This window comes from Lontra canadensis, unplaced genomic scaffold (assembly GCF_010015895.1).
Source record: "Lontra canadensis isolate GAN:19392208 unplaced genomic scaffold, GSC_riverotter_1.0 scaffold44, whole genome shotgun sequence".
In the NCBI taxonomy this organism is placed as follows: Eukaryota; Metazoa; Chordata; class Mammalia; order Carnivora; family Mustelidae; genus Lontra; species Lontra canadensis.
The window spans coordinates 9,313,749-10,467,181 of NW_022631038.1; the positions used below are offsets into that span (position 1 = coordinate 9,313,749).

Consider the following 1,153,433-nt stretch of genomic DNA (forward strand, 5'->3'; position numbering starts at 1 on the left):
AGGCTCTTCCGAAGACCTATCATCTGGATGATGGTAGGTGTGAATTACAATAGGGCAGATAATGACAAGGTTATAAAATTGGGAAAAACAAGTTACACATTTGAGTTTATAAAATTGGTAATTAAGTGGGTTTTAAAATACCTCTTTTAGGAAGACAATAAAAGAGGCACCTGTATAAAGATGTATTGTGTAACATGTATATTAAACACAGCTACAAACTCAAGTTGATTTAATTCTGAACATATTTTTCTGCATAGTTTTAATATCATATCATTCATGTTCTCTCCCATTCCTGTCCAAATCTTACTACATGTGTTTTATTTGTTTGTTTTTTACATTTTTAATACTGAATTATAATAGTTAATAACCATAGTAGTGACCAGAACTTAGTACAGAATTTAGCCTCAAAGTATATCAGATTCTATACTTACTGGTAAAGTTTAATCAAATTATATACAAATAAATGCAGAGAGTAAAAATTAGACAATATCAGCATAGTAAAATTTTAAAATTAAGTACTAACCAGAGTTGAAACATGGTGAGTGCTGGTTGAGAATTTCAGGTTTATACCAATCCAACCAATATCAAGTTGGTAAAATATTGGTGTATTTTCAGACAATGTAGCCAATTGTTGGAATCTTTCAAAGTGCTGTCCCAGAACATCACCAGTGTCTCCACAATTGATTACCACATAGGACACGCCTGTAAATGGGGCTGACTGCAGGAGACATATGGCACCTTTGAGGTATTCTAGAGATAAAAGAACCTGAGTCTGTACAGGGTCTTTTTTTCATTCCCTCTGTTACATTTCACTCTCACTTCATATTACCAATTAATCATAATTCACAGATTGGGTGATTATGAACAGCAACTAAAAAAATATTAGTTTTACCTACCAGTGCCATTAATTTATTTGTAAAAATAAGAACTAAGTATTATATATTGTGCCAAGTAACTTTTAAATTATATGTCAATTTGTACAAGTAAAGCTAGTACTTAGCTAACCAAGAGGATAGATTTCAGAGACATATTTCATGATCTTAGTTAGGAAATGTGGTGAATATCTGAAGTATGGCAACTTGAAGGGAATCATAAAATGTATACTAGCGGTACTTAAAACACTTGTAAACCTTCCAAAATCTATTAATGCACCTAATGTTTATTGATTAAGTAGCTAAGAACTGTGCACAGCCAGATTTATTGGATAATAAATAAATCAAATTATTTTTAATAGGGGGGTTGCCCATTGACTATTTCTTCCCAGTGTGATTTTCAGAGCCCAGTGCATATATATCAGCAATGACACACATAATTTAATAGGACTGTCATATTTTGTGCAGGACTGACCCTAAGGACAGAAGTGGGCACTGAGGGTTTGCATATCAACATAAAATCAAGGCTACCTGAAGGTAACTTTCCTGGATAGCTTCTCATGCCCGAGTTTCCAATAAATCCTTAATATTTAGGAAAAATAAATATGAATTTTGGAAAGTCCCAATTGAATTAGATATGTGTTCCCTGGGAGCATTTTCAGCAATATTATTTTCATTTTCCACATTATTTACAGAGCCCCTGGGCATGGAAGAAATTAAATACCAGGCAAATAAGTTTAAGAATAGATTTAGGGTACAGCAATACTAAAGCCTCCTAAAGGTTCGGAGCTAGTAGCAGTTTTATAAGGAGAAAGGAATCTTGGGGGGGGCACTTGGATTTTTGGAAGGTCATTAAGGAAAAGTTTTATGTTGATTAGGCACATAGAGTACATTTCAGAGAGACCTGATAAACTGCAAAATGCACTGAATCCTCACAAAACAGATACATAAATGATAAAATCAAGCATATTATCCTAACCTGAACAGTGACATACTTGTAATCAACTTGTGTGTTGATTTTATTTATGAATTATGCATAAAATTATGAAAGTTTTATTTAATAGAATCTAGTTTGAGTCACTGATTTGTAAACCAATGATATTTCCCCAAATTTGAAAATGTTATAAGCAGGTATTATTTCAGAGTAGCTGAAGATTTTTAAGTTCATTATGCATCTGGATCGCATGATATAGTTTTGAGAAATTCATAGGTCTTTCTTTAATTGATTCTTTAATACACTCACATTTTTTTCTTTCTCTATAGATAGAAAAGCTTACAAACAAGTATTCTTCATCAGAAAAACATGATGCCTTGATTTTGTCTTTATCAGTCTAGATCATAAATCTTAAAGGGTAGATGTGGTTCTCTCAGGTGGGTTTGCTGTGCTTAAGCCTATTTGTAAAAGAGACATTTTAGTTAGGGGTGAAGTGGTTATTTTAGACAGAATGTTACGATTGTTGATAAAACTTTACAATGTATTATTTTGTCGTTAAAATATATATGATATATTATTTTATGTGTGCTTGATATGTAACTGTGATTCAAAAAGCAAATCCAGTAGTCTATACTACTCCAATCAATTTCTACTGTGCTCAAAATTTATTTCAGTCATGATTCTTTTTTTAGACAACACAAATTGTCCAGTAAACAGCCATTTTCAAATGAGTTTAAGTGTTCTTGGAGTTTTGAGGAGACTTTTTTTTTTGATGAGAAATATGATATGTAATGAACAATATTCCAAAAAGAGCAAAACTGAACAAATACATTAGGCGATCTTTGGGATGGACAGAACATACCTACTTGCATCTTATTTTATCTTCTAGTTAAGAAATTGTACATTGTAGAAAATAGGACCAAAGTTGGTTTTAATTCTAATGGGACTGGTTTTTCCATTTGCTCTTTTCCTTTGGCTTATCTTTGTTTTTCAAAGTTCTTTATTCTGATGGATTTTCTTGTCAACCAGCCGGTAAGCAGAGAGCTAGATGCTTATTTATTCCCAGCCCACCCCTCCCATGTCTAAATTCCTCCTGTACTGTAGGCATGCCTGACCTGTTCACAGGATGTTCTCAGACTCCACTGAAGCTAGCATTCTAGATATGCATTAACTTTTACTATCGATGTGTTCTCATTGACATTTACAACACTGACGACACATTAATGAGCAAGGGCCCCAGAAAAGAGAATGTTTGCAGCTAATGCATGCCATGTTCCACCATCTAACCATCAGTGCTTTGATTGTGGGTTGCTTTGAGAAGTGGTAGTAGAGACATCAGAAGTGCCAACATCTGGATCCAGCCACTACGATGTCTTCAGTGTCGAAAGTCCACAGGTGGGCTCCTGTACTTTCTACTTCTCCCGCCAATACAGAAATCCCATATCCACTATTTGACTATCATAATTAACTATTTGACTCTATTTTCTTTATCTGTGTTTTTCTTCTGCTGAGTTACATTAAAGCAAAATCCTAGATCATTTTATCCCTGAATAGTTTAGCTTTAGATCTATAAAATTAGAATATTTTCTGACATAAGTAAATGAACATTACTGCTCCTAAAAAATTGAAATTGCTTAATATTATCAAATACTTCATCCTTATAGAAATGTCCATGATGTTTATCTTAATTGGAGTATTTTTACATTTGATTTGTTCAAATCAGCATCCAAGAAGATGTAAGCCTTGTAATTTTTTAAGGTCTCTTAAATGTTCTTCAGTCTAGAATAGTATCCACTCTTTATTTTTCCTGTCATTAATATGTTGAAGACCCAGATGGTCTTCTGTTAATGCCTTCCTGTCTCAGTGTGCCTGCTTAGTCTCTTATGTTGTCATCTGAGTTGTTCCTCTATCCCTTTGTCTTCTGTAAACTGGAGATTCAAACTAGATGCCCAATTACATTTAGATTTAACTTAGAATATTTAATTGTTGATGCTTTATCTTTTGTATGGCTTAATATCAGCAGACACATAGTATGATTCCATATCTACTGATGCTAAAATTTGTCACAAAATTTATGTGGTAAAAGCCCATACCCTCCTTTGTAAATATACTTTTTATTTTACTTTATTAATTTAATTTGATTTGATTTTAATTTTTTCCTTTGGTCTTTTAGCTGGCAAGTAATCTGTAGGATGATAATTTGGCACCTGGCAAATATCCAGTTACCCATTTTACTTAATGAAATTAAGCCCATTGCTAATAGTTACCTGAATTGATTACTTTTTAAAATGCATTTAATAGGTTAGAGTATTCTGTAAAAAATAACCATGCCTCATTATATTCTGGGACAATTTGGCTCAGATGAAAAAGACAGATTAAGTTCTTAATCTTTCACCATAATAATCAGTATTAATTGTAAGGATTGGTTCATTAATTTGTCAGTTAGTTATGTATTCGTGTTGCAGTTGATGCTGGTCATGATGAAGGGGTTTTATTTTACTTTCTCCTCTTTTTGAATATCATTATGAGCTCCTAAAATTTTATTCATTTAACACTTAGTAAATCTCTGCCTTAATTCTTTGTGATGCTGAAGAGATATTCCAAGCACAAATAACAGGGCTCTTATAAGCTACCCTGAGTCTGAATATCCCATGGACAATTATGGAAAGAGTTAAATAAGAAAGAGACTCTCTGGAGCTCTTGGTTGGCTCAGTGGGTTAAGCCTCTGCCTTCAGCTCAGGTCATGATCTCAGGGTCCTGGGATCGAGCCCCACGTTGGGCTCTCTGCTTGGCGGGGAGCCTGCTTCCCCTTCTCTCTCTGCCTACTTGTGATCTCTCTCTCTGTGTGTCAAATAAATAAATAAAATCTTAAAAAAATAAAACAAAAAAGAAAGAGACCTCTGACTTTTTATTTCACAAAATATCTTTCTGGTTGTAAAATGTGAAATGAAATAATATAGGCCAAATTCAGTTTCAGAGAGATTAAGCAGAGACTACTGTAGAAATCTTGGCTAAAAATTATTATGTCTTAAATTAGGGTGGTGTGACTAGACATATGATTGGATGAGTAGAGAAACATGACATATTAGGAGGTATAAAGACAATTTTGCAATAATCTGGGTACAGGCTTAAGAGGGGAAATAAAACATAGTTCTTTATCACACATAATGATATAGGATAAAAATGAATAATAACTTGCTTTGGGGATATGGTAATAAGCTTTACTCTATGTATGTATATGTATATAAAGCACATAATATACTTATGTGTGTATAACACATATGTACATAATTATATAAAATATATATATACTACATATAGAACATATTACATGTGTGTATGGAAAGAAATTTATTACTATTTCTTTGAGATGATCAAGTGGAAGCATTAATTTGACAATTGTCTATTGGTCTTATGGGTCTGGGATTCAGGACAAGTGTTATCAGCATAAAATAAAAGTTGAATCCATTCAGTAGAGCCAATTCCTTAGAAGAACATGTAGATAAAGAACTGCAAAGGTGCAGGGAAACTCTCCATTGTTTAAACTTAAGAGAGAAAAGAGATAATGTAAAGGATATTCTGAAGATGTAAAAGATAAAGAAAATGTGGAGAATATCTCCACGGACCACCTGAACTGGTGAATACTGATGCTGCTTCATGGTGCTACACGGTGCTACATGGTTAGTTCAAGATCTGGACAAAAAAGTATACTTTAGGCAAAGCAACATAGAGATCACTGTTTCCCAGGATGATACCTGTTTCAGGAGGAGAGAAGCAAATAGAACAGATTGAGGTTGTGTGATCTGAGAAAATAAAGTGAAAACAACTACTTCAAAAATCTTAGCTCTGATTAGGGAGGGTAATGGGTGAAGAACTTATGGGAGATATATATATATATATATATATATATATATATATATATATACATACACATATATATATATATATGAAGATTAATCATATATAAATAGTGTGGTTGGGAAGGATTTATTAGATAAGACATTGACTATTCAGAAGTAATGGCTGAGAATTTCTTTTGAAAGATTCTTAAAGTAGTTCTATAAGAGATGATGGGCTCTTAACCACAGGTAGAGGATAATAGCTCTAAACAGAGCCATAGAAATAAGGAGAATGAAGAGAGGAAGGTAAATAGGCACAAATGACCCTCATGAGAATAAACTGAATAATGGAAACATACATACAGTAGTGTTCTAATATTTTATATGTCATCTTTTTTTTAAGATTTTATTTATTTGAGACAGAGATAGAGAGTACAAGTAGGCAGAGCAGCAGGCAGAGGGAGAGGGAGAAGCAGGCTCTCTGCTGAGCAGGGAGCCTGATGTGGGGCTCTATCCCAGGACCCTGAGATCACGACTTGAGCAGAAGGCAGCCGCTTAACTGACTGAGCCACCCAGGCTCCCCTATATATCATCTTTTATAGGGAATTTAAATACTTCCTGTATTTTACACATACGGGAACTAAGGCCTAGAAGAAGTAAACTAGTGTTGTGTAAAGAAAGAATTTAAAGCCAGGTCAATCCAGCTTTATTACCTATTTTTGCAACAATGACAATGGGCTCTACATTTGTAGATTTGAAGATCTGTGTGACAATGATTTATGATAATCTGTTTGTCTCCTGAGGTAGACGAGTCCATTTTCTGACAGAATGAGATGGAGGCTGGTTTTAAAAAGAGTGGAAATGGTGGAAAATGGGAACATGAACTTTCTAAGTACACATACTCATCACACTGGAAGTTTGGTGGTCATGAATTTATAATATGATTTTATTTTTTAAGGAGTGGCTGAAATAAAAGAATGGGGAGGGTAGTAGTTGGGAATCATCTTATTTTTCATTACCATAGTGAATGGAAAAAAAAAATGGGACCAGTAAATTAAGAGTGTTGGCAAGACAGCAATTGGAAATAGGAGCCATGTGATTTACATTTACAAGATTTATGTGTCTGGGCCGCGTAGGGAAAGAAATCAAGACTAGAAGAGTCTAATGGAGAAAAAGAGACAATTTTTAAAAAGGGCTCAAAGGATTTCATTTCCTGATCAGAGTGAAGAATCGTGTGGCTGACCCAGCAGGCTAAAACAACAGAACAAAGGGAAGGAAAAGAAGAATGAAATGATAATAGTAACAATAGAGGTGTTAAATAATAATATACATCGCTGACATTTATTTCTTACTCAATGCGAAATTGTCAGACAAGGTGATCAATATTAAATCATTTCACAGAGAGAGAAAATTCAGGGTATGGTCATGAGGGACGTTCACTGAAACGAGTTGATGGGAAAGACCAGTATGGGACAAAAAGACCTGGATGTGAATGGTCAAGTATGATCCGTACTGAAGGCTGCTAGAATTGTGGTAGATTTGTTGAGAAAAGGACAACTTACGGCCATTGTCTGTGAAGACTGGAGATGGGAGGATGTGAACAGAACCACTGAGTCATCATTCTGTAAGACATGCTGACTCCATGCTTGTCAATTCCCAGCATGTATCCCTCCCCCCAATATCAGTTTGGGGCCATATAATTCTGGCAAAACTTATTATATGGCAGGACTTAAACCTTTCTTCTTCTTGTTCTCAAAATTTTGAAATTTAGAATAACAATGAGAATTTGAAAATAATTAAACTTTGTATGGAATAAAAATGCTTTGGTAAGTTAATTTATGCTTGAATGAAAAACAGTGAACTACAAATGGCATATGGAATGACATATTTGATATCTCCAGTCTCATCTCCCTGAGGAATTAATGACGTACTTGACTATGTGTGACCAAGAGTATTATCACTGTCCTGATAATATTTATAGTCTCTTTCATTATTGGTCTTCATTATTCATTGATCTTTCTCTGTCTTCAACAGTCTGTGTCTGCAGTTAGTTAATTGTTTTAAGGCAATTTTAGTAGCTTCAGAACATGTGGAGTTTGTAGTTCAAAAAGAAACTTGAAGTTCATAGCCCTTATCCACTCACTGCACAGCTTTAGCTAACGTTGTTTCTAATGGCTCATTGTTACAGAATACAATGTAAAACCTTATGGTGGTTTACTACCCTCCATTTATTCTACAGACAATTCTTGCTACAACTGACTTTTAACTAGGAATGCCACCCAACCAGTTAGACAAGATTATACATACTTCTGAGTAGTTTGTTTTTTTTTTTTTAATTTAAGAGAACAGCCTGAACTCTAACCTGAAACTATCTCTCCCATCGCAAAGTCATTTACTCTGTATCACCTTATATTATCAACCTTCTTACCTGTACGCAACTACACTTTTTTTTTTTTTTTTTTTTTTTTTTTTTGACAGAGAGAGATCACAAGCAGGCAGAGAGGCAGGGAGAGACAGAGGGGGAAGCAGGCTCCCTGCCAAGCAGAGAGCCCGATGTGGGGCTCGATCCCAGGACTCTGAGATCATGACCTGAGCCGAAGGCAGAGGCTTAACCCACTGAGCCACCCAGGCACCCCGCAACTACACATTTTATGACCACTTGAAGCACATCACTTCAATTCCAAACTCCAAACTCAGTAGAACCAAAATAAAACCCTCATCACCTACACAGGCCACTTCAACATCCCTCCTAAGAGCTTTTACTAGCTCTTGAAACCAGGCAGCACCTTCACAATGCATATCAGATCCCATATTAACATCTTCAAACCCTCAAGGGTCTTCTTTCTGCAGTTGCTTCTATCATGGTAGATGAAGTTGGCTCAGGCTTACCTTTTTGATATCTTCTGAATTGGTATTTGGTCTCTCCCTTAAGCATGCTATGTTGCCAATTCTTTTTTTGTTTGTTTGTTTGTTTTTAAGATTTTTTATTTATTTGACAGATATCACAAGTAGGCAGAGGCAGCAGAGAGAGAAGGGGAAGCAGGCTCCCTGCCGACCAGAAAGCCCAATGCGGGGCTCAATCCCAGGACACTGGGATCATGACCTGAGCTGAAGGCAGAGGCTTTAACCCACTGAGCCACCCAGGCGCCCCTATGCTGCCAATTCTTAAAGGCTTACAAAAATTTGTTCTACCCTTTGGAAGTCTTTTTACCACAGATCTCATGCCTGGCTCATTTTCATTATTCAAATCACAAAATAAATGATACCTTCATTTAGGTGATGCTTTCCCTAACACATAGAAATTAACTCACCCACGCTACCTTTAAGCCTCTTTCCTTTGACCCCATTTTATTTCTCTTCATAGAATTTATATGAGTAAATGTAATATTATTGATATCTCTTTGACTACCTATTCTAGTCATTGACTTTTTCTGTTTTATTCTGATCTTCCAAAAGCATATAATAGAGGTTATCACACAGTATGTGTTTAATAAATACTTGAATGAATGAGTGGAGGACCAGTACATGTGGATTGCTTTGTGATTTGCAAGCTATATAGTTTAAAATAAACTTGAAATCACAAAAATTTCTTTTACAATAAATTTACATATTTTTGCTGTTTTACAACTGAATAGAGGATGTATGCCGGATATAATAGTGTCATAATTAATATGAAATTTGATAGCATTATAATCACTCCTCTAAACTAAAAAAAAAAATCCATCTATATATAAGTAAAGTGATAATAGAATGTATTAAATGCTTTCAAAATTGTTACCGATTTCCATTTAAATTACATACTGGAACTTTACAATCATGTGTGTTTTGGTGCAAAAAACTATAGGTTTATAGAAATATGGGCGTTCAGGCATGTGCACAATCCTTTTTCCCTATATGGTTGTGACAAAGAGCTAGGCTTATTTCCAAATGGACATATCTGAGTTATAAAGCACTCTACAGTCTATTTTGAAAAATATCACTTAAATATTTATGAAACCACACAGGATTTTAAAAATAGTGGTTAAGGATTTTAACCTATTCTCTTTATTATGAAATATTTCAGACATAAAAGGTATGATGCATAGCATTAAAAAAATCCATGCATCTAACTCCCAACTTGAGAAAGCAAAAATTATAAATAGAACAAAAGTCCTATGCATACTACTTTACAATCACAACCTTTCTCTAACCCCTAAAATGTAGGCATTATTCTGAATTTGGTACATTTCATTCCCATGCTACTCTTTAAAATTTTACTATCTATTTATCTCTAAACTACTCATGGATATTGTTTTACATTCTTTTAGATTCTTGATGTGTTCTTCAAATTGCTTTTGTTATTTTGCTCAAAAATGTCAAAGTTCCTATATATTGATAAATGGAGCTGTACCCCATTCATTTTTATTAAAGCTTAGAGCTTCAGGCATGCATTTACAGGTATCTCCCACTTTTCAACCATTTTGCTTTTATGCTTTCTGCCATTTTGCTTTTATGAGAGACCTACATAGGTTTCTGTTTTGACTTACAGAACAAAACCCGAAGATTTTCACTATTTTACCCCCCAGAAAAGTGAAAAACAAAAATAAGATCCAGCATTTGTTTTGCAGGGAACCATTACAGAGGCAGAGCATCCCAAAGCAAGAGTGGTATATTATCCTTCCCCGGATAATACACTCTCATCTCAGCTTTAAGAGGCCAGAGCTTTGAACTGTCCGTGAACATTTATGCTTTATCTCGATTGATTTTGTACATCTCTTGGCAAGATGTGTCCGAAAGTATCAGAAAAACCGAAAAGAGTTGATGTTTTGGGCTTGGGAACACACAAATTTATCCAAGCAAATTAAGTGCTTCTTTGCTTCACACCATTCTAGTTCCTGAAAGGTTTCATAGGAACTCTCCACTGTCAGATAGTGGGGGAAACTTGTAGCAAATTTTACCTAATTTTATAATGAAATATTAATGAACTTCTAGATTGTTCCCAATTTTCTCTGTTACTACAATGCTGCTATTTTCCAATCCTTTCCAATCGTATGCCCAAGAGTTTCTCTTGGATACACATCTACTGATGGGATTGTCACTTACTTGACATTGCTAAGTTGTTCTCTGAACTGATTGTCTAATTTACATCTTCATCAAAAATGCAATAGATTTTCTGTTCCTCCACACTCCTGGGAAAAGTGTTATTTTAAAGTGTTTTTAATTTTTTCCTATCTGAAGGGTTTCAAATGTATCTCTTTAAGTTTAATTCTTCCTATCCTTATTACCAGTGAAGATATTTTTTCATGTTTATTGGCATGTTTCTTCCACTATAAATTGCACATTTATATATTGTACTTAATTCTATATTGGATTATATATCTTTTATATTAGTATATAGAAGTTTTATACATATACAATCATATATAATAGATATATGTGTATGTATATAATAAATACACACAAATATATGTATATATAATATATATGTTTATATAAATATACAAATTGTATATATAAAAGGAGAGGGAGGGAGAGAGTCTAAACCAGGCTCCACACCCAGCACAGAGCCCAATGTGGGACTCCATTTCACAACCCTAAGATCATGACCTGAGTTGAAATCAAGAGTCCCACTTTTAACCAACTGAGCCATCCAGGTGTCCCAGAACTTTTTAATATTTTCCAATAGGCAATGTTTTGTTCAGTAGTATTTTATGTATCACCTCAGCTGTGATTATCTTTATTTTTAAGGTGTTTTTGAATGAACAGAGTTTTGTTCCAATATAATGGAATTCAATTTAGCCATGTTTTTCTTTATTTTGAATGTACTGATTAAGAGACTCTTCTCTGAGGGGAAGCATACCATAAGAGAATTTTAACCATAGAGAACAAACAGCGTTGCTGGAGGGGAGGTGGGCAGGGCATGAGCTAAATGGGTGATGGGGATTAAGGAGGCACTTGTGTTGAGCACTGGGTATTGTATGTGAGTGATGAGTCTCCAAATTCCATGCCTCAGACCAATATTACACTATATGTTAATTAACTAGAATTTGAATAAAAATTTGAGAAAAAAAGGGGGAAAAGAATATTAATAAAAAAGCAACTCTTCTCTATTTTGTCACAAAGACAAGCATATGGTAATATAATTGAAATTGACTATGAGGAGTGCGAGATAAGAATCCAGCACTTGGGGTGCCTCGGTGGCTCAGTGGGTTAAAGCCTCTGCCTTCAGCTCGGGTCATGATCCTGGGATCCTGGGATCAAGCCCCCGCATCGGGCTCTCTGCTCAGCAGGGAGCCCACTTCCTCCCTCTCTCTCTCTGCCTGCCTCTCTGCCTACTTGTGATCTATCAAATAAATAAATAAAATCTTCTAAAAAAAAAAGAAGAAGAATCCAGCACTTCTTCATATTTCAACAAATTCACTCACCTTGTTTTCCCACCTATCTGCAATGCCTCTTCTTCATGTTTCATCCAAGTATCTATACATGTGTTCATGGTCTACTTTGATGTCCTTTATTGTTTCTATTTGTCTGTTTACTTACCCCTGCACAAACCAATGCTTTGCTTACCGCAGTTTTACAGTGAGTCTTGATATTTAGTTTTGATATCATGTAGCATTAAATTCTTTTCAAACAGTCTTTCGTATTTTGAGTTCTTTGCTCTCTCATATAAATTTAAAAGTCAACTTACTGAATTCCACTAAAACACAACAAAACAAAAGCAAAAATTCTCCCTAGTAGGGATTTGATTGAAAATATATTAACTTGAGAAGCAGTGAAATTTGTGGGGTTGTGTTAAACATTTGTCTGCATTTAGATATATTTAAAAATGTGTTTCAATAGTTTTATATGTTTTTGATACATTTATTCATATGAAATGTATTAATACTAAACAGTTGCACTTTGTTTTTATATTTGTTTTATATTGATATTTGCATATGGGTCTATACAGTGTCTTCACTGTACTATCTTGTTATTTTCAATTGTATGTCCGTATATTCTCTTCAGTTTTCTGTCAATGACCTTATTTTATGTCACTAATTGTTGCTCATTTGTAATTTCCTAAACTTGACATTCAAAATTTGTTGTTTATTCTCACTCTGAGCACTTGTGACATTAACACACTTTTGCAGAGTAATTGTGATATTAGGTTTTCAGGACTGCTTACTGACTTTTAAGGTCAGTTTCCAACACAATATAGTAAGTTATGGTACAATGCAATTAAATACAATATTTGTATATGGTTTGATAGGTCTCTGCATTAATCAAATGATTTTCTTATAGTACTACTTTGCTTTGAATGTTTTCTGTTTCTTTCTCTCTCTCTTTTTTTTTAATCATGAGTTGCAGTGGAATTTTATTAAATTTTTTCCCCCTGTAGTTATTATCATGGTCACAGAGATGTTCCTTTTTTGTCATATTACTATGTTGAATAATGTTAATAGATTAATAATGAATCATCCTTAAATTTATATATTTTTGTCACTTTTATCTTTTTCTTTTTTCTTTTTTAAGTTTTTAAAATTTATGTGAGATACAAAGAGAGAGAGAAAGAAAGAGAGAGGGAGAACATGTGCACACAAGTGGAGGGGAGGGATAGAGGGAGAGGAAGAAACAGACTTCCCACTGAGCAGAGAGCCTGATGTGGGCCTCCATCCCAGAACCCTGAGATCCTGACCTGAGCCAAAGGAAGACCCTTAAGGACTGAGTAACCAGGTGCCCCTCCTTATATATTTTTAAAAATACAACTTATAAGATTCACTTGTGATTATTATTATTATTCATTAGAATTATGGCTTCTGAGTTATTGAATGAAATTAGCCTTCAGTTTTCTTTCATTAGAATCTTTTCATATAGTTTTTGTATTAATATTGTTTGAGACATTGAAGTGTTGGGAAGTATTCCCTTTTTATATTCAACTGTAGAATATGTAATAGTTTGGATTTATCTTTTCCCTAATGGTTAGTAGAATTTTCCTGTTTTAAGATAAAGACGTGATGTGGTGGATGATTATTTTAATTTTGGTAGATTTTAAATTTCTTTTTTTAAAATATTTTTTAAAGATTTTATTTATTTATTTGAGACAGAGACACAGCGAGAGAGGGAAAACAAGCAGGGGGAGTTTGAGAGAGAGAAGTAGGTGTCCTGCTAAGCAGAGAACCCAATGCGGGGCTCCATTCCAGGACCCTGGGACCATGACCAGAGCTGAAGACAGATGCTTAATGACTGAGCTGCCCAGACGCCCAGATTTTAAATTTCTGATTTAATTTATTTCTTTTTGAGTCATTTTATTGAGTTAGATTGTTTAATAATTATTTTCATGTTGGAGTGCCTGGTGGCTCAGTCATTTCAGCATGTGCCTTGGCTCAGGTCATGATCCTGTCTTGCCGGGATTGAGCCCCTGCTGCTCTCTAAATAAATAAATAAATAAATAAATAAATAATGTGTTCATGCCATCATAGGATATGCACATTTTGCCATAAATTTGATCACAAAATTATTGTTTTCATCTCCACTATTATTGTACCTGTACCCATTTTCTTCCTTAAAATGATTTTAGTGCCTTCGCTCTGGCTCTCTTTTCTGAAGATAAATCTTAAGGGGTATTTCAATTATATTTGTTTCAAAGAATCTCATTTTGGTTTTATGAAGGTTGGTTTTATTGGGCTGTAAAGTAATTGAGTTTATTTTTTATCCGTGGGAATATTCTAGGACTTGTTTTAAGGTGTGTCCTTGGAGAAATAATATCTAAAAATGTATTATTTTTGAATAATATATATTTTGAAGTTCATATTAATTATTCAGTTCTATATAAAACTTTATAAAACTATAAAACTTTAGGCTTTAGTTTTCCTGACTGAGCTCATGTGTGTGTGTGTAAACTTAACGTGCTTCAGGGCAGACACAGATTTTTTTCCTTTATATTAGAGCACAGACCTCATCAAAGTAATTCTCTTTTTAGTGATTAGATTTAGTCTATCTTTTTACTAGAAAGGGAGCCCTCAAAGGTTTCTGGCTTATCCAGGCATTGATTATATTGTAATGTAGGATTGTAATGCCTCATCCTCTATCTTCTGGCAGACATTAAACCTTAAACTATAAGTTATAGAGATCAAGAAATGTCCAAAGAGCAGTTGGAGAGTGAAATTATTCTGCATATGTGGTTTTTAACTTATTTTTTGGATTTCAGCTATTTCATACACTTTGTAACCTCCCTTGTTCATTTAAAAGAAAAGTTTTTATATCTTCCCCACATTTGTGTGCCTTGTAGGAGAATACTTACATCAAATTGTTGGCCGCATTGCTAAAAATTGTACTCACCCTACCCTTAAATATTAGATTCTTTTTTCGTGGATAAGTAAATATGAAATACCAAACATCAATAACTCTCAAAATTTATATTTCAACTAGCTATTCTAAAAAATAATGAGCATTATTCCCCAGTGTGCATTTATTCTATTTTATTTTTTTATGACTTTTGCCTTCAGATAATGTTTTAATTTTCAACCAATCTGTGATTTTCAACTTTTAAAGAAAGATTTATTTATTTATTTTTGAGAGAGAGATGGAGACAGAAAGAGCAGGTGAGCTGGAGGAGGGGCAGAGGGAGAGAAAATCCTCAAGCAGAGTCCATGCTGAGCAGGGACACTACCCAGGGCTGGATCCCAGTGCCCTGAGATGATGACCTGAGCTGAAATCAAGAGTCAGACACTTAACCGACTGAGCCACCCAGTTATGCCTCAACTTTTCATATTAAACTTTATACTTAAATTTAGGTTCAGTTTATATATTTAAGGTATTTTTGCTACTTTAGCATATTTTATATTATGTGACACACACATAAATACACAAGCACACTCACTCAGGATTTCATTTTCACACACTACCAGGTTATGCAGCACAGGGATGTCTCTGAGAATTTGATAGCCCGTCATCCAGCTGGTTCATTTTGTGCTATGCACTTATTGCATATGTTTGTAGCATGACCTCTATTTTGAGTTAGTTTACAATTGAAACTTTTATGCATATGATATTCTACTTTAAATGCCAGAACCACTCAGAACACCGATCTCCCGTGGCCTAGAGCTGTCATGTTTTAGGTGACTACAGACAGTTGTTATATGTAACTTCTGTTTATTAACGTTTCATCCATGCAGATTTTCGGGTTTTTTAGAAGTCTGGAGTTTGATCATGGCTTACATATTTTCAGCATCACAAGTACAATAGAATACTTTCATTATAAACTGTCTTACACATGATATTAGAAAATTCCTAAATTTGCATCCATTTTTTTTGATTCATGCCAAGTTTTCTTCTTACATACATCTATAATTACCAGTGTGAAACTCACCTTGTCTATGCACAAACTTACTTTTCTAAAGTAATACATTATTCATTTAACATTTCATACTTATTTCCAAATTTTTGGTGAGATTCCAGATTTACTCACATACTAATATGATATCAGGCTTTGCTTTCTTTATTATTACTCCAGGAGTTTTCAATCTTTATTATGCTTGGGTATATCTAAGTTGTTTAAAAATGCCAACTGTAGCTCTATCACCAAAGATTCTTCTTCAGTATGCTGAAGTGAGACATTTCTTCATCTTTAATAAACCTTGAGATTTTTCAGCTGATGATTTTTTCATGCTAACACAACACTATAGGAAAATGGAGCAGAAATCTTATAGTGGGTAAGAATTTTAGTTGAAATTTAACAAAGGCTGCTAAAGCAAGTTAACCCAGGCAACATTGGAAAAACTCATGGAATAACTCATACTTGCTGGTAGTTTATAAATCTGACATTTCTCTGACTTAATTTGAAATATTATAGATTAGCACAGACAAAAGGAGATCATTTACTCAGCTTTCTTAGTGTTATTTTGTTTTCTCAGTGATTATTCTCATTTAAACAACAATATTGCAGGAATGAACTTCATAAAAGCAAATACAACTTTTCAACTAGGCTAAAATTAAATATTTTGAATAAACATCCAACTTAGCACTTAAAAGTATAATAACCCATTTTAAAGAGATAGATTTTTTTTTGTTTTATTTTCAGTATTTTTAAAAGTTGTCAATGTATACTTTAAATGATATAATTATAGACAATAAATTTGAATCTATGAAATCAATTTTCCATTTGCTTTCAGAAAACCTGGGTATAAGACAAAAATGAGAAAAAAAAATCAATCTATTATGTAAAACAATCAGAGAATGAGCTCTAATAGTCTTCCACCTGGAAACTGTTATTTCCAAAATGGCTTTACAGACTTCTCCCAAATTTCTTTCCTCTTCTTTTTTTTTTTTTAATAGATTTCATTTATTTATTTGAGACAGAGCACAAGCAGGGGAGCGGCAGACAGAGGCAGAGGGAGAAGCAGACTCACCGCTAAGCAGGGAGCCTGATGTGGACTTGATCCCAGGACCGGGGGATCATGACCTGAACCAAAGGCAGACACTTAACCACCTGAGCCACCCAGACACTCTTTTCTTTCCTCTTCTTAAATATACTACGGGAATTTGGAAATAAAGACTTTATCCAGTCTATGCTGTGATGCTTTTTAAAAATGCTACTGTAGACTGAATATTTAGGCCCCTCCAAAATTTCACATGTTGAAATTTAATGCTCAGTGTGATAGTATTAGGAGGTGGATCCTTTGGGAGGTGATCAGGTCATGAAGGTGGAGCCCTCATGAGTGGGATTAATGTCTTAGAGACCCCAGAGAGCTCCATCATGAGGACACAGCCAAAGGCAGCATCTATGAATCAAGAGGTGGGTTTCCCCAGGCACCCATTGTGCCTGTGCCTCGATCTTGGACAGCTCATCCCTCAGAACTGTGAAAAATAAATTTATATGATAAGCCACCAGTCAACAGTATTCTAACTAATCCCAGTTTAGTGCTAGTTCCACAAAAATAGACAAGATTTTTACATTAATTAGATGTTAACCTGTCAAGCTACCCCACCCCATTTAACTGTCATCTATTGAGTATGAGGGTCTGTAGGTTCTCAGGTATTTTAGCTGATTCAAACAAACACACACAACCAAAAAACAAACCAAAAAAAAATCTACCAAAAATCAAAACAGCATTCTTTTTCTTCCTTTTGATAACTGCACTCATTTTATTATTATTATTTTATTTATTTTATTTATTTGATGGACAGAGATCACAAGCAGGCAGAGAGGCAGACAGAGGAGGTGGGGGAAGGAGCAAGGAGCTGAGCAAGGAGCAGATGCGGGGCTCGATCCCACAACCCTGAGATCATGACCTGAGCCAAAGGCAGAGGCTTAAATCACTGAGCCACCCAGGCGCCCCTCGTTTTATTATGTTTTAAAACTGATCTTAAATGGATGTAAAGATATGTATACAAGCATTTATGACATGCACCTAAAACCATGAGAATGTGTTTTTGTTGAGAGAAACGTATTATTTCACATTGTCTAACACTGAACCTATGGGGAGTTGCTATCTTAGACCTGCTTTGGTCTTCACATACTACAGTGAAAGGCATTTTAGGACTATAAATTAATAGACTGTAATAACCCTTAAGATATGCCTGCAATCTTCATGTGTAATTCAGCTAAGCCAAATTCAAAGTCAGAAAACATTGTATATGTATATTCTCCACCCTTTTGATTCTCTTTACCCGCCTTGCTGTCAGGCTTAATTCTTTTCAATCATCCTCAGCTCACCTTATGTCTCAGGGAGAAAAAAATGTGTAAAAAATAACATTTCATTAGGGAAAGAAGAGAAGAGAAAACCCATGCAGTGATAACACCATCATGTTGATTTCCTGACATATGCGTGAGTATCCTCTGTGGCATTATGGTTGAGGTCAGTGTTGGGAAGAACAGACTTCAAATCTTTATTAATTAATTTCTTTGGAGTATTTCAAATTCTGCACTCTCAGGTCTGAAACATAGGTTGGTACATCTATTTCTCCCTGTGTTTGTAAACCTTATCATTAATTCAAACCATAGAAAGGCATCAAATGGTAATGTCTACATGTTTGTCATCTTATTGGCCTCTTTTCTGTGAAAGCCCATCTTTACCTTGATGAGAGAATACATTTTCTTCCAGAAGCTAACATGTTGCCTCATGTTCGTAGATGCAATCTCTACTGTAAATGGTGACAGTGCACACATTTTGATTTAACAGAATAAAACCTTATGTCTCAAATATATCATATTAAAATTGGGGGTACAAATAATTGAAGTTAGTACCTAATTATGTATCTTTAAAATTTTTTCACATATGCTTATAAAAACGTTTTTAAAAGATTTTATTTATCTATTTGAGAGAGAGAGAGTGTGTATGAGTGGGAGGGGAGGGGGATAGACAGAGAATCTTAAGCAGACTCTGCTAAGCATGGAGTCTGATGTGGAGCTTGATCCCAGGACCCTGAGGTCACCACCCAAACCGAAATTAAGAGTCAGATGCTTAACCGACTGAGACACCCAGGTGCCCCACTTATAAAAACTTTATAACAACACAAATAACCCTATATCTTTTAAATACTCATGGAAATTCTAGTAGCAAAATGATATGAATAGTAGAACTACAAGGAAATACAATTAAAAATTAGTTTTATTATACTTTATAGTTATATTATTACTGTTATTTATAAGACTATATTTCCTTAAGAATATAGATTGTTCTGGGAGTCAAGATGGCGGAGAAGTAGCAGCTGAGACCACTTCAGGTAGCAGGAGATCAGCTAGATAGCTTATCTAAAGATTGCAAACACCTACAAATCCAATGGGAGATTGAAGAGAAGAACAGCAATTCTAGAAACAGAAAATCAACCACTTGCTGAAAGGTAGGACTGGCGGAGAAGTGAATCCAAAGTGACGGGAAGATAGACCGCGGGGGGAGGGGCCGGCTCCCAGCAAGCGGCGGAGCAACGGAGCACAAAATCGGGACTTTTAAAAGTCTGTTCCCTGAGGAACATATGGCTCCAGAGGCTAAACCAGGGTGAAGCCCACGTGGGGTCAGCGTGACCTCAGGTCCCGCAGGGTCACAGAAGGATCAGGGGTGTCTGAGTGTCATAGAGCTCGCAGGTATTAGAACAGGGAAGCCGGCTACAGAGACGGAGCCGAGGAGTGACTCTCAGCTCGGGGTTACCTTGAACCGGTCGCAGGCTCGGTGAGCTCGGAGCGCGGCCGGAGGCCAGGGTGACGGGAGTAATTGGACGCTGTTCTCTGAGGGCGCTCTGAGTAGTGGGGCCCCGAGCTCTCGGCTCCTCTGGGCCAGAGACTGGGAGGCCGCCATCTTCATTCCCGCCCTCCAGAACTCTACGGAAAGTGCTCAGGGAACAAAAGCTCCCGAAAGTAAACCCTAGCAGATTACTCAGCCTGGTCCCTGGTAAGGGCGGTGCAACTCCGGCTGGGGCAAAGACGCTTGAAAATCACTACAACAGGCCCCTCCCCCAGAAGATCAACAAGAAATCCAGCCAGGACCAAGTTCACCTACCAAGGAGAGCAGGTTCAATACCAAGGAAAGCGGCGGAATTCCAGAGGAGGAGAAAACAAAGCATGGAACTCATGGCTTTCTCCCCATGATTTTTTAGTCTTGCAGTTAATTTATTTTTTTTTCTTTTTCAATTTTTTTCCTTCTTCTGCTAAATTTGTTTTTAACTTTTACCCTTTTCTTTTTTAACGTTTTTTAACTAGTTTATCTAATATATATATATATTTTTTTTTCTTTTTTATATTTTTTCTTTATTCATTTTCTTTTTTTAATTGATTCTTTTTTTTTTTTTTCTGAGCCTCTTTTTATCCCCTTTCTCCTCCCCATGATTTGGGATCTCTTCTGATTTGGTTAAAGCATATTTTCCTGGGGTCTTTGCCACCCTTTTAGTATTTTACTTGCTCATTCATATACTCTTATCTGGACAAAATGACAAGGCGGAAAAATTCACCACAAAAAAAAAAAAAAAAAAAAAAAAAAGAACAAGAGGCAGTACCAAAGGCTAGGGACCTAATCAATACAGACATTGGTAATATGTCAGATCTTGAGTTCAGAATGACATTCTCAAGGTTCTAGCCGGGCTCAAAAAAGGCATGAAAGATATTAGAGAAACCCTCTCCGGAGATATAAAAGCCCTTTCTGGAGAAATAAAAGAACTAAAATCTAACCAAGTTGAAATTAAAAAAGCTATTAATGAGGTGCAATAAAAAATGGAGGCTCTTACTGCTAGGATAAATGAGGCAGAAGAAAGAATTAGTGATATAGAAGACCAAATGACAGAGAATAGAGAAGCTGAGCAAAAGAGGGACAAACAGCTAATGGACCATGAGGGGAGAATTTGAGAGATAAGTGACACCATAAGATGAAACAACATTAGAATAATTGGGATTCCAGAAGAAGAAGAAAGAGAGAGGGAAGCAGAAGGTAAATTGGAGAGAATTATTGGAGAGAATTTCCCTAATATGGCAAAGGGAACAAGCATCAAAATCCAGGAGGTGCAGAGAAGCCCCCTCAAAATCAATAAGAATAGGTCCACACCCCATCACCTAAAGTAAAATTTACAAGTCTTAGTGACAAAGAGAAAATCCTGAAAGCAGCCTGGGAAAAGAAGTCTGTAACATACAATGGTAAAAATATTAGATTGGCAGTGTACTTATCCTCAGAGACCTGGCAGGCCAGAAAGAGCTGGCATGATATATTCAGAGCACTAAACAAGAAGAACATGCAGCCAAGAATACTATATCCAGCTAGGCTATCATTGAAAATAGAAGGAGAGATTAAAAGCTTCCAGGACAAACAAAAACTGAAGGAATTGCAAACACCAAACCAGCTCTACAGGAAATATTGAAGGGGTCTCTCTCTAAGCAAAGAGGGATGCTAAAAGTAGTAGATCAGAAAGGAACAGAGACAATATACAGTAATAGTCACCTTACAGGCAATACAATGGCACTAAATTCATATCTCTCAATAGTTACTCTGAATGTGAATGGGCTAAATGCCCCAATCAAAAGACACAGGGTATCAGAATGGATAACAAAACAAAACCCATCTATATGTTGTCTACAAGAAACTCATTTTAGACCCGAAGACACCTCCAGATTTAAAGTGAGGGGGTGGAAAACAATTTACCGTGCTAATGGACATCAGAAGAAAGCAGGAGTGGCAATCCTTATATCAGATCAATTAGATTTTAAGCCAAAGACTATAATAAGAGATGAGGAAGGACACTATATCATACTCAAAGGATCTGTCCAACAAGAAGATCTAACAATTTTAAATATCTATGCCCCTAACATATGCCCCTAACAAAATCAAAGAAACACATCAACAATAATACAATAATAGTAGGGGACTTTAACACTCCCTCACTGAAATGGACGGATCATCCAAACAAAAGATCAACAAGGAGATAAAGGCCTTAAATGACACACTGGACCAGATGGACATCACCGATATATTCAGAACATTTCATCCCAAAGCAACAGAATACACATTCTCCTCTAGTGCACATGGAACATTCTCCAGAATAGATCACATCCTCGGTCCTAAATCAGGTCTCAACTGGTATCAAAAGATTGGGATCATTCTCTGCATATTTTCAGACCACAATGCTCTGAAGCTAGAACTCAATCACAAGAGGAAATTTGGAAAGAATCCAAATACATGGAGACTAAACAGCATCCTTCTAAAGAATGAATGGGTCAACCAGGAAATTAAAGAAGAATTGAAAAAATTCATGGAAACAAATGATAATGAAAACACAACGGTTCAAAATCTGTGGAACACAACAAAGGCAGTCCTGAGAGGAAAATATATAGCAGTACAAGCCTTTCTCAAGAAACAAGAAAGGTCTCAAGTACACAACCTAACCCTACACCTAAAGGAGCTGGAGAAAAAACAAGAAAGAAACCCTAAACCCAGCAGGAGAAGAGAAATCATAAAGATCAGAGCAGAAATCAATGAAATAGAAACCAAAAAAACAATAGAACAAATCAATGAAACTAGTAGCTGGTTCTTTGAAAGAATTAATAAGATTGATAAACCCCTGGCCAGACTTATCAAAAAGAAAAGAGAAAGGACCCAAATAAATAAAATCATGAATGAAAGAGGAGAGATCACAACTAACACCAAAGAAATACAGACAATTATAAGAACATACTCTGAGCAACTCTACGCCTACAAATTTGACAATCTGGAAGTAATGGACGCATTCCTAGAGACATATAAACTACCACTACTGAACCAAGAAGAAATAGAAAACCCGAACAGACCCATAACCAGTAAGGAGATTGAAACAGTCATCAAAAATCTCCAAGCAAACAAAAGCCCAGGGCCAGACGGCTTCCCGGGGGAATTCTACCAAACATTTAAAGAAGAACTAATTCCTATTCTCCTGAAACTGTTCCAAAAAATAGAAATGGAAGGAAAACTTCCAAACTCATTTTATGAGGCCAGCATCACCTTGATCCCAAAACCAGACAAGGATCCCATCAAAAAAGAGAATTACAGACCAATATCCTTGATAAACACAGATGCGAAAATTCTCACCAAAATACTAGCCAATAGGATTCAACAGTACATTAAAGGGATTATTCACCACGACCAAGGGGTTTATTCCAGGGCTGCAAGGTTGGTTCAACATCCGCAAATCAATCAATGTGATACAAACATTAATAAAAGAAAGAACAAGAACCATATGATACTCTCAATAGATGCTGAAAAAGCATTTGACAAAGTACAGCATCCCTTCCTGATCAAAACTCTTCAAAGTGTTGGGATAGAGGGCACATACCTCAATATTATCAAAGCCATCTATGAAAAACTCACCGCAAATATCATTCTCAATGGAGAAAAACTGAAAGCTTCTCCGCTAAGGTCAGGAACATGGCAGGGATGTCCGTTATCACCACTGCTATTCAACATAGTACTAGAAATCCTAGCCTCAGCAATTAGAAAACAAAAGGAAATTAAAGGCATCCAAATCCACAAAGAAGAAGTCAAACTATCACTCTTCGCAGATGATATGATACTATATGTGGAAAACCCAAAAGACTCCCCTCCAAAACTGCTAGAACTTGTACAGGAATTCAGTAAAGTGTCAGGATATAAAATCAATGCACAGAAATCAGTTGCATTTCTCTTGTCAACAACAAGACAAAAGAAATAGAAATTAAGGAGTCAATCCCATTTATAATTGCACCCAAAACTATAAGATACCTAGGAATAAACCTAACCAAAGAGGCTAAGAATCTATACTCAGAAAACTATAAAGTATTCATGAAAGAAATTGAGGAAGACACAAAGAAATGCAAAAATGTTCCATGCTCCTGGATTGGAAGAATAAATATTGTGAAAATGTCTATGCTACCTAAAGCAATTTACACATTTAATGCAATTCCTATCAAAATCCAATCCATTTTTTTCAAAGAAATGGAACAAATAATCCTAAAATTTATATGGAACCAGAAAAGACCTCGAATAGCCAAAGGACTATTGAAAAAGAAAGCCAAAGTTGGTGGCATCACAATTCCGGACTTCAAGCTCTATTACAAAGCTGTCATCATCAAGACAGCATGGTACTGGCACAAAACAGACACATAGATCAATGGAACAGAATAGAGAGCCCAGAAATAGACCCTCAACTCTAGGGTCAACTAATCTTTGACAAAGCAGGAAAGAATGTCCAATGGAAAAACGACAGCCTCTTCAATAAATGGTGTTGGGAAAACTGGACGGCCACATGCAGAAAAATGAAATTGGACCATTTCCTTATACCACACACGAAAATAGATGGATGAAGGACCTCAATATGTGAAAGGAATCCATCAAAATCCTTGAGGACATCACAGGTAGCAACCTCTTCGACCTCAGCCGCAGCAACATCTTCCTAGGAACATCGCCAAAGGCAAGGGAAGCAAGGGCAAAAATGAACTATTGGGATTTTATCAAGATCAAAAACTTTTACACAGCAAAGGAAACAGTTAACAAAACCAAAAGACATCTGACAGAATGGGAGAAGATATTTGCAAATGACATATCAGATAAAGGGCTAGTGTCCAAAATCTATAAAGAACTTAGCAAACTCAACACCCAAAGAACAAATAATCCAATCAAGAAATGGGCAGAAGACATGAACAGACATTTCTGCAAAGAAGACATCCAGATAGCCAACAGACACATGAAAAAGTGCTCCACATCACTCGGCATCAGGGAAATACAAATCAAAACCACAATGAGATATCACCTCACACCAGTCAGAATGGCTAAAATTAACAAGTCGTGATACGACAGATGCTGGCGAGGATGCAGAGAAAGGGGAACCCTCCTACACTGTTGGTGGGAATGCAAGCTGGTGCAACCACTCTGGAAAACTGCATGGAGGTTCCTCAAAATGTTGAAAATGAACTACCCTATGACCCAGCAATTGCACTACTGGGTATTTACCCGAAAGATACAAATGTAGTGATCTGAAGGGGCATGTGCACCCGAATGTTTATAGCAGCAATGTTCTTTCCAAACTATGGAAAGAACCTAGATGTCCATCAACAGATGAATAGATAAAGAAGATGTGGTGTATATACACAATGGAATACTATGCAGCCATCAAAAGAAATGAAATCTTGCCATTTGCGATGACGTGGATGGAACTAGAGGGTATCATGCTTAGCGAAATAAGTCAATCGGAGAAAGACAACTATCATATGATCTCCCTGATATGAGGAAGTGGAGATGCAATATGGTGGGTTAAGGAGGTAAGAGAATAATAAATGAAACAAGATGGGATTGGGAGGGAGGCAAACCATAAGTGACTCTTAATCTCACAAAACAAACTGAGGGTTGCTGGGGGGAGGGGCTTTGGAAAAGGGGGGTGTTATGGACATTGGGGAGGGTATGTGCTATGGTGAGTGCTGTGAAGTGTGTAAACCTGGCGATTCACAGACCTGTACCCCTGGGGTTAAAAATATATTATATGTTTATAAAAAATAAAAATTAAAAAAAAAGAATATAGATTGTTTTGAATTATAATTGATTACATTAGGCTGTAAAATTAGTTCCTTAATGAACAGAATAAATAATTTAATTTGATAAATAATTTATCAAATTAGTTTATCTAATATGCTTATCAGACCTCAAATCCCATGATATTGAACTTTACAGTGTTGTTTCCTTGACTTCACTCTTGCCTGCTTTTCTTCTGATAGATCAAGAATAACCTATTCGTTTTTCAGGTAGAATCATCTACACTTTCAGCCAAGTAGAAGAATCGGCAAAACTATGGAGTAAACATTTCTTCCTGACAATCACTACTTTATAATACTACTTAGGGAATCAGGGTGGGGGTTTTGTTTGCCTAATTGCATAAAATTTGCATGAAATAAAGTAAAAATTTGCATATTTGCATAAAATGTAGTAGGATATCATAATATAGGCCTCTTTTTAAAAAAATATATTTATTTATTTAATTTTGAAGACTTATTATTTGAGAGAGATTGTGATCACGTGGCAAGGGGAGAGGTAGAGAGAGAAGAAGAGAGAGAGAATCCTCAAGCCGACTCCCCACTGAGCTCTGAGCCCGACATGGGGCTGGATCCCAGGACCCTGAGACCATGACATGAGCTGATTTCAAGAGTCAGCTTCTTAATCTACAGAATTACCCAGGCACCTCAATAAATCTATTCTTAAATGGGCAGCGGGGTGCAGTTGTTGAGCATCAGACTCATGATTTCTGTTCAGGGCATGCTTTCAGGGTTTTGCAATCGAGTCCTGCTTCAGGCTCCCGGGCTCTGTGCTCAGCACATAGTCTGCTTAAGATTGTCTCTCTCCCTTGTCCTCTGCCTCTGCCTCATGCTCTCTCTCTAAATAAACTTTTTTTTTTTAATAAATACATTTGTTTTTATAGAAGAATCAATATTAGCAATAATATATTTCTAGTTGAGGGAGATACAATACTCTTCTTTATACAATAGTTAGGACTTTTGCTCTTTATTCTTGCATTCAGACCTAAAAAACTATAGAAAATACATTTTAGAGATCAATGCTGTAATATACTTAATGTAAATTCATCAGTATAATGAAGTGTATAAAACATTATTTTGTGAGAAGAGATTATAGCCGGAGTCTTAATATTAAATATTAGGGAAAAAAGTGACAGGATACACTTCACAGTCTGCAACAGTTGAATGAGTCATTCTGTCTTAGTAAACAGATGTGTCCTTCATCAGTAACCCTGAAAACCTAATTTGGGAGAATGTTCTGAGCTTTTGTGATTATAAAAGCATCACCTTGAGCTTTAAAATTATCTTTATTTTTTTAATTCATCATTGAAAGTTTAAACAAAACAAATCTTATCTGATTTCTATTTTATGATTTTATATCAGAGCAGACAAGCAGAGGATAGCTTTTTAAAGTTCCCACAGAAGGAGATTATCAGGCTACACGGAAGACAGTGCTGCTAAGGAGAACAAATGTCATCCTTTCGAATAGTATATACTTAAAAAAAAAAAAAAGAACCCCAAAACAAAAGCAAAAAAAAAAAAATCCCAGTTGAGTTCAATATGCATAATTTTCATTAATATACATGAGGACGCTGTTTAAAACTGCAAAGGCAATCAAAGCATTAACAAATCTCTAAGTAGGAGAGAGGACTAGAGATGGGACATGTGAACAGGTACATCGCAGAACCCAATTCCAGAATGGGAAGGCAGAGAAGAGGTGTTTTTAATGTGAGTCTTGAAAGTAGCCTGTCATCTAGCAGGACTGCAATGTCCAGCGCCCTGAGCCATTCTGTTGTCACTTACAGAGCCTAACAGAGTCGAGGGCAGTCCGTGTGAGTATTTTTGATATACCAAGAACTTTTGGCCTTCAGAGTACAGTATGACCTTACCTTAAAACAAACTATAGGAGGAGAAATACGTAACTTTAAAGTTAAATATAGAAGAAAAAAGGGCTAAGGCCTGGATGAGCTGAATGGAGTCTCGGTGTGTTCTTGTCAATTTTCCTAAAAGTATTTGAGAAACAGTATTTTGGAGGAAATATTTTTGATCTTCACCTTTTCATTGTCAGATGTTAAATTCTGCCTCTCCACACATAAAAATTATGTGCATTTCAGTTTTATATCTGTGCTTCCCTGATTGCCATTTAGGTTTGGTTATGAATGTTTTTGCTATATTTCTAGTAGAAATCCCTACCATTTTCTCCTTGATTGGAGCATTTCTTTCTATATTCTAGGTACTAATACTGTCTTGCTTATATGTGCTGCAAACATAGTATCTCAGTTCCTGGCTTACCTCTAATTGTTTTATGCTAAATTTAGATGGACAGAAGCCTCTAATTATAATATATTTATTATTTTATTTATCTTTTCTTTTATAATTTTGGTGTTTCAGCTTGAGAAAATTCCCCCTATTCAAATTTGAGAACAGCAGTCTCTTGTATATGCTTCTAAATGCTTTAAAGTTTTGCTTTCATATTTAGTGACCTAGAAGTTTTTTGTGTTTTTTTTTGTTTGTTTGTTTTTTTGGTATGGTTTAAAGCAGTAACAAAAAACAAATTATTTTTTGCAGGGAAAATTAGCTATTCTACTATCCTAGAATAAGTGGTCCCCTGTTTCATATATCAAATTTCCATTTACATATTGGTCTGTTTCTGTACTCTCTAAGCTGTTCCAATGTTCAATTTGTTTATCTTCTAATAACACTCTTCTCTCTTGTGGCAACACTAAGATTCTGGAATCTTGGTGTCTGGCAGAAAATGACACATTTGCTCGAAGGTCACATAAATGATAAAAACCAAAATTGTCATCAAGGAAAACTATAAGAGAGGCTCAGTATTAATTTGTTTGATCTCCAAATTCATTGAAAAACCCCTCCTTTCATCTAAACAGTGCATTTTTCATAAAAGGCTAGTGTAAGGCTATTACCAGATGGAGGAGAATTCTTTAGTCAGGGAAGCAAAGAGCACAATTCTCTGTGATAGTCAAGATCCTTCTTGGCAGGAAATGCAGCTCTTTAGCTCTGACGTGTGCATTCGAAGCAGGGAGGGTCAGAGGCATGTTAGGGTCATGTAGGCGCTCAGAAAAAGTGCTTCTTGGAGCACATTTTGGCTTCTGGTCCAAGAGCAGAAGACGACTTAGGGCACCAAAGTAAATAAAGGTTTCATGCCATGCAAAATGTGCAGGAGGCAATATTTACCTCTCTACTTTCTAGATGACACCTAGCATGATACAGAATGCCTCTTATTCTCTAAAGGTAGAAAAAGTAAGGATCATGAAAAAGACTTGGAAAATGTTTCTGACTGGGGATGTGGCTATATCTTCCCTGCTAAATTATACCATAAATCAGATTATCCTCTTCAGTGTGCCATAATATCTCCCTTATTAAAATAAACACAAAACAAAAAATCAGTAAACCAACCAAATACACAAATAAATAAACAATGATACAAAAAAAGCCCCCAAACTTTTCTTGACAACATCAACCTCCACCCACTGCCCCAATTTCTCTCTCCCTCTTTCTAGGAAAAGTTTCACAATGTTCCAGACCGGCTATCTCCTCCTCTTTCCATTCTCCCTTAGATGAATTTGAATCAGGCTTTTCCCCAACACTTCAGTGAAAATCCCATATTTGAGGTCACTAATGACCACCTTGTCATACCTAATATCTGACCCTCAGTCTTCATGTTGTTCCAACTGTAAGTTCATAAAGCTGATCTTCCCCTCTTTCCTGAACTAGTTTCTTTACCTGGCTTCTGGGACACCATATTCCCATGATTCTACTTGTCTTGCTTCTCCCTTCTTTTCAATCCTCATTGTAAGATCCTCCTCCTTTCAGAAGTTTTCCTTTCTTTTTTCCCATATGATTTGCTACTGGTTGTATCAGCCAGTCCCATGACCTTGAATGGAATCTTTCCTAGTGGGGGCATAAGTGCTGCTCAGCATGTGTCCAGGGCCTCAGGCAGGAATTTCCATTCCCATATTCGTGCCCTCCTTTTCCTCCTTTAACCATCATATTCCTTCACATTCAGTAAAACCCTTTAAACATTTCTGTTCAATGCGTCACTAGAATATAGATGACTTCTCTTGTTGTTAATTTATCCTGCATTCATTAGATTCCAATGAGGTAACTTACTACTTATTGTAAAATTAGATTTATGGAAATACTAGATGTAGATAAGAAAAAATGTATATGAGAAATGTATATGAGAAAATACATATATATGAGATGTGATGGGTATTACATAAATACAATTTGAAATTTTGACAAAAAAGAATAATTGAGTCAAACTATTTTAATAATCACATTGCTCTTAATATTAAAAAAACTCTTTAAAGATAATCATTCAGTATATGGTAAACTTAGTTTGTGATTAATAGACACTGTGAATGTGTAGTAATCTCACGTGTAAACTTTGCAGATGCAAGCCCAATGCTTCCATTACCCATGGCTCTTTTTTGAACATAACATCCAGTGCTTCTTGAATAGCTTTCTAAACTGCTCAGCGAATCACCAATAAAAGGATAGAAGGTAACTTCATAGACATAAACTATAAATTTATGATATTTCCAATATGTACTGGTTACCTTCTATGGGAAACATTAATGTTCATACATTTAAACAGAAATAGAGTTACTTCTGTGCATATAAATTGACAAATTACTTTTTGGCACTTCTAATTTACAGCAGTCTTGGTATAAAAGTCAGAAATGTGCATGTCTCTTCCTACTTTCAAATCTACATACAGATTAATCTCCTTGCTAAGTAAAGTGGAGTTATCAATCATTCATGCCTCTAAGTGTCTAATGCTAAGAGCACAGCATACAATACGATTTTATTCTTTTGTTGCTCAAAAGAAAATGAATTTTATCTTTGAAGAAAAGAAAAGAAAATATTTTAAAATGGCATTTCTCAGTTTAAGGAATCTCTTAGGAGTAGGATTATTCCTAACACAATGAAGTGATTATTTCTCCAAAAAATAGATTTACAGGAAGATTTAAACAGAGATTAATTATATTTAGATGATGTTTTCTTATGTAAAATAAAGTTTGCCTGTTGATACTGAGGAGGTTACTTGGCACATCTTGGTTGATCATTCTCTTAAATCTTCATTTACTTTTGTTTATATTATCATAACACACACACATATGTATGTGCATAGTTCTTTGTTCTTTCCTGTGAATCAAATTTGGCAAGCATTTTACTGTTTCTGCAACTAATGATGCTGACTAGTCTTATTTGGATGTTTTAAGTAACTAAGCAGGAGCTCAGCAGGGGTTTAGCATTTTACCCATGTGTCAGATCAAACAATTGCATTTTCCCTGGCCTTGAAGAGTTCTGTTAATGGGGAACTATATTTTTATGAGACAAAATAACAAGCTCTTGATTATTTGTGGCTCCTAAAGAGGCCACAACACTTCTCACTAGGGAAGAATAATTTGCTAAGTTTGACAACTTAGCTTTAACATAAATAATTATATTCCCGGGGCACATGGGTGGCTCAGTGGGTTAAAGCCTTTGCCTTCGGCTCAGGTCATGGTCCCAGGGTCCTGGGGTTTGAGCCCCACATCGGGCTTTCTGCTCAGCAGGGAGCCTGCTTCCTCCTCTCTCTCTGCCTGCCTCTCTGCCTACTTGTGATCTCTGTCTCTGTCAAATAAATAAATAAATGAATATTTAAAAAATAATAATAATTATATTCTCTTTTAATTCCTTTTTTTTTTTTTTTTGCCTCAGTGTTACACTATTACTTAACACCGGTTTTCATATAGGGACAGTCTTATATAACCTATGCCTAATGATGTCTATATTTTCAAAACAGATGGATGAAATTATTATTTTTATGGCTATCTAGACTGAAAAATAGAGTTCAGTCATATTATAACCTTTTTTTTGTTTCTGTATTTCTTGATGAATAGAAAACATCTGAATATAGCATAGTCTTGTACCTCAAGATGGCTCATGTCTAGATTCCATCTCAAATGGGAAAAATCTTGATCAACAGCTTGGAAACTTTCTGATTTATGGTTTGAGGTGGGTGGGTTGCTTGTGGGTTGACACTCTGGCATCAGAGCTGGGTGTGACACTGGAGCAATAAACGCCTAAATCCTGCAAGGATGGACAGCTGGTGCGGTCACGTAACAGGAATAAATTGTTAATCTGGAAGAAAAATGTGACCGCAATGAATGTCCTTATCTGATGATACTGGCTTGGTTTTTTTAGATAAACTCTCATTGTCAGGCATGCAAATAAAATACGATTGTCTGTCCTGAAAAGACAAATCATACCTCTGTACTTCAGACTTTGCTTATGATTGCCATTATTTTACCTACTTGGTCGTCTTCACAGACATCTTGGGTTAAGGTTTTAAATTATTAAAGTAATATTTTAAGAGCAGGGAAGCTATCTGTAACAATGCCCATAGTTAAAAGCTATGATTTGGCTTTGTCACTGGTTGCTCAGCAATAATTTACTGAAATCTGCTTCAGGACATACTCCCCTAAGTTTCCCCCTTCGTGATCTCACTGCAGCCTCCTAAGAACTCACAGAGACAGACTGTGATAGTTAACGCTTTTCGGATAAGAAACTGTATGATGTTCCGTTAAATAACTTTCTCTCTAAATCTGAACATTCCTGAAGCAATGGTCCAAATGGTTATCAGCAAGGTCATTATTAACATCACCTTCATTACAAACAGAAAACGTCAGAGAAGATGCGCCTCCCAGGCCTGCTTCTCTCTCCTGCCACCGGGCATCAAGCCGAGGCTGGCTGGCTTGTTCCATCTCTCTGCAAGACACACGTTGCCTACGCCACAAGCTTTTCAGTCAACTTGAAGACTTGGAATCGCCAACCATTCCTCTCTGTACCTGGACATGATTCCAGGCTTCATGGACATCTTGCTGTCTGTCGGAGCTTCTCCCTTATTAACAGGACAGCAGAACCCCTTATCCAGACTTCCTATCACTATCGAACAGGAACGAGAACCCAGAACAGATACAGACCCATGTTTTGCTGCATTTCTCAATGGTTTTAATCCATGCTGTACTACTCAAGATTTTTGTTGGACTTTAGTCTGTGTATTCATTTACACAGGGAGTTACTGGGCATTTATTTACATCAAACACTGTGCTATAGAATGATGAAGCAAAAATAGCTATGTTTCCTTTCTTATGAAGCTTACAATTTAGGAGGGAAGAAAGTCTTTTTATTGTGAATCACACTTTTCATTATAAAACAGCTTCAAATATAAAAGCAATTCAGAATGTTTTCGCTTTTCAAGAGCAAAAGAAGAAAAAAAAGTTACAATATTGAATAGGAGGTTTTGTCTTGCTATTTTCTATGCACAGATCTTTGTCTTTTGCTCCCTTCATGAAACATAACTGACATGCTACTTACTTATTTTTTTAAAGACTCTATTTATTTATTTGACACAGAGAGAGAGCACAAGCAGGCAGAGAGAGAGGAGGAAGCAGGTTCCCTGCAGAGCAGAGAGCCCCATAGGGGCTCGATCCTATGACCCTGAGATCATGACCTGAGCCGAAGGCAGAGGCTTAACCTACTGAGCCACCCAGGCACCCCTGACACGCTACTTCAGAGAAGCACTACTGTTAGGCTATGAGGTCTCCCAGGCAAAGGGTCGCACTTAACCACTTTTCTACACACCATTGCTTCAGTTACTGGAAAATCGTTGCTTAGAGTTTCTTTCAAGTTTGTAGTGTTCACTCTACAGAAACATCATGTATTACTGACTGTGATAAATTCTGCGACATATCCTTCCATCACTAAATAGCCTTAGTTTTCACAGATAGCCTATATCTATTTCAGTATTTCATACGTGACTGCCAGGTAAGTAACACCTATTGTTGATCTCCACACTCCATAAAAGGTTATAGTGACAGATAGGGACGGGGTATTACTTGTTATCTCTGAATTAGGATATTTTCTATAATCTCCTCACATGTTTTGTGTTTGTTAAATGCATGGAATGAAGATATATTATGTATGAATGCAAATCAACGTATGTGAAAGAAAACATTCTGATAGAACTAATTGCACATGGATAATGTTGAATTGAAATTATATTAAAAGTTTCTTAAGCTAAAAAATAATCGATATCATGTACACATAAAACCAAAACCTAAACACTGATGATCTGCAGTTAGCACTAAGCATGAATAGGAAAAGTGTAGTGAGAAATTAATTTTGAAAACTCAACTTTCAGTCACTCCAAACTGATGGTACCATAGCTCATTTTTATAAAGTTGACAGAGCAAACTTTTATTTATTGTGTAATACTCAAAATGTGTGTTTCTAGGACCCTGCAGCTTAAAATTGCAGTTACATGTTGAAACTCTGGCTCTACTGTTTAATCATTGTGTGACATTGAGATACCTTGAGATAATACATAGTAATTAATTTGAAATTTAAGTAAATATATTAAAATATAGATTGTAGGGAAAAAACAAATCCAACTTGAGAAGGTATACAAGAGACACAGCAAAAAGAAACTGATATAGAAAGGGTTAAGTTAAATGATTAAACAATACAGTAGACAGATACAAAATCAAACCAGAGTTCATTTTGAACAGAGTGTATCTTAAGTAAAAAAAGAAATATATGAGCAGAGGGACTCTCTGATCTTTATTTCCAATGTAGAAGGAGTTTATTCATAATAGTGCTACAGTTTTTACATTCACTTATTAACCATGTGATGTGGCTTCGACATAGAGAATGGTACTGTTAGAAAAATAGACATGAGCTCAAAATAATTATGAGAAAATTTTGCATATCTTTGGTCTTTGACAGAGCAAACAGCAAAGAAATGATAAAATGTACTCAAATAAAATGAATTGTTTGCAGATAAGGGAAATATTTATCATAGTCTGTGTCCCCCCCATGCCTTGTTTTGGAGCATCACTTTTTTAAAATAAAAAAGATTATGAAGAAAACTTGAAATTCTGCAAACCAGAAATAGTCAAGCTGCAATGTTCTTATAAAAATTCAGTGAAGCTTGATTCCAACTTATAATATATAAAGAACAAATAAGAGCAACAAAAATATCAAGAAATACCTCGGGATGCCTGGGTGGCTCAGTGGGTTAAAGCCTCTGCCTTCAGCTCAGGCCATGATCCCAGTGTCCTTGGATCAAGCCCCACATCGGGCTCTCTGCTTTGCGGGGAGCCTGCTTCCTCCTCTCTCTCTGCCTGCCTCTCTGCCTAGTTGTGATTTCTCTCTGTCAAATAAATAAAATATTAAAAAAAAATACCTCAAACATGAAAAAAATTTTAAATCATTATTTTGGATTAAAGAGAAAGCGAAAATATAAATATACAATATTTTGCAACTAACAATAATTAGAGCACTACTACAAATAAAAACTGATAAAGTCCATCTAACAAAGATACACGCTTAGTGTTAATTTAATATAAAATTAGTGTACCCATTAATAATAATCCATTAAATGGTGATTTAAGTATGTGAAACTCAAAACTCATATCATGCCACCAAATGTCTTCTAGGTTTGTTTTGTTCTTGTAAGTAAAAAAAGTAACTTTTTCAAGTTTTAAGACATGTTTTATAAACCTAAGAGTTAATTTGATTATAGGAAGTAAAAAAGCAGAATATGTTTGGTGCCTGCTTAGAATGTTTTAATTCATATTCTCAATGCATAACTTCAGATATTACTAATGATATACACAAGTGATTTAAGACTGGTTCAAGGGCTCCTAGATGTCCCAGTTGGCTAAGGGTCCATCTTGATTTAGGCTCAGGTCAGGATCTCAGGATGGTGAGACTGAGCCCCAGGTCGGGCTCCATGGTGGGTGTAGAGCCTGCTTGGAGTTCTTCCTCTCCCTCTTCCTCTGCCCCTACATGCCCTCTATACCCTCTCTCTCTCCTTCTCTCTCTCAAAAAACAAAAACAAAAACAAAAAAGAAAAAACAGAACTACTTCAAAGTTCACTTTGATTTAAAATGTTGAAAAATTGTTCAGCTGAAAATAAGTAAATTGAAAAATTCAGCTGAAGGTGTCTTCTGTTCTGAGGGGGAGATCTCAGGGACTCAGGACTCTGTAGACCTACTATTACAGGAAAAAGAAAGCTATGACTCAAGCGAAACCATTTTGTATTTCAATACATAGAGAAATGCATTCTGCCATTTCACTTAAATACAGTTCTCCATCTCATCCACAAAAATATTAGGATTTACTTATTAAATGCTTTCAGAAGTCAAGATTGAGAATATTAGGTTCATTTTAGTATTTCAACCTTAACAAAAGAAACATTAATTTTGTTATGCATGGCTTAATCAGTGAAATAGCCATTAATATACCATCATCATTTAATTATTGATGTCTAATGGTTTATTAATATATGGCCATCATTTAATTACTGACTCATCTATGGGAATCACCAAATATTGGGGAATTTCATGACTATTTATAATTCACATATATTAGGCTGGAATTAGACATCCACGTTCCTTCCAAAATGCTGAATCATTAGTGACTGAGGGAACTCACTCGTTTCACATAGTCAATCTTAAGGAAAAGAAAAATATTAAAATACAGGGAAAGTCATGTATAAATCTCAGGGAAACCAAGGCTGATGTGAATTAGAGTGTTGGTATGAACTATGCCTTTCTTTAGGCTTTGCCATAGCCTTCTTTTTAAGAGAGAGAGAGAGAGAGAGAGTTCACAAGTGGGGTGTGGTGGAAAGAGGCAGAGGGAGAGACCATCTTAAGCAGGCTCCACAGCCAGCATGGAGCCATTCACGGGCTTGATTTCATGACCCTGAGATGATCACCTAAGTTGAAGTCAAGAGTCAGAGGCTTAACTGGCTGTGCCAACCAGGTGCCCATGCCTCAGCCATCTTGATCAGAGTATTGGGGTGAGTGCCCTTAATAGTAAAAGCATGGAAGTGGTGGACAGATATGAGGGAAAAAAGAAGGTCATTGTCCACCTGTTTCTCCTGATCCCAGACAGACTATAATGCCAAGACTCTAAATCATGGTTTACAGTAGAGTTACCTGGGAGAACAGTTATAAATTCCAAAGTCCAAAGCACATCCCCAACCAATTAAGTCAGAATCTTTAATTATTAAATATTCTTCCTGTATTGCATTTCCTAGGATATACAAAATTGAAAAAAAAATGGTATTGATTTTAAAGGGAAGTGGATGTTATTTTGTTAAGAAATATGACAAACCAAAGACTTCCTTTGTCTCCCTTATTCTAGATAATTTCATTCAGCTATATTTATGGTATTTCAAAATTATATTGAAATTATATAGCTATTTTTGTTGTAGTGAAATCTCATTCTTCACAAACATATCAGTGTCAAATTATAACTCACAAAAAAATTGCAAGTGATATATGTAGCATTTTCAAAATTAAGTAAACCAGAGTGATAATTTTCAATCTAAGTGGATTATTATGGATCAAAATGATTGAAATTTAAAGATTAAAAAGTCTAATTAAAGGTAATTTAACTTGCAATGGCTTACCTACAACTTGAGAAGAAAACTAATTAAAACAAGAAATATTAGCATTAAGATGTTTTTATAGAAGATTAATTTGTTCTAGTTGTTTTGATCTGTTTATTTTAACTTTGCGTGGTATTATCTAAAAACAGCAGTTATCTTCAAGCTGTTTGATAATAACAGATGCTTAAGTGTTTAAACCCTCAGATAAAAAATACCAGATGATTAAATGTCACAATAAATTTATTAGAAATGAATAAATTTTAGTTCCATAGCTAAGAAAATCATTTAAGGTGATTCGAATAATTGTGCTTCCATTCTGGAAACATTGGTAGAAGAACATTGGTAATTTTAAAATGCTCATTTATAATGAAGCTTACATAAGCTGAATTTCTATTTATTTCAAGGAAAGAAGAGACCATCAGAGGACTTCTCTGAAGAATCAGGGCTTCCCTTTATGAGATGCCCCTTGGACCCTGGTATTATTGAATCATGAGACTTTAAGGAGTTGGGTTAATATGGGAAGGTAATTCTCCTATCTGGAAGTGCTACATTAAAAAAAAATGTAATGAGTTAACTCTTCCATGATGCAGCTAAATAGTTTGAATCTTAGCAACAACCTCTGATTTCATTTTTCATGCTACTAAATACACCCTCCTGGGAATTACCTTCTTCCCAGTCAGACTCAAGGAGTTGGGGTTGTTTCCTGTCTGTTCACTGGGTCTTAAAGTTGATATAAACACATATCATCAGAACACTTTAGGTGTTAAGAACAACTTGTGCCATGGTATTCATGGTTTAAATAACTTAATTACTAATTAAGTTAAATTGTTTTAAAGAATGCCTTTTCACTTAAAAAAAATCTGATAATGTATAGATTACAAAACAAAAGGAAAGACCCAAATCAAGAGCCAAGTGAGCAGTAATTAATACACTTCAGTAAATCACTTAGTGACTTAAATAATGATTGTTGAATTAATATAAATCAGACGCAGGTTACATTATCATTTTTTATGAACCTATGTGCCATTACCTTTGGAGTTTCCAAAATGTGTTGCTAGTGTAACAACAGAAAGAAGTAAATAAAAATGTCTAAGCTTGGGTGAATCCAGGCATCTCAGTGGGTCCGGGATGATAATCCTGTATGGGCAGGGGAAAAAGGATCAAATAACCCATTTAATTCAATCATAAGCTTGGTGATGGAAGCAGATCCTGAATACTAAGCATTTAATCTGCAGTTAGCGTGTCCTTGGTATTGATACACTGTTTCTAGTCCACCGATTAACCGATCAACATAACACCAATTACCTTGGGGTAATTTCCACTTGTCTGTGCCATTGTCTCTTGGGCTCTCGTGCATCCCAGCTTGAACATGCAGTCGGGCCAACATCGTCCTACCCTTCTTTCCTGTTTTCTGCATCCACTCTGATCAAAGTGTATAATAAGGACCAGCAACACCAGCATCATGTAAGTGCTTCTTAGAAATGCAGATTAAGCCTGCCTCCGGTCTAATGTGTCAGAATCTATATTTTAAATCAAGATCCTCCCAAACTGAGAATCAACAATGTGTATCTAAATGAATGGCAGGAACATCATCCAACTATAAAAGCCAGAAATTTTGGTTTGTCTGGTCCTTGACACTGCCTCCTGGTTTCCTACTTTGTCAAATCAACCACCTCATTCTGTTAATTCTATGTATTAAATCCATTATCTTACTTATTTCTCCACAATGGACAAAATCTTCTCTTCCCTGCTTCACTTTTCATCTCCACTACCAAAACTCTAATTGAAGACAATCACATTTGCCAGATAAACAAGTTCCTACTGGTTTTCTTAATTCCACGATTCCCATTCTCTCAACTTTTTCTATGCACGTTAATCACAATGGTCTTCTTCAAATGTATATCACCTGTTGTCTCCTCCAGATCAAAATATGCCAGTGGCAAACCATTGCTCTTAGGCTCATGCAAACAGTTCACAATATGGCCTCTGAGCTCCTACTGGATCTGGGGCTTGCAGGCCACCCCACTGCCCTCTCTAATCCAGCCTCATCATTTTTGCTTCTTAGTGGCTTTCCTCCCTGTGCCTTGCAAGTACAAACCTATTTCCCACATCAGGACGAGTGTCTGTGCCCCCCCCTTTTTTTAAAGATTTTTATTTATTTATTTATTTATCAGAGAGAGAGAGAGAGAGAGAGAGAGAGCACAAGCAGGCAGAGAGGCAGGCAGAGGCAGAGAGGGAAGCAGGATCCCCACCGAGCAAGGAGCCCCATGCGGGACTCAATCCCATGACCCTGGGACCATGACCGTAGCCGAAGGCAGAGGCCCAACCAACCCAGCCACCCAGGTGCCCTTTGTTTCCCTTTTTACCACACTCTTCTCTTCTGGTTTTATCTGAATGACTCATATTCATTTCTTCTGTCCCAGTAACATTTAAGATTTTCAGAAAAGTTTTCTCTGGCCCCAAGTACAAAACCAACAAATACACAGCAAGAAAAAAAAATCACTCCAATATACTGTGTAACAACATGCTGGAATTTCATTTTAGTATATGTTAAAAGATTCATGATTAAACATTTGTCTCTAGACGAAGGTCAACTCTCTGATGATGTTATCTGTATTTCTTGTGTCACCATTGTCTTCCCCATGCCTAGTACAGTGCCTTTAATAGAACACTCTCTGTCTACAGTTTAGATATAAGAACTGTATCTTTTCTGTATTCTCTTTTATTTAATTTCAATTATTTTATTTTTCAAAATCAGATGTAGAACCTAGATATTGATTCCTTGTAACCCAACTCTCCTACCCATGTTTCTTAGGGTTCCATTTTAGTTCTGGAAGGAATGCATGGTTCCAAAGCATTTTAGGAAGAAACAGTTATTTTCTTCTCCTTAGGTGACCACTGTGTTCTAAGAAACCTGGTCTTTTTAGTCAGTGATCCACATTCAGAATCATTTGTTACTTTGTTTCCAGGCCAAAGCATGGATCTATCTCTGAGCACATGTAGCACTTCATCCTTGGGCTCACTCTGCCCTGTACTCTCTAGTTACTTGCTAAGTTACCCTCAGAACCTACACCTGGGTCACTGGTTTTGAGACAAGAGTAGACTAGAATCAGGGATCAGAGGCATCAGGGAACAGAGAGCTCCTGGACCAATGAAACTCCATCTTCTACCCTTCTTTTCTTTCCCGCAGAGCAGCAGGGAATCTTAACGTTCTCTCTGATCTCAGAAATGAGTAGAAATTGCCGTTCTGAACTATTTCTTTTATGTCTCTCCATTCCCCTTACTATGTTAAATTTTAGAAAACAAATATCAGTAATAGACTTTTTCTCAGTTATATTCTTCCACCATTTAAAATAAAATTAAACATAACCAAAATAAACTGGGAAGACTTTCTCTGTCTTTCCAAATTAAAAAAAAAAAAAATATTACTAACTCCGTGAAATATTAAATAACTTGTCTTAACCTCTGAGGAGGTTCTAAAGGACATAGGGAGTTACATATTTTGATGGCCATCTTTCACTTTTCCATGTTGATGAGCTATAGGAGAAATCTCCTCTTATAATTTTATTTTTTAATTTAAATTCATTTAGCCAACATAGAGCACATCATTAGTTTGAGATGTAGAGTTCAGTGATTCATCAGTTGCATGTAACACCCAGTGCTCATCATATCTCATGCCCTCCTTAATGCCCATCACCCAGTTACCCCATCCCCCCACCCACCAAATCACCTTTTATTATGGAAAGTTCATTCTCTGTTAGTTGGGATGTTGCCTGTATCAACAACTGATTTAAAGGGCAAAGGATAGAACTAGCAGCACAACTTTCCTTTACGTTATATGTGACATTTATTAAGATTGTGTCCTGGTTTTTAACGGACATGTTCTATTCGTTCAGGTCTGTTAACTTGAGACCACTCTAATTTTCATGGTCACTCTAAAATGACCTCTTAAAACTGGGACACATTTAATAAATTAACGCAATATATGGAAGCGAAATGGTCACAACCATAATTGTTCACAGTGAAAAGAAATATCCCAGAGTGGTAAAATAACACTGTTTCCTTTAATGGGAACTATATAGATAAATTACTGTAGCCTTCTAGGTACACAAATATCTACAGGTAGTATATAGGGATGTATGTATCGTGTGTTTCTATGGTAATGTACAAGTCAGAAGGGGAAAATGATAATGCTTAATTCGAATGGATAAATAGTAAGTGAATATTCATAACTTGAAATATAGGTTCTCACTTAAATATTTTATTCTCTTTTCTCTTTCATTTTAAAGGTTATTTTAAATTCTGTCCCCTATGTACTTGACTTTCTCCTGAATGGATAATGTTAAGAAAACGTTCTAACTGATGTAATTAGCATCCAGCGCCCAGTGTACTGCAATAAAACGCTGCTCTAAATTAGTCATCAGGGTCATACATTGTCCCCTTGAGTGCACAGCATAAAAATTCAACCCTTTAATCTCTTTATTCAAAGATTCTCTGGGGTTAGAGAAACATATTACAAATTACGTTATTAAAGATGTTTTTAGTCTGCCTAATGCATTTTGCCAATCGAAAATATAAAGAAAAAATAAAAATTAAAAAAAAAACTGTTTCATGTATTCTTAGATGCACTAGAAGCACAATAAAATATGATTCCAGTGAATATTTATTGAGCAACTATTATACAATAAGAGATTCTTTTGGGCACTGAATAGACTTTCAAAACTTAATATTTTGTTTCTCATCTTGAAAGCCTTATAATCTAACAGTGAAAAAAGACAAATATTTGCTTCCAGGAATGTGGGCATGCCATGGTGTAGGTAAAGGCAAAAAGCCATGGAGACCCAAGAAAATAAAATATATTCCCACAGGCACACAGGAATGCATTTCTGCTTTAGAATGAGTTCTTTTCATGCATTTGTTTATTTCTCTGTTTTTCTAATTTCTAAGAGTTATTATTTATACCTCACGAGAAACTTTATAACAAGTCATTATGTTGTTTAAAAATCTAAAAGATAGGGGTGCCTGGCAGGCTCAGTCAGTTAAACCTCTGCCTCAAACAGTTATTCACTGTTTGTCTCCCAGCTGCCCCTATCACTGTCCATCCCATCTCAGGTCATGATCCCAGGGTCCTGGGATGAGCGAGCCCCCCATCATGCTCCCGGCTCAGTAGGGAGCCTGCTTCTACCTCTTCTTCTGCTGCTCCCTCTGCTTGTGCTCTCTCTCTCTGTTTCTGACAAATAAATAAATACAATCTTTTAAAAAATTAAAATAAAAATATAAAAGATAGTAGACCTCTCTGTTCTCTTAGAAAAAGTAACACCATATGCTCCTTGCAAGTTTAGTAATGTGTTTGGTTATGATCTGCTTAACACACGGTAGCGGGATTGCCTCTGCAATGCCATGTGTCAGAGCAATGCTGTGAAGTTCTGCAGGAACTTGGTGGACAGTTCCTTCTTGACACATGTAATATACACACATGCATGTTTGTGCTTCTAAGTTATGTTGTAAAATTTGTAGAATTGTGAAAAATACACTTATATTAAGCCCTCCAAAATAATAATGTACCTTAATATCTTTCACACTCATTTTGCTAGACTTACACATGCCAAAATACTTCCAAAGTCATGTGTGTATATGTGCGTGCACATGCGTGTGTGACTAAAGCATGGAATTTTCTAGAGCATAAATGCAAACTGTAGATACAAAATAGATATAACATCTTTTAAGAAATAAATGGATATAACTTTGATTATTATTAATAGATCTACTTTCTTTCAAAGTTCACAAATTTTCAACTTAATGCCTTTCTAATTTCAAGGTATACTATTATTACTAGTACTTTTTATTTATTCATTTTAAAGATTTTATTTACTTATTTGACAGAGAGAGAGAGTGAGCAAGCACGAGTGGGGGGAGGGACAAAGGGAAAAGGAGAAGCAGACCCCCCCTGCTGAGCAGGGAGCTTGATGCAGGACCCTGAGATTATGACCTGAGCCAAAATTAAGAATCTGATGCTTGATCAGCTGAGCTACCCAGGACCCCAAGATTTGCCTTTTAGAAAATTATTTGACACATAATTATTTTAAAAGTGTTGGTCTGCCAAAGTGAGGGATTTTTTTTAACAGTCACCGAATCACACAATCTTGGTGCAGAAAAGAAACTTAAAATGCACTTACATTAACACAAACACTGTTGAAAACCAGATGTAGAAACATACCTATGACATCATGGCTAATGAATTGATCAGCTTATTCTTATATAGTTATTCACTGTTTGTCTCCCAGCTGCCCCTGTCACTGTCCATCCCATCTTGGGCAGCTTTTATCAATCTGTTTTATCATCTTTGCATCAAATTAAAGTTGGTCTTCCTCTAATTTTCATGTATGGGTCTGTCTTTATTATTTTTGTTTGTTGATAAACTAAATATTGCAAAAATATAGTTCATTTTTTATTTAATAGTTCTTCGTGAATACTTGGATTTTTCTCTCTACTAAATTTATCTTCAGTTTCGTATACTTTCATCAGAATTCTGAGGCAAACAATATTTTTATTCTGGAGTCATGGAAACAAATACCTTAGGAAGTTGCTATAATGAAATGTGAAGAGATGACTGTTGCATTATGTTTAGAAATCAATATATAGAACTGTAAATTATTTATCAACATGTGAAATACCTTTGTGTCTATCATCTTAATGTTTATATAATAACATAGACACAGACACAAATTACTGCTCTGATGGAAAGGTGAATTGCCAACCAGCACCCATCGTGTTATCATAAATGTAATCTATAAACTGATTTGCTGACACATTACCAGTGATGTGTCCATGGATGTTGTGATACGTACATTATTGATAGCCTCTTGTTCTGCAAAAGTGTGACAAGAAATCACACTGCAATAGACCGTTCAAGCTTTAGGTTCCTTTGAGACCAGTCTACTAAAATGGTGTCCAAAGACGTTATTGAAAGAATGAAAAGGGGGACGCCTAGTTGGCTCAGCCTTTAAGTGTCTGCCTTCGCCTCAGGTCATGATCCCAGCATCCTGGGATCGAGTTCTGCATCAGGCCCTTCCTTGGCAGGAAGTCTGCTTCTTCCTCTCCCACTCCTCCTCCTTGTGTTCCCTCTCTCTCTGTTAACTAAATAAATTAAATCTTTTAAAAAATAAAAGAATGAAAAGGGAGGTCACATAGTAAGTAAAGGAATTTTAATACATGTATCTGACAAAATATTTATATCCATAATATATAAAATCTTCTACACTACATTTATACAGTAGACAACTCAGAAAAATAGGCAAAAAGCTTGAGAAATTACTTCCCAAAAGAAGGTATGGAAATAACCAATAAATAAATAAATCTGAAACCTCTCAGTTTCATTAGTCATTAGAGAAATGTATATTGTAACAACACGACTTCAACTGACAAAAAAAGGCATAAAGTACAAAGTATCGACAAGTGTCTTAAACGATTGGATCTTACATACATGGCTGGTGGAGTATAATGATTTGGGGAAATTATTTGGCAGTAGCTACTGACGTTTAACAAATCTATGTCCCATGACCAACGATGCCACTCCTGAGCATTTGGCCAGGAAAAATGCTTATAGATTTTCACCAGTGACATGTACAAGCATGCCCATTAACAACAGAATGGGAGATAAATGAGGGTGCTTTAGATCAGAGAAATATGGTACAACCTACGCATGAATGAAATACTGATTCATGGAACAATACAGATGAAACTCAGAATCATGTGGTAGAAAGAAAGAAGTCAGACACAAAAAAGCAACATGCTGTATGATTACTTTTTTATAAAATTAATGAACAGCAGAACTTTAATTTGTTGTCAGAAATATGGCCTGTGAGTAACCTTGGAAGAGGGCCGTTGTTGTGATACGTACATTATTGATAGCCTCTTGTTCTGCAAAAGTGTGACAAGAAATCACACTGCAATAGACCGTTCAAGCTTTAGGTTCCTTTGAGACCAGTCTACTAAAATGGTGTCCAAAGACGTTATTGAAAGAATGAAAAGGGGGGCGCCTAGTTGGCTCAGCCTTTAAGTGTCTGCCTTCGCCTCAGGTCATGATCTACTTTCTCTAGTACTGCCAGTATTCTATGTCATCTACCTGGGTTCTAGGTACATAGGTATGTTACTATTACAAAACTTCATCAAGCCGAGTTCTGCATTTTTTTATGTACTGTAGTCGAATACATTACATATTATACTATATTAGTATATATTTAATGTAGTTTGATGGAAGGGGGCTAAAGAAAGAATTGAGGTTGATATGGGAATCCAAACGAAACGAATATTGGAGAGAGTTGTATGATATGCATTCCAGAGTCAAGAGGCCGTGGGCGGTGTATGACTTCCCACGGAGTGCTGCTGTGATCCACAGCTGTGACAGGCACATATCAGGGAAAACATGACTTCATGGGGGCAACTTGCATGTAAGTCTGACATTAGCACTTAAGAGAATAGGGTGATCTTTAATTCATAAGACATTTATTATCTGTTCTGACTTATCACAGTCACTGTAGCCATGTGCAGACAGAGGCAGAGGGAGAAGCAGGCTCCCCACCGAGCAAGGAGCCCGATGTGGGACTCGATCCCAGGACGCCGTGACCACGACCCGAGCCGAAGGCAGCCACCCAACCAACTGAGCCACCCAGGCGTCCCTGTAGCCATGTTTTCTATACCAGTGAATGTGGGCAAGCTAAGAGAATGGAAATAACCTCAGTGAAATAGGCCAAATTAAACACTGAAAATCACAGCAGAAATTATTCTTGAGTCCAAAGGTGCTTTTTAAGAAGGCTTTGTAGACTTGGGGTTTGGAGGAGGGACTTATAAAAATTGCTTAAAAATTAAAAAACAAAAAACAAAAAACAAAAAACAAAAACCAGCCACCTTAAATCTTTCTGAAACATGGTTCATGTTGGGTTGAAATAGTTAAAATTAGAAGAAACCATGTGATGTTCGAGAAAGAGAATAGACTTTCAGATTGCTCAAACGTGGGTGGGAGCTCTAGATGCGTCTCTTCTTCACATGGTGGATTTGATGTAATGTTTAAATGTGTATAAAATGTGTATAAAAATACTGTTTAAAGGTGAAGTGCTTGGTGCAGTGCCTGGCCCGTAACTAGCGTCCAGTGAAAGGGAGCTGTCAGGCAGATGAAGCTCTTGGTGGAGTACTGGTCACCTTGCCTCTAGTTGGCCAATCTTAACTATCATTCTTCTTCCAAGAGTTTCAGCCAACATCCTGGCATGCGTGGTGGCCCTATATCATTTTTTATTACTTGGGAGACAAGAAAAATATTGATAATAGTGATCACTAACCTGTTCATTTTTCACCTGATTTTAAGTATAAGATATTTAAAATGCAGACTTTTTGTTTAAATTATCGATTTAACATGTAACTTACATCTTGAGAGGTAAAAGTGTTCTTGATATATTTGGATGATTACATGACTGTTTGCTGATCTAATACTCATTGATGACATATGGATTTTCTCAACTGGGGTACAAAAAATCTGTGAGAAATTGTTATAGGGATAAAATAGCCTTGTATATGTGAGAACTTCATGAATTCTCTATTTTATGTAACAATGAATGAGCTTTGCTCACTTAGGATCTCCCGTTGTCATCACAGTGTTGTCTCAGAGATGGGACGCTGGGAAGTTTCCTGTATCTTTCTATTTGTCCTGCAGAGCCAGCCCTCTTTAGGATATAAAGATGAAGAGACTGCTGAGCCTGAAATCCATTTTGAGCTATAAAAGTCGACAGGTCTCCTTAAACAGCAATTTTTTTCTTCTTCTTGTCAGTCTACAAAACCATGGAAGATTGCAGTTAAACATCCTTCTTGGTCATCTTAAAAGATGTCATGGTGTCTTGCATTATAAATCGTTCTAGTCAACTCACTGCAGTTGTTTCTGTCCCTCTAGAGCTCACCCTTGGAAGAGAAAAATGTCAGTCAAACCTGCTTGTATTATATACACAATGGGTTTCTTTAGATGTGTATTGCACATCTAGAATGAATGAGATGCCAATCTCACAGAATATGCAGGGATAAATGTGCCTCATTTCCTCCCTTTATCTCTTCGATAGGGGAGATCACTTTCAGAATAAGGATGAGCACAGATCAGACCATTTGAAGACCAAATGGCAGCACTGTTTATCCTTTTAACATAATTCCAAGAATAATATATCAATATTGAATCTCTTAAGCATGTGACTCTTGACAAATATGTTTATTTTCTTTTTATAGTTGAACAGAAACAGATGGATCATAATAGGCCGATGAGATAGTGTGTGCTTTCCTTCTGATGTTATGATTGTATTTCTATTATATGAGTCTATGTTTTCAAGAGAGTAGGCACCAAATACAATCAGACATAAAGCATAAGCCTTAAGTTATGCAAACCTATAATAAAAAGTATGTGTGATTGGTCTCACTAAGAAATTTGATTCCTTTTTCAGTCTATTGCCAGCATGATAGGAGTAAAAGCAGTAAATGTACTTTCTGCCTTGCTCCTAGAGCAATAGAAAAGGACTGTAAACACCTAATTATTTTTTGAGCCAAACCTTTACTCCAAATGTTTGCTCTTTTCACATTTAAATTTCCACAGAGCTTAAATATGCTATTTTCATATGTATATATATATATATATATATATGCACATATATATTAAAAAAAATATATAAGGCTGTGTACCTTGACAGAATTTTTATAGATAATGCATGCATAATTCTACATTCATATTCTACATGAATAAGCTGCATGTATGCATTAAACAATTCCTGCCAAAGAAAAACGTTTAAGAGTTAAATGATCCAGCAACATCAGTTGCCCAATCAGGAGACAGAGTAGGATCACAAAATTTGACATGTGAATGTGAGTAAAATATGAGGAAATCTGTGTACTTTTAAAAATTGGAGTTCTAACACCAGGGAGAGCATTTTCTATCATAATAGGTTCGCTGTAGTTAAGGAAAAGTTTATCTTTCAAATAGATATCTTTTTGCACTCATAAATTACCTCATAAATTAAATAACTTCTATAGACTGAACTGTGGAAGTAAATAGAGAACTAAGATATTCTTAGGTTCTTTACATTTAAGACCTTTACAAAAACATCAATATTATTTAGGAATGAGACTATGAGAAGGAGTTGTGATTTTTCTTTGTTCTTATATGCAGAAGATATGTAAATAAGCTATGATAAATTATTCGATTGAGGCATTAATATAAATAATGGAGCGTGAAAACCATAAATAGAGCACAGGATCACATGAGCTCAAATTTCAAATCCTTTTATTGGTTATAGCTGAAAAACAAAACAATGGCTGTTATAGATTTCCATCCCCTGATATTTGTTAGGTCAGACCATTAAGCCCTCCATTTGTTTTGTTTTACTTTAAAATGCAGGGGCTTACAAGTTTGATGATACCTTTTTTTTTTTTTTTTTGCATTAAAGGATGTAAGGATAAAACAAATAAATTTGACTTCCAGAAGCTAATCAGTTTTTAGGAACCTGAACTACATACCTACTGGTCTTAGATTTCTTATTCTTCCCAATAAATTTGTAGGTGGTAGACTGTCTATAAACCTTTCTCTGTTCTCCAGATATATCTTTGACTCTAGAGACTCAAGTTTTGAAACTATTTTTTAAGCCACTAGAGTATCTATTTAGGACATCCAACATTATGATTCTGGTTTTTTATATTGTAAATCACAATGTAAGATTTATGGCACTTATTTTATTACCTCCTTCCATGATGGGATATATTCTCCTGGGTTTTATATAGTGTTGGACTCAGATGTGAAATAAATAAATAAGTTCTATAAAAAAGACCTGTCACTTTTAGAAGAAGATTATACGTTACTAAGAAAATGAGAAGCCATAATTATGTTTCTAATGGCTTACAACATTTATAATATTTCAATAGAAAAAAGGGGAAATGGAAGGGCACCAGAAGTTTCCTTTTCCTTTTTTTTTTTTTTTTTTTTTTTTGCTGTGTACTCATTTGCTGATTGTGGTAAATTTTACCCCATCTTCTATGTACTTCCTAACTCAAGAATATTGCACTTTGTCACCATCTCCAGTGAACTGAGGACCAAATATATCCATATTTGAATAGGACACAGGCAAAAACTTGTCTGACCCTCCAATTAATACACTGAAAAACATAGATATCTAAATTAGTGAAGAGATGTACCATGTGTATAGATAGGAAAACTCAATAAAATGAAGTTATGAATTCCCTCCAAACTGACTTGTCAGTTCAATGATATCTAGCAAAAATTTCCTATAGAACTTTGTATAAAAACTGACTAACCTAGTATGAAACTCATATAAGAGACCAAAGGATCAAGAAGAACATTAAAGATAGTTTTGCATGGGAGCAAAGCAGAATGACTCACCCTGACAAATACCAAGATTAATTATAAAACTATAGTCATCGAGACAATATGTTAAAATGTTTAAGAAGAAAGGAAGTGAATTTATTAGTATTTGCATTGTGGAAGAAGACAAAGGGAAACATCTGTGACTCTCAAAGCACAATAAATTTCCTCTAAACCATCTGCCACTTTTTAAATGATTTGTTGTTTTAATTTATTTTATTTTACTTATTTATTTCCAAAATGTTATTTATTTATTTTGTCACAGACTCACAATTGTAATTCCATCCTCTGGCCACTGTGTATGTCAATTAATCTTGGTGTTTGTCTAGCAACAGTCAGAGAGCTGCCTTTGTTTTCAACTATAGGAGACCAGGCTCTCTGTCTGTTCTCATCCCTGCTCTGTACCCATCACCCGATACAATCTTGTCCATATGTTCCGGCAAAATACTTGGTTTTGAGCATGTATCCTTAATACTACTAAGCAAAAAGTGTGTTTAATGGACATAATGATCGAGATGCTGAAAAACACAGATTGCTTTAGTCACAGAAAGTAGAGGATGTGCATTTTCTCATCGAGGAGGGTGCATCTGCTCCCATAGAATAACATGGTCTTTATAACTACTGAGATTTTGGAGTGTGGTGGAAACAAACAAACAAAGAAAAAAACTCTTTCCCATTACAGGGGAATATATTGTATATACATACATGCATACATACATGCATACAAATTTATATACAGATATGTATTATCTCTAGATATGTGTGTTATGTATACCTTTATCTATATCTGTATTTATATCTATATTATGGCTCATTGCCACCATGTCGCTTGCTTTATTTCCCTTAAAAATGGTTGTTTTATTTCCTTAATACGGATGCAGTGAGTGTCTGGAAAAATATTTATGTTTCTAAGGATATTAAGTGGAAGACATCTGGGCTCCTGGTTATAGCCTGTTTCTGACCTGGGTTTTGTTCACTTCGTATTTCATGGAACTTTACCTTTGAGATTTGTGCACATTTTGGTTTGTCTGATATTCTTTAATAAACACATTCTAAAAACTGAGCTTGTTCCTACAGAAGGAAATGTAAGTTACAAACTCCAGTCTATGTATAGAAGGGGAGTCCTCCAGAGAAGAAATAAAGAGAAACAGAATAAAATATGTTATTTGTCTTATTTTTAATTGACCTATGAAGATGATGAGGCATCCAGCTCTGCCCTGTAATCTTAGGAGTGGAGTTTCAGTCCTGACCATGGGCAATTACAAAGCTCTCCCTGACCTGATGGGGGAAGCTGCCTTCGCCAGCACACTTGGCGCACATCCCGGCACTGCACGCTCTGAGACGAGGGGTGGAGGACCAGAGTCTCTGGCGGTCCAGGGATGTACACACACCTGCATTTCTAGCCGAGGTGTCTCCACGCAGAGGCCTCTTTCTGGGGAGGGCTCTCACCTGAAGCCTTTCCCAGGCCTCTCTGCTGAGACTTTCTTGTCTGGGGCCTTCAAGACATTTTCATCCATTTGACTCACTACTCATTACTTTTCCTCTCCTAATTTTTCCCCCTCCCTTCCCTGACCCCCAGGCCCATATGTTGCAGAAGCTTTCTGCGGGGAGTTCTCTTGGCAATGTGCAAGACCCCCTCCTATCTGCACTGACCCATCTTATCCTCCCTTGTTGCCATTTTGTGCAGAAACATGGAACGTGGCAGAAGCCACGTCTTTCCTGCTCAGTCTTTTCTTTGCATTATTGCAGTGAGTGAATAAAAAATTCGCTTACAGTTTGGTTCATTGTCTTGATGGACCAGCACAACACCGGGACGCTCAGAACTCTTGAAAAATAGCTGTCAGAATAATAATAGTAATGTATCAGGTGATCGTAGCATATGGAGAGTGAATGAATGACCTCGATATCCTGCGAAACAAGCGTTAGGAACTGGAAATTCTCTGCTGTAAGTGACCTGCTTTCCTTGCAAAACAGAATGTTTTTACCCAAAGGTGGATTTAGACTGGTTTCAAAGAGTATGTTGTAAATGCTAGGGCAACCACTATTTTTTTTTTTAAAGAAGTGTATAATCGACACCCTAAGAGAAGAGACAGAAGGGAATCATATAATTCTCAACAGAAACCACAGGATGCAAGATAAGGGAAGAGACACCCAAAAGACAAGTTCAAGAAATTGAAAGCAGTTTCAGATGTGATTTATGGGACCATATCAATAACCACTTTAAATGTGGATATCTGGTATACCAAATAAAACACTGAGATTGCCGAAGTGTGGAAAAAAGACAATACCCAGTTGCTTGTTGTCTACAAAATACATTTTAAATAAAGACACAGTTTCAAAGTGAAGGAATGGAGAAAGGTGTGCTATGTTAACACTAGTGCAGTGGAAGACTGAATACCCATACTAATTTCAGACAAAGTCGGCTTCAGAGCTGGGAGGATTATCAGAGATAATGAGGAGCGCAGCATGAATAAAGGTGTCAGTTTTCCAAGAAGATACAACAATCCTATATCTATGTGAACCTCATATAAACATCAAAATAATAAAAAAATGAGTATAAAAATAAATGGGGGAAATATAGAACTAAAACGAGAGATATACAAATGCGATCTTCTAGTTCAGGACTTCCACACCCCCTGTCAGCTATTTATAAATCAAACAGGCAGAAAATCAGTAAGGATATAGTTGACCTGAACAACAGTATCCATCAGCGTAATCTAATTGACATTTAGAGGTCCGTCCTTCTAACACCAGCAAAATATATATTCTTTTTAAGTTCACATGTTTGTTGACAAGTTTAATGCGTGGAGACTTTGGGAATATTGGGATGAAGTGAATACATTTCGCATGAGAAACTGACATAAATTTTTGGAAGAGAGGAGGCAGAGTGTGGTAGGCGGAGCAATGACTCCCCTATAAGGTCTAATATCTAATGCCTGAAACCTGTGAATATGTTATCTTTACGTGGAAAAAGATACTTTGTAGATGTGGTTAAATTAACAAGCTTGATATAGAAGGATTATCTATCCTAGAATATCCAAAGATACAAAAGACCAAAATTCACATAAGGAAAGGTACATAAACTGAATAGTCCTGTATTTATTTAAAAATTAATTAAAAATTAAGAGCCTTCCAACAAGGAAAGTTCTAATCCTAGACGAATTTACTAGTGAATTATACCAAATATTTAATGAAGGAATGATACCAAGTTTCCACAATCTTTCGTAGAAAATAGAATCTGAGATCATACTTCCTAACCATTCAATGAAGAAACATCACCCTAATACCACAACTACACAAAGATATTACAAAATAGGAAAACCACAGACTGGCATCTCTCATAAACACAGCTTCAAAATCCTCAACAATATATGAGCAAATGAATTTCATGGAGGTATAAAAAAATTGTACACCACGGTTAAGTGGAATTTATTCCAGGTATGCAAAACTGGTTAAACATTGAAAATCAGTTAATGCAATCCATCATATCAATAAATTAAATAACACAAATCATATGATCATATAAACACAGTAAAAGCAGTTGGTAAAATGCAACGTCCATTCATGATAAAAACTTTCAACAAACTAGGAATAGAGGGGAGCATCTTCAACTTGAGAAAAAAAAAAAACTATATAAAAAGTTACAGCAGAAATCATCATTAAGAGTGAGAAACCAAACACTCACCCTCTAAGATTAGGAATAAAATAAGAAGACTCTCTCTGTAGTTATTGAATATCATACAGGAAATCTTAATGCAGTTGGACAAGAAAAGAAAATGTGTACAGTTTTGGAAGAAATAAATACAGTTTATGTACAACATCAAAATACATTGAAAAAAAAAATCTTCTGGAACAGATGAGCAGGTACAGTATGGTTGCAAGATGCAAGGCGTATTAGCTCCCATAACAAAATATCAAACATTGGATGGCTTAAAACAACAGACATTTATTACTGCATAATTCTGGAGACCAAAAGCCTGAAATCAATGTGCCAGTAGAGCCATGCTTTTTCTGACAGCTCTGGGGGAGAATCATTCTCTGCCTCTTCTAGCTTCTGACACTTGCAAGCAATACTTGGGCTTCCTTGGCTTGTGGAGGCATCATTGCAGTCATATGGGCATCTTCTGTGTGTGTTTTGTCGTCTTCCATCTGTTTGTGACGGTGAATCCAAATTCCTCCTTTTTATAAAGACACCAGTCCTGTAGGATTAAGGCAGACCTAATCTCATTTTAACTTTATTAACTCTGTAAAGATGCTGTTTCCAAATAAGATCACATTCTGAGGTCCTGGGGGTATTTTTGGAGGAGCACAATTTAACTCCTGACACAAAGTTAATGTTCAAATTCAATATTATTCAATGCCAGCAATGAAAAATTTGAATTTGAAATTAAAAATACCATTTACAGCAACAGCAAAAATGAAACATATAGATGTTGAATATTAGAAGAATATGTAGGCTTATACTATATGCCTCTGAAAACTAGAAAAAAAATTAATAAATGGAAGGGATAGTCTATGTTCATGGATTGGAAGATGCAATATTATAAAATTATCATCTCTTCCTATCTTGATCTATAGATCTGGTACAATCCACTCAAAATCATAGCAAGCTGTTTTGTAGATACTGATTCTGTGTTCACGTGCAAAAGCAAAGACAGAAGATAGTAAACCTAATCCTGAAAAGAGAACAAAGTTGGAAGGCCCACAGTACCTGATTTCTGAGATTCCAAGCCATAGAGTGTGGGCAAAATATAAACATCTAGATCAATGGGACAGCATAGAGGGCCTACCAGTAGATCCACAGCAATATGATCAACTGATCTTTAACAAAGGAGCAAAAGCAATTCGATGAAGACAGGAGATAGTCTTACCAGCAAGACTGGAAGTAACTAAGTCGCCCTTCGATATGTGAATTGAGAAGCAAACAATAGTAGATCCATACAATAGACTATTATTCAGCGATAAAAATGAATGAGGTATCAAACCATGAAAAGCTAAATTTGAGTTTTAACTGCACATTGATGAGTCTGAACAGCTTTTGAATACTGTCTGATTCCGATTCCATGGCATTTTGGAAACAGCAGATCTACAGAGACAGTAAGACAGATGAGAATTTCAGAGATGCAGGAGAGGGTAAAGAGGTGAAATAAGAGATTTTTTTAGGCTAGTGAAACTATTCAGTGTGATATCGTAGTTGTGGATTCATGACAGTATGCATTTGTCAAAACCCACTGAACTTTTCATCACCAAATATGAAATGGAATATTGACAAATAAAAAAAATCATTTAGGATGTCAGGAGAATCTCAAGACAGTGTGCAATGTGGTGGGATATGTTGTATTATGAATACATGAACCGATCTCCCTGGAGGAAGGTGGGGGGAGCTGCTGAACTAAGTAATTTTAAAATAAGTGAAGCCAGGTGCATCTGGGTGGCTCAGTGGTTAATCTCAGGGTCCTGGGATTGAGGCCCCCATTGGGCTCTCTGCACAGCCAGGAGCCTGCTTCCCTTCCTCTCTCTCTGCCTTTCTCTATGCCTACCCATGATCTCTACCTGTCAAATAAATAAATAAAATCTTTAAAAAAATAAGTAAAATAAAATAAGTGAAGTTAGTAAGACTACAGGCAATATAAACAAAAATCTTTACTTCAACACCATACTCAAGTTTGTAAAGTTGTTTCCTAAGACAGTACTGGTTAACGAGGTCTAATTGGTAATGCTATATCTACACATGGAATTGGATTGTATGGCAAATGGTAGGAGCCAAGTTTCTCACTGTTAGAGTGGGAACTACACACACGTGAGGGGAAGAAGCTAGAGTAACCCACATGGTAATGGCTTGGAGTCTGAGCTCATGTTTAGCTTAATAAAGCTATGAATAGGGGCGCCTGGGTGGCTCAGTGGGTTAAGCCTCTGCCTTGGGCTCCGGTCATGATCTCAGGGTCCTGGGATCGAGCCCCATATTGGGATCTCTGCTCAGCAGGGAGCCTGCTTCCACCTTTCTCTCTGCCTGCCTCTCTGCCTAATTGTGGTCTCTGTCTCTCTCTATCAAATAAATAAAATCTTTAAAAAAATTAAAAAATAAGCTATGAATATTTTCTTATAGAAATACATGTTTATATTAAACATGGGATGGTATACACACATGTACATTTTCTTGCTCTGTCAGGTGAGAGAAAAAGAAACAATGACAGTTCTTTAATAGCAACCAAATTTCCTAGCCCACCTTGTGGCTTCTAATATTATTAGAGAATATCTACTAACTCTTGAAAAATAATAGAGCCTTGACTGATTCTAGAATCAGTCATAGATAAATAAATGACAGAATAAATAAATACATGCACATAGTGACTTCCTTTCAAAGAGCACAGTATGGAAAGAGGGAAGTCAACTTCCTAGTACGAAACCTGGCTAACACTATATCGGACATGTGATCAAGATCATTATTAACAGTGATGAGTCATGTTGATGTTTATTTTCTTGGTTTTATGGGATGAGAACAGCACTCTCTGTGTGGTCTTTTTAGCAGAAACCCACACTCCAGTATAATTATGAGGAAAATATCAGACAAATCCCAATAGGGGGGCATTCTAAAAAATACCTGACCAATACTCCTCAAAGCTGGCAAGGTCGTCGATACAAGGAAAGCCTGAAAAACTGTCACAACCCAGAGGATCCTAAGAAGACATGATACCTAATTGTAATATATTGTCTTAGATGAGATTATAAAACAGAAAAAGAGCATTAGATAAAAACTAGGAAAATATGAATAAAGTACCAACTTTAGTTAATGCAAATGTACCAAAATGAGTTCATCAGTTGTCTAAAAAAAAAAAAAAAGTGTACCATAGTAATGTAAAAGTTTTACAAGAGGGAAATTTGAGAGGGGCATATGAGGCTCTGTAACGTTTTTGCAGAGATTTTGTAAATCTAAAACTATTCTAAAATAAAATATTTATTTAAATGCATAAAAAATAATGAAAAACAATGATATATCTTTACAGACATATAAAATCAACAGTGTCCATTTTGATGCATATGCCGTGGTTCTAATTCTTCTGTAATAAAGATTCCAAAGTCTTCAGGAAGATAGGAAAACAACAAAAGAGAAACGGAGGGCTGTATCATGGAGAGAAACACAACGACAACCACACAGCAGCGATCGAGCTCCCGCCCAGCCCATCACTGTTTTCTATCCACTCAGCTGAGTCTCACTTTCCCATAAATGCTTTAAGTATTTCTTCCTTCTAAACACAGTCATTAGCATGATGCGAACAAAGCCCTCACCCAGAGTAAATGAGCAATATGTAGTAGCAATTATAATTATTAAAGGGACTAAAATTACTCTACCAGATGCTAGTTCCTATGGCTGCCTCATGATGATGACGTCCCATAATCACAAGGCAGGATGTAAAATTCAGAGTAAATATCGGTCTCAGTGAATTTCATAATGTAAGTGACTTGAACAAGCTTTACATTTTGGAAGCCCACCCCTTTGTGACATTACCTGGAAAACTTGTTGATGGTAAATTTACTCTCCTATTTCTCAATCCTGGAGATGCTTCAGGACATTTTCTTTCAAGAGGAGATGCTGAACGTAAGGTATTGGCAATGTCATGTGACATGCAGACGGCAAAAAGATGTGAATCCAGCAAAATGAAGGTTGATGACGGTACTGGCAAGCTTCAGGGGGTGCCCCTTGGAGACAACACCGTGGAGAAGGAATCATACCCTTGGGAAGGACAGCAGCAGGAGCTCAGCAGGCAGGCAGAACCCGTGTGGGGAGATGGATGATTCTGGAGTGGAAGGACCTGAAAGGATACTTGGGAACATCTGTGCACTTACAGGGCGGTGCTATGGTCTGAATGTTTGTGTGTGTCATCCCCCATCCACCTCAAGTTCATATGCTAAGATTCTAATGCCCAATGTGATGGGTTTTGGAGCTGGGCCTTTGGGAGGTGCTTAGGTCTTGAGGGTGGAGGCTTTATGAATGGAATCAGCACTCATGTAAGAGAGACCCCAGAGATCTCCCTCATCCCTGCCCCCCTGTGAGAACCCGGTGAGAAGCTAGTAGTCTGCAACCCAGAAGAAGGCCTTCGGCAGAAACTGGTCATGCTGACATCCTGATCTTGGACTTCCAGCCTCCAAAACTAGAGAAATAAATTTCTATTTAAAAGCTACTGAGTCTGTGGTATTTGTCTGAATAGACAAAGACAAATTTAGAAATTGTTCAAAAAACAGACAACCAACACTTGCAAGTAGGCTGTATTGAGGGGAGCTTAATATGAAGAAATATGCAGAGGAGTGGAAAAGGTGAATAAATTTGAGTTACTACTTTTAATACAGCCATATTTTTACTTCCAAGTACGACTAATGACAAAGATGGCGGGAAGTGTCTTCTCAGCTGCACTAAGCACTAGCCAGGCTTCATCCTGACTCTGGGCTTTCAATCTCCCTTTTCTTGGATAATTGACTGTAGAAAACTCCTAATTGTACATTCTCTCCACGCACCTTTGAGATGAAAAATTTTCAAGCCTCTTGCTAGTTTGACTTCCCAGGGTTGTCTTTCTCTTTGAAATGGAAGTCATCAAGGGAAAGGATTCCCCTATCTCCCAGTCTCTGCGGGGGGGTGGGGGGTGGGGGGTGGGATGGAGTCTGACCTCAGCCAATGCCTGCTCCAGGTTGTAAAACCAATTAGCTAACACAAATGGCTTACTACCTCCCCCTTACCCTGACTTCGTAAACACTTACCGCTTCTCATTTCCACAGAGTAGAGCTGACACTCAGTTCTGGCCTTTCTGCCTATGATAACAGCCTTAAGTCAAATCTTCTTTGCTTGTTTAATTTGATCTGGTATAATTTTTTCTTTGACCCTGGGAATATTTTGATGATGGATATCATAAAGGGCATAATATAGTATTGCTGAATGCATTTTGGAACAGAAATCAAAAGATCTGCATTCCAATTCCAAGTGTGTCATTTTCTAACTATTTGGCCCACGGCGATTGACATACTTTCTGGGAGCTTCAGGAATTTTTGGTGTAAAATGGATTGTGGGCCAATAAACTATATTGCCTCTTGTACTTTTCAATGCTTTTTACTCCTTGGAAAAAACATTGGATTATGTAGTTTCTGTATTTTTTCCTCATCCATTACTCTTTTGGGCAGAGCAGAAATTATTACTAATACTTTGAATTCTTCTTTTAATAAAGGTATTATGTGCCATAAGAAAAATGATTCCTTGCTTTCTGACCACTAAATTCGTGAGTTAGTGTTTAGCAGACATTTGTGGAATGTGTTTGCTTGTCACTAAAGGATGATACTGAAGTACCCTTAACTCTTTTCTGGGAGGGACTACCCTTAAGAGCAAAAAGCTGCCTTTGGCCTCAGAACACATTTCTCTTCTGTTGCAGCAACACAAGCTAAAGAAACAAAATAGGAAAATGTTTCTGTCCCCCAGACTAGATTAGAACACCCTACAATGGAAAGGAGAAATTCCAGATGCAGGTTTTAGGACGTGTGAGCCTCTGTGGTTGTTACTCCCAAGATAAGGGGCCTTGTTTTCATGACAATGTTCAATATTCATCAGGAAAACTTATGTTCTAGAAGGTTTGAGAAAAATGAAGTAAAGGTAAGACAGAAGAAAGGAGGAGTGAGAGGAAGGAAGAAAGGAAGGGCGAGAGAACACAAAAAGAACAAAAAAACAATAGAATCAGTTTATTGAAGGAGGATACTTCCTCATCCACGAATTATTGGAGCACATGTATTGAGGTGTGCACAAAGAACATTTTAATTAGAAAGAGAGTTAATTACATTTGGTAGGGTCCTAAAAGTAATATTTGATAGCCTGACATAAAAGATTTACCGAGGTGAAAAGGAAAATCACAGCCCTGTGAGTGTTGATTGGCAAGGGAATTCTCTCGGTTGGCACATAAAAAGTTAGCCGTCCATATAAAACCTCTGGGCACATTAGCACAATGCTTGAATTCTTCGAAAAGTGTAGCTTTCCTTCATTTTGCACTTTTTATTACTATGTATATTTCACTACAGGGTATTCGTGGGCTTTTTAAGGAATGAAATTTAAATTAAAGAATATACTAGAGAAGAAATTGCATCATTCTCTCCACTAATAAAATGCTTTAAGATCCTTTCCTTTCTTTTTCTAAGCAATGAGCCAGATTTAGAGCACCTGGTCTTATCATCAGGAACCTAGGATAATATCAAGAGTGAGAGGGTAATCATGAAAAACGCTTCTATTTCTTTTTTCAAGCTTACTTTTGGTAAAGGTATAAAAAAAGAAAAGAAAGGAGAAAACAGTATTTTGATTCACAGGGCCTATTCTTTCAGAAACAATTTTGTGTATTTGCCTGTATATTCAACTTATTTTTTTCCAGCAGACAACTTTGCGAAATAGGTTATTTCAAAAGAAAAAAAAAAATTGGCTTATTATCATTATTTTTAAATAGAATGCCTTTTTCATTGTATGAGATCATCAATAGTAATAGGAGTTCTGGAAAAGTGTGGTCTTGTGATAATGAACAATATATTCTAGTGGGGAGTTGAATTGTCTCCTGGAGCCACAATTGTTCCCTTTCCAATTTTATATTGTAAATTAATTTTGATGCTTTTCTCAGCTTGGATTTAGCCAACACGTTTATTTTGAGGGTGCCTAATGCACTATCCTAGAAATATGTAAAATATTTACACTATTTGCCAAGGATAGAACAATGGGGAAAAGATGGTGAATTTCCCCAATTTTATTTGTACTTAGGAAGTCATGTATGAGCAATTAGTCATACTTCGCATACATAAGTGTAAAGAACCCGTTTTAGTTACTTTGTTGCCCATAGACCCAGAATGGTTTGTTGGTCTTGTTATCTCAAAAAAGGAAAGTTTAATGAGCCAGTAAATTCATTAAGTTCATTCGTTGTGCTTGTGTGTATCAAATAGTATTAGTGTGTGTGCACTAAGTTCCTTATTTTCCTCAAGGATTTACATTTTGTCAAGTTTCTATTGTTTATATGATTGGTTATAAAGAATGTCCTATTTACCCAGAATTGTCCATTGGAACTGATTTCTAGAGGACAATTTTCTTTGAAAATCTTTGAAAATTAGATGGAGAATAATTGATCATGATATTATACACCCCCTGGCCCAAATAAGGTCTTAAAAGTGTATGTTTGTCTTTTTTTTAATTCTATTATATGTTGTTTATTTTATTGGTTTTAAATTGAGTATATTCTAAACATAACAAAATTCTGTTGCTGAAATTATTTTACTTCCTAAGTATTTTTCTATTGAAAGTTTATTTATGGAAATTAATATGTCACCATCAAAATAATAGCTTTATTTTTTTGCAGCACAATATAACTTATGATAACTCAGAATCATTTCTATTTTCTTTCCTTGATATTTAAATACAATTTAGTAACACTTGAATATTTATGTGAACTTTTAAAAGCTGAAGAATTAATCAGAGATGAAATATAATATTTAAACAGCATTTCAAAATGCTTATATTAATGCTGACAAGAAATATCTTTCATATGGAAAAATGTCCTAAAACATAATTTTTGGCAAATATGGATAATAAAAAAATAAAATATCATCTTGCTCAAAGCTTCATGTTAGGACTATGTGGACCAACCAAGCAGAGTGGGGAGTAAATTATTTATGTCTTGCATATATTAAATTTCTGCTACCCAAAATGAAATTTTAATTATTTTTCTACTATTTTTTCAGGGAAAGGAGTACTGTTTGTTTTTTTTTTTTAAGTTTTTATTTACTTATTTATTTGAGAGAGAGAGCAAGCTGGAGGCAAGGCAGAGGGAGAGGGAGAAGCAGACTCCCCACTGGGCAGACAGCCCCATGCAGGGCTCAATCCGAAGACTCTGGAATCATGACCCAAGCTGAGGGCAGACACTTAACCAACTGAGCCACCCAGGCACCCAGAGTGCTGGCAGTTTTAAATGTAGAAATTCATATGGAGAAGTGTCTCTCTAATCTCAGAACATTTTGTACTTCACCTCTGACAGGAAAATAAGTAAATAATTACTGATGGTAATCTATTCTAATGGACTAGAACATTCGGATAAAATACTAGGTTTTCCTAAATTCTCTCCACTGTGCGTTTAGAGAACTAAACTATTCCGGTATTATATAGAATGTGAAGGAACAATGATGGAGAGTATGCAAGTAGGAAAAACAAAGGCAGATTCCAAAGTTGTGGCAAGGAGAAACCACTGTGGTGGGACAGAACAGGGTCTGAATTGTGCCGAGGCTCGCCAGGTCTTAATGCATTGCCTCAACATCATACTAAAATGTTGTAGAGATGAAGCTGCTATTAGGGTGATTTGGAGCAAAAGCCCCAGGGGTGTTTGAATCTTTGGGGAACCATCACCACTACCACCACCCACCACAGTCATAATTATTATTATTGTAAGTGCCTTTGTAGCACTGTATAGCTTTTTTCTATGGCTCATGAGAACCCATGACTTTGTTCTATTTTTATGTCCTTTTGTAATGAAAAACAAAACAAAACAAAACAAAACAAAACAAAACAAAATGGAGGTAAAAGGTGTAAAGCCACAAGGACCTTAACTTGTGATAGACTCACAATTTGGTGCCAGCTGGAAGAGTGCTATATTCCATGTTCATAAGCTTCATGCATCTCATAATTACAGACACCTGAGAAGCTCTCGATGGAAATACGTGTACAGAAAACAATAGTAAAGTGAGGCAAATTAACACATTATTTCCATAAGATGCTTTGTTCTAATCCCCGGTAAGAATGCCAATAATGTGCTTCAATTCTATGACCTATAGGTTTGCTTGACTGACTTAGCTCAAATGCAAAGTCTATTTTACTCATTTGTCCCCAAATCAAGTTAAATTTGCCATTATGATGAAAGGAAAGACTCCATCACTGAGAATTGAGACAAGAGGAGCCTTGCCCCCTACTAGCCACTGGGATTTTGAAATTTCACATGACCATTGTATTAGTTTCTACAAAACGTTTTAGATAAAATACACTAAAAGCCAACAGCAATTACCATTTCCAAGATAAGAATCTACATTTTTCAATCACTTTACATGTTAAAGTATAATAACAAACCACAGCTAAAGGTTAAAACTGTTTTTTCTCTTGGCACGGTATTGTTAGCTAAAAAACACTTTTGGGGTGCCTGGATGGCACAGTTGGTTAAGTGTCTGGCTCTTGATTTCAGTTCAGGTCATGAGCTCAGGGTTCTGAGATCAAGCCCTACATGGGGTTCCTGACTGAGTGTGGAGTGTGCTTAAGATTCTCTCTCTCCCTCTGCCCCTCCCTTCCACTCATGTGCTCTCTCTTTCTCCCTTAAAAAAAAAAAAAAAATTTACTTGGAAATAAGTTAATTATTTTTTCTGTGAGGCTAATAATAAAATAATCAATTATGAGGCAGACTAAATGTTATAAATTATTAAGATCACTCGTTTGCATCAACTATAAGAATAGTGGAACGAAAACAAAAATAAAATCCAAAATATTGGCACATTATTCATAAGAATTATAGACACACTTTTCTATAACATTCAGATATTTCCAACAGTGACCTTAATTTAAAAAAAATTAATTCCTTCAGGCCCAAGTCAACATTTGTACACAGGGAGAGCTTTCCAAAGAATTTATTTGATCTGTTCAATAAGTGAATGTTGATAATATTATGGAAGTACAAGCTACTTGTTCAGTTTTTGCTGCATCTTAAAGTTTAGGTCCAATCTTCTCTGTAATAAAATAATTACACTGAGAGGAGCTCACTGTATTATTGTGTTGCAAATATTCATAATGAACACTTTTTAGAAAAAAAGCAAAGAGTGAGAGATTTATGACATGGATCTTTATGGTTTTTCATTTTCCTGAATTTGTACATTGGATTTATTTCATGGGGAAGCCAATTTATTTGCTCCTGATTGAACTTCTTTGTCTTTCTAAAATTTAAATTTATCCAGAAATAAAGGTGATTCAATGTTATTTTTTCTCACTATTTCAGTTCAAAGATTGTGTTTTTATTTTACACATAAAATCACAACAAACTCCAAATATTTATTGGCTTACCAGGGAAAAGCAATTTACAAAGTTGGAAAGATACACAACAAAAATGTGTAAAATATTCAACAAAGACATATAGAAAATTGTTCATAAGATGAATATTTGTAGTAAGTAAAATGAGAAATTCTCTTCTAATATCCTTTCACCCTAGGCTAAATTTAAAAAAATAATATTGTAATGGAGTACTATTATAGTAGTGAAACTAATCGGAGCAACATGTTAACTTTTTGATTTAAAAAATATTAAGGGAAACAAGGCAGAATCAAAAGAGAATTACTTTATAATTCCATATATATATGCTCAAAGCAGGAGTCACTTGGGAAGCAGTTGAGGGTGAGTATTTAACTAAGACAAGGATAACATTCCAATTCTTGAGTTGGAATCTCATTACTCAGATGTATACAGAATGGCAAAAAAACCTGTGTCTACACTTATATTTTGTTAAAATGTGTCTAATACTTATATTTATATAAGTATTATATAAAATGTGTCTTATATAAATACTTAGATAAAATGTGTCTATACTTATATTTTGTTTATTTTCCTGTATGTATGTTTTGAAAAACTGACAGTAGAGAGCTGCATTATTTGATTATTTAAATTTTACCATTAAACAGTCTATTAAACCGTTATTTAAACTTTTTGAATCATGATAAATTCATTGAAAGCCATGAGTTGTCATCTTCTAAGACAAAGACATAGCAGTTTTAGGGGAAAATAATTCATTTATTTGTAAGACATCATTATCCCAGATGATGATGGTCAGAAGACAGCTTTGGGAGACAGAGAAAGTAGCTAAGAAATACTAAACGATGCTGGGGAATTTGCTGAAAAACACAAGAGAATTCAGAATATTCCAAGAAAATGTGCAATATTCTCACTACTTCTGAATAATTCCATTTTGGCCTTCTAACCACCATAGTAGCTGCCCACTGCTTTTTTAGGGGTTTTGGGGAATCTAAGTTTGAAAGGAGTGGTTGCTTTCTGTAATGTGCCTTACCCAAATTCTAAAAACATAAGGAGGATTTTTGTATAGTAATGGTACGTATTTCATTGTAGCAATTACACGTTCATCTTTCCTACAATATGAAAATCATTGTTATCTAATAAAAAGATATATGAGAAAAACAATTATTTCATTAGTTTAATGTAGTTTGCAGTAGCATTTTCCATATCACTTGAACATATACCAGCAAAAGTTTGTTTAAAAATAAATCGGGAAGTACATAGATACATCTGAGATTTAAAGCCATACTACCTGAGTATGAGTTTCCAGCATCATGTAGCTCAGTCCTCTCCCAACCAGACTTTTCCCTTTTCAGTGAAATCTGATCACTAACAAATTCTCCTTTGTGCTCATACTCAGTTCTGAAGTTTGCTACCTCCCCAAATCTAATTTCCTTTTCACGTGAAGGTCTTTTAAGTATTTAGAGACATTTGTAGTTTCTTCTACTTATTAAATATTCCTAGTCTATTCAGTTAAAAAAAATAAACTCAATTACTTTTCTCTGAATTCATTTGCCATGTATTGTAAAAAGCAGTCCAATAGTCATCTTGTAGCTGTACACTTACTTGTATTCTTTCCTTTGCTCTGAGTCCGTCTCTCACTGAAAAACTCCAATCTGTAAACACCAAGGTCAAATAACTACCTCTAATGACACTGACAATCCTGTCCTTATCTCCCCAGTGAGATTTGGTTGCTAGCTTTGTGTTTCCATTATTTTACTTACTTAAGTGTAATGACTTTCATCAAATTATATGTAATTAATTTTGACATATTTTCCTCCTGGTATAATGAAGTCTCCAGTGCCTTGCAAATATTAGGCTCTCTATAAATGTTTGTTTATGATTGCTATAATGATACGTGTTAAAGTAGACTTTTTTTTCCCCTCAATGCATGTACAGAATAGCAACCATGGGATAAAACAATGATATCCAGTGAATTTAAAGCCTAGACCACATTTCAGGTGGTGTCAATTTCACCAACCCACATTGTTCACTTTGAGTAACTATTACCATGATCAGTGAGATCAGTAGGCTAAATTTTATGTGAAAATGGATAAAAAAAATACAGCTTTCATTTTTTAGCACTCTGAAACATTAGGAGCTTTTGGACAAATGCCAGAACCTCCAGAAATAAGTCAATTAGAAAGTTCCACTTTTCTATTTCCACTCTCAAGCATGTGTGTCCACGTCGAATGAAAACTAGAGGCGAAAAAATCGACTTGAGTGTCATACCCATTAATTGCAATGACAACACTTCCATTGCAAAGGCTATGACTATCCTTTACTATTGCTGGCCTGATTTTTGGTGTCTGTTCTGGATGATTCTTATTTGTTTAAAATTCAGCATAAGTGAAATCGAGTAACTAGCTAAGAAACCCTGTAACTATTTTTAGCATATTGTTAAATTCATTTCTTGAAATTTTCATTGAATTGCAATTTAAGAGAAAATGTAAATAATAAATACTAAATAGGAAAATGAAACCAAAAAAAGAGTCTTTATTTTGGATACAATAATCTAAAACTGGTCATCTTTTAACACTCTGGCAACAGAAATAACTTAGAAGTGAGCCATATTCTTGTATTGTCAGTACATTATATTGCCAGTTAAATCTAAATGTTGCCAGACTCATTATTATGCATAAATCTCTGGTTCATACTTTCTCATACGTTAGTCCAACCATCAAAGCAATAAAGCCTAGTTTTTGACAATTATGTTTAGGGTTATGTATCTGGTGACCTTTTTCTGCCAGAAAATATGAAGAAAAGGGTCATTACATATAACTGTGCCTAAAATAATAAAAATAAAAGAGTCTATCTAATGAAGTTTCCAAGTACAGTGACAATTGTTTTAGTGCAGTTCATTTTATACAGAGATAATTTTCTGCTTCCCAATTTATATACATTTGGGGAAAATATTCATTGCATGGTCTTTTTCAGAAGTTGCATTCATCTATTTATTTATTTATGACTTTATCTATATCTCCCTGAAAATTCTTATTTTTACATTACTATAGTTGAATTATTTAGTTGTACTCTCATTCACCATCACATCATTAGTGAGGATTTTTGTATTAATGCCCTGTACTAAAGCTATTTTGAATAATTTGTTCCTTATGCAAATAATCACTTTAGCTTGGAAAAATTTAAGGAATTATAGGTATTTATCAAAATGATGGTGGTAATTTGTGGTAATAGCTAGCAATTAAAAAGATAATATAGCACAGAATGGAGCTGGCCCATTTGCTTATTATTCATCTACAAATGAATACATTCTCTTGAATTAAAGCCCATGTACATCTTGAAATTTCCAGACCTAAGCTCCCAAAATATGAAATATTGTATTAAAAGAGACCAAATTTATGAGGAGTAATGAAATGCTTATATACATCCCTAAGAAAATTTAATCTAACAGACACAGCCCCTTTAAACCTACATTAGCTAATATAAGATGATAAAATTTATTGAAGTTTACAGTACAAAAGTCTAGTGTGACATAAATAGAAAGTGAGAAACAGAGATCAGTCTATGGAGGAAGCCCTAATGGCAGTGTCTTATATCCAGCATTAATGTAGAAAATAAAGGGCATCAATGAACTGTTTCAGTGATATAAATATTCATGCGTCTATCCCCACTCAGTCATTTAATTTTAGCACATTCAGAGAAGAGAACGAAACATTTTAACGATTAACATATGATCAGTAGAACTTGTTATGAAAGAAGAAGCATAGGTGATGTATTAAAAACTGGACCTCGCCAGAAAATATCTCAAGTGTCTAAGTATTGGGAGGTCCAAAGAAAAATAATCATGGGCACCTGGGTGGCTCAGTTGGTTAAGCAGCCCACTCTTGATTTCAACTCAGGTCATGATCTCAGGGTTGTGAGTTCCAGTCTTTGTTGGGCTCCACATTGAATGTAGAATCTACTTGAGATTCTCTCTCTCCTCCCATTTCTGCCCCACCACCATGCATGCTCTTTCTCTAAAAAAAAAAGAAAGAAAGAAAGAAAAGAGTTCACCACCATATTTAAATTAGACAATGCAGCATATCAACAAATGAGCTTATTACAATGGATTGGATTTTGAAAAATGAGTAATGTTGTGAATTTTAACAATTCAAAGTGAATAATACATGTTCATCTTTCTTTCTTCAGTAAATCCCAACAAAATGACAGAAAAAAAAAGTAAAAAGGCAGGGACCCCCTTCCCCCCAAATTTTAAAAATAAAAGAAAGAGAAGACAGAAGTCAAGTAATGCAAACAAAATTTGAAGCCAGGAAGTAGATGGATGTATGACATCTGATTTAATAGAGGGACAAAGATGAAAATCTAAGCCATTAGAGAAGTTTTAGGAAGCCTCTCCACTTCAGATCCCTGAAGTATCTCAGGAATTAACGACAGATATCTATAATTTATGGATGTGATGAGATTTAAAAAGTGAATGAATGAGTATTTAAATAAGCTCAAAAATGGTAATAACAAACTCAGATCTACATCATTTCACCTTTATTTCAAGCCAATAACACATACTTTTATTCCTAACAACAACAACAACAAAAAAGTTAAATTTGCTCTTTGGATACGATGAAGCCAACAGCTTGGGATTTAAGAAACCAGCTGAGGGTCAGATAAGGTATCTATTAAAAATAAGAGTATTGAATAAAAGTGAATAGACTCAATGTTGAAATTCTTTGGCCCTCTGCTGCTTCTTGCTCTCAGAATATTGCCATCGGGTTTTAAAATAATCCACCCAGCACTCCAGGAAGAAGTATGGATGATTCCTTTGGAGGGAAACTCACAGCCCCGAAAGGAAAACCATGTGACAACTAATTGGGATTTTCTCCATGAAAATGCAACAGCAACCTTTATATGAGACATGAAATGAAAACCCAAGTGCATAAATGCAAGCATTGACTAAGTTATTTTTCAGTGTGTAGACACAGAAAATAAACATACATGAGCAGTTCAATGAATAATTTTGAAGTTATCACCTGGGTAATCTCCATTCTAGTTTGTACCCAAGTCTCACGTGGGCCAATACTCTGAGTGCAATTAGCTTTATTCACTTTAGCATTTACTTCTTTGTATTAAAGTAATATATCTAAATTTTGCCTGATTTTGAACTTTTAAAAAAATGCGGTTCTGTGCCTTTTTGTTCCAACATTTTGTGTGTCTGTGTGTAGATGTGTATGCTCATGTGTCCTATTCATTATGTTGCCACATGTAAATAATCTTTCATTTTCATTGGGGAACTATTCCATGGTATGAAAATACAATGATCTATTTTATTTAATTTCATCATCTTCAGTTATTCTATTTCAAACAATGCTACTATGAACGTTTATTATGTGTCTCCTAATGCATTTGAACAAAAATTTCCCTAGAGTATTTGTGGAAGAGCAGAACTACTATGATGGGGAAACATTTCTCCAAATTTACTACATAATGAAAAACTATTTCTGAATTCTGTGTACATGTCTGAATTCTACTAAAAGAGTGTGTGAATAACATAAGAATTATTTGCCTCCAAACTCTAACCATCACTTATTTTGACAAGGTTTTTCAGTTTGTTGTTTTTTTGCCAAACTTAATATGCGTGCGGCATTATTGCTTGCGATTTTAGTTTGCATTTTCCGGATCACTAATTAGGGTGGGCATATTTGTATATGTTTTAGTGGTCATTTAGATAACTTATTTTGTGATGCTCCTAATAAAGTATTTCAGTTTTCTAGAGTTTTCTGGTTTTTGCATACCAATTAACGGAATCCTTCACATAATTTGAGTAAGAACTTTGAGGTTGGCAACTTTTTTCTGTAAAGGTCCAAACAGTAAATATTTTAGGCTTTGTGGCCAAGATGCAAAATCAAGAATTGTATGTGGGCCCTTAAAGATTGAAATCAACATTTCCCAAAGTTTCTGTTGATGAAATTTAAATATAGAAAATAATAGTTTAGCGGTACTTAGGTGGCTCAGTGGCTTAAGCACCTGACTTCTGGTTTTGGCTCAGGTCATGATCTCAGGATCCTGGGATCGAGCCCAGCCCCGGACTCTATGCTTATTGTGGAGTCTATTTCAGATTCTCTCTCCCTCTCCCTCTGCCCCTCCTGCTTGTGCTGTTTCTCTCTCTCTCTCAAATAAGTAAATAAATAAAATATTTTAAAAAGAGAAAAAATAGAAAATAATACTTGAGTACTATATTTTATAATACAGTTTATTAATGAGAAAAAATTAGCTTTTCCTTAAGATAACATTACAATTTTTATGTCAAAGTTTGGATATTGAGGATACAGTGAGGACACTAAAAAGTCCTCAGAGTTTCTCTGACATGAATTCCTAAAAATGAGTGATTTTTGTGATTGTGATTTTTGCAGTTTGAAAATGGATACCCACATGCTCATCTCAAATAGTGAAACCTATTTTCCATTAATTAGTTTCTCTTTTAGTAGTCAGAACCATCATTCTCCAATTTACCCAAGTTACAAACTTGGTAGTCAACTTTGAAACTGCCCTGTCAGTCATCTCCTGCATTCCGTCAATCATTAACTCGAGCAAAGTTCTCAGGAATTTCTCAAGGCAGTTCTTCCTTCTTTATCCTTATTCTAATTTGCCATCACGGTCATTCATGCAGTACCACAGTAATGAATTTGTGGGCTTCCCAGCTCCTTGTCTCAGACCCTTTCAGTCCACCTTTTACTCAGGGTGCATGATGATTCTGAATAAACTGTAAGTCTGACACCGCTGTGCCCTTGCTTTCATATTTACATGTGAGAAGCCATACTTCATGGCAGATCACGTAAGCCACACAAAAGGCTGGCCCTTGTTGACTTATCTACCACAATACCACCCTATATGTATTCCAACGCTACCAGACTCCTTGAATACAATTCACAAAGCTCAATCTTCATTCTCAGCTTTGCTTATGTTACCCAGGAAGTTAGGAATGCCTGACTCTGGCACATCTTCCTGTCATTTGTCCATCTTCTCGGCACTCTTTAGAACTCAAATTATAGGGACTTCTGGGTGGCTCAGTCCTTAAGCGCCTGCCTTCAGCTCACATCATGATCCCAGGGTCCTGCAGTCAAGCCCACACTGGCTATATATTACCATAACCACGTGTACCTGGTACATTGTCTGTCTCCCTCTCACACAGTGAAAACTGTAAGGACAGACCAATGTAATTTGTGGCTGTATTCATAGAGCCCTTTATAGAGTCTTGGACATAGTTAAGCTTAACAAATATTTATTGAACTAAATGAACTGGATTGTGACAAGTATAAATATTTATTAAAATGATTTATAGATTCAGTCTCAACCTAAACTTTATGAAACAGACCTACTTTAAAATTTTTGCATTATAAAACAAATTTAGTTACACTACATATTATCTGAAGCTTCTTATTTCTCCAGGAATTTCTCCAGTTCTCTAGATCTCCCCCCGAGATTTTTTTCTTATTAGATAAAAGAGAATGTTTTCTTCTCCTTAGGTCATGTAGGTTAAAGAACTGGAGACCTCAATTCAATCACCAGCTTTTTCTAAGAAAATTAAGTTTTGCAATGCATTGGCATTCCTTCTTTTCCTATCAAAGTGCTTCTAGATACTATGCGAACTTTTGCAATACTTCTAAGCAGTAAACTTTGCTTATAAAAGTGAAGGGGCAGAATCTTGTCCAAGTTATAATCGTCTCTTTAGGAAAACAAAAACTAACAAAACTTCCCACTTTATATTGATCAATTCATTTTATTAATTCAATTCAAAATCACTTGATGTTGATTCCTACTTACGTACATATTCAAAAGAGGAGCTAGACAATGGGACAAGACCAAAACTGGCCCAAAGTGACTTGTTATGTCCAGAAAAGCAGCTCAAAGACATCTAACTAAACACTTTAAATTAAAACTTCCTTCATAAATGTGTTAACATAAAATTGACCCCCCAAAAATGTTGCTTAGTTTATTATAATGTGAATGCCATTGTTTTCCCTTTGAATTATTTACTATTCATTATCACCAACATCGATAAAAAAATAACAGTCGTAAGAGCTAATATTCATTCAGCATTTGCTCAATTAATGTACTTAACATACATTCATTCATCATATCATTATTGAGGCCAAAGAAAACAAGAGCTATTATTAACTCAGCTTTAAAGAACAAGAAGACTTATGCAAATACAGTAAATTTCCCAAGATTTCACAACAAGTAGCAAATCTTAACTATTTTCTTTTATATGTCAAGATAGTATCTTCTAGAAAAATACATACCACAGGGATCTCTCTAACCTGTCTATGATTTTATTTGCAAGGCTTAGCAGAATGCTAAGTACACAGTCATTGCTAAATACGTATTTGTTCAATGTATCTAACATTTGAAATTCTTTTTGAATGGGCCTTAGGCTTTAGGAGCTAATTTAATATGATGAATATGTTTGGAGTTAGGACAAGAACAAAAACAATGCATCTTATATAGATAAAAAGAGTTCTGAAAAACACAGGAAATGAATCAAGTATTTTAGCAGTGAGAGACATGTGGTAAAAAATTCCATTCAGTTCAACAAACATTTAATGAATACTTGTTATGGGTCTGACATTGCACCCAGTGCTTTGGATTAGGAGAAGGAGAAGTCCACAAAGGCTTACTTTCTATCAGGGAAGACAAACATGCAAATGTATGAGTATGATACAATATCATAACTGCCATCACTATGACTTAAAAATGTTACAGAATTACAAATAAGGTAGAATTCTTTTTTTAAAGTATCTTTTCTTTAAAAATTTTATTTTATTTTTTCAGTGTTCTAAGATTCATTGTTTATGTAACATACCCAGGGCTCCATGCAATATGTGTCCTCCTTACTACCCACCACCAGGCTCACCCATCCCCCCACCCCTCCCTCTCCTCCAAAACTCTCAGTTTGTTTCTTGGAGTCTACAGTCTCTGGTGGTTTGTCTCCCCCTCTGATTTCCCCCAACTCACTTTTCCTTTCCTTCTCCTAATGTCCTCCATGTTATTCCTTATGCCCCAAGTAAGTGAAACCATATGATTGTTGACTTCCTCTGCTTAACTTATTTCACTCAGCATAATCTCACCCAGTCCCATCCATGTTGATACAAAAGTTGGGTATTCATCTTTTCTGATGGAGGCATAATACTCCATTGTATAATGGACCATATCTTCTTTATCCATTCATCTGTTGAAGGGTATCTTGTCTCTTTCCAAGGTAGAATTCATTTGATCAGAATAGGTAAGATGATGTGCAAAGCCACAGAATGGAGTAACCATTAAATAGGAAGATATGAAATAGACAAGAGGATTTGGGATGATATTGCACTTAAAAAGAACAGCATGAGTTTGTTTCCAAAAAGATTTAAAAGTTCATGGTTTGGCTATGGAGCACAGAATGGTGTGGCAAGAGCTCGCTATAGAGTATCTGTTTTAGTATTGCAAATGGAATCCTGCGAACACACTACAAGTATTCAAGATTTAAATACTATAATTTGTGTATAATTTGTGTATTAGGAAGTCAGCAGTGGAAGGCATGGGCAGGTCAAATGGGGAGAGGGAGGTTACAGATAAAAGACCACTTGCCAATATCAGTAGGGTGGGCTGCATGAGAGGGGCTAGGAAAGGTGAGCAAAATTGATGCATCTTAGCTAAAAAAAGAGAAAGAGGGAAGATTCAAATAAAATTAGAAATGAAAGAAGAAACATTACAACTGGTGCCACAAAAATACAAAAATCCTGAGAATACTATCATACATCAACAAAATGAATGACCCGAAAGATGTGTTCATTTATATTCATTTATACATTGTGTGGGGCTGTTTACACACTACAGTGATAGACTTCAGTAGTTGCAACAGAGACCATATGGCCCATAATGCTTAAAATATTTAATATCTGCTCTTACTAGAAAAAAAGTTGTCAAACTTTGCTGTAAAGAATTATTATAACTGAGGGGGGAAACTTCTGTAATTAATAAAGGCTTAATTTAGTTTTTATTTGTCCTCCAGGAGGACATTATAAATTGTTTCCCAATGTACATGAGAATCATTGTGCCAAATTTTAAAATGTCACTTGTAAATAAATATGGCAGGTCTTAGATGTTTGGTCTATTTGTAAACTATAAAGTTAACCTGACACAGTTTCATGGATGCTGGCAGAAAACATGAGATTCTTGGGTCAGAGACAAAGGACTTCATTTTACAGCAGAGAACGTTGTTTGTGCTGGTCCTTCTTGCTCCTCAAGTTCCATGAAGTACTGTGGATTCCCCAGGTGGATACTGTGTACAAAGAGTTTGTATTACAGCTGAAGATCCCAAGCTTAGGGAATCCCAATCATTTATAATGGGCTACAACTTACCTAGATCCTCTTTAAGATGGGAGATCTTTATTACTCTGGAAAGCAAAACAACTCTCCCCCTGCTATCCAGGATGGCACATTTCTGTCTTATCTTTGCAGGCTCACTGCTATGTAAACATTGTCAAAAGATTATCTGGAGCAAAACTGCAGCTGTCAGTGCCTCTGTTCTTAAGACATGTGGAAACATGACAGACTTGTGGAGAATTGTCTCCTGAGAGCAATCAAATAAAAAATATATTAATTGCATTTCTAAGCAAGTTGGTTTTGGTAGGCACACAAATCACATTTTATATTTTTCTCCCAAAGTTTTATATTACCCTGTGTGTTGATGAGTGGACTTAAGTGCTTATATAACTTTACACAGGTACTAACATGTTTGACTGAAGTCTTTTCTTTGATGATTCTTTGTGAAAAGAACTTCCTAGAATGTTATTGAAGGCAAAAATACAAAGAGAACATTTCATAGAAGAAAAGCCCATTGAAATAAAAGATTCATTCTTAATTTATTAAAGCAATTCAAGCAAAATTCAACATTGAAAAAGATGTAAGTGCCTCACAGGCTAAAAGATGTTGCCATCAAGTCGATGCAGATTTTTCCAGACCTTACCACCTACATTGGGATCACAGTGGTCTCCTCCATGCATCTTGGCGAACCCCCAACACAGCCTGCTTATCAATGTAGCTATTTGCTTCTACATATATTTTGTCTCAGTGGTGATGCTGGAAGAAATACACACTGTGACATCATGCCATTCTTCCTGATAAAAACATTATTTTTGAAACATAGATTTTGACATCTCTAATAATCTTTTATGTTGCTTACAAGACCTTAATAACAAGTTATGACAGTCAGACACTTACTGCCCATTCAGGGGAAATTTCCACTTTAGTTGCCATAGCAAATAGAGGCTTTGATATTCATGACTATGCTGTGAATTTGTCATGCTTTTGATTCTTTTTTTATTTTAGCAATGCTTGTTATGTTTCAAGTATTCTACAGATGATACACAATTATCGTTAACTGTGTGTAGGAGACAATAAAAGTGAAAACATAATAAAATGTCAAATACATTCATCTGCCTCTAATAATTACTTATGCTCTGCCTACACAAGCAAATATCAAAGTAAAAGTAATGTTCCATTTCAGTTGGGAAGAAACAAATTAATTTCTAAGAAAAGTTTATCTGGAGTTATACCTGTGAATAATGTAAAAATAAAGATACTTCTAAATCTGTTTCATCACTGTACCCAATGACTAGAAAAATGCTCATCATTCAGTAACAGTCAACAAACTTTTTTTTTTTTTTTTTTTTTTTTAACTAATGAATACAAACAGAAGTGTTATCAAAGGTCTAGGACCCAGGGTTACATAGCAACAATTATTTCTATTTTTTTCCTTCTGAATACTTTTGCAATAAGGCAACTATATACTTTGTGAAATGGGATGAAGAAAACATATTCAAAGGGATTTATTCACAATGGTGTATATACAGCTTACACATATGTATAGTTAACATATGACGAAACTAATTTTCTTTAAACTAAAGATACACACATACACACACACACACACAAATTCAAAGTAAAAAAAAACATAATCTACTTTCCAATTTGTGCTGAGAAGTTAGACTTGGTCTACTTTTTCTTAAGTTTCTTTTGTTCTTTTAATCTTGTACTCTCATGCTCATTGATGCTTTAATAATCAGCTATTTAAATTTTTTCTCTATTTCATTATTTTACTTTAATAAAGATTAAATGTTTTTTAAATTTTCCCATGATAAGGGCACCTGGGTGGCTGAGTGGGTTAAACCTCTGCCTTCAACTTAGGTCATGATCTCAGGGTCCTGGGATTGAGCCCCGCATAGGGCTCTCTGCTCAGAAGGGAGCCTGCTTCCCCCTCTCTCTGCCTGCCACTCTGCCTACTTGTGATCTTTCTCTGTGTGTCAAATAAATAAATAAAATCTTTAAAAACAATTTTCCCCATGATAATTTTTATATCTTTCTAGTAAAAGTAAAAATTATTTTAAACTCTAATTGAATTTCTGCTAATAACTTACCCTGGACATTACAAAGTGAGTGATAAACGTACTTATGTCATAAGTGTTAGTGTAAAACTAAGGTCTTAAGTTTCTCAATGTATTACTTTGATTAGAATATATGTGAAAGAGAGAGAGTTGGGAGGACCTGTATTTCCTCCCTCAGAATTCTGCATTTGTTTTTCATTCTTAACTTATAGAATTAAAATATTTTAAAATTTAGCATGATATCTAAATCAAAATGCTTTATCTTTTTACACTTAGGACTATTTGCACAATTTTTATAATTGTTAACATAAGTAATATTGCAATGGACATCATTGAAAAACACATTTTTTTCTCCGTGTATTTTTTCAGGGTATTTCTTGCAATGAGCACCTGTAATTTCCTGCCTCTTTTGCTATTTTAGTCATTCACTGTTATGTTCCTTTGTTTGTTTTTTATCTAGAAATTATGTCCTTCTTGCCTAGAGCTTTTTCTTGTATTATTTTTGTGATGATTTTCTTCAATCTGTTTTTGCATTCCAGAAATTCTACAATAAGATAGTGAATATTCTAGACTAATTCTTTATTTTTCCTCTTATTTCCCATGTTGACTTTTTCTCTCCAACTTTTCACTTTAAATAACACCCTCTGATGAATTTTAATATTTTTGGTACCAACTTTCTATTTACACTACTTTCTGTGGAGTTTTTCTTTTATACATATTGCTTTTATTTCATGGAGTCAGTGTCTTGTCTTCTTTTTTAAAGAATATACATTGGAACTTGTTAATTTTTTTTTTTTTAGAAATCCTCCTTTGTTTTCTTAATTGCCTTGGTCTTTTGTACATTCTCTTTTCTTTCTGCATTTGTTTTGGCCTGCATTTTTCACCAATGGCCACATACAATGGTAGATTACCTGTGGCTTCCGCTTAATGCATAAGAGAGAAAACCAAAATCCTCTTTATGTTACTCCTTGTGCATGTTTGACATCTAATGATCTTCATCTAGTGAATGCTATGTGGTATTGATCTAGATGTCATTATCAGTTAGTCTGTTCTTCCTAGTCATCCCTTTCCCACAAAGAAACTTTCCAACATCCTATGGTGGTGGTTATAACCTGGCTACTATGATTTTGGAAACTGTGTTGAAGAAAGTTTTGCGGTTTCCCTAGCCAGAACACGTGGTTTGGGTTAATCCTTCCATTTTCAGTAGACAAACTTTCAAGCCATTGTGTTGAGTGTTCAGAATTTACATCCTGATTTTACTCCAGTCTTATTTTGTGATGAAAAAGTATGACTTTTATGGCTAGCGAAATATGATAAAACAACCTGGATGGGTAACTGATGTGAGAGTGTGTACACATGCCATTTCTTATTGGATTTCTGCCCTTCTATTTTTTATTACTGTTTACATAGAATTGCAGAGATATCCATATATGTACATGTATTCTTTTCATTGAGTTTAACTAAAATATACTTGTTTTGGTCTACAAATATATTTGTGTTGACCCAACATAGCAAGACCCAAGAGACAGTTGTACATTTTGATGTTAAGAGGAGACAGTGTTACAATAAACATTTAGACAATTACTGGTTTTAGGGATCATCACAATTTTCCAAGTCCTTTCTTTGTGCTTCATTATCAATCCATAAGCAATCTGGAGGAAAGCCTTTAAAGAATGTCCCAAACCTCTGCTTAGAAACAGTTGTGTAAAATGACAGAAATACATATTTCTGTACCAGTATTAGATGATGAGATTTTAGGAGAAATGATTTTTTTAAAAAGTCAGTGGGTTGTATTCTTTAGTAAGTTTTAGGAATATAGAAAGTATTATTGCATTAGAAAATCCATACAAAGTGAAGCAATATTCTTCAAAATTATTTGTATTTCTCGAAACACTAATAAAAAACAGAACCAAAATATGAAAACGAGGAAGAAACCATGCCCAAGGGTTGAAAAAAAATCAATAGAAAGACAGAAAGAGACCATGTAATCTGCTGAATATGATATTGAACTAGCAAAGGATCCCCTTACCTATAAATAAATAAATAAGATTTGAAAATCACTGCTCAAACAGGAGTTGGTAAATGGCTTGGAAAGGGAACACAATGATACCAGTTTAACATTTTAAAATTATTTTGGACGTGAAATATGTGCTTTCAAATTATTTTCAAAACTAACATGTTTGAACAGATTGCATATTCAGGCCAAATAAAACTGAAATTATATGTCTGTGAATAAAAACTTGATGAAAACAATTACATTTTCCTGGATTTTTATAAAACAGCAGTTTTACATTTGGGGGACATAAAGCTTGATTTCCCTATCTATACAGTAGAGAAATTGCACAACTATCAGGTTAAAGAGTAATTAAATAAGAATTTTATTTGCAGAGAAACAGCTCACAGAATGAGAAGAGTACTAATTGCTAAATCCATGATATAAGAAATTAATTAAATGAAGATATGTCCCAAGAACAAAAATAACATATCAGATGTGCAGAAGAAGCCCTTCAGGGCTTAAACTCTACTATTTACTACATAGCTGTTGGTAATAATAGATGAGTTTGAAGTTGCTCTATTGCAAGTGGACCACAACAGACTCCATTGGTTTTGTGTGTTATTCCTTCCTCTTTACTCAAGTGAGAATTCAGCAATGTCTTCAAGGAATATAGGTAGGTACCAAAAATCAACAGAACTGAGCAGATAAACCTGTTGTAGGAACAAAATGGACCTGTTTTAACAGCTCCCTAGAGTTTCTGAACAATTTTCAGCAACATAATTTTGACAGTGTGGTAATTGAATCCCCACATATGAGAAATATAGCTCTGGAGAGAGTATTTTAAAAAGTTAAAGGCATATGATCATGTTGTGTTTGTAGATTATTCCATGCTGCTTATATTCAATAAAGCAAGATTCTGGATTCACCAGGCCATATAAGAGTAGAAAACGGTTTTTGGTGAAAGATTAGTACTCTGCTGAAGTATATAATGAAAATATTAAAGAAAATTTTTTTCTATAGAAACAGACTCTGATTCTCTAGGTATTTATAATAATCTCAACCAAATAGAACTGAAATTGCCTGGAACATGTCAGTAAATATTAATAATAATAAATATTTTCTTATTATCAGGCAAGGCACGATGCCTTCAAAATTTTCGTATTCCATTCTCCCAGCATCTCAATGAAGAGGGTGCTATAATCATGCCTAAGTTCTTCATGAGGGTTGTTTGTGGTTACGAAACTAAGTGTCAGCTCTTTGATCTAAACTTGAGTTGACTGATTCTAGAACAAATGGCTTTAAATCATGCAGGTATTGGGAAACCTTTACTGTAAAGGGTCAAAGAGTAACTCTCTTAACATGAGCTGGCCAGATGGTCTATGTCACAAATACTCTGCAATTGTAGTGAGAAACAGCCATAGATAACACAATGGAATTAACCTAGCCCTTCAATATCCAATACAGAAAAAATATTCTGGTTTTGAGTAGGGGCAGATTTGACCTGATGGCCATAGTTTGTCAACTTCTATACAGTATCGTTACTCTTCTTCTGGTTCTAAGTCATACATGTGCATAATGATATCTTCTTATAGTATCTCTACATAGAAGAGTGAAATTAAAAATTATTACCTGGCAACATCAAGATATGTAGAAAAGCAAACTTGGTAATTTGAGACAAAATGGATTTTGATATTTAAAACAAATAAATAAGCAAATACACAAACCTGGGTTTAATCCAAGCTCTGTAGTTCCTTCATGTTACTTAAGTTCTCTAAGCCTCAAATTTCCTATACATTGGAGGTTAATCTACCTTGGAGAATTGTTGTGAATAACAAATTATTCTGTAAAATTCATTCTCTGCATTACTCATTCAACAAATGTGACACTTTGCCCCATCTAAAGGGTTAATAAAATCTATTATCACTATATTTGTTTCCAGTATGTTTTAATTGTTAATACAGATAGTGGTTTTTCATACTAAAAAGTTTGTTTCTATCAGTAAACTTTAAAATTTATTTCTCCACCTAGAATGACATGATACAAAATACATTTCAGGTGTTACACAACAGTTATCTTGTAAAGAAATGTTTGTATAATCAGATAAATTGTAAATGTGTACATAGAATGCAAATTTTTTATTCAGATTCAACTATCAGTGTTCAGACACCAAATCAAAGATTCCATAATCATATTGTTATCATATATGAATAATAGCACACTTTACATACATACTACTATAAGTGCAATATAAATACCTTGTAGACCACATAGAATATTGCAAAAGTTATAAAGAAAAGTAATTGTAGGGGCATCGGTGTGGCTCAGTGGGTTAAAGCCTCTGCCTTGGGCTCAGGTCATGATCCCAGGGTCCTGGGATCAAGCCCCACATAGGGATCTCTGCTCTGAGGAAAGTCTGCTTCCTCCTCTCTCTCTCTGCCTGCCTCTCTGCCTACTTGTGACCTCTGTCTGTCAAATAAATAATTAAATATTTAAGAAGAAAGTAATTGTATAAAGGCCACATCTAGAAAGAACATTAGTTTTTTAATTTATTTTCAAAATTTCCATATATGTATATTTGTATACACAAGCATGTGTGCATGTATTTGTGTTTTGTGTGAGATCTATGAATATATGTGTGTGCTTAAATACAGCCAGGCATAGGCTTATATCCATTTTAAGATGTATTTTACATATTTTAATACAAATTGCTAAAAGTTTTAACTTATCTTCTTTTAACATCATTAATATTTTTGGACATCGAAGGAACATGTAAACTAAAGAAATGCTGAAAGGCAATACATAAAATTCTCCCTCAAAGATCAAGGCTGCAGAATAATTAAACTCAGAGATAAGAAAGAAGGAGTTTTAAAACTAAGTGACAAAAACACCAGCTGCTTATGTTAAAGGCTCTCACTCTGGGTGTCGCGAAGAAAACATGTACATCTCTAAGTAGGAAATGGGAATGCACAGGATTTCACTGACTTTGGAAATGTTTTGACTCAGTTGGGAATGAGATTAATGACTCTGTGAAATCAAAGCATGCCACAGAATCCAGCTGGGTACTGACTCAGCTGATTAACCAACAGAGCCGAAGAAATGGCATATAGTTGAGTTATGATTGCTTGCCTTCACGGCCATAAAAAATAACAAGAACAAATGTTCAAACTCATACACTGGCAAAAGGATTTGAGGTGAAAAAAAAAATGGTGTCTGAATGCATGGATGTATGAATCGAGCTCAGACAATATTACATGTTCATTTGTAAGACTGTGTGTGTGCATGTGTACATGTGTTTGTGTGTGTGTGTGTGTGTGTGTGAGAGAGAGAGAGAGAGAGAGAGAACATGAAGTTGTGTAGATTTGAGTATCTACATGGGGTATTGTGTACATAGAAATGAAGTATTTTCTATGTAATAAAGGTTTCTCTCAATGGGCATACTTTTTTTCCTCTAAACTATTACTGGATGTTAAAAGAGAGTGAAAAAAAATTTGACTTCCATTGATTGGAAGTTAGTCTTTCAAAATCAGATCACTTTCTAATATAACCAAATTGGAATTACAAAATAATAAAAAGACTTAGAGAACCTTTCATTCAATAAACAGAAGACATATCATTGGCCATGTTATATGATTTTTAGAAAATCGATAGCTGTTCTATTCCTTTTGCTGAGGATAGCATTGTGGGGACACTTGTAATCTGTTCATTCTCTTCTCTAGGGAAAGAAGGAATGACTTGGGCAAATTCTCTCAATCACATTCTTATAACCAGGCCTGTGGTAAGCACATAAACATTATTTCCAATCAGAATGGCAATGGGAAGTTTTTATGTGACATGATCTTAGCTATTCATGCAGAATTCTGTAGGTATGCTCAGAGAAGAATATTCAGTTTACTCTGTAAATAATGTAATTAGTGACATATAAAAAGGATGTTCTATAAAATTACTCATTCTGTGTCCTATATCCTCAGGTGTTGCTCAAAATAAACCCAATATGGTTCATCTTAATGTGAGAGAAGAAAGATTTCATGGTCTCAGACCACTCCAAAGGAAAAAATACTTAGTCTTTGCCATCCAGTTTCCTGTATCATTGAAATCACTAATAAAATTTGTGACTGTATACAACTTCCAATTTGCATGAGTCTGATTTGATCATTGAACCTTTATTTGCTATGAAAAATCAGCACTGTGTGCACGAGTGTCTTTTCAACTCATGATTCCTAATGGTTAAGACACTTTTTTTTTTTTTACAAGAAAATACAGAGGATGGAAAAACGTGATGAAAAATTGATGCCTGGACGGTCCCTACCCATTCTTTGTGGGAGGCGCTGAAAGGGGACAAGGCTTACCCAAGGAATTTGGAAAAACGTCAGTTTCCCCTTGAGAAGCGGCTATCTGGATTGAAACGGAATGTAGAGCACACGGAAAGTGAGCAAAAACTCTTACCCTCTGTCTGTTGCTGCAGCCCAGGTATAAGCTTGAAGTTCAGTTTCTAAACATAAATTTGGCGTAATGAGAGAGAGAAAAAATAAGCCATGTTTTCCTGGTTAATGGAAAGAAGTCCCATGCTTCCTTAGCCACCATGGAAGACAGTATATGAAATCACAAAGTGGGTCAGTTAAGATCATTGATTACCTGAAAGATTATGCATGTGAAGGTTATGGCTCATTAACTAAAATAAACAAAATGAAACAAAACAAAACAAAAAAAACCTTCAAAGTATTCTGTTCCTAGCCGGAACTTTTACAGAGAAATGCCCATAGAAGCTTGTGATGATTTGTTTCCAAGCATTGATCAGAATATAGGTCAGAAAATCAAATCTGAACCAGGAAATTCACATGTAAATATCTCACCAAATTCATGATAGTGATTTAATCATCCACACCATTCGTGCTTTGGTCCCTCTTTCATATTCCCAGCCCAGGAAGCACAGAGTCAAGTTGAAAGACGCTTCACTGATCAAAACCCTTTAGCAGCTCCCACTTATATGCCTGTAACCTACTAAGTAACTTATTTATTCCATTGATTTACTTATCTGTTTCCTTTCTGGAATGTAAGCTTCAAGATAGATAAGTTTAGTTTCTTTAGTTTGTTATTATGTTTCAAACGTCTCAAATGGTAGTTGAAACTTAGTAGTTATCCAATATTTGCCGAATAAGTTTATACATTAATGACTGATGATTCCAGCTAAGGTGTTTAGAATAAATTTGGTTAATAAAAGTGTAATCAATAGTAAAGAGACTATAGTACCTTATGTAATACAAATATTTACAGCTTATTCATTGTTCAATCTTACAGTAAATAATTAAATGTTTGAGAAAGATTTGCAAACATATTCTATTATCCTTGTATGTGCTAACCATTTTTTTGACATCTTAAAGTAAGTATTGATTGCATCAAGTAAAATTAAAGTATGTACATATTTTTAATATTTAATTATACTAAATTATTAATTAATTGTTTAATATTTAATAGCTTTAAAGTAAGAAAAACATAATCTATTATTCCATGTGCTTTCTATTATATCAATTAACTGACATATGATGCAAACATAATTTGTGAATTATTTTTTAATTGTAATTAAAGCTCTCTGGGAATGATTTTACAATGGGTTTGATGCCAGAGGGTTGTTTATTTTCTCAGCAGCATATATTAAATTTGAAGTTAATCATGAAGTTTATACTGATTAATTTATTTTAAGAAAGAGATTCATAGGCACAAATTGTCTTGAAATTCAATTTATTTAGCATAGATTAAATATCTTTAGCATATTGTCTTTGGTTGGAATTCTTATATGATTCATGGGGGTATATTAGTAGAAAACACTGAGTAAATTTCATTTGAGTCACACTTTTTTACAAGAATGGTCTGTATAATTTTAAGACAATATTCCTCTCATTCCATGCAGTTCTGTGACCACCTATTAGATGGGATGGAGAAGTCTACCATGTCACATTGCAAACAATGTTAATAAAAAGAGATAGCAGATGGCATGAATAAATATTATGTCAGCCACATTCACTTCAAGGTTACATATTTTGTGGTAGACATTTAAGGTTTTCTTCTATTTACAAATATATCCGAAAACCAAAATTCTAATCTGAAAGGGGCAGGAAAGGGCTAGAATAGAAATTTTTACATTTGTGTTTGCCTTTTGCTGATTTTGTGCCTTTATCCATTAAGGACTATTATTATTAATCCCTTTGCAATTATTGATCAGTGATGATTCCTCCGGTTCCAGGTGAGTAGAACAAGTAAAACCTTTTTTTAATGTTTGGCACCACCTTTTCCTTTGCCATAATAGTCACTAATTCGAACTGTCTCTGATTGTGTTTGGTATTTTGTGCAGGACTATATTCCTCCGTGGTCTTAGCATTGTTTTGAAAATGTTTTTTCCCACCCTTTCCTATCATGCAAAGGCTTGTCTTCCTTCAATCCTAGGTTATCAGTTATGCTCTAAGTTCCTGGATCAGTAATGGAGTTTGGCGCTAAAACTAAGGATTTGCTGCCTTATTGAACCGAACAGGATCACAACTGGTAAAATGTAATTATCTTCTCAATTTTCAATCATTTCCTAATTTGTCTAAACAAAGAAAAGATGAATTTACAATCCCATTCTCCAATGTTTCTTAAATAAGTAGGCATAGATTAGTGCTGTTATCTTCAATATTGAATATATGAATGGAATGTTTTGTTTTGTTTTATTTATTAAAACCATTTCAGTTTTTAAAGGTATCTTCTACATGTCGTGGTGTGCACCTACAAAATGGTCCTGGGCTAGAAAAGGAATTTTTAGGAGGAGAAAAATTTGATATTTATAGGAACATATCTAGTGGCCACTTATTAATAAGTAATGGAGCCTGAAAAAAAATCAGGGGTGACTTTTTTTTGATTTAAAAAAAAAGGTAAAACTTGTGTTTGAGAAAAAAACTAATTCATTAGAGCCACAATGGAATAGCTGAAGCCATATCTGCAATAAGTTGCTATAGTAAATTTGAGGAGGAAGTTTGAAGTATATGCTGTCGTTTGCTAGGGCTGACATAGAATATAAGAGACTGCGTCATTTAAGCAACAAAAATTTATTTTCTCACAGTTCTGGAGACTTCAAATCCCAAATCAGTGTTCCAACAGGGCTGGTTTCCTCTGGCATCTCTCTACTGGCTTGAGATAATCACCTTCTTGCTGCTTCTTCAGGTGGCTGTCTGTCCCTCTGTGTCTGGGCGTCTTGCGCCTCTCAATGTGTCCTGATGGCCTCGTCTTCCTTAGGCACCAGTCTGATTGGATTAGGGTCTCTGAGTGTCATCTTAGCTTAATCACCTCTTGAAAGGTCCTATCTCTAAGGCAGTCACATTCTAAGGTGCAGGAGGGATAGGGCTTCAACATGGGAATTTGGTGGGGGGCTCATTTCAACCCGTAACACAGAGGGGAGCCCGTGATCACTTCCATGAGTGTCTCTTCTTTAATTATGCCTTCTTTTCTTCTTTTCCTGTTGCAGTTTGGAAAATACTGAAGTTATGTTGGTTTTTTGCATGTGTCTCCTTCTCAGTTGTTTTCTATTGGCTTCCTATGATGAGCAACAGGGAATTTAGTCAGTAACTTCTCTTTCATATTATTTTCCCTCTTTACCTAATAGTAATTTGAAATACAGCCTTTTCACATCTGGTGAGTAATAATCCACAAACATATTTGACTTTTCAGATACTCCACCTATGACCCCCTTGGTTTCTGGGAAGTTGTTCTATACCCAGATTGTCATATGTAGCCATGAAATACTAATATTTTCTCCTTAAAAATCATCACTTGATGCTTTAGTCACCTTCATTTAATTTCACAAATAACCCTGATGTGAAGGCTTGTCTCTATTCATTCTTGTTTGATGTTCAATCTCTACCAGCTTCCTCCGGAAAGAACCATACAAGGGGTTCTTAGAGTTTTTGTGTCAACCTAACAGTTCATCTGTAGCCTTTATACATGGAAATAGTTTCTCCAACACTTAATATATCTTCTCTCCTGTCTTTTAACTATTACTCCATTACTTACTCTCCTGACACTGCTGTTGAAAGTCAGATGACAATCTAATTTTTATTTCTTTTGGGGTGAATTAATCATTCTATATGAATACCTCAAGGAATTATGATTTTGTTTTCTTAAATTGTAGGATATTTGCAAAAGATATGTATTTATATTATTTGGTTTTCATCATTTTCTCCAATGTATGCTGTATGCTTCTTTCAATAAGTAGTTTCTAGTTGTTTTTTTTCTAAAATATTTTTATTGAATTAAAATATACATAGTTTACTCTTTCCTGTATTTTTTGTTTTCTTCTTTAGAAACTTTTATCTTACATATGTTCTTTCTTCTTACATATATTCATGTTCTACATCTGTTATGTCCTTTTGAGCATTTTTAATTAATTGTCATCCCCCTAATTTTTAAAATACTCCTCTTTTACCTTATATTTTTTAAGTCAATATATGTGATGCTATCCTTCCATGTAGTTTAGTCTTCATTTCTAAAATAGTTTATTTTGTTTCTATTTTTTTACTTCAACCATTTATCCATTTTTTCTGACTCCAATTTGTGTTGTTTATAATTATTATAATTATTATTTTCCCTTATTTTTTGTTTTTTTCTCCTTTTCTTTACATTTTTATTTAATTCCAGTTAATTAACATACAGTATAATATTGGTTTCTGGAATCAAATTTGCAATGAGTACAGCGTGTTGTATGTAAGTGTTTTGTTTACTTTCAGGTTATACTGAATTTACTGGTGGTGGCCACAATAGCTTTTCTAATATTAGGGCTCTAGAACTCACTTTCTCTTCTTTAATATTTGTGAAATGATTTTTTTTTTTTTTTTTTTTTTTTTAGTGCTCACCTTCTCTTTGAGATCCACCAGGTCTTTTGCTGTCCTCACCTGCTAGAGACCAAGCTGGTCCTCTCAAAATTCATGTTGAAATCCTGACCTTCAGTGGAACCATATTGGGAGGTAATCAGGTTTATTTAAATGAAGTCAGAAAGGTGTGGTCATCACGATAGGATAAGTGCAATCAGAGCAAGAGGAAAAGGGAGAGGTCACCGGGAAAGTTCACGGGAAGACACAGTAAGAAAATGGCCATCAGAAAACCAGGAATAGAGCTCTCCAGAAGGTGACCATATTGGCACTCTGATCTCAGCCTCCAGAACTGTGAGAAAATAAATTCCTGTTGTTTAAGCCTGTCAGTCTATGGTATTTTGTGATGGCAGCCCAAGCAGGTGAAGACATCGGGCTGACCTGGGCCTTCTGTTTTCATTGCTTTTATTTTCTTTGTCCTGCTCTATTTGGAATCCATTCTCCGAGACCCTGGAGGTAATATTCTGTTTGTTATTTTCTAAAGTTCATAAGGCTTAGGTAGTATGAAACCTTCATGCTTATTTATGAATTCGAATGTACAAAAAAAAAATCTTATTTCAAAAATGAAGAAAACTGTTTGTTTCAACTGTTATTTGTACATTGGTCAGCCACATGTGACAGGAATTAGTACTGGTGATTGGGGGGTTCCCCTATTCCTAGTGCTACTTTATATTATTTTTATGGGTATAAATTAGCAGGTTTCCTCACAAATTTACCATACTTAGGAAAGTTTTTACATAGTTGTAGGGATTACCATTGCAAAAGTCATATATAAAGTTGTTTTTCCATCAGAGGATCTTTGACTTAAAAAATGAAGTCAAAGTCTTCTGAGTGTCTAGCACTAGTTCTATGCATATATTCCCAGTCGGATTATTTTATGGGCTTTATAAATGGAGATTTTTCTGTCAAGAGTATTGAGTGACCTTAAAGTGTGTAGACTACTGGACTTGCCTAATTATTTCTAGTATCCATCACCAGGAGTTACATATAATGTATAGATTCTTAGGTGAGAAAGTGAGCTGTGGTGTTAGCCAGTGGTCCAAGAAATGGAAAAGATGGTGTGAAGCTAAAAAACACTTTGAATGATTTATTTTTATGGATTTAGTTCCTAATTTCAAAGACTTTGAACCCTGATAGAAGAGTTTTAAGTAAGAATCTAGGCTTTGAAAAACATGAGTTATCCATACCTTTGACTGTATCGTTAACCAAAGTAAATATACTCTCAAACAGTTATAATGGGTGACTTCATAATATATATTAGAAAATTTAGCTTATTCAGAAATGAGAGTTTCTTTATTGTTCTGGTTTTCTCTCTCTCTCTCTTTTTTTATTGATTGAAGTATCCAAAAAAGAAGCACAAGCTGTTAATGGGCTCTCTTGGGAAAGAGCCTTGGCTATTTAGGCAGAATAAACAGAAGACATATTTTACTGCCTCTTATTAGTGCAGACTGTGTAGTCTTAGAACAGTTTCCATCCAAAATATTAATTCTCTCCTCTTTGTGATTTGTAAGATTCTTTGATTTGACAAATTTAATAGGCCCTTATGCATATTTGAAAACACACTTGCAGGACACTTGGATGGCAAAGTCGGTTAAGTGTCTGAATCTTGGTTTTGGCTCAGGTCATGATCTGAAGGTCTTGAGATGGAGCATCACATTGGGCTCCAAACGGGCTCTGTCTGAAATTCTCTTTCCCTCTTCCCCAGCCACTCCCCCAAGTAAGTAAATCTTTAAAAAAAATTTAAAAATGCATTTGCAATTTTATAGCAGATGACAATTTCATTTAAAATTTTTAATGTCAACATTAAAACATAATCTTACTAGCATATTATAAGCATTTCATATATCAAATTGAACTTGCCATCTTAATTTTTATTTTACTGAATGCTAATCTATTTTTTACAAAGAAGAATGTATGAATACAAACCAGTATTTTGTGACCTGGTATATTTGCACAATTTATTTTTATTAAGTATCATCTACTTAGAAATAATCTAAGTAACCAAAATTGCCCATTAATTCACTTAGTATTAAGTTAGTCAATAAAAGATCTTACAAAGACTATTTAGTTGACATTATAGAACATCACAATTTCTGTTGATACTAGAATTTCGTCATAGAAATGACATTCAAAAATTTACCTAGAAAGTTTAAGTTCTGTTAAGTAAAAGTGATTTGCAGGTAGTATAGTCCAAAAGAACCTATCTTTTATAATAATAGAATGTTCTTAAGCACCTAAGTTTTTATTATTGTAACCTGGAATATTTTGAGGGAAAAAAGGTAACCATAAACTCAGGGTATAAATTTTTTTTTTTTTTCTCAAAAGAAAACACAGCGTTCAGAAGTGTTAAGTGACTTTTCAGAGCCAGCCTCCAAATAGGGACCAGAGCTAAGATTCAAAGCCCAGCTAACTGATTCCAACCTGAAATTTCTTTGGGCTGCACTGCAGGGCCCCTACCGTGCCCATTCTCTGGTCATCTCTGTGTTATGGGTATGAGAGCTGCAATCAGAAGGCTGAGAGTCACCTGCTCGCCCTTAGCTGGGAACATGCATGTTGAGCACATCAAACTTTTTGGCCACTCAAAGCATCTCCAGGAATGTCCATGGAAGTGCTCTAAGTATTAATTTTGGGATTAAAAACAACTTTAACAAGTAGGTATATTTAAAAATAGGGAATCTGTGAACAATGTGGATGGGTAATAGAATAGTAGACTGATACATAGAAACATGGATATAGTTATGAAACAATACATTACTTTCTCTTTCAAGTGTATTGTACTACTTTGTATATAAATTAAATCAATTACAAAAAGGTATTTTCATTGTCTTCAATACACAGTTTATCCTATTTTTATTATATATTTTACTTTCATGCTTAACTGAGTATATTTTCTTCTTCTAATTATTGCTTAATTATGGATTTGGAGAAATGCAAGCGAATAATGGTAGTCATGATGGTTAAGAGCCACAACTGACCACTGGCTACTTCCCAGGACTTGTCATTAGTGGTTTACATGCATTTGGTAAGTCCACACAACAACTCATGAAGTAATGCCCTTACCATATTCATTTTCCAGATAGAGACACCATAGCACAGAAAGGCAAGCACATTTTTCATGGATGCGTACTTTGTAAATGGCGGGCATGGAATACAAACCCAGGAAAGGCTCCAAAGCAGTTTTCTTTTCTTTCTTTCTTTCTTTCTTTCTTTCTTTCTTTCTTTCTTTCTTTCTTTCTTTCTTTCTTTCTTTCTTTCTTCTTTCTTCCTTTCTCCTTTCTTCCTTCCTCTCTCTCTCCCTTTCTTCCTCCCTCCCTCACTCCTTTCTTTCTTTTCTTTTCTGAGACTGAGTGTAGTTGACACACAATGTTGTATTAGTTAGAGGTGTGCAACACAGTGGTTCAACATCTCTGTACATTCTATTACGCTCACCACAAGTATAGCTATTATCGTCTGTCACCATACAATGCCATTATAATATCAATGACTATATTCCCTGTGCTGTACCCTTTATCCTCAGGACTCATTCCATAACTGGAAGCCTGTTTCTCCCTGTCCCCTGGTCCTATGTTGCCCCTCCCACACCCACACCCCCGCCACAACCATCGGTTCCTGCTCTGTATTTATGGGTCTGTTTCTGCTTTTTGTTTGTTTCTTTGTTTATTCATTTGTTTTGTTTTTCACGTTCTGCACATAAGTAAAATCATTCAGTATTTATCTTTCTCTGACTTATTTCATTTGATATAATACTCTGAGCCAAGGCAAGCTTTTAACTGTTCACCCTGATACATCACAAGCAGTGAAGCCTGTGGTAACTCAGCCAGCAACAGTCACTGGTGGGGGGGTCTGGCCTTCCAACCCTGAGACTTTGGATCTGTCATTTGCCTTTTTAGACCTTAGTTTTCTCATGTAAATTTTTATAACTGGTATGGTCTGAGTGAACTTTAAGTTCCTGTCTAGCTGTAGTATTCTATGCATGTGTATCCCTGTTACAGTGCCGGTTCTTTAATTTAGACCTTCTCAAACCTACCTTGAATATTTGGAGTCATGTAAGAAAAAAAAAGTCCTAAATAACTGAACGTCTAAGGGTGAGAGGAGTAGTTATCACTACTCATAATTCCTAACAAACTAATAAAGTTTCCAAAATGCAAAAAATGCAAACAATATAGAGCTGCAACCCGATGAAAGAAGATTGGGATGAAAACAAATCACGTAGTAGTCTCTCCTTTAGTGATACAAGAGGACTTTGCTTCTTTGTCTTTTCCTTTTTTTTTTTTTTTTTGGTCCTTCTCATCTCCCTCTCTCTCCTCTTCCCTACCCCTCCACCCCCGCTCCTTCTTCCCCTTCCTCTTCTCTTCCTTTCCTTCTCCTTCTGCTTCTCCCTCCTCTTCCCCTTCTCATGAGAGAAATTCTGATGAAAATTACAGGGATATATCTAGAACTGAGAAGTCAGGCCAACAATTCACTTGATACAGGTGAAATCAGAAGTAGATGAGTAGAATATAAGAAAGAACCTAAGAAACTAATTTAACCTGGAGCAAAATCTACCACATGCTATAGTTGTTTCTTTTTACATCCCCAATGGTTTCATGTAACAAAGTGAAGTTTTTGACACATTAATTTTGGGGTTTATTGAATCAGATTTATTTATATGTTCAATTATTTATTTATAGCTTCCCATCCTTTTCCTGAATTTGCCAATAATACTGAAACTAAGTGTTTTTTAATACCTAGAAATAAAGTATATTTTTGAAGAGTTTTTTTTAAAATAGAACTTAGAAACTGGGAATAACTTATTTTCTCCTAATTATTTACATATCATTATAACTGCATTGGACATTTTAACTTACCTAACATTTGTACACAGATGAACGATTCCAATCCAATATGTTTTATATAACATGTTTAAATTTTAATATTTTCAAAAAAAATAACATAAATACAAGTCTAGAAAGTAGAAAATTTGTTTTCTTCCTCACAGTTAAGTGAATTAGAATGTAATGTAGAATGTAAATGTTTAATGCTAGTAGCTCCTGAATTAATATTATCCTTTGATTAATTTTTAAAGATTTATTTATTTGGGAGAGAGAGCATGTGCAAGCAAGGGGAGGGTCAGAAGGAGAGGGAGAGAATCCCAAGCAGACTCCCCACTGAACCTGATGTGGGCCTCTATCTCATAACCCTAAAACATGAACCAAAATTAAGAGTCAGATGCTTAATTGACTGAGCCACCCAGGTACCCCCTATTATTATTTGATTATTCATAATTTTGAGTATTTCACACATTATCCTAATCTTTTCTATTGTTTATTTATATTCTTTGATATCTATTTCATAGCCAATATGCAATAAACAAGAAAATGTAGATTGTTATCTAAATGAACATTGCATGATTTTGGTTTCCATAAGAAGCATAAGCATTTTAATCACAAATGAAATAATGTGGCTTATCAATTCTGTTTTCCATTTAGTTTCTGAAATCAAAATATGAGAGGAAACAAGCAAGCTTGAGTATCAGGAATTTTCCTTAAACAGCTGTATATAATGACTAAAAGTTACTCGCAGGGTTTTAAAGCAATTTATCAACCACTAAAATGTCCCTAAGCAGTTAATTATCGAGGACAGTTATTTCTCTAACAAAAGATGCCTCATTAGACTGACAAGAGATGGATGGTCTCATTAGACATGTCCTTGTTTTGAGCGCTACCTGCCAACTTTTGTCTCCTTTGTCAGAAATGTTAATGGCAAGTAGAAATTTTGCAAAATAAGGACTGTCTCTGTTATTTTATTTAGGATTTGGACTATCACAGTTTAGAGAATAAAACTGTATACTGTCTAAAGAAAGAACATTTATTTGAAAATTCACACTGATTAGAAGAGAAGGACAAATTGTATTTAAGGCTTTAAAAAAAATCACCTATAAATACTTTGTTGTTGTTGTTAACACAACAAAATTGTTACAGTCTTCTTTGTCCTCTTGCCTTCTTCAGAGCCATGCTGAAGGTTTTGGGGGAGAGTTTAATTACTGCCGGTGTCTTGTTCTAGTCATTTCTCAGAGGAACTAGGATTCTTTCTGGGAATCTTATAAATGTTGGATATGTTGCTATTTCTCACAGGTCTCTCAGGCTTTGTCCATTTTTTTTTTCATTCTGTTTTCTTGCTGTTAGATTGGATGGAGTCTATTGATTTCTCTTCAAATTTACTGCTTCCATCCTTTATTATCTCTACTTTACTATTGAGCCCATCCAGTGAGTTTTTGATCTTGTTATTGTATTTTTTAGTTTTACAATCTCCATTAAGTTTTCTTAATCACTTCCGTTTCTTTGTTGAAAATTTAGAATTTTCATTTTTTATAGAAATTATTTTTTTTAATAGAAATTATTTCCATGGTAGTTCCTTTAAAATCCTGTTCAGAATATTGCAACATCTGATTCATCTCACTGTTATTAGTTGATTGTCTTTTCTTGTTCGACCTGTAATATTATTGGTTACTCCTATCTTTTATTTAACGGAGAGTCACATGGTTTAGGTTTGGCATGTAGATACCGGCCTACACTTTGGGGTTCTAGCTCTCATGGCAATTTAATTTTTACAGCATTTGTGGTAATATTTTGGTTTGATTTTTTCTATTCTCATGCTGCCTGAACTCTCTGTCCTCTCCTGGTGCTATTGTACAGGGAAGAACAGTTTCCCCGGCCAGACCACCCAGTGCCTCCAAATGTCTGAAGAAGCTCTTTCCTGTGGAGATGAGGCATGCTTCCTGGGCTGGTTCTTCCTGTGTGGGGCTCTCCTTGGCATTGCCATCCACTGCCGTGTATCTTTGTATTGGGGAGGCAAATCTCAGGCCTATGGCAACTAAGGGGTTTCTGCCCCTGAGGGCTAATTGAACTAAGATACCCCTTTCCACAGTGCTAAGACACACAGTATCCCTGGGTGGAAGAGAGTACTCTAGTACTCAGTACTGCAACCTTGGTGATGAAAGCTTCCTAGCCAAGTGATTTTTGCGGTGGGATGCTCCTTGGGGATGCTCCCTATCCTGTGATGCCCCTTAATGGGGAAGTAGAGGTTGGGACCTCAGGCTGGATGGGAAGCCATGCGCCCCCTGGCGGCTCGTCATCAGTGGTGTTTCCCATTGCTTTCCCTTTCCTGTTCTAAAGCACCCAGCTAATGGTGTTGACTGGACTCCCATTTATTCTAGAAAAGAAATGAAATTACGTAGTCTTCTTTTGCTAAATTGAGATTCAGGAAATACCAGGACAGAGTCTCCTTCTTCTTTTGTGAGGAAGGGTTTATAGTTGTGCTCAGGGAGAGAGAGGTGAGTTCATGGGATCTTGTCTGGATCAAAAGAACTTTATTTTTACAAGATTTAAAATATGAATAGATGTTTTTAGGTAACCCACTAGCACCCTTCCTAAAATCATGCCAATACCCTCTATAGAGAGAGTGAAAATAACATAGAATGAGGACTAACATTTTATGAGTTTATAAACATCAGTTTATTCCTTAACCATGGATCTCAATATTTTTCCTTGAGCATCTCACTAAATTCAAAGCTGCACCCCAATAGACTCAGGGGTGGCACCCAAACGTCAGTGTACTTATAAGGGTAGCATGAGGAACTGTCTTCTAACTCATGACAGCAAGCCTGTGTTTCACCAGTTATGCAGTAAAATCTAAGGATAACAAAAGGGATAACAATAAGGGAATAATTTACAACTGGTTCTTTTTCAGTAAGTTCTAGAAGCTCATAGGATCCAATCCATATTTTTAGAAAGCTGCTTTCTAGTAGTCCCAGAAATCCTCCTGATTTACTATTTAATCTATGTAGTTTAAACAGTAACCACCTTTTCTCCTATTGGAAGGTATTATAATAAAATACTATTACATTTTTATATTTATTTTCTCATTGAGCTATGATAAATGTAAATTAAGTAAATAGAAGGCAGTAACTTTTTTTGACTTGATGATTGTGTGTGTGTGTGTGTGTGTGTGTTTCTGTGTGTGTATGTGTGTGTGTGTATGCTATCTCTGGTAGCTCAAGACAAATGTAGCATTCCCTGTTCCCTCATGCCCCTTTCATTCTATACTGACTCCCACCAAAGTGGCCTTTATTCTGACTCTAAAAGAAGTCTTATATAAATGAAATCATACAATTCACACTAGTTGTGTCTTGTTTGTTTCACTCAACTTGATATATGCAGAGTAATCCATATTTTTGCTCACGTTAACAATTCTTTTTATCTGAGTAGTTATCTATTGTAAGAATAAGAAATGATTCAAAGATCCATACTCTATTTTTTTTTGTTTGTTTTTTAATCCATATCCTATGTTCTGGACATTTGAGTTCGTTCTGATTTTAGCTATGATGACCCATGAATATTACTTACAATGGGTAAGAACATAGTCAATGAGGCTCTGAAATTCAGTGCACCACCTGTGTAATAGCTGTAAGGATTATTCTATAATGTATTATGTATGTGTGTGCACGCACGTGCACACACACACACACACACATATTCTACACGGTGCTTAAAAAATAATATACTGCCAAAAAATATCTTACTTTTTTTTCTTCTTTTTCTGTTTACTTCAAAGGTTTCTAAAATAAAAGTTCTAAGTATTATGTATCTTAGGGGTTCCAAGAACAGCTTGTATGTACCATACCAGAAATAATGCTATTCTACATTTATGTGTGGAATGTATAATCTGCAAGATTTTATTAAAAATCAAATGATTATTTCTTATAAAGCTGAACATAGTCCTATGAAACAATCCAGCAGTCCCACGTCTAGCGTTTTTACTCAACTGAGATGAAAACTTATGTCCATACATCAGCCTGAACATGAATGTTTATTGCAGCTTTATTCATAATTGCCAAGAACCAGAAGCATGTATGGTGTCTGTGAATAGGTGAGCTGATAAACCAACTGGGGCAAAGCCATACAATGGAATAATTTTCAGCGATCAAAAAAAAATTAGCTCTCAAGCCATGGAAGATAAAGGGGCACCTTAAATGCATATTGTGAAGTAAAATAAGCTGGTCTGAGTAGACTACATACTATATAACTCCAGTAGTACAGCAAAATTAGAGAGCTAGTAAAAGGTCAGTGGTCGCTGGGGGCTCAGGAGAAGGTGAGGAGGGATGAGCACTGGGAATTTTTAAGGCAGTAAAACTATTTTTATGACATTGTAGTGGTGGAAACAGGACATTATGCATCTGTTAGAACCCGTAGAACTTTATAACACAAAGAGTGAACTCTCCTGTAAATTAAGGACTTTTGTCAGTAACAACACTGTAGTATTGGTTACTCAATTGCAATAAATGTATCACGCTAAGGAAAGATAGAGAAAACTGGTGGAGAGAGAAGTATGAGATCTCTCTATACTATTCCTGGTCAGCTTTTCCAAAACTAAAAGCTTAAAACTGCTTTTAAAGTGTCTATTAGTACAAATATGAAATGACTGTGTAGACATGCATGGTTGCCCTTCACTGTGGGAATGAGGACTTAAATCATTGACAATCTCTCTCTAGGCATGGAGAATGAAATGTTACTTAAAATGTCTATAAGGAAAATACTGTTTGGGCCCAAATGCAATTTGGTATAGAAAATGTTGTCAACCTCAGAGCATACTATTTGTAAATGTGTAGTACGAACGTACTACATACCATTTAATTGTCAACACATTTATGCTTTTAACTACATAAAAATGCTGGGGGTTATCTTTTCTTTTTTTTTTTTTCTTGTAGTAATCAAGATCACTTTACAATTATTAGAGCTCCTTGAGCCCATAGCTACTTATTAGGGATGGAGTGATAATATCAACTTCTTACAATTTAATTTCACCTTTTATGTAAAGATTTTGCTTGTCTTATCTAAAATTACCTCTTTTTTTTCCAAGCAAATGCACGCTTTGCGGAACAAAAACTTTATATCATGACATCGTTATTGTTCACGTAGTATTTTAGGATGCCTAGATTAAAGTGTTTTTTAGCGTATTGGTCATTACTATTATTAACATTTACTTGATGATTCCTAAGTTTTCATGATGACACATGACAATAACTTTCTTGTTTACCTTATCTAGACAGTCAGGCTGTGACAGGACGGGAAGGGATAGGTGACAGAGCTGGCTGGCACTAACATTCCTGATAACTGGATGGCCCTAAGTAATAATCAGTTTTTTAAGTAAAGCTATAAGGAAAGTATCCCTGAAACAATTAAAAAACTTATTTTTTATAACTTACTGTATCTTTAACACTCTTCAAAGTGTATGGGGGACACAAAAGAAGTGTTGCTTTGAGAGGAGAAGCTTATGAGTCTCACATACATGTGAAATTGAGAAAATTTACTGAACAATAATTAGCACCTATAACGTGCATCATAAAGGGAGTCAATTTTGTGAAACGTGAAGTACTGTCTCTAACAAATCCTAAGAGAAACCAAAGAACAGAGAAATGTGTGTGACCCAGAAACAATTCTGGAAGATTTGTGTTATGCCTGAGGTGAATGTGAGAGCCATAGGTGTCCTCACCTTTCCCTTAATATTCAACAATTTCGTCCTTCTGGGGGAATTCCATGCTACTGATGTGTCTTTATTCAAGACCTGTCTTTATCTTCTCCACACATTAATGTTTTTCTCCTCTCTCTCTCCCTCTCTCTTTCTCTCCCTCCTTCGGTCCCTTCTTCCTTCTTTAAATAAATAAATAAATTAATTAATTAATAAAATATCTTATTCCTGTGAAAGCAAATAGATTTCCAAGTAATTAGGATCGCTATTCCTCCTTTTTTTTTTTTTTAGCATTTCACATCTTAAAATATCTGCTCTTCTATGATACCGTAGTTCATGTGTTCATCTACTCTTACCCGTGGCGGTGTTCGTAGACATGGAAACCAAAGGATAATACGTCAAAATGCATCAGGCTCTACTCCCAATTAATGCTGTTTGCATTTATTTCTACCACTCATCAAGGATTCACAGTTCCCAAACTTTTTGACAATAGTCCACATGATGCCAAACATCCAGAGGTCCAACCCAGTTGCATTGTCTATTGGTGGAAAATAAGTGAAAATTAAGTATTGTGGAATAAGCAATATTGTTGAGTTCTGAATGTATGTGCTTTAATTTCTGTTTGAATTTTAAATCAGATTTATTAGAAAAAGTATCCTAAAAATAGTAGTTTAAACATTTATCAATACATAGGTTTAAACAGATTTAAATGAATCAACCTAAGTTTGATAAAATCATCAGTATATCATATAGCAAAAAAAAAAAAAAATCACAAAAATTCAAAACTATGGCAAAACCAAGAGAAAAGTTACTCAACACTATAGCAACTCTTTCCCAAGTGTATGAGAATCATTGCTATCCTTCCTATATTTGTGTTTGTGTCCATAGTTTTGATGTGGTTTTCTGATATGGCTAGATATTGCATGGCAGTGAGTTATCTTTGAAACAGCCATTTTGAATATCTAATTTTAATATTGTGTTTTGACAACTCATTGACCATCTTTAGTTATATTTAAATTTAGGGGGGGAAATTACATAAACATTCACTCATTCATAAGAATTGAAACAGTCACTTCTTTTTTTTTTTTTTTTTTTCAAATAATTTATTTATTTGAGAGAGAGAGCACAGAGAGGGAGAAGCAGGCTCTCCACTGAGCAGGGATCCTGACATGGGGCTCCATTCCAGGACTGCAGGATCGTGACCTGAGCCAAAGTCAGACACCTAACCGACTGAGCCACCCAGGTGCCCCGAAACAGTCACTTTGGATGCCATAACTAAGTTGGCCATGATATACAGAGACCATTGGGTCTTTTTAGAAATAATACATTGAAGGCAAGATTAAATGTGGCATGGGGAAACTTTCCATGATTTGACAATTTGACTCTGCTCTATATCAATTTTCTCAGAACTAAAACCAGTTAGTTTTTTCTATACATTATTCTATTTGTACTCTTTTAAAGTTGTTTGTGCTATTTCCTGTTCCTTGAATATCTCTCCCAACTTTCTTTACAAGAATAACTCAAACTTTAATACTTGTCTATCCAACTCTGTTTTGTCTAACAGCCTTTCATGTTCTCTTTCTTTGAACTATATGAAACTTTGCAGTTCACCACAGTTCCCTGTAGATAACATTTGGGATCTTAGTATATTCAAATGTTTTGGTCACTTTGTTTGAAAAGAGTCCACAATCTTCTTTGCTTTTACTCTAATTTCTCATCCCACTCTGTCCCTGCCAATGTGTCTTAGATATATTTTTGAAGCTCAAATATACAGAGACTAATGAAAAGTAAATTCAAGGACTTGGAGGTTCTAGTGATTTTTAAAAATTAGATATTATTTAAATGTGGCTTAAATGTAACCTTGTAGTAAATTATAAATTATTTCATCTGCTCTAAGAAATAAAAAGTAGTTTTCAAACCTTTACCATTTTTGTTCTTATACTTGCTGTTGAATTTTTGAATCAATGCAAGGATTTTTTTTAATCTGTATTCGTTTTACACAATTTCATTTTGCTTCATTGCAAGGGGAATTTCAACACTTAGTTTCACCACACTAGATGACTTGAAACTTTTACTCTTTAATACAGAAACAGGATAGAAAAGATACTTGAGAAATCAGAAAAGCTATCCTTATTGTTTCAAAGACAGTCAACTTTCATCTCATTTAATGGTGTTCCATGACTATTTTTGCAGAAAAATGATTTTAGAAGGGCATTCCCTTTGAAATATGAGATTACAGTTTACTTAATGTTATTTTGCTGGGATATCAAACACCAATCATTCTTCCTTTATTAATTCGCATCTTTTTTTTCCTAATTGATAGCATGTAAACTTATGTTGAGAAAAAAGATAATTATGGATCTTCTCTCCTATGAAACAATGACTCTGAAAATGTTTCTCTCACTTCTATTTTGTAAGGGATTGAAAGGATCTGTTAACATTGGTTGAAGAGTTGAAGGAGTATGAGAAATGTCACTAACAATCCCAAACCTGAGCCAGGAGCATTGTGTTTCATATCATAGAAGCTACTGGATTATCCTAAATCTGGTGGGGCATGCTCATTGCAATCCTAGGAAGCTGTAACAATCCAAAGGAAATAATTTTTAGGTAAGGCATACAACTACAAGGGCTTTCAAACTCCAATGTTATCAGAGTCAGGTCTGGTTACACTTTCCATCCAAATTGACTGCAGTTTTCATTGATGATATTGGTCATGATTCAGGCTCACGCAAGACAAAGAAAGTTTAGTGGTGGCAAAGAGCATTCCTTTTGCAGCCAGGATTATCTTATTTATTTTTTGATTTACCTTTGTAATTAAAATAAAACTTCTCAATCATAGTTTGGTCTAATTCTAGAACAGCTTGAGAAGAAGAGCCCTCATTCCCTGTCCCCCGCCCTCAACCAAAGATCATGATGGGTTTACCTTAACGCAGAGATGGTTTAGCCTTCCCTCTGAGCGTGAAGGTTTAACTCCACCATCTGTCAGACTTTTTGCAGTTAGAATAAAGAAATGTTTTTACTTGTAGAAAGTATTCAGCATAATTATTCCAAGTGATTTTCCTTTTGGAATCATTGTTTAGTATGCATTAACAGATGTATTTCTTCCTCTTTATTTTAGAAGTAATATTTGAACCATTATTAGTGACAGAGGCAAGAGCGTATTTTCAAGTTACTACTCTAAGATCAATAATAATACAGAATTTCTCTCAAAATATACAAAGGTGGTTATTTAAGCAGTTAATGGTTTTATTATTTTTTTCTCACTATAACTGTTTACTCTCTCATCTGCCTCTTTGAACATTGACTTTTCTTGTTCAATTTCTATAATCGTGTTTTAGTATCATTTGCTTTCAAGGATGATTAAAAAGTTAAATGAATACTATACAGTTTTTTTGTTTCTTGTGGGGTTTCTTGGCAGTGAAGGGTGTAAAGATGTGTATAACTGTGAAGCTAATTTCTGCTCCTTGTCATATGTTGGCCAGCTAGAGAGATTTCTCCTGAGTAAATGTAACAAAGAAATGGAAGAAAAGAAAATTTCATCATCATTAAGGAAAAATAGTGTCGCTTCCTATCTTTTCTCTGACTCATTAAGAATGCCCTTCTCCCATTCATTTTTAAATCTTCCTAGTTTAAATCCCTTAAAGTCTTTACTGGGTACACTACTAAAAACTAATATATCCAGGTTGCTTATTTAGTCAAGCTTGAGGGGATAAAGGGATTTGCATTTCCCAAGTCTATATTATTTGCCAATAAGAATTTTTTTGTCATCACGGGAGAGTCTATGGCTAGATCTTAGACGACTGGTATCAATTGCGTAGGCACATTTAAACTGGAAAAGAGTGACAGAATTTTTATTTCAAAGGTGTGCTTGAGGGATGTCTGGGTGGCTCAATCAGTTAAGCTCCTGCCTCTGGCTCAGGTCATGATCCCAGAGTCCTGGGATGGAGTCCCGCCTCGGGCTTCTTGCTCAGTGAGGAGCCCACTTTGCCCTCTGCCTACTGCTCCCCCTGCTTGTGCTCTCTGTCTCCTACAAATAAATATGTAAAATCTTTAAAAAGAAAAAAACATGAGCTTGATTATTTTCAATGGTACCTTTAAACTGTGCTAAACCATGGTAACTTAATAGAAATCAACAATTTGATTAAGTATAATATTTTGCATATTATAAAATACTTAAATTACATTATATATTATATAGAATTCTTTATTATGTAGAATTCACAAAAATGATTCTAAGAGTTCCACACCATGGCATAACATTTTCATTGTAAATGTTTTAAATGATTTTCTTTTAAAGGTTATTTATTTATTTATTTGAGAGAGAGAGTGTGCATGTGCCCATCATGAGTGTGCCTGCAAGCAGGAAGAGTGGGAGAAAGGAAGGGAAAGGAAGATGGAAAGAATCCCAAGCAGACTCCCGTGCTGAGCACAGAACCCTCCCACTCAATCCCAGGACCATGAGATCATGGCCTGAGATGAAATCAAGAGTCCACCTCTTAACCCACTGAGCCACACAGGTACCCCTAAATGATTTTTCTTTGTAAGGCATTTAAAGCTTTGTAGACACTTTCTAAAAAAATTTATGCTAACCCAATATATTAAGGTCAATAGAATGATGAAATAGAATATCAACTCCTATTAATTCCCATATTCCATGATTGATATTAATATTTATCTATCTAATTTATCTAATAATTTATCTATTTATCTAATTTATCTATTTATCTAATTTATCTAATTTTTATCTAGCTTGCTAGTTGAAAATATTTATATTTCGGGGAGCCTGGGTGTCTCAGTGGGTTAAAGCCTCTGTGTTGGGCTCAGGTCATGATCCCAGGGCATGGGATCGAGCCCCACATTGAGCTCTCTGCTCAGCAGGGAGCCTGCTTCCCCATTTCTCTCTCTGCCTGCCTCTCTGCCTACTTGTGATCTCTGTCTGTCAAATAAATAAATAAAATCTTTAAGAAAAAAAAATACTTATATTTCAAGGTAGCATTTATAGAAATAAGGACAGAAGGAGTTTTCTGCATTTTTTACCTCAGTCACTTATAGACAAAAAAATTATAATTAACCAAAAAATGTGAAAATTGAATACTTAACAAAATACAATATATTTTCACCACAAAACATAGACCTAGTTGTTGGAGAGACTATTTCTTGGGCCTTTTTAGAATTTTTTAAAAAGATTTTATTTATTTATTTGACAGAGAGAGAAAGCAGAAGCAGGAAGAGTGACAGGCTCCTCACCGAGCAAGGCGCCTAATGAGGTACCCGATCCCAGAACCCTGGGATCATGACCTGAGCCAAAGGCAAATGCTTAACAACTGAGCCACCCAGGCATCCCTAGAATCTCATTTTTAAACAATGTAATGAATAGGACCCTACCCAAAAGCAATACAAAAATGTGCTATTAAGTAGCAGATTGAATATATCTATGATGAATATTAAGAAAATAAATTTTAAACATGTATTCAAGTGTTTGTTAAACTATTTGAAAGGGAAATGTTTTCCTTGAGAGTAAATATTTTCTGTAGGCAAAATATAAAGCAAATCATTTGAATTTGTGCATGTAGTTAATGAATTTTGATAGGGTTTTCTAAAGAGCAGTTTTTAATTTAAATGCCAAGATGTTTTTCCTTAATACCGGTGGAGTCATTTAGCATGCATTAATTAAATATTCATATATAAAGCACTTATCATTTTCAAGGCATGCTCATGACTACAGAAATTGATACTTAATATAGGACTATTGTCTATAAGTGTAAGAGAAAGTTGGTTGTAAAATGGTTATTACATTAATTATAAAATTATTATTATATTAATAAGAAGCAATGTGTAGCATGAAGAATTAGGGAAACGTTAGCTCAGGGGAATAACAAAAAGCTCCAGAAGTGAAGAGATTTGGCGGAGTCCTGGGGGATGAATGAGAGTTCACCGATAGAAAAGCCCTCCATGGTGGTGGTGGGTTGGGAAGAGGTTGCTACTGCTGCAAAATAAATCACCACAAAGATCATTAAGCAGCACTTACTTATTATGTCAGAGTTCTATAGAACAGAGGTCTGGGCAGGCTCTGATGGATTCTCTGTTTAAGGTCACACAAGACTGATGTCAAATATCAGCCAGGCAGAACTCTTTTCTGGAAGGACTTTTATTGTTGTTGTTGTTTTTTGTTTGTTTGTTTGTTTGAAGATTTTATTTATTTATTTGACAGAGAGAGACACAGAGGGAGAGGGAACACAGCAGAGGGAGTGGGAAGTGAGAAGGGGGAGTGGGAAGTGAGAAGGAGAAGCAGGCTTCCCATGGAGCAGGGAGTCAGATGCAGCGCTTCATCCCAGGGATCATGACCTGAGCCAAAGGCAAATTCTTAATGACTGAGTCACCCAGGAACCCCTGGAAGTTTGGAGAAGAATCTGCTTTCAGGCTTTTTGGGTTGTTGGCTGCACCTAGGTCCTTGTGACTCTAAGGCTGAGGTTGCTCACAACTCCTAGATGCCATAATTCAGTTCTTGAACGTGTTCTCTCCATCTTCAAGCCAGTTGTGCTGCATTGATTTTTTTTTTTTTTTAATGCTTTGAATATCCCTGACTTTCCTTACTATGGCCAGTTGGGGGGGGAAATTATCTGCTTTTAAAGAACATATGCAATTAGATTAAGTTCACCTGACAATCCCTCTTTGACCAATTCAATGTCAACTGATTAATAACTTTAAGTTATTTAAAGAATCTTTTTGGCCATGTTCCATAATCACAGGCATTACAGGTAAAAGTCATGGGGGCCATCTTAAAATTCTACTTAACACACATGAGAAACACAGAGAGTACAAAGATTAAAAGACCAACATTGCAAGTTTATTTGAATAGCTATAAATAACTTGTCGAGCATCCTTCAGAATTTATTCGGTAGGAAAGATTAGGCTGTGGAGAGACAAAAGAAAAATCTAAATTTGGAAAGAAGTCAACAATTCTTGAGCGCTCTCCATACTTTATACCGGGCCACAGGTTAACCTGCAGACGGACTTGAACTGTAAGCACCGATCAGTGAGTGAGACCATCAAAACCTAAGGGTCTAAAACAACTCTGCCTTTTTTTTTTTTTTAGATTTTATTTATTTATTTATTTATTTGAAAGAGAGAGAGAGAGAGAGGGAGAGGGAGTGCACACCAGTGCTGGGAGAGGCAGAGGAAGAGGTAGAAACAGGCTCTCCACTGAGCAGGGAACCCCCTGTGGGGCTCAATCTGAAGACCCCAGGATCATGACCTGAGCCAAAGGCAGATGCTTAACTGACTGAGCCACTAAGGCGTCCCTAAAACAGCTCCACTTTTGTTGGTGAATGTCAAGCTTGAGATCAAAGAAGAGAAGCACACAATCTGTTTTGTTTATCTCTTCTAATCAATTTTTAAAATATTGAATTAATATAAACAGAACAATACATTGGTTTAAGATAGTCAAAGCATCCAGTTAATTTAAGGGAATTAAACATTAAGAAAGCATGCCACTTTGCAGGACGCTGAAAACAGGTGTATGTGATATAGTATTGGCAAATGTATGAATTAATTAATAAAAAACATGAATTAATCAATCAATGAATAGATTAAGCTAGCAAGAACATAAGCGAATAAGAAATTCATTAATCATTAATAATTCCAATTAGAATGTAGAGGTTTTTTCCCATACCACCAAAGTAATTCTGAAATACCAGCTGAGTGTTCTACAATTCAATCCAGTCTAACACTGTCTACCTGGAGATCACAGCGGATCTCACAGGTTGAGATGGCACCAGAGTGCCCTTCCTCCCACTTTAAATGACATTTTAATTTCAGGTTGACACCTGTGCTACTGACTGATTAGCTATAGATCAGAGGTTCTGGTGACCCATTCTTGGGCTTAATTTTCTAAAGAGGCAGAGAACTCAGAGAAATGTTTTACTTGCTAGATTACTGGTTTACTACAAAATGTTATCACTCAGAACAGCCAAAAAGAACAGATGCCTGGGGCACAGTATGGGGGAGGCCAGAGATCTTCCATCATCTCTAAGCAGAACAGCCTCTGGATCTCCATGTGTTCACCAACACAGAGCTCTCTGAACCCCATCCTTTTGGGGCTTCTGGAGGTGTCATTGCATAGGCATTATTTATTCAGTTATTAGCCACTGGTGATTGATTCAACCAGTTCCTCTCCCCTCCCTAGAAGTGAGAAGGGTAGGACTGAAAGTTCTAACGCTCTAATCATTGGTTAGCTTTGGCAGCCAACCCCCATCCAAAAGTGACCTCATTGACATAAAACAGGTGCTTATGTAGGTTTTATCACTTCTAAAATTCCAAAGGTTTTAGGATCTCAGCCAGGAAGTGGGATGGAGACCAACATACTTTGTTGTTGTTGTTGTTGTTGTTATAAATCATGATAACACAGTCATGAAGAATGGAAGTGGTCCCAGAGTAGAATGAGCAAATAAACTGAGTGTGGAATCTTATGCAGCGGCTCCATCCCAGAACCCTGAGATCATGGCCTGAGGGGAAATCAAGAATCAGATGCTCAGCTTACTGAGTCACCCAGGTGCCCCTTGACAACAGAGTTCTAATTAAAGTTATATAGACAAATTACAATTATGATCTCAATCACTAAAATATGTTAATGGGGATAAGTGCAAATTCCAGTACTGTGGTTTAGAAAATGTAAATTCATAAGAGTATGAAAATAACATACGCAAATTGCATTATTTTTGATTTGTTGAAAATCATGAAAATTTTTTAGGTTTCCATATGGTTCATTGCTTCATCATCCGTCTTCAAGTTTCTCTAAATGACTCTCAGGGCATTACCTGTCCATCCTTCATAAAATCACAGATGTTTCTTTCCCCCTTCCAATACAAGTTTCCATCCACCTTCTCTGGATAATTTTTTCAATAAGTTTATCACCTTCTTAAATAATTATAAAGTGCATATATTAATCACTTTTATCACCCACCTCACTCACATCAACAAACCAGAACATATTTCATTAGTGCAGAAATTTGTGTTTTGGTTTACATTAACAGGCACATAGTGGAAATTATTAACTGAGTGATAAAGAATGAATTAATTAAAAAAATATTTGGTTGCATTTGCCATAAAGTAAGACATTCATAAATAGTATAAGCCAAAAAGAGAGAGAAATATTATATAATGAACAACTCAAAGAAGTGGTTCTGTTTATATTTGAGATCTGATTTGGCAGAAAACATATATTATACCTTATTTTAAGCACTCTGTCATAAGAAATATGACAGAGTCATTAAATTATTATAGCTGGTTAGAGGCCAAAATTATAGAAATCAAGTAGAAATGTTCACATTGTGTGTTTTGCCATTATACAAGAAATCTTTAGAGTTTTAGAGATTTTTGGAAATGGGAAGAATTGCTTTAGGACAGTTACTATCTCTTTTCACTGATATTGTTTGGAAAATCATTTATTTGACATATTTCAATGGGCTTCATGTACAAATCTACCTGTGCTTTCAAACCTTAAGATTCTCTAGGACAAAAAAAGTCTATAGCTAAGAATAAAGTGTAAACATCATGATCAAGTCTCAGAATATACAGTATAAATGTCTGTTTAAGCATTACAATGGAATTGTTGTAATAACACTAATGTGATTATAATTTTCAAGTGTAAGAAAATAACATTTAACAATATAATAAAAAATGAATAGCTACTTACCATAGATGTTTTCTGAAATAACTATTTGAGCACTCTCAGAAACACGTTAAAAGAAATGAGCAGTATACATACTGTTACCCAATGATCCAAAAACAAAATAGCAACAGGGCTAAACAGGTTTTTTTCTTGCTAAAATGGCTTCTATCTTCATTTATAAAACATACACATTTTGTTCTAATTTGCTAAATTTTTCATAAAATTACGCTATGTTCAATAAAAATGAGAACATGGTAGGAAGAGACATAAAAATGGGAATTAAGACAGTAGGTTTCTAGTCAAGATTTAATTTTTAGTGTAAGACCGTGAAAAATTAACTTCCATGGAATTCATAATCTTACTTGGTAAAGTGAAAAGTTCAGGCTATATATGTCTAGGATTCCTCCCACCTATTGGAAGATTTGCATAATAAACATAATAAAATTAAGTATACAGCTATAATATTGTGACTTATAGAAATATGTATATAGTCTTCATCCAAGGTTCCTAGCTCACAGCTCCCCAAACCTTGGAATTTCCTGAGTGAGAGGAGTGAGGAGAACTTCTTTTGTCATGATATTTGGTCTCTTGTGCTCAGTTCCTGAAGTTGATTCAGAGCCACAACTATGAAATGGGTGTCTTGTTATTCCCTACATGCCCTTTCCACCGTAACTGGATATATGACAATGAAATGACTTTTGGATAAGGATAGGGGCTGGTCGCCAGGAGAATCAGCCAAGAAGAGAGGGTTGGAACTTTCAAGGCCACCATCTGATTTGTGAAGATAAGAAGGGGCTTAGAAATCAAATCAATCACCAATGGCCAATGAATTAAACAATCATGCCTATTTAATTTAACGAAGCCTCTATAAAAAATCCAAAAGGTGGGGTTTCTTTTTTTTTTTTTTTAAGATTTTATTGATTTATTTGACAGACAGAGGTCACAAGTAGGCAGAGAAGCAGGCAGAGAGAGAGGAGGAAGCAGGCTCCCTGCTGAGCAGAGAGCCCAATGCGGGGCTCCTTCCCAGGACCCTGGGATCATGACCTGAGCCGAAGGCAGAGGCTTTAACCCACTGAGCCACCCAGACGCCCCAACAGGTGGGGTTTCAAAGATCTTCTGTGTTGGGGAACCATACCCTTCCACAGACCACTGTATTGGGTCCTGAAATCCATAGGACAAAAAGCTCCTTTGTTCGGTACCTTAACCTAGGTATCGCTTCAAGTGGCTATTCATTCCTTTCCTTTAATATCCTTTATAATAAACTGGTAATCTAGTGAGTAAGTAGGTTTCCTGATTTTTGTGATCTGCTCTGGAGAATTAATTAAACCCAAGGAGGGGGTTGTGGAAACTTCAGATTTATAGCCAAAGAATCAACAGTAGAGGTAACAACCAAGTTTGCATTTGGCACATTAGACAGAGGAGAGGACAGTCTTTGTGGGACAGAGCACTTTACCTGTCTACTCCTGTGCTACCTCTGGGTAGATAGTGTCAGGATTGACTTGAATTGTAGGACACCCAGTTGGTATTTCTAGCATTTTTGGTGGTGTGTGTATGTGGGTGTGTGTATAGGGGGTCCTCTGTTTATATTGGAATTGGGTACAGAGCCCAAAATAACAGCCAACATTTCTGAACCTCATTTTATAAATCTATAAATTTATGGGGTTGGAGGAAAATAATCCCTGAAGTATGTATCAATTCCATAGCTGAGAAAGCAACTGGTTCTTTCCAATATTTACACACTTTGGGTTTTGACAGTGGATTATCAATCATTTTGAAGGCTTTTATAATTTGATTCTTATAAAGTGACGCAATTTTGGAGTGCTAATGACACACTCATAACTTCAAACACTGTTATTTAATTCGTATGATCTATAAGAAAATAGTCTTAATAGGAGATGCAGTTATGGGGCACCTGGGTGGCTTGGCAGGTTAAGTTGCCGACTCTTGTTTCAGCTCAGGTCATGATCTCAGGGTCCCAAGGTCAAGCCCGGGTTGGGGCTCTGCACCCAACAGGGAGTCTGCTTGAGATTCTCTCTCGCTCTCACTTGGCCCTTTCCTGTCCCGTCCTCAGCTCACGCGCACTCTTTCTTTCTCTAAATAAATACACAAACCTTACAAATAAAAAAATAAAATAAATGAAGGATAAAAAATAAAGATGTGGTTGTTTGATCATAAATTATGCAAATTGGGAAAACAAATTTTATTCAGTGTCTGTTACAGATAAAATTCCATGCTAAGTGCTTTCCATTCTTTGTACTGTCTTCTGGACTGCGTAGTGAGGTGGGCGTACATACGGCACACTTACTAGAGGAGGAAACCTAGATCATCAAACCTAATCACTTGATTTCATACAAAATGTGAGCATATTATAAATGGAAATTAAATCTAAACTTTAGATTCCGAAACCGATTGAAGAGAATTGATCTACTCTAATCTTTCTTTAATTGGAATAGAGTAAAAAGTTGATTTTATGGGCGTCTGGGTGGTTCAGTCATTAAGTGTCTGCCTTTGGCTCAGGTCATGATCCCAGGGTCTTGGGATCGAGCCCCTCATCGGGTTCCCTGCTCTGCAGGAAGCCTGCTTCTCCTTCTCCTACTCCTTTTGCTTGTGTTCCCTCTCTTGCTGTGTCTCTGTCAAATAAATAATCAAAATCTTTAAAGGAAAAATGTGGATTTTAAAGAAATGTCTATTTCCATTAGAAAAAAAAAAGCATTATGTAAAAAGTAAGTTAAAATTGTTATTTAAAAAAAAAGGTCAGGGGCACCTGGATGGCTCAGTGGGTTAAGCCTCTGCCTTCTGCTCAGGTCATGATCTCAGGGTCCTGTGACTGAGCCCCCGCATTGGGCTCTCTGCTCAGCAGGGAGCCTGCTTACCCCCACCCCTGCCTTCCTCTCTGCCTGCTTGTGATCTCTGTCAAATAAATAAATAAAATATTAAAAAAAAAAAGAAGGTCAATTTGTGCCCTTAGTTACATTTGAAGGTGAGGGGATAGAATAAAAAATAATTTCAAGGTAGTATGTGGGAGAGATTCAAGAGGCTGGTAAGCTTGAAGTTAATTGGCCTAGCCAAATTCCTGATGAATGATAAATATATGTCATTTACACATTCTTCCAAATCTATAGACTATACAGACCTCTAAGATAACATACAGACTTTGAGTGATTATGATGTGTCAAAGCAGGTTCATCTTTGTTAATTTAAAAAAATAAAATAATACAGTACCATCTAGGGGAGCCCGAGTGGCTTGGTCAGTCAAGCTTCTGCCTTTGGCTTAGGTCATGATCCCAGGGTCCAGATCCGGGCTCTTGGCTCTGCAGGGATTCTGCATCTCCCTCTTCTTCTGCCTGCCACTCTGTCTGCTTGGGCTCTTTCTCTCTCTAAACCAAGTAAAATCTTTAAAAGAAAATACCATCTATTGAATGATGTGTTAATGGGAGAGATTATGCATGTGTTGGGGAGAACAGGGCTATATGGGAAGTCTCTCAATCTTATTGTGAACCTAAAAATGCTTTAAAGTATATAAAGCGTTTGTTTAAAAAAATAATTCCTGATGAACTTATGACCAAAAAATAGAACATATTTTTGAAATATGTTAAAAAATATATAAAACCTACCTTAAACATGCCTATGAGGTATACATTTATTTTTATAACAGAAAGTAAAACAGTTAATTCAGAACTAAGCAAAATAAAACAGAACAAATTTTTTCTCTTGATTCATTCAAGATTAAAAACAAATCATCCACCTACAAAGTATTTATTGACTACTGGTCTGTCATTCACCAACAGCAACAGAGAAATTGCAGGACATAAACGTGCTTTGAATTTTTGCTCGTGTCACATTTGCAAGGTTCTCATTGACCAACCCAGGGCCCCAGGCAGAGCCTGTAATTTGTGTTGTGGATATTCACCTATGGGTGTGGATAAAGGGAGGAAATTAATGGCAAGCAGTTTGCAAACAACTTATCACAGTTGCCTACAAAACCTGAAGAGGGCTACAGAATTCTATACATTTTGAAAAGTGTTTTTATGTGGACTTTAAGAAACCTCACAGATGTTTGAGGCTCAGGAACCTTCAGGAGTTTAAATCCTTGCATTCATCTGCTTTCATTGTCTTTTTTTTTTCTTTCCTGGGTCTCCAGAACACTTAACCATTATCTGTTCGCCAGGTTCAGATTAGCATATCGCCAATGCCATAGGTCAATGTGACGTTTCATAAAATGGAAATATGTTATCGAGGAAAGCAGAAGAGTCAACATTGCCTTGAGGCGAGACAGTGAAGCTATTGCTAGCCTGACCAGAAGTCGGCAAAGCTGTATTAAATTCTCCTGACTGATGAAAGGAAACATTCGTCAAATCATTGCCACACACTGAGGCTTTTTCTTTGCTCCAAGTGTCCAGCATCTGCCATCGTCCCTTTGTTTTCTGCAGAGGTAGGTGGGTGGACCACAGAAAGTTTGGCCTTTTCATGCCATTTCTGTATTTAAGTGAAATACAGGAGAGGCCAGACAGTGCAACCTAAGTCTCGGGGGGTTAACTCCCCTGGGAGTGATCTTTGACCATGAGAAATAAAAGATGGTGGGGAACTCAGAGGTTAAGTTCTGTCCCCTTTCTCCTTCCTATCACTCTTCTGAGAGGCGGTATATGGATGGAGCGTGTCGGAAGACATCCTTTGAGGCAAAAAGACACATCTGTGTTTCTGTTCACACCTTGAGAAGCGGTAGACTCCATGGTAACAAATCACCTTGCATTTCTTCCGTCATTCCCTGCCTCATTTTTCTTTGTCCTCATTCTCATTGACCTGAATTTTCATCTCTCAAATAAAGCATTAGTGATTTATCTTCGCCTCAGGCTGCGTTTCCTGGATCCTTGGGATATTGTCAATTTAAAAAATGTGAAAGCTGAGAAGAGACCAAAGGTTGCCCAATAATTATGTCTCCATGTCACGGCATGGCATGTTTTTGGTTCAAAATGGATTTCCTTTTTGTCTTCCACAGAGTTCAAGAACTGGCCATCTGTTTTGTGAGTCACTTTCCTTTACCACAAATATGTTATTGATACTCAACTCCTTAAGCCCATTTCACCTACTCCTGCTCTGTACTGAATCCTCTCACTTCACCATTCCAGACTTTCCTCTTTGCAGTCCAGAAAAGCCTTGCATGCCTTCAAAATTTTTTTCTGAGTCAGTGGAAGTAACAATTGATATGAATTAGTCAGACAGGTTAAGTAAGAAAAAAGTTCAAAATGGGTTCAAAGACCTTATAGGCAGGTGGGGTTTGATTGCTTACAAGACACACATATATTAATGAACAACTTGAAACTGGATAATTTAATATTTATTTTCATTATTAATAATCCAAAATTGTGTTTTTTATTTTCTGACTTGGGTGGCACTTAATAGGATAGAGAACATCTGTTATTTACTATATGAGTAGAAAGAAAAAAAAAACAGGTTATTCAACTATATAATGTATTATTGGATCTGATTTTGGTCTAAGTTAGTGGAACCACAGTTGTATCTATTGCCCAGACTATCTCTTAGTCATGAATTATCAAATACTTTCTTGTATATACAGTTGATCCTTGAACAACATGGGGGGTTAGGGATGCTATTCCCACACAATAAAAATATAGGAGTATAACTTTTGAGTCTCCCAGAAACTCAGCCACTAGTAGCCTACTGTTGACGGAAACCTTATCAATACCAGAGTCAATTAACACGCATTTTGTGTGTTACATGCATTATATACTGTATTCTTCAAAGAAAGTAAACGAGAGAAAAAAGTCAAAAATATCATTTTCAAGAGAAAATATATTACAGTACTCTGTGGATTAAAAAAAAAATCCACAGATAAATGGACACATGCAGTCCAAGTCCATGTTGTTCAAGGGTGAACTGTGCCGTGAAATATGAATAAAAACTGATGAAACAAATTGTGTCAGACCACTCTGCTGTGCAAACTGCCACTTTTAAACAGCTTTATTGATGAGTAATTGACATATAATAAACTATATATGTTCAAAGTAATCAATTTGATAAATTTTACATATGTATGCACCTGAAAACCATCATCACAATCAAAATAGTGAATTTAGTACTCAACGCCCCAAGTTTTCTAATGCCACTCCCTGAGATTCATAATTAATCCTCCCAATAGGAAACCAATGAGGTACCTTATAGCCATAAATTAGTTTGCATTTTCTAGAATTTTCTATAAATGAAAAAACAGCCTATATACTCTTTTTGCCTGGAGTCTTTCCCAAAGTAAAATTATTTTCAGATTTATCCATATTGTTGCCTATACCAGTCGTTCATTTTTCAAAGTCTGAATAGCGTTCCATTGTATGAATACACCATACATTTTTTTATCCATTCCTAGGTTACAGAATTTCAGAGTAATTCCATCTCTTTCTAGTATAACAAACGAAACTGCGATGAATGTTTGTTTGCAGATGTGTGTATGGAAATATTTTATTTCCCTTGGGTAAAGACCTAGGAGTGGAATTGCCAGATCGTATGGTAGATGGTCTTGCCTTTTCTAAGAAACTAACAAATGTTTTCCAAATTGGTGTAACAATTTACCTTTCTGCCACCAGCCTTTACTGAACATAAACAGTTAACCCATATTTTGTATATTATATGTATTATATGCTGCATTCTCAAAATAAGATAAGCTGGAGAAAATAAAGTATTAATTAAAAAATTATAGAAAGTTATTTTCAAGAGAAAATACATTTCCAGTACTGTACTGTATTTATCAGAAAACATCTGTGTATAAGTGGACCAGGAGGGTTCAAGCCCGTGTAGAGGGACCAGCTGTAAGCTCTGTTACATTTTCAACACTGCACTTGGGGGATACTTTCTTGTTTTTTGTTGTTGTTGTTGTTGTTTTTTTTTTTTTAGAGTAGGGAGGAAGAATGTTAGCTCTAACTACTTCACATAGTATAAGTGATTATTGTGTTCCAAAGGTGACAAGGTTATCCTGTTCTGAGTGATGGCTCTCTTGATTCTCTTTAAATTCAGTTATTCCCACTCTGGGCAAATTCTTAACTCTGGCAGAAGGAAGGAAGAAGGAAGAACAATTCCGCAGCTGAGTCCAACAGAATTGCCCAGTCAGCAAGGCGATTCACAGAAGGACAAGGATTATGACCACCCACAGTAGCTCATTCCCAGTTTGCCTTTTGGGCAGAAGTACCAGAAAATATGAGGGAAAACAGATGAACGGCCACATGCTTTATTCCCTACACCGATGTCAATACACATTGGGAAAAGTGACACGTGCCTGCTCTGTAAGGACTCTGAAGCATGTGACCATCCTTTCTTGACATTTTTTCTTTTTTTTTTCCTATCGATTTGGATATTAGAAGGACAATCTACCCTAATTTCTTCCTAAATTTTTCACTAAATTTTGACCCAGTTAGTTATGAATAGCTCTGTTTTTAATAATGCTTTGCTCAATTTAACATTTTCTCATTATACAGTGGGGTCCATCCTCAGAGAAATCAGGAGGTCTTCATGGCAGTTTCAGCTTTCTTTAAAAATCCTAACATCAGGAGTGCCTGGGTGGCTCAGTGGGTTAAAGCCTCTGCCTTCGGCTCAGGTCATGATCCCAGGATCCTGGGATCGAGCCCCGCATCAGGCTTTCTGCTCAGCGGGGAGCCTGCTTCCTCCTCTCTCTGTCTCTGCCTGCCTCTCTGACTACTTGTCTGTCAAATAAGTAAATAAAATCTATAAAAAAATAATCCTAACATCGTCTGGGCCAGGTGGTGACCGTCTTTTGCTTATCTCATTTTTTTATAAAAGACAGAATGCAAGGTTATTTGTTTTCCCTTATTTTAGAGACATGAAAAATGAAAGCCAATGAATACCATCGGCTCTTTCCTGCCCTTCATTTTATATTTATCTTCCATGATTGTAGGAAGTCATAATTGTAGAAAGTCATAATGATGGTGCTTGAAAAGACTTCTGCTGTTAAATTTAACCAAACAGAAATGTCGCACCCCAGTAAAGGACAGGGAAGAAAGAATTTATGTAACAGAAATTTTGGCAAAAACAGGTGGAACAATTCTCTCCTTTCTAAGGCAGAACCCTATCAGGCAGAGCCCTATGTCATTCTCGTTAGGAGGCTTTCCACTAGAGGATTATTAGTTCTGACAAGGGTTTTTCCTTCTATTTCAGAGACAGAATCAAACCTGCGGAAAGCATATATATATATTCTTTCTGTGCACAGAGGAGAAAAAAATAATTTCTACCAAAAATTCAGTTTGTGACATGCTTTCAATGCACAATTTGAAGAATGTGAGAATGTAGTGGTCATTGACGATGTGTCTGTTCCAAGCTGCCTGCCACCATCTGTGTATCGTGTTACGGATCCTTATTCTTCACACTTTATATGCCATTTTGTATTTCTTAAATCCCTCGAGAAGTACGGTATGTATCACTTTCGAACAAGATTTTTTTTTTTTTTTTCTGTTTGTTCCTTCTGGACACTTTCTTCCAAAGTGCTGCTGACTCTTTACTCATAGAATATCAGATTTATTTTATGAAGACTCAAAAATCAACATTTGGACCTTGCAAAGTTTAGCTGTGCCATACTGAAGCAAACACTCTTAGATCCTTTATTCTGATTCCTTATCTTGAGCTAAAGGTGGGTGGTTATGTGCGGCGGAAAAAGAAGGGTGAGGAGGACAGCAGTTGGAGAGAAAATTAGTTGGAGAAATAAATGGTATTAATTGAATAACTTTGAAGTAACTTAAGTGGTTTGTGCCCCACTGTATATTTTATTTAATCAACCCAGCGACTCTATGAGCAAGATAAATGTCGGACACCAAATCTTACCAAGAAGAAAAGAGAAGCTCCATTCAGTCTGGTGACGGACCCAGAGTCATCAACAAGTTAATAACAGAATGGAGATTTGCACATAGCTTAATTTGTGCAAACTACCTCCCACCATGCACCACCATATCAAGTGTTGCTATAGTTCTCCAAGATTTACATTAGTTACCTCCTGCTATCACATTTAATTTGGCCCCTCCCCACCATCAACCTCCCAAACTAAAGAGCTGAAGAGTGGTTGAGTATAAATTTATAGTAAACTCCATTTTGTACCAATTTCTTAATTTTGCTTTTCATGCATACCACCAGAATTCTAAGAAATTTCTTTTAACAGTGCAATTCCTGTGCTCATCCAAAATATGGGATATGAAATATTATATAACAGTAGAAGATCAGTAGAGTTTCAACCAGCTTGAGAAAACAGAAGTGGATTTCCTCATATTATAGGCTATGTAGTTAAGTTTTGGAACAAGCTTTTGATAATGGAAAAGTACTTATAGATATGATTTCTATAATACGCTAGAATAGTTTAGTCTGGGAACACTGCCTTATTAAATCTTTGGCTCATAGCTAACATTTTTACATCTTTTTTTCCTTCTTCTTCTTCTTCTTCCTTTTTTTATTTTTCTCTGTAGAATGCCCTGTGCTATGGCCCAGATTCTCTGAGCCTGGTATTGTAGAGAAGGCGTAGGGAGAAATATATCTCCCCTTGTACACAACAGGACTCCAGTCCCAGCCAGGCTCCTGCAAGCACCGGCACCCAGCACCTAAGCTGCTCTAGAACTGGGAGGGCCAAGAGAACTAGTGATGAGTGAAAACAGAGCCTAATCTGCCTGACCTGTCGAGAAAGTGCAAGAACCTGCTGTACTGGGGAGATGGCAGGCTTATCATGTAGGATTATAACACCAGTGTGTCTGGGAGTTTTCATAATTCAATAGGTCATTATTTAAGCAGTTCGTGTAGTAATAAGATAGGTGTAGACTGAGCCAACTCCAGTCTTCTAGTTATTCTGACCCAAATTCTTAAAAGTCATTCTAATTCTCTAACACTTCAAATGACCCAAGAGCAAATCTTGGCATGCTTCCTTTAAACTATACCCAGTATTTAACTACCTATCACTACTCCCAACATACCAATCTACCCCAAGACTTATTTTCTAGCCAAAGCAATCACAATAATCTTTTTACTACTCCAATGCTTGACATGAATGCAGATTAGAGTTTATTTACTTATTTTTAATATGTCAAACATGACCCTCTGTGCTTCTCTGGTCTTTTTCTGTTCCACTATAATGAATTTAAAGTAAGTCACCTTAGAAGATGTTATGCCGTAATTTGTCCAAGTTGTTGGGATATGGAGATTTGCATTTCATGAAAGAAGAAACTTTTTAAAAAGCTTCCCTAAAAGGCACAAAACTCAAGGCACTGAAAGTACATTACGTAATAATTCCCTGTTTAAAATAAAGTTTCCCCAACCTATTTACAGTTATGTTAACCTTTGTTGATTCAAAAAACACGTTTCCCGCTTCACCGAATAGTATCAAGTATTCTTTATTCCTGAAAACTTTTACAGTATACACTCTTTCTCATAATTTATTAACATTTCAAAGAATCACTTAGATAATTATTTTGCAACCAATTAATAGAAATTATTTATTTTCCTTTAGGTCGGGACCAGTTTTCTCTTGTTTATGAGTGAAGAAACATGTAATACGCATCAGAAAGTTAATTCAGATTGAGATTAGTGACTCCTTGTAGTGTTTAAGAGGAGAAAAAGTGAAAAAAAAAACTAAAAACTGGCTAAATAATATAAATGGACTAACAAAGTTTTAATGAAAGCAGGTGAGACCAAAATTTTTCCACAGTTCAGAAATTAGAAGAATGTGTAAAGGCAGGAGAGAGGAGCTGAGATTTATGTGTAAGTTAAGACTCCGGCAGACGGTGACATTCTGTCACTGCAGTAGAGCCGAGGGTAGTATAATATAGAAAGGAACAGATTAACATGGCACACCGTAGTATCACATAGCAGAAACTGGTAGAGATGTGTTTATAGATACAGCAGCTTAGGGAAAATCCTTGGGTGCCTGAAATTCTCTGAAATGAAAAATAGGAAGCAAGTTATAGAAGGACAGAATACAGAACAAAGACCTCTCCAGGGACCAGCAACTTTCCGAGAATTTTTGAAAAATTCTTGTTTTGGTCACGTGAAGAGTCTAGTTTCTGGATGGAAATATTCACCAGCATTTACCGGGTAGCAAAATGAATATTCTGTGCTGGGTAGATACTGGTTAAGAGTTTCCTCAGTTCTGGGCACCCAGGTGGCTCCATTGGTTAAGCGTCTGACTCTTGGAGATTTCAGCCAAGCTCATGATCTCAGGATTGTGAGATGGAGCCCCACGTCAGTCTCTGCACTCTGCTTGAGATTCTGTCTTTCCCTTTACCCCTCCCCCACTTCATTCTCTTAAAAAAATGAGTTTCCTCTCTTTTTCACTATCTAGGCGGAGCCTGGTCCAAGTCCCAATGTTCTCCATCCACTGTGCCCAGCAACACAAGTAGCCCCAAGTGCTGGCCTTGTTTCAGTCCCCCTGACAGCAGTAATGGGAGGATCATGCCTAAGACATAAGGGTAAGCTTTCAAAATTTAAGACAATCATAATGATTCACCATAAATTATTTGATATTCAGTGTTAGAACTTAAAAAACCTCTGATCTCAGATGCATTTTTAGTATTTTATATTCAAGTGACTAGAATTTTAAACAAGAGGCAGGACCTGTGTTTCCTGTTTCCTGTTTGTTTATTTGTTTTTTTTCCTCATGGAAAATTCAACCACTATGATTTTCTGTCAGCTGTCTCTTATGGATGCAGCATGACGTTCTTGCCAATCAGCAGGGAATGAGAAGTAAAGTATTAATTTTATAAAGTACTCCATAATCTTTGCATGGTACTTTGGAGGAGATTATAAATATCATTAGCACTATTAAATTCGATGCTTCATTTTACAGTTGTAGTTAATTACATATTGACAAAATTATCATGGCTGGATATTTTAAACATCACTCCTGATGTACAGTTCATATAATTTTATGCAGCTTATTAGCCTTTCAAAACAGTTTCCCCTCCGTATTAACATTACTAATATTAGTTACAAATACTTGAAAGTGTTTAAAAAAAACTATTATAGCCTCCTGCTGTTAAAGAAAAACCAGTCACAATATTTGGGAGAGCCAGTAAACTTTGGTTCATGTTGCTTTGATTGCTCAGATGCACATAGATAAAACTTCCGAGAGCAAAAACAATTCTAGAAATGTCTCACCTTGAAAAATCTTCAAATATATCAAATATAGATATAAATGTGTGTGTGAGTGTGATTTCCCCCGAATACAGCCCACAGTTCATTAAATATTTGCCATATTATGAGTATGACCTGTTCATAATAATCCAAAATAACTAGATTATTGCAAATCTTATAGTCTCATAGATAGTGCTATATATGCCCACTTATGGAAATGTCATGGTTTTATTACATATACATGAACTGGGAACTAAATGTAGTTTTTGCAGGGTTTTTTTGGTTGTTTTTTAAAGTAGCTTTCCAAGGACGCAGTGTGTCTTACAGAGAACTCTCTGAACAGGATGGCAATGTACAGACATGTTCTTCTGAGCCAAAATAAATTAAAAAGAAAACCAGAAAATTAGAAAGATGAATGTTTGTGTATACGATATGCCATATGCGATGTGCCTGTGTTAAGACTTATTTGTTTCCAGCAGAAACTTATGCATGATTTGTGTTTGGTACCTAGATTTTTCTAAGTGGAGTTTGCTGAGTTCAGCTGGTCGGTGCGTTGAGTCTCCGGGGCCTGAGTTAACAACAAAACAATTTTAGGTCTCTCTTGGATTTGAATAAATCTAAGAACGAATTAACCCTTTGTGTATACATTTACTGGAAAGCAAATTTAAACTAGGGAACAAGGGGCGGTTGCAAGTTGACTACCAAATGCTCAAACACGTGTGTACTTGAGTATGATCGAATGTGTGCCACCAAAGGCAATCCCATGTCCAGAAGTAGGGGGATTTCTCACCAGGGACCCGATGACAGCGTGGAGCTGGGCTGGGAGGTGAGCCCGGGCACTGGAATTCCTTTTGCAACTGTACATTCTGTTAGCTGCGTGCCAAACACAATGAGAACACTAACTTTCTTCATAAGCAAACATCACCATTCCACATTTTACATATTTTTTAGGTCACCACGTAAATCTGTGACATGAGATGCAAGAGCTCCCTGCCTAATTCAAAATTCTGCCCAATCACTTCACCTTAACTCTATGACTAGCTGTGGTCCATTTTTCTTTAACTTGACTCAAGTCTCCTGGGTCCATTTTCAGGGCCTTATAGTTCAACTTTACTTTCTGTTTACCCTTTCCATTGTTTTTAAAGCAACTGTCCTGCATTTATCATCTAGTTTATGCATTTCATGCTGACCATCTACTGTGTTATTCTAACATCAGGCGTCGGCATCGTGCTCCTGGGGCTGATCAAGGGCCTGGCAGGTCTTTGTCGCTTTATAGTCAGGTGAGCATGTGAACAGATTCGTACTGCTTTCAGGTTTCAGCTCGGCTTGTTGGCTTTGTGGAGTTGGAGCTTGGGTGTTTGCCCGCCTGCCGGGTCTTGTGCGTGAAGCAGGAGCTCCGGATGGGGTTCTGTCCCCTGAGTACCCAAAGACTGAAAGAGATCTCACTCCACCTTTTATAAACTCAGGTAAGTTCTCAGAACTCAGGGAATGACTGTCTCTTAGAGAAAAACATCACTATGTTGGGGGTCCTTTAATTTCCTGTCTGAAGCTCCTTGTGCACAAGACACCTGAACACTTTGCTCGTTTCCCTTCGCTCCAGCTTTATTTTATTTTTTTTTAATTTCTTTTCAACGTAACAGAATTCATTGTTTATGCACCACACCCAGTGCTCCATGCAATATGTGCCCTCCATAATACCCACCACCTGGTTCCCCCAGCCTCCCACCCCTACCCCTCCAAAACCCTCAGGTTGTTTTTCAGAGTCCACAGTCTCTCATGGTTCATCTCCCCTTCCAATTTCCCTCAACTCCCTTCTCCTAACTCCCCATGTCCTCCATGTTATTTGTTATGCTCCAAAAATAAGTGAAACCATATGATAATTGACTCTCTCTGCTTGACTTATTTCACTCAGCATAATCTCTTCCAGTCCCGTCCATGTTGCTACAAAAGTTGGGTATTCATCCTTTCTGATGGAGGCATAATACTCCATAGTGTATATGGACCACATCTTCCTTATCCATTCGTCCGTTGAAGGGCATCTTGGTTCTTTCCACAGTTTGGCGACCGTGGCCATTTCTGCTATAAGCATTGGGGTACAGATGGGCCTTCTTTTCACTACATCTGTATCTTTGGGGTAAATACCTAGTAGTGCAATTGCAGGGTCATAGGGAAGCTCTATTTTTAATTTCTTAAGGAATCTCCACATCTTAAAATAGCTTCCCCACTGTAAAATTTTAAGTCCATTGAGTCCTCATGGTTTTGATGACTCTCTATTGCTTTTCAACACATGCTCTTTGCAATTTGTCCTGGTTGAGTTAATATAGTGGAGACATGGGCCTCCAGCAACTACCTGGTCTCCTTCTCAAAAGTGGAACTCCTCTCTTTCTGCTTTTCATTATAATAATGTAATTTCAAAGGTAAGATAATATATTTATCAGAAAGTTGCTTTCATGTACACTCTTAGATGATAGATAGAATTTAAATCTGCTCATATAATAAAGTTGAAAGCTCCACCAAAAAGTAAATAAGTATGAAACCACTGAACAGTCCAGGTCTGCTTCCTTTAGAAGGACTGTGTGTATTTAAACCAAAGGAAAGAGCTGGCCATTTGGTAGAACTAGTAAGGATCTGAGAATGGTTTGTCAGTTGATCTGGGAACACCTGTGTAGATGTGTTCCTTTAACCACCAATCATTTCACCGATGTGAAACTTACACATATTTTTAAAGAGCAGGGAAATGAAAAAGTGATCACTTTACATAGACCATCTAAATGGTAATTATGACAGGGTAATACTTATCAAATGAAGAGAATCAAGAGAAGATCATTTCAACAATTGCACATTCATGAAAATATATTCTGTTCCCATGAAAATATGTATGAACTATAAGGGAACAGCATTAATTTTCTTGCATGCACACACAAGTAGAATATGCCAGATAATACTGTCTGTTAAAAATAAATTCCTCATGCTTCATTTATGAATCAGTAAGTATTTTCACTGAAGTTAAATAATCAGACTCTTTTTGACTTTTAAAAAGTGCATGCAAGGTACGGAATATTCATGGAAGGGAAAACCATGAATACAGGTAACAAGAGAAAAGAGGCTATTCAGAAAATACAGATTATAAGGAGCTAAATTGAGGGAACCTGGTAGCTCAGTAGATTAAGTGTCCACTTCATGATTTCGGCTCAGATCACGATCTCTGGGTTATGAGATCAAGCCCCGTGTTGGGCTCAGCCATGGGTTTGGAGCCTGCTTAGGATTCTCTATCTCCCTTTCTGTCTGCTCCCCCCATCCCGCCTTCCTTTTTAAACAAACAAACAAGCAAAAAGTAACTAAATTGAATCTTCTGATTATCTCTGATTTTAAGAAGAGTAATAGTTTTAAGTGAAATAAATTAATTTATGTCTTTCAAAATGATCTCTGAAATATCAGATGTTTGTTGCTATTGAATATCTGGGTAAATTAGCAAGACTACTTCTAAACATTTATTTAAAATAGATCAAAAGCAAGTTGTACAGGCACGTAGTTCATGGAGCACTGGGTGTTATGCATAAACTATAAATCTTGGAACCTACATCAAAAACTAATGATGAGGGTATGTGCTATGGTGAGTGCTGTGAAGTGTGTAAACCTGGCGATTCACAGACCTGTACCCCTGGGGAAAAAATATATGTTTATTAAAAAATAAAATTTAAAAAATAACTAATGATGTATTATATGGTGACTAACATAACATAATTGAAAAATAAGCAAACTGTAATATGCCTTAAACACTATGAAGCAAACATATCAACTTTCATCTCCAACTTAATATTTAATAAAGTTCAAAGACCAAAGACAATCATTTTAGTTGACTATAAGGATATTTATAAGAAATTGGAAGCAGCAAAATCACTTATTACGAAAGATGCATTTTACAAATATCATCCGAAGAATGCAGAGGAACTGTGTGGAAATAGTATGTTTTTTAAACTGAAAACCATCTGCTATAAAACCCTGCAGTTTTAATCTGTGTGCAGGTGCAAGAGAAGCCCTTTGTCTTGTCAGTTTAGCACAGAATTTCTTTCTTTGAAGTTTTGTATGTAAATGAATTGAGAAAAAAAATCAGGTGATAATTATTCTGAAAAAGTAGGCTGTTATTTCATTTAAAGACTTAAAAAACTCTACTTTTATTAAAGTACTTGCTAAAGAAACTTTTCCACTATAGGGGCACCTGGGTGGTTCAGTTGGTTAAGTGTCTGGCTCTTGATTTTGTCTCCAGTCATGATCTCGGGGTTGTGGGATGGACCCCAGAGTCAGCTCCTCACCGAGCATTGAACCTGGTTGGGATGCCCTCTCTCCCCAGCCTCTCTCTCTCTCTTTCTCTCTTTAAAAAAAATTAAAAAAAAAGAAATCTCTCCATTGTATTCTGATGTTGTTTAGATATTTATATGATGGAAAGAAGAAACTATAATAATCTGAAATAGTAGGTTCTATAATTTTTATACAAGAAAGATCTTTGTAAATTATAGGATATTTTGCTAATTTTATTTTTCTGATAGCTCTTTTCAAAGGAGTACAGAATTTGGAAAAACTCATGCTTTACAAAACAGATTAAAAGGTTTGCCAACAAAGTAGGTGATACATAGCTTCCTTTGAGGAAACATAAAGGACTTGAAATAATCATTATCGACCTTGTGTGATTGCTGGAATTCTCACCGAAAAAAAAAAAAAAAAAAACACTATTTGGTGCCTGTTTATTTATTTGCTTACTAAAGGTAACAAAAGATTGTTGCCTAGGAGAATTAGCATGCAAAGTTAATATAAATTCAAAGCAAATCCAATAGCCATTCATTTATTAAATGATTTATTTGTCTATTATGTATATGCCATTGAGCTGGATGCTGAGTTGAGAATGTTTTCATTTTAAGTTTTTTATTTTAATTCCAGTATAGTTGACTCACAGTGTTATATTAGTTTTGGGTGTACAATATAGCCATCCAACAATTTTATATATTAGTCAGCGTTCATCACGCTAAGAGCACTCTTTAATCTCCTTCACCTGCTTCACCTGTCTCCCCAGCCACCTCTCCTCTGGTGACCACCAGTTTGTTCTCTATAGTTATGAGTCTGTTTCTCATTTTGTGTCTCTCTTTCTCTTTCTCTATCTCTCTCTCTCTTTCTTTTTTTCCTTCCTTTACTCCTGTTTTGTTTCTTAAATTCCATGAGTTAAATCATATGGTATTCCTTGTCTTCTGACTGGCTTATCTCACTTAGCATTATCCTCTCTGGTTCCACCCATGATTATGCAAATGGCAAGATTTTATTTCTCCTTATGGTTGAAAAATGTTCCATTGTGTATATGTATAAATATATATATATATATATATATACACACACACACATATACACAGACACAGACACACACGCACATGCACACACACACATCATCTCTTCTTCATCCATTCATCAGTCAATAAACACTTGGGCTGCTTCCATAATTTGGCCATTGTAAATCATGCTGTAATAAACATACGGGTGCACATGACACTCTGAATTAATGTTTTTGTATTGGAGGGTTAAATACGCAGTAGCAGGATTACTGGATCATAGAATAGTCCTATTTTTAACTTTTTGAGGTAACTCCATACTGTTTTCCACAATGACTACACCAGTTTGCATTCCCACCAACAGGCCCGAGTGTTCCTTTTTCTCCACATCTCGCCAACACTTGATGTTTCTTGTGTTTTTGATTTTAGCCATTCTGACAGGTGTTACATGGTATCTCATCAGGGTTTTGACTTGCATTACCCTGATGATGAGTGATGTTGAGCATTTTTTCATGTGTCTTTTGGCCATCTGTATGTCTTTGGAGAATGTCCATGTCTTTCCCATTTTTTAATTGGATTTTTGGGGTGCTGAATTGTATCACTTTTTTAAATGATACTAATCCTTTATTTTGGATACTAATTTTGGATACTAATCCTTTATTGGATATGTCATTTACAAATATCTTCTCCCATTCTGTAGGTTGACTTTTAGTTTTGTTGATTGATTCCTTTGCTGTGCAAAAGGATTTATTTTTATTTTTATTTTTCAATGTAGTCCCAATAGTTTATTTTTGCTTTCATTTCCCTTGTCTCAGGAGACATATCTAGAAAAATGTTCCTGTGGCAGATGTCAGAAAAATTACTGCCTATGCTCTTTTCTAGGCTTTTTATGGTTTTAGGTCTCACATACAGGTCTTTAATCCATTTTGAGTTTATTTTTGGGTATGGTGTAAGAAAGTGGTCTCTGTTCATTCTTTGGCATGCAGCTGTCCAGTTTTTCTAACACCATTTGTTGAAGAGATTTTTCTTATTGTATATTCTTTTTTCCTCTGTTGAAGATTAATCAACCATATAGTTACAGGTTTATTTCTTGGTTTTCTATTCTGTTCTATTGATCCATGTGTCTATTTTTGTGCTAGTACCATACAGTCTTGATTACTACAGCTTAGTAATATAACTAGATGTCTAGAACTGTGATACCTCCAGTTTTGCTTTTTTTTTTTTTTTCCCTTAAGATTTCTCTGGCTATCAATGTCTTTTGTGATTCCATACAGCTTTTAGGAGTGGTTGTTCTAATTCTATGAAAAATACTATTGGTATTTTGATAGGTATTGCATTAAATCTGTAGATTGCTTTGAGTAGTATAGATGTGTTAACAATATTTATTCTTCCAACCCATGAGCATGCAATATCTCTCCATTTCTTTGTGTCATCTTCAATTACTTTCTTCAATGTTTTATAGTTTTCAGAGTACAGGTCTTTCACCTCTTTGGCCAAGTTTATTGCTAGGTATTTTATTATTTTTGGTGCAATTGTAAATGAGATTGTTTCCTTAATTTCCCTTTCTGCTATTCATTATTAGTGTATAGAAATGCAACAGATTTCTGTACCTTGATTTTACATCCTGTGATGTCCAAATTTACTTACCAATTCTAAAATATATATATATATATTTTTTGGCAGAGTCCTTAGGGTTTTCTCTGTATAGCATCATGTCTTCTGCAAAGAGTGAAAGTCCGACTTCTTTCTTGCCAATTTGGATGCCCTTATTTCTTTTTGTTGTCTGATTACAGTGGCTAGAGCTTCTGGTACTATGTTGAATAAAAGTCAGGGAGAGCAGATATCCTTGTCTTGTTCCTGCTCTTAGGGGAAAAACTAAAAGTTGATGTTTGCTGTGGGTTTTTCATAAAAGGCTTTTACTATGTTGACATATGTTCAAAAGCAGCCCTTTTCATACTTTAATCAAAGTAGCCCAGGTAGATTGACTTCGGCGTTATAATCCATGGTTGCTCTGTGATATTAACAATCTGTCTGCATCTTAGAGCCCCACTGGCCTCCATCTTAGTTGTGTTTTCAGGTATGTTTCACCTGAGAGCAAAATGACCACAGAGGACCACCGCTCATCTTGTTCTACCAGCCTGACAAGCCAGTATGTATTAGTTTCCTAGAAATGTCACAACAAATTATACACATTCAACATCTTAAAACTATAGAAATTTATTCTCTTATGGTTCTGCAGGATGGAAATCTGAAAACAAGGGGAAGCTGGGTTGGTTCCTTCTAAGGCTCTGCAGGAGAATCTGTTCTGAACCTCTGTCCTTGTCTGGTGACTAGTAGAAATCCTTGGGACTCTTGACTTGTAGTTATATCACATCCATCTCTACCCCGGTTTCCATATGTCCTCTTCTGGGTGTGTGTCTCAAGTTTCCCCTTCTTTTCTCTTCTAAGGATACCAGCCACTGGATTTAGGGCCCACTCTAAATTCAGGACCAGTCATATCAAGGTCTTTAATCATGTCTGCAAAGACTCTGTCTTCAAGTAAAAGCACACGAACAGGTACCAGGACTTAGAATTTAAGCATCCTTCTGTAGGACACTATTCAACCTATTACATAGTTAGACAGAAATGCTTTTTTATCTCAGTGGTTCTGCAAACATGCAGGGGATGCATGTCATTTGTTACCTAACTTGTCTGGGTCAAAAGCTTAGCCAGGAATCAATCATAGTGGCCAGGGCAAAAAGTGTATTTATTGGCCTGGCTTGGGTTTCTGCCCACCCCTGAGGCCAGAATGCAGGCTCTGCCTCTTCTTCATACCTTGTGAACTGAGGAGAGAGGAGTCATTCATCAAACAGAACTGGATTGTTACCACAATAAAGAACACTTGGCTAAGTCACAAAAGCCAGTATATTACTCCTATCTTCAGATAAATAGTATTTGCTAGATAAATGAATTGTTGCAAATTATAATAAGTCAGGAAAATATAATTTTATTATAGAACAACTTGGGCACAACAACATAGAAAGAGTTACATTTGCTCCCACATTTGCAGCATTGTGTCCTTGGTACTTTAAACATGACTTCATTGCATGCTATAATTATATCTTAGTTTTAAAATAATGTTCAGTCTTATTTTTATAGCATTATTATATGAGCATACTAATAATGAAAATCCTCAAGTCATTCCAAAATAATTAGAACTAAAGGTACAAATCACATTTTTATAGCTGATACTTTACATTTTAAATATATGTTAAAAGCAGTAAGTCAAATTTACTTTCTGAAAACACAGCTGAGAAATCATAGAGAAAAAGTGAATGTACTAAAAAAAACCACTCAATTTTCTTTGGTTGTATTTTTGTAAAAAGATGAACCATTAAATTAAAAAGAGTAGATAGACTTGCATGTTTTGTCATCCATGTCCAACATATTTTGTGTAATTCTTTTTGGAATATTTCCTTGACTCTGTGTTCTTAGTAATACTAGTGTTATTCTGAATAATATACAAAGGGATGATCATCATTGGCAACTTAAAATCTCCACAAGCAGTCTTTAGGGATGTATGGTTGGCACAATGGCTGCTGAAAGTCCTGAAGATGATGGTAGTCAGAATTCTAAGATGGTCTCTAAAACTCTCACTTCCTGGCACACACTTCCAATCCCTCTCCATCTTCAGGGAAGAAGAACCTGTGATTGATGAACAGTCACGCCTGTGATGAGGTCACTCCTTATATGGCAAAGCAGATATAATAAAGGCCTCAAATCAGTTGATTTGAGTTAATCCAAAGGAAGATTTCCCTAGGTGGGCCTGGTGTAATCAGGTAAAAACACAAGAAAGACTCAACTCTTCTTAAAGAGGCAGGATTGAAAGCAGCACAGACTCTGTCGTTGGCCCTGGAGAAGCAGGCTGCCATGGATTCTAGAGTCACAAGAACATGATCCCTGCCAACCATCTGTACAAACTTGGAAGCTCATTATTTCCTAAGCTTCTATATGGCACAGGAGTCCAGCTTTGATTTCAGCCTCGTGCAACACTGAGCAGATGACCCAGTTATGCAATACCCACATCCATGCCATGTAGAAACTGAAATAATAAATGTGTGTTGTTTTAAGCCACTAAATTTTTGGTAATTTGTCATGTTCCAATCGAAAATTAATTCAAAGATAAAATAACAGAAACTATGAATAGCATTTTCTGTTTAAGTTACATTTTCTAGATGCACTAAATCCAGAGGACATTTATTTCTGCATTAAAGTCAGAGGGGAATGTTTTGATAATAAATAACATTCCAATACGCTTGATGCCATTCTCACAAACCAGGCAGACTAGAGCCATTTTAGCTGCCGTGGTGAGGAAAAAACACGACTGCAGAAACTGGTCTGGGCTATAAATGATCCATGTGGCTCTTGAATGATCTCTAATTCTAATTAGAGAATAAGTTTTCCATGAAGATGTTACCATGTGAATACTCAAAGATAGCTTTCTCACTTTTAACTTTCTATTCCTATTCGATTTTCCATTCATTAAAAAAAAATGTTGCATTTGAAAGGAACAGTTTCTTCTTTTTCCTAAATTAAGTAACCAAAATTTTTATAGCTTTGAGCATTTATAGTTTTAAGCCTTCTATAAAAAAGTCTCAAATTTGTGTGTGTGTATATATATATATATATATATATATATACCCTCAGAAAAATATTCTAATATGGCTCATACGTACAGAGACTTTTGTATCTCTCTCCTGGTAAAAGCAAATTTATAAACCAATTGATCCAAAGACCCTTCTTTTGTTTCTTATCTCAGGGCCATTATCTTCCCCAATTCTTGATCCACGGCCACTTTGCTCCTGGAAAATGACTCCAAATGTACTCTTCCCTACTCCTCAAACATAACTTAGCTTTTCAAGGGGTATGTCCCTCGTGGCCTGGAAAGTAATTGCTTTCTTAATCTCTGTCAATCTCATGAAGATAAAATGTTACTGCTTGAATAATTCATTCTCTTAAGATTATTTACAATTTAAAAAGGTATTTCAAGAAGTGTCTCTTTACCCAAAGGAAAAAATCCTTTAACCGTGGAAATTTTAGAACTGACAGGCTGGTTTTTAGGATTGTTGCTTCAAACCACATCCCTCAGACTGACGCCTATGAAGTTCAAGTTCATGTAATACTCGTCCTTTCCTTATCCAAGGAGGTTTCTATTCAATACAGGTTTGCTTTTTTAAATTTCTAAATGTCCCTCCTTTTAAGTTTCATCACGGAAGTCCACAGTATTCCTTAGGAACTTTTTTTTTTTTTTAATTGCATTTTCAGTCACTTTGAACACTTTCTTCATCATTCCCAAGGTTGAGAAGCCCATTCTTGGAACCTCATTAGTTTGATTTCCAATCCTGTCATTATTTTTAATGGCTCCCTGAAATTGTCTCTAAATTGCACATGTTTTCTCATAGTCATGAATCACAGACTTTGGCATACATTTTCGAAATGTAATGATATTGTGTATAAGGAATTTTGCATAGTAGATTACAGTTTACATGGTAATTACTAACAAATGCATACCTCCAATGGGGACTTCTTGTATCTACTCAATATCCATGTATCCGACTGTCTATTCAACACCTGTTTAGACATTTGGCAGGCATCTCAAACCCACGGTGCCCAAGCCAGAATGTTCCTTGCCACACCCTGGCCTGCTTCTCCACAGCCAGCAAACCCTCTTGCCACAGAAGTCTGCATACCAGCAAAGGAAGATTCTATTCTTACCACTGCAAAAATGCAAATCAATAGCACTCTTTACTTTGTTCTTTCCCTGACCTCTCACTGTGAGTCAGAAATTCTGCCATTTTACCTTCCAAAGACACCCTCAATTTTGTTTCCTCTCCTCATTGCTTCAGCGGGAATCAGCACCTGCTTCTGCTCAGATTTATGCATGTGGCTTCCGATTGCCTCCCTGCACCCTCTCTTCCTGCCTTTCCATCTCTTGTCACAAAACAATTTTTTTTTAAACATTCCCCACCCCCAAGCCTGCCAGTGGCTTTGCTTTAAAGTCACTGATTCAGGGGCCCGTGGGTGGCTCAGTTGTTAAGTGTCTGCCTTTAGCTCAGGTCATGATTCCAGGGTCCTGGGATCAGGTTGCCTGCTCAGTGGGGAGTCTGCTTCCCTGTCTGTCCTTCCCCCTGCTTTTGTGCCCTCTCTGGCTGTGTCTCTCTCTGTCAAATAAATAAATAAAATCCTAAAAAAAAAAAAAAATCACTGATTTTAAAGTCTTGCCTATGAATTCTATGATCTGTGTCATTTTGTTTTCTCTTGATGTGTGGCCTTGCCCTGTTTTTTTTTTTTTCCTATTGTTGCTTTTTGCATATCTATTTTGTATCACATTCCAGACATTGCAACTTTTACTTTGTTGGATGCTCGATTTTAGTTTTTAATTCCTCTAACTAGATGGGGGCTTTGCTCTGGGATGTGATTAAGCTACTTGAAAATTGTTTGATCATTTTGAGATTTGCTTTTAAGCTCTGTTAAGTGGATGCAGAACAGCCTTTAATCTCGGGATATTTTTCACCTATGACTCAGAGACGTCCCTTTTTCTTCTCCTTGAGGGACTTAACTCCCCCTGCATACAGATTCTTTACCATGATTGAGGGTACAGAAACCATTCTCGGCACCGCGTGAGCTCCCAGAATTGTCCTTCCTGCCTCCATTTGGTGGCTCCTTTTCTGGCTGTTGTGATTTCTTTTCTCATGTCACTGAAACCCTCAGTTAGGGATTCTGTGGAAGCCTACTCTCCCCAGGGTTCCTCCTCCCCTGCGTTCCAGGCAGTGACTATAACACCTGAACTCTGAACTCTGACCCTTCAACTTAGAAGGATTCTGGAGTCTGTTGGGTTACCCCCCTCTGCTCTATGTTCTGAAAACTTTTTCCAGGAAATAAGGAGGACACTTGTGGGGTCAGTCACATGATTACTTTCTCTCTGGGATCACTGTCCTGTACTGCTTATTGTTCAGTCTAAAAATTGTTGCTGTCATATATTCTGTCTGGTTGTATAAAGATCGTTTAAGGCAGAGGGTAAATCTGTTCCACTTTGGTTGATGGTGGAAGTCCAGAGGTTTTTTGTTTTTTTTTTTTAATAGAATCAATGTTTGCAGTCTTTTGTTGTTGTTTGTCTTCTTGTTTTTACAGGCAGAACTTGTGTCAATAAATCCAGTGAATAAACAGAATTATCTAAAATTAATCTCATTGCCCCAAATCAATTATATTACCTGATTTTTAGAAAGTTTGAGCATAAGAACAATTACCAACTTTACCTTGATTTTTCTTATTTTCAGAAGATCATCTGTGTGTGTGTGTGTGTGAATGACAGAGACAGAGAGAGACAGAGAGAGACAGAGGGAGAGATTGTTGTCTGTTCTCTGTGGTTGCCTTTAGGGAACTGCCTGACCGGAGTGGAGTGACATCTAGCTATAAAGCTTTCTCTGCTTCGGTGACGTATCTATCATCTGCGGCTAAAACAGTCATGTGTGGCCTTTCATGTAACTTCTCTGCATATGCTTTCAGCTCCCTGGTTCAAGTCATTTCCTTGGTCCACTTCAACGGCTATGTATTAAGTCCCTCTCTACCCCAAGGTGTCAATCTCCTTGCTATGTAATTTTTCCTTGTCCTGATGCCTCTGCTGGCACCAATCCAGGAACATTCTGGTGTCTACATATTAGCTTCTGTCCATCGAAGTTAGGACAAATATCAAACCAAAGTCAAGAAACTGAGATTTAAAAAAAAGAATGAAGGACTCCTGGCTGGGTCATTTGGAAAACCAGGGGACTATTGATGTCCTAGTGAGTTGGAAGTTCAAGTCTCTCATTGGATGTAGAGATTACTTGAAAATAAAATCTTAAAAAAAATTTTTTTAATGTCAAAAAAAAGAATGAGGCAAATTTACATTTTCAATATCAAGTTTTTTTGTATTTTTTTCTATTTAATTGTTTTCTAGGCATTTGTGGAACACTGAAGAAGAGAAAATACTTGTAAAATATTATTCTTCATAATAAGCCTAAAGGAAATATTTTCTATCCAAGTAGAATTTTTTTTTTCACAAGAAAACACTTTATAAAGAAAAGCAATAATAATTTTGGCAGTACTTTAATTTTTTCTATTAAAAAATCAATGTTTGTAATACATTTTCTATATTCTTTTGGGGGAAAAAAAAAGATTTGAAAAGTTTCGACAAGGCACCAAAGTATTTTTAAAAGGACTTTAAGTAATAGTATTACAAAATTGTTCATTTTTAAAATAAATCATTACTTTTCATTTAATACCTGTTTTTCTCTAAATGTAGCCTTCTCGATGTCTACTTTCTCTTTTCTCTTAATGAAATGTTCATGTTACTTCACATAAAGCTACTTCTGCAATTAGTATTAATTTTTTCCCATGTATATATCTTAGAACATCTTTACTTATACTAGAAGCCAACTTTTCACATTTTCCCAATAAGTTTTTAACTTGTATATTCTTTTAACACTTCACAAAGACATCCACAGTTTTTAGAATAGCAACAAATAGCAACAAAGAAGCAGAATGTTTTCATTATCTGTTCTTTATAGACATGAAAAAATATGTCTTATTACCCTACAGCAACCTAATCACGGTAACTATAACAACGGGAACACTGTCGCACGCACACACGCACACATGCACACACAAACAGAAACCTCCAAAGCCTGTAAAGGAACTAAAATTACCTTCTGCCCTGAGACATTCCTACCAGTGGCTTAGTTAGGCTCATTCTCTAAGTAAAGTTAGGTTTTAGAAATTACAGAATCCGTAGTTCTTTCTCTAGTAATAGGGAAGTATAGTATTTTTTTTTTCTTTTTGTTCTCTACTGAATAGGCCTCAATGCATATCAGTTGTTTATGTCAAGGTAGAGTGAAGTAATCATGGATTTAATAAAGCTTTGGCTATACGGGCACTGACAGCAAAGAGACTATGTACCTTACCCGTTCCTTTCTTAATAGAGAATTGTTTCTTTTCTTTAACCAGGAATCAAGTGCATTTCCAAGGCTGTGGGACAGGTCTTATTTTATCTCTTTTTTTTTTTTTTTGGTCATGATTTTTTTATATTGTCTGAATTTTATTTTTTTTTAAATCTCTGTTTCTGCCCTTATTCTAGAAATATAATTACTTGTGGTTCTTGTCTAGGTTATAGGTGTAGATTATATTCCCAACATTGTATACTACAACTGGCAGAATTTTCCTTCTGAAAATCCCTTATTTACTACCATTTGTTTCTCCCACACATTTTTAAAAAATGCTTCTTTATACATATTCTTTGTTTCCTGTGTTTTTAATAATTACTCGTACTTGAATAAGATGATTTATTTCTGGAATAGTCATTTGCAAGGGATTCATCTGGGAGGGACCATAGTTTAGGCAGCCGGATTTCTTCTTACAACAACAGTTTCTTCAGCTTCTACGTCTGTGAAACCAGCTGAATTCAGCGCCATCAGGCTGGGCCGGATTCAATGTCATGTCTTCTCGGTCTATGTGGAAGACCGTGATTTTTTCATTCAGACCAAATTGTGATTTTTTTTTTTCCTTGAAACCAGCTGGGGCAACTTTGCCATCCAGCTAGATGCCTCATTTCTGTGTTTTCTTTGTGGGAAGCTAATAACTAGCATTTTTCACCTTAAAATATCCCACTTACTAGGGACGAGGGTATATTTGGAGCTTTGTCTGAGATCTGCAGCCGTGGATGTTAGCTCGTTCTCCTGTATAATTGTTTTATCTTAATTGTTGTTTAGAAGCCTCTTATTTTTAATTCAGGGTTTCTAATATCTCCTTCCTCAGTTTTAACTGTGGGTAAGGATTTCAGCATCCTGTTTTTAGTTCTACTTGTGGGTGATTTAACAGAAAAATTTAAAAAGGAGACACAATCCATTTACTCATCCAGAATTCTCCACCAGTGCTTTAAAAAAAACAAAAACAAAAACACAGTGTTTGTCCTTTGCATCACACCCTCCTAACTCTAAGGCTGATCTCTGAGCTCTTTCGTGATGAAGACATTGGTTCCCATCCTCTGCAGATATGGAAAACCAGTTCCTGGCATTTCTTCTTCATTCAAACACGATGTACAACTGGTTACCCAAAGATATCCAGTGACCATTTTCTGGAACGCAGTTCTTTGGGGCAGACATACGTATATCATTGTTCAAAGTACTTCGAGGAATAATGGAGTCATAATCACTAATTTAAAGGCCAAAAAGTTAAGATGGCATTTCAGAAAGGTCCTGCCACATCTATCACTAAGACATTACATTTTCTTTCTACCTTACCTTTTAATACAGCTAGTAAAATTGAAACCTTTTTAAGGCTCAGATCGTTTTGCCTAAAAATATTTCTTTTTCGGCCTATATTTCTTTTTCATACAGAACAGGAAAGAATGAATACAAAATACTCTGTCCTTGAGGTTATTTAGTGCTGAACTTTTGGCTTTTTCCCAGCATGAATCTGTGAATCTTGTTAGACGAAAAAAACTCAACCTTTGAAGTGATGAAAGCTCAGCAGTGAACCCCACACAACCCAGGGTGACCCTGCAACCCCTCAGCTGCCAGCAACTTCTCTAAGTTTCCATATAATTATTCAAGACCACTGACTCACCTCTTCCAAGGGCTGATGCGGCGTCTTCTCTCTTCTCTCGGAGACTGTGCTTCTGATGGAGCCACAGAGGTTAAAGGGAGTTCACAGAGTGTGGACACCTGTCAGACTTCCTTAGGAGCCCAGTTTCTCTAATTGTGTCTGCTCACGGTAACCTGCACAGTCCTCTGCTAAGAGGGGATACAGAATGTTTCTAGACTTCCTATTCCTTCACATTGCTGGCTGAGAGCAACCATAAATGCCATATTTCTTGAGATACCGTGGCACCCACATCATCTTCTCTGTGGTGCTGAGATTTTTCCTACGTAGTAACCATATCCCTCTACCAATGAGAGAATTGTTGTTTAATTAATTCAAGGTATGAGATGAATACATTCTGGAGATTTATGTGCAGCACGACACTTACAACTACTAATACTGCATTGTGTACTTAAATTTTGCTGAGGGAATAATCTTAAGTCTTCTCCTGTAGGGTGTCCCCTCCCCCGAACTGATGGTAGCTATGTGAGGAGATTAACTTGACCGTGTTAATCATTTCACAATATGGCTGGCTATACATGAAATCATCATGCTGTATACCTTAAAAAGATTCATGCTTTCCAACCTACACATATACGACTTTTATTTCCTCCATCATATCTCAATACAGCTGGGGAAAATGTAATTTTTAAATATTTCAAAAATAAGGTATTTTTGAAATAGGTTATTACGGTTTCATAATTTCATCTGCTGTTATTTATATGTAGGCTTCTGCTACAATTTATCTCAAGAGCATTTTGAATGAGACATTAGAGGCAATAGTGTGTATCATTCCTTTTTTCCTCAATTGTTTTTAAAAGACTTTTAACAGCATGCTTGTTTCGCAGAAAATGAAGACAGCAGTTAGTTTAAAATTTACCATGTATCTTCACCAATAGTAAGGAAAGAGAGGAGGTTCAAGGCTTTTCAAATGTGTTTATTATTATTATATTATTATTATTATTATTTTATTATTCATGTATTCCCAATGCTAGAGCAGTCATGCGGCTTCATTGTGCGAGTTTTTTTCTCACTTCTTTTCTTCTTCCTTTCATCTTAATTTACAATTAATTATTTATGATAGCCCCAGAATGTATACATATAATTATTTTCATCAAGAGCCCCCTTGGTTTTTCTTTCCCCTCCTTATGAGTTTTCAGCCACCCTTCATGAGCACATGAGCACAGAGACCAGGTAGTTCTGTCTTCTAACTGCTTGGGTAAGGGCCGGGGAAAGTGTATTGAAAAACGCAAGAGCAGGTTGGACAAGCACAGAACAACATGTATGATCGTAATGTATATGATCAAATGTTCCTCGAGGCATGAAAGGAAACAGCACGTCTCCTAACTTAAGTACTGAGTAAAGTAGTACAATGTACACAGGAATATAAAGTAAAGGACTACAATACACAGGCTATAATGGAGATAATGAACACAGCTACAGAATTATTTAGGAGGAGGCTATTTTCTTGTGCCTCTTCAACAGTTTCGATGAATCCTTTTTTTGGTGGGTGAACTCGATGGCTCTTAAATATTCCCCTGAGCGGCATGATTTCATAAACTCTTACACAGCTGATACATGGGAAGTAGTGGTTGGAACAGGTAGATTATGATCTCGATATTTCTCCAATCTTTAATCACTCTTAGAAGAAAAAAAAATGTTTTCTGTTTCTTCACAGTTGTTTTTAAACTGTTACACGCCTAAATAAAATAAAGTTCTTAGCACTGACACTGCTTCCTTTCTGTACCAAATAATGAATTTTCCAGAGAAATTAGGAAATGTGTATATATAAATGTGTATATATATATATATACACACACACACACACACACCATGGAGCTTATAGTCACGCTACTTAAGTACCTGAGGAGAATATCTAATAGATATATTGAATTGTCACAAAATAACATAAGCCTTTTTAAGACCTAGCTATATATATCAATAGCAAACACTGCTGAATAGACCAATTGCTAGTTTTAAAAATATAATAGAAGGACTACAGAGCTTAAAATTATTACGAAAATAGGACTATTTAAAAAGTTCTTGTTCAGATACAAAAGTGTTTTTTTTTTAGAACTTGAGTATCTAGGGGCACCTGGGTGGCTCAGTGGGTTAAACCTCTGCCTTCAGCTCAGGTCATGGTCCCAGGGTCCTGGGATTGAGCCCTGCATCAGGCTCTCTGCTCATCAGGGAGCCTGCTTCCTTCCCCCTTTCTCTCTGCTTGCCTTTCTGCTTACTTGTGATCTCTCTCTATGTCAAATAAATAATAAAATCTTAAAAAAAAAAAAAAGAACTTGAGTATCTAAAATATTATGATGGTTATTATTATATAAAAACCCCCAATAGTTAAAGACTTCCTCAAGTGGCATACCGTAATTCTTTCACTTACTTTAGTGAGGGAATTTATCTTTTAAATGTCCTAATAATAAAATCAAGTATATAATTGTTACAAGCGAGCTTGAGATTGGTTCAAAAAACAAATACACTTTTTTTCTGTGAAAGATAATTTGCATTGTAGATTGGCATTAAAATAGCCACGTCCTTATTAGGACTTAACAGAGAAATAAAGAATGAGTTTAATTTTTTTTTAATATTCAGAATATATATGCCTATTATATCTAGGTAAGTCCAATTACAATTTTATCCTAAATGAATTGTTCATTTCTTTCGCTGAGCTAGTCACTACGTGCTTGAAATATTTTACAATATTTACGAATATTTTACGAACCTTTAAAAAAATACATTTGACAATTCCTTTATTTTTGTTTCTTTTTGGCCAACACAACCACATAAGCCAATATTTAGACTGTTAGAATTTAATGACTAAATCAAAAGCTTTGCTATCTGACCCTTAACAGGTCTATGTTTTTTGGTTGAGTTTCCTCTGTTTATAGGTTTCCTACATTTGGCAGAGAAACATTTACATGTCCATAGGTTTTAGGTTCCTTGGCTCTGATGCTCGTCCTCCCTGTGAATGGCGTCCATGCCCTTTCACTTGATTGGTGCAAACAGAAGTTACCAGAAGACTGTGGTGAATCAATCAGACTCATTACTTCAAGTAACACATTAGCCTTTTCACAATTTTTCTGTCTGAAAATGTGATTTGAACCTTTAAAAAAATATATTAGCTTCAAAACTTGCAGTACAAGGATATAAACGGAGAATGTGCTGGTTTTGCAATTATGTATTTGAGCATTATACATACATAAAGTTTCCTTTATTGACATTCTAAATATATCTAGCTTACTTTCTAAAATTGTAATAGGACACAAACAAGTATACAACCCTTTGATAGGGTGTTTATATTAATACTTAAAAATTACTAGAAACAATTTAATTTACCTTTAATTTTATGTAAAATGATGCAATTTCATGTAAAATGTTAGATTTGAGGAAGAGACACAAAAGTTACATAATATATAGTATATTAATTACTGAAGTTTCTATAACCTACAGTGAGAGAGATAAGAATTTGAGTATTGTGAATTTTTAAGCTGGTTACTTGCATGTCCTATATCCATAGATATACAAAAAATATTCTGTGACCCTGAAGAATCTAATTTTTAATCAACTACAAAATGGATCTACTTTGATATTTATGTGGCATTCTGGATAGTGATCAAACTATAATGTATTAAAATATTTGGGGGAAGATTTACCCTTAATTTACCATAACATCATTCAGGAAGAGGTGATCAGTAATATATTTTAAATGAAACAAACTAAGGCTAAATTCTCATGTCCATATTAAGTATATTCTAGGGCTATGGTGGGCTGATCACTTTGGTTGTTAATACCTAGAATCTAAAATATTAAATGTTTGCACTAAGGGGCGACGGTGACAGGTAGCGATCTTGCTTGATTTTCTCCCAGTGATTTTGAGAACATTTCACCAAAACTTTCTCTTCACTTTCTGGCATTCCATTTACTTAGAACATTTGTTTGTGAGTAGAGGCTCTCAAACTTGAACATGCATTAGAAATACCTGGAGAAAAGAAAAAAGAACCACCTGGAGGAGTTGTTAAAAACATATTGTTGGAACCCCCCACCCAGTACCCAGTTTAGTAGTTGTAGAACAGAGCCCAAGAATTTGCATTTTTATCAATTCCCAGGTCTTTTTTTTTTTTTTTTTAAGATCTTATTTAATTATTTGACATAGAGAGACACAGCGAGAGGGAACACAAGCAGAGAGAGTAGGAGAGGGAGAAGCAGGCTTCCCACTAAACAGGGGGCCTGATATGGGGCTCGATCCCAGGACCCTGGGATCATGACCTGAGCCTAAGGCAGATGCTTAACAACTAAGCCAACCAGGAGCTCCCAAGTCCCAGGTCTTCTTGATGTTGCTGATCCAGGGACCACGCTTTGTAAAACACTGGTCTGGAGAAGAAAAGGAACTCCATTGACTAAAAGCATAGCTGCAATATAACGGATGCTTGCTATTTTTTTTTTAAGTTTTTATTTATTTAAGTAATCTCTACACCCAACAAGGTGCGCAAACTCATGCTCCGAAATCAAGAGTTGCACACCCTTCTGACTGAGTCAGCCAGGCACCCCACTTGTTATTTATTTTTATTAAGTAAATAATGTATCTGTTAGACATTTGCTTCTTCTAACAACTCGTGTGTGGTGTTTATGCTTTGGGCTCCCTATATGATTGCTTTTAGTAATATATTTAAGCATCACTGTTTTTCCTAATGCTTCCCTAGAAAAATAATTGTGAGCTCCCTCCTATTAGATACACTAATATTATAACAGTATAAACATGTTATACAAGTATTACACACAGTGTAGGAAATAAAGAAAAAGGAAAGAGAGAAAGAAACTAAGAAAAGGAAAAAAAAAAAAAGACTCCTATGATCTAACAAGGAAACACAAAGATTGTAATCATGATCGATTTTTGACTTTTTTATATCTCCCTTCGGAATTCTTGAAAGGAAATATTTCGTGATGTCATGGTAGCTCAGATCCATGAGTTGGTGGTGTCCACGTCACAGAGACTGGTGAATGCTCTTTCTGCTCGGAGACTCATTTTACCAGCCTGCCAAGATTGTTACTGTTGCCTTTGTTGCTTTGCTGTGTGTAAATTTGGTTTTATTACAGCCCTTCCCTTCCATTGGAAAACATGAGGAAGACAGAAAATTGGAGTTACTGACCCTTTACTGCACCTAAAAAATTTCCCTTCCCCTAACAGTTGTGATGTTATTATTGACCCAAATTTATGTTCAAATCTATTGAGTCTTGCATGCGGTTTGTCACAGCTGATATCTCACCAGTCTGAAAGCAACTTCTGAAATTCGAAAGTCAACGTACCATCTTATATTCTAAATAATGATCCCGAGCTGAATACCAAAGCCTTTAATACCCCCTTGGCTAATGAAAACAATAAACCCAACTTTAGGTAAATGACAGGTGCACAGCTAGCACGACTTTGCCTTCTGATAGAACCAGGCTGCCTTCTGATCGTTGAGGCTCTCCAGTCTTTTTCATAAAATGATAGGTTATCTTATTTCCATGGTTTTATTCAAGGTGCTTACTTGCCTGATTCAGTTGTTCTGCAAACAAGCCTCAGCATCACAGAAACTTATCCAGAGCTGAAGTCATTTACTCTCAAAACACATCCCAAGGTGGTGAAGTTTCTACAAAATCAGTTTTTGCGGTATGACTTTGAGACTCAGGAATCATATCGTACCACGGCAGACTACAGTTTGAAGTGATTAAAAGAAAAAAAAAAAAAAAACTATGTCTTACATGTGGCTTCTATTCTTTTATACCCATTATAAAAACAAAACTGAAAAACCTTGATGTGGCACTTAGATGTACAAACAGTTGTCCTGCCGTAGCAAATAACAAGAATAGTCAGTCAGGGAATCATTTTTTCTTATGCTAAAGCTCCAATTTCCCAAGAACCAAGAACTGACTCACGAAGGTTTTTCCAGCTGTTGGAGAGAAGTACTTTTGCAGAAATTCTCTGAGGGTCAGAAAGTCAACACTCCAAACTCCATCCAGCAGACCTTTTGTCCTACCAGGTAAAGAGATATTTTCAGGATGATTTATCCACAAATGAGTCAGGAACCATTCGCTGCTGAGGTCCACGTACTCATGGGAGCAAAATCAGGTCCGTAATGGCTCTCGCGGACCACGTTTCCCTCTGAACTTTGAGTTTAAAAAAAATACCATGTCAAGGTGCCTGGGGGGTCACTTAAGCGTCTGCCTTCAGCTCAAGTCACCATCTCAGGGTCCTGGGATCAGGTCCAGCATTGGGCTCCCTGCTTCTCCCTACCCTTCTCGTTTTCTCTCTCACAATCCCTCTCTCTCAATCCCTCTCTCTCAATCACAAATAAATAAATAAATCTTTTTTAAAAATCTTAAAAAAATAAATAAATCTTTAAAAAAATGAATCTTTAAAAAAAAAAGTCTTCCATGTTATGTGATATGTTGGGATGCTAGGAACATTAAAAATCTTGGTTGCTATAAAACCAATACCTGAAGAATATACAAACCTTATTTTTTTAGACAGTCCCACTTTCGAATTTACATGTAGTTGCCTCATATAAGATTATCTCTTTCATTAATTACAGAGAATTATAAGCTCTAAAGTTTTCGGCCTGAGAGTTTTACCTTGAAAGGGCTGCTAATAATTTCTTTTTGAAAAAAACATAAGGACGTTAAAAAAGGCAGCTAAAAATCAATATTTATTTTATAGATATTTTGAATTAAATCCTTTTACATGATTAGGTCTATAAGAAGTTACAGACTTGGCCCTTATTAATTTATTCTTTCTTTTCCTCCTCCTACTTAAATAAATGACTCTTCTGAGTTTTAAACTAACTCTCTACCTTGAAATTTTATTGAGCATTCAGTCATAAAGTTCTACAGCTATGTTAGGTATATTTTCTATATGTGGTTTGTTGATGAAATAGTTTAATATTCTTATATACCTTTTGATAAAAGTAATTCTTAAACTACATTTGGAATTAGTAAAAGGGGAACATTGCTTTTATGAAATTATGTAATTATTTTCTATTCTGTCTTTATTGTCAGGTATTCAGTGGTCACTAATAGTAGTTATGCTAACCAAATGTATTAAATTATTTAACTATTTGCTTTTCCTTTGCTCTCTCTCCACACACACACACAAACACATACAAACATGTTCTATGTTCCTAAGATTACCTTTGGATATATAAATATCAGCTCTTTGTGCCTATATGTATGATTTTAAGAGTTTTATTTACATTATTATCGTAAGAGTTTTTTAGTGTACATATCTCATTATACGTTGCCTTAAGTTGCTTTGGGAGCAGTACTAATATGTTAATTGTGAATATAAACACCTTGAACTTATGATATTTTTATCACATACATTGGAAACCATAACGGTATAATATATGTGCTTACATGCATAACTTGGAAGAAACATTCTTTAACTTCTGTTAGTTCTTTTCACCAAGAACTGTGTCCTTTACATATAGGACAAGTTGTGTAACTTGCATTCCAACGTCGCGAAAGTTTGGTTAAGTTAGGTGGGCTACTAGATGGTGGATAAGTCTTCTGAACTTTAATTTCACTTGAGAAATTCTAAAGAGACATTACTAAGAAAGAAAAGAACTCTAAAAGGTGAGAGCTGACCTGTATCTCACTTTAAGTGTTGGCTTTGCCAGCAGTTGGCTTGGCACTTAATGGTTAGGCTGTTAGGTCTTCATATCTTCCTAATGAACATGGACAGTTTCACTGAACACTGGGGTTGGACAAGACCCTTCTGTGGCAATGATGAGCAGCATAATCAAGACACGCCCTTATCGTGACCTACATGAGTGACCATTGCTTCTTTAGCACATAGAGTTTTCACTTCACTTCACTCCACCCCCATTCTAGATAAAGTTATTAAGATAAGAATTGCCCTAGTTGCTGAAAACATCCAATCCTGGCAAAGCCCAAAAGCATCTGTTACCCAATCCATATCCAAAATATATCCTTTCTAACAGGCTTTGAAGAACTGCTCTTGTGTTTTGTGCGAAGAGGTATAAAACAGTGGATGCTGTGGTGACAAAATGAAGTTTCTATGGAAATAAGACATCCCCCCACAGAGGGGGACCCTCAGATCATTAACAGGGTGACCTCTGCCATTTCCTATCTCTGTCAGTTGATTGAGCGCTTTGACCTCAGCTGGGAGATGAGCTCATGCTAGACTGAGTTTGGTTCTTTACACGAAATCTTCATTTTTCGTCTTGTTTTGTTTGGCTTGATTTCCTAGGAACAGGGTTCCTTGGATTGGTTGTTGTGATTATCCGAACAGATTTATATTATTCCTGGTGAAATTGTTTTCTCACATTCTGGCACCTGATCCTACAGTCCACTTACATATTTAGAGTCATTAGGATTGGCTGGAAAGAGGATGAAGAGTCCACACATAATGAAAGGATGGGCATAGACCAATTAAGTCTTCACTCGAGACGAGTTGAGGGCGGAGTCCTTCAGAAGTTCCATCCATATTTTGAAAAGCTTTGCCTCATATCATCATTTTAAAACTACATGAGGACTTTTGTTAATATGAATAAATCTCTTTTTCCCCCCCATGCTTTACAAGCTAAAAGAAGCATAATCACATTTAAAGAAAAAAACAAAAACAAACAAACAAACAAAAAAACACACAAAAAACCCCTGAATCTGCCTATTTGTGTCCAACATTCTGGATTCCAAATTTATTTTTTTTTGCTTGTTTTATTGCACCCAGTATCCACATTTCCTCCTTGTTTAAGATATAGGGTAGTGGTAGTAAAAACTTCTGGACGCTTCAGGTAATTTAGTTCCATGGTGTACACCACGCTTAACGATTCCCCATGCTGTATAGACGCTTCTATTGACAACAAACACTTGACACTTCTCAGATAATTGCTTTACTGCTGCTGAAATATCTGTTGCTTTCCTCTTATGAATCATTACCTATCACTTCAACACTGAACTCAGAACCTCATTCTCTCCCCTGAGGAAGCCCATGATCACCTAAGGAAAGCTTCATATCTCCGTGCTCCTTAGATAATTGACTGGAGATGTCCAGTGGGGCAAGCATTATGTAAATATGCAAATATTTGAATTTGACCGGCTTTGGGGCATAGCTCAACGTTAGAAAGGAGTAGGTTCAAAGGGTTAGGAACATTTCCAGTGAATGATTTTCATGATACAGCACAAAACGTAGGTCAGGTAGTAAAGGAAGTGAGAACCCGAAGGGAGTAATAATTAGAGAAATCAAGTTTGTGTCAGTGAATTGGGAGTCTTAAAGTGGACTAATTACTATGTAAGCAGACCAAACTAAATTAACTGGGAGGAGATCAGGTAGAATTTAGAGAAAGGAATCCTTGAAGTTGAGATTTTTAAAAAATTATAGTTATGGGATGCCTGGGTGGCTCAGTCAGTGAAGTGTCTCCCTTCAGCTCCGGTCATGATCTCAGCGCCCTGGGATTGAGCCCCTGCATCAGGCTCCCTGCTCAGCAGGGAGTCTATTTCTCCCTCTCCCTTTGCTCCTTCCCCTCTCATTCTCTCTTTCTCTCTTGTGTTCTCTCAAATAAATAAATAAAATCTTTAAAAAAAAATTCTAGTTATTAGAAATAGCAAGCCCAAGTGTTACCTTTGGGAAAATGTAAGATGTAGGCAATAAGCAAATGGTGGTGAGGACTTCAAGGGTTAAGAGAGCTGATTCATCTTCTACAGAGATGTGGAAATTGAAGTTCTAGGAGAGGCAGTGTTCTCCTGGGTCCAGTCAGCCTTCCATTTGAAAACATAGGTCAACTCTTGAGATTGAGAATTTATGGCAATTTCTTGGTAACTTGATTGACTACCATTGGAAATATCAATGTTGACTTAGTTAAGCTAGATAACAGAGTCACTTTCCAAACTTCTTTTAAAATTCTTATGATTCCTAGGGAGAGGAAAAAAAATCAGAAAGTCAGGTTGCCTTTAATAAACTGAAACAGATTTCTAAGGGTCTGGGAAAAAAAAAAATCACAAATGTCCTCTTTCCAATCTCAATCCTTCCATTCTGCTTTGCAGACAGAGGTAGGTAATTGAGATAACAAAGACTTTACACTTTAGATTGTTCCTACTTTGAATTTCACTCAGATGTGAAATTGGACAAATCTTTCTGATAATCAGTTTCTCTTTTGTAAAATTAAAGCAATAATTTAGGACTCCCTTGCAGAGTCAGTGTCCAGATTAAATAAGATATGTAGGAAGATGCCGTATGACTATCCCATACATGCATCCCTTCTTTCTGTAGAAAACCCCAAAAGCAGTTTTTACAACATCAAGTATGCTATAGAACCTGTTTTATTCTTTTACTCTGATTGTTAGGTTCTAAAATTTAGAAATGAACTTGTATGCTGTTACATCATGGTGTTTGCCATTTTTAATAGGTCTCATTTGTAAATGGCAACAATGTCTTGTCTAAGTGTAAATGTTTTATGCAAATGTAACTTCATCACTGTACATAGTTGGCACAAATTATTCATCGTTTTGGTACGCAGTTCTACATTGCCATAGGGTCTTCAAGATATGGGGTATTGATGTTATGGGATCCAGCTGTTTTTAATAATGGAATGTGATTATATTCTTACTATTCAAAATAATACCGGCTTACTTCATTACTAGGAAAATACAATCCTGTCCTCCTATTTCATTTTCCACTTACATAATTTATTATTCTTTGAATATAAAACTTTTGCTTCATTTATCTGAACTTTTAAAAATACTTGGAAGTATGTTAAATCAGCAGAATATAAATTTGAATAACTTGTACTAGGAAATTAGATATGTAGAAGAAAATATTTCTCCAAACATTTACATTTTCCAATGAATTTCAGGAATTCTGAGTTAGATCTGTAAATAGACAAACGCTCTATTGCAGACTGAAATTCTGCTCTGTAATGAGGGCCAACTATGAGTTAAGATTCTTCCTATTTGTAGTAAACATACTTTGTTCCAATATGTTCTTTTATGTTTTCTTTTATTTTTAATTTTTTTTATTTTTTCTTTTATTTTCGCTATTTTAGTCTAAACCTGTGTCTAAAACCTGTTTACATCCTTCTAAATTACTGAAACTAACACCTTTTGATTGCATTGCAGTGTTGTGCTCTTTTGATTTGTACGTCTGGCACTAGATGTGTGAGTGGTCAATGCACAGAGAATAATTGAACACATTTCTACTTAAAGAATTAAACACGGGAATCACTTAACAATGCGATCCGATTTACTATGAATAGTACAAATCTATCAGTAACTCCTGACACTGGCCAGTAAGTACTTTATGTTAATGGTCACCTTGTGGACTATTTCCCTGAGGTTGGAGATAGGCAGGTTGACTGAAGTCACAAACTCACACCAAATAAGCTCATATATTAATAATTTAGAGAATAGAACATTGTGAAATTATGTCCCTAAATATATTTTCTCTGTCTTTTACGGAAAGCTTTAGTTACATAAGCACTTGATAAAAATATTTGACATATATTGTAAATAAATAAATAATTGTGGACATCAGCAAGTATCTATTCGAATTTAGTGTACTTTAAACTTTGTATTTGAAGCATGTAAAGTCTATTTTCCCTTGAATCCAGATGTCCCTTTATATTTTGGTTGTGTTTCCGAGTTTCAGCTCTCTCCATTGTCTCCCGAAGCAATTTTTGCTACAGACCTTAAATCCTAGTATCGGGAAATCTATTCGACATTCAGCCGTCGAATTGCAGTCCCACGTTTGGAGTATCATAGAGAGTCCCACATATCTTAATTCCAGAAACACAAAACAAATGTTTTAAAGAACATGCAAATGATTTTTTCATTCAAAAGTAAATACATCGACATGAGAAAAGCTATTATTCCAAATATCCACCCTCATCACCACATTTGTCAGCCTTATCTTCTCTAAATAAAAGACAACTGCGTCAGAAAATGTGGCAAAGATTTATGTTTCCCATTGTTCCAAAGTCATAAATATTCTTTGCTTTGTTATATAGTGTCTACTAGCAGTAGAAGCGTTTAAGTGAGAAAAATGACAAATTATTTGATTTGTCAAGTCTTCACTCCCAGCATAAACATCAAACTATATCCTATAAAACATATTGTTTCTTGTGTTGCTGAGCAACTTTTGCTTTTCTTCAATTTCTAATACATGGTTCTTGAGGTTTCCACAAATCAAGATGTTTTTGCACACAATATTTTGCAAATGGTAGCTGAACTATATTTTGTTATATTGAATAATTCATATTTTGAAATATATATGCATTTAGCTTAATGCTTAAAGAGACAGAAAATCAAAATTTCTATCATTTATTTGTATGATGACATGAAATTATTTTATAATAAGCCTCTGCCTTCGGCTCAGGTCATGATCTCAGGGTCCTGTGATCAAGCCCCGCATTGGGCTCTTTGCTCAGCAGGGAGCCTGCTTCCCCCCTCTTTCTCTGCCTCCCTCTCTGCCTACATGGGATCTCTCTCTCTCTCTCTCTCTCTGTCAAATAAATAAATAAAATCTTTTTAAAAGAAGAGTTGAATACAATATATAAACCATTTACTTCTACATCAAAATTTTTTTACCCCAAAACTGAGATTGACAGTGACTCAGAAAACATGAACTAGTATAGCATTACTCTCAATGGAATATGAATTATGGAAAAACTTTGATGACAGTACAATTATTGCTTTTGCTAAACTAAAAGCAGTAAAATACTTTTAAAATTTTATGTATTTATTTGAGAGAGAGTATGAGTGGAGGCAGAGGCAGAGGAACAAACAGACTCCCCACAGAGCTGGCATCCCAGGACCCAGGGGACGTGACCCGAGTCTGAGGCAGACGCTTAACTGACTGAGCCACCTAGACGCCCTGAGAGCAGTAAAATAGTTTTGCATAAAAATATAGAATTTGTCACAACTGATGAACATACATTGATACAGTATTACCACCCAAAGTCTATAGATGACATTATGGTTCACTCTTGGTAATGTAAATTCTACAGATTTGGAAAAATGCATAAAGACATAGATCCATCATTGTAGGATCATACAGAGTATCACCTTTGACTTAGTCCTGAGAACATCTTCTTATTTCCCTAAATAATCTCATTCATAGCCACAACCTCAAAACAATGTAGAAAGCCTGAATTCCAAACATTTCTCCAGCTCCAAACTCTTCATTAAATCTGGACTTTATATATTAAATTATGTTCTTAACATATCCAGGTACCTTCTTAAAATATCTCTTCAAACTCACATATATATCAAACATTAAATTCATGATGTCCTCCCACAATCTTCTTTCCCACTGCTTCCCATCTCCAAATGTAAGCAGAGTCTGTCTGTGAAAGACACAGACTTACCACCGTACTTGATGCCACACTTTTATTTTTCCCAGTAATGACTACCTCATCAACAATTGATATCATTCTTCAATATCTCCAGAGGTTGTCTATTCACGCACTCTACTTTAACCATCCCAAGGTCATACTACCTGGTCCTCTTAACTGAATTTTCTGCATACGTTTTTATCCTACTCTAATCTTTATCTGTGGGGCAGCCAGAGTGGGACCTTCTCAATGTAAATACATGTCATTCTCTTTTTTAAAAACTGTTCCGTGGCTTTTCACTACTCTTAGAATCAAAATCCAAATCCTCAGTATGGTTCCCTTGGATCTGAACTTCTAGTCATTGTCTTTCTGTCCAGCTTCATCAGTTACCAAACATTCTCTATTTCCCACCCAACAGCTACATTTGCATTCTGTCAATTCTTGGAAATGGAAAGCTGTGACAACCCACTGTTCCCACTGCCTCAAATACATTTTCTCCTTCCTTGCAGAGGAAACACCCCATTCTTTAGATCTCAAATATAATTTCCCCAGAGAAGACGTCTCTGAACTCTTAAGCTGGTTGTATTCTTCTGCTGTGCTCTCACCAACTGCTCTACAGTTTTTCTTCCTAACAACAATCACAGTTTTATTCATATATCCATTTAAGTGTTTACAAATTCTATCTGTATAGATGGACAGCACATATTTTTGTCCTTACTTTAGTACATAAAATATCTACTTACTTAATAAAATTTCTTATAAACTGGCTTCTTACTTCTACAAGTACTTGATTATGGCCAAAATATTTCAAAAATATTTCCAAACAACTCAGTTAAATTTAATAACCTAGCAAATACCAAGATTCCAACATTCTGGTTATTCTAGACTTTGGGGTTTTTATTTTTTTTTAAACCAATTTCATTAATGTATCTCTTCCCTGTGAATTTATAGAGTTTTTAGGTAAACTTAATGTTGATAGTCTTGAATAACACGTTGCGCCATTGATTTAAGGAGCTGCTTCAATGAGGGCACCATATCTAGAAATGAGAAGTTCTCAGGTTTTATTTGCAGAGCATAGAGTTATCATAGTGCTATCTAGTTTGATACTTTTATCAACACCTTAGTCTTTATCTTTTTGCTCATCTCTTTGTAAGTACAACTGAAGATGCATAAAATATGAGCAAATACATTGTTAGTAAAGTCAATGTTCACTAGTTTCCCACTATTTATTTCCTGTCCTTTAGGCTGTAAGCTCTATTGATCCTTACTCTTAGCTGGCATCTAATCTCATAACTAAGACACCAAAAGTGGAGACACGCAAAATCTATATTGAATTTCAATTCCTTTCAAAAGATTTTCTAAAGAGAACAGCATGAATTAGCACTTCTATCTCGAGGACTGATAATCGGTTTCTAGCCCAAGTTCCTGGCAACTCCATGATCCTAAGTCATTCAACAATTCTGTTCTCTAATTTCCTCGTGCACAAAATATTAAGTTTAATTAATTGATTTCTTGGATATCTCCCATTTCAACAAGTCATCACTAGAGTCAAGGTAGAAGTCATTACACTGGTATTTCATTCATACACTGAGATTATTATATGATATTGAAAAATAAATATAAAACTATCACATGAACATTTAACTTAGATATTCATATATTTAGGTATGTATGCATATAAGTATACAATGAATAATGTATGTAATAGTAAGGGAATTATTTCCATCTCATCAAGTGGTAAAAGAAGAGAGAATTAGATCAAATCATTTCATCTGTAAGTAATATTAATGGCAAAAATCATGCTTGATTTGAATAATTTTATTTGAATTATTTAACTATGCCATTCTGTTTAGAATTAGATTTTACTAAGTTATATTTTCTTAGCATCACTTGAATAAGTAATTTAAACTCATCATTGTATTGAGAGAATCAATAATTTCTAATGAGATTTGGCAGAGGAGGCCAATTTTACAATATCCAAATAGTAAAATGAATTCAACAACAACAAAAAACATATAGTAGTTAATACTGTGCTTTGTTTATAGCTTCAGGATAATGTTCTCTATCTCTATGGTCTATATTGCATATTTTCCATAAACTTGGAAATTAGAGTTAGTTCTTCTTATCCTTAAAAAATCTGAAATTGTCCTCAAAGGAGAGCCTAGAGGCAAAGCCAGCCAAATATTTTCTGCGGCTAGTGCAGAGTTACAAATGTGGATCCTGGCAAGAATGAAATATATACACAAGTACAATCTACAAAATACAAATTGTATAATTTTGGTGATTTGGGATCTTAGTTAAATGTACATATTTGTACTTGAAATTGTTCATTCCTAATGTAAGGATGAACATAAAAATTATTTTAATCCTTAAAAATTTTTCTGTACTCTAAATGAATTAAGAAGCAAATTAAAAACAAAAACTGCTGAATCAGTTATAAAATTTTATAACTTGCAGTTGATAAAAACTGCAAGACTAATTAACTCTTACGTAAAAACAAGGAGTTATGTAAAACAAATGAACTGAAACTATAAGGAAACTTTTCTCTCTTCCTTTCTCCCCCACTCTCCCTCTGAATAAATGACTAAATCCTGTTCCAGATTTACTAAGAATAATTGTATGGAAACATTTATGTGCCTTTTTCTGGGAAGACCCATTTGCCTTCACAGATTTTCTGGGTAACAGAGTATCCCTTTCTCTGCAGAGAGCAATGAATGAGGACAACATTTTCAAGATGATTTGTCAAACCTTCAAGGCATACTGCCTCAATTTGTGGAACTAAATCTTTTGCTAGCAGAAAAGCAGTAGAGGGAGTCAAGTAGGCCAGATTTAAGGAATCCATGGAATTGAACTGTAGAAATTTAGTAGTTTCTAAATGTCACAAGGCGCTTTAGTACTTTGTGTTTCAGAAGGGAAATTGGATTAAATAGTAGTTTTGCTGGAGACCTCTGATGTGTTCCCCATAAGCTGTGGTCCTTGAGCTACTTTAATCAAACGTTTGGAGAAGTGTGAGAGTGGGTTAAATGCCCAAGACCCTCAGGGACCACTGGGAATCTCACTTCTGTGGTTTGGGAAGTCCTGCTGAATTATTCAAATTTTATTCCAAAGCAGATTTCCCAGCAGTGATAGGACATCTCGTGGGTGTTAGTGTTTTTTCACCGGTAGACTCAGATTCTGTTTCTTAAATAAACTAATTTCTTTCTACTTGAAAAAAAAAAAAGAGAAAGAAAGAAAAGAAAACTTTGGAGTCATATAAGCTTGGAGGGTAGCATCATTTTTGGAAATAGCTGAATGTTTAACTTGGCTATATTAATTAATCAGCAAAAAATGGAATTTGTTTTTCAAACCTCTTAGTAATTAAATCCTACCACCCCCACTGCCACCATCACTGTCACTCTATATCATAGTTGGGAGAATTTAAAGAAGTCAAGTATAAATAGCCTGGAGACAGAATAGGTTTTAATTTTAGCCCAAGTCTTACTCATTGGAGAAGTGTTTTGACTGTCTAACTTCCATTTTTCTCCATTTAAAAAATTCCTAGCATTTTACCACGCTTATTCTATTTGTTTTGCTGAACAACTTTTAGAAAAATGTTTCCACAGAGAAAAGACAGCCTGAAAGTGCAGTGTAAAAACATGGGCATAAGCTTGGGGAATTTGGAATATTCAAGGCACCCATCAGTCCTATTCTTTCCAAGAGCAACGTCTGTGCTAACGCCATCTCTTTCATTCATCCATAGGCTTCACGCACACTCAGTTCATCTTTGGATGGAGAGCTAGACTGTCCTAGGAGGGAAGAGGAAAAAACATATTTTGCCTAAACTATTATTTTGTCTTTTTGTTGTTTTTACACTAGCTTAGTGCACTCTTATTTATATGTGCTTCTTTTCCAGGTAAAGAGAAAAATGTAGCTATAATGTAGTTAGGATAAGTTTATATAATTTTTTGGTGCTCCTTTAATGACATAAACAAAAGACAAAAGTCTATAATGCCTTTTTTTTTGGTGATTCATTATTTTATTTATTTTTTATGAGAAATAGTCCCTTAGCCATTTCAGTTAGTAGTGTTGGATAAGAATTTTGTTTTTTTAAGATTTTATTTATTTGTTTGAGAGAGAGAGAGAATGAGAGAGAGAGCATTAAGTGGAGAAGGTCAGCAGAATGAACAGACTCCCTGTCAAGCAGGGAGCCCGACGCGGGACTCGATCCTGAGACTCCAGGATCATGACCTGAGCTGAAGGCAGTCGCTTAACCAACTGAGCCATCCAGGCGTCCCGGATAAGAATTTTTTATGATACTAAAAGTCAAAGAAAAATCAAAGCCAATTAAGATTCTTTTTTTTTTTTTTTTCCCAGTGTTCCAAGATTCATTGTTTATGCACCACACGCAGGGCTCCATGAAATACATGCCCTCCTCAATACCCACCACCAGGCTCACCCATCCCCTCCTCTTCCTCCCCTCCAAAACCCATTTAACCAAAAAAGAGACTGAGTTTTTAAAAAAGATTTTATTTATTTGACACAAAGAGAGCGAGAGCACAAGCAGGTGGAGGGAGAGGGAGAAGCAAGCTCCCCACTGAGCTGAGAGCCAGATGTAATGTGGTTTGATGCCAGGACCCTGAGATGGTGACCTGATAAAGGCAGTTGCTTAACCAACTGAGCCACCCAGGCGCCCCAAAGAGACTGATATTTAAAATAATCTTGGAGTTATTATTCATGTTTTGAGATATCTGCAGTCAGGTTTTGGTGACTTCCTTCTAGATGGACATTTAGCACATTAAGTTACAAAATTATACTTGAGTTTAATGAAAAGATGATAACTTTATTATTACAATATCATAGTTCTGGACATTTGCTATTTTTGGTATTAAAAAATTAGAAAGATAGGGGCACCTGGGTGGCTCAGTGGGCTAAGCCTCTGCCTTCATCTCAGGTCATGGTCTCAGGGTCCTGGGATGGAGACCTGCATCGGGCTATCTGCTCAATGGGGAGTCTGTTTCCCCACCGCCCCCTGCCTGACTCTCTGCATACTTGTGATCTCTCTCTGTGTCAAATAAATAAGTAAATCTTTAACAACAAAAAAACCTAGAAAAATGGAATATGAAGTTACTTTCCTATGTATGTAACTATATTTCTGTTGAATTTCTAATAATTGATATTCTTTTGTATATCTGTTTCCATATTTTCACCTTTTTCCTATGCAAAAGAAGTTCAGTTGCTTATGTTCTTTTTTAAAGAAATAATTTATCTGCATTGAAATTCTTAGCCAATGGGGAAAATCTTTTTATTTTCATGTTTTTATACTCAAATTGCTAAAACCAACTAACATTCTAAAAACCAGTGCTTATTGATTTTTTCCAACTTAAATCATTTAAATTTCTCCCAGTCTTAAATAATATATAATGAGCATATATCTCTGCTAAAATTCAAGTGTACTCTTTAACATCACTGATATTAAAAATATTATCTCTGATTTTCATAAGTTTTTGTTTAATAATTGGTTTTGAAATTAAGCACACTAAGCACACTATTTTTTATTTTTTATTATTTTTTAAAGATTTTATTTATTTATTTGACACACAGAGAGAGATCAGAAGTAGGCAGAGAGGCAGGCAGAGAGAGAGGGGGAAGCAAGCTCCCTGCTGAGCAGAGAGCCTGATGCAGGACTTGATCCCAGGACCCTGACTGAGATCATGACCTGAGCCGAAGGCAGAGGCTTAACCCACTGAGCCACCCAGGCACCTTAAGCATGCTATTTTTTAAATGCTACATTTGTCTTATCTGTGTCTAACAATGTATGTACTTATGTATATTTGTATGTACACACATACCTATGCATGTATCTACCCATCTGTCTACCCTTCTACCTATCTACTTCTCTGCTACACTATTTGCGACCACACCTACATTTTGCCCTTATTGCTTCAGCAGACATCTACTAGGAACAAGTTTTACAAAACAACAATGAAATTACTACAGTCAGAATTTTAAATCAATAACACTTTAATAGTGTAGATATCTGTCTTGATTTGTTTCTCTTTTGTGACATTGACATCATTGATAATCTAGCCCATGTTCTGCAAAATTTGATTTGTCTTATTTTTGTTTTTCATAAATATAATCAGACTAAAATAATTTTTTCTTGGCAGAAATACTGTGATATCCTCAGCTTATCTTTCCACAGGAATACAATACCAAGTGGATGATATTATATTTAATCACATGGCTAGGCTAGTGACTACCAGCTTTCTCCATCAGGATGATAACTTTTCCTTTTCAGGTAAATAAGTAAGGGTTTTCATCAGTTGATGTTTCCCACTAAAATCAATTACTAAAATGATTTTTTAAATGGAAGATTTCTAATTTTTTCAACATTTTATAATAAATGACTTATATTCTTCTCTAAAATAAAATATATTCTTCTCCACCCTCTGATCACTGGATTGAGGTAGCTATCTTTCAAGTAAATGTTTTACTTCTCAAAAATTAACTTTAAGCTTCTAACCATGAGGATTTCAATTTAAACTCCTTTTTATCCCTTCAAAAGAAATGGCCACTATCAACAAGAAAAAGGGATTTCTACACATCTCCCAATGATTTTTAGATTGGGGAATAGGTACCTGTATAGTATGATTTAGATTTTTATAAGGAATCTGAAAGAGTTGACTTGCATTTATATGGGATGAGATTGCCATTCCAGAAAACTCTATGGGGACTCTCTCAGATTGAGAGCATCACAAACCTCATTTGAAAAGTGAAATGCATAGAATTTATTATCTTGTTATTATGCATATGAATTATTATCTCTTATCTGTGAAGACATAAATATGGATGATACGAAAATACATAAGAAAAGAATTTTGCCATGAGTTTCATATATGTGCATATGTAGTTCCTTTTTCTCAAGGAATTTTGCCCATTTACTACCCTACTACTTCTTAGTATGTAGAAAACATCTCCCAAATTATAAAACTGAACACTCTACAAAGATATATGCAATTTTAAGATTATAATGCCTAAGAATTAAAAGGACAAAGGTACATAGTGAATATTTATCTCTATGAGCATAAATGTTTGCATATTTAAACATGTAGCTAAACTAACAAAAAATTGGGGAAAATGACAGGAAAAACAGCTTCATAGTGCAAAAGACTACAGTGTGAAAAACAATATTCATTTTGTGCTCATTCTTCTCATGTTTCAGCAAAGTCAAGCGAATTGTCCACCAAACTTAGGTGAGAAATATGAGTGTGTCTAAAGTCGTACATTTTGTGTAACAATGGATTTAAAATAATCACATGAAAAGTCATGAAATTTTTGCTGTTATTTCTGTTGTTGGTTGATGATGTCCATGGTAGTTGAATGAATTAGGGCATTGAATAAAAACTTAATGCAACCATTAATTTGTTCCTGTGTGCAAATGGTTTCTTCATATACAACTTGGCTTTTCAGTTTTGCAACTGTAATTAAGAATCTAAATATAATTACAGGCCTTTTCATGGCTGTATTAGCCAATGAGATCAACTACTTTCATTCGTTGAGTTAGTTTACATTCTGTAAAATTCATACTTTTTAGATGTACAGTTCAGTTTTGACAAATGTATGTAGTCATTTGTCCATAGTCATAATTAAATATAGAACATTTCCATCACCTCTAAAGCTTCCCTTGTGTACTCTGTAATCCGTTCTAACCTTACTTCTTGGTAGTCTCTAATATGATTTGAGTTTATAGAAATGAAATCAGAGTGTGTGGCCTATTGTAGCTGTCTTCTCTTACTTAACAACACTTCAGAGCATGATCTATGTTGTGACATAGATCATAGTTTATTTCTTTTCATTTGTTGAGAACCATTACTTTTTATGGTTTACCAAAATTTATTTATCCATTCGACAGTTAGTATTACAGAAAAATCAGTGTGAAGTATGTATTTTTGCCTACTTTGGATTTCAGCTGATTGGCAGCAACAGCTGAAGATGTTTCACACTTGGCAAAATCAGTCTCCTACACAGTCTTTGACCTCTGCTTGACCACAAGAGAATGAGCCATGGACTGAATACTTTCCTACCAAGAGATCAAGAGTTCATACAACCTGTGCCGGGCTGATCATGGTGTGCGGGAATATCTTCCCTTGTTTCAGACTCAAGGTTTACTCCTTCATTCTACTTAAGTATGTGTTTGATGGCCCTTAGGCATGCCCCCAGTAGCATCCTTAAATAATAATGCTTTGAAATGTGTAGGAGCATGGACAGTTTCTACAGTATGCTTTGTGAATAATTTGTTATTCACCAAAACATGTGTTCTTATGTAGGACATTTACAAATATTTATTAAATACCTAGAATGTACCAGATATTGTTTTTTATTTTGGGAAGAGAGGTGTGAACAGAACAAAGAAGGTCCCTGTTGTCACCCAGGAGGTTAAAGTGGTAACAGATATAATTAATAAAATAAAGACGGGAAACTGAGATTTGATTAATGAGAAACACTAAGCCACTTAAAAGTCTTGAGAAGAGTATACCAGGCAGAGAAAAGCAGAAAGGTGGTGCTTGATAAGAAAGAACTAATGTGACTAGGATTAGTAAACCAGGGATTAGAGATGGACCAATTCGTGTACAGTTTTATAAGCCAAGTTAAAGTGAGATCTTTTGGACCAAATTAGTCCTTAATTCGATGCATATTGAATGCATACAAAGTACCAAGTATTTTTTGAAATTCTATGTATATATTAACAGACAAAATACGCTTGGTGCTTATCTTCTTTTGTGGGCTTTATGCGGAATTACAAACCCAGGTATTTGACGACAACATAAAAGAAAAATCCATAAAAACTGTTAAATCAATGAGGAAGTAGATAATTCAATAATTCCATCAAGATCCTAGGTACAGTTTCAACATTAGGCATTTGTTTTGATTTTTCCTCTCTTTAATTAAACCAAGTTACCAAACTCATTTCCAATATACAAGGGCTTAACTCATTTATAGAAATTTTTAGGTAAAATTAATTATAAGTAATTTTCTAAACAAAGTGCTAAGTAATACGGGGACTAAAAAAAAAAAAAAGACTCACTGTACAAATTGCTCAGAAGCTAAATTAAGTTACAAATAACTTTGGTGATCTTGCTACGTAGGGCAAGAGAAAAAACCAGAAAGCATTAAAATAGTGTGTATAAAATATTAAATTCAACTTTATAGCATGTCAAAAATACAGAAGAAAATTTAATGCAGTATAAATGACCCATAAACGTACATGTCTGCATTTAGAAAATCCCGGTGATCTCAAAGCCTAAAATCCCTGTCAGCCCATTTAAACTGAATTGACTTGAGATATTGCCACCAAGAGCACCTGGGGACATAAGGTCATAAAAAAGGAGATTACTCCAGTTTAAATCATGGAGCAATTGCATAGTATATCAGACTGAAACTTTTAAAATTAATTTTTGGTTTATTTATGTATTTGCTTACATTTAGAAAGTAAGAAAAATGGACCAGGATATTATTTTTTTCTCATTTCATGTGGATAGTGATCCATTATCTTCTCTTTTCTGTTTAAACAGATTTATTGAACATAAACCTTATATGATGGCATTGTGGAATTGGGTATTATATGAGGATTTGTTCTGACGTGCACATTAAGTTGAATGAATACACCCATCATGAAAAAAAATTCTAATGGCCATCACTGCCAAGTTAACCACAGGCTCTGAAAATCCATCTCTGTTCTTTGAGGCCTGTAATAAATATTCTGCATCAATTAATTGTACAGAGAATCCAGCTTTCTTTCAATGAGCTGTATTAGTCATACTACTATGGATTAGAGAAAAGACTAAGATTTATTGAAGAATATAAGCAGATTTCATTCAGATTCATTGGCTTTCTTTACATTTAATGGAAATGTATTACAACAGATCCCTATCAAAACATGCCACATGTTGATGGATTCAGATAAAAAAAAATTGGTTACATTATGCTTTCTAAAACACAACTATAAATATGTTGTAAACTATTTGCTATGCTTGCTTGTTTTGATTGGTACCGGGAAAGATGAGTGGTATGAAATCAGGTAAAAGAAATCTAAGTCTAGAGGTCTAGAAGCAGAAGTGTCTCTAATGGTCTAAATCCCCAGGAATTTTTGGGCATCACAGGTAGGACTTTGGACGCGGACAGTGTCCATGAATGGGGATGTGAATCAATGTATCTAAATTTCCAGCTAAATTCTTGCTAACTCCTCTCTCATCCTTTTTCTTGTTTAGTTTCTGCTGCAGTATTTTTCCTCCCTCACCTTTTCTGGAGAGCACTATGTGATTACTTCTCTAGTAATGATGTGTATCATACTATCCCAAATTATTAATGCATATTCTCCTCTGTGACTTCTGAACTCTGAAAAATCTCATCCAAACAAAATATGCACACATTCTCCCTCTAGGATAGGGACTGAATGTATTCCTCTCTGTATTTCCAGATGCTTATCTGACACAATGCACAGTATCTATCTCTTAGGATGTACCATAATGTGCTAGTGATATTTATGTGCTGTATTGTAATCACTAAATTGTGTACCAAATGACTACAGGATGGATGGCCAATGGATGTGTGGGTCGTGTATTTATTTTTAACTATCATAGATTTGATGTTTACATTCTTATAATTTGAATTATAATGCTCACATTTGTTGAAAATATGTTGAAGACCATCTTAAAGTCTAAAGGGCAAACAACTTGGTAAGACCAAAACAAAATTAATTTACATATGTATTTTATTGTTTATTTTATATGTATATATTGCTTATTTTATTACTTTGGCACAATGACTACTGCAAAATGCACAAAGAATGATCAGCTATGGTTTAATTTCCAAAGTTACAAGGGGTTTCTGTTCATAGCTTATATTATTTGGGGAGCGGGAATTAAGGAAAAAAAACACAATTACATGAGTCATATAAGAGCATTTGATTCACTCTTAAATTAGCTAATTATGACTTTTATCTTTTCCCATACATTTTTTATTGTGTTATGTTAGTCACCATTGACTTTTTTTAAATAGCTAGTGCAGAAATAAAAATAATACAATTTACATATATGTTGATGTCTGGTATAGGTAAATTGTATTTTTAGAGCTGACATTGAGAGGAATAGTACCAAAATTAGTATTTAATTATTGAGTACCCACTACACCTTGCATTGTCCCAGGTAATTTAAATACTTAATTTAAATAACATATCAATTGTGTGTGCTAGATAGTAATATTAATGTCAAAGTCAAATATTTTCAGGAAAATTAAATCAGCTTCTCAAAGTCTCTAAGCTGGTAAGCTACAGAGGGACAATCTCACCCTTGCGCGTTGACCACTCAGCCAGGAAGCAGTTCAAATTCACCTGCTACCAACAGCAAAACCCAGCTAAGGAAAGGACAGTGCAGGAGTTTCTTTGTTCAGATCTGTTGGATTAACTAAAACAAAATCGTCTGTTTTAGTTGTTGCACTGGAATTGCTCTTGAAATGTATTGCCAGTAAAATTTATCTCGCATAATACTGGGAAATAAATAAAAACATACTATTAAAAAATATTACACTTGTCAGGAGAAAATTCTGGAAAACTTTGATAAGGTTATACCCTCCTTGGAGGTACTGTCCATGTCCATCTGTATCCCATCATGATCATGCCATTGGACCTCAGATAATACCATCTTGATCTGTCTTGAGGTTAAGCTGTGCCTTTTCATTATTTCATACCTTTGGTAATCTATTATTACAGAGGCTTATGTGTTTTATTTGCTCAGTGGTCTGTGGATTTACTGAGCTTATGCATTATTACTGTTGTATCTCCATACATATTTGACACCCAGCAAGCTATTATTAAATGTTTACTAAATAGAAAAGGAAGAACAGTTTCTAAATGATTTCAAATAGTTATCATATGCTGATATCCATAGACAGAAGAGTTGGAAGCAGTCTCAGGTATTTATAAAGCTATCTCTTAACGATATGGAGCAGTAATTTAGGAAATCTATAGGAAACATTTTATTAAATGAGTTCTGGCCTATGACAATATGGATATGACCTATGCAAGCAAATCTTTGCTTACTAAGATACTTGTAATGGTAGCAATCATTGTGGGATAATTTTTAGGAATCTCTTTTAAGGTTTCTGGATTTGTACTTCAACTGTCACCTTCTACCAATATAGACCATCTATGAAAATTCAATGACCCTTTTACTTGGAGAAAAAACATTGCAGAAATTTTTACCATATGATTATATTTTATAAAATATAAGATTAATATATGTGTAAATGTACTTTCACATCTACAGAATACATTTATGACCTTGCTCAAAGTATTTATATATATATATTTTTTTTTTTTTTAATTTTTTTAGAGAAGGAGAGATTCCGAGTGCAAGGAGGGGAGGGGTAGAGGGAGAGAGAAACCCAAGCAGACTCTATGCCCAGTGCAGAGCCCAGAACAGGGCTGGATCACACGACCCTGAGATCATGACCCGAGCTGAAATCAAGAGTTGGGAGCTTAACCGACTGAGCCACCCAGGTGCCCCTTTAATCTATTTTTAACATGGAAAATGAGACAATGACACCTTTCTTGAAATATTTTGAAAATTAATCAGTTAAACAATAAAAAGGGATTAGAAAGTAATTGAAACATGGCAAAACTTCAGTAAGTGTTAGCTATTATGAATATTATTCATGTAAAGGAAACCTATCAGAGAATATAAGAGAAGGCTTACTCAAACAAATTATATTGGAATATAAAAAATTTGTGTAAGTGGAACACTTGACTTTTAATTTGGGATTTTAATTAAAAACATACAAAGCTATCATGTGGTCAATTAGCTTTTATGGTTTGAAATTAGTTAAGTAATAACAAGTATTTAGATTTGTAATATAACCATTCCCTGAAGACTCATTTCTCAAATTCAGCCTGGCTTGGTTTTAAATACTGAATTAATTTATTAAAAATAAATACAAATGCAAAACTATAGTTACGAATTCAAACTTTTGTATTAAAAGGAAAGCATCCATTTGTGCAAACTCCAAGTCTGAGAATTCTTGTCAATAGTCACTCACTGGTTCTTAGATTCTTAGTACAGGAAACTAATTCAAATCTGAAAGATAAATGTTAAATGGAGAATCAGGAATTGTACACTCTGTCTTTAGCAAACCAACGAGCCATAAGTAAATGCTTCATAGTCACAAGCTTTTGAAAATTTCTACTTATCAAACCTACCAAAAGAATAATATATTCAATATATTCCTAGAATATATGCTAACTTCTCACTCTAAAAATATTGCAACAGAGAATATCTGTTCCTACTTTCTATTCACAGATTACTACAAGCATAATATGTCTGTCTGAAAAGTTGCCGAAGTAATGAAAGAATGTACGAAAATATATAAGAAGAAAGATGTTCTTAAATGCTGCCTTTTGAAAGGATTAATCTTCCTTGAGTGATTTATTCTATTAAAGTAGTTTACTCAAGATAAGATAGCAGTTATTAAAAAGTGTTATACTGACTGAGGACACTTTTCCTCACATACTTTCCCTTCCTTTCTCAGATAATTAAACACTATCTTGCGAACACTATATTCTCCTTCGCCGTTAAGCATGTATGAGTAAATTACATTTTCAAGAAACTCTGGCTTCATCCATCTTCTTCTCAAAGTGCTGTTTTGTCACTATGATCCCTGTCATATTGAAACCCTGGAAATGCATTGTTTCTCAAATGAAATCACTTGTGTGTCTTTCTACACCTGTGCAGTACCTGTTAACCAATAACAAATAATGCTCCTGAGGGTTGGAACCTGGTGCCCTTATTCTTCTTGGTCATCTACTCATATGATTTCAAATATCAGGGGTACCAGGACAACTTTGATTTATATTTCTAGACTTGACCCCTTGCCCTCTCTTTCCCTGTGTGTAATGTGGCTGCTAGACTTTTATTGATCATAAACGGGACCAAATTTTCACCTTCCTTTCCCATTTCTCCCTTCTTTCCAATAAGTTCTGAAATAATTCGGCTAAACCCCAAACCTCAGAGGCTATGAATCATCTTTTACTCTTCCCGGGTCTTGTTCACTCCGTGGAATCACATACTAAAATGTATTCTCCTCTGAATCCAGCTTTTTTTTTTTTCCTCTCGTTTTACTATCAGGTGCTTTATCCAGGTGTGTAGAGACTCGAGCAAACATCAAAATATGTCAATGATGACTTTGTTTGGAAGTAACATTAATGGTAAATATTAGGGGTGCCTGAGGAGCTCAGTCAGCTCAGAGTCTGACTCTTGGTTCCAGCTCATTTCATGATCTCAGGGTGGTGAGATCCAGTCCTGCATCGAGCCCCTGGGGGTAGAGTCTGCTTAAGATTCTCTCTCTTCCTCTGCCTCTTCCTCCCCAACTCCCACACTCTCTCTCAAAAAACAAAAATAAATAAATAAATAAAAGAAATATTAGAAATATGAATATCTTGCTCAGGCCATATTATCTACCTTCCTCAAATTATTCCACTGCTTCATTTTTACCTCCTTAAATGAAACTCACGTGTGAGATCCAAGAACCTTTGGAAAAAAGCTTCAATTCATGTCATATGTTTATTACCTATTGAATCATTTTATCTATTCAGACTCAAGAGCTGCTCTTTTTTTCCTCTCTGATAGCTTTCTTTTTTATCTGAAGATGAATTATTCATTCAGTGCTATTTTTAGCGTCTGCTGTCTTCCAGGTTCTGGATTAGGCACCAGAAATTACAGACAAAAAAGTTATAGTTACTATTCTCAAGGAATCTGGTTTTCCTTGGGTGGAGGGGGGTACAGATAAGTGGACAGTTCAGTTTTGTTCACTGTGGTAAAGAGCAGAAATGAATAGATACGTACGGAGCCAGGACATGGGTAGCTAGGGTACAGTGAGGTCATGGGAATACACATTCCCTGAAGAAAAGTTCGAGAAGGATTCTCCAGGTAGGAGAAAACCAGTGCACATGGAGAGGCAGAAAGTAGAGCAAGGTATTTTGAGAACTGTGATGATTTCAGTAACACCAGAATCAACCCCCTACGGGGGGCACTCTCTATGGAATAAGTCTTTAAAGTAATGTTTCAAATTTTTACTGGAATGAGTCTGAGTGTAATCAAAATTTAATAACGATTATTTTCTCCAATTTGTATATAGATTGTTCATTCTCAAGCATGTGTTTACATTATTAAACGAGATTGTTCCATGTTAAACATGACCTTTATCCAAGCCAGCATTCTTACATTTCTTTTGTGATTATAAAGTTTTAAGGGTCAGATTTTGTATTTGGATTAGGTAAAGGATTCAACAGTATCTAAATTGGCTGTCTGCATTCCTAAGGGTCAGTCAAAAAGGTTAGCTTATTCATTGCTAAGAAAAGTGAAAGACAGGAAAACTGTGCCCAGGCGGTTCCCTCTGTGTGACTCAGCCTTTCAACACACTTTCCTTTGACCGAGCTAACCCTTCTCCCCCTTTAAAGTCTCAGGTCACTGATTACCTCCTGAAGCTATTTACAAAGTTTTCTGCTGTGCTAAGTGTTCTTTCTCTGTGACCTGAGCTGAATCTTTCTTTAACCATATCATTGTCTTTACACGATAATCTTAAAACAATCTTTATTAAAATTTACCTCTCATACTACATTATAAGATTCTTAGGGTATTATCTTCTCAAGAGTTTTATTTTCAGAGCCAAGTGCACGGTCTGGTTTATAGCAAGGTCACTTCACCCATGACCTTGTATATTCCCAACAATCCGTGTTTCTGCAGCCACACATTTCATAAATGATGCTAAAAAGTAGAATAGCTTCATGGAAATGAAAACATACTTAGTGTAAATAGCTGTCAGACAGACAGACAGACAGACACACAGAAACACAAGGAGCAAGTAAGGAGGTTAAGGATTGATTGTATTCAGGGGGTTGGAAATAGGCAGAATACCCCAGATTTAAAGATTCGGGTGTCTCAGCCCTGGGGTTTTGCTGTGCACTTTTCAGGAGGCAGCAAACATCTTGGAGATGGGTTGATTGATATTTGGGTTGTTCTGAAGCAGGGAGAATCTCAAAAAGTTATCTGAACAGGAAAACTTTTTCTCTATGGTTACCTAGCTTTGGCGGAATAGGCAATTCCAATCTCAGCTAATTACTCAGGAGACAAAGAATGACAAGTTGTAGTCTGTGTCTGCCCTTGACAACAGGTTCAGGCAAAAGAGGAAGGTCTAAGACTTTCCACAGGCAAACAAGCAAGTCTTATGGGAATCATACAAGAGAGTGGACAAGAGTCTTCTCTAAGCCAAGTGGCGATGGGTCCTTCTTTGTAGTAAGCCATTTTCCAGAAGACATTAAGTTAGTGAATTTTGGAAAAAATAAACTAGGGATGTTTCTACACTGTCACTGTTCTCTGAAAGTAAGAATTCAGGAATAGTTAATATTATGTTAAGCTAATTAAACAAGGAGGCCATTGGATGAGGTGGCTCAAATGTTACAGTGGCCTACCAAAATATAAGCCTATTTGTTAAAAAAGAGAATAGGCCCAAAATGGAGTCACTTGAGCGAAGCTTATTTCACCAAACCAAGACTTAATATCTAACATAATTGCAGTTTCAGCCTTTCCCTGGAATGTAATCTTAGTGAATCAGTCTGCAATTTCTTGGTCAGCACCAGAGAGATAATTCACCTCATAGACTCCTGATAGTCCTCCAAAAGAAGGTGATCTTGTCTAAAACAATTCACTCTTTACTAGTAACTTTTGTGGAGAACAAAGACAAATGAAATACAGAAAAAATTTTTAAAGCTTCCTTAGAACTTAAAGCCCATTGACAAGTACTTGAGACAGAGTAACCTCTCTCAAGGAGCTTGGCTGTCTCAATGTTAATACTTTGCTAGAGACAAAAGACAATCTAAGCTTGACATGAGCCTGCCCTCCAGGATCCTATAAAAAATCCCTCTGGAAACTTCCTTGATCTCTACCCCCCCCAATATATATGTTAGCAATCCTTTTCTAAACATATGGCCCATTGATACACATCTGAAGGGTCTCATGACTCAGGTTTTGCTAGACAGTGGTGAATGACCTTTTTCTAACAACAGCTAGACCCCCAAGGTCCTGGACACCTTGTTTCCAAATTCCTTACATTATCCCTAACCCCCTTCCAACTTGAAAGTATATAATCATTCACTCCTCACAACCTCAGTGTAGTTCTTTCTGCCTGTGGGTCCTGTCCCCGTGCTTTAATAAAACCAACTTTTGCATCAAAGTTGTCTCAAGAATTATTTTTTGATGGTTCGCTCCCAGACCCCAACATTTCACATCAGTAAGTTCCTTGTTCTGCCTTCCTCTGCCTCTATCAGTCTTTATTTTCACTTTTTAGAACTCCTTTCTATTTGTTAGATGGGTTGCCACCTGAGTCATCATTTGTTGAATAAAGCCAATTAGAAATTTAAATGTACTCAGTTAATTTTTTTAACACTATAAATACCTCAACCTTAGAAAATCAAAACACTAAGGACAACCAAAAACAAATAATCACTAGGTTTTCAGCTGTAACCAATCCAACCATTTCCTTTCTTACTTCCCCACTCTATAGAAGTCTCCCCACCGCCCCTTCGGACAGCACTCTTAACTACATCTGGTGGGTGTTGCCCAGTTGGAATTGATTTTTGCTCCAATAAATTCTTAAAATTTTTAATATGTCTTAGTTTATCTTTAACAACTGCCACAGCTTACAGAATATGTACAATGAGAGAGTTTCTGGTATTCATACTTAATGATGTTTATTATCAGTTACTCTATTTATTTTTATCAAAATTCATAACTTTAAATATATTCAGGTTTTTTCTTCGCTAGAAGTCTTGTTTTTCCCACAGAAACACTTTAGTAGTCCTAATTCCGTTGCCACCTTTGTTTTTTGGGTTTTTTTGTCCCAAAATGCCTCTAAATTATAGTAATATATCATTACTTCCAACAGTTGTGAACTAATTTTTAAGGTCAGAAATACGACTCCAAAAATCTGCTAATATAGGGGGGAAAGTTGACGCTTTTGTTTAATTTCATTAGTAAGCAAATTTTTTTGTGTTCTACATAGAAACTAGGTTAAGTTTTCAGTTTCAAAAGTCTTATAAAATAAATGACCATGTGTTTGATTTATATAGGCAACATAGAAACCATGCACTTTAGAACTGAGGAAAAATGGGACTTGGATTTAATGCTAGAATTTATGCTTCATGTAATTTGTTAGATGTGGGTCAAATTAATGAAATATTTCATTGATATTGTCCTGCTAGAATTCATAAGTATGCTATAATTTTGCACTGGTTACTGTTCTTGAATCTATATTAAAATAACAAAGATACAGTGCTGTGATAGATGGTGCTATAATATTGATTGTTTATAGGCCTACTTTTTCTTTATCGTGTAACCCCAGGGAGTCCTGCTTCCTTTCAAATGCATTATTCTTACCAGTTGGGCAATGGAGATTAACATGAAACAACAGCTGATTTCTTCTTAACCTCTCTAACAAAATGTAGCATTGTTAATAAGACTGAGTTGTGAATTAGGAAAAAACAATTATTTCTTCTTTATAATAAATTTTCAGAAAAAAAAAATCTATTGTAATCAATGTAAGATAGCCCAATCCTTTGAACTACATACATGGTAAGAAAGAATGGACAAATTTATGTCTAAAAGTTAATATTTTGTGGATAGAATATTGTTCTTGTTTAGATATTTTTTCAGCATCATTAAAAATCAGTCATAGCAAGAAAAATCTATGCCAAAAAAATTATATTATTTTCTTCTTGCTATAGAAATACAAACAGAGAGGGGCCTGTTGAAAGTCTGACTCTTAATTTTGTCTTAGGTCATGATTCAGGGTCCTGAGATGGAGTCCTGTGTTGGGCTTTGTGCTCAGTGCAGAGTTTGCTTGAGATTATCACTTTCCCTCTTCCTCTGCCCCTATTCCTCTCTCTCTCTCAGATAGATAGATAGATAGATAGATAGATGGATAAAATCTTTAAAAAAAATATGGAGTAACGAAATATGGAAAAAAGTACAAAGGAAGTTTTTCCAGTTTTTTCACCTGCCTAATTCCAAGACAGGCCTATGTAAAGAAGATTTAACTCTAATCTCTGTGACTGATGACAATTTTTCAAGATCCACAACCCCAAAGACATAAGCAACAAACTCAACTCTTAAAAATATAACCAGCTTGGGTGCCTGGATGGCTCAGCCAGTTAAGTGTCTGCCCTTGGCTCAGGTCATGATCCCAGGGTCCTGGGATCAAGCCCCACATCAGGTTCCCTGGTCAGGGGGGAGACTGCTTCCCCACTCTCTTCTTCTGCCTGCTGTTCCCCCTACTTGTACTTTCTCCCTCTCTCTGTCAAATAAATTTTTAAAAATCTTAAAAAAAATATGTATATATATATACATATATATATGTATGTGTATATATATATATATATATATGTATATATATATATATGAATATAACCAGCTTTCTTCTCCATAATGCTAATTCTAAAAGATGTTTCACTAAAGGATGCTTTGTATATCTCCAACAGAAATTTTAGAAATATTAAACTTCTATTACTATTCCATATCTTTGTTAAACTCTTGTAAAATCAGAAGTGATGATTGTGAAATTGTTTAAAAACACATGCCTCCTTGCAGGAGTAGGGGAAAAGTGACCATTTTGAAATATGCCCTGAGCATTCTCCAAAACAAAGACCTACTGTCCAGGTGAAAAACTATGCCAGAGTCTTATCCCACCCAGAAAGGAGTCTGTTTACCCAATTGCATGATCTCTAGCCCACCTCTCTCATCTGAGAGGGGAATTGGGAACTAAGTAACACTTGTCAAAGTCATAGCCCAGGCCATAGACCCACTAAGAACTTAGATTTAATCATAGTATTATAGAATACTTACTCTTACCACCACAGTAACAGAGATCCAGAATTATAAAAGCAGATTAAAGTTTAAATAAATACAAGACTCAGGATCTACTTAGGAAGGAGCTGTTAGGGAAACTCAGAGAAAAGAAGGAAAATAAAAACAAGAACACTGGAGGAAGGTGATAACTCTGGCATATACAGCTACAGAAATATTTAAATATAGCTTCACTCCTTATCAGAAAAACCATAAAACTTTCAAAAAATTATTTTACTTTGGTTTATATTTCCTGATACATCATATCTAGATTTTATTTTATTTTTTTAAGATTTTATTTATTTATTTGACAGACAGAGATCACAAGTAGGCAGAGAGGCAGGCAGAGAGAGAGGGGAGGAAGCAGGCTCCCTGCTGAGCAAAGAGCCTGAAGTGGGGCTTAATCCCAAGACCTGGGACCATGACCTGAGCTGAAGGCAGAGGCTTTAACCCACTAAGCCACCCAGGCACCCCTCATATCTAGATTTTAACCAAAAATTAGAAGGCATGTGAAAAGACTATAGAAAACATGGTTCAAAGGGACAAAACAAGCATCAGAACCAACACAGATTTGGAATTATGAAACAAAGAATTTAAAATAAAAATTTAAATGAATTAAAATAATTGATTAAGAATTGATAAAAAATAAAATTTTTAATGTGTTAAGGTCTCTAATGAAAAATGTAAGAACCATGAAAGAACAGATGGGTAAGGTAAATAGAGAGTTAAAAACTCTAAAAATCAAAATGAAATGCTTAAAATAAAACACACTGTAACAAAAATGAAGAACTTTTATGAGCTCATCAGAGATTGGAAACAGTGTAGAAAGAATCAGTGAGCTTATCTAGCAATATTGATAGTAGCATTATTCACCATAGCCAAAAGATGAAAACAACCCAGGTTCATCAATAAATGCATAGATAAGGAAAATGTGCTAGATACATATGCAATGGAATATTATTCAGCCATAAAAAGAATGAAATTTTGATATATATTACAATGTGAGTGGACCTTGAAAACATTATGTTAAATGAAATAAGCCAGACATGAAAGAACAAATATTATATGATCCAGTTTATATAAGACACCTAGATTAGGCAAATTCATAAAGATAGAAAGTAGAATGGAGATTAACAGGGGTTGGAGGGAATGGGGAGTTTTTTGTAATAGGTACAGAGTTTGTACTAAGGATGGTGAAAAACTTTTTAGGTATATTGCTCAGCATAATTCCCTCTAGTTCCATCCACATCATTGCAAATGGCAAGATTTCACTTTTTGATGGCTGCATAGTATTCCATTGTATATATACACCACATCTTCTTTATCCATTCATCTGTTGGTGGACATCTAGGTTCTTTCCATAGTTTGGCTATTGTGGACATTGCTGCTATAAACATTTGGGTGCACGTGCTCCTTCAGATCCTTACATTTGTATCTTTAGGGTAAATACCCAGTAGTGTATTTGCTCAGTCATAGGGTAGCTCTATTTTCAACTTTTTGAAGAACATCCATGCTGTTTTCCAGAATGGCTGCACCAGCTTGCATTCCCACCAACAGTGTAGGAGGGTTCCCATTTCTCTGCATCCTCAAAAGCTTTTGCACAACAGAGGAGACAGTCAACAAAACCAAAAGACAACTGACAGAATGGGAGAAGATATTCACAAATGACATATCAGATAAAGGACTAATATCCAAAATCTATAAAGAACTTATCAAATTCAACACCAAAAGAACAAATAATCCAATCAAGAAATGGACAGAAGCCATGAACAGGAATTTCTGCAAATAGACATCCAGATGGCCAACAGACACATGAAAAAGTGCTCAACATCACTCAGCATCAGGGAAATACAGATCAGAACCACAATGAGACATCACCTCACACCTGTCAGAATGGCTAAAATTAACAAGTCAGGAAACAAAGACAATTATCATATGATCTCTCTGATATGAGGAATTTGAGAGGCAGGGTGAGGGGTTTGGCAGGTAGGGAAGGAAACAATGAAACAAGATGGGATTGGGAGGGAGACAAACCTTTTGTGAGATTCTTAATCTCACAAAACAAACTGAGGGTTGCTGGGGGGTAGGGAGAGCGTGGTTGAGTTATGGACATTGGGGAGGGTATGTGCTATGGTGAGTGCACTGAAATATGTAAGCCTGATGATTCATTGACCTATATCCCTGGGGCAAATAATACATTATATGTTAATAAAAATAATTTTAAAAAAACTTTTTAGGTATAGATAGTGGTGCTGTTAGATCACTTTTTGAATGTATTTACTGAGATATACACCTACAAATGGCTAGAATGATAAAAAACAAGCTTTTTTTTAATATTTTACCACAATAAAAAAAAAGAACCATAAACTTGAAATTATTTCAATAGAAACTCGCTAAAATGAAAGGGAAACAGGAAATGATTTTTTAAAAAGTACTTAATATCCAAAAACCATGTAAGACCCTCAGATGGTTTTCCATACATGTAACTGGAACACCAGGAGAAGTAAGAGACTAGAGCAGGAGAAATATTTGCATTTGGAATATTCAAATAATGGCTGGGTTGTTTCCAAAATTAATGACAAACACAAAGCTTCATTTCTAGGAATCTTGGAGAATGCCAAGCAGGGTAAACATCAAATAGTGTATGCCTGGACATACCATATTCAACTGAAGAAAACCATGGGCATCTTGAACATCTTGAAGAAGACAGAGGGGAGAAATATACCTTGCCTATAGCAGAACTAGAACAGGAATTGCATAGGACATCTCTTTATAAACAATGCAAACAAGAAAAGAAGAAAATAGAGTAAAAATATTTTAAAGTATTGAAGGAAAAAACACCAGCCTGACTCCTTCACGAAAGCTTATCACCAGAAAATGAAGACTCACCTTCAAGAGGTATTTCCTTCCATTTCCTTTCTCTTCCTTCTGAGATTTAGTATCTCTGGAACATTCAGGAACTTTGTATGCTTTTTCCTCTGTGTCAGTAGCGGGTTTGTCCTGCTGTAGTCAGTCATTTTCATGACAATTCCTAGTCAAAGGAAGCCTCTTCTGGCATTAAAGTTGGGTTCTGATTCCTGACACCTACCACTGCAAGGTCCTCTCCACCTTTGGCGATCCCTATGACTTTCCTTTAGTTGTTCTCAGTTGATTTAGCAAATGGAAAGATACAAATTTAAATAGTTCTCTGTCTTCAGGTTTAACTGAAGATACTTGTTGTAGATGTTTCTTTTGTGATTCTGTTCTTTGTGCTGCTTACAATGATATCATAAGAACTGGGAAGCATTGTAAGTCACCTCCATATTTCTAGTGGGACCAGAATGTCTATGTGGGGGCCAAGAGGGATACCTCGTGACGGATTTTGGGCACTCTCAGAGCCACATGACTAGCCAGTTGAGTGGATCACTACTTCCACCTTCCCCAAATGTGAAGGGTTTTGCCTTCTTAAGTGCTCAGCACTCCCTTCCTTCCAGTGAGAAAGAGTATACATGCCTGAACTCAGTTCCCATGGCATCATAGACTCTTGTCCTCCAGGTTCTGGGCTCTAAGGTTTCAGTACTTATCTAATAGTAATTGAGTTAAAGTCACGTTCAGAGTGCTGCCTGTTTTTTTCTGGGCTACAATGTTACTCTTATGGAGGAAGGAGTGGTTACCCTGGTAAAACACAGCCATATCATGTATCCATGTGAGCAGGAGCCCAAGCTCACCTCCATGCAGAACCCTGAGAAAACAGGGACTTGTATACCTGCTGACATGTGGACTTCTGATTTCCAGGCTTTGCCCAGCGATGCCAATGGTATTTACCACAATCCCTGTGCAAAATTACTCAAAAGTAGCATGTTTCTATTATATTAATAAATTTATAAAAGGTGTAGCAATCTAAGGCACAATTAATCATTTAAAGCAACACTAATAAAGCAATAAATCACAATGGGAAATGTATTTCTGGGCACCTTCAGCATAAATTCCGGATTTTATAAAGGGAGAAAACCAGAGGCCAAAAATTACATTGAATTTCTCCTACTTATATTAACAGCTTTGTCACAGGAAAGCCAGGCCATTATTATTTCTCAGTCTTAAAAATTTTTTCATAACTTTCCCCCCGAATTAGAAATTTAGAACCCCTAAGCAATAGAAAACCATCTAAATAAAAAAGGAAAATTATTAATTTTCTCAAATGATGATCTCCTTCAGTCTTCATCTTATATATGTCAGCTTAGCATGACTTAGTATTGAATAAGACAGTAACACTGGAATCAAACAAGTTCAGCTGTGTGCTCCAAAACTTAGCAATAAGGTAGGGGAAGCCTAAAAGAAATAAAGTAAGTAAGGATGACATGGCTTTGACATGAATACAGATTAAGAAGACTGATACGATGATAGCAAAGTGAAGGTATATGATTACTTTCCAAATCTCCAAATATTTCAAATTATCAAAGTCTTTTTAAACTTTGCAGGCTATGAACTACCTAGGAATTAACCAAATATTATAGAGAGCTCTATTTTGAGACAAGTGACAGTTGGAATATCTCCAAGAAACTTAACTTAGATCAGGTTTTGTATTTCTCAGGAAGGTAAATTTTATCTAGATACAGTTAAACACATTTTCATAAATATTTCTGGCAATAACCAAATGCACAGTTTTTGAAAAGTGAGTTTCTGTTTTGATTGATTTTGTTCTTTTTTTTTTTTTTTCCTGCGAATACTCAGAGTCTAGAGAACTACTGATTTTGATATGAGAGTATGCTTCCTGTTTTGGCCTGGGAATAGTTCTATATCCTATGGTTATGTAAATGGATGATCTCAGAAGAGACTTTTAATAATAGAAATAAAGGAGTGTTTTTCTAAAATCAAACAGTATTGGTACTCTTAAAATCAAACAATGTGCTCTCATTATTACATATGTAATATGTAGAACACCAATAAAACCAATCTTTACCTTTGGAGAATGCATTCAGAGACAAAATTGAGCACAATGTGTTCTTTTGCAAATTCGCATAACTGCAAAGTAGTGTGTGGATTTTAAGATCTGCTGAAAGCTTATTCATGGGCACCTGGAAGGCCAGCCCTCACAGATGAGAAGGTAAAGGCATTGGTGGGGGCAGCACACTGCTGTGCCAGTGGGCTACTCTCCGTGTATTTTCCCACCTAAATACCGGATGGAAGGATTTTTGCCCTTCCCTCTTTTTTTCTTCCCTGTCTCAGAGCAAAAAGGCAATTGGAACTAGCCCCTTTGGTGGGCTTCCACAGCGACATTCTTCTGATACTGGTCCTACCCAGTGCGCTTTGTTTACATCTTGTATTCCAGAACGTAAGAATGGGTTCTTACCATCAGTCATTGATTAATGCTATTGGAAACTTTCTAATCACCTAGGTATCATACTAAAGGTGGAACTAATACTAGTTTTCAGAGCTAGGATATTGTTCATAGGACTCAGAGGTCGTCCTACTCGTAGTCTCAGGGAAAAGCACATCTGCTCTCGTGAACAAATCTGATACAACTTCCCAGAGAGACTGTGTCACCCGCTCCTTCACTGGTCCCAACTTTGCATTTCTCGGCCCATGTTAGCTTCATCCCCTGACCACATCTTCCCCGTGGCATGTCAGCCCTAACATGCATCACACTATGAAAAGAACTTTTTTCCTGACTAGTGGACCCATGTCTTTAGAGTCACAATCATCATGTCATGAATTGTGACAATGCCGAGGGGAACCAGAAAGAAGTCTTGTCCTCAAGAGCTACTTCCCTATTCTCTCTGTTGTGAAGATGGGCTGGGTTGCTGGGGCGTTCCTGGAAGGTTCTGTATTCCAGATCTCAGTGATTGCTGGATGTAGTCTTCAGTTTCTCCTTCTACAGCCCGAGACCAACATTACAGCAGCTGAGTAATTCCTTAAGTCCTTTTCATACAAATAGAAATTTCCCTTTATAAAAACCAATGACTTAGCTTGACTTTTCCACTAGTACATATACAATATATATTATATAAATATTATAATATATACATATGCATGGATATATACATATATCCATACGTATGTGTATACATATGTATATATTTACCCTTCTCAGTGTGTTTTCAGCTCCCAGGATTCCAAAGAATTCATCTTATATGTATTCATTTCCAATACTCATTACCATGGTGTTACCATGGCAACCTCTTATGTGATTACTTTCTGATCAGGCTAACTTTTTTATAGCTATTGTACAGTGATACAGCCCTCTCCAACAAAAGGAGTGTGACATTCTATCTTTGTAGGTGCAAACTGCTCCCCATTACCTTCATTCCCCATTAACTTACCCAGTGACACGAATAAACCATATTTCACAGGAGTGGAGACAAAGTGCACAGCTCAGAACTCACCTGGAAACTCTAATCTCTCATCCCCAAATTCCTTTTCCAATCACTTTCTTATGTATAAATCAGGACATATCGAGTTTTCCAATGTAATCTTGTAAATATCACAAATGTGTCAAGATCTGTTTTTCACTATTTTTCCTTATAGCATTTTAAGAAAATTTTCTGCAGCAACTCAGGGGTGCCTGGGTGGCTCAATGGATTAAAACCTCTGCCTTCGGCTTTGGTCATGATCTGAGGATGCTTGGATGGAGGCTGCATCAGGCTTTCTGCTCCGCAGGGAGCCTGCTTCCCCTTCTTTCTCTCTGCCTGCCTCTCTGCCTACTTGTGATCTCTGTCTGTCAAATAAATAAATAAAATCTTAAAAAAAAATTTCTTCAGGGATTCAGACAGAAACAAAAAAGATCTCAATTCATTTTCCACGTTTTCCATGTCACTTTTGGTCTCCATGAGCCTTGATAGAACAAGTATCACAGAGCTGGTCTCCCACTGTTGTGCTGAAAACAGGGGATAGATTCCTTCACTGTCATCTCCTCATTCCTTTGGCGGCTTTGTTTTTTCCCCAACCCCATCTGTCTGCAGCCGCTCAGCTGAATTTTTATTCACATTTTTGGCTCTCAAAATGAGTAATTAAAAGGTTTTGTGTTGCTGTTAGATTAAACTTCAAGCCCAAAACTCTAGTGACCCATCTCTTTCCATCTGCCCCACCCCCAGATGTCCTACTGAAAATAATCTGAGATCCATAAAATCGTGATAACATTTTAAAACTCATAGTGCTAAAAGTTTGCTGCATTTATCCATTTATAAATATAAATATAAAATTATTATGCCTGTACATTTGAGAAAGTAAGTCTATATATACACCTTTAAATTTCATCCAGGAAGAACATATAAATAGAAGTACGCAGCTATTATTTATGTGAATAATTATGACTCAGGTTATGAAGATTGTGACATAGTTATTAAATTGATCTCAGAATTGTACCAATCTCAAAAACAACATGAGCATATACATAATTTTTCTGTTCATTATTCATGAAGAAAATACTCCACTTGGGGCCAGCACAGAAAGTTAAAAGGTGACCTAACCAAGGAGCAGTTTCAGAAGAGGAAGTACCTGTGAATGCGTGCACCAACGAACCTCACGGTCCCCGGAAATGCAAATGCCTTTGCAGACACTGGATATATACAAAAAGTGGCCAGGGATTTCCCATACTAATGAAAGACAACACACTGCTCTGAAGACCTTAAAGTGTTTGTGCATGAAAAGTGGTTGGAGGCTTGTGGACACATATCTGAACAATAAATGTATCACCGGTTTGGAAATTTAACTGGCGCTTTTTTTGTTGTTGTTGTTGCTATTTTATCTGCAAATTCCAAACGCCTTGAGATACAACACTAGAGGGGATATGTCATATTAAGTGATTTAGAAGTTCTGTATTTAAGGAGGAGTTGCAATCAAAAGCAAAACGGGAAGAAATTAATTCAAAGCCAACATATGACCCCAAAAAGCCGCAAGAGCCAGGATTGCAAGAGGCCGCCAGAGTCGGAGGAAGCAATCACCACGTGTCCGCTAAGTACCACACCTCCCATAAGGTGGCTGCGTGCATGGCCCAGACTGCCGACCCGCACAGCTACCACTGGACCCCTGCTTCCCGTGATGATGCTCCCAGGCGATGGAAGGAAGCTGATGACGCGGGATCGCTGTAGTTCAATAAGACTGAATTGCATATTGGATGTTACTGAGAGTAAAATCTTCGAAGTTCTTATCACCGGAAACAGAATCTGTAACTATATATGGGGACAGATGTTAACTCGACTTCTTGTGCTTATCATTTCACGATATGTACAAATCATTACACTGTACAATTGAAATTAATATCGTGCTGCAGGTAAATTATACTTTGACAAAAGGCTCCCCAAATTTAGTGCCCAACTGAAGACACACCCACACCTAATTTCTCAAATGCAGTCTCTTTCCTATATAAAATACAATAAGATGGATTTTGCAAGCTGACATTTTTTCTTATAATCCAATGTATTTATAGCTCTATCATTTGCAGAATTTTCTAGAATTATTTGAATTGCTGCACTCCCTCATTTCTATGAAGCTATTATTCTTTATGAAATGGTTCTGTTATTTTCTCTAATACATTACAAGTACTCTGGAGGATTAAAATGAGTACATGTTACATAATACACAGATTATTGAGCTGGGGTTCACCTTATCTTGTTGCTAATAAGGTTAAATGAAATATCCTCAGTTTTGATGTTATTTGGTATAAGTAGCTCTATTGCACATTAAATTTGAAAAGGTGGCATACTAAAAATTGAGGTAAAAAGATTTCTCTTTCAATGTAAATGTATTCATAGACATGTAAATTAGACTTCAAACAGGGATAATAGCATTTCAAACAATGCTAGGCTGACTGTATTGAATACACCCACAGAAGAACAGTTGGCCAATCTTCGTTATTTGTATTATAACATCTCATGAGAACCCCAATAAAGGAAGTTGCTTTAATAGATATTTACATTAATAAATATCCAGTCAGTGGCTCTCCGCCATCCGTGCTTTGTCAGTACATTTCTAATTACTTCATTTTCTTCTCCTTGCTGTTGTTTTGTTAGCCATTTTACCGTGCTAATGATCCCTCTTAAAGTTGCCATATGTCAAGGCCTTTTGTGTATTTCAGAAACAAATCAGGTTTAGCATTATCAGTAAAATAATGCAAGCAATTTTATTCTGTATGAAGCATACTCTGATATTATTAAGATGGCAATGAAACATTTTTGTAAATTCAGGATTTTGAAATATTTCTTTTAAAGAAATAAGTTCTCAAAGTCAGCTGAAGAATGAAAAATGGAATCATGACGTTTCAACCCCAGAATGGGTGCTCATTAGGTATCTGGGGCTTTTCCGGGAACCAAGGTTATAAACTGACTCTTCTTTGAAACTCTTGATCACAAATAAGTAACTATCATTCTTTTCAATATTACTAAGGGGACAGAGTGACAGACCAAAATCAGAGGCTTTCTTCGCTTCCTCATATTTTGAGGGGTGGGATCAAGGAGAAATCTACTCACCTTTTTAAAAATCTACGCTTTGTCTTTCTTAAACTCACTGTCCATTCGGATATAAGTTTTACCTTTTTCTTTTTGTCCTTGATCTTGTTTGTCTTCTCATTCGTTATTTTCCCTTTTCTCTGGGTGTCAGCACAGAACAGATTCAGAGAAGAGCCTCTGCGTGTAGGGCCAAGGCCAGCTTTGTTGGGGGAACCCAGAGGAAGACACTGGTTCTGAATGAGACACCAGGTCAGCCTGCCAATCAATTCCTGTTCTGGCTACACAGGTCACAGACCCAGCAGCATGGTAAACCAGGCTGTCAGAAGGCATTAGAGTAAATGTATTTGCAGCAATAAACATGACACAGAGTAAGACCCTGGGACAAAGTTGAAAAGGAAAAAAAAACGTTAATGCTGTTATCTGAAAATCTAATGTTTTCACAGAGAATAAAAAGGGCAAAAACGACAAATTTCCACCTCTAACTGGTTAACTGTCTAGGCAACTTATGAAGTAACCAAAAATGACTTACAATCAAGGTTTTTCTAAGTACCTTTTTCTATTACCTTTCAAAAAATATTAAATGAGCTTTTTTATTTGCCTGTTTTTCTGATAAATTATGGCTTCCGAGAGTCATGGATTTAACTGAGAAGGAGAGCTCAGTAATTTAATCCCATGGAATAAGAGAGATTAAGCCCAGGAAATGGACAGTGCCCTTTACCTGAAAGTGTTACGTTATCCCTGATGGGGGACAGGAGCAGTCTGTTCTTTACTTGAAAGGGATTGGTTTGTCTTCTGAATTCCAATTTAGATAAACATTCATCAATAATAAGAGAAATATTTGTGTTCTGTATTGATGACTCATTTTATATTTTCTGTGGTTTGTTGTATATGTTTTAATATACAAATGTTGTTTTGACCTTTATATATTCCCAAAAGATCAATATGAAAGAAAACCTACCTGTCAAGAGGATGTGAGTTTTAAAGCAAATTTACTCAGAGGACTAATATTAGATTCAACTCCCTGTAAAAGGTTTAGAACCAGGCAATATTATTAAATTTTGTCTTTAAATTCAGTTTTGGTGCCTTGCAAACAGCAATAAATCATAGTCTCTAAATGTTATTAAATGGAAGTAACTGAAACTAGACAACACTATCTTGATAAAAAAGCTAAAATTCTTAAATGCCCTGATTTCTAATAAAAATGCAGATAAAATTATCTTTAGTAGATCTGTTGTCAAGTAGGAGTAGCATCAGAGATAATAAGTTATTAAACGAATCTGAGCAGTAATTAAGGCTCAGATTTCTCCCAAAATTGAAATTAAATACGAAATTTTTTGGAGAACTTCTTTATTTTCAAAGCAGTTTTAAAATTTAGTTTATAAAAATTCGTGGTTTACTAATTTTCTTACTAAGTGTTTTGAGGCATACAATAAATATTGGAAAGTCTTCAAATTTCTTAAGGCATTCAATTATTTTATGCAGCACCAAAGATCAGGAAGTGTTTATTAAAAATACAATCTATCTTTCAAAGAGTTATTTATTTATTTATTTGGGGGTGGCAGGGAGAGATAGCAGGAGAGAGAGAATCCCAAGCAGACTCCACAGGGATGGCAGAGCCGCATTGGGCTTGATCTCACGTCCCTGAGATCATGACCTGAGTAGAAACCAAGAGTTGGTTGCTTAACTGACTGAGCCACCAAGGTGTCCTCGAAAGTGCAATATTTTTTAAACCATAATGGAATATCTAGCAAATACTTATGATGTAAGTTAAACAGGTAGCTGTCGCTAAGAGATTTAACATTAATTTTTGAGTATATTCTATGTAAATTATTTATATAATTGTTCATGTCTATTTTGATAAGCATAGATCTCAAATAATCACATTTTGCAGTAGTAATTATAATTAAAAATGATTGGTCAGAGGTAACATTGGTCAAAGAATATACTTGCAAATATTTTTAGATATGATATCATTGAAGAATTTTAATTTTCCTCTTCCCTTAATTATTTTTAATTTCCAATCATCCATTTTTTTAAGATTTTATTTATTTATTTGACAGACAGAGATCACAAGTAGGCAGAGAGGCAGGCAGAGAGAGAGGAAGGGAAGCAGGCTCACCACCAAGCATAGAGCCTGACATGGGGCTTGATCCCAAGACACTGGGATCATGACCTGAGCCGAAGGCAGAGGCTTTAACCCACTGAGCCACCCAGGTGCCCGCAATCATCCATTTTTTAATGCATTCCTTAAGCATGAAAACATATAGATAAATTCAGGAACTACACAAAGGCACCTATCTCTCAGCTAATGCACATTATTCTCTGTACATGGTGGTAATTTCTTAAATTCTTTTGTCGATAGAAAAATGTGAAAGAGCCAGTACCCTTGCAAGAGATAATGCAGTGTTAAGATAGTGTTGACATAATTTTAATATAGTTGGAAACATTCTCAAGCTAAGTTACAAACATTTGTTTTTATAATTTTTGAAATCAGATTTTGGGAAAATAAATGACAGAGGAGTACAAGACATTAAGCATAAGTGAAGATGGAGTTTGTTCATTTATTCTCTTACTCAACAAAGTTTTTACAGCACTCACCTTGTAGTAATATAGGTAAGGTAGGTAATGCCGAAGTGCAAAAAAAAAAAAAAAAAAAAAAAAAAGCAAGATTTTCCTTCAAGGAATTTATATTCTTGTGAGTGATGACAGAATAAAAATATCTATAAAAGTATGCGAAGGAAATAAATGTCTGAGTAAACTTCACTTGATGCAATAAATAGCATATTTATAGTCTTATCTATTTAAATCTACATATTGTTTGAGAGATGATTCTCAACTGTAAGATATGCGATGATAATAAAAGCAAGACAGTTTAGAATCTTGGGAAAGTATGATACAAACACAATTACTCTGAGTCATAGACCTGCTTTGAAGATCAGTGAGGACCCCTGACGTCCCAGCTTAATGAGAAGGTGCTTGAATCCGTAGATAAGCTCCTGGAAGTTGTGATTAGAAAGAAGCATGCATGCAACCAATTGGCTTTTTACAAAGGAATTTATTTCAAAACCTAGATTCTGAGTTTAGTGTTGACTTTTATGCATATTGCACATCAGATTGAGAGACTTTGATTGTAGTTCACATAAAAGTATTTCTGACCAAATTCAAGGCTTATGGGTAGTAAATGTTTAGGAATTCAAATCCAATCTCACATTTGTATCTCTCACTTCAATTGCATAGTGAATAAGACATCATAAGAAAGTCACTGTCTTTGGAATAATTGCTGAATTTTCATTAAATTTCACATATGGAATAGTGAATTATAGAACTTATTAAGAGTTCAAAAATTGATAGGCACTATTCTAACTACATTTTCATTTTCTGTAAAGAAGGTGAAATAAAAGAAACAACAATAAGTCACAGCCAATGGACAACAAAGAAAGCTGTGAATATTGTACTTGATGTCCAAAAGACAAATCACTGAGCTAACTTCTTCCCTAAGCAAGCTGAGTTCTACTTTTACCAAGAGCATTGTGAGATTTGGGTATGACTCTGTTGTATTTCCTTTTAGAAATGTCATTGTTTCAGGCAGTCCAAAATATGCACATGAAATCAGGAATTCACTAAAAATGAACGGGATCAGCTAGGTTCATGGATGCCATTTGTCATGTCTCCTTGGCCTATTAGATCTGTCTCCAATATAATACATCAGTTTCATGTAAAGCAATTTCTTATACTCCTGAAAAAGGCTTTTCCTCACTATTGTCATCGGTCATAGATGAAAACTGTGCGTGGTATGCAGTGAGGGCCACTTGATACTGGAGCATAAAGTGCTTTAAAAATATGATTGGATTTAGTGGTCATAACAATGATGGACTGTGTGTACTGAACCAAATAAATGGTGTGTTGCCTTATACTGCCTGGCCGAGACGCTCATCTATACTCTGTCTCTACTTCAACTCTTGAATTTTTCAGCAAGGCACAGTAAAACTACATGGTGTTAAACAGTAATAGGGTTCCTTTGAAATACACACAAGCAGTGAGTTATAGTAACAACCATTTGGATATATAACTAGAGCATTGAAGAGTAGTAGTTGTTTCTATAGCAATGATATTCCCTTAAAATTTTACTGGAAGAAGAAAAAAAGACAAATGTTTGTATTCTACTTCTGAAGTTTGTATATGCTTTCAATGTTAAAAAAAAGTGTTAAATATAAATGAAAGTGATAGTTCACATTCCTACAGAAGTTTATATTTTCCAAATTGTCTTAGCATTGCTACTTTGTCTTACAATTTTATTATCTCTTAGATTGCTTAAAAAAAAAAAAAAAAAAAAACTAATGACCTAAGAATGCTTCAAACAATTCAATTATAAAGAAAAATATTTTCTTCAATCACTTCCAAACCATATTTGTGTGCATAGGGCTGCAAGTTTTCTACTCCTGTTTGATCTTGAAGTCTCTCACAGTTAGCATCACTGCTTGTGACTCTTACAACATGGATAGAGCAGATAAGATTATTGTCATTTTGTGTAGTGAAGGTACCTGAGGTTCAAGAAGGGTAGATGACCCGTCCAGCATAACTAGCCAAGCTGAGACAAGAGCAACGTCTATGGCATTTACTTTTTACCATACTGTCTGACAAAATCTATGAACTGAATATCTAGAGACTGAAGAGTTACTGTTTCCATGTTACAGGCTGGGTTTCCACGGCACCCAAATCAGTTACTTTGATAAGTCCCACCAAAGTGATGGAGTCATTCCCAGCCATAATAATCACTGACATTTTGTTATTACAATTAAATACCTATACCCATACAGACAGAGCAGTACAGAAAGTGTTAACGATGATAAACTGGAGAAGCCATTATTTTCCAATTAATCAAGGAAATTCTTATCACCACTGCCTGGAGAAATGGCCCAAAGTTATCCTTGTGGATTTTACAGAGAAGGTATTATGTTTTGACTTTACAAAAGTGCAATTACACATTTGCCATTTGATTCCCTTCTCAAGTTTTGGCAAAACAAACTGAATAAGCAATCATAAAAACAAATAAAAGGTAATGGCATGATATGATGTTAGAAAATGTTTCAGGAGTGCCTGGGTGGCTCAGTCAGTTAAGTCTCTCTGATTCTTGATGTTGGTTTAGGTCATGATCTCAGGGTCATGAGATCGAGCCTGGCAAGGGGCTCTGAGCTGGGCGTGGAGCCTGCTTAAGATACACTCTCTCCCTCCCCCACTGCCTCTCCCTCCTTCATTCTCCCATCCTTCTACCCCAGCAAGTTTGCGGGTGCATGTGGGCTGTCACATGCACTCTCCCTCTCTCAATAATTAAATAAATAAATAATGAATAAAAGAAAATTTTCAATTGGTGTTTAATTATCAAAAGGGAAAGTCTAAGTGGCAAACATTTTAAAAAATCTACTTTCAGTAGTGGAAATAAATTAGACGACTATGATACATTTCAGTGGGTGTGGATCCATTTCTAGTAGATGTAAAATTTCTAGTGTCACAGTATCAACTTACATTTACAACGAAGAATTTCCAAAGGTGGTCACAAAGTCCTTTCTGAAGGATACTCAATGGGTTTGTAATTGGGAGTTGTGCAACAAAGCTTAAATAAGAGAGATAAAAACAGAAGGAAATAGATAAAATACTACCTGGTGACCTGGTTGAAGGAAAAAAAAAAAACAGGAAAAATATGCATTATATCAAAAGAAAGCCTAACGTATTTGAGAAAAGTATATTTTGTATATTCAATCTAATATCAATATCTGTTTGTTTCTGGGAAGCGTAAAATAATTAGAAGACAAATTCAGAAGTACATTTTTCTGTTCATTAAGTCATCACAGGAAGCCAGGTTTATTATTGTTTAGCAAAAGATAGTTCTATGAAGATATTGTGATTGCACTGGGAGATTGAAAGGTCAGACTGAAATAGATGAGAAAACTCTGTTCTCACATTTGTATTCTTAATGTATTCGGATCAATAGATTCAGGTGAATGGTTTGTAGAGGGTTCAAATTAGCAAATGCTGTCAGGGACCCATCAGCATTATTTTAGCAATTTAAAGAATGGAGAAAATTATAAGCGGAAACCTGAGACATATTATGTCCCATTTAACAGATTAATGAAAGGTGATGTCCAGACGATGGTGTTGCTGTTGGCAACACTAATAAAAACATTCACAAATTGTTTCTTTTATGAAGCACTTTGGCAGAAAGCATTTTCTTTTAACCTCACCACAACCAAACTGTCTTGACAAGAAATTCTTTCCTTCTTCCACCTCTCTCACTAAGTGCGTGTCATTCCCTTTGCCCATTATTAAGTGAAAAGATAGTTTCCTAAAAATCATCTGTTGGTCTCTTTACGTGCTTACAGAAGATTTGATTTTGAGTTGTCACCAGCATTTCTTTCAGAGAAGCAAACTACTTCTGAGCAATTTTAACTACCTCCTGAGAGGACTTACAAACTAACGGAAGGTGTTAGTACGATACCATATATTGGTTTCTGGAAACCAAGAAAGTTTGTCTCCAAATACTAACAGCCAAGTAGAAACAGATGGTTTAAATATCTCCATACACAATGACTGAACGAGTGTAAATGTCGTTGAGAGGAACACCCAGTGTTAGTGCTTGATACACTGCTCAGCAGGCTGGGTACAGAAGGGTCAAGCGTTAACCACACCAACGACATCACTCCGTCAAAATACCGTAGAATGAGCTATTGACGATGTGTTGTTCACCTTCTTCGCATGTTGAAGATCCCAGCTTTGAACTCCTCAACAACTTGCTGTCCATACTGTGGCATTAGAATATGTCTCCTCATCATTGCAGCAATGTTTGGTTAAAGGGTATTTTAAAGAACTTGCAAAACCCGGTCCCTAAATGAGAGTGCCAGGAAATCATGTAGAAAAAATATTTACATTTTTCAATGATAAACATAGCAGATATTTCAGCATTTTACAAAGTAAACAAACTTCTGTACTGTACTATGAGCTCAGACATCCAGCCTGGCATTTAATAAAAAATCATAGTTAATATTTACTAATGCATTCTTAATGTCGGCCATACTACACAGTACTTTATAATGATTATTTCCTTTTACATGCACATAAAACCTAACCTAAACTATGCATGACTTCATATGCCCATTGTACAAATAACTTAAATCATTTATACTTCTCCAGGATTATGGTGCTAGGTAGTAGACTATCCAACATTTGAATCCATAGTTCTTTGGATATCACTCAGAATAAAACCATATAATCTACTTACCTACTACAGGTATCTCAAACTACACATTTTTGCTTCTGTGTTTATGTATCTCAGAAATTTTAGGACCACTTTAAATTCCACTTTCAGTAGTAATGCCATATAACTTGGAAATGTGTGCTCTCAATCTTATTATCCAAACCCTAAAATTATAAATGCACAGACAGGTTGGAAAAACATCAATTTTGTCTAAAAACACTTTCCATCAGTAAACTTTTTTCTACCATCTTCCTGCCAAGTAGCTACCTGGCCTCTCTTGAACAGGGTCAGTAAATTATCATCTGAGACAGCGATTGCTCCTTCAAAAATTGTTGCAATTACTGTGGTCATGTTAAATTGGAATGTCTGTATGAACATCTCCTACAGATGCCCTTATTGGAACCTCATTAAAAAAATCTTATTTCTTTTGCTGTAAGAGTATTTTAAGTAACTGAAAAAAATATTTTTCCAATTGTAACACATTGGGTCTCTTTAATTTCACTCATCTTAGGCTGTTTTATATCCCTTGGCCACTGTGATCATTTTCTAACGTGCTTTTTGCAGTGTGAGCAGTGTGCAGAGAAGTGAACAGTGTTTGGACCAAGATAGTTCCTTGATCTTAAACTATGATGTCAAAAAAGGACATGTACTTCATCCCCCGTGCTGCCAGGGAGCATGGATTGTGCTGCCAGGCAGCATGGATTGTGAAATGAATAGATTTGCCATCAGAAAATCTGATTCAAATTTCTCTCCGCTTCTTATTAGACGTGTGACCTTATTAGATGTGTGATCTTCTCTGAGTTTTATGATTTTTGCCCTGAATCGCTTTGAATTTTATACATGGACTATTTCACAGTGTTGCTAGTATTTCCTTTTAAAAATTATTCATATATTACACTTAAGCAGAATATCTTACGTAATATTTCTCTTTTGACAAAAGGTTTGGGTGAGACAGTGTATCAGATGACAGTTTGGCGGGATGATCCTGTCATCTCAACTTTTATTTATTTATTTATTTATTTTTCTGTTAGTACTTTGAAATCCGATGGACTACCTCATGTGAACTTTCTGGAGAACAATCTTAGTGTGGGTATTCAAGTTTAAGCCGGCGTCAAGGTGCTGCAGCCAAACACATTTGAGTTTACTGACATGGGAAGATCAAGCCAGCTGGTGCCTCCGTCAGAGGATGTTGGAAAAACTTGCCTACAGGATTTGGTCATCTAGGAAGTGTTCACAGATGCAAGGATTTGTGCTCAGGAATTGGGGTTAATTTTATGATTGAATGTCTTAATAATTTCATCTTAATGGTTGGAAGAAGAAAAAGGGACGGAGGCTGTGATTCTTCAACAAAGCACTCTCACTCACATTAGTAAGGGAAAAATTTCATTGCCTACATTCAAACACAGATACGGAAGTAATCTTGTCCTTGTTTTGTTTCATCATGCTCACATAGTAGTTTTGTCCGTGCTGATAGTCTGTGAAATTGCTTATGTTCCACAGAAGAACACCAAGGTCTTGTTCTGGGTGTGAGTCTAGCTCCTGGATGAAAGGTCTTTCACATGTTATGTTACCCTTTGGGGACAAAAGTGTACAAATTAGATTGAAACACCTAGACCCCCTAGATCATTTTGAAAGATTTTGCTGACCATGCTTTTTAAAAAATTTGATTTTGTTTTTTGTATTTAAGCAACTTTATTATAATGTTTTAATTGTACCTACTTCTAGATATTCTAAAGTTATGGAAAAATGATCTGATTACGTATCTGATTACATATCAATGTCAAGTATTAGGGATTATTTTGTGAGGTTCTCACTTGGGAATAGTTCCACACTACTTATTTTTATAATTTTATATTATGCAATATTAAAAGAACATTATCCAGAGTTTAGAGGTTTTATATACTTTTTAAATTTCAAGTTCATATTTAAATTCTAGTTCATTAACAGATATGGTAGTTAGTTAATGTATATGGTAAAACTGGTTTCAGATGTAGAATTAGTGGTTCATCACTTACATATATAGAGAATCCTTCTTACAGTTGAAAAAAACAAGTCCTTTCTTTTCCTTTTCCTTTCTTTTTTTTTTCAAAATGAGTTACTGAATCATCTGACATGATAATAACTATGCAAAATCATTTATGAGTTTGAAAAAGATAAGTCAGTCAACTTCAACACAGTGATTACCAGAAACAAAATGGCCATTCATCTTTGAAATAGACTCCTAAAGCTAAGAGCTTAGATTACTTAATTCTCCCAAGGAAATTCCCAGCTGGGTCTTTTTGTTGGTTGGTTGGTTTTTGTTTTGTTTGTTTAGCTTCCTCATGAGCTGTGTTCCACTTAGCTTATAGTATTTAAATAGTTAAAAAAATATATTACTATGACTGAAATTTCCCTTTGGGTAGCTGAGAGGAATCCAAAGCTTTTATGAATGTTCAAGACCAACTGATCAGCTGAGATTTGGAAGGAGTTGTGTTTTCATATGAAACAGAGACTTTTGTCTCCAAGCACAGACTCCATAGGAAATGGAAGCATAATTCATTTCAACTGAAATAATTCCCTTCAGGTGAGAAAAATGTTTGAATGCAGATAAACAATTCCAGCATAGAAGACTGGAGTGCCTTTGAATAGAACAAACTGTTTACTGGAGCAAGAAAAGCCCTAATACAGTTCTCATTCCTGATGGGCTGAATTTCGCTGGCAGTGTTTTAATGACATCTGAAGCCTTCTGAAATATTTCTAAGAATTCTCAGCTTTAAATCTCTTGATGGAATGGATCTCTTGGAGTCAGGAGGAAGTTATACTTTTCTTTGGATGTGACAAATATGAATCTTTGAATCACCTCTTCAGAATTTTACTCTACCTGATAAGGTCCTTTTCAATGGTGTCCATTGAAGGAGAGTTTCTCTCTGGTGTCATTTCTGGAAGTCCAATATCCCTTTGTCAGTTAAGTTTTTTTTAAAAAAATTCATTTTAAGTCTGTTAGTGATATTGTGATATTTACCTCTTGTGGTATTTAGTCATATTAGCCCAAATGAGATAGAACATAAGATTCAGGGAGTAAAATTTCCAAATACATGGAGCATCCTCTTGTTAACTTATAAAAAACTAACTTATTAAAAAAACTTATTAACTTAAAAAAAAAGATAGCTTGTGGATCCTTAATGGGATGATCTTAACATAATTTAATGCAATGACAGTGATTGAGACTCAGGAAGCTTAAGGGTTTCTGAAAATTTCGTACTTAATTGTAGCTTTATTATCTGATTAGCTATATTTACTTTTTGTAATGTTTGTGGATGATAAGGTTGGTGGACTTCCTAAATAAAGAATATAGCTCTAGAGACCTATTTGAAAATAGTAGTAGTAAGATTTGGGTCCCTGTTATTGTTCTAAAACTAGGCAAATACTTCTCCATCATTATTGTTACAGCTCTCCATAAAGACAAAGCCTTAACCCATCCTGAAAAGAAGCGACAATAACCAGAATATACTGTTGATTTATTTAGAGGGTTAGAGTAGGGCTTCACATTTTAGATTTCTACCCATGTCCTCCCTTTGTAGCAGAAGGAAGAGAAAATTATATTAGTGAGAGAAAAGAGCATACTATATAAGAGAATATCTATTCTTAATCTCAAGTTATATTTATTCATAAACTCATTCTTAATCTCAAGTTTTATTTATTCATAAACTCATCACCAAAATAGGATACTTTTCATATGAAAGATTTTCAGGTGTCTACTCCAACTCTAGCATTCTCTGATTTCAGGAAAATATTGGTTCTGCCAGGATCAGAGAGAGAAATAGGTCATTTGATGTTACATTTGATAGGAATGCTTCTATTCTATGCAGTTATTATACTCCAAATACTTTTCTACTGAAATTCAGAATATTAAATCAGATATTTAAAAGACCCTATAGTTTATTTTACTTCCTATACTGCTGTTTTGCTTTATTTCCCCCATGAATCAATAGGCCAATCATCCAGTGATTTTGTGAATTAATATTCTATGACATCAATGGTTGGGGAAAAAAAAATTTGAGGAATCTAAAATGTTCATTTACGTACACAAAATTTAATTTTACTACTAACATTTTATTGTAAGAGACCACATAAAAGTAATTATTACTTTTTACTTCAAATATAAATATATAGCCCATTTTCCTTGGAAAACAATGGCATATATTTTTAAACTAGTCTTGTTGCTGTCGAGAATAAGAACATTTTAAGGTTAGTATATCACACAAACACTAATGCTCTGAATCTTAGTGGGTTTCATTAATTGGATACTAAAAATAAAGTAACATTTTGCTGAAGAGAGTAAATCAAATAAGTTTTTTTGGTTTCCCTCCTCTCTACTACAAGCTTGAAGAATATCCCAATTAGTTTCAGTAGGTAACTGTATGGACTGTATTTGCCCCTCCTGGAATTTGTATGTTTAAGCTCCAACCCTCAGTGGGACTTGACTTGGAGACAGGGCCTTTAAGAAGTTAATTAAGAGATAAATAAGGTCATCAAAGTAGGGTCTGATCCAATAGAATTGGTGTCCTTATAGGATGTGGAAGAGACACCAGGGAGGTGTGGGCATAGAGGAAAGGACACGTGAGGGCACATGGCCATCCACAAATCATGGACAGAAGACTCGGAAGAAACCAACACTGCCAATACCTGCATCTTAGATATACCAGCCACCACAACTGTGAGAAATGAATTTTGTTGTTTAAGCCAACCATTCTGTTGTGTTTTGTTATGAAACCCCTTGCAACTGATACAATGTGTACGTTAAATTGTATAGAAACTCTCTATGTGCCGTATGTGTAATAGAATGAATGATTTTCTTGCAATTTTGAAGTTTTTTCTCACTTTGATTTTTCATTCATCTATAAGCTCATGAAGTTTAAAATGATGTAATAGGCCCATCACAAGTCTGCTGAAAAATGAGCATGTATCACTCTCGGACGCTAGTAATAGGAATACTTTTGTCAAAATATTAATTATGTACATATTAAGCACTTTTGCAGGTGGACAAAATATTGAATGCTAGATGGACAAAATGGCCAAGATAAATTATTAAGACAATGCTTTTCCTGCCTTTGCTCCCAGAGAAGTACCTTAAAATCCTTGTTTTAAAGAAAGCAACAGCCTGCAGTATTCCCATAATTCCATATTAATTCCCATAAATGCAGTCTTTGCTATTGCCAAATGGTTCAACATTTGTGCTGGGCCAACTAGGCCAGGGAGAACCCTGAAAATATCACAACTATATGATTTAACAGGGTAAAAACAGTAAGTAGTTAGGCTCAATTTATTAGAAGTACATTAATATTATATAGTAAAGGTGTATATGTGCACAACAAAAACACTTCTTAGCATGTGCTCCATGTTCCAATTTTTGTTTTTTTTGTACTTTACAGTGGCAGGATATGGGCTCAAATACTGAATGAAGGATGGCAACCACATTTTTGCATCTATAGGCTTTAGTCCAAAATAATAAAAAATAGGCTTATCGCATATTTCTCAATTATCTTGCATACTTCTCCCCTCCAAATCCCAATGATCCCATAAAGATACAATAGTGAGGGCTTCAAAACAGGACACATACACACACAAGTATTGGTATCTCCTGAGTATTAGGTCATGCAAAGTTTATTCAAGAAATCAGACATGTTCACCTTTAAAGAGAGTTTGGTTAGAAATGTGAATAAAATATAAATTATTTCAATTCACTATAGAAAAATGAGAATAGAGAATGTCATAGACCAATATTAGCATAGATGACCATGTTATATGCAGTAAGACTGTTTTGTTTTTTTTTAACTTTTATTACAAAAAAGAACTGCTGGTATGGGAGTGTGTGGGAGAAAATACCATTCATTTGTATGGATTTTTGTACTAAAAAGATGGAAAACAGCAACCTGTAACTTATTCCTATTTGCACAAAGCTGGATAGCCTGAAGGCCAAAAGGCATGTTAGGAAGAACAAGGTGTCAAAAATTTAAAAATTCAAGCAGAGACAGTCAATTATTATATGGTTTCACTTACTTGTGGAGCATGAAGAATAACATGGAGCACATTAGGTGAAGGAAAGGATAAGTGAGTTGGGGGAAGTCAGAGGGGGAGAGGAACCATGAGAAACTGTGGACTCTGAGAAACAAACTGAGGGTTTTGGAGGGGAGAGGGGTAGGGGGTTGAGTGAGCCTGGTGGTGGGTATTAAGGAGGACATGTAATGCATGGAGCACTGGGTGTGGGGCATAAACAATGAATCTTGGAACACTGAATAAATAAAATTAAAAAAAATAATAAATAAAAGGTGATTTTTATAAAAAAAAGAAATTTAAAAATGCGAATTAAAAAAAATAGTGTTGCCATAATGAAACCATTTCCAGGAGAAAGTGTTTATTTCTAAAGTTTACCTTGATACAAAGATAAAGACTCTACCCTTGAAGTTTTAGACTTTGAAGGACAAAATTACCTTTAAATCTTATTTAGAAGCCATGAGAAGACCTAGCGAAGAATTTTACCATCATCATAACCTTTTGGTACGTAAGCAAAAGCAAGAAAGTGCCAGGAGATACTACCTGTAAGAAGGCACTAAAGTCTTCCGCTATGATTAAATTTAGTTATTCCTGCTACTTGGAAAAGAGAAGTGTTTCTCCCCATTAATTTTAACAACAAGAAAGAACATTCCATGACATATTTGTCACATTCTGAAGTAAAAATAGATCCACACCATTGCATTCTACACCTGCCAGGACCCAGCCCTGACAGGTTTGACTGTGCTGGTGCCTCCTCACCACGGAGCACCGGCTATGTTGGATCACAAACAGAAACAAGGCCTCTTTTTCTCAGTAGGGTGCTTCAGTGCTTGGCAATTAACTGACTGAATCTGGAAGAGCTAATAGACCAAATTATTGTTCATTGTTTTCTGCTGCTTTATTAATCACTGCTCATCAAATCTAAGATCCAGGTCTCTGGTTTGTTGGTATTGATTTCCTTTATGTGAGAAGACCAGTCCAGGCTAAATGTTTTTAGTGATGGGAAGAAAAGAGGAACTTCCTCTTGGCTTTCTGGAGCTTTTCCTCTGCCAAATTAGAAGGCCAGTGCTTTGGCCCCAAGATATAAATAGAGTGGCAAGGAACAGATTCATAAAAAATTAAGCTACGAAAACAGGACATTTTTGCTGGGAGAGTTGTCAAGATATACGTGCTGTTATGACCACATGTTGTGTCTCTCGTGCCTCTGGTACACCACAGTAATGTGTAATAAGTTGGCATAAAGCAGACAAATGCAGAATTCTCTGCATTTTGACTGCAGAGAAAAGTTCTTCAATCTGACCATCCACTGTGGCATTTCGTATACTTTCTGCTCCTTGACTTGGATGCATATAAAGTGCTTATTCATTAAGCACGTATCTTGAGTCTTTAGTTTGGAATTATTCCTGCCCTCGAGTAGGCCAGGGTATCTGGTGGGGAAAATAAGCAAGTCTATACATATTTATTATGAGGCTTATAAAGATTATAGAAGAGGATATATTAGGAAGAAAATAAGGAACAAGACAGATGCAGAAGGCTCATAGTCCTCTGTGTATCGGCTCTTGTGAGGTCACGTAACAGAAGTAACTCCCTGCTCTTAGGTGCACACAGAACGGGTAGGGACGGGGAAGTACATGCCGCTCAGGGAAGACAGTTCCTTCATTCAGTGCATCAAAAATATTTAATCGAGGGTCAACTTTCTGCTAGAAACTGCAGTTTTCAACGTGATGTATCTTACAATAAGGATCGAAAAGGGAGATTTGTGCGAGGCTCCAGCGCACACCGCTTGCACAGGGGAGGGCTGCGGCTGCTGTGCTGTCACACTGCTAAGCCCCTTTCTCTGCATCCGCTCCTTCCATCCGACATGTACTCTGCCTCCGTATCACACTCAGCCTCATACTTTATAGTCTTCATAAAATATTAGAGTTCTTATAAAGAGCCTTGGAGATAACTCTCTTCATTTTTAAATTTTATTTTCTTAAGTTTTAATTTTTTGATAGAAAAAAACCCCTGCACATATTTAATGCATTTGATTTAAATTCAGACATATGCATAGACCAGTAATATCAAAACTGCAGTCAAGGTCATAAACGTATCCGTTATCTCCAGAAGTTTCCTTGGGTCCTGTGTGTGTGTGTGTGTGTGTGTGTGCTTGTGTGCGTGGTGAGAATACTTAACATGAGATCTACTCTCCTGTATTTTTAAGTGCACATATAGTATTGTGAACTACAGGCACCATGCTGTGCAGATAATTCAGTCTTAGTAAAGAAGGACATCCTATGGTTTGTGACAACATGGGTGAACTTAGAGGACATTATGCTAAGTGACATAAGCCAGTCTCAGAACAGACACTGAAAAATTATATTTTTATGTGGGATCTAAAATTTCAAACACACAGAAACTAGTCAGGTATTGTTAGCAGGTTACAGTCATACAAAATTCCGCTCATCTACTTGAATTATTTTATTCAGCTTTATTTAATACATACTGAAATGAGGTTTGATGATACTCAGAAGAATTTCTTAATGAAATATCTAAATAAAAAATGGGTTAGAAAGCAACTAATTACATTTTAAAAAGCTTATTTACTCAAATGGTAAATGTCATTCAAAGAGAAAGAATTTAATACCATTTTATTATTTTTTATTTTTTCTAATACCATTTTAATTAAAATCATAAGCAAAATAAGGATGGAAGAAATTAAACAAATATAAATATGTAAAACAATTGTAATAAGAAAACAAATGCAAAATTTCAGAGAGTAGGCAAATTTATTTTGTTGATCTTGTACTAATACAGACAGCACAATTGGAAAAAAAAGAAGACTTTTTACAAACCCAATAAGATTTGATAAAATGTTGGTGAGAAAACTGAATACAAAATAAATATTTTAAAAAATCAGTTTTCTCAATAATAATAATAGTAATGACAACAATGATAACAACAAACATTCAATTCACAATAACAAATAAAAATATAAGAGTAAATCTGGGATTTTTTCTCAGACCATATACATTGAAATTCTAACATATTACAGACAGAGAATTCTATATCATAAAAAACAAAATCTTGGATGTAAATGTAAGAAACTGAAACTAAAATCAGGGGTTAAAAAGATCTCTTTAACTGAAGTTACATTAAATCACTTCATATAACAAAAATGACTATAAAAAGTTAATAGACAAATGGCTGACTTGGGAGAAAATAATCGATGGTTACTATATTTAATATACAAAGAGCTCCGAAAAACACAAAACTGTGTAAATAATGTTAATAAGGGCGCCTGAGTGGCTCAGTGGGTTAAGCCTCTGCCTTCAGCTCAGGTCATGATCTCAGGGTCCTGGGTTTGAGCCCTGCATCGGGCTCTCTGCTCAGCAGGAAGCCTGCTTCCCCCTCTCTCTCCCTGCCTCTCTGCCTACTTGTGATCTCTGTCAAATAAGTAAATAAAATCTTTAAAAAAAATAAATAATGTTAATAAAAAAATTCAAGATAGAAAACAAATTATGAGTAAATATGTGGAAAATGATCATAATAATTAATAACCAATGAATGCAAAATGAATGGCCATAAGTGCCTTCGCTTTTGCCCCATCAGATCAACAAAATTATGTACAATAATGTTAATGTTTCAGGGAAATTTTAGTTTTTCATTGCTGAAGAAAAAGTGAAATAGAGTTTTTATAGGAAACAGTCTGTAAGTTACCTTAATCTTCAATATGTACTCGCCCTTTGATTTACAAATTTCACTTTTCACTTTAAAATAAAAATATTAATATATTAGAACATATATAAAAGGATGTTATTGGGTAGCAACAAAAACCCAAGTAAATTTAATATCAATGAGCTGTAAAGTGGATAAATTATTATAAACTTATATTAAGCTATTTGAAAATGAATTTTATCTCCAAAGTTGTCTTGTAGGGATTTCCATGGTGTACAATGGAGTATTAAATTATAATAATGTGATCTATTTTTCTAAAACAATGAAAACAATCATATATATGTTTTCATTTGTTTTTATATTATCATAAAAAAACAAAAGAATTTTTCTTAAGATTTAATTTATTTGAGAGAGAGGGCATATGCGGGGAGTGGAGGGGAAGGGGAGGGGCAGAGGGAGAGGGAGAAGCAGACCCCTCACTGAGCGCAGAGCCCAATGTGGGGCTCAATCCCTGAGATCATGACCTGAGTCGAAGGCAGACATTTAACTGACTAAACCACCCAGGCATCCCAATTTTTAATTTTTAATAAAATTAAAACAATTTTTAATAAAATCCCGAAATAATGGTGAGAGTTTTATGTAAGGAGAAAGGGAAGGAAAGGAGGAGAACAAGAAATGATCATAAGTAAAAAGGATGCTTAATCTCCTTCTTCCTATCTTGGTGTAGAATGAATGCTATGTCAGCCACCTTGAGAATTAGAAAATGCCAAGAGAACAAGAGATCTACTACTCTGATACCACGCACTCTGTACATCACCACCACCTGCTGCTAGTGCCCTGTGTGCTAGTTATGTGAGGAAAAAATTACATCGCCCCCAATTTAATTAAATATTCCTGGCTGATGTACATCCAAAGTTAAATCACTGAATCAACAATGAGATTTAAATATAAATTTATAGCAAATATTGACTTTAATTTTCCTTTCTGGTAATATCCTTACATGGTTTTGGTATCAGTGTCATGCAGACCTCACAGAACTAGTTGGACATTGTACAATTTTGGTTTTCAATTCTCTGGAATTGTTTCTAAGATGCATAATTTTTCTTCTTCCAGTGTTTGAAGAAATTGAGAAATCTTTTGAGCTTTGTATTTTCACATGAAAGTTTATTCAATATGGATTCAGTTCCTGGAAGATGTGTCATAATTATGTCAGTTGAATCAATTCTTGAGTTAAACTGGGTATTATATTTTTCAGGGAATTTTTCAACTTCAAACTTTTTAAAACTTTGTTATCAACTTATCAGATTGTTCTCTTTTTGCCTTTTGTTATCTCCAGGATTACTACTAATGACAATTTTTTAATTCATGATGCTTATGACTTCTACTTTCCTCTATTTATTTATTTCTCACTTATGATGTTGTACTATGAACTTTATTAATCTTGTGAAATTATCTTAACTTGGCTTTGTTGTTCCTCTGTTGGTTATTGCTTTCTATTTCATTGCATTGAATTTAAGTTGGTCTTCCTTTTCTGCCTTCTCAAGATTGTTGCTTGGTCTTTGACTGGAAGACTTCCTTTCCCATCCACCATATATATTTGAGGCTATAGATTTCCTTCTTAACATGACTCAAATTTCACCCACACATTTTAGTAAGTTATCAGATAGCATGACATGTACAAATTTGATTCACTGGAATTTGTTGAGAGTGACAAATTTCTGGTATTCATAAATCCTATATTTTGGCTGCTTCTATCAATATATGAGATACACATGCAAAATATCCCAACAGTAAAAATAAATAAATAAATAAATAAATAATATCCCAATGGTGAGTATGGTTTGACTATTGTTCCTTTCATTCTGTCAAATCCTGTTTTAATATACCTTAAGTTTACGTCATTAGCCTCATGCACATGTAGAATATACATTTAAGCTAATTTGGGGGGAGTCGCTCTATTTGTGGTTCACCTTTTACTGTAAATGAGTAGTCTTTCAAGGATCCAGCCTTTAGTTCTAGCATGTTTCTCATGTTTTTCTCTTTTTCACTGGGTCCTGAAGTCAACTGTTGACTACAGACCCAGGAGACTGCCAAATACTGAGTGTAGTTTTGTCAGCCTTCTCTCCACAGTTTTTGGATAAACAAGATTTTTCAGTGGCAAAAGCAGCATTAAACATTGCTCTCCCATATCTGGTCCTTCCTTAATCTCTGGATCTTGACCCCTCATATCATCACTGCTTGCCAAGTCCAATGATTTTCTCATAATATTTTGTTTGACTTATCTAGTTTTTTACATTAGGGGGTTGATTTCGGTCACAGTAAGGTATTCTCATAGTATGTGTCAGTCAGAGGTTGATTTTAAGGTTGTTTCCAGATTGAAATGAGAAGTTGTCTTTCTAAAGTCTGAAAAAATAATTTAATAGAAAACTGTTGTTTTTTAAATCCCCAAAGTGGGGGGGGGCATTAAAATTCAATGTGTTGTACAAAACAAACAAACAAAACCTCCAAATAAACAAAAACTATTCTTTTCTTTTTAGAAACTCAGATTTTCTTCTGCACTTTTTTTTTTTTTAAGATTTTATTTATTTATTTGACAGATGGAGATCACAAGTAGGCAGAGAGGCAGGCAGAGAGAGAACGGGAAGCAGGCTCCCTGCTGAGCAGAGAGCCCAATGCAGGGGCGGGGGGAGGGTGTCTTCAATACCAGAACCCTGGGATCATGACCTAAGCCAAAGGCAGAGGCTTTAACCCACTGAGCCACCCAAGCACCCCTCTTCTGCACTGTTTTAAAGGAAACTTGGCATTTGCTATATAAGTTTCTTCAAGTTATTTGCATGCTTTGTTTAAAATACTCAGTGAAAATTTATTACACTATACAAGTCTGCTTCGAATTTTTCTTTATCATCAAGTATGAATTTTTGAGAGAGTTAATAAGAATTACTATTACAGAGGCATTGAATCAACAAGAGTTGAGATCATTTTTAAAATGAGCTCATCTTCTCCTGATATGTAAGTTCTGAATACCTTATCTGAGTGTGCTCTTTCATGTTAATGCCTTTATTACAACTGGACAGAAACTGTATTTTCCCCTAAAACCTGTTGCCTCACATTCTTCACAGCAGCTGAAAACAGCATATGTTAAAACAATGAGGCCTGAGCAACTCGGGGCTTTCATATGCTGGCATAAAGAAAAGGAATGTTAATGTCCAAAATAAAGAAACATTAAAAATCCAGATACTTTGGAATAATATTCCTCACTACTTCATGGTTTAAAGTCATCATTTGATGTTGTTTATGCATCTCAGACTTGAATAATAGGTGTGATTTCTCTGCATTTTTGCAAGAAAAACACATGCCCAAATTTGTTAGAAGCATTTGTTTTTTTATTTACACATTAACTTCATTCTACATATAATTTGAGTACCAAGCATGTGTTAGCATGCCATTGCCAGATATGGAAACTGCAACATTTGGTTAAAAAAACTGTGCATTTATAGATTCAACTGCTAAAATAAATTATCACTTTATTTCAAATTACTTTTTAAAGTACATTAGATATTTATATTTACATTGCTTATCACATATTTGTCACCTAAACATTATGTCTTTATGGTAAATGCTTTTCAGAATACAAATTTCTAGAGGCAAAAACAAAATTTAATATATATATGTATATATATAGATAATCTTATGCCATGTAGATTTCTCAAAAGTTGGTAGTTTTTTAGGGATAAATTGATGATATCAATGAAGTTTAAGACAGAAGAAATTATGGAAGTTATATTTTAAGATGCTATTTAAATAATGTGATTAAATGAGTGTTATTTAAATAATAAGATTAAATAAAAACATTATAGATAATACCATACATTAGTCATCAAGGAATTGGCACCTTTATTTGTCCCAGGTGGAAAAAAAAAAATCCTTCACAAGTGTAGGTTCATTCGCATTCTTAGAGTTGAGATGCACAAAAAAATAAAGGAAGCGCAATAATCCTCTGGGAAGTTTTTTAAAATACAGGGAAAACTTTTTAGGAAGTATGCTTGGAATAATAAGCAGCTTTGACAGATAGCCATTCTTCATTAATTAAAATAATCTCAACCTTAGTCCTCCAGTCTACTGATCAATCATTTAATTTCATATGAGTAAGGCCACTAATTCAAGAATATGCTCTGTGGGGTGCCTGGGTGGTTCAGTGGGTTAAGCCTTTGCCTTCCACTCAGGTCATGATCTCAGGGTCTTGGGATCAAGCCCGGCATTGGCTCTCTGCTCAGCAGGGAGCCTGCTTCTCCCCACACTCTCTCTCTGCCTGCCTCTCTGCCTACTTGTGATCTGTCTGTCAAATAAATAAATAACATCTTTAAAAAATAAACAAAAAAAAAAACAAAAAAAACAAGAATATGCTCTGTATGCATGAACATAAGCAATATAGATTTAAAGCTAGAATATTTTAACCCAAATATTTTAGTTATTTTCCCTGAAAAAAGGAAGATAGGATTTAGACTGTTACTTAGAAATGAAATGAATATAGCATGGAAATGTATTTTTAAGCAGTGATCAAACAAGGCCAGATTCCTAAGTCAGAGGTGTACTTAGAAGTCTCTCTGTAGTAATTATTTCAGAAATCATTCTCAAAGAGTGTGCACGTGTGTGTGTGTGTGTATGTGTGTGTGTGTACTTGGATGTTAATATTTAATGCTGCTCATTTGGCTTTCTCTTTTTATATATACTCTCTTCCCTTGTTATTTTCTCCTTGTTTCAATAACCATATCTGTTATCTTTTGTTGATTGTTTATAAAATAAATCATTCACAATGTAAAAAGTTACATATTTGGAAATCACAATTTAAATAAAAGCATGCATTTTTTTCTGTATAAACTACAAGAAAGTAATTGCCTTTCCTTTTTTTGCCAACCACATAATAGGACGATTTGTTTAAATTTAAGTTTTGCTTTAGATAATAGCAGTGGTAATATACACATTTATATAGTTAAGCAGAATATATGTACATTATTCTATACCTGAAAATGTTTATGGATTTTTCTAGTGATAATTGTTATTATTTTATATTATTATGTACATCACAGAAACTGTGTTCCTTCTTTTTTGTATTTAAGGGACTGAACAATATTAAAAGACTGTCATTCAGGAAACTCTTTTTTGCTTTTGACTTTAGAAGAATATATCCCTGTTAACTAAAAATAACATGAGTTTATTTCCTTATGCTGAAGGAAATCCGTGTTGGCAAACCTTAATGTTTCATAATTAATTTATCTATTTTCCCTATCCACTTAAAGATTATTAACACATTTAAAAAGATTGCATTCAATCCGCTTAGATAATCCATAAATCTGGTGGCAATTTTCAAGTTAATACCTGGCAATATACTTACAATTTTTTTTACTTCAGGTATGAGTCATTAATATGATTACTGTAGCACTCATGAATTATACATTATTTTGATGATTCAGTCATGTTTAAGCTTAGTGACAAATGTCAGCTTCAGATAGTGTTGTCCTACATTTTTCTTCCTGTCCAAGGTTTCTTAAGAAAAAAAAAATAAACCTTATAAAACCATGGCAATGAAAGTGCAACTCTGAAACTAATTTAAAAAATGTACAGGTTACTTTGCTGAATTTTATGTGTACAGCTTATAGTCATTTGGGGGGAAATGGGGAATTTATTTATTTTTAGGTGTATTTAGATGTATAGGCATTATTTTTCCAATATCTGTTATTGAGCATCTGTATATCAATATCTTTTATTATAATTAAGTTATTTATTATAATATAATTATAATTTACTCTTAAAATTCCTATTTCTCTAAGGTTTACACTATAAAGTCCATCCTGCAAGACTCCGTGATTTCAGGCTGACACCCCCTAACTTTTCATCCTAATCATATCTACTTTCCTTGACACATCTTTGCTTTTGACATTCCAAGTCACTTTTGATTTTTTAAGCCAGCTATATTTTTTTAATATTGTTGTAGCTCTTGCTCATGTTTCCTTTACAATAGTTAAAAATTTCCTTTATCACCTTAAATTATAGTTCAAATGCCACTTCCACTCCAATCTCTTTCATACTAACAAGTCCTTTCCCCATTCCTTTCTAAAAAAAATTCATCACACTTCTAATGTTTAGACATGCTCTGTAATCATACAGATAATAAAACCCCATCACATATATATTCTTATAGTTATATGTCCAACTACCTCTCTGAAGACATAAACCAATGTTTTATATAATAACATAGTTAGGGTATAAAACATAATAAAGATAGAGAAAATGTCTTATCAATATGCATGTACACATTTATACGTACATAGCCAGGGTTTATCAATGTAGTATTCCCTCAGCAGTACTAAATCAAACACTTCCAGGAAGTCAGGAAGCATAACATCTTTTCTAAACCAAAGTTATATCTATTTCACTGCAATATTTTCAGGTATAATATGTGATCTGTAGAGCATGGCTGTTTACACTTGAGAAATGTTACCTCCCTCAGTATATGATGGGAACTTTTTCAGTCCCAGAAATATACAAGACAGCAAAGACTAATACAGAAGGGTACATTTTGTTTTTGAGTATTCCTGTGTAAGTTTACAAATTACCATTTTATTTTTTCCAGTTTTATTGAAATATAATTGACAACATATGCAAATTTAAGGTGCATAACATGATTCGATACTCATATACACTGAGAAATGATCTAGCATACAGCACAGTGACTATAGTAAACAAAAACAGTATTATATACTTAAAGATGCTAACAAATAGATCTTAAATGTTATTACTACACACATACAAAATGAATATAATATGAAGTGAGGGAAGTATTAACTAACCTGACCATAGTAACCATCGTACTTACTGTCACACTGTTCTCCTTATGCTTTTTGGGGAGAATGCACCAGACAAGTTCATAGAAATGAGAAGCTGATGGAAATATTCAAGTTCATCTTCAATATAAACTTTTTTTTTATTTTGTCAAATATGTATCTTTTAATTTCAAAATAATAGCTCTATCAGTTTCCTCTGGAGACACTGGAAACACATTCAATTTTTATTACATGTAAATGTCTTGCAAATATTTATCATCCATAATGGCATTTTTTTCTCTAACCCAAATGTCCTCAGTTCCTTCTCCAATGTTCTTTTTTATATAAGAATTTTGAATCGTCCCACATGATGATTATTCTCTGGATGTGGTGTTGAGTCTCTAAGCACCTCTTAAAATGCAGTTTTCTGAACAAACAAAAATAGAATACTTGAGTTTTAGTTTGAAGTGGTCTAGAACTTCTGCCTCTCCACTGACCGTAATCTATCCTCTGCTTTCTGCCACTTCACTAAAAGTGTTTTTGTTTTCATCTTTAGTGCCCCCATCTAATACAAAATCTAATGGATTTTTTCCCAGAGCAACAACGATTATGTTACTTCACTTTCCTGGGGCAATGACAAGGTTAGTTACCCTTATATTTTTGCTTCCCTATCATTCTGATAATGACACTCTCTTGGTCTTCCTGCTGTTATAATTTCTTTGTGTTTTTCTTCACATGCTTCTGTTTCTTTTTTTGCCCTCTCTTTAACGGTGCTCTTTGGGTTTCATTCTATATTCCTTTTGGTTATTTATCTGCATACTTTTATACACTATTTCTTAAAGGAAATTCAACCATGTCAATGGTTTCACTTCATATACCAGTCCTAGACTGGTCTTTCAGAACCCTATTTTCAACCATTTATCAACTATTTCCTACTGATTCTTCAAAGAATGTTAAATCATATATAATTTTCCCCTGAATGATTGTAATTTATTCCAAAACAGAAAATGTGTGCAGCCTTGGGGCAGAAAGGATCTTTTCACTCAGAAATGTAAAGGTCAAGAGAAGGAATATTTTCCCCAGATACAGTGTGTGAACAAATGTGAATCCCTTTAAAAATAAACTAGCATAATGTATCCAGGGTAACCATTCGATATGGGAAACCCGGCAGACTCAAGAAAGAGAAGACCTGTTACCGTAGGAGACTGGGTCCATGGTGCATGCCTCTTGGGGGTACAGGAGAGAGAACCATCAACAATTGACCGGATAGCCTTCCAATCCTGGGTGGTTTCTGCGTTTGGCATTTCACTTATATAATAGTTCACTTGCATATTCTTTTTCTGTGATTTTTTTTTTTGTGATTTTGTTTTTAACATTTACATTGTTAAACTGTGTTGAAAATTTAAGTAAAAACATCTACCCTTTTCTAATACCAATTTCAAAAATTCTATCCTTAACCATTAATATAAATTTTACAATGTAATAAATTCATATATGTATATATTATAATGCATAGAGATAGATAGCATGTGTATGTATTGTGTTATAAATGAAGTGCCCTCACTTTTACATTCTGTTTAATTGTTTAAATTTCCAACTGACCATGCAATCAAGGATTTATTATTATTAACTTCTCCATTATCCTTTACTGCAATACTTAATAAAATGGGAGTTTTATTCAGAGCAGAGAAATTGGTCACACTTTGCAATTCTAGCAGGCATTAGCTTCTGGAAGTCTGAACTATCAGATGAGAGATTTGACTTGCTATTGCTTCTGCTTTTACTACTGTTGCCCTTAACAGTCTAATCCTTTCTAGAAGGAGCAGTGATGCTTGAAACATGGGCTCCCAAATTTAAGTCTCTTGTTTTATTATTTTTTTCAGAATTTATTTGTTTATTTATTTATGTATTTTTATTTATTTAAGAGCAAGAGGGTGGATGCAAGGAGGGCAGAGTGTGGGGAGAGAGGGACAAGCAGATGCCCTCTGAATGCAGAGTCTGATGCGGGCCTCAGTCTCAGGACGCCAGGACCAGGACATGAGCTGAAACCAAGAGTTGGACACTTAACCGGCTGAGCCACCCAGGCACCCCTCCTTCTCTTTTTAAAGTATAAGTTCAATCATCTCCTCATAATTGTTCCTACCCAAACATCAGCCAACAGGGAGCATGCGATCCATACTTTTTTTTCTTTTTTTAATGATTTTATCCATCCATTTGACACAAAGAGAGAGAGACCACAAGTAGGCAGAGAAGCAGGCAGAGAGCCAGAAGCAGGCTCCCTGCTGAGCAGAGTCCAATGCGCTTCTCGATCCCAGGACCCTGAGATCATGACCCCGGCCCAAGGCAGAGGCTTAACCCACTGAGCCACTTAGGCGCCCCACGATCCATATTATGGTGAGGAGAAATGGTAAATTTTGGACTCATCTAAATCAGAATCCTACTAAAAAAGAACACGGGGAAATCTGGTTTATCCATGGCTGTAAAAGCACTGTTGGATTAGATTTAGGTATATATCTCCCTTCCTACTCACGTCGATAAACTTCTAACAGAATGAGGTCAAGTTGTTGAGATGAATACATGGATTGCATTGTTAGTGGTGAAGATAACTGCCAGTCTCCGTTATAAATAGAACACAGAAAAGAGAAGAAAAGTTTGAAAGATATGATTCTGATACATGATCAATTGAACATTTAAATTTAATTTTGTTCTTTCCTGAAGATTTCGATAAAATAAGAACAATGTGACAAAGAGACATAAATTCATAAAATCAAACTAGATTAGTTCTGCATCTCTAACAAGGTCAAGTTCTGATACAAGTTGAGAGACCCAAGTCAGGTATCTGTTTACCAAACTTTTTTTTTCTCTTTTCTTTCCACTCAAAAGTTTATAATGAAGAGAAAACATTTGAGATTTATTGATTTGGTCAAATTTACTGCATGTCATTGTGCATATGGGTATGCTCTTACATATACACACACACTTTCCCTAGAGCAAGGAAATTTTTAACCCTCCTACCAGATAAGATTCTGACAACTGTCCCATAGGATTAGAAGCTACTCTTGCAGAAGGCAGTGGCATTTACAGTGCTGAGACTAAGGAGAGAATGGTAATCACAATTCAGTGTTGTATGTCAGTGTACATAAAATATTTCCTTCTTTATGACACTAGATCTATGAGATTAAGAACAGAACTAATAGCCCATTTCTTCCTTAATGGAAATATTAAATATTATTTTCATTAAAAATAAAATCTAGTGGTCCCTCCTAACATATTTTAAATGTTTTCTAATATTCAGTACAAGGAATATACCCTTGAGAATATAAAGCCAAAAGTATACTTGATATTAAAGTTGATATAATGGTCATGATATTTTCATTTCCTTTTGTTACCAGATTTAAAATAGGGTATTATACTTATTAGTTAATGAAGTAATTGATTAATGTAATTTCATGCTAGACATTACTTACATTTAAGTAATGTCTTTTAGCAGGGAATTATGTAATATGCTTTCATGTAACATATTGTAATACTTTGATATATTGTATATTATAGGTTGTAATTATTTTAATCATAGTCATTTCAATGTAGGCATTTCACATTTTTATATCGTATATTTCACCTAATATTAATTAATATTCAAGCTCAGAATAGGCAGTAAACATTTGTGGGATGAAAGGAAGTGAAAGCATATAGAATCTAGTTGATATACTCAAGAGGGGAAAAGAAAAATCTATAAATTTGGATTTACATTTTCTTTTCTTTTCCACTCAGTTCTGGAGAGCACGTTTGCCCTTTTCTTATACAAAACCATGAGCTAGTTTGTGTTTACTTCATAAGCAACAGTATTTTAATAGAGAAAATAAAAAAATAATCTTATCAGATATTAGAATATTTTTGAATTGGAAATTGTCAACATTTGTATTTTTCTGCCAATACTATTTATAAAATACAATTATAAAATGTTTTCTGTATCTGACTCATACATTTACTTAAATGTGCTTTGCCCAACACCCTCTCATCTGGGCCCATACAAATAAGGCAGTAGAGAATATGGAATTCATATGCAAACATTTAAAGTTGATAAGCCAGTGAATAAAGAATCAACAATGACCAAACCATAGCCATATTTAATGCACCAATGTAAAAAAACACTTGGCCAGACATTATCTTCATAGACCCTCATAACCACACGATGAGTTAGGGAGTTCTAGTCCCTCATTTTACAAATGAAGAAATTTCATTTTACAAATGAAGAAATGAACAACGGTAACGGAAGTAACTTAAAAATGGTGACATGGGTTTTAGAAGGTCACTCAATCTGATATCCTGACTTTTCTGCTATTCTCTCACATTGCTTTCCCACAGTAACCAATTTCATCCATGAGGAAACACACCACACACATAGACACACATTTAACCCTAACAGTATACATGCGATGTGGCTTCAACAAAGATCGATAAAACAAACAGCAAATAGATTTTCATTGTGTGTTGTAGTTTGTTTTATTGATCTCATGTCTCAAGCTTGATTGGGCCACTTTGCCATTGTAGCGCACCACTGTTCCCAATCCATTTCACTGGAGGCCTTTTCTTCTCCAGGACAGTAGGAGACTGAAGCCCTACGCAGTAAACTGAGCCTTCTGAGGACATTGGTAGGGTTAATTAATAATTAAAAATAAAATTTTAAATAAATAAAAATATTTAAATAAAAATATTTATTTTTATATTTATTTATATATATGTTTTATTTTATTTCATTTCGTTTATTTTATTTTATTTTATTAAATTTTTAATATTTATTTATATTTATATATTTATTTATTTTATATGCATTTATTTTATATTTATAAAAATATTTAAATAAAAAGTAATAATTAAAAATAAATCACCAACAGGGGCACCTGGGTGGCCCCGTGGGTTAAGCCTCTCCCTTCCGCTCAGGGCATGATCTCAGGGTCCTCCGATCAAGCCTCGCATTGGGCTCTCTGTTCCACGGGGAGCCTGCTTCCCCCTCTCTCTCTGCCTGCCTCCCTGCCTACCTGTGATCTCTCTCTGTGTCAAATAAATAAATAAAATCTTTAAAAATCAATCAATCAATCACTAACAATCATAAATGTTTCTAGACTAGTCAGAGAAGAACAGTTCTGTAACTTCTGTACGTCTCAAGAAACTGAGACTGAAGTTCAAGTTCTGCTTTCTTTCATGTGGTCCCTTCAAGAATAGTGACAGAATTCAGAATTCAGATTTCCAGACAAAGATCAAATTTGCTTTTCTTCCCGTGGCATCATCTGTATTTCTTTAAATTTGAGAAAACATGTATTTGAGACTGAAACACACGGTCCAAAATATACCTTCGCCACGTGAGAACAATGCTGTCTAAAAACAGCTGGAAGTCGGTAGCCTGGGTGGGACTGAGCAGTTCCTGAGCAGGTGCACCGCAGACGGGCAGCGCTGATGGCTCCGTGGCGCCCAAGCGAGCCCAACTCACTGAAACTGCAGAGTTCCATCATATGTTAATTGGCTCTGCCTCACTAAGCTTGCAGTTATCCGAACCTGGCAGGCTGATTAATGTCTTATTTCTCGCTGGTTATATTTAATTCAGGTGAATGTGCACATTAGATTTAATCAAGATAGTCTAAATATATGATGATAACAGGAAAGAAATGACACAAGTCAACTTTGTAAATCTATTCACATTGTAGTAATGTGAGTGTGTGTCTCTGTTTTCAAAAACCCTCAGGTTTTCCTGGTAGTAATGGGCAGCCCAAAAGGTAGGAAGCTTCATTCAGCTCAGATTTATCATCTCAAATGATAATGGTTTACTTATGGTAGTTTTACGAAACCTCCTAGGTATTCAAGACGTGAGAATCTCTCAATGGTAGATCTCAATTCCCTCGTCCGGACTCCCCAACACAGGAACTGTTCTGAAAGAAAAATATGTCTTCTTATTTTCCATCGTCGGCAATGCTCACAAGTAAATATTAAGGAGTAAACACTCTGATCAAAATGGAACTGCAGACGAATTAGTTCCCAAAGAGTTCTTAGTCTTAGTTAACCATCCGTTTTGCCCTTTAGAGCAATCACTGAAATACCTTATACAATCCTAGGAGTCTTCGGTCATAAGAGAGAGAATAAATAGTTCTTAGTACAAAAATGATACACCTGTAGTACATCTCTAGATAAGACTGTAAAGTATATAACCTGGGTACCTAACAGAATTCTAAAGCATGAGTGATTCCTCTACTACCTAACCAAAATTTAAAAAAAAAAAAAATACCCTGGCCATTTAAAAATGAACTATAAGACAATAATACTGTCATATATTTTCTCAATAACAACCCCCTCAGTCACACTTTGACTGAGACCCCTGTTTATGGCTGAAATTTTCCCTCCAAACCCCATTTTCTTACCTCCCAGTTTCCTTGTAGGAAAATATACCATTTTTCACTATAAAACTAAAAAGGTTTGAAAATACATGCTGCTCTTTAAGAGGGCAAACCTGATTTGGGCAGAAAAACAGAAAAGAATGTGAATTTAATGGAGGGAAATTTTACACTTAATTTCAGCCATAAAATAGACAAACAGGTAAATATATAACATATTACCACCACCACAGAAGGCTTATTTTTGTGCTTTCCCAGTTAACGTACCCCTTGAAAGGCAAACAGTAAGGACTCTATCTGCTAGTTTATTGAACATCCTATTAATAAAATAAGAGTAAATGTTCTATTCTGTACCTGGCTTCTCCAGCTCAATATTATGTTAATGAGATTTATCCATGTGACTGTTTATTTCAGTACTTTATTTCTCTTTTGGTGCAATATTCAATTATACCAGTAAGTACAATTGTATTCTTTTTTTTTTTAAGATTTTTTTTTTTTTTAATTTATTTGACAGACAGATTACAAGTAGGCAGAGAGGCAGGCAGAGAGAGACAGGAGGAGGAGGCAGGCTCCCTGCTGAGCAGAGAGCCCGATGCGGGACTCGATCCCAGGACCCTGAGATCATGACCTGAGCCAAAGGCAGAGGCTTTAATCACTGAGCCACCCAGGTGCCCCTGAATTCTTTTTACATTTCTTTTCCTTGACTTTTTGTTTGGGAGATGACCTCCAGTATCACGCCAAATAGAAAAGGTGACTGTGATCATCAGAATTTTCCCAGCCAGAGGGAACATAATTATTATTTTAGCATTGGTAATAACTCTTAGCTATTATTTTGATATTTTAGGCCAGTTTAATAAAGTTCATTTTTATTTGGTAGTAGATGAAAAATTTAGTATGGAGTGTTGAATATCCGTAAATTCTTTTTCTGCTTTTACTGACATGATCAGATATCTTTTCCTATATATAGAATGATTTTTTCTGTAAAAGCAAGAGTATGTTCCTGAAACAAACTTAATGGATCATAATAGATTCATTATCTATACACTGTATGAATTTTTTTCCTAAGAACTTTTGGTTTAAAAATTTAGAAGTATAGACCTATAGTTTTCTCTTTTTTTCCTGTTTTTTTTTCTTTTTCTTTTTTTTTTTTTCCCCAGCTAACTTTTCCTGTATTATTTCACTGAATCTGCACAAGTGTCCTCAGGGAAAGATCTTGTTCTTACTTCTTCTTTACTGTAATTCCCTGGCAGCTCTTCCTATCAATATTCTGCTATATTCCTTATAAAATAAGTGGGAAAATCCTATCTCTTTACTTATTCTCTGAAAATCTGTTTTCAAGTTTGGGATTTTTTTTTTTTTTTAAGTTTTAGAAAAATTCATCTGTGATATCAGCTTGACTTAGAGTTTTTTCGAGGGCATGGAAAAATTACTAAATCAATTTACACAATATCTTAAGCTATTCATGTAACACATTTTTCATTTTCATTGAGTTAGATCTTCTCCCTTTAGTTTGTTTTTCCATTTGTCCCATTTATCCTCTTATTCCTATTATTTCTCCTTTAAAATAACTTTTTAAAAAATAAATCACATATTTTTTTATTATTTCGTATTTCTCTTTTATTATCATCTTAATTATACAGGCTGTAGTAAGAGAATCATGCCCTCCCTCCAAAATGTTCCCATGCTCAGCTCAGAAACTGTGACTATATGCTCTTACATGTCAAGAGACTTTAAAAGTGAGGGCTGCCTCAATGGCTCAGTCAGTTAAAGGCCCAGCTCTTGGTTTTGGCTCAGGTCTTTTTAAGGGTCATCATCTCAGGGTCCTGGGATAGACCCCTCCGGTGAGCACTGCTTTGAGCCTGCCCTGGGCTCTGTGCTTAGCACAAGAGTCTGTTTTGGATTCTCTCTGTCCCTCTCCTGCTGCCCCTCATCGTGCTCACCCACATGGTCTCTCTCTCTCTCTGTCTCTCTCAAATAAATCAATAAAAGTCTTTAAACCTGTGATTAAGGCAGCAGACTTGGAGACAGGAAGATCATCTTGAATTCTCTAGGTGGGCCCAATCTAATCATATAATTTCTTAAAAGCGGTAGAGGGAGGCAGGTAAATGTTTCAGAGGGAAATGACTAGAGAAGGCATCGACCCCCAGTTGCAGGCTGGCAGATGGAGGAAGGCAGGCATGGGCCAAGGTTTAGATTTAGATCTAAGTATTTTGTTGTTGGGAGTGCTGAGGTAGATGGTATTGGTTTTTCATAAATTCTACTTGTTCGTTGTTGGTATGTAGGAAAGCAATTGACTTCTGCATGGTAACCTCATTATCTTGCAACATTATTGTAATGTTTTATTTTCCTAGAGTTTCTTTGTTCATAGCCTATGTAGCTAATCATGTCATCTGAAAACAAAGACAGCTTTGTATCTTCCTCTCCAATCAGCATACATTTCCATTTCTTGCCCTGTTGCATTAGCAAGGACTTCCAGTACAGTGTTTATAAAGAGGGAAGAGAGGGGATCTTAGTGGAAAGCTTTGTTTACTATTTAGTATTACAGCTATGTACTCATAGCTACATACAATTTAGTTGCTTTATTTAGGACAGAAGGGCAAGCCAAACCATCCCCTTTTGTAATTAGTGAAATATAAATGAAGTTTAGAAATATTCTGAGGGTCCTTTAAGAAGAAAGATTAATAGAAGAATAACTGAAGTTTGGACAGTCTTTTGGCTTAAGTCCTTTTAAGGTGGTATAACCACAGGGCGCCTGGGTGGCTCAGTGGGTTAAAGCCTCTGCCTTCAGCTCAGGTCATGATCCCAGGGTGCTGGGATGGAGCCCCGCATCGGGCTCTCTGCTCGGCAGGGAGCCTGCTTCCTCCTCTCTCTCTCTGCCTGCCTTTCTGCTTACTTGTAATCTCTGTCTGTCAAATAAATAAATAAAATCTTAAAAAAAAAATAAAGTGGTATAACCATGATTATAGATCTTCATTATAAATAATTAAAAAGAACCTGTTTACCTAAAATTATCACTACTTATGTTAATAATGTTAATTTGAGAGACTCTGTATATATATTATAGATCATTAATTTGCCATACTTCATACTGTATCTGATATTCCCCTCTACTCCTTAGTAGAGAAGTATGTATCTGAGTGCATCATTGTATCTGATAGATACTGTCTCACTGTAAAAAGTTTTCAGTTAAGCTTTAGAGGAATAATTCTGAGAGCATACAGACCTATATACCTAGTAAGGAATTCTTTACTATTATTTTTGAAATTATAAATAGTGTTGAAAAAGTAAGAAATTATTAATAAGCCATATCAAATAATCTATTATCCATTGTTGAGTAAAATTAGAAATTTCAAAAGGTAAGACTGGCTTCGATCATCTTAATATTGTGAAATGCATGCTACAAAATGGGTAGAACGGGTGCCTGGGTGGCTCAGTGGGTTAAGCCGCTGCCTTCAGCTCAGGTCATGATCTCAGGATCCTGGGATCGAGTCCCGCATCAGGCTCTCTGCTCAGCAGGGAGCCTGCTTCCCTCTCTCTCTCTCTGCCTGCCTTTCTGCCTCCTTGTGATCTCTGTCTGGCAAATAAATAAATAAATAAATCTTAAAAAAAAAATGTGTAGAACATGACACGATTATGAAACAAGAGTCAAAGCATGAAATATTAATGAAATTGGGGATATTTGAGAAATATAGCACAAGTTTTAAGAAAACAGAATAAAAATCGGGGCACCTGAGTGGCTCAGTGGGTTAAGTATCTGCCTTAGCCTCCAGTCATGATCCCAGGGTCCTGAGATGGAGCCCCACGTCGGGCTCCCTGCTCAGCGGAAACCCTGTTTCTCCCTCTGCCCCTGCTGCTCCCCCCTGCCAGTGTTCTCTCTCTTGCTCATTCTCTCTCAAATAAATAAATAAATCTCTTAAGAAAAAAAAAAGAGTAAAAATTAAATGCAAAATAAAATATATATACAAGCACACATTGATTTGGGGGCAAGTAAACTGAGAAAAAGTCACTTTCTCTTAATATCAACATGATTTAAACAGACATTTAAGAGAAACTTCAGACATGATAACAAATGGGAAACAAACAGCACTGCAGGGAGATGTTTAATGTTATGTAGAAAATGTTTTGATATGCAAGACTCTGCTGAGTGAGAGATGTCCTTTTGAAGGGCAGGCTCAATAGGAAAGATTCTCTCCTGCAGGATAGGAGTCCACAGAAAGCTCTCCACAGTCCTGCAGTGCAAACAGAATGCAGGGACAGCTGGGCCTCATGGTTGGGGGGGAGCGTGTAGAGGTAGAGTCAGAAAGTCGCAAGACTGGGCAAACCGAGCCATAGAGATTTCCTGATTTTCAGTGATAGACAGCGAGCATCTAGCTGAGAACCTTGAAAAAATAATTACCCTGCTAAGAAAGAATGGAGAATGTCCTGGAATGAATAATAATGACTGATTCAATCTGTAAGAAATAAAGTAACAAACTCTCCTCAAAATTTCACAAATTATGGAAAAATAAGAGAAAAAGTTAGAACCAGAACAAGGCAGAACAGTGGCAATGTCCTTAATCCCAGCTACATGGGGTCTTTTTTTCTCATTAAAACTTAAGAAATAACTGGAAATTACCCAAACATCATAGACTGCCAATAACGGGTTGCCATGTGCAAAATTACCTCAATGAAAAGACTGTGTGTTTCATTTCATAGTTGAGTTAAATCATCCTCAACTAATCCTTTTGTTGATTTCGTAAAGTCCAAATGTGGAAATAAGATCTCCTACTGAGATTGTTTCGGATAAGCTGCACTCAAACTGTGAACCAGCATCCTAGGGGCCAACTCCTTGAAAGATGGAGAAAAAGACAAAAGACATCAGGTGTTCAGGTTTCCACTGCAATTCAGCTAGAGTCACATGTGTTGGACTGGACTGGTAGTTGAAATCGGAGCAAAAATTTCCCTCTTCAAAAAACTTCCAAATGAGAAGAATACATTGAAAACCGGTATGACAATTCATATCCGTATTGTATTATGTGAAGATTATATGAGTCTCACGGTGAAAGTCTGGGTTTCAGACTGGTCATGCCAGAAACATCAGCTAATTTACTACCCTTTTTTATTTTCCGGGGTCTCCACTAGTCATTTTGAGATGCCACATAACAGGCAAACAGAACAAACCAACTTATTTTGCACTTATTTTATGGACCTAACGCTAGATTGATATATCTAAACACATATTCCATAATTTTTGCTATTATATAAGTTGCATATGGTTCCAAACTCTCATTAGGTCAGTTTTCCCCTCCTCTTATGGATGGCATATATATGCATCATTTGTTATGGTCTTTATTTCTTAGGTCAAACAGCATGACAATCTTACCAGGCTTTGCAGTTACTGAAGTTGGCAAAAATGCTTTTTTACAAATATCTACATTTTATTTCAAAATAATGTGATACATTAGTTTTTAAATGTATAATCTTTACATAAAAGTGATACAAATTTACATTAAAATCACTTTTAAATAAGATACAACTTGCATACAATTACTCAATCCATTTTAAGTGTACAATTTGTTATTGTGGCTCTCTCTAAACATTCACATACACACACACACACACACACACACACACACATCAAATGACAATAGAATTAAAATATAAAAAAGAACCATTTATAGTTTTATAGATGACCATTTCCCCATCCACAGCCCAGATTTCTGTCACTCTAGAGTTGGCTTTTCCTGAATATATATATATTATGTAGCATGTCATCTTTCGTGTCTGACTTCTTTTCCTTGTTGTTGCATGTATCTATGATTCATTCTGTTTATTGCTGGGTAGCATTCCATCATATGGAAATGCCATAGTTTGTTTATCTGCTGATATAATAGACATCTGGACGGTTTCCAGTTTTAGCAGTGATGAGTACACATACTGTGAACATTTGCGTTCAAGTTTTTGGGGACATATGCTTTAATTTCTCTTGAGTAAATACCTAGGAATACAATTACTGGGATGTATGGTAAGCATATGGTAACTTTACAAGAAACTGCCAAATATATTCTAACATGGCTGTACTACTTTGCATTCCCATGAGCAATCTATGATATTTCCATTTGCCTCACATTCTTGTCTACACTTGGTATTGCCAGGGTATTTAATTTAGCCATTCTGGTGGGTATACAGTAGTATCTTGGTGAGGGTTTTATTTGCATCCTTGTAATAATTCTTTATGAAAAGCATCATTTCATGTGCTTAATTGGAATTTATGTGTCTTCTTTGATGAATCTGTACAAGCCTTTTATCCAAATTTTTCATCAGTTTGTTTCCTTATTATTGAGTTGTAAGAATTCTTCGCTTTCCAAATGCAAGATATTCATCATATATATTTTGCAAATGTTTTCTCCCAGGCAAATGTTTTCTCCCTTTATATTTTCTTTCTCTTTTTTTTAAGGCTTTATTTACTTGAGAGAGAGAGAGAGAGAGCACGAGCGAGGGAGCACAAGCAGGGGGAACTGCAGGCAGAGGGAGAAGCAGATTCCTCGCTGAGCAGGGAGCCTGATGCAGGACTCAGTCCCAGGACCCCGGGCTCGACCTGAATCAGAGCATATTTTTAACCAACTGAGCCACCTAGGTGCCTATCCTTATATTTTCTAAATAGAATCTTTCAAAATATTTATGTAAGTTTTTAGTTTTGATGGAGTCTCATTTATTTTTAGTTCTATAGTTCCTCTTTTCTCTTTTAAAGAAATCTTTGCCTCACTCAACCTCACAAGTATTTGTTCTTTTTAATTCTAGAATTTTTAAAGTTTTAACATTAAACAACAGGAGATTATATGCAAATGTAAAGGTAGTGAATAGAGGAGTTGTAGGTCACACTGTCTGGGATAAATCCTCTTCGGCCACATCAATCACCCTACATTGTCTGTCCTGTAAATGGTTATGCTTTCTAAATTTCAGTGCTCTCATTGGTAAAATAGAGATGATACTAGCTAGCACTGAAAACATGTAATTGTTTTATGATTATATAATGTTATATGAAAAACTTGGCATGATGACTGAGTCATACCTTAGTACATTTTAACACTGTCACCTGTTACTATTTTTTCATTATTAGTATTAATTCCTTAATAATAAAAATGCTTTTTAGAAAAATGCCTTTGTGGGAGGCACCTGGCAGGCACAGTCAGGATAACATGCAACTCTTGATCTTGGAGTTGTAAATTCAAACCCCACATTGGGTGGAGAGATTACTTAAAAATAATATTTTTTTAAAAAGGTGTCTTCACTGAACATGAAAAAAGAAGGAATTAAGACTTCACCAAACATGTTATAATGTGTCCATCAAAATCATCAACCGCCCCAAAGGTAAACAAATATAAATGCTTATTCCACAACAATTGATGTAGAGAAGGTATTTTCCAAAAAATTATATATGAATCAACATTTGGTCTATTCAACTACATCTAATATCTTCTGATAGAAACGCAGATGTTATTATGGTTCACATGCGCGTTAACAAAAGACTAGACTAGAAACTTCTACTATATGATTCTAAAGAACACCCAATAAACACTAGGTACTCTTTTAAACACTTCACGTGCTCATTGATTTAATCCTCACAAGAATCCTGTGAGGTGGACAGACATTAGTACCCACAGTTTGCTAAAGGGACAAATGGGGCAGAAAGGTTATCTAAATTGACCCAGGATTCTTTAATGTGAAACTGGTAGGTGAGTTTAAGAGATACAGTTCCAGAGCGCATGTTCTTAATACCTACATCATGCCAACTAACAGTTGCCATGACGAGGCATGGACCCTGTGGGTATATGCCCCAAAGACTTGTGGGAGGATCCTTCAGGAACCTGGACAAGAAGGGAGACCAACTGAGAAATTTTGAGGATCAGATACTAAGTAACCTAAAGGTAGATCTGCATTTCCTTTTACAAAAGGACTTACACATGCAATATTGTGGTGGTTTGTGCTGACGTCTGTAACACATTATTGTTGAGCAGTAAGTGCTGGCATTATAGGAAGTGAGGGTGCTATTCCTTGCCCTAGTGGTGTCAGGCAACTTAAGCAAAGGGATGGATGTCTCTTGTAAGCAGAAACCTTAAGGACTGGTATGTGCTTTGCCGTGTTTAGTTTTGCCCCTTCTCTGAGCTAGAGTCCGCTTTCTCAGGCTGCTTCTGGAGTGAATAAAACATGGGAGTGTAACCACAGCTGAGGCATAAAGTGGGCACACTGTGAACTAGAAATTAACTCTATTTTTCTTTTTCTTTTCTTTTTTTTTATTTATTTGTTTGACAGACAGGTAGACACAGGTAGACAGGTCTACACAGGTAGACAGACAGGTAGATCGCAAGTAGGCAGAGAGGCAGGCAGAGAGGAGGAAGCAGGCTCTCCGCAGAGCAGAGAGCCAGATGTGGGGCTCGATCCCAGGACCCTGGGATCATGACCTGAGCTGAAGGCAGAGACTTTAACCCACTGAGCCACCCAGGTGCCCCTAGTTCTATTTTTCTAAGCTGGCTGTAATTTGTCATTTGTTACCACAGCATAATCTAGTCTATCCAAATTGACACAGAGTCCCCCCTTTTAACATTTTTAATTTAAAGTAAGATTTAACTCACTAAACGAGTACTTGTCATGTTCTCTGAATGATGTTCTCTAAGCTGGCCCAGCAAAGAGGTTTGATAGTGAATGCAGCTGCATAGTTAAGATGGGGGTTGGCATTCCACAGCTGTGAATGAACAGGTAAAGAAAATATGCATATAGAGACAACGGAATGTTATTTGGCCCTAAAAAAGAAGGAAATCTTGCCATTTGAGACAAGACAGGCGAATCTAGAGATAGATAAGGGAACAAAATCAGTTACAGAAAGACAAATTCTGAGTGATTTAACTTCTTTGAGGTACCTAAAATAGTTAAGTTCATGGAATTGGAGAATAGAATGGTGGTTGCCAGGGGCTTGGGGAAGGGGGAAATGGGGAATTGTTTTTCAAAGAATATAGAGTTTATATTATGCAAGTTGAATAAATTCTAGAGACCTGCTGTCCAGATAGCACCAGTGGTTCACAACATGTTTAGATTTTGTGCACTTAAAAATATCATGTACCAGGTTGCCTGGGTGGCTCATTTGTTAAGTGCCTGCCTTCTGCTCAGGTCATGATCCCAGGGTCCTGGGATCAAGTCCCACATCAGGCTCCCTGCTCCACAGGAAGCCTGCTTCTCCCTCTTCCACTCCCCCTGCTTGTGCTACCTCTCTTGCTATCTCTCTCCTTCTGTCAAATAAATAAATAAATAATCTTTTTTAAAAAATCATGCACCTTAAGATATAGCAAGATGATAGATCTCATGCTAAGTCTGCCTACTAAAAAAATAGGTGAAGAGCTACAAACTTCAAGTTATGTACAAAGTTCAAGGTACAAAGGTACAAAGTTCAAGGTACAAAGGTACAAAGTTCAAGTTATGAAATAAATAAATCATAGAGATAAAAAGTACAGCCTAAGAAATATAGTAAATAGTATTATGATAATGTTGCATGGTGATAGTTAAAATTTTGAGCATTGCCTAATGCATAGAATTGTCAAGTCTCTATGTTATAGATCTTAAACTAATAGAACACTGCATGCTAATGTACTTTAATAATAATTGGAAAAACAAAAAGGAAAGCAAGGAAATCTTTGGAGGTGATAGATAATACTTTGATTGTGGTGATGAGATCATGATGTATCCATATGTCAAAACTCATCATGATATATGTGTTCATTCTTATATATTGATTATACATCAGTAAAGCTAAAAAAAGAAAAAAGAAAAAGAAAAAGGCCGATCTTGAATATTCTGAGATTTCCTGGAGTTGAGCCAGTAATCCAACATATAACCTTTCATGGTTAGCTCATCTTTTCACTGAGGGAAAACAAACTAGAAATGTTTCTGGAAGCACTTCTGATTTTTATTATATTCCCCAAATCAAAATTATATATGATTGACAGCCTCAATGTTAATGGCCATTTTGTCTCAAAATCCATAAAGATGCATGCATATTAGACCGGAGATTTTATAAGTCTTGTTAGCACTGTTACAGGGAACGAGTTTTATATTTCAGGTATTTTCTTGTCCTTTTAGTACATCAAGAAGAACTTACATATTTATGACAAAACATTGCAAAGAACTCCTGAAATGCACTTTTTCAGTTAAGAGAATAAAATCAGTAAAATCCATGAAACCAGAAACAAGTTCAAGAATTAACCTTATAAATATTTCCATCTTAGCTCTTACTCAGTAAACATGTAATGTGGCATCATTTCCCTTGCCGAATGCTACTGCAAACCATGATCAATATATAAAAACAAAGGAACTTGTGGTTATCGTTCCAAAGTTAAGGGTAATCTGAGTCATCATATACTTATCAGTGAAAATAAGCAAAATGAGACACCACGCTGTGCTTATTATCAATCTACTTCACAGATTAAATTTTTAAAGCACAGGTTGAAAGATCACTTGGGGAGTATGGCTATCTGTAATGTTCACTGTCAGTATGATCCCAATTCGTAGAGAAAACCGTGGCACAGAGTTCATTTAGAAATGAGCCAGTCTATGGTGCTGTAAAATTAGCTACATGCAACGTAGCCAGAGGGAGAATGTCCTCGCATTCTCTTAGAAAATGTTTCTGCAGATTAATTATCAAAGAAAGTCTGAGTAGAGATGCTGAAGCATGAGCCTTCTGCCAAGTTCAGGTGACAGTAATAAGGGACAGTGTCAAAAACTTAGGATTAGTTGCATTAGAGGAACTGGTTTATACTCATCAATATTTCCATGCTTATGATCTCAGTCTTTAAATTGAAGGACAAAGAAATAACAGTTTACTTCCCCCATGAACATCAAATAGACATAAGCAGCGCTCAAAAAATTAAGTATAAATTTATCACAACTTTGAAGTAAAATGTTTTCTTTACTCTTAGGACAGGAAAGGTACACATGCACAAGACTGGTCTTTACATTCAAACCCTTTAACCAGAGGAGTTTCATGTCGGAGCTCTGAATTGTTCCCTCAACTGTAATACTAACCCTAACTTTAGCATCACACAAAACCCTGTTCATTTCATTTTCAAGAAATAAGGACATTATCTACTGCTATTCATTGCACACAAACATTTACAAATTGTATTTTTGTTTTCAAATACACACTCTCTCCTTTCCTAAGTCTCTTACCAATAATTTGACTGTGAAGAGGTAGATATACGAAAGTGCATTTTCATTTCAGTTTAAATTAGTGTATAGTTTGTTTACTGTTTTCCATTCACCTTTTATCTCCCAATACAGATTGTAATACCAGTGCTTGAAAAGAACTGTAAAAACCATTTCACTATATTTTTATACTGTAAACGTTTCATTTGAAATGTATTGGCCCAATGAATTTAACAGTTATGTGCCAGCAGGTGGAATGTTTGTTTGAAAATGATTTCCAGTTTCTAATTCTCTGCTCAGCCAGGAGGAGTATCTACAGTGATGTTCTGAGCCTAAGCAGAAAGAACACTAGGTTTCCTTTTATGAATCATTTGAAAACACATTCATAGTCCTCTCTATTTACACTAAAAATGTTTCCCAGCTAGGGTTACCAAGGAGACTCTGGTGGGTACTTCTCACCTGGTCTCCTCTAATTGGTGTCCGGATTGTGATTTATAGCTTAGGAATGAGATGCACAAAAAACACCAAAAAATGCACAATGAATCCTTTCTGCCTGTGGTACACAGGGAGGAGACTATGTATCGTGCTTTGGTCTCTGTTTATAAGAAACAAAATTGGATCTCTTCCCTTCTCCTTACTTCTTCATCACCCACAAATCTTCTAATTCATGTTCTGCTTTTGCATTTATTTTACAAATGTGGAACTGAAAATATTTTCATGAAAACATCACAAAAATTTTTCATTTTCCATGTGGAATTAATTGTCATTGAACAAGGTTTCCTGTGAAGGGCCAAGAATTAGCCTGGAGCAATTAATTTTCAGTCTCAACCACATATTATAAGTCAATCTTTACAAGTTATGTTGAATCTGAATGACACCACAATGCCTAGTGGACATGGGGGGCATGTTTGTAAGAGTGCCAAGAATAACATTCTTGGCAAGAATGACATCTCTCAGGTTGTACTCTTTTTTTTTTTTTTTAAGATTTATTTATTTATTTGACACAGAGAGAGAAATCACAAGTAGGCAGAGAGGTGGGCAGAGAGAGAGGAGGAAGCAGGTTCCCTGCTGAGCAGAGACACCAATGGGGGCTCGATCCCAAGACCCTGAGACCATGACCCGAGCCGAAAGCAGAGGCTTAACCCACTGAGCCACCCAGGTACCCCTCAGGTTATACTCTTAACTGTAATTATACTTAGAATTATTTCAAAAGGTAGAGAATGAATGGGCTTCTAATACAGGTTCTTTTAATTCAAGAAAGATTTAGAATCTGCACTTGAAATCTTCTTATAAATTCAGAATCATGCTACTGTTCACAGAGGAATTCATTTGGAAGATCATTCAGAAATGTAAGCTGGTGATGGATTTGGGGTACTTCTCACTGACTCATTATGAGAAAAGGTGGTCTGAAATACCAGAATCCAGCAAGGGTCTTGATTTCCAATATTTTATTCTAATTGCAAGAGCCATAGTGATTTGTAAACTTTGGCTACCTTGCGATTTATAATAAATGTGCTACTGAGAAGTATTTAATGCAAATCAAATTTTGAGAACTTAAATAACATTTTAGATGCACTCAACAATTCTCTATTTAGTGGAAATGTGCACTGATTAGTTTTGAAAGTGATCACTCATTACCTACTTCATATTTTCAGGAAATCCAGGTTTAAATTTGTTGTGATTTGAATAACTTTCTATCTTACTTTGTATTTGTAATCATTCATTCATCCACCTAGACATTCAAATGACTTAAGAACATCTACTCTTTGTTAGGTGACAAATTAGAAATAGGAGAGATGACTGATCATCCATTATAGTCCCCCTATATCATAATACTTCATTCATTTCAGTAACTGTTTGATGTCATTTTAAATAAACAAACAAGCATTCACTTCTGTGAAGATCATCTAAAAGTGAATTATAAAAGAACTTTATTCTTTTATCATTTATTAATGGTTAAAAATAAAATAATAATTTTTAAAAATCTATGCTCATCCAGACTTAGCGATCACTTTAAACATCATTTACGTTATTGCTGGAAAAAGTTGTCACTGCAATTTTCTAGATAAAACAAAGCCAAAGATAAAAGGAGAATAATCCCAACTTGTTCAAAGCTGTACTTTCCAGACAATGGCCCTGAAGACTCACAGTAGGGAAAAGTTGTCTACAACTTGTTTTCTGAAACATGGCAAAAGGAAGGAAAACATCAAAGGTACCGTTCAAGGACTCGTTTTATTTATTCTGTGTGTTGCAGTTGGTAAACTATGTACTATACTGTATGTGTCAACACTTTCTCATTTCCTAAAGGTGGAGGAAATGTCCCTGATTTGTATAAAATGACAAAATTCCTCCATGTCCTTGGCTTAAAGCCTTAATAATGTTTTTCTCTCTTCAGTAAGTTCAATACATACCTGTCATGGTGTAGAGGTCTGGAGCTTTTCTTTTTGTTTGTCTAATAACATTAATTTACCAGCAAGGGGAAAAATGTGCTTTGACCTGCCAAGGGATAGATGAGAGATGGATGAATGAAAGAGAGCAAGAGAGAGAGATTATCCTTAAGTAAAGAGACACAATCGTATATATTCTATCTTCAAATATATTGTAGTCTTAGGCAATATCCAACATCATCAATATTGAACTAGTTATTTCCTTATTTTTAAATATTAAGCTTTTATTATAGCAACAATATCTTTAAAAGATATAATAGCAATAACTGGTTGTTCATACTCTTTTTCACAAGGACTTAGAGAATTAGAATGTAATTATTTTCCAATACTAATGCCTAAACTGAAATTTTACTCCTTCCCATTCTAAAATGATTACATGTGTTCTTGCATATATAAGCATGATTTATTGTGTTTTAAAGAGAGAGACCGTGCTCACGTTGGAGGGGAAGGAGCAGAGAGAGAGAGAGACAGAGAGGGAGAACATTAAGTAGACTCCATGCCCAGGGATGAACCTGATATGGGGCTTGATCCCAGTACCCTGAGATCATGACCTGAGCCAAAATCAAAAGTCAGACATTTAACTGACTGAGCCATCAGGAATCCGTTAACCATGAATATTTTTGAAAACAGTAATACATCTACACACATAGAGAAAAATATTTACAGAGTTTAAGCCAGTGATTTCCATAAGAATATAGAGAGCATGTTGGCAACTGGCTCTAATACTGCTTTATCCAGGTCTAGCAAATATGGAAGTATCATAATTTTTCTCTTTCCTATCGATCCTCAAAGTCCTGCACATTTTAGCACAGTTCATTGGAGAGGGAAGATTCAATATAGTGTTAATTATGGAAATTTTTCTCTTAAAAACAGACTCAGAAGTAATGCAAACTAGAGTTTAACACTAAACATTTTACACTAAAACTTAAAGGATAATCATATTTATTTTTCTATATAACCTATAGCTTCTCAGAGCTTTTTTCCCCTACTTTATCTTCCAGGTAAGAAAATTTGTTCTTTCTGAAAATTTTCTTCAAAAATCAACAATAGAATTTTAGATCATTTTGCACCCAAACTATGATCTGAAATGCACATTCAGTGATTTTTCTCTTATTTCTTTATTTTATCTTTTGCAGAATAGCCATCAGCTATTAAGAAAAGCTGACTTTTTGGAGAATAAAATGTGTTTTAATGCCTGTAGTTCAATTGTGTTTTTATAGATGATATCTAAGTCACGTAAAGAATAGAATATATTCTCTCTCATATGCAATCCAGTGATCTCTTATTTTTAGTATACCAGCATAATTACATTCAGTTTCCTTTACTAGTAGTTTAATTTAAGATAAACTGAAATTTTAAATCCAATACTTATAGAAAAGCCTAAGAAAGACATACATCTCTCATCAAGATGGCTGTTACAATGACTTCAACGTTACAAACTTTCGAGCAGATTTTCCCTGAAACATGAAATACAGCGTTATCAGTTGTAATCATTGATTCAAAGTGAGCTGGAATTGCAGGTAAGCTATTCTGTATTCACAAGGGACAATATAATTTAAATTCCATGTAGATAGAAAGATAAATCTGAAACATTACTCTATAGCAAAATTAATTATTATTCCATTGGGAGCTTTCAGGGCCCATATTTCTACATTACATTAATTTAGCTATAAATATAAATATTTCAAACTACTGAAAATTAGATTTAAAATTATGGAATATCTTATGGCCAAACTATAAACCAAGAAGAAAAATGAGAGAGGCAGATGTGCTGTTTTGAAATGTATCCATTGAGTTTCTGCCCATGTCCCTCTCTGCCCTACACCTTCTCCTCCTCCTCCCTCCCCCTGTGCCCTCTCTACCCAAGCAAACAGGGTAGAGAATACTGTATCCACATGCTCTTTTGGGAAAAAAAAGCACACGAAAAAATAAACATTTTTTGGATAACTTTATGTACTTAATTTTAACAATGATCTAATAAAATAACCATAATAACCATTTGGCTTCCCAGTATAATATTTTTTAAGATTTTTTTTTTTTTTTGACAGAGATCACAAGTAGGCAGAGAGGCAGGCAGAGAGAGAGAGAGAGAGGAGGAAGCAGGCCCCCTGATGAGCAGAGAGCCCGACGCGGAGCTCGATCCCAGGACTTTGGGATCATGATCTGAGCCGAAGGCAGAGGCTTTATTAACCCACTGAGCCACCCAGACGCCCCCCCCCAGTATAATATTTTTTAATACTTCTCTAAAAATATATAATGCAGTATAAAGATTAGAAGGCACCTCAGAAATCAATGAAAAGAAGAGTAGTAATTTTCTATAAGTAGTGTTATAAATGTCAGTTCATGAATATCGAAGCTTCAGATTTATAACTAGGAAAATTATATTATCTGTATAACCCTAATTAAACTACTTTAAGCATATATACACATATACCATGAATATACATAATTTTGTCATATCTTGTCAAAATTAAAAATAATTCTATTTTTGATGAAGTTATAAACTTTAATTCATAAATAATATATCTGACCTCAAAGCCTTATGGTGACGACTTTTTTTTTCCTGGGAAAATACTGAATATAATTTCTTTGTACAGTAGAATAAAATATCATATCAGGCTAAATTTCACTTGCTCTAATTCATTAAATTATTTATAATTCTGGAAGGAATTATTGTTCACCTATCTTGTACCAGAAATTTTTCTAGGTTCTGGGACTATTGCAGGAAACAAAGCAGTCACAGATCCCCCTCATGGGGTTTCTCTTCTAATGTAGGACGAGAAAATAAACATGGTAAAGTAGTTTTATGTTCTCTTAGAAGGTGATAAGATTTCAGGAGGAAAACAAGGCATTGTGACAAAGAATGTAGTGGGAACTGCTGGGGCGGTGGGATTGTTACCATTTTAAAGAAAGCAGTAGGAGTTGGTCTCACTGGACAGGTGATATTTGAACAAAGACTGGATTGAGTGTGTGAGCAAACTATTTGGAGTTGGGAATATAGTTTTCAGGGCAGACAGGCTAATATGTGCAAAACCTTGAAAAGAGAGCCCACTTGCTATGTCCTACAGAATAGAATGGGGGGAGAGGTGGAAGTAAAAGTGGGGAAGGTGACAGACTTTAGTCCAGAGAGATAGGAAAGTATTGAAGGGTTAGAGGGAAGGAGTGACATCATCATCTATCCTTCATTTTAGTAAGGTGATGCTGGATTCTGGTTTAAGTAGATACTGTAGGCTTGGTGGTTTGGTGGTTGCAAGGAAGTCAGATTCTAAATGTGTTGAAGGTTGAGCCAAGAGGATTTATTGATCAAATACATTTGGATGCAAAAGAGAAAAGCTAGGAATGACCTCATTTTGCTTTTCCTTGTGAAGAATGGGAAGCATACAACTACATCAAGTCAGAGCAAGGAGACTGGGAACTTAGCTGTGGTATAGTAAGATTAGGATGCCCATAGGATGAACAGGGGGTGATCTCACATTAGCAGCAGACACAGGATACTGGAGGTAACAGGACTGACACAAACTTGGGTTATATTTCAAGTCATATTCCTAGATGACATCCTCAAGATGATACACGTAGATACAGAAGAGAAGTGACCAAGGCTGAGCTTGGGAAATCTCCCAAAGTTAGTGAATTAGGAGAAAGCAGAGGAAGCAGCAAAGAATGAGTGTGAACAATGGTGACATAAGAAGGTCACCAAGAAAGCACGGTCTAGGAAGTGTCTTTAGGAGAATGAAATGATCAATGATCGTGGTTCAAAAATGCTGATAAGTTTGTAAGGGGAAAAATCACTTTCTTCCCAGAGTGGAGTGATACCATTGGGAGGGCAGGGTGGGACCGTCTGAGTGCATGTGTGACACACGCATTTTTTGCAGAGGAAGATCCCCAGCACACATAAATGAATGGAAAAGAAGTACTTAGCTGTTCAGGGAAAAAGCGTCCTGGAGCCTTTATAAATGTGTGTTTTAATTAGTTCAATACCTGAAGTCTTTTACACTAAATAACATCCATAGTTTGTCCTGTTCTGTCCTTGTATATGTACCCTGCCTGCCCCCACTTCCCCTCCCTGCACCGCCTTCTTCTGGGAAGAGCAGACGTTATATGGGCACGGATGCAGGAACATGGGGAGCTGTGGGTTTGGAACGCTGTGGATGTTTTTGTGTGATAACTGGAATTGTCTTAGTGAAATGAGAAACAAGGTTATCACCCGGTGATGGGGGACGGTGAGGAAGGGGGAAGGGCTATGAGCAAGGGGGAAGGATGAGGAAGGCGGAAGGGATGTGGGAACACTGGGGGAGAGGAGAATTGGTGAAGCAGTCATTTAGGAAATGGGAAAGCAAATACAACTGGGAATCATAAAGGCAATGTCAGTACAGCAAGTAGCAGCAACCTGATGTTTCTGGGTGTTATTTTTCTCTAGCCAAGTATGGGTAGAGATGCAGAAAAGCAGAATGGGCACAGAATTGGAATATAATGAGAGATGTTTCTCCCTAAGACAGTAGGAGGAAATCATAGGAGGACAAACCTGTTAACTATTGTTAAGCAAATAAGTGAACATCAGCTTTGTCTATGATGTTCTTTTATTTTGAAAGTTATTATGTTATCTGGCTCAACTTTTTAAATCATATTACCTATAGGTTTATTTAAAAAACATTTTATCTTTATAATATTCAATGTAGGAGAGAAAATTTTTCAGAATACATAATTAAAATTTTTTAAATATTTTGTTATTTAGGAAAAATATGGGATCCCGATAAAGATGGTGCTTTACTTTGATCAAGGTGAAGTCATTTAGAATTTTGGAACACTGAAAAAAGAAAAAGATAAAGTCATTTACAGTGAATCAATATTTTGATATTTTGTTCTTTTATATGGGTGCAGGTGAGAATACATAACAAGGTTGTTTCTTTTTCTATTCTCAGCTGTTGAGAAAATACAAATTTGAGTAAGAGTAAATACAGTAAATCCCCTCTTATAATTATGCCAACATTATTAGAAACAGAGTAAATAAATTATAACAAATGACATTACATAAAAGAAGTATTTCTGGAGCAAGTTTCAGAAAAGCAGAGGTACTTGGATTTAAAATCTGAGCATATTGACTGAAAATTAGTTTCTGAGTCCATAGGTAAGGAGGGGAACTGGGTCCCTGGAAAAAACTGCCATATTCATTTCCTAGAACTACTTGAAGAAACAAGGAATTGGATTCGAATTACAAAATGGTACCTGTGTACCTTTTAGTGGCATTAAATATACATTGCATCCTTCTTGGCCATTCCCATTTTCCTTTCAAATTTTACACAGTTCTGATGTTTTCTGCATTTAAGATCATTTCTTTATGCAAAACTAACTCTATCCCCATACTTTCTTAACTTTTTAAAAAAGTTTTTATTTATTTGTTTGAGAGAGAGTGTGCAAGAGAAAGAACATGGGGTGGGGCAGAGGAAGAGGGAGAAGCAGACTCCCCACTGAGCAGATCCCAGGACCCTGGGATCATGACTTGAGCTGAAGGCAGACACTTTGCCAACTGTGCCACGTAGGTGCCCCTCTACACTTTCTTTCATTGCCTGCATCCATTGCATTTGTAGCAAGCAGGGAAAGTGAGGTTACTTTCTAATAGTTCTGGAGTGAGTACTAGTATATGGTGTTCTTTAAAGTGAAAAGAAAATTGTTATTTTTATTGTTACTAAAAACAAGTAAGGCTGAAAAATTATAACCTCATAATCTTAAGGAAAATTAATTAAGCGTGTTAAATAGAAGTTAAATGTGGAAGGAAAATTGTCTCTGTCTACCACATTTACATCATAAATATCCTGGCCTCAATTTGTTTCTTAGGTTATGTCTGCACAAAGAAAGATTAGGATATTATTTGGGAAAAATTGACATATCAAATTTCAATGAATATTACTGCAACAAAAATTTTTACAGAATAATATGCATTTACTGTTGGTAAATGATTGCCATGATGTTTCCACTGAATAATTGAGTGCAGCAACACCAAGTATTCCAACAATAATATTAATGTCAAAAAAAATGATAGAATCTGTTTATATTCATTTTTTATACATATTTTACTGATTTATACATTGCACACTAATTAAAATATAATTCATGTTTTAGCTAATTTTTTTTATTTGTTGGTAGGAACAAATATAGTGTGTGTGTGTACATATCTATCTGTATATATACATATATATACATATATATGTATGTACATATATATCTGTATATATACGTATACACACCTATACACACGCACACACACACTTTGAGTACTATACATACTACATGCATGGTATGGAACTTAATTCTCAAAGATTTCGTTGCTTGTTTTTTCTGAACCAATGTTCACTGATAATAATATATTTAAACTATGCAGTTTAAGCTTATTTTTATAGTTAATAGTCTTGCTGCTTATTTATTATTCATGATTCTCTTTTGTGTTCAGAATAAAATATGTCTGTTTTAAGTGTTCAACTAATGTTTCCTTCCACAAAGAAAATTTAAATCACTTTTAATACTAGTAAGTGGAAAATCTCTTTTAAAACATTTCCTTTTAGAATTGAGATATCCTGGGGCACCTAGTTGGCTCAGTGGGTTAAAGCCTTTGCCTTCAGCTCAGGTCATGATCCCTGGGTCCCGGAATCGAGCCCCGCTTCGGGCTCTCTGCTCTGCAGGGAGCCTGCCTTCCACTTCACCCCGCCTGCCTCTATGTGTGATCTCTGTCTGTCAAATAAATAAATAAAATAAATAAAATCTTAAAAATAAATAAATAAATAAATAAATGAAATTGAGATGTCCTATAAACTTGCATCTTGTAAACATTTATACTTCTCATATACCAGCATAAACAACTTTTAGAAGATTTATAAATGAAATCAATACACAGCAAATATTCTTTCTTCTTTCTAAGACATCTACGGTGTGATATGGAATATTGAAAAGTGAGAACAAGCTGAATGAACATTAGCTTTTCTTATAGAGGAAAATACATTATATATCACGGTCTTAGAATGTTTTAAAGATGAACTATTTCAGAAACTGCCAAACTACTTTTAAGAAAGAAAAAGAACATTCACTGGGTGCAAATAAGTACGGGGTAAGGTTCACCATTATCTAATGGGCCTATTTATTTAATAATTTAATGACTAATTAACAAAGTTTATGGGCACCTGGGTGGCTCAGTGGGTTAAGCATCTGCCTTTGTCTTGGGTCATGGTCCCAGGGTCCTGGTACTGAGCCTCACATCAGGCTCTCTGCTCAGCAGGGAGCCTACTTTTCCCTTTCCCTAAGCCGGCTGCCTCCCCTGCTTATGCTCTCTCTCTGTGAAAAAATAAATAAAACATTAAAAAAAAAAGTTTACATAAGCTGTAGGTTAAAATTTCACCACAAAGCACAAAATCACTAATTGCAAAGTCAAATACCTTTCCCCTCAGCTGAAATAAAATCTGCAGGAAATGTTGGTTTTAAAGGTAAGGTTTTCTTTAACAATATAGACACTGCTATAGTCTGCTTTGACCTAAAGATCTGTGTCCCCCCAAATTCATCAGGCATCACCTGATGCCCAAGGTGATTGTTATTAAGACATGGGACCTTTAGGAGGTGCATAGGTGGTGAAGGTGAGATTATTGCCATTTTGAAAGGCACCGGCAGAGATCCTTGTTCTTTCCACTCCGCGGACATATCAAGAAGTTGAAGTCAGCAGTCTGCAACCCAGAAAAGGGACTTCATAGAACCAAGCCATGCTGGCACCTTGATCTTGGACTTCCCAGCCTCCAGAACTGTGAGCAATAAATTCCTGCTGTTTATAAATCATACAGTTTGTGGTTATTTTGTTATACCAGCCGAATGGACCATCTTTGGTTTTGCTTATCCGATCTCATTTAGGGATTAAGATTATTTAGTAAGAATTTTAAATAATCTTAATCTAACACTACAGTAAAACCATCATTTCCATACTGCACATTTTAAAAAGTACATTTCAAAGTTTTTTGCTAGGGGCGCCTGGGTGGCTCAGTCAGTAAAGCACCTGCCTTCAGCTCAGGTCATGATCCCAGGGTCCTGGGACTGAGCCCGGCACAGGGGTCCCTACTCAGCAGGAAGCCTGCTTCTCCCTCTCCTTCTGCCTGCCACCCCACTGCCATGTGCGCTCTCTTTCCGTCAAATAAACAAAATCTTTAAAAAATATATTTTCAACCAAATATTAGTAATAACCCAATGAAAATATCATGTGTGAATATTGAGAAGAATTTAGGTACATGCGTGTACATATTATACAATCTAAAACTACATGAAGGCATCTTCTGTTTTTATTCTTTAAAGAACACAATTGATTTCCTAGCTTTCCAAAATTGTAGATGTCAATTTGTACTGCTTGTTCTCATATAATCGGGAAGAGAGTCCTCTTTCTTCACAGATATTGGACTTCTTTGTAACCTTTTAGGGCTCTAGAACTGAAGTCCCTGTAATTGCTACCAGACAAGAGGAGAGACTCTGGAAATTGTGCAACTAGTGAATTTCTTCATGTTGCCATCAACATAGGTAGGAGAGGTTATTAAACTGAGCCATGGATGCTGCCCCCTGATTGATACCATGTGTCAGATTTTAAATTCTTTCTTATCCAGCCTTGTAATGCATGCATTTCCCAGTCACTGGCTTGTGGGATATTAGGTGAGTTATATTCATCTGGGGTTATTTTATCATTGCTCAGAGGCTCCATTCTTTACTTTTTGCTTCCTGTTTTATTTTAAATCTCACAAATAAAACTAAGCATTTTTACTTACCATGAAATATTAATCACTGGTGTTTCCAATAAAGCCTTTATCAAACGTGATGTTCACATGAACATGAGTGAAAATGCTTCTTAAATAACATTTGTTTTTCAAATTATAATTATTTTATTTAAAGAAATAAGCTTTAATTATTTTTTATCAAATTAAAAAAAATCCTATTGGCTTTTTAGGAATCAAAGAGTCAATTTTTAAGGTAGCTTCTAATATTAGGGCTATTTAGCAACCCATATATATTTGAGACTCTAGTACAGAGAAGTAGAGAAGGAAGATATGCCACATTCCAAAAGAAATGGACAGCGGAGTTTTGCAAAAAGCATTTTAGAGAGATTTATTCCTGGTATAGTCACTCTTCAACAGTTTGGGGAATTCTGCAGGAGTGTACTTTAATTCAAAGACCAATTGCTGTCAAAATTGTAGTGAAATTAAATTGTATTAGGTGTTCTTTCCCTATTCCCTATTCTTCCTCACATTAACATATGCAAATTATCTCCCCACCCCAGGTCCCCTCCACTTACACCTGAGAAACCAGTAAGAGTCCATGCCAGGTGATTTGTAGGGTGCCAATTCCAAGGCTTTAGGAAACATTTTGTTGCAAGGTGTAATTCACAGCCTCCCAATTCCACATCTTTATACAAAAGCAGTTCTCATTTTCAAACAAAATAACAGTTGTACTCTGAATGCTTTTGAAACAGCACACCAGGTGAACTGAAACAATTCATGAAAAGAGAAGTGGAAAAGGGAAAAACTTTATAGAATAGCTTTAACATGTCTCAATATTTTAGAAGTAATAGGGGTTAACTGGCAAGCATGCCAACATTATACAGACGATATGAGGTCTCCACCTTAACATTTAATCCATCCCCTTAATTACCTGGGAAAGATTTAAACCCATTGTCTTTCTTTTTTTGGCTAGAACTCCTCTGTGCTATTATATTTCTTCTCTGCTCATCTCTTTCTACTTTTTTGGTATCTCCTCATGGTAGCATTTGTTTGCACCAAGGATACACCTTCATTTCACAGATGACCTTTGCTGTTTTGTTTGTTTGTTTGTTTATCTGTTTTTTATTTTTATGAAATAATTTATTTCTTTATTTGAGAGAGAGGGAGCTTGAGCACGGTGAGGGGCAGAGGGAGCAGCAGGCTCCCCACTGAGCAGGAAGCCCAGTTGTGGGGCTCAATCCTGGGACTCTGGGATCATGACCTGAGCCGAAGGCAGATGAGTAGCCTACTGAGCCACCTAGGCACCCTACAGATGACTTTTTTTATGTTAGCACAATTATGTTATTTAAAACACTGTAAATTCAATTAAAGACTAGGTTATTTTTAAAGTTAGATATGCATTTACAGACTCGTTCATAAATACATATATGTGTGATTGTATTCATACAAAAAAATGTGAAAGGTTATATTTCAGTTGCCAGTAGGTATCTTAGGACAGTGGGTATACAATTTTGTATATAAGCTTGATGCAACAAATTTTAGATGGCCCTGACTTATGATGGTGCTAAGGTAACGAGCACTCAGTGGAAACCACACCTGGAATTCTGAATGTAAACCTTTTCTCCAGCTACCCATGTGTGGTATGATCTTTTTTGTGATGGTGGGCAGGAGCCACAGGGCCCACTCAGTCAGCAACCATAAGAGTCAACAACCAATACACTGACAACCATATTCACTCATACAACCATTATTTCTTGCTCTCTGTACAATGTTCAATAAATTACGTGAGATAATCAACATTTTATCACCAAACGGGCTTTGTGCAAGATGACTGGGTCCAACTCTAGGCTACTGTGAGTGTTCTGAGTATATATTTAAGGTAAGCTAGGCTAAGCTCTGACGTTTGGTAGATTATATGTATTGAAGTGTTTTTGCTTTAGATATTTTCCACTTATGATAGGTCTACCAGAACATAACCCCATCATAACTCAAGGAAGACCTATACCACAAACTAGGCAGCTGAAGACAACAGAAATGTGTTTTCTCACAGTTCTGGAGGTCAGATGTTCAAAATCAAAGATGGCAGCAGGGACCCACTCCCTAGATGGTTTTAAGGGAGAATCCTTTTTTGCCTCTTCTAGCTCGTGATGGCTCCTGGCAGTCATCAGCTTATAGCAGTGTAACTTTTATCTCTGCCTGCCTCTCTACATGGCCTTCTCTTTGTGTCTCTGTGTCCTCTCTTCCTCTTCTAGGGGCACCAGTCATCAGATTTAAAGGCCACTCTACTACTGGATGACTTCTTCTAGAGATCTTTGTCTTAATTCTGTCTTCAAAGGCCCTATCTCCTAATAAGGTGGCATCCAGAGGGTTCTGGTGAATTTGAATTAGGAGAGGGGGACATTCATTAACCCAGTATGGTGAGATTACTTTTGCCTTTAGTTTTCTTATTTGTGTGCTAAGGTATTTCTTTTTTCTATGTATATGTATTGTCTTTATAATCAGAAATTTGAAAATTTGTAATTTTTTTTGGAATAATTTATCATCACTTGTGGGTATTAAAAGAATAGATGCAGATGGACATTGGAACTGAAGAGACCAATTGGTATTATATGGAGCTCTGGATGATTGAGTCATTTTCACGGATGTTATTTCTCTTTTCCTGGGGTGCTGTATCCTAGGACATTGAGACCAGCCTATTACTGATCATGAAGAGTGTTACCTGTTCAAATTACTTGCTCTCAAAAATCCCCTAGATGGTAGTCTCTGAAGTCAGGATGATATTTAATTAGTTCATGACCATGTTTACAGTACGAAACATGTGTACTGGACAAATATTTAGTGAATAACTTAATGAATAAATGCCTTTGAAAGGACATTTTGCCTAAACTTTTCTGTAATTTCCTAACTCATTTTGGCAACTTCAAACTTTCTGCCTTTCTGTATATTTCAGTCAATTACTCACCTGCTTCCTGCATGCCTTCTGCTGTTTCTTATTTCTGATTTCTCCCCTAATAGTTCTTACACTTTTTGAGGGTACTTTGTAATTCAGTATAGCAATTTATCTTAGTTTCCTAGTCACACAGATTTGTTTTTAATGTGTATTGAATATAATTAATAAATTCTATTCCTTAACCCACAGTCTGCACCAGGATGCGCTGAAAACTTTCAAAAATTTAACTGGTAAACCGAGGGTGATTTCAGAAAGAGAAAAAAAAAAACAAAACACCAGAACAACATGTATGTTGTCTTATAATAATACAAGTAGCCATTATGGGTTTCTAAATTATTTGGTCAAAGGAAATTTTACAAGACAGAATTTTGACACCAAAACTTCTACTGATCAACTGTGGTCTGACTATTACATCCGAATTATTTCATCCTATAAAAATTCTTACTGTGATAATCTCTGGGGTACTTTAAAAATTACTCTTATGGGGGCGCCTGGGTGGCTCAGTGGGTTAAGCCTCTGCCTTCAGCTCAGGTCATGATCCCAGGATCCTGGGATCGAGCCCCACATCGGGCTCTCTGCTCAGCGGGGAGCCTGCTTCCTCCTCTCTCTCTGCCTGCCTCTCTGACTACTTCTAATTTGTGTTGGGTAAATTAAAAAAAAAATTACTCTTATGTTTACAGGTAAAAAAACAAAAACAAAAACAAAAACTTTCCATCTTTTCAAAGAAACCAATGGGCTAGAGAGAAAGGTACCCAAGGAATAAGTAAAGAAATTAACTAGAAATTGTGGCCCTTGTCCAAATTTTATTAACCCGCAATCACTTACTGAAACATTATCCTTTTACAATCCCACAGGTTCAACACTTAAGTTAATATTCGACTTCTCTTTCTTTCCACCTTCCATATCTTAAAGCGCTAAGACTCATTAAACCTTAAAATGCTTTTGTATCCAGGAAACCTTAAGAAATAGAACAATCAAAGCAGGCTCCTCAGAAGTTAATTTCAAAAGACATTAACATATTTCAGAAAAGTGTGCATGAGGTTGAATTTGTTCGAACTCTTCTTGTGTATCCCCTCAGATCTCTTCCTTCTCCTTCTTTTCTTTGTTTTGTAATAACATTGCTAAGTTTGGGTATGAGTTTTACTGTAGGCTCATGAAACAAATGAGACCCTTCTTCTACCTTCTTCATTCACTGACAGAGTTTATGTAGTATTGGTGCCATATTTACTTTAAATGTCTGAACCTGGAGTTTTCTTTCTGGAGGGAATTTGAAAAACATTTCTCTGTGTGTGTGTGTATAAGGTTACTAATATTTTCTATCTTATGTTATGTCAAATTGGAAAATATGTATTTCAAAAAATTGTCTGTATGATCTAAGATGTCCATTTAATCTAATAATTGGTGGCATCAAGTTTTTCATAATATCCCCTTTCATAGCTTTAAAATCTGCCGTAATCACCACACTTTCCTGTCTATTTGCTTATGTATCCAGCGTATAATTGATTTTGCTTTTTTAAATTCATTATGGCAATATTTAATTGTAGTATTTGATATTTGATGTAATTATCAGTATAGTTAGATTTACATCTACCATTTAACTATTTATGTTTCTCTTGCTAATCTATTTTCTGTTCCTCTTTTCGTGCTTTGTTTTAGATTAAGTGAATATTTAAAAAAATTTTTTTGAAGACTTTATTAATTTATTTGACAGAGAGAGAGAGAGAGAGAACACAAGCCAGGGGAGTAGGAGAGGGAGAAGCAGGCTTCCCACCAAGCAGGGAGCCTGATGTGGAGCTCAATCCCAGGACCCTGGGATCATGGCCTGAGCAGAAGGCAGATGCATAACAACTGAGCCACCCAGGCACTCCAAATCTTTAAAATTTTAAATAATGTATCTATTGACTTTCAGCTCTACATTTGTGTTTTATATCATGGTGGTTACTCTACAGATTAAAATATACATCCTTGATTTTGCATAATCAATTTACAGTTAACATTGTGTCAGTTAATAGGAAATGTAGAAACCTTATAACCATATAGGGTTATCTACTCATTCTTCTATGAAAAATTTCATACATATTACATCTATATACTTTATCATTATTAGACAATGCTACAGTTTTCATTTTAAACAATTTTAAGAACGGAGGTTCATAAAACCTGGTAAAGTCAAATGGTCTCCTTGGGAGCACCAGATAATCTTAATTAGGTGATTACCGAAATTTTCTGTGGGACAATATTTAGGACAAGTTGGTTGTAATTTTGAGCAAGTGTCAGTGGGGGAACTTTTCTTAGCTAACAGTGTTTACTATTGTTCCATGTCTTCTTCTTCTTCTTCTTCTTTTTCTTTTTTTTTAAAGATTTTATTTATTTATTTGACAGAGAGAGAGAGATCACAAGCAGGCAGGCATGGGGAGGGGGAACAGACTCCCTGCTGAGCAGAGAGCCCGATGCGGGGCTGGAACCCAGGACCCTGAGATCATGACCTGAGCTGAAGGCAGAGGCTTAACCCTCTGAGCCACCCAGGTGCCCCGCATGTCTTCTTTTTAAACAAAGTAATCCTGGGGAGTTTGGAAAAGTGAAATGAGAGAACCTGTGAGTACCTCTAGATGGATTTTTAACAACTGTTTCACACCACAGATTTTGATTATGTACTAGTGACAGTATGTCTATTTTTGTTTGGTCTGAAGCATTCAACAATCAGAATGCTATGGCATTCAGATTCTGAAAACTATTTTTTTTTTTTTTTTCCTCTAACTGGGGTATTCCAATTTGTCTATCCAGTGATAGGGAAACCCAATTTACTGGGACACTTTTTCTTGAATTATGCATATGCCAGCCTTACTCCTTACTCAAAGACTGTACTCTCCTTATTAACCCCCTCTCCCAAATGCTGGTAGGTCAGTATGGCTGCCTGTTTGGTTTGGTTTCAGCCAAGTTCATCTACAAGTGCAGATGCAGTGAGAAGGGCTGGATTTATCTACAAGACAGGTTTTTTATGACTAGTACTACAATGAAAGGTATATATATATATATATATACTTGTTCTGTTTTTGAATCATATATATCACATATATATATATCACATATATAATCGATATATATATATCACATATATAATCACATATATGATTCAAAAACAGAACAATTCCTAGAAAATTTAAAAAATGATACATTAGGGGCGCCTGGGTGGCTCAGTGGGTTAAGCCTCTGCCTTCCACTCAGGTCATGATCTCAGAATTCTGGGATCGAGTCCCACATCGGGCTCTCTGCTCGGCAGGGAGTCTGCTTCCTCCTCTCTCTCTCTACTCTCTCTCTCTGTGCCTACTTGTGATCTCTCTCTGTCAAATAAATAAAATCTTTAAAAAAAAAGATACATTATATTCAGTGAATTATCTTGTGATAAATGGAATATTATTTGGAGCATGAAACACTAACTCTTCCACAATCTGAAAGTCAAATTAGATCTTTTTATTTTCCCCCAAATTATTTGGGATGTCATTTTGAGATTCTGCATATTTTAAAGCAATAGGATGTAAAATTACAAGCTCACATTGTTACCCCATAGGAAACATTAACAAAACCTAGTTTGCTGTTTACTGTTAGCTTAGCTCACTTTTTCCATTCTAGCAGAGTTTTGTTTTGTTTTGTTGTTCCATGATATATTCCACAAAATCTTACAGGTTCTTCCAGGAGCATTTTCTTAGAAAGGCCACCTCCGGAAATTGACTTCTTTATGATCCTGATCTCTGCTCAGTTATAAGGTAATACCTTTGCCAAGGCAGTAACGCCACCCTAACATATTTCTTGCCCACTTACTCTGCAACCAGCTAACCTTCCCCAGCCATATGAAAATAAGCTGTTTAGAATACCACATGCATTCATTATTGCTCTAGCAGAAGAGAAATTGTAAATAAGATTAGTCCTATTATATGGAGAATGTTGTAAATGGATTCGTTTTACAGCAGATGGTTCAAATTGTATCCATTCAATTAGCATATGCAGAAACTATTCCTTCAGAAAATTAGCAAACAAAAAGATATAAATGTGATTGCCTTTTAAGTCTTTAGGTAATTGTCCTTATATTTTAAGTAATCTACAAAAAAATAAGCCATAGTATTTGGAGGATTTATTAAGACAAAAAGAAATCTCAGTAAAAAATGACTCATTGTTGCAGTCCAACATTTACAAAGTGTTCACATATTTCCTCAGACTCTTATTCAATATTTATTGACTTAATTAAATTCTAGAAGAGGTTTGAAAGCAGCTTAATTATTCAATAATTAATTCTTTCAACCAATAAATATTTACTTTGTAACTTGTATATGTAGGCACCATGCTCCCACTAAGGATGCCATGGTGAACCAGACCTATACTGAGTTATGCAAATGACAGAGCAAAACAAAATAAACACGGCCTGAAAGAGATAAACAGGCCACACATCAGGGAATTAAGATGAGTCTGAGATTAAATGTAACACCTTTAAGTGAATGACAAACTCTACACCTTTACTAGACAATAAGTAGATAAGTAGAGGCTTCATCAGTAATTAATTTGAAAATTTCTATAAAGAAAATATAAATCAACATTTTAGTATACATCATGACTAACATTCATAAGGAAACAAAAGTGATACTATAAATTACATTCAATAAAACAGTGATACATATGTCTATTTCTTTTTTTTTTTAATATTTTATTTTAACAGACAGAGATCACAGGTAGGCAGAGAAGCAGGCAGACAGAGAGGAAGGGAAGCAGGCTCCCTGCTGAGCAGAGAGCCCGACGTGGGGCTCGATCCCATGACCCTGAGATCATGACCCAAGCCAAAGGCAGAGACTTTAACCCACTGAGCCACCCAGCCGCCACACATATGCCTATTTCTAAAACTTATAAATAACAACCTGTTCTTATGACACACAATGAAGAAAAGAAATCAAAGAATATACTGATGCAGGCAGGCTGGGTCTGAAAACCCAAGGGAGGGTCCCACAGGGCAGACCAAGAGGGTCCCTGGCTTCACACAGGATGGAAATCAAATGTGAGCCATAGAAAATGAAACAGTTTATTGAATAGCGTGAGCGACAGAGACTCCATCCTCCAGATGGAGTGTCTTGAAGACTCAGAAAAGAGAAAAAAAAATGAGTTTCGTTGTTGCTGGGGTATAGGGGTTTATTAAGAAAAGGGTTTGGGGTAAGTGTTCCACCAGGAATCCAGGGTAGGGTCCAATCGAAGGCAAGTGTCAGATGGACAATGAGTGTTATTACATAAATGACAGAAGGTCGGGGTATGGATGCCGGCATTAGCAAAGGTTGGTTTGAAGCTAATATCCTAGAATGTGTTTGATATCTAGCTCTTCCTAGGTGTTATCAGGCGTTTGGGGCCTGGGACAAAGCTCAGAGAATGATGAACTTTCCTGCTTCCCCCTTGAAGTAGTGGAATATGGATGGTGAGTCAATGGGGCTTATTAGAAAAACAGGTGAGATGAAGTCTTTCTAAAATAAAGTCCCTTGGACTTCCATCATTCAGGATCACTTGGGGTATTTCTTCCTGTTTGGTAGCTAATGGTAGCTATTAGCCGTGGGTGGTTATTTAAATTTAAGTTAATTATTTAAAATTAAAAATAGAAACTCATCTGCTCAATTGTATTAAACACATTTCAGGTGTTAGGTAAACTGTTCCTTTATCTCGGAATGTTCTGTTCACTATTCTGATTGAGGCAATCTCTTTAAACGTGCACTTACAATGTCAAAACTTATGAAGCACACTAAAAGTTCTAAAAGTGAAACATTTTGGAAATTCTTGTGACTACTGCTGCATCTTTTTCTATTCCTATTTGATTGTTTCCTTTTGTGATCTTTACTTTTCCCTATGGTCTCTGTATTCATTCACTCTTTCCCCTCATTGAGGTTAATCTTTGGTTTTTCTCTTCTTTGAATCAAACCTTCTGGTTCCGGGTTATTGTCATTTAATGATTAACTAATACCTTCTCCTCCACATCAGAAAAACTCTCTCCTGCGCATGACTGACCCCAGGGACGTGTATTTTCAGACACATCAAACCCAACATTTGTCATAGCTTCCTATAGAACTAAGGTAAATATTAAAATCACATACATTATTAAGACAAATTAGGGAGAGGATTTTAGCTCTTCATAAATTGTACTTCAGTCTCAAAAAAAAAACCTATAAAAATTGTTCTAAGAAAAACAAAAGGGATTTAACCCTGTGATCCTGCAATTGTCCTGCCATTGTAAATACGCATAAGAAATGAATGGATATACTCACCTAAAGTCTTACACAAGAATATTCATTGTGGCGTTAATTCACAAGGGTTCAAAATTAATCACAATCCAAATTTTACCTATAGTGAAACGCATGTTGTTTTCATTTTAAGATTTTATTTATTTATGAGAGAGAGAAAGTATGGAAGCAGGAGCAGGAGTGGGGGGGGAAGGGGAGGGGCAAGAGGACAAGCAGACTCCCGCTGAGCAGGGACTCCCTCCCACCTCCCCAGGCAAGCGGTTTGTCCCAGGACCCTGAGATCATGACCCGGACCAAAGTCAGACACTTAACCAACTGAGCCACCCAGGTGACCCTTTAAGTGTATGTTAAGAACATAGTACGTTCATACAACGAGGCACTACAAAAGCCACAACTAGATGCAAAAATATAGTTAAATTTCCTAATCATAGTGATGACTGAAGAAACTATCCATTAAAAATGCCTGCCAAAGCACTTATATAGATAAGATTCAGAGCAGGCATAGCTAATCCCTGTACTACAAGTCAAGGAAATGGTCACATTTAAAAAGATGTGCCTGGGTAGCTCATGGGTTAAGCATCTGCCTTAGGCTCAGGTCATGATCCCACCCTGCAGTGGGATCCTGCTTCTTACTCTCCCACTCCCCTTGCTTGTGCTCTCTTTGTCAGAAAAAAAAAAAAAAAAAAAAAAAGGATGGAGTATGGACAAAGGCAAGAAAGACTTGGAATTTTCTTGAGTTTGTGCTTACTAACATGTATATTCCTGTTGAAATAACTCAATGACACATATGATGTGGAAAACAAAGGCAGAAAGAAATGTAGGTAAAATTAAATTTCCTTATAACCTGCAGCCCATTGACAAGTACTTAAAGCAGGCAGAGTGTAACATTCCTCCAGGAATTCCCAACTATCTTAATGTTAATTTTTGCTAGAGGGAAAACAACCTTAGCTTGACAACAGCTGGGCCTCCAGGATCCCATGAGTCTTCTCTCCCACAAGAAAGTTATTTTGGAAACCTCTTTTTGTCTTTGCTTCTCCCCAACTCCAAAGTATAGAATCTGCCATTCTTCTTAACTCCAGGGCAGCCCTTTCTGCCAACAAGGTCCTATCCCTGTGCTTTAATAAAACCGCCTTTTTGGCACCAAAGACATTTCAAGAATTCTTTCTTGGCCCTCTGCTCCAGACCTCAACACTTCAAACCACATCACATATACTTCAATTTAAGCATAATTCTTCACTTAAAGCAGAAAGGGGATGGAAAAAAGTGCTATGTCATGAGGTTGAAGAAACGACAGACATGTACATGAAAGACTCTAGATACATTTTTCTTCATCCTAGAAACTTCCTCGACAAAGTGAAAAAAATCCCAATTAAATATATTAACCATGAAGAATTTGTTGACTTTGGATATGTATCAGTGAATTGAGTAAATGATGTCAGACTGAAACATGCAACGGTGTTTTCTGAAAGGACATTTGGGAGAATATACAAAACTGAATATGTCCTCTTTGCAAAACTCTTCCCATAAGCTGTGTGAATCCGAGAGGGTGTTCTGATTCCAAGTGAATCAGAACTCCATGTTTTGCACTGAAGTTGCAACTCCAATGAGGGAAGAACTCCATGTGTGCATATCCTCTTTAGCATCTTAAAGAAGTCAGTTATGATGTTTCAAAGATTAATAGAAAGTAATGAAATGAGACTAATGGCATTTACTCTGCAGCTGAAGCAAAAGAAAGAGGCAAAAGACTCTGGGACTCAAGAAGAGATTGAGCAAACAGAGTCAAGACAACTTTCTGTTCTTTGCTTTGCTGAAAAGCCATGATTCTGGTAGTTAGAGGAGAAATATATTAGACATGACCTGCAACTAGTTTGAGACTTGGGTTGAGTATAGAAAAGTAGGCTGAGTCCAGGCTATGAAGGGCTATTCATCTCGTGCAAAAATGTGTGTAATCTATTCCATTTTCTCCTAGGCGTGTTTTAGAGAGTTAATTCTGGTAACAGAAATTCCTTCCTGATTTGAGATGGTGAGATGATGCCTCTGGTTGGTTCTTCTTTAAATAGCAAAATTGATTGATTTGTAAAACTCTTCCCAACTGCTGATTTTCGGAGAAACAAAAAAATATATTGGGAAGAAGTTCTCTGAAATATATCTACTAATTGTTGCTTAATTAATGGGCTTAAAGGGTGTGCAAATCCTCTGCTAAAAAAAAGGTAAGCCATTTCTGTTGCTCCATCCATGTGCCCAGTGACATTTCTGCAGACATATCACATGCCAAAGACCCCAAACCACTTAGCTCAAATTCACAAAGTCAGCAGCTACATGAGCCTAGGGACAGAATCCATGCCCAAATAATGCAAGAAAATTATAAGGTATTTAACAAAGAATAAACACTTAAATCTATGATGTATTTCATAGTGAAAAAAAAAAAACGCTAAACTATTTGAATATATTCGTTTAAAAATATTAAATTACTTGGTTCAATGCAGTGAGCCAGGGACACAGGATACTTACCATAGAGGACATTTAAGATTGTAAGAAATCTCAAATGACAAAATTCAAACAATTTAACAATGACTCTGATATCTTTTATCCACGGAAAACAATGCATGGCTCAGGGGAGTACAGTGTTTCATAAGCAATGGAGTACTCTTCCCAAGGGATTTTGGGCAAGTGTGAGTTTTATAATGCATTGGAAAAGGAAAATGGAAATATCACCTGATTCCCGAGGAGGTGTAAGATGTCCTTGGAAGGTGGACAGGTTCTGTTTTTGTTTGTTTGTTTGTTTGTTTTAAAGATTTTATTTATTCATTTGTCAGAGAGAGATAGAAGGAGAGCACAAGCAGGGGGAGTGACAGGCAGATAGAGAAGCAGGGTCCCCGCTGAGCAGAGAGCCTCATGTGGGGCTCTAGTCCCAGCATCCTGGGATCAGGACCTGAGCCTAACAATCAACTGAGTCACCCAAGCATCCCTGGCAAGTTCTCTTTTCTAGGCAAGGTAGCAGTTGAAGTGGAGGGATTGTCTGTGTTAGCTTTCCTTGACGGGCACTTCCCATTAGAGCAGCTGACTTCAGTTTACATTTGTGTTGTGGACCAGGCCACTGGGGCGGCCTCCATTTTGTGCCTCCATTTTGTCTTGTTATACAAATTAACATTATGAGAAAACAAAACAAAACAAAACAAACAAAACATGTATCCAAAGGGCCAAATAACCAAACTTCAGATATCCAGCTATGCCATTTTGCACCCATACACCTGCTGTGGTAAGTGGATACTGGAAGGCAGAGTGAGTTTTCTGAAATATTTCTTCTCACTCTGACAGATGTTTCCTATCTTAAGCATATGATTACTTTTGTAAAGCTCCGTCAAATATTCTAAGGAAAGAATGGCTAGCATTGCAGAGCTAAAATATGTAATGTTTGATACTAACACTAGTTAGATGGTTTAACAGTACAATTTTATTTCTATTGAATAGGCTCTTCTTAATTCTACTATAAATTAAATACATTAATCTAAACAATGTAAATTTCATGACAATTTATGTCCTCACTTGAGAATTCCTAACTCATCATTTCCTAAAATTTTTATATTTATCATGCTTTTTTTTTTTTTGGTTTTCCTCTGTTTCCTGCTCATAGAAATGAAAAGTTAATTAATCACTGATTTTTTTTTTTTTACAGGAATTGTATATGATGTTATTCCAGGATGTACTGGTTTTGTTTTCTCTTGTTATTTTGTGCCTTCATTTCAATGGAGATTAAGTTTGATTATTTAAAACTCTATAGCTTAATTTATTCTCTGAATCTGATTCTGATGAGAAATTCTAACAAAACAAAATACTTACATTTCAATAGTCATTTCTAGTTTTATGATGTGCTATTTTCAAGTGAATAAAATTTACATTTTAAGTCACAGTAATTATTAAAAATGTTTTGTTTGTCTATTATGGGATAAAATTGTACATTAACAACTTCTTGTCAGTGCCTATTTAAATTGTCTGAAATGACTATGGAAAAAAGAAAGCCTATTTGATTTTGAGAAAGAAAAAACAATAAGGCAAGAAGAGGAAAATGAAAGAATATTTTATCTTTGTGGAAGTTAATTCCAAATACATATCGTGTTTTCTCTGTGGTTTTCAGACAAAACTAAAATACCTTGTATAAACTAAACTTCAGCCAATCCGTGATGTTTGGTATGTCAAAATTTGAAGCAGGTTAATTGAAAGGAATATAAAATAATTTTAACAAAGAGATTTCTCAGGTGTTAACCAGTATAAAATTAATGCAAATTAATTTTAAGAAAATAAATGGTTCATGCATCTGGATGGTATCAGGCCAAGGACTTAAAGGCTTATCATGTAGACATTCTCTTTCCTCATCTGCCTCTAATTTTCCTCAACTGGCATTATTCTTTGATAGTTTTGCCCTCATAGTGGTTATCAGTGGCTTTAGTCTTTAAGTAATTTTAGTTTTAATCTTCAGTGTTAAATAATTTTATAGTTAAGAATCTTAGAATAAAGAGCAAGTCTCTTTCTGTGTAACTCCAGTGAACTTTCTGGAGCTAATTTTAAATGGCCTAGCAGTGATTATGTTACCTTGTATAAAGCATTGAAATAAAATGGAATAATTGGATTAGCGTGGACCTAGCACTTTGTTATTTTAGGGTTTTTTTGTTTTGTTTTGTTTTTTAAGATTTTTTTATTTATTTGAGAGAGAGCGTGAGCCTGAGAGGGAGGGGCAAAAGGAGAGGGAGAGATAATCCAAAGCAGACTCTGTCCTGGGTGCGGAGCCTGAGGTAAGGCTCCATCTCATGACCCTGAGATCACAACATGAGCTAAAGCAAAAGTCATCATTTAACCTACTGCACCACCAAGGCACCCAATATTTTAGTCTTAAATATTATTGGTGAATTAGTGAAGCCACTATGGAAAACACTTTGGTCCTTAAAACGTTACAAAAAGACCTGCCACATGATCCAGCATATCCCGAGAAAATGAAAACAGGATATCAAAGAGATATCTGTATTCCCACGTCCTTACGATACTATGCTAAGTGGGAAATAAGTAAGACAGAGGAAGACAAATACTATACGGTTATTGCTTATATACAGAAACTAAACAAAAACAAAAAGAAAAAAAACAACAAAAAGTCAAGCTCATAGAAATGGAGGCTAGGAAAGTGGCTGTCCAAAGCTAAGATGTGGGACAATAGGGAGATGTTGGTGCCAGGGAACAAACTTTCAGCCTTAATATGAATAAGGTGTGAGGACGACTCTAGCGGATAGCACTGTATTGTGCATTTGAAATACATTAAAAGAGTAGAAATTAAGTGTTCTCACACACACACACACTCTAAATATGTAAGGTGACAGATGGTTTAAGTGACTTGATGGAAGAACATATATATTATTATTATTATTCCTCCACCTGGGTGAGTAAGGTTGTACATAAACTACATAGACCAGAAAGAAGACACGGTCATTAGCAAAAGAAACAAATAATATTTTTATTATTAGGATAAGAGTGGTCCAAGACTGCAGAGCAACACACTGCTTCAATCTTATCTAAATATATCTTGTAAGAATTATAATATTCAAAAGCATTAATGTTAGTGGCAATTCCTGTTCACTGGCCTGGGTTCTTGAGTTCCACCAGGAAAGAATTCAGAGCCAAACTCTCAAGTAAGCAAGCATTTAATGGTGGTCAGAGTGAAAGTGCACTCAGGTTGGGGGGAGAGAGGGCAGGCCCAGAGGGGCTGCTGCCCAGTGGGTCAGGCTTGCTTTCTCCTATCTTGGCATTGGTTATGGGTCATAACTAGTGTGGTGTCTGTGTGAGATTCTTTCCAATCGTCGAAGTGACTCCTCCTACTGGTGTTTGTCCTATCTGGTCCTTGTCAGAACTGTCATGGCTTTACTGTTCCAGGTTGTGTGTGTGGGGGGGAGTGGTTTGCTGGGAAACCAAACTGCTAACTATTATAACAAAGCTGTAGGTTAGTGGGGGGAAGCAGTTACAGCAAAGAACGCATGCTTACCCTCAGGGGTCTTTCCTACTTGTTTGGAACTTGGTTTCTACCCTTTTTATCAGTTGGAAAGCATTCGTTCCCTGCTCCTACCCAACTAACTGCTTACTCTATCAATTACACATGTGTGTACATATTTAAAAACAGAGGAAAAGAATTCTCTATTTATCACTTTTGTTCCCTAGGCAGGGAAGACATTTTACCTTCAAAATCACCAGAACACTCTACAGTGGCCATTTGTGCTTGAAAAACTCTGCAGCAATACTCAGCGAACTACGTAGCAATTTTAACGATGATGTCCCTTTCTGAGCAATACAATTATAATTCACACAGGCTACTTACTGTCTCTGCTCAGAGAGAAAGGTGGCCAGTGGTCACAGACTGCTCCCTGACCTCTGTCAACAGCAATCTATGCATGACTGCCTCTAAGTCAAAGTTGATAAGCTAATGTGTTGGTGAGCAGCCCACAGTCACTACAGGCAGGTATGGGTGAGTGCCAAAGTTAAACGGATATGATCTCTTACTAGCATTTTCAAAAATAATGTAGTAAAATGCACATGTGTAAAATATATTAGAGATTGAAAACCAGTTCACTAAACTAACATTTATTGATAAACTATGTGCTCAGAATGTTAGATATAATTCTGTACATCCTTTGTCATTTTCAAGAATGCAGGCTTCTGGTTTGATGAGAAATATTAATGCAATTAAATTGAGACTTATTTTAAGACTTATTTTAAACACAGTTAAAAAAACTACCTTACTACTAAAACACCTCATCTTCTACACTTATCCATTATGTTGTATAAAGAACCCACAAGGAAATCATAAATTATAATGAGACAATATTTTTTGTTATTTGTACAATTTAGATCATAGGAACTCAATGATAAACTATATAAAGGTATAAAAAATCATATTGGAGTGCTAATAAGTTTTCAAGTAAATAGAATGATGTATTCTGGAAAAATTATATTTATAAAAATCATTTGTCCTCGCAAAAGCAAATTCTATATGCAATAATATTGCAATCATGCTATATATAACAGAAAACATTGTAACAAACATAAGAGCTAAAGAAATTTACAAAATATTAACAGTGTTTATTTTCAAGATATATTGGTTGTTTGTTTTTGTTTTTGTTTTTCCCTTTAAGGCAGAGAATATGGGCATACACGCGCATCTTGACATTGAGTGTGGTAGACCAGTAATCTAGCAAGCCAGCAAACTAGGGAGCAAGGCCATTCCGTTGAAAATAAGAATCTCTAAAATTATCTGAAGTCTGAGGACAAAGGTTTGCAATAGAAATCAGGGAACGCAGAAGAGCAAGTTCAAAACAGAGGTGTGGTTATCCCCTTGGGGGTAGTTATTATGCATTTGAAATGGTAGCACCATCAGGACCTTGGGATTCTTTTCAGCTACTTCTAGCTGCAAGAGCACAGACAGAAAATAGCATTTGCGTCAGGGACTTGTGTGTATAGTTTTGAGGAATCATGTTAAACACACAATGTGGGATGGTCGTGACCTCACTGAAACAAAGACATCAACTAACTGTGGAAGAAATTTTGCCTTCATTGGCGAAAATGCAGGAAAAGAAATAGACGTTTTCCTCCCCGCTATCCAAAGTAGTATGTTTTTAAGAAAGCCTGTGTTAAGCCCACATGGCTTAAAGCAAAGAAGCAATTACCATTAATTTATATGGAAATTTCTTTTTTAGCATTTCAGACCCCCAAAATAACCTCTCTGAGGCTTTTCTGATGTCTGTGAACGGATGCATAAAATAAACTGAGATAAAGCCCAGATGCTCACAGATATAGTTCAAAGCTCCTAGCGGCTGGATGTTGAGATGCTGTGTAGTTCTGGGAAAGGGACTGGAGAGCGGCACCCCGCTCCCGGGAGCACTGCTTCAAACCTGGATGACTGCGGAACAGACACTGAAGATATTTGTGCTTTTTACCTTTTGTTTGTAAAAAGTCCTCGAGTTTCAGTTAGCGAAAACAGTACAGACTTTACTAATGTAGGTCTTTTGTAAACTTGACCGGGCACCACGCAGATGTTGGGAGAGCGAGATCTCCAATCATCTCTGGTGAACTCCAAGCATTCTTCTATTACTACAGAGTTTGATAAGATGTAAAAGTTAAACTAAAGGTTTTCTCTAAAGTAGCAGTGAAAGGCAAAACTTGCTTAAAACAAGCAATTTTTGCTTTCTATCTAAATTACCCTACTATTGACTCTTCTAACGCATTGTCCACCAAATGCTAGAATATCTTTTTACCTTTAAAGAGAAAAAATTGTTGTCGACATATAAATACATTGCTATTAATTCTCAAATGTAAGTGTAAAATGCACTTTCAAAGAGCATCTTCAATAATGTGTATGTGAATAATTATTTTTATGAAAGTACAATCTGAGACATAATATTTGATTGTTCAATCTATAATTGCATAAAAGATGTAAGTAAAGCCTTTTGGGGTTGTGCAACTCATGTTATAGGCTTGCCTTATTCACACACATGAAGTCTGTAAAGTGCAGAATTAATCCCTAAGGCATGTTAATATGCTTCTTTGACAACTCTTATTAACTGTAACAAGGTATTTAAATTGCAGATACCCTGCTGAGTGAATATTCAAAAGGCACTTGACAGCTCTACACCTGAATGCCAGATGCTCCTTAACATAGCATTACTTGTTTTATTTTGTGATTTATAAAAGGTTGATTTTGTTTCATATTTTTCTGACATTAGAAAGAGGAAAAACAGGAAGAAGAAAAGAAGGGAGGGAGGAAGGAAAGGAGGGAGGAAAGGAAGGCACTCGTATTTCAAGACGCAAATGGTAGCTCCCATCGTAGTTACGTTGAGCTGCAAATCTACAGACCAATGTATATCTAAAATATTTAGTGGCAGTTACTTGTAATAATGAATATTGTTTAAACATTGATTGAAAATAGTTTCATATAATACATATTATTTAATGACCAGCATCTGTCTTCTAAAATTAGGGAAGAGATTAAAGAGGAAATAAAGTTTCTATATGTGACAATTATGAATTTTAGTACTCTCAAATACAGCATAAAAATTTGCAGTGGAAACACTTATGAATATGAAAACTACTTTCCCCAGGATTCAACAATGGGTTCCTAAAGAGCTTCCTCCAGTTGTAATGAATGTGGAGATCAGAGGGTACCAATATTGTGTCTCTTGACTAGAAATGAGATAAAGGTCATTCTATTCTTGACCTTTTTGTTTACAGAAATTAGAATGGCAAAGAATTAAACATTAGGCTATTTTGCATTTTCATCTCATTTTTATTTCATGTTTATAGCTATATTTTCAATGTCAATTTTCAGGGCAGCAGCAATTAGTGTAGATATTGTACTTCTTTTTTTCATTTTTAAATACAATATATCATAGACATACATCTCATTTTCAATAGCCCAGCTGTTTACAAATGTTTTAAAAATAACTCACTCTAGAATTATAAACTATATTTCAGATAAACCTCACAAGCATTATCTTCAATAAGTGGACTGTCAAGATTGATATGAAACATAGATGTTGCTTTGAAAATGCATGGAGTGAAAAAAAAAAAAATAGAAAATCAAAAACCCGGGCCAAGGACAAGTTGTGTGGTCATTGTGTGCAGTGACTAGGAGTATAAGGAAAACTACTCTGGTTTATCCAACAAAATATCACTCTGAAACAAGTTCTAAGTTGAATTGATCATGAAGAAATACATTGCAATAACCATTTCCATTTTTACTCTCATCTCATTGATGAGTCTTGTCATATTTAAAGGAAAAAGCCTGAATGCAGGGAAGCTCAAGTTTGCCTTGCTAAAATGTCTGGTTTATTCCTTTCTAAAATGTCTGGTTTATTCCTTTCTAAAATGTCTGGTTTATTCCTTATATCTCGTTTATTCCTTAAAATTATTCCTTAATTTTGCATTCTGTATCTATTAAGTGGTTACCATGTGTCAGGTGCCAAACAAAGCAAACAAACAAACAAACAAAAAACAAATAGTGGGGATAAAGTAGAAAGTAACTGCCACTATTAAGCCCAGTTCCGGTTAGTGAATATTGAGAACGATGTTTCCTACCATGCATCACAAAAAATAATTCGAAACACATATAATGTGTTGTCAGAGGATGGATGTCTGTCACTTATAAGATATTAGATTTTATGTAAGCTGTTGTAGTTTTGTTTGTTTTTTTAAGTAATCGTTCTAAGCTTCTTCATGAACTATCCCCCTTCATCCTACTGGGAATTGGGGAAGGGAAGCAGTACAAATGTTATAATCACCCATCATTTGATCTCAGCGTCTTTCTGTTCAATATGACCTCTTTTGGACAATCAGTTATTCGTCGAAAATGTCCTTGTCTCATATCCTCTCCATCGTCTGTAAGATGGTATGTTTCTATATCAGGGAGCTTGTGTGCTCTAATAGAGGAAGGCTATGGGGTTTCGGCTTCATGCGGTGGAATCTGGATTTTGTATGATCACCACAGGATTGCTCATATGCTCGCCAGAATGATAACTTCACAGAGCCTATTCCCCGTGGGATCAGCATGGACAAGGCGAACAGCCACGCTGAATTCCTTGTGGCTGCAGCGTCTTTATGGTAAGTTTCCTCTCCGTCCCTTGCATCCCTTGTTGGCACATCTACGTTTCCTCGCAAGCACGTGGAAGAACTCTTGGACAGATGTGTCCGTTAGTGGAATGGACTAATTTAGGCACCGTATTAAACCCTGCCACTGTGAAGTCAGCGTACATCCATATCCACAACGTTAGAACAGGCTCCTCAAGCCCAGAATTCGCTCTTCAGAATTCCAAACTCAAAAAGGGCAAACCCTCTCTGAATTAAAGGATTTCCGGGGCACCTGCCTAGCTCAGTCAGTTAAGCATCTGCCTTCTGCTCAGGTCATGATCCTGGGCTCCTGGGATGGAGCCTGACGTTGGGCTCTGCTCAGCGGGGAGCCTTGTTCTCCCTCTCCCTCTGACCGCGTTCCTCCTGCTCTCTCTCTCAAATAAATAAATAAATAAATAACATCTTAAAAAAAAAATTTCCTTCTTTCTCCCTACTATGACCTCCACAGCAGTACAGAGATGCTACACACACCTGACATATTTCTTTATCTAATTCTCCCACCTTATGCCTCTCCACAATTCCCCTAGGGAAAGATCATATTTTGTAAGAGAATGATTCAGGAAGGTTGAATGGTAAAAAAAGAAAACATATTCCATTTATATAACTTAATCTATGCTTCAATCTCTTTCCCTGGGGGAAAAAAATAGGATTGTAATACTATCCAAATCAAATGGTTGTAATAAGCATTCAATGACACTGTATGTTTAAAGCAAGCAAATGTTTTGTGTTTTTTACTTTTATGTTCTTCTCAATAGTGCTATTATTTTGATAGAGAAAGATAATAGCTTCTGCATAATTCTTCGCTAGATGCATCTGACACTATTATCACCTGATATGTATAGGATTTATCTTAAATGATGTTATTGATTACCTTTAGGTCACTTTTATTCAGCAAAACTCTCTAGAATATCCACCATGTAATAAAAACAGTGAACAACAGAGAGACAAATAATGTGGGCAAAAATAAATTATATATGGTTGAAAATGAGAAATCAGCACAAACAAAATTTACAAGTCATTGTAAACTGGCTCCTTAAATCTAATACCTTGGATATTATTCTTAGAGACAAATATGATTATGCTGAGTGTAATAGCACAGGGCAGACACAAAATACAAAACAGATGCCCATCCTTGCTCAACTTTGCCTGTCATATTTTGCACATAGATCCTAGCCCAATACATAAAGGATGTGATAGTACTTCAGAAGATGTAAAGAAGGATGACTGACATAATCAGTTAGGTTCAAGGCCAAGTGCCAGGGAAAACAAAAGCAAATAATTAGTGCAGGGAAATTTCAAATAGACGTGAGAGTGTGCTTGTAGTATTAGATATACTCCCTCAATTTTCCATTTGGGGATGTGCAAAAGATATACAGGCACATATTTTCAGTGATCCTGGATCCTAGGATTCTATCAAGAGCATAAACGGGTGCTTGAGGGAAATTTTCATAGTGGTATCCTTGGTATTCAACAAAGTAATATGATTTGGAATTATTTAAACCATTATTTTGATGGCAGTGATTTTCAAGGAAAACTCAGCAAGATTTTTGAAAGGCTCTAATTTTTGCTTCTAGCTCAGAGTGGTAGAAATTTACCCACTAAAATAACAGTACAAACAGAATAACATTATTTAGCCTCATCTTATTTTCACAGAATTTTCTGAAGTGGCAGGCAGCATTGGTCCTGGTTCTTTCTTCCACCTACTGTGGTACCAGGACACTCCTTCTGCCCCCCTTCTGTTTCTCTTCTCTTTTTCCATATTTTTTAAAAACCTACAAATCTTAGTAAGACATGTGAAAATGGGTTTAAAGGACTGAGGACTATCTCACTGAAACCTGTAGTCACTTCAGGGAAAGCACTAGAAATTGCTTCCATCAAAGAAAAAGACCTAGTGGTAATTCCTGCTGGTAACATGGAATTACTGTGGAAGGACGGGCAGTGACCCTGTCAGGACGACAGACGTGACCGGGAAGAAAATGGGTGCATTCAGTCTTACAGGTTTTATCCCAGGATAGTCACAGACCCAAGACATGAGGAAAGGCCAGATCCATAAGAGCAACTTGCAAGAACAGCAGCTGGGTCTTAGAATTTGGAATGGAGGGGTGCCTGGCTGGCTCCATCAGTAGAGCATGCAACGCTTGATCTCAAGTTTGTGGGTTCGACCCCATGTTGGGTGGAGAGATTACTTAAAAATAAAAACCTTAAGAAAAAGTTGGGGATGGACAAGATTTGAAAGGAAAGCGATTCTAGAGGTCATGAGTCACGCAACAGTATTCCTCCATGTTTCTACCAAAGTTAGATCTTAAAAGTTTTATCCTTTTTAAACAATGATTAAACAGGATTAATCTTTTGGAGGAAACACTCCCAAAACACCGATAAATGGATCAAGAGACAAACTGATGGGATCGAGGATAAATAGAAATGAAGAACCAGGAGGTGGTGGGGATGAGGGTATGGGCGTGGGTTTGGGAGTGGGTGGGTGTGGGGGTGGTCAAAAAAAAAAAAAAAAAAAGGAACAGAAGTGTATAATGCACACTCCTTGAATTAAAAAGTGACAATGATCTGGAGATAAAACAAGCTCATCCATGTTTTGAAAAAACAACATGGACAAGTCATATACATAGAGAAAGCGCTGATAACATACGACATTTGTAAGTCCAAGAAACCCGCACAAGATTTAAGTAGAGACATCGGATTGCTTTTATTTTTAAAATTTTTAAAAGATTTTTATTTATTTATTTGACAGACAAAGATCACAAGTAGGCAGAGAGACAGGCAGAGAGAGAGGAGGAAGCAGGCTCCCCGTGAGCAGGGAGCCCGATGCGGAGCTCCATTCCAGGACCCTGGGATCATGACCTGAGCTGAAGGCAGAGGCTTTACTCCACTGAGCCACCCAGGTGCCCCATCAGATTGCTTTTAAAAAAAGGCATTACAGTGAGGTTTGCCTCAGAATTTCTCTTCGCAATGCTAAACAAGGAGATAAGGGAGATGTCCCCGGAGCTCTTAAAAAGGTTTGGTGGGGATCAGAGAGTCTATGTCAAACCAGTTCACTGAAATGCATTCCAGTGTGTGCGTATAATCAGAAATTACACACTCGTGGTTCTTCTTAGAAGAAATTAAATATGTACTCAGTTGATAAAAGCACAGAGCACTTACAGATCAGCATCTGAACATTTTGTTGATTTCAGTCCAGAGATTTTTTTTTTGTTCTCTTAAAAAATATATTATTACCTATTGTTCATAATGTATTCATATTTCCTTCATGTTCATTTGATGACCCTTTTCTCTCCCAGAACCCCGTCCAGGATGCTATAGTACATTTAGTTGTTCTGTCTCCTTAAGCTCCTGTGGCCTATGACATTTTCTTAAACTTCCTTTGCTTTTGATGACCTTGACAGTTTTGAGGAGTACAGCTCAGATGTGTTATAAGATGTCTCTGTATTGAAATTTGTCTGTTTTCCTCATGATTAGTCTGGGTGATAGGTTGGGGTTATAGGACTGGGTCTCATGAGTTTGAAATGGAATGTTGCTAATTTATTGATGATGTATTTTTTAAGTAACATGATTATTTTCCCCCTTAGCCTGTTAATGATGTAAGGGGCTGTTCAGTCGAGATGCACTAGTTTATTTTGCACTAACAAATTACACAAAACTTTAATATGTCAAGCAATAATTGTTTACTTGTCCACATACCATATGTGTGTTATTGTCTGCCCGGAACTTTCCCCCACATAATATTTATCTCAACTCTGGGATTAGACTGATGTACATTTATTTCTGGTATCCAAAGGAGAGGGAAAAGAGAGCAGAGGTAATCAGGATCAACCTTTTAAAACTTCTACCCAGAAAGATACATGTCACATCTCACATTTCGTTGGCCAAAGAAAACCACATAGCTAAGCTTTACTATAAGTGACAGGATAATATAATCACCACCAGGAAGGAAAAAATGGATATTTTGACCAGTGATAAAAACTACTAGGTGTTTGAGTTTTATCATTTAAGTAAAGAAAGATACATCATGCTATCGTATGTAATAAAAACAACTTTATGGAAAGCAAGATGGGAATAATTAATATAAAATAGAAATACTTTTAAACAAAATAAAGAAATATAAATTAGAAAAAAAAGAGACTGAGGGAAATATACTGACCATACCTACAATACTTATAGTTAAGCAAGATAAAAATATACAGGTATTTAAAAGAAGAACAAGTAGACAAACCAACAAATGTAGACACTTAAGAGACAATAGCCTGAAATTTTCTAAACTAATAATTTAAAAAATCTTTGTAAAATTGGAATTCGTTTAAAGGTAGCATTGACAAATTTACAGATGAAGAATTCAAAATGTGAAGAATTCAAATTATGAATTCAATAATTTTAGAAGAAATTGAAAGTCATCAGAGAATGATTATATTTTCCCTTTTACACTTCTTGTGTACGACAGCATATGATCTTTCCAGAATAAAACTAATTTAACTTTCAATGATTTTTTTTTTTTTTTGCATAGAAAAATAAAGTTAAACAAAGTCAGCTTTAAAGGAGCAATTTTGTCCTTTATAATGAAATAGAAGACAGCACACTACCTCAAGCACTGTTTATTACAAAGCTATATGACACTAAATAGGTACTTTTTCAAAGCAATCAAATGGCAAAGCCAATTTGTGTTGATATATCTCGATAAGCAAAGCAATTTAGTGTTCTTGAAATAAAATATATTTCATACTTATTTAATGAGATCCACATATTCAAGGGCACAAACAATGATTATGCTACTGCTGGCTAGTTATTTGCCTGTTCCTGAGAACATTTTTTAAACCTGCTTTAATAAAAGCTTTGTATTATAATGAATAACAAAAGGGAGGCATATATATAACACAGGAGGTTATAATACACATTAAAAAAATTCCAAACACAAATCAATTCCAAGTGCCAGTCCTTATGTCGCCAACTTCAAACGAGGATGAATACTGTGTCCAATTAAATATAAAATGAATTTTTCTTTTCATCAAAATTATTCACCTGTAAGACTTATTAATTAGTAATTACACATTTTACCTTTCACCTACATTATTTTGAATAATAAAGTAGATTTGGGACTTAATTCTTCAATATGACGTCTTGAGATCTCAGTCAAAAACAAGTTTAAAAGGTTAAGTAATTGTCTCAAAAGACAAAACATGAAATTACCATATGATCCAGCAATTTCACTCCTGGGTATATACCCATAATAGTTGAAAGGAGGGATTAGAATAGGTATTCGTACACCAAGTTCACAGCAACATTCTTCACAAAATCCAAAAGATGGAAGCAGCTCTAATGTCCATTAACACATAAATGGACAAACAAAATGTGATATATACACACAACGGAATATTATTAGCCTTAAAAAGGAAGGATATTGTGACACACACTACACCACAGATGAACCTTAAAGACCTTATGCTCAGTGAAAGTAATCAGTCACAAAAAGATAAATATGATAGGAATCCTCTTCTGTGAAGTTCCTGGAGTAAAGTCATACAGGCAGAAAGGAAAATGGTGGTTGCCATGGACTCCAGGCATCAGAGAATAGGGGGCTAGCATTCAGTGGGTACAGAGATTCAGTTAGGGAAGATGAAAAAAATTCTGGAGATGGATGGTGGTGGTGGTGGGACAACAATGTAAGAAGACTGAAAGCCATGGAACCGCACACTTACAAGTGATTAAAATGGTAAATTTTATGTTATGCATATATTCCTACAATTTACAAACAAACACCTAATTACCAGACCAAAAAATGAAAAAAACAATTTAAGGGGCTTATGAAATTTACATGGTAGAAGAGATAAAGAAGGAGGAAAAGACTTTCAGTGGATATAGATCTAGAACAAATTCCCAAATAATAGTCTCGAGTTTAGCAAGAGCTTTAGGTGGCTGTATCAGTCTTTATAGATCACACCTGCACCCATACGCGCACTCACACACAGCAACATGGTAAAAGCTTGTGGTAAGGAGATCATGACTATCCACCATGAGGTTAAGTAATCCTGTAATTGGGTGCCAGGAGGTTAAGCAAGCATCTTGACGACAGTATCACGTGTAGATTTAAAGCATTCATGATTTCAAACAACTGAGACCAAAGGGGCATTGTTGGACTCTGAGCAACTGAGTTAGTGACTTAAAATGTGGATCTGCCCATGGTACCCTTCAACTGATCTTGAAGACACGTTTGAAGGGTTTGAATATATATTTTTTTAAGATTTTATTTATTTATTTGACAGAGAGAGGCACAGTGAGAGAGGGAACACAAGCAGGGAGAGTGGGAGAGGGAGAAGCAGGCTTCCCGCTGAGCAGAGAGCTTAGTGTAGGGCTTGATCCCAGGACCCCGGGATCATGACCTGAGCCACCCAGGTGCCCCTGAATATGTTTTTATATAAAATACAAAAGAGGAAAACATATATTTTCCAAGTATATGTAATTTTATATATATGACACTTGAAAAATGCATGTAACCCAGTAGCTTAAGTAGATACCTGGTACATCAGGAACATCTCTAAAATGTATTATCTTATAGGAGACCAAGAAATTTGTAGATCTCAGCAGAAAGCAGGATACCGCCTTTTGTTTGGAACTTACCTTATATTAGAGCAAATATACATGTATATTTATTTAGTATGCCTTTTATTTGTATTAACCTCAAATATTCATGGTTTCTCTATAATATTGGACCAAACTTGCATGGCATAATATCATTTTTATTTACTTACACTCACTGTGCCTCAAAGAGCTCATCTGGCAAACAGAAGTAATGAGTCAGGGTTTCATGGTTACAGAAACAATCTCAGCCTCAGAACAATGCCTTGTGCATAGTAAATGCCTTATGAGTGTTGGTGATTATCATTTACTGCAATTCCCTTTGTACTTTTCATTCTAAAATATCTCTGAAAAAACTCAATTTGTGAGTTTAGTTTTCTGACTTCAATTACTTTTCACTTTACATTTACATTGAAGCACAAAACAGTAAATATGGAAGCTTTGAATATACCATGAATAATCAAATATGTCACATTACATACGATATATTAAAAATTTAAGTTTTAAAAGTCTTCCCTATATCTACACTAAATCAAGTTAACAAGTGCTTTTCAAAAAATTGTCCAATTATCCCTTTTTTAGAAAAAGCCAATTTGGAGTCTAGCCTATATTTTCTGTTTTCCTTTTTGCTCATATATCTTTCCTAATATAGATTAATACTATAAGAAAAATGACAATAACATCCAGGATTGTAATACTCCTTTCCTATATGAAATTAGAAACTATTTCATATAGGAACTACTTCATATAAACTACATGAAAAATCCTTTCATTCCCAAAGGATAAAAAACATTTAATCTAGATAAAGCCTTCAAATTGAAGCTGTTTTTTCTCACCACTGTAAATAATTTGACCTACTTTCTATTCTCATTTTTTCCTTAGGATTTCAACAGTATATTGTTTTATTTTTGTTTGTTTGTTTTTATGTTGTTTTGTTTTTATGTATGTTATTTACTCATTTGTGTTTGTGAGAGCGAGAGAAAGAGAGATAGCATGAGTACACAACAGGCAGAGGAAGAGGGAAGAAGCAGGCTCCCCAGAGAGCAGGGAGCCCCATGTGGGGCTCAATTTCAGAACCTGCAATCATGACCTTGGCTGAAGGCAGATACTTAACCAAATGAGACACCCAAGCACCCCAATACATTGTTTTAAATACTTACACTTAAAATTAAACCTTCACACCATATGGCATTAAAAGGCAAATTTGCTTGTTCCTATTTAATTTTAACATCCTGTGCAAACTTTATAGTATAGTTCAAACAAAGTATTCTGCAAGGTCCTAGACTTCCAAAAATACACACTAAAACTGCAGCATCGGTACTTATCACTTTTCACAATTCTTTTAAAAGGCACTGAAATTTCCTTTTGTCACATGGCTAATTTCCTTCACAAAGAGCTACTTGAATTTACCCTCAATTGGGAACTCAGATTACGCATATACCTTTACAAGAAGAAATTGTCCTGAACATCCCTTCAGATGGTAAAATTTACAGGTCACAGGATGCAGAAAGTTCATTAGTATTATGACATGATGCACTTAACAGAGAAAAAAATAAAGATAGGCTTAAACCGAATATAAATTTATTTCTCTCTCATGGCCTGGCTCATAGAGAACACAAGCTCCCATATGGCCTTCCAATCTCAAAGTTACCTCATGCGCTGAGATGGCTGCTGGTGCTCCAGCTATTATAACTATTTTGCAGATAAGGAGAAAAAACTATGTGAAAAACAACAAGAAAAGCACAATCAACTACAGAGTTATGCCTCTTTAAATGTCTTCTCTGAAATCCTTCATAACACTTCGACTGACATTTTTTTTTTTTTAGATTTTTATTTTATTTATTTGACAGAGATCACAAGTAGGCAGAGAGGCAGGCAGAGAGAGAGGGGGAAGCGGGCTCCCTGCTGAGCAGAGAGCCCGATGTGGGGCTTGATCCCAGGACCCTGAGATCATGACCTGAGCTGAAGACAGAGGCTTTAACCACTGAGCCACCCAGGCATCCCTCGACTGACATTTTAACATCTAGAACTTAATTATGTGGCCCCACATAGTCGCAAGAAAACTGAAAATGTGGTGTTTTAGTTGAATCATTTTTTTAAATACCCTGATCCTAAGGAAAATCTTTATTTTCAAGAGTGTTTTTTTTTTCTTTAATTGAGGTAAAGTTCACAACGCATAAAATAAAGTTATAAAAGTGTACAGCTCATTGGTATTTATTACATCTAAAATGCTGTGCAATCATCACCTCTATATAGTTCCAAGATATTTTCATCACTAGTTTCCTTCTCACTCTCCTTTTCCTCCTTTACCACCACCAGCCCCTGTTAATTTCTAACCTGTTTTCTGTCTCTCTAGATTTACCTATTCTAGATAGTTCACATAAATTGAATCATACCGTATGCAACCTTTTAGTTATGGCTTCTTTTGCTTAACATAATGTTTTCAAGATTCATGTATGTATCAGTAATTTACTACTCTTATCGATGAGTATTATTAAATTGTACTTACTATGCTTTGTTTATTCATCTGTGGATGGCTAGTTAGGCTGTTTCTACCTTTGGCTCCCTCAAATAATGCTGCTATTAGCATTCATGTGTTATACAAGTACTTGAACACGTTTTCAATCCTTATGGGTATATATCCAGCAGTAAAATTGCTGGTTGATTTGTTAATTCTATGTTTAGCTGGTTTATTCTTTCTCAATAAAATTGGACTCTGGTACTAGAAATGAAGAGCAGAGCAGACACCATGGTGACCAGCAATGTCTGCCACGGCAGATGTCCCCAGTTCGTTTCTCTGGGGGCACTTGCTCTGCATTTCTTCTTAATCTCTCAGTAGAGAGAGAACATGAGTTCTCTTTCCCATCAATGGGCAAAATAATACCCATTGATCTGACTTTTGTATTCAGAACTCTAGAGCATATCACCCTCTGACCCAGTTATTTATAATGGTGATTTGGTTCCAGAAAACCGTATCATTTAAAACTACTGCTGAGCATGAACCACCGTTTAGCTGTAACTCCTTAGTGGCAAAAAACATGGCAGGAAGCAGACACATTTCCCAAAAAACTGCAATCAGCTAAGGCTAAAAGTTTGATCTTGGTTGATTTATAATCTAAATAAGTGATCTTTTTATGAATTGCAGTGAATAATAAGAAACAATTAAAAACTTTACAAGCTATTTTTTTTTGGCGTTTGAGTTAAAAAAAAAAAACTCCTTCATAAAATTGTCTTAAGCTGTGCACAAAATATAAACTGTATACATTCACATGTACGAACGACGAAGTCATATTATTCTTAATGGTTATAAGTAGATACAAATAAGCAGTGTTCTTACTTTCTAGATAGCCAGTGAAAAATTCATCTTAATCAGTTATGATGTGGTATCAGAGAATAGCCACCTTAAATCTTCAGAAGAAGTTTGTTCTTCACTTCCTTGTAGTGTATTTTAAAAGCTTGAGCTCTGAGGTCAGGCAATCTGTTGTCTCTTTTGCATCATGGGGTGCCTGGATGGCTCAGTCAGGTAAGTGTCTACCTTTGGCTCAGGTCAGGATCCTGGAGTCTTGGGATCCAGCTGCAGTTGGGCTCCCTGCTCAGTGAAGAGTTTGTCTCTCCCTCTCCCTCTGCTCCTCCCTACCCCCATTTGTGCTCTCTTTCTCTCAAATAAATAAATAAAATCTTTTTTAAAAATCTGTTGCCCCTTTGCATCAAACATAAATTCCTACTCTGAGTATTGGCACTGATTTTTAGGCAATTCATGAATCCTTTGAAACTGTAGAAAAGTGTGTGTGGACATACACATTTTTCCACTGAGAATATCCAAAAGTTTTGCTATGCATATCTTCCCTCACCTCGAGACATTGGTTTAAAAATTCTGATATTAGGAAATTTATTTAACCTCATAGAACTCCAGGAAATTATTATAAAGTAGGAAAATCCTCAGGGTACAGAAAGAAAATATGAGGCTACACTCTCCTGAAACAAGAATGCTTGGCAAAAGATAGAAAAAAAAAAAAAAAGTAAAATCCCTTTCCTTTTCTTTTCCCTCTTCACACTTTTGTATATTCTGCTTCAAAAAATTTTTTGAAGATTTCTTTCTTTTTTTTTTTTAAGATTTTGTTTATTTATTTGACAGACAGAGATCACAAGCAGGCAGAGAGGCAGGCAGAGAGAGAGGGGGAAGCAGGCTCCCCGCTGAGCAGAGAGCCCGATGCGGGGCTCGATCCCAGGACCCCGGGATCATGACCTGAGCCGAAGGCAGAGGCTTTAACCCACTGAGCCACCCAGGCACCCCTGAAGATTTATTTCTTATTTGAGGTGGGGAGGGGCAGAGGGCGCAGACTCCCCTCTAAGCACGCAGTTCTTTGCAGGGCTAGATAACCACTCAACCCTCTGAGCCACCCAAGTGCCCCATCCTGCTTCCAAATATAAGATCAAGGTACCCTCCTTCCCTGAAGGCTTTTACTGTCATTCCACTTATTCTTGATGAAGAGTTGACGGAGTGGTTGAAGGAGGAGGTCCAATCCTCTTCCCTGGATTCTTACAATACTCACAATCAGACTGACACAAAATAGAACTTCTCTTTACTGCCTACTATTTTTCTCATTCTCAGTGGAATATAAAATTCATGATGGTCAGGAAATTTGTCTTTCTTGGTTTTTTTTTTTTTTTTTTTTGGTATCCCAGGAACATAAATTGTTTCCCATTTGCTGTTAGGTGCATAATAAATATTTTCTGTTAATTTGAATGAATAGTTATAGATTTCGGAGCCACATTACCACTGTTTTCAGGAGTAGAATTTGCATTTGCTCCTTACCTTGTTCCATAAAGTCGTTGTCAATAGTTGCCTATAAATACCTTGGTTAAATGCTCTTCACAAAAGTACTGAAGTTAACTCAAAACCAGAGCCGATATTTCTATGGCTCCAGAACTCAGAAATTCTGATTTAAAACTCTGGCCATTGTAGAAAGAAAAAATGAGAGAATCAGCTTTAATGTTTAATTTAATGCTTTGGTAAAAGGCGGCTAGTCAGCAAGCCCAGAGGTCAAGAAGCTGTATTAATCTCCACAAATAAATGTTAAAAAATAGATGAAAATAGTAAATATGACCAATTAACCAAGGAAAATATTATTATTTTTTCCAGGGTTATATTAACTATCTAAAAATTTGAATGATGCAGTGCTAATATATATGTGTGTGTGCGCGCACATGCACACACACACACACACACACACATTTCGTTTGGGGAAATCCAGGTTTTGATTTCTTTTTTTTTTTTTTTAAGATTTTTATTTATTCACTTGAGAGAGAGAGACAGACAGAGACAGAGAGAACACTGGCAGGGTGGAGAATGAGAAACAGACTCCCCACTGAGCCAGGAGCCCAATATGGGGTTCAATCCCAGGACTGGAGATTACAACCTGAGCAGAAGGCAGATGCTTAACCATCTGACACACCCAGGGACCTCTTGATTATGTTTCCTTCACTAGTAAGCCATGTGATTTTTGACAAGCTAGTCAATCTATAGACATGCCAATTATCTTCCTTCTAAGATGGGCTTAAATATTCGTATTTTCCCAGGTTACTGGGATGATTGGATATGTATTTTTCAAGTAATGTTGCTATTTATCTAATGAACATTTCCAAGAAAAACTGGTCCATGTGCTTTGTTATTATTTGTTGATTTGATAAGTCAATATACTAACTCAGAAGCCACTTTTCCTATACTTTTCCTAGTTCTCCTGACATATTCCTTACAAATGATGAATTAGATTAATAGGTACACATTTGTTCATGGTTCTGCTGTTGAATAAAGTGTGTGTTTTTTTCATTTTTCAGGCAACTGTTTCTGTCCATTACCCCTGCAAAAGGATTTTCTGTAATAAGTATAATCTCTAATAGGAGAAGCGATTGTGTAAATACTGTCTTAATTATTGCTACTTTCATCCACAAGGTGTCATTACCGTCAATAAAGTACATCCCACAGATCAATCCAGTCTCAGCAAGTCTTAATTTCACTGGAACCCATCCTAGACCCTCTTCTTCAAATATAGGACATTTCAGGAGGCAAAGAGTTTCACTCCATCAGTGGCTGTGGACATAGCTCTTAACACTTCAGGAGATATCAATGTAATGTTTGCATTTCCTTTTTGCACCAACCATGTCTTAGCCCTCTTCTTTCTGCAATCACTTGCCATTTTCCCATTTATCATTAATTTTTTTTTCCTAAAGCCTCTGGTTCAGCCAAAGGGCTTACCCCATATAACTGTCATCAATATGTTTCTTGCCAATGCTTCCCTCTTTGTCCCTTCCCAGTTATGTGAAGTAGGTTTAGATGATCACCAGTTGATAGCACAATCTCCTCCACTGGGTAGGAAAGAAGCTGTACCTATTACATCAATATAGGATTGAGGAGTTAAAAACAACCACTTCAAACTTCCATTAGGAATTTGGGCAGTTATTTTGAAAGTTATCGTCCCTGTGTCATATTAGAAATCAATCCCTTTTCTGGAACTAGTAAATGCAAGCAGGTCCCAGAACTACTATAGGATCAGTCAGAGAAAATGAAATATTATAGAAGTCAGAAAGAAGTTCCACCACAACCCCCACACTCTCTCCTCTATTTTTATCAACAGTATATGCAGTGATGATATTCCTTTACTTCTGTGCTGATTAAGTTTTAACACACATGCATGCAGTTCCTCAAGTCATCATTTTAGAGACGTATTATCCCTCAATCTTGTAAGTATGGTTTTAGTCACTCTCATTTTCAAATAATCCACTACTTTGCACCTGGTAAGGTATACGATAGCCTGTACTGGATACTTTTATAGACTATTATACTCCTGCACCTGCAGTGAAATGAGTTTCTTTACCTGATGATACTGAAACAGGGACAACAAATTAAAATAAGAGTTTCTGCTTCAATGATGTAGTAATGTTAGAGACATTGGCTTATGTTGCAGAGGATGCAAATCCAAATCCAGAATGAGTCTCTATTCTAGGTAAGACCCATAGGTATCCATGAAAAGCTTTGCATAACAAATTGATACAGTCCACCCCTGCATTGGACTTGTTCACGTCTTTATGGCTTGGCCCATGATGGAGTTTAGTGTCTGCTAGGTCTTTTTTTTTCCTAGTGAGAAACATAATGATTTGGTAAATTTTCTTGCTTTTGAGGGACATGATACGAAATGTACATTGCTTAAGTTCCTCTTCAGTGCTCATTTTATGTACCCAAAATGCTACTTTGAAAGAGCAGATGATGATACCCTTGTTGCTTCCAGACCTTGTTCCATTCAGATGATGGAGAATTTTCTCCTTATAGGCCCCACTCCCAAATGTTTCTTCTATAATGGTTTCCAAACTGTAACATCTTTAATAAATATGTCATTTATCCTTTCATCATTCAAGGACCATTGTCCAAACCATAGGGCCAGTACAATTCCTACTGAAAAATAATCAGTATTAGTCAACACTATAATGTTACTATTATTATAATAATTTATTTCCTCTGAGACTGGAAGAACACCACTAATAATTCTGCCCTTTGAGGAAATTTATCTTTTCTTTTTAAAATTTTGTCAGAATGTGATCACCACCTGGACACAATGCAGTAGCATTCCAGAACAAGTATTGTCCAGCAACCTCCAAACTACTATAAGTAAAATACAATGTCTTTTAAGGATCCCCAAGCAATTAAATGAGAATAGTAGAACCCCTAATTTGGTATATCATTCTTCAAAAATAAAGAAACCCAGTCAGTGTCTGTACCGCTTTTTAATATTTTGGTGCTGACCAAAATAAGTTATTTCTCTTTGAGAAATGTCTCCACGGCAACTTGTGCCCAGATTCTTCCTAAAAGATTTACCACACCTTATATGTGCACCACATCTTGCATGTTAGCAAAGTGAAGCAACCATCCCCAGGTAGTGAGTCATATGGTTACTCCACATTTTTAATTCAGTCTTAACTTGATTGTAAGATTGAGATATCATCATTATAGCATCAGAATGTTTCTAGTACTTTTCCTTTACCAGGTTATAACAACAAGCAAGAGAATATAAATAGCTTTGTAGAAACACAGTAAAAAATGTATTTCTGGCCATACTACATGAATGCAAATTTGCTTTGACTTTCTTCTGAGGTAGGAGTTGAAAGCCAGCATGAGCCAAATGGGTAACAACCAGAACACCAGTATTCTTGTTTGTGACATACGTTGATTTAATACCATTTCTAGTGTAGTTGACACCTTTGGAAACATCCCAAGATCTGTCACATTTTACATTACAGGCTATACTAGACTAGTGAGGAAACTCTTCAAGTATCTGCTATAACATATCCTGAGTAAGAGCTGAAAACCCCTTAATCGCCCCATTCCTCTTCAGATAATCTGTATTGTTTCAAATTATCTACTTGAGTGGCCCTTGCTAATTCTAAAGGTTCCCACCAGAAATATCCAACTAAAAAGATATAAACAACAGATATGAAGGAAGGCACTTTTCCCAGTGATTTGTATAAAGGAAACGACATTCATATATCAAAAGCTTTCAATGAGGAGTTCAGGAAGGAGTATCAAAATGATCATGCATAAATATCTTTCACAAATTCCTACTTTGAGCCATACTTTCCCTTTAAACTTTCCAGTCAGGGGTGCCTGGGTGCTCAGTGGGTTAAATCTCTGATTCTTGATTTCAGCTTGAGGTCATGCTCTCAGGGTTATGAGATTGATCCCCAAGTTAGGTTCCGTGGAGCTTGCTTAAGATTCTCTCTCTCTCTCTCTCTCTGTCCCTCCTCCACTTACATCCGCCCACCACTCCCAGCATGTGTGCTCTCTCCCTCCCTCAAAATAAAAAAAAAAACAAACCAAAACGAAAGAGAACAACAAAACAACAACAAAAAAGTCTTTCACAGTGAAATCACTACAACCTTCAAACTTCATCACATTATCCTTTAAACCCCATTACAAATTTAGGGAATGTACATTGGGATAGTACATTACTGTCCAGTAATGATGATTCTTTATGCTCCCATGCCATTTTCCACACTAATGTGAATGGTTTTGTACTGAGAAATCTTGGCCACCTCATTGTTCAGAATGGAAGCCCTCTATATAATCCTCTACCATCTTCACTGGTTTTGCCTCAAAGAATCCAAATTTACTGTTAACATTTTTCTGAGATTTCTTAGCTAGCAGAATTAATAGGGGACGTTTGCCATTTGGGCACCTTATCTTGGATACTGGGCCATTAGCACATCAGTAGCCACATCATTGACGTCCTCCTTTTTCATTCAATTTTCAATCAAACTTCTAAAGATTTCTGCTGGGTTTAATCTTCCTGATGCATTTCCTTCTTTTTTAACTTGAAAGATTTTTTTTTTTTAACAACTCAAAAATGTTTATATCAGTCTCCAGATTTTGCCATATGTCCCTGGGGAAAAAAGTCATCTCCGTTTAAGAATCATTGACATAACCAATCTGAAACGGCTTATATTCTCACCATTTTTACATATTAAGAAAGAATAAAGCAGTTTTCCTTCTTCTTATACTTTATTCCAACTCTTTCTTTAATATAGGTTAATAAATTAAGGGGAAAATTAAGGGAATCATTTATCCTACACACATAGTATGAATGTGGTTGCCTTCTGAGGATCCTGTATTAAGTAAAATCCCCTCACCTTTCAATTGTGAGTAGAATCAGTAAAATTTGCCTTGGTTAAAAATATGTAAAATTTATTGTATCAAAAGTCCTTTGGGAGCTGTTTATATCTGTCCTCGTAATGAGTCAGTTCCTTGAGAGAATAATCCCTAGTCTCAGGACTTATCTATTCAGATCTCTTATCTTGGTAAGATTTTGAATAATGAGGGGGCAGAGTGAGTCACATCTAATATGACCTGAGGGGTTTACAAATTCCTATTAGAATAATATTTTTAACTCCTAACTGGAATTATAATCTATCCCCCACTAGGCAGATTCAAGCACTTGGGGTAACTGGCTCCATATTGACTTTCACATTAGCCCAAAGCAGCCAAGGAACCAAGTTTTTTGATAGTTTTGTCCTTGGCTTACATCTTGGTTTTCATCCATTTTACTATTTCCCCAAACAGGAGATTTATCATTTCTATATTCCCTTTTCCTTAATTGATCATAACGCTTGGGCAACCTTAAATCAGGGATGGCTCAAGGGTCAATCTGGCATTAGACATGATTTGTTCTCCCTTTTCTTCCCTTTCTTCCTCCCAAACAAAGCTTTAGCCATATTTAAATTAAATCTGGAGTTGTTTCAAAAATCCTGCCAACTACACTAGTTGCAACAATTATTCCTGTATACTCATACAGGCTCTAACCAAGGCAAAGGATTCAACACAGCAGAAGAATGAAAGCACTGGCAAATATCAGAACAGTCAGAGATATCCAAGCAAAGCTTCCAATATCCTCTCATACTCACCAAGTACATAATTCATTTCTGTTTGTGAACCTCCGATCTAGTCATAAAATATATTAGTCTCCAGGAAACTCTAGTCTCATTTAGAGGTGGTCTTTTATACCCCTCTGAAGTCAAAGATTTACATTTAAGGTGACTATATTTTACGAGTTCACAACTGTGACCAAAAATTAAAAAAAAAAAAAAATCTGGTTGTTAGAGGAGCAGGCAGTATCTAGGAAAACATTATTTTCGATACATCTAAGCATGAACAGTTGAACAAATCTCACAGATTAAGAGAAATTGCAATGAGCTGGTAACTCTGTTGCTTGTGTTCCTGAAGCACAGGACCTCAAGGACATAGTACTCAACTAAATTACCCTAAGTAACTATTCTGGTCCACGTTTCTGATAGATAACCAGTGCACCATGCAGGAATAGCTAGTATTTCATCTTTCCTACATGGATAAATAGGATATGCATAGATCCATAAACAAATTGTATGGGATAGAAACACCAGGGAAAAGCTACTGACTCATACCAGGAAGAGAAAACACTGCCAAAGGATGAATATCACAAACCGAATTTTTTTTAAAGATTTATTTATTTATTTATTTGACAGACAGAGATCACAAGCAGGCAGAGAGGAAGGCAGAGAGAGAGGGGGAAGCAGATTCCCCGCCAAGCAGAGAGCCCTATGTGCGGCTCGATCCCAGGACTCTGGGATCGTGACCTGAGCTGAAGGCAGAGGTTAACCCAGTGAGCCACCCAGGTGCCCCGCAAACCGAATTTTGAATAGACGATATATCTACTACATTAATGAATAGTGATTCAATAAGAAATGACATTTTCCATTTGTATTCATAAGAAACAATAGCATGTATTTAATCTCCTTAAGAATTTGGAAATCTGAAGATGTTGACAGAATTAGGAGATGTCTGTTCTGGCAAGTTTAAAATTTTACTTGAGGTTGATACTTTTATTTTTCAAAAAATTACTAACTGCTATGATAAATACTCTTTAAAAACTAAGTACAATTCAGGCAAGTTGGCTAAAAATGTGTATCTAACCTGTTAAAGTCATAAAGAAGTTTCCATTCTAAGAGTTATATATTAAGTATTGACAATTGGACTACATAGTACACATATGTGTATACATATATATGCAGTTTTTGATCAATGTATTACGTTATAATGTTTCTTTTCTTCCAAGATAAAGATTTGAGTCATATAAGTGAGATTCCAAAGAACTTTCCACCACGATCAATCAACTTACATTTATAGCACAACCTAACTACATACAATAGATATGAATTATTTGGGACTTTTAGTCTTAATAACATACAGGTATTAAAGTATATCACAATAAAACAAATTGACATGTTTATTGGAAACTTGTGGACCAGTTGGACATATAAGGGAATTTTTCTTATCACTGTATTGTCTGCAGCCCAGTTAGAACATGAGGTATATTTTCATATGTTGAAAGAAGGGTTAAATATAAATTTAACAAATAATTACTTTACATGTTGACTTTCTTATCCTGACAAAGGAGGATATTTTTATCTAAAAGATTGTTATCTAATAGAAAAGAAAGACTTGATATTCAGTAGACAAGGGATACCACCTAAGAAGGGCATTCATAGATGACAGGAAGGGAACACCAGTAAAACCATGGTGTAAAAAGCCTAGGGTGAAACATGAAGACGAGAGTAATTTAAAAAATGGAAATGAATACCAAACTTTTGTATCGACATGGACGGGACTGAAGGAGATTATGCTGAGGGAAATAAGTCAAGCAGAGAAAGTCAATTATCATATGGTTTCACTTACTTGTGGAACATAAAGAATAACAAGGAGGACATTAGAAGAAGGAAAGGAAAAATGAAGAGGGGAAATCAGAGGGTGAGATGAACCATGAGAGACTGTGGACTCTGAGAAACAAACTGAAGATTTTAGAGGGGAGGGTAGTTGCGGAATGGGTGAGCCTGGTGATGGGTATTAAGGAAGGCAGGGATTGCGTGGAGCACTGGGTGTTATATGCAAACAATGAATCATGGAACACTACACCAAAAACTAATGATGTACTCTACGGTGACTAAAATAGCACAATTTAAAAAAAAAAAAAAAAAAAACTGCTTAAAAAAAAAAAAAAGGAAGTGAAGGAGAACCTACTTTACTCAAACAAATTAGACTGTTATAACTCTGTCTGCTTTTTGAGGGGATGGAAGATTGAAAGGACCACAGGAAATGACAGAAGGAAAAATGAGATAGTTATTAATTCCAGAGATAACAACAAAGTTGCTCAGGATGGCAAACACAGTATACTATGTGGCTCAGCAGTCAACTATGTTTTCCTAACATGTTCACTTAAATATGAAATACTAAAAAATGACCTGTCATGATTACCTAGAAAACTGAAATAGAGCAATTGCAGCCATGAGCAAAATCAATGATCCCATACAAGGGATATATGGTAGAAACACATAAATGCTGAGTGCCTAGCATTTTTGATTGTTAATATATTCAGAATTTCAAAGATTTAGAATGTGTAAAGAACATCCTGAACACAATACTCAAAATGTTATAGGGATGAAAATATTTAAAAATGATTTTGTGTATATGTAACTGGGCACCTGTGTCTACATAAGGACAAACAGAGATAATTTAAGAACCCACTATAAAATAAGTGACTTTTATTTAAGTCTCTCTTTGCTCCTTTAATTTCTTGAAGGCCAAATCTCCTACCCTTCGAGCACCAGTGATTTACTGCTTCTCAATGTGCTCCCCTTTGCAGGAAGGCATCTGATTTTGTCAATTACATAGTAAGTCAGGTTCAGACTTTATAATTTATTAACTTCTTCAGAGATTTGCATACTGTGGGTTTTATCTCTAATTAAGGAATGCCTTAATATATCATTTGACATTTCAAGCCATACAATTAGTGCAGAGAGTTTTGAGAAAGTGTCCAGTGATTATCCCGTGCCTGACAATCTAAGGATGGCTGATGGAACTAATAGGGCTTAGAGATGAAGGAGAGATGGAATGTGAGAGGAAAGGTTGTAAGGACTGACCTCATACCATCCAGTGCCTCTTCTAAATCTGTCCTTTGTCCATCTAGATTTCCTCTTTACCCTGTTAAGAGAGTAGGACAATGTAATGATCCCTTAGAGATATGACAGGTGTAGGAGGCAACCACTAATATGAAATGAGCACAGAGAAACTTACAGTCATGTGTTAAATAAATCTATACCCAAAGATGGTAAAATCCCACCACAATGTCTGCATCAGTCTTGCCTCACAAGGATATTGAGGAGAGTCAAATAATCCTAGTGAGAATGTCTATTAGAGGTATCAGCAAATTAAATATGTAATCTGGTTTTCCACCTACATGAGTATAATTAGTATTACTTGGAAATGGCATTTCACTTACATCTGCATTATTAGTGTGTAGCACAAAGACAATTATGCATGTCATTAGAAATACATCCAATTAAAATTGCTCTGAGGTTTATTTGATTGAAGCAATAAACCCAATATATGTGTTTAGTACACTTATTTTATTAGCCATGTAGCCAAGTTGATTGTTCAAAGTAAAGCACTTTGGAAGAATTATTGTGCACAATATATGAAAGAATGTGTAAACTTCAGTATAGAATGTTGTGTATGATTATTTACAAATGCTGTTAGTTATTATTCTTTTCAGGTATAAATGTGCTCAAACAAGCTTCTTTCTTTAGTGTCTTCACACATGGCATTTCTTTGGCTTGGAGCACCTTTGACAGTTTCCCACCAGCACTAGTTCTTTCTTTCCTCCTTTAGTAGTAAAATCTCCAAGACTTATCCAGCTCTTCCTTATATCAGATGACTTTGGATGGGGCAGTAGATGTGAGAAGTGATAGGTGCATCCTTCACACCAAGCTCTTCAAAGCAATATGCTTGCTTGCTCTTTCCTCATTCCTGCTGCCTGGGATGATACTGGTGGCAGGATCTGGATCAGCCACTTTGGACATAGAGGTGGAGACTGTGATTAGAAGGGCAGAGGCGCCCTACCAGTGCTGGCTGGCTCATTTACCTTCAGAGAGTTACAAAGGAGAAAAACAAAGTTCTGTCTTGCTTGATACAATGTATATCAGGGCCTCTGTGTTACCAGACTACACCAAACTAAAATGTCAATGTCCTGGATATCCTCCTTGTGCTGTCAGATTATCTCCACTTTGCTCCATTTCCTGGGTGGTTGACCATCATGACAACAAAGGGAATTTACTCTCTGGCTTTAGTTTAAATTCAGCCATTGGGAATCACTAGCTGGAGAGTAGGGGTGGAAGGACAGTGAGAATGGTGTTTGTCCCCTGGGTCTCTGGCTGGCAAGGCTAAGTGTTGTCAGTGACTCCATTCCCTTCCTGGAGACCATAGCTCCTGTCAGATCATCTCTCCCATTGCTGAAGCAAGAGCTGGGGCTCTCACTCCACATGTTGGTAATTGTTCCCTCTCCTTGTCCCTCAGGCTGGTTACAGGGTACATTTCATCACCGCTTGATTTCTTTTTTTTTTAAATTTAATTTAATTTAATTTAATTTTATTATTGCAGTGTTCCAAAATTCATTGTTTATACAACAACCCAGTGCTCCATGCAATACTGCCCTCCTTAATACCCACCACCAGGCTCACCCAACTCCCCACTCCCCTCCCCTCCAAAACCCTCAGTTCGTTTCTCAGAGTCCACAGTCTCTCATGCTTCGTCCCCCCCCTCCGATTTCCCCCAACTCCCTTCTTCTCTCCTTTTCCCAATGTCCTCTGTGTTATTCCTTATGCTCCACAAGTAAGTGAAACCATATGATAATTGACTCTCTCTGCTTGACTTATTTCACTCAGCATAATCTCCTCCAGTCCTGTCCATGTTGATACAAACATTGGGTATTCATCCTTTCTGATGGAGGCATAATACTCCATAGTATTTATGCACCATATCTTCCTTAGCCATTCGTCTACTGAAGGGCATCTTGGCTTTTTCTACAGTTTGGCGACTGTGGCCATTGTTGCTATGAACATGGGGGTACAGATGGCCCTTCTCTTCACCACATCTGTATCTTTGGGGTAAATACCCAGTAGTGCAATTGCAAGGTCATAGCGCCATCACCACTTGATTTCATTTGTAATTTGTCCCTCTATCACTTTTCTTAATTCCTCTGTCAAATATGTAAATTTTCTTTTGGAGACCTTAATTAATACAGCCATTGGGCCTGCTAATTTCTACACTTCATTCATATCTTAAATGTCATGACAGATAAAGTATTTAAAAATTAAAATAATAATCCTTATAAAGCACCATTTATCTCATGTAGTTCTATAGGTATTGAGAGATATACAAAAGTAGAATTCCTAGGACATCAACCTCATGTTCAAAGTTTTGGCAAGGAAGCAGAGAAAAACATATGGATAATTATTTAATGATATGTTATGGATGGCAAGTGATGTAGAAATTGATAGGAAGAAATGTGTTTGAGACATCCTGTTAGATTTTATGAAGCATCTGAACATGGTTTGAATTTTAAAAGAATGAATAAAATATAGAATGGGTAGAGGGAAAAATAGTATTTCTGATAAAAAGATTCATGTATTCAGACTTGTGCAAAGATTAATAAACACATGGTATACATGAAGAGACCTTGAAATATGCCTTTCTCAAGCTTCTTCATCTATTATTGAGGACCTGGAGTGTGTTGGACCCTTGTCATAAAATAAGTAGCTAGAGGTCCTTTTCTTATAGTGTTTGGTTATATTCTAGCTGGGGAAAATACACTTTAAATATACAAATACACAAATAAATGCATAATTAGACATTACAACAATGATTGTTATCAAAGAAAATTTAAGGTATCATGAGGGAGCATCACATAGATTGAACAGAGCGAGGGAAAGTGTCTCAAGGATATGTGAGCTGAGACCTGAAAGATAAACATGGCTTTCCTAAGGAAAGAGGATTCATGTGGGGGCTCTGGGGGTAGCTTGAAAAGACTGATCAGTTCCTGGGGGCTGGGAACAAACTTCATATATATGAAGAAGTGAAAAATATTATGATTTCAGCCTCATCACCTTGGAGAGAAGAAAGACTTAGGGACTGAGGACACAATTCATGCAAGATCAGTTGATCAAGGGCACCAGAGACAAACATATTACCCTAAAATAATAAGAATCCATGATATCTTCTGTTGGTCAAACCATGTCAAATGGCATGGTTAAGGATATGGAATTGGCGGATGAAGAAAAGTTAAAATTAAAAGTGAGTTGGCTGTTTCCATTTAATTATGTAGACATGAGATAAGATATGAGATTTAGATCCTGGATCAGAATTTTAACAGTAGAAATATTTGTGAAAAACATCATTTCAAGAAAGACAGAATTATTGTCTTTATCCTCTTTTCCTCTCCAATGCTTAGTGAAGGGCACCACTGCCTGCAAAGTTAAGTGTGAAAGGAAAATACCAGGGAATCATTCTTCAGAATTCTTTCCATCTTAATCAACTAAAGACAGACTCACATGCACATACACATGCACACACGGGCACATATATCTACGCAATGGTGTCCCACAACACACATGTCCACACCCAGGCCACACACACATGTATACACTCATACACCACACTCACACATGCACACATATGCACACACACGCTGTCCTCCACTGTACATGCACACACAGAGACCACATACACACATACACACTGACATGCATGCACACACACACACACACATACACACACGCGTGCCGTCCTTCACCGAATCCACCGAATTGTAGTCATCACCCAAGTCTCTGCTTAGAAGTCACTGCCTTGAGATATGTTGCCTGATACCTTTTAATATTTTTCCTTATTAAAGTCTCCTTGTTGTCCCATTTAACAAGAATGTGAAATTTTCATGGCGGTTGTATTAAGTTTGAATTATGCAGATATTTGTGTATTTGCATGTCCAGAATCTATTTCTCCAGCTAAGGCATAATTAAGCCCCAGGAAAGCAAGAACTTTGCCTGGCACATACTGTGAACTCAATCACAGCAGTAAACCCAGTGTTCATACTCTGTATCTCTTTCTACCTTAACCAACTTGAAAGCATACAGAGATTTTTAAGCCTCTATGGCCTTGATAAAGATTAAAAAATGAACAGAAAATACTGCACTGCATTGGGAGAAATGTGTTTGATCTGAAGCATGTTCACTTTGAGACAATGGTCAGTCATCCACACGATGATGTGATTTGGACGCATGAATCTAAGAGCAGACAGACTACAATTCAAGAGAGGGGTCTCCAATGGTTTGGGTGAAATCCGAAGAGAATGGTATGGATAGACTCTTTCAGAAATAAGAGTGGAAAGAGAAATGTAGAGTGATAAATGCCTACTTGTGGGAAAACAGTACTGGGATTTGGGAATTAATGAAGAAACCAGGTTGCTTAATGATGCAAAGCAGTATTTAAGATCCTAGTGTTTAGCCTTGGACTTGAGTTTGAATTTGCACTGCACAAATTAACTGCTGTGTACTTTGCCAAATGTTATAACTGCCTGATCTCTTTTAAAAAAATGGGGGTGGTGGTGGAGGGAAGTGTGTATATGTGTTGAACTCTGGGTCAAATGTGGGCACATAATAAATGCTCTATAAATGCCCATCATTGCTACTAGATGATGGAGGACCTGGACAGTAAAAAGTCAAAAAACAGCCTTTTCCTTTAATTTAAAGAATCACTCTCTGGGTGCCTGGGTGGCTCAGTTGATTAAACATTCGCCTTGCGCTCAGGTCATGATCCTTCGGTCCCAGGATCACGCCCCAAGTCAGGCTCCCCGCTCAGCGGGGAATCTGCTTCTCCCTTTCCCTCTGCCCCTCTGCCCTGATTCTGCGTTCTCTCTCCCCAACCCTCTCTCAAATAAATAAATAAAATCTTAAAGAAAAAAAAGAATGGCTCTCAATACCTGGTCTAAAATATGCAGTGAGTTATAAACGAGAAGATTATATTACCAAAATAACTCATTTGGAAAGATATACAAAAATTATAAAGTAAAATAGTTGAACATTTATGTTCAGAAGCTAAAATATATTTGGAGGTGTATCCTAAGTAATGCTAAAACTCTGACAGTTTGTGGAATTAAACTTTACTACGCTCTGCCTTCTAAAGGTCATTTTCTAATTTCCTCTAGGTTCTGGAGAACCAGCTACCATTAACTCAGTTAAAATTCTTGGCTCATAACACCTTTTACCATTATTCCATTACTTCTACAAAAAGAGCCTATGGCAGACTCAGTATTGATCAAAATGACCCCTCTAGAGGAAACTATTTGTATTCATATATTTGAGAACAAATCAGTATTCAGTTAGGATAACATTTTAGCTCTTAAGCTAATAAAGTGACCCTATTAAAAATGATCTGCTTTTCCATGCATATTGATTTCAGAAGCTAATAGAAGGTAAACAGCAAAGAAGCACCATTCCACACTGCAGAAAAACAGGAAATTGCTTGCTACAGTTTTCTGGTTCCAAGATCCATTTAAAGTCTCACAGTGTTCTGTTACACAGATGTCATTAATGCATGTGGAGCATTATCAGGGCTTTCCAGACACAATGAGTCTCATCATTATCATTACTCTGGCTCTCTTCTGATTCCGGAAGTCTTACAGATTAGAGGGAAGGACTATATGCAAACACAAGGGGCCATGTCTACTAAGGTTGAAATGATAAAAGAAAAATAATAGTGTTCTACCTGCAGTTATTTTGGTAGAACTGGTCTGCAAAGTACATGTATACTATTATAAAGTTCTGTTGAAAATGTAATACTTATTATTTTGTTTAAATTTTTGATAATTATATTTCTAATGTATGAAAATGATTTATATATAAGAAAATACATAATATATTTACTTACAAGGCAAACAAAATGAAAATAAAATAGTTCATTTTAAATTATACCTTGTATTTAAAAAGTGAAATTGCGGGCGCCTGGGTGGCTCAGTTGGTTAAACCTCTGCCTTCAGCTGAAGTCATGATCTCAGGGTCCTGGGATGGAGCCCCGAGTCAGGATCTCTGCTCAGCAGGGGGCCTGCTTCCCACCCCTCCTCTGCCTGCCTCTCTGCCTACTTGTGCTCTGTCAAATAAATAAATAAAATATCTAAAAAATAAATAAATAAAAAAGAAAAAAGTAAAATTGTATAGGAGTGCCTGGGTAGCTCAGTTGGTTAAGTGACTCTTGGTTTCGGCTCAGGTCATGATCTCAGGGTCATGGGATCAAGTCCCATGTCAGGCTCTGCACTCAGTGCAGTCTGCTTAAGTTTCTTTCTCCCTCTCCCTCTGTTCCCCTCTCTCTAAAAGAAATAAATAAATCTTTAAACAAAGTAAAATTGCACATGTTAAAGAAAAGTCATCATTTGTAGTTTTTATTATTGTACACATTCCTTATTATACTGAGAATTTTTGAAAACAGATGCAAGCAGAGAGAGTAACTAAAATTTTCTAAAGTAACACCACATTCTCATAACCTAGAATTTATAATAGTTGAGATTTTGTCATATTTACTTTTGTCTTCTTTTAAAATAAAAGCAACATATATTACAGATGAAATCAGATCATATTTTTCCCTGTCTGTTCTCATCCCAAAAGTCCTGTAGGAGCAATCACTTATCTGAATTAAACATAAGTCCTCTCTGTCCTTTGCAATATTGATAAGTAAGCCATTATTTTATAGGAAAACTAATCATCTGCATTTATATTGACAGTTACATGTATTTACCTATCTTTAGGGTCAAGCTTCAGGAAAGGATAGAATGATACAATAGTAGCCTAAGTCATCAAATCTGTGGGAAAATATAATCATGATCATGTTAAAAGTGAACCAATTAATCATTGCAGCAAGGAAGAGGTGTAGCAAAGCAGTATACTCATTTTCCCCAGACCCAAGGAATGTGCAGGTCAGCTTGTGTAGAAAATGAAGTATTTGTCTTTGTCCTTTAATGTTTAAAAAAATGTAAATTGATTTATGACAATATTACTAAATATATACTAGTAGGAACTTCATGTGTCAGATTGTCCTTTCCAAAGATGGTTGAAACAGTATCTCTCTTTACACATGCTAATCAATAATGAGAACTTGGGCATTCGACCCATTGAGAACTGTGGTCTATGTCCCGTCTTCTTGAACCTGGGTGGATTTTTTGCACCAATGGGGTATGGAAGAAGTGATACTACACGACTTCTGAGATGTGAACAATTTAACTACAGCAACACTGCCACATTGGAAAGGCCATGTGTAGGTGATGGGGTCAACAGCCCAGCTAAGCTTTCAGCAGATGGCCAACATCAACAGCCACATTTGAATGGCCCTTTTTGAGGGCAAAGTTGAACCAGCAATCATTGTTGTCCAAGATGACATGTGATTATAGCTGTCGGAGACACTCCAGGCAGAAATACGCAGTTCGGGACTTTTCAATTTCTGAGGTTATAAATATCATGAACAAAATAAAGTGGTTGTTTTAAGCTGCTAAATTATGCAACAATTTGTCATGTGGCAAATAAATACTAGACAATTTTAAAATCAAACAAAATGTTGAAAATGTAAATAATTTAACATAATAAAAATGTAGTCAATATTTATTGTCTAAATTTGCATAAAATTACTATTTGCTATAATGACTTAATACAAGTTTTACTAAAAATTTATCATCCAAATGGAAAATTTTCTATGCTCTGAATTGGATTACAACATTTAAAAATGTTTTGCACAACTACCATCATCTTGCCACATCATTCACTGAAAAAGTCATCTACAAAAGAGGAAAATTTTAAAGAAAATAAGTGAGCCTCATGAGCCTAGAAAAGTGCTTATGTTAGAAATAGAAATTGGGGCAAAAAATAGTGAATTCAAATACACGAAAAGATAAATTACTTAAGCATGAAGAGCTTAATTTTTTAATGCACACGAGTAAAATTCATTGGCAGATTCTTTTAAAATTATGATAGGGGGTGCCTGGGTGGCTCAGTGGGTTAAAGCCTCTGCCTTGGGCTCAGGTCCTTTCCCCTCTGTCTCTGCTCCTGTTCTTTCTCTTACTCACTCTCTCAAATAAAAGAATCTTAAAAAAAAAAAAAAAAAAAAAAAAAAAGAAAGAAAGAAAAAAAAGCATGATTAATTTTTTTCTATGAATAAAAATTTTCAGAAAAGGAAAATAAAAAGTCCCAGGTCATAAAGCATTCAAAGACAACCAAATATTACTTTAAGTGGATATTGAAAAAGTTATGTTATGCTAACATTTTCTTTGGAAAATTGCTATAAAAATTTCAAAAGCTTTTAAGATAATTCTTAGAGCATGACTTCTGAATCATAAAACCTGAAGACAATTAGGCAACAATTGTGTCACAAGTGAGCAATCACCATTGTTTACATACACGGAGAAGGAAAAACTCTAGAAAATGATTCTGGATAAAATCAACCAAAAGAGAAAGGATGAGGCAAATATGGTAAAATATTAACAACTATCAAATAGAAATAACAGGTGCAAGGATATTCATTTTATTATCCTCTCTATTTTACTGTTTGAAATATTCCTAATAAAAGTTTGAGCAGCAAAAGATTGTAAAATACAGAATTTAAGAAGTCACACCTTTTGGAGAGTTGCATAATTGAAGCAAAATGAATTCAAGGGAATAGTTATTTTGCTTTCTTTTGTTTTTCTGTGGCTTTGCATCTGGCGTCAGATGAAAAATCACAGCTACCTGCTGCCTTAGCCCCTGGTGCCCGACAGAGACCAAATCTTGCCTCCCTGTGCGCAGCGTCCCAAGCCTCAAGCCTTGGCTCTCATTCCTGCCTGTGGCGGTTCTTTCTTGTTCACATGTCTCCTGTCAGAGCTTCCAGACCCTTTCCTCCTCTCACCTGCCTCGCTCTGGAAAGACCGCAATCTGTTAGCAGCCATCATTTTTAATTGCTTTATATACTTGATTTAACGAATGATGCTTGTGCCCGTGATCTACTAAAATTATATTTCAATCTTTATTTTAAAAACACTTGTTGAGTGCCGTTTAGGAAAAAAAAAATAAATGTAATCCATATGTGATGCTGTGTTATGTTGCTCTGTTCTGAAAAATTTTGTTTAGTACTAAGTCAGTGGATAATTACTGTAAATGCTTCCTAGGAGGCAGAGATCCTCTTTGCCAAATGAGTTTTCATGATATTTGCTGAGATTGGAGTTTGCATTTGTCTCTCATTTTTTTAGTCGTTTCTCTCATTTAAAACCACAGAATAGGGCTTGCAATGCCTAGAAAGTGGAAAAGATGAAATGGAAAGAATATGAGAAGAATTTAGGAAATGTGGGGAAATGTGATTTTTTCCCCCCTAGTCATCGTCAGAAAGTGTAAATCCGCAATATAGTTCACAGACACAGATGTATACAGTTTTATATGCCAGTGTACCAAGAAAATCCATCTATAGGCTGACTATTTCTGTATTCAGTGTGCTCCCTGCATCAGATATCTTCCTCTTCAATGACCTATCCTACTGTTTTTGCACCCATTCCGCTCTAGGATTTTATTAAGGAAATAATGGTTTTCATACATACATATAAAATACACTTTTTCTTTGATTTCACTTGGGTAACTATATTTCAACTTTTTTTGTCATTTTTTTCACACTGTGCAGTAATAAACTGGCACTGAATTCAAATGATGCGATTTAACATGCTCGATCTTCCATTCCCAGTCTGGTCGTTGCTAGACAGAAAATTAGAAACTTAAGCTATCTAAAAATGATTTTTATTAATAGTTTCGCATAGTCTCGGGACTTTCTCCAAGAACGAACAATTGCTGCTTTGGGAAATTGTATTTTATAAAATGAACACAATGTATTTCCTTATACTCATTTGTTCTTCATGTCCTCCCAGAAAACATCAGTTTACCCTAAACAGATACCATATGAAAGAAAACAAAACCAAATTGACAGAATTGCAAGCACCTTTCAGAATTCCTCCTGCTGTCATCTGATAATGGCAGCCGTCAACGTTAGTCCTGCGCCCTCATGAGTACCCTTATTTCCTCCGGTCCCACTGCATTTCTCATGAGGGCTATGCTCCCAAGCCTGGAGGCCGCTGTGACCCATGCGTTTTCAGTACCAAATATACATGGTCTATCAATTTGACCTTTTAGGCCAATATTTCTGCTTACGGTATGTAGTTCTCTTTCTCATTCTGGGGAGTTGGATAGTGCACTTATGTGTTCCAGAGATAAAATATACTATCAAAATCTCATGTAGATTGAAGCAAATAATTTTTACTTCCTTAATACATTTCCACCAGAGCAGAAAGTCCCAATATTTACTTAGAGGAAATGCAAGTTATTACCCTTATGCATCTTTGTGGTTTGTTTGTTTTTCAGAGAAATAAGTTGAGCAAGTCCAAACTAAGTTGGAATTTTTTTTTTCATTTTTTCATAATTTAATTTCATGGAATATATTTATTTAAAAAGATAAGGAAATGGAGCACCTGGGTGGCTCCATTGGTTAAGCAACCGATTCTGATTTCAGCTCTGGTCATGGTCTCTGGTCATGATCTCAGGGTCCTGAGATCCAGCCCACGCCCAGCATGGAGCTTGCTTAGGATTCTCTTTTCTCTACCTCTCCCCCAACTTGTGTGCTCTCTTTCTTTCTCTCTCTGTAAAATAAATAAATAAATCTTAAAAAAAAAAAAAAAAAAAGATAAGGAAACTGCTAATTTAGAATTGACTGATTTTCCTGTCCTGGCAAGTAACAAGAGACACAAACTCACTGTTCAGTGTTAAAGTGAAATAGCTCCAGGGATATTATTATTTCAGTTCTCTCATTGCAAACATTGATTTGAGATCACAGTTGGTTTTCATTTTTCCAGAAATGTCCAAATATTGCTATCAAATTTCTTATTCTATTTTACTTTGAGTAGGATCGATCATAGATCACAGCGCTAAGTGCTTATTCTGTGCCTGGTGGTATTCTAAGCACTGTATTTATATTACTTTATTTAATTTGCACATGAACCTTCAAGGGGAGTGATATTACACTACTTTTCAGTTGGAGAGACAAAGGGCAAAATGAGTATGTTAAGTGGTGGTGGAGTTAGGGTTTCAATCTTACAAGGGAATTCCAGTTCCCATTTATCTGTTTTATCATAAACCACATTGATTTGTTATTATCATTACTGCTTCCCCTGACCCCAAATAAAAGAAATAAATACATTTTTAAGCAAGTTCTAATTCTTCTTTTTTTTTTTTTAAGATTTTATTTATTTATTTGACAGACAGAGATCACAAGTAGGCAGAGAGGCAGGCAGAGAGAGAGAGAGGAGGAAGCAGGCTCCCCACGGAGCAGAAAGCCCAATGCGGGACTCGATCCCAGGACCCTAAGATCATGACCTGAGCTGAAGACAGAGGCTTTAACCCTCTGAGCTACCTAGGCACCCAGGTTCTAATTATTCTTAAAGCTTGAGTAGCTCCCCTTTTTCTCCCTTTAGGAATAGCTTTTTTTAGTTTATTTCCATTCAGATAGTCTTTGCTATTTTCTAGAAAAAAGTCTACATAGCAAAATAGAGTGGTTCGGTTACTAATTGTGCACTTTAAAGGAGACTAAACTATAAATGTCCAGGACAAAGATGTCAAAACCTATGATGTGTAAGCATTAAAGAAGAATTAACTTAGATGTTTTTATTATGTTAGTCTAACTAAGGCTTCATATTTATAGCAAGAGTAAGGGATTTGCTGTGTTCTTGTTTGTGTCCCCCCAGATTCAAGCATTGAGACCCTAATGCCTTGTGTGACGTCATTAGCAGGAGGATGGGACCTTTGGAAGGTGCCGAGTTTATGACTCTGGAGCCTTCATGAACAGTGTTAATGCTCTTGTAAGAGACCCCACAGTTGACTTTGAATGGACAGTTTAAGCTTATTTAAGCTAAGGAAAATGTCATTGTTAATCAGAGGGACAGTCACTTATACTCTAATATTCATTACCACAGAGTTTCTTAATGTCTTTTAGGAAATGTGCAATGTGTGTTTATATATATTTCACATCTACATAGTTGCTATTTTTACTTTCCCTTCAAGTCTCAACTGATTTGTTTTGGTATCTACAAACCTTTTCCATCCCCAAATGCTCAGAGCTCTAATTTTCTGTTCTTCTATTGTACAGTAAGAATTAAAATACAGTAGTATAGCAATAAGAATTAGATCCTCCAAAATGAAGAAAAGTCACCATTTATTGTCTTTAAACTTTCACATAAGAAAAATAAACAACAAATATCACAATATAATCTTAGGCTAGAAATATGTTTAAGTATGCATGCTATAAAATATACTTATATATTTGTGGGGGCACCTGGGTGGCCCAGTTGAGTAAGCCTCTGACTCTTGGTTTTCTCTCAGGTCATGATCTTGGGGTCCCAGATGGAGTCCCGCACTGGGCGCTGGGCTCTGCTCTCAGCGGGGAGTCTGCTTAGGACTCTCTCTCTCCCTCCGCCCCTCCCTCACACTCTCTTTCTCAAATAAATAAAGGAATCCTTAAAAAAAAAAATATATATATATATATATACTTATATATTTGTGTACTTTATGTTACAATAGTCTAATACTATCATATTATTTTTGGAAAAAATGAGATTATAGAAAGATGTAAAATACAAAGGGTAGGTATACTATAGATTTGAAAATCAAAAATATTTAAGTATGCAGACTAGTGAATGGGTAATCCAAGGATATTCTAATGGAGGTGACGGGTGTGGGGAGGTCTGTGAGCTCTGATTCTTTTTCAGTTCAAACTCTAACAGGCCACTTGCCCCTTCTCTCTCTCCCTTGCTATCATAAAGATTTGCCTGTTGGAGAACTGAGCCATAAAACTTACGTGTCAGCTATCCCACCGAGAAACGTAAAAGGGTCACATTTTTCCTTCTTTGCTTTTGTGAAAATAACTATTTGTCAACAAAAAATCCATCCCTTCTCCTACAGGAATAAGATTGCGGCTGGATATCCCAGCCTTCCTTGCAGGTAAGTTGATACCCTATGACCAAGTTCTCCTGGTGTGTGTGAGTGGAGGTCAAGTGTACCGCCTCCCATGGTTGTGTGCTCCTGGATGCTCTTTTCCCAATCTGCAGCCTGGAAAAGGGGCGAGTCTGTGACCCAGTTCCTCTCATGCAGAGGATGATGTTCCCTAAGCCAGAGCAAAGCTGTGGACGGAAGCAATTCGAATTCTCTGAAGGGCAGTGTGGAAAAGTGCTAGCATCAACCTGTACCACTCACCCGGGGGCTGTAGAAGATCTGAGGGAAAGGGCTTCCGTGTTCTGGAAGCTGCTTCGTCTTGGGTGGTCTTGGTTACAGCAGCTGAAGGTTCACCCTGTATAATCCTTTTTGCACAGAGACTCCTGTCTGTGTTTTCTGTGTTGCCTTGTCCCAGCTGCAACCTTTAAAAGGCAGGAAGATAAGGAAAACAAGAGGACACAAAATAACTTTTCTCCCCAAATATCGCTCTGTTCAGGTTTAAAATGAATTCAGCATCCGATTACTCAGCGGGCATCCCTGGTTTCCATACACGTAGGCAAACAGAGGCGAACTACAAAATCTCTCCAGTTGTCTCATCTATAAAATGACAATAGTAACAGTATTTATCTTTTGTCATAAGCATTAATTGTGACTATGTATGTAGATTGCTCAGATGCTGGTCCACGCCAAGCTCTCGATACCTACACTCACATGCCAACCCCTTGGCATTTCTCCTGGCCTGAATCCACTTCAAGTCGTGACTGGTTAGAGTGACTGTCAGGACAGACAGGCCACTCCTGTCACTGAGGGGCTGTCGGAGGTCAGCCAACTTCTCTTGTGAAGGACCAGGTAGTCCACCCTTTATGCTCGGCAGGCCCTCAAATTCTCAACTAGTGAACTCTGCCGTATTAGAGCGAAAGGACCCACAGACAACAAGTAAACAAATAGTGTGGCTACACTGCAATAAAATTTCATTTCAAAAACAGGTGGTAACATAGACTCACCCAGGAGACTGAGTTTATCTGCCCCTGAGTTACACTGTTGGATCACAGACAGGTGACAAATGCAAGTATTAATTTCATCATTCCTTAAGTAGGTTTTTACACAAAGTCACAGAAAAATGTACTCTGTAGATCTGAAGATTCTTACTGTTACGTTTGCTAGATGTACTGACAGTCGTGCAGATGCTTTTTATTATTCAATTCACTCTAACATTCATTGATGCACCTGTTGCCTCTCACACATTTTCATTTCTGTAAACTGTAAAATGGGCAGACATAATATACGGTCTTTATCTGTACTTAGATTCTTCAATGAAACAGCCAAACAGCATTTGGTTAAGACTCTAGCACTGTTACTCTCTGAATAGCGGAGAGGTGGGGAGAGGCACGAAGCGCCATTGTAATTAGAATTACTAGATGATTAGGTTAAAACCGAGAAGATAATATACATAATAAATTGATGCTGTAGGAAAATTCACGTCAGAGTAAAAGGAAATAAGAGTAATAATAGATTCTTATGAACAGCTCATAGCTCACAGATAATTTCCTTTGCCTTTAGCAATTTTTGTAATTTACTAAGATATATTACTTCTCACCCTCTTGTCTCGCCTGCCTCTATCCCTTCTTCCCATTCTTGCACTCTTTGGATGGCTGCGTTTTTTTCCCCCATCTCTGCCTTAGCAGCAACCTCTGACTTTCCAGCCTCTACTCTGGTCTGCAAGTAGAATTGTCTTGCATCTTCTCTGTCCCTTACTTCAGCTTTAACATTCAGACATATTAATACTCACAGGTAGAGTTCAGGCTTTTGCAGAATGCTAACTGGAAATGACAAAGAATTTTGTTTAGTTCGATCACTACATAAAGGGTTCATCTTAAATTCAGGGGTTTATCATAAAATGACATAGATTTTTTTAACCCAGACTTAACATTTTTTTCACGTCTTCTAATGAAATCATATTGAATTTATATAGGAAACATGGCACACTGTGTACATATTAATCTATCGGGACTCAATCCATTTATATCTTCTACCATCTGTGTACAGCTCTGGATGTTAGACAGAGATTAGTTTTAACCTCAGACACTAACTGGTGACAAGAAGGTAGGACTCGAGGAAATGATTTCCACCAGTTGGAGGTTAAAAGCCCTGAAATGATACTTATTCCTCCCATTACTGCCACTAACAGCATCAAAGCAAAAGAGAACACCATCATAACCCTCTTTCAAATAAATCCTTTAGGGGTGCCTGGGTGGCTCAGTGGGTTAAAGCCTCTGCCTTCGGCTCAGGTCATGATCTCAGGTTCCTGGGATCGAGCCCTGCATCGGGCTCTCTACTTGGCAGGGAGCCTGCTTCCCTCCCTCTCTCTGCCTGCCTCTCTGCCTACTTGTGATCTGTCTGTCAAATAAATAAATAAAAAATCATTAAAAAAAGATCTTTCAAATTAGTCCTTTATGGTTTTCTTTATCTTATTAATTCAACACAGAGTTTTGAATAGGATAAATTTTGGAAAAGTTGGAAAAAGAAGTTTCTGATATTCAAACCTTCCCAGTTTAAAGTCTTAAAATATTTCCAAACTGGAAGTGACTTAGAGATATCACCCTTTCTGCTCGTTTTACCAATGAGAAACTAAAGCACATGGTGACCGTTCTGCTCACTGCCGCAAGCTGGTTGATTACAGAGCTGTGATTAAAGCCCAGTTTCCCGTCTTTACCCAGAATAGCAAAAACTGGCTACTTCACTTTTCTGAGAGACTATGTTAGCACTTGTTTTCCCTGACTGAAGGAAATCCAAAGAGGGTTTCCACTTTTACCAAAAGGTAATCACTTCCTTGCTCTACACCATTTCAGTTTAGGAAGGGTTCCCAGGAATATTCGATTTTTGGATGGTGGCAGAAACAAGTAGAACAGGGAGAAGTTCTGAAAGTAAGCTGATGTGAAGAGTTTCTGCACTAACATTACTGAAGGGAGGCGTTCATTCCAATGTGGTTGGATGAGATAAAAAATACCCAGCTTACTTTTCAAGGACATCTTCTGATGAAACTAAGGAAGAACTGCCCACACAATATGAAGCCATCTTCTTCATGAATGCAAAGTCCAGTGACCCGAAAGCCACGTTCATGTCATTCTTGGTGATAGGCTCCTTGGAAAATGTGAACCTTGAAAGGCCAGGAACTGCCATTTCCATCACAATTTTAAGATTTTTACCTGCCAGTTCCCCTCCATATTCTTAGCAACTCAGCTCAGAGTTGATCATGATAGTGTTTAGGGGCACCTAGAAATAAAATCTGTTGCTAATGAGAATTCACAGGTAAACAATGAGAAATTGTAGTGCTTAGATATTCCCAACATGGGAAATTACTTTGAAAACCTGTGTATATAATAACAGGAAAGCCAAAATATAATAAATATTATATAGGTCAGAAGAACAGTATTTGACTATTGATATATTGGGCATTTGTTGTTAAGGTTGAAATTGCCACTCATTTCTTTCTAAGCTCTGTGATTTCAATGTTCTTGCTTCCTCCCACTTTTTAAACTATATTTAAATCAACAAAATTAAACATAAAAACTTCTTTGTAAATAGTTAAACTAAGTTAACATTTTCAGTAAAAGAGACAAATTATCTAATTACACTTATAATGTCAGACTATTTTTAAAAGAGCTTGTTTTATAGCAATTACATTTGTCAAAATAAGAAAAAAAAAAGGAACATTGAGTTAAAAACTGGACTATTCAAATGGAGGAGTAATTTTCCAAGCAGCATTCATTCCCTAAACTAAACTAGCAAAATATTCTCCGTCTTGTCCTGAAAATGGTATAAGAATGCTTTGTACATCTCAGTGTGGTTTCTGGTTTCTTTGTTTGCATGTTTGTCTCACCTTGGAATAGTACAAGAACGGCCCATTTATTTATATTTTATTGCAAAACTCAGAGATTTTTTTTCTTTTGTGAAAGGTAGATGCTTGCTTGATAAAATAAAAATGTCTATATCTATTTACTTATCCTGGTCCTGGAGCTAGAGTGGTATAATCTTATTCTTTGCTCAGATTACTTACTCTCACATTAGTCCTGGCTCTGAGGCTCTGGCAGTGAATTTGGTGTTACTGACTACAAAATAGATGATAATCCCATTTGTTGGATAAACAAACAATAGTATCAGTTGCGGCAGAAGGGATTTGAAATCACTTAGAATACAATTAAAATTGGTTTTGTTCTATTTTTGCATAAAACCTTGTGATTTCCAAAACTTGAGTTGTTTTGCCCTGTTTCATTTTTTTCCCTAACCTCATGTGGATTCAGGAGGAGAAGGTCAGCAATGCGATTGTTCTAAGTGTACTGTGATGGGGGAAGAGGTAGGTTAGTAGCACTACTGGTGGGCTTGGGAACATTTACTAACCCGGGCACATCTTTCTTTAGTCTTTCTGCTCCTCTTTCCTATAAATTTATGTAATTTTAAGGACGATGGGTGAAATGGATCAGAAAATAAAATATTTAATTAAAAATATGTATCCCCGGACATGCAAATTTACTCCGTAAGTTTTATCTGAATATTATCCTTCATAGAATACCTGGAATGTTTTCTCTCTCAGCTTTCTAGAACTCTTGTGACTTTTTCTTTTTCAACAATTAAAGGACATTTTTAAACATTTAATACTTTATGACCATATTTCATGAAATCAAGCTTTTTCTTAACAGGTACATTGAGGGAGAAATGTTTTTATAAATAGCTCAACAGCTGTTCTTTGTTTTTTTTTTTTTTAAGATTTTATTTATTTGACAGATCACAAGTAGGCAGAGAGGCAGGCAGAGGGAGAGGAAGAAGCAAGCTCCCCACTGAGCAGAGAGCTCGATGCAGGGCTCAATCCCAAGACCCTGAGATCATAACCTGAGCCAAAGGCAGAGGCTTAGCCCACTGAGCCACCCAGGCGCCCCTGAATTTTGATCTAAGAAGAAGATACTGCTCATTTGAAGTGAATGTTCCTAAGTTGACTTCAAATCATTATTCTTGTAGCACCAGAAGCTGAGTGGGAACAGGGAGAATCCCACTGTAGGAAACTCTTGATCAATGCAGCCAAAGTTATTGAAAACGCATCATCATTCTTAATATGCATCGAAATTATACTTTCTATGAAACAAATTAGTTTGCAATCTCTCTCAAAAATTATGAGATGTGCTCAAGGACATATTTGAAAAACCTGACAGTACAGTGAAATTTCTTTAATGAGGCAAATCATGGATATTTAACTGAAAACCATGCCAGCTTTATTGTTGTTGGCAGCGATATTTGCCTGATGTTTTCCTATTAATTCCTTAATAAAGCCAGCATCCTAAAAGAAGAAAGAATGTTACAGACTCTGAGAAACATCTCTGATGATATGCTTATGAATCCGCTGAATCAATTTATTTAAGGTACGTTTATTATATTTTCTCTTTCGAATCCGTTCAGTCTATAGAATTGCTCAGAAGAAATGGTTTCTGCTTACCTGCCACACTTTCTCTTAGATAAGCTGGTGAAAGAATCACCAGATACACCGCATCGAATTGATTTCCATAGAGCAGTTCCTGATTCCTACCGCATAGCCAAGAGCCCACGGATCGTTCTCTGATCCGCAAACACTCCTACACTCAACAGCTGGTCAGTCTAAGCAAACATCTGACCTCCAATTTGATCATAAAAACAAAGAAATCTAACCTTGAAAATAAACCAAAGGGAGTAGTGTGAAAATAAACACATGTGAAGACTGGATACACTGAATATTTGCTATTCAAATACACCTCCGTTATTTTTCACACAACTTGTGTTGTTTTTAATGCCCATTTCTTGATGATCAATGTTTTATTTTGTTTCTCCCCCCAAAGAACTGGATTTTTTAACCCCACCTAAAGGGGAAAAAATTACTCATAGCATCCTAAAATTTGGGGAGGAAGTTAAAATGTCAGTTTCACAGTTTGATTTTCTGAATGAAGTTAGTTTCCAGCTCTAATAAATAAAGACACCTGGCGTTGAGGTGCCTGCAAACAATGGCCAGCCCTGCTCTGTCTCCTGGTTACACATGACTGTGTGATGATTAAGGGCAGGGTATTCGTAGAGGCACAGAAGGGGTCTGCTATCATATCCATCTCTTGCTCCATGATCTTTCAGGCTGTCTAACCATTCTCTATCGCACTGAATAAGACTACAAAGTGAGATAATAGCGGTCCATGACCTACAGGGAAGCTGTAAAAATTAAATGAGGAAACACAAATTAAAATGCTTACTGTAGAGCTTTGCGTTATAGATGCTCATTATTAATAATGGTTTGAATAGAGGTAAACATGCAACAAGAAATAAAAAGAATATTAATGTCGTTTGAATCTGGAATATATATGCCAGAAACAGTTTGGAAAGAGAATGTTCACAAAAACCCATTTTCCCATTGCCAAAAATGAATAATTAGGGATTTTTAAAAACACAACAGTTTACACTCTCAATCTTTCTGAGGATCCTCCTCTCCGTCCTGTGTGACGAAATGACAGAAGAGGTTAGCAGAAGCTAGAGAAAGTTGGGACAGGGAAAGAACGTTAAAGGTTTAGTTAGTTTCACTCAGCAGAAACAAACTAAATCCGAAGACTTCCAGGACCCTCTTGCTGGGAGCCACATTAATGTCCAGACGTCCAAAACCTGAGCTCTAATTTCACTCTGCAGATTTGTCTTCTGTCTTTTCAATTATTATTATTAATTCAGTCAAGAAATAAGGTCTTGTAGGTATCAAGAAAGAGGAAAATGGGAGGAATTATTTGCTGTTCTGATTCAGTTGTGAGACGCGGAGGCAGGGGGCTGTGTTAGTGTGCACCATAGCAGTATTAAGGAGGAAACAACAATAAGCATGCTGTGTCCCCACAGGCATATTCTGAAAACAAACAAACAAACAAACAAACAAAAACAAAGAAGAACAAGGGGAGCCAGAACTTTTCTTGGACTGAGAAGGTGCCTTGATACCTAATTTGAAAAAGCATATGCAGATTTCCGGAACAGCCATGTCCTTCACCTCTAGACACAGAGCACAGAGACAGGGGTTCTCCCCGGGAACCATGGCTGCAGATGGACTGCAGACTCTCCTGGACAGATGGCCTGTCTGAAATGAAATGCAAAACCTGTGCAGGCATTCCTATGAGCATTCTGTAAGTGATAAATCTACAGGTGAGAATGGAAAACTTTGAGGACATCACAACACACACACACACACACACACACACACGCACACACAGAGCCATCCAAAAGGTCTTTAGTGTCTGTAAGCCATTATGTAGCGGACGTGGAATATTCATAGAATCAGAGGCTGATAGAACTGGAAGAAACATTCCTGGTTAATGAGTTACTCACCTTTTTGACTTCAGAGATAAGGATACTGCGAATCAAAGAAGCTAAATGTCTGGGTGACTACAGTGAGTAAACTTGTAATTGGTAGGTTCACATACAGAAACCAGTTTTTCTTTCCCCATTTGGTGATCTTTACATTATATCTTTATATCAATAATGATTGTCATCAGACCACAATATGTACATAAATCCTACCAGGCACTATCCTACATACTAAATGTGCTCTATAATCCAATTTCTTAGTGCTGAGGAACCAGTTTGATTTTATTAATTGGGTTAGTTTGACTAAACAGCTTGCTGGAAGCAGATCAGTAATTCAAAAATTCTCTGACTCCAAACCTCTAATTGCATAATGGTGTAATGTTCTTCGCCACGTTGATTACTCTCTTCTGAAGACTATAATACCATTTTTCAGTTTTTATTAGTTTGTCTTCTAAAGCAATTTTCACAGTGCTGAGCATGAAGCAGGCTCTCAGGAGACTCCCGGTTGAGGGATGATGGAGCTTCTGATGGTATTAGTGACTGTGTAGCCACCCAGACTCCCGAGTATAGGAAGTGAAAGCAAATGTACCCTGGAAATATTGATCTCTCATTAAAAAGGGTATCTTGAATAAAGAGAGCCAACAGGATCCTGGAAGAGCACACAGAATTTCCATCAACTTATCACTCAGAATCAGATTGCGAGAAGGAATCATTGACTTCTAAAAGCAGCGGACTTTGGGAAGATCCAAATTGACCCTCGGAGTTATTAACACAAGAATGCACAGACCTAATCATACTGTAAAGGGACTGTTCTCTGAATGCTCTTTGCCATTAATCTCACTATTTTTAGGTTCATTCATTGATTTTCTTTTAAAAAGAACATTTTATATTTACTTACTTTCTTAATTACTTGTAAAGGAATAATTAAAATGTAATCATCAATGTTGGGCAACAGCCCTAGGACTAAACACAGGATAGAATGAAGTGACAAAATGGGAACTGGTTGGGCACTGCCAGGTGGGCAGACTTTTCTTAGTTTTTTTTTTTTTTAATTTTATTTATTTATTTGACAGACAGAAATCACAAGTAGGCAAGAAGCAGGCAGAGAGAGAGGGGGCAGCAGACTCCCTGCTGAGCAGAGATCCCGATGTGGGGCTCGATCCCAGGACCCTGGGATCATGACCCGAGCCGAAGGCAGAGGCTTTAACCCACTGAGCCACCCAGGCGCCCCGACTTTTCTTAGTTTTAGTCACTATTATTGAAATGAAGATTCTTCTTTAAGATTTAAAACTATTTTAATTGTCATGGAATACTTTCTTTTTTTCCTAAGTCTTTTTAAGAAACCCCTTAGCATCAAGCTACTTGATGAGAAGGACAGGAGACCTATACCGGAGTTTCACAGTGGGTACAGATGAAAAGCAAGGATATTGAAAGGAACACTTAGATACTAACATCTGAAAATACTAACACAAAGAGTAAGTCCTAAGTATTTCAAGAGCTGAATAACCTTGAGACCTTATTTCAATAAAACATTTCTAATTAATTGCCTTCAAGAGAAACTTGAATGGCAATATTTAGATATCGTCCTTCACCCTCTCTGAATCCTAATTTGCGTGAGGCCGAACACTTGGGCTCAAATAAGGCCTTAATTGGTAAAACATCTTGTTTTGTACGTCCCTGGTTTTGAGCCTCCTTGGTGATACGTGCTCCTTCAAACTGAGCTGGCTGGATGCCAATTTCATTTTGAGGAACTTTTTTGATATTTAGTAGTGCAAGAAATTATAGACAGCTTTGCTCTCAAATCAGAATTGCACTGGCTTTTCATTCCCTGACCTCAAGGACATAATTGATAAAAATCAACTGGGGGGTTAAAACGTCATTCCACTTCACTCTAAAATATCATTATTATACAGCACTTTTATTATAATATGTGTCTATTTAGGCCCTCCTAGGAGGAAGCATGCAACCAGAGTAGCTTTGGAGGTTGGGTTAGGATCCTCAGATTTTTTCCTGAACCGCTGGTGTTCCCTATTTTAATGTCTGATCCTAATATCCAGGATCCTAAATTTTACTAATTCGTGTTCTGCCTTCAGGATGTGAGTTAGCTTTGGCAGGTCAGCAGGATACATGATTACCTGATCCACTCTTCTTCCAGTTATTTGGATACAGAAAGAAAGGACTTCCCCTAGCGAAGTTATATACTTGCTGTATTATCTTTTACATTTTTTTTAAGGATTTTATTTATTTATTTGCGCGCAAGAGAGAGAACATGAGTGGTGGGAGGGTTTAAACGAGAGGGAGAAGCAGGTTCCCTGCTGAGCAGGAAACCCAATGTGGGACTGGATCCTAGGACCCAGGGATCATGACCTAAGCCAAAAGCAGACGCTTAACCAACTGAGTCACCCAGGTGCCCCATATTTCTTACATGTTTAAGTGTGCTGGCCAGGACTGGGATCTAGCCCCTTTGTGGTACCATTTTGAAGGGAACAAAAAATGACTGACGCATGGATTCTTGGGAGGCAGTGAGCAAAAATGTCATCCTTTGTAAACAGTCTTCTCCCTCCTATAACAAGTTGTCCTATAACAGGACATCTCCCTCCCCCCCATATATATACACACACATATCAGGACATGTCCTATAACAAGGTGTCCTAATATCTCCTATATCAGCTGTCACATTAGGAGTAGGATGTTCTTACCCTGCACACTTCACCTTCCTCACCTTGTCGTGAATGTCTTGGTAGATGTTTGATAATCAACTCCCCTCCCAAGTCCCCAGTGTATAGCAGTTGTGTGTTTCCAAGCTATAAACTACATGATCAGTAATTTCAAACTACTAATGTGGTGGAGATTTGGAAAGAGAGGTGCAAAATCAACAGCACACCACTGTCCTCATGCCAATATGTGGTAAAAGTACAATGTGGTTTGAGCATAGTCACACTGTTACTCAAAGGTCTACCCATATTCATGTAAGAAAATCTTGCTTAGCTAATGTTACATATATCTCTGCTCTACATTCTACTCTAACTCTGAACCATGGATTTAAAGGTGTCTTAGTCCCTTGTAAGTTCTGTTCTCATGGTCAATCTCTATCAGCTTTATAAGACAACATGGAACTTGAATAGAAAATAGCTTTTATAAAAATTCCAGGGTGATCAGTGTTTGCAATGACAGTATCAAAGGCTCACATCCATGCAATTAATTATCTTTATGCTATTAGTCATGACCTTCCCCTTTGAAATGATTGCCTACCATCTGTTATTTCATTAAATATTAAATCTTCGTCACTGAGCAGCAAGCCAATCTGCCTTAGTGAATTTACCAAAATTTACCAAAAGCATTTAAAATCTCTTTATGAGAGATGTAATTCTTTAAACTGAGTGTTCTTTTAAATTCCGGATAAAGGGGCGCCTGGGTGGCTCAGTGGGTTAAGCCGCTGCCTTCAGCTCAGGTCATGATCCCAGGGTCCTGGGATCGAGCCCCGCATCGGGCTCTCTGCACAGCAGGAAGCCTGCTTCCCTTCCTCTCTCTGCCTGCTTCTCTGCCTACTTGTGATCTCTGTCTGTCAAATAAATAAATAAAATCTTTAAAAAAAATAAATAAATTCCAGATAAAAAAGTGAATATATGCAGGTAGGGTACACTGCTACCAAGTTATCGAAGTCATTAGCTGTGCAGTCATACAACCTTTTCTAAAAGTCTATTCATAGCTTAAACCCTACATTATCACGGTATGTATCTATTGCAAACGTTGCCCATTAAAAATGAGGCTGTGTGCATGATAACTATACAGGAGCTTTATTAATAACTCCACAAGGAAACAGAATGCTGCCATTTACAGCTGTCACAGAACTGCCTTTGGACTGTACTTCTGGATGCGTGTTTTGTGTACGACTGATGCCTCTGTGTTCCTTCACCTGATCACTCTATTTGCATTCCCTAATTGATTTCATAATCTACATTAAGAACAACTTAACTTGGAGCACATGGGGACATGATTTTGATAAAGCCATGACAACACGCAGGGCAAATAATATATACTGCATTAAACTTCTCCTAATGTATTCATAGTTTTCAGTGAGGCATTGATGTGTGCTCTCAGAAAAAGCTAGTGAGTAGTGTTAACCTCACCTTCTGGCCAAAGACGAGATTTCCTAATCAAGGGTAACTCACAACAAAATTGTCCAAGTGGTCAAGGTCGAATACCTGAGACTTCAACCTAAACTAACCAGTTCAGGCAGTATTCACCGTGGGTGTCCAATACAAAGCACTCAGTGTCACAAATGTATGCTGAATAGGACTATGGGAACTCAAGCAACAGTCTCTAAGGCCAGGCAGACAGGCCAGCTCTAGACAAAAACCCAGTGACTAGTAACAGAATCACACTATTATCAGAGATAAGGTCTGAGAATAGAAAGTGACACGAGCACGTCAAAGATTCGATACTTGAAGAGGTACTGGGAGTTGCGTGTGTCTTAGACCAGAAACTCAGAATGCAAATCAGCAGGAACAGAACACTTCAAACAGAAGCACATGGATTTGAAATAAGGTTTTGCAAATCAGGCTCGGAGAGTGGGGTGTCCCTGCTCGGAATGTAAGTTTTCAGGAGAATGAACTGAAAGTTGGGGAATGGACATAAAATCTCAGTGTCAGCACTGGAATACAGAATCTGGCAGCCGTTTGACGGAGGAGATTGCCTGGTACCTGAGGAGCCCTCCAAGTCAAGGGCAGAGATGAGCTAAAGAAGGTCCTTGAGTTATCGACCACCTGCCTCACACCTGGAGGGACCTTATCCCCACAGGCACAGCTGAGAGTGTAGGGACATCAGTTGCTGGCCCTGCAGTGGTTTGTTGCAGAAGCAAAGACTGGGGGAATGAGAGAGGACATTGGTCCAAACAATGCTAGTTTTTACTACTGGTGATGTTGATTATTGCATCTTATCTATTATGCGTCCTCTTGTTGCCAAAAAGTCATACACTGAAAAACCAACCTTCTTCTCTAGCTGTAATTCCTAAATTCATGTTCCTGGAATGGAGACCGACTGTCTCCTTCGTTGTGATTAACAGAGCTTTCTTAAGAACAGACACCACTAGGTCTCAAGCCACTCCTACGGTATTATTCAGAAAACCGTATTTTCTTAAGATTCCTGGATGATTCTGGTATCTATCCAGCTTTGAAAGAAAAAAATGCGATAAGGAAGAATGCAGATAGAAAGATTAAAAGGGTAAAACTGTCAGGATCTGAGTCATAAGGAATGCATTTCCAAAATATAAAACATCTGACTTCAGAAGGTGACCTCTAACAAGGGAAAGAAAGGCACGCAGTGTAAAAGGAAGAAAGAAAAAAGTCAAGAGAGCTTTAAAACCAGAGCACCATTTGATTTATATTCACCTAAGGAGATGGAAAATGATTTCACTTTTTCAAGTGAATCAGCCCACAGCTTTCTGGTGCTCTGGTGTTGGGGGATTTTAAGTCATGTAATTACAAAAATAAGAATGAAAAATTCTTAAAACACAAAAAGGGTAAAGGAGACAGCTGCTGTGTGTGGTCTCTACTACAAGATATCTGATTGTAGTCAGACTTGACAAGCAAAGGGCAGAAGTAAACAAATGAAGAGAACAATTTTATATAGGCATCACCTCCAAGGCTTGACATGTGAGGGGCAATTCTTGAGTTTAATGACAGCGAAGTCAGATAGCTTGTGGTAATAGGGAGCCTTCATTCAGTAAAAATGAATCGTTGGTTAGGTAGGTAATGACATGAGAGATTCATGGAAATGTGTGAAAAGTTTAGAAGGGTCATACTCTAGAAACATGGATTGTGTTCTGAAAGTGTATAGGAAGTGGGTTTTTTTTAGAGAAAAGGAGAACTGTAACGATAATTTCATTTTGAGGACTGTTCTCAATAAAGAAATAGTACGTTTAGCAGGTGTTTGAATGCGTTTAATGGGATTTGTCACAGGGATCCCTTAAATCTCTCTGTTCTTCTAGTAAAGCTATTTGTACTTCTCTGAGTATTGAGATTACCTGAGGTGATGGGCTCATGCTGAGTCTCATAGAAATGCTGGCAACTCACTTTTACTAGTTTCAAATGTGATTTGAAAAATTCCACAGGTGATTCTAACATTTTGTTTTCTACCACATTTCTTATCAAGCGACGACTTCGGTGAAAACGTAACAAAAATCAAACATTATTCTTGATGGAGATGCTGTTTGTACATGGCTGAAAATCATAATAGGCATGGCTAAAAGTCATAACAGAACTCATTTGAGGAGCATTTTGGTTGGATATTAATTTTATTTTTATTTTTAAAGATTTATTTGTTTGACAGCGAGAGAGAGAGAGAAAGCACGAGCAAGGAAAATGGCAGGCAGAGGGAGAGGGAGAGGCAGGCTCCCCACTGAGCAAGGACCCTGATGTGGGGCTGGATCCCAGGACCCTGGGATCCTGACCTGAGATGAAGGCAAGTGCTTAACCCATTAAGCCACCCAGGTTACCCTGGATATTTGCTTTAAAGAGTTGAAAAATGTAAAAACCGTTGTTTGGATGACCTCTGGGAAAGGAGATAACAGTTGAGGAAAAATATATAACTATGTATAAAGTTTTTTTTTTTAAGTCATTCATCCTGAATTAATTAATTAATTAATTAATTAATTTATTTATTTTTAATTTCTTTTCAGCGTAACAGTATTCATTGCTTTTGCACCACACCCGGTGCTCCATGCAATCCGTGCCCTCCCTAATACCCACCACCTGGTTCCCCCAACCTCCCACCCCCTGCCCCTTCAAAACCCTCAGACTGTTTTTCAGAGTCCATAGTCTCTCATGGTTCATTTCCCCTTCCAAGTTCCCTCAACTCCCTTCTCCTCTCTATCTCCCCATGTCCTCCATGTTATTTGTTATGCTCCACAAATAAGTGAAACCATATAATTGACTCTCTCTGCTTGACTTATTTCACTCAGCATAATCTCTTCCAGTCCCGTCCATGTTGCTACAAAAGTTGGGTGTTCATCCTTTCTGATGGAGGCGTCGTACTCCATAGTGTATATGGACCACATCTTCCTTATCCATTCGTCCGTTGAAGGGCATCTTGGTTCTTTCCACAGTTTGGCGACCGTGGCCATTGCTGCTATAAACATTGGGGTACAGATGGCCCTTCTTTTCATTACATCTGTATCTTTGGGGTAAATACCCAGTAGTGCAATGGCAGGGTCATAGGGAAACTCTATTTTTAATTTCTTGAGGAATCTCCACACTGTTCTCCAAAGTGGCTGTACCAACTTGCATTCCCACCAACAGTGTAAGAGGGTTCCCCTTTCTCCACATCCTCTCCAACACACGTTGTTTCCTGTCTTGCTGATTTTGGCCATTCTAACTGGTATAAGGTGGTATCTCAATGTGGTTTTAATGTATAAAGTTTTAAAGTAATTTTATAATTAGGAACTGGCAAGAGTAATTCCATCCATCAAAAAAAAATCATAGAAGAATCTTCTAGAAAGGAGTCTGGAACTAAAGAACTGTGGGAGAAACTGACAGCAGAAAGCAAGCTTTTCAAGGGAGGATGGGCACATTGAGGTTTAGGACGGCCTGCAAAAAAGAAAACAAAACTGAAAGAAAATTCAGGGAACACCTTTTAAGTGTCTGTGTGGCCTGAAGCATTTCAAGGGTGATAGAGGTGAGTGAAAGAGAAGTAGATAAGGAGATGTGCAAGCAGGCGGGGAAGGAACACAGTGATCCTAGAATGCACTGATAGTTCATTTAATAGCAATTGGAGAAGGAAAGCAGAAGGATTGGAAGAAATATTACAGTGTGTAATACAGAGAATTTTTTTAATTGGCCCCTATGCTTATTTTGGGGATGTCATGTCTGTGAATGTGGTGAATGTGTTTCCAGTTCCTACGCATTACAATAGCGTGTTGGGAGTCACCGTGAGCTGCAGATTTTGTTGACTATTTATTTCTTAATCTCTGTGCCATGAGTATTATCTCCCTATCCCCCTCCAACAGGTAGGTGTTGTTGTTAAGGATAATGAAAGCTGTGTGAAAGAGGCATTATGATTAATAGTCAAATCCGGGGGGTTCTTTCTGTAGGACCCCTTGGATCCATGAGGGCAGCGATGAAGCTGACCTGGCCTGGCCATTTCTGTGATGGGGACGTGTCCAGTCATCCATGGGGGTGGGGGAATGGCGTATCGGAGAGTGGGGACAATGACCCAGAAGCACACTCTCTACCAGTGCTGAAGAAGTCAGTAACCAAGCAAAGAAAGAAGCTGATCACTTTCCTATGTCCTCTGTGAAAAGAAGTTAGAATATATTTCTTAGCATTTCCCATAGTGCTTTAAAGCATACGTTTCTGAAGGACAAAAGGACGTGTTTTTTTTTTTTTTTTTTTTTTTTTTTAATAATTTACTCTTTGCCACATACACTGTCCCTTTCTCCCCAGGGCTCATCCTGCAGTTTTTATAGCTCTGATTTCAAGGGGAAGTAAAGACAGTATGACAGGAAATAAACCACATTCAAGTAATATAATAACTGGACTCTTGCTCTAAGCCACAAAATTGGAGCAAATGTCCTGCCAAAAAGGAAGAGAATGCTTTCATGCAGCCCTTCTCAGCATGAAGGACAGGGCTACTCAAGAAGACAATAGAAAAATGTTACACACACACATCTTTTCTATCATTTTCAAAAGAGTGACTAACACTTAATACAAGAAATTCTTATATGAATCTAAATGTGACTTTGATGAAAGTCATATTTGGACATTCTCTTAGGGAGCATGGTATGAAGCCATAACTAGAGTGATTTTTAAACGTTTTTTCTCTGTTTAATCGGTTTAATTAGATTATCCAAATTTATTATGTAATCGTGAAACTTAAAGTTTTGTGTTGCCTATTACTAACATTTTCACTCTAAAATCGATACATAATTTCTTCGACTCTCAAAGGACTTGGGATAAATTTGAAAGAAGTTTTTTATTTTATGAGATGTATATTAGGAAAAAAGGTAGAGTGCAGAGCTATTTTCTGTGAATTTACTTCACACTTTCCCTTAGAGATCTAACCAAAAACCCTGAAATTAAATCATCAGGAACCTTCTTCCAGTCTCTCAAGACCTCTAATTCCTTTTATTATATCTTTTTAGTAAATGGGAAATCTGCTTTTATTAACTAAATTATCTTCTTTTGTAAAATAAAAATGTCAATGCATTAAAATTAATTTAAGTTAGTGAGAAAATAATTATGTTTTTCTGTGTTATAGTTAGAATACTCTGAACCCCACTTTAAAGGTTAATTTCAGAATTATTTCTTTTTTTTAAACTCAAACTTGGAGTTTAATATTTAAACCATGCCTTATAGTTATTTTTCTTGAGGCAATGTTTATTTCTACGAGTTCTGTATAGTGGATTTTTCTGTCAGGCAGGGAGAATGAAAAAAATACTTTCAATAACTTCATTTAAAGACAAAATACCTTGGGGGACAATTTAGATTTCATAAACCCATACTCAATGAAGAAAAAATACCATCAAATCTATGAAAAGCCAAATTCCATAAAATCTCATGGAGACCCTGAAAAATTGACCTTTAAAACATTTAGAAATAGCAAGGAGAAACCAAAAAATTGTTATTGTTTATGTTCTTTAGAAAAACTCATTGTGCTGTTTTCTTCAAGGTTGAATTTTTTGTGGATATTCTTAAGTATGCTTAAATGTTTATAATTTTACTGTACTATAACACATATGCTTTCTATAATCTGCTTGGAGCACTATTTTCTGGGTATATTATTAATGCAAGTTATTTAATGGTATGCATATTTGTACTTTGTAAAATAATATTTTCTTAATTTTATTTAAAATATTAGCATATTTAATTTATAAGAGTTATAATCCCTGATAATTACACTTAATTTAAATACAGAATGTATAGTAAATACATCCTGTAAATACAGGAAGTATAAATTCAGGATGTTTATCAAGAATTTGTTTTGGAAGGTAAGATGTATCAGGATTTCATTTTATCTACCAAATCTACATATTAATAAACTTCTTTATTTGCAAACCATTGTTATCAATCATGCATGTCTTATATGTATTTATCAGAATATATTGTCATGTTCAAAGGCACTATAAAATGATATCTACCCCTATTAAAGAAACATTTTATGGCAAGTCTAATCAACCATATTTATAATCAACAAATATAACCAATACTAATTTCTACTTCCCAATCTTATAACATTTCACTGCCATTTCCTACATTTATATATGCCATATACACACAAATGTATACAAACACATGTATATGTTCTATATCTGTTTGTGATTGTGTTTTTGCATACATGTGCGTATATATAAATAAAATTCCATGTGACTCCTGAAGTTGAGAGAAAACAAGTTTAATTATTCTTGGCAAATCCTTACAATAAATAGAATACAAAATAGATAGAAAATAATTTGTTAAATGTGATCTTTAAGATAAAAATAAATAATAACATTAATAAAACAATTCCACAAAATGGAAGAAAAATACATTTTAAAAAATTAAAAACATGAAAACATAGTCCAAATAAAATTTAGGAGAAGGTGACAGAAAGCTCTAGCATAATGATATTCACACTAAGTGTTAATGAACACTATTTCCCTACTAAAAGGTGAATATTGTAAGATTTAGCTCAAATAATAACAACACAGAGCTGGCCACAAGCTACATAAGTTCTGGTTCCCTATTTATCATTTTCCGACAACACCTTGGCATGTATTTTCCCCACAGCCTGTTGCTGCCCAGACAGGGTAGAAGTCTGGCGGTCGTTTGGCCTCTGCCTGAGTGAGTGGAATGGGGCCACAGTTCTGTCTTCGGAGGATTGCTTAACTAAAGCTATTACTTTCCAAAAAGTTTATTGTCCTGCCAAGCTCCATCTTTCTTGCTTCTTTAGCTAGAGAGCAAAGGCATTTGGGAGCTTTTTGAGTCTGAACCTTCTGACATCTCAGGGTTGTTACCTTCTGTAGATCCATGTTCAGATTATATGAGGTTAAAAGAAAATCCAGACAAACCATCCCCCATCATTTGAAGTCCTAGCATCCATAGTTTGCTTTCTCTCCACCTTTGAGAGGTGGATCGTAGACAAGGGTGAATGAGACTAGCGTCTAATAATTGTGACCAGAGACAGACAATGAATGAATGGTAGCTTGCAAAAATGGGATATATTCTTTCTCTCCCTGCATTCTTATCCTTTCAAGGCAACATTGCAGATTCTCTCATCTTTATGTAGAATCTCTTTTCCTTCCTTTTGAAGCCAGGTTGACCACATGACTCTGTGTGGCCAGATGGGTTGCTAGAGTACATGAAGCAAGAGGAAATGAGCAGCCATTTTTGCACATCAGGGCTTGTCCCTCTTTGCTCCACTCAAGACCTTGTGGCTGCCAGGTTCATGGGCTGAAGCTAGTCTGCTAGGGAATGAGAGGACACTTGAAGAACTGAGGTGACAAGCTAATAGTGAGTGAGTCCCAAGCTTGCCACTGACGCATGCATGATGCCAATCATGATCACCGGAGCCTGCCTCAGTCCAGAGTGACAATCCAGCGGACTCCAGCCAAAGATTGATAATAGGCTAGATTGGTGATTCTTTCTTAAACTGCAGGTTTTGGTGTCATTTGTTAGGCATTAAAAAGGAACAAATTTAGACACCATGACGAAAGAGACAAGATTATCAACAAAGAAGAAAATAGTAGCAATACACATATCCGCCAATACAGTGGGTCCAGAATATAATGAAGAACTTCGTTAAAAGAGAAAGAAAGAAAGAAAGAAAGAAAGAAAGAAAGAAAGACAGCTCAAAGAAAAATAGTCACATACTTGAACAAACATTTCACAAAGAATACCCAAATATCTAATAACTAGAGTTAAAGATCCTCAGCGTCACTGGTCATAAGAGAAATGCAAACTAAAGTCAGCGCACATTTATCAGATTTACTAAAAGAAAAGCATTAGAAAATTTGAAGAATCAAGGAAGATGTTGCTGAGCAACCACATTCTCATAAACTGCTGGTGGGAGTGTAAACTGGCATTTTTAAAAACTGCTAGTCAGCATCAACAAAAGTTAAAAATACACTTACCCTGTTACCAAGCATTGTCACTCCTAGATATAAATCCAAAAGAAATGTGTCCATATGCTTATGAAAAAACATATTCATAGTAGCATTGTGCAAATGGCCCAATTCTCTCCAAACTAGACACAAATATCCATCAAAAGAGGAACAGATGGGGGCGCCTGGTTGGCTCAGTCACGTAAGCAACCGACTCTTTGAAATCTAAATGGTGGTTTTCCATGGGGAAAGAATGATTATGAGGAAGCATAAAGGAAACCTTTGTGGTTCCAGTGATATTCTATTTCTTGATCTGGGTGTTGGTTACACAGGTGTGAACAATTTGGGAAAATATATTTATTAAAAGGATAGATATCACTTTATTAAATGTTAATAAAATGATAAAATTAATAGCTGACTTAACACATTTAAATATTAACCAATATCTTCCTAAATAACAATAAAACAGCAAAAATATCTGAAAATGTTTTAAATCAAAGTAATTCCCTTCCATCTTGCAAGGCATTTTGCATGTTATTTTTGCCTGGTACTTAGTCCAACTTTATTTAATATCCCTTCAAGTTAGACTTTATGATTTTCTTGCAATTCACAATCAATGCACTTTACATTTATTCAAATGTTTAACAATGTCTTTGCTACCATTCTTTGTACACATATTTGTGTGACTTTTGATAGCTCTCATTTTGAATATATAATTCAATTGTTCTTTCCACACTGGTATTTTAGCTGTGATTTCTGTCTGAAAATGTCTTTGTTTTTAATTGTTAGATGTTGTAACAGCTTATTCTGTTTGTTTTTTGTTTCTGTTAAAATGTTTAATTATTTATTTGCATATAATCTGTATTTTTAAGGGTGTTTTTATGATGTACTTTTTGTCTTTGGTGTTCTGAAATTTCCCTTAATTTCTCATACTTAAGATTGTGGGCTTATTAAAGTTAAAGCTTCATATGAATACTGGAAGATTTCTTAGACACCTTTTTTTTAAATATTACTTTTCCCATTCACTGTCTTCTCTCTGGGATTGCCAGTGGAAATATGTCGGGATTTTTCATCCTTTTATACTGTCTTTTAAGTTGTCTTTCAGACTTTCATTTTTTTCCCCAAATCAATACAGCTTTTACTGCATCTTCAAAATATCACAAATAAGTCAGAAAAATCATCTGGCATCTTGCTGTTTCTGTAGCTGGACAACTTGGATCTTCTCATCAGGCTGCTGAACTGTTCCTTTTCAGAAGCATGGATACCACCCCCAAATTTTCTGATATTCTTGTTTTTAACTGTTGTGACTTGCTGAATCAAAGCAGCTGAGTTTAATACAAGTTCAAGGTCATTCCCTTCAAGAATTAACTCATCTTTCTGGGCTTGAGACACTGAACAAGTAGCACCTGGTCTCATCTGAGCCCTGCAGATATATTTTTCACCCCACAAATTTCAGATTTCAACAAGAGAACCACTCTCCTGAATAACAACGTTGATGGGGCAGTGAGCATGATAGACTCATCTTGTAAGGGAAGCCCAGTGTAATGCCCTTGACCGTGTTCCTTACATGATTGCAGATCCTATGGACAGTAGCCAGTGCTTTTCTATTTCCCACCATATCAACTCAGAGCCTCTTCTTTTTCTTTCGAAGGACACTGAGTTCTGCACTGATGTGATTGACATCACTCCTCTGGGGCCCTTCACAGTAACAGTGTGTCCTTTCGGAGTGATGTCGACATTTTCTGGAATGTCAACAATCTGATTGCTGAGAATGGTCTTCATTCGCATAGTAGATATGGCAAAGGGAGCCATGCTGTCATCTTTTAATCCTTTTTCGTTGCATCAGTACAAATTCCAATGTATATGCCTTGAGTTAACTATTTTTCTTAAATGCATGTATTCTCCAGCTTTATACATAATTGAATATTTTTCTTTTTATTCTTTTTATTTCAGATTCTGTTTCATTTTCAAAAATGACTTTTTGCACTATGTATATTTTTGTTGTTTTTCCTCCTGCTTTTATATCTTTAATCATTTTAAACTTATTTTTATATAAAGACCAACAATTCCTTGATTTACTTTATCTGCTTGCAGTATCTTCTGTCTCTTGCTTATGGTATGTTGTTTCCTTCTGAGGTGTGTAATCTCAAATTGTGAGTTCACATTTGTTAAGACTTTATCTGTGGAACAATACAAAGTCTAGTGAGATGGTATAATCTGCTATCTTGCTGAAGGAACATCACAATACTGTACCCATATTTTATGTTACTATTTAAGGTAAGGGATTCCAAGACCATGAGCTTCTCCCTATTTGAAGATGTATTAGTTTGCTAGGGTGATCATGACAAAGTACCATAAACTGTGGCTCAAACAAGAGATTAGCACCTCAACATCTTAATTAGGGGAAGAGACATAAGTCACCTCATAACAACCAGATGTTATTTATCCATTTTTTTAGTTTGCTACCTTTTTTTTTTAAGATTTTATTTACTTGTCAGAGAGAGAGAGAGCACAAGCAGAGGGAGCAGTGAACAAAGGGAGAAGCAGACTCCCTGCTGAGCAGGGATCGTAATGCAGGGTTTGATCCCAGGACCCTGGGATCATGACCTGAGCTGATCATTAGGCTTAACCACCTAAGTAAACCAGGCATCCCTATCATTTAGCATTTATAAAGGAAGGTCCACATATTTAGAATAAACTTGTGAACTTTCAACACATTTTGATAATCTCCAATGAAAATTGAATGGGTAAAAGTGATCAAAAAAACTTTCCTCAATTTTGGTAGATTAGGTAACACTGAGATGAGTTAATAAAAAAGTTAATTTTTCTGTTTTAAGATTATGGTAACTATAAATCTAATATGGAGAACTTAATGTAATTATTTAGTAAAATACATAATAAAATAACCAGAAACCAATTGAAGCATAAAAAAATCAGAGTAGAAAAAATGAAAATTATGTGTTGTGTTTTTAAAAATATCTCATATGTTAAAATGCTTGTTTTCTTTCTCTTTTCATGTGAGGCATAGCTAGCTAAAAATACGCAGCTGTCTCAGATCCTCACGGACTGCCACACGTCAGGACATGTGTTCCATTTGACATTTATCAGGCTGCTCTGCAATCCCAGGTGGTTTTTTTTCCACATCTTATCCTTTTATATGAATTATATTCATTCCCTCTACAGTCATTCTCACTGTTCTTCTCTGAACCCCAATGATCCCTTCTTGCTCTAAATTCCCAGGTTTTAATTATATTGTTCTCTATTATTTTCCATATTAAATTATCTGTAAAACCAGATCATAAAGGACATGATGTATAAGTTATTCACTCAGTGAAATTATCTCTTGTTATATATTAGATATCAATGCTTTAAGATGAATTGGATTCTTTTGAATTATACACATGCTTCCAGAGTAACAGTATCACTGAATGGCTTGATGATTTCTAAGCAAAAGGATGTATGGATGTTTGAGCCTTGGACTACCCAGAATATTACCTCAAACAATTGCTTAGAAACTTATATTCACTGAATTATACTGTATTCTATTCAAAGTTCCTCCAGGGAGATTATTTTGTATATTTAAATTTATATATACGATTTTTGCCATAATTAATGCTTAGTTATGCTAATGATTTTACAGGCATGGAAAAGTTCTTGTATTGATGAATAAGTAAACAATTTCTTACCTAGATGATGTCAGATAGATTATCAACACTTTTGTATTAACAGAGTATGTAGAGTAATGATTCGAACATGTGTTAATATGTGTAGACTTTTAACAGTGCCGGACACATTGGGCATTCTCTATGTGTTCACCATTATTATTAGGCTCCCATTTTTGCAATACCCAACTAGATCTATCGCAGCCCCTCATGTCAGTCAAATTAAAAAGACCTGTGGCCAACCAATGAAAAATTCACTGGACCTGAAGCCGAATTCTGGAGAAATTCCACATTGGATCAAGTCTGCCATGTAAATTCTGAGTCAGATTTGGATTCAGGCTTGAGATCAAAGAAGGAAAGTGACAGAAATTATTTAATGTTGGAAGTGTTAATTGGCATCAGTGTTTTTCCAACCTGCCGCTTTTCTGAAGCAGAGTGATCAGCAATATGCCACCTATATTCCCGTATCCACGAATGATGTTGATGTGCAGTGTTTCTTGCAATTAGTCTCCAGTTTCAACTAAGATAAAGATAGATAGCTTGGTCAAGGTGAGCAGTACTATAAACTATAAATGTTATAAAAGTATGGTTATTGGAAACCCAAACTATTTCTCAATTTTTTTCAACTTTTCTGATTCCATATTTATAGAACCTGAAAGATATTGCTGTATCTTAATCTTTTCTAGAAACAGGTATTCATTAGTTTCCTAAGTAAAATTTCTAGCTTTGAAATAAAGTAAAATTGATATTCATCTGTGGGATTAAAAAAATAAGAAAAACTTATTCACAAAAGTAATTGGCTTCAAATTTATCTGGAATTCAGATTCTAGGCTTCCTGAAGAATAAACTTCTATTTGCTAACAAACAATTTAGGTGTAACCCATAGAATTTATAAGGTCCATAACCTCTCTAGATTTCAAATGCTTATTGGTGGTGTGAAAATATTACTGAATATACATTATAATGTGGTTGATTCCTGCTTGGCAGTTTTCCAAAGAATCATAGGTTTCTTTGACTTTTTTCTTTTCTTTCCTTTTCTTTCTTTCTTTTTTAATTTTTTTTACAAATTAGTTTTTGTTTTAACTATCTTCAAATTTGAGACTGTATGAGTTTGACATATACATTCTATTTAGAATGGCTTAAAAAAAGAAGATAAAGTCTGGTGGTCGTGTTTTCATCCACAAATATTTCAACAATCCCTGGAAAAATCTACTACATATGTCATAATTAAAATTAAAGCAACTTATTGTGATGTACTTTAAGTTTTAGCTAAAGAATTAATAAAACCCATTTAAAAGTGTACATTTGGAATATAGAAATATTTTAATATTGTTTTTTTTTAATTTTTTATTATTTTATTTTTATTTTTTATTAACATGTAATGTATTATTTGTCCCAGGGGTACAGGTCTGTGAATCATCAAGCTTACACATTTCACAGCACTCAGAATAGCATACACCCTCCCCAATGTCCATAACCTAGCCACTCTATCCTTACCCCCACACCCTAAGCAACCCTGGGTGGGGAGTTGTTTTGTGAGACTTGATTTTGTTTGTTTTGTGAGATTAAGAGTCTCTTATGATTTGTCTCCCTCCTGATCCCCTCTTGTTTCATTTCTGCAAAGAAAACATACAGATGGCCAACAGACACATGAAAAAGTATTCCACATCACTCAACATCAGGGAAATACAAATCAAAACCACAGTGAGGTATCATCTCACCAGTCAGAATGGCTAAAATTAACAAGTCAGGAAACAACAGATGTTGGTGAGGAGGCAGAGAAAGGGAATCCTCCTGCACTGTTGGTGGGAATGCAAGCTGATGAGGCCACTCTGGAAAACAGTATGGAGGTTCCTCAAAAAGTAGAAAATAGAGCTACCCTACAACCCAGCAATCACACTACTGGGTATTTACCCTAAAGATACAAATGTAGTAGGTGCACAAAGGGGCATGTGAACCCTCAATGTTTATAGCAGCAATGTCCACAATAGCCAAACTATGGAAAGAACCTAGACATTCATCAACAGATGAATGGATAAAGAAGATGTGAGATAGGGGCGCCTGGGTGGCTCAGTAGGTTAAGCCTCTGCCTTCAGCTCAGGTCATGATCCTGGGGTCCTGGGATCGAGCCCTGCATCGTGCTCTCTGCTCAGCAGGGAGCCTGCTTCCCTTCCCCTCTCTCTGCCTACTTGTGATCTCTCTCTGTCAAATAAATAAATAAAAATCTTTATTAAAAAAAAGATGTGAGAGATATATACATATACACATACAATGGAATACAATGCAGCCATCAAAAGAAATGAAATCTTGCCATTTGCAATGATGTGATTAGAACAAGAGGGTATTAGGCTGAGTGAAGTAAGTCAATCAGAGAAAGACAATTATCATATGATTTCTCTGATATGAGGAATTTGAGAGGCAGGGCAGGGGGTTGTGGGGGGTAGGGAAAGAAAAAAATAATATTGGCTTTTTGAAATTAGGTTTTATTCCATATATATCTGCTATTCTTATACTCAATTGTGTCAATAGATATTATTTGGAAACATAAAGGAAATGAAATTCAGTTATGCAGTACCCTTATTAGGTCATCCAATTTCATAATCTTGGTAACATTGAAAAAGAATGACCCAGTTGAAATCTTGGTTAGGTGATGGACATTTTCAACACTCTGATGTCTTAATACATTTTATAACATTTCTTCTCTCTTCTAAATCAATTTCAAATTCAATACTATATAATTATCTTAAAATTTAAAATTTCAGACTACTATTAATGTTTTAACTTAGTTTAATAGAATTAGGATTCTTTGCACTGGCATATATTTAATATGTGTTTTATAGTCTATCTACAATCAAATATCAGTGCATCAAAGTTCAAGCTTTCCAATTAATCTACTACAAATACTTCTAGAAATATAACCTAATAAAATAGAGTTACGGAAGACAGCACATAAAGCAAGGAGACATTTTACTTCTTGTAATGATGGTGTGGACTTGAGTATCAATCCTACTACTGAGTAAAATGAAATGTCTTTAGAACCAATAAAATAGAAAACAATTACCAGGAAAAAAATCCAAGAGAAAGCAAGGGCCCCAAAACTGGAAACCCAGAATTCAAACCCAATTTACCTTGAGAACACTGACCAATTAAGAAGAAGAAAACAAAACAAAACTATGAAATTGAGATGTTTCATTCATGTGGAAAGAGAAATAAAAATACATATCAGGGACCATACTCATTTTGAGTTGATAATGAAATTGACACCTACTGTTATCAACTGTGTTTCAGGTCAGACAATAAAGCTTAAAATCTTAGCTGAAATATAGAAAAGCTTGCATCCATTGATTTGGGGAAAAATAAAAATCTTCTTATAGTAACAACTAAACTTAATAAAATTAAGAATTCAATTAATAAAATTTATAGCTTTCACTAAGACAGCTAAAGAGTAAATTAGTTAACTGTGAAATAGTTGAGAAGGAATTTTTCAGACTGCATGAAGTAGAACCACAGAGATAGAAAATGTCAAAGTGAGTGTGACACCCAAAACAATTCAATGAGGAGGCCTAATATCATGTGATCAGTGCTGCAGAAGAAAAGTAGCAGAGGAAGTATTTGTAGGGATAATGGCTGAACAATCATCCGATGGGATAAAAGCTAGTAATCCAGAGATTCAAAAGTACCCGTGAATTCCAAAGGGGCTAAACAGGAAGAAATCTTTACCTGGACAGATTCAAACTGTGAAGTAAAGAAACACCGTGGTTAAATTCTGGATGGAAAAAAAGGAATGATGGCTATATCTGTCAAGACACTGGTCATGGACAGACCAGTTGGAAAGGTACTTTGAGGTTTCTGAAGCTTTACGCATTATTTCCTAATTTTGGTAACTGGTCTACAAGCATTTTCATGATAATTGTATATCATGTAATTTATGTGGTTTTTAAAAAGAATTTATTCTTTTGGGCAGTTTTTGATTCGCAGCAAAATTGAGAAGATATAGATAGACATTTCTCACATACTCCTGACATCACACATATTGCTTCCCCCACTATCAACATCCCCCTTAGAGTGGTACACTTATTATAACTGATGAACCTACACCGATACATCGTTAACACCGAGAGTCCATAGTTTTACTCTTAGTTGTACATTTCATGGGTTTGGACATATATATGGGTAGATACATATTGTTATACATTATAGTATTACATAGAGCATTCTCACTGAAAATCCTCTGTATTTTACCTGCTTATCCCACCCTCTCTCCTAAATGCTGTCAAACCACTGATCTTTTACTTTCTCTATAATATTTCTCTATAATATAATATAATATAATATTAATATTATAATATAATATTTCCAGAATATTATATAGTTGGAATCATATAGTATGTAGCAGATTGGCTTATTTCATTTACTAATATTCATTTAAAATTCCTGTGTCTCTTTATGTTTGAAAGCTCATTTCTTTTTATCACTGAATACTATTACATTGTCTGGAGTACCACAGTTTATTTATCCACTCACCTGCTGAAAGACATCTTGGCTGCTTTCAAGTTTTGACAATTATGAATAAATGTCCATGTGCAGATTTTTGTGTGAACATGTTTTCAGCTCATTTGGATAAATACCAAGGAATGAAATTGCAAGATCATAAGGTAAAACTATTTACTTTTGTGAGAAACTACCAAAAAGTGTTCCAAAGTGTCTTGTTATTTTTCATTCCCGCCAGCAATGAATGAGAGTTTCTGTTGCTCCACACCATCTCCAGGATTTGGTGTTGTCAGTATTTTGGATTTTGGCCATTTAAGTAAGTGTTCAGTAGTATGTCATTGTTCTTTTAATTTGCATTTACTTGATGACATATGATGAGAACATCTTTTCATATGCTTGCTTGTCATCAGTATGTCTTTTCTGTGACTGTTAAGATTTTTGGCCAATTTTTAAAAATTTGGATTGTTCATTTTTTTTCCTTGAGGTTTATGTGTTCTTTGAATATTTTGAGTAACAGTCTTTTATCAGATATATTTTTTGCAAATATTTGATTCTAGTTTACAGTTTTGTTTTCTTTTTTGACAATGTCTTTCACAAAGCAGAAAAGTTTAATTTTTATGAAGTTGTTTTTTGGACTTCAATTTTTTCTTTCATGGATCATGCTTTTGATGTTGTGTATAAAAAGTCACCAGGAGTCCAAGCCCATCTAGATTTTCTCCTATGTTATCTTCTGGGAGCTTTATAATTTGGCATTTTACATTTAGGTTTGTGATCATATGAGTAAATTTCTGTGGAAGCCATAAAGACTTCGTTTAGATTCTTTCTTTTTTTCTTTCTTCCTTCCTTCCTTCCTTCCTTTCTTTCTTTCTTTCTTTCTTTCTTTCTTTCTTTCTGTTTCTTTCTTTCTTATTTCTTTCTTTCCATTGAGGAAGTCCAGGCATTGCAGCATCATTTGTTGAAAAGGCTATTTTGCTCCACTGTATTCTCTTTGCCTCTTTGTGAAAGATCAGTTAACTATGTATTTGGGGGTCTATTTCTGAGCTCTCTATTCTCTTTCATTGGTTTATTTATGTGTTCGTTTACTGTCAGTACGACACTGCCTTAATTACTGCCTTCATAGTCCATTATATGCATAATTTATATTACACACACATCCCACACACAAATCTTCACAAAAACAAAGAAACAAAACTGAAATGGGAGATTCTGAGAACATGGCAATCTGCAGAGTTTCCTTCTTCTGTAGTTTCAGTTCTGATCTCCAGGATTTTTTGCTTGTTTATTTGTTCGTTTGTTTTCAGACAAACATCAGCCAGGCTCTTTGAGATAGCTAAGTGAAAAACTGCATTTAACTGTTGATTTCCTTATGGAGTAACTGAACATATCTTAGCCTTGTGCCATGAATGAAAGAAAATCTTGAAGTTTTTTTCATAAAGATACTAAGGTGGCATATCCAAAAAATATCTAAATGGTCAGCACCCAAAGAAAGGAAAATCATCAATCATTCAAAAATAAACACAAAGGAGATCAATGAATAAAATTTAACAAAAAATTAAGGAGGTCTGAGATCAGCAGAAAATTATTTTCTGAACCTAAATGAAAGATGATTTTCTAAATAAATAATTCAGTAAGTAAATGAAGCCTAAGTTCAAGGAAGAGACTGGACTAAGTGATTTGGAAGAAATATTGGAAGATATTTGTCATAAGGAAGCCATCAGGGAAAAGATAAGGGATTTGCCTACAAATATATCCAGAAAACCCAACATGCAATAATCGGAATTCCAGGAGGAAAAAAGAAAACAGATGGAAGACTGGTAATAATTAAATAAATAAAGCATAGAGTATTTCCTTAGCTGAAAAAAATGCCTTTATGTACAGATTGAATTCAGGGAAAGATTAATGTGAAATGTTATGCTCTTTCATCTATTCTTGTAAAATTTTCAAAATCTAAGAAAAAATAGAATAATTTATAAAATACAAAATAAAAAGGGAAGAATACACACACTAGTCTTTTTTCCTGCTTTATTGGAAACTAATTGACATACATCACTACTTAAGTTTAAGACGCTTCAACACTGGCGTTAAGAGATTACTTGGAAGTAAATCAAGTAGGACAGAAGCAAGTTAGTGTAATCTGCAGAATAAATGATTGAGAATCTTCCAAAAGTTAAAAAAAATAGAGATTTGAAACAAAATCTACAAACTAAGAAGAGAAAAAAATGCAAACAAAACCTCAATTAAATATATCTCAGGAAAACTGCTTAAAGAAACAGAGTAACAAAAGAAAATCACTAATGCAGAAGAGGATAAAGAGATATTCGTTTAAATAGAGCAATAAGATGTTTCTGCCCATCTCTCAAGAGCAACAATAATAGACATCAAGAAATAATGGAATACCTTTAAATTACAGAAAGAAAATTACTATGGGCACAGAATTCTATAGCCAGAAAATAACATTTCTCAGCATCAAAAATGAATGTCATGGAGACAAGGACAACTATCCAAGCGGCACCACTAGAGTATGCCCAACAGGAAATATGGCAGAGAAAGAGCCACTAGCAGGGACACATTCCTTGTTGCCTTACCACACTGGGGAAATGAACAGTGTCCAACAGAGGTGATGTCAAAGCCTAGAGAGACCATTTCAACCCTTGGGCTTGAGGCTTTGTGTTGCATGATAAAGAAAACATCGCCCCCTTCCTGGTGAGGATTCAAGAGGAATGTGTTGATTGCAACTCTATCCTTGAAGCTTGGTTTTTGTATGTAGGGCTAACCACAAGTGCCTCCCTGGCTATCATCAGAAGCTTTTGTTTCCAAGATTGATGCATGCAACTCTGTGACATAACAGCATCAGGACTGACATCAGCATTCATGGTTAATAAAGCCCCCCTCACCCCCCACCCAGCTTGCTGGGGAGGCTTGGGTCTGAGACTGAGTCTGACAAAGATTGACTCCCTCACACTGGGGCCTTGGCCAGTTTCCATGGAACTGTGTAGAAGTTAATTCCTTTTCTGGGACTCAAGCCTCCCTGACATCTGTGTTAGACCAAAAAGATAAGTTAATTAATTAATTAAAAAATAAATAAAATAAAAAACAAAAAATCACATACCTCTCAGTAAAATAAATACATTTTCAGAAGAAAATACCTGAGAGAATGTGTCACTAGAAGAACTGCAATAAAGAAGGAAATAAAACAAAACATAATCAACACTAAAGGATATTATTGGTAAAGAAGGAAAATTATTTTAAGTGCTTCTTCAGAAATGCAGAAAGGGATAAAGAGAAATAAAAAAGGGTAAAATCTGTTATTCTAATTAATATTTACCTAATAAAAGATTAATGATAAAAACTTGTGAGTTGTGAAGTACACATAAAATTAAAATAGCCAACCAAAATAACAAGTAAGTCAGGTAGAGTACTCTGGTAAAAATGTTTTTTAGGCGTATCGATCCATAAATTGATTTGGTGGCATAACATACAAATTCATTAGTGGTGCAATTGTAATATCTAAATTTATCACTAAAGAAAATAAAATAATGTATGACCGGTAAGGAAACAGATGCAAAAATAGATGAAAATAATCAATGCTAAAGGTGGTTAAGAAAAGTAAGAAAAATAATGTAAAGTAGTGAAGATGGATAGATAAGAGATAATAAACAAATGGTATCATCTGAACCCTAAATGACCCAATGGTTCAATTAAAAGACAAAAGTTGGCAGACTGTCTTAAGAACCAAAGTCATACTGTACACTTACAAAAAAGTGGGGAGGGTGTTCAAAATGTTCAAAGTAAAAAGACAGAAAATAGCAATTAAGAGAAAATTGAGGAATAAAGTTAATATTTTGCCCCACTGAATTGAATTTAAATAAAACATTTTAAAAAAGGACAACACTTTAAACTTCAAAAAAGAAGGAAGTTGATATAGCTTTATAAATATTAACTACATTAGACAAGGAACATCATTAGAGATAAACAGGAAGCCTTTTATGTAAAATGGTCAATTCAACAGGAAGATAGAACAACTTTTAATGGGTATGAACCTGGCAATATAATCTCAAAAGTTACATAGCAAAAAGTAAGAAACTACATATGAAAATAAAATAGCCACAATCATAATGGGATCTAAATATAGGAATAAAATACCCACATTCTTAATTGTGGATTTAATAATATAATCTCTCTATTGGCAGATGAAACAAAACCAATTATATGCAGTAAACATGTAAAAAACTTGGACAACACAATTCAACATGAATGTCTTGGTCTTTATAGCAGGGTGAACTCAAGAACTAGGGAATGCACAATATTTTGCAAGTTTAGATGGAAAGTTTATAAAAGTTGATTTTATCTTAGACCACAAAAGTCAGTGCATTTCCAAGTAGTGAAATAATACAGAGTCATTTATTTACTTACAGAAGAATTAAGCTATAAATCAATTTAAAACACCAATGAAAAAGTATATAAGCTCCATATGCTGGGAATTAAGCAACCCACAGGTCAGAAGGGAGTGCATTTGGAATTAGAACATGTATTGAAAGTGATTAATAAAAATAGAGTATGTGAAAACATGTCCGAGATATCTACAGCAGTGTTTGGAGTTTCTGGAGGTCTCTACTAGAGAAGGACTGCAAAAATGTTCAAGTCTTGGATATCAGTACAAAGATTTTTTTGGAAATAGCAAGGAATCACTTCTCCTCCCATCTACTGAAAAGGTCTAACTTCTGTCACCAAGATTGTTTGGGTACACATCCTTCACATGAGTGGTGCAGATCAAGCAAATGTCATAGGAAAAAAGAGAACACTGTTGGAAACTACTCAGCATAAATGAAAAGAAAACGAGCAGTTTTCTTTTTTTAAATCAGTCTAAATGTGATGATTCACATATCACAAACCTTGTCATGCTGTAGGTGCAGAGACATCCTGAAGGCAAGGACGGATCCCAATGCTACCTTCAGGGAGCTTAGAGTTGATGATAGAACACAAACAATCAATAAGCAATTTTCAACCACATTAGCCAATGTGGGCCTCATGGGATCACTATGAGCATAATAATCAGAATTTTTTAGAACAAGCTCTTTTAGTCTATAATGTACCCCTTTTCCAGACAACAGAAGAAATGGTTTCACAGTTAGAGATGGTCCCATGTTTGTGTTTCTTGTTTGGTTTGGTTTAGGGTTTTCCATAGAAGAATCTATTTATAAGTATTGAGAAACAGGTTGTCTACTTGCAATAAAAGTGAGCCAATTAAATATGAAGATTCTCCATGTTTGCCAAAGAGGAAGACCAGGGAGACTCTATGGAAGAATGTGGCTAAAAGTTAATACGAACAAGCTTTCCTTCTAGGGAGAGTTGGGCAGTGCTCATGATAGAAAGCATCCAAGAGAAACACTGAATATAGCAGGGAAAAATCCCATCCCCCAGGGCAATCCTTAGAAATGACGGAGTATATCCTCTCACACTGGAAAGTTAATCCATGGGTTGGAAACTGCTACAACACACCTGGATTATAGAGAGCATCTCACAAATGACAACAGTGCAAGGAAGTGTGTGCAAGAGCTGGAGTGTGTATGAGAGCCAAGGAAGGTGAGGGAGAGACAGAGATCCCCACAGCCCTGACTTTATTCTGCTTAAGAATGAAGAAAGATGACAGGGCAACTCATCTGAACAGATCATTATTAAACAGTAACTAAAGTCCACTCAATTTCTGGTAAAATGATGTGTTTGAAAAGGTAAAAATAGAAAAGGGCATTTTTGGTTCAAACTGCCCAAGAAAAGGAAATGATCTGATAATCAGCTATGAGTGTCTATAGATTTCTGGGAAATCAGAACCTACAAACCAATATTAGCCTGCCTTAAGAAACTTGACAGGAATGTTCACAACACCATTCTTTACAACAGCCATAAACTGGGGAAAATCTGATGCCCATCAACTGGGAAATGGGTAAGTACTACCTGTTACATCCACACAATAGGGTATTACTCAGCTGTACAAATGAAGGAGTGCCGACACAGGCTACAACATGGATAAATCTTGAAAACATTTTGCTAAGTGGATGAAGCTAGTCACAGGAGACCACGTACTATATGATTCCACATACCTTAAATTTCCAGTACAGGTAAATCTGTAAGGACAGCCAGTAAGTTAGTGATTGCCAGGGCCTGGGAGCAGAGGAGAATGAGGTTTAACAGCCAATGGACCTGGAATTTTACACATTTGTAGCAGGATGTGTATGTGTGTGTGTAATATTCCCCCCAAAAATAGCAGTGATGTTTATACAATTCAATGAATATACTAAAACCACTGAATTATATACCTTAAGTGGATGAATTTTGTGGTATATGAATTATATCTCAACAAATCGGTTATGAAAAATAATGTAAGAAAGATTTAAAAACACTTGCCATGCATGTGAAATAGAAGATTCCAGGAAAGTGTACAACTTGACAATTATACCACCTCCAATGAGTAAAGAAAAATTGTTGTGAAAAATAAAGACCCACCCTTCTATTTCTAGCAATGGCAAAGAGGTAATTTCGATGAAACTTCGAATGGATATAGTTTAGAAAATCTGATAAGAGTGTTTCAAAATACCAGCTCCTGAAAATCTTTGAAGAATACTAAAATATGAAGACACTACCAAGCTAAGAAACAAAAATATAATGAAGAACGAGAATCAAAATTGCTAAATGAGCAACCAGGACACTGAAACTGCTTTTGCCCCGTGATAATACTTAATCCAGACAGCATTGGGTTTAATTTTTCTCTTTTCTATAAATAGAAGGGAACGTACATGAAAATCAAAAAAGTCTGATAATGTCAAGTGTTGGTCGGGATATGGAGCCACAATATTTCTCTGGTGGGAGTGAAAACTGGTAAAGCCAATTTGTAAAAGAATTATAATTAAAAAGTGAGAGCTATATACAGCAATATTTATAAACATAATTATGAGAAAAGAAATAAAAAAACTGCCTACCTGTGTAGCGTTAGGTACAAAGTTGGTGAAACAATTAAAAAAAAAAAAAAGCAAACAAAAAAACCAAGCAAATATTTAAACAGTTTAAGATAAGGTTGCTTCTGTCCCAAGAAAATTCAGAGAGCTTTACTTGACAGGAATATTTTATAACGCAGGAAGCAAAAAACGTTCACAACAGGAAAATGTCAAAACCGGAAGTGGTGGCGAAACATGGCCGTCGGCAGTTCCAGCGCCATAAGCAAGGCTCGAGCGAGGCAGCACGTGGTTGCGTGAACTTCCGGGAAACTTGCGTCCCCCGTGGTGCAGGAACCCAGCAGCACGCTGACTTGACTGTAGCTGATTGGCTGGGAAACCGGAAGGTCCTGTTGACATGAAGAAGGCTAGAACTCTGTGTGGGATCAGAGTCAGCGTGGCAGGGAAATTGGGACGGTTCACATTTCAGTCACAGGGCTATGGATGGTCAGTCTAGAGGCATGTTGAAAGCCGTGGCCTCTTTCGGGGATTTTTAACGCTCTTAGGGTAGAGGAAGAGTCTAGATGTTCAAATTGTTGACTTCCGTGGTGGGTCATTAATATTCACTTTAATAATTAACAGTATGTGTAAACTCATGCACACATTACACATATGTGCACATTTTTCTCTCTATGTTATAATTTCCACTAAGAAATTGAAGCCATCTCCGTATATATTGGAGCATCTGCCAAGTTTCTTGAATCTTGCGATGGCTGTGTTTCCGCACAGGGTGGAGCCTTGGGCAGGTGATTCAGCTTTGGCTATTGTCCCAAGCTGAGTCACACAGCGCTACGAGCTGGGACATGAGTCCTGTAAACACCAGACAGCTGTCCAGGAGGGGAGGTGAATTAATTCTGATCAATAAGATGAGAGGTGTTACTTACCTTGCGTTTCACCTTTGCCTTATTCAGGTGTTTCCGCCGGCTCCTACTTGGAGTCTGTGAACCATCTTAAATTTCATGTTTTCTTCATACACAAAAATTTTAAATATAAGAACAATCCACCAACCCCACCCAAAAAAATCTTAAAGGATCTGTATGCAGTTAATTGTTTAGAGGGAAATCGTTTTACTGATATTTGTATGTTCAACTACAGTATGTGATTGTATTAACACTACATACTCCTTCCTCTTCTGTTTATTTTATTTTTAAAAAAGGTTTTATTTATTTATTTACTTACTTATTTAGTGGGGAAGGGGGCAAAGGGAGAGAGATAATGTCAGGCAGACTCTGAGCTGAGTTCAGAGCCCAACACAGGGATAGATCTCATGAGCCTTGGTCATGTCCTGAATCAAAGTCAAGCGTCAGTCACTCAGCCAGCTGAGACACCCAGGCACTCCAACATACTCCTCTTTTAGTATAAGTAACCATTTCAACAATTATAATTATGTATTGACATTAAAATCTGAATGTGCTGTAGGCATTATTTATCACTTTATCCTCATTTAGCCAAGATTAGTGTGTTATTTATTTTGGAAAAATTACCTTGGATGTTAGTAAACTTTTAATAAAAATTAATGAACATAGATGTTAAACCCACATGCACCAGATTTCTGTTCTTTATATGCATTATAACATTTCATAAGGGAGATCTAACATGTTGATTCTATTACTCTAGAATACTTAGATATGATATACACACATGAATTATCAGGAAGTTTACCTAGTATAATTTGGGGTTTTATTCAGACTAAACTTTATTAACCACTTTTATTCTCAAAAGAACATATTGAATTTCTAATACAGACAGCATGCTGAATTGCACATGACTGGAGTCTGTTGGTCGCTGACCAAGAAGATTCAAGGGTAAATAACACGCTGAATCAGAGCATTTAGTTGAATCATGTAGTTTAGTTCTCAAAGCATTGCATTATTCAAGAGAAGAATATACTACAGAAAATGATGAGTGACATGTTAGATTAAATTGTAATTACATAAATATTCCATCATGGTCAATATAACATAATGATCAGTGCTCATAAGCAAAATACCTTTTAAAAATTTGATTAGTCAGAACTGATGACTTAATGAGTTGGGGTTGAGAGCAATTACCATCTGTCCTGTTGTTGATGGACGTTTCAATGATCAAAGGTTATCTTAAAATTGCATTGCAAGAAAACACAGCAGGAAATTCCACTGTGTTTCCAGTACAATAAAATGACTTTAAAATGTTTTACTCCTCAATGATTTGTCCCAGGAGATAAGACTCTATCCTTAATATACTTACATAACAAAATAAGGTCTATTAAAACATACAGTTATTAGCGTTGGAGACAAATAGGGTACCAATTGATAATGTAGTCATAAAGACTTCAACACTTTCTTATTTTATTTGAAAAGTACATCAGCAAATTTAAATCTTGCTTTTCATTCCATGGTTAACAGTAACAAGTGCCTGTCCAACCTCAATTAATACAGTGATGAAATTCTAAGACATTCTTTTTAATTTTTATGCAATTTACTTCAGAAAATTTTCTTTATATTGAATCAAAATACATATCCTCCCAATTTCAAGTTTATATATTTTGTTCTGTTTCACTGGACTACATGGCAAAATGCATTCTTTCATGCATATGACTTTTCTGTTATCTTTTTAATTATTTTTTCACATGCTATGCAGTACTGTTAATTTATTAGGTTTTATGTATGCTTCACTTTTTAATTCTCTTTTTATCCTCATTATTCTTCACTTAATAGGTTTTAATATGCTGGCATTATTTATTATTTTTTAAGTTTCTTTACACTTATTTTTCTCCATCTCTCTGAGACACTGCACAAGGCTTAACCGTGTTTATGTAGCCTAATCATAGGGAAAGGTTAATTTTCCTAGGTTGCAGAAAACCTATCTAAACCTAATTCTTCCCTTATACTTCATTTCTCCCATACCTCCTTAACAGAAATGCTCAATATCCTAAGCATCCTTAATTAAAAGCCAGGAAAAGAAATCTGCATGCCCCATTCCATAACACCCTTTTGAACTTATGATTCATGTTATGTGGCTTTTTGCACTGTTGCCATCACACCCACTCCATGGGTTTTTTTTTTTTTTTTGAGATTTTTATTTATTTATTTGACACAGAGAGAGAGAGAGAGAGATCACAAGTAGGCAGAGCAGCAGGCAGAGACAGAGAGGGGGAAACAGGCTCCCCGCTGAGCAGAGAGTCCCATGTGGGGCTCGATCCCAGGACCATGAGACCATGACTTGAGCCGAAGGCAGAGGCTTAACCCACTGAGCCACCCAGGAACCCCTCCATCGTTCTTTTATCAAAATTTTGGTGCCTGTTTTTCCCTCATTCTCTACCATGAGTTTTGTTGATATTTAAAACACATCATGGTTTAGGTAGACTATCATCTTCTAATCGACACTGCAGATGCCTGCAATGCTTAATCCCTAAGATATTTCTCTGCATTTGATTTTAATTAATTGTTTATTTCCAAGATGTCACTCCAACCCTAGAAATTGTGCATACAAAGAAATTTTAATCTAAAATATCTCAACTGGCGTGCTTGTCTCTATGTCCACAATTTCTGTCCATTGGGTTTTCTCCGGTCTTCTCTACCAATTCATTTGCCTTTTAACCTTGTCTTTTGCCTAATCTTTTCACGTTTCTATTTTCTTCTCAATCTCTAAGCAACTTCTCCTTTCTTTCACTTTTTAAAAATTTTATTATTGAAGTACAATTGACATACAATGTTGTATTAGTTTCCGCTGTACAACTTAATGATAATTCTATCCTTGCTCAGTGCTCACCACACGAGCGTAGCCACTATCTGTCACCATGCAATGTTATCACAATATTATTGATTATATTCCTTATGTTGGACTCTGGTCTCCACGATTTCTTTATTTTACAGCTGGAAGTTGGTATCTCTTAACCCTCTTGGCCCACTCCACTCTCCCCACCCACCTCCCCTCCAGCAGCTACCAGTTTTTTCTCTGTATTTATCTCTTACATTTTTCTCCCTACATGGTACACTATAGTAGTCTTACATAATTTTCTTTCACCTAAATCTTCTTTTCCTGTGTGTTACTATTATTCCAAAATATCACCCCAGCAAACGCATAGAATTAATTACAGGACTGGGGAATGCTATTATCTAATGTCTTCTTTTTACACTAAGATTACTGAAAGCTCCTGAGGATAGTACACATCATGTCCATTAATGGCTAAACAATTGCAGGGACTCCAAATTCAGCTAGATAATCTGTACTGTGAACCATCTTAAATTTGTTTTTTGTTAATATTTTCAGGGAGCTGAGATAACAGGGTAACAAGTTAGCCTGAAAATAAAAATAGCTACCTCCAAGAAGAGGTGGGGACATCGACCCTGATTCACATGGGGGTGAACAGGAGGAGGACAGACTGTTATTTTAGGCAACTGGGAAGATTTTAGTTACTTAAACAAAACAAAACAAAAAAACAAAAGCTGAGTGTGAGTGACCAGGAAAGTATGAACCCTCAGGGAGTTGCAGGAGAAAGTGGTGTTTGCATCTGTTTATAGACTCTTCTGCATGGACCTTCACAGCATACTTACAACAAAATATTGGAGAAAGACTGGAGGAAGCTTCCCTAAATGGTGAAAGTCTAAGAAGAAAGAGCACATACACTAGTGAGAAAAGTAATACATCTCATTTGTATTCTTCTTGTGTATGGATTAAAAGTCTTAATTTTCAGGGGAAGAGAAAACAAACCTATCACTCCCAGAAATAAAGGGAGTAGGAAAACAAACAGCAAAACCACCTCTACCTCTGGGTGAGGAAAAGAACATGACACCGCATTGAACATGTACCAGGAGAGCTCCCCCAATCACTAGAGAAAGGTCAGGATTATTGAAAAAAATCCCTCTTCCAAGACTTAGAGCCCTCCTAAGCCTGAGGCTGAACCTTGACAACAGACAGCCTTTTGGTCCCTCCCTCTACCCTGCTAGAAGCCCTGAGAAGTAAGCAACACAATTTCACTACTAAGAGAGGGGTAAGGGCATGGAGAGAGACCACGTCGGAGCTTTAAGCACAGAGGGATGATCTAACCGGGCGTGAAGGAGACAGTAAGAAAAATCCTGTGATAAACAGACCCTGCACTAAGACCAAGTTAATGCTAGAAGAATTCAAAGCCAGTAGTTCGTTGTAGGAAACCAATACAACAATGAAACAAACCCAGTTCAACTTCTAATTAGATAGTCTCAAATGTCCACTCCCGCTCCCTTGAGGGTATAACAAAAGAAAAGACATGCTCATTTTCAGAAATAAACACACACTACCTGTATTTCAACCAAAAATTTTCAGAAAGACCTAAGAGCAAGGAGGAAAATGAAAAGAAAATCTACCATCAAAAGATAAAATAATCAATAGGGTTTGACTCAGATATGATGTTGGAACTACCAGCCAAGGAGTTTAAGAATTGCTATGAGTAGTATGTTAAAGATACGAGTGCAAAAGGTAGAAAATCTGTATCAATGCACGGAAAATTGCACCAGAGAGAGGGAAAGATATCCCTGAAAGTGCCGGATTAAAAACAAATTGCTAATACAGATGAGGAATACCCTGGCCATGTTCATCAATAGACTTTTACCGGATGGAAAGAGTTTAGGTCAATAAGAATTCTTGGTCACATTCAGGTCTAAAGTTGTTAGCATAGTGCTTGGTATAAAGTATACACTAAATAAATCAGTTTGATGAATAGATTTATTAATTTTTAAATTTCTGTATCCATTGCAAGATTTCAAGTGATCTTTTAAAAACAGATTTATTGAGGGATAATTTGCATACCACAAAAGGCAGCCACGCATTTTAAGTATATACTCAGCCTTTTTATCAATTTAAAGAGCTGTGCAAATATCACAAAAATCTACTTTATAGCATTTCTATTACCCAACAAAAATACTTTATACTCATTTGCCGTTAACCCTCTATCTATCTCTTATCTATCCTTCTGCCTGTGTATCTGTATGTTTTTACAAACTATTGATTTTTATTTATTTTACTGTGTACGTACTATGTAAAAGGTACTTAACATCTCATTCTTATCGTTCTTCATCTTAATACCACTTCCCTGGGTCTATTCTTGCTCTAATGTGAATGCACACACATGCACACACACTCCAGATAGATGGGTTCTAAGTACATTACAGATAGATCAGATGGAGTTAATCAAGAAACGATGTGCTTTATACCTAAGTATGCTGTGGAAGTTAGGATTCAGGCAGAATAACTCAAATGAGTTATATTTAGAGAGTCAGAGGTAGAGGAAAAGTGAATCTTAAAAAATAAAAGCTAAATCTAGTTGAAGACTGTTTCATGTACAAAAAACTTTATAAGCTACTGCATCAAGGATGAAAAACTCAGTATAAACACAACAGATATTAAACCAATGAATAAGAGGGCTCAGCATCTAAATAATAAAGTCATGTCACCTGGGATTATTCCATTCAAGGACACTAGTTTCCTGAAAAGGTGAGCATTCCAACTTATTTTTAGGTGTGACAGATGGAAACAAGGCTTCAGGATAAACAAAGCACATTTGCGATCATGTTAACTTTGTAAACCAGCAACAGATGTGCTCTGTTGGGGTATGCTAACTCCACCAAAGATAAAACTTGTTGGCAGAGAATTTCTTATTTGCATAGCTTCCACCTGCTGTCCCTTACGCAGAAGTACATTTGCTGTGAGAGGGGCAAATCTAGAGAACTAGTCATTTTCCTGAATCTGCAATAAAAAGGCAGAAACAGAATCACAAAATCTTAGCCTGCACTTTGAATAGAGAAGAGACATTAAAATAATAAAATGTGGAAATATTTGCCTTTGCTTAAGAAGTTTCAGTGTAGAGAAGATTGCTTTTCAGAATATCCCATGAATTCAGGTTAGTCTTTTTCTTGCTACTAATTATCTAAACTGGCAATAAAAACGTACTTAATACAGTCTTCAGATTTCAGCACTAAGGAATAGATTTTTATATCACCTGTAGAAAGTGGAGTAATCTAAATAAAAGATGCCTACAATATTTTTGAGAAAGTGTAGGCAGAAATGTATTTGCCACAGTCCAAAACAAACAAAAGAAAACATGAAGCTAAGAGAATCTATGAAGTACAAAAACGGCAAAAATAGCATTAAGGATAAAGCACTTCTTCCTAAAATTTTTTTTTTCTGAACAGAATAAATTGTATGCAGCATTTAGAGGACTTCCAAAGTAAATGAAAAGTGCATTTTATATGATATGTGATTCAAAACTGAGATGACTAAAAGTTGAAAGTACAATGAAGCAATCCATTAAGAAATAATTTAGGAAAATTTTAGAATCTGTGTCCCAATAAATATTTTTAGTGGCAGAAGACACATCTGATACCAAGTCACTAAATTACGGATACTTCCTTTAGTAGAACGTCACAATATTCACACAGTAAATTGCAATAAGCAACCAAAATCCATCAGTGTTTTGAGAAATAGCAGACGCCGTAAAATGAGGTGTGACATCACCAATTAGAAGACTCGACACCGAAGGGGAGAATTACTAGAGCGCACAAATGACTTTTCAGTACCATCCAATGTACTTCACAAGAGCTGTTTAATTCCCACAGGAATTATATGTAAAATACCACGAAAGGCAAGAGAAATATGTAAACAAACGGAGAGTTATGGATATTTCCAAATAGGAAGACTTTGTACTGTAAAGAGGACAATTATCTCCAGATAGAGTAATCAAAATGAACCAAAGAGTTTTTGCAAGTAACTATGGAGGCTTCTACTAAAATTCACAAGGAAGATAGAATGAGTGTGAATAATGACAGAACGTCGTAAAACAAAATTAATGAGCTTTGTTACTTATGAGATAACCACAGACCTTTACTAACCAAAACATTATTTTGCTCATCCATACCTAAATAAATCAATAAGACACAACACAGAATCCATGGGATTCGGTATGTGATAAAGGTATCTTTACATTTACTGGTAAGAGGATACATTTTTCAATAATGGCATCTGGGACGACGGGCTAATAAGTCACTCTTTCTTCAGCAACCCAAACCATGATTTCAAAATAGGTTGAATATTTAAAGATGAAACCTGAAGTGGATGAACATAGAAATTATGGCATAATGGCTCCATAATTCTCAAGTTGAGGAACTTTTCCTGTTAAAGACATAAAAATCATAACATATACAGAAAAGAGCTTTTTCAGAATATATGTAAATACACAGAACACGGATTTATATCAATAAAAAGAAAAATCGGAGTTTTAACCATATTTCATGAAATATGAAATACAGATAATCAACAAATTTGGAAAGCTGTAAATGCTTAACTTCACTAATAATTAGGCAGAAAGCAGATTAAAGCATCCCTCATAATCATTTTCTCCTGGATGGTCAACATGAAAATATACTGGTGAAATGAGCAGTGCTGTGCTTTTGCAAGACTGTGGACTGCTCCTAACTTTTTGAGAACACAGACATAGCTATTAAAGTTAAAAGATAAATACCATTGGGATTAGCTATTCTATTTCTAGAAGTCTGTACTAGAGAAATGCTTACACTTTGCTCAAAGATATATGCTTAAAGATAACTAAGAAGCAAACTTTCCATGCATCTTTATGAAAGTGCTTAAATAAACTATGTTACACAGTATTCTATATAAATATATAGATGCCCAGGCACATATGACACATTAAAAATAAACATGGTGTTGACATGAAAGCTTCTCAAGATATATATTTCAGGAAGACTGTTGTCACCAAACTCGGAACACTTGTTTACAAAATGTACTACAACAGTATCTGTTTACATAGCCCTATATTTATAAAAATGCAGATGAAGTCAGAGATACTGAGTATCTCCCAAGCTGATAGGCATGGGAAGTCCCCTGTTGTACAAACTATTAGCTATTGCATCTGGCAAGGGCAAGAAAATAAGAGATGCCTGTATCCCTACAGAGAACATGAATTGTATTCAGTATATGTAGGTGACTAAACAAGTAGCTGCAAACAATTTTAAAGGAAATGATTCATATTGTACTTTTGTAAATGTCTAAGAAATAACATTTTAAGTATAGTCGTCTAGTGAAGTCTGTTTTATTTTCTAGAGAATAGAGAGTTCAGAGAGGTTCTTAAGAAATGTAATCATAGGGGGCGCCTGAGTGGCTCAGTGGGTTAAAGCCTCTGCCTTCGGCTCGGGTCATGATCTCAGGGTCCTGGGATCGAGTCCCACGTTGGGCTCTCTGCTCGGCAGGGAGCCTGCTTCCTTTCCTCTCTCTCTCTGCCTGCCTCTCTTCCTACTTATGATCTTTATCTGTCAAATAAATAAATAACATCTTAAAAAAAAAAAAGAAATGTAATCATAACTATTAGACCAAAACTTGATCTGTTAAACCTTTCTGCCCTGAGACAAAGACAGCATGTTCCCCTTATTATTAGGGTTACTTGGATTTCTGTGTTCCAGGAAGGGGATGGAGGGCATTTCTAGAAAATGAATGAATGAATGAATGAATGAATTGAAGGAAGGACCATGTTTTGCTTTCAATATCTACCTTTTTTTCAGACCCTTTTGTTTTGCTTCCAGAAACTCTCTATTCTTTTGCTGCCTATAAAGTTCATTTTCTACCCAGTTAACCAGGAACAATGTTGCAGTGTTCTCCAAGGACACACCTAGTGTTTCACACCCTATAAAGACTTTTTTTTAAATTTACAATTAAGCTCTTAATCTTGCTAGGTCACCAGATCCCTAACATGAAATTTAACACAGTTAATTAACTAATTTCTTGACAATCACCAGGAAAATATCCTGATAAAGATTAAGTGAGATAGCTTAAGTGGAAATTACAAACTATAAATGATGAGGACGATGCTGATTTTACCTTTATCATGTGCTCACTATGCACTCTAATTCTCACAACAACCTAATAATTAGCTAGAGCTACTTTATAGGTAAGAAAACCAATGCCCAGAAATATTAACAAAAGTGAACATGGTATGTGCTGAAACAAATGCCATACATTTGACTCTAAGATCTAATAATCCGGATGGAATACATTAGGATAAATATTCAGACGTTTTGGCTAGTGAAAAAGATATTTGGAGTTAAGTAAGATTTCTTCTTACATCCCACAAGCAGTGAAAAAACTCCCAGATCCAGAAGTGAGGAACAAAAGAAAAGTGAAACAACCCAGGGAAAGGAGAGTCATTACTATTTTCATAATATTAGGAATAATGCTATGTTTAATTGTCATTTACCTCTTGCTTTCTCATATGAACTTACTCCCTTGAATTGTTACGTGTTAATTAAAAAATTAAAAACTTTGGGGCAATATATTCTACAAATGCTCGACAACGATTAAAACTTTATTGCATCAAGTTCATTAAGCAAATCCTATCGGACTGTGAGTTTATTGTCAATTTTAACTTGTTCTAGTGTTTCAATTACAATTCCATTTTGAACTGTAATAAGGTAGCTGATAAATGACAATGGTTAACAACTGCTATTAAAAGTACCCAGGGCAGAACTCCATAAATGTAGAACAATTAGAGTAACAAATGAGAGTAGCAATATGCTATTATTTTTACATTATTCAGTTGATTTATTGCAGCATTTTAATTGTTGTATCTGAAAAAAATGTTCCACTTGTTTTCACTGGTTTTGGTCATTGTTTTTGAAAGGATTTTGTATCTGTTTTATTTATAAAACAGAATAATCAGAGTCAAGATTTTGAGGAGCAAAGATCAAGTAATGTGGGGAAAGTAGTCGTGAGTCACTGACTTTGCTATGTCTACCAGGACACAGAGGTTAAGATTTATAAGGAGAGGGCAGCCGAAAAACAGGACTAACAATGATTTTGCATTTTTTTTTTCTTTCAACTTCCAAATATGTGACTAGGAAAAGATCACTTACATGCTTAATCGTTTTAATTCTCTGTCTTAAGATTACCTATTTTATTTATTTATTTGATTTTTTAGCTGGGAAGGGACAGAGAGAGAGGGGCAGAGAATATTAAACAGACTACACCGGGCTCAATCTCACCACCCTGTGATCTTGACCCAAGTGGACGCTCAACCCACTGAGCCACCCAGGTCCCCTCATTTTAATGTATTTTAATGTAACTTTACGCTCAGTGGAAAAGATGTCACAGTGTTTTCGATATCTCAGAACTACAATTTGTCATGTCTTGCTCATCCAAAGAATTAGGTAAAAACATGAACAAAGCTACAGCACCCTGAATATTTGTGATTAACAAATAAAATGGGATTTAGATAATGCAAATACATTCCTTTTGTTCCTAGAGTCTTCCCTGACAATTCATTTCTTTTTATAATGTACAGAGGGAGAAGCAGAGAGCCCAATGCAGGGCTTAATCCCAGAACCCAAGGATCATGACCTGAACTGAAGACAGATGCTTAACCAACTCAGCCAGCCATCCAGGCACCCCACTAACAATTTGTTTTATGAATATTCATACATTGTTCAAAAATTATTCAGTATTCTCCACACAGTTATATTCACTTAGAATCTACCCAGTTGAATCATTAAAATGGTTTTAAAGAGTCTGATTTTTTTTTAAGACAAATTGCTCACACTTCAATATATGTCTGCTGTGTTGAAGAATGACTTAAAATGTAGCCACTTATAGAATCCTCATTTTGAAAATAGTGATAAAAATTCAAGAATGGCTTTTAAGAAAACATTCCTGAGACAGGACAGAACCCTGGGTATCAAACAGTAACTATTTAATTAAGCAAATTTCCTATGTTATCTCTTCTGCTGTGAAAACTCTTCCATAATATTTAAGTTTGAAATGAAAAGTTTTAAAAATATGCTGCATTTGTTACTAATTTTCCTTAAAAATATATACTTTGGAGAATACCTTGTCACAGAAGGACAGCAACATTGAATTATTATTATTTTTTAAGATTTTATTTGTTTGACAGAGAGAGAGAGATCACAAGTAGGCAGAGAGGCAGGCAGAGAGAGAGAGAAAGAGGAAGCAGGCTCCCCGCTGAGCAGAGAGCCCGATGCAGGGCTCGATCCCAGGACCCTGAGATCATGACCCGAGCCGAAGGCAGAGACTTTAACCCACTGACCCACCCAGGTGCCCCAACACTGAATTATTTTTAAGAAGATTTAATAGAAAAATACCTTCTCAGAATAATGGAAACAAATTTAAAATACATTTTAAGAATCTTAGGGGTGCCTATGTGGCTCTGTTTGTTACCCATTTGAGTCTTGATTTCAGATCAGGTCTTGATCTCAGGGTAGTAGGATCAAGTCCTGCATTGGGCTCTGTGCTCAGCCCAGAGTCTGCTTGTCCCTTTCCCTCCGCTCCTCCCCCAACTTGTGTGTTGTCTCCTTCTCTCTCTCTCAAATAAGTAAAATCTTTAAAAAACAAAAGAATCTTCATAAAATTCTCCACCTTCTAATATCATAGAGTCTTCTTATAGTTGCTAAAACCAGAATAATGTTTAAAATTACTCAAAATCTAAGAGTTATTTTGTGGGATGAGGTTATAAAACTTTATTTACTTTAAATCATATTGTGGCTTTTAATGTCTTAAATAACTCACAAGCTCAGTACTTTTGCACCTCAACTCATAAACCATCTGAGGAGTCTGAAAGCTTTATGGAACTTAAATTGTCTGGGATTTATCATCCTGAGATAAAATAAAAACAGCTTTGGTTTAAACTATATACAAATTCTTATTCATCTGTTTGTTTTCTTTTGTTTAGTGTGCTATACATATGCTATCCACGTGACTTCTAAATTTCTCATGGTAACAGCATTATCTATATTATTTTACTAATGCTTATTCTATATATTTACATCAAAAAAAGTGAAAAAAAAAGCTGTGTCTAATTTAAAAATAAATAACATCAGAACACAGACAAAATAATGGAACATTATGAAGACCATCGGCATACTAAATGATAAATTACCAATACCAGCTTCATCAAAATCAAAAATAAAACTCACCGGAGATTTTCAGTATTATCTTAGGGATTCTATTTAATTCAACAAGGTAAGGAAATTAACGTTTAACAGAGTAAATTTAGCTGCATTTTATGATATAAATTTAGAAAAGACGTTGCAACAAACATTATCATGATGGATGAGATTTTTAACATGACTGAAGACTAGATGCGTGATAAAAATCAAAAGTTTTAATAGTTTAGCAAGAATCACTTTGGATTCCTGATGAAACACACATTTTAACTCTTTTACTTTTATTTTTTTAAGATTTTCTTTATGTGTTTATTTATTAGTGAAAGAGAGAGAGAGAGAAAGTGAGTGGGGCAGGGGGAGCAGAGGGAGAGGGACAACAGATTCTGCACTGAGCGCAGAGTGTGAGGCAGAGCTTGATCCCATGACCCTGAGATCATGACCTGAGCTGAAATCCAGAATCTGCGGCTTAACCCTGAGGTGCCCTGAAACCCACATTTTAATGAAAATGGAAATACATAAAATGTCCTGCACAAACTAAATGAGAAAACTATAGGACGTATATGAAGAAAAGACAGGTATCAAATCTTGTTCAATGAACATAGAATAAGTGGTCCTTAACAGAGATACTAGTCATGACTTTAACAATTTAAGAGCCCATATAAATTTATTACAGTTTTCATTTTTTTTTTTTTTAAGATTTTTATTTGACACGCAGAGAGAGCACAAGCAAGGGGAGCAGCAGGCAGAGGGAGAGGGAGAAGCAGCAGGAGCTCTGAAGCTCTTCTCGGGGCTCTAACGCAGAACACCAGGATCATGACCTGACCTGAAGGCGGACGTTTAACCGACTGAGCCACCCAGGAACATCAATTTATTATAATTCTGATCAGAATGCAGTAACATAATTTAAATTAAAAGAAAATTGCAAGGATGCTTACTTTAAAAGATGCTAAAGTATATTATGAGTGACTTATAAAAATGATACAATGTTAAGAAAAAATGGATGGACTGCTTGAATGAGATGAAACTGAATATAATCCAAATTCCATATGTCGATATTATGTAGGTTAAGGTATCATTTCAATTCAGTGATACATAAAAATTTATTAAATACAGAAAGTGGTTAAGACAGTAGTTGCTCAAAGAAAAGCAAGAGAAATATCACTTCACCTTAAAAAAATACATTTCATGCGGATTATAGATTAAATGTAAGAAACAAAACCTATGGTCACTGGAGGGGAGGTGGGTTGGGGGATGGGCTAGATAGGTGAGGGCATTAAGGAGTGCATTTGTGATGAGTATGAGGTCTTATCTGGAAGGGTTGAATCACTATATTGTACACCTGAAACTAATGTTACACTGTATGTTAACTAACTAGAATTTAAATAAAAACATAAATAGCAAAAAAAAATATTTAGAATGTTACTCTAACATTGCAAGCTTGGGAGTTTCAAATCTAGTCGGAGAATAATGGTGGTCCTAGAGGGGGAAGATAGACTTTACATACAAATTATCATACAGTATTTGCATGGAGAAATACACAATAAAGTGGAAGAGAACTAAAAGATAAATATAAAAGAAAAACAGAACTTTTAAATGCACATTATACTATAGCATAAATATACTATAAATAAAGTGAAAGAGAAAATATATATGTAATGCATTAAACTAGATAATGGTATGTATTCCTTGTTAGAAAGAGTTTGTACAAAATGATACCAAAAATAAACTAAAATAAAATTTAAATTAAGCCCATGACTAGGTAAATCTCCAAAGAGTTGACCTAAGTAGATAATACATATATAAATATAGGCTTAGCTCCTTTGGCTAATACACACACTTCAATTTAAGTAACAATGATACTATACCTTTGCCTACCAACTTGGCAAAACTAAAAAAACAATTGACCATTCTCAGCAAGGATGGGGGAACTATAGAAAGCAATCAGAAAACTGGACTTGGGAAAACTTTACAAAAGAAATAGAAGTTTTAGAATGTGGAAGTATGAGCTGAAAAAATGTACGTTACAAATCAATTACATGGAATGCGACAAAAACAAGTAAAAATTTTTCAATAAGTAAAAAAAATATTTTTCAATAGAGAAATTACTATATATAAAACAACTATGCAGTGGGCTTCATGCAGAGCTTACAAAAGCTACTTAAGCCTGTATCTTTTTTTTTTTTTTAAGTTTTTATTTATTTATTTGACATAGAGATCACAAGTAGGCAGAGAGGCAGGCAGAGGGGGAAGCAGGCTCCCCACTGAGCAGAGAGCCCGATGCAGGGCTCAATCCCAGGATCCTGAGATCATAACCTGAACCCAAGGCAGAGGCTTAACCCACTGAGCCACCCAGGTGCCCCTATTTTTTTTATTTTATTTTTTATTTTTTCTGTACCTTTTTTCCCCTCACAGGAACTGACAGGCTATATTTGCATTTATAAAAACCATATTGATGTGAATGGAATAATTCTATTTAATGTAAACATACTTTTATAAAGGGACAAATGTTCAAAATATTTTTCTGCTGTAATGCTAAAATAAGTTAGTAGATAAATAAATACAGTCTCTAATTCACAATATAAACTAGAAGTTAGTTATAAAATTGCTTGCAAAATACTAGGTATAAATTTTAATGTGAAGCATTCATAATCCATCCCAACATTTCTTACATAATTTACCAAATTTTAGGAACAGTCATTCTTGTTTTCCTTCAATGCGATTGTTAGTAACTAAATGGTGTCCCTCTCTGAGCCCTGACTGACAGACAGAACTGCACCAAATCTTTTAGCAGTTTCCTGCTTATTATCCATCATGAGGTACGTGACAGCAGGAGCTTTATTGCTTCAGAACAGCTGGGCCTGCTGTCTGTGCGTCCCACAGGCCAACTCTCACACACACGAAGTCCTCTGTTTTCCTGTGTTCTGCTTCTGTAGAGCCTGAGCTACGAATCCCCTGTGGGTGCCTGGGCTGTGGTAGACTCCAGAGCCGCCAAAGGCTCACGAGTCCAAGCTGGCATCACTGCCAGCCCGTCACCTGCCTATGAGGCCAACGACAGATGCCACCATTAGGCAACCCATAGTCTCAGGAAGGAAAAAATTATCTTAACACCTACAATATGGTTTATGGTGACAAATCCTCTCCCCATCTCTCCTGAGTTAAATACAGCAATTACATTTAAAACCTGCTTATCTTTGTAATGCCTGGGTCTGTATCAAGTAGGTCATGACAAGGCAGGAAGAAAAGTTAGCAGGGGTTATGAAGTCATCTTCTGACAATGATAACGAGTTTATGTTAGAATTTTAATGTACTATTTAATACTGTTGCTTACTATATATCAACGGATGGAGAATTTTGAGAATGTTTCTTCACGATCGCCCATTCAACAAAAACAAGATGATATACATTAGTATGAGATTTTTCTTTTTTTAAGTTATGAAATATGATCCAAGTGTCCTTGCCATGGTCTGTTGAGCAACACAGTACTAAGAGCTTTGGGGGTGTTCTCTATACCAGAAGTTTCCATTTAGGCTTCTGAAATGTTGTCTAGTGCAAACCCCAAGGCAGTTAGGTGAGACTCACAGGGATAGGAAAGCCATGCCATTTATATCAGGATGCCAAGAAAAAAATACGATCATCTTCTCTGTGCGCCATGAGGCAATGAACCACAGCCTTTGCCCTGTACTTGATCACGGGACCCATTATGATGTTACAAAAGAAATTACGTAGCTGGATGGCATGTCTCCTTTTTGTATTGCAGTTGTTTCTGCTTCTTTTAATGACTTAATTGATTTTGCTGCATTGTGATTTAATCTTTGATTAGCAACATTTCAGCAAAAATTAATCATCTTTTAATCATGCAATTGTACCCCATGATTAGAGGTAACTTCTAATACCTCCAGAATCCACTTAAGTTCATAATCGCATCGAAGGATTATAAACGGCTCTTAAATCACTGATTTTCTCTTTGAAAAATAAAAATAAGAAGCTCTGGATAATTCAGTTACATTTAGAGACTATTACCAACTGCCTCAATCTTTGTTGTTAAGCAGAGAAGGATGAAGAAATCTTCTTGCCTTCAAAAACCTGATAATTGAATTACAAAGAAAAGACATAAACTCAAGAAACATAATTACATCACTTTGTCTTTGGGTAAAATAAACAAAAAGTAGATATTAAAAATGCAATATTTATTCACTCAGTAAATTTTTAAAGAAAGTCATCTCCAAAGTGTATAGTGAAAATGAAATGTATTGATTATAATTTGCATCATTTTTTTCCCCTCTAAACATGTTTATTCTTTTGGTTATGAAAAAAGTGTTTAAAGAGGCTCATAAGGACTTCTCAGAAATATTTTCAGAAGCTGCTTTCTATCAAAATCATTTTCTCCTCTTCCTTGAATGCACGACGAGACTACCTTCTTTCCAGGCATTGACATTGATATAACTATGTTTTCAACCTTGGGAAGATCATTACTTCCAGACAAAACCCGCACACTCTCTCAAACACTCTCCACTGTGCTCTTTTTCTGCTTTGTGCAGGCTGGAACTGTGATGAATCTAGAAGCCTTAGAAATAACCGGTTGAGGGGCGCCTGGGTGGCTCAGTGGGTTAAAACCTCTGCCTTCGGCTCAGGTCATGGTCTCAGGGTCCTGGAATCGAGCCCCACATTGGTCTCTCTGCTCAGCGGCGAGCCTGCCTCCTCCTCTCTCTCTCTGCCTGCCTCTCTGCCTATTTGTGATCTCTGTCTGTCAAATAAGTAAATAAAATCTTAAAAAAAAAAAAAAAAGGAAGAAAGAAATAACCAGTTGAGGATAGCAGAGACCATGGGCCTGGGTGCCTGAATAAAGGGAAGGACAAGACTCTCCCTCAATTAGCAGTACCTAACTGGGACTGGTATAGGAACAAGAAATAACCTTCTATTTTATTTGGGCTTTTGGGTTTTGAGGCCTATTTATTATTGTTTTATAAGAGCCTATAGCTATATAGACTACCCTAAATAATCTAGACATCCACACAGACACTGATCGTTTAATCCAGTTCTGTTGAATTATTCAGGTCCCCTAAATGAGTGTGGGCCTGCGCGCAGAGCAAAGCAGCTGCTGTGCAGATTATCACCAGGAGGGGCAGTCTTGAGCTTGAACAGGATCGCTGGAGGCGCGGTACTCCGAGCAGGACCCTGATACTCAGTAGGGATCCCTAAAGCCGTGGGAACTGGAGCTCTTCTACCAAGCTCTGACCGCAGGAGTCAACGCGCGGGGGCGGGGGAGGGGGCCTCCAAAACTTCTGCCCGGGCACCCCCCGCCACCCCTTCCACGCCATCACAGCCTCTGTTCTTTTATCTTCTATAGGAGCATCAGGACAGATTTTATTTATTTTTATTTATTTATTTTTAAAGATTGTACTTATTTATTTGAAAGGGAGAGAGAGCAGGAGCAGGGGAAGGGGCAGGGACAGAAAGAGAAGCAGACTCCCCACTGAGCAGGGAGCCCGATGTGGGAATTGATGCCAGGACCCTAGACCTGAGCCCAAGACTTAATCGACTGAGCAACCAGGTGCCCCAGGATATATTTTAAAATGCTCTTTACCCATGTTCATTTCAGTTCCCCAAAGAAGCCGGGGTACTCTAATATTCCTGACTCCACACGCCACTTTTGCTGGGAACCCTTTGGCACCTTCCCTCCCTTCTTGAAAGCCTGTTTAGTGTATGAGCTCTTCTTGAGGCAGTGCTCTTGCCCTCCCCACCAGGGTCCTCTCCATGATTTTCCCGTGGTTTGCTGGGTGCTAGGATTTTTGCAACTTGGTAGGAAGGAGGAGGCTTGTGGTGTGAGGAGGCTGGATGTGGACTTGAGGGTCATGCGTCAGCAACTTCAAAACAGAGATTTAAAAATTCATTGACATGCATGATAGTCGTCTAGAAAAAAAAAAAAGACATATAGGAATTACAGTATGTGTTCAGGGAAATGAAAATTAAAGATCTATAAAGATGTTACAACTTCTGTGCAAAGGATTAAAGCCTGATGCAGCTTTTTGCGAAGGATGACTTTGAGCTTTATATATATATACATATATATATATATATGTATATATATATAAGAGAAGGGCTTGAGGGACTCAGGGTCCTGGATCTTGGGAAATCCTCTACGTGGATATTAAGATTAAAATGCTCAATATAAAATAAATTCTCTTAAAAATATTAAGCAAAATTCAGTTGCTTTTCAAAAACTATCAGCATAATATTCTAGGACTTTGTAATTGTGTGTACTTACATTTAAAACTACATTTGTAAATGCTTATTAATGCACCTTATCATTTGTATTGTAATGTTTTAAATAGCTGAATTATAAAAGGCATTTCCAAATTTATGGAATCATTTTTAACTAAAAATGTTCAAACTCAATAGAACTTTCAAAAATGTATGTCGCTTATTTTTATTATGATCTCACTTATTTTTTCAAGATCAGCTTCTTGTTGGCTTATTGAACCATTGACTTTTTTCATGTGTTTTGAACCTGTCAAATATTTTACTGGACTCTCCTCTTGGTTTTAAGGAAAATTTTCAATTGATTCCTTTGATTTTTTTGTCAGTTAGACAATCATGTCTTTCCAAATAACAGGTTATCTTTCCTTCCTATAGCTGTAAATATTTTCCGTTACTTTCTTCCTATAATTTAAAATGTCCAATGGTAACAAGCAAATATTCTTGCCTTGATTCAGTTTTTCTGAAAATGCTGTGGTTGCTTCAGTTTAACTCTTTTATTTCTTGTTAACACAAAAGAATGCACTTTTTAAAATATTTTGCCATACTACTGTATTTGTATTTGTACAGAGTTATAACAAATGAATCTTGAATTCTATCAAATACATTTCCAATGTCACACATTCCTTTGACAATGTAACAAGAAGAATTCCAGTCGTTCTCTTTCTAGTTTTTCACTGAATTTTAATTCTAGAATAAAAACTAAGGTATATGGTTACACATCTACGTTAACTTTGCTAGAACTTAATTGCATTGTTTTCATCTGTGTTAAATCACTAGTAAGTTTTGTAACTGTTCTCTCATTTTCACATTAAAGATTGTACTCTCTTCATAAAATTAACTGGGAGAGGAGGATTCTGGGAATATGGAGGAGTAGGAAGCCCAAGAATCTGTCTCCCACCTAGACAACAATTGCACTGGCAGAATCTCTTCTATAACTATTTTGGAAGTCTAGAATCTACTGATGTCTCGCAACTTCCAGAGGAAGGTCCCAGGGCAAATGCTGGCAAATTTTGGTCAATTTCAGCTCTTAGAGCACAGCTCTTCCCCCTCCCCCAGCCATATGGGAGGCAGCTGTGCACATGTTCTTGGAGGAGCTCGCATGCAGTTTGTTGGAGGCAGTGTGGGAAAAACAAAAAAAAACAAAAACGAAAAAAAACCCTGTTCTCCAAATATTGGGAATCTGTGCTCTGATTGCTGTTTTACATTTTGCCTATCATATGTATAAAAATAAAGAGAGTATGTGAAAAAAGCTGATGGCACTATTGCTTTTTCCCCATTCCTCTATGCATTTCAAACAACACATTGTCTAAATTTTCAGATTATTTTAATCGATGGCAGACTTGTCAGGAAAAGTATGAAGAATGCCTAATTTCTGAGCCTTTGCTCTTTTGAAAACACGTTTGTCTGCTGCTGACACACATAAATAAAAATGTGAGTAGCATTTGGGAATCACACGCTGGTTTTTTTTGTTTGTTTGTTTGTTTTTTCCTCTGCACCTTGAAGAAACCGATTTATCTCCATTGGCATTTACTACGGAGAAGTCTAGTCCAGATGCCAGTAAGGCTTCAGTGAAATTCAAATATTTTACCTAAGTATATCTAAGTGTTGACCATTTAAAATAATAATAATAATAATAATAATAAAAATTTGGCTTGCTATATGTTAAGTCTTCAGGTTTGGATATAAATTCTTTTTGTCAGCTCGAAGTTGTTTTCTTCAATTAATCTTTGATTAGAGTTCTGGTTTTTCATTCAGAAACACCAACAAATAATCTGAAATGTTTCTGTCCATGTGTAATTCTCTTTCTTTTTTCCGCGTGTAATTCTTTCTTTTTTCCACTGCTATTCATTTTGTGATCTCTTGTGATCTTTCACTTTGCCTAAAATTTAGAGAGATTCTGAACTTTGCTAGAACAGTAATGCCAAGGGGTCTGGCGTTCTTCACATTGTGTTCTTATTTATATGGTCTCCATTCTGGGTATAGATTTCTGATGTGCCTGGCCTTCTTTCTCTGCAACCCTTGGATTTAGGGTAATTGTCTTAAAAGCCTAAAATTTCTTAGAGCAGCTTTCAGAAAATATACACTGGATAACAGAGTTCCACTAGATGCTGTTCTCATTTCCTACTACTCTACACTGTTTTCTCAGAAGATGGATGAGACCATCCAAAATTGAGTTTATAAAAATTCTCATGTCTGTAGGAAACAAATATTCAGTATTCCTATGAACACCAAGTGCTTCTGGATTTAAAGCCACATAATTTATGAATTTCAATGAACAATAACAACATGTTTAATCTATTAGGTTAAAAGTACTGGATTATTTTTTTCTCCTTATAATAAGTTATATTTTTAAAATGATTCATAAGAAGTGGCAATCAAAGTACATGCAGTATAAAAATTAAAGAAAAATGTTCCACAGAGGTATATTTAACCAAATATGTATATATTAGGAATTTTATGATGGCTGAGCTAGGTGTTTCTGCTTTTATATATATTTTTTTCTTAATTTCTTCTCTATTTTAAACACAGACTCACTTTTGTGTTTAATTTTATCTCCATGTGTTGTATTGTTTTTCTTAAAGAGGGACACTGATTCGTATGTGCTTGAGATCTCACAAAATCCAGATCTATCCTTGGATTTTACACCTTTTTTTGCTGATGTCAAAATTTAACCGTGTTAATGCCTTATTTTAGTTTTTTTTTTTTTCTTCATATCCAAATATGATCATCGCTTTAAATCCTTGTTGAAAGAGATGTAAAGCCCCAGAGAAAGAAAAACAGCCTATAAGTGCATTGGAAAAATCGTTTCTTTTTACTTTCCTTGAATTTCAAAAGTAATAAGAAAAATCTTAGTGGTCATCACACTTCTGACTTTGGATACCTGAAAGGTAAAAGGCATTTTGTTTTTCTTCAGGTAAATCTACCTGGTCCAGATGAATTATTTTATTCACATTATATACAATACATTTTATGGACATGGGAATCTTTTCCATAATAAGAAACACATGATTTTTTTATTAACATATAATGTATTATTTGCCCCAGGGGTACAGTTCTGTGACTCATCAGGCTTACACATTTCACAGCACTCACGATAGCATATGCCCTCCCCAGTGTCCATAACCCAGCCACTCTATCTCTACCCCCACACCCCACACCCCCGCAACCCTCGGTTTGTTTTGTGAGATTAAGAATCTCTTATTGTTTGTCTCCCTCCCAATCCCATCTTGTTTCATTTTTTCCTTCCCTTCCCCCTACAACTCCCTGCCCTGCCTCTCAAATTCCTCATATCAGAGAAAGCGTATGATAATTGTCTTTCTCTGATTGGCTTATTTCACTTAGCATAATACCCTGTAGTTCCATCCATGTCGTTGCAAATGGCAAGATTTCATTTTTGATGGTTGCATAGTATTCTGGTGTGTGTGTGTGTGTGTGTGTGTGTGTGTGTGTGTGTGTATCACATCTTCTTTCTCCATTCATCTAGTTTCTTTCCATAGTTTGACTATTGTGGACATTGCTGTTATAAACATTTGGGTGCATGTGACCCTTCAGATCACTACATTTTTATCTTTAGGATAAACACCTAGTAGTGCGATTGCTGGGTCATAGGGTAGCTCTATTTTCATCTTTTGAGGAACCTCCATGCAGTTCTCCAGAGTGGTTGCACCAGCTTGCATTCCCACCAACAGCATTGGAGGGTTCCCCTTTCTCCACATCTTTGCCAGAATCTGTCATTTCCTGACTAGTTAATTTTAGCCTTTCTGATTGGTGTGTGGTGGTATCTCACTGTGGTTTTGATTTGTATTTCCCTGATGGCAAGTGAGGTTAAACACTATTTCATGTGTCTATTGGCCATTTGGATGTCTTCTTTGCAGAAATGTGTGTTTATGTTTTCTGCACATTTCTTGATTGGATTATTTGTTCTTTGGGTGTTGAGTTTGATAAGTTCTTTATAGATTTTGGATACTAGCCCTTTATCTGATATGTCATTTGCAAATACCTTCTCCTATTCTGTCAGTTGTTTTTTGGCTTTGTTGACTGTTTCCTTTGCTGAGCATAAGCTCTGTCCCAAGTCCCAATAGTTCATTTTTGCCCTTGCTTCCCTTGCCTTTGGCGATGTTTCTAGGAAGAAGTTGCTGTGGCTGAAGTCAAAGAGGTAGCTGCCTGTGTTCTCCTCAAGGATGTTGATGGATTCCTGTCTAATACTGAGGTCTTTCATCCATTTTGAGTCTATTTTTGTGTGTGGTGTAAGGAAATGGTCCAGAGAAATGCATGATATTTTTGGATTTTTTTCCTATCCTTTTATTCAGAAGCTCTCACTAATTCACTGTTCACATTCATTCTCTCTCTATGGCACTGGAGACACAGTTGTATTTTCCAGATGGCTTTTTTTTTTCCCTCTGAAGATAAAAGCTACCCTCTCCCTTTTTTTCAAGATGTTCAAATTGCTATGCCTATTGTTTAAAAAAAAAAAAACAAAAAACAGCTTGAAGTGTTAATGTTGCAGTATCTGTAACTCAGAAATAGGATAATGTAGAAGGGATAAATCTTGAAAAAAAATAAAAAATCAACACAGCGTACAACACAGTGTGGGTCTATGATGCCCAGCTGAAGTAGGGGAGATCAGGAGACACAGTAAGTGCCATGACAAAAGAGGGTGTAAAGATAACAGAAATCAACAATACCTCTCATGAGCACATATTCTGTTTAGAAAAAAGTAAAGTAAGATTTTTTTTAATTTTTAAACTTTTTAAAAAGATTTTATTTATTTGAGAGAGAGAGCATGAGCAGGGGGAGATGCAGAGAGAGAAGCAGACTCCCACTAAGCGGGAAGCCTGATGCAAGGGCTAGATTGATCCCAGGACCCTGGGACCATGACTAAACGTGAAGGGAGATGCTTAACAAACTGAGCCACCCACATGCCCCAAAATAGGATATTTTCTTTGTGCCTATTTTTTCTAAAATATTTTGTTTGAAAAAAAAAAAAAAGAGAGAGAAAAATAGGTAAGAAAAAGATTAGAAATGCCTTTCAGAGCTACTTGGGTTTTATAACCTCAGTAAGTGTATTTACATCAAGTGAAATAGAAAAGAATTTTTCTAGGTCATTAAGAATGCCTCTAAGACAAGTTCCATTCTTGCTATTAGTTATAAAAATCATAGGGTCTGCCCACACCACCACACATACGAAGTCCTTTAAAAAAGGTATTAAATCATATGGTAATATGCTCAATTTAAAAACTACTGTGAAAAGGTTCAACATTTTCAGCTACTGATTAAAGGATGAGGCTGCATATACTTCATTAGCATTATTTTCTTAACTGTAATACCAAAGTTGGGTGATAATGAGTAGAATATTAATAAAAGAAGCAGTGCATTGCCACATTTTACCCCCATGGAGAAGAGAAGATGTAACAGTATGACAGCAATGTCCTTAATACTTAGTCTGTCCTACCCATGGCTCATTTGTGCTCCCCATAACGACACTGGCAGAACTTGGCCGATGGAATGATTGAAATTGCACCAGAACAGCCAAAGAAGTATCTAAGTTTTAATAATAGTGAAGACATTTTTATACACTGTGATGAGTTGACCTTTCATTTAGTTTGCTGGTAATCAATAATAGCCTGGAAAACATGTCTTTTTTCTCTCACTTAGTATTTTGTAACAATAAATTGCCCCCCCTTGATGGTAGTATGTATTAGTCTGTTGAAAGATATATATAATTTCTGAACATTTACATATAAAACTTAAATGCATTTGCAAGATATGTCTGTATATACAGCTCTCAGTGATCTATCTAAAAGCATTAAAATATTGAATTGATGAAATCCACAGTCAAACCATCAAAGCTCATTTAGCTATTGGTTTCAATCACCTCCTATACCTGAAATTTACAAGAAACCATAAAAAATATATATAATAATATTACTGAGCCGTAGATCATCCCACGTCCCTTCCTAACCTATTAGTAAACAGTAGCAGAAACCAAAGGTGAACAACCAATCATACACAAAAGACTGCTGATGAATCATAAAAATATTGATGAATCATAAAAATATAAAAATATTATAAATCTTTTTTGACAGATTGTATCAAATGAGGAACTATTTAAACTGTGAGTAGGAAGGAACGTGATGTTTTAAGACAGTTAAGATAAATTAGCAATAGCTTTTAAAAGTAAATGCCTTTGGATACTGTTTATTTATTTCAAGGGCTCTTAACCCAGAATCAGTGCACATCCTGATATACTCTGGAAGATCTCTGCGTGTGGACCCATGGCGACCAGTTATTAATGGCAGAGTGTGACTCAAAAAAAAAAAAAAAAAAAAAACCTTAGAATCAATGACAGTGCTATTCAAAATGTGTTAAAAGTTTTTGACTTTGGACATTATTTCAAAACTAATTCAAGACCCATGAAACAAACTATTGTACTGTATCATATTCAAACATTGTCTTTGACAAAAATATAATTTTCACTTGCCTGACATCAGATTACTTTTTTTTTCCTATGAAACATTATGGCATAACAGAAAGTGCATGAACTTTACAGACAACCAGGGTTTTGATTTCCTGTTCTGCTTCATGAATTAGAGCAGAGGCTATTTAAAATCTCCAAGCCTTGGTTTCATCATCTGAGAAAAAGTAAATAATATGTACATTAAACATTTGCCATGAGGAACATATTAGACTTAATGTAATAAGAATGTACTTGGCACATAATAATCATTTCATAAAAATTAGTTTTCCTTATTCACTTCCAACAATGAAATCTACATTTAAATAGAAAAGCACTCCATCACTAAGTGTATTAAGTGAACATAAGGAGATAATTAGGAAAAATATTTGATGAACTATTCTAGGGAATGGCAATATTTTTTTAATAAATCTACATAGCAACACCCTTAACCGCCATAAATCAGCAAGACACTCATTTTCTTGTATATGTTTAGCTAGTTTAGAGATTATGTGGTTTCAGGGAACAGTATGGTAATACCACAGCTGGTAAGCTTCTAGGCATTCGTGCCTTGGTGTTTAAGGATGACCATAAAGGGATCCAGATTTTCCCTCTGTCATAGAAAGCTGTGGGACTCACCTACCCTTTCCTTACTTATACCCTATAACAGCAGAACAGCTAGAGCTACGAGTGCATGTTGGTTGAGAACATTATATATTTTCACTTTCACTAGAGGCATTATTATCATATCTTATTCATGCCATTATTTGTCAAATTACTTATCTGTGTTAGGTATATGTACCACAGAGTAAGCTAAGCTATCATAATGTAGAGGAAAGACAAGATACAGATTTATCAAACTTTTAGAAAGTTCCTGAATTTAAATTTGACAACTGTATATTGTTGAATTTGGGAAATAAAGGAAAAGGAAAGCCTACACTTAGCCAGATTCATTCTCAGACATAGTTTGGAGGTATGGGGGGAATCTGAGTCTGAAACCCACAGAAAAGAAAGAAACAGAGGTAAGTCACAGCCAAAATATAATTAGAGCCAGCTTGGAAAATCCTTTCCATTCAGCACTTCTACTGTTCTATCTACCCTTTGGGTTGTAATTTGAAAGATTTTCTTTTAGTTGTTATTTTGTCTTTTTTCCTAATTCATTTTACTTTGGTTTAAAAAAAAAAAAAAAGGTAAAGGAAGAACAAGTGAAATGAAAAATGAGAAATATCTCTTCGTGCTCTCTGCAATGTAATTTGTTCTGGGATTTCACTTCCCTTAGAAATACCCCTTTAGTCAAGGATCCGTTCATTCTTCTCAGCTAACTCTAAGTCATTTTCTGCATTTCACCGAGACAGATCTGAAAATGTAAGCATTTCTTCACACCGACTAACTTAGCATGTCTGCCGACTCAGGTTTGCCCTCCACCATTTAAATCTCCTACTAAATGTAAGAGGCTCAAGGTCATCAATTAGCATGCCTGAGGCCCAGGTTCACCTGATGGGACTGTATTCCATGATTTCAACTAATTAAGTTAGGGAAGCTATTTAAAAAAAATCTGTTATTTAAAAAAAAAAATTGATAAACGTTAAAGCCACTTTCCCATGACATGGTCTTGATTTTAAATTCTGGAGAGCGTTTAGAGTTAAAATGATTTGTAAATGAGGAATAAAGTCTATTTTCTGTTTGATTGCCTCTGTATATCCTTTTTCTGGTAGGTGATGTCCTATATATGAGGTTGAGATTTTATCTTAAAACTGAACTCCAGCTAAATGTTAAAGATGAAAAAAAACCTTTTTGTTCCTATTCTTTGATCACCTCAGATGAGAGTAAGCACGTACTCACCACAGAGAAATGCCACGGATCGTAAACAGACAACGTGGCCGCGGTAGCAGTGGCCTCGTTTCGAATCTTCCACAAACGTAGGTCGAGCAACCAGAACAGAAAACAAGATGGTACCGAACTCCCAGCCCACACACCACACGAAATGGCCTTACCAGGTATCCGCAGACTTCGAACTGAGGGGCATGTGTTTGGAAGGGAGAGGCGAGGAGTGTCAACCTTCAAACTAGTGTCACACAGCAAGACCACATCATTTTGGCAACAAGGTTAGGAGAAGTGGACAGCAGACAAATGGGTTCATGAGCTGGAAAACCAAGAAAACAAATAAGCAGATCAAGTACCCCACACTGGGGAGAGCCTACATCAGCCTGAAAGCAGTGCGGGGTGTTCTGGGAATAACAGGTGAGAGCTGGAGAGGATTTCACTACCTTTGGCTGGGAGTTACGAGACCTTGGACAGTTTAAAGGGTGTGTGTTCACTGTGAGCCCTGTGCATCTCGTATGCTGGGGATTCAAGTTTCCAAAGGCAAAGCTTGAAAGAAAAGCATAGGCGTGCACATGCAAGTGTAGGCGTGCACATGCACACGCGCGCACACACACACGCACACTCACACGCACACACACCCCAGAGAGACTGTGTGCCAGGAAAACGGATTGCCTTTTTAAAGGTGAAGTGAAAAGCTGGAGAGGCATGACTCAAAAAGCGAAGGGCATTTCTTCAACGTTTAATTGATTGCTTTCCCTGATCCACATTCTGGCTCAGCATTCTTGTAAAGTTAGAGTTGACAACACAAGAAACCCTTTTGTCTCGAGCAATATTTGGCTGCGTATCCTCTAATGGGAGAACTTATAGTGTTGCTCCTTGCTTTTTTTTTTTTTTAATTATTCCTTTATTTGTCAGAGAAGGGGCGGGGGGGGGCATAAGCAGGGGGAGCAGTGGCAGAGGGAGAAGCAGGCTTCTGGCTGTGGGATGCGGGACTGGATCCCAGGACTCTTGGATCATGACCCCAGTCAGACGCAGACGCTTGACCCACTGAGCCACCTAGGTGCCCCCCCTTTTTTAACTAACGTCTTTCTTTTGAGATAATTGTAAATTCACATGCAGTTGTACGAGATAATACAGAGAGATTCCTTGTCAGCTTTATCTAGTTTTTCCCAATAGCAATAACTTGTGAATCTATAGTACAATATCACAGGATACCGACATGGATATAGTAAGTACAAGGAAGAATTCCATCAACATAGATTCCTTATGTGGCCTTTTTAGAGTGATATCTACTCCGATCCCACCCCAACCTCTCAGGAACTCCTAGCTGTGACTAACTCTTTCCCCATTTTGTAATTTTATAATTCTGTCATTTCAAGGACGGTTTATAAATGAAATCATATAGGTTATGAAATTATCTTTTTCCACTGAATATAATTAGCTACAAGTCGTTGGGGTTGTTGTGTGCACCAATAGTCCATTACTGCCCATTGTTACCATTTGTTTAACCATTCAGCCATTAAAGGACATCTGGGGTGTTTCCAGGTTGGGGACTTCTAGAAATATTTGTTTTTCAAAGTCTTGTTCTTGACTGAAGTCTTGATTTCTCTGGGATACGCACAAGAGTACAATGGCTGCATCATGTGATTGTTTCAAGTTCAGTTTTTTTATGAAACTGACAAACTTTTTTGGACGGGTTGTATTTCTTTACATTCCAGCAACATGAAACATGAATGATCTAGTTCCTTGTCAACATGTGATTTTTTCAGCCATTCTAATAGTTATGTATTAGATATACCTATTGCAATATCTTTTTTTTTAAAGATTTATTTATTATTTGACAGACAGAGATCACAAGCAGGCAGAGAGGCAGGCAGAGAGAGAAGGGGAAGCAGGCTCCCTCCTGAGCAGAGAGCCCGACACGGGGCTCGATCCCAGGACCCTGGGATCATGACCTGAGCCGAAGGCAGATGCATAACAACTGAGCCACCCAGGTGCCACTATTGCAATATCTTAATTGTGGTTTTGATTTGCATTTATCTACCGGTTCATGGTGGTAAAAATATTTTCATGTGTTTATTTGCCATCTATATATCCTTTTTGGTAAAATGTCCTTTTCTGTTTTCTGGCCATTTTATAATTGGAATATTGGGGATATTTTACACTTGAGTTTGAGAGTTTAAATACATTTTATATGCTACAAGTGTATTTTATGTATTCTAAATGGTAGAGATTTGTCAGAGATGAGGGTTCAAAAATGTTAAGCTCATGTCCAGTTTCGTTTCTCACCCTCTTACTAGGGTATTTTGCTGAGCAAAACATTTAAATTTTGAAGTCCTATTCATTAGTTCTCCCTTTTATGATTGCAATTTGGTATAAAGTCTCAAAACTCCTTTCCCAGTCTTAGATCCCAAAGATTTTCTCCTATTTTTTTTTCTAAAAGTTTTATAGTTTTTACATTTTACCTTTAAGCCTATAACCCATCTTGAGTAAGATATGTATAAAGTTTGAGGTTTGGGGGAAGGCTCACATTTTGCCTATAGATGACCGAGTGCTTCAACATGATTTGTTGAAAAGACTGTTTCCCTCCATTAAATTGTGTTTGCGCTTTTGTCAAGGTGTGGGTCTATTTCTAGGTTCTCCGTTCCATTCCGTTATTCTGTGTTTCTATCCCTCCACCAATACCATGAGGTACTGTACAGTACCAGGTACTGTGATTACTATAGCTATATACGGTAACTTCAGTTTGGCTAGACTGATTTCTCCCACTTTATTCTTTGCAAAATCATTTTAGTTATTCTACTTTATTAACCTTTCCATATAATTTTAAATGAATGTTTTCTGTATCTAGAAAATTTGATGGGATTGCCATTGGTATTAAGCTAAACCTGTCTATCGGTTTGGGGAGAACTGACATCTATACTATGTTAAGGTTTAAAATCCATAAAGATAGTATAATTGTCCATTTATTGAGAATTTAATTTCTTTCAACATTGTGTCATTTTCAACATATAAGTTCTGTACATTTTTATTAGATTTACATCTAAATATTTCTTTTTTTAAATTATTGCAAATGATATACTTTAGTTGTAGTACATCTGCTTATTGCTAATATAGAGAAATACAATGCTTTTTGAAGGTTTTATTTTACAACTGTAGTACAGAAGCCAGAGAGTACATCCTGGCCCACTCTCTTCTCTTAATATAGAAAACCTGGTTCACAGAAATTAGAACAAGACAAGAAATTGCAGTTCAGTCTTACACATTGCTGTTATATGACCAAGAAATAATAAACAGAAAATAATTCTGCTGAAAATTAAAGAGTGCTATATAATAGTATATAAAAAAAACAAATGAAAATGTTATTTTAATACCTAAAAACAAGCAATAAGAATTTAAGAAAATGGAAAAAGTATAAATTAGAAAAAATATAAATGTTTGGACTAAATAAATACTGAGTAGAGCTTTCACACACTGTAGAATAATTTTACATGTAACATTAATTTCAGAAATAAAAATTAAATTAAGAAAAGAGAAAAGCAATAAAAACTAAAGGAGAAAAAACTGAGAAAAATGATGAGGTTAAGAAAAGGCAATAGGAGTCCCTGAAGAAAAACAAAATAAAACAGAGCAATGGAGCAAAGCAAAATTTAGAAAGTATCACTTAAAAAGTGTTTTGCAGTTAAAGAATATTTGAGTCTTCTAAGGTATTGAAAGGCCACACCACATCAATAATAGCCAACAATTAATCAATAGTGGCCAACAGCATGACATAGTCAGCTAAAACTATTTGATTTTAAAGGGGTTGAGAGACCCTCTGGGCATCCAGGGAAATGAACAGTTCATTCATCTTGGAAGGAGAATCCGATTGTCATCCATGTTCCATAGCAGTGTTTTATGCCAGAAAATAGCAGGCACACATTTAAAATATTCAAGTAACGAATGTGTAGGCCAAAATTGTATATCCAGACAAACTTAGTTTTAATCGTAACGGCCAGACAAAATGTGTGATGAATATTAAGGAATACAGAAAATAAGTCTCTTCTGAAAGTTTCCTGAGGAATACACCAGAAAATGTCTCAGACGTCCAAATCAGCTCCAGAGAGATCAGCATAAAGAATGTTGTTGATCGCTGAGTACATATTTTCCGGTAAAATTAAGCTATAATTATGTCGATAAAGGAGAGAGCAGAGTGTGTAAAGGTCACATGCTCTGACATGTAGATACAGTAGAACTACCAAAATAATGAAAGGCTGCAAAGGAGAATAAATGGAAATGAAATGTGCTGGCTGCTTTAATGGAATTAACCAAGAGAAAAAGGCAATAACTTCCCGTGAGAATCTGGGTGATGGGGAGGAAAATGTGGGAAAAATTTTTTAACTTCAGTATTGTTCATCAAAGGGAACTTCTGAATTAGCCTCCCTCCCCACCCACACACACGAAAATGTAAACAAGAGAAAAGAGAGGATAATGAGAATTATATGATGGTATATTTCTCTTAAGTGAAAGAAAGCATCATTAAAAACAGAAAAGAACAAAGAGAAACTTGAGGGCCACCATTGGATGGTTGCAAACTCATCTAACTCAAGTCTCATGAGGAGCAGAAGGAGAGAACACAGATTCAAAATGTGATCTTACAATCGCTGAGATTTTTCCAAAACTCATCAGCTGCTAGACTCTGTCTATAGCTTAATCTTCATGGGTGTAATATGTGAAAGTCATTGAGCTGTATGCTTAAGGTCAGCCCTTTTTAAAGATTTTACTGTGCAAATGTTATTCTTTGATTTAAAAAAATACAAATTGACAATGATAAATAAAATGAGCTCTGAAAATCAACTGTTTTAGCTTGTTGTTCAGAAGCAGATCTGACATTAAGACTCTAGTGCCAGTGGCTTATTTGAGAGGTACAGATAGGGAAGTTAAACGCAGAGACAAAAAAAAGGAAAGGAATTCAGTAATTTACATTTTTTAAGTCCTCAGCTCCTGTATGCAAAATGGAGCTCAATTCCACTGGGAACATTCTGACAGTTAGCAAAAAAGTGTCACTGTTAGTCTAACAAATTCCTGTCACTATTTGAGAGACAATCCCTGGGAGAACCTTAATTCCCTGGCATTTCTGCTTTGCCAAATGAGCTGCAAAAAGGACTCCAGTGACAAGAAAAAGCCCCCAAGAAATCAGCGGGAGGGGAGTTACATATCAGGCTACTGTACACTGAAGCCGAAGGCCGTAACTGCAACAGCATCTGACATGTGGACCAATCAGAATGGATGAGTCCAAAAAATAGAATTAAAAAAAAAAAAAAAAAAAAGAATGGATGAGTCCTAGTTACATCCTGATTCAAATAATCAAAACATTTTCAAGAAACTGGATGTTTGGTGTTATTAAGGAATTCATGCTAATTTTATGTGACACAAGTTACTAGGTAATGGTATACAGAAAATGTATTTAAGGTACACCTGATGAAATATTACATGTGTGGTGTTACCTCAAAATGAGGTAGGGAGATGGGGGACAGTTGGTAGAAGTATGGATGACATACCATGCCATGAGTTGGTAACTGCTTAAGCTAGGTGATGCGTATAGAGGTTTATGATATGGTTCTCTCTACCCCTGAAATGTCCCAGAATACAATTTACCATTTTTTAATAAGAGAGAAATACAAGTGGCTCACTACTATCTAATAATTTAGGGCAGTAAAATATAACTAGTTATAGTTTTAGAACCTTCTAGAAGTTAACTTAGTGACCAAATTTAATAATGCTCCATACAACATCATTTATAACTAAGGTAAATTTGAAGTAAGTCTTAATTATCAATATTAACACACACTAATTTAAATTTCAATAGGATTAATTCATAGTGTTTTTACTTTGAATGAGTACGAGGAAATACTGGGAAGGCATATGTAAACCATATATAGGAATGACATACACTTTTGTAAACAGTAGGAGTTTCCCTTAAAAATTCCAACATTAGGGTGCCTGGGTGGCTCAGTGGGTTAAGCCTCTGCCTTCGGCTCAGGTGATGATCCCAGGGTCCTGGGATCGAGCCCCACATCGGGCTCTCTGCTCAGCAGGGAGCCTGCTTTCCTCTCTCTCTGCCTGCCTCTCTGCCTACTTGTGATTTCTCTGTCAAATTAACAAATAATATCTTTAAAAAAATTCCAACATTATTAGATGACATACAACTGAACAGTTGTCTTCTTCGATTCTTGTTTCCAAGAGGCTTATTCTTAAATTGTTTATCTCTGAACCATGCATGGTTAATAAAGTAGAACCTAGCAGGGAAGATAGTAACGTGATCATTTCAACTGGGAATCAATGAGTAAATGTTCTCAGCTGCCTAATAATTTCACACAGTTCAGTCTTGTCAATCAGAACATGTTGCAGAGTATTTTTCATACTTCTTTTCAGAAATGTACAGCTAGACTGCACCATCTATTAGTTCTGGCTAATTTATATGGTTCTGTGATTATTTATTACAAAGAAGGATGTGATTTCTAGAGTGGAGACACATTTGACATTACTAAGTCCCTGGAGCCAGTGTATAAATAAAAATTTATATAAAATGAAATAGAAATTACCCATATAATCCCTTAAATCACTGTAAATTAAGAATCATCTGTTAGGAAGCCAAGTAAAATCAGGTTTGTCTTCATCAATGTATAGGTATTTGTGTTTGTTCAAATTTCTGAAGCTATATATTTTTCAAAGTGAAATTTTGAGAAGAGAGGTATTGGAGACAAATAATTCAGACAAGAAACTTTGTATTTTCATTGTGGTCATCACTGATAAAACATACAGTCTTCATAATACCAACATCTTACAAAAGTGGAAACAAAATATTCTGTGCTAGAAAATAGTTTTAAGAAATAAATGCATTTTAGCTATCTACATTTTCAAAATGAAAGTTGTTCCTCTTCCAGACAGTTCACCACCTGACAATAGGTCAGTCGTTGACATTTTATAACAATAAAAACTGGTTGGCTTATCTGGGTAGAAATGAAATCAGTGCTCTTTATTTCTAATATTACAATTTTAAAAATCAGATCTCTCAGATTTTTATTCCACTAACTAAACAATAAATCAGTTTTAAATCAAACCTTTTCATTTAATTGCATTAACATATAAATAGATGCTGTGAATAACAAAAAAATTGTTGAAAGGTATTGATTCTGTCAAGATAGCTATTTTTAAATATTTTATTGCTATTTTTAAAAAAATTTTACTTATTTATTTGACAGAGAGAGAGAGATCACAAGTAGGCAGAGAGGCAGGCAGAGAGAGGGGGGAAGCAGGCTCCCTGCTGAGCAGGGAGCCCAATGTGGGGCTTGATCCCAGGACCCTGAGATCATGACCTGAGCCAAAGGCAGAGGCTTAACCCACTGAGCCACCCAGGCACCCCCTGTCAAGATAGTTAAAATATTTTATGCCATTCTATACGATTCTTAGGATTAATATGAAAAAGCAGGCCATATATGTATTCAAAAAAACCCGAATTGTATACATAGACTGTGATGCATAAGGCTAAAAGAGTTTTGAGATCAAACATACACAATAAAGGATGTATATTATGTTTTCAAAATGCTGAAAAATAATTTAAAGAAGAAAACTAAGCCATTGTTTTGTTTACAAAGTGACAGAGAACAGACTTGACTGTCTTTTTCTCTTGTATCATTAAAATACAGACTTCCATCTCAGCATCACCTAGACATTATCACAATACTGAATGCTACACAATAATATAAATTTGGCACAATATAAAAGCTTACTTAGTATCCATTTGAAACAAACAAAAACACAATTCTTTGCAATTATGGCTATTGCAGCCATTGAGAAATTAAATAGCAATTTGGAATTCTACAACGTAAGGTATATGTTGACAACCCCTGCCCTGTATCTTATTGTACCATTTAGATGACTAGCAGTCAGAGAACAAGTAAAATCTGCAGATATCCAAATGGTCGAGGTAGATGGGGGAGCTGATTTGTGGGAGCCACAGTAATTCAGATCGTTTCTGAAAGAATAAGGAGACAACATCAGATCACATGAGCAAAGGATGTAGTATTTTACTAATCAACAAAAGAAGCCTTACCGAGATAGTGACTCTAAAACCCAGAGACCGTACACTCTCATTCCTCGCTGTGTGTGTCCAAATCCACCAGTGTGAATGATCATGACTAGTTTATACCTAGAATCAAACATTCACAGGGGATAATAGTCACACATCACAGAAGACACAGTGTTTGATGGTTGGTTTCCAAAACTGACTGTTCATCAGAATCTGCTCAGCTGTTTCTTAAACTTTCTGAGTTGGAATATCTAGAGAAGGAGCTAGAATTAATATTAAAACAAACAGCAGACAAAACTCTGGATGATTTGCATGTATGGCCAAATTTCAGAAACATTAATATAAATTTCTTTTATGTGTCATGTGTGGGTGGTCACCCTCAGATGTAGACTTTTGTGCACAAATACCCATAATACGGGAGTGTCTTAGATTTAGGATTATGCTTTCATCAGTTTTATGGGAAATAATGACGATGATGAGGAGGAGTCTGTGACCACATTCTGCTCCTTCTTTTTTAGCTTAAGCAGATGACATTTAGAAATATTCTAAAGTACTTCCCAGTAGCATCACCCAGCTACAATAGATTGGAATTGTGGGGTTACAGTAACTATTCTTTGACATTTAATATTTAATGCAATCCTCAAAGAATTTATAATTCAATTAGCATTGCTAAATTGAGAAATATCAAGTGATAGCTGGAAAACCACTAATTCTTTTGAAAATACTGAAAGGGTTGGGGGGCTCAAAATCATTTAAGAGTACAGCTGTAGTAAATTGCTCTTATCTGAAAAAATATTGGTATTATTTTTAATTTGTTTCTGCCACTCAAGATTTGTCATTTATTCATTTCATTTTGATCAGAAAATTAATTTAAAAGGTATTTGCTCATTGATAGTTATTCTTCACACTTAAAATTTTACACTTAAAATGCAAAAGGCAAAGCTTGTCCCTGTAAGGCAGGAGTGTTAAAATGCTCAGACCAATAATACCTACACTACTAAAGAGAAGGCCAATAGAGGAATTAATTCTAACTACCACAGAAAAGCCTCCTAAAAGAATGACATAGTTCAAATCTGGGTAAGTGCTCTGAATTATATATTAAAGTTATAGCCAAAATCCTGCCTTTGAACTGATTCATAGTTAATCAAATTCATCTGACGTGAATTCACAAGCTGCTCACCTTTTTAGAAGGGTGGGCAGTCAGCCTGTATATTGAGGCCAGATCAAAAGGTAAGTAACAGTGAATCAAATTGTATTATCTTCGAAAAGACCTTGGGAGCAGGGTGTTGGTGATTCAACAAAATTATATAATACAGAATTCATGCTACTAGAAAATCCATTTAGTCCCCACAATTTTTAAAACTTACCATGGTTCATGCATTACTCACCAGTCAGTCGGATGCCATCCCCACACTTGGCCGTGACTCACATCCCACATTACTGGGAACGTGGAGATGGTCCAAGGTGCCTTCATTCCCACTTCATAATTAGTTTTCTCTGAATCTTTCAGGAATGTACTTATGTGATGGTTGTTCATTAGTTACATAGTTTATTGTATAATTTGTACTATTTTTGTTCGGTTTACAATTCATGCACTTTGACTTTATTAAATTTCAACTTTTGACACTGTTAGAGTATTTTCCATTAAACATGATCAGTTATTAATAGAAAAAGAGGTCAAATTTTGGACCACTACATTGTTTTTGTTTTGAGGTAATATTTAGATTTTTTTCCTGTTTATTTTAAAATTATTTATCTATTCTGATTACCGCTTCCTGTTCATTTTAGACAGTGTTGTAAGGAATTTGGAAATGACAAAATCACTGCCTTCACAAAGCTTCTATTGATGTAGAAGTAGGCAAAAAAGCAAATAAATAAATTGAGAGTAGACAAGGTTAGGTTTAAATAGGATGGCCAGGGAAGGACTCAACCAAAATTTAAACAGAGGCCAGGTAGCAGAAGTTTCTGGATTGTCATCCCTACACCCATTTCCTTTCCACGTACATGGCTGTCTAGATACCGGCTACCTTTTCTAATCACCCTGGTAACTGTATGTGACTATTTGTAGTGAAATATCGCTGGAAGTAATGTATGTGATTTCCAACTTTGACTTAGATCTCTTTCTGCTGCTCATTCATGTGGGTAGCAACAATGACCACAAGGAATAGACAGGATGGAAATGGAAGAAACATGCATCCCTCAACAATGATGTGTAACAATGATGTGCTTACAGTTGGGAGAATGTAAATGAGACAGATATATAAACATCTACTCATTTACCGTTTTACTTAGGAATTCTCGGTCATAAAACCTTAGCTTTTACCCAAATAACACAGGTTAGTAAGAAGTAAAGCTGGAAGATGGGGATATTTGGGAGCAAGCTCTTTAGAAGGGACTAACCTCATTATGAAATCCCTACCTCATGGCCTCATCCAAACCTAATCACTGCCCATCTCCAAACACCATTACACTGGGAGCTAGGGCTTCAACATATGAATTTTAGGGAGACATTCAGTTCATAGCATCACATGTTATTTAACATAGTGTTCTGTACATAGTAGTTTCTCAATAAATACTTGTTGAACTGAATTATGATAGAAAAACTTTCAAAAAAGAAATTGGAGATAATGATGGTAATGACAATTTTTCTGACTTTCAGCTTCCTTCTTTTATACCAGCTATACAGAGAGAGAAAGAGAGAGAGAGAGAGAGAGAAGAAATTTTAGTCTAAGGATTCTCTAGTAGGTAGGCATAAAGAAAGGAGCCTAGCAAAGCAATTTAAAAGTCATGTTTGAAGGGCGCCTGAGTGGCTCTCAGTTGGTTGGATGTTTCCCTTCAGGTCATGGTCTCGAGGTCCTGGGATCTGGCCCCACATTGGGCTCCCCTCCCTGCTCAACAGGGAGCCTGCTTCTCCCTCTACCTCTGCCTGCTGTTCCCCCTGCTTCTTCTTTTTCTCTCTCTCCCTCTATTGAATAAATAAATAGAAACTTAAAATATAATAAAAAATAAAAATCATGTTTGAATAAGTTATAATACTTTGCAGAACAATTTAATGATTTTAGAAATCTAGCCCTTACATTTGGAAAGATGGCTATGGTAAAAAAAATATACTTCCAACAGAAAGTAAGAGAAGTTAAATAATAACCATTTTGAAACAAATCTTATATTAAATCTATGTAAATAAGCTCAAGTTTTGTCTACTCTGGCAAAATGCCATTCAGACTTAAGTAATTTGCAATTATAAGTCATATCATCACTTGTGTTATTCAATATCGAAAGCCCTTTCTCTTTCCTAATTTTATAGATCATTATTCTGTTCCATTCTTCATTGTATTCTCAAATAAATTTATGCAACATAAGAGCTTATTATTTTGTAGTACAAATTTAAATATTAAAAAAGTTACAACATTGTGTGATAAGTATTTAGAGAGAAAAAGGAAAACATAACTCTCCCAGAAGAATTAGAGAGGTTATTATATGCCAAGTCCTGTGACAGCCAGAGATCTACCAGTTTTCTTCAAAACATAGGGGTTACAGTTTAATAACCTTACTAAACTGTATACCTGCAAACACCTTATTAAGTTCATCATGATATTGCAAAGGATCCTATGCTATCCAGGCTATAGGTACATAAAAGCTACCTTGGAAGTAACCATATATTAAACATAAAGCAGGAAAGAACAAGGATATGGGCTCAGATGGAAGGAGATCGTATAAATATGAATAGTACTGTGTTCAAACTATAAACCATGTTGAAATGTTATTCAATGTCTGCTCTGTTTAAAAGATAAGATAGAAAGGACCACTGTATATAAGTATAGCTAGAAAAAATGATTGCAATCAAGAAGATGGGGGTATTTGCTGAAAAACATCTGACTGGGCTTCTTTTCCATGTCCTGTCCCCAGTGGGTTGGCTTGTGCTGCCAAATGAGAGCTGAGTCATTGGATACTAATAGCGTTGATAGGGGATTCTACAAATTTGGCTTTTGGTATAAGCCTTCCAGTGTCTCTTGATTCCCAGAAAAGAAGGTAAATTATTACAAATCTCAAAAACTTAATGGTTATTCCGTACTGCTGTGCTCTGACTCAGAGACTGTTGACACATACATGTCAGACTTATGAAACACTGATGTATAAACCATTATGGCAAATCATAACCTTGTAGCATGAATTCAGTACTTCAGGATGGTGATGGAAGTATAAGCTCTAGAGGCAGACTGGGTTGAGGCTCCAGCTGGACATTTACTAGCAAGTTATTTAAGACTCTGTTTCAGTTTCCAAATTTGTAACCAATGGAAATAATAGCACCTACGTCATGTCTTGCTGTATGAATGAGCTAACATTTATAAAACACTACGTACAGTGTTTGTCCCTGAGTATACATATAGTAGGTTGGCACATGTGATTTTAGAATTGTGAGAAATGAAATTATTAGTGTTAATAATTAACTAATAATGTAAATTATTAGTGTTGATAATATAGCAATGCCCAGAAAACTAAAATTAGGTAATCTGATTCATCTGCTTTCTGTAGTCAAATTTACTGGGAAAGGTTTGAAAATTGTCATGTTTTTACTTATTGAATAAAGGCTTATAAAACAAACTGTGTTTTTTCTCATATTTTTTTGAATAAAGTCATATAAACCACTTGAGCTAACTTCCTTTACTATAAAGACAATGCCTCTACATAAACCGGCATTTTCGTTTCTAATTATAGAAAAAAACATCAGTTTTTCCAGATATTGAAAAAATAAAACTGATATCATTCCTTCCATTTTAAAGAAGAGTTCCTAAGAAACCCTATTATCTTTACATATTGCTACATGTTTAAAAATTCTAAGCCTGGGGTTTCTATAGACTGGCGGGCTTTGTAGTACTGGGTCTGTATTACAGAAAGGCTTTGGTGAGGATGAGTAAGGTATTACTATTCCATCTACTCCATACGTTGCACACTGTTTGCTGTTTATTGTCATGTTTATGTAAAGTACTTACCAAAATATAAATGGCTAATGCACGGTGCAGGCTTAGTCACGCTGAACAAATCCTTTATAGCTCTTAAAGATTCCTTAGTTAAAGAACCCTTCACGCATTGCTTAATGTAGGTATCTGAATTGATGAGCCATTAATTAATGATCCCATCCAAAATTCTTGCACCTGGGTAATCAAAGATCTTCTTTTTGGCCATCCGGCTTCTGTGCACCCCTCCTATGTTGGAGACCCCCACCTTCAAGGCGATTGCAGAGCGTGAAGAGAATATGAACCTGTCCCTGGCTTCCCCAGCCTTCCTTACACGAGGCTGCAGGCACAAGACTCGGATTCTGTAGCTCAGAAACCACTCCTTGATTTGGCTAAACGGAACGGCCGGGGGAGGGATGGTGCAGTACCCACTTTGGCCAGGGGGAGGGGGGGCAGGTCCAATAGTGGTGGCTTTCTCCAGGGGCAACAAAGACCGCAATTCCCACAGGAGCACCGAGCTCCTGCCAGCGTGCACGGGGCCAGCCCCTGGGACAGTGCTATTTGGTCACAGGAGCATGAAGACACCCGTTCAGTACTGTGACATTGAACATGGTTTCTCACTCTTCCTCGAGGCTTGGCTTGCCTACCCTCCCAGATTCTGTGAACTATGCAAAATACTGATAGCTAATCTCATTTCTTCCCTAAAATCATGAGGCTTGGCTTGCACTGCTGCCCATCAAGAACCCTCTCGAATGCATGAGCTGAAGAATGTGCGTTACAGAAAGCCTCGTGAGTGCAATCTGTTCTCACCTGGGCTAGTGATTCATTGTACTCTCTTCATCATGACTCACCTCAACCGTATGGGAAATGTATACTTTTCCACATTTTAGTATTTATCAAAGTTATGCATTCTTGTCTCAGACCTCGTTCTGCTAGGAGACTTATTATTAATTAAGCTTTCTGGTTATTCTCACACAAGAAAGGAATTCTCTAGATACATGCACTCTTTCATAATATCCAACTGCCTATAGAGAATCGTGTAAATCGGTCTCCCCAGAATAAATCCAGCCCAAGATACTTAAAAGACTTAAGGGCCCTAGGACATCCCGCTTGTCCAGGAAGTAATCCTTCTGGGGTCAGCCTGCCTATCAATGGCTCCTTGCAAACCTCACTAGAACTATTCCCTGTCTCTGATTTGCCTTATCCTTCTGGTCTGTTCTACACAAATATTGAAATTTATGACTGTTGCTATAGCTAATAGTCACTATGATATCATGATTTTCAGTTTATCAGATAGGTGGGTGGCTTCGATGGATATGAGTCCCTTCTGAGAGATGATGGAATATTTTCTCTCAGAACATACCAAGCCCACAGCTGAAGCCTTCTCTGCTGGGAGCAGGGCCCGGTGTCCTGTGTCTCCTCTGGAAAGGCCTTATAAGCATTCAGCACAGTGGATGAACCATATCACATTATACAATGTCAGAATACTGTAAGTAATGGAAAGAATTTGCAAGCTTCCCCAGACAAGGAAAGAAAAAGTATTAAGGAAAAGTTTAAAGAATGAGAATAGATTCAACATTCTAAGTACAGAAATTTCTGTATTTCTTTCTTCCAAGACAGAAATCTAATGGCAAATTATTTCTAGCCAAAGTTGTCCAACAAGCCAATAAGCAGAGCTGGAGAATCTGGGAAAGCTTTCTTATGCAAAATGAAATAGAGTATTTAATTCATGTGAACAAATTAAAAGATTTTCACAAGTGAAGTTAATTCTGATCCTGAACTAACAAAAAATAAACAGAAAACTAAATGTGCAAACAGGCTACTATCATCAGAGAGCAAGACAAGAATTAGTTTCAGGCAAAATACATGCTTGTTTGGGATCGAAGAAGCAGAAAGAGACTTCTGTCCAGCAAAGGTGGAACTATTTCAGAGAAAGAAACTACTTCATACCGTATGTAGGTAGGTGGGACCTTCTATAGTTACACTGAATTTCCTCTACGTCCTTGGCCCAGAAGAAGCCAGATGAACTGTGTGTGCATCAAAGTGACACAGAGTAGCAGAAGACACCACCACTCTGAGGTGGATGTGCGGTGGGGGCATGAGAAGAGTTTGTAGGGGTCTATGTGGAGTGTTGGAAGAGCCATCTTGACAAGATGGCGGATGGACAGATGCCAGATGAACCCGTCACCAGATGTCTACAGCTTCTGTATTCGTCATGCTGCCGTGGTGCTTGAGGACTTGTTTGAAATCCTTAGAAAATGGGAACTAAGATGAAGTTTATGCTTATCCAGAAAAGAAGACTTAGTGTATAAATTAATGGGCTTATTGAAGCTAGTTAGATTTATATTTGTAACATGCCTACTGTGTGTGTATTTATATACATACACACACATTATATATACTATATATGTATGCATGTATTATGTATGATATATATACACACTATGTATATACATAATGCATATATATGTGTTTGAAGGAAGACATATGTATAGGTGTATAGGTATTTGAACATGTATATACATTGTTATGGACTCAATGTCTGTACCCCCGTCTGCCAATGTGATGGTGTTATGAAGTGGGGCCTTTGTAGATGATCAGGTCATGACGAGGGAGACCTCATGGATGGGATTAGTGCTCTTAGGAAAGCGGCCTCAGAGAATCTCTCACATCTGTCATCATGTGAGAACACAGCGAGAAGAGGGCCATCGGTGCAGCAGGAAGAAGACCCTCGCCAGACCTCAGATTTGTGACATTTCGATGTTGGACTTCCAGGTCTCCAGAACTGAGGGAAATAAATCCCATAGACTGCCTCCCAGTCTATGGCATTTTTGTTCCAGCCACCCGATGGACTAAGACATGTGTATTCAATACTCCTTTGCTTTTGTTATTATATATTTAAAGACTAAATGTCAAAAGATGTGAGATCAATTTATTTTAATCTCCAAAAGACTACTAGCACAAATTAAAAATAAATGGTGGTAATTACATTTCACAATCAGAAAATATAGATGAGTCATGGAAATATGTCCCTATTTAAGCAGAAAATAGATGAAATTGCTAAAATAATACTCAAAATGTCCAGGGAAACAAATCCTATAATAAATTTGCTTAGCTATTTGTAAAGATATTTTAAAGAGACCTCCAGGACATATTTCTTTTAGAGCAAACTGCAATGATTTTAAAATAGTATGTTTATAATTGGACCCTAAAATGTTTTTCTAAAATATTAGTATTAGGAAGACGAATGCAAAAAGGCATCAAGTCTGAACTTCTCACTTTGTTATGTGTTTTTTCTCAGAGCTATAATAATTTGCTTGTAACACAAGTATTAGCCTGCATCAGCTCTGCCTTGATCTTGTCATTGTCCATTTGCCAAGTGATCCCATGGTCACTGGGCTTCACTGTGACCCTCACTAAAATGCCACTGTTCACTTGTGTGTATCTAAAATCTCTCTGGCACAAATTGGAATCACTAGCTCCTCGCCCCTTTGGAACCCAGGGTTCTTGTAAATTCTTGAATCCATGTTTAAATCACAAATATAAACTAATCAATAAAACAATACTATCATGCTAGAAGAATGTGACAGGACCCTCCATAGTGCAGTACCGGACTTAAAGTCAAAGCTTTTCAGCGTGTGATGTATGGGCTTCCATCAAGCCTCTGACTGAAGAGTGTGGTATAGCCTCTATGAGTCCAGAAAGACAAAAAATAGAGACGCCTGAATATTTAGGAGTAGGAGTGGCCATATTTACCTGATTCTAAGCCTTTTCTTCACATGATTCTAAAACTTCATATTGAATGAGTATGGGAGAGTTTTCTTTCTGCTTTCCAAAAGGTACCAAAATTTCCATTTTCCTTCTATTTTTTCTTAATCCATTTACTCTCTGGTTTTTTGGATGATGACTTTGTACTTTGTCTTCTCTATCCAAACACCTAACTCCTCTCACGTAAGTCCATTCTCACACCTGACTGTTTCCTGCTTCACTGAGAAAGCAGGAGCAACGAGAAGAGAAAATCTACAGGCTCCTGACATCACCATGCACAACCATGAGGCTCCCTCTCTGTGGATTCTGCCCTCAATCCTCTTCATCAAGCTGCATTTTTCTGCCACTGTCTACAGTTAAGCTTGTACACTAAATACCGTTGCCTCCCACTTTCCAAGCAGAAAAGTCCAGAAACTCCCCCCCCCATTATCTCATGCATAATCACATTTTCTTCGTCAGCTGAATCATTTTCTTCAGCAACAACAACAAAATTTCTCATCTTGGAAAAAACCTCTTTTGCTTCCCATGTCTCCCTTCAGAAACCTCCCCTCTTTTCCACCCTCATTCACTGTAAAACTTCTGAAAGGGTGGGCTTACTGCCTGCAATTCCTCTCCTTCCGTTTTCTCTTTAATCCATTTAAACCAACTTTTGTTCCTACCATTTCACCAAAACTTATCATGGAAAGATCTATGACTTCCATCTTACAAAATCTAAAGGTAGATTCTGAGCTCTTACATTAATTGACCTGTAAGTAGCATTTGAAGCCACGAATCCCTTCTTCCTTACCCTGTTCCAAAATGCCACACTCTTCTGATCTTCCTCCTCCATCTCCATTGATCCGTCCGTGTGTTCTTCACTTGTTCTTTCTTTATCCTTCTCCACTGGATATTGGGATGTCCCGGATCTAGTTCCTTTCCCTCACACACTCTATTTCTTCTCTTCTGCAATCTGAGGGTTTTAATTAATATGCCAACAACTTCTAAATGTACATATAGTACCTGGGTTTCTCCCTTAAACTCCAGGCTCAACTATGCAAGAGAATGCACAACATCACTACTGGGATAGGCATAACACACATCTGAAAACTTTTTAAATTGAATTAATTATCCCAATTCCCTGTCTCTCCAGTTAACAGCACCTCTAGACCAAAATCAAAGGTGATTGCATTCTCTTATGGCTATAAAAACTATATCAATATTTACCTTCTAGCCTTCTCCATGTTACTACTCTGGACCAAACTACAAATAACTCTTGCCTATTTTTATTTTAATAGCTTTCTAGCAAAGATCCTTGCTTCCTTCTTAACTCTCCTATAATCTATTCTTAATACTGAAGTTAGAGCTATCTTTTAAAACACATGTCAGACTACGCTCCTTTGCTCAAAACCCTCCCATGGTTTTTCATCTCATTAAGAGTAAAAGTCAAGTCTGCGATGCCTCCTAAACCCCTCACAGCTGAGCGTCCACGGTCTCTCTGACTCATCCGCTACTGTTCACCCCTTGCTGTCTTCACTGCAGCTACACAGAATTCTTGGCTCTTTTGTGGCTGGATACTTGCCCGCGGATAATCTGAAGGACCGTTCTCTCACCCTCTTTAGGTTTTTGCCCACAAGCTACCATTTCAATGAAACCTAATTTTCCAACCTGTTCACATCAACACACACACAAACACACCCCAACACACACACGCACAGAGCCTCTGTACTTCTTATATTCCTTTTCATTTTGTATTTCTCGATAGAAATTTTCATCACCTGAAACATATCATAATTACTTACTTCATTGGCAACCTTCCCACCTCCGTGGAACACAAACTCGATAAGGTTATAAAACATTTGTTGTACGAGTGAATGAAAAGGAGTCGGTAAAATGATGGTGCATTTTAGAGTCGAGAGCACTTCAGAATAGAGGAAATACAGAAAATCCTACATTTTAAGTGCAGGCTTTGGAGATTATTTTTGAACGAGTTAGGGACATAATTGCAAATATTCACATTACAGTGGAAGTGCATCTTATTATAGACAACTGCCGCTAATCTCAGCTCAGCCCTCAATGGCATTCGAACATATCTCTTATAACCTTGGTCACATCTCGATTCTTTTCTCTGGAGCAGCTATTTTTAATACTAGTCCTGTTAATTCACTTACATTTCCTAAATCACCTCATTCTCACCAGATAATCCCAGCTTTTACTTCAAAAAGTTATTAAAAGTGAAAACGCCCCAGCAGCCTGAGATGCTGCCTTCTACAAAAGCCGGTTTGAGATACAAAGTCTACAGAGTGGAAGGGGAGTGTGGACAAAAGACAGAGAAGGAGTTCTGATTATATTTTTGTTTTCTTTCTTTCTGATTATATTTTTCTTTTCTTTCTATGCAAGCCAAGTACCATACACCTGTTGTCCCTAGTGTTTCAACCAAAAATTTCTTCCCTCATCGTACCACTATCGATTCATGCACATTTATTCCATATTCTGGGTTATAATCCAATTATACTTCATTTTCTGGTCAAATTGTGCCTGCTTTGGCCACTAGTAATGCTTTTGTTTGTCTCCTGCGTGCCACTGATATTATTGTGGGTTGGTGATTTTTGTTGTTGTCATTTGGTTGGTTGTTGGTTGGTTTTAGGACTTCCTTACTTTGGGGCACTATAATATGTTCCAGACTTATATATCCTTTGCCCCGTCTTGGAATCACTCATTTCTCCAAAGACTCTTAATTCCTATTCTGCAAGATGGTATGACAAACCAAAATCTGGGTGATCTCAGCTGACAGAGAAGGGAAATATATATGTGTATACTGCTCTGTGTGTATATCAGTATCTATAAATGTGTCTGTAAGTAACTGTTTCTTTATATATTAAGCTTACAGTGAGGTTATTCTGCTGTGTCTGACTCTAATCCATAACCGCAGGGATCATTCCAGCCATCTTTCTGGTTTACCTGTTATCTTCCATTCCAACACTGAGAAATCTGGTTCCTATCATCCTTCATCCGTTTATATATCGTTCAGGTCCAGAATACATGTATAGCAATTTAAGAATTGCTTCCCAGACTCCAGTGGAAAACAACTTTGCTAACCAGAGTTATTAGAGTAATTCTGTGTCTTAGGGTTATTCTCTGTAAAACAGAATAACAACCATATCTACTGCACATGAAAACCGCAAGTATTACAGAATAAATACATATAAACTACTCAGTAAAGAGCCTTTCATATACCTTGTATCCTGTAGTTTTTGGCATTTGTTGTTTTATTACTATTAATTAGTAGGACATGTGTTTTCTAGCCCTGACTCTTCTGTATACTAGGTGGGTCACCTTGACTAAATCATTAACTTCTTAAAAATATAAGTATCTTTATTGTTAAAAATGTGAGCAATACAAAAAGGTCTTTCAGAGTTGGTATAAAATAAGCCAGAGCTTATTTAAAAGGGGTACCTGGGTGGTTCAGTCTGCTAAGCATTTGACTATTGGGTTGGGTCATGGTCCTTTTCATGGGTTCATGGGATCAAGCCCCACATTGGAACCTGCCCTTGGCATCCCCACTGCTTCTCTCCCTCTCCCACTGTCTTTCCCACTGCTTGTGCTCTCTCTCATAAATGGAAAAATATTTTTTTAAAAAAGAAAACTGTATATTCTACATGTTAATTATAAAATTGTATACATATGTCTCTACTTATCAACCTATACTTCTCTTTTTTTTTTTTTTAAGATTTTATTTATTTATTTGACACTCAGAGATCACAAGTAGGCAGAGAGGCAGGCAGAGAGAGAGGAAGAAGCAGGCTCCCTGTGGAGCTCAATCCCAGGACCCTGGGATCATGACCTGAGCTGAAGGCAGAGGCTTTAACCCACTGAGCCACTGAGGCGCCCCCCCTATACTTCTCTTTATGTCTATATCAATACAATGGTTTTCAGATATTTTAGCAACTGATAAAGTTGCCACATTTTGGAGGGTGATGAATTCACAGCCTATTTTTTAAGAACTTCTTTGTTCATTTGAAATCAATGACACATTTTCGGGGGTCATGAATTCACAGCCTGTTTTGTAAGAAATTTCTTTGTTTATTTGAAATCAACTAAATACACTTAGTATAGTTATGCGTTAATCTTCCATTCCTTTGTCTTAGTTTTCCTCCAGTTTTTCTATTTATTTTAACCATGCTATTGATATTTCTAACATTAAACATGTGATATTTGTAGGTAGAAACACTTTCACCCCATCCCAATATTTCTGGTCTGAGGAGGGTTGTTTCTTAAGCCTTTGTAAGTTCCCATCACAGCCTTTGTTCCTCCCATGGATATATCATATGTGACCTGGTTGCTTGATCGGAGTCAGTGATCCTCCCTCTTGAGTGAGTGGAGTGAATTTCCCCATAATCCTCCGCACCCAGGGGCAGTAACTAATCTGTTTCTCCACCTCCTTCTACAAAAGCCATATGTGGCTGGGTGAGAAGCAGGTGCTTTGTGAACTTTCTCCAGGCGGTTTGCCTTTACTTGACTTTTCTGTGGGGGAGGAGAGAGCAAAGTCATTCAGAACACCCCACTCAGGGCTGGGGTTCTGCAGGTGGCCTTGCCGTTGTCATGTTTAGATGTCACCATTCTAAATGGTCTAAGGCTTGGCCACATGGTTAACTATGTCCAATATCAACTCTGCCTTAAGTTATATCCTCTGTCTCATCCTTGAGAAGTTACAAGACTGATCCTTTTTATTCTCTACTTACTGAGGATTTAATTACTTCGTTTCTTATTTAGCAAATGGTTTGTAACTCCGAGAAAAGAAGTGCTATGTTTTGCATCCACTGGAAACGTCAGGGTGCCATGTTACACTAATCCAGGGATTACCACTCACAGTGTCTTTCATGATAAATGTACCCCACCCCGAGCACAAGTATGCAGCATCCCAACAAATATGTCAAGTGAAAAATTACCTGTCTTTTAGTAAAAATGAGTATATTGAATCCCTCTTTAGAGATTCAAGAATTATTTCATAAATCCACAACTAATTCTGAACATTGATATCAATTCTTTTTGTCCATGTTTTTGTCTTAAGTTAAATTATGTTAAATAGAAATAAGTAACTGAGGTAGTAACACACACATATATGCATACACACGCATACATGCTGTGTGCCCGCGCGCGCACACACATACACACACACACACACACACACCTGTATCTTCTCATACTACAATTATTCACTTCAAGGCAGCATGCATTAGAGACACTGGAATATGATAAATCAGGGCTATTCTTCCCTGAGTTCTATAGCATCTTGAGTTGCTGGCATTTGAGAAAGGGAAGGAAATAGTTAATTTGGATCTTGCTTCCTATTAAACTTGGATCTGTTCTACACCACAAATACCATCATCCCAATTGACAAAGGCGAGGGGCTTGTGAACTTAACAGATGGCCTTTTCATAATTCCCCCTCCTCCCAATTTTTAAAACTGGTTCTGCTTGTCCTCAAAGCTGTCTTGGACACCTGTTTTAGTTCAGCACAATATCTACAAAAGTATCAGGAATTGTGAAGTATGTCTATGGAGAATTCAGAATGCACATGGTGTGAATTTCCCCAGGTTCTGTACGCTATAAGGAAGACTCTTGCTATGGAAAGCACAGACACACCCAAAAGTACAGGGCACACTCTCTGCCCTCAGAAATCTGCTGTCCAGCTGCAATTACCGAGCACACAACCACAACATGGTTAATATGCCATATTCAATGGAGAAAGTAGGGAAAGAACTGAGAAGTAATTCCCTTTAAGGGAGTGTTAACTACTTCGGCTTTGCTAATTGTGCATGTCGACTTTGTAGATCCATAGGACCAGAGTAAAAGTGGCCAGGCTGAACACCCGAAGGAAGGTTTAAGAAGTAATTGATTCAATAAGGATAATTTAATAGCCTGTCCATGAAGTTTAGGTTAGGAATAAGTGCATGCGCATGTGTGTTCTTGTCTGTGTATCTAATCCGTCCATCAGTTCATACCAGATTAGTCCTCACAGCCCTAGTTGTAGAGAGCAATAAAGCAGTAGACAGATACATAGTGTGTAAGTGAAAAACCTGAAAGATTCCACTGACTGGGATGAAAAGAAACACCTATAATCTCTTTTGTTTGTGATATGAAGGATTGTAATTAAACTCCCGCTAAGAGGCTATAAAAGAAAACTGATCAGTAACTTGAGTCATGTGGTAAATAATAACCGTTCTTAAGGTTAAATAAAGCCCCTAATCTTCCTGTGGTCAGCTGCTGTGTGGGGCCTCACACAGGGGCGCTGAGAATCGGAGTACAGTCAGGACTGGAACACTGGTCAACCTTTCTACGTGGAACCAAACAGAAGGTAGAGAATGTAGTGATAATTTACATTCCCCGAGAGTGGTGCCAGGTTTTTCCACCAGCAGCATCTGGTTTTCCCAGAGCTTCTACAACTTAAAGGTGAATCACTTGAGAATCTTGTTACAATGCAGGTTCCAATTCACCTTTGTCTACAATGGAGTCAGATAACTTCATTCCAGCAAAATCTCGGGAGATTGCGAATGCCATTTGGGAAGTTTGAGTAGCAACGCTCAGGGAGCTTTCTGTCCCAGGTCCTGGAATGAAATAATCAGCTCAGTGCTTCTACCACTGGAGGCTCTTTAAGAGAACCAGTGAGGGGATACACCATCTCCATTCCAACTGTATTCAAATCCAAACAAAAACCTTTACTGATGGGGCAACCAAATCCAAAAACTGAAGTATAGTATAAAAGAAAAGAAGTTAGAATTTTCATTAACTGAGTAGTTTCCCAACCCAAGAAAAAATACAGACCTTGTGCTTTTAGAAATGTGTCTCATGATCTCTCTCCTTGGATTCTTACTCTCTTGCTCCTTTTCTCTCTCTGTCCCCCCTTCCTTCCCCACCCCCATTTTGTTCCCCTACCTGTCTTTACTTTGAAGTTCCAATCTATGGACTCCCTGTGGGTCATACAAATTACAAGGGTTCAGACCATTCCTATTTTTGTAATTTTTCAGTAACTTTGAAATTATTTCCAAACAAAATGTTCAGAAAAGGTTTCATGCAAAAAGAATGAAAAGAACAAAGTTACGTAATCACAACCCAAAACCATTTCTGCTGAATCACATTATTTCTTCATCATCTGATTTTGCATTTCACACACACACACACACACACACACGCACATTCATATATATACATTCTTATACACACACATATACACATATACGTGTATGCATATGTGTATGCTTAGGCTTACTTTTTGTGTATGTATATATACTTTCTATATATGTCTACATGCCTAGATTTACTTTTGGTGAGTAAAAACAGTGTTATATATCAAAGGATTGTTCTATGTACTGTTGGCAATATTTCATACAGGGAGGAACTGATTAGTTAAGTTTATAATCAGTACTGCTTTCATAGAAATAGTTGTGCCCCATTTTTCTCTTCTCTGGGACATGTTGACAATTATTAGTGCAGATGTTTTGGAAAGTAGGTTAATTTCTTGAAGTCATGCTTTGCTTATATTTCTATTGCAGTTTTTTATAAAATATTATTTTGCCTATCTTTGATCTTTCCAAGGATTATTCCTTTAATATTTCATGATGTAAAGAAAATAATCACTTCATTTATGCCACTCTCTTTTTCTTAGACTACTTTCAATGTAAAGATAAGCCGACTACAGTTTTTTAAGTGCCAAATCGTCCGTTGTCAGCAATTTTATCTTAAATGCACCTTAGATTCAAACCTATTCTTTTGGGTTTGGAATTAAAAATAGATTCTGGCTTAATAATCCAGTTTTTCTAAAATTCTTCAATTTAACATATCAAGTCATCTTGGTTCTAATTATTATAAAAGCCTAAGCTAGCGTTGATGCTTTGTTGGCAATAAAGTTGAACGTAAAACATTTTTTTTCCAAAGGAAGCGTAAAAGTAAATCACTTTAGAGGGAGAGATTTGAAAGGATTGTTAATAGCTTTATAAACACCTCCACAATGTTAGAAGAACTGTGAGGAGTGTTTTTTAATAGTTGGGCTGGGAAAGAGTAAAACAGAGGAGATGTTACAATGCAAAAGGGAATTGTTAAATTTGTTTCCAATGACAGCACAGGCGCTTCTCGAAAATAAGCAAATCCATCTCCAGATGTGCCCCCTCCCGCCCCACCCCCACCCCTCCTGCGGAGCCACGAAAATGGAGATGCATTTGAAAGTGCGGTGGAAGCTTGCAGGTTTGCTCATGTATATTGGCTTTTTAAAAATAGGCACTTAAAAATTTCAGATGAGCTCTGTTACAGAATTTAGTCCCAGTGGCAATGGCTTATTCCTTCCTCTACTTGTTTGCTCCTATGGCATCGACTGACAGTTCTAATCACTCTCTCCATGGAAATGAACATTATAATGACATTTGTTCTAAGAAATTCATGGAAACAAGTCAGTGACTTTATTCACATATTATAAAATGAGCGATTTGGAATATTCAGTTTTACATCGGCTTCTAAATCATTCGTCTTTTTTTTTTAGATGAATGTGAGTTCAAGTTGAAAATGAGCTTACATTGTTATTTGAATTAATTATAGATAAGGGATATTAAGTAGACTTATGTTGGTTTATTGTCATGGTACTAAATTATAGTGGGCTTAAATGGTTATTAGCTATATAGATTTTCCAAAATTATATTAGAAATTGTGGTTTAAACCTTAATTTCATGGCAATAAATTGTATAATAATCATATTAATAAATTTATAATGAGTTCTTATTATATGATAGGTATTTTTTATATGTTATAGCTAATCCTTATAGGAAACTATAAAAGAAAGATATTTCTCTTCAATTCAATAAATTCGCATCTTTTAAAAAAAATTCTGGAGAGCGACTAAACTGAGTATTTTCACTACCCCTATTTTTCCTCAACCTCCCATACTTGGTATTCCTTAAATTGAGACATTATCTCCTACTCAGACTTCCAATTTCCTGATTATCATTTTCATCCTTTGAAGTCTCCGGTTTAATATGTATTTTTTGTGGAAATACTCCTTTTCCTCAACAAACTAGGTCACTTGCCCTGCTCAAAGTTCCCACAGGACTTTCTCAGTTTTCCCATTTTGTTTATTTGGTTGTCTGAACCTTCTTCTCTTCCTGATTCTGGGCTGGCTGAGGTCCGAACTCTTCTGCTTGGGAACGCACCCACAGGTTTAACGTGGTGTCTGCTGCACAATCATGGCTCTTGAAGCATCAGTTTGTGCATCCATGGTAGAATTCCCATTTAGATTAAAAACTAAAGTTCAAGCCAAAAAAGTGTGCATGAGAAGTCCAACAGTCAAGAAGTGACATAAATGGGATCCCAAGTAAGGTGGTTTTCATATAAATCTTACGTTGTCTTCAACAACACAGGTCCCCTTAACATGGACGTGTGGTTAGTTCATGAACACAGAAGTAACCTCTGGTCTAGTTTCTGGAAAGATAGAATTCAGAAGAATGTTAGCATCCAGTGCATTCAGATTTAAATATCTTGGGCTAAGCACGTGCTCTTTATCAGTAATAACAGAAAGACAGGACATTAAGAGTTCACTTGATGTTGGATTAGACAGGAACCACCTAACCAGAATCTTTGGGAATATATACGATGGCTTTCATTTGACAAATAAAATGCAATAGTAATCAATACAGAATAAAGAAAGAATGAGACAGAATGTGTTAAACACATATTAAAATACACTTGCCCTATATTAAAATATGCTTTTTTGACCTTGTACCTTGTAGGCACTACCCTGTTACTTTTTTAAGGTGATTTCTTTTACAACTAGAAACAGACTGCAAAAAATCCAGATTTTTACCTTTTGCAATAGTAAATTCTTAGCCAGACCAAAGTAATAAATGTATATGGAATTACTTTCAAGTCTCAGCTAAGGTATCTGTTTTCCTATTTCCATAAACAGATCTCAACCACTTACACAGCCTCAAAATGGTCAGAATAAGAACAGATTTAAAGAAAATTTCATCACCTTCCTCCATGTGCTGGTTTACTAACATTGAATTCACTTTTTGCCTGATAAACTTTGATTTTCCACATAGAATATTAATACAATGGGCTATTATAATAGAAGTGCTTTGTATTTCTCTTGACTCTTTTCTTGGCAACCAGTAAAGAAACTGACCAGACCTTCACCTGTTTTGTGTCTTGTTATATATTAAGTTCTGAATCTCATTGCTTGTGAGTTCTATAGCCTTTGAGATGTTGTTTTTAATTTTTCTCGATGATGATGATGATGATGATGTCCAAGGCAAATGATACGTAGCATCCTCTTGTGACCTCCTAGGTATCATACATACTGCATCCTCTTTGACTCTGAGGGTGTCTCTTTCAGGTGAAGGCGGAAGGTGATATGATACTGTATCACTGGAACACGACTGCACTTGGCCACTCTACCTTCTTTGTGTTGGCTCTAGCATAGGTTCTCTTCTTGCAGGGACATAAAAGAAACTTGTCACTTAACATTTCACCAGAAAAGCACTGTTCAAGCACTTTTTGTCCAACTAGGATTGGACACTGCTCTCAAATTCCACAGACCCCGGGTAGGCGTCTTTCAAAAGTTCAGTTAGACTCACCATCATTTTCTGTCCAATTCCATTTACACACGTATATACCAACCAAAACACCTCTCTTTACGCAACGCCATTTAAGAGAGAGAGGGAAAGAGCAGAGGGAGGCAAATCTCCAAGGTGAAAACAGCCTTGTAGTTTGAAAAATCTTCTCCAAATGAGCTTTTGATTTGCTTGGAGGGCGATGTGGGGGTGGTGAGGTATGATCGGTCAACCCATCCCATCCCAAAATATCAATCATCAGCAGATGATATAAAGTAAAATAACGTATAAGCATAGAATTTACTAGTCTTTCCTGCCCAAATCCTTCAGCAAGTAATTACTTCTGATCTTACATAGCCTGATCTTTGTGTCTGTCTTCAGAACACCTTGCTATGCGAGGTGCATGCAAATTGCAATCGGGTTAACAATCACACGCTGTTCACGGTTCCCTTCTGCCGTCTGCAGGGCTATTAGGCGATCTCTTGAACAGTGTGTCTGGGTGATGCAATCTGTCAGTCTCCCTAGCAGAGCTTGCTGGAGGGGATGATGCGCTGATCTCAAAGAAACAAAAGACTTTGTTTTGATCGCTGAAAGGAGGACACCTGCAACTGCCTGTATTGTAATCTTAGCCTCGCACCTGGCAAATCCAGATATTACAGAGATCTGTTGTTCAGCAAAGCAGAGGAAGAAAAAGTCATGTGATTCTGTCTTTTTATATTTTTCCTCTGAGACCCAGTTAAGTCGAAGGCTGTGATTCAGGAGAATTTGTTAATTTGCCATATGTGATTCTAAAACAATTATTATTTTCTTTCAAAACGTGAAACTTTATGGACTACGGAGGACTCCCTTTTGTTTTTGACAACTGTAATTACTTGCAGGCATCATATTAAGGAAATCAGGAGTTGGTTTCACAATCTTATTTTTAATCCAGATCAACATAGCAGTAAAAGCAGCATAATAGCAACAGAGCTAGATGGAGGGTCTGCAGAACTGCATTTGTATGACTGCACCATTGACTGTTGGTGACCTTGACCAAGTCATTTCTGCTCCCTGGGTCTCCTTTTTTTTTTTTTTTTTCATTTTTTTTAAAAGATTTATTTATTTGCCAGAGAGAGACACTGTGAGAGAGAAAACACAAGCAGGAGGAGTGGGAGAGGGAGAAGCAGGCTTCCCGCTGAGCAGGAAGCCGTATGCGGGGCTTGATCCCAGGACCCCAGCATCATGACCTTAGCTGAAGGCAGATGGTTAACGACTGAGCCACTCAGGCACCCCATTGGTCTCCATCTTCTTATTTGTAAGACGCAAATGGCAGGAAAACTCATTTTGTAAGAGTAGTTTTTCACTGACAGAGCAGAATTACTTGGGGATCTTGTTAACAATATAGGCTCTGAGGCAAACCCATGGGGACTCTAATTTAGTAACTGAAATGAAGTGAGAGAGAACATATTCTGTAGTGTGCTTCCCAAGTGATTCCGATGCCCAAGCCAACAGACTGGCCTCTGACAACAATGATGGGGATGATCCCTGTGATCCCTAACCCTTTAAGTTCTAGATGAAATTCTTTCCTGAGGTAGATCCCGGCTGCACGTTGGAAGTACCTAGCATTCCTGTGAAAACTTACCGATGCCAGGAGCCATGTTCCAGTCTTACGTTATCATCTGTCTTGGGTAGATCCTGGGCAGAAACATGCTTATAATGCCCCCCAGTGACTCTAAGGTGATTCCAAGGAGGAGACCCCCTACTTCAGCGGGCTTGGTTGGATTTGACCTCCAACTAACGGAGGGCCTATTACCTGTTCCATGTGTGCCACATGGTACACGCTTTCTGGACAAATATTGTCATCTCCACTGCACACAAGTGGAAGTGGGGCTGCAGGTGAGTAACTTGCCAGAGGTCAAATAGTTACTGAGAGGAAGAGAGGGGAGATAGTTACGATCATCAGTCCCCTGTGTTCCTTCCAGCACACCATACTGCCTTTCATTGGCTTACGGAATAGATACACTGTACTGACATCAGAATTGGACTAACTAATCAGATTTGGCCAGATTCCCAGTTTTCCTAATTCCTAGAATGATCAAAAGAGTTTCCTTATGGGAACTAAAACTACTACACACTATCAGGGGACTCGGTTTTATGAACTATCCCGGGTCAAATTCAACAGACATAATTATGGAAATAAATCTCAGCACACTTCTTTAGAGTCACGACCCATAGCCAGATTTAGTACTAGTACAAAATCCCTGCATTAGGGATCAGTCTTTGAATCCCAAACCAATTAAGAAATTGCCAAAATTTTTTGGAATAGATCATGCTGGTTCTGTTTTAGGAAGCACCCTCGTTAGACATTTTAATTAACTCCGACTGTAGGTCAATAAGGCACTTGTAGAAAAGCCAACAATCAGGTTGAGGTTTTCAAAAATGTTAATTTTCTTTTTCTGGAATAAATATTTCTAGTTCAAAGTATTATAAGATAACCAGGTGGTAAAGTCATAATGTCTCTGAACTATTTCTTGCATTTTCTTGGTAAGTTATTCCATAAATGGGGTAAACATTTCACATGTAGAGAATTCAAATTACTAAGACTTACCATAGTCACTGAAAATAATCTAAGAATTTTGCTAAATATACCTCTTAGGATACTTATTCTGGAGGCATTTGGCTTACTTATTCAATTTTATGATCAGTGTCAAACATTGGGTTTATAATATTATGCCTTTAAGATATGGAGGATGAGTATCTGTGGTGATGACATTACAGATTCCTAATGGAGTTCACGTATCAGCAAGACTGTATTCATAAGTCTTTGACTGAATTTAAGGATATGTTTACTCCTCTTTTGGGTTTTTTACTTGTTTATTTATTTAAACTTGTAAATATTTGTTTCAGTCTTCAGATTCTGGCTTCTTCCTCCCATCTGGTTTGTTCCCATGTGCTAAGTCACTAACCTCAACCTACTGTTGACTCTTTCTCCACATCAGGCTCTGTTAATCCACCAACAGCTTTTTTAGTGTCTAACCCCAGCTTGCTTTCAATAATTCTAACTCATGATAGGTGCTAAAATGACTAACAGAAACTCTGTTCAATATTATTTATAGGAACCATGAAGATAGCATATGTCTGAGTGACCCAAGACAGGTTCTAACTTTAATGAACTGGTCCACCATCAGTGATTCCTACAAAAGGTCTTCCAAGCCATCCCAAAACAGGGTTTCACAAGCCTTGGCAGTCATAAGATTGACTACGACTTATGACTGTATGGCTATGCTGACTCGACTTGTGATTTCTTGATTCCTATTTATTGAAAATTTCCTTCCACTCCTATTTCATTGTTTTCATCAGGCACGCCACAGCACCATCATTTTAACTGCATTCTGGCTGACTGTCCCCTTGCTTCATAGAGGTGATTTTCTGCCCAGAGACTTAATAGAGAATGCTGAATAGTAGTCTACTGTGTATCTTAAATTGCACTCAAGGAATTTGGGTTTTATCTGTTACATAAGTTCTGCAAAATTATCTTGTTTATTGACTGGAAAAACTATAAATAGAGTAAAATAAACTTGGAATTATTTCATTTGTCAAAGTACATTATCCTTTAGAACACAGATAATGTTATCAGTGTCTTTGAAGTTAATTAGCACTTTTCATTTGTTTTGCTAATCTAATGGGACATAGGAAGGGAAAAGTTCTATTATGAATGCACTTTTGTTCAGAGTAACTTCATCCTACAAATATATAATTTTAAAATGTTTATCCTGAAACCTGGGGGGGAGGGTAATGGAAGTGGGTTATAAGGTATTTTGCTTGATTATTATTAATCTACACATTACACGACACATTATACTATATAGACTAATAAAGGCTGAATTAGATATCTCTAGCTGAGTAGTTTTAAGAGTTTATGATACAGTCTTAAAGACTATTTCATCAGAAGGACACATCTCTGAAGGAAAAACAAAACAAAACACATAATTGGTTTGACTCTTATGGCTGTTGACTGGCACTTTTGATCCAGCTGTTCCATTTGGTAAAAAAGCAAGTCTTTGGGCTTGTGTAATAATGCAACAGACCCAGTAAAATATAGAACTAAGTGGGACACCTGGGTTGCTCAGTCAGTTAAGCCATTGCCTTCGGCTTGCATCATGATCTGAGGGTTTTGGGATCAAGTCCCACACCGGGCTTTCAGCTCAGCAGGGAGCCTGCCTCTCCCCCTGCCTCTCCCCCTACCTTTCCCCTGTCTCCTCCCCTGCTTTCCCCCTGTATCTCCCCTGATTGTGCTTTCTCTCCATCTCAAATAGATAAATTATATATATATGAAACTAAGCAAAAAGCGTGCTGTGTGTGTACACATCTTCCCACTGTAGGAATGAAAATCTGCAATAGTTGTCAATTGCTGCACACTTTAGCATAGCTGAAAGAGTCTCTGATTTGGGATTTAATGAAGGAAACAGAAAAGGTAACTGGAATCATACTATACATAAATATATATGACTATATATTGACTATGTATATTCTATGAATCAATCAACTTATAAAATCATATACAAGCTAAGAAAATAATGTGTGCATATATATGTACATATATATATATGAAGTCTGAATGAGTATAATTACATGTTTATTGTAATAAAAAAAAAATTGGATAACGGATAACCAGGAAACAGCCCTCACCAGAGGCCAAATCTGCCAGCACCGTAGATCTTGAACTTGCAGCCTCCAGAAGAAATAAGTTTGTATTATTCATAAACCACCCAGACTAAAGGACTTCATTACAGCAGCCAGAAAAGGCTAAGACACAACCCAAACAAAGGCAGACAGCACACGCACCAGGTCAACTGGATCACATTTGGTCATCAGTGTTCCCTGGCAGAAATTCATGGAGAGTCCGGTCATACAGCTGACTAGGGTGCTTGCCTAAAACACTGGGCTGGAGAGGCTTTCCACAGAGAGTAGCAGAAGACCTTGTGTTCTGGGACACCTGGATGGAGGAGCTCAGTCTCAATCAAGCTAACTCTAGCAGTGTTTAAAATTCATTTCCTCTTTAAATCATCTTAACAACCTAATAAGTTAGGTACTATCTCTACAGTGGAAATTATTTTATAAGGTATTTCAGACGTTCAACCACACATTTGAATCTTGAACCAAATTTTGTGATACAGTACGACCCACATGCTAGGCTTCTTAGGTCAATTATAATTTTGGTAGATACTACATTTCTATAGTAACAAACATTCAGGAAACAAACGTGTTTGAACCATTTATAATTGGTTCCATTTGGCTGGAGATTTTGTTTGCATAATTGTAACTCCAGCTCTCTCTTTCCCACATTTTGTTTTAAAATAAAGATAAATAGGGGCGCCTGGGTGGTTCAGTGGGTTAAGCCTCTGCCTTCTGCTCAGGTCATGGTCTCAGGGTCCTGGGATTGAGCCCCACATCAGGCTCTCTGCTTGGCAGGGACCCTGCTAGCCTCTCTCTCTCTGCCTGCCTCTCAGCCTACTTGTGATCTCTCTCTCTCTCTGTGTCAAATAAATTAAAAAAATGAATAATTATAGGTATAGCTGCAAATACAGAGATACATAGACCTAGCTCACAGGTACTTCTAAAACCTATAGTATATATTTGTTTCTGGGAGAGACACATAAATGATAATTTGATGAGTTATGTCCTTATCACAAATTAATGATTTCTAGATAAAAATAATTCCAGATTATAATTAAAAGATTAATAATTAAAAGATTATAAACGAGTTTGCACTAGTCTCGCATTATTTCCATTCGCCTGGCATTCCCTGTAATCCTTAATGTTACATTGTGATATTTCTTCCTAATACATGCACACTGTGACATTGTTTCTATGACAAACATCTTTTCTCAGGTGAGTTTCTTATGGAAGATAGCTGTCTCTGTCTCCCTCTGTCCCTATCTCTCTGTCTGTTTCTCTCTATATCTAGTGTCTCTCTTTTCTTTGTCTCTGGCTCTCCCTTCCCCCTCCCTTCCCCTTCCTTGGTAAAAACTGTATATAGTAGCTAGAAGACTTGAGGAGGAGTTTAAAAAGCATTAGAAAGCAATTCCAACTTTCACCTTGCAAGTCTTCATTGAAAACAACTCTCCCAACTGAGGCCAAGAAATGGTCAAACATAAAAACTCTACTGATTAATTCATGATTTTGGTGCTGTTTCCTTATTGCTGAACCATCCTGAGCTGTGACACAGATGTTAAATTCTCAAAGTAAAGATTTCAGTTGTACTGAATTATGTTTGCCTTGTTTTGTCATGTTTTCAGAAAGTGTTTTTTATCTGCTTTGTCAACTTCAGGTGGCAGTTTCCATTAACGCCACTTGCTTGACATCAGAAGAAAGAGGCTTCTACTAGCTTCCATATGAATGCCGCACCTGCTGCCATGACCAGGCTAGGTAGAGAAAGCTGCCTACATATTTTCTTCCTGCAGTTTGGGGTTTACTGACACTCTTTCCTGGAAGCATGGTTAGCAAAGATTAGCTCAACCAACCAAGGGAAAATAGCTCCAGTCCCCCACCCCTTCCTCTACTTACGAGATGGAGAAATACAACCGTCACCTTTACCCATTTGCGTTAGGTTTCTGATACTAGGGGACCAAAACGCACTCCCCAGGCTTTCAATAGTGTGGAAATGACTATCCCCCACATTCTCCGCCCCCCCCCATTGCCTGAAATTTCCAGGGACACTTTACAAATCATTTGAGTTCATTTCGTCACAAGCATCACTCTCACCTGAGTGCAGTCTTTCCAGGGTACACCCATCTGCTGGGGTCACACACACCTGTTCCACTAGTCAGTTAGCCCATCACACATCAACTTCATTAATGTAAGAATCTTCATCATATGTGAAAGTGGCCTCTGACTTCCTTAACTTCTTCATCATTGGACTGCTTACAAGAAGGTCATGCACGTAACACGAGTACATTACTTCACGTCACGGATGAGGAAACTGCATGCAGAGCCATCTGAAGCCAGGGGACCATAGGACTGGAGTCCAGCTAATCTCCACGTTCAATTTGCTGTATTAAATGTTCATTTCTCTCCTTGAAATTAACTTCTTAGAAACCTGTATTTTTAGCCTCAAAGTGTTCAGTGTTACTAAGAAGTAGTCAATTACCTGGCCATTTTTCTGTTCCATGTATTTGGATTTATTTTAAATGACCTGCGTTCTCTTTTCACACTGATACCATTCTCTTCAAAAATGACTTCAAATATTGTGTTTGCTCCTTTTAATGCTAAATCTCGGCAAAATACATCATCATTCAGCTGAAATCAGCTTTTTGACAATGTCCTTCCCATTTTGACTGTCACTGTGACTTAGCTGGATAATTCCAAACCACAGTCCTTATCTCTTTGTTCAAGTTTTTCTGCCTTCTTATTGGTCTTGTCAGTAGAATGAGATTCTTTTGCATAAATCTCTTTTGTGTTTTACCTGATTGCAACCTATACTTCATATTTAAACCCTGTCAGCTTCCTAGTCAGTGTGTCCTTTCTTGTCAATAGGGGGATTATATATCATCCAGAACAATAATTTTATATTTTGTCAAGTTTTCTGTCTTATTCAGTGAGCTTGTCCAATGTTTCCTACCTAAAAAAAAAAAAAAAAATGTTTTAATGCATGGCACTGCTGCTTTTTCACACAAAATGTTTGAATAGTACAAGTGCATTTTATTTTATCAAATATCAAAATCTATGACTATAAGTTGTTCAATATTTTGATATTTCAAATTTACAAACTTTCTTCCTAAATGTATCACATTTATGTAATGGTTATCTTTTCAGAGGACGTTCACATACATTACTTTACTTGTCCTCACAGTATCCCATGAGTTAAGCAGACAGAGCCGGTGGTATTAAAACAACCATTATGGATGTGAAAAACAACCATTATGACTCTGAGAGGTTGCAAGTGACAAAGTCATACAGTTAGCGAACAAAGAAACCTAAAGGAGATGGTACAATTTTTTTATTAGTGGCAAAGTGATTTTTCCAAGGGATCACACTTCATGCATATCAGGCCTGTGAAATGCTTTGAATTTCATTTTTAAGAATCCTCTCTCATTATTCTCTCTGCATTCATGCATTTTTTTTCAACAAGGAGTGATTCATTTGCCTACTACTTGCGCAGGTTCTGGTGACATACAGTCATGACCACGACCCCATAGTGATGGCACTGACCTTGTAGAAGGATGACAAAAACAAAATTTCCCCTCTGTCAGTGAGTGCTAAGTGCAGTAAAAGGGGGAAAGAGGGAAAGAAACAGGAGACAGAGATGGACTGTAGAGGGTTATTAGTGAAATATTCCTGAAAGGTAGATTGGAAATGGAGACCTAAAGAAAAAAGGGAGCAGGTCACGTGGATGTCTGATGAGAAAGATTTCAAGACTTCCTTCTTTCACTCAAAGACCTTCTACCTGTTTGGAATACCGCCATAGTGTCATCCTTTCCCAAAGCTGTGAAAATACCTTAGGAAGAGGTAGGGATTATGTTTTAAATAACTATCCCAGCTAGAGTTCTTTATGTAGAGCTCACATCTTCTTTTGCACAGTTTGTATTAAATGAGACTTTTGTAACTAAAAATTGAGTTATACAGAACACTTTGAAGTCCTTACTGTGTACTAGGTAAAATATATCTTTTTCCAAGTTAATCCTCAGCAACCCACTTGAAGAAAGTATTATCCTGCAGATGAAGCCGTCGTGGCTCAGGGATGATAGGCAATGTGCTCACCAGCATGTGACTGAGGGACCAGGGCTTGTGGATTGTTGGACGGCTGTGTGGTGGTAAAGACACTGACACTTGGACTCCGTTTCCTCCAGTTGTTTCTGCATAGACTAAGATAAAGATAGGGTGAGTCTTAAGTTCTCAAACACCAAGAATAAGTAATATTCTGCTATTTAAAGGAAGTTTTGAGTTATCTTGTCCAAGGGTTGGTCAGTGTGAGATAGATCTAGAAGCTGAGCACTTCGAGTACTGAGGCAATGACCACTTCTAAAAGGCTGGCTTTTTTGCTGAGTAATTTATGAGTTTGCTAATGCCCATTACTCCCCAAATGCTTATAGGAATTGTATTTCCTTTTTTTTTACATTAATAATTTGTGACCTTTAGAAAAAAACTAACAAACTTAAAATTACAATTATTAAAATTATAATTTTATCAGCTAAAAATAATTTTTATGAAAAAAACAAAACAAAGTAACCTGTATTTCCTACAGAACACATTTTTTGTGAAAGCATATAAATATAAAATAAATGAATGTTTATTAACTTAGTTTCAGCTTATATACTTTAATTATATTGAGACTGATTTTTAACTAATTGACAGACCTTTATTATTACTGACTACATTGCTTATATTGTGTAATATTATATTAAATTAATATTTATTAATTATACATATTAATTATCTCCAAATTTATTAGACATATTATTTAGACATATTAATTCTTTCCAAATTTTGTTTTTATAAAGAAAATGGCTACCCATTTTCATGTATAATATTCTTCACTTATCAAATTACTTTTCTCAATTACATATTTCTTAGATATTGCTGTAATCATTCTTTCCTTACAATTACATTCCATAATGCCATAAAACACGTAAGACAGCCCTACTTCCCAATTTATGCAGAATACAGTTACATTTTTCGCCTGGCTGGTGAACACAGGTGTTCCTAATAGTCATGGAATTAGTATTCTTTTCTCTGCAAAGATACATTCATATGTATAATGCATTTTTCAATCACTGTTTTCATTCAAACTTCAAATTTCTAGCAAATATAATTGGAAAGGAAGTGTAGTTTTGTTCTTTATTTTTATTTTATTTTTTTATTTTTTAATAAACATATAATGTATTTTTAGCCCCAGGGGTACAGGTCTGTGAATCGCCAGGTTTACACACTTCACAGCACTCACCATAGCACATACCGTCCCCCAATGTCCATAACCCCACTACCTTCTCCCGACCCCTCTCCCCCCAGCAACCCTCAGTTTGTTTTGTGAGATTGTCTCTTATGGTCTATCTCCCTCCCGATCCCATCTTGTTTCATTTACCCTTTTCCTACCCCCCAGCCCCACCACATTGCCTCTCCACTTTCTCGTATCAGGTAGATCATAGGATAGTTGTCTTTCTCCGATTGACTTATTTCGCTAAGCATGATACCCTCTAGTTCCATCCACGTAGTCACAAATGGCAAGATTTCATTTCTTTTGATGGCTGCATAGTATTCCATTGTATATATATATGACTTCTTCTTTATCCATTCATCTGTTGATGGACATCTAGGTTCTTTCCATAGTTTGGCTATTGTGGACATTGCTGCTATAAACATTCGGGTGCACATGTCCCTTTGGATCATTACATTTGTATCTTTAGGGTAAATACCCAGTAGTGCATTTGCTCAGTCATAGGGTAGCTCTATTTTCTACTTTTTGAGGAACATCCATGCTGTTTTCCAGATTGGTTGCACCAGCTTGCATTCCCACCAACAGTGTAGGAGGGTTCCCTTTTCTCTGCATCCTTGCCAGCATCTGTCATTTCCTGACTTGTTAATTTTAGCCATTCTGACTGGTGTGAGGTGGTATCTCATTGTGGTTTTGATCTGTATTTCCCTGATGTCAAGTGATGTGGAGCATTTTTTTCATTGTCTGTTGGCCATCTGGATATCTTCTTTGCAGAAATGTCTGTTTATGTCCTCTGCCCATTTCTTGATTGGATTATTTGTTCTTTGGGTGTTGAGTTTGCTAAGCTCTTTATAGATTTTAGATACTAACCCTTTATCTGATATGTCGTTTGCAAATATCTTCTCCCATTCTGTCAGTTGTCTTTTGGTTTTATTAACTGTTTCCTTTGCTGTGCAAAAGCTTTTGATCTTGATGAAATCCCAATAGTTCATTTTTTGTAGTTTTGTTCTTAAAACAATCAAAAATATTCCTTAATTTTGTTCCTTTCATGACTTTCTCTTTGTCTATGGAGCCTTTCTCCCTCTACTTTAGATTCCTCCCAGGCCTCACTTGCATTGTCTATGGGACTTATTACCCTCTCTAATCACCTTCAGCATCTATTTATTCATCACCATCAATAAGTTTCTGTCTCTTCCAATGGGATTCAAGCCAAAGGTTCTGGATATGTCTCGTTTCTCTTTACACACAACTGAGACCCAAGGGACCAGATGGCAAAGACAAAATTCTTCTTAATGAGTAAAGAGCAGAAGAAGCTGAAAATCTCACATGTTAAATCTGTATTTCTCTTTCATGTAACATTTAAAATACCCTCAAAATGATAGCATGTTATGGAGGCTGAAAAATGTGATATTTTCAGGAAATAGAGAGAAAGCTGATGTAGTGGTTTGAGGTGGATAGTGGGAGCTAAAACTGTGTGCAAATTGTAGACTGCCTTGAATGTACTAGAATAAATTCTAACAACCAACCAAAACAATTTTGTAGTTGGAGAAACATCTTTCTTTAGATATACAACTGGAGAGTATCAAAGATAAAAAAAATTTATAAACCTTTTGGGGTTTTATTAGAAAAAAACGAGGGGAAGTAAAAGCAATACAAAAGAAAGCATGGGAAAATTCTCTTGAGAAAATGTTTATATTTCCCATATTCTCCTCTCTGCCCTCACCTGGAACTTTCTTTCTTTCTTTTTTTTTTTTAAAGATTGTATTTATTTATTTGACAGAGGTCACAAGTAGGCAGAGAGGCAGGCAGAGAGTGAGGAAGGGAAGCAGGCTCCCCACTGAGCAGAGAGCCCAATGCAGGACTAGATCCCAGGACCCTGAGATCATGACCTGAGCCGAAGGCAGAGGCTTTAACCCACTGAGCCACCCACGTGCCCACTCACCTGGAACTTTCTAAGAAATATTTTACACATGCAATCTGTTAAAAAATCAATGATTAATCAATTAAGGATAATTATAAATTGGAGATTTCTTGAATTTAATTACTATTTGAGTGTCACTTAAAAATACAAACCATTGAAATGCATTCTTTGAAGAGTTAAAAAAAAGTAGAATATTATGTTTCTAATTATGATAGAGTTGAAAAGATAAAACGTGTCAAAAGAGGTTATGAGTAATAATATGAAACTATTTGCAATTTGGCTGTCCTGAAATCAGATGTATCTTGAGTTTAGCTAAAAATTGGGAGATAAATATCTATAGAGATCTTTCACAAAAAAGCAAGTAATATGTTCCAAAAGTTAAGTACCAAATCTCAAGGACTTTGTACACATATTTTTGGTAGGCATTTAATTAATGTAGCTGTCTTATTATCAAGTTCTTAGCAAATCAGTAGTGATGAGAGAAACTGCTATAAGAGAGAAAAACTATCAATAAAAATCTTTAATGGAAAAAATAAATAAAGCTGTAAATCAGACAAATATTGCTTAGTAAGAATTGTAGTTTTAGGCAACTATGGTATTATCTTGGAGAAACCCTAGATACACTAATAAAATTAATAAAACACTAGAAAAACATATCAATAGTGATTATACTAAGCCACTAAGAAAACCAATGTATTATTTTTTTATTCCCAGAAAAGTCTATTTTATTCCCCTAAAACTATATTCTATATTTTTAAATGTTTTGTCCACAAGGGCTAAGATAGTAATAATAATAAAAAGGTTAAGCCAAAAGGAGTAAATCTCCACTTAACCAGAAAACTTATTTTATGGAATAAATTATTTTTCAAAGGAGGTTTTGAAAAGCTGAGTTTTGATTCAATGGAAATGAATCCAAATAACTATAAAATAATGACATGCCATAAGGTAAAGCATGATTAAATACATAGGAAATTGCTCGAGGAGCTCAGAAAAGCATCTGTGTGATGGGAAGTTGACACTTATGAACATTTTCAACTAGGTATTGAAAACCGGAGAAGATTTGGACAGGCAAATAAAAAAGAAAAAAGTTGATAAGAGGTTAAGATTGCAAGTGCCTTATCAAGAATTTCAATAAATGCATTGTATATTCAAGAGACTAAGAGTAAAAAGAAGTAGCTGACACTGGGTGTTCATGTATAGGAATAATGAAATATTACAATGTCAGGGAAGAGTTTTTGAAATGTGGAGTTGATATCCTTTGTAGTTCAACACTTGGGAATGCAAAGTTATTAAAAGGTTTCGTTCAGTAGGGAGACTATACACTCAAAATAGTACTGAGAATGGAATGGGACACCACTATTTGAGATAGAAAGAAATTTAATCGGGATGAAGTGGAGATGAAAAGAATTGCAAAGAAAAAGTGATTAGTAAAGATGTTAATAGTAATCCAGGCATGAAGCTGACAGTTCCAGTGGGGATGGAAGGCAAGGAAATTTTTCAACTCATAGGCTATCCGAGGTGATACCATGTGTCTTATAGATGAGGACTCTCAGAGAAGAAAAGATGGATAATTTGTCCAAGGTCATACCTCTGGTTAATGTTGAAACCAGAGCTAGAGTCCTGCTTCTCAGCCTCAGGATATTTTCTATCATGATACCTACATAAATTATATTTTCTTCATTTTTTTCCCTCAAAAGCATTAGTCTTCAGAAACTGGGCTAAAAGCCAAGCATTTGATATTTTATTTCCCAGTGTATCCAGAATTCTTTTTCTTATTGTCACTTAACCTAACTGTGTCTTTCTTCTACACTTCTTAAAATAAAAGCATAAGAACTTTCCTACCAGTAATATTCGTGGAGGAGAAACACCATTCTTCTAAGAATGAGGCTGTATAAATGTGACTTGTCGCAAATGTAGCCTATTGTAAAAGACACAGGTGTCAGCCAACGTTCTTCATACTGTGATAGATTTTGCTACGAGTATCACGAGAAGGGATGTGCATTATTTACAGAAATGTATGTAATTTCAAATTAATCTCTATAGAAATTTAGATTTCCACTGAGCTAGCCATAAATCTTCATTAAAAAAAATTAGAAGAATACATATAATCAAAAAGGATAAAAGGGGACTTTTTGCAGACCGTTTCCACCTTTTATTATCTAGTAACTCATTCTCTTGGCTTCCTTTCTGCGCTTGCCTATCCATTCGGTTCAGTGCTGAGTCGGCAATGACCTTTCTGTGAAAGCCCAACCGAGTCTGCCTCCTTCCCCCGAGTTAACTTATCTTTAACCTGCTATCTGGCAGCACCAACACGTCTTACTCTCTTTAGCAGTGTGTTCTGGTTTTTTATTTTGATCAGATTTTATTTGTGTCAACATAACACATTCTTCTAGAGGCCCAGAGTTTGTGTTTCCCTTCAGTGTAGCCTCAAGATCCTTTCCTGGAGTTCCCTGTGGGATTATATCCCATTTTATGTTTATGGTTTCATTTGGTAATACTGTTAGGTTTTGTGACTGATTTTGTACCCCCAAATTCCCAAAGTCACCACTGCAAAGTGGATGTTTCTTTTGTATCCTCAAGATGGCCCTCAAACCAATTGCACCACTGATCATCTAGGAGGGGTCAGCGAGGTGGACTTCAGTGGCCTTTTCTCTGTTCTTTTAAAGCCGTGTTTTTCCCCCAGGTGCTGTGTTTCTTTAATGGAGTTTTCAATTTATTTTATGCTCCTGTCTTTTGGATCTGGGAGCAGGGAGTAGGAAATAAACAAGGGCAGAGATTCCTCATCGAGCAGTACTTCGAGACGCTGCTGTTGGTATTGAACTTGCTATGGTTTTATGTCTTCACCTTTATTATTTTTGCCACATTTGTGGGTTTGGTACTTAATTATCTCGAGAAGTTCAATACAAGGGAAAGGATGACTTGACAGGTAGACAGAGCAGAGCGATAGGGAATCTTAGAGCCTTCGGAGGTGGAGAGACAAGCCAGCAAGCAAATGGTTGTGACTGGGTGATCTGTCAGCAGGTAACAGGGCCCAGGGCATCTGTCTGGGGGATTGAAAACAGAAAACTGCACAGTCCTGCAAAAAGAGACTACTAACAAGACAGGCGCACACACGGTAACTAATCAAAGACAAAGACAAACGAAACAAGACAAGAATCCAGTCACCAGAAGTAGAATAGAAGTTACAGTGGATCTTGTGACTATTAAGGTTTCTCAGGTGTGGAATTTGAGTCCAATATTATCAATAGTTTGCAACCCTGGACACCTGACCGTGAGGTCCTCCGTGCAGAACTGTTCATTATTCTCTCCTTCCCTGAGGTCAGTGTTGGTCTCGGGTCTGGAGCCAGCCTATGTCCTCTGGTGGGCTGAAAAGGTCCCTAACATAATCAGAAAAGACTGGAGAAGTGACTGCCGGCGCACAGCTTGAGAAAAGCATTCAATTGAAATTCAAAGTTAGAGACGAAACAGACAGGGCTAAACCACAAGATGAACTCAGAGAGTAAACAAGTACCCACGGTCAAATTAAAATATGGAAATCATTCTAGGGTTTCTCTGATGAAAAATCACCATCATTTTTTAATTAGTCTCTCTATTGTAAAAGGCTGTGTTCTGTTGAAAACATATTATTCCTTTCAACGTAACAGAACTTCAAAACAGCTTGCCACGTAACAGAGCAGTGTGGTCAGTGCAGGGGTGGACAGATATGGCCCCCATCTTGGAACCAGTCTTCTTCCCTGTACTTCAGACAGAACACAGGAGGTGTGTCACAAACAGACCTTGGGTTGCTCCAGTTCCATGTCCAGCTGGTAGAGCCCTCCAGCTCTCACGGATGATGTCATGAGAAACTGGGAGGATTGAGGCAAACAGGTGGTGGGCATTCCCATAAGACACGGGTTTAACCTGGAGATAGTCTTTCCACTGGCCATATGACCTTAACACTTGGAACCTCAAATTCCTGATCTGTAAACCGAGAAGTGTGTCATCTCCCTTGCGAGGATGAAGTGAGGGGAGGCTAGCACAGTGCCTGAGGCATAGTAGATACAAAGTCAAGGGCAGCCCTCCTTACTCTGAGTCACTGTGGAGTATATGGAAGGATTAAATATCTGTGCTCTCCCTCTGAATGACGAATGGAACTGCTTTTGAATGCTGGGACTTCCTGGAAAACCCCCAAATTCAACACTACCCAGCCTTACATGAAAAGATGCTCCTGTGGAAAACTGCATCGCCAGCCCCTCCTTCTGGTACATCGTATTGGTAGTAGACCGTTTCTTGTGGGTTCTGTCAATGACAGTGATCCCCCAAGGTGACAGCCGTTGTTCCAATTTGCAGAAGCTGTGTCCCTCCACTGTCACTGATTGTTGCCAGTGACCAGTCTCCGTGAGAGGATGCTCGTTTCCGTGGCCGCCGCCATTCACACTCACACGTCCATTCATGTGTTCCAAGTGTCGCTGAGTAATGACTCAGCATGGCATTGTGTTAGACTCTGAGGAGACATTGGTCACAAAAACGACGAGACAGTACTAACTACTCACAGTCAAGGAAAGGAGACAGAGATCATCTGTCTCTAGAGACATGCCTAAATTGTTACTTTTTTTTTTTTTTAAACATCATGGATAGTCAGGAAGAGAGCAGACTAGACCTCTACATCAGCTCTACCCTGTTGTCAATGTCACACATCCTTAGCCCTTCATCTGTGTCTTTCTTTCGGGTGGCCTTCATCGTGTTTTCTCCAGCTAGCTCTTCCATCTTCGGTCGTACTTTCACGTTTCAGGTAGGGAGAAAAGATGAAGCAACTGAACATAGATCCAGAAAGCAAAGCTTACTGAGAAATGCCCAGCGCATAGATTGAGTTCTCACTGGCCACAATGTGTCCCATGGCCCCCCACGCTGCCAAAGAAACTGGGCTAAACAGTTTCTGCCTAATACACTGTCCCTCTCCTCCCCCCCCCCCCCCCCCAGAGCAACCCCAGTTTCTCAAGTGAGACAATGGATAGGATGAAGCAGCCGGCCATCTCTGCCACATTATGCACCGCCCTGTGCAGATAGGACTTACTGGAACCTGTTGGCCCAACCCATCAACAACTCTCCGTGTCAGCTAACTCAATATTGAGTGGTCAGAAGTGCAGATTCTAGAATCTGACTCATGGATCCACACACCCTAGCTCTACCATTTACAGGCTCTGTGACTTAACAAGGTATTTAACAAGGCACCTTAACGTCCTCGTTTTTAGGGATGACAATGGTCCCTTACCTCAGACTGTCAGTATGGAAATTGGTTATACAGACATAGACTGAGCCTTTAAACACTGAATGGGACCAGTAAGCATTTCTTATATTAGCTGTATTTTATATTAATCAAGCAATCTTTTTGTCTTGCTTTGCTTTCCTGCATAGATTTCCCTGCTGGACAAAAATGAATGGACCATTGATGTGATTAATTCCAATTGGCTTGGTAGCTGTGTCTCCATCGTACTTTAATCCATTTACTCTTCGGGCATTTATCTGTTTTGTGTGAATGGAATAATGGCGCATTTGAGGAAACCAAATCAATCTGCGCTACATAAAATTTCTGCGCCTGCAGAGCTACAAAACAAGATTCGCCTCAGTGGGGCGGAAGCAACCTATAAGGTGTGGCCCCTTAAATGGCGATGATAATGCCCTGCGTATTGTTCCTCTCTCTTACCCCTCCGAGGATCTCATATTCATTTTATTACTTTATTATTAAAAACGTATGAGGTCTTAGTTAATACTCTCTTTGAAAGGCTCCTTAAGACCAAAGACCTACAATAAGCATGATGGGGGGCCAGTTGTGGATTCTGAGTCTGGTTCTACCGCTGACCCTCTGTTGGGCAATCTACGCTCTATTCTCCAGGTCATTAACTTTGCTGACAGCTGCAGAGTACCCCGTAGGAACACTCAGCTGCCAGGCACTTTGCCCTGATCAAACTCATAGCTATTTCTTTATTGCATTACAGTTGCACAACACTAAACCCATGTGTCTTCATAAGTCCAAATTACTACTGGCAAGTGAGTTAGTCCTGAGAACAACAGAGAAATGTGTGCAATTTTTTTTCTTTGAAGACTGGCCTGAGCTTTGGGATAATTGAGTTATTTAAGTGTCCTTTGGTTTGAAAAATCTCAGTTACTAATTCCTAAGCAAAGATCACTATGTGCAAACTGCAAATTATGTGTCTTATGAAGTTCAAGTGTAAACGGCTATCACGGAGCCCCTACATTCCTTTTCACCCCTCTTTCATAGAGTCTTTCCCTGTTTCTCATGGGTGCTAATCATATGTATGTGGGGAAATTCTTCATCATTAGAAATAACTGGTCTCTACCTTCTGAGTGCCCGTTGCCCTTGTATGTGGTAGCCATCGTTGTGAAAACAACGGGTCCAAAATACAGTGGAGTAACATGATAATTATTCATTTCTCAGGCATTTGCAGGTTGGTGCTGGTAGCTCTATTGATCTCAGATGGGATCAGTCTTCTCCCTGAGAGTAGCATGAATCTTTGCTCCAGTGACTTTGCCCACTCTTTTCCATGTGGATCTCATCCTCTTCCTAGAACCAGAATGCTAAACAAGGCATGTCCCTCCCTTAAAAATGGCAGAAGTACTAAAGTCATCAAAATCAGGCAAGTTCTTAAACCCCAGGCTGGGAGGAGCTGATGAGTGAAACTTCCTCACTTCGTGGGCTGGAAAGTCAGTTACATTTTTGAGCCCAAATTCCAGGGATGGGGAAATAAACCCAAATTTTTTTGGAAAGAGGAAATACAAAGTTAAAGGTGGCAAATCAAAAGCTTTTGTATCCATTTCCTTTGACTACTAAAACAAATTGCTACACAACACATTTATTCATTTATAGGTCTTAGAGTGGGGGGCATCAGAAATCCAAAATGAGTTTCAACTGGCAGAAATCAAGGTATAGAGAGGCCATTTTCCCCTCTGAGGCTCTAGGGAAGACTGTTTTCTTGCCTTTTCCAGGTTCTAGAGAAGCATCTATCACACATCTTGGCTCACGCCCCCTCCCCACCCCATCTCCCCTGGTGGCATTATAGCATCTTGCTTTGGTGATCACATGCCTCTTTCTATGTCAAACATCCTTTCACCTCCCTCCTATAAGGACATCTGTGAGTTACATCGAAGGCCCACTAGAATATTCCTGGATAATTCTCCAAAACATTCACAGTTTCCAGGAATTAACACCTGGATATCTCTGGGGGGCCATTGTAAAGCTTACTGCAAACTTGGAGATAGGGAGAGATGACGCATTGGGGTCACTACTGCGATCTATCACACACCCACTCAGATACCCTAAAACATGTTCCCATGTTTCTTAAAGTTTCTGTGGAAGGCAGTGTCCCCCTCAGTAAAGAGCCCTGTTTAACATTTAGTACTTTAAGAATTAGATGCAAAACGAAAAAGAAAGGAAAAATGCTACAGGGTCAGCAACATAAGTACTAATATTCTGTCATGTAAAATTCAGGTTGTAAGGAAGAAATCACATAGCAGAATCATCCAGAGACGTGTGGTTCCCTTGCCCAGGAATGAGCTCATAGGACTGAAAATAAGGTAATACATCAGTAAATTACTTTTCACTCATCAAATATAAAATAGAAACTAGGGCAGTGAAGAAAACCAATAGAAACCCCTGTCTTCGTGGGTTCATAGATGCGTATTTTGACTGGGAACAGCAGAGCCTGAGAACAGAAAGAAGGTGGGGGGTGGAGGGACCGGGCAGGGCGGCGAGCCTATGTTGGAGAGCGTGCGCACAGCCAGCTCCCACAGGCCCGGAGGTCAGCATGGACATCGGCTCTTCCTCTCTATCAGGCTCTCAGTGGAAGGGTTTTGGTAAAGCCTTGTGATGAGGTGACTTCTTTCAGAACGTGAACGCCTCTGGTGGTGGGAGAGGAGCAGGGCACGGCAAAGACCCTGGGACGGATAGTGGTGTAGACTAGGATGGCAGTGGTGGGCTTGGACGGAGAGGAATGACTCTTGTTTGAGCACCAAGGTCCCTTCCTTTTTTTTTTTTCTTTTTTGTACTCCAGAAGTAAATGTTCAAACATCTGCATGTGTATGAGCTCGTTGAAAGTGACCCTTCGATCATGCTGACTTCCCCTCATCCGTGTGTCCTACCTTGTTCCCAAGGAGCCCAGAAAGTCTATGTGTGTATATAAGATGATGGGACACATACATACACACACGTATAGGTGTTGTATATACTTATGTATATTTGACAGAAATAGGATCACACTGCATATACTCTGCCACAACTTGGACTTTTTATTTTATTCTTTTCATGTTCTAATTAGTAACAACTGCATGTATTTCAACTATCTGGGTTCAAACCTGGCTTTTCAGACTCTTTCCTTTGTGATTTGGGCCAACTTTTATAAACCTCAATATTTTTGTCAATTAAAAGTGGGCAGTTGTACAATAAAATAATACACTGCATCCCAACCCTTGGCACAAAAGCTGGTTTCAATAAATGTTATTGATAATGCTATTGCTGCTGATAAACTTGCCTTAAAGGATGTTTAGCTAAAGGAAAATGTATTACTTTCAATGTTTCAGTATGAGTTTTACTGTCGGCTTAGGTTTCTGAAAGATACCTTTTATCAAATTAAGGGACTTCCTCTCCCAGATTAATAATAACTATGGTCTGTCTGCTTATTTATTAAAGTCTGAAATTACTTTGGTATTTTAGAAGGATTTTATTGTTTTTCTGATTCTTGGCATTATTATTTTTTTTTTTCCTGAGCAAACCCTGCTTTCCCTTTTCACAATGCAAGGTCTGTTCTGCCTTCTTTTTGGGTTGGAAGGTGGAATATTGTATCTGTATTAGTGACTAAAGCTGTACTACATTTTAATTGTAGGTGCATATGTGTATATATAGTCTCTGTTGGAATTTGATGAACAGAGTAGGAAATTGTGTGCTTTCTATTTATTTTTATGTTCTGGAATAGCATGAGTCTAATCTTTTTCTAAAATATCTCCTTAAGGTCTATATGAGACCATCGATGCTGGTTTCATTTTGGGAGAAAATTTGTGAAATTTATCTATACCTTAAATTTATTCAATATGTATGTAAAGGTTTTCTGTTTTTTCTGTATCAGTCTTGGAATGTATAATTACCTATAAAGTCTGCTAACATTCGAGAAGTATTAGATGAGAGTATACATACCTTGATGTCTTTTCTTAGTATGATGAGTATTATGATGCCTTTCTGTAATAAAGACAACAATTAACAAAGCTTACTGAGGTTGTGTTTGGTGGCCCACCAGAGACCTACACCCCAGCAACCTGACCCCAAAGTCACACTCTCATCAACACAAAATCATTACCCCATAAGATAGGTTATCCAAGTTTCACACTGTGGTCTACACAGCCTACACATTCAATTATTATTTCTTTAACTCAAGCATAATTTATGTAAGAAAACGTTAAGAATATTTTATGTGTACATTACTCTTTGACAATGCCTCTTTGTAGTGCTTTATAGTCAGAATATAAGGCTGGTATTAATTGTACATTGAGGTATTTATCAAGTTTTCATTTTGGAATAATACCTTTTAGGGTAAAATGTTTACTAACTGTCTAAAAAATGTATGATTTTAGTATTAATTAATTACCCTAAAGTTTCACTTATTTTTGGCCCCTGGGTCTGCCTGCAGGAGATCTGTAACTCCAGCCAACGTTACTGGATATTACCATTTTCTTCTCACTTTTCTCTTGATGTGTTTTTTTTTGTGTGTGTGTGCTATACTGTGGAGGCATATGACTTTTTAAAATGCCTTTTGTTATTTGTATTTTCCATCAACATAATATACACCATCTGGTTACAATTAATGGTTTTGATTTGAAATCTATTTTAACTGGTACTGCTATTTCTCTACCAGCTGTTTTTTGTATGAGTGTGATGTTAACATTTCTCAGCATATCTTTATTACTTTCAATCCTTCCTCAGATTATTTTAGAATATTTAAAAAAACATGTTTTTAGAAACAACATGATGTGGACTTCCCTTCTGCATCCCGAACCCCATACTCTTAACAAGATGAGTCTAGAAGGAGATTAACAAATACACATTTGTTGTCATACATTGACTTTTCTATTTTTTTCTGACAATTTTGTCTGTTCTCTTCTGTTATCTTTGTATTTATCCATTTCCAAGAGATCTACTTGTTTCTCTTTTATTATGATTTTGATACTTATTGGTAATATATCTGCTACTTTTTGTATTCCCTATATTACCTGTGGGGTTAACTGTTGCTTAGTGTTGTTGTCATTCCTGTTGTATTTAGAATATTGTTAGATTTGCAGAAAGGCTTGGTTTTCTGTTTACAGTCATGGATGACCATTCTAATTGATCAAAATTAATATGTAGACTCTACTGCCTTAGCCAAGGTAAAATTCCTTTACATGGACAATGAGTTTGTATTTTACTAGGAAAGGGAGAATGAAACGAGACATGGGAGACATGACCTGTGGCATGGTTTTCTTCCAGGAGTGCAGTGTCTGTCTTCCAGGTGCCAATATCATGGCCCATGGCAAGGGTGGGGTTTGGAAGAAAAATCACTTCAAGGATTAATCTGGGAATTTCCTATGAATAAATGTCCACTTAGATAGTTGTCTTTATGTTTCATTAACCTTGTAAAAATGAGGAGTCTGGGGCATTTGGGAGGCTCAGTTGGTTAAATATCTGACTTGGGCTCAGGTCATGATCTCATGGTCCTGGGATCAAGCCCTGAGTTGGGCTCTCTACTCAGTGGGGAGGCTGCTTGCCCCTCTCCCTCTGTTCCTCCCCCTGCTCATGCTCTCTCTGTCTCTCTCTCACAAGTAAGTAAATAAAATTGTTTAAAAAAATAGGGAGTCATCTTTTCTCAAGAAGAGGTAGAGAGAGCTTCCCCCCAAAGTCTTTTATTTACTGTACGGCTAAGCACCTGACAGTAGAAGGCTACTACCTGTCCCTGGGGATTCTAATCCTGGGGAACCTCCCAAGATATTCTGCGAAAATCTCATATTTCAAAAGTTCTCTCCACTTACAGAGGATAAGAACTTCTGTGAGTCTCAAGGTTTTGCCAGCAGTCTGATTCCACTAGACATGTTTTTGAGAAGCTTCTTTCTCTCTTTCTTTCTCTCTTTTTTTCAGTTGATGGCACTGTTCCCAGATTTCCACTGCTGTGATGGTTTTATTTTATTTTACTTCATTTCATAGATATTTGGCAAGGAAGGAAAAATAAACTCATATTTTCCATCAAATATTCTTAAATTCCTCACTTATTAAACTTTTAATTTTGTAATGTTATTTGAAAATTTATACCTTATTGAAAATCAAAAAAAGTACTTTATATCAATGAGTTTTAATCTAAGACTACCAGATAGACTTTTGAACTTGGATTCTATGCCCTTTTCATTTGAAATTGGTCTGCTTGTAAAAGACGGGTTATTCTGAAATAAGTTTTTTCCCCCAAAGTTGATGTAAACAAAGATGAAAGAACTTTGGAAATTTACAGTTTTCCTATGTGTCTATGTGTTACTGAATGACATCATAAAGTATTTAAATGTATTAATTGAAAATGCATTTTATTGTGACATTAGGTTATTAGTAATCATTTTTAACCTACATTTTCAAAGAATTACAGTACGTTAACCACAATGTGGTTATTAGAGATTCTCATAGTAATACTTCCAATAAGCCGATGAACTCAAATGCCTCATGGTTAAAGAAACACTTTACTCATTGATAGAGACACTCTTCTAAGCTAATATGCTATCAATTCTACAGAAAAGAAAAATTCTGAGGTAATTTAGTGGAGTGATAGAAAGATGTTTTTTCTACTAATCAATGTAACCCAAATTAATCCTATAATAAGTTAATCTAATTACAACTTTAAAAATATTTTCAAAAAGTGCAACTAACACAGTTATGTAAAGCCCTTATTTTCTGAAGTTTCTATTCTAGGGACTTTAGTATTAGAACCTCCTTGCTCCTTTACCTGATGTTATGAACTGAAGTGTGTTTTCTGAATTCGTATGCCAAGGCTGTTAACCCCACAAGCACCTCAGAATGTGACTGTATTTGGAGATAAAACCTTTGAAGATATAATTAAACTAAACGGAGCCATGGGAGGTGCACTTTAATACAATGGACTAGTGTCCTTATAAGAAAGAAGGAGAGACATAGGAATGACCATTCGAAAAGCAGAGGAAGGAGGCTGGGGTGGTATCTGCAAGTCTGAGAGAGGCCTCAGTGGAAACCCACCTTAAGGACATCTGTGGGGTTGGAACGCAGAGGACCAGTCTTCAGAACCGAGAGAAAATAAAGTTCTCCAGTTTAAGCCACCCAGTCTGTGGTATTTTGTTATGGAAGTCCAAGCTGGCTAATACACGTGAGGACATCATATAATTAGAACAGGTACACCTGTTTTACAGTTTCTCGGGAAAGAACAGTAGACGAATGGGTCGCATAAGACCATGTTTAGCTTAAATTGTGACATTTTTCTCTTACTGTTCTTTAAGAGGTAATGCAATCTTATTTTACCCATTTAAAAATCAGCTGTACAGCAATTCACTGTAGTGCAACACTCTTCTTAAACTGAAAATTCAAGAACAGACAGAAGTGGACCAAAAACTTCCAGCAATATGTCTCAAAATATCTAGGCGAAAGTGTGATTGTTCTACTCATGAAAGAATCTCTGAAGGACTCTATTATTTGCTCTTATATTAAACACAATTCAAGATATTTTGGTTACATGGTTTCTGAATTGACTGAACTCTGTAACATTAAATTAGCTATAGGGAGATTGACAAATACAGAGAGACATGCTAGCATTCGTGCAATATAGTAGCTTACATTATCACATTAATTTTAAAAAGCAGATATCTTAAGTCATCAACCTCAGGAATTATAGTAATACATTTTGATGGGTGTACAATGAATCTTTATATGGATTAATAATTGATGTCCATAAGCATCACCCAAGATTATTAAGAAGAAATATTATATTGTGTACTGTTAATGATAACAGACTTTTAGAATGGTTCCATTCAAATTAACATAATTTTTTTGTCAAAAGAGTAAACCTTCAACCATGTAGAAATATATGTTCTGAGTCTTTAAAATAATTTATTTTCAAAGATTTACTATTTACTTAAAGTTCTATTTTATATGTACTGTATATACATTTTGAGGAATTAAACAGTGAATATACAATACTACAAATCATAAGTTAGCATTAATCTCATGTAACAAGTTTTGAAAGCACTAATATATTAAATTTTAAATATAGTGTTTGAGAAAAAAAATAGAGTTAGAATATATACAAGATTCTGAAGTGTCCTATTCTGAAGAAGCAGGAAAACAATCACCTGCAAAAACATAATGTCCACTAATGAAATATCCTATAAATTATTATATTAAAATATCCAAATGATATTAAGTAAATTATATACTGTTTACTTTGGAAGGTATTTTAATTTAATTTAATTTAATTTTTTAAAGATTTCATTAATTTGACAGGGAGATACAGTGAGAGAGGAAACACAAGGGGGAGTGGGAGAAGGAGAACCAGGCTTCCCACTAAGCAGGGAGCCCAATGCAAGGTTTGATCCCAGGACCCTGGGCTCATGACCTGAACCGAAGGCAGATGCTTAACAACTGAGCCACCCAGGTGTCCCTGGAAGATATTTTATTTACTTATTTATTTTTAAATATTTTACTTATTTATTTGAGAGAGAGAGAATGAGAGAGAGAGAGAGAGCATGAGAGGGAAGAGGTTGGAGGGAGAAGCAGACCCTCCACCAAACAGAGAGCCCGATGTGGAACTAGATCCTGGGACTTCAGGATCATGAACTGAGCTGAAGGCAGCTGCCTAACCAACTGAGCCACCCAGGCACCCCATCCTTGAAGGTATGTTAGGTGAATCACATAATCCAAACTCCTCAACATACATCCTGGACCTCACTTTATAACACACACACATACACACACACACACGACTCTTGGGTGGGGGTTAACAGTTCATGGAGAAAACTAAGACAGCAGAGTTCACCAAAGGAGCACTAAATAAACAGAACTTCTCAGCTGAGAATGAAAAATACAAGAGCTGGAAGACATTTTAGTGATCATCTTTTTGATTCTGTCATCTGAAAAAAAGATGCTAATGTTAAGTGATCTATCCAGATTCACAGTTAGACATGCTACGTACTAAATTAAAAACAAATAAAGTAAAAAGAAAGACAATTTCATTGCATTAAAAAAAAATTACACCTTTCCCATATTGTCTGAAATTGCACCTACCCTTATTAAATTATTTCATGTTCTACAATTATCAAGTTCCCAAGTTGCTATTTGCTAACCTGGAGGAAAGTAGTTGCGTTGTTTGGAGTGGCTAGAATGCAAGGAAGAACGAGCAAGTGCTTAAAAACTAAGCATGATTGTGGAGAACAGAAGAGGACGAGGTTGGGGTCAGGCCAGTTACAAGGGAAAACCCAGAGTCTCTGCCAGCTGGCCTGGGTAGAACACAAGTGAGAGGAGGCACAAAAGGAAAGTCAACACCTGTTAAAGATTAAGTTTCACAAATCTACAATTCGATCTAGGTCTAGAAAATTCTTCCCCCAACATGAGCTTATAATTTTATCTCCTTCTTATGTCTTTTCATATATTGCTATCTTTTTCACACACACAACACACACACACGCACACACACACCCCTTTTATCTGTTCTTTCATGAGGCTCCTTAATTTTATTTCTGATTCTGAGATTCTGGATTAAGGACAGCCAACATTCATAACCCTGAAATATTTAATAATAAGTCAGAAAGACAAAACAATACTTGAGGCAGAAGTTTTTCATTAGCTTCAATAAAAACATGGGTAATAATTTCACCCTAACCTGAAATGCCCTAAACTCTTTAAATGGACAAAGTAGGCGCACTAAAAATTTTGAGCATCTGTTCAGGCTCACAAATTCACTGCAGCACAAAACAGACATATGAAACATTTTCTAGCTCAGAAATACAACAAACATGTATGGAAATGATATGAACAATTTCACAAGGGCTCTCGCCTGCCTGGACCAGGCGATCATCTCCAGCTACTGCTTTCTGTCCTCATCCTCCTGTGCAAGGGACAAGTTGGGTTTTGTTTGTTTGTTTGTTTTGTTCTGCTTTTTTGTTTGTTTGTTTTTTGAACCAAGAAATAGGATTTAAATAACCCAGAATGGCTTTAAGTAAGTGTTTCAATGCAAGTTTGGCAAAACACACTTAAAATCAAGGAAATGCTGCTGGATATCTTTCCTTCATCTTTAATCTTAGGCCATTTTGATTAGAGAAAAGAAAGTTCTTGGGAAGCCTGAGGTCTGCTTTTAACCCTATTCTGTTCATGTTGATCTATTGCTGGTAAAAATGTTATAAAACATAATTGGGAGAAAGAAATAAAGATGAATCAAATTTCAATATGGGATCTGTGAACTGCAGCCATACAGAGATCAAAGGTGTGTGTGCATGTGTGTAATGCAAATCGGGCCTTTTCACTCTCAGTTCACTCTGGCCTCCCACTGCTCCTTGGTTTGCTCTTCCTTTGCCCTTGCTATGACCACAAAGCTCAGCGTGAACGGCTCCTGTCAGCTTTCTGAGCCTAAGTCACAACCTCCTCTCAGTTACTCAAAATCCCTGGGATCCCTCTGGCCCAAGGGCCTCTGTCTGGGATTCCCCCTTCCTGGAATGCATTTTCTCCTACCCTCACCTACTTAATTCCCAACCATCCTTTACAACACATTTCAAGCATCCGTTAGTACATCTCTTATACTCTCTCTCCGAAGTTCTCCCTGCCATCCCCCATTTCATTGTGGCAATAATATTCCAATTGGAGTTGAATAATGCACCATGTGATTTCTGTTAAAGATCATGACCGCCCACAAGAATATATTGCTGCAAGAGCAAGGACTGTGTTTTTCTTGCTTACCGCTGGGACGTGGCTCCTATTATACTACCTCATTCAGTGAGGGCAATCAATAAGTGCATCTTAATTTAATAAATGAAGCAATGGAACAAAAAGCAAAAAGCAACAAGTTTATAGATAATAAGGGTGCATCTAATATAGAAATCAGCTGCCTTAACAATGGATAGAGAACACTATTTTTCCAGCAGTCACTGTTTAACTGACCTTGGGTCTAGAGAATTCTACTGTGCCAACACAATTGAGCTAATAGTCCTATTCCAGTCTTACTGTCGGTATCACACTTGGAATAGCATATTGTAGGGGAGGAGAAAATTCTCCTTCTTTCTAGGTTCTTTGGCTGACCTAATAATTAGATTGACATAAGACAGATTAAAACTAGAAAACAAATTTAATTTCACATGTACGGGAGCCCCATAAAATCTGAGACTCAAAGGCTGTCAGGCAATTAAAATGCCATCTTGAGCTAAGGAGAAGGGGGAAGGAGTCTGGGGCTTCAAAGGGGGAGAAGACAATTGACAGGAAGATGTGAAGAGTAACTGTTTGGTAAGCAAAGTTTTGTCATGCCCTGTAGATGATATCTTCCTGATATACAAAGCTTTATACCTTCCTGGTACAGATCCCCCATCTAAATTCCTTTAAGCAGTTCAGGGAGAGGCAAAAAGGATTTCCTGAGTCTTCTGGGTTTTAATGGCCTTCAGGTCAGAACAACACCCATGCCATTGTGGCACCTTTTGAGTCCCCTCTCAATATTCAATTCTAAACCTCAGGATTAAGGAAAATATTAAAACCTGAGAAGAAGCGGAGGGTGGTGCTATACATTATAAGGTAGTAGCAGGAGACTTTGATAGATGTCTGAATAGCTATCAAGATAAAGGGATTTAGATTTATTCTTTATAACTCCAGAGAAAAAAATAGGGTAAATTTTTGGCTCAAAAGAAAAACAAGAGGGGCATCTGGGAGGCTCAGTCAAGCAGCTGCCTTCAGCTCAGTCATGATCCCAGAAGCCTGGGATCCAGCCCCATGTCAGGCTCCCGGCTCAGTGAGGAGTTTGCTTCTCTCTCTCCTCCTTGTTTGTGCTCTCTGTCACTCTCTGTCTCTCACTCAAACAAATAAATCAAATCTTAAAAAAAAAAAAAAAAAGGTAAAAAGAACACCAAGAAACAATCTAATTTATCTATTATTTTCTGTGGCATTGAGCTCCTGTCCCAGGAATTCTAGAAGCACAGTTTGGTTTGGATGACTGGAGCATGGGCCAAGAATTAAGGGTGGAATGAATGCTCTAGGAGAAGAGCTTTTTTAAATTTTGTTTTTAATTTTATTTTTTTTCTAACAGTTATTTTAATTTGATATGAAATATGTCAATAATTCTCCCAAGCCCTAAGATCATGATAAAAGTCTTAACAGCATGCTAAATCATTACACATATCAATTATTTTCACCTACCTTTCCTGCCATGAGATATTAGGAAGAAAGCAAATTAATAATTTAAACAAACACCAGTGTTAAAAATTAGTTTGCAGAGATAAGGTATTTGAGTACCATCACAGAGTTTGTACTATATTTGGATTGATGTCTTCTCAAATTTGTCATTTAAAAAAGGTAACTGTACTAGTTTTGCTTGAAGAAACTTCTGGAAATTTTACTAATATAGGAACACTGTTTTGAACTAAGTCAGTTGATTCCATATGCTCCTAGAGAATCACCCATCATTACCATATGTCAATGTCTAGAAATTACTGTTGGAGTAGATTTCTTAACAAAATTTACAAGATGCTTCAGAGTCTGGAATACCCAATTGGCTGATTTATTAATCTCACACTGAAGTATATTAATAGATATATCAGGGAATTTCTACTTCTGCAAGTTAAATTAAATTATGTATGCGTGTTTCTGTAAACGTGTATATATGTGATTTAACACAATGGAGGGTTGAGTTTGAGATAAATCTGCGGTGAACAAGAAACTTCCAGTTTTAAAAACTTTTAATGACATGTCATCTTTATTCTCTTATATGCATAATTCTCCTGAGAGCTCTGTTCATAATTCCCAAAAGTGGGCTGCTCTGGCTAAAAGGGATATGAGTGCCGTAGTTCATTATAAATGTTTATCAACGGGTATAAAGTGTGAGTTACTTCCATAGGTTTTTGGGTGGAATATAACAGGATTGTGAAGGACTTTTCAGTCTGACATATGACATATTAGTACCTAGACCCATCATCTAATCTGCTGGTGTGTTTTGAATAGATGTCAATTCTGATCTTTTTGTCTTCAAGAATTTATACAAACCTTTTAAAAGTAGGTCTACCTGCCAATTTATTCCATCCAAAAGAAAGCGTGGCTAAATTTAATTTTTTTTATGGATCCTTTCTCACCCACTGCTGTAATTATTTCTCATACTGATATTTTATTTCTTTTTTAAATGAATCCATTCTTATATATTTCTTCTTTGTCATACTATTATTATAAAGACAATTACCATCGCCATGAGCCACATACTGCTATCGTCTTCTAATTATCTCAGATTTTCATCTGACATGTTTATAACTATCTGCATGACATCCCACATCCTTTTTGTTATTTTCTCAGTTCTATGTCCAGATCTAGTATTGGTTTGATCAAGATAAAGCTTTGAGGTTTTGTTTTTCTTTCATTTCCCCAAGGTTTTTGAACGGGATTTCTTCCCTCTGTGCTGTTCTCTGACCATGGCTTACAAAGTTAGCTCACTGGGGTGGGGGGGGGGTTGTTTTTGTTTTTTGGTTTTTTTCTCACCTATCTCGCTCTAGGCAACTAGTAAACATATTGGCTTAAAATTCCAGAATTGTAAGGGACCAGAGGCATGGGAAAATTCCAACCAAAAATGAGGACAGACTTCCAAAATACACCTTATAGAAAGTATGCACAAGGATAAGGCCTGCATTTGATTTGCTGCTTTGGAAGGTGTTTTGTTTATACAAAGGAAGTCCTTTGTATAAAGTAAATGTCCTTTTTAAATGATACCTGACATTTAAGAAAGGGCTGCTGGTAGCCAGTAGAAGATTCTCCATACTCAAAGCAAAGGGCAAAAGTCTGTGGACTTTGAACTTGGAAAACACCCCTCCTCCACCCCCCCGCCCACCTATTCCTGGAGACTATTTGATATTCTCACTATCTTATGGCGGCTTCAAAAGAATATCAGTCCTTTTATCAAGAAGGAAAAAAAGAATGGCTTAGAACAGTACTTTTCAAACAGTGTTCTATGGAGCCCTAGGATTTCAGATCTCCATATCAATGTGGATGAGGACGAGGAGGAGGATTTGTGTTTACTGGGGGAGGAAAGTCAGCGGGTGCCAATTAGTGAACACAGGCGGCTTCATCAGAAAGAAAAACTTTTGCAAACTCAGGAATCACTTGGTGTGCTTGACGCGTTTCCTTGTTCAAGAGCTCTCCAGCTCACACTGGCATCTCCGAGCCTCACTTCTTCTGCCTCTTCTACTTTTAAGGACCTATGATTGAATCGGGCTTACGTACACAATCCAGGATAACGTTCCCACCTTCATTTCATCTGTAACAATTATTATCTTTTGCTGTGTAACATATCGTATTTATAGATTCTGGGAATTTGAATATGGACATCTTGAGGCGCGGGGTTGGGGGGAGGGGAAGACATGCTATTTCCTACCACCACATTCTATGGGGTTTCTTTCTTCACTTTGAGTAATTCTAGATTAGCAAAATCAAAATTTCATGGCACACATCTTTTGTCCTTACCAATTTAAACATTTTGTTGATAAATGATTTTTAAAGAACAAAAGAATGCATTAATACAAAATGTGCAAATTTGTGTATATTTATACATGTGTGAGTGTTCAGAATTATTATATAGTTTATATAACAGAAATATATATATATATATACATATACCATTAAACTCAATGAATCCACTGGGCACATATAATGGGCAAAGCACAGTAATTGTGAGTATAAATAGCATAGACACAACCTCCACACTGAAATTGCAGTCCAGTGCAAACGAAGCATCAAAAATGCACAAATAAAGAATTATATTTTAAACATCTGAAATTTTTGAGTGTATTAAAACAAAAAGTGTTCAAAATCTGTAATGATCGTTTAGCTTATAATTGGAGAACTATGATGTTTGACTTTTCTATTTTTTCTCCTCTTATTTCAAGCCTGGGCTGAATACAAGTTTGATTTTGCATATTTAAAGGAAAATAATATTGAGTGAGAGAAGTGTGTTATGACTATTTGGACAATATCTCAATATAAGATTTGGCAATTCTCTTAAGGTTAAGTGAATAGTCTTTGAGATAATATCCAATCTCACTACTTTTATAAATTTATGTGGTTTATGTTTGCTCTTTAAGAAACTAGATAATAACATTGTCATATATTTAAGAAAATTATGAGACAGCGATATGGGTGCACTAAATTTTTCAAAATAAGTTTTAGAAACATATTAATATAAAATAAATATTAGAATTAGTTTCTAAGACCAGAAGATGCTGGTAGTGTTTGCATAGAATTTTGTAATTATTCTAAACGAGGAAAAAGCAGAAATATGCAAAGCCTCACCCGAGTTTAAGGCTGATAGTCAAGTATTTTCCAGGTAAAGAGAACTACCTGTCTCTCAGTAATTCAACATGGACACTGATTCCTATTCACTTCCCATGAGCATTAAATGTTATATTGGCATAAATGCTATTTGGACAAAATAAACATATGACTATATGTTGACCATATGTTGGCTTATAAAAAGCTCCCAATTTCTTAAGATCTTACCAATTAAATTTTTGAAACATAATTTAAAGCAGCTATTAAAATATACAATTTTATTTTTTCTGGTTGTAATTACACATATTTTAAACATTAAAATACTGATAATACTACTATAGTTTTTCCATCATCAGCAGAAAGTTTGATATATAGTCTTCCAGATCTTCTCTTTGTAGACACTAAAAAAGAAAGCAATATAAAAATCATGTTAAAATCATAGATCTCTGACTTTGTACTGATAGCCTTCTGCCTAGAATGCCTTCATTTCCAGAACATCTTCCTAAAAACATGTTCTGTTAATCACCTTTCATTAATACTTTCTTCCATGAGATCCCTTATATCCCAATTATTAATGGAGACTTCTTTCTTTCTCTAGAAATACACTTTAGCTTAAAGCTTCTCAATAATGTTTATTTCCGTGGTGAAAGTCTATTGTAGGCATTTCTGAATCTAAAAGAAGTCAGTGAGAAAAATATTTCATGTTACATAAAATCATTAATCTTTCCAATTTTACACAACCAAAATGAGAAATTAGTAAGGTCGATCCTTAATGAGATCTCCAGTTGCACAGAGTTTAAAGCTATTTGAACCCTGTTCCTTTGTGCTCTTGGCACAAGTGGGCATGCATACCCACACCCACAACAAGAAAAATGAAATCCAAAACAAACTTTAGAATGCAAAACTCCTAGGAAAATTTAATTCCATTTCCCAAAAAGTTGTCGTTCTCAATTACAGCTTAATCTGTTGGATCATTATTTGTTGTGTTAAATTTCATTGACTTAAACTGAACCGAGTACCCCTAATTCTGGAAGTAGGACAGCATCACATATAAGGTAGGAAGCATCTGTGTTTTTTTTTTTTTGTTGTTGTTGTTGTTTGTTTTTTTTTTTTTTAGCTAGTAAGTCAGTCTGAACCTTCTAGGGAACCATTCTCTGGTGAGATTATCTGTATTTTTCTGTGTGTAAGCTTGTGGAAGGTAAGAATTTTATAGTTTTCATCTTTAAAACCCCTTCTTTTTAGCAGAGATTCTGGTACCTAGAAACTCAAAAAATATTTGTGAATTAAATGTGGAACACAGAATCACAATTTATTTTAGTTGTCCCCAGATTTTATTAATTGGAGTCTAGAATTGTTATCATTGAGAAGGTTGAGGAATTTCACATTTTATCAAATTCTTAAGCACAGTTCTAAAGCTTTTTATGCTCTTTTTACTTTGCCCCTAGCCTAGAAAAAAGTCAACCAATGCTGCAAATCTGAAGACAAATGCTTGACATTTTAGTTTAAAACTTCTGACTTCGGTACATTATCAGACTAATGTGGGGAAAAATGCTTAATTGGTTTTACTGGCAGGATCAAGACTCCAAATGTAAATTTCACGAGTCAAAATGGTCTGTGAAAGATTTTCTGTAACCACAGTTGTAATTAGCATTTGGTTATGAGGAACCAATCTTGGATTTATGTGCGGTTAAAAAAAAAAAAAAGATAGTAAAAGAAAAAAAAGACGATCAGTTGTAGCTGAATTCACTATGGGTAGGTTTGTCATGAGTTGGTAATCCTAGGCCTAGGATAGAAATAACAGGGCGCCTGGGTGGCTCAGTGGTTAAAGCCTCTGCCTTCAGCTCAGGTCATGGTCCCGGGGTCCTGGGATTGAGCCTCACGTGGGGCTCTCTGCTTGGCAGGGAGCCTGCCTCCTCCTCTCGCTCTGTCTGCCTCTCTGCCTGCTTGTGATCTGTCTGTCAAATAAATAAAAATCTTAAAAAAAAAAAAAAAAGAACAGGTGATACGGTAGTAATTAAATGTAGTGGAAATAGCATATTGATTAAAGGAGGACCTGGGTTGCCTAGAAACAAATAATAAAAAGGTAAACATAATATTTTATCAAGAGTTATTTAAGTTTTTCAACCGTCTTCAACATTATACAAAAATAATGTAGCAAGCCATAGTTCATATATAGAGATTGAGGAACAATTTCCAAAAGTCAGAAACAATAAGTAATTTAAGATTGTCCATAAAAACAATCTGACACAAAACTTTAAAGGACAATATGCCAATTTCTCAGGTGTAACTCTTCTAAGGTTTTAGATTGTTGTTTATTCTTTTAGTTTGACCCTTAGTGCTGATATCAGGCATCCTCGTATCTACTCACGCAGAGCTATAGCTTTGGTGTATTTAATTATGAGTGTAGAAAGACCTAGGAGGAAGGGACAAAAAAAGAAAGAGAAAACGTGGGACAAAGAGAAAGAAAGAAAGAGATTTTTAGTGTTTCAACAATCCAAATACATGAGTCATTTGGATCGCTTGCAAATTGTGTTACATCCAACAAAAGCATAGACTTGGAGACTGTGTAGCTTAGAGACATTTTCCTTTCTCTATTTTGTCTACAGTTCTTAAAATACAAGGTTACTCCTCTAACCAAAACACTGCATTCTGATAGGTAAGTACAAGTCTGACAGTCAATACAAGGTAAGGTAATATGATTAAAAACTAAAATAAAATTAGATGCACAAGTCTTCATTCCAGTACATTTTGAGTTTTTTAACCATTTGCAAAGAAGGAAGAAAAAACAGCAAAATTGTCTCATCTTACATTCTGAAATTTGCTGCCATCTACAAAATATTCACTTTCTGACTTATCGGACGTTTTCTTACTAGTTTTCCAAGTTGTTGGTATTAGTTAAAAGATATGGAATTCTACTAGAAATAGAACTATTAAGGCATTTTAAGATTCCAGGCAGAGTTTTCTCTTCAATAAATCAATAAGAAATGTCCTCTCCACTTTAAAAGAAATGGACATAACCTCAGAATGGCAAACAATAATAAATTACAGGGGAATCTCTATTTTGATCCCTATGTAACACAAGTAAGCATGAGTGGTAAAATACAATAATACCATAGATTGTGAATTTTTCTGTTTATTTTCTTAAAATAAAATAGTCTCATAGTCATGTAAATAAAATTTTCAATTTCAGCTTCTCCTAAGGATCCAAACATTTTCACAGAGAAAAGACAGCTGTCCCAGGCACTAAATGATTGGTACAGTTAGCTACAAGTCAATGCACCATAAACCCCTATGGAGGAAAGCAATCTTGTAAATGCTTCCTGATTAAGATACTTTGAACTATGCATGAGTATGTTTTTCCCTTTTATCATACCTCTGCCTGTCCCTTCTGGAGTGGTTCCCTTAACAATCCACCATTATGTTCCACCTGACTCCCTGGCACTAATCAATTCATTAACTAATTTATTAATTTATTTATACTATCATCTCTAAACATTGGGGAACACAAGCAAATACACAGACACACCCCCGCCCACACACAGGGCTAACATATAATTTTACCTATGAATACTGTTAAGTAGCAATCCGTAATCGGGGCACTGAGTAAACTGAGATGCCAAAGCAACATACGGTCAGACCTTTCCCTTTCTTGATAGGTATAGTCCCTCCTTCTCTCTGTCTCTGAGTCTCTGTGTCTCTTTCCCCTGCCTAGGTTTCTTTTGGTGTCTCTCTCACCTATATACGAGTGCAAAATTACATGCCTCTGATAGGTAAGTGAATATCTCTACATTTTAGGAGATTGTATCTGCCTCTGTGGTTCAATAATACCACATACAATTCTTTCACTTTTAATTTCTTTGAACTGTTGCCGCAGTGATCCTAGTCTACAGCAGGATACCAATTAATGCTATTAACCTGAATGGTTCTAGACACAAAAGGATGCTTATTGAGGTCCAGGAAAATATGAAGTACAGAACAGAAAAAGAGAAGTATTAGTTTTTAATAACAACTGTATTCTAGATGTTGTACTAGAGATGCTTTATGTATTTATTTTAAGCCTTAGCATGTGACGACAGGGTGTGCCTTAATTTTACCGTTTGACAAATAAAGAAATAGGCTCACTGTGTGAAAATAAACAAGCCATCCAAGTCAACCTCATTCTGGGTGGTAGGGTCAGAATTTTAATTCACAATGCTTTGCCACAAGAGCTGTTTTATTTCTATTAATGGGAACGAGGATCACCCTTACTCAATTTCCACAGAATAGCTCTATTCAACAAGAAAAATTGCATATTCTGGGTGCCTGGGAGGCTCCGTTGGTTAAGTGTCTGACTTCTGTTCAGGTCATGATCTCAGGGTCCGGGGATCAAGCCTTGTGGCAGGGCTCTGTCAGTAGGTGGTGTGTTTCTCTCTCTTCCTCTGTCCCTCCCCGTGCTCGAGGGCACTCTCTCTCAAGTAAATAAATAAAATTTCAAAAAGAAAGAAAGAAAGAAAGAAAGAAAGAAAGAAAGAAAGAAAGAAAGAAGAAAGAAAGAAAGAAAAAGAAAAAAGTTCATATTCTATGTGACTGTAGCTTGATAACTATTTTTCTAGATTTTTTTTCAGATAATAAAGTTCCCAAATTACAGGACAAATGGATGAAACCATATATTTAGTGGTTGCCCTTTCTTACTTATATCCACCTAGTTATTCTGCACCTATTTCTATAGATTGTCCTTCATGTCATGCTAATATGTATATACAAATTTACTACTTAAAAGTCAGGGTAGAGTTGGTCTGAAAGCTTCCTAGGTGAAATCTGAAGCCAGCCCTTCTACAAGGAGTGCAAGGAGAGACCAACACTCCAGATCGGTAGATGGCAATCTTCATAAGGAAAGGAACTTACTTACAAGGCTCATTTTGGGTGGCCACAAGATGAGTAGGTCCCAACACCAGAGTCTCAAACATTCATAGAGAGGCTCAGTGGGCTCCATCATATAATCAGTCCAGATGGTCTCAACAGCATGTTGCTTTTTTGGGGCTATGCCTTTGAAAACAGCTCCTACTATGGGAATGGTGGGTGAAATGTACATTCCAAGAACAGGGGACGGGGTGGAACCCTCTGACTGTCTGGGTACTGCTCATGAGTTAACCAGAAGTCACATCCTCTGGATGACCTCCTCCAACATGCCACCCCATAGGACTGACTCTTGCAAACTTACCCTCCCCACTCTTCCACAGTGAGGCCTGGGCCATCAGCAAAGTTAGCGTGTTTCATTAGCATGGAAGTGGTTCGTTTTGGAGCTATCTGGCCACACTGGAGGCCAGTTACCACTGGAGGCAGATCTGGCCACACTGGAGGTCAGTTACCACACTGGAGGCAGATACCACAAAACCAATAGTGGTACATGCAAGAGAAAACATAGATAAAGATAATAATTCCCCAAATAAGTAACATTCCTTTTTTCCATCTAGTGCCCTGTGATCTGAACCATTGATTTAGTAAGTCCCCTAGGCTAGGAGTTGGATTGTTCAGGGCACTCACTTATATCTTCATGTGATTTAATAAAGATGACACATTTGCAGACTCAGCTATAAACACAACGTTCTGCTTAGACAATGGCACAGATGCCTCCTTGCAAGGCAGTAATAATGTCTAAGTCCATCCTACTTTTGGAAGACAATTTTCTCTTTAGAGACATCTTAGGGTTCAGTAAAGACAGGTTTTGCCTGCTGCCATTTAGGGTTTGTTGGGTGAATTTAGAAAGTTCTCCTACATGTGCTTTACCATCCTCCAGGCAAATGGAGGGGACAAATGTTTATACCAGTGAAAGCAGAGCATACCCATCTGGCCTTGAGGAATGGTGGTTGGCAACTTTTTTTTATAGAGGGACAGATTATCCTCAATGCCCAGGAAAAACCCAGGGTACTGTGGCCCAACCACCCCAGGGGAAGCCATGGCCAAAGATTGTGCCACACAACCATTGGGTCTCATCCAAGACTATCTAATAAATACCTGGATGTATCAGTGCCAAACCATTGCTATATTTTAGTATGACAGAATGACTGTGTAGTTCTGGTGATATGCATTCCATATCCCTAGTACAATTGGGTGGGTTTTGTTTAGAATAATTTTTCTGTTCCCAACATAGGGGTACCTGGGTGATCAAATGCCTATAACCTGAGAGGGGCCACATTAACCAATCCCAAATCTGAGTCCAGGAACCCATGGCTCTGATGGTGGTAGTTTTAAGACTCTTCTGGTCAGGAGTTTGATGGGCTGCCTTTGAAGTTTGATTAACAGGAAAAGAATACTCATGCCAAGTGTTATTGATAGGGTGTGCCATAGGCCAAGTTTTGGAATCACTACTAGTAGTATCAAATGAATTAAGAGTGCTAGTCCAAGTTTGTTTTCCTTAATATATTGTTCTAGGGCCTTCCAGTGGATATCTACTCCCTGGATATCCACCATGGCAATCTTGATAAGCTAGAGCAGGGCAGGTGCCAACATAACCATCCTGTGACTGGATGTCTAAAGTCAAAAAGATATATTTAGTGGGAACTTCTTCCCGCTGAAGTTCTTCCTCTTTTATAAGAATTCTATGGCCTGATCCTTAGAAGTTAAAGTGGCTTCAGCTTTTAGGAGTTTAGGAATTCAACTTGATTGTGCACACCATACAGGTTGGCCGGGGAAGCCAGTACTAACAGATATGAGGAGACATGGTGTGGACAGAGTATGCCAGATCAGGACTCCCATCTTTTCCTTCTTTCAGTGGTATAGGTTTCCTTCCAGGTATAGTGTGTTTCCACAGGTCCAGCTTGCAGCAGGACAATGGGATTCTAGTGGAGACTGAGTAGTTCCCTCTCACACAGGAGTACAAAGTAACTCACCCATCCCGGTGGGACATCCCATTGGGAATTCCAGTATATTGACACCTTTCCCAGGCATGATGGGGCCTGGTGTTCTCTCCAGCACAGACTGTTGATCCACAGTGAGAATCAGACCACTTTCTGTCTTCTGTGACTTCCATACCTTTAAGGTGTTGGATGACTTGGTTGGGGTTCCCAATCTGGCATAGGAGGCAACAGGCCTTACTGGTTGATCATTCAAATGTATTAAAGCCCGGGACAGTACTTTATTCCATGTGGCCAACATGGTTTTAACTGTTAATAATTGGACCTGCTGTTTTACTATTCTATTTTTACTTCTATTATTTAATATTCTATTTTACTCCCAAGCACTGTGTAAGAGCTGACATAGGGCAGGGTGTGTGGTGATATTGCTCATTTTCTCTGCCTCCTGCCCATTGCTACCACACTAACCACACCTGCATACTGCTCTGGACTTTCTCTGAAACTTGGCAGCTATATCAATAAGCTCAGGGGATATATATTCTCTCCTCATGAGTCTTTCCTGGATGGGGTACTGCCCTGCTGGCTGGGGTTGCTATGGTTCCTTTGCATTAAGGGTCAGACAGCATGCAACTTTTCATCTGTGTTACTGTCAATCACCACAATATCCTCCTCCTCACTCCTCTCGCTTGCCCAGGGATTCCCAATGAGGCTTTGCCCCAAGTGCTGGGACCTTAACTCACAGAGTTTGCAGCCTCCTACCTTTGCAAAATGGCACGCTGACCTCTCAACTGTTGATCCTGCTCTCCTATCTTGTTTGCCAGCCCCGAAGCCAGTAGAGTGGTGGGCACCACACCTCCTGCTCTGATCTCAGCCCTTCTTCTAACTTCCTAACTTGAACTTCAGCCTCCATGAGGGAGGGTTCAACCACCCACACTCAAGGCAGCTCCCTGCACAGCCCCAAGATTCCCTTCCTCACTGCACTGTGTCTGTGCAGATCCTCAGGCAAATGTATCAGGCCACGGGGTGTTTTCAAGGTCTCCCCATACTCATACAGTGGTCTCTAAGCATCTCAGATATGGGCCACCCCTTCCACATAAAGGTCAGTGGCCACCCCAGGATTTCCCTGTAGGTGCCTCTTTCCCTAGCACCATTTATTCCACCTTCTGGCTGACTCAGCAATTATTGCAACTGCAACCTTTGGAGTTCCCTGGGTGAAGTTTGATCCTGGTCCCATAAATGGAAAGCAGGGAGACATTGGAGAAAGAGGCAGATCACTCTAGACAGTAGGTGGCAGGTTTAATAACCAAAGGAATTTATTAATGAGCCTTGTCTTGGGCAGATAAAAGATAATTAGATCTCTGCACCTGCCTGACAGAATCTGGATAGTTCATGGAGAGGCCTTAATCAGGTTTAATCATGTATTCTGTGGAGAATACTGAATCTGAGACCAGATGGTCTCAAAAACACCTTATCCCTTAAAGCTGTATCCTTGAAATGGCTGCTAGCATGGGAATAGTAGGTGGGATCTACATCCAAAGGATAGGAGATGGGCTGAGGAGCTATCAACTGCCTGGGTCCAGCTTGTAGGCCAATCAAGGGTCACACCCTCTTGATGACCTCCCTCAATTGATAAGGCATTGGGTAACTTTTTGGAATGTAAAAATCTGTATATGCCTGCCTTTCAGTTCCCTCTTCTGGAGATATTGTCAATAATAATAAATACATCACAGTTCTATGAACTGTCAGAAACAAGAGATTTCGGCATGCGATATAAAAAAAGACATGGGGGCCCTTGGATAAAACTCCCTTGACTATTTTGAGCATTGAGGTTAAATCAAATGTTGAGGGCTCCAAGAATGGGACCACTGGCAATTTTTGAAAATATACTCCATTCTAGATGTTTTAATTGGTCATTCAATCTCTTCTTCTTTGCTTTTTTTTTGTAGAAGGTAGTAGGCCATTTTTAATGCTTTCAGGGTAGGCTTCTGGGAGAGAAATTAGCTTCTCTTGATTCATTGTGTTTTGATTCTGGGAGCTGCGAAGGCATTCTGAGCTTTCCAGAAAACTATTGATGTATCTGGGTATGCATGATTTCTTAGTCACTGTTGATAATACTTGAGCAATTATACCTTGGGTGGTGGGGAAGCTGCATAGCTCTGGAAATTGAGGGGATAAAGGTTATATCTGATCACCCATAACTCTACAGCAGGGAGTCATAGTCCCAGAGATTTATCAGTATGTTTATCTGAACAGGGGGAGACATAGAAAAGATATGTTGGAAACAATCTTCTCAGGCAGACCACACCTTGTGACATCTCACTGTGAAACTTTCAGCTATTGTTGGAATGATGAAAGAGAAACTTATTTCTTGTACCTACATGAAGAAGTCAGTTTTCCTTTCCTCTCATACACATGACCACAGTCTATCTTTCTCTCTCTCACACACACATACATACACACACACCCTTCCCCCAAATCTCTCAAAATGAATGATATTTAGAGTAAACAATTACCAAGAAGATTCATTTTCCTTGGGAATTACTACTTATCAAAAATTATGTATAGAGAAGCTTTGATAGTTAGGTGAGCATAGTTTAATACCGAGAATTCACCAGAGGCTTTAAAAAGATTATCCTGGATTTGTTTTTTTTTTAACCTTAGAGGTATATGGCTTAGCCACCTTTGTAGAAATACCTTATGGACAAACAGGATAATTTTTAAATTCACCAAGAATAAAAAGACTTTTTGTCACTGGATGCTTGTGAAATGTTTGACTGTTCCTCCTTTTTTTTTACTAGAGGACAAAAAACAAGGAAAAATGATCTGTATGACTTTTCCAGAATTTTAGAGTAGTTTCTTCCACAGATGAGATCATCCCTTAGTGGTATTTCCATTCAGAAAAACCACAAACATTTTAAGTCTTTTTCCTCATATGAATTTTAATGGAAAACAGTGTCAAAATAAAAAGAAGCTCATATGTAAGCTGTTTTAGTTTGCCGTGAGATCCATTTCATGGTATTTGTAAGTCTTTGAAACTGCTCTTTGAATTTGGCCTAAAGAATAGTAACTTCTCATTGATTATTAATAACTTCTAGTTAGAGGAGTGTGGCAATAAATTGCCTCTCCACCAAATATATTACAATTCATGTGACTTCCTGTAGCCACATGTGCCTGCCCCATAGCCATGTCTGGTTCTTATGCAGGAGATAGGACACTTGTGTATGGAACATGGAGAGGCAAATAAAAGCGGTGTCTATGCTCCTATCATGCTAAGCTTCCTCCTCTCTCAAGGCTTTGTATTCTACCTTAATGCTGTCACTGAGACAAAAATAACCAAGTGACTTGTCTGCATCCCAACTGATCCACTTTGGTCTAAGGCTTTTCAAATCTCAAACTGTTGTCATCAACTTTCCCACTGTAGACATGGTTGGTTTGATCTCTGAAGATATCAGTGTTTTCTATCCTAAATGTGTAATAAGCCCACAGTCAAAAGCATTTACATATTGTACGCTTATTACAAATTTTTCACACATTTTTATGCTTTTTACTAAAGCCTATTTCATTTGGAAAAGCAAGATAAGAACACTTTGTGCATTTCTCAGCAAGTTAAACTAAGATCAATCAGCAGGTAGTACAATGGTCAGATAGAATCAAGATTGACATGGTAGCTGGTTAACCCACCTCTCACAGACTATAGCCACAGAAAGGGGATCCCAACTCAGCTTTGTTTTCCTGAAAAATATGTAGCTGCAATGACGCTATATAATTTTGAATACTACTTTACAATATCATTCACTTTCTATATAAAAATGAATTAAATGTTTTATTGTTTATAAATACACATCTGGCAAGTTCCGGAACCCAAGGACTTATTTCATTGTAGGGTGTTCAAAAAGTAACATCCTTTCATGCCATATCAAAATGTAACTGGGACAATGCTCTGTGTGCCAAACCAGACCACTAAGAACATTTGAACTATGTTCACAGCAGAAAGTGCCTGGGTAATCTTCATTATCAGTTGGAAAGAGTTGTGTCAGTGGTTAAAACTGGGAACTCGGAAGTCGAGGATTAGTTTTGCAGCCCATACTGAAATCGAGCTGAACGTAGAGATAAACATAGGTCAAGCACATCACAGATTCATAAATCAGGAACAGATGAGGGAACCATGAGCTATAGAGAATGGCTGATCTGCTGAATTTGACTTTTTAAATACTCAGAATGAAATGCAGTGAAATTCACTTTGTCTCTGAGGCAAACTGGTAAACATTTTGCTTTCTGCTAACTTTGCAGTAGAAGGGAACTTAAAATTTATTTTACAGGTATTTTTCACAGAAATTTTCAACATCGAAGCAACAAAATAAAACAGCTCAGTTTCTCTTTATAGACTAATCTAGGTGTTTCCTTAATAAAAGAAGGATATTATCCTTTGTCAGATAATATAAGTATTTCCAAGCTGAAAGGAAGTCCTAGGCTCATCCAACCTCCCCCCCCCATTTTTCTAAACTAAGAAAGCTGAGGTCAAAAGGGCAAATGACTCACTTTATACAACAGAGAGTAGTGTTAGAACGTAAAACCTCAGATACCAGTTTTTATGCAGATCTGTCCTGGCTCTGAGGCCACTGACAGTCCTGATATGCTACAAAAGATAACTTTGACTCAACCTATTAAGTGTTTAAGGTTTTACAGCAAACTTGGACTACAGAGGAAATAAAAGTGTTATGGACTGAATGTGTTTCTCCAGATTCATACTCTGAAGCCCAATGTGGTGACCTTAGAAGGTGGAGACTTTTGGGGATAGTTAGGTTTAGAGGAAGACACAGAGGCAGTACTCTCATGATAGGGCTAGTGCCCGTCTCAGAAGAGGAACAGACACCAGGGCTTCCTCGGTCCACTGTGTGAGTAAGAGGGCCCTCACTACTGACATCCTGACCTCAGCCTTCCAGCCTCCAGAACTATGAGAAATAAATAGCTGTCATTTAAGTCACCCCAGTCTACGGCATTTTGTTATGGCAGCCCAAGAAGACTAAGACAAACAATGATCCCAGAAAAGTCTGTGGTGGCCTAAGAGCAGCATGAAAAGTCTCCTGCAAGTATCTACCCAGGTCTCTCCCATCCTCCCCGTCCCAGGTGTCTCCACGGTGACTGGCACCGTATTCAGGGTGGTGTATCTGATCACACTGCCTGATTGGATGCCCTAAAGCATTTGTGCTCGGCATAGCTCAGTTTCCTGGTGAATACTGCAAAACCGTTGAGTGCCAGTAAATTTCTGTCCTGAGAAGTGGCAGACTGAATCTCAAGACACCATCTACTTGGGGTACTTCCAATAAGAAAATATTTTATTTTTGAAATAATTTTGTTGACCCAAACATTTTTTTTTTTTAACAAATCAAGGTCCTTGTTAAGTAACTTGGATTTGAAAATACTCTACTTTTAAATTATTTATGGGAAGCACATTCTCCTGACATAGAAATAAATGTAAGACTATTCTAGCTTTATGCATTATAACCTGTAGTTCAGTACCACTGGGATTTGGGAAAAAAAAAAAAAAAAGAGAGAGAGAGAGTTTTGAATCAATATTAGTTAAATCTTGAGCATAGTGGAAATGATTTTAAAATTGTTTTTTATTTGGATTTCTTATTTCAGATCTTGTATATTTACATGTCACAAATATTTCTAGGACAAGTGTTGTGTATGAAACACTACAGTAGACAAAGTGGATTTAAGATCAAGATTTAAAATAAACATAGAGACAGTGAAATTAAATAATAAATATTATGTAATCTAACACAGAGAAGTACATATATAAATGACTCTAATTCAAAGTATGCTGTCACACATGTTATATAATGGATGCAGAATAACTACCATCGTAATAAAGGGGGAGGTGAGAATATTTCCAAAGAATGATTGGTGGAGGAAATATTGAGCATTGTGGTGACTGTTTGACAAGAAAAAATATAAGTGGAAAGAAAGAAAAATGACCCAAGTCTGAATAAGCCCAGATATGTTTATGCACAGATGTGTAAAAATATGTGTGTACTGGATACAGAAACAGAGGTAAACCTGGAAAATTAAATGCATGTTTTACAGATTTATAAAATTATTCTTTCTCCAGGCTGAATTTAGACATTATTCCTAGTTGCCAGGAAGAGAGAAATTTGATTAAATTGTTTATTTAAACAAATGTAGGGTAGAAGAAAAATGATAATCTGAGTTTTAGAGATAATAGTGATGGGACATAGCTTTGTTATTCTATTTACTCATTTCTTTTAAACAGTTATTTATTTAGTACCAACTGTATGCCAGGGAATGTTCTAGGCCTTGTCAATATAACGAAGAACAAAATATACAAAATATCATCTGAGAGCTTATATTTCGGTAGAGATAGTCAATAAAATAATACTAAAAGAGATAAATTATATATTAGTAACTTATAATAACACATATGTAAGAGGTTAGTATAACAAGTAATAAAGCAGTAATGATAAAGGGATACATTGCATTAGAATGTTAGAAATACTCTTAAAAAATAAATCAAGGAAGAAATTTGAGTTCCAGGATTGAGGGTACAAATTTAGGGTATAGTGAATGCTGTCAGAGACAGATACATAACTTAGCTTGAGTAATTGGAAGGATGGAATTGTCATGAACTTGAAATTGAGAAGGCTACAGTTAGCACAGATTTGGGGTGCAGAGATCAGGAGCTGGTTTTGGCCACATTATTGATATAAGTCTATTCGAATTTCAGGTTAAGATGTTGAGTAAGCAGGACTTTAGAGGAGAAGGACAGGCTGGAGATTTAAATTTAAGATTAATTAACTTAATTATGTCATTTAAAGCCATGGGACCAGAAGAAATCCCCAAGGAGAACGAATGTAGATAAAAATGAAAGAAGTTTCAAAGACTGCACCATGATGTATTCCAAGACTAAAGTGGTCAGGAAGATAAAGACAAGGGCAGTGAGGGAGAGAGAGAAGCAGTGACCAACCTGTGAGGAGGGAGACCAAGTGAGTCGCTGCAAGTATAGTGAAGAAACTGAGTAGGGAAGAGTCGTGCAATGTGGCAGATGCTGCTGATAGGTCAAGTAGGGTGACAACTGAGCATCAGTCATTATATTCAGCAGAACAGTTTTCTGTTGACTCGGACAAGAGCAGTTCGGGGGAGTAAGGGAGATTAAGGATCACTGGATTAAGAAAGGATTCAGTGTGTCTCATTTCCCTGAAACAATCCAAGTTTGCACTAAATTTCAATAATTATTAATAGCATTTCCTTTCATTCTCAATAATATTCTGCTTACTATGGGGGAAGAAAAGTAGGATGGGGAAATGCAGGAACAGTGGTGGATAGTGATGTGAATTGTTGGGGTCTGGGAGTGAATGCTTAAGAAAGAATTCTTGAGACATATTTGGTACAAAAAGGAAGGTTTTATTAAAGCACAGGACCATACCCACGGGCAGAAAGAGGATTGTGAGAAGTGACTGATTATATACCTTCAAGTTGGGAGGGGGTTAGGGATAGCATAAATCTCTAGGGAATTTGGAAGCATGGTTTCCAGGACCTTGAGGGTCTAGCTGTTGTTCAGATAAAGTCATTTACTACTGTCTACTAAAACATTAGTCATGAGACCCTTCACATGTATATCAGTGGGCCATATGTTTGAAGGATGATTGCTAACAAATGTCTTGGAGGGGATAGAGATAAAGGAGGTTTCCAGAGGGATTTTCCTATGTTAAAGTAGACTTGTAGGATCCTGGAGGTTGGGCTAATGTCAAGCTAAGGTTGCCTTTTGAGTCTAGGAAGGCATTAACATTGAGGCTGCTAAGCTTCTTGTAGAAAGTCATTCTGCCTGTCTCCAGTACTTGTCAATGGGCTGCAAGTTGTATGGAAGTGTGATATATATATATATATATTTTTTTTTTGCTTTTGCTTTTGTTCCCCACATCAGAGAACAGTAAAGGATACTTTGGTCCAAGTCAGAAATTCCTTAGAGAATTATCACTATGCAAAATAACATGCATGCAAATAACAAAGAATGAGACAGAAGAGTTAAAAATGTAGAAAGGAATCCAACCCCCTTTACAGAGTAGATTTTGTGGGTGATGAAGTGTGAGAATCAAAATCCCTTCAGTGCTATCCATGATGGAAAAAGATGGACCCTTCCTCTTAAACTTATGGAAGAAGTCTTAGGCGAGATGCTAAATTAAGTGTGAAAAGCACTTACGTTGTAGTGCTCTTCATATTGTGGAAAGTATTAATTCTTGTAAATGCAGCTTTGAATACTTAAGTTATAGCTAACATCTAGGATAAAGTCTGACAAACAATAGACATCCAGTAAATACGGAGTGTGCAGAGTTCAAGGTCAGACTGCCCCAAAATGTGCCATTTTGGCATTTTGATTATTTTAAATAAAAGTCACTTAGAACATAACCTGGGTAAAAAGGACACTCAGACCCTCCTCTGTTCTCCTGAAAACAGGAAATAAATCTCACACGTGAAGGGTACCCTCCCTGGACCAGGAGCTAAAGACAAATCCTTACCACCAAAGTCAGGAACTTGGAAGCCTAGAAGGCCATGTAAATACCTGCTGTTACTTTTTAGTAATTTACTACCACAGCCCAATTCTGTTCAGAATTCCTTACTAATTGAAGCTCCCAAAGTTAACTTGTCTTTGTCCTATAAATTCCTCTTAGATTTATTGTCTCTTTGTCTAAAAAGTATGAAAACTGCCTGCTGTGGTGGTTTCTTTAGGCCTCAACATCATTTTGATCTTCTATGTGCACACAATACAATTTTGGCTTTTTTCTCCTGTTAATTTGTTTCAGGTAAATTTAAATCTTAGTTCTGCTGGAAAAACTTGATTGAGAGAGGAATAATTTTCCTTCACAATAATTGAATAAAATAATAAACAAGTATATATATATATCTATATATCTATGTAGAAGAAAGAGCCTTTTGTTTTTCAAGATGTTTGCTGCCCAAATGAAGTAAAGAAATAAGTATTGAAACTAAAACAAAATGAACACTTTTTATTAGTGCATTTTTAGAAAGAAGAATATATATTTTTAATACAGCTGCCTGTCTACCTTTGCCTTAATTTCATTCAATCCTGTCTTTTGTGATACCTTCAGTGGATATATTATAAACATAGCTTTCTGAATACAATAAATGATTCCAAATGTGGAAAAAAGGTATACAGATTATTCTAAATAAATAAAATCATTTGATGTGATTTTTAAATAATTTCAGTAATACAGAGATCACACTACAAATCTTGCAAATGTCATATTAGACATTATTATTTATAATTAAATTTATATACGGAATTGGAAAAAAAAACTAAGTTGTATCATAGTAATACTACATTACACAATTACACAATACACATTACACAGTACATTGGTGTATTTATAATTATGTTCAAAATATATATCTGTGATCTGTAAACATGAGCTGATTGTTAGAGCAAAAGTGACCAATTACAATTTTTCATCATGGCAACTTCTAACAGCTCCTTAAAATGGGTTTAACACTTCACAAACTTTAGCCAGTTACTGCTGGCCCTCTGTACAGAATGCATTGCCACTAGAAGCCCAGCTCTGACTGACAAGAATGATTGAAAAGCTTTAATTACACCCCTCTAAGCCCGACTGGTTCCATAACCACAACTCAAGAAGAACATATTCCTTTATCCCCCAAGGACATGCTTAAGACCTCACAGAGGTTGATGAGGCTTTTGTATAAGGAGTTGCAAGAGGCAAATTTTATCTTATTTTTAAGCAAAAGAGTCTTTGGTTTGCTACACTTCACTGTTCCATGGCTATTTCCATGCAAATAAATAACTGAACCTCGCTCACCACAGCTTTCTCCTAATACTACATAAGAACATGAAGATTCTTCAGAGAAAGACGTGCCCGAAAAGCCTTTATGAAGTCATTTTTGGCTTTAAGAACTGGAGGATTAGCTTTAAGAATTCCCCAAAGAGAAGAAAAGACACTTCTGCTAGCCAACCCAGCCTCCCCTGAGGATCTAAAACTCTTCAAGGAAATACCACCCAGAGGACCCGTCTGGCAGACAAGGAAGGACAGCTTCTTCTGAACTATGTTCGGCCTGTTGGGAAGTTGTATTGTTCTTGTCACTGTTTTCTTCCCTGACCTCTTATCCTGTATATTATGTAATTTTTTTTTTAATCTTACTACCACAACTAGGTGAAATGTACTTTAATATGTCTTTGACTCTAAAGGATTAAAAGGCAAAGGAGTGACAAAAAAATACTTCTTTGATATATTTTTTTATATTTCTCAAGGCAAAATACAGTGAAGCTGAAATGGATTACTTACTCTTCAGTCCTAATCTCTGACATGCAGTCTTTTTCAGTACAACTTAAATATGGAATTAAAACAATGACAGGGTGCAGAGAGTATGGTAATGGTTTTCAGAATCTTTGTCTTCTCCATTGATGCTGGAAGCCTTGGTTGACCTACTCACAACAGGTGCTGGCTGGCAATATTTGTTAACAGGCTTTGAAACAATACAAATTATAAACGTGTGAATGGATTTTTAAGTAACTATTTTTTTAAATTTCAAAAAATATGAAATGTTATTGTTAAAACACAGTTTTAATCAAGCCTTACAGAGCCTATCTATGCATTCTTATGGCTTTTCAAAGCTGGAAGCAATCAGTTTAAACTGTGGCAAAGTTGAAAAATAGCTCTTTATTTGTGTTCTATTAGGCCCAATTGAAATGGTTTCATTAAATAGCCTTTTTTATTCAACCTCTGGTGCTTGGTTTATTTTAGAGATGAGGTATGTAGTTCCTAAAACACCTGCTTTCAGAAATGAATGAATGTCAAGTGCACCTGAATCAAAATAACTCACACACAAACACACCCTGGCAAAATAAAATATAAAATAAAATAAAATAGTTTCCTGATCTGTGATCCAGAACCAGCAGGCCACTGGACTAGTGTTGAGCCATCAGAGCACAAAGCCAGGTGTTGCATCAAGAGATAGAGACCCCAACCAACTGCATTGCTCAGATTCCCCTTATGCCAGTTCTTCAAAAACAATGCTGGCAACTGACTCGTTGGGTTTGATCTCGTTCCCTTTCCTTGGTCTTCTTCGGAGAGGTGTTAATGAACTGGCAGTGGTAGTCCAAACAGAGGAAGTGCTAAATGTCAACAAAAAAGCTATGTGTGGGCAAAGTGTAATACCGAAGGTGAAAAGACTCATGAGTTTGCTAAATGTTCCTAAATAGTTAGGAACTTACTGACTTGCATAATGAACCTCAGATGTTAGCACCAAAATGAACAGAAAATGAATTACAACAGTAGCATTATTATAGTCAACTCTATGGCCATTTAAAGACAAAAAAGAAAATGTCAATCCAATGTCCTCACTGATAATGAAATGCTGCAAAAATACATTATTATTAATTATAATTATTAAGTATTATTACTAGTTTAGTAATAATACTGGCCCATAGGCCAGGCACTATGCTAAAATCATTTCATGTGTTATCTCATTTGATTATCAGAACAACTTGAAATTAGGTACTATTATAATTCTACATTTTTTAGACCTAATTTTATAGAGCTACAAGAATTTCAAGTTCAGTAGCACAACCAAGTTTTAAATTTGCGCCAAAGTCAAACAGGCAAAGAAGACTTTATTCAAAGCTATTGCAATAGGAGAGAGAGGTAAAAATCGAGGCTAAACTCAGTTCCACGAAAACAGAAGGGCAGGAGGGTTTTCAGAACTGGGGTAGGAAAAATACCTTAGTTCGGTGTGTTTGAAAATTGGTTCTTCCCAAAGGAACAGTACACTTTTTTATAGCTTTATGATAAGATGCAGTTTTACAGTTTAGAGCAAGGAGTTCTCTCAATTAAGCTCCTCCCCCTATTTCTACCCCACCCTGGAGACAAAGAGGTTGGGGCACTATCTTCTTTGATGATGACATTTCAAAGGGATGGTTCCCAGGTTCTTGAGAAAGACATTCTGGTTATAAAACTGGGAAGAAGCTTTAAAAAGATTTACATCTCAAGGGGGCAGAGAAAGGATTTACAATTATGAGTTTTCTAAAGTAACTGCTCTAAAGACAGGGAGGTCAGAGGTGTAGAATCAGAAAGAAGTCTATCTAAAGTTTCCTCCAGCTGAGCAGAACTTTAGGGCTGTTTAAGTCAGTGATTGGAGTCAAATTTAATCCTTCCCTCAAGATTCCCAACCCTGCATATATAAGAATCTGTAGCAGGTGGAAAAAAAATAAACAAAGAAAAGATGTTTTTAAACCCCCTACGTATTCCTTTGCTTCACTGAGTTTCAGCTTCTGCATTCCTAGAATGAGATTTCTCTAGATCTGTGAATCATACCTTGTAAGACCCTGGAGTGGGGGATGTGGAGGAGCTAGGCGATGCCCAAAACTGGTGGGGAAGTTAGAGGATGGGCAGGCACATCCACAGGGTCCTTGCTTCAAGGAGAACAGGTCTGTGTGTCAGTTTTATGAAGTGGACTTTTGCTTATGGCTTCATTTGAGAAATAAAAACAGGGAAGGGAATTGTCTTAGCAAGATAAAGTGTGATAACCGCTGGACAAGATCATCTTTTATATACCTTATACACATAACCTATTCTATATTATTTTCTAGACCAGCAGAGATTTCAGAACCTCCAAAGATCAAAAACATCCAAGGAGGAATAAGAAAAATTAGCGCTTTCTTCTCCTTTATAGAAATTGCCCCATAGGAATGTATGGCTACTACATTGTCACAAACAATTCATAAAGGCACAATCCATTCTCAATCATACATGTAATCTGAAAACATTAGTTACCTCATGCCTACCCTATCCCCATCTCCTCCACAAATGCATGTGACCTATATACCTCAGGGTATGCTAACCATTGATCACAAAATAAGATGCAGATTCATAGGCCCTGGCTTCTGTCTACACAGTGTTTTAAGTGAATGTACCTCATACCTTAAATGCAACATAACATTCTGCATGGTGGCAGCAGTTAATGAGTGTTTGCCAGATCTTGATAGTATAAAAGTTTGATTTATAAAATATGAGGAAGGGTAGTGTGGTTCATGAACTCTTCCAATTTAATTCATTTCTATTCCAAAGTTTTATTCATTGTGGATTAAAAAAAATACACACAATACCTTCTAAAATAATTAATTTAGTTTAACTCAGCATTTCCTCTTCCTTTCAACACTCCTCAAGACTCATAATCTGTGGAACATACACTTAACAAATACACTAGATATTTTTTTATGGAGTTGTCCCCATGAAAAATTGGGGTTGTCCCCAATTTTTTAATCTCCTAATTTACAGATTTAACTCAGAAGCATTTTCTCATAAGAATCAAGATTATATTTGGTTAAAGCTCTAGATCAGGTCACCGATGTCCACATTTGAGCTTGTTTTGTTCAGAATACATTTCCTAGGGCTGCAGAAAAAGTCCATTTTTGTGTGTGTGTGATTTTGTCATGGTCTGAGGCAAGCACTTCAGCATGTGGGAAATAAAAAAGATTAAGTTATAGAAAAAAGGACCAATTCAAGGTGAGGAGAGTAGCTGAACTCAAGGAGTTTGTAAAAATGTAGTGCTATTGGGAATGCAACCTTAACCTTGGCCACCCTCATGGTTACCATATTCATTGTTCACCGCTGCCTGTGGGGATGCCTGCTGAATGTACTTTTCCAGGGCTACAGCTTTGCTTTAAAACAGACGTACTCTCTCCACTGTCCCATTATGGAAGAGAACAATTTCATATATCTTCCTTGCTTGTAGCTCCTAACAACAAGAAATAGCTGTAAAATGATTTTTTAAGAGCTTGTAATTATATTGTGCTTTACAATGTGTAGAATTGTACGTGGTCCATCCTCTCCACAGAGAGGGGAGTAACTTCCAGCAAGAAAATGTACTTGTAGATGAGAATATAGCTTTATAAATTAATTGTGTTCTGATAAACTTGCTGTCAGGGGAAGAAAAGAAAACCCCACTATTTATAGCATTTGACGATTTCCATGCTGCAAACTTACCCACTCTGGATGGCTTCATCAATATATTGTGAATGAGTGCAGACCTGGGCAGGAAGTGCTAGAAGCCTGAACCAGCCCACTCTCCAGTGGGATTAATGATATGTGAAAGACAGGAGCCCAAATGTATTTATTTTTTCTTACAGTTCAACTAAGACCACACTATTTCAAGAAAAAAGTGGTTAATATATGGGAATTTAACCTTCAATCTTTAACTTCCCCTTTAAATAAACTTCCCTCAAAGTTTATGTTCAATTATGGAAGAACATCTTTATGTTGTTGGCTTTTTCATATAGAAATGACTTTAATACTTGATGGTATTGGCAACATGGACAGATTAGATCTGGAAATAGAATAATGAGTAAAATTTCAGCCAGAACATAGCACAGCCTTTGAGTTAATACGCATTTTGTATACTTAATATACCCTGCACCCACCCGTTTCAGATCTTTCTGTGAGCAAAATCTAATCATCCACCCAATATCGTAGAAAGAGAAATTTTGATGGATCTGCCTCATCAAAGATAGGATCAGGACTGCCTTTGACCTACCAGCAATTTCCAACCATGAGGGACAAGCCATCTCCTGGAAGACGTTAGATCAATAATTAAATCCAGTAGCTTAAGGCTAAGGAAACATATGGCTGGTGTGTGTGTTTTCTCAGTGGGCTCCTTCCTTACCCTTTCAAGTCTTGAAGTTGAGGTGCCACCAATAGGGTAACACTCCCATTAGAGTTAGCCAACCCTGTTCTCTGGACGCAGACTTCACCTTTCCCTCCAGAAGAGAATGCTATTTATCTGATGAGAGTGCCTGGCTCAGCCCCTTCCTTCTGGCTGCGGAGACAACATGCATGGTCTCCTGATGACCTGTAGGTGTCCTGGAGCAGACTGCCCTCTAAGTGAAGCCTGCAATCTGGGAGCCCCAGTCAGCCCAGTGGAGACTGAGCAGGCTCACATTTATACTGTTGATGAGGGAGCAGAAGGCTGGCTGAAGACAAAACATAAGCTGACACCCTTCAACCTCCTCCTACCCCCACTCTTGTGTGGAACACAAGACATTCTTCCAGGGCTTTCACAACTGTCATCATGTTAATGCATTGCTAGAGGAGAAAACAACCTTAACTTGGTAATGACAAGGCTTCCATTATCCTGTAGGACCTCTTTAGCATATGAAAGTTCTTTTGAAACCTTCCTTTTCCTTACTTCTCCTAACTCCCACCACTCCTCAAGACCCCAGGGCCGCAACTCTTTCTGCCCCTGGGTCCTATCCCCTTGTTTTAATAAACCACCATTTTTTACCAAAGACATCTCAAGAATTCTTTCTCATTCATTAGCTCTGGACCTCACTGTAAGGACCTATTTAGCCAGAGCGCTTCCATCCAGTTAAACTATGACATTGAATGACTTTGTTGTTTATACAGTAAAACTTAAACTGTCCCTGTCCTCTCCTCCCCCCAGAGGACTTACCTAAAAACAAGTCGCGGAAACCAGTCCCAGGTAACAAAGCCCAAATATAAGGGTGGGTCAGGCCAGGTGGAGGTATCTGATCAGTGGGGGGCGCATACTGTCTCCCTAGCTACCAAGGAGTATGCGCCCCACCCTTCGGGCACCTTTTGGGCGCCAATTCTGACCAAGATGATAGGCTAGTTCAAATATCTACTATAGGGTAAATTGTAATTCAATTGATTCAATTGGTCACTTATGTGTGACCTAGCATGATTGTGTAGCTTTCTCTGTGTGTTACAATCTCATTGGCTACCTGCACATGGCCAGGCTTAACCACATGGCCTTTGCCCTTAAAAGCTAGTATGTAAGGCAGAGAGAGGTCGCCTCTTTGCAAGAGATGGCCCTGGTCGGTCAGTTTGATTCTTGATGCTTGGCGCAAAATAAAGCTTTGCTTGACCTTTGCTTTGTATCAGTCTTGCTCCTTCGACTATGGACCCGACACTCACCCCACTGAATCTCACCTACATTCCAAAACCACATTACTGTGAACCCCCCTCCTCCAACATGTTTTCTGTTTGTTTGTTTTCTTTTGTTTTTCCCTGGGTAACAAAGTTGATCCCCACCCTGTCACTATCTCTCAATTGTTCTGAACTGCATTTGTTGAGAGAGAGATACAAAGCACAGCTCAGAGATACTGTGGGTTCCATTCCAGACAGCCCCCATAAAGTGAATATCTCAATAAAGTGAGTCAAACAAATTTTATGGTTTCCCAGCTCATATAGAAGTTATGCTTCCATTATACTATAGTCTATTCACTGTGCAATGACATGATGTCTAAAAAACCCCACAATATACATACCTGAATTTAAAAATGCCTTATTGGTTAAGAAAGAAAAAAAAAATGCTAACCATCATTTGCTTTCAGCAAGTCATAATCTTTTCCCTGGTGGATGATCCTGCCTCGAAGCTCATGGCTGCTGCCTCAGGGTGGTGGTTGCTGAAGGTTAGGGTGGCTGTGGCTATTTCTTAAAATAAGACAACATTTTCAGCATAGATTGACTCTTCCTTTCACAATTTCTCTGTAGCATGTGATTCTATTTGACAGCATTTTACCCACAGTAGACCTTCTTTCAAAATTGGAGTTAATCTGGAGACCCTGGATGGTTCAGTCAGTGAAGTGTCTGACTCTTGCTTTTGGCTTGGGTCATAATCTCAGAGTGGTGAGTTCAAGCCCCCACATTGAGTTCTGTACTTGGCGGGGAGTTGGCTTGAAGATTCTCTCCCTCTGTCCCTCCTCCCACTGTCTCTCTCTCTCTCTCTCCCTCAATAAATCTTTAAAAAAAAATTGGAGTCAATTCTCTCAAACTCTGTCTCTGCTTTATCAACTAAGTTTATGTAATAATGTTCTAAATCCTTTGTTGTCATTTCAACAGTCTTCACAGCCGCTTTACCAGGAGTGGATTCTATCTTAAGAAATCACCTTTGTTCCTCATCCATGAAAAGCAACTCCTCATCTGTTCAAGTTTTATCATGAGATTGCAGCAATTCAGTCCCATGTTCAGGCTCTACTTATGATTCTCGTTCTTTTGCTTTTCACACCACATCTGTAGTGACTTCCTCCACTGACCTCTGGAACCTCCAATTTGTTAGGAAAAAAAAAAAAAAAGAAGAAGAAGAATATCCGCAAAGCACCAAAGAGCAGAGTGCGATAAAAGGAGGTAGGCTTGTGATTGATACTGTAACACCCAACAGTCTGCTTTTTTATTCCCCTTGTTATAGGGGATTATGTTTCCATCGTTCACTCACCTTTGTTTCAGTGGAGTTTGAAGAGGAAGGAAAAACAATAGCTTTGTTCATGCTACAATGTTTAACCTACTAATCTTGTCACCGAGAATTTAAATACTGATGGAACAAACGTATTCACTAAAACTAGGATTTGATTAAACATTGATGAATAACAGCGGGTTAAGTTGTATCTGTAGACTTGTACTTTTTAAGACACTACTCTATTAACTGCATGACTCAAATTGTGGTACAGAAATGGCTTCATGGTAATCAGTGTAGGCGTTCTTGTTAAAGATTCCTATTCATATATGGACTATTTTTTTTCAGAGTGCTTTCACACTCTTTAACTCATCAAGTTGTCCAAAGACTGTGAGGTTAATAACAAGTTATAATTATTCCCATTTCACAAATTAATAAAAAAAACTAAATTGAAGATAAATGAGTCTATGGTTTTCCCAGTTCACAAGACTCGTCAATCCCAGAGATGGAGTCATTATTTAGATTTCCTACTCCCACTTCTGTGTTCTTTCTACAGCATCACTACAGTTTTTATTTTTTTTTATATTTTATTTATTTGACAGAGATCACAAGTGGGCAGAGAGGCAGGCAGAGAGAGAGGAGGAAGCAGGCTCCCCGCTGAGCAGAGAGCCCGATGCAGGGTTCAATCCCAGAACCCTGGGATCATGACCTGAGTCGAAGGCAGATGCTTAACTCACTGAGCCACTCAGGCACCCCAGCATCACTACGGTTTTTAAATAAGGCAAACATCAGAAGTCATGGCTACTCATACAGAAAACTCAAGGAATGTCAGTACATAAGATTGATGATCCCTTGTGGAAGAGCTAACATTGACGTGAGAGAATGAGACACTCCTCTCAGACACAACATTTTAGGAAAAACACAGTAGTCAAGGAAATAATAATTTAATGTTCATTTTTTTAAAGACTTTATTTTTTTATTTATTTGAGAGAGAGAGAATGAGATTTATTTGAGAGAGAGAGAATGAAAGATAAAGCATGAGAGGAGAGAGGTCAGTGGGAGAAGCAAGCAGACTCCCTGGTGAGTAGGGAGCCTGATGTGGGACTTGATCCTGGGACTCCAGGATCATGACCTGAGCCAAAAGCAGTTGCTTAGTCAACTAAGCCACCCAGGCACCCAATGTTATATACATTTTTTTAATTTATTTTTTATTTATTTTATTTATTTATTTGTTTATTTATTTAATTTGAGAGAGAGACAGAGATAGCAACAGAGGTAGTGAGGGAGAGAGAGTAAGAGCAGGGAGGAGAGGGAGAAGCAGGCTCCCCCTGAGCAGGCAGCCTGATGTGGGGCTGGATCCCAGAACCCTGGGATCATGACTGAGCTGAAGGCAGATGCTTAACTGACTGAGCCACCCAGGCACCCTTATGTTATATTTTTAAAGTCAAAATTAATGTAAAAAATGAATGAATGCATAAAACGTAAAAAAATGTAAATAAAAACAAATCATGCACTTGTTTTACAGTTGGCATAATGGTACAGTGGAAACACTCATTTGGCCTTGTGTTATTGGAACATTTCCAATTAGCTCCCTGGACCCAGTCAGGCAGGGTTACGTGTGTCATGTCAACCATGATATTCCAAACAAATTAGACGACGTGGGTCTCATGTCTGTTGATTGTAGTGCTTATATTATCCTTTCTTACCGGGTTTAAAATATGGGAGGGTATTCTGATAAATGCCTGGGGGGCATACACTTTTCCATTTGCTTTCCCCCCAATGTGTCTCAGCAAGGCAGTGCTTAGTGGGTTAATTCTTCATACACACAGAACTTTGGAGTTTCTCGTTAGATCTGAACAACAAAGAAAAGGCAGATGGAAAAAGGATTAATCTCTAATGTGAAAGAAAGACATCAGTTACATATCCACTTCAATAATGTCAGTCTCAGGGTAAAGTAATGGCTTTGAAAGCGGATTTGACTTCTGAGCTCAGCAGTGGCAATTTGGCCAGTCGGGCTCCCAGTTCCAGGGAGCTCACGGGAGAAAAGGAGTGGCTAAGGGGAAACATTTCAAGCACCGAGGATGTGAGATATAAAATCCTTTTAAAATATGTTAATTTGGCTCACGTAGTCCAACCCAGGCTGTAAACTGAAAGTGATTTATTGATTCCTTATGGAGTTGACATGTAGACATTTTTTTAAATTTTAACATCCATGATTTTGATAGAGGATCTTGCCTAAGTTTTTTTTTTAATTCTCTAGACATCCCTCTTCCAATTATTCAATTTTATGTCTAATCAAAGTAATTACAACTGCCATTGTTAGTTCCACTGTAATGAGAAAAAAATAATTTCTGGGGTGCTTTTTAATCATGCAGTTTCCCAGCCTCCACTCATGGCTATTCTGATTCCAGAGGCCTGGGATCAAAACCCGTCATTTGCATTTTTAACAAGCACGCTGATGATTGCAATATAGGTGGTGACTCACAGGTCAAGCTCCCTGAGAAGCCAACTCTGCGTCAAAGATTTGCTTGCAGAGAATTTGTTGGAAATTGCTCTCAGGATCAGCTCCTCTGGTGAAAGAACAAGTGAACAGAGAGGGAAGACGCCCAATGGCCCCAGCTTCCCAAGCTGTGGAGCACAATGGTTCTCTGGAGATAATGGAATCATAGTCAAAGGCAGGGACCTTCTTCTTTCCCCACCACCAAGCAGTCGTTCTTTGGAAGCCGTTGTTGAGAAGAAGGCCTGACACTGTATAAAGCTACGTGATACCTTTCCTGAAAGGGGGCTGGAGAGAGACCAGCCAGCACTCAGATGGGGCCATGTGGCAAGTGCTAGCCAGAGGACCTGAGCCAAAACCAAGAGTTGGAAGCTTAACCAACTGAGCCACCCAGATGCCCTGAGATGCACTTTCTCTTAAGCTAGATAGTTGAAAAGCGGGCCTGTGATCCTTTAGCTGTCTCTTCTGGCCCACAAATAGGAAGCTACATAATCCAGTGCAAAAAAAGCGGGCCTGTGATCCTTTAGCTGTCTCTTCTGGCCCACAAATAGGAAGCTACATAATCCAGTGCATAATCCAATGTTGTTGGATTTCCATCATACCAGTATAGAACTGATCGCCTGAGCTAACCTACAACAAGAATGTAACATGAATTAGAAAAAACTTGGTGGCCTCAAGCTCCTGGGATTTCAGTATTATCTAGACTAACCTTATTAAAAACAAAGGCCAGATTTAAGTTATACTATAAATTGCATTGCATTGGTATTATGTAGTGTGATACTTAGTTTGACTGAAACTAAATCTTAAAGCTCTAAGCAAGTTCAAATACAGAATTTGTTGTAAAATATGTGGAATTTTGAAAAATAAATGTAGCGCAATAGGGCAGCTTCTACTGACAATTAACCTTAATGCAAATGTAATAAGTTTTCTTTGCATTCAAAAATTTTAGGACATTTTAAGAGTGAGAAATAAGCAAATATTGTATGTTGGGTTTTAGGAAAATTTTGCTAAGATTCCACTAAAAAAAAATGAGAACAAATTAAATAATTTATCTTTTTGATAGAAATTTTCCTCTCTGTACCTGTAATCATGGGAACACTTATTCTGTAATACACAAAATATAAGTTGAGTTAACCAAGCATACTCTTAGAAAACAATATGTTAAATTTGTAGCAAAGGCCTGAGCTCAATTAGAGGAAAAGTTATTTTTTCTTTTTTTCTGACAGAACAAAAACTGTGTAGATAATTTAAGAAAAAAAAAGTAAAAGGAAAAGTGAATATGAAACCACAAAAGGAAATTATGTTATAAAAAGAGGCTAAAGATCTTGGTCATACTAGTCAAATTCCAGCATGATGATATATTCATTTTGGCAATCATAACATCATTTGGTTTCATATGTGAGGGTTAGAGTCTCCTTGCTTATGTTTTCAAGAGCTAGGAAAGGAGTTGGAATTGAAACAAATTGTATTAGGAAATCCAGTGTAACTGGCATCTTATAAGAATAATAAAAGCTTAAACAAAAAATAAGAAAAATACATTAATATGAATAACATAAAATATTAACCATTGTAGAGAATCATAAATTTATGACTAAATATAAATAAGAATGAGGTAAAACAATATCAAATTAAATATGGATAATGCAATGATAGACCTTGGACTAAGTGGTAGTCCTCTTCCAATTGAAAGGTCATTTTACTTCAGATACATCCCAGTTTGTGAGAAGCCTGTGGTGACAACTAGAGAAAGACCTGTTCTCAGGGTCTAATCACTGTGAACAGTGGGTGGCAAAGGACATAAGCAGGAGAGTCCCAACACCCTCTGATGTGATATGTGGATTCTGGGACTATTTTTCACTAAAAACCAAAAGGTAAAGAAAGTTGAGTTAGAGTAGGAAGGGGAAAATATATTTAATTTTGGACCAAAAGACCAACTTCAAAGTTAGCACCTAGGTAATCAATCTCCTTTTTAAAAAATCATAGAAACTGACAAAGAAGCAGAGATTTCTCAGAAGTCTTATTCATTACAGGGCAAAATTTCTTCTAAGTTAATACCAATGTCAGCATCTGACCATTTCAGAAATCAAAATACAAGATTCTAATGTACATTTTTAATGGCACAATTCTACCCAGGATCCTCTGTAATTTGAAATAAATTTAAGGATGTGCTATTATCAATGGCAACACACCTTTTTAAACGAGAAAACCGTTGTTATCATAGCTGATTTGTTATAATGCACTTTGCAATTTTTATTTTATTTATTTTTAGAGAGAGAGAATTGTATCATATTTTATTTTATCTTATTTTTAGAGAGAGAGCAAAAGAGAGAGCAGCGGGGGAGTGGGGGTAGGGAGGAGGAAGTGGGGCAGAGGGAGAGAGAGGATCCCAAGCAGGCACCACATCTTGCTGGGCTAGATCTCACAAACCTGAGGTCATGACCTCAGTCAAAATCAAGAGTCAGTCACTTAACTGAGCCACCCAGGCGCCCCAAAGATACATCATTTTAAAATATAGTTGACCATGAGAATATCAGTTGCAAATTCAGCTCTTATCTGATGATGTTATTAGCAAGATCTTCTACTTAGATTGTATATAGCTTATACACACACACACAGAGCACACATAATATCCACATAAATGAAACTACATATATATATAGAAGTATGTGACTCCATATCTGCATATGTGTCTATGAGTATATACACCTAAATGGTAGATATTATGTGCATATATATACATTCCAAATATCATATATATAGTTAGAAAGATAGATAGTATGTAGAAAGAAAAACAGATTGATCAATTGATAGATAATAGGCCTCCCAAATGTTCCTAATGTAATCTAATGTAATCTCAGCTAGAAAGAAACCAAGGGCTCTTACATTGTCCTATTGTTTTCCTTTGATAAATAAGCTCAAGCCCTTAGGGACTGTGTCTGAGACACCAGCATCATCAGATGCCAGCAGCCTAATTGTAACTTATTTTCACCAGGTAATTACCTGGTATGTTATTTTTCCCTTTCAGGGTATCTATTTTTTAAACCAAACGGTATCTTTTTCATTTTATGTTCCACACAACCAGAAAAGCACCAGATGTATATGAGGAGAACCCAAATTTGAGTTGATGGAAAGAAGGAAGAGCGAGAGGGAAGAGGATGGGAGTGGGCCGGGAGGCTGTCAGAGATCTGCCTGTACCATCCAGGGCCCACAGGATACCCATCTTCACTAGTCTCCAGACTAGGATAAAACTGAAGAAGAGCAACAGTACTCTGTGAAGTTTCTAATAATTCCAGAACTCTGTTCAGTCTCTCATGATGCAGGGGAAGGAGAAAAACAACATAATATCAGAGCCAATAATTTCCTCATTGATTAAAAAATAACCTAAGCTATTTAGGAAGAAAAATTATCTCTCTTCAAGGTTACATCCTTCTGCCACAATCTACATGTCCTTATTTCGTATTATTAATCTTCCAAATGCTCATCTTTCTTTATGTACAGTTCTTGCCTCACTGTGAGGTTTGGAGAATCAATGGTGTAAATGGATACTGCAAACTCTAAAAGAAAGCCTCACATTTTCCAGTTCAAAATTAATCACTTATTGTCTAAGTTGAAATACATACATACATACAAACAAACAAAAAACAGAAAATAGTCCCACAGGTACCAAACCCAGGCAGCAATAGGGGTCAGTGTATGCAAAGATGAATTTGATTAAGCCATAGTGGATCTGCGGATTGGATTCAAGAACATCAGACATTGCCGCCATGACAGCCTCCAGCATGGGTGTGCCCATCCATCAGGAAGCACTCCAGTCAACCTGGGAATGTGGTTGTGCACTTCTGCCAGGCAGCAAAGGGCTGAGCTGGAAACTCTCAGGTCTTTATTAGGATCATTCTTCCAGGGCCAATGATCAGTCAGTCTAGTGGAATTATGGCACAGTGGACTTCTGTGTTTTGCCGGCTGTATAAAAGCTTGTGCAAATTGGATTTCCTTGCACGTCATTCAACTATTTGACAGACGGACCAGAGAAGTTACAGGAGGTATGTCCTCCTGCTTGATATTCAATTTCTCACCAAATATTGGTGGATTATTGGCACAAGTAATTTTGCTGGTGATTCTAAGGGATACAGGAATCAAGCACATATGTGAATTGTATTGTCTTAAGCTGATAATATATAAACATAAAAAATGTTATATTTCTAAATAATATACATAGACATAGATACTAATCATAATGAAAGCTAGATCTATGTACTATAATGAGTCCGGATTAAGGCACATGGGAAATCAAATGAGGATTCCATAGTTTTCAGTTTAGAAATATAACTTTAAGTTTGTGGTAAATATGAAATTTGAATTAGAGAGAGAACAGAGTCTGCATTACAGTTTAAGGAAAAAAGGCATTTTTGACAAAGAGAACATCAAGGGGAAAAGCACACAGAAAAATTTCACATTTCACTTTTGATTCAAAATAACTTATAGTTCAGTATGACTAAAGTCTGTGCTTAATATAATGACAAATGATGAGAAAACCACTTACACAGGTTGTTGGGTTCAAAGCATGGAAAAATGATGAATATATATGGGCATCATTCTATAGGCAATGGGGAGACATTAAATAATCTGAACAAGAGAGTTATCTTCAGGAAGTCAATCGGCAGCCAGCTCTGGGCAAGTATTCTCAGAACAAGGAAAAATGAGAGATAGACAGAACAGTTGGGAGGATACTATAGCTCCTTGGGGTTTCTGGAAGGAAGCAGGAGAGTGGTAGGCAGATGAATGAGACACACTTAAATTGTAGAATAAATGATATCTTGCAAGTGAGCACAGGGGGGACCAAAAAACAAAACAAAACAAAACAAAAGTCAAAATGATAACAAACAAATAACTGAATTGTGGTGCAAAAGGTATGTTTTCAGAAGCAACAGATTCTGTCTAAAGAAGTGGGATGTTCCTGAGAGATAAAAGAGATCCATTATGCCACCAAAAAACTCAATACAAGGGTTACATCTGATTTTTTTGAAACTAATTATTGCTTTTGATCAAGAAATTAAGAGTTCCATTTGCAACATTGCTGTCATGGGCTTTCTGCCATTGGAAATAGACATCATTTTGTATGAACTTCCTTAAGATTGGATGGAGTGAGTAGGTGAAGAAAAAGTTTGATTTTCTTCTTCATGTAGAAATTCTAAAGCTTAAAATGTAACAACAGTACTCCTGGATAAAGATACCAGCCAGTTTCATCAGTTTTGTGGTTCGCGTTTGGGTCTATCGATTTGGTTGTATTACAGTGGTGAAGACTGAATCTGAGCAAAGTGAGGGCTGATCTTTGGAAAACATGCAGAATTATTGTCTAGACTTTGCTTATCTATGATCCCTTTTCTCCCACATGTTGGTGTCTAGCTGCCCACCAATACCCTATGCTCTCATGCAGTCTTCACTCTCTTGGGTCCCTTCCCTACAGGATGCTCATAGGCTGTGTTTCCCTGGAAGCACCTAATCCTTGGACTCTTCCTAAGTTGTACATCTCCACCATGTGTCTGTTGTTCTTCCAGACTTCCTGGGCCTGCCTTCCTGTGACGTAAGAGCTAGTTACAAAGAGGCCAATCAACTCTAAACACCTTTATTAATAAGAAAACAAAAAGAGAGAGAGAGAATGAAAGAATATGTCCTAAAATGCTGAGACCAGTTATTGCTGGGTGTGAGAAAGAAGGTTGTAGAATATACAATGTGTGTGTGGGGTGTGTGTGGGGGGGGTGTGCACGCCATGTGCACTGTGGGAGCTATAGGAAAATTTAAAGGCATAAACTTCAAAACCAAGCTATTTTAAGAAAATGCAAAAGCTACTTAAAAGATATAGGAAAGGGACAGGGGCAGTACTGATGGAACATGATGGCTAAATCCACAGATTTTTGCTTCAAAAGTTTGGGAACCCTGTTCTAGATCTTACTGATTTTGTTGAAGTATAGCAAGTTATTTAAACTGAATAGTTCTGTTTCCTCATCTGCAAAATAAGTAAGATAAAGTGCATTAATTCACACTTTCATTTGAGAATATGATTAAATTAGATAATACACAGTTTTCTCTTAAAGACACTGGCTGGTACATATTCAGTAGTTAGCCAGTAGCTTTTATCCTTACCATGGTGGATAGCTTTGATACTTCTTTTGCTTTCTCTCTTTCCTTCTCCTCCTTCTCTTTTTTGGTCTCAGAGGTGAAGGATTAGTTTTGAGTTGTTTGCTCTCACAAATTCCCCCCTGTGCCAAATGGCAGTGAGATTGTCAGGACTGTCCCAGTCTTCTGATAAAATTTTCCACCATAGAACAGAACAAAGCTAATTGGTTCCTATGGGACTTCTTTTCCACAACTAAATTATCGGCCTGAGTATTGTGATATTTGTTATTTTTAGAAAATGATTCATTATACATATTCATTTGAAATAGCCAAGCTATAAAAATATGTTTTATACAATTTATGTTTTTAAAATCAAATTAGTTTACATTTATCTTTGCCATCACCCAGTCCTTCTCTATGGGCATACTCAATATGCATACATTTATAATATTGTGGCTGAAATTTTCCACTCTACAGTTAACCTAAGAACTATACCATGGATACTTTATCCATTTTTCTGTATGTTAGATGCTGCAGGAACTATAAGAGGAGCCTAAAATTTGTACCTCCTCCTTTCAAATGCCCCAACACCACCTGCTTCTCTGTTTACAGCTGCCTGCTTCCTGCCAAACACCCAATCAATTTCAAAAACCATATTTTCCAGTAACATTCAAACCCATAAGCAAACACTGGCTTGTACATAAGGTTATTTTTTTGTCACTGTTTTATAACTGGGACACTGTGCTGCCTATATACTTCCCCACCTCTCCTTTTCCCCTGGGTCAGCTGGTATGGTTCGAACGCATTGTTTGTGATGACTGATGAATTTCCCATTGTCTGAATGGACCATATTTATTCAACAGATGTATTAATGTAAAATTAATTACCATTTTAAATTTTTTTGCCTCTTCGAATAATGCTGTGATAAACATTCTCATTGTTATTACCCACATGTCTTGGACTTAAGTTTCTAGAAGAAGTAGAATCTGGATAAAATAATATGATTGCCTCAAGAAAAATGTAATTGAACTTAAAAGAAGAGTTTATGGAAAAATACTTTGAATGACCTGGTAGATGTACAGAGTAAAGGAAGATACCTTTACAAGGTAAATAGCGGTCAGTTTCAGGAGCAGAAATGCTCGCAGAGGCAGAGGGAGGAATGGACCTTTATGCTATTTTAGCTCGGTCAGAACCGTGATGATACTCAACTCAAAGACAAAGGAAACATCAAGCAGTGAGAGCAACACTAAGAAAGGCAGGGAAAGTGCATATTTAGAGTGTGACTTATAGCTCATGAGAGCAGGAATAAGTGAAAAACACAAATAAACAGATATTGTTGGGTTTATACAGAGATTGTTTGAATAGAAAAGTAAGGAATTTGGACCTTCTACTGCTGCAAAAGGGAAATGAAACATAGGATGTGATTTTTGTTTTTTAAGATGAGGCTATCATTTGAACAAACATTTCCCATAAAAGAAACCCAACTAAATGTTCTTATCAGTTGTCAGAGAAATGCAGAGTACACCGTGAGCATGGTTTCTGTTTCTCATGATAAAATATTATAAAGGTATAAGAAAGTAATGAATTTCATGCTGTTAGAAAATGAGTTGCTGTCTTTCTGTAATGCAGATTAGCAACTCAAACCAATAGCATGAAAATTTTACAAACTCTTTAAGCCATTAATCCCCTTCTAGGAATGTGTCTTAATTTAATAATTACAGCTCTATATAAAGATTTAGCTGTAAGTTGTCTGTCACATTTTTTAATAATAAAAAATAAGAGCAAACCAAACACTTCAAAATGGTGAAGTGGTAAAATAAATTATGGTATATTCAAGTAATGGAATATTAAGCAGTCATTTAAATGGTGTTATAGAAGATTTAATTGTACAAAATAAATATTCTCTAAAGTGGAAAATGAATTCCCCCAAGTTTTAGCATTAACATTTAGAATATAAACCTATGTAAAATAAATAAACAAATGTAGGAAATATACATATGCATCTGTACTTGAACACATGTATGTATGTGGCTATTTATGTTTACCTCTCTCTATTATATATACATATATACATGTATACATTATATGTATATGATATTTGTAGAGAAAAACTTGGAAACATATACATCAAATCAACTTCTTTTTCTTCTAACATATGCTGCTTTCAAAATCATATAGAACCAATGACTGCTAACTTTAAATGCATTTTTAAAAGTAGAAATACAAATACCACCCTGTCCTCCGTGGAAACTTGTATTGGAAAGAAACTAAAGGTGAGGGACCATTTAGTATACTCTCCACATGACAAATACTGATAACCTGAATTAAATCCCATTAGGGAAGTTGAAAAGGAGAAGGTAGTAAAAGGTATGGTAAGACGGTGCCCTAAAAATAAGTTTAATTTAAAATTAGTAATAATGTTGCATGGTGACAGACGATGGCAACACGTCAAGGACCAGAACATAGTCTATAAAGTTGTTGAATCACTATATTGTGCACCTAAAACCAATGTAGCATTGTGTGTCAACTATACTCAAACAAAAATTTTTAAAAATAAAATTATAAACTTGAGAATTAAGAAAAATAAAAAATTGCTTTAAGTTGTAGGATACTGGGAACAAAGAATTTTCCATCCAATTTTGTCAAAATATCATATTCTGCGACTCCTATACCTTAGCTCACTTTTGGTATCTACACTTGTATTTCCATTTTGGTTAAATGGTGGCCTTTGTCATTTCTGGGAACATCTTAGTGTTCACTGACTTTGCCCTTATGCCTGAGAACATGTCATTGAATTCAGACCGGTCTATGCTGATGGGTACTCACTCTCAGCTCTCTACCCTGGCTCCTATTGTGCCAAACTCAATAAGCTTTCATATATTTTATTTCCTAAAAAAAATTGACCCATATTTTATGGATTTCATTGTATCTCTCAAAAAGACATGTTCAAGTTCTAACCTCTAGTACCTATGAATGTGACCTTATTTGGAAATAAGGTCTTTGCAGATGTCATCAGTTTAAGATGAGGCTTCCCCTAATCCAGTGTGACTGGCTTCTGTATAAGGAGAGGAAAACACTGTGTGAGGACAGAGAAATGTTTGGTGAGGACAGAGGCAGAGATTAGAATGGTGCAGCTATGAGCCTAGCAACACTAGGGATTACCAGAAGCCACCAGAAAGGACAAGAGGAGTAAGGAACTGACTCGCCCTCAAAGCTCCCAGAAGGATCAAAGTGTGCTGATGACCTGATGTTGGGTTTCTAGCCTCCTGCCCTGGGAGAGAATACATTTCTGTTGTTTTAAGCTGCCTTGCTTATGGTAATCGGTTAAGGAAGCCTGAGAAAACTAATACACAGCTATAAAAATTCTAAAGTTAGAGAACAAAAGAAAAATAAACACCCCAAATTCCATGAGGAAAAGAATGGTATCTGTCTTGCTTATTGCTATTCTTAGTGCCTGTTATACAGCATACGATAAATAAATGCATTGAGGGAGAAAAATATGAATATATGTTCTGTATGTTCCTCTTGTTAGACCTAAGTTGGAGAGAAAAGAAAAAAATGTCCTCAAAGTTGACATGCAAACAAACTAAAGAGTAGCTAGCAAAATATATATAATAATGCTAATAATTATTTTATAAAGCAGTCAATGTGTTGAGTCAGAGGAAGCACCTTGGAAGAAATTAAATTTCAATTTGTATTGAAGAAATTTTATTTGTGTTTTTTTTTCAACAAATTATTATTTGCCCTCTCTGTGTAATGTAATGCTAAACATGGCTCGAGAACAGATAGGGAAAAATCACCATGAACTGAAAATTGGTTAAAGAACAATATGAATCCCAACACAATACAATAGTGGGTACTGGAAGGGAATCTTTGGAAACAAGTTGATACTGGCCTCGAATATGAAACAGATGTAGGAAAACGAGACATGAATTTTAGCAGAGTCATTTGTGTTCTCTGTTCCCAAATGTTGGAGTCGGGAATATGAAATGAGAAAGAGAAAACATGAATATCACTCTGATAGAGTAGTGCCATTGATGATGCCAATAATTATCTTGACATGATCAACCTGCAAATGTTGTTGATATAAAGTGGTAGTAGATAGGAAGGGCAGGTGCGAAGTCTAGTTTCACATGGCTAAGTGCATGAACTAACAAGTTAAAGATGTAGAGGAGCCTATATTGGTTTCCCATGGCTGCTCACAAATTACCACTAATTTAGCAGATTAAAACAATACAAGTGTATAATCTTATAGGTCAGAAGTCTTAATTAGTTTTTTGGGGAAAAATCAAGGGGTCAGCAGGGCTAGCTCCTTGAGGCTCTGGGGGAGAACCTGTCCCATGTCCCTTTCAGCTTCTAGAGGCCACCTGCATTCCCTGGCCCTTGACCTTTCCCTGCATCAATCCTACCTTTTGCTTCTGTGTCATGCCACATGTTCAACTACTGACTGAATTTTTGCTCTTATAAGGAGACTTGTGATTGTATTGGGGACATTTGATGAACTAGATTAATCCAATGATTCCAAGATCTTTAATTTAATCACATTTGCGAAGTCTCTTTTATCATGGAAAATAATACTTTCCAGGTGCCAGGGATTGGGATATGGACATTTGGGGGCCATTATTCAGCCTACTACATAGCCCAGTAGACAGCTGTTAAGTATGAGACTTGGAAAGAGAAAAAAGGAGCAGCTGATAAAACACCAGGAGTACTAGAAAAAGTTAAATTTGCAGCCTATAGTAGAAAATACAGGAAAATGTTCATTCCTTGCTTGCCATTAAGCAGAAAAATATATTTAAATCCTGTTTAAACCACTTCCTAGTGTTACCGGTAGAAAGTCACTGGTATACATATCAAACTCCAAAGCTAGAGTCCCTAACTTTTATTTCTAATCTCCTCTCTGATATAAGTGGTAAGTATTTCTTGGACGATGACAAATTGTAAGACATCATGCTGCATCCAGTTATAGGACCTTAATCTCAATACTCACAAAGGCACAGCCTTAATAAAATTAGAGTTAAATAATCACCAAGTGGATGGTCACACATTCCCTGAAGCCCAGAGGAAGAACTGATTTGGTCCTGCTCTTGGTCCTCTTCCCCAGGCCCTGCCATAATGGATGGCCTTCATTGGGCTGGGAACTGGGGAGTTTACTTTCACCTCCACCACTTACTGTCTTTGGATAACGAGTCTAACACCAAGTCCTGTAAAATTCATTTCCTGATGATTTCTACAACATCTGCATACAGCCGTGTACACTTCCACTGTTCTAGTCAAACTGCCATATTTATCCCTGGGAACTGGAAAATACTCACACATTTATTTTAACTCAGTGAGTTAAAGTATCATCAAGTGCCTCCCTACTTCATCACTTCCTTTGCTCTGAAAGACCCCAATATTGACCACATCCTGCCAGGTTCCCCAGAGTCTGATCCCAGATGACATTAGTGGCATCAAGACCTGCAAAACTGTCCTTACCCTCTGTGAGCCAACCAGATGAGATATTTTCAAGTCCTTGACCTTCTAGTCTCCACTTCTTCCTTCTGGAGTGACTTTCCCCGCTCCTTTTCTAGTACATTCCTCTTCTTCCTTTAAAATTCAGCTTAGTTATCACTCCTCAGGGATCTAGTATTTGACCTCCCCAGAGTAGATTACATAGCCCCACAGTACCTGCTCATTTCTCAATCATAGCATTATTGACGATTGTTCTTAAATAGACCTAATGTGTAATGAATGGTTTAATTAATCACAGAAATATTAGGCCATAACCTCCATAGTTGTAAAAACTATTGCTGTCATATTTCATAATGTTGTCTCTAGTGCCTCAAACATATTTAATGATTAATAAATACTTCTGAAAAACTGAATAACTCAAAGGATAATTCAAACTTTTCTAAGTAGATAGGTAAGTAAACCATTTCTAGTCCGAGTAGGAACTCTCATTTGAAGTTTACAGGTGAAGTCAATAACCTTAGTTAAAAATAACGAAAAGAGAACTATTGCTCAAAGAGGTATCACACACTGGGAAAAGTGTGGCCTGAAGAGAATGGTGAAAGGGAAAAGGTCGGGAAACATAACTTTTAGTCAAGATTGTCAATGTGTCGATGTATGACTTTGAGTTCTCCACCTGAGAAAGTCACCTAGTCTCTGCTCCCAAGATTTCTTTATTTATTAGCCCAACTTGTTCTAGTGGAATTCAAAAGGATGAAAAATACAATCAATCAATCAATCAATTTCTAATCTTTCATTCAAGATAAAGGATTGAGAATCAAAAACATGACATGAAGGAAAGTAGCTGTGTAAGTGGCAGAGGTGAGATCAGATAAAGCATAAATGCAGTGTTAACAGCTCTTTAAAATCTTTGTACATCTTGTAAGACTTGATTGAAATATAAAATTAATGGTTTATAAACCTATTATTGAGTTAAATGAAACATCTACTAGCACATTTAAAGCAGTTATTTCCTAATCTCTTCTGATCTTATTCACAAATGGAACAGTTGAATGCATTTCTAATCAACTACAAATTCAAATGTGAAATGATCATTTGGTTCATTAAAAAAAAGAAGGAAAAAAAAAAGTAGTAGGCTTTCCAATGCACCATTATTGTTACACTTAGATTCCAGAGAGGAAAATACTACTAAGACTTGCTACTGAGTTTCCTTTGTTTATCTATCTATCTATCTATCTATCTATTTTTTTTAAGATTTTGCTTATTTATTTGTGATAGAAAATGGTGCTCAGGGGGATCTGAAGAGGGAAGGAGAAGCTAAGCAGGGAACCCGATGTGGGACTCAATCCCAGAACCCTGAGCTGAAGGCAGACACTTAACGATCTGAGACACCCAGGCACCCCTTCCTTTGCTTATATTTTTGATGACTTTATTTAAAGGTATAAAATCAAATACATTTATATGTTTCACAGAGTTGTGCCTTTGAAAAAGAATAGATTCTCTAAAGCTTAGCAAGATAGATTGATCAGAAAATTAAAGACAAACTTTGTTTTTCCTTAATCACCTTTTTTTTTTCTTAATATATTTCCAGAAGCATAGTTTGGGGGGAATATTGAATAATAAGTCAGTCGTAATACCCATTCTGCAGTACACGTAAAGAAGTGTTTAAGAACACTTGTGGTATTAAGGAGGGCACGTATTGGATGGAGCACTGGGCGTGGTGCATAAACAATGAATTTTGGAACACTAAAAAAAAAATTAAATTTAAAAAAGAAGTTTCTGGGGCGCCTGGGTGGCTCAGTGGGTTAAAGCCTCTGCCTTCGGCTCAGGTCATGATCCCAGGATCCTGGGATCGAGCCCCGCATTAGGCTCTGTGCTCAGCGGGGAGCCTGCTTCCTCCTCTCTCTCTGCTTGCCTCTCTGCCTACCTGTGATCTCTGTCTGTCAGATAGATAAATAAAATCTTAAAAAAAAAAAAGAAGTTTCTAAGAATAATTTTAAAATGTTCATTGTCAATGATTTTTTTGAGTCTGTTTGCTGATCTACAAAGGAATCACTGAAACCAAAAAGGAGAGAGAGACAGACAGAGAAAGAAAGGAAGGAAGTAAGGAAGGAAACTTACCAATATTTAGAGCTGATTAGCATAAATCATGAAGTACTAAAAGTATCAAAAGGAAAAATAAAATATAATAGTAGGGTTTCTGTATATAAATGTATAAACTTAGGACAAGCTGTAATTTTACAATCTGAACTCCAATCTCAAACTGTGATCACAGATTTTATGATAATAATTATAACGATCCCTCTGCCCTTTCATAACTTTAAAAATATTAATTTTTTGGTGAAAAATTATGGTCTTTTTTATTTTTATGTTTCTAAGATAGTGAAAATATAAATCAAATGTAAAAAATAAAAATTAAAAATTAATGAGAAATAAATATAGTAAATTATTAAAAATGAAAACAATCATTTTGTATACCTTATATTTTGTTTGTAATGAAGAGCCAAAAGTTGGACAGCTAGTGCATGAAGTTGCTACTTCTTGTAGTAGCTCATCTACCTAGGATGCATATTATAAATGACAGATACACGTAGAGTTGCAACTTAAGTTTTGAAGTTAGTACATTTTGACATGAAAAACGTGCACATCAAAGTTGATAACATACGCCCCCTATTAAGTTGAAGAATTTCTGCTAACATGAACAGATTTATCCTTAGTGAAGGAAGCAGCAATTCAATAGTAATTAAAAGGAATAAATCATTTGCACAAGATATGCATTCAGTATAATGTATAAAAGCAGACACCCTCTAATGAAACTGTCAAATGAAGCAGATTTGAAAGACCTGTGATCTCTATGTTTAATGCGTTCATAATTACTACATAGCAAGATCTGTGCTAAATTTAAGTGTAGGTGCTAAAAGTGGGCTTGGTTTTAGAATTTTATCATAAACTTGACTCTGTAGCAGTTATTTTATTCTTAATTAAGTCTGGCCTTAACAATACCTCTCTCTGTATATGGTATCTGTACAGCAGCTGTATACATACATATATACATATACATACACCTACACACACACATATACATATAAATACAAATATACAAGAGGGAGAGGGTTTGCAGGATGTGAAGTGTTACCAACTATGAAGGATGGAAGTTTGTCTAGATTGTAAGATAAAAATCTATAGATAATTATTTGTTAAGGGACAAGTAACTTTCACTAAATCTTGGAATTTTCTATAGCATAGCATATTTATTCCTGATGTGATATATAATATTTTTGTAATTTTTACTTTATTTCTCCCAATACTCTGTGGGTCCTTTGTGAGCCATAACAGTCTGCCTCCCAGAGCTAAGCACAAAGCGTGGCGTATGTTAGATGCACTAAAATGTGTATTAAATCGAATCAAATCAGATCAAATCGAGTTGAATTGGAAGTACTGGTAACTTTAAAGCCTTATCCTAACAGAAAACTTCATGAAGATCTAGGACTAGGGACAAACAATGATCTAAAAAGGAGTTGGGTATCAGATCTGGCATGCATAGTGGAAAAATGTGTGGGGAAGATCTGTAGGTTAGGAGAAGACTTGTATCAGAAACATGAAAGACGTAAAGATGAAGCTGAAATGGAACTAGGACTTGACACAGACATCAGTTTTATTAGTCTTCAAGGAGACTATTTCAGTCCCTAAATCCTGGACAGAATCAATGCCACAAGCTGTAGATTCGCTGAGCCTGACTTAAAATTTGTATGGTTCCATCTTGATCCATCTTAGTAAGGGACACAAAGTAGGATAAAAAAAATCAGAAAGACATGTGAGGAAACGTGTCTTTCTGATGAAGGGTAGTTGGAAGAAGGGCAGGCAGGGCAAGAGGCCTCCACCCTAAAAGGAAACCACCCTTTTTTGTGAGGAGCCCTCCACCCTTTCCCACGTGATAGGTAGATGACAAAAACCTGATTGGGTGACAGGCGCAGGGATATTTAATCAGATTAAATCAACCTTCCAACGAGCCCCTAAACACTGCTAGACTTAGAAGCTCCGATGGCAACCCTATAGGGTCCCCCTACCTCTTCGGGAGCTTTGTACTATCGCTCAATAACTTTATTATCACTCAATAAACCTCGTTTTGCTACCCACCACACTTCATCTGGTCTACCTCTTCATGTTTTGAAGCAGGGTGACCAAGAACCATGGGCACTATAGGAGAAGAGATCCTATAACATTTCTAGCTCAACCCTTTGATTTCACTGCTAGCAGGTCAGCATGATGAGGAAATAAGAAAAGACCACTCTGAATTCTCAAGCAGAAGGATTTCAAAATAAGGTATTGCTTAGATAGGTCATGAAAAGGCTAAAACTCTAAAATAGGGACAAGGAGGTGACTTAACGATTAACAAAAGCAAAAAGCTGCTGTTGGTTTTGGGCTGAAAAGCTATTACTGGAACTAAGAGAATAGTTTCAGTGCTACCAGAACCAAGAAGTTGGAATCAGAGCACTCCTGCTCATCAAGCCCTGGAACATAAAGGAGATAGAATGGCTGCCAGAGCTGCCTCCAAGGACTGAGTGGGAGCTGGTCCTTTCTCACCATCTTACGGTTTTCTGTTGTTGACTTTGATGATACCTAGCCATAGGAGTCTGGGAGACACAGCTGCTAAGCCTCAACTCTGCTGCAATACAAAAAAAATTAACAACAATAATAATAAATAATAAAATTAAAATAATAATAAATAGTAATGATCATATTAATAAATAGGGAAGAGGAAAGGATCTGGGAACAAAAAAAAACAAGATTATGCACAGCCATTTTTACATTTTCTACTTAGCTTCTCTTCTCACTATTCTCCACATATAAACATAGAAGAGTCTTAAATTTCATCTATCATGCTGCAATTATCAGTTCAATAAGGAATGTGAACAGGCTTTTAAAAAATGCTGCTGAGATAATGGGATAGCCACGAGCAAAAGAATCAAGATGGATCCCTGTCACATGAACATGAGAGTTAACTCAAAATGGGTCACTGATTTAAAGGTAATGTCTAAAGTGATATGATTCTCAGTAAAAAACAGAGGAGCATATCTTTGCTGTCTTGAGTTAGACATTGATTTCTTAGAAACAATACCAAAAGGCAGAGGCAACAAAAGAAAAACATAATTTGGGTTCGTCAAAAATCAAAAACTTTTTGATTCAAAGAATACCATCAAGAAAGTGCAGTGACAGTATGCAGAATGAGGGAAAATTTTTGCAACTGTGTATCTGATAAGGGACTTATATCTAGAATATACAAAGGAGCCTTACAATTCAGCAACAGAAAGATAAAAAACCTAACTCAAAAATGGGCAAAACATTTGAAGATATAGTCATCTGAAGTTATGCAAATAAGCACAATATACAGTGTATAAGGACGATATACAATAAGCACATGGAAAGATGCTCGGTATCATTAGTCAGTAGGGAAATCAAATTAAAACCACAAGGAGTAACCACTTCATACCCACTAGGATGGCTAAAATCCAAGACAGTCGATAACTTGTGTTAGTGAGGATGTGGAGAAATTGGAAGGCTCACATATTGTGGGTGAAAATACAGAACAGTGAAGAGGCTTTTGAAAAAAAGAAAAAATGGCATTTCCTCAAACTTTTAAACTGGAGTTACCGTAAGACCCAGCAATTCTACTTCTAGCTGTATATCCAAGACAATTTGAAATGTATGACCACACAAATACTTGTACACTAATATTCATAGCAATCCTATTCATAATAGCCAAAACTGTCCATCAGCTAAGGAATAGATAAAATTTGGTTTATCTATTCAAGGCCACATTGTTCAGCCATAAAAATAAGTGAGGCATTGATACATGCTATAACATGGATGAGCCTTAAAAAATACGCTAAGTGAAAGTAGTTAGCCAAAAAAGAGCAATATTATATGATTCCATTTATATGCAATACCTAAAATGGGCAAATTGATGGAACAGAAAGTATACGGTTGCTTCTCTAAAACTGGGAGGGGAGAAGTGTGGAGTGGGCATGAGGGCTTGAGAAGTGGCTACTAATGCATAAAAGGTTTATTTTGGGATATCGAAATGACAGGCAGGAATGATGGTTGCGCAACACTGTGGGTATAAAACCACTAAAAAACACTGAATTGGACACTTTCAATAGTGAAATTTATGGTATATGACTTATATCTCCATACTGTTAATGGGGCACCCAGGTGGCTCAGTTGGTTAACCTGCTGCCTTTGGCATCATCTCAGAGCCCTGCATCGGGCTCCCTGCTCAGCGAGGAGCCTGCTTCTCCCTTTCCCTTTGCCTGCCACTTCCCCAGCTTGTGCTCTTACTCTCTGTCAAATAAATACATAAGAGCTTAAAAAGAAAAAAAAAAAAGCAAGCTATTAAAAAGAGGGCATTTAAGGGGCGCTTGGTGGCTCAGTTAGTTGAGCGACAGCTACTTGATTTTGCTGTAGGTCACAATCCCAGAGTCATGAGATCAACCCCAGGTTGAGCTCCATGCACAGCAGGGAGTCTGCTTGAGAGTCTGCCTCTCTCTGCCCCTCCCCCCACCTGAGTACATGCTCTCTTTCTCTCTCTCTCTCTCAAATAAATAAATAAATGTTTAACACAATACAAAAAATAAGAAAGCAGGCATTTGACTTTTCCTCATAAACAAAACAAGTATCTTTTGAGTCCCTTCCATCAAAAAGGTATTGCTCACTTTGGTAACCTAAATAACCTAAAAGAGCTAAGATCATATTTGTAACTGTAAGAAGCAGATTAAAACAAAATATTGGATATTCACAGTACATATTGCATATGATGACAGATACAATCAGGAGAGGTTTGTTTAAATTGTTACCTGTGATGTTGCTATGCAAATCAGCCAAGTTTATGAGAGGAGGGGTGGAAATGAATGTTTATTTGTGTTTGACTCATCATATCGCTCTGCACTGTCCTGTAATCAGATGCCTATTTTCATAGATTTTTATAACCCTTCTCTTCATTTTCTTCATGGTTAAATTGTATGATATGTGTTGTTCTGCTTCAGGAAGAACCATCTGTTGTGTAATTATCACCAGGGGCTAACCATTATCTCAAGGTGCAGAAATTCAGCATTATAGGTAATATGAATACATAATTTATTATGCCTATATACTTAATTGAAAGCTCAAATGTATTCTGTAAGAACTCTATTTGATCAAGAATTCTCCACCTTGAGAAATGGCATGTTTCTCTCAAACTTGTGAACAAAACAACTTCTAAACCTCATAATATACTGAGCAATTTTTTTTAAATGGGGATTTTTTTGGCTTTGAAACAATTGCACTCAATTCAGAATAACTAACAATAGAAAATTAATGTCTGTGAAAAAAGAGGAAATATTATATTTGTTGGCAAACAGTCATTTCTGACTTTGAAGCCTTATTACTGCTTAGGAAGTAGGAAGGGCCATTATAATAATATGTGATAATGCCAATCAAAACACAGGCAGCAATCCTCACCATAATGGGTTGTTTTCCTCTTTCTGAACTGCATAAGCTAGAGGGGAAAAAATAATAATAAAGATAATAGTTAACTACTATTCTGTTATATCATAGCCTCATTGTAGTCCCTAGACACAGATTTCTGTGTCTATTAGGCAAGAATATGTGTCAATTGGAATGTTTCATTTTCATTAGAGAATCTCAGATAGATATATGAGCTTTTATTTACAAAATATAACAGTGAAAATAAAGCATATTCATTTCCATCTGGTGCATTGTCTTTTTTTTTTAAAACAAGATTTATTTATTTACTTTAGAGAAAGAGCATGAGTGGGAAGGGCAGAGAGAGGGAGAGAATATATCAAGCAGACTCCATGTTGACCATGGAGCCCAGTGTGGGGCTCTATCTCTCAACCGTGAGATTATGACCTGAGGTGAAACCAGGAGTTGGACGCTTAGCTGACTGTACCACCCAGGCGCCCCTGGTGCATTGTCTTTAAGTATTCCTTCTCCCCCCATAATATGGTTTCCAAATTCATAAGATCTATAAAATCAACACTTGGGCCGGCTTGTTCCAATTTCTCTTATGATTTATCAAAACCTACACTAAATAACAAATTATTTTACAGTTTTATATTATGATATTTAATGTACTCAATAGAAATATGTACCTGGTCTGCTTTGTTATGCTTCTGAATTCTGGAAGCTACGGTCAAGTTGGACACATCAAGTTCAGATGTATACATTTAACATTCCTTGAAACACTTCTCTAAACCTAGAATACACATAGATAGCAAAAGGTTTAACTGAAAAATGATACATGGTTCACATCATGCCATCAGGAAATGCAAATTAACACAGCAATGGGATACCTCTATACACCTGTTAGAATGGCCAAAATCTGGGACATGGACAACACCAAATGCTGACAAGGATGTGCAGCAATAGGAACTCTCATTTGTGTTGGTGGGAATGCAAAATTCTGTAGCCGATTTTGAGGACCTATCAGCGCTTCCTTGCAAAATTAAACATATTCTCATTTGATCCAAAAATCATACTCCTTGACATTTACACAAATGTGAAAACCTATGTCGACACAACAATCTGCACATGAATGTTTATTACAGCTTTATCCATAATTGTCAAAACTAAGATGTCTTTCAGTAGGCAGATAAATATTCTGTGGTACATCCAGATAGCAGAATATTATTCAGCACTAACAAGAAAAAAAAAAAAAGGTGTCAAGCCATGAAAAGACATGGAGAAAACTTAAATGTATATTAAGTGAAGTCAGTCAACCTGAAAAGGGTACATACTATATGATTCTTATATGACAGTTTGGAAAAGGAAAACTATGGAAACAGTAAAAAGATCATTGTTGGGGCACCTGGGTGGCTTGGTGAGTTAAAGCCTCTGCCTTTGGCTCAGGTCATGATCCCCGGGTCCTGGGATCAAGCCCCACATCGGGCTTTCTGCCTGCCTCTCTGCCTACTTGTGATCTCTGTCTGTCAAATAAATAAATAAAATTTAAAAAAAAAATTTTCCATTAAAAAAAAAAAAGATCATTGTTGCTGTGTTTGAGGTGGAGGGATAAGCAGGTGAAGCACACAGGGTGTTTGGGCAGCAGAACTACTAGGAATGACACTATCGCGATGGATACATGTCATCATACATTTGTCAAAACCCATAGACTATGCAACACCAAGAGTGAACCCTAAGGTAAATCAATGTGGGCTTATCCACCATAACAAATGTGGCACTCTGGTGACCGATGCTGGTAACGGGAGAGGCTGTGCATATGTGGAGGGAAGGGATCACTGGGAAAATCTCTACACTTTTATTTCAGTTTTTCTGTGAACCTAGAACTGCTCTAAAAAAGTCTTGAAAAATATGTACACCTTTAAGTATATTTATTTTAAAAACATAAAATTACTAATAAGTCATATTGTGCTTTTACTATTAAGACTGAATTTGTGTAAATGTTAACCAGGTGTTACTGAAGGAAATAATTATGATCTAGAAGTCCAGTGTTCTCAGAGTGTTGTCCTGGGATGATCATTATCAAGGTACCTGGGAGTCTGTCCAACTGTAGAATCTCCCCTCACATCCCAGTCCTCTGAAGCAGAGACCATGGGCTGGGGCTGAGCCACCTGTGAGTTAACGAGCCCTCCAGGTGATTTCCATGTAGACTGAATCTGAGGATCTCTGGTCTAGTATGTGTTGGCTTCTGCCATTGATCACATCTAGTTGACGTCTGTCTTTTTGGTGTAACTTTCACAAGAATGATCCTTTTCCTGTGTCAAGGACAAGGCTGTCATATGTTATACTTGACTGTCCAGCATTTGTTGAACCTTCCCTCAATATTTTCTTTTATATAATAGTTTCATACATTGTGTGTCCCACCCTCCCAAGTATTAAATTTGCACACTTCCTTGCAGGGAGAAGGCATGTTGTCTATGTTATCCCAATTAGATGCACTCAGAGGAACGGGGTCTGAGAGGGGGCAGCCTGAAGGATGGCCACCAATAGGTCAGGTTCTGTGTGCGCAAGCACAGTGGTGCAACGTCTTGTTCTTTGGAAGCTGGTCTGTAGCCTTGTCAATGCCCAGTGGTAGTGACAGTGTCTTGCTAGAAGAGCCTCATTATGCATAGCTTTTGGTCCACTGCTCTGGACTGAGTAGCACGAAGACTGGTTCTCTGCCTTCTCCGAAATTCTGCGAACTCACCAATTTCCTTTCACAAAAACTTGCTTTTTAAACTTGCTAGAGTCGATTTTGTTCTTCCCAACTAAGAATACCAAGTGAGGAGAATATTCACTATTATTTATAGAAAATTCAATCTTTGGCTGTAATTGGCAGATGCACTTTACAGTTGGCATCAGCTCTATTTTTTTCTTGAAGTGGAGTTGACATGTTATATTAGTTTCAGGTGTACAACATAATGATTCAACATCAGCTATATTTTTAAGTCCTAAGTGCCTCTTTTCTTTAAAGCACAGTGTAAGTGGAATCCTCATCCTGGAGTGATTGTTGCCAGTTACTCCTGACTGGGGAATAGCTTCTGTGTACTTGGAGTGTGCTTTGGATTTCTGTTCCATATCTTCGTCAGCAGTCTGTCACTCCCTGAACACCTCGATTTGTTTCTTCACATTGTTTATTGTCCTTGCTTCAGTTACCTCAAAATTGTCCTTGAGTGGTTCTTTGTGGGTGGGATGATTTTATGGCTCCTGGTTTTTTGTCAGGAACAGCTTCTAAAATGGGCCTGACCTTGACTCTGCACCGAGCGAAAGCCCACGCACGCTGGATTATTTCCTACATATCCACATGGCTCATTCCCCCTCCATCCTTGCCTGAAGCTACTGGGAATTTATTGTTCTATCATTTCATATGCATTTTGTGGTCGTGAGTGATTCCTGGATTGAACCTATTTTACTGAAAAAACTGGAAAGATATGGCAGGTGGTAGGTTGTATTATGAATTAGCTTTTAGAAATATTAAATTTCATGTTAGAAAATAATTGGTTAGTCTTCTCTTTGACCCTGATTTTGAGAACATAAGGAATATTCAAATATGCCAACATCAAGAAATCAAAAAGTAATAGGAGGATAGATATGACAAAATCAGGGAGAGATGATTTCATGTTACCCAGGAGAGGAGAATTTAAATGACTTAATTTAATACAACAGAACCATTTTACAAGACTGTTGGAAGATAAATTTATATTTCAAAGGCCTATCGCATGGATGGGGAAAAGCAGAGTCAGTGGATATAGAACACTGACTTTAAGAATTTGTGTGTGTGTGTGAGCCAATAAATAGCGAAAAAAGGATGATTCTAAGATGAGTCAAATGCAAGAACTGAAAGTCCAAATATACCTCTGACACTGAAGCAGCTATTATGAAAGATACACCTTCAAGGTAAATTAAATTTTTCTTTACAACAGAACTACTAATAAGGTCATAATTTATTCATCTGTTTATTCATCTTCCTCTGGTGAATGCTGGCCATTTTTGGTCTTCACCAGTATATGCTATGGTGAAGAGTTACGGAAGCATATTTTGTTCACAATTAAATGGCCTGTTTGTGAAATGAATAAATATTATTTAAGGCAGAAAAACAGAAATAGTATAAATATTGCTGGTTCTAAGGGCAGATTCCATTAAGATGTTCGGAAGCACCACGTCCCAGTAATGAAGAGTACTATCAGACCATCCATGCTTGTCTCCTGGTTTATTAAATAAACAATTAAGAGGGAATGATTTCCAGTACTTGAGGCTGCCATCATATTTCTTTTTTTCAAAATGATAGAAGGTCGACAAAACTTGTAATATAGGGGCGCCTGGGTGGCTCAGTGGGTTAAAGCCTCTGCCTTCCGCTCAGGTAGTGATCTCGGGGTCCTGGGATCGAGCTCCGTGTCGGGCTCTCTGCTCGGTGGGGAACCTGCTTCCTTCTCTCTCTCTCTCTCTCTGTCTCTCTGCCTACTTGTGATCTCTGTCAAATAAATAAATAAAATATTTTAAAAAAAACTTGTAATATAAAGTGCTAACTTTTTAATTATAAATTAAATCTACATCATTGTAGGTGTGTATGGCCATATATTCATTTTCTTATGACTCTTTTACTAAATTATATATTTCTTTAGGATAAAATTGCACTTCTATTTCAAATGCTCTTGGCCTAGACTTAGGTGAGAGAAAATAAAAGCAGGAGTTAGAGCAGTGACCTAGAGCAGAGAGGATTTGTTTTAGAAATGAGTGGTAAAATCAGTTGGACTTCGTGGTAGATTGGGTGAAGCCAGTAAATATAATCTCTTCACAGATGGGAATAAAAGGAACAACTTAAGGCAGTGTCCAAATAAAAAAGGAAAAGCAAAGTGACATCATTTTTAGTGTGAAAGAAACCTCCATGTGTATGTATTTAGGTCATAGATCTGGTAGAGAGGAACAGGTCAAGGATAGAATGATAGCCAAGATTTATTGATGCCTCCTTCTTAGTACTTTAGAAGTCTCTCGTTTAATGTTCACCAAATGCCATATGAGGGAAGTTATATTTTTATCATATTTTACAGCTGAGGAAACAGAATTCTAAATAATATGCCCAAGTTCACACAGCTAGTGGTGGAGACTGACTTTGAATCTGGGTCCTTAACAAACTCACCACTGTGTCCCACTAGAGAAAGAAGAAATAACCAATGAAATCCCAGAGATGTGATTGAGCAAAAGCACAGATAATGATTTGTCCTGACAGAAGTTGCTCTGGGACCAGAGGAAACAACATAAAGATAGGACAGATGCAGATAGGGTTTTAAAAGAGGCTAGACAAGAAGTTAAAGTACTTGGCGGCTAGCTTTTTTTTACTCAATAAAGAAGAAAGCAAAACCGTCCCCCCAGTTTTTTTTTAAAGGATTTTATTTATTTATTTGACAGAGAGAGATACAGTGAGAGAGGGAACACACAAGCAGGGGGAGTGGGAGAGGGAGAAGCAGGCTGCCCGCTGAGCAGGGACCCTGATGCGGGGCTCGATCCCAGGACCCCGGGATCATGACCTGAGCTGAAGGCAGATGATAACAACTGGGCCACCAGGTGCCCCTGTCCCCCCAGTCCTAAGGCAGGGTAAATATTGAAGGGTTACTCTTAAAACATGTGCTGAAGGAATAAGTTACTTGATTTCTGAGGACAGAAGAGAAACTATCATCATATTTCTATTGATTTCATTGTGTAAGGAACTTGAAGAGATCATTACAAAATGGCCATATAACAGCATTACTCTATATAAAAAGTAGGAAAAATGAAGACTCTTTTTTTTTTTTAATTCAGGCTAGCTCCAAATAACACAGAACAGATGGATTACCTACTTCTGAGCTACATTATATAAATTTGATTTTTTTAATTTTATAAAACAAAATTCAGTTTTAAAGAATACAAAACATAAGAATTAAATTATATCTTCATATTCTAAGAAGTAAATCCAAGTAACTATAAAGAGATGTATATGTATTACTAATAAATATAATTCCATAAAGATAAAAGAGACTTTGGCATCAGATGACCCAAATGGTTCCCTTCTCAGAAGAGGAAACTAAGAACCTATGAAATATATGACTTGCCAAAACAGATACAGCTCACTAGGAAAATCAAGACTTCATATCCAGTATCCCTTTTGTATTCAGGATACAAAAAATATCCAAAAAATATCCTCATCCTTGTGTATAGTGTATTCTTTCACTCATATATTCTTTACATCTTATCATTCATTCTAATTAATCTACTGCATAGATGTGGTAACTACTAACTGATCCTAAGGAGTATGATAAGGGATGGGCATTTACAGATTGCACACTGTTTGCTAGGGTCATTGCTAAGCACTTCTATTTATACTTTACCATACATAGTCACCTTAAGTGTTTATAGATAGATCCATTTATTTTCATGGTTGAGAGAAGTGTGGCTTAGGGACATTAAATAACTCACTTGGGGTCAGGTGTGGTCATTTCCCTCCCATACACTGTGAAATACCATGATGTTTGCATCTGTTAAATATCTAAATTTTATTCTTCCCAATGTGATTTCAGATATTTTTTTTCACTTTTAAATAATATCAACATGGTTCCAGAAAGTTTAATCTTCAATTTCGATAGTATGGACTACACAGAAGAGTTAGAATGTAAGTATTAAAGAGAAATTAAGCTTAACTGATCTTAGCCTTGAGCATTTCTAGAAGGGACCAGGGAAGCACAATTTATGGGAACGAAGCCCACAGTGGAATGAGCAGCTACCACCTTCTCACGGGGCATGCTGCCCCCAAAACCGCTCACACCAGAAGGATGTCACATGTCCTATTTCCTCATAAACTTGCTAGCAAATCTCACTTTCTTAGGGAATGCAGGTTTGGCATTTCCTAAGTCACATGTGTAAACTCGAGTGCCAAGGGAAACTGAGAAATGCAGTTTATTAAGTTCTCTGCAGGACATGTATGGAAATCTCAAAACACAAGGAAGGGTCTCAACATACTTTACATAGCCCAAACTTAAAAAATGTTGGGTATCGTCCACCCATAAATTTCCCAGTATAAGAAAACAACTTCTTTTATAATCAAACAATGGAGAAGCGCCTGGGTGGCTCAGTTACTTGAGCACCCAGCTCTTGATTTTGACTCAGGTGGTAATCTCAGGGTCCTGGGATGGAGCCCAGCATGGAACCTGCTTAAGATTCTCTCTCTCCCCACTGAATCTTACAAAACAAACTAAGGGCTACCAGGGGGTGGGGTTATGGACACTGGGGAGGGTATGTGCTGTGGTGAGTGCTGTGAAGTGTGTAAACCTGGCGATTCACAGACCTGTACCCCTGGGGCTAATAATACATTATATGCTTAAAAAAAAAAAAAAAGATTCTCTCTCTCTCCCTCTGCCTTTCCCCCAACTCTCATTCTCTCTCTCAAAGTAAAAAAAAATAATAATAATTATATTCAAACAATGGAAATAATAGGTTCTAGTCCCCAACCTAGGAAAATACAATTTCACTTACAAGAATGAAAATGTGCATTTTCTTATCAAAATGAAGATCCTCCCATCTCATCAGCCTGTGAATTTGCTTCAAATTCAGATTTCTGATAATTATTTCTTCCTCACCTAGTTCTATCGTATTAGCACTTTGATATTCTGGAACATGAAAGAAATTTGAAATTTTAACCAGTCTGCAAATGTCCTGCATGTAGTAATTCAGGGAAGAGAGTGGGGAGGATATTAGTCTATGTGCATATGTACATATAACACACAGCAAAGAAAGCAGGGAAAACACGGGCAAGAAGTGTCATTGTTATTTCTTTGGTGGGTTTATCAGAAAAACATTGTTGTTATCTGTAATTTAATTCTTCCACCAGCTATTTCATGTTTCCATTTCCTGGACTCTTTATCCCTAGTGGATCTGAGTGCAAGGCTGTCCTGCAGTGTCTGCTGAACTCTTGCATTACCTTTACCATTGAACATGGCAAAAATAACAGGCATCCCTAGAGCCTCTGATTTTGACATCATCGTTTCTAGCCCTATAGCATAGCAGCAAACCTATTACTTTGTCACAGGCTCCATATAGCATGCCGAGCAGCGACAGATACTCCAAGAAACATTGGGTCTGCTGGTGTGAGGGGACCAAGTGTCCCAGCTGCTTGCACTGCAGCCTGCACTGGCTAACGAGCCTTCCGTTCCTTTCTCTTACTTTCATTCACAGACAAGCCTTTATAAATGCCTTGATAAAGGGATTGAAGCAGTTCATCCAAATGGTAATATAATGTTTCTCCAAGATTTAGTGTGAGCTACCAATCTTCATGCATGATTATGAGTGCTAGGGATTATAAGAATTTGTATCCCGTCTTTAACTCTGGAGGCTAGACATCCCGAAATTTCAGATTTTATGCACTCCAGGTCAAGATGATATACTGTAGTGGATCAGTATAAGGTTCTGTGGGGTGCTGAGAACACCAGAATCCCTGCAGACTCAATTATGGCAAAGCTAGTGAGGCATATCCATTTTCCACGGGGGCAAAACCGCTATCAAACTGACATAAAGAACATGTAATTTCCTTACCGAAGGCATCAGAGTATCAACAAGCATGTTGGAACCAATAATCACTGCTAGCTATCGGGTTTTTGTATTTTCAAAACTCATTCTTTTTTTTTTTTCCTGATTAAGAATTTGGCAGATCACAAGAGTTGTAAAAAAGTGTTTTCATCAGAAATATTTTAGATCAATGCCTTCAATATTATTGAGATATGCAAGATTAATTTTTTGCAAACTCTCTCCCATTCAAATTCTATGGAGTATATATTGTGTTTAAGTAATACATATGCCTCTTGATTTTGATATTCTTAATTTAATAATTATGATTATAATAGTGAAGTGTCATTATAAAGTACAGTTGATTGATGAAATAATTTTATATATAATAGAAGTATGTATTTTAAATATAAAACTGGCTAATCTGATTTCCAAAGATAGTTTTCAAATTAAATCTGTTGTGTAATTCAAAATTGGCCATATTTTCTCATTCAATCCATTGAATTCATATTTAAATATTGTTAAACCAATATAAAAAGCCATTTGGCCATATTGAATAATCAGTAATGCAATATTCCAGTTGGGTAGTGTCATAATGGCCATTCCAAAATAAGTACATATATGTAATATGTATTATATAGATAGTAAATATAACCTAATTTATATTGCTTGGTATATGTAACTGAATGATTAGAACTATTTAATCCAAAGTCTGCTCCATTCAACAGTGAAAAATATTCAGTCAGATTGTTAGTTTAAATTAATGAGTCAATTTAGTCAAAGTTAGTGAAGCTTATCTAGAATAAAATTAGAATATTCGGTTTCCCATGAAACTTTATAGGTGTTTTTTATCAAGTGATTCTGCACTTCACATCTTATAACTTTAAACATGGGTCATTTTATACTTCAGCCTGACACAAAACACATGGGTTAGATGCACAGTTGATACAGATCGACATGATAGCTAATAACTCTATTTCTTACTTTACTATTCCATAGTCAGAAGAAATTTCACAGAGCATCCAATAGCATTTGGCTATATTTTTATGGGTAGAAAAAGGAAATATTATGCAAAAGTGTTACAGAACATTTAAACAGATATAAGAAGGATTCTCCAGGAAAACCTCCTTCTCTAATATATGAATTATTATTTCCTCTCAGACATCATTAATTCCAATGATGCTCAAAGACTTATGTACAAATACATTTAAGCTTTATTTTGAAGATATAAGTTAAGAATAAATATTAACATTTTAATATTTCTTTCTATATAAATTTCTGTGGAAATTACATGCAGAAAAACACTGCCAGGGGAATTAAAATTGTAAACTGTGTTATAGTTAAAGAGAGACAAGATAGAAATTTTATCTAGAGAGAGCAGCTGGCTGTGGTCCCGAGTCTTGTCAGCTTTGCAGATCCAAAAAACCAATGTGCCAGAAGAAAGAATTCAGGAAAATGGAATCACACTCTTTCAGGAATCTTTTTGGTAAGACTCACATTGTGTGCACACACACACACACACACACACACACACAGAATTACTCCACCCCAACAATAGTTATGCAAATTTAATTTTTTAAAGATCAGAAATTGAAGATATAAAAAAATTAACTTGTTAACAGTTGTATAAGCAAAGACATTAAATATGTATTTTTAAATACTTCAGAATCTATAACTTCTTCTCTTTCTTTATCATACAGTAGAAGGGGAGGTCAAGGCCATGGAAAGACAGAGACACAGAGAGACAGAAAAACAGATTCCTGAGCCTCAGGAATGTTTCTTTCTTCCAGTGTCAACAGGGGACTGATGCCCTTCATGTTTCCACAGCTTGATGCATTTTGTAGGGAACAAATAACAGAGGTGTTGCCCTATAACTGAGTAAACAAAAGAACCAAAGCTGCTTTGGGCAATATTTGTCTCCCTGCTTTACCGAACTGCTTAGATCCGCTTGGGATCTAATGGTAACTTCTGGCAATTCCTCCCAAGAGGAACAAAAAAGTCAAACTTAAAGAGTATGAATGCTTTTTTCTTATAGAGACAGCAAATCTAGATATTTTATCCATTCTTTGAAATTACAGAAATATTTGGATGAGCATGATAGATATGTATATATACATAAATATTTTCATAGTTACCACCAAACTGGTTTTATTTTTTTTTTTTTCCCAGAAACCAACTCTCCCACTAACATTATCATCTTCACTTAGTATGCATTATGTTTTGCCTTCTTTTCTTTGTCAGAGTCCTAGGATTTTGATTTGTATCATCCCTTTCCCTGTGGGAGAATCCCATGTCTTAATTTTTTCATTCAATATATGCTGTCCCCTTCCCTGCTAATAATAAGATACTAGTTCTCCTTATGTGTCTTGGGCCTTCTAAAATCCCCTGTTCGGTACACTCTTTTTTTCATCAACACTGATCTCCACCCTGAAGCCAGAGAGAAATATCTAAAATATTAATAGGCTGAAAATCATTCCATGTCTGGCATCCTGAATGTAGCAATGGTTCTCAAAGTATGTTTCTGATATCAGCAGTATCAGGATCACCCATGAACCCGCTAGCAACGCAAATTATCCAGCCCCACCTCAGATTCAAAACAGAAACCCTAAGAATTGCGCCCAGCAATACGAGTTTCAGGAAGCCCACCGGCCATTGTGATGTGTGTCCAGTTTGAGAACCACTGATCTACGGGACAAAGTCTCTGTTTCTTAGCATGATGTAAAATTGTGTTGTCCAAGGCAGCATGTGGGACAGTTGGTGGCTTGTAAGAAGTCCCTCCTGGGCCAATCAGAAACAACTATACAGTGTATTTACCTGGAATTGCATGCAGGTCTGGCTGGGTCAGGCCTGTGTTCTAGGAAGCTCTTCAAGTGATGGCGATGCGTACTGAAGTTTGAGAAGCACTGGCGGGCAGATCCTGCATGCCTCTGCCTGTTTCTACCATTTTAGCCCTCTGACTAGCTCTTCTCATGTATGGAAATCCAGCCTCAGCAAGCGACCTGTGTTTCCTCAGAAGTACAAGTAGCTTCAGGGCTCACAAAGCCTTGTCCACATGTGACCCTCTATCTGCATTGCCCTCCCCAATCCTCCTGGCTAAATCCTGCACATTCCCCCAGACTCAGTGGTCCTCTCTCCTCCTCCAGGAGGCCACCTCTGACTTCCCCACACTACTGTGTTTTTCTTCTCCAGGGCTCCACTGCAATCACTATGTTGGGCATGTATCTCCCTACCAAAATCTAAGCATAAGGAGCAAATTTTAGAGATTTCTCTAAAGATAGTATACTTTCCATATGTGAAGAGAGAAAAGGCGACATTCACCATTCAAGGGTTATATAACAAGGCGGTGCTAAGTAGTGTAAAGGTCAAGGAGTCCTGGTCCTGTTTTGCACGGTAGGTGTGACTTTGTCACTCAGTCCTGGAGTCTCAGGTTCGCCATCTGTGAAATGGGAAGAAAAATTCCTGCCCTTTTTACCTTAGGACATTGTTGTGTGACTCAAACAAGATCCATGATGTCAAAGTGCTTAGCAGATACAAAATTTTACACAAATATGCAGAAGACATTTTCACATGGTGTTTTGATTAGACAAAACTAGCCTATATCTTCCTCTTGAAGTATAAAATTTCAGACCAACCATAAAATTAATTGATACTAGATATATCAATTTCAGAATCTTAGTATTTTTATCTTCAAAATTAAGACACATTACCACAAGCATGCACGTGTCACATGGAAACAGAATGCCTACTAAATGCTAGAGTTATGTTTAACCTGCTCCAACATTCTATTTGGAGATAAAGTATTTGCATAGATGTCACCTCTATACATACAAACCGCACAGATAGAATAAACAAACACCTTCTTCAGCTCTGTTTGGGTTTCTGACTGCAGAATACAAACGCTTGATCTGGGATCCAAAAGCCTTCTCAATCATAAGCCAATCTATCTTTGCATGAATGCAAAAGAAATTCATCCAGAATCCAATTAGTAATACATGTACAATTGTTGAAACTTTAACAAATTATAAAAGTGGCCTATAATAGTCTTAGAAAGGTGTATGTTAGGGACATATTAAAATACAAAATATTTTTACTTACTTAATTGTCATTAGTTGTTTTGTCTTCATTGGAGCCAAAGGACAGTCTGATTCCCTGTAGAACTAAATTAACTGGGTTTTGTTCTATTATGTAAAAGTCTCTTCTTACAAATGCAAATTCCTTGTTGGCTGAGGTAATTTGCTGAACATAGTTTCAACTAACCCTTTCTTAAACAGCTAACCAACATCTCAAACAAGGAATCCTCCTCATGCTGAAACCCTTACTTCTATACCTTCAGATACCTGTGCCTCAGATTCTCGGTATTTTTTTTTTCCTATTTTATTTTATTTTACTTCTTTTCAGGATCCCCAAATTCATTGTTTATGCACCACACTCAGTGCTCCATGCAATACATGCCCTCCATAATACCCACCCCCAGGCTCACCCATCCCTCCACTCCCACCCCTCCCAAACCCTCAGTTTGTTTCTCAGAGTCCACAGTCTCTCATGGTTTGTCTCCCTGTCTGATTTCCCCCAACTCACTTCTCTTCTCCATCTCCCAATGTCTTCCGTGTTATTCCTTATGCTCCACAAGTAAGTGAAACCATATGATAATTGACTCTCTCTGCTTGACTTATTTCACTCAGAATAATCTCTACTAGTCCCATCCATGTTGATACAAAAGTTGGGTATTCATCCTTTCTGATGGAGGCACAATACTCCTTTGTATATATAGACCTTATCTTCTTTATCCATTTGTCCATTGAAGGGCATCTTGGTTCTTTCCCAGTTTGGCAACTGTGGTCATTGCTGCTATGAACATTGGGGTACAGATGGCCCTTCTTTTCACCATATCTGTATCTTTGGGGTAAATACCCAGGAGTGCAATTGCAGGGTCATAGGGTAGCTTTATTTTTAATTTCTTAAGGAATCTCCACACTGTTTTCCAAAGTGGCTGCACCAACTTGCATTCCCATAACCGTGTAAGAGGGTTCCTCTTTCGCCACATCCTCTCCAACACCTGTTTTTTACTGTCTTGTTAATTTTGGCCATTCTAACTGGTGTAAGGTGATATCTCAATGTGGTTTTGATTTGAATCTCCCCGATGGCTAATGATGATAAACACTTTTTCATGTGTCTGTTAGTCATTTGTATGTCTTCTTTGGAGAAGTGTCTGTTCATATCTTCTGCTCCTTTTTTGACATAACGGCACAGGGTTGCAGATTGGATAAAAAGACAGGACCTGTCCCTATGTTGTCTACAAGAGACACATTTTGAACCTAAGGCTACATCCAGACTGAAAGTGAAGGGATGGAGAAGCATCTTTCATGTCAATGGGCCTCAAAAGAAAGATGGGGTAATGATTCTCATATCAGATAAATTAGATTTTAAATTAAAGACTGTAGTCAGAGATAAAGAAGGACATTACATCCTTCTTACAGGGTCTATCCACCAAGAAGATCTAACAATTGTAAATATTTATGCCCCCAACAAGGGAGGAGCCAACTACATAAGACAACTGTTAATCAAGATAAAGAGTCATATTGATATGAATACATTAATAGTAGGGGATCTTAACATGCCACTCTCAGTAATAGACAGATCATCCAAGCAGAAAATCAATAAAGAAACAAGAGCTTTGGATGACACATTGGACCAGATGGACCTCATAGATATATACAAACCATTCCACCCTAAAACAAAAGAATACTCATTCTTCTTGAGGGCACATGGAACTTTCTCCAGAATAGACCACATATTGGGTCACAAATCCGGGCTCAACTGATACCAAAAGACTGACATTATTCCCTGCATATTCTCAGACCACAGTGCTTTGAAACTGGAACTTAACCACAAGAAAAAGTTTGGGAGGAATTCAAACACTTGGAAGATAAAGACCACCCTGCTTAAGAATGTTTGGATCAATCAGGAAATCAAAGAAGAACTTAAACGATTCATGGAAACCAATGAAAATGAAGACACTTTGGTTCAAAACCTATGGGATACAGCAAAGGTGGCCCTAAAGGGAAAATACATAGGCATCTAAGCCTCCCTCAAAAAAAATTGAAAAAAATCCAGAATACACCAGTTCTCTTTACACCTTAAAGAACTGGAGAATCAACAATAAATTAGGCCAACCCCACACACAAGAAGGAAAATAAAGATCAGAGCAGAGATCAATGAGATAGAAACTAGAGATACAGTAGAACACATCAACAAATTTAGAAGCTAGTTTTTTGAAAGAATATATAAGATCGATAAACCATTGGCCAAACTAATCCAAAAGAAAAGAGAGAGGACACAAATTAATAAAATTATGAATGAAAAAGGAGAGATCGCGACTAAGGAAATAGAAACAATCATCAGAAATTGTTATCAACAGTTACATGCCAATAAGTTAAGCAACATAGAAGAAATGCATGCATTTCTGGAAACCTATAAATTTTCAAAACCGAATCAGGAAGAAATTGACAACCTGAATAGATCAATATCTAGTAACGAGATTGAAGCAGTGATCAAAAACTTCCCAAAAAACAAGAGCCCAGGACCTAACGGATTCCCTGGAGAATTCTACCAAACATTCAAAGAAGAAATAATACCTATTCTTCCTGAAGCTGTTTCAAAAAGTAGAAACAGAAGGAAAACTTCCAGACTCTTTTTATGAAGCCAGCATTACCCTGATCCCCAAACAAGGCAAAGACCCCACCAAAAAGGAGAATTTCAGACCGATATCCCTGATGAATATGGATGCTAAGATTCTCAACAAGATCCTAGCTAATAGGATCCAACAGTACATTAAAAAGATTATCCACCATGACCAGGTGGGATTTATCCATGGGATGCAAGCATGGTTCAATATTCACAAATCAATCAATATGATAGAACAAATTAATAAGAGAAGAGAGAAGAACCACATGGTCCTCTCAGTTGATGCAGAAAAAGCATTTGACAAGATAAAGCATCCATTCCTGATTAAACAATTCAAAGTATAGGGATAGAGGGAATGTTTCTCAACATCATAAAATCGATCTATAAAAAACCCACAGCGAATATCACCCTCAATGGGGAAAAACTGACAGCCTTCCCTTTGAGATCAGGAACAGGACACCTGTCAGGTGACAGGCCCACTGTCACCACTCTTGTTTAACATAGTACTAGAAGTCCTAGCAACAGCAACCAGACAACAAAAAGTAATAAAATGCATTCAAATTGGCACAGAAGTCAAACTCTCTCTCTTTGCAGATGACATGATACTTTATATGGAAAACCCAAAAGACTCTACCCCCAAACTACTAGAACTCATACAGCAATTCAGTGATGTGGCAGGATACAAAATCAATGTACAGAAATCCGTTGCTTTCTTATACACTAACAATGAAAATATAGAAAGGGAAATTAGAGAATTGATTCCATTTACTATAGCACCAAGAACCATAAGATACCTGGGAATAAACCTAACCAAAGAGGTAAAAGATCTGTACTTGAGGAACTACAGAACACTCATGAAAGCAGTTGAAGAAGACACAAAAAGATGGATGAGCATTCCCTGCTCATGGATTGGAAGAATAAACATTGTTAAAATGTCTATACTGCCTAGAGAAATCTATACTTTCAATGCCGTCCTGGTCAAAATTCCACCAGCATTTTTCAAAGAGCTGGAACAAATGATCCTAAAATTTTTTTGGAACCAGAAGAGATCCCACATTGCTAAGGAAATGTTGAAAAAGAAAAAACTGGGAGCATCATGTTGCCTGATTTCTAGCTATACTACAAAGCTGTGATCAGCAAGACAGCATGGTACTGGTACAAAAACAGACACATAGACCAGTAGAACAGAGTAGAGAGCCCAGATATAGACCCACAACTCTATGGTCAAATAATCTTCAACAAAGCAGGGAAAAAAATACACAGTGGGGTAAAGACAGTCTCTTCAACAAATGGTGCTGGGAAAATTGGACAAGTGTAGAAGAGTGAAACTCAACCATTCTCTTACACCATACACATAAACTCAAAATGGAGAAAAGTCCTTAACGTGAGGCAGGAATCTATCAAAATCCTAGAGGAGAACACATGCAGTAACCTCTTTGACATTGGCCACAGCAACTTCTTTGAAGATATATCTCCAAAGGCAAAGGAAACAAGGTAAAAATGAGCTTTTGGGACTTTATCAAGATCAAAAGCTGCACAGCAAAGGAAACAGTCAACAAAACAGAGACAACCCACAGAATGGGAGAAGATACTCGCAAATGACACTACAGACAAAAGGCTGATATCCAAGATCTAGAAAGAACTCCTCAAACTCAACACACACAAAACAGATTCTTGGTATTTTAGGATTCGGCCATGGAAACATGATTTGTTCTCAGGTCGTCCACTACCAATTAAGTGACAGCTTTCTCAGATATGGTAAGTCTTCTATTTTTTCCAGATTTCAGAACTGTATTTTTCTTATCTTTTCTTTAGTTCTCTGATCTTGTGTTTTTAAAAATTCTCATTTCTAAACTTTAATAAAGCACCAAGAGGAAGTGAGTTAGACATTTGTACTTCATCTCATACTCTTACCATGACAGATTTCAACACACCATCTGACACCACTGGAACCATGCATACGAACACATTTGATTTCCACTTTTTCTTTCCACTTTTTCTAAAATTCCTTATGCTCCCCAATACAATGCTTTCCCTTTATTTATTGTTATTAATAAAACAAGTAGAATCATTGTGTATGACCTTGTTAGATTTCCTTTTTTATAACATTTATATTATTTAACTTTCTAGATTATGTATCTAAGGACAAAAATTATCTGCCCACTGGTCAAATACTGCCTATCCTATTCTGTTCGGCCAGCAGAGTATTTGAAAAGGAATACAATTGTATGAAATACGTGTTCTTATGACTTAGAACACTTAATTATTTGACCCTTGAAAATATGTAGGTTCTATAAAGTACTTTATCAACATTAAATGAATGAAAACGGAATAAATAAATAAGTAAATGTCATACTTGTTCAATTTCTTTCTTTCCAAAATGATAACTTTTCATTATTTTTTCCTTTATCTATAAATTTCTTTGAATGATCCATACTTTGCCATTAAGAATGATTTTCAATTTGGGGCTTTTTTTTTTTAAATTTCTTTGACAGCAATTATAGATTTTATTCATGAACTTGCCATTTGGTAAATGACATTATTGTGCTTATAAATGCTGAAAAGCTGCTCCTAATTTCAGTGTTTGTATTTACTATCTTTGCATCCTTCCTCCTTATATATAATACATAAATTAAATCCCAAAACACCATGGTTAACTTAGTACTTTGGGTCTAGCTTGGTAACATACACTATTTCCACATACTGTTTTTATTTGTTTGTATTTCTTTTTCTTGAATAAGTTGTAACTTTTTCAAGGACAACAACCATGACTAACAGAATCTCTAAGACTATTGATAACAAATCTACTCCATTGTTTGGAACATCTTAGCCAAGCAATAAATATTTGTTAAATTAACTTAGCCACTGTTCTCTTACCACTACTTCAGACATCTGATCAGACTGTCATTTTGTTTGAACTGATCTGATCGTTTATATTGCTATATAGACAATTTCCCTAGAATACCAAAAAAAAAAAAAAAATCCAGATCTGGTCAATTTGGTGGGGAAAAAAATGAAACAAAACCAACAAACAAAAACACAAGTTAACATTGTTAATGCAAAGTTGTCAATATGTTCTTCATTCTTTTTCTTCTTCCAAAAGGATGTTCTGGCATTATTTAGAAGAAAGAAAGAAAGAAATAGCACATATGTAAATCAGATGGCAATTCATCTCTTTTCCCATTCCTTCTTCAATCTCACTCAGAAATTGATTTGCCTTGCTAAGAAATGGATCTACTGTGAAAAAAAATTACCATCTTCACAATGATTGTAGGATCTCATAAATCATAATAATTAGCATGCCTTTCCTTTCTAATTCAATTAGCTGCAAAGAAACAATTTCCTATAACAGATTCACCTCTATTATCCCTAACACCATTAATCGGGCAAACTATATCTAGCATTTTGAGAAGTCCAGTGTTTTGTCTAGAAGCACACTTGCCTTAAGCTGAATCTGATGGTTTCTTTCCAAGGGTTTGAGTCCTTCCTCGCTTTGCTGCTACTCTTACTGAATGCTAACTGTGAGGGAATGTTTCCATCTTTTATGTACTGATTCCTCTTAATCTCTTAAAACTGCTTAGTTAAAAATTTACTGTTGCTATTATTCCTGAAGTTCTCTATATGTCATGATCTTTTTTTTTTTTTATTGTTTACATTGCAAGGGTTGTATTTGGAATAATAATAGTTTAGAATTTTGAAATTCTCTAAAATAGTAGGATAAGAAAGGGGAACAGTGATCATTTCTCCTGTATAAAACAAGAGGTGAGCTTGTATTATCACAAAGCCCCCTTCCTGTTCAACAATTTTAGGATCAAAACTCAGGAAAAGTGCTAGAACTAGTGTATGGTACACATCTTAAAAGAAGCTTGCGTATCCAGGCCCTTTCCCAGAAAGTTCTCAAACAAGTCATGGTTTTGACCACAAAACTCTGCCCATTTGGTCATAGCGAACTGGCCAGCAAGATCACAACAGGACTTTGAGAGCACTGTACAGAATAAGTCAGTGAAATCCAGAGGTTGGGGAGTTCAGTATGAACCATTGTAGAGGGTCTGAGTTAGTTGCTAGTATCAAGAGCCATAGAAGAATACTATCAGAAAACCAGTATATGGAGTTGAATTGTCAATATATCTAAGTTCTAGGCCTTCAAAGAGTCTTGAATAAAATTCCAATTTCCTGTGGAGCTTATAAAATAATTTCCTTTTTTTTTTTTTTTGTAAAATACTATCCTTACTTCTTTATTTTCATATATCCTACAACTAAAGCCTTAACCTTTGAGGTAACTTGAATATGTCAATTTTTTTTAATAAAGAAAAAGATTCTAAATAACAGTGATATAAAACTATTTATTTAAAAAATATCCTTATATCATCTAACAATAGTTTAAATACAAAATATTTATAGAAATTTTATTCTTGATTAGGTAAGTTATAACATATACATGATTCTTATTTTGTAAAGTTTATTTTAAACTATTTTCTTTTCAAGCTCATTTTGTGTGCAAAGTGGAGGACAATAGTCATATAATACCAGCCAAGTGGTGGAGTTCTATGGAAGCACTTTTTAAAAACTAAATTTATTTACACAAAGTTCTTTCCTTTAGCTTCTAAATAATCTATATAGTTTCAGCATAAGCCGATAGTCTTAAAAGTAAAGAGTTTTATTTAATTAAAAAAAATATGTTATGGGTGAAATTTTCTTCAAGGGTCTCTGAAGAATTATTTGATTGGTTGCTTAACACCCTCGACTTTTTCAAGGTATTTAACTCCACGATATCTAAAACTCTTAATACCTCACAAAAGCAAAGTGTTTGTAACTAGGGGCACCTGGTTGGCTCAGTCCTTAAGCATCTGCCTTAGACTCAGGTCATGATACCGGGGTCCTGGGATCGAGCCCTGCATCAGGTTTCCTGTTCAGCAGGAAGCCCGCTTTTCCCTCTCCCACCCCACCCCCGCTTGTGTTCTCTCTCTTGCTGTCTCTCTCTCTCTCTCTCTATGTTAAATAAGTAAATAAATTTTTTTAAAAAAGTGTTTGTAATTAAATCAACAATATATAGATCATCTGATTCAGTTAGACTACAAATTGTTTTGTTTTGTTTTATTTTGTCTTTTGTAGATTTTATTTATTTGACAGAGACAGAGAGAGAGAACAAGCAGTGAGGAGCAGAGGGAGAGGGAGAAGCAGGCTTCCTGAGGAGCACAGAGCCTGTTGTGGGGCTCGATCCCAGGACTCGATCCCAGGACTCTGGGATCATGACCTAAGCTGAAGGCAGAGGCCTAACCAACTGAGCCACCCAGGTTCCCCACAAATTAAGTATTTTATGTAGAAAAGCAAGAGTACTTGCTTCAGCAGCCCATATACTATATAGAAAAACAAGAATATATTTGTAGAAAATGAGAAAATTATGTTTTTTTTTTCCTTTACTGCAACTTTTTTTTTTCAGTCTTTTGATTAGACAATACAAAAGGCTTTAAAAATTTAAACAGTAATGTAGCACCTGGGTGTCAATCAGTTAAGTGGCTGACTCTTGCTCAGCTCAGGTCATGATCTCAAAGTTATGAGATCAATTCCCTCACTGACTTGTGTGGAGCCTGCCTAAGATTCTCTCTCTCCCTCTTCTGCAGCACCCCTCTCCCTCTGTGCACATATGCTCTCTCCTTCTCTTTCAAAAGAAAAATTAAACAGTAACTTAAAAAAACTAGAATGATATATTTGAAGTTACTGAAGAATATTGGGTTTCACACCTTAAAAAATAATACATACCTAGGAGTAAAAATAAGTCCAAATTAAATGCACATTGAATAACATTATTCATAGCACAAATATGAAATGCAAGGATAATGGAATCTGGAAAGAATAATAGAAATTAAGTTAATTAAATGAATGGAAAAATGGTAGCCATTTGGATCCATTTTTAAAATTCTCTAAGGCTGACATGTTTTGTGTGTGTGTTTTTTTTTTTTTTTAAGTGGTCTACACCCAGCATGGAACCCAATGCAGGGCTTAAACTCACGACCCTGAGACCAAGAGTCAGCCACCTAACCAACGAGCTACTCAGTGCCCCAAGACTTGCATTTTAAATTATACATTTAAGAAGTTTTTAAAGCCTGATTTTAAATTGCTTTTTTAACACAGAAGAGCAGTTCAAAGATAGAAGGAGAAGAATATATCTTCAGTTCAAGAAGTGCATTGCTTTTCATGAGATGTAGGAAGTCTGTTACAGCACAGTTCAAAAGAAATGGTTTTCTGTTAGCATAAAGTACTTGCCATGGTGAAAGTTCTTTGTACTTTCACTAAAAATACAAACAAGAGATATGTGAAAAATAATTTCAAAATTTAGAATTTACACATGACCTTTCGTTCCATCCCGTTCACCTCCCCATGGAGAAACTCTCATTATCATGCTCTCTGAGTCAGGATCCTGATCGGCTCTCAGAACATGAGTTACTAGGTTCTGGCAGTGACTCTAATGATAATTTACAGCAGAGCAAAGCAACTTCCTTTACACAAGTTAAGAAAACTTGGGTGGTCTTCAAATCTTTCTGTTAAATTGGTATTTCTATCTGTTTACATGATATACTAATTAATGACAGAAGAGAAAATAGTACATGCACAAATAGTATAAATGCTGACTGTAAATGATGTTAAAGATGGTATTAAAACTGACTTTAAAGGAAATAATAAAAGCTAATCTCCATAAAGGTGAACTTCTTTTTCTCTTTTCTTTCTCTCTCTTTTTTTTTTTTCTTTCTAATTTTATTTGTCAGAGAGGGAGACAGCAAGCACAAGCAAGGGGAGTGGCAGGCAGAGGGAGAAGCAGACTCCGCTGCTGAGCAGGGATGCCAGACTCAATCCCAAGACCCTGGGATCAGACCTGAGCCAAAGGCAGATGCTTAACCAGCTGAGCCACCTGGGTGCCCCAAACTTCATTTTCTGTAAGTAATATTATTTACAGAACAGTTACTAAGCTAAATGTTTCTCTTCTTTAGAGAAAACAGCTAAACTAATTTTTTGATGTTCTAAGTCTAATGTTTTATTAATATTTCCAAAATCTTTTATCAGGGATCCTTTTATGTAAGGATTTTTTTTTCCTTTTTAAAGAAAAAAAAATAACATAAAATTTAATCTAATTTAAATAGACATGTGATTTACATGTGATGTAAAAATTTAGCAAATGCACTTAATAAAACTTAATAAAACAGTAACATAACTGGAATTATTTTGAACCTGTGACTCGGTCCTTAGCATCTAAATAAATGGTCCCACCTCTGTCTCTTCTTCCACCCCAGGAAGTGTATATTCTAAAAAGACTATACTCTTATTTCAACATTGTTCATTATTTAAATCTCCCCCACCCCCACCCCACCCCCCCTTTTTTTTTCCAATCTGGAAATGCCATTGCTGAGTGTGCCTCCCATCTCGTGGCACAACTTCATGCAAAATCTATCATTGGATCTATGATGATACCCTCTGTTCTTGAAAAACACCTTTCCCCGTGAAATGTGCTGTCCGGTGCTATCACATTTTTTCCCTCCTATTGTCCTCGAGGACCTCACAGTGATTCTTCCTCATCTGCGGGATATCCAACCCAGTTCCTGCACACGTCCACATGGACGAAACTTCCACGGCCTCTCTGCTCCTTGAGGGTCACATCCCAGTGAACGTCTCTTCTTATCTTCTCTGCCTACAGCCATGCTTGGGAGCTTTGTCTCACACAAAGTTACTAATTTCTACAGGCTGCACTGGCTTTCCTGATGTTGATCTTGTTTCATTCTAACTTATTTCCTGTCAGAGAAATTCTTTGGAAACGCAGTTCAGGACTTTCTAGTCCCTGCTCAAAATTGCCTCATAGCTACACATCGCACCAAGAATATAATCCTGTGTCCCTCCCAGCGGCCACAAACCATGCCCTGTGTGGTGCTTGGTTATGTCCTCAAGTCCTCATGCCCCACAGCCTCCCAATGCACCCCAGCTCCACAGGTCCCCTGCGGTGTCTCAGCCCACTCAGCATGGGCCTGTCTCTGGCCCCGTGCACTAGCTGATCCCGTAGCCTGACATTCTCTTGCCTGGTTCTTTAACTTCTTTTTGTTTCTGCTCAAATATCACCCCTGAAAAAGGTCTATGAGTTAGCATTCAAGGGCTTCTCTTGCTCCCTGATTGGCTTTATTTTCTTAGGATTTCTTCCCATGTAACATTATATGCTTATTTGTACATGTGTTTATTGTACATTTGAAGGTACAGTAAGCCTCCATGGGAACCGGGGCTTTATTTGCTTGGTTCCTTCACCTATCTTGAGCACTAAACCTAGCTAGAATTAATAAAAAAATTGTCAATGCAAAAAGGAAAAAAAGAAGGAAGAAGAGGTAAGAGTGACGGAGGAGGAAGAGAGAAAAGGAAAGAATCTTGTTTTCTGGAAACACTTCCTCTTCTTCCAGCTCACATGTACAGCTATTTCTCTAAGGCCATTTTTTTTTTAAATCTACACCAGAACATCAGTATATGAGTGTGCCACGTTCCCAACTCCTTCTGGATGCAGCTCGGTTAATGACGTATGTAGAACTGTTGCAAATACCAGTCTCTTTGTGCTGTGTTCAAGGCACCAGCTGACCTTAGATTGACTTTATGGTCTGCTTTGTCTGTGATTGTATCCACACAACTCATTACTTCTGTAGGGAATAAGAAAATAAAGCAAATGCTATTATCTTAAATATTCAGGGGATAGAATTGACAGAACTGGGTGCCAGACAAACTATGGGAGGTGGAGGCATGTGAGATAAGTGTCATTCTGACTTATGTGACTATATGTTGGGACCCTCTCTAGAAAAAAGTGATGGAAGATGACCAGGTTGGGGTAGGAAGCATTCACAAATTTGAGCTTGGCTTTGTGAATTTTGGTTCAATTTTGAGACATTCAACTGGTACTTATATTAAGAAAACATAGGGGTGCCTGGGTGGCTCAGTGGATTGAGACCTCTGCCTTCGGCTCAGGTCGTGATCTCAGGGTCCTGGAATCGAGTCCCACATCAGGCTCTCTGCTCAACAGGGAGTCTGCTTCCCTCCCTCTCTCTCTGCCTACCTCTCTGCCTGCTTGTGATCTCTCTCTCTGTAAAATAAATAAATAAATATTAAAAAAAAAGAAAACATTTAGTTACTTTGATCTGACTGCAAATGTGGGAAATTAATAATCTATGGGTGGCTATTAAAGATACAACCATGTACAAGACTGTATGAGTGGGAAGGGTAGAGTAAGAAGAGTAGATGGTCCAGGAGCTTGGAGGACCTCTGCATATAATGGCTACTAAAGAGGTAGAGGGGCTAGATGGACAGTTGACCATGTAAGTGATTGTTCCAAGAAGAGAGCACACAACAATATCAAATGCCACTGAGAGGTCAGGTAAGATGTGACCTGGAAAAGGTCTATTGGATTTAGCGACATAGTATGAACGGGATCCTCGGAGTGAGCCCTTTCAGGGAATGGCAAGAGAAGAAACCAGAATGGATTGGAATAACAAGTGAGTGAGAGGTGAGAAAACTGACATTAATTGCTAGGCCAGGAGAGAGAATAATTCGCAGGACCCCAAGCAGAAGCGGACCCCGCCCCCACTGTAATCTGAGAGAAGACAACGGTAGATTATAAATCTTGCTGCTAACCAGTCAGGGAGTTCCAGTGTATTGGTTTTAACTTTCAAGGAAGAGGGAATAACTTGTGCTGAGGGTAAGGAGGAAGATGTCTAGAAGGGGGAGTGGAGTCCCAGTCTAGGGTCCCTCCTGAGGGAGAGGAAGAAGCAGGATCCCCACTGCAGAGGGAGCTCAAAGCAGGGCTCAATCTCACAATCCCGGGATTCTGACACCTTACCTTACCTGACTGAGCCACCCAGGAGCCTCTAGGACCTTTAGATTAATAAAAAGTTTATAAATGGGACAAGGGAGTAAAATATTGAAGATCTTCCAAAGGTAATATTATTGTCTGAGATAGTAAACCACTGCAGATCTCCTGGTTAATGGAGATAACTTAACTTTTAAAACATACGATGGAAAGTTCAACTGATTATGAATGGTCTGATTTCCTCACTGCCTTCACAGCTCCTTGTTCAGAATCCAGCCCAAAGAGTAATGGCCATTTTCTCCAGAAAGTCACTTCTTCTATAACTGTTGTTCTGTATTCTTTGTCCACTTTCACAGTACCATGCAAATGTTTCCTTGTAATTCAGTTCTAAATTTTATTCACATTAACCCTAATATTTCAATGGAGTTTTTTTCTCATCACTAGAATGTATACTCAGTGACAGCTAGGACTATGTCTCTCTTCTTCCTATTATGCAGCAATGCTTACTGCAGGGCTTGGCACATGATAGGAACTCTACTAACACTTGCTGAATAAGTGAATGAATAAATCTGAAAATGTGCTTGGGAAAATCAGTATACATATTGGGTTATTTTTATTTTTTATGGTCGTCTTGATATAAGGGCAAGCCACAGTGTTCTAGAATTTACTGTATGATCACGTAAAAAAATTATGAAAAGAAATGACCTTTCTTTTTTTTCTGTAACCATGACTTTTATACCGAAGCCCTCAAAACGAAACCAAAAAACAAATGGAATCATAATACTGAGAAATCACATAATTCCTTTCTCCTCTCATTCTTGACTCCCTTCTCCTGGGGGACTTTAGCTGCCATGTTGTTCAGAAAATCAAGCGACCTCATGGAGAAGTCCATGCAATGAGGAGCTAAGCCTTCTGGCCACCCACCAGTGAAGGGCAGAAACTCTATGCCAATGGCCACGTGTGTGAGCCTTCTGAAGAACGGCACCCGGAGCCCCATTCAAGCCCTCCGAAGACTGTCAGGCCGGGCCCACTGTAATATCATTTTTAAACATGTTGCCTTGAGTCAGTTTTGAGGTCCTGGCTTAAGGCCAGTCAGTCCTTTTGGTGTGTGGCTATGTCTACACCCCAACTACCCCCTTATATCACACTCCGGAACAATATACACCGCCTTATCACCCCAGGGTCAGGTACCAGACTTCCGGGCTCCGATGCCCAGAACCCAGGGAAGTTATTTAAACTGCCCAGTCTTAAACTGGCTAACCCTGTGTCATTCCTCCCTTCCCTCAAAAACACAGTGAAGGCCTTTGCCTAAGTTCTGTCTCCCTCTGCCCTGTGACTCACCCTGGTGCCTTCCCTAAGTGGCCTTGCTTGGCACACTGCTCTCCCCAGGGAGCTGGGAGCAACAAAAGTCTCAAACCCTTTCCAGCTCCTCTCTCTTGATCTGAGCTGGGCCTCACGCTACCTCACTCAGTGTAACATGGTTAAAATACAGACATCTTGACTGCGGCCGCTTGAGAAACCCTGGCTAGAACCTTCTCGTTAAACTGTTCCCAGTTGTTAATCCTCAGAAGTTGTCTGAGAAAAGAAACGTTTGTTTTCAGCTGCCAAGTTTTGGGATAATTTGTTATGCAGCAATAGATAGCGATATCCAAGCTAACATTCTTCAAAACTGGCCTGATATTTGGGCTTTAACGCCCTCTCTGTTAAACCAGATTCCATTTGTCTGAAGGCTAATTTTCTCCAATGTCTCTCTCTCTCTCATATATATATTCTCCAGAAAGAGGAATGTATCTGGCAAGAGAACTATGTTTCTAATTCAGATAAAATTTTATAAATGATATCTTTGGAAATGATTCACCCATACATGTGCTTCCCAGATTTTTATATAATCAAAACATTTTGCCATAATTTGATTTCACCACAGTTCAATTCAATAAGAGTTAACTGAGTGAAAAGTGGCTGCCTGAAATTCTGGCTGGAACAGATGGAAATACAAAAAAAAAAAAAAAAAGTTTTTGGTCTCAAGGACATAATAGTTTAATCAGCTAGTTCTCAAATATTATTGGTAAACTTGATAAAAATACAAATTCTCATACCTCACCAAGATTCTGAGTCCAAAAGGATCTCCAATGGACACAGAAATTGAGGTTTTTAAAAGGTTTCTGAAAGAATTTTGGTACATATGTAAACCAGATAATTCCACGAAATACTGCTTTATTTTAAGAAGCATATAGGATAGTTTTTTTTAGAAGTTAATTTAATATCAGCAGAAACAAATCTAAAATATGTTTCATTGGAGTTATTTGAAGATAAATCACATTTTCAAACACGCAGTGGCAGGACTGCAGATCTGCATTAAAAATCTTGAGTTCTTGTTGGTCTGTCTCTCTCTCACACATTGAACAAAATTATTTTACTTCACTGGGCCTCAGATTCTTTACCTGTAAAATGAGAGAAGTGGATTAGCTGTGTCCTTAAAATACTCTTGGTTTTTAAAATTAGACAAATTCAGAAAGCAAGTTGCTAGACACCAGTGCACTATTTTTGTCACATTTTCCTAAGAGATGATATTTTCCATCCGGAATTTTTCTTAATCTGTTTTTTAATACAGTCAGATCTCAGAGATATTGAGGGTTGGGGTCCAGACCCCCAATAAAGCAAATATCTCAGTAAAGTCAATCAAGTGAATTTTGTGATTTCCTAGTGCATATAGAAGTTATGTTTACATCCTACCATAGTCTACTAAGTGTGCAATAACAGGATGTCTAAAAAAATGTACACAACTTAATTAAAAAATACTTTGTTATTAGAGAATGCTGCAATCAACTGAGCTTTCAGCAAGTCAAGATCATTTGCTGATGGAGGGTCCTGCCTTGATGCTCATGGCCACTGGCCGGTCAGGGCGGTGCTTGAAGTTCAGGATGGCTGTGGCGGTTTCTTCAAATCACCCAGCAAGGAAGCTGGCCCCGTCCATTAACTCGTCCTTTCATGAACAATTTCTCTGCAGCACACGATGCTGTTTGATCGCACATTACCCACAGTAGAACTTTTGAAATTGGGGCCAATCCTCTCCAAGCCTGGCTCTGCTTTATCAACTAAGTTTAGAGACTATCCTAAGTCCTTTGTTGTCATTTCACCCATCTTCAAAGCGTCTTCATCAAGAGTGGTTTCTATCTCAGGAAACTCCTTTCTTTGCTCATCCATAAGAAGCAACTCCTTGTCCTTTCAGGTTTTGTCACGAGGTTATAGCAATCCCGTCCCGTGTTCAGGCTCCACTTCTGCTTCTCGCTCTCTTGCTGTTCCCGCCCCATCGTCAGTGACTTCCCCCACTGACGTCTTGAACCTCCAATTTGTAAAAAATGCACATTTGTGAAGCACAATAAGCAAAAGAGTAGTAAAAGGAGGGATGCCTGCATATAAAACGGAGTGAATCGGGTATCATTCAGATGATTGTTAGAAGAATTAAATGAGACAAATTATGAAAAATTGCTTTTTAACCATAGAGAGCCTTTGCAGAGTACTCCCGGAGCTCTGTACTGACTGCCTGCCTCTTCTCGCTTAAACGTCACAACTGTCCTTTGCAGTTAGTAAATTTCACAACTGTCCTTTGCAGTTAGTAAATTTCCAACCCCATTTCTGCAGATGAGGACATCTATATTCAGAAAAGTTATATAACTAGCCCAGTGCCTCCGAGTGTGGACTCCAACCCAGGACCACTTCGCTCAAAAGTCTAGGCCATTATAGGAGAGAATCACTTTCTAGCCTACCTGTCTGCTGGTAACAATCACTCGATGTAGCGACCACGAACACCAAATTTCGGATTTCCTCCCAGCCCCTGAATCAGCATTTCCAGCACAAGCAATGACCAAGTGCCTTCAGTGGCTCTTATCATCAAGGTCTTAGGAAAACATGGTTCTGTCCATCTCTGTTTTCAATTTTTTTTTTTTTTAAGTTTAAAATGATCACTAACAAGAGAGATGATTTTCGTCTGGCTTTCTGGGGTTGACTGCATCCTCTGATAGAAAGCTCTGACCCAGGATGACGCCTGTGTCAGCGGGATGACCCCGCTCTTTCCTCCTGAGCCTTCTCGATGGCCAGCTGCCGGGAAATGGCTCAGTCTCATCCCCAACAGTCCCTAGATAAATGGCTGAACCACCACATGCGCTGTTTTTGAATTCCCTCATTGTCTATGGGAAACCTCTGGCTAGCTGTGACGGAAAGTCTGGAAACAGGTCAGCAAGAGAGGATCCAGGATTCCTTTCTGCAGTAGTCAGCCAGCTTGCTCCGGGCCTGGCTGGGCTCCAGGGATTCTAACGGAAGGGGTGCAGTTCTCTGAAAAAGTGCAAACGTCCTAGAGATTTCTCCCCACGTTTCGATTTTTATCCATGTTCCCATTTCCTGAATCACTACTAATATCTCCACTCTCATCAGTTTAAATGTGCTTTTGAAAATAAATATATCTCACTAGTGAGATACAGAGAATCCTTCAAAGATATTTAAACCCTATGAAGTAACGATTAAAATACAGAAAATAATTGAAGTAATAATTCCTAACTCTTAGACCTTTTCATTATGACTTTTCTTTGCATAAGGCTAGGTAAGCTCCATTTGGCTGGTAATTTTTTTTTTTTCCCACCTGTAGAGGTTTCCCCCAAACAGTGCCTGGCCCAGGGCATTCTTGATCGCTTAGTGAATATTTATTGAATACATGAAGGAAATAAAGTGTAGCACATTTCTGCTGATGTAAACATTATTATTTGAATATATCATCAATCTTTGACTGTTCCAGACTGAGCAGGGTCATAGCAGTAGATAACTTAAGAGAAAGAATAGTATTTTTCTCTCTCACATTAAAATGAAAGTTGATTTCCTGGGATAGAATTGGTCTAACAAAGATAAAATCAGGAAATTAATTTTCAGGGCATCCAGCTTCTAAATCAAAAGTTCAAGCCTTCCCTTGTATGATCCAAATTCAACCCACATTCTTATTTTATTTGGCCTTCATGGTGTTTAAAAAAAAAAAAAAAAGTAAGCCACTAAAAAAAAAAATCTCGCTATTTCACATATAAATCCAGATTTCTGGCTTTCTTTGCAAAAATCAGGCTATCTGGCTACTTGGGGCTCTGAATTCCACATACATTACCCAGTAGGAAGACAGTGTGGTGCCATGGTTGGTATGTAGGTTGTTTGAAGGATCACACGCTACATGCTCAGTAAGTGTCACTGTTACCACAAGCATTAGTACGTCAACATCATCTTCAATCTTATGATCACTATGTACTAACTCTGCACAGCCGGGGGACTTCCGCTATGAATATTATAACGTCTTTCTCCTTCCCTTCTCTATAGCGTTATCCAAGAGAACTTCTGCAACAAAGGAAGTGCTCTAATCTGTGGTATTCAAAATTATAGCTACTAATCACAAGTGTCATTAAATGTCCAAAATGTGTGCAGTGAAATTAGGAGACCACATTTTTTATTTTATTTCATTTTAATGAATTTTAATTTAAGTAACCGCTACTCTGGACAACACAGCTCTCTAACTTCACTCACATATATACCTTTTATCCTCCATCAAACTGCTCTCAGGATCAAAAACTAATTTATGTTCTATTGTAAGTGGCTGGCAATATTTTAAAAAGGTTCGCTCTCTAAGGGTAATTTGCCAGTTTTGCTTGATCAAAATGGCATTTAGAAATATGAATCCCTTGTATCCCCTTCCCCACCCATCATTCTAAGGTAGGATTTCATATTGTGTATTTTTAATAAGCACTTCTAGGTGATTTTTATAACCAGGCAAATTTAATAAATCCTGCCAAAGAAATAATTTTCAAAGAGGGATAAGAAAGAGGAGTCAGCTTGCATTATGCCATTTGTAGACATTTTTGAACAACTTACACTAACCTCCCACCCTTCTTCCTGCTATCCCAGCCCTACCTCAACCTCTCCCACCTCTACCTCCCACTACCAAATCCACTGCTTTCACTATGCCTCTCAGGGGAAGCATGACCCTCTGATATGTTAGTTTACAGTGGATTTTTTTTTAATATGAGCCTGCTCTGTTTTCTGATGATGATTGATACCCCAAACCCACAAATGTCATCCCCTATAGCAAGGTTCGAGCTACTTAACCCTGAACCTCTTTCCATCACTGTGTGAGTCAGGATGCAACCCTGACCATGCTGTGCAATCATCTTTTCTCTCCTGAGACTTTGAATCTGGAGTTCAAAAAGGATAATTTATTTCTGCCTGGTGGTAGAATGGAGGGGATATAAACTTGTGCAGAGGAATGGCCATATTTAGTCCTACCCCATGACAGGTCTGGTAAAGCTGATCCTCAAAAGCTAAAGAAGGAAGCAGAGGCTCAAAAGCAGAGAGAGGAGTCTCCAGGGCTTAGATGGGTGGAGAGAAAAGCCTTACTTCCTGGTGGCTTTCCAGTGAGGACGTCTACTGGCGCACATGGCAGCTGGATCTGACAAGCTGACAGCTACCAGGGAAGGTTGCAGGCTGAGATTATACAAGAACAGCCTGTTCTTCTGCTCACAGCTAACCTCACTATTTTCTGGGCAATCTGTAAAGAATTGCAAGTTGGCCCCTCACAGACCCAAGATGAACGTCTCTGCTACCTTTCATTTCATCAATTTGCCCCCAAAATGTGCAAAACAAGTCCCACTGTTCCCACATTGTCTTAGTTTTTCCTTTCTTCCCCATATTATACCTTCTATTTACCTCACTCATGTGTGAATAAACAATTAGCATGTAAAATAATCAAGTCAGCTAGAGAATAACTACCTCCCTACAAGTGTCCGGGCTGTTATGCAACACGGACTCTTATCCCTCATTAGACCCTGTGCTCCTGTCAGCCTGTGGATGGCTTGGTTACACACCCAGATACACCCTCAGACACATTGCCCCGGGTGTGTGGGCAAGAAAAGAATGAGAATTCTCGTCTTAGAACAGCGACTCTCAAAATTTGGGTGTGCACCTCAGCCACATCTGAAAAGTGCAGCTTACCCGATCATACACCCAGAGATTCTTAATCCATTAGGGCTGGGACAGATTTGAAAAACTGGCATTTTAACCAACACACTGATCTTTCTGATCTGTAGGGACTCAAGACTTTTCATTTGGAAGCGCTGTCCTAGAAGAAACATTTCAGAGAATAAGAAAGGTGCCCGGGGTGTGCATGGACGCATGCGTGTGTGCCCGTGTGCGTGAAGGGATAGGATTGTTTTAACATCAGAAGGGCATTTCTCACAACCCTAAAGCCACATCTTCCCTTTATTGTTTGGGGGAACTTACTGACTTACTGCCATTTGTGCCTGGAAATTCAGCCCTGGCTCTTATTTGAGGAGGCATAGCTGGGCTTAGGGGTGTCTTGGGTTGAGCAAAGAGAGACAGACCCAGTACTGGTAAACAGAAAGACATGTATGAACCAACTGGGTGATGGCTGGCTCTGGAACTAATAGCCAAGAGGTGATGGAAAGTCCGGGGTATAATTTAAGACTCGATTTGAACAACTACCAACAATATGAACATACTTTTTAGAGTCGGTGGACCAGGATGAGGTTTCTCAGACTCAGCAGTGTCAACATTCTAGGCAGGATAGTGTTTTATCTGGGGTCAGGGGCAGGCTGTTCTGTCTTTCGTAAGATGTCTAATCGCAACCCTGCCTTCTCCCCACTGGATGTCCACAGTCTTTCATCCCCCAGCAGGGACAATCAGAAATTTCCCCAGACACTTTCAGATCTGCCCCCGGTTGAGAACCACTAGTCTATGAGAGGGGGAAGGGAGAGGGGAAACAGCCCCATCTTGTGCTCCCCTTGTAAGTTTCACTTTGCCTAAAATTTTCTTTCATAGTGAAAGCAAAACTGTATGTTATGCAGATGTGGGAGCAAGGAACCCTCCCATTTATGAGCCCAGGGTTTTAGTAGACTTCTGGGGAAACTTCTTTCTCCAGAATTTGGCTGTGGTATTTTTAAATTTTTATAAATCCAGTTGCTGTCATACAGACTCTTGCTAGCCTGATAAACAAACTCAGGGCACACACAGCCACATCTTCATTAGCAACTCTGCAGGCAAATTCCCTGTCATTTTGAGATGTTTTGTATTCAAAGCAATTGCAGAAAGAGTATTTCTAGATTCTACTGCCTGCTTTAAATCTGTGGTTTTGTCTTTATTATTGGTGTGGCCTATTACTGCTGGCCAATTGTGCAATAAAATTTGCAGCTTAAGTTTAGTGTCGGTTTCTGTACACTCGCAGCTGCTATCTCTCCCAACTCTGGGGAAAACACTAGTTCTAACAGTCCTCATGGATCAATATAATATACATCTGGCCTTGGTAAGTGGTTCAGGAAATCTGCATCTGAGCTCTCACAGCCAAAACCACCTTAAGGAAGAGCTATGCTAAAGAAGAATAACAAAGTCACCCCCTGATCGGAATGCCTGCTTTTGGAGCAAGCCCATGCATTGGGGATCTGTGTGTGGTCAGCTGCTGAACGCACAGCAATTGCTTCTTGCATATCTTTTCCCCGATTGTTAAGAGTCCACCAGAATAACAGATCATGGACAAATAAGATTTCCGTCAAGGGACTTTACGTAGTGTTTTGGCTTGTATTACTGCTTCCATTTTATCTTCCTGTAAAGCCATATTGTATTTACCTTATGTTCTAAGGCTCAGGACTTGGAATTTACCTTTGGATCCACAGAATGAAAGACATAAAATTCTTGCAGAAATTCTCCTTAAAATGTTGGCCAACTTCCCAGTCTTAGTTTTCATTTGAATTAAGTCACCCCAAGAAAGCTCCAACTACTGATTGTGTGGTAACAAGCTTCTCAGCACAGTTGGAGTAGAAGAGTACCTGATTCTGCTTAGAACTCAGCAACCCACTTTAGACATTTATGACTTTTTCCTCTTCCACCATAAAATGAAGGTGATAATCCATGTTCAACATTCAACACACACTCAAGACAAAGTGCTGGGCTCTGGGTTAGGTGATGAGAAATTAAAAAAAAAAAAAATGAAAGACAGAAAAGAAATAGGAAGGGAGGAAAGAAGGAAGGAAGAAGACAGGCAGGCTCCTGGCTTGGGGAATCTAGTCCAGAAAACATCATCTCTGTTTTAAGTAGGATGGCTGAGGATAGGGCTGGAAGACTTTCAAATAAAGAAAACAAATTTTCATAAATTCTTTGAAATCACGAGCAAAAGTTCACATAGATTTAAGAAACTTTTATATAGTGGGAAATTCCTAGAGTGATAGACTGTACTGTTCTCCACTTATATTAAAATAAGATATCGCTCCAGGATTCTGAATTTAGCAATTCAGTTGGCATACGTGTCTCTTGCCACACTCATAAAGGTTTTTAATGTGCAATAACATAACATATAGCTCATCTCTTCTATGGTTGGATGCGTTATTTATAATAACTAACTTTGTACCATCTTCATGTGTGGAAGAAGCAATAATAGGAGCTATCCATTTTTTTGTCCACAAGAAACAAGACTGTATTTATTCTGCATAGTGCCATTTACATATCACCCCTTCTGCCAATGATTTGAATTGTTTAGCAATAGTTCTTATTTATCTCAACACACTCCCAACTGGGAGATGATGCCTGTTCAAAATGAATTAACCTGAAAGCTCATCTGGAAATACTGAGAAGTTAGGTGCATCCTGCTTCAGTGAAGATATGTGGGGTAAAACGGAAAGACCACAATGTCTGTCCCTAATTCATTCATCTACAAAGTGGAAATGATCATACTGATGTGAATAAACCTGAAAAAAAAATCGGAGGTAAGTTTAACTATTTGCCTAGTAGATGGTAAAGCTCATAAAAATTCATGATTCACTTTGCCCTGGCATCATGAGGAACTTTGGATCCACAGAATGAAAGAACCCTCACCCCGTGTTTTGTTCTGAGAAAGGGTCTGCATATTTACTCACTGTGTTTACTAACACTAATTCCTTGGCAGTTTCCAAAGCTCCTTTATGAAAAAATAACAGGAATCTCTGCATTTGGGCTCCTCTTTCCCCCAACCATCATGAGGCTGGAAGCCACACTGAGTCACATAAGGGACAATCCAGACACTTCTGGAGGAATTTCTGTACTTGGAGTTCAAAGGAGAACCCTTGCTTGAGAATGAACCTCAGTGGCAGAGGGAATGTTCTGTGGGAACCCAACTGTTAAAGGTCCAGCTCATTTCAAACGCAGATGTAGTGCTTACAGAAGGGATTGAGAAACTGCTAAGGACTTGAGGAACTTCGAGGAGAGCGCAGGAGTCAGGTGAAATATTAAGCACAAAACAAATGATCTGAATACTGAATATAGATACAAATCATAGAGTATTGGAATAATTCGTTCTTGCTAGGGAAACCTACAGAGACGTTTAAGCATCTGCGCTGAGACAAGGATGATGAAAGAACTGGGGTTCGCTGGGCAGAGGACACCACAGGGAAAAGAATGAGATAAGCATAGTTACAGGGGGACCAAAACAAAAGCAAGTTTGGCCATTTGGGTGAGGGGTAGGGTTCCGAAGAGGTCAAAGTGGAAGAGTAATGAGGTAAAAGCCACATTTCACCTCCAAGATAAGTTACTTGAAATTTCTTCTGCTAGTTATGGTCACCATTTAGTTCTACCAAGAAGTGATCTAAGCAAGGTTGCTCCTTTCTTAAGGGACGGATTTTACCAAATGGAATGGAGTTGGAGGGAAATGAAGCTATGACCAACCCCCAACCGAGGATGGGCTTGTTCATTTGTGAGGTTTGATGTTTCACTGGATTCCTGTGATTACGAAATCACTGTGATAGTTGACGTCAGACCCTGTAGGCTCAAGAGGAAGCGGAATTTCAGATTATCTGCGAGAAATTCCAAATGTCCAGTACAACAGGATTCACAGCTGCTCTAGCAAATCCGAACCCTGGAACTGCACACCGGCATCACAGTAACTGAGACACTGTCTCCCGTTTGTGGGTCTTCACCGAATTTCGCTTCTCATTTCTTTAATGAGAAAAAGATTCCTTCCACTTGTTTGTCTCACACCGTTTCAGATTTATACTGCCAGATAAATTATTTCAATCAATAAAACGGATCATCCTTTTTGTTTTCCTCTGATCTTTAGCATCTGAGCTCTGAAGTCATCCCATATTAACCTGGTATATCGATTTTGTCCTTCTAAGTGACAGCCTGTCTTTCCTTCTGTCCTCACCCGCTGCTCGTCCTAAGGGTAAGTCCCGACATCCCACAGCGTTACCCCGCCTGTTCCCGCTTCTCCCCGTACTTGTATCACGCCCAGAAACTCTCTCCGCGCCCCCCCCCCGCCCCAGCCCACCCGTCCGCCCTCCGATGACCAAAGGATAAATATCTGCAGGACCCAGGCAGTAGGGCGAGGTCTTCAGACAACTGCGCTTCTAAACGTCCCCCTCCCCACTGAGCCGCCAGAATTCGCGCTGCTCGAGACACCCACAGACTCGCTTTGGGATCCGGGGATGGGGCGTTTGGCGCGTCCGTGGCCCCGCCCTCCCTCCCGGCTTCCTGAATCGCAGTCTCTGTTCTCCCTAGAGCCCCCCGGGCCTAAGGCCCCGCCCACACCTCGTTCCCGCCCCGCCTTCGCCTCGCGTCACAGTCTCTCGCGCTCCCAGGTCCCGAGGCCCCGCCCCTGACCCCGCCTCCGTCTTGCTCCCGCCCCGCCCCCGTCCTGCTCCCGCCCCGCCCATTCCTCGCCTCCCCACCCATCCCCTTCCCGGGCCTGAGGCCCCGCCCCGGCCCCGCCCCCTTCTCGTTCCCGCCCCGCCCCCGGCCCGCATCGCTGTCTCTCGCCCTCCCCGGGCCGCACGGCCGGAGCTGGCACGGAGGAGCTGCGGCCGCAGCGGCATCGCGGCAGCGTCGCGGCCTGGGGACTCCAGCGCTCCGCTGGACTCAGCGCCCGCGAAAGCGCCCATCGCGCGCGGATCTGCCTTCCGCGGTGCGGGGCTGCCTGGAGCGTCCGGCGATCCCCGAGGGCAGGCGTGTCCTCGCGGCGCGGGGCGGGGGACAAGCGTGGGGCCGCAGCCTGTTGGAGCGCGGGGGGTGCCGTGCCCGGGGCGCGGGGAGCCCTGCGGGGGCGGCGCGGCCAGGCTTCCTGTGCGGAGCAGTTTTCTGCAACTCTGCACCTCCTCCTCCCTGGGCCCAGCGCAGCCGGGAGACCCTGCCCACATCTGCGGAAGGTAAGCGGACTTGGCCATTTAGGGGTCGTTGTCCCCAAACCACAGCCAGAGGTCGAGGCTGGGGAGCGAAGGCGGGGGGCGGTACGTTCGTAGGTTCGAGGAGGCGAACGAAAAAAAATGCAACAGGCGGGGCGGTTCAGGAAACTCCAGCGTTGATGTTTCCTACGGAGAGGAGACTTGTCCAAGACTGAAACTTGGTTAGGCTCTTCAAAACCGAAGACGGGCAAGGCGACGCTGCACCGTAGTCTGGGTCTGAGCTCCCTCTGGTGGCCTCTTGTGAGGATGGAAGCCGAGGCCGCAGGTGAGGTCGGAGCGCCGCTTGCTTGCTCCCACGCGTGGCCATCATTTCTCCTTTGAGAAACGTGACTGGTCGCAGTAGTTTCCCATACAAGGTGCCTTTTGATCCCATAAAGCGAATCCCTTAACCGGAATCAGAAAAGGTCTTTTCAACCTCTGCTCTTTGTCCCTGATTTCTTTGCGACCAAATCAACAAGAATGATAGCAGGAATCTCATCTTTGTTTAACCGCCCTTGAATAAAAACACGTTAAACGAGTAAAACAAGCCACAGTTAAAATAAATGCTGCAGGAAAGTTGCATTTGTAGCTACTTGTCATCTGCCACCATTCATTGTTATCCTAATCTGTCCATTTAAAAGTGTAAGGAAAAAAAAAGGATCACTTGAGGTAACTTAGATTGTATTCAATTACAGATTTTCTTGTGATTCTAAAATTTCTGTCAAGAGATTGTAGAACCTGTAAGTCATCAGTTCATGTCCACTCCCGGCATATCCGTAGCCTCAGAGAATTTCTTTTTGTTTTTCCTCCAGAAAGGAGTGTCATGAAAAAGGAACAGAAAAGAACCGTCTCTCTTGGTGAATTGGGAGTTTTCTCTCCCAGTTGGTGGCTACTTCATGATTGGAAAAGAAGTACCTAGGTGGCTGAAGAGATTAGATTTTTGTAGTTGTACAGATGAAGCTGATAAAAGAAGACATGAAAATGCTTTCTCTGGGTCGTAATGGGTGATGAGTAAGTAAGCCTGAACGAGACAGATTTGGAGTGAGGGCAGAAATTTTAATTTTTTTAAAGCCAAGTAGGACTTCGAACACTTGTTGAGGATGTTCTTTTCCCAAAAATGGAAGAAGAAAAAATTTTCAAAGCAAAAGTGTAAAAAGTGGAAGGAGATAAGAACCAAGTCGACTTCAAGAATTTCAGTACATCATCAGCTCCTTTGGGCAGACGGGCACAAGCATCGTACATGTGGGTGATTTTATCACTAGAGATGGTTTCCTACCCTAGGAACGACTTTTTAATTCGGATTCTGGAGTGTTTACTCTTTTTCTTTCTTTTTTTTTTTTTTTTTTAACACTGTGTGTTTTGACTCTTCATGTTAGATAGATTTGTGTAAATGAAGTAAATCCTGAATTTATAGTATGTTTGACTATACCACTGTTTGCTATGTGATACAGAAACATTATACAGGTTTTAACGTTCCTTGAAGTTTTATTGGAAGTAGATCTGTGTCAGGGACACAGACAGTATAAGTTTTCTCTTTTTGGCAACCCAGCTTGCTTTGAATGAACCGAGCGTCAGCTGGATTTCACAGTATATATGATTTATAGTCTTTGTGTTATCAAGGCCTTAAATGTATGTTTTATTCCAGGCAGAGGGAAATACATTGAGCACTGTTTTTGACATGTCTGCCTAAGGAAGGAACTCCCCAATGGATCATGGCGTTAATGTTTACAGGACATTTCTTATTTTTAGCATTAGTGATGTTTGCTTTCTCTACTTTTGAGGAATCTGTGAGCAATTACTCTGACTGGGCAGTTTTCACAGATGATATAGATCAGTTTAAGACACAGAAAGTGCAAGATTTCGAACCCCATCAAAAGCTGAAAAAAAGTGTGCTTCATCCAAGTTTGTATTTCGATGCTGGAGAAATCCGGGCAATGAAACAGAAGTCCCGTACCAGCCATTTGCATCTCTTTAGAGCTATCAGAAGTGCAGTCACAGTTATGCTGTCCAACCCCACATACTACCTACCTCCACCCAAGCATGCTGATTTTGCTTCCAAGTGGAATGAGATTTATGGTAACAATCTGCCTCCTTTAGCATTGTACTGTTTGTTATGTCCAGAAGACAAAGTTGCCTTTGAGTTTGTCTTGGAATATATGGACAGGATGGTTGGCTACAAAGACTGGCTAGTTGAAAATGCACCAGGGGACGAGGTTCCCGTTGGCCATTCCTTAACAGGTTTTGCCACTGCCTTTGACTTTTTGTATAACCTACTGGATGATCATCGAAGACACAAATACCTGGAAAAAATATGGGCCGTTACAGAGGAAATGTATGAGTATTCCAAGGTCCGTTCATGGGGCAAACAACTTCTCCATAATCACCAGGCTACTAACATGATAGCGTTACTCACCGGGGCTTTGGTGACTGGGGTAGATAAAGGATCTAAAGCAAATATATGGAAACAGGTTGTAGTAGATGTGATGGAAAAGACGATGTTTCTGTTGAATCACATTGTCGATGGTTCTTTGGATGAAGGTGTGGCCTATGGAAGCTACACGGCTAAATCAGTCACACAGTATGTTTTTTTAGCCCAGCGTCATTTCAACATCAACAACTTGGATAATAACTGGTTAAAAATGCACTTTTGGTTCTATTATGCCACCCTTTTACCAGGCTTCCAAAGAACTGTGGGTATAGCAGATTCTAATTATAATTGGTTTTATGGTCCAGAGAGCCAGTTAGTGTTTTTGGATAAGTTTATCTTAAAGAATGGAGCTGGGAATTGGTTAGCTCAGCAAATTAGAAGGCACCGACCTAAAGATGGACCAATGGTCCCCTCCACTGCCCAGAGGTGGAGTACTCTTCACACCGAGTTCATCTGGTATGATCCCCAGCTCACCCCACAGCCTCCTGCTGAATATGGTACTGCGAAAATGCACACATTCCCTAACTGGGGTGTTGTCACCTATGGGGCTGGGTTGCCAAATACACAGACCAATACCTTTGTGTCTTTTAAATCTGGGAAGCTAGGGGGGCGAGCCGTGTATGACATAGTTCACTTTCAGCCGTACTCCTGGATTGATGGGTGGAGAAGCTTTAACCCAGGACACGAACATCCAGATCAGAACTCATTTACTTTCGCCCCCAATGGGCAAGTATTTGTTTCTGAAGCTCTCTATGGACCCAAACTGAGCCACCTTAACAACGTACTGGTGTTTGCTCCGTCCCCCACAAGCCAGTGTAATAAGCCCTGGGAAGGTCAGCTGGGAGAATGTGCGCAGTGGCTTAAGTGGACTGGTGAGGAGGCTGGTGATGCGGCAGGGGAGATCATTACTGCCTCTCAACATGGAGAAATGATATTTGTGAGTGGGGAAGCAGTGTCTGCTTACTCTTCAGCAATGAAGCTGAAAAGTGTCTATCGTGCTTTGCTCCTCTTAAATTCTCAAACTTTGCTAGTTGTCGATCACGTTGAGAGGCAAGACAGTTCCCCAATAAAATCTGTCAGTGCCTTCTTCCATAATCTGGACATTGATTTTAAGTACATCCCGTATAGGTTTCTGAACAGGTACAATGGCGCCATGATGGATGTGTGGGACGCACACTACAGAATGTTCTGGTTTGATCATCGTGGCAGCAGTCCCACTGCTAGCATCCAGGAAGCCGAGCAAGCTGCTGAATTTAAGAAACGGTGGACTCAGTTTGTTAATGTCACATTTCAGATGGAATCCACAATCACAAGGATTGCATATGTCTTTTATGGACCATATGTCAATGTTTCCAGCTGCAGATTTATTGATAATTCCAATTCTGGACTTCAGATTTCTCTCAATGTCAATAATACTGAGCACGTTGTGTCCATTGTAACTGACTACCGTAACTTGAAGACGAGATTCGATTACTTGGGTTTTGGTGGCTTTGCCAATGTGGCTGATCAGGGCCAAATAACCCGATTTGGTTTGGGCACTCAAGCAAGAGCAAAGCCCGTAAGACAAGATAGGGCTATTTTCCCCTTTGGATTTAAATTTAATATAGCAGTTGGGTTGATTTTGTGCATTAGCTTGGTGATTTTGACCTTTCAATGGCGGTTTTACCTTTCTTTTAGAAAGCTAATGCGGTGGATCTTAATTCTTGTCATTGCCTTGTGGTTTATTGAGCTGCTGGACGTGTGGAGCACTTGCACTCAGCCCCTCTGTGCAAAGTGGGCAAGGACGGAGGCCGAGGCAAGCTCGAAGTCTTCGTCTTCCCAGGGGCATCGCCTCGATCTTCCTGACGTTGTCATTACCTCACTTCCTGGTTCAGGAGCTGAAATTCTCAAACAACTTTTTTTCAACAGTAGTGATTTTCTCTACATCAGAGTTCCTACAACCTACATTGAAATTCCTGAAACTGAATTTGAAATGGACTCATTTGTAGATGCCTGTGAATGGAAGGCATCAGATATCCACAGTGTGCATTTCCGTTTACTCCGAGGCTGGTTGCAGTCCTTAGTTCGAGACACAAAACTGCATTTACAAAATATCCATCTGCATGAACCCAGTAGGGGTAAACTGGCCCAATATTTTACAGCAAATAAGGACAAAAAAAGAAAATTGAAAAGGAGAGAATCTTTGCTCGAACAAAGAAGTAGAATGAAAGGCACCTTTGATAGAGATGCTGAATATATTAGGGCTTTGAGGAGACACCTGGTCTATTACCCAAGCGCACGTCCTGTGCTCAGCTTAAGCAGCGGGAGCTGGACCTTAAAGCTTCATTTTTTTCAAGAAGTTTTAGGAGCTTCTATGAGGGCATTGTACATAGTAAGGGACCCGCGGGCATGGATTTATTCAATGCTGTACAGTAGTAAACCAAGTCTCTACTCTTTGAAAAATGTACCAGAGCACTTAACTAAGTTGTTTAAAATAGAGGGAGGTAAAGGCAAATGCAACTTAAATTCAGGCTATGCTTTCGAGTATGAATCGTTGAGGAGAGAATTATCAAAACCCAAGTCAGATGCAGTCTCCCTGTTGTCCCATTTGTGGCTGGCAAACACAGCCGCAGCCCTGAGAATAAATACAGATTTGCTGCCCACCAGCTACCAGCTGATCAAGTTTGAAGATATCGTACATTTTCCTCAGAAAACCACTGAAAGGATTTTTGCCTTTCTTGGAATACCTTTGTCTCCTGCTAGTTTAAACCAAATATTATTCGCCACCTCCACAAACCTTTTCTATCTTCCCTATGAAGGGGAAATATCGCCAACTAATACTAATGTTTGGAAACAAAACTTGCCTAGAGATGAAATTAAGCTGATTGAGAACATCTGCTGGACACTGATGGAGCGTCTAGGATACCCAAAGTTTATGGACTAAATGCTGCAGGTCAGCAGAAATTTGCACTAATCCTTTGCAGCCCGGTTTGTGGATGTGAAGAGTTTGTTTATTCTTGTACTTTGTGTGTGTGTGCGCGTGCGCGAGCGTGTTCGGTTTGTTACTTGCACAGAGATTATTTTAAAACTAGGCACCGTATTTGGCCTAGGAGGATTTATTTTTATGTCACTACTTTCCTTGCCTTTGTTTCTGAATTTTTTTTTTTTTTTTTTTTTCTGCTGCAATGTTCCTGCTAGAGGCATGGATGAGGTTATATGATGGTGGTCAGGGGACGTAAGAAGATTTTACAGGTCTTTGTCCAGCCGTCTCCCTCATCTGTAACTGTGCTGATCTATCGTGGAACCTCAAATACTGCTAAAGGCCTTTCAATTGCTGCTTTGCCCAAGCATCTCTTGCTTTCAAGATGGACTACAAAAGTTCCTTATCTTTTTTAAAAGATCTTCTAACACATTTATCTTGCACAAAAAAAAAAAAAAAATGTTTTTTTTTTTCCTGTGTATAATGTTCAGTGATATCACTGGGGAAATGGTGAGAGCTCCTATCAGAACTATAGAATTCCTTCTGGGAAATACAGATAAAAATACAGAATGAACATTTTTTTCAGGTCCGAAACAGTGATCTGAAAAGCCTCAAGTTTTTTACTTAGAAATAATAAGGAGTCAGTCTGAACAGTCTGGGTGCCAAGGGCTGGTAGAGTATTTTCAACTTGCTTGTCTGTTTAAAACTCTTCTCTTTCTTGCCTCCTTGAAGCTACAGCTGGTCCCATCACACCACTCACACCCTGTCCTTTCCATCACTGTCATGCAAAACAATCCATTATTACTAATTGTTGAAGTCCCGACATTTGTGGGAACTTTTTTTTTTTCCTGACGATTAATTTTGCATTAAAGCCTGACACTTAGAATCCGATTTCTTTTTGTGGAATTACCACTGTATGACTCAGAAAAAGCAACGCTGCTGCCGCCAGTGTTTTTTTAGACTGGAAACAGAATTGGAATACTGCCCGACTTATCCTGCATCCCTTTGAATGAGTTTACAGACTGCCAGTGTCTGCAAAAGTTAAAGGCAAATGGGAGATGATGTCAGAGGCATCTGTTTCCTTTACCATCTGCATCTTATTATAAATGTAGTCGTCATAAAATGTGGTTCATTTTTTTGGTAGGCTCTGAAATCAAAATGTCATGCCATTAGAAGCCAGTGGAGTAATTAGAATGCATTGGACGAAAACCATGAGGCAATGTCGAGACCTGATGAAAATCTCTGTACAGATTGCAGTCTTCCTGACGTTTCAAACTGTAGTTTCCCCAAGCTCTCCAACACGTGGGAGTCTGTCATTCTGACCTAGATAAAGGTGGTTCTTTCTCGGTAGTTTGTTATTATGTCAAAATGTGCCTCCAGAGTGATAAAGCTGTGGCTACGTTACGTTCCAGCGACACCTAACTTGGCTGTCATTTTTCTTCTGTGCTAGTGTGAATGCAGACTTCTCCTCCTCCCCTAGATCTACTTCCTTCCCACCACTCTCCCTGCCTTGTCTCTGCAATGTCAAAATGAATGAAATCCTGTTGTATTAATATAGGTTGAGAGAGCAGCTGGAGACCGGATTCTACACAGGTATTCTCAAGGAAGGTTATTCTAACCTATCTCAGGGTTATCAACAAGCAGGTAAAATTGCTACATGGATGGTAACACTCTTTCCATTATTGGTCATAGTATCAGCATTTGCTTTCAATGCCCACGATGTGTGATCTCAAATCAGATCAAATAGAAAGGCTTTGAGTTGGCAGTAATAGCAGGTTTGATGAAGGTAGGAATTGCACAGGTGTGCAGAACCTGTGCCACTGCCTTTTAATATTGCAGGAACACCCAGCAACCCCCCCCCCCCACCTGCCCTGGGGAAGGAGAGAACCAGGTGGAGTATGTGGAGGGGTTGGAGGAGAGGTGGAGAAAACGAAGAAGAGTATTCGTGTGAATGAGCATGGGAACGTTTACTGAGAGCTAAAGGAAGGGGCATATTTATCAAAGTGATCATCACAGGGAGTCCTAACTTTCAGCCCCACATGGCAATGCCAACATGAATTCCCCTGGCACTGGGCACCCACCCCCACCCCAAAGGAAAGTCTGCTGCAAGAGACCCCTATTTGCAGATTCCCCCGTGAGGAAACATTATGAGTGAGGGATGACCCAGCCATTGGATCTGTACGCAGATGTTCATGCTTGGGACCCTTTGCTTTATCATCATTTCCTGAGGTGACTTAACTCCCAGACCATCCGGGTCCTCTGTCCTTCGACTGTCAGCTTCAGAAAAATTGAAATAGCCTCCACACTTAATATTCTTCTTACCATCTTTAAGGGGATGATTGTCACTATGTGACACTTCTAAAGGAAACACCTGTCCTCTCTAAAATTAACTGCTTTATTAACTTCCTCAAGCCTAGGCCTAATTGGGATTAAAAACTGTTATTAAAATAATAGAATTTAAGTCTTGAAATTTAAAAAAAAGGTTTTGCTGACAGGAGTAACAGATGCAGTGGTAATAATATGGTTCTCAGTAGTTTGAAAGAATGCAAATTACTCACTTAGGATGAAAGAATAAGGCCATATCCAGAATTGAGTTGACGGTCCTGAAATACTGGAGAGGCTAGGAAGTGGGAAACTCTCTTCAGGAAAAGCAAGATGAATTTATGAATATGCTTAAATTTAATTGATAGAAACCTAGAGAGGCACAAGTTTTAAGCAAATGACAAGAAAATGTACATATTAGGCAAGGTCTTAAAAAAAAATACTAGATCTAGACCCCAAATATTAGTCCTCTGATTGACTGTCTTTTTAAGCCAATAGAGAAGTGTGAGTAAATGCCTGACAAGAATGGGATGTTAAACTCCCAGGCAATGGCGGAAGACTCACCACAAAATCTTCAGTTCCGTTCTACCCACACGAGTGCATCTTAAAAATTTTCCTTTTGTGGCAGTGTTACCCCTCTGCCACTTACTTTTGATTAACATTATCAGCACTTTTGGGTGTATCCTTGAAGATCCAGCCAATCTTGCTATGTAAAGGATATCCAGTTATCTGTGAGTAGACATTAGCAATGGTTTTAAAATCACTGCATTTGATCGGCTTGATTAGCTGATCATAATTAGATAACAATCCACTGATTAATTTAGGAAAAATGTAAATAGAAGGCAATACATAAATACCATTTCCAGAGGTAAAGATGCCTAATATAGGATATGTCAAGGAATTTAATATGTGGGCTATTTACTGCTTATTTAAGTATTAGCTAAAGCATGTCTAATATATATAAAAATGTCTGCTAAGGCAGTTTCTTCCATTATCTGACTAGTGTCATTATTCCCTTCATGTTGGCAGAAAAATTCAAGAACTAAATGACTGAATATTCTAAGAACTAAATGACTGAATTCTTGCACAAATGGTGATAGGAACTTCAAACAATACATTCTGACATTCTCTAACTTGTAGATGTTTGAGCTATAATTTACATGAGCTTGTGTTATATTTAGTCCACATGATGTATACGTATTAATTCCGTTTCCAAAGATCGGTTCAGCTAAGGCTTCCAAACTGGAGAGAGTTTCGTTTTCGTTTTTGTTTTTCTTCCACACTTACTCCATTCTTCAGTGAAGAAAAGATAGAGTGAGAATCATAAACTAGCTTATTGCAACTGTATGTATAACGAGACTCCATATTAATAAATAAAAAGCTAAAAGCAACTTGGCTATGGTTGGGATAATTTTGTAATAGCTCTTTTCAGATCTCTGGGCAACCCTGAGGATTTTATGTGCGGCGGAGAAGGCAGGGACTTGAAATGGGGTGGGGGGCTGCGCACTGAATACTGACATTCAGCCTCAGAACTTCAGCCACAAAACTTGATCCGTTAAGTGATGAGCTACCCTCTTTCCCCCTTACTTAATCCCAGTTCTGTCTCTGACTTGGACTCATTTCAGTCTTCTGCGTACATCATCCCACTTACTAAATGGCAAGAGCTTCCCTGTACTATGCACCTGTGCTTGGCGTCTGCCCCTTCTGCCATTGTAAGACCTTCATGCTGCGTGATGTGTTGCTCATGAGGAAGGTTACTTGAGACATTCTCAGTTTGGTGCATGGGACTGGCACAATGAAGGCTTGCTTCATTTTATTTATTTATTTTTTTTAAAGAGAAGGATCTATAGAGAATTAGTCTCCATGTGCTGCACATTGAACCATAAGGTTTTTCTATGGCTCGTTACAATCCTCACAACAACTCTCTACAGTACTTATTTTACCAATAGATTTGAAACTCCTATTACCGCTATAGGAAATGCATTTTTGTAAGGGAATTTTTAGTGCATTTACAATTCATCAGTTCATTTATTCACTCTACTTTTTGGGTATCTACTGTTGAGATACTAGTGTGAGGGAAGAACAGAAAAACCAGTTGACTGACCCTGCTGTGTGAGGAATTAACAGTCTTCCCAGACTTCAAAGCTAATAGGAATTCAACAAGAAGCAGAGAAGGGGGGGCATACCAGTTAGTGATTACCACCCAAGGAGGGGCACCAAACACTGTTGTCTTTCTCAGTAGACCTGGTTTGTTTATTTCTGAAATGGTGGTTGTGAAGGAAGAGAGTCATTTATTGAGTTAGAGGAAGTTATGCTTGGTAAACTTGGATGGAGATCACCACCTCTTTTTTTCTTGATTAGGTTTTGGCTCTCGTTGTCATAGGACATCCCATTAATGAGTAGCTTTTCCGAAAGAGCACTGCAAATAGAACAACACCAACATTCCCACTCACTCAGCTGCCCCAACACTACTCACAACAAAGAAATCTGGTTGTAGTTGAGTATCAAGAAATGCTCTGAAGAGAAAAGAATCCATGAGTATGGTCTGACTCGTGTGTTTACAGGTCATTGCTAGTAATGACAGAAAGAGAACACACGTCTTACATCCAGAGTCCAGCTGGCCAATAGCATCTTTTCCTGTCCCTCCTCTCTGAGTGCTTCCAGGTCCGTGGTGTCGGGCACAGATATCAATACTGGGAATGCAGGAGGGAACAGAGTCTATGAAGATGACAGTCTGGAGGGGACTAGAAAGAAACACATTTTGCATTTCATAGTGTTTCTAGCTCATAGGAGTCTACACCAAATGGAAGTGCCCACTCGTGTCACATCTGTGACTAACAAACAGATATATTCAAGTACAAATCATTTTAGGGGGAAAAAATCTGGTCTTTTCTTCTACCAAGTAAATAATACCAGCAGGAAGGGAGGGAAAGAGAAAAAAGGAAAGAAGGAAGAAAGGGAGGAAGGGAGGGAGGGAGGAATGGACTTAGGACACAGAAAGAAATGTGCACAAGGAGAATCACTCATAACAATTGTGTTAATTATTGCATGAACTATTTAAAAATCTCTTTGAAACCTTACTGCAGTTAAAACAAGAAAAAATATAATTTGAGCAAATGTTTTTCCTAATACACTGCGATTGTTGTTTCTGTTTTATTTCTTTATACTATTTTTGTATTGCACTCTCTCAAGATCAAACGTAATTTTTCTTTGCAGTGTATTAACACTGATGTTGAATTTTACTTACATGTCTCAGGTTTTCAAATGTCTGAGATAGGTGATGTTTTCCCTCTCTGTGTTGTCTTCCTATTTTGAATATATACATCGTTCTTAATGGTTTAAAGAAGCAAACTTTCTTTTACAATATCTGTGGTGCTTTCATTCTTTTTTTTTCTTTTTTTTGGAGACCGATTTAGATCCCAGTCACTGTACTTTTCTCATTTAGAACATTAGCAATGTCCCTGCATTAAAATCTAGCACCCCTTTATGCACGATGCATAACACACTTCTTATTTATTGCATGATGCAAATAAGGCTCTAAAACCTTATTGTACTACAGTGAAAGAATATTCTCCAGTTTTTCTGGTATTTATTTATTGTTTTAATTATGTATTCATATAATCCTTCACTTCGTTCCAAAAGACTGATTTTATTGTAGATGTGCTTAAAGTACATGAGATTTAAAAATATGGTTATTTTAAGTATATTAAGTCTTTTGATTTGATACCTTAATGTCATAACTTCACAAAACTTTGAAGGGGGGATTTATTTATATGTAAAAGAACACAGTGATACAACCAAGAAGTAATGAAATTGCTTTCGTAAGATACCCATAAAAAGAGAAATACGTACAAAGAATGCAGTAAAAGGTAGTTTTACTTTTCATTATCAGATGTTAACCTGAGCCCTATAGCTAATTCAGTGCTAACAGTTTACAGTGAGCTTATGAGCACCAACAAACTCATGGTTATTTGTCCAGATTTACCAAAATAAACTGAATTGCACACACATTCATTCATGACTTTGTCTTCTATCCAACACTAATTATAAAACTTAAAAATATCCCATTGTTGAACACATGAATAGAAAGGAACATGCTTGTATACACACATAACTTGGCAGAATTCCATGACCATAGAAGGCATAAGGTTTTTTCTGAATAACTAATGGACAACCCCTGGGCGTCTCCCACAGACCTTGTTTGTACCTTCCCACATTTCCTTGCTTAATTTGAAGAGGGCCATTTCTGTTAAAATGTTATATTTATATAACACTTTTATATATTATATAAATATATATATATATATATTTGGAAGTGGGAAAAAAAAATACAAAGCCCTAGGTCAGTAAATACTGACCAGGTGTGAGGTTTTGGGCAACTTTTTAAATTTTAAATCTCCATTTACTCTGTCAAACTTTCCTAGAGTCGATGCATGGATTAAATAAAATCACATGTAAAAAATGGTGGAACAGTACTTGTTTCCTCTTTGTGATCACCTAAAATTCTCTGGCCTTTTGTATTTTGCTTTAGCATTTAAAGTAGCATCCGTTTTAGTGTAGTATTTAATATATCAATTGAGTTGCACAAACATGTAAAATCCCAATCATACATTTAATACATGAATTGGAAACAGTGTTTTCTTTACGTTCACATTTCAAGAAAAAAATTTTGTTGCAGCTTTCACTTACTTCAGCTTCCATGTCTTTGTCATTTCCAGAGCCATGCCCCCCACTCTCCGAGCATATCATATTTGGAGTTTCATTGAGATCGAGACCATTTTTAATTTAGGTATGATGCAGTGGAAACTGTGTTCCATATTACAAGTGCCTTTTATATAACTTCAAGCATAACCTTCAGCCTATACCTTCATTCAATAGATACATAATTGTGATCTACATTGTAACCATTATATTTTTTCTATTTTATTTTCCCCACTTATTTATTATGAAATGAGCATGAAATCTGAGGTGTTTAAGAGTATATGTGAACATTCCATTTACTCCATGAACTATGATGACATAGGGAGAAGCCAATTGGAGGTAGCATATCCAAATTACATATATAATGATTGTTCACCTTAATACCATACTTAACAAAGATTGCATCAATATACAATTATCTGATCTGTGTAGAATATTTTTCTGTTAAATCACATGTGATTTAACACATATTCTTGGGTCAAGGTAAAATTCTACAATACCTTGTCCTATAGTTGATGTTTTCTAAGTTCAGATGCTTTCTTGCTTCCATGAATTTATAATAGAATCCAGGAACAAATTCTAGAGCCTCCAGCCAGAAACTCAGCCTTCCAGCAATGAATGAAAAAGAGAATGCCCATCTGTATTGGGTCCAACTGCCGCAGACCTATGGTAATAGGGTTCTTACCATTGATGGACAGGAATTCCATTTCTGTGAGTGGCTTTCCTTGGGTATTGCTGTCTACGCCATTACTAAGCATGGTTCAATGCATGCAAATTAGAAATCACTCTTGTGTTGACTCGTGCATATGCCAACTCCACTTCCCCCACTTACCAAACTATAAGTACTATGATTACTCAAAATAGGTTACAGTAATATGTTGACACTGAAAAGTTGAGTTGACCCTATCTGAGAAGTCAGAAGCCCTCGTCTGTGATATTGATGAGTTTCTGTGGCCAGACCTGGAACTTAAGAGTAAGAACTTACATACTTGCATACTCTATATATAGTACAAAACATATTTGATACAAAAGAAACTAATAAAATGAGTAAGAGTGTACCTGTCACCCACAAATTACACGAGTAGTTAAGCCTTCCCTTGGACATTCCATTATCACATTTTGGTGCTCCCAACAGTGATCCCAGAGGAAACATCTGTCCTGGTTTTGTGTTGACTGTTTCCTTGCTTTTCTTTATAGCTCTGCATATGTGTCTGTCCTTGTCAACATAACGTATATTTTTGTGTGGTTTCAAACATTATGTAAACAGTAAGATACTGCATACATTTTTATGCAACTTGCTTTTCCTTACTCAAAATTGTGTGTGTTTAATGCATATGGATGTTCATAGGTATAGATCACTTATTTTCAACATGGTAATATCCCATTATATGAATATGCCATTATCTGAACATGCCGTACTTTATCTTTTATCTAGCTGGATTTGGGAAATAAACATAACATATTTACAACAGGAAGTATTCAGACATTGCACGTAAAAATTGTATATGTTCTACGATACACCTATGTCAGAATTTTGTTATTGTGTTTTGTTTGTACCCAGAACCACCTTTCCACCCACCCCCTACTCCAACCTCCAACATTCTTCCTGGTGTGTGTGTGTGTGTGTGTGTGTGACTGAAAGCACATCCTGAACTATTCTAGGTGGTGCCAAGTTAGTGTTTTTCTAGATTGTACGAATTGACACTCCAGTCATTATAAGAACATTTCTGTTGCTCCAAGTTTTCTCCTATATTTGACATTTTCAGACCTTTTAAAGATTTTCCTGTCTGGTGGGGTAAAAAGGAGTCATGTTTTTAGTTTTGTTTTTCTGGATATGGAAGGACAAAGATGGGATTGCAGGGTGTCACATTTTTGTTTTTATTAGCAGTCCTCTGATTATTAATGACATTCAGCACATACACCTGATGTGTGTGTGCATATGTAATACTCCTTCCTATTTCCATTTGTTTCTTCTTTTGTGAAATGAAATCCATGCTCATGTCTTCCATCCATTTTTCTATTGAGTTCATTCTTTTCTCTTATTGACTCATTGGAGTTTACCATATATTAATAATACTAATCCTTTTTTGGCTGTCTGTCTTGTGAATAATTTTCAGTTTGTATTCTCATGATGCTTGTACTGTATGTAACTTTTGGGATGTATTTTGATGCACAAGTCATTTGAATGTAAGAAAATTTGTCAGTGTTTTTTATCTCTTATATATACTTTTTTTGCATTGTATTAAAGAATCTTCTCCAAGGTCTTAGCATAGAGAATGTTCTCCTCTATTTTATTTTGAGCATTTTAAATTTTTAATCATTATCTATTGCTGAAAAACAACATTACCACAAACATAATGGTTTAAAATAACCTATTTACTGTCTCACAGTTTCTGTGGGCCGGGAATCAGGCATGGCTTACCTGGGTCTTTGTTCAGGGTGTCTTACAGAGCTGCAAGCGAGGTGCTGCCCAGGATGGGGCTCTTACCTGAGACTCACTTGGAGAAGCGAGAGCTTTGGAGCTTTTATGGGCCTTGGCAGGAATCACTTCCTTGTGGGTTGTTGGACTAAAAGCCTCAGTTCTTTTCTGGCTTGGCTGGAAACCGTCCTCAGTCATTTACCATATGGGGTTATCCATATGTCAGTTTCCTTCACAAAAGACAGGATGAGAGAGAATCAGTAGAAAAAGTGCCAACCATGTAGCACATTCACCGAAGTGACACCTAGTCCGTTTTGGTTAGACGCCAAGTCACAGGTCCCAACCACCGCCAAAGGGAAAGAGTACACAGGGACATGAATACCGGGAGCTGTGGTAATTGGGGGCAATTTTAGACTCCATTTAACACAGATTTTGTTTTTTATATTTATTTAATCTGCTTTACATTAATGGTGTTGATTCTGAGATTTTTATTTATTTTTTCTGTATGAGTAATCTGCCATCCTAGACTGAAAAGATTAAATAACCTTTCCTTTCCCACCATCTTTTGGTGCCATCTCTACCACATATCAGGTCCTTATGTCTTGTGTGAGTCTCTTCTGAGCTCTCTGTTTCATTCTGCTGGCAAATTTGATTACGCCAATGATAGTACCACACTGTCTTAATTACTATTGTCTTCCTGTTAGCCTGAAATCTGGCAAGACAAGTCTTTTTATTTTCTCTTCCCTCCATATGCATTTTAGAATTAATTTGCACAGTTCCTCAAAATAAACAAACAAAGAACAATACATGTTAATTGTAAACGCATTACATCAATGTTAGAGAATTCACCTCTTAATTCACCTCTCCAGGAGCATGTTATTTCTCCTTTATATAATGCTACATTTGTTACTCTTTTGATAGATTTCAGTCTGAGCACTTTATATATTGTAATTACAGCAGATGCTATTTATTTTTAAGTATAAATGCTATTCGATGCTAGTATATAGAAAATGCAATTGATTTTTGTGTATTTCTGTTGTATCTGGGAACTTATTATATCCTCTTACTAATTTAATAATTTACCTGTAATTTTTTTCAGAATACTTACATGGAGGTTTGTGTAATGTGTAATTAATGAGAATTATATCCCCTTCCTTCTTACTACTTTTTAATGTCCTTAGTGCATTTGTTAGGGCCTCCTATGAAATACTAAATGGGTTTAGTCCTAGTGAATGTTCTTGTACCGCTCCTGATGTGAATGGAGTGCTTTTGCATTGCCATTGCATTGACTGAGCAAATGGATGCTGCGTGTGTCCATAGTTTCCCCTTCTCACCATGTGGTGTTCCCTTCTATTTCTAGTTTGAGAAATAACTTTTTATCATCAGGGCATGATGAGATTTATTCAGTGCTCTTCTCGGCATTTCTTTTGATAGCCACATGTTTCTTTGCCTTTATCTGTTACTGTAGTACAAATATATGAAAATATTTTTTTCTTTTGAGATTAAACCAAACTTGATTTGCAAGGATAAAACCAGGCTGGGAATGATTCATTATATCTCTGTATGTTGCCGGATTGTGTTTGCTAATATTTATGATGTTGACATCAACATTTGTAATTGTGATTTTCTCATACTGTACTTATCTAATTTTGAAGTCAGCTTACCTACATAGAATAAATTGAGGACACTCTATTTTTATATTCTCTGGAAGAGTTTGCATAAGATTGAAATGATCTAAAATTAAGAATGTTAGAACTTATTTGTAAAACCAACTGGTCATTGTGGTTTTTTTGTGGAAACATTTTGACTATGTATACAATCGTATTTGATGCTTATAGGCTTATTTTATTGAGGTCAGGTGTTAATTCTGAAGCCCATTTTGAACAAAGGAATTTGTTCTTTTAATGTTCACATATACTGTCCTAAATATGCTCAAAATGCATTCTACTACCTCTCTCTAATTATCCAACCCCAACAAATTTTTTTCATCCCTAGTATGTGTGCCTTCTTTCTTTTTGGTCCTTTATCAGGTCTTGCCTTTTATCTAAGTCTCTTCAAAGACTAACTTTTGGCTGTTTTTGTTCATCTTACTATTTTGTACTTATTTGATATCTCATAATTTTGGCTCTTGATCTTATATATTCCCTTCAAACTATTTTTATTTATTTTCTCTAATTTGCTGCTGTTGTTTTGTTTTGTGTCTTTAATCATATGGCTTTTTTTTTTTTTTTTTTTTTGTCAATGCCCACCACCCAAAAACCACCAGGAGAAAGAGGATTTATTGTTTATTACAGTAAAAGGGATGGAAATAGTACAACTTTGCTCTAAATGACCTGTTGTTAGGAAGTGGGGTAATTCTATGATTGAGTATCTGAATAAATTCTATCTAGAATTCTATCTAGAATAAATTCTATCTAGAAGGAGGGAAAATGAGAGGCAAACTTTGTAATTGGTTAAGAAGTAGCCGTAACTCCTATGAGCTAGAAGAGAGGGATGTGTATAGTGTTCTGTGGTTTGGAAAATATTCATGTTTTTTCTGTGTCCAGACAGACAGACAGTTATGGAGTGGCCTTGCTTTTGTCTTGACCCGTCTTAGTCACAGAGTTGCTCTGTTCTTGGAAATAGTTTATGGTCAATGGGAGGACACCAGACCTCCCCGATGACAGCCAGCCAGCTTCTAGAGGTCCAGAGCTGTTTTGTTTTGTTTTGTATTCTCATTGAAATATATTTATTCTCTTTATTATGTTAATCTAAGGCTACCAATTTACCTGTAAAATCCTGTTGGTTGTATTCACAAATTTTAATGTGTAGTTTTCCCACTATCCCTTCTAAGTATTTTCTCAATCCCAGCGTGATCTCTTATACAACCCTGCATATTCACATATTTATAGAGTTTCTCTGACTTATCTCTTGCTGTCACTTTTTATCTTCAGTGCATTGTAGTCAGAAACTCTGAGCTATATGGCACTAGTTTTGTTAGATGTAAGGCTCTCTGCCTGGATATGGACTGGTATCTGGTAAATTTTTATATAAATGCTCTATGTGTTGTGTAAAAATAGTGGATATTCTCCTCTTGTTGGGTAAGATACTCTGAAAATCTGCTGGGTCCAACTCGACAATTTTCTTATTCAAACATGTGTATCTGTATGAGTTTTTTCCTAATCTTCCAATTATATAAAAGCTTAATGTCATTAAAGGCATATGCATGTTATATTTAGTATTTATAAGACATTTTATGAATAAGCCTTAATATAGTGATTCTCTTTTCTCTAAAATTGCTTTGGGTTTAAACAGTGTTTTTTGGATGATACTAGATAACAAGTTTCCCCATCGTTTAGTATTAGCCTATCATGTAATTTTCATCTTAATGTCTTAAAACATTTATGGCCATTTATTTATTTAATTATGTGTTGAGAGAGAGCTGGGGGGAAGGGCAAAGGAAGAAAGATGATCTTAAGCAGGCTCCATGCCCACATCCGAGGCAGGGCTTGATCTCCCCATCTTGAGATCATGACCTGAGCTGAAACCAAGAGTCAGATGTTTAGCCAACTGAGCCACCCAGACCTCTGGCCTTATATTTTTAATATACAGTTTGTAAATACAATTAATTAGGTTTTTATTCCCATTCTAAAAATCATTATTTTTTTTTATCTCACGTGTTTAATCTTTTGATTTCATTGTGATTATTCATCTGCTTGGATTTATTTATAATAATTAGTATGTACTTTCTGTTTATACTTCTCTTTACTATATTCCTTTTTAATTTTCTTCTGTTTTGAATTATTTTGAAATAATTGTCCCTCCTTCCCTTTTGCAGGTTTAGAAGCAATGTATATTATGTCTGTTATTTTGAGGCTTATAGCAAAATGAAAAGCAAATACCCAATACTTGTTTATACTTATTCATGTGTTTACTATCTTTCCTTTCTATGCCATCTAACTGTCAGAGTTTTTCATCTGTATCTCTTTTTTTCCTATTTGAAGTGTATTTTAATATTTCTCTCAATTTTTTTTGGCCTAAAATTTGTTTTTGTCACTCACTCACAGAGGATTGTGGTTACAGTTGTAGGTTAACAGCACTTTGAATCCATTATCCCGGTAAGCACTTTGGCTACTTCTGTTTTCTTTGTGAGATAAGTAGCAAGATCGGGGTCAGAGGTATCGGAAATGGGAGCCGTAAGAGAAGGTATAGAATAGTCCTGTGGGAGATGAGAGTGTAAAGAGGGTGGGAGCAGAAGTGTTGCACCATGGCCCGCAGCACTCAGGACCCCCTCGATGGGAATGGCTCTGCATTTAGGCCCACAGTTTCTCCCAGCCTTGTTCAGCTTCACCCATGCAAGTGTGAAAAACAAAAACAAAAACAAAAACTGACAAGTTGGATCGACCAGAAAGTGGCAATGTCAGAGTGAGATGACAGGATAAAAGAATGTGAGATGAGGTTGTGAGTCGGGGGAGGGATTGTAGGGAGAGAGACTTAAGAGACAATAAGGTTTAGGACATAGAGTTATAAAGGACCCTAGATTCTGGTGGTACCAGAGACTTTTGTCAGAAACACATTGGGAAGGCAGGAAAAAATGCTTTAAGAGTAAGCTCTTGGAACTGAGATTACTGAAACCTAGAAATTACTGCTTACATTCAATCTAGGACACCTTCAAACCACGCAGGAGGAGAGCCCAAGAGAGCATAGCCAACCCTTGAATGAAGTTCAAAGAACAAATGCCTTCTGGGGTGAGCCAAATTAGAGTGGGGACAAGAAAGGAAAAGGCATGTGCAGAGGAGACATGGGGATGTGGAAGATTTTACTGGCTGAGTTCCCCAAGGCACAACGCGGAAGTTTCAGGAGCTGGAGAAGGGCGGGAAATAGTTTTGAACAGTATCACTTGGTTTTAGAGTGTAGCCGAAGAGAAGAATGCCACGCTCTTGGGATTGTTGGCTGAACGTCAGTAGCACACGTGTTTACCGTCCGCGAGCCGAACCAAGACAGCCCCACCAGGAGAACCTCAGCTGGGCGCACCTGGGGCCAGCGACTCAGGTTTTTTGCCCCTCTGTGCACATCCGCATAGGACACGTGTCTTGATCATTGATTTGGGGCTACCAAGTGTTAGAAAGTAAGCAAGTTTGCCAAGACAATCTGCAAATACCAAGGGTCCACTGTATCTCAGGTTTTTTTCTCTCCTAATCTGACTCTTTGGTCTTTCAAGGATCTCTGCCCGGAAAACAGCTTCCAAGCTACCCCCCTTCTGGGTGCCTGAGCGCTCCCTGACTCACTTGAACGTCACCAGAGGTTCTGCCCGGCTCTTTCTTTCTGTAACTTATGAAAATGTTTGTCTTGATCTTACCCTTTCCTTCATTTTTCAGCCCTTTTTAAGAGTGATATTCTTTATTCTCAATAAGCCATTGAGAGGGGACTTCTGATTTTTTTTTTAAGTGTTCTTTGCAGAAAGTCTTGAAAGTGCAGTCAAATTTGAAGATCACTCAAAAATCCCTCACTGAGAAACAGCTTCTATTAACATCTGACCATGTCCTTTTACTTTCAGGTTTATAAAGATGCAGTGTTCTGAACTGGGATCTAACTTGAATTCAATTTTCAATTAATAGGGTAAATATAGGCCCAGTGATATTAATTCTAACTATGGACCTAATTGCTCATTTCTTTAGGTATATTTTAAGTTTATCATTCTCAATGGCTTTCAAAAGTCATTGTTGTCAGTGAGTCCAGTTCAGTAATTAGAGGGTGAGGCATACTGTCCAGAGTAGGAACCAATTTTATTTTTCCCCCAAGTACCCTAAAATGTTTCAGATGCATTAACGATAGCAGTGTAAACACAGGCATTTCAAATGACAAAGAGGGAATAATTGTTCATACAATATCATGGGCGAAGAGGGCAGGACTAACTAATCATGGTATCAAAGACAGAAACCAGAAAAGACAGGACCAAGAGATTTGCACGAATATTTTTAAAATCTTCTCTATGTCAAAAACAAACTAATAACAATAAGAGCATTAAAAAAGATTAGAAAACACAATTTCACCATAAACAAGTAAAGATTTAAAGTCTTAGTGTAGAAAAATCTGTGTATTTGTAGACAAAAAATGATTATTGCAACTTTAAATGACAGAACTTAAAAGCGATAAAACATACATAAAGCGAATAATCTGTTTCACCAATTGCTAGTACAAATACTGTTACTTTCCTTTTAGTTTACAATTCATAGTTTAAACTTCAAATTATTTCTTCTTAAGACCAATCCTCCCACTACTAAGTAATGGGGGAAAAAAGAAATACAGGAAAAAATGTCTTAAAGTTCCTTGGGATTTAATTAAAAGATTTCAGAACTACTTCCAAACATAAAATGAAGAAAGAGCTATAATCCCTTGTGGCCAAAACTTTCCCTGCTTCTCACCGGTATAAAGTGTCGTTTAGTTGACTGGTCCTGCCGAACTCAACAAGTGACTCGTCTACAGGGGCTAGAATCGCGTGCTTACACTGTTTCTGTGCAGCTCATATTACTGACCCATGCACAAAAGCCTAATTCATTTCAGCTTTCACTCTCTTTCTTTCTTTCTTAATTATATTCTCTAAAGCACAACCTACTAGGCATTGCTATTGGGTCTAGAAAAGCTGTCTACATTAGGTACACGTCATGCAGAAACCACCATCCATCCCTCCCCAACCTTGAAAAAAAAAACAAAAACCAAAAACCCAGGTACTTCTGTTGAGCCTGAATCACCAGCCTCAAATCCCCTCCCATGGTAATCTGATTTCTGGTATTTTCTTGTCCTTTTCTACACATACAATAGTTTTTGGGGTCATGCTGAACGAAATGTCAAGGTCTCCCTACTTCCAAGTTTTGAAAAAGAAAGATTGATATAGGTCACTGCATTTTCACAAATGTCCTGGATCCTTCAATAAAGAAATCAGTAGTCATCATAGTGACTAGCTTGGTGTCCCAAAGCATGGGTGAGGGAATTTTCTCAACCCACAGAAGTTTCCTTGTCTCAAGCAAACAGGCTCCAATTTATGTTAACACACAGTTATGTTGAAACTGTGTTTCTGTTGCTTATTTCTTGATTTACACAGTATGAGAATAGAATGCATCCTCTGCCTGCATAAAGAGCAACTTGGAAAGTCAAAAGATACAACTGACCAGGAAATATTAACACCATCAATGCCATTATTAAGTACATAAATTCAAATTAAGAAGACACCAATATTACATCTTAGCTTATAGAGCAAGAAAAGACCACCCATTTTGCTGGATGTAGCAAAAAAGTAAATTATCAACTAAAGCTTTGGAAATATAAGTATAGATTATTTATTAAAACAAGTTGGCTGTATGCCAGGCATTTTAAAGTTCCTCTCTTTCACCACCATACATTGCCTTTTGGCCCAGAATTCTCATTTCAAGCATCTTATTCCATAGGAAAACAAAAAAGAAACATGAAAGATGTATATATAAGGATGTTCATCACAAGTGTCCTTCATCACATCAGGACATTGAAACGTCCTAAAGACACAAGAAAATCAATGAAGATACATAGTATCTGACTAGAAAAATCCATCTGATAACTTTTATTAATTAATTATGAGAAACAGCTATAAAAGAATATTATTTTAATATTGGATAAATTTATAGATTACACTGAAGTATGTCAATGTCATTCTAATAGGTCAACAATGATTAAATATCAGTAATTTCCAATTATTCAATCTAATATTATATGCGTCGATATCTGAATTATCTATACAGTCATATTTTATATACACATACTTATGGTTATTATAGGTCAAATGTTAGCATGGTTATCTTTGGGTATTGAAATTTCAGATGAGTGTTTTTAATTTTCTTTATGCTCATCTGTGATGCTATTAGAATAATTGTTTTAAAATGATGGGAGAAACTAATTGAAAACTTAAAGAAAAACATACCAAAGTATTTCCCCCCAAAATAGTATCCTCAGAGGATTGAATATAAAATTTAAAAACTGAGTTAAAAGGGCTATTAAGCAAATGAATAACTGTTCAATCTCAAAAGTTCTGAAAACAACTTGAAATCAGACCTTTTGCCCCAAAACAAAAAATTATTTTTAAAAATACAATGAAGACATACAAATGGCTATCAGACACATGAAAAAATGTCCATCATCACTAGCCATTAGGGAGATTCAAATTAAAACTACATTGAGATACCACCTTACACCAGTTAGAATGGCCAAAATTAGCAAGACAGGAAACAACATGTGTTGGAGGGGATGTGGAGAAAGGGGAACCCTCTTCCACTGTTGGTGGGAATGCAAGTTGTTGCAGCCACTTTGGAGAAGTGTGGAGATTCCTCAAGAAATTAAAAATAGAGCTACCCTATGACCCTGCAATTGCACTACTGGGTATTTACCCCAAAGATACAGATGTAGTGAAAAGAAGGGCCATCTGTACCCCAGTGTTTATAGCAGCTAAGGCCACGGTCGCCAAATGGTGGAAAGAACCAAGATGCCCTTCAAGGGATGAATGGATAAGGAAGATGTGGTCCATATACACTATGGAGTATTATGCCTCCATCAGAAAGGATGAATACCCAACTTTTGTAGCAACATGGATGGGACTGGAAGAGATTATGCTGAGTGAAATAAGTCAAGCAGAGAGTCAATTATCATATGGTTTCACTTATTTGTGGAGCATAACAAATAGCATGGAGGACAAGGGGAGTTAGGAGAAGGGAGTTGGGGAAATTGGAAGGGGAGGTGAACCATGAGAGACTATGGACTCTGAAAAACAATCTGAGGGGTTTGAAGGGGCGGGGGGTGGGAGGTTGGGGGAACCAGGTGGTGGGTATTGGAGAGGGCACGGATTGCATGGAGCACGGGGTGTGGTGCAAAAACAATGAATACTGTTATGCTGAAAATAAATGTAAAAAAATTTTTAAAAATATCAAAATCAAAAAAATAATAGATGACTTCATTTTTTAAATAAAGTAAGTGCTTTTACATAGTGCTGCTGTTCACAGAATTTTCATGAATAATAAATGGCAATAGATAGGAAAAGCCTAAAAGATGTGAATAGCCTTTCATTCAACACTTCCAGCTCAAATTAAATTACAAATAAATCTACTTCATTAATTTAAAACATACTTCAGAGGACATAATTTAAAGCTTGATTAGACTTATTTTGTGAAGTTTTCTTTTTATAATTTATAGAAATAGGAACATATTTAATTTCTTTTTTCCCTTTTTTTCTTTCCTTTTTCTTCCTCTTTTCCTTTAATGACCATTTAAGAAATGACAACTATGACCGGGTAAAGTGAAAGATTCATAAGGACATGATCTAGATTATTCCAGGAAACAGCTAAAAAATAAAAATGGCCAGAGAACAATCAAACCCAATCCCAGCCCATCTAATGGTCAGTAGTAAACAGAGTTTGAAGTCAGCACCAAACTTTGAAAATGAACTGGGTGACTGTTGTTTTAAGGTATTGTGAATGAAAAAGAAATGGATCAAAAATATCATTGTCAACCACGTCACTCCTGATTTATTACTTCGTATTCTGTTCTTATGGTAGGATTCTCCTAGAGTCCTAACTTTTCTCTTAGACCAGATGGTGAGGACAATGAATGTGATGGCGGTGAATTCTCTTCAGAGACACTTTTTAATTCTTGGTATTCTGAGTCACTCCTGCTTTTAAGAGGGGTACCCTGCAGCAGAACCAGACATGGCTAGGAGTAAATGATTATAGGTCCTTAGAACTTCTCTTTCTTTCATTATTACTTATTATCTAATTGTTAGATAGTCGGAAGTGTGTGTTTAGTTTTCAAATATTTAGAGGTTTCCTTTCATTTCTTTCTTTTATTATACATCTTATTTTATTGTGGGTAGATAAGATGCTTAGTACCATTTCAAGCCTAGAATGTGGTCTATCTTGTTAACTGTACTTTGTGCACTTGGAAAGAATGACTGTGCTGATATTATTAGGTGAAATATTTTATAGCTGTCAATTCCATCGAGTTTATTTATATAATGTATATCTTTACTATTCCCTTCAGCCTGAAGGACTTCCTTAAAACTCGTAGTACAAAGCTGCTGAGAAAGCATTCTCTCCCTCTTTTGCTCTCTCATTGGAAAATATTGTCATTTTCCTTTAATTTTTGAAAGATATTTTGAAAGAAATTTTGAAACATATCTTCTGGTTTCTGTTGATTTTGATGAAAGGTCATCAATCACTCCTATCACTGCCCCCATGTATTTTTAAAGTGTTAGTTTTAAATCTACACTTTGAAATTTTTCTTTCAGCTTGATTGGCAAAAGCTTAATATGATTTGCCTGTGGGTTATTTTCTTTGTATTTATGGTGCTTGACATTGACGAACCTCTTAAATATGTAAATGTGTGCCTTTCATCAAACAGAGAAATTTTGTCCACTGATTCTTCAGATATATTTCCCTTCCTATTCTAGGATTAAATTCACTTGCGTATTTAAACCTTTATTTTAAAAGGTTAGCTTGACTAAACTGAAACCACAAAGTCTGTCTTCCTGTTGTCAACAACCGCTGAAACATGCTTACAGTTCTTTTGTCCTTATCTGGTGTGCTCAAATTCTGTTATGTACCATCCTAGCTTTGGCTCTGCCAGAAATCTGGCTAGAGTTTATATGCAGAATTTGGTCTTGCTATCCCATGGTTTTCTTTCCTGTACTTTCACTTTCACTTTTTCACTTTGACTTTTTCACTTTCATTTTCACTTTCATTTTCTCTTTCTCTTTCTCTTCCTCTTTCCTCTGTCTCTCTCTCTTTCTCTCTCTCATTTTCTCAATTCAGGCATAGGCATGACATCTATTTTGTCATTCATCAAAAGGGTAAGCATGCAGTTTTCTGGCTAAGTCTTATTCACTGAATGTAAAGCTACCTTTCTTAGAGGTACACAGGGGTCTCCAAATATAAAATAATGTTTGTTTTCTTTAGTTGGTTGATGAGTACACGTTTATTCACATTTCCATTTATATTATTTTGTGTATATTTATGAGTTAGTGTATCTTAAGGCTACTTTATCAGGTTGCGAGTTTTTAATTTCTAGACAACAGTAAATAATAGTGTTCAACTGGAAAGAAATAATTTTAGAGTTGGAAGGAATCTTGGCAATCACCTCGTCTGACTATACAAAAAATAATACCTAGGTTACATAGGTGATCTTTCCAAATGGTACATTGTCATTTATAAAATTGGTATGTAAAAACATCCTGAAAATTACCCAAATACTTACTATTAAATAAAAATCCATGGATATCTTACATAGTCTTAAATCTATTTTATTTTATATTATTTTAGGCAATAAATCTGTGTTTTAAAGACAAAATATCTCCTGAATGTGACAGTTTATTACTGCAAGATGATAAGTATTCATTGTGAATTGAAAGGTTACAAATTTACAATTTATAGTTAAACTTGGATAAAAAAGTTGGTTTTCTGTCAAAATATATTTTTATTCTCACTAGCAACAAACTAGATTTAAAATGTTTCCTTATCATTATTTTTCAAGTGTCTTGAAACTATGGGGTTATCTTCTAGCAATGCCCTCTGGATATTATTCATCAGTTTTCCATTTGGCTGCACTCCTGTGATTCTTCAGTAACCTTGAAATAAAACTCATATCCCAGGATACGCTCCTTACTAGCCCCTTCCAGAGAAAATCTGCAATAAAAGAAAAAAAAAATCTTCCGAACGATTTGGAAGATTTTTGATATGCTAACGATATGCACTCTGCAGTTTATAAGGAACATTCAGTGTGGATTCACAAACCTATTCAAACAGACTCCGCTTACACAAGCATCCTGGGTATTCATGTTCTCACTTTCAGTAAAGAACTGGGACAATTAATGCAAAAAGAGGATAAATCCCAGGTCTCATCAACTTTGCCGCTTCTGTTCCTAGTTCTTTATTACCTTTCATAGAAATGATAGAGTAACTTCCAAATTGAATAATTTAGAGGATTCATGTTGTATATATCTCTTCCTGAGCCCAGATCGTTATTGATCAAATATTATTTTACCCCAGTTTTTTCAGCAGAGATGAACCTAGGTTACTTGCTATTGTAATTACGATACCTCTCCTAGTCACTGAAATATTATTTTATAATGCATTGTTGTAGGTAACTTACTTTGAAATATTAACAGGAGACTGATTGCACTTCTGCAACTAGCAGCAAAAGTATTTTTTATTTTTAACTGAGTGATATTGGTTTTGTGCTAAAAGTTCATGAAAGACTATGGTAGCTTTTGCTTGCAGCTGCAATATCAAAAAGAGATGTTCTGGCTCTGGCTCCAGCTTTGGCTCTGACAGCAGAGCTGCCCCCAGCCTCTCCTTCAGGAAATTCAGCTCCTTCGTATGCAGCACAGCACTAAGGCAGCAGGCTGCAGAGGACAAGATGACCGTTACCCAGATTTGTGTCCACAGTCTCTACTACAGTACATCACACATCGGTCCTCAAGGCAGATGGTGACCTAGGTCATTCCTGACTTCAGTCCCTCTCACAAGAAGAACAACCAGCAATGATTTGTAGAAAGGATACCATTATGAAGCTGTCAGAACATGGAGATGAAGCCACGACACCTCTCTGGACTCCAGGGTCTGAGAAGAAAAGCATTAGACATGTGCAAGAAGAGAAGCTACATTCTGACTGCATCCCCATCCCAAGGCTGGTGCATTGCCTCACTGAGTGGGGCCCCCGAGGCCTGTAGGTTGTCCACTGGGCCTAAAATGCATATTCAGTTTCCCCACATTGTACGCTGCTTCTCAGGATGTCACTCAGGTCTTGCCTCAAAGAGATCCCAGAAAAATCTGTGGGGCTCAATGAATGGGAATCAGGAAAAGACACAGAACAAGGGTGGGACTTCAGAGAAACCAGTAATCAGATCATGGTGGACTGCATTCCTGCTTGTCATAGTACCAGCCAGGGACTCTGCCCACCTATTGATTTCTAGAGAAATCAGGAACAGGAGGAAAGCTGGGAAATTCACAAATACATGGAAATCAAACAACACAATACTGAAATACCAATTCATCAAAGAAGAAATTTAAGAAAGGTATAAAAATATATCTTGAGAAAAATGAAGTGGAACACAACATACAAAAACCTGATAGATGCATCAAAAGCAGTTGTAAGAGGAAGGATTATAGCTATAAATAATTGCATTAAGAAAACAAAAGAGAAAGATCCTAAGTAAACAATCAACATTATATCTCAAGGAACTAGAGAAAGAACAAATTATGCCCAAATTTAGTAGATGGAAGAAAATAATAAAGATTTGTATAGAAATAAATGAGAGAATGGGAAACAATAGAAAAGATTAACAATGCTAAGTTACTAGTACACTAATACTAATGCTGTCTTTGAAAGACAAGCAAAATTGACAAACCTTTAGCTAAACTTACCAAGAAAAAAGCACTCAAATAAACAAAAGCAGATATGAAAGATAAGAAATCACCATCGCTGCCACAGAAATACAAAGGATTATGAGACACTACTGTAAACATCGATAGACCAGCAAATTGATCAACCTAGAAGAAAGAGATATATTTCTAAAAATATACAACCTACTTTATAAAGAAATATAAAATCTGAGTAGACCAATAATAACTAAGAAGTTTGCATTAGTAATCAAAAGACTCCTAATAAAGAAAAGCCTGACACCAGATGGTTTGTTTCACTGGTGAATTCCATCAAACATTTAAAGAGGAATTAACACTAGTCTTTCTCAAACTCTTCCAAAAAAAAAAAAAAAAAAAGAGGAGGGAACACTCCTGAACTCATTTTACCAGACCAGCATAACCCTGATACCAAAGTCAGACAAGGACACTGTAAGAAAGGAAAACTATAGGTCAATATCCTCAATATAAATGCAAAAATTCTCAATAAAACGCTAGCAAACAAATTCAACAGCATATTAAAAAGATCACACACCATGATCAATTGGATTCACCCTTGGGATACAGGAATGGTCAAATATGCAAAAATCCATAATCAGATACACCACATTAATAGAATGAATAAAAATCACATGATTATCTCAATAGATACAGAAAAAGCCTTTGACAAATGCAATTTCTTTCCAGATTAAAAACTCTGAACAAACTGGGTATGGAAATAAACATAATATAAAAATAAAATATAAAAATATAGAAATCAACATAATAAAGTCTGTATATGACAAGCCCACAGCTAACCTCATACCCACTGATGAACGATTGAGAGCTTTACTTCTAAGAGCAGGGACAAGACAAAGGGTGTCCACTCTCACCAAGTCTATTCATCGTAGTATTAGAAGCAATTCGGCAAAAATAAGAAGTTGAATGAAGGAGTAAAACTGTCTCTGTTTGTAGATGAAATTATTTTACATACCGAAAACCTTAAAGACTCCAGTAAAAACTGTTGGAAATAATCAATGAATTCAATAAAGTTGCAGGATATAAAATCAACATACAGAAATCTGTTGCATTTCTCTACATTAACAATGACATTTCTGAAAAAAGAAATAAAGGAAACAATCCCCTCACAATAGCCTTGAAAATGGTAAAATACTTAGGAGTAAATTTAACCAAGGAGGTGAAAGATCCATACACTGAAAACCACAAAACTCTTATGAAAGAAATATTACCATAAATGATAAGATTTATCATACTCATGGATTGGGAGAACTAATATTGTTTAAAATGTCCATACTCCCCAATCTCAGTCATACCTCAATAAACCTGGGGAAAAAAATAAAAACACAAACTGTAGATTATTAAAAAGGCAATGAAAGCTTGAAGAAAATAAATATGTGAGAGAGCATTAAGATAAATCTCTTTTAGTTAGAACGATGTGATTACTTTGAAATCTTGTCTTTATCCTGGATATCCATGCTTGAGTTCACTTCTCATAAAAGCCAAGTAAGCTCTGGTTTTATCAACCCACTTACAGATAGCAGCTATAAACTCCAGAGAAATTACAAAAATAAATGGTAAGTAAACAAGCACACAACCACTGGAAGACACTGGAGAACGATCCAAAGGTATCAGAACTTTCAAAGAGATTCTTCATTGGAAGGGGGAATGGACCTGGTGAGTTGGTTGGTCTCACCACTTCTAGCCAAGATGGTGGGACTCCCCTGTACTGCACATGGCCGCTACAAGGCCAAGAAAAAACTTCACTGGAGAGTGAACAAGGAAACTGGGAAAGGGGAGTATCAGAGATTGGGGCACAGATTCTGTGCATTAACTCTGCCTAAATATCTGGCTGAGCCTAAACACAAATGCCAAGGACAGAGTCTTAGTAGTTTACACGAAGACATAATAGCGGAGCAAAGTTGGCTGCTACTCAAAAGTCTGACTTTCAATCTGAGAACAACCAAATTAAACTACTAAAAACAAACAAAACAGAAAGTTTCTGTGGGGTAAAATAACAGAATCAGATTCCTACAAAATAAATTTCCCAAAGTTTAAGATACAACCTAAAATTCTAATACCTGAAGAAATATGGAGATGGAAACTATATTCAGTACAGAAGACGATTATGTGAGACTGACTATGAAAAGACCCAGATTTTGGAATTAGGAGACCAAGATTTAGAGATTGATTTATTTGAGAGAGAGAGAAAGAAATCGAGAGTGTGTGTGGGAGCCATGGGAGGGGCAAAGGAAGACAGAGAAAGCTGACTCCCCACTGAGCATGAAGCCCAGTGAGGGCTAGATCTCACAACCCTGAGCTCATTACCTGAGGTGAAGTCAAGAGTCAGATGCTTGACTGACTGAGCTACCCAGATGCCCTGAGACCCCCAAGGATTTTATTTTATTTTTAAATTTTTAAAAAAGATTTATTTATTTATTTAACAGACAGAGATCACAAGTAGGCAGAGAGGCAGGCAGAGAGAGGGGAGGGGGAAGAAGGCTCCCTGCTGAGCAGAGAGCCCGAGGCAGGGCTTGATCCCAGGACCCCCGGATCATGACCTGAGCCAAAGGCAGAGGCTTTAACCCACTGAGCCACCCAGGTGCTCCCCCCTGACCAAGGGTTTTATAAAGTAGTTATTATAATCATGTTTTGTGACATAAAAGAAAATTATTCTGGAATATCTGAAAAATGGATATCTCAATCAATAAATAAAACTAAAAAAAAGGCGATATTTGAATTTAAAAAGACCAAATAAAATTGTCTAATATTGTTATAGTAGAATGGGGAGAACAAAAGTTGTGAACTTGAAGACACATACATAGAAATGACTGAAAAAGTGAACAGAACATTAATAATATTTAGGGGCAATGACAGGCATATATTTGGAGTCCCTGAGGGGAAAAAAAAAGAAGAATGGGACCGAAAAGATATTAGAAAAATAATCACTGAAATTTTCTCAAATTTATTGCAAGTTAAATTTTTATTCAATGACTTCAGGAAACCTCAATCAGATTAAAAAGGGAAGAAAACTATGACTAGACCCACCATAGTCAAAACGAAGTAAATCAAAGAAAGATAACATCTAAATGCAGTGAGAGGAAAATGACACTACATATCAATGGAACAATATTTCAGAGGATTCATGGCTTCAAAAATAATGAATTTTAGAGGATATAGGACCAACATCTTTACAGTGATGAAAAAAAGAAAAAAAAAAGATACACCCACAAAAACAAAAAACCCAAACTGTCAACCTGGAATTCTATAAACCACTTCTAGCCTGAGGGTTGTCAAAGGAAAAAGAAAGAGTTGTCTCACAGTTGTCTCAGGAAAAAGGAAATAAAGACATTGTATCATAAATAAAACCTGAGAAAATGCTCTCCAACTCATTTGAGCTACGAGAAATGTTAAGGATGTACTTTAGGTTGAAAGTCAATGAAACAGATGGAAACATGTATTCAGGAAGGTATGAAAACCATCAAAAACAGCTAGTGCCTTTTGCCACATCTACTGTGAGAATGAAGCCCGTTCTCAGCAATCAGACTGTCGACATTCTGGAAAATGTCAACGTCACGCTGAAGGGACGCACTGTCATTGTGAAGGGCTCCAGAGGAACCCTCTGGAGGGACTTTAATCACATCAGCAGAGTATCCGGTCTCCTTGGGGGGGAAAAAAAAAGAGGCTCAGAATTGACAAATGGTGGGAAATAGAAAAGCACTGGCTACTGTCCATAGGATCTGTAATCATGTACACAACACAGTCAAGGGCGTTACACTGGGCCTCCCTTACAAGATGAGTCTGTCTAGGCTCACTGCCCCATCCACGTTGTTATTCAGGAGAGTGGTTCTCTTGTTGAAATCTGAAATTTGTGGCATGAAAAACATACCTGCAGGGCTCGGCTGAGGCCAGGTGTTAACTGTTCAGTGCCTGAAGTCCAGAAAGATGAGTTAATTCTTGAAGAAAATGATCTTAAACTTGTATCAAACTCAGCTGCTTTGATTCAGTAAGTCACACCGTTAAAAACAAGGATATAGAAAATGTTCAGATGGTATGTGTTTCTGGAAAAGGAATAGTTCACAGGCCGATGAATAAGATCTAAATTGTCCAGCTACAGAAAAACACAAGATTTCAGATGATTTTTCAGACTCATTTGTAATATTTCAAAGATGCAGTTAAAGCTATTGATTTGGGGTTTTTTCTTAAACAACATATATATATATATATATATATATATATATATATATATATATATAAATAAAGTAAAATGCTATTGCATCTGCCTTCTTAATCTATTGGAATTCATGTATAATAAAATAAAAATGTGATATATTTAACCACATACAACTAAAAAAAATGCATACCAAAACCATCAAAACAATACACAAAGAAAAATGGGAAATGAGGATATAAGTTACTATATCATTCATAAAGGACTAATACCCAGTAACAGGGAACTTATAAAAATGTGAGAAAAATTTACAAAAAACCTCCACCCTCTATAACAATGGATAAAAAACATAGATAATTTACTAAAAACATTTAAAAGTGATCTGAAAATACGGAAGTATGTTAAAAATCGCTCATACTCAAAAGATGCACAAAAACGATCATACCTATCAGAATGGCAAAAATTAAGAACTATAATAACACACTCTGCTAGCAAGAGTGTAGAGAAATGCGAAATTGTACATATCAAATAGGAAAAGCTTATTGGTAAAATCCATGGTAAGGAGAATTTGGAAATTTCTAACCAAACTAGATGTATGTTAACCTTTTGATCCTGCAATCCAAATTCTCGGAATTTGCCCTCGAGACACATCTCATTCAGTGGAAAAACAGGGGCTCCTGGGTGGCTCAGTTGGTTAAGCGACTCCTTTACCTCAGGTCATACTCCCAGGATCCTAGACCAGTCCTGCACCAGGCTCCTTGCTCAGCCCAGAGCCTGCTTCTCCCTCTCCCTCTGCCACTCCCCCTACTTATACTCTTCTGCTCTCTCTCTGTCAAATAAATGAAAGAAAAATACATGTGTGTTTTTTAAACATGTCGTACATTCTTTTCTATTTTATTTTATTTTATTTTATTTTATTTTATTTTATTTTATTTATTTGACAGATCACAAGTAGGCAGAGAGAGAGGGGAAAGCAGGCACCCTGCTGAGCAGAAAGCCTGATGCGGGGCTCAATCCCAAGACCCGGAGATCATATCCTGAGTCGAAGGCCGAGGCTTAACCCACTGAGCCACCCAGGCGCTCCTCTATTTTCTATTTATCAGAATTTCATCACTATTTTACATTCTGTATCTTTGTATGTGAAAGTAAAAACAAATCCCTACCCAGAAATTTGAAAATAGATCTGAATGAAGGAGAGTAGCCCTTGGAAGGAAACATCTGGTTGTGACACTAGCCTATGTTGATAACCAGCCTGGGATTTACTGTCTGTCAGCAGAATGGTCACAATGTAAGTTATTTCTTTTTGATATTTCTTTTTCTAAAACTTCCTTTACTCACTTCTGTTTCTACATACTTTCCCGCGTTTTCATACAGGTCTTAGGTGATGCGGAGTTTGGGTCTCTGGGAAAAGGCACACCTGAGGATTTCACCAGCGTCCATTACAGCTGTGTTGTCACAACCTTACGCGGTCGTGTTTCAGGGCCTGGGGCTTCTCCATTCTACGAGGTGTTGCGGGGAAGCCGTCCGCTCCAGGGAGTGCTTGTTTCCATTCTAATCACCCTGGCCCACCCAGGTCCCCGCTGCAGAGTTGCAGGCTCACCGGGGCTTCAAGTGCGGGCACCAGGGTCCCACGCCATAGACGTGGTCCCTCCCCCGCACAGCGTCACCGCGGAGGGGATGGTGGCAGCAGGAAGAACTTGAGCCGAGGACCCCTGAGAGCACCCAAAGCGGCCTTCTGCGGAGCTCTCGGACTTTGCTGGTAACCTCTTGGAGGTGGAGGTCAGTTTCGGGCGGTCGAACCATCGCATGTGAATAAAACCGAAATATGGATATAAAACCACGGCGTGATGCTCTTATTGTCCACCTTTGAGGAATGGGGAGATGGAGTCATGGAGAGAATCACTTGGGGCTGCCTACTGGGAACCCCCAAATTTCCTTAAAGTCTGATAAAACAAGTAAGTGCCGTATATGTATGCCATAATATAACAGATTTTTAACAGTGAGATTGTGAATTATTATTAATCTTAACATAGTCATGAGACATTTCTGTGGGGGGAAAATCAGTTAAATTTGAGAAGCCAAGAGGGGTGGCCGGTGCCCTGTGGCTTCATGCGTGGTCCCCTCCCCTCGCATCACGCACGCTGCTGCGCACCTGTGCGGAGAGCGTTCGGTATGAGTCCTGTTTCGTTAGCTGATGGAGAGGAGAGAGGAAAAGAGAAGAGGTGGAGAGTCCAAGGGGGAAAAAAAAAAAAAATGGAGAGCCGAGCTCCCGAGCGGGGAAGGCTGACTGACCTTCAGGCACAACAGAGGGGAGAGACGTGGAAGAGGACTGGGCACCAGGCTGTCATTCTCGCTGTCCTCCTGGAGAGCCACTAGCATCCAGAGTCAGCCTGTCCTCTGTCTAGCGTCATGCTGGCACAGGCAGGCTCTCATCCGTGCCCCAAACACGCTGCCCTGCTCTCCTCTTGCACCTAGAATCCGGTGGCCTTTCTTGACTGAGGGAAGCAGGACTGGAGATCCGGGTCACACGTGTGGCCTCCTGCCATTAGGTTTAGGACTTGGACAAATTGACTGCCTTTTGTGATGGCATGAAACATCCTTTACATCTGACAAAGGCAGAAATAAAAATAGAGTTTGAAGATGTTCATTGAGCCAGGAGAGTAGTAAAACAGAACACCCATAAACTTATTTTGCAAACTGCGTGTCTTTCTAATGGAATTTTTAGGACCTCCTGCTGCTAATTACAATGTCCACATAAGTCCAATTCAAATCTATAGGAGTGTGTGTGTGGTTTTTTTTTTTTTTAAGGTTTCCTTTTTCTCTGAAATGACACCACCAAGTTTTTAAAAAGTACCAGACTTCCGTTAGATTTCTATAAAATGTTGTCTGGGTTTTTACATAGCATGCCAGATGGTCAAAACCATTTTTTCTCTTAATTTTGTTTCTAATGCTTTAGTTATCACTCCCAGCTTGCTGCCATCTACAAATCTTAGAGCCATGCCCTTATCTGTCTTCCTCCTGGTTATTAATTAAATTTTTAACAAGACAGGGCTCAACGCCAACATACTGTGGGACTTCTCTAAAGACTACTCCGCTTTGTAGATTGATACTTATTAACATTCTTAGGGCATCTCACTACAATACAAGTTGATTTTTTTCTGTGAAAAACTATTAATCTTTCTATGGCTTTTTTCCCCTTTAATATGGAATGGATTTTATACTCTATTTCTTAAGCCATCTGTGGTACAGGACAGTTTACTTTTTCAATTTTTAAATGTCCGTGATCTACATATTTGTAAAACACAATGAAATATGAGATATAAAAAATGAAGTTTCTAGAAAAATTAAATATAAAAGAAAAATGAAAAAGAAACAATTTTATTATTGACCCAACAGACATAAAATCACATTCCAGGGGTGTCTGGGGCTCAGATGGTTAAGCATCTGCCTTCAGCTCAGGTCATGATCTCTAGGTCTGGGGATTGAGCTGCACCTTGGGCTCCCAGCTCAGCAGGGAGTCTCGTTCTCCCTCTCCCCCACCCCTCCTCTTGCTTGTGCTCTCTCGCTCTCTCTCTCTCTCAAATGAATAAATAAAATCTTTCAAAAATCACACTCCAAAAATCTCTCAAATGAATAAATAATATCTTTCAAAAAATCACACTCCAATAATCAGATCAAACACACAATATGGGAAAAAAAGGATTGCAAAATCTAGGCACATTATTCATTGAAATCATGGATGGAGACAATTAGTATTGGAAATACTATTACAGTTCTAACTTTTTTGTTGTTCTCCAACCTTGACCAAAGTCTCTGAGTCAAGTGACAATCCTCATATTAAACTCCCATGAGCACATTTTAAATCAGCTTCATGTATATTGATAATGTTTTTAATGTGACAGAGGAATTTGCATTTTGTTTGTTGATTCATCTAATTTCGATGGGATAAAAGACAGTGCCCTTTGTAGAAGTTAATGTCCACCCTAACCTTTGTGCTCTGATTTTATACCACTCATAGGGGAGAAGTCAGTCTTAAAGCAGCACCCAGACAGGACTGAAAGAGAAGAATTTGAGGTAAATCAATAACCTTAAAGAATTCCTTTTTAACTACCAAAAAGTGATTTTTTTTTTTTTTTGAGAGAAAGTGTGCATGTGTGTGAGTGGCAGGCAAAGATTGGGGGGTGGTTGACTGGGCAGAGGGCAAGGGAGAATCTTAAGTGACCTCTCTGCTTAACACGGAGCCCAACCCAGGGCTCCATCTCACAACCCTAAGATCATGACCTGAGCCAAAATCAAGAGTCTGATGCTCAACGGACTGAGCTACCTAGATGCCCCAGTGATCTTGTATTTTTATAATTTATCTTCAATCCTTCATTGGTAGTGATTTCCAAATATTAATCTTGTATATTTCAAATTATACTTCAATAAAAGAAATTGATTTTCTGTTTTTCTGGTGTGGCTCTTTGTTGGGAAAATAAAATTTAAAATATCTTATTAAATTTGTGTTTGGTGATAATTTTTCACAAGTGTGCAGAATCAAGATTTATTGCAGTAAGTGTGTGTGTGTGTGTGTGTGTGTGTGTGTGTGTTTCCTTCCAGGCATGGAAATATTAAGGTGATTTAAAAAATTCAAACGTTCTGGTACAGAGCAAAACTGTATCTGGTGCCCTGATCAGTTGGCAATACTGAACAGGGGATTCAAAAGTAAAATAGCATTCCTTTTTACATTATCTTAACAAATTTGAAAATATGGCTACATATCTGCGAAGGAATACTATTGTCGTATCTATATGCAGACATTTAGGTTGAAACCCTCACAAACATATCATTAATTTTCTCAGTGTGTTTCTGCACACCGTTATTTGAAGATAGTCTCCAGGGCGCTGGCTATCTCAGCGCTGAGTCACTAACGTATTAGACTCCATGTGACGAGGAGCTACTTCACATCAGGTATTAGAAAGTGTTCGTGTTTCTTGCTTCTTTTGACAGCGCTTAGCAGAAGTTGTTAAATCATAATGTTTATTTAAACATTTTTTAAAAAGTGTGCTCAAATTGCTTTTATTTTCATGGAGTTTATTCATAAAATCATCTCTTGTGGAAAACCAGAGGCTACATGAATTATACAAATTACCCATCTATAAATTGTTGCCACTTGAATTTAAATCTTTTGATATGTGATGAAAGATGAAGCTTATAATTGTGAAAATAATCACAACATCATGCCTAAATAATAGAACATTTCTGCTCATGAATGACTTTTGATTCTGGCCAGTCTTCATTAGGCATCCAAGCAGAACTCGGTACTTCCGTTTCTGTGCTTTCATAGAATTTTGGTCATACATGTATGTATAAGGTTATTATTGCTGCTGTAACATATTATACCATAAACTTGGTGTCCTAAAGCAACACATACTTGCTGTTTTTCAATTATAGAGAAGTCTGAAATGAGTCTCACTGGGCTAAAATAGAGGTGGTAGGAGTCTTCTATTTCTTTCTGGAGTGTCTAGGGGAGAATCTGTTTTCTTGCATTTTTAGGTTTCTAGAGGCCACCCATATCCTTTGGCTCATATCCCCACTTCCTCATTTTCAAAGCCATCAACAATGGGTCATGTCTTTTTCACACTGCCATCTCTTTACTTCTCCCTCCTCGTCAGTCTTTTCTACTTTTAAGGATCCCGTGAGAGAAATCTCACCTCTCCTGCTTCTCTGGGTAACAGTCGCCAATCTTATCTGCATGTCCAAGCTTGATATTTTTTCTGCTAGATTTCTCCTAAACTTATACAGAATCTTCCTTCAATTTTCTTGTACACCATTCATGAAAGATCATAATATCATGTAATATTTTCTTAACTTTCTGGGTTTACTTCAGGAGAATTTTAGCATTGTGCGGAATACTTAGTAAAGTTAAAAGTTAGTATAAGTTAAAAGTGAATAAGAGATTCTTTTTTGTCCCCCAGCTGTTGTCTCCTTACAGAAAATCTCTTCCATCTCCTCCTTCCCTGGATACCCGAGAAATCAAATTTCCAGTCTCTTTTGCATACCAAACAGAAGCTAGCATTAGCTACTGACACTTCACATCAAGGTCAGCTGAGAAAATAATTTATAACGTCATATTAATTAACTAATTAACTTAGATATTGGGACCATGAAAACAATCATGATACACACAGTCTCTATTCCCTAGGAAGCAAATTTTGAAATTTATATTATTTTTACTAGTTATGGATTTTTGTAGTTATTGACCACTTAGCTATCTAGTTTCTGAATAATATGAAGCAATCAAATCTTCATAGTATGATAGGACACAGATAAAAAGAAACTAATATTTATTAAACATTAATTTTTTAGCAGTTTGACTTTTTTCCAAGAGAATAAAGTTTTATGTACAGAAAAATACTATCTGCAACTCCTTGAGAGATAGATTGCTATTATTTTATTAAAGTGACACATAAAAATACTTCAGTTTACCTTTAAATTCAACTCAAAATCTCACTCGATTCATTTCATTTATAACGGTAATTATATTCCTTCATATATTTTAAATTGTATTTTCAGACCTAATATATATTATAGTTGCATTGCACTGTGTATGGATATAATATTGCTTAGGTGTAGCCAAAGATTCTTATAGATATTTTCATGTAATATAAGTAGTTTTGCATACCTCAGGTCTCTTTCTGGCTCTGTGGATGACAGTGCTCAAGTTCTGCGCATGCTGTAATTATGCGCATGATGGTGGGCATACATTAGATGATTTAAGTTCTGTATGTTCGGTGAAGTATGTACTGTCATTCCGTTTTCAAAAATTAGGAAAATGCCCTTGAAAATCTGAACAGCTTATACCATATCCTATGGCCCATGGATGGTAGGCAGGTATAGAAGCCCAGGCTGATCTGGTACAAAGTCAAAATCCTCTCCAGTAAAACATGGGGCTTTGTTCTTCTAATAGACATCAACAGAATATTGATTGAGATGCTATAGCCTAAGCCCAGATTTTCAGGAAGACAGAAAAAGATTTATCATCTGGTGGGAGGCTCCTTGGATACAGGGGAGCTTATAATACCATAATGGCTCTAGGGCAGAAAGACTGTGGTTAAACAGAGGAATGATGAAATTCATGTCCGTGTGGGTAACACTTGAGCCGCATTGTGTAGAGGAAAGTTCTGGATCTTAAGAGTTAGGCATTCTTAAAATAAAATACTTGCTTTATTTATTTGTAGTATGACTTGGGAAAGTTACTTAACTATTTTGAGCCATACTTTCCTCATCAGTAAAGTGAGAATCCTAGTATCTACTACTCAGTTTTATTGTAAGCAAAGGGACACAAAGGACACATTAAATGATGTGGGTGTATGTTTCCATGTGTTTGAAATGTGTACTTTTATAATTTTAATGAAGTCCACAAATTATCTTAATTATCTTTTCAATATGTGTATTTTTTCTGCACACTTCAATAAAACAATTATTATTATGCTTATTTTTTAAACATAATTTTGCCAGTTCTAGCCCTCTTAGAAAAAGTGACAAGTTCCCTGTACATGTATTTGGAGAAATTATGATGGAAAGCCAGTCTAAGTCACTTAGAAAATAAAAATATAAAATATGTCAAATAAGCTTAATATTATTAATTTCAAGTACAGAATAAGTCACATCTTTTTAAGACTTAGTCTTTATTCAAGAACGAAGTCGCTTTTGAATGTCCAACATACCCATTCTCTCTTTTCCATAAATACATGTATTTTTCTTACTGGTTCTCTCCATTTCTGAGTGTCTAAAAAATTAGTGTAGCTTGTATTGAAGTTCTTAATCCAAAGCACATTTGGGTAACACAAATTTTTATTCATATTTTATTTTTTAATGTGTGCTGATTTTTTTTTTCCTCTTCAAGGCAAGTATTTAAAAGCATGGTAATTTTCCTCTAAGATAATGGCAGTTGCAGAGCAGGACAGTTTTGACTGATAGAGAAAATAACTTCTTCCATGCCAGATGTATTTATGTAAACACGCAGTTTACTGTCCACCTAATCCACTCGCTGGTTGTGGTGTCCATGGGTCCTCCAAACCTCTTTTTATCCCTAAAGGACCACCATCTGGTAGCACCCAACAGTAAAATCAAACTTCGCAGAGCACGTGCAGAAAGCACTCCCTCATCCTCCCTCCTCCCAGTCAACATCTGCTTTTCTCCGCTCTGTGGAGTGACATTTTGAAGGGAAAAGCAAAAACCAGTAGTAATTTGAACTAGGTTAAGCAATTTTGATGCTTGATGAAGGCATCTGTAATGAGGATTTCAAATCACCAGTATAATCAGTGTTTTCTTATGTTAAAATTCTATGTCTTAGGCACTGAATATAGTTCCTAAAAATCATTTTCTTAATGTTTGTCACTAGTGCAGTAAATGCCTCTTGTGTACTGGTAGTTGTGAGTTTCAATGTTGGCTGGCTACGGCTTGTTTGCATTACATTTCTGAAGAAGTTGAGTTTTCTGAGCTATTAGAATTTCCTTCTTTATAAGTAAGAATACTCTTGGGCACGAGTAGTCACATACATCATCAAATATCTAGTATAGAACCACAAGTGAAAGTGATAACCTTTTACAATGAAATAAATACTCTGTAATTCTCTTTATTTAACTCATATCAGGTAACTCCTAAAATGCTAATTGTATTCCTCTTAAAATCTATTTTTTCTCTGGGTTAATTCTTAAAGTTTCCGAATTTATAGTTTCGCAAATCAAATAAAAATCAAATATAGTAACAATTTATTAAGGATGGAAGATTAGGGTTTTTTGTAAATGCATATTTTTGAGAATCTAAGACCTAAATTTCTGGAGTTGGAGGGATGTGTATCTGTGCATCTGCATCTGCTCTAGAGATGCTGAACATATTGGTACTAGTTTGGGGCAGGTATATACATGCTGTTTGGTGGCCAGATGTTTAGCAATTCGATTTCCTTTCTCAGATCAGACCACATCTCCCAACATCCCCAACTTCCATCAGAATAAAGTACGAGCAATGTGACTTGTGATTGAGTTTTGGACTACGAAGTATAGAGAGAAATAATCGTGGGGCCCTAAAATGGCCTGCAGGATCCTCATGGCTTCCCTCTCTCTTTCTTTATCCTTGTAACTGTTAAGTGAAGAACTTCAAAATGGCAGAGCCACAGAACTGAGAAAACACGGAATCCCTGCCCCTTGGGGAGAGCTAAGACTTTGTTCTGTGTCACGAGCTGGAAAAACCACTGATCTGGGGTGTTTGTTACAACAGCAGGCGTTACATATGCTGCTTGGTATAACAGGCACGTTCTTCGGTTTCATCTCTTCTGAATGTCGAGATGACTGAGTGATTGCTTGCTGTTTAGTGAATATTATCAGCAAGATGACAGAGAAGAAATATCTGCTGATGTGGTGAAAATTGAATCCAACTTCTCATGACATAATTAATGACTTTCTAAGGACTCCTCAGGAGATTACAACATAAGAGGTAGGCAGGCAACCCTCTTAAATAACTTAGTAACAGTCACGATTAGACAGATTCTTTTTAAATTATAGAAGGAAGTACAAATCTCTCCTTAAAAACACTAGACACAATATACCAGAATGTCAGGTAATTGCAGATAGATTTAACAAGACAGTCCTGACATAATCAAAAAGTAAATATCATTAAAATCCTGTTGATCAAATAAAAAGTCAGTCTATCATTAGAGGTAGTGCATTCCTAAGAGAAGTTGAGTCCCTCCCTGGCCAACTAATTCTATCAGGGGTACTTCAATCCTGATAAAAGATGAATTTTTCCATGGCACATATTTTCTACCTTTAAGTCATAACCTGAGCTTTCCAGATTGCTTGCTTGTTCATCTTTTCTTCTTGAATTTTGTTAAAAGGATAAGTGTTCCATGCCCTCTTTTATCACCTGGAGGTTTTCTAATTATCCTCCAAGTCCCAAAGTAACTACCCTCTTCTGCACGAAGCACTTCTGATTTCTGATCTCTAAGTAGTGCTCTGTGCTCTCTCCACCGTGCCATTAAAACAAATCATAAGTGCCTTCTCAGCACTTAATCCTTGCTGATATGATTTACGCCTGCCTTTCAGCCAAAGGTGTCTCCATTTATCCCTGGAACATGGAATATAGAAAGAAGTAAATTTATTTGCTCTATTTATTTGTCACCCAAATAAAGGTTTGCACCTTTCGTACTCCCATGATGGTACAGGACAACATTCAAGTAAAGTATAGAAGAAGAAACCCTCTCTCTCTCTCTCTCTCTCTGTATATATATATATATATATATATATATATATATATATATAGACATGTCTCATACATAGGTAAAAATATATGTGGGTGTAAATGCATGTAATCTTTTTTTTTTTTAGATTTTACTTATTTATTTGACAGAGAGAGAGAGAGATCACAAGTAGGCAGAGAGAGGAGGAAGCAGGCTCCCCACTGAGCAGAGAGCCCAATGCAGGCCTCGATCCCAGGACCCTGAGATCATGACCCAAGCCGAAGGCAGAGGCTTTAACCCACTGAGCCACCCAGGCGCCCCACATGTAGTCTTTAAACAAACATTCATATTCATATTCTCCCCACCTAAAGTTTAAAAAATTAAACTTTTGTATATCCTCTTCTGATTTTTAAGATAAACTTACAAACTAATGTCTTTCTTAAATATTACACCAGTTTCATTTTCTGACTCTTCTCCATCTTTCCAGAGGCAATGACTACTGTGAATTGATATATACCTTTTCCTTCCTTCCTTCCTTCCTTCCTTCCTTCCTTCCTTCCTTCCCTCCTTCTTTCCTTCCTTTTTTTTTTTTTTTCCTAGAGAGTGAAAGATTGCATCTTAAGCAGGTTCCATGCATGGCACAGAGCCGCATGCGGGGACTCAACCTCACAACCCTGAGCTCAGGACCTGAGCCAAAACCAAGTCAGTCACATTTTTAAAAGTATTTTCCATTTCTGGTTATTTAAAAAAAAGAAATACATGTGTTCATTCATACATTAAAAATGTGATGTGTATTTTATATTAAAACATGTGTAAGGGTGCCTGAGTGGCTCAGTTGGTTAAGTGACTGCCTTTGGCTCAGGTCATGATCCTGGGGTCCTGGGATTTAGTCCCCTATCAGGCTCCCTGCTGCGCGGGGAGCCTGCTTCTCCTGCTCCTTCTGCCCCTCCCCCTGCTTGTACTCTCCCCCTCTCTCTCTGCCAAATAAATTAATAAAATCTTTTTTTTTAAAGTACAAAATAAGCATACATTATATATTTTCAACCCCGAAGTAGGAAATATGTGTAACGGCTGCGTAGAATAAAATACAGAACACAGTAGTATGTCAGCTGCCTCATTACACCACTGTCTAAAAACAGGCATACCGACCATGAAACATACAACCATTATCTTGATTTGTGTTAAATTTTTCCTTTACCCCATTTTTTTTTTTACTTTACCTTATATTATTTTCTGCATTTTTCCGCATATGCATCCTTATTAACAATGAGGAATATATCACTTCCTGTTTCATAAGATTACTTTAAGGACTAACGACTTTTATAATCCACTTAAAATTAGCTTCTGCATATATTAAGCTTTTACGAGTATTATTTGTGATCTTGTTGTTGATCTTATTATTACTATTATTTAACATGATTCTCTGTGCACGGCATGGAATTTCTCAAGGGCATATATGTAGGCGTGCGATATTTGGGTTGTAGGACAGACGTTAAACATATTCAGCTATACCACCCAACGCAAAACCATTTACCGAAGGTACATACAGTAATTTCTGTTCTCATGAGCAGCAAAGAAAAGGATGTCTTAAAGCGATATGTCTTGTTCCATTTCCTCACAATACTTGATATTGTCAGACATTTTTGTATTTGTCGAACTGAAGAGTATTGAAATATATCTTGTGCGTTTAATTTGGACTCTCCTGGTGAGATGTTTAACCACCTTCTCTTTCATATGTTCATGGGTTCTCTGGGTTTTTGCTCTTTTGTGAAGAACCTCTTTAAGACTTTGGACAATTCAGTTGTGTTATTAGTATTGAGGCATGAAACTTCCATATATATTTTGTATATGCATCTTGTGTCAGTTTAAATATTGTGAATAATTTTTCTGAGGTTTTGTCAACTATTTTTGTACTCTTTATGGTGATATTTCATAAATATAAAATTTTACATTTCAGTACAGTTGAATTTATCATTCTTTCATTTTCCGTGTTTTGTATAAAAAGTACTTTACTAACCTCTTGCATTTTTCAATATTTTTAGAATTAGATACAAACAAAAGGGGAAATCACAAGAGAAAATTAATTATATGATGTAAGTAATATTTTCAATAGCCATACTTACACATAATTTAACCATATAATCTTTTGCATTATTATTTCTATTGGATTTTCTGATAGGAGAGTACACTACTCTAATGGATCACAGTAATTGCCACACCTAGATACATTGTTCTAGCATATTTTCATCCTAATAATACAAACAAAGATAAGAAATAGGGAATTCTGGGGTGAGGGAAGTGTTGCAGATAACAAAAATGTACATTTTTACAAAGGACTTTTTGTTAGGATTTCAATGGTTTTTCTAATGCATCTTATTTAGAGGACAATTTGGGTCAATAAAACCAGGTTGGCTAATTAAAAATAAACTCAAGTTAATTGACCAGGTAAGTATGGATTTATTTCTGGGCTGTCTATTCTAGTCCACTGATATGTGTATGACCTATATATCAAGACATAACTGTTGTGCTTGCTTCTTTTGAGAGCTTTGGGAGTTAACTTTTACCTTGAGTTTTATAAATTCCTCAATGTTAAGAGATTTTGACCTCTTTGGATTTTCAGCCAAGACTAGATGCCTAAAAATGACAAAATACTACAAGGAAACAGTCTTGTAATTTTCTGGCAGTTGCCCAGGATGTATATAATATAGGAAGCAAGACTCAAAAGTGCATTCTATGAAGAGCCACTGAAGTGATAATTTTTCAGATGTTGCTAAGTGGACTGAAAGACATGATGCAGGCTCAAAAGAAAGGCAAAAGAGAAAAATACTCACTTGCACCCAGGGAGTAACTTGCCAAGTGATGTATCAGTTTGGGAATACAGCAGAAAAAGAAATAGATTCAATCTGTGGAACTCTAAGAGATCTAGAGGTCATTTAGTATAGGCATTTCCTTTTGGTCTCCTGTTATAAGAGCTCAAAAACACATTTTATTAACACAAATATATTCTTATATATTACAAACTCAACCCATAAAGCATAAAATAAATATTCAGACTTGTGTACTGCTCTACATGTTAACCTACATGACAGGGTCAATTTATTTCCTACAACTTCTGAATTTATGTCAAGGCTTACTTTAAATTTTTAAGTTTTGAATTTACATATTCCTTTCAGTTTCATTTTCTCACAGAGTTCCAGGATAAATTTGATTATATTATGAAATCTACTTATTGGAAATGACTAATTTTTTAGCACTTAGTGATTTCTGCCTTGAATTTTATTTGCATTTACCTGGTATGATTTGCCTATAATGTTCCTTCTGCAAATTAGTGACCCTCTGTTTAAGGGATCTCACGAACTAGGATTTTGTTTAACCCCATCAGAGTCAGAGTTTCTTATTTGTCTCTTGTGTCTTGTTTGATTAGAAGGTTTATCTTACTTAACAACCATTGTTGTCACAGGGCTACTTGTCACAGATCTGTAACCTACAATTTCTTTATGTTTCCTTTGTTTTTATCTCTCGTCGTAGACAATTTCTTTTTATTAGTGTTTGTCTCCCCAATGTTTCAGAGGGTGAATATTCTGTTTTAAATTCTACTGTGGTTCTCTTTTATTTTTTCAAAGTGATTCTCTTTTCTTATTTATCAATGATAGGATTCAAAAGTAAGATTATAATTCCAGCAATGTCTGATAAACAGTATAGTCTTAACATCTGAAAACTTCTTCAAAAGCAACATTCCTTTCATTTCTCCAACCTGTCATTATAATTTCAAATATGGAATCTTGATTATTATTTTTGAATTATTATTTGACTAGCATGTGTTTTTACAGAAAAAAATTGGCACTTTACAATGTTTAGAAATCCTGTTTCCCTGCAGTTATTTTCAATCACACCCATTTTAATTGATTTCAAAGCCTATAATATGTCCATTTGATTAGAACACATTTTTAAGTATTTTTTAAAGGATGAACACATTGATGGTATATTTTGTGATCCCTCTTATGTCTAAATCCCTATAATCACAAAATCTGTCACTCACTTTCACATAAGAATAATTTATTGGCTCCTTGAAATTTTTCTTAGGTCATATTTTTCATGCAGTTCAAGAGTTTTCTTAATTTTGTATCAACCAACTGATTTCTTCTTTGCTAACGTCCTACCCAGTATCTATTGACTTCTTTTCTCCCAATTTTACTGAGACCATTTTGTATTCAAAATTATTTGCTCTCCCATTATTTGTCTGGGTTTCTGCAAGAAACAAGTATCAGTCACAAAAGGACTAGGTAAAGAAATAAAGGAACTATTTACAAAGGATTAAGGGAACCTGATGAGAGGAGCCAAAGACAAGAAGGGGTGGTGATTGCCCTACATCTCTGTGAGAGCTGAAGCTGAGGGAGAGAGCCAGGTGATGTGAGCTGTGGCCTTTGCAGGCAGGAGTCATCACTGCCAGACTGGGGCCACCCCAGGAGAGTCAGGGTAATGAGTGCTTCAGTCTCTCAGTCTCCTGCTGGCCCTTGCCTGGCCCCATATTCAGATGCCAAGAGGCAAGGGAGCTTGCGGAGATGGTCATTGTGCTCCCAGAGGTCAGCCATCAGTGGATATGTGGTGTACTTCTAATGAATGAAAGAGAAATCTAGGAGAAAATCAGGGAGGACAAAAGACGCTTGTGCAATTGTTTTCCTTTGCTGATAAATGGCACCAATGCTTCTCGTTTCAGCTCTTTTTGCGTCCCTCTTCTTCCTGTCTGGAAAGCAGCTATGAACCAAGGTCCCCAGCAGCAACATTGTGCAACTGTACCAGGCCCAGGTTGACTCTATTTGAATTTTTTTATATAAGAAAAAAAAACAAACTGGAACTTTATATTTAATATCCCTTGCTATTCTGCAACTCCAATGTATGACAATTTGCCTAATTCTGTTTTCTATCGTTGGAATAGTTTTTCTCATTTCCACTCCTATCTGACTTTCATTTTTCATCGTGTATAATGATAATTAGTTATTAACTTTTTTTAAGACTCTCCATTTTAAAATACCCTTTAAACTCTCTCCAATTTTTTATACTCTCCATTTTACCATTTAACTATGGATTAAATTAATCTTCCTGAAACACCATTTCCACCATACAATCCTCCTGACAAAAATCTCGGTAAATATTCTTGTCCTATAGAATTAATTACTATGCACTATAAGGACTTACATTATTTGGTTCTGACCTACCTGTTGGATCTTATCTCTTCACACTTCCTACATGTATTTGATATTCTGACACAGCCATTTTAATACCAAGCACATTTTGACATAATGGAGAGAGAATTTGGATAGATAAAATCAGGGAATAGATAGCTGTATTTATATTCCTTTCTAGCCTTTAAAGTTACTAGAAGCAAAAGACACATTGTCACTCTACTCATAACACCCTGAGCCGTATACACCAATTTACCCCCTTTCCTTTAGGGACATCACAGAAGAACAGAGTAAAAACCCATTGACATGACTCTGTCAATTGTTAAAATGCTGAAATAAATCCATACCTGTGCTTAAAAACAGTAACAGTAACAGTAACCTGTATTAAGCTGGAAAATTAATGAAATAAGCTCTCAGATGAACACATAGTTTATGGTAACAGATGTGGATGTCACAGGGACCCCATAAAGGTCCTCTGTCACAGCTAGATCAGAGTGTGTGCTCTGTTCTGCATTACAAGAGAGTTTGCGGGGTTACTATGGGAAGTATTGTTTTGGTGCTCATTCTCTAGGGACACTGCTTTAGAACTGTCGGTGTATTACTAGTCACAAAACACGTCACTGCTCCCACACTTCCAAATTGTTGAAAATGGGGCAATCCTTGTGTAAAAGCAATGTATACATCCTGAATGTATCAATTCAAGAATTCTAATAAAATATTAAAAACTAAAATCCAAAATAAAAAGACAATAAAGTTTGGATAAGATTGTGAGCATTTCTTTAAAGTATCATAAAAATAAATCTTTTGAATCTATGGAAGAACAGAAACTGTATTTATTTTTATTCAACTTCTATGCCCGGAACAGACAATAACCAAAATAATATATGAAACTGTATTGTTAGTACTGAAGACAAGTATTTCAATATGAAACATTCATATAAAGCCCTTATGACATTTTTATAATTTGTGCTGATGTAATGACAGAAGAAAGCCTGTCTTTTAGGGAAAAAAATGGATCTTTTAATTTGGCATTAACTCCCATACAATGATCAATTAAGTATGGATCATTCAATAAAAGATGTAAATCAGAAAAATTACCCAAAATCCTATCTTGACCAATTGTACATTTTTTCTATTATACACCAAGTAAATATCAGAGATTATTAAATAATAAATCTAAAGAGTTGACAGTTGAAATAATAAATTTGAAGATTATATCTCAAAAAGAGTTATGTAATGAAGAGATGCAAAAAGAGTTTCAGACATTCTTTTACCTTACGTTTTAATAGAAAATGTGAAATCAGAGTAATAAGCTTTCCAGAAATACGTGAGTATATAAGTAAGTATATATTATACATATAGTTAAGAAAGCTTAATTTCTAAGATTATATATTTAAAATTTTAGAAATTAACTACTGTCCAAAAAACGATATTAACAACTGTCATTCAAAAAAGTCAGTTAACTATTTTACTTAGAAAGGTAATGTTTCACTTATTCAAAATCAACTTAACCCAATAAATAATTGGTTATATATACAACTAAATAAAAGAAAAGCAGAAGTTGTAAAAATGGGGAAATGAGATATGTTTGAAAAAAAAAGCAAAAAGAAAACAGTTTTGAAAGAAAAAGCTATTAAATTGGCTAATATTATATGAAATGCATTCATTGTCTGATGAGAAGCATGTACAATTTAATAAATATTAAGGTCTTTCATTTTACTTAGTCCTAAAACTAGCAAAATGTTTATGAGATCCTGTGTATAATGTGAAAAAATTTATTAAAACTAAGAATCATTTACAAAAGGTTCTCATGAATAATTTTTGTGACTTAGTAAATGATAGAAATATTAAACACTCAAGTATATTTACACACAGTATACACATTGTGTGTTCTTGCTGTTATTTCAGAAGAATCTAAAAACAGACTCAGGTCTTAATAATATAATAAAATACAATATTTATACAACACTAACTCCATAATAATGTATGTGTCATATTTATAAAATGTAAAATGATTCTATGATAAAATACAATATCACAGATAATGAGGGGATTATCCTTTGGATTAAGACATCTTGTTTTCTAACCATTATAAATATAATGCAGAAATCTTGGGAAAAAAATTTAATATGTTTACCTACACCAACCTATACCTCAGATAGGATCATCCTTTGCTAGTGACAGCTAAGTCATACAAAAGATTACATTCACAAAAAAAAATTACTAAATGACTTAAGAGTTAATGATAGACAATTCTTGTTTTAACTTACCACTTAGTAAGATGCTTAATAATATGTGTGTATTTATACATATACACGTATATGTACATATGCGTGTATATGTATATATGTATATATACAGACAAATATGTATGTGTGTGTGTGTGTGTGTGTGTATATTTACAAGCCTATATGACTTATATATTGAATATTACCCACTGGGTATGAGCCAGTAAAGGATCACCTATGGGATGTAGATGGAACACTAAGTGTTATGAGTTTTGGCAATTTCTGTCAGGTAATCAGATGTAATCATGACTTATCTACTTCTTCTGATTATCTAAAAAAGAAATGCTCATTCTCTGAGCATATAAATGTTTCCAATAACCCATATTTTCTGATTTGTTGTTTTGTTGCAATCTGCTATGCTAATGCTCTTTTAATTAATAATGCATGTGGTGGATTAGTAATGGAATTTAGGTGAAAGAGGAATGAAAAACTTCATAACTGGGTCTTTTGTAATTATACAAGCAACATCTTCATAAAAGCAAAAAGATTAAAATGAATTTTGTGGGAAGCGAAGTCTGTTGTAATGGGAGAAATTAGTGTGAAATAAGGATCAAAATGTCTTTTTCATACATGATTTTGCGTTAAATCCCTGAATGACTTCATTTTGCCAGGGTCTTTTTGACCCAGCTGTATCCAAATAACAACATAAATATTTTGCCTGGGTCAAAAGTCTGGGTTCTCCCCAGTAGCACGTAGACTCACTCTATCAAACAAATGGTACCTTTGCCCAGGTCTTAACAGCTCTCCTTTGGTTGTTTAATATACCCAGTTCACTTTTTACATTCTCCTTATTATCCTACTTTAACCACTTACTTAACCTCTAAGAAAATAATGCCATTTATAACTTGTACCATTAATATTTACATTGAATTTTTAAACTGGTCTATATCTATATATATATGTTAGAGGGTAAACTGAGGCACATTAAAACTTTGAGTGGCTTATTAGCAAACATTGAAACAGGCAGCACCAAATGGAAAATGACGAGGGGCACTCCGGGGACTGGAGCTAGGGCGGACGTTTTCACAGAAATGAACAGATGCAAAGCAAGGACACTATCTGGCTAGAGCTCAGGCATTTGTCTTATTTGGGAAATTCTAAAATCCTTGAGGGAATGAATGAATGAATGAATCAATCAATCAAATGCTTGAGAGTTTTTAACTTGTTCATATGTCTAAACAATTCAGGTCATTCTAATTTTTAATTTAGTATTCTTGCCCTCACTACATAGAATAAATTTTGAGGAATTGTTTATTCATAGTACATATTTTTACCAAACAATATGCATGCATAGAGATAATAAGAAATGATTAACAATCCCATATATATATGAAGTGTAGGAGAGTCCATGCTTGTAATTCATGCACACACAATGCACTTATATGTGTACAATTATATTTGTACTTTTACATATTATACAATGTTGATCCTACTTAAAATTAGTGATCTATGATATCCTTTTGCAGATGTACTGATGTACCTGATTACAACCTTAGACCTTCCTGGGGTGGTAACAAAATAACAATATATGCTCGGATTACTTTCCTAAGGGTGAAACATTTACACTTCTGAGGTAGATCTGGCTGCAATGTATTTGGATAAGGATTGTAAACTGTGTCCATCTTTTACTGCAAGGATAGTACTGCTGATCTCATTTGTATGTCTTTGTGTCGCTTTATTTATTTATTTATTTATTTATTTATTTATTTATATTTTGATTTATTGGAGAGACAGAGCAGGCACAAGCCAGAGGGAGGGACAGAGGGAGAGGGAGAAGCAGTCTCCTGCTTAGCGGGGAGCCTGACATGGGGCTTGATCCAGGATCCCGGGATCATGACCTGAGCTGAAGACAGATGCTTTACCTATTGAGCCACCCAGCTGCCCCTTTTGCGTTGCTTTTAAAAGAGGTCTTCCGTTCTTCCTTTCCTCTCTTCTTTCTTCCCTCTATCTCTCCATTCCTCCCCTCCTCTCCATCTCAAAGGATTCTGTTGTGCAAAGTAAGAAGTAATACATGATCTCATAGTGGATTGCAGAACAAACGCAGTTATAAAAATTTAACATGTATATATTGTTTATAAGATCAGGGAAATAGCATAAAGAATGTAGTGGTCAAAAACACTTGAACTTATAAATAACTAGGCAATTACAGGAACCTGTAATTAATTATACAAATTGCTACCTGATATTTACTTGAACAGGTGTTAATAAGTAATGGGTAATGAAAGGTTGGAAAACTATTCCTTAAAACATAGCTGAGGACATTTTTTTTTCTTTTATAGGAAAAGTTCCAAAGAAATTACATATTAAAATTTAGATTCTGTTAAAGTGGAAATATACATGGTTTCTAAATGGAATTCATTCACTCATTCTATACATATGAAGGGAACACTTACTACCTATGAGAAGTTCAAATACTTGGAATATATTAGTAATCAGACAAAGATTTCTCCCTTCATTCTAGAGGATTGAGAAATTAGCAATTGGCCAAGTAAGTAAATTACATCGTATGTTAGTGGGTGATGAAAATCAAAGTCAAGAGTGTTTGAAAGTAAGGGATGGGATTTACTTCAAGTTTCAATGAAGTTCATACCAATGTCATTCAGAGATCACGCCAATGAATTGTTTCCAACATACACTAATAAACATCAATGAGAAAAGAAGAAAATGAGGTATATATATTTTCTCTCAATTTCATTCAATATTCATGAATAAGGAAAGAACTGATAAATTTAAATATCTCTTAACCTAGCTGGGTACTACATGCCATTACCTCAAGAGTGAATTCCATCCTAAAGAAGATTCAAGTTAGGAAAAGCCTTAAAGATATCATTATTTCTAGGTGAGGCTAGCAAATGCCAGGCTGACAATCAGGGAAGGTTTAAACTCTCTTTTCACTAATATTTTCATATTAGTTAGTCACACAAGGCCAAATAATCTACACCCCCATGAGGTGTAGAAATTTAGAAGTGGTAAGGGTAATATTATCACAGCTGGAAGAGATCTTTAAAAAGACCCATCCTAGACCCAGAAAATTAAATTACTTGTCAGCTCTCACTTCTCAGGCTCACACTCTCTGATTAGTACTTGCCCAGAAAGAAATGAGTGTGGAGAAAAGAAACACACCCTTTTCTGCCTTCCCATGTCTCCTCTGTCCATTCCCTTCCTTGTTTTGACTTGATTTTACTTCTTTTTCCCTCTTCACCTGCCCAGTTCATCCTCATCCTTTACTTTTTCAAATTTAGCATTGGATATTTGCCATCTCTTCTCTTTAGTTAATCCCCAAATATTAAGGAGTAAAAGAATGAGAGAAAAGAGGAAACTAGATATAATTTAATTTTAATGTTCTAATATTGGGCAAGGTCATGGGTTTCAGATGGTCAGCATATTAATTTTGGGAAAAAAAGAAGGAACTAGGGAGTATGAGAGGGAAGAGGAGAGAGACAGAAGGATGGAAGGAAGGAAGGAAGGAAGGAAGGAAGGAAGGAAAAAAAAGGAAGGAAGGAAAGAGGCTTTGTGTGTACTAATAATGACAGTTTGTCATAAAATAAGAATTGTTATTGTCATTAATAATATGCATTCAAGGTTATTTATAAGAAGGAGGAGAAAGAATAATGAAGAGGAAGACGAAGAACCCAGTCTCCTGAAATACAAGAGTAATTTCATCTTAAGAAAAAGGCAGCAACAACATTGTTAATGATACTGAGTGATCAATAACAATTTTAAAGTTCAGTAAGAAATATATCAAGGTTAGAACTAAAGATGTCTGGATGATCTAACTTGAAAGTTTTTACTGTTTTCTCACATTGGTATGCAAATTTAGTGGGCGATTACAGGAAGCAGCTATGGAGTTTCACAAAACAGTAGAATACATTTGAAAGGCTTTCAAAACCTCTTTTGCCAACTGAATCAAAGAGCTTTAATCATTTTTCTTAACTGCAATACAGAACAAATCATTCTGTCAAATGAAATGACTCTCCTAACATTTCTGCTTAATTAAGGCATAAGCCCCGTAGATTAGACTAACTAAAGTCTTATTTTTAGTGTTTTTTTTTAAATAAAAAATGTTAGTATTTGCATTAACCACCAGTGAATTTAATATATTATTAAATTTATTCCAGATTATCCAAATATTTTGTGTCTTGGCAATCATTTTCAGAATCTCCATCAAGCAATCATAATCATCAGAGGAAAAAAGTTGAAACAATATCTCCCTCTTTATTTTGTACCATTTATGATCAGCATTTTAATGCAGAACCTTACAGATTGCAGATTATATATCTCATTTTTAATTGTCCAATTTTACAATACAAATATTGTACTATCCCTTAGGCTTTGCAGTTTATACTAAGTTTCTTACATAAAGCTTTTGGACCATCTCCAAAATTCTGATTTTCTTTTATCATGTCAACGAAAGAAATAATCCCCATTTTCATTAGTTACCCCTTGACCTCAAGAAAAAGTGGTTAGACTTAACAGACTAAAGACAGAAATTTGTACTTATAATTTTATGGAGAAACTACTATAGTTTTTAAAACTTTATATATATTCTGCTTAAATACACTCATTATTTTGCCATTTTAATTTCAAAAAGAAATGTGTTAAGAAGTCTATAAAATCATTATGAATCCAAGAGTTCTGTTAATTAAAAAGTATGTATGATGGTGAAACTTATGGTGGCCTGATCATTTGAATCAGGATTAGTAAAGACAAATTATTTTGTCTTGAACCTACCAAAACAAAACAAAGCAACAACAACAAAAAGGAAGCATACTATTTGATAGGCTTCTTTGTGTTCTAGAGACATCATGTTTCACATTTAAATGTGTGCCCTGACTTAACATGGTGGATGATGTGAAAGGCTGCCAGCTTTCCATGGAACGAGACCTGGGTGTACTCCACATCAGGTCTACACAGCAGCTTGGGCCATATGGTAGACCTATGTTATCAATGTTATCACTGATGGGAAAAGATGCATGTAGTAAGACCTAAGGGAACAAATCACATCACTGACTGTGAGACTTTTTGATTTAGAACATGCCATCCACAATAGAGAATTGTACACCTTCTGAAGAAAACAGTTCCTGGCATTCTACTGGGCTTGGAAAGAATCAGAGATTTTGGGCTCTGTGACATACTCCAAATTTCAAAATACATTACTGAGTTTCATTAAAGGACAAATTGCAAACCATATCAAAGATATTTGAAGGCATTTTCCATAGAAGAAAAAGAGAAACAATCTCTTTTCCATTTCTTTAACCTTTATTTTATAGGTAATCCTGATGCAGTCAATGGTTTCTGAGCCCTTATATCTAAGCTCCTCATATTTCCATGAAGCCCTACAGTGAATGTCACAATTGAATATTAAACATGCATTGATGGCCATGGATGTATAATTGATACCATTGAAATAGTGACCCTTCTGTTCCTCCAAAGCTCTTTCTTGTTATAAAACATATAGAAGGATATTACAGTTTATTAGCAATCATTTTCCACTTTAAAAGTTTAACACTATCTAGAGGAAATTTCATGTGAAACTAGTAACAGTGAAATCCTTCCACAGAGATAACTAAATTTTCTTTCATTATAATTGCCTTTTTTTTTCCCACACATAAAAATCATGATCAGCAAACTATGCCAGGAGAAAACTTTAGAATACATTAAATAGCATCTGCTATTTAAGTATTTAAACTATCAAATTTGATAGGAAGTAATTAAACTATTTTCTTTTCCCAGTGACATTCTGACTCTCTGTAAAAGTGAAACTTGCAGGTTCTTACTTGCGATGACTTCATTTTGTTCCCACAAAAACAACTCTTAAAAGTCTAATGCAAGGCCAGAAGCAAGATTTGTTTGGTAAGTCAGGAGCCCACCTGGATAAGTGTTATAAAGAGAATAAGAAAAATCCAGTTTAGGGCAAATAATTGAATTTGAAGAGCACTGTGTCAATCAGGCAGGCTCTAGGACACAGGCAGGTGCTCTGATGGGTAAAAAGATCTGGTCAGCAATTAGAAGTCAAGGAATTCCCATTTCCTAAAAATACAATCTGTGATATGGATGCAGGATGTCTATACCCTAAGCCCCCAGAATCAGGTCTGGTCCATGGAGCACTTGGTCTATGAGTCTTAATATAATAACAATTTTTAGAAAAACAAGTTCTTTCCTCTCATCCTCAGAGATGGTTCTAGTAATTTCACTTTCCTGAGCTACTGCTAGGCACCAATATAAAAAATAATATAAAGTCAAGTTTCATTAATTTTACAAATAATGATACTTGTGAGTTAACACACAAAGAAACGGTTGGTTCTCGGTTTTGCACTCATTCATATACTCCATTTTCCTTTATGTTTGATGTCCCATGGTCATTAATATGGATAAAATTGATATTCTTAGAAATTGTTTCCACCAATTATTATTTCATTAAAAATGTTTATCTCTTTGGATTTCTTGCGAGGGTGCTGGAGTGTTCTAGCAACTAGCTCCACAAAACAACTTCTCTTAATCCCTCATATGCATTGAAGAATCTAATCTCCCATGTAGACAATCTAGAAGTTGCAAAGAGACGCATTTAACTTTAGGAGCTGTAATATATTGTTTCTTGATGTCATCATGACAGTCATGGCAACAACCCAAGAATTAGTGTATTCCCTTCATATAGAGCAAGAACGTTTCTTTGTGTGTTAACTAAAAAATATCATTGTTTGTAAAGTTAATGAAACTTTTTATTCTTTCTAATCTTGGTGCCTAGCAATAGCTCAAGGAAGTGAAATTACTATAGTGATTTTCCCTAGTGAACTTAAACCTAAGGAAGAATTAGTAATAATGTGAAAAAAAAGGGAAAGTCAGAAGTCTATAATCTTAAAACAGTAAAGAGAAAATGTATGACTAAACGTATGATTTTCTTCCCATGTAGAGTAGATGAGGGTGTGGCATAGAGGAGAATATTTTTCCATTGGTCTGGGGGAAACTCTATTCGGTGCTCCTGCGGATTTTCCAAATATCTTGGGTTAGTATTTCACTTCTCTGTACCAATTACTTCTGAAACTTCTCGAAACAAGTTTAAGATGTGGAATAAGTGCAAATTCCAATTCTTGTTGGATCTGTGGTCATTTTAGTTGAGAAACAGGTGTCCAAGGAAAAACTTCTCATTATTTAACTTCTGTGTTGGAGATAAGAGTCTTTGATAAGGGCTTTTTCAGCAGGTTTCAATTAACCTCTCTCCGGTGTCTTCTAAAGGATATTAGTTCACCCGATCTTAGGTAATGTGAGGGGCTGATTAGGTGATTTTTTTTTAAAGATTTTATTTATTTATTTGACAGAGACAGATCACAAGTAGGCAGAGAGGCAGGCAGAGAGAGAGAGAGAGGGAAGCAGGACCCCGCTGAGCAGAGAGCCCGATTCGGGCTCTGAGATCATGACCTGAGCTGAGGCAGTGGCTTAACCCACTGAGTCACCCAGGTGCCCCTGGTTAGGTGATTTTTGAGGAAAGGCAACGTATACCTGTTAATGGTAGAACCAATTATATTTAATTATCCCTCTACAATGATTAACAAGATGAATATTTAAGTTGTTGGAATCCAATATGAGTGGCAATATTTCTAGATATCTTTTGACTGACTTATGAAGATATAATCTATGAATGCTTGAAAGTCAAGACCGCAGGGTCGTATGAGCTAAGGGTAGTATTTAAACCATAGAAATTCAATGGTATCTGATCAATTAGGTAATTTTAGTTTAAATGTTTATTTTTTCCACTTTTCCCAAGTTTTGGGATTGATAGGACAATAAATCTTTTCATAGTTCATAAACAACTGTCACAGTAAAATATATTCCTCTATCACTAGGTAGATAAATTTGAATGTCCCAGCTAGGAAATGCAAAATCAAAATCTTTTTTTGCCAGGGAGAGAGGGGTTAGACCTACAGAATTGTGAGCATTGTAGCCCTACAGAAAAATGGACCAACCAATCCAGATAATAAACTATTATTAGGATATTGCCATAACCATAAAGGAAAGAAATTATATAAAATCTATTTGAGGAGGCTGAAAGGATCCTTTAGGACACGGCCCAGTACAGTCTCACCTTTACTTTTTCCTGAACTATGTCAGTCACAGTAAAGTCATGAACTCCCATGCTCTGCTCTTTTAGAAAAGTAATATTTCCCAGTGTTTAGAGTTTACAATTAGTCTACTGTGTTGCTTCAAGGAGGGTTTCAGCAAATGTCAGTTTGAGGTTTAACCTGGGACAATCAAATGGCTATTCTGTCATTGCCCGTTCTTATCTTAATGGATTTGCAACAAAATCATTTCAAATTTGGGGTCACATTTCATAAATTTATGATGGAATTTGTGATCCCTTCCATGCATTAGCATTTATATTCATAAAAGTTTCTTGCATAAAGACTTAGCCAAAGTACCCTAGTTAGGATGATAATCTGCTAAAAATATTGTGTCTAGACTCCATTTTCTCTTTTTCACTATTGACTTTTACCTTAATGACAAAAAGCATCATCACATAGTTATTACTCCAAATGTTTACTTTTAGTGTATATAGTTATCCTTTTATTTACAGAAAATGGACATACTGTAGAAAGGGCAAACTTTTGAACACTCAAACCTATTTTGTTCCTGCTTAGGAATGGAACTCTACATGAGACTAATTATGTGTAGCCAGGCTGGTATCAACTCATTTTATTTTTAAGATAATTGCTGGGGAAGAGGGGCACCTGGGTGGCTCAGTTGGTTAAGCCTCTGCCTTCGGCCTGGGTCATGATCTTGGGGTCCTGGGATCGAGCCCCACATTAGGCTCTCCGCTCAGCAGGGAGCCTGCTTCCCCCCCTCTCTGCCTACTTGTGATCTCTCTCTCTCTGTCAAATAAATAAAAAAAGACTTAAGAATAAAAAAGATATTTGCCATGAAGAAAAACTGTAAGACTTATTTTGTCTTGCTGATGAACATGTCTTTTCCTAGCACAGGTAGCCCTCTGCAAAATCACAACCATGAGATTCTTATTCATTGTATACGATTTACAGGGTTGCTTGATTTAAGAGTGTCACACTAGAGAATGGCAATAGGAGAAAAATATAATAATCATATCATTAATTAATTAGAAAAAGAAGTTGTGCATGTTTCAATAGCCAGAGAAATTCATTAAATATAGAAGCTCTGGATCTAAAGATGATTCTAGTACGAGACATGAAAATGCTTTGACTAATTTAGCGGAGGACTGTAATTGCTCTGAGGCAGGAGGTAGAAGTTTTGGCTATTGGATCAGGGATCAGTTTTCATAGAAAATGGGTCTTTGATGTGGGCCCGGAGTTAATACCCTAAGAGCATAATCTAAACCTCCTTATATTCATACAAAAATAAAGATTTACATTAATCTAAGAAGAATCAATCTGGATTCTTTTTTTTTTTTTTCCAATTATTCTGTCTATGCCCCATTAGCTTTTCTCCTCCCATAAGGATTCTGGGATTTTGGGTAATTTTTTGTTCATTATTTTTTGTCTCATACATAATGTAGGCATTCTAATTCCTAGATCAGCTATAATTTGATTACATGCAGATAAATTAAAGGAAGTTCTAATGTATTTTATCTGGCAGTTCTATTTGCAGAGTAAATCCTGCTTATTAAATTTTTACAGGTTATATCAAAAAAAGAAAGACATATTCTTTTGATAATAGTCCTCAAATTGAAGGGCCATGTTAAAAATTGAAAAGATTTTAGGGCTGTTAGAAAGTTCCATTACTTGAGTGATTCTAGTAAACTAGAGAAAGTAAAGTTAGTCTCTACAGGTTCATTCTCCCCATACTTTCTATACACAAAAATTTGTCACTTGCTATTTTTCTACATATCCTGGGACAAAGAGATATTTTACTTTAAAACAAACTTACTCTCTTTTCTCCTTTTATACTTATTACAATTTGTCTTCATTCTTAGTTTTTCCAAACAATCTTAACATATTCTTTAAATAATACACTGTTCTATGGAATGCGTATTAATTATGAACAGTGTAAACTCTAAATTCATGAGTATATTGTCATATACCTATATTTGTAGACAATGCCATTTGGAAATTAAGGAAAATGACAAAAAGCTCTCAAAGCGATGTAACTGAATAGTTTTTGATGGTCATTCAAATGTTTTTTTTTTTATCAATATCGGAAAAGGATCTTCTAATAGCCCTTTGCTTGCAATAAATTTACATGTAACCTCATCTGTTGGCTCTTAATTCTTAGAAAACAGAGGAAATTTGGCCTTACATTTCATTCATAAACTGGTTGTTTTCTCCAGAGTTAAATTTACTTTTTAATAAGGATCTCCAAAATTTTGATTATTTTCCAAATTGTAAATTGCATTTCGATTTTGATTTTTCTGACTAAATTTCTTTTTTCACACTTGAGTTCATTTTTGAAAGAAGCACCCATTTTTCCTTTATGTAAGCTGCTCAATCTACCTGAGCTTTGAGTCTACCGAAAGTCATTTTTAATCTTTATTGAGTTTATTTTTGAGTCATTGGTTGGTCTTTGCAAAACAAGCAAACAAAAAACACTTCTTAAATTGCATCATAAAGTGACTTACTGGCCTTTAAAGGCAACAAATAATTTTACCATTTAGATTATTTAAACCTTACTTTTACTGTGCTTTTTTTTTTACATTTTTTCCTTGAGTCTCATTAATTAGACTAGTTGCTATATATCTGTAATGCAAAATGATACATATCCAATAAATCCTGAATTCTGCAGCAAAATTCTGTATTTCTTCTTGCAGTTTAGGAAAATTTTAATTATAGTCCTCAAGTTGGCTTGTGAGCCAAATACTAAAGATATCGGAGGAGAAAAATACAAAAGTCATTGGTTAACAACTTCACAGAGTACCCTGCAATACCAACCTTTGAACAGTTACCTCTGGTCTCCTTTACATGAAAGAATAAATGTGATTTCTGAAGTCAATATAATTGGGCCATCCACTAACAACTGATTCTGAATTCCAACTAATACAAAATTTTAAAGTAAATACAAGTGAATCTTAAATAAATACAAGCAAGAATGGCAGGTTAATAAAAGGCAGGTTAATAGGTTTAAAACAAAATAAGACAGCGACAGCAACTAGACAGAAATACTTTGGACAGCATACATGAAAAAGAAGAGAGAAATTGTTCAGGTTGCTTCATACCCAGTGATGGAGTTGCATGAGGGGGTGAGGAAAAATCTATCCTAACAAAATACACAGAAAGATTCCACATTTGGATATAGTCCAGCGATGCTCCTCTTTCTGTGAGTGAGATCATTGTTCCAAAATATAAGCAGAAGTGAAGACATGAATCTCTGCTTTCCCTAATGAAATAAGGACCTCTTTTCTAAAGGAAGTGTCTCTCTCCTTTCTTCCTTTCCTCCTTTCTCTCTCTCTCTTTCTTTCTTCTCTTCTTTCTTTCTTTCTTTCTTTCTTTCTTTAAGATTAAGAATGTGGTACATCTGAATATTTTTGAAAACCTTATTCAGTGTTCTCTGATAGTTGAAAAATCAGAAGAACTTATCATACACTTCTGTGAAGTGTAGCATGGAACAGCCACAAATGAAAACCAAAATTTTCTCTTTTTTCTTCCTGCTCCTTTTCCCTCATTTTTATTACTAATGTTTATCTTAGTTATGTGATTTCCTTTTAGGTTGATAACTATTTCTTAATTGTAGATTACAGATTTGGACAAATTGATATTTGTGAACTCTTCTAGTTCTGACCTTTTATAATGTTACGTTCCACATCTACAACTGTGAGAAAATAGGATAATATTTTCATAAGTAATAATTAGAAAAAAAAGACTTCTTTAAAATTTATAGGAAATAATGGAAACTGTAACCCCACCTCTTATTCATTACTAAATTATAATGAGTGGGGGTAAGGTACTTTTTCAGATGGGACAGTTCTTTATAGAGATTTTGCCATAAACCTAATTTAAATAGATTTGTTTTAAATAAGACTGCTTGGCATACTTTTTAAATACTACATATATGCTATATATTTTTATACATACAAATACATATACTTTATGTAAAGTATTTTAAATGCTACATATGTCATATAATAATATGTTGTGCATATGAATATATGTACTATATATTATATATAATTTAGTATATATATTTAGTATATATTTATTAATCATTTATTCATTCATTAACAAATCTAATTAAATCTAAATTAAACTCTTCCTGTACACTAGACACTATTCTATGCATATTAGTCACTTTTGCACTTCTCTTTGCCCAGACACACACATCTCTGTGACCTCTTCTCCAGCTTTGAGACAATTCCTGCCCTCCTGTTGGGGTGAAGAATACATCCTCTATTTTATAAACAAAGAATGTCAGTCTGTTAAGAATAATCCGAAGTGGTCTCACCCACACCGTTCAATTATCTGAGGTGAAGAGTATTAGTGTTCTGCTCAGTTACTTTTATTTTAATCACCACAGTCACATCATTAGTGTACAGCTTTTTCATGAAGTCAATCTTATGCCATGAAAGAAGAGCCAAGTTTTGACACATTCCTGGTACATATTCAGTATTTTTAAGGAAATTAATTTTACCAAAAACTAAAATCTTTTTCCTATTCTAATTTGTTCTTGAAAGTATTCTTTCTTAGTTCTATTTCCTGACCAAAATGCACAGATAAAAAAGGAATCAGTGTCTGGGGTGTGTGTGTGTGTGTGCGTGTGTGTGTGTCTATGCACATTTGTATGAAAGTTGTGTTTTTGTTTTGTTTACATTTTCATTTCTTTTTTTTTAAAGATTTATTTATTTATTTGACAGACAGAGACCACAAGCAGGCAGAGAGAGAGAAGGAAGCAGGCTCCCTGCTGAGCAGTGAGCCCAATACGGGGGCTCGATCCCAGGACCCCGAGACCATGACCCGAGCCGAAGGCAGAGGCCTCAACATTTTCTACACACAGACTTTTCCAGTCTCTTTAGATGCACACCCTTTTTCAGGTCGTTTCTATAATTCCTGACTTTTGAGAACTTAGAAAAGAAGGGAAAAAATGAGTATACTTTAAAGGTGGTTTATTTCTTTACGAAGGACCTTTTTGATGCCTAAGTTCTCTGATCATACTTCTTGCTAACTAATAATTATAAAGTTTCATAATTTGTTTGTTTCAAAGTTCTAGGATTTAAGTAGTATTTTTGTCGAATTAAGAAGAATTACTGGATTGCCTACCCATTAACAGTGAGTCTTCAGTAATGAAATTCCTTCTAGAAGATCCTTCCATCATTTGCATAGATTTCAACATAACTTCCTACTTTTTTTTTTTTTTTTTAATTAAGTAAGCTCCATGCCCAGGGTAGAGGCCAACACTGGGACTTGAACAAATCACAACCCTGAGATAAAGATCTGAGCAGAGATGAAGAGTTGGGAGGCTTAACCAACTGAGTCACCCAGGCACCCCATAACATTTTTTTAAATAGTAGGCTACCAAACTACTAAAACTTACCAAAGTGACATACATAAAACTTTAATGAATTCTACATTTATGCCGCTATACTGCTTTTTTATTTCCCAAAGTTGACTTTAAGATATTAATTTCTTAGGGAAACCATTAAGCTTTGGACTGAAGTTGTGGGTTTTTTTGTTCTATTAGAGTTGGATCTTCATAAAAACTCAGGCTTTACTAGTCTCCAGGGACTAATGAAGTCCAATTAAAATTAATGAGCAGATTGCATTGGATAACTGCATTCTCTGTATTAGGACTTCCGAGAGTCCACTTAAGCTTTAGAACCAAAGTATGTGTTTTCCTCCTGCCACCAGTCTCCTGTTAATTTCCCAGCCCAGGCTATTCCTAGATCCCACAGTTCTGAGCAAAAAAATATAAAATACAGGTTCAGATCTTTGCTAGCCATTATGCCTACCAAGACTTTCAACACTGAGACTGACCAGAGCTATGGTAAATTGAGCAGGAGAATAACCGTCCTTCCTTTGTGTCTCCCTATTGAAAGGGTGCATGATGTCACTCAATTTAGAAGACAGTTGTTTTAGATTTGCCTTCACTATTCTTCCCAAGACACATACACACTTCTGAGGTGACAGTGCTGGACAGCGTTCAAATAGCAATAGCTAGGTTGTCAAAATATCATCCTGTTCTGTGTTCCACAAGTTTTATTGCTGAATCTTGCTTCATTTTGGCCAATATCTTCTTTGTAATAAATCTTTTTTAAACTCTGGCTTCTGTCACTCTGCTCCTCCATTTCCCCAAGTGTTTCCCAGTTATAGCTCTGGCCCTCCATTGCTGACTTTGTTCATATACCAGTTCCTTTGGAAAGTGTGTGTATGTGTGTTTATTTATTACATTTTTTTTGTAGGACCATAAGGATTAAAGTCAATTTTTTTAATAAATGGCCTCTTTTATGTATGCTTGTATGCATTTATCTACCATTTCAAAAGTGTGGGTGTGAGAGAAAGACAGCACGATTATTTTGGGTGCTAGTTTGTATATATGTGTGTGTGCGTGTGTGTGTGTGTGTTCTGTTATTCTATTCTGGGAAAACATAGGTTTCTCTAAATGAAATCAACAATGATTAAATATAATAGTTTCACAAATTAGCTGGCTTAGAATCTTTTTACTAAAACACCTATTATTTTTGGTTATTTATGTTCAGATTGCATTTCAAGAGAAATTTAGAAGTCTACATAACATGGTTATAGTGTTCTAGGTCCCAGTTTCTAATTATAGCCCCCCAAAGTACAAGTATATTCCTTATGTTGGAAACAATTCATTATTATTCTTATGAAAATTAGTAAAAAATCTTAATTTTTTAAAGTAAACTCTATCCACAAGGGGCTCAAACTCACAACTGTGATCAAAATGTAAATGCTTTACCAACTGAGGCAGCCAGGCCCACTAGTTTTATTTCTTTATTTATTTTTGAGAGAGAAAGAGAGAGGGAGAGAGTGAGCAAGCTCAAGCTTACACACGCAGTGGGGAGGGGAAGAGGGAGAAGGAGAGAGAATCTTAAGCAGGTTCCAAGCCCAGTGCCAAGCCCCATGCTTGGGCTCGATCTCACCATCCTGAGATCATGATCTGAACCCAAATCAAGAGATGGATGCTTCAGTGACTGAACCACCCAGGTGCTCATCACAAGTTTTAATTTATAGAAAATCTCCTCTAAAGGCAGGTTCTCAAATAATGTTAGGAATAGTGTGTGTGTTCTAGTTTAAAGTTACAGAAACCAAAATAAATGAAGTGAAATAAAGTATTTTTTATTACTATTTCTATTTCTTCTTCTTCTTCTTCTTCTTCTTCTTCTTCTTCTCCTTCTTCTTCTTCTTCAATAGAAACAGTATTTCCATTAAAAAACGTTTATTTCTCCCACCAAACCTTCATTAGATTTTGAGTCTCTGTGCTAAGATTCCCCAGTAACTAATTTTAGTGCAAAAACAATAAAAGTTTTTGGTCGTTTGATTCCCCATGGTGAATCACATGGATAGAGGCCCCAATTTATGCCCTAAAATTTTCACTCTGAAACACCTAAGAATCCTCATGCAAAAGAACAAAAAACAAAAACAGAAACAGAAACAAAAACAAAAACTCTCCCCATATCAATTTGAAAGACCTGTGATCTGGTAATGAGAGGTTATTCACAGCTTTGAGAGCTTAGCTTAACTCGGGACACCAATTCATAGTCAAGTGAAGTGTCCTTGAATCCAATCCTGCTTCCAGCAGATTCCAGCAGACACACTTTGAAAGCAAAAAAACCAAAATCTTTTGCCATAGACCTTTTATATTTAAGATTTTATTTATGTATTTGAGAGAGAGAAAGCGAGAGCACAAGCAGGGGGAGGGACAGAAGGAAAAGCAGGCTTCTCACTGAGCAGGGAGCCAGATGCGGGGCTCAATCCCAGGATCCTGGGATCATGACCCCAGACAAAGGTAGATGCCCAACCGACTGAGCCACATAGGCACCCCTCCCCACAGACCATTTATTTCAATTCCTTTTAATATTGAAATTTCCCTTTATCTATCCCTGAAAAACATACAAACAATATTTAGATTAAAAAATGTCATTTTCCTTGAATGATTAAAAAAAACTTATGAGGGGTGGGGAAATAACATAAATATATGACTTCTTTGCTATCCTGTGCTCAAAAAATTGTATGACCTTGTAGTAATTATTGTTTAGAATCTCTAAACTTAGACATTCATGGAAAACAAATGAAATAAAACATATTATTTTTCCAGCTTCATTGAGATATAACACATAACACTGTGTAAATTTAAGGTCTACAACATGTTGATTTGATACACTTACATATTGTGATATGATTACCACTTTAGCATCAGGTAACATTTTCTTCATATTACATTAACTACCATTTCTTTTTTGTGATAAAAATATTCAGGATTTTCACTCTTAGAAACTCTCAAGTACATAGTACACTGTTGTTATCTGTAATCACAATGCTATGCATTAGGTTACCCCAGACGTTTTTCATCATCTAACTAGAAGTTTGCACTCTTTGACCAACATCTCCCCATTTTCACCTCCCAGCAGCCCCTGGCAACCACTTTGTTTTTATGAATTAGACTTTTTTTTTCTAAGTTTTCTTCTGAAAGTGGTATTATGCAGTATTTGTCTTTCTCTGACTTAATTCACTTAGCATAATGCCCTAAGATCCATCTATGTTGTTGCAAATGGTAAAATTTTGCTCCTTTTCATGTCTTAGTACCATTCCATTGTGTGTGTGTGTGTGTGTGTGTGTGTGTGTGTTAAAACAGCACAAATTCAGGCCTAAGATTTGGAAATAGCATTTAATATATTATTACTTGTCGCTGTTTGAAATGATTAAAATGTACTTTTAGATCTCTCTATCACCCTAGAGCTGTTTTTCTGTTTGATATATGGGACTTCATTGAAGAGAGCCAGGGGAGGGGTAGTATTCTCTGGTTAAAAATTGTTCAGTTTTGTGACTACCTTTTTAATTTAATAAGACATAATCTCAGAAAAAAATTAAACAACTCTGACAGAGTAGAAGAGACTTCCAAATTAATGGAAATATTTCAAAACCTCCTGAGCTGTGAATTTGAAAGCAGTAGATAGCCATTTGCCTAATAAACTTTATGTATGTTGATTTATTTATTAAAACAATCAAATATACATCAGATAATGTTTGCTGTTCAAAAGTATCAACCAGAAGTTTGGGAAAGATAAAGCCAATGATAGCTGATTTACTCATCACATTTTTCTCCACTGAGTCAAATATAGGAGCTCCCGATCCAAGGATAGGGAACTCTATGGGGACAGAGGTTTCTCACACAGTTATATTATTTTGACTTTTCTGGAAAGTTTATCACAAATTGACTTAAACTTGGTTAAAAGCCCTTTGGACAATATGACTGTTCCTTTAATACAGCTCAAATCTTATTTCCCTTAGCTCTTCCTGATATTGACCAAATCATGCACTGGAATATGCACAAGGAACACAAAATATATATATTTCAGTGTGGAGGGTTTTGAATTGTTTTGAGTTGTTCGTGTTCTTTTTTGAAGGGAAAATTGAAAAGTGAAATGACTTCCCAAGCTCTCCCCAGTCAGAAAAGTACTTTTACTCCATGTTTCTGTGCCGACAATGAGCATGTCACGTGCAAGTCAGCTATGTCATCTCTAACCACTTTTACATATTAGCATAGGCATGTTTGAAAATGAGCCTGCCTTCATTTTTCTCTACCATGCATTAGAGCATGCTGTTTTATAAAGATCATTCTTCGAATTATGGTGCCCAATTTTTATAGATTCCAACAGCAACTGACACTTAAAAATAACTCCCCACCAGCCCAAATCCATTGATCTTTGACCAGAATGAAAGTGGCATTCAGACAAGAGCCTTTGATAAAGAAATGAAGTAATGCAGGGGATGAATATGTTTAATTATAGAAAAATAAATCAATATTTAAAATTGGACCAATACACAAATGGCAATTTTCACTTATAAACAAGTGACATAATTTGCTCTTATGCTACAGGGCATATGCTGAAAACTCTTGGATTTGGCAGTACACTGGTTGGTTACTACTAACAAGATCTTATAGTATAGAAATGTCTGGGGTTCATTGCCTTGTTATTTCTGCTAAGATATTTAAAAATATATAAAGAAGGAAAAAAATAAGTGAGATCCCTGACCTTCATCAAACCATTTAATATTTTTTATTTAATAAAATTTTCTAGGAATGTCCTATTTTATACTTTACTAGTATTGCATTATTGCACCCCTCTAGGGTATTTCAAAGCATATATTCTCTTCTAAGGTTTTATTCACTAACTTGAAAAGACTGATTTCATATTATGAAACTCATCTAAGACTTAAAAACCCTTAAAGAAGACTCTCTATGTATGCATTATATGCTTGTTTGAAGCTGAATTTTGCCTTTGAAGACTTTAGCATCTTTGAACAGAGCCTTTGCTAATATATTTGTAATCAAAAATGATTGAAAGTGTTGGTTGTCTTTTATCACTGGAGACTTGGCATTAAAAATTACTTTATTGAGACTATATACAATTTATGGTTTAAATTTTTCATTAGTAGCCTGGATTCCTTTTTTCAAAAGTATCCCCCCACATGCCATGCAGAATGCAAGTTTATATAATGTTTTTTTTCCCCCTACCAAGTATTAATCCATCATTCATTTTTAAATTAACCTATTAAAAGATATTAACTAGGGCTCACTTAGTGTACTTAGTGTCAGGATTTTAGCTGAAAACAAAGAAGACATATAAGTAGTAGTTGCAGGTAACAAAGCCAAAGAAAGAAAATTGCAACACAGTGCTTGAGGTTTTCTTGACTGGGGTATGCACAAAATGCTACATGAATAGAGAAGAGGGGCAATCATTCTCTGTGGACATCTTAAGTTTCTGCACATCTTGCAAAGACAGCCTCTGTTCTGGATTACCTTTCCAAGGATACTTGTAAAACAAACATCCTTGTAAGTTAGAAATAGTGTCTCCTTCTGGAGTAAAAGGCAGGATGCTTGATGTCCAATATTGTAAAGATATTGCTTTTCTTTAGGTTAAATTTCAGGCATGCTTACTACTGACTATATAAGATTTGGGTACTCTAAACTCAGAGATCTTGTCCTAAAACCCAACTCACTATGTGTGCAGGCATCATCTAGCCCTATTTATTTCATCTTATTGGAAGTGATCTTCTACTGCTGTGAATATTATACTTTCTTTCATTTCTGACTCTGGGATCTCATGTCTTCTGCCAGTATCCATGGACCTGAGGCAGGCTAAGATGTTACCCTTCCAGTAGGGCAACATATCTGACCCCTCACAGCTTTTGTCAATGGGGCATAGATTCTTGAAGCCTGATATTCTTGAGTTTGGATGTCAAAAATGCCTGCTGAATCCCATCTACTCTTATTAGTATTGCATATATATTTTTAAAATATAAATAAATAGAGTCTGAATAAATTTCTTTCTTTTTTGTCACCTGAAATTCATAACTTAAAATATTTACAAAGGGAGTATGGTTAAATGTTAAGGTTTAATCCTTAAGGTTTTAAACACAACTACTTTAAAAGTTTTTTTTAAGTTTTGTTGTTGTTGTTGTTGTTGTTGTTGTTTATTTGTTTTAAATCACATTAGGACACATGTAATAAAATGTTAAGGCATTGAGTCTGGCTCATTAGCAGAGAGTTATGTTGACTTTTCATTCTCATCTTGGCTAACCCCCAAGTTTTTCTTCAATCATACTTTTATTTTTAACATTGCTTTTAATTTTGATAGAACTATTAATCAGATTATCTTTCTGGAATTTATAGCATCAGCATAATGATTCAAGACCCTAAACTAATTCATTTGCATATTGCCACCTTAAAGGAATTCATTACCTATTGTTCCTTAGAAATTGTTCCTTATGCAAAATCTAGAATAATTCCTTAGTTCGCCTTTCTGTTTCCTGCCTGGTCAGCTTTCTCTTTTCAGTTAAAATAATCCTACTATTATTCCTATAAATATTAGCTGTCCTTCTCTCCTCCACTTGTTTTTTTCTTTAAGTTGACCACATTAATTTTAAATTGTTTTTAACCAAAAATTCATAAGGATACATTGGGAATTTCTTAAAGTTCTGTTTGTGTTATCTTACTCTGATAAATAATAAAAGTAAAATAAATTAGAGACTGAGCATGAATTTCAATTATGACAGGAAAGATATACTTAAAGCCCCATACAAATTATTTAGAAGCCAGTAACAAATTGTTTTGCTCAAATTGTTATTAAACTTCATCCTCCTAGGGTGGACAACACTGTTGAACCCAATTAGAGTCAAATTTCTAAAATGAGGAATTTAGGAGTAAATAAGTCAATGAGAATTTATATACCGGTTTCTGTTGTAAAACCACTTGGAGATATAATAGCAAGATTCAGCAGGTGCTTCTGAAAATAGAACTGGGGTTGGGGAGGGGTATGATACCATATGTGGATGGAATTCAGAGGACGTATTGTGACAGTGGCTGCTGTGAACACCCTGCTTGTTTGTATGAGACTGATGGCCATCTAAGCTATGGATCTTTTCCATTTTGAATAAGCATCAAAGCCTCGATCCTAGAGATGCTGCTAGCATTTTCTCAAGTACTTAAAAGATAACACCTAAAATTGGAATGAAGGGGAAAAAATTAAATGTCTGGGAGTTTGGTGCCACTGATTCCTTCTTTGGTTATATATATATATATATATACATATATATATATATATATATAGTAAAATACTTGTTCTTTATAAAATCTTGGGATTAAAAATGTTCAATTCAATCAATATACAGATTGGTTGGGGGGAAAAATATAAAACCACCTGCATCTATATTCCTTCCCTGATGATAATATCTCCAGCTAAATCAGAGATAAATGGCACACCTAGGACACACATCCTGTATTTTCACATGCCCTTTGGAATAGCTCTTAAACCTACTTATATTAGTTACACTTTGCCCCTTCCAGTGGTATGGGGACTGTGTGGTAGTGTGTCGTTGTATTTGCATACACGTACAGGTGTTCCAGAAATTGTATTAAATTCCTAAAGTCCAGTATGTTCTAGTATAATGTTATCATCCTAATTCCAGTTATTTTACAATGTTAAGTGTCATAGAAATAACCAAAGTTCCTTGTCAAGTCCATTCTAATGAACTCTGATCAAATATTTAATAATAGATTTTTTTAAAGAGTCCTTTTATCACATACAGGAAGTGATATTTTACTCAGATTTTTCTTTTGCAAAAATATCCCTGAAAAGGTGCTTCTTCAAGGAAATTTATGGAAAAGACACTGGCAAACACAGAGTCTTTAAGATCATAAAAATAAACAATTTTCAAACAGAATGAAAATTAGTAACATGGGACTGAATGAACTTAAGAGTAGGATATAGTATTTGTGGCTTCTTGATGAAACATTGCTGATCTTTAACATCTGTTTTTCCAAATTAAGGAAATCTCTTTTCTAAAGCTATGTATGCCTCACAACAATTTAGTAATTATACCTGTTAAACAAAAGGAAACATTTATTTTTTTCTCCCTACCTGATATCTGCACAATTCAGAAAATCTTGAGTATTTTTTTTTTTTTTTTTTTACAAAGTAGTTATTTACATAGATTCAATGAGAATCTACTTTCCATATAACAGGACACAATTGGAAACTAGTTAGATTACTAAGGCTTTGACTGGAATGTTATAATTGAGAGATGTGCATGGATTCAGATATAATCAGGCAGTTTTAAAGAACTAAGGTTGCTCTACAGAGTCAATAAAGTCCCTTGGGAAAAATCGACCTGTTATATTGCTTATGAAGTTGCAGCAAAGGAGTCTTTAAAAAAAAAGGTTATATGGTCAATCACTGTTCTTGCCACATCTACATAAATAATCAGGCCAAGTTTAATGCAAACCAAATTAGTTTTGCTGTGATTATCCTTGGGAAAAATGGGGCTAACTGTAGAGAGAAATATTGTGTTTATACCTTTGTAGATACTAGATTCTGATCCTGTTAACTGGCTTTGAGGTTTTGCAATATACCTGTCTTGAATTCTTCCAGTTTCCTCAAATATTTGGCTACAATCCCCAAACCAATGTTTCCAATTTTCTCCCACTCTTCTGATTTGAAATCACTAAGAACAAAGACTACCTTTAAATCTTAAAAAGGACTATACCAGTTTTCCTCTCTACCCAGAGAGCAGCCAAACTTCAGGGACTAGAACCTCAGACAAATAATTTACAGTGAGAAAAGTCTTTGCCTTACATCTGGTCCTATGCAAACACTGGAGACCTTCAAATGAAATTGACAAGGATGAGAAGTGGTTGACATTGATGCAGACTGCTTCCTCCAAGACACAATCAAGACTTTATTATAACTAAACCTGAAACCGTTTGTTATTCTATTTCTTTTCTTTACACTGGCATTTCCCTGAAAGATACCACCATCATCTGTATGTCAAGGCCATTGTTAAGGGCTGGGGGCTATCTCTGTTAGCAATCCTAAACCCGGGAAAATAGGCATCTGTACAAAGAAAGGGACATAACATGGTCAGGGATAACGAGAGCAAAACTTCTTCTGTGGTCTGGAGACCCTTAAATTTTACTGGCCTCCATGGATGTCACCTTTCCAGTCCTTGGTCATAGATGCATATAGGAATTACCAGGAGGCATTCATGATTCAAAATTAGTTTCCTTTGGTTGATCACTGCTCTCCTGCCTAGGAAGAAATTGGAATGAGACTCTGATCAGGAAGGAACCGCTCCTCATTGTGGAAATCTCTGGTAAAACAACAGCTGTTCAACAAAAATACTTAGACTCTGTCCCAAATTGTTCTTTAACTTAATTATCTCTTAGTTGAGCAAGAAGCTGTCTCTGCTATAGCTAACACAACCTACTGCACCTGGAGTAGCACTTGTAGGGAAGTCGAAACTCAGTTCTCCAAGATCATGGAGCAAGCCATTTGCATGTAAAAGGTGACTACTTTGATGGGGTTTTTCTTTGACTTATTAAATTTTGACTGGTTTGAAGCTCAGGACCATGGCTCCAAAGTACACTCCAAACACTGATGTACAGGTGTTCCAGAAATTGTATTTAAAATGTATTGTATTAAGTATTAAGTTGTACTTAATAAATTGTATTAAGTATCCTGCTTATAATAATCATATTAGTCTCCCTGATGTGTTGTGCTCTCTCATAAGCTTTAGGTGGAGGTTTGTGGCTGCTAACAACTGAGCAAATCATCTCCCTAAGACTGAGATGTCATAAAAGGAGCAAAAAGAACGACTGATGTCAAATTGTGAACCTAAAGCTGTGACTGGTGAAGATCACAGAGATTAAGGAAAAATCATTCCAACCTATAAGTACCACACAGAAGGTCAAGAAAAACTGTGAGAACTCCGGAGAGGTAACTGCTAATGTCTTACATTTTGATCACATCTCTCAGTTAAGCTGAGAGTCTGATCAGAAGGCAGAAATTGTTAAAAAAAAAAAAAAAAAAAAGACAACAGGCCTAAAATGGAATCATTTGTGCTAAGCCCCATATCAGCAAACCAAGACTTAATACCTAAACTAATTGGAGTTTTAACCTCTCCCAGGACTGGAATCTTAAAATAGTAAATCTGGAAATTCCTGGGCAGCACTGGCATGGTAATCCACCCAACAGACCCCTTCCAATCCCCAAAGAAAGATGAGGGAAACTGTTCTTTCCTTTCCCTGCCCCATTCTGCAGATAAAAGTCTTCAATTTTGTTCAGCTTTTCAGAATTCCTTTCTATTTGCCAATGGGATGCTGCCCAGTTCATGAATCATTGAATAAAGCCAAAATGATCTTTAAATTTATTCAGTTGACTTTTGTGTTTTAACAATACCCTCTACTATCTATTTTGAAATGGCTTTTTTATTGTTTTTGTAAAGGAACTGTCTAAAGGCTAAGGTTTGCTGGGGGTAGTCTCATAATAGAAAATGATCATATTCTTGCCAGGCGGGCAGCTCTCTTAATAAATATTAAATCATTTTTAGGTACAAGCCCTGTTGTTTTTTGTTTATGAAACATTCCTGGTGGGATCCTCTTCCATCCCCTTTTTCTGGCTATGTCTTCCTCTTCTTCCAGGTCTCAGATAAAATATTACCTTGTGAATTAGAGCCCCTCACTGCTATGCTCTATCAGAGTACTGTACTTATGATTTCTAATTCTTTTTAATAATCATAAATTAATGTTCCCACTTCTACCACCTACAAAAAAGCACACTTTGAAAAGTAATTTTTAGGAGAACAGGAACCACCTCTCTCCTGTTTTTCATTCTCCCCAGACCTCAGGGCAGTGCCTGGAAACCTGTTAGGTGTTCAACACATATTTATTGAATACTTAAATGAATCAAATACTTTCTGAATATTTTCCTATTTAAACACCAATTACTTTGTAAAGCAATTTAGTAATGTGATTCCCACATTTGTTAATCTAGCAGTTCCTATAATTAACTACTACTTTCAACACAGGAGTTCTATTTTTATAAATGAAGCTATGTTTCTTATTTTCTTGGCATTTCTATTGAGTGTTCTCCAACAGGACTCTTTTGCTATCTGGTGGTTATACAATGAATTATAAGTGAAAGTTGTAGGGGACATTTGGGCTATAATATAATCTCTTTCTAGAGAATTTTCCATCTTTATCTCAATGAATCAACAAGGCATTACATCACATCTGAATCTAATTATGCATTTTTCTTAATTGGATATAATGTGTGAACATTTATTGAGATTTACTGTCATTGCTGTTGATGTTAGTAAAGATTTAATCAAATGTATGATTAAGGCAATGCTTGCAAATTCAATGCATAAAAAAAGACAAACTATTATTTTTCTACAAACTTAGGAATAGGTTTGCCTAGTACAAATCAACATGTTTTGGTGAAGAAATTCTTATTAATTTTCCATGAACAATAATATAGCTACGATTTTCCCAAACTTGGGGAATCTGTGGAAACTTTTCAGAACAGACATTGATGGCAACAATTTTTTATAACCAATTCACAACACATATAGTACATTTTACATAGCAGGCATCTAAAAATAACAACAACCAAATCACTGGATAAGTGCCAGTCGAGACAGCTGACTTCCTTCTTAGGTTCTACGTATTGCACTAGGGGGGCGATTGCCGTATCTGCCCATTCAGTGTGGAGTTTAAGATGTTCTGTTTGTGCAGAGGTCAAATAAAACTAGCCACCAAGCAAGTTAAGTTTTTCTTTTTTCTCCTTTTAATCATCACGTAGGAAAGATTTAGAACAACAAAAGCAGTGGAGGTTGGCTTTTCAATCCACAGCATGGTAATTCAGTAACAACAAGATTGAAAGCTGACATTGTTGACTATTAAGATTACTGGGTCGTCAGCTAGACGGGAAGAAACAACATGTAACATGTTTCCCTACCTGACTTGTGTTTCTAGTTCCTGTAAAACGCCAAATTGAAAGTGATCAGGAGCAACATTCCTACTTCAAAATGTAACACAAAAGGCTCAGCCATGTGGCCTGCAAAGACTTGTAGGACATAATTTTTACTGACAGCAAAACAAAGACTTTGGTTGTGTTATGTTTCCATAAACACAAATTCAAATAAAACTATTGCATTTTTTATTACATTTATTTTCAAAAAGTCAAACTTACTGTTAATATCTTTTTGGGATATAGCTATTATTCTGTATTAACATATATATGAGATATTTGCCTAGATAGAGGAACCCATCTATTACTGATTTAATAGACTGTAAGGGAGCAGTAGTTCAGCTACTTTGATAAATCATTTTTTTCAAGGTGGTTTAGAACACATTCTTCCTAAACATATTTGTTTTTTTTTTCACCTATTCCTCTGTGGAAAAAAAAAAAAAAAAGGAAAAAAGAGAGGTGTCACCAGTTATGTGCTAAGCTTTGCATAAATCTGTGGCAAGATATAATGCAATACAAAGAAGTCGCTGTCATTAAGAAGCTATTTCCTTACGGAGAAATGTTATCACAAGACAGAGGGAGAAATACTTAAACAGGGGCATATGTGAGCACTGAGGAAGGGCATTAACTTCTGCGGTGCATGAGGGAAAGATTTCCACAGTTAGTAATGCCAGATTTACACAGTCATGAGCTTTGCCAGTATAGCAGCTACCAAAATAAATTATGCCCTGTGAGCTTAGACTTCCTTTCCATTATTTTATAATTATTGAATGTTTCCTGACCAGCTATATTTTGACAGCCTGATGGTCTATATTAGGAACTGGTGGAGGATTTGAAGACCTTTGTCACACAATGATCTGAGAGATTGGTTTTTGGTTTTATTCAAATATATTTTAAAAAGAAGGCCAGCCATCTAGTTAACAAGATAGTTAATCTTTTATTTGTTAATCTTTTATTTGTTCAATTTCCATATTTAAACTGATATCTTATTGGGTTGGAGAATATATATATATATAATCTTTCAAATAAACTGGACCACAATATCTAGTCTCACATTTAATTTAGGGGATGGGGAAGCATCAGCACAGAATGTATCAATTCCTACTCTACTTTTAGAGGTAGAGCGGTAACTGTCATGTTGGTTTCCCTTCTCCACTGTGTTACCTGGCAAACCCTAGTACCCTGAATGTAAATCACCTCACTTCTAACAGGGTCAGGTAGAATGATGACTCATACACCTGTTTCCAACAAATCCACAAAAGTTTCAGTTCTTCCCCACATCTAATTACCCTGGTGTGGAGGATAGATGTGTATAGACTTCAATCCTTCATGAACACAGGAGACCTTAGACTCACCTTCAATTTCCTTTCCCCTGAAGTCAGGTGAGGTAGGGCCGTATCACTGGACAGAGAGGGAGAGCAGGCCTCTTCCGTGAGCAACCTGGATTCACTTCCAACCGTTCGCAGCCTGGTGTTACTTGCCGCTCAGCCAATAACTGTCTAATGCTTTTCTTGCTTCCAAAGCCATATATTGGCTGGGTGGGTGGTAACATTGTCATTCCATACATCCTGGATCTTACCTTCAGGAGCCCCTTAATGCAGCAATCACAACCAAAAACATAGCACTTTCCCTCTGGGACCCTGGAGTTTGCTCCCTCTAGATATCCTGAGTGTGACTCTCACCTTGTTTTTTGGGGGGAAGCACATTAATCTGATTAATCACATTAATCTGAAGAATCTGCTCTCATTAGCATGATAACATCTCTTCAGTTTATGCCTGGGTTTGATTTTGGAGCTGAGGGAATTTCCCAAAGTGGTCAAATCAACAAGAGTTTATCTAGAATTTTTGGGTTTAGTTTCTCAGTTGCCGGTGGCTCACCTTCATCAACCCTGTGAACACAACCCAAGGGACTGCAGCCTAAACATGAGTCAGTGGCTAGTCATTGATGGTTTTATCATTAAAAAAAAAAAAAAAAAAGTCCGAGACGTTTTACTGTAACTGGCAAGTAGATCTAAGGGGGGCATGGTAGATTGCCGGAGGGGCTGAGCCCTAAGATGGCCTCAGTGCTGCCATTCTTCCCTAACATTCAGCAAGCCCCTCACTGTCTCATTTCTCTATGGAACCAGACGAATTTCTAATAATGCGCCTAGTTACTGCACACAGCCGCTTACAAGTTTCCATCCATTCTCAGTGCTCATCTATTGAATGTTTTGTTTGTTTCTGAAAGAAGTGGGAAGCTTTCTGCCTCCCACAATGAATCTTACTACTGTTGTTAAAATAGACCTGGGGTCACCTGAGAGTTTGGTAAGGATGCTTTCACTCACCCAAAAGAGAGTGAACAACAAGCAGGGCAACATGCAGGTAACTGTCTTTGAAATACCTTCTCGCATCTCTCATCGAGAGGACAACTTATTACCTGATTGACCAGATATTTTGGTCAATGTGTTTATTACCAGTTCTCATGGACTTTCCTCAAGCCATGCCAATCAGCCTGTGAGTTTCTCATCCTTCACTTTTAGAAATTCATGTTCCTCTCAGCATCGCATCCTCATCACCAAAATTGCTAAGAACTATGGAGAACTGAGATTGTATTTGACCTATGAGCTAACACATCAGGCTGCTGCAGTTTCATGAATGAGGATAAAAGACAGGAGAGTCCCAGGTCAAAGACAAAGGACTTTATTACTCACACCAACAGCCATGTATCCGAAGTATTAGCATATCATTATGCCAGTTCTTAGTGCTCCAATTCCCTCTGGGTGTTATAAACAGGGCCAGGTGAGCCCTACACACAAAGTCGGGTATATTACAGGGAAGGGACCCTGAATCTTTGGTAACAGGCATTTACCCTGACTGTCTTCTGCTTCAGAAGCCCCTTCCAGAAGCCCCTTCCAGAAGCTCCAGAAGGAGATATTGTAGTTATTATACTGGTTGGTAAGCATGTCTACCTTTTGCTTCAGAAGAAGACAGTACTTCTACCTTTCAATATTTTCTCATTCCTATCAGTTCAATATGGTATTGAGCAATGCCCTTTCTCCACAATGATGGTACTCTTTACCCCCATATTCCTCATTTATGGTAAACTATCACATCTTGAACTCTCTAAAGAGGTTGGGGTTTTAGTTGGTCATGGTTTTTTGTTGTTTTTCTGTTTTTTGTTTTGTTTTGTGTTGTTGTTGTTTTTACCATTGGCCCTCATCTTTTGAGACAACAAATTGTAAGTTGATCTGGTTTCAAAATATCTGCCTAACATGTTGTAACTATTAGCAAATACTATTAGATCTTCATCTTCTCAAGGAAAAAAAAAATGAGGAATACGGAGAAAGTTTGAATCAACTAATAGTAGAAAACGGAGGAAGAAAATACAAAAGAATATGCATATGAAACTGCTTAAGTGCATAAAGTTGAACAGACACCAAAATGGCACTAATGCTTCACTGAAGCTTGATTTTAAACTAACATTTTTCATCTCTTCAGCAAACATCCCCTCCTCCCCTCTTAGCCTTTTCTTTTAGGAACACGGTACCACTCTAAAGAACCCGCAAAGAAGGTCAGTCCCCATGCTCAATTCCTGTCAAAACCAGCTAGACCCTGTATTTTCTGTAAGACCCCTTACCCCACACCCTCCCTCCTGAGGGTTTGCAGTTTTTGAAGGACTTAGCCTGCTGCAGCTTCCTTTACCTGACAAAGCAATAAAGCCATTGTTCCTATTTATCCCAAACTCTGTCTTTGAGTTATATTGTTATATTTTGGCTCCAGAAGCACTGGAGGTATGTATTGGATAACATATACACTAAACAAATTTGTGAATGCTGTGTGTGTCTGTGTGTGTGTGTGTGTGTGTGTGTGTGTGTGTGTGTGTTGAGAGAACAAGAGGAAGAGAGGGAAGAAGGAGAGGGGAAGAAAGCAAAGGAAAGGAGAGGCAATGATGCAAATCTACTGATGTAAGGATGATACATAAAGAGAATTCTAGAACTGTGTTAAGACTTCTGGTTCCTGATTTTCATATATATTTGATTCTGTGAAGCCAGGTGTTTGGTGTTAGCTCAGATTCCCTAAAATTTTTCTTTTCCTTAAATGATAAATTCTTTAAATGACCTTCTATTATATGAGATTAATTAATAAATTATCATTTCTTATAGAACAAAAAGAGTTTAACATTGATGGGCAGCCTGACATTACTTTGCTTTGCATGATACTCTAACTAAAATTGTTATTGTGGGGGGCGCCTGGGTGACTCAGTGGGTTAAAGCCTCTGCCTTCGGCTCAGGTCATGATCCCAGGGTCCTGGGATGGAGGCCCACATCGGGCTCTCTGCTCAGGGGGGATCCTGCTTCTTCCTCTCTCTCTCTGCCTGCCTCTCTGCCTACTTGTGATTTCTCTCTCTCTGTCAAATAAATAAAATCTTAAAAAAAAATTTAAAAAAATTGTTATTGTGGGTATTGAAAGGGAATTGGGTGAATTTGTTTATAGCACACACTTTATACATGTAAAAAATCCTCAGTTAAACGTTGTTTCCAAAGTCCCTCGTGTTTGCATAGCTATCCAGAATTTTTTTTCTTCCTGTTTTGTTTCAAATGTGGAGTCTTTTTTTTTTAATATATTCTTAGCTCCATCCTAGATTTTCCATATAAATACTTTGTGTTCTTGTGTGTGGCTTATAGGGCCACTCAGTTCTTACTCAGTTCCTAATCCCAATACTTCTGTAGTATAATTTGTTCTAGGTACTCATCCAGACAAATGTGTTTCTAGATTCTTCTTGGAAGGCAGTTGGGAGGTCATTAGTAATATTTCAGTCCAGAGCATATTGTCACAGTATTTCTTCCCAAACCATAGAGCTTTTTTTTTCTCAAATAGAAATTATTGAGTGTGAAGTATTTTTATTCCATTATTCACAAAATTTCATTTAGCTTTGAACTTTCAGTGAAATCATATAATTTATATTTAAATAAATATAGTTTATATTTTACAAACCATATAGTTTATATTTTACAAACCATATAGTTTATATTTTATAGTTTACACTTAAATAGAGTTTATATTTATGTGGTTCATATTTTAATAACAATTAAATTGTCTATAGCTTATAGTAAAGAAATAGTATTTGTAGTTTAACACATATTTTAATAAAAGTAAAATTGGAATATTTGCAGAGAGTATTTCAAAAGGAGTGAACTTCAGTGTACTGAGTAGAATAAAATAAAATCCCCTCATCTGTTCTATACATTTATAAGAAGTTAAAAATGAATAAAACTGAATAGCAGACCTTGGGAAATATACTGATGCTGAGACTATTTGACAAAGATGTATTTGAACTGTGTGAAAGGAAACTAGAATCTGGTGGGAATTTCTCCACTGGGAGAAATGTGTGCTACCATGTGACAGAATAGTTTATAAGAAAAAGTGAATACAAAAGAAAATTATTTATTTAAATATTTCTAAGCTACTTATGTATTTCAGTTGACTTAACAAGTGAATACCAAACATGAAAAAGATAAAGAAAAAAGTCCCTTTGATTTGGGTGTGTGGACAGAAGGAAAAGAAAGAATCAGTATTATTATCTTACCCCAATAACCCTCCCTACAGTCTACTGTAGAAAAATCTTACCATCTAGGCAGGCATTATCCTCTTGGACAGACCCTGGTGTCTGGGGGCATACATTTTTATTACTTGCCTAATTATGGTGAAGAATACAGTTTGCTAAAAATAAATAAATAAATAAATAAGTAAAAATAAAAAATAAAAAAATTTAAACAAAACCAAACCCTGAGTCTGCAAATTACTTATAGTAGCTGCCAACTTTTGACTCAAGGGTAATAACCTCTGTTACTTTCGGTCTTTGGTGAAGTGGACTCTAAGATAGGAATTATTGCTAAAGTAGGAATAAATATATAAGAGATTTATTAGGGAAACTCCTGCAAAAAGGTAAAGTGCGAGGAAGAGAAAGTCAAGAGAAGCCTCTAGCCACATGTTCTTGGGCAGAGAGAGGGAAAGAATTGGTTAGAAAGCTTCAGACCATAGCATAGTTCCTAGCAAGTTTTTGGCAGGCTTCTGGGGAGTATGAGTGAAGGTTGCCTTCAATCAGCCTCATGTTGGAGTGGGGTGAGCCAGTCATAGCACTCTTGCTGTGATGCGGCCTTGGCTGGAAGAGCCCAGGTTTTAGCTGTTGGCCATCAGTCAGTTATACCCTCAGAAGCAGGTTCCCTTAAAGTAGATGGGAGTGAAGCCCTTCCATATCCACCACAACCCACATCAAGAGCTCTCCCTACCCTGTCCTATGTTATATTAGAACTAAGTCTCCCTTGTGTGATGTTCTGGCTTCCTCCGCTTCTTGATGTCTAAGATGTCCTTTTCTTGTCTTTATCTGCGGTGACACAATATAAATCTTTGTTCTTAATCCTCAATGCAGATATCATTTGCACCAAGCATTTTGGGATTTTTATACACTTTACACAAAGAACTTTCTAAGGGTCCTGAAGAAGATTCATTTCTCATAACAATGTCCCTGGGACCATCCCCCTGCCTGCCATATCCATTCTCTATCTCCCCACTTTTAATCACTTCTCTCCAGGTTGGTGTCCTACATTCTCCTACTTCAATTATCTAGAAAACTGTCTCCTCTCATTGACACAAACCACAAAAGACTGAGTGATATTCGAAATTCAACCCAAAACTATTATTAATTTGTGCATCCCAGAAAACTTTTTTTTTCCCAAAGAGGACCTCTGTCACAATTGCTAATATAATATACTATCATGCTCAACCAGAGACTTGTAACTTTAGAATTGTAATCATAATAATTTTCACCTCTATAAATTTTATTCTATTGCATGGCTAATTTAAATTCTTATTCAGAGTTTAGACAGTTTTGGGTCCTACATGCACAGGAAAGCAGAGATAAGCACACTTTTTGTTGCTCATTCCGGGCTTGAAATAATTATTTTGCTAATTAAATTTTTATTTCCAACTTTAAGACCTGTTACTCTAGTCCAAATAGCATACATTCTACTCCCTGTTGTGGAATATCTGCTGCTCCTGTTGCTGCCTAAAACATATAACCCACAAGAAATAATAAGAATAAAATCAAACAGTCCTGTCGGTTTATCATGGAGGAAAGCAGAGGTTTGTTCACTCCAGTCATTGGAGATTTGGAAAAACGAAGTATCGTTAGTTGCTTGGCAACCATTTTGATATTGAAATACTACATGTGTAGCGAATTCACATTTCAGTTGTTGTTTGCGACAGAAAATTAATCTCATGGATGGAGGTTTGAAATCCACACTTTTTAATAAAAGTGGATTTTGAAAGTCAAGGAGAAAAATAAGCTTCTCACCTTTTTTTGTTCTTCAGAGACTGAGGAAGGTTAAGCTCCTTCACCCTGGAGAGTCAAAACAAGCAGAGTTAGTGATGGCAATGGGAAAATCCCCTGCAAGGCACCCTTGACATGACTCCTCATTCTGGAGTACTTCCATGATAGTTACAGCGGGACTGTACCAGGCAGAGAGAGACAGTCCCATGTTCCTTAGTTGCTCACTGTTTTCTAGAACCAAAGGTTCTTTTCTTTTTAAAGATGGAAAAAGGAGAGAAACATTTGATGATGGAAGAGACTTCTTCAGTACGGAAAAAAAAAAAAACCTACCGCCTGTCTTCTTACTCTCTCAAAGGTAATAAAATAAGGAAAAGAGAATATCTTGGGACATTTTATTTAATTAAAGTTAACCAGTTAAAGGTCACAGTTGGGAAAATCTTTAAAATCCATGGTGTGGGGGCGCCTGGGTGGCTCAGTGGGTTAAGTCTTTGCTTTCGGCTCAGGTCATGATCTCAGGATCCTGGAATCGAGCCCCACCTTGGGTTCTCTGCTCAGCAGGGAGCCTGTTTCCCTGCCTCTCTGCCTACTTGTGATCTCTGTCTGTCAAATAAAATCTTAAAAAAAAAAAAAAATCCATGGTGTGTTCTAAAATAGTATTTTGCAACTGTCAATTTCTATATTAATGTTGATAACTTACTCAACATTCTCTGTTATTCTAAAACCTTTTCCTCCTTTGGTGTTATTATTAATTTCTCATGTGAGCAAAATTACCATTTACCTAAAAAAAACCCTCAAACAATGAATAATTCCCTCAAAATTGAGGCCTAAGTCAGAAACACAGATTTACTCATATAGTTAATACACATCAATACCATCATTATTTACTACAGATTTATAGTTTTAAAATAGAATTTTTTAAAAAAAAACTTACTAAGATGATTGTTACAAGTAAATTTCAGACATCGTGTTATTTTCTACTTATGATAATAAAAGACCTGGTGCCACCACAGTTGAACAATATTTGGACATTTAACAGATATTTGAATGCCTTCATGCTGCTCAAAAGAAATCTTTTTCTGGATATACTTTCCTACTGGCCATGTGATAAGGGCTAGAAAAACCATAACCTGAAGATTGCCTATCACCTGGAGATATGATTTTATTACCATGCATGTGACTCAATAAAGTGAAATTGATGTCTTCTTGACAGATTATTCTCTAATTTAGAAAATAAAATAAAAAAATCTTAGTAAGTTATCTGCTTTAAGAAATTTACATTTTTAAGGGTGCCTGGGTGGCTCAGTGGGTTAAAGCCTCTGCCTTCAGCTCAGGTCATGATGCCAGGGTCCTGGGATTAAGCCCCACATCAGCAGGAGTCTGTTTCCTCCTCTCTCTCTCTGCCTGCCTCTCTGCCTCCTTGTGATCTGTCTGTCAAATAGGTAAATAAAATCTTAAAAAAAAAAAAAAAGAAATTTACATTTTTAAATACATTTTCAGCACCCATAAGTCAGAGTGGAAATTTCCATTTTGCGTACTGGAGTGGTGGGTTTGATGTGAGGGAGTGTATTTCAGGTAGCAAAGGAGGCATGAACTGGTGTGGATAGGATGATGCTCAGGACTTGATGGGCTATGTTTGGATGAGAATAATGTGTATGGACCATAATTTCAGAAAAAAGTAACCACATAGCTATCATGTGGTTTAATCACCCACTTTAGAGGTGAGGAAATTGAGAGAGTCTAGAATTAAGTAATAAACCCAAGGTCATTGTGTTGGGTCCGTTTATCAAAGGAATGAGGCTGAGACAAAGTGAAAGTTATGTAAAGCTTTATTCTATGCCAAGCATTAGAAGTCAGACTGACCGGCCAGGGCCGCCTCCAAAGACAGTGACCATCCCTTGGTCTTACAGGCTAGTTTTATAGGGCACAACCGCAGACCTCTACATATGTGGCTTTGGCTGATTGGATGTTTCCACCTGTCTGGCCTTGTTTTAGGTGTGTGTTTTAGTAACAGTTACCTGGAACCGATATCAATAACTGTTGAGGCATTTATTAAACAAAATGGCCTTGTTTTAGGCGTGTGTTTTAGCAACGGTTACCTGGAACTGATATCAGTAACTGCTGAGGCATTTATTAAACAACAAAATGTCTACCTAGGCAACATGGAGTCACTATGGCTAACTAAGTAGGCTCAGGCAGGCCCTAGGGGTTTAACAGGTTTTAATGTGGAATTGGCCCCAACAATTGTAATCAGTCATTGCCAAAAAAGGAATACAGTCACACTCTTCAACTCCCACTGTAGGGCACAAGTCTGAAAACTAACGTCTTTGTGCATCCGGAGAATCAACCACAACCTATTTTTCAGTATTGTTATCATAAAAAATGATTTAATTCCTATCAAGACAACAGTACTTATTGAACGACAAAATATATTATTTGGATTTCAAGAAGGGTGGACATTCTCAACATTTAGGAACTTAAGACTGGTTTTAGAGTCACCAGGCTGTGGCAGGATTTGGGGGGTCAGAGGGTGGTTGGTGGCAGATTAGGGGCAGAAGAGTAGGTGGAGTTTGCTATAAAGGAAATAAATGAGGCAGTAGGAGAAGGAACAACACCCATTTCTGAAATACTAGAATAACAATACAGCGGCACTTACGATAGACAGCAAGAGAGGGAAGGCATCCACAGGGAGTAAACTTGATGGAGTAAGTGGGGAAAGACTTGAACTGAGTTCTTTTGCCAGACTATGTTATAGAATATCTATATCTATATCTATATCTATATCTATATAGATATAGATATATAGAGATATATATAGGAAGCAATTGTATACTGCTTTTAAGAAAACTACTTTATAATAGAAAAGAAATCACTGTTATTATCAGATGATATGATTGTTTACTGGAAGATAATGAGAGGTAATGTAAAACTGTTAGAAGTAGAGAGAATTTAGTAGTCAGTTATAAATAAGTAAGTAAATAAATAAGTAACCAAAAACTTCCCCCAAATTCTTTAAAACTCTATAAGAAAATAAAACAAACAATGACATTCATACTAGAAACAGATATAAAAATCCCTAAAATAAACGTAGCATGAGGCTTGAGAAAATGGAGAAAATATTTTATTGGATGATAACATTTAATATAATAATTATATGGGTTAATCTCAAAGTGATATGTAAAAGAAAAGCAATTATAAGAATATTTCAGACAATTTTAAATAAAAATGATAACCACTATACACCTGTTAGAATGCCCAAAAACCAACAACACCAAACACACAAGGATGTGGAGTAATAAGAATTCTCATTTAGTGCTAGTGGGAATGCAAGAGTACAGTCACTTTGAATGTCAGTTTGGTGGTTTCTTATAAAACGAAATATACTCATTGTGCAGTCTGGCAATCACACTCCTTGGTATTTCTCCAGAGGAGCTGAAAACTTAAAACCACACAAAAACCTATACACAGATGTTCATAGCAGCTTTATTCCTAGTTGCCCAAACTTGGAAGCAACGAAGATGTCTTTCAGTAGGTGAATGAGTAAATCGTGTTGTGTCCAGATAATGGAATCTCATTCAGTTCTAAAAAGAAAGGAGCTATCAAGCCATGAAAAGATGTAGAGGAAACTTAAATACATAGTAATAGGCAGAAGATGCCAGTAGCTACACTACAACGATAAGAGAAGCATTAATTATGATTTTTATTATAAAATATATTTATGAGGTGTGAGCAAAAGAATAAGTTCACCAGCATTATGTAAATTACTATATCTTTTTTGTAAAGGGAGATATGTTAAAATAGTAAAAACTGTTCTTTGTGGGTAGGAACTGTAGGGGTGGAATTTTCTATCATTCTGTTTCTTCTATGCAATTTTTCCCTCTTAAATCAAACATGTACTGCTTTTATATCAGAAATCATGCATTTTAATTAAAAGTAGTTTTATTCGACTTATCAATTGAGAAACTAAATGAGGTCACTTGAAGCTTTAGGCACTCATAAGAGATATTATATTAACTTAAAAAAATATTCATGATCCAGAGATGCTGATGGGTGTTCCAGGTGAGAAAACTTAAAAAAAAAAAAAAAAAAAAAGTTGAATTATGGGAGCTTGGGAGAAGTAATAGTATCAACAGGGAAAAAAAATCCATATTTGAATCTGACCAATAAGTTAATATGCCAGTGGAAATTAAATATATTATAAAGTATTATTCAAGGGTACTTGGGTTAGAAAGAAACAAACAACAAACAGTGGTGTTCATAAAAACCCAGTTCCACACACTCAAAGATAGACTTGCTGCTTCATCTTATCACTGACGTTAATTAAGTGCCGATTACTCTGCTCATTCCCAGTTAAACATAGGTTTCTTCAAATACTGATTTACACCACCTGCAGCCTAAGTCAAGCACTCATCTGGCAGTCTGTCTTCTTTTTAAATAAAAATCAATTGTTTCTGTATGGGAAATGGTTATCTACTATGGGCCAGGAATAGGGTGAGGCAAGTGAAGTCGTCACCTTGGGTACAAAATTTTAGGAAGGGTACCAAGATATTCAGTAATCAAGGTAAATGGAATTTAATTTAATTTAATTTAATTTAATTTAATTTAGGGGAGCAGGACAGAAGGCCAGGGAGAGAGAGAATCTGAAGCAAGTTCCATGCTCAGCACGGAGCCTGATGTAGGGCTCGATCTCACAACCCTGAGATCATGACCTGAGCCAAAATCAAAAGTCGGAAATCAAAAGCTTAACTAATTGAGACACCCAGGTGCCCCAAGGTAAATGATATTTTAATTCAGTTTTTCTTAAATCTAAATTATTCAAATCTCTGTAATGAACAAAATATCAACATTTCAAATAAACTATGAGCTGAGTGCAGATAGTTCTGATTCCTTTCCACTTCTTTCATTTCTATGGCTAAAGAAACATTTGCAAAGAGAGGCTCCCACTTATTTAGAAAGTCTGTAGCAGAGTATGTGCTGGTACTTTAAAGTATCGGGGGAGAGAGCACACATGTCTCCCCTAATATGCGTGCTTGCCACTCTGTAATGGGATTTCCTGTAGCATCACAGTTGCACATATCTGTGTTCTGTGTTTTAGTACAAGATCAGGCCTATGGCAGGTTTCATTGTGTCCCCACCTATATGTTCTATAGCAAATTGATACTTATATCAAGGAAGAGATGTAAAAGTCTATGGATAAATTTTGCATATTTGCATATTTGTGGATTAAGATTATGTCTAACAAGTTACAACAGTTTAGAAAAAATTAACAATGATCTCACCAAAACTTCAGATCTATCACATTGAAGTAAGATTATTCACAATAAGTGAATTAATTAACATAACAAAGGTTAAATATAACCAACCTCATGTAATAACTCACTGAGAAAGTACCCTTAGCTTTATTATTAAAATTGACATTAATCTAATTTTCAATAAAATTTTTAATCTAATATCTAACTAATTGAAATTAATCTAATAAAATGTAGATGTGGATACATTTTTAATATATGCATCAAAATGATGCAAGCAATGGTTAATTCTTAAATTAGTTTGATGCTCTATTATTTGAAATTAGTGATAATTCACTTTTTATCATCTCTTTATACACAACTTATCTAGGAGAAAGTTAAAATATTTAGCATAACACATTCCAATTATTGAGTCATTAAAGCATCAGAAATTATTCTGAAGAATAAATTAGATCTCTTTACATTATCTGTATTTTAAAAAATTCTCTATTTCATAGATGCTTCCATTATTTTGAGAAATATTTATGTATTTAAAATGTGTTTGTTTAATAAAATAGATTTTATTTTTCCTCTCAATTTTTTCAATCGTCTCCAGAATCTCACTTTAAGGTTTTTCTCACAAATCAGATATAAAAACAACACTTACTTCTGCTAAAATTATTTAAGAAGTATCTGTAGATATGTTAAATGACCTAATGGACACAGAAAAATGACAGATCTTTAAATTATTACATGACACTCAGTGACTTTTTGTAGAACCCCAAAGGCATTCAGAGACTTTGGCGAGGATAACCTGTCCTGCATGAAATAGGATGGGAAATTCTGTAACTTCACAATTCACATGAAAACCTGATTTTATTAAACAAATATGTTATGAAAAATAGTTCAGTTCAACTGGTGAGGAAATGCCGAGTACTGCCTGTCTTGATCTCTACCCTTAAATCATGTTTTTATCTTACAATGGTAATAGAACTGGACCTTGATTATTTCTATTTCCCACTTGTTCCTGTTTTTAAATAAATCTCTATCTTGGTTCTGTCTTTTGTTTGTGATTCTTCCCACAAACAAAAGTTGATGCATTTGAAATGTTTCTCTCATTTCCTGGGAACTTCAGCGTGGATTTTCCCTTCCAGGATTCCTCAGTTTGGACAACTTCAGTGTGTGTGAAAACTTTGGGTTCACACTTTGGCTCAATAGGAGGAAGTCACTGAAACTGTCTCACTCAATTTGAGGTGGAGCTTTTTGGTCTTGGGGGCCATCCTTCCATGTACCCCTGGAACTGTGTAGCTCCAGTGACATTTATGTATTTTGTAGATTGCAGCGAAAGTGTTGAAAATGATATTAGCATTCATTTTAAAAAGCTTTACATCTCTGAGACACTAGAACCAAGGAGAGCTGCTTCTCAAAAAAACTTCTACAGTTTCCTCATTGGTTTAGAAGTTGTGGGATTTGGTTATTTTGTTATTGATAAGAGCTTTAAACATTCATGATCCTGGTCTAGGACTGATACTATGGTGCCATTTTCTTCTTGCTCACTAGAGTGGTTCTCTACAGTGGTCAAAGTGAGCTGTTCAGAATGGTGATCTTTCTGAAGTTGTAAACATCAAGTCAATCCATCCTGCTGAGTTCTTTCAGAAGACAAGTTTTCCTTCTCAGGAAGCTTCTCTGCCACGTGGTGTTGAGGATGATGATAACAATTTTGCTGTCTTGGACAGTGAGAAGATTGTCCAGTGGCTCCAATACTCTAGTGTGGACCTGCTGGATCAACTGGGTCACAAGCCAGGGCCTCATGGCCACGCAGTTCAGGGCCCAGGCTTGCCTCCTCTGGTTGGAGGACTAGCAGCACACCATCACCAGCTCGAGCAGCATGCTCAGCATGCCTGTGTCAGTGGCCCCCTGGGTCTGGTGACCCATTCCAGTGACAATGTTCCCTACAGTGTGAAAAGAGGGGATCAAAAGTTCAAGTTCTAAGAGCTGTTTATTAGTTGGCCAGGCAGGACCCTGTGCCAAATACTTGGACTAGTACTCGTTGAAGCCATAGGTGAGGCAGGATAGGGACCAGCAGGTGCCCAAGAGAATATTGCTATCACAGGTGCTATCACAGAAGATAGAAGCAGATTGGCAACATTGGCTTCAGTGTTTGTTTGTTTGTTTGTTTTAAAGGGTTTGTGTTCTTACTTTGACACAAGGTGGACAAAGTCCATGTGATTTTCTGCAGAAACGTGAAACCAGGGTCAGCAAATGAAGGAAACATTGCTTGAGACCAGTTCTCTCAACTCTGGGCTGTCTCCTGCTTTGTTACCAAGAACCCATCCTGCCTATGAACATATACAGTCCTGTGGAGGGAAGACAGGAGCTCAGTCAAGGACCAGACAGCTCTCTTCCACAATGGCGGCAATCTGCTCTGAAGTCCCTGAAACAATGTTGGTCAGAATCCAGACTACCTCAAACTGCAAGCAGGGGTGAAGTGATGACTCCAGGAACTTGAACAGCCTAGAAATGAGCCTTCCTTCTACAGACCATGTTAGAAGATGGTTCCTTTCCCAGGATGGCATTTTCCTGGCTGCCTGGATGGCCTAGAAACTTAAGTCTGCATGTGAGGCATTCACACCATTGATTACTTCATGCATGGTGAGGCTGACTGGTTTGTGGCCTTTCAGAAGCTGGATCAGGGGAGAGATTGCTGATGTTCCTTCTCTAAAGCTTATTCACCTTTCTCAGCCTTCCAGAACCTCAGGCTGACAGCCATCTGCTGGTGCTATCTCACATATACATCTCTGCCTTGGTACTTCCATTTTCTCAGCCTCTCTTCTGGAGGTTCTGAAGTCATTAGTATTGACAGGAAGAAGTAAATCACCTGACAGAAAACCATTGTGATTGATGAGATAGAAAGAAAACAATATTCAAAGCCCAAAACCCAAGTTCTAATGTGTAACTGAATAGAATGTAAATTTTACTATCATCTACAATGTTATTTAACTTTCTCAGGGATCAGTTCTTTCATCTATAGATTAATGGTAATACCTGACTCTACTAAAGTTATAGACTATTTTGAAAGAAGAAAATTATTAAAATGCATTAAAAATGTAAATATAATTCCCATTAATAGTACTTGGTTCCCATTAATTACTATTAATAGCCCATTAATAGGCAGTGCAATGCATTTTTATCATTATGTCAGCAAAAATTGTTTGAACTAGACATGCTAAGGGTGACTCACTCTAGAAAAGAAAGGTATACTCTTACAGTGATATTTTTGAGCTTCTCAGAAGTCTTTCAGGGGCTTTACTCAGGGACTCAGTATTTACACTTGCACTTATGTATACACATTCTCTCATCTCCCATAAAATATTGATTAAGCATTTATATTTATTGAGTAAAGTAATACATAATTCTAACAGTAGTATCGATTTTCAAAAAGATCATAATTTACATATAAGATTGTACTGTCAGTCATTATACAGCCAATGACATTTTTCTAAATTTTGTGTGAGAAATATATTAATGATAGCTTAGCTATGCCAGTTAGCAATCTCTCCTCCCTTTTTTTTTTCCCTGAGACCATCCATGTCTCATAATTCTAGAACAGCTATGATTTTATGCTCTCCTTGTTATTTGGATATGTGATAAATACTAAGGATATTTCAGAGCATGGTAAAAGCATGACACAGAAAAATCTGTCTAGCAGAAAAGTGGACATTAAAGAAAAAGAAAGAGCCAGAGGAGAATGGGTAATGGAAGAGAGTTTTCATTTAGTTTTGCGTTGGGCTAAAGCATGTTTAAAAGAGAATGGATTCTAAGTAGATGATCAACAAAGATGAATCATCATACAGAATTTTCACAGATGAAAAAGAGAGGGATGGGATCCTTTGTGTTGGAAGGGAAAGGAAGCTAGTAGGTAAAAATGATTGTCCATTTAGAGAATTGTTGACAGGAAAGAGAGGTCACAGTTGATGCACTTCACGGGGAGGTGGAGAATATCTCAAAAGAGCACACATGCTTTAAAACTACTGAAGTGGAGAATGGGGGAGAGGCTTGCTAGAAAATATGGCGGGCCTGATGGAGCACAGAAGTCTAACCTGAAATTGTTGCCTTTCCATTTATAGAGGAACTGAGCTGTCTGGTTTGTTGTTTTTCTTCAAGAAAACTTGATACACATGGAAATACTGAATAGTGGTATTCATTCAAGGCTGATGCATGTGGATGGACATTAGGTCATGAGATTTGAAGGAGGCCATTAATTTGACCTCAGGAAGAAAGAATGTGACGGTCTGAAAGTCCCTCCCGGGAATGTTCAAGCTAGCTGGGGAGATCTCCCTCAGGGCTGCTCTCGGTGGGAGAGCAGGCAGAGTCCTTGCAGACAGCAGTACCAGAGGCAGAGGAACCTGAAGAAGAGCATAGAAGGAAAGCTGCTAGGCACTGCAGAGTTCAGTAACGGGCTGACATGGGAGCTGTTCTTTCTATTTTGCATAGGAGTCCTTTTTAATCACATTTTTGTGTTCAAAGAATAAACAGCTCTACTGAAAAATATGACACAAGCTCTAATTGTGCTATTTATTAACATCTTTGCAAATACTGCTATTAAAGAGTTAACTAAAAAATTAAAAAAAAAACACCTCACCAAGCTTAAAAAGCAAACAGTTATACTATTAAACCAAAAATTTACCTTTTATCACTCTTTTTAAACTGTAGGCTTTTATACTGAAAAGTAATTAAAGCAGTTTTCAAAGTTATTTTAAAGCAATTTTATCTCTTAAAGTCTTCTGTTTTATTGACATTTAATTTATCCTCTCAACTGTAAAAATATTTACAAACCCAGAGTTAGACATGTTATTCAGTCAGAATTGTCCTTATCCAACATCCCTCAATTCTTACAACAGACTATGGAAGAACAGATCTTGCTTTGTCTCGAAGGAATTTTTCTGACATCAAAAAAAGCTGGCATATTTTATCCATTTCAGTGTCATCTTTCCATAACAGCTGTTTCAAGAAATATCAACTGAGTTCCCATGAAATATTTTGCCTCCTAGCATCAGAAAGCACCAGGAGGATCTTCTTCTGTCAGGGCGCTTGACTGTGAAAGTATGAGCTGGTGCCAACACCCCAGGGAAAAGAATAGTGTCCTCATCATCAGAGCCAATATTCTCGTCCTGGCCCTACTACTGAGAGAGCAACTGCAGTCCAGCCAGATAATAGCACGATATTCCATAGGCAAGCAGGGTTTTACCAGACACCCATATTGCACACAGCCTTACCGAGCAGTAGAAACACTCAACTGCTCTGTTCTTGGATTCTGATGGGTCTGCCTTTGAGCATATGTGACTCCCTCCCCTAGTTTTGGGAATCCTGATCCTCGATGGAGCTGTATGGCCAAGAAGTCTGCTTTTGAATTCCCAAGCCAACTAGAAGAACAGGTTTCCAAAGCCCATAAAGTACAGAGGAAGCATGTATTTACACAAGGAATGAGATCACAAGGTTCTAGTACAGAAACTAGAGAAAACTGCCCATTTCACTGAAGCACCCTCTAAGTAATCCGTATAGCACAACATATGCAATTCTAAGCTAGTTTCATATCATCTGAGCCAGGCCTTCATGATACAAAATATTTTATCTGTTTGGAAATCAAAATGCAAAACAAGTTAAGAAACTTGGTTCTAAGAATTCCAGAGGAAACATGTTTTTCAATTACAGAAATATGGCTTTTTTCCCCTTTTCCTTTAAAAACATAGTCAATGCATTATATTAGTTTCAGGTGTACTACATAGTGATTCGACAATTATATACATTACAAAATGCTCACCATGATGGTAAGTGTAGTTACCATCTGTTACCAAAGTTATTGCAATATTATTGACTATATTCTCTGTGCTGTACTTTTCATCCCCATGACTTATTTATTCTATGGAAATAGAACTTCTTAAGCTATCTTCTTATTCTTAAAGTGCACAATAAACCTAACAAGTGTTTAAACCACCTGAGAAAATATAGCTACTCTTTTGATATCAGCAAGAATGCAAATAAAATACGTGTTTTCCTATATACGAAGAAAATAGTGATTCCAAGGTTCTCATATTTGTTGGATTTTTGTGATGCTGTCAGTTAAATGTATTAAGTTGTCTAGAGGTAATTACAGGCAGTCTGGCGTGAGTCAATTCACTGCAATTTTATATAGCCTTTATTTTTTAAAATCCTTGAATTAGAATGAAAAATTTCTATTTTATATACGTCATCTACCAGGGAAATAAACATGTGATAGACTAATTGACCTCTAATAATTTACCTTTTCTGATTGCCTGAGACTCAAGATTCTGAGTGTTTGTTCTTTCAGAATTGTATATCCTGCTGGGACTGTAATTTAGCACATTACACCCTCATTTATATAATGTCAAAAAGATTAACTGCCACCAAATCTGTGATGATAACTACAACACAGTTTCTGAAGTATCTTGTGACAATCACCATTTTGTCAGACCTTTTCTGCCAATTTTGAAAGCAGAAGGTGTTTGACTTTCACGGTGTTATTCTTGGTATTAAAAGAAAGATTTGTGTTATTGATAAGGACACATAGAAACACATGTACACACGCTGAGTAAAATCAGATGTTGGGGAACGGTGGCTTCATTAAAAAGAAACCGAAAGCCATTTATTTTGATCCTGTTGTTATTATGTGAGGCGATCTGAGGGAAACAAAACTTCAGACAGGATTACATCCCGCTTTACAGATATTAGTAGCACTCACTTAAAAACGGGAAGGGCGCTTATACAGAAGGCTTGTGCGATATTATTTGTAGAGGTGAGAAAGGGTATGTTTAAAGAGTTTAATTCCCTCAAAGCGACCTTTTTGGAATGATCCTCTGGAGAAGTGGGCAATGGGTTGCCTTTTATCGTGAAGTAGTGTAAATTGCACCAACCTTGACCCCAGCTGCCTTACAAGAATTGCTGAAATCCATTCCTCTTAGGTGCCCCTTGTCAGTCTCTGCATAAACCAGTACACTGTCAATGCCGACTTGATAGGAAGGGGTAGTTTTCTTCAGGTTTTGAAATATATATTGTACATTTACATATGTAAGTGTGTAATGTTCTACACACACATAATAAACTATACTCTATTTTAATAAGTGTTTTGACCACCATTTTGTCATCTAGAAACCACAGACTGACATTTCCCCAGTTTATATTCCCTGAAAGAGTTTGAGGTCTGTGCACCTCAGGGTTCAAAGGCACTGAGTTAAGTGTATTCTGTTCTAATGGTTAAGATCTCATTTCTATGCACAAAGAGATGCGGGTTCATTCGCTAACATAGTTATGGTATTGACTCTTATAGAACCATTGGGATATATTTAATATTGCAAAATGAAAATAATAGTTGCATCGCATTATTTTGGTCTAATCTTTCACATTCGAGGTCTTGAATCTCGAAATATACTATTAGTTCTCCGCCAATTTTCTTGCTAATTCTATTTGCCTCTGGATTGATCCACAAAGTTTGATTCATATTATCAATGTGCATTTATTGCACATGTATACAGGATCTCCAAAGTGTCAAAAACTGTGCAAGCAAATGTGAAATAAAGTCTGGAGCGAAACAATCACAGTCCTTGCTCTCATGGAATAAACATCTCTTATCCGTTGTTCCAATTGCTTACGTCTGTTCTTTTACGATAGAGGTAGGCAAACTATGTTTTTCCATGATTCTCTCCAAAAGATTCTTGGGAATTAAAATATCAGAGAGTTTAGTGTGACTCCTTTCGGAAGATGGATCTACAAAAGCACCTACTTGCTGAACCATCGCCCCCTTCTAAATTTCAGACCATTTTACCTGCACCCAGCAATCATATTTTGTCAACTCAGCTTCCATCTCTCCATCCACTTCCCAGATTTGGCTATATATGGCTTGGCTCCAAAAATGGACAAGGTTTGGTAGATTTCCCAGGTCCTGTCCTAATAACCATGTACATCAATTGAATTGTATTTGCATCCTTGTTATTGATGAAATATTGATGAATATACATCAATATACACTGAGTTGATATTTCTGTTGTGATCCAGGGAGTTTGCTTCTGAACTAACCAGAACACATCTTATAAGTCTGGGAGAGCAAATGCCCAGCACTGTGTTACTGTGGGGTCCTTTCACTCACTGGAGAAGAGCGACATCAGAGATCATATAGCAACCAGAAGTAAATGTGAAGGGAAGGGACAGGGAACTAGTACCAGTCTAGCAACCAAAAGGAAACCAGGGCAGGGAAATGGGAGTGTTGCAAAAAAATATAGAAAGTTCGTTATCCACACATCTCATTTCATTGATAAGAAAAGACTTTTTTTTTTCCCTCTGTCCTAGAAAGATAAAAAAGACAATTATACTCTTTTTTATTCTGTATGAAGTATATTGGTTATACTTCAGTAAACTTCATTCAAGAAAGGCATCTCTGTTAGGGTCTTTGGTACTGATGAGTAAAATACTGCAAAATGTGTGGCCAGGTGTATGAGTTACCTCAACTCAAGCTTGGCCAACTTTTATACTTTTATTTTTTTAATGGTACCTGCACTTCTTAAATAATATGAAGCAAGTCAACATGTTTCTTGTGACTAAGAACAAATCTATGGAGACAGGGAGAAAAAGGGGGAGGGGAGGTTAAATATATAATTTTTTTAAAAATTAGGCAAATTTTAAGCAATCATACTAAGACAATGGCATGGATAGGGAAATAGAAAAATTGCTACAAATATTTTCTGAAAATATTTCAGATATATGTGTGTGTGTGTTGTATTTTTTTTTACCTTCGTCCATTCATCTGTCAGTGGATACTTAGGTCATATCCCTGTTTTGGCTATTGTGAATAATGCTGTAATGAACATGGGGATGCATATATCTCTTCCAGATACTAATTTCATTGCCCTTGGATGTATACCCAGAGCAGGATGGCTGGGTCTTATGGTAATTCTATTTTAAATTTTTAAGGGAATCTCCTTACCGTTTTCCATAACTTCCATAATTCCATAACTAATTTACATCCTCAGCAACAGTGCACAACATCCTGATCAACACTTACCTTTGAACATTTTGAGAATAACCATTTTAACAAGTGTGAGATGATAGCGCATTGTGGTTTCGGTCTGCATTTCCCTGACGATCACGGTTGTTGAGCACCTTTTCACATACCAGATGGCTGTTTGTACATCTTCGTTTGAGAAGTGTCCATTCAGGTTCTTTGTCCATTTTTCAAAATTAGCTGACTCGTTTTTAGCTATTGAATTGTGTTAAGTTCCTTATCTCTTTTGGATATTAACCCTTTAGAAGACATATCATGTGCAAACATTCTCTCCCATTCCATGGGTTACCTTTCACTCTGCTGGTTGTTTTCTTTGATGTTCGGAAGCCTTTGAGGTGAATGCCCTCCCATCTATCTATTTTTGTTTTGTTGCCTGTATTTTTCAGTTTCAACCTTTCCAGGCCAACATCAAGAAGCTTTTCCCTTGCTTACTTCTAGTAGACTATGATTTCAGCCTTATATTTAAATCTTTAAATCATTTCAAGCTAAATATCATTTTTGGTGTGAGAGTCAACCCTTGAGTGTTTCTCCCACAGTGATAAACTCACGTTTTTATTTCACTTTCCTTTTTCCTCACTTGGAGTCATCCATATGAAAATAAGTAACTTACTGGTTTGCTTAAGTTTTCAGAAAGATCTTAATTATCATGGTTATGATATTTGGATACTTTATCCCTCGTGTCCAATGCTATCCAATATCCTTACATCTTGGGGACTACAGTGTAGCTCTGGTCAAACTTGAGGAATGACTTCAGGTTATGACTCACTCTTTTTTTTTTTTTTTTCCTTTTCAGTAAGAATTGCTTTCCTAGTGACTGTACAATTTCTGGGTTTCCTCCACTGTTAGTATAACTGATAAAACAATCTAGATTATAATTATGACTAATTACTATTTCCTGAGTTTTTAAAAGCTATATATGTTTTTAAAAGGCTCTAACACAGTTTGACCATGATTACACTATAGATAGAATGAAATATGTACAAAGTTATTGAAAATATTTTAGTCATTTGTTAAGATATCCCTTGATATATCATAAACATCCTTATATCCTTCATTTTCCAAAAATAGAAGTGCAAGGCTTCCTGCTGTTAATGAGGTGATAAGAATTAAGACAAGAACTCTGGAAAAATAATAAGGTTTGGAATAATGTTCTAATGAGATGTAAATAAAAGCTGACTATGGACTAATAAAATTTGTAAGGAAGAAGGGGTCTAGGGAAAAGAGTAAATAACACTTGAATAAAGAGGGGAGAAGAAGAAGTGTTCATAGACACTCCTTTATATGATAGTTACAAATAACATTTATATAGGAATACATTTATACTATATATATGTGTGTGTGTGTGTGTGTATGTATATATATTTGTCCTATATTTTTAAAAAATTAGGTTGTTTATAGTATTTAACCATATATTAATAAAGTATGTGAATTAATATATATGATATGCATATATCTTTATATACCTTATAGTTTATTTATACTCTTAAACTGTCAAGTAAAAATGAACATAATAAAGTGCGTTAATATTTAGAAAATACTTTCAAATACTTAAAAATCACTCAATTCTCACAGCTGTTATTTTATGGACACATATTTAGCTGGATGTAAGGATTATGTTTCCAGCACAAAATAAAATACTTGTCAGATGCTAAAATTTAGGAACCATGAGGTATTGCACAATTGCAAAATCCTCAACATCTTCAAAATGAGCTGCACATTACTAGTAAATGGTATTTTGGAGATGATTCAAACATAAAAGAGAGCCTGACCTCATAAACTTCCTACCATCTTGGAACACTCCGATTCTTTAATTATCAGAATAAAACACTCTCTCTTCATGGCCCCTTGGCTTTGCATCAATGTGTAAGTGTTAAAATCACTAATTCCACTATATGCCAGATGGTACTCGTGGGATCATTTCCTAATTAACCTGGCGCTTACATGGCATTCATTCCTTTCTGGTTTTACGGACGTTTTATCAGCTAAAACACATTTTATATTTAAATAGCTTATCAGCTGTATTTTAGGTAAACTGGTACAACAAAGATAATATTTCTTATAATTAAGTACTACTACATTTTTTGTACTTCTATTTCAACCTACCTAACTGCTGCAATGGTAAGATGAACATTCTATATGTTAAAAGGTTTTATAGCCACAAATCTAGATGACTTTTATAGTCACAAATCTAGATGACTTCGTTCACTAGTTCTGAACGTTTTATATTTAAAACAAATTAAAATCACTGAGTGTTGAAATTACAACTTTCATAATCACATGTATGATTTAATTCAGGAGAAATATAACAGTGAATAAGGGATATACATCTGTCAAAAAGAAATCCGCTCCCTTCTAGAAGGCAGTATAGTGTTGATCACAGCCCTCACATTTTATGTCCTGGATCAAGTTACAAAGTCTCCTTAAGTCAGTACTTTTTGCTTTCTGCAAAAGAGAATAATCATCGTACTTTCCTCATTTAACTGTTGAGGGTATAACTCAAAATAATGCAATTAGAATACTTAGTACTGTGTCGGACACAATAGCAATTACTCAATAAATGTTATCTGGAAAACGTCCTAGAAAAAATCTAGAATTGGGCCTTTGATCTTGCTCAAAAATTAGCATTGTCCTCTATGCTAGATCAGCCCTATGCTGTGTTATTTGGAAACAGAAGCTGGGGAATCTGTACTTCCCCAATATCACTGTGTTATACTCTGACAGAGAGAGCCTTGAAAGATTGTGCAAAGGCAGAAGTTAGTGTATCTTCATCACTAGGAGGAAGACTTGCTGCCAGGCACCCGCTAGGTTGGATGCTAGTTCCCACCTCCTGGATATTCTCTTCAAACTACCCAAGGCTTCTCTGACCATTAGAAGGTATTTTTGGTGTCGTGTTCTGTAAAACCTCATCTCTGGAAGTATAGCTCTCCGTAATGAACTTGATGAGGAATTATGTGCAGAAATTGCTGCAAGTGTTAACTAAATGGGAATATAAAGGATTTTGAAGTCAACACCACTGACGCTCCCATTAATGATTTAGGTGCCTATATAGAGATTGTGGACTCTATGGGCCTAACTACAGAATTTTAGAAAAAATTTAATTATGAATTTAAATCCATGTAGAATGTCTTTTACAAACAAATCTTAGACTGTATTTCCTTAAAAATGTCATGTTTCCAGAGTGCAGTTTATAATGAAGAAATGTATACTCTACTGGGAGTTTGAAATCAGTTATTAAGGTTTATAATTAACAATCCACAAAGAACTAACTCTCCTTTCTGCAATGTTAGAACAGACAGAAGATATATTAGAAATTCCCAGGCTTATAGATAGAAAGTAATTATTCACCTGAATTCATTTATTTCAGAGTGGTGCCATTTCTCTAAATATAGTTCACTTTCACATCTGTATGCTGACATTGTAATTTAGCAGCCATCCAAAGTATAATAAATGCAAGGGTTTTTAATTTGATTTAAAAATGATTTTAGATTATTTTTCTGGAAAGTAGACTAAGTAAAAGTGAATCACGTATGAACTATGGAGCATTCGTGAGAATGTTATGGAAGCCTGGCTGAGCTTTGGCTGAAATGTGAGCTCAGCCATTCACTGCAGAATGTTGAATGTTGATCAATCAATTAAATCAGTCATTATTCAGTGAGAAATAGAAAATAAGTATTTGTTCTTGAGAACAAAAATGTTCTTCACATTCAGTGGTATACCAGTTTATAAATTAAATTCAACACGTTTGCATTAGACGTTATGTTAGCATTGTCAATATCAATATGGGTAAGACATGAGCCAATCATTGATGTGATATAGAGGGAAGAGACTTCATAGTCAGAAAAAAAATTGATTTTTGGTTGGTTACTTTATTCTGTGGTCTAGATGTTCAATCTATTTATGCTCAATGTCCTAATCTGTAAAGCACAGCAATTATTATAATACCACTGTGATAATAGTACCGGTGCCCAAGATATTATGAGCCCACTTAATATTATGAGAGAGAGATGAATTTGTTTTATTTTTAATTAATTAGTTAATTAATTATATTAACATATAATGTATTTGTTTCAGGGGTACAGATGTGTGAATCATCAGTCTTACACAATTCACAGCACTCACCATAGCACATACCCTCCCCAATGTCCATATCCCAGTCACCCCATCCCTCCCATCCTAGTCCCCTCCAGCAACCCTCAGTTTATTTCCTGAGATTAGGGGTCCCTCACGGTTTGTCTCCCTCCCAGGTCCCATCTTGTTTCACTTTTCCCTCCTTTCCCCCGCGACCCCCCGCCATGTCTCTCAAATTCCTCAAATCAGAGAGATCATATGATAATTAAAGATAGATGAATCTGAAACTGAGGCATAGGCCTAGGCATATGGAGAATCCACTTGGCACAATATATGTGTTTCTGAAGACAATGCCTCTGGAAATCCAAGGCCTTTCATTTACATGATGCCATTCACCCATACAGCCATATATATTCATCCATATGAAGGGATGCCATTCATCCCTTATGTGTTCACGTTTCCATCACTATGATGTCTCAGAACAGAGTATCCTCAAACATCACTCATGTATGCATAAATTCATGCATATATACATCTCTTCTCAGTTTTGTCACCATGGTTATGTCGCCTTTTGCATTAAGCTTTCCCATTCCATCAGAAAATAAAGACAAATTCTAGCAAAATGCTTGGCACTTTCTAGCCTCTTGATCTAAGGTGGAAAGTATGTAGCTGAAAAACAGAAGGCTGAGTCCAGATATGTTTTAGAGTTCTGATTTCAGGACTTGCTGACAGATTGGCTTTAAGGGTTAAAGGAAAGAGAAAGATAGGAAGACTCTGATTTTGGCATCAGAACTTTGTGGATGGTGGAGCCATTTGCTGAACAGGGGAGACTAGGAGATCACATGTCTGGATGACAGGGTAGAATTATGAATTGTAGTTTACACAGACTAAGTTTGACATGGTTCATGTATCTGAACCGAGAGAAAGTGGATGGCAACAAGATTTACAGAATAAACAAATATTCCTTAGGAGTTGGCTGGCAGAAAATTCATTCATAGTGAAATATTGTCTTAGAATACAGTCTTAGAAAAGAAAGATATCCTGCCATTTGTGGGTGGATGAACCTGGAGAGTATTAGGCTAAATGAAATAAGCCAGAGAAATACAAATACTGTACGGTAACACTTATATTTGAAATGTAAGAAAAAAAAGTCAAACTTGCAGAAACAGTAAATGGTGGCCGCCAGTGGCTGGCAAGTGAGGGGAATGGAGAGAGGTTGGTAAAAGGTAACTTTCATTTAGAAGATGAATAAAATCTGAGGATGTATGGTGTGCTGACTGACTACATTTAATACCATATAGTTACTATAGTTAATACCATATTTTATAATTGAAATTTTCTAAGAGAGTAGATTGTAAGCATTCTTACCCCCTCCAAAAGGTAAATGTGTGAGATGATGGATGTGTTAATTAGCTTCATTGTGGATCACAGTATATACTTTCAACATATCACACTTTTCTTTTTCACTTATGCCTCAATAAAGCTGAAAAGAATTATGTTACAAATAATAGATTATTTTTCTGGAAAGTAGACTAATTTTTGTTTTATTTTATTTAGATTTGCACCTCACATATTTGTTTTATTTTATTTAGATTTGTACCTCTACAAAACATTCATAACCTTAGTTATTATGAAAGTAATATTTGTGATCTTAGATGAATTCTTATTTTTTTTCCATCACTGTCTTGCAAAAATCTTCTGCTCAGCAAAGTAGATTGCTGTTGTTTACTTAAAAACAAGTTAATCAAGAAATTCATTAACAATTTATACTGAAGATATGATGGTTTTTAAATTGTGGTCTTAGCCAGAAAATACCATTATTAGAAACTCAGTCCTAAAACTTAATGCAATTGAACTAAACTATAGAGTTCGTTGTTAGCAATCTTGTTTTGGAAATGAATATTCTATTCAGATTTAACAATGACTATTTTCCAGTCTGTACACACTGATGAAGGTAATCATTTTCTTCATTAGAAATGGCATGATATTTGGGGGCATTGTGTTCCTAAATACCATTTTTCCTAATGCTAGTTTTAATTTAATAGTATATCACTTATTAACTAAAATGAATGATCAGGTAAATGACATACCGATTTCTTTCATTCTGATCATTTGCTTTAGTTAGTGATGACAATAAGAAGTACTATAAGCTAATGGGGTGGGATAATTAGGAGAGGTTATATGAGGGAGGCTGCAAGGAGAAGGGTCCTAAAATCTGTCCCTGCAGGAGATCGTTTTCCAACATATCTTAATTGGTTGACCATTAGATCAACATACCCTTAAGTATATACACTAATACACAAGAGATACTTTGGGAGAATTTTTCACGTTGCATTTTGGTAAATCAAACCTTAACGTAGTCAGGAAAATCAGAAGTGTGGAAGCATTAAGTCGTAGAACCAAGAGTTCTACTGGGAATGTATTAAAGCAGATGCATCAAAGACATGAGAAAGCTTAGTGGTTAACACTACAGGTATTACAGCCAGACTGCTTGGGTTTGGATCTTTGCTAGTAAATTGATCTTGGCCAATTTAATTAATATCTCCATATCTCCCTTTATTGATTTCTAAAGCAGGGATAATAATTGTGCCAAATTTGTAAAGTTGTTGAGTGTTAAAATGTTTTAATGTATGTTTGAAAAAATAAGAACTATATCTGGTAAGTGCAATACATGTCCCAAGTAATGCTACTATTAACCAGAAAGCCCCTTTATTTCATCCAGTTAAAAAGCTCTCTGTATTTCTTTAATCCGAATATTCTCAACAGTGTGTGATGAATTCTACTTATTTTGTTGCCTGGATGAGTTTTGTTAATGAGAAGGATGATTTATTCCAGTATACTACTAGTGTGTTGAATAATTATAGTGATGGTGGGTATCATAATTATTCTTGATTTTAATGGAATTTCTTCCAACCTTTCATCATTAAGTATTTTGTTTACAGCAACTTCTGGTAGATAATTTTCAGCAAGTCAAGAAAATATCTTTCCATTTATAGAAAATTAAGATTCTTTCCTTGTTTTACCAGAAACGAATATTCAGTTTTAACAATATCCTATTAGTAGGCCCATCTTTGAGTCTCTTAAATGAGGATGGCTGTTTTACATATCTCATACACTATTTATCTCTAACATAGATACACTTTATACTTTTCTCCACTTCTACCATACAAATTCAAACCTATTAAACCATACTCATCTGAATTGCAGTCCCAATTTTCCACCTTGCCAGAATGGTTCTGACATTTTTTTGTTTGCTTACATGGCAGGACCAACAACAGCCAGGGGGAGATTAAAGACAATCTCTCTGTAAACACAGTGATATGATTTCATTTATAAATATGCATTCCAGTTTTTATCCAATCAAAGTTTTTGAAATTATGAATTGGATAATATATCTCCTGTCCCACTTTGTCTTCTCCACTCTGCACATCACAACATAACCTCCTTCTCACCGAGAACACCTGCCCCATCTCCTCTGACAACACCTCCTGAGGGGGCTGTATAACTTAATAAAACACACACAGACACCAAACAATAATTTTGAATTTTACCTTGTTCATCATCCTATCTTTAGCACATCGTGATCCTTGTAGCACAATTGTCCAACCTGCTTATCAAGCAAAAACCTTAAAAGTGAAAACTGATACCCTTATTCTTCCTCAAATCCTTGTACCTCCCCATTTCTACTGCAGCCCATCAAGAACCTTGGTGATTTAACACCAAAATGTGTTCTGAACCTAATCACCTATTTCTTCCTGCACTCCTGCTTCCCCATCATGCTCTAAGGCCTCATTCTCCAATGCCTCTCTGTTCCCACACCTCCACCCAGACACCCGCAATGGACCAATGCTGACCTCTTTGGTGCCTTTCCGTCTGGTCTACAGAGCAACAAAGTCATCAATTTGGAATAAGAATCAATTGATGTCTCTAGTGCGCTTAAATTGATGTTTCTATTAAATTGATGTTTCTATTAAATTGATGTCTCTAATGCACTTTTCTTACAGCTTATCCAGCCCAGCCCAACCTGGTCTCTACATAAATATTCAACTTCATCTCTTGCCTCTTTCATTCATTTTCATCATAATTCTCATTTATAAGAAATCATAGTCTTTGGTGTATGCATGTCACCACTTAAAATTTTATTATATTTTATTTTCCCTTCCCTGCTGCCATTATCCTGTCCTTACTCTTCTTGACACTCCCCCCACATACAACCCCCTTATACATTACACTTTGCACTGGTATTAGATTTTTTTTTTACTTGACATTATATTTTTGAAATCTGCTTCTATTTATACCGAAATTTTGAATTTGTTACTTTTTCAACTGTATAATATTTTATCATTTGTATATGGCAAATTTCCTAAGAAACATTCTTCTTGATCAGATCATATTCTTTCCTGAGTCAGGTCCTTATTGTTTGCCTTTCTCACTTCCTGGAATATATCTAGCCTGTTCAGAGACAAAAATCTGGTCAACAGAAATATAGTCAAGGCACTGATCTCTACCTTTAATTCCAATCAGATACATTGTCAGAAAATCATCCTAAGAGTGTTAAAAGTATAGTCAAAATGCAAGTACTTAATGAACCTTGCCAAAATTTCAACTTAGATATTACACTAGATATTTCACATTGGATATTGCACTTTTAGTAGTTTCTATCATGCACAGTTATTTATGTATTTCAAGGTTAAGAAATCAAAACCAAGAAATTTACCTTCACTGGGTTTTGCTTACAGAAGTTTTAATGTGGGTGAGTTGTTCTCTCTTTGCATATCACCAAAGCTGCTGTGCCAGAAAGTGACTTTCCTACTTTGAATGCTTCAAGCCACCAAAGAGATACTATACCAGTTTCCTCAAAGGGCCTCATAGGCAATCGTTAGTTTTCCAAAGAGGCTTATATTCCAATAGAATCCTCAAAATATGCCTTCTAGTGTACAATTGATTTGTCTAGTTATAACCTGGCAAAAAAGGGGCATATTCTTACTGAATTCATGCAAAACACTACATTACTGTGAAAACCACTTACTTAGTAGATGTATTTTGTGAAGTCAGTGAGAACAAGATATGAATCAGTGTTTCATGTCAGTTCATACAAGCAGAGTCTACTAAAGTTAGAAGCAGATCAGAAAGAATGTAAATGATGTCCTCATATGCCTCTCTGAGTATGGACAGTAGCACAATAATAATAATATTATTCCAAAACCAGATAACCAAAATTATATTCTCCTGTTATTACTAATATTATTAGTCCATATAGTTATCTATTTTTCAGTAAGATTTGGATTCAAAATCAGCTTTCATGACATCTTCTACTTTGAAATTGAAAAAGAATCTTGGAAATCCTCACTCAGGCCCTTGAAGGATTCTGACCATCTATTGAAATGATGATGCCAACTCATACAGAAAAGTCTATATCCACGAGCCCATTCCTTGGAGTATGTAAGATGATGACAAGTACTTTGTTGTGGTCCTTTATGCTGGTCTCTGAGATTGCTCTTTCTCATTTGGAAGAAACAGATGCTACCTGTTGATGAAAAGAGAGATGGCTCCAGTTAACTAATTAGAGTAACTAGTGATATCTGAATGTAAATTAGTACAATTTGTCTATGGAGAAGAAAAAACAGAAGGTGATAAAATAAACAGAATACTAGAAAACACATTTGAGAAATTTTGCTGTGAGGGAGAGCAAAAAGATCTGAAGGTAGGAATGGCAATGCAAGGGTTAAAGAAAGGGGTTTGGATACTCTGCTGCTTTTTTCCTCCTTGGTCGCAGCCAGTTTAATAACAGGTGGGAAAGAACTACTTGAAAGGCTTAAACTATATAAGAGATAAGGGATATCCTTTGGGTAAGGTCTATGAAAGAGAGAGAGATACAAGTTCCTGAGCAAAGGGATTAGTCTTTGATAGGAAGAAAAACTCCATTACTTTATCAGGTGAAAAGGAAAATAGGTTTCTATATTTGGTATCATAAAGTGAGAGCCCTTCTGTCTGGGCCATCCATTTTTCTCTATGCAGTGAGAAATGAGGTCATTTTCTGTGAAAAATAGATGAGAAGGTTTAGAACTTTGAGGAGAGTAGGGAAGGCTTGAAATGGTCTGTGTAGATGTTTGGTGAGTGAACTAAAAAGCAGATATTAGAGAGTCAGAGAGGAGTGTGGGAACTCAAGTGAGTTTTATAATTATGAAATTTCAAATGCAGATAGAATATTCATATATGTCTTCCATAAATACATAAAAAACAAGCTATGAAAACAAGTAACAATATATTTAAATACGTTAGTATCATTTAGAGTAAAACCTTTGGCCAAATGGAATGAAATTAGAAATAAAATGATACCCAAAAAGTAACGAAATATTTAAAAATTAAACAATATAACTTTATATAACACATGAATAAAAGGGGAGTCACTTAGTAAATTAGGAATATTTTAATCAAAAGAAAATGAAAACACAATACATCAAAATTCACAGTATGCAGCTAAAGCTGTGGTTAGAGGGAAACTGGTCCATCCAATGATTATAATAGGAAGAAAGAAATCTCAAACATTTTAATCTAAATTTTGATCTTAAGATGCTAGGCACATAAGAGAAAATTAACCCCAAAGTATAAAGTAGAAAATAGTAAATAAAGTAGAAATCAATTAAACAGAAAAGAGAAAAAATAGAATTAATAAACTCAGAAAATGTTTCTATTGATAGATGTATAATTATGATAAATAACTTGATGCAGGAATTTTTTTTTAAGTAGGATAATGTCAATATCAGGAAAGGAAAGGGAACATTCCTAAATATTTTATAATTACTAAAGTTATAATGAAAGAAAATTATGAAAAGCTTTATGGCAATAAGTTCAACGACTCAGAGAACAAGGGGAAATCAAACGTCAAAATTTTTAAACTGACACAAGAAGAAATAGAAACTCTGTATATCTTTATATCTTAAAGAAGTTGAATTTTTAATGAAAACATTTTTCCTGAGAAAATCATAAGGCACAATGAGTTCACTGATGAATTATATAAAATATTTTAAAAAGACAGAATATGAAGTGTACACAAATGCATTAAAATAAGTAATTGCATCTTTAAGAAACCTATTATGAGGTACTGTGGGTTAGGACTTCAACACACCTTTTAGGAGGGCACAAGCCAACCCATGACAGATAGCTATACTGATACCATTTGACAGTAAATGATTAAAATATAAAATTTGAAAGATAAAATATAGAGTTTAATCTTTTTAAGAGAATGCAGAGTACTCAGACAAAATCTAAGTGGAGACATAGAATGAGATGTCAGCAGCTGCTTTGGGCAGGCTCAGTTGATCTCTACTGGGCATACTCAGGTACTTGTGGTCAATTGACAGACTGGAGCTGCATGGTCTAGAGTGGCCTTCTCTCCTGTGTGACACTTGGTCACTAGCCAGCATGCTAGCCAGTCTGGCTGCTTCCAACAGCATTAGGTTACCAAAAGAAGGTGAGTCCTGACGTGCATTTTTCAAGCCTCTGCTTGCATTACATTTGCTGTTACTCCATTTTCCAAAGCATGCAAACAGAATGGAGGCCAGAATTGACCCAAAGGAATAAACAAAGTGGTGAAAACAAATTGGGATTCTGAGGCAGACACACCCTTAGGTGAAAGCCAGAGAATTCCACCCTGAGCAAACCACTACCTGAAGACATGGATTCTAAAAGAACATGGAAAGGATGATAGAATGCCACTCCCTTGGTAGTTTACCTTATACGACAAGTTTGATCACTGCCATGAATACTTGTCTTATCTGATGGGAGAGGAACCTTTTCCTGCTGTTCTGAAAGAATCAAATAGCCATCTTGTGAACTGTCTATGAAAGAGGGCCCAAGAGCAGGGGACAGTAGATGACCTCAGGAACTGAGGCTGGCATCCACTAAGAAAATGAATTTTTCCAGCAACCGGAATGAACTTGGAAGTAGATGCTTCCCTATGTGGAGACTCCAAATGGGCCCACAGCCTTGCTGATATCTTGGTTGCAGCCCTGCGAGATAGGAAGGAGAGGGCCTCAATAAACTGTGCCCAGACTCATGACTAAAAGAAACTTAGAACTAATAAACTGTGTTGCTTTATGTCACTAAATGTATGGTGAATTGTTACAAAACAGTAGAAAACTAATACAAGATATTACTAAAAAATATACATGACAGTTATCAGTCCAATCCTCTATCATTATCTGCACCTCTGTTCTAATATAAGTCTTTGCTCTCTCTTTCTCGCCTGCATTTCACAAAACTGCAGCTTACCATGCAGCCTCTCTAGTGAGGGCTGTTTTCTCTCCCTCATACTCATTATGTTCCACATACATAGCCTGGGTAAATCTAAAATTTATTACTCCTCTCCTGCACATGCAGCTGGAAAGAAACAAAAAAATCTTGCTAATTGCGATCATAATTAATTCATGAATATCAATAACAAAAGGGCTCTTAAAGAAGCCCAGCAATACTAAGTTTCTATCATCCACTCACCCCTCCACACTCCTACTCCTTGTACTCCCAGGTCAACTATTTCATGATGTTTCTTTTTTACAAACACCCAATACCCTCTCCCTTATCTCCCCTCTCTGTTGATGACCTGTGTCCTACATCACTGAGAAAACAAAGAAATTGAAAATTCTTTTATACGTTCACATTTCCAGAATCTGTGCATACACACTCTACTTCAGAGAAACAATTAACCACACAGTGCCCCTGTGTGATTCAGAATCTCCCTCAAGCAAAGTTGTTTTTTTAAAACTAGCCTAACTTTTTTAATGATAGCCATTACAGTAGACATAAAATCTTTGTTTGCATTTTTTGAATTAAATCGTTAAATAAAAATAACAGAAATCCAAAATTTGAATCAGCATTTTAATCTTAATATTTTATTTGGAAATTCAAGTCATTGTGGGGTTTTTTGTTTGTTTGTTTGTTTGTTTTTTACAAAACACATTTATGGATGTTGAACTGTCTATATGGTCTTAGGAAAATGTAATAAAAGAGGACATGAGTCAGGAACAGAAAATTAAAATGATTTTTATTTGCTTTTTTCCCAGCTTTACGTTATACTTAGTAGTTACTTTTTTATTATTTGCAGTAACTTTTTCGTGCTACAGTAGAGGGGACATTTGCAAAGGTATCAAGAGCTGTGTGAGTATTTGATATCTCAGAGGCCTGGTCTGAAACCTTTTTGGTGGAAAATTCATTAGCAGTTGCTTAGCAACCAAGGTATTTGGATGTACTAAGAATCACTTGACATGTTTCCGTGGAAAATATTGCCACAGGGAGTAAAAATTTGAGATTCGGGATTTATCTCTGAAATTTGAAAAAGCATTAATTGTTCCCTGCTAGTAAAACACAACATTTGAAAGACATTTTGGAAGGAAGATATTTAAGATTGAGACTTATTGGATATTCACACACACACACAACCAAATGAAAAAAGCAATTGTCAAATAAAAAAGAAAAATGTGTATTTGCTTATGAACATCCTGAATCTATATATCAGTTATTTTTATAGAAAATAATATCTTAAAATTCAAAATATAATAGGGAAGAGTTACTGTTTTAGATAGATGATGGCAGTAATCACATAAAACCAAGGACCACCAAAGGGGTGGAATCTCTCTGTAGATAATTTCAAAGAAAGAAACTTTATTTTCAGGAAATACCAGATCTTGAGATATATAGATATATATAGATATTTGTTTCTGTTTCTTAGAATAAATAGATATATCTATCTCACTTAAAAACAAATTAATCACCATGGAAAATTAGTTTGAAGAGAACAGGAATATAGAATTAAGGCCCCAACTTTGAAAGAAATGTTGAAAAGATGAAGAGGCTCTTAAAAATTCGTAACTTGAGGGCACCTGTGTGGCTCAGAGGGTTAAGCTTCTGTCTTCGGCTCAGGTCGTGATCTCAGGGTCCTGAGATCGAGTCCCGCATGAGGCTCTCTACTCAGTGGGGAGCCTGCTTCCCCCTCTCTCTGCCTGCCTCTCTGCCTGCTTGTGATCTCTCTCTCTCTGTCAAATAAATAAAATCTTTAAAAAAATTCATAACTTGAGTCCCTTACATAGTTGTGCTAATGAAAAATAGATCCTATTCTAACGGATGCTTTGTCTTTTATGTCTAACTTGTTACAGTATTTGCAGAGTCAGAAGAGAGAGAAAATAAGCAAGTTCAAATTAGCTGTTAGGAGAAAAAAATAAGCATCCATTTCTAGCAGGATTATCACTTGATCTCATACTGTAGGTTTGTACAGAGTGTGAGAAGTCCAGATAACCTGTCAAAAGAAGAAAAGAATAGAGGTACTGTGATTTAAAACAGATCATCTCCAGAAAGAGGAAGTCCACTTAAGTACATAAATGTTAGAAATAGTTGTGGTAGATTGGACCACTACCTAGAGGAAAACATTTAACAGTAGAGGGAATCAGAAGCAGTCATGCAAAAGCATCAATTCTCAGACAGTAAAGGCTAAATAGCAATAAGAAAAGGGAGAAAAGCAATGAAGAAGGCATATCATCCCTCCCCATCCTCTATGAAATGCCTTGAACTAGGAAAATTGAATGTCGCTACACCAATAGAAGAGCATATTCTTGAATGAGGAGTCTTGTACTACCAATTCCTGTCCATAGCATGCAAACACAAAAATATACACACATGAATAGTCTTTACCTATACAAAGCTACTGTGATAAGAAAACAGAAAATGAGAACCAAAACACTTGAGATAGTAAAATTTCCTTTTCCTTCTTACCAAAAAAGAAAACAAATCAGAGAATAAAACTGTAAATAACACAAAAACTTTAATTGAATATCCTTTAAGAAGCTGGAAATATGAAAGAAACTTTGAATCAGAATTTCCAAATTGAAAATGGAAATGTAAAATGAAAGAGAAAATTTAAATGAGATTATAATTTTAAAAATGAAGAAAATGTATAAGGCATCCAAGGGAGAATATAATTAGATGCATATTTAATATGGGAAAATGAAGAAAGTCAGGGAGGGAAAACAGAAAACAAGGAAATAAAAATGAAGAAAATCAAGAATTAATATATTTGATAAGAAGATGGTTAAAATGGAAGACAAACAAAAGGATAGTCTAAGTGGAGTATTCAAAGGAATTGAAATAATTAAACTCTATTAATACTTATAATCAATTAAAATTTTAAATTTAAATTTTTAAATTTAAATTTAAAATAAAGGGTGTCTGAATCAACATCTTGAGAAGACTATTGGGAACAATTCTCCAGACTGTCTTGTTTTTTTCAAGGATATCTAGATAGAGTACAGTATGGAAGTTAGGTATGGTGTCTCTTTACAGAGCAGGTCAGATATGCTTACTGCCCATTATACAATATTTTTTCAGGTTCCACTCCATAAGAGGACCCACTGAAACATGCAGATGCCACCTTGCATCTTTGTGTCACCCACAGGAGCTGTGGCGGTGGGAAACTGTAAAAATGTTGATACTCTACCTACTGCTATTCCTGTGAGTAATGAATTGCCCTTCATATCTGACCTAGGAATCTTGTCTTCTGCTAGCACCCAAGAAACTGTGGCAGACTAATTCATTAGCAAATATGCAAATATGGTATCTTAGAACATTTACAGTTCTTGATGTAATAATTGTAAAACATTTAGACTTTATATATGAGGGGGATAATTTCTATATCTTAAAAGATGAAATGAATTCCAGATATGCAAAGTTGATTTAACATTAGGAAATCTTCTAATACAAATTATCATATTAAGAAACCTAAGAAAATAAAATATACGACGTTTTCCACAGTACTGAAGAATGTCCTAACATCAGGATTTTTCTTAATGGAACTACAGTAGATGAAAGTCCACCAAGATTAGGAACCTTTGACACTATGATTGAACATTTAAGGAGAAGGGTTATTAGGTGATAGAATTAGGCAAGATAAATCAAATAGTAACATAGGATTTTGAAGAGAAAAAAAATAAAACCATTACTGTTTGTGGATATATTTACTTTGAAAAATATTGAGCCAGCAAGATATAAATTAATGTATAAAAGCTAATAATCTTCATATACATAAGCAGTAAACGATTATAGAAGATAAAGAGAGGAAAAACCCCATTTCCAAAGGCGATAAGGAATGTTAATACTTAGGAATAAATTTAAGGAGATATTTTCAAAATCTGTAGAAAGAAAATGTTAAAACACTACTGACAGAAGAAAAAGTAGTGATGAACAACTAGAAACACATAACTGGTTCTTCAACAGGATGGCTCAGCAACATAAATAGGTTAATTTTCCCAAGCTTATTTATAAATTTAATATAATCTCAATAATTTATACCAACCAGATTTACTAGGTAGCAGGAGGTACTGAGAGAGTAATGTGGGTCCCAGTCTGCTCTTGTGAAACTTACTAATCTAAATTTCATGTTTTAGATCCTGGTTTGTCCTTTTCCCACTTCAGCACCTTTTCTTGTTGACTGTCTGCCCAGCTGACTTCAGTCCCCAGCACCCAATGCAGAAGCAACGGTCTAAGATAGACTGTTCAACCTGTTCTCACAGTTGCTTAAGTTCTGATCATTTCATAAAAACCCTGTTGTATGTCACATTTTATGATCTGCTTCTCATAATCATGATTCATGATTCTTGCTCACACCCTGATACAACATAATTGTAGGACGATGAAAAGGTTTGTATTTACTAAATGACTAAATGACCAGTTCAAAATTGCTCTCAGTATTTATAAGGTATGCTGATTGCTGCAGGATGTGTTTGAAAAATCCACAATAGTCATCTTCTCCTTGTGAATTTATAATCTATAAACATATACATTTTACAGTACGGGTGGTGATAATTTTTTTTTTTTTTTGTCCACATGACTTAATTTCATTCATATAGCAAATGTAAATTTTGTCTAAATTTCATGTGTTTATACTTTAATTGCACCTGATATTTTCCAGTTGCTCTCAAGTAATAATTTCTGAGATAATAAAAGGTTATTTATTTCAACATTACTTAACAATCACAGATTTTAGGACAAGAGTTTTTTAAAAGAAAACTGAGCAGGAAGATGGAGTCTAGGAGGACCCTAGGCTCATCTAGTCCCATGAACACAACTAAGTATCTATCAAATCATGCTAAATACCCCCAAAATCAATGTGAAGACAGACAGAACAAACTCCACAACTAAAGAGAGAGAGAAGAGGCTACTTGGAGAAGGTAGGAAAGACATGGTTTAGGGGAGAAACAGATCATGGCTACTGTGGAGGGGAAGGAGCCAAAGTCATGGAGAAGGGTGAGAGAGAAAGAAGAACACACAGGGAATACACAAAGAGAATATTCCCACAGGGCCACCAGCTTGGAAAATGAGAAGAGCTGAATTTCATTAGTTCTTGCAACCAGTGGGGTTTAGAGTGTGGAGTTTTAAAGGTCAGCAAGCTTGGCTGGGACAGAACCCAAAGGGTGGCTGTGCCACTTCTGAAAACAAGGCAGGCAAACAACCTGAGGACAGACAGCCTGTAAACAGCAATCTAGAGAGCACCTGGGGCACAGAATGGGGAGATTATTTGCTCTTCTGGGAGCATGTCCCTTAGATACACCTCTTTAGTAACAAAGGAGCTGGTCAGCACCATTTCCCACCCCTGCCCCTCAGCATAAAAATAGAGTCACCTGTAGGAAGGAGTGCAGTGTGCAAATTGGCTGCCTAACTTGATTAAACTAAGTACCGCCCCCCTACGCTCTGGTGGAATGGCCCTTTTCAGTCAGGCCTGACTCAGTCCCAGTGCGGCAGGACACTTCCCCAGAAGACCAGCACAAACCCCAGCCCACACCATTTCTCCTCACCAGAGGGTTTTGCAGGGCTTCAGTTTCAGTGAACATGGTGACAGGTCTCAGTTCTCAAGCAGACCAGGGCACACCTAGTTAAAATTCACCACATTCAGGCCAGCGACCAAATACTACCCACAGCAAGCCAGGAGAGCTTCTGCAGATGACTGACCTGAAGGATAAAGCAGCCAGAACACCACAGCAGAACACATATAGCACATACCAGAAACACTCCCTGAAGCACCAGGCCTTCAGCACTACATGCTCTCTTCTTCATTAGGCCACTATTTTCAGAAGCAGGATACATAACTGGCTTTCCTAACACAGAGAAGAATATATCTCAGATGAAAGAACAAAATAAGACCATGGCCAGAGATCTAAGTGAAACAGATATAAATAATATCCCTGATGCAGAAGTTAAAGCAACGATCATAAGGATACTCACTTGAGAAAAAAGTAGAAGACAACAGTGATATCCTTACCACAAAGATAAAAAAGTTAAAAAATAATCAGAGATGAAGATTGTGATAAATGAGATTGGAAACAGCTTGATGCAATGAACAGTAGGCTGGAAGGAGAAGAGAAATTGATTAATGACCTAGAAGACAAAGTAATGAAAAGCAATGGAAGCTAAACAGAACAGAGAAAGAGTAATTGTGCAAAATGAGAATAGACTTAGGAACTCAATGACTCCATCAAACACAATAACATCTGTATTATAGGAGTCCCAGGAGAAGAGAGAAAAAAGGGGGACAGAAAATTTATTCGATGAGATAATAGCTGAAAACTTCTCTGATCTGGGGAGGGAAATGTACTTCCAGATCCAAGAGGCACAGAGAATTCCCCCAAAAATCAACAAAAGCAGCCAACACCAAGACATCATGTAATTAAATTTGCAAAATACAGTGATAAAGAAAAAATATAAAAAGCATCAAGACAAGAAGTCCTTAACTTACAAGTAAAAACTCATAAGGTAGCTGGAGATTTCTCAACAGAAACTTGGAATTCAGAAAGGAGTGGCATGATATGTTCACAGTGCTGAATGGGAAAAATCTGCAGCCTAACTCTTTTAACAGCAAGGCTATCATTCTGATTAGGAGGAAGGATAAAGAGTTTCCCAAACAAAAACTAAAGGAGTTTATGACCACTAAACCAGCTCTGCAAGAAATATTAAAGAGGACTCTTTGACTGGAAAGGAGAGAACAAAAGTGACAGTATAAAGGCAGGAGACATGAAAGCAGTAAAAATTAAAATTTCTGTAAAAATCATTCAAGAAGCTAGTTCAAAAAAACACACCAAATAGAATAACACATACCAAAAGTGTAGAGAGGAGAAGAGAAAAGAAGGGTTCAAACTTGAACAAACATCAACTTAATGTAGGTTGTTATTTGCAGAAGAGTTTATATACAACCTTAATGGTAACCAGACCTCAAAACCCACTAATAAATGTGCAAAGAATAAAGAGAATGGAATCGCATGTTCACTAAGGAAAATCATCAAACCAAGAAAGAGAGAAAGATAAGGAAGGATTAGAGAAAATCTCCAGAAACCACCACAGAACAAGTAATAAAATGGCAATTAATGCATATCTATCAATCATTACTTTGACTGTAAATGGACTAAATGCTCCAATGAAAAGGGATAGGGTGTCAGAATGGATAAAAAAAGAAGACCTATCTATATGCTGCCTACAAAAGACTCACTTTAGACCTAAAAACGACTGTAGATTAAAAGTGAGGGGATAGAGAAATATTTATCATGCAAATGGATGTCAAAAAGAAAGCTGGAGTAGCCATACTTATATTGGACACAATAGACTTCAAAACAAAGGCTGTAACAAGAGACAAAGAAGGGCACTATATAATAATAAAAGCGATAATCCAACAAGAAGATATAAAAATTGTAAATATTTATGCACACAACATAAATTTTGGAGCAGCAAAATTATAAAAGAATTAATAATAAACATAAAGGAACTAGTCAATAATAATACGATAATAGTAGGGGACTTTAGCATTCTACTTACATCAATTGACAGATCATCTAAACAGGAAATAAACCAGGAAACAATGGCTTTGATGGCACACTGGGCTAGATAGACTGAACAGATATTCAGAGCATCCCATTCTAAAACAGCAGAATACTTATTCTTTCCAAGTTTGAATAGAATATTCTCCAGAATAGATCACATAGAAGGTCACAAGTCAGGCTTCAACAAATACAAAAAGATTAAAGTAAAACCATGAACCTTTTCTGACTCCAATGCTATAAAACTAGAAGGCAACCACAAGAAAAAATCTGGAAACACAACAAATACATGGAAATTAAAGAACATGCTACTAAACAATGAATGGGTCCACGAGGAAATCAAGGAAAAAAGTGTTTGTTTGTTTTTTTTTTAAGGGAAACAAGTGAAAATGAAAACACAATGGTCCAAAACCTTGGGATGCAGCAAAAGTGGTTCTAAGAGGAAAGTTTAGAGCAATACAGGCCTACCTCAAGAAACAAGAAAAATCTGAAATACACAACCTAACCTTACACCTAACGGAGCTAGAAAAAGAACAACAAACGAAGACTAAAACTAGAAGAAGGAAGGAACTAATAAAGATTAGTAGTGGAAATAAGTAATATAGAAACAAAACAATAGATGAATGAAACCAGAGGTTGGTTCTTTGAAAAAATAAAATTGATAAACCTCTAGCCAGACTTATCAAAAAGAAAAGAGAATAGACCTACATACATAAATAAAATAAAAAACGATTCACCATTAAAACCCATAGCTATATCATCCTAAATGGGGGGAAAACTGAGAGCTTTTCCTCGACCATCAGGAACAAGACAAGGATAGCCACTCTCACCACTGATGTTCAACATAGTACTGGAAATCCTAGTCTCAGAAATCAGACAACAAAAAGAAATAAAGGGTATTCTAATTGGAAGAATATAAAACTTTCACTATTTATAGATGACATGATGCTATATATAAAAAAACCCAAAAGTCTCCACCAAAAAAACTGCTAGACTTGATAAATGAATTTAGTACAGTTGCAGGATACAAAATCAATGTACAAAATCTATTGCATTTCTATACACAAATAATGAAACAGCAGAAAGAGAAATTTAGGAATGAATCCCATTTACAATTGCACTGAAACAAAAAGACACCTAGGGATAAACTGAACCACAGAGGTGAAAGATCCATACTCTAAAAACTCTGTAACACTGATGAGAGAAATTGAAGATAACAAAGAAATGGAAGGACATTCCATGCTCGTGGATTAGAAGAATAAATATTGTTAAAATGTCTATACTACACTACACTAAACAACCTACACATATAACATAATCTCTATAAAATACCAACAGCATTTTTCACAGTGTTAGAAAAAAACAATCCTGAAATTTGTATGAAACCACAAAAGACAGCAAACAGCCAGAGCAACCTTGAAAAAGAAAAGCAAAGCTGGAAGCATTGTAATTCTGGACTTCAAGTTATATTACAAAGCTGTAGTGATCAACACACTACGGTACTGGCGTAAAAAGCAGACACATAGATCAATAGAACAGAGTAGAAAACCCAGAAATAAACTCACATTATATGGTCAACTAATCTTCAACAAAGGTGAAAGACTATCCAATAGGAAAAAAAGTGTCTCTTTAACAAATGGTATAGGGAAAACTGGAGAGCAAAATACAAAAGAATGTTACTGGACCACTTCCTTACACCATACACAAAAATAAACTGATAGTGAATTAAAGACCTAACTGTGAGACCTGAACCCTTACAAATCCTAGAAAAGAATATAGGCAGTAACTTCTTTGACATCAGCCACAGTAACTGTTTCTAGATATGTTTCCTAACATAAGGGAAACATAATAAAAAAATAAACTACCTGGACTACATTAAAATGAAATGCTTCTGTACAGCAAAGGAAGCAATCAACAAAACTAAAAGACAACCTACAGGATGGGAGACGATACTTGCAAATGACATATCTGATAAAGGGTTAGTATCTAAAACCTATAAAGAAATTATCAAACTCAACACCCAAAAAACCAAATAATCCAATTAAAAATGGGCAGAAAACATGAATAGACATTCTTCCAAAGAAGACATACAGATGGCCAACAGACACATGAAAAGATAATCAACGTTAGTCATCACTGGAAAAATGCGAATGAAAACCACAGTGATAGGAGAACACTGAAATGAACACCTATAATGGAAGGAGAACACTTTTGCTCTGTTGATGGAAATTCAAACTGGTGCAGCAACTCTGGAAAACAGTATAGAGGTTCCTAAAAAATTAAAAATATAACTACTGTAGGATCCAGTAATCATAGTACTGGGCTTTTACCCAAAGAATACAAAAACACGAATTCAAAGGGATACATGCACCGTGATGTTTATAGCAGCATTATCTACAATAGCCAAATTATGGAAATAGCCCAAGTGTTCATCAACTGATGAATGGATAAAGAAGTGGTGATATATATACACAGCATAATACTACTCAGACGTAAAAAGGAATGAAATTTTGCCATTTGCAATCACATGGATGGAGCTAGAGCATTATGCTAAGTGAAATAAGTCAGAGAAAGAAATACCATATGATTTCACTCATATGTGGAATTTAAGAAACAAAACAAATGGAAAAAGGAAAAGAAAAAAGAAGTAAAAGAGAAAAAAGCAAACCAAAAAACAGACTCTTCACTATGGAGAACAAACTGAGGGTTACCAGGAGGGAGGTGGGTGGGGGATGCGTGAAATGGGTGATGGGGACCGGGGAGTGTACTTGTTGTGATGTATGAAAAGGTTGAAATCCTCTACTGTAAACCTGAAAATAATATTACATTGTACGTGAAGTAAAAGGCTTTAAAAAAAACTTAAACATTTGAAAATGAATTCTTACAGATATATAACACTTATTTTAGTTTTTACTATTTTTCTTTTTGGGGACTAATCTTTTCCCAATATGTTATAGTAGATCATTTAAAGTTTTATTCTTTAATATCATCCTTAACTAATAATAACTCTGTAGCTACAAATTTATCTGTTTTATAAATAATACATATTATATATTAATATAAATATTATATTATAAATATTATAAATAATAATGTGGTTTATAGTTACTGAAACTCAAATAATCTCCCAATTTATATATACTTACTAGTGTGCGATCTTACTGCCATTAAAAGAGAATAACAAAACCTCCTACATGCCCAACACTTCTCTAAATTATCTGGGGGGTCTTACCTTATTTAGCCATCCATGTGGCTTCTCAAGTGGACATTGTTACTGGTGCTATACTGTTTGAACTGAAGCTTAGAGACATTAGTAAATTGCCCAAGATGAGACAGCTAATATGCTGTAAACTTGGCGTTTGGGCCAAGGTCTGTGATTTTAAAAGCTTTGCTCTTAACCCCTTCAGTATAAAGCATTCTCAAAAAATACACTCCAATCCCAACACCTGTATACAACTCCTTTGACTCTCCTTAAATAGTTCCAGTGATGTCTCTCGCTCCTGGCCAATACCAATTGTTAGAAAATACTTTCACATAAAGTGTGTTCACTGTAACTTCTTCCCGACTTTGCTCTCACTGCCCTCTGAAGCATCACAGAAAATCTACTCTGCTTACGCACGTGTGAGCGTTCCAAAGGCGGTGGGCGTGCCCCACTTCACTCTCTCTTTTGTAAAGAATTACTGTCATTTCTTCAGATGCTCCTCTCCTGCTCTAATTTCTATAACCCTTGCCATCAAAATTGTAGCTTGCACCTCATTCTCAAAGTAAATGGGACACCTCTTCCAATGAATTAGTAATAAAAATGAAAGTAAACAAAAGCAACACTAATTTAATGTTCACTGGTTATCTTGTAGGACAGCAACTGCCACTTTTTAAAACGGAATCAACCTGCTTGTGTACACTAGTGCCAATACTCTGTGTGGTTGCAAGTGGGGCATGGTGTCCCCAGGGCCCAGCTGAGAAACAAGAATCACAGTAAATACATATTAACTCACATTAAAAACATGACTACACATTAAGTGAATATACTCTTCACAGAAACTTTTTATGAAGGGCTTTTTTTATGAAATAAACTCCAATAGAGTTTATTTCCTGTAGTTTGGAAATCTCACAACTGTCTGTGTGTCTAGCCTGGAGCTATCACTTAGCATTAAACTAGTACTGTCTTCATTAACAAAGTAGCATATTGTCTTTCAATTGCCTGAGGCTGTTATCTTGGGCACCATCACCTTCCATTTGGACCACGTTAGCTCTAGTTTGTTACATGTTCTGAGCAACTGTCTCACAATGGATTTCATTACTGTCTTAACTTTTTCTCCTCATAGCTCTAGAAAATGAACTTTTAATCATACCTGATAAATGCAGCAAAGCTTAGGAGTTACACTTATCCAAAACCTGCATTTATCCTGGGCATCTGGCCAGTTGAGCTTTGTCAGGTGTGTGTGATTCATAGACACAGACATGTTGTCGATGAGTCTGACGTGTTACAGTGCCATACTTCAGTGATGCACACACCTTTTTCCATGCTTCCCATCCTTCTCCAGTGCCCACACCATCCTAGGAACGAGTGGCAGTAGACTCCTCCAATTGTTCAACACGTTTTTTATTATCACCTTATTCTTGAAATCATATGAATCAAGGGAAAGAGAGTCACTCTTACAAAGATACTGTAGGTATTTTTGTAATACCCTTAGAACTTTATAAGTTTAGAAAGTTCCTTTCAGAAACAGTCTCAGGCAGAATCATGTAATGGCAGTCATCAGAAATCCTGATGCTCCCACATGCTTCTCAGTCATGCTTCACAAAGTCATACTCTCCATGGCTGCCCAAGAACCCCTACAGAAGGCTTATGCCTGTCATAGTTACTGTTTTAAATTCCAAATGCCCTCTTTAAAATTTTATTTGTTTTTTTTTATGACTCTTTTTTTTCCTGAAAATTTTAGTTTTATTCAAAGCTAATATATTTCTTGAAAATAATGCTTGAAATAATTATTTTATTTTAAAATTTTTATAATTATTTTATTTTATTTTCCAATAATTCTAATTTAAAAGATTGAAAATTAATGTTGAAGATGTAGGTCCTATAGGGAAATAGCAGGGTTTCCCCGGATGAGAGGGTCTTGCAACATTCCTCGTGCCATTCTCTATGGCTGTTCGATATCTACGTTAGATACACATGATCAGTGTTAGTGTTGTTTTCCCAAATGATTATTGATCACCGGAGTTTAATATTCCATAATTACTATTCCCTATGTATAGAACAATACACTCACATGTCCCCTTATTTTAAGAAGAACTCACTCACTCACTTGAAGAGGGTAGTGTGTGTGAGTGGATGTGTGTGGGTAGGTGTGTGTCTATTAATTTAAATATCTCTTCTTTATGTCTTTCTGCTTGCACAGGAGGATTTGAGGATTAAAGACTCTGCTGCCAAGTTGTATCCATCCATGTGAGGACCCGTGGTCAGATTTTATAATGATGTTCTTTGCCTCTAATTGCTTGTTGTTCCATACACTAATCACCCTCTGCCTGAGGACATTTTTCATGAACTCTCTTGGTGTACTCTTTTCTTAGCTTTAGCTTTAGTTCATGGCCTCTTATTTTTCAGTCCATTACCTTCTCGATAATTTGTGGCTTGCCACTTTATATGTCCTTCAAAATTTTATTCAACTCAAATAACATTTTACTTATTTTATATTGGCTTGTTTTAAGGTTCTCTTCTTTTCTTTGAGTAGTTCTTGTCTATAGATAAGGTATTAACTTTCATTTTTTATTCTCTTTCATGACATATGTTTAAGAGCCTGTATAATGCCACGATTAGGTACTAGTTCTCTGTCTGAGATGCATTCAGTAGGGAGGTGAACAAGAATTAAATACCACCAATGAAATAAGCTAAGTGATTTCTAGTGTAAAAAGCCTTATACCTTCTATTATATTTTTGTTTTGTTTTGTTTTAGGTGGTTGGAAACTAGAATTGTGGTAAAGACACACAACCTCTAGGAATGCAGTTAGATGGGGAAAAAGTCTAACTAGAATATTTTGCAGTGGTAAGAGATTCAGTTTTGTTCTGTTGATGATGTAGTTCAGTATCTACTTTCCTCATATAACCACAGCTGAATATGTGAATTTCTTTTAGAATTTCCTTGCCTTTTAGATCTTGGCAAAACCTATAAAAAGTAAAAACTAGACAAGTTCAGGAAGTCATATGATAAAATTCCTTCAATTAATTAATCACCAGATGACCCAAGTTATGTCTTAAGGTTAAAACAAGAAACTGGGTGTTGGCATATAGGTAATACACACACAAGAGAAACTGCATGTATTCACTACTTAGCTTAAACAATCTTTACTTGTTTTCTTCAAGAGACAGAATGGCAACTGAGCAAATGAGCTGGTAAGGTGAGTGGAAGTTCCAGGCTACCTATCAATGGATCCACTAGGAATCAGCCAATCTCAAATTCCTTCAGCCACCTCTCATTCTTGGCTCTCTTGCTCATTGGTCTCCACTTACGAGTGCTTTCACTTCAATACGGAGAAGGGACTAGAATCCGTAGGATCACCCTGTAGTGATCTGCAAAAAGCTCAGCACACTCGGGAAAGATGCACAGAGTCGGAGCTTGATGCTTTCTGGCAGGCCAGAGCTTTCCACCAGTTGAAGAAACTGAATATTCTTGGTAGGCTTCAATGTTTATGGGTTCAAAGTTGCATCAACCATATTCTGATGATACACATACGTAGATATACATGCACATGTGTGTATTGTTTTCAGTTCACACCATTACTTATCAATACACTCTAGAAGTTTTCAATACTGTCCAAACTTATTAACAACAAATTTATAGTATTATTTAACTCTACTAGGCAAAGAAGTCATACGTTTGAGGGAAAAATAAAGGTTTATAGCTATACTCTAAGAAAACATGTTTATAAGCAAAGGAACACTTTGTAGTGGGAAAACTTGCTTGCTGCTTTCAAGTATAGAAAACATGTTAAAATTCACCATCATTCAAATGTAGGAAGAGACATCCTTCACAAATTTCACTGCACAAACATAATATATGTTACTTGTTGAATATTGGTAATAAAAATTTTTAAAGGGTCAATTCTAAAAACATAAATTAACCAAGCGTTTTAGAACTGCCATTTGAAAACATGTTTATGTTGTTTTCTGGTGAATTAAAATATTTTTTATAACAATGTTTATTTACATAACCTACAATCTCTAACTACAAACAAATGTCTATGACACTTAGGAATTTTTTTTAACCTGGAATAGACAATTTTTTAGATAAAAAAATATTTCTTTAAATGATTGGCATCCAAATGATTTGCAGTTGAAGACATCAAGCTACTTGTGGCTTCCAGTGGAGGAAGGTAGGGAAAAGAAAAAGCTGAAAAGCACTAAAAAAGGGCTTTCAGTAAAACTGAATGGGAAGGCAGATCAAATTTCATAGAAAAGCCTCCTAAAATTGGAAGTTTCTCATTTGAATGCCAACATTCTTCTCAGAAAATACTGTAATTACACTCTGATTTCCCCTCCTCCATCTTATAATTATCCTCTTATAGTTTAGATATTTTTAATGGTGAGTAGGTATCTCAGTTTTACATTTATGGCAAGAAAAATAGAAATAAATTGCATTTGCCTCAAATTCAAAAATACAATATAAATAAAAAATCCTTTTTTTGGGGGTGCCTGGGTGGCTCAGTGGGTTAAAGCCTCTGCCTTCAGCTCAGGTCATGATCCCAGGGTCCTGGAATCGAGCCCCACATCGGGCTCTCTGCTCAGCAGGGAACCTGCTTCCCTCTCTCTCTGCCTGCCTCTCTGCCTACTTGTGATCTCTGTCTCTGTCAAATAAATAAGTAAAATCTTAAAAAAAAATCCTTTTTTGATGTGCATAAAGATCATATGATCATTAAAGATCATAAATAAAACTTTATTTATGATCTTTAGTGATCATAAATAAAGTTTAATTTTCAGCTATCTAAAACCAGTATCAATGATTGGCTCATTAGAAAAGAACTATTCCCTAAGTCAGAAAATAATTAGGTACAGAATTAAAAAAATGAGAAGGATATATATTTCTGGAGGCCATGTCATGTCAGACCCAAAATAACCTGAAATAAAATTGGTCCTTATATGAATCAACAGTTATATTTCAAAAGGAACTCTACTATATAAAAGGAAGTATAACCAAATTTTCTTTATGAAGGTGAAGTAAAATAGAAATGCCTCTATGTTAATCCATAGTTTAAAGATGACTAAATGGAGGCAGAACAAAGGCTAAGTAAAAATTTTATGAAAGTCTCTAGTTGGGCTAATTTCCTGCTGTATGTTCCATGCCTTCTAAAAACACTTTTGCTATAGAATTGTGAAGTTTAGAAAATGTTTTGATGTAATACAAAATCCTGGTCAGTTGTGTGATAGTGAAAATTGCCAGAGAGTAGGTTACCTTTTTCATTTCAAATAAACTTAAGCACTAATAAACTGCACCAGAAGTGGCTTTGAAAATCTTCCTTTAGATGTGACACACTTCATTTCTGCTCACAGGCTGTTAACCTGAGCAGGTCAAAGTAGAAAGCCCTCCATGCAGAGATATGAGCATCATCTTCCTGATGGCAAGGCAATCCAGCATGTTATGTCTTGTTCCTTCTTGATTTCATTCAATTTGCCACACCTAGCATCCCCTGCCTTCTGATGATGTGCAGAAAAAGGTCATTTTTTTGAGAATTTCTAAACTTAAAAATATCTTTATCTTGTTCTGATAGATCAATGATGATTTGGGTATGTAATGTGAAAGTGAAATAATTTTTCATCCAAATATGAATGAATCGTTTCAATGTCCTCATGTTTTCACTGGTATTATTAATTAGTACCAAATGATCTATAACTTTTTGCGATGGCTGTATTTTAACTTAAGAGCCTTTAAGCTTTACTCCTCACCTCAGATCTGTTGCAATTTTAAAATACCGTGTTTTCTTATGGATCTCTCTTCAATCTTTGTTTAGGGTATAGCCTTGACCAGTTCATTGGAGGATCCCAAATGTTAATCACTGGTAGGTCTTTTCTCTCAGGTTGGTGATTTCCATGGAGAGAATACTCCAATCTTCTGCCAGGGTTTTTGGAGCTAAAGGAGGCTTTGAGAGTAGAAAGGCTCATCATTCAATGTGTTGACTTTAACTTTACAAACCAGATATCTATTTTTAGTATTTCATTTCTACCTGGTCTTTTGCTGTGAGCTTTGAGTTTCATGGCTTTCATCTTTCTACAAAATAATCCTGCAATTTTTCAGTACGGTTGCATGACATAGTATTTACTGTGTGTGTATGTGGAGTGGGGGAGAAGTTCTAGTGATTTTATATGTCCTTTTCAGGTTTCCTATAAAGACTTTCAACCGACCCTCTGATTTCAGCCTCATCATATTCCACAGGTCATAACTTTTGATTTTATCTTACTTCTAAATATGTGACTGGATGCAAGTAAAATGCATATCGTACATTGTAATCAGTATTGGAGTTTTGAAACACTGTGAATAAATAAACACTAGAATTTGGAGAAACTCAAAAGCCTTCTCTTTTCTTTAGATGGTAGTAAGATATAGTCTAGCAGAAGAGATAACATGTAACCAATAAATAAAATGGGATAATCTATGAGGGAAAAAGTACTGATAACAAGAAAGAAGATAATCACAAGGAATAATCTTCAGGTGGCTGAGAAAAGTTGTAACAGTATCGAGAAGAAAAGTGTGCGATAACTACCATTTTGACCTATGCAAAGAATCCTACTAGTAATAGAAAATCACTCTTTATTGTCAAGAATTGTTTCCTCTTCCCATTTCTTTGTGTCATCCTCAATTTCTTTCATCAGTGTTTGACAGTTTTCAGAATACTAGTCTTTCAACTCTTTGGTTAGGAAGATTTTACTCATAGGTGGAATTTAAGAAAAAAAATGAGCAAAGGAAAAAAAAAAAAAAGAGAGAAAGGTAAACCAAGAAACAGAGTCTTAACTATAGAGAACAAACTAATGGTTACCAGAGGGGAGATGGGGAGGCAGTTAAAATAGGTGATGGGGATTACGGAGGACATTTGTTGTGAGGATATCAGGAAGTATTGAATCACTGCATTGTATGCCTGAAACTTTAAAACTTTAAAAAAGGAATTGAGCTTTCTCATTGTAAATGACAGTTGCAGAAAAAAGTACATAACACAAAACAAAACAAATAAAACACAAATAAACAGCCTCTGTCCTGACCTGAACACTGAACAAACACTGAAGACTAAAACAAAATTTCCAAAACTTGTGAGAAAGTTTTATTGCAGATCTGTCCTTCAGATCTCCTTTCAGGTATTTCTGCTCTCAGGTTACCCTCATGTTAACTACGGTTTCAACCGATTTGGTCACACTATACCCATTATTCACTTTAAACATTGATATGCAATGTTCTATCTTTCAATTAGAATGAATGTTCGTTGTATTGTATATAGATTTGATTCACATACTGGAAATACATTAGATAGAAAATCAAATTTAGAAAGGAGAAGCGAGTTGAGGGAAATCGGAGGGGGAGAGGAACCATGAGAGACTATGGACTCTGAAAAACAATCTGAGGGTTTTGAAGGGGCGGGGGGTGGGAAGTTGGGTGAGCCTGGTAGTGGGTATTATGAAGGGCACGTTTTGCCTGGGGCACTGGGTGTGGTGCATAAACAATGAATTCCGGCACACTGAAAAGAAATTTAAAAAATTTAAAAAATTTAAAAAAAGAAAAAAAAGAAATGGGATTCCTCCTAACAACAAAACTTTTATTTGTGTCAGTTATGTTGTATGAAGACAAGGAATTCTCTGCCTCCCTCTTCTCATCTGCTGATTGCTTTTTGTTTTGTGGTTTATTTCACATTCAACAGTATATTTCACCTTCAGCTCCTACAGCCATGTCCTGTAAGTTTTCAGAAGTATGCTTTCTTCAGCTTCACATAATTATTAGTAAGTTTCAGTAACAAATTCTTATTCATAAGAATGAAAGGAAAATAAGAACACATTGCAAATCATCTTCAGAAGACTCATCATTCCCTTTCCAATTTTCATTTTCTGCTCCAAGTACTTCCAAATATCCCCATCTCATGAATTCTCAGTCTCAAAATTTATTGTCTGCTTCTGCTAAGTGGTGTCGTATAAATTATATGGAATTGCTGGTACTGCAAGATGGAGGAAACATTTCATCCCCCAAGAGAATAAAACCCTGACCACACTTTCATAAACACAGTGAAAGGTTTACTCTTGGAACAACTTGTTTCTAGTGATTTCTGTGCCATGGGAATCCCAAATACTGCTCCAGTTTTCAAGTGTAAAATATTTTTTCACTCTGTAGATGCTCTGTACCACTCGGGTCATTGGCTGTGTATTCTTCTATAGCAGTTCTGAAGACTTCCAATTACATAGCAAACGAGAACTGTATTATGACCTAAATGAGTCATATTTGGAATATTTCATCATTTTCCAAACCAAGTGATCTCGCCAGCTTCCAGACTGTCCCTATGAGTCATTCTTTGAACAGACACACAGAGGAGTGGCTCTGCGTCAGCTAGTAACCCTAAGAGCCCAGTCAGGTCTCAATATCCAGAACTGGCTATGGACTTTCTGTTCTGAAATACAGTTTGTGAAATAAAAAAAAAAATTATTTTAAGTAAACTGGTGAGCAATAACAAAAGAGTAAGCAAGGCTTATGTGTAATCCAACGGTAGCAATGAATAAGGACAACAATAGCAGAATGATAAATTATTATGAAATCCACAAAAGTCCTCTTTAGCACATTTTAATGTAACAGCACAAGTTAAATATTATTTCTAAAGCATCATTCCTGTATTTATGACAGCAAAACCAAACTAGATATGTAAGAAAATGCAATTCCCATACTATATACGAGTTGGTTTTGGGCATGAAAAAGAGGTCTTAGAGGAACTAAGGTGGCATTCAGAAAAATAAATGTTGACAATTTTAGACTCTTTAGATTGTCTTTGACCACAAACTCACTACAGGGAAAAAAATCATACAGATTTTTTATTTGAGTCCACAGTAGGTGAATTTGTATCGACTATAGCCTGACAGATGTCTGAGGAACAAAAATTCCTGTTTAGATGGAACTGGTGTAAGGAAATGAAAATACAGTTGGATCAAATTGATTTTTCCCTGTAACATACTACACAGACTTTATCTCACTTAAAAAATAGACACGTTACAGATAGCTCACAGAATGTTTGAGCTCTATCTTTACTAATTTAGGAACCCTATTTGGTAAATAAGAGGACCATCTGGAAGATCAGGTAAATCAATAAAGATCGACCTTCCTGCATAAACCCTACTTGAAGTTTAAAGATCATTTGCCGCCTTGGAAGGATAGTAAACTGTGCAGAAGGAAAAATGCAGTCTGGTTTAAGTGGTTTGTTTAGTTAAGAGAAAAGCTTGATTAGGTTTCTCTAAAGTATAATTAAAATAGATAGCAGTAAATGAGACCTAGTGAATAGTATCTCACAGGCAGTGGGTTTTTCTAATAGAAGTTATTAAGTATGCTCTCAATAACAGAGTAGCTCTCCAGAAACTCATCTCATTTTTAAGTATTACTAAAAGTATATCTGGATAGATTTTAAATACCTATTATATGGCATAAATATTGATTTTTTAAAAATTCTAATTTCTCTTAGCATTTTCAATGATCTAATGAGGTAGCATTCATTAAAGATTGCATGATTTTGCAATTAAAATAACTGTAAATTTTACTAGCTTTTGGTTAAACTAAGTCCATTTAGAAGAGAATGTGTTACACTACCTTCCTACATTAGTCTTAGAAGAATCAATAAAAGATGTAAATAATATCATCCAAAAAGATTTTGTCATACAATTACCTGCAGTTCAGAATCCCTCCTAACTAAAATTAATATTGTATCTATATAAAACCTTCACTGCATCATATATTTCTAAGACTTTTGATTGGTAAGAGTATAGAGAGTATAGAGAATATGAGTTAATTCTTTGGTGTTACTTAGTAAAATAATAAGTATAACTCAAAAGTGTAGTGTGCAAAATTCAGTATAGAAAGAAAAAAAATCAGTTTTACTTAAATGATTTCCTGAGCCTTCTCCTACATTCTTGCTCCCCAAATTAAATCTGACCTGAAATTCAAAATGCAATTAATTAAATGTTATATATATTTAAATTCACAAGTCACAACATGGTATCTCATATCAAACTTTCACAGGCTCCTGGGTGGTTCAGTCATTAACCATCTGCCTTCATGCTCAGGTCATGATCCCAGGGTCTGGGATCAAGCCCCACATCAAATCTCACATCCGGATCCCTGCTCAGCAGAAGGTCTGCTTCTTCCTCTCCCACTCCCCTAGCCCAAGCCTCTTACTGTCTCTCTTTCTCTCTGTCAAATAAATAAATAAAATCTTAAAAAAAAAAAAACTTTCAAACATGGAAATTTTTTGTGAAAATATTGTAATGGTTCCCCAAATATAATGAATTTGATTTTCCTATATTTAACCTCAGAAAAATCTCTCAGTGTATGTTCACATGTAGTATGTGTATAGATCTCCAGATAAAAACAGCAGCAATTTAATGTAACTCAACAAAGTAATATAGGAGTGTTCTTTCAACAAAATATAGACAGATATGTATAACGTCCACCAGAACACTAATAACAATACACTGAATGACAAAAAAATGATGGTGTTTTCAGTTTCATTCACAAAATAAAATAATTTCCTTTTGATTTTAACATTGAAATCAACTTGTAATTTTCGATTAATCTTATTTAAACACTAGTTATTTAAAAATGCTATTATTTTATAAAATCTTTCTTTTTTAAGTTTTAACATTCCATATATTCCTTAGCCTAATACATGTGACCTTTTTTTCTTTTTTCCTGATTCCCAAACTGGTTTTGTTTATTTCTTGTTGTCACCCACCAGAGAGCCTTTTAAATACTTTTATCCTAGTGGTGGTTCCTCGATGAAATTTTAATAACATAGATATACTGTACTTTATACATACAAAAGTATGGGTTTTTTTCTTAATATCATATGATCAAATTTTCTCCCTCTTGGGGTCAAAATTTTCCCCATAAAGGAGGTCTGTCTTAAGAGGACTGGAACATCCCCATTGAAACCATAGCTCATGCTGAGGAAGAGAGTACGCCATGTTGCCGGAGTCCATTCTGGGCTGCCCACTGGGGTCTTCTGATCAATAACACATTCCCAGGTCTGCAGCTCCTCTGACACATGATCATGTGACCTTTTTATTCCTGATTTTACTTTTAGGCTTTCAAGGATTTTAAAAAGTTAATTAAAAGCTAAGCAAATATCTACACAAATTGTTGTTTCTTTTAAAAATTTTACTTTCAGAAAATCGAGTTACTTATGTTAGAAAATACAGATTGAGCAAGCTGCTACTGAAAATGAAAGAATATCGTCACCGATGCTAAATATTTTACATGAACCAGGAATTATAATAACTCTTCTTTTAGTCATGACATATCAGAATAATTATATAGGGTGATAGCATGTTCCACTTCTGTTTTATACCTATTTGAAATAGTATCTGTGCATATGGCTAAAGGAAAAATAACATGTAATGAAATTATATGATAGAGGTAGAATTTTGAAAAGTACTCAACAAGATTACACTCCAGAATATTCGTATATTCATCTGTCTATGTACCTATCTTCCTCCTCCTTCTCCTCCGCATCTATCATTCCATCCCGGTAAGCACGTGTGTGTGTGTGTGTGTGCGTGTGCGTGAGTGTGCGTGTGTGTGTGTGTGTGTGTGTTAAGATTTTGTTTATTTACTTTAAGGAAAGAGAGAGAGCAAGGGGAGGAGCAGAGGGAGAGGGACAAGCAAACTCTGCACTGAGCACAGAGTCTGATGTGGGGCTCGATCCCACAACCCCGAGATTGTGACCTAAGCCAAAACCAAGAATCAGATGGTTAATTGACTTAGCCCCCCAGGTGCCCCTGCGTGTGTGTTTGTGTGTGTTTCTGTGTGCAAAATGTGACAATGTGTTTATCAAGATTTCCATTGGAAGGAAAGCAGAACATACTTATTTCCCTTAGATAACCTTTATATCTTATTACCTGACTCACAGCTTACTCATTACATTTTTTGAGCAGAATTTTTCAAAAGAAAAACAATTCATAAGAACATAAATTTGGGCTTTGTACCTATAAAGTGAGTATTTGAGTTCATAACTTAAAAGAAATTAAGAGCTATTAGAGGGACTGGAATCAGTATCAACTATATAATGAAGAATTCCTTTACGATGCTATAAATCACATCAAAATGAAGATAAACCATTTAAAATAGTGATGGTTTTGTTTAGTACAAATAGAGTAACTTGTACTATATTAGCGTAAAGCAGTTTAAACAGCTTTGTGAATAGCAAGTTACATATTGGGTAAATTATAGAAAGTAGGGTGTTTTAGGTGTGTATCGTCATTGTTTGAAGTTGATACTAACACACGTTAGCATCACTAATCTTAATACTTCAAATTCTATCTTTTTCTGAATTGTCTCAGCTATATGTTCCATCAAAAAATTAAAATTAAGATAGGAAAATTCACATTTGTTTACATGCTAACTGCTAAATAACAAATCATTTCCAAGGACCAGAAGAAAAAATGAAAAGTAAGCATAGGTTAAGTTTACCAGATAGATAAAAATGTCTTCTCTCTTCTTTTAATAATCTATTATTTCTCTGATTTCTAGATAGAAATGCAAAAATGATCATAGTTCAGCAATAATTGTGTAATGTTTAATGATGGATTATTATGTGCAAAATAGTTATCTTAACCTATGTATTATTTGAGGATTGATACACTTTCTTTGATAAGCCATGTGGAAAAATAACTTGGTAGATATGAATGCATAGGTTTGTTTAATTTCCTTATGATGCCCTTTTCTGTGTATCTTTTAATCTTTCTAATTTTAGGTTTTGAGACCTTTTATTTTATAGTTATATTGTGATCTGGGGTACTAATTTTAGAAGTCCTTCAAGAAAGTAAATTAAAATAATGTAACTATATTAAAGAAATTTAATGAGTACTTCTAGATCATATTAAAACTGAGTCTTATATAGTATTATCATTGTAATATTTTTGAATCATCATTTTAGCTGGTCTCATCAAGTAAATAACTGCTGAATAGTCTTATAATTGGTTAATTTGATACTAATTTAAAAAAAAAATCATGAAAGAGTCATTTAAATCCCAGGGTGCAAGAATTATGTGACTGCTGTTTATCTGTACAGAGTGAGAAAATGATCATCCATGCTTTATGCTAAGTCTTTATTGCATTTGATTTTCTTAATTCCAGTAACTGAACTTCAGTACATATTTTCTGGCATAGGTTTTAGTTGGTTTCCAAAAACGCATGTACATGAAATAGTACATGAAATATTTTTGTACATGAAATATTTTTATTTAGTACACGAAATATTTTTGATGTATAGAATATTTCTGAAAAAGATATGCATTATAATTTTGAATTTTGAATTATTTTTTCCTCATATTGGTTCCTGGGGACAAAACTAACTCTTTTAATGATAGCTTCAATAACCAAGTTTGTTATCAAATATTTTGGAACACCAGCATACAAACATTAAAAAACCCAAAAATATTTTTATAAAAATTGTGTTTTAATGGTAAGTTCCTTGGTAATCACGTAATCTATGAAATAATGTAGGATTTTAACCATACAAAAAAATCGACCTACTTTTACTAAAAGGAGAATGCAATCATTTTGCCAATTGTATTCTCTTAAAACAGAGGGAGGTTAAAGCGATGACCTTCAAACTTTGGTATCCATTGGAATTTATCAAGAGACGTCTAAGCATCTGCATTTTCCTAACAACAAAAATAAAAGAAAATCCAGAGAAGTTGTCGTTACTACTTCTGGGGAAAGTGGAAAAATGATATGTTGACAGGTGATTAGCTAGGAAAGCCATTTAGAACAAGCATGGTATTTGCTGGAGTGGTGTCACAGCCTGACTCGCTGGATACGGAGCTGCAGAATTATACTGGAAAGGCTCTAGTCAGAGCCCACCATACTGGATGCTAGGCTGAGTCTTTAGGGTAACTTAATACCTCAGACTGTGGAAATCTGGAAGTTAGAGAGGCTGGGTTGTGTTTAGGTTCTTTCAATCTAGAAATTTTTATTAACAGGAAAGTAAAATAGTATTTAATCAAGTCTAGGCTGTATTGTGAGGAGAATATATAAACATAATGCCTTCTACAATTTTGATAACTATTTGTGAAAGGAGAGTGGGGCTTTCAGTAAAATATAAAAGTGTAAATACAAAATGGGCAGAAAATTCTAACACACTTCTAATAGTTTTGTGTGTTTAAAGATGAGAAACATATTCTTTCAATGTTTTAGAATATATTGTTATGACTAATAATAAATAAATGGATAAAAATTTCAAGAAATATGAAATTATTATGATTGACATGAAAATTACAGTAATCAGTATGTCAGTCTTTTATACTTACTAAAAAAGAAAAGGTTATTTAAGAAAAAAAATCACATTTCATGCTGTCCTTGTAAAATTCTTTAATATCCCTTGAAATAACTTTAGGTACACAATGAGCAAATATATTTACAACAAAAGCCATTTTGAAGTACCTTACTAAACCATTGCTTTTAAGAGGGATGGGGTTTTTGTTTCTAAAATCTTTCATAAAAATAAAAGCCCTATCAAACTGTCCTTATTTTTTTAAGATCTACACTGTACATTATATAGAGTGGATAATCAATAGTTGTCATTTGTGAATTCATTTCTTTATCTTGGCCTTGTTACTATTTTATAATCCAAATATGATTTTACTAAATGAAAAAAGAAAACTGAGTATTTAAAACAGAGAAAATGTTACATATTCCCATAATAGAAAATAAAACAAGATATATTATTTTCAGAAGTAAGGAATTTTAGAAATATTATGTTGTGTTATTTTAATATGAAAATCTTATAAATAAATCACCCACTTCTAACATCAGAAGCTATCTTGCTGTGTTTCCTTTCAGTATTTTTCTACTCTTATTTTTCATGTTAATTCTACATTACATATATGTTTACTTTATTTCATAAGCATTTTCCTACAACATTAACATTGCCCATAAACATTATAATGTCTACAATAGTATTTCTTGTGGTGCATATGATCTGGTCTGCAGCCCCATCAATTGCTATGGTTGTTTTGGCAGAATATTTGATCAAATGCCTTTAATCCATTCTCTTATAGAGAATTCAATTTATTTTCTTTTCAAAGTTCCTGTCATATATAAGGGTATAATCAACGTATTTTGATCATTTGTCACATCCTTTCATACATGTAGTGCTGCAAATAGAATTGCTGGTGACCACTCTAAAAGTTCGTGATACATACTGCCAAGTTTCCTTCCACAAGGTAGCAATCTAGAATATTCCTTTTAGAACGTAAATACCTGCCAGTACCATATTGTCTTGATGCTTACAGCTTCATAATAGAGCTTGAAGTACAGCATTGTGTTGCCACCAGCTTTGGTTTTCTTTTTCAACATTCCTCTGGCTATTTGGGGTCTTTTCTGGTTCCACACAAATTTTAGGGTTATTTGTTCCACCTCTGTGAAAAATGCCGATGGTATTTTGCTAGGGATTGCATTGAATGTGTAGATTGATTAGGCAGCAGAGAACAAACTTTGGAAAGAGCGGAGATGTCCACTGACAGATGAATGGATAAAGAAGTTGTGGTATATATATACCATGGAATATTACTCAGCCATCAGAAAGTTCCATAGATAAAGATGGAATTGGGAGGCATTATGCTGAGTGAAGTAAGTCAATCAGAGAAAGACAATTTTCCTATGGTTTCACTCATGTGGAATATAAGAAACAGCACAGAGGATCATAGGGGAAGGGAGGGAAAACTGACTGGGAAGTCATCAGACAGTGAGAAAAACCATGAGAAACTCTTCACTATAGGAAACAAACTGAGGGTTGCTGAAAGGGAGGTGCATGGGGGATGAGGTAATTGGGTGATGGGCATTAAGAAGGGCACGTGATGTGATGAGCACTGAGTGTTATATGAACTGCTGAATTATTAAACACTACATCTGAAACTAATTATGTACTATATGTTGGCTAATTGAATTAAAAAAAGAAAAAAAGGGAACGTAAACACCTGAGGGCAGGAATTTATCTCAGAGTGTTTCCCAGATCTACAATATAGAAAGAACCCAATAAATACATATGAAATTTATGAAAGAAGGAATGGAGTAATGCAATTTGTAATGCCAATATTTATAGCATCCTTGACATTACCAAATATAAAACTATATCCTCTGTTACCATAGATGAAAACATACTATGTCTTTTAATTTTATTTCATATATATAGCTGTGGGCATTGGGGTTTGTTTGATGAGTGGTGTGAGCCTGATTCCTTGCAGACAGTGTGGGTTGCAAGGGTGTCTCATCCCAGGACCACCCTGTATCCCAGTGGAACTCCTGAGACCTCACAAGATAGGACTTCCTCTGGGAAAAGTTGTCGGCAGTGCCTAGTGCTTAATTCAGTCATTCATGGAGCTGCTCCTGATACTCAGAATATCCCAGCTCCTCCTCTCCTTCCCTCTCCACCATTAGGATTTGCACTCACTCCCTACATATCCTAAGCCACTGGTGGCACCCTATTTAACTTCCTAGGAAACCCCCACAACATCCACCCTGACCCTGGCCCACATGCATCTCCTATCATGTTCAAAAGAGAACATTTCCTGATGAGGGGGTTTAAGTGGAGGGGCGAGCTCCCTCAAGTCAGGGTGCTGGCAGCTGAGTTGGGTCAGAAAGAAAGAACCATGTCTTTGGGGTGTTCTGCGGGGAAAAGCTTCTGGGCCTGGGAACATGATCTCTCAGGGAAAGTTCTAGATACCTCACAGTTGCTGGAAGGAAAACTGGCCTTTGAGGATGTGCAATGGGATGTAGCACGCAAATTGCTGCAGGCTTGGGCCTTGGCAGATGTCAGATTGGGGCCCTGGGACTCTGCCACAAGGCCACGTCCATTGTCTAGGGGCTCCTGGAAGCTATAGGTTCCCAGCTGGTGGGTGTGCAGTTCTTTCCCTTCTGGCCTCAGCCCGTCCCACCCCTGTACAGCTTGTGCCCAGAGCCCCTTCCCTGGCACTTGGCTAGGTCCCTGGGACAGGATGCCAACAAACTGTGACTCTGAGTGTGGGTTCAGGGTCCCCTAGGACATAATCATAAATCGTAATTTTTCACAATGTAAATTTTAATATATAAATTAGGAAGCACAGCCTTGAAATGCATCAAAAGATAATTGAGTATAGAACATAAAAATCTGAAACTAAAAATTCTATTCATTCTAATTTTAAAAATTCTAGTAGGAAAGAAAGCAGTTTTGTGTGACACCTTGATGATTAAGAGTCTCTCTGTCTACACTGTGTTCTAACAATAGATCACAGCAATGATGAAAATTTTGATGAATATTGAAGAAATACCTCAACTAATGGAAGTACAACTGATTGTAGAAAAGAAAAACTATTAATGTTGTGCATAGGCTAAACGCATTCTAATATTTTGTTTTTTGCTGCTTGTATTTTATAACAATACACTTAGAGATATTTATGGGAAAAACTAGTGCTGACATTCAGTGAAAAAAATTTCCCCATGATATTGCATGTCTAATGTACCCTAGCTTTATCTTTTGCATGGACATCTATCCTATGTAATAATTTAAAAATAATATTAAATAACTAGTGTTAAAATAACTATGGAGTTATGTAAGAATGGATACCATAAACGTCCATCTACTTATTTAGTCAGGAATGAATTTTTGGTCATTAAGCTCCATCCATAAATCAAGGTTTTGAATCACTTGCTGAGATTACACCATTATGAACAATAAAGTAGGGGGTATAGGTTTTTTAAAAGATATCCACAAGTTTAGGTAATCAGGAAAAGAAGATAAAAGTGTTAATGAATATCACAAAGGGAAATTTCAGAAAGCAATAGACACTCACCGGAAGGACCTAAGGTAGATGAAAATGAGGGCAGGTCCCATTGAGGGAAATTTATGATGAGATATGGAATTGAGTAGAATTGAGACAAATGTGAAAAAAAAAAAGATTTTCAAGGAGAAGAAACAGCATGCTTAAAAATTTGGATAAGGATGAGAAAGTTTTGTTTATTTAACAAACAAAAGGGAAGTCAAGGTAGATGATTAAATATTGGTAAGATAAGTTACTTTCTATACTAGAAAGGAAGGAAAAGAATAAAAATAATTCTGCAGATTTGATGGTGGGATGAGAGTGTTTTTGTCTTCTAAAATTATTTGTAAAAATACACAATAAATACATATAATAAAATTTTACATAGTGTAGAAATATATAGAAATAACATACACATAGAACAAAATTAAAATATGTAATATAATACCTTTCAAAGTTAGAACTTTGCCTTCATGTTAATTACTTAAATTGCTCAATTTGGAGAATATAGAGAACTCATTTGATTTGTATGTATCAGTGAAAAATATTACTTTTCAGATGTTTCAGAAGAATCTGGTGTAGATATCAGGGGAGACTCAGCTTCTCTTTGACAAATCCCAAATTAATTATTAGTTTTTAATTATATTTTAACAGGAATAAAAGAAAGGTTCAGAATTTCAAGTAGCACATACCAGCCTGAGGGAATTTTTAATAGAGTCTGTGTTTTTCTAATATAAGTAACAAATTGCTAATATAAGTAACAACTAAATAATATTAGGCACAAAAATAAACAAGTAAAATGACCATCCTGTACTGATTGGACATCTCTTGGAACTCTTTAAAAGCTCTGGAAACTCCCATTCTTCCCTCAGCTACCTCCTCCCAGCTGTTGAATGGTAGACAAAAATGATTTGCCAATTTCCAGCCGTTGGGACAGAGTCTAGTCACCACTTCTCTCCTCACATGGATCAACCTCTCTTATTTCTAAGAAGATTAATATTTTCCAACCTTTCCTTTCTTACTTGGGGCACTGAAAGAATGCCTTTATTATTTTTTTCCATAAGTATTTCAAAACAGTAACCATACAAAAATTCTCAGGAGAAAGCATTTCAGGCCTTCCTTCCTTTTTTTTTCCTTCTTATTATGATGGAAAATTTCTCAAGAACTTAGCGTATCATTGGTCTTGATGCACCATGGTTTTCCTGTGGCAATGTACCCATTCCATATGTTCACAGATGATGAAATTATTGACATGTGGAAATGGCCAAAGGTGAACATGACATTTAACAGTTTTTTCTCTCACTATTTTTGTTTACAGACACTGAAGCCCCACTCTGATAATACATCAACTTAACTTTGCCTTCATCTTCTTAGCTATGTGAAACTTCATTAATATCTTTAAAGAGTCAGTAAGAAAAAGTAGATTGAAACTTCAGCATTCAGGCTAAAAATGATGATAACATGGCCTCTGTAGCCCACATATGTGAACAAAAACATACAGAATATATTAACTATTTAAAACGTTGATGACATTTTCACTGGGCAACTTGCATTCTGTCTTTTTTCCCTACTAGATGAGACTACATTTATGAGCAGGAACAAAAGTTTTATTGTAAAGCAAACACATATTTTACTTGAAGTGAATTCATTTCATAACTAAGTTTAACAGAAATGATATTTAAAAGTATATTAGTATAGTAGAGTATAGTATAATATAAAGCAGATATCCAGAAATAGAAGAAAAAAATACGTACCAATACTGATAGAAAGAAAGAAAGAAAGAAAGAAAGAGGAAAGAAGGAGGGAGGGAGGGAAGTAGGGAGGGAGGGAGGGAATTAGGGAGGGAGGAAGGAAGAAAGGGAGAGAAAAAGTGTGAGAAAGGAAGGAAGGAAGGAGAAAAGGGAAAATCCACTAAGGCAAATTCTTGATTAAACTTTCCTTTTATGTATACAATTTCCTTTATATAAGAATGAGAAACAAAGGCCTGAAACACTGTGGCAATGTGAATTATGGTCAGCACTCAAAGTCAGGCCTTAGAAGGAAGAAGGCTTTTGGAGAAGATGCGGGAAGACAGTCAGTCTAGAATCTAAGAAACCTAATGAGAGCTTTATGAGTGGCATGAAAGAAACTCTTTAGTAGAAAATCCCTGACAGAAAGTCATAATGGATACTTAAATAAATAGGATCAGCATAAGGTAAAAAATAAAAGCCTTAACATCTCATCTGTTTGATAGTAAAGATTTGGTTGAGTTGAATGTTCTTCCTCATATAACTTATGTATCACTCAGAGGCTTTGAATTCCTGGAAGTGCTATCAAGATGCTTATCTCTTTCTGGAAAATGACTATCATTTCTTAAGATCACTGACACAATCTAGGTGTCTAGGTTATAAAAACCTAATATAAATATTCATTTATTTAGGATTAAGATAGAAATATAAGATTTTTAGAGTGGAATATAATTTATATATATATATTTAAATTAATTTAAAGAAATTTGTCTTTGGACACAATGCCAATTAGTAACAAAAACTGAACCTTACAACTCTTGTCTTTGAGGCAGAGGTTATTGTTTTTGTTTTTTAAGTGAGTCTTACATGGACCTCTCTATTTAAAATGTATGCCTCTTACAGTTTGACAGAAGATATGTTTGAACACACTTCTTACCCTGAATAATCTTAATGTTTTTACTATAAAAATGGTTCTCTGAAGAGAGATGTCAACATTGCTAAATTGAAAGCCATTTCATTTGTTTTAATTTATATGAAACTGAGTTTATTTTTGGCTTCCACTTAGTGGAAGGTCATTAGAGTGTAATTGTCCCATTAGTGACAGTCTGAAAATGTAGGCATGAAGCCATAAACTATAAATTCATTTCACTAATCCTTTGGGGTTTGTTTTAATGCCTTCTTGTCTGTTAGCTTTCCAACAATGTTGGATATCGTAGAAGAGATGACTCTGTCTGTACTGTATGAAAAGAAGCAATGACTGGTCATATTTATAGTAAATTAGCTTTCTTTTTCAGCTGGTTCCCAAGTGAATAATTAATATTAACATGAGTAACAGAGTTTCATGCCTACTAATATGAAGGCGACATTTCTGTTTTTGTTTTTGTTCTTATTTTTCTCTCTCGGTCATTTCTTCCTAGAGATGCTTGTGGTAATAATTTAGGAAATGGAATTGGAGGACACTTTAAAAAAAATGGTTTTCACCAAAATCCCTGAATATTGCTTTCTTTTTCTAGCTGACTTCTCACAATGGAAATAATAAATACTACTGTAAGAATATGAGGTTTTTAGAAATGTGAGGTACTCTACAGAGCAGTGGACCAAGTTTGATCGGCAGACAAAATCCTGATACTTGTCATGCCTAATGTGTTCAGATTCCCCGCTGAAAAGAGTGGCCACGAAAGGGGGTGCCTGGGTGGCTCAGTGGGTTAAGCCTCTGCCTTCGGCTCAGGTCATGATCTCAGGGTCCTGGGATGGAGCCCCTCGGGGCTCTCTGCTCAGCAGGGAGCCTGCTTCCCCCTCTCAATCTGCCTGCCTCTCTGCCTACTTGTGATCTCTCTCTCTGTCAAATAAATAAATAAAATCTTAATTGAAAAAAAAAAACAGTGGCCATAAGGGATTATTTATGTATAGGAGTCATGTGACCTGGATGGCTTGGGCCAAAGTGGATTGGGACTGGTTCTTAAAATAAAGGTAAGTCATTATAGCAAAACAGGTGGCATGGAAGTCTTGGCAGAGGACATGCCTTATTCTGATTGTGACTGATTAAACTAATCTGATCTTCAGGGATTTTGGCCAAAAAACACACAGAAACACATATAAAGGACATAAAGGCAAACCATAGAAGCCTTGAGGTTGTAGAATCTGTGAGCACAAAATGTCCTAAAGTGGGAGAGTCAAGTAAGAAGTCCTTGGAAGTGTTACCCGATGTTAAGTAAGCAGAGAGGAGAACAGAAAAGCCACATTACAAGAGTAGTCAAGTGAGTAGTGTGGGGCTGCCACTCAGCTGGCACACACTGGTGGGACCATGCCATCAGTGAAATATTGAGATAAGTTCAAAATGTAGCTGCTTCTCAGAGGCACTTATGCGTCTATCCCTTGCTACCAGTGGCTCTGGCTACTCTCCTATATCCAGAAACTGAAGTGTTAAAGTCAGGAGCCTTTATTCTGACGCACTGAGGATTGTGCCTTACTGAGTCTAGAGGAGTCTTGATTACAAGGCTGTGCGCAGTGCTCGTTCATTTCTCTGATGCATTATCACAATAAATTCTACATTTGAAGAAATTTCTGCTCTTTCCAATCAGGTCAAGTAAGCCTGACCATAAAAAAGGTCACCCAAAATATAAAGTTGACAAAAAAAAAAACCCTCAAAAAACCAAAACCAAAATAAAATCTGTTTAAGGAGACTCAACATGGATGGCATCGTTGTTCTTGTGCTCTGAGATCTACTCAAAGTAGGTACACAAAAGGTCAGTAAACCTTCCCAATATATCTAGATATATTACTTACAACTTCATTAGTAGTTTTTCTTTAAGACTTTATTTATTTATTCGAGAGAGGGAGAGAGAGAGTTAATGATAGTGGGGAAGGAGCAGAGGGCTAGGGAGAGAGAATCTCAAGCAGACTCTGTGGTGAGCGGGGCATGAAGCAGGGTTTGATCTTAGCACCCTGAGATCATGACCTGAGCTGAAAACCAGGAGTCAGTCACACACTCAACTGACTGAGCCACCCAGGCACCCCAGGAGTTTGATTAATAACACTCTGGAGCACAGTTTTCTTAAATAGATAAATCATAAGAGAAATTGAAGTACTTCCACCTTTTTCTGATTGCTTCCACCAGTCATATCACATGCGAGAATTATCCCATATAAATATAAACATAAATACTGTGTGTCTATATAATTTCGCATGCATATACAAAACGGAAGCGTGTTTGTGTGTGTGTGTTTATGCAATACAGGATACAATGCAGACCGCTAGATCACAGGAATCCATAGTCTCTCCTCTTTCCTGGATGCACAGGTAGACCTCACTTTCTAGTTCCCCCTGATGTTAGCAGTGACCACGTGACTGAGTCCTGTCACCGGATATAAGCACAAGTGTTACATGCCACTATCCTGAATGGCCCATAGAAACTCCCTCTGGGCCCCTTTGCCTTTCTGGCTGGCTGGATTGAAGACACTTCCAGAATAAACTTGGAAGCCAGGAGTGGAAATGGAGTACACAACATAGGGATATCCCATGGCCTTGTTTACTTCATAGCACTGCTGTCTGAGGAAAAAATAGGCTTTTATTATATTTTAGATACTATGTAGTTTTGGGTTTACTTGCTATAGCACTTAGTATATCCTAACTTGTTCATGGCATTAAATAGTAAACCTTAGAAGAGAAGTTTAGATATAGGATGGTAAAACACTTAGAACTTATTATCCATAAAAAAAATAAATTCAGTATTTTATTGATTTTATATATAAAAAGAACTTTTAAATCTGGATGATATTACTAGGTTTCTGGTTAAATATTACTAAGAGCTATAACAGAAGTTCCATGAGGGTAAACACATCCTATTTTCTTTTTGTTCAATGATGGAAAACTAGCACCCTGAATAGTTCTTTACATAGGATAGTTTATCTGTAATTATTTATGAAATAAACAAGCAAGAATCGCAGTTTACTAGGATGATCTGTTAATTTCCTAAAATTTTCTTCTTAACATTGGGCTCTTAACTGTATTTTAGGATTTCCCAATATGGGAAAACTTAAATTGGGTAATTTGAGGACAGTATTTAAAAATCAGGTGAGCAAGGTGACCAACGTACAAGAAATTCACAATGAATAGCACAGTATTCTGTGACTAGTAAGAGCAACAGGCCACAAAACATGTATGAGAAGGTGAGCGGAGGAAGTGATTACTCAAATCAGAAAGGAGACTGTAGAAAGAAAGCCATCTGGCAGAAACCCTGATCTTCAGAGTAGAGATTTAGCCGTCCCTCAAAACCCTACAGAAACAAACCAAAAAACAAGTACTCCAACTGCACTCCCCACCCTGCCTCCAATTCTTCCTTGTGCTGACCATCGACCCAAGCAGAAGACAGAGGGCAAAAGAGCCCAGTGCTGCAGGCTGTATCCGATAAGCTCTTGGGCAAATATCATAGCACAGAAGGTTGGAGAATGAAGACAGAGGGGCAAACAGGTTGCCTAGCTGTCTCTCATTAATAAATGGCTTCACTTACATTTGTGATCATTACATTAAAAAAATAGTCAATATTAGGTGATTAGGGTTTAATTTGAACACGAAATCCTCCACTTTGTTATTTTCAGATATGACTGTGCCAAGGTATTTTTGTACATTGAATAGAGATGAAATGTATAAACATTGTGTGGATAAAATTAATAATCAAATAATGTTACAGGTAGAAATATTACAGAGACCATCTTCCTCATTATTTTTCAGATGAGTATTCTTACATTTGGTAGGTAATAAGCAGATACAAGGAAAGGACAACATGATGTGTGGTTTTAAGTTTTAATCACTCCTGCCTTGACGTGTAGTTCTAATTCTAAAACACTTGACATGTGAGATGCAGGAATTAAAATGATAGGGTACAAAGTGGCTTCCATTGATAAAGTCATACAGAGAAACATAAATCAGAAGTGGTCACAAGTTGCCTTTCCATTTCCTTTCCTGAGAGTAGCATGTATGAAAATCTGGCCTCTGGAGAAACTGGATCTCAAAAATAGACTACATACCCTTAATTACCTTCCTTAAATATCCCAAGCCCCAAATGTGAGGACAGAGGAGAAGAGCTTCTCAACCTTTCTCAAGAAGGAAGAATTGAATCTAAACACTAAAATAGAGGAAGTATGGGAAAATACTCCTTGCTCAGGAAAGATTGGAAAATGTGAATAAAAGAGTTTCAAGTCACCCACGCCCAGCATTTTCTCCAACAATTCCTTCTTGTCTGTTTCTAGATCTCTTCCTCTTTATTATATCTCTCGAATCAGCATGGAGAACACACCCTTGTCTCTTCTATACCAAAAGTAAATGCATTTTTCCTGGATCTCACTCCTCTCAACTAAAGCTTTTACTGGCCAGTTTTACAAAGCAATTTTCTTTATACTCTGTCTCCGTTTTCCAACCACCTGGAACTCTACTTCACTATTAGTTAGGCTTCACTATTCCATTCATCAATCTATTCCTGTTAAAATTTTTTTTTAAGGTTTTATTTATTCATTTGACAGAGAGAGATTACAAGTAGGCAGAGAGGCAGGCAGAGAGAGAGGAGGAAGCAGGGTCTCCGCGGAGCAGAGAGCCCGATGCGGGGCTCGATTCCAGGACCCTGGGATCGTGACCCAGGCCGAAGGCAGAGGCTTTAACCCACTGAGCCACCCAGGCACCCCTATTCTTGTTAATGTTAAAAAAGGCATAAGGGGATGCCTGGGTGGCTCAGTTGGTTAAGCGGCTGCCTTTGGCTCAGGTCATGAGCCCAGGATCCTGGGATCGAATCCTGCATTGGGCTTTCTCATCAGTGAGGAGTCTGCTTCTCCCTCTCCCTGCTGCTCCCCCTGCTTGAGCTCTCTTTCTCTCTCTGACAAATAAACAAATAAAATTAAAAAGAAAAAATAAAAATTAGCTACAATTATTTTTAAAAAGAAAAAAAAAAAAAAAAAGGCATAACAGGTCCAAAGTAGAGTTACTGGTGCTAAGCCCCACATCAGCAAACCAAGACTTAGTAGTAGCCTAACTAGGGCCTCTTCCAGGAATGTAACCTTTAACTGGTCAGTCTGGAATTTCCTGGTCTGCACTAATGAGGTAATCCACTGGATAGATCCCATCTGTTCCCCATAGGAAGCCAACCTTGTCAACAATTCACTCTTTCCTTGTCCCTCTCAACTTTCTTCCTATAAAAAACTTTCCATTTTGTACAGTTCCTTGAAGCTCCTTTTTATTTGCTAGAATGTACACTGCCTTATTCATGAATTATTGAATAAAGCCAATTTGATACTTAAATTTACTCAGTTGAATTTTGTTTAACAATAAGATCACATGAAAGTTTCTATTTCCAATGGCATTTTTCAGATCTCTCTTTCTCTGACTCTTTCTTTTTAAATTTAACTTCTCTGATGTAGCAACAGAGTCAACCACAAATTCCTTGGACAAATTCCTTTTCTGGGACACTGCGCCCTTTTCTTTTCCCTTCTGACTTTCCAGCTTCTGTATCTCAGTATTTTTGGTGTCTCCTCCTTTATAGGGCAGTTAATCATTTGTGTTAGTCAAGTTTGATCCTGGGTCTTTAATTTTTTTTATCTGTAGCTACTCCGGACACAGCCCAATTTATTCTCACTGTGGGTTCAAATATCATATTTTTATCTTTAGATGTGTATACTCAAATATTTATTTAACATTTCCACTTCTAATATCTAAGTGAATGTATTGAAGCCTTACTCATAATTTCTTCATCAACTAAAGTATCAATTTCCAGACTTCCATCTCAATATTGCATGACTTACTCTTTCAGTTAGTTACTTGTGCCAGTAATCTGGGGTAAGAATGGACATTTCATTCCTTCTAACTCCCATAGCTGATGAGTCATAATATTTTACTGGAAATGACTAAAAATAGATATGTTTTACAAAACTTCTAATGTCTTGCTCCATTTAATCAAGGGAAAGGTAAATAGGATGATACAAAAAAATGTAATACATTTCACAGAGGGCTCTAACAGAAAGTAGCACCTAAGTCATGTTCCCAGTAGAGGGAAAGTCATGAAGTTAGATGTGGAAAGTGTTTTTGCTTACTAGTTTGTTTGTTTGTTTGTTTTTTCCATGGAGAGAGAGAGGAGAAAGAGGCATTCATCCTATTTAATTTTGAATTTGAGATACAATGGAAGAGAAAAGATGGGAACAGAATGGGGGAAAATAGTAGTTGTAGAGTGGGGAGATATATAGAAGACACATCACATGGGAACTTTCTTATGGGAGAATCACATAGGATTTGTTTTTAGATGAGTATTATTGTTTCTTTTTAAAATATTTTTAAAGTTTTAGATCAATTTTAGGTTTACAGGAAAAAAAAGTGAAGATAATACAGAGAATTCCTGTATACCCCACACCCAGTGTCTATTATTATCACCATCTCACATTAGTATGGAACCTATGTTACAGCTAATAAACGAACAAATACATTATTATTAGTTGAAGTCCAGACTTGATTCAGATTTGCTTAGTTTATACTTAATACACTTTTTCTGTTCCACGATCCCACCTAGGACACTACATTGCAGTTAATAAGCATGTCTCCTTAGGTTCCTTTTGGCTTTAACAAGTTTTTATTTGTTTGTTTGTTTTGGGGTTTTTGGATACGTCTTATTTTTGACAACTTTGAAAGTTGTTTGTGTGTGTGTGTGTGTGTGTGTTTTGTCTTTTTGTTTTTTGTTTGTTTCAGGAAGGCTTGTTATCATGACTCTGAGATCAATACCTGAGCTGAGACTGAGTGGGACGTTTAACTGAACCACCCAGTAGCCCTGACTTTGGAGGTTTTGAGTACTGCTCAGATATGTTGTACAACACACCTTAAATAGGATTTTCCTGGTGTTTTTCCTATGATTATATGGGCTTATGGGCTTTTAAAAGAAAGACCAGAAATAAAGCAACTTTTTTTTTCATTTTCAAATATTAATGCCCTAACTGGGTAGCCCAGCATATTGTTGAAAAGAGGAAGTGAGAGGAGGGATTCTTGTCCTATTTCTAATCTTAGAGGGAATGCATCCAGTTTCTCACTATTAAATATTACGTTAGCTATAGGCGTTTTGTAGATGTCTTTTATAATGTTGAGGAAATTCTCTTCTATCCCTAGTATGCTGAGTATCCTAGGATGTTTTTTTTTTGTTTTGTAATCATGAACAGACACTGAATTTTTTCAAATACTTTTCTGTATTGATTGATTTTTTATTTAGTTTGCTGGTGTATTAGAATACATTGATTGATGTACTAATGTTGAATCTGCCTTGAATCCCTGGAAGAGAGGCTCCCACTCTCTCACAGAAACTGGAGATAGAGACGCTGTCTCCCTTGATGTTCACATTTCAACTTCAGTCTCCTGAGAAAGACAGTCCTGGGTTGTAAACCTGACAAGAGGCTGTTAAAAAAGATTTACTTACATACATCTCAGAGGAGTAGAAAAAGAATTTGCAATTACAAGCTTACAAAACTAATGCTCTAACTAAAAGGAGGTGGGGTGTTTTTCCCATTATTTTTAACAGGGAAAATCGATTTTGTTATTTTTAATTCTTATGTGACCTTATAGTTGTTGGCGGTGGAGGATGCATTATTGGGTTTGGGATATATTTAATTTTTATTTTTAGAAAATTTGTTTACAAGTTTTTATTTATTTAAGTAATCTTTACACCCAAAAAAGAGTCTCATGCTCTACTGACTGAGCCAAAGAGGTGGCCCTCTTTTTTTCTTTTCTAAGATTTTATTGAGTTTGGGATATATTTTAGAAATAACTGAATTTGTTGCTGGATTTTGATGTTAGCATGACAGTTAAGAAATAATGCCAGATTAATTGAACTGAGCAACTGGTGAATTGTAGTGCGATTCACTACAGGATGAACACAAGGAAAGGGGAACCTGATTACTCATTTTAACATGTCAGGTTTCAATTACCTATTTGATGTTGAAATGTAGGTGAATTTGTGGCAGTCTGGGATTCAGGGCAAAGATGATGGCCCCAGGCCTAGCATTTGGAATCACTGTAATGTAGATGATTTGTAAAGACAGGACACTGAAAATCACCCAGAGAATACAGAATCGGATCGACGATCAGGTCCCTGGAACTCAAACATTTAGAAGATTAAGCATAGAGAATGAGAAGAGGGAAATGTATAGTCTTTGGAGGCAATTAGAAAAGGAAGTTCAGGAAGAAAGTAACGTATTAAGCGTAAAACCCTCCCCTGCCTTCCATTCTCTCCTCACCACACAGCCTCTTCCCAGGACCCGATGCTCAACTATACCTTACGTACGCAACAAGCTTTGTCCTCTAGATCATTTCTGTCTCCTGATTTCTCTTCTTCCGTACAAGCCAGATACCATATCTTCTTTCTTTTTAAAAAAAAAATATTTATTTATTTATTTGAGAGAGAGAGAGAGAGAAAGAGTATAAGCCAGCTTGGGGAGAGGAAAGGAGGGAGCGGGAGGGAGAGAGTCTCAAGTGGACTCCCTGCAAAGCCCAGAGCCGAATGCACGCTCTGTCTCACAACCCTGAGATCTTGGCCCCAGTTAAAATCAGGAGTCAGACAGGTAACCCACTGAGCCACCTAACACCCCCCCCAACTCCCGCCATCTCCTCTTTACTTCATCTCTCAGAACTTATTTTAAATATCTCTCTCCCTCAGAAAGACCTCATTGGGGTGCCTGGGTGGCTCAGTGGGTTAAGCTTCTGCCTTCAGCTCAGGTCAGGATCTCTGGGTCCATGGGATCGAGCCCCACATCGGGCTCTCTGCTCAGCGGGGAGCCTGCTTCCCTTCCCCTCTCTCTGCCGGCCTCTCTGCCTACTTGTGATATTTCTCTCTCTGTCAAATAAATAAATAAAATCCTAAAAAATAAAACAAAAACACAAAAAACCTCATTGACTCCTCCTAATAATTTAGGTGTCCTTGCTATGCAGGTTCACTGCATTAGTAGCTCTCTGTCACAGTGCTTCACCTCATTTTAATTAGAAAATTTGCATAGATTTTTTTTAATACCCCTTTCCCCCAATAGATCGTAAGCTTTAAAAATTCAGCAGCCAGATGGTCTTGCTCACTTCTATTTTCCCAGCACTTGGCACAATGAAACACACTCATTGTATAAATAAGAAAATAAATGAAACAAACAGTAAACTATTTTGGCTCTTCCTGAACTATTTAATGTAATCACAGGAAATAATATTTCCAACTTGTTCCCATGCAAACTAAATGCTCATTTATTTAGCCAGTACTTTAAAAGTCAGTAGAAGTTGTGAAAATAAATAAAGGAAACTTCTCCTGAAATGGAGTCAGGAAGCCCTAAATGGGGAGCACTCATGCATGTATCATTCACTGTAGCCTGCTTCGCCAGCAAAAAGGAGGAAGATAAGAATTATCTTGACAAGGGGAGGACATTTCTCACATAGAAATTTTATCTACTGCTTTTAAGAGAAAGAAGGAAGTTCCCTCCCTGGCCCAGCAAAGCACTAATGACACTTTGCAGCCAATGAGAAACCACCACAACCTTGAATTCTTGTTCTTCACCGATGAACTTTTGCTTAAAACAATCCTCCTATATCTCCTCCTAAAACCTAATAAAAGCCGACCTTCCCTTTGTCTCTTTAGAGTTGCCTGTGATTCATTATAGCTTACACATCTCGAATTGCAATTCCTCTGCTATTCCCTAAAGTAAACTCATTTTGCTGGTAACATAACTGGCTATTTTATTTTTAAGGCTGGCAATGTTAAGAAAATAATAAAGCCACTTCCTTTTCAATTAAAAAAAAGGTGTTTTTACTTAAAAGAGTTATTCTGTAAAAGAGCCACATCAATATGCTAGTAAGAGCAAATACCATGTGACAATTAAATTGACTTCTGCATCTCATCGATTAAAGTTAACATTGCCTTCACACACCAGTGAGTTCTCATATCATAAACAGTAATTAAGATATTAATCACAGAGATTCTCAGATGGTATAAATTGTTTCAGTGGAGAGATTTTTTTCTTTCTTTCTTTCTTCTTTTTTTATGAATCTCATCTTATTACATCCCTAGTAAGAACTATACTCAATATGATCTGGAGATTAAACACACCATATAATCATTTTCATAAAGCCTGTTAACTAGGAAGTCTCCCTGCTTTTATTTAGGTAATTTAGTTGCACAGCACTGACTTGCAGTGTAAGCTGTAATAGTTCTTCTGAAACTGAATGATTTTTTATAGGATATTCTCATCGCACATAGCAATGTGATTGCTTCTTTAATTAAAATGATTTCTTATTTGCCAAGGAAAGACAAACAACAGTCACAAAAAAAGAAAGAAAGAAAGACCAAAACAAATTTAGACCTTGATAGTTTACTTCAGATTATACTGCATTTGAATGTAAGATGCTTATGGATATTATCCCATCACTGATTCTCCAAGCAGTGGCTAAATCCATTAAACAATGTGTTAGCAGCACCACTGTGTGTAACATTCAAAAACACATGTTATTATTGCAAAGCAAATTGGGCATCAGTGCATATGAATATGAATTTTAGCTGGAATATGAAAATGTTCCAGATGCCATGGGTAACTGATAAGTTCTATAGTTTAAACAGAGAAAATATGTTGTGAAAAAAAGATTTTTACAAATTATTTTATTCAATGAATAATGAAAGAGGTGCCTCATCAAGAATGAGGTATAAGGAGGCTAAAGCACTTTTGTTACTGTTCATTTGTTTAGTTTCATTTACATCTGGACAAAGTATTATCTAGGTCTATTAATTTATTATTAAATTTGAAAAAGGGTTTGTCTAGACCATTTAAAAATTTAATATAAAATTGCCTGATTGGTCACTTTGAGCTCCACTGACCAGTAATCTGTATATCGAATTACATGATCACCAGAAGTCTCTAGAAACATGTTCTTTCCACATCCCAAGACTTGCAAAACTATGGCTCTATATGCAATGATGAAAGAGAATGCATGATAATCTCAAACTGAGTGTGGATTCAGCCTATCTTCCACGGGCATACCTTGCTGTCCTCATAGATAACTCCAAATCTGCAGCACTTCATGTGTCCCCACAGGAGAAATACTGGAGTAATAATTAAAAGTTAGAAGAAAATAGACACAAAATTAAAATAATTTTCTAAAGACTTTGTATCAAATTAAAAGTAGAGTCTTTCTTCTTTTAAGAAAATCTTTCAATAACAAAAGTAATTATACTCTTCTATTACTGTTATGTCTTTCCTAAGGTAAAACAACAACAACAACAACAAAATAAAAACAAAAACAAAGACAAAAAACAATGATAGAGCCTTTGGTTTTCCTTTGATTATAAGAGATACAGATATATTAATGTGCTCATTTGCTCTATTGGGTCTGTGTATGTGTGTGTGTTTAATAAAACAGAAAAATCCACAAACATAAAGGTATATTTACCCAATAATTACAATGTGAACAGTCTTGTAATTATAATTTAGATTAAAAATAAAAAATTGATAACAGTCCAGAATTCCTACTCAAATATGTAACTCTTCCAATAAAAATCTCCCTGCACATTAAAGCTAGTTGTTACATTCTAGAAGTGCACTCTGCAATAAGTTTCACTAACCACATGTGTATGTGTTTAAACTTAAATTAGTACGGATTAAAATAAATGAAAAAGTTATTTTTTCAGTCAAACCAGCCACATTCCAGGTGCTCAAATGTGCCCTGTGGCTTTTGTATTGGACAAGAAAGAGAATATTTCCATCAGCAAAGTGAATTCTGTTGGACAGTGCTACTCTAGAAACAAATTATTTCTAGGTCATAGAAAACCTTAAAAAAGTTGAATTAATTACTTGATCTCATGAAAGAAAAACAAGTGACCTGATGTTATTAAAATTAGAAAAGAGAGATTTGATTTTACATTAAAAAAAATATTGTGCCATATTTGAAGTTCACTTTGACTGCCATTATGGTGGCCCCAAGAGGCCCCTATGATGACAGGAAGGTCTGTTATCTAGCTAGCTAGCTAGCATCTGCCCATCCTCATTTCTTTCCTATATTATTACAATATTTCCTAGCTGGTTGTTTTTCTTGCCCATGCGTCCTGATACAATATCTACTACAGGGCAGAAGAGTGACATTTCTATGATAGATCATTCTTGGTCTCCATGAACTCCAGGAGCATCCTTTGTCATTCTAAGTGAGAACGAAAGAACCTCCAGTGACTTGAGCTGTCTCACTTCTCCCTCCCCATTTATTGTGTGTGGCTATCTCAGCCTCTCCACTGCTCCTTCAAAACATGTAGCCTGTTTCCACCTCAGCACAGTGGCACAGTCCATTCTTTCTCTTTGCAGTACCCCTCCCCTGGGTAATAACGTACCTCAGTCCCTTCTCTCTTCAAAATATTGTCTCATATGTCGTCGTGTAAGTGAGACTTAGAAATGAATGTACTATATATATTTACTGAAATTCGTGTCATCACACCTAAATATGTAATTTCTATCATGGCAGGAATTGTGTGTTTTCCTGAATGTTGTCTCATTCTGTTCCTTGTATAATGTTTGGCACATAGATGGTACTCAGTAAGTATTAATTAGATAATTTTTAAAGATAAAAATCATCATAATCCTGAATGTGTTCCTGAACTGTACAGTATAAGAAAAGAATAAGAAAAATGTATTTGTGCACTAAGAAGAGAAGATTCTTGGGGAATAAACTCAAAGAATAGAATCTGTCAGGAGACTGTTACATAAACTACAATGACCAAATAGTAATTGATAACGACATATCACATACAATGTGCTTACTGGTTACATGAACCACATGCTTTTTGGGTATGATCAGCATGATCTTTCCCATTAGTGTTACCATGAATATCAGACAAATATCAGACAAAGTATTTCTGAGAATGACATTAGAACAAGTATCCTGCATACACATTAGCAAATCCTTTCCTTCTAACTCTTTCTCAGCTTTGTGTTGTCATCATTCAAAAAAAAAAAAAAAAGGTTATTTTCTAATTCTGATTTCTTCATTTGAAATTTAGATAAACTACTTTCAAGTATGAAGATTTAGCTAGATTTTCTATTTAGTAGAGATATTTGTTTACTTTTACTCAATTATGACTGTAAGAATAAATATAATATTTTTATGAAATTTCATAAAATTTCATTTCAGAAATGCTGAAAAGCATTCCATCTGATACAATATACAACTGGAAGTCAAAATCAGAGAAGAAAAAAAGAACAGTGACTATCTCCCTCATAGAGCTTTAATTATTTTGAATTGCTCTTTCATATATACTTTCTCTTACCCAGAATTCTGTATGAGCAACCACAGGATTTGGAGATATGCTCAAAGAGAAGTAAAGACCTACTCCAAGCCTCTCATGATGACCCTTTAGAACATAAATGCCCATCTGTTTTGGGCTATTGGTCTATTTTAGTACAATGTTGTGCAAGGGAAATGCTCTACTTTGTGTATCTCCAGTTTTGGATCTCTTTGTCAAAGCTCATGCAATACTCAATCCTGAACAACCACACACATATTTCCATGCTGAGAAATACAACATGCCCCATTTATAAGATACCTCATTTGAGAATATATACATACATATCCTTTTTGAGAAGAAATATAATTTTTTCTCTCTAGCAACCAGAGATGTTTTATCACTCTAATTTGTCCCTCCCTTAACTACCTAGAAGAGTCTATATTTGGGGTCTTTCCCAGAGTAAGAGTTATTACTAGAGATAAATCTTATCTGAATGACCCATTTGTATGGCGGGACAGGCATCTAATTAACATCTTTTCTTCTTATTGTCCCACTAACAGTCCTCCCCTTTGAAGCCCCAGATCCCTATCCCATTACTTAGCTCAGGTTGGCATATATACATGATTTTACCTTCCTGTTTTTGAACCTCTCATACATATGGGATTCCTGTATGTACAACGTTAAATTTCTTTTTCTCTTTTTAATCTGTCTCATGTCAATTTAATTATAAGCCAGAAGAATCTGTCAAGGATAGAAGAAAAATGTTCCTCCCGAAAAATCTCCATAATCTAATGGAATTTTTAGTATATAAAAGGAATTTGGACTTTAATATAATTTTCTAAGTCTGATTCTAGTGTAACTTGCACTGTAGTTAATCACATCATTTTTTTAACTCTAACTTAATATAAACTCAATAACCATCTGAACTATTCCAGTTTGCTATTAATAGCCTGCTGGACATATTTATATACCAGAACTGTTGTTAATTTATGGTGGGTACTATGAAATCAATGTTAATGTATCTTGTGGTGACTACTAATCTTTTAGGAGTAAATAAAATGAACATAGTTAAATATGAATTGATATATGTTCTATAGTCCTAATTAAATTTACTAAAATCATTAAGAGAGAAGTTAAAAGTAGACTATCTCAGTGTGAGCTCAAATAACTCTTCAAAGATATTGTTAGCCTGATTTTCATTTCCAAACATGTTGCTGCTGCCATAGCAACTGGCATTTGGGGATGAGGTTAGTGGAACTGGTTAAGCCCATAGAATATACTATGCATAACTAATAGACATACCATTTCTGTGTAGAGTTTAACTGGATTTGTCAATGCTTTCCATTCAAAGACTTCCAGGTACATACCTATAGTTGAAGAAGCTGGGTTTATAATTCATTGCCATGAAGGAAATCACAGTATGAGGGACCGTAGATATCACCGTAAGAGGATGTTCGAAAGCACTAATTATAAAATTTGGTCTCATGCTAAGTAATTTTGGGGAGAGATAAAAAAAAAACTAGATAAATCTTATCTGAATGACTCATTTTCATGGATTTGGATGCTGTCGGGAAATGGGGCAAATCTATGTTACCATATAAACAGATTTATAATGAAAAATACCAAATATATACATTAAGATTTCCAATAAATCTTATCTATTTAGTGGGAGAGATGAAGAAAGGCTGAAGCTGTAATTGACTAAGAAGTGGAAGGCACATGTGGGTGGGTCAGATGGTTAAGTGTCTGCCCTCAGCTTGGGTCATGATCTCGGGGTCCTGGGATGGAGCCCCATGTCAGGATCCCAGCCCAGCAAGGAGTACGCTTCTTCCTCTCCCTCTGCTTCTCCCACTTCCTCTGCCTCTCCTGTTTGTGCTGTCTCTCTCTTTCTCTTAAATAAAAAAATAAATTCTTAAAAAAAAAAAAAACTAGCGGGAGTCATTTTGTTAGGCAGGGTAAAGGAATATTTAGTCATGTTGTCGTTTGTACAATATTCATGTTTGTGTCTTTATTAAAACATGATTAAGGAATGAAACTGTTTTGTCTTGATCCATTGAGGCCACAGATAGAGCTTGTCTGATAGAAGATTGGTTGTGCTCAACTGAAGAATATCAAAACCTAGCGTGAGAGCCAGAACAGCTGGCAGACGACGGTGACTGCTGAAGAGGAGCAGTTATTGCTACCATAACGTCTGTCTCTTTGGCATAGGATAATTTTGAGCTAAAGGCAATCAAAACTTTGCAGATTCAGTAAAAGCTCTTGACCCCCCTTTGATTGCTTAAATTTAATTTGGAAAGGAGCCTTTGCCAGAAAGAGCTGCTACCAGAGTTTCTTTTTTACCTAAGAAACTTACCTAACAGGGCAATCTTTGTTTTCCAAGTATCTCCTCACCCATCCCATGAATGGCCTTCCTTCTCTTTGTATTCCAAGATCCTTACCTCTTTCTGAACATCGGGGTGGCAGATGTCTGAACTGCCTGACTGCCCCTTGGGTCTTATATTTTTATGGGTTGCCCATATGTATGAAATTTGGATTTTGTAGATGATCGATAATACTCAATTATTTAAAGTTAAGAAAAAAATCATTAATGAATTGCGTGACATTATACAGTGGTGAAAACATTTATTATTTTATATATAATATATTAATCTACTTTAATAAATCACCTCCCAAAGAAAATACTAAATTTTTTCAATCTTAGAAATACCTAATGTCTCATGATGACAGAGTCATGAGTTTGTGATAGTATTTATATACTATACATATAGTATATTATACATACACCATATGTGTATTTATAGATTTATACATATACATACCATACACACACACACACACACACACATATATATATATATATACACACACACACATATATATATATATATATACATACATATATATATATAGTTATCATTGATCTTATTGGCTTGCAATCCATTTCTCTCCCTTTAGGAAATGGCAGGGTTGAGAGAAGCAAAGGATGCCTGGTCTGATTTCTTTGTAAACCTGCTAAAATCTACTTCTTAAAGGAAATTCATGATTATAGCAAAGGTAGAGTTCTTATGTATAGAATTATTTTAGCGTGATAACTCCTTCATTAGATTGCTTATGCTAAACAAACCTAGATTCTAGGACTTGTTTATCCTTCATACTAATTCTTTTCTAGTTACCACAAAAAAAATTTTGTCTCCTATTGTGGATTTTTCTTTTAAACTTTTTACATTATCTTTTACAGAGTAGATGATTTTATTAACTTAGTGGTCATCATTATTAATTGTTTCATCATGTTTTATATTTGTGTTTTCTCTAGAAACATCTTTCTTAGCATGTTTTCCTACAAATATTCCATTAAACAATCTACCTGATGAGGGAACAGAAGGCAAGCTGAGGACAAAGCAGAAGCTGACACCCTACAAACCCCCTACCCTTGGAATATATGTGACATTCCTCAGGCATTCCTGGCTGTCCTAAAGGAAAAACGAATAGTTAACTTATAGAGATCACAATCCTGCAAGACGTGAGCCTCCTTCCATTTATAAATATCCTAGTGATTTATGAGGAAGAGGCTTTCTTATCTATAGCCTAACTTCCAGAGACCCATAAATCAGTCCCTGAAGCCCTAAAATCAACTTCCCCTCCATAAAACTGAGGGAGACTGAGGCAGAGGGAAATGTAAATAAAGTTACATTTCTTCTAAACTTAAAGCTCATTGATAAGGACGTGTGATAGCAGTAGTGTGACATTCCCCCATGAAGATCTCAACTATCTTACTGCTAATGCCTTACTAAAAGGAAAAACAACCTTAACTTGACCAATAGCAAAGCCTTCAGTATCCTTGTGTCTTCTTCTTTCAAACTCTCCCTTTTTCCTTACCTCCCCCAGCCCCATAGTATATCATCAGTCACTCTTCACAACCCCAGGGTAGCAGATCTTCCTGCCCACAGGTCCTGTCCCGTGCTTTAATAAGCCACCATTTTGCACCAAAGATGTCTCAAGAGTTCTTTCTTGGTCATCAGCTCCGGATCTCACCCCCCAAACCTCACTTATATTCTAAAACTTCATGATTCCAATTTATTTATTTGCTTGTTTTTTTTTTTTTTTATTTTGGCTCTTTTAACAGCTGGAATTGATTTTTGGAGTATAGTCTTTAAATATTAAATCACTTCTAATGTATTGTGATGCTTATATAATAAAGATAATTATGCAATAATGGTAGCAGTAAAATTTTATTAAGCCATATCATGTGGTGATAACTAAGCATTTGCAATTTACTATAAATTACAAATCTTCTTTTTCTAATAGTTCATATCTCATACATCTCAATGACCCTTTACTAATATTAGTTTTATTGTTTGTTTTTTAAGTCCATCACATATACCTGGCATTTAAATGAGCTTGTAATACATTTAAATTGATTAGAAAGACATTTCATCTTTATAATACTTAGCTGTTCTATCTTGAATTATAAGTAGGCTTCTTCATTTAATATTTGTCGTGTATTTAGAACATTTAGTGAACTTTACATTTTAATAACTGATCAATTAAGTCCCTTCAGTTTTTTTGAGTATATAATCAAAATGTTTCCAAATAACAAGATACTTATTTTTTCCCAAAATTGCATCTTTTATTTATGATTATATGTATATTATATTGGTCAGAATCATAACAGCTTTTGTAAATATGATATAACCTAATATCTTTCTTTTAGAATCTTCATTAGAATGTTTCTAGTATGGTTTTTAATTATTTTGTTCTGTTTTTAAATATTTATTTATTTGAAAGGGAGAAAAAGAGAGTGAGAACATGAGTCGGCGGGGGGGCAGAGGGACAAACAAACTCCCCACGGAGCAGGGAGCCTGATGCAGGGCTTGATCCCAATAACCTGAGATCATGAACTGAGCCAAAGTCAGATGCTTAACTGACTGAGCCACCTGGGCATCCCCGTTTCTAGTATGTTTTTGACTGGATGTTTAACATTTAAAAATAGAATATTTCTATTTATGGATGCACAAATTTACATCAAACAATCTCTTCAACACTCAAGACAAACACAATCCCTTCCTTGAATTTATCTTTATTTCTAAAATCATGTCAAATAGATTTTGCAAATAGTATGGCATAGTAGAAACAAGACAGAATTTCATACCAAATATGGGTATTGTAGTAATTTTTGTTATTAATTTCCAAAATTTTAGATTAATTCTAAAGATGTGATTTTTATACTAAACTAAATGTTTTACCTTTATTTCTCGTAAATAAAAGTTAATAATCTTTAGTTATGTGCATAGAGCGTATCATCACTGTGGAATTACCATTATATGGTTAGTAGATAAACAGCTTGAATTGAACAAAATAGAAACAAACAATTAATACATAATAAAAGTCATTGGGGTGTTAAACATTTGGTTTAATGAATGAATTAGCCCAACATATTGCTATTATCAATTATTGAAAAACCAAAGCAAATACCTAATACCATTTCTTTCCCTCAGTAAATTCAATTCCCTGGTTACTTTGTTTCAGGTTGAGAATATATACCACAAAAACATACATTTTATTTTCAATTATTATTGTTTAGCATGATTATGAGGAGCAGGCCAAAATTTAAATTAACTAGGGAGTTTTATTTAAATTAACATAAGGGGCACCTGGGTGGCTCAGTGGGTTAAGCCTCTGCCTTCAGCTCAGGTCATGATCTCAGGGTCCTGGGCTCAAGTCCCGCATGGGGCTCTCTGCTTGGCAGGGAGCCTGCTTCCTCCTCTCTCTCTCTCTGCTTGCCTCTCTGCCTACTTGTGATCTCTCTCTGTCAAATAAATAAAATCTTAAAAATAAACAAATAAATTAATTAACATAAGACTGGGTGGTTCAGTGGGTTAATCCTTTGCCTTCAGTAGGGTCATGATCTCAGGGCCCTGGGATCCAGCCCCACATCTGGCTCTCTGCTTGGTAGGAAGCCTGCTTCCTCCTTTCTCTCTGCCTGCCTCTCTGCCTACTTGTGATCTCTGTCTGTCAAATAAATAAATAAAATCTTTTAAAAATAATAATAAATTAATTAATTAACATAAGACTATTAAGCAAACTATCAGTCTAATACTAAATATTATTTTACCTATTAGTCTGCTTTTAAAAAAATATTCTGAACATTTTTATGAATGAGTATTAGTTTCGTTTATGTACTAACATATTCTAGAGATCATTTCAGTTGCAAAATAGAAATGGATTAATTAGATTTGGATTTAGCACAGCCAGAACAAAAGCACCAAAGTCTAAGCTTTCAATACAGATATTGAGTCACTACTTGTAAACCTGAAACTAATAATAGTATATGTTAATTTTAATTTTAAAAAAAGCAACAAAACTTCCAGTCAAGAAATAAGTGAAGAATCAATATCTAGTTTCCAAAATGGAGTTAAAAAAAAAAAAGATAAATTATAATGTGACCTGAAATAGGCTGAGTGCATGAAAAATTTAACCCTACCAAATGCAAGAGAACAACACTGAATTCTGGAAGAGTCAGTATGTTGTCTTTTTAGAACTACCAAAGGGGTGTCTTTTTAGTTGTGCATAAATTTCCTAAACCCATGATACAGAAGAGAATTTTCAAAACTTCCATAATTAGTATTATCATATGAAAGACTATTTCAATAAATTTGAATGAACAAACCATAACATTAGGAAGAACATTAATATGAAACATGCTCTCAATGTCTTTGTACAGTAGTTATAGATTTGAGGAAATTATTTCCTTTACTATTCAAACATAAACTAAAAACAACTCAAACATTTTGAATGAATATTTATAAGTTGTCTTGATAATCAGAATATTTTCTTCAACAATTTTGTTGATTATTTAATAGAAATGATTCCAAATGTATTTATTTTGATAATTAACATTAGAAAGCAGAATGAATGATTTTTTGAACTACTTTGCATGACAAATAACATTTTGTGAATGCTAACTTTGTTTTATAGATTATGGCATAAACTAAAAAATCTGGTGAAAATTGCCCAATTGGCTTTGTTTATAACTTTTAAATAAAACCCTAATTTTCAATTATACCATCTAATTATCAAAATAAAATTTAAGGGGAAGAATTATCTTGCTAAGTTCAATTAAATCATCACCATTGAATAGAAAGTAGACAAATATTTATTAAAATATTGAATTATCATTTATGTTGAAAAGCATTTTCTCAAGCCAGCTAATTGATTTTGCATATGAAAGAACTGAAGTAATACATCAAGGACTCCTCCATTATTAAGAAGCAAATAATTTTTAGAAATGGAATTTAAAGTTTTAAAAATTCTATTCTTTGTCAAATGTATAGCAATTCTTGTGTGACACTTGCTTTTCTCATATCTCTAGTATTTAATGTCATGATTTGTACTTACATGAACTACATTTATTATTTTAAAAGTTTAATTAGGTTTTTACTAAATATATGTGAGACCAAAAATACATTTGGATAAGTGCCTTTTTGTGTCTAATACCTTAAAAATTAATAAGAAAAAATATTAAGAGCACAACATGTTAAAATAAGTTTCAAGACTCCAATCTTAATCTTTTTGGCTCACTCTTACAAGCCATTGAAAACATCATTAAGAAGAACAGGCTGGAGGTATCACAATACTAGATTTCAAGATACACCACAATGCTGTAGTAATCAAAACATTATGGTACTGGCACAAAAATAGACACATAGATCAATAAAACAGAATAGAGATCCCAGGAATAAACACACAATTATATGTTCAATTAATCTCTGACAAAGGAGGCAAGAATATACAATGGGAGAAAAACTGTCTCTTCAACAAACTGCATTGGGAAAACTGGACAGTTGCGTGCAAAAGCATGAAATTGGACCACTTTCTTACACCATATACAAAAATAAACTCAAAATAGATTAAAGACCTAAATCAGAGACCTGAAGCCATAAAACTCCTAGAACAAAACATAGACAGTAATCTCTCTTGACATCAGTTGTAAAAATATTTTTCTAGGTATATCTCCTTTGGCAAAGGACACAAAAGCAAATTTAAACTATTGGGACTATACTGAATAAAAAGCTTTTGCACAGTGAAGGAAACCATCAATAAAACTAGAAGACAATGCACCAAATGGGAGAAGGTATTTGTAAATGATATATCTGATAAGGGGTTAATATCCAAAATATGTAATGAACTTATATAACTGAACACGAAAAAGCCCCAAATAATCCAATTAAAAATGGGCAAAAGACATGAACAGACATTTTTCTAAAGAAGACATACATATGGTGAATAAGCACATGAAAAGATTCTCAACATCCCTAGACATCAGGGAAAATGCAAATCAAAACTACAATGAGATATCACCTCACATCTCTCAAAATGGCTAAAATCAAATCATAAGAAACAAGTGTTGGTGAAGATGGTGAAGAAAAAGAAACCCTTGTATACTGTCGGGAATACAAACTGGTGCAGCCAATGTGGAAAACAGTATGAAGTTTCCTCAAAAAATTTAATATAATTATTTTCCCTACTGGATAATTACCCAAAGAAAATGAAAACACACTGAAAATACATATTCACCTCTTTTTTTTTTTTTAAAGATTGTATTCATTTATTTGAGAGAGAGAGAGTGAGTGAGAGACAGCATAAGCAGGGGAGTGAGCAGGGAGGGGGAGAAGCAGAATTCCCAGTGAGCAGGGAGCCTGATGTGATGCTTGATCCCAGGACCCCAGGATCATGACCTGAGCCAAAGGCAGACGCTTAACTGCTTAACCAACTGAACCACTCATGTGCCCCTATACACCCTATTTTTATTGCAGCATTATTTACAGTAGTCATGTAATGGAAGCAAATATATTGTTTCACTCAAATGTGGAATTTAAGAAGCAAGTCAAACAGAAAAAAAAAGGGGGGACTAAAAAATGACTCAAATGTACAGAACAAACTGGTGGTTGCCAGAGTACACTTACGATGAACACTGAGTTATGTATAAAATTGTTGAATCGCTATATTGTACACCTGAAACTAATATAACACTGTATATTAACTATACTAGAATTCTAAAAGTAAATAAAAATTTTTAAAAAGGTCTTTAAAGATGCAACTCTTTATAATTTCAATAAATTTACTGTCACATAAATATTCTCATGAATCATGGCTTACTAATTCTCTTTCCATGACATCTTAAAGTAGTTTGAAATGTGAATTTGGTGAAAGAGCACCACTTTTTATTATTTTAATACCAACAAGACTGAACTCACTTTCTTTACAGGGTTCCTATATGTATGTTACTCATCTTTGTTTTTCCTTTATGGAATAAGTCTTATAAATCTCTGTCAATTAACTCATGTACATCTGCCTTTTAAAAGTCGGAAACATTATTGGAATATATGAAGTAAATGACATCATTATTTATATAATACTTTCGGTATTGACATTTTAAGCTTTATTTAAAATAAAAAAGTCAAATTTAAAATCAAAAATATATTTGCATAATTATTTGTATTTTTAACTCAGATAATAAAAGTGGACCAGTAAAATTCTATGAAAAAAAAAAAAGGAAAACTCACTTACACGGCAGTAAAAGGTTATTCTCATTATGTTACAGAAATACTCAGTTTGTTTTCTTTTCAAACTATTTTAAGTAATTATATATTTACCATTGTTTTAACTGATTTAAATTATTTGCTTTGTCTATTCAATTATGGGCACTATACTCAGTAACCACTACGTTAATTATACTTAGAAGAGTAAGTGCTATAAGGTTTTCTTAGCCATCTTGGGGTGGGTGCTAGGGCAACATACGTTTGACTAGATGGATTAAAGAAGACCTTTATTTCTCACAGTTCTGGAGGATGAGAAGTCCAAGGTCAAGATGCCTGCGGATCTGGAAGTGAAAGTTCAGATAAACATAAGTGAGGGGGAAATAATCAATGAAATCTCAGAATTTGAGTTACTACAAAAGTAAGATAAGAACAAGTTTGGGGTCTAGGGTCAGATATTGTTCCAAAAGTTCAGACAAATAATTTCACATAAAAACCAGCAACAGGAAAAGATCAAGACACAATTACATTCTCAAGTATATTAACAATAAAATAAGTAGAAAAGCACATCAACAGAAAGACATGCTTGCAAAATAATTCAAAACTGTAGCTTACTATTTCAAAGTAGATAAAATATGTTAAGAAGTTGATAATAGGTGAAACATCAACAAATAAAAATTAATGGAATTCAAGTTAGTAGAACTCAAGAAAAAAAAATCAAAATAAAAGAAATTAACCATGTCTGAAATGAAGTCTACAGTAGAAGGGAAATAGGAGCTGAAACATAACAGATTCTGTCTTCAGAGAAATGGACAGTGAGACAAATTGAGAAGAAAAATCCTAAAAAAAAAAAAAAAAAAATGAAGATACCTGCTCTGGCCAAGATGGAATCGGTAAGACCAGAGACTGTCCCACTTCAAACAATTTTCATATGAATAAAATACACTGGAAAATAGTTTTCAAGACTCTGGGCGTGGGACAAAGAAGGGCAGTGATGTGAGATCAAGAAGCAAAAATGCGGCAAGGCTTTTTGGGGGTTTCCAGATCGGGGCGCGGGGAAGATTGGAGCCAGCGAAAATATGCATTGAATTTAAAATGTGTTGTGGATACTTTTCCCATTAGGAAAACTCTTTTCTAAAATATTGCCAGATCCAGAATAAGCAACCTAGGAAGACAGTATTCAATTGCTCCATATGAAATAAAGGAATGTGTTTACACCTTCAGACAGAAATTAAGATTTGCAAAAATAAAAAGAAAGAAAACCTAAAAAAAAAAGGCGGGGGGGGGCGGGTTGCGCCTGGGTGGCTCAGTGGGTTGAAGCCTCTGCCTTCGGCTCAGGTCGTGATGTCGGGGTCTCTGCTCAGTGGGGAACCTACCTCCTCCACTCTCTCTCTCTCTGCCTGCCTGTCTGCCTACTTGTGATCTCTGTCTAATAAACAGATAAAATCTTAAAAAAAAAAAAAAAACTAAAAAAAAAAAAGAAATTAAGACTTGCAAAAAAACTGCACTAATTAAAACTGCCAAAACTTTTCATTCCATACTTGGCAAATAAACAAAGAAAAATTATATAAGGATCATGTTGTAGAATTTATCTAGGGAAAGCAGATCATTTGAATAATTATATGTGTTGAATAATTGGGTTTAAAATTTTAAGTGTCTTAATTGTCTCCTCTCTGGTCACATCCTGCTTAGAATAATATGAGAATATAATATCTAATTTTTGAAGGTCTTGAGTTTTTATTTTTAAATATTTCATGAAATGCAGGATTATTTTGAAGTTTCTATTTTTCCATATTAATTTCATGGGTCAAATGTATTGTCAGTGTTTTTGTGAATAATTTAACATCATGAAAATGTTCCAGTAAGTTGAATTTTAATAATCAATGTCTTTTTAAAACAAATGGCTCTGCAAACCTCAGGAAATGCTCCACTGCAATCATTTGGACTTAAAGACTCCACCTAGGTTTTATGAATGTCAGTTTTAAATATTATCTCTTTGACTATAGTGATAATGCTGCTCTGTAACATATACTAAATATGGTTTCCAAGATTCTTAGTTGACTGTCCTTGGACTCCACTAAAATCAAGTGATTTCATGTAGTCACCTTGATCAATTAGGAAATTTCTGAGGTTAAGAGTTTAAGGTAAGTATAAATATGAAAGTACTGATTAATTTACTATATTGCCATATACATATTCTATTTTTGCTTTGTAAATCTCCAATTTAATGATAAATTAAAGAAGTAGACGCCCTGTCTTACAATAAAGTGATAAAATTAAAACACGAGATGTGGAACTAAAATGGAACATTGTCATTTCACCATGATGGTGATTGAGTACATTGAAGTACATAAGTACAAAGGTATTTTTAGATGTTTTTAACAAGTTGAGAATTACAGCAACAAGAAAACCAACAAATCAGGAGGAAGTTTATCTCTAAGACAGAATAAATATCTAACTAGAAGCAACAAGTCCCTTCCATCTGCAAAACTTCCCTTCCTGAATCTTTCACCTTTTTAAGCTCCCATGCTGATTTTTGGTGTTCTATTCATATGTTTAAAAATTATCTTTTCTGAAAAAGTTAGAGTCCTATTAATTATTGTTATTTGGTTCTGTTTGTTTTAAGCGTTGCCGCTCTTATTAATTAAAGCTAAAACATAAATGATTTTTTTGTCTATAGTTACATATGATTTCATAGTCATCTATTTGGGTAATAAAAAAACTCCCTTGAAAGCATACTTTTGACATTTACTCTTCTCAGTTTGAGGGTGAATGGACTTGTTTACTATTTTGACTGGTTTCACGGGTGTATGTATATGTCAAAGTTCTTCACATAGTATATTTTAAGTATGTACAGTTTATTGTAGGACAATTATGCCTTAAACTTTTCACAAGTGCCCTATGTTTACAGTAGCATTCAGAAGATATAATTCTTCTGGAGTACATACATATATTACTCCTTTTGGATGTCTATGTAGAATTTGATTCAAAATTGGTAGATGAAATATCAAAAAACTGCAAACAGTAATGATTCCTATGTATTTTTCTGATATTTTTAGTGCAATCTACATTTAGGTATTTGGTTCATTTTACTAATGAAAAGTTCAGATAAATAAAAACTTTTGTTCCTGGAAATGTTATTCAGAATAATTTGCTATGCTGGTGTCTTTGTTTCCCTAGAAACTGTCCTAATGAAGCAGTTTCTAATGTAAGGGAAAGAGAAAGAAGACATTATTTTATATCTTAAGGAAGAGATATGTGGTCTTTCATGAATCTGAATCTTAATGACAAGGCATTTCAATAAATCCTCTTAGAAAAAAAAATTTAGGATCATTCTTCAGGTTTAATGTCATTAGAGAGTGAGACTTTTAAACTTTTAGTAAGATATTTCTTCAATCATTATCAGCTTTTTTCATAAAAAGGTGTTGAAAAATAGATTGTTTTTACTTTCTTATATAAAGAAATACTGGGTAACACAGAAATAGCAGTAATTTTCCCTTCTTACTTCTTTCCTATTGAGCTATAAATGCATGCAGTAAAATGCACTGATGTTAAACAGTTCAATGAGTTTTTTCAAATGTCTGTATTCAACTTTGTCGAGATATAGAATGTTTTCCTTCCCACAGAAATTTGCCCAACCCTTTATAATCATTCTCCTCTGGGTCCCAGAGTCAATCATTTCCCTGATTCCTTTCACCAGACATTAATTTATCTTGAAAAGCTTAATTTTTAATAACAGCTTAGTCATTTAATGCTATAAAAATTCAATTTCTCTCAGTAAATCTGAGCTTCTTTTTTCCTTGATGAGTTTTACCTGTTCTACTAGTTTTTCATCACAGACGACTCGTGAAATGACAGAAGCAATGGAATACACACACACACACACACACACACACACACACACATATATACACATGTATATATTTATATATGACTATGTATTAAGTTTAGTTTTATAATTTATAGTCTCACCCTATGAGTTTAAGGATAAGTAGAAAAAAGTGAGAAAGTCATTGGGGATAGATAGATTTTTTGCTAAGAGTAAGCTAATATTCATCTTAAATATGTAAATACATATCTACCTAAAAGACTAATAATTTATATCTGATGAATAGTGTTATAATTCTGGTATATGATGCTATATAAAATTTGAAATTTTACAAAAGTGCAAGAAAGCAAAGCTAGCAAAGGAAAATAGCAAATATGTTTTTAAATAATGTAAAAGATCATATATATATAAGAAAAGCTAAAGCATGAACAAATTCCATATTAATTTCCTACCCCTGTGAAAGAAACAGAATTTTTAGATCTTATTAGGGTATGTGTGAATATGGTATGTATGTGTTTAATACACAGCATCAGACTAATTATATAGCTCTGGACCAGATAAAGTGTTTGCATCAAAAGCCAGATACTCAGGGACATTGGATGGTTCAGTTGTTTAAGGGTCTGACTCTTTACTTTGGCTTAGGTCATGATCTCAGGGTTATGAGACTGAGCCCCAACTTGGGCTCCGTATTGGGTGTTGAGTTTGCTGAAGATTCTCTCTCCCTCACCTTCCACCCCTCCCTCTAATCCTGTCACCCCACATGCATGCATGGGTGCTTTCTCTTTCTTTCTTAAAAGAAGCAGCAGCAGCAGCAGCAGCAGCAGCAGCCAAACACTCAACCATGAGGTCCCAACCAAACACTTGGAAACTTGGTGAGAAATGTCCATATATGGGAGAATATCTAAAATTAAAACAAAATCTTCCTGCTTTTGTGATTTTCTTTAACCTGTTAATACAATATTTGACGCTATGCTATTGAATACCAAAATATTATAAATCCTTGTTCTTACTCTGCTATAATGAGATGAGGAAAGAAAGCTCAGAAAGCAAGTTTGCACACCACTCTATAGGAAATTATAGAGTCTACTTTATATTCAATTTATATTATATTATTAATTATATTACAATATAATATAATATACAATATAATATAATTATTATATATAATAATATATAATACATATTATATAATATAATTATATATATTATATTTATATTATATATATTATATTATATATTATTATATATTATATTATATATTATTATATATAATAATATAATATATATTATATAATATAATAATTATATTATATCCCAGGACTCTGGGATCGAGCCCCGCATAGGGCTCTCTGCTCAGCCGGGAGCCTGCTTCCTCCTCTCTCTCTCTGCCTGCCTCCCTGCCTACCTGTGGTCTCTGTCTGTCAAATAAATAAATAAAATCTTTAAAAAAAAAAAAAGAAATCTAAAATCTAATTTCACCCTGTTAATGATCATCAAGTGAAATAACTATGTACTGATGTGTGTTCTATGTTCCGAAAGCCCTGCTGTCCTGAAGGGAAGGTAGGGGGGAGAGGCGCCTTTCCTCTGGCCTTAGGCTAAGGGGATGGATCCTCAAGGTAAATACTTAGAGGGTCTGACAGGTATTCCCTGGAATTTTGACCTGAGTTGACAAAGAAAAAAATTGTGTGAGCCAGCTGTGGCACCAGATGTGTGAGATCATTTTGGGCCAAGTGCACCTGTGGGGAAAGGAAGTATAATTGGGTTAGTCTGGAATCCTAACCAGAAAATTACTTAAAGCAGTGATTTTCCTGGCATGGTCCTTTGACCAGCAGCATCACCAGTAATCTTGTTAAAAGTGCAAATTTTGAGATCTCCACCTCAGTTTTTTTTGTTTTTGTTTTTGTTTTTAAATCCACAGCCTGTGATTAATAGCCTTTCCAGGTGATTCTGAGTCTTGTTAACACCTGAGGATCACTAGCTTACAGAGATGGTGCTGGCCTGAACAGGGTCTGTGTGGGAACACCAAACTCTGGCCAGAGCCTGAGAGAGTAGGTTCTCATAAAGAAGAGGGACGTTAGAGATCCAGTGGCAAGTGTTCTCCCAGAAAGAACAGGAAGACGCAGCAGTGGTGCCCCCACAAACTCTTGACGGATCACCTCAAGATTCCAGCTGCACTTGACTTTCCCCTACTCTTCTCACCCCGGAGCCCAACTCACAACCTTGGTAATGGAGGTGGTTCTCTCTCCTGGGTACACATCACAGCCAAGGTCCCGAGGAACTTTACAAATACCTACACCTGAGATGTTGCTGCTGAAACTGTGGACTAGGTCCTGTTCATTCCGATGGATTAGGTGGAGGAAGCCCCACAGTAGCAAGAAGCTGAGATTGGGTAGACAGAAAAGTAAGAGTAATGGACCCTCTTCCAGTCTAAGTCCGTCACATGTATCCAGAGCCTGAAGGACACCCTGGGAGGGGGTGCGGCTGAGGGGAGGGAGGAGGAGGGAGTTTTACGTAGCCTGCTAGACTACCAACTTCATTAGTATTTTCATTCACTCAACAAACCTTTGCAGAGAACCTCTGATGTCATATGCACTCTTGTAGAGTGTTGGGGATATAGGAGTGAATAAAAAGCCAATATCCCTGTTCTCCTGGAGCTGACATTCTAGTTGAATAAGGGAGATAATAAACTGAGAAGAAATATAAAGCAGAGCCAGGGACTAAAGATGGCATGATCTTGCTATTACTCAGATGGGTCAGGAAATACCTCTGTGACCGAGAAGGCCGATATTGGAGAAGAAACCCAAATGAACTCAGGCCTAAATAAATCAGGACCTTATGGTGACTATAAGAGACTGACTTTTATCATCTTTGAACACCAGGAAATCGATGAGACTTATCCTGTGATTTCTTTCAAGGGCAGGAAGAAACTGACAAAATGATTTTAACAGGGTGTGTTGGGAAATAGTAGTTATTTTCTACTTACAATTTATACACTGTGGCCCATTCAATAAAACTGCTACATATATTCAATACACATGCATCATTATAAAAGAAGTCATTCTCTTTTTAAACACAAACAGTAAAAATATTCTGCTGAGGCTTTTTAAATATCTTTTTACGTCATATATGAAATAAGTGTAAGGTGCTTAATCATACAGCTCCAACCAAGGTTGTATTAATTTTATAAATAAATACTGTGTGCTTACAGTGTGCTCAGTATTATGACAGGAACTATAGTGGGAAAAAAAATACATGTTCTGGTCCATGCCTTCAGGGAACTCATTTACAATGAGGGGCACACTTAGTGGAACAAACTAGATCCTTTCATTCATTCCACAGTTATTTATTAAGTGTCAAGGGTACTAGGGTAAGATGACAAAAAAATTAGGGTGTCATTTTCTCCACCTTCCAGCACTTAGCAGATAATGTGTATGTTACTGGCATTTTGGTATTTCATCAGAAAAAGGAGACCAAGGGGGCGCCTGGGTGGCTCAGTGGGTTAAAGCCTCTGCCTTCAGCTCAGGTCATGATCCCGGGGTTCTGGGATCGAGCCCCCGCATCGGGCTCTCTGCTCAGCAGGGAGCCTGCTTCCTCCTCTATCTCTGCCTGCCTCTCTGCCTACTTGTGATCTCTGTCTGTCAAATAAATAAATAAAATCTTTAAGAAAAAAAAAAAGAAAGAAAGAAAAAGGAGACCAAGAAATAGTAACAGAGGTGAGGTCAGAGATTTATTAGTAGTTCTGAGTTTTTGAAAAGGTGTAAGGATTCATCAGGAAAACAGGAGAGTTGTGGTCTTAACCCTTTCTGTAACTACTGTGTAAAGAACAGGGTATATAGGCAGTTTCTGCTCTCATGAATCCTACATTATTACAATTAAAGAGGAAACCCTGCCCTATGTAGTTCATATATGATCCTGAGCTCTAGGACCAGACTCCTCGTAATGAAATCTCAGCTGCTTCATCTACTGGTTTTGCGAGTCAATTTCCTCCTCTGTAAAGTGGATGTTAACACAGTTCCTGTCTCTTAGTATTATTATGAAGATTAACTGTGTTAATACTTGGAAAGGACTCAAGAATATGTATGGAATATTGTCAGTGTTCACTAAACATTAGCTGGCAATATAATTAAAAGGGTTATTTAAAAGATTAGGATGAAATGATAAATTTTAATTGTAAGAGAATAAATTATTTTTAATTCTGGTAAGTTCTATCTATAGCTGAAATAGTTTATGGTGAAAAGTTCATAAAATCCAGGAAGGATTTTTTTCTTCATGCTGGAAGAAAACACAGAAGCTAACCTACCTTGTTGGGATTAAATAGAGAATAAAGAATAATAGCAACTTCCACTGTGGACTGAGTTGTGTTCCTCCAAGTTTCATTTGTTATAACCCTAACTCACTACCTCAAAATGTGAATTGCATTCAGAAATACCATGCCTTTATTTTTTTTAAGAATTTATTTATTTATTTATTTATTTATTTATTTATTTATTTATAAGCATGAGCAGGAAGGGGGGTGCAGAGGGAGAGGGAGAGGCAGAGAATCTCGAGAAGACTCCATGCTGAGTACAGAGCTGGATATGGGGCTCGATCTCATAACCCTGAAATCATGACCTGTGCTAAAATCAAGAGTTGGATGCCTATCTGACTGAGCCACCCATACACATCATAAATATACTATCTTTAAAAAGGTTGTTCAAATGAGACCCCTAATCCAATCTGACTGGTGTTGTAATAAGAAGCAAGCATTAAGACACAGACAGGGATGCCAGGGGTGCACATGCACAGAGAAAAGGCCATAATTAGGACAGAGGGAGAACGCAGCTATCTGAATACCAACAAGAGAGACCTCCGTAAAAACCAAACCTCCTGATACCTTAATCTTGAAGCCTGCAGAACTGTGAGCAAATAAATTTCTTTTGTTTAGGCCTCCCAGTCTTGTGGTATTTTGTTATGGCAGCTCAAGTAAGCTAAGACGCCTCTCTCTCTCCCATTAGCCTCTTTCTTTCTTACTCTTCTGTACCAGCAAAGACAAAACCAAAGTGAATACCTTAATTCTCCTGCACAGTTCTGATGAGGAAGCAATACAGGTAACAGTGGGAGAAGTTCCTGAGATCCTGGGCTCCAGTGAGGTCTCATTTATGCCGAAGCCAGACAGGGAAGGAGGGGGCAGCCAGGTGAGGAGGCAGACACCGGGTGTAGGCAAGAACAAAACTGTGGGCTTGATGGATTGAGACATGAATTGGGTTTGCCTAACAATGGAAAGAAACCAGTTTTTTGTTGTTGTTATTGTTTTGTTTTTTGGGTTTTTTTTCCTAAAATTTAACGATACAGTGGAGAATAGAATGAACCCGATGAAAGTTAAAAGTCAGAGGAGACCTTGGAAAGATTTGAAGCATTGTTTGTAATTTGCTTAACCTATATTCATATCATAACTTTCAGCTGGCTACTTACTGCCTGTGCAACTGTGGGTGAGTTAATTTCACTATCTGGTCCCTCTGCTCCCTTCCGGTTTCTTCCTCCTCTTTTTCTTTTTCTCTCTGTTCTTTTTCCTCTGTAATATCCATCTTGCTGAGTTGCTAAGGCAATTATACATACACCAGGTTGTGACAATTGACATTTACTAATGATGCTAAAGAGTTTTAAGAACTAAAAGTTTTCAGGAATTTTCTTTTATTTTTAAAGATCTGTAAAATAAGATATAAATGTTAAGATAGAAAATACTAATACTATACACAGAAAATAAATTTTTCTGAAAAATATTAGTCATAGATCAGTTATAATTTTTTGGATTTAAAAGATTGTATTTTCAAAATTTTTTTGTATTTATTTGAGACAGAGAGAGGGAGCACACGTCCATGAATAAGAGACAGAGAGAGAGACTGAGAGAGCAAGAGTGGGGGAATGGGGCAGGGGAGAGGGAGAAGCAGACTCCCTACTGAGCAGAAAGCCTGTCACGGGCTCCATCCCAGGACCCTGGGATCATGACTTGACCCAAAGGCAGATGCTTAACCAACTGAGCCACCCAAGCACCCCTAATTATAATAATTTTTTACAATCTATTTTGAAAATGTTTTTCTAAACCAATCTTTCTTCCTCAAAGGAAACATGCTGATGACTCATGGAGCAGAGATTTATTTCAGCAATGCAAATTAATACACAAAGATTTAATTAGAAAATTTTCTAACTAACCATACCCACACATTTTATATAAGAAAAGAAATGAAATATAAAATCTAATTAAAACTAGAGCCAAACCGATTTTTAAAGTTTTTTTTTATTTTACTGACTTCTGAACAATATAGCATTAGAGTTGGAATTAATAGTATACTATAAATAAGCTAATTACAAGGCTCACGATAATAAAAATTATTGATTATAATTAAAACATTAATTGCATTTGCATTGAAAATATTTGTTTAAGCTTATTTTTTGCTTGAACAGAATTCTAAACTTTATAATTATGGGAATTGTGTTCTGTCAAAAGTACTATAAAGTTTGTTTTCACTCCTTGCAATAAAATCTTTTATTTGAATAGATTTTGAACAAAGTTTGCATATATGTTTTCAATACATAAAGAATTGGATGAATAATCTGAAAATAAAACAAAAATTTAATTTTACTGAGATAATATAGAATGAAGTTGAAACATAGTATATGTGCCTTTTATTGAAAATTCCCAGTTACCATGAATTTCTAGATAATTAAGATGTATAACACAAACTGTGAAGGCCGGAAAAAAATCTAAACTTATTGCTAAGTTATCTGTAGTGCATAGTGTTTGGGTTATAATAGGGGTTAGAATAAAGGAAGTTGGGAGGGTAGTCATAGATCGCTTTTGGTGAGAGCATCAACTCACATTTGAGAAATGAACTTTTCAGAGTAACAGTTTTCAAAGCCATTGATTGTCTCATCATACACATTGTCTCATTAATTGCCACACACACAAACATAACTGCATTATATCAAGGGAAGATGACATTTACTTTTACAGCAATTGTTGCTCTTAGTAAAACTGGCACTTGGCCTCGTGTTTTTTGATCCCATGCTGAGAATTATATTCACTACAAAATGTTAAATTTCCATAGGGCTGCTATACTTTATTCATTATTTATTATTATTATTTATTTTATTTTGAATATTCTGTATAGTAGGATCTTTTGTGAATCAGTACTCTGTATTACATTTAGGAAGAAAACAGTATAATCTGTTACAAGATTAACTGAAGTATGTCAAACATGTGAGCAGACTTGGAATCCAACTGGGCATGGTTAAGGAGCTGGGGAAAGCGTTTTCTCTGACCAATGCAGAAGCGAAGCAGGAACAGCATTTGGTTGGCTACAGCTTTACCAGTGTTTTACTTGGGAAAGTCCAGTGGACTATTTGTAATTAGTTGTCTTTAACTTTGGTTTTCTCCAATGCAGGAGTATGCACAGGAATGGACTCTGGCTTAGGTTCCAGTTTGTTTACTTAAGCTACCAAGACATTAGAGTCATATAAGTCTAATACAATTATTTTACACATAAGTCATTTAATTACTTTAACAAACCTTAAAATAAAAAAGTGTATTTTTAAATCATTGTCTCACTTTTAGTTAATAAAATTTTTTCTTACTCGTTATTTTATTATTATTTTATTTTGATTTTATTTATTTTTTATTATGTTATGTTAGTCACCATACAGTACTTCATTAGTTTTTGATGTAGTGTTCCATGATTCATTATTTGCATGTAACACCCAGTGCTTATTGCACTACGTGCCCTCTTTAATACCCATCACTGGGCCAACCCACCCTGCTATCACTCCCCAACCCTCAGTCTATTTCCCGGAGTCCATAGGTCCATAGTCTCTCATGGTTCATCTCCCGCTCCGAGGTTCCCCCCTTCATTTTTCCCTTCATTTTAATGTTCTCTGTGCTATTCCTTATGTTCCACATATGAGTGAACCATGTGATAATTATCTTTCTCTGCTTGGTTTATTTCACTTAGTCTAATCCCTTCCAGTCCCATCCATGTTGATGCAAATGATGGGTATTCATCCTTTCTGATGGCTGAGTAATATTCCATTGGGTATATGTCTACATCTTCTTTATCCATTTGTCTTTTGAAGGACATCTCAGCTCCTTCCAGGGATTGGCTACCATGGACATTGCTTCTATGAACATTGGGGTGCATATATCCCTTCTTTTCACTACGTATCTGTATCTTACTCCCTATTTGAAATGAAGAAACTAAGTTTTTCTCTCTTGGTCCAGACTTTATGATTTTTCTAGGAATTTCCACTTAGATGTTTATATGATACTCCTCATGTAGGTATATGACCATTAAGATTTATATGATTAAGAAATAAAACAAGTGACATATTTTACTTATAATTCCTAAACTTTTATTTTCGGTGATATTAGCATATATCTAACTTAAAAGTGTTTAAAAGTAAAATGTATTTGAATTAAAATCTAAAATATTCCATTTTAGGATATATTAGAAATTCAAATTAAAGATTGAAAACAGACAAACAAACAAAAACAACAACAAAATCCATGCTGCTGAAGGGCTGATGTATTAAAAGAAAAAGACACAGTGAGTTTTACAAAGTACTTGCCAAATTTACAGAACTGGAGTCCACCACTGGTGTCTATAAAAAATGGCAGCCAACTGGTTGTGTTCTGCCTGGTTACTTTCAAACCCCATCCATCTTGTGCAGATAGAATGCCTGCCTGGCTTCTGGGCTTATTTTAAGTGCCCTTGAAATACTGAAAATGATGACATTCTGTAATTAGTGTCTCATTTCAGTCCAGTGACACTCAAATTTCTCACTCTTCTGCACTCCATTCCAAGTTTAGTTTTGTGACTTTTGGAAAAGCGTAAAAGGAATTCACATAGCGCAAAGGTAGCATTCCTTTCCTCTTAGTATCATGGCCATGGTTCAGAACTGCGATGATTAGTTTGACAGAATTCTCAGTTCCTTGTTCTCTTGTCAAAGTTGAAAATATTCAGGTCATGTAATTAAAAAATACTAGCTTCCTGTGTGTCTAGCAGCTACTATGCAGATTCATGCAAATGCAAATTGAGTTTATAGTCCTTCATGGATCCTTTCTCATTTCTCCTTTTATTTTTCAAGAAATTAAAAAAATAGCTGGTTTCTATTTATGCCGTGCTCAGCTCTTTGCTCTATTGTTCTTCCCTTCTGATCATCACTGTTAAGTGATGTTGGAAGTAATTACATCCCTCTCTCTCTTTTGGCCAGAAAGCAGTTTTCAGATAGAGAACAGCTTGAAAAACATTCACCATTACACAAAAATCCTGTCTCAGTGATACCCTCTATGTAGCAGGATTAGATTTTCTCCTTGTGCCTGGTGAGAGCAGCACAGATTATCTGGTTAATCATCTCATGCCTGTTAATGGGTTAGCCACACAAATGTGTCTTTATCCTACATTCCACATCCCAAATCAACCTCAATTCCTGAAACACCTCTAGATCACATCACTCTGTCCTCAATCACAATTCCTGTAGTGCTTATGGCTGGTGACATTCAGTTTACACCTAGTGATAGACTTACAGGTATGTAAGATGTCTGTGCAAATGGCAAATGATATCCCAAGACCTGTGGAGTAAAATCTACATCTTAAAGATCAATATGTCCCCTAGAGCTTAGCTATTCATAAAGTACTTTTCACAGAGTGTCACTTAATACATTTTAAATTGAATTTAATTGTACTCAGGAAGCATGGTGTTTTTAATATCACTCACCAGGAACTAAACTTTAGAAGTAGGTTAATAAATGAAATGCCCAGGGCAGTGTTAATTTCCCCTCCCTTCAGGCAATGTGCAAATTCTGCTCTTAATCATATTTTATTGTGCTTGCCTATTGGTTTCTGTTTTCCCTAGTGGACAGTGAATTTCTTGATGACATGGGACTATCTATGGGTTTGATTTCTTTTTCTCTCTCTTTTTCTTTCCTTTTTTGCATATTTATTCCACACATTGGCACAATGTCTACATAAATTTGGTGTTAAGTGTTCCTTGAATGAATGATTAATTTAAATTTTAAGCATGAGTCTAAATATTTAAGTTCTCACTGTGCATCCCATCTGTCATGCCTTTGTTTACAATGGAGAGAAGAGTCAGTCAGTAGTGCAATCTTCATTAATAAACAGAATGCATCTTTGCTTCTATCTTCATCTTTTGATAACCTGAGTTGGAAAACCTGGCAAGTGATAAGTAGAAAAGTGGTGGTCCTTGTTGTCATTCTCCTGAGATTATGGATTCTAGAGATAACTACTGGAATATATGGGGAGTTCTATTTTTCTTTAAATCTCCACTCTGCTTGGGTATTTTTATGTCCTCTTGGGGAGAACAGATTGCCAATCACCACAGTTTATTCCCTTATTCGTGTAACAAACGTTTCTAGAATTCCTATTATAGGCTAGCTGTTATGTGGAACATGGAGGCAACAGCTAGTTTATAACAAGACAATGGTGTCCTCTGCTGTCATGGAGGGGTCAGGGCAGTGATAACCCACACATTTCTGTAGCTCTGTTTATCAGGTCACTACATGATAGCAACAAATACCAACTATTTGAGGCAGTATTGTAGTAATATCCATATTTCACACATGACGAAACCGAGTCCACAAGAGTTTCTAAGACTGGGCCATAGCAAAATACTCAGGTCCCTTGATTTGACTTCTGACTGGTGGGGATTGTTTTACTTTGTTTCATTACACAATGCAATTCCAGTTTCATGAGGGTTTTCCTATGGAAGTTGTTGTAGTCTTTTACCATTTTTCTTTTCCCATAGTAGGACTCATTTTTGAGTTGGTGTTTTTTTTTTTTTTTTTACTAAATTTCTTTCTTTTCAATTTGTGTTCCGAATGCCTACATGCATAGCTATTTGAGATTATAAATGAATGAAAACAAAGGCAAATAACAAACAAAATATACAATCACTTGACTTAAATATGGATTTAAAAGAAAGAACCACATCAAAAGATACTATAATAGATGCATAGAAGGATAAAGCAAACATTGACCAGATATTATGTTAATTGAAAGTAATAGTAACAGGGATGCCTGGGTGGCTCAGTCAGTTAAGCATCTGGCTCTTGATAACAGCTCAGGTTGTGATCTCAGGGTTGTGAGATGGAGCCCCACATCAGGCTCCACACTCAGCATGAGTCCGCTTGAGATTCTCGAGATTCTCTCTCTCTCCCTCTGCCTATACCCCTACTCTCTCTATCTTTCCCAAATAAATAAATAAATAAATATACTCTTTGAAAAATAGTGACAATAGTTACTTCACTTGGAAGAAATGAACGAACGTATGCCATATGCGTTTGATACTTCATTTTATCCTCACTCAATCCTGTGCACTTGCTATTCATGGGAACCTTGCGGATGAAGAGATCTTAAGTAGCTTGCTAATTTTAACAAAGCTTACAATAAGAATAACAACAGTGCCTCACACTTTTAATATAAGGTGGGGGTGATTTTGAGACTCAAGCTACGTATTTTGTTTTAATCCCATTATTTACTCCACTTTCCTTGATTACTTATCTCAGTGTTATGTAGATGGCTCTACGTAACAGTTTTGAATATTCTGCTAACGTGTATTTCCATTACACAAAAGTGGAAACTGTGTTGCATATATGAATTTTTTTTTTTTTTTGTAAAGTTCTGATTGTGAAAAGGCAGAAATATAACACATGACAAACTGATAAACAGGGGCCAAAACATTTATGTATGTCCAGGGGCTGGGCAACATTAGCACAATGATTAGTTTTATGTGTCCATCCAATGCAGGTAAGGGATGCCCAGATATGTGGTATAAGACTATTTCTGAGTGTGTCCTTGATAATGTTTTCAGAAGAAATGAGTGCATGGGTGGGCTTTTGAAAAAGGAAGACCACCTGTGTGGTCAATGTGGGTGGGCATCTTTCAATCGTCTGAGAGCCTGGATGAAACAAAAAGGCAGAGGAAGAGCAAATCCGCGTTCTCTGCCTGAGCTGAGACATTCCATCTTCTCCCACCTTCAGACACTGGTCTTCCTGGTTTCCGGAACTTGGGACTCGGACTGAGACTACACCCTTGGTTCTTAGGCCCTTACAGTCAGACTGAATTATACCGCTGGCTTTCCTGGTTCTCTAGTTTACAGATGTCAGGTCTTGGAATTTTTTGCCTCTATAACCACATGAGCAAATATTTTAAAACCTCTTTCTCTGCCTCTCCAGATACATGCAAGAATTGGCTCATCTCTTGTCTGTTGGATAAGAAGTATTATTATTTGATTTAATCCAAATGAAAATAGTAAGAAGATAAAAGATATGAAGCCATCATGTTCTCTTTGATGTTCCATCTACGACTTTCATTGTTCTATCTTCCTTTTTTCAACATGGAATCTGTTCACAGTAAGTCATTCTTAATCAGAATAAAATATTTATACTGTGGTAAGTGTACCTCATAATACAGTAACAAAAATCCACAGTTCTCAAAAAAAATTTAAACAAAACAATCAATCAAACATTTCCACAGCATTCCTATTCACAGGTCTGCTACATCTGTTTAGAAATGACACTAAGCAGCTGTGGCCCCAGCTAGAAATAACCTTTGCTACTTCTTCCAAAGAAAAATAAACCTCTCATTTTCATAGACTTTAGCAACTTATCACTTCTTTTGTAATGTGGATCAAAGTAAAAAATAATCTAGTGTTCTATTCCACATTCAATGTGATAATTTGTTATCTGAATGGCATGATGAGAGAAGAAAATCTTTATCTTAGCAGATTTCTTTATTTGAGAATCCCATAATTGATAAAGAACCAAAAATTATTACAAATATAGGTATCAGGAACTAGCTTTGCTTATATGTTTTTCCTGTTTTCTTATTTCTTCCCTTCTTGGCCACTTTTCTTCAGGGTTGAAACTTCCTGCCATAGGAAACTAACAAACTCTACTCACACAACTCAGTAAATGTGAATATGGCTCCCAACTCCTGTCAATTCTCACTCCAAAAAACCCCTCTGATCTGTTTTTTTTTTCCATTCCGGTGTCTGCACTCTTACTTTTAAGATTTCTTTAACCCTGACACACGAATATCTATTGCCTTTCAAATAAAGAAAGTCCCAATGCCTTGAGCTTGTGTTCAAACATCTCTTTGAGTTTGCATCAATTGTGTTTCTGGTCTAAAGGCATCTTTCAGTCAAACTATGCTGTTCTGTGTTTTTCATCTTTCCAAGTCTGCATCTTTGCTTTTTTGTTATTTCTTAACTGAAAAATCTTGCTTAATTTCCATATTTGCATCATGTTTCTTTCTTTTTTTAAGATTTTATTTTTAAGTAATCTCTACACCCAATGTGGGGCTCAACCCACAACCCTGAGATCAAGAGTTGCATGCTCTACTGACTAAGCCATGCAGGTGCCCAGCATCATATTTATTTCTTTGCATGTGTTGCTCTTTCCACCTAGATTGCAAGAGTTTGGACCAAAAAAAAAGTCTTCATCTCTCCCAAGAGGGTATTTCGCCTCATTCTAGTAAGCATAGTTGGTTGCGGTTGTGAAATCTGTATAACTAAAACAAGTTCTAGAAAAGAAAAGATGTAACTGTACTGTGCAGTACTGAAACAGTTCTGCACACCAAATTTCAATGTATGGGAAGGGGGCTTTCCCCACCACCAGCCGATGTTCTGGACACCATCTGGTGTCCAGCAGTTCAACCCAGTTCTGATACTTTCTACAAGGAGATAACATTACATCCCACAGATTAAGGGTTCGATCCTATTAGACTGCCTCCTCCCAACTTCAAGGCCAATCACAATCCTAGGTTGTCACCTGTGCTTCTGACCTGTTGACTATAGACTGGAGGTTCCCACGACCTACTCCACTTTGACTAATTTGCTGGAGACTCAAAAACAATTAACTTACCTGATCACTGGTTTATTGCGAAAGGTATTAAAAGATAGAAGAAATGAACAGCCAAATGAAGAGATATATAGAGCAAGGTATGTGGGAAGGGGTGCACAGCTTCCATGTTGTGCTTTCTCTGTATCCCCACATGTTCACCAAGCCGGGAAGCTCTCTGAATTCCGTCCTTCTGGTTTTTTATGGAGACTTCATTACGTAGGCATGTCTGATTAAATCATTGGCCCGGCCTCTCTCCCACAGTTAACAGGGTAGAACTGAACGTTTTAACCCTCTAATCACTTGGTTTTCTCCTGGTGACAAGCCCCCATCCTTAAATGCATTCCTAAAGTCACCTCATTAACATAGCTGATACACCTACCCTCTCATCGTGCAGGACATTCCAAGAATTTGGGGAAATCTGTGCTAGAAACGGGGATGAAGACCAAATATATATTTTTTATTTTAAGTGACAATACCACAGCTACTTTAATAGGGGACAAATACTTTTTGTAGGCAACTCATTAATTGTATTATTCATTCAACATTAAGGTTGAATAATGGAATTCTGTGTTGAAAGTTAAAGAATATATATTCTCCAGAAAGCTAAAAATTAAGCATATTATGATCTCCCAAATGTTCCATATCAATTGGACTTGGTAAGTGGTTTTGCCAGTGGTTATTTTTAGCATTTTATATGGTTTCCATGAATAGTTGGGATTCCATTTGATGGTGGGTAACAGAAATCTGGTCAATTCCACCAACTGATGAGAAGAATTGTTTTGTTTTGTTTTCCCTCATGGACCTAGAAGTCTGGAAGTGGGCAAGGGTGAGGACACTGAGGTAGTCCTGGCCTGTTCTTCAAAGTTGCCAGATGCCTGCTGTAGCCATGACATGACTGGCTGTCGTGTCCATGTTTCAGCAAGAAAAATGGAGAAAAATAAGAAAAAGGGATGGCACAAGTTACAAAAGGAAGAAAAAATACTGGAAAATCACAGCAGATTTCCACTTATTTCTCATAGTTACATTACAAAATGGGAACACCCTTGAACTGCAAAGAAGTTTGAGGCTGAGGATTGTCATTTCTCAATGTGTAAATTGCTACACTGCACAAAATTAGTTTTGATAGTAAAGGGAAAGAAAGGTGAATGGATATTATGTAGGGATATTTGAGCAGAGTCCACGTACTCTTATGTCCTTGTCCTTTGTAAGTAAGTTTATTGTCGAATGGATTAGCACCAATATGCAAAAGCTTTTCAAAGAGGGTCACAAAGCTTATTGGAATTAACTAAAGAGACTGTATCAACTTACATTTATACCATATTTTTACAGGCTTTTTTTTTTTTTTAAGAACAATGTTAGGTTTACAGCAAAACTAAACACAAAGTACAGAGTTTTCATACCTCTGCACCTCCACACACAGCCCCTCTCCCAGCACCAACATTCTCCATCCTGCTCCAGAGTGGTACGTTTCTCACAACTGAGGAATGAACACTGGCACACTGTTTTCAACCAAGTCTGTGGTTTATGTAAGTGTTCTCTCTTGGTGTTGTGTGTTCTAGGGGTTTTCATAAGTGAATAATGACATGTACCCACAATTAGAGTATCATACAGAGTAGTTCCATGGCACTAAAAATCACCTATAGTCTTATTTGTCAATCCTTCCCACCAGATCTCTGGAAATCCCTAACATTTTAATGGTTTCCAAAAATACGATATAGTTGAAATTATATAATATATAGTTTTTCAGTTTCTTTAGCTTAATAAAATGCATTAAAATTTCTTCTATGTGTTTTCATGACTTGATAGCTCATTTCTTTTTAATGCCTAATTATATTCCATTGTTTGGATGTACCCCAGTTATCCATTCACCTACTGAGGGACATCTAGATTGCTTCCAAGTTTTGGCAATTATGAATAACAGAAAAGTTTTGCCTGCCATAAACATCCATGTTCAGATTACCAAACAGCATAATTGTTGGAAAATACGGTAAGAACATATTTAGTTTTGTGAAAAATTGCCAAATTGCTGTATTGTATTTTAAACATAACGTTAGAGGGGACGATGAGTGTTATTAGTGTCTGAAATTCATACAGAGATTAAAGTAAACTTCGTATCTAATCACTGTGTGGGAATTTCTTGAGTTATGTGACAATCTAAATTGAATTGTTCCAGTTTAAGCTATAGTCTCATGATTCAGAACTGTCTAGGAATTTCCACATATTTTATGTAAAGAGTTAGATGTATCTCCTCAACATATCATATACAGGGAAGTCATATTGAGACACGATTTGGCTACAATTTGTCCCAGCTCTCATATTGAAATAATATTGGTATCCCTCAGTGGTATCTTATTTTCTATCACCCTGAAATTTTGCATCATAAATAAAGTATTTCATTGAATTACATCAATAAAGGAATACTGTGGGGGGGTCCATGCATACTGAGTCAAACCGTGTGTCAGCAAAATACACGCTGTTTAGAAATGACCATGTTCACTGGTGCATGCCTGTGCATGTGGCAAGATGCAGAGTAAGAACTAGTGTTGAAATATAACAGAGATATTTATATCTGCTTTGGTTGTACATTCCTATCTCATTCCAGGGCTATCAGGTGGGGGATTGTGAAATTACAAGCGTTTTTAAAATACTGAAATATTCAGTCTAATGACAGGGTCAAAATTTTTAGTGTTTTTCTGTTGGAAGATAAATGTCATGATCTCTTTGTCAGCAGTACTTTGGGATTTTTACGTTGTTTTTCACTTATTTTTCAATTTTTAATATATTCTCAATTTAAACAATTAGAATGATAATTGCATACCCACCCCAATTCAATCACACTGGTAGAATTAAACATTCTTAACAGTTTGTAAGGAAATGTACCAGTGTTTTCTGTACATCCACATATACTCAGGTGTTTTTTTTTTACATGAATTGAGTCACAGCATATATAACATTCTATGACTTGAAACCTTGGATGAAAAATAGATTGTGGAGACAAAGCGTAAGAGACTCAATCACAGGAAACAAACAGGGTTGCTGGAAGGGGAGGGAGTGGGGGGATGAGATAACTAGGTGATGGGCATTAAGGAGGGCACCTGATGTAACGAGCACTGGGTGTTATATAAGACTGATGAATCACTGACCTCTACCTCTGAAACCAATAATACATTATACATTCATTAATTGAATTAAAATTAAAATTAAATTAAATTATATTTAAAAATATACTGTGCAGCTCTATTTTATGACCAATGCTTTATATAAACATGTAATTTCCATGTATATGAATATATTGTGATTTATGTGAGTATTCTCTATAAATGGACATGATGTTGACACCAAATTAATTTACCATATATACTTATACTAACATTTATTTTTACACGTACTTATATTTAGTCAGAAAGATGCTCAGAACTGTAATCATTAATCAAAATATGTATGTGTTTTAAAATTTGATGGATAACAACTTAGCCTATACAAAGATTTCATTAAATCTTAACCACTGAAAGAGTAAAAATAGACCTTCCATACACATTTTTTCCATCCTAGGCTGACTGGGTATTGCCAACATTACTATTTTTGTTAATTTCATAAATAGAATATCATCTCTAAATTATATTTCAATTTCTATTTTCATAATTATTATTGATTTTTGAGCGTGATTATTTTTACTTACTTTTGTCTTTCTGTGCCTTGATTACTCATTTCTTTGTTCCTATAATGGTGGATTTTTTTTTTTTACTTTTTCATAGTACTTCTATCATGAATATTAGCCATTACCTGAGTCTGTGGTTTTGTGAAGTAAACTTTTATATAGTGTCTTTCCATGAGAAAAATACATTGCTGTTTATATTTCAGTTTAATAATACCATGCTAAATATAAGAACAGACATTATAACTGAATGTATATTTTCAATTAATTCATTCATACAGCAAATATTCACCATCATTTTTATACAAAACCCACAATCCCATAGGTTACAGATAATAATGAGGAAAGTGTTGCCCTTAATTTCAAGGAGACCTTGGTATCATGAGCAAAACAGAGAATTAAACCAATAATTAACCAAAGACAGCAGGTAGAGGACTGAGGAATTGTAATAAGAATACATAGAGAAGGCACTTATTGCACGCAGAGGTGGGCAATTAAAAGATGTATATGACTAACCGGGAGAAGAAACTCAAAGCATTATAAATGAGTTAAAAGGAAATGTATCATTTTCAATTACTTCAATTATCTAATTCATAGTTATTTCGTGATACAAAGATCTTTAAATGGTATTATTAGAACAATACCATTCTTAGAAAAAGTTTTCTCATTCAAAATCTTAGCATCACAAAGCCACCTTACCACACACTTACCAGTATCAACACTTATAAATCGCATTCCCCTGAACTGATGTTGCTATTAAACCCTAAAAACCCCAACACTTTCCTAAACTGCATTGCAGTTGATATGCATTGCACTGATATGGTGTCTAACACTTAGACTCTTATAAAGAAAAATAAAATAAATTCTTAGAGAATTGGAGACGGGTTCATGACATCATGTAAATTATCTGAGTGTGTACACTCTTTGATTTGTGAATACATACAAATAAATCTATATTTAAAAATTCTCAAGTCCATAACAGTTACTTATGTGAAGAGCAGAACTGAACATTGTCCATCTTGATAATTTGAGATAGAGCTAGAATATTATTTGATATTCTACAGATGCCGAGTGTCAACAGGCAACTGGATTCAGAAAGATGTTATTTACACTTACAGTTCTGATAAAAGAAATTATTACTGAAGAAGAAAATAATTTCAGCTTTAATTAATTTCAAAAATAATCACAAAGCAAATAATAATTCAATATTATCTTACTCCCTAGGAAACTACAATTTCTGGGCACGTTTGCAGAGTTGCGTGCATAGATGGTGACACAGGTTGGGGAAGTCAATCAAATCCAATATTCAAACCTCACGTGTGTTACTCATATATCTTTTGCTGAGAAAATATGACATTTTTAGCAAGATGTAGAATAATCTCTTTGCTCCCTCGGGTCCTGTACTAAACTGAACAGTAAGCGATTTAAATATGATATCTCTGTTTATAAGAATTTAGAGGATTAAAACTAACTCAATCCAGGCAATTTATTAAGCAGAGGTCATCATTTCTGAAGGAGAAATCGATGTGAATTATAGATAAACTTAAACTCACTTCATCTCCATACGTCATGTTTTGGAAACAGACATTTGAAATCTTTGGGGGACTGTAGTTTATGGAACGATCATAAAACTTTGACTTGGGTTCTTCTTATGCTGTCTTTGAAGATAGAGATCTGAATTCATTAACTAGGTAAAAGTATGACTCAAATAACATTTGAATCAGCTCCTCTATCTTCCTCAAAACTTTGAACAATTTTTCTCTCTCTGTCTGAAAGATTAACTGTGCTTAATATTTCCTGGCAAATTAGTCATCACACTTTTGTTGGATTTGGGTTCTTTTATTGTCTTTCAGGTGCATAAATCACACAGCTTATTAGCTGGAGAAGTCTTTCATGTCTTTAATGAACTCCAAGTTTGAAAACTCTGAAAATGAATCAGATTGGCAGACCCACTTCTGAATATTTTTAAAATATTCCCCAGTAAGGAGGATAAGTTGAAAAGATAGTCATTTGGCAATGCTGCCTTCAGAGAGATATGCCTTGCTGGAAAATATTTGACTTAGTACTTGGGAATGTGTTTGATAAATAGTCTGCCTTCATCAAAGATGTACTTTACATCTGCTCCATGTCTAGAATTTGAAAACAGAAGTTGATAGCATGCCAAATATTCACCATCATTAAAATATTAGCACATATTTCTTTGTGTGTCATTACATTACTATAATTGAAATCACCTAATTTACATATATACATACAAAACTGATAGCCACTCTCTTTGAATTTTAACTTATTTAGATAAACATTTGAGTTAAATGAAATAACATATAAAATATATAGTATACTTCAATTCATATTAAAATTAATATTAGGATATTATATTAGTCTTTCACATATTTTTAAAGCATTTTTTAAAAGCGAGAATTGCAATAATAGAAGTTTAAAACTTAGAAAACATCAGTAATAATCTAGCACCATTCCTGAACAACCTCTGTGCAGCTCTGGGAATTGGACCTAAGAGCCCATGGGGCACCAAGACTATGAACATGGCCAGGAAGATGGATACTTCAGGCTGGTTTTAATCACAGAAGTGGTTCTTTCTACATCAAGCATTTCCATAACAAACATCAAGCTAACACACAAAACAAACGAAGTTTAAAAATCTGGGTTAGATGGAGTCCAGTGATTCTCAAACTGGCTATCCAATGGAATCACCCTGGGGAACTTTTTTCAAGTACTCACGCCTGGCTGCCCACCTCTGGCTCTGATGGGGTAGATGCTGGTGAGCAGGTCAGTGTCTGCTCTGACATAGCCCTTGAATACCTGCTCGATTTCTCTAGGGTGTCAGAGCAGAGGCTGTCCTCCAGACTGTGGGGACCGGTGAAACCTGATCTGTGGACATAGGGACTGCTGGCTGAGCATGTGCCGGTAATGCTGGCACAGGCGACAGCACTCGTGGTGACTAGGTTGGGTATCTGCTTTATGTATCTCATTGATCATCTGTTCCACCTTCCCACCATCACAGGAGATACTAGATATTAGTCTGAAGGGAACATTGGGAGCTGCTTCTTAGGTACACAAGGGTTCTCCGCCTTCAAGCTTAAATCAAATTGGGCAATGAGGGAAACATGTGGCAGTAGAAATGGAAGATTCAGGAAGATGCCATCTTTGAATTGCTTTGGGCCATAGTGTGGCCAGCATTTTCTAGGATAAACTTGAAGGCCAAATGAACAAATATGGGCGTTGCTATAGTAACCCTGCGTGTTGGGGCCTGAGCTGAGGCAGGTGCTGGTCCTGGAAGCTGGGGATGAACTTCACGCGTAGGCATCAGAAAAGGAACACGGGGGCAAAAGGGCTGAGCGAGTATCTGGACGATACCTGGGACCAATTATGGTCACTCTATTCCTGTTTCTTCCGGGCTTTTTTAAAAGATTTTATTTATTTATTTGAGAGAGAGAGCATGAGAGAGGAAGAAAGAGAGAGAAGAGGAGTGGTGCGGGGGCAGAGAGAGAAGCAGACTCCCCACTGAGCAGGGATCCCAATGTGGAGCTCAATCCTGGACCCCCAGAATCATGACCTGAGCCGAAGGCAGACTCTTAACCAACTGAGCCACCCAGGTGCCCCAGCAAATCCTCCTTTTTATATGTTATGTAACATGTGCTCTCATATGTTCTCATGTTTTCTCTTATAGACCACAGTCATCGATATTATACTTAATACTTTATAATAATAATACTTTATAGCAATAGTACCCCTTCCTTTTACCAGGACTGAAGGATCCAAGGGAAAGGATGATCTGTTGCCCTTTCTCTGTGCAGATAAGTGGGATTCTATTCATAGGCTAAGTAACTAATAATAACTAGATCATAAACAGTACGCAAAAATGGTGCATTGCTTGTTAACTGGTAAAGAATAACTGATTCTTATGAGTCAGAGTTTTTAGAGAATTTTTTTCGTATTTTGTGTCTTTAGTTATATGACCTTTGTTCTCTTCTTATTCCCCTTCACTGTTTATAATGAAAACATTACCTCTCACATTACGGTTAGTAAGTTTTTAAGTGTGACCAAAGGAAAAAAGTTTATACTTATAAAATGGTGCATTTATAATTTAATAATTCAATTTGATTATAATATCCATTAATATCCCCGATAACAATAAAGTTTGAAGCATTTGAAACTGTCATTGTGAGTCAAAATGGTTGCAGATATTAATAACTTTTAATTACTAATTCCAAAGGAAGACTTCAGGAAAATGTGATCAGCCTGTTTGGTTAGCAAATAAAATTATCACTTTGTAATCTATTTTACTTTAAAACATACGCTGATATTTCTTGTGCAAAATGCCCCTAAAACAGACCTTAATGAAATTCAGTTCCTGTGTTTTCCTCTGTTTGATATTAGAGGAAAATGACCTTGTTTACTCTCTACCAAATAAAAATGCTAACAAAATACTTTATATACCAACTGTCAATAAATAAATCATGGACATGTCCTCTTCTTTCCACGGATTCTAGGGATTTTATATCCATCTGGGAGGACTGATATCCGGGAATTTTGGAGTGTGACTTTTCCAGAAAGTCCTGGAGAGCTAGTAAGGAGCAAAAGAGGAGCAAACGGGAAAAATACTAACCAGTAGCTCTCTAGAATTTGCCTCAAAGGACCTGAGAGTTTCCTTGGGTACTAACAATAAAACCTTGATATTTTTACAAGGTAAAAAAGGTATCTAGGTATGTGCCCAAGATACAGTACAGTATGTGGACCCTGTATATTTTTTGTTGTTATTCTTGAAAGTTTTTAACTTTCTAAATAAAATATTCTTAAAACTTTTAAAGGACTTTAAGCTCTTATCTATGCATGATAATATTCTTCATTTATAATATTTTAATTTAAATACATTATTTTATGCTCATTGTCATTTATATTTATTTTTCATAATTATGATAATTCACCCTGGGAACGTTTTATGGTTTGATAATGACAAATAAGAGTTATTAAGGGCACCTAACGCCTACTCGTATTCCTAACAACCACCAAGGTGTGTCCTTATTAGACTCTAATGCTCACACTGTTGTGTTTTATTACCTAAGTAGTGAAGTAAAAAATTAGTGCATAACACAATTGGACAGCTTCATTGGTTTTATGCAGTGAATTGCTCTGAAGATGAACATTACCAAGCTCAGGAAATTCTTATTCTATTTTTGGAAAAAAAATGTTCACAAAGGGACAAATACCAATTTAGTGACTACATGAGGAGAAAATATTCTGAAAGCAAGAATGGAGTAAATGAGTTGCTAGGCTCCTTGTCATGTCCTAAATTGTCACATTTAGCCAGCATTGGAGTTGAAATGAATGCAACAATTGATAAGAAGAATAGATAATTCTCAGAAACAGAGGGTTAAAATTGGGGATTGCCTCCCCTCAGTGCGTTAAATAAATAAATACTTCTGGGTGCCTGGGTGGCTCAGTGGGTTAAAGCCTCTGCCTTCAGCTCAGGTCATGACCCCCGGGTCCTTGGATCAAGTCTCACAACGGGTTCCATGCTCAGCAGGGAGCCTGCTTCCTTCTCTCTCTCTGCCTGTATCTCTGCCTACTTGTGATCTCTGTCAAATAAAAATAAACAAATAATCTTAAAATAAATAAATAAACAAATACATACTTCTTGGGAGCTAAGTTTATAGTGGGTCAGACTGGCTCTCAGGACACAAGCAAACAAGAGTTATTTCCTAACCCAAAGAAGTTGAGCCAAGTGGTTTATCTTGCTGATGCGGGCACACTCTAATAGGCTCCTCTCTGTGGGGAAGGGCCAGCTGCGGTGTGACCCCAAGAAAAAGTTCACTATGCCAGGCAACTTGAAGGAAAATCTTGAGGATACAGAGAGGAAAGCAGTATTTGAGTAGAAACTGGAAAACTGTATAGACATTTCTGGCAGCATGCACCGTAGTCATGTTTTCTACACGGAAGGAGCCATGTGAGCAAACACAGGGATGAGGGATGGCAGGCTGTGTGTAAAAGAGTCAGTGAGACAGGTGAGTGGTTGAAGATGAGGTAACTACTGGAGTTATTTACACAGGTACTTGCTAAATTTGCATGCGTTATCTCCTCTAATACTAACAATTATGGGTACCATCTTTACCTCCATTTTGCAGGAAGGAAACAGGCAGAAATTCTTCCCATGGCACCACTGGTGAAAGTGGAGTTTGAATTCACACTCCCAGATAATAGAGTCCTTAAACACTAACTTGAAACATCAAGAGTTGTTGTACCACAATTAAGTAAGCAGATTTTGTTTTATCCTATTACAGATCAGCAAACTGGAAACATTTTAGGTTTACATGTGGTCCCTCATTAGTAACTTCCGTTTGTGAATTTCCTTCTTCCTCCTCTTGTTTCTTCTTCTCTTTAAGACTATAGAAAGCATTTCAATAGGCTATAAGCTACATTTGGCGGGGGTGGGGCGTGTTATACTTTGCCAAGGGTGGCCTAGGAGAATTCTGAAGCGAGGAGAGAGATGATATGGAATACTTGCTAAATACGCAATTATGGCTAGATATGGAAGGATATATTGTATGGGGACAGGAATCTGATATGATCTAGATGGTAAGCAGCCTACACAGACCATCCCGGTCAAACACTGTGAGGACAGGAACAGTGGATAATAGAATGAAAGTAGAATCAGGAGCAATTAATAGTTCATTGTTTGCAGGACTTGATTAAAAGGGAAAACATAGCATAAGTCATACATTTCTGCATTGGACACATGGGCATATGAAGAGAGGAGGGATCAGATTCAGCTTTCCTCCAAATATTGCAATCCTGACTTTATCACTGCAAATTTATAAAGTGTTCTACAGAATAGAATTTGGTTTACTGAATTTTCTTTGACCCCAGAATTTGACATATCTACTGAAAGACAGTTGTATTTACTATAAAGTCTTGTGAATCATACATGAATGAAAGAGTGAGTGAGTGAATGCTTTCTTCATTAAGTGGGGAAATATTAAATTATGGTTCTGAGCGGCGCCTGGGTGGTTCAGTCATTAAGCATCTGCCTTCGGCTCAGGTCATGATCCCGGGATCCTGGGATCGAGCCCTGAGTTGGGCCACCTGCTCAGTGGAAAGCCTGCTTCTCCCTCTCCCACTCCCCCTTCTCGTGTTCCTCTCTCACTGTCACTCTCTCTGTCAAATAAATGAAATCTTTTTAAAATATGATTCTGAAAAAGAATTGCCATGAATGAAAACTGCAAAATACAGGGTAATTATATAAATATCTCTTATCTAACCCGTGCTCTGGGTCTTTAGTGTAAAAGTGAACTTAGATATAAAAAAGGAAAACACACTTGAGGTTAGCTCACAATGACAATTTTAAATTGGAGAACTACTTAGAAAGAGCGCTGCATGGCAGCCTTTTGTAGTCCACATTTACACCGGCTTAAAAGATGATTAAAGAGCAGAGAGAAAAGTTGGCTCTGAGTCAGGGAAAGTAGGAAGGATTTGGTGGAAGACCTCACACTACCTATCACAGCTCTCCTGTGCTCTGGCAGGGCACGTGGGAAGAGATTTGAATGAATGTGAGTTTAAAGACCAGAGATCACGTCAACATTTTAATCTATTCCACAAATACTCTTATCATTATCTTCACATATATAAAGTCTAGAGGGTGCCTGGGTTGCTCACTCTAAGTGTCTTCCTTCCGCTCAGGTCATGATCTGGGATCGATCGAACCCCACATCAGGCTCCCTGCTCTGCAGGAAGCCTGCTTCTCCCTTTCCTACTCCCCCTGGTTGTCTTCCTTTTCTCACTATCTCTCTTTCTCTCTCTGTCAAATAAATAAAACCTTTAAAAAAAAAAGTCTAGAAATTTACTAAAATTGCATCAGTCTTTGAGATTAAAAAATGAATTTTTTAAAAATGAAATTTTTCCTATTTGGGGTAGTGCACATTTTTACTTTTCATCATGTCCACGGATGTGGGAGTCATTGATTATGTTAAGTATTCAGGTTCTATAGCAGTTCTATACTCAAACTAACCAAGCTTTAAATCCAAAATCACTAAGAAGGTGGCGGGGCTTATTATAAATTTCTGAGACCAGTTGCTGTTAATTTCCAAATCTGTTGAGTAAGATTAATTTCTCCATGATTTCAGGTTTGACATATAATGACGAATTTCTGGATCCATGTAACAAGAATCAGTTGAGATTCTGCCAACTGTTAGGCACTGTTCTGTGTGGGGATGTTGCAGCTGTAAATAAGACAGACAAGAGCTCTGGTCTCATGGATTTTGCATGCTAGCGGGGCATTCTGTCCAACATAGCATGTGGCTATTCACATTTAAATTAATTTAAACTAAAGAAAATTAAAAAGTCAGTTCCTCAGTCACGCCATGTTTCAAGCTCAACAGCCACAGGTAGGAAGTAACTATCACTGGAGAATGACAATTTACAACACATTTGTTCTTCATAGAAGGTTCTACAGGGTTATGCTGTTTTAGGGTAATCTGGAGAAGTCCAGTTGAAATTATATTATTTCATTTTAAATTATATACCATATGGGAATTTTCCTCAATAATTTGTGAAATCTGGGTAGGGATAAATTAATCAAACTGACAATGATTCACTTTCAAATTAACTGCTTTTTAAATTATTTAGCATAGACATAAATCTTCATTCTATCTTGACTACATTTGTAGCATTGGGGAGCCCACTTAACAATTCTGAGCTTTAGATCCTATAGGGTTACAGTGAGGATGGAATCAGATTACATGGAAAGTATTCAGAACAGTTACCATTAACTTTTCATGATTACTGTTATTATTGTTGTTATTATACACTTATCCTTCATTTTATCAAATAGCTCCAAAATAGATTTACTTTACTTTTTCTCCTATATGTTCTATCCTTCAATTTTTAAATATTTTCTAAATCTAGAATCTGTGGATATAATGCATAGAAATATTATTTCATCTATTAAAATTGAGATATAAAATGAGTCCCTATCTTTTTTCTCAGTTAAAAAATTTAATAGAAATGTTATTTAAAGATAGTTCTCAATTATAATGCAACTGTAATCAATACTATGGAGTTACTTCATATCCTTTTCCCATTCCCCCCAAAAGTAAGATCTTACAAAACTAGATCACAATATCACAACAGTACAGTCAAGATACAGAACATTTCTCTCCCCACAAGGATCCCTCTTCTATAACTATAGCTACTTCCCTTCTGCCACATACTATCATTAATCCTTTGTAACCACTAACTTAGTTTACATTTCTTTTTTTTTTAATCATTTTTTAAATTTATTTTCAACATAACAGTATTCATTGTTTTTGTACCACACCCAGTGCTCCATGCAATCCGTGCCCTCTCTAATACCCACCACCTGGTTCCCCCAACCTCCCACCCCCTCACTTCTTCAAACCCTTCAGATTGATTTTCAGAGTCCATAGTCTCTCATTATTCACCTCCCCTTCCAATTTCCCCCAACTCCCTTCTCCTAACTCCCCATATCCTCCATGCTATTTGTTATGCTCCACAAATAAGTGAAACCATATGATAATTGACTCTCTCTGCTTGACTTATTTCACTCAGCATAATCTCTTCCAGTCCTGTCAATGTTGCTATAAAAGTTGGGTGTTCATCCTTTCTGATGGAGGCATAATACTCCATAGTGTATATGGACCACATCTTCCTTATCCATTCATCCGTTGAAGGGCATCTTGGTTCCTTCCACAGTTTGGCGACTGTGGCCATTGCTGCTATAAACATTGGGGTACAGATGGCCCTTCTTTTCACTACCTCTGTATCTTTGGGGTAAATACCCAGTAGAGCAATTGAATGGTCATAGGGAAGTTCTATTTTTAATTTCTTGAGGAATCTCCACACTGTTCTCCAAAGAGGCTGCACCAACTTGCATTCCCACCAACAGTGTAAGAGGGCTCCCCTTTCTCCACATCCCCTCCAACACATGCTGTTTCCTGTCTTGCTAATTTTGGCCATTCTAACTGGTGTAAGGTGATATCTCAATGTGGTTTTAATTTGAATCTCCCTGATGGCTCTTGATGGTGAACATTTTTTCATGTGTCTGATAGCCATTTGTATGTCTTCATTGGAGAAGTGTCTGTTCATATCTTCTGCCCATTTTTTGATATGATTATCTGTTTTGTGTGTGTTGAGTTTGAGGAGTTCTTTATAGATCCTGCATATCAATCTTTTGTCTGTACTGTCATTTGCAAATATCTTCTCCCATTCCGTGGGTTGCCTCTTTGTTTTCTTGACTGTTTCCTTTGATTTTGACGAAGTCCCAAAAGTTTATTTTGGCTTTTGTTTCCTTTGCCTGTGGAGACATATCTTGAAAGAAGTTGCTGTGGCTGATATTGAAGAGATTACTGCCTATGTTCGCCTCTAGGATTCTGATGGATTCCTGTCTCATGTTGAGGTCTTTTATCCATTTTGAGTTTATCATTGTGTATGGTGTAAGAGACTGGTCGAGTTTCATTCTTCTACATATAGCTGCCCAGTTTTCCCAGCACCATTTATTGAAGAGACTCTCTATAAACTCCCAAAATTGAACCAGGAAGAAATCAGCAACCTAAATAGACTGATATCTAGTAACGAGATTGAAGCAGTGATCTAAAACCTCCCAAAAAACAAGAGCCCAGGACCTGACGGATTCCCTGGGGAATTCTACCAAACTTTCAAAGAAGAAATAACACCTCTTCTCCTGAAGCTGTTTCAAAAAATCGAAGCAGAAGGAAAACTTCCAGACTCTTTCTATGAAGCCAGCATTACCCTGATCGCCAAAACAGGCAAAGACCCTACCAAAAAGGAGAATTTCAGACCAATATCACTGATGAATATGGATGCTAAGATTCTCAACAAGATCCTAGCAAACAGGATCCAACAGCACACTAAAAAGATTATTGACCATGACCAGGTGGGATTCATTCCTGGGCTACAAGGATGGTTCAACATTCACAAATCAATCAATGTGATAGAACAAATTAATAAGAAAAGAGAGAAGAACCACATGGTCCTCTCAATTGATGCAGAAAAAGCATTTGACAAAATCCAGCATCCGTTCCTGATTAAAACGCTTCAAAGTATAGGGATAGAGGAAACATTCCTGAACTTCATCAAATCTATCTATGAAAAACCCACAGCAAATATCATCCTCAATGGGAAAAAGCTTGCAGCCTCCCCGTTGAGATCAGAAACACGACAAGGATGCCCACTCTCACCACTCTTGTTTAACATAGTATTAGAAGTCCTAGCAACAGCAATCAGACAACAAAGAGAAATAAAAGGTATCCAAATTGGCAATGAAGAAGTCAAACTCTCTCTCTTCATAGATGACATGATTCTTTATATAGAAAACCCAAAAGACTCCACCCCCAAACTACTAGAACTCATACAGCAATTCAGTAACGTGACAGGATACAAAGTCAATGTACAGAAATCAGTGGCTTTCTTATACACTAACAATGAAAATACAGAAAGGAAATTAGAGAATCGATTCCATTTACTATAGCACCAAGAACCATAAGATACCTGGGAATAAACCTAACCAAAGCGGTAAAGGATCTGTACTCGAGGAACTACAGAACACTCATGAAAGAAATTGAAGAAGACACAAAAAGATGGAAGACCATTCCATGATCTTGGATTGGAAGAATAAACATTGTTAAAATGTCTATATTGCCTAGAGCAATCTATACTTTTAATGCCATTCCAATCAAAATTCCACTGGTATTCTTCAAAGAGCTGGAGCAAATAATCCAAAAATTTGTATGGAACCAGAAGAGACCCCGAATAGCTAAGGAAATGTTGAAAAACAAAAATAAAACTGGGGACATCATGTTACCTGATTTCAAGCTTTACTACAAAGCTGTGATCACCAAGACAGCATGGTACTGGCATAAAAACAGACACATAGACCAGTGGAACAGAGTAGAGAGCCCAGATACGGACCCTCAACTCTATGGTCAGTTAATCTTAGTTTACATTTCTATAATTTTGCTACAGAATGTTATTTTAAAAATGTCATATAAATGGAATCATAGAATATGTAACATCTTGGATTGGCCTGTTAACACAATTCTCTAGAGATTAATCCACGTTGTTGGGTATAGCAATAGTCCATTTTTTTATTACTGTGGAATATTCTGTTATGGATATACCACAGGTTATTTAACCATTCATCCAGTGAAGGTGATCTCAGCTGTATCAAGTTTTTTGTTATTCTTAGTAAATATTCATGTACATATTTTTGTGTGAACATAAGTCTTTAATTCTCTGCTCAAAGATACAATTAATGGGTTATATGATAGTTGCATGATTAGTTGTTTAAAAAACTGCCAAACTGTGTTCCACAGTGGCTATATAATTTAATATCTCCATCAGTAATATATGAGTGATTTAGTTTCTTTGTATTCTCACTTGATGTTGTCATATATATATACACACATATACAATATAATATAGATAATTCACATATATATTTTAAATTTAGCCATGCTGATTATTGTTTAGGAATATGTAAATGTAGTTTCAAAACTTGTATTGTTCTAGTGGCTAATGATATTGAACATCATTTTGTGTGTTTATTTGGCATCTGTATATCTCAACTTGCTGATTTTTTTAAAATCCTGCTTTTGCCCAGTATATAAGCCTCATAATTTTACCAGTTTGAGAAAAGCAGAGAAACCTAACCTCACTTTATGTCTCTTTATCTTCCTCTGCTTGTAATATTATATTCATAAACTTTTCATCTCTATATATTCAAAGCCAAGTAAGACAATGTTATAATTTTTCTTCAGTCATCAGACATGATTTAGAAAACTCAAGAAGAGAAGGGAGCCTATTGCATTTACTCATATTTTTGCTTACTATGTTCTTTTTCCTTTCCTAGTGTTCCAAGATTCCTTCCGTTATCTTTTCTTTCCTGTTTAGAGACTTTCTTTTAGCCATTTATTAAAGTGGATCTGTGGGTCACAAACTGACTTTGTTTTCCTTCATCAGAAAATTTCTTGACTTCTCCTTTCTTTCCCAAAGGATATTTTTGTTGGGTATAAGATTTGTTCTTGTAGTGCTTGAAGGGTACTAGGTCCCTCCTTCTGGTGTCTACAGTTTCTGATGAGATACCTATCATCATTCAAATTATTTTCCTTTTTATAGGTATCATTTTTATCTTGCTTCTTTCAAGAATTTTTTGTTCCTTTTTTTCTAAAGTTGGTGTATATTACTTTGGTTTTATTCTGTTTGAAGATTACTTGGCTTCTAAAATTTATAGTTTATGTCTCTTTAAACATATAGGAAGTCTTCAGCTATTATCTGCTCAAATAATGTTCCAATTCTTCCCCATTTTTCTTTCATCCTCAGACTCTGATAAACAGTGTTAGATCTTTTTTTTAAAGTCTCCCCAGTCCCTTTGGTTATGTGGTTGGTTTGTTTGGTTTGGTTTGGTTTTCCCAGTCCTTTTTTCTCTCTGGCATTCAGAATGAATAGTTACTGTTGTTCTATCTTAACAATTCATTGCTTCTTTCCACCATGGGAAGAGATGTGAGGCGTGGCCACAATTTTTCTATAGTATTTGTTTGGAGTAGAACAGTCATTACCTAAATATTTTATGCCCGGGAGAGGTTGTCTCTTTTCTAGTCCTTTGACTGGAAAGAGCAGCCCTTTGTTGGCGCATTTTATCCTTGTGCCCATTGTTATCGGCTTCCCAACTCCAGGTTTGAAAGACATAATGCAGAAAGTTCATCACTGCATCACTGTCACTCCTCGAGTCCCAAAGCCCTGGCTGGCCCACCTTCTTCTCTCCAACTTTCAGAGTTTTATTTGTTTTATACACAATGTCCAATAGTTTTAGTTGCAATTATTGGGTAGAATAAAGGAAAGTCCATGTACTCTATGTTGCTGGAAGATAAAGTCTCCTCACAGTTGTTGTTTTTTTTTTTTAATTTAAGATTTTGTTTATTTATCTGAGAGAGAGAGAGCAAGAATGGGGGCCAAAGGTGAGGGAGTAGAAGGAGAAGCAGACTCTTGGCTGAGCAGGCAGCCTGACTTGGGGTTATATCTCAGGGCCCTGAGATCAGGACCTGAGCCAAAGGCAGACACTGTCTGAGCCACCTGGGTGCCCCACTCATGCTCTTGATAAAGGGACTCTATTTATCATTCATTAACTTTTCCAATTCTTAAAAATTTCCTATTTTTTTTCTAATTTCAAACTGTCAAAAGAAAGTGAATAAACTATTTCTCATATGCAAGTCATAGCTTTATTAAATGACTATCCAGATGCAATATTCAGCATTGGAAATCAACAAAACAAGTATACTGTGGATGTTTTATTTCTCAATTAATTTCTATAACTACAGAGGAGAAATACCTCTAAAGAATATGCCAACAATATTGGCATATTAATACTGGCAATTTTAATATATTGGTTAAAAACCTAACCAACAAAAGGTAGTTGTCAGTTTAGTTTTTTACAATACTTATTTATTTATATGGGACAGGGGAGGGACACAGGGAGAGGAAGAGGGAGAGAAAGGATCCTGAGCAGACTCCTTGCTGAGCATAGAGCCCATTGCAGGGCTCAGTCTCAGGACCCAAAGATCATGACCTGAGCAGAAATCAAGGGCAGATGCTCAATGGGCAGAGTCACCCAGGCGACCCTTTACTTATTTTTAATAGGAAATAATGAGAGTCAAGGGTCCCTAAGAGGCATTTCAGCTTAACCTTTAGGATATTTCAGACTACACATGGCTCAATTTCTAAATTTCTGGTAAAGCCTGAATTGGAGGTGTGGGTTAAGTGGAGCATGGTACAGATCACTGCTCTGGTTAGAATAAATGGATAAATGGGGAAAAAGAAAGATTTCTTCCATCTACTAGGTCAAAAAAATGAGAATCATTCTATTTTTATAGTTATCAACATGGTGTATCATAAACAGATTAAAACAGAACTGGTGTATGAGAGACATATTCTTTGCAGTCCTAGGTCTACAAAAAAATTGTTGCTTGATGATGAAGTAAAATATTCTCTGAAATTCCATCCTTATTTGTAAAATTTAAAATTGAGTTTTATCTCAAAGATATTTCCATTATGAATTTCTATTTTAAATACAGGATATATCTACATCAGGATATGACTGAAATAAATTTAGTGTTCTATTTTAGGTACTTCAGGTTAAGCAACTTTTTCTGTAGGATATCTCATAATATTCTTAGAGGCAAGCTATGATTTTTCTCAGTTCTACCATAATTTCTTATTCTTAAAATTATCTCTTCAACAAAAACCATATGATTTCACTCATTGTGGAATTTAAGAAAAGAGAGGCAAACCGAGAAACAGACTCTTAACTCCAGAGCACAGAAGTTGCTTGATGGTCACCAGAGTGGAATTGGGTGGGGCATGGGTGACACAGGTGATGGGGATTAAGGAGGGCACTTCTTGTGACGAGCACAGTGTACATCACAATGTGTGACATGTTGTATGTAAGTGTTGAATCACTATATTGTACATGTGAAACTAATATTACACTGTACATGTGAAACTAATATTAACTTCCTGGAATTTAAGTAAAAATTTGGAAAAAAATGATTTCTTTCTAAAGTATCTTGCTCGTCCAGTTCATGTAAACTATATTGTCAGTGTGGTTAATCAGGTTATGTGCAACTTTGAAAATTGACTCAAATATATCTTGCGGCAAAGACAAAACGCAAACAAAAATTTTACCAAATGAATGTTCGTTGTTCATTTGATTGATTTTTCAATTAGTAAAGCAAAGAGAAACATACAAAAATATACTTTTTGGGGGGGTTTCTACATGTCATTGATAAATACTATCTCATGTAAGAATTTTTGGAAATGAGCTTCATAATGCAAATGAAATGTGATGTGCCTCAGCCAAGTTGCTTTCTTTAACTGCTTCTTCAGTAGATTTTTATATGTCCTTACAAATGACTTCTGATTCTCTTCCTGCGTCTGTTTTCATCTCTTCCTTAAAAAGTATTGGTCGAAACAATTAGTCGTCTGATATCATTAGGTTTCAAAACACCCACATTAAGCTCTTGTAAACCTTTACAGAGTACAAAAATCAATGTTGAGACTTTGTCAGGATTATTTTGTCTGCTTCTTTTAAGTGAGCTATTAAATGCACCTCAAATAATTCCAGTGTGTGTGTGAAGAGAAGAAACCAAATCAGAGCTTGAGTCTAGAGAGATGAGGGGGATCATTAGTAAAACCGTAAGAGGAAGCTGGCATAAAAGGGTAAGTAATTTGAAAAGCAGACAAGCATAAAGATCTAATGATAAACATTCTGAGAATGTAAACAACTTGTTTAGAAAAAAAAAAAAAAAACAGAAAGAAAGAAAAAGCACATGCCAAAAAATTAAAAAGCCTGGAAGCATAGATGGATTAATTGGATTCACAGAGAAAATGGAATCACACAGCTGTCATATTCAGTCAAGAGATAAAAATGTTGTTTGGATCTATGATAGGAAGAAAGGCATTAAAGCAATAGAAAGGGTCTGTTCATGTCAGCACAATCCTTTCAAAGCACATAGCTTACACATAATCACACCAATTTAAAGCAAGTGCCAGTTACAACTTTGGAAAGTGACTATTTGGAGGTCTTCATCACCCTCGGGTGACATATTCACAGCTTCTAGGTAGGACATTATGTTGAGGGACATATCATAAAGAATAGCACTCCAACATGACTCACATAATTCAACAGTATACGCCTACACGTAAAGGAGACATTGTTCTCATTCACCCAGGATACCAAGTGATGGAAGCCAAGAGAATGAAAGCTACAAAACAATCATCTTATGGAAGTGGAACATACCCCAATTTGTGAAAGACAATCAAATCATGTGAGCAAACCCCATGAGCAGTACCAAGAAGTTTCTCTTACCCGCTTTAATCTGAGGAAGGAAGTGCTCTGGGGTGCTGACGCAAGGTTGAAGAACACAGCCCCGGAATGACAAAATCACCCTCTCTTTGTCCAGTAGCTAGCCACGCTCAGCCTTCAGCATAGTACTGTGTTCCTTTTATTTCCCTCCCAAGTGCTTTGTAATATTGGTATTTTTTTTACACTTGAGAAATACTGGGGTACCTGAGTAGCTCAGTCAGTTAAGCATCTGCCTTCGTCTCAGGTCATGATCCTGGGTCCTGGGATCAAGTCCCATATCAGGCTCCCTGCTCACTGGGGAGCCTGCTTCTCCCTTTCCCTCTGCTGGCCACTTTTCCTGCTTGTGCTCTCTCTCTCTCTCTCTCTCTATCAAATAAATAAATAAAATCTTTCAAAAAGAAAAAAGAAATATTGTGAAATTATTAATTTAATGGAGTGTAGGAAGTTAGATTTCCCATCTGTCTTATCCTGGTTTTATATTCCTCTATGATCTGAATTTGCATTTTCCAACCCAAAATCCTTTTCCTCCATTTCCAAATACTTGTTCTGCGCATGCTGAGAAACATCAGTGACAGATCAAAGTTCTCCCTCGTCCACATAAAATCGTACTTTCCCTGCAATCTTCTCACGTGAGAGTTGCTCATTATCTTTTTGTGCTGGTTCTAAAAAATGCCACAGCTTCATCACCAGAACCTGTTAATATATTATGTTACATTATAAAAGAAGGATTTTTCAGATACAGTTAATATTAGGGGTTTTAAAGTAGATTATTTTAGATTACTGACTTGGTCCCAGTCTCATCATAAGAGGAAGCAGAACTTCCTCTAGCTAAAAGCAGATGGAGGCAGCAGAAAGGGGAGATTTGAAACATGCATTTACTCTACCCATTGTTTCTAGGGAGGATCCTGTGGAGAACAGGGGAGGTAACATGGGCAGCTTCCAGGAGCAAAGGCTGGTTCCAGCTGACAACAAAGAAACAGAGATCACCGTCCTATGAGGACCTTAGTTCTACAAATGCAAGAAAGTGAAATGTGCCCAACATCCTACATGAACTTGGAGGCAAATTCATCCCCAGAGCCTCCGGAAGAGAGCACACCAGCCAACACCTTGATGAAACCTGTGGGGATTGCTGCGGAGAACGTGGTTGAGCTATGCTACACGCAGACTTCTTATTTATAGAACATTGAGATAATGAACAGTTGTTAGTAGTGGTAATTTGTTAAGGTAGCAGCAAAAGCTACTACACCCTGTTCATCTGCAGATCTAGAATTGGGATGGATATTCACTCTCATACTACAGTACTGCTTCAAGATCATTCCAGGGACATCCAGGAAGGCCAATCTTCTGTCTTGTTGTTGGGGTTATTTTTTCACTTTCCTATAAATCCTCTTTATTAATTGCAAACTTTGGTACCAGGTCTCAGTTTATACCATCTACTCTGCCAACGGCAAGGAAGTTCTTAAAGGCCACATGCATGACATGCTTAAATACCTGGATTTTCATTTTTTAAATCTTCTTATATCCAGCTACCATCACTCCAGACCACTTGCAGGTAGAGCAAAACTCTCAGAGCCTTTTCAATTTTTAACACGTTGTTCTTTTCTTACAATGTTAGACTCTTAAACTTTCTCCCTCTCTAATAACATCCTCATATTTTAGATTATTTCCCTATCCAGGTGTATAAGAATAAAGTTAGCTTATAAATATATGTAGGTTATAAAGTTATATATTTTATATTTAAATATAAATGAAATTTAAATGTCAGCCTTTGAATATATGGACTCCACTGAACTATAACGTTATTCTATTGCTTGTTCTTGGCTACAGAGTGTTGACTTCATTCCACGTTACAGTTCATAGCACTTGGTCGGCCTAGATCCTTGCAGCGGGGAAGAAGCCCACACAATTCCTGTGTCCACCTACTCATTCGTATTTATCACCATTTCCCATTAAGCATTCAACTTCTCTGTCCAACTTCTCCCAAATTAGGCTAAGTTTTCCTCAAAGCTGACCCCAAAGAAAGATTTGAGTGCAAGTAGCTTGTTTTGGCACAGCTCATAGCAAGTAAATCTGAGGAGTGTGCGAAGGGATGAGACCGGGAAGGGAAGAAAGACCAGGTAGGGTGCATCTACAAGGTTACTTCCTGGCCCACTGAGCATCCTCTGGGAGACTGTGTAAAACCCGCCTCCGAATTACCTCAAGAGACAAGACAGATAGCACAGTTAACTTAGAGTCACTCCCATCTTTGGCTGACGGTGGTTCCTTAGAGCATACTTGGAAATTACGCGACTGTCCCCCCCTTCAAATAGAGTGAGCTTTCTCAGGTGAGGAGGCAAAACGTGTTCCAATAGCATATTTGGGACTAATGACCCTGAGAAGCTATAAGTGGGCGCTGGCAGCATCTGCTAAACCCACCCCAAATCAATGACCGCACGGTGTTTAATCTGTGACTTTTTAATTGCATATGTTCCCAGAAAATATGTCTTGTTGCTTGGTTACCTGGACCACGAGTAGCTAAGGAAACATGAAAAAGAATAGCTTAACTATTTTTACTAGGGTAGAAAACTGCCTGGTGTATATTGTAAGGTAGAGCTGCTGAGTCACAGGGGAGGCCGGCATTCAGGTTCTAAAGATACCGCCACGGTTTTACACAGCGGTTATAGGAATGTACCGTTGCACAAGCTCTGCACGCGGCTCCGGCAGCCAACCTCCTGGACAACACCTGGCATCCTGAATTCTGCAAATGGCCCTCCTGACGGGCCTATGCTGAAACCCGAAGGCAGCGGCCATCCTGAGCACCTACTAAAGCCGAGCACCCCTTCCTAAGTTTACTGACCATCTGGAATTCCTTTTTTGGGGATGTGGCTGTTTAATACTAGCCATTTGTTTATCTATCTTCTTAGTAACTGGTAGGAGTCGTTTTAGAAGGAATGTGAGATTGTGAGGGTATAGATAAAACATTCATTTTTATGCTACGTGCCAGATGATTTCTTACAAATAGTGGAAAAGGGGCTTTCAGAATTGAGGATAGATTTGAGGACCAAAAATGTACATTTGCAGACTTAATAAATGTAGTATAACCAGTGAGAAAATAAACAAGCATGATGAAATTCGAATTACTGGAAATAAAATATCTTGAAATAATTAGCTGAATACAGAGGGAAATGACAAACTTTACAACTGTTAATGAAAATACATATTTGTATATATATATATGTATATATATATATATTTTAATGGAACATAAAGATATTTTATAGCCCCTATTTCCAGAATTCAGAGAAAAGGGATTATCAAAGATCTCATACATGAACAATTCCCTGGAGTATAGGAATAACTTAATTTTGAGAAAATACATACATTTCATATTCCAGGAAAATTTGACATAGAACAATTACATCAACTATACTTTATAGTTATTTATTCTCTGAGAAAAAGAAATAAATCTTCAGGGATTCAAACAGCAAATGGATTTCATCCACAAGACGAAGAAGAAGTTGGGCTAGCTTCAAACTCACTGCAGTAATCAGCCACATCCCAGGGCAAAAAGGGATCAGAGCAATACCAAAGTTCTAAAGGAATGAATATGTGACCCAATAATGTTACTGTAGCAAGTTCCCCCATTACATGTAGACGCAATCAGCTATTACTGTCAATTGCCTGGGAACTTAGAAATGTGACAATTATGATCTCTTCTTTTAAAAATAAACTACTGAAAATAAATTCCGCTCATCAATAAATAAATAAAATTAAATAATTCATTAGTAGAGAAAATATGTGCATATAAGATATAATGAGCATTATATATTATTAGAGAAATAAAAATAAACAACTAAGGGGATTTTCATGACAGATTATAAATACTGTAAAGCTTGACAAGCTATGAATAATGGTACACTTACCCAGCCAGCGACTGCATGTGAAATGCCATGTGGGACCGCCGACTTCATCATGCATGGCAAGAGATCTATTTGTAATACTCCTAAAATTGAAGCATATATTTACAAATCCATGTTATTTCAGCCTCTTACTATTTTTGCGTACTCCACACAGAGGGGAATGTGAGAAACAAAAATTTCTTGTATCGATAAACATTGATCTGGAATTTCAGCTGTTCTTTTAGCTTGAAAGGAATCATTTCATTTTTATTTTCCTCCAAATAAAAGTGATATAGATGCCAATCTTTTTATTTTGAGTAAATAAATATATATAAATATACATATATATAAATTTATATATGTATTTATATCTAAGTTTGGCATTGGGATTATTTACTCTAATTGACTTAGGAATTTTTAGTGATGTGGCTTTACAATAGTATGAAGAAACAGGAATGGGGAGATGAGAGGAGGGAAATAAGTCTTAGAAATTACATAGCTGCAAAAAATTGAGGTACATGAGTTAAAGTGAATAAAGTGATCAAAAAACAATGTCTAAATACCTCCATATAGTAAATCAGAACATGTACACATTTCCTTTTCTTTGCTCAGTACAAGGAATTTCTATAAATTATGCTTATATAAGGCAACATACATTCTAGGACAAACAACGGTCATAAGTGCCTACACCTCTTATTTGTATTAAAATAATTTTCCTTTGTAAACAGAGTTGTTAAATGTCCACACGACTCTGGAAACTGATTTTCACTTCGTATCAGGCAACACTGATGAATGTTGCTTGAGCAACTTGCCAGTGGGAGGTACATTAAGGGGAAGATATCTGTGACAAAGTACTAGCAGCATCAGCAAAAGATTAATGCTGAAGCTGGGGAATAAAAGAGATATGAAGCCAAAACCCTGGAGAAGCAGTGGGCAGGAAGCAGCATGTTGGACAGTAAAGTGAACAAAACTGCGGAGTAATGAGAATAGATGCCCGAGTGTCAGGAAACGGTTACAAAGCAAGATAAGTCATCAAACTTAATGTGAAAGATACCATTCCGAGCCTTTCTAAAGATAAATATTTAAAGTTTATTTATACAATCTATGTAGGTAGAAAAAAGATGAGTTGTTAAAAAAAAGTATGATTTTGTTATTTGAGTGGGTAAGTTATTAGTGCTGTAACAAATTATGATGAACGTAGTGGCTTCAAAGAACACAGATTTATTATTTTATGATTTTGGAGGTCACAAATCCACAGTGGGTCTTCCTGGGTTAAAACCAAAGTGACTGCAGAACTATGTTTCTTTTTCTTTTTTTTTTTTTTTTTTTCAGGCTCTGGGGGAGAATCTGCTTCTTGCCTTTTCTAGCTTTGGGGCTCTGCTTGCATTTCTTGGCTTATTTCTCCTGAATCCAGCTGCAAAGTCAAGACTCTGGCATCTTGAAATTTCCTTTCTGTCTCCCTCTTCCACTTTAAAAGACCCCTGCAAACACACTGAGCTGACACAGATAGTCTAGAATAATTTCTTTATTCCTAGGTCAGCTGATTAGCATCCTAATTCCATCAGCAACTGTAACTCCCTCTTGTCATGTAACAAGCACAGTAAAACATTCTGGGGATTTGGACATGCGCATTTTTGGAAGGCCATTAGTCTCTCACCCACAATGGATTGAGGTTGGAAATTAAAATTTGATGCCCCTACCTGATCAATCTCAAGTTTTATGGCTCTGTTTTATAGGAGAAACTCTGTGCTCTCTCCCCAACTCTACTAATGAGACTTTTTCAAATGTAAGTTTTAAAACTGAACACATGAGTGAAGCCGTGAGACTAGGTGAGACCAATAATGCCAGTGTAGACACCAATGAGTAAAAGCGGAAGCACTGAGTTCTAGCACGGGACAATATAAAGAGGTCATGCAGAGATGGTTAAATCAGCAAATGAGGCTTAAAGGGAGAAAAAAAAAAGGAGTTACTTAGGAGTGAGGAGGAAGTAGAAAGAAGCTGGTATTCTGGATGCCAGGAGAAGACAGCGTGTCAGTGAGGAGGGAAATGTCCATGATGGCAAGTGCTGTTCATCAGCCAACTGAAATGAAGTCTGATCATGGAAGCTGAATTTATCACTGACCATCCTGTAGTCAAAGAAATTGGCTCTGGGGACTTGTGATAATGGTTCCGGTTATCAAACAGCACTCAGAAATAGTGCTGCTTCATAAATGACCTCTTCCAGAACTGTCTCAAACTTTCATAGCTTTTTTTTTTTTTTAATTTTTAAAATTTCTGTAGTGAGTGCTATGCCCAATGTGGGGCTTGAACTCATGACGCTGACATCAAGAGTCGCACACTCTACTGATTGTCAAGCCAGCCAGGCGCTCCCTTAAACGTTCATAGTTTAAACAGATGGATCCACTAGAGACTATATTTGGCTACCATAGCCTCCTTTGCTACCACCAGTCAGATAAGGTATTTAATAAGAACTTAATTTTCGTTTTTGTTGGGCTGATAAGTGCTTCCTGAGTGTGAAATGAAGAGGATCTCATGACTTACTAGTGATCACTGGCACCCAACACCCCATCCAGGGTCATCTGATCCTGATGCAGTAGGTACAGAGCCAACAAGTGGGTGTTGGTCACCGACATCCTTTCTAGGATTGACTCACTTCAGCTTTAGCCTCACATGACACCGAATGTTGACCTATAATCCCCCAAATAACACCTTGTCCAGGATGATGTCATCTGACTGTTAGGGGCTACTCTTATGCCCTGAGTTTGTTCGCAATTATGTTTAGCCTCCGAGGTAGGCTACTTAGTGACTTGGAAGTTTCAAGTTGACTGAGACAAGGTGACGGTGTTACATGTTTTCAAATCTGTACTTGCCCCCCCTGCAGTGCCAGGTAGGCCCACAGGATAGTCCTTTTAAATAAGTTAGCAAATCTCCCCAAATTTTCTAAATATATACTTCTAACCTTTCTCTCTTTCTCTGTTTGCCTAGTTTCTGGAACCACAAAAAACTCAAATGGTTCATTTTTTATTTCCATGCATGTAAACATAAATATATTTATGAATATTTTAAAAATATCTCCACAAATACTCATATACTCCCATGTTGACACATCATTGGAAAGATAATGTGAAGTGATGTTCCTAATCTCTTCCTTGTATTAGGTGGTAGGAGAGATTATTAGAGCATCACCTGAATTTGTTTTCCTCACTTCTACTCATTGGTGTATTCTCAGCAAGATATTCCAGTATGCTGATCTCCCTTGCTTTCAAATAACTATTTGACTATAGGTAACAGCAATCAGAGCGGTATAGTCATGGACAAATTGATTCTGGAAATTCCTAGTATATGCCATTAGCACTAAAATGAATAGGAAAGATCACCTAAGGCAAACCCTCACTCTGCAAAGGAAGCAACGGAATCCTGTAGACATTTTTAAGATTCTGAACAGTACAGGGGCGCCTGGGTGGCTTAGTTGGTTAAGCCTCTGTGTTAGGCTTGGGTAATGATGCCAGGGTCCTGGGATCGAATCCTACATCTGACTCCCTGCTCAGTGCGGAGTCTGAGTCTCCCTCTACCCTTCCCTCCCTGCTCGAGATCTCTCTCTCTCACTCTCTCCCTCTCTCAAAGAAATAAAATCTTAAAAAGAAGGATATAGAGGACATGACTTAGACTGTGTTTTGACTACAGCGTTGCAAGTACGCGCAAGCTGGCTTAAATTCTTGGGGAGAGTGGTGTTAGCTAGCGGCTTAAGCACTGGGTGCAGCTTGTAGGGTAAAGCATAAGGCCCACCACCAGTCTTAGGCTCTTTTTGTCATTTATGGTTGGTGACTCCCACCTTTAAAATAAACTGTAGCTGCATGCGTTGTGTTCAGCAACATCTTACTTTGAATTCTCCTCTTCCTGTCAATTCACAATGTACTACCTGGCACCTCGTGGGAGCTTAATAAATGTCAAGTAAATGATAAATGACTGGTTTTATGAAGTCCGCATCATAATAAAGACAGGATTTTGAATAAGTTCCTGAATTACAGATTATTTTTATAAATGGTGATCTTAATATAAAAGTCAAAATTTGATAGGTGCAATGATTAAGAATAGTGACAATAGTAGTTTAATGCCAAACTAATTTATACAAGATATATACTGATAATGAAACTAAGAGTCTAATTTTATTTCCAGCCTTTAACTGTTGTATGTTCATGTGTAGTAATGACATGTCTGGCTATGTAGTATTTATCCACTGCTTTGTAATAAGCCCACAAAAATCAGCTCTGTTAATGGGAAAATAAACGAGTTTTATAATACTGCAAAAATCGTTATTGGTGTACATCTTCTCTGTATTTACTTGCCTCCAGGCTTTACTTAAAGGCATTTTTTTTTGAATGGAAAAATGACCTTCATATATCTTCAAACTAGGCAAAACAAGTAAAAATCTCCTGATTGATTAGCCAATTAGCAGAAAGTACTAGTGTTAATTTATCTGCATATTTAAGAATCTGTTAGTAGACCATGGCAGAAATTAAGTACCTATAAATAAATCAGAGAGAAATACGTTAAAAGGAAAAAAAAAATTCCCAAGGTAACTCTGTTAAGCAGGATAACAGTGATAATAGAGATGTCGTCAGTGGAGGGGACTTGGAAGCCCACTAGAGTCCGGCATCAGCAGACTCCGCTGGGATCAGTGATTAAAATGCTCCCTCCTCTGGCAAACAGGGGTTAACGCAGTAGACTGCAGAAAGCTTATTACAGGCATTTTCTTCGGAGTGGTAAATTCTCAGTTGGCTTGACTTAACCTCGCTCTTGTATTCTATGAAAGCTGCTGTCATTTCCTCAATCTCATTATCAGTTTCTGTCTACACTGGATTCTTTATTTTCTTTAATATGGAATAAAACATAAGATAATGGATTATTCACAGTTCCTACCCCTAGAATCTTTGTTGATTCATTTAATCAAGCTACCACTTGGTTGGCTTGAGGAAGTTATTTAAATCTCTAATTACCAGTTTTTACAACTGCAAAACTTGATATATTTGCCTCTTGATGTCTTTCCCAGAGAATGTATGTGACAATTAAGTGAAATCCTTCTCCTCCTCCTCCTCGCTCTTCTCCTTCTTTTTCTTCTTCTTCTTCTTCTCCTTCTCCTTCTTCTTCTTCTTCTTCTTCTTCTTTAAGTGAAACCCTTCATGTAAAGCACTATGTTTAGTATGGAGTAATCATTATATAAGTGTATTTTGCTTTTTACTGAAATATAATTGATTTACAATGTCTTAGTTTCAAGTTGTCTGTGACTTGCTGTTAAAAAAAAAGACACCTATCTGGGGTGCCTGGGTGGCTCAGTGGGTTAAGCCTCTGCCTTCGGCTCAGGACATGATCCCAGGGTGCTGGGATTGCAACCCACATCGGGCTCTCTGCTCAGCGGGGAGCCTGCTTCCTCCTCTCTCTCTGCCTGCCTCTCTGCCTACTTGTGATCTCTGTCTGTCCAATAAATAAATAAAAATCTTAAAAAAAGACACCTATCAATATGTCTGTGAATATATACCTTAAAACTGTTATAAGAGTGAAAGGCATGTAAGTGAAGGGATTTGACAAGGGAAGCTTATGCCAGGCTTATATGGTGCATTGATAATCATATCCGGAGTCACTCCTGATGATGATGAGATCCCCGGGAAAATGCTGGTACTGCCTTGAAGCCTTACCTGGATGCAACCATATCATTCACCAAAGTTGGCCACAGTCAGTCTTCCCTCATTATCTTCCCACTTTTTTCCCCTCATTTTTAAAAATGAAGCCTAATCACAAGAAAAAAATGGCCATCATCCACCCTTCCCTCACATCTCTCCCCCGTCATGCATCTGCTCAAGTCACACTCTCGCTGTGCCTGGGAAAAGTGAGGTATGGATTGATTGTGCTTCTAGTGATCAGTGTTGGAATTTAGCTTCCAAATTGTCACCTTCTATGGCCTCTGATCCTGGTTGTACCAATTTCTGCTCTGTGAACTGGTTGTCGCCAGACCAGTCCTTCAGTTTTTTCATCTATAAAATAGGGATTATCATATTATCTACCTCCTAAAAATCATGCTCCTTGAATGAATTCAAGCAAGTAATACATTCAGAACAGTGTCTGGCAGATAAGAAATCTTCAAAATTATCATTTTATTGATAATATTATCATTCATCATCATCCTATATATTATAATTCATATCTCTGTTGACCACATCTAAAGCTTATATAATAACAATTGTTTTTCTTCTGTCAAATTGATTAAATACAAATTGTATGAGCATGAGATAAATTTTTTTCATTGTCCACTACTATTTTCCCTCTGATAGAAACATGCCTGATAATCAGTAAATATTTGTAAAATAAATGAGCACAATTTATGTTTTTGTAAGTACATACTACTTTTCATTCTTAATTTTTTACATAAATCTTTTCTTCCTGGAACTCACAGTTGATTCATCTTTTACCTTAACTCTCAGCTCCCAGCTTGATTCTGAGCTTATCTCCATGTCTGTAGTGTACCGTCCAGTGTTCACAAGTAGAAGTCATCAGTTGGATCCTGAACGAGAGGGAGAGGAAGGCTTCAGTTTACAAAACCGACTTACCTCCTTGACCATCGCGTGATTCACAAATGTATTCTGTGTATACACTGTATATACCACTGAATAGCATTAGGGTTCCCACGTATGCCACTCCTGTAAGAGTTGTTATTCATGTTCCCTGTGATCTAAATATCATTAAAACTTACCAGTGTAATTACGTTAGTATATTAGTATACTAATAAGCATCAGTTAACTAAGTACCAGAAAAGGCCACTGGATGGGAAATGTCTTGACTTCCTACCCAAAGTAACTATTCTATTATCATGGATGGAAGACAGTTATAATACCATGAAGACAAAAATTTCGAAAGAAAGGGATAACATAACATTGATTTTATTTTTTAATTCCTTAAATGATAGATTAATTTATAGGTAAGATCTATTTCAGTATATTTACTGAAGGTAGGATTTGGGACAAAAATTGAGCATTAGAAGAAATGTTTGGTCCCTTATTAAGTGTAGTTGTTAGATATTTAATGGGGACAAATAATCATTTTAATGATGGCAGTGAAACTGAAACCATGAAGACAGCAGGATTGAATATTCAGGATAACAAACACGATGTGTCAGAAAGCAGAAGAGTGAATTCTGGCTGTGGACTCTTGGCTCCACCCTTTCCCAGTTCTTTAACATTTCTGACATTCAGTGCTGCAGTCTAATTGGGTAGCTAATCACACGCAGTGCAACAGGACGACCAAACAAATGAGAAAGAGCCTTCCAGAGACAATTTTGGTATCATAAAGATATGTGGTCATCATGGGAAATAAAGTTTAGTGTTGCTTACACTTGTTTTATGGCATAGTATTTCTTTTTAGTTGTATATGGAAGTATTCACAAAATCTTCTCAGTGCTTCAAGCTTCTATTTCTGTGACCTCATGTATAAAATTAGAAAAGTAATATCTACCTTTCATATTTACAATAATAACCACGCCAGCCAAATGATTTACACTGTGTTTAGCTAATAGTATATAGTTAATAATTTGCACTTTCACAAATATCTTGCGCTACAGAAGGTCATATAGAATATTTAAGAAGAATGATTATATTGTGGTTCATATTGTGGATTATATTGCAGTTTAGGAAAGTTAGCAACATCCATTCTTCCCTCTGAGCTCAGAATTGATTGAGAAACAGAGACAGCAGACAGCCTTAGGAGTATTAATTATAAATTTATTAATATAAAAATATGGATTGCAAGATAGGATTTGGTATCTAGCCATTTGGGGCTTTACTCCATACTGCTGCCAGATGGAAACTACCTGTCAACTACCAGCATCTCCACGCAGGACCAGAGTCTTCCTCTGGGAGTTTACCCGATGGGAAAGAAGATAAATGTTTCCGCTTGTGCGAACACTGGGAAACAGAGACAGAGAGGCAGACAGGCAGAAGGGGTCACATAGGTCTTCACAGGTCAAAAGAAGCTATGAACAGTCCTGATGGATTTCATAATTGACTAAAAAATAAGCTCGTTTTGAAAACTAGCATTGCATTCGTGTATGAATCCATGCTTGGATTATTAGAAAATATTATATGTTTTCTTCTAATAATTTCCTTATGTAAATTTTTGCCAACAGTTGACATCACTTAAGTTATTTCTCTGACAATTCTGTCAGTATAATTTGATTGAATACAATATGAAGTGGAAAGTGATAGGACATAATTACAAGTAATAATCCTTGCTGTTTGGGTGAAACATAGGGCTTGGTGATAGTTAGTTTATATAAGGAACTTGTGAGTTTTAATCTTCTCAAATTTATTCTAGAAATTACTTTAAGAATTTTACTCTCAAAGAGAAGTTCTGAGATTCGATTTTCTTACAAGAAGCAAAGCCTCCAAAACAACTTATTTTAGCTTATAAGTATGGCGAGATGTCTTGTTTAAATCCAATTTTAGTTTTGATGTCTTGTTGTACATCATTTCTAATGGAGGAGTATCGATTTGCTGTATGTCGGGTCTGGAAGGAGGATTCACAATACTCTCCAGTCCAACCAATCTATTTATCTTACAAATGATTAAGCAATTGAGAAACATTGACTTGCAAACAATCAGATACCTGCACCTATGGCAAGATATCTGAAGATTGACTCAGTGAAGGAGAGAAACTAGGGCCATTCTTTGTCTCATCCCTTATCCACCCTTCCTATGATATAGATACAGTTACCGCTATGTATGTTCACTGCAATGATAGGGTTATTTTTATGTAGCAAATTTCCATGGAACAGAAAGTTACAGTTCCTTTTCAGCTTATCCAACCTTCAGAAGAAAATGTATCAATAAATAGCAAAATTTTCTGGTAGTAAGGTCTTAATGAGAGCCATCAAATAAAGCTTGAGTAGAAATTATTATCCTTTCTTATCATTAGCCCTCCCTTTAACTTATGTTCTCTATAAGTGGTAAGATCTGGGATTCAGTAGTGAGCTTCTAGAGAAAGAATTAAAGGAGTTAATTCATTCTTTTGTGTTTAAGTCCTAGGTCCCTGAAGCTTAAGCTTGACCATCCTATGTGGTTTTACCAACTGTATACATAGACTGCTTTGGGGCTTGGGAACAAATCTTCATAGGGCAATTATAAATTAATATAATATTATAATATAATTATAATATAATATAGAGAAGACTATTTACTGAGACTTTAATTTCCCTACATAAAAGAGGAGAGGAGAGGTAATTAGGGAAATTTAAATTCTCTGTAGTTCATGGGGTTCACCTAAAAAATGAATGGATGTGTATTTGCTCGGGTTTATAGTGTAGTTGAAGATTATGGACATTTAACAGGAACCATATCATGTAAAATATGCCATCAGGAGTTATACATTGAATAATCAAAAAAAATTGTTAAGATGACTGCTTCATGTAAAAGAATAAGAAAATAGGATTATTTATTTTTCTAGTACATGATATGAAGAATGATTTTAAGTATTAAAATTTAACATTTGCCCAGATGAAAATCAGAGCTACTTTGGCCAGGATCCATATGACATTAATAAGGATATTAAGGGGCTGGATTTTTCCTTTTATTGTTCTCAGAAAAATTACATGAGAACAGTAAGGATATTTGTGCAAATTATTCCATTAAGGTTCAAAGGATCTCTTACATTTCTCCTCAGAAATATCAATGTCTCTGCCCTCTGAATGTTTGGCTATTAAACTCACTGAATTAAAATTAAAAGAAAACAAAAAAAATCAAACAGAAAGGGTGAACTGTCCTCAAGTATAAGAGCAATGTACTCTCTTCCCATGCTTTGTATACTCATTCTCATCTAGGAGGATTTTTTTGTTCATAATCATTATAGTCAAAATACTAATGAGGTTACCTGTGCTAGGAAGGAAACTTGCACAATTGCCACATACTAGCATATATTTAGAAAGCCGTCTTCTGATTCTCCACCCACGAATGTGGTATAAGATGGTGTTTGAGAAATTTGCTTGGTTGTTAATTTATTTTATGTTGCTAATTTATTATAAATCCAAAATTTAAGGCTGGGATAAAAGTTTAGGCCAAAGAGGTTCTCCTTTTTCTAGATAGTCTAGCTCTGCTGATTAGAAATAAAGTTCTAGGGGTGCCTGGGTGGCTCAGTGGGTTAAGCCTCTGCCTTCAGCTCAGGTCCTGATCTCAGGGTCCTGGGATTGATCCCTGCATGGGGCTGTCTGCTCAGCGGGGAGCCTGCTTCCCCCTCTCTCTCTGCCTGCCTCTCTGCCTACTTGTGATCTCTCTCTCTGTCAAATAAATAAATAAAATCTTAAAAAAAAAGAAAGAATGAAAGTTCTACATTGAAATTTGGGGTCAGAAACAACTAATAAGGAGAGGTTTCTTTCTTGACTCAGGTCCTGAGTATAGATACTCCATTTGAGATTCCTCCGGATTGGTAGGTAGCTGATATAAGGTATATCTTAGATATTCACGGGTCCAGTTCCAAATGCCAAATCCTTTTCACCTTTTGAGACACACCTTATAATTTCAAATAAATCTCTTAAAATTTTTGATGCCTAATCTGACAGGTAAGTCCTTGGCATTCTTAGATCTTTTGGTCATCATTGGAGAGACTTTAGATGGTTAATGGATCCCTAAAAATAATATGCAAATACTTTTCCATGCATTTTCCTAGAAAGAAAATTAAGCCTGCAGGACAGCATCAATAGGGTTTCTTCTTCTTCTTAAATATAAGAATATTTATCTGCAAACAATCCACAAATGATACTGTTGAATGACTACCTTTTGAAACACTCTGAGCTAGCAATGCTTAGCCATCCTACAAATCACTTGTTGGCTATTATGGTTTATTAAATACCAAATGCTGTGAAAGCAATACATATTTTGAGGACTATAAGGAGGAGTAAGACTTACTGTCAATAAATTCATAGGTCAGTAGTAGTAGTAGTGATAGTTATGTAAATGTGCTACTTTCAAATGGTGTTAATCTGTAGAATCTCAGGGTCACTTACATATTTTTATGTTATATGTTGAAACAAATTTGCAGGTGTTGCATCACTAAATCATATATTAGGTGTTAGTAGCAGTGTGACTTTAGAACCTTAGTTTTCTTATATTTAACATAGACTAAATAACACATTTTTAAAGGATTGCAAAGAGGTTAAGTTAGAAAATCAAGATAATTTGTAAACCTTTTTGGCATTAAGGTTTTAATAGATAGTAGACATTCTAAAGTTAATCATGATATTCAGGAATGTAGCTTACATTGTTATTAAAAATAATCAATCTAGTATGCCCTGTTTTTCCAAAATAATAATTTAATTTTAATAAATTTACTGGACTGAAGTTACAGTATTTCCACATAAAGACTACACCCAAAATGCTAATGATATTTGAAAGATGAGTTTGTAAGACAGATATGACACCAAGTTTTACTATGAGTTATTTGGTGTAAGGGGAGCCTCAGATATTTTTCTCTTAAATACTAGTTAAGTTGTTTGATAATAGAGGGGAATATTGTCACCCCGTCCAGATCACATGTCTGTCTGTTGCTGCATCAATGAAAGCAGGCTTTGATTTTCTTTAAAAGAAAAAAATAATGTTGCATAGACCTAGGAGGGTGAGTGAAGAAGCTATGGTAGATCTGCATTTGAAGCATTAATTTAGTGACTTAAGAAGAAAAAAAGATGCATGGAATGATTTAGAATTTTATTAATACTTACATTGATGGCAAAAAGCTAGTATTTGCAGTAAGCATCTCACAAATAAGTACTATGCAAACATACCACAAATGATAAATTATGAAAAAAGCTATTTTATGACAAAAATATAGTTCTCTTCTAAGGACATGAGGGCAACATTTATGCAACATCATTTTCAAAACTAATATATTTTTTTCTGACTCATTTGTTGGTGGAAACACTAAACTTTAACACAAGGATGTGCATACCTATACACACACACATTATGCACCATGAATAATTTTCACTAAAGATGGTTTATTAAGACACATCTGTTTTCAAGAATGTGCTTTAATAATATACCATATAGAAAGGGCATATCAAAGAATTTATTATGATAGTTACTTGGACAAATGATATGAGAAGATTCGAAGGAAATCACAGATGCCACAAAAAAAAAAAAAACCAATGACTTCTGAATAGAGAAAAGAGATGGTTGTCATAAGAAATACAGTTCTCCTAAAAAAAAAAAAAATCAAGTTATCTTCTCCAATGGAAAAGTCAAAACTTCCAGTTATTAGAGAATGCCAGGTCAAAGTAAAACTGGATATAAATATAGGAAGATTTCTATAATTTATGAATCCCCAGAAGATTCGTAATAAAAGAATTCTACTTTTCACCCTCAGAAAAGGAAAAGAAAGTTTGAAGTTTAGTTGGAATAATTCTCGAAGAAATTTCTTATGCATGTGTAAGCTTCTCTGTAAATAGCACTGTTAACCAGCATTAACAGTAGAGTAACAACCCATGTAGTTCCATAAAAATGCATAAAACCTCCTGAAAGCAGACATATGTGGCTGAGTTCTGGGAAGGCTGGAAGGATGTGTACTTGAAGCATGTGCAAAAACAAAAACCTGGAGAGGACCAACAGCATGAGCACCACAGGTATACACTTACTTGTAGTATACACTTACTTTACATATACCAGTAAAACACTGTATTTGTGCGTGCATAAAAGAGATTTAAATACATTTGGTTATTTAAGTTAATTATGATCCACAAGAGAGAGAAATGGATAATTGAATACACAGTACCTCAAAAATTAAATTTTCTTTCTGTCTCATATGATGTGCATGTTGCTTTCTGTCTATCAATATTGCACAAAATTCAACTCAATGTGTACAACATGTCCCTTAAACTCCAGTCAACTATATTATTCTGGACCCAATTAAAGAATAACAATCTGTTATGGAGAAAAAATTCGCTGTACAGTACTTGGAATTATTGTTAGATGGTGTATTTTAAGACATGCATTTTGGGTGATTTAGTAGGCTTTCAAGGGAAATTTTGTCTAGGAGTGATTTTGCATTATATACTGATTTAAAAAAAAAAAAAAGCCTACTGTTACCACCCACTCTACACTGAGATCCAAACACATCAGTAAAATGAAATAGAAAAATGAAACTTTCTAAAAGCCAGAGATTATCTGGGAAATTTTAGTGCCTGAGTACAAGCCTTCACATAATTTTGGCATATATGCTCTACTCTGTGCCTTCTTCATTCAGTGTCTAAATCTCTGTCTTTAGTAAGTGTGCTTATTTATTATTTAGAATATTTCAAGGGCCTAGGGAAATGCAGGGACAGACATGCTCACCTAAAAATTTCCATGAAATCAATTACTTTCAATAATTCCTGTACAAATACTAATATTATATAGAAACAAAGGAAATGCTTATTTATGATGTTGTTAATATGGAGATAATAGTAATTGCAGATGATATTTAGGTTAATGGTCCCATTCATATACCAAAACTCATCTTGACAAAACACTCTTCTCAATCAACTCCCCAAGGAAAATTTAAACACAAAAGGAAAAGCTAAGAAATACTTTAATGCTAGCTGGTTGTTTCATTGAGTAAGATCAATTGAGATGGCAAGGAGTGAGAAGTCTATTCTGAACCTGGGTTTAAGTAGAGGTATCTGATTCATTTTTAACAGCAAACAAGATGGTATTTTAAACTTTATATGACACTTACATTTTTTTTTCCCCAACTGGTTTCTCAATTGAGCTCAAAGGGAAAACCATAAGTAGCTTTCTATTCTAGTGGGCAGAACTACAGTGAAATATCACATCAAATAGTGGGCTCTTTGTGCTGTCTGTCCTTTAAGTTCAAGTAACATCAAATTAAGACAAGCCAAAGATCGATGATTTTTATCTTCAATGTAGTATAAAAAGAAGAAAGTGTTGAATTTTGTTACTAAAAGGGACAAGAGTCACATACATCAGTGTCAAGAGACAGAAACAAGACAGAAAGGAGAAATATTTGCCCAACTGTATAGAACAGAGCTATCCTAGGTCACAAACACAGATGTTTTCTCAAGAGGGAGGGTCAAAGTTTCCAGTTTAATCACCATTTACAATAGAACAGAGAAGACAAGGGAGAAAGAAAGAAAGACAAGAAAGAAAGAAAAATAGAGAGAGAGAGAGAGGAAGGAAGGAAGGAAGGAAGGAAGGAAGGAAGGAAGGAAAGTAAAAGAGATAGGTAAGAGAAAACAGCTGGAGAACAGCCTCCTGCACTTTCAGTCCTACTTAATTCTCCTTTGAAAAGGAAGATCTGTGTGCATGCGGGTTATCTCCTTGGCCAGCAGTGCCAAGAAGGGAAAGCAAAGGGAAATATATTTCTTCCCATATTCTAATTGCTGAGAACTTGCAAAAGGTCATCCCCTCAAAGTATGACAACCACTAACTAAACAAAGTTCTCCAGATCCAAATACAAGAGATTTAAGCACCCATGAATAGCCCCTGAAGCAAGTAATAAGTGATGTTAAATGGAAAACACTTGACTGGGACTGATTCATAATAATCTGAAATAACTTGTTCTGTCGTTGGATTGATTATGTGGATTTCAAAACACATAAGACTATTTAAATAGAAACTGTATCTTATTAACATGTAAAGGCAGTGAGCCAAGGGAAAGGGTCAAACTGAGCATTTTTATAAAGTTCATCCTGAATATGTTAAGATTACAAGATAGGCAATTTGAATGCAAATTATTTATTGTTGGATAACGTTGAATTATTTTTTATCTGTTCTTTTTGAAAAATAAATTAACATCTAAAAGATGCTGAAGCCATGCTTTGTTTTTATCATATGATATCTTAGGTTATCATAACATTCCTAATATAATCAGTTAAACAATGCTTTCAAAAATCAAAATGTTCCAGGCTGTCCAGAGTTGTTTAGGAAAGAAAGAGCTGTGACTCCAAAGATGTACTTGGTCATCTTTGGTTTCAAAATATATGGCTCAGGGGCACCTGGGTGGCTCAGTCATTAAGTGTCTGCCTTTGGCTCAGGTCATGATCCAGGGTCCTGGGATGGAGCCCAGCATCAGGCCTCCTGCTCAGCGGGGAGCCTGCTTCTCCCTCTCCTGTTTCCCCTGCTTGTGTTCCCTCTCTCACTGTGTCTCTGTCAAATAAATAAATAAAATCTTTAAAAAATATACATAGGGCACAAATAGTTTACGAACATCGTCTAAGCATCTGGGGATGGTGATCAGGCATTTGATTCTAGTGTAAACATGGTCAAGAGTTTAAAAAAAAAATCTAAGTACAGAATATGAAATGTGACAGTATTGTGCCTAAAATAAAGTTTAATATAATGTAAGAAAAAAACGTAAGGACAGAGTAAATCTGAACCTTGTTTTAAAACAATGAAATTGATGAAGTTTTAGAATATAGGTGAAGTTCAGTGGGGTGCGGTCTGGAGCCGATGACCAAGAAAGAATTCTTGAGACTTCTTTGGTGCAAAATGGTAGTTTATTAAAACACAGGGATAGGACCTGTGGGCAGGAAGACCTGCGGCCCCAGGGATGTGAGTGGTGGCAGGTTATGTACGATGGGGTTGGGGGAGGTAAGGAAAAAGGGAGGCTTCAATGGAACTTTCATATGAAAGCTAAAGAGGACCTACAAGATACCAAATGCTGTGAGGCCCTGTCATTGTCAAGGTTTTTTCCTCTAGCAAGGTTTAACATTAAGACAGTTGGGAGATTCCTCAAGAATGTCACAGTATGTCCCACCCAGGAGTGGGTGTAAGCTGTCAGCTTTTGTTTTGTCCTCAGTCAGCCTTCTGTTCCCTCATCAAAATGATTCCCTCCTTAAAAAATACTAAATGCAGAAAACCATATTATTCAAAGTTAATAAAATATTTATGTGATATAGTGTAAAGAATTTGAGTATTAAGTAAGTAAGATTTTAAAATAATGTACACGTTTTGGTGGAAAGCCACAGTACGACTAATACAGCAATCTAGTTTTCTTATGAGTGCTCCTTTAAATGTATGTGTAAGCTTCAAAATGACGTTTAATTACATAAAAGTAATTTCAGCTTAATAAATGTTATAATTTTTCTCAAGTAAAAAGGCAAATACTTGAATGGACAAATACTTTTCAAATATGAAAATAATTAAAGAATTTCATTCCGGGCAACACAAGCAACATCTTAAAAAACGCCCCAATAGTAATATCTACTTTTCAAGGAAATTTAAAAACTCCTTTTACAAAATGGTAAGTTTGACCCAATTTAGATTTTTTTTGTTGTTAAAACTTTTTTTTCTGGGTCGCGTGGGTGGTTCAGTCGGTTAAGCCTCTGCCTTCGGCTTGGGTCACGATCCCAGGATTCTGGGATCAGGTCCCATGTCAGGCTTCCTGCTCAGCGGGGAGTCTGCATTTCCCTCTCCTTCTGTCACTGCCCTAGCTTGTGATCTCTCCCTCTCTCTGTCAAATAAATAAATAAAATCTTAAACAAACAAACAAACAAAAAAAAACCTTTTTTTTTCTGATTTATATAAACTCACTTTGGAAACCTATACTCAACTACTGTTTCAGAGAGTTCCAAGGAGTAAAAATAAAATATCATCTGACCACATATTTCCAACCTGTTCCCTGCAGAAGACATGATTTCTTAGGTTATGTACAGTTTTCTGAGTTTTCACGTTCAAGTCTTAAATAGAAATGGGACACCCCTTTTCCTTTTGAAGGCTGAGAGCAAATTTTGATTTGCTAATTTTGATCACATTGGGCTGGTCTTGGCCTTCTGCTGGTCTAAGAGGCATATTTCTCCCGTCCAAGTACTAACCAGGCCCGACCCTGCTTAGCTTCCGAGAACAGACAAGATCTAAGAGGCATATTTCTAATGAAAAATCGTAACAATAGGAAGAAAAAGAGACGCTTTCGAAGTGAGGGAGTCTATCTCCCTCTTGTGCTTCCTTTAAAAGAAAACATGTCCAGCAGTGACTGATTCTGGGCTTTCCAGTCTGATACAATTACAATCAGAGGGGCAAAGAAAGCCCATCCCTGCAGTTCTTATGGACAGTGCTAGAAGAGCATCACAAAAATCAATTAGAGATATACTGAACAGTTTTCAGATCACTTTGTGTTTGTATCCTGAGACGTTTGGAAGCTAATAAGCAAGAAAAATGGTATTGACTCTTTGTTCTGCTCCTGTTCTCACTAAGCTCATTTGTCAGACAAAACCAAGAGCACGCCAGCAATATGTCTTATTAGTAAAACAAATTGAAAATCCTACTGGTTGAGGTCATGCTGCAGTACAAATGATGGAAGTTACTAGAAGGAATACAAAGGAATAATTTACTTTTCAGTTGAGAACTACAACAGGGAAAACAGTGGCCTCACATCAGCATGAAAGAAGTGCTACTATTAGAACTGAAATGAATTGCTAGGCTTAATAAACTTTCAACCTGATTATACCCACTTAAGTGTAAGTTCTTTGCCAGAGAAAATTTTAGCACATAAATCTTGTTTTTTCAAGACTATTTTAGATATGGAAGTTCAATGTTTTATTAACCTTTCACTAAAAACCCCACTTAGTTCTGGAAAGAAAGTGATAAATTTAGATGATGGTTATATTTTAAAATAAGATCGCACACATGCATAGACATAAATTATTCATATAATCTCGGTATAAACATTCACACTTGCTCTTGAATATTCTAAGTTGGTATATATATTGATGAACTGAAAAAGAGAGGTTACTGCCTGGTAATCCCTCCACTTACTTGTAATCAACTAAAACTATTCAAAGAGGTTTACTGTTCCAAGGTATTTTTTTAAAGAAATTTACATTAGTCAGATTTATTATGTAACAAATTATCCCTAAAATCAGTGGCTGAAAGAATCAGGAATGGCCATTTACATTTGTTCATGTGTCTGTAAGTCAGCTGAGACTCAACACAGCTTTCTGCTTCAAACTGCTGATCTAGACCTTGGTTTCTTGCTGTAGTCTGGGCTCAGGTCGGCTCCAGTGGGTTTAACTGGATCTCAGACTGAAGAGGGCGTGATCGTCATTGCTTAAAGCAAATCACGTGAGCAAGCTCACAGTCAAGGGGTTGGATTTTGCCTCTGATAGGAGGAGTTTCAAAGGTAGCAAAGGACAAGGTTGCAGGAATCGGTGAACAATCTGGACTCTTTTATTCTGTAGAGAAATATCATGCTTACTAATCAAAGAGAGCATCTTTTAATCATGAACCCAGAATATCGAAGAGGCTACTCTTCTTGATGATAATTAAGAACTCTTTTTATATATACAAGTATTCTTTAAACATTGGTCTACGTTTCACAAATTTTGCTATATTGTATCTTTATTTCCATTCAGTTGAAAATATTTTGTAATTTTTCTCATTTTTTTCTTTACTTGAAGGATTATTTACAATTTTATGATGTATTTTCTATTTTTGTTTTTATTACACTATCCAGCTTAATTATTCAGTGGTTCGATAATATATTCTGAGTATTTCCAGCCCTTTCAAAGATACCAATACTTGCTTTATGGAATAACATGTTAGCCTAGGGTATATATTCCATGTGGATTTCAGATCATATACTTTGGAATTATTGATATCAATTAGGCCAGTGAGATCAATGACCTTTTATCGATTTTTGTTTTCTGTCTTTGGGGATGGAAGGCTCTTTTCCTTGGAGATTTTAAACCTTTTTTCTGCCAATCAAGTCTCTATTTTCCCATACTCTGATGCTTCCTACAAACACTCTCCATCTACAAGTCTTCTCAAGAAGTTAAAATTCTTGGGGCATCTGGCAGGCTCAGTCTGTTAAGTGTCTACCTTTCACTGAGGTCATGATCTCAGGGCGCTGAGATCCAGCCTGGCTGGGCTCTCTGTTCAGCAGGGAGTCTGCTTCTTCTCCCTGTGCCCTGTCCCCACCCCAACCCCTCTGCATCTACTCCCTCAAATAAATAAATAAATAAAATCTTAAAAAAAAAAAAAAAAAGTTAAAATTCTCCCACTGGTCTCTCTAGGCATGTAGAAACTTCTTTCTTTTTCACATGATTCTATCTAGAAATATACACAGAAATCCTTCTCCATTGAAGCCAGGCTTGCATGGACTTTCATGCAGCTGGGAGGTAGAACACAGACACAGATGGTCTCACTTCATTTCTCATGCAATATTGGTTTCCATGGAAAATTCCCCTTCCTCTCCTGCTGCACTGCTCCCCTTTTCAGCCCTCAGACTGTGGGCCAGGAGGATTTGGCAGTAGGTTCCTTGAGAAGGACATCAACCAACCCATCCATGTCCTCTAAAAATCTCTTTCTGTCCCCAAAGGCCTTTCCCTCTTACTTTTATTGGAACTTTCCCACAAACTGTATTGTGACATAGATTATAAACTTTCTGGTTTAAGAGACTTATTTGGTTTTTGACAGAGAAAGGTAAGATATTAGGAACCAAGCAAACACCATTGTTCTATAAGAAGCTTGGTGAATAAAATTATTGTCCCTCTATATACAATGACAAAATTTAGAAAGAGGCTGAAATACAAACTCTTATATAAGACTTTATTTTTCATTTATCATACAACAATCCAGTAGACATATTGACTCAAATGTGTGTATATTTTTTGTGCCTGGGTAAGGCAGAACAAATATCGAAGAGTCATATATTTTACGTAAAACATACATCTGCTTGGGGACAGACTTGTAAATGTTGCAAATCTAATTATTTTGAACTTCAGTTAGGTACTGAGATAGTTTCAGAATTGGAAGGTAACATAATAATCTCTTGCTTTACTTTTTTAATGGATAAAAACATTCAAACACTGCGTTATTAGGTGATTTCTCACCTCAGTTCTCTTTTCCTTTTCAAGAACTGTTTCCCTATGTGGAAATATATACCTGGTGTAGTTTATGAGTCTCATCTAAGTCTGTTACCCATTTACCTATGTGTGTGTTTGGCTTTTTCTTTATTTTAAGGATTATAACATAATCTTCAAAACTTAAATGGCATGTCTCATCCAGTTTCATTTTAGTAGCAAATTTATAGTAAGAAAAAACTTCTGTGGAAATAGTAAATCATGAGCTTTTATATTTTAGTTCCCTTATATTGATGCATAAAAGAAAATATTAGAAATATATATATAGTCCCCATATGTACATTTAAAAGTACTAATTAATAATATATAATTTTGACATTTATATGGCAAAGCACAAAAATAGCTAATATCTATCAAACAATATGTGACACATGATTTTCTTAGGGCATAAACATATGTTAAGTCATTTAGTCTAAGAGGTAGACATATTTTCTTCATTTTTCATATGGGAAATTTATGAATATAGAAGTAATTTGTCCAAGATTGCACAGAATATGATTCTCGAGTTAATGCTCTTCATACTAAAATATATTGCCTCTACGCCAATTTTAATGATGAATACAATGTAAAACAGGACAGAAGGAACTCTGGATCAAACAATGACTAATTCGGGGGTAGGGTAATGACCCAGGAGAGCGATTCACCCAAGGAAAGATCAATTTGTTTGTTTTTTTTTTTAAGATTTTATTTATTTATTTATTTGGGGGCGGGGAGAGAATGAATCAGGTGACAGAGACAGAGGGAGAGGGAGAAGCAGACTCCCCAGTGGTTGATGAGGGACTCGATCCCAGAACCCTGACATCATGACCTGAGCCGAAGGCAGATACTTAGTGGACTGAACCACCCAGGCACCCAGGAAAGACCGATTTTTAAAAATTAGGAATAATTTGACCTTTCCCCTTTTCCCACAACCACAGACCATAGTACCATTTGCAAATGTACACATTTTCTGAAAATACACAAACATTTCTTGCATAGTATTGCGACTAACCTAGTTGGATAACACCATAAAGCCGTATGATTAATTTATAGAAACTTCTGTGCTGTACACTGTTTCCCATTTCACTGAGAGTAGAAACTTGACCAGTATCTATTTAAATACACTTTATCTAAAGTAATTTTCATTATCTAAAGTAATTAGGCATTTTATCTAAAGTAACTTGCAATTTAAAAATGTCAAGTTTCTCCAGGGACAAGGTTTAGTACAGTGTATTTCAAACACATGCTCTGAGAAGCTCAGGGAGCACCGAGGATGGCAGTGAAGTTGGGAAGGAGTCAAGGTGCTTAGGCTGCTGAGCCCAGGAATGGCTTTGACAGAAACAGACACACTTGCACGTAAGATACTGTTTTCCCTGGGCTGCCCTGACCAAGTAGCACAAACTAGGTGTTTCAGGATAACACAATGTATTCTCTCACCATCTGGAGGAGAGAAGTCCAGGATCAAGGTGTTGGCCAAGATGACTCCCTAGGATGGCTACGGGGAGAGAATCTGTCCTCTCCTGTCTTACCCCTTCTGGTGGTTTGTCGCAACCCTTGGCATTCCATGGCTTGCAGAGACTTTGCACTGATCTCTGGCTCCACGCAGTGGGTTCATATGTGAAATTAGGTCCAGCTAATCTTCCTGTTTTAAGGTCAGTTGATTTGAAACTTGAACCACTTGTGCCAATCCCTTCTCAGCAGGACCAAGGTTAGTATTTGGTAACTACAACTGGGAGCTGGAAACTCTGGGTACTCCATTAGTTTCCTAGGGTAGGAGTAACCAAGTCCCGTAATTATTGGCTTAGAATAACGAACATTTAGTGTCTCACAATTCTGGAGGCTGGAAGTTCAAAAGCTCTATCTATATGACAGAGCTGTGTCTCCTCTGAAACTTGTAATGGAATCTTTCCCTGGCCCTTCCAAGATTTTGGTTATTTGCCCTCAACCTTTGACATTCCTTGACTTACAGAAGTATCACTCCAATTGTGCATCGCTACATGGCATTCGTTCTGTGTCTTTTACATTTCTGAACATGTCTGCGTCTGTGTTCAAATTTCCCCCTTTTATCAGGTCATATCCGATTAGGGTTCAGCCTAATGACTGCATTTTAACTTGATTACCTCTTGAAAGAGACTATTTCCAAATAAGTCCATATTCTGAATTACTCAGCGTGAGGTCATCAATATATTTTTTTGTGGGGGACACAATTTACCTCACAGCATCTAGTTTATATTCTGGACTTTCTACTGTATTTGGTTTAAAGCAAGGAATCTGTGCCTAAAATGAACATTCACAAAATTCTTAACCAAGAGATACCAAATTTAATATAAGTACACGTGTTTTAGGGAAAAAATTGGAATATGTATTAAAGAGAAAATCACTCAAACTTTGAACCAGAAATTCCACTTCCAAATATTTACCCCAAAGTACGAAACAAAGCAAAATTGACAAATTCTTTCATATATATCCACAAGTAAATATTCACAGCCATATGAGGGGCAGCATTTCTATAAAACAGAAATCAGGTCAAATAGCCATTAGCAAGAACATCTAAAATCATGGTACAGATGGAAAAGAAAATGTTATAATTATCTAAAATGAGGAAACAGGGGGGTATGTATCAACTTAAATAAGATTCACAGACTACATGCTGCAAATGAAAGTTGCAGAACCAGGGGCACCTGGGTGGCTCAGTGGGTTAAGCCTCTGCCTTCAGCTCAGGTCATGACCTCAGGGTCCTGGGATCAAGTCCCGCATCGGGCTCTCTGCTCAGTGGAAAGCCTGCTTCCTCCTCTATCTCTCTCTCTGCCTGCCTGCCTACTTGTGATCTCTCTCTGTGAAATAAATAAATAAATCTTAAAAAAAAAAAAAGAAAGTTGCAGAACCATATAAATAGCATGATATCATAACAAAATACATATAATTGATTAATGCTAAAGTAGGGAATTAAAAAACTTTCCAAGAAAAAATAAATATTTGATATAGCGGTGATGACTTTCAGAATAGTACCCCTGGAAGGGGAGAGAAAGTAGTTTTGGAAGGCACAACTGGCCTTCCATTTTTCTGTATTTACTTAAAAAAAAAAAACACTGAAACTGGTTATGTTCATTGTAAAGATTTGATAAAGCGAGATACTGGTGATTATTGCCTTATTCCCTATATCTTTTTTTCCGCACTTTTAGATGCTTTTTTTTTAATCAAAAATAACTAAAAAGGCTAGTTGTTGTAATATTAAATCCTGCAGACCTTAAAGTAAACAAAGTACTGTAAGCAAGGCAAGCAACCTCTATTTGGTTCTTTTTTTCTCATTAAAACTATATTTGCTTCTAAGGAGTATTAGGAAGAAACAATGTGGGGTTTGTGAAATTTTGTATTTTGAAATTTTGAAATCACTATTTAAGACTAAGATGTTCACAGAAGCATAGAAACAATGTGGCAAGATTCTTATAAAATTAAACGATGTAGATTGGTGATCTGAAGTATGGAGAATTATGGTGGGATTTAGGTAATATTCTGGAGCTATTTAGTTTTTATTTATGGTTGATTAATTACTTATTGGCTGAAGTCAAGAAAGATTAAATACAAATTAGACAAAATAGAGCTGTCCAGAAATAATTTTGTTTCTACCTATGATTAATGTGATAGTATGCTCTTCCAAAGATTTTTCTTGATGGGATCATTTTAATTATTGTAAACGTTAGGTTCTGGACTATAGCTGGCTGATTAATAGTGAAAGCTTGCCATCTGGTGGACAAAGTGAAAACTGTGGCATTATTTGGCTAGAAAAGCGGTAAACCAGCATCTTTGGGGATTAAGTATTTGCTTTATTCTAGAGATGTATTTGTAGCTCATGACTGGAGAGCCTGAATTACACGCATGCACACATGCACACACACACACACACACACACACGTACATATGGACACATATTCACACATGTGTATACACAGTCAACATTCCTAATGGATTTTTGTTTGTATTCAGACAATGACAAGTATGAAGTGCTCTAACGAGGATGATTTAGATTAATTTCTGCACAAAATGTGATGTCTTTTAAGCTATATCATCTCATCAAACCTGTTTGGACACTGCTTTTGAAATAATTTGAAGAACTTCAATTCATAGTCATTTGTAAATAAATGTGTCATGTATAGCACATATTTCTTTTGGTGCACCATTCCTTTTAAATTCTTGAATAATTACCTAAATGTTAAATTTACACCTGCAACCGCCTGCCAAATTTACATACACCCTAACAGTGAGTAAATAGGGTGAGTTCTAATTTGTCCACCACACCAGATTGTTTCAGTGGGGGTTCTGTAAAACCCTTCAAATTCCACAAGCTTCCTCTAAGGGGAGGAAAAAAAAGAACCACCGTTTTCCTTTTCACTTTGCATGCCGCATGCGCATGGGGTGAGAGGATGACCAAGGTCTCTCAGTACTGTGTAACAGTGCACATTAGAACCACGTTTGCTTGCTTGAGTCCAATCTCAGCTTTTGGAGAGAAACGCCTTGATAGGCGGTGAGAGCTGCCCTGGACGGAGGAGAGATTAGCCATCTGGCAATGTTGCTCTCCTGAACTAACTCCCCCCAAACTCTCCAAATGCACCTTTGGCTGATTTTTGAGACAAACAAGGTCTTCGAGTGCAAAATCAAATAGGAGTGGGCTTTGCAAACCAAAAAAGTATTTGTATATGCTGCTGTTCGGCTGCTTCCTCTTTGCCATCTTCTTGCCATTATACGACTTGTGAACATAGATTGTATATGTCAGAGCCGAATTGCATAATAAATGTTTAACTTTTTTTTTTTTTTGCAGTTTTCTTATTTGGTTATTTATTGCTTCCTTCTGTTTATATTTTCTTAGGAGCCATGTTTTGCAAACATGTTGCCCAATGTGGCTATTTTTGAGACAACATGTGACACACAAGAGGATGACGTTGGTTATAGGCTTTAGCCAATGGGCAATTCTGATTAGGTTATGTTGCAGAGTCACTATCCTCTGAGGTATTTCATCTCATGAGTGTGCAAGAGGCGCAGGAGAAAGCCAGGTGCACAAGCCAATTATCAGTGGTGTTTACATGAGGTGGTGAATCATGTTGCCCCTTTCCACTGTGAGCTATCTGTAAAGCACAGTATACAAAGCCAATAATTGTTTCTGCAAAATCATGAAAGACTGAACTATAAACCAGAGCTACTGAACAAGTAAAGGTGCTGGTTATTTTAAGTGACTATTGGGATCTCAGAGTAAAGATTTTGTTGAACAAAAAAGTCGTAATTCTTCTAATGTCTTAGGAAATAAGTTATTAGCAGAACATTTTGCCAGAAGATGAAAGAAAAAAAAAAAAAGAGTGTTGGTGGGGACCAGATAATATTCACATGTAAATTAGGGTGGGTATATGATAAAATTAGGGTGAGTATATGAAAAAACACAGTGTGGGAACTTGAAAAGATCCCATTCTCAAATAGTACAAGTATGAAAGTCACAGAAATGATGCCCAGGAGATTTAAAGAAACACACTAATTTCTCTGTCTAGATTGAATGTATAAATAAATGTCCAGTGTAGCATTTGTAAGATTTGCAAGTAATGGTGAAATTCAACACTTTTTTCTTATAAGCTTCCCCAACAAGTAGAGGTATAAATATATTTCAGGTTTTGTCTTCATCTGGAAACAGTAAATGTACCTTAGAGGAACTTTGTTGGTGTCTGTATTATTGGTGCCCATCAGTGATCGGTTTTGTGATGTTTCACCTCTCAAGTTGCAAAAGTAAAATGAAAGTCCTAATGTTCCATAAAACACTGCCTTCTTCACAGAGAGTAGTTATTGTCAAAAACTCTTGGGTATGAAAAAGGGTTCTGGAAGATATTACTTAATATTTAATGTTATAAGGCTACTTCAGTTGAGGATGTTCAAAACAATGAGGAAGCCAGAATGACAAATGTATGATTCTCTTCCAACACTGAGTAATCTTGTGGTTTAAGAGAGGGAGATTTCTGATCAGGGCATTTGGATTGAAAGGCAAATTGCAGGAATGCTTCCCACCAAATAGTGGGCCATATGTTCTGTCTGTTTTGGAGAGAATGGCTAGCCATGAATGTAACGTACTTAGAAGAAAAGCCTTATCATGTGAACCAGTTGGATAAAACTCTTTATGACCCTAGAGAAAATGTTTTATCTTTCAGTAGATTTAGAAAGAAACCCAATTTTTGGAAACATGGGTCAAAAAAGGAAATAGTGAAATGTTTCCATCCTCACAGGGGATTCAGAGTGAGGAAAAATATCAGCAAGTCTCAAGTCTTATTGAAAACCACTGGGACGAACTGTAGAATCAAAATTGAAAAATTGCTACCCTCCCTCTCAACACAAGTATGAGACAAGATGACAGACCCGTTCAGAGACCTTACACTCAGCTCAGAAATTGGTTTTATGAGGAAGGGAAGAATTTTGTGAGGGAAAGGCCAGTATGGACTTCGGATAAAAATATATTGATCTTCCCTTAGACCAATTCTGGATTTCAGTGACAATAATAAACACTTCGTTGCAGTGTTCAAACTCTTCCACATGAACAAGCTTCTTCTTGTCTAACAAGGACTGGGAGCCAGAAAAGATACTGGCTTGCTTCTCTTGAAAAATCTATGTTTTCTTCTCTCAACTTCTACCAATAACTGAATATTCATTCAGCAAAAAAACAAGAACACAATTTATATTAAAATGAAAATTTCATTATTAGTTTAGGTACCCAGCAGGAAATGGATAGCTCATTTGATTATTTCTTTGAGATAAACTGTTTACAAAGATGAAGGTGTGGGAACACCAGGGATGGTGTCTAACTCCTGGATTAGAACTGGGTAGTCGTTAATGCTTGTAAATCTGAAGGAGAGACGCGCAGGGACCTGCAAGGTGAGAATCTTATAGAGCAGGTCTTCTCAAACTATCTGTGGTAAAGCTATGGGTTTATTTTTTGTTTGTTGGTTGGCTGGTTTCCTATATTCCCAGTCTGTTGAAGACTAATACATTAAAATTAAAGTAAATTGCAAAGAAAATAAATTAAAAGACATTTGTTAAATTAAAATTTGGAAAACGAAAATAAACCACTAAAAATGAAGTTAAAAAGATAATCTAAATACAAGTCTAGTTTTGGTATCATCAGATTTGGCAGATACAAATTTACCCTGTGAAATTGCTGTGACGTTTTCTAAATTCTACTCATCATGTTTGTAATTGGTTCACTGCAGGCCCGCAGTATTAACTGGAAGAGTGATACTGCTCCATAAAACACAATTTAAGCATCAATGCTATAGAGTTCACCTCCTTGGAGAAGTAATCACCTTCACAATGGACAGCACAGCAGGAGGCTTCTAAAAGAGGACAGGGAAATAAATACTTTGACCACATTTTCCTTTCTCCCACCTATGTGGGGCAGCCAATTGATCAAACCTGACTGAAAGCTACATGGCTTGGGAAACCACCCCAAACAGGGTGGAAGAGGGGGAGGGAGTTCTATATTGATGTCAGAAAGGAAACTGATACAAAGTATATTCTTTACTACTTAAGGATTGCTAAATGCCTTGACCTCAAAAGAATTTCTTGCTAGTTTTTTCATAGTGCAATGGGGGTGAAAATTTTGCCTTCCCTGAATTTCTAAATTTCTTATTTTCTGCTTTCCATTAAACACTACTACATGATTTACTGTTTTTTGATAACTGTATTACAAAAATGCAAAATAAAAGATGAGTAGATTTAGAGTATATTGATTCATGACACATCTGTGAAGTCTTAAATAGTTACAGAGAAAGGAAGGGAAGGGAAGATGTCTAATGACCCTATGGGTTTATTCTTTTCTACTCTGTGTTATTCACAGAAAGATAATTAGAAATATTCCATTCCACTTCCTTGTTTTTTGCACCTACATGAAATTAAACTGAAAGCAATCTTCTCCCTTCACATTTCTTCTATATTCCACCAGATATTTAAGATTGGCAAACACTATTATTTTCCTTATATAAAAAAGAAAAATGTTCTTTCTTTCCAGCCTAGCATTCACTCTTTAACTTGTTCCTCTTCCATTCCCGGTCAGCAAACTCCTCAAAGGTATTGGTTACACTTGACTCTATCGTTTTCTCCCTTTCATCTTTGACATCAGGCCCACTAAATCCTCCTTCAAGTCCACCAATGACCTTCATGCTGAAAAGCCAATGGTCAATCCTCAGTATTTATCTTAATTGACCCAATGGTAGAATTTGATAAAGATAGTCTCTCCTTTCTTGAATAATTTTCTTCACCTAGTTTCAGAAAATCTTCCTTTAGAAAGGCTTCTATCTTTTGTCTGTTCTTCTCAGTCTCCAATATCTTAAAGTTGAACCTGATGACTCAGACTTTTTTTCTTTCTTCTTTTCCCTATCTTCATTTACTCCTTTGGTGATTTTATTCAATCTTGTGTTTTTGTATGCTGTATATATGCCTGCACATCCAGAGTTCATATCTCTACCCTAGTCCGTTTGCTTCATTTCCTAACTCATACTACAGTCTTACCTACACCCTTTACCTGGATGTGTACTAGGCATCACAGTCTTATACACTAAAGCTTAGCTGCTCGCCTTACTTTAGAAGCTTAATTGTGCTGTCTCTCTACCTCATGTACTGGCAATAACATCATTTGAGTTCCTCGGGCATAGACTTAGAATCATTCTTGATATTCCTGTTTTTCTTAAAGCTCACTTTTAAAAAAAAATATTTTTATTTATTCATTTCAGAGAGAGAGAGAGAGAGTGAGTGAGTGAAAGCAGGAACAGGGGGAGAGTTTAGAAGGAAAGGAAGAAGCAGCCTCCCTCCTGAGCAGGGTTCTCAACTCGAAGCTCAACTCCAGGACCTCAGGATCATGACCTGAGCTGAAGGCAGATGCTTAACTGACTGAGCCACCCAGGAGCCCCAAAGCTCACTTTTCTTAATCAGAAAATCCTATCAGTTCTACACTGAGTATGCCTAGTGACCTAAACAGATACATCCTGGGTCAAGACTCTGTCATCTCTTAGCTGAATAATTCAGCTCTTTCCTTGTGCCCTCTTTTGGTCTGTATTCAACACAGCTAGGTCCTGTCAAAGGTAGTCATTTATTGCCGTCCTAAAAACCATTGCATTCAGAATGAAAGCTGATGATTTATGATGACCAGTAAGACTCTATAATCCATTTCCAGCATTTTCCTCCTAATGATGGCCCTGGCTTCCTCTCTTCGCCTACACTCCTCTCCTTGATGAAGCATAAACTCAGAGATCACTCCTCCTTCAGGACCACATGGATTCCCTTTCCCTCTGGATTGTTCTCTCCTTCGGTATCTTCAAAGCTCCCACCTTCACATTCTTCAGATCTTTATTCAGATGTTATTTTTGCATCTTCTCTCACCCATCCTTTTATTTTTTATAAGTTCCTTTTAATTACATTTAGTTAATGGACAGTGTAATATTAGTTTCATATGTAAAATTTAGTGATTCAGCATTTACGTACAACACTCGGTATTCATCACAAGTGCCCTTCTGAATCCTCACCACTTATTTAACCCATTTCCCAACCCACCTCCCCTCTGTAATGATCAGTGTGTTCTCTAGGTTTGCCTCTCTCTTTTTCCCCCCTAGGATCATTTTTTTCTGTTTGTTTCTTAAAATCCACTGATGAGTGAAATCACGTGGTATTTGTCTATCTCTGACTGACTATTTCATTTTGCATAATACCTCTAGTTCCATCCACATCATTGCAGATCCTAATCCATCCATTTAAATTTAATACCTCTCCCAACTTCTTCGTCTGTGTTTCATTTTTCTCCAACTCATGCATGATTTTCTACCATGCTATATAAATATAGGCCATGTCTCCAAGTAGACTATAAATTTCACAAATGCTTAAGATTCCTGGTGTTTAATTAAATGATGTATCTCCAATATTCAGAACCAATCCTGGCAAATCCTGGTTAATAAATTGTTGTCGAATTAAAAAAATCAATCTCCTATTGAACATTGCAATGTTTTTTTCAATGAGCAATGATCCATATTATGGGTTTTTGAGTGATCTGCTCAAAATAAAAATGAAAATAAAAATAAATCACCACCATTATTCAAAAATAAAATATAACAACTATTGGAGAAATGAAAATACTAATTTTCTATAGGAGTTAAACCATTGTATTCTTTTAAAAAAGAAGTAGAATTAATTCTGCCATTTGGTTTTTACATGTTAGTGAATGGCAAGAATGCTATTTAAGTATTACTCCAAAACTTTCTGATGTAAGAGTTTGTAGAAAGTTTGAGCCATTTTCTGCTTCCAAAGCTATTGCTCAAAAGATAAGCAAAACAGGGGCACCTGGGTGGCTCAGTGGGTTAAGCTTCTGCCTTTGGCTCAGGTGATGATCCTGGGGTCCTGGGATCGAGCCCCGCATTGGGCTCTCTGCTCGGCGGGGAGCCTGCTTCCCCGCCTCTCTCTGCCTGCTTCTCTGCCTACTTGTGATCTCTCTCTCTCTGTGTCAAATAAATAACTAAATAAAATCTTCAAAAAAAAAAAAAAGATAAGCAAAACAGGAGAAGCTACCTAGGTTTTATTCAATTTAATAATACAGTTAACCCTTGAACAAAGTGGGGGTTAGGAGTGCCAACTCTCTGTGCAGTCAAAAATCTGTGCATAACTTTACATTTTTTAGGTTTCTTAAAACTTAACTAATGATAGCCTACTGTCAACTGGAAACCTTGCCAAAAACTAATGGCTAACACATACTTGTAAGTTATATTAATTATCTACTGTATTCTTCAATAAAGTAAGCTGGAGAAAAGAAAATGTTATTAAGAAAATCATAAGGAAGAAAAAATTCATTTACAGTACTATCCTGTAAAAAGGTCCATATGTAAGTGGACCCACACAGTTGAAACCCATTGTTGCTCAAATATCAAATATATTTTTGATTTATAAAATCTTGACACTCATGGGGCACCTGGGTGGGTCAGTGGGTTAAAGCCTCTGCGTTCAGCTCAGGTCATGATCCCAGGGTCGTAGGATCAAGCCCTGCATTGGGCTCTCTGCTCAGCAGGGAGCCTGCTTACCTTCTTCTCTCTCTGCCTGTCTCCCTCCTACTTGTGATCTCAGTCTGCCAAATAAATAAATAAAATCTAAAAAAAAAAAAAATATTTTTGACACTCATGTTCCATTCAATTTTTTCCTAATGAATAATTTTTCTCCATCTTAGCCAACTTTATAGTTCAATGACTTAAAGTGAACTTTAAAATTAAGTACAATTAAAATTTTTCCAGGTTATAAAGATATATTCATTCATGTATGTAGCCAAATATTTTAATTAATTTTGATATCTCTCCTGTAGCCAATTACCACATCGTTAAATTCAATCAAAATATCCATTATAAAAATTATTTATTAAAAGTAATGTTAAATAATTTATTCAATACAATTATCCATACATGTAACTACATGTAACTACCTCAATGAAAGTTAACTTATTATTGAGTTAAATATAATTGTGCTTCATTATTCTTTCTAATCCACCCTGCCTGCCGAATTTTATTTCAACCACTACCAAGAAAATCAAACTAAATCATGAAGAAAATGAAACATATGTACAGCCTTATGAGTATTTATCATTTAATTCAATACACTAGTATTATAACATTTCCAAAATCTTAAAGCAATTGAAGAAAAAGTCAAAGTTGACATTGGCCTGTCACTAGTACCTTGTCCTTAATTTGTTTTAATTTTCAAATATTTCTAATACTATATAAATGTTACATATATTTCCAGTACTATATGTATGCATGTATATGGACATTACATATCTAATGGAATTTTACTGAAAATTCAGACAAATTATATAAGAATATTTAATGGATTTAAAAGAAAAGAAAGAGAAGGTCTTATTCCATAGGGTATAATATACACTACATAAAATACTATTAAAGCACCATTGTTGAACTATAGGATACTGTCTTGAATGAGAAAAATATTGACAATGTAATTACAAACTGACTTCCATGCCAAATTTTACAATTAGACAATTCCAATTTTCTTTTTAAATTGACAAGTTTCAACCAGATGAAGAAATACTGAAAGTAGGGAAAGAAGGAATAGCAGAGGAGAGAATGGTGGGGGACAGAGGAAGAAATAAAGAGGAATAGGAAAGTAATGAAAGGCTTAGAAGACTTTCACATTCTGGAGAACACAGTAGATTTGGTATTTATTCTTAGTCAAATATTGGGGAGAATAAATCATCAAGTCCATTTGGGCTTAGTGTCTCATTTATTGGAAGAGTTTTCTATATGGATTCAATTTCCTTAGTTGTTATAGGATTATTCAGGTATGTATTTGAATGTGTCATCTATTTTGTAAATTTATCGATAATTTTTTTATTATTTTATTTAAAAAAAAGATTTTATTCATTTGAGAGTGAGAGAGAGCACAAGCAGGGGGAGAGGCAGAGGTAGAGGGAGAAGCAGGCTCCCCACCCAGCAGAGCCTGATGTGGGGCTATCCCAGCACACTGAGATCAAGACCCAAGCCGAAAGCAGATGCTTGACAGACTGGGCCACCCAGGTACCCCTAAACCTATTATTTTTTAAAGAATGTTTAGTATCTGTAAGTACAGTTTCTCCCTGAAGTAGTTTACTTGTGCCTCTTGATTTTGCGGAGGGGGTTATCTATCAGGCTTACCAGAGATTCAATAATTAATTCGACTTTTCAAAGAAATAACTTTTTAAAGACTATTTCATCCATTTTATTTGTTTCTATTTTACTAATTTCAGCTCTTTATTTAAAAAATATTCAGGAAATAGGGGGAGACTGGGTGGCTCAGTGGGTTAAAGCCTCTGCCTTCGGCTCAGGCTATGATCTCAGGATCCTGGGATCGAGCCCCGCATCTCGGGCTCTCTGCTCAGCAGGGAGCCTGCTTCCTCCTCTCTCTCTGCCTGTCTCTCTGCCTACTTGTGATCTCTCTCTGTCAAATAAATAAATAAAATCTTTAAAAAAATATTCAGGAAGCAGAGGTGAAACAATTGGAAGCACACTTGTCTAAGATGACTTGGAAACACACTCGCCAAATTTGTGGACCTGGACAAGGTGGTTTTCAGGCAGAATGTTGGAAAGTTAAGCTTGTTTCTATAATCTGTAGTTGATAAAACATAGCAAGAAAGTGTGCAGACAGAACTACAGGGAATATAAAAATTCAGAATAGAAAAATAGAATTGTTTCACATTTTCACACTCTTTTGCTCTTCAGAAAATAAGAGGTAATAAACTTGAAATACAGACTAGGCAAAAAAATGGAATTAAAAATCAAAATCTCAGCATTAAAACACATCTCATAGCATGAATCAAGTTAAGTACATAGCTATCATTCTCTTGTGAAAATGCTTGGATTGAATATCAAGACCCTTGTTGCTTTAGCAAGAGCACTTTTTAAAAATATTTTTAGGTTTTATTTATTTATTTGAGAGAAAGAGAGAAAGACAGAGAGAGAGAGAATGTGCAGGGAGGAAATGCAGAAAGAGAGGGAGAAGCAGACCTCTGCTGAGCAGAGAGCCCGATGTGGGACTCCATCCCAGGACCCTGAGATCATGACCTGAGCTGAAGGCAGATGCTTAACTGGCTGAGCCACCCAGGCTCAGTTGAAGTCCATACTACTTCCTTCTAAAAAAAAACAAGAATTGTTTTCTTAAATATGGTTTTGAAAAGTGATATACTTATTGCCAAAAGTAATCTAAAGTAGATTGATCTACTGAGAAAGAAATGCTTGGCTATGGGTGAAAGAATAATAATTTGAAGAACCAATTTCTTGCCTGACAATACTGCCCAGACTGAGTGGTGCTTGTTCACAGCTGTGGGAATAACAGCATTCAAAGGAACAATAAGCTAAGTGGTACATTTATAAATTGTAAAAAAAAAAATTAATGTTGGACTATGCACATCAAGTTTTCTTTTTCATTTTTTTAAGGATTTTACTTATCTACTTTAGAGAGATGGAGTATGAGTGGGGGGAGAGGCAGAGGGAGAAGGAGAGAGAGAATCCTAAGCAGTCTCTGTGCTTAGCACATAGCCCCATGTGGGGCTTGATCCCAAGACTCCAAGCTCATGAGCTGAGCCAAAATCAAGAATATGACACTTAACTGACTGAGCCACCCAGATGCCCCTTAAGTTTTTGACAGTTGTCTCAGCCATAACAAAAACCTTGGCAAACTCTTATTTTAGTAGTTCAAAAGTTCTGTGAACAAAACCAATACAAAAACAAAACATATAAAGAACATTCTCATCATAAGTGAAATTATTTTTCTCTGCATTTAAACAACAAGGGATTACATTTATCACAGCACTTTAATTCATCGTAATTTTTTCTTATTTTAAAGAAATTTTTCTTTTTTTAAAAAGATTTTTTAAAATTTATTTATTTGACAGAGATCACAAGTAGGCAGAGAGGCAGGCAGAGAGAGAGAGAAGGAAACAGGCTCCCCGCCAAGCAGAGAGCCCAATGAGGAGCTCAATCCCAGGACCCTGGGATAATGACCTGAGCGAAGGCAGAGGCTTTAACCCATTAAGCCACCCAGGTGCCCCTTAAAGAAATTTCTTAAAGACCAGGGTGCCGTAAGGGCTTTGTTAAAAGAAGGACAAAAAGCATCAATGGTCTTTCCTTCCTTTATCACTCTGTGTCTGGATCCACATGGTTTAGACCAAATATGAGCTTCCAACATTTCAGAATATTTTAGATACAGAATGAATGGTAATCTCTACACACATAGACACACACACACACACACACACACACACACCCCTATGAAATCAACTCTTTGAACTTTAGAAATTATAAGAAGAGTCATGAAACTTTGATGAATAGTACTAATACTATATGACATATTAAAAATGAGGAATCGGTGTCTTAGGTGGTTTCCCCCTCTCTGTACTTCTGTAATTGATTTATCACAGACACGTGGAAAGGATGAAGTTAAACTTGAATGGGTGAAGCATAGCACAGTGCGGTAATCATAGGACAAACAGAGCCTATGGAACAGCCCCACCAAGGATACTGTAAATACAAAACCACAATTAATGTCAGCAGCAGTGAACCAAACCACAGCCACGTGTCAGGAGTTCGAAGAAGTGGGGTAGTCACATCTGTGCTTCTCAGAGAAATCAATATTTACTTTACTCAGCATGTTTCCTAAGGTCATAGAACAGTGCATGACAAACTAATAATTTTCAATATATATTTGTTGAATTGTTGAATTTTTGAATCTTATTTAAGCCACAGAATTGGCTAGTCAAAGGAAAGATTGATTTTAAAGGTTATGTAAATACACACAATTTAATTGACCTGACAAAATATTATAGAGGTTGAATATAAATTCATCTTTTGCTGTTGTGACTTTATCAAGTACTAAATGACACTGTAGTTCTTTGGCATAGTGAACAACAGCTGCACAGTCCACAAAGAAAACAACTAGCCTTCTTAAGCACACATCAACTAGAAACAATTTTGACTATATCTCAGGTGTCTTTGTCATATCATGGGCCAATGAAGGGGAAAAATAAGGCCCAAATCTAGGATTCAATAACTACCAGTCCCCTAAATTTATTACGTGAAATACTACTCCCTTTGAACGGCAATTGCTAGACACTTGTGCTTTTCTTGGAGAAAAGCAAATTTAGTAAATACCAATACTATCACCACCGTGACAGCAATAATAAGACTCATCTAGGGACTTTGGGTCCAAAATTCAAGCTTCCTATATGAATTGGATCATTTCCAACTCAGCAAATGACAGCTGCTTTGGGAAATGGCAGTCACACCTCAGAGCTTGCATTATGACTGGCTCTAGACGCATTTCCTTCAGCTTCCTATGGGGTAGTGTCTGCACTTGCAGAGGGTAGCCTATGAAAGAAGTTATGATACTAACACCAAAGAGAGCTCACACATATGTGGATATCTCTTCTACGTGTTATTGTCTTGTGACTGAAGGTCTGCTTTTTGTTTTGAACAGCCTGGTAACCATTGCTTCTGGAAAGTAACAAAATGAGTAGAAATCTATGAAAGGGATAACTTGGGTCTCATCCCTTTGGACATAACCAAAGTTATTACCTATGACTTTTACAATTATGGACTAAATCCTTATTTATAACGATTATCACCTCACTAATTAGAAATATGTAGACCACAAACATAAGTAAGGAATACATAGTTTCCCTTAATGATCATTTATTTTTACAATTTTCTGACCTTATTTACTTCTTGATTTTTTATCTCTTCCCTTTAATTTCTTCCTCTTTATCTCTCCATATTTTTATATATCACATTATCTCTGCTTATCAAAAGGCTTCTCTTCTTGCCTCCTATTTTCTTTTTTGATAAGTTCTAGCTTAGTTAACTGTTGTACATTTTTATCATGTCACCGTCACCAAATAGGTAGGGGTATGATGAAACATAGTATCATAACAATTTATATTTTAAAACCAGAAATACACAGAACCTTATTTGACATTTATCAATTATATGGTATTTTACAATAAGAGATGGATAGGAAAGTAGAAGGAAGACAAGTTAAAATTTTTAAAGACTACTTTAAAACAACTGTCATTTATTTTTAAAATGAGTAAAAAGCTTTAAAATCTTTTTCTTGGATGGGATGTCTGGATGGCTTAGTTGGTTGAGTGTCTGACTCTTGATTTTGACTCGGGTCATGATCTCAGGGTCATGAGATGGAGCCCAGCACGGGGACCCGCTCTCAGTGGGGAGTCTACTTGAGATTCTCTCTCTCCCTCTCTCTCTCCTCCTCTCTGCCCCATGTTCATGTGCTCTCTTTCAAATAAATAAATACATCTTTAAAAATTTAAAAATAAAATCTTTTCTTTTGGATATTCTAGATGACTACAAGCTTCAACTTGTGGTATTATATGGACATACAAAGTGATAAAGGGAATTAAATATTTTGTACACTTCATTTGAGTTATTCAGTTACTGATTAATTTATCATTTATTTAAACCTTGTTGCATTTAGAGAGTTATATTATGCCCAAGAACTACAATAATCTCTTTGACATGCTCATGATATAACTGAAAGTTGTTTTGCCACCATATTGTCATAATTAAGAAAAAGCAATCTTTTTTATACTAATATTAAACTTAATTTTGATTGTTTTTCTAAAATATCCTCAGAATAGTGATCTAGTGTCTTCAGATTTTCTTTTTTAAACTGCTATACTGAAGTTTGATTGACATATAAAAAGCTGTACACGCTAATGTATATAACTCTATGAGTTTGGGAAGAAGTATAGACCCATGAAACCATCACCATCATAAAGGTCATAGACATATCCATTACCTCATAGTTTCCACCCATTACCATTATTATTGCTATTTTGTGTATGTGTGGCAAGAACACTTAACATGCGATCTACCCTCTTATTCAAAATCCAAGTCATTGGGGGGGGGTGGTTTAGAAGCTATTTCTAGAATTTCCATGAAATTAATAAAAAGGTATAGAAGAGCCAATGTGATCTTGAAAAATAAGAACATAGCTGAGGGTTCTGTCTTGGTATCATGTTTCTATTGTTCCCTTTGATTTTCTTAAAAGATTTTATTTATTTCTTTGGCAGAGAGAGAGAGATCGCAAGTAGGCAGAGAGGCAGGCAGAGGGAGAGGGGGAAGCAGGCCCCTGCCAAGCGGAGAGCCCGATGCGGGGCTCAATCCCAGGACTCTGAGACCATGACCTGAGCCGGAGGGCAGAGGCTTAACCCACTGAGCACCTAAGCATCCATGTTCCCTTCAGTTTATTAAATCATGCAATTCATGTCTTTGTTCCCTTTTTTATGAAACACTATGGAAGTTATATATCATATTCCTGCTTCCCTTTTTTTTTCTGTTCCCTCTTTCTTATTAACTTTTTGAGTGTGATTGACACACAATGTTACATTACTTTCAGGTGTACAACATAGTAATTTGATAAATTTGTTTTGTTTTGTTTTAGCAACTCATTCTGTTTTCTAAACTTACTTTACTTGTTATAGCAGGTTTACTTTTCAATTCTATCCCACTCATTAACTTTATTGGTTTTTAGTAAGATGATTACATGTCATATTGTGTTTCCAGTATTATTATTTATTTTTCATAAGAATCTATTCTTATTTTATGGGTATAATATAAATTTTAATTGAGTATAATGATTATGACTATGCTATACAAGTTTCCTCTGGTTTTAGCTTTTCCCTGTTTATTATAGTGACTGAGATGATATTGAATTAAATATAATATTTATTTTATTTGTCTATTTGTATTTATATTGGAACATGGTGCACAAGCTTCTGATTATTGTAGTCAACCACTTCTGATTGTGGGGGAGGAAAGTTGGGTTTATAAGTGTGGGATGCTCCCCTACAATGTCCTCTCCCGTCCTAAATAATGTTTGCACTTTCTTCCATAGCTTGTAAGCCAATGCCACACTTTCTTGACATTCTTTGCAGATGGAAAGTGGAATATGAGCACATCCCCAGTTCCCTCCTGAATTACCCTCTGATTACTTCAGGAATCCCACATTCTCCATATTTGTGTTAACTCTAAGTTCATGCCTTCTAAAACTAATCTTACCTCCTCAGCTATCTGCTTTTGTGCAGTTATTGGGTTTTGTTTTTTTCTTACTTTTTTTTGTTTGTTTTAATCAACTTAATTTTGTTGGTATTTAATTTATTTCAGCAATTCTTCAAATGGTGAAATACACTACTCTTGGAAATTTTTCTAGTTTTAGTGCATTGTGATTGATTGACTAAAATTCCATGTTCACTATTTTTTATTTCATAATTTTTTCTGGAGAAGATATAAATGCTGATGTTGACACTGATCTGATCATATAATCATAATTGCAATTAGGGGATTCTCCCTTTGAGCAAGGATCAGGACTTCTTCAACTTTCTATTTCATTAAACAACTAGAAAGTGATCTTGCATGTAGCATAGTTTTAATAATAATGTTGGTGATAATAGTCAAATACCATATTATCACTTGCCATGTACCAAACCCTTGTTAGGTCCTCAATTAATCCTCACCACAGCACTCTGAAGTAGGTACTGTTTGTATTCTCATGTCATAGATAAGGAAACGGAGGCATATAGAGATGAAATAACTTGCTCAAGGTTACATAGCTACTGGATGTTTAATTCAGAATTTGAACCCTAATGCTCTGATCAAGAGACTGTACCATATTATAAAGTCAGTCCTATCCTCCAAGCCCAAGCCTCTAGTTTCTAGTCTTCTCCTCACCTGCATGACAAACTTATCAAACATACAGACTTGTGCTCAAAATATCTCTCTGGGTCCTACCAGAATATGATCTAGGAATGTATTGATTTATCATGTATTTTTTATTTGTTAATTTGAAAATGGAATACTTCATCCACAACTTCACCCACAATACTTCACCCACACCCACCCAAAGAAGACTAAGAACTCATTCTAGAGTTAAAGACCAATAGTCCTTAGAAGTATCTTCAAAGGTGAGAGTCCATGCAGTCAATTAGATACAATAAGCAAATTTACCAGAGCTTATAATTGAGTCCAATTTTGTTCTCATGTGTCATATAGTCACAATATAAGTAAGTACATAAACAGTCCAGGGAAGGAATAATTATATTACTGACATTCTAGAACCTTCATCTGATAAGCAAAGTTAGTGCTACAGCTAAATATACAGCAAAATAAAAACTCAAAAAAACTCCTAATGCACTGCTTAGGTGACTATTAGTTAAATATAACGCCACTTTTGAAGACAGAACATTTTATTTTACCAAGCATTCATATTTGTTGTAGTTCTGTCTAAAATATTTTAAATTGCCATGTCCAAGGCTATTATTTACTGGTCTACAAATTAAAGGCATTGCTTTGGTGTCATACTTTCCTGGCATAAGGAAGCAATTCACCATCTCACTAGGAATCCAAAAGTAATTCTCAGAAATATAATTCACAACCCATTATATTTTAACACACAATATTTCAACACATACATCAAATTGTCTGCTTCTTCATCTCCCCCAGTCACAATTAAAATGAGTTAATGAAATCATTACCCAACTTGCTCATTCTTATCATTTATATATGACACAACTTGTTATTTATGATATTATTGATCTTCTATTATACACTATAAAAATAAATTCTTCTTCTTTTTTGAATGGTTGGGATAATAATTTTTTATTTTAGAAAGTTATATGTATCTAAAATAAAGTGAATTGGCTATGTAAAATTTATTTCAATATTGAGCTAATTTGGTAAAATGAAAATTTGATCTTATTCTACTTAAGCAAAGTTTTCAGTCTCCCATTATATTTCATATGACACTAAGAATAATTATCAAATTGTGAATAATTTCCTATGATTGGCCCAAGAAGATAACCTTCAATCATTCTAAAAATGGAAATAAGCAGATGAATATTATGACAGTTGAAATGTTTGAAAAGATAAAAATGAAAGGATAAAATTCTATTGAAAACATGAATCAGATTGACTATAATTCCTCAGACATATTTGAACTTATTTGACAAACTATGAGATCTTAAGTTTTGAAGATAATCTTCTGTGGTTTGATGCTTTGCCTTCTAAACCCATTGGAGGGGCAGTCCTGTCCCCAGAACCCACTAGAGAAGACAGGATATTAATCAAGAGATATCAAGAAGCAGAAGCATAGGTTAGACTCCAAGAAGTTTTTAGGTTTATGGTACAGGAATACAGAAGTGAACGTGACCATGGCAGATGAAGTGGTCTTCATGCAGTTGTCAACCAATCAATCAATCCATCAGTCAGTCAGCTAGCCAGCCAGTCAGCCATTTTTTGGGGAGAGTGAGTGAGGGAGGACAAATAAGTGGGGAGGAGGGTCAGAGAGAGAGGGAGAAGTAGACTCTCTGCTGAGCCAGGAGCCTGATGTGGGGCTCGATCCCAGGACCCTGAGATCACAATCCAGGGCCAAAGGCAGACATTTAACTGACTGAGCCACCCAGGAACCTCAGCCAGTCAGTCTTTAATGAGTAATGGTGATGTGTCAGACATTGCTTAGGGGCTGATTCAGTCTTCTGAATGAATCCTTCTACTAGGATTCTTGTTCTCCAGACCAGCAAGAAACGTTCCCTGCTATATTCCTAGTGCCTAGAACACTGATTGGTACATGGTAACACGAATAAATAAACAGCAGTGTAATGAATATTGTTGAAAGAAAGGATACAATTTGTTTTTCAGAACCTGGAAATGTGTATATTTCTATTGCATTCAAAACCAATTAATTCTAGACCTTGAAAAACTGTTGCTATCTAGACATACTTTAAATAATTTTAATTAAAATTTAATTTTATAGCCATTTGATAGAACATTATTCTTACTGAGCTTTTTTTTAAATGCTGATATCTTATCAGTAGCATTTACATCAACCCCACTCTTTCCAAACTCCTTTTTAATGGTGTGACTTTTATATTATATAAAATGTGAAATCAAAAATCAGTATTTTTGCAGTAGTCATCAGATTTTGTGTTTAAAAACAGAAACGAAAGCAATTACCAGGAATAGTCATGTTTAACAAATCTAAAACAATTTTAAGTGTTTATTTGATATTATATGCTCCTTGATAAAGCCCATTGGAAAAAAGGAATAAATTTCTCTCTATATGTATTATTAAAAGCATTTCAACTGAAATAAATCAGATCTCAGAGGAAAAAGACTTTATTTAACAATTTCCTCAGTATTACCTAATTCTTAGCAAGTACCACTCTGAATATCAGAGTTATGACACTCAATGAACACCTATAAACAGACAGGCATACATATTAGCTTGTGCTTTATGACTGCTCAAACTTCAAATTGCTTTATTTTGTCTTGGATAGGATGACAGTTTACACTTTAGCCATTCCTGGTCTTCAAACCATTCTACTGACTCATTACCCACCTTAAATGTATTTATTGTAGACTTATTTAGCCTTGTTCACAATCTTTTATAATACTTGTTCAATACTTGTACTTATATACACATTTTAAAAAGACCATAAAATCCCCCACAAAAAAAAGGAAAAAGAAGATGCTCATTATATTAATGAAAAACAAACTCCATTTGCTTAGAGTTAATGATAGAGTTACTTATATAATAAATTATGATGAATGTTGAGTGGTTAATACAAAAAAGTTTCACTTCAAACATGATGACAAGAAGCTATTATCATTTGATGATTAAAAGCACCAAGTTATATCTCAGCACATATTCACTTGTCTGCATTTATTGACTTTTCTTTAGCTGAGAAATATTTTCTTCTGTTATATCTTTATTTGTTTCTTCCTGGACACCATTCAAGATAATCATTTAGTTGTTGGATCTTTCCTGCCTGACTTCCATTTCTATCTTCCTTTTCTTTCTTTTTTTTTTAAGATTTTATTTATTTATTTGACAGACAGAGATCACAAGTAGGCAGAGACGCAGGCAGAGAGGCAGGCAGAGAGAGAGGAGGAAGCAGTCTCCCCACTGAGCAGAGAGCCTGATGCGGGGCTCGGATCCCAGGACCTTGGGATCATGACCTAAGCAGAAGTCAGAGGCTTTAACCCACTGAGCCACCCACGCGCCCCTCTATCTTTCATTTCCAACTCATAATTTTACTTAAACATTTCCTTTATTTAGTGAAATATGATTTTTATTCCACGCATCCAGCAATATGCCCTTTTCATTCTTAACTATTTAAATAAAGCTTGAGAAAACTACAATGCCCATTGCATTTTTTTTTTCAAGATTTTATTTATTTATTTGACAGAGAGAGATTACAAGTAGACAGAGAGGCAGGCAGAGAGAGAGGGGGAAGCAGGCTCCCTGCCGAGCAGAGAGACCGATGCAGAACTCAATCCCAGGACCCTGAGATCATGACCTGAGCCAAAGGCAGCGGCTTAACGCACTGAGCACCCAGGCGCCTTGCCCATTGCATTTCTATTTATGCTACTACATAAAATGTTTTCCAGGAAAATTTTATTCTCTCATAATTCAGATCACTGCTATCAGATTTTTCTCAATTTTTTTCTAACTTTCTGACTTTTAGAATTCTTCTTTAGGTTTCTGAAAATATAAATATTAAAAAAGAAGATGGGAGAGTAATATATATTTTTATTAATATATATTTCTGTGTCATTTACAGTGTGGCCCTAGAGGGAGAGTGGGGTATAACTTCCTGGTTATATTGTCCATACCTAATCTATTATTTAGGGATTGATAGTGAAGGCACATGATTGTCTTCTTGTTGTTCTTTCTATTTTTATTTCAATAAACCTTAAAAATGCAGTACCCTAAAGCCTGTATGGATTTTTCTCACTCTGCCTTATAGTTACACCAATCTGCCAGAGAGATAGATAAACATTTGTCAATCTTCATTTTTAATCTTATAAACTTCAACTTAGTCTGTCTTTCATTTGGAATTTACAAAGAAGTAGAGTATTGCTAAATTTAAGATGCTAGCCAAATACCATTATTAAATAAAAACTCATATATATATATTATTATTTTATACCCACAAAATAGATTTTTACCTTTCAAATATTAGTAAGAATTTTTATAATGATAGTATATATAACTAAATCATCATTGTTAAAATATGGCTAAAATTAAAGTTTGATTTTTATTCTAGAACTTAATGTGGCTTTGGACATGTAATTTACCTCTTACTGATCTCCGCTAAGACTTTATAAAATTAAAACTCACCTCATAGTGTTCCATGAGATTCATGGCTTGCCTCTTATTAGTATTCAACTAATGTAAATTGTTATCATAATTGTTAATAATCATGTGCTGTTTTATTCACTTTTATTAATTATCTTGTAAATGGAATTTTAAACTGTTTTAGACACAAATTATTCTGAACAATTTTAAAGTTAAAGTCATGTTTATGAAGTACCACATCATAGGAATGATTTATCTAATTTGAAAAGTAGATTATTTTATGCTTGTTAATAGAGACTTAGATATGCCCTCTTTCCTTAAAACTGAATATAGAAATTATATTTAAATACATATGTTTTTTTCATATTATTTTGTAAATTTACCTTTGAATATCCGTTTATTCATTTAAAATATTATTTGCTGAATTTATAATTTCCAATTTCTGTTACATGAATTTCATTTTATGTAAGTAAATTCACCCAAAATATCAAATGAATGTCTATAAAACATCCAATAAACATACGCAAAGCACTTATCAAATAAATTGCATTATAAATAAATTGTATTATTACTGCAAAGTAATATTCAATATTTAAAGTTTTACTCCCCTAACATTGACACATTCCAGGTCAGATAAGAAGTTACTTAAATATTGCTTTGGAAATTTACATCATATCAGTGGAAAACTTTGTGTGTCACAAAAGGCAACTTGTCTTTTTTGTTCTGTTTGTTTTGCTTTTTTTGAAGATGGCCCTCATTGTTGATGCTTTGGATGCATTTACTGAAGCATCTGATGTAAACTATGGTTGCGTTTTTTTGAACAAACTACACACGTTTTTCCTATGTTGATAACGACATATATTCACGTCATTTTTATGATATGATAAACCAGTATGACATTTATGGGGTGAAACTGAATATTTCAGAGAGACCACTAGATGTCTCCACACTACACTTCTTGGAAAGACTCTACCTAAGAATCACCATATAATGAACAAATGGAGAATAATATTAACGGTGTACAAAAAGAAGTGCAAACAAAATAAAGTCTTTTTTTTTCATAAAAAAATTAATAAATTTTATATAGGGATGCATTCATGTTGATTTTATTTCCTCCAGATATACTCCTAATAGGAAGGATCTAAGGCCATTTTTACCATAAATACTGGCCTTTAACAGCAACGACTGAAGGACGAGCACTCCGGGGGAAGGAGTCTACAGGAGTGTGGTGCATGCTGTTACCATGAAGGGTACCATATGCAGGTATGGAGATGCGATTATAGCCTAGATAAAAAGGAGCAGCCTGATTTCAGGCAGGTTTGATATTCGAGGAGGTGCTGTAAAGGGGTTTGGTAGGACTTAAACATGGTCCACTGGAATATTAAAGATGGTGGCAATATACTAGTTAATAGGGGACCACACACACCGACACACACTATAGAAGGAGACAAGGCATAGAAGAGGAAAAACAGGATTGAATATGGGGAACAGATATAGAAAAAAAAATAGTCAGGAAAATAAAACCATGGCAAATTATTTCACACAAGAGAAATCTCTTCAACCACCTTCACAACCCAACTCCCCTCATTCAGGTGATGGGGTCCTGCTGAGCTGCAAGCTCCCTCCAGACCAGCAAAAGAAAGAGCATGAATAAGACCATCCATTGCTTGGAAATAACCCAGCTACTGCCCTAAAACAGCTCCACCAACACTAAAAGGCAGTTGGTCTTAGAAATGTCTGTATTACTTCAAACATAGAATAGGGTTTACAGAACATTTTTTAGAGCACAGAGCACCAGAAGACTCCCTCACCCCACTCCAAATGCACTGCTAGCAGAGTTGAAATGCATGGATTTTAACTGGATTTTTGTCAATCTGTCATGTCAGAGCCAGCAGCTGATGGTTCCTGACTCATTGTAAAAATAAGATAAAAAATGAAATGCCTCTAAAATTATAAGCTGTGACTGAAAATCTCATTTTAAAGAATAAATGCAGAAAAAGTAACAAAGCTTTTGTTTGGAGCATATTACAAGAATGTAAATTTCTTATATGTACAGTTATCTCAGGGCCATGTGGTTGCCAAGTTCAGTAATAATTTTATTTATTTATTTATTTATTTATTTATTTATTTATTTATGAGAGAGAGAGAGAGAGAGAGAGAGAATGCACAGAGGGGGAGAAACTCAGGCTGACTCCCTGCAGGAACATGCAGCCAGACATCGGACTTGATCTCACAATCCATGGGATCATGACCTGAGTCAAAACCAAGAGTTGGGCACTCACCCAACTGAGCCATACAGGCAGCCCATCATTTTGTTTATTTTATTTTATGATTATCATTTTATCACATGTGATGAATCCTAAGTTTCCTTAAACTTATAAAAGGCACGCAGTTACTTGTGTTTTGAACTGAAAGCGTTTCTCATGCTAGAGAGTGAATGGTCTTGAAACAGAATCTGCACAGCTTGGCATTCAAAATCTGAAGGCCTAATTCACCACTGTAACTGTAAAATAAATTTTAAAATTGTATTTAATAAGCCTAACTTTAATTTATATCAAACTCATTCATAATTTCAGATTTAATGAATAACCAGAAGAATTCACCAATAAAGCCAGAAAGTATTATCTTGGCAAAGTAGCTGCTAAATATGAAAAAACCTCATTATCACAAGATTCTATAAGAAAGGCCAATTTTCCAATTTCCCCACATGATATCAAACATTACGGGCAACAGAATGAAGGTATTGAGAAGTCATTTATGGAGAGAATCTTTTCTCATGTGAATGAGGCGAAAATATTCCTCTAGACTACTCTTTTTTGTGGATTATTTTTGGATGAACAGATTTGCTTTGTGCTGTTTATTTATTTCTTTACCAAGACATTACTGTTTCTGTGTTTAAAAATAATAAATGCCGATTATGTCTGAAAATGCTCAAAGGTTATTTAATGAGATTTTACTGGACTATACCAAGAATGTGATGTAGGTTTTCTGTTTAAGGCTACAGTCTATATGCATCACTCCAAATACAAAGATCACAGCAATAGAAAACGAAATGCAAAAAGGGAGATTGGAAACATGAAGATTGCTTAAAATGTCAAAGAAACACTGAGGAGCTGTTGGTCATAAAAAAATAGAAAGCTGCTTTCGCTGTCTGCTCAAAGAGTGCTGTTTTCTAGACAGAAACTGGCCATAGCTGTGAACAGAGCCTGAACCCACCCACCCCTGAACCAGCTCTGTGACAGGCTTGGGGATATCTCCCATTTTACCAGAAGACATATCTCCAAGTGGAACATGGAAGATCTAAGCCACATTAAGCATCTTAGAAAGCTGCAAAGAAAAAGGACACTAATCCTAGAAGGAAGGTCTGAGCTGCCAGAAGCAACAGGAAGCAAAACCACAGGTAAACAAGCAGATAATGTAGTGAGGCACATGCATCCCAATGTTTATAGCAGCAACGTCCACAGTTGCCAAACTATGGAAAGAGCCTGGATGTACGTCAACAGATGCACCCACACACACAGAGACATATTATGCAGAAATCAAAAAACCCTGAAATCTTGACAGTTGCAACAACGTGGATGGAACTAGAGGGTAAAATGTTAAGTGAAATAAGTCAATCAGAGAAAGACAGTTATCATATGATCTCACTGATATGAGGAATTTGTGAAACAAGACAGAGGATCATAGGGGAAGGGAGGGAAAAATGAAACAAGAGGAAACCAGAGAGGGAGACAAACCGTAAGAGACTCAACCTCAGGAAACAAACCGAGGGGTGCTGGAGGGGAGGGGGTTGGGAGGGATGGGGTGGCTGGAGGATGAACATTGGGGAGGGTATATGCTATGGTGAGTGCTGTGAATTGTGTAAGACTGATGAATCAGAGACCTGTATCCCTGAAAGAAATAATACATTATATGTTAATAAAACAAAACAAAACAAGGAGATAAAGCCTAAAAAAAGAAAAACAAAAAAACAAACAAAAAACAGTGCTTAATACTACCCCGCCACCAAGAGTATCTCATTTGAAGATAATTTAAAAAATATATATAAAAAGAAAAAGGGAGGGGCATCTGGGTGGCTCTGACCATTTAGCGGCTGCCTTCTACTCTGGTCATGATCTCGGGATTTTGGGATTGAGCCCCACGTGGGGCTCCCTTTTCAGAGGGAAGTCTGCTTCTCCCTTTCTCTCTGCTCCTCCCCCTGCTCCCCACTTGTGCTCTCTTGCTCTCTCAAATAAATAGAATCTTAAAAAAAAAAAAAAAAGAACACGGAGAATTATAGCATAAATAAATTTTAAAAACAACCCCTCCCCCAAATCTTACTCCATGTAACTGCATGTCAATACATTAGGAGGTTTTTGCCAAAAACATAACTTTCTGAAAATTAAATTAAATTAAATTCAAAAAGGAACCCATAACAACTGATTGAAAGGAGAAAAGAGCTTGAATAAGGCTACCACAAGTCAATTAAATGTGAATCATTAGATCTAAAGAAATCTTCCTACAAAATACAAGCTGGAGTTTTTATACAAATAGATGCTATCATAATCTTTCTGATAATGAAGAAGAAAAAAACATTTCCCAATCCATTATATTAGGCTAGTGAACCCCTGACACACACACAAAAAAAACAAAATATTTTAAAATTATGGGCATGCTTATCTATATACAGGTATAAAAACCCTAAATAAAATATTAGCAAATTAAGTTTGGCAGTATATAAATAAGAAAATATATTTTAACTAAGCAGTGTTTATCTTCATAATGTGAAAATAGTTTCACACTCTAGGAACTAAAATATCATTCACTACAATGACATACAAAATTAACCAAAGTACCTAAGCAATTCAAGAGCTCCAAAGAAGTTCTCATTCTTGTTAAAACTCTTAGTAAAATAGGACTACAAGTGAATTTATCAAAGGCCTACAGCAATTTTCATTCTTCACAGAGAAATTCTAGAAACAATTATATTAAAAAGATATAGAGGGGCACCTGGGTGGCTCAGTGGGTTAAAGCCTCTGCCTTTGGCTCAGGTCATGATCTCAGGGTCCTGGGATCAAGCCCCGCATCGAGCTCTCTGCTCAGCAGGAATCCTGCTTCCCCCTCTCTCTGCCTACTTGTGATCTCTCTGTCAAATAAATAAATAAAATCTTTAAAAAAAAAAGATATAGAGAAAGATGCCCACTACCACTAATTCTATCCCATACTTTACTGAAATTTCTAGTCAACTCAATAATAGAAGAAAATGATTTAAGAGCTTTCTCTATTGGAATTAAGAAACCAAAATTTCCTATAGTCAACAAATACATAGAAATTTTTTCAAAACCTAAAGAGAGTTTAATAAGATTAGTGATAAATATGTATGTATATAATATGTATATAATAACATAATATGTATATAATACATGTATATATTATGTATGTCTATAATATGTATGTATGTATATATATATGCATATATATATATATATATATATACACACACACACAGCCTTTCTATACATAAGCAAAACACTTCTAGAAAAAATAATTTGAATAAAGATAGCAAATCTAATAGCAACAGCAAGGAAAAAAGTGGTAATACAAATAAAAGGTATCTGAATATATTATAGTGACAGATTTGCCAGAAACTTCTGGAAACAAATATAAAAATTTTATAATACATTAAATAAGACCTAAATATTTGAGAAGATATATGCAAACATATGTAGAAATATTATATGACAGATATGATCCATCTTTCCAAATTTATCTGTACATTTAATGCAATTCCAATAAAAATATGATGGATATCAACAAGCACATTTTAAAATTATATAGGTGAATAGTCAAAATACTTCTCAAGAATATGAACAAACTGGAGGGGGTACTTCCTAACACATGTAAACACATATCTTAACATGTATCTATAGAATGTAAATCTACAGTGTGGTTTGGGCACACAAGTTGACCAACTAATGTACAGAGGTGCCTCCCCTATAGGAAGAGGTGATACATGGAAGAAGAAACTTGAACTACTCACAAAAATATAAAAAATAATTCTTAAATCTACATTGAATTTCATCTTGCCATAATTTCACAAATCTTAAGGATTTCAATGGATTGTTTTTTATTACAAAGCAAACATGTTGCTCTTTAAACACACACACACATACAGGTAGATACATGCATGTATTTATGCATAAACATCTACTTTGATTTTTTGGTTAGTATTTTCTTAATTAACATTTTTAAGCTTTTTATTCTTATTTTTAAAAAGATTTTATTTATTTATTTGACAAAGAGTGAGAGAGATAGTGAGAGAGAGAGCAGAAACAAGGGGAACAGCAGGCAGAGGGAGAGGAAGAAGCAGGCTCCCCGCTCAACAGGGAGCCCAATGTAGAGCTCTGGGATCATGACCTGAGCAGAAGGTAGCTAGCTGCTCAACTGACTGAACCACCCATGTGCCCCCAAATTTTTTATTCTTAATGATATGAAATCATCATACTTTATGTTTACCTTTTTTTAAAGTTTCTAGTTAGATTTGTGCAATATTTAAAAAATCTAATTTGATGACACTGGACCACTTTCTTATACCAGACACAAAAGTAAATTCAAAATGGATCAAAGACCTAAATGTGAGACCTGAAACCATAAAAATCCTACAAGGGAACGCTGGCATTGATTTCTCTAACAGCTGTAGCAATAGCTTTCTAAATATGTCTCCTGAGGCAAGAGAAATAAAAGAAAAAATAAACTATTGGGAATATGTCAAAATAAAAACCTTCTGCACAGCAAAAGTAACAATCAACAAAACTAAAAGGCAACCTACTGGATGGGAGGAGATGTTTGTAAGGGACATATCCAATAAAGGATTAGTATCCAATATATATAAAGAACTGATACAACTCAATACCCAAAAAACAAATAATCAGATTAAAAATGGGAAAAGACATGGACAGATATTTCTCTGAAGAGGACATATGTATGTATGGCCAACAGACACATGAAAAGATCACTTATTATAGAGGCAATACAATTAAAAACTATCATATCATCTCACATCCATCAGAATGGCTAAAATAAAAAAAATGTAAGAGACAAATGCACTGTTGGTGGGATTGTGAACTGGTACAACCAATAAGGAAAACAGTAGGGGGTTTCCTCAAAAAGTTAAATATAAAACTACCCTTTGAGCCAGTAATCACACTACTGGATATTTACCCAAACAACACAAAAACAGTAATTCAAAGGGATACATGCACTCTATGTTGATTGTAGCATTATTTATGATAGCCAAATTATGGAATCAGTCCAAGTATTCACTGACAGATGAATGGATAAAGAAGTGAGATACACACACACACACACACATATATACATATACATATATATACACACATATATACACATACACACACACATATACATATATATGTGTGTGCGTTTCATATATATATATATATATATATATAATGGCATGTTATTCAGCCATTAAAAAGAATGAAATATTGGCATTTGCAATATCAAATGGAACTAGAGAGTATACTGCTAAGCAAAATAATTCAGTTAGAAAGGCAAATACCATATTGTTTCACTCATATGTGGAATTTAAGAAATAAACAAATAAAGGGAAAAAAAGAAAGAGACAGACCAAGGAACAGACTCTTAACTATAGAGAGCAAACCAATGATTCCTAGTGGGGCGGTGGGTGTGGGGATGGGTGAAATAGGTGATGGCAATTAAGGAGTTCAGGTGTAGTGATGAGTACTGGGTGATGTCTGGAATTGTTGAATCATTGTATTGTACACCTGGAAAAATATAACAGTGTGTGATAACTATATTGGAATTAAAATAAAATAAAATAAAAATTTAAAAAACATATTAAAATAAAAGAAAAAATATATTCTGGAATTCAGAAAATAAAAATTTTTAAAAATCTAATTTGATAGTTATTGTAAGAGATCTGTGTAATTTATTGAGATTTATTACAATTAACACTTACAAAATTATAGTTCTATAGGATTTATGAATAGTAAGGAATAATTATAATATCTTGGTAAGTTTAAACATAACAATAATAATAAAGCACACATATATCAACCAAGAAGTCAAAGTGTGATAGTTTCTACAACTGTTGAATCTGTGGTTTCCTTCCTAGTTCTAATTCTTGCCTCTCAAAGGTTGATAAATTCCAGCTTGATTTTTTTATCATGTTCTTCATCTATAAATTTTTTACAAACGTATGTGTTCCTTAATTATATATTATCTTGATTTCTTATTTTGAAGATTTATTCATCATGTGTATATGCTTTAAAAAATGAACTCTAATTTAATATTTTTGAAATCTAATTATAATGTACTATACATACTGTACTTTGTTATTTGATGCTGATAATAACCTCTTTTGTGAATATTGTAATGTATTAGTTTTTTATTTTATTGATGAACATTTGACTGGTTACCCTTTTGCCATCATATCCTGAATAATGCTGCTATATATATTCTAGTACATAGGGTCTATACTCAATAGAACTTCTAACATTTGTATCTCCAATATATACATTAAAAAGAACCTATTTCATAGCTTCAAGGCTAGTGTAAAATTATCCATACATGCAGTGCTTTGCAAAACCAGTTTTGTGCCATGTAGTATTTCCATACATGTATATTATATACATAATATAGAGAGTCCTGCACTCAAAATAATCATTTAGAACACAAAAACATTTGCAAGTTATGTCTGCTTTTAAGTCCCAGAATCTATAACAAACTTACAAGAATTTATAAGAAGTGATCTTATGCAAATACAATTCCATCAGAAATTAACAACTAAAAACTTCCTAAAGTCACAACATATCTAGGAAGCTGATATTAAAAATGACAACTCCAAGTATAAAGTGGTTTTAAAATCAACTAGAATGTAAATTAAAGAAATGTTTTTAAATGGAATGATACTGAAAACACTATGCATCTAAACTTAGGGGAAGAAATTCAATTGTTTTTGACTGAATATATAACTTTATGATAAAATATTTATTTATGTATTATAAAACAAAACAAAACAATAACAAAACTAAAGGAAGTCTTTGATTTGAGAATCTTAGAAAGAAGAATAGAATGATCCCCAAGTATTACTATGTAGGAAATATCTTCCAAAAGTGTGGAAATTAATGAAATAACAAAGATGTTCACCAACAAGGGATGAAACTCGAAAGTGCATTCTTAAAAAGAATGATTACTTGAAAAATGTTTGATAAGCCCTATCAAGGGAGAAGGAGAAAAAGACTCTGTTCTATTTTATAAGTTCTATAAATTATTATTATTTTATATTTTATAAGTTCTATTGAGTATAGACCCCATGTACAAGAATATATATAGAAGCATTATTCAGGATATGATGGCAAATGGGTAACCAGTCAAATGTTCATCAATAAAATAAAATAGTAATACATTACAATATTCACAAAAGAGGTTTTTATCAGCATCAAATAACAAAGTAAAGTATGTATAATACATTATAATTAAATTTCAAAAATACTAAATTTGAGTTCATTTTTTAAAGCATATACACATGATGAATAAATCTTCAAAATAAGAAATCAAGACAATATATGATTAAGGAATACATACATTTGTAAAAAATTTATAGATGAAGAACATGATAAAAAAAAATCAAGCTTGACTTCCACAACACCCTACAGAGATGGAAGGGGATCCCACGCCTCTCTAGCCTGAACAATCTCGTCCTGTTCTCAAGCCATCTTCACAGACATATAACATGATTCCTAAACCCACTTCGAAATAGCACTCATTTTTAACACTGAATCAAATTTTAGAAAATAGTAATAGTCATCCATTGGGTTTGTTTCTAGAATTCAGGCATTTATGTTTGTGCTGGGCACTGGACCAATCTTTGACCGGTAGCCAAAGCAGACAGTTGTCTGGGTATTAAACCTTAGGAGAACAGCTTAGTAGAAAGTCGGGAGGAGGACAGGACCAAAGGATGTGGGATGGATATATGAGGGGAAGCTGGGCATTGGGTGGTTTTATGCCACGGCGGGCAAATATCCAGAGTGCAAGCACTGTTGCGGAGAGCGCCATCTTAATGTAAAATATTGATCCACAAGAGAATTTAAAGAAAGATGATGAATGGCACTTCTGTCAGTTGCAAATTTGGTGCTAGACAGTGTATTTCCTTCATGCTTGAGACTCTTCCTATTCTCCAGGTCCCAGAAATGATGTGTTTTCTCCTGCAATGCCATTCTCTTTTTATTTTATTAAGATCATATTATTTTGATATCACTTGATATCAGTTCTTTCCATGATAACAAAGCCTTATGAGTTTTTTCTCTTTCTCCCTCCTTCCTTCCTTCTTTCCTTCCTTCCTGTCTCACTTTTCCCCTTCCTTCCCCCACCCCCCTCACCACCTTCCTTTCTTTCTTTTAAATTTTTTCTCCCAAATGTTGAGAAGCAAAAAGATATCCATATGAATTACACTGTCACAGGCCTGGGAGGGGAGGTGATCAATACCATCCATCTATGAGGTCGGAACGGAAGCCATTAACAAGTAAAGGAAGGTGTCCGGAAAGTCCCGTGAGGGGCTCCACGTGGCAAAGGGCAGGTGCTTTGGAAGCACAAGAGCCTCACTGGAATCTGGCTTTTTTACTTTCTGTTTGACTTGGAGTAAATCTCTTTTCTCACTGCATTATCTTCATTAAAAAATACAGTAAGGGCAAATTTGCTTTGCTACACTGTTGTGAGATTAGATAATCTATGTGTAAAGTTTTTAGCATATAGTAGTCCCTCAGAGCACTATACATCACTACACAACATCATTCCTTTTTCCTCTTATGTTTACTTGTTCTTGCATCTTCAAAGCTCCTTATTTTCTTCCTCTTTCCCTCCCTACATCCTCCTTCCTTTTCCTTTCCCCTCCCTCCCGCCCTTCCTTCCTCTTTTTTTTTTTTTTTTCCACTCTTCATTTTCCTTCTCTTTCCTCCCTCTCTTCTTTTCCTGTGTTCCATCTCTGTTTTTCTTTTGGGCAGCCTACTATATGTCATTAATTTCTTCTGCAAAACAGATGAGTATCAGAATCCACAAAATTTGCATGAAGTTTGAAAAACATATTTGCTGGAGTTAAGTTTTGTTAATATTGGTGTGTGTGTTGTTATGCTGTGCATATGTAATATAACTACAGACTGTGGAGTTCTTCAGGTCAAAGGATACAAACTTTAAGTTAGAGATGAATAGGTTCTTGGGTCTAAGGTACAGTGTAGTGATTATAGTAAATAATTCAATATCTTACACATGAAACTTGCTGAGAGTAGATGTTAAGTGTTCTCACCACACACACAACATAGTAATTATGCGAAGTGATGGATGTGTTCATTAACTTGGTTGTGGCAATCGCTTCAAAATGTATACGTATATGAAAGCATCATGTCATACAACCTAAATATGCAATTTTTGTTAATCATAAATCAGTAAAACTGGAAAAAATAAAATAGACATAGGCCTATGTAAAAAAATGAACAACAACAAAAAACGGTCTAAGTGTGAGTTTAGTGTTTTATTTTGCAAAAGATGTGTTGCATCAATAGCCACTTTACTGTTGCTTTAATATAGTGCATTTGCTTGACTCCTTAGTTGTTTTCTTCGGAAAGTGAATTCTCAAAATTATTAATTGGTGAAAGCATAGTAATACCTACTTTATGAGGTTTTTAATCTAAACTTTGCTCCTCTTTTTCACGATTTGGAATACAAGAAACATAATATATCTGGGACAAACAAATACTCAGGGCTGCTGTTAGAAGTAGCAGCACGTTATCAGAAGCTGCTGCTTTAATCTGTCTCCACCCCACCACCAGGCTGTAGGATCAACCAAGCTGAAAGCTTGAGGGTTACTGTCTAACTGCGGAGGAATTTCTTTCTCCGGATCCTGCTTGTTGTTCACCACTTTATTGTTCACTTTCGCATGTGGTTTCTGCTTAGCTTTTCCAGCTCTGCTCTAGAATCATCTATTTGCTTCTGGCTCTCACACCTTGGCTCTATTCTGATTCTAGTTTGGGATACTCTTTTAGGCTTGATGCCTTCAAATGAAAACCAAAAGCAATGACCATATGCTTTCCCCTTTTAGTAGGGACAGGAAAATTCCAGTTAAGGGCCCAGATCACATAAATGCTAATGTGTTGAACATCTCAAATAAAATTTACCTACTTGGATTCCAAAGACATTCAAAAAACGTTACAAAGATGAAGACTGCACAGGAAGACCCCAATTCATATATACCATTGTGTCTTTATTGTCAAGAATCTGTGTTCCAAACAACTTCCTAAGCTGCCAGAATAGGAGATTACAGCAAAGAAGAAAATAGGAATTAAACTAAAATTATTTGATTTCTTAATGTAATATAATCATATTTTCAAAGAAAATACTTGTTTAACCTAAATCTCTATTTAATTCATGTATTTCAAACTCAAAACTTTTGAGTTGATCTATAAGACAGCTTTGACTTGATTTATATGATGTGGTACAAATAATGCATTTTGATAACCCCAGACGTGGTTCTCTTTCTTTGCTCATTATTTTCAATATCTCTAGGTATGTGGGGCATGATGTAAAGAGAAAGAGAATATAAACTTAATGAAAATAAATGCTCTAATGGCTCTTTCTGACACAAAGGTTATAAGAAGTAAAGATATACAGAACATAGTGAGAGCACTTATATAGAAATTGTAAAGTGGGAACCAAGAAAATTTCTGCCATGAGGAATTAGCATTGTATAACATGCATACGTGTGTCAAATAACTTAAGATAATGAGGACAGTGATGCTTCAAGAATTCTTATTATTCAGAAAGAACAAAACTTTTAATTTGAAACTATTATATCACTTTTTCATCCTCTGGTGCTATATTAACCTTTAAAAATTATCATATAAAATGAAATATACTTTTATGCAACTGAAATAGGTCAATTTTATCTTCTTTTTATGAAAACCATTGCTATTATTTTTAAATGATTTTAACTCTCAAATATCTTAAAAATATTGGGAAGGAACCATCTGCTTATCAGATTAATAACATGTTCAAATACCTCCTTGGACACATCTAGAATATGCCATATCTTCCATCATATAACATGCTGCAGCCATTGACTCATGATCTTATACAATTTATAAAAAAGAGAAAAGATGCTTGCTGTTCAGAAACTGGAAAAGTAAGTACTTCTTGTCTGTTTATATCTTTAATATATAGCCTACAACCAAGTGTCTTAACTGAAGGAATTTTGATAACTGTCTAGCTGAAGGAATTTTGAAAATTTGTTTCCTTCTTTACTTTTTTATTAAAGAGCAAACTGGGGTTCAGTGGATGTGTTTTTATATTTCAGTAGCCTGGTCTCCTGCCATCTTTTTCTATTGAATTCTTATCCCCCATTTGCAACAAGGAGGATGTTCTTGGAAAACGATGCTGAAATCAGTGTGCACTAATGGCCTCTAGCTGATCGGGGGGGCGGTTCTATTCATCCTATGGAGGAGAAAGCTTCAAAAATTTCAATCTCCTCATTTCAAGCACTGTAGAAAAACATTTCTCTTTAGAATAATAGCTAAGGCAGTATTATGTAATAAATAAAAGAACAATTATCAAAGCCTTACATTTTTCTGTCTACCTAGGCAGACATATCTTCTTTCCTTCTAAGCTTCAGTTGAAATATTTCTTTTCCTTTAATCTGCACATTCTTGGACTTGAATCCTGGAAGAATCTCTGTTTTAAAACTGGTCTCAAGCTATCTCATTCAGTTACTCCTTTCCTTACGTAGGAGTCTTCTATTTTTCTAAGCTAGTAAAATCACATGTTATACACCAATACTGGTATGGAGAAATACCCACATATTTCTTCTTTTTCCCCCCACATATTTAATTTAATTTTAAATTTAATTATATTTAATTATAGATGAGACTGTCCTAACTTTTTATTTTGGAAAAAGAAAAAAAATGGGTTATTGTATTTTTTACTATTAATAAACAGTTGGATTAATCATACTTGAAGTTTAAACTCTTAAATTAATAATCAATTTGGTTACAACAAGATTATCAGACTCACATAAAACAAAACAAAACAAAAAAAAACCCCACCTGTATATTTGAATATGATACTATTATCTCTGCTGAATTATCTATTGCCAGCATGGGACCATCGCTTTCACTCTTCTAATTTTTCCTCTGCATTTCAGAAAATGAGCTGGAGCTTCATTTCCCAAAATCTCCTTCTCTAAATGGTATAGGTTACAATTTGCTAACACAAGAAACTCACATGATATTTTGAAGGTGTAGAAAAAAGAGAAGTCATTGTTCCGCATGTGGAATTACAGGCAGACCCTCATGTAAGCACGGGATTCCCAGCAGGTTCATCGTGAGCATTTGGAAAACACTCATTTTGTTATTACATAATTGAGCGAGATAGTGAGAATTTGGGAGCTTTCTGAAAACTAAAGCAGTTTTCTTGTGGTCTGCTTAGACCTACAGTTTTTTTTTGAGAGAAGGAGAGTGTGTCTGTACATGCATGAGTAGGGGAGTTGGGAGAGGGAAAGGGAGAGAGGGAATTGTAAGCAGGTTCCACCCAAGCAGGGTTCCCCACACGGGGCTCCATCTCACAACCCTGAGATCATGACCTGAGCCAAAATCACAAGTCAGATGCTTAAACGACTGAGCCATCCACACGCCCCTAGAATTACATTTTAAATATAATATTTGATTGTGAGGTTAAAATTCCTTACTGATAGCCCATGGCTGTCAGTTTTGAGTCCAAGGCAAGGGGAAACTCTTGAACTGTCCCTGACTTGTCCCCTAGCTTATATGACAATTGGACAGCATGATCCATGCAAGAAAATGGTGAATGTGGGACAGAAGGGTCTGTCTTCATCAAGTGATGAAGATAGTGATTCTGTAGGGAGGCTTCAAAAGTTTCATAAGAGATTCTCTATCATTGATTTGCTGGCTCGGGGATTTCAAGACCACCCATGTGTGCCATGCCTCACTACAAGGACTCACAATATGCAGTATGTATTTGTACTCACAGCTTAGATTTACTACAATGGCACAGTAAGGGTATGCCACTGGACCAGTAAGGGAAAAAGGTGGAAGTGGAGTCAGGTAGAGTCTGTAGAAATCCACGCACAGGTGTCCTATGCTTTCTCACACCCCTTGGCAGGCTCATAAAGAGCTTGATTTTTTTTTTTTTTTAAGAGGCAACATGCATCAATACACGTGTGCAACATTTGCCTACTGACTCAGTTCTCTGGGTTTTACTGAGGACTGGCAACGTAGACACTTTCCATCAAAATTCCAGACTCCCAGAAGGAAATAAAATATTCACAGTGTACAGAAACACTCTGGACAGGCTGGTGCCATTCTGTAAGTAAGCCTTTCTAAAGCTCAGGCTTGCACATTCTTTCCTGCAAACACATGTACAGATAACTGGTAATATGCAAATATCTCCAAATTTCTATTATCTTATGAAAGCATAGTTCCTGGATGGTTACTGATCCCTGACAGAAGTGGAGCCCTTGTTCAACAGGGTACCAAGAGACTGTACCCCTGCACTACCTATCGGGGAACCGACGTGAACGGTGTAGTAGTAAAATAGGCTAGTTCAGACTTCAGTCAGTTTTGAAGGACAGGAGCACAAACAAGGACTTTATGGTAAACAAGGTCATTATGGTAACCATGCCTATTATGTTGAATCCTATCCCTCAATTCATATCTGTAGCATCATAGGGAGATCACTATGACCAGATGACTCTAGAAGAAGGTATTTTTTTTTTCCTGGTTTGCAAATGATTCTACACCTGAAAGTAGGGAGCTAGAGAATTCTAAATTTACCTGCTCATGGCTCTGAAACACAGTGACAGAAGGAAATTCTGTTGGCAAACAAAACTTGAAGGACTGGGCATGACATTTTCCCTTTATCTGGAAGAGTGTATGGAAGAAAGTTAGATTGTTGCTGATTTTTAAAAGCTTTATTGAGGTATTATTAACATACAATAAACTCTATGTATCCATGCTGTGCAATTTGATAAATTCATGTGAAATATTTGTGAATCTGTCACCACAATCAAGAATGTGAACATATCTATCACCCTCAAACATTTCCATGTGCCCTTTTATGACTTTTCTTCCCCATCCCTCTCCAAACTCCCCTCCTAGAAAGTCTCTAATCTGTTATTTATCACTATAAACTAGTTTTCAATTTGAAAATTTTCCTGTAAACAAAATCACATTGCATATACCTTTCTGTTTGCCTCTCTTTTTTCACTAATCATAATTATTTACAATATAGTATGTTTTAATAATTAATTCCTTTTTTCTTCATAGTATGTTATTGTTTGTATATATCACAATTTATTTTTTGATAATGCATATTGAGTTATTTCTAGATTTGTACTTACAAATATAACTTCTATGACCATTCATGTATAAAACAGTATGGGCATGTCATTTCTTTTCTATTGGGCCAAATGCTTGCAGGTGGAATGGCTCTGTCATACAGTGAGAGATTGTTTAATTTTTTTGTGATATCTTGTGTGTCAACTTGAGTGGATCACAAGAAGCCCAAATATTTGGTTAAATATTATTTCTGGGTGTCTGTGAGGATATTTCTGGAGACATTAGCATTTGAATCAGTAGTTTGAGTAAGTAGATCACCCTCACCCTCGGTGTGGGTGGCCATGATCATCCCAGTGGAGGGCCTGAATAAAGTGGGATTCAAATAGAAATGTGAGTGTATCTCAATGTGGTTTTCATTTGAATCTCCCTGATGGCTAATGATGATCAACATTTTTTCATGATAATGCCATTTGTATTTCTTCTTTGGAGAAGTGTCTGTTCATATCTTCTACACATTTTTTGACATGATTATCTGTTTTTTTGGGTGTTGAGTTTGAGGAGTTCTCTATAGATCTTGGATATCAGCCCTTTGTCTGTAGTTAGAATGGCCAAAATTAACAGGAAAAGAAACAAAAAGTGTTGGAGAGGATGTGGAGAAAGAGGAACCCTCTTACACTGTTGGTGGAAATGCAAGTTGGTGCAGCCACTTTGGAAAACAGTGTGGAGATTCCTCAAAAAATTAAAAGTAGAGCTACCCTATGACCCAGCAATTACACTACTGGGTATTTACCCCAAAGATACAGATGTAGTGGAAATAAGGGCCATATGTACCCCAATGTTCATAGCAGCAATGTCCACAATTGCCAAACTGTGGAAAGAGCCAAGATGCCCTTCAATGGACGAATGGATAAAGAAGATATGGTCCATATATAACAATGGGATATTAAGCAGCCATCAGAAAGGATGAATACCCAACTTTTGTATCAACATGGACAGGACTGGAGGAGATTATGCTGAGTGAATTAAGTCAAGCCAAGAAAGTCAATAATTATATGGTTTCATTTACTTGTGGAGCATAAGGAATAACATGGAGCAGAGTGGGAGGAGGAAAGGAAAAGTGAATTGGAGGAAATCAGAGGGGGGAGATGAAGTATGAAAGACTGTGGCCTCTGAGAAACAAACTGAGGGTTTTGGAGGGGTGTGGGGTAGGAGGATGGGTGAGCCTAGTGGTGGGTATTAAGAAGGGCATGTATTGCATGGAGTACTGGGTGTGGTGCATAAACAATGAATCTTGGAACACTGAAAAAATAAAATTAAATTTAAAAAAAGAAATGTGAGTGTAATAATGGGAGATATTTAGTGTTTTTTAAAAATTCTTTTGTCTAAAGTATTGAAAATCAAGATTTTTGTAGTTTTCAGTCCTTGCTAAAGCAATTTCTTTTCATTAAAATTATGTGGAAGATAACAAGTTCCATATAATTCTTTTCATATATATTAATGACATGATCATGAGCTCACAAAGCTGTGGGGGGTGGGCAGTGTATGAAGGATAAAAGTCAAGAATTCATGAAACTCAGTTCTCTATTTCTTGTAAGATAAGCATGAAAATAAAGAGTTTGCTTAGACTTTGAACCTGTGACTACTGAATTTGAAGTCTACATTTTTAAAGTGACAACAAGCTTTAGAGAAGGTACAGACATTCCTGGGGTTTATGGAATGGAGGTTTTATGTACAGGGATTTAAACCAAACTTAATAGTATGTAGCAGTTAGAAAAGCAGTTAAAGAAGTTAAATTGAGTTACTTTTACTTTGTGCTGTTGTTTGATTTATTGTAGTTTTTTTTTCTCTTATATTGATATTGTCTCACTCCATTCAGTTTAATGGGTGACATTAAAATGCTGTGCTTTCCTAACAGATGTAACCTGGATACAAGGATAGGCCCCCCAAAAGCAGCTTCTCTGCTAATTATTTAATAACAAAAGCATATCTGTTCAATTACATAATATAAACACAAGCCTAAAACAGCAAACTCAGATGCATTTTCAAGAGACATGAGGCTTCTTTTATCAAAAGATTCAATATACTCCCTAGAGCCAACCGCAACAGGGATTTGCTATCACAGTTCAACTGCTTTCTCTGGAGCCAAATTACTTTCTTGTGTAGGAAACATGTCCAGTAATGATGAAGACACATAATCAACAACCTGATAACGCCAGGATTTTTTTTTTTTCAGTGCTTTCAGCACCCCTGATAAAAATTTAAATCTTAAGATAAACCAAACTTACAGAGGATTTCAAGTGTTATGTGTTGCCTAATAACTATGGCAAGAACCTACTATCTACCTCACATATTAATGAGCACCATACCATTTCCAATAGGAAAAAAATTTTGTTAGTATCGTATCTTAACAAAAGGTATTTTCATTCTGTATGAAAAGGCAACCTAGAATGAGAGAAAATATCTGTAAACCACACATCTCATAAGAGGTAATACCTGAAATATGTAAGAAACTCATACCACTCATAGCAAAAAAATTAAAACAACCCAATTAAAATATCAGCACATATAAAAAATAAATAAATAAATAAAATATCAGCACAGAACTTGAATGGACATTTCTCCAAAGATGATCTTCAAATGGCCAAAAGGTCCTGAACATCAATAATTATCAGTGAAATGCAAATCAAGACTACAATGAGATATGACTTCACACCTGCCAGGAAGGTTTTCATCAAAAAAGTCAAAAGATCACAAATGTTGGTGAGAATTTGAAAAAATTGGAACCCTTATATTCTGGTAGTGGGAATTTAAAATAGTGAAGTAACTATGGAGAAACAGTATGGAGTTTCCTTAAAAGATTAAAAATAGAACTACAGGATGATCCAGAAATCCCTCTTCTGAGTATATATACAAAATAATTGAAATCCGGATCTTGAAGAGATATCTGCATTCTCATGCTTATTGCAGCATTATTTACAATAGTCAAAATATGGAAACAACTTAAATACCCATCAACAGACTCATGGTAAATGTGGTATATGCACACAATCGAGTATCATTCAGCTTTAAATGAGGAAGAAATTCTATTATTTATGATACACGGATGGACCCGGAGGACATTATGCTTAGTGAAGTAAGCCATTGACAGAAAGACAATTGCTATGTGATACCACTTATATGAAGAAGTGGAATATATGAGGTGCCTAAAACACCAAACTCATAGAAGCAGAGGATACAATTGTGGTTGTCAGGACCCAGAGGCTGGGGGAATTGGAGAGTTGTTCAGTGGATATAACATTCCAGTTATGACAGATGAATAAATTCTAGAGATGCGCCATATAACACAGTGCCCATAGTTAACAGTATGGTACTGTACACTTCAAAGTCTGTTAAGGGGGTAGATCTCATACTGTGTTTGCCACAAAAGAAAAGGAAGTAACAGAACCAAAAAACACCAAGAAACAAAAACAAATGAATATAAGAAGACTTTGGGAGATGTTAGATAAGTCCATTGCCTTGTTTGTGGTGATGGCATCACAGGTGGATGCATGTGTCCAAACTCCTCAAGCTGTATATATTAAATATACACAGTCTTTTGTATATCAGTTAAATGGCGATAAATATGGGGGCAAAAAGCCAAACAAAAATGTGCATATCAGAAAATAAATATGAGCATTCTGCCTTGCCTTCCTACTCATTATTCTATTACATGATATTCTCTCTTTTTCTTCTCTTCCTTCAGTTAAGAATGCTATTTAAATAAACAGAGAATTAGTGAATTCTATAAAGGAATTGTTATTTCTTAGCCTAATTCAAAACTGAAGTAAATCTTTTGGAAAAAAGTAATTTTCTGGAAAATAGAACCACACGAGTACTTCCTGACTGGGAGATGGTGTTGACTGAATCTTAGAATAATTTCTGAACACTTTTTTTAAGATTTTATTTATTTATTTATTTATTTATTTATTTATTATTTGTTTATATGTCAGAGAGAGAGAGAGAGAGCGAGTGCACAAGCAGGCAGAGTGGCAGGCAGAGGTGGAGAGAGAAGCAGGCTCCCTGCCAAGCAAAAAGCCAGATGTAGGACTTGATCTTAGGACCCTGGGATCATGACCTGAGCTGAAGGCAGAGGCTTTAACCCACTGAGCCACCCAGGCAGCCCCTGAACGTGGTTTTTATCTGTATCCTAAATAGTGAATTAAAGTTCTTAGAATCAACATGTTAATAAGCCATTTTATTTGTGAAAATACTCACTAATGTTTCATATTTGAGGCTTTCAGAAGTGAGGAAGGAGAGTTCCTTATCCACTGTTAGGTACAGACCTAGCCAGATTTTTCTGTAGAGCAGTGGGCAAACTCACTAGAGGTTAAATTCATGAAGAAATGTGTTTCTAAGAGCCCTTTTCGTGTTACATCTCAATCCTATGATAAACAAAACATATTATTTGAAATGTATTATTAAGCCATCTTCTTATATATCCACAAAATCAGACAAATTAGAAAGTGGCTTTGTATTTCCACATAGGAAATTATTTCCTGTAAAGTATCAAGTATTTGGTTTTTTTTCCCCTATTACTTTTTTTTAAAGAGAATGTACCCTTGCTTGTGTTCCCTTTCGCCATGTCTCTCTCTGTCAAATAAGTGAATCAAACCTTTAAAAAAATAAATAAATAAAAATAAAAGAGAACGTGGTTGAATAATTATAGGGTTGGTTTTATTTTGTTTTTTTGTTTTGTTTTGTTTTGTATTTTTCTCTAAAGGAAGTCTTTTAAATCAAATTCCACTATAATCATGATTACTTTATTTAAATCAAACTATTTCATAGATGAAGAAAACTAATGTCAGGAAAGGCAAGTTGATTAAAATCATGGTTTATTATTGGCGTAAGAGAGATTGGAACCTTGGATAAGCACCATCCTATCCTCCCACTGTGCTACTGCAGTTATATGAGATAAGTAGATTTTAATATCTGACTGCTTAATTATTTAAAAAGCCTTAGAATTCTTTCCTCAACAATCTCATTAAGTAATATGGTGAAAATAGAAGTTAAAACATGTCAAAATGCTTTTAAAACTAGGGCACTTGCCACATGTCTTAAATTAGTCTACCATTAGTGAGACAAGATCCTTGATTAAACCAAAAATTTCTGTCAGGGCAGCCTTGGATCTCCTCACAATGAAAACTAGCTGCGATTCTACCAAATCTTTCCATTATACCTGCTGTATGACTTCAATATATCACCTTCATCTTTAAATAATCTTAACACACCAAACCTTAAGTACTTAAAATAAGTTTTTAGAAATGAATCCTTTAAAAGATTACTTAGATGGAAATTCGTGCTTTCACCTTTCACTTCGTGAATTATAAATTACACTTATACATCTTACCAGTGGCATCAGATTAATGATATATTACAGAGGCAAGTAATCAGCACGATTTTTCCTTAATAATGTATTCCCTTAAGTCATCAACATCATAGCATTACAGAGATATTATATCGACGGTGGTTTCCACGAGCCTATCATCTATGCAAGTGCACATCACTCCAGTGGTGGGCATGCTAATAAATTCTTAGCTGCCACTTTAATACAGAGTAGTAACTTAATGCTGCCATGAGGTAACTAAAGAAATGGATTTTTTTCTTCTATTACTCATTATCACTGGAGGTGAAACTCATTGAAAGTCTGGATGCAACTGAGGTATAGTGAGTCTTCTAAGCATGAAAAGCCCTAGCACTTTAGAAACTTAGTCTTTGCTTTGAGCTACACTTTAACTTCGGAGGAAAGGCATTCCTAATGGAAATCATATGGGCCTCTATTTCTCACTAAAGGGAAATAGTTCTTTAACATACTTTTTGGAAATCTAATAATACTTTAATCATTTTAAGGGTGCTATTTTTATGCAGATGTACAAGCAACTTTTGAAAAAAAAAGTGTAAGGGAGAAAAAATTTCGAAATAAATGTCCTTAACTTTTATTTCTCAACTCTTATTTTGCACATTTAGTAGTTTTTAATGCCAAAGACTAATAATTAGAGCTCTCAAATGCGACCTTTTTGCTCCATCTTTTTAACTCACCTAAGTCACTTCCATTTTCCCTATAGTACCGTTGTTACTTCTCTTTTCAATTTTTGCCTTTTTCCAAAACTCATGCATTTTTTATATGTCCTAAAATCTCAATAGTCTATTTCTTAAACTAACACATAGGAAATTACAAAAAGCCTAATTTAACATTTTTGCTAAGGGACATCCATATTTTAATGTTCCTTGGATATACTGCCTCATCTTTAAATAGTAGAGAAAAAAATATATCCTCCATTTTTATATATTTGACATGTATATCTATTTTGTCACTCTCTACATTTATAAGTATATTCTCCATATATATTTACATACATATGAGTATAATATATATCATATATATGTGAAAATATGTGTGTCTGTATATATATTTTTCAAAACTTTCATGCCTATACTTAACTCTTGATCATGTGGAATATTCAAATATCGGTATTGGTTATGGGCCCATTATGATTTTTTTAGCATCATAGATTATATTTTTCTGTAGCTTTGCATGTCTCATAATTTTGATTGGATGTTAGACAATCATAAATTTTAATTTATTGGGTGTCTGATTTTTTCTGCAGTAGTGAGGCAGGACCTTCCTCAGTGCTCAACACATTGCCTTGTAAATTCTGAGGTTTCCTGTCTGGCCAGTGGAAATAAGCTCTGTTGCTGGCCTTGTATGGATTATATGCCCTGCTCCCTGCATTCCTTGTGGAAGACTATTTTGTGTCTCCAAATTGCAAGGATTCTTTCCCGGTTGAGCTGTCCCTCTCTGATATTTGAGAGTCTCCTGTGACTTCTACTAACTCTGTTCAGGGAGCACACTGGACTGCATGCAGTCTGTGTTCCCCCTCTCTTCACTGCTGCTAGGAAATGCTCTTAAGAAAGGAAGTTTGGGGGCACCTGGGTGGCTCAGTGGGTTAAGCTGCTGCCTTCGGCTCAGGTCATGATCCCAGGGTCCTGGGATCAAGTCCCGCATCGGGCTCTCTGCTCAGCAGGGAGCCTGCTTCCCTCTCTCTCTCTCTCTCTCTCTGCCTGCCTCTCCGTCTACTTGTGATCTCTCTGTCAAATAAATAAATAAAATAAAAAAAAAAAAAAAAAAAAAAAAAAAAGAAAGGAAGTTTGGGTATGTAGAAGATTTTCATTTGTTTCCCATCTCTCAGAAACCATGCTCTATTATTCCCTGATACCTAGTGTCTTGAAGTCACTATTTCAAAAATATTTTGTCAACAATTTTTGTTTCAAGATAATGTAAATCTCTTCCTTTTTCCTTCATTTTTGTCTGAATTTTCAGTAATTTAATCAAGTCATTTGCACCTAAATTTTATGTCTATGAATTAGAGATATAGTTAATATATTTCTAAGAGTTTGTGATTTAGTCAGTATGTGTAAAGCATATGCAACTATATCTATATTAACTAAAGCCTCAGTATGTATTCATTTGTAATATCAAGGTGAAGAGGTATATACTGTTCGCATTCGTACAGTTATATAGAGTGTTTTAGTATTTTGTTTCTTTCAGGTCTACAACTTAAGAAAATAATAAATTAACACCACTGACAGAGCATGGGTCTGGGTCTGGATGCTGTGAGATTCTGTTTGTTACTTAATCCTCTTGAGCTTCAGTTCCTTCATTTGCAACATAGACTTTGAAATGGTACCAAACTCACAGAGTCAGAGTAAGGATTATATGTGATACTGGATGCAAAGGGACTGGCACAGGCTTTTGATTACTGGTTGTAATTCTTATTTTTACCCCACGAAATGAATTTGTCAAATAAACATTATGAAATTGAAAAAAAAAGAAATTATTTCATTTACTGAAAATGAAATGTTTTAAGTACACATTAGAATATTATATATATAATACATATTACATATATATCAAATAATATATATTATATTTGTATATAGCATTTATTCATATATTATATATACTTTAATAAATATATGCAGAAAGAAAGATTTTTAAAACATATATATATTTTGTCAAATGATTAAGGATTCCTCGGTGTATAAAAGTCATGACTATGCTTTTGTCCAGAAGCTGCTAGTCCCGTCACCTCTTTGCATTAGCTTTCAGATAGTTTGAACATGAGTGTTCCTGATAAAAAATAAAGAAAACTAACTTCTGCCACCAAAATTCGATAGGTTGATTTATTATCATAGAGGACAGAATGATCAACAACCTCTGTGATTTTATTACCTTGAGTTTATTGCATCAAATATAAAACATTTTAATTACGGTGTTTTGCTTAAATGGACTTTCAAATATTTGTATGCAATGTATCAGACACCAAAATTAATTATAAATGAATCTATGGAAATGTTTTTGACCAAGATTGAAATAGCAATGTTATTCAATAACCGAATCATTATTGGATTTAAATGCTTTATGGCTATGACCTTCATGTAAAAAACTTTCAGATTAGTAAATGCTGCATCATTTCATCATTGATTAGCACTTTTAGCTATATTCTGAACTTTCAGAAAAGAAAAATGGATTGAAAAATATAATTCATAATTTTTACACATCTTGTTATTAGAAAGCCTTTCATTAGGACATAATGCTTTCCTGTAGATAACCTAAAAAATCAAAGTGTACAGTTAAAAAGGAATGCTTTTTGCCAATCCATTGGAACTTTTCTTGAGAGGGGAAAAAGACCAAAGGTTTTAACCCATTTGAATTCAACACAGTATGCTGAAGGCCTGTCCCTGCATGTTATGAAGTTCCTATATACAATCATTATTAAAATAATTTACTTGACATACCAAATTATGCTTTGTATTAAAATTTATGATTACATATCATTAGAGACTATTCAGTCAAGATTAGAGTTTCTCATAATAATGCTGGTTTCTGGTTGCTGATATGTTCCAATGTGTTCTGATATCTTGACATATTTTAAGCAATCTTTGTCTTAACTTTTCTTAAATTTCTATTAAAATAATTAGGCTGGCAGGGAGAAATTTTGAAAACTCAAAAACAACTGAAAACAAATGCTTTAAAGTAAGTTATTTCCATATCTTAGGGATACTTCCACTAAAATAAATATTTGGAGTAATTCACTGTTGAGATATTAGGTGAATTTAGTAAGAATTAAATAAAATCCTATAAAATTGAGTTTACCCTAATTAAACAAAATTGGCTGAACAGTTAATAATGAATTAGTATATTTCACCATATGTACAAAAGTAGAAGAGAAACCCCATAGAAGCATGTCAGTAGTTGCAGGAAAAAAAAGTGACAAAGTCCAAAATTCATTCATACTGACTTTTAGCAAAACAGAGATAGAATATAGCTATTTATTCTAAGATCTAAAACAAACAAAAAAAAATACAGAAAATACATTTAAATCATTTCCCTTGTAATATCAAATGAATGTAAGAATGTTCATTAGTCTTCTATTTAATATTATACTGGAGGCTCTAAGAAATCCAATAATGCAAGAAAAAATAAAAAAGAAGGGGAGAGATGGAAAGGAGGACATAAAATCATATTATGCATAGTTGACAAAGTTGTGGACTAGAAAAAAGAACAACATAATATACAGGGGATTATATGGGATAAAATTAAAATTAAAAAATCCTCTTGAAACAATTTTGAAATTAAAATTAAAATTAGTCTTCATATATTAACAAAACTTAGAAAATACAATAAAATATATATGATAACCTCAAAGACTTCAAATATCTAGACATAAGTAGAGTGGAAGATAAGAATATTTTCTAGAAAACACAAGTAATATTGAAGAAAATAAAGAGAACTGAAAATAAAATTTGTTCATAGGAAGACTCAAGATTGTGAAATATTTGCTTTCTTTAAGTTGATCTCTATATATTGTAATCTGAATTAAAATGCCAATAGGAATTACTCTGTAGAAATTGATAATTTTATTCTAAAATTCACATAAAAATTCAGCAGGTCAAAAATTGGGGAACATATACAATAATCTTTAAAAGACATTCTAAAGGTCAGTATTTTGAGGTGGTAGTGGCACATCAATAAATAAATAGATAAATGGAACAGAAATCTTAGCCAGACCCACAAATTCTGACTATGACTGAGTATACCAAATATACATAATTTTAATTATTTTTATTATTTAAATTTGTGAAGGCATGTTTCATTGCTCAGCTGTGATTTATCTTGGTGAGTGTTCCACATGACTTTGAGGAGGATATGTACTTAGCTGTTGGTACATGGAATATTGTGTAAATTTCATCAAGATGATTGAAACTGCTATTGAGGTCAATTAGATCACTACTGATTTTCTGCCTATTTAATGTCCTCATGAAGAAGCTGGTATCATTTTCCTTTTTTATAAAATTAATCCTAAAATGTATATAAATTAAACAACTAAGATCATGCAACAAGAAAGTGCTGAAACTTTGACTTTTTTTATGCATACAATCACAATTCCCAAAACCATATTTTAAGCAAAGTTGCCTCTCAATATTCAGAAATGCATAATCCTCAATAAAATGGTTCAGAAATCCATAATCCTCAAAAAAATGGTTAAAAATCATAGTCAAAAATTAAAAGCAATTCCACTTCTGGATATAGATCCAAAGAAATGAAAACAGGATATTGAAAAGATATCTCTACTCTCATGTTTATTGCAATATTATTCACAATAGCCATGATATGGAAACGACCTAAGTGTCCATCAATGAGTGAGTGGATAAAGATGTTTACACACACACACACACACACAACACACACAAAGGAATATTAAGTCATGAGAAAGCAGGAAATCTTTCCATTTGTGACAACACTGCTGGAACTTGAGGGGAATATGCTAAGTGAAGTAAGTCAGAGAAATACAAACACTCCATGGTATCAGTTATACACAGAATTTTTTGAAAAGCCAAACTCATAAGAACAGAGGAGAATGGTGGTTACCAGGGATGGGGACCTGGGGGAAGTGGGAAGAGGCTTAAGGGTACACACTGCAACTAGTAGATAAAGAAGTCTTGGCGACCTACTGTGTGACACAGTTATTATAGACAATAATGCTGTATTCTATACTTCAAAGTTGCCAAGAGACTAGATCTTAACTGTTCTCACCACAAAAAAGAAATGATGATTAGGTGGCTGATAAGGTGTTAGCCAACACCATGCTGGTAAATATTTTGTAACATACAAGTGTATCAAAACAATAGGATGCAAGCCTTACACCTACACAATGGTATACATAAATTATATCTTAATACAAAACAAAACAAAACCCGGAAAGCTACCCACTTTACTCTAGAAATCTAGTTTAGATCTCATTTTAAAATATGACTCCCCTTCACTTGCCTCTTACACACCTGCATTTTCTGACTTGTGTGGTTCACTCTCTCCTTACCCCTGTGGTCTCCCAGGTGTCTTTCCAATTTCTTACTGCTCTGTACTGCCTTCAGTTGTGAAGCTGTAGCGGATTTCTGCCCCCTTTCTCCCACTTCTTTGGACTCCCCAAATAATTTAATCACATCCCAGATTTCAAATCTTATCTACATGCCAGTGATTCTGAATTACACATTTTCCACTCACACATTGTCACTAAGATTCATGTTCTTATTTCTTTTCTAAGTTGTAGTGAAAATGAACTTTTCATTTATACCATCGACCAAATCTACTTACAGCTTCCAGATGTGTGCTAGGGTCAGCTAATGCCGTCATGCAAGAGGCAATTTTTAAATTTTCAGGAATATCTGAACCATCTGTTAGACCATTAGCTGTAGGATATGACAGAGTGGGCTATATTTACAACACAAAAATTGAGAGACTAGGACTAATTGGGTGCTTTTCAGAGACAGCACGTTGGTTAACCCTTACCACCAAACCACTGCACCTAATTCTCCTCTGCCCAGATTTCCCATCTAAGCAATAATCCAAACACACTTTTAGCTAAAATTAAAACAAACAAACAGGAATCTTGTCTTCATCATCTCTCCCATGCATTCCATTTGCGTATCCTGTCACCTCTAATAACAAAACATATTGGAACCTGTCCCATTCTCTTTATTCCCATATTATTATCACAGTAGTCAAGAAGGTTGTCATTATTCTTTACTACTTCAGCAGCCACCAGTCTCCTCTTCCAGCTTCTACTTTGCTCTTCCTTACAGTTTTTATCTGTTTTCATAATGTAACTGGAATAATTTTTTTTTAATCAAATAACAAAACCATGCAAATTCCTTTCATTTGTCTGCCATGAGCTGGTGATTGCCTAGCTCTCCAACTTCTTGTTACACTCCAGCCTGGCATTCTTTCTGATTCCTCAACATGCACAACAAAAGCAACAACACATGTATCTGCCTCGGGGCATTTGCACTAGTCATGCAGTGGCCTAGGATAGTCTTCCCTCAAAACTTCACAGCCTTGGTTCTCTTCTGGTCTCAGCTCAAATGTTAACCTCTTTGCAAACCCCTTTCTTGAACAATTGCCAATCACCATCCCAGTTCTTATTTACTTTCAACCTGTTTTAATTATTAATATTTGAGATAATCATATTTATTACTTTGTATTACGTGTTTCTCATCACAAATTAGAAGCTCTGTAATAGCAGAGACAGCTCTTTCTTGCTGACTTATTTATGGCATATAACTTCCTAGAACAGAAACTGGTGCTATAGAGGACACTGACTATGTATTATTTAATGAAAATAAAACAAAAAAGATATTTAATATTCTCATTAATGATTATAGTTCAAGAAATCCTGTATTAAGGAATAGTATCATGGATTCCACTAATCATGCAAAATAATTATTTTCCTATCAAGCAGCATTTATTCCATGGATTCCAAGATTCTTAAATTTGGGGAAAACTATTTCTACATTATATCAATTAACCTAATAAATAAAGATATGATCTTAATAAAATACTTATTAAATGCTACTCTGTGCTAAGCACTGCCTTAAATATTTTTACATCAAATATCTTATACAATCCTCAAAATAATTTTATAAGGATAGTATTATTTTTGTTAACTTCATTTGAAAAGTAAAGAAATTAGACATGGAAACATGTCATTTGTGTGAGGTCACACTGTTAGTATGGATAGGACACCAAACTTTAGAGACTATTCTCAAATGAAATTCCCACATCTCAATCAATCCAAAAAAACTTAGTTGATAAAAATTAAGCAAATTCTTGGTTTTTAAAAAGCCTCTAAAATTAGTATATAAGGATACTTTATTTACATTACATGGAATATATATTTTGGCCAAATGTTCACATAATACTTCTTGAAATTTAAGGGTTATTTTCTCTTTTCCATAACTTACACTTTCCTGTGTGTGTGTGTGTGTGTGTGTGTTTGTGTGTGATAATGAACATCAATTTATACCAACCAAACAGCTTAAGAAACAAAAACATTTACTTGAATAACTGAGTTTGTCCTTTCCTTTTTATCTTTTCTTCCTCCTCACTCCCTGACCTACGTGGTCATTCCCACGCATGCATTCTTAGTTTTGCTTTATAATAAGCATATGTAAAAACCTATGGCTATGGATCTGGTTTAAATGTTTTGAATTTTAGGTGACTGAGCTCATGTTTCTCATAGTGTATACTTCTGAAACTTATATTTTGAAATCAGTAACATATATGCGCTTTAATGCTGATATATAAAATACACATTTTTAAAATTCTTATTCCTGCAGTATTTCATTATATGATGCACTGCAGATTACTTGTGCATTCTTTTGATGTTATTCATTTTGGTTGTTTTCAAACTTTCCTTATCACAAAGGCATAGTGAACATATGCACACATGTTTACTATACATACGCTTTTTCCTCTTATATTTTCTTAACCTAAAATATTTTTTAAACATGTCAGTATGTTCAGTATTGTTTTCTTCCCTCTTTTCTTCCACTAACTTCCATAATTTTCCCCAGGTAGTTAATTTGTTTGTTAATATTAATAGCATATCATATATAGCATATCATTAATAGCATATCATCATATCCAATATGATGGACCCCAACATGAGATCACTTTATGAAATTTGTTGCATATTTTAGTATAATATTCTCTTCTAATTAGAAAATATTATTTATCTTTCTAATTTGAGATTAACACAGTCCACATTATCCTGATAATGGATTCTATATGGTATGCTTGCATGTATCCTAAAACCATTATCTACGATATTACATATGAGCTCATTTTTTAAAGAAAGTGTTTTATGTTTCACAATGGAGAATAAAACATATCTTAAAGTTTATAACTGCTTTCTAAAATAATATGAAATAAATGCTTTTTTATTTATTAAGTATAAATGTATATCTTACATATAACAATTCTTTACTCATTTAAAGTTAAACATACTGGTAAGCATTCTCTTTTCTACTCCAGATATATTCAGTTCTTTTACTTATTCTGCTTTATCATTATTTCTACACCTGAAACTCTCTTGTTGCCCTAGTGCTGTAGTGTTTGAACTCATTAATTTTTAGTGGACAGTAGAGCAAATTTTTTCAATAGGTGTTTGCAATCCCTATATAAACAAGCATTGTCAAGGTACTTAATACACGTTGTTTCACAGTAGATGTATATGTATCACACACACACACACACACACACACACTACAAACAAATTTATGAAAAAGTAATGCTGAATTTATGGAAACCTCGTCATTGTGTTATTTAATTATTATTTTGTTTGTTTGTTTATTTTGCTTTTGATACCAGAAGTCCAGCTATCACACATTTGTGGATATTCATAAAATTATTTGAAATGTATGAAAGATCTTCATGCCTGAGATGATTGGATATTTTAGCTTTAGATTATGGTATAATTTAGAGGAAAAATAAAGCCTGCTTTGGGGATTCCATAATAGAACTTTCATCAATGTCCTGGATTTGAAGGGCAAGGCCACCTTGACTCTGGCAATTGCCCAGGTATATCTCTTTTTGTTCAGCAGCAGAATTTTGTTAAAAATACTTCACTTAGAGTGGTAATTGCTTAAAACATCCGGGCTTATTAGTCATAGCCATCATCTCTGAAAGATAGCTGGTTTTAACAAATGTGAACATAATTGGACAGTAAAGGTTTACTGTTTGAGAAACTGACTTAAGCTACAGAACATAAAATAAAAAAATAATGATTAAAATGGAATCACAACTTCTACTGGTTAATGTTTGAAACGGTCATAATTAAATTACTTTTTTTACCAAAGACTTATTGGGATATTTATGACAGATCTTTTAAGCTAATCACTTCAGGTTTTTTTATGACATTTGGAAACATTTTTTTTTAATCTATAACTCCTGCTTTTCATTGATGCACATTTGAAATGTAGTAGCATATTACATTTGCTTATCCAGTTCACCTGGTTTTGCAATTACTTTTCATATCTTATTCCCTGTAGCTTTTCATTTTTCTCCAACTGAACCTGAGAATGTCTCAGCATGAGAAACTGATGCTTATTTGCAAGTTCAGCTATTTTCTCTGGTAAATGTGGTTTTCACTTTGTTTGGTGTTTGGTTCCTCTGGCCCTGATCCAGTGGACTAAGGAATAATGAATGGCAAAATATTAACTTGTGCCATACTTTGTAGGGTATACTATTGTACCTTAATTTATTTAATAATATATGAATATTTTTAATAGCAGGTTTGATTAACAACCTATATAATCACTTTAAAGATGAGAACAGAGTTATAATTTAGATTGGCTTAATCTTCTGAGAACCCAATATTCTGTTTAGATCACCTGCTTTCCCTTTTTGTGTTATATATAGTTAGCTGAGTATAATAGGCTTATTTAACTCAATGCAGAGATCATTGAGTACACAGTGTGATTTAGTTTACAACATATTGACTGGCACATTAAAGGTCTTGACTGAGAACACACACACACACACACACACACGGGACTTAACTATATGTTGCCCATTAGAATTTTATTTCATACATAAAGGCACAGAAAGACAAAGAAATAAAGGATTGACTAATAATGGATAAAAGGCTAATACCAATCAGAAGAAGAGTGGCTATTAATATCAGACAAAATAGCTTTACCAACTAAGAATACTACTATGGATACAGTAATATTGATATTTCTGTATGATACTTGTTTATCAACAAGTTCATTCATTGACTACATAAGCAACATAAGCATTTACGTGCCTAAAAACAGAACAATTTATATAAAAGGAAGAGTGATAGGATTTCAAGGAAAAACACAGAAACACACACTATAGTCAGAAATTTTAAGACTTCTCTTCCTCTCAATAATTGATAGAGCAGTTAGAGAGAAAATCAGTGAGAAAATCAAACAACTTGGCCAACATAATACAGATAGAATTCTCTTATCAGCAGAATGCACATCCTTTTCAAGAGCAAGGGAATAGTTATTGAGATGGTTAAAAATATAGCCCATAAATTGAGAATAAATATATTTAAAATAATTCATTTCATAAAAATTAGAATCTCTGACTACAGTGGAATTAAATCAATATAAAAAACAGTATGGTTATTTAGCACTAAAAAGAAATGAGCTATCAAAAAATGAAGATGAGAGGAAACTTAAATGCATAACCCTAAGTGAAAGAAGTCAATCTAAGATGTCTACATACTGTAGGATTCCAAATTTATGACATCCTGGGAAAAGCAAAACTATGAGATAGTAAAAAGATCTGTGATTGTTAGGGGTTGAGCAGGATGGAGAAAGGAATAAGGGAGCATAGTGAATTTTTAGGAGGCTGAAAATATTCTGTATAATACCTTAATGATGGATACATGTCATTATACATTTGTCCAAACCCACAGAATGTACAAGAGTGAACTGTAATGTCAACTATGGGGTTTTTGGGATTATGATGTATCAAATTCGGTTTATGGATTGTAACAAATATATCACTCCGATGGGAGACGTTGATAGTGGGAGAGGCTGTACCTGTAACAGGGCAGGGGATATGTGAGATGTCTCTGTATTTTTCCATTATTTTTGCAGTGAATCTAAAAGAGATCTACAAAAATAAATTCTTTTTTTTTAAGATTTTATTTATTTATTTGACAGAGAAAGAGATCACAAGTAGGCAGAGAGGCAGGCAGAGAAAGAGGGTGAAGCAGACTCCCTGGTGAGCAGAGAGCCCGATGCGGGGCTCGATCCCAGGACCCTGAGATCATGACCCGAGCTGAAGGCAGAGGCCTAACCCACTGAGCCACCCAGGCACCCCACAAAAATAAATTCTTAATAAAAAAAGAATAAATCCAAAATCTGACTGTGTGTCTGTATAAATACACATGATACAGGTGTTTATGATACTATTTTATGATACTATTTTTGTATCATAGTATCATGATTTCATGTTAATATCATGATACTATGATACAAAATAGTATCATAAACACCTGTATCATGTGTACAAATATATATATATAATATATATATATATATATAAGATTTCATTTATTATTTGACACAGAGAGAGGGAAAGAGAGAAAGCACAAGGAAGGGAAGAGGCAGAGGGAGAAGCAGAGTCCCCACTGAGCAGGGAGACCACACTGGGTTTGATTCCAGGACCCTGGGATCATGACCTGAGCTGAAGACAGACATCTAACCAACTGAGACACCCAGGCATCCTATTTTCCCAATGTATATAATATTTTTAAAATCTCCAAATAAAATACTTACATATTTTATTTAACATTGATATATTCATATATTTTTTGTATTTGCTTTCTTACATTTCCCAAAATAAATCCATTTTATTTTCATTACCAGAACAAATTTAAATAACGTATAATTTACATTATATTATTTCTGAACCTACAAACATGCAAGTGGAAGCAATGATAAAGTATTGTAAATATTACTGAATAAATTATGGTGTTGGATAAAAGATAAGACCTACGACTAATAGGATTTTAACATTTTTTCTATTTTTACTATTTATAAAAATGTTATTGCTAATTATTCACATGGTTTAGTATAGTTGAAGTAAACACAGGTATTGGTATAAGTTTTAAGAATGAGTATGGAATCTAAGAAAATATAAGTATCTTTGCAATTGAAGAAGAACACTGAGAGACTATAAATACTGGTCAACATGTATAATTCAATTTTGAAAATATTTACTAGTCATTAGTATCCGCAAAGTTTTTTAATATAAGAGAAATATTGTAAGAAATTTCTTGAAATTCCGTATGAATATGAAAAGTAAAAAGTTAAAAAAATCTGAACAAAGTTAGTTCTACAAAAAGGTTTCTAATAAAAGAATTGTCCTCTGACTTGAAATAAGGATGGTTTTGCATAATGTGTTTCTCGTAAAGGAAAACAGTAGATAGTTTTTTCATGTAACTGAAATAGTGATTCCTTCAGTGGTCTGATGAGTCATATCGCATTTTCCCATTCCCAGTATAACTGAGTGTTCACACAATAGAAACAGGGATAGCAATACAGGAAGTCAAGAAACTTGATTTTCTTTTTTTTTTTTTTAAGATTTTATATATTTATTTGACAGAGAAAGAGAGAGAGATCACAAGTAGGCAGAGAGGCAGGCAGAGAGAGGGGGAAGCAGGCTCACTGCTGAGCAGAGAGCCCAATGCGGGGCTCGATCCCAGGATCCTGAGATCATGACCTGAGCCGAAGGCAGAGGCTTAACCCACTGAGCCACCCAGGCTCCCCTTGATTTTCTTTTTTATTTTTCCCCATTTCTTTACATCCCCCCCCCCTTCCTCTCTCTCTCAAGAACCGGAATCCCATTTCTGACTATGTTGCTAAAGATCCCGTACGGTCTTGGGTGTCTTAGAAGATGAACAAGCTAAACTTCACCATCTGTTATACTGCTATATATCTGCTTTTTGATGTAATGGATAGTTTTTAATCACAGTCTTCTGATAACACAAAATAAAACAAACTGGGGAAAGAATAGAACAGCTCTTTGAATGAATTATGGAACTTGCCAGGATGAAAAGGCCAAGATCCTTGGAGAAGGCAAATGAATCCAGGCAATACATCATCCTCCACTAATTTTCTGCTCCAGACAATCGTCATTCACATGCAATAAGGGGCCCAGGGTAGGACTTTCTACAGTCTTGCAAAAATGGAAGATTCACACCAAGAATTGCGAAGGAGAATGAACTGGAGTAGCCAAGATCATGGAGAAAGGGAACCATAATGAAGCCTGATATTTTGCATCAAACTTTGTCTCAAAGCATCTGCAGGCAACTAAATTGTGTGGAACAAGAGTCCAAGAAGGAAGGATCTGCTGAAGAGCCAGAGGACTACACAGGATTTTTAAAAACCTCGCAGTGCTGAGAAGGGAAAAATGTAAGGCCAGGTTTCTATAAAGGAAGAGGTGGCCTGGTTAACAGCCCAAGCTTTCAAATGAAATTACTGACTCCTAAAACTTAATAGTAGGATCAAACTTATAAATGCCATAGCCAGGATCAAATCATCTCAAACATTGTTTGGACAAAGGTGATTTGACCCTAGACTTACAAATAGCTAAAAACAAATTTTATGCTTACAGGAAGAAAATAACATTCCACTGAATGTCTACAATTTTTTATATACTGAAATTTTCATACAATGTATTAAGCAATTTTCACATTATTTCCACAGCCAGAGAGCTTTAAAGCTCATTTTCAAACCCAAGTAAAAGAACAGAAGAGCGTAGGAGAACAGTAGAGACTGAAGTAAATTATATTTATACATAGCGAAGGACACCCTTCTTTTTCTGTCAGGCTGCTAACAGAGGCAGGGGGTGTAAAATTAATCTGTTATGGCGGGAAGTAGCTTGACTCACACAGTGCCTGTTGCCATACACACCAACCCCTGCCCACTTCCGCAACCTCCCTCCCACAGACGTACAGTCATTTAGCTTTTTCTCAACAATTTTAAAAACCTTATCTTTATTTCATTTTTAACAGGGCATGCATGATAATGCCCAATATACAGTTATTAGTTATTTGATGGAGAACATTATTATTTTTAAGCAAACGTAGTTGAAACAGTAGAGCTAAAGTTTTACAATTTATTAGCTAAGGGTTTAAATTATGCTGAGGAAAAATCAAGAAATCTCCATGTATGCCTTGATTTAGTGGTAGCCATTTTATGAGTTGGCAAGCTTTGCAACCACCTGGAATGTTAAAAGAGAGTGAGAGTGAAAAAGAAAAAGGAAGAAAAGACTAGTGTTCTGGAAAAGTACTTTGTGAATTGAAGCATCATTGATACAGTGCCAGCAGTTGTCAAATGGAATTGTTTTGTGTCACCTTGGCAGTTGAGTTGAGTGGTCGGACTTCTGGATAGAAAATTACTTCCTTATCCTGAACCGAACAGTGAAGGATAGGGAAAGTGTTGAAAAAAAAAAAAAATTGGGAAGGGTAAAAATAATTTGTTATAAGAAATTATATTTTACCATTTAGGATCCTAGTCAGAGTGACAAGAAGGACCAATGACTGATGAGGAGATAATAATACAGACACATGACCTAATATCAAAGATGGACATTTGCTAGATGAAAGATTTTTCTCCCTATGATGTTGACTTATTACAAGTAGAGTTCCCTCTATGACCTTCTACACAATGCTGCCAATTGCACTGACATTTTGAATATCATTTATAAATAAAATTCTGACCTTAATATTTCAGTAGTGTTAATGAAACTAAATCAAATACCAATTCAAGAATGGCCGTACAACAAGAAATGTCAGAACGTAGAACTTTTCTGTGACATAGTCTGATTAAAAAGAAAAAGTCATTAAGAGTTTAACAAAGTTTCAAGTTATGCTAGCAAGGCAGAAAATATAAATAAATAAAAGGGTTTAAATACGGAATATTTGTCATTTCCTCTTCATAGCATCTTAACAGTAACTGAAAAAAAAAAGAGACTTATCTAAAAATATTTTAATTATGTATTAGGGTATATTCATATACATGTATCCTGTCCAGCTGCATATGATCTTTCTTAATACAAGATCATAATATTTCTCATTTCTTTTTTTCTTTTTAAAGATTTTACTCATTTATTTATTTGTCAGAGAGAGAGAGTGAGAGTACAAGCAGGGGGAGCAGCAGGCAGAGGGCGAAGCAGGTTCCTCACCAAGTAAGGAGCTCCATGTAGGACTTGATCCCAGGGCCCTGGAATCATGGACCTGAGTCAAAGGCAGATGCTTATCCAACCAAGGCACCCAGGAGTCCCAGTATTTCTCATTTCTATCACTTAAATGTCACATCCTGACTTGATGTTCATGGAAAATACCTCAAAATGAATAGTACCGCATTTGCATTTGTCTTTTTTTCTCCCCAACTACGAACAACTGAAAAGGATTCCATTTGAGAAACTATTTATAAGAGCGGTCTTATCTATTTGCCCTTTTCTAAATACATGGGCCATTTCTAATATAGGTTGACATTATGGAGTTCATCTCCTTTTTGTCTTAGATGTACCATTTAAAATAACTTATTGAAATTAAGGTCCTCTCTTGCTGCTATTGTATTATGTTGCATTCGGGCTAATACAGCAATTTTGGTAGAGCATGCAAAGTTAATCAAACCAAACATTGGCGGCCACCTAATTTCCAGTGCATGCAATCTTGTCTTTCCCACACTTGGGGGCACTTGATACACAAATAAGTACTCAACTCCAATTCAACATCCTAGGAGCAAGCCTGAATAAGACTGGTACATAATTCTAACTTACAATTCTTATGCCTCTCTTATCTTTGCCTCACACTATACATAGAAAATTATATAATATATATCAAATATCACCACATTGAAGGAATTTAACTCATGATCATACTTGCCACATTTCACCTTAGACTTAGAATCCCAAGTCTGAACATGATGCACTGGCTGGTTATTTTTTCTCTAGTTTTTCTGGGGTAACCAAAATTATATAGTAAAATAATATATTAGTAATGAAATCACTCCAATAAATGGCTTAATAAAAAGACTTCAATTAATTAAAAAGATAAAGAAAAAAATAATGCAATTTTATGAGATGGGAAGCAAATAGTAGTTGTAGATTTGAATATATCAGTGCTTATATTAAATGGAAAGATTAATCATTCCATTGAAAAAACTAAACTTGTCAGTCTAGTTTAAAACAATTTTAAAATCAAACTAAATATACTCATTGTGGAAGACTTCATCCAATAACTGATAGAATAAACAAAAGAACATCAGAGAAAATATAGACGATCTGAAGCAATCTTGGCCTAATTTACACATGTGTACACATGAATCGGTGTCTGTGTGCCTAAATACATGAAAGAGAACATAAATAAAGACAACAGAGAAAATTTTAAAAGTCACACAGTTCTTTTAAAAACATTAATACATCTTGAGCCCTGAATAAGACTAAAATGAAGAAGAAAGACAAAATAGCAATATAAAGCATGAAATGAGAGAGCCACATCAGATATTATTGACATTGAAAAGATAATAAAAGAATATTACCTATAATTTTCCACAATATCTATAATTATCTACAATATTATCTACAATTATCTACAATTTAGATAATGTGGATAAACTCCAAATAAAAATCTTACCAAATCTCCTTAAGAGGAAATTAAGAAAAAAATCTCACTGGCCTGAAAACTGACCCTGGGGATGCCTGATTTCTAGCTTTTTAGTCTTATCCAAGAGACAGCAATGGATTTTATAATGTGCTATTAAAGTCCTTTGTTACCCATGTTGGGGGAAGTCATCAAGAAGACATGACCTCAGGTTTGACCCTTGAGGCATTTGGAAACTACTTACTAACTCCCCTGTACCTGAAATGCTCTCTCCACTTAAACCCCCATGCTAGGACCCAGGCTTGAGAGAGTAAGGTGTTGTTGAGAACATTTGGACTAAATACCTGGTGTAACCTTTAAGGTCTCTCAATAAACTACAAAGACTTGGTGAGTGGGTGTTGAGATCTACTCATCCTGCAGCAGCCCCAGACAAGCCTCTTACATAAGTTCCCTTACTTGTTGAACCTGCTGCCTAGCAACCTGGAGTGGCTTCCCCGTTCCTCCATCTCTTCCTGCTCTCCTTGCTGGGACTGGTTTTAGATTTCAAGGGGGTTGCTTCTGAGGTTGCAACCCACAAAATTATGGTCTTCACTTTTGGTTTGCATTGGCCTAACCAGTTTGACAAGGCTGACTTGATTATATAAAGGGATGCTGAGAGCTCTTTGGGTGAGCTCTCCCAAGCCAAGACTCCTCATAACAATGTGAGGTTCACACTGGGGACACAGCATGTCACACAGGGATCATGGGTCCAAGGGTAGCTTATGCATGGGGTGTTCTTTAGACTTGCAATGTGTGACCGCATTCTCTTCTCTTGCTGCACTATATTTCTTGCCTTTAAATCTCTGTGGAGTCTTGTGAGCCCTTTTAAACATTTAAACATAGGAAAAAATATACCGAGATATTGTAAAGAAATCAAATATGCAATTAAACCTTTTCAAAAAAAAATCCAATATGATCAAAAAGGACATAAGACATAATGTGACTCCAAATTCAGATAAATTTGTGTATTCTTCCAAATATTTAAAGAAAATATAACCTCAACCATAACTTAAAAAACTTTTTCAGAAAAAAGGAAACACTTCCAAGTGATTTTATGGATTCAGCAACTACTCTACTAAACCTGGTAAAGATACCAAGGCAGGGAGAATTACAAATGTAAAATAAAATTAAAAAGTCAAGAAATTAAAGCTACTAAATATAGAAAGGATAATCCTTCCTAACCATCCAGAGCTTGTGTTTGGAATCAAAAAGTGAGTTAGCATTTAAATATCAGTAATTGGATCTTTTATATTAACAGGAAGAAATAGGAAAAAAAAAAAACGTGAACTATTCAATAAGTGATGAAAAATCATTTTGTTTCAAACACTTTCTTAATATGATAAAATGCCTAAAATATAAGTAACATCATTTATATTGATAAATAATGGAGAACTTCTCTTCTGAGTTCTTTAATAAATCTCTCCATGTGTATCACGCATTTTGTAGCTATAGGAGTAATGCGTGCCACATGGTATATTGTCAATAATTGTTAGTGCCGCAATCATTATTTTTGTGAATAAAGTTACTATTATGTGACGGAAGTTAAAATATTCCATTGCATGTCACTTTCATTTCAGACTTCAATATGCAGGGGGAGTTTTCTATCCCTACAATTCTTCCTGTTTACCAAAATAATCTCACCTAGAACTTCCAATGAAATTTGATCCCCTTGCATTTTGTTTTTAAATTTATCCTGGATTTGGTATTCTTACAAACTCTTCACAATCAAATTTAACACATTTTCCATGCTAATTTTCCCCATGAACTTTCTGATCCATCTATACTACCTTTATAATGACTACAAATTCCTCCTCCCAAACCCCACAAATCCTTGATCTCTGTAACTGTCTCACGACACTGCCCTAAAATGCAGTGTCCTGGTCTTCTCTGATTCTTATAAATTCTTGAAATTCCAGATCAAGCTTCATCTACACAGTAACACACTTTCTCACCCCTCTGACACATTTGGATCCTGCTATTGTTAGAACTAGAAAGCAAATTATGTTTATTTCACACTGCTATGCTCTTCCATATTGTGCATTTGCATATCAATGGTTTATGGGCATAACTTCATTGAAAGCTTCTAAAGGCCAAGATCATGACTCTGCTTTTTATTATCTCCCAAGATGTCTCTCTGAGTTTGAGATGGTACATACTGACTGGTTGATTTTTAGAGGGGTCTCTAATAACAAACACCTTTCTTTTTTTTCAGGGTGGGGTCTAGGATGAGGAGAATGAGATACTTGCTTTGGGCATAGAATTAAGGTGCACACCAAAAAGCCCTCATTAATTAAGACAATTAATAACGCAATAAATTTTAAAATCTCAATTAATACAAAACTTTAGAGGAAGAAAATAAGAAATTTTAAATCTGTACAGGATCAGTATTACTGTTTTTGACTTATGTCTCTGGCTCTAGTATGGCTCAGTACAGCCAATGCTTATTTTATAACCCAAGAAAAAGTTATATATCTGGGGTCTTTTCATCATTCTTGTAGTATATGGGTAGCTGTAAACTCAAAACTGAAATGGCAGAATGACACAGGTAATCCTAGGGAATATCTAGGTGAATTTAATGTTTAAATATTTTACACTGTTAGGAAAGGAGTTGCATTGGTCTAGTGATCAGAACTCAGGTACTGAAGTTACCAAAACTGACTTCAAAATAGTGGCCCCTTTTTATTATTATTAACTGGAAACTCTTGAGAAAATCTCTAACACTTAAGATATAGTATCCTTCTGTATAAAAAAGAAAAAATATAATAATATCTTTGTAGAGCTTAGGAAGATTAAAGGAAAGAAGTGATACATAGAAAATTATTGCTGGAAGCAATGTAATAATCTCTAAATTACAGATATTAAGGTCACTACAAACCAATTATAAAATATGTTTAAAAAGAACTCTTTTCTGATCTGCAACGAATCTAAAAATATGGATGACTCCTAAGGAAAGGAAAAAAAATGTGTTTTGGGGAATTTATGAACAGTTCAAGGTAAATAGAGGCACTGGAATGAATCAAGAAAACTTAGGGCTCTTTAAAAGGACCAAGGACACCGGGAAGTCTCCTTTGTCCCTTCCTGGCAAAACCCTTCAAGAAGGACTCACTCTCCCAAGAACAAGCTAGGATTAGGATAAAACAGGCAGCTGGAGTAGGAAGGACACAGCTGTCTGCAGGTGTCATTAAACAAGGCTGGTGTGAGGAAATGAAATGTCACTCTCTGGAGACCTGGAAAACAGGACAAACCATTTCAGAATCCTTGAAGAATGGTGTGGGCTCTTGATACATAAACTGCAATTACAATCTTTCTCCACGAGGAATCAGTAAGTACTTATTAGAGGCCAAAAGTGAAACAAACTAACAAATGAATAATAAATTAATCAACAAAAATTTTCATTATGAAATGCTGATAAAATATGATTTCCACATCCAGGGACTCATAATCCAATGACAGAACAAACAAATATTAATGATTAGAACTCAAAGAACACTGGAAAATAACTAAAATTCTTAGTTAAAAGAAGTTCTAAAAAGACAGAGCATTGTATTTTTTTATTCTGATCAGCAGAGTTCAGAACCATGTAACACCATTAGTTAGTTACCTTTAGCGGGCAAGAGATGATACGGTCACAAGTTCAAAGGTGAAGGTAAGACAAATTTCTACAAAACTTTTGCCCTCGAATCAAGTAATTACACTTCTGATACAGAAAAAAAAAAAATTACTACAAAACATCCTAGATTTGAAGAAGAAAAGCCCTACATATAAATACAAATGAAAATAAATCAACCTAATTTTACATCAATTTCATAGTATTAACACAGGAGAAAATAATTTACATCAAGTAACATAGGAAAAGGTATTCACTGTCCTTTATACCTTATATTGGATGTATTTGAATAAAAAATAAAAGGAAATTTTAAATTTCACACTATAGTGCTATTTTTATTAGCAAACTGTTATTTTGTTTTGAGGTTACTATTATATATTTCAAGATAAAACAAGTAATTAATTAGGTTAATGATGCTACAAATCCAGATTTTTGGTTTAGGAGAAAATATGTAAAATTATAAAATATAACAAATAGAAACACTATAATATTAAAATTAAGTTGAAACTTTCAATATGAATTCATGGGTATATGATATATACTTATATAAGTTTTAATACATAAATGTATATTTATAATGCATTTTATATGTAATACATAAATGTATAAAAATAAAGTGCATATATTTTTAATGTTCTTATATGCCATTTAAATATAAACATGTTTAAAGACATGTATGCATGTATATACTTTTTTTAGCTTTGTCTTCTAAATGTATTGGAAGCAATTTTACCTCAATAATAATGAATAACCCAAGCATCAGGTGGTGGTTACTAATACCATTCTACAGTAAGCAGAATCAGACCTCCTTGGAGAATGGCTGATTCCAGAATGAAGGAAGGAGGACACAAGACGAAACTATGACATTATTTTGCTGGAAAAAAGGCAACTTACAATAATTTACAGGGGCTATATACATAGGATATAGGAATCTACTTTAAGGAATTCCCCTATTAAAGTTGCTAAATAATAATTATTTTATTGGATAAATATTTACTGAATTAACAAATCAATTAGTTCTTAATATTACTCACAAAAAAGGAAAAGCTAGATAAAATCCATACATCATCATTAGAGGTAGTTATTAAATTTGTTTCTTCCTTGAAAATAAGGTAATTAAATAATAAAATTAAACACTAATCCAATCTCCACAGAAGAAACTCTATGTCAGTATAACCAAAAGGCATCAGTCAATGAGGGAATGAAATAATTTCAAAACTGTAATTTTGTTTTACATACATATATGTATATAATTTGTTTCAAATATCAATGACTGCTTTCAAGACTGTTAAGGGAATGGGTTCTGGAGAAGAAATTTGAATAATGCCAAAAAAATACCATATGTGTTACTCACTACTCAGAAAAGGAAAAAAACAACTACTATCAGTACCTAAATCATTGAATCCTAGCACAGTATGATAGGAGATCAGATGATCAAGTATTAGGAAATGCTAGGTACTACAAAGTAAACAACCACTAAGGTGCATTTTAGCCAAAAACCTGAATCTACCTTTTTAAAAAAGATTTTATTTACTTATTTGACAGAGAGAAACACAGCAAGAGAGGGAACACAAGCAGGGGGGAGTTGGAGATGGAGAAGAAGGCTTCCCCCAGAGCAGAAAGCCAGATGGGGGGTCCATTCCAGGACCCTGGGATCATGACTGGAGCTGAAGGAAGACGCTTAAGTACTGAGCCACCCAGGCACTCCCTGCATCTACATTTTTAAAAACACTTTATTTATTTGAGAGAGAGTGCATGTGAGTGGGGGGAAGGGAGAGAGGGGGAGAAAGAGAGAGAGAATCCCACACAGTATTCAATCCCAGGACTCTGAGATCATGACCTGAGCTGAAATCAAGAGTCGGATGCTTAACTGACTGAGCCACCCAGGTACCCCCTGAATCTACATTTTTTTAGAACTAACTTCAATTTTACAGAAAATGCTAAATATTTAAAAGGAAGATAATATCTCAAATTAGAAATATTGAGGAGTTGAAATAATCTAGCAAAAATTCCAATGGCATTTCTTTTCATAGATTAAAAAAAAAATCTTAAAATTTATATGAGACCACAAAAGACCCCAAATAGCCAAAACAATCTTAAGAAAGAAAAGCAAACCTGGAAGCATCACATTTCCTGATTTCAAACCATACTACAAAGTTATAATGTTCAAAAGAGTACAATACTGGGATAAAATGGAATAGAATCAAGAGTCTGGAAGTAAACTTATGTGTATATAGAGCCACGAATACTCAATGGGAGAAGTCACTCAGTAAATGATGCTGGGAAAAACTTGATATTCACAAATAAAATAATTAAATTAGACCTCTTTCTTACATTACTCACAGGAGTCAACACATGTAGATTAAAAGTTAAAGTAAGTTGTGGAAATGTAAGATTTCTGCAAGAAAATATAAAGACAAAGTCCTTGGTGTTAGCCTTGGAAATGATTTTTTGGGCATGAAATCAAAAATACAAGCAACAGAACAAAAATGAACAAGTGGGACTACACCAGACTAAAAAGCTTCTGCACAAAAAGAAACAACTAACAGAACACAGAGGCAACCTATGGAATGGGAGAAAATATTTGTGAGCCATATATCCAATAAGTGGTTAATATTAAAAATAGGTAAGGGACTCATATGCTTCCGTAACAAAAAATCCCCCCTCATATCCGATTAAAGAGCACCCTTTCCACACTGCAGATATTTTGACAAATTTCTTAAATATGTTCTCTGTACATTTGGAGGCCTTATTTAATCCCTTAATTGGAAAAGTAAATGAAATGTGTCAGTTTATAATGCTGATCATCATAACACTCATTTTTCACCTTATTTTACAAGTTGCATTTTCTTTTCTTATCTGCTCATTTATGACTAGCAACTGAAATACACTGAATGAAGTGTAAGAGACAGAAACAACGAAAGTGTAGATCTTAAGTATGTTTTTGAAGCAGTAATAGAGACGATTCTGCAAGCACATATGCACGAAATTAGGAAAGGCCTCAATATGTTCAGAGCTACTTAATCAAGCAAACACGTTTACAAAGCACAGGAGCCAGCGGGTCGGCTCATTCTCTGTGAGAGGCCTGAGTTATGTCGACAATCTAATCATGCGGCTGAGGAGCTAGGCTTAGGCAGGCCTTCAGGAGTCAGTAATGTTGCTGCAACATTTTACAGCATTAATGGCATCATGGAGATAAATGAGACTAATATAGCTTGAAAATGATCATCTCTCTTGTTTTAAAGAAAGATTTAAAATGTATAAATATTATATATTTATATGCATATGTCTCATCATTCACATTATACGTCTTAGCACACAGAGCACTGCATATAAAGTAGAAGAAACCAATAGTGGTACAAAGTCTTTATGAAATTCAACTGAACATTTTCTTAAAAAGGCTAATTAAACTGTAATAAAAAAGATTGATTTCAAATTCTAGTATGATTTTTAAGAGAAAGGAAAAAAAACATACATTTCTTTTCCCCAAACAATGGCTATATCCTCATAAAAATCCAAAAAATAATATATGAAAAAGTAATGAAGTGTGGGTGAACATGTCAACTGAGATGATATACACAATAATATGATTTGTAACTACATGTGATGGCAATTTAAATACAGTGGAAATACTGCTTGTTACAGCACTTTAGACAAATGGTTGATGAGTTTATTTCATTCCATTTTAAATAGTAACTTACATTAAACTAAAGGAGACTTGGTATTACAGAGGTTTAAGATTATTTATTATCAAGTTCTTTGTGTTCTATATAATTTTCTTAACATGGAAATACTTCTAATACCTCTTAAAATTCGGTTAAAAGGTTGCATGATGCATATTATATTTCTTGTCACTTATTCCATTTTTAACTAATTGCTCTTACGTTCATTTGCAGAAATACAGACATTTGTTCTGAATAATTTAACAATCTATTGCCTGCAAGTGAAAGAATATAAGAGAAAAAATATAGAAAAAAGCACTGTCAAGGTAGAGAGTTAAAGTGATATTTCTGTCTTGTAGCTGATTAGAAGAAAGGTTAATGTGACCATTCATTTCAGGTTCTCGTGTTCTTTGTTTCAGAGGAAACGAAAACCATATATGTCCAAGGGAAAGTTTAAAAAAGTGAAAGTAATAGGGGACACCTGGGTGGCTCAGTTGGTTAAACATCTGCCTTCAGCTCAGGTTGTGATCTTGGGGTCTTGGGATCAAGCCCTGCTCAGCAGGGAGTCTTCTTCTCCCTCTCTCTCTGCGCCCCCCACTACTTGTGCTCTGTCTCTCTTTTTCTCCCTCAAATAAATGAATAAAATCTTTAAAAAAGTTAAAGTAATAAGCCCCAGTGGACAGAACCGAGGTGATATGCTGTTGATAAAAGCAGTGTGCAGTGTAAACAAGATTCATGTGACAGGTTCAGCTCTGAAAGCCTGCACACTGTGAGTCAGTGAAAACTTGCCAAAACAGAAAGAGCATTTTAAGTTATTCTGGGACAAGGTCAAGGCCACTTACAGGTATCTGGTAAGCACCGTCTTACAATCCACACATCTATCCATTCAACAATTGTTATTGTGCACTTTTTAAAAAATTAGCTCTTTTTTAAAAAAATATTTTATTTAGTTACTTATTTGAGAGAGAAAGAGAGAAAGAACAGAGGGAGAGGGAGAAGTAGACTCCCTGCTGAGCAGAGAGTCTACTGTGGGGCTCAATCCCAGGACCCCAAGATCACAACCTGAGGCAAAGGCAGATGTTTAACTGACTGAGCCACCCAGGTGGCCTGTTATTATGCACTTTTATTTAGAAAGGATTTTGGTCAGATATAGTGGAGAACACAAGGATGAATAAGATAGTGTGTATGTGAGAAAACTATGCAAACATCTGTCAGTTCCTTAAGTCAGCCCAATCAAGCAAGCCTCGGTCATTTGATGAAAACAAATTAAACCAAAATAAGTGATTTTTTAAAAAAAACTAATTCACTTCCTTTGCTTCTGCTTTGCATAATCTTGGCCTCATTTCCCTGGCAGAGGACTTCTAGTATCGACGTTATTTTTTGATCTATTGACCATGTGTCTATCCTTGTGATTTGTCTACCTTCCTTTGGAAGACAACATTTTACAGGGTTTCTGTGTTTGCATGAATCTTTGTCTTTGGTGCCCTTTGCTGTTTCAGTTAACAATATCCTTTTTGGACCCTCTGCAGCACTTGTCTTCAGCTAGTTAAAATACCAGTCTACCAGCTACTCAGTGTCATAATATAGGGGATTGGAACATTTTATTTCTGAAATGAAAGTGGATTAAAATACAAAATAAGGACACAGATGAAAGAAAACTGCTAATGCATATACAATGAAAGAAACTAAAATGGATCCAACAAACAAAAATAAAATATATTTATTTATTTAAACTGGAAATACATGTTTTCATTATGCCATAATTTTTTTATTCTTTATATTTTCTAAACCCTAGTCAATCTACATTAATTTTGTCATAAAGAGAAAATTTATATCTTATATGGACTATAAAAGCAGCATAAAGAGTAATTGCCAATTAAAATAAAGCTGAAAATGTTTTGGGAAGGCATATTTGAAGATTGACAATAAATATTCTAGCAATTTTTGGCAAATAGCCAATAACCACAGACAAAATATCTGGGATTAGCATGCAAAAATGGGAGCTCAAATCCAATGAAATACATAGGCGGATCTTTTGAATTAGGGGGCAATGGGGTTGTTTTTTGAGATGTATGAAAACTTAAACTCATAGTCACAGAATTTCCACCGTTTAAAAAATTCCTAGGTCTTGCTATTTTCCCTCTCAATGCTACCCATTCCCTGTGTGCTTTGATTCCTGGCATCACTGTTAACATGCATTTGCATGAGGAGCAGATTTTTTGGTGGTATTTTAAGACTATCTACAAAGCCATTTCTCTACTGTTTCCTGTGAAATTTTAAATCAACATTTTGAAAAAGGAACCCTTGTTCCCCGTTGGTGGTAAGGTAAATTGATACATCCATAGTGGAAAACATTATGGAGGAATCCTCAAAAAATTAAAAATAGAATTACCATATGATCTAATAATTCCATTACTTGGTATTCACTCAAAAAATGAAACACTAATTTGAAAATATAGATTTAAAAATATATATGCATTCCAATGCTTATTGCAGCATTATTTACAATAGTCAAGACACAGAAGCAACCTATGTATCCAGTAGACTGATGAATGGGTAAGATATATATCTATATCTATATCTATATCTGTATCTATCTATATCTATATAGATATCAATATCTATCTCTCTTCTCTCTCTCTCTCTCTATATATATATATACATACATATATATATGTATGTATATATATATCTTTCTTTTCTGGAATATTATCCAGTGATAAAATAAGGACAAGATTCTGCCATTTATGAAAACATGGACAGATCTTGAGGGTATTATGCTAAGTGAAATAGGTCAGACTAAGAAAGACAAATACCATATGATTTCACTGATATGTAGAATCTAAAAACAAAACAAAGCAAATAAGTAAACAAACAAAAGCAGAATCAAACATGAATACAGAGAACAAACTGCTGATTTCCAGAGGTAAGGGGGCTGGAAGGATGAACAAAACGGATGAAGGGGAGTGGAAGATAGAGGCTTCCAGTTACAGAATGAGTAAGTCACAGAAATAAAAGATACATCAAAGGGAAAGAAAAAAAAATGTAGTTGTCTCAATTTTTACTTCCTATTTCTTGTTGTCATGGCTTCAAGCCCAAAGAATCAGAAGGAAAAGGAGAAGAATATAAAATTAACACAGGAAGGATTTAATACCTCTAGAATTCAGATATGTCTATATTTTGTTTCTGTTCTTCACTTCCCTACTCACATTTCAACTTTCTTATTACCAGATAGATAGTCTGTTGATACAGTAGATGTAGAGTCCGTTCAGAAATATTTATGTACAAAATCTAGGAATAATTTCTTCCCTGGTTTATCTTGTTGGATATAATGAGTATTCAAAGACAAAAGAGTTAGAATGCCATGAGGCTGCACTTCAGCCTTTGGTTAAGTTTCATGCCATATGAAATGTGTCAGTTCCATCTGTTTGGGAAAGGAAAGGTGGAAGTATCGTGATTTTAGAGAGATGAACAAAAAAATTAATATTTGAGATTCACACAAAGGGTATAAGTATAAATTTAAAATTTTAATAGTCACACCAAACACATTGTAGCTATATTATATATTCTATTAAATACCTTTTCTTTTAGGGTTTAGTAAAATAAGAAAGGAATAAAGGAAGGTCAGAAAGAAGGAAGGAAGGAGAAAAGGAAGGAAGGGAAGAAGGAAGGAAGGAAGGAATGATAGTCTTTGTCATTCTTTTTCAAAAACTAACCATATTTCTCTTCATAACTAGATTGGATTTACATATCCAAGGAGACTATAGGTTATTTCTGTAATTGCTATATAGTTAACAATTAACAACAAGTGTCATTGTCTTTCATTAATGAGTAGTGATTGATTGATTGATTCCTATGGGGAAAAATGAAGTGGCTCAGCTTCATTCTCCAAACTTGAGTGGGGTTCATGTTTATTCCATATGTCTTCTGAACATGAGACCAGAACCCCCACCCACTGCCCATATATATATATATATATATATATATATATATATATATATATATCTACAGGATACTAGAAAGGTAGTAAAACATATGATGTTTCTGAAGACCTACACTGAGAACTGGCATACTGACATTTCTGCCCTCCTTCTCTTGGCAATTGTCATCTGGCAGTCCAACATCAATAGAAGGAGGAAGAACATTCCATATATAATGGGAAGAGATACAAGGTCAAATGTTGAAGAGTACACATGTGTAATTCCATCAAAAGTGAGGGAGAATGGGGACAATCATCCAATCTGCCACCGTTTTCTAGGGATAGAAGAGCCATCATGGTGGGGTAAATCCAAGTTCAACTTTATTCAACAAATATGAATCAACAAACTTTTCTTCAACCCCTATTATGTTTATGAAGAGCTTATACTGAATTGCTTTTGAAACTAATTTAATGTTTAGTTTTTCTCTAGGATAACTTTGAATGGTATAAAGGTTCAGCATTCAAACTGTATTCTTGGTCCAAGGAGACAAAAACTCAGCCGTTTGTGTGTGTTGAAAGACTTTTTTGTTAATCATTAAAGTGCTTAAGTGTTCCAAATAAATGAATTTTCTTTTAATCAAAATAATTATCTTCCAGTTTTTTTGTGTATATAACATTTATAATGAAAGGCCATATACATGGCAGGTAATAATGGACTTAATGAAAGTCTATAACTTTTTTCTTACTAGCAGAGCAATACACATTAATTATTATTGTAATGCATATTATACTATATTTAATTTAAATAATTTAAAATTAAGCATCTGTATTTTATCATGCAGACGTTCATGTATATTTCTTAAAAATTATTTTAGAGCACAAATATATTTGGAAATTATTATTCAAAAACATATATTTTTATATGTATTTTTATATAAAATACATATCTTACTGTGAGGAAAAATTGTGTATTAGATATGTATTTGACATCTCATACATGAAATATATCTTATCTATATAAATCAATATTTATTTAAATATATATCTGTATATATTTTATTGTGAAGAAAAGTAAAACCTGGCTTGATATCTTCCACTATTTCAACTGCAAAGTAATACAAGACTGTGATCAAAGGAGAAAGATGTTTATACTTGTGTTAAATGATTAAAACTACTAAAGTTTTTAAAATTGTATGTTTTAATATTATCACTAATGTTTTATAATGATATGGAATATTATATAATTAACTTTTATATTTAAATTTAGCTGTACTCATGAAGATACAAATACATTTTTGGTTTGAAGTCTAACTTAACAGGCTAACAAAAATGGTGATTTATAATATAATTGAAACACTGCCCCCATGCATCAATAAAACTGTTCTTAAGTTTTTACCCAGACTACTATCCACAAACTGCTAAAGATTTCAGAGTGAATTAAGAAAGTGAAGATTTGAAAATCATCTTCTTTTTGTTGTTGTTGTTGTACACCATGGTAATTTGGAGACTATGCAAATATTCCACAATGAACTTCACAGAAAGTAAAACATTTAGCTACATGGTAGGGTAAGACTTATTACAGTCAGCTCTAGGAAGCAATATTTGTGTATAACTTTTACGAAGATGGTCCTACTAGTCAAGTTGTTCTACTAGCCAAGGAAAGACACATAGTCAACCTAGATTTAAAGGTCAAAAAATAGACCACTTTTGATGGAAGGGGAAGTATTTAGAGTTAATTTTGTAAACTGTCCTGATCTTGACCATATTTATTTATTTTTAAGATTTTAGTTATTGTTTTATTTGAGAGAGAGAGAGAGAGAGAGTGAGCTAGGAAGGAGAGGTAGAGAGAATCTGAAGCAGATTCTGTGCTGAGTGCGAAGTCTAATGTGGGGCTCAATCCCATGAGTGGGAGATTGCAACCTGATCTGGAACCAAGAGTCAGCCTTAACTGACTAAGTCAACCAGGTGCCCCCGTCTTTACCATACTTATAATATTCCTATTTCTTGTCATGTGCAAAATATGATCACTTCCATCCAAAGACTCCTGAAATTATCATCCAATTATGGCCTCAAAATCCTAAATCATATTTTGCATTACTTATCATCTCTATTGGGTCCAAGTGGCAATCAAACTCTTCTGTGCAGCTTTTCAAGTGTGGTGCCTCTTAATCTAGAGACCAATGAACTAAGGAAAAAAAACGATTTTCTTTTCACACTTCTAAGTATCATGATGAGCCAAATTGTGGCTGTGACAAATTCTCACATCTTGAAAATGAGGAATGAGATGCATATATCAGTCACTGGGTCCATAAAGATCTGAAATTCCATAGGGTGCCAGGTCAGCCTATTCAAGCAGTAGTGTATACTGCTTCACCTTGCTCTAATCTGTGGGGATAGGTCCCTAGCTCATTCTCTGTCTCTTGACTCCACCATATGAGATCTTTCCTCTGTCTCCTGAGATATCCCATTTTCTTCCTGAAGAAATTGCCGATGTTTAAAGCTTAATAGCTTTCTCAACAAGCTTCCTGCCTGTAGAAGTTTGACAACCCCAAGGGCATTATGAAATTTGAGCAATTTAATTCCTTTCCAGTGACAGTCACCACATTTCCCTTAAAAACTTGTGAGAATAATATCTTTAAGCTTATAGTACATTTATTAGGAGGGAAAAAAAGAAAAAAATCTACAGTTCTTTCTGAGATAGACCTTTCTATATTTTGTGTTTCAGCTTTATGTAAGACCTGTTGTTCTAGCTGAATGGGTATATGGGGCATCATATTAAACCTTTTAAAGGCATTAATACAGAGAATTATAACCAGGTCTTTGATATTAACTGTGGTGTCAGGAGTCCTTTCACTTCGAGAATCTTAAACTAGCTTGGAGACTAGGTGTAAGTAAGAATTTGTTTTCCATCCCAATAACTTATGGCTCCTCTGTAACCCTTTAAAATTATCCTCGCAATTTTAACAATTTCTTCCATGGCTCACCCTTCTCCTAAAGTTCTTTATCATATGCAGCTTGTAATATTCAACCAACACTTTCAATATTCTGTCTGGGGATCGCTTTGGAAAAATTCAAGTTTATTAGGCCAAGTAACTGCAGGTTATAGTTCTGCCAATTATTTCACAACTACATAAATAAGTTGTCATTTTTTTTCCCTCTCTTCAATAATTTCTGCACCATTTCTCCAGCTTTTCCCAACTGCATGTTTGGTGATTTTTCATTTTTTGATTAGCACTCAATTCCAAATCCATTGCCATATGTTTTAGGATTTGAAAAGACAGTACCCATTTATAGATAAAAATTTTTGTATCAGGTAATTTTTTTTGTAAGCCATCCCTAAACTTAAAACTTGTAAGAGCAACGTTATATCAATTTTTATTTTGGTAAAAGAGCCGTGGTCACTCGGGTTTGTTCAGCTTTGTTGTTCTCTGCTGGGATTCCTCACTGCCTCCAAGATCAGTGAGTGGTGAGCTGAAAGCTGCTGTCTGGTGTTAGGCAGGCTAACTGGTTTAAGTAGGACAGCTTATTTTCTGTTCCAGATGATCTCAGTGTCTAGAAGTCTAGCCTGGCCATATTAGTATGTTTGTCTTATGGTTCAACAGAGCAGTGGCTGAGTAAGCTCATTTCCAAACACTTTTCAAGACTTTGTGCTCTTCACAGTTGGTAATAAATGTTCTATAGGCCACTGAAAGTCATCGCATGTAAGTCACCACATAAGCCACTTAGATTCATGGGGCAGAGATACAGCTTACACATTTCAAAGGGAGGGGTAGTATTTATGATCATTTCAGCTCTAGCAATACATGTTTCTGCTTCCTCTCTTCTTCTGCCATCAGGAGGTGAAAAGTTTCTCCCAGGTAATGGCTCGTCTACTAGGCTCAGCCTTAAGAGGGATTGTATGTTTCTATTGCCTTTCTGCACTTCTTTTATCCCCACAAGAAAAGCCTTCTCCACATAGCTTCTGTCTGTCCCCTTTCATGTACTTCAGAATGGAAAACATGTGGAGAATCTCTTACCCACCATGTAGTAAGAATCAGCCTGCCTAGTTCTGCAACTTGAAGCACATCACCCAGCCTCACTCCTTCTACAAAACCAGACACATGTGTGTCAGTGAAAATAAATAGTTGCTATGCTATGCCATTGAGTTTGGAGTTTTCAAATAAATCAATAAAAGGCTATACATTCACTATCACAGAAATTGACTAAAGACTTGACCTGGGCTCACTGGGTTTATTTCCTTAGATGAACTAACAATGTTCATAATGTTTACCTTCTATTTATCTGTAGGAACAGATACATTTTCTTTTTTATGCCTCAGTGATAAGAACTGTATGTTATATTAGGAACAAAGGGAATCAATGCATTTTTACTGTCATGACTCTCCATGATGAATGAGGAACCTATGGCCAAATCATTTTTTTGCTTTTGTGGGTGAGCAGGATATGTCCAAAGAATTCTAGAAATACCAGCTTAATATTTGTACAACCAGATACCTGCTAATGAATGCAAGATCACATCTAAATAGTAAATGGGACATTTGGGGATCAATATTTAAAAGATTTATTTTTTAATTCAATTTGTGCAAAGTGATTTTGTTAAAAAGTTATTTCAGTCTTTCTGTCTGGGTATTTGTTAACAAGATTTTATAGCAATCCTTGAAATCAGGACTTTTTCATACAACAAAAATTCTTTTGAAATTGATTTAGTAGATACTATGGAATGAACAGTGCTGACTTCAAGCATTACCTTCAGTGCTATCCCCCCCGCACACACACACACATATGCACCATGCACTCACACACCAAGATATTCCTCACTAGGGCAATGTTTAACCCCCATGAATTAGTAAAGGCAGAAGCCCCAAGCTTGGCTCTTATAACAGCTTTACAGTCCACTGATTCTTGTCTACAGTATATGATGCCTCAATTATGTTTTGCTGTATCAAGACACACAAGGCTGATTACTTCCTTGATTCAGTTGTTATATTTACTCAGTGCTCTCCATTTTTATGTCAACATTTTCTCAATATTTGGCCATTAAAACGTAGGGAATATATCATTTGAAATAATTATCTCTCCATTTGCTATTGCAAAACTGGTACCATATGAAGCCACTGGAGTGCAAATTTTTCTAGTTTAAGTGAATTCTACTAACAAATTCTACAATATGTGTTTGCTATACAAACCATATTAGAACATATTTTGTACTATATTGGAGAATTTATAAACGTTGTTGGCTGTAGGAGCAGAAATGATTCTTCACATGTTTGAATATTGCTTGAAGAATTCCCCACTTTCTCAGAATCTGACCCTTCAGCTGTTATTTCCCATGAAGCTTGTGGGTTATCAGGCTACAGGAGCCAAATGAATGGTACCTTGTAAATATTTTATGATCATATCATGGTTATGGCAAAAGTGAAAAATGATCCTGGGGTCTTGAAAAAATGCTGGATCCTAGGTTCAATCAGTTACTTTGATAGGAAACCCAGAGATCCACAGGGCACTTAGGTGCATTTTGTTTTCATTGGTTGTTTTATTTCTATTTCTTATTTTATTCTGAAGGTCTTACTGAAGTATTTATTTGTGAAATGGTGGAATCAAACTTCAAAAAGGTAGGAGGGAAGTATAGAAGGTCAAGTCTCTGAAGTTTTCCAGACACAGTTGAACATGCCACAGCATCTTGTTATCCCTGGTGTTGTATATCAGTGGGTGCAAGTTGCTCTTGATTAAGTAATTGGGTTCAGGAAACTCTCAGACATGAACATACAATTATTCCTTCTGTCTTCTTTTTGCTCCTCTGACCCACAAAAAGATATATGGCTCAACTGTACCATTAGGAATGAAGGGAAGAAAACTGAACAATTAATTCAAATTGTAGTTTTAAAATTTCTTACAAATCCTCTTTTCAACAAAGAAGAAACATAGGAATCTGCTCTTGACAGCCCTTTAGACACATAATGGGGCACCTAAAATAAAATGTGTAACTGAAATTCAGAAGAACAATTTTACTTTTCAAAGTTAAACAATTACACACTTGGATAAAAAAATAAAATGGCACGTTAGGTTTTGTGATCAACATTAACCAGAGAGAAATATCCAAAAATCAAATGAAATACTGACGAATAATCAGGGTTGTAGATGTTTTATTTTCTCCTCAAAATTTTTAAAGCTGCTCTGTCAGCAGTTTCAAATTAAAAAAAAAATTCTAAAATGCACATTATTTTGAGGTTTCTTGAGTTGTATATTCTGTTCTCATGCCCGTTTTGAAATACAGCTGAAGAAGCAGATTATATTTTCTGATGATGTCAAACATTCCATTTTTATCATTAAAATGACACACTTTAATGTGATAACTAACAGTTAATATCAGCAGATGGAAAATCGTGTTTATTCCTCAACTGGTTACCATGATGAACTGTAATCTCAGATCTTGCACCCAGGAATTCAGATATTTAGTATTATTTCTGTGCTTTAAAAATGTGTATCCATACATTTACGTGACTGACTCTCATGTGGCAGGTCACACTTATTTCTTGCTACTGACATAAGTCCAATGATCTGTTTTGACATTTTTTTTTGAACATTGCAATGCCTTCCTAAATTTATTCCACTCCAATTATGTGACATACCCACTTAAACGATATTATGCCCTTGGACTTTTAGAGGCTGGCTTAGAATATTAGCATACAAGGAGAAAGATAATGAAGGGATGAAAAACAGCATTTTGATATCCTATACTTTATATAGTTCATTTTTCAACCTGACCTCAAGTAGAATATAATGGTTATTTCTGGAAGACTGCCAAAGGTTAAGAAGCAAATTACAAATTATATTAACAAAATGATAAAACTTTTTAGAGCAAGAATATTATTACTATAAATTCTTATTGAAAAGTTAGCTTTAAATATAATTTTGTAAAAAAAAAATACACACATACAAACACATATGACTCTATTCCCATCTTTGAATAGAAATATTTGTCATAGCAAGAAACAACTGTTAAGAGAATTCAGTAGGCTTTCTGCCATTGTGGTAAGATGAATGATGAATCAGATGCAAGCCACGGTTCCTTAATAATTTATTGGGTCATGAGTTATGGTTTTGTTCAATTGAAAATTATAAGATAGGTTTGCCTCAGGCAAAGAGCATAATGTATGCAAAAGGAAAATAGATTAAGCAAACATTCCATGAGTTTAATCATTTCAAACATTATACTGGATAAAGGCCCTGATGCATTTGTCATTAATTCAGGGGACAATTTTACCTCCACATAACATGATCATAAGATGGGAGTTGTCGCTACAGCTCTGTAAATGGGATGTTCATAATGAATAGTTGGTAGAAGTCATTACTCTCATTCAATGTTTTTCCTTGTGAACAAGGATAAGAAACAGTGCATGAACCAGAGCTTGTGGTTATTTTTTTTTATTTTACGGAAAGTTATTATTTTTCTATCTCTAATTACTAATTTATCTATTGACTTTCATACTCATTCAACAAACATTTACTGAGCATCAACTTCGTGCCAGAGACACTGTTCAGAGTTCATTATGAAGAGCCACTTCTAAATAATTTCCGGTGGCTAGCACTTCTGAAGTGAAACAATTTTGCATGGGCTTTCTTAGACTAAGGCATTTGTAAAGTTGCCCAGATTTTACCAAAATAATGAAATCAATGCATAGGTGAGATTATTATCTCAGTCTTTACTTAATTAATGTCCTTTCACATTCTTTGAGAAGTTAGCGTATGTATATTCTTATATACAAAACAATGCTCTATTAAACAAGTTGGTATAAATAATATTTACTTAAAGGTTATAAGGCAATGTTAAATCAATCTCAAATCAGTGTGTATTTGGGTTCAGGCTCTTTGGTTTTGTTTTGGGAAGGTTTTCAGCTCCAAGTTGTTCTTTACCTGGTAACTCCTCATAAAATGTGTTGGTTCTGGAGAAAAACAACAATAATAAAATCATAGTAGTCACATTAGTTTTATGTTCCTCTCTGATAAATCTCCAACCTAGGGTCTCAATATACTGAGATATAGGAATCTCAAAGGAGGAATAGTACGGCCATATATTTTGATTGTAATGTTTCTCTGGCAGTGAGTTGTCTAAGAAATGTGTCTCTTGAGGACTGAGGGTCAACCTTGCACAGGCTTAGGAAGAAACACAACAAACATTTCAGCTACTTATCAGTAGGCTTTAGGATAACCTAGTGAGTGGCTGTTCTGTATTAGTCAGAGGCAGGTGCCTCTTGTCTGAGGCCATCAGTGAAATCTGAGTTCATTTATTGTCCCACCCAGAGATATCTGTTCATTTCTATAGAATACTGAAGAGGTAACCTACAAAACTTCTCACATATAAAGTCCATATTTTTGTAAAAAATCTAATTCAATTAATTCACATATTTTTAAAGGCTATCTAATCCTTTTTTCTTTTAAGTATTTATCATATATTTTTGCACAAGAAGACTCTATGTATTGCTGGTGCATTATAACTGAATAGACTACTCAATAGTTTCTACCCTAGTGGAGATTATATTCTGAAAAAAATAAAATAAAATAAAATAAAATAAATTTTATTATATATTGAAATATGCTATGGATAAATAAGAAACAGAGAAAAAGAATAGTGAGTCACATGTAGAATAGTTGTACTTTTAGGTTTTTTTGAATGAATTATATGAAAGTTTAAGTGAAAAGGTGTTTTTTGAACAAAACTGAGAGAAGTAAGAACACAGAACTCTGTCTTTGGGAAATGTATTCCAGATAGGGAGAGTAAATCTCGTGTCGACTTTGAAATTAAAGGTTTTGATGGGGGTAAGTACATCCACTCTGAAAATACTTTTTTTTTTTTTTACTCTGAGTGTAATAGGATCCTAGCAAAGGAATGACATGTTCTGAAATAGATATTAATTTGATAAATCTTATTTTTTTTAAATAAATTGAGGAACAGGGTGGAAGCAAAGATTATTAGAAAGGAAGACTATTCTCATGGGGCTCCTGGGTGGCTCAGTGGGTTAAACCTCTGCCTTAGGCTCAGGTCATGATCCCAGGATCCTGGGATTGAGCCTGTATAGGGCTTTCTGCTCAGGAGGGAGCCTGCCTCCCCTTCTCTCTCTGTCTGCCTCTCTGACTACTTGTGATCTCTCTCTCTCTCTCTGTCAAATAAATAAATAAAATCTTAAAAAAAGAAAGGAAGACTATTCTCATAATTTATAAAATCAATGAAAGTGACTTGAACTAGGTTGATAGTGGTTGAGGTGACACCAATAAAAGATTTTGGATATATACATATTTTTCCACAGTGAAAATAAGGCAAAAGTACAGAGATTTCTTGCATACCCCCAGGTATACATTTACATAGACTCCTGCATTATCAACATCCCCACTGGAGTGGGACATTTGTTACAATCGATGAACCTCTATTGACACATCGCAATTACCCAAAGCCCACAGTCTAACTTATAGTTCATTCTTGGTGTTGCACATTCTTTTGTTCTGAACAAATGTATCCATCATTATGCTATCACTTAGAGTATTTTCACTGCTTGAAAAATCCTCTGTGGTCTGCCTGTTCATCCCTCTCACCACCTAAAATGTCTGTCAATCAGTGATCTATTTACCATCTCCATACTTTTGTTTTTTCCAAAATGGTGTATAGTTGGAATCAGACAGTAGGTAACCTTTTCAATTGGCTATTCTCACTTTAGTATGTATTTAAGGCTTCTAAAATTATGGGCATATGCTTGTTCTATTACAAAGGACATAATGGAGTATAAAGGATGACTGCAAATCTCAAAAAGAAGGGATTGTAATTTACTTGATTGGATGCTATATCTACTTTATATTTAAAACTTAAGATTGGAGAGATAGTATTCATTTAGTACTTTTTTCTTTTATAATGCCCAAGGCATTTATCTTGATCATTGTGGGGAAAGATGTACTTCTCAAGAATCATGAATGTAAAATTGTATTCAAAATTATGCATTTTCATTTCAGATAGCAAAAATTATTTATTTCTTTGTGGTTCAAGTACCTTTTCCTAAAATATTCATTATGACATATCTTCTATGCATTGTTTTCAGCTCTATGATTTTTACATAAAGAAAAAAATGGTAAAGAGGGAAGCCATCTGTTTTAAGTTGGGCATATAATTTGTTAGTTTGCATTTACGTCTGTGACTCAATGAACTACCTTTATTCTGAAAGAAGACACAGAAATCAGGGAAGGGAGTCACAGAAACATGTCAAGTTATGTACAATTAAAAACCTCTTAAAAAGCTACTAAATAAAACTGTCAAATGTCTTAACTTTTTTTAATTTATTTTTTTAAATTTCTTTTCAGTGTTCCAGAATTCATTGTTTATGCACCATGCCCAGTGTTCCATGCAATACGTGCCCTCCATGATACCCAACACCAGGCTCACCCAACCTCCCACCCCTCTCTCCTCCAAAACCCTCAGTTTGTTTTTCAGAGTCCACAGTCTCTCATGGTTCATCTCCCCCTCCAATTCCCCCTAACTTCCTTCTCCTTTCCATCTTCCCATGTCCTCCATGTTATTCCTTATGCTCCACAAATAAGCAAAACCATATGATAATTGCCTCTCTCTGCTTGACTTATTTCACTCAGCATAATCTCTTCCAGTCCCGTCCGTGTTGCTACAAAAGTTGGGTATTCATCCTTTCTGATGGAGGCATAATATTCCATAGTGTATATGGACCACATCTTCTTTATCCATTCATCCACTGAAGGGCATCTTGGTTCTTTCCACAGTTTGTTGACTGTGGCCTTTGCTGCTATGAACATTGGGGTACAGATGGCCCTTCTTTTCACTACATCTATATCTTTGGGGTAAATACCCAGGAGTGCAATTGCAGGGTCATAGGGAAGCTCCATTTTTAATTTCTTAAGGAATCTCCATGCTGTTTTCCAAAGTGCCTGCACCAACTTGCATTCCCACCAACAGTTTAACTTTTTTTAAAGAAACAAATGAAATTTAGCAAGAATATGACAATCTTATCACAATTCTATCTTAAAATCCCCTCCTTAATGTTCATAAATTTTGGGAGAGTATAAAGTACTTGTATGGGTTATATAAATCATGCATGTCTAGCTTATAAGCAAAGCTGGAAGTGTTTTATTTGAAAATATATATTGGTATTCCCTTTATCATAAATGTAGGACAGAGTCATTATTATATTTGGCCAATAATGCTGACTGCATATAATATTTTTGATCCTGTATATACTACACGGGCTCATTAAAAATTCAAGCAAAATGTTGCTAAAATGTTAGCTAATGTATCCAGGAGTTGAGACTTGTATATTTGTAAGAGTCAGACTTTATTCCCTATGAAATACTCATACAATTGATTCACCTTGCTTTCTTACATAGGAGAGGAATAGTTCCAAAGCCACAATAATCGAGGAAAATATTTTTATTCTATTGGTCATAAAAGTAAGTCTCCTAAATTCTGAATTAAAGGAAGAGCTGCTGTGGATGGTTGTGAGAGTTGAACACTGCACAAAGCAGAGGGCACTGTTTGCATAACTGTGTAATGCAATGTCCCTAAGCTTAGGTCTGGTTGTGAGATGATAATTTTATTCTTAAACTGTATAACTTTTTATCTTGGACTGCACTATTCAATTTTGCTTCTTCAGTATCTGACCTTGAGGAATATAATATGGCCTCATTTGGGAGGAAAGTATAATAAAAAATGTCAGGTGAACTTTTAAAGTCACCACTAGTTCTAAGGGACAAGTATATAGAGAGAATAAAGAACTTCCACTCAGGGGAAAAACAAACAAACAAACAAACAAACAAACAAAACCCAAAAGGGGGTAAAGATAAGAAGCTGTCCTTAGAAAGTTGAGTATGGGGAAATAGTCTGTTCTCCAGAAGTCTTTTATTTTATAGTTACAGATCCAGATCCATGGATATGGGGGTGGAGGGACCAATAAAATTGCACACTTAGAGTTGACATTTTCATGAAAAGGTAAATACACTACAAGCAGGGCAGAGTTTAAATTATCACTTGATTTGACATAGGTAATCAATAGAAGATAGAGCCAATATTGATGTGGGGAGAAAGTGTACTGAAATGCCAGATGCAAAAAAATGAAAATAAGTAAAATAAATAAAGCACCAGATGCATATAGATCATCACTGTTTTTCTTTGATGTGGAAAATATTTAACCTAAGAGAAAATACAATAGAAAGTACCACAGAGATTCTTAATTAGAGGTAACAATGAACAGAGCACAGTGGCTAAATCAGGCAAGAGCACAGCGTGGACAAATAACTGAAATATTCCCAGGAACTAAGTCTGTTTTTAAACTGCTGTAGCCCCAAAGCCTCTTTAGTGCTTAGAACATAGTCACTGTGGGTCACTGAATCAATGAGTAAATATCCACTGACAGAGAAGAAGGAAAAGTGATAAGCCAGTGTATGGGTGTCCAGGAAAGGCTGGGTAGAAGCAGGCAGTTTGAGCCCACTGGTCAGGTACAGTATTTTATAACTCAGGAACATCAACAAAAAAATGGAAGAGAAAGTTAAGGATAGGTGTAACATTATGACATTCAAGCTGGCTGAGTTTTCACAGAAAGTACTATGAAAAGGAAATCAATTAAATATTTGCCTTCACTCGTTTGTGGAACATAAGGAATAGCATGGAGGACATTAGAAGAAGGAAGGAGAAAATGAAGGGGGTGGGAATTGGAGGGGGATATGGACCATGAGAAACTATAGACTCTGGGAAACAAACTGAGGGTTTTAGAAGGGAGGGTGGTGGAGGGATGGGTGAGCCCAGTAGTGGGTATTAAGGAGGGCACGGATTACAAGAAGCACTGGGTGTTATACACAAACAATTAATCATGAACTCAACATCAAAAACCAGTGAGGTACTGTATGGTGACTAATATAACATAATAATAATTTAAAAAACACAAAAAATTTGCCCCACATAATGAAATTAACAAATAGTTTGCTGCAAATCTGTGCAATCAAGAGGTTTAGAAAAACTTGGAAAATATTATTTGAGATAAATCATCTGCAGAAAACACAGAAACAGAAGGTGTTCTTGTTCAAGTGGAGGTGGGAGCTCCAGAGCCCACTTGGGGTTCCTGTTCCTTCCTCATAAGTACTGAGGATACATCAGATTCTCATTTAGAAAGATCTAGAACCCTCTTGAGCATATCTGGGGTATTAGCAGTCTCATATGAACAAATTTAATCCTCTGTCAAAAGAAATCCTCTTAACCTCTTGCCAAACAACAAAAGTCACAGTTGTGGAATGTATGTTTGAAATGCTGAGTTCTTTAGAACTCATGATTTATTTCTACAGAGACAGCAGACATGCACCACTTGACCTGTATTTGTTTCATAGACAACATGTAGAGAAGAACCACATGTGAATCACAATCAGCCAGTTGAGTAATTAATCATAGGCAAGAGGACACTGTTGCAAGTCTAGAGTTTAATGGTGGAGCATACTTTGTATAAATTTAAGCATTTCATAGAACTTTGGTGTCCCCTGACAAATTATTCTCTGCGTGAAAGAACCCAGATGGTGTGAATTCTAGGTTAAGTTTTTGTATTTTTGTGGCCAATGAAAAGTGAACTTCATATATAGACTGTAGAGACATGTCTTATAATTCTGAAGCCATAATTCAGAGACTTAATTGCCTATTACTGTATATTACAATCACACATATAGCATTAATGTAACATTAGCTAAAAGGCCTGCCATATACTCATGAAGTTAAGGGGGAAAGTTCATTTATATTTTAATTTTAGCTTTAAGCAGATAACTCTGGAATATTACTCAGTCTATATTAACCAAGACTGATAATCAATGCTTTCATTTATACTTAAATACTAATGCATGCAGCAAAATAAATCCAATGGCTTTGATTTTCTTCTCCTGGAGCTATTCAAAATTATTTGATCCATCTTTCTTAACACTCAAATCTGGTCCATTAAGACTTTGAAAAGGCAGAGAAATGCTGCATTAAAATTAAAAGCTCATATTCTGAAAAGCAGCTAGCCAAACTCTGAGACATTAATGTCTAGATGTAATATTTTGGTTATATATGAAGGAAAATAAGCTATTATTGCTTTTGACCTTTAGAAGTCATGTTTTATGTATAGTTAAAATAAATAAACTGCTATTTGCTGATCAATAAACAAGGCCATTTTTGGAGTCAGTAGAAATAATTGTGTATACATGAGAAAAAAAATAACTGTGTATACATGAAATTTTAGAAAGTTCTAAACTTTGTACCCTACAGCTATTCAGCCCTATTCATTATTATTCTGCTTTATTTAATTTTGTACAATTATTTATGCACATCTAGCCATCTAATCAATTTCAGCCCTGTTTTTTAGCTACAAGTTTTCTTGGGACTAGTCAAAAGAAAAATGTTGCTTTAGGTACTAGCGAATTATATTCTTTATTAAAGTAAAATTATTTGATGCAGATATTTCTCTGACTTCTCAGGATTTTGTATCTTCTATTTTAATGATCATCTTTATGCACTTTAACATATCATGTCTATGGTCTTTCCAGAGGTGTCATTTTCAGTCTAGATTTTTAGGATATGATGATACTTGACTACATTTTCTTATAATGAGCATCCAGGAATAGATTCCTACTACCGTTCTGTAGACCTTGCCAACCAATTAGAACAAAAGGACACAAGCCTTGTTAGAATTAGTCAACCTATACTTTGGCTAAGTCATTCTTACATATCTTTTATGAAATTATCATTATTCTTATTCTGCCCTTCTCATGCATTAATGTGGGCAATGTCAATGTACAAACCAGAAAGTTCAGTGAGTTTAATTAGCAATCATAAATGTCTCTTTTAATAATATTAAAAACCATCAAAAATTCATTCACTAATTTAATAAACAAATACACTCTACCATGCCGTTCTGTCAGAAAAGTTTTCTTTCCTAAGCAATTCTACATTTATTATTAGTTTGAGGGAAATATGCTGGTAGGATAATGTTTCATATGTAAACATAATTTAATTTGTATTTTTAGAATTTTTAATGGTTTTGGCACTTCTCTGAAGATTCACAGAGATCTTTTAGAAATCCAATATTATGTAACTATTAAGCAAGGATTATGGATAATGTGATATTTTCAAAATGAAAAGTATCAAGGTATCTTCATAATTGATAGTTATTTTGAAAACATATGTAAAAGTGAAAGGACAATTCATCCCCAAAATAAAATTATAATCATCAGGAGGATGATTACACAAACTAAATGGAAATAATATAAAAGAATGGTCTCTGGAGCTATATTGCTAAAATTTGAGTCCTGGATTTGTAACTTTAAGCATTTAACCTCCATGATCTGTTTCTTCATGTTAAGACTGGAGTAACAATTATCATATCTATTTTATAGTGTTGTTCTGAGTTCTAAAGAAGTTACCATGGAAAGAGCTCTGAGAACTATCTCATGCATGCATATGATCTCTTGGTACTTTTTTTTTTTAAGATTTTATTTATTCATTTGACAGAGAGAGAGATCACAAGTAGGCAGAGAGGCAGGCAGAGAGAGAGGAGGAAGCAGGCTCCCCGCTGAGCGATGCAGGACTCAATCCCAGTACCCTGAGACCACGACCTGAGCAGAGGCTTAACCCACTGGGCCACCCAGATGCCTCTGATCTCTTGGTACTATTGTCCAAACTCAGTGATAGTTTCAGGCTGAATTGTACATGTAAGCTATTCCAGAGACAGTTTTCATTGCTCTTGTCAGAAGTTAACATGGAAATAATGTACCAGTCACTTACAGATTTTACACACAATTCACATATTCTTGCTCCATAGTACACACATATAAAAGATATTTCAAGTATGTTTTATTTTTTAAGGTCTTCTGGCAAGAAGATCTATATTTCGTAGAATATACCATAGAATGGAAAGAAAATTTTCATGAAACCTACAAATCTCCTCCATGCTGACAACATCCTTGTTTCTAATCAAATAATTCCAAAGGGGTCCAAGCTTAACTTAATTTCCTCTCACACATACAACTGTGCTACACTGTCTTACACACATGTATTTAATCACTGATTGCACAGGAATACCCAAACTGTCAAATAATCTTATTCTATTTTTATGGATTTCTTTTTCTTCTTTCAGAAGATACTCTTATTTTTTCCTAAACTTCTCTTGCTGCTTACAGATTTTCACCAGATGACCTTCCCTTACACTTCACTTAAAAAATCAAGGCAATTAGGAGGTACCAAATTTACCTTTTTACCGTCATATATATGCATCTGCAAACATTTTGTCCACAGACACTAATTTCTTTCCTGCACTTCCAATTAAAGGGCATGTTCTGTTTTTCATTTTTTCCTTCCTCTGGTATTATGGATCCCATATTCTTTCAACTTTTCAAAGACACCGGTTGAGAAATTATCTTCTAACTGTGTATTATCAATTTCTTGCTCACAACTAATTCTTCAGGGAAGTGAAATATTGTTCAAAACATTTCCTGCCTCTTTCTATTAACCCTTTTTAAAAGTTCTCATCCTACTAGAGGATTATGTTCTGACTTATGCACTCATGTACTGGATTTTCCATGTGACTTCCTTTGATGAACGGTATCACAGTGAGGTAGACAGTTGTTAACTTTCAGCAAGAGCATTAGAAGTATTATATGTGTTTTTTTTTTTCCTATTCTTGCTCTCCTCTAATATGAGGAGAGTGATGACCCAGGAAGGGCATGCTATTTCAGCCAGAGCTACACAGAACCTGGACTAAACAACAGGAAACAAATTACACAGACCTACATTAATGAAGCAAATAAAAAACATATGAGGTTTTAAGCTAATGAAATGTTTCGGTCCTAGAGAGTTTGGGATTGGGGTCTGTGTTTCCCCCTTCTGTTCTAAAGTACATTCATCACTTTCTTAAGGGATAGAAACTCAAAATTCAGATCAACCTAACATATTCAGAAGTGACGTCTTGATATCACTTCAAAAATTGCTTTTCAGATTGAAAACTAATAATCAGTCCTGCTAGTTCTTTTGTAATACTAACCAGACTGTCTGCTTCTTGACCTTCTGCCACTGAACTCACACTAGGAAGATTTGCATACGCTTGTACTATCTGTAAAGGCTTTAGAGCTCAGTATTGAAAGATAATTCCATATCATCACTTGGAAATTTACCCTAAACTTGGGTAAAATAAGATAGTTTTCAAACTCTGATGATACCTTCAGGAAATCTGTTATCAAATGCATGGACCCATCTTCCCTTCCTTCCTTTCCTTCTTTGTTCCTTCCTTCATGCATTTAATACTCATTAACTTCCTACCAAGTCATATGCCCTGAGACATATGATAGGAATACAAACACATAGGAGACACAGTCCTTGATGTCAAGAAACTTTTAGTTACAAAAAGTTAAGCAGAACCAAAAATAAATTAATAAGGTAAAGTGTTATGGGTATCATTATAGATTCATACACAGGATAAGGCATTAAGAAATGTATAATCAATTCTGCTAGGAGGAAACAAGACACATTAATAGAGTGCTGCTTTTAGAACTGATTAACCATAAAGGTGGAGAGTGGTCCAAGTACCAAGGAACAGGGATCCTGTAAGCAAAGACAAGGAAGTGTGAAACATCCTGGAATGTTCTGGAGTCAGGAGCATTTCAAACTATAGGGAACAAATTGAGGGTGGGAATGGGGTAACTGAGTGATGGGCATTAAGGAGGGCATGTGATGTAATGAGTACTGGGTGTTATATGCAACTGATGAATCACTGAACTCTACATTTGAAACTAATGATACACTCTATGTTAATTAATTGAATTTAAATAGAATAAGATAATAAAAAATGGCTGGTTTCATGTGTGTGGAAGGAGTAGTGAATAGGGAAACTTGGATTAAAACTAATGGCATAGATTTCTTTCCTTTGTAAGTGATTAAAACTGCACACTAAAAAAAAGTGCACATTAAGCATGCCATTTTAATTGTCTATATCTATGAGAAGTTTATTAATTATACCACAAATCTGTATAAAACATGTCACTGCCTTTAGGAGCAGCTTTCAGGGATATATCTCAGTGCCTAGAAGACACTTGTCTTTATGATGTTGATACTATAAACTTAAGTCTGTAACATGAGAATAAAAGTTTTAATTGGATCCTAAAATTGATTTAAATTATTGTACTATGAAAGCTAAAGACATAGGACACTTGAGAGTCCAGGAATGGGAGTGTGTTGAAGGAATAAAGTTACTGCAAAACAGTTTTAGGATGCGCTAGGATGGCCACTTGTCACCAAGTTAGTAACTCTATCCACCCTTGAATAACTTTTTAATTGACTATTAGGCATATTTATTGGGGTGAAGAATAAAATAGACTTAAAATCATTATTGTGAAAATAAACCAAAATGAGTTTTTAAAGTTATGCAAAATATTAAGATAGAATACATTTTGCCCAGAGAAAGATTTGGGGTTTTTTTTGACAATGTAAATATAAGGATATAATTGCAAATTTAAGTTTATTATCATTTTTATGTCAGTATTTTTTTCTGAACTTCTCACTGGGAACATTGATGAATAAAGACTTACAAATGGGTGTGCTCCATTTCAGAAATACATCAAATGTTAATGCACTATAGAAAGCTATTGCATAAAGTAGTGTGAGCATCTGTTTTTGAGAAATTTTTTCAACTAATACCAATTTTATTCTACATGAGTTATTATTTTTTTGTCCTAATTTCCTTTTAAAGAAATATTATGGAATCACTCTGAGACATGTAAGAAGCTGTTCTGTAATAAGAAAATTTGACTTTATGTAGGTGTGTCCAGTCCAATGGCCTTTTTCATGTTTTTGTTCTTGTTTCTCTGAAAAATTCAGCATTTATCTTTCTGTATTTTTAATTTTTTTTACTCATTCATCAAACGTTTAGTGAATATCTAGAGTCTATTAAAAACTGTCCCAGGATATGGATTTTCAGTGGCAAATCAGATTCATGTGGCTTCTGTCCTCCACATGTTACCTCACTTATATCTTATTTAAACTTCACAAGATCCATTGGAACTATTTTTTACATGAGAAAACAATGTGTATGAACACAACGGTGGAAACAAGTCAAGCTTAAATAGCTGACAATCTTTCCTTCCTAAATCCCTTTACATGCTCATTAATGCCAGGATTTCTAAGGCAATCTCTTTAAAACTTTACATTTTCATTTTTATTAAGTTTTTAATTTTACTCCAGTATAGTTAACATACAATGTCATATTTGTTTTAGGTGTACGAAATAGTGATTCAGCAATTCTATACATAACTCAGTGCTCTTCATAGTAAGTGCCCTCTTTAATCCCCATCACCAGTTTCACCCATCCCCCACCACCTTGTTTTAAACTTAACACTTCTTTATTGTCTATATCAGTTTGGTGGTTAACAGCATGTCAGTTAATTCTTATAAATAAGTTCTTAAAAAAAGTGCATTGTTATTCCCATGATAATCATCCTGGTCCACACTTTATGACTGCATGGTTGCAGTAATACAACCTCCTCCCTGAACTCCCTAAACTATATTTCAGTCCAATCACTCAGCCCAGAGCAATGAAAGCAGCTTTTTAGTCCCTGAGCCACCTGCCAAAAATAGGTAAGAACAAAATGGTGGCTTCCTCCCACCCCACCCCCTTTTTATTTGGTTTATGGTTAAATTTTAAAAGGGTTTCTTCTCCTTATGTTATATTTAATTTATATATGAGTTACTCATTTCCTTATCTTCTGATCTTATGCCTGTCTATAATAACATATTCTTAGTTGGTCTTTTGCCACATATTGCTCTTTATTTCATTTCTTGGTTAAAATTCATACGTATGTTTATTTCTGGTCACTTGGTTTACATCGACACATTCATGACTGGTTCACTCAGGCATTGTTCCAAGGGATGTTCTCAAGCCTCAGACAGAACCCCCAGTGGGTCTAGTCTTTATTTCTCCTTATCACATCAACTGCATGCTGTGTCAACTTCTATTTTTTTATTGAACTGGGTGGTCATGCTCCATTGCCTCATGCTAGGAACACCTTAACCCTGGATCAATCCATCCAGTTAGCTTTCCCAGAGCAACTCAAAGACTGATGAAGCTTACTGGAAAAACAAAACAAAGTAAAACAAAACTACTTCCCAGATTTGGTCCCTTTATCAGTTTCTTAACTCGCATTTAACTGAGTCCTCATTAGTACCTGGAAATTCTTTCCTTTCTAATTGCTGTTTTATCTTCTTCTTCTTCTTCTTTTTTTAATCATTGGCACTGTTACTCATCCATACTTTTAAATAGGTGAACTCAATCTTTATTTCACCAACCAAAAAATAAACAAAATAAAAATAAAATAGAAAAAAAAAAAAAGGAAGAATTTCCTGCAAAGGTATGCCAACAACTAAAAAATTATCTTAATGGATGACTTTGCTATCAGATGCTAATGGACAAGAATTCCCTCACGGGATCAGGAGGGAGACAAACCACAAGAGACTCTTAATCTCACAAAACAAACCAAGGGTTGCTGGGGGTAGGCGGGTAGGGATAGGGTGGTTGGATTATGGACATTGAGGAGGGTATGTGATATGGTGAGTGCTGTGAAGTATGTAAGCCTGATGATTCACAGACCTGTACACCTGGGGCAAATAATGCATTATATGTTAATAAAATATGTATAAAAAAAGAATAAATGTAGTTCTCCTAGTACCTTGCTTTTTAGATCCACCCTCTCTTCTCAAGCCAAGATAATTTGCTTTATGGAAATAAAACACCTTTGAAAAATCAGCTTTTCTTTTTATTGCATTCTTCTCACAATATTAAACACAGTTAAAACACTGTATTTTATAAACACAGAAAAATGCACATGAAACACCTTTCTCCTGACCTCATTGTTCTCCCTACTATTGCCCAATTTACCTCTCACCTATTGATTAAGTCTTCGTAAAAGGGGTGACTTCACTGCTGCTTCAAACACTCACTTTCTGAGTATCTCTTTAACTCACTGTCACCTTTGCCCCCATCAGTCCTTTGTCACTAATGTCATTAATGATTTTGGTCACCAATGGCACAGACCCCACACACTCCACAAAAATTAATTTAAAATAAATCATAGACTATATGTAAAAAGCAACACTCTACATCTCCTAGAGGATAGCTTTGGATAAATTCCCTATGACCTTGGGTTCAGTGGTCACTTTTTTGATACAACAAAAGCATAATCCATGGAAAATAATAAACTGGACTCCATTAAAATTAAAAATTACTGTTCCATAAAGGAGCCAAAAGAATGAGAAGGTAGCCACAGAAGGGGAAAACGTGTCTGTGAAAGACATTGGCTGTTAAAGAACAGCTATCTAAAATATACAGAGAACTCTCAAACTCAACAGTAAGAAAGTGAAAAAACAGATTAAAAAATGAGCATAAGTTTTGAAGAACCTCACCAAAAAAGACATAGAGATTAAAAAAAAAAAGCATATGAAAAGATGCTCAACATCAAATGTCATTCGCGATTTTATAAGTTAAAGCAACAATGAGAAACAACTATATACCTGTTAGAATGGCCAAAATTCAAACCACTGGAGCACCAAACACCAGCTGGGACGTTGAGGGACAAGAGCACTCATTCATTGTTGTTGGGAATAGGAAATAGTGCGACCACTTTGGAAGGCAGTTTGCCAATTTCTTACAAATCCAAACATATGCCTAACCATATTATCCAGCAATTATGCTCCTTGGTTTTTACCCAAATTAAATGTTGAAAACATTTCCATACAAAAACCTGCAGGTGGATGTTTATAGTAGCTTTACTCATTAACTGCCAACAACTGGAAGCCGCCAAGATGTTCTTCAATAAGTGACTGGGTAAACTATGGTCCATCCAGACAATAGAATATTACTGAGTATTTAAAAATATATATGAGCTATCAAGCCATGAAAAGACATGAAGTAAACTTAAATGCATATTTATAAGTGTAAGAAGCCAATCTATAAAGCCACATACTGTATAATTCCAACTACATAATACTCCAGGAAAGGCAAACTATAGAGACAGCAAAAGATTGGTGGTTGCCAGAGATTAGGGGGAAGGAAGGGATGAACAGGTAGATAACAAAGAATAGTTGCATGAGTGAAATCGTTCTGTGTGGTATTATGATGGTGGATACATGCCACTTATATTTACATTATATATCTTTCAAAACCTATAGAATGTACAATACCAAGAATGAACTATGATGTAAGCTGTGGACTTGGGATGATGATGGGTCAATACAGGTTCAGCAACTGTAACAAATTTATCATTTTGGTACTGTAATTTGATAGTCCAGGAGGCCATGCATGTGTGTGGGGGCAGTGGTATTTGGGAACTCTCTATACTTTCCATGCAATTTTGCTCTGAATCTAAAGCTACTTTTAAAAAAACAAAGTCTATTAAAGAAATACGTAATTGGGATAAATGTAATAACACTTGTACAAGACTTCTACACTGAGTACCACAAAATTGTAATGAGAGAAATAAAACATTATCTAAATTCATGGAAAGTTATACAGTGTTAATGGTCCAGAAGACTCAACATTTTTTCTACCATGAACTATAGATTTGAGTAGCATACATTGCTACACCTATAGATCTTGTAGTTAAAGCTACTGAACATGTTATATAATATAAAACATTATATCTATTCATTCAAAGGTATGCTGCATATTTGAGTGAGGAGTAATAATAGTATACTATATAAGAAATAATATACTCATTAAGAAAAATAAACATTTACAAATTTATAATTAAACTTGGTTTAAATCACAAACATCTCATCTTTCCATGACTTTTAATTAAGAAAAATAAAGTAAACATTTACAAATTTATAATTAAACTTGGTTTAAATCACAAATATCTTTCCATGACTTCTAAAAAGCAGACATAAGTTCTTTAAAAGTCCATGTAAAATTGTGATGAGACTATCTTGCATGGGACCCACTTTGGATTTGGAAAATTCACTAACTTTTGCAATATTGTGATTTAATTTATATGTAATTATTCTAAGATAACATTCTACCTCATGATTATTATAAATTTCCTTTATTCTTACATGTGTCAAAGAGGATTTATAAAAGACATATCACTTAGAAGCTTTTTTTTAAGATTTTTAAAATTTATTTTGAGAGAGAGAGAAAGAGAGAGTGTACATGCAAGCTGGGAGAGAGGCAGAGGCAGAGGGAGAGAAAAGAGTCTCAAGTGGAGCCCAACACATGGCTCAATCTCAAGACCCTAAGATCATGATATGAGATGAGACCAGGAGTCGGAGTCTTAACTGACTGAGTCACCTGGGCGCCCCTAAAGAATTTTAATTAAATATCACATATATATACCATGTTTTACAGATAGCACAATAATTGAATGAAAAAATGAGTTAATATTTTGCAATTTTAATAACATGTCTTTTTAGATAACCATATTTAAACCCATATGACAAACCTGCCTTTCTTAAAATTTCCATTAATAAAAAATATAGTTCATATTGATATGAAAATGTTTGTGTTAATGCCTGGGACTTACCAAAAAATTAAAAATAGAAATGACCAAAATATAATAAATTAGAATGAATCTCCAGTTTTCCCCAACCTTGACTCTAACAAAGAATGAGAGGGAAACCAGATATCTGCAGGAAGGTGGTAATGAGCTGATGGCTACTTAGGGACTACATATGGGATCAGGGTTCATGAGAAATGAATAATAACTGATAACTAATTCCCACTGCAAGCAGCCCAGAAATATTCCAAGTCAAGAAGTTATGCAAATACCAAAAAAAAAGATCTTTACAAATGTTACTTATAATTACTAAACTTTTCCAAAGTGTTTTATTACTTACATTCACTTCTGTCTTCCATTATTCCCAAAATTTGATTGACATATCTTTACAATGATGGGCTGCTAGTTTACTTTTCTTGCCTATAATGTCAACATTTTAATTAAAAAAAAAAAAAGCCGTGGAATCATAGTAAGAAAAATATCCTACAATTTAATGAAGTCTGTTGACAGGAACCAACAAAAGAAGAGAGGTGAGGGATAAGAAAACATCTCTGCCCAACTGTTCAGGGGTAAATCTACCCTTCCTGCAACATGTACTGTGTGTATGAACTTGTGTAACACATTCCTCTGAGTATTCTCTCATCTAGAAAATCAGAATGATAACTACATGCAATTCATAGGTTTGTGTGAGAATTAAGAGTGTAGGCGTATGAAAAAACTCTTAGTGTCATACCTGAGCATATATCTCCTATATATTTTCATAAATAATATGTCGATTCATTTTATCACTATTTTCCTTTTGAAACTGAACTATCATGTAAAGCCGAAATGATAGATGAAATAAGACCTAATAATATCATCATGTTATTTCAGTAAACCTCTTTGACAGATTTTCTATGGTCACAAAATTTATGGTTTTCACTAAAACTAGGTTATTCTGTTGTATTTATTCCAAGAAATGCTAGTTGAAGTATTTAAAATAATCACGGAAAACTTGTAATAGATGCTTCAGACAGAAGGATGCTCAGGGAGATTTGTTCCCAAGCTGTATATTAAATATTTGTGATAGCAAGGGCAATACTTCATCAAAAGAAGTTTGGGAGAAAAAAATATAAGAAAAAATATTCTGGCAAATTATCTGTGGGATAATATCACCTGGATATTCTCCAAGTGTAAAAGATCTTTTCCCATACACACACCCCTTTTTAAAAAATACTGTTTCTATGTTTCTGGGATAAATGGAAATTATATGTTGACACCAGTAATTAATATCATAATGAGATAGCCAGAAAGAAACCAAATGCAGAAAAGAAATCTTGATTAAAAAAAATTGATGTTCGGCAACATATGGGCTGACAAGGCACAGAACTGTATGCAAAGTAATAGTTATAAAGAATTTAAATAGTAATACATAATGTATGGGGAAAGATTATGTAAGTCCTAGCATATTCCCCATTTCCCTCTAAAAATATTCAATATCTTATTTGATTATTTCAATTGATAAATTAGGGCTGATTCAAATAAAAATGAGTTTAACTTTGGAAATATAGGTACTTGTATACTACAATGTAAGAAAATGTAGTTGTCAAAATAAAAATGTTAAACAGCAATATCAGTCAAGCGATGGTTAACATGGATTTATCTCCCACATTTTGATTCTGCATATTTTCTATTCATTTATTTAGTATTCATGTAGAGACCTTGAAAAAGGATTCACTTTTGCTGATGGATGTAGGGGGTGGAACTGCATCATTGCACAGAAAATGCATTAACTGATATGATAACATAATCATAAATATAATAGGATTCATTACTACCAAGAACTAGCACTATGATGCCTATAAACTTTTTCTGATTTTTAAAATGGATATTAAATGGAATTCACCAAGATTTTAAGCCTATAGGGAATACCTTAGAGTCAGTAAATAAACTGAAATGAATCATCTCAAAGACAAAGAATTATTTTTGTTCTACAGGACATATTTTTACTTATTTATTTTTTGTATGATTAAGATATGAAATAAAACAAGGTATGTGTAAAAAAACCCAAGATGTGTTTATAGAAAAATACATACATCTAGTAACTATTTATAGCCAAACACCCATACAATATTTAGTTTGGCCTGCAATTTTTAATGTTTCACTGGAAAACTCTGAACTACATTAAGAACTCATGATTGACTACATTAGTCAGGACTCACTGGAGAAAAAGACTATCTATCTATCTAGAGAGAGAGAGAGAGAGAGGAAGAGAAGGAGAGAGGGATTTATTATGAGAATTTGTCTCATAATAAATGACCAGGAGAGTCAATGACATAAATCCCATCCTAAGAACTGGAGAAGATGAGAAGCAATAGCCCAGATCAATCAGTGAGGCAGGAAAAGAGAGGTGGATTTCTCCCTCCTTAATATTTTGTCATAGTTGGGGCTTCAACAGATTAGTTGAGGTCCACCCATGTTGGGGATGGCATTCTACATTACTGAGTCCACTGATTCAAATCCTATTCTCACCCAGAAAACATTGTCATAGGCACATGTTTAATCTGGGCACCCGGAAGCAGGTCTCATTGACACATAAAATTAATGGTTACACCAGCTATGCTGATCACTAGAAGAATCAAGAATGCATAGATTCTCACTTTCTGACCTCACATCTTAGCTTACACATAATTTCTTCCATAAAGATTTTCCTGTTTCCTTGAAATTTTATTATTTATTCATCAATCCTATATTATGCCAAAGGTTTTATGAGATGTTATCTTGATTTTACTCTATTTTGGTTTCCTGCTCGCTTATCTGTATTATCCAAGAGAATATAAGTCTACTGGTGAGAATGCTAAGGATGAAAATGAGGATAACTAAATTTACCAAGGGGTTACTTTGTACACATCATCATTCAATAATCTTACAATAAAACATGTTACAAAAGGATAACTTGGAATTCTATTCAGATTTAATATTTACTGTTACATCTTCAAGGGATTCCAATTTTCACATAATGTTAGGGTTTGTAAGTTCTACTTGATAAAATCTTTACACTCTTCCATTGTGTGGTAATGTTACCAGACTCCAAAGGAAAATAAGTATCATTTCAAACAGGCACTTTAGGAATTTTCACCAGTTCTTGATAAGGACGAGAGATCTTTTTATTTTTTTTTTATTTTTTTGGGGGGGGCTGGGTACAGTATACTTCCTTGAATGTACATGATAAGGACGAGAGATCTTTTTTTTTTTAAATTTTTTTGGGGGGGGCTGGGTACAGTATACTTCCTTGAATGTACATGATAAGCATTGAAGATGGAAGAGTTGTGTCACTGTTGAAACAGCAGGAGACAATTTGGTCATCAGTGTAGTCCAGGATGCCCTTGAGGGGACCTTTCAATGCCTGTTCCATTACCTTCTTAATGCCATCATATTTGGCAGCTTTCTCAAGGCAGCAGTTCAGATCCATGACTGACACATCGGGGGTGGGGACACAGAAAACTATGCCAGATGGCTCCCCATTCAGCTCAGGGATAATCTTGCCTACAGCCTTGGCAGCATCAGGAGAAGCAGGAATGATGTTCTGGGCAGGGCCTCAGCCATAAATGAAGATCCCAATGGACTCCACAAGATACTCAGCACCAGCATCACTCCATTTGATGCTGGCAATATCTTGCTCCTGGAAGATGGTGATGGGCTTTCCGTTGATGACTAGTTTCTCGTTCTCACTCTTGATTGACTGTGCCATTGAATATTTGTGGGTGGACTCCTACTGGAACATGTAGACCATGTAGCTGAGGTCAATGAAGGAGTCATTGATGGCAACAATATCTACTTTGCTGGAGTTAATAGCAGTCTTGGTGCGCAGTCGCCCAATATGGCCAAATCCATTTACTTTGACCTTCACCATTGTGCCTCTGCAATGCAGCTGGTGCTGCACCAGAAGATGCAGGTCTCTGTCAAACTGGGAGAAGTAGAGAGCCAAAAGTTGTTTTTTGTGAGGGTTTTTTTGGATATTTAAACTTTATTTTTTCAGTGTTCCAAGATTCATTGCTTATGCATCACACCCAGCCAAAAGATCTTTGTAAAAAGCCCTTCAAATGCAGGCCTCTAATCATCTGGATGACTCTTTTTATTTAATTAAAAAAATTATATCATGAATCTCTTTAAAATTATATTCTTAATTACTTGTTTTAGAATTATTTCCCTACTTATTGTCCAGACTTTCCTTCTGCAATTATTTCCCCAATTTCCTGCATTGTATTTCTCATTGCATTAGCATGGCTATATTGGGGTTAAACACAGTTTTTGTTTATATGTATACTTTCATGTTTGAGTAGAAAGATAGTTTTTCTGGGTATGCAATTCAGAGAAGTTATCTATCACAGCACATTAAGATATTATATTACCATCTTTTGCCTTTAATATTTCTTGAGAAAACTATCTTTGTAAATGTCTTGATTTAGATCTTATTTATTTGACAGAGGAGATCAGAAGTAGGCAGAGAAGCAGGCAGAGAGAGAGGGAAGCAGGCTTCCTGCTGAGCAGAGAGCCCAATGCAGGGCTCAATCCCAAGACCCTGAGATCATGACCTGAGCCGAAGACAGAGGCTTAACCCACTGAGCCACCCAGATGCCCCCCTCTAGTGGCTTTTTAGGCTTTAAAGTTTTGCCTTCAATCTTTGTCCTGTTAATGAAATATGTCTAGTTGTACATTTAGTCTATTGTAAGTCAAAAAACTTGTGCCTTCTGGATCTGTGGAATCATGTCTTCTTCAATTCTAAAAATTGTCATCCATTTCTTTCTCCCATACTCTCTCTCTTCAGTTCTTTCTAATCTCTTTCTCCTTGAATTCATTTTTAAATTTGGACATTAGACTTTTCTTGCTTGCCTGCTTTTTGATTCTGGGAGTTTCCTCTATGGGAGTTGTATCTTCAAGAAGTGTCTCAATCAGTTCCCCAACGGCAGCCTCAGGACTGGTCTTTAGATTTTTGCCCCATAATAATTCTCTAAATCAATTGCTTTCTTTCACCAATAGCCATGGATTTTTCTTTCGCCTACTATTTGTTTACACTTCTCTTGTGTGTGTATTTGTGTGTGTGCGTGTGTAGGTGTGTGTAGGATGCAGTTCCTTTCACCATTTCTCTTTCAGTTCTTTGAGTCTTAAAACCACAGAAAATAGTCTTTAATGCAATTTATCCACCAGTAGATGGGGAAACAGGAGAAAATTTTAGATTTCTAAGTTTTCCATTCTCTAAGAATCAGTATTTAGCTACAAAAATTTGCCTTTATTGTGGTTGTGATTGTGCTTTTCAAGTGTTTTGAACCTCAGTAAAAAGCACAGATCCTGATACATGTAAGGGTTTCATACATTATTTGAGCTGAATAAATAAATGAATTAGTGAGTAAGGGAACACATCTCTTTCTATTAATTCTGTCATATACATACCTTGTGGAGGTTTTTGTTTACACAGAAAAATGATTATTAATTTTACATGAAATGTTAAATATACAAGCAACAACATCTGGTTGTTTTATATATTTATTAGTGATAATTAACATTTTTCTTGATACACCAATTTTACAGCCACCATAAATATTCTAATTGTTGGCAAATTAAATAAATAATGTGGATGGCATTGCATATTGAAAACCCCAACTTTATCTAAGTCTACACTTAATTCAAATGAATGAAGACTGAAAGCTGACAGAGAACACTGAGGTGATATTCTATAAATCTCTGAAAATTACTTTTTATAATGCTTGCTGTCATAGAGGCTTAAAATATCTCTTTATGAGAAATATCTCAGACTTCTCCTATAGCTATTCACAGTAAATAATTTTTTAGTATTTTAGGCTGTTGTGGCATTGTTGGACTATATTTCAGGGCAATTCATTTGCTCCAATATTGTCTAATCATTTTTTTATTAAAATGAGATCTGGCTTTTATCTTTTACTAGGGTATACCAATATTACTGTCAGTGTGTTTCTGTGTATTTCAGACAAAATTTCTTATTAAGCAGCAATATTCCTTTATTATTACCCACTAAGATATCTGAACATAGATGGCCACCTGATGTGACACAATAAATTTATTTAAGTCAAACTAGAGAAAACTCTTTCAGTTGAGAAAAACAAAAATACTTCCCTTATACTCCTTTAAAACAGCAACAAAAAAGGAGATAAATTTAATTTATAAATTTCTTTGTGAAATTCATATCCAAATACTCATTCTTACAAAGTGAGATTATTTTTGTCTCCTTATTTCATAAATGGAAAAATATATAAACACTTTAGTATAATGAAATCTGCAGTTTTTCTCCTAGCAGGTATTTTCCATGTACTACTTAAATAATGCATCTAGATGAGTTCTGCTTGGTATGAATCAGATTGTGTATGCATATTGGTATATGACCCACCATGTGCAATCATAAAACTTTAATTTGGAAATGGATTAGTAGTTATCTCATTTAATCTTCCATTATTTAAAATGTGTGTTCCTTTAAGATTCTTTTTAAGCAATCATTTAACCAACACTTCAAGTTAAGCAGAAATTATTATTACTTATAGCAGTATGATAAATTCAACCCAACAAATGCTCTGACAAAATACCTGCTTCATATTTTTGTTTGTTCTTAACCAAACTGAGCAAGGAAGGGGCATATTTTGTCGGTCAATGTTTAGTCACAGTTTATAAATTCATCTCCATCTTTTAAAGATTTAATAGACAAAATCAGGACACTACACATTACTATCAGGAAAAAATAATGTTACACATTTATCATGAAAAGACACACTATCTTTATATTATTCCTTTTTCTAGATATTTTATAAGAAATAGATATGCATCATTTGATTTAATATTGAAATACCCATCACATTTACAGCAAAATTGATCATCTAGTCACATTAAGCCATCTAAATTACATGACTTTATTTATTTATTTATTTTTATTTCATGATCCATTTTCCCCACTTTACAAAAATGCATGTATACTTATGTTTCACCTAAATATATACTACAACATAAAAAGGACAAAAACTATTTCTTTCTTTCTTTTTTTTTTTTAAAGATTTTATTTATTTATTTGACAGAAAGAGTGATCACAAGTAGGCAGAGAGGCAGACAGAGAGGGGGAAGCAGGCTCCCCACTGAGCAGAGAGCCTGATGCAGGGCTCCATCCCAGGACTCTGAGATCATGACCTGAGCCGAAAGCAGAGGCTTAACCCACTGAGCCACCCAGGTACCCCCAAAACTATTTCTTTATCTACCAATTTACATCATTAATATATGTCATTAGTGTGTCTTTCATAGAAATCCCATTATCATTGTTTGGCCTACGTGTAAACTACATGAGGCTATTAATGAGCATGTATTGGAGATACATTAGAGTTACTGAATCCTCTAGTTTTTAATTAGAGAAATTAGGTACCCTTAATAACAAGCCCACCACCACTTACCCAGAAGTATTCCATCTCCACTCTAAAATGTCTGGACTTTAAAGTAGATAGGATTTGAGTGAACTGAGGAGAAATGTATGTTGGTTGAAACAGTTCTTATTATGGCAGGTGGCTTTCCAAGTCTGGGAATAATAAACATATTAGTATTGTTTTTCCTTAAAAATACTTCCAGGCAGTTCAACTGACTGGCTCAGTCAGTACAGCATATGGCTCTTGATCTCAGGGTTGTGAGTTCAAGCTCCATGTTGCATGTGGAGCCCACTTAAAAAAATGAAAAGTAAAAATAAAAAATGGTTCCAGGCAATCCTTTTAATAATAGTGAAAGAAAATGTTCACAACCATTCACACTTACTTTGATGTTTGCATGTAATAACTGAATCCTGATGCAAAGTTGAACTACTTACTTGAAACTTCCCATGAGAAAATTATCTACCATGATGTATGTATTTCCTAAAATACATTTGTTGATGCTAACTGGGAAGAGAGCACTGTTGAAATATCATTTTTTCTAATATTAACAGAATTCACTAGAGAAAATATTCCATATAATTAGTGCTTTAAAAAAAAATAAATGCTGCATTAATGGCAGGAGTAGAACATACCATGTTTTCTACTCCTTCAAAATGAAAGAAATGCAGTACTTAACAAAACAAAGGTAAAACAACAACGAAGAATGTATGTTGATATTGAAAGGTCGTGAATAGAATTGGGGACAGAGGCACACTGTGATGAATATGTGGAAAGTAAAGCAAGACAGGTTAGACTGACAGTGTTAGCAAATTGATTTGAAGAATATTCTACTCCACACAGCAAAAACAGATTATATCCAATAAAGTGAATTTTCAAAAAAAGAAATAACCTAAAATAAACTGTAAATTGAGGACAAGAGCTGCAAAGGAGAATGCTGTGAGATAGCTAAAGCTGGTGATTCATTTAGGAAAACAAAGAAATCAGAACGATGTCTCCACATGCTACCTAATGCAGAACTATGGGCTTCTGCAGTTTGTCTCAAGATAATATCATAAATACCGCTCATTCCCTGGTGTAGAAATTTTTTTTTTTTTAAAAGTGAGACTTTGGGACGCCTGGGTGGCTCAGTGGTTAAAGCCTCTGCCTTCGGCTCAGGTCATGATCTCAGGGTCCTGGGATCGAGTCCCGCATCGGGCTCTCTGCTCAGCAGGGAGCCTGCCTCCTCCTCCTCTCTCTCTCTGCCTGTCTCTCTGCCTACTGATCTCTCTCTATCAAAATAAAAAAATAAATAAAATTTAAAAAAAATAATAAAATAAAATAAAAAGTGAGACTTCATTGGATCTGAGGTAATGGAATTTTCCACAGGTAACCCAGCTTTCTGGGGAAAGGTAAGAACCATTATAGGATAGAAAAATCACTGGTGCACGTTGAAGGGAAAGTCATCCAATAAATCCTTGTTCCCCACAATATTATCAGGATCAGTGTTTAATCATCAGAATTCTGCATTTACTGATGACCCAGGGATAGAAATAATTTTCTTGCATGGGATGAGGACATTAAATTATCAAATATTATTAAACTAGTCATTTACTCTCAAATTTGAGCAGTAAATCTAAAATTTTACCAAATATTAGAGAACATTACAGGATAATTTTAGGAAATAAATCTACAAATCCTAACAGTGCACATTAAAAAAAAAAAAAAAACTGACACAGAAAACAGAAGGAATATTTTAAGTATAAATAGTCTCATCTGAGAAAATTGAGAACATGCCTAATTAGAGAAGAGTAGCCTGCTGTGAAAAAACAGTATTTATGTTGTTGGAAATTAAAAATAAAAATAATTAATTAAAATGGGAAAAAATTAAAAAGGAAAAATCAATATTGTAATGTCTGGAGGAAGCTTTTTTATCTAGTGACTATTTCAGATTCTAATTTGGAAGAAATTTCTATGAAATTTTTTTGCACTGCAATTGCTAGGCTAGTAGTAGAAAGTCATAAACTTGGGAAGCACGTGTTTTGCAAGAAGGTAACTGGGTATAATTATCTGAAGTGCAACACCTTGCCCTGACTTGCAGAAACCATGTTGCAACACTGACTCTGGGAGAAACGGCAGCATAAAGGAGAGGCGAGTTCAAATCATGCACAGCAGCCTAGAAATCAGCATCCATATTGATTGTAACTCAACTTTTCGTAGTTGATTTCTCCTTAGGGAAGGTGACCTGGTTTTATATTGTGGCATGCATATTAAGATGAGAAACATCTGAGCAGCCCCTGTCTAATAACTTGTCTGTGGAATAAGTTCTTTAATTTTTCACCTATAGCCAGCCAGGAGGGTGAGGAAGGCCACAGGTAAGCCCATAAATGGTGGAAGTGACCAAGGCACAGCTGGCAGCAAAATCATATCTAAATGTAGAATAAACAACTATCCTGCTGGTGTTGAAAAATAAATATTGAATTTGCTCTACAAGTAACAGGTACTTGTAGGGACTTTTATTAATGCCCAGCAAGGTGAAACCTCTTTTTTTTTTTTTTTTTAAGCCCCCTACACAAATGTTCTAGAACAGGGCTGTCCAAGAGAGCTTTGTGTGATGACAGTCCTGTATAGTCCATAGGGCTGCATACAGCCGCCAGGAGCCACATGTGGCTTGTGAACTCTTGACATAAGAGAGTAAACCCTAAAAGTTCTCACATTTAAAATTTTTAAAAAAGTTGTAACTGGTACGGTGACAGTTGGTAAGTAGACTTATTGTGGTGATCATTTCATAATATATACAAATACTGAATTATTGTTGTACACCTGAAACTAATATAATGTTGTATGTTAATTATACCTCAATTAAAAAAAGAAAGAAATACGGCTATTGCAATGGAGGTACTGACTTTATAGTAGCTTTTCATTTTATGTTAATTAAAACTAACTCTAAATAGCCACATGTAGCTCCAAGATACACCTGAGCTACCCAAAGCTGGAAGAGGCAAGGAAGGGTTCTTCACTATTTTTTGAGGGAAGTGTGGCAATACCAGCATCTTGACTTTGGATTTCTGGTTTCTAGAGCCCTGAGAAAATGAATAGCTGTTTTTTCAGCCATCAGTTTGGAGTAATTTATTATGACAGCCCTAGAAAATTAATACAGATGGCTTCATGGAGGAATTTGAAAGAAGATCAAGTGGCAAAAAGGCCAGAAACAAAGAATCATTCATTCATGAGAGGTCCAGCGGCTAACAACCCAGGTCTGAGTGGGCAGCACCATTACTCTCACCAGACTGGTCATGAAATACAACTTCACGGACTTTCTGGGTCCTCATGTCCATGGTCACTGTCCTCACCCTGAGCCTGCTTCTTCAACCTTCCCTTTAACTGTATGTCACCCAGTATAATCTATTATCTGGTTTAGGTTAACTACAATCTATTTCAGTCACCCACAACCATGAACTAAGGAACTCAGTGATTTTGAACACATTTCCAAAATAATACTTCTTGAGTAAAACAGTATTTACTTTTATTTAAAATATATAACACACATATATAATACATCAAATTACTTTATGTGTGTGTGTGTGTGTGTTCACTTTTTAGCTCTGAAAACTTGAGGCTATACAAATAATGTGTGCCTCAAAAGTATGATACCCTTCTCAAAATAAAACACATAATGAGTTTTCCTGTTGTTTAGGGAAAACAGAAGAAGAAAACACTGAGAATTATGTTTGCCATCTGAAAGCCATGGTGAGTGGTAAAAGCAGCCACAATAGAAATGTAAATTGAGCTGAAATATTTCATTTGGCATCAGCTCAGTTTTAAAATAAACACAGTAATCTGCAGAAATGTCACATATATTAAGATTTTTATTTAACAATAGCTATGATTTTAAAAGATCATTGCATTAGAGAGAAAAATCATGCTTCACACTATAAAAATTTAGCATTCCAGTAATCTGTAAGAAGTGTTATTTCACATTATTATGAATAATTCATATATTTTAAATGTATTTTTGTCTTAGCTGGGTTTGAGAAACTGACAGTGCTTGGTGCACATTTTCATTATTTTCCTATTCTAATATTTTAAAATCTATTTTAATTTAAATGATCGGATCAACTGAATTACCCTGAAATATCCAAGAGATATGTACATGATCCAGTTTATAGAATACAAATGACTATGTAGACATGTTTTTATTTATTGTACTATTTCTGCTTTTTTTTTAGTATAAAATTTTCTCTACTCTCTATATAATTATGTCTCTGGTAATATATCAAAAGTTGTTGTTTTTTTTTTAATACTACCTCTTCATTCTCAAAATTAAGAAACTGAGACTAGGATGTCCCCCTATTCTTTTGTTTCTTGCATGGTACATGGTTTATGTTCTCTAAAATTCTACAATTATCTGCATCTTCATTCACCTATGCAGTGATCTATAATGAGCCTTGATCTGAAATGATGGGGGGATGTTTAGTATTTGATAAATATAGGATATGGGTCTCCTTTTCTTTCTTTCTTTCTTTTTTTTTTTTTTTTTCTTATTCATATGATTCTGTCATGGTGAAATGGTTTTGTTTTTATTTCACTCTAGCGTAGTCACAGGATGATCTTTTCTGATGTTAGTGTTTTATGAAATTAACTGTTTTCCATAAGAAACAACTTGGTCCAGCTGCATGTCATGCACCCACAAGCTGGGAGCTCCCGGAGTTACTTTCCTTTTCTTTCTCTTTCCTTATCTTCCATTAGCTACATCCTTGGCAAGGTGGTGGATCCCCTATGTGATGGTTGCCAAGGAAGTGTCCATCTGTGTTTTTTGTTTTTTTTTTTTTAAGCTCATTGGTATTTAGATAATATCTCCCATGAAATGTATATGGCCAGCTGCTACAATCATAGTCATTCTCTATTTCTGGGTTGAGACGGTCACACTCTAATACACAATGCCATGCAATATGAACATGAGGTGGTATACTTCTTAGGCATGTGTGCTGGAAATCTGGGAGGCAGGGTGGGTGAAGAAGCACTCTCTGGATATGTAGGCATGTATTTTACTTATGTATTATTTATTTGCTTATTCACACATTGCTTTTTTATAAGGTACTAGTTCTGAATTATGTTACTCTGGATAATTTCTGACAGCACCATAGTTTTTACTAGGCCATTCAAGTCATGGCGTTTCTGGATATATCTCCACTTCAGTTAGGATGGCCTACAAGAGTAAAGACAATTTTAGTAGCAGAAAATGGTGTTGTTCCAGACCTGCCTTGACAAAAGAGATCCATATCACCTTTGTCTTTTTACTTCTGTCCCCTAGACAAAAACTACCAAGGGACACCCTGCAGGGGAAGTGGTGATGGACATGGTAATGCCATCCTTGTAGTGATTTAAGGAAGCTATAGCTAGACTCATCCTCCATCTCCTTAATACAATATGATAATGACTCTAATGCATTAAAACAACAACAAAGGAAAGGCAGATTGGACATTCAATATAAAGACAGAAAATAAGATTTACCAGTGCAATTATACATTCAGGTAACTTAGTTCATTCACACTTATTTAAGAAGTATAGTTCTTCTGGGGCACCTGTGTGGTTTAGCTGTTAAGCATTGGACTCTTGATTTCCATTCAAATCATGATCTCAGGGTCCTAAGTCAAGCTCTGCGTTGGGTTCTGCACTTTCTGCTTGGGATTCTGTCTCTCCCAGTCCCTTTGACCCTCCCCACCACTCTTTTCCACCCCTCCCTCTAAAATAAATAAATAAACCTTTAAAGAAAATAGGTTTATTTTTTCTAACTGCATCTTTAGACTTATGTTAACAGTTTATCACTCAGTTGTACTAAATATATGTTGGAGATTTTCCTAAAAACTGGACAGATTATTTATAAATAATATAAGAAAACAAAGTCATTTCAACTGAGATTAGAAAGTATCTAAAAGCACTGACTCCTGATATAACAAAATAAACTGGATAGATGCTGAAGCTTATAAAGTCAGAGGTGTTGGAATTAGAGCTGAGAATGAAAAAAAAATAAACTAAATGATTAAATAAAAAGGAAAATCATGGTGATAATTCAGCATTTAACAAACATTGTTATTTTTGCATTTTAGAGGGGGCTAAGTATAATCATTGTGTTTCTGCCCAACTTCAAGAGGTTTTAAAACGTTTAAGAGAATCTAATATTTGGACCCTATAAAGAACTGGACTTGCAAAAAGCTTAATTTGTTAAGTGTGCAATCAGTTTTAAATCCTTTCGAAAATAGAATTGGTCACAGACATACATTTTATATTTATTAGTTTATATAACTACTATTTGACTTTTAAGAGGTTATACCTAATAAGTAATAGTAATTAGGCAAATTGTGTTTTTTAAGACTTATTTTTTGAGAGAGAGAGTGAGTGGGAGAAGGGATGGAGGAGAGAGTCTTTCATGCAGACTCCCCGCTGCATGAGGAGCTGGACCACTGGATCCCACAAACCCTGAGATCATGGCATGAGTCGAAACTGAGTAGATCACTTAACCGACTAAGTCACCCAGGAGCCTCCTAGGCAAATTATTTTTTTAAAAAGGAAATACTTTCTGGGGCGCCTGGGTGGCTCAGTGGGTTGAGCCTCTGCCTTTGGCTCAGGTCATGGTCTCAGGGTCCTAGGATCGAGCCCCACATCGGGCTCTCTGCTCAGCAGGGTGCCTGCTTCCCTTCCTCTCTCTCTCTCTGCCTGCCTCTCTGCCTACTTGTGATCTCTGTCTGTCAAATAACTAAATAAAATCTTTAAAAAAAAAAAAAAAAGGAAATACTTTCTATTAAACTTTCTCAGAAGACATATTTTTCCCATTAAAGCTTCTGATTCTGGACCCTGATTGAGGTTCCACTGATTATAACACCCTTTTACTTTGTATTGCCATACCTGAATATTCAGATTTCAGGCCGTCTGAAACTCTTGCTTGTCCCCATCACTCTTTGACCCTCTGTTACCATAAGCTCCACTCCCCACAGTGGGCTATTCCTTTACCATGTTTAGGTAAAGGGATTTTTTTCCTCAAAAGGAAAAAAGGGAATTGTCTGAAAAGGACTTTTGAAATTACTCTTTCAAATAATAATACTTTTGAAAATCAAACTTTGTTTCTTTAAAAAAGAGCAGAAATCACCAAGAAATTACCAAGTAGGGGGAATTTAGGAGTTTCTAAGTGCTGGAAAGGGGAAATTCATACTACCAAGCTAATTAAGCATTGAAAAATAGCATTGGGATAAGACAGAATTAGTCCCAGGTCTACACAGTTGGTTAAAACAAGCCCCTCTTTTCACTGGGCAGTAAAGTGTCTTAATTAGTGCAGTAAGAGTTTGACTTCCTGAGGTTAGCTACAGTCTATGGTCTTTATCAGTTTCAGTTTATTAGAATCTGTTGTCCAGAACCATGGTGTCAGTTTTTATATCTCTTGGGCAAGAGCTGCTGTAGTAAACATTGGAAATGTTTATTTTGTGATCCCCAGCTTTTGAAAACCAGTGAAAGAAAAGTAAAGCTGTGTTTCATCAGTTACTTGGATCCTTTATATATTAATTTCACGAAAGCAAAAATAACTGAGCTCTGATTTGGACTCAGAAAAATGCTATGTACTTGGAGTGAGAAAAAAATTAGCTGATTGGAAGCATATGGGTTGTCATAATGATGATGATGATGATGACGATGGTGATGATGGTGATGATGGTGATGATGATGTTTCTTGGCATGTGCTGAATGATAATACTGTACTGAGATCTCTGCATATGACTCATATTTTGTCCTTGGAACAACCTTGTGAATTGAGTGCTGTTATTTCCTCCATTTTGTGGATCATTAAACAAAGTATAGCAATGTTGGGTGGCTCCCCTAGGTGTGTACAGCTGGTGAATGGCAAAGACTATTCATTAAATCTAATTATATCAAAACAAGAGGACAGAACCTGTATCCAGGGCTTGCAGTTTACTAAGAAAAAGAAAAATTGCCCAAGTTCTCATAATACTAGTGATCAATAGCTTATATGTATGTAACATTAGTTCTGAGAACATATTTTAAGCTCTATTAAAGTATCATATGTATGCAGGCTCCTATACGATCATTTCTGAGTATATTTTCTTTAAACTATGTGCAGTAAATATTTGTTTCATAGGCAAATCATTCCTGGAATGCTATCTTTGGATAATAAATAAATTAAAAAAAAATAAAGAACTAGTTTCTTTACTTAAGGTAATATTCCTTCAAGTAGAAAATCAGTAGTATTAAAATGAGGTCTGAAATTTACACTGACAAAGAGTAAAGAAAGTAATTTCTTAAGAAAAAAAACCTCTCATAATTTCTTTCATTATCTGGACTATGTAAATCAGGTCCTTCTGAATTACATGTGAGAGAAATCCATACTAAAATGCCTGTTTACAGAATGATCTTGTATCCTTAATGTAATAATTTAAAATTCATCTGTGGTAATTTAACAAGTGAATTGACTTTTCTATTTCATGTAGTTATTTTTTAAGTAAAATGATCTTCTTAACTAAAAAGAGCAAATCCAGCCTCATTCAGAGTCATCAACATTTCAGGATTTACAGGAAAATAGTTAATGTTAGTTTGCTCTCCAGCTTGTAGCTGTGCATTCTGTGGTTTCAGAACTCATACGAAGATATGGAGCAGGTGTAAAGAGCAATATTCTGCCCCTTTTGTCTTGGTAAAATAGACTTTTAATATACATGTGTTCTTAGAAAAATAATATTAAACAAATTTATCCACAGGATATAAGGAATCTGGTAGAGACGCAGAAGACAGTGGGGGTCCAGCAGATGCAGCGGGAAAGTGAGGGACTGAATCCCACAAGGTAGCGTATGTCTCCAGCTTCTGCTCAATTCTTGGCCCAAACCCAGCCAAGCCACAAGGGGAATCAGAAATGAGAGAAAATCTGACAAAATCTGGTGAACTCCCTGCCGAAATAGTCAATTAAAGAAATAGAGAAGGCTTCAGAAAGGGTCTAAGTGAAATAAAAAATTATGCCATCAAGAAGAAGGGTATCATGAGCATGCCAAGGCACACAGGTGAGTTGTGTTTTTCCACAATTTAAATCACAATTGTAAAGCAGGCTCAGGATTCCAAACTCAATGACATTTCACCACGTGATTAAAGTTGGCTTCTCGCACAGCATGCAAAGCAGGACAGAAGACAAACCGCACAACAAACAGGATAACAGAAATGAGCAGGAAGTTAAGGAACCAAATGCAAAGTCAGTCTGTGGGCCTCTGGTTGAGATAAGGCCTGGGTCCCCTCAGGGTCAGTTGTCAGCACTCACTGCTCCTGATGTTCAAGCAGGGCAGGATCGCGGTTCTCCTCCAAGATCAATAGGGTAGGGCCTTTGGTTGCAGTTGCTTTTTTTCAGTGGTCAGACATAGAGGGGTCATGTCTGGAGGGTCTGACAGTTTGCTGCCAAAATGCTCCCCCTTTTAAAGGGCTTTGAACAGTTTTGGGTCTCTGTAGGCCTCCTCTGGTTCTGCTCCTTAGCAGTTCTGGGGTGTCAGCTGACGTTGGTCTGGCGCTATCTCCTAGCTGCAGTACCTTAACTACTCATGTCATTGCTTGACAAGGCTTCTGGTTGACATGAGAGACTCCATGTTGCTCTCTACAAATGGACACACACTCCGGGGACAAAACTGCTTATAGTGAGTAGCCCATAGTGTTATAGAGCAGTTAAGGTTTGCCCCACAACTTTAAGGGACAAGACCAAGGTGTTCTTGCCTTTTCACTAGGGAAGCATAGCAGCACTCTCTGGAATTAAAAATGATAATGCCTCCTAGAAATCATGCGAACTCCATGATCACATCAAGTACATAGATGATGTTTTCTTACCTAAAAAGAGTTGCCAATTTCACATGTAACATAAAAAACATGTGGGATTACCATATCCAAAGAAATTATAACCTAAAATTTGTAGAAATTGCTAGGATAAAATCCCATCTGGTTAAAAATAAATTAATGGTCCCTGCCCAGACTTTTTTTCTTTTCTTTTTTTTTTTTTTTAACTTGGATCTTATAAAACTAGATGCCATATTTAAGGATCAAATTGGATCCTAACAACACAGTAACTCAAACAAAGTGATTGAGTTATTTTTTTGGTAGTGGTAGGGTTAATTGTGCAATCACAACAGAATGGGGGTTGAGAGATCATGATGAGTTATTTGATGCAAAAATGACAATTTCCAATAAATGTTCTGCACTAATGTTGCTACATCTCTATTTATTTGGTGTTAGAGTTTAAATGCGTGTGATGGGAGCGCCTGGGTGGCTCAGCGGGTTGGGCCTCTGCCTTCAGCTCAGCTCATGATCTCGGGGTCCTGGGATCAAGCCCAACATCGGGCTTTCTGCTCAACAGGGAGCCTGCTTCCCCCTCTCTCTCTCTGCCTGCCTCTCTGCCTACTTGTGATTTTTCCCTCTGTCAAATAAATAAATAAAACCTTAAAAATAAATAAATAAATAAATACATAAATAAATAAATAACAAATGTCTGTGCCAGGGCTAAATATCTGAAATCCATTTGTGAATACATTAGAAGATACATAAAAACAATTTAAGTGGTCATTGAAACAAATTGTGTTAGTCAAAATATCTTTTAGGAATTGGTCCTTTCTGAGTTGGGAAAATGGTCTAAAATTATTGACCTTCAATATTCTCCTAAACCCTTAGATGTTTTTCCAGTTCAGTATGGGTTTCTTTCAACATCTAATGCCAATGAGCATTGATACTGTAGGGATTTTTTTTCAAGATATGCAGAAGGTTATCTCTTCATTCGAGATAATTAAATTGAAATTTATGGGACATTTTTGAATGGGTTAGTTCTCTGTTACAGATTATGTGTTTCTATTGCCATTGTCTAAAGAAAACATTTCCCTGTTTAGGTACTGAACCAGATTTGTAAAATGTATTGCATGGGAGACAATTCCTTTAACGTTTTCCTCATCCTTATAATGCTAGAGCAATTGAGCAAAGACATAGGATTTTAAAGAACAAATTGACCAAATTTTGTGTATTAGCATTCTCCAGATAAACAGAGCAAATAGGTTGAATGTATAGGAAGAGACTTAGCATAAGGAATTTGCTCACCTAACTATGGAGGCTGAGAAGTCCTAGGATTGGCCATCTGCAAGCTAGACACCCAGGAAAGCCAATGGTGTAATTGAGCTCAGGTCTGAAATCCTATTTCGGGAGCACCAAGGACAGAAGAAAATCAATGTATCACCTCAAGTAATCAGGCAAGAATTGAAAAGGGGTAAATCTCCTTCCTTTGCTTTTTGTTCTATTCAGGCTTTCAATTGATTGGATAAGGTCTGGATTGCTGAAGGCAATCCATGTCACTGAGTTCACCAATTCAAATGCTAATTTTGTCTAAAACACTCTCAAAGGTATGCCCAGAAATAATGCTTAATTTTAGCATACAATGGCCAGTCAAGTCCACACATAAATTAACCATCACTTGGTGACAATACAAATTCAAATTGGGTAGGCCTCATCTTTTATCTTAATGGTTGGGGAGCTAGCACACTCCCCAAGCTGTCTAGAGGGCAGCTCTGGATGGAGCTCTGAGTCCCTCAACCACCCTCCAGCTTTTCTGTTGCCATCCTTGGGCATGAACTTTTGTTCACCTCCACTTGCTAGAGATTTCCATGCTTCTTTGTGCCGTCACTGGAGCCAAATGAAGCTTGGAGAAAAAATTCATTCTGTCTGAAATGTGCTTTACTGTTATCTCCTAAGTTATATACAAAGCATTTCACAATTGCAGAAGCTTCCTGACCTTGGTAAAGCTGTTTCTGAATCGTTAAGGTAAAGTTAGATGCTCCACCTTCCATGGTTCTGTAACACCTATATATGTAGGTAATAAACCATTGATTGCATATTCTGTAACTTTGTATTTCATATTTATCCATGTCTCCTCCCCAGTGAGTCTCTCAAAGATTGATATATTTTTTCAGCTTTGGATATTCAGCACCTAATATAGAATTAATTAATATTTAGGGAATGTATGAGTAGATGAATAAACAGAGAAAGGACATTAATCACTAAGTTGACTCAAATGAAAGTAAAATCAATGAAACCAACAAAGGACAATAAAGATAAAGTAGATGAAATAGGAATGACTTTACCAAAAAAAAAAAAAAAAGAAAAAAAAAGAAATACATCAGAAATCAACCATTTAATGAAAAAAAGAGTAAAATGAAGCATTGTCAAAGATGGAAATGAAGGGAGAATCAGAAATAGAAATTACAGAACATGTATGGACCAATATAGGTGATACTAAAAGAAGAACAAAGTAGGCATATGAAAACATATCAGTATTTGTTCTTGATGAAAGAGGCTATTAGTGAGCCCACATGATAAATGGAATGGGTGCGAATGTATAAATTGGATGGGGAAAGTTCTGTAAAGTGAACACAGCTGCTTCTTAATTGCTAATTAAAACTCAGAAGTGTAGTTTGAGATAAACTTTATTTTAGTAGTTTTAAAGATGGCTTTAAAGGCCATGCAAATTGTAAAGGGTTACCCTCTGTTACACTAGATCAATGAAAATGATAACGTGATGGTAAACCAGAACCATAAATCTCCTCCATCCACTTAATAACGTTCCCCAGGAGACCCCTGGGATGCATTAAATTGAGGAAATTGTTTTGGACAAGGGAAACAGGTGAGAGGCCAAAAGGAATTCTTAAGGTTAAAAATAACTAATAATGGAATGCTTAAAATACATGAAAAATTGTTTTCCTGTATTCGAAGAAAAGTTTTTATAAGAATGGATAAGGCCTCTATAAAGAATGTAAGTGACAAATTCCTTATAAGAACATGCAGCCTCTTTACTGTGTCAGATCCATCAGGCAAACACACACACACACACACACACACACACACAGACAAACATAGATGTACAGAGCCATATACACCTACACTGAATTGTGATACTTAGCCCCTGAGCAAACTACATAATATTCTTCATTTTGTTATCACATTGGTAAAAATGCAACATTAGGAAATATCTTGCATGGTTGCATAAAAATTAAATGAAAAATTATCTGTATGGAAAAGTTTACTAGCACTATGAAAAGATATAGGCAAAATTTATAGTAAGAGCCTAACAAATACTAAAGCACATGAAAATTATTCTCCTTTTCTGCCATTTTTATTGACCTGTGAGAGAGAATAAATTGTCTCACCCTTTGGTGCCTCTTTGTGCTTAGAAACCTGCATTCCTGAGAAAGGAAAAAAAATTTTTCACAGAAATAGCAGATTTTTGAATTTTAAATTCAGTTTATGACAAAGAAATGTTTACAAATACACATAATATATATGTGTGTGTGTGTATATATGTATATACACACACACACATAGATGCAGTCATAAAAACATGTAAATTGCTTTCCATGAGTCCACAAACATCCAAGTATCAATTATTTCATTTTTGTGACAACTATAACATAAAGTATTTTTGGAAATTTAAAAAAGTATGTAATATTACTACAATAAAAGACTTTTGATCAGTATAGTTCTTTATTTTCTGAGAAAATTACATACGAAAGAAATATAAAGAAATTGTAAAACATCATTAAACTTTGAAACCTTTTAACACTGTTATTTACAGCTAAACTAATAGACAACAGTGGAGATTTTGATATGATATACCTAGAGTACATTCTGATAACTTGAAATTATTCTTTTTTTTTTTAATTTTATTTTTTTATAAACATATATTTTTTCCCCAGGGGTACAGGTCTGTGAATCGCCAGGTTTACACACATCACCGCACTCACGATAGCACATACCCTCCCCAATGTCCATAATAACCCCACCCCCCAGCAACCCTCAGTTTGTTTTGTGAGATTAAGAGTCACTTATGGTTTGTCTCCCTTCCAATCCCATCTTGCTTCATTTACTCTTCTCCTACCCCCTTAACCCCCATGCTACATCTCCTCTCCCTCATATCAGGGAGATCATATGATAGTTGTCTTTCTCTGACTGACTTATTTCGCTAAGCATGATACCCTCTAGTTCCATCCACGTCGTCGCAAATGGCAAGATTTCATTTCTTTTGATGGCTGCATAGTATTCCATTGTGTATATATACCACATCTTCTTTATCCATTCGTCTGTTGATGGACATCTAGGTTCTTTCCATAGTTTGGCTATTGTAGACATTGCTGCTATAAACATTCGGGTGCACGTGCCCCTTCGGATCACTACGTTTGTATCTTTAGGGTAAATACCCAGCAGCGCAATTGCTGGGTCATAGGGTAGTTTTATTTTCAACATTTTGAGGAACCTCCATGCTGTTTTCCAGAGTGGTTGCACCAGCTTGCATTCCCACCAACAGTGTAGGAGGGTTCCCCTTTCTCCGCATCCTCGCCAGCATCTGTCATTTCCGGACTTGTTAATTTTAGCCATTCTGACTGGTGTGAGGTGGTATCTCATTGTGGTTTTGATTTGTATTTCCCTGATGCCGAGTGATATGGAGCACTTTTTCATGTGTCTGTTGGCCATCTGGATGTCTTCTTTGCAGAAATGTCTGTTCATGTCTTCTGCCCATTTCTTGATTGGATTATTTGTTCTTTGGGTGTTGAGTTTGCTAAGTTCTTTATAGATTCTGGACACTAGCCCTTTATCTGATATGTCGTTTGCAAATATCTTCTCCCATTCTGTCAGTTGTCTTTTGGTTTTGTTAACTGTTTCCTTTGCTGTGCAAAAGCTTTTGATCTTGATAAAATCCCAATAGTTCATTTTTGCCCTTGCTTCCCTTGCCTTTGGCGATGTTCCTAGGAAGATGTTGCTGCGGCTGAGGTCAAAGAGGATGCTGCCTGTGTTCTCTTCAAGGATTTTGATGGATTCCTTTCCCACATTGAGGTCTTTCATCCATTTTGAGTCTATTTTCGTGTGTGGTGTAAGGAAATGATCCAATTTCATTTTTCTGCATGTGGCTGTCCAATTTTCCCAACACCATTTATTGAAGAGGCTGTCTTTTTTCCATTGGACATTCTTTCCTGCTTTGTCGAAGATTAGTTGACCATAGAGTTGAGGGTCTATTTCTGGGCTCTCTATTCTGTTCCATTGATCTATGTGTCTGTTTTTGTGCCAGTACCATGCTGTCTTGATGATGACAGCTTTGTAGTAGAGCTTGAAGTCTGGAATTGTGATGACACCAACTTTGGCTTTCTTTTTCAATATTCCTTTGGCTATTCGCGGTCTTTTCTGGTTCCATATAAATTTTAGGATTATTTGTTCCATTTCTTTGAAAAAAATGGATGGTACATTGATAGGAATTGCATTAAATGTGTAGATTGCTTTAGGTAGCATAGACATTTTCACAATATTTATTCTTCCAATCCAGGAGCATGGAACATTTTTCCATTTCTTTGTGTCTTCCTCAATTTCTTTCATGAGTACTTTATAGTTTTCTGTGTGTAGATTCTTAGTCTCTTTGGTTAGGTTTATTCCTAGGTATCTTATAGTTTTGGGTGCAATTGTAAATGGGATTGACTCCTTAATTTCTCTTTCTTCTGTCTTGTTGTTGGTGTAGAGAAATGCAACTGATTTCTGTGCATTGATTTTATATCCTGACATGTTACTGAATTCCTGTACCAGTTCTAGCAGTTTTGGAGTGGAGTCTTTTGGGTTTTCCACATATAGTATCATATCATCTGCAAAGAGTGATAGTTTGACTTCTTCTTTGCCGATTTGGATGCCTTTAATTTCTTTTTGTTGTCTGATTGCTGAGGCTAGGACTTCTAGTACTATGTTGAATAGCAGTGGTGATAACAGACATCCCTGCCGTGTTCCTGACCTTAGCGGAAATGCTTTCAGTTTTTCTCCATTGAGAATGATATTTGCGATGGGTTTTTCATAGATGGCTTTGATAATATTGAGGTATGTGCCCTCTATCCCTACACTTTGAAGAGTTTTGATCAGGAAGGGATGCTGTACTTTGTCAAATGCTTTTTCAGCATCTATGGAGAGTATCATATGGTTCTTGTTCTTTCTTTTATTAATGTGTTGTATCACATTGATTGATTTGCGGATGTTGAACCAACCTTGCAGCCCTGGAATAAATCCCACTTGGTCGTGGTGAATAATCCTTTTAATGTACTGTTGAATCCTATTGGCTAGTATTTTGGTGAGAATTTTTGCATCTGTGTTCATCAAGGATATTGGTCTGTAGTTCTCTTTTTTGATGGGATCCTTGTCTGGTTTTGGGATCAAGGTGATGCTGGCCTCATAAAATGAGTTTGGAAGTTTTCCTTCCATTTCTATTTTTTGGAACAGTTTCAGGAGAATAGGAATTAGTTCTTCTTTAAATGTTTGGTAGAATTCCCCCGGGAAGCCGTCTGGCCCTGGGCTTTTGTTTGTTTGGAGATTTTTGATGACTGTTTCAATCTCCTTACTGGTTATGGGTCTGTTCAGGCTTTCTATTTCTTCCTGGTTCAGTTGTGGTAGTTTATATGTCTCTAGGAATGCATCCATTTCTTCCAGATTGTCAAATTTGTTGGCATAGAGTTGCTCATAATATGTTCTTATAATTGTCTGTATTTCTTTGGTGTTCGTTGTGATCTCTCCTCTTTCATTCATGATTTTATTGATTTGGGTCCTTTCTCTTTTCTTTTTGAGAAGTCTGGCCAGGGGTTTATCAATCTTATTAATTCTTTCAAAGAACCAGCTCCTAGTTTCGTTGATTTGTTCTATTGTTTTTTTTGTTTCTATTTCATTGGTTTCTGCTCTGATCTTTATGATTTCTCTTCTCCTGCTGGGTTTAGGGTTTCTTTCTTGTTCTTTCTCCAGCTCCTTTAGGTGTAGGGTTAGGTTGTGTACTTGAGACCTTTCTTGTTTCTTGAGAAAGGCTTGTACCGCTATATATTTTCCTCTCAGGACTGCCTTTGTTGTGTCCCACAGATTTTGAACCGTTGTATTTTCATTACCATTTGTTTCCATGAATTTTTTCAATTCTTCTTTAATTTCCTGGTTGACCCCTTCATTCTTTAGAAGGATGCTGTTTAGTCTCCATGTATTTGGGTTCTTTCCAAATTTCCTCTTGTGATTGAGTTCTAGCTTCAGAGCATTGTGGTCTGAAAATATGCAGGGAATGATCCCAATCTTTTGATACCGGTTGAGACCTGATTTAGGACCGAGGATGTGATCTATTCTGGAGAATGTTCCATGGGCACTAGAGAAGAATGTGTATTCTGTTGCTTTGGGATGAAATGTTCTGAATATATCTGTGATATCCATCTGGTCCAGTGTGTCATTTAAGGCCTTTATTTCCTTATTGATCTTTTGCTCGGATGATCTGTACATTTCAGTGAGGGGAGTGTTAAAGTCCCCTACTATTATTGTATGATCGTCGATGTGTTTCTTTGATTTTGTTATTAATTGGTTTATATAGTTGGCTGCTCCCACGTTAGGGGCATAGATATTTAAAATTGTTAGATCTTCTTGTTGGACAGATCCTTTGAGTATGATATAGTGTCCTTCCTCATCTCTTATTATAGTCTTTGGCTTAAAATCTAATTGATCTAAGGATTGCCACTCCTGCTTTCTTCTGATGTCCATTAGCATGGTAAATTCTTTTCCACCCCCTCACTTTAAATCTGAAGGTGTCTTCGGGTTTAAAATGAGTTTCTTGTAGGCAACATATAGATGCGTTTTGTTTTTTTATCCATTCTGATACCCTGTGTCTTTTGATTGGGGCATTTAGCCCATTAACATTCAGGGTAACCATTGAGAGATATGAATTTAGTGCCATTGTATTGCCTGTAAGGTGACTGTTATTGTATATTGTTTCTGTTCCTTTCTGATCTACTACTTTTAGGCTCTCTCTTTGCTTAGAGGACCCCTTTCAATATTTCCATAGAGCTGGTTTGGTGTTTGCAAATTCTTAAAGTTTTTGTTTGTCCTGGAAGCTTTTAATCTCTCCTTCTATTTTCAATGATAGCCTAGCTGGATATAGTATTCTTGGCTGCATGTTTTTCTCGTTTAGTACTCTGAATATATCATGCCAGCTCTTTCTGGCCTGCCAGGTCTCTGTGGATAAGTCTGCTGCCAATCTAATATTTTTACCATTTTATGTTACCGACTTCTTTTCCCGGGCTGCTTTCATGATTTTCTCTTTGTCACTAAGACTTGTAAATTTGACTATTAGGTGACAGGGTGTGGACCTATTCTTATTGATTTTGAGGTGGCTTCTCTGAACCTCTTGGATTTTGATGCTTGTTCCCTTTGCCATATTGGGGAAATTCTCTCCAATAATTCTCTCCAATATACCTTCTGCTCCCCTCTCTCTTTCTTCTTCTTCTGGAATCCCAATTATTCTAATGTTGTTTTGTTTTATGGTGTCACTTATCTCTCGAATTCTGCCCTCGTGGTCCAGTAGCTGTTTGTCCCTCTTTTGCTCAGCTTCTTTATTCTCTGTCATTTGGTCTTCTATAGCACTAATTCTTTCTTCTGCCTCATTTATCCTTGCAGTGAGAGTCTCCATTTTTTATTGCACCTCATTAATAGCTTTTGATTTCAACTTGATTAGATTTTAGCTCTTTTATTTCTCCAGAAAGGGCTTTTATATCTCCCAAGAGGGTTTCTCTAATATCTTCCATGCCTTTTTCGAGCCCAGCTAGAACCTTGAGAATCGTCATTCTGAACACTAGATCTGACATATTACCAATGTCTGTATTGATTAGGTCCCTAGCCTTCGGTACTGCCTCTTGTTCTTTTTTTTGTGGTGAATTTTTCCGCCTTGTCATTTTGTCCAGATAAGAGTATATGAAGGAACAAGTAAAATACTAAAAGGGTGGCAACAACCCAAGGAAAATATGCTTTAGCCAAATCAGAAGAGATCCCAAATCGGGAGGGGGGGAGGAGGGATATAAAGAGGTTCAGAAAGAAAAAAAGAAAAGAAAAAAAAAAAAAGAAACAAATAAGAAAATAAAACCAATAATGAAAAAATATAAAAAGGAAATATATATATATATATATATATATATATTAGATAAACTAGTTAAAAACATTAAAAAAGAAAAGGGTAGAAGTTAAAAAAATTTAGCAGAAGAAGAAAAAAAATTGAAAAAGAAAAAAAAATTAAATTAACTGCAAGGCTAAAGAATCATGGGGAGAAAGCCATGAGTTCCGTGCTTTGCTTTCTCCTCCTCTGGAACTCTGCTGCTCTCCTTGGTATTGAACCTGCACTCCTTGGTAGGTGAACTTTGTCCTGGCTGGGTTTCTTGTTGATCTTCTGGGGGAGGGGCCTGTTGTAGTGATTCTCAAGTGTCTTTGCCCCAGGTGGAGTTGCACCGCCCTTACCAGGGCCCGGGCTGAGTAATCCGCTTGGGTTTGCTTTCGGGAGCTTTTGTTCCCTGAGCACTTTCCGTAGAGTCCGGAGGACGGGAATGAAGATGGCGGCCGCCCAGTCTCCGCCCAGAGGAGCCGAGAGCCCGGGGCCCCACTCCTCAGTGCGCCCTCAGAGAACAGCGCCCAATTGCTCCCGTCACCCTGGCCTCTGGCCACGCTCCGAGCTAACCGAGCCTGCGACCGGTTCAAGGTAACCCCGAGCTGAGAGTCACTCCTCGGCTCTGTCTCTGTAGCCGGCTTCCCCGTTCTAATACCTGCGAGCTCTGCGACACTCAGACACCCCGATCCTTCTGTGACCCTGCAGGACCTGAGGCCACGCGGACCCCGCGTGTGCTTCACCCCGGTTAAGCCTCTGGAGCGATGTCCCTCAGCGGAACAGACTTTTAAAAGTTCCGATTTTGTGTCCGTTGCTCCGCCGTTTGCCGGGAGCCGGCCCCTCCCCCCGCGGTCTATCTTCCCGTCGCTTTGGATTCACTTCTCCGCCAGTCCTACCTTTCAGCAAGTGGTTGATTTTCTGTTTCTAGAATTGCTGTTCTTCTTCTCTTCGATCTCCCGTTGGATTTGTAGGTGTTTGCAATCTTTAGATAAGCTATCTAGCTGATCTCCCGCTACCTGAAGTAGTCTCAGCCTGCTACTTCTCCGCCATCTTGACTCCTCCCCAACTTGAAATTATTCTTATTATGTCAGTCCCATCTGTGAGATTGGCTGCAATCAAACTGAGAAATCAGCTGCTGAAAGTTTCATGACTTATGGCAAAATTTTGTGCTTCAAATGAAAACACCAACAAGTATAAAAATTACTTTGTGTCTTATTAAGAGAATATAAGAGTTTTCATTAGCTAAATTTAATTAGGCAATCTGTTATAGGCTGATGGCCTAAAAGACCAGGAGAGCCTTTGGCTTGACACATTTGTCTTAATTTCTTTGATGACTGTGCCATTTTTCTGTCATTAATTTTGTTTTCTTTTCAAAAATCAACAATCCTATGCTTGGTCCAGTTTTATTTTTTCCATTGTAGCATTCCCACAGCTATTTGAGAATATTGTTTGATATATATATATATATATATATATATACACACACACATAAATATATATATAAAATATATATTTTATAATATGTATATTATAAAATATATAATATACATATTATAATATATATATAATAAAATGAAAGATTTTAATTTATGCCATAAAATAATTTAGAATTTTTGAGTAACACCATCAAATTATTTGTACTGAATAACATAAAGTAATCTTCGTAACACAAAATGTGACAAACATATATATATGAAAGAGAGAGAGAGGGAGTGGGGAAGGGCAGAGGAAGAGGGAGAATCTTACGCAGGTTCCACACTCAGGGCAGAGCCTGACATCATGAGCCAAGGCTAAATCAAGAGTCGGATGACCAATCACCTGAGCCACCCAGGTGCCCCGTGACAAATGTATTTCAATAAAATATTGCAAGTCCAAAACCAGAGGTAGCAGTAAGGGAAAACTACCCATTTTTTAATCCCTCAAACCATACATGTAACATTTTTAAACTTCTGAAATTTGAATACATCTTTGAAATAAACTTCTAGGTCTGTTGGAGGTAATGCTGCCCACCTCACCAAAAGTGGTTATATGACCAGTGTATGACTTCAAAGCAGAAATGCAATTCTTACACAAAACAAGTCATGTCCCCTTAGTAGAGTCGGTCCATTGTGACATTCCTGGAGAGACACCAGCATTCTGGAGTCACCTTTTACAATAGTATCCTGAGATGCTGGCCTGAACTACTACTTTATGTCCTGCGGAGATTTCTGATAACCAGGGTTTTTGTGGGGGAATAGATGGGAATTAAGTTTAAGATTTAATTTTCTCAAAATCAGCAGGGTTATAAGTTATTCCTCTTGTTTTACTGCCCTTAATTGCTTGTTTGAGTTTTTGGTCCTGATAATCTCTCCTCAGCTATCTTTTTGCACATTCAGCCACCCCTTTTCCTAAATCCCCCAACATTTAATTGTGTGGAATATCTTCATTGAAATTTACGGGTATAATTGGAACATTATCTCATTTCATCCAAGAAGCAATTTCAAATTTAATGTAGCCTCTACAATTTAGTTGCCATTTTTGGATATATGGTATCTCTCTCCAATGCTCCCCAAGCTTTCCCATGTTCCTCAGTCTGGTTTAGGTGCTCAGCATCTTACCTCTTCCTTTTCTTACTGGATCCTAATACACTCTTTCTCTTATGTTTTCCTCAGAATTCAGGATTATATTAATTTATTACCTAATCATCTTCCCACATATGATTCAGTCAGGATAAAACAGCAAATCCCTACTATACACTGTCATCTTAGAAACATTTTAAATGTAAAGACACAAATAGTCTTGAGGTAAAGAAACGGAACAAAATATGCCATGCAAACAGGAATCTTACAGCTGGAGGGCTAAGTTAATATCAGGCAAAATAAGCTATAGGACATATTGGTTCTTTCCACAGTTTGGCGACCGTGGCCATTGCTGCTATAAACAGTGGGGTACAGATGGCCCTTCTTTTCACTACCTCTGTATCTTTGGGGTAATTACCCGGTAGTGCAATTGCAGGGTCATAGGGAAGTTCTATTTTTAATTTCTTGAGGAATCTCCACACTGTTCTCCAAAGTGGCTGCACCAACTTGCATTCCCACCAACAGTGTAAGAGGATTCCCCTTTCTCCACATCCCCTCCAACACATGCTGTTTCCTGTCTTGCTAATTTTGGCCATTCTAACGGGTATAAGGTGATATCTCAATGTGGTTTTAATTTGAATCTCCCTGATGGCTAGTGATGATGAACATTTTTTCATGTGTCTGATAGTCATTTGTATGTCTTCATTGGAGAAGCGTCTGTTCATATCTTCTGCCCATTTTTTGATATGATTACCTGTTTTGTGTGTGTTGAGTTTGAGGAGTTCTTTATAGATCCTGGATATCAACCTTTTGTCTGTACTGTCATTTGCAAATATCTTCTCCCATTCTGTGGGTTGCCTCTTTGTTTTGTTGACTGCTTCCTTTGCTGTGCAGAAGCTTTTGATTTTGATGAAGTCCCAAAAGTTTATTTTCGCTTTTGTTTCCTTTGCCTTTGGAGACATATCTTGAAAGAAGTTGCTGTGGCTGATAGGTCGCCAAACTGTGGAAAGAACCAAGATGCCCTTCAATGGACGAATGGATAAGGAAGAAGTGGTCCATATACACTATGGAGTATTATGCCTCCATCAGAAAGGATGAATACCAACTTTTGTAGCAACATGGACAGGACTGGAAGAGATTATGCTGAGTGAAATAAGTCAAGCAGAGAGAGTCAATTATCATATGGTTTCACTTATTTGTGGAGCATAACAAATAGCATGGAGAACAAGGGGAGTTAGAGAGGAGAAGGGAGTTGGGGGAAATTGGAGGGGGAGGTGAACCATGAGAGTCTATGGACTGTGAAAAACAATCTGAGGGGTTTGAAGCGGTGGGGGGTGGGAGGTTGGGGGAACCAGGTGGTGGGTATTAGAGAGGGCACGGATTGCATGGAGCACTGGGTGTGATGCAAAAACAAGGAATACTGTTATGCTGAAAATTAAAAAAAAAAATAAAGAATTGAAAAATAGAGCTTCCCTAAGACCCTGCCTTTGCGCTACTGGGTATTTACCCCCAAAATACAGATGTAGTGAAAAGAAGGGCCATCTGTACCCCAATGTTCATAGCAGCAATGGCCACAGTCACCAAACTATGGAAAGAACCAAGGTGCCCTTCAATGGATGAATGGATAAAGAAGATATGGTCCATATATACTATGGAGTATTATGCCTCCATCAGAAAGGATGAATACCCATCTTTTGTATCAACATGGACAGGACTGGAAGAGATTATGCTGAGTGAAATAAGTCAAGCAGTGAGAGTCAATTATCATATAGTTTTGCTTATTCGTGGAGCATAAGGAATAACACAGAGGACATGGGGAGATGGAAAAGAGAAGGGAGTTGGGGGGTATTGGTGGGGGAGATGAACCATGAGAGGCTGTGGACTCTGAAAAACAATCTGAGGGTTTTGGAAGGGCTGGGGTGGGGTGTTGGGTGAGTTTGGTGGTGGGTATTATGTATGGCACGTACTTCATGGAGCACTGGGTGTGGTGCATAAAGAATGCATTTTGGAACACTGAAAAGAAAAAATAAAAAAAAAAAGCTATAGGACAAGAAATATGACTTGAAACAAAAGATATATTTCATAGTGATAGTGATAAAAGAGCTTAAGTGCTAGACAAACACATACATTATAAATGTATATGCATCTTATAGCAGAGATTCAATATATATGAACTGAAACTGAAAAACCTGAAAGGAGACTTACACAATTTCACAATTATACTCAGGCATTTCAGCATGCCAATCTCACTAATTAAAAAAAAAAAAATACCGAAAATCAGTAATTTTATACAAGACTTGAATAACACTGTCATTCAACTTGAACCGGCATTTATGTAACACTCCATCCAACCACACCTAAATGCACATTCTTTTCAAGTATGCATAGAGCAGTCTGTAGGAGAGAGCATATGAGGGGCCATAAAACAAATCCCAGTGAACGTTAAGAAGATTGAAATCATAGAAATTATGTTACCTAATCACAGAGGGATTTAATCAGGAGTCAGTAATTGAAAAACATTTAGAAAATCTCCAAATATTTAGAAAGTATATGTAAAGTATATATTCAAATAACCTATGGGCTAAAAAATGACAAGGGAAATTAGAAAATATCGTGGTTAAAATCAGTGTATTAGAACTTCTGTGATGCAGTTACAGCAGTTGAGAAAAATCCTTAGATTTAGGTGCTAATAACAGAAAGGAAGTACAATTTCAAATTAATAATTTAAACCCAGATACATCCTATTAAAGCTGTGAAGTTTCAAATATAAGGTAAAATCCTCAAAGCATCCAAGCAAAAGATCAAATACAGTGAATACAAAAGGAATCAGACCAGAATCAGACTTTTGAAAACGAACATGCCAAGCAAAGCAACAAGAGTAACGTGAAAACAAAATCAGTGAAAGAAGTGTGAACCAAGTATTTTGCATCAAGTCAGCCTTTCTGTCAAATATCAGCCTTACAGAAAAACAGGATTTAATATGTAAATACTTAGGGAATTCTGTATCCATCAGCGAGCTTCATCCACCCAAATGATGACTGGGAAAAATGCCAGTTGCCCTTTCTAGACACTTACGTAAATGGTCACATATGACTAAAGAATGAATGGGGGTAAGGATGGATGGCTAATATACAAATGCTGTATGTTAGAATACAGTACAAATGATGGAACTAAAAACAAGAGGAAAAAATAGGTAAAGCGTAAAGTAGCAAATAATTCACTGGTGTATGGGTAAGTAATAGACGGGTTAAAGGATACTAAATAACATGTGAGCCATATACCAAAATGTTCAATGGGTAAACAGGGAACTCAAAGCTGTGAAAAGCTGTTAGGTACAAAGATAACCACAGAAAACAGATACAAACTTCCTAAGTTGAAAATAAATAAAAGAGAGTGCACATCTCATAAAGAATCACAGAAAATATCACAAATGAATCATGCAAATCATCACACAATACACATAATTATAAAATACTATAACTATCCTATAGGATTTTATAGACCCTATATATTTTATTACATGATAATATGTTATATAGCATAATAAATATTATAGTCATGCACTAATATGACAAGGTTGAAAACAAACATACAAATCATAAGAATAAATGTTAAAGGGCTTAACTTATCTATTAAAAGACAAAGTTTCCTAGGTGACTTACAAAACCACATATGCAACAAACTGATTAAAGAATAAAACAATAAACAAATTCCACCAGGCATATGGAAACAAAAAGGGAACAGAGATCCTGACACCAGCAAAAGTAAAATTTAAGCCCCAAACTATTAAGCATGATGGAGAATTTTAAAGTGGAATGCCAGAATCCGCAAAAATAAAAATAATACCCTTCAATGTTCATATACTAATTAACAGAGCACCCACCTTTAGGAATAAAAAGCCACAGAGAATGCAAAAAGGCATATACAGAAACTGATCAGTAACAAGGCATTTTAATACAGCATTCTCAGTACAAGATAGATCAAGTGGGCAATGATAGACAGAAGATCTAAAACATAATAAGATTGATCTTAGTGATTTATTGTATATGAAGCTCTATACTTCATAACAGAGAATGCACATTCTTATCAAGGGCGTATAAATTATTCAGAGAACAGAGGTATATGCCCCACACGAGATCCAACACCTGGAAACCTGCCAAATTAAGTCCACGTACAGCCAAGATATGACCACAGGAGTTCCAATGAAATTAAAAAGCTTTTGCTTTTCCTGCAATATCCAGCTCCTCCTACTTCAGTCAGCAGTGGCTGAATGGAGAATGAAGGAGGAGTGAGAGAGGAATCCATGTCTTGTAATCCTCTGTGCCAAAGCTTTCAAGTTATAGATTAAACCTCAGCTGGAGAACGGTTTGAGAGTTATTGAAATAGTAAGCTAGAGTTGATTGAGCTATTATTTTTAGTGCTTAAAATTATTGAAATTTTATAGACTATGCATGCAGTAGATTCTATACATGAGACATGAGAGACAGAAATTTGTAGTGGCTTGTTTGAAGACCGTAGTTTGAGGAAGAAAAATTATGTATGCGTCTCACAGCTGTAGAATGTTTCATACATTTGCTACATATTAAGCATCTGAAGCAAGGAAATAGGAAGATAATTTTAATGAGAAAATTCTGAGTAGCTGCTTGGCAGAAAGTGGTAAAGTAAGAGTTGAGATTTAAAATAAACTAGGAATCTGCCACTAGACCACATGTATACCAGAGATGATTGGTAAGCCAAATGATCACATGGACTTTGTGTCAAAAAAAGGGGATAGATATTTTTGAAGTAAAGTTTACTACAAATTGTAAAAATATTCATAATAAGTGAAGATTTTATTTATTTATTTGAGCAAGAGCATGAGAAGGGGGAGGGTCAGAGGGAGAAGCAGACTCCCTGCTGAACAGGGAGCCTGATGCAGGACTCGATCCCGGGACTCTAGGATCATGATCTGAGCCAAAGGCAGTTGCTTGAACCAACTCAGCCACCCAGGTGCCCAAGTGAAGAATCTTTTAAAAGTCTCCCCTGATACATGTAACTTAGTGCATGGTGGTACAACTAGCTTTATATGTATTAGTTAAAGGTGACTGGGTTTCATCTAGGAAGAAATATTATGGAGTTGAATTCATGTGTCTGGATGTTGAGAAAGGGGTAGACTGAAAATAAAGGCAAAGGGTTCATGATTTCTTAGATCATAATCAAAATTTTGGGGTTTGATTAATTCAATCAGGAAGAGTTTATGGAACTAGAAGAAAGGAGGGCCGGGGAGGAAATACAAACTATACTCTATACATGCTCATTGCTAAACAGTAATTTATTTATTTGAATACAATAAATATATAATTCTTTGTCTCCTAAAATTTCCTCCATAATGTATCAGCATACAGTTCCACACATTGATAAGTGATTTGTTTCTCTTGATATTTATTTTGTTGGTGTCTTTCTCAACCTCTATAGTTATTTTAAATAAATTTTGCACATTTCAAATAAAATCTATATCTCAAATAATATTCATTTGCTTTATTTTTTATTTTGAACTTGCTCACATCTTACTTTCTGAAATGATAATTAAATTAAAATTTTCAGGGTGCCTGGGTGGCACAGTAGGTTGAGTGACCAACTCTTGGTGATCCTGGGGGTCATGAGATTGACCCCCACGATGTGCTGGTGCTCAGTCTCTTTTAGGTTTCTCTTGCCCTCTCACTCTGCATATATGTATATGTATACACATATATGCACAGTTTATTTTGGGACCTCAGAAAGTACACACTGAAGTACATTTTGATGAGATGATTTTGGTTCTTAAATTATGATTCTTATAATTGAGTACCTACTTAGGGTCTGACACTAGGCCAGATGCCAGTACCTACACCTCAACTTGGAAATAAGCAGAAAATGAGACAATAGAATTCTAAACTGTTTTCAATATATTGGTACACACAGTTTCCATTCAAGTTAAAAAATTATACTGAGATGGTGCAAGCAATGTGGGCTCTGGGAAATAATGGCTAAACTCCTACCTTCAAGGTACTCACATTTTAAAAAGCAAGGAACACTGTAATAACTATACTGCTTTTCACTAAAAATTTATTAACCCATGAAAATTCGAATTTGAGTGTCTAGATATCTAGTTGAGTCTTCTGTCTTATGTTATATAGAGAAGCCCAATAACAAATGTTACACATTATGGAGAAAACACCAAGTTTTTAATGCTCAATTTTTTTTCTTGAAGCAGATAATTGATGGGGTGATGGTATGAGGTAGGGGTGCTGTAAAAAAATTAGGAAAGTCTTCCTAATAGAGACAAGATTTGTGCTAATTTTGGTAGTGGTATAATCTTCTCTGCAGATCTTAAATATATTTGGAATTTAGAAAATAAAAGTATTCTAGGTAGAAATAACTCTTGATTCCTGCTTGCAGGATTTACTACAATCCAGAGATGAATGTCTCTTGGATGTCTGAGACTGAAAAATCTTTGGTTAACTAGTGTTAATGTAATTTTCCCCTGTAAAGCTAAAAGGAGAAATTCTGGATAGGCAATCTGGGCTGTTTCTACACCTTGTGGTACCCAGCTTTATCTATGAGATTAACTATTTCTATGATATCTCAAAGTTGCGGACTATCAGAATTTAGAAGGCAGAACACTACTCTCTACTTCTATTTACAGGCCTCTCCATTAATTCAGCCTTTTGCCCAAATAGGGAGAAATGCAGATGCCAGGTGCAGGTATACTCGCCTTGGTTTCCTTTATTTGTTCAAGATCAAATTGCTGTATCTATATATCAACAATATAGACAGGTAGATGATATATTGTTGACCTATATATCAATCTATCATCTATCTATCTATCTATTACAGACCAACTTTTGACTTTAGTGTGTCTCTCTTCTCAATACCCTCTGCTCTAGTAATCACCAATAGAGAGAGCAAATGTGAGTAAACTACAAGGGAATCAAGTAGTTAAGCAGCACTCAAGTATGAAATCCAAGAAAATAGTGAGGTAGTAGCAAGACAGGGTAGGGAATGAAGTTGAGTCTTATCTGAAGAGCTGTATTTGACAAGCATAAAGCTTGTACTCAATCCTACAAGCCACTGTAAAGTTCTCAGTAGATTTGCATCTTATTAATTTCATTTTGTGGGACGTATGCAGGATATATTAGGAATGGGGATAAAAAAAGATTAAACTATTACTTTGTACAAATTAATCTCTTAAGACCAGGCAATTCAAATATAAGAAAATCATGATCTTATATAATCAAGAGAAACTTATATTATTTTTATAAACCAGAGCAAACTAACATTAATGTATAACTTGAAATAAGGAAACGATCCAGAAATTTTGCTTTCTAATTTTCTCATCGCAAGTAAATATTTAAATCTAGCAAGGTTTGTAACTATCTAAGCTTTTAATTAAAAGCAAAGTTATTATTCTTAATCAAAATAAATTTCAACCAGCCTTAGAAATCCAAGTGCTTTACCTCATTTGGTCAAATCTTTGCTAAATGACCAAAATTGTCCTGAATTTCTAAGGAAAAAGAGCATACATCACAACTTATTGTTATTATTAAGCACAGGAATTTACGTGACATACAAAAGAACTAATACCAAAATGCCCAGGGAGTTAACTGTGAGCTGTGGTGTCATCTACTCAAAGTTTCTTCCCTTCAAATGGGCAGTGGCTTCACACTGTTTCTGACACCCCGGAAATATTCTGTCAATTCTCAGCTCCTAACCATCCCATCACTTTTACTTAGATTAATGAGAAAAGCTCACTTGAAAGAAAATGAGCTCAGCTTAGAATTTTGATCTGACAAGAGCTTTCTAAGCAGTGGATTTTGGATTAGCTGATTTATGGTTTTTAATTTTCAGCTACATTACCTACAAAAGATATAATTTCAACTGAAAAATTTTAAATGATGCTAGAAAATGACTGTGCATATGTTCATTACTGAATCTGCATAATTTTGATTCTTCTAAAACATTCTTCAAGAAATACCAAATTGACACTATCCTGATCATTTGTGAATTTTACCTTTTTTGTGGGCAGTGCGGGGAAGTATTTTTCTACCATTGATTCATCCCTGTAATGGAAATCTATTTGGAGGTTTGTGGGAAGAATTATGTTACTAAAAATGTAGAATTGTTTCCATAACTGATTCAAGAAAAAGTAGTCCCCAGCTTTCCCTTTGGCACAGAGGTAATATTAGATTTTGGAGTACTTCTAACACTGAGTTGAAAATCCTAGCACAGTCTGCCACTTTGTAAATTTACCTATAACCTATATTTCATCATCTGAACAGCAGCACTAATGACCTTCCTCAACCTCACTGAATGCAATGCTCATTTAACTAGACTTAACTCTTATTCTTCCCCCAAACAGTAGGAAGAATCACATAACTGGTTAATTATGTGGGTCTTGTTCATTTTTTATTAGTTCAATCATAATTTCCCTTTGACATCCTGAAATTAAATACTAAATTATATAAATTTTTGCATAGTTTAGTATTTAATGATATTTATACAATTATAATTATAAAATGTATACACAATAGTAGAATGTATAACCACTGTAACACATCTTGCATTAGATAGAATGTTATAGAAAAAGGAAAATATGGTTCTATATATCATCATATACATCTAAACACGGCAAATATGCAAAGCTTCTCATTTCTTATTTCTATGGCTAGTCACATGGTGGATTTTATATTTACAACTCACTTCTCCACAACCATGCCAGGCCCTACTTGTCCTCACCCAGCCTTTTATCATCTGGCACAAAATAAAGCTCTCAGGAGGTCTTGTAGGGCTGCCTCTACAGGGAGAGTAGCAGCAGCTGATTTCTGCACATAGCTTTTATTTTGTTTTTTTATCAGCAAAGCAAGGACAGATGTTTCAAAGCATGGGGAAGGGATACAAAGAAATGACAATTACCTTGAAGCCAGAAAGCAGGCCTACACACTCCCTTATTTGGAACACACAGGGAGCCAATCATGGGATAAAGAAAGAAAGGGATGTCTGGGCTAGCAACTTCTGGAGGCAGGAAGGGGAGTTGAGGGTCACTTTCTCTCATAGCTCCCTGCCCCAGGAGATGATGGGAGCCTCTTTCTACCTGGCCATTGTATTCAAGCCCAAGAACAGGAATGCTGATGACGTTTCAGCTGCTTCCACATCACTTCTTAGGGTTTACAATACATTTTCTAACAATAACTCCACAACCTTTCAACTTGTTTTGGCTATTTACCTGGACATATGATCATTATTTTATTCATGAAAAATCTGTGCAATTAGTGTGCCCCATCCTTATCGAGTTGTTATAGATTAATATTAACTTCTGTCACATGATGTGGGAATACTCAGAGGCACTCAGATAATTTTCTGATTTTAGATATACTCCCTTTGCCCTCACTCTATATTAGGACTCTGTTTTTTTCTAGATAAACTGGATATTCAACAAATTCAGTAAGACTTTCTCACACCTAGTCCTTTGCTGGCACCATGAGCCCAGAGTTGCATAATGACTATCTCAACTTCCAACTCGGTGGAAGGTCGTTATATCCCTGACTGGCTTTTCTTGCACACTGAGACATCTAAGCCGGCAAAACCAAAGTGGCTGGAATGGAAAACCAAAATTGTGTAAGTGCATAAGGAGAATTGGTAAGAAAAATCACTCCCGAGTGCTTGGCTCCTAGACACATGCAATCTAGCGGTATACTGATCCTCTGTTCTGAGTATATATTGCAACATACAGGGAAGCTCCTCGGTCCCACAAGGTGTTGTTACACAGCTAGTGCATTAATTGAATTTCGGATAAGCCATCTTGCCTTCTATCAGGATAGATACTTCAGGATGATGGACTACATAAGATCAGCAAATCCCATTGGTATAAGGTCATCCATTCCTCACGTTGTTTGTTGTGAAAGTAGTTCCTAGTTGGAAGCAGTGTTGTGTGGAATATCATAAAAGTGACTAATATATTTTACATGTTCACAGGTGGCACTGGCAGAAACAAATTAATATAAAGTGTGAGCTCCTGTTCCAGTGAAGAAGAAAATCACTGCTCCTGCCTGGAGGGATCTATTATAGTTAGTTAACATGCCACCAGGTGCTTGGCTATTCCTCTAGGAATACTGCCATTTGGAAAACACAGCATTTGTTACCCCTGTTGTCAAGCGGGGAGCTCAGCAGGTGGCAAGACACCATCAGCATCCGCGCTGTTATATGCATTTTCTTGAGCCTGTACATAACTACCAACCTGCAGCCGGAACTTCCTCCTTCATTATCCCGTGGAACCTCCACAGGGAGTGCGCAAAGCTGGCAAAATTCATAAAGGAAACAGATCTGCCTATTTCGATTGTTGACATCCTTTGTGGGCCTTCTCGTGGCACTCAAATTTACGCACGTCCTGCAGTCATTGTCTTGAGATATACTGCGTGTCTTTATGACTTGAGATTCGTAATTTCTGGGTATCTTTCCAGACAACCTCTTTTACGCCTTACCTCAGGCTCTTTTCATTTGAGGGATTTTAGTCCTTAATGGCTCTTCATCGAAAATTTTAAATAATTGTATTAAGTTCCTCAGAAAAACTCATTTTCATCTATTTTTTATGAACTGTAATAGCAAACCTTTCATGTTAGTTATTTGTATTACCTTCAGATCCTGATTTATTACAACTGTAGAGTAATCCAGTTTCCTTAGCTGAGTTCCTACACGATCCCTTCTGATTTCCCTACAGTCCATTCACCTTTGTCGTAACTTCTTTTTAAGGAAGCCCTCCGCAAATTTCACAAATTTGTATGTGTGATTTATTTCCTATTGGGTCTATGACAAACACATGAAATTAACATATACAGGTTTTCCCTTTGGTAGGGTTATTCATTTCATTTATTTATTTATTTTTTAAAGATTTATTTATTTGAGAGGGAGACAGAGAGCGAGCCCACAAGCGGGGGGAGGGGCAGAGGAAGAGGGAGAGAGAGAATCTCAGGCAGACTCCCCACTGAGCCAGAACCTACATGGAGCTCCATCTTGCCACCCTGAGACCATGACCCGAGCCCAAATCAATAGTGGGATGCTTTACTGACTGTGCCCCTCCATTTTTTTTTTTTTTTTTTAATATTAACCCTTGTGTCCTAAGCATATCTATACTTGTGAATATAATGGCCATGAAAATATTCTTTTTAGCACTATAATGCCCCAATTTTACTGTTAAAATTAGGCCAGATTCATAGAATGAAATATTTCTTCTTTATTGCCAAAAATAGGGGAAAATAGAAAAGACTACATACTTTAGATTTCATAAAACTTCTCTGTAAAATGATCTGGGTTTTTTAAATTGGAGATATAAGATATTTAATCACTGCTTTCATTTCTTTGATAGTTATAATACTATTGAATTTTTAATTTTTTTTAGAGTCAGTTGTCTTGGATGTGTGTATATATTTGTATATATATGCTGTATATATTCTTAACAATTTGTGTAGCAATTTGTGTAGCAATTTATAAGTATTGCTTTACTATTTTATTCTCTATTTTTCTGAATTTATGTTCTCATTTTCACTTGGATGTTGTTTATGTCTTCTTTCTTCCCTTGAAGCTTTATCAACCTTCCTAAATGATGTTAATATTTTGTAAGAACTAATGTTTGGTTTTCCTGATAGTCTCTATTGATATATATTTTTAAAATCTCATTAACTTCTGCTCTCAGATTAATGATCTTTTCCTAGTTTGTATGGGATTTCCCTGTTGCATCTTTTCTAATGTGAAAAAGGATCGCTTATTTACTTGTGAGCATTTATTCTCTTCAATATACTAATTTAAGGTTAGAAGTTGCTCTTGAAATAATACTTTTGCTATATCCCATACACTTAATAGGCAATATTTTTATTTTCATTCAGTTCTTTTTTAGAATACAGTTTAAATTTTATTTTACATAAATGGGATTTTAACGTTTATATTTTATTTTTCAACATTCCCTGCGTACTTAAAAATGTGTATTCTCAATTTGATGAGTGAAGATTTCCAGTTAATTTCTTTAGGTTAATCCTCCTAATTCTGTTGTTTATACATTATTTATTCTCCTTGATGTTCTGTATTTTTGATCATCAATAATTAAGAGAATGCATTAAAGATGCACAAGTTATAAATTTTAGCATGTAGGTCTATCAATAAAATTGTTTAAATTTGCTGCAATTATTAATGAATATCTATATCCTTTGTGATATTTCATATCTTAAAATCAATCTTTTATTTGTTATCTATCTAGCTACTCCATAAATAGTAGTTTTTCTCTAGTTGTCAGAATCAAGGCTAAGGGACTGATCATTTAAACTAAATCAAGAATAATACTGATCAAGCCTGGATTGTTCCTTTAATTTTAGTTCAACTCTGGTTTTTGATGTTTCAAGGAGGAGATTTGTCCCAGGCATTTCTTGTTCCACCCATTAGCAGAACAGTGGACTAGGGGATTAAAAAGGAAAAGAAAAAGAAAGAAAGAAAAGAAAAGTTTCAACACTTCTCAGAAAAGGATGCTTTTTACATAGCCATGGGTAACAGTTAACCACCAGTTTGAAATCATTTGATTCTCTAATAGCATCTCAACAGTACAATTTTCTACCAGTACATAGTTCAATTATTATAGCCTACCATTCAGTGACAGATGCGTGCTTCTGAAAGCCAATGGGCAAAGCCTCACCTCCATGTCCAAGCTTCTGAAATTCAGCCAGTCTGCAGCAGTCACAATCTCGTTACCTTTCCAAAGCCAACCAACCTATAAAACAGCCCATCCTCAAAAAACCTCAAATCCCCAAACTCCTACTTCCTCAAATCTCTGCTTTGCTGTGTCTGATGTTCATAAGACATATTTGTCTAAGTAGAAAGTAAATTAGGCTTTTGTTTCATATGTCTCTTCCTACAACATTTGCTAATATTTCCTTTCCAGTAATCCTAACCACTCTGAGAATACAAAGATCTCTTAGTAGACCAGCCACCCAACTTCCATGCTGCCATGAACTGCAAAAGCCCTTTGTGGAAATTTTAATGCATGGGAGCTTCTTTGTAAAGGAGACTTCTACAGAAGCACAGCATGGCCAGTACAATGAAAAGCTCCCTGTTTTCTTGTTACTTCATCAGAAGCTTTCTGTGTGTGACAGATCTAACCATCTGTGCACCTGTGTGCAGACTTGGCAGTTTGGCTCCAGGGAAGGAGGCAAATCTCAGTCTCTGCTTTCCTAAGAGAGGTTCTTGTTTTTATGAAATTGAATTCTCTTACATTTCTTTTCATGCTTATCCATTTTGTCTAGTATTTACTGTAGGAACAGTGGTCTGTATCCCAGCTTAGAGGTATCTTTGTCTTTTAACTAGTGAGGTTAGGACATTTTTCAAAATTATTGCTAGTTTGGATGTCTTTGTCACAACTAAATCTGTTATTTCATTTTGATCCACCTTAATGTCTTTAAAACTCTATTATATTTTTAAATGATATATTTCCTCCTTAATAATTTTACCATGTCCTCAGGTACCTTGCTTCCTTTGCTACCATTCCAACATTATTTAGACATCACACAAATACTAAATGGACTTTTCTTTTGAGTCATTGTGTCTATAGTTTCCCCTGTTATTACTTCATCTTGGGTGTTCTTTCAAAAATAACAAATTATTTACCAAAGTATTCTCATCTTTAAATGATATACCCTTTGGAGTGTTTTCTAATTTGGACTGCCCTTTTTCTTAGACATGTCATCCAAAGCAGTTTCCAGTGTGGATATATTTGTGGCAGATTTCTGGAGACGTTGATGCTAAAGAATATTTTTAACATGCTCTTGTACTTGAATGACAGTTTGGTTAAATATTCAATTCAGGAGCCTAAGTTTTGTGTTTTATTCCTTAAAACTTTCCGACAGTTTTCCTATTTGTCTCTAGTACGGAACTTGATTCTTTGTCAGGACTCAGCACCAGAGTGCATGTTTTACATGTAAATAAACAGTTGTGCCACAATGCTGTGGAGGAATTCTACAACATGGAAAAATAAATTGGCCATGTATACATTTCACTTTTTTAAAAAGATTTTATTTATTTATTTGACAGAGAGAGTGTGAGAGAGCACAAGCAAGGGGAGTAGCAGAAGGAAAGAGAGAAGCAGACTCCCCACTGGGCAAGGAACCCAATGTGGGCTTGGTCCCAGGACCCTGGGATCATGACATGAGCCGAAAGCAGATGCTTAATCAACTGAGCCACCCAGGCATCCCTACATTTTACTTTTTAAAAATCATTCTATATGTGTCAGAAACAGTAATGGTAATTACTTTTTCATGATTAGTATGACATGGCTAAATTGTTAAACTTTTAGTGCAGTGATGCATTCTTTAAGAATGCAGATTTTAGGGGTGCCTGGATGGCTCAGTGGGTTAAGCTTCTGCCTTTGGAACAGGTCATGATCTCAGGGACCTGGGATTGAGTCCCACATCAGGCTCTCTACTCGGCAGGGAGCCTGCTTCCCTCTCTCTCTCTCTGCCTGCCTCTCTATCTACTTGTGATCTCTCTCTTTCTGTCAAATAAAATCTTAAAAAGAAAGAATGCAGATTTTGTATGAACTGCACGGATCTGTGATTCAGAAATGTCCTAATGAAAGCACATGTCTATACTTACTTGTGCTGAATTTTGGTAGCACTTGATCAAACGAACTCTGACATTACTTCTCTTTAATTTTATTAACCATACGATATCAGTTCCTGCTAGCCAATGCATATTTCCAAATCATTAGCAGACATAAAAAGGGGATAGAAAAACAAAACAAAAACAAAAACTAAGAGGCGTCTGGGTGGCTCGGTTAAGCGACTGCCTTCGCTCATGACTGGACTCCACGTCATGATTCTGGAGTCCCAGGATCCAGTTCCGCATTGGGCTCCCTGCTGTAGGGAGTTTGCTTCTCCTTCTGACCCTCTCTCCTCTCATTCTCTCTCTTAAGTAAATAAATAAAATCTTAAAAAAACAAAACAAAAAAACAAAACCCCCTATCATTTTAACAAAATAGAGGAAAGGAAGGGAAAACTGAAACATCAAAAAGTAGGAAATAAAAAGGGCATATGGCTACTGCAGAGATAAGGTAAAATTAATTAGCTACTTTAATTATAAATGAACTATGTTTCCAATTAAATAGATGTAAATTGTAAGAGATGTACTATTTGATAAAGTCACATATAAAACATATGCTTAAGAGAGGAATAAATTTCAAGTGATGGGCTAAAAATGATCAGGCAAATAATCAACTGAAGTTGTTATAGCTGTATTTTATAAACTGAAGAAAAATTAAGGAAGCTATTTGATGCCAAATAACAAATATGGCTATAGAAACAACAGAGAAACATTCAGAGAAATGCCTTTGGAAAGATCAATTTCAAAACATTTCTTGGAAGTGTTGTATGTAAGATTGTGAGCATGGGCTCTCAGTTTCTGTCCACATTGGAATCTCAACTCTATTACTTTGATGAGACACTTACACTCTCTGATACTGTTTCCTTTTTGGTTAAATATGTGGGTATTTATATTTTTGATAGGCATTTATATATATTCTTGAATATAAAAAAACCCTCAATAAATATTAGCAATTATTATTTATTGACCACATTCATCAATGTTCAAATAAGAAACGGAAACCTAGCTGTACATTGGACAGAGGTAGGTTAGTATGAATTCTTATGTGTAACAGGGAAAGAAGGATACCTGTGTCAGAAGAACATGAATGGCTGCTCTAGTGGCGAGGAGGGGTACCCAAAGACAGAATATACTCTGAAACAGAATTCCTTCCCAGTGCTTGGACTCAACTTCACTGGAGAAGTGGTGTGGCCCTCTGAGTGTAACCTTCCGGGTTTCCTAGGTCCACAGCTGTGGGCAGGTCCAGGTGCAGGTTAGCCAAGGCGAGTGAGTGGGCATACAGGGAGAGTTCCGGACTCTACTGCTCTTGCTGGCCAGTGGTCTGGGGCCCTGAAGCACAGTATCTGCATGGGAAGGTGCTGTCTTGCAGGCTGGGTGAGGCTGGCAAGAGGTGTGAAGAGGAGTTTAAGGTATTGGAAGTCTGCTGGTTGCGACTCGAGGCCTGGGATGCATATCTGTGTCAGAGCTTTGTGGCAAGGTAGAATCCAGAGAAACAACTTTCAACTTTTTATTCCCCATGGTGCAAACACTGTAGGGCAAAGATAATCCCACTTCGCTAGTTGTAATCCTTTTAGAATCTTTCCAAAGAGCGACTACAGAACTTGCTCACACTCTATGTTTTCTACAAAAGCTACTGTTTACAACTTGATACTCTATATTGTTAGAGATCACAAACTTTGTGACACCTTTCATATTACAGTTTAATGGTGGAAACTCACTTTTCAATTGTATTGTCAAAAATAACCCGGCTGTTATAAATGTGCCAAAAAGATCTATCATATTTCTTCCTGAATGATAAAGTCCTTGACATAAGATGCTATGTTCTAACACCCTGCCAATGTCTTCCCTGACAGCACCTTTAGAATGGGAGAAGTGACAGGTGCTGTTGTGGTTATGTGAACAAGTGAAGTGTGTTCCTTCTGTTTTCTTCCAGCATGAGAAGTGATGCGCTACAGCCTAAAATGGAGGGAGAAAATACTTAAAGGATATCGATATCATGTTTGTGACTGCTGCATTCTTGAAGTCATTAAAAGTAATTGTACTAGGAGAATTTTCTCAAAATCAGCTAATTAAGACAGATCTTGAGAAAATAAAACACTATGATCTTAAAGATGAACTAAAAATCTCCACATATATATCAGTCAAAACTTAAAAGCAAAATCTTAAAGAAGAGATGCATATGGATTCAACGCTCTGAATTAATTTTGCTTCAAATATACCACTTTGAATTAGTCACTTAAGTACACTGAGAACTAATTTTCTCATCCCTAAATTGGGTTTGAAAGCCTGCAAAATATACATTTTAATAACCCTGTGAAACATTTTATATAAATATTAGTAGGAAGAACTCAATTAGGAAATTTAAGAAATAAAGATTCACTACCATGAGTATATGAGTTCAATATCTTTTATGCCCTTGAAAGTTACATGACATATTTATCGAGATTTAGGTATAAATACACAGGCTCTTTTAACTATGCTAAACCAATTAATGAAACAGAAACTAAGTTAAGCTGAAGTGCTGACAGTGAAGTTAAGGAGAGAACAGAGAAAAACTTAATATTCAAGTCATTCAATGACTTCAAGGTCAACTGCCTATCACTTTTTGGCAATGCTGCAAAGACTCTGTCATCTCCAAGAGTCATTCAGCCTTTGCTGGAAAAGATTTTGAACTGCTAAATGTATTTTCATTTTAATAATAATGTGTTTTTTTACCACTACAGTGATTGAGTTTATATTTAAATTTATTTTTGTGTCTTGTTTATCATTTGCACATTCTGGTCTTTATGGCTCCCTTTTACTTTTTCCAAGCTGGTTAGTGAAAAATATGCTCATTTAACAAAAGGAGATCATAATCACAAAGAGGTTAAATGATTTAACCAAATTTATGCAACTTAGTGGCTAAGAAAAGCCATGCTATAGGGGGAGATAGTAGGAGCTCAGGCCTGGAGGTGAGATAACCAGGGTTTGAATTCTGACTCTGCAATAAACTGTAAGTTAACAAGCAAGGTACTTAATTTTAAGCCTCAGAATTTCATCTGAAAAGTGGGTGTAATAATAGAACCTAGGCTATAAATGCATCCTGGGGATTCAAAGGTTGGATTGGAATGCTGTTTGAAGTAGTGGTAGATATCTGAATGAACTTCTGTTCACATTATTTTAGAATGAGTACTGCTGCATTTGTCTGTTTAATAAAAGTTTCCCGGGTACACTGTGCTACAAGAACACAGTCTGCTTTAACAGAGGAAGAGTGGATCACTGGTGATCCAAATGGGAAGAACTAGCATATAACTTGATCTGATGCTCTTGAAGGCATTTTCCCCCAGCTAGGTGAATCCACAGTAGAGAAAGAAACAGAGATGATTTACTGTATGTGATTAGCCATATGATTTGGACAAGTCAGTGACTTTTTGAGACTCAGATTTTTATAATTTAATGGGATAGTGTACTTGAGTCCATTAGTATTGTGAAGATTAATGGAAATCATGTATTTGTTAGCTCTTCAATAATGTATCTGTTAGTGCATTTGAAAATGTGTAGGGCTATAAGGCGTGTTGATGACCTTACAGTTAGAGAAAAGAAAATATTGAAGTGCTTTAATCAGATGTTTTCTTATATATTTATAAAATATTGTTTTTACACAACTGAGTTTATTTTTATAGTAACTCAGTTATAACACATAACCAAATCAACTCATGCATTAAGAAGGTGATAAACCAATCTCATTAGCTTAAGTAAATGTCAGATAAGTTTCTCTATTTATTACCAATACTTAAATCAATCTTTAAGTGGGTTAGACTATAAATCAATGTTATCTTATTATTCCTTTTTTATTCTTACACAAATATACTACTATCTGCTGTCTTAATGTGTTTATTTCTTTATTATCATAAAATTTAAAGTCTTATGTGGGCAGAGAACTTTAGTTTTGGGGTTTGCTTTTTGTTCCTCTTTTGTTTGGTTCACATAGGTATCTGTACAGCCAACTTACATGTGCATAAATTTGTGTAGGCATAGGCATCCCAAGTAGCTTTGTATGGAAGGAAAGAAGGAAGGAAGGAAGGAAGGAAAAGAGGGAGAGAGAGTAAAAGAGAGAAAGAGAAAGAAGAAAGAGAGAGAAAAAGAAAGAAAGAAAGAAAGAAAGAAAGAACGATAGAAAGAAAGAAAGAAAGAGAAAGGAAGGAAGGAATGAAGGAAGGAAGGAGAAAGAAAGAAAGGAAGGAGGAAGGGGGTAAGGAGAAGAGAGGAAGGAAAAAAGGGAGGAAGGAAGGGAGATAGAGAATGGCGATCATGGTAAGACAAAAAAAGTGGTAATAATGTAACACTCGATGTAGAAGTAAAACACAAAGCTATAAACCTCTAAACATAAACTTTAAAACAAATATGTAATGGTTCTATTTTGCTGAACATATATGTGCTTATATGTTTAGGTATGTACATGAGTATAGAACAAATTAGAAGTTTAATGTAACAAATATCAGGATTTATTTTGTCATTTATTATGCAGAAGTAATCAAATCATATATATTTATCATTAATGTGTATTGAATTATATATATTTTTACTTTTGTAGATACTCTTAAATTTTGTACATTTAGGAAATCTTATCATTATAAATAAAAATTTATTTAGCAATCTAAACTTGTCCTAGTATATATATATATATATATATATATATATATATATATATATAGCTCTACTTCAAGTTCATCTGTGTACTCTAACTTCATCTGGTGGACACACTAATCATGGCAGTTTGTACTGTTCAAATTAATACACAAAGTGCAAAAATATTTTTTAAATATTAGAAGCAATATAGCTGTCAATCAGGAACTGTTTTCATTTGCATATTTGTTTTTATTTTTATTTATTGATTGATTTTAGTGAGGCAGCATAGCATAGTATTCAACAGCACAGATTCTACAGCCAGGTTTCTTGGATTTGTAAACAAGTTCTGTAATTTCCTAGTAATGCTCCGAGGCACATATTTAACCTTTCCATGCTCACATTTCCTTTACTGCCCTCAGAGTGCGGTTTTGAGCATAGACGAGTTAGTAGATCGAAAGCCCCGAGAGCTGCACCTGTCCCATCATGCGTGCTAAACCACTGAAGCCAGACTGAAAGATTTTTTTTTTTTTACACACAAGTGAATATGCCAAAATCTCAAAAAAGTATCTCTTCCCCCCTCATTTCTATTTCCAGTTGGAATATTCCTCAATTCAAAAGGGTTGTATCGACTGTCCACTGTGTATAATCAAACTGCAAGTTTCTCTGAGAAATACAACATACCAGACCCTAACTTCCTCCCTGTCAAAGCTAGTGCAGTTCTCCAGGTTTGGCTAACAAATGCCAAGCTTCTGCAGAATATTTAAATCTTCTAAAAATCTGTATAGAAATATTAACTATTTTGAGTGTACACATTCTTATCTATTCTTTCAACTGATGTTGGCATGACACACTTTGATAGTCATGTGCATTCTATATTTTGGTTTTACTTTCAGAGATAATCCCCCCGCCTTGTGAAATAGGAGAGGTCTTTCCATAGGATTTTGACAGTTTGTTGGTGTTTCATATTTTATGCAGTTGGATGAATATATATTTCATCTCTGTCCTATCACACATAGTCCACAATAGCCTAAGTTATATTTTTCACTTTACCTGGTATCATAGTTACTTGTTTATAAGGTTTTCTCCTCCACTGGATTATTTTACTATGGATACTGCATCATATTCATTCTCATTTGGCTCAGATATTAGTACTCTGTTTTATACATTGTGTTGGTGTTTATGTTGTTGAATAACTGAATGACCAAATAAAGACAAAATCATAAATACTCATTCTCAATCTAATGATTATAGTTGATTCTACTGATGTTTCCAAAATATATCAGTTCTTGGGTGGCTCTGTTGATTAAGTGTTGGGACTCTTGCTGTTGGGTCAGATCATGATCTCAGCGTCCTGAGATGGAGCCCCACTTTGGGTTCCACACTCAGTACGGAGCCCTCTTGAGATTCTCTCAAGAGAATCTACCCCAATGGGTGCGCTCTCTCTCCAAAATAAATAAATAAATAAATAGATCTTTAAAAAATATAAAGCAATTGCTTAATCTGTAATTATAACCTTTAGAATTTCTGGCTATACTGAGAGAGATCAGGTAAACAAGATGATGCAAAGCAAAATAATGGGAAAGATCAGATAGAAGATGAAGAAATGAGATACTTAATGATGTTAGGGAAAATATTTGTGACATTCATATTACTAAAATAACCTGCCCTGTGTGTATGAATCTGGATTGTGGCATAGACATGTTCCTGTTATTAAACACAGTTGCTAATTTAAAACTGGCAATACAAAAGTAATTTACTATAAATAATTAAAAGACTTTCCTTACCATAGTTCTCTTCATCATAATGAGCCAATTATTCTTGCTATATAAATTTACTGAACCTCAATGACAAGCAGAGAGGACAGTTAAAATTATAGTCGCAATGAAGCTAGCATGATGTTTTCCCGTTGTCATTTTTCACAATATATTTTGTAAATTAAGATTTTAAACAGCCATAATAATAATGTCTGACAATTACATTTTATATGGTTAATAAAAAGCCATATATAAAATGCATATAGTGAAACATTAGGTTGCAGTAGTTAATATGTGGACTCTAAAGTAATTCTGTATAGTTTTATAACTTAGTTGTTCATCTTACTGCTCTGTAACTTGAAAAGTAATATATCATTTTTGTGCTTTAGCTTCTCATCTACAAAATGGGAAAATAACTTTAGCTCCCTGAGGACTTGTGAGGACTAAAATATTTAATATTCAGGGTTTTTTACTACAATGTCTGACATTAATAAGCACTGAATAAATAGCAATTATAATAATAATGATTGTTACTGTATAAACTCATCTACTCACTCAAGAGAAAAAAAACAGCAATATTCACTTTCAAGATGATAATATGAAATAACACATGATTTCTCCATTTCTAATAGATCATAATAAAAAACAAAGAAATATATGACATTTTAACAAAACATAGATAACAAAGAAAGATACTTTTAAGAAACCAGAAAATCAGAAAGTTTGTAAGTATTTAAAACAAAGGAATCAGATTATAGGTAAAGACCATAATTGTTGAGCACTCAACAAAGAAAAAAATATATACAGCTTAGAATCAAATGAAGGGGGATTTTAAGAAAGCAAAAGAAAGTCCCCTGAACCTAGTATTTAAGGGGCTGGTAGCATGGATAGATCATGAGACAGGTAGTGAGTAGTACATTGAGTGATTTTCTTTTGGAACATGTATCAGGGCCGTATACATAGAATGTCAAGGTAAAAGGTCCCAAGTCCTGACTTTACTTATTTTTTATTGATCACTAAGTGTAGTAGTAAGCATATGTACCAAACAGAAGAAAGTACACATAGGTGATTTTTTTTTCATCATAAACATGGGAAAAAAATTCTAGTTTCAGTTGTATAAACTATAATAAAATTGTATAAAAATATGTATAAGGTTCCATAATAGGATCTATTTTTCCTACCTTCCTTCCTAGATTTTATTGGTAATCAAGTTCTAACCAGATACCAACATCACAGCAATGTCTCTACACCCAAAAACAGGTATAATAAGTACAGGACTTATATTTAGAATGTATTCCTGAGGATCATGCCAAATGTCACTGGGTCTTTGTTTAACAAATCCAAATGCAACATGAACTATTGTTCTCTGAACACTGCAGGAAAAATCTATCCACCTGACCCTTTCTTCTCATTTTTTCCAAGAACATTCTTTCCATATGCATCTATAACAACATGCTTCATTCCATAAGTGTGCTTGGTAGGGTGGAGGCAAGTGCTGTGGAGGAAGACAGAAAGAGAGTGATTGGAGACAACATAGAGGCTTGCCAGAAAAATTGAATTAGTGCCAACATAATTGATGGAATCTTGGTGATTATTCATCATTCTTGTATGGTGTTTCTATTTTTTTTTTAAGCTTTTATTTATTTATTTGACAGAGAGAGAGGGATCGCCAAGTAGGCAGAGAGGCAGGCTGAGAGAGAGGGGGAAGCAGGCTCCCTGCTAAGCAGAGAGCCAGATACAGGGCTCAATGCAGGGCTCAGTGCAGGACTCAGTGCAGGGCTCTATCCCAGGACCCTGAGATCATGACCTGAGCCGAAGGCAGAGGCTTCGGCTGAGCCACCCAGGCACCCCTTATATAGTGTTTCTTAATTTCAGACTCTACTGAGCAGCTTTTGAAAGCAAACAAATATAAAATTATATTTTAATAAATATTAGTAAAACAATTTATAGAGATTTCTAATTTTCACATGCTTGTATAGAATTCACATGTATAAACCATATTACGGATGATTACTTTTATTTTTGTAATTTTATGCAAACTGTGATTTACTATATTAAGTGCCTATACATACACTTTGAAAAATACCATAAATCAAATTTTAAAATTTAATGATTTTCCTGGCTCCTTCCTTACACATTTGCCTCATCTATACTGCATTGTTGATATCACTACAGACAGGGAATACAGCATAACTAAAATACTCCTGTGTTTTACTTTTATAACACTTAGAGAGTTTGGTCTCACTGAGGTCTACTGATGGAAATGGAAGAACCAATTTGAAAGCAAGTTCAATCTGAGCAAACTCAGATATTTATTTTTAACCTTTATTGAAAATGAAATCAGTGATCTGGTATTATCGAAGTTCATCTTCACACTCTCATCAGTAGTTAGGTGCAACAATGTTTCTTTAAAAGCATAGATAAATTTGAATTATCTTTCTTAGAACAAAAGAAACATATTGGACTCATGTTCTATACATGGCCTTTTTAAATTGAAAATATTATTAATATAATTATAGATTCACCTGCAGATTGAAGAAATGAATCAGAATATGAGGCTATCACTATTTTTAAGTTTTATCTTTTGTGATAAGTATGTAGTAATATCTCATTGCAGCTTTAATTTGCATTTTCCTAATGGCAGTGATACTGAACATGTTTTCAAGTGCTTATTTACCATCTGTAGATCCTCTTCACTGAAGTGTGTATGCCATTTGTCCATTTTCTAATTAGACCATTTATTTACTATTGTTTTGTGAGTTCTTTAGACATTCTAAGTCCTGGTCCTTTTTCAGATATGTGACCTATACTTTATCCTAGTCTGTAGCTTGTCTTTTCATAATAGTGACTTTGATGGAACATAATTTTCATTTTTATGAATCCCAATTTATCAATTTATCCTTTTATTTATATGGATTGGTTTAAGAACTTTTTTCCCTAATCTTTCCTCCATTGAACTTTCTCATCTTTGTCAAAAATCAGTTAGTCACATACGTGTAGGTCTACTTTTGGATTATCTGTTCTGTTCTATTAACCCATATGTCTGTATCTGTGCCAATACAATATTGCCTTGATTATCTTAGATATAAAATAATGATTAATATTATATTTAATGAGTCTTTCTACTTTACCCTTCTTTTCTAAGCTTATACCTTTCCCTATCAATTTTAGAAAAAGATAACGCTGACAGGTCCCAAATTTTGGAGTAGAATAACCTTGTCTATAAAGGCAAAAATTGTTTCTGGGGTTTGATAATAATTACACTAAACCTTTAGATAATTTTTATTATGTATTATAGTGTTCCATTCTATAAACACAGCAATCTCCTTATTTTTTAAAATTGGTTTTACTCTTTCCATCAGTATATCGTAATTTTTACTTCAAAGATCCTATATGTGGTTGTTTAAGTTTCTACTTAAGTATTGGTTCATCAATTACAACAAATATACCCCTACAATTGAAAGAGGTTAGTAACAGAGGAAGCTGTGGGCAGAGGGAGGTGGGTGGAAAAAGTATATGGAACTCTTTCTACTCGTTCTTCAGTTTTTCTGTAAAAATAAAATATATTGCTCTAAATTGCTCTTCTTCTAAAATTGCAGCACCTGGGTGGCTCAGTCAGTTAAGCATCTTACTTTGGCTTAGGTCATGATCTTGGGGTCCTGCAATGGAGCCCTGTATCAGGTTCCCTGTGGGAGTCTGCTTCTCCCTCTCCCTCTGCCTCTCCTCCTGCTCCTGCTCATGTTCTCTCTCTAATAAGTAAATAAATATTTAAAATAAAATGAAAATGCTCTAAAATAAAATATATTAATTAAAATATGAGGAATGGAATATTCATAAGAGTATAATTAGGTATTCAAAATCAGACAATGGCACAAAAGAAAAATAGTTAATAATTATTATTATTATCATCATCATCATCTTGGTATTTCATTTCTGTAGGGAAACATGTTTTGAACCAAGAATCAATGATATCAGAATAGCAAAGGAAGATGTATGACCTCAGATATCTATGTACAGGCAAATATCATGTATGTGTTTGGGCAAGAAGGAATAGATTCTCAAAAAATAAAGGCAATCTTACTCTTACTCATGTCCACGGTGTAAAGAAACAGTAATGTGAAATAATTAAATAGCCCATATGTATTTGCAGAGAGACAGAGAAGGAGAGCTAGAGAAATTTTCAATTTAATATTTCTCGTGAAATGATTTAGGTAAAATCAAATGGAAGCTTAAATTTCTTTCTAAATATTTATTGATTACAAGTCATGAAGTTTAATAAAACATCAATTCTAAATTCTAAATATAATTCTATATTTATATTTATAATTCTAAATATAAACAGGAATGAAATTTGAAACTTAAACTTTAGAATGTTAAAAAGAAATAAGAAAGTCTTGAATGTTGTGTTAAGAGGAGGACATATTATGTTGAGATGGTCTATTTTTTTCCTGGGGCATTATGAAAGATAAACTTCAATAATTTTACTTTTTTATGCTGATTTAAAAAATGTTCAAATGCATTTTCTATACATGTAAGATAAATTGGAACTGGAGAGCAAATAAGATATAAATTTTTAAACCAATAGAGAAAAAATAAACTCAACAAAAGATAGTACAGTTCCCAAGGCTTCCCAGGAAACATGGGCTAACACCCTCCATCTCTTCATCCTGACAACATAGTTTATTCAATGTCCTCATCTTTGTTAAAATTAACCACTACAACTGTGTTTGTGTTGTTACCCTTCTAGTTCATTTGTCCTTGTGTGATTATGGGTTTTTAAAGCCATTTGTCTAACGGTGGTTTTTACTCTTATTTTATATATTATAATTAAAACCCAGGGGTGCCTGGGTGGCTCAGTGGGTTAAGGCTCTGCCTTCAGCTCAGGTCATGATCTCAGGGTCTTGGGATTGAGCCCCACATTGGGTTCTCTGTGCAGCAGGGAACCTGCTTCCCCCCTCTCTCTGCCTGCCTCTCTGCCTACTTGTGATCTCTCTGTCAAATAAATAAATAAAATCTTAAAAAAAATGTTACTACAAGGACTGGATAGGAAAATTCTTGACACAATGACTATAGTAAATAGCCCTAAATTAATTAATTACTAAAATGTTGGTAACATTTTAATCCATACACACTAATAAGGCAGAATTAGTAGTGTGTTTACATACCATCAGAGGAAAAATAAATATTAAAATTTTAACCAAGACCACTTCATGTAGTTGTACTTAAATGAAGAGCAAGTCTCTTATAAATGTCAAACAAATTCACTGTGACATGAATGGTAGGCTTTAGAATTGTGCAGTACACAACCTACAGGAACAGACGTGGAGACCCTGTTCTGTCTGAATCATGAGCTCCCTATTGGTGTTTAATCCATAAGTTCTTACTGGAAATAACATTTTAGGGGTGCCTGGGTGGCTCAGTTGGTTAAGGAGCCTCCTCTTGATTTTGGCTCAAGTCATGATTGCAAGGTCCTGGGATGGAGCCCTACATGGGGCTCCACACTCAGTGAGGAGTCTGCCTGAGGATTCTCTCTCTCCTTCTGCTCCTCCCCCTGCTCTCTCTCTAATAAATAAATAAACCTTAAAAAAAAATTCTCTCTCTTCCCCTACCCCTCCTGCTTATACATGCTCTCTCTCCCTCTCTCTCTGTCTCTAAAAAAAAAAGAAAGAGAGAGAGAGAGAAAATAACATTTTAATGGGAAAGTATTAGTTTGAGGTAAGAAATATGTCTTTTGTAAATATACTTAGTAAACTTTCTGTCACCTAATTCTCAGAAATTATCAAAATCATTTTCTTTATGGACCTTTTATGCAATATACTGCAAGTATAACACAATAAAGAAAGCTCAGGCATTAAACACAACGTATAAATAAGAATGAAACTTATTATGTTATAAGCATGGTACACAAACATCCTTGTTAAAATGACAATAGTAAAACAAACAAGGATAATAATTACATTACATAATAACAATATTACCATACATTTAGAGTGTACTTTTTATCTACTAGCCAATGTTCTCAGGAGTTTATACACATAAATGGACACACTGGTTTGTTTAATTCTCACAATAACTTCGTGGGGACTTTGTCTTCAACTCATTAGTCACTTCCCTTCTTTTTTCAATTTATGGCACAGCAACAATTTATGAAGATATTTTTATTATTTTATTTAATCTAATTTTGTTTTGTTTTAGTTCAAGCCCTGAGTGGAGCCCAGTGCAGGGCTTGAACTCATGATCCTGAGACCAAGACCTGAGCTGAGCTAAGAGTTGGCTGTTCAACTGACTGAGCCATCCAGGTGGCCAGAAACTATTTTTTAAAGTATCTTGTAAACTAGTAGTATAGATTAGAAGTCAGTAGGTTTATTACAATTACTGTGCAATATATTTCACAACGTTTTAGCTATCTGATTAAAATTCAGAGGTTCATAAATGAATCACAAGAAGAATAAAATCACTCAAATAGAACACATATACTGCAGTAACCACTTGTACTTATTTTTTAATTTTGCTTACTTCAAAAGACTGAAAAAATAAAAAAATAGAATCTGAATAAAATTATATTTATTAACTCTATTAATGATAATATGTTCATTTGGTAAGCTAAGTCTCACTTATATGGTTAGTTTCTTTATATATATCATCCATATAATTAAAGCTTTTAAAAAATAAATTTTGAGATAATTGAACATTGGTAGTGAAGAAAGGTAGCTTCCATTTGGGGAGAAATGCACTTTGGCAGTTTCTGTGATTTTGACTCCCAATTAGGCTAGTCAAAGATGAAGACTCAAAGGAAAATTTTATGTTGTTAGATTGCTAGAAATTAGTGGCTCTTGGTGGAAAATTCCTCTTTCTGCATCACTTCTATGTGTTTTCAAAACTAGAAAAACATGTAATTATCTCCCTAAACCCATTGCTACTCAATGGAATACAGTAGCTGACTCAAATTTGAAATACTCAAGTATAGCTCTGATAACAAAATCAATCTTCTTCATGTAATTCTTACCAAGTCTTTTATTTCATGTACTCCATTTCCAATTTCCCTCCTGGGTTCATTTTTTACCTGCTTTTCAAAGCCCTTTGGATAATCAAATCACTAAACACCATTCACTCCTTGCACTTCTGGGGATCAGATCTGTCACTGGTTTATATACCTTTTTGCTCGGTGCTGATTTTGAATCATGCCTTAAAATGTCAAAGCCTAAAAGGGCAATTCCACTTTCACTTTTCAAGCCAGTTTCAATATCAACTTTAATTGAGTAGATAGTATTTAATATAGTTCTCCTCCAGTAGGCAATAATCTTTTACCCCAAGGTTCTCTGTTTTATATTGCACAAAAGAAGGCTGACTCAGAGGTTTTTGTTTTGTTTTGTTTTTACCCTTGCTACCAATTTAACTTGGGTTGAGAAAAAAAGTTTTACAAGTTGAAATTCCCATACTTGCCAAAAATATAGACTTTAAGGAAAACATATTGTTTTTAATGTTTTAAAGGTAACAAGAGTTTAATTTTTTAAACTACTCTCTTTTTAAACCCACAGGAATAAAGGTAGCATCAATAATAGTGCAGTGGGGCATCTGGGTGGCTCAGTTGGTTAAGCAACTACCTTTGGCCAAGGTTATGACCTGCAGTTCTGGGACTGAGTCCTTCATCAGGCTCCCTGCTCAGCGGGGAGTCTGCTTCTCCCTCTGACCCTCCACTTCTCATGCTCTCTCTCTCATCCTCCCTCTCTCAGATAAATAAATAAAATCTTTAAAAATACTACTAATAATAGCACAGTGGACTGAATTCTTTTTCTCCCCCAAATTCGTAAGTTGACAACTAATCCCTAGTGTGTTATTAAGAGGTGGGGCCTTTGGGAGATGATTAAGTCATGAGGATGGAGCCCCAAGAATAAGATTGTTGCCCTTACAAAAGACACAGAGTTCCCTTGTCTCTTTGATTATGTGAGGATACACTGAGATCTCACCAGAAATATCTTGACCTTGCACTTATTGGCCTTCAGTTTGAAAGAAATAAACTTCTATTGTTTATAAGCCACTTGGTTCTGTTACAGCAAATTGAACAGACTAAGTCATATAGAATAATTCAAAATACCTTAAAAGAAATATATATTCATAACCTAAGTATTAATTAGATACTTACAAATTACTTGACTAGATTCCCATGATTTACTATTGGCCAAATTTTACCACCAAATTTAAATATCAAGTACAAAAATCTCTTTTAAATAAACATTTTTAACTATTATATCAATTCTGCCTTATGAGGCTCAAATATGAGCCATTATTTCTTGTATGGCAATTTAATTAGCATACCCTACACTCGGAAATTCTGGAAAACATGTAACTCCAAATTGGTGAAAATTCCTCAGCTTTTTTTCAATTCCTCCGAACCATGCCTCCTCAGATTATGCACATATTTTCATGTACAACAGTAAAGTGAGGCTAAAATTTAAAGAGGAAAAAATTATTAAAAATAGAGTCAAGACTTAAAATTTTTGGTCCTGTAGGTAAGAAACTCAGACATCACCACTTGGTCCTAATAACAATTACAAAGCTGAACAGACTGAAAAATTAAAAAAAAAAAAAATTCTTAGATCCATAAGAGAGGAAGAACACAAGTCAAACCCCTGCTGTCAAGATGGGTCAGATGCAGGGAATCACAGCTTACCACAGCAGAGACTAGTGAACAGAAACAAAGATCACTGGTGCTGGGTAGGAAAACCTGAACTCTACTGATTAATTATTGGAGGCTCAATGTGGACAAGTCTGAGAGTTAAAAACTCCAGTGTGTGTATGGGATGTAGTCATATGGGGGTCGGTCATCAAAATACTGTGATATTTACCTCCAGGAGCTCAACCATGTTCCCATAGTCAACATCAGAGAAAAATCCCCTGGGCTTTGACAAGAGAGGGGAAAAGAAAGAATTTTGGAAATATATCACAATACTATGTTCTTAATAGGACCTGCCCTCAGGGGAAACCAATTCACCAGAACCTAACCTGATGAGGTATTATGAGAGCTTAAGTGTCCTGGGTAAAGGGAACTACCCAACTCCAGTCAGTTCCAGCCTTCCACATAAATGAAGGGAAAACTCAGATCCAAGCCACTCTAACAATCCTGTCTCCCATAAGGAGAAGATGGAAAAAATAAAAACAAAACAAAACAAAACAAAACACAGAGAAGCTCTCCTGAAGTTCAAAGTCCAGAGGCACAGACTCACTAAAACTCTGAGATCTAATCATAGGACTATAGAATACTTCCCTCCTCCCATATCACCGTGCTACATTACTAAAGATTTATTTGCAATAGTTCCTTTTAAACAGTACATCATGTCTGTTTATCAAGAAAAAAGAAAAAAAGTGAAAGAAATACCAAATGCAAACAAAATCCCACAGTTTGAAGAAACCAAGCAAGTGTTAGAATGAAACACAGCAGAGATGTTGGAAAGAGCAGCAATTTAAAACAGTTATGATTAACATGCTAAGGGTTCTAATGGATAAAGTCGTCAGCATGCAAAAGCATATTGGCAGCGTAAGCAGAGAGACAGAAATCCCAAGAAAGAACCAAGAAGAAATGCTAGAAATCAAACACGATAACAGAAAGGAAGAATGCCCATAATGGTATTATTAGCAGACTGGACCCAGTTAAGGAAAGAATCTCTGAGCTAGAGGACATAACAATATATTCTTCAAAAACTGAAAAGCAAAGAGAATTGATTGTTTAGGGGCACTTGGATGGCTCAGTGGGTTAAGCCTCTGCCTTCAGCTAGGTCAGGGTCTCAGGATCCTGGGATCAAGCCCCACAATGGGCTCTCTGCTCAACAGAGAACCTGCTTCCCCCCTCTCTGTGCCTGCCTCTCTGCCTGCTTGTGATCTCTGCCAAATAAATAAATAAATAAATCTTAAAAAAAAAAAAAAGAATTGATTGTTTAAAAAACAAAAAAAGAACAGAATATCCAGGAACATTGGGACAACTACAAATGGTGCAATGGGAATACTAAAAGGAGAAGAAATAAAGAAGTAATAGGAAAAAATCAAAAAACAAAAACCTGGAACAATAATATTGACAATTTCTAAACTGATGTCAGATCACCAAACCACAGATCCAAATTCAAAGAACACTAAGTAGAATAAATGCCTCCGAGACCCCCAAACAAATGAACAAACAAACAAAGTACACCAAGGCATACATCTTCAAACTATGAAAAATCAAAAATAAAGAAAAAGTCCTGAAAGAAGCTAAGGGAAAAATTACCTTACCTATAGAGGAACAAAGATAAGAATTCAACTTCTACTCACAAACCCTTAGAGCAAGAAGAGAGTGAACAAAATATTTAAAGTGTTGAGGGAAAAAAAAAAAAAAAGTACTGAGAGAAAAATGCCCACCAGCCTAGAATTCTATACCCTTAAGAATATCCTTCAGAAGTGAAGGATAAATACTTTTTCAAAATAAAAAAAACAAAAAAACAAAAAACAAAACAAAACAAACAAGACACAAACAAACAAAAGTGAGGAAATTTGTGGTTTGCAGACATGCTTTAAAGAAAGGCCTTTAAAAAGAAAGAAAATAATATATGTAACTTGGATCTATGGAAAGAAAGAGCATTAACAAAGAAACAAAAGATTCCTTACTCTTCTTAGTTTATCTAACAGATGACAGTTTCCTTAAAATAATGCCAATAGTGTATTACATTATGTATGCTTGTGTACATATGCACATATGTGTGGGTGTGTATCCTTATTCATGTATACATTTATTCTTACAAATGCTTATATAACAGTGAAATTAATGATAGCAGCAATACAAGGGCTAGTAGGGAGGAAAGAAGTAGAATTATTGTTATTAAAAGGCACTAAAAAATAAAACAAAATAAAATAAAAGCATTTACACTTCCCAGGAAGTAATATAGTGTTATCTGAAAGCAGACTTGGCTTAGCTGTAAATGTATATTGCAAATTCTAAAACAACCACTAAAATAAATATTTTTAAAAGTATAACTGATATAATGATAAAGGAGAGAAAATGGACTCATATAAATTACTCAATAAAAACTACAAGAGGAAAAAAAGTGAACAAAGAAATAGGAACAAAGAAAAAGGGCAAAAAATAGAAAACTAAGAAATGTATGGTCGATATGAATCTAACTGTATTAGTTATCATTCTGAATGTCAATAGTTTAAATGCACCAGTGAAAACACAAAGACTGTCAAAATGGATCAAAAAATAAAATCTAACTGTATGTCTATATATCTGTATAACTGTATATCTGTATATTTGTATAACTGTAAATCCATATCAAATATAAAGGCATTTATACACTTAAAGTAAATGGAGTGGAAAAATATATGATGTTAACACCAATCAAAGAAAGCAGGAGTAGCTATATCAATTTCAGGCGAGTTGACTTCAAAACAAGGACATTTATAAGGGTAAAGAAGCACATTGTGCAATGGTAATGGGTCAATTTTCTAAGAACTATTAGAATCTTTAATGTCTATGAACCTAACAACAGTGCATCAAATTAAGTGAGACAAAAACTAACAGAATAACACAGAAACAGATGAATCCACTAATATAGTTGTAGACAGCAACAGCCCTCTATCAGAAATGGATAGATCCAGAAGGGAGAAAATCAGGCAGGACATAGTTGAGCTCAAGACCAACATGAATCAACTGAATATAATTAACATCTGTACATTACCCAACAATAGCAGAAAACACATTTTTTTTTCATGTGCACATGGAACATTTACCAAGACAGGTCAGTTTCTGGTGATAAAATATACCTTAACAAACTTAATAGGATTGAAACATACAATGTCTACTCTTAAAATACAGTGGGATTAAACTAGGAAATAATAACAGTAAGAAAACTGGAAAATCCCTAAATGTGTGGAGATTAATCAACAGAGTTTTTAAATAAAACATGGTTCAAAAAAGAAAACTCAGAGAAGTTAAAAACAATTTGAACTAAGTGAAAATGTAGGTACAAGTTATAAAATTTGTGGAACGCAGTAAAAAGCAGTACTTAAAGGGAAATTTATCACACTGAATAAGTGATTACAAAAGAAGAGAAAAATAAAATCAAACACCTAAATTTCTATCTTAACTAGAAAATGAACAATAAATTAAATCCAAAGTAATCAGAAGAAGCATAAAAATGAGATAGAGCAGAAACTGGTGCTACCAAGAACAGGAAATCAATAGAGAAAATCAATTAAACCTAAACCTAAATGTTACTGAATAGATGAGCCTTTAAACTTGCTAACCAAAAAAAAAAAAAAAAAAAAAGAGAGAGAGAGGAAATAAATTACTAATATAAGAAATGAAAGAGGACATCACTACAGATCCCATGGACAGTAAACAGATAAACAAATACTATAAATAATTTTATGACCACACACTTGATAATCTAAATGAAATGAACCAATCCCTAGAAGACACCATCTCACAAAAACACACAAGAAGATATTGATGCTCTGAATAGGCCTATACCTATAAAATAACTTGAATCAATGATTAATAACCTTCCAAAACAGAAAGCACTAAGCCTAGATCAGGTAACTGGTGAAGTCACCAACATTCAAGGAATAAATTATACCAATTCTCTACAAACTTTTTCAAGAAAGTAGAGTAAGAGGGAATACTTCATAACTAATTTTATGAAGCCAGCATTACCCTGATATCCAAAACAAAGAGATATTGTAAGAAAGCTATAAAACAACATTCTTCCACATAGATACAAAAAATCTTTAACAAAATATTAGAGAGAGAGATACATAAAAGAAAAAAAAAGAAAAAGAAAAAACAATGTGTAAAAAGAACGATATACCACAACCAAGTGGGATTTTTCACTGGTATGCAAGACTGGTTTAACATCTGAAAATCAACTTATATTATATCCACAAGAAAAAAATCACATGGCTATATCAAGAGATGCAGAAAAAGCATTTAACGATCCAACACTGATTCATAATAAAACCCTCAGTAAACTAAAAATAAAGGATACTCCTCCATTTGATGAGAAATATCTACAAAAATTCTACATCTGACATCATACTTAATGGTGAGAAACTCAAAGTTTTCCTTTCCTAAGATAAAATACAAAATTTTCATGAATAAAATTAAAGAAGGACTAAATAAATAGAGAGCTATTTCATTTCCATGGATAGGGAGACTCAATATTAACAAGATTTCAGTTATTCTCAACGTGATCTGTAGATTCAATGCATTCCCAGTCAATATCACAGCAAGTCATTTGGTAGATATCAACAGCCTGATTATAATGTTTATATGGAGAGGCAAAAGGCCCAGATAGCCAACACAATATTGAAGATCAAAGCTGGAAAACTGATGTTATCCAACTTCAAGACTTACTTTGCAGGTGCAATAATCAAGACAGCGTAGTACTGGTGAAAAAATAGACACAAAGGTCAGTGGAGTAGCATCAAGAGCTCAGAAATAGGACCACATAAAGACAATCAATTAATTTTTGACAAAGGTACAATGGAAAAAATATAGTGTCTTCAATTAATGGTGCTGGAAAAACTCAAAATTCTCATTCAAAAAAAGATCAACCTGGACACAAACCTTATTCTCTTCACAAAAATTACCTCAAGTAGGATCTTAGACCAAAATGTAAAACAAAATTATAAAACGCCTAGAACATAACATTGGAGATATTCTAGATATCCTTGGTATGGGAAGACTTTTTAGATCCAACATCAGAAACTCAATCCATTAAAAAAATTGATAAGCTGACTTCACTAAGATTAAAAATATCTGCTCTGCAAAAGACAATGTCAAGAGAAAGAGAAGACTAGCCACATAGTGGGAGAAAATATCTGTAGAATACACTCTGATAAAGGACAGCTATCCTATATATGAAAGAATTCTTAAAACTCAACAATAAGAAGACAACCTGATTAAGAAATTGGTCAAAGAAACTCATCAAAGAAGATATACAGATGGCAAATAAACTTATGAAAATATGCTGCGCATTGTAAGTCATCAAAGAAATAAATTTCAATGACATATCAGTACACATCTATTAGAACGACCCAAATCCAAAACACTGACATCTCCAAATGCTGGAAATGATGTGAAGGAATAGGAACACTTATTCATTGCTGGTGGAAATTCAAAACATCAGAGCCACATTAGGAAGAAATCTAGTAATTTCTTATAGAACTGAATATACTCTTACCATAAGATTGATCAACCACACTCTTTGTTAGGGATTTGATTGCCTATGTCCACCCAGAAACCTCTGTTGGGATTTGAGGGTGTATGTCCACAGCAAACCTCTGTAAGCAGCTTTATTCACAATTGTCAAATATCGGAAACAACCAACAACCCTAACTGTAAACACTTGTAAACAACCAACCAACAACCAAATACCGACAACCATGTACTTCAGCTGATGAATGGATAAGCAAACTGTGGTATCTAGACAATGTACTATTATTCAGTGCTAAAGAGAAATGATCTGTCAAGCAATGAAAAGACATAGAGAAAACTTAAATATATATCACTAAGTGAAAGAAGCCAGTCTTTAAAGGCTATATAGTATATGACTCAACTATCTGCCATTCTGGAAAAGAAAACTATGGAGATAGTAAAAAGATCAGTGTTTGACAGTGGTTCTGGTTGGTGGGAGGAATGGACAGGCAGGAGTAGAGAAGATTATTAGAGTAGTAAAAATAATCTGTATGACAGTACAACGATGGATACATATCATTATATTTTTGCCTAAAACCACAGAATGTACAACACCAAGAGTGAACCCTAATGTCTCTTATCCTCCATTTATTCAACCATTTATATACACCCATACAGAATCATAGATGCCTGTTTTATATTTTGGATTATAATCCAGTGATACTTTAGTTGTTAAAATTGTACCAGTTTGGGCCAGTTGGGAGGTCCTTTATTTGGCCAGTGTCAAATATACTGACATACACTCATGGGTGTGTGCACGTGTGCATGCATGTTTAGCATCTCTTACTTGCCAGCACTAAAATACAGTTTCCAGCCTCATCTTTAATATTTCTTTCCCCAATCCTAGAAGCAGACATTTCTCTGATGAACCTTTTATTCTTTTATGGAGAATAGTATTCAAAACTAGTATCTGTGTGTTAGGCATGCTCATGGCTGGTGGAATGCCATTGTTTCTAAGGCACATTCAACTGAGAAAGCAGAAAAATGTAGCTGTATACTAATCTGCATACATTTATAATATATATTATATATATATTAGAAACAATGGTATATACACACACATACACACATGTATGTCTATATATTTTAGCATGCAATATGTGCATATATATGAATAAGTCTATGAGTTCATGCTGGTCTATATCTCCCAACCATTATCATATATATCATTCTAACCAAGCTTATCTGCAAACTGCTACCTCAAAAGTGAGAAACCTGGCTCCCATCATCCTTTATAGCAGTAGCAGAATTGATAACCCACACCTCTGGGGGTGGAGGAGGGCTTTATCAACTAATGCACAGTGCTTATGTATACTTTCATTTGAATTTAGTATTACAGACTCCACTCATTTCCAAAGTTACTTAGGTCAGAAAATTTCCACCACCCACTGCATTAAATGAGGTTGTTGTATGTATTTGTAATGCAGTTAGACGGTTTTGTCACATTCTACATTCCATCCTTGGATCACCCACTTCCTGCATGATTTTTTTTTTTTACATTTTGCATACAGTAAGGAAAACTGTGTTTTAAAGCTTTAACAGGCTTTAACAAAGCAGGTGGTGTATGTCCACAATTACAGTATTATACAATAATTAAATCATCCTGAAACAGTCTTCTATGCTCCATGTATTCAGATCTCCCACTTCTTCCCAAGAGCTCACAGCAAACAATAATCTTTTTACTGTCTCTACAGTTTCATCTTTTCTAGAATGAATATAATTGAATCATACAGCATGTAGCCTTATCAGATTGACTTATTTTACCTAGCAATGTGCTTTTTTGAATTACCAGTGTCTTTTCACTACATGGTAGTTTTTTTTGTTTTGTTTTGTTTTGTTTTAACAGAATAATCACACATGACATGAATGTATCACAGTATTTTGGGGGAGCCATGGAGTAAGCTGCTCCTTACTAGCATGCAGGCTTTTGTTGGACTTAAGTTTTGAAATTAGCTAGGCGGATACCTAGATGTGCAATTAGTCATTCATATTGTAAAACCATGTTTAGCTTCATAGGTAACTGTCAAAATGGAGGCTGTACCATTATTATTCCCATAAGCAATGAATGAGAGCTCCTTTTGTTCCACATCCTCTACAGCAATTGCTATTATCAGCTTGTTGTTCTTTGACCACTGTAATTTGGTGTGGTGGCGCTTTATCATTCTTTTTTTTTTAAAGATGTATTTATTCAAGAGAGAGGAAGGGGGAGGGGTAGAGAGAGAGGGAAAGAGGGAAAGAGAGTTCTAAGCAGACTCCTGCTGAGCAAAGAACCCAAAGGAGCTGACATAGGGCTCTATCCCATGACCCTGAGATCATGACCTGAGCCGAAATCAAAAGTCAGATGCTCAACTGACCCAGGCAGCCCTTCTTTATCATTGTTTTCATTCGTAATTCTCTAATGGCAAATAATGTTGAGAATCTTTTCATAATGCTTATTTCTCATCTATGTATATATGTATGTATCTATCCACCTATATTTGATAAGGTATCTATACAGATCCTTGCCTTATTTTTACCTAGGTATTTTTTCTTACTATTAGTTGTAAAATTTATTTTTGTAATTTGTACGTTAATTGCTTTATCATGTGTCTTCGAAATATCTTCTCCCAGTCAACTGATTATACACTGACTTTCTTAGTAACTTATTTCATAGAGCAGTTGGCATTAATTTACTAAAATTCAACTTATCAATTATGCTTTTATGAATCATGATTTTGTATTGTACCTCAAGCTAATTGCCAAACTCAAGGCAACTTAGATTTTCTATGTTTTTTTTTTTGCCGGAATATTTAGTTATACTTTTTACCTTTAGGTCTATGATTTATTTTAAGGTATTATTTGTAGAAGATGTACAGTCTGTGAATAGAGTTTTTCTTTTTCTTTTTTTCCTTTATGACTCTCTCTCTCTCTCTCTCTCCCCCTTTCTCTCTCTCTCCCTCCTGCTCTCTCTCTGTTTCTCTCTTTCCTTTGGTATACGTTTGTCTAGTTATTCCAGCAAAACTTACTGAAAATATTATCTTTTTTAAAAAATATTTTATTTATTTAACGGAAAGAGACAGTGAGAGATGGGACACAAGTAGGGGAGTGGGAGAGAGACAAACAGGCTTCCTGCTGAGCAGGGAGCCTGACGTGGGGTTCAATCCCAGGATCCAGGGATCATGACCTGAGCCAAAGGTATACTTAATGACTGAGCCACCCACGCACCCCGAGAAGATTATCTTTCATAGTTGGATTACTTTTCCTCCTTAATGAAAGATATGTTGCCTATATTTGTGTGGTGTAATTTTACGCTATCTGTTCTATTCCATCAGCCTACACGCCGAATCTCTCACCAATACCATGCTGTTTTGATTACAGTAATTGTAGAGTAAGTCTTGAAATCTGGTAGTGAGACCTCTGAGTTTGTTCTTTGTTACTGTGTTGTGCATTCTAGATATTTAGCCTTTCCATATAAATTTTAGAACCAGTTTGTCAGCATTTACAGAATAGTTGGCTCATGTTTTGATTAGAATTGCATTGCATTTACAGAGGTGGGAAGATTGGTATCTCAACAATATTGATTCTTACAATCCTTGGACACAGAATATCCTTTCATTTATTTAGATCTTCTTTAATTTTTTCATCACAATTTTGTAGTTTTCCACATATAAATTCTGCACATTGTTGATGCAAATGTACATGTTCACTATTTAGCTAGAAAAGAGTTTTGTCTAAGATTCAAAATCTCATCATGTAATATCCAGAATGTGCAGATTTCAATTGAAAACTCATACTTATACCAAGAAATAGAAGATCATACACTGAAAGAAAAATGGGAATCACAGATGCCAAAAGTAAAAAGACAAATACGTTAGAATTGTTAAATTATTTTAAAACAGCATCCTAAACATGATTCAATGAGCAATTATGAGCATGTTCAAAACAGGTGAAAATTATTGAGAGCCTTAGCAAAGAACTAGAAAAGCCTCAGAAAGAAATAGAAAATTGATTATGAACCCTTTTTGGAAAAAAAATAAGAGAAAATATTTAGGATCTAGAGATAGGTTAAAAAAAAAAAGTGTTAGAATTGAACTAAAATCACAGTCCATAAAAAGAAACAATGATAAATTGGACTTCATCAAAATTAAAAATCTTTGCTCTGCCAAAACTTTCTGTTAAAAGAATGAAAAGATAAATTACAGACAAGGAGAAAATATTTTGCAAACCACATATCAGAAAAGGGACTAATGTCTTGAATGTATAAAGAACTCAAACTCAAAGGAAAAACGGGGTGCTTGGGTAACTCAGTCAATTAAACGTCCCACTCTTGCTCTCAGCTCAAGTTTTGAACTCAGGGTTGCAAGTTCAAGCCCTGTGTTGGCCCAAGGCAGAGCCCACTTAAAAAAAAAAAAAAAAAAAGAGAGGAGAGAATAAATAAGGATTCCAATTAGAAAATGAGCAAGAGACATGTGTTACTTCATTGCTGATTGTATACAGATGGTGAATAAGAACATGAAAATATGTTTAGGAAATGCAAAATAAAATCAATGAGATATCACATCTATGAGAATGGCTAACTTTTTTAAAAAAGTGACAACAACAAATGCTGGCAAAAATGATTTCATATATTTTGGGCAACAATGCACAATGGTACAATCACATTAAGAAATGGTTTGGCAGTTACTTATAAAACTGTTTAATATACTGCAACCCAGTAAACTGTGCAACAAAAACTATGAGTGAAAAAATAATCCTAGAATTTTACACACTGCATGATTCCATTTACATATTTTAGAAATTACAAAATAATAGATACAGAATCGGTTAGAGGCTGCCAGGAGTTCAGTAGGGGGTGGGGAAGACAGGAAAATGGATGTGGCTTTTAAAGGCCAGCATGAGAAATCCCTGCCGTAGTGATAACGCCCTATGTCATGGCTGTGTCCATGTCAGCATCCTGGTTGTGACATAGTACCATACTGCAAGATGTTCCTGTTGGGAGAAACTGGGTTAAAGCTACACTGACTCTCTGCATTATTTCTTGCAAAGTGCATGTGAATCTACAATTTAACAAGTTTTTAAGTTTAATACAAAATATTATCTGTATCTATCTGTAAATATTAGTTGTATTTGTTTCCACTTCTCCTGTAAAAAGTTAATGCAAACTTGGAGGTTTAAACAACATAAATTTATTTTTGGGAAGTCAGAGTTACAATTTTCACCGGTCTGAAGCCCAAGTGTGCAGTGTTGGAGGGGCTCTGTGGCAGAATCCGTTACCTAGCCTATTCTAACTCTATTTCAACTTTTAGAGCTGTATTCCTTGCATTCCTAGACTTCTGGCTTCTTTCCCACCTTCAAAGCCATCAGTGTAGCATCTTCAAACCCTCCCCCGCCCCGATTCTCTTTCTCCCTCTGCTTCTGTCATCGCATTGCCTTCTGCTTCTCTGATCTTCATCCCCCTTACAAAAACACCTGTGATTATAGCAGATCCACATGAAATCCAGGTTAATCATATCTGCAAAGTGCCTCTTGCCATATTAGGTAACATTCACATCCTCTGGGGATTATGATGCAGCTATCTTGGGGGAGCATTATTTAGCTTACTGCACAGTTAATGATAAATTTTCAGAAATATTATTCATGAGGTCATGGCCTGCATTGCTAAAGGTTAGCTGAAATGGAAGGCAAAGGGTAAAATAACTTAAAATGTGTATATTTCTCTAACAGTAAACTATAGTTTGTAAATGAGAAAAATCATGAATCTTCTGTAAAGTCAAAGGTGACTTCTAAGCACTTAAAGTAACCAACAATATGTTTAAAGATCTATTGTTGTAATATGAACTAAAACCAGGTTTAACACACATGATACTAATAAACTGCCACTTTATTATAAGGAAATGATTATATTCTTGAGGAAAAATTTGAAAGCATATTTCATTAGTTAGATGTGCTAATATAGTTATATGGTTCAATTATCAGTGGAGTTTCAATAGAACAAAGAAGTTTGCAGGTTTGAAAGATAAAGCCTGTTTGTTTTACTTTAACCTTCACATACTGAAAAAGAAAATACCAGAAACTCCCCAAGGAAAACAATTACTTTGATAAACAACATTTATTGAAAATATTTGTAGGGATTTTTCTTCATGGTACATTGCATTTGAAGTGCAACTTAATGGAATTAATTAAAGCTCTATTTGAGGTACCTAACCTGATTCACTGACTCTTTTGTTTTTGTTTTGTTTTGTTTTTAATTTGGTCCATTGCCACATCTAATAGAATATAATAAAGAATCAATTTGTCTATCTATAAAATTAATTGAAAAATACTCTTTTATTTGCTTTTATAGAAGACAAATAGGTTTTAAGATGTGTATGAACATTAAAATTTAAAAAGCTAGAAATCCCTTAATTGCTGTTAACAAAAATGCATTCTTATATACATGCTAGATATCTAGAATAGTTGGCAAAGTTAACTTCATTTTCTATGTTTTGGGTCAAAATATTTTTTGTACATTTATTGTTTTCATCATGTTAAGATCAGCAATGTAATAACAGATATTTAATAGATGGGTATAATATCTGGTTTCAATAAATGTGTCTCATTTCTCCCATTTTTCTCTTCAATGCAGTCACTAAAATAAAAGGTCTTCTTAAGTTCTTTATCATTCTGCTTTCTCCTGTTTGCTCAAAGTTGAGCTAATTCAGTGTAATCTGTAACTTGGAAAAATAATTGTTTCATGCTCACAGATTGAAAGAATTAATCTTTTTAAAACGTACATACTTCCCAAAGCAATGTACAAATTCAATGTAATTCCTTGTCAAAATCCCATGACATTTTTTTACAGTATAGGAAGGAACAATTCTAAAATTTGTGTGGAACTACAAAAACCCTGAATAGTCAAGCAAGCATGAGAAAGAAGCACAAAGCAGGAGGTGTCACACTCTCTGACTTCAAACTATATTAAAAAGCTATAGTAACCAAAACAGAATAGAATTATCCAATGGAAAAAATAGAGTCTCCTCAACAAATGATGTTGGGAAAATTGGATAATCACATGCAGAATGAAACTGGATCATTTCCTTACACCACACACAAAAATAGGCTCAAAATGGAGGAAAGACCTCAATGTGGGAGAGGGATCCCATCAAAATCCTAGAGGAGACACAGATAGCAACCTCTGTGACCTCGGCCACAACAACTTCTTGCTATACATGTCTCCAAAGGCAAGGGAAACAAATGCAAAAATGACCTATAGGGACTTCATCCAGATAAAAAACTTTGCATGGCAAAGGAAACAGCTGACAAAACAAAAGACAACTGACAGAATGGGAGAAGATATTGCAAATGACATATCAGTTAAAGGGCTAGTATTCAAAATCTATAAAGAATTTATACTCAATACCCAAAGAACAAATAATCCAGTCAAGAAATGGGCAGAAGACATGAACAGACATTTCCCCAAAGAAGACATACAAATAGCCAACAGACACTCGAAAAAATGTTCCACTTTGCTGGGCATCAAGGAAATACAAATCAAAACCACGATGAGATACAACCTCACACCAGTCAGAATGGCTAAAATTAACAAGTCAGGGAAAAACACATGTTGGTGAGGATACAGAGAAAGGAGAACCCTCCTAGACTGTTGGTAGAAATGCAAGCTGGTGCAGCCACTCTGGAATTTCTTCAAATTCCAAGTATAGAATTTCTTCAAAAAGTTGAAAATAGAGCTACCCTATGACCCAGCAATTGCACTGCTTGGTATTTACCCCAAAGAAACAAATGTAGTGATCCAAAGGAGCACCTGCACCCTAGTGTTTATAGCAGCAATGTCCACAATAGCCAAAATAGGGAAAGAGCCCAAATATCTATCAACGTGAATGGATAAAGAAGAGGTGGCATGTATATATATATATATATATATACCACCTGTGTGTGTGTGTGTATGTGTATACACATACATATATATACATATATATACATATATACACACATACACACATATACAAACACATATGCATATACACATGTACACACAATGAAGTATTCAGCCATAAAAAATGAAATATTGCCATTTGCAATGATTTGGATGGAACTAGAGTATTATGCTAAGCTAAGTAAGTCAACCAGAGAAAGACAATTATCATAAAATCTCACTAATATGTGGAATTTAAGAAACAAAAGAGAGGATCATACAGAAAGACTGGAAAAAATGAAACAAGATGAAACCAGAGAGAGAGACAAACTATAGGAAACTCTTAATTCTAGGAAATAAGCTGAGGGTTGCTGGAAGGGAGGTGGGTGGGAGGATGAGGTAAGTGGGTGATATACATTAAGGAGGGCATGTATTGTGATGAACACTGGATGTTATATAAGATTGATGAATCACCGACCTCTACCTCAAAAACCAATAACACATTACTTGCTAATTAATTGCATTTAAATTAAAAAAAAAGTGGAAAAACAATCATGGGGATTGGGGTCAAATCTCTGGGCTACTAACACTGGCTTTGCCTTAGGCAAATCCCTTCTCCTTTCTGGGCTTTTGTGTTCCCACATGTAAAATAACAGTGTTGAACTCAAGATCAAGGATCAACAAAGATTTTCTATAATGGGTCAGAGAGTAAATATTTTAGATTTTGCAGAATAGACTGTTTTATCGCAACATCTCAGCTCTGTCATTGTAGCATAAAAGTACCCCCAGGCAAAATATAAGTGAATAAGCATGGCAGTATTCCAATAAAATATTATTTACAAAAACAACAACAACAAAAGAACAGTATAGAATTGGCATAAAAACACATAGAATAATGGAAGAGAATAGAGAGAACAGAAATAAATCCACACATATACACTGGGTTAATTTATGATCAAAGAGCCAAGAATATACCACGGGAAGAGGATCATCTCTCCAGTAAGTGGTGTTGGGACAACTGGACAACTATGTACAAGAGACAAACTGAACCTGTATCTTACACCACACACAAAAATTAACTCAAGATGAGTCAAAGACTTGAATGTAAGATTGAATCCAAAATATCCTCAAAGGGGGAAAAAAAAATATATATATATATGTATGTGTATATATATATATATATATATGGGATAGGCTATGTGACACTGGTCTTGACAATGATTTTTGGAATTGACACCAATAAAAAAAAAAAGCAACAAATAAACACATAGGACTACATCAAACTAAAAAGATTTTGCATAGCAAAGGAAACCATTAATGAAATGAGAAGAGAACCTACTGAATGACTGCAAATATTTGCAAATCATATTCCTGATAAGAGGCTGACATACAAAATATAAAGAACTCAAATCTGAATGGAAAAAAATCTGATTAAAACATGGGCAGGGGATTTGAATAAACAATTTTTGAAAGAAGACTTACAAATGGCCAACAGGTACATGAAAAGATGCTCAACTTCACTAATCTTCAGAGAAATGCAAATCAAAACCACAAAGAGATATCACCTCATACTTGTTAGAATGGCTACTAATTAAAAAAAAAAACAACAACAAACAAAAAACAAGAAATAACAAGTGTTAGCAAGGATATGGGGAGAAGTGAACCCTGGTGCACTGTTAGAATGTAAACTGGTATAGCCACTGCGGAAAACAGCACAGTTTCCTCACAAAGTTAAAAATAGAGCTACCAAATGATTCAGCAATTTCACTTCTAAGTATTTATCTGAGGAAAATGAAAACAGCAGTTTAAAACAAACAAACAAAAATATATATGTATACTCATGGTCATTACGGTATTATTTTCGAAAGCCAAGTTTTGGAAAAAAACCAATTGTCCACTGATGGTTGAATGGATAAAGAAAATGTGAGATAGTTAGATGATAGATAGATAGATATAATTCAACCATAAAAAAGAGGGAAATCTTGACATTTGTGACAGCTTAGGTGGAACCTGTGGGCAGTATGTTAAGACCAACACAACAACACAGAGAAAAACAAATACTGTATGACTTCATTTATATATGGACTCTAAAAGATAAACAAACTCATAGAGAGCAGACTGGTGGTTGTCAAAGACAAGGGTTGTGGGAGAAAGTGAAATGGGTGAAGAGTGTCATAAAATAACAACTTCTGGTTATAAAATAACTCATGTGAATAGAATATACTTCATGGTGACTATAGTTAAAAATAACGTATTACATATTTGAAAATTGCCAAGAAAACAGAGCTTAAAGGGCTCACTACAGGAAAAAAACATCAAGTGTGTATGGTGAGATATGTTAACTAGACTTATTGTAGTGATCATTTTACAATATACACAAATCTCAAGTCATTATGTTGTATGCCTGAAAATAATGTAATGTTATTTTGTCAATTAAACATCAATAAAAAAAGTCAAAAGCTTAGATTTGCTACCATTCTGATACTGTTTTTTACAGAAAGGACAAAAAATAAATTGATATTAAAAACAGTTTTGGATAAAATTAATCAAATTTATGAACTTTCTATTGGTAATATATTTGAATTTCTTTCCAAAAAATTCCATATGGCATGCACAAAATTAACCAGCAAGTAGCTGATTGTTATATCATCCAATTCAGCTATGTGCATTACCAGGTGTATGGATGTGAAACACCTCCCTAATCCAAAAGTTCTAAGAAATTCATTGAAATATAATTTTGGAAAGGAGTAACTGAAGGTGTATATTTAGCTTTTATATTTATCATACCCAGAGCATAGGAGATACTAGAAACTTTAGTTACTATTCCACTTATTAAACATGTATCGATGCGGTACCTACTACTTTTCAGACATTATTCTATACATTGCTATTACAGAAGTAGAAAAACTATACAAAGGGTTGGTTTTCTTGGAACTGGTACATTTTACTCTATAGAGAAACAAATATGCACATAAAGGTATTGCATGTCGGGAATTACATAAGATAAAGAAATATAAAAGAGGGGAAAGAGCATATATGATAGGGTATTTTATGTAAACATGAAATAAAGTGAAAATAAACCCAATGTCTCCCCATTTCAGCCTTCTATTACCTGGATCCTCAAAATCCACACTGACACTTAACAATCAAGGAAGTATGATAGATGGCAAATTAGAATTCAAAATTGGTCTAACCTTTTGCCATTAAATTATCTTTCTTTTACAAATTAAACAAACAAACAAACATGCAATACTATGTGAATACCTCACTATGTGAGAGTTTGGGGGGAGAATTCTTGTAGAAGCCCAGGATCCCAAAGGCCCAAGAAGCAGGAGCTTCAGTGTCCAAGGGCAGAACATGGAGATCCCAGCTAAGGGAGAAAGTGACCACCTCTTTGTTGTATTCTGATGCTTAGCAGATTTGACAATGATCACCTACATTGAGGAGGAAGATCCTTACTCAGTCTACTGATTAGAATGCTAATAATCTCCTCTACAAGCATCCACTGGAACAAACCTAGAAATAACTTTTTACCAGATATTTGGGCATCCCTTAGCTCAGTCAAATTGATGCACAAAATTTACCATCACATATATTTGCAATATAATTTTTAAAAATTAGAATCTAAAGGGGAAAAAAAAGCTAGTTCTTTACTTAGATTCTAAAATAGAGTAGATCAACAATTTCCTTTATTGATTGCTTTTTTCACCTAAGGAGATGGTAGGTTTTTGTTTGTTTTTGACTGTTTTATCATGCTTTGATTTAGTCTTCAATTTGCATTTTTAGAAGTTCAGAGAGTCCAAGGAGGATTTTTTTTCTGTATTATCACTAAACCTAATTACTACTTCATGATACTTAGATCAAGGATATTCTTGTCATTTTCATAAAACCAATAAGAAAAAATAAAAACAGCCCAAATAACTTTCCCATATTTATAGTGTTACTGAAATACTAGGTAGTTTGGTTGAATTTCAGAATCACACATATCAGTTATGCAAAATGTTACTTTAATTCTGATGATTCAAAAAATATTCAGATTTCTTCTAAAGAAAGCTCAGATTTATTAAAACTTTTCTCAATATATTTGGGTAAATACACATTCAAATCAAAATTTTGGTCTTTCTTTCCAAAACACCTTTTTGTTATGAAGGAGAGGTGGCTTATTTTAGGTACTCTGTACATGTATTAAATAAACAAATTCATACCTTCTCTTCTTTGTAGAATTTGAGAAACGATTATCTCCAAATAACCTTTCTCTAAAATTATACCTTTCTATCTATACTTTCATTAGATTGAATGGTTACAAAGGAAAATGTACTAAATGACATTTTTCTATATATTTTTGTCATTTGATTTAAAAATTAAGAAATAGTAATGTCATTTTATAATATATAATCATTAGTAACAGGGTGGTAATATTTTAATTTGAGTTCTATAAAATTCAAATAGTACAAGTGAATTCAGATATCGCCTTATAAAAATGCTGAAATTTAAAAAAATCATCTTCATGTGCTATGAGATATGTCATATTGATAACAAAGTATCAATGTGATTAAATAACAGTGATATTTAAGATAACTAATCAAAAATTATCATAAATCCATGTAACATAATTTAAATTTTTTATTCTACAAGAATCATTTTATTCCTAAACGTGAGTTTTTGAAATATAGCTATTAAAATAAAATTTGGTATACATAAAGTGTTAATATGTCATCATTCCTATTATTCATCTATAAAAAGGAATGAAATCTTGCCATTTGCAACAACATGGATGGAGCCAGAGAGTATAAGACTAAGTGGAATAAGTCAATCAGAGAAAGAAAAATACCACATGATTTCACTCATATGTGGAATTTAGGAAACAAAACAAAGTAAAAGAAGAACGTGAAAGAGACAAACCAAGAAACAGGCTCTTAACTATAGAGAACAAACTGATGGTTGCCAGAGGGGAAGTGGGTGGAGGGCTGGATGAAACAGGTGATGGGAGTATAAATACACTTATCATGATGAGCACTGAGTAAGGTATGGATTGTTAAATCACTACATTGTACAACTGAGACTACTATCATACTGTAATGTTAACTATACTGGAATTAAAATTAAAAAAAAACTTAATAAAAATATTTCAGCATCCCTACTGGACATCCTAGTATGAATGCATAAGTAAAAGTTAATTTCCAGATTTTAATTGTCTAAGAAGAAAATCCAACCAATCTAAATATGATTTTATTTAAATGGATAATAAGGAATAGAGAATGAAGGGTTTAGGTTACTTATATCAGTTAATCAAAAAATGATGGCTTTCTCACTTTTGCCTCATTTCTATTAATGTAAGAAACCTCAATATTTTAGAGCATAGGATTCATTAGAAACATGTAAAGCATCTTTCATGCTCTTATGTAAGTCATGTTCCAACATGACTTTAAAGATTAGTATTAAGAATGTAGTCTGCATTAGCTCTAAAGCCTGTATCTCAGCAGAAGATATCATACTTGCGCATTAAGTTCAAAATTTTAAATTTGTTGCTTGTTCAATGTCATCATTGTGGCTATAACAGAAGAGAGGTCAAAAATAAAAACACAGACTGTTCAAGCTAGCTGCTGTACCAAATCTCTTTGTTAATCTAAATGAATCATTTTAATCTGCTATACCTTCATTTTGCTTAATGTATAGAAATCATAAAACACTAATAGGAAAGCATTCGTCAATGAGTTTGAAAACTGATTGACAGAATGACTAGATAATGCTATCTCAACTTTTCATCAATATTGTATACACAAATGCAAATATATAATACTTCTATACATATATATTTATAATGTTCTTTATTTTATTTTTTATTTTTTAGAGATGGGGGGGCAGAGAGAGAGGAAGAGAGTGAATCCCAAGCAAGCATGGGGAGTCAGTCATGAGCCTAATCTCAGAAACTTGAAATCATGAGCTGACTTCAGTTCATGACACTTAACTGAATGAGCCACCCAGGCACCCCTATATTGTTCTTTGTTTATAAACTGTCTTTTATCAGGTTCAATTTGATTAAATTCTACTTAGTCTTCTCTACTTATTCTTCTTCTACTTATTCAATTTCTTACTCATTCTTCTCCTTCATAAGATATTCCTTAGTTTTCCTGTAAGAAATAACTCCCCTTTTCACCACTCAAGCATTGCACAGTATCTTTATTACCGGCTTTAGAATTATATTCATTATATATGGCTTAATCAAGAGTAAGTTTATTGTACTCCCTCTGCTCCCCATCCCCACTTGTGCTATTTCTCTCTCAAATAAACATAAAAATTAAAAAAAAAAAGGAGTAAGTTTACTCTGTAAACTACACAAGTTTTTCTGTGGTAGATAGTGCATAATAATGGGAGACACAGGTAAGATATTGGGAGAGAAAGAAGGCGGCAGGGGAATGCCAGAGTCAGGGAGTAAAAAGAACAGAAGTGCAGGAAGATAAAAGAAGAGAAAAAAAAAGAATAAGATTCTAGTGTGAGAGGGAGCAGGAGAAAAACATTCCAAGATGAAATAGTGGATAGAATATGTTAATTTATAATAGGAAAAGGGAAACAGGTTAAGGAGAGTTTTTAACAATAGACTTACTAAGGAAATAAGAGATTCTTACCATGTAAGATTTAAGAAAAAAACAATTCATAAGAAAAAATATAAATGGCCATTAAAAAATGAAAAATATCTTATCTCACTATAAACCAAAGGCATGAAGACTAGATATGGGAATGTAAGAGGGAACACCTGCGCTCAGCATATAGTCACCATCTCTAGGTCTAATGACCTCCATCAAAAATAAAAAAATAAAACTGGAAGCAAATGCATGGCTGAATTGTACAAAAGTAGGATTTCATTTACTATCCGACATAGCTGAAATATTGATTATGGTTTAAAACAGTAAGATTTAAGTGGAAGTAGAATCTTACACTCCTGAGAAAACACACCCTACACCTTCATTCTGCCCAGTACTGATTGTTCATGTCACCCTCTGCACCACTGTTCTTGTGTTGTTCACCCCAGAAACAGGACTTCCTGAGCAACCCTCATATGCAAATTCTAGTTACCAAAGAACTCTCTACATAACTATAGGTGATTCCATATCTCACCTCTTTCCATATTCTAAAATCTTTCACTACATACTGATGGACATGGTGGAGTAGATGTCTTCTTTGCTCCACAGTGCAGCTCTGAGACACTATTGTACCACATTTTTTTTTTTATGCCCACTGCCAAATCTCTTGTCTGATTGTACCACCATCTAGATATTCTCTTGTAGTCAAATGGGATCAGATGGTTACTGTGAATCATTTCTTAAATGTTTTAGGTCTTGACAGACTGTCACTTATTTCTAATATTTATGTTAAAATTCTTAGTAATTTCAATTTTCACACAGATGACTCTAAATACCCTGGCATTTATTTCTTGACCTTCTATCTACTTACAATCTGTCCCCACATAATTTTAGGCAAACATTTCTATCAAATAGAATTTTATATTACTATTATTATAATCCCTCTATGTTTTCTACCTTCTATAATCCCAGATTACTTCCTATTGAACCCCAATGCCGAAAAGCATTTAAACCCACTGGGATTTACGATCTATTCATATCTACCACCACATCTGCAAAGTTGGTCACTGTTTCTCATGTTCCCAGTTCCTTCCCAGGTGACTTTCCTGGTAAGTCATTATAATTACCAGTTATATGCAGCAACAATTCCTTTATCTCTCTTTGGATTTCTCATACTGATGTAGAAAAATCACAAACCTAGTTTAATGTATCTCTGTTTTCACTTGTGCTTAAACCTGTGCGGCTACATTAACCTGATAAGAAATTTCTGGGAGAACCATAAAAATAATTTTAGGTCTTACTTTAATTATATGACCAATAATACTAAGTGGGATTTCATTGATTCCAAATAACTATACTACATTTAGTTAATCTTATTTATTATCTTTCTCTTGTAGACCAATATTTTATACATGTACTTTATCTATAAACCTGTAATACCATCTTCTTGGTGCTGTCAGTGGATGACTGAGAAACAGAAATAATCAACAGACTCCACAGAGTTCCCACCAGCATGTCTGCCTCCTACCTGTATCTGAGCCTCTAACTTATCTTCTTTATTGCTCCTTTGCCTGTCTCCACTCCAATGTACCATTGTCCCTTCTTATTTACTCAAAGTAATTGTTCCAATAATCCTTCTCTCTGTTCAGCATCATGTCTTACCTCTATCAAATCATGACCATCGGCATAAAATCACACTGTATTTCTTGATCCTATTCTCCCCTCTAGCTCCTACTGTTTTATCTTCTTCCAAGAAATGATTATTAAAATAGTTATCTCCATTCTGTGTTTCCATATCTCTTTTCACATTCTCTACTGAATCTATATCCTAAAAGCATTTACTTCCATTACTACACTGAAAAAGCTGTCATTGAGGACAACAATGTTACCCAATTATGAGATCTAACAGCTCCTTCTCAGATGCCATTTTCTTTGACCAATCAGTGGCATTAGTTTCCATACATCACTCCCTTCTTGATAACTGCAGTGTTCTGCTTTACCACTCACCTTTTTGGCTGTTCCTTCCCAAGTCTCTCCTCTGCTGATTCTTCCTCATCTCAACTTCTAAATCCTGATTGTCAGCACTTAGTCCTTGGAACTACGCTATTATTTTTTTTCTATACACTCACTCTTCTGGTCAGCTCATCAGTCTCATTTTTTAATACAAAATAAAAGCTAATTTCTTCCCAAACATATAAATAGAACATAGACATTTTCTATAAAATGCTGGAGTTCCTAATATGCATATCAACTGAGATTACTAATAATGGCCTCAAAGCTATTCTGTCACCAACTAAGTTATTTGTATTTCCTCCCAAAATTGTTCCTCTCTTTGTCTTCTTCCTCTTTAACTATCAACTAAATTCCTCCCCCTGTATTGGATAAAACCAGTGAAGATATCCTTTTCAATTTTTTTTTTTCCTTTCACAATCTACAAATAATCAGTCGTCAATCCCTGATAGCTGTAGGATATCCAGAATTTTATCCATTGACACATATCATTGCTACTTCCATTAGCCCCAGCCAGCATTATGTTCAGCCTGGTTTATTGTGACCCTTTACTGCATTAATGCCAAGACATAAAAATGGATATCACAGTGCATATTTCAAACACAGGGTATTTCTTAAACACAGGCTGGAGAGCCAAGTGACAAAAACAGGAAACCGAGGTAACTCAGACTTTACCATCTTTAGGGCTCAAGAGCTCCCCAAAGGTTGGGGAAACAAAAGAAAATACACGGTATTTTTAGACAGTAGAAGGCTGGAATAAGGGCCCTTATGAGGCTGTTAATTCGAAATTTGTAAATATCCCCACGTGGCTATTTGTAGATCCTCTGAGGGGTACTCAGGGACAGCAGGTGTTGGAGAAATACAAACGGGGTTCTCTTGCTGCAGAGCTGGTGCTGTTTGAGTGAGGTTGAAACCTATACTGGGATCACTAAGGCTAGAGCTGTTGAAAGTACTAAAAGCAACTGTCTGATTATCCAGATAAATATAGATCAAAACTGTGGAGGAAGGATGCCAGGCTTCTAATCTACTAGAGCCTCCCATGGCATAGCTAAAGAGGAACCAGATGACACATGTTGCAAGAAGACTAGGGTTACCAGATTTAGAAAGTAGGAATAAAAACGATTAATATGAATTTCAGGAATATAGTATTTGTAGTGTATTCCTCAAAAATGGATAGTACATTTTTTCTGCTTATTTTCCTGGTACTTAAAACAGTGCCTGGTAAGTAGTAGAGGATAAATAGACTTAAAAAAAAAAAAAAAGAATGAATAAGACGATACAATGGCAAGTTCATCAAATGGCTGAAACCTATAGCATTTATGTTTATTAGCTTTTTGATACTCAGTGTAAAGGGAAACGTACTTTTGTTAAATGACACCTCTCCTCTGTAATTTTAGTCTATATCTAATGACAACACAAGAAATTTCTCCTAGTGTAGTTAATTGTATATGTCATAAATGATATGTTAAAAGGAAAATAATATTTTAGCTATTAATCCAGTTATCAATAATTTACAATGACACATCAGTATTAGGCATTCCATCAAAAGTAGACCTTTCTAATTAGAGATTTTAACATATTGAAGACCAATATTATTGATAGCTTAAAATGCAAATTCCAAGAATGTTACAATCTATATTTGGAAATATAGACAAAAGATGCCCTTTTCCTCTCCACTTTAATCATCCCAATAATTTTTAGTTCCTGTGTTAAATTATGAGCAAGTTGAGTCAGGAGATTGCTTTATATTTTATTATTTTATTTTATTTCTCTTATTTCTTTTTACTGTTCCAGAATTCATTGTTTATGCACCACATCCAGCAATAGGAGATTGTTTTTGAATAACAAATACACTTCCAGGAGGTAGGGGGTGAAAATCTCATTGCAATCAGTGTTTCTATCTCCAGGAGAGAGATTAAAATGAAAGTAGATGGCATTCTATTAACTACTCCCAAAACCCAATAGTATAATGGACCACTCAGAAATGCTGAAAATCGGGTGCCTTGGTGGCTCAGTTGGTTAAGTGTCTGCCTTCATCTTGGGTCATGATCACAGGATCCTATGATTGAGTCCTGCATCTGGCTCCCTGCACATCAGGCTCCCTGTGGAGGATCAGGGGGCCTGCTTCTCCCTCTGCCTCTGCCTCTCTCTCTGTCTCCCGTGAATAAATAAATAAAATATTTTAAAAAGTGCTAAAAATCTATCCACCCCTACAACCCTGCCCTCAAACAGAATAAAACACGAGTGATGAGATACTGGTGACAGGTCATGGTTTCTTAATGTCCACACCTATAGCACCTACTTGATATCTGATTTATATGTAATATAATATCTTTGCTTACATAAACTTTTTGCAAATTTATTGAGATAATTGACTACCAAAAATTCATGTTTAAAATGTATAATTTGCTAAATTTTCACTCATGTATATCCATCCCTACAATGGAGATAATGAACATAACATCAACCCAGATTCTTTTACTCTCCTTTTGATCATGCTTTATTACCACACACCTCCTCTCATTTAGGGCAATTACACATCTGCTTCTGGTTACTATTTGCATATTTTAGAATTATTTGTAAGTGGGATTGTATACTATATAACTATTTTTCTGCTGCCTTTTACTCCCCATGATTATTCTGATGTGTATTGATGCTGCGTGTATTGGTAGTTCTTTTTTATTTACTGTTGAGGAATACATTGTTGTATGGATGTATCATAATTGTTTACTCATTTTTCTATTGATGGACATTTCTGTTTTTTTTTTTTTAACTTTGGGGCTTTTACAAATAAAACCATTAGAAAAATTGTATGCAAGACTTTATGAATATATGTTTTTAATTTCTTGGGTAACACCTGGGAGAAGAATGGTTGAATCACACAAAGAATATGTTCAATTTCTTTTTAAGAAATTGAAAAAAATTAATTTTTTAAAAATTTTTGAAGATTTTATTTATTTGTTTTAGAGACAGAGAATACACATAAGCAGAGGAGTGACAAAGAGAGAGGGAATCTCAAGCAGACTCTGTGCCACACAGGCACCCCACAAAATTATTTTCCAAAATACTTGATCTTCTCACCAATAATGATTGAGGATTTCCCACCTGCCACATCTTCACAAGCACTTGATATGTTTTAACCATTCTAATTTTTACCTTTTATAATAGTTACATGGAGGTATCTTCCTGTGGTTTTAGCATGAATTTTTCTAAAGTCTACTGATTTTGACATTTTCTTAATCTGCTTATTTTTATTCTTTATCCATATTTTATTGGGTATATTTTTATTTTCTTATGGTTGAGCAAGTAAAGTTTTCAGAATAACTTTTTCATCATTTCTTTAAATTCAGCATGTCAAATTTCTAATGTAAATAGTTAAGCGATAAAAATGATGACATTATAATATATCCTTACTTAAGAAAAATATTGAGAGTAATACGCACATCTCACAAATGTCAGCGGGTTGAGCTTTGGTTAGAAGGTCAGCTGGTTCTTAATTTGAAACTTAATAGTTATGAAATGACTTTGGCCTATCTTATATGTCAGATATGCCTGTATTTGACAGTGTCTTATTTAATTATCTTGAGGTATCTTAGTTAAAATCAAATACTGGTCATAACATGTTGGGCATATACTTAGAATAAAAGGTGAAAATTTATGATCTCCCTGATATGAGGAAGTGGAGAAGCAACATGAGAGGTTTGGGGGGTAGGAAAAGAATAAATGAAACAAGATGGGATCAGGAAAGAGACAAACCATGAGACTTTTAATCTCACAAAACAAACTGAGGGTTGCCAGGGGGAGGGGGTAGGGAGACGGTGGTTGGGTTATGGACATTGGGGAGGTTATGTGCTATGGTGAGTGCTGTGAAGTGTGTAAATCTGGCGATTCACAGACCTGTACCCTTGGGGTTAATAATACATTATATGTTAATAAAAAATAAATTTTTGCTTAAAAAGGTGAATTTTTTTAAAAATTCCTATATTTTCCTAAATATAGGCACATAATTGTTTAGATTCTGTGTTCAATATTAATGACACATTTTCACATATTTTCATCAATCATCTCTTCTTTCTTTTCCATTTGCTCACTGTTAACCTTAGTGTAGCACTTTTAAATACAATTTTAAATTAACTATATTTTGGTTGCCTAAAATTGGACATATAAAATTATAAATATAGAAAAAAATTATAACTATATATAACCTACCACTTTTGAGATTATTGAAAAACACTGAACATGATATATTTGATATATTTAATTCCATTAACCATTATTAGTCACCAAAGTGGCTTTTCAATGAATAAGCATCTGGCAAGTATTTTTGGTTAAATGAAAATAGGACAACTCTTGGCAGTACTTTCACAGAAGTACTTGGTGACTACTCGGTACCTAAATCAACAGAAAAGACTGGTCAGTTGAAGATTCACAACTGGAAGGGAAGTTTTGGGTTGCCTGAGGAATACATAACAATAAATTAAACTACTTATAAAATATATGAAATAACTTGAATTGAGAATATTTTTTCTCTATCATCTACTGAAAATTATGATGTTGAATTATATTATCTAAGACATGAATATTCATATATTTTCTCTAGAAAGCACATTTTTTCCCCATGCACTTCCTAAAGAGATTATGAATAGTACCATTTTGTCATGTTTTCTTATTATTATTAACAAAAAAAAGAATAAATAGATCAAAACTGAAAATGGTTTCTATTTCAAAATACTTCTTTGGAAGATACTTAATTTCAATGGAGAAAAAAAGTTAGCACTTGCTGTTTTACTTTACACTGTAATTGAAACAGTACAGCACAGCAACAGTGTATTGTTAAAAACGTCTTTCTACTGTGTTGCCTTTCTGCAGTGAAAGGACTTTGCACCTGCAGTGAAGGGACTTTGCACCTGTGGAGACAAAAGCAGTATTTTTTGTTGCCTAAAATGCCATATGTATAATGATAATAATTATGTTTATGACAGAACGACTATACTATTTCAATAGTGTGTGACGTATTGAGTTCTAGTTCAATAAATTGCATTTCTTGTCCAATTTTATGAAATACTGAACACATTAGCCATGAGAAGAAGGACTGCAGAGTTACTGATAATGTGAATTAAAACAGGACTTTAGGCAGCATTGCAAGCATCTAAAATTTTTATTATTTTCTTTCCACAGAACAGTTCCCATGGAAGGTTAATCCTTAGTTTAAAAGGCTTTGGTGTGATATTTCATAGATATTTCATATTTCATAGTAAGACTCATGTCTTACTAAAGAGCTCAATCATAATCATTTTTACTCTGTGTCATTTTAATATCTATCCCTATATGTAAAAGTTGGGTTTAAATCTTCAAATTTAGAATAACCCCTGGGCATTATGCATATATCATGCCAACTATATTTTACCTAGATTTATCAAAACTAGGTTCTGAATGATTTTCCAGTGCTAAATAATTAAATTTGAGACTCTATTATAATATTTTTGCTTATATTGTCAGTGTAGCTGGGCACAAATCAAAATAGAAAGACTATATTTTTGTATCCACTTATCATTCTTCTGGAATAAAATTTCCAGTTTCAACCAACAAAATTGTTGGTCTCGTGGCCTTTGTAATCACAGAAGACATACTTCAAATTTGTTAACATATAGATAGTTTCATGATTTAAAATGTAGCAATGTAAAAACTTTAGGACTTGGTCCATTGTGCACGTTTTTGAGGAAACAAATGGCATAGTTACAGTCATAACAATATGGCCTTCATTGTAACATAGGTGACCATTTGCTTAGTCACAACTACAAGTATGTAGTCACAACTACATACATATTAATTTATCTACACAATGTTTGGAGAACTGAAGATACAAAGTGAAAGGCTAATATTTTAAATGAAGTTTTTGTGAAACAATTAAAATGTAAAAAGTACTTGCAATTTCTGTAAGTTAATTTACAAAATCAAATTCCGATAACTATTTTTGCAGTTTAGATTTCTTTAAATTAGTGACATTTGTTTCCATATCACATAAGATCAGAAGACAACTATGTAGCCTTTAGATATGCTGAAGATATTTGCAATAAAATCCTTAACTTTTATTTTATCAATATTTATATTACCTGGCAGAGGAGAGTAAGAATGCATACCTTTTGAAGCAATGTACTGGAAAAGATGATTTGAATGGATACGTGTCTGGGTGACAGATTAACCATCCATATAAGCCATAGCACTTAGGCTGATTACATATTTAATACTTTTTAGGCATACTTATTTTTAAGTAGTTTTGACTGTGCACCATTTATTTATCATTGTACAGCTGTGTTTTGATGCAAAATTTCTGCACACCCTAAAAAATGCTGGAATGGAGAAGAAAGAAAGGCTAAGGAAACTTGATTTTGGTGTTAATTTGATAATGTAATCATTCCCTAGTTAAATCTTATCTTAGGGAATTTTATCAACAAGGCCACTAGAACTATTATTCAGATATTTATTTTTTTTAAAGTAGATGGGAGAATTATGCTTAATAACCAAAATTTCCGTATCTTACCTGTGCAGAAGACAGTAAAGTATATTGAATATCATCTTGTTAATACCCAATTTAACCACTTTTAGATATATCTGTATTCTTATTATGTAGCAAAAAGAAAATAAAACCTTTTTAGAAAAACTGTACCAAATGCCTCTGCTCTGTCACTTATCAAAATGGCTGCAGTGGGTTTTGTTCTTTTTTAGGATAAGACTAAATAATTTGTGAAAGAAGACATTCATTAAAATAGTAGATGTAACAGACTTGAGTCCCAATAAAAAATCTTTGACAAAGGTTGTATCTTGAAATCAATTTTGTATGGGTTAGCGAGCAGATAAATGCAATTTAAAAGATAATCGACATTAGTAAATCATCTACATTTGTCTATTTTTACTTATAAGAAAAAATAATGGATTATCCTTAATGGCTCAGACTTTTCAAACTCTCTATGAATTTTAACCATCACCAATGTCAATAGATAGCTATTAAAATTATCTTTGAGTATCTGACATTAAGAGAAAATATAATTTCCAAATCAATAATATCTATTCCAGGTAACAATGATGCACATTTGACATGCAACAGAAAGTCTCCTAAGTGATATTCCATATCAAGTAAACTAAAAATATGAAGACTAACAGAGCAGCATTCCAGTTAAAATGTTTTATAAAACCACCATCTCTCCCACAAAGAACATAATGTTCTCATATCATTGTGACATCAGTTAAAAAAAAATCAAATAGTGTTATCAGCCATTCTAGAGCAGAATAGAAAACCCTTGTATTAAAGAACAGATGAAATTTCACATAAACTGAAGTTTTCTTCTCTGACTGATAATCATTTTCACACCTTAAAAGCTGGATTTCCAATGATTATAGATGTCTAAATGCATGCTGAGAGTAACACCCAGTAAATGATAACCATTGTAGGGCCAAACTAATAATTCAGTATTTTGATCCACTTCTGTTAACAAAACTATTTTTTTCTTACTATTAATTAGCTAATGATTTCAAAAATACATGACATTTTAAGTCTTCCTTAAATGTTTTTCTCTTAAATATTTAGTAAGGTTTTTTTGGGTCTTACGTTTTCTGTTTTTTTTTTTCTTTGTTTGTATCTAGGATATCGTTGGACTAATTAATAAAAGCTTTACTGAGTTAACAAACAAAGGATTTTGCTTTATTTTAAATCCTAATTCATTTCAATAGTTACTATGACGGAATATTTTCTAAAATGCTGAGAAAACATGAGAAATTTCTAACATATTATTGTGAACATGGATAAATATACATGATTTTTAAACTAAATACATTTCATGTAGGTTCTCTTAATATCCCTATAATATCAAAGCAAGAGTAAGAAATTAGATAGCATAAACAATTCATGATCTGGATATGATTTCAAATTAGAGTCATTCAAATGTAATCCAATATTCATCAGGCATATAACAAACCATGTCTCTTGATGGCTACATAAATGAAGTATTTAGTGGGCATCGGTTGGATTAAGTATAGTAACAAGACTTATTTCATGTTATTACATGACTCATAGAGATCAATTTTTATTTCTTACACAACTATTTTTAAACAACACTGGTTATTTAACAGAAAATATCTTTGGGGTAAATACCCAGTAGTACAACTGCAGGGTCATAGGGAAGCTCTATTTTTAATTTCTTAAGGAATCTTCACACTGTTTTCCAAAGTGGCTGCACCAACTTGCATTCCCACCAACAGTGTAAGAGGGTTCCCCTTTCTCCACATCCTCTCCAACACATGTTGTTTACTGTCTCGTTAATTTTGGCAGTTCTAACTGGTGTAAGGTGGTATCTCTCAATGTGGTTTGGATTTGAATCTCCCTGATTGCTAATGATGATGAACACTTTTTCATGTGTCTGTTACCCATTTGTATGTCTTCTTTGGAGAAGTGTCTGTTCATGTCTTCTGCCCATTTTTTGATGTGATTATCTGTTTTGTGTGAGTTGAGTTTGAGGAGTTCTTTATAGATCTTGGATATCATCCCTTTGTCTGTACTGTCATTTGCAAATATCTTCTCCCATTCTGTGGGTGGCCTCTTTGTTTTGTTGACTGCTTCCTTTGCTGTGCAGAGCTTTTGATCTTGATGAAGTCCCGGATGCTCATTTTTGCTTTTGTTTCCTTTGCCTTTGGAGGCATGCCTTTAAAGAAGTTGCAGTGACCAATGTTGAAGAGGTTACTGCCTATGTTCTCCTCTAGGATTTTGATAGATTTCTGCCTCACATTGAGGTCTTTTATCCATTTCGAGTTTATCTTTATGTATTGTGTAAGAGGATGGTTGAGTTTCATTCCTCTACACATAGCTGTCCAATTTTCCCAGCACCATTTATTGAAGAGACTGTCTTTTTTCCACTGTATATTTTTTCCTGTTTTGTCAAAGATTTTTTGACCACAGAGTTGAGGGTCCGTATCTGGGCTCTCTACTCTGTTCCACTGGTCTATGTGTCTGTTTTTGTGCCAGTACCATGCTGTCTTTGTGATCACAGCTTTGTAGTAAAGCTTGAAATCAGGCAATGTGATGCCCCCAGTTTTGTTTTCCTTTTTCAACATTTCCTTAGCAATGCGGGGTCTCTTCTGGTTCAATACAAATTTCAGGATTGTTTGTTCCAGCTCTTTGAAAAATGCCAGTGGAATTTTGATTGGGATGGCACTGAAAGTGTAGATTGCTCTAGGCAGTATAGACATTTTAACAATATTTATTGTTCCAATCCAAGAGCATGGAATGGTCTTCCATCTTTTTGTGTCTTCTTCAATTTCATTCATGAGTGTTCTGTAGTTCCTTGAGTACAGATCCTTTACCTCTTTGGTTAGGTTTATTCCCAATTATCTTATGGTTTTTGGTGCTATAGTAAATGGAATCGATTCTCTAATTTCCCTTTCTATATTTTCTTTGTTAGTGTATAAGAAAGCAACTGATTTCTGTACATTGATTTTGTATCCTGCCACATTACTGACTTGCTGTATGAGTTCTAGTAGTTTGGGGGTGGAGTCTTTTAAAGACAAATGAAAGAAATAAAAAGAAGGAGGAAAAAATAAGAAGAAACTAATCTAAAGGAATTATCTTGGTTTTGACAATAACATTTTTGACATAAAATGAAATTACATAGCCCTCCAAAAAATAATTTTAACTTCCAAGGAAGTGTTCATTTAGAAATGGCAAATCCTATCCAGAAAAAGCAGTATTTTATGTTACTTTTTACTGTGGTGGGCATTTTGATTTTTTTTGTTTGTTAGTTTGTTTTGTTTCAAATTTTCATTTAAATTCTAGTTAGTTAACATATATTATAGTATTGGTTTCAGCAGTAGAATTCAGTGATTCATCACTTACATATAATACCCAGTGCTCATCATAACAAGTGTCCTCCTTAATAAGAAGCTGTATTTTAAAGGTTTTTTGTTATTTTGTTTTTTAAGATTTTATTTGTTTGACAGAGACAGAGAGTACAAAGAGGGGGAGCAGCAGGGAGAGGGAGAAGCTGGCTCCCCACCGAGCTGAGAGCTCGTGGGACTCCATTCCAGGACTCCGGGATCATGACCTGAGATGAAGGTAGATGCTTAACCTACTGACCACCGAGGTGCCCCTAAGCTGTATGTTTAAATACAGGTATTGAAAGTGAATAAGCACAACAAAATCCCACTCTTTACATGTATGTGATTTTATTGCTGCCCTACTTAAAAAACAAAACTAAAGCAACAAAACCTTTCTCCTGCTGTTAATTTTATCTCCATTAAAGTTTTAACAGGAAGTAATTGCTAAAACTGTTACTTAAATGCTATACCATAGAAATAAATCAGTAAGCATAATCATAAAGCCTTTAACGAAATAGGAGTTAGTGGGAAAAAAATGACAGTTTAAATAAAAAGAAGAATTTAAGAATACAGAGTACTTCTGTGGAGCAGGGTCTGGCAGAATTGGATATTACAAAAGTGAGTCATCATAATAGTTGAAAATGGAGGAAATTTGCTAATGTGAGAAGTGTGCAGAGAAACAGATATGTGTGTAAAAATTTGGAACAGAAGGCCCCTAACATGTAATCATTTTTTATAAAGACACCAATAACAAAGGTAACCTTATTTTTAAAAGTTCTATCAATACTACTTTGTAGGATATTACAAGAATTCATGTTAGCCTTTGCCTTTAATAAGCATTTTACCAATTTGACATATTTAAATTTCTCATTGGGGGCCTCAGTATACATGCATCATAGATTTGGCAAAGATACTGTTTTAATACAACTAATTATCTCAACATATTAATGAAGAGGGTGATTCCCTCTTCCAGGGGTGTAGACTTTTTTCTTGAAAATATTTTCTCATTTTTTTCCTTGCATACAGTTAAATCTAGGCAAGTTTTCTTTCCTCAAATCTATGATGTGTATTACATTTGCTCTTTTATAAAGGTATCCATTGGTTTATTTTTTAATTACAGTATTTGCTCTATAACTGTTTCGTCATTCAGTGAGCACTCAGAGTAGCTGTGAGGGCCTAGTCAAGGTACTATGCTCTGATACTATCACAGTGAACAAACATTAGCCCTGGACTATGGAGCCAATGTCATGCTGAATCAAGGACTTTACATTACTGTGGGCTTTGTCTATCTGTGTGATTTATTGTTTGTTTGTTTTGCCATTACCATTCTGAAGTTTTATTTTTATTCTGCTATCATTTAGCTCATGGCAATAGTTCTTTATATATATTCCACCTAATTGATCTCATATGTTACAATTTTTATTACTATAAGAAATATTTCCTTTGTTTATTTTTGCACATATTGCCCACTCACTCTTCAGCCTTTTTTCTTAAAGGATCTACAGAAAATGTGTTTCAGACATAACATTACACTCACTTTTCATTATCAGAACCTTTATTTCTGTCTTCCTGCATTTTCTTAGGTTGTTTTCTGTATATTCAGTAACCCTCTATCATAAAGATATAATAAAACTCTAAAAACAATAATACTTTAAAAATATTTAGTACAAATCATTCTAGACTATAGGGTTCTCTACTTTTTGATTTTCCAATTCACTGGTCTTATAGTTCTCGCATTTTTTCTTCTATTAATTTATTCAGGTTACCTTTTAAAGTATCATACCTCTTAAAGTATCATATTCCACAAAGTTAACCTCAGGATGAAAATATTGCTGTCACACACACACACACACACACACACACATTTAAAAGTACAATCTACTAATTACCCATGATTTATAGTACAAAGGACTGGAGTTCTTTAATAACAGTTTTATAACCCTATTGTATTCGACAATTTCTCTTGTTCTTATAAATTTTTCTATAATCATATAATTTAAATTCTTATAAATTTTTCTGTAATCACAAAATTTAAATTAAGACATATGATTTTTATGCATGATGGCTTTTTTTCCTGTAAAGTATGAAAACATGATGAAATAGAAAAATAATTTCTTTCTGCACTTAGTCAGTTCTTTGAGAGTTATTCCACTGAAGATCTGCATAAATATTATTTATCTAAAATGGAAGTGGTAGCATTGATTACTAAAATCCTTTAAACTTACATTGATTATTGAAATACTTTGAACAAGAGCTACTTCCAAAATAATCCTAGCTACAAAATATCCGAAGATATTCTCAATGAGCAGTGTAATTTCCAACAACTGAAAGTCCATAGCTTACTTTAAATATATTTTTATGTCATTCGTGACATAGCTGATTATATATTGCCTCAAGTTGTAATTTAGAGATCATTTCCTCCACGAGACCTTGTGCAGATGTGGCTGAATGTCAGCATGCTCTGTTTCTTTAGAACTAAGTGCCAAATGCTAATAAAAAGTCATTCCATGGAATGGAAAATATCTGTTAATGAATATGTCTCTCTAATAGATGTAAGCATTTGAAGAATGCTTTATTCAACTCTCTATTTCCCATACATACCAAGGAGTTTGGCACAGGACAGATAATAAATAAATGTCTGCTGACTTAAGTGATCCTTGAATTATATTCTATCTAATTTCTGACTTCCAAATCTGACTTGCATTAAGAAGATATAAAATCTCTCAATTTGCCTTATGTTTTCAGTCATAATAGAAATATGTACATTACTAAGAGAGTATTGTACAATATTTTTTTTTATACTGGACTGTCAATGACTTCAGGATAAAGATTGTTTTCTTTTTTTAAAATACCTGATACATACTGATCCCAAATAAATATTTTTCCGATGAAGTTAAACATATATTAATAAGATGACTGGACACATCTCTCATTAAGGACTATATTAATTTTTACAGTAATGTTATTCATTTGTATTTTTCAAGCAAAACACAAGAACAATTATCTGCTGAAAAATGCTTTAATTATGTGATTATATGCTGCCGTGTGATGCAATGTCCAAAATTAAAGATTTGAGAGTAGAAAGCAGGAAATAAAAGTTTTCGTGACCTCAATGCTTGTGCTAGGAGTTTTGAAGATTTCCACTTAAGGGGGTGGGGAGAAAAGCAAAGAAAGAGGAGGAATCTTAAAATAAAAAAATGAAAATTTTATGTCCCGTATACCTCTGATTTCTTCATAAATAGCATTATTTATAATGTACACATAATTTATACAAATTCTTTATTACTGTATTCATAAAAGAAGACTATCTTTAATATCCTTAAACACATATCATCCTTGATTTTTTAATAAAATAAAAGCTCAAATCATTTGTTTTGGAAAACAGAATGGGAATAAAGTCAGCTTAGCCATTTAGCAGCACTAACCAACACAAATAAGGATGAACATTCCTCATGGTACGTAAGCACTTGCATACTTGAATATGTTACTTGTATTTAATATTGACTACAATCAATTGTAGGGTGTTCTTTGTAAAACATCAGCCATAAATTAATAATGTTCTTCCTTGATGTGTCCAAAAGAAGTCTTATTCCACTCATAGAAATATCCTATTGTTTCCAATCTCATAAAACAACAACATGACATGAGACTGATATTTTTATAACAGAAGGAGGAGGACAATTCATGGTGACTACACCTGGAAATTTTGGGTAATAAGGGCTGTCTTTTTAAAATGACCCTATGCTTCACAGAAAATCCATTATACTGACATTTTTGTGTCAATGTTGTGGCTTCTTGACCTTTAAATTCCAACATTAGCACATGCAGATCAATAAATCTTAGTAATGTCCTCAATTAAAATCACTATGTTCTTATTAGCTTACCAGAGAACCACTGCAGTTAGCTGTAAAAGCAGTCTGAATGAATGGAAGCAGTTTTCATTATGCATAACATAGTCATCTGTATCAGAATTTATTGGAAGTCAGGTTAATGGCTCAAACCAAGTTAGAAAACAGATACACTATACAAAGATGCAAACTTGATGGGATTCCAAAGTATTGCTTTTGTCAAGACATACAGTAAAATCTCACTTAATTTTTTCACAGAGTAAACAGTAAACAAATATAGATTTGTTGGGCCAATAGTGTATGTATTTATGAGAAAATAAACCCAGATTTCTTATTTACATTACCTTAAGGTGAGTCCATTCATTTAACAAATATAAAATTAATTCCTACTATTTTACCAGCAATGTATTAGGTAAGCGGGGATTAAAATGAAAAACAAAACAAAAAAATAATCTCACTATGCTGAGAAATTCATGGAGTATTGGGGTGCTTGGTGGCTCAGTTGTTTAAGTGGCTAATTCTTGGTTTCAGCTCACGTCATGATCTCAGGGCCTGGGATTGACCCCCATGTGGGGCTCTGGGCTTAGCAGTGGGTCTGCTTGAGGATTCTCTCTCTTCCTCTTCCTCTGCCCCTCCTCCTGCTCAGTCTCATTGTCTCTCTCTCAAAAAAATAAATCTTAAAATAAATAAAAAAGATCACTGAATCCTAAACTAACTGCTTCATAACCAACTATTGTAATATAATACTAAATATTTTCTAATATATATTTTTAAATTACTGTAGGATCACAGAGAAAGAATGGGTTTTGTCAGTTTGTAGTGGTCTCAGAAGGTTTCATAGAGGAAATGACTCAGAGAAGACACTTAAAAACAAATAATGTTTCTTTTCTTCAAATATTGTTAAGATGCCTATGCTACCCAAAGAAATATACACATTCAAAGCAATCCTTATCAAAATACCATCAACATTTTTCACAGAGCTAAAACAAACAATCCTAAAATTTGTATGGGACCAGAAAAGATCCTGAATAGGCAAAGGAATGTTGAAAAAGAAAACCAAAGCCGGTTGCATCCACTTCAAGCTATAGTACAAAGCTGTAATTATCAAGAGAGTATGATACTAGCACAATAATAGACACACTGATCAATGGAACATAAAAGAAAATCCAGCAATGAACCGTCAACTCTATGGTCAACTAATCTTTGAAAAAGCAAGAAAGAATAAACAATGTGAAACAAAATACAGTCTCTTCATCAAACAGTGTTGGGAAAATTGGACAGTCAGAAACCTCTTTGACCTCAGCTGCAGCAACTTCTTGCTAGACATCTCTCTAAAGGCAAGGGAAACAAAAGCAAAAACAAACTATTGAGACTTCATCTAGATAAAAAGCTTTTTAACAGCAAAGGAAACAGCTGACAAAACCAAAACACAACCTATAGAATGGAAGGAGATATTTGCAAATGTCTTAACAGATAAAGGGCAAGTATCCAAAATCTATAAAGAACTTATCAAATCAACACCCACAAAAGAAATAATCCAGTCTAGAAATGGGCAGAAAACACAGACATTTCTCCAAAGAAGACATACAAATGGCCAACAGGCACTTGAAAAAATGGTCAACATCACTTGGTATCAGGGAAATACAAATCAAAACCACAATAAAATATGACTTCATATCAGTCAGAATGGCTAAAGTTAACAAGTCAGTATACAACAGATGTTGGTGAGAATGCAGAGAAAGGGAAACCCTCTTACACTGCTGGTGGGAATGCAGGCTGGTATAGCCACTCTAGAAAATGGTATAGACATTCTTCAAAAGGTTGAAAATAGAGCTACCCTATGACTCCACAATTGCACTACCAGGTATTTACTACTAGATATTTACTACAAGCATAAAAACATAGTGATCCAAAGGGGTAGCTGCACCCCAATGTTTACTGCAGCAATGTCCACAACAGCCAAAATATGGAAGGAGCACAGATGTCCTTTGACAGATGAATGGATGAAGAAGATGTTCTATATATATATATATATACACATGTGTATATATATATATATATATATATATATATATATAATGGAGTATTACTCAGCCATCAAAAAATGTAATCTTACCATTTGCAATGACATGGATGGAACTAGGAAGTATTATTCTAAACAAAATAAGTCAATCAGAGAAAGACAATTATCATGATTTCACTCAGATGTGGAAGTTAAGAAACAAGAGAGAGGATCGTAGGGGAAGAGAGGAAAGAATAAAATTGGATGAATTCAGAGAGGGAGACAAGCCATAAGAGACTCAACTCTCGGAAACAAACGTTTTTTGTTATCCTTCTGAGGGTTGCTGGAGGGGAGGGGAGTGGGGGAGATGGGGTAACTGGGTGACAGGTATTAAGGAGAGCACTTGGTATAATGAGCACTGGGTATTATATGCAACTGATGAATCACTAAACTCTACCCCTGAAACTAATGCACTATATGTTAATCAATTAAAGTCAAATAAATAAAAAATACTATTTCAGCAACATGGATGGGACTGGAAGAGATTATGCTGAGTGAAATAAGTCAAGCAGAGAGAGTCAATTACCATATGGTTTCATTTATTTGTGGAGCATAACAAATAGCATGGAGGACACGGGGAGTTAGGAGAAGGGAGTTGGGGGAAATTGGAAGGGGAGGTGAACCATGAGAGACTATGGACTCTGAAAAACAATCTGAAGGGTTTGAAGAGGTGGGGGGGTGGGAGGTTGGGGGAACCAGGTGGTGGTTATTAGAGAGGGCACGGACTGCATGGAGCACTGGGTGTGGTACAAAAACAATGAATACTGTTATACTGAAAATAAATTTTAAAAAAATGTTAAAAAATACTATTTCAAGGAACTAGATGGAAAGGATATACAAGGAGTATGGAAAGAATATTAATATCAGAATACGATGTTTCCTTAAAAATACAAGTAGTTTTGAGGTTGTGAAAGTGGCAGAACATCAAGCTGAATAGACAGATTGGAATGTACATGATTTTGATGTTGGTCTGCTGGGTAACATCTTACAATATTGCTATATCTGTAGAATCTAAAGAGTACAGACTCTGAAATCAGACAGACTAGAAACTTGATTTCTCACTACAAGAAGCATGTAGTGGTTACAATTAAAGGCTTTTGAGCCAAACTTCCTGGGTTCAAATTTAGGGTCCACCATGCCCTGGAGATGTGGTATTGCTTAAGTTACTTAGGAATAACGTGTGCCTGCTAAGCACATATTACATCTCCTTCCCCATCTATCAGCACAGATATTGATAGGAGCACTGTGGGTGACAGTAGTTCTCCATGACTCACTCCTCCCCTCTTTTTGTTTGAGAAGATAACAGATTGTTGCCCACATCCAGGGCAACTTCAGGGTCAATGGGTTGTGAACAAATGTCACATTTATCATATCTAAGCAGAAGTTTTAGGTACCACTGTTTATTTTCAGCTGCCCTATATTCTTAGGACCTAAGAATGGTAGCTCTGGGGAAAAGTCCTGGAGTTCACACACAAAGACACTGCAATTCTCCAACTGACAGGTAATCTTTTCCTAAAGACTGATCCTAAAAGTCCAGCAAAAAGGAAGCCTTTTTGTGAAAAGAAATTCTTAGTGATATTAAAGTCAATCACTTTACATGTCATTAATTTTCATTGATCACAACTGTTGCCTTTAGATGAATTGGCTTGCAGCCTTACTAGTCATTTTGTTTTCACTCTGGCTATTATAATTATCAGATCTCATCAAACTCCTATTTCAATAACTCATTGGAATTTTCCTGGCTAAACTTCCTGTCTCTGCTTTTAGAATTACTAGAAAGACTTTTCATCTTTCTTCTGATATTTGGCAAGAGAAGTAAAGATTCTGAAAAGTTTCTCAGAAATATTATGTATGTGTGATAATAGATTCCAGGCAAAACCAGTACCGTGCATTAACAAGTGAAAGCTTAATGAATGGGTTAAGTGGTATGTTATTTGGAGATTTGTGAATATTTCTAAGTCATGTAAAATGAATTAACATGTTAACATAAACCATTTCAAAGACCTAAGCATAATCACTTGAAAAAAGTATGCAAGAATATAATCACAACTATTTTAATCATATTATAAAATGCACATAAAAAAGCATGGAGACCATGAAATAAGTTAGTTGAAAAATATACATAGAGAGAGATAAGATTTGCATGTTAAGCCATGTTATTATGCTTATGCAAATCAAATACCACTTAAAATGTCTTCATTACAAGGAGGAACTTAATTTCATCGCCTTTAAAATACATACTTAAATAACGAAATTCACATCACATGACTCCTCTTCAAATTCATTGATGTCTAGACTATAGTTCACTTTCTTACAATAATGAAACAACTTCCTTGCCTGGTATATTGTGCTGAGTATTGAGATGCTTACTCATTCAGAAGTGGCTGTGTAAATTCAAACTACAATTATTCGATTCAGAAGAAACAATATGCAATGGTCTATCTATCCATAATTAGATAGATTCTTAAAATGTAACTATGTGTTATCTTGCCAAGGTGGTATCTTCATCAGTAAAGTCTAATAGTAGAATTGTAAGTTCAGTTGTCAGATTACAAAAGATTGCATTTGCACAGTCAATGTTAGATTTTGAGGTTATTGGGGGTTTTCCAGCATTCCATGGAACAATGCAAAAGTGGAAAGCTATTAGAATTAGTCAAAAGAATTAATTTTTAATGTATGTGGAACTTACAGCATACTTCAGAGATATTGTAGGTTGAGTCCTAGACCACTGCAATTAAATAAATATCACACTGAAGAAACTCAAATGAATTTTTTGGTTTCCCAGTGCATATAAAAGTTATGCCTACACTATACTATAGTCTATTAAGTGTGCAATAACATGTCTTTACAATGTACATACCTTAGTTAAAAATACTTTATTGCTAAAAAATAACAACCCCCATCTGAGCTTTCAGCAAGTCATAATCTTTTTGCTGGTGGAAGGTATTGACTCAATTTGATGGCTGCTGTTTGATCAGGGTGGTTGTTGATGAAGGCTGGAGTGGCTGTGACAATTTCTTAAAATAAGAGAACAAAGTTTGTCACATAAGATTGACTCTTCCTGTCACAGATAATTTCCCTGCAGCATGTGATTCTGTTTGGTAGCATTTTACCCACAGTAGAACTTCTTTGAAAACTGATCAATCTTTTCAAACCCTGCCTCTGCTTTAACAACTAGGTTTATATATAATGTCCTAATCCTTCGCTGTCATCTTGACAATCTTCACACCATCCTCTCCAGGAGTAGATTCCTTCTCAAGAAACCACTTTCTTTCCATGTGAAGCAACTCCTCATGCATTCAAGTTTTATCCTGAAATTATAGCAATTCAAGTCATATCTTTAGGCTCCACTTATAATTCTACTTCTGTAGATATTTCCAAGATATTTGCATTTACTTCCTTCATGGAAGTCTTAAACCCCTCAAAGTCCTCATGAAGGCTGGAATCTGCTTCTTCCAAACTTCTGTTAATGTTGATATTTTTATCTCTTCCCATGAACGTTCTTTTTTTTAATTTTTTTTTTAAATTTATTTGACAGAGATCACAGGTAGGCAGAGAGGCAGGCAAAGAGAGAGGAAGGAAAGCAGGCTCCTTGCTGAGCAGAGAGCCCGATGCGGGGCTCGATCCCAGGACCCTGGGATCATGACCTGAGCCAAAAGCAGAGGCTTTAACCCACTGAGCCACCCAGGGGCCCCCTCCCATGAACGTTCTTAATGGCACCTAGAATGGTGGTTCCTTTCCAGAAGGGTTACAATTTACATTTTGAAGAGTCATTAGAGGAATCAATATCCATGTCAACTATAGGCTTACAAAGTGTACTTCTTAAATCAAAAGACTTGGAAGTCAAAATTACCCCTTGGACAATGGACTGCAGAATGGATGTGTCAGCAGACAGGAGAACAAAATTATTCTCATTGTACATTTCTGTCAGAGCACTTGGGTGACCAGCTGCATTGTCAGTGAGCAGTAATACTTTAAAAGAAATTATTATTTTTTTTTCTGAGCAGTAATGCTCAACAGCAGGCTTAAAATATGTGGTAAACCATATTGTGAGCAGAAGTGTAGTTATCCCCTTTGCTCTTCCATTTACAGAGCACAGTCAGAGTAGAATTAACATAATTTTGAAGGGCCCTAGGATTTTCAAAATGGAAAATGAACATTAGCTTCAACTGAAAGTCACCAGTTCCATAAGCCTCTACAAAGTGCTCCGCCTCTCCTTTCAAGTTTTGAAGACAGGCAATGACTTCTCCTCTTTAGCTATGGAAGCCTTAAATGGCTTCTTCTTCCAATGTAAGCCTGTTTTATCTACCTTGAAAACCTGTTGTTTAGTGTAGCCACCTTTATTCATTATCTCAGCTAGATCTTCTGGATAACTTAGTCCAGCTTCTACATCAAAACTTACTGCTTCACTTTGCACTTTTATGGTATAGAGATGACTTCCTTCCTTAAGCCTTATGAACCAACCTCTGCTAGTTTCAAACTTTTCTTCTGCAGATACCTCACCTCTTAGCCTTCATACACTGAAGAGTTAGAGCCTTGTTCTGGGTTAGGCTTTGGGTTAAGGGAAGGTTGTGACTGGTTTGACCTTCTATCCAGACCAGTAAAACTTTTTCCATACCGTCAATAAGGCTGTTTTGCTTTATTATCATTTGTGTTTCACTGGAGTAGCACTTCAACTTCCTTCAAGAATTTTTCCCTTGGGTTCACAACTTTCTAACTGTTTGACACAAGAGGCCTGGTTTCTGTTTATCTCAGCTTTTGACAAGCCTTCCTCACTAAGCTTAATCATTTCTAGCTTTGGATTTAGGATGTGAGATATGTATACTCTTCATTTCACTTGAACACTTAGAGGCCACTGAAGGGTTACTGTTTGGTCAAATTTTAATCCTTGTGTCTCAGGGAATAGGAAGACCCAGGGAAAGGTGGAGAGAAGAAAGGCTGGTCAATGGAGCAGTCAGAACACACACCATATTTACTGAATAAGTTCACCATCTTACATTGGTGCAGCTCTTGGTGCCCCAAAACAATTACAATAATAACATCAAAGATCACTGATCACAGATCACCAAACAAATAGTAATGAAAAAGCCTGAAATATTGTGAGAATTACCAAAATGTGACAAGAGACAGAAAGTGAACAAACGCTGTTGGGAAAATGGTCCCCAGAGACTTACTCAATGTAAGGTTGCCACAGACTTTCAACTTGTAAAAAACACAGTATCTGCAAAGCACAATGAAGCAAAGCACAATAAAATGTGGTATGCTTATATTAGCTAGAATCTTAACTTTTACTGAAACAAGCATAAGTAAACTGATTTGATTTAGTAATAATTCATCAAACGTAATGTCTATAATAAATACTATTTGAGGATATCTCTATTAAAATGTTTCAAATATGCAATTCACAAAGTACATTTAAAAGTTATCTCTAATAATACGAAAAATGTGAAGAAGATCCTTAAAGTTTTATTTCTTAACTATAGGAATGGTGTCAGTTTACTATATCTCATTTTCTTTTTTTAAAAGCATTTAATAGTATAAAATATAATATGTCCTTATATATAGCATTGAAAATTATTGCCATATATGTTATTGTGTTATTCAAGCCAAACTAAGAGCATTGAATTATTTAAGAAATCAATTTTGTCCTTCTAAGTTACTAACTTGATTGTTGGAAATATTATACATTAGGAGATGTATTTGGGAATATGGTAAACCTTTGCTTCTTTACTATTTCAGGGTTATTGGGAGTGCCATGCCAACAAGTTTTTGTATGTATGATTGCATGAGCTAGTTGTTAATAGACAATTATAAATTGCTTAAATATGAATTATCAATAATAATAGTGGCTTTTACTTCTCAATAACTGAAAATAAAAATTCTTAATTTTACCTTGATGGAAAAGATCACCCATCTATTAACATCTGGATAATGTCCAAAACAGCTTCCCAAATTGATTTGCCAGCAATGACTTCCCAAAGTAATCTGATTGAATTGAAGAGAGAAGAATTAAAATGAATGAAGGAAGAGGTGAACTATCTGTGTTTAATCTCCAGTTTCATCAGAAATCGATTAACTAGCTGACTTTGGGTCCAAAAGAATTAATTATACTCAGTCTCCAGTATAATTAACAACACTATGGCCATCTCCCAAAATATTCATTAAACAGTCAGGAACAATATGAAATTCAAATTAAAATTGAAAAAGAGATTAAATAGCAGTAGTCATCTCTAAAAAGAATCATACTACATCTGAGATGAAATCATCTGAGCAATACAAAATATGGAAATACATTTTGTGTTACATTTAATTATCATTAATTCCAGCACTGCAAGCTGGCAGCTATTTCAGGCTCATTACAAGGACTAAAATGGGCTAGAATGTTAATATGAATCTATCCTTACTGGAATAATGGGAGTATGCTTCAAAGTTAAAGAAAGTTTAAAAATAAAGTTCAGAATTTTGGTTAATTTCTTACATTTTCAATTAGAAATATGCATTCCACATAACCTGCTGATAATACACTGATTACAATACAGTAATAACAACAAAAACATCTATCAACATCTTCTTTCTCATAAAGACCTTTAAAATATATATGCTCATTGTGTGTTTTAACAAAAAATGATTTTTGTTAAGTGTTATGGTATAAAATCACGTTTTCAGCTAATAGTTGAGTCTTAGTGTTTATGATTTCCTTATCTGGCTGGAGGCACACTATATTTTCAGAAAAATATTGTAACCATAAGGCTTATGCAAAGCCTAAGGCTGCATATATGAAGTCATATATGCATTAAGTGGCAAGATATTTCAATCATAGCCACAGTTGATTGGGAGAGTTTGTAGCTGAAATGTAAAATTTCAATCTATGGAAAAATACCTACTAGTTCAACATATCTTAAATTTTGATATAACATGTTTTTCTGTTACCAAGAGACAGGTTTCAATTATCCAAGTTATTAGTATGGAATGGACACTGTTCAATTCATTACAAAAGAAACTATATATATACATATGAAAATATATTTCACATATGTGAAAATTATATATGCTATGATAACAAACATTTAATAATACATAGTGTCACATGTAAAAAAATCTTCACACACACAAAAAAATTGAATCATGCTCTTCTCAAAGGCATAAACAGATTTTGCAGTTTGAAAGCTGCAGTTTTGAAATACGTGTGTGTGTGTGTGTGATATGCGTTTTTAAGTGCATGTAATTTATATAAACTTTCCGCAATGTCTTTTAAATGTCCATTAACTTTACTTTAAATTCAATATATGTATGAAAGATACTCAACCAAAGATACCATATATATATATATTTTAAATCTGGGAAAACAAAATCTAAATGACTGATTTTTAAACCTGAAGCAAATTGAAATCTGCCTTAGAAAGGATGACTGAGTATGTAAGCGATGAATGCTACCCTAGAAAAAAGGAAAAAAGAAAAGAAAGGATGACCGATAAGATGCAATTCATCCACCTATACACAGAGCGAAACCATGATTAACTTCTTCAAGGAGAAATATGAGAAAAGGAATAACACTCTGATCATCCTTAGAGACACCTGTGATCTAAGCAGTGTTAGTGTATTTTAAAGTATATGAAGGAAGCTTAGTTTTTTGTTTTTGTTTTTTTTTAATTCCCTGAGCTATAAAGGGGGAAAAAAACCCACAGAAGCTATCCTTCAGGTCACCAGGATCAGGATTGTCTTCATAGTTCAAATTTAAATTTCAGATAAAGAAGAAATAATCTGAAATGAAGTTAGTTGAAAATATCACAGAAAAACTTAGAGTTTCAAAATTGGGGGGCTTACAACGAAGTATAATAACACAAAATCTAGGAAAAAATAGCTAAAGTAGCTTTAAACATCAAGAAAATATAAATGCTAAGATTTCAAAGCAGATATACTACTTAAAAATACAAAATTATTAAACAAAATATGGTAAAAATCTGTAAATAAATGTAAATTAAATAAGTCTATAGACAAGAAGAAGAAAGATGCATTGTAATTAATCCAATACTGTGAAAAGAAGGAAACAAGAAACCGAGTCTTATATTTTAACTCTTATGTTGTGGATTCCACAAGGGGCTCAGAGAATTCATTAATTCTTCAAAGTGAATGTTATTTTTTCTTTTCTTTTTTTATTATGTTCAATTAGCCAACATATAGTAGTGCATCATTAGTGTTCAGAGATTCTTATTTTTCTATCACTATACTACACCGTGTAGTGTTCCACAATTCTTATTTTTTTCTATCACAGTACTGATTACACAGCCTTATGAACATCATACCCTGTTTCAAAGAGGCCAGATTAAACACTCGTGTCCTTTTCACAAAGGATCATAAAATTATCGCCTTACTCAGAAATTATATTTTCTGGGGTTTTTTAGTTATAAGACTCTTTGTTTTGCTTTATTAGAAGGTACCCCCCTCCCTCCCCGCCGCGCAAAGCAACCTAACTTTAAAGTATTTCTTAACAATATATGAAAAAGTTAATGGAAAATGACATAAGTTTTCTACATCCTTTTTCTATATCCTGAGATCCAGCTATCATAACAATCCAGAGGCACTGAGCATATATTATCCTATTTTTAAAAATAAACCATATGTGCCAAAGTTTGTAATGAAGAATGCAGGCTTTCATCTAGTAGTTGGTGGCTAAATGCATCTGTTGGCATCAGCTACTGTTGCCAGGGAAATTGTTAAATTCTTAATTTAAGAATTGATTTCCACACTGACACAAATTTATTATTCTGTTGAATTGGCTGAATTTTCAATTTTTAAAATTCTAACTAGAATTATATTAAGTATTTAAGGTAATAGTGTAGCTGAAGTTATAGAATATATAGAATCATGTAAATGCTGTCCATTTATATAATAGTCCTTTAACATTTAATCACTCAGATGTAATTGTATGTTTTATTGTACATTGAAACTAGAAGAAATTTTGTAAGATCTTGTCACTATACACAAGGATCTTTTTTTTTTTTTTTTTTTTTTACTATGGTGTAGTTTCTAAATGGATCTGCTTTGATCAAGCTGAGAATTAGCAAGTGATAGCCAAGTGAGGATGAATACAATTTTGATGATACAAAATCAGTGAAAGATACATTCTGGAGAATAAAAGCAAGTTAACAAGTTTTCTGCTGTACTATGCAAAGGATCCACTAAATTAATTTAACTAGTATGACTTTCTAAATGACTTTAAATGCTACAAAGATATGGCATCTCAGGAAAAGCATGCTACATAATTATGAATTTACTTCTTCATGTCATACCCTGCAGATTCCATTTCAAGTTTGGGTGCTTCTTTAGATGGCCAGCTTACGATACATAGGTAATTCTTATTTCCAAAAGTAAGTGGTGGAGTACATTTATTTTAATAATTGGTAAGGAAGTGTAAAGTATATCAAATAAAATGTTGAAATAAATTAACGGGCTAATCACCAAGACATCAATACAGAAGCAATACAGGAATGTGAAAACTCTCATAAATGGAACTCTGGGCCTAGAAGTCAGAATATTATCAAAAAGTAAGAGTGTAATCTTAAAAGTAAGTGAAATCAAAAAAGTAAGCTGTGTAATCAATACTGTGATAGAAAAAGTAAGAATTGTTGAACACTACACGGTGTAGTATAGTGATAGAAAAATAAGAATCTCTGAACACTAATGATGCACTACTATATGTTGGCTAATTGAACATAATAATAAAAAAAGAAAAGAAAAAAATAAGCATTCACTTTGAAGAATTAATGAACTCTTTGAGCCCCTTGTGGAATACACAACATAAGAGTTAAAATATGAGGCTGGGTTTCTTGTTTCCTTCTTTTTCACAGTATTGGATTAGTTACAATGCATCTTTCTTCTTCTCGTCTATAGACTTTAATTTACATTTATTTACAGATTTTTTTTTTTACCATATATTTGGTTTAATAATTCTAAATTTTTCTGAAGTTGTCTGAATTGCAAAAAAAAATGCATTTGAGGTAAGTAAACAAGTCCCAGAACCAAGACATCAATTTCTTCTACTGGAGGAGTAGATATTGCAAGCTGAAAGAAAGGCAGATAGGATGTGGAAGACACAGATCGAGAGGAGCAAAAGCCCAGGTCCAAGGAAATCCGTGGGTTAATCTACAGTTGCTGTGCCAGTTGGATTTTATCTTTTTAAAGTACCCACGCATCTTTGAACAGGAGGTGAGAACAGCAGGCAGGCATTTCCCAGACTTCAAATGAGTGAATCATATTGTCAGCGCACCACAAATATCACCAGCTTGCAGCGTCAGCCTTTCCTTGGGAGTATCGGCAACATCATGTAAACTCAGGGAATACTGAGCTGGCTGTTGAAAAGTTTGGGGGAATCTAACCACTCCCTGCCCTCAGAAAAGACAAGGTGGGCTTTGTGTTATACAAGTAACAATAACAATTAAAACACCATCAAATTCAAGAGGGCATTTTCATGCACAACTGAAATCCAGTTTAACATCTTTTTTTGTTGCTGTTTTCAACTGGACTTAACCTCTAAGTATTCAATCAAGAAGTATTTCCTTGCGTGATCCTTGAGACATTACATAAACCTAGCATTGTTAGAGACGTGGCATAATGTACATCGAGGGTCAGCAAACTACAACTGGAGAGCCTAATTTTTTAAATAAAGCTTTATTAAAACAGAGCCATGTTCTTTGTTTATGCATTGTCCATGGCCACTCTCATGCTAATTTGGCAGAGTTGAGCAGTCTTGCCAGAGATTGCTGGGTCCCAAAGTAGGAAATATTTACTAATTGAGTCCTACAAAAATAGTTTGCCAACTTTTCTCATAGAGGAAGAGAAATTAGATTTAGAATCCAGAATCTTAAAACGTTCACCTTCAACCTATTTCATAAGTTATTTCACTTCATAAAGCCTTAGTAAGAAAACATACAAAAGAAAAAGAATAACCATTTCTGAATCTCTCTGAAATGGAGATGAACACTGAAAGTTACTTGCAAAATTTAAAACATTATATATACAATATATACATTGTTACCATCTATACTAGGAAATTCTGTTTTTTCTTTGATTTCCTATTGGTCATTCAGCAAATAATCTTGGAGTGCATGCATCACGTATTGTGTTAGCCATGAGATATACAATAGCAAAACAGATACGTAGAGATTCTGATCCTAAAGGATTTAAAATTTTGCATATCCTAAGATGATTTAGGAGAGACTGAATACATAGTTTACTGTAACCTAAAAAGGACCTTTGGATGGCCAATTTTTCCCTTAACAATGTTCTATTACTTCCAAAAATACAGAATGACTCTTTGGTCTCATGATATACCATTTTTATTATTATATTTTTAATATAATCTGGGTTGTCTCATGTTAATTAAACACAAATATTTTCCTAGACCTTTCTACCAACAATTATTGATATTAATTGTATGATACTGTAAGACAGTATCATAAAACTTCCATTTTTTTTAAGGAAAAAATACAAAGAAATAGAAAATATCCTGCTTACAAAAAAAAAAAATCTTGGCAAACTTGAAGTATAGCAAATGTTCAAAATATATTTGGTAATAACTAGTTGATTATACTAAAATATGATAACAAAATATTGAATCTTTAGATTATGACAGCAACTTCAAAGATAGCGTTCACAAGACTAAGTGAACTTATAGAAATTTTTTCTTAAATATGAATGTCATGCCATACTACACAATTCCATGAAATATGAAATTAATATACACCTAATGAGAAAGCATTTCTAACTACATTAATTTACTTATTTTGGAACATTTGAAAACATAGAGAAGTAGGGAAAAAAAGAGGAAAAATGTCCTTTATCTATTCCAGAATCCCAACCAGGTACCCCATGACATTTTGCGATTATGTCCATCTTTAGACTCCTCTTGGCCCTTGCAGTTTCCCAGACGTCCTTCTTTGTGATAACCTTGACTGAGGGAGAAATGGTCAAGTTTTTTGTAGAATGTCCTGCTGGTAAGAATTGTCTGATGTTTCCCCATAGTTAGACTAGGCTTATCAGTTTGAGTGAGGAGCACTGTAAAGGAATCATGCTATTTTCACTACATTTTATCAGTGGTGCATACTGTCAACGTCATTTATGACCGTTGGTGTTGACCTTGATCACCTCAGCCAAGATACCATTTTCTTTTACTTATTCTCTGGGAGGGAGTCACTATACATAGCATACCCTTAGGGAATGGAAGTTGCTCTCCTTGTGGGCAGAGCATTTATATAACCTTTTTGGAGTTCTTCAGCAGAGAGGATTTGTCTATGATGCCTCATTATTTATGTGTTCAATCATTTATACTTATCAGAATGAATTCCTGGTTATTTACTTTCATTTTTTAAAATGTATAACCTATTATAAATAAACTTATTAAAATCTCATTGTTTGGGTCAAATTACTCCAGCATTTGCCAGTAAGAACTCTTTAAGCTGGCTCATATGCCCCCCACCCCATCAATTTTTTTTTTTTTTTTTTTTAGTATTTTCTTATGCTGCAGGCCCATCTTGTGTATGTCCCCATTATGTCGCAGAATCAACCATTTAAGTACCTCCTTCTCTTATTGGAGAATGGTGTTACAAACCAAGATCTGAGAGCAAAATACGGTTGTTGTCACTGAAATTTCATTTCATTTAGGCCCTCAGGTGTCAGGGCAAGGAAATATATGTGTCAATATCGACACACATATATCCACGTAGACGCATTTATATACGTTATAAATATCTAAAGCATCTATAAAGAATCTCCAGGCTCATCGTGTTTATATCTCAGAATTAGTCATTTCTCCAAGAAGTCCTGTCTCCTTAAGTAATGTTCGCATAGAATATTTTGACTTTTAAATTTTTGTGTAAAACACATGGATAGATTCAATAATAAACCTCCTCCTTAACTATGAATTTTTTGTGGAGCTTGATTGGTGGGATTGTGTCTAATAATAAACACTGCATTTCCTTTCTATGTGACCACAGGGTAATGGGATTAGGACTATTTTTATGACATTTTCTCAGACTACATGTTCATGTATTATGCGGGGTATAGAACTATACCTCTGGACTCTTGGTAATTTCATTTTTTCTCTAACAGTACCACATTAATTTTTCTCAGAGGTGCACTGATCCCATTTATCTCATTGGTCACAACAGCACAGGTTTTTAGGCTTGCTGTCCTTTATACTCTTTATATTTTGTCTGTTTGTCGATAAGTACAGCTAGAGTCATCCTCATTACTATAAAAAGGAAAGTCTTGTTGATCCTCCATTATACACTTCTGTATTTGATTTTTTTGGTACATTGTTTCACCTGTCATCAGCAATAAGGTACAGAAATGAATTTTCCACCAGCCTCCCTATAATGCACTCCCTGTGATTTGACCTTTATATGAGTTTCCTTTTTTATTATTCTACTACTCACATCTGGCCTTCAAGACTATGATTACCAATCTCCTAGCAAAATTTCTTTGTTCCTTCTTTTATTTTCCCATCAAAATCTCCAAATGTAGAAGAGGACATAGAAGTATTTTGTAATTGTCACTTTACCTCTCTGGCTGTGGGAGGATTGGACACTGAGTCCAAAGCCATAACATACATACACAAACAACATGTGATAGGGAACAAAACAAGAAGAGGAAATTCAGGTAATGAGATTGCCACACAGGTCTTAGCAAGAAAGTTTAGCAAATAAGTAACAATTAGAAACCATTATAAATACTTTTTACTATTATACCTTAATTTCAGTTACTTATAAAGTAACAATGATCTTTAAGTTATTCAATGCAATCTTTAAGTAAAAATGAAAGAAAAGAAGAAATAAAACACAAGATGTGCTTACTTGTGTGCATATGACTATTAATTTTCTTTTTAAATTCAGTACTGCTTGATAAGAACAAAGATTGCATTGAATTTTTAAAATACCTACATAGAAAAGTATATTCTGGAATAACCTCAGCAGAAAGATTGCAAATTTTTAGTATAAGGTAGGAAATATAGCTATCGTTTTAAATTACATTAACTTTTGAAAGTAAAAAAAAAAATTCTATCATAGTTAGCCTCAGTCAATTTTTATCACTCATTGTATGAATTATGGGGATCACTGCTGACTGGTCTGCATTAAAGCAGAAGTGTTACTGATTTAAGTTCAAAAATTTTGATTGCCTTTGTGCAACTGATCCCAGCCTAAAAAAGAAATAATAAACTCAGCTTGGGGAAACAGCAAGAAACTAAAGTCAGTAGCAACAATTCATCATTTCTAACATCAGTTATGAAATTTCGTGAATCATCCGAAAATTTCTGAGTGAAATTTATTACTTTGTTGTGTATGAAAAATTCTGGATGCTGTGTTATGAAAAAAACTAGTGAAATACCATAGGATTTCACTCATATGTGGAATTTAAGAAACAAAACAAATAAGCAAAAGAAAAGAAAAAGAAAGAGAGGCAAACCAAGAAACAGTCTCTTAACTATAGAGAACAAACTGAGGGTCGGCAGAGGGAATATTGGGGGTGGAGGGGGGGTGGATGTAACAGGCGATGGGGATGACGGAGGGCACTTGGGATGACCACAGGGTGATGTATGGAACTGCTGAATCACCATATTGTACACCTGAAACTAAATAACACTGTATGTTAACTATTCTGGAATTAAAATTTTAAATAATAAAAAAGAAGTAATGAAATTATACATTTAAATCATTTATGCAAGTTACAAAAAATATACTGAAGAGAAAATTGGAGACTATGTTTTCATTTTTAATCAGCCTAGTAATAGACCTCAGTTCAGAATCCAGCAATGTTATCATTACTCTTCAGTCTATGTTAATACATCAAATGGGGAAAGTAAGTGAGGTGAATATTTTTTAACTTGCCTGGATAGGATATATTGTACTGTCACAGAAATCCTCCAAGGCCACAACTACATGTGATTTCATGAACAAAGGTATGAATTGCTGCGGGGTGGCAATTTTTACTTACAGATTTGATCATTCCATTTCATGGGGTTAAAGAGTACTGGAACCTGGATGCAACGTTTGGCCAAACCATATATAAAAAAGAAATTAGCACAGAGGAACCAACAGTGGTTTGACCAATTGGAAAAACAAGAACCAAAACAAAACAAAACGCATCAAAACAAACAAACAAAACCTGCTCAGATATTCAGGTTGTACTGCAGGCAGCAAACTGCATTGTAATGGGAAATGAAGTGTTGTAGTTTTTCAAACACTGACTCCGGCATGACATAGCCCTGTGTCTCACACAGTTAAGTAACTTTCCTCAGTATGTTTATTTGTGAAAGAGATACAGAAGAGATATATCTCTGGCTTGCTAGTACATAGCACAATACGTGGAAAACAGTTAGCATAGTGCCTGGGACACAGGAGGCGAAACAAATGTTTAAGACATCAGTAACTGATCCTCTATTTTCTCTATTTTTCTATAAATGCAGCAAGAGGTGAATGATAAACAATTTGAGCTTAAATTCTGTTTCTCAAGCATATGCAGGTTTAGAAGCACGAGCCTCTGAGAAGTTGATAAAAAAAAAAAAAAGCCCTTCTGTATTATTTTCAGGAGTGCTGTGTAAAAAAGATGAAATGCTTTGAAAAAAATTAAAATAAAAACAAAGAACCCCCCCCCCAAAAAAAAAAGAAAGAAAAGAGAAGAAAACTTGTATGGAGTTCTAAGTGCCAACTTAGTAGTCTGAGAGTCTGTCATTTAGAGAAGATAGTTTATCATTTTTAAAGAGCATAAATTAAACTTTGGATCTTTCCACCAAAGACTGCCCTTGAAAACTCATCAAGGTAAGTAGTTTTGGAAGGAATTAAAGCCCATGCCTGAATTATAGTGATTTTGTAACCAATAATGTATTTTCTGAGAGCTTTTATTACTTCCTAATTATTTAGTTAATACCAATAAAAGTTGCAAATCTTACTGGGTAAGAGGTATATGATCTGTAGTGATACTATATCATTCAGAAACTAGGAACTATTGAGAATGCAAATGATATCATGCAAATTAAGTCAAATAACTTTGACATATTTGTGTATTAACTGACACATTGATTTTATTATATTTGTAGATCTATAAAATACATTCAGAAGTATTTAAAATGATATTCTGTTTAAAATATTAAATAGCATCTGTCTGCACTGAAGAAAAGTAATAAACCATAATCTCTTCAAAGATTTATTTTATTGTCACAGAATTTAAAGTTCTGACTTCAATTAAATCTTCTGTAGACCATAATATTTTTAATTGAGAAAATACTATCCCATAGCCAGATGGAATGCTCTAAAATTCTCCCCTTCTACTAAGATAGTAAATAAAAGGCACTATCAAAACCTAGAAAGAATGGTAGAAATCAGGCCTGTCCCTAAGGACTTATGGGAAGCAGACATGGTATCCATTTTACAAACTTACTAGTAAATGACTATGTAAATAATACATAGATGACAGCACAGGTCCTGAGCCATCATAATACTAAATAAACATTAAATACATTAATGTTTTCTATCCAATTAAACAAACTCTATAAGAATCCAAAAAACTGTTGAAATCATACTTAAACAGTATCACCAATACATTAATATTAAAACCACTCAGTACACAAGGGTAGCAGTGTGTATAACTCTATAAACATTAGGAAGGGGCAGCTCCAACTGCAGACACTGTGCTATGGTATCTTTGTTATGGGATCTTTGATAAAGAAAATTATCATAGTCTGAGTTATATTCTATGCAATCATCTCTATAACATTATTCTCTGCAAATTTATAGGACTTCGTTCCCAAAGAGGGACAATCTTACAAAGGGAAAAATTCACAGAAGGAAATACACTGAAATGTAAAGAGTAAAAATGTAAGTACAGGAACCCAAGCAAGATTTAAACAACATATTGCATTTACCATGACTCTATTTTGTTCACATTCTCATATGTGCTCTTAGCATTTCTCCTCATAGCCATTCTTTACTATCCATTCTAGAATCCCCACAGCCTTAACAAACACTTCTGCTCTCAGTGCCTTAACTGGTGGTGTGACCCTGAACCTCATGCTAGGCCATTTCTAGGCCAAGATGATTGCACTTGTCTTTTATTATCAAAGTTGGACAACTGTGCATGAAGAACATCCAAATGAACCAAAATGTACCAAACATATTCTGCCCTGCCTTCTATGTGTAACAGCAGCCTTACATCTAAGTAATGATCCATATCAGTTAACCTTTCCTAAATAATGCTTTATCTTCCTGCCTGCTGGTTCCTTGGCTTGAGCTGTCCAAAGTGTCCAATGATCACCCGCAGCTTTTGGTGAAACTGAGCTTATCAAGATGCTAGACTTCAAGAATTCTTGTATGTTTCCACATGTCTCTTAATGTCTTTGTCTTTGCCATAAAACCTACCTCAGAGATGCTCCCTGGGCTCCAGTCTGAGCCCCAGATTATACATACCTGGAGTAGACTGGAGTCTAGAATCAAAGAAGAGACAAGCCCAGATAAATCCACAGCTTGAAGAAGAGCTTGCATCCTGGGCACATCCTAGATCTTCTGACCCCAGCCAACCCAAAGATCCATGAGTGATAAATAATGTGTTTAAAGCCACAGAATCCTGACTTGGTTTGCTAAAAAGATAAAACTAACCTCTCCAAAAATTGATATCTGGAAGTGGGGCACTGATGGAACAGTAACCTAAAGTTTTTGGCAATATTTTTGTGTGTTTTCTTTTTTTTGGAACTTTGTGGAAAAAAGTGGACAAATAGTAGTCCAGCAAATGACCATGAAATTGTTATAAGTGCGTGGAAAAATGCCTAACCAATAATGGTGACAAGGAGTGTGAAGGTCATTTGGCCAGAGAAAGAAGCATGAACCATTGGGAGAGGAGGACTTGGGGAAAGAAAAAGTTGTGAAAAGGGTTTTGGGCAAAAAAGAAAGTGTGGTAAGGTGGAGAAAAACAGACATTGATATTGGTGAACTTTCTGTGAATTTGAAAAAAGTTCATTTAATCATATTCTAAAGTATCATAAGAAATTTATACTGAAACAAGGATATGTATAAATCTTTAGAGCACTTAGATATTTGTAAAATGCTATGCCAAATCCTGAGAAAGGCATAACTTTCTCCCATGAATCTAAAACAAAAGTTCACAAAGGGCACTTTTTGTTCACAAAGGAACAGCCCAAATATTAAATTAATACAAACAACAGAATGGTCAGTTGCATGCAAAATAAATGTACATTTTCCTCAGTATTATTCTTCTTACTCTTAAATTTAAACATTTCTTTTCCAACATAGTAATCTCTGTAATCATACAGTCTGAACTATTTCTGGCGGAAATAAAATGACTCAACTGTCCTATCCTGTATCAGGCAATCCTCTCTCTGTCTGTCTCTCTCTCCTTCTTATATAAATCTGATGTTGGATGTGTTTTAAAGTATTTAGATGAAACACCGGTGTGTGCCTCCTTTATTTTTTTTAACGTATTAAATGATTGATTATGGATGTGCTATCAGTATCTTGTTTTCTGTGGACTGTGATGTTTTCCAGTGAAGTTTAAAAATAAATAAATAACAAGGAAACTTTCAAGAACGCATTGCCCTATTGCTTTGGGGTTTGGGGTGATCCTAGCAAAATGCTTTGCTGGCTGATTTCTTGTTATGAACTGGGCTCTCTCCTCCAAGCACAGCCATAAAATTGCTTTGCCATTTTTTTCAATTACCAATAAAAATTGTCAAAGAGCCATGCTCAAAAGTGAGTCGTTAGCTGAAGTCAGCTCTTTTATTTATACTTAGTGGACCCACAGTACCTCTAGCTTTTAATATTCCAACCAAGATGAAAGCATCCAATTACCTACTACCCTAATGCCACATAATGCTTTAAATATTTTTATTTACCTGCTCCCAATATAATCCATTCAGATAATTCTAAAAGGAGAAATACTACTCATTTCCAATCACAGATCTTGTTGTAGGGAAAATATTACTGATGCAACAATTTACTGTAATAAGTGAAGCACAGCACCTAATGGAAGCATTTGTCAGTCTAATAAAATACTATTTATTAAGACACTCAAAGGCTTTTTGGCTGGTTCGGTGAAGTTGGGTATGTGCTGCTACATTAGATAATGTAAAGTTTTTCTAATGACAAATATGAGCACATACAACACCCGTTGTCAATCATTAGTGTTGATAACCAAAACGTTGTCACCTATGATTTGCAGCATTTTCAGAATCAAATAATGATGCAGAGAAAAGGGAGGAACAGTGCCAGATAAAACAATGGCTTTACAGAGGACAAAAAAAGCTGGCAGTGTGCCATTTATAGGATTAAAGGGTACAAGTGATGGCACTGGTTTATTCAGTGAAAGAGCAACTCGAGAAGGGCACTGAGCAGTGTCCTTGTCTATTCAGCATATATTTGAACTGTACCACAATGGCAAAGAGGGTCTTCTGCTTCTCTATAAATTTCAAAGATTCAAAGACACGTAGATGAGGGAAGAAACTCGACTCCCAATTCTATCTCCACATGTTGAAGACATGGAGGCAAAATAACATGCTTTGTTACACCATCCGTCTCACTCATTTATAATGTGACCTGAGATTATATGAAAGCAGGAAAAAAAAATCCAAGAGGACAAACGCACGTAGTGTAAAATGACATTTAAAAGCAAGGGCAGGCTTCTATTATTGTGATTAATTGTCTCCATCTGTACTCTCCACAATGAAACTTTTGTGCACCATCCGTAAAAATCAGCAAACACACAGTGGTTTAGGGAAAAGAGTAGAGGTTTTGGAATAAAGAAGAACAAGGTACAAATCATCAGCCATTGTCTGACTGTGAAACTTTTTCTCCATTAGTGAAATTAAGCTAACAATACGTATTTCATAGGATTCTTGGTTAGAAGGAAAGCAACAGTGTGGAAATTTCTTCCATATTCTCTGGGAAAATGGTCCTTTATAGTGGTTTGTCCCTTCTTTTCTCAGCGCCTTCATGCAAAAGAAACAATGACTCTTCTGATTGTCTAACTATAAAATTGAGATGAAGGCATGAGTGACTTAATGGACAAAATTAGCAAGACAGGAAACAACATGTGTTGGAGAGGATGTGGAGAAAGGGGAACACTCTTACACCATTGGTGGGAATGCAAGTTGGTGCAGCCACTTTGGAGAACAGTGTGGAGATTCCTTAAGAAATTAAAAATAGAACTTCCCTATGACCCTGCCATTGCACTACTGGGTATTTACCCCAAAGATACAGATGTAGTGAAAAGAAGGGCCATCTGTACCCCACTGTTTATAGCAGCAATGGCCACGGTCGCCAAACTGTGGAAAGAACCAAGATGCCCTTCAACGGATGAATGGATAAGGAAGATGTGGTCCATATACACTATGGAGTATTATGCCTCCATCAGAAAGGATGAACACCCAACTTTTATAGCAACATTGACAGGACTGGAAGAGATTATGCTGAGTGAAATAAGTCAAGCAGAGATAGTCAATTATCATATGGTTTCACTTATTTGTGGAGCATAAGGAATAACATGGAGGACACAGGGAGATGGAGAGGAGAAGGGAGTTGAGGGAAATTGGAAGGGGAGATGAACCATGAGAGACTATGGACTCTGATAAACAATCTCAGAGTTTCGAAGGGTTTGGGGGGTGGGAGGTTGGGGAAGCCAGGTGGTGGGTACTATGGAGGACACGTATTGCATGGAGCACTGGGTGAGAGGCATAAACAATGAATTCTGTTACGCTGAAAAGAAATTTTTTAAAAATTTGCTCTGGAATGCCTATGAAGTTTAGCACTAGGTTTGGTTGGGGAAATACAGAGGATTTATTTTATTTTATTTTAGTGATGTTTTTATTTAATTTATTTTTATTTTTTATTAGAGTATAATTGACACAGAGCATTACACTAGTTGCAGGTGCACAACATAGTGATTTGACAAGTTTATACATTATGCTGTGCTCACCACAAGTGCACCTGCCAGCTGTCACCATACAACACTACTACACTATCATTAACTCTATTCCTTATGCTGGGCCTTTTATTCCCCTGACTTACTCATTCTGTTACTGGAAGCCTGTATCTCCTGCTCCCTTTCACCCATTTTGCCCATTTCTTCCACCCCTTCCCCTCTGACAACCAGCAGTATATTCTCTGTATTTATGGGTCTGATTCTGCTTTTTGTTTGTTTATTCACTAGTTTTTTTGTTGCTCCTCTGGTCTTGCCCATTTGTAAATTACATAAAAATCCAACCAGTTACTTAGGCTAATCATTAATTTCTCTCCTCTCCACCATACGTTCAATTCATTGATAAATGTTCTTAGCTCTACCACCAAAACACATCGTATTCTAGACATTTCTTTCTGTTTGAACTGAAACTACCATAGAGCAAAGCAAGATCTTTCAACCAATTCTTCCAAGATACCTGCCTCCTAAGCCCAGAGTAATTCACTTCCTGCATAGCAGGTAAGGTGGTCTCTTGAAAATAAACTTTGGATAATACTGCTCTCCTATTTGTTCACCCTGATCATGTGATCTTTCTGTTCTGCAAGCATATCAAACTCTTCCTACCTTAAGATATTATTATCCACGCCATTCCCTCCGTCTCCAGTGACATTCCCCTAGAATATGTCTTAAAGAACTCTTTCTCAACGTTAAATTTCAAATTAAATATAAATTCTCAGAAAAGATCCTCCTGTGATACAGTGTCTGGGGTGCCCTTCTGATGATATTCTATGACATTATTCTGTTATGCATAGGGCACTTGAAATAGTCTTATGTGTCTCCTCATTTGAATGAAAAGTCTTGAAAGGAAAGTATTCAAGACTCTTGCTTGTAGTCTGCAGGTTAGCTTGTTATTCTATTGTGGAAACTGGCAGAAGATTAAACACTTTTGGGTCAGAAACAAAGGATTTTATTAATTGTGACACAGAGAGGGAGACAAACCGTGAGAGACTCTGGACTCCAGGAAACAAACTGAAGGTTTCAGAGGAGAGAGGGGTGGGGAAATGGGGGAGCGAGGTGATGGGTATTAAGGAGGGCACATGTTGTGATGAGCATTGAGTGTTAACATGCAACTAATGAATTGTTGAACACTACCTCAAAAAATAATGATATACTGTATGTTGGCTAACTGAACATAATAAAAAATATAATGACACAGCAAACACCAACAGTTTCATCTTGAGTCATTTCCTCATGGTCCATCACTCCTCAAGTCCCACGAATGCTATGCAGAAAAGCACAGAAAAATGCTATGAATGCAGTGGGTTTATATTACATATAAGGAATTACAAGCTTGGGAAATCCAACACTTTTTTTAGTGAGCCATCAGCAAGCCTGCTCTTTATATAATGCAAATAAAATGCTGAGGAATGGCTGGACAAGGAACAGTCAGAACTGCATTCTTGGCATGCCCGGAAAGAAAGAAAATACGGGGACATTCAAGACGCATGGCAGATTGCTTCTTCCAAAAATCCACTCCTTGGTCTGACAGGTTCTTGAAAGAACTTGAATTTTAACATGAGCATGTTACCAACCACTCTCAATTATCTGACCAATGGAGGCTGGGATCAAATCCATTAAATTTGTCTTGTATAGCAAGCACCTAACTAAGGCTACTATCACAGGACTCCAAAGTCGGACATATATGGCCATACTGAAGTACTGAGCTCACCTTATCCTCCCTATCCTCCACTAGGTCCAAGACACAGCAACTGAGTCTAAGTCCAGAACCGAATGAGCTAAAGACAAGTTTAAATCTTGTTATGGGCTGAATGTGTCCTCCTCCCAAAGTTCATATTTTGAAATCGTAACCTCCAAAGATAATGACATTAGGTGGTGGGGCCTTTGGGAGGTGCTTAGTCAAGGGAGTGACCCTCATGAATGAGATTAGTGCCTGATAAAAGAGCTCCAGAAATCTCCCTCATCCCTTTACCATGTGAGAACACAGTGAGAGGTCTGTAGTCTGTAGCCTGGAAGAGCGTTCTTGAACTTCCAGTCTCCAGAACTGTAAGAAATAAATTCCTGTTGTTTATAAGCCACCTTGACTGTGGTATTTTGTCTAAAGCAGCCCAAACAAGTGAAGACAAATCCCCCATGTTCCTTGAGGACAGTTATGACTCAGAAGGTTATGTCTACTTGGTTGGACTGAGATTGATAATAGGGGAATGAAGTAAATTTAAATTCTAAACAATCTAAAACTGAATTTTAAAAAGATTAGTTAAATGTGTAATGGAAATTTCACCTTTGGAAAACCAAGTAGGCCCTAAAAATATTTAAAATTAAAGGACATCTGTCCCAAGGCAAATTATATCTTATTTTTAAACTATCCTTATCTCCAGATATTTATCAAGAAGTTATAGGTTATACTTAGAGGTCTAATCATTCTATTTGAACTTGTACAAAACACTGAAAATTAAACTTTGGGGAAATCATTTAAACTATACTACCAAAAAAGCTAAAAGTACATTTTACCTCTCTACAGTTAAGAGTGGGTCACCCTGAGTGTATTGTACCAATTCTGTATCATGCGAAACAGGAGGGGGGAGACAGAGAGAGAACATAAACATACAAACAAAGCTTTCTGAAAAATAAATCTAATGGACTCCTTCATCCAGTGAATTATTTTAAATCTTTCTTCAGAGGGTTTATATTTAATAAAATTATAATTATTCATTTAGCAATAAGAGGTGTGCTAATTGTTTCACTATTCTTGTTAGATCTCATATAAATAAACACTGAAATGGACTGCACATATGGTACAGGGATAGAATTAGAGGTGTGTAAATACATAATTGTCTCTCTGATGAAAAGAGTATGTATATACCTATATACATATTTTTTATAAATTTTACTAATGTAAAGGGAGTATGTCATAAAATTTACAAATGATAATAAAAGATTTATTGTGCTTTATTATAAATTCATAAGCCATTTGGTTCCCAAAGAATACTTTCATTCATTTTTTTGCTGAACACTTGTGCCTGAGTCCAAGAAAGAACTGCAACTGACCAACAGGTATAGTAGTGACATGAATGTTGTTTGGTGTTTCCTTTATATTAAGGAGTAATATGAAAATGAAAAATAAATACAGATGTTAGTTAATTATGTGAACAACCTTTAACACTGGGATAATATTTTCGTAATTATGCTATTTGTAATAAAACGCTATAAATACACAACTTTTAAAGTTTAAGCTTACTTAAACACAGCTTCTTAACATTTTTCTATCACATTTTAAGAGTAGATAATTAGCAAACAATAAATCAAGTCTGATTTGTAGTGTTTGTCAATTTCTGGGTGTATACACTGACACTCTGGTTGATTTACGGATACCCAATGGATGTTACTGAATACAAAGTTGAGAAAAAAGGCACATTAGTGCATCATTTTATAGTATTCTACCATGCAGACTGAAAAGATGTGAATAACATTAAAATGCAGCAACACAATTAAGAAGTGAGTCTTGTGTATTTATTAGCTTTTATTTCAACACAACTTATTCTATTTTAAATTTATATTAGTTTTTAATAACGGCTGTGTTTAAAAATCAGCTCTCCCAAATTCCTGAAAATTTAACAATCTGCTCTGCCAAATTCACCCTAGCCAACTCCAGCACACTACTCGTTAGAATAAAGACAAATAGAAACATAAATCCTGAACAACTGTAGGAATAATAACTTAGATCTGGGGGGTGGGATGAGGGAGAGTTTATATTTAGAAGATTTTATTTAGAGTTCTAATATTTTATTTAGAGTTTATATTTAGAAGAGTTCATGTAGGAAAGGAACTGTCCTGATTCTGAGTTTGGGGATTTTTTATTTAATCAGTGATGCCGTCTAAGAGAGATTATCTTCAGTTTAATATAAAAACCAACTAAGAAAATTTAATCCTTACTAAAGTGTGGAACTGGTTTCCACCATGAAATATAGAGAAGTTAGAAGTTGTCACTCCTTCACTTCCAAAAAGAAAAAAAGGTGGACGAATTGAAAATCAATAACTTTTGTTGACTATATCAGAGAACCATGTTAGCATGATAAACCCCTACCCAAAAATCTAGAGAGAAGAATCCAGAGAGTCAAAAGGAGATGTGTTTGCCTGGAGTGGAAACTGCTGGAGCCCTACTGGTAGATAGTTAAAAATTTTGTGGATATAAACTGAAGTAGGAAACTACTGATGGCCACAATCTTAGAAGGACTCTTACAGTTTTGTGGGGCTTTCTTCCATGAACTCCTCAGTTTCATGCAAATAAAATAAGAGAAAATCCCCTATGCCTTTGGCAGGGAGGGGGTAATGTTGTAGAACTTTGTGGAATACTAATATTGTAGAATATACTTAGAGTTTTCTCAATCACAACTCAATGGATAATGGATATTCTTTTCAACAAATGGTGAAAAACTGAACATCTATGTGTGAAAAAAAAGAATATGCACACAGACATTATGCTTTTTAAAATAACTCAAACAGATCAAAGGACCAATCATAAAATGCAAAATTATAAATTTTCTAAAAGAAAACGTAAAAACCCTGTATAATGTCAGGTAGGGTGATACAACATTAAAAAAACAGAATGTGAAAGATAAATTGATATTCATATAGTCTATTAAATAGTAAATATTTTATTAATAAGTATACCTGCTATATAAATATTTAATTATATAAAATATATAATACTATTAAAAATAAAATAAATATTTCATTACTAAATATGAATGTTTATTACATATTAAAATTATTAAAATTTAAAATTAAGATAAATATATTTTATAAAAATATAAAACTTAAAATTAAAAACTATATAATATTCAATTATATAGTCTGTTAAATAATAAAGCTTATTAAAGTAAATAATGCTATTAAAGACAAGCCACAGAGTGAAAAAGTAAATTTGCAAAAGATATATCTGAATAAAAAACATACATTGAAAATATACAAAAACATTTTAAAATAAGAATTTTTTTTTAATTAAAATGGACAAAATCTGAGCAAGCACCTCAGCAGAGAAGATATAGATGACAAAAAAGTATTGGAAATTATATTCAATATTATCTGTCATAACAGAAATTAAAATCGAAACAAGGGATACCACTAGACAATTATTATAGGGGTTGATATCCAAATACCTCACAATATCAAATGCCATTGAGAATGCAGAACAAGAGAAATCTCTTTCACTGTTAGTATAAATGCAAAATGGCACCATAACTTTGGAAAATAACTTGTAGTTTCTTACAAATTAAAAAGTTATTTTATTATATGATCTAGCAACTCTACTCCCATGTATTTACCTAGCCGATTTTTAAATTTATATTCACATAAAAAGCTGTACCTAAATGTTTATAGATCTGTTTATAATCAACAAAACCTGAAAGTAATCAAGATGCTTTTCAGTAAGTGAATTAATACACTAGTACATTTGTATAATGTATTTCTATTGTATGTTGAGATATTATTTTTATCGTATAATGAATTATCATTCAGCAATAAATAATGAGCTATCAAGCTGTAAAAGTGTATGGATAAATCTTAAATGCCTATAGTTAAGTAAAATAAGCCAGCTTGAAAAGGCTACAAATCAACTAATTCCAATTATATTCTGTAAACAGAGAACTGTAGATCCTAGATGAACAGTGATAGCCAAGGGTTGGAGTAGGGTTTAAATAGGTAAAACTTTTTACTATTATTTTATTTTATTATTTTCTAATTTTTATCTATTTATTTGGGGATTTTATTTAAATTTGAGTTAGTTAACATACAGTGTATTATTAATTTGGGGGTAGAATTTAATGATTGATTAGTTGTAACACCCAGTGCTCATTACATCAAGAGTCCTCCTTAATGCCCGTCACCCAGTTACACCAGTCCCCCACCCCCGCCCTCAAGCAACCCTCAGTTTGCTCTCTGTAGTTAAGAGTCTCTATGGTTTGTCTCCCTCTGTTTTTATCTTATTTTATTTCTCCCCTTCCCCTATGTCCACCAGTTTTCTTTCTTAAATTCCACATATGGGTGAAATCATATGGTATTTGTCTTTCTCTGATTGACTTATTTCACTTAACGTAATACTTTTTAGTTCTATCCACATCATTGTAAATAGCAAGATTTCATACAAATGGCTAACAGACACATGAAAAAATGCTCAACATCAGTTATCACCTCAGGGAAATACGAATCAAAACCATAATGAAATACCACCTCACACCAGTCAGAATGGCTAAAATTAACAACTCAGGAAACAATAGTTGTTGCTAAAGATAGAGAAGAAGGAGAACCCTCATCACTGGTGGTAGGGGTGGAAACTAGTGCAGCCACTCTGAAAAACAGTATGGAGATTACTCAAAAAGTTAAAAACAGAACTACCCTATGGCCCAGCAATTGCACTACTGGGTATTTATTCAAAAGATACAAAAAGAGTGATTTGAAGGGACACAGGCACCCAATGTTTATAGCAGTGATGTCCATAATAGCCAAACCATGGAAAGAGCACAGATGTCCACTGATGAATGAATGGATAGAGAAGAGATGGTATACATACAGAATGGGCTATTACTCAGCCACTTAAAAGAAATGGGGGAATTTTAAAGAAACAATCCTTTCAGACATAACACATTTTTCAAAACCCATAGGAATTTACAATGGAAAGAGTAGAACTTGATATATAATTTATCAAAATTCATCTAGGAATAGGGGATTCCAGAATGGAATTCAGAATACAACAAAGTAATCCAACTGTATTATTACAAATACATGAAACAATCTGACCTAACTGGACAGCAGGGAGTGGGAGAAGAGCTGATTTAAGTAACTTTGGAAATGTGTGGAGTCTATAAAATTAGAGGCAAAAGAGATGGAATATAAGCATTACACTTCAGCTGGTAAAGTTTTTTTCATTTTGTTTTGTTTTGTTTTTTTCTCATGGGAGGTTAACAATTTTGATACTCTATGCAAGTACATTAGAATACAGTGATCAGGAAAATGAATGGAAGAAGCCCAGAGCTGTATTTCTCATCGCTGGAGTAGAATTTACACATAAGTGCCAGAGGCTGGACTAATCCATGTGGTCATGGATAAATATCACATCAATATGGCTCACTTTTAGCTTAATATAGATGTAAATGGTTCCACATAGAAATATTAATAAACATGTTTTTACACATAAGTTATTAAACACATATTTTCTTGCTCTGTCAGCAGAAAGGGCCCACCCCCATAGCAATGAACATACGAAATACATACTTCCTGGTTTCTAATACCAATCTTCTAGAAAAGGAAGCAGGGATCCTTTTAAAAACAGGTGATCTAGGAGGGCCAAGGAATGTACAGGATGAACCTGGAGCAACTTGGAGTGCCAAAGAGTAAGGAAGTGTTAAACACAGATACACACAATGGTGGGGATAAGCCAAAGAAACAAATGAACCAACTGGAACCTGCCAGTGATGAAACACTTTGAGAACAAAATAGTAACAGGGCATTGTGTTATAACCCAAAGCATAAAATAAATATCTGGAGTTCATATTGACATAAATAAATAATTGAATAAATGAGCAAATGAAGGACATTAGAAAAATCTCCCATACAGAATTCCAAAAAAAATGCATGTTCAAAGAGTTTGGATAAAATTCTGTAAACTCCTTAAGTTTACCCACACATAGCAACTTCCTTCCACCAAATAGTGTATGGTGGGCCTGGGGGGAGAGAAAGAACAACTTCACAGTAGAGAAGTCTGACAAATGCCACTGAGACCAGTGATCAAGATTAACATGAACAGTGATATGTCATGTCAATAGAAGGTATGCTTGATATCATGTGATGAAAATGACATTTACCTCTATAGTCTTCCTTCAAAAACCACATAATCCTTTTCTAACCTTAAGATAAATGTCAAACAAATCCCAATTGAGGGACATTCTACAAAATATCTTACCAGTACTTCTCAAAACGAAGGTCATCAAAAAGAAGGAAAGTCTGAAAACTGTCATAGTCAAGAGGAGCCTAAGGAGACATGACAACCAGATGTGATACAGTAGTCTATATAAGATCCTGGAACAGCAAATGGACATTAGGGTATTAACAAATGAGATTAACAACAAACAAACAAACAAACAAACAAAACTCAAAAACTATGAACTCTTCTAATAATATTGTAACAATATTATTTCATTAATTGTAACACCTGTAGTTTATTAATGAAGATAGACACAGTGGGAGATACTTAGCGTTGGGTATGTGGGAAGTCTCTGTACTAGCTTCACAATTTTTCTGGAAATTTAAAATGGTTCTAAAATAAAAATATGTGAAAAACAAAATACTGTATTATACTCTTAACTTCTCTAACACTGAAAATATTGAAGTAGAGCCTAGATGATTGTGGGTTGGGCAATTTCCTGAAATCAATACAAACCTGGACTAATTTCCTCACATAAAATGTTGTTTATTGTATTATAAAGTAAGGTCTGTCCTTCATATACTGAGGCTCAGCATTGTTTATTTGACTCAGTGTATAAAATGCTGAAATAGTCTCTATCATTGCCTTCTATGAATTTACAGTATAGAAAAATAAGACATTTAATGAAACTGTGTTCAGTTTTAGACCCATTATAGGGGCATGGCATGCCAAGGCTGTGGTAGAAACAAAGAACAGAGAAGTGAGCCCAGTACATGGTTCTTGGATGTTTTCTGGAGGAGTTGTTTCCTGATTTGACTCTTGAAGATAAGTTGTAATTATTTAGACTAAGAAGGCAGGAAAGGATGTTCCAGAAAAGAATCTGATGGGCAAAACAGAGAGTAATTTAGGGGCATTCAGGCAGCTAGAAGCCCGAGCGTTAAGTGGATTATTAAAACCAAGGATTATTCTGAAGGAATATGTTGGGGTCAGTTCTGCAGTGGGCTCTATCTGTCCTGTTAAATACCTTGCATTTTAACCCTATCTTCAAATTGATCTACTCTTTAATTGTGTGAGTTAACTCTTCCTGTTTGCTAATATAAATTACTTGTATTCTAAAAGTTGGCATAAAAACCAAAATTAGTATTTTTCCCTGTTCTGCTTTGATGCAATTGTTTAGCATGAACATGTTAGGGTAGAGTTTGACTAACACCTGGATATTATTGCAAATTTGCCTTTGGGGATATATTTCAGAATGGCTGCTACAAAGAATAAACATATAACTTTTCTCATTTGAAAGAACACACTAGATTTGGGTATTTTTCCCCAAAGAGAAAAAAAAAAAAGCACAATGGAATTAGGCAGATGTCACTCATTCATTAAACATAGTCTCAACCACTTTTTGTAAAAACAAAGGAATGTGGAAAGTTGTTTTTCATATGTACATTCCACATCCTTTTAAAACTCTTAAAGTAACAGTGCATTTGTACACAGATATTTTAAAAATCTTTCAGGCATTGATTTCTGCTTATGTGCACAGAATGCTAAAGACTTTAAGAAAGTCCTTGAACAATAACTGGAAGACCAGCTGCTGATTTTGTAATCCAGAAAGGGTTACATAGACAATAGGTTCTCATCACACATGCCTGCTTCCCATTACTTTTCTCCCTGTGTTCAAATAAATGTTCGATGCATCGCTCTTTTTCTAATTGTAATTTCTTCATTAAGTTAATAGAGACAAGCAGGGTGGATGTGCATCTCATGGTGTGAAAAAAATATCACCCACCAAGTAACACATCCCCTACTGAGGTGATTAAATTAACAGAACTGTAATTAAATGAACAAGAACTGTCGGTTTCAGAAGCTTTCTCTTGCACAGTATTTCATAAAGTGATTACAGGCTCTTTTAAGCAGACACTTCATCTGCCTTTGTATTGAATAAACTTTATAAACAAAAGTTACTTTGTTAAAGTTTATTTACATAATGGTAACTGCTATGGAAAACTTTTTAGAAGACATCTAAAATTTTACTAAAAAATAAGCCATGTTCAGTGACATCAAAGCCACGCACTTTTACATCACTTGACAGGAACAGTTGTACTATGAACTGTGTAAAATATTTTGGAGTTCTTGAATATTTGACAATAAATGCACCAAAACACCTGTCTTTCATAGTTTGGCAAAATGCTGTGTTTTACTACATAACTCTTTTTGGTAACAACTCGTTGAGGGGAGTTTATAGAGTTGTCTATGTGGGAGTTTATAGAATTGATAGAACTGAGTAAATCATAGTCTTTCCAGTAAATAGAGTAAGTGTGCTCATTGATTGAGAGCATAGATTATTGCAAAAAAAATCTCTGGGTTCAAATATCAGCACTCATAATGTTTTTACCATGTGTACACTCACAGAGAATCTTTTCTACTAAAACCTCACTTGAGATGAACATTGATAAACAACCCCCCAAAGAGTCTTCTAAGAGTACGCTGCTGTCTGTGGTGGCCTTGACCTTCTTAGATTCAAGAGTGTCCCCCAGTCATTTCTCACCATGAGAAGCCAATGGGAATAGAGGTTTCTACTTCTGCATCCACGGCCTCTCCCTGGCCTTCCTGAGTTCCAGAATGTTATTAAAGAGTGTATTTCATATGTGGAACATAAGGATAGCATGGAGGACCACAGGGAAAGGGAGGGAAAACTGAATGGGAAGAAATCAGAGCCGTAGACAAACCATGAGAGACTCTGGACTCTGGGAACCAAACTAAGGGTACAGAAAGGAGGGGGGTGGGGGGATGGGGTAAGCCAGTGATGCGTATTAAGGAGGGCACTTATGGTGATGAGCACTGGGAGTTGTATGAAACTAATGAATCATTGAACACTACATCAAAAACTAATGATGTACTATATGCTGGCTAATTGAACATAATAATAAGATAACAATAAAAATAAAATAAAATCTCCTTTTGATACAAAAAGGGGTGTATTTCATTTGCCACTCTTTGATGGAACAAACTGTGGTAAATCACTTTATCTGTCTGAACCTTGTTTTCTTTGCATGTAAAATTGGATAACAGTTATGTCCTAATTTGAGTATCCTTCCAAAAATCATAGAGGATTTTGCTCAGAAGTTTTATTTAGGAGATCATAGGAAGCGAGTAAAGGAGTAACGAGAGTGAAGTAAGGAATGGAAAACAACCAGTAGAAAATGTTATAAGCAGAGGATGTTTGACTTCATTAAACCTCTTCATAAGCAACTTGCATTGAAAGAAAGAAAGGGAGGGAGGGAAAGAGAGAAAGGAGGGAGGGAAGGAAGGAACGAACAAACGAATGAATGAACGAACTTGTAAGTGCCTCTTAGAATCATCTATTTGTGGAATGGGAAGCTGGACCTTTATCTGCTAGACTTGCCATCCTGTTATTTAAATCCCACTAAGCTGAAAGACATTCAGTATGTGTTTAAGGCAGAAACTATCTGTGTGACTCTGAGCTCCCATGGAACTGCCCAGTGTGGCTTCGGAGGGAGGTAAGGCAGGCACTAGAAATAACTGCTCTGTGCTTCCAACTAAAAGAATTATTTTGAAGATTGAATGTAAAAATACATTACGGTATTTAGAAGAGTCCTGGGGACATGTAACCATCATGTAGTAAGTGGTCTTAGTGTCGTTTTTATTGTCATTATAATGATGCTCATTTTTATTATTCTGTGATGAATTACATGCTTTGAGACAGTTCATCTTCTACTTATTCTCTCACATAAATTAAACATAAAAGATCTTTAATATGCTAGTTTATAACCTATCTCACATATAGACTGCACAGGATATAAAGGAATGGATAGAGTTTAGGTTACTTTCTTATCTCCTTGCTAATGGTCATTAAAAAAATCCTAATTTAATTCCCACTTCTAATTGGCTGTGGTACTCACTTGCATTAAATTAGTCTCATTAAATTGGAATAGCATCATATATTCCGTTTGTCAAAATACTTACATGAAGCCCTTTTTTCACTGAATAAAAGGCTCCTTCCCTCTCTCTCCCTCTCTCTGTCTTCCTATCCCTCTCCCCTCCTTCCTCCTTCCTTTTTCCATTCCTTCCTCCTTCCTTTTTCCACCCCATGTCCTGCACTTGGTAAATTCCATCTTGTGTAATTCCTAACTACACTATCATCACATCAGGGCTATTCTCTATATTCTTACCTTTTCTACTTTCAGTTTTGTGTTGTATCATTTTTCCCTTTTCTCTCTTACATTGTATATAACTCAATCACACGTTCCTTTAATTATGTTATTCTTCCTCTACCTTCTTGCTTCTTTTAATTTCTTTCATTCAAGTGTATTCCACATATGCAAAGTACAGAGTTTTATCCACCAAATATGGAAGACTCAATCTCTCCTTCCTTATGTTTTTTCCTGTTTTTATTTTTTGTTTGTTTTTTGTTTTTTGTTTTTTTGAACAGGGTTCAGATTACTACTAATCTAATTTTTTTGGAAATATATGTGTGTAAAATATAGGAAAGAAAGATTTTAAAAGACAATTATTACAAAGTTTATGTGTTATTGGATTAATAGGTGAGAGTTCTTTACTTACACATATTAATTCCACTGATCTTTTTTTTTTTTAATGCTTCATTGAATTTATTTTTTTCTTCATGGATTTTTTAAATGTTTGTTGACATGTGACTTATACAAAATGAAATCTGAAAGTATACAGCCTGAGGGATTTGTATTTTATATTCATGTTAACACAATTCTGAGTAAGATACTAAACATTTCTCTTCTATTTTGATAATTTTTAAAAATAAATTAGTGTAGTATATAAATATTATGTTTCAACTCAATAATTCTAACGAAATCTTAACTATTTAAAAAATTTGCCCAGAATTTATGCTCTAGATTAGCAGTTTTTCGTATTATATGACCATTTGATTTTAGCCTGACTTCCAACATTAGCAGTCATTTATTCATTTTGCATCATGTTTCCTTTTAGATTATAGGAATGGGAAAGCCCTTTTACAAGTTATTGTCACTGAGAATACTCAATATTATGGTTTTAAATATACCAATTCCAATCACTTTGCAATAAACATTATTCATAGATAAATTATAAAATTTAATTAAAATAGAAGTGGTTGTATTTATTGATCAGAAAATTTTATATATTAGTGTCTTCTCCTGGAGACACTAGTAGGAATGATTTCAGTTATTACATAATGCCACATATAATCTTGCTAGCTTTCATACATGATCTTTCTAAAATTCCTATCTAACCTCATTTTTAACACTTGTAAAATTTTACTGTTACCTCATTACCCACACAATTTAAAAGTCCATTTTTGGCCCAGCATCCAAGATAAATTTTGGTCAGGCCCTCCCTCCAATTAGGCTTTTTGTCTTCTCATATCTGATTCAAACAAATGTACCTAACTTTCCAACTAAAATAAATATTTTGCAATTTTCAGCATATTCTATGTTTTCTTCTTTACATAAGTGTACATTTCATATGCTGCTTCTTTGCCCCAAAATGCCAAGGAGAGGTCACGTGCAATGTATAAGGTAGAGATGAAGAAAAGGAAGTATTCTTAAAAAAATTTTTTTCATCAGTTTTTTTCCATCTGAATGTAAGATCCTGCCTAAAGGTTAAATTATCTGTGAAGCCATCTTTAGACAACTCAATCTGCCCTTTTGTCTGAGTACCATGTCCTATCCCAAAATGTCCAATAGTGTTTTGTAAATTATTTACCTGTCATTCTAAAGATAATACGAGACAACAATGAGGAAGTACAGAATCCTGCACATCTGAATATCCCCAGATGTTGGAATGCAGTCTTTTGTCTGAACAAAGAACAAATGAATACTTCTTTGGGCATTAGTGACTTAGGCCCATGTTTCCCAGTGTTATTTTTTGGGCAGAATTTCCAACATGGAATGTGTTTCTCCTTCTTGATTTTCCACGTAATTTTGAACAAAATGTGTATCTAACCATGAAATTGTTTGTGACAAAAAAAAAAAATCCCTCATCTAAATGGATCATAATAAAAGTCCTTATTTTAAGGATGAAAGAAGCAGATTGGAGCTGCAGCATTTCTTGCAAAGTATTCACTTGTGCACTTGTTTTCTAAGTATTTGAATTAATACGAAATGTCCCAAATGATAGGAGATTAGGTTCTGTACATTAGCTAATCCTTTGTGAAGTAACAGCATGCCCAAATGTCATTTAGTTCAAATCAAAGACCTCAGACAGTTGGTGAAATACAGCAGAAGGAAATCTTCTTTGATATGCTAATGATTCAATGTGTTATTCATGAAGTGTTGCTCACCCTGGACACTGATATCAACTTTAGTAGAGAAAACAGTTATTACACTTTCTTTTATTTAATTTCCATGCTTTACTTGAAAAGTGAATATGAATGAAGAGAATGCTAACCTTTGTTTTTGGAAATGAAATCTCCAGGGAAACAATAGATTTTTTTTTTTTTTCTTAGCTCCGTTTCAGATTTCTAAAGAATATATCATTATTCATAGACGTATTCCTAGCATGATCTTTTTCTCCTACATACTGGCCAATTTTGTTGGATGAATGAGTTCAGTGCTATACTGTAGACCAAATTCTAATAACAACAGATGCAATTTATTGAATGTCTTCTACATTTGGTATTTTGTGTACATTATCTTCAAAAATAAGAACACTTCTTAGAAAACAGACTCAGAGAGTATACACAATTTCCTTAGTCACACACATGAAAATGTGTGGAGGAAGGTGTAAATTCATGTTTGTCTTTTCTAATGGCCATGTGCTTTCAACATCATTGTGTTAGCTGGGATAGGCTCACTTTCACTGCAGATTCAAAAACTGCCTAATCTTAGTAACATAGCAAAAAATAAGTTTTCCTCTTGCTCATGTTACATTGTCCTTTGTGGGTGACCAGAGGGACTCTGGTAAGTGGTATGACAGATTTCCTGCTTCACCATAGCAGTGGGCAGAGAATATGGCACCCTGGTTCTTCAAGTTCTGGCATGTAAGGAGGCCATTTTTCTTTACATGGCATTGACCAAAGCAATTCCCATGACTACCACAAACTCTGAAGAGTGCTGGAGAGTTCAATTTTTCCATTAGGCTGGAAAAACAGAGCTGTAAATATTTGTTAAACAGTATTGATGACTGCTACAAGTTATCTCCCAAATGCATTCAGAAACTTGTTGTACTGATAACATAAATAGCTCAATAGCCAATAGTTCTTATAAACTTGACAGAAATGAAACATCTGATAAGAAATAGGATATGGAAGAAAAAGTATATGAGATATATATTTCCAACACTTCCTAGTAGAGGTCTTTGACAACTCTATACCAATTTTCCTATTTTATCCCCTTTTGCCTTTCCCCCTTCTTTAAAAGTGAAAATTATTTCCTACTCTATGTTCTCCACATTCCAAATAATATTGAAATGTGCCACCACATTAACTACTCTAAAGCTTTGCTTATTCATTTCTGCTCTGATGCACGCGTCTCCTTCATAGTATGACTGGTTTGAGGGAGAACTACTAACCACGCACATAATTAATACTGCCTGATTTTTGCCAAGGTGACACTAGCACCCTGGATATGATTGGTAAATATGTTTTTCAAAATCCTGTTCCCCTGTCCTTTGCCAAGGAGAGGTCACGTGCAATGTGTAAGGTAGAAATGAAGAAAAGGAAGCATTCTTAAACGGCCTTAGAAGTTACACACAGCTCTCTATTCAATGGTCTGTGAGCTCCTGTCACACTCAAGGCTGATTTCACAAAATTCCATTTTTGTGGATTTTTCACATATTTCACATATGTGGAATATTCACATATTTCACTTTGCTGTCCCAAGTGGTTCCCATATGGACCCATATATACTCTCCTGTACTCTGCAGCTTTTCCACCTGCACTAATGTTTGGGGTTGGAATGTTAGTGATAGTTCTCTGAAAACTCTGCCTACACTCTACAAATTTCTGTCACAGTTCCTCCCACATTCCTGTGGAACTCCCTTATCAGACACCTGTAATAAGTGCTTTCCAAACCAAACACAACTTGGTAAAATGGCCACAACTCTTCAGCCTAGCTTGCATGGTCTTCCATACTCAGGAGTAACTATATTATCTACGTTTTTTTAATTTTTTATGCCTCTCCCTACACAGTTACACTCAGAATGGAATGTACAAAAATTATCTTCCTCTACTTTGCATCACAGTTCTGGTTATTGAATCCCTGCCTGGTGTTTTTCTCTATTTCTATTTATAGGAGTCTTACTAATTTTTCATGAGCTATTTTAAATGCTACCTCATTCTTGATATTTCCATAATCACTTCAGATAGAGGTAATGACTCTCTTTAGATATTCATAAGGCATTCCACATACTTTCTTCATCTTTGCATTATCACATTAACCTTGTCCTTAAAGTAATTATATGTATATTTGGTAAGAATAAAAGCAGGCACTGGGATTCAATATTTCCTATTTTAATTCTTTTGCTTTTCAAGTTTTATTATTGTTGGGTTATGATTTTGGTAGTTCTGTTACAGTGATTTAAAATTCTGATAAATGAGAAAAAACTTGGAGGTAAAAGGATAATTTTTACACTATTTGACACTTACAGGATCTATCCCTAACCAAGGAATATACTGTGGTCTCAATAATAGCAATTAGTTGTAAAAATATAGTACACAAACATTAAACACATTCAGACTTTCCGCAAGATCTGGAACAAATTCTAAACTTAATGTTATGTCTCAGAATACACTGAGTCCTCCCTATTTTGTAATGAAAGTGGCACATTACAGATACTAGTTTAGTAGTCTTTCAGTAGTAATCATCATTTATCCATATCCCAGTGGTATCAGATTTATGCTTTGTGTCTGTTCTCCCAACATACAGAATGTGATGACTCAAGTCTCTCTTTTTTTTTTTAAGATTTTATTTATTTATTTGACAGAGAGAGATCACAAGTAGGCAGAGAGGCAGGCAGAGAGAGAGAGAAAGAGAGAGAGAGAGAAAAGGAAGCAGGCTCCCTGCTGAGCAGAAAGCGTGATGTGGGATTCAATCCCATGACCCTGAGATCACTACCCGAGCCGAAGGCAGCAGCTTAACCCACTGAGCCACCCAGGCGCCCCTGACTCAAGTCTCTTGAATGTTATGCAGACACCTTAAATTCAAAAGGTCCATAATGAACCCCAGATGTGGTCCTACTCAGCATTACTTATACTAAGTAGTGTCAACATACATGGTTGTAAAATCCAGTCACACAAAAGAATATGCTTTCTTATCGTTTTTCCTCTTAATGCCCACTCCCCTCAAAGAGCTAATGACTTCCAAAATCTTAATTTTACTTTATATATTTTCCTTGAAACTGTCCATTCTCCCCCTCCTCTAGTAGAAACACCCTAGTTTCTCCTGGAATACCACAATAGTTTCATTCCCCGCCCCCATATCTACCCTTACCTCCTTCCAATACATTCTTCAACAAACGAGACCTTGTGAAAATGCAAATTTAAACAGGCCTAAAATCTATAGATGACTTCTCAATTTTATTGAGGGGGAAATCTGAATTGGTAGCATGAGCTTCCAGTTTATGATCTTTGCTTTCCATAATTTACCTCATCTCTTATCAGCTTTGCATGTCTTCCATTCTCTCACTGCAAATCAATATTATTGTATCAAAGAAAAGCCTTACGTATTTCAGCATCTAATCATTGTTTTCACTATGTTATGAAAACCTACAGATCTTCAACAATGATTTTATGTGTTCACCGAGTAACACCCAAATTAGTAAAAATGTTGTCTTCACTGCAATTTATTTCAAGGCAGCTCTCCTTGACTATCTACCTCCTACTGAGTCAGAACTCTACTTCTCACACTTGTACATATGAAGCATTTTGTATTTTTCTATTTACAGCAATATGATGATTAAAATACTGTGTATTTTATAATAATCTGCATTCTGGACTACACTGCATACACTCTGAGGAGAAATCTTTGCAATCTCATTCATCACTACAGCTCTCATGATGAACATGCTGTCTTCACCTAGTGAGCAGTCACCATATGTGTGCTGAGCACATGTTAAAAGGCAGTGCGATTGTTGTATGTGAATGTGTGCCTTTTTTCCCCTCATTTCCAGATACTTCTAAAGTAGATTGAAAGTTGAAGCTAAGAAGTTTGTAGGGAGTAATCTTAATATATCATTCAAAATTAATTAAAATTAAGTTAATCAACTATCTTAACCAACATTAGTTGCTAGTCATGGAAGACTTTTATTTTTTAACTGATGGCAAACTTCAGGAAAAAGTTCTGAGTTTCTAAGTATAAAATGGACACATTGGTTTTTAAATCACAATACATAGGAGATATCATCTTGTCCAATGTTCTTTCCTGAGTGCTTTCCCCAAAACTGATGAGTCTTAAAAAAAAAAAAAAATTATATTAATATATATATATATATATATATATATATATATATACATACATATATATGTATTTTTTTTCTTGGCAATGATCACATTGTTCATTTTGAAAAATCACTGGAGTTTGAAAACTGTTATTACCAAATGATGATAAAGAGTCCTTTTTGTTTGTTTATATACCAATAGATCATTATCAAAGAGAGACAGGAAAATTATTTACATGATGAAAAGATTTCACAATGTCACTGGAATGAGCAGCTTCACTTCATGCCACTTTAATAATGATTTCAGTCTACATATTTTCTAAATATGTATACATCTCTAAATAAGAAATAATCCTTGTATGTAGAACTACTTTGGTGCCTCCATATTTTAGGAGAAGAACTTTATCTTCAATTTTCACACAAACTGGTTGAATCTCCCCACCCTTTAGAGCCCAATTCAAGAGCTACTACTGTTGTTTGCAACACTTTTCCTTGAGATTTTTCTGGAAGCAAAATACCTCCTTTGGTTACAGTTTCAGCTGCACTCCTTTCAACTAAAACAGTCAAAGAAGAGAAGAAAGTTTCTAAATGCCTGCCCTGTCATGACTCAGGCTACCACAGTTTCTACTATCAATAAAGAGTCCTTTGATGGTTACCCAATTTAAGACATTATTGTTTGAATTGCAATTTGGGTATAAAGAAATAAGCTTCTACAGCCTGACCTACAAACATGAAATAATTATGAAGTATAGGGGACACTTTTAAAAATGTCTGAAATTCCTAAAGTATAAATAAAAATAAGGAAATTTGAAAAGGACTTGAGATTAAAACAAAACAAAACTGCTAAAGGAGGAAAATTTAGTTTGGTGTGTGTGTGTGTGGCTTTATCTATAGATCACCTGTGTTCATGATGCAAGAAAGTAAACTAGGAAGACTCTCTCTTTCTCATTGGAAAGTCTAAGAAAAGAAATCCAAGGCACAAGGGTTACAGAAAAGAAACAGCCAAATCCATAAAGGAGAAATCCAGAGGAAAGGCAGCTCCATACATGATGTATAAATTTTGACCAAGTCTTGGTATTGTCCCTGAACTACATATTCCTGGGACAACAGGAGGATGATTAAAAAAAGAATTGTGCTGCAACCCACTGCATGTGTGACAGTTTCTAGTTAGAATCACATCAAGCTAACCACCTGCTAAGACAAAGCATAAACACTCTTTAGAATAGTATGGTAAAATCCAGAGTACCCACAAAATAATGTTCACAGTATCCAGGAAGCAATCCAAAATTATCCAAAGTTAAAAGAACAAGGATAAAAGTCTTAGCACTAGAATATGAAAAGAAGAAGAAGAAGAAGAAGAAGAAGAACAACAACAACAACAACAAAATAAACCGAAAACACAGAATCTAAGATTTTAAAAAATGTAAAAAAAAAAAAAAGAACCCAGTTCAGATGTGTAGAATAATATTAAAAATTATATGAAATACATAAATTTACAAATAAAAGAAGATCAATTAAATCCAAATATAATAAATATGGAGAAAGTCACACATGGACACATCACAGTAAAACTGTTGTAAACCAAAATAGGTAACTCTGAAGGCAGCCAGAGACAAAATAACCCATTAAACACTGGCAGAAAAGAATGTCTTAGGCCAGGGACTGCTCCTCAGAAACACTGGAGACTAGAATTGATTGGCACATCATACTTAAAATGTAAAAACCAAACAAACAAAACACCAAAACCAAAAGCCAAACCAAAGAAACAAACAAACAAAAACAATCCATAAATACTTACCCATATGCCCAAGATGAATATCTCACAATGAAGGTATAATAAATACATTTCAGATAACAGAAAGTCAGTTTTCCATATCAGACTTGCATTAAAAAATGTTCCTCACGCTGAAGGAAAATAATACCAAAGGTTACTCAGATTTCCAAAAATAAATAAATATTAGAAATGGAAAATATATGATAAATATAAAACACATCTTCCTCTAACTTGATCAAAATGCATTATTACTTTTTAAAGCAAAAATAATAATATTGCTTTGTGTGCTTACAATGTATACAGAATACATTTTATACATTTTATAATTATAAAGCTTGCATTAAGTAAAAACACATATAAGATAGGAGGTTTTCCTATGTTTAAGTGAAGGGGTAGAATACTAACTTTGAATTCACTGTGAACATTTAACTATGTATACTGTAATCTCTACAGCAGCTGCTAAAAATTTAATGATAAGAACCATAACTGAAAAATCCAGTTAATGATTATATACTGAATTATAAAACAATAGTCCAAAAGAATACAGGAAAGAGAAAACAAAGATACAAACAAAAATGTGTACTGGCAGGAAATAAACACTAACATGATAGGGTGAAATCTAATATCAACAATTATACTAAATGTTAATGGGTTAAATATTCAAATTAAAAAGCAAAGGTAATCAGCGTGGGTAAACAAGATCCAACCAGATCTGTCTACTACAAATACACTTTTAATATAAATATACAATAGGGTTTTAAATTAAATATATAGAAAAATTACAATATCATGACAAAGTCGAGGTGACCATATTAATACCAATTATAACAGACATCAAGACAATTACCACAAATAAGGAAGACATGCAATAATGATTGAAAAAAGCCTACTTATCAGTAAAGCATTATAGTCATAAATAAATAACTAATAATATGGTATCAAAATACATGAAGCAAAAAATTGATAAAATTAAAAAAAGCAATAGAGAATTCCATAGTCTAAATAGGAGATTTGAAGCATCTCACAACAACTAAATGAAAATAGCCAGTATATTTGTGGAAGATTTAATTATAATAACTAATTACAATTATTAGGTATTATTACTTTATTGATCACCAAGACCTTTTGATATTTTTAAAATTCTGCACTAAAAAAAAATATTATTTTTCTACTTTATAGTCTAAATTCACAAAGATAGGTAATATTCTCTATGGACCATTAAACAAGTCTCACTTATTTTAAAAGGACTAAAATTATACAGAGCATTACCTTTGACCACATCATAATTAAATCACAAATTGATAACAAAAATATATACAGAGAAATTACAAATATACTAAAATTATACAACACATTTCTGTATAATCTAGAGGTAAAAGATAAATCACAAAGGATATATTTCACTTGAATAACATTTAACAAATATATACACATATAAAGATCATTGAAAGGGAGATAAAACTGCTCCTTTGAAAGAAATATATATCATTACAAATGTATATTTGAAAATAAGGTCTAAAATTAATGACCTCTATTTCCATTTCAAAAATAGAGAAAACAACAACAACACAGTTTAGAATTTAAAGGGATAACACATCATAACAAAATAGGATTTGGATGAGCAATTGAATGATATTTTTTAGACCAGCAACTGATTGATACTTCAACATTCAAATATCAATCAAGTTGTTCATCTCTACAAAAATCTTGCTAGCATTTTTTAATAGGATGGCATTAAAATTGGGGGAAAATGAAATACTAAAAATATCAAGTCTTCCTATCCATGAACATGGCTCATCTCTCATTTATTTTTTTCATCAATATTTTTAGTTTCTGCATATAGAGCTTGCATCAAATGTATTAGATTTTTAAATTACTTTCATTTTTTGTTCTATTTTTTCATTTGATTCCAATTGTTTATTAATGACTCACTAGTATATGATTGAATGCTTTATATCAACTTTTCCCCTAGCACCTAAACTCACTTTTGTGTCCTAGGAGTTTGTTATTGTTTTGTAGATTATGTGGTATTTTCTATTTGGGCAAACAAGTCATTTTAAAATAAGGACTGCTTTATTTTTCTTTCTAATATGCATTCCACTTGTTATGTATCATTTATTGCATAAGCAAGGCATTCCATTACACTGTTGCATAGGAGTGGTGATAGAGGTCATTGTCTTCTTGCAGATTTTCGTGGAAAGTATTTAGCCTTTCATAATTAAGTATGGTGTTAGCTGTAGATATTTTGCAGGTACATTTTGTAAGATTGAGGAAATTTCCTTCTGTTACTACTTTGTTGGGAGTTTTTAGCATGAATGTATATTAAATTTTGTTTAAAGCTTAACAGATAATCAAATGTAAAGTGTTGTCTTTGATTGAAGGCTTGCTGGAAATAAAAAGAAAAAATATATCTGGGAGATAACCAGGGACAGCCAAATACTCACTGGGCACTGAACAATGTTGAAAATTATTTTTCAGTTGTTAGGTCTGGTTTTGAGAATCTTTCATAGTTTCCTGGTGATTCATTTATTCTCATATATTTCCCCTAGATATTCTTATGACCTACAAGTGGTTCAGGGAAAGTTATAGCAAAATATTAAAATGGTTATCAAATCTGTGTATATGGGTGTCATTGCATTTTCATGTCGACTTTTATAAATTTTAGTCATTTCATTAGGAAAAATAACAAGTACATTATACTTTACATTATTATTACTATACTTTACATTATCTTGAATGTATATATTTCATTAGTAACTTCTAAATAATGGAACATTTTACTGAGTAAGCATTATGTAGCTACTTGAAATATTACATATTATACCATTCAGTAAGTATTTCTTTACGAAAATATTTTATAGCAAATTTCTGTAGAAACCATTGCTAAGAAATGTTTGAACTTTGAAATATAAACTGTTAATTCTAAACATAAGAGTTACTTTCAATTTTTAGATTTTGATGTTTATGTGTGTATAAATATGCACATAAATAGTTTATGTATGTATAAAATAAATATATAAATACTAATAATTCTATTTGCATCTTTATGCATGTAAGCGATAATAAAAAATACTTGTTGAGGTGAGGTCAACCATGGTGTCTAAATTACAGGTCAGAAAATAAAAATGTACTTGTTAAGTAGAAACTCTGGGGATAAGGAGCCTAGTTCAGTCAAATCATGGTTATATGATGTGAAACCAGAAACATGGTTATATAATGTGAAACCAGAAACAAAAGTTTGGAGGAAATCAGTGTCTTGTCATATCAAGAATTACTTCCTTTCAAAAATATGTTCAAATTACATCAAAGGAAAAGGTTTTAAAATTTGTTTCGGAGATTGTTGCAGGGTTAAAAAACTTCTCAGATTGTATTTATCCAACAAATATGCATCCTTACACAACCTATATTTATTGTATAATGACTTTCATCCTGAAGTGCTTTACAAGTTGATTTACAAACTCTGTGTACTGCAATCATTTTCATTTTCGAAATGCACTTCATCCGTTATGCATACGTATATTTCATTTTATGAATTTCAGGATATGGCATAGTAATCCCCAAATAGCACTTTGAGTTTGAAACACTGTTTTATGGCTTCATGAGAACCACATGACAAATTGCTTACTCTGGTTTCTGTGACAAATCTGTCTTTTCAGTAAGTGGAGCTCTAATTGAAATGTACACTTCAACTTGCAGGCAGCAAAAGACAAAAAATATCAACTGGGGGCTCATGAATGGGTGATGCATTAGTTAGCACAAAATTTATTGAGTTACCACTGTGTACAGAAAACCTATTTAGGTGTTATATGGGGAAAATAAAAAGTGCAGCCTCTGGCCTTGATGATGATACAAATTAATTTGCACAGACAAAACATAACCACATTTAGATTTCAGTATTTCTTTAAGTAGCATACCAACAGATGTGAGTAAACATATGGCTCAAGCTCAATTCACAAGTGCTGAGTTAGTGTAGTAATAATATAATAATCAGAGCAGGACTGACTTAGATTCCTGAAAGGAATACATTTGAACCCAGCTTTTATTAGTAGAAAGGTTAAAATGATCCTAACATTCATTGGTAGATTTATTATTACACCATAGGTATACTTAATTCATTTATTGTAATAGCTTTCTAAAATTCAAGCAATTTCTGTTATTATTGGTTGGCTCATGATGATTCATTATTTCATACATTCATTCATTTGTGTATTCTACCCCCAGCCATACATTCAACCATCATTTATTGAATATTTAACATATGTCAGAAAAACTGATATAAGTCAATGACAAATTAGGGAACAAAACACAACCTAAGACCTTAAGAGGTGATTACTATTCTTAAGATATGTTTTCCACTATCTGATATCACAGGGGTTTTTTGTTTTTTGTTTGTTTGTTTGTTTGTTTTGTTTTTTGACAGAGATGACAAGTAGGCAGCGAGGCAGGCAGAGAAAGAGAGAGGAGGAAGCAGGTTCCCCACTGAGTAGAGAGCTTAAAGCGGGTGTCGATTCCAGGGCTCTGGGATCATGACCTGAGCCGAAGGAAGAGGCTTTAACCCACTGAGCCACCCAGGAGCCCCAGATATCACAGTTTTAAATAACTAATATATACTTAAAATCATAGTAGTTAAAATTTGCATAATACCTCTTTATATTTATGAATGTAAATGGCTGAATTATTTCCCTTCAAATTCCATATGTTGAAGCCCTAACCCCTTGAAGATAAGGTCTTTAAACAGGTACTAAGGTAAAAGTAGGTCAAATGGATAGAGGCTCACCCAGTATGACTTGTGTTATAAGAAGCTGAGATTAAAGACAACACCTAAAACATGTGAGCATACTGGGGGAAAGCAGCCATCATTAAGAGAAGGAGAAAGGACTCTAAAGAAACCAAAGCTATGGACATCTTGGTATGGGATTTTCAACCTCCAGAACTGTGAGAAAATCTGTTGTGTAAGTCAGCTATTCTGTAGTATTTTGTTTTGGCACCTTTGGCAGAATAATAAAATACCAATATCCAAATAAAGTCCAACATGACCACTTTTTCCTGATCCCTACGCATTACATATTTTCCAGAAGCTGACAAAATGTAACAGAATGATTAAAAGATTTTAATTGAATTTCTGAAAAGTGTCTTAGTCACAACACCCCTTTGATATCATGAGAATATTGGTAGGAATTTAATGTAAAATAACTATAGAGGAAATTTTAACTTGATATGCTACACTTCCAAATTGATTTTCATTATGAAACTGGAGATATATTGCTGCAAAAACAAATTTGCTCTCAAAATACAATGAATCACATTTTAAGATGCAGAGAAAGGAAGAAAGCAAGCCCAGAAACAGATAAGAAATGGGAGATATAATGAATATAAAAGGTGAGAAGAAAAAGTTTGTAAAATAAATAACCAAAGAAAGCATTAATAAAGTTTTTATTCATATTTATGATTACTATTCTAAAATAAGCATAGAGAAATATACGGTAGGGGCAAGAAAAAATGAGTTTCTTAAGATACATTTTACTCCCGGGCGCCTGGGTGGCACAGTGGATTGGGCCTCTGCCTTCAGGTCAGGTCATGATCCCAGGCTCCTGGGATCGAGTCCCGCATCGGGCTCTCTGCTCAGCAGGGGGCCTGCTTCCCCCCCCCCGCCCCCGCACCTCTCTCTGCCGGCCTCTCTGTCTACTTGTGATTTCTCTCTGTCAAATAAACAAATAAAATCTTAAAAAAAAAAGATACATTTTACTCCCTAAATGCATTTTTCTTTTATTCTTTCCCTGTTTATAACTATATGTGTATCCTGAAAACTTACCTCCTTTGTTTACAGTTTCCTGAGTATATACAAAATTTTTTCCTTCCACGTAAATGAAAATATTGTTTCAAGTATTATGGGAAAATTGCTGTATGTGCATTAAATTTATGACAGAGATGAAAAGTCAGAAAAATTTGAAGTTGATAGCGTTATATACAACAATAGATTCAGGTAAAACAATGCTAGGCATCACAAAGAAAGAAAAAAAGTACCTATATTACAAAAACACATTTCTCCAAAGAAATAAAGGTAATATATGATTAATTGATATTTGGCACATTTTGAAAAGCAATTATTATTTTTGAAAACCACTCTTTACAAATTGTTATTTTTTTCCTTAAGATTAGGGAGAGCATATTATTTAAATGGTATTTTCTGTTTTCACTCATGAAAGAGATTAACTGAAATAGTACTATATCCCAGAGGTGTCTTACAATTACATATATTTTAACATTTTTAGTAAATAAGACTGGATAAAATGTCAAATTCACACTTGGAAATTACAATGTTGAAATAATGAAAGAATGGAAATATAATTTTCTGAGTTTATTAAAATTAGTCAATGATTAGACAAGACATCTAAACTTGAAAGTGGAGTAATATGTCAATAATTACATTAATATTAAAATAGTTCATTCTAAAAAAATAGTTCATTCTAATAAGCAATAACCAGACTCCATTCACTGTACTTAGCCATTTATAAATTACTCAGGTAATCTCCATTATCATGTAATTAAGAAGATGCTCTTACTGACTATTTAAACATCTTGCTACCTTCAGAGCCTGAAAATCTGCTGCAGGTCACAAAAAAAAACAGAGCCAAAGTTTAAGTGCAAAATTAAATAGATGGATAATTGATACAGAGATATGGAAATATAACTCTAGATTCTATATAACTAGATTTATGTTTTTAGATTTTTCTCCATGTGTATTGAGTTCTTCCTATCTTCTCACTTTTCAATAAAATCAAAAGATGCTTTAACCAAATTTAGAGACTACGAAGTAGTATTAGGAAGGATATCTCTTCTTAGTTATTTCCAAAAGTTCATGCCATATATTTGTTTTTTAATAACAGATAGCTACAAACTATCAGGACTATACCTATAAAAGTGAATTTAATATTTCTAAGCTGTATTTAGAACTTCTCATTATTGAGAACATACTGTGAAAACATAGATGTTTTTAAATATATTTTGTGATAAATATCCTTAATATGAAAAGATTATGTACATCAAAGGACTCATATGTAAGTTGATACTGTACTGGAAAAATTAGGTAAAGAAGACTCCATCAAGCAAAATGGTGGCTTTTTTAATTTATCAAATATTTGTGACTTAACAAAATGTCTTAATTATTGAGTGTTTTAATAAATACAGATGATGAAAATGATTCTTCTAGATTCCTGAGAGGACTTTATCCATATAATATTACATGAAAGTGTATAAAAGTTTTCAATACTTCAAAAATCACATTATTTTAGGGATGTATGAGGGGCTCAGTGGGTTAACTGGCTGCCTTTGGCTCAGATCAGTATCTCAGGGTGCTGAGCCCCATGTTGTACTCCCTGCTCAGTGGGAAGGCTGTTTCTCCCTCTCCCTCTGCTGTTCCCCCTGCTTGTGTTCTCTTGCTTGAGCTCCATCTCTCTAATAAATAAATAAAATCTTTTTAAAAATCACATTATTTTATTTTTCTATTTTCAATGTTGGAGGTGTTTCATGAAAATTTTGCTTTTGAAGGAAGTGGGTGTAGGCATCGTCAAAAAAAAGTGTATTCTTTCTTTCTATGTGTATTTGCATTCCGACCAGAGATCAAATTTTAAAGCTATTAATTTATATATATATATTTTTTTTGAAAATTAACATAAGCCATAAAATACGTTTCATTTGTTTTTTATTCGTGTATTTACTGTCACCTAATCCATAAAAGTGTCTACACTTTGTGAAATGTGTGTAATACCAGGTCATAATATCTTAACCCAACCAGCACATTCATGTTCAAACTTGAACTGTGGGTCATTAATGCTCTGCCAGGAGCTAACTGTCATTTACTAGGGGTAGGCAAATATAGGTTTCTACATGACAACATATATATGACCTTATGTCAGATTATTCAGCTCACACGGGGTACATGAGAAGTAGACCAAAATGCACATTCTCCACAGTCAGAAAAGGAGAGGTATGGCATAAGGCAGGGCCAAATATGTGTTAGAATAAAAGTCAGCCTAATGATTTGCACGGAGCTTCAACTAATTTCTGATGTTTTCAACAGTTGTGTTCTTAGTTTCTCAGCTTTTGCAGACCTTAGCAGGTAAAGGCGTTGACAGGTACAGAATATATGGCACTGTTTTCTTAGTGAAATTCTAATTTATTTTATAGGCACACATAGCCTTCAAGTAATAATAATGTTAGAAGTAATTTATTTGCAAGGGTATCTTTTTGCATGTAATTTTAATTTAAATTTAAGTGTATTTAAAAAATGTGATATTCAGTGCTTCTGAACACAACTGTCATACCACCTGGTTAGAGCCACAGTCAGTTCTGAATTGATCATTGCCCATGCTGTGTCAGATAAAGGATTTGTGTCTGCTGTAGATAAAACATCAAAATATCCATAACATTCATCCAAATGTGATCCTCTACACATGTTGACAATAAAACATAAATATATAACAATATCCATTTTGAACTTCAGATAACAGTGTAATTTATGTAGTATTTCCCTAGTTCATATGTAGGTTTTTTCATGTCTAATATTGCATTCATACATAATAGCAGTGATATTACATATGGCATGTAACAACTGTTTTCTTTTACAAAAGGGATCCCAAGTCTGTGGGAAGTAAAAACAGAAATCTTGGTGTTTCATGTTTGACCTCATGGTATTTCTTAGAGTCAATACTAGTGACATGGAACAGACTCCCTGACAAAGTCTTGTAAAATGGGATACCTGCAATCAATATGAGACAGCTCATACTGAATTAGATTTAATCTAGATGAAAGATGTTCATTTGCTTCAGTTCTTCAGTTGATTTCAATGTACACATTTAACAAAGAACCAACCTATTTTACAGTGCTTTATACGTTATACATATAATCTGTGTTTATATGTCTTTAATAAGTTATTCTTTATTTTGTGAATAAAAGCATTTGATGAACTAAATATCAAATTCAACCACTAATTATACTTCCATTCTCAATAAATAACCCATGTATTTCTTTTGAGAAATTCCACTTATTCATTATTTACTAATAAAGATTTCTCATCTTTCTGAATAGAACACAATACAGAGGTGGTGAGCCAATAATGAATATTAAATGTTATATTTGAATAGTACGTGCTAAGACACCCCATGTTGCTGTAAACACTTTGTTTATATACCCACAAAAGTGTGTATACAAAATACATACATATATATATATACACACACACACACACACACACACACAAACATATACCTTCTACGCATATTCTTTATTTATATATCCTAATTTATCACTATAGGTAGGGAAATAATTCATTTTCAAGATGCTAGCTTGCTGGGACACCTGGGGGGCTCAGTTGGTTAAGCCACTGCCTTCGGCTCAGATCATGATCGCAGGTCCTGAGATTGAGTCCCACGTAGGGCTCCTTGCCCAACAGGGAGCCTGCTTCTCTCTCTGCCTCTGCCTGCCACTCTGCCTGCTCAGGCTCTCTCTCTTTGACAAATAAATAAATAAATAAAATCTTTTTAAAAAAATGTTAGCTTGCACAAAGGTTAAATTAATTTCTTTTTAAAAGAAGTAATTTCACAAGAGAGACAAGTTATATTCACTCACATAACAAGAGAAAACTTATCTCAGATGTACCTCAGGAAGACCAGAGGCTTTTTTAGATTGCAAAAATTAAAAGTTTCCTCAATTTCCTGACAGGCTTATATAACAGATGGTAATTTAAAGGACTGAATGAAAGTGGAGGATGATAGAAAATGTTAGGTGAAGAAGAAATTAAAGAGAAATGGAACTGCAGAGAAATAAAAAACTTAGGAAAAGAGAGTGGATAATTAGAGAGAAGGCAAGTATCAAGACTTGAGTCAAGAAAGGGGAGATAGAATATAAATCTAGACAAAACTTGCTTACAGTGTCATCAATATTAAAGACAACATTCATTGTTCATTTGAGTTTTCCCTGTAAAAAACTAAGTGAGTAGTGTTTTCTTTATGTTACTTCCTTGATGCTACTTAAATCTTCAAATAACTTATGTAAATCCATTAAAATGCAGCTAAAGGAAGAAAGGCTTGTGTTACAAATTTTAATAAATTTAATTCTTACTATTTGTTTACTTTGTTCATTTGATATTAATCCTTATGTGTGTCAAGTTGCTTGCCACTGGCTGGCCAACATAATAATGTGAAAAATAAGGCACAATTGAGGCCCTAGGCATCCATATTTCAGGCTTTGTAAAGTGCTTTGTCTTCACAGCCAGAAATGGAGGAACGAGCTCCATCACTGTGTACAGATGGAAATAAAGAGATAATGATCCATATAATCTACTCACTTCTTTTGAAGTAAGCAAAGAGATATTATACATTATAATTTTCCAAAGTATTTTTCTAGAAGTTATCCTTGAAAACCAAATCAAAGGAATTCCTAAAACCCTTCTGTGAGGGCTTTTCACAAAGTCATAATAGCACAAGCCTACAAAGAGGATTTTCAATCATGACATAGAGGAAACACTGCCTTAATTCATCCTGCAGGAAAAATGGATGAGAGCTGAGTTTTCCTTCAAATAATTTTCAAGAACCTGAGGCTTGAGTGCTTCATCAATTTGAAAAAGTAAAGAGACACTTTTAGAATCAATTTGCAACATCAATAACTGGAGTTTGCTATAAATACTTGAAGAATATCACACAGAAGAGTGATATAAGTGTTTCCCTCCTAAAGTTTCTAGATCATTGTATGCAAAGCTTCAATATATCATTCATCTATTACAGGCAGGTCCTCACTAATGATGTAATTTTTTAAAGTATGAGGCAGTCATTTCCAAGTTATTCCAATCCAGGTAAACTTCTGTCTTAAACTCATAAATCTTTCCAACTAAATTATCTTTTGACAATCAAAGACAATCCACATGGCATGGGAATAAAAAAAAAAAAAGCTGTGCTTAATATTCAAATTTAAGCCAAAAGCTATACCTATATTGTATTATTTTCCCTAGAAGACAGTAAAGTTATAGCATTTCTCATTAATCATATAGTCAGTAATGATGACACAGTTCATCTTAGAAACAGATGAGTTTTTTCCACATTAATTTTTTTTCCACATTAATTTTTTAATGATTATTGATTTAAGAGAGAGAGAGCATGAGTGGGAAAGGCGGAAGGAGAGGGATAGTGAATCTTAAATAGACTCCACACTAAGCACAGAGCCTCATGCAGGGCTTGATCCCAGGACCCTGAGATCATGACCCAAGGTGAAATCAGAAGTTGGACACTTAACCAACTGTGCCACTCAGGTGCCCCTCCACATTAATTTTTGCCAATAATCTTGGCTATCTGTCTAAATTTGAAAGGTATTTTAAAATCCATGCTTTTTTATTTGAATATTTGCAACATAAAAATTGACAACCTTTGTTTGCATTATATTTCATCCAAGTCTGTAGAAAGAGACTAAGGATGAACTAAATGCACTAAATACTTTCTTAAGCATTTCAGTCATCTCCACTGTGTGGATAAAGAATCTAGAGATGAGAAAGGAATATGGAGTAAATACAAAGGTGGGTTAAAATTCCAGCTTTCTGTCCTCAATACTTGTATTCTATTAACTCCATCATATTACATAGTTCTCTTCTCTGATAAGAACAATTAAAATATGTTTTAATTTTTATTAACATTATAAATCTCATTAATATGGCTATTAAATTTAATCAAACACACATAATATTATCTTAATACATAAGTTTCTGAGGTTAAAAGTAATGCATTTCATGTCTCTATTCTCTATATCCACATTCACATAGTCCCTGAAATACACTTTTGCCAATTTTAACTAACTATATGCCTTTATCACTTGTTCCTGATTCAGAAGATTTTTTATCATTCTAATATTTACCCAACTTACATTTACTTCATAATACTGAAAACTTTAATATTTTAATCAGTACCCCAAATTTTCATATGTTTATAAAATATTAAAGCTCTCTGCATCTAGGCCACTTGCAATCAACTGTATTTAGTCGCAGAATTATTTCTTAATCAAATATCACATTCTATTCATAAGTGATATTTTCTCAAATAGGTACTTTTTAATTGTAAGTTCACATGCCTACTGAAAATCTCATATTTGGAAACCCCAAAATCATTGCATCAAATATGTTATTTGAAATAAGGAATGGTGAATGACATGATTTATATAAAAATGATTTATTTATTTATTTTTATTTCAGCTAGGAAGTAGCACAGCATAAAGATCATTCATATAAATATTTGAGAAATTAGGATGTGATAAAGATTTCTCTAGGATCTCATATAAATTTCATTAAAATTGATGCAAAATCTTAGAAGAAATGGAATGATTCACTTTCGTTTGTATGTTTGTTTAAAAAATGTATCATTATCAAACCCCAATAACTCACCATTTTATTGTTAATGTTCATTTTAAGGTAATGGCAAAAAATACACTATTCAGCTAATTTGAGTTTTCACTCTTTTATTATTAGAATATTTCTTAAAATCTTAGTGGATATTCAAAAATGTCTATTAAAATAGATCAGTACCTGAGTAACTATATTTGTCATTCAAACTTAAAATCTATTTATTCTTTGTTATCATAAACCATTGTGCAAACACAGTGAAGTTCTTATGACCTACTAAAATTCTTTCAGCTTTTTTTAAAAGATTTTATTTATTTATTTGACAGCGATCACAAGTAGGCAGAGAGGCAGGCAGAGAGAGAGAGAGGAAGCAAGCTGCCCACTGAGGAGAGAGCCTGATGTGGGGCTTGATCCCAGGACCCTGAGATCATGACCTGAGCTGAAGGCAGAGGTTTTAACCCACTGAGCCACCCAGGCGCCCCTCTTTCAGCCAAGTGAACATCATCAAAGCACCCAAAATAAAATGGAAAATCTAACTATTTAAAATACAATCTTGGAGTGCTTAAACTCTGAGCCTGACATAAACCCCCAGTATATGTTTGAGTCTTAAATTTTGTGATACTGGCACTTTGTGATACTGAACTCATAAACATTATTTTCACTCAATATAGAGTTTTGAACTAATTTTAAAATATTTGCTATTTTCTAAAATAAAGGAAAAAAACAGTAAACTCATCACTTTTTATTAAATTCGACTACAATAAAAAATGAGATACAAATCCCAATGGTTTGCCTTTTACCAGCCATTCCCCAACTCCCCATGCCATCCATCAGATCCTGGAAACAACTAGTCTATTACATACCTGATTTTTTACTTATTCTGAACATTTCATATAAACAAAATATGTAGCTATTTGTGATTGACTTCTTTCACTTAGCATAATGCTTCTATGATTCATCTATGTTATGGCATGTTTAAGAACATATTAGTTTTCATGGTTGGATAAAGTTTCACTATATGAGTATATCATATTTCATTTATCCATTCATCAGCCAAAAACAAGTTTTCCATTCATCTGCAAATAAGCCATAGAGTAGAGTTACTGGACCATACAGTAGTTGTGTTTAACCATTTGAGCAATGGCCTAATTGTATTTTAATTTCTCTACATGTCACCAACACTTAGAGGTGAGATTTCAGAGAAATGGGAACACTTCTATACTGTTGGTGGGAATGTAAAATGGTGTAGCTTCTACAGAAAACAGTACGGAGGTTCATCAAAAAATTAAAAATAGAACTACCAGTGATCCAGCAACCCTACTTTTTGTGTATATACCCAAAAGATGTGAAATCAGGAGAGAGACCTACACTCTTCATGTTTATCGCAACATTGTTCACAATAGCCAAGATATAAAAACAAAATAAATGTCCAAAGACAGAAAAATGGATTACAAAAATATGATATATACATACAATGGAATGATATTCATCCTTCAAAAAGAAGAAACTCCTACCATTTGTGACATCATGAATTTGAGGCAGGTATCTCCAAGAATGGGCACACCTCTGAGCATGCCCTTCTGGTTTACACACTAGGTGTAAAATAACTAATTGTTGTTATTAACAGAACATATTACATTGAACCACACTACAGCCAGAAGAGATACAGGAAATCATTAAGGAAGTCAGCACTACATTAAGAAAATAGCCTACAACCCCAGCACAATAGCATTTGTGCCAGTTTCTGGCTGGAATTGTGACAACATGCTACAGCGAAGTGCTAATATACCTTGGCTTAAAGGATGGAAAATCACCTGTGTAGATAGCAATGCCAGTGGAACCATGCTGCTGGAAGCTCTGGATTGTATCCTGCCACCAACTTACCCAAATGACAAGTCCTTGCACCTGCCCATCTAGGACATCTACAAAATTGGTGGCATTGGTATTATCCCTATGGAACAAGTGGAGATTGTGGTGTTTCTCAAACCTAGCATGGTGATCACCTGTACTCCAACATTACAACTGAAGTAAAGTTCTTGAAACGTACCATAAACTTTCAGTGAAGCTTGTCCTGAGAACAATGTGGGCTTCAATGTCAAGAACATGTCTGTGAAAGGTATTGGTGGTGGCAACATGGCTAGTACCAGCAAAATGACACATTAATGGAAGCAGCTAGTTTTACAACTCCGGTGATTATTCTGAATGACCCAGGCCAAATCAGTGCTGGCTATGCACCTGTGCTGGATTGACATAGAGCTCACACTGTTTGCAACCTTGGTGATCTGAAGGGAAAAAAAAAAAAAAAGATCACTTTTCTAGACAGAAGATAGAAGATAGCTTCAGATTCTTGAAATCTGGTGATGCTATATCACTGATATGGTTCATGGAAAACCCACATGAGCTGAGATTTTCTGACTGGCTATTTTGCTCTGCAGGACATGAGACAGACAGTAACTGTGAGTGTCATCAAAGCAGTTGGCAAGAAGGTTACTGAGGCTAGCAAGGTCACCTACTCTGTCCAGGAAGTTAAGAAGGCCCAATGACTGTTACCGTTAATACCTGCTATCCCAGTCTTAATTAAATGTGGAAGAATAATCTTAGAACTGTTTGTCCCAATTGGCCACAAATGTTTAATAGTAAAATACTTGTCAATGATAATAATGCATCATAAAACCTTCAAAAGAAAAGGAGAGTGTTTTGAGGAATATTTGATGTTGTGTGTGTGTATTATTAGTTTTTTAAATCAGTATTTTTAAGGGAAACAACTTGACCAAAATTATATCAGAAAATATTGAGGCCCATTAAAATAAAGTTTACTAGAAACAAACAAACAAATAATTAAATAATGGAAACCTTTCTCACATACTTCTTTAAAACGTGTTACCAGATGAATATCTGAATATCCCATATTCATGAGCAAAAATTATACTTCTGTGGTCTTATTTTCTTATTCTAATAGCTAGCAAAACACACTACCCTGTGGAAATTTGATAACATATTGTATAGTAACAGGCACATAAACAATTTTACTCTAACATACCACAACAATTACATACACTAAATTATCATGGAATAAAGTAATTGAGAGAGCAAAAGTAGTAGTATAAGTAATAACCCAGTTGGATAAACAGTTGGATTAATGAATAAAAACATGTCCTGCTTTGATTTCCTTATAAGAGATTTTATGGTTGTGTTTTAAAATATAAGGGAGGCCACTTAAGAGCCAATTGCTATAATCTGTTCAAAGATAATGATGATTAGACTAGGATTATGATGGAGAAAATGAAGCAAACATAATATAGGATATATTTTTTAGGTAAAATCAACCCCTTGCAAAAGGTTTGGATCTGGAGAGGTAAGAGTCGAGGATGTCTCTAGAGTTTTGTCTTGGGCAAATAGACAAAATGGAGTTGATAGCTCAAGATAGAGAAGTCTAAAAGAGGAACATACTGAAATGTGTAGAAGAGTTAGATTTTAGAAGTCTGAATTTCAGAGGCTTCGGGTCAGAATTTAGGGAAAAGGTCTGGCATAGTGTTATTTGGTAGGTATAGTATCACAGATGGCTGGATTGTCAAAAGAGATGCACACAGATAATAAATATAACTCATCAATAAACTTTCCTAATGATTAGTGAAAGATATAAGCAAAAAGTAGGACCACTGCAGCCTTACAATATTAGTCTCTCAGATCACCACAAACCCAGCAGATACAGCTTCCATTACAAAATCAAATATAAGCAAAGCAAAACGGAAGAAAAAAAACAAAGCAGAGCAAAGAAAAAATGGACATGTTTCCCACCCTGTGAGTACTGAACTTGGAAAAAGAAAGAGATACTGTGTTCATGGGGCAATTAGGCTCAGAGGAAGTAGTCTTAGTAAAGAGGTCTTGGTTTGTGTACTCCATTAGTCAGTCACATAGTAGATAGGCCACATAGTTAACTTTCATTCTCCAGTCAGCTCTGAGCCATAAATCTCTGCATTCCAGGTTTATTTTCAATAAGAGATATAAACAAATAGTATGCTCTGCTTTAAAAGATTCTTAGGGAAGAACTGCCTCAGATAATTTTGCTACTATAAATCAACTGCAATATTTACAAGTAGATTTTGCTGAGATCAGCATTCCCTCGAGTGCCCAGGAAGGAGGAAATCTTTTCTTAACTCTTTTCTTCCCATAGTCATCAGGATGAAGATAATATATGAAGCAATAAAACTGGATGTACAGTGAGAGCAAAAGTACGTGCAACAGTATTTACTTTCAGCTACTCTTATCCAGGTGCAGGGTAAACAAAGTACTGGATCCAACAAGGCTTGGCATTTTGCAAGGTGAGTACAATGGAAATATATACTATTATTGGTAAAAGGATGAGAAAACAATATCAAACAATAAACAACCTGTTACTAATTTTGTTGACATGCTCATCACATTTCCTGGATGTCTGAGATTCTAATCATATGGGTCTTCAATAAGACATGACTATTGTCTTATTGAATAATAATGATAATTAGATCCTAATTGTGTGGGTCCTCAAAAAGAATGACAGGGGAGCTCAAACAATAAATAATAAAGTGCATTTACACTTTCATTCACATTGAATGGAAATCTCGTTTCATAAGATAGACCTCTAAAGACCACAATTCTCCTGTTCAGTACTACTGACCAAAAGCTTTAATTTATATTCCTTCCAGATTCTAGATGTAGCTTGATTACCAGTGTGGATTTGTAGTAATGCTACAAATTATCTTTTCACATTTAATATTTTACATGTATTATATAGTTATCATATATTATAATTATATAAGATAATATTATATAATATTCAATAATATATGTTATATATATTTAACCACCTAATATGTGTACATGTTTGAGTTATAACACAATAGAATCTACTTCTTAAGACTTCTTTGCTTCTACTTTCAAATAGAAATCCTCCTTTTGAAATTTCACAAGAAAAAATTCTGCTTCAATGAAAATTCGCTCATCTAGATAGAAATATCTTGTCTAACTGTACTTTCTCCATCAGATTTTGTTTATTTTGCTTTTCCCTTACATGTTGCTGAATCTGAAGGCAATATTATGGTCATGTATGCCAAGTCCATTTATCTACATCATATGGAAAGGACATTGGAGTTCATGAAGATTACATTTAAACTAGTTAAGAAAGAAAGCTCTGTTACCCAGGGTTTAGAAAATACTTTATTCAAACACTATATTAGGTATAATCACATGCAACAAATGAGAAATTATATTATAATTAGTATCTGCCAAATGTTCCAGTCCACAGCATCCTTTTGGCATTTGTCTACCTTATGAAGTATGCATTCCCGAGGTACAATCAGAGTGCAATTTCCCAGGATGTCCTCCCATAAGATGAGGCAAAAAGCAGCATACGCTTCCAAAGATGTGAAAGTTGTAGTGCAGGGACAGTGTGCTCTCAGCTCTCTTAGCCATATTCATTGTGGAGGTTATTACTTTTTCTTTGGCAGAGATGCTAGCTATCTGGTACTGGCCTCTGGCTTTTTGACTATCTAGTGCTGGGCAGTGGATCAAATAATTTTTGTTAAAAAAAAAAAAATTGTACCAAGTTCGGACACAAGTAAGTCCTGGCTGTGTATCACCAACTTTGATTCCCTGGAACCTCCAAAAACTGTCAGCCAACAAATAGCCTATATAAGACCCTTTCTGTTTAAGCTAGATGAAGTAGTTGCTGTGACTGAATCTTGGCAAATACATAACAGTCACATACATTCAATTCTGAGCAACTGGCAAAAATACTTAGCCATATGTGGCAAAGGTAATTGTCTTTGTTTTTGCCTGGTATGACTTCATATGCTGTGTCCAGAGAATTAGTGCTGCTAATCTACTCTTGCACATCCTGAACTGTTCCTGTCCTCTGTATGTACCAGAGTGACTCTCTGCTATCATTTTCCCCTCAATTTGTTTTCCTTGAAAAATCTATTAGCAATAAAAATAGTCATTGCCATTCATAACCAATCTTTCCTGATGTTCTGGGTATTTTTTTGTTTGTTTACCTCACTCTTTTGTCTTCTCTTGATTAGGTCACATTTATCAGATTTTATATTGTGGTGGTGTTAAAGGTATTTCACAGATCACGTAATTTTTTAACATGACTGAACAATAGGTTATTTGAAAGCATACTCATCCCTACTATATTTTTCTTGTGATCCATCTCTTTGAAAGATGCTGCTTATATTGTAAAAAAAAAATCCAAAACTTTATTAAGCAAACCATATAATAGGTTGAAAACTAACCTTAGAAACAAATATGTGCATTACCTACTATAAAATAAAGATTTTTTTTAATTCTTCGGGTGTGAGAGAAAAATCATCAGTAATCAGGCAAAACTTATGGCTCTCTGGGTCTCCTCAGCTCTACATCATTTCTGGAGAATATTTACCTCGAGTCTTCATCATTTTCTGAACAAATAATGTTTTGAATATATTTGCTAAACTCATATATGACTAATTTTCAGCCCCAGTGAGCTCCAGGCCCCTGATGCTAGGAAAAGAGTTTAATAATCAATGTCAAAGGCAGAATCCTTTCCCAGATAAAGAACGGTCAGTCAATTGTTTCACATCACACTTTTTTTTTGTAATATGCCTGTTTGCTTACACTATTACTGTATATGATATTTTGAGTCAATGGAAAAAACATGATGGAGAAACTCTTTTTAAAATTTTTCTTCTCTGTGCAAAGGATATGGTCTCAACTCTAGTTAAGTATAGACTTTTACTATTTTGAATTATACTTTTGGAGCCATATTTCTCTTTAACAATCACATGGAAGCCTTAATTAATTCATGAATTAATTAATGAATTACCCTCTAACTCTGAAACACATATAATTAAATTATTTGTCTGATTGCCACTAAGGTAAGCCTTCTAGACAGATCAAAGAAGAAATTCCTTTAGGGCTGGTATGTGTATCTATGCATGAAGTCCAGAAATGAAAACAGACATATACGGCCAATTGATTTTTCAACCAAGGTGTCAAGAAAACTCAATGAGAGAAGTATCGTCTTTTCAACAAATGGTTCTGGAACAACTGGGCAGTTTTATGCGAAAGAAATCCTGAACCAGCGCACATATTATGCAACATAAACTATAGACCTAAGTATACAATTGAAATTTGTAAAACAGTAGAAAATACAGGGTAAATCCCTTGTGACTATTGCTTAGGCCACAATTATGCAGGGCATAAAAACATGATTTATAAATCATAACACAAATTCTGATAGATAAACTGAACTTCATAAAAATTTAAAACTTACTTTCCTTGAAAGGGAATATTAATAAAATGAAAATACTAGTTACTTCTGAAGGAAAGTTTGCAGGAAACACAAAGCTGTCATGAATTCTTGCAATTCAAGAAGAAGATAACATTCAGTAAGATTGGATAACTTCACTAAAGAAGATATATGAAAGAAAACCACAGGAAAAAGATACTCAATAGATTTAGTCAGTAAGGGGAAATCAATATAAAACCATGCTGAAGTAACAGTACATAACTAACAGAATGTCCAAAAATTTAAAAACACAACAACAAAAAAACCAGACAATTAAAATGCTGCTAAAGGATTTGCAGAAACTGAAACTCATACTTTACTAATCAGAATGCAAAATGTACCTGTAACTTCAGTTAAAATTTGGGATTTTTATAAAATTACATATACTTAGCATAAAACCAGCTATCCCATTCTTAAATATTTATACAAGAATACATGAAACATGTCTGTCAAAAACCTTTATGTGACATGTTTATAGTCACTCACTCATTAGAGCCAAAACATGGAACCAATCAAATGCCCATCAACTGATAAACTGATAACCCAACTGTGGTATATCCATACTACTCACATGAATTTGCGTACCTGCGTGTGCCTTCCTTCATGTACACATTATAATCATTCTATAAGCTCATGTTCTCAATAAAGGGATAGTTGCCATTTTTCTATTTAAAAATTATTTGTATATCAATTACAATAAGATGACTAGATCCTGTTTGAGATAATAGAGAAATAATAACCATTATAAGTTTTCCCATATACTTTATATTATTCTAAATACTTAATATCAATGTATGATATACACATTTATCTCCAATGACAACTTAGTCTTAAATTTGACTCCCACCTGCTCAGAAAGATATTCTTCTAAAAGAAGTAGAGTGTAAAATACTCCTGCCATAACCAGTGCATATATTTAACACAAGGACAACAGGTTGAGAGCATGGAGTGCACCTGTTGACCGTACATGAACAACAGATGCTGTGAGGTGAGCAGAAGCAACGGGCACAATGGGGGGGAGCCCCTCAACAGGTTAAGTATTTGGTGGCAAACATTTTACAGAGCAAATAAGAGGCAAATCCTAGGTATATAGTTCATAAGGTTTTGACACTTAAAGTGAATGTTAACAAGTAGGCTAAATATCTTCTGGAAAAAAATGTGGAGCTGAGGAGACCCAGAGAACCAAAATTTATGCCTGATTCATGATGATTTTTCTGTCATATCTGAAAAACTTAAAACAAATCTTATTTTCTAGTAGGTAATGCATACATTTGTTTCTAAGCTTGGATTTCAGTTTACTATATAGTTTGCTTAGTAAAATTCCAGATTTTTTTTTTTTACATTGTAAGTAGCATCTTTCAAAGAGAAATGATCACAAAATGAAAAAGATGATGGAGAAGAATATGTCTTCCAGGAACATACTGTCTTACTATGTTAAGAAATAATGTGATCACTCTGTGAATTACCTTTGACACCAGCACACTATAGAATCTTGATAAAGGCGACCTAATCAAGAGACCAAAAAGAGTGAGGTAAAGTAACAAAAACGTACCCAAAATATAAAGAAAGATTGGTTACAAATAGCAATAGTTTATTTTTTAGTTTATTTAGTTTATTTACTGGCAGCAGGTTTTCCAAGTAAATAGTTTCAAATAAATAGTTATTTACGACCAGGTTTTCCAAGCAAGACATCTCAGCACCAGAGTTTGGTCTGGGTTCAAGACTGGTTTTAGTTTTATTCATTCTTGAAACTGCTAATAGTGCTAATATGTGTAGTGGATGCCCTAGTAATATGTTCCACTTATTCCTTCTCTTCTGAGGACCACCTAATAGTGCACTTACACTCGAGGGAATAACTAGGCTCTTCTGGAAGTTACAGCCAATTTTCCAAGCCTTAAGTTTTCCATTTAAAAAAAAATAAATAAAACCAACTTCCGTTATCAGGATTAGGGTAAATTCTCCTAATTTATACCTGTGATGCAGGGTCTATGAGGTTTTCATCATCTACGTAGGGTATTTTTCAAGGGTACCTGCCAATAGCCTACCATAAAGTAATGGTTGAGATGATGAGAAACTGACCAACTCACATCAGAAAAGAAATGGTGAAAAGAGAAGACAATTAATTCTGATTTTGAAAGGCAGGGATCACTCAATCTATACTATCAAAAAAGTCCACTTTGTATCTTAGATCATTATCCAACCTAAAGAAATATTTTAATAGTTAAAGCACAGAGAAAGTAGATAAAGGTTTTCTGAATTATAAACAAATCACCATGTAACTTGAACATTTTGACAGAGTGTGTAATATTTTTCCTAATCAACTTTCCAAATCTGGTATCTGATAATATGCAAACATCTGTAAAAAATGTTTTCCATTTCCTCTAGTGATAGTGCAGTTACACAACAGAAAGTCAAATCTGAAGTGAATTGCATTGCTTTAAGGAATACAATTTCTATTGCACATAATGACATTGTTCTTTTGTGTAGAAGGGAAGAGTAATTATCTTAGACTAATTTTAATGCATGTTGGTTCAATTAACCAGACAATATATGAATTATAGTGTTAATATCCATGGGAAAAGAAAAAGTGAAAAACAATGAACAGTTTCATTGTTGAAAAACCTACAGAAATACCTCTTTGTGACAATGCAGGTGGTATAATACTGCAAACAATCAAATTTTTACTATACAACATTTGGGAACAAAATTGAATTCTGTCACATATGGTAGTTCATTGTATTATGATCTGCTACTCTCTATGGTGTAAACCACATTTCCAGATGGCAGAAGTAAATATGGACTCCCCATGATAAAAAAAACACTAGGCAATTTTAGTTTTGGCATACTATATTATTGCTAAACAATAAACAAAGATGAGAACAAAGAAATTTTTGGAAAGTTTATTGATTGTTTTTATTATTTCCTGACTCAATAAGTAACACATGCTCATGTGGAATATTTTGGGAAATGGAAATATTTGGAAATGCTTGGAAATAATAGACACAAAAGAGAAAATAACAATGGCCTTTAATCACACAATACAGAACATACTGTGAATGCATGCATCTGTGTTTGTGTGTGGTGCCTGTGTTATATATAACTCATTCGTATATATTTATCATAAATTTGGAACTCAATGCATATAAAGTTTTATACTGTAAATGCCTGCTATATATATTATATAGTATTTGAAATGTAAATTAATAGTTGAATACTATATGTTTTCTTATTGGTAAAACATTTGTCAATAATGTAGGTAAAATTATCTCTACTTTATAGATAACAAAACCAGAAAAATAACTTACACAATGTCATACAGCCAGATGGTGAGAGTCTCTCCCCAAAGCGAGTTTTATCAATAACTATGCTAAAATACACCTTGAGTAAAGTTGTATAACTAGGTCAAATGATATAAAAATTGCTGAACTAGGTCCCAAGGAGATGATAAAACTGCATGCACATTCTGTATAACCAATAAAAAAGAAAGTAAAAAATCATTCTTTAAAAAATTGAAGTTTAACATTTTTTAGATCAACTGGTCATTTTTATATTTATTATTTATTCATTTACTATACACTAAACGTGTAGGTTTTCCTCATGACTTTTAGAAGCTACTGATGTAACAGGGATATTCTTTTTATTTTTCTGTTTTGATTGCTATAGGCATTTAATCTTACTATGTACTTTATTTTTTTTAAGATTTTATTTACTTATTTGACAGAGGGAGAGAGAGAGATCACAAGTAGGCAAAGAGGCAGGCAGAGAGCGGTGGGGGTCGGGGAAGCAGGCTCCCTGCTGAGCAGAGAGCCCGACGTGGGGCTCGATCCCAGGACCCTGAGATCCCCACCTGAGCCGAAGGCAGAGGCTTAACCCACTGAACCACCCAGGTGCCCCTTACTATGTACTTTAAATATAAATTTCATTTTGGTGTGTTTCTCAAATAAGAATTTTTAAAAAATTAATTTTTTGGAAAAATTACCAAATTTCCTTCTTGATTTCTCCTGTTGTTTCTATGTTTAAGAAGTCCTTTCACATTTCAAGACATTGTAGGAATCTCCTGTTTTTTATAATCATAATTCAACAATTTGTACCTCAAAAGTATTTAGTTCTGAAGCAAAAGCCTATCTTCGTATTATTCTTAATCAACCAATTGCTTTTACACAATTAATTGAACAATAATTTTACCCACCCAATAATCTCTACCATTAAACTTATATTTTTTCAAATATAATGAGAATTTTTTTCTGAGCCATCTATTGTGCTCTATTGTTTGCCTCTTATTTAACCTGGAAAAGTAGGTCTTTATATATTTTACTGTAAACCATGGGTTGAAAGCCACTTACTCTTCTTTTTTCCTTCTCATTTTCCTTACTATTTACATTCCAAAATTTGTATATAGAATATGCTCATTTCAACCAAGTGCATTTCCTATATATAAATATGCATGTGAGAAACAGAAAATATTACAAAAATGTAGAAAAGAGAAAATAAAATACTCAATGTTCTATCAATGAGCTAACCCCAAAAAATAGGATTTCAGGTGTTGTGAGCAGTATCAGTCTAACAAGTATATTAGGAATTGAGAATAAGACAGGAAAGGGGAAGAAAAAAATATTTGAAGTACTATCTGAGAATTATTCAAACTGGATGAAAATTAGAGCCCACAGATACAAAAGCTCAATGAACACCAATCAAAAGGAAAAGGATTCAGTCTCTGGAATATCAAAATTAAACTGCCATTTCAGGTACCACACTAGGAGGTATATATTAGCCATGTGTCCTCCTATTCTTCCTGAACAGATAAAAATTAAGTATTTTATATGTTATGCAAATAACTTATATATAACTAAACATTCTATAACATGATAATATAAAAACATTCTGCAAGTTGAAAAGGCCTGGTGCGTAAAACTGACAACCACAAAACACCATGGCAGATAGCTCCCTGGGCCTTCTATATGCCTCATACACTCCAGACTTAGAGCTAAAGAAGCCAGAAGCCCAGAAGCACCACTGAGCACAGATAAAAGTATAAAAATTAAAAATAAATTAAAATCTGCTTTCTCTGGTCAAAGAACCACGAAAGGAGAAGTACAGGAAAGCAGAAAACCTTTAGACAAAAACTGTGCCTACTCTAGCCTACACCCCACACAGAAAAAAAGTGCCCCATCCCACCCTTGTCAGTAAAAGCTGTGGCGGGGACCAGCTGTAATGAGGCATACTTCCCTGGTGTGATATCAGACAATTCCAAATGCGAACTGAAAATATCTTCCTATTCAATGGTAGCCAGATCCACACCCCCCACCACTCACATGCTATTACTAGAGACCATTTGAGGATCCTGATTTTCAAACCCAATTAGCAGCAGTAAAACACCTTTCTCACTACTCCTCTGTGTGGTGTCAGAGCAGGCTGGACAGAAGACAGAATTTTCATCACTTTCCAGAGGTAACTAAGCCGTCAATCTCCATGATGTTAATATAAGCCACATGGGGAAAACAGGGTAAAACAGATTTGTGCCCCATTTGTCAGCAATGAGAAAGTACACCCTTCTCCCTGCTGGTGTAGTAGAAGAGGAAACCTTCAAAACAAATACTCAGATAAGAGACACAGTCACATAAAATAATACCTGAGATTTCCAAGATACAATATAAAGGTCACTCATTATACCAAGATCCAGGAAAATATCTACTTGAAGGAGAAAAGAAAATCAGCAGATGTGAGCGCCAGGAGTACACAGATGTTGGAATTATCTGACAAAGATTTTATAGCAGTCATAATAAATGCTTCAATGACCAAGTTTGAACCTTGAACCTTGAAAATGGAAAATAGAAAGTCTTAGCAAATACCTAAGAATAAAGAACCAAATGAAAACTTTAGAAGTGACAAGTACAATTACAGAGAAAAAATAACTCCATGGATGTGCTCGTCAACAGAACAGAGATTCACTGGACTGAAAAATGGAAAAATAGAATAGAACTTCCACAGCTTGCAAAGCAGAGAAAAATCCTGTGTCTTAAAACAAATACCAACATACTGAAACATAAACACAAAACAACTGAAGTCATGAAGAAAGTGTTCTTTTGATCACAATGAGAAAACAAATCCTAGAAATCAAACACAAGAAAGATAACAGAAAAATCTGGAAACTAAAGAACACATTTTTGATAATCAGTTGTCAATGAGAAAGCCTCAAGGGAAATTAAAAAATATATATGCTTTATATGTATATATATATAATATATATGTATATATACACACACACACATATATATATATAATACATTGAATAAAAATAAGATGATAACACATTAAAATTTATTAGGTGCAGCTAATGCAGTGCTGGAAGAGACATTAATAGCACTAAATACATACATTAGAAAAAAGAAAAATGTCCCAAAATAATAATCTAGGCTCTCACTTCAGGAAACTAGAAAAGGAAGAGCAAAATCAACACAAAGCATGCAGGGAGAGGGAATAATAAAAGATAGGAGCAGAAATCAATGAAACTGAATGTAGAAAAACAATAGAGAAAAAAATGAAACAAAGTTCATTCTTCGAAAAGATTGATACAACTGACAGACTTCTAGCAAGACTGACAAAGGGAAAAAAAGAGGAAAGAAAATATTAGGAATGAAACAAGGTATATCACCATAGACCCTAAAGATACCAGAAGGTTAATAAGAGAATACTCTGACAAAAGTATTAAAATACATTTGACAACTCAGATGAAAAGATGAAAAGCTGGTACATTTTTCCTAAAGTACAAGCTACTACAACTCACTTGATACTTTGAATAGCTCTATTTCAATTAAATAAATTGAATTTGAAATTTTTAAAATCCCCCAAAAATAAATATCCAATATTATTTTGATTTCATAAGCAAAGAAGGAACAATAACAAAAAAAGAAATCATGAAATAGTACACTTCATCAATATAGACACAATAATCTTTAACAAAATATTAGCAAATTAAATTCAGTAACACATAAAAATAATTATTCACCATGACCATTTGGGACTTATCCTAAAGATACAAGACTGATTCAATATAAAAAGCCAATCAATGTAATCAACCATAATAATAGCAGGTTAAATAAGAAGAAAATAATATTATTATATCAATTGATGCAGAAAAATAATTAACAGAATTCAATACCCATTCATGATAAAACCATTCATAAAACTAGGAATGGAAGAAAGCTTTCTCAATTTCATAAACAGTACTTACATGAAAACTACAGCTATCATTACACTTCATAGTGAAAAACTTAATTCTTTCCTCTAATAATAGGAATAAGATAAAATATCCATTTTTGTTACTCCAATTTAGCACAATACTGAAATCCTAACTAGAAAATAATATGAGAAAGTAAGAAGATAATAATAATTATTAATAATAATAAATATAAGACTGAAGAGAAAAACTAAAACTCTTCCTATTTGTAAATGACAACCATAAACTTTTAGAAAGAAACATAGGAGAAAATCTTCAAGAACTAGTGGTTGGTGAAAAGCTTTCAGACATTTCATCAAAAATACATAAAAGAAAAAAAATGCACTTCACTGTAATTTAAAATATTTTCTCTGAGACTCTATTAAGAGAATGAAGTAAAACAAGCCACAAATTAAGAAGTAATATTTGCAAGCCATATATTAACACAGAAATCATATCTAGGATATATAGTCTCAAAATCCAACATAAAAAATAAATAGAAAATGAGCAAAAGCTGTGAAGAGACATTTCACAAAAAAAGATAGCTACATGGCAAAATAAAGTACATGGAAAAATGTTTAGAATCATTCTTCCTTAGGAAAATGAAAATTGAATGTATTATGATGGGAATGTAAAATGGTATAGGCACTATGGAAAATAATTTGTCAGTTTCTTTGAAATTTAAATATACAGGTAGTTAGTGCTCATCAGTCACACTCCTAGCCATTTATCTTAGAGAAATGAAATTGAGATCTACAACACAAAAAAAAAAAAAAAAAAAAAAAAAGAAAAGAAAAGAAAAACCTAAGCTAATTGCTGGAAATGAAATGACTTTAAAATGATCAGTTCTGGGGCGCCTGGGTGGCTTAGTGGGTTAAGCCACTGCCTTCGGCTCGGGTCATGATCTCAGGATCCTGGGATCGAGCCTCGCATCGGGCTCTCTGCTCAGCGGGGAGCCTGCTTCCTCCTCTCTCTCTGTCTGCCTCTCTGCCTGCTTGTGATTTCTCTCTGTCAGATAAATAGATAAAATCTTTAAAAAAAAAAAAAAAAAGATCAGTTCTTTTCCTTATGCATCCTGTAGTCATGTGGTAAGGCTGACGTAAATTAAATGATCACTTAAATATATTAATAACTTTGTAGTATATTCTGTGAAGGAGAAATGCAGGATCCATGAAGTAATACAATAGGATGAATTAACAAAACTCAGAAAGTAGGAAAGTTTTTCCTAAGGAATGGGCAATTGAATTGGTATCTGAAGGAGTGTTTGGAGTTATCATGGCAAAGCAGAAGTATCAGTGCAAAATCAGGGAGGGAGGGAGGCGGTATTTCTTGTCTCTGATGAAAGTGTTTAAAATAAGTGTGTGTGTCCGTGTGTGTGTGCGTGTGTGCACACACACACACACACGTACACACACACGCACACTGTATGATATCCCACATGGTAGAGGTGAATTCAGAAAAAAATAATGGTATCTTGGACCAGGTAATGATGGTGGGGATTAATGAGAAAAGCAGATGCATTTCAGAAGACAGGAAGTGAAGAGGAAGAATGTGATTCAGAATCCAAAATTCTCAATGAATGAGGTTGTGAGTTGTGTTGATTTCTTTTCTTTTTCTTTTTTTAAAAAATTTTATTTATTTATTTGACAGAGAGACAGCAAGAGAGGGAACACAAGTAGGGGGAATGGGAGAGGAGAAGCAGGCTTCCTACTGAGCAGGGAGCCTCATGTGGGGCTCGATCCCAGGGTCCTGAGATCATGACCTGAGCCGGAAGGCAGACACTTAACGAATGAGCCACCCAGGCACCCCTAATTTTTTAATATTTAGGATATTCACTGTTTCCTCTGAAGAGAAGGAAGAGAAGGAAACAACAACAGCAATAACAACAACAAAAACCCTAAACGTGCAGAGCACTTTGTACTTCAGGGGACAGTGAAGTAGAAAGGATTTGGGAGTGCTGAAAAATAACTTGAGAACTGTTCATGAAGCAGCTCATATTTAATTTTACTCCCTGTATTTTAGCTTTCTGCCATCCATCTCATCCTAAAAATGAGGCAAAAGTGAGTAGCAATATAACAACTAAAACTACCACTTCCTGCTTAAATTTCTCCCTAGGAACCCAGAGTATTACATATACATTATTGTACCAATCTTCAAGCATTGCATATAAGAGCACTGACATTCCAGGAATACCAGGAAAGATGAGTACTATGTGTGATAATGGTCGACTGAAATTTTAGATTAGTTCTAGTAGCTCCATGAAAGCTCATTACACAGAGGTTTGGTTTAAGAACTATATTTTTCTAACTTTGTTATGAAATTTGAACATTCATATCAATTAATTTAAATGCTCCCTAGTTCCCCTATTTCACTGCCAATTTTAAGAGAAAGTCTCTAATATAGGTCACAATATATCTTAAAGAATGGAGATTTCTTGGGGAAGAAAAAAAGTCATTATTATCCTGTGTTATTTTCTCCCTTTCTGATTTATATTTAAAGATATTTCTAGTTTGATGGAATATTAAGATTGTATTGAGATTACTCATTCTTGGGGATCTGTTCAAAGCATTTTGAAAGCCCAGCAGAACTGGAGACCATCATATGGAAGGCTATGAATTGGAAAACTTAAGCTCATTTTATTCTTTGATTTGTCTTTCACATCTTATTATTTGAGAGAAAATTCAAAGGGCCAACACCAAGGTTTGAGCTTAAGGACCATGAGTGGCCAGATGTCTGGTATAAGCAAAAAGAGCATTCATTAATTATTTATGGCTCAGCCAAGTTCACTAGAGGTAAGAGAATGAACAAGGCTCTAGCACAAAAGTGAAAATGCTCCTGGTATTCTCTTTGTGCAATGATCTGACGCAAGGTGTCTCTATGGTGTCAGTTAAGAATGTATTGGCCCTTTTGAGGAACCTCCACACTGTTTTCCAGAGTAGTTGCACCAGCTTGCATTCCCACCAACAGTGTAGGAGGTTCCCCTTTCTCCGCATCTTCGCCAGCATCTGTCATTTCCTGACTTGTTAATTTTAGCCATTCTGACTGGTGTGTGGTGGTATCTCATTGTGGTTTTGATTTGTATTTCCCTGATGCTGAGTGATATGGAGCACTTTTTCATGTGTCTGTTGGCCATCTGGATGTCTTCTTTGCAAAAATGTTCATGTCCTCTGCCCATTTCTTGATTGGATTCTTTGTTCTTTGGGTGTTGAGTTTGATAAGTTCTTTACAGATTTTTGAATACTAGCCCTTTATCTGATATGTCATTTGCAATTATCTTCTCCCATTCTGTCAGTTGTCTTTTGGTTTTGGTGACTGTTTCCTTTGCTGTGCAGAAGCTTTTGATCTTGATGAAGTTGAAAATAGGGCTACCCTATGACCCAGCAATCACACTACTAGGTATTTACCCTAAAGATACAAATGCAGTGATCCGAAGGGGCATGTGCACCCCAATGTTTATAGCAGCAATGTCTACAACAGTCAAGCTATGGAAAGAACCTAGAATGTCCATCAACAGATGAATGGATAAAAAAGATGTGGCATATATATACAATGGAATACTATGCAGCCAGCCATCAAAAGAAATGAAATCTTGCCATTTGCAACAACATGGATGGAACTAGAGGATATTATGCTTTAGCGAAATAAGTCAACAGAGAAAGACAATTATCATATGATCTCCCTGATAGGAGGAAGTTGAGAGGCAACATGGGGGGTTAGGGAGGTAGGGAAAGAATAAATGAAACAAGATGGGATTGGGAGGGAGACAAACCATAAGAGACTCTTAATCTCACAAAATAAACCGAGGGTAGCCAGCGGGGAGAGGGGTAGGAAGAGGGTGGTTGAGTTATGGACATTGGGGAAGGTATGTACTGTGGTGAGTGCTATTAAGTGTGTAAACCTGGCAATTCACAGACCTGTACCCCTAATAATACATTATATGGTAATAATTTTTTTTTTTTTTTAATGTATTGGTCCTGAGGAGCCTTGGTGACTCAGTAGGCTGAACTACTACTGCTCTTAGTTTGGCTTGGGTTTGTGGTCTCTGAGTAGTGAAACTGAGACCCACATGGTTGGCCCCCGTGCTCAGCGGGGAGTCTGCTTGGGATTTTCTCTCCCTCTGCTCCTCCCCATGCTTGTACCCATGCTCTCTCTCTCTCTAAAAATAAATAAACAAATCTTTAAGGGGAAAAAAAAAAGAAGAAGAATGTATTGGCTCTTTGCTCATAGTCTCAGCACATACATTATCTGATTATCTCAGAAGAATTCATCTTCCAGTCAGAACACAATGCTGTGAGCAACCAGGAAGATCCACACACTTGTCTTAGAACATCTATCTAAGAGAAGAAATGCACTATCATGGTTAAGAGACTAGAAAATAAGCCAAATTTCAAATTCAGTCCTCTCCATTTGCCAGTGATCTGTCTTGAGCAAATTATTTAATTTTTTCCTCAGTCTTTCCATCTATAAAATGGAGATAATTACAGTAGGTATTTTTTTCAGGATTCAATAAGTTAATGTATGCTTAGCACAGAGGTCTTCTTTTTACAAATAGCCATCACTTATAATTAGATTAAAAGCAGGGGCAATGTCATCTGTGTGCATGTGCATGAGTGTGTGTGTATGCATTTGTGTGTATTCTTAGAACACAGCAATGGTTCCTGTATATGGTATAACAAATATTTATTAAATAAATGAAGGAATACTGGAAATTTTAAAAAGTACTTAGAAAATCTTTTGTTGTTCTTAGACACTCTTCCTTTATACTTTGTATATGTCAGTTCAAAGAATAAAATGTTACATTTTTATGTTGGGTATAAAACTCCACATAAGGAATTCAAAGATGATCTCTGTAACAATAGTAATATTGTTATTTACAAATATAGGAAAAAATGAACTGCTTAAAATTGAGACATTAATTTTTAAAATTCTATGATTTTTATTTTTAAACACTCTATGTCACCAGGTGGGCAGATGAGAACATTTCCTTGGGAAAAATTGCTGATGCTCTAAAAGGAGTACTTAGAAAGTCATGAATCCATGTGTGATGCCTTTTAATACACTCAAATAAAGAAAGGTATTTCTCTTTTCCTTTCTTTTCTTTTTTAAGATACCGTTTTGGACAGTATCTTAAACAAAGTGTGTGAGGTAAACAATAGTAACTCTAGCTCAATACTGTAGCATGGTATAAATCTACTTTCAAAGCATTAGAGCGCAAGGCATAAACCTGTTAACCTCAGAATTCTTAATAATTTAAGAAATGCTAAAGGGGACTTTCTTATAATGCCAAAGAAAAACTGTAAGAAAATGTTTAAAATCTATCATGAGGAATGCTACAGATGTGAAATATACATGAGTTTAATTTGAAAAAAAAAAGATAGCAAGAGCTGACTTATAATTAACATCATATTTTCAATATAATTGGTTATAAAAGCAAAGTATACCACTACTGAACAATGTGGTTTATCTTGTTTACAGGAGATGAAACTGTATGAGTTGCTGAAATTCATTCAAAGAACATGATTAGGGAATTGACCCTGCTCTATTTTATACCAAGTCATCAATAAGTATCTGCATAGTACAGGGGAGCCTGGGTGGCTCAGTGGGTTAAAGCCTCTGCCTTTGGCTCAGGTCATGATCCCAAGGTCCTGGGATGGAGCCCTGAATTGGGTTCTCAGCTCAGCGGGAAGCCTGCTTCCTCCTCTCTCTGCCTGCTTCTCTGCCTACTTGTGATCTCCATCTGTCAAATAAATAAATAAAATATTTAAAAAAAAGTATCTTCTTAGTACATGACTGTAAGTAATTCTTTAAAACAAAAAAAATCCACTGAAGAAAACAAGAATGAGCAGGAATGTCATGAGACTGAGAATATATCAACAGTTTGGGCCATGTTAACCTAGAAATCATGGTACCTCAAAGTGTTCCTTATCTGAATTTTCTTTTGTGTTCTATATTTAAAGAGCATTTGCTTTAAGCAAAGATTAAAAATGAAACATCGTGTATTTTTAAAGTATTTAAAATAAATTTAATACATTTCCAAACACTAGAAGCATCAGTTAAAATGCAGTTGGGCCAATTAGATATAATGATGCATTTATTCTTTCATTCATTTGTTCAACAAATAAAATGAGCCACTAGTAGCTGCTATTATTGGCAAACAAAAAGAGATCAATACAGATTCCTTGACTTCATAAGGGCTCACATTTTACTTTAGTGTTAGTTAATAAAAAACAACTAATTGTATAATATATGATGATAAATGCAATGAATAAAAATAAAGCAGAGAAATCAGATTGGAAGTGAGGGGTGACGAGTGCTGTTTTAGAAGGATGGGAGGAAAAGGTCTCTCTAAGGAGGTGATATTAAATCAGGACCAGCATGAAGTGTGGGAGTAAACTAAGAAGATAACCAGGGAATGCAATTCCTAGGCAGAAGGAAAAATAAGTTCAAAGTGATGGAATGGACCATCAAGGGAAAATCTGAAGGAAAGCAAGGAGGCTACTGTGGCTCCAGGGGCTTTACACAGGGGGACTGGTAGGATACATCATCACATCATGTATTTTAAACACATCACGTATTTTAGGTCCATGTAGACCACAGTAAGAACTTCACTTTATTTTGAATGAGGTAAGATTTCTAAGCAAAAGAATAATACGATCAGATGTGTACTTTAAAGTATCCCTTCAACTACTGTGTAGATACCAGACCCTACACAGCAGGGTGAACTCTGACAAGATGAGCGTAGTAAGAGAGGTGAGCAGTTAGTTACAGTATCTTGGGCTGTGTAGTAATGGAGGAGGAAGCATGAAATGATTCCATTTTAGGTGTATTTTAAAGGTAGAGCCAACAGGATTTAGGGACTTGCTGATGGCTTGATAGTAAAGTGTTTGAAAAACAACAACAATTCCAAGTTGTGCCCCCAAAGACAAACTAGAAGAATGTAGTGATCACTTACCAATGCCAAATATCACAGAAAGAACAGTTTTGTGGTGCCTGTGAAATGCCTATTAGGTATTGTGTGGAGTTAAAGGTATATGAGTTGTATGAGTGAGTCTATTTCAAGGGAGGTGACTGACCTGAGGAAAATGACTCAAAATCTAGTGACCTGAGGTCTTTAGCAGATGCATGGTATTAGAATGGGCAGAGATAAAACACTTAGTTCTGCTGTGGGAAATAAGAACATAAACTCAAAATTTAACAAACAATACAACCTTGTAGAACTGCATTTCAGAAACGAAGAGGGATTTGGAAGGAAGTGATTACCCTCCAAAGTTTGAGACTGCCATACTTCAGTTCCTTCACATTTCACAACCCCAGACTTTCTTTTCTATTTGAAGACACCACAAAACTTCTCTGAAAATTGTCTTTGGAAATGCTCAAATAGAAGTGAGCAGACCTTGTATTCATGTTGTATCATGGATTTTACACAAACTATACATTTGAAATTCATTGAACAGCTAAATAGGAAAGAGTTTCAGAGATGTGGTGTAAGGTTTAAAATTATGACAGTATTATTAACATATTATATCCATCTTGATATCTGGTGAAACTGGGAAGGCCCTGAATGGCTTTACCACAGTTCCCCTCCCTACTATGAAAAAAGCCCTCTAGCCAAACCACCTTTCTTAATAATACTCCCTAAATAGCAGGTTTCAATTACCTGTCAACTCTGGGAATTATTCAAACGGGCCAATCTCATATCTTCCCTTGGGAACGAGGGTTCACCTCACTCTCTTAATATGACAAAATCTGCCTCCCTGGTTGTTTCCACTATTGTGGTCCCTGGTTGTTTCCACTATTCTTGAGTACAACCTCCATATGGCCCTGCCTGATGTGGTGTCCTCTCCAGGTTGTGACAACCCAGGATTAATAGACTACAATAGCCTCTCCTTGGACACTGGGGATACGGTCCAAGAACAACAAATGCTTGAAACTGCCAATCGTAGCAAACCCCATATACACTATGCTTTTCCTGTATGTACCTATAATAAAGCCTAGTTTATAAATTAGGCACAGTAAGGGACTAACAATAATAACTACTAATAAAATAAAACAATTATAACAATGTACTGTGGTATAAGTTTTGTCACTGTCATGTCTCTAAATATCCTGTTGCACCGTACTCACCCTTCATCTTGTGATGATGTAAGATAATAAAATGCCCATGCGATGTGATGAAGTGAGGTAAATGATGGAGGCATTGCAACATAGCGTTATTATTGAACATCTGACATTATGTTGTAGAAAATATTATCTGCTTTGAGTCACAGTTGACAGTGAGTAGCCTGAACAATGGATAACTGAATCTGCAGATTAGGGGGGTACTGTACATTTCATCTTTCCAGTTGGGTGTATTGTGTTCCAGCATTCTCAAAACTCTAGGGCAGAAATTCCTTACCAGTGGGTGTGGAAGAGAATGTGATTAAACTAAGAGAACCTATATGTGTGTGTGTATGTGTGTGTGTGTGTGTGTGTATTTTATGGATATAATTTTTTTGGGGGGTGGGTAAATAGCAGTCTTAGGTAGAAGCACTTTAATTCAAAAGTACATAATCACCAGAAAAAAATCCATCATGAAGAAATATACTCCACACCCCTAAAACAAGAAAGAAAATAAGTATAAGGAATTAATATGATACAAAAATGGAGAAAATATAAGAAACTATTCCTGCAAACATAACTTATTTTCTTAAAAGAAAATGCACTCTCAACAACCATATTAAATAAACTTTTAAGAAAGAGTTTGAAAAGAGCTAGTGAAAAAATCAAAGAAGAGATGGACATAAATGATAGAAACACATTAAAATAGAGGGATCAGTCCAAAAGTAATAACTGACATTAAACATTATAGAACAGAAAACTGCATTAAAGACAGCAAGAAGTATAACTGAAAGAGTTAGATATACAACCTTAATAGAGTGGACTGGCTAGAAAAAATGTCACAGAATAATGAGGAAAGGAGCACAGAAAAAGACACATACAATATAGATGTAAGAAAGGATTAACTCCATTTGGTGTCCAGAAGCATATACTAAAATGAGGTTTGTGGGCAGATCATTTATTAAAGAAGCACTTTCAGAGGGAACCAGAGAAGAAAGTGAGTAGAAACCAACCCAGAATGGAGTGACATGATGTCCTAGAGGGCAGCATGAACCTGAACCAAGAGAAGAGCTGTGGAGTATGAATTATGCCTCATGGTTTCTAAGGAAAAGGAAGCACAGTGCAGTCTCAGACATTGGTTAACTGCTGCCCGTGGAGCAGGTGTAGGGAGGAAAGGAGGTGAAAGATATAAATTCCTAGGGATATTAGTTCTCTCTGCTGACTGATGAGATGGCTCCAGGGGCCCAAGGCAGTGCTCCAAAGAGGAGGTACAGATACGGCTTCCTGAAGTTCACTGAAGCACCTCAGAAATGGTAAAATGGTAAAATCTCCATGAATATGGGCAGGGCAATGATACTGTTTGCCACAAATATAACCAAACGGCTTCATGGGCAAGGAAGAACCACCCTGAGAATAATTTATATTTCTGGAGAAGCAAAGAGACAAAATAGAAAAGTAAACCAAAACAGGAGAGAAAAAATACATTGTAAACAGATTACCAAATCTGTAGATACAAAAAACTTATGTTCAAGGAGAAATAAATAGAAATAATTAAGATGGAAATATGCTAATAAATATGCTAATAAGTAACATCTATAAATCTGCAGCAACCCAGCACAAAAAGTATGTCAGCTTCACAGGAAAAGTAAAATAAAATAAAATAAAATAAAATAAAATAAAATAAAATAAAGTAAAATAACATAAAATACATGAAATAAAATAAAATACTTCATACTAACTTCAGAAATCTTAGTAATATTAGGTGATGGACAAAAATGGAATAACGTACCAGATATTATTCACATGTCAAGACAGAATAAAGCATTCTCATCTATCTAAATAATGTAAGAATTTAATATCTATGAAGCAATTTTATTAAAATTTTATTTATTTATTTGTCAGAGAGAGAGAGAGAGCATGAGCACAAGCAAGGGGAGTGGCAGGCAGAGGAGAAGCAGTCTCCACCCCGAGCAAGAAGCCTGATGCAGGACAGGATCCCAGGATCCTGCGATCATTACCTGAGCGGAAGGCAGAGGCTTAACCAATGAGCTACCCAGGCATCCTTCTATGAAATATATATATATATATATATATATATATATATTTTTTTTTTTCTCTTTTTTTTTAAATGCACTTGAAGGGTGCCTGGGTGGCTCAGAGAGTTGGGGGTCTGACTTTGGCTTGGGTCATGATCTCAGGTGCCGAGATCAAACCATACCTCGGGCTCTACACTCAGCAGGAAGTCTGCTTCTCCCTCTCCCTCTGCTCCTCCCAAGTTCATATTCTCTCTCTCTCTCTCTCTCAAATAAATAAAATATTTTTAAAAATGTACTTGAAAATGTAATCCAGCCAGCTGAAAAATAAAACAGAACTTAAGAATCACAAATAGTGGAGTTCTAAAATGAAATGATTGGTGGACTCTGGATTTAGGATTAAGAGAAAAATATATATTGCTTATTGAAAAGTATAAATGTATGAAAAATATAATTGCTAACTGTTATATTTTTCTTTGAAGACCATATAATTAAACACAATTTCATAATAGATTCAAAGATAATGTATAATCTATGAATAACTTGAATCTCTTAATAAACACCATCCCACAAAAACAACTCTCAGACCCAGATGGTTGCACTGCTGAAGCCTAAGAAGCATTTAATGAGAAAATAGTACCAATCATCTGCAAACTTTTCTAGTAAATGGAAAAAGAGGCAACTCTCCTTATTCAAAAATGGGGCAAGTGTATTATAAGAAATAAATGCTAAATGGAGGTTTCCATAATTAATATAGATGTCTCAAGAGGGAGCCTGAAGATGGATTTCTGGATTGGGTTGTTCACATATTTTATGACCACATGGAAGACTTTTTTTCTGGAGTGGAAATGTGACACTAATAATCTGTATCACATGGCACCATCACAATCATCCACATTTACCTCCTAAGAATAAGGCATCTTACCAGGTTACTAAAAAGAAGGGCATTAGAAGGTCAAGTGACCATGGAAAGGAAAGGAACACACACACACACACACACACACACACACACATATGGTGATGTACTTGCAACTCAAAGCACTCCTGGGAAAAAAACAAAACGAAACAAATAAACAAAAAACAATCTTGTAGGGGTTTGTATGTGCTGACCTGAGAGACTCATTGCAGTGAAAGATTAGTCCCAGGACCTGATATTTGAGTCCTGGAGTTGCAAAACCTTATAAGGATGCAACTACTCACGTGTAGTTATTTGTTGCAAGTCAATGGAAATTAACAATTAAATAATGTTTAAGAAGGAAATATTTGGATAGATAAAAAAAAATCTGAGAAATAATTCTTGAATACCCAAGCTTCAGAAATAAATGTCTGCCAATGCAAGCTTTCTTTCAAAGGGAGGGACCTATTATTTTTATGGAAAAAAAAGAAAAAAGAAAAAAAAAGACAAGCACGTTTTGATTGTGGGAGTTGACACTCAAAGGCATATTTATTCTTCTCAAAGCCTGCCACTAACACATCACATTGATTCTAGAACTAAAACACAATCCCAGCAGAGCCAAGAGAAATAGAAATTTCATATTACTAAAGCCATGGTCTCTGAAAACTGCTTTCTATAAATCAAATAAGAATCATAATACTAAGTATAATAGAAAAGTTCCATTTTTTTGCATCTGGCAAAATAGTAATAAACTAGATAACATTAGATTCTTATTTATAAATATCAGCATTAAATATGTAATCATAGCATTTTTTTGTAGTTGCTAAGATTTAATGTGTTAATTCTAAATTCAGAAATTGGGGTTCATAAACAGATTTTTGAATCAAGATAACATTTTTGGTCACTGAAAATAATCAGTATCATTAAAAAAGAAAAAAGAAAGAATGGTAGTTGCAGGTTGCATAGTCTTTCTAAGATGAACATTAGAATGACCAGTAAAGAATGAAAACCATAAAAAAATTGATGAAAATTTTATTTATTATTAGAAGAGAGAAAGTAACTATAGTGATAATAAAAGTCAAAAAGAATTCTATCATTGCTTCTGTTCTATTTTTTTTGTTTGTTTTAGGATTTTATTTATTTATTTGACAGGGAGAGAGAGATCACAAGTAGGCAGAGAGGCAGGCAGAGAGAGGAGGAAGCAGGCTCCCCACTGAGCAGAGAGCCCAATGCGGGGCTTGATCCCAGGACCCTGAAACAATGACCTGAGCTGAAGGCAGAGGCTTAACCCACTGAGCCACCCAGGGGCCCCAAGTTCTGTTCTATTTTTAATCTTGGGTACAATGCAACTATTTTTGGAAGGATTATTCTCCTGTCACATAAACATCTGAAATAACATGTTTTTATACCATGAGATATTCATAAGTACAAGTAAGTACCCATAACGTCTAACTTACAGAAATATTTCCAAATATTAACACAATAAAATTAGTTCATGTTGGAAGAAAAAAAAAAGAAATCTATTATGTATAAATTCTTCCTAGGGAAAAATAATAGTGTTCGGGATGAAGCAGAAATTAGAAAACGAGTCTATGGGACACTGTTTAACCTTATTGCCCTTCCTGCTGTTGGATCTAAAGTTCATATGTTAGGTATCAAAATTCCTGTGTGGATTAAATGGGCAAGAAGATGTTATCTTGATGCTACACGGTTATAGTGCATAACTCTCATCAATGACTCATCAATCAGGGCTGACAAAGACACATTTACATAGAGATGGCATGAAGTTCAAGGACAAAGTTAAGCTGTGCTCTCATGAAAATCAGGGTAAACTGCAGAGCAAAAAGCATATGTAAAAAATAAAAATAAAAATAAAAGTAAAACAAAAAGAACACGTTGCCTCAAAAAAGGTATAAGATAATTTATTTTCTGATGTTATTAATGAATATTTTAACAAATTAAGATTGCTTGGATTTCTAAAATAGTCATGGTTATGTGAATGTAATTTCTTTTCCTTATGTGACTTGGTTCAAATTTATTGCTACTTCTTTATTAAGGAAAAAATTATCGATATATAAACATATATACATAAATATATGTATATAAAATATATACAAATTTATAAAAATATCAAAACTACTGCATGTGTTTGAAATAGGTTATAAGCAGAATATCGCAGATTTTAAGCTAAATACTGCAATGCATACTTTTCCCCCTGTTCCTCTCTTTTTTATAATTTTTATAAAGATTTTATTTATTTATTTGACAGAGAGAGAGAGAGAGAGACAGAGACAGAGCACAATCAGGGGGAGAGGCAGAGGGACAAGCAGGCTCCCCACTGAGCCAGGAGTCCAACAAGGGGACTTAATTCCAGGACCTCTGGATCATGACTTGAACCATAGGCAGTCTCTCAACTTACTGATCCACCCAGAACCCCTATTTCTTTATGAAATTTAAAAATGCTTTTATTTTGGGACGCCTGGGTGGCTCAGTTGGTTAAGCAGCTGCCTTCGGCTCAGGTCATGATCCCAGCGTCCTGGGATCAAGTCCCACATCGGGCTCCTTGCTTGGCGGGGAACCTGCTTCTCCCTCTGCCTCTGCCTGCCATTCTGTCTGCCTGTGCTCGCTCTCTCTCCCTCTCTCTCTCTGACCAAAAAAAAAAAAAAAAAAAAAAAAAAAAATCTGCCTTCCCTTAAAAAAAAAAAAAATGCTTTTATTTTAATTCCAGTTAGTTATAGTAGTCTCAGGTGCACAATAACTGCATAATTTTTTTTAACTCTGTAATTGTTGACACATGAAATAATTCCTCAGGTTTTTGAAATTGGTTGATTTGATTTTTAATCTTTTATGGTGTTTTTATTTAACATTTATTTTACTTTCATTTACCAATAATTTTAGCTGTATTTTCATTTCATTCCAGCTTGGTTTTGATTTAAGCTAAAAATGAAAAAAAAAAAAAAGACAGCAATGTGTTAGTTTACATGGACAACATACCTATTGGATAATTATGCAGGTTTTAGGTTCTTGAATTTTTAATCTCTGGTGGGCAAGAGTGGATGTCTCTTGTGGCTCACATTAAATGACTGTGAGTTTTTGCTACTGGAGTTAAGACGTATCTTTTGAAAACTGAAGGTTATAGGTTTTATAATGAGCTTTCTTTCTGTTGATCATATCTAAATATGTCTAGAGGAGAGCTAGGATGGAATATTTTCCTTGACACATAGTATATTAAGTGGCAGTTCAAAAGTCAGAAAGCTTTTAACACCTGTTAACATTAGGAGTGAGTCTAGCTAATGAAAAATATAGCTAAAAGTTTCATTAATTTAATTTTGACAATAGTGGTTCTATCATAGATTCAAGTCATTAAGGATAAAATCAGGTTAATATTCATCCTAAAATCTCATATGAATGTGTCAGCCTTATCACTGAAACACATTTACCACATTACAATATTTACAAATATAGAGAAATACGTATGTGTGCATAAAGAAGTGGAACTCTGTAATAGACATCTGTATTGACTAGGCAATATGAATTCTATTGCACTATTGCTATTCTATCTAAGAACCATTTATTTGCTTTCATTTTTGTACTGAGTACAAAGTATTTTTGGAAACTTATTTAATCATAGCAACTAGTCCATTTTGCCTTGAAGTTCTTGATTATTGTCATTCACAATGCTTTCAGCCCCTTTTATAAACTTCATGGGTAGATAATTGTTATGTTTAACAGAGAACAGATTCTTGTGTCTTAGAAGTATTGTAAGTAGAACTCATAAAAATATTCTTAAGAACAGGACTTTACAGATCATTATTCTCTAATATTGTTTTATGGTATCTTATTGGACATTTGCATTTATTACTTTTATCTCAACACTCTTACATATTTAAATATAAATACATCTATGGACTGTATGAGGATGTATATTTGTTACTGTTCAATTCATGATCTTAAACTTCTTTTGAACTACTTTAAAAAATCTCATATGCTTATTTCAGATTTATATTTATTATTGCACAATAGGTATAATTTTATAATCATGTGTATGTTTGCTTACTTGGGTGGGTGCTTTATTCACCTTTTGATCATCTTTTTGATTATAGCCAGAATCAAAGAAATAGATAAATAGCTGGGTCTTTTGATGTGGGAATTACATTCCAAAGGCAATTCTATAATTCACACACACACACACAAATCTCATTTCTTTTTCTTTTTTTTTTTTTTATTCTATAAACTATTTAGAATTGACTCTTTAGGTAGTTGAAAATCATTAGATCAGTCTGTATCTGTTTTTGAACTGACCACAGAAACCACAACCATCCAATTACTGACTGATTTATTCAGTCAACAAATAATCATTGTATCTTTGCCATGTTCCAGCACTAGACTCTGGGGAATTCAATGGAAAAGGAAACAAAGTTATTGTCCTTATTGAACTTATAGTTTATGGGTTACAGAAACAAACAAAAAAAAGGTTTATAATATATTAAATAATAAGTGGTATGGTAAAAAATAAAGCAGAAACATGACAGATGTATTCAACTAAAACTTTTTAAAGAAGAGATCACTTGAGGAGGTGACATTTAAAGAGAGACAAGAATTAAGTAAAGAAGTGAGGCATGTAAATGGGGACCAAGAATCCTGAAGCAAGATCATTTTTGAAAAGTTAAATACCACAGTAGAAGGATAAAAGTCAATATACTAATAAAAATTGCATTTCTCTATATCCATAACAAGGGAGAAACTGACATGTAAAACATATCTATATACAAAAGTATGCCTGGACTTTTTTTTTTTTTTAACTATATGCCTGGCATTGTGAATTTTACTTTACTTAGTTCTACACATTTCTGTATTCCTCTTCATATTGTGGAAATTGTTTCTGGTGTACAATTAAAGTATGTGGATATAGTTTGATCCTTTTGAAGCTTATTTTTAAATTTTATTTATTAAGAACAGCCTTAATGTCTAATCTCATCCCAATGAGTCAATGCCATTCTGAAAAATCTATTCAATACCTCATGATTTGTTGTTTTTCTTCTGCAGCTGGTAGGAACAAAGACCACTGCAAGTGCTTGTGGGCTCTGAGGATTATTTCCTCTTCCTCTTTCAGGGGGCTCTTTCCTCTCGAGTAGCCTTCTAGCCTTAGGTGAACACAATGATCTGCACACACTGATCAGAATTCATGGGAAGACTTTAAGAGCCTTCTTGTGCAGCTCTCCGGATCTGTCTTTCTCTGTACTCCTCTGCTGCGTGACTCCAGCATGCAAACTCCAGCTGTCGGGGCATGCCTGAACACCTAACTGTATCATCTCAGATTAGGAAAACTGCCAGGATCACTCTGGTTTCCCCTTTACTGCACTGCATCCTTGAACTCCTCCATCCATCATGGTATAAGGCACATCACATTTTCCCCCTTTCAATGGCAATATCCTTGACAAGGAGGTAAAACAAGTCTCTGTTCTGGAGAGAAGTACAAGTTGCTCATATTTTTTGTTTTTTAAAGATTCACTAACTTTTCCCCAAAGAAAGTATAAAATATCAGAAAGTATCTTAGATCAATCATTTTTGGGTGAGGAGTTATTAAGACAGTCCACCACCCACATGTCAGGAATACAGCAAAGCTAATGAAAAGATTTGAAGATTGTGAACTGGTTGCCTTATGCTTCATCAGGGAGCTACTGTTGTTCAGGTGATATGGTCTTGTGCAGGTCATTTAAACATATCAACAGACTCAGTTTTCTTATCTTAAAATTGGGTATTGATGGAGTGAATGGATTCTATGATCTATTGTATGCCTTCAATTTCAAGTATTTGGTGACTTAAAGAAAAAAAAATGCGCTGGTGTTAGAGACATTAGAATTTATCTATGCTCCCACAACCAAGTGGTATTTTACCTAGTTTATGTAACAGCATATATGTATTTTTACAAAAATATCCCAAGTTATTATTTGTGAAGGGAGGGGCTATACCTATTTCCTTCTTCCCAGAATTTTTGTTAAAAACAAAACAAAACAAAACAAAACCCTGAAAGAACATTTTTGTGCATATGTAAAATAATTTCAGAAATATTTAATAAAATTAAATAAGTAGTAGATAACTGTAATGAAAAATAAATGGTATGTCAGCTTCCTGCAGGCTATCAGAGTGCCAAGTTTAATATTCTCAAACTATCAAGTCAAGTTATGTGAATTAATGCTGTGGGAATTAATTGTGTTTCCTTTATGTAAAGAAATTATTTCCTGAATACCAGTATTGCCTTATCTGCCGCCTTTCTAGTTTCCCTAGGGCATGTTGTAATCACTAGTGGTCTCAGCTAAGGTATTATTAAGTACATGTGACACATGGTCCAGCAGGATCTACTAAAAAGCATATTTGCCAAGATCTGTTATATTAAGTGATAGATCATGCTGTAAACAAAAGGTTGTTTTGGTTTGATAATTTTCTGTTTAGAAAAGTTTAAATTATTTTTTTAAAAATCTGAACCTAAAATAATTATGCATGGTGAGGTGAATCAATCTTTTGCTGATTATTATGGGGTAAATTGTATCCCCCCAAAGAACTCAAATGTTAAACATCTCTCCTGAATGTGACTACATTTAGAGATTGGGCCTTTACTGAGGTAATTAAGGTCAAATGAGGTCATTGGTTTGAAGCCCTAATCCCATGGAACTGAAGTCCTTACAAGAAAAGGAAGAGACACCTGAGTTCTTTCTCCATCTGTGCACATAGGAAAGAGGTCATCACAATGAGAAAGTGTTTATCTACAAACCAAGAAGAGAACAATCACTGGGAAACAAATTCGCCAGCAACCTGATCATGGGCTTCTACCCTCCAGAACTGTGATAAAATAAATGTCTGTTGTTTAAGACTACCAGCCTATACATTGCTTCTTGGCCTTTTGGCTAAGATCAAGTAAAGACAACCAGCCTATAGTAAGTTGTTAGGGTAGCCCAAACTGACTGATAAACTGATGCATGCACTTATTTACATAAACAGTATGATATATAAATGTAATTAAACTGTTGTTCTTTTATAGCTAATTTCTAAATGTGTCCTATTGAAAAGGACTGTAAATCACTGTTGCCTTAGAAAATAGTGTTTGGTAAATGTTCAAAAGTAACACAAAAAAAGATGTGAGCTAGCACACTATGGAGGCTTAAAAATGGATGATAGAACTTCTTGATGAGGACATAAAGAAGGGCTCCAACGACTAGCTGGGATTGCATTTAGACACTACAAACAGGGAGCATTTTGATAGTTGGATATTGTGGTAGGAGGATTTTGACAGAGGGAATGGGGTAAACAAAAGTTTGGCAGTGAGCAAACAGAAAATATGTTCAAAAACAGCAAGGAACATAATTGGCATACCTTGTGTTAACTCTCTTTCACAGCAGTGGACAAATACTTATGTATTTGGCATTTGGTCTTTCTCTGTGTTTTAGCAACAGATAACAAATATTTGTCTAAATATTTCAAAACCAGATTTCGCAAGGCGATATATATGCCCAAACTAATCGATTTGTACACTTAAAATGTGGACTTTTGTTGTAACTGTAATTTTAATGCATTTTAAATTCCCATATACACTTAGATGACTTAGCTTTAGACACATTAAATGAACAGAACATTCACAAGTCTGAAAATTCAAAAGATTAAAAAATAATAAAATAAAAGTGGATTTTTGTTGTATTTTAATCATACCTCCGAAACGTGGAGGGGAGGGGAACATGAAAATGTGTGGATGAATACATACATCAGATAATTTTAGGGATGATTTGTCATAATATAAACAAGCAATTTAAATTATAATCACATGATCTATAAAATTAGTAAACAATGTGTAATTAATAGTTATTTGAATCTATACCTTTGGAATAAATTTTCTATCTTGTTAATTAAGAATATAATTCAAAGTATAGAAACCTGAATAATTTGACCTTCATTTTATAATGAATACAGATTTAAAAATTTAAAATTTGTAAAAATACGATAGTGGATAGAAAATCAATTTACACAACAGTGAAAATGTGAATTCTAAAATTTGGTTAAATCTAGAAAAAAATATAAAGTTAATTTACATATTGTCAGTAGGAATAAGAGAAAAATAACACATAATCTACAAGAATACTGTTGCACTTTTCTGGTTTGATGAGTGGAAGATCTTGTGTATCCTGTATTGTTTTTGCTATTCTCAAATTTATGCACGTTCTCAAATATATAGTACTATAAACTCCACACACATTCATGTTGTTATGAGTATGCTAATAAAAAGAAAAACATGAACTCTGTATAGAATGCCAAAATAAGAGTCTCTCTTATAACTGTTTGTCTTTGTATTGCAGAAGAAAGATGATGCAAACCAAATTATGAGGAATTACATTACATTCATACAAAGTCAAGTGGAAGCTCAGAAGAGAGAGAAAATTATATGGCAAAATGATCAAGAGAAGATTCATGTAGTTTCTTTTTTATATCATCAACATCTTAAAATAGTGATGAGGGGTAACAGAAATAAACCTAAACATTAACTCCCTAAATAATTGGAGCACCAGGTATCTGACTCATATATGAATGTTTACATGTGACCTAGCATGTTGGTCAGGGTGAGAGAACTGTTAGAGGCAATATTCAGAGACTGTTTTGGTGGAGATTATGGAGGCTGCTGAATGCTTTGTTGACATAACTCTATTTAAACTGAAGGACACAATACCTCATGGGAAAGTTCAATAAGGAATGCATATAACTATACTTTTAGGAAAATTAATCTGCTGGCCTGCTTTTCTTTTTGTTTTTGCAGGATAATTTAAAAGGGTAATATCTGAAAGAACTAAAATGGGGGAGTCTGGTATTTGCAAAAGTATGGCGAGAGCTTCTACTGGGACAAGAGACATGTGGATTTAGAGCTCAGGTGAACCAGATACATAAACATATAATTCATCATGCAATAAATGCTAGTGGAATTTTGGGTGTGTAAAATATTAAGAAAATCTAGCAAAGAAGAGACAAAAATTAGAGGCAGAGCCTGGGAATAAATTGAGCCTTAGGAATAATATGGAGGAAAGGGAGCAGAAATGAAGAATGGTAAAGATAGAAATCAAGGCAATACTCCCAAGCATCTTTGTTCCTCATGTTAAATTTGGCATTTGGGAACAACATACAGAATACTAATTTGTTTACTCTTTCTTTAATTAAAAATTAGGAATCCTACTAACTCTAAGGTTGTAGGACTTTTACATCCCTGCAGTCCACAATGTGCATTTCTGATTTATACAATGTCATTCAAGTTTGTAAAGATACATTACTATGCAACAAAATATAACACAAGTACCATGCTTAATTGTAGCTTAATACAAATTATTAAAGCTATTTAAACTGTCTTCTGAAAACAATAAATTTATAGAAGTCATCATCATAACATTAACTTTGATGCATCATAATAGATGCTCAGAGTATGAAATCAGAGTATGAAAAAGTAATATGATTTTGAAAGAGACACTAACATATTTATTGTTTTCACAAAATAAAAGGGAGAGAGTAATCTGACCTAAAATATAGTTGGCTACAACTAACAGTATTTTGATTTAAGTTTTACTATTTTAAAATTTAAAATTGAATCAGAGTCAGTCAAATTTACTCAATTCTGTTTTAGATATTCCAATCTCATAATAATGCAAATTAAGTATCTTGAGCATGCAAATTAATACATTGATATTAATGTATTTTGATGATGATTGCTTCAGATATTTTTGTTTGTAGAATTTTGATGTTAGAGTTATTTCCAGTAGACAAAAAAAAAAAAAAATCAGTCATCATATTCATCCAAACAGGGCCAAAAAATGTTGACAAGATTATATAATGATTAAATGGTGACTAATATACTTTTGGATTTTATGTTATTCTGCAAGGAATTTTTAGAAACTACCTTATTAAATTAGGATATTTAATTATATATATATTTTTAAATATAACAGTATAAGGTATGCATTGGCAATTTCAACTGAATTATTCCAAATGTCTGTATTACAAACCTAAAAACATTTAAGAAGTTTGATGCAGTTAGAAAATTAAAATGAAAATCAGAAAAAACAGAAGGAATACATCATTCATTAAATTAACTATGCACTTTTTTCTCTTGTCTATTGATATCTATAAAAGTCTATGGCATTTTTTGAGATATTGCTGCCTGATAACTACTTGAGTTTTACCTAGCCTACTTGCAATTTTTTGCTCAAAAATTTAGCAAAGTTATTTTATCTTGAGTCAGCATTGATAAAAAAAAAATGTGGTGACTGTATTTCTCTCTATGGTGGCTAAACTAATCAAATGGAAACAGTTTCTATTGAATTAATCCCAAATTATATTTTTTAGAGAAAACTAATTCTTCTAGTCAATATAGTCCTTTTATTCCATTCCAAAAAGATGTTTTCAATTACATCAGTTACAACATTTAAATATCAGTTCATATGCATCTAGTTCCCATCTTGGAAAATGTAGCATTGACCCTGATATCTACTTACCTTTTGACTTTCTTCACTGTTCAATCTCTTACTTTGCCTTTACTCTGTGAAAAAGTTTCAACTTTGTGTTCATTTCACTCCTCTGAATTGTCCCACAGGCAATTTTGTTCTTTGTGTTATCCAATAAGTTGTTCCACTTGAGATTTTTACTTATTTTGTACAATACCTTTGTCTGAGCTTCCTAACTTTGCCTTTAAACCTTGTTGTTTAATTTTCATTTCTTCCATATCTCTTCTATCTTATTAAGATTCAGCAAAGACTATTTCTATTTTTCAGAAAATATATGCTGAAGTGTTTGTTATTAATATTGAAGAAATGATTTCAAATTATTTTTCCATTATTGATAACTGTATCATCAGGAGTATACATCTCCTCTCAATCACTGAATATACTATATTTTTCTTCAGAGTAATGTTTCTTCAAATGCTCCAAATTAATTTTATATTAATTTATATTAGCTCTTAAATATGTGTGTATGTGTGTGTATGCATGTATGTGTATGTATATATGTATTTTTGTAGAAAATCAAGCATATGGTCTTCTCCTGCTTTTACACATTATCCAGATGGAAGCTTATAGAATTGACTCCTAAATCCACAGTGTATAGGACATTGATGCCTGAAAATACTGAATTCCCAAATTGCTCTGAAATATTACCTTTCCCTTTATCAGAGGCAAACAGTACTCCTTGCCTTTAAGCCACATAATCTCACTTCAAGTAAGTGTCCTGTAAATGACCTTTGTTCTCAAAATCCAACTGTTTCCTTTTCTTGCTGCTATATGCCCGCACTTGTAGCTCAGTTTAGCCAAAGCAGAGAAAAGGACATTTGCTCTAGGACAAAATGACCTAGTCAGCAAATGAACTTCAGAAGGCAGAACAGAAGGACGTCATAGGGATTCAGTATTGATAGAAAAGGCACTCACTCGGGTCACCTAGGTGGCACAGTCAGTCATGCCTCTGACTCTTGATTTCACCTCAAGATCTGATCTCAGGCTCTTGAGATCAAGCCCCATACTGGGCTCTGTGCTCAGTGGAGAGACTGCTTCAGATTCTCTCTCTTCCTCTGCCTCTCCCTTTACTCCTGCATATTCGCTCTCTCTCTCAAATAAATCAATCAATCTTAGGAAGGAAGGAAGGATGAAAGAAAGGAAGAAAAAAGAAAAGGCACTCACTTGTGAATATTTTGGCAAAGACACCTGAAGTTGGGACTGATAGAGTCTCAGATGGTTACTTAAAACATGGACTGAACGAATGCCTATTAAATTCAATGGAGAAACCAGAACTTCCTTATATTGGTGTCCAATAACATTTGTAAAAGTGGGAATGTTAGGCCTAATTTATCATATTTGGCCTTATAATATTTACTGGATAGTCCAGTAACCCTATTTTTAGGGTCCCACCATCTGATAATATTTACTTGGATAATCCCACCATCTGATAATATTTACGTGGATAGCCTAGAAAACCCTATTTTTATTAAGGCAAAAAATAATGGACTATTGAGGAAAATGCTGAGATTCCTGAGAAGCTCCGGAATGCCTTTTCCCTACTAACCACATATTCTGCCACAGAGGTAGGCTCTCAAATAACAGTAGGAAAGATGTCATTGGTCATCTCAGAATGACATTGGGGTAAGGGACAGTCTTTAACACTAAGGCTAAGGTGGGCATAATTTCAAAATGACTAGCAAGGCCAGAGTGGGAAGCAGGGTATCTTTACTTGCAACTGTTTATGGCAGTAGCTAATAGATTTTGGAGATTCTAGCACTGAGATAGAAAAATAGCTAATGACAGTGTTGCTTGATTTATTTATATAAGAAAACAAAAATGAAAGTTGGCAAGAGAAGGTGAAAGAATCAGTCACTACAATGAAAAATTATGGCTTCTTGTCCAGGTTCCAGATTTAGTCTGTTGACTGACCCAGGATGAAGAAAAGGCCAGATCAGTTTGAGGTGAGAAGTTGCACATCATAAATATATTCAGTACACATTCCTTCCCAACCAGATTCTCAATCCACTCACCAAAGCAAAATGTCACTGAGAAAAGGAGAGTCCCAATATTTTCAAGGTCTCTTCAATACAAGGATTGATACAGAACTAATACCAAGAGGACTGAAATTCTGTCATGTCTTTATAAGGAGATTGGAAATGAAAAATCTAAGCGATAAACAGAATTTTGGCACAAATCGGTGAATCCAATGGATCCAATGACTTCTCCGGAAGGAAGAATGCTCCCTCCCCAAAGCCCAAGCTCTAATCTCTGCAATCTGTGTATATGTTACCTTACATGAGAGAAGGGGCTTACCTGATGTGATTAGAGTTTCAGATAGTGAGATTATCCTGGATTATTGGTTTGGGCTACATGTAATCCAAAATGTCCTTCTAAGAGAAAAATGAAGCAGGAAAGTCAGAATTAGAGAAAAAAATGGTGATGTTGAGAGTAGTGGTAAACTGATAAAAGGGCCACATGCCAAGGAATGAAGGAAGCTTCTAGAGATTGGAAAGAGAATAAGAGACATTTTCCCCTAAAGCCTCAAAAAAGAACTCACTTGAGGGCAACACCCTAATTTTAGTCTTGTAAGATCCATTCTGAATTCCTGATCTCCAGGAATGTAAGATAATAATTTTGTTCTTGTTTTAAGTCACAAATTAAGTCAAACTATCAATAAGAAATGAATGGAACCTCTTTGCAGCTTGTTTTGTTTTGTTCTCATTTTTAAGGATAATGAAATAGATATACTTGGCAGCTGGTAGAATCGCACTGATTCCCTGGTTGAAAAACAAGGGCAACTACATCACAAAACATCGAGTGAAAGACCATAAAATTGCCCTCCCCCTCCACATACATAGTAAATCAAAAGTAGGGTCACAGAAATTAACGTACCTTCAAATATTTGGAAAATGCAGTGACAGAAGTTCTACCATAGCCCTATTTAATTTACCTCTGTGGACACTGAAAAAACAGATGGATCATGCTCAATGGTTGTGGGCGATGATTATCATAAACAGGTCATACCTCAATTGCAGTTGTCATCTTGGATATTGTATGCTTATCAGAACAGATAAGCATGGCTTCAGACACCTGGCATATAGATTTTGTTTTATTAAATATTTTCTTCTCAGTATACATGAAGAGGACAGATCAAAAGCAAGCTGCCATTACACGGCAAGAAAAGAAGAGTATCTTTCCTGCCTGGACTCAAGGGTATCTTAATTGTTCTACTTTCCATTATAATGTTATATATTTTATATATAATAAATGGTATATGGCATTACATATGGTATAAAGAGATCTTAATCATGGTATAATATGGTATAAAGAAATATTAATGCATATTATAATTGGTACTATAGTTATATTATTGTATGGTATAAAGAGATCCATTATAATATGGTATAAAGAGATCTTAATCACGGTGACCTTCCAAAGAATATCATGCTAGTTAATACATAGATGACAATAAGCTAATAGACCTGGTGAACACGAATGGGCAATAACACACATGCATGCCAGCGGGTAGGAGATAAGACCCATATTTGATGATGGATTCCAGCTTCCTAAGACATGCCAGCATATCTACATTCAAAAGATGCTGTACCTCATACTTTCTACAAATAAATATAAGGCACACAGTTTGGTAGAATTACAAATGTTTTGAATTTCCAAATATTACACTTGGGGAGTTTTGATCCACTCTTCACAGACTCAGGAAACTGCCAATTTCAAATAGGCACCAGGAAAAGAGAAGGCGATGGAATAGCTCCAAGCTGTGGTACCATCTGCACTACTCCTTAGGGTATGTGATCCAAGATATAGAATGATGGTAGATGTATTTGGTATATGGCTCTCGAAAAACCCACTGGAGAATTAACAAAGACTCCCTAGGGTTCTGTTAAATGATCACATCTTCCAAAGAGAGAGCTGTTCTCCTTGAAAACAGCTCAAGACTTCTGGATCCAGCAAAAAAAGGGAAAAATCTAGGGAGTTTTCTCTCCCATTACTAAAACAAGAAACAATTGGAGAAACTGAAAATCAATGTCTTTCCTCTACCAATCAGAGAAAGGAACTGGCCAGACAAATTGCTATCCTGAAGTCTGAGAGTCAGGTGTACCCAAAGAGACCAGCAACTGAAACCTGTTTATCTGGATTGGAAGTCACTGGAGCAATAAATTGATAGGAACACCTAAATAGTAATTTTAATGAACTAATGGAAGCTAAGTGTGGATTAGCATGAAAATAAGAAACTCCTACTAGTTACTGTCTTAGGGGAGCCTCTACAGTTTACTGGGTTTTCCCTCCATGAACCCCACCAGGTTCTCAAGGCATCGATCTGAGAAAGTTCCCTTTGTGGCCTCATAGAGAAAGAAGAAGAAGAATTGTGAAACGTGCCCAGAGACTTCTCTTTAGCAAAAACGTGTACTTTAGGAGAAAAGAATTTGCCAGATTCACCAAAGCATGCTTCTGAAATCTTCCCAGCTAGCTGTAATGAATGTCTCCTCACTCTGGCCTCTTCCAGTCTTCCCATCTCCTCTAAGTGAGGGAGGGAAGGGGACAACAATGATGTATTCAATAGCGGATGAGATTCTAAGAAATAAATTAGGAACACTGTAGTCTGCTAAGAAAGCAGAAGGCAGGGGACACAAACTACAGGAGTGAAGAAAAGACAGAAAAACTTGTAAAGTCCCTAGCACCAAGACACAATCCCCTAAAAGACTCAGTTAATCAGAATATCATAGAACTATAATTCCAGACACTTTATGATCCCATCACAAGGCTCCAGGTCACAACAATGCATTATAGTAAAAGGATTGTGATACACAGACTGTCTCTTAGCAGCAAAATATAGGAACGCCCCAGATAAGAGAGATGAAGTGACAGGGAATTAGAGATGTGGAGCCTCTGTTACCTGTAACTACAACAAACATGAAATATAAGTCGACTCCTAAATTCTCATGCAAAAGTCTTATTTACTCAGTTTCTATTAACTCATGCAACATATCCCATTTTCAACAACAACAACAACAAAAAAACTACAAAACTAACAAAAGACAAGGGAAAAATGAGTATGAGGACACAAAAGTGAACATCAGAACCAGACTCAGATATGACACACATGTTAGAAAGTTTCAGACAGGGAATTTCAAATAATCGTTTTTTAATATGTTAAGCACTGTAAAGAACAAGTAAAAACCATACCAGAACATGTAAGTAATGTATGCAGAAAGAGGTAAACTCCAAGAAAAAATCAAAAGGAACTCCTAGAAATCAAAAACTGGAACCGAAATGAAGACAGTCTTCAATGTGCTCACCAGTGGACATGACATGGCCAAGCAGAGAATCCATGAGTTGGAAGACAGATTACTGAGAAATATCCTAAACTGAAATGTGAAAGGAAAAAAGGCTGAAGAAAAAAAAAAGAACAAAACATTCAAATCCTGGGAAATTTCAGAATGTATAATATACATGTAAGAAATATTAAAAAGGAAAAGAAGGATGAAAAATGGAGCACAATAAGTATTTGAAATAATAATGGCCAAGAACATTCCAAAATTTACTAAAGTATGCAACTGGAAAGCTCTAATAGCATTAAGCAGAACAAATATCACACACACACACACACACACACACACACACACACACACACATTTATAGCATTCCCAAAACAGCATAAAACACATTATTCTCAAGCATACATGGAACATTCATGGAGTGAGATCATATTCTAGGCCATAAAAATATTTTTTAACATTTTTTTAAATTATAAGTATGTTCTTAGGCCATAGTAGAATTACTCTAGAAATCACTAACAGAAAGGTAGCTAGAGAGAAAAACCCTCATATTTGGAAATTAAACAAAAACACTTCTACAAAACACATCATCTCAAATGGCATTATAAAAACAGAGCTGAATTGAAATAAAAATATAACATCAAAATTTGTGAAATGCTGAAAAATATAACATCATAATTTGTGAAATGCTGATAAATGGTACTTAGAGGGAAAACAGCATTAAATGTATATATAATAATAAAAAAAAGAATGCAGTAAAAGCCATCATCTAAGCTTCTATCTTATGAAAAGAAAGAAGAATTACACATAAAGCAAGGAGAAACAAAGGTAATAATAAGCATTACAGTATATAGCAGAAATAAGCCAAATAGAGAAAGACTTACACGTTTTGGTATCACTTATATGGGAAATCTAAAATGAAAGAATGTTAACTTGCAGAAACAGATTATAATGGTGATTTCCAAGGGTTTGAGGAGTAGGAGAAATGGAGAGAGGTTGGGCCTAAGTTTAAGACCGGTGAGTACTGAGGATCTAACATATAGCGAAGTGACTATACCTGAAATTTAAGGGAGTAGCTAAGCATTCTCTGTCATAGACACAAAGGAAACTCTGATGATGGATGTGCTGATTAACTTGATTGTGAGAATCATTTCACAATACCTATGTATATCAAATCATCATGTTGCACACATTAAATATATTACAACCTACTTGTCAATTATAACTCAGAAAAGGCCAATATAAAATTATTATTCCTATACTTAAGAAAAACTGAGTAACAATTGAGAAAAATGACCAAAATCAAAACTGGTTCTTTAAAAATATCAATAAAATTGACTAAACTCTAAGTAGACCAACCAAGAAAAAGAAATTACCAAAATCAGAAAGAGGAGCCAGCGCTACTAACACCATGGACATTAAAGTTAGTGGAAGAGTTTAAGAAAACTTTATGCCTACACATTCGATATTTGATATTTGATGAAATGGACCAATTTCTTGATAGAAACTACCAAAAACCATCAAAGGAGAAATAGAGAATATGAAAAATATATGTATCAGAGAAATGGAAATAATAATTAAATACTTCCAACAAGAGAGATGATTAGCACAGGGCAATGATCCAGGGTAGGGGGCAGCCAGAGTATGAGCCATTAGCAGTCACCACAGACAGCAGTGGGGGCTGTGTTGGGGGCCCTGGACAGGACACAATCACTGCCTCCTACACAGGGAAGCAGGCAGGTGTCACACTTCCAATGTGCTATTCAGGGACTTTTCTTTTCTTTTTCTTTTTTTCTTTTTCCTTTTCTTTTCTTTCTTTCTTTCTTTCTTTCTTTCTTTCTTTCTTTCTTTTTTTTTTTTTTTTAATTCGTGACTGTTTACAGCTCTGTGTGCTCTCACAGGTGAGAGCCCAAGCCATGATAAAACTTTAAAAAGCTCTCCAATACACTATAAAATGAATACACCAAGGAGACCATGGAATAAAAAATCTGGAATTAAGGTAAGTTCAGGGGAAGAAAAGAACAAGGAAAATGCCATACATGTAAGGCAGTGATCAGGCTAGATCAAATTCCTATTGTAACTCCTCGCACCATTTTCTTTCTTACACAAAAAATAAACACAATAATAATTCTAGATACATATTTTCATTTTAAAATTTCTGTGACAAGTTCTTCTATTTTCTTACAAAGTGTGCAACAATTCTGAATGTCGTGCATAGTAGAAGGCAGAGTAAAGCAATCATCAACTATCTAAGCGACAGTGTATCATTTACTATCAGTGAGATAGTGAATACATACACTTCATCTACAATGACAAGGATTTCTGATGGAAGAAAGATGCTCTCAGACAAAATTTTTAAAACATCGGGCCAGAAATCAGGTATCCCAAAATAATGCCAAAATTACAAGGCAAGTTTAAAACAAAAGCACTTACAGAAGATGCATGATGCAAAAATTATATGTATTATTTTGGAAACTGACACACAAATCAATAAATATATACTCACAAAAACCAACTGTAACCCAACACCAGTTAGAATTTAGAATTCATTAATTTCTGGAACATTCTAGTTTATGCCTATTAACCAGATACTATTTTAAAATCTGCAAGAAAGGTGTTTGCTTCACTAACATTACTAAATTATTTATGAATAATGATTCAAAATTGCACTTTAACAGAGCAAACATATTGAGAACATTACTTTGGGGCATCAAGGAATGAAACCCCTGTATATATATTGTACTATGAATGACTAATTTCATTTCCTCAATTTTGCCATGATACGTTTATTGAAATAATGTAGATAAATAAAAAGCTTTGCTAAGAAGAGCAATAATTTGGCACTTGGGTGGCTGTTGGTTAAGCAACTGCCTTTGGCTCAGGTCATGCTCCTGGAGTCCTGGGATCGAGTCCCACATTGGGCACCCAGATCCACTGGGAGTCTGCTTCTCCCTCTGACCTTCTCCCCTCTCATGCTCTCACTCTCTCTCTTGCAAATAAATCAATGAAATCTTAAAAAAAAAAGAGGAGCAATAATTAAAAATCTAGATGAAATAAGCAAGAATATCTTTTGAAAGATGATTATTAACAAAATTACATCACTCATATTAATCAACTTGAGTTTATTTTTACATTTGAATTGTTTCCACAATACATGGTAAGAGAAAGGAGGGTCCAAACCTGTGATAGCTGTGCCCCAAATATAAACTTGATTGGGCACCTGGGTGGCTCAGTTGGTTAAGAGTCTGCCTTCGATTCAGGTCGTGATCTCAGGGTCCTGGGATAGAGCCCTGCATCAGTCTCTCTGTTCAGCAGGGTGTCTGCTTCTCCCCCTCCCCCTGTGATCTATCTCTCTCTCTCTCTCTCTCTCTTAATTAAAAAAAAAAAAAAGAACAAATATATAAACTTGATGTTTTTCTTCACCTTTATCAGCTACCAACTAGCTCCAGATGGGTAAATTGACTAGAGCTTGTATTATTTGTTCATCTAAGAATTTCCAAACTCTGTATTAGTTTTTATTAACTATTTTTTCCTGCTTACTAATCCAGTTACATTTATTCAGGACCACAGAATGTTCTTCAAAGATTTCAAATTTATTAGGAGATAATAAAGAATATGAAATCCCCAGTTTCGTTTCTAACTAGGTAAGCACTCAATGAACAGAAGAATAAATATCAAAGAGAATCTTTTTTTTTTTTTTTAAGGGACTCTTAATTACAGGAACAGAGCTAGGAAAGCAAGCACATGGTACTGTTGGAAAAGACGAGTGAGTCATCCTCATGATCAAGCAACCAGTAATCATGGACACATTCAAGTACACCTGGGGTTCTCCAAAAATGAAAATAAAATGAAACAAAACAAACAAAAAAACTTCAGTCTTTTATTCAAGATGAGAAGTATGGATTTGCCTCCAGTTAAATTTTAGTTATAACAAGTACTGAAAATATATGCCATTGTTCAGGTAACAGGAATTTTTTTTTTCTTTCTTTCTTTTTTTTTTTTTTTAAGTAAGAGCTTATGTGCATTTAAACCCACAGGATATAAACAAATTTTCTAAAAGAAGTGATATCTTTAGCATTGTAACTGGGGGGCAAATCCACCCTCATCAGTTTATGCTAACAATTATGAGAATATGTATATATACAAATGCAAAAATTTTACCCAATTTGAATGAACCAAAGCATTTTGCTCTTCATAGGTATACGAGGAAGAAAGCGGAAGAAGTAGCATTTTCTTCAAGTCTTCATATTTTTGTTTTGTTTTGTTTTGTTTCATGTGTGTGCTATTTCTGTGTTTGAGAAGATTCTAGCATTTACTCATTATTTTGCCCTATAAATGTCTTCTACATTATTACCTGGTACGTGAGAGCACTCTGTGTACAAGATAGTCAAAAGTCCCACAGTGTGAAGAAAAAATATTTAATGAATATTCAAATAAAGTGAGAAAGTTTTACCCACTAGGGAAAAGGTAAATATAATTAAAGAGGAGAGAAACTAAAATATATATATATATATATATATATATATATATATATATATATATATATATTAGACTATCTTCTGAGTTGTTCTGAATGTTTTTCCCCCCAACGGAAATATAAAAACAAATTTTGAATCAGTTACATATTGTCTGAAATTGTGTTCTCATGCAAAGTGAGTTTTAAGAAGATATATAAATTTTTTTTCATTTTTTTTATTTTTTATAAACATATAATATATTTTTATCCCCAGGGGTACAGGTCTGTGAATCGCCAGGTTTACACATTTCACAGCACTCACCATAGCACATACCCTCCCCAATGTCCATAACCACAACCCCCTTCTCCCAACTCCCCTCCCCCCAGTAACCCTCAGTTTTTTGTGAGATTAAGAGTAACTTATGGTTTGTCTCCCTCCCAATCCCATCTTGTTTCATTTATCCTTCTCCTACCCCCTTAACCCCCCATGTTGCATCTCCACTTCCTCATATCAGGGAGATCATATGATGGTTGTCTTTCTCCAATTGACTTATTTCGCTAAGCATGATACCCTCTAGTTCCATCCACCTCGTCACAAATGGCAAGATTTCATTTCTTTTGATGGCTTCATAGAATTCCATGGTGTATATATACCACATCTTCTTTATCCATTCATCTGTTGATGGACATCTAGGTTCTTTCCATAGTTTGGCTATTGTAGACATTGATGCTATAAACATTCGGGTGCACGTGCCCCTTCGGATCACTACGTTTGTATCTTTGGGGTAAATACCCAGTAGTGCAATTGCTGGGTCATAGGGTAGTTCTATTTTCAACATTTTGAGGAACCTCCATGCTGTTTTCCAGAGTGGTTGCACCAGTTTGCATTACCACCAACAGTGTAGGAGGGTTCCCCTTTCTCCACATCCTCACCAGCATCTGTCGTATCATGACTTGTTAATTTTAGCCATTCTGACTGGTGTGAGGTGATATCTCATTGTGGTTTTGATTTGTATTTCCCTGATGCCGAGTGATGTGGAGCACTTTTTCAAGTGTCTGTTGGCCATCTGGATGTCTTCTTTGCAGAAATGTCTGTTCATGTCTTCTGCCCATTTCTTGATTGGATTATTTGTTCTTTGGGTGTTGAGTTTGCTAAGTTCTTTATAGATTTTGGACACTAGCCCTTTATCTGATATGTCGTTTGCAAATATCTTCTCCCATTCTGTCAGTTGTCTTTTGGTTTTGTTCACTGTTTCCTTTGCTGTGCAAAAGCTTTTGATCTTGATAAAATCCCAATAGTTCATTTTTGCCCTTGCTTCCCTTGCCTTTGGCGATGTTCCTAGGAAGATGTTGCTGCGGCTGAGGTCGAAGAGGTTGCTGCCTGTGTTCTCCTCAAGGATTTTGATGGATTTCTTTCTCACATTGAGGTCCTTCATCCATTTTGAGTCTATTTTCGTGTGTGGTGTAAGGAAATGATCCAATTTCATTTTTCTGCATGTGGCTGTCCAATTTTCCCAACACCATTTATTGAAGAGGCTGTCTTTTTTCCATTGGACATTCTTTCCTGCTTTGTCGAAGATTAGTTGACCATAGAGTTGAGGGTCTATTTCTGGGCTCTCTATTCTGTTCCATTGATCTATGTGTCTGTCTTTGTGCCAGTACCATGGTGTCTTGATGATGACAGCTGTGTAATAGAGCTTGAAGTCCGGAATTGTGATGCCACAAACTTTGGCTTTCTTTTTCAATATCCCTTTGGCTATTTGAGGTCTTTTCTGGTTCCATATAAATTTTAGGATTATTTGTTCCATTTCTTTGAAAAAAAAATGGATGGTATTTTGATAGGAATTGCATTAAATGTGTAGATTGCTTTAGGTAGCATAGACATTTTCACAATATTTATTCTTCCAATCCAGGAGCATGAATATTTTTCCATTTCTTTGTGTCTTCCTCCATTTCTTTCATGAGTACTTTATAGTTTTCTGAGTATAGATTCTTAGCCTCTTTGGTTAGGTTTATTCCTAGGTATCTTATAGTTTTGGGTGCAATTGTAAATGGGATTGACTCCTTAATTTCTCTTTCTTCTGTCTTGTTGTTGATGTAGAGAAATGCAACTGATTTCTGTGCATTGGTTTTATATCCTGACACTTTACTGAATTCCTGTACCAGTTCCAGCAGTTTTGGAGTGGAGTCTTTTGGGTTTTCCACATAGAATATCATATCATCTGCAAAGAGTGACAATTTGACTGCGTGTTTGCCGATTTGGATGCCTTTAATTTCTTTTTGTTGTCTGATTGCTGAGGCTAGGACTTCTAGTACTATGTTGAATAGCAGTGGTGATAACGGACATCCCTGCCATGTTCCTGACCATAGCAGAAAAGCTTTCAGATTTTCTCTATTGAGAATGATATTTGTGGTGGGTTTTTCATAGATGGCTTTGATAATATTGAGGTATGTGCCCTCTATCCCTACACTTTGAAGAGTTCTGATCAGGAAGGGATGCTGTACTTTGTCAAATGCTTTTTCAGCATCTATGGAGAGTATCATATGGTTCTTGTTCTTTCTTTTATTAATGTGTTGTATCACATTGATTGATTTGCGGATGTTGAACCAAGCTAGCAACCCTGGAATAAATCCCGCTTGGTGATGGTGAATAATCCTTTTAATGTACTGTTGAAGCCTACTGGCTAGTATTTTGGTGAGAATTTTTGCAACTGTGTTCATCAAGGATATTGGTCTGTAGTTCTCTTTTTTGATGGGATCCTTGTCTGGTTTTGGGATCAAGGTGATGCTGGCCTCATACAATGAGTTTGGAAGTTTTCCTTCCATTTCTATTTTTTGGAACAGTTTCAGGAGAATAGGAATTAGTTCTTCTTTAAATGTTTGGTAGAATTCCCCCAGGAAGCCATCTGGCCCTGGGCTTTTGTTTGAAGATTTTGATTGACTGTTTCAATCTCCTTACTGGTTATGGGTCTGTTCAGGTTTTCTATTTCTTCCTGGTTCAGTTGTGGTAGTTTATATGTGTCTAGGAATGCATCCATTTCTTCCAGATTGTCAAATTTGTTGGCGTAGAGTTGCTCATAGTATGTTCTTATAATTGTCTGTATTTCTTGGGTGTTAGTTGTGATCTCTCCTCTTTCATTCATGATTTTATTTATTTGGGTCCTTTCTCTTTTCTTTTTGAGAAGTCTGGCCAGGGGTTTATCAACCTTATTAATTCTTTCAAAGAACCACCTCCTAGTGTTGTTGATTTGCTCTATTGTTTTTTTGGTTTTTATTTCATTGATTTCTGCTCTGATCTTTATGATTTCTCTTCTGTTGGGTTTAGGGTTTCTTTCTTGTTCTATCTCCAGCTCCTTTAGGTGTAGGGTTAGGTTGTGTACCTGAGACCTTTCTTGTTTCTTGAGAAAGGCTTGTACCGCTATATATTTTCCTCTCAGGACTGCCTTTGTTGTGTCCCACAGATTTTGAACCATTGTGTTTTCATTATGATTTGTTTCCATGAATTTTTTCAATTCTTCTTTAATTTCCTGGTTGACCCATTCATTCTTTAGAAGGATGCTGTTTAGTCGCCATGTATTTGGGTTCTTTCCAAATTTCCTCTTGTGATAGAGTTCTAGCTTCAGAGTATTGTGGTCTGAAAATATGCAGGGAATGATCCCAATCTTTTGATACCAGTTGAGACCTGATTTAGGATCGAGGATGTGATCTATTCTGGAGAATGTTCCATGTGCACTAGAGAAGAATGTGTATTCTGTTGCTTTGGGATGAAATGTTCTGAATATATCTGTGATGTCCATCTGGTCCAGTGTGTCATTTAAAGCCTTTATTTCCTTGTTGATCTTTTGCTTGGATGATCTGTCCATTTCAATGAGGGGAGTGTTAAAGTCCCCTACTATTATTGTATTATTGTTGATGTGTTTCTTTGATTTTGTTATTAATTGGTTTATATAGTTGGCTGCTCCCACGTTAGGGGCATAGATATTTATAATTGTTAGATCTTCTTGTTGGACAGATCCTTTGAGTATGATATAGTGTCCTTCCTCATCTCTTATTATAGTCTTTGGCTTAAAATCTAATTGATCTGATATAAGGACTGCCACTCCTGCTTTCTTCTGATGTCCATTAGCATGGTAAATTGTTTTCCACCCCCTCACTTTAAATCTGGAGGTGTCTTCGGGTTTAAAATGAGTTTCTTGAAGGCAACATATAGATGGGTATTGTTTTTTTTTATCCATTCTGATACCCTGTGTCTTTTGATTGGGGCATTTAACCCATTAACATTCAGGGTTACTATTGAGAGATATGAAATTTAGTGCCATTGTATTGCCTGTAAGGTGACTGTTACTGTATATTGTCTCTGTTCCTTTCTGATCTACTACTTTTAGGCTCTCTCTTTGCTTAGAGGACCCCTTCAATATTTCCTGTAGAGCTGGTTTGGTGTTTGCAAATTCTTTTAGTTTTTGTTTGTCCGGAAGCTTTTAATCTCTCCTTCTATTTTCAATGATAGCCTAGCTGGATATAGTATTCTTGGCTGCATGTTTTTCTCGTTTAGTGCTCTGAATATATCATGCCAGCTCTTTCTGGCCTGCCAGGTCTCTGTGGATAAGTCTGCTGCCAATCTAATATTTTTACCATTGAATGTTACAGACTTCTTTTCCCGGGCTGCTTTCAGGATTTTCTCTTTGTCACTAAGACTTGTAAATTTTACTATTAGGTGACAGGGTGTGTACCTATTCTTGTTGATTTTGAGGGGGGTTCTCTGCACCTCCTGGATTTTGATGCTTGTTCCTTTTGCCATATTAGGGAAATTCTCTCCAATAATTCTCTCCAATATACCTTCTGCTCCCCTCTCTCTTTCTTCTTCTTCTGGAATCCCAATTATTCTAATGTTGTTTCATCTTATGGTGTCACTTATCTCTCGAATTCACCCCTCGTGGTCCAGTAGCTGTTTGTCCCTCTTTTGCTCAGCTTCCTTATTCTCTGTCATTTGGTCTTCTATAGCGCTAATTCTTTCTTCTGCCTCATTTATCCTAGCAGTGAGAGCCTCCATTTTTGATTGCACCTCATTAATAGCTTTTTTGATTTCAACTTGGTTAGATTTTAGTTCTTTTATTTCTCCAGAAAGGGCTTTTATATCTCCAGAGAGGGTTTCTCTAATATCTTCCATGCCTTTTTCGAGCCTGGCTATAACCTTGAGAATCGTCATTCTGAATTCTAGATCTGACATATTACCAATGTCTGTATTGATTAGGTCCCTAGCCTTCGGTACTGCCTCTTGTTCTTTTTTTTGTGGTGAATTTTTCTGCCTTGTCATTTTGTCCAGATAAGAGTATATGAAGGAGCAAGTAAAATACTAAAAGGGTGGCAAAGACCCCAGGAAAATATGCTTTAAGCAAATCAGAAGAGATCCCAAATTGTCGGGGGGAGGGGAAGGGGATAAAAAGAGGTTAGAAAGAAAGAAAAAAAAAAAAGAAAAGAAACAATTAAAAGTAGAAAATGAATAAAGAAAAATATAAAAAAAGAAAAAATACATATATATTAGATAAACTAGTTAAAAACATTAAAAAGAAAAGGGTAAAAGTTAAAAAAATTTAGCAGAAGAAGGGAAAAAAATTGAAAAAGAAAAAAAAATTAAATTAACTGCAAGACTAAAGAATCATGGGGAGAAAGCCATGAGTTCTGTGCTTTGCTTTCTCCTCCTCTGGAACTCTGCTGCTCTCTTTGGTATTGAAACTGCACTCCTTGGTAGGTGAACTTGATCCTGGCTGGATTTCTTGTTGATCTTCTGGGGGAGGGGCCTGTTGTAGTGATTCTCAAGTGTCTTTGCCCCAGGTGGAATTGCACCGCCCTCACCAGGGGCCGGGGTGAGTAATCTGCTTGGGTTTGCTTTCGGGAGCTTTTGTCCCCTGAGCGCTTTCTGTAGAGTTCCAGAGGATGGGAATGAAAATGGCGGCCTCCCAGTCTCCGGCCTAGAAGAGCCGAGAGCTCAGGGCCCCACTCCTCAGTGCGCCTCAGAGAATAGCACCCAATTACTCCCGTCTCCCTGGCCTCCGGCCGCGCTCGGTTCAAGGTAACCCCAAGCTGAGAGCTCACTCCTCGGCTCTGTCTCTTGGCCGGCTTCCCCGTTCTAATACCTGCAAGCTCCATGATACTCAGACACCCCCGATCCTTCTGTGACCCTGCGGGACCTGAGGCCACACTGACCCCATGTGGGCTTCACCCCGGTTTAGCCTCTGGAGCGATGTCCCTCAGCGGAACAGACTTTTAAAAGTCTTAATTTTGTGCTCTGTTGCTCCGCCGCTTGCCGGAAGCCGGCCCCACCCCCGTAGTCTATCTTCCCGCAGCTTTGGGAGTCACTTCTCCGCCAGTCCTACCTTTCAGAAAGTGGTCGATTTTCTGTTTCTAGAATTGCTGTTCTTCTTCTCTTCGATCTCCCGTTGGATTTGTAGGTGTTTGCAAACTTTAGATAAGCTATCTAGCTGATCTCCCGCTACCTGAAGTAGTCTCAGCCTGATACTTCTCCGCCATCTTGACTCCTTCCCCAAGAAGATATATAAATTTAAACTTAGAGAAGACAAACAAAAATCCATTGTGCATTTCTTTGACCCAAATAATTCACCTCTGTATGGCTAACCCCAAACTTTCTGCATCAGAACTCTTGCTAAGTGTTAAAGTTTCAGTGAAAAGAAAATTATCCTTAGGCTTGACTGACTCTGATGTGGAATGCCTCTGCCTTTCTGAAAATCCATCACACCTCCCAACAAATGACACCCACCCTGCCTCTTTTATAATCTCTCGTGTCTTTTCTCCCTCTCTCCTTTGGCTAGTCAATAAATGCCATTATATTAATTCTTATATGCAAATCTGCACTTATTTCCTTTGAAATTGTTGTCTCTTACATGTATAAGCTTATTTTAATAATGCACTTTGAAAGACCATGAAAATTTCCTCGGTATTTAGGGTTGCCATAAAATGCAACACAATTTCCCCTTTAAATTAATGAGATTATTTTAATTTTCTTCTATTTTTTTTTTCAAGTAGGCTCCATGCCCAGTGTGGAGCCCAATGTAGGGTTTGAACTAACAACCCTAAGATCAAGACCTAGGCTGAGATTAAGAGTCTGATGCTTAACTAACTGAGCCACTTAAGTGCCCCTTTTTCTTCTAACAAAGACCTTTTCATTTTGTGTCAAGATTTTGAGGAATGAATTAAAGTCTTAAAGTGAAAGATAGGTGTAAAAATAACTCAGCCAGACATATTCTAAAAGTGAGAACAAGATTTAAATATGGATATCTTGTTAAACAGAGAGTGGTGAACATGTCTGATACAAAGATCAAGGGTTAAGGACTGCAAGGAAACCAGAAAGGAGAAAAGGGGGGAGGACTGAGGTTAGCAGAATGATGCCAGGATGCCCCTGTGCAAACTGAACGGTAAGAGGTGTGTGCCCTGTCACACAGATCCACACCAGAAACTACCAGATGACTATGGTGAAATTCCGAGGTTAAGTATTCTTAACCTTTTACAAACTACCTGCTCAGTTATCAAGGAAAAGAGATGGGGTTATGTGCCAAGAACTGGAGTTTAATTTGTAACTCTGTAATTTATCAAAGTGTCTATAACAGGTTGGCTTTATGACCTCATCTGGGCTCACCTAAACTCTACTTCCAAAAATGACGATACTCTGCAGGATCAAACCCACTGGGCTTTACTATTTGGTAGAGAACACATTTTTGATGGTTTTACTTCTTCTTCTTCATTTTTTTTTCAAAGATTTTAGTTATTTATTTGACAGAGAGAGAGATATCAAGTAGGCAGAGAGGCAGGCAGAGAGAGGGGGGGTAAGCAGTTCCCTGCTGAGCAGAGAGCTCGATGCGGGGCTTGATCCCAGGACCCTGAGATCATGACCTGAGCCAAAAGCAGAGGCTTAACCCACTGAGCCACCCAGGTGCCCCTTGATGGTTTTACTTCTCATGTTGCAATTATATTCAACATTTCTCCCCAAATACATACATGAGCATTTTTAAAAATTGTTTTTTACGTTGCTCGGTTGTCTAAGAGGATCTGGATTAAGGATTTTTATGGTTATTCTCCTTTTAGTCTGGTATTATAACTGGGAATAAATGTTATGTTATTCCTTGGGGTTGATCATATATTCTCTTCTATGCCCAGGCACATAAACCTTCTATAATTAGCATCACTATAATTTTCATGAATATAATAAAATTATATGCACATTTTATATATACATGCATACACATATTTGAATATATAAATCCAAGTAACATTAACTTAGCAACTGTACAGAAGTTCTCTCTCTCACTTTATTTCCTCGCTGCCCTCTTTTATGTAAAAGTATTTCCAGTTTCCCAAGCCTTTCTCTGAGATTTATCTCTTGACCTTGTATAAATCTTCTGGCCATTCAACAATCACCAGGTGCATTCAGATATTTGAATGTCACTTTGTAGGGTTGAATTACTCATGGTATGCCAGGAAACTTAGTCTTATATTTTCCCTGTTATCATTTTTATGTTCCTTTCCTTCTATCAAATTTTTATTCATTTTTATTTTATTTAGTAGCAGTCAAGCATCTCATTATTGATCCCTTAATGCAAAATAATTCCATGTTGTCTCAAAGGGGTCTTCATTCTGTTTGTGCTTGATTAAATAAATAACAAAATCTTTAAAAGAGAACAGATGATTTTCATAATAGCACAGGAATACATAACCTAATATCTGTTGGGAGAATGCTCTTGGTAAAAAGCAACGTCTCAGACTCTCACATGTATGTATCTATCACCCAGACATCAAGGCTAAAGCTTATCAAGTTTTTATTCACAGTTATAACTATTCACCCTCACACCGAGTATTTATTTGAAAGTATGTTCCAGATAAGGGGAGGGAGGTCATGGAACTTCCAGGAGAGGAGAAATTGAAGAGTGGGCTTATCTGTCTAACCAGTGCCCCTCAGCAGCATGGTGCAGAGTCTCTGGGTCTGAGCCCTCCCAAATATGGTATCCTTTAGAGCCTTTGAACTACAAAACATTATTTTATTAGTGGATCACAGATAACTGGGTAACATTTCCCATTATATGAAAAGTATGCAGGTTCTAAGTATCTAAACATTTGCTTGTTTGGGTGATTTTTAAAATAATCTGATATATAAAAACTGGAGTATCTCCCACATAGACTTTTGAGCTACAAGGTCTCAGTCAGCCATGAAGAAATAAACCCAGGAGCCAACATATACAGAGCAGTCTTTGGCTCACTTATATAACAACAATGAATACTTGCTGGTGATTTATTATTTAAGTAGCCATGTGTTATAAATACATTTTGTTTTACAAGTAGGTTTTAATTACCAATTTTCTGATGGTATTATTTAATCTTCTTTTGTTTGTTGACCTGTTTTTTTCAGTATGTGGTCTCCATTTGCACATGATGTTTTCTGGTTACAAATTACTAATACCATCCAAAATATGCCAATATTTTAGATACTAAGTATTTCTAATATCAAATTTATCTATAATTTAAAAAAAAAGTTATCTGGGGGCACCTGGGTAGCTCAGTTGGTTAAGCTCTGACTTCAGTTCAGGTGGTGATCTCAGAGTCCTGGGATCCAGATCCCCAACAGGCTCCCTGCTCAACACAGTCCACTTGTCCCTCTCTGCTCCCCTAGCCCTGACTTATGCGCGCACACACACTCTTTTTCTCTCAAATAGTAAATTCTTTTTAAAAAGTTATCTGTATTACATGAAGACCAAAGTCAGTCATCCACACTAGAGATTTTATATACACGTAGTCACATATGTGCATATACATATAGAAAAAGAGAAAGAGGGAGAGATATATATGCATAACAACACACACACACATATAAAAGTATATGGAATAGTCATTGCTTTCCAATCTGTGTGGAGTTTATTCTGCTTTCTTTAGAAAATAAATGCACAAAATTTGGTAATTTTATCACTTTGGGAGGTTAGTGGACCTATCTGTAAAACTTATATTTTCTAAAAATTCTTAAGCAGATTTCCTATAATGAGCATCTTCACCATTTCAATTTTTGTTTTTCCTTATACAGAGTTTGAGTTTTGTTTCAATAACATGGTAGATAGAGTAAAAACACTAACAACAGCAGAGGATAAGGTCTGAGCAGTTACCGAGAAAATTTACATTATAGGATTTGCAACTTCAGAAAATCTAAAGAGCAAGTTCTTCTCTGAGAGTATGTCCTTCAATGCTGAATAAAGTTGATAAACTAGAATGATTCCAAAACTGAAATAAATTTAATGGTCAAGATGCTTTGTTTGGCCTCTGTACTTCATGTAACTCATATTCTTCCAGGCTTGTTGCTTTAAAATTTTGCTTTAAGTGTTATAGAAAGTCAATCTTTTGCTTAGTAGCAACATGTTAGAAATTTGCTGTGAATCTCATTTATGAGAGTAAGACATACCAAGGATAGAAGAATATAGGAAATGGACAAATCTTTTAAGAAACCTCTTATTTCCACTGAAAATTTTCTGTAGGAAACAAAATATTTGATAACTTTCACATATAAGACACATGATAGCCCTTAATATGCAATCTCCTGTTTCCACAAGACAAAGAACTGGATACGATAATCAATACTCAAATCTTAGTCAAGATAATCTTCCTGGAAAGGATAGCAGATATTTTTTATAATAGAAATTCAAGTTACCCATTTAACTCATAGGACCAATATCCTCCTTCCATAGAACTTTCAGACAGGGGCGCCTGGGTGGCTCAATGAGTTAAGCCTCTGCCTTCAGCTCAGGTCATGATCTTGGGGTCCTGGGATCAAGCCCCACATTCACATCCGGCTCTCTGCTCAGCAGGAAGCCTTCTTCCCTCTCTCTCTGCCTGCCTCTCTGCCTACTTGTGATCTCTTTCTTATAATAATTTATTTATTGTAAATAAATAAAATCTTTAAAAAAAATCAGACAGTTTAGCTTTGTTTCAAGATTGTGATTTAAAGAGGAAAGCTTATGTATGTTAAATGGGCCATATAAATAAAGTTGTTGTTTACAAATACCAACAGAGGTACTTGGAAAAAAAACAAACAAACAAACAGAATTTACAAAAGCATGCTATCATTCATTAATGTACAAGAAAGAAATTAAAACAGAAACAAAATGGTATTGCAAATATTTAATTTCTGACATATAAAAATGTTTTCATTTACCAAACTTAAGAACTAATGAGGTGTCACCAAAGCATATTTGTGATGCATTTTGCAGAAAAATTCAGTAAACAGAAAACATTTATCAGGTTGAGGCTAAAAAAGACTGACAGATGAGAATGTGCTAGCCAGAAGCTAATGAATGATTTTAACAATTACAAGTTAAGAAAGAACAGAACAAATAGGTTTCCTAAGCTGTTTCCAAACGTCTTCATATCGTATCATAACCTACAACTCATCAAGTAGAGATAAATTCCTATAGCTTCTCAGAGAAAAGACTGCCTATGGTCACTGACTGGGTTCCCAATCACAAATGTGAACTGTCAATTTGCTTCACATCTCCACTTTTTTGTTTGTAAAATACTATGGTAGGTAATTACAAAACATATATACATTTGGAATGACAACCCTGAATATGTATATTGCTAATTTTCATGACATTGCCCTTATACTGCTAACATCAGGAATGCTGAACTGCTAAAATACTTGTCAGGTTTAGAATTTCAAACTAGAGGACATTTTACATTTTTAAGATTATCTCCAGCAATCCATAGAAAAGATTAATGGATAGTGATTAACTTCCTATTATAGGGGTCAGTATTTTCAATTTTGTAAATGGAATTCAAGAGTTATTTTTAAAATTATATGAGTTATATTTTTAATGTGTTTGGCTTTCTCTATTCTTCTAAAGAAAATTATTCATGTGATTTATAGCTGTAAATATCATCTTATCAATGTTTTCATGGTTAATAGTCAGAGAAATGAAATGACTTATTTTCTACATGACCCGAACACTAATTACATACTGAATACTTTGGGAAAATATGCATGTTAATAGTCATATTTAATTGATTACTGGAAGAATTTTCTATTGTCTTATATATGCTCAGAAAATGTACTCAAGAGAAAACTCTATCAGAAGCTACTACATCACAGTATTGGGAGGTATTTTTTTAAATAAAATAAGTTATATTCTATATTGAGATAACAAATCTCTGTTGAAAACTACATGATACATATAGACATTCTTTTAAAAAGCTAAGTATTTACAAACTTAATATATGAGGAAAAAGTAACATAAAAAATGATTTTTCTATAAAATAAACAATGGGAATATTTGTGGTTTCTAGATACGTTTGAAGAAGGGACTTGCCACCCTCCATGTAAAGTTTCCATGATTTAGGCCCACAGGTGAGACCTCAGACAATCTTCAGGCTGTCCACAGGCTCCTACACTAAAGAATCAAAAGCCAAACCAACTGGTTTGTATTCAGTCACACAAACAAATCCAGAAACATATTTTGATTTAATTAAAATAAAATAAATGTCAGTAAAATATTAATTCACTCGTTAAGCATGTTAATTAACTAAAATACTGTTTTAATATAAATAAAACAGTGTGTAGTGGTAGAACTTATACACATTAATTCATTTAATTTTCTAAACCAGTCTGAGAGGCACTTCTATTAGAGGAAACAGATTGGAGGCATCTTGTCCAATACCACACGTCAACTGAGTTTCAGAGGATGAAAGTGGTCCTACGTGATCTGGATCTTGAGACAATGTCACTGAACATCATGTTTCCATCTGGCTTCTCAGCTTCTACTTCTGCAATAATTTCTGGGAGTTCTGAGTCCCTAGGACTATAATGTAAACATAATTCTCAGCTACTGTCTTTTGTGAGACAAAAAGCTGCCTGCTGATTATGTTCCTTAAGATGTAGAAGCCGTGGGAGGGCTTAAAGGATGGATACCTGAGAGCCCAATTAAAAAAAAAAAAAAAAAAGGTAATATAGTGTTTTAAAAATATAGTTTGGAGACTGTTTAAGAATTTCCAAGGATACTTACTAAAAACCAGGATACTGAACTCTATCCAAGACTGACTGAATTTATTGAAATCTCTAGCGTATTCAAGTCCACACAAACTTTGAGAATCACCACTGTATCTACATCACTGATCTGCCTATGGCTGATTCTGCAGACAAACTCAGTGAAATGTAGCATCAGCTCCACTTCATCTGAGAGCCATATAATTAACAACAAAATTACTTCGATCAGTTTGGGAGGAAAAATTGCCAGACACCATTGCTACCTTACACTACTAGTTTCTCCCCAAGGGGGCAGATATCCCAATGCTTGCTGCCGTTCTCTTCATTTCCAGAGAATAAATCAGATTACTGGAGGAGGTGGGGGAAGGAATATGGGAAAGCAGAGTGATTAGATGAAGTGTATGGGGAAGCATGTTTTCAAATATATATTAGATGTATTTTCAAGTACATGGAGAGGGATAAAGAAGTTTGAAACACTTGTATAGGACTTATAAAACAGGAATATGTGAAATTGTGAAAGACAAGGGAATTTAAAATACAATGTCTACTTTCTAAACAACATGATTTAATTTTGTACCTATACCTAATCTATTTATACACAAATTAAACATAACACTTACTATTTTATTTTTAGAATATTTTATAAGAATGTCTGCTATGAACTGTACTGTATCAATTAGATTTCTTTTTCAAGTGGCACTTAATATAGAGCGAGGCTTTGTCTTTACGAAAATTCTTCACTAAAACATTACAACAATAACTGTGTATCAAATAAATTAAAATCATACTGGACTAGTTAGCTAGAGATTTTTAAGTACTGATGAGGGTAAGCTGAGAGTCATTCTCACCACTATACTGTATCTTTTTAAATAAAACATATTTGAATTCTTTGCTGAGGTTATTTTCAGTATATAAACTCACTCAAAATCTTGTGATTGTGGTTGTTGCTTAATAATTGAAAAATGCTTATAAATTTCCTGGACATTATACAGAACAGCAATATGGGAAAATTTTGCATTCTAAATCTTTAGAAATGAAATAGCTAAGGAAAAGATGGTACACTTATTCATACCAGAAGGTGAGATGAGTGGAGGTAAAAAACACTGAATGGAAGTATTCAAAGAGCAGATACCAATCCTGGTTCAACCCCAGTGTTGATGGGATTTTATTCTTTGAGGGTCGGGTTTTTTCTTGTACCAGTCTACATGACTTCTAAATTCAGATTTATTATTTTCCCATGGTTCAGTGTCATTATGGTAAAAAAAATAAAATAATAGTAACTGAAGTATGCAGGATATATTTTTCAATCACTAGATGGCAGTAAATGTGCAACTCTGAGGCGCCTCTACTCTTCCGCATACTCAAGGAGAGCTCAAAGCACAGGCAAGACTATCACTGCTTGACAGTTTGCCGTCAAAGGTTAGCTAGAGGAGAATATATCCTATCATAAGAAATCACTACAGAGTATAAGAATAAAATATCGTTGCTCAATAACATAGTAAGAAATATCTTCAAATAGTAATTTAAAATACTTTATCTGAGGAAAACAGTTTCTACCTTCCCATTTAAAACTACAAAGTAGGAATAAATAAAAGCTGTGGATCTGGACTTGTAAAAAAAAAAGGATCAAAAAGCATATATCTTACCACACACATCAGACGTTTCTGCTCCATCTATAGTAAATTATAAAGTACGTATGCATGTGTGTATATATGGTAGGAAATATCAAGAATGGTATATCCAGTTATCAAGTAAAACTGAATTATCTCATTGAGAGTAATGGTAAAAGGAATCCCATTCCATTACTTTTAATGTGATTGTGTCTATATATTCCATACCAATACATTCTTCATAAATATAACAAGCTTCCCAGCACATCCACATAAAGAATGAGAAAAGGAAATGAGAGTCCTGTTAAATGAATATCTAATCCCATTTCTTGTAAATTCTGCTTGTCATTAGCCACTTATCACTTATCGCATAAGTATATTATTTCAACAATATTGTAAATTTCCAAAGTAGAATAAATTTTAAAATAACTTTGAAGTACTATGTATGCTATTTAAAAAATAGAGATTAATACGGGGCGCCTGGGTGGCTCAGTGGGTTAAGCCTCTGCCTTCAGCTCAGGTCATGATCCCAGGGTCCTGGGATCAAGCCCCGCATCAGGCTCTCTGCTCGGCAGGGAGCCTGCTTCCTCCTCTCTCTCTCTCTCTCTCTGTGCCTACTTGTGATCTCTGTCTGTCCAATAAATAAATAAATAATCTTTTAAAAAAAATAGAGATTAATAGATGGATAGATACATAGACATTTCTAAATCTCTCTAACTGCTCAGGGATTGATACTTATCACACACTCTTTGAGCATCATTGACAATGGTAGCTTTCAAACAGTAAACTGCATTCTTCACAGGAATTGTGTGTTTGTCTACAATTTTTGGCAGGCCAAAAATGTACAGAAGAAAAGAGGTCACAGTGACATAGCCTCCATTAAGCATCATATTTGGCTTGAAGAAAATGGTTGTCTAAATAAAGTTTTCTGTCATTTATATAAGCCCTAGCGATAGGAAGAGGGAACATTTTACATTTGCTAATTTGGAACCTTACTTCAACGCTATACTGACAAACATTTGTATAGAAAAGAATCAAACTGAATGACTCATTCACAAAAATTCTGACACGATTAATAAAGTTGTTTTTTTTTTTCCTTCTAATTAGAAATAAATAATTCCCCTCCAATGTTAATTCCTATGATCTCAGTGGGTTGGAAAAATGTTTTGAGGCACTGTTACAAACACTTGGTGAGCTTTTTCATAATGTCCAGACCTTAGTCCTTGAAATATTTTCAAAGTTTTCTGAGAGGGAATGTAGGGGAGGAAAAACAAAGAGGATAGTGAAACATGTGGCTTAATGGGCTTTCCCATTCAAGCTGGTTGAAATCAATACCCTTCCTCTAATTTATGATTTATAAAAATCATCATATCTCTCTAGGCCTCAATTTATTTAAATGTTTTGTCTATAAACAAGTTCCACATAATTGTACCAAGGCCTAAATGAGATAATATTTACAAAATACATCCATAGTGCCATAGAAATGCTAAATAATTGGATCAAGAAATCAAACCACTATTCTTCTCACAGTGATCATTTCTTGTAGGATATAGCTAATGGATGCGTGGAAGAATTTTATCTGCATTAGATTAAGCATCACCAGTAAAGCATGTGGTGCTAATCTGGAAATGTTTTTGGACTCTGACTGTGCTCAGTGAAGAAGGAGAACTGATTCCCTGAGGACAAGAAACCCAACAGGTTTCTTAATGACCAGAAAAGAACTAGACATAAATTTAGCCCAATAATGAAGAATGGTGTCCAGATTCACTCAGAATTAATTCATTCACCATTATGTCGATGTGTCACTTACTGATTCCTTAATACAAGTCAGACTTTGGGGCACATGGGTGGCTCACTTGGTTACCCATCTGCCTTTGGCTCAGGTCGTGATCCTGGGACTCTGGGATCCAGCCTGCCTTGGTTGGGCTCCCTGCTCCATGGAGAATCTGCATCTCCCTCTCTTTGCTCCTCCCCCAAACTCACGCTCTCTCTTGTGCTCTCTCTCAAATAAATAAAATCTTAAAAAAATATATGTGTATATAAATATATGTGTATATGTATACATACATATATGTATACACACACACACACACACACACACATACCAGACTTTGTATAGCCTATTTAATCCTCACAATAACCATGTACATTTTGAGTGATTAGTCTTATTCATTTGGAAAAAAAGAATACTGAGGCTTACAACATTTAAGTAACTTGATTACATCATTCTAAAGCTAATTCAGCGGCAGAGCCAATCGTTTCTGTTTTGATAATTACAGATCAGTGTATTGAACACAAGGAAAGAGTTAATGTGCCCAGATATATGAGGGAAGGCTTATTGGGCTGAGAAAGGAAAAGCTTCCTGGAAGAGGAAATTTGTAGCCTAAAGCTTGAAAATAAGTAGGCCTAGGTCAAATGAAGATACTGGGGTTGAGACACGGTGGAAGGCAGCTCATGGACAGAAACAAAAAAGGAATGTGAAACGAACAAACCTAAAATATCAACTGGGTTGGAGTGCACACAGAAGTTAGAGAGTGACTGAGAAAGAGCCAGATTAACTGTCCTCGAAATATTTTCAGTATAGTCAAGATGTTATTAAAAGGTTTTATACAAGAGGTTTTATACATAGTATCACGACATGGATAAAAGTTTCAGAGCATGCATTTGAGAGGAAAATGCTGTAAGGAGAAAGAATGTGGCATGTTTTTGCATGTTGTTAGAGTTCAAATAAGAGATTACGATGTTCTAAACTAAGACCGAAAAATAGAAATTATACAACAAATAAAATTCTAGAAAAAAAAGTTAAAAGCAAAAGACTCTGTAATAGATTTTATTTGAGGCATTAAGCAAGTTAGAAAAACACAATTCACAGAATGATAATGAGTTAAATTTCAGGCACGATAATATCTAAGGCATTAAGTGAAAACTGGCCAATTATATGCATTAAATTTGAGTTTACGTTTCTGAAACCCAGGAGTGAGATTTGAGTTTAAAATATATATTTAGAAATCAACATTATTCAAATTATATCTGCAATTGATAAATTTCTTGAAATTACTGAACAAAAAAATGAACAGTATTTTAAGGTCCAAAGTCATGAGGGCTTTGAAACCCCCTTTTATCAAATTAGGAATAAAAAGGCAATTAGGATTTATATCAAGTGGCTTCTCAATTGCAGAAGAGAGAGATTTGGGGGAATAGCTTAAGAAGAGATAGGGCGAGCATGAGGTTGTATAAGACTTAGGAAATACACATAATAGAAAATAAGTCCGTAACATGAATGTTCAAATATCATTCTTTGCCACCAAGGGAAATAGAATTATTTTATGAGGAAGACCAGGTCCATTCATCATTCTTGACTTCCTACAAAGAAGGAATCAAGGCTTCTGGGAAAAATTAAATGTTTTCCATTAATTCACTATGTGTACCAATTCAAAATATTGCTTCTGATAAGTATACTCCCTAATTTAACAGAAACATGTTTAATGCTCACATCAAATTATAATGGCAGCCTTTCCAGTTTTCAGTTGCTCTCAAACATCCTCAGTAAAATAGATGTTCCTCACTAACTTTGCTGGAGGCAATGCATAACTTATTCTTTATCTACCACCATCTGGAAACTGATTAACCCCTTCTTAAAACATCATATAACTTCTTATGGGGCACCTGGGTGGCTCTGTGGGTTAAGCCTCTGCTTTCAGCTCAGGTCATGATCTCAGGGGTCCTGGGATCCAGCCCCGCATTGGGCTCTCTGCTCAGCGGGGGGCCTGCTTCCCTTCCTCTCTCTCTGCCTACCTCTCTGCCTACTTGTGATCTCTCTGTCAAATAAATAAATAAAATCTTTAAAAAAAAGTCATATAACCTTTCATTTCTTCCAATAAGACATGCTTTCCTGGTGGTAGTCACTAAACCTTGACTAGCTTGGCTTATTAATCCTAAGATAATTTTGAGCCATTTTATTTTGAGAAAAAAGAATAGTGCTTGCTACACAGCAGGTGTTTAATAAATATGTGTTAACTTTTTATATGTAACATCAACTATGAACTTATATTAATATTGTGCTAACTATTAATGTGTTATTATTATTCACTAATATACAAATCAATAATCTATTTATTGACTGTAAAATGTATAGTCATTTTTAAATATTCTTATTTGGTCCTTATAATCATATAATGATGTGCATCCCTTTTATCAGTGAGGAAAACTAGACTTAGGTTAAATCACATGCCCAAGGTCAAGGGCTGTTTGATGCAATAGGCGGGATTCACCAAACTCTGCCTAGTATTATCCTGTGTCAATGTTACTCCAGGTGTGGCCCCTTACGTGACTTGAAGCAGAATCCTTGATATACTTACAAAGCACACATAAGAATGTATACATTTGATAAACTTCCAGATTGATTGATTGATTGATTTTTTTGGTGTAGACCAATGTGAAAAAACCACCTCAAAGGAGAGACAAACACATCATCAGAGGAGTTAAAACCTGTGGACTCCCTGAGCCTCATCATCTTAATGGTAGTTCATTAAATACTTGTTCTTCAGTTTCATAGTTCATTATTTAGCAAATCTTAAATGAGAGGTCTCTTTATGCACGGTACAATATCATGTAATTAATATTATTCTCCTGCCTACTGGGTTGACTGTCTCACTAAAACTTGGGGCACATTTACGTGAAGAGCGTAGGCTGATTTCAACTGTTGCTAAAAGTATCAAAGCATGCTCTTTCTTGGGTTAGTATTATGTGAACGCATTCATTCTTTGTATGACCCAGTTCAAAGAAAAAATACTTAGTATTATATTATTGCTGTTATATGATCTATTTAGAATTATTAGGTATTTTGAAAATTCCATTGACTTTACAGGGAAGAAGGGGCAAACAACACTGATAAAGTTTTCTTATGGCTCTTAAATTTAGACATCCAACATGCAAATCACACTTGTTCACAAAGTCAAGTGGTTTTCTCTTGGGTTAGATAATACAACTCACCCAAAAAAAAAAAAAAAATGTTTAAGGCAGTCACTTCCTCTAGGTAGGATTTGCTAAAGCTATTTTCCCTTCACTGGGCTCTCTGCTTGATAGCAAATAGCATTTTGCTTTTCATGCAGATTTGTTTTTGTATTAGTCATTAAGAAACTAGTAATCAAAGTAGCCTTCTTATTTTGTACTATTATCCAGGATTGAGGACATTGGAGAATGCCACATTCTATACCTAGTGGGGTGACATATTTATTGACAATCACTAGCACTTTCATTCGATGAGGCTTACATAGGCAAAGCAAACACAAATGATCAAAAAGACTGTATCCCTTGGGTGCGAGATTAATAAAAGCTTTTGAGTTGGGGGGAAGAAAAATCAAAACAAAGTAAAACCATTGCCTTACTGAGCCCATGTTCTCTTAGGATTACAGGTTCAAAACCATCATGTGTTTTAAGATATGTAAGTCTGAACAACACATTTCTGAAAAGAAAGCCCCTTAGTAATACTATGCAATTACACAAATATTAGAAGTGTTGAGTCATAGATTTTATTAAATCATTTGTGAAGTTAAGAGCCCACAGTCCTGAGAATTTCTGCTTTTCTAAAGACAGCTTCATGCCCTACCTTCTTCTCAGTGTGCCATTTTTTTTTGAAGTTCAAGATGAAAGACTTCTTTAATGTTACTATCAATCATATTTGAAGACTTTTAGATAACACTCTTCAGTTATGCCAACCTTAAATCATGGGCAACCTTTAAAATTAACATAGTCTCTAAACCTAGTTTTGATTCCTGGTTTTCTTTGTTAAATTAAGATAATTTTAGTAAGCATTTAGTAAGCATTCACATGTACATGTGAAAATACAATTCCTTCCTCATGATATGTACTATATAATTACAGTTTTTTCATGTGTAAAGAATAATAACTAGAAATGAATTTAAAGAGTCTTACTATATTTAAACACTCTTCTTCTTATTTAAGTAAAAGAACCAAAAAGGTTTCATCTGCCCATTCGTTATTTATGCATAGTCACAACTCTGAGAATTTTTTTTACAAAATTGATTGCTATATACATTGGTTCAGGAATCCCAAAATCACAGAACTTTTTGCATTTTCTATAAATAAATCTTGAGTTAGCATGTAAAAAAAAGGAAGAAGTATTGACATTATTGAATACTTAACTTTTGCTAACAGCCACATCAAATACTCTCACATATATAATTTGTATTCCTCCTAACAACCTTGTGAGTTAAATAACATTGTCTTAGTTTTACTTACAGGGAAACAAAATCATAAGATTTAGCTAACTTGAAATAAAATATAATTAATAATCTTTAAATCAAAACTGAATTAATCTCTGTCACTTTCCATATGATCTGATCACATACATTTACATAAATTCATTTCTATAAATTATAATTACATAAACTCCAAGATCAAGAGAAATTTGGGGTGCCTGGATGGCTTAGTCAGTAGAGCATGCGACACTTGATCTTGGGGTCATCAGCTCAAGCCCCACATTGGGCACTGAGTTTATTTAATTAAAAACATTTTTTAAAGATTTTATTTATTTATTTGACAGAGAGAGACACAGTGAGAGAGGGAACACAAGCAGGGGGAGTGGGAGAGGGTTAGGGTTAGGGTTAAGGAGCCCGATGTGGGGCTCGATCCCAGCTTCCTGGGATCATGATCTGAGCTGAAGGCAGATGCTTAATGACTGAGCCACCCAGGCGCCCTATAAAAAAATTTTTTTTAAATAAAATCAAGAGCGATTTTAGCAACATGGGCTATTGGAAGCAGCCCTTGAATTTGTTAAATATATGTTGTGTATGCACATAACTACAAAGATGTGAAATTAAGTATAAAATGAAACATGTTAGTGCATGTGGCATTCCACATTTCCTGTGGCTGTATTTGGTGAAGGTGGGAGTGGGAACCACAAGACCTCAGGCTGAACAGAGTTTGCGATTATGAAAATGTGGACATTCAGATTATGGGAATGGAGTGAACATCTCCTAGGCAGTGACCTTGCATCTTTAACAGTACTGTCACCTAGAAGTCTACATATGGGATTTAAATATTCACTTGCTTAATGTACTGAAGGGCACCTAGATAATAAGGACTTGCTTCTGTGCAGACTAGTTTTACAGAACTCAGAAACCAGCACCATTACAAGTCAGAAAACTCTATCTTCTAACAGATCACCAAGGTGAGAGATAAACTTGATGCACTCAAGAGTAATAATAATTCAAGTCATAGTAAGTAAGAAGCTCATGAGGAGAGCATTAGTGACATCACCAAGCAATACTACTGCAGGGCCTCAGCCAGGACATGGTGGATGGAAGAGATAAGGCATCGTCTTTTCTGTTAAACCATCTTCACATTTTCTCTTTTTCTAGATGATACTCTGTTTTAGCCTTACTGCCTTTGAATTTGCTATCTCATCCATCTGATACCCCTTCCTTTGGATATTGATGTGACTCAGCCCTCTCAGCTCAATGGTTTGTGTATGAAGCTTTTCAAAATTTTCTCATATATCATGTGGCCTCCCCAAATCATGTACTGTTCTCCATGTAGAATAATATTAATAATTAATGATTAATATAATATGTAATAAAGAATGATATTAATTATGAAATTATTTACGTATGTATTAGTTTTTTGTCTGCTTTCCCCAAACTTGACTCTATATTCCAGGGGAGTGGTTTTTGTGAGTTTTGCTCATTTTGTGACCACAGTGCCTAGAGCAGTTCTGAGACAGAGCTGGCATTCAGATAATGGTAATTGCTCTTATATGCATAGTAACACAAATGTAGATTCACTCTTTGGGGTGAGAAGGGACTGGGCTTAGACTAATGTCCTTGCTTTATAGTGACAGGGCTCTGGATAACAAGAGAAAGAGTCCAAATGCAGGTTTGGCTGTTTCCTGACCAGGATGGTCTGGAGACATGCGTGAAATAACATGGTCCATGGCAGCAGTTAGCCAGGTGCCAATTTGAGGGGCAGATAACAAGAAAAACTAGGATATGAGGAAGAAGCTCAGCTGAAAAAAAATTCTGGGATTTGGGGCACACGGTGACTCAGTTGGTTAAATGTCCGACTCTTGATTTCACCTCAGGTCATTATCTCAGGGTTCTGGAACCAACCCTGCATGGGGCTCCTTGCTCAGTGGGGAGCCTGCTTGTCTTCATCTCCCTCTGCCCCACCACTGCCCACTTGAGTTTGCTCACTCTCTCTTTAAAATAAATGAATGGGGGTGTCTGGGTGGCTCAGTGGATTAAAGCCTCTGCCTTCGGCTCAGGTCATGATCCCAGGGTCCTGGGATCGAGACCCACGTCAGGCTCTCTGCTCAGCGGGGAGCCTGCTTCCCCCCTCTCTCTCTGCCTGCCTCTCTGCCTACCTGTGATCTCTGTCTGCCAAATAAATAAATAAATTCATAAAATAAAATAAAATAAAACAAATGAATCTTAAAAAAAATCACTGGGAGTTATTAAGAAAATGAAATTCTGCAGATAGAAATTGCCATTCAGTAGATATGAGAAAAAAAAAAAACACAAGCAGGCTAAAACTGACTCAGAGAACCAGTCTACAAAGTAACAAATTCTTTCCTTGGTAAATTGTGAACTGCGTTTATTCAATAATTACTCTTATTCACTGAACTCTCATTAAAAGATAAAGTACTATATGCTGGCTAACTGAACATAATTAAAAAAAACAAAACAAAACTAAGGTATGTCAAAATAATGTCATTAGGTACATCATTAGATCCCAATCTAGTGTGATCTACAGATCTTACACACACATAAGTCTTTATGTAAAAGTCATGTGAAATTTATATTTCCTGATTATATTCCTGATACATGATCCATTGAGGATATAGTTTATATCAAATTTTATAGAGATCTCATTTGAAGGGAAATTGAGGAAAAGAGAAGGTCACAGATATACCAGGACACTGCTGTCTTTAAAATCTCTAACTATCCTGAGTTCCATCTACCCACAGTATGTGAAGACTCTACACATTCCAGGCAGAAGGCAAGAAAACAATTAGAATGCATGTGTGCATACTCCTTAAAATACTGAATTTCTTTTTTTTTTTTTTTTTTAAGTCAAGTTGTTCAGAAGGACTGGAGATAAACATCTAATTCTAAGCAGGTTTTGAATAGAATAGTCCCCATTTTTTATTCCTTTATTAGTTATTCCTTACTACACCAAGAAATTATTGTACACCTGAAAGGTGCGGGTATTGCACTAAGTTGTCTGTAGTCATTGCATGTGGAGCAAGAGTGAAGGAACTATTTTCTATTCCCTAAAGCAGTACTGATAATCAACAGAGGGAGTTAAGGTATTTGTACAAATTACTGTTAAACTCTGCAGAAAATGCCTGTATTATAGAAAAGAATAGCACCGGCACATGTAAAGATACACAGAAAGGGCATCCAGGAAGCCTCTAGAGAAAAAGAAACATAGAACTTGAGCACTTGGAAGGGAGAACCAGCATTAATAAGAATGTGGAAAATCTAGTCTCAAGGTAACAGAAACTCCTCTGTATCAACCACACCTCTGTATCAAGTTCAGGATAAAAGGAAGCAGGAAGGGAAAAAAAAAAAAGGTGAAAGAAGCATTGAAGGTTATATTTAATATTGTATTAAAAGCTAAAACATTTCTTAATAGATGTTTGTTGATTTTCAAGCATATGTAACTCATCTAACAAATCCTTTCTCTACTTTTTTTTTTGCCTTTTTGTATATTTTCTTTGAATTTCTCCATCTAGATGTAAAAAAAAAAAAAAAAAAAAAAAAAAAAACACACATCCAAATAGCAAATTAAAAAACAAAAGACACTCCAGATGACATCTGGCTGGTGATGCATCATTTGTCAATTAGTGCCAAGACTTCCATTCTCTCCTTGAAAATACATTCAAAGGGCCTTTCTCCTCACTAACATCCATAGCAATCTGCCAGGATTTCCCTAAGCCTTTCATTATGCTAATGTCATCATGATGATGCATTTGATACTGAAAGGAACTTAATGACAAAGAAGTTGGGTAGTAATTCTGTGCATAACAATTTAAACTATAAAATTTCTTTCCATACCTTCTTTGTGGCAAACATTTAGGAGGAGATTAACACATGTAATGTATGAGTTTGGGAACTTGACATTGTTGAAAAAGCCGAACATATTTCACTTCCTTTAAAGTTTAGGCCACAAACATATTCTGGGCCAGCGGCTCTCACTAAACATTAGAATCCAGAGTAATAGTTTTGGGAGCTCATGAAAAACTGTTTTCTAGGTCCTACTCCCAGAAACAAGATTTTCAGTATGACCAAGGGAAGGTGAGGGATCTTAAAAAAAATACCTCATGTAATTTTCAGCAGTTAGTCATGTTCCACTTTTTGAGAAATAGTTGTAATCAATTACATACATTGTGAAAGTACCAGATAGGTTATTAGTGGAACTTACCCAAGAAGTGAGTTATTCTCAAGATCAAAAGCAGAAAGAGCAAAATTTAGAAATCTGTTAATATTTTATCAATACTTAAAAATCAAACTTTAATTTTAAAATGATATTAAATTTAATAAGGAATCAAGATACAGAAGACAGTATTCTGTCTGTAGCTAAAGAAAATATGAGTCAGAGAAAAATTAGTTTGTAAGCATCACTGTTGAGGGATGAAGGTTTATCACACATTTCTAGTATGATGGTCAAGCATATCCCTCTAGTAGACAACTATTTGAAGAGATGACAATGGCCATAAAATCACCCAACTAATTCTCTCTATCTGGATTATGTTTTTTCCAAAACAACTACTTCATACTTTATTCCCATGTAATTTTTCTTTTCTATTTAGTGACCAGGACTTGTTTTATTGTTGGTCTAGTTTCCATATGAAATTGATATGATAGTTTTGATTTCTGTGTCACTCTCCTATGAAGAAAATAGGGTGAGTTAAGTACATAAATTGGATCAAAATAGATGTAGTAACAAACTCTACTTTCTGTTTCTACAGATCTCTGATCTCTGCCCCTGGATTTCACAGTTCTAAAAAGGCCCAACAATCTTCTAAGCTAAGTAAACTGTGTTCTCCAGCTCATACTGCTAATGCAAGTTATGAGACTTAAAACAATCATTTATATAATTTTCAAATAGCTTATTTCCCTATAATTTGACTTACATTTGTGCTTCATAACACAGAAGCATGGTCTCTTTTCTCTTTAAATCAGAATAAATGTGGAAAATCATTTCAAATAATTCGATCAATTTAGAATTGCTTGGCTTACCCTACACCTAGTAACAATGCGGGATTGTTCTGTAGTCTCCCAAGCTGTCTGATGTGTTTTGTTCAGTGAAGTTTAAATTGTGGAGGGGATCTTAAGACTTCGTCTTCCAGTTTAAACTAATTTTTTGACAAATGATAGCATTCATCATGGAGGTAAAGAGCAGCCTCCAGAATCTAAAAAAGAGAGAGAGAGAGAAAGAAAGAAAAAGAAGGGAAGGGAGGGAGGGAGGGAGGAGGGAAGAAAGGAAGAAAGAAGGAAAGGCAAGGCAATCACCTGATCTTTCTGATTCTAAACAACACTGTGGCTTGGTTAGCCTCAGATGCAGAGCTCTCCTGCTCAGGGGAATAACCTACGACTGCAGGCTTTCTCAGGGCTCTCTACTCACTGAAGCTATGACAGGGACAAGGTGCCATTTTCCACGCTTGTCTGGATGTTTCATCTCAATGTCCATTTGTGCAAGGATTGATGGCTCTGTAAGCGAGTGGAAAGATCAAGCTGCTTTATAATGCTGTGTCAGTCAAATCTCAAACTTCAGTAACATTTCACCGTGAGATTGTGCCCTTGGACGAGTGCCCCTTTAGAAATACAAGGAGAAGAAAAACACAGTTCAACATGCGGCCTTACAGTACTCAGAGTGTAAAAGAAACAGACACGGACTTAACGTGCAGTGCAAACGCACCGATTATCGTTGAACAACTAAGACATTTAAGGATGACATAACTCCTGAAACATTAGATTAGTTGAAAGGATTTGTTCCATTAATTCTTAGACAGTTAACATTTCATATAGAAAAAGGGGTAATTAGCACTAAAATTGTCTTCAATCCCATGAGAAGTTTTTGGCCTTAATACCGCCTAAAGCTGTACTACACAAAGGTTACCGTTATTTATTGCCATGCCTCCCATCTTTAATAGGAGTCTATTCAATAAAAATTACCAAGAAGACGTTTCTGCTGCTTTCTTTAACATCCTGAAATCAATGACTTGAAATAAGTCCATCTGTTAAAGGCTAAAATGTCTTTTTCACAGATATACTTGTACTCAAGATACAAATTGCTTTTTTTTTTTTTTTTTTTAAGAAAGAATGGTGGTGAATAATGATTTTATTTTAAGGGAGAATGTGTTTTAGGACTAAGGATAGGATAAGTATAGAGAGTTCATCCCACTTAGAGGGAAAATACTATATATTAAACAATTGAAATAGAGTTGGAACTCTTTATATGTTGTAAGCTTTGTGACCAATTGTTACTAACAATATACTCAGTAGTCCATTCAATTTTCATTTGTATGCCTAAGACTACAAACAACACCACAATATTCATATTTTAACTATATTAAGCAATTATGCCTTTGTCTTCTTTTTTTGAGATACTTGAAGACAAAAATTATTTGCCATTACATCATTCTATTATGAACAACTTGATTAATTCTACAAATTATTTATATCTACCATGTGCTATTCCAAGCATATGCCATAGTAAATACATAATACTTTTAACTTCCATAACTTTCTAACAGGATATATAAATAAAATCTGTTAAAAATAGATAAGAAATGTGAAATGCTCCATACAACAACAGCCTTGGCAGACTTTTTAGAAAACAAGTACACATATCAAATTCTTCCATGAAAAAACAAAGTTGTACCGTGTCATTTCTGACATTTAAAAGTGAAATGCAGGGGCGCCTGGGAGGCTCAGTGGGTTAGAGCCTCTGCCTTCGGCTCAGGTCATGATCCCAGGGCCCTGGGATCGAGCCCCGCATCGGGCTCTCTGCTTAGGGGGGAACCTGCTTCCTCCTCTCCCTCCTGCCTACCTCTCTGACTACTTGTGATCTCTGTCTATCAAATTAAAAAAAAAAAAAGTGAAATGCAGTGCAACAGTAATGGCCAACTACATTACAAATATTAACTTGACAGTTTTTGTTCTTTAATAATTGTACATAATTTGCAGGTTTTAAAACTATTAGAACAGCTTGTTTTATTTTGGTGTTTTGGGTAATGTTGTGCTCCTTAAGGAGAATTTAACTTTAACTGAAAAAAATTAAATTGTTTTACCATATTTAGATTTATGTCTGATACAGTTCTTCTTCACTACAATCAGCTCATTCTTTTCTACCCAACACAACTTAGGAAAAGGACCTATTCCCATCTCTAACAGGTGGTTATTACAATAGTGATTCAACAATCATAGGCGGAATTTAAAGTATAGGTTTTTATCCAGGATATGACCCTTGATGTATACAATACTGTAGTTGGAGACACTTTATAGATTATTCATTGTTCAGATTATTAAATTGCAAACTGAAGGCTTATAAAATTTGCTCATGGTCACCCGTGAGGAATCCCCATCCCTTCTACATAATGTTCTTGAGATTCATCATTGTTTTTTGGTGCATAATTTGCTTATTCTTCTTTTAGCTGAACAGTATCCCATGTAACACTGTTTATCCTTTTAGTTGTAGAGCAGCATTCTGATTGTTTCCAGTTTGGGTTCTATGCACAGTTTTTATGTATTCGTTGGCCAAGGCTGCTATAACAAGGTACCACAAACAGGGCAGTCGAAATCCATAGAAATCAGAGTCCCAAAATCTAAAATGAAGGTGTTGGCAACGCAAAGCTCCCTCTGCAGTCTCTGGGAGAGAATCCTTTCTTGCTTCTTCCAATTTTTGGTGTCCTCAGACATTTTGTGGCTTTCAGATCACTCCAATCACTCTCTGTCTTCACATTCCAGTGTCCCCATGCATCTGTGTCCTAACCTGATATCTTTCTTGTCTTATAAGGACACCAGTCATACTGGATTAGGATCCACACTAATGACCTCATCTTAATTTGATTGCATCTGCAAGGACCCGATTTCCAAGTGAGGTCACATTCATAGGTATCAGAGGTTAGGACTTCAACTAATTGTAACAACTAAAACAAAACAAAACAAAACAAAACCTATCATGTACAAGGCTTTATATGACAGGTGCTTTCATTTTTCCTGTTCAAATTCCTAAAAGTAGAATTGCTACATTATATGCAAGTATATATTATAGGTGGTCTAGCCATTTTTTATGCCACTTTACCACTATTAAATTATGACAGCCAGTTGAACAATGTCTTCTTGAAAACACTCAGCATGGGGCGCCTGGGTGGCTCAGTGGTTTAAAGCCTCTGCCTTTGGCTTGGGTCATGATCCCAGGGTCCTGGGATTGAGCTCCGCATCGGGCTCTGTGCTCAAGAGGGAGCCTGCTTCTCCTCTCTCTCTGCCTACTTGTGATCACTGTCTGTCAAATAAATAAATACTTTAAAAAATCTTAAAAAAAAAAAAAAACAAGAAAACACTCAGCATTACTAGTCAATTTTTTGAGACATTTTAGTGAGGGGAGAGTGGGATCACCTTGTGATTTTTAATTTGAGAACAAAAATGTTGAACAATTTGCATATGTTTAATGGTTACTCATGTATTTTCCTGTGTGGAATTTCTGTTAAAGTATTGATGATTTTTTTGTTTTACCTTATTATAAAATTTTAGAGGTATTTACAATTTTTATATTATATATTAATATTTCTCCCAGCCTGTGTTTTGACAATTTTCTTAACACTATCAGACTAAGAGGATTTCATATCAGTGACATTTACTTTATCTAGCTTTTTCTTTATTTGTAAATTTTGTTTCCTAAGAAATCTTTGCTTACCCTATTTATTCTCACCAGTGAGAGGATTCTCATTAAGGTATCCTTTCAGATTTTTCTATTTTTAGTTAATATGCTTATTTTTATCTGTATATGGCATAAGATAAGAGGGAATACTGGTGTTTGTTTGTTTTTTTTTTTTCCTCCACAGATAATCTGTTGTTCTAGTGCATTTCTTGTACATTTCTTTTCCAATTAAATTATACTGACATCTTTACCAGCAAATATTTCACTATGCGCTTGGGGGTAAATGTTTCATAATGCATTCTGTACCATTGATCTATACCACACCATCTTGAGTATGATAGCTTTATACTACATATTGAAATCATTCACTTATATCCTCTGCCTTTTTTCTCTTTTTCCAAATTACTCTCTCTACCCTAGGTCATTTGCTTTGATTTTATCAGACTTGCCCTGAATTTATAAAACAATGTGAGAAGAATAATAGTCTTAACAATATTATATTGTATTGATCCATTAAAATTGAATATTTCATTATTTTTATAATTTTATAATGTTCAATGCATAAGCTCTATTGTTCAATGCATGACTACATTGTTAAGTAAGTTGTTCACACTTGATAATGTATTTGATTTCTTTAGATTGCATTTTATTAAAGTAAAATTCACATAAAATTCATAAATGTTTATTATTCTAAAACATTCAATTCTGTGGCTGTTAGTGCATTCACAATATTCTGCAACCCTCAATATTATTTAGTTCCAGAAAATTTTTATCATCTCAAAAGGAAATATCATATTCATTAAGTACCTCTACCCATTTCTCCTCCTCAGGACCCTAACTAACACTAATCTTTTTTCTGTCTTTACGGTTTAATATATTTTGGTCACTTCTGTAAAAGGAATGATATGATGTGGCTTTCAGGTCTGGCTTCTTTCACATAACACTGAATTTAAAAAGTCCATTCATACTGTAACATGCATCATGACTTCAATCACTTTTAACTGTCTATTTCATAAACTACATTTTGTTTATCCATTCATTTGTTGATAGACATTAGGGTTGTTTCCACCCTTTGAATACTGTGAATCCCAACATATTTGGAAACTAACATAATTCTAAATAACCAATGAATACAAGAATAAATCACAGGGGAAATTAGAAAGTATTATGAATTGAATTAGAATGATTATAGACTTCATGTTTTAAACAAAGGGAGAAAGATTGGAAGACAACATGAAAAGGAACGAAAATGGAAAGGGGAATAGGGAGAAAGACGACATTAAACACCTTGATTACTAGACAATATTTAGATCAGGGGCACCTGGGTGGCTCATTCAGTTAAGCGTCTGCCTTCAGCTTAGGTCAGGATCCTAGAGTCCAGGGGTTAAGGTCTTCATGGGGATCCCGGCTCAGGAAGGAGTCTGCTTCTCCCTCTGCCCCTCACCCTACTTGTGTTCTCTCCCTCTCACTCTCTCTGTCTCTCTCTCCTAAATAAATAAACAAAATCTTTGTAAAAAAAAGTTCTCTACAGCAAAATAGCAACTTACTGTGAGCATCAAATAGCTAATAACTATGTTCACAATATAATATCCAGACTCTTTATCACCAATTGTGCTTTATGATTCTATATAGCTAATAAGATCCCATAACTTTCAAGCACATCAATTTCTTTGATGTGAAGCTCCATCTCAAACTTCCCAATCCCTTTTTTATTCCTCTGAATGAGAGCTTAAAAGAAATATTAGTATCTTAGTTATCGACTCAGTCTCATATTTGCCATTTTGACTAGCAGACAAAGCCTTTTGAAGGGCTTGAATTTTTCACTTTTCAAAAATTTCATTTTCTATTAATTTCTTAAAATGAAAATATAAAAAATTAAAATGTGGAAATTATAAAATAAGTGTTTAGTATATAAAAGACAAATTTTTTGTTACTTTCCAGTTGCAGGCCAGTTTTTTATTTTACATAATTTTTTTGTTGTTGTTGTTAAGGGTATCTCTTTCTATATCTATTAAAGCAAATTAATAATTCATAATGCTGTGCTCATCAGTTTTTTATTTTTGACAGTTACACTACAGAGCACATAGCAAAGATTATCTAATTCTGGTTACTAATGCTAACCATTAAACTATTTTTTAAAATTATAGGACAAATAATCATGGTATCATGAAATGTACAAATTCCAAAATATTAGTTTTTATGTACAACTTCTGAAGATATTCAACATTAATATTTTAATTACATGTTGTTTTTCTAATCCAAAAGAAATATAGTTGTTAGATTGTCCCTTCTTTATAAATTCTTTTTTGAAATAAAGTTATCTAGAAGCAGCAAAGATCTTTCCCCAGACAGATTGCAACTTTTCACCCAATCCCCACTAGCATAGAAAATAGTAACATCTGCATTTAAATTACTTATTTATTCAACTCGTTTATATAAAAGTGTACTAAGCCTAAAATTCAGTTCTGGAACACTGCTCTGAACCTAGAGGACATCTCATTTCATAATAGTAACTTGTCTCTAGTAACTGTCAAACCAATAATCTATACAGTGTTGTACTGCAGCATCATTGAAATGCAGCATCTTGGAAAGCTTAATAAGAAAGTAGACCATAAAGTAGACCTTTCTAAAATGGAAAAAGAAAAAAAAAACCCTATTACTATTTGAGACTATCTGCCACCCTTTCAAAACATCTTAGCTAAACTGGTTCCCTCTAGCTCCAATGATTGTTTCATACCATCTGTTCATTAAAAAGGGTGCTAATCATTAACATTTAGTAGCCATTTTGGAAACAATTTCAAAATATATTTTCTACAAATTTGAACACATTCAATCACACTTATTCAATTGGGAAGCCTCTGTAATAAATATACCATATCTTCATGTATAAAAATTGTTAATTACCAATCTAGTTACACTAAGCAAATATTGAGAGTCTACTATGTGTGCAGAACACGTTAAGACAAGAAAGATGCAAAAAAAAAAAAAAGAGTTGTATCTTTATTAAAGAAACTTGCAAGACATAGATTATGGACAGAATTATAATCAACAAGAAGGAAGAATGTCTAGGAGAGATCATTAAGTTATTGCTATATTTTAGAGAAAAGGTGGATTTATTGGTCTTCAGGAATCAAAGAAAACTTCATAGAGAAAAGAGCATTTTAGTTGACATGGGACCAAAAGTATTTTAATAGTTAGTTTATAGGAAATAAACATTTAAACTTAAGAAAACAATAACAGTGTGGAAATAGGTATCAAAAAAATGAATTCAGAAAGTAATGGTCACATATATGTAAGAGTAAGGTATTCGGGGAACAATGTTGTAAAAAAGTCTGAACAGATTATTTGAGTTAGTTAATGGAGGGATATAAAAGCTACACTAAAGGGGCACATGTATTCTGTAGAAAAATGTTAAATACTCAGGTTACTGAGGTTATACAACCCTTATTTTCAATGTAACTTTTGGTAGGTGAGAGAAGAAATGAAAGGAAAACAAGTAACTGAGGGAGGAAGACTAGAACTAGTGAGATAAAATGAAAGTCTCAGTTAAGATTGAGATGGCTGGGTGCCTGGGTGGCTCAGTGGGTTAAGCCGCTGCCTTCGGCTCAGGTCATGATCTCAGGGTCCTGGGATCGAGTCCCGCATCGGGCTCTTTGCTCAGCAGGGAGCCTGCTTCCCTCTCTCTGTCTCTGCCTGCCTCTCTGCCTACTTGTGATCTGTGTCTGTCAAATAAATAAATAAAAAAAAAAAAAAAAAAAAAAAAAAAGATTGAGATGGCTGGGGCACCTGGGTGGCTTGGTGGGTTAAAGCCTCTGCTTTCGACTCAGGTCATGATCCCAGTGTCCTGGGATTGAGCCCCGCATTGGGCTCTCTGCTCAGCAGGGAGCTTGCTTCCCCCTCTATCTCTGCCATTCTCTCTGCCTACTTGTGATCTCTCTCTCTGTGTCAAATAAATAAATAAAATCTTAAAAAAAAAAAAAGATTGAGATGGCTGTGGGAAGACATCATACAGGCATTCTATTTATGTGTGTGTGCATGTGTACACCTGTATATGCACACATATGTGCATGCATGTGCATGTGTGTGTACATGAAAATGGTAATACTCAGAAGTATCTGTATGTACCATAAGCACCCCTTTTAGCCAAAAGTATTATAGGACTGCTCTTTTTTCTTTCCTGCAGGAAGTTTCCTTTCTTTTATGTCTAAAAGGCATGAAAGACTTAGAGTTTCATGTCTTTATGATTTATGTATGAATGGGTCCTCAACATCTTTAAGTCAAACTCCTTATCGCTTTAGGTCAAACTCCTTATCAGTATTTCCATGGGGTGCCTGGGTGGGTCAGTGGGTTAAGTCTCTGCCTTCGGCTCAGGTCATGATCTCAGGGTCCTGGGATCCAGTCCTGCATCAGGCTCTCTGCTTGGCAGGGAGCTTGCTTCCTCCTCTCTCTCTCTCTCTCTGCCTGCCTCTCTGCCTACTTGTGATCTCTCTCTGTCAAACAAATAAATAAAATCTTTAAAAAAAAAAGTAATTTCCAGAATGTAATTATCTCTTGATCAACGATACTGAGAACTTAGAGCTCATAATTATATAACCATATAATTTTCTTCATTCAGTCTTCCATTTTATTGCAAAGTCCAATCAATTTTTCTGTAAAAATATCTTAAATATACTTTTTTTTTTTTTTCATTTCAGGCACCCTAATTCATGTCATCAGTAATTTGATATTTTTCCTATTTCTTTTTCTTACTTCCACAAAAACACACCTTACTCAGTGTTAACCATATTAATTTTCCAAAGGGGAAAGTATGTTGCAGGGGCAGAGTGGCACTGTGATTTACGTTGGTAAACGTAGGAGTCAGGGAGAGCAACCTAGTTCCAAGTTTAAGTCGGCTGCATTTTCACTGCAACGGGGATCTAGTTGATTGTTTTGTTTCTTCTTTATCAGCAGAAACATGATAGTTTATCTTTGCATCTATCAACATCAGAGTGCCATAAAAATGCTACATGACAAATGACGTTAATAATCACTGTTATACCTCATGGGCAGTTATACCTTACTGATGGTGCCTTCAGAATATCAACATTCTAGCTATTACATTAAGAGTGTCTGAAAACTAAACATTTAGCCAGGCCTGCTATATATGTGCTTTGTACTGGTTTTCTATTGGTATCCTAACAAGCCAAAAAAAATTTAGGGGCTTAAAACAGCATAAAGTTGTTATCTTAAAGTTTTGTAGATTAGAAATCTTGTACTGGTCTTCAAGGAATAAAATAAAAGTGTTGGTAGGCTGTGTGTCTCTCTAGTGGAAAAGTATGATTCTTGATCAGATTATTGGCAATATAATTCCTTGTAGTTTTAGGACTGAGGTCCCGTTTCTTCTTAGTTATGTGCTGTGAACATATTAAGCCAAACAGTAATGGAAAGAAGAAATATAACCCCCCCCATAAAAATACAGCAGGAAAAGTGGACATTTGCTAACCAATTATATATTTGATCATACTTTTTGGAACAGTTAGCAAATAGCAAAGACTTAGCATTTTATCTGATGTATAGTTGACACTTTATTGGAATATTCGTCAGAATTCTCCAGAGAAAAAGAATAGGGTGTATGCATATCATATATACACTGTAAAGAAAAAAAATTCCTGCTTCTCCCTCTACTCTCAAAACTTGCCTTCTGACACACCTGACATGGGGGTAGCCCCCTACCCCCATCTCACATCCATCAATTCTCAGATACTAGCAAACGTCCTACTATTTAACTCAATTCTGATACTATCTACCTGGAGATAACATCAGATTTGACAGGCTAAGGGCACAGTCCCACAAGACTACCCTCATTACAGATGGTAATCACAAGACTACGTGGTCACCTATGCTTCCTTCTGACCAAACGCATATAGATCAGAGGTCCCCATGACCCCTTCTTCAGGTTCAATTATTTGTTAGAACCGTTACAGAAAAACTACTAAGAAAAACAATTTACTTACTGGATTATCAGTTTATTGCAAAGGCTATGAGTCAACAGCCAGGTGAAAAGATTCATAGGATGAGGTCTAGTAGGGTCCTGACCACAACAGACTAGGTCCCCACAGAGTTTACTGGAGTTCACCACTCTCCCAACACCAACTCAGAAGCTGTCCAAACTCTGTTTTCTTGTTTTTTTATAGAGGCTTCATTACACAGGCGTGACTGAGTAACCATTGGCAATTGGTGATTAATTTAACCCTAACACCTCTCCCCTCCCCGAGGTAGGAGAGAACAGGGACAAATGATTCAATTCTCAAACAACAAGGTTGGTACCCTTGGCAACCAGCCACTATCCTGTCATTCTCTAGCAGCTTTCCAAAAATCACCTCATTAATAGCAACTTGGGTGTGGCTGAAAGGGGCTTATCAAGAATAACAAAGGACCCCACTTCACCTTTCTCTCTCAGAAGCTATTGCAAAGATAAAATTGTTTCCATAGCTTCGGCACTACTTATTGGATAATATGTTATTCCATATATAGAGAGATATTTCAAACCAAATGTTGCCTTGGCAATAACTCCAAGATAGGTTCCAAGCAAAATGTGGAGGTTTAAGGTCACAAGTTTCCAAAGTTTGTTTGTGTTTTGACCCTGTTGTGTAGGAGGCTGTCCACAAAGTTTTTTTTTTTTTTTGATCCTATAAATCGTATTTATTATGCCCAAATAACAAAGGCTTCATCCTTCTTTCATCCAGAACAGCTTCTCAGGATCATTTTATGCTGCTGGAAATTTTGAAAATAAAATAACAATGCAGAAATGGAATCGAGGTCTTGCGTGTACCTGGCTGCTCTCCCAGCAGAGAAAAAGGTATGCTTACCACTTGCTCTTAAGTGGTAAGGTGCAAATTTCTGAATGCAAATTCCGTAAGTGTTAGGTTCCTCAGCTGTGACATTGCTGACTGCACACCAAACATCCATCTAGGTTCATTCCATTGCCCCATGAAATGGGACTCAAGCACAAATATTCTGAAGCTCCTGCTGCTTGCTATGTTATGACCAATACATTTTTATCTCTGACATAGGAATCTCTTATATTTTGTCAGCATCCATGGAACTGTGGGAGGTTAACTTATTAGTGTACGGGTTTTTTGGTGTGTGTATTGCTTCTAGAATCCCTACACAATGTCAAATTTACATAAGTAAGGTAACATCCGCAGAGCAGGTCATATATATAACACATTGTTACAAAATATTTTTGAAAAATTAACCTACTTTGTTTTGTAAAATAGATCTAGGTGACTGAACACAGTATTGTATTAAGGGTGAAGACCAGAATTCTTATCCCTACTTGCCAGTAACTAGCTATTAGATCTTGAAAAGGAAATGTGATTAATATTCATTGAGTATTTATTAGGTATATGTCATTTTCCTGTTAATAGATCATTTAATAGTTACACATTATACTCAATTGAAAGATTAGAAACTGTGGTAGATTAAGTGATAGGCTGTTTTCCCTAGCTACAGGACTAATAAGAAGCAGATAAAAAAAACAAAAAACAAAAAACAAAAACAAAAACAAAAAACCCTGGATTCAGGCCATTCAGCTCCAGAGCTATATTCCAACTTTTTTTTTTCTTTTTTGTGTAATGAAAAGATTATGAATGTTGGAAATAGACATACCTGTACTAATATCTGGGTCTAACTCTATTGTGTCTATGGATCTAGGCAAATTACATAAGCTTCTAAACCTCGTTTCCTACAATCTAGTGGTGGAACAATGAACCTACTCTGAAGGGTGTTTATGTGAATTAAACCAGATCATGGAGGTGGTATCTCCTTGCACAGTGTTTGGCATCTTATTGGCTTTCAGTAAATTTTAATGTCCTTCTTTCTCCCAGTGCTTCTGAAATATGTATGTGCCTTCAACTGTTTTATGTTTAACCTTGTAGATCTTTCTTTAAAGTGTTAAGTTTATGTTCTCATTTTGTATAACAGCTTTTTCAAAATGATTTTACATTTCAAAAACTCATTTTTCCCACTACCTAGTTTCAGGATAAAAGTGGAAAAGTCTTGTATTACCATATTCTGTGCTTTTTGAAATAACTCTCCAAATAGAGGATTAAATGAAAATTCCCTGACTCTCAGATGTACCTAAAAATAAATGGTAGATGTGGTCATATAATTTAATGTTTGAAAAATAATACTTTCTGCAATAATTTACTTAGGAGGTCAGCTAATTCTTAGAAGATAGTTATTGTAACTTTTCATCACCGATGATTATAAATTCTACTTTATAACACATATATAAAATCCTGACTTCATAATACTTTTTCCATCAGTTAACAATGTGTTTGTTATAAAAGAAAGCTATAATGTCTTGATGAAAATAGTGAATAGTTCATAAAATCTATGCAGCTCAAATTGGTCTTATAATCTGTTTGCAGTTAGGGAACAAAGTGGTTTATGTTATTGCATGCATTATTACTGATTCTGATCATTTAATTATCAGTTAAGTTTAATCCAAATATTAACTTTGATAGCTCATACATATTTTAGAACAAATACAAACAAAAAGACACCTTAGGGAATGGTTTATTATATTGATATAATTAAAATGCAGGCTGCCAATTAAGAACACATGTATTATTGTGAATTTCTAAGCTTAAAGACAAAGAAAATCACATAAATTCAAAGAAAATTGCCTAACTGAAAATTAAAAGAAAAAAAATTTAAGTGATTTTTATAAACAGATTTTTATAATCATGTTATTTCTAAGCGAATGACAGGATTCAATTTTTTTCCCACAAGGAAAGAATGTTGTCTTGGACTATCACAAGATAAATAATTATTCATTATTAACTAATAAAATGTTCTCCTTTAGAATTTTGCACTAATTTCAGTGTGATGACGAACTGTAAATTTGAGAGTACTAAGCATAAAGATAGCTCATCAACTTCTTTTGTGCACATTAAGGGCATATTTCAGATACAGAATTCCTTCTTTTAGCTGCCTGGTTTCACAGAAGTTATGGAAGGATATGACTGCAGGAGTTCAAGGCACACTATGAAGTACAGATAGTCTTATTTTTCTTTCTTTATGACAACTTCCAAACCATAGCCTTTTTGCCAAGAATCCCAATATTCAGTATAGAGGATTCCTTTAATGAAATAACTTGATTGTTTCATCTATTTTTAAAATTGCCTAACTTGTATTACTAAATGTGTTAATTCCTATCTGAAGAATTTACTATGTATTTAATTTTGTCTTCATCTTATTAAAGTTTAGCTTTCTTATAATTTGTCTTTTGGGGCTGAGTATCCTTATAATGCTACACACACACATACATCACATTTTTAAGTTGTTTAACTTCATCAGGATACAGAGTGTCTTTAAGGATTAATTTCACATGTTTTTTGTGGTTTGGATTAAATTATTCAATGAGCTATTTGGCATAGTGAAAAACCAACTGAAACTCAACCTAAATAGTACTTATTTATGGAACTACATATTTAGTTGTTTCAGTATTTTCAAAGTCCTGGCCTAATGTCTGGCAAGGAGTTGGCAGATTCCTTAACAATAGAGATTTGCCAGATGCCAAAGGTCACATGATTTGCTCTAATAGAGTACATCGACAAGAGGATTTATGATTGGAGACACCGAGTGATCCCATTTGTAAAAATCTTTGTTTGTAAATAAAGATTTTATTTATTTATTAGAGAGAAAGAAAGAGAGTGCACTAGGGGGAGGAGCAGAGGAAGAGGGAGAATCCATACACACTCCACGCTGAGCACGGAGTCCCATGCAGGGCTCAAACTCATGACCCTGAGATCATGACCTGAACTGGAATCAAGAGTTGGAGGCTGAACTAACTGGGCCACTCAAGCACCCTTCCCATTGTCAAAATCTTAGATGGCTGTTTTTCATCAGCAGGCAGGCTACTTTTACAGTGACAAAATAGAAATATCCACCCGTGTTCTTTTTTTTTTTTTTTAAACACTACTGATTTATTTTTTCTTCAAATTTTTTATTTAAATTCTAGTTAGTTAACATATAATAATGATTTCAGGAGTAGAACTTAGTGATTCATCACTTACATATAATACCCCGTGCTCAACACAACAGGTGCTCTCCTTAATACCATCACCCATTTAGCCCATCCCTTCCCATCATCCCTTCATCAACCCTCAGTTTGTTCTCTGTAATTAAGAGTCTCTTATGTTTTGCTTCCTCTCTTTTTTTCCACTTCTCCTATTTGCACCAGTTTTGTTTCTTATATTCCACATATGGGTGAAATCATATGATATTTGTCTTTCTCTGCCTGACTTAATTCGCTTAGCATAATACACTCTAATTCTACCTACATCACTGTAAATGTCAGGACGTAATTCTTTTTGATGGCTGAGTAATATTCCATTATAGCTACCTCTTATCTATATCTATATCTATATCTATATAACACTTCTTTCTTTATCCATTCATCAACGAATGGACATTTGGGCTTCTTACATAATTTGGCTATTGTTGATACTGCTACTATCTTTAGAGAATTTTATGGCAACCCTAATCTGTGCCATATCCTCATAGATGCCACTTAGCTTATTAGTTTACTAGGAAAAGAGAATCACAAAGACTTCTACCTGAACTTTCCCTCTCAGGCCCTCATGTAGTATAAAAGGAAGAGAACACTTCTTTCAACAAGCTGCTAAATTCTACTTCAACTGGGATTCCAGGACTAGGAATATAACAAAGGCTGTATTTGCATGCCTACAATGCACATTGTGAAAGGGACTTGGGACAAAGTTTATATATCCTGTTACTATACTAGTATTTTCACTTGGAACTCAGGAAAATCACTCTTTTCCCCCCAATATATCCTTCTCCATTTGTCTCTGCATCATGTTCTTCCCTAAAGAGATTCTGCACACCACACTACTTACTTATTGCTAGATGGCAGGTGGACACAGGAAAAGACAATTCTTGTTCTCATTTTTATTGGTAATTATTTGATATTTTGTTTTCTTCATGATGTAACTAGCTCAGTTTAACTAGTGATTATTGTCAGCCTCTCTCCTCTCTACTTCTCAGGCTTCTATTGAGGTATTTGTTTTCTGCCAGCATCTCTGGTCACTACATACCTCATTAAGAAGTCCCTACACCTTGGCTGTCAAGACTACTCACTTCCATATTAATTTATTTTTTATTCGCTTTTTTTCCCCCATAGCAGATTTGAGGCTATTTGTGTCATCTGAGCTCTACCTTCCATTCTGGATTTAGACAAGCCTGTGACTAGCAGAGTTCAAGTGTCCCTCACCATCAGGCCCTTTTCTTTTTTGTCTCAGTGTGTATCTACATGTGTTGCATGTGTGTGTAGACTTCTAAATGTTCAAATTCTACTTTGCTTCCTGTTTTTCAAATTCCCTCCCTTTTAGCCAGCTTGGAGCATTTTACCTAGGTTAAAGAAAAAGCAAGTATGTGAAGACATAGTCTCCATTTGTCCCCATTTCAAATCTATCCTGCTTATCAACCAAATGGTGGCTGTGGAGCACAGAATTAGTCTTTGTTTTCTAATGTGGATTCTTGCTGGTTTGCTCATTCACCTAGCTGTTAATGGTTGTTCAAATGGTAGGTAGGAAGGAAAACATTAATTAGTATTTTTATATATTATGCCGTCAGAATCAATACTTTATTTACCATCCCTCTACCTATAATTTGCTTTCTTAAACTATTTCTAAGTTTATTTTCCAGATTTATGATTATATGACTAAAGCTTCCTCAAGAAGAGCTGTCACTGAAATCTTTAACTATCACTTCAACTACGACAATTTACATTGAAATCTAGAAGTTCTCAAGAGCATGCTTTTGTGTTTTCTTTGTCAATTAGATATTACACATTTTGGAAGGGGGGTGCTTTTTAGGATGAACCAGTGATAAAATTTTTCTCAGATAAGCATTTCTTATATATTTCCAAATACAAAGACATTTTGATCTTATTAAATATTACATAATTTACTCATACTGATAGACTGAATGAGTTTGATGTCCTACATACCCATGTAATTCTCTCTCTTCCACATATGCCTAGTTTTCACTACATTTTTATGACCGGAAGTGACTGTGCTTTCGGAAAAATTAAAACTATGTCAGGAAAAAACACTCTAATCAAAAGACTTGAGCATTAATACACATTCTACTGTGTCACCACATAAGAGTTTGGACAAGTTACTGACCCACCTGAGTAATTTTTTCATGTTCTAAAAGAAGTATAAAATACCAAAATTTATATTTATGAATTCTTTTCTAGAAAACTACTCTAATATATATTTATATTAAAAAGTATATACAACTGCACAAAACTTACAATCAAAACTACATTATTCAGATATACATGATATACAGATTGAAACAACATTAATACTGTATTATAAATAACCAGTGGTGGTGAAATCATAATGGATACATTACATTGCATTTTTCATTTTTATTATATGACAATTCATTTCATTACAATTTTATAAAACAGGACAATAAAAAAAGAGGACAATAATATTGGTTAATGAGTCAAGGTGAAAAGATGCAAGTGCATACACTTCTATGAGATTTAAATATTGATATAAATATATAGCATTATAGGAAATGAACATTCAATTCACCAATAGAAAAGCTGAATAAGTTAATAAGCTAATAAAATAATAAGCTAATAAAATAAAATAAGGACACATACTGTGTCCTACGGTCAAAGGTAGCGAATTTAAGTTGATTAAAAACCTTAAAAAATATGTAGGTAAAAGTTAGCAATGTATGCTGTTTTCATTTTATTCTATACCTTTGCATATATATTCCATTAAAATGTTTTACATTATGTGGATACAACATGGACACATAGTTAAAGATTGTGGTCTTTTACTTCATTCAAAGACAGAGGTATTTACTTTAAGTGTTTAAATTAACTACAGAGGATCTGCTAATAAATGTTATCCCAGAGAAATGAATGCAAGAGCAACTATGGGGGAACGGGAGGAGAAAAGGTAACAAACTCGTTGGGTGTGACGTTGATAACTGCTGTATGGAACAGAACATACTATAGTCGGTGTTAGAAGATAATTAAGCTCTTCTTTCTCACAAGCATGTCTGTGAAAATTGTACATTTATCAGTAGTTTGTTCATATGTCATTACACTGTTCACCAAAGAAAAGTTTCTGTATTTTAGCATTATTTTAGATTAAATGATTTTGTTAGTATATGATACTAAAATACTTATCAAAATTGTGTCACTATTAATCTTCTTTTTGACTACTATAAATATATTCTCAAAGAAATTCTAAAATTTAAAAAAAAAAAGAAATTAAACACCTATGCGGATATTTCAGAAAAAAGGATCATTTTAAGATTTTAAAAAAGATTTATTTATCTATTTCAGAGAAAGAGACAGGTGAGGGGGAGGAACAGAGGGAGAGAGACAAGCAGACTCCACACTGGTGTTGAGTCCAGTTCGGGGCTTGATCTCACAACCTTGAGATCGTGACCTGAGCCAAAATCAAGAGTCATTTGCTTAACTGACTAAGCTACCCAAACACCCTGAGAAAGCATCATTTTAATGGAACAAAGATGAGAAAGATGCTATAAAACTACAGTCCCTTTAAAACGAGTATCCTAGTATATTTCTTCATTATTTGAACACATTGACTTTTATAGTTACATAAAAATTGGTTATTGGTTATTTCTTTTAGAGACAAGCAATTAATAATCATTTGTGTTTACCCAAATGTTTTAGTGATAATTATAATACTTTATTAAGCTAAATTATTTTATATATGCAACATTTATTTCTTCTACTAAAACGTTTGGTTCAATTCATAAGACATTTTATCATAACTTTATTTATAAACATATGAAATGTCAATATTTGATTGCTTCCCTTTTTGTTATTATATTTAAATGTACATGTCTGGATATTACAAGGGCATGTATTAGTCCCCAGTTGACATGTGTCATTTATCAAAAGAAAAAAACAGATTATACTAATAAAATGGTGGTTGAATCAGTTTTGAATTATGGAGCCACTGTGAAATGTTTATACGTAGAACAAGAAAATTTTATAATTTTTTAAAAGAATTTCCTATTCACTTCCAAGTCTTTAAAACAGCATCCATTTAGGCATTAATTTTTTAAAAGAAAATTTATCTACCTATTTATGTAATTACAAATTACATATTCTTTACTTTCTCAAAATTGAGGTCTGGTGCCATAGGATCTAAAATGCACCCTATAGGAGTGCCTGGGTGGCTCAGCTGGTTAAGCGTCTGCCTTCAGCTCAGATCATGATCCCAGAGTGCTGGGACCGAGCCCCACATTGGGCTCCCTACTCAGTGGGGAGCCTACTTCTCACTCTGCCTGCTGCTCTCCCTGCTTGTGCGCTCTCTCTCTCTCTCTCTCAAATAAATAAATAAATAAAATCTTAAAAAAAAATGCACTCTACAGTATCTTTGAAACAGTGATGGAGGCACTCAATGGAATTACTTATTATTCAAAATTTTAAGACATCTGAAGTTAGAACCAAAATTTCAGTTCTGAACTATGTTACAAGAATTGTACAACTTAGCTCCATATTTTAAAATTTATTTTAAATGATAAAATTCTAAAGCTTATTAATAATCCTAAAATTATAGATCCTGTCTTTTTGTGTTAATTTTGAATAATTTCCCTGCAAGAACATAATTGGTTAAACAAATCTGAACAAAGCCAGGTAAAACTCAGGTTTAATTTGCATACATTTATCTAAGTCCTTCAAATTCTGTAGTCATTACACAGTGATAGACTAAATATGAATGTAACTAATTGGTAAAAAATCTCTTAATTAACAGAAGTTTTAGTTCAAACATATGCAAAAACAAAGGTCAGTGTGTCCAACTGGTGAAAGATGTTAATCCATGATATTTGCAAAAGCAAAGTGCAATAGAATTAAAGGCCTAGAAACAGATCTGTGGAAGAAGAAAGTGTCCTAATGCATCACTTATTCTACCACTAAACAGCTGACCAGCTTTAGTCAATTTCTCTAAGCCACATACCTATATTCTTCTGAAGGAATTAAATAAAATAAATGTATGGCTTTAATTTTCTATAGAAATACATTTACAAAAATATAAATAAAAATAAGAGTGTGCTTGGAGTGTACTGAAAACTTATTTCCATGATAATGTAAGAGTGCAAATGACAGGGTTTAAAAAAAGTGACAATAAAATGTCAAGAAGACTGAATCAGAACTGTTGGTGTCAAAATCTGGCCTTGTCAATAGTATTCATATATTTACAGTAGGAAAATCCTTCGATTAAGCTAACTAAAAAGTTTCTGTAATTAGGCATGTTTGAAATGCATTAATGGTATTGAAACTGATTCTTAAAAGGAGCAGACCTGCATGTGTGTGCACATACAAACATACATATACACAAGCTACATGAAATATCAGACACACATATCAGCAACTCACTTCACTGATAATCGTGACAGTATTTAAAGAGTAAGAGGTCAGGGCCCCTGGGTGGCTCAGTTGTTAAGCATCTGCCTTTGGCTCAAGTCATGATCCCAGGGTCCTAGGATCCAGCCCTGTGATCCAGCCTGTGATAGAGCCCCACATAAGTCACCCTGCTGGGCTGGAAGCCTGCTTCTCCCTCTCCCACTCCCCCTGCTTTTGCTCCCTCTCTCGCTGTCAAATAAATAAATAAATAAAATCTTTAAATTTAAAAAAAAAAAAAAAATAGGGGCACCTGGGTGGCTCAGTGGGTTGAGCCTCTGCCTTCAGCTCAGGTCATGATCCCGGTGTCCTGGGATCGAGCCCTGCATCGGGCTCCCTGCTCAGCGGGGAGCCTGCTTCCTCCTCTCTCTCTGCTGCCTGCCTCCCTTGCCTACTTGTGACCTCTGTCTGTCAAATAAATAAAATCTTTAAAAAAAATAAAAATAAAAAGGAAGAGGCCTTTATTTTTTATGTGGAGATAGCAGAATAATGGGAAACTAAGCAGAGAACATATTCACAGAACCTGATATTTTCCTTTGTAGATTCTGATAAGACATTTTTTTCCCCTTAAACTTTACCAACCTAAACTTTTGACTTTGGAAAAGAGTAGATGTCACCTAACTGGAGGTTTAAAATTGAGAAACTTCTAAAGTAAAACCTATTTTTTGATTTCATATTATAGGTGGATCAAGGGAAACAGTACTTAACCTGATTTATATGACAAGATCCGAGGCTGCAGTAACAGGATGAGTCTTTTTCAAGGTTTTAGGGAGGGTGACTGTATTTGCCTCTGTAAGTAATGTAGTTAACTTGTGGCCAGAGAGTAAACTGAGGTAGATTAAAGATGGCCCCTATTTTTTCTACTCCTTTCACCAGGGGTTAGAATAAAATTCTCTTATATTCACTAGGGCCAGCCTGAGTGACTTACTTAACCATCAGAATGGGGAGAGTGATAATATAGGACTTCTGAGACTAAGGTATAAGAACACCTGCAGCTTCTACTCAGACCTCTTGGAACATTCATCCTCAGAACCCAACCATCATTCCACTGGAAGAAGCCCAAGCCCAAGCAGCTCAGCTGAAAGCTCCAGAAGGAAACAAAAATGAATCATAGAGCTGATATCCCCAGCTGGGTCACTGTTCAATGATCAGCATCAATGTGCCCTGTGTGAGTCACAGTAGATCTTGCAGCCCCACTGGAGCCACCTTGGCGGTCACTATGTGAAGTAGAGAAGAGCTACCATCTGAGCATTTCCCAAATTGCAGATTTGTGAATGGAATAATTAATGTTGTTTTAAGTTATAACTTTGCCCAAAACAGCAGATAACCAGAAGAGTCATGTATCATGCTATATCCACATTAAAATATTCACATATCTTTATATTCTCTGGCTATAGATCTTAAGCATTCACTTGATATTCTCCTAATCCTGTCTCCAAATCTTATCCAGGTCTATTGGCACATTTCCAGATATGTTCATGTTCCTACTGAGGGTTTGGGAAACTCTGAGAACCCCTCAGGCCCATTGTTTACAACTTCAGCTCAGTCACTGCTGTTGCAAGGCACGTGGATCTCTCTAGGACAATCTTCCTAGAGGCTATCCTTCCTAGAGGCTATCCTTAGAAGGTAGGCAATAAGTTTTGTATTCTGAAATTTCAAAACATAAATAGATGATTCTTTTTTTTTCTTTTTTTTTTCCCCTTCTCCTTCCTAACAGAAGTGCTAAAGTCTTTGTGCCCACATTTAAGTTCATGTTAAATTCCCTCCAATTCTCATTGACTGGATGATATTTAATCATCTTTTAACATGGGATTTCTTCCTTTACATAACCCTGCATTATCCCTTTTTCTATCTTCTGAATTTCTGTGTATGTTTTTTTTTTTTCAAAATTCTCAACCCATAGGATTAAAATAATTATTTGAAAAAATTAGATCTTGGAATTGAAGTCTCTTTTTACATGGAGCTTTTCTTTCATGCATTGTGATATTCTATTTCAAAGCTCAGTATTAAAAAACAGATTCTTTATTTCAATCATATCATTCTTCTCTAGACACTATATATAGAAATTTTTAACTGATGAATCAGTAGTTAGGCAGTATCATAAGCACAAGGTAGATCAACCTTGATTTTCACTCAAAATACTTTTTGTTATTATTATTATTATCATTATCATTACTATTAACAATGCCTGCCTTCATAAACGAAGTTAAAATAGAAAGGTTATTTTATTTTATTTTTCAGACAGGAAGAAATATTTTGCTTTAATGCTATTAAGCCTAATAATCAAGTCTCCAGGAATACTTAGAGCCTCAAAATTTCTTTATCTATTTAATTCTCATTCTTATTCCAAATGTCACTAGCTTTTTGGTAAAAGTGCAATTACAGGAAATTGCTCTAGCAGAAAGATTTTGGCAACCACAGTAAACCAATCAATACTACATCCAACTTATAGTGGTGTAAACTTTAAGGGAAGGAGTGAACATATTTGCTATAAATGCTTCTCACCAGAAATGTTGGCAATTGTACAAAATATTTAAACCTCAGTTGTCAAATGAGCAGCAATGGGGGAAATTTATAAGTACGACTAATAGATTTAAGCCATCAAGTCTAAGTATATAGCAATATTCAGAATGATATTTTGTGAAAATAAACATTTCTATAGTCTATATATTCTATATAATCTTCTCCTTTCAATAATTTTGTTTAAAAGTTCTTGGCCTCAGTAAATAGTAAAACTGAAACTTAATGTTTTCCTATAATTTGGGAGGCATCTAACAAATGGAGGTGCTCCCTGGAGTTCTTCCAGAGATAATGATTAACTAAGACCAGTAAAAAGACCACCCCAAAGATGAGAGCTCATCTACAGAATTTTAAAGATTTCCTTTGATTCACTGTCTCTTTCCTGATTTACCTTAATCCTTATGTTTTCTGTAACCCCCTTAAAATATCTAATCTCTGGTGCTGATATAACTAAGCATGATTAATATCAAATTCTAACACTGAAATGTGAATTACCAATTGTTTGGGATACCAAGATAAATGTTTCTAGAAAAGGGAATTCTAATGCATGTGATGTATTGAGGATACATTTGTTTGGGTGAATTTTCTGCTTCTCGTTGGCAACTAATGGTCACTATCCCAGAAATGAGAAAGAGAGAGAGGAAATATATGAATGTCCTGTGTTCTAATATTTGCTGATACTCAGATGTTTGAAATTTAGAACACATTTTTTATAGAAATAATATTATCTATAGACGTTTGAAAGCCCATATATTCTCAGTTTGCCAGGAGGAGCATTCAATATGAACTACTAGACCAGTGATTTCTAAGCACTAAATAATAGCAGGGTGCCTTAGAATCAGTGGATAGACACTTGGCTACAACCGACTACAGTTCTTCAATACAGAATATCTTTATAAGACTTCTTAAAAATACATGTTTCAAATCAATGGCCAACATGATACTCACTGATGAAGTCTTTCGACTAAAATAAGAATTCATAAATATAATATCCACTCTACTATTATTTATGAAAGACTGATTATTTCTCCAAGTTGAACTGAGATAAAATGTCTATTTATTCCAGAATATTTACATGTGTCAAGACTTACCCTAGAAGCTATAAATACAACTGTGAATGGTGAAGAAAAGGAATCTGCCTTAACAATGGTTACACTTTAGTTGGGAACCAACAAATAAAAACAGATAATTTCAGATTTGGGCAGGAAATGTCTCCCAGGAAAGTAATCGTTATGCTGGATGTTTACTGCTGGTAAGGCACTATCCACACGACTATGCTGAAAAAATAATATTCCAGAAAGAATGAACATCTTGCTTGTTTGAAGGTATTCATTTGGGAATAAGTTTAGTGTGTTCAAGGACAGAAAAGAAAGTGTTACTGAGACACAATGAAGAAGAGTACCTAGGGTACAAAAAACATTAGTAGAATGAGTCTTAGTCATGTAGGGTTCTAAAGGTCAATGCCAGCAGTTTAGATTTTAACATAAATATAGTCACTGGGAGATTTTTAAAGATTTCTTTTTCTTTTCTTTTTTTTTTTAATTTTATTTATTTATTTGAGAGACAGTGCACAAACAGGGTAGGAGGGTAGAGATGGGGAGAAGCAGGAGACTGAGGCAGGGACCAAATCCCAGAACCCTGCTATCATGACCAGAGCTGAAGGCAGGTCCTCAACCAACTGAGCCACCCAGATGCCCCAAGAGATTTTTTTTATTAAAAGGCAATACAATCAAATGAGAATTCACTGCAACATACATGAGAACTGAGAAAAACAGAATAAAAAGTCATTATCCCAAAATGTATAGTACATACAGATATAGAGATAGATTTGTTAAATAATTTAAAGGAAAAAAAAATCCAGTCAAAATGCCAACAATATCAGACTTGGGATGAAATGGAAAGTAAGTTACATTAATTGCAAAGATAGAGAACATACAATATTTATGGCATCATAATACAGGAATAGCTTTGTACGCAAGAACAATGAAAAGAAAAGTTAAAAGCAAAAAAGTCATGATCTCATCACGGACATAGTAATTATTAACAACAGGAATATGAGTCCATGTTAGAACCAAAGTAATTTCAGTAATTTTCTCATGCAATTGGGTGTATTACAGTAGACTGCTTTACAATGTCATGTTAGGTGTCTTAGTCTTTGAGTAGTTAGGGCCTTATTGTTTCTTTTGTTTTTCACCTGATGAAAGAAATAATCCTACTTGTATCATTCAAGGGAAGATTTCCAAGTCAGTGCACCAGCAAATACTTCTGTGATGAAATTTGGCTCATTTAAATCATTGAGTATTTTCACACACACAAAGTTATGATTTTATTAGTTCATATTAGTAAAACAGACTTTAGGAAACTCATTCTACTGGTGGCATCCTTCCACGCTTACACACCTTTCCAGAAATGAAACTGATGGTCTGATCTACTTTCCCAAAGATTGTAGATTTGAGATCAGATGATTAAAGAAAGTTATCTAATTTTAACCTTTATTTCTTAAGACTTTCTGGTTCACTTTTCTCAATTATTATCGAGTGTGAATGAAAAGCTACTGGTGGAAACTATTAAAATACAGTGTAAAAGGATATTTTTAAAAAATTATGTTTTAGTTCACAGAGAACAGGAAAGACATCACTCCCCCATCCCTTAAAAGACTGCACATTATAGATTTCTTATAAGCCCATAAGAAAACTGAGAACCAAAGGCAAACTGCCCTACCAAAATCAAAAGCTGGACCTGAGACTTCAGTGAGACTCAAAAATTGAGCATTTGCTTACCTCAGCAAAAGTGCCAAAGGCCATAAAGTCTGAGGGATGCTACAAAAAACTGGACAGAAGTGCTGACACATTGCTAGAGGCAGAGTTTGGGCAAGCAATGTCATCTGGCCACACAAGCAGAGGGAAGTCCCCACCTCTTTACTGTATTTTCCTCCAGGAACCCATCAGGCTCTCAGTTAGAAAAATCCTGAAGAATCAGGAGAAAGTCCATCCCTTCCCTGATTGCCAACCCCCACCCCCAGTTGTAAAAGCTGGTAGATGGGAAGTGCGGTCACTGTAAAGTCACCCAGACACATTTGTCCTATGCCCTTAGACTATTAAATTAAAAGGCAATAAATTTAAATGAAGAGAATTACATAATATGCATTCTCAGAATTAAATTAGACATTAATAATATCTGGAAAATTTGCAAATATTTAGAAATTTAACAATATGTTTAGAAGCAACTATGGAACTAAGAGGAAGTATCAGGTAAACAATAAAAAATAAACTTTTGAACTAAATTTAAAATAAAAAAATCAAAATTTCTAGGGTTCAGCTAAGGCAGGGCTTAAAGGTAATTCTTTTTCACAAATGCACATAGTAAAGAAGAAGAAGACTTAAAATGAAAAACCTAAGCTCCCACCTTAGGAAACTAAAGAAAAAAAAAATATATATATACATACATAAATACACATATATACACGCACACACTAAATCTAAAGGCAGCTGAAGAATTAAAATAACAAAAATCAGATTTTCTAAGCATGACAAATAAATAAGATCAGACATTAAAATAACAAAAATCAGAGCAGGAAACAATAAAATTTAAAATAGGAAAGTAGTAGAGCAAATAGGAGAAGCAAAAGCTGGTTCTTTGAAAATATAAATAAAATTGATTGAAAACATGAGCCACAACATATATGTCACATTCTACATGAACATTAACTCAAAATTGATCATATCCATAAAGACAAAACATAAAAATGTAACGCTGCTTAAAGAAAATACAGAATATCTATGTGACATTGGTTTCGAAATATTAAAAAAATGGTTTTGTCCATGAAACTTTCTTCTATAAGAATAAAAACACAAGCTACAATCTTGGGAAAAAAAATGCTTACACACAATATATATTATAAAGACATTATATCCAGAACATATAAATAATGATTAAAATAGCAATTAAAAAATCAATTTAAAAATGATTGAAGGTGTATGTATTAAAATTATAGGGATAACAAATAAAAAGCTGAAAAGGAGCTTTACATTCTTATTACTAAGAAAATGCAAATTACAACCAGAATGAGATAACATTACACATCTATTTGAATGGCAATTACATAAAAACAAAAACAAAACAAAAAAGCCTAATGATACTGAATGTTAGCACAGATATGGAGCAACAGGAACAATACAGATCGATTTTAAATGAATTTTGATAATGAAGGAGCCAGATATGAAAGGCTACATACTTACTATATGATTTCCATCCATATGACATTCTATAAAAGGCAAAACTATAGATCTAGAAAGCAGATAAATCACAGAGACTGGGGGCGGAGGCCTTTTCTACAAAGGGGACACAGGAAATTCTAAGATGACAGAAGCTAATTCATGTTTCATTGGGGTAGTGGATACATGACTATGTATTCATCAAAACACACAGAACTGCTCATCACAAACAGAAAATTTTAATGTATGCTGGTTTCAAAAAAATTCTGAAATAAGCTCTCAAAAATAAATTAAAATGATCATGAGCCCAGGAAGTCAAAGGATCCCAAGACGGAACGCAGACTCCAACAAATGAATGGGATTGTCATAAAAATCTATGACCTGGGGCGCCTGGCTGGCTCAGTGCGTTAAAGCCTCTGCCTTCAGCTCAGCGACCCCAAGGATGCTGGGGTCGTGGGATGCCTTAGCTTAGGTCATGATCCCGGGGTCCTGGGATCTAACCCCCGCATCGGGCTCTCTGCTCAGCGGGGAGCCTGCTTCCCCTTCCTCTCTCTCTGCCTGCATCTCTGCCTACTTGTGATCTCTGTCAAATAAATAAATAAAATCTTTAAAAAAAAAAAAAATCTATGACCTAAGAGCACTAAATGGGGCATGGAGGAAAAGCAGACACGGTAACTTTGAGAAATGGTGTTTTGGCTGCAAATTCTAAGTTAAAGGCAAATGAACAATACATAAACATTGTAATCAGTAAGTTAATTTTTCATGGTGATATGGGTTAACAATTCTTTTACTACTTTTCATATATATTGGGGTTGAACAAATAAGTGAATGGATGGCAAATGATGAGATCCAGATTTTTTACTGTCAGAGAGAAAAGGTACAGATCAGTAGGAGGGCCAGGCTATAATGAATCCTGTGGTCCTGCATTACAGATGGAAACATTAGCATGCACTTGTGTTTATGTGTGTACGTGTGTGTGTATGGATAAGATAGATACAGACATATGCAAGGATATTTATGTGTATTCACATATACACATATACATACATATAGCTGTGTAGATACAGAAAAAATTATTACAAATATGAATATAAATGGACTGACATATACTACCTGGTTCTTTCTGCCTAGAGCACCTAGAAGCAATGAACAAACACACTCCCAACACTTAAATCTTATTTCTAAATACCAATCTCCAATAAAATGATGCTGGACTCCTTGGAGCAATGGTTGATTCTAGACTGGGGAAAGAAAAATACAAGATGAGCCTATAACTCTTGTAGCAAAAAAATAAGGAAGTACTCAAAAACAAAAGGATGGGGGGGGCGCCTGGGTGGCTCAGTGGGTTAAAGCCTCTGCCTTCGGCTCAGGTCATGATTCCAGGGTCTTGGGATCGAGCCCCGCATCGGGCTCTCTGCTCAGCAGGGAGCCTGCTTCCTCCTCTCTCTCTCTGCCTGCCTCTCTGCCTACTTGTGATCTGTCTTGCATCTCTTCTATCTGGCTCTTCCTGGGTTATACACTTTCATAATAAACTGGTGATCTAGTAAGTAAAATATTTCCCTGAGTTCTTTGAGCCGGTCTAGAAAATTAAACAAGCCCAAATTGGGGTCCTTGTAACCTCCAATCTATAGCTAGTCCATCATAAGCCCAAGCTTTCAATTGGGGCCTGAAGCGTGCCTGTCCCAGGGACAAGAGTGGGTAAGGGATGGGGATGGGGAGTCTTGTAAACTGAGCCCTCAAACTATGAAATCTGAATCTACTGGGAAGTAGTGTCAGAATCAGTTGAATGCCGGGCACCCAGCTGGTATAGCAGAGAATTAATTGCTTGGTGCTGTAAGAAAACCCCCTCACCCACCTCCCACTCCCTGGCTATCTAACACATGTTGGAATCGGGTTCAGGGCCCCTATAGTATGGGAAATACCTTAGTAAAAAATAATTGTTATAATTTTTTTATCTACCCACTGAAATTGCTTCCTGCCTACTGTAACCTTCTGAATTTGCAATGCTTAACTTGGGCTCCCTGGAAATTATACTGGTGTTTTCTTGTTGTTTTTGTTTTGTTTTGTTTTGTTTTGTTTTGTTTTGCTTTGTTTTTTTAAGAAGGGGGAAAGCAGAGAAGATGCAGGGTTCTAGGAGACAATATGTAGCACTTTCTCAATACTACCTAAGTCACTGGGCTTTGTTTTTGGAGCTGGCCATGAAATCAGTAGTGTTAGCAGCCCAGACCTTTAAAGCAGCCAGAGTAGGGAGCAATTAAACAGACCTGATACTGGGCACTGGGGCAACCAATCCTGGTAAATGTCTTTTTGTAAATTTTCACAAAACAAAAAAACAGACAAAAAAATCAGAGCTGCGCCCATGTAGATAAAGGTGAGAGAGATCAATCTGGAGGGGATGGAAGCAAGAGCAGTATCTATCCATTGCTAGAGAAGAAAAGGAAGGAAGGATGACTGGTGGGGTGGAGGGGAACAGGTAATTTTGGTACAAAACTGAACAGATTTTACTCCCATAATTTTTTCTCTCTATAAATCAAGAAATGGGTCATTACTGAGAATGAGGTATGTGGTTAGGAGATTAGGATCTTGGGATAATAAACTATGTAGAAATTACTTTTGTGCTATTTGAGGAGAAAATGATTTTTTTCCAACTTACTAAAATGGCCATATAAAAACAAAACAAAACAACAACAAACCAACAACAACAAAACCCAAAAAAACAACTCATTCTCAATCTGGAAATAAGTGAGAGATCTAGGATGCAAGTATAACTTCTTACAGGTCTGATTACATTTCACCTCAAGAATCAGAGTTTTGCTTTGTGTTTTTGTTTCTTTGTTTTCTATCATTCTAAGTTTCCACCTTAACCACCAAAGTTTTTATTTATAAGTGTCTCATCCACAGTAATGGCTTAACAGAGTGTGGAAACCAAGAACCAAAGTCAAAGCTGAAATTGCCATAGAAAACTACCACTCTATAATCATTTACTTTTCCGAGCCTTAGCCAAGCAGTCCTGTTCCACAGTCAGCCATAAAAATGTTCAAGATTGATGGCCTTAATTATGAAAGCAGTACAAAAGTCTTGGAGCAGTGAAGTAGACAGAGGGTTTTTCAAGTATAGCAAAAGAGTATCTTTGAATCAAATTCATTCAACTCATCATTTAAGAAGGTTACTCAGACCAGCACCTTTGGAAACAAATATCACAAAAATGACACAGTTATAATTTTTCACACATTCAATAAATACTATAAAATATGTATATATTATGAGCTAGTGATATTTTATTGTATAAAATGTGTTTCTGGGACTGTACCAAAATGCCCAATACCAAACTGTAGTAGTATTTGACTTTAGCTCAACTTGTTGCCATATAAATCATTGTTATCCATGGGGTGCCTGGTTAGCTCAGCCAATAGAGCATGTGACCCTTGATCTCCTGGTGATGAGTTCAAGTCCCATGCTGGGTGTAGAAATATTTAGGAAAAAAAAAAACAATCAATGTTATGCAAAGCATTGTGCATATATCTATATGAAGATGCAAAACCATGGAGTACAAAAATGAGATATTCTAAATTTTATATATGTATATGTGTATTTTTCTTTGTAGATGATATTATAGAGAGATTATGTATGTATATATGAAATTTACCAAAAGGCATTAAGCTTTTGTACCATACAATGCATTGATTCCATGTCATACCATCATTTGGTCCTTATATTTCAGTGTCCAGCAACAACTCATGTATTTAAGATATCCTGATGGATACATAGAGGTATCCTGATGGTGCATAGAGGGTGTGTATGGCCTTAGGGACTCTTCCAAATTAAGTGTTTTGAGATGTATTTTAATTAATTATATCAAATTAAGCAAAATATCATCTAATTTTAATTGAGTTAACCATGACAAAATGGATGAGTGATTTAAAAAACAAGTCTTATGAGGAAACTGGATTGGAAACCATTGTAAGTATAAATGAGAGTGTCAGAGTTGACATGCTTCTACTTTCGCTATGAATCTGTTTTAAAAATGTTTGCTTGCAGAATATTAAACATTTTAAAGAAAATCACAGATAATTATATAATTTTATCCCTCATGATCCTCTACACATTTCCAAAATAAAATAAAATAGGAATATTTTTATGTAGACAGAATACTATCAACACATTTAACAAAAATAAAAATACCATGTAATCTCTTGATGATCAAACTTCTGTGATTTTTTAAAAATTACATTTTTATATTTGATTATTTAAGCGTGCTTTTAAAACAAATCCACATAATTTTTAAGCCAATTTTAATCTAGAGCTTGGAGTTTGTAAGTTTCTTGGACTGTGATTTAATAATTGTTTTATCACCCAAGGAAAATTCTTGGCAAGTGTTCTCCAAATATGGCATCTTCTCCATTTGGCAAGCGTTCTTCAAATATAGCATCTTCTCCATTCTCTCTACCTTCTCCTTCTTGAACTCCAATTACAAGTACATGCAACATTCTTGCTGTTCAGTTTTTTCTCTCCCTTTTGTGTTTTTCCTTTGGTCTTGCTGTTGTTAAAAGATAAATAAATAAATAAATAAGAGTGTGGGGGCACCTGGGTGGCTCAGTGGGTTAAAGCCTCTGCCTTCGGCTCACGTCATGATCCCAGGGTCCTGGGATCGAGCCCCGCATCTGGCTCTCTGCTCAGCAGGGAGCCTGCTTCCTCCTCTCTCTCTGCCTGCCTCTCTGCCTACTTGTGATCTCTCGGTCAAATAAATAAATAAAAATCTTTTTAAATAAATAAATAAATAAATAAAATAAGTGTGTGTGTGTGTGTGTGTGTGTAAGTTTATTTGAGCAAAAATTTATTCAAATCAATAAGAATTCAGAAAGAAACTTAGATAAAGAAAATGTGAAAGCAAAGTAAAGAAAGTATTGCTTGGCTACAGCTTAAACCTACTTGGCTTCTTGTGATTAGTTGTCCTTAGGTTTCAGTTTCATAACCTTGAAACATTTATAGGTTTAGATTCTGGTATACATACGTAAGTCACCACAGCATTAGAGCCAGCACAGTCTAATGGTCTCCTTGTTTAATTAATTTAACATTGTACTTTAACCTAAATTTCCTGTTGATCAGTCCATTAATCCTTTGTTCTGTTCTGCCTAAGCTATTAAACCCTAATTCTTTTTTTTTTTTTTATGATTTTATTTACTTATTTGAGAGAGAGAGCACAGGCGGAGGAGAGGAGCAGAGAGAGAGGGAATGGGAGAAGCAGTCTCCCTGCTAAGCAGGGAACCCAACTTAGCTCAATCCCAGGACTGTGAAATTATGACTTGAGCCAAAGGCAGACTCTGACTGAGCCACCCAGGCACCCCAAACTCTATTTAATTCTTAATTTTGCTTTTAAAATTTATTTTATAATCATTTATATACATAACAGACATATTTTGAATTCTTTTGAAAACATTATTAATATTTGTTTTAAAGCCCATGTCTAATAACTGAAATATATTAGTCACTTTATGTTTGCATCTATTTTCTATTATTCTCTCTTGGTTTTCAAGGATTAGGCCATCTTTTTTTTTTTTTTTTTTTGGTCCACGTTTTATCAGATGACTGACACTATGAAAGTCTGTCAAAGTCCAGGCTAATAGGATATTCTCCCAAAAAGTGGTAAGCATTTTTCTGCTGGGAAGGTCACAGGCAGACAGATCATCTTCACCCTGTTCAAGGTTGATTTAGGGATTGGTAGGGCTGGCTTATTTCAGATTTTTCTTTAATTTTAAGGTTTTTTACCTGGGGTGTAGCACTTGTGTAATTTTAATCCAAATTCTGACTTCTTTTTTCTCAGTATTGCATGGCTGGCTGAAGAAAGCCCTCATTGGCTTTTTAGTTTCCCAGGTGTTACTTTTTCAGGGTTTCTTAGAATTATGTCCTGTGCATGCTGATCTTAAAAGCCTGCAAATAACCTGAAGTGATAATTCATGGAGATGTTTGAGTTTCTCTTCAGCCTTTCACTACTGGACTTGCCTCTCACAACTTGGCAGTTTGGGCAGCCATGACATTCGACCTGTCTATGTAGCCAGTGAGACCGTTGCTTTCCTTTGGTTTCTGTTTGCCCAAGTATGATCAGGAAGAAAGACAGAGAGTGTTCCATTTTAAAGGAATAGTAGCTTTTAAATTTCTGCCCACATCCTTTGTGCTCTAATGTTTCCAAATAGCTTCCTATGTATCTTGTACGTTCTTCCTATGTCTTTTCAGAGAGAGGAATTTTCAATGTAAGTATTGCATCACAGGTAGAACCAAAATTTTCCATTGGTGTGTTACATTATTTCTATATTATCTCAACACATAACAATTGCATAGCAAATTTCATCATTTTATTCTTTATTAACCATTTTTTATTCTTTATTCTGTAAACAGATAAATCAATGCACAAGCTTATGAAGTTTATCTAATCTTTCCAAGGTTGTCCAATGTTCATTTTCTAGTGGATACCTTGGACCCTGGAGAAATTCAGGAGTTAAGTATCTCTGAGCACTGCATGTTCCTAAAAGGTAGAGTCTAGGGTGTATATTTGAAGATGGTATACCTAGATAGAAATACAATCTTGCATTGCATTTTCTTCATTGAGACTCTTAAAATATTTTCAAGTATAAAATGTTGATATTTTGTCCTGGATCAAGAATTTGATAATGAGTTTATTTTGTTTTTGTTTAGTACATACCTGTATTTTTGTTTTTATAGTTTTTCCTTACAATTTAAGTCCAGTAACTTTACTGGACTATTTCTTGATGTTGATTATTCTAGGTCTATTTTTAGAGGTACCGATTATGTTTTACACTTTTAAAATGTAGTGTCAAGATTTTTTTAAGTTTTAGTAATGTTTTCCTGATGATTCTAGATGTCTCTTTCTTTTCTACGTATTTGGTATTGATAACAAATATTGGAATACAGACAACTATTTTATCATCCTTAATAGGAAGCCTACTTTAACATTTACAAAGAAGGAACAATCCCTAAGATTTGTTTTCAATGCCTGAAAATGTCACAGTCTGAAACTTTTTAAAAATGCAATTGCTAATAACTTTCTGAAAAGTATTTTGATGGCTTTTTTTAGCAGTCTTTTTCCCCCAATTAAATTGATAACTCATATCAAAGAGTATACTGAACAGCAGGTTTTCAAAATTGTACTGTATCATAAATATGGCAATATATGATAGTGTGTATGATAGCATTTGATAGGGCACCATCAAAGTATCCACGGTATGTTCAAAAGATGTAGGCCTTATTGGATATGGTGCCTAAGTTACAATCCTACGCATGGAAAAAATTCATGGAAGGAAAATGATGTTTAAAATCAAATCTATTGGGGCGCCTGGGTGGCTCAGTGGGTTAAGCCGCTGCCTTCGGCTCAGGTCATGATCTCAGGGTCCTGGGATCGAGTCCCGCATCGGGCTCTCTGCTCAGCGGGGAGCCTGCTTCCCTCTCACTCTCTCTGCCTGCCTCTCTGCCTACTTGTGATTGCTCTCTGTCAAATAAATAAATAAAATCTTTAAAAAAAAAAAATTTAAAATCAAATCTATTTTACACAAATATTTAGTTCTCTTCAAATATATGCTTAAATGAGATGTACCCAAAAACAGTCACTCTTTCTATTAGATTTCATTATGTTCTGCCCAATTTCTTAAAGATAGACCCAGATCCATAACAGAATCTCGAAATTTATTTCTTTTTAAAAATTTTGGGGTCATCAATTTTTGCCAATATACTAATTCCTGAGAGGCAGTTGAACAGAGTCAGGAAATACATTTTATTACAAGATTTATGGTATCAACATTTATATTTTTCATTATAATGGAGAAAAATTAGTCACATGTGTTGTAAATGCATGATATCTCAAGAATTACCCTGAATAAAATTCAGCACATTTTCATTTTCAGTGTGGTATGGAAAGAATGAGACCATAAAGACTAAAGTTTCTCTACTGCTATTCATGTGTATGTGACCAAAACAAATTAAATAACAAAGAAACAAAATTACCAGAAAGAGTTCATCTTTATTTCTGTACAGCTATATATAATATTATGTATTACATCTTCTACTCACTGGAATGTTTTCCATTCAAAATGCAGAGCTTTAACTTGAAAATGATTAAAACTTTTCTTTCTACAGGATTTGTAAACACAATTTTATAATAATTCTAACAATGGTTTAAAAGAATTATTTGCTTTCTGGCAGTGACAATAGCATAATGTTTTCTTAGCACATAGTTCTTTCCATAATGATCATGTAAGAATGTAGAAAACAACTTTGCTTTGTTGTTCTGTATAATCAAAGTTGGCATAGTTTACTTCAACATCAGTCTTCTATAATTATCTTTTTGGGTGTATCAACTCTTAAGTTTAGAGAGGTTTTTTGTTTTTTGTTTTTTTTTTTTTTTAGTTAAAGAGAATGGGATAAATAAAAAGTAGTAATTTTATTCTACTTCAGCATGTTTTTACACATCCACGGAAGTTCTAATTCATTCAAATTATCTAAAGGTTTTTAACTATTCAGTCCCTGACTCAGGCTTCAAATCTTAAGAAATGCTTTTAAAGATCTGTGATATTCTGGTCAAATTTTGAGACATTTGACAGAATTTTCAACTATTTTATGTAGGTATTTATGTAGAATTTATAAAGCTATCACGTCTTGTTTTTTATTTACTTTTAAAATTTATACTATGAGACAATTTCATATTTAAAAGAGAGCTACAAAAATAGCACAAAGAATTTCCATGCCTTCTTCATATAAATTTTACAAGTAGTACCATGTAATTATATTGGTTTATCAATTATCATCTGTCCATCTATTGACCTCTTATCATTTGTCTATAAGTATATACACACACACACACACACACAAATATATACATTTATTTATACAGCACATTATACACACGTGTGTATTTTTTTGAGGTTTTTGAAAGTAAGTTGTCAACCTAATGTCCCCTTTCTTCAGATCTCTTTAGCAAACATTTCTTTAAAACAAGAAAATTCTCTCATGTAACCACAGTGCAATTATAAATGCAAGGAAATTCATAGCGACTCAATATAATTATCTCATCTACTGAGTATGTTATAATTTCACCTAATTATTCCTCAAACTTATTTTATAAAACAAACACTGCTTGTTTAGTAACTGAGACAATCTTAGAGGTGCATTAGGCCATCCTGTTTCTGGTCCCCTATTACAGGGATAGTTCACTCATCTTTGTTTATCACTGGGGTATTTTCAAGAATACATACCATTTACTTCGTAGAATGTCAGTCAAGCTGGTTTTGTTTAGTACAGGTTGTAAATTTGGGGAAGGAATAAACCAGAAATGACATTGCATTCTTAGCACACCAGAAGTACAGATGTCTATTAGTCCCATATACAAGATGTTAATTTGGATCATTTGGTTAAAGTGATGTCTGCCAGGTTTCTCCACATGCAAAGTAACCCCACTCCAAAATTACTGGTTCCTGCTCTATTATGCACAAAATGTTGATACCATATAAATATCCTGTTTCCCATCTTATTTTCACCATCTAGCTTTGATACCCATTGGTGATCTTGCCTGAAACAGTGAGTACAATGGTGGCTGCTGAGTGCTTTTCTAGGTCCATTAATTCTCCATAATAATTAGAATTAGAGAAGTTTCCCTTACTCCATTTATTTATGTATTCAGTCATTCACATATATCTGTAGGATTCATAATTTCCACTTTTGATCAATGTGTTCAATCCATTCCTCTCGTCATTTTCTTTGATGCTCAGTTCATCTCACATTTGGTCCTTTAAACTGTCCCTATGTCCTATGACACTTCCTGAACATTCCTTGAATATTACCATTTCACAATAAGATGGTCTAGGCACTTTTCTTGCCCAAGCTTTGGATTAGGCATTTCTCTAAGGAACTCTCATTATTATTATTGCAGAACAATATCTGCAAACTAAAGTGTAGATTCTAAGTGAGCTCATTCCTCTATGGCACAACTGCTTCCTGGTCCGGTAAGCCTATTGAGACAAGGGGATGTATCTCTACCTACAGACATGGACAGATACTTGCATACACACATATACAAACAGAGGCACAAATGTGTAAAAACACTAATGCCCATCTAAGTCTGTTTCTACATCAAGCTATCTACTCAACCTAATACTATTACTCCTCTCTAACACCATGGTTCTTTCTAGAACCTTCCCTTTCCACATTAATAATTTTATTTTCTGCCATTGGGAAACCTGTCTTTCATTAAACCATGTATTTATTTATTTGATCAAGCTTAGAATACAGAATTGCAAACCCATGCTACTATGAAAAAAAAGTTCATTAACTATAGCACAACATTATTTATTATCTGTCTTTAATCTAGATTATATTGTTATACAGTGTTCAAAATACTTGGATTAGTTCGTTTTTTTTTTTTGTTTGTTTTTTGTTTTTTTACTTGGATTAGTTCTTAACCACACACTTTATCAATATTGTTATGCTTCTCATTTGTAATTCAGTTAGGCTAGTCTCTTTTTTGTCATATTTTTTCAAAGATTTTATTTATTTATTTGACAGAGAGATAGAGAGCACAAGTAGGCAGAGTGGCAGGCAAATGGAGAGGGAGAAGCAGACTCCCTGCTGAGCAGGGAGCCCGACGTGGGGCTTGATCCCAGGACCCTGGGATCCTGACCTGAGCCAAAGGCAGATACTTAACCAACTGAGCCACCCAGGCACCCCTTTTTTGTCATTTTTTATTGTATTTGTGACCCTCCACATCTTTACTGATTTTTATTTACTTATTATCAAGTATATTAAAAAGCATGGTCCCAAAAGTAAAAAATATAGAAAAATTATACTCAACATCATGTCTCCTCTATAATCCTTTCTGTCTTGTCCCTAACCACTATCTTGTAGATAAACAAAGTTATTAGCTTATTGGCTCATTCTTCCTTTGTTTTAGGCGCTCCCAAACAAAAGAAGACATATGTTTATGCTTTTTATTTCTTTATTTCTCTAATACAAAAGCTAGCATACTATAGATACTCTTTTTCACATGTTCCCTTTAACAACATACCATGGGAGTCACTCCATTTCTATTTGTAGAGTTTTTCTTCATTTATATAACTGCATAATATTCCTCTGTATGGATGCACCATTGTATATTAAGCAACTTTTCCATGTATGTGTATTTATGATGTCTAATATTTTGCAATTCCAAGCTTTAATAAATAACCATATAGATGTGAATTTTATATTGTTGAACATTTATCTTCATAGCAACATCCTAAATGTGTTAGTGCCATGTTAAAGAAATGTACATCTAGTTTTATTAGCTATATCCACAGTTCTTTTGATGGTAGTTTTAAAATAAAAATATGCAATCTTCTTACTAGCTGGATGGCTTTCTAGAACACAAAAGGAATATCCCATGCTCTCTGTAGAGGACTAAAATACATTACTACTTTTTTAGCTAACCTATTGTTTTTCAAATTTTGAGCAATATTAAGTTCTCAAGGGGCAGAAGCTATATCTGATTATTTTTAATTCCCAACCCATTTAGCATAGTACTTCAAAATATGGAAATTCCTAAATAAATTAATCCAATATGGATAAAGAAATCACTTAAAATTGGCACAATTTCCTTCAGGCTTTTTAGTCCTAAGGGGGTGGCAGAAACATATATATATATATATATATATATATATATAAAATCTATCTATCTATCATCTATCTATACATTCTAACTATTTCTGGCATCTAACTGTACAGTTCTAACATATACAGTTCTGCTTCTGAGTCACAAATTAATGAGGAAAATTGATAAGGGAATGAAAATAAAAACATTATCCAAAAATTAAAAACAGACCTACCCTATGACCCAGCAATTTCACTACTGTGTATTTATTCCAAAGATACTGATGTAGTGAAAAGAAGAGCCATATGCACCTCAATGTTCACAGCAGCAATGTCCACAACAGCTAAACTGTGGAAAGAGCCAAGATGCCCTTCAACAGAAGAATGGATAAAGAAGATGTGGTCCATATACACAATGGAATTACACAATGGAATATTATTCAGCCATCTGAAAGGATGAACTTGCATCAACATGGATGGGAGTAGAGGAGATCATGCTGTAAGTGCAGTAAGTCAACCAGACAAGGTCAACTATCTTATGGTTTCACTTATTGGGGGAACATAAGGAATAGCATGGAGGACATGAGGAGAAGGAAGGGAAAAATGGAGGGGGGAGGACTGGAGTGGAGACAAACCATGAGAGACTATGGACTCTGGGAAACAAACTGAGGGTTTTAGAAGGGAGGGAGTGGGGGGGGGATGGGTGAGGCTGGTGATGGGTATTAAGGAAGGCAGGGATTGCATGGAGCACTGCGTGTTATATGTAAGCAATGTATCATGGAACACTACATCAAAAACCAATGATGTACTACGTGGTGACTAACATAACACAATAATAATTTAAATAAACCTAAAAAACATTATCTAAACTTTCAAGATTGACACATCCCAATTCAAAGTCTTCCATAAAGCTACACTAATTAAGACACTGATAGTGGTACATGGACAAATCTGTAGAACAAAGGAGCAGAACAGATATCAGAAATACAAACTCACACTGATGTTCAACTAAGGTGCCAAAGCAATTGATTAGGGAAAGGTAGTCTTTTAAAAGATGCTGGACAATTGGATACTTACAGGGAAATTTTAATTAATTAATTTTAAACACTAGACACCTCATATCATACCAAAATATAAAACAAAATAAATCAAAGACCTAAATGGAATACACTAAAATTCTTAATAAATCAGGACACAATATTTCTGACCTTGATTTAGAAAAAGATGTCTAGATATGACATCAAGAGTACAATATGTATTAGAAAATTTGATCAACTGCACTTTACAAAAAATTAAGTAATTTGGTACTTCAAAAGACACAAATTAAAAACTAGAAAAGTCACAGATGAGAGAAAATGTTTTTAAGGTTTATTAAATAAAGGACTTGTATTCAGAATATATACTGAACACAAAAACTATAAATAAAAGAACACATATAAAATGCATTAAAAAGCTAAAAAACATGTCCATAAGGAAAATACATGAAAATATATGAATAGCTGTTGAGCAGAAGAAAAGATGCTCAACATCATTTGTCATTAGGAAAATGCAGATCAAAACCACATGGAGATATTCCATCATACTTCTTAGGATGACCATAATAAAAAAAGATAGACAATACCAAATATGGGAGAGAATGTGGAGAAACTAGGAACTTTTTATATTGGTGGTGGGAGTGTAAGTGGTAGAGCCATCAGCGGAACAGTTTGGAAGCTTCTTAAAATATCAAAGATAAATTTAGCATACAACTGAGCAATTCCATTCCTAAGTATCTATACAAGAGGAATGAAAACATGATATATCTGCACACAGATCTACACACTAATGTTTATAGTAGCAGTTTTGATAACTGCCCAAAGTGAAACCAATGCAAACATCCATTAACTAACAGGTGAAAGGATAAACAAAATGAGTTATATTTACATGTATATGCTCTGCCAAAGCAACTGCAGAGACATAAAAAGGTTGAGAAAATAGGAAAAAGTGTGAACCAGCAACAAGGAAAATGCCTAAGAAAGGAGGATCAAAGTCATCATATGAAATGACTGACTAAATTAAGAGAAACTCCACTCCTAGAAGGAAGAATAAGGGAAGAAAATGGAAACAGAATGATGGAACTAATTTAAATTCCACTTCAAAACTCTGGAAATATTAGTTACAAATACGAAGCCTTAAAAATAGCAAGAATGGGGGGCTTCTGGCTGGCTCAGTCAGTAGAGCATACATACAACTCTTGATTTTGGAATTGTGAGTTCAATCCCTATACTGGATATAGAGATTACTAAACAAACGAACTAACTCACTAACTTAAAAAACAAACAAACAAACAAACCAGCAACAATGGGGACTCCTGGGTGGCATAGTTGGTTAAGTGTCCAACTATTGGCTTCGGCTCCGGTCCTGATCTCAGGGTCCTGAGACAGAATACTCAGCACGGAGTCTGCTTAAGACTCTCTCTCTCCCTTTCCTTCTCCCTCTCCCTTTGCCCCAACCCCCTGCACGCTCACTCACTCTCCTCTCTCCAATAAATAAATAAATATTAAATATATGTATATATGTATATATACATATATATATCAAGAATAATAATCTGAACAATTAAAATATTTTTGTCAACATACTATTTCCACTTGTTTTAACAATTGTCAATACAGAACTTAATAGATTTACATAAATACTTGGAATAGTTCAAAATTAAACAAATCAGGTATCAGTAAAATTTTATTAAAAATAGAAGGAATCAACCTAGTTTATACAGTAAACACAGGAAAATGGTACCCTGGTAAATTGAGGGCATTGTAAGAAAAAACTATGTATTTATTTCAATAAAATAATTGGAATGATTATACATGGTTAGGATCAAAAGAAAATCATCTAATTAAAGACTGAAAATGAAACTGTTTTTGAACTTAACCACACAATTGGGAAATAATGAAAAAGTCCAGAAGATCAACACTCAGTAAGAACTTCTAGCACAGAAAGAATTATCTTAATTACAGTTAATGACATTATTAATAGTTGATATAATGAATTTTACTATATTAAACATAGCTGGATAATCCTATTTCTACCAAAGCTTGGCTCTAAAAAGAGAACAGAGTATAGGCAGACATCAATGATTTTCCAAGTCTGAATCTCCCTCTATCTCCTTTTGGAAAAATAAATGACTAGAATTAATGTTCCTTAATATGAGAAAAAGTGAGTAATACTAACTTGTGAGATTTCTGAAATTCAAATAAAATTTATTTCTACAGGCAATTATCTACTGTTACTACAAGAGAAATTTTAATCACTAGAGTATTCCCATTTAAACAGTATATTTATAAAATATTTTGTAGAAATTTAGTAATAGATTGATGGTATTTAATTATTTCATCCATTCCAAATAATATGAGATTAAATAGTTTGGAATCATCTAACTATGATGAACTTTTTTTAGCTGGCATACTTATGAAAAGAATATTTAAGATGACTTTGGGTAACACATTAAAATGTAAGACTAACAAGGTCAAATTTTCTTTTTTTTTTTAACCTTAAAAAAATGGGATAATTCTATTTATCATCCTGTACACAAACTTCTTGATCTTTCTTTTAACTTCCACTATTAAATTTTATAATAACTTCAATAAATAACAATATATCATGGGCTAAGGTTTGAACCTATATATATTTATTTTAAAAAGAAGAAAACAAATCACAGAATATCATACATAACTATCCTTTTAAAACAAATTCTTTTTGACAAAGCACATAAATAACTGCAAGATATTAGTGTACCGTATTAACAACATATAAACACATATTTGTATGCATAGCAAGGGGAAAGCACTATCTAAGGGCATTTTTATAATATGTTCATATTATATTGGATCAAATCACAGGAACAATTACACTAGGAACCTTTGGTATAATTTTTAAGGCTGGGGAAATGCATTAAAAAGTCTTCCTTAATCATATCTAAAAATTTATGTCAACTGTAGAGAATAATTTATCCCTACATTTTCATTTAACAACCTACCTATAACTACCTATAATCCCTATAAAGTAGAAATATTGGCTAGCCAATCTATTCATCCTAAGCCCTCAAATTCTCCAGTGACTAATAGTCCACATACTCAAAATTTTTGTAACATAAAATACATAATTTAGATAGAAATAATACAAATTTTCATAATTGCATTAAAATAGAAAATTGAAATTTTGAGTAGTTATAAAAGTATTTCTTTTACTTGTTTTTAATTTTTAATTTTTAATTTTTTTTGCTTTTTTTAAAAACTGAAAATGAAAAGATTTCAAACCAATGAAATACTCCTATTTATAAAAAAATTAGAAATCTGAAACTTCATTTATATACACAATTAAACAGTATTTGTCAATTATACATTAGTATTTGATGATTCAAATAATGACTGATTAATGTGCATGTGGATAAGAAAAATCTCAGTCATTTTCATTAACAGCAAATATATTCAATAACAATAGGCATGAATTTTGCATCTTCTGGCACACACTTCTTATCTAGAATCTTGTACTTTCTAAAGCATTTGTACCATTGAAATATAAGATATAGAATATGAAAAGAAACTTTGTTATCAAGTACCTAGTGGGCAAGTACCTACCTACCTCATTAAGGTGATAATATAAACTTTTCTCTTGGATTAAATAAAAATATTCATGGAAAGGGTCCTCAATTTGTTAAAAAATTATCCATTACAACATAGTTCCTCCATGTTTTCTAACGTATTTGTCTGCAGTTATGTCCTAGCTAATTATTTATGTCACTTATTTTATCTTTAATTTGGTTTCAGAGAAGTATGACAGGACAAATATAATGTCAATTACCTTTCCACAAAAGTACAACCAAAAGGGCATGAATATTGGTAGGGATTGATCTTCTCCTTTTATCTTTACTATCTTTATTTTTTTATTATAAAATGTTTATTAATCATGTGCAAGTTGGTAATAAAACAAACCAGAAATATTTCTTGTCATAAGGATAATGACCTGGATATTGCACTGCACACTTCTAAAATTTGTTCACTTTGCTCAATTGCATATAATGGTGGTAGAAAGTATGTATGGGCTGACCAATCTCAATGTTCAATATTAAAGATTTATCTATTTAAATTAGCATTGACAATTTTGGATAATATCTCTAAATTTATATCAATTTTTTTTTCATTCTTCACAAGTTTACATGTGCATGCACATTCTTTTTAAATTGTAGAGAACAATATTTTTCAAAAATGTTCAAAGATTCACAGTCTTCTATACTGAAAAAGCTTATTGATGTTGGGTGGGACTTCCAGAAAAGTTGAACAGCACAAATCCTCCTGAAACAAAGTTGTCAAAAACAATTACTTCTGGAAACTAATTAGAATCATACTCCACAGTGAGAAGTCTTTTTTTAAAACGATTACTGACCCCCAATAAGAACCATGGAAATCTGTTACTTTGGTGGGGGAATGCCTCCATTTCAGCCCCATCTCCTACTGCATCGCAGTAATTCTTACAGGGCAGGGCAGGTTGCTTTGATGTAGAGTTCAAGTACAATCTACAGAAAATCTCAGAGAAGTATGATCAAAAACAAAACAAAGGAGTCCTAAAAAGATCACAAACAATTTGGGAAGGTCAACACAGAGCTAGCCTGAGGTGGTGATACTGGTTGAGGCAAGCAAAAAACTCGGGAAGAAAAGCCAGAAATGTAGCAAATATCTGAGAGTGAAATGGTCTTAACGGACATTAATGAGATTTCATGTATCCCTGGTGTAAAAGGCAGCTTGCTTTTGAATATTCATGAATAGCCTGAGAAGAAAGCAAGAGAATCTTAGCTATCTACTCATCCCAAAGGAACATGAAGCCTTGATTAGGCAAAGAGTACAAGTAGAAGAGTAGAAGACCTGTCTGAACTCTGATTGTGGCCCCAAACCAGAGAAAGATCCAACAGCAAAGAATAAACTCTGACTGACCCAGTGTTAAAGCCTAACCTTTGCACCCATTTTTCACTGAAGATTCACATCTGATTAAAAGAGTATTATCTCAAAAAATGTGGAGGATTGGGCCCTCATTACAACCATAAAGCATATTTTTCCTGTGTTTTTCAATCTGCAAATCTGAAAGAAAATTAGAAAAAAATTACATACCCCAAAATTATTAGCAACATGAATTAAGAAGTATTCATAGATATCTCTACATCTATGTCATTTATCTATATTTTTCTTTCTGGACTAAAAGGGAAAGTTCTGAATCACAATCAATTAGCTAGATGATAGTCTTCAATCAATCACCCTTCAGGGTAGTCATTGAATTCTTCACCTAATTTAAAATTAGGGAAGATAAAGAGAAGACTGATAACGTCTTTAGCATGGCTGCTTTGACACAAATACTGACCCTTCCATATTCCTAGCAAAGGAATAGTGCTTGCCAGATTATTAGTTGGCTAAAGGTATGAAGATTTTTCTCATAATAAATGATAAATTCCACTAGTAAAGTTAGTTTAACTTACATTAAACTAATATAATAGGGGATATATATAGGACAAAAAAAAAAAATCAAACAAGTAGTTGTTAGGGCAACTTGGAAAACTCCCTGAAGTTAGTAATATGCTTTGACTGTGCTCAATGTGCAGCCACCTTCTGGACCCTACAGCGTAATGAATAAAATATAATCCTATATAAATGTTCATTATATTATGATTTTTTTGCACATTCTTTTGTCTGCCTTTCTTCTCTTGCCTGCCGTAAGTGCTCTTATTTCCTTCAAAGAATAGCAGGAGTTCTGTCACATTGTCATAGGGTGAGACACTGTGGAATGTGTGAATAAATATAAAGGATTTATCAGAGTGCTTGTAAGATTATTTAAAATATATCCTATAATGTAATTCAACTTCCTGAGCTCATTACTGATCATACTTTTCATAAAAATTCACTAAGAAACTTGGAAAGAAAATTTATTTGCTAATGAAAGACATTTCCTAGCCTTAGAAATAATTAAATACCAAAATATATCCTAGGTAACTATTTATTCATATTCTTTAAAATAAGACTTTTCTCCCATCCTTCCTTATGTGAAATTTTTCTTTGCTAGAAGCCAGTAAAGCATTAAGGGAAAAAATCATGCCCAGCTTATATTTCAGTATACTAAACTAGGGAAAAATAAAAAATACTTGCATTTGGTTTAGGGTCCTCCTCCATCTCTCCATATGGCTGCATATAAATCTTTAATACTCAAAAAAATACTACTGTTTTCTCTGTAAAATAAACAAAATAACACCTGCCAATCACTCTCATGTGCAGTACTAATTTGCTGAAACAATGAGAAATGAATAATGATGTCACTTGTAAATTTTAGGGACTTTTATAAATATATATATATATGTATTTTTAATAGTTTATGTGTATTTATATGTATATATACTCACACACTGTAATGTTACTCAGCTACAAAAAGGAGTGACTTATTAACATGTATAATTTTAAATTCCAGAGGTATTATGCTGAGTAAGAAAGAAAATCTCAGATAGTTACATGTATAGTGTAACTCAGATAGTGCATGAATCTGTTTGAAATGACAATATTATACAATTGGAGAACAGATTAATGGTTGTTAAGATGAAGCAAGGATGTGACTATATGGCTACAGAACAGTAGTGCAAAGAATCCTTGTGATAAAAAGATTCTACGCTTTGTGACAAATACGCATGGAACTGAAGACACACAAACACACACATAAATGGGTGCATGCAAAACAAGTGACATCTGAATGAAATTGGTGAACCATATCAAAATCAATTTCTGAGTGGTGAGATATTATATTATACTTATGATAGATGGAGGAAACTCAGTAAAAAGTATATAGCATCTAGGATCTCTCTGTATTATTTCTTACAAGTGCATGTAAATTCACAATTACTTTCAAGTATTTTTTTAAATTCAGATTTACAAAAGACCAATTTGTATGAAAAGTTAAATAATTTAAAGTAATTTTCTGAAGGAATCATCAGTACATGCCAGTCTAATATTTATACTTAGAAATAATTTATCAGAAATGTATCACAACCTGAAAATACAGTGTTAGAACTTAACAGCAACAGTAATAGTGGCAGCAGCAGAGACATCATTTTCAAAATTAAAAATTGTCAAAGTTCATTATTCATGATCTCACATTTGCCAAAAATGACTGATGCCCCTTTCAATTAAATCTATTGAAAATGATAAAAAAAGAAGATAAAGTTGTGAATACGAATGTATATGAAAGAAATATGAAAGAAGTATGCAAAAATTTAATTGTATTTCTAAAAGAAAGCAATGAACAACTGGACACTGACATTTGAAAATTACCAATTACAGTAGCAACGAAATACAAATTGATTAGGAATATGTTTAACAAGTATCTGTTGGGACTATACAAAAAATTGCTAAGACAAATGGAGGCATATACCATGTTCATTAATCAGAAGAGTCAATATTAATTTCTACAATAATGCTCCGTAAATGGATCTATAGATTCAATGTATTCTCAATCAATAATGAAGACAGCGTGGTTTTGATTTAAAGGGTATATATGTATACACATACATAACTCAATAGAATAGGAAGTCCAGAATTAGACTCACACATATACTGATTTTTAACAAAAATGCTAAAGCCATTCAGTGAAAAGGAATAGTTTTTTAAACTTTTGCTAACTTCCAGCTATATGATTATTCTGGGAATATAATGTACAGCATTGTGACCATAATCAACCATAATGGATTATAAACTTAAAAGTTTTAAGAAAGTGGGGGGGAAAGCTTCAGCCATTTTGGATTAAGAAAAAAATATTTGCTGATGATAAGAAACTGTTAAAAAATTACACGACAGTTAATATGGCAGAGCAGTAGAGAGACCCTAGACTTGCCTCATCTCTCCAACACAGCAAGATCAACATCAAATCATTTAAAACTAGGTCTGAGAATAAAGAAAACAATCTGCACAACTGGAGGGAGAGAATGTGGCAGATGCAAGGTTCAGAGATGTGAACTGGGGAAAGGAAAAGCCACAGTACTGCAGAGGAAAGGGAGATTTTTTCCGTAGAGCAGTCAGGAAGAGAGGGAGGGAGCGGGAGACAGAGCACACAAGACACCATGGTATGGAGATCCCCAGGGCCTCACTGGGAGAGAATGTTTCCTTTCCTGGAGTACATCTGGAAGAGGTTATTTTGCCTCTCCAAGGACAAGAAGCCTGCTGGGTGTCAAGGAGCAGCTGTTCAATAGCAGAGAACAGAGGCATATGCAGAGGACAGATAACCTGGTCACAATTTTTGGCAGTACTTTACCATAGACTCGCAGCTGTGTGACTGCTTTTCTGAGACAGAATGGTGATAGAGAGCTTCGAGGCTCACCTCTGGGCAAGGGGAGTGGGCCCACAGCTTGCTGAGTCCTTTACGATTTGGAGTTTTGAATCCCAGCCATGGGTCAAAGATAAAACACAGAACTGTGGCTCCGGGTGTGCTCAAGGCCAGGCACAGACAAGTTGAAGGCAAAGATCCTACTAAAGCCTGAGACACAGAGTGGGAGACTGTTCACTTTTCCATGAGGGCCTCCTGAGTGGAGCAGCAAGTTCCCCTCCCCAAGGATGGGGTCAGGGGGTGTGATGCCATTTCCCACCTCCAGCCCACCAAACCTCACCTCCCACACCCAGCAGGGACATCTTAACTAGAACAGGTCTGACTGTGAGGCAGCATAGTGAGCTTCTCCCTCAGAAGACCAATACAAGCCCCCCTGACCCTCTGAAGTACCACATCTACTTATCACAGAGATCAGTAGAAGCATTGGCTTCAGTTCTTCAGTTCTAGTGTAAATAGAACCAGCTTTTTGTTTCATTTTGTTTTGTTTTTGAATCAGGCTTATAGTTTTTTGTTCATAGTTTATTTATTTGATTCCTTTTCTCATTTTTTGGATCAAGCTTCCTTCTTTTTTTCTTTCTCTTCTTTTTCCTGTTTCCTTTTTCTTTGGAACTCTGCAGAGGACCAACCTGTGAAAAAGAGCAGCCAAAGCACAACAGCAGAATTCACACAGCATACACAAGAAACACTTCCTGAAACACCAGGCCCTACACAGTATATGACCCCTTCATAATATAGTATTACTCTCAAAAGCAGGAAATGTAACAAGCTTTCATAACATAAAAAGACAGAAACCTAAACATAGTGACAAGATGGAGAAATTCTCACCAAAAGAAAGATCAAGAAGAAAATCACAGCCAGGGATATGCTCAAAGCAGGTATAAGCAATATATCTGAATAAGTATTTAGAAGAATAAGAATAGTAGCTGGGCTTGAAAGAAGCAAAGAAGACACAAGAGAAACCCTGGCTGCAGAGATAAAAGGCCTAAAAACTAGTCAAGCCCCCCCCCCCCAAATGCTATAACTGAGATGCAAAAATGACTGAATGTAATCTCAATGAGGATTGAAGAAGTAGAGGACTGAATAGATAATATGAAAAATAAAATTATGGAAAGTAATGACGCTGAAAAGAGAAAAAGTATTAGATCACAAATACACATAGAGAACTGAGTGATTCCACAAAAAGCAATAATGGCCATATCATAGGAGTCCCAGAGGAGAAAGAGCAGAAAAAAAAGGGGCAGAAGGTTCATTTGAACAAATTATAGCTGAAGATTTCCCTAATCTGGGGAAGGAAACAGGTATTCAAGCCCAAGAGGCACAGAGAACGTCCCTCAAACTCAACAAAACAGTCAACACCAAGATATATCATAGTGAAACTCAAAAAATACAAAGATAAACACAAAATTCTGACAAAAGGTCCTTAACCTAACAAGAGCAGACAAAGTAAGTAGCAGATCTGTCTACAGAAATTTGACAGGCCCAAAGAGGGTGGCATAATACAGTCAATGTGCTGAATAGGAAAAATATGCAGCCAAGAATACCATATCCAGAAAGGCTGTCATTTAGAATAAAAGAAAAGATAAAGAGTTTCCAAGATGAACAAAAACTAAAGGAGTTCATTAATACTAAACCAGCTCTGCAAGAACTATTAAAAGGGACCCTTGGAGTAGGAAAATAGAGACCAAGAGCAACAAAGACTAGAAAGGAAGAGAGATAATCTACTTCACAGGTAATACAATGGCACTAAATTCATACCTTTCAATAATCACTCTGAATGTAAATGGAATAAATACTCCAATTAAAAGACACAGGGTATCAGAATGGATAAAAAAACAAGACCCATTGATATGCTGCTAATAAGAGACTCTTTTTAGACACAAAGACACCTTCAGATTGAAAGTGAGGGGTTGGAGAACTATCTATAATGCTAATAACCATCAAAAAAAAAAAAAAAGCTTGAGTAGCCATACTTTTATCAGATAAACTATATTGTAAACCAAAGACCATAATAAGAGATGGGAAAAAAAAAAAAAAAGGACACTATATCATTAAAAAAAGCAGTCTATCCAACAAAAAGATCTCACAACTGTAAGTATTTATGCCCCCAACTTGGGAGCAGCCAAATACATAAATCAGTTAATAACAGACTTAAAGAGACTCATTGATGATAATAAACTAATAGTGGGAGACTAACACCGCACTCACAGCAATGGACAGATCATCTAAGCAGACGAATCAACAAAGAAACAATGGCTTTGAATGGCACACTGGACCAAATGGGCTTAACAGATTCAGAGCACTCCATCATGGAACATTCTTGAGAACAGATCACATACTGGGTCACATATCAGGTCTCAACCAGTGCATAAAGAATAAGATCATACCATGCATATTTTCAAACCACAATGCTAAGAAACTTGAAGTCAACCACAAGAAAAAATTTAAAAAGACCACAATTATATGGAGGCTAAAGGACAGCCTTTTAAAAAATGAATGGGTCAACCATTAAATTAAAGAAGAAATTAAAAAAAAATACATAGAAGCAAATGAAAATGAAACACAACAGTCCAAGATCTTTGGGAAGTATAAAGCAAATACAGGCCTTCCCTCCAAAACAAAAAAAGTCTCAAATACACAACCTACCTTTACACCTAAAAAAGCTGGAAAAAGAACAGAAAATAAAGCATAAAACCAGCAAAAGAAGGAAAATAATTAAGATTAGAGCAAAAACCAATACAGAATTTTTTTTTAAAAGAGCAGAACAGATCAACAAAACTAGGAGCTATTTGTAAGAACTGAAGGAATTTATATTTGAAAGAATTAAAAGATTGGTTATTTGAAAGAATAAGACTGATACTTGAAAGAATTTATTTGATTATCTGAAAGAATTAATAAGATGGATAAACCCTAGTCAGATTTATCAGAAAGAAAAGAGAAAGGATCCAAATAAATAAAATCACAAATGAAGAGGAGAGATCACAACCAATACCACAGAAATACAATTATAAGAGGATATTATGAACACTTATATGCCAACGATCTGGAAGTAATGGATATATTCTAGAAACATATAACCTACCAAAATTGAAACAGGAAGAAATAGAAATTTGAACAGACCCAGAACCAGCAGAGAAATTGAATCAGTAATTCAAAATCTCCTTACAAACAAGAACCCAAGGACTGGATGGATTCCCAGGGAAATTCTACCAAATATTTAAGAAGAATTAATGCCTATTCTTCTGAAGCTGTTCCAAAAAGTAGAAATGGAGGAAAACTTCCAAACTCACTCTTGGAGGACAGCATTACCTTGATTCTAGAACCAGAAAAAGACCCCACTAAAAAGAACTACAGACCAATATCCCCGATGAACATGGATGCAAAAATTCCCAACTAGGTATTAGCTAATTGAATCCAACAGTACATTAAAAAGGATTATTCCCAGGGCACCTGGGTGGCTCAGTCAGTTAAGTGTCTGCCTTTGGTTTGGGTCATGATCTCAGGATCCTAGGATTGAGCCCCACATCAGGCTCTCTGCTCAGCAGGGAGTCTGCTTCTCCCTCTCCCTCTGTGCTTGTGCACTCTCTTTCTCCCTCCCAAATAGATAAATAAATCTTAAAAAAAAAAAAAAAGATTATTCACGATGATCAAGTGGGATTTGTTCCTGGGCTACAGGTGTGGTTCAATATCTGCAAATCAAACAATGCAATACATCACATTAAAAGAAAGGATAAGAAGCATATGATCCTCTCAACAGATGCAGAAAAAACACCTGACAAAATATAGCATCCTTTCTTGAGAAAAAGCCTCAAAAAAGTGAGGATAAAAGGAATATACCTCAACTTCATAAAGGGTCATATATGAAAGACCTGTACTATCCTCAGTGGGGAAAAACAGCTTTTCCCCTAAGATCAGGACATATCCAAAATGATGGGTATGTCCACATTCATCACTGTTGTTCAACCTAGTACCGGAAGTCTCAGCCTCAGCAATCAGACAACAAAAAGAAATAAAAGGCATCCAAACTGGCAAGTAAAATGTCAAACTTTCACTCTTCGCAGATGTCACAGTACTCTAAAAAATCCAAGACTCCACAAACAAACAAACAAACAAACAAAAAAAATTTGCTAGAACTAATATCTGAATTCAGCAAAATTGTAAGATATAAAATCAATGAATAGAAATTTGTTGCATTTCTATCACCAATAATGAAGTAGCAGGAAGAGAGATCAAGGAATCGATCCTTTTTACAACTACACCAAAACCCATAAGTTATTTAGGAATAAACCTAACCAAAGAGGTAAAAGATCTGCGCACTAAAAACTATAGAACAGTTATGGAAGAAATTGAGAAGCATAAAGAAATGAGCATCCTATGCTCATGGAAGAATGAATATTGTTAAAATATCTATACTACCCAAGGCAAACTATACATTCAATGCAATCCCGATCAAAATAACACCAGTATATTTCAGAGAACTAAAACAATCCTAAAATTTACATACAGCAAGAAAAGACCCCAGATGTCCAAAGGAATACTGAAAAAGAAAAGCAGGAGGAATCACAATCTCAGACTTCAAACTGTATTACAAAGCTGTAATCATGAAGGCAGATGATACTGGCACAAGATCAGACACAGATTAGTAGAACAGAATAGAGAACCCAGAAATGTACCCTCAACCATATGGTCAACTAATCTTTGACAAAACAGGAAGGAATATCCAATTGAAAAAAAGAGTTTCCTCCACAACTGGTGTTAGGAAAACTGGACGGTGACATACAGAAGAATGAAACTGGACGACTTTTTTATACCATACACAAAAATAAATTCAAAATGTATGAAAAACATAAACGTAAGACAAGAAAACATCAAATCCTACAGGAGAACACAGGCAGCAACCTCCTTGACTGCAGCCACAACAACTTCTTTGTAGACACATCTTCAAAGGTAAGAAAAATAAAAGAAGAAATGAACTACTGGGATCTCATTAAGATAAAAAAGTCTGGACAGCAAAGAAAACAATCAACAAAACTAAAAGGCAACTGATGGAATGGAAGAGGATATATGCAAATGACATATTAGATAAAGGACTAGTATTCAGAATCTATAAAGAACTCCTCAAAATCAGTATCTACAAAATAAATAATCCAGTTAATAAGTGGGAAAAAGACATGAACAGACATTTCTCCAAAGAAGGCATACAGATGGCTACCAGACACTTGAAAAAATGCTTAGCATGGCTCATCATCAGGGAAATACAAATCAAAACCACAATGAGGTATCACTTCACACCTGTCAGAATGGCCAAAAATAACAACTCAGAAAATAGCAGATGCTGTCAAGGATGCAGAGAAAGGGGAACTCTTTTGCACTGTTGGTGGGAATGCAAACTGGTGCAGCCACTTTGGAAAACAGTATGAGGTTGACTCAAAAAGTTGAAAATACAACTATCCTACAACCCAACAATTGTACTACTAGGAATTTATCCAAAGGATACAAAAATGCTGATTTGAAGGGGCACATGTACCCCAGTGTTTACAGTAGCAATGTCCACAATAGCCAAAATATGGTAAGTGCCCAAATGTCCATCAACTGATGAACAGATAAAGAAGATGTAGTATATCTACACAAACCTTTCTTGGTGTGTGTGGAATATTACTCAGCCAACAAAAACAATGAAGTCTTGACATTTAGAACAACATGGATGGAACCAGAGTCTATTACTTTAAGAAAAATAAGTCAGTTAGCAAAAGACAAATATATGATTTCACTCAGATGTGGAATTTAAGGAACAAAACAGATGTGAACATAAGGAAAGGGAAGGAAAAATAAAATTGGATAAAAACAGAGAGGGAGGCAAACCATAAGAAACTCTTAACTATAGAGAACAAACTGAGGGTTGCTGGAGGGGAGGTGGGTGTGGGATGGGTTAAATGGGTGATGGGCATTAAGGAGGGCACTTGTTCAGATGAGCACTAGGTGTTGTATGTAAGTGATGAACCACTAAATTCTACTTCTGAAACCAATACTACACTGTATGTAAACTAAATTTAATTTCAATTTTAAAAAATTAAATGGTAAGCTGTGGACTAGGTGAAAATATTTGTAAAATACATATCTGCCAAAGGTCTTGTATCTATAATGTATACAGAACTCGTATGAAAATTATAAGAAGACAACTTAATTAAAAATGAACAGAAGACTGAATAGAGAGGTCATGAAAATAATATGTCACCAATAAACACAGGAAAATTGTTCATTACCATTTTTCATTAGAGAAATGCAAATTAAACTCTCAATAAAATATCAAAAGAAAAACTCACAGAAAAGATTATCAGACTTGTTCCCAAAGGTGGAGGGTCGGGAGAGGGGGTATTGAAGGAAGGGTGTTAATAGGTACAAACTTCCAGTTACAAAACAAGTACTAGGGCTGTAATACACATGATGACTATAGCTTAACCTTGATGTATGATACATAGGAATACTGTTAAGAGAGTAAATCCTAAGAGTTCTTATCATTAGAAGACTTTTTTCTTTTCTTCTTTCTTTTCTTTTCATTATATCTATATAAGAAGATGGATGTTAGCTGGACCTATCTGGTAGTCATCTCACATCATACATAAATCAAACCATCATGCTGTATGCTAAATTTTTACAGTGATATATGCCAATTATTTCTCAAAAAAAAACCTAGAAAAAAGCAAAATTATATTGATATGGCTAAATTTTTAAATTAAAAGTCAGGCAATGCCAAGTTTAACAAGGATGCTGAGAACTAAATTCTCATACACCTGATATAGGATACAAATTTTTACAGCCACCTTGCAAAACAATGTAGCAATTTCTTAAAAAGTTAAATAAACACTTTCCATATTACCATTAATCCCATTCCATTTTATGAAGAGAAATAAAAATGTATGTTTGCTCCTGCACAAATGTTTATAACACACATGTGAATTCATAATATCAAACTGTATACAACCTTTTGCCCATCATCTACTTTTTATTTAAGTATAATTAATATTATACTAGTTTCAGGTGAAATCTATTCAAGGAATAAACAAATTATAGTGTACACATATAATGATAAACTACTTAGCAATAAAAACAAAACACTAATGATGAAAAAAATTACGTGAATAAATGTCACAAGTATCGTGGTAAATAAAAGAAACTAGACACAGAAGACGACATCCTCTATAGTTTTATTTACACAAAATTTCTCACACAGACACACAGACACACAAACACACCACACACACACACACACACACACACACACACACACATACAGAATCTAAGTTATAGGGAGAAATGATCAGTGGTTGCCAGGGTTAGGGTTTGAGGGAGGATCTAGATTCCAAAAATATATGAAGAAACATTCATCATAACAGAACTGCTCTATATTATGATCGTGGTGATGATTACCTCCTGTAAGTTCAAAGATAAAATCGTTAACTTATTCAGCCTCTCTAAATGGCAATGATACAACATCAACATTTGACTTCCCAGCAGAAATGAATTCCATAGTGCTCTTAAAAACACATGGTCTTAATGGCTTGAGAATTATTCAGGTAGAAAATATAGGCTCTAAATATCTCAAAGCATACCTCTTAGATCCATCTATAAAATCATAAACTTCTTAGATTTCCAGGGTTGGTGCCCCTCAATAGTCTTACAGGAATCTTAAGGTACAGACATTCTTATCTCAATGAAGTACGTGGATTTGGCTTTTATCTACGGGACTGGATATTTCTTACAGAGAATAAAGGATAATTCAGAGTCATCCCCAAGGGCACAGAGGGCAAAGGCATGAGACAGAGATGAAAATGGAATAGAACTAAACCCTAATTAAGGAATTGGCAATATGTACATAGATTTTTAGAATTTCTCTGAATCAGTGACTCTCCGTTTACTGGTTTGTGAACAGAAGTATTCATACTGATTATTCTCGACCTGATCCAACACTGGATGTTGAGTGGGTGGACCTAATGATAACTTGTTTCATTCATTCATAGCCTCAATCTTATCTGGATTTTATTTAGATGTCGTAATTTTAGAATACAGATTGAGTCTAATCCCATGTTGCTGAGACTTTTGTTGGTGTTTTTGTAGGCATGCCTGCATTTGGGAAGAATGTTAAGTGAAATAAGCATTAATTAGAACAGAAAATATCAATGTGACCTTGAGAGAAGTGAGGGGAAGAAAGGCTGTTGCCATTAACAGAATCAACTCATTAGAGAAAATATAACTTATATTAAAACAACTCCTTGAGTTTGCCTGCTCAAGCAAGCTCCTAGGAACTGCAAATTTGTGGCTCCTCTGTTGACTTTTATTACTTATTAAATAAACTACCTGCTTGACTCACTAGCACCTCTGCCTGACAGGTGTAACAAGAAGGTGTGATGAAATTCTTCTGGCTTGTAATCAAGAAAGGTATTGCTAATACATCTCCCTCTGTCCAAAAGACAAATGTCCTATCCCCATTGTTAGTTAGCTGTGGCCATGACGTGTATTAGAAAACGAATATGGAATCAACACGTTAAACTTTTCTGTGTCTATATAGTAGCTTTTAGAAAAACATTTCCCAAAAGTGTGCTCTGTGAATTCAGCAGCAAAAGTAGTGGCTAAGCTCTTAAATGCTGTAATCCAAATGACTAGATTGAAATCCTAACTCTGCCACATCCTAGAAGTGTAACCTCAGGGTAACTCATTTATCCCGGATAAACCTCTGCTTCTTCATCTATAAAGTGGAGTAAAAATGAAACTACATCACTGGATCATAATATATTTTGAAAATTCACTTACAATGGTTAGCCATTACCTGAGACATAGAAGTGCTTAATAAAAATGAGGTGTTATCACTACCATGGAAATACTATCACTACTATTACATAGTAGGTGCCCAATAGTTTATTTAATCTCTTTAAAATGATTTTTTAAATATAGCAAATTATAGAAATAAAAAGAATAACAAAATGATTTTGACCAAAATATATATTAAATGCATGTCCTATATGACACATCACCAGTCTTTCACAGTCACATTACTATGTTATCATAGGACCAACATGTTACACACCAAAATAAATAAATTAATTAATTAATTGCGGACAAATAAAACTATTATTGCTCATTATAAAACTATAATGCTTCAATTAGCACTGAAGAAAAATCCAAGTAAAGTAAATGAAGATATTATAAAAAAAACATGCAGGAACCGACTTTGGAGTTATTCTACTTGTATATAAATATATCTGTGATGTAGCAATATTCTCCTAAGTTTTATGAAACATTTGTAAAAGCATTTAGTATTTGCAGAAGATATTAAACTTCTTGATAGAAATTCATCAAGTATGTACTATTTATACTCTAATCTTTTTAGTAGTTTAGATAGAAACAAAAAAATTTGACAGCAACTGATGCTTTGTATTTTAGAATTTTTAGCTAAATTCTTGGACCCCAGTGGCATTGAGAGACAGGCCAGAGGTAATGATCTGGGCAAACTGAAAAGTGTGATACTGATTAGGCAAATAAAGAAAGATATCTCTGCTCTGCATGAATCATTACCAAACCATTTCATAATGTTCTCAGGCATTACCAACTGACAGACTTTTATCAATGGGTAATTAGAGCAATACAAATAAAGGAACAAACAGAGCTCCTAATTGGACCAATACAACAATAATTTCTTTTCAGAAGACAACAGATATAAAATATTTTATGAAATCGGAAGTATTTATTTATATGTTTAATAATAAAGATAACTGTGTGAAAATGTTACAAGGAATTAGAAAAGTTTATAACACTTTGTAACTTCAGGATTTGAAGTAAGAACCACCATTGTCTGCTCATCCTTTTGGGTATGCCCTTGGCTTTATTTTATTCTTCACCACTGTTCTAGATAATCTGGCTATTATCATTACATCTACTATCCAAAAGAAATAATAGCCATAGCCTCTTCTTTTAATCCTTCAGTCAGTGTGTTATAAAATATCAGAAGTCACAGGAACCAAATTATAGAAAGATATACCATAATGAAGAAAATTAGAAATCAGAGCTCTAAAAGAACAAATGAGCTTCTTATTTAAATATGCACTCAGCGTGTTGAATACAAAGAATAGTGTGGTAGAGCAGTATTTCTAGACCATCTTTCAGATATCATCTAATACCAACAAAATCCAATTTTTGGAGCTTTCTCAAACTGCCAAGTTAGTCAGTATGCATTTGTCATCACAGGCAAGTATGTTTGTGAAAACATCTGACACATTTACACACTATTTCTTTTTCTGCTTCTCATGTGGACAAAGCAGAGACAAGAATTACTGCTAGAGCTTTTTAAAAATTCAAGTGACCAGAAATTACAACAGATAAAACAGAAAAATCACAACAGAGAGACAGAGAAAAACAGGAAAACAGAGAAATAGAGAAGAGAGAGGAGACTACTGTCAAGAATCAAACAGGGGTGACAGTCAAGACCTGAAAATACTTAAAGGATATTAAAAGGCCACTGTGCAACACTCTAAGCTAACAGTTTCAGAAAGATAGATGAGATTGGCAAGTTTCTCAAAAGACACAGATAAGTCACAAGGCTCCTGCACTCATGACAGAATTTAATAGGTAAAAGTCTCCTCACAAAAACAAAAACAAGCAAAAACCACCACCAACAAAAAATCTGCATTCTCAAATAGCTTCCAGGTGAATATCTAAGAATTATGGAGTAATGCCATTTCAATTCAAATTCTTTGAGTAAACAGAAAGAAAACAATTAAATAATAGAAGAGGGGGGAAATGTCCCAACAATTATCTGAGGCCAGCAACATCCTGATACAAAATGAAATGTATAGAAGGTGTTTCTTTTTTTATGAAAGAAACGAAAAACTTCAAGACTCTATATATCAGGACATGATATCTGAAGATTACATATCATTATAATGGAATACTTTCCAATCATACAAGTAAAATGAGAACCTTTCCATACATTGTATTTGCTATGCACAATTGTATGACATTTAAAAAGCCCCAGGCTTGTTAATGCATAAGCTAGGTATGGATGGAATGGTGAAAATATTTGCACAAGAGAATGGAAAACAATATAAATATGTACCCCATTTTGCATTTGTTTTTTAAAAGAAACACTGGAGGGGCGCCTGGGTGGCTCACTTGGTTAAGCATCTGACTTTGGCTCAGGTCATGATCTCAAGACCCTGGGATCAAGCCTTGCCCCCTCCTCAACTGGCTTCTGGCTCAGCGGGGAGTCCGCTTGTTCCTCTCCTTCCTCCCTGTCCCTCCCCTCTGCTCATGAGTTCTCTCTCTCTCAAACAGACAAAAATCTTTAAAATATATATATAAATAAAAAAACAAAAGAAACACTGGAACAAATGACTAGAAATCAACAACATTGATTTCTTCAGTGGAAAGAGGACAAGATAATGTTGGGTTATTGATAACAAACTTCGCTGAGCAAGTGATAATTCAAGCTAGGATCTAAAGCATTTGTAGCAAATTGCCAATTGGAAAGATACAGGGAGAATTCTTCCAGAATGAGGCTACAGCATTTCCAAGAGAATGTGGGTTAAGGAGGTTAGCACTGACAAAAGCCCACCATGGCAGAGAGCTGGAGATCTAGAAGAAGAGGAGGTCAGGATGTGGCTGGGAAATCAAGACTGCCTAAAACTGAAAACCTGTAATCAGCCTCAGTATATTCATAATTACCTTGAAGGATGACATAATTCCTTTCCCAAGTATAATATGATGGCATTGTAATTAATCTTACAATGTTACAGCAGATACCTTGATGACTTTTATCAAACTTTTTGAAGTTTTTTTTATTATTATTCTTTTTTATTTAATTATGAGAGTGAGTGAGGGAGGGCACACAAGTGGGGGGGAGGGGCAGGAGAGGGAGAAGCAGACACCCTGCTGAGCAGGGAACCCAAGAGAACATGACCTGAGTGGAAGGCAGATTACTTAATGACTGAGCCACCCAGGCACTCCTATAAGATACTATATTTTTAGTCAGTGGAATAAATGGTTTGATATTTGATATGCAATTTGAGATACCATACATTACTTCATTTATGATTTATAACTATTAGAGAAAAAAACACAAAAGCCCCCCGTACCTGAGTCTGGTTGCTAAAGTTTCATTCTAATGGGTATTCTGTTAGTTCTACAGTGCTTAATTTCAAAGTTCATTTAAAACCTTTCAAAGTTCTTTGAAAAGTTAAAGTTTTACAAATATCTAATAGATAATTATACCTTTGTATTTATTGGATGCTTGGGTATATTAATGCAGATGTCACTAATTAGCTGAGATGCTAAAAAACTTTTATCATTAATTATAATGTACGGCAGTTAGGTCACTTTTAAGGAAATCCGAATATGTGCACAGGGTTCCAAGTGACATGTGATCATATTAATTTATCTACAAATTACTTTCAATCTGACCTTCTAATTTTCTTTCTACTTTTAATAATAAGAAATGGGGGTAAGAGCACATTCATGATTCCTCTCCATTCTACTTTTTCCCCATCCACAGATTTACTGAGCTATAATTGCCATGTAATAAACAAACCAATAAAAAATAGTAGTTATATGACTTGACGGAGGTGTTAGCTAACTCTGAGGTGGTAACCATTCTGCATTATGTAAATGTACTAAATAAAAATGTCTCCATTCAGTTTCTATAAAAATAAGATACCTTTCTAAAACTGAAAATGAAAGTCTTTGAAACCATTACATTATAATCTTACAAATGGGAGGGGATCCCTTCAGTAAACGTAGCTAACACATATATCAATTTTTTCCACATGTATAGCCAGGTTTATACAATAAGTCATCAGGAATTAAGGTTTATTTCAAAGCAAGCATAAATATATATTACAAAATCTAACATATTCTTTTTCAAAAAAATTAAAGTGTATTACTTAGAATTACAGTTACTGGAACAATTATAACTTGTCATATTTTAATGACTTAGGAAGGTATTTTTTATAATTATCAAATCAAAGTACAAGCCTAAATTATAAATAGTTATTTATTGTAACTTCCAGAGCATTACTTGAAGTCAGAACACATTGTCCTCCACATCATTTAATGTAACATAATTTACTGTAAAACACCTGACTATACAATGTGCAAGGATATAGAATCCCTGTGCTTTTGGTCATCAAGAATCGATTTACAAAAATTTTTATGCAGTGAATGTAATTGTAACTTTTTGAAAGATCATCAATATCAAGTTGAATTTTACCTTATATCTTTGTCGGTGGTGGTTTACTATAGACTTTGTGTATGTATATGTGTAACCAAGTTTGTTCTTTCAGAGATTTTGATTCAAAAGATCTCTAATGAGACAGGGTGATTTTTTTTTTTTTTTACTTCTCTCCTATCCATTCACTTTAAACAAATATTTTATTGTTATGTTAGTCACATACAGTACATCATTAGTTTTTGATGTAGTATTCCATGATACATTGTTTGCATATAACACCCAGTGATCCATGTAATCCCTCTCCTCCTTAATACCCATCATCAGACTCACCCATCCCCTTACACCCCCTCCCTTCTAAAACCCTCAGTTTCTTTCCCCAGAGTCCATAGTTTCTCAGGGTTCATCTCGCACTCTGATATCCCCCCACCCATTTCATTTTTTACCTTTCTTCTCTTAATGTCCTCCATCCTTTTCCTTATGTTCCCCAAATAAGTGAAACCATAAGATAATTGACTTTCTCTGCTTGACTTATTTCGCTTAGCATAATCTCCTCCAGTCCCATCCATGTTGATGCAAAAGTTGAGTATTCATCCTTTCTCATGGCTGTGTGCATTTTATAAGTTACTGAAGTAATTAAAATTGCCATACAAAATTGGAAATTTTACTGCATATTAAAAAGAAAATCAAGATTATCAGTATTTGTGCTTCCCAAATGTTCAGGTTAATTGAGTTTTTATTTGTAAGCTTTCTTGTGTAAACAAGTATATTTGATCTGCTGAAAAAGCACTAAAAGAAACTTTCTCTTCCTGCCTTTATTTACTCTACCTACCTCCTTTAGTTTGGGTATGCAAGTTATCCCTCAGTTAATTCAGTGTCAGAGTAAAGAAAAGTTTAGATTTATATGAATAAACTGGTGAAATATTTTTTGTAGAGATTTATCTACTTTCATTGTAAAGCTTCTGAAGTCCTGAAACATAAGTTATATGGCAAAATCTGATTTGTATTTTAAATTGGTTACTACAACATAGTTATATTATCAAAAATAAAACCTATAAAAATACAGAATGGCAAAATTAATGAAAAAAGATAATGCAGATTCACTCACATCTTATTTTGCCGTTAAGGACTCAGGCAGACAACTCAGCAAGAATATAGTTTCTGCTACTTTTAAATGCAATCTGACCCTGAAATGGTTAATTATTGTCTTACCATTTAAATGATAAATTGTATCTTATCCTTTAAATTATAATCTATTAGTTTAAATTATAACTTATTATTTTACAATGAACTAATACATTTATCATCTTTAAATGGACTAAAAAATCCACTTCGAGGATTCATTGTGACAAATATATGACATAGTACAATATGGGTGGTTATCACAGTGCCAGTGAAATAGTAAATCCTCATTAAGTAGTCACTAAGAACGAGGAAACAGTCACTGAATTAAGTGTAATTAAAAAGAAATAAAATATGGGTTGTTCTGTAAGAAAAAACCTCCACAAATACATAAATTTAAAAATCCACTTAAATTGCTTTATTGCTAATTTATGACTATATATATATATGTATATATATACACACATACACACACATATATAAACTGTGTCTAAAAATAAAATACAAAGCACAATATTCAAACATTTCTTTAATTCATCTTTCTTTCATGATTCTAAAAAAGCAGGGGTGGGGGGACAGTATCATTAAGGTAAAATTAGCATGATGTTTGATGAGAAAATAAGTGTAAGAGACAATACAAAAACCACAGCCAAAGCTAATTATAGTATTTGACTCAAAGAAAGAATGGCTGAAAAAACAGATAAATAAACAAAAAATATAATTAATTTCCTATATACAAGTATTAGTGTGGGTAAGAAAGAAAGAGATAATGCAGAAAAGAGGGTAGGTATGGTAAGAACAAGAACACTATTAATAAAAGATCAGATTATGGGAATTTAAATTAGGATTTTCAAAATCTTGTTATTTAATGTCAAGTATACTTTGTGGTATGTGTATCTGCATGGCACTCAGGGCACTTTCACAAACATAAAATACATATGAAAATATTAGTAAGTACAGTGATCCACGTAACAGGATGGGCTATGACGCAGCTTCCAAGCTCCCGATTAAGAGCGTACGGCTCTCTCTCTTGTGTGCTTTATTGCTCCTTGTGCTGAAGAAAAGATGAAATACTGCTTTTGGCAGGACACATTCGCTATATCTGCCAAAATTGCACTTGGTAGACAGCAATTCACGTAGTAAATATATTTTTATGGATAATTAGTTGATTGAATGTGTGAATTAGAGGCTTTTTAATATTCATGACTAATTATATCTATGAATATTTTATTAATTTCTGTTTTGTTTGAAATAATGATGCTACAATAACATGGAACCCAAAACACTTAACATTAATAAACTCTAAGTAATAAGTCAATGGCAATTCTGTGATTAAGTATCACCCAAAGCTTCCCTGATAGAAAAATATAATATGCAAAAATATATACCTAAGCCACGAGAAATGCAATCCATTACTTTCCTTATAAATCAGAAAACTTAGATGTACAGCCATCTTCATTATTTTCAACACTTTTTACAGAATTACTCAATTATAAGAAATCAGGCCTGCTTTTTGGTAACAGAATCCACAGAATGGCTTTCATCACCTGCTTAAGACTGATACACGCATTTTTTAAGCAGACTTTCATTTACTGAGCTCACATACTGCCCCACTTAAGTTTGTATTTAAGCCCGAGTGCCAAAATATTGTAATTGTTTGTTCACTTTTGGGGTATTTTTTTCACCTATCTGCATGCTTTTAAGGACAGCCATAGCACATATATTCTATTTTGTCTTTGCTTATGTCTTTATTTACCAGTTTTAGCAAAGTAGGTCTTATATGAATAAAGAAATAATTTGCTCTGAAATTCTAAACGTTCTCAAAGAATCATAAAAGAAAAACTGATATTTAATTCTAAATATCAAAGCACAAGATGATTAAATATTATTATAATTACCTGATTTCTTCCAGAGTCCTACAAAAGAATCTTTTGTACTGTGGCCTTGTCTTTCAGATCCATTCAACTTTGTACCAAATTACAGCCATAGCTTCTCTGCCTTCAACCACTGCAACTGTTTCACTACTGCCCAAATCTGAAACCACCACAGCAGGAATCTAAGCAGGCGCATTTAGGGTGGGATAGGAAAACTGAAGGACTTCCTAACAATCTGCTTTATGCTCCTTTTCCTGCTTCTATACTTGCTAGGACCTGCACCTCCACTCTGCTTTGCACATGCCTTGTAATGTACACAGCACATGTCCTTCTTGTGAGGGACAAGAAGTTAATGACTTTTCTTGAACAGATAACATCTAAGGAAGGTCCAGGTGAGGGGACTAGAGGAAGCTATCACATGCATCTTCCAAACCACAAACCTAGACAGTCTTAGACATCTCGTCACTGGAAATCTAGATGCCAAGGCCCCCTGGCTCCAAAGAATAATACCTGGGCCGCCTTCTTTCTAGATGGTTCATAGATCCCTGAAGGTATACATACACCACACCACTGTCCTCACTAAAACCCTCAGACCCTGAACAAAGTCTAGATTCCCTCTTTTCCTTCCCAGTCTCCTGGATGCTCAGTCTGTGTCTGGCTCTCTATATAGATATCTTTAATAAATTCTGCTTTTCAGCTCCTGCGGCTCATCTTTGATTTCCATCCTATGTGAAACCAAGGACCTCGTGGCTGGTCCTGTGGGAATCCCCTCAGGATCCTCAGACCTGACCTGCCTGCCTCAGCTGCCTCCATGACACAGAATTTCTAGTCATTCCCACTGAACTATCAGAAACGAATTGCTGAAATATTTGAGGAATCGAAAATGACAGCTCCACTAAAAAACTGTCTCTGCTTAGATCACCATTCATGACTCATTTCAGTATCTACAGCAGGAATATTTCTTTAACAGGAAGCCTAAATTGTAAAATCCAAACATTTAAACTTAACTAACATAACTTAAACAAACGTAACTTAAGTAACATAACTTAAACAAACATCACTTAAACTAACCATTTAAGTTAATATGCTTTAGGTTTTTTCACCAATTTTGGACCCCAATGAAGGTACAAAAGTCACATATTTTTCAAAACCAGTTCACCATTTGACTTCCCCTCTTGATTAACTCAATCAAAAACAGAAAATAAGCATTATGACTAAAGCCCAAAATTAACCTAAATATTTGTGTCTTACATTTTGTAAAGAAGAGTAGAACTTTCTTCAAGATTTGTCAATGATTCTTCAGCTTTTGAAATTGTTGCTACTATAAATGTGTTGATCAATAACAGGGAGATACCTTGTTTCTCAAGTCACATTCTATATCCATTGCACATGTTTTATGTTTGGGAAAGTTTTATACATAAACATAGTAAGTAAGAATCATATCAATCTTCTTGTGCTGAATATTGATATGGAATTCTAGTTGAATGCTATAAAACCTTAGTTTTTCAAATTTCTAAGATCTTTTAAAAGAAAATTATAGTATAAATGTTATAATTTAAGAAATGGAAGTCTAAAATAATTCAGTTTGAGCCCCTTCTCTTCCACAGATTAGTATATAAGCACTGTTAACTACAGTAATCAAAACAGCATGTCACTGGCATAAAAACACACACATAGACCAATGGAATAAAAAAAGACCCCAGACATAAAACCAGACATGCACAATAAGCTAATCTTTGACAAAAGCACCAAAAATACACAATGAAAAGGATAGTTTCTTCAATAAATGGTGTTGGGAAAACAATATCCGCATGCAAAATACCAAAATTATACCCTTATCTCACACCATACCCCAAAATAACTCAAAATGGGTTAAAGACTTAAATGTAAGAGCTGAAACGATTAAAATCCTAGAAATTGTAAGGAAAAAGCTTCTTGGAATTGGTCTTAACAGTGATTATTTTGGACAGGACACCAAAAGCATAGGCAGCCAAAGCCAAATAAACAAAGGGGACTACATCAAACCAAAGATGCTTCTGCACAGCAAAGGAAACAATCAACAAAATGAAAAGGCAAACTATGAAATAAGGCAAAAATATTTGCAAACCATACACACACACACACATATCATATATTATCATTATTATGTATATTTGCATATTGTGTATACACATACACATCATATATGTGATATATATCACATATATATTTGATATATATCACGTATATCATGTTATATGTATGATATATATCATATATCATACACACATGTATCATATATTATGTGTATATGTACATTGTGTATACATATACATCATATATATATGTGATATATATCACATATATATTTGATATATATGTGGTATATATCACATATATCATGTTATATGTATGATATAGATCATATACCATACACACATGTATCATATATTATTATGTGTATATGTACATTGTGTATACACATATACATCATATGTGATATATATCACATATATATTTGATATTTGATATATATCACATATATCATGTTATATGTATGATATAGATCATATACCATACACACATGATTATATATTATCATTATTATGTGCATATGTATATTACGTACCCACATATAATATTGTATATTATATTATCATCAATATCATATATCATCACTATCATATGTTATCATATATATATGATAAGGGGTTAATATCCAAAATACATAAGAAACTCATAAATTGTTTAATTAATCAAGCAAGGAGGCGATGAGACCGACTCGGCCCCAGCTCCTCAGCAAGCAAACCAAAACCTCCGCCAGGAAACGCCCCGAGGTTAGCAAACCCAGGCAGGAGCACCAATCACGAACAGCGTCTGGGGCTTTGGGCTACAGCCACGCAAAAGTCTCCTCACGGTGCCGCCCCGTCTCCAGAAAAACCTCTCCCCAAGCTCCACGCGGCTGGAACGTTCTCAACCACGTTCAGTTCGGGTCGGTCCAGTTTTAATCAATTGTTGCTCATGGAAACTCTCAGAACGTTTACTATGCCTCAGTTTACCTCGCAACAGCCCTGGCGTCGGGAGAAGAAGCCGAAGGAGACGCCCGACACCACCCGAGAGGAAAGAGCGAGCCCCGTCCGTACCTGCCGGGCCCGCGGCGCTCACTGCTTTCCGGCGGCCTCCGGGGAGGTCCGGGGACGTCGCCGCGCGGCAGCTCCTCCGTCAGGGGCTCTCAGACGGGACCTGAGCTGCGCCGGACTCGGTCCGGAAACCAGACGGCGTCTGACTGACCCAGTCCCGGTTCAAAACCCGTCCGGGTGCGGGTCCGACTTAGACCCGGACGGGTGGGTCCGCCGTCGGACTAGGTCCGACTTAGAACCAGAGGCGGCGAGGTCGCCCTGGGCCGGTTTAGAAAGCGCGCCAGGCCGCAGTCGGAGCAGGTCCGATTTACTGAAGATTTTTTATCTATCGGAGAGAGAGAGCACAAGCAGGCAGAGGGGCCGAGGGAGGGGAAGAAACAGACTCCCTGCTGAGCTCGGAGCCCGACGTGGGTCTTGATCGGAGAACCCCGGATTCCAGCGGAAGGCCGACCCTTGACCGACTGAGCCACCCAGGAGCCCTTCAGTGGGTCTGATTTAGGAACAGGGCTGAGTCCCGTGTGAGGTCTCAGGTGAGTAAGATTTTGTTCTAAAGTTCAACAAGCAGGTTAACCTACCAAAAATAATCTTCAATTACAGCGGCTGCAGCGGAGAACTTGTAAGCATCTTAGATAAGCGCATCCATTAGGAGGTGCCTAGAGAAAAACAAGCCCCAACTAAACCCCATAAAAATAGAGGGAAAATTATTTGTCCTCCTCTACAGTTTCTGGTGACCCAGATGGGACCTGCTGGGACGGTCCACCCGCTCGGGAGCCTGCAGACAGATCCTGGGAAAACTGGCGGAATCCTGTAAAAGGTAAGAATTCTTAGGAAAGTCAGCTCTGCCAGATCTCCATGTGTGGTGGCTGGTGCGCAAAGGAGGGTAAAATTTCACCATGTCTCTTCCTTTCCAAACTCGGATTGGCGGGAGGAATCACGGGCTATCGATCCTTTCTCTCCCAGGGATTGCTGTTCCTTCTTTTTTTGTCTCATATTGTTTCCTGAGAACCTGGCTTGGCAACTGTCAGGTTAGAGGACCCCAATATAGCCAAACGGAAATGTGGTTGCATTTGTGGCTAATGTGGTGAGCAGAAATGTGGCTTTACACTTCATTCGCGGTTTGGGTTCTATGGACTCTGCCAGATCTCAAGGGAATTAATTGTCCGTCAGCCTTTCTTTGGTTATCTTTAAGAGTAGCCTGGAGCTTGGGAGAGTAGTATCCTTTTATCTCTTTTTGGGGACCCCCTTTGTGCCCATGGATTTTTTTTTTTTTTTCATCCTGCCAGGAATATTTACTGTTTATTTAGGCTGAATCTAACAGGATACTTGATCTTTGTTGTTGTCATTGCTTAAAAGTAGCTCTATGGTGAGAAACTGACCAGATTGGAAGGTGACATTTAGTCTGGTAGGATCTTATTATTTATTTTTTATTGAGGTATAATTGACATATAACATTGTATTAGTTTCAGGTGTACAAGGTAATGATTCACTATTTGTACACCCTAGGAAATGATCATAAGTCTGGTTACCATCCACCATGTAAAGTTACATTTCTTTTGTTCCCTTGCAGTGGGAGCTTTTAAGATTTACTCCTTTGGCGACTTCTCATGTACAATTCATTATGCTATCAATGACATTCCCATGATTTATTTGTTTTGTAACTGGAAGTTTGTACCTTTTGACCCCCTGCACCCATTTTGCCCATTCCCTAACCCTCCTCACATCCGACAACCACCAATCTGTTCCCTGTATCTATGTGTTTGATTTTGTTTTGTTTTGTTCATTTGTTTTGATTTTTAGATTACACATCAAAGTGAACTCATCTGGTATTTGTCTTTCTCTGACTGATTTCATTTAGCATAATAATATCAAGATCCATCCATGTTGTCCCCAATGGCAAGATTTTATTGTTTTTTATGGTTGAGTAATATTTTATGTATATCATGTAATATTTATGTGTATTGCTTATTTTATATACTTTATATATTATATGTTTTATTTTATTTATATATGTTTATATATTATATACATATATTTTATGTATACAATGTACTATTTATGTGTATTGCACCTTCTTAATCCACTCATCCATCAGTGGTCACTTAAGTTTGTTTCCATATCTTCACTATTGTAAACAAATGCTATGATGAACATAGGGGTATATGTATCTTTCCTAGTTAGTATTATCATTTTTTTAGATTAATACCCGGAAGTGGCAGTGCTGAGTTATATTCTTCTATTTTTAAATAAAATAAAAGGGAATAAAATAATAAAAAACAAAAGCTAGTTTAAGTTTATTGATTCAAGACAGGCAGATCTTTAGAATTATCATCATTAAGTATAATATTTTGATAATAGGCTCATGTTATTGCTGCAGACCCTATGGAAAATATTATGGAGCCTCCTCAAAAAACTTAAAGAACTGCCATGTGATCCAACCATCCCACTTTTGAGTATATATCCAAAGGAAGTAAATTCAGTATACTGAAGAGATACTTGCTTGCTTATATTTAGTGCAGCATTATTCAGAAGAGCCACGATATGGAAATGGACTAAGGGTCTATCAATAGATGAATGAATAAACTGAAAATTCAGCACAAATAAAAAAATAAACTGAAAATTCCCACTGTAGGCAGTGGGAGTCATGGCGCTTCCATATATTAGTAAGTAAACAAGTGAAAGTCAGACATGCCTGAAATTTAATTTTATTTTTTTAGTCATATATGTATAAATATTAAATAGGTATTTGGGGTCAAGCATTGGTTGCAGGAGATAGAAAGAAAGGAGATAGATGTATAGGAATGACGTGTTCTTCAGTCTTCCTCAAACCAAAACCCAATGCAACAATCATGTTATTTCTTTCAAAGTTTATCTGAATAAATTTAACTTTATAAATTGTTCATTTTAATTATTTAAATATTTTATGAATTTTATTTCAGCAAATATATCATGCTCTTTCTAAAGAGAATTACACATAGCTAAGAATATAAATATTTTCCCATTACTTTTTGACAGTCCTGGAAAAGCTTATTCGTTGTGACGTTGCCATTACCCCATTAAAATGTTTTGTATTTGGTCTTCTAATACTTTGCCTACCTGGAAGAAAACATCAAAATGTACCTGGGGTTAAAATTTCTAGGTAGAATAGGAAAATGCTAAAATACTTGGTTTGAATATTTAATTTGTTTAGAGAACCTTTGCAACCAATAATAGAACTATCTATGCTTGAATTTAATGTTTACTCGATCAACTCTGTGAAGGTAAAAACTAAAGCTGATATTAAGTTTTTGTTGATTTCTCTTACACAGGCAATTAACAGATTTTAAGAAAAATCTGTTACAATTACAATCCTTTCATTCCCCCTTTGTAACAAGGACTAATACATTCCGAAGCCATATATAACACACATTCTATAACTGTCTTCATTTATAGAGGTTGAGAGAAAATTTTTTATCTTTACTTGGAAACCAGGGAAAATTTTTATAGCATTAATGATATTAATGAGTTGAGACTTAAAGGAATGCATGCTTACCTGATTATCTCATATGGGATTTTCACTATTTGCATTTGTTTCTGATCAGTATCCACTGTCTATGGTATGGAGAAACCTTATAGCCAATAATGGCATGCAGTGATTCTGTACTGATTCAGAAAATCTGACCCAGAGTTCTCTTTGTCAGCACAGCAGGGGCAGGGCTATCTCTTAATCTTTGTCCTACATGGACCCAAGCAATTCAAATACATTTGTTCCCTTTGTTTTATCAGGGCTTAATCAAAAATTGAAAATTATTTTCATTTTCTGCCTCTCAGTTCTCAGAGCACAAAATCTTTATGAAAAAAGTGAGTTGCCTAATGCTTCATTTCTGTTTTTATGTGTTATAACATTAATCCATGCAAATGTTGATATTTCAAAATGGAAAATTTTCCTTTAATTCTGCTCGGTGAAATACTGGAGATAAAGAATCTTGGCTGCAGAGGGAAGCAGAAATAAGAACCTTGTTTATATTAAGTGCGGAGATATTCTCCTTAGTTTCTGAAAAATCTTTCCCTCTACATTTGTTTCTTTTTTCATTGTCAGATACCATCTACGAAACTGCAGTTGAGTTTAAAAGTTTTTAATAAATTTATTGCAAACTTTAATGTTTATTAAAAGCATCAGATCAGAGGCATCTGTGTGGCTTGGTTGGTTAAACTTACGCCTTGGGCTCAATCATGATCTCAGGGTCCTGGGTTCCAGCCCCAAGGTGGTGGGCTCCATACTCAGGGAGGAGTCTCCTTTTCCCTCTGCCTCTGCTCCTTCCTCCTGCCCCCAACCACTCACTCGTACAGCGTGTTCTCTCTCTCTCTCTCTCTCAAATAAATAAAATCTTAAAAAGAATAAATAAAAGCCTCAGATCAAACCATCTTTAAATTAACTCTAATAGTACAGTTGTTTTTGGTACCAAAAATTAGGCTCTACCATTATCCCCATCCTTCTGGAAGAAGACATCTATAGTGTCAGTGATTTTTACTTTCTAATTAATACAAAGTGAAAATTAGAGTTAAAATCTTTCAGGTGAACAGCACAGTTGCTCCAAACCTTGATAGAACAAGGTCTTACTGATAATATTAGTCACATATTTTAGGTAATAGATTGATAATAGTCTTAAAATGCTCTATACTTGCAAATCAAAACAAAAAAAGAACTATCTCTGTGGGCATATTTATACTGAGTATATATGTGTGTAAATACGTGATTATTTTGTTTTGTTTTGTTTTGTTTTGTTTTAATCTACTTGACAATCTGGCCAGGATACTTCTAGAATTCTCTTGTTTATTTCAAGATTACCTTAGGAACAATATGTGTCTAATTGATTATGATTTGCATCCTTATCATTTACAATTGGTTTCCTTTGACAGTTGATTTAGAAAAAAGAAGACAGTTGATTTTAGAAAAAAGAAGAATGCTACACTTGCAGAGTTTTTCTTTCTTTAGTTCTGTCAGTTACTACCAAAAGACATTTTTTGTACATTATAATGATTGCCTACAGTATCCCGACACAGATTTCCATATTATTTTTAGCAAGTATTGAATGTTTGGCTTAGTTCTAATTATTTTAATAAGATAGATTCAGCTACTGTATCTTTTGTTACTGTTTTTTGTTGTTAGATGTTTATTTGAAAATAAAATGCACTATGGGAAATTGATTTCAGTTTCAATAGAAAGGTATCTAATAGATATGCAGACAATGAAAAAGAAAACTAAATTAAAAGATCCATTTTGAAGACAAAGCTTGTCTTTGAATTCCCATTTATAATCCATTATTTTTATAACCCTACACCTCTTCTAACGATTCTGAGTAACAGTCTGTGAATTTTGCCTGAAATCTGGTTCAAACGCTTTTCACATTTGAAACATATTTTACAACTATAGAACTCAGTTAAACATCCTTAACCACTAATCTATATGACAATGTACATTGATCATTAAATAGGTCTTAGATAAAAGCTGGGGTTGATTTTACTTTAATCAGCAATTCTATAAAGCTAGGAATTAGATAAAATTGGATTAAACATAACAAGTATTAATAAGGAGTAAGAACAAGTAAAAGTAAATTATTAAGGAGAGAGAGAGACAGAGATAGTGAGATAGAGTTCTTTTACATTCCAAAGAAAGAGTCTGAATTTCAATAAAGGTGAGTAAAATGTAATGTAGCAAGAACTCTTCACAGACTTTTTAGCATTCAAATTATGGCATGCATGCTGCATGCTGCAGTTTTACAAGCCTGCAAAATAGTAACATTAACGGCCCAGCATCTTTAAAAATCATAAGTCTGCAAAATGATTCACTTGCCATGCGTATTGAATATTAATAACACCAAATAGTTCTGTTTATTAACCTTTTACGTTAATGGTCAAAAATGAAACATGCTGAGAACAATTGCACGACAGAAGGGGCAAATGTTTCTGATGACTGTTGGGTTTCATTTGACAGTTAATAAAAACCATCAAGTACATATTATGTTAGATTAGCTGAGATCTGGATTCCATATGACAAGTCATTATTATTAAAGGCAAATGGAGGGTATTTTCAAATATACCCTGGAGTGAGGTAGACTAAAATATGATGGTGCACTCTTGAATGTCAAGGACATTTTGTGCAGTGTATAATGGAAAACTACATGTAATGTGCAGTTTGGGAACTATTTCATGTTCCTCTGAAGACCTCAAAGCATCACACTGAATATTTTATTGGAATCTGTCACACTCTGCTATAGGTTCAAGTGCATAACAAATATTTATAGACAATCATCATTTTGATGACAGAGAGAATGTGTGAGAGCTAATAGTTAGCATATGAGTAAGTGTATAATGTCATACTCTTTCTATTCCCTTTTCATTTTCTTTTATTTAAAAATAATCAGCTCAATTTTACATAATCTGTAAGTCACTCCCTTTTAGAAAAGCAGAGTTATGAATGACTGGGTGATTTTTCAATAATGTAGTAAGTGATAAGCTGCGATTCTAATTGTGCCTCTCTAAATGTCAGTTACACTCATTAGGAAGTATGAAGATCATCGGGAGTAAGAAGATTTGTTTTAAGAATGTAAAACTTTTAAAGTACGCAAATATTGGTAACTAAGAAGTAAGTGCTTTTTGTAACAGTACAGAAAATCTAAACTTTGACTAGAAAAACAGTATTATATAGCATGAGACTTTGTGTATAATAAAAGCAAGGAACTTGGAATCAGAAGACCCATATTAATTGTGTTCTCCTCCTGCTGTTTAATATGTGACCTACCCTAAGTAAATGGTTTAACCTCTCTGAACCTGTTTTTTCAGTAAGTCTCAGTCCAACCCACATTACAAATTTGTGCCTAGAATTACACATAAGTGAGAAATTTTGTAAACTATGCAAAGTTAAGGAAAAGAGACAAACTATTATTAATAGTTGCAATTTAGGGGTGCCTGGGTAGCTCAGTGTGTTAAGCCTCTGCCTTCGGCTCAGGTCATGATCTCAGGGTCCTGGGATTGAGCCCCCGCATCGGGCTCTCTGCTCAGCGGGGAGCCTGCTTCCTCCTCTCTCTCTGCCTGCCTCTCTGCCTACTTGTGATCTCTGTCAAATAAATAAATAAAATCTTAAAAAAAAAATAGTTGCAATTTAAATAATAAGAGCTGACCATTAATTGCCTGGGGATGGGGGTGAGGGTTTTTGGGAGGAGACAAACAGAAAGAATTACAAATGTGCATGAAGAAACTTTTGCGGATTATGCGTTTATTCATTAACTTGATTGCTGTGAGAGATATATATATACATACATACATATATATGCATATGTATATACTATATACATATACATATATACGCCAAAACTGATAGTACATTTTAAATGTTTATTATATGTCAATTATACTACATCTGTTTTTAAAAATACTAGGATTACTACCATTACAAGAAAAAAAAAAGATTGGTTTTATAAATATCATATTGGATAAAAGAAGCTGGGCATAAAAGAATACACAATATTCCTTGATTCATATAAAGTCAAAAAAAACAGACAAATACTGGGGCGCATGGGTGGCTCAGTGGGTTAAGTATCTGCCTTCGGCTCAGTTCATGGTCTCAGGGTCCTGGGATAGAGCCCTGCTGTGGGCTCTCTGCTCAGCAGGGAACCTGCTTCCCCCCTCTCTCTGCCTGCTGCTCTGCTACTTGTGATTTTCTCTCTCTCTCTCTGTCAAATAAATAAAATCTTAAAAAAAAGATAAATATTATATAGTATCAGAAATCAGGATAATCGATACTATTAAGAAAGGGGAAAAAATAATAATTGGGCAAGAACAAAAGAAACATAATGAGATTTTGGAAATAATCTATGTCCTTACCTGGGTTGTAGGTATATGACAAGTCATGTTTGTGATTACTTATTGAGATATATGTGATAATTTGTGTATATTTATTTCTGTGTGCTAAATGTCAATTACAATTCATTTAAGGAAGGGATGATTGGTGAGCAAGGGTCATCTGAGTTGAAACCCCTTGACCACCAGTAGCATACTTCACCAACCAGTTGAACCGAATTATTTACCTAGATAAGTAAAATTCTGTATCTCTGTAAGAATATACGTAAGAGGTTCAGTTTTATAGTTTTGTTAAGTCACTAATAAGACTCTTGGAGTGCCCTCTAAGAGCAAATTTTAGAACAAAACAGGATGTTAACCTGGTAAGTGTATCACTCTGGGTTGTCGACAGAAAAAGAACCAGTTCTTGTACCGAGGCTTAATTATATGGAATTGGATCACGGTTGTGGAGGCTGAAAAGTCCCAAGATCTTTAGTTCACAAGATGGAGACTCAGGAGTGTCAGTGTTGTAGTTCCCTCCGAGAACCAGGATAAGCGATATTATAAATTCCAGGTCAAGTCGGAGTCCAAAGGCAGGAGAAACACATGTCCCAGCTTTTATTTAAAAATAATCAGTCAAGTTTTACATAATCCACAAGTCGTCTCCTTTTAGAAAATTAAAATCAAGAAAAAAAGATAAAATCATGAACTACTGGGTGATTTTTACCCAGTCAAGCAGAGGGAGCAAATTCTCTCTTACTCAGCCTTTTTGTTCAACTCAGGCCTTCCATGAATTGGATGAGACTCATCCACATTGGACAGGACCATCTGCTTTACTCAGTCTACCAGTTCAACTGTGGGTCTCATCTAGCAGCGCCCTCACAAAATCCCTACAAATAATGTTTAACCAGATATCTAGGCACTCACTATCTGGGCTAAGGTCCAGTCAACTTGACACAAAAATGAACCATCACAATAAGGACAAGGTCAGAAGTACTTGAGGCACAGCCTTGAGAAAGACAAAATAGTCAGTTCAGTACTAAAGAAAATACATTAAATGGCCCAAACAGAATCCAACCAACAATATGTGCTTTATTGTGTTCAGTTATGAATCCCAAAGACATTGAATTTTCATCTCTCCTTCAGAATCCTACCAATGTCACCACCAGGCCTGCTCATACTACTTCAATATTGCTATATTCCTTTTGATTTTATGTTTACTACCAACTCTAATTCAGTTGGCCATCATCCATTAATTAGACCCAGGGCCTGTGCCTTTGACCTAGTTTCCTGTGTGACTCTTGCTGCTACAATCCATTTTCCAACTATCAGCCAGATTGATTTTTGCAACACATATATCGGATTGGTCAATTAAAGTAATTAGTACAGGTTTTCCATTGTACATAGAACAAAATCCCATAGTCTTATAATGACCTACAGGGCCCTGAATGAACTGGTTGGTCTTTACCTTCCTCTCAGACCCTGTATTACACTTAATAACTCTATTACAATATTAGCTTCTTTTTGGGAAGTTCTGCAAATTAATTCTTGACTCAGAGTAGTTACATAAGGTGTGCTTTTTCCATAGAGCGCTCTTGCCACCTTCATCCCTAAACTAACTATCTTTAAAGGCTTCCCTTAAATATTACCTTTTCAGAGAGACTGCCCGTGTTGACCTTTTCTCCAGGAAACCTCTAGTTTACAGTCTTCTGTTTGTTTGTTTGTTTGTTTGTTTGTTTTTAAAGATTTTATTTATTTGATGGAGAGAGACCAAGAGAGGGTCTGGGCGCACTAGCTGGTGGAGGGGGTGGGGAAGGGCTGAAGGGAAAGGGAGTAGCAGGGTCCCTGCTGTGTGCAGAACCTGATTTGGGGCTCAATCCCAGGACTCAAAGATCATAACCTGAGCCAAAGGCAGACCCTTAACTGTCTGAGCCACCCAGGCACCCTTAGTTTACAGTTTTGATTGTTATGAGTTAGAGACTATTCATAAAGATTGTTAATTTTTTTTTAAAGATTTTATTTATTTATTTGACAGAGAGATCACAAGTAGGCAGAGAGGCAGACAGAGAGAGAGGAGGAAGCAGGCTTCCCGTTGAGCAGAGAGCCTGATGTGGGGCTCGATCCCAGGACCCTGAGATCATGACCTGAGCCGAAGGCAGCGGCTTAACCCACTGAGCCACACAGGCGCCCCATAAAGATTGTTAATTTTTCCAGATTTTCACTTGCTTCCATTGCCAGTTTTTGCATATCCATTGAGAGCCAATTCAGTCAGGTAGAAATAGGTGGAAACAAGTAAAGGGACACCTGTGCTGTAATATCTTTCTTTGCTCTGTACTAAGTTGGCACTAACTGAGGTAGGAAGTATAATATTTCACTATTACTGTGAACATTTTGATATGACAGTATGGTCATGAATAAAAGTTGATTTCACATTTTCTAGTGTGTCAGACTTGAAATTCTTAAATATATTACCACTTACCAAAGTATTTATAGATATTTTATTTCATAATTGCAAAGTTATGAACTAACTTTGATGTATATCATTCTAGTAGATTCTCTGATGAGATTCTCCAAACAGAGAAAAATAACTGAAATAACTGAACATGAGAGCAAATATCTATTCTGAATCCATAATTATTTTCAGTGTGTCTAATGGAGCTATACACTGAAAATGCCTCTCTGGAGCTGCCTTTTCACAAATGGGTAGAAATGAGTAAGAGATGAATGTTCATTGAGACATGAAACTTTCACTGCTACTAGACTCACTACAAACTCAGGATTTAATTCCCTACACAGAACTATGCACATATTTGGTGCTGACTGGTAGAAATTGTGAATTAGGAACAAGCAGATCTGTTTATTTAAAGGATATATAAATACAAAAATAATACATAGGAATAATTGTTTTAATGAGTCAGGGATTCCATATGAAAGAGAAAAATGACCCTTTAGAAGAGGCGAATTAGGGCAAAATATTATATATGGAGAAACACACATGTATACATACCTGTAGAATATAATTCATTTTTTTTAATTTTTAAAGGTTTTATTTATTTATTTGACAGACAGAGTTCACAAGTAGGCAGAGAGGCAGGCAGAAAGAGAGAAAGGAGGAAGCAGGCTCCCTGCTAAGCAGAGAGCCCGATGTGGGTCTCGATCCCAGGACCCCGGGACCATGACCTGAGCCCAAAGCAGAGGTTTTAACCCACTGAGCCACCCAGGCGCCCCAGAGTATAACTCATTTTGATGTCAATTTTATGTTTACACAGTGGAAGGAAGGTTGCTCATTTTATATTCCAATGGTCATCAAGGTATACCCATAAAAAAAGGATAAAGAGCATATTCCAGTTTATAAAGACAAGATATAAATGATTACACCTAAATGATGGGGAAAGTTTAGACTACATAAGAGAACAGGAATACTCCAAGAATTAAGTGAATTTTCTGACACATGAGAAGATGTGTTACTTTATTTCCCATATCAGAGGGAGAAAATCTGTTAGTTTAGTTATAAAAAAACTTGAATCAGAGCATAACAGCCTTTTATAATACTTATCTCAGTGTGGTACAGAAATAGTCGGGTTTTACATTTCACAATGCCCATGTATTTTTATATATTGCTATCACAAGTAATCTATTTTGTAACATTCTACATAAATAATAAGCTGTAACTTTAAATTCATTGTTTCCCATGCTTGAGTTACAAGTTCTTTTAATTTGTTGATGAAAATTGATGGATCAAAATGGAATTTTGATGGTAAAGCCTCAGGTCATAAAATGCTTCATTTACATATCACATAGAATAGCACTTTCAATTTTTTGCATTATTCTAAAATGTAACTGAGTATAACAACATTATTCTTTGCTGCAATGGAAGTGGCACAGTACATTAGCATGATTGTGGATTGATTAGATTTCATTCTACATTGATGAGTCAAAGGAGACAAGCAAAGTGTGCTGACTCTGAATTTATGAAATGGTGAGTAAAACACTGTCTGTTAACCAAGTAGCAGTTAAAGTTATTTCCAGTTCCCAGAGAACCCATTCTAAACTCTACATTGTAACTACCACAGGATAGTGACCCCTGAATAAAATAAAATACTAAAACTTGGATATCTCAACTACAGTGATTTGGGGGATATGACCTAAAAACAAACAAACAAAAAAATGATGCTACCATTTACCTCAAGGAAAATAAAAGATGTCAGTTTTACCATGAGATATGAGAAACTTTACCAGGAATGGTACAGAAATCAAAATAGCAGGATTGATATTTTGGTAATCTCATCAACAAGTCTGCATGAATACAAGACTACTCTAGTTTACATTAATGCAGTCAGTAGTAAATTTTTGAACACTAATATATGCCAGGCACTGTGTTAGTCTCTGAGAATCACTAGTGAGCAAGACTTTTTTCAGGAACATTTATGTCATTGATCGATATGACTTAATTTCTCAGCAAAAATAGACAGTTTTGGCACCTTTTGTCTGTGCCCTTTTTCTCCTTTGGCTTCAAGGTCATGGCAATATCTTGTTTTTCCTTCTAACCTCTCTGAATTTATGTTACTGTCTCAATAAATATTTTCTTTCTTTTCTCCTAATTTTAGACTTTTCTAAGGTTTTGCCTCAGAATAGCTCCCAATAGTCATATATATATGGCTTCAAGTAATGATCTATGTCTCTGGCTCTGATTTATTCTTGATATCTTTACCAGACAGATGAATGACTTAATGGCTTAAATATATATATATATATATATATATATATATATATATATATCTTTGCCCACAAAAACCTGTCCTTTTTAGCTCTATAACTGGTTCCAGTAACTTTCTTTTCATTTGCTTTCAAATCTTTGGCATCAGCTTTGTATCTCTACCCTCCCCAATTTATTATTTACTTATAATTAATTGCCTAGGGTGGTAAATACCATCCAATTTCTATTCTCAAGGACTTTGTGCTAAGCAGGTCTTAAATAGTCTCGCTTCAGTATATAAGGTACTAAAATATTAGCACTTCATTACAGACATTGTCTCTTCCCCCTTTGATCCAGTCATCTCCTCTCGTCACTTAAAAATCCCAAGCTAGGGGCGCCTGGGTGGCTCAGTGGGTTAAGCCTCTGCCTTCGGCTCAGGTCATGATCTCAGGGTCCTGGGATCGAGGCCCACATCGGGCTCTCTGCTCAGCGGGGAGCCTGCTTTCTCCTCTTTCTCTATGCCTGCCTCTCTGCATACTTGTGATCTCTCTCTGTTTCAAATAAATAAATAAAATCTTTAAAAAAAAAAAAAAAAAAAAATCCCAAGCTAGGCATGTTACTTCCCTGGACTTCTAAAATACATTAAAAAAAAAAAAAAGAAAAGAAAAAAAGAACTTAACAGTGCTTCACTTTCTCCTGAAATAAATGCTGTTTTCACTAAAACATTTAAGACCCTCTGTTTTATTATTATCCAATGTTTCCCAGCTCACATTATCAAGAGCTATGAAGAGTCTGAAAGTTTACCCTGATTTCGAGGAGCAAGTTAGCCTTCCACAGTTCCACTGGGATGCTGGAAGAAAATGTGTAACTCCTGGGTCAGAGACAGAGAACTTTATTCCTCAGGGCACAGCAGGGAGCATGAGTCTTGTTCCTCTTGCCCTCCAAGTACCAGGGCAGTTTTGGGCAGGTCAGATGGATATTGTGCACAAAGGGGTCTTGCCTCATAGCAGAGAAACTCCTGAGTTTAGAGAACCTTGGACTTTTTAAGGAGGAGATGATAAGAAACCTGTCCATACTTTGCCTTAGAGTGGCATAGTGTCTTTCACATCTCAGCCAAAAAACAAATCTGTCCTCCACCCCCAGAGGGAGACAATATCTTTATCTTCTAAGGCTCATTGTTAATATAAATATCTTCAAAGAGATAGGCCAGAACAGAAGTTAAAAGATGTGAAAGGATGCAAGGACCTGCCTAAAATTGTTTCCCAATACATATTTTCCACTTCATTATTCCCCTCTCTGAACTTTAGTTTTATATTTTCAGGGAGGCTTGGTAAGACAAAGATTAAACGTGGTGACTAGTGGAGTAGTGAATTGTTGGTCTGATAAATGCAAATGTAGCAGCTAAGGTTGGTTTGTTCCCACCTGAGTCTCCCGTTTTTCTATTTTCCTGAAAAGCTTAAAACACAAAAAAACAAACACCCTATTGACAAATATATCATTAATATCTAAAATTGCATGTGAATGCACACACAAGTTTTCTTTTATTTAATTACAAGGGTCTGGCAAGAATAAGGATAAAACAAGGCAAAACACAGAAGCCTGATGGTACCAGCAGCCCTACCATTATCCCCATCCAAAAAAGTGATGTGAGATTTTTTTCTCGAAGAAGAATCAAATAGACCCAGAAGATGTCTTAAAAAAAAGCAGTGATCTCTAGTCAAGGGACAATAGCCAGCTTGAGGATATCTCTATAATGAGAAAAAGGAAAATAAATACAAAATCCTTATTATTTACTCTTACCTCTTACTTCCAGTTGTAGATGCCTATAAGCCCAGTATAATGAGAAGCCAGGGGAGATGGGAGCCTATGGTTGCAAGTCATAGAGATCGGTCTCTCAGTCCAAGAGTTGTGTTGGTTTAGCATTCCAGGGCATCCATGTGCAAAGTATGTGCCTGTTACATGCAGATGACCAGCTTATATACTAAGGGGATGGTGAAATATTGATAGTTCTGTTGTTTGCAGGAGTACACAGATCAGCATCAACAAGACCACTTTTGAGTCCTTTCTTCACCATGCGTTGTCTTTGTCTCTGCTACTATTGCCCTTTTCCCAAATAAACCCATCGGGCCAGTGTTATGGTAGTTTGGCAAAGCTGCTGACTTATATTCACAGAGAAGGTAACTATTTCCCTGATTATGATAAGCATCTTTCTTGTACATGCCCCCTATGTGGTGTTTATGTCAAACATGCATATTTTCTCAATTTATGTTCCAAGAAGTCCATACAATGTACCTAACCCATTTCTCCTAATAACCACTTTCTCCCAATCCCTGACTTCCTTGTCAATCATTAATTATTATACATTAGTTAGTCAAGTGTTATCTGTGACTTAGACTGTTCTTAAAGTAAAAGGCACTATCAAGATTCTGTTCATTGGGAGAATATCCTTATGTGTCACTATTTCTCAAGGCTGTTCCTTATTAAATCAGCACTTTCTACTGCAGGCCCTTAGCATATCCTACGGATCCCTCTGTGAAGCAGTTTGATGTTTTTTTCCTCTTTTAAGTTGTTACATGTACTCAAAGTAAAGCTATTGGTGTGGATGAAAAAATATATGTCGAAGTAGTCACAGTGTTATCCATCATGCAATTTGTGGATACTTTATGAATGTACTCAATCTTTTCCATTTCTGTAACATGTCTATTTTATAATAAATGCTGGTGCTATGCATGTCCAAATACATGATTCCATGGGTCAGATGGTATCCAATGCATGACTGACAATTTAGATTGCATAGTTATATTTTGTTCTGTGATCATATCTTCAGTCTCCACTAGGGCCTAGCAGTTGGCCTAAAATTGCTTTAAAATTAAATATTAACCATTGAAGAAGAGGTTAGACTTACTCAGAAACCTCGAATGTACTTTGTGTTTCTCCTGTTAGGACTGCTTGCCAGGACCTTCTGCATTTTTCTCTGCCTCCCACACTGTTGGAACTGCTGGGTCATAAGTTCCAAGAGATATGGAAGCTCAGGCCCATCTGTTCTGGGGAGTCTATTCATGTTTTGGTTCTCATTTAAAACTGGCAACCTTTGCAGGGACACCTGGGTGTCTCAGTCAGTTAAGTGTCTGCCTTCAGCTCAGGTCATGATCCCAGGATCCTGGGATAGAGTCCCACATCGGACTCCTTGCTCAGCGGGGAGCCTGCTTCTCCTTCTGCCTGCTTGTGCTCTCTGTCTCTGACAAATAAATAAATAAAATCTTTAAAAAAAATTTAAAAATCCTGGCAATGTTGCAGATTACTGTGCAAGTAGTTTCTAGAAGCAAGTTCAAATGTGATAAATGTTCCCTTTCAAATCCAATGAGATCCACTAAGAATCGTGTCTTTCATCATGGTAGGTAGACAGCAGCTTGGCTCATTTTACAAGGGTATCACAGTATTCCTACTGGTAAACTCCCTGGAAGTTTCACTGGGTTTATCTTCTACCTTTGGTCAAGCATATGTATTGATAAGCCCTTTAAAGTACTTGCTACACTTTGCTGACCAGATCTAAATAGGATAATGTTATTTAATCTTATGGATCAGTGAATATTTTGTGGTCTATCTGAATGAAACAAACTTCTATGAAATATATTATGACGATGAGGAGGAGGGTTGACCTAGCACTGATTAATGTGTTAGAAGTATATTTTTGTCCTTGCCATGGAAATGAAAAGGGTTTGTGGTCTTACTGTTTGGAATGGAAGAGAAAATACTTACCAAGGGAAAGGCTTTATATGAGCTGTTACAAAGTGTGCTGATTTGCTCCAGTAAAGATACCACATCGGGGAACCAAAGTTGCAGTTGGCAGTACTACTTAATTAAGTATATATACAATGACTTGTCATTTTCTACAACTCATGTGAATTTCCACAGCCAAATAGAGAAGTTAAGTGGGATAGGAAAGGAGTCACTGGTTTTGAATTTTTTAGGTCTCTGTTAGTCTCTATAATTAATCTGGGGATTTGGAATTGTTTTTTGTTTACTGTTTGTCAGGAGTTGCCAATTCTCAGAACTACCACTTAGTCCTTCCCACATTGGTAGAGCTCATTTTGAAGCCAATAAAATGATTCTGACAGCTATAAAGTATATTTATTCCCATTGTATACTCTCTACCAGGGCAAATGACCATAGAATAGGTCTATAGTCTCACCATCTACTCTTAAATTAATTTGGGCCAAGGCACAATCAGACACCTGACCTTTTCATCAGCCATTTGTCTCCATTAATTGTCCCTTACTCAGATGAACTTAAGGACCATGTTAATACCAATAGACATGTTAATACCAATAGACAGTTACCCCAGAGGTTTGATTATTTCTGGTTTTGTAGGAGACAGTCACTCTTATGGAAACTTTGGAGGAGATTCATGCTCTGTATCTTTTCCCTGAGGAACTCAGCCTTCCAATTAATGTAGAGTCTAGTGATCTCCAAAGTGCTTACATTCAAGAACTGACTAAAAAGCAGTATATCCCCACTACAGTGACTGTAATCAGGCACTTGCCCACCAATCTGAGTTTTTCCTTGCAAGTATGTCATGAAACTCACAGGAGGCTAGCCAGTAATTTAATTTGTAAGTGATCTGTAGAAGTATTAGCCAGAAGAGTTCCCTGTGCCTACAAAACTCTGAATCCTATTTCAATCCTGCGGCTTATTGCCTTGTCTCTGATGCTTAAGTGCCAGCACCTATTTCCACCACCATGGAATGCCCTCCTTCCAGTGAGATCAGGAAACCTAATTTCATGGAGCATCCCTCCTTCCTGTCCTTGATCTACAGAATTCAGCCATGAAATAATGCATCATATTGAACACAGCTGGGAATTAATTGTCAATAAGACTTTGTAATACGTATACTCAGAATCTGTCCTTGCTCTCAGCCATACTTACGACTTCAAAAGTTAAAGGTCTCTCTACAAACTGTCTTTTTCTTCAACACCTTTCTTAACAACTCATTTTCCCTATATCTGCTCCCTATGACTATAAAAAGAAACATGACTGTTGCCTTAAAAACTTAGTGTCACTGCCACTTGATGTCACATCGCTTTGCCTTTCAAGTGTTCTTCATTCCATATTATAACCAGTGATATTCTGAATAATTTTGTTGGCATAGTATGGAATAGATTACATACATCTTATTTACTGAAGCACAGAGGTTAATTAACTTTCCTTTTCTTTTTTCGTACAGCATTTACTTTAGAAAACTTTTAAGTACTTTGTCTCTTTGAAATGTATGCAAATATTTTAAAAGCTAAATAAGCCTCCCGCCAGGTTAAAGACCCAGAAATACCTTTCTGAAGGATCTGAGAATCATGTCTTTGAAATATATCCATCAAAAAAGACAATGCAGCTGCTTTCTCCCAGTTTCTGAGGGAGGGTAGGAGCCCAACTTCAGTGAGCCACCATGCTCCAAAACTACCTCCTGTTATAAAGACATGAGAAGTTTATTTTTCTTTTGGATAAAGCCATTTAGGTAATACATATGGTCTCCCCAAAAATGTAGGATAAACTGTGCATGGCTTTGGTGTTGTTAAATCCTCTTACTTGGGGGACTGGGTATTGGGTATCTTGAGAATGTATAGCTAGTGTGTTGTATCTATTTGTCTTTGCAGTCTCTTAGCAGGTTGCCTGTGATGTGCATCACATTCTGAGTCTCCAGTAATAAAATTGTATTCTTTCTCTTCTACCTTTGTGGAAAGGTGTTACCGGTCAGGAGATTTTGTTTCTAATTATATTTTCCCAGGACCCACTACACTGTAGTTGTCCTTTGGAGAGTAAGTGCTGACAACAAGAGTGTAAACTAAAGAAGGGAAACTTTTTGAGAAGTAAGAGAGAAAGTAGCTTCAGCCAAACGTAGCAGTGAGAGGGTGCCATTCATTTCTGCCTGGTGTGGAATCTAAATGTGAGACCCTCGTTGTATCTCTTTATCACAGGTACTGGTATAGTTTAACAGTGACAACATGGGAGCGGTAAAGAAATAGACTGTGAATGACCTGGAAGTAGTTATCTCTGACTTTTAGGCATTAAAACAGAGAAGAAGAAGAAGAAAAAAAAAAAAAAAAACAGTTCCTTCAGGCTATATAGGACAATTCTTTGACAATCACGGATTGGAAGGTTTTAAGACAGACACACTTGACTGCTTCCTAACAATAGGTGTGAATAATTGATAATCAAGAAAATGAAGGAGATGTGGATTTATTTTGTACACAGAGTCTGTAAAATGAACCATACCATCTAAACTTAAAAATATTGGATTTTTTTTCATCTTTGTGCTTTGGATTATATTTGTTCTCTATCTAGAAACCACATCTCCAGCTTTTTATAACATTGATGTTCTTTTATTGATGTCAGTCTCAAATAATTTTGCAAGTCTATGTGAAGCTTCTTCAGGTTCCCCACTGGGATGTGATCTTTCTACCTAATCGTATAGTATAAAAATTATCTACATACTGCATTTCCTAGTCAAATAAAATCAGGCTTCTGTACTGTCCTGCAGCATGGGAAAAAGTGTCCTTAGAGGATCCTTGATAATTTCACAGAAAGGGGAGTAAGGAGGGACCTGTACTAGAGGTTTGAGTTTGTGCTGGGTGATTTTATTGATTAATTGATTGATTGATTGAGCCGGGAGCAGCTCCATCACTGATTACTTTATTCTGGTCAAATCCTATGCCTCTCTAAGTCTCTGTTTACACATTAAAATAATTGAAATAAGAATAATAAAAGTCATCATATAGGATTTCTGAAAAGGTCACACACTGCAGAGGAAGACTTGTTGGAAGCATCATGCCTTGATTTGGGGAGTTACATCAAGTCGTTAAAGAGAGACTGTGCTTAGTGATTTTAAACTGGGAAGCATCAGCTAGTTTTGGATTAGACAGGGCAAGAAGTGGTAGTAGTTTATGAATGTGTATTTCAATATTTATTCAGAATTCAGATGATTAAAGGGAAGCTAAATTTGTTGGCCAGAGAGGGGCATTCTTGTGGAATCAGTGCAGCCTGGCTTTATGCTGTTCTGAGCCTCCTTTATGTTTTGTTGGGAATAGCAGGTCCTGGTGTCAACAAGCTTTGTTTTCACTTTCTTTGGTTGTCAACAAGACCCATTCCACCTTCATAATTATAAAACCTCGTTTTTGAAATAAGGTATTTCAAATATTTAAATTAAGGGCTCACAGTTATATTTAGCAATGTTCATGCAGACTCTAGAGTTCTGGTTCCTTTTTTTTTTTTTTTAAGATTTTATTTATTTATTTGAGAGAGAGACAGTGAGAGAGAGCATGAGCGAGGAGAAAGTCAGAGGGAGAAGCAGACTCCCCATGGAGCTGGGAGCCCGATGTGGGACTCGATCCCGGGACTCCGGGATCATGACCTGAGCCGAAGGCAGTCGTCCAACCAACTGAGCCACCCAGGCGTCCCTAGAGTTCTGGTTCCTAACCATTATGTCCTTTAGTATGGACTCCTACATCTATGTATTTCTCTGTAGGTTTGCTTTACACTTACCTGCGTAAGCCTACCAGTTCCCTGTTTTGACATGGGGAAATGGACCAGATGCTTAAAAAAAAAAAAAATCTGTAATTAAAAAAATTTTAATATATGAAAGTTATCCTAACTGCTTGGGCAAATATCTTATCTTTGTCATAATTATTCAGGTATTCTACATAGGGTATATTCAGGTATGTCATAAGAATAGTGTACTATAGGTGACATATAGTCATTCCAGCTTTCTGATACTTAACTATAGACAAGAAAAAAAGAGATACATGTTCTATTTATCTACTAAGTATCGCCAACATCTTGATCAGTATAATGGTTCTGGGTGGTTGACAACTTGATTAATCTGAGCAGTCTCTGATCAGAAACACACTCAAACTCTTTTTACTCTGAAGGATTTTCTGTCTCCTTTGTGGATAAGATCAATCAAAACTGGGATAAATTGAGTAGATTTATAGTGGAAGAGCCGTATCTTGGTACTGAAAAATGCTCGGTCTTTTCTAGCTCACTTTAGACAGCTCTTCTCAGAGAATGAAAGGTAATAAAATACCCTTTAAAATATCTCCGAATTGGATCTATATATTATGATTTCATATAGTCAGAAAAAAAATCTGGAATAATTCTTGATCTATTTCTTATTATTGATACATGCATGACAGAGACTAGCACAATAAATATCTTATTATTATACACAATATAAAAAGCAAAGGTTTACTCAGATTTTCCCTTCAAATAATTTGTTTTATCCTTTTTTCTTAACTCTCCTTTAACCACCGGATTCTAAAGATATAAAACTGCTCTCCTTTCCTGACCACACCATACCACACCTCTGTTTTGTTCTCATTATTATTCCTTTCTCTGCAGAGCTCCTTTTTCCACTTTTTATCAGCCGAATTTTACATGCCTTTGAAGATTGAAGTCTGATATTACCCTTTCAAATGCACAGCCCATGGATGTATCTGGATGTATCCGGTTCTTTCCCTACTACCCAATGCATTCATAATATTACCCTGGCATGTTTTGTCGGCATGCCTATTTCTTTGCTATATGTCATGTAGCTTGTCTGATTTATTTATTAATTTATGGAATCTCTAGGGAGACACATAGTGCCAGAATGAGAAAAGCACTCAGATATTTACTAACTTTACTGAAATCAGTCTCTCTCATAGCATATTTTATATGCATCTTTATGTGTGTGGAGGCCGAGAAAATTAAGGCCATCCCACTTCAAGTTTAGCTGATGTGGGAAACAGAGGCAGGAGAAAATCATTAAAATTCCTCACCTACTGACAAGCCCTTGAAGCAGACACAGTGGCTCTCCCCTGGGGACTTAACTGCCCTCACCTTGAGGTTTTGCCAAGGACAACCCTAGCCTGACGAACCCCCTACCCCAACAGGTCCAACCAGGATCCTGTAAGTCTACTTTTACAATTCCTTTATCTCTAAACCTCCAAGATACTGTCAAGAATCATTCCCAAGCATATGGCCCATTGATATACATCTAAAGGGTCTCAAAGCGAAGATTTTTATTATTGGTAATAAATAACTTCTCTCCCAACAATAGCTAGCCCCTCAAGGTCCTGGAGACCTTGCTTCCAAAAATCCTTGGAGACTTACATCATCCATAATCCCCTTTGTCCTCACCCACCATCAAGTCCACCCCTACCCTGCCTTTAAAAACACTGACTGTAATCTGGTTCGGGGTCCAAGTCCCTACTCCGCTGGGCTGGGTATACTTGGGCCCAAGCTTAAGCTTGTCAAATGAACCTTCGTGTGATTGCATGGGTGCTTGGCTCCTTGGTGGTCTCTCAGACGCGAAAACTCGGGTGTAACATGTGCACTTATCATTTTCACTATTATTAATATATTTAAATGTATATGTTTCATAGCAGAGTCTGGTCCTTTTTTTTTTTTTTAAGATTTTATCTATTTTATTTGACAGACAGAGATCACAAGTAGGCAGAGAGGCAGGCAGAGAGAGAGAGGAGGAAGCAGGCTCCCTGCCCAGCAGAGACCCCGATGCGGGGCTCAATCCCAGGACGCCGGGACCATGACCCGAGCCGAAAGCAGAGGCTTTAACCCACTGAGCCACCCAGGCGCCCGAGTCCGGTCCTTTTTTGACTTAAGTCAGGGACGATTTTCCCAGCATAACATCTGCCCATAACATGTACTCAGTACATATATGTTACACAAACTAATGAGGAAAGATTAACAGTGCTACAATCATTGAAATATTGTGTAATGATATAATTGAGAGATAAGTGAACTGTTTGAGAAATTCAAAATTAAGAAAGAGGCAATACTCAGGATTAGTGAAATGATTTCTTTGAAGAATATCAGAATAGAGGCACATTTTTGGTTTTTGTTTTGTTTTATTTATAGTTTTTCCATTCCATTTCTTGTTTCTTTTCACTCTCTGTCTCTCCTTCTCTTTCTTTTTAATAATAAATGCATGGGAGATAATCAGGAATCCAGCCGTTTGAATTAAAAAAGTAATTTAGTTCTTTTGGACCTCAGCTTATTCAGTAGCTGAATAAGAAAACAGAGTAGATTTTATCTTAAGTCCCTTGTTACTCAAACCTTCTGTATGTCTTCACCCCATCTCACTTCACCAGTAGTAGCTTCGGTAACTGCCAAGAGGGTCACATTTTTTTTTTTTTTAAGATTTTATTTATTTGTCAGAGAGACAGAGAGCACAAGCAGGGGGAGCGTCAGGCAGTGGGAGAAGCAGGCTCCATGCTGAGCAAGGAGCCCAATGTGGGACTCCATCCCAGGACTCTGGGATCCTGACCTGAGCTGAAGGCAGATCTTAACCAACTGAGCCACCCAGGTGTCTCTGGGGGTCACTTTTACTTACAAGAACAAGGAGAAGAGAGACAGATAAAAACTGTACCAAAAAAGTTTGGAAAAAAAAAATGGAGAAAAAAGAGATAAATGTCTATCTAGGTTTATTTACAGTTAATGTATTTAAATATACAAATCTGCTTATTCTTGACCACTAAATCTTTAATAACACAATTTAAGCACTTCTTTCATTGAAAGCACCTAGGACACCTCTTTTAACCTAATGATCATCAACTATTCTGGTATGTCCTCATTCTACCTAAACAATACCCAAATTTGCATCAAACTGAAAGACACAAATTTCTCACCCAAATTTTGATCCTAGACTGAGCATACCCATGAGCTTTGACTGCATTGACATCATCACTTACTTACTAACTTAAAAATATGGAAAGAAAATATTGATGACATAATCTTTTATGAAACCTTTTTTTTTTGAAAAAAGGTTTTTTATGAAAACTTTCGTTTGTTCCATCAAGTTTTCTCAGACTTCTGCAAATAAAGGCAAGTTTTATTTACCTGTGCATAATATATATATATATATAAAACTTAAGGGTATGGGAGAAAGTTTTGCCAGAGTGAGCATATTAATGATGCTGAGGACTGTCACTTGACTGTGATCTGGGTACTGTGCTCTCAGGGTTCTGTTTTACCTAAAAATAAGAAAAGCAGATGTCTTTCATGTTGTTTATTTCATTACCAATGTTTATGATCCCTCAATGTAAAAGGAATGGAAATGAGGCATTTTATAATGGCAAAATGGAAGAGGAGTAGGAACTCGTCTCAAAAGTCTGTAGCTCCTCATCTGTGGGATTATAGTTTTCCTCCAGTGAGGGTAGAAGTGGCATTTCAGATAGCTTGTCCCAAAAGTGGTACCTGTAAGCTTAACTGAAGACCATGGGCTCTGTCATTGAAGGAGAAGTTACAGCCAGTTTGTTTTTTTGTTTTGTTTTGTTTTGTTTTTTTGGTAATACTCAGCTGTGTTTGCTTTCCATTCCTTCCCAATCAATCAGTTACACTTACTGAAATTTGAAATCAAAACATATATTAACAGAAGGGATTATACTAAATTTGTTAATAATGTTGATTATATAATAGAGACTTATAAAAGGTAAAGGAAGGTAAAGGAAGGTAAAGAGTTTCATCTCTAACGCACCCTAGAACATCTTGCCTACCCTAAGAACGTAGCATATTATCAAAACCATACTAATGATGTGGAGATCTGCGAGCCCTTCTCAGTAGAAAGGGACTTTGCTCCCAACCAATACCTACTGGAAATACAGTTCTTGGGAATGAGGGATGGGAATCCTAGAATTGGGTCCAGGAAAAAAAATGGATTTAAGATTAGTGGATTTGGTGTGTGTGTGTATATATATTAATATTTAATAATTGATTTATATCTTTATTTATATCTATATCATCTATATATAGAGAGAGAAGGAAAGAGAGAAAGAGAAAAAAAAAAACACAGTGTTCAAAATGTATTCATTGTCCTGACCCCATAGATGAAATGTTTTCTGTGGTCCCTAATGGTGATTTCCTTCAAAGACAGGAGTATAAGGGAAAGCATAGTTTACAAGAAGAAAGTTGTAAATCACATTCTTCCATTGCTAGCTTCCATTGCTTAGTGCATTTTAGTTACCTTTCTCTACCATGGCTCAAAATGTGTAAGAAGATTATGAGTCATTTAGCAAGAAATTATTAAAGGATTGAAGTAAAACTATGTGCTCCACCTACCATAATTCAAAGAGCAATTCTACTTATTCCTGAAATATTCCAATATGACTGATGGGTTTTAATTTCTGATGTGAATATTTTTCTATGTATAATTATTAACACATTCTTAAAATTGAAGTTTAACTTCAGTAAAGATAAACAATGATATAAAAAAATTAACATGGCCCAGACCTTTGGAGAACAGTCTCCTCTGAGCCCACCAGTGTTAAATAAACCTTCGATCCTCAAAAAAAAAAAAAAAAAAAAAAGAGAGAATTAACATATAATATATAGAATTCACTTTAAATTTCATGTTAATGCTCATAATTTTCACCTGCACATTTAATAAATAAATGTATATAATGTCATGAATATTTTTGGACTAATAAGATACAAGTGAATTTGGTGACATAGTATCTGTATGGAAATATTTTCCATGAAATAATTTTTATTATGTGTAATTTATATTATATTATATTATATTATATATTATAATATTTATATTATATTATTTATAATTTTATTATTTACTATAATTTTAATATGTTCTTTATATAAGAACTTTCTCTTTTCTTTTAATATCTATTTAAGATAAAAATCTGCCTATGGGGTGCCTGGGTGACTCAGTCATTGGGCGTCTGCCTTCCGCTCAGGTCATGATCCCAGGATCCTAGGATCAAGCCCCACATCGGGCTCCCTGCTCAGCGGGAAGCCTGCTTTCCCTCTCCTAGTCCCCCCTGCTTGTGTTCCCTCTCTCACTGTGTCTCTCTCTGTCAAATAAATAAATAAAATATTTTTTAAAAAAAGATAAAAATCTGCCTAGTTACTAATCAAAAATTACATCAGTATTTTACTAAGACCAAGTATGAATCATACAAGCTATATATTGAAAATCATCACATTTTTGTTGGATTCAGTGACATCTTTAAATGGCACAATAATAGGAGAAACATTCACAAACGTGGGAAAATAATATTTCCTAAATTTGTCCTTAAATATCCCTTACTACCTTCTTTACTTTCATATTTTACTGATTGTTTCTATCTTTTTGCAAAATATTAAATGTATATTATTCTTTTAAAAGTAACATTGTAATAACATTCTTATAATGAGTGATGCATTTCTTATTATTAGTGTGATTTATTCATTACGTTTCGCATATTATATATTCAAAATGTAGTTTATAAAGTTGTTAATGTAGTTTTAGATTATTAGGAATTGAGTATTACTAAGGCTATAAAAATAAGCTTATGAAGAGATTGACTATGTTTTACCTACTTTTTTATAAGTTCAGATAGGGAGAATCTTTGATAAATAGGTATTACATATTAAGTAATCACTGAGAAGGAAAAGAAAATTGCAGTTCAAAATTAGATATATGATTTGCCTAATAATAAGTATAAAAATGTCATTTAAGACTCCCATCATTATTTTATGTCAAAAAAACTCTGTAAATGTAATGTCTATGGTAATAGGTGAGCCAATCATTATATTGCAGGTTTTTTATTGAAATATCCCTAGACATTAACTGATAATATTGTTCTTGGATTTGTTTCCATTCTTTAAAAGTAACCTGTAATATGAATACTTTGTATACTGTAATCAGTATCTTTAAATGACTTAGGATTTCAAGCCTATACAAAATCAAAGAAAATAGTATCAAGATAATCCGGACTGAGAAACAACTTTCAAATACTGTCTTGTGTTTTCTTAAATGTCTGTCTTCATGTAACCCAAAACTAAGACCTTTATAATCCTATGTTCTGATTATCTAATTTTTCCTAATAAATTACCTCAATATTTAGTGTCTTAAAACAAACACACACCAGTCTATTATATCTCATGATTTTTGTTTTCATTTTCATTTTTTTTTTATCAGAAATTTGAGCATTTCTCATGTGGCCATTCTTTTGTTCCACATGGCACTGACTAAGGCACTTACTGGAATTCAGTTAGCTGATGGACTGGCGTGGAGGGTTCACGTTGGCTCTGCTCGTATCTTGGATGCCTTGGCAGGGCTAGCAGGATGGCTGAACTCACTTGGACTACTGATTGGAGTGACTACATGTGGTCTCTCCATCATAGCAGTCTCAGGGCATTTGGACTACTTGGCATCTTTAGGACTTTGAGCTGGTGTTCCAAGAGACAATAACCCAAAGCTGCTGGATATTTAAGGCCTAGTGCAGGAAATTGACGGTGTCACTTCTGTAGTGTTTTATTTATAAATCAGTGACAGAATCAGCCATCATGGAGAGAAAAATAAAACTCTCTGTCAATGGGAGGAGTAGCAAAAATATTGTGACCATTTTAATATGGTAGTATCTGCCTACTGGTTATAAATTATTTACATCTTTCTCACATGCAGAATAAACTCAGTTGCCTCCAAGCCTCTCAAAAGCTTCATTCCATTCCATCATTGGTTTGAAGATTTGGATCTCATCATCCAAATCAGCTCTAGAGGCAGATGAGCCTCTTCAGGTTCAGTTAAATGTTCTTAAAAAAATATATATATATATATATATTTGTTTGAGAGAAAGGGAGACAGAGCAGTAGGGAGAACCAGAGGGGGAGAGTCTCAAGCAGACTCTGCACTGAGCACAGAGCTCACCAATTTGGGGCTCAATCTCAAGACCCGAGATCATAATTTGAATTGAAACCAAGAGCCAGATGCTTAACTGTGTCACCCATGTGTGCCATCAGTAAAATATCCTTTGACAACATATTATTATATATTATATCATATCATATCATATTATAACAACAAAAAATAAATTTTAATTTAGAAGTTTTTAACTTGTTATACTAGGATTATATAACATGTATACGTTAACCTAAATCACGAATTTAATATAGCTTAGCAGAAATTCTTGAATTTTGTTATCTATAACATTTCTGAGTTTGTGCTGAATCACGACTATGTTTTCTGAGGTTCGTGCTGAATCACGACTATGTTTTCTGAGGTTCAGTTCCTTGAATACAATTTTTCCTGAACTGAGACCAGCAAACTACAGCTACATGTTATCTGTCACCTAGAGCCCATCCATCCAGTGCGAAGTGCAAAGTGGTATAGTTGACTTAAAAACTTTGTGGGATTTCTGTGAAATACACACACACACACACACACACACACACACTTATATATGTAATTATATGATTATATTAATTATAATTAATATAATTAATATTAAATTAATATTCATTAGAAAACTCACACATAATTTTATTTTACTCTAGACTCTTTCATACTTTGTGCTGATAGTCAGTTTACTATGCAAACAACACATTTAGATACTTAGAGAAGGCTTTTTGTCTATTTAAGATTGGTTTAATAAGCATGCCCTTAAGATTCTTAGAAGCCCAACCATGCCTGCCTTTCAGTCTTTTTGAAATATCAGTAAAGGTTCTTCAAGCCTCAGTGTTGAGATTTTAACTTTCAGTCCATGTTTTGTTGGAAGTGCTATGAATTTGACCTTTGCCTTGATGCCATTTTTTACTTGAGCTTTTTAAGGGATGGACTGGACATGAAAAATGACTTTAATTTGGTACCATTAATCCCTTAAATGTCTTCTGAATTCTGCTTAAAACTGATTATTTACCTTTTTTGGCACATCTTTCTCTAACTACACCTCTCCTATATGCTTAAGATAACTATTTAGTATGTTCAACGTGAACGTTCCTTAACCAAATCCAACAGGTCATGAGGTACCTTTTCTACTTTATGTATGACTACAAACGACCATGTTACCAAGCTTCCTTCCCATTTATGTAGCTTCCAGTAACAACTTCCTTACTATCTTTTCAATTCTCATTAAGAATTTCCTGAAGTTGTACAGCTCTTCTATCCTCTGCTTACCCTATACTCCCAAAGCCAATGCCTTGCACATTCATTTTAGTTAAAATAGCACCACACTTCTAAATAAAATATTTTGTATTATCTTTGGTGAATCATAAATTATTCCAAAACATAGACTTAAAACATAGTAATTTCATTATGTCTGAAATATCCGTTGTTTAAAATTTCAAATCAAGCAAATTATTGACTCTAGGGGAATTGATTGAAGTCACTTTGTGGTATTAATCCAGGAGATAGGGTGATTTGGAAGCATCTAAAGGGCTTTGCTGCCAAATCTTGCACATTTACAGGGGTTTCTGAGTCTTTGGGTCAATGAATCCTTTGAAACCTTTTGGGTAACATATTTGAGTTTTAGATCAGTATGCAATCACAGAATTGCCACAATACATTTTAGTTGTCTATTGTTTACATCCCTCTTAGAATTTAATGTTTGTGCAGTTGGCACTTTATGTAGTTAAATCACATATCCCCAGAGACTGGTCTAGTGTTTGGTCCAAATAATGATGTACTGAATGACTCTGACTTGACCTGAAATGAATTCTAATAATTATTTTCCCATACCTGGTTACAATATTTACATTTTTTTCCTTTTTTTAAAGACAGAACTAGATTTTGGAGGGAATGTCCATATTTTAAAGATTCAAAAATGAGAAATGCAATTTTTTTCCTAATAAAAACAGAGTTTGTAAGAATAAGTACAACAAAACAGAGTTTGTAAGAAGCACTGTTTGGAGAGAGGAGACAGAAGTTCACCTCTATCCACATTGTGTTTTCACCTGGGGCTCTTTAACAAAAATACAGATGAGCAAGAGAAAAACAAATAGTTTATTTATGCATTCCGTGCACATCATATGCAAGTAACCTAAAAATAAGAGTAACTCAAAGTGGTGGCTAAGAACTCTGGTTTATACAGTGTCTTCAACAAAGGAAAACAGATTTGTAGAAGAATGACTGGACAAAGGATAGCAATTGTAGGCTTCCGTGAGTGACAAATTGTGGGAAGGTAAATATATGGGATGGAACTAATGGAGTAAGTTTTGTTTTTTTTGTTTGTTTGTTGCATATGAGCTGATAAGAGTCTGTGTCTAGTAAAAAGAGAGTTTATATCCTGTCTTTTTAGGTAGAAAGGGGAGAAGGTTGAGAGAACTTTTCTACATCTGTTGCTTTTTACTTATGTTTAGCTGAAAATAATTTCAGTACCAAAGTAACATAATTTTCGGTTGTCATATTATTCCTACTCTTAATTTGTTGTTGTTTTTTAAGTTAATAACTATATCTAAGCAATATCTTTTTAAACAGGTCTTAATCAAAGAAACAAATGAGTATTTGCTTTGTCTGTTCCAGAATTTCTTTATAAAGAGGAACTCTGTTTCATTACTCTATGGCAGGAAGCTAGAGTTCTTGCTCTGAGATTTTGCTTTCTAAGTAAACCCTGCTACTTTTACTAGGTCATATGATATATATTTGTATGACTTTCAGCAGAAAGTCATACAGAAAGTCAGAGACTATCGTAGGGCATGATAAATAAAAATAGAAAACAATATATTGGTACTACACCACTGTTTGAACTCTAGGGTACATAAACTACAAGCAGTGACAGGTTTATGCCACTAAATGGGCATAATATGCATCTTGTGGTTAGAATTTCTGCATTTGTATATGGCTAGGAGCACAGTTATGCAAATAATTCACGTCTCAGTTCTTTTCTTGATAACACATAGATTGAATTGGAATATGCGTAAAAGTTCTCCCCCAGTCATAGACCCCTCTCTCCCAAGAAGCACAGAAGAAAGTCTAAAGCTAAAAGGGAGTGCAGTTGGATTGAAAAAATGATAATTAGCATCACTGATACAATGACAGTTATGTATTTTGGAGTTAAAGAGCTACTATGATCTAATAATTTGGAGGGCAAAATTAAGCCCTATTTAAAAAGGAGTTAGGTATGCAAATTTGGGGTGCTGCCACAAGCTTCAACAGATGTTTGAAAATTTAGCTGAGTGTGTTTATTTATTCTAAATATGTTTACATAATGTATTGTAAGCTATTTTCTCAAGCACATTTGCATGGAAATGTATCTGTGGCCCTGATTCTGCCATCTTTAATCATGTAAAACTGCCACTGGCTTCTGGTGGAATTATGCACATGTCAGTTGTGGCAGAATCTGGCCTACGGAGAGGGTCTTGCAATCAGTGGAGCAAATGTGCCTATTACCTCCACATGTTCTGTTACACAGTAGTGTTTGTAGCCAAAGATTGGCAGGGACTTCATAGGTCTGGAGAGGAGAGTTTAGAAAGTGCTCTGAATTACCCAGAGAAATTTAATTATTAATTAATATATATTTAAGTTTCAGGTAATTAATGCCATGCTAATTTTTTTCTAAATCTATTTCTTTTTTTTTTTTTAAATTTTTAATTTATTTTTTGATGGAGAAAGACACAGCAGGAGAGGGAACACAAACAGGGGGAGGAGGAGAGGGAGAATAGGCTTCCCATGGAGCAGGGAGCCTGATGTAGGGCTCCATCCCAAGACCCTGGGATCATGACCTGAGCTGAAGGCAGGCACTTAACAACTGAGCCACCCAGGTGCCCCTTTGAATCTATTTCTTATGCTAAATTTCTTTCCCAGTGTCCTTTCGCTACTCACACCCACACATATATGTCCTATATGCCTGCCTCTGTTAATGACTAGTAGAAATAAAACACCTATTTAAAGGTCATTATCTTCTTCATATTATATACAGAGCACTGACAACAAAAGAAGGCACATTTTAGTCAATTTTTCCTCAAATTTCAACAGACATAGTCTGATAGGTTAAAACATTTTATATCTCCACATTCACTTCTTTAAAGTCTGGATAATCTGTTCTCTTCAGTGATGATTTTTAGTAGCAGATTTAAACAAAAACAAAAAAACTGACTAATTTATTCAATGAAAAATATTTAGTACCTTCCATGTGCCACACAATTTTTTTCCCAGATTTCAGGAATGCATAGGTGAATAAAATAGAAAAAAAAAAAAAGTCTGCCTACATGAAGCCTATAATCTTTTAAAGAAGAGTACAAAGACATTAAGCAAATTAAAACCAGACAATCATGATGATAAATTTTTTGAAAGAAGAGTACAGATAAACTTGAAAAGAATCACTGGGAAAATTTAATTTGGATGAGGGCATCAATGTAATCTTCTTGATTTAGTGAACTTTAGACTGACATCTGAAGGATAAATTTAGATTTAGACATATGGAAAATAGGTCTAATCTTCCAGGCAGATAGAACAACACATGTAAAAGTTCTGAGGTGACAAAATACTTGGGAAATTGAGGAACTAAGGAAGCAAATGTGAATTCTAAGTTCACTAGAATGACCAAAATAGTGAACGATAGATTAATAGACCGGAGCCTGATAATGCCTGTCCTCGTGATCCTGTTCTAGCATCTGAATTTTACCTGATGACAATGGAAACCCACTAAGAAAGCTGTTAAATAGAAATCTGGTGCAATTATATTTTTGTTTTCAAAAAATATACATGGCTGATATGTTGAAAATCAGTCTGTGTTTTTTATGAGTAGAAGGAGGAAAGACAGTTTGGTAGATATTGCTATAGTGATGAGAACTTAAACCAGTATGGTAGAAATAGCCATGAAATGCAAAAAGTTGATTTCAGAAAAATATTGAAGTGAATATGAGCAGAACACAGTGATGTAACAGATAGATAGGATAAAGAATTCAGAAGAACTAACACCATCAGGAAATACACTTCTTAAAGCATCTTGGAAAATAGAGGTCTCATTTAGTGAGAAGAAGCAAACAGGGATGAAGAGTTCAAACTGAACCATGGTTTGAGAAGTCTGTGCAGACATATTGAAGCAAAAATATTAAAGAAATGCTGAAAATTCAAGTCTGGAGCATAGAAAGGCTATCTTGTTGAAGATTTAAGATTTAGGATATGATTGGCACATAGTGATTGAAAATCACCTGGAGGGAGAGAAGAGTAATGGGCTGTTTTGGATAAAGTATTTGTTTTCCCTTCAAATTCATATGTTGAAGCTTTAACCCATTATGGGATGGTATTTGGAGATATAGGCTTCCCATGGAGCAGGGAGCCTGATGTAGGGCTTTGGGATGTAATTACATTTAGCTGAAGTCATGAAGGTGGGATCCTCATAATGGGATTAGTACCCTTATAAGAAGAGATGGGAGAGCTAGCTTGCTTTCTCCTCCATGTGAAGACACAGCTAGAAGCAGCCATCTGCAAGCCAAGAAGAGAGTCCCCCCTAGGAACTCAATAGGCCAAGCACCTTCCTAGCCTCCAGAACTATGAGAAGTCAGTGTCTGTTGTTTAAGCTACTCAGTCGATCATATTTTGTTAGAGCCACATGCACTGACTAATCCATGAGCTCAGTACTGATTCCTAGAAACTCCAGCTCAAGTGACATTTTTCTTTTCATAGAACACTCCTCAAACCAATGTAAATCCCATTAGCCATATCTTTTGTAATATGCCCCTACCTTTTATTATCAGACATCCTGATAAATTTGCATTTTACTTCAATTATCACATTACTCTTTAGTACAGTAAAGTTTATTCCTTTTCCAAAATATCAGTGGTTCTCTTCATTCTGTCTGACAATTATTTTTCATAGTGAAGCTTTGGGTAGACACCCAAATGGTGTGACACTATTTCAGCTACCCCCTTAAGTTTCCCTTTTCAGTAAGCATTTTGTGTTGGTGTACTTTTCCTTAGTCATCTTTTTCTCTATTGTACTCCAATTTTTCCTCCTCCCACCTTTGTATTCTCCCCACTTCATTTGAAACCTTAAGTCCTCAGAAGGTAAATTTATCCTTCTTTAAAATTCTTATAACATGCCTATTGGTACATCTTTTTAGTAACAGTCCACGTGAGAGCACTTAATAAGTAGCTTCTGGTTAAGACTTAGGCTATGGAGCAGCAATAAAGAGAAAAAAAGCATTCAAATAAAGGAAGATAAAAGTAGGAAAAAAGGGAGTAATAAAAGAAAATGCTTGTATTTAATTAAGTAGGAATGTGGAGCATTTATATGTCTTATCTGGAATTTAAAACTGTGCTTTGTAGGATATATTTTTTAAGATATAAAGAAAAGAATGGGGCTTAATGAAAATAAATAGATTATTTAGAATAATCTAGACACACAAGGATACACACAATAATCTAGACACACAATAGACATGCAAGGCTGGAAGAATGTCTACCTCATTCACCATGAACCTTAGGAAATAACATACTTATGCCAGTACAAAAGGGAAACTATTTATGGATAGTTGGATTTTTAATTATTCTTCTGCATCTACATTAGCCAAGAATTCATAGATTTGTTTAGATGCCAATTCTCCTCACAACTGCTACTGCCAGTATTTTTTATGAGAGCTCATTTGAATGCCCTGGGAAGAAAAACTCTTAGATCGTCTTTATTTAGGTCACATTTTCCCATGATAACAAAGTTTCCTTATATAACTAGTTAATTTAGAAGTACTGAGTTTTATCAAGATACTTTCTTGTAGGGCACCTGGGTGGCTCAGTGGGTTAAGTGACTGTCTTCGGCTCAGGTCATGATCCTGGAGTCCCGGGATGGAGTCCCACATCAGGCTCTCTGCTCAGCAGAGTCTGCTTCTCCCTCTGACCCTCCCCCTTCTCATGTCCTCTCTCTCATTCTCTCTCTCCCTCAGATAAATAAATAAAATCTTTTATCTTTAAAAAGATAACTTTCTTGTATTATTTGAAATAATCATACAATTTTTCTCTGCCCAGAGATTGTGTACTTATATCCTACCTTCAACCCTGAAAAAGTAAAGCAACAAAGCAAGTACTTTGCCATTGAAAGTAACAAGAAGAAATAAACCAAACCAAAACCAAATAAGCAAACAAAAAAACCTAACAAAACAAAGTACACATGTTAGGTCAGAGCAGCACCAAGTCATACACACTGACTGACCTAGCCATTCTGGGACCTTCACCTCAGTCCTCTTCTCTCTAACAACCAAGACTGTATTTCCTAATCTTCTCTCCAATTTTGTTTTAGCTGTAGTTGTTTTATATTTTACTCAAGACCATTGTGTGTGTACATGTGTACCTACCACCATGCTGTATCCTGGCTCACGCTTATTTCTTTTAAAATCCGTATCTCCTTTTCTAATGTTTATGTAGAGTAAGTATTATGGATTACTTTGAAATATGAGGTAAGAGTGGGAGGCACACTCATTAGTCTATCTGGCCATATACTCTATTTCCAAATTAATCAGACTTTTTTGAAGAGGATTAACCTCTTAAGTATTACTGATCTCTAACAAAATGTGTAGTTGAATATTCAGCTAACTCAGATACAGTTGATTTGAGACCTTAATTACATCTGCATAATCTCTTCAACTGCCATGTTCTAAGGGCTAGAAGCAAGTTATAGATTCTGCCCATACTTATGTGAGGGATGATACAAGGTATGATCACTAGGAATCAGGGACCATGGGCCATGTTAGAATCTTGACTCTCACAGTGGGTAGGAACACAGGGTATCAGTGGAGTTTCTTTCTGGGGCAGAAAGAAACTTTTCTTTATTGCCCACTTTGCCCCAGTCTTGGTCAGCACAGTAGTTCTCCCAGGTTAGGGCATACCCCCCAAAATGAGTGACTACCATCTGATGGCAGTTACTTGATTTGGAATAAAGCTTGGAAAACCTCTTGTCCATAGGCATTGGCAATAAGAGAAGCAGTCTCAGTGTGCAGGTAGGGGGGGAGGGAGAAAGCCAGTATCTCAGTGAACTAGCTGTAGCCTTGGTTGGGCAAGCAATAATCCAGTAGACTGGACAGAAGTTTAACAGGAAGAGGCAGGAGATGAGTCAGCTTTAAGAGGGTGTGATAAGCACTCTGCATAGACTTGTTGAATGAAAGCTGCGTGTGCATTTGGAGAACACGTCGACCCACTGTATCCATCCCAGATTCATTGTGAGAATATGCACACATGTCGAGGAAAGTAAGAGGAGCCAGAAGAAAGTAAATCTGGACAGAACCGTTAGCCACCTATTCTTTGAATATGTTTCTGCACCACATTTGCATCAGAGGGAGGGGGGAGAGATACAAGAATTACTGGCTCAAATGTTTCAGCAGACTTTGATGACAAAGCTAAGCAGACACAGGGGAGACTCCAGGAAGACAAAATTAAAACAATACCAAGAATTTTCAATAACTGGTGAGTGTCAAAAGTAGTTATACACTGAAGAAAGGACACATTTCACTGGTTTACTCTAGGCAAGTTACTAAACAAACAGACAGCCAACCTATCAATTCAACAGCAATGACAACAACACGTAAGGAAAAAGGAATACAAAATTGTGCTCATATAGTATTTGAAATCCCCAGTTTTCTGCCAAAATTACAAAGTGAACTCTTGAAAAAATTTTTTAAGGTTATCAAAAGTGATATGGAGTAAGGAGAGGGTAATTGAAATCCTTCACCAGGGATTTGTCTATTAAGAAACATATGAAGTAAAAGTTTTAAAACATAGGCCATTTAATCAACCCACCAAAAGAAAGATGAAAAAAAGGTCTATAGTAAAATAATGTAAAGAGTGGGCTTGTGTAAATCAATAATTAAAATAAGAATTGATTAAATTCCAATATTCATATATAAAATTTCCATATTCATAGTTTAAAAACAAAAAATATGCTTGGTTTTAGGAGACAAAAATTATAAATACAAGGATGGGGTATCATATGTATATCTCCCTACATACAAGCAGTCATACATATGTACATACATACATGTATACACCAGGTAAGTGCTAAAATAGCATACTTAGTATTGATTAGAATGGTTAGCATGATTAGAGTGTATGACTAAAAGAAATAAAACAAGAGAAATACATGATTTTAACAAAGGCATACTTCTGCTGTTGATTCCCAAATGATCATCAATAAAAACACATTTATGGGTTTAAGTGAAGTCCTTTAGACTTACTAAAATATGGAAGAAAATAAGCTGACATGGTCTCAGTATTTTGGAATGGGAAAATTATGGAAAGGTTTTAGAGCCTATTTTGGGTTATTTTAAGGCAGGTCTTGCAAGCCAGGAAGCTGGTTGGGATTGGACAGTGTTTATAACATACCATTTTTGGATTGAGGCAGGTCTTTAAGTCTTAAAGAACAAGATGTTTTAGTTCAATCAGTCTTCTAAGCAAAGTATTTCTTGAAGCAAGAAGGTCCTGTTTTTCCTGTTTTTATTCCTAGACCTTATATAGTTGAACATAAGTACAGAAAAGTATGGCTTGTACCAGTATTGTGTAATGAAGGAGTGCCGATTTCATTGCTTACTACCAGGAAGCTAATAGATATTAAAATTTTTTGGTATTATTTAAATTTTTATCCAAGCAATGAGGATTATATATCCCACTGAAACATTCATTAAAAACTAAAAAATATCCTTAATTCAGTTAAGAAGGAAAATGCATATAATTATTTTTAAAAATTTCTAAGCATATTGTCGACTACAATGTAAAGTTAAATAAAAATATAAACATCAATTTACAAAACACTGAAAGCTAAAACAGTCAAGTCATTCTCCTGGTGAATATTTAAATATAAAGGGCCCCCACAAACAATAGCTTTGATTAACAGGAAATTAATACTAATTAACAAAGCGAAAAAGAAAATACTGCAAATAGAAACCTGTGAGCTCTAACAGTGTTCACAAAAACATGCATATATTTAAATTAACATTTCAGGAAACAAATTCAGAATATTTTCTTTTTCTATGTGCTTTTAGGAAAGAGTGGAAAGATTGATATGAGGGCTTTGGATTAAAATTATTAAAATAATAGTAAAGATATTAATTGACTTCAGAAGCATTTAAGTTATAGATTATCTCTTTCTCTGTTATATATCTATCAGTGTGTGTGTATTTCCCCAGTATTAGTGTCTCTAGCCAACTCCTCATTTATGCTTTTGTAATGTAAATATGTTCAAAACAGTGAAATATAAAGAGATTCGATAAAGCATTTTAAAAAGTCCATTGGCTTAATGAGATTTTTGCTATCCATTTAGTGTTCTGGAACCAATTCCAACAGGCATGTGTGTGATGGTTTCCCCATACTCTCAACAAGCAGGGCTCTGGACACCACCTGGGTGTCCCTCAATTTAGCTCAGTTCTGCCACTATCTACCGCAACATGATTCCATAGTTTAAAAGGACAGTCCCTCTAGACTGCTCCTTTCACCGCTTCAGAAGCAAGCTCCTTTTGGGTTTTTATGGAGGCTTCATTATAAAGGCAGGATCAACTAAATCACTAGGCACTGGCAACTGATTCAAATTCTAGTCCCACTCTCTTACCTGGGAGTCTGGAGGTTGGGACTTAAAAGTTCCAACCCTCTCACACAGTGTTGGTTCTCCAGCCAACCAGCCCCCATCCTTAGTTAAAGGAGACACCTTATGGTTCTCCTCAGAAAATAACAAAGCCTTTTAAGAACTCTGTCAGGCATAGTGGACAAAGACCAAATGTATATATAGTTTATTTCTAATTATAAATCAAAATATCACACTATCTTTTTTTGCTCACAGGATAAGAAATCATGTTTTTCTAATAAACCTTTTACTTTTTATTATTATTTTTTATTTTTTTAGTAAGCCTTTTAAAATAAAGAAGAGCATATGGCTAAATCATAATGTGAATGCATCTCTGAAATGTTTAAGAACTCTGAAATGAGAATGGCATTTAATATTTTTATTTCAAACAATTAAATGGAATAATTGCTTCCAATAACAGCAGTGTATTATATTTAATTTTAAGTACACATCATTTTTCTTCTTAACCTGGATAATTGAATTGTCCTCAGTTTCTTAATATACCCATTTGTGAGTAAGATTATAGTCTCATAAAATAATTCAGCAAATAGAGGACTGGATTATTTTATGAGACTATAATTTTACTCACAAATGGGTATATTAAGAAACTGAGGACAATTCAATTATCCAGGTTAAGAAGAAAAATGATTTCCATATTAATTTGTACAAACTATTGATATGCTTTCAAAGCATGGGATTAGTTAAGTGCTAATAATCGAGAATAACTGTATCCACTATAGATATGCAGATGTATAGATACATATCTCTGTAAAACATAGATATATCTGTCGAATAATGAACTCTTGAATTAACACAGGCATGTCCCATATGTATCTGCCATACGGCTTCTGCATGTCCACTCCAGACCAGATAAGACTAAAATAGGTGCAATCGAACAATTATCCCTAGGTTTCTTACTTCCCAAAGATCAGTTGGAACAGAGCACTGGTAAGTAGATAGTTGAAGAGGTGAAATTACAAGAGAACAGAAAGTCAAAAGATAATGTCAAGTGAAATAGACTCAATCCAATTTATTCTTATCCTTTTTGAGTGAAGAGTTTATAGAAATGACTTAAATTAGTCTGTTCCCCTTGGCTGCTGCTTAAACTCCCTGTTGGTCAAATAAGGAATATTCATGTTAAAATTTTCAGTTCCCTCAGCGATTTCATGGAACAACTATATTCTACTTTTGCTGTCAATAATTTTTGAAAAATTGTTAATATTGAAGAAAAATGGATACCATTTTAGACACTTTTAGGATTTAGGTTTAACAAGAAGCACAGAAAAGCACAGAAATGGAAAAGAACAAAGATGTGTTGAATTTTAAGGGTGAAATGCAACAGGATATAAAGACAAAATGTTGAAAAGGCAGTATATAAAAGATTACCTTGTGAAGTGAGATTAAACACGAAGGAAGAAGAATGCACAGTATTCTTTTACACTTTTTATCTGTAATATAATACAATGAAATACAATTTACGTTTTCAAGATTAAACTTGCTTCTTCAAATAGTCAAAATCTGAAATCTAGTATCTTATTTTTTGCACAGTCCTTTTTCCTCAGTTCCTTCTTTTCATTTTTAAAGAGACATTTTTAGAAAATAAAATGAACTCTTACATTTTGTGAATTCCTGAGTTCTTACTGAAGGTGGCATTGTTGGAGTAAATCAGCTCTCCTTCTGATCCCAATAAAATATTTGGCATACTAGCCGAAAGTGAACGTAGGAAAATTTTACTTAGGCCTTTTCAGAATTCATCTTTGGTATCTACTCTGTGGGCTTTACAGAACAAACTTAGAGCAGCATGAGAACATTGTGACTTTACTTTCCAAGGTAGTGGAGTTAAGGGGCATGCCATAAGCTATAGGTTCCCTGGTTTGGGATTTTATTAAATTTGTATAGAAACCTTGTTAGAAATAAGGTTTTCAACTTTTTGTTGTGTTAAACAAGGTGCCAAACATTTACCAGCTTAATTTTTTAAAGGAAATGTATTTTTCAAAATTCAAAATTATAAATAGAAGGAATAAAATGGAAATAATGTTTAAAGTTAATTCATTTTGGAATACACATTACAATTTAGGAAAGATAAACTTACAAACTTTAAGTTAAGGATGGTTCTTTAAATTGAATGGCACTTCACCTCTTGCTGGGGTTAGAATTGCCAGATAAAATATGGAACAACAGTTAAATTTGGATTTGTGTTCAACATTTAGGACATACTTATACCAACAACAGCAACAAAACGTTGTTTATCTGAAATTAAAATTATCTGGTTATCCTCCTTTATTTTTTATTAAATCTGGAATGTGTATAAACTCTATAAACTCTATATGGAATGTAATTTAATCACATACCTACTAACCTTTATTTGCAGTTAAGCATTTGAAAATGTTGATGCTAGAACACAAAGCAGAAGTGGACAGATGAGCTGTCATCAAATTTGTGAAATGATTGACACTTTTTCTAAAATGTTATCTCATGTTCCCAAACTTCTCTCTTTATATACATTTTAAACTTGCTTTTCATCTAATTAAATAATGTTTTCTAAGACAATAAGATGACAGGTGATTAGAAATAAGAATTTAGTAATATCAATATAAAACAATTATAAATCTATTTTCAGATTTATTTTAAGAATAGATATAGACAACTGTAAAATGAATTTTGAATTTTGAAAATGTTCCTTTTTCTATATATCCTTGTCAACACTTGTTTTTTGCATTTTTGATATTGACCATTCTGACGGGTGTGAAGTAATGCTTGCATTTGCCTTTCTTAATGTTTAGAGCCTTTGAGCATCTTTTCATGTTTGTTGGCCATCTGATGTCTTTTTTTTTTTTTTTAATTTATTTGACAGAGATCACAAGTAGGCAGAGAGGCAGGCAGAGAGAGAGAGGAGGGGAAGCAGGCTCCCCGTTGAGCAGAGAGCCCGATGCGGGGCTCCATCCCAGGACCCTGAGATCATGACCTGAGCCAAAGTCAGAGGCTTTAACCCACTGAGCCACCCAGGCGCCCTGGCCATCTGTATGTCTTTGAAGAAATATGTCTGTTATGTCTTCTGCCCACTTTTTTTTTTTTTTTTTTTTTGGTGTTGAGTTCTATCAGGTTTTTTAAATATATATTTTATATTTATATTTTATATATTTTGGATACTGACCCTTTATCAGATATGTTACTTGCAAATATCTTCTCCCATTCAGTCAGTTGTCTTTTAGTTTTATTGATTGTTTATTTTATTTTGATGTAGTTCCAGTAATTTATTTTTGCTTTTGTTTCCTTGCCCCTGGAAACATATCTATAAAACTGTTGCTGTGGCCATTGTCAGAGAAATTAATGCCTGTGCTCTCATCTAGGTTTTTTTCTGGTTTCAGGTCTCGCATTTAGATACTCAGTCCATTTTGAATTTATTTTTGTGGATGGTGTAAAAAAGTAGTGTAGTTTCAATCTTCTGCATATAGCTGTCCAGTTTTGCCAACACCATTTGTGGAGGAGACAGTCTTTTTCCTGTTCCACATTATTGCCTCCTTTGTTGAAGATTAATTGATCTTATAATGTGAGTTTATTTCTTCATTCCTCTTCTGAGCTCTGTCCAGCTCCAATGATCTGTGTCCGTTTTTGTGCCAATACAACACTGTTTTGATTGCTACAGCTTTGTAGTATATCTCGAAATCTGGGATTGTGATATCTCCATCTTTGTTTTTCTTTTTCAGGACAGCTTTGGCTATCCGAGGAGTTTTGTGGTTCCATACATATTTAGGATTATTTGTTGTAGTTCTGTGAAAATTGCTGTTGGTATATTGAAATATGCTGTGGGTTACATTAAAGCTGTAGATTGCTTTAGGTAGTATAGATATTTCAACAGTATTTGTTCTTCCAGTCAATGAGCATGGACTGTCTTTTCATTTGTGTCGTTTTTTATTTCTTTCATCAGTGTTTTTTTCCAAAGGATTTTATTTATTTATTTTAGAGAGAGAGTGCAAGTGGGAAGAAGGACAGAGGGAGAGGGAAACAGAGAATCCCAAGCAGATTCTGCACTGAGCTAGGAGTCTGATGCAGGGCTTGATCCTGGGACCCTGGGATCCTGACCCGACCTGAAATCAAGAATCCCTCACTTGACCAACTGAGCCACCCAGGCCCTTCCTCATCAATGTTTTATAGTTTTCAGGCCTTTCTCCTACTTGACCAAGTTTATTCCTACATATTTTTTTTGGTGCAATTATAAATGGCATTTCTTTCTTCATTTCTCTTTCTGCTGCTTATTTGTTGTTTCTGTTTCTGCTGCTTAATAATTAGTAGTGTATAGAAATGCAGTGGATTTATGTAGATTAACTTTGTATCCTATGATTTTACTGAATTCATTTATCAGTTCTGGTAGGTTTTGATGGAGTCTTTTGGGTTTTCTATATATAATATCATGTCATCTGCAAATAATGAAAGTGTACTGCTTCCTTACCAATTAGGATTTTTTTTTCCTTTTTCTTGTTTGGCTGCTGTGGCTAGGACTTAATATTATATTGAATCAAAGCAGTGAGAGTAGACACTCCCGTCTTGTATCTGATCTTAGGGAGAAAGCTGTCAGTTTTTCATCATTGAGAATGACATTTGCTGTGGGTTTTTCATCTGTGGCCTTCATTATGTTGAGGGATAGTCCCTCTAAACCATTTTGCTTAGGATTTTTATCATGAATGAATGTTGTTATTTGCCAAATACTTTTTCTGCATCTATTGAAAAGATACTATGGTTTTTATCCTTTCTCTTATTGATGTGATGTATTGTATTGATTGATTTACAAATATTGAACCGCACCTGATTGTGGTGAATTTTTTTTTGATATATAGTTGGATTCATTTTGCTAATATTTTGTTCAGGAGTTTTGCATCTATATGTCTTTTTCTTTTATACTGTCTTTATCTGGTTTAGGTATCAAGGTACCTTGATATCTTAGAATGAATCCGGAAGTTTTTTTTCTCTTCTATTTTCTGAAATAGTTTGAGAAGAATAGGGATTGATTCTTCTTTCAATGTTTGGTAGAGTTTAACTCTGAAGCCATCTGGTCCTGGACTTCTGTTTTTGGGGATTCTTTTTTTTTTTTTTTTTGATTACTAATTACTGATTCAATTTTATTACTGGTGATTAGTCTGTTAAAATTTTCTATTTCTTGATGAATCAGTTTTGGGAAGTTATATGTTTCTAGGCATTTATCCATTTCTTCTAGCTTATCCAGTTTGTTGGCATATGATTTAACATAATATTCTCTTATAATTCTTTGTGGTTTTGTGGTGTCAGTTGTTATGGCTCCTCTCTCCTTTCTGCTTTTTTATTTGAGTTCCTCTTCTTTATCCCCTTCCCCTGTTCCTCCCCCTATTTTTCCTCGCCCTTCTTCTTCTCATCTTCTTCTTCACAAGTCTGGCTAAAGGTTTATCAGTTTTATTGAACTTTTCAAAGAATCAGATCCTGATGTCATCTGCTCTATTGCTTTTTTTTTCTTTTAATTTCTATTTTATTTACTTCTGCTCCAATCTTTATTATTTCTTTCTACTACTTTTGGGTCTTGTTTGTTCTTTTTCTAGCTCTTGAGATGTGAGGTTAGGTGGTTTACTTGAGCTTTTTCTTGTTTGTTGAAGTAGACCTGTATTGCTGTAAACTTCCCTCCTGGAACAGCTTTTGCTGTGACCCAAAGATTTTGGACCATTGCATTTTCATTTCCATTTGTGTCCATGTATTTTTATTTTTAATTTCTTCTTTGATTTTTTGGCTGACCCATTCATTGTTTCATAGCATGTTACTTTGCCTCCGTTTTTCTTGAGGTTGATTTCAGTTTCATAGCATTGTGATCAGAAAAGATGGATGATATGATTTCAGTCTCTTTGAATTTCTTGAGACTTCTTTTTTGGCCATATATGTGGTCTGTTCTGGAGAATGTTCCATGTGCACTTAAAAAGAATGTGTCTTCTGCAGTTTTAGGATAGAATCTTCTGACTGTATCTGTTTGATCCATCAGGTCCAGTGTGTTATTCAAAGCCACTGTTTCCTTGTTGATTTTCTATTTGGACGCTCTGTGACTTGATGTAAGTGGGGAATTAAAGTCCATTACTATTATTATATAACTGTGAATTACTTCCCTTATTTCTAATTTGCTGCTTTCTGTACTTGGGTACTCCTGTGTTGGGTGTATTAATATTTACAATTATTATATCTTCTTATTGGATTGTCCCTTTTATGATTATATAGTATCTTTCTCTGAGCCTTTTTGAAGTCTTTGTTTTAAGGTCTATTTTGTCTGATACAAGTATTGCTACCTGGGCTTTCTTTTCACTTCCATTTCCATGATAAATGCTTTTCCATCCCTTCATTTTCAGTCAGTACTTATCTTTAGATCTGAAATGTGTCTCTTGTAGGCAGCATATACATGGGTCCTGCTTTCTTATCCATTCTGTCACCCTATCTCTTTTGATTGGGGCATTTAGTCCATTTATGTTTGAAGTAGTTATTAATAGATATGCACTTCTTTCCCTTTTATAATTAGTTTTATTGTTTTTCTCCATCCTTCTTTTCTTGCTCTCTTCTCTCATGGTTTGCTGATTTTCTTTAGTAATATACTTGACTTTCTCTTCCACTTTCTCTCTCTCTATCTCTCTACCACTCCCTCCCTCCCTCTTTTGCATGACTATTACTGTTTTTTGATTTGTCAATACCATTGAGTATGTATATAATATCTTCTGCGTATAGTAGTCTATATTAAGTTGATGATCACTTACATTGGAACTTATTCTTTACTCTCCCCCTACTCATGTTTGAGAGTAAGATGTCATACTTGTACATCCTTTAATTTGTGAATCCTTTGACTGATTTTTGTAGATATACTTAATTTTACTGCTTCTGTGCTTGCTACTTTTTTTATTCCTGCTTATGGTCTTTCCTTTCCATTCAAAGAGTCCTCTTTTCACTTTTATTATAGGGCTGGCTTAGTGGTCGTGAATTCCTTTAAATTTTGTTTGGGAAACTCCTTAGCTCTCCTTGTATTGTGAACGATAGCCTTGCTGGATAGAGTATTCTTGGCTGGAGAGTTTTTTCTTTCAGCACGTTGAATATATCATATGACTCTCTTTTGGCCTGCCAAATTTCTGGTAAAAAAATCAGATTATAGCCTTATGTAGTTTCCTTTGTATGTAACTATTTTCTTTTCTCTTGCTGCTTTTAAAATTCTCATCCTATTACTACATTTTTTTCTTTTAGTTGCTATGTGTCTTGGTGTGGAGCTCTCTGGGTTGATCTTGTTGTGGACCTTCATGGTCTTCTGGGTCTGAATTTCTGTTTCCTCCCTTAAATTTGGGATGTTTTTAGTTATTATTTCTTCAAATAAATTTTCTGCCCCCATTTCTCTGTCTTTTCCCTCTGAGATCCCTTTAATGTGAATATTATTGTGCTTGATGGAATCACTGAATTCCCAAAGTGTATTTTCATTTTATTATAACATTTTTCTCTCCTCTTCAGCTTAATTGCTTTCTGTTGCTCTGTTCTCCAGATCACTAATCTGTTCTTCTGTTTCCTCTAATCCACTATTTATTCCACTACTTTATTTTTTAATTTCAGTGATTGAGTTCTTCATTTATGATTGGTTCTATTTTGTGTTTTCTATCTCTTTGTTAAGGGTCTCACTGAGGTCCTCCACTCTTAATCCAGTGAATATCTTTATAACCATTACCTTTAATTCTCTATCACACATATACTTCTCTCCATTGTGTTTAGCTCTCTTTCTGTGATTTTGTCTTGTTTCTTTCATTTGGGACATATTCCTCTGCCTCGTCATTTTATCTAACTCTCTGTGTCTGTTTCTGTGTGTTAGGGAAGTCAGCTGTGTCTTTTGCTCTTGAAAGTAGTGGCCTTATAAAGAAGAGGTCCTATAATGCCATGCAGTGCAGTGTCCCCTATTTACCAGAACCTGGTGTTGCAGGGGTGTCTCCTATGTGTATTGCTTATGCCTTGTGGCTAAGCCACTTTTGCCTTCAGTCTGGTTGTCTGTGATGGCTCGCTTTTTCTGTTGTGGGCAGGTTTGGTCCCTATGTTGTTATTGGGGTAGTCTGTGGTTGCCTTGCACTTGGATTGAGTCAGACCAGGCATTTGCCATAGAGGCGATTGCGGCAAATTGCTGGGTGCTTTCCTCTGTGAAGCTTTTGTTGCTGTGTGGGACCTGTAGTCAGACCAGTTGGCTGCCTCCAGCCCCCTACTCAAGCTTCAGTTGGACTGGTGTGTGTGGTTATCTTGCCCTCTCCCTGGGACAGGAGACAGTTTGGAATGGTGCTCATTCCTGTCAGGGCTGCTTGCACCCTGCCAGACTTTTGGCACCATTTTGGATAGGTTCCAGCCAGGGCCCAAGGGCATATGAATGGGGTAGGTCCACAGGAGAATGAAGGCCTGGGAATGCAGTGTTAGAGAGGTTTTTGCAGGTCTGCAGTAAGGGTCACCTGGAACCAAGGCCTGGCTGGAGGGGGCATGTTTGCAGAACAAAGGGACAGTGTCCACTCTTAGCAAGTTATGCAGGGAATGTTAACATGGCACTGGCTCCCATAAGTGTCTGTGTCTCGGCTGGAGGACAGGGAAGGAAGTGGCACCAGGCAGCTCCTTTGCTCCTGAAGAAGTCTCCCATCAGTCCTGGCCCCTCCAGCACAAGCTCTGAGATTAATAGATAGTTCATTCTCCCATATACCCCTGGTATTTTTCAAACTGCTCTTTTTATGCTGTATCTCTAAGGGGCTGTTTGTTGTACCATCTCTTTAAGGGTGGAGACTCAGTTTCATATTATCCTCCCAGCTCTTCCAGAGCCAAGCCCACTGATTTTTAAAATATTAGGTTTAGTTAAGTCCTGCAGATTGTAAGAAGTAGTGAAATTAGCCACTCGGATTATCTTGTGGTTCTAGTCCCTGGAGTGCTGATCATTTCCCCTTTCCGTGCTCAGTGTGTTTCTCCCTTCTGTAGACCATCCCACAAGTCAGTCTGTCTCCTGACCACATCTCTGCCCTTCCTACCTGCTTGGTTGTAGCCTCTTTACATTTAGCAGTGGAGGGTCTGTTCTGAAAATCTTTGCTTTGTTTTCTGGGTCAGTTACTCTGATGTGGGTGTTACCTAGTTGTAACTGCGGAACAAGGTAAGCTTAGGGTCCTCCTACATTGCCATCTTCCCCAAAAGTCCATATATATATGGATTTTTAAAGAAACTAATAAAACTGTGAAAAAGGCAAAGGACATGAAAAGTCAGAAACAAAGAGAAATAATTTTCAAAGGTAAAATATGTGCAGTCTCTTTAATAGTAACATAAATGCAAAAGAAAAAAAAAAACTTTGTTTCATTAAAGTATAGGGAAAATTATCACATAATGAAAGAGGCCAAAAGGTGGGGAATACATACTATTAATGTGTTAAACTAGATAATTTATACAACCTATTTTGAAGAAATATTTGACAATAAAAACAAACAGCATATGCCATTCAACTCAGAAACACCTTATCTTGAAATATGTCATAAATAATAATGAAAAGATACACTAGCATACATGAAAACATTCCTTGCTGAGTATTTATACTAAACTTTGAATAGAGGTTTTATTAACTTTATTAAATATTTTTATAATGGTATTACATGCAGACTGTGTAAAAATTAGAAAGAACTAAGTGCATTGACATAAAAAGTAACTGGTGACATATTCTATCATGAAAGTAGATACAGCATGGTATATATGACAAGCCCATTTACTAAAAAGATAACGAAGTACAATCAGATACAGATAGATATATTGAGAGAAATATAATATATATGCCAAGCTCAGGTCATTCTTTTAGATTGGTACAGACCTAGAAAACAGTGTAACACACAAAGGGTGCATGTAAAATGATGTTATAAGTGAAGTAGTGCCATTTCCCAGTTCTTTTCAAGTTCCTCAAAATGGTGAGCATAAGCTCAGTGATCAATGTCTTTGGGAAGAGTAGAGGAAAGAAACTACATGTTTACAGTTTTATAGTTTTAGGCTGGTAGTGGGGTCAATTTAAGCATGTAAGTATCTCTCTGCTGGTTAATTCATATCCTTTTTGAATAATAATTAAATACTCTGTGTACTGTGTCTTCCCTTATTCCTGTATCACTAGTCATGCAATCTGACCAATGGCCTTCTGCAAGGCTATATTTTTATTATTTTGTTCACATGCTGTGTAATGTAGCTAGAGTTTTCTTTTACTTTAGTGAAATATTTTTGGTCTGTGTTCCTCATCTGCTATCCATTTACTGTTTGGTGTTTGGGGGGGTATGTATTTGCACCTCAATCATCCTTTAGTCATTCTTTGTCTGCTACTGTGAAGGATAGAATAAACTGGGAATCATGTTCCAATAAAAGAGTCATCAGCTTTGCTCCTAAGAATGAGCTGCACTTAAGTGCTGTCAGTATTCTTTTTGGCTTAATCAAAGATCTGAAACCTCAGGCACTCAGGAACTACGTTCCTAATATCAGCTGTCATTCAGAATATACATTAATTTTCACATTATAGTCTTCTATTATTCCCTAAAATATGTGAGGTCTACTATACCTCATTTTTTTTTCTTTTCCTCCCCTTCTGGAGCAAATTATCTTGTGAATATTGACCAACAGATTCTAAAGTTTATATGGAGAAGCAAAAGACCCAGAATAGTCAACACAGTACTGGGGGAGAATGAAGTTGGAGGGCTGATGTTATCCTACTTCAAGACTTAATAAGAAGCTACTGTAAACAGAACGTGTGGCATTCATGAAAGAGTGGACAAATCGGTGAATGAATTGGAATAGAGAGCCAGAACCAGACCCATACAAATACCGTCAACTGATCTTTGACAAAGGAGTAAGAACAATACAAGGGGCAAAATGGTCACTTCAATAAATGGTGCTGGAACAATCCACATCTAAAAAATGAATCTAAACACTGCCCTTACATGTGTTACAAAAATAAAAATCAATGACCTAAATGTGAAATGCAAAATTACGAAATCCTAAAAGACAGCATAGGAGAAACCTAACTGACCTTGAGTATGATGATGACTCTAGGTCCAACACCTATAGATATATATTAAAATATATGAGATAGGCTTCAATAAAATAAAATAAAATTAAATTAAATTAAATTAAAATGGAAAACTTCTTGCTCTGCAAGATGCATGTCAAGAGAATCAGAAGACAAATCACAGACTAGGAGTGGGGAGCTTATTTGAAAAAGACACATATGATAAAGGACTGATATCCAAAATAAAAAGAACACTTAAAACTCTACGATAAGCAATTTAAGCAAATAAACATGAGGAGATGTTACGTATCATACATAATCAGGCAAATGCAAATTGAAACAATAATGAGATACTATTGCACACTTTTTAGAATGGCCCAATTCCAGAAAACTGAAAACACTAAATGCTGGCAAGGATGTTGAGCAATGGGAATTTTCATACATTTCTGGTGGAAGGCAAAATATCACAGTCATTTTGGGAAGAGGGTTTAGTATTTTCTTACAAATCTAAACATATTCTTACCTTGTGATCCTGTAGTTGTGCTCCTTAATATTTATCCAAGGAATTGAAAACTTATGTTTACACAAAAACCTGTACATGGATAGTTCATAGCAGCTTTACTCAAATGCCAAAACTTGGGAGCAATCAAGATGTCCTTCAGTAGTAGGTGAATGGATAAATAAACTGTGGTACATCCAGACTGTGGAATATTATCAATGTTAAAGGGAAATGAGCTATGAAGTCTTGAAAAAACATGGAAGAACCTTAAAGGCACAGTACTAAATGAAAGAAGCCAATCTGACAAGTGATTTACTATATAACTAAATATATGACATTTGGAATTTAAAAAAATATGGAGACATGGAGATGCTAATAAGATCAGTGGTTGTCAGGATTTAAGAAGGAGGGAAAGATGACTAGGTAGAACACAGATGGTTTCTAGGGCAGAGAAACTACTCTGTATGATATTACAATGGTGGATTATATACATCTATCCAAACCTATAGCTTTTACACCTAGAGTAAACCTGAATGTAAATTTTGGATTTTGGGTGTTAGTGATGTGTCAATGTAAGTTCATAAATTGTAACAAAAGTACCAATCTGCTGTGGGATGTTGATAGTGAGGGAGGCTGTGGTGTGTTGGGGAAAGAGGGTATACGTGAAATCTCTGTACCTTCCCTTCAGTTTTGCCGTGAACCTAATACTACTCCAGAAAGAAAAGTCTTTAAAAATACATTAGCTATGGATAAATTAAAAAAAAATTAAAATGTAAAATAGGAGTTTGTGTTAGATTTTAGTTATTGTGTCCAGGAAAGTTGAAAAGAAGCAAAATAACAAAAACACCTGGATATTTGGGTAAAGTTCAGTAGAAAATGAGAATACTTAAAATGTTAGATATTCTTCTAGGAAAAGAAACACAAAATGCCAAGGCCCTAAGATGGTTGCTTTCAACTAGAAATTACTCTGACCCTCTAGGACATTGGCAGTCTTTGGATCCAGTTTTGGTTGTCAGAACTTAGGGCAGGGCTTTCTTCTGGCATCTAGTGAGTAGAGACCAGTAGTATACAGAAAAGACCCCTATGACAAAGAATTATCCAGCCCAAATACCTGGTCAGTAATGCTAATGTTGAGGAATCCTGCTTTCTGATAATTCAGACACAGCAAGGAGATTAGTGGGGCTTGATCAGAGTGAGAGGAAGGGTGAGCTGTAGAATATGAGAGGTAACATTGGAGGAAAAGGGAGCACATTGTCTGTGAGAGAGGGGCGAGAACTGCAGGGTTGGTAGTAAAGCAATACCATGAGCCTACACGTGTTTTAACAGGATCCACATGCTGGAGAATATCATGCTGGGATACATGACAAGGGAAGAGGCTATTTACAATAATACAGGCAAGCAGTGATGTCATGGACCATGCTATAGCAATGGGGGAGGTGAGAGGTAGCCAAAATTTGAATACATTTTGAAGATGGAAAAAATTTGTTGCCGTATTAAATATGGGGAGAGGGAAAGAGAAAGAGACAGAGATAGGGTAAGAAAGGACAGCAACAGCAAAAGTAAAGTTGCCATTGACTGAGATGGGAATGCCTCTGGTAGGAGGTCCTGACTGTCAGAAGCTCAGTTCTCTGTATTAGTTTTGAAATCAAATCTCTTTTGTGTCACTGTATTTGAGTTCCTATGATCATGCCTATGTTTCATGAGTTTGAAAACATCTAAGAAAGAAATTTGGGAGTTGAGATGGATTTTAGATGTCTAATTTGTATGTTATAAATACAACAATTGAGGATATTGGAGATGTTTAAATAGTGACATTGGAAACCGTAGAAGAGAGCAGATAACAGCTTCCTGATTTTGATAACCTGCTATTTTGGGAAAAGGAGAAAAATTATTCGGGAGTCTCCCATAAGACAGACTTAAGAACAATGGGAAGAACTTAAAAGGTGGCAGATTTTGACTCTAAATAGTGGGGAAAGAAAAGGATGGCAGCTTAAAAATAACAGAAAAACCAGGTGAAGTCTTTGTTTGCTATTAGTAGTTCATGCTCAATGTGAATGATTGTCTCTCAGAAATATTCTTGGATTAGAAGAGATAGCTCTTTAACATCTTGTTCACCCAAAGTATGAAGTAGAAAATACCTTTTACTGCCATTTGCTATTGTCTTGCTATTAATGCTGTCTACTAATGTACTACACTTAGGTCCTTGGCTGTCAGTGAATGTGGAAAATATGCCAAATTGTATTCAACAATATTTATCTAGGTTATATTTACTACATGTTAGTATGAGTTCCAGTTTTATCAAATGATTCAGGTGCAATAAACAACATTAAACCATCTTTTCTTGATTCTCAGTGAATTAACATGGACCGTTTTTTTTTCCCATAAATCTGCACAAAAAAATGATAATTTTCACCGCAGTGTAATTACTAGTGCAGTTCTTTTCCCAGGTGCTGTTGTTAAAGAAGGTTATGCCTTCTAGACTCAGAACTGTCTGAAGAAATCCATTTTGCTAGTTTTCTCTAGTCAGCACTATTTAACATTTTTTGGCCAAAGATAAATAGTATCTGGAGGGCATTGTACACTTTGTTCTCCATTTTAAAATGTGCAAATAGGAAAAGCTAATGTCTATTTTTTTGCAATTATTAACTTTTTCTTGAATGAGAAAGATATGATTACAGCTAAATTTCCTAACACTTGTCAGTTATGAATTTAAGAATGCCTGAAGCAGTCTGAAACTACTTGAGCTGCTTTGGGCTATTTTAGAAAATAATTTGATACGTTTTTTGAGCATTTCAGAGGGGCATGACCCTTTTTCTTAATGGCTGCAGCTCGAATTCTTACATGAGTACTTTGGTATGGAGTTTGGTATGACATATGGAAGAATATATGAAAAAATGAATAATTAATAACCATCAGCATTATGATTTTCTTTTAAATATAGGAGTCTGAGGTAAAGTGGATATAGATTGAAAAGTTATTGCTTCCACTATTTTGAGGATGTTTATCTTCAGTATTACTTCCTGAGCATCTTGGTCTACACTTAGTTTTTCTTCTTTAAAATCAGGACTATAGTTGGCTGATAAGGGAAGACTTCAGGCATTTTTATCAGCTTATACTTTGGCAGGACAGGCTGATGTGACAGGTAAAAAAGAGACCCCCCTAAATGCTGATTCTCCTTGCACTATTGGTTCATCATTTTGACAGACAAATCAACCCAAAAGGCAAGAAAACTATTTTTGGATGGTGCTAACTTTATTTATTTATTTATTTATTTTTTTTTGACAGCACATACCATCATTGTTGTCAGAACTGGTTGGAAACACAGACACAAGCCTATTGTATACTTTCATTTTGTTTGGCAGAGTCAGAATAGTTGATATCTTATGGTAGCATATACACCTAGCATATTCTATTACAAATTTCTCACAACACACAGTAAGCATTCACATGAATAATAATTCTACAGTTGGGAGTTCAAATTCTAACTTTTTCTTCAAGTACAGAATTTTAAACAAAAAACAGTGAGTAAAGGATTGGGTTACACAACTTACCCACTAAACACAGAAACTTTTTGTGGACTTGAGTAGGTAATTCACCTCTCTGCACCTATTTTCTCATCTGCAAAAAGGGATAATAATGATGTACTCCTTACGTTAGTCACAGGGAAGGAGCACACAAGTACAATATGTGAAAGTGCTGACAAACTGGATGCATCTTTATGAATATGAATTTATTTGCCATTATCAGTATATTACTTATATAACATCTCTCCCTTCATTAAGTCTAAACATAATTTTTCTAAGGACGAATGAGTCTTTCTCGTTGCACCAATAATCGGGCCCACCTTTATTGTGCATAATAGAGTTAATAAGGAGTACTGAACATTAGAGAAAACCAAGAGGACATAACAATTAATATAAATTAAAGAAAGTAGGGTAAATGAGAGAACAACTTAAGTGGAATGGAGGGATACATGGTGTGTGTGTGTATGTGAGAGAGACTGAGAGAGTTATTTGTAGCTTCGTGTGCATCAAGAGTAAAAATTGAGAGCAACTGTCACCAGTATGTGTGAGAGAGGGATTAGGAGCAACAGACAGGGCCGGGTCAAGGGTCCTACAAGGTAAGTGAGTTGTGCAAGCATAACGTTGAATCCTATCCTTATGTAAAATTTCAATATTTTGTTCATCGTAGATTTTTTGCGTTAACGTTGATTTCTCAAGACTGCATTGAAGTAAATAGGATTTGTGTTTATTACTGAGATTTGTAATGACTACTTAAATTTTGTACCTAAGGTTTTGCCTCTTGCCTCTCTCTAGTCTCTGCCCTTACTTGGCAACAGAGATGGAGGAAGGGCTTTAGAAGTTTGTTTTTCTTTTTTAATGCATACAAGTAATTAAATCTCTGCTTACCATTGTCTCATAGACTTAGAAAAAAATTTGTTTCAAATAATTTTGGGGAGTCAGGCTACCATTTCTTTGAGTGTGCCTTCATTTAAAAGTAAACTCATAAGCCAGCTTATTTTTTGTTGTTGCTGTTTTGTGTCTATTTGTTCATAAGAAATTGCATAAGCTATACTAAAAACTTTAACTCAGAAATCAGAAGAAAATCAAAAGCCATCCTTACTTTCAAGTTACAGAACATCTTTTGGTAAATAAAAGTGAATTGTGGCTTCTGAGAAGAAAGAAAAAGAGGAAGGAAAGAAGGAATGAATTTCTGTAGACAAAGAACATTAGATTGTGTGATACAACAATATAACATAAAAACTGAGAAATGGAAGTTAGAAAATCATTATTCAGGCAGTTACATTAATGAGGGGCCCAGCTGGAGCAAGAGGGACACATAAAAGGGTTCTGTGATAAAATATATATGAAGGAGAAATGATGAGGACATTTCATATTTTTATGAACAACCCAAAACCCTAAATGGTGACCTATAATTAAAATATTGAAGATTGAAAAATAATTCAACATATGTTCAGGAATATCTGCATTACCTTGATTTTTCTGACACATGTTCATAACTGGTGAGTGTCTCAGGAAGAAGATGGAGGAGGTTTCCATGGTGGAGTTCATGATAGAGGGGTGGTGAAGTAGAGATCACTGTGCATCTTCTCCCCTCTTTAGTCAGAGCTACATATCAGTGATTTCATTTCTCAACTTGGGGTTGGAAATCCATGCAAGATTTCATTTTTCTTAAAAATCTCTCCTAACTCTTTATAAAAACTATATATTTGAAAGATTTCAGAGTTAGCGCACAAAATTTCATTTTAAAATTTGAATGATGCCGTTTTTAAATTTCTTTTGAAGTATCAGAAACTTGAAATAGATGGCATACCATTTTTTTGTTTAATTAATCTGTGTGTCCAAAGATAGCACCAGTTGAGAAATTATCTAACTGCACAGTGACAGATCATAGCTGTCACTCTCATACTGTGAGTTTCACAAAATATCAAGACATTGAATTTGTATATGGTTAAATGGTATTGATAGCATTGCTTTTTCTAAGTTCTAAAACTAGAATCTTAAGGGTCTAAAATCTCAGAGGTAAATATTAACGTTTAAATAAAGAGAAATTGCCAAAAGAAGCCATCTTTGATCAAACATGGTTTATTCCTATTTGA

The 1,153,433-nt window shown here is 35.6% G+C and overlaps 1 protein-coding gene and 3 pseudogenes across 1 annotated transcript; 2 read left to right on the top strand and 2 right to left on the bottom strand.

Moving 5' to 3' along the window:
- Positions 1-303,739: 303,739 nt before the first annotated feature.
- On the bottom strand, positions 303,740-304,344 carry LOC116876179 (annotated as a pseudogene).
- Positions 304,345-489,096: 184,752 nt separating this feature from the next.
- DSEL (dermatan sulfate epimerase like) lies at positions 489,097-493,582 on the top strand. Its single transcript, XM_032872260.1, has 2 exons — positions 489,097-493,111; positions 493,357-493,582. The coding sequence occupies exon 1, from the start codon at positions 489,464-489,466 to the stop codon at positions 493,100-493,102; it is 3,639 nt and encodes a 1,212-aa protein (XP_032728151.1). The 5' UTR covers positions 489,097-489,463; the 3' UTR covers positions 493,103-493,111; positions 493,357-493,582.
- Positions 493,583-519,207: 25,625 nt separating this feature from the next.
- Positions 519,208-520,187, top strand: LOC116876160 (annotated as a pseudogene).
- Positions 520,188-946,735: 426,548 nt separating this feature from the next.
- LOC116876161 lies at positions 946,736-947,036 on the bottom strand (annotated as a pseudogene).
- Between the last annotated feature and the right edge of the window lie 206,397 nt (positions 947,037-1,153,433).

What these genes read in the sequence shown, in the direction of transcription:
- DSEL (XM_032872260.1), top strand. Translation starts at nt 489,464, where the DNA reads ATGGCGTTAATGTTTACAGGACATTTCTTATTTTTAGCATTAGTGATG.